This window comes from Aotus nancymaae, unplaced genomic scaffold (assembly GCF_030222135.1).
Source record: "Aotus nancymaae isolate 86718 unplaced genomic scaffold, 86718_ANA_hifiasm-v0.15.2.pri h1tg000009l, whole genome shotgun sequence".
Classification (NCBI taxonomy): domain Eukaryota; kingdom Metazoa; phylum Chordata; class Mammalia; order Primates; family Aotidae; genus Aotus; species Aotus nancymaae.
Window position 1 is genome coordinate 14,708,143 of NW_026988420.1, and position 1,066,940 is coordinate 15,775,082.

The 1,066,940-nt window shown below is 40.3% G+C and overlaps 6 protein-coding genes and 1 long non-coding RNA gene across 16 annotated transcripts; 4 read left to right on the top strand and 3 right to left on the bottom strand.

Annotated features, from left to right (window-relative positions):
• The first annotated feature begins 117,116 nt into the window (after positions 1-117,116).
• On the top strand, positions 117,117-611,470 carry LOC105726706 (protein fantom-like). Its single transcript, XM_064373604.1, has 7 exons — positions 117,117-117,238; positions 151,721-151,842; positions 270,353-270,408; positions 301,129-301,250; positions 548,281-548,373; positions 611,259-611,325; positions 611,411-611,470. The coding sequence occupies exons 1-5, from the start codon at positions 117,127-117,129 to the stop codon at positions 548,343-548,345; spliced, it is 477 nt and encodes a 158-aa protein (XP_064229674.1). The 5' UTR covers positions 117,117-117,126; the 3' UTR covers positions 548,346-548,373; positions 611,259-611,325; positions 611,411-611,470.
• Positions 304,493-540,628, top strand: LOC135273861 (uncharacterized). The gene is made up of 3 exons (XR_010341647.1): positions 304,493-304,944; positions 536,844-537,046; positions 540,549-540,628. It is a non-coding gene; the product is annotated as an uncharacterized LOC135273861 (long non-coding RNA).
• DLEU7 (deleted in lymphocytic leukemia 7) lies at positions 496,566-615,482 on the bottom strand. Of its 2 annotated transcripts, none has more exons than XM_012466242.2 (2): positions 614,736-615,482; positions 496,566-498,755 (listed from the first exon to the last, which is right to left on the bottom strand). In XM_012466242.2, exons 1-2 carry the CDS (start codon positions 615,189-615,191, stop codon positions 498,732-498,734), a joined length of 480 nt encoding a protein of 159 aa, XP_012321665.2. In that variant the 5' UTR covers positions 615,192-615,482; the 3' UTR covers positions 496,566-498,731. The 2 variants fall into 2 exon arrangements, with proteins under 2 accessions (XP_012321665.2, XP_012321664.2); XM_012466241.2 differs by lacking the exon at positions 496,566-498,755 and adding an exon at positions 594,727-595,613 and having other exon boundaries at positions 614,736-615,237.
• Positions 615,483-667,896: 52,414 nt separating this feature from the next.
• Positions 667,897-807,323, top strand: RNASEH2B (ribonuclease H2 subunit B). 8 transcript variants are annotated; one of them, XM_012466237.2, is made up of 11 exons: positions 667,897-667,972; positions 681,996-682,067; positions 684,049-684,156; positions 685,193-685,269; positions 689,397-689,511; positions 701,908-701,972; positions 703,770-703,875; positions 706,087-706,168; positions 707,546-707,588; positions 712,103-712,183; positions 714,846-715,258. In XM_012466237.2, the coding sequence occupies exons 1-11, from the start codon at positions 667,909-667,911 to the stop codon at positions 714,960-714,962; spliced, it is 930 nt and encodes a 309-aa protein (XP_012321660.2). In that variant the 5' UTR covers positions 667,897-667,908; the 3' UTR covers positions 714,963-715,258. The 8 variants fall into 8 exon arrangements, with proteins under 8 accessions (XP_012321660.2, XP_064229673.1, XP_012321663.2 ...); XM_064373600.1 differs by lacking the exon at positions 667,897-667,972 and adding an exon at positions 668,539-668,561; XM_012466239.3 differs by lacking the exon at positions 667,897-667,972 and adding an exon at positions 679,160-679,263.
• Positions 758,819-827,777, bottom strand: LOC105726699 (guanylate cyclase soluble subunit beta-2). Its single transcript, XM_012466231.2, has 17 exons — positions 827,580-827,777; positions 824,188-824,261; positions 810,482-810,576; positions 797,467-797,627; positions 793,086-793,185; positions 792,020-792,216; positions 790,231-790,342; positions 788,760-788,863; positions 787,528-787,744; positions 783,827-784,147; positions 781,055-781,203; positions 780,319-780,465; positions 774,541-774,695; positions 771,502-771,653; positions 771,228-771,421; positions 768,779-769,107; positions 758,819-759,119 (listed from the first exon to the last, which is right to left on the bottom strand). The coding sequence occupies exons 1-15, from the start codon at positions 827,580-827,582 to the stop codon at positions 771,324-771,326; spliced, it is 2,085 nt and encodes a 694-aa protein (XP_012321654.2). The 5' UTR covers positions 827,583-827,777; the 3' UTR covers positions 758,819-759,119; positions 768,779-769,107; positions 771,228-771,323.
• A 9,835-nt stretch (positions 827,778-837,612) lies between these two features.
• Positions 837,613-864,544, bottom strand: CUNH13orf42 (chromosome unknown C13orf42 homolog). Its single transcript, XM_021674543.2, has 4 exons — positions 864,131-864,544; positions 843,084-843,231; positions 840,479-840,719; positions 837,613-839,503 (listed from the first exon to the last, which is right to left on the bottom strand). Exons 1-4 carry the CDS (start codon positions 864,542-864,544, stop codon positions 839,329-839,331), a joined length of 978 nt encoding a protein of 325 aa, XP_021530218.2. The 3' UTR covers positions 837,613-839,328.
• A 106,228-nt stretch (positions 864,545-970,772) lies between these two features.
• Positions 970,773-1,027,803, top strand: FAM124A (family with sequence similarity 124 member A). 2 transcript variants are annotated; one of them, XM_012466227.2, is made up of 6 exons: positions 970,773-970,840; positions 979,573-979,604; positions 992,942-992,964; positions 993,519-993,615; positions 998,824-999,557; positions 1,024,032-1,027,803. In XM_012466227.2, exons 1-6 carry the CDS (start codon positions 970,773-970,775, stop codon positions 1,024,836-1,024,838), a joined length of 1,761 nt encoding a protein of 586 aa, XP_012321650.1. In that variant the 3' UTR covers positions 1,024,839-1,027,803. The 2 variants fall into 2 exon arrangements, with proteins under 2 accessions (XP_012321650.1, XP_012321651.1); XM_012466228.3 differs by lacking the exons at positions 992,942-992,964; positions 993,519-993,615.
• The last annotated feature ends 39,137 nt before the right edge of the window (positions 1,027,804-1,066,940 follow it).

Here is a 1,066,940-nt window from a genome sequence, read left to right on the forward strand (position 1 = left end):
CAGGTTGCTTTCTTCTGAAAATCTAGCAACAATTCCATTCTGAAGGCCTGGGAGTTTTGTTTGTGGATCCAGGAGAAATGAAGGAGCAGAGGTACATTTTGTTAGGAACATGTGATTCTCTGGGGGAGGCTGGCTTGGCTTAGATAGGGTGCTGGAGTGGGAGCTGTGGCTGATGGAAGCATGGGGGCCTTGTGTATCTAAGGGGAGAGGAGAGGCAGAGGGAAATGGAGCTGGAGTGTAAAGGGAGGTGAAGGCCTGTCTAAGGCAGCACATAGTAGTGTGACTGTCTTTGGACAGGTTTGGGTCAAACCTTAGCTCTTTACCTGATAGCTCTGTGAGCAAATTATTTCATTCCCCAGTGATAGGAATTTTTCTATTCTGGGTCCTAAACAAATAGCTCCCTGGTGTGGTGGCTCACTCCTGTAATCGTAGTATTTTGAAAGGCCAGAGTGGGCCTCTCTTGAGCTCAGGAGTTTGAGACCAACCTGGGCAATATAATGAGACCTTGTCTCTACAAAAAATTAAAAAATTGTTGAGCATGGTGGAATGTGCCTGTAGTCCCAGCTACTTGTGAGGCTGAGGTGTGGTGATCGCTTGAGCCTGAGAGGCAAATGTTGCAGTGAAATGTGTGAGCTGTGATTGCTCTACTGTACTCCAGTCTGAGTGACAGAGTGAGACCTTGTCTCAAAAGAAAAAAGAAATCTGATGCTATGACTTGATTTCTGTAGCTTAACATTTTTTTGTTTTTTGTCTCAAAACAGACCAGGATTTTGGAAAGTGAATTATTATTTTTTTTTCAGTGTTTCACATCTTTCTTCTTTCTGGTATTAAAGGAGGCTAAAGAGATTCATTGGTTTGCTCAGGCTGCCCCAGGTACCAAACTGGGTGGTTTGGAACTACAGAAATGTATTGTCTGACAGTTCTGGAGGCCAGAAGTCTAAATCAGAGTGTTGGCGGGATTGGTTCCTTCTGAGGACTGTGAGGGAGAAATGTGTTCTGTGCCTCTCTTAGTTTCTGGCAGTTATCTACTTTCTGTGTCTCTTCACATCATCTTACTTCTATATGTGTATGCCTCTGTGTCCAAATTCTCCCCTTTTTATAAGGACACCGGTCATACTGAGTCATGCTGGCCATCCCTACTCCAATATGACATCATCCCAACTTAACTAATTGCATCTGCCATGGCCCTATTTCCAAATAAGGTTACATTCTGACTGGAGATTAGGACTTGGACATATGGATTTTTGGGAGACACAATTCAAATCACAACAGGGAATTTGGAAGAAGTCAGAGTAATCTGATACTTTTTTTTTTCTCAGTTAGAAAGGGGAGGATCATCTCCGTGCATTAGGGCTTATGCAATAAGAACCGGTTTTCTCCAGATTCTGTTCTTAGTTGGAGCCAAATCAACAGATGCCATATATTTCCATCCTTCCTCCTAAGGTGTCTGTTGCATATATAGCTGCCATCTGATAATCTTCTCATCTGCATGTATTTCGAGTATGCAATGGCTATGATAATTCTCTGTATGCTAAGGTCTTATCTGATGACGACTGCAAGAATTATTTCCCCATGGGTCAATTCCCTTGGGGTAGTTGTATAATCACTTGTCTAATTAATTTATAAATATAATTTAACACTGCTAAGTGTCAGATAATAGGATAAATATTTGGGGCTGTCTTTACTAGCATCTCCATTGTATGGGCCAATGTTATAGACTATATTGAGTGAATCTAACACCATCCTTGGTGCTCCAAAAGCAGTCATTTCTTCTCACTTATACTTTTGACCTAGTGGTTCCTGGGCTCATTCACACACAAAATTATACGTTTGAAAGCAGGGCATTAAGCCGACTGCAGAGAAAGGGAGGGCTTTTCAGTTTACTCAGTGGCTTCCAGTTGGCTAAGGGCATCTTATTTGAGTAAATGCGGGTGTGGTCATTAGGCTTCTGATTTGAAGAGGATGCCTGGTGCCCACAAGAAAAACCCAAAAACCCTGGAAAACTAAGTTTAGAGTGCTAAGTTTAAGGAGTCATGCTGCAGAAAAGGATATGGAAGAATCACTTGAAAATTTATCTGATTTTATCTTATTATAAACTTGTTACCAGTTAGAAACTCCTTCTAATGAGTGGAATACAGCAAATTTTGAAGAGCTTTGGGAATTTATCCTAAGGAGTTGACTGGACAAGTAAATATAGGTTTATGTATAAGAGTGTTCATTTTAGTATCTTTTATAGTAGCCAAAACCCAGAAATCATTTAAATACCCAATGGCAGGGGACTATTTAAATAAAGTATGATGGCATGACCATCTATTGGAATGTCACATGGTTATTAAAATGATCCTGTAAAATGTATTGACATTGACATATATTTATAGTATTTTTTTATGGTATTTTGTTAAGTTTACAAAATAGTGTTTATAAATGAAACACTTTTTACTATATGGAAATATGGCAAAATAATGATAGTAATTATCCTAGAAGATTTGGGTTATTAATTACCCTGTTCTTTTTCTTATAGAGACAGTGTCTTGCTCTGGCACCCAAGCTGAGTGCAGTGGTGGAATAATAGCTCACAGCAGCCTCAAACATCTGGGCTGAAGCAATCCTCCCAATTCAGCCTCCCAATTAGCTGGGACTACAAGCGTGCACTACCATGCTTGACTAATTTGTGCATTTTTTTTGTAGAGACAGGGTCTCACTTTGTTGCCCAGGCTGGTGTTGAACTCTTGGCCTCAAGTGATCCTCCCACCTTAGTCTCCCAAAGTGGTGAGATTACAGGTATAAGCCACCATGCCTGGCCTTAATTATCTTCTATTAAAAATGATTTTGCTGTATTTTCTGAATTTTTTTGCAATAAGCATTTTAATAATAAAAATAACAATGAATGATATGACAATTGCCTTTGGAGTCCCTTGGTAGCCACTTGACATCTAGAAGATTTGCTTTTCCCAACTCTATAGTTCTTAAACAGTTCGCCCCATTTTAGACTGTGACGTAATAAATCTCCACACTTTGGATGAAGAAGTTTACATTTGATAAAGCTTAAGGATGACCTTTTGCTACCAAAACAGTTTAATGCCCATTCTACCCGGTCAGCTCTGTTCTTCCCTAGGTTGCTGACTTTGATTAACTTCATGGGTCTGAGTCCATCTGGATGAGTCCAGAGCAGTCTACCCAATGTTCATAAAAGATCAATACCTCACCATCTGCTTGTGAGATTTTTGAAGCATATGGATCAACTCAGAGCACCAGCATTCCAGGCCCTGCAAGAGCAAACCATCTTAAACTATCTGCTCTTCATCACTTTCATCAAAGGTTGGCTGAGAAACGTGGTATTTATGGAAAATGGTTTAGAATACATCCTTTCCGCTAGACACTACAAGTTCTATGCTTGAATCAAGCCAAAACGACAGAAATTTCCATTCTTGGAATATGTGTCTAAGCTGCTCCTGAAATTAAATATTCATTGGTTGCATTTTAGTATTATCCAAGAGAAATAGGTTTATTAAAAGGCCACAACAGTGTTAGCTCACAGAACTCCCTGGAAGAAAGCCCCTAGGCCTCAAGGAGACCAGGAAGAGGACTTGAAGGCCAGAAGGATGCCTGTCACCACCTCTGGTTTCTGCTTCTCCCTGTGTCAATTTTGTTCTGCTCTCTCTTTGCAGACCCAGCCTTTTTAGCATCCCTGATCCCTGTAACTACATGTACATAAGTAAAATAAACAAGGTGGCTAGGATACCCTCTTCCCCAAGATTGGCCAGGGTAGGGGAGAGAAGCAGGTGATGGGGGGATTGGGAATAGTGTTCAGAGAAAGAGCATCTATTACATTCTAGAACTTTAAAAGAAAAAAATGTTGTCATATTTTTCTCATTTATTGGGCATAGACTATGAGATAAAATCTTATTTCATTTACTTCTGTCTACTCCAGCCACCCTTGGAGGTTGTCTGTATTTGTATCACCTGAAATTTCCTTTACTAGAAGTTCTTGCCTTTGGGATAACCATTATTGTGCTCTAGATTTTTTATTCAACAATTTGCTGAGAAATAGAATATCTTTTACTAAATTTTATTTCTGTAGGAATGGTGTTGAGAGGGCTGTCAGTGATATCACTAAATATTTCTCCAAAAGTTTCAAGGACAAAATTGCTTTAAAACATTGAATTAATTGATTCAGAGACAAATATTATGCTCAACTGTAGCTGTTATCCTAGGCTCCCTTGTTGTGTATAATTTGTGTTTTTCTTTTTCTTGGTCTAAAATCACCGCTCTTATTTATGTTTTCCCTAGTCCTGATGCTCTCTTCTTATTATATTTTATCAATTATTGCACATATTTTTATTGGAAGCACCTCAAATCCTTAGGAGGGAGACCAGTCATAAATAAAGACCAAGTCTTAATATCCAGTAAGAATTTAATCTGTCTCTCTCTCTCTCATCTACCTATTCATCTATCTGCTTTAAGTTAGTTTTCTAAATTACTGCTTCTTGTAATCTAACCTAGAGGCATTAGTAGTGTGGAAATGTCATATACGGATAGACACAGGGGAGAGGTAAGGGAACTGTTTTTATCATCCTGTTTCTAACATGATATATTAATAGCAGCTCCTTACAATACTTGTCCATAAGCTTGGTGCTCAGTGTATGTATTTCTGTGCATGCTTTTTACGTGTAAAACTGAATTAACAGATAAAAGATCTCATATTGACAGAAGTCTGTCTGTATCTGTGACAAAATAAAATTTACTTGATGCTCAGTTTGTTAATTCATATGATGCCTTTTAAATTACTCTATTATTTTAATATAAAACTGGAATTTTAAAATATAAAACTAGAATATATGAGTGTGTGTGTATCGGTGGCATAATACAAGTAGGCTGTATTCTATTAGGTTGGTGCAAAAGTAATCACAGTTTTTGCCTTAGTAATATGTGTACATCATATGGATATGAAAGTCAGATGTAACACTTGTCTTCATAAGATAATACCTATATGTAAAATCTCATACCCATCAACAGTTCTCAAACGCTTTAAACCAACATTTTATTATACAATTTTCAAACTTACAGAAAAGTTGAAACAATTTTACAGTGAACAACCCCTTTGGATTATCATTTAGAGTCTATAGTTAACATTTTACTATACTTGTTTTTATCACATATAGATATTCATCTACCTATTCCTCTATCCATTCATCAACACATCTTATTTTCAGAATATATTTAAAAGTAAGTTGCAGACATTAAAATACTTCATTTAGACGCTTCAGCATGCATATTTTTAACTAGAATTAAATAAATATTTTCCATTTTTTTCTCTTTGAGGTCAAGTCTACATACATTGAAATGCACAAATCTTAAATGTACCACTGGAAGGGGTTTGATAAATGAATACAGCTGTGTAACCCAAACCACTATTAAGGTATAGAACATTAAATTACCATCATTCCAGAAAGTTCCTTTATGTTCCTCCCTAGTCAACCCCCTTTCCCTCACCCCAAAGCAACTGTTGATCATATTTTTTCCTATCATATATTAGTTTTGCCTGTTCTGAAACTTACAACTTGAATCATACAATTACTTTTGAGAACTAAAAGAAATGTTTTCTTTTTATTGTTAACACTATTTAAATTTCTGGGATGATGAAATGTGGCCTCAGTGTTCTAAGGTATATAGAATTATAGATCATTATAAGTGGGGTATTATCCAGGGCAGAGCAATAGCTTACCCTTGGGTCTGGTTGACAGAGATGGGGTTTTTTTTTTTTTTTTTGAGGAGGAAGAAAAAAGAGAAAGAGAGAGAGAATAGGGAGGAGGAAAAAGGAAGAGAAAGAGAGAGGGAGAATGGGGAGGAGGAAGAAGGAAAAGAAAGAGGGAGAGAGAATGGGAGTATTGCTTTCTTGCCCAGGCTAGAATGCAATTTAGTAATGGGTATTGAAAACCTCTTTTATACTGATAATTATACTTAATGATGTAGTCAGGAAGGAATAAGGGAAGATAACAAACAAACAGCCAACCAATATTTAATTTAAACCTATGAAATGCTATGCGATTACTGAGGAGTGATTTACTTCCAATTAGGTAGTCACTTTTGGAATAGGTGTGAGGTGGTAATGTATGTTTTGTGTATTTGAAGTGGAGAGTTCTGTAAATGTTTATTAAGTTTACTTGTTCCGGGTCTGAGTTCAAGTCCTGAATGTCCTTGTTAATTTTCTGTCTCGTTGATCTATAGAATCGTTAGCTCTTCTTGTTGCATTGATCCTTTTGCCATTATGTAATGTCATTCCTCGCCTCTTTTGATCTTTGTTGCTTTAAAGTCTACTTTATCAGAGGCGAGAATTGCATCTCCTGCTTTTTGTTTATTAGTTTATTTTTACTCTCTGTTTGATTGGTAAATCTTCCTCCTTCTCTCTGAGTCTTTGTGTATTGTTGCATGTAAGATGGGCCCGGATGCAGCATACCGATGGGTTTTGGCTTTTTTATCCAATTAAAATATATATAAGTTTAATACCGGCGTTTGATGCTAGCTGGCTGTTTTGCCCATTAGTTGATGTAAATTTTTTATTGTGTTAAAGTTCTTTACTTTTTGATATATTTTTGGAAAGGCTGATATTGGTTGTTCTTTATATGTATAGTGCTTCTTTCAGAAGCTCTTGTAAAGCAGGCCTGGTGGTGGTGAACTCTCTAAGTACTTGTTTGTTTGCAAAAGATTTAATTTTTCCTTCGCTCATAAAGCTTAGTTTGGCTGGATAGGAAATTCTGGGTTGAAAGTTCTTTTCTTTAAGGATGTTAAATATTGGTCCCCACTCTTTTCTGGCTTGTAGGGTTTCTGCTGAGAGATCTGCTGTAAGTCTGATAGGTTTCCCTTTATGGGTAACCTGACCTTTCTCTCTGGCTGCCCTTAGTATTTTCTCCTTCATTTCAACCCTAATAAATCTGGCGATTATGTGCCTTGGGGTTGGTCTTCTTGAAGAATATCTTTGTGGTGTTCTCTGTATTACCTGGAGTTGAATATTACCCTGCCTTGCCAGATTGGGAAAATTTTCCTGAATGATATCCTGAAGAGTATTTTCCAACTTGGATTCATTCTCTTCATCACATTCAGGTACACCTATCAAACGTAAATTAGGTCTTTTCACATAGTCCCATATTTCCTGGAGACTTTGCTCATTCCTTTTCATCCTTTTTTCTCCATTCTTGTCTTCTCGTTTCATTTCACTGAGCTGGTCCTCGACTTCTGATATCCTTTCTTCTGCTTGATCAATTCGACTGTTCAAACTTGTGCATGCTTCGCGAAGTTCTCGTGTTGTGTTTTTCAGCTCCATCAATTCACTTATATTCCTCTCTAACTTGTCCATTCTCGTTAACATTTCGTCAAACCTTTTTTCAAGGTTCTTAGTTTCTTTGCATTGGGTTAGAACAAGTTCTTTTAATTCACAGAAGTTTCTTATCACCCACGTTTTGAAACCTGCTTCTGTTATTGGAACACACGTGTAATCTATTAAGCCTTGTTCCGTTACTGATGAGGAATTGCAATCCCCTGTAGAGGGAGAGGCATTCTGATTTTGAGTATTCTCTACCTTTTTACGCTGGTTTCTTCCCTTCATTATATATTTATCCGTCTGTCGTCTTTGTAATTACCGACTTTCTAACTAGGTCTCTGACGTCCAACTTGTTGATTCCCTGCGCCGAAATCTGAGCAATCCACTGAGCCAGCCAAAACAGCGGTGTTAAGATTGATGGTGCTTTTCTGCCCGGGAATCTCCGGACTCTGCACCAAGAACTGGCGTGCTAAGGCACCAGCAAAACCGCCACGCCGGCCACAAGAGTCGCCCTGGCGACCCGTGGGGCTCCTCCACTGGGAATCTCCTGGTCTGTGAGCAACAAATATTCGTCTGAAAGTGTGGCGTCCTCTCGTTCTTTGCGCTTTCACTGGGAGGTACGTGCCCGAGCTGCTAGTCATCAGCCATCTTGGATCTCTCTCCCTTGAGATGGGGTTTTACTATGTTGGCCAGGCTGGTCTTGAACTCCTGACCTTAACCAATCTGCCCGTTTCAGCCTCCCAAAGTGCTGGGATTACAGACATGAGCCACTGTTCCCAGCCTGGATATGGTGAAATGATTTTTAGTCAGTCACAGCCTCTGGTGAGGACAGTTGGCTAATGTAAAAAATGCTTGGCACACACACGACTCTTGTATCCTGCTGACAGTCTTCCACAGATTTGTCCCTTTGTCTTAGATTTCTCTTGGTGAAGAGATAGCTTGAAGTATGTTCTTAGGCAAGTCACTTACATGACATGTTCTCCTTTGTGGAGTGAAAAAGTGAAAGGCTTTTGGATGAGAATCTGGTGAACAATCAAAAACATACAAGTTTATAGGCTTCAGGCCAAAGTATTTTAGTCAGTTGAAATCAGGGAGACACTGCCTGGCTGGCTGGCTGCCTCTGGGGACAGGGACATCCTGCAGAGGGGCCTCCAGCTAGGGGAGGAGCAGGGAAGAAAATCCCAGGCCCAGGAAAGGGTGAGCAGTCCACTCTTGACCACCCCACCTTATGCACTTCTTTTTTTCCTCTTTTCACTTTCTCTGTCATCTTGACCTTTAATTTCCTTTCTTTTCTATCTTCCCCATAGCAGCTGTGAACATGCGGATCCCTTATGCCTGATGTTCTGCTGGTAGCTCCTGCAGCCCGCCAGATTCCAGGCTCAAGGCTTAGGGGGTGTTTCTTCCCACAGTCTCCTGGAGAGTGTACCGTACAATTTCTCCATGCTCCCTGGGGTTGCTCTGTTCAGCAGGGCTGGGGGAAGTGAGAGCTGCTAGCCGGCTGTGGCTGTGATTGTGAGTCAGCATTTCTCCCCACGGACTCAGGTCTGGGGAGAGACCCTGGGAGAGGATGTGGAGGAGGCACTTTCCTTTCCCAGACTGCAGATCAGGCATTCCCAGGGGCAGGGGGTTGGGAGTAGAAGGTCGGGGAGTGAGGAGTTGTGGAGGATGAGTGGTGTCTGGAGCGTAACTGTTGTTATGTATTCATGCAGGCACTGAATTTGTTTGTGGTGATTAGAGTCAGTTCTAAAATGTGTTCTTATAAAGTCTTAGGCTCCTAAAGAATCATTTGAAAACAGATTTTAAATAGTATCAGATGTTTGAGAAAATATTCTACTAACTATGAGAGGGAACAAATACATCATATTAGTTAAATATCATTGTCATGCTAAAACGCATAATGTGATTTTGAAAACATGCTAAAGAGTTAAAAAGTCTTTTTAAAATTTCTTTGTTTATTTTTCATTTCTCTTCCCTCTTAAAGTGTAAAAAGTCTTTAAGACGGTATTTTTCTTTTTTCTTGATATTTAAATTTTTGGTTTGATGCTCAGAAAAGCTTTCCACATCCTAGGCACATAATAGGTATTCAGTATTATGTGATCACAGGAAGTAAAATAAATTAAAGCAATCAGAGAGATTATTCTATATTTAAAGGATTGAGATTTTATCTTATTTTTAGCCAAAGAACAATATGCAGCCTTGAGCTGAAAGATTCTTTATTACTGATTGGGAGTTTGACTGTTTTGCAAAAACTGTGCTTGCCACATATTGTCAGATGATGGTGAAAAATCTAAGTTTAGGCTTGACATATAATGAATTATGTGGCTTTCCCCCAACTTGAATAAACACACTTTTAAAAAATCCCACTGGTTTATTTATCTTCATGTAGCTTGCTTACCTCACAAGGTTTATTTCAGTTGTCATTTAAAACCAAATTTCTGAATTCTTACATTGTATAGAAATATCTCAGGAACGATTTTTGGGTTGAACAAGACTTTTATATTTGTTCCCAGTCATAACAATATTTTCTTGAAGTTGCAATAATATATTCTTGAAGGCATAATAATATATTCTTGAATATATTATTGAAATTCAACTTATATGAGGATATGTTAAGAATATATGAGATATATTAAAGAATATATTAAATGTTGATATTACTTATGTATTACTTATCACCATTTCTAGATATAATGATACGGTTTTTTTTGAGATAAGGTCTCACTCTGTCACCCAAGCTGGAATGCAGTGGCAGGATCGTGGCTCACTGCAACCTCGGCCTCCTGGGTTCAAGAAATTCTCATGCCTCAGCCTCCTGAGTAACTGGGACTACAGAGGTGCACCACCGCACCTGGCTATTTTTTGTAGAGACAGGGTTTCACCATGCTGGTCAGGCTGGTCTTGAACTCCTAACTTCAAGCTGTCTACCCGTCTCGGCCTCCCAAAGTGCTGGGATTACGGATGTGAGCCACCACACCGGCCTGGATATGGTGATATGATGTTTAGTTAGTCATAGCCTCTGGTGAGGACAGTTGACTAATTTAAAAAATGTTTGGCCCACCAGGCATGGTGGCTCACGCCTGTAATCCCAGCACTTTGGGAGACCAACGTGGGGAGATCACCTGAGGTTGGGAGTTTGAGACCAGCCTGGCCAACATGGAGAAACCCTGTCTCTACTAACAATACTAAATTAGCTGAGCGTGGTGGTGCATCAAGGTTGTGATGAGCTGAGATCATGCCATTGCACTCCAGACTGGGTGACGAGCGAAACTCCATCTCAAAAAATCACATGAGCATTGTAACCTGCTGACAGTCTTCCACTGATTTGTCCTTTTGTCTAACTTAGGTTTCTCTTGGTGAAGTTTAGACTCATTTCCTTTTGTTATACCCTTAGTGGTGACTAAGAGACCAGCTATACTCCAACCTCTGAATACTGCCAGAATTCTGAAGCAGTAGCTCTTCCAAAAGGGCCTAACTTACAGAATCAATCTGGCTATTGTGTCCTTGTCTCCTCTATGGAGAACATGGAGTTGCTTTTCTTTGCAGTTGGTTGTAGCTTAAACCATACTGCATTGCTCAGTAGTGTAATGTATGATTCATCAGGCCTCAGGTGACAAAAGTGGATTTCCTTCAGAAATAAGTAGCAAACATTTTGGCCCCCTTTGGGTGCCAAGCACCATGAGATAAGGGGGTACTTTACACACCCCTAGAGATCCATGGGTGCTTTAGATATTTCAACCCCTGGATCCCTTCTTAGTGCTTATTAGGAGGATGTCTGTGGAAATGGCTTCTTTTCTCTATATAAGGGTTTTATTTTTCTAGTTTTTAAAATTTGGACCACCAGGCAAGAACACATCAGGAATTTTTCTGTTTAACTTGAATGCATGTGTTAAGAGGCCAGAGTACAGAAAGAAGTCTGAGACTAGAGAGTCTATTGGAGTAATTAAGAGAGTTTAAAACCTAGGATAATGGAATGAGCTATGTTCTAGGCTATGAATCTAAGGTATCTTTGTTCTAAAATGAAACATGACAGATGACAAAGGGTACAGTTTATTGTAGAGCCATATAATACTGAGAAAATCATTTTTCTGCAAATCTCTTCGGAGATCAGGATGGGGTTCAGCCTCAAGTCATCTGAACCTCAAGTCATGGACAGTGAAGGGGAATTTTAGGACGGCATGCAGTACAATGATATTTAAAATGAACTGCAGAACACTGATGTTCTTCTGGCAAGACCAAGTTGTTTTGCCACTAAAATATTGGAAAAATAAGTGTCTTTTCTTGATTTTAAGAAAAATACCTTCCCACAATTATGGATGCTTTTCTCCCAATACTTTCTAAACCTTTGGTATTTGTTCTGTACTAGAATCTAGTGTAAGAAAGATGTGACTGAGGGCACATGTTCTCAGGATCTCCTGAGGGCTGTGTCACAGGCAAAAAGTTGAAATAAGTATAACACAATAACTTTAACAAACCTAAGTGTAGCAATATTTCATAGTGTTTTGTAAAGATGCCATCACTTTTATGACACCTGACTAAGCATAACACAATAACTTTAACAAACCTAAGTGTAGCAATATTTCATAGTGTTTTGTAGAGATGCCATCACTTTTATGACACCTACCACCTGAAGAAGTGTGAGAACCATTGATAAGGAACACAGAACTAAGTGTCAAGAGGACCAGTTTTGAATTGTGCAACTGCCATTAGCTAGATGGCTGTCCCTGGATAAGCCTAGAGAAGCTGCATTAAGGAGGAAGGATTTGAATTGGGCCCTGAAAGAAAGTCAGATCTTGGAAAAGCAGAGAGGGGAAGGGGAAGTTATTTCTAATGAGAGAAGAGGAGGGTAAGGAGATCAAAGGCCTGAGAAGTATGAAGTATACGTCAGTAATAGAGAGGACATCTGCTTGCCATGAATTTCTCTTGAGATTGTTTTGGTCCAAATGCAGAATTAGTGTCTCCGTTCTCTGTTGAAATCTCACCTGGAAATGTCTATTAGTTTATCGTGCCATCCCGGATTAAAGGAAAATCACAGAGAGGTAAATTCAGAGATTTATGTATTATGTAATACATAATAATTATTTTTATTTAAATAATTATTTTTTATGAATGGATAAATTAGAAAAAAATCATTTGTATTATTCACATATATGTCTTGTACCTGAAGTCTGTTGGCAGTAAATTCTCTCAGCTTTATTTTGTCTGAACCTGTCTTTGTTTTTGAAGGAGTTTTAAAATTGGATATAGAATTAGACATAGAATTGTAGGTTATAGCTTTTTTTCTTGGCATTTTAAAGATGGCACTCTATTGTCTTTTGCTTTGCATTGTTTTGGTGAGAAATCAGTGATGTTTTAAATTATTGCTTTCCCATCTGTAATATATCCTTTATTTCTGGCTGCTTTAAAGATTTTCTCATTATCATTTGTTTTCAACAACTTGATTATGATGTGCCTTCGTGTTTGATTCCATGTATTTATTTTGCTTGTGATTCATTGAGCTTCTTAGAGCTAAGGGCTTGCAGCAATCCAGGGAGCATTTATTCAAGAAAAAATGGCTGATTTTTTTGTTAAGAAAAGCAAAAACAAAACAGAGCTTTGTGGTGCTTTAACTTGTCCTATTACAATCACCTCCTTCTCAAACTCCGTAGTAGCCTTGAAAATCAACAGCACATAAATCACAGTGAAAACCAGCAGTCTTGTAGCCACATGAGAGGAAGACTAGGGTTGGAGTTCCTTCAAATCTCCATTCCTAGAGACTTTATTATTTGACTTGTCTGGTTGTTCCCTGGAAGGTCTCATTTACAGGGCTGTCTTTATTTGACCTAACTCAGAGGTCATCTAATGTGAACAGGCTTTTCCTTAGGGGTGTTCATCAAAAATGATGAGAAGCAAATGTTGAAATTTCAACTGCCTGAAGCACTGAATAGTAGTGTGGCAAACAGTAAGCTAACCAAAAGGCTTAAAAGGAAATGCTGGGGAATGAGATGTCCATAGGGGTCTTTGAAAGGCTCCAGCATATTCCTCAGAACCTAAAAGGTCATATGCATGTGTGGGGTTGTTTATAAGCCTAGAGCACGTACTCAGGAAAGGCCTCAAATGACCCACCTTTGGCTTTTAGCTTTGCTGGCTAATCATGAGGTTCTGCATGAGCAGGAAGTGAAGGCTAAGGCAGAGTTATAAATGGCCTGGGTTAGCATTGCCTGTTGAAAGCATGCCTAGACATACAGAATTCTTCAGCAAAGACTGGTAAACTTATTGATTCCAGACATCTAAGGAAATCTCTGTCTAATCATTAGCTGACCACTATGCTAACTGAGCAGAGATTTCAGTGGTAAAACATGACAAAGTATACAGACTACAGAATTAGTTTAAAAAAGTCACTAAACCACTACCAATACCATCACCAGCAAACAGTAACAACCGAAAACCACAGAAAAGGAGGGGAATCTGTATTTCAGGCTTTCCTCATTATATCAGTTAAGATATATAGTTTTCAACATAAAATTGTGGATAAACAAATAAGAAAGTATATTCCATACTCAGGGAAAAGAAGCAGACCATAGAAACTTAAAGAAGCCCAGATTTTGAACTTTCTAAAAAAAGACTACAAATTAGCTATTTTAAATATAGTTCAAGAACTAAAGGAATATATGAGAACAATATCTCACCAAGTAGATAATATTAAAAAAGAGAAATGATAAAAGGGGCAAACAGAAATTATTGAGTTGAAAATTATAATAATTGAAATAAAAATTTACTTCAGCAGCAAAGTTGAGTAAACAGAAGGCAGAATTAACAAACTTGAAGATAAGTCAATTGAGATTCAGTCTGAGGAGCAGAACAAAAAAAGAATGATGAAACATGAAAAAAACTTAGAGACTTATAGGACATCATCAAAAGTAACAACATACACATAATGGGAGTCTCAGAAGTTCAGGAGGGTGGTAGAGAAGAGAATGAAGTATATTTTAAGAAATAATGGTCCCAAACCTCCCAAATTTGAGGAAAAATATTGATCTAAATATCCCAAAGCTCAATGAATTCCAAGTAAGATAAATACCTAAAAAACAAAACAAAACAAAACAAACCCATAACTTGACAGATCATAATCACACTATCAAAAGCCAAAGATGGAGGTGATATTAAGACATTCCCAGATAAAGAAAAACAGAATTTGTTGCTATCAGATGTTTCCTATAATAAATACTACAAGGAATCCTTCAGGCTGAAATGAAAGGACACTAGACTAAAATTCATTTGAAGAAATGAAGAAACTACCAGTAAAGGTAACAATATAAGTAAATATGTGTTTAAATGTAGTTTTTATTTATAACTTTCTTTCTAACAGATTTAAAAGACAATTGCATGAAGCAAGGATTATATAACTGTGTTCATGGGCGTAAAATATATAAAGAGGTAATTTGCATGACAATAGCACAACAGTGGAGGGGAAATGGTGTTAAATTAGAGCACTGTTTTTATATGCTATTGAAATTAAGTTGATATTAATCTAAACTATATAAAAGTAAAAAATAGTCAAAGAAGTTCAGAGAACTAAAATGCTATGTTAGAAAATGTCTATTAGCAACAAAATGTATTAATAGAGAAATAGAGGAACAAAAAAGATATAATGTATGTATATAGAAAACAAATAACTGAATTTTACCTTATCAGTTAATACATTAAATATAAATGATTAAACATTCCAATTAAAGGCAGACATTGAGAGACAAAAAAATCATGATTAAACTATATGGCATCTGCAAGAGACACATTTTAGATTTAAAAACACAAAACAGTTCAAAGTTAAAGGGTGGAAAAAGACATACCACACAAATAGTAAACAAAAACACTGGAGTGGCTCTGCTAGTATAACACAAAGAAGAATGTAAGACAAAAATTGCTACTAGGTACAAAGAAGGATATTTTGTAATGATAAAAAGGTCAGTATATCCAGAAGTTAGAAGAATTTTACATGTATGTGTACCTAGCCACAGAGCCCCAAAATACATGAGGCAAAACCTGACAGAATTAAAAAGAATTACAAAAATCCAACAATATAGAATCATACGCTTTAATACTGTACTATCAATAATGGGTAGAACAACTAGACACAAGATCAACAATGACAGAATTGAGCAACACCAAAAACCAAGTAGATGTAACAGACATCTATAGAACACTCTACCCCAAAGAGCATAATATACATTCTTCTCAGAGTGCACATGGAACATGGAGCATACGTCAAGCCACGCAACATCTCAATAAGTTTAAAAGGATTGAAATCATACAAAGCATGTTCTTTGACCATGATGGAATGCAATTATAAATGAGTAACAAAAAGACATTTATGAAACTCACAAATATGTGGAAATGAAACAACATACTGCTAAATATCCAAAAGGTAAAAGAAGCAATTACAAAGGACATTACAAAATGCTTTCAGATGAATGACAACAAAGACACAGCATACCATAATTTGTGGGCTGCAACAAAAACAGTGCTTATAAAGGAAATTTATAGCTATAAATGCCTATATTAAGAAAAAAGAAAAATCTTAACTGGAATAACCTAATTCCTTAAGAAGTTAGGAAAAAAAAAAAAAGAGCAAACTGAACCCAAAACAAACAAAAAGAAAGGAATTAATAAAGATTACAGTGGAAATAATGGAAACGGAGACCAGAAAAAGATAGAGAAGATTAACAAAACCAAAAATTAGTTCTTTGAAAGATTAACAAAATTATTTAACTTTTGTCTAGATTGACCAAGAACAGGAGAGAGAAGATTCAAATTACTGCAATCAGGAATGAAAGATAAGACATTACTACCAACCTTATAGGAATAAAAAGGAATATACAGGAGCACTGTGAATAATTGTATGTCAACAAACTAGATAACCTAGATAATTTAGACAAACTCTTAGGTACAATCAACTGAAATAGACTTGAGAAATAGAAAATATGAATAGATCTATAACAGAGAAAGAGTTTGAGTAAGTAGTCAGAGAACTTCCCACAAAGAAAAGCCTAGGCCCATGTGGCGTCACCAGTAATGTTTGCGTCACCAATTCTTCGCAAACATTTCCAGAAAGACCCCACTTATCTACTCATTTTAATACCAAAACTGGACAAAGACGTTACTAAAAAAGAAAACTATAGAACAGTAATTCTTATGAGTATAAATGCAAACATCTTCAGCAAAACACAAGCAAACCAAATCCAGAAGCATATAAAAAGGTTTAGTTTATATACCCATTAGTAGGTGAGATGTATTCTAGGAATGCAAGGCTGGTTCAACATGTGGAAATCAATCAATATGTGTGTCATATTAATAGAATAAAGTTAAAAAATTATATGATCATTTGCATAGATGTAGGAAAAGCATTTGACAAAATCCAGTACCCTTTCATAATAAAAGCACTCAACAAACTAGTAATAGAAGGAGACTTCCTCAAACTGATAAAGAACATCTACAAAAAGCTCAAAGCTAACATTATACTTAATAGTGATAGATTGAAAACTTTCCTCATAAGGTTAGGACCAAGACAAAGAAAACCATTTTTACTGCTTTTATTTGACATTGTCCTGGAAGTTCTAACCAGCGTACTTAGGCAAGAAAAAGAAATCGGCATTCACATTGGTAGGAAAGAATTAAAATGATCTCTCTTTGTAGATGACATGATCTTGTATATAGAAAATCCTAAGAAATCTATAAAAATTATTAAAGCTAATAAAGCAGTTCAGCAAATTTCCAGGACACAGATGGATATACAAAAATAAGTTATGCAGTTGACGCTTCAACAATATGGGTTTGAACTGTGTGTTCACTTATATGATTTTCTTCTACCTTTGCCATCCTGAGATAACAAGACCAAACACCTCCTTTTTCTCCTCTTCCTCAGCTTTCTCAACATGCAGACAATAAAGATGAAGACTTTTATGATTATCCACTTTCGCTTAATGAATAATAAATATATTTTCTTTTCCTTGTGATTTTCTTTTTTGTTCTTTTTATTTTTAGAGACAGGGTCTTGCTCTGTTGCCCAGGCTGGAGTGCAGTGGTGCAATCATGGCTCACTGCAGCCTTGACCTTCTGGGCTCAAGCGATCCTCCCAACCTCATCCTTCCCAGTAGCTGGGACTACAGGTACATGCCACTATACCTGGCCAATTTTTTATATATTTTTTTTGTAGAGACAGGGTTTCACCATTTTGCCCAGGCTGGTCTGGAACTCCTGGGCTGAAGTGATCTGCCAGCCTTGGCCTCCCAAATTGCTGGGATTACAGGTGTGTGCCACCACACCTGGCTAAATTTTCTTTTTTGTACACACAGGGTCTTGCAATGTTGCTCAGGCTGGTCTTGAACTCCTTCAACAGCAGGCTATTCGTAGGTAAGTTTTCGAGGAATCACAAGTTACATGCAGATTTTTGACTGTGAAAGGGGTCAGTACTCCAACGCCTAATTGTTCAAAGGTCAATTGTATTTTTATACACTATCAATAAATAATTCAAAATAATTTAATAAAGCAATTCCTTTTTAATTTTTATTTTTGACAGGGTCTACCTCTATTGCTCAGGCTAGAATGCAGTGGTGTGATCTTGGCTCATTGCAAACCTTCACCTCTCAGGTTCAAGCAATCCTTCTGCCTCAGCCTCTGGAGTAGCTGCAACTACAGGTGCACATCACCATGCTTGACTAATTTTTAAATGTTTTTATAGAGATGAGGTGTCACTATATTGCCCAGGCTGGAAAGCAATTCCATTTAAAAGAGGATAAAAAAGAAAGAAATACTTAGAAAGTGCAAGACTTTTATCCTTAAAACTACAAAACTTTGTTGTAATGAATTAAGGAACACCCAAATAAATGGAACAATATTTCAGGTTTATGGATTGGAAGACTTAACATTGTTAAGATGGTCATTCTCTCCAATGTTATCTATGGTTTTAGTGTAATCCTTATTAAAAGCTCAGTGGGTTTTTTTTCCCTCATATATTAACAAGCTTATCCTAAAATTTATATGGAAATGCAAGGGATTCAGAGTAGCCAAAACAAGATTGACAAAGAAAAACAAAGAAAATTCACACTTCCCAATTTTGAAATTTAATATGTAGCTGCAGTAGTCAAGATTATGTGGTACAAGGATAAATACAGAGATCGATGGAATAGAATTGTGGGTCCAGAAATGAACTCATACATTTATTGTCAATTGATTTTTGACAAGGGTGCCAAGACAATTCACTGGAGATAGAATAATATTTTCAACAAGTGGTGTGGGAACAACTTGATACTGATATGCAAAAGAATGAAGTTAGATCCTTACCTTGCACTATATGTAAAAAATAACTAAAAATAGATATCAGAAACCTAACTATGAAAGTTAAAAATATAATTCTCATAAAAAAATAGGTATAAATTTTTGTGACTTTGGAATAGGTAATGGTCTTAGATATGACACCCAAAGTATAAGCAGAGAAAATATAGCTAAATTGAACTTTTGAATTTCTTTTTTTTTGTTGTTGTTGTTGTTGTTTGTACTTTAGGTTCTGGGGTACATGTGCAGATCATGCAGGATTGTTGCATGGGTACATACATGGCAATGTGATTTGCTGCCTCCATCCCCCCATCACCTATATCTGGCATTTACCCCATGTTATCCCTCCCCAACCTCCCCACCTGCTGCTGTCCCTCCCGTACCCCCATCAACAGACCCCAGTGTGTGATGCTTCCCTCCATGTGTCCATGTGTTCTCATTGTTCAACACCTGCCTATGAGTGAGAACATGCAGTGTTTGATTTTCTGTTCTTGTATCAGTTTTCTGAGAATGATGGTTCCCAGATTCATCCATGTCCCTGCAAAGGACATGAACTCATCCTGTCTTATGACTGCATAGTATTCCATGGTGTATATGTGCCACATTTTCTTTGTCCAGTCTATCATCGATGGGCATTTGGGTTGGTTCCAGATCTTTGCTATTGTAAACAGTGCCACAATGAACATACATGTGCATGTGTCTTTTTTTTTTCTTTTTTTTTAATTCTTTCATGTGCATGTGTCTTTATAATAGAACAATTTATAATCCTTTGGATATATACTCAGTAATGGGATTGCTGGATCAAATGGAATTTCTATTTCTAGGTCCTTGAGAAATTGCCACACTGTCTTCCACAATGGTTGAACTAATTTACACTCCCACCAACAGTGTAAAAGTGTTCCTATTTCTCCACATCCTCTCCAGCATCTCTTGTCTCCAGATTTTTTAATGCCTGACATTCTAACTGGCATGGGATGGTATCTCAATGTGGTTTTGATTTGCATTTTTCTAATGACTAGTAATGATGAGCAGTTTTTCATATGTTTGTTGGCCTCATATATGCCTTCTTTTGAAAAATGTCTGTTCATATCCTTTGCCCACTTTGAATGGGTTTGTTTGTTTTTATCTTGTAAAACTTTGTAGATTCTGGATGTTAGCCCTTTGTCAGATGGGTAGAGTGCAAAAATTTTTTTCCATTCTGTTGGTTGCCAGTTCACTGTAATGATTGCTTCTTTTGCTGTACAGAAGCTCTGGAGTTTAATTAGATCCCATTTGTCTATTTTGGCTTTTGTTGCCAATGCTTTTGGTGTTTTAGTCATGAAGTCCTTGCCTATGCCTATGTCCTAATGGTTTTGCTGAGGTTTTCTTCTAGGGTTTTTATGGTGTTAGGTCTTATGTTTATGTCTTTAATTCATCTGGAGTTAATTTTAGCATAAGGTGTCAGCAAGGGGTCCAGTTTCTGCTTTCTACACATGACTGGCCAGTTTTCCCAACACCATTTATTAAACAGGGAATTCTTTCCCCATTGCTTATTTTTTTTCAGATTTGTCAAAGATCAGGTGGTTGTAGATGTGTGGCATTGCCTCCAAGGCCTCTATTCTGTTCCATTGGCCTATATCTCTGTTTTGGTACCAGTGCCATGCTGTTTTGATTACTGTAGCCTTGTAGTATAGTTTGAAGTCAAGTAGCATGATACCTCCAGCTTTGTTCTTTTTGCTTAGGATTGTGTTGGCTATGTGGGCTCTCTTTTGGTTCCATATGAAGTTTAAGTGTTTTTTTCCAGTTCTGTGAAGAGAGTCATTGGTAACTTGATGGGGATAGTGTTAAATCTATAAACTACTTTGGGCAGTATGGCCATTTTCATGATATTAATTCTTCCTAGCCATGAGCATGGAATGTTTTTCCATCTGTTTGTGTCCTCTCTTATTTCCTTGAGCAGTGGTTTATAGTTCTTCTTGAAGAGGTCCTTTACATCCTTTGTTAGTTGTATTTCTAGGTATTTTATTCTCTTTGTAGCAATTGTGAATGGGAGTTTGCTCATGATTTGGCTCTCTTTACGTCTGTTATTGGTGTACAGGAATGCTTGTGATTTCTGCACATTGATTTTTTATCCTGAGACTTTGCTGAAGTTGCTTATCAGTTTAAGGAGATTTTGGACTGAGATGATGGGGTCTTCTGAATATACAATCATGTCATCTGCAAATAGAGACAATTTGACTTCCTCCTTCCTAATTGAATACCTTTTATTTCTTTTTCTTGCCTAATTGCTCTGGCTAGAACTCCAATAGAATATTGAATAGGAGTGGTGAGAGAGGGCATCCTTGTCTACTGCCAGATTTCAAAGGGAATGCTTCCAGTTTTTGCCCATTCAGTATGATATTGGCTGTGGGTGTGTCATAAATAGCTTTTATTATTTTGAAATATGTTCCATCGATACCTAGTTTATTGAGAGTTTTTAGCTTAAAGAGCTGTTGAATATTGTCAAAGGCCTTCTCTGCATCAATTGAGATAACCATGTGGTTTTTGTCTTTGGTTCTGTTTATGTGGTGGATTACGTTTATAAACTTGCATATGTTGAACCAGCCTTGCATCCCCTGGATGAAGCCTACTTGATCATGATGGATAAGCTTTTAGATATGCTGTTACAATCGGTTTGCCAGTATTTTATTGAAGATTTTTGCATCTATGGTCATCATGGCTATTGGCCTGAAGTTTTCTTTTTTTGTTGAGTCTCTGTGGGGTTTTGGTATCAGGATGATGTTGGTCTCATAAAACGATTTGGGAAGAATTCCCTCTTTTTGTATTGTTTGGAATAGTTTCAGAAAGAGTGGTACCAGCTCCTCTTTTTACATCTGGTAGAATTTGGTGGTGAACCCATCTGGACCTGGGCTTTTTTTGGTTGGTAGGCTATTAATTGCTGCCTCAACTTCAGCCCTTGTTATTGGTCTATTCAGGGTTTCAAGTTCTTCCTGGTTTAGGCTTGGGAGGGTACAAGTGTCCGGGAATTTATGTGTTTATCTGTTTCTTCCAGGTTTACTGATTTATGTGCGTAGAGTTGTTTGTAGTAATCTCTGATGGTAGTTTGTATGTCTGTGGAATCGGTGGTGATATCCCCTTTATCATTTTTTATTTCATTATTTGATTCTTCTCTCTTTTCTTTTTTATTAATCTGGCTAACAGTCTGTCTATTTTGTTGATCTTTTCAAAAAAACACCTCCTGGATTTATTGATTTTTTTGAAGGGTTTTTTTTTTGTGTGTCTCTGTCTCCTTCAGTTCTGCTCTGATCTTAGTTATTTCTTGTCTTCTGCTAGCTTTTGAGTTTTTTTGATCTTGCTCCTCTGGCTCTTTCAATTTTGATGATAGGGTGTTGATTTTAGATCTTTACCTGCTTCTCATGTGAGCATTTATTGCTGTAAATTTCCCTCTAGACACTGCTCTAAATGTGTCCCATAGAGTCTGGTACGTTGTGTCTTCATTCTTGTTGGTTTCAAAGAATATCTTAATTTCTGCCTTCATTTCATTGTTTATCTGGTCAACACTCAAGAGCCAGTTGTTCAGTTTCCATGAAGTTGTACAGTTCTGAGTTAGTTTCTTAATCTGAGTTCTAATTTGATTGCACTGTGGTCTGAGAGACTGTTATGATTTCTGTTCTTTTGCATTTTCTGAGGAGTGATTTACTTTCAATTGTGTGGCCAATTTTAGAGTAGGTGTGATGTGGTGCTGAGAAGAATGTATATTCTGTAGATCTGGGGTGGAGAGTTCTGTTGATGTCTTTTAGGTCCTTTTAGTCCAGATATGAATTCAAGTCCTGGATATCCTTGTTTATTTTCTCTCTTGTTGATCTGTCTAATTTTGACAGTGGAGTGTTAAAGTCTCCAACTATTATTGTCAGGGAGTCTAAGTCTCTTTGTAGATCATTATGAACTTGCTTTATGTGTCTGGGTGCTCCTGTATTGGGGGCATATATATTTAGGATTGTTAGCCCTTCTTGTTGCATTGATCCTTTTATCATTATGTAAAACCCTTCTTTGCCTCTTTTTATCTTTGTTGGTTTAAAGTCCATTTTATCAGAGACTAGGATTTGCAACTCCTGCTTCTTTTTGCTCTCCATTTGCTTGGTAAATCTTCCTCTGTCCCTTTATTTTGAGCCTTTGTGTGTCCTTGCATGTGAGATGTGTTTCCTGTATAGAGCACACAGATGGGTTTTGACTTTTTATACAATTTGCTAGTCTGTGTCTTTTGATTGGGGCTGTTATCCCATTTACATTTAAGGTTAATATTGTTATGTGTGAATTTGATCCTGTGATTTTGATGCTAGCTTGTTGTTTTGCCCATTAGTTGACGCAGTTTCTTGTGTCGATAGTCTTTATCATTTGGTATGTTTTTGGAGTGGCTGGTACTGGTTGTTCCTTTCCATGTTTAGCGCTTCTTTCAGGAGCTCTTGTAAGGCAGGCCTGGTGGTGACAAAATCTCTCAGCAATTACTTGTTCATAAAGGATTTTATTTCTCCTTCGCTTATGAAGCTTAGTTTGGCTGGATATAAAATTCTAGATTGAAAGTTCTTTTCTTTAAGTATATTGAATATTGGCACCCACTCTCTTCTGGCTTGTAGGGTTTCTGCCAAGAGATCCACTGTGAGTCCGATGGGCTTCCCTTTGTGAGTGACCCAACCTTTCTCTCTGGCTGCCCTTAGCATTTTTTCCTTCATTTCAACCTGGGTGAATCTGACGATTATGTGCCTTGGGATTGCTCTTCTTGAGGAATATCTTTGTGGTGTTCTCTGTGTTTCCTGGACTTGAATGTTGGCCTGCCTTGCTAGGTTGGGGAAGTTCTCCTGGATAATATCCTGAAGAGTGTTTTCTGTCTTGGATTCATTCTCTCTATCACATTCAGGTGCACCTATCGAATGCAGATTAGGTCTTTTCACATAATCTCATATTTTTTGGAGGCTTTGTTCATTTCTTTTCACTCTTTTTTCTCTAATCTTGCCTCTGGTTTTATTTCATTGAGTTGATCTTTGACCTCTGATATCCTGTCTTCTGCTTGGTCAATTTGGCTGTTGAAATTTGTGTATGCTTCGTGAAGTTCTTGTGTTGTGTTGTTTTAGTTGCATTAAGTCATTTATATTCTTCTCCAAGCTGTTTATTCTTGTTAGCATTTTGTCTAACACTTTTTCAACATTCTTAGTTTCTTTGCACTGGGTTAGAACATATTCTTTTAGCTCAGAGAAGTTTGTTATTACCTACCTTCTGAAGCCTGTTTCTGTCTATTCATCAGACTCATTCTCCATCCAGCTTTGTTCCCTTGCTGGTGAGGAGTTGTGATCCCTTGGAGGAGGAGAGGTGTTCTAGTTTGGGGTATTTTCATCCTTTTTTGCTGGTTTCTTCCCATCTTTGTGGGTTTATCTAACTGTAGTCTTTGTAGTTGGTGACTTTTGGATGGAGTCTCTGAGTGGATGTCTTTTTTGTTGATGTTGAAGCTATTTCTTTCTGTTTTTTAGTTTTCCTTCTAACAGTCAGGCCCCTCTGCTGCAGGACTGCTGGAGGTCCACTCCAGACCCTGCTTGCCTGAGGATCACCCACGGGGGCTGCAGAACAGTAATGGTTGCTGCCAGTTTCTTCTTCTGTTATCTTTTTCCCAGAAGGGTACCTACCAGATGTCGACCTGAGCTTCCCTTTATGAGGTGTCTCTTTGGATATACAGGTGTCAGGAAGCTGCTTGAGGAGACAATCTGTCCCTTATAAGAGCTCAAATGCTGTGCTGGGAGCTTTGTTGTTCCATTCAGAGCTGCTGGGCAGGTACGTGTAAGTCTGCTGCAGTAGAACTCATAACCGCTTTTCCCAGGTGGTCTGTCCTGGGAAGGTGGGGCTTTATTTATAAGTTCCTGGCATGCTGCTGCGTTTTTTCATAGATACCCTGCCCAGCAAGGAGGTAGTCTAGTCACAGTCTGCCAGCAGAGGCGTTGCTGAGCTGCTGCAGACTCTGCCCTGATGCTGTGTAATTTCCTTGTGGGTTTGTATACAGTGGTACAGTTAGAAATGCCTTGGTAATGGTGGTCTGCCTCAGTAATGTTGGACTGCCTTGGTAATGGCGGACTGCTTTGGTAGTGGTGGACTGCCTCCGTAATGGCAGGCGCCCTTCCCTCATTGAGCTGTACCGTCCCAGGTCCAGCTGTGCTTGCTGTGAAACTCTCAATCCAGAGCATTTAAGATTACTGGTCTTTGTGGGGGTGGGACCCCGAGCCAGATCACCTGGCTCCCTGTTTCAGCCCCCTCTTTTTCAGTTTAGTGGGAGACTCTGTCTCCCAGGTGCCACTTGAAATGGTCGTTCAAATTTATGTGAGTTTTTGTGCGGAGACCTGTGGCACCTGCCGTGCTGGAAACTCGTGGTGCTTTTCGGCCTGGGAATCTCCTGGTCTGTGGGCAGTAAAAACTCATTTGGAAATGCAGTGATCACTTAACCTCTGCACTGTTGTTGCTGGGAACTGCACTCCAGAGCTGTCTCTATTTGGCCATTTTGGATGTCTCTCAAACTTTTGAATTTCAAAGGACACTATCAAGAAAGTGAAAATAAACTCAAACAATTGGAAAGCTCATATATGAGAACTCTCTGTACTACCATCACAATCATCTAAGTGTTCTAAAATAGAAAGATTACTTAGAAAAAAATGGTGGCCAGGTGTGGTGGTTCATGCCTGTAATCCCAGCACTTTGGGAGGCCTTTCTCAGACCCTTCCAAACCAACATGTATGTAATATGGTCAGTTGTCCTTTTAAACTTTTGTAATATCATGTAAAGGTGACGTACTCCACATGCAGCAGGTGTTTACCGAGTGCCTGTCATGTCAGGCATCTGAAATAGACTCAAGAAATAGAAAATATGAATAGATCTATAACAGAGAAAGAGTTTGAGTAAATAATCAGAAAACTTCCCACAAAGAAAAGCCGAGGCCCATGTGGCATCAACAGTAAATTTTAGCATAAGTTTAAAGAACACCAATTCTTCACAGACTTCACTTTCCAGAAAGACCCCACTTATCCAGGCATTCTAATACTGAAACTGGACAAAGACGTTACAAAAAACGAAAACTATAGACCAGTAATTCTTATGAGTATAAATGCAAACATCCTCAACAAAACACAAGCAAACCAAATCCAGAAGCATATAAAAAGGTTTATATATCCATTAGTAGGTGAGATGTGAAGGGTGAAGCCAGGCACAAAACCACACATTCAACAGTGGATGGCACGCATGATGGATTACCGTTATGATAATGAGTATGATGAAGAACAGGATGCTTTGAGAGCATAGAACAGGATCTCACCTGGATTGGCAATTGGGGAAGTTTTCTGAGGCAGGGCAGTTAAGCCAAGAGGAAAGACCAGTACAAGAACCTTTGGTGAAGAGTAGGGAAGGGCATTTCCAGCAGGGAGAATGACATTGGGATGTTCCCATGTCTGAAGGGGGCAAGGATTCGGGAGGAACTGACAAAAGACCACTGAGGCCTGAGGCGTGGAGGCAAGTGCCGTGTGGGCAGTTGGAGAGGGAAGATGCGAGACTAAGCTGAGAAGTAGGAAGGGAGCGCTAGGAAGGCATTGAAAGCTTTTAATCATGGAGGTGTCTGGGCTAGACATGTATTAAAAACAATACTCTGGGCCATGTGCAGTGGCTTATACCTGTAATCCCAGCACTTTAGGAGGCTGAGGCAGGAGGATCACTTGAGCCCAGAAGTTCAAAACCAGCCTGAGCAACACAGTGAGACCCTGTGGTGTGCACTTATAGTTTAGCTCCTCTGGAGGCTGGGAGGATCCCTTGAGACCAGGAGTTGAAGGCTGCAGTGAGCTATGATCATGCCACTGTACTCCTGGGTGACAGCAAAACCCCATCTCAAAGCAAACAAATGATGCTCTGATGCAGCATATGGCATGGATTTTGGGAGCAGTGGTGGAGTGGGAGAGCAGTTAAAAGGCTAATTCTAAGGGCAAAAAGTGATGGGGTGGTGGTGGTGGACAGAAGTTGACTTGAAAAAAAATTAGGAGGTGGAATTAACAAAAAAGTTTATGCAGGAGAAAGTATATAATTTATAGATACTGATAACATAAATATACAGGTAGCTGTACTAAAAAAACCAACATAAAGTATTTGTTAAAAAAGAAAAGACAAAACCACCAACTAAAATAACCAACTAATCAACCTAAGATCAAATTAAAACCAAGACCCAGGTCTGATTAAAAAAAAAAAAGACCAGCTATAGCAATGAAATACATGATATTTTTAAAAACACGATTATTCCTTCAAAATAGCGCCTACAGTGTCTTTCAAAAAGTTGCCTTTCTCTTTTTGAAATCATGTAAGATGTGTCATATAAGACTTGGGTGTTTCCCCTTTGCCGATGATTGGAGAGTGGTGATGTGTCTTGTGAAGTTAAACCACAGAGAATGTCGATTTGAAACTTTCTGAGGTAGCCCTGGTTCAGCTGCCAGTGCCCAGTAAGATGGATTCAGAATGCCGTCCCAGCGACGATGCAAGTCAGAGGCAGGGCTGGCTACGACTCTATAGGCAGACTCACGGCCACAGCGTCTACAATACACACAGCTGCTGCCTGGCTGCCTGACAAAGGTGTCTCAGCAGAAGCTTTTTGGCTGTCTGAAATATAGCCTTTGCACAATCCTGAGACTATATTTTACAAGTTCATTTTCTAACATCCAGACATGCTTTTATGGCATCTGGAGCATTTTGCTGAATGACTTGGTAGTGCACTGCTGACCAGACAGCACATTTCCAGATTTAGATTATAAGAGAAAAACAGCAAGTGGTAAGTTCAGCTGCAGGTCAATGGATACTTATATTACAGTTCCCTCACTGAGCACTGGGCTACTTTATCCCATGGGGACCAATCCTGTAAAGCATATTCAACAGAGATGGCCCTAGGTGTTTGCTTTTATGGTTGCTAGCCACATTCACACGGGGAATGTGCTGTTATCACATTGTAAACATTATTCTTAATATCAGAAAGAAAATTAGGGGGAGTGTCAAGAATTGGCATGCACAAATTGATAGAATTGCCAATGGATGTTCTTATCTGAGCATTTATGAGCTGCAGGAGGTAGGTGCAGCCCGAAAAGCAAAGGTGGTGAGAAACGTTAACCATTGTTTACTGATTTTATTTCAAACTGTATACATCTTACATGTTTTAGGTTCTTGGTAATGTTGGGATAATTTGGAGGGGATATAATGATGTTCACTGACAAATAGCTTTCTGAAAAAGTCAGGAGTTCATACATTATTCTGCATGGATCAAAGACTTTCAGACCTTTCCAAGCATTATTAGACTTACTACTTAAAATTTTTGTCCAGCTTTTTCAATTTTACTTTTAAGAAGAAGAGAGGATTTAAAAAATATAGTAGTATTAAATATGTGAAATCTTAATTTTAAATGATGAATATCAGCAAGTGTGCCCTCAGTGAGAACAAACATTTTTATACATTTGTACTAGAGATGCCTGGCATTGCTTGTTCACTCACAGTCCCTGTTGTCCTTAATAATCATGTCATGTACAACACAATTTAACCCTGTTTGTTCCTTCAATATACCTCCCTTCCATACCTTCCCCAGCAATTAGACTTGAGTGGTACCTTGACTTCACATCCAGAAATGTCTCCAGCCCAGACTGACCAATTACCAAGTTCCATGTGCAATGGCCTACACAGGTATTATGAGTCCTTCAGAATCAGAAGATGGGAAACTGAAGCCTAGGCCAGCCAGCTAAAAAGGTCATAGGTAGACTGATAGCTAAGGCAGCCATTTTGGTCATGTGCAAGAGATCATTGGTAAAGGGGGAAAAAAAAAGAAACTCACGTGTAGAGAGAGATGTGATTAAAGAAAGAAAAAATGTGAGTAACTGCCTGGGATCCTGATAGTTTCTGAGCCAGACCTAGGCCATTTATCTTTAAAATAAATATCCTTTTTCCTTGAGGTAACCTGAATGAAGCTCAATCTTTATAGCCAAAGAAAAATTATCTTTATTAGTGATGTCTGCCTGGTGACTGGTGAATGGCAAAAACTGGTAGGAGAGACAAATCCAATGGGAAATCAAGGTCAGCTAGAAAATTTGGTTTTAAACCATAGAGAATATTTAAGACTGCTACTTCCTTATTCAGACCTGGTCACTATGGGGGAATCAACATTACTTCCATTCATCCAAGGCATAGCCGTATATAAGTATTGTCTCACTTTGGGTAAGATTTCCTTAAAATAAAATACTATAATCATAATGGCTTACTTATGCTTTGGCTTTCATAAAACAAAACAACAACTATGCAAAACCTACTTGTGTCCTCTGCGGTTGGATTGAAAAAAAGGGGTAGGTTGTGGAATTAAGCTGAGGATATGACCATGTGTCTGATGACTAAGATGGAACCCATGTAGGAGTCGAGTCAGTAATAACATGCCTCTTGCTGCAGCCCGAGTTGCCTGCAAACCCCCACGCTTTTTAGCAAATATTATTTTGAATGTCAGAGTGCACAGAGCCGTTCTCTAGGGTTGGGCTAAATTTGACTCTGTGGGAGAATAAACCTAGAATTCCAAATGTGGTGATCCCAACAGAGTATGTGATGCAAGACCAATTTTCCACTTGTGCCGGGTGGGTTTGTTCAAATCTCACACAGAAATGAGAGATGCCAGACGGGGTGTTGACTTGCCCTGAACATAAGGTAGTAATTTAGGTTTTATTTTAAATAAGAATTAGAGTCTGGGTAATCCAAAATTTTAATTTAGGAAGGAGCCTGGGAGAATGGCAGAAGACAAGAGCTAGGCAGCCCTGTGAAGAAGGATCAGGAGTGGAGAGATGAGGCCTCGTGTGCTTTAGTCCAGTTCTGGAAGAGCTGCTTTGTAGTAAAAAAGAGGCAACTCTAAATCTGTGTCTTAACATAGTTTTGTAGAAAAGCCTGAAGGTGATTCTGGGTTCTGTGATTTGAAGTAGTAATTTCTTTCTTTAACATGCAGATGGAAGAGTAAACTTTAATGATTAAAGCATTATAAGCTGACTGCAGTGTTTAAACACTGACCTAGTTTCAGCAGTGACCTAATAAGGGTGGCCTGGGAGAAGGGGGGGCTCAGGGGCAGCTTGGAAGAAATAGGTCAAAAGGATTTCTCCCAGCTCTTCTCAGGCGGACACAATGGGACTTGGCATTCTTTATGCAAAGCCCGGCAGTTGCATGAAGATTTTTCTCTTGAAATGCTTCTCTATGCAATTTGCTCTTGGTTCAAGTTGATGCTTGTGATGCTGGGTCATTCTTTTGGTTTCAGGAGGATGTACAGTGTATTTATTAACAAATATTTATTGAGCATCTACTATATCTCAGGTATAACATGTGGATGGCTGAGAATACAGTAGTGAATAAAATAGTCTCTGTTCTCATGGAGCTTACTTTCTAGTGGAGAAAAGCCTGAGTTCAAATCCCTACTCAATCAGTTATTAGCTTGGTGAGTTACTTAACCTTGGGTAAGTTAACCTGTCTGTACCTTTGATTTCCATATCTGTAACATGGGATGACAAAATTGTACTTACCCCATAAGACTGTCATGAGGATCAAGTTGAGGCCACACATGTAAAGAGCTCACAACAATGAATGCTTTATAGTAAGGACTTCATATAAACAATTACATGTCAAAGTGAGTGAATAAGGTTTAGTTGTCCAATGACAGAAGAACAATGAAAACATTCATATGGAATTCTCATGAGTCTGGAGTAAGCATTTAAGCAAGGCTTTCCACTGAATGTGGCTATCAGGTGTGGAGTTCAAAATGTGTGAAAAGCCAAGAGACCCAGAAACCCTCATTTAAGTAAACATTATCCTTTGAAACAGAAGCCTGACTTTAGCTATCACATTCATATTCTTATGCCAAGAGAGAGCCTGTGTAGAATTAGTAGGTAATATTAAAACTTTGGTTCCTTTTAGGGAGGGAGATGTTACCCTTGCCCTAGTCAAAGACTTGTCACGTGAATTTGCTGGTGGGCTCACTGGGGTTGTGAGACATTGACACCACATTATACTTTGCATGGGGAAGAGTGATTTGCTAACTTAATTTTTATATGATGTCTTGAGAAATCTGTGATTTCTCATCCTGCTGTTAATGTACATTAGGCTGTTGGAGCTGACCTGTCACTCCACCACCTCTCAGCTCAATTTCTTCATCTGTAAAACAAAAGAAGCTGAAAGAGTGACCTTTGGTTAAAGCAGTAGGACCCTAGGAACCAGACCTCCATCAATTTATGTTCACATGGCTAAGATACCTGCAATATTGCATCCCAGATATCAAAGCACACATACCTCACTTTAAGTTGATGCTTACTCATACCTGGAGTAGATGCTGATGGGTGTTGGTTCTGTTATGTCTATAGCCATGATACCCTTTAAATAGAAAACCATTTGTTCATCCCAGATGCTTCTAGTTTGTATGGTCTGCTCCTTTGAGATTTCCAAATATGGTTCTGGAGAAAATGGGTATGTATTCTTTCTTTTTGGAGCAAAGGCTTTTTGGAACAAGGGCCATGTTACAGATAAAAATGTTATATTGGGTCTCACGGCAATTCCTTTATTGCTTTCTTGACCCTGTGTCATTTAGGGAGTGTCAAAAACCACATGGTGATTCCGAGCCCTACAACTTTTGCATTTAGGTCTCTGATTTAGCGACAGATGCTAAAACACAGATATAGCCAGATAACTCCCCAATGACAACACAGATGCAAAAACTGAAAAGTATAGTTACTCCAGCTTGGGGAGGGATTATATTGGATATTCAAATTTTTCCCTACTGATAGCCCTTACATTTTTCTTGTGTTTCTGTTAGGCTAATGTGGCTTAGGTTAGAGGAAACTAAGTCTCTTTCCTTCTGGTTAATTCGATGTTTCATTCATATCCCCAAGAAAATGTGCCAATCTGGAGCTCAGGAGACCCTGAGAATATTAACAATAACAATAGGCTCAAGTCTCTTTGATGGCTGGCAGGGCACTGACAGAGCAACATTGGCTCTGAAGAGAAAAAAAAAAAAAGATCTGAGATCTGGAGGGAAATTTCGTTGGGAACTTACCCCCTCATTTTACAGATTAGGAAATAGGAGACCTACAGTGACTTTCTTGGGGTCACAGATAAAGTGACAGAACCAGGACTAGATCTAGGTCTCCTAACATGCAATTGAGTCTTCCTCTATTGGGCCCTGGCCTGTTGTGTGTCCCTTGCATGTCCCTGAGATTTTCCCTTGAGATTGATGTTGGGGACTGGGACACCGGGTGGTGGCTGCAGTAGGGCCTCTCGCTCTCTCCTGTCTTGGGTGTGCCTCATCTCAGCCCATTGCCTTTGGGGAAATGCTAGCCACAAACATAGTGAGTTAAATTCTTGGACTCTCAGATATAATACAGACTTTCAAGTTGATAAATAAACTGAGGTTCAAAGAGGGAATGTGACTTGCTCAGCAATTCAGAAAATCAATTAATAAATAATTATAGAGCACTTAGGATGTGCCAGGCCTGTGGAATCTGCTGGTGGGTTGAGTGGGTGGGGGTGGGGTGAGGGGGCATTTGACTATGAATAAGATAGATGGGTTCTTACCCTGGAAGAATTTACCATCCAGGAACAAGAAAGCAAACAAAAACCCACAAGTGGGAGGAGTATTTATAAGCATGGAGTACTGTTGGAGAACTTGACCTGGTCTGACAGTCAGGAGAGGACTCTAATCTTCTGTTCAAATCTTCTGTTCCCTCTGTCAAGATGCTTTGTCTCTCTAGGTCTTGCTGACCTGAATGTGTGTGGAGAGTTCAAAGCCAGGAAAGGATACCTTTGAGGTAACCTGCTTTCCTACCCTACTTATATCTTTGGGTTAATTTTAAAAATGTTTCCCTTTTATATAAGGTTATTTTGATGTTTTTAGACCCTATCATTACCCTATTATTTATTACTTTGAAGAATCTATTTAAATATTGGCCTCACCACAGGCCACCCTCAAAGTGGGCCGGTTCTTAGGGCTCATAGGGGAACTATGAGCCAGTGTACCCCTAAGGAAAAGCCACTGTCTCCGGGGCTTCTGGTTACCTCTAGATAGAAATGTAAAAACCCACTCATGAGTTTGTGACATTTAGCAATTGCCAACCTTTGCCTAAACTACCATCATGTGTCCTGGGAAGATGTCCCTTTCCTGATCTCTTTTTTCCGTGTTGTATTTCTCGGGCTTTGGAACTTTTCTAGATGACAGCTGTTTTTCTTGTTCAAAGAGAGGGTAGCATGCCTTTCTCTGAGCCATGTCTCCTGCCACCTTCCGCTCAGAGCCCACATCTTTCTGACCAGCTCCACCCACCCTTCCAGAAGCCCCCACCACCCTATGTACCAGCTGCAACTGGTTTTGTGTATGATTATGTATTTAAAACAATTTGTGTTCCTGTCTCTCTTTACTATGTGCATCCTCTCTTCTCTGGATTACAAGTGTCCTGAGAAGGGGGGTTGAGGCTCCTATTTCCTTTAGGGCTTAGATTACTGAGAGTGCAATTGTCTGATGGCTGGGCAGACTGAACCCTGCTGTTCAAAGGCAGATGGGAGAGCCAGGGCAGGGTATCTGAGCCATCAGTCCATGGTCAGAGTAGTTGTCTGAGGCAGGACATCAGGCTACAACACTAATTTGCCATATGACTTTATTTTGTTTTTATTTTCTCCTGCCTCAGCGTCCTGAGTAGCTGGGATTACAGACGTGCACCAACTCAACCAGCTAATTTTTGTATTTCTAGTAGAATGGGGTTTCACCATGTTGGCCAGGCTGTTCTCTAACTCCTGACCTCAAGCAATCTGCCTACCTCAGCCTCCCAAAGTGCTGGGATTACAGGCGTGAGCCAAGGCACCCAGATGCCATGAGACTTTAGACTTGATATCAGTTTCCTTGTCTATCCCAGTGCCTCCTCACCTAGGGATCTTGTAGTGTGATGTCTGGGAGAGTACCCTGAACTTAGTACTTCAAGTATTAATACTAGGTCATAATGCCTCATTCTCATACCCTGTCGAGTATGTGTAGGGCCAGGTAATGTCCTTCAGGCTTCTTTGAGTTGGGTCTGGATCCTGAACCACTAGGTTTTAATCCTTGTCCTCATCAGAGGGACAGACGGTTCTGAGTGACCCAGGGGATAGAGTCAACCTGTGGGCACTGGCAAGAAAGGAGGCTCTAAAATAAGGAAACAATGTCGTGAAAAAGTTTTAACATTTGGTATATATATATAATGGTTAATACACATGCTTGTATGTTTTTGTGTATGTTCATGTGTATATGTGTATATATATAAAAGCATCAAAATTGATATATGTCATAGGGAAAACCAAAACTTGGTAAGATTTCATTTTACCTATTATACAGTCTAAACCTTAAAACTGCTTACAATTTTAATTATCAATGAGGAGTGGGCATAATAATCTGTTCAGTGCCCAGGGGCTCTGAAGCCCTTACATTATTGATGTGGTAACTCTCCCTCCAACCCAGAGTGCCAGGGTTTTGCTTGCCACCTCTTCTAATCTGTCCTCACCTTCTCTTGTTTTCTATGGGTGAAGATATATCTATGTCTCAGCTCAAGCTCTGCTCCCATAGCATTGGAACAGTGTGTAGCTGTGCACACTGTCCACACTCAAGAAAGAGTGATGCCAGACTCAAGAAGCCTTGGGAAAAGAATGCTCATCCCCTCTATATAAAAGAAATCCTGGAGTGAGGGCAGGTGGAGTATTCTCAAGCCATTCCTGATATGTCATTTGTCCACAGCAGAGCAAATTATGGCTGCCTTTTATGGGCATTTGAAAGGCCAAATGCAGTGATCCACTCTGAATATATACTTCAAAGAATTGAAAGCAGGGTCTTGAAGAGATATTTACATACTCATGTTCATAGTAGCATTATTCACAATAGCCAAGAATTAGGACCAACCCAAATGTTCATTGACAGACGAGTGGATAAGCAAAATATGATATGTATGTATTCCATACATATGCCTACATTAGGCTAAATGAATTAGCCAGTCATAAAAAGACAAAATCTGTAGGATTCTAGTTGTATGTGTTACCTAGAGGAGTCAAATTCATAGAAACAGAAAGTAGAACAGTGATTGCTTAGGGTTGCGAGGAGGAGAGAATGAAGAGTTATTGCTTAATGGATATGGAGTTTCAGCTTTGCAAGATGAAAAGAATTCTGAAGATTGGTTGCACAACAGTGTGAATGTACTCAACACTACTGAACTGTACACTTAAACATGGTTAAGATGGTAAATTTTATGTTATGTATATTTTACCACAATTAAAAATAAACAAATCCTAATGCCCAGGCTGCACCACAGACCGATTAAATCAGAATCTCTGTGAGTGGCTCTCAGATATCCTTATTTTTTCATTTTCCCCAGGCTAAACCAAGGTGGAGAACCACTAGACCAGAGGCAGGAAATGCAATCTTCAGGTGGTAGCTGTAAACCAGGAGTGAAATGAAAAGAATGAAGTCACAGGTAATAAAACAAATTGGATGGTTTGGACAGTCAGTCTTCAGATATGAGGGAAAAAGAAAAATAATGGATCAAAGAGGTTTCCAGGAGCCTAGAATTGTGGATTTATGGAAAAACTGAATGTTTATGGGTAGGTGTTGGGAGTGATTATTTATTTTAGTTTATGGTAATGCAGTCAGGTAGAAATTTCTTAGAGGCAGCTGGAAATTTTTAGTCAAAATTATTCATCTATTTCCCTTGTAGAAGTCAGAGTTTCATTTTACATTCAAAATGAACTTAAAAAAAAAATTTGTTCATTTATTTGTTTCTTTTAAGTATTTAATTGTTAGAGGCAGATGGAAATTTTCATACTCAAAATTATTCATGCATTTCCCCTGTAGAAGCCAGAGTTTCATTTTATATTAAAATGAACAGTGTGGCGATTCCTCAAGGACCTAGAAATAGAAATTCCATTTGACCCAGCAATCCCATTACTGGGTATATATCCAAAGGATTATAAATCGTTCTACTATAAGGACACATGCACACGAATGTTCATTGCAGCACAATTTACAATAGCAAAGACCTGGAACCAACCCAAATGCCCATCGATGATAGACTGGACAGGGAAAATGTGGCACATATACACCATGGAATATTATGCAGCCATTAAAAACGAGGAGTTCACGTCCTTTGTAGGGACATGGATGAACCTGGAAACCATCATTCTCAGCAAACTGACACAAGAACGCAAAATCAAACACCACATGTTCTCACTCATAGGCGGGTGTAGAACAAGGAGAACACATGGACACAGGGAGGGGAGCACTATACATGGGGGTCTGTTGGAGGGGACAGTGGGGGGGTGGGGAGTTGGGGAGGGATAGCATGGGGAGAAATGCCAGATATAGGTGAAGGGGAGGGAGGCAGCAAATCACACTGCCACGTATGCACCAATGCAACAACCTTACATGTTTTTCACATGTACCCCAAAACCTAAAATGCAATAAAAAAAAAAAGAAAAAAAAATGAACTTTTAAAAAAGTATTTGTTCATTTATTTGTTTTTTTTAAGTATTTAACTGACAGATAAAGATTGAATACATTAAAAGTACACAACATGATGATTTGATGTAAGTATACATTGTAATGATTATCACAATCAAATTAATGAACACATCCATCACCACCCATACTGTACATTAGATCCTCAGACCTTGTTCATCTTATAACTGAGAGTTTGTGCCCTTTGATCAACATCCCTCCACTTTGTCCAGTCCCCAGGCCCTGGCAACCAGCATTCCACTCTCTGTTTCTATGAGTCTGACTTTTTTAGATTCTACATGTAAGTGGGATTATACAGTATTTGTCTTTCTGTGTCTAGCTCATTTGACTTAGCATAATGTCTTCCAGGTTCATCCATGTTGTCGCAAATAACAGAATTTCGTTCTTTTTTATGGCAGAATAAAATTTGATTGCATATATATATATATGTATATCTTTATCCATTCATCTGTTGATGAATGGTTAGGTTAATCCCATCTTGGCTATTTTGACTAATGCTGCATTGAACATATGAGTGCAGATTTCTTTTGAGATACTGATTTCATTTTCTTTAGGTATTTTTATCCCAAAAACCTCAAAACAACAACAACGGAAGAAAAATTGCCCAGCGAACATGATATCTTCAGGAGCCAAGAATAAACCTAGTGTCAGAGCTACTTTTGGCAAAGCCATGAAGTAAGCTGGAGAGCTTTATCTGTGGCAATCCTTCTCTTGCTGTCTCCTATATAGCTGCCTCTGAATGCTCTATGGGCCTCCCCTTTCTCAGGATCTCATTCAAGTCACATTGCCCTGTTCCTCCTCTCTTTATAGAAATCCCAGGTAAATAGGTAAATCCCATAGTAAACAAATTTACACGAAGGTAATATAAATTCCCATACTATTTTTTCTAACAGCATTCCATTTTTAAAATAAACAGAATGAAGAGATCAATACTTAATATAAAATAATAAAACTAGAATGGTGCTACTTCAGGAAGGAGAAATTTTGGATACAATTGCCATTCTCCGGCCTCTTGAAAGCACCTCTATAAATAGTTCTGCTTAGGTGATCACAGCTGGGTGGGCAAGTTGGAGATTCAGTGATTTGCGTGGACCCAGAGAGGCAGATGGGTGCTGATAGGAGGTTATCGAGTCACATATGTGGTCTAGACATCTGGATGATGGGAAACAAAAATCAGTATGACATTAAATATATCACCTTCCAGTATCACTAAATCATGTTTTCTGAGCAGAGCGGAGTCACAGCTCCCTACTTTACCCTACAGTATTCATCAGACCAAGGATTTCTTTTTTCTTTTTTTTTGAGACAGTCTCACTCTGTCGCCCAGGCTGGAGTATAGTGGTGCGATCCTGGCTCACTGCAACCTCAGCCTTCTGGGTTCAAGCAATTCTCCTGCCTCTGTCTCCTGAATAGCTCGGATTACAGGTGCCCACCACCACGCCCAGCTAATTTTTTGTATTTTTAGTAGAGACAGGGTTTCGCTATGTTGGTCAGGTTGGTCTCAAACTCCTGACCTTGTGATCTGCCCGCCTCAGCCTCCCAAAGTGCTGGAATTACAGGCATGAACCACCGTGCCCTGCCCTGACCAAGGATTTAAGACTTAAAAAGTGTCTTTCCAATGCTTTCATCACAGTGCCTGAAATTGCATGCTGTAACTTCAAGCCTTTGTCATGTTTACTGATATGGTTTGACTGTCTCCACCCAAATCTCAATTTGAATGGTATCTCCCAGAATTCCCACGTGTTGTGGGAGGAACCCAGAGGGAAGTAATTGAATCATGGGGGCCGGTCTTTCTTGTGCTATTCTCGTGATAGTAAATAAGTCTCACGAGATGAGAAGGGTTTATTAGGGGTTTCCGCTTTTGCTTCTTCCTCATTTTTCTCTTGCTGCTGCCATGTAAGAAGTGCATTTTGCCTCTCGCCATGATTCTGAGGCCTCCCCAGCCATGTGGAGCTGTAAGTCCAATTAAAGCTCTTTTTGTTCCCAGTTTCAGGTGCGTCTTTATTGGCAGCGTGAAAACGAATTAATACAGTAAATGGGTAACAGTAGAGTGGGGCATTGCTGAAAAGATACTTGAAAATGTAGAAGCAAGTTTGGAACTGGGTAAGAGGCAACAGTTGGAATAGTTTGGAGGGCTAAGAAGATAGGAAAATGTTAGAAAGTTTGGAACCTCCTGGAGGCTTGTTGAATGGTTTTGACAAAAATGCTGATAGTGATGTGAACAGTAAGGTCCAGGCTGAGGTGGTCTCAGATGGAGATGGGGAACTTGTTGGGAACTGGAACAAAGGTGACTCTTGTTATGTTTTAGCAAAGAGACTGGTGGTATTTTATCCCTGCCCTAGAGATTTGTGGAACTTTTAACTTGAAAGAGATGATTTAGGGTATCTGGTGGAAGAAATTTCTAAGCAGCAAAGCATTCAAAAAATAACTTGGGTGTTGTTAAAAGCATTCTGTTTTAAAAGAGAAACAGCATAAAAGTTCAGAAAATTTGCAGCCTGACGATGCAGTAGAAAAAGAACCCCATTTTTTGAGGTGAAATTTAAGGCGGCTGCAGAAATTTGCATAAGTAGCAAGGAGCATAATGTTAATCCCCAAGACCATGGGAAAAATGTCTCCAGGCCATGTCAGAGGCCTTCATGGCAGCCTCTCCCATCACAGGCCTGGGGACCCAGGAGAAAAAAGGGGTTTCATGGGCTGGGCCCAGCATCCCCATGCTGTATACAGCCTAGGGACTTGGTGCCCTGTGTCCCAGCCACTCCAGACTTGGCGAAAAAGGCCAGTATAGAACTCCGGCTGTGGCTTCAGAGGGTGGAAGCCCCAAGTCTTGGCAGCTTCCATGTGGTGTTGCACCTGCGAGTGCACTGAAGTCAAGAACTGAGGTTTGGGAACCTCCACCTAGACTTCAGAAGACGCATAGAAATGCCTGGATGCCCAGGCACAAGTTTGCTGCAGGAGCGGGACCCGCATGGAGAACCTCTGCTAGGGCAGTGCGGAAGGGAAGTGTGGGGTTGGAGCCCCCACACAGAGTCCCTACTGGGGCACTGCCTAGTGGAGCCATAAGAAGAGGGCCCTTCCAGACCCCAGAACGGTAGATCCAACATCAGCTTGTGCTGTGCACCTGGAAAAGGTGCAGCCATTCAACACCAGCCCATGAAGACAGCTGGGAGGCAGACTGTACCCTGCAAAGCCACAGGGGTGGAAATGCCCAAGACCATGGGAACCCATCTCTTGCATCAGCATGATGTGGGTATGAGACCTGGAGTCAAAGGAGATCATTTTGGAGCTTTAAAATTTGACTGCCCCACTGGATTTTGGACTTGCCTGGGCCCTGTTTTGTTTTGGCCAATTTCTCCCATTTGGAACAACTGTATTTACCCAATACCTGTACCCCCGTTGTATTTAGGAAGTAACTAGCTTGCTTTTGATTTTACAGGCTCATAGGCAGAAGGAACTTGCCTTGTCTCAGTAGAGACTTTGGACTGTGAACTTTTAAGTTAATACTGAAATGAGTTAAGACTTTGGGGGACTGTTGGAAAGGCATGATTAGTTTTGAAATGCAAAGACATGAGACTTGGAGGGGCCAGGGGTGGAATGATATGGTTTGGCTGTGTCTCCACCCAAATCTCAACTTGAATTGTATCTCCCAGAATTCCCATGTGTTGTGGGAGGAACCCAGGGAGAGGTAATCAAATCATGGGGGCTGGTCTTTCCTGTGCTATTCTTATGATAGTGAATAAGTCTCATGAGATATGATGGGTTTATCAGGGGTTTCCACTTTTGCTTCTTCCTCATTTTTCTCTTGCTGCCACCATGTAAGAAGTGTCTTTTGCCTCCCGTCATGATTCCGAGGCCTCCCCAGCCATGTGGAACTGTAAGTCCAATTAAATCTCTCTTTATTCCCAGTTTCAGGTATGTCTTTATCAGCAGTGTGAAAATGGACTAATACATTTACTTTGGACAATTTAAGCAGGAAAGCCCAGGCTACTCCTGGAGATGAGGAAAAGAAGAAAGAGACAAAGCTCCTGAAAAAGCATGTAGAATTGTTGAGCTTTTGTCTCTTTCTGGTTCAGCATCTGGTATAGTAGGTACTGAATAGACACTTGTTGAATGGATGGAGGTATAATAGAAATAGCTTCTCTGTGATTAATTTTATGGTTTGTAGTTTTGTTGCACTATGTGTGGGTGGCATGTCGAAGGAAAACCCTGAAGGCCTAGATTCCAGTCCCCTTTCGCCACTGATTACTTATGTGACATTGGCCCAGACACTTTGACTTCTCTGGAGCTCATTTCCTAATTGTAAAATGGGGACAATAATGCCTCCTTCTCATGCACATGGTTGTTATTTGCATTAAATGAGATAATTGGCCTGAAAGCAATGGAAAACTCTTAAGGTACTCTACAAATATAGAATACAATCATTTTGAAAGCACTTGGCTTTGTAGACAATTGTGTGAACTAATGTGTATTGATCAAGATATGTGTCTCAGTAAGTAAAAACTGAAAGTAAAACTCATGTACTTAAGATGTGAAAATAAACTCAGCCTCTGGCATAACACTAATTTCAAAAAGTAGCACATTAGTTTCAAGTGGGAAATTAGAACAATAAAACTGATATGTGAAAAATGTTCAACGTTGATGCCTCTGACCTACTTCTGATGTCTAACTGTTTGCAATTCTCCCTAAGATATTTCCATCAAGTTAAAACCCATTAGTATTTGTGAACAGAGTTTCTACGGTGCACTGGGCACTATTAGGTACTAAGTATCAGGGGATGTTTCTATTGCTGTTCTTAGCTCTATTGTTGGTTTACTTGGCCAATGATTGCTAGCTTTGCCGGTGTGCATGTGTGTGTGTGTGTGTGTGTGTGTGTGTGTGTGTGACTTATTACAAGTTTCATTAGCTTGACAAAGAGCTTGCGTATATTCGTTTATATGACAAATACATTTTTTGGATTAACAACTCTAAAAGTAGAGGGTATTCAGAAACTGTGCACATTTTTCTACCTGCAATCCTAGTCTTAAGTATGTTTCTTAATAACTATTGAACATAAATTGAATATTAGCTGGATGAATAAAGTATTGGTTACTGAATTCTCTTAAAAATAGACATAGCTTTTTGGTGCACCTGTGAGTAAAATTTTATATTAAAAAAAAAATAGACATAGCTTTGTTACAGCATAGAAAACTGAACTGACCTCTTATTAGACTGGCAAAAATGAAGTCTGATTAAACATTTTGTAATGGTTTATAAAGTTCGCTTTTCTATAGTATATTAAATGATTTGTTTAAATGTTAACTAAGTTTGGTAAAAATGACAAATCAGCTTATGCTTTTTGATGATGTTCGTTTTCCCCCAAAATACAGCTAAAGCTTTACCCATTATAATGAGAATTCAGAAAAGGCAAATGACCACGTAATTTTTTAAACCAATATGTCTTTGTGCAGTAATTTTCTTGTGGCAAGTGGCATAATCTGGGCAAAGGTAGTGATAAAACTCAAATACGTTTCAGAAAAGCAAGTAAACATACCAATGACAAAATTCGTGTATTACATGCATCTGCTGCTTATGTACTTAAAAAACTAAATAGGAAAATCTTACTCATCTCTGTAGAAAAACAGGGTGGAGATTACAACTTGGGGACTTCGTGATATTTTGTCTGTGTGCAGTTTGTCAAAAGGCAATTTATCTCAAGCTGGAAAAGGATATGGTTTGGCTGACTAAACTGTGGAGTGATACGAGTGATACGTAACGATAAAAATGCTTAGGGGAATTTTCGGGGCGCTCAAGTCAAGTGTACAGTGCTGTGTGGGTGTAAAAAGCAGACTTCTCTCTCTGTGAAAGTTGCTGACATTTTATACCACATGCTGGACCGTTAAATCACAATTTACGTGGTCACTTGTAAATACGCCTGGTGGTGGAGGGCGAGCTTGTTTGTGCACACTTTGACATGCTTCCCTGTCGTGTGCCTCTCCTCTTTTTAAATTGCACTGAATACTTTTGTTCTGGAATCTGTGGCTGTCTAATTTGAGAGCAGTTTGGGTGAGAACTCTGGAAATGATTTATTTTCATAGGTGCTCCCTGAGGGGAGGTTTGAAGGATAATACAGAAAAGCAAGCTTTCCAATCTTCTAACTAAATTTCTCTTTCTAACTTGCTATTAACATAATTTCAGGCTTGTTATAGTGCCTGAAATTCTGACATGAAGGGATTCCTTCCTTTACCACTGGGATTTGGAAGTCCCTAGAATGTTTGAATGGGGCAAGTTATTTAAACTCATTTTCAGTCTCCTCATTGGTAAAGCGGGGCTACTCATACTTACCAAAGAGGGTTTTTGTGGAGGTCAAATGAGACAATCCAAGTCAAATACTTGATATATGCTTAATAGTGACAAGCATAGTGATATATATTAATAGTGATAGTTATTGCACTTTTTCTTTTTGTTCGAGGGAAGAGGAGGACAAACAGGCCATTAACATAGTGGAGAATTTGTTTCCCTACCAAGTAGACTTGGAGGATTACAGGATTGATGCTCAAAGAGAAGCCTTTTTCTTTCTTTGCTTAAGAGTGTTTCTTGGAAAGGTTCAGCAAGAGAAACCCAAAATGAGATGTCGAAAGGGGATAGGGAAGGGGACTGCTCACTTATGTGTTTCATTTCCAAATGCTTTAACTTTTCTAATCACTAAGTCATCTGCTGACTTGTTTTCATGATATATGGGTAAAGTCGGCAGGGTAGGTATCCTTTTCTACAGGTGAGGAAACTGGAGTGTGGACAGATAAACTCACCCGTTGTCACACAACAAGTCAGTGGTACAATTGGGATTAGGACCCACGTCTCAGATTCTGAGCATGGCACTCTTTCTATTAGGTGACATTTTCAGAGTTCAAGAATTTCTTTCACAGGTTTGTGTTGAGACCTGGGGTCCCCATTGCTGAGCCTGTTACTGGCATCTTACAAAATAGCATGTATGAGAAAGGCTGTAGTCTCTTGGTCCAGAGGACTACTTTCAGGTGGAGATGGTTGAAGTTGTAGTATCTGAGTCAGGTAAGTGTTCACTTCATGGTCATGGGTGGAGGTCCTTCCTGGACCTGGGCCAGGAAGAATCACTGACCAGGAAGTCGACACGAGGCCTGAGTCCTTTCTAACCCCATATGTGCCCTGTATTTCAGGGCCTAGTGGCTGCACTGGAAGGATTGGAAAGGAGTTGGCGGTTATGTTGAGAAATAAAGTAAAAGAAATAAAGAATAAAGTAAAATAAAGTAAAATAAAGAAAGCAAGTAAAAGACAGTAAAATGTGATGCCCTTCTCCTGTCTTCCCTCTTCCCTCCCTCCTTTTATTCACTTTATTGATACAAAATAATCCCAAAAGATCAGAGAGGGGTTCTGTAGATGTTAAACCATTGTGTTATGACTTTAACTACAAAGCCCTTGGGGGCATTAAATTTTCTAATGTTTTTGGGTAGCTGCAAAATTTAATTTTAGGCAGAAAAGGGTTAACTTAGGGGCAAAGTAATTCCGAAATTATCAGTGTGAAAATCATCTAACCATATATAAAAAATCCAATAATGTTAAAGATAATTATCTGGGAAAGTAAAAATAATACACAGGTTTTTGGCCAGAAATAAGGATCTGGAACATTTCTCTATGCATAGAGAATTCTCTAGTAGGAAAATTTAGATTCATATCAGTCATTAAAGGTCCTTGTGAAGTATTTAGTTTATTAATTTGGCTCTACATTCTTCTACAAAAAAGAGTTGGAGTGATTTAGGTAAGAACACAGATACACTAAAACCAAACCAGATGAATTCAAGACAGAAACTAGGAAGAAGGAGAGGATGAAGGTGTAGCAGTGAGAAGCCTGTTTGAGGAAAGCCTGATTCAGTGAATGTAAGCGCTTGAGCTTGCTTGTAGCCTGAAGAGCAGGTATTTTTTGCTCAGTTTTTTTTTTTTTTTTCATGTGTATCTCCAGCACTTAAAGAGTGCCTGAACTGTAGTTGCTCAATAAATACTTGCTGAATAAAAAAATATGAAAACTCTCTGTCAAATAAAGGGTTTTAAAAAGCTGGACTAAAATGTTGAAAATGATTAAAGCTGAGTTAATGGGTTCATGGGAGTCTATTAGACTATTCTCCTCTACATTTGTGTGTGATTGAGAAGTTTTGTAACAAAAGCTTAAAAAAAATATTAAAAAAGACTAGACTGCTATAATCACTGGAAATAACCAGACATTGCAAAATCTTTGTTTTCCTTTTTTGTTACAGTGCAAGCAAGTAAAAGACATTTTATATTACTAAACACTATCATATGCTAGAGAGTAGTAAAACTATAGTCCCCAAAAATTTATCTTTAAAGGACTCCAATGGCAAGGAAGATTTTCAATAGACAAGAACAAAGCTGATCATCTCATCTGTATCATTCTTTCTTATTATCACTCTATCATCATGCACCCACAGGAATCTTGGAAATGAATTTGTTCACCTCCCCTCAGAGGAGTCATCACCATTGTCCCCTCCCTGTCAGTAATTTTTTTTTTTTTTGAGACAGAGTCTTGTTCTGTCGCCCTGACTGGAGTGCAGAGGCACAATCTCGGCTCACTGCAACCTTTGCCTTCCAGGTTCAAGCAATTCTCCTGCCTCAGCCTCCTGAGTAGCTGGGATTACAGGAGCGTGCCACCATGCCCAGCTAATTTTGGTATTTTCTAGTAGAGACAGAGTTTCACCACATTCACCAGGCTGGTCTTGGATTCCTGAGCTCAAGTGATATGCCCACCTCGGCCTCTTAAAATGCTGGGATTACAGGTGTGAGCCACTGTGTCTGGCTCCTGTCAGCAGTTTTGCTTTTACCTAACTCTTTCCCTCCAGGCCAGGGACCATGATCTATATACAAGTTCTCTGCAAATTCCTGAATTCTGATTCAATTGTCCCTGTCCATCCAGACTTTGTGTCTTCCCTTTGAACCTCACTTTCTGATTCTCCTGGCTTCTCGACTCTCCCTTCTTGTCTTGCCCCATTCAGGTGTGGGAACCTGGCCTCAGTCCTTATGAGGCTCCTGGAGCTTGCAGCCTCTGTGGGCTGCTCTTGGCTGGTCATGTAACAGCTCTGGCTAGGACTGTGCTGTATAGGGAGAACTGTCCAGGCACCCAGGGTTGCTGGTCACTCTTTTCTTCCCCTGCCCTTTGGGAAGATGTATGATCTGATTAGCCGATTAAGGAAACCCACATTAATAGGACTAAATTAGGCTCTGTGGAATGAGAACTCCACAGTCAGGATCTTTGTGCTTTTAGAATGGGAAGCATGGTAACCTTGGAGAGCATTTGTGTTAACATGGGCATTTAAAAAGCTCATACATCTGGGCGCAGTGGCTCACGCCTGTAATGCCACACTTCGGGAGGCTGAGATGGGAGGATTGCTTGAGCCAAGGAGTGCAAGACCAGCCTGGGCAACATAGAGAGACCTTGCCTCTAAAAAGAAAAAAAAAAATTAACTGGATGTGGTGGTGCATACCTGTAGTCCCAGCTACTTGGAGGCTGTGGTGGGGAGGATCACTCAAGCCCAGGAGTTCAAGGCTGTGGTGAGCCATGATTACACTGTTGCACTCCAGCCTGGGTGATAAAGTGAGACCCTGTCTCTAAAATAAATAAGTAAGCAAGTTAGTAAGTAAATAAATAAAATGTTATACAGTTGATTCTCATTATTTATGGTAGTTTTGGTCTGTAAAGTTGCCATGAATACTGAATTAGTGAATACTAAACTATCCCTCTTGGGGTAAACACAAGATTAAGTTTCAGCTTCTGGTCACAACAGTTCCTCAACTGATCAATACATAATCTTGTTTTATGTGTATGTCTATTTAAAAAGACCTTATTACTTATGTATTGTTGACTCATTAACATTGAACTTACAGCCTACAGCACTGTTCCTGAATAACTCATTCCCGAATAAAGCTAATCTAACATACATATTTTCTCTGTGAGGCACATCTCAGCCTTCTTGCACTTAGAAACACTAGTCAGAACGTTAGCACTATGCTTGGGATCCATTTTAAACAGTGAAATCAGCAAAAAAAGCACAAAAATGCAAAAAGCATAGCACAGCAAAAAGGATACTTGTTTATACTACAAGAGCTGAAACAAGAAGGCAGTGTGTTGCTTTGTTTGACCTCAGCTAGGAATGTGTGCATTGGGTGACTCAAATTTTGTGCAGCTCTGCACATGTCTGCAAATGACCATGAAAGTACTGTATTGATTTGAACATTTTAGTAAGCAAGGGAATTCACAAATAAGAGAATCCATAAATAATGAGAATTGACTGTCTCTCCATTAAGTTAACATGATATGTCATTATGTTTAATAAAAACAAAACATGCCATCTACTATATCTATGTTACAAAATATTATATATAGCTATGTAAAATTGTGGTCCTTAATTCCATATCTTTGATCCAGGAGATCTGAGATGATAAAATTAGATTTCTAGATGAGCTATAAAAATTTAAAATGTATAATCTCAGGCTTTAAATCTTTAGGCTGTAGATGTTTATCTACCTCTGTATACTTTATGTACAAATGATATCATATATTTTACCACATGTGTGAGCGTACACTCTTAAAGCTTCCTTTATTGACATGGAGAAAGTTGAACTGAGACAATTTTCAGTGATTATCTGAAATATCATGTTATATCTAAATACATTAAAACCTAAACACTATAACTCTGACCTAAAATATTTTTTATTTTTTATTTCCTCCTTCACTTTGTTGAAGATTTGTGAGCAGAAGTTATATATTATTATTATCACATCCTAAAAACTATTTCCAAATTTATGTCTCCAGTCTCTTCAAAGGGCAGAAAACTTTCACATTTAAAATACTATAAAGTACCTTAGCTTTAAGCAAAAAACTAACCATTGCAAGGGCAGTGATCATATGGAATACATTATTAGGAGCTTTCCCTGACAAGCAAAGGAGAATTTTGTCAAAATTTTGGTTTGACAAAACAAGGGATGGGAAAATGGAGGTTTCAGAATAGGAAGGCACCCTTAACTCTGCAGCTGGAGTTTTCTCAGATATATTTCTGTCTCCCCAGCCTTGAGAGCTGGCCTTTTGTAACTCAGTGTTATGGGGTGATTATATCGTTGTCACTTAATTCCTCCATGGGTGCAGCAGGATGGTGGAATCTGGGGGATGGCGTGTTTTCAATGCATTTTGGTCATGAGAAGAGTCCCTCATTAGGATCTACTGGTGCTTGATGCAGTGGTAGAAAAAGCTATCCAGGAAGACAGACTAAGGCAATGTATAATCTTTTCCTACCATCCATCCGAAAGTTTTCTAAATATTACATAGACAGGGAAAATAAAGCGTTAAATGTCCATCTAGATACTAAGGAGGAGTAGGGAAAGACATCATAAAACACAAAATAACTACAGTCATGCACCACTTAATGATGACATTTGGGCCAACAATGCACCTCATATACAACACTGGTCCCATGAGACTATAATGGAGCTGAAAAATCCTTATCACCTAGTGATGTCGTAGCCATCATGATGTCATCGGGCAACATATTACGCATGTGTTTGTGGTGATGCTGGTGTAAACAGACCTACCATGCTGCCAGTCATATAAAAATCTCGCCCATATAATTATGTAAAATATATAATACTTACTGATGCTAATAAACGACTATGTTACTGGTTAATGTATTTACTATACTATTTATCGTTATGTTAGTGTACTCCTTCTACTTATATTTTTAAGAGTTAACTGTAAAACAGCTTCAGGCAGGTCCTTCAGGAGGTATCCAGAAGCTGTTGTTATTATAGGAGAGGACAGCTCACACATGTTACTGCTCTTGAAGACTTTCTTTGGGATAAGATGTGGAGGTAGAAGACAGTGATATTGATGATCTTGACTCTGTGTAGGCCTAGGCTAATGTGTATGTTTGTGTTCTGGTTTTTAACAAAAATGTTTAAATTAAAAAAATTCAGAAAATGGAAAAAAGCTTATAGAATAAGGATATAAAGGAAGAATGTTTTGTGCAGATGTACAATGTGTTTGTGTTTTAAACCAAGTATTTTTATAAAAGTCAAAAAGGCTAAAAAATTAAAGTTATAAAGAAAAAGGTTACAGTAAGGTAAAGTCAATTAAAGGAAGAAATATTTTTTTATAAATGTAGGGTCGCCTAAGTGTTTATAAAGTCTACAGTAGTGAACAATCATTACTAGGCCCTCGAATTCACTCCCCACTCACTCACTGACTCACCCAGAGCAACTTGTAGTCCTACAAGCTCCATTCATGGTAAGTGCCCTATACAGGTGCGCCATTTTTCATCTTTTATACTGTGTTTTCACTATGAGTAATACATCTCTCGGCCCCCAGTGTGTGGTCAGGCTCGCTGAGCACAGATCCCACAAAAAATACTCTTCCTTTTGCACATTTAAAAATTCTTTCCAAACAAGTGTTTCTTTTTAACATTCCTAAAGCAGAATGACTTTTTGAGTTTTGTATTGCTTCCAACTCTGTCAATGTCAGAGGCCTCAAATTAATTCCAACATCCTCTTGCTGTTTTCCCTTAAGAAGTCATGATGGTGTTGCACTCACTTTGGGTTCAATCTGTTTGCGTTTATTGGAAGGCCCCTTGAATCAGCATTTCCATTGCTCTGTCCCATTTGTCTTGGTCCTAGAAATGCTTATGATTAGGATGGGAGTCTTGATAGTAGTCTCCATCACCTTTACTTCATCCCATGGTTATGAACAGTTGTATCCAGTTAAAATAAGAAAGGAGTCACATGGAAAAAACGAGGACTATTGACTATTATTAGAGCCTTGAGGAAGGAAGGCAGGCCACAGGGTAAAAACCATTGCATATTAAGTAGCTAAGCCTAATAAAAGCCAAAGGAAACAGCAGCAAACTGTTACAGAAAATTCTTTTGAACTGCCCTCTGCCCACTCTCTCCCTGCTGCTGTTGGTGACACATGGACAGAAATCCCCCTGCACATAGATGCACACCTGCCTGCCTTGGACCTCATCCCTTGGACATCAGGTTTAGGCCACCTTCATGGCTTCTCATGTGACCGCTGATGCCTAATGCCCAACTGCATGCTCTCCATACCAGCCACTAATGAGAAGCCCGAAGACAGCTTCCCCTGGCCACCCAAGATGAGGCAGTGCCCACCTTCCCTCTCGTCACATTCTATTACATCATCTCATTTTATTTCTCTGCCTAGCACTGCTACTCTCTCATGTATTCATTAGTTGACTTGTTTATTATCTGTCTCCCCGAACCAGAATGTAATTCTGTGAAGGAGGAGGCTGTGTCTTGTTTAGTGTGATCTCCAGGGCCTAGCACTGTTCTTGGTATGAAGTAACCCCCAGGAAATATTTGTTTGCTGACTGACTATGAAAAGGTGGAAGAACTTTGCTCCGTGAGTTGTGAGTGTATGCACAGCACAGGTGTTCAGAGTGACTTTCCCTCCCGCACGCTCACTACAAAAAGTACCCTCAGTTACAGGCCCAGGGGTAATGGCATCACTGTATTGTTGACTCAACTTGTAACTGACTTCTAGGTCTGTTTCTGACTTAGTTTTGGCCTTTGGGACAGGTCAGTAGGGTGCAGTGAAAACAAATACACCAGATGACTGGAAGCTGGGATCCTGGGTTGCAGGCTTTGTTTCAGCTCTGACTCACTGTGTAAACCATGGTTGACTCACTTAACCTCTTCTGATTCTGCTTCTTCATCCATCAAATAAAGAGGTTAGATAGATGATGCTTCAGATCCCTTATAATTCTTGCATTCTATAATGTTCCACTTTACCTTTCTTTAAGTGTGAGCGCAGACTAGTCTCTTTATGGAGGAGTAAACGTACTTACAAAGTTGTCCTGTAACCCTTCGGGAAATGCCACTGGAAACATTCCAAGAGCAGCATTGCTGTGAATCCGTACCACTCTCCTTTTTATTCCATTGAAGATCTTAGAACACATGCTCCTTTGCTGTGTACTTTAGGAATCTTTGTACTTGAAATGGATTATCCTTTATTTTTAAGTAGCATTTTAATCTGAGGATATCAAGATTTATTTGCAACCTGCCATTGAGTACTATTGTTTTTAAAGAAATGAAAGGATGACTTGCTGAAATTATAAGAATCACCCATACTGTAGACACAGTTGATGCTACACATTGGAAATGCAGTTACGAAATATTTATTTTTTTAATCAAGACATGCACAGTAGAATTCCATTATAAACACCTATGTATTAATTAAGACTATCACTTGCCAAAATATGTGAGCCCCACAATGATTGGGTCTACTGAGTATGCTTCCTGACACTTTTTTTTTTTTTTTTTGAGAGGGAGTCTCGTTCTGTCACCCAGGCTGGAGTGCAATATTGCAATCTCGGCACATTGCAATCTCCATCTCCCATTTTCGAGTGATTCTCCAGCCTCAGCCTCCCGAGTAACTGGGATTACAGGCAGGTGCCACCATGCAGGGATAATTTTTGTAGTTTTTGTAGAGACGGGGTTCTGCCATGTTGTTCAGTCTGGTCTTGAACTCAAACGATCCACCTGCCTCAACCTCCCAAAGTGCTGGGATTACAGGCATGAGCCACTGTGCCCAGCGCCAACACTCATTCGCTCTTCAACTGAGATCTGAATCTTCCTCTTTAGTTTGCTGAATCTTCTCATGCTTTATAATGGCTGTTGCCATCTAAAATTCAAACCTATGGTCGTGTGTTAATTTCTATCTTATTTGATAGATTCACAGCCGGTTTTTCTGTGCCTTCTTACTAGGTCCCACTTGGCATTCATGTTGGGTTATGCATCTATGTTCTGTACACTCTTTTCTCTCTACCTGGAATGTGGTTCTCAGCCTCATCTGCCTGGCAAATCCATTTTTGAGGATACCACTCAAGCATTTCATCCTCTTTGAAGGCTTTCTGACCTACTCTCCCTGTGCTGGGAACAACTGGCTTCTCTTCTCTGAACTAATGTTATGCCAGTAAACACCAGAGTCAGGGAATTTATTCCATATTCCATTAAATGTTTTTGCATGTCTATATCACCTACTGAAAATTCTTCGTGGATAATGATTTTCCTTTTAATTTTTATATTCTTAGGCATTGCCTAGTGCTCTCAATAAATATTTGTTGAATAAATGAATGAATTACTGAAAATAGTGACTTAATTTCTGGCCCGAACACTTATGTTTTAGAAAGGTTTTGATCTCTGCTTGTGAAATGCTCTTTGAAATGGCTTTCTGAGTAGTAATGGGATTGGAAGGTGAGTTCAGAGAATTCCATGTATCCTATGGTGATGTCTGGAGTGAAACAAGGTATGAATCAAATTGCATTTTAGTTTAAATTAACTCATCCAATTAAGAGAAGTTAATTAGATTAACCTGCCAGCAAGGGATTAGGACTGGTATTATGATGACTACTTTCTTCCCCATAATAATGAATGTGAAATTTCACTAATGAAGTGAAATTTGTGCAGCTGCCCATGGATTGATTGAATTGGCGAAAATTCAAATAGGTTAAAAAAATGTGGCTCTCATTACTTTTGATTAATTTATAATTTTTAAATGAAAAAATGATTATCAGTGTTAAAGAAGACAAAGAAATAAATCACTGATAAATCTGTCATCATAAGCAGCAGATTTTTTGAGTTAAATATAACCTTTGCATACATGTATATTTTTATATAGTTATAATCATGTATGTTTTTCATTTTTCTATAGACTTCCCATATATGATCATTTATAATGAATGTATAGCAATATTTACCAAAAGATATTTTGCAGAATGCTGTTTTCTTGAGATTTAATTGACATTACTTGGGGATGATAAAGCATCTCTGAAGTCAATTAAGTTTGGGAAATTATAAAAGTAAACAAATTTATTCATTATAGTGTTTCTGAAAGCCTATAATATTATAAAATGCTTTTTAAAAAGATGAGGATTTGACACGTTTTCTCCAAATTAATTTTTACTTGAAACGTTTTCTTTTTACACAACAAAAAACTGTCCCATTGACTAGTGTTTAGAACATACCTTGAGAATCAGTGATGGGGAGAATTCTGTGGTGCTGCAGTAACCTAATTTACTACCCCATTCCTCTACTATTGTACAAGGATGTTCAAACCTGAGATTCGTAACATGGTTGAAACATTCATGTACGGTCTAGTCCTTCTTGGCCTCATCTCCCACCCTCTTCCCCCTTGCTCACTGTGTTCTTAACACCTTGGTTTCCTTCAGTTTCTGGAATTCACTAATCTCTCCTCCCATGTCAGGCAGGGCTTTTGCACATGCTAATTTGCCTCTCATAGGTAACAGTACATTTATCATGTTTCCTTTTATTGATTAATTTCTCAACTACCCATTTTCAGGCGACAAAATTAGTAACATAAAGAAATCTAGTACTATTGGCTTCATTTTGAACTAGCACTGTGCTGCATGGCATTTTCCTGTCTTTCCAGCAACAGCCAAGCACCATTCACTATTATGGATGTCAGCCTCAGCAAAACCGAAAGAGCAAGGCACATAATCGATCACAATGCCAAAGATCAGTGACTTACAGACCAGTTATTCTATTCTCTTTGTGGATAAGATCCATTGAGGGTCAGCCAGCTGTCTTTTTTGAGGGGTTTTTCAGAATATATGTTTCATGTTGCACATCATTGCTCACTAGGATTTTGCTCAGTGTGACAAGGAAGTGGCAGTTTGCTTGCTGCCTTCCACACTGTTGAAGGCCTATGGTGCTCTAAAGGAAGTGAAGGGTGACTGTTGACCTAGTTAGAGCAGCCTCCTAAGAACACAAAATGAGACCCGGGGGACACACGTCTTCCTGTGTTTTTTGGCAGCTCATCAGTAATTTTATTAGGAAAGAGGATGAAAGTCTAGAAGGAAGAATTATCAAAGAGTGTAAGTGACCACAAATCATAGAATTAGGTTTTTGGTCTAACACATTGATTTTACAGATGAGGAATGACAGATCCAAGGCTGAGGCAACAGCGCAACTTCAGGAGGAGCCATTCACATGGACTTGGGGAATGAATGGGGCTTCCTGGAGTTGTTCAATGGGGCAGCCCTGTTCAGAGGAGTTAAGAGACTTGCCCAAGGTCAGTTTGTAGGCTCAGCCTGCCGTTCTTTCATGTTTGATGATAGAATAGGCATGAACTAGAGAATTACAATTTTGGACTGGCTTCAGTGATGGTCTAAAACTAGTATAAAGTCAAAAGTGTAAACTCAGTTTAAGTTTTGAAATGAATTGACTCAATCCATGTGGGGGATAGACTGGCTTGACAGCATTTAAATTAAGAAGGTCTCAGCGAGGCGTTAGTTGGCCATAATAAGCACTGTGTTAGGCAACCTGAGGTCTGTAGCGGTGTAATGGTTTATTGGAATCCTATGCTGAAGTGATAGAGACAGTGCATGTCACACCCCTGTACTGACCAGGACACAAATGAAATTTTACACTGAGTTCTAGGAGTCAAATTTTAAAAACTGACAATAATAAATCTTTGATCTCCAAGGTCATGTGCAAGGCACTTCGTACTAACTCAATGGATGTTTATTCAGTTCGTTTGTTGCTGAACTAATTATGCTATATGTAAAGTGCCTGACACATAGTAGGGGCCCAGAAATGTTAGTTTTTATTCTCTTTTCCAGAGGAGGACATCAGATTGCTATAGATTCTTGCAAACATGCTGACTAAAGAACCTGTGAAGAAGTTAGGAATTATTCTGAATCTTTGAGTCTTTTAACACTGAGAGCCTGATTCTCTGCTTTATTTAAATAATAATAAACAGGCTTTATTGTTATTAAGATCCTACTGGAATTATAGAAATGTCAGTGAGTCTCCCTCCCTCCCTCCCTCCCTCCCTTTCTCCCTTCCTCCCTTCCTCCCTTCCTCTCTTCCTCTCTTCCTTCCTTCCTTCCTTCCTTCCTTCCTTTCTTCCTCTTTATTGATGATCCTGGCAATGTATTACACTCTGGGAATTCAAAACTTAGTAATTTATTATTATTCTTAAGGGACAGACATGGAAAGAAACACATTAAAATATGGTGTGATAGTTGCAGCAATAGAAGCACGTGGACAGCACAGATATAATAATTCAATTCAACAAATACTTTCTATGTACCAGGTACTGTGCAAAGCTCTGGGAATACTGGGAATACAGCTGAACACCAGACAGACACATCTCTTGGGGGAGACAGACATTAAACAATTAATTACATTTGTGGAAGTATTCCACAAGCTACCATGAGAATGAGGGTTACGAGAAAAGAAAGGCTTCCCTGAAGAAGTCATGGTTGAACTGAGGCTGAATTAAGTGTAGAAATTGGCCAAGCATGAAGGGGAAGAGAATCCCAGGCAGATGTCACCAGTGAGCTTCCCTGAAGCCCTGTCATCAAGGCTTCCCTGAATATTGTTTCTGTAAAGAAACTTTTTTTTTTTTTAAGGGACAAGGTCTTGCTTTGTTGCCCAGGCTGGAGTGCCATGGCATGATCAGAGTTCACTGTAATCTCGAACTTCTGGGCTCAAGTGATCCTCCTGCCTCAGCCTCCTGAGTAGCTAGGACTACAGGCATGCACCACCATGCCTGGGTAATTTTCTTTTTTTTTTTGTAAAGACAGGATTTCACTCTGTTGCCCAGGCTGGTCTCAAACTCCTGGCCTCAAGTGATCCTCTTGCCTTGGTCTTCCAAAGAACTAGGATTAGAGGTATGAACCACCACACCTGCTGATTTCCCTGAAATCTAAATGTTGTTTTGCAAAGATCATGTGTGAGGATCACTTCAAGTTGTTCTCATATTTGCTGGAGAGAGAAATAATCCGAGAAGCACATAGAGCTGTTATAGTAAACTTGGAGACTCATGCTTGTTTTGGCAGTGTTGAGGTGACTTACGGACAGAATAGGTCTTGTTTGTTTTAAATTAAAGGGTTTGGTGCAGATTTTCCACACTTGTATGGAGATTCATTTTTAGGATGACAATTTAACTCAAAGGCCTGTTGTGAAATTCATGTATTCTAAGAAAATATAACTTATAATACATTAGCAGGAGTGACTGTAACATTGCTTTTTGAAGACAGAGAAGGGAAAGAAGGGACAAAGGACTTGTTTGGGTGGGGGAAGTGAACCGAAATTAAAGGAGAATGAATGGGAGGCCGTGGAAAAAGACAGCACCTTTCCCCAGAGATAAGCTCTCTAGGGCTGGCCTTGAGGAATGGGTTAAAAGAAAATACTGAAAACCAAAATGATTTGCATGAATAGTCTGAATTCAGGAGTCATCTACAAGGAGGTAAGAGTGAGAAATCTTCCTTGCAAAACCCACTCAGTGAGACTTCTCTGACAACCCTACCCTGGACGGTGTTAATCACCTTTTCTTCTGTACTATCTCATTTCTTTGTATTCGTCTCAAATTTTGCAAATATTACCTACTGTGTTATACTGTTTGCTTGCAGTTTTTGTCTTGTATTCTTCTCTGCACTGCTTGAGATTGGACTGACTTTCTCAGGGTTCTCAGCACCTAGCTCAGTACCTGAGATTTGGTACTTTTTTGGCTGAAGTAAAGAGCAATTTTGAGGGAATGGAAGAGAGAAGAAAGATTTAGGTAGCGGTTAGGCAAAAATTAAAATGTTGTGGAGAAGAGACAGGGAACGAAGTGTCAAGATAAAAGAGCTATGACAACAAAGGGGGCCTGATGCAGTTTGGGCCCTCAGAGGAGGACCCTGAGGGAGTGCTGTTGAGTTGAGATCTGAAAGATGAGCAGGCATGAACTAAACCAGGAGGGGAAACCTGAGGGAGCAACCTAAACAAGTCTCCTGGATAATGATGGGAATGAGTTAAGAGCTAGATGGAAGGTAAAATCAAAAGGGCTTTATTATTCATTCAGCAGATGCTGTATTCCATACATCCCTCTAGCTCTGGAGACACAGTGGCAAATGAGCGAGTCCAACATTCAGAAGACTTACATTTTAGTAGAGAGAGATAGATAACAAACATGCAAACATTATTTGCTGATGGTGCCAGAGATAATTGACAAGGGTGGCTTCCAGGTTTCTAAATTGGGCAACTGATGGATGCTGGGCCATTTGCAGAGACAGGCAATGCTGAAGGAGGACCAGGTCTGTCCAGGCGAGGTATGGATTCCATTTTGGACATGCTGTTTGAAGTGGCTTTGAGATGAATGTGTGGATTCCAAGTAGTCAGTTGTATATGTGGGCTTGGGTTTCAAAGTTGTTTAGGCCTGAGACATACACCTGGGAGTAATGTATAGAAGATGGTGATTAAAACCACAAGAGTAGGAAGAGCTGCCCTTACAACCACTCAAACCAGGCACTGTACAATTCAGGGGGACCCGTTCACATAGACTGCGGTCTGACTGGTGTCTCCTGCAGTTATACAGAGTGGTGACCATGGGTGTGGACAAGATGATCTAGGGAAAAAACATGGAGTTAAAAGAAAAGTGAGTTTCTAGGACCAAATCTGTAATTACTTCAACATTTAAAGGCCAGGCTAAGAGGAAAGAGCTTTTAAGGGAGAGAGTGGTGGAGCAGCAGAGAGTTGGGAGAAAAACCAGGAGGGTAATATCAATGAAACCTAAGGAAGAGAGAGCTTTGAGGAGTAAGTGGATAGCAGAGTCAATTGCTGCTGACAAATCTAGTAAGGTAAGAACTGGACACATGTTGCCTCAGCTCATTGGTGGCCTCAGTAAAAGCTGTTTTGCAGGAGTAATGAAAGTGGGGTAATATGGCCAGATTGGAATAGGTTGAGAAGTGAGTGGGACGTGAAGACATCTAGACAACTGATGTGTCCTGTAACATGACATCTGAAGAATGTCCTCACCCAACCATGCGGGATGAGCCCCAAGTTGAGGCAATGCAGCTCAGAGGGAAAAGGTAACCTTGCAAGAATCCCAGTTTGGAGTTGCCTGGCTTAGAAGTGAGCAGGGCTCTGAGAAATAGATTTTCCCTTTTTCTCTTCCTCTGCCATTTTATTCTCTCAAATATGACATTGATTAGAATGCCAGTGTTTGAGGTGATGACAAGAGAGTGTTTTTGGAAAAGGGGCTGGAATTTCCAGCACACACATTGAGTTGATTCTACTGTTATATTTGAATAGCACTAATAAATTGGGAAAACATGGTGCAGACCACACACAACTGTTGGAAGGGCCTCCACTGATGTAAAGATTATGTGATTATATTCCCCAGACCCTTGCATTTAAATATACTCTACCCTCCTTGCCCAGTCTGTCCATTCCCCTTTAAGGAAATACCAATCTTGTAATCACTCCCAGCTTATGAATTTTCTCTCCAATGGCATGTGGGAACTAGTGTTTCCTGGTTGAGGGTTAGTTTGGGGGAAGAGTCTAGAGAGCTCGGTGGCTTTAAGACACATTTGTTGGGACCACAGTTCCCACATTTTCCCTTTTCCTTATGGCATCTGTGGGTTGTCTCTGCCCTTCAGTGTGGAACTGCCCTCCAAAAACCTGTTCTCTGTATCTACGGGAGGGAGCTGTCCTCCGGACTGCTCTTTAGAAAGAGCTCCAATGATATTGGAATTTACGCAAGTTTAGAAAAAGGTATTTCAAGTCTATTTTCAGATATTTCCCAAGAAATTAAAAAAAAAAACTATAGAAAAAAATTGTTTTGCCTTTCATATAGGCTTGGGATAGCCCATTGTCAAAATTCAGTGCATGTCATAATGTAATTAACTGGAGGAAAATATGCTATCAACAGTATTTCCAAGCAAAGAGCCTGGCACTAATTATTGCCCTCTCTTTAGTGTCTTTGTCTGCCAGATCTAACGTGTTAACCTTATACAGCATAGCTGTAATACCAAATGTTAATCTCTCATTCAGACAAAACTTGTGTGTGCTCAGGAATTCACCACTAAGTACATCTAAGCAATGTTAAGAGTGGGCATATATTCACTCTTCTGATATAACTCTGCACACAGAGTTGGTAACTTGAAGAGTGAAGCATATATTATATAAATGGTAATGTGAAGCAAAAAATTCAACTGAAGTTTATTGAATGCAGGTGTACCTATCAACATCACCTGTATTCAGCCATTTTAAAATCTCTTGTTTTGCCAGGCAAGGCTCATGCCTGTAATCCCAGCACTTTGGGAGGCTGAGGCGGGCAGATGACGAGGTCAAGAGATTGTGACTATTTTGGCCAACACAGTGAAACCCCATCTCTACTGAAAAATATAAAAATTAGCCGGGCATGGTGGTAGGCGCCTGTAGTCCCAGCTACTTGGAAGACTGAGGCAGGAAAATCTCTTGAACCTGGGAGGTGGATGTTGCAGTGAGCAGAGATTGAGCCACTGCACTCCAGCCTGGTCACAGAGACTCTTGTCTCCAAAAAAAAAAAAAAAAAAAAAATCACACACACACACACACATACATCTTTGCTCTAATCAAAGATTTCCACTTAAAATTAAAATGTTTCCTTGAAGGAGGATATTGTACTGTTTCAAAGGAGAGAGTCAACACAGTCTTTAGTTTTACACACAGATTCACTGGAGGCAGTTCTGTCTCAGTAGCAGTCCCTCGGTTTTAAATAAATTAGTGTTTGGAAAAGCTGTGAGGTGGAACACCTTATTACTCTACCAACTGGGAAACTAAAGAGAGAGAGAGAGAGAGCTGTGTCTTGTCTTGAAGGAAACTTATTGATAATATGCTTAATAGAATGACAACATTGAAAAAATATATATTCATTTTTCAGTCTCTGAACATTCCCGTCTATTCTGTGTTGGATAGGAACATCTAACAGGAACATCCTGTAGTAGATAGAAACATCTACTATGTGTTCCTGACTGTGTTCTCTATTTGAAGATGGAGATCTCTCAAGAACAGGTATTATTCTTTCAAGGAAAGTACCACTGCAATCAGTTGTCTTCTTTGGGGTTGTTGTTTAGTTTTATTCATGTTCTCACTCACTTTTCCCATGTACTCCTCTTGGATTCTTTCTTTGAATGGTCAGATGTCAAACGCTGTATATGTTTGGGGCAGAAAACCTTGGTCTGTTAAGTCTGTGAATTATTGCAGGTCGCTACTGCTGTGATACTTTGGGAATGAAGTCCCAATAATACCTCTAAACAGAGTCACAGCCATTTGAGCTCTCTTGGGCACTGCAAAGAATTCACTGACCTACACAGTTAAAACTAATAAGAGTTTTTTTTTTTTTTTTAAAGCAATGTTGACTGCATAGAATTATTAAGAGGTTGTAGAAGCAAAGAGAGAAGGCCCATTCAATATTGTAAAGATTTATTATGTTTCTCTGATTATAAAAGTGATACTGGCTGATTACAGACAACTTGGAAAAAATCCGTTAAATATGAAAAGAAAAACGTTCTATTTATGGAACATTTGGATCCTATGTTTCTGATGTCGTACATGTGTTCTTGGGGACTTGACTCCATGTCAATAAAGGACAACAGCATCTCACAACGCCACCACCATTGGCCTTGCACCTCTGCTCCAGTTTTCTTTCCTTTTATAACATGTTAAACAAAACCAAATGTTATTTGTGTGGTCAAGTTAAAGGAAAGAATATCTCACCAAAATAAAAGAACTACAAGTGAAATAAATAAACCCAGCCTTACGGTTTTTCTTTGCTCACTATTAGGTTTCTTGTAGGATGCTTGAAGTGGCAAATGTGAGCCAGTGGTCATAGCTTGAGCTGTCTGTTTCCTCTATGTGCTGCACCCAAGGCTGGCTTTCAACCCACTGAAGAAAATTTATCCCAAACAACAGGACTTTTGATTTTCCAGGCCCCTTTTCAAACTCAGCTTGGGCTTATTAATGTTGAATATATTTATTCATGGTGTTTGCACTGGTCTTGGAGCTGTCTATGTGAGTAGATCTGACTACATATTGAATTATACATTATTCATTTCCTAGAATTTCTCTTGACAGCCATTTTCTCTTTGTAAATCCTTTTGTAGAATGCAGGTGTACCTATCAACATCACTTGTCTTCAGCCATGTTTAAATCTCCCCTGTCTTATGCACACATACACACACGCCTTTGCTCCAATCAAGGATTTCCTTTTAAAATTCAGATGTCTCCTTGACAATGGTGGCTTTCTAAGGGAGCTAGGGTTTTTCTAATAAATGGCTAAAAGAAAGATATTTATGGAATGATGTAGAGGATATATTTTTGAGAGTGGGGTATAAAAATCAGCATGAGTCAGAGGAGATAGAAACAGGAAGTAGTAGCATGCCAAAGACAAGTCTCCATTCATTTAAGGCAGCACCTAGATCAAGAAAGAATCCATCGCCAGAACCCCAGGAGGCCTCCTGCATGTCTCATTCTTATCATTAACTTATCAAAAGTAACTTTTACCCTTACTTCTAATGTCATACATTGGTTTTAAGTGTTGCTGGCTTTTTCTGTGATAACAAAGAACCCAATTTTCAGTGGTTTATACTCTGTTTTGGATGCTGGGATTGGGATACTGCAATTTTAATTTCAGCTTTGCCTGCCATGCCCATGTCAGGTTTTGCATATAGCGGGGACTGGAGGGAGCCTGCAAGCCCGGAGGGAAAGAAAGACTTGCTTCCTCCTAGCCACTTCTGTTCTTGTGGTCATTATTCCAGTAATGCTTCTTAATTGTGGTGATGGCAGTTCCTTGCTCCTGCAGCAACTGAATCCAGTTTGTAGTTTTTCAGGAACTTGTGGGTCCAGCTTCATGACATTCCCATAGAGCACTAGCTGAGCAACACCACTTCCTTAGAGCTCTGAGTTTCAGCCTCAGGGGGCCTCTCCTCCACACTTGGAGACCCCAGAACCAAATGGTCACAGGGTTCCTCCAAAAGCTTCCTCTGTTCACACAGACCTACCTCCTTGATGCCTAAGATTTCTCTTTTCACCCTAGCTTTACAAACTCAGCTTTGTGCCTAGTTAACACATTTTAATGTGATATGATTTCTATTCAAATATCTGGTAAGAATTCTGCCTCTTAAGTAATACATTTAGATTTCTTTTATCTTTTTTGCTTTCACTATGTGAAATCATTTCTCATACCTCTATCCTACTAATATAGTTAGACCATTTATTCATTCATCTAAAATACTGAGCATTAATTTTGACCAATACCCTGTTCTAAGCCCTTGGGATATATCAGTGAACAAAGGAAATATCCATGTGGAACTACCATTCCAAATATTATTTAGATCAATACTCCATGTAAATGCTGCTCACAACTGAGCCATGTAGTGTACAATGATTATATTTATTTTCTGGAATTACTGTTTCTCTGGAGTTGTCTTGCTTTGTTTTATTTATTTGCTTGTTTTCTATGTAGTGTTAATTAAGTTGTATAAACCTTCTCTCCTTATGCTCACAAAAATTAAGTATTCTCTTAATTTCATTTTCTTGAAGAAGTATCTTCTGGAACCTATGACCTGCTCCGGGCTGCACAGGGCCTGCTACATAGCTGTCTCTTGATAAATCTTCATTTATCACCATTTTGGAGATTCCCTCTCTTGTATGGGGTAATGTGTTTTCTAGAGCTCATGTTTTCTCTTTCTTGGTTTATTCCCTTGTTTTGATGGAGCATATCCTCTGGTAGCTTTTAAAGAAAGAATGCATGGGAGAAAAAGTGTTTTGAGATTTTTTTGATGTAAACCTCTCAAAGTATAAAATTCAAGACTAGAAATTATTTTCTGTCAATTTTAAAGTGAATGCTTCATTGTTTTTTTGCCTCTGGTTTCTCTGTTGAGAAGTTTAGTGCCCTTTTGTCTCACTCCCTTTTTATGAAATTTTTTTTTCTCTCTCTCTGTTTTCAGAATCCTCAGTGTTTGAAATCTTCACAATTATATGTTTTGGTGTGTGTACGCTTTTAGCCATTGTGCTGGACACTCAGTGGGCTCTTGATGAGGAAATGCATGTCTTTCATTTTCAGGAAATTTTCTTGAATTATGTTGCTGATAATTTCTTATTTTTTTTCTCTTTTATTTCTCTTGATTATATGTATATTGAACTTCCTAGACTGATTCTCCAGTTTTCTTAGGTTTTCTCTCCCACCTTCCATCTGGTTTTTCTTCTTCCTTTTTTCCCCATATTCTTCCTTATCTCTCTGAAGTTATTACTGATAGATTTTTTTGAAGCTTTTTCTTTCCCCTGCACACTCTGTTTCCTCCAAGGTGCTTTTTTGTTTTTGTTTATTTGGTATTTGTCTTTCATAATAGAAGTTTTCCTCATCTATCTTGTATCCTTAATTGCCGGTTCATATGCAAAAAATGGGACATAGAAAGCATATTGAAAATCTTGTATGTGTACATGTGATACATTGAGGGTGATTTGGCTGGAATAGTCTGTTGGATAAATTTCTGATGCTGATAACTTTAGTTTCTTTTTCTCTTGGGCTGCTTGGATTCCTAGAGAAGACTCTTCCAACCTACTGCCAGAGGGTAAAAGCCTGTCAGTGTTATGGGAGCTGAGCGAGAACAGAAGCCTGGGGGTCTTACCATCTTGCATTTTACTTCATCCACCTGTTTTCAATATGATACATTCACACTCATTAGTGCCTATTGTCTGGCAATCCAGAGACCTTTTTATCCTCTCTAGAGAATAAAGCTTCATCATCTAGTGGGGAGAGTAGGAATCTGAAGACTTTGAAGCAAACCAATTTTAGCCTAACATTATCTCCTATTTTCTGAGATAGCTGAGGTTCTGAGGTAGGAATTGGGTTGCTTCTGTTCTTTACCTGATGCCAGATAAGGATTCAGCTTTCCTTGTACTGTGATGTCAGTTACCACTTTTTCATCAGCTTTTTTTTTTTTTGAGGTGGAATTTTGCTTTCGTTGCCCAGGTTGGAGTGCAGTGGCACCATCTCGGCTCACTGCAACCTTTGCCTCCAGGCTTCAAGTGATTCTCCTGCCTCAGCCTCCTGAGTAGCTGGGATTACAGGTGTGTGCCACGATGCCCTGCTAATTTTTTGTATATTTAGTAGACATGGGGTTTCACCATGTTGGTCAGGCTGGTCTCGAACTCCTGACCTTGTGGTCCACCTGCCTCAGCCTCCCAAAGTGCTGCGATTACAGGCGTAAGCCACCATGCCTGGCCCTGCTTTCTAACTTCCAAAAATTATTATTTTTTTGCTATTGTAGTGTCTTCCATCTTCACATTTGTCCTTATGGGCTTATGCCATTAAGCAAATCTCTGTATTGGCATTTCATTAGGGTTTTGAGATGGAGAAGAATCTGAAGTGTGAGTCCAGTCCACCATATTTAACAGAAAGTCTTCTATAGAGATTTCATTTACATTCCCCTAACTGCCCCTTGTTTTCTTTTTTTGCTAGGCTGACACTATATTGTGCCCTTTAACACTGGTACATCAATGTTGCATGCACATGTTTTCACTTTAGGATGAATAATTTCCAACTGGCTTCTTGCTTCAGTCCCTCTAATTGAGTCACTCCACTTATCTTTCAGACATAACCCTACAAGTTTGAATTTTAACCTTGGGCACAGCTTAGGCTCAAACTGGAATTCTTTTAGCCTTCTCTTTTACTAGCCTCATCATAGCCTTCTCTTTCACTAGAGGAGTCAGAGGTGAGCTGTTCAAATTGATTCTGGTGTTACACTGTTGGCTCATTAATAGAAGCATGTTTTCCCTAGTGTGAATGTTAAAATCCTAGTTATAGGGCACTCACTTTTGCATATTTTGGGATATTGTATATTTTGGGACTCACTAGTAGGAAATTGGTTGAGGATATTCTGATTTTCTAGAATATTGATTTCAAAAGATACCTTGCTATGATATAGGCATCACACTCAATACTATAGCTGTAAATATAGTTATTTTCTGAACTGTATTTTTAAAGAGACATACTTGTCAATAGGAACATTTTTACCTTGGATGACTGGTTATATAATATCATATTAACAAAAAATATGATATCTAGAGAAATCTGTATAATCTTATAAAAATTATGATGATCAACTCTAGTACTTCCAGCCTGCAGAGATCTTGGTCCTTTGTATGACATGAAGTTGCCAAAAAGATATTCAGAGTGGTTTCATCTTAATATTTTCATATGTACATCAAAAGAATATGAATGCTTCCAAGATGTTAGTCTGTTTTGTTGAATTTCACAGCTTTGCATCCTGAGTCAGGAAGCTGTCATGGCGTTGTGCTGGTACACCAGTGCGGATGCCAGCATGTGCATATGCTGACACATATGCTAAACCAGGAGTCAAGACTCTAGCACTCAGATGAATCTTAGACATCTCTCATCTAAATTCAGAGTCAAGGAGGTCCTTGCAGACAGGCTTTCCCTAAGCTTCCCTTCTGGCTATGATTTGAAATTAGCCATTTTAATCATAGGTTAACATCAGGGTCCGTGTAGTTAAGATATGAGAGTTGATAAATTTTCATAGCCTAAGGCTACAGTCTTTATTGCCAGAGCAATGAGCCATGGAACATAGTTATTGTGGTAGGAAAGACTTTTGTTGGCTGGATGTCTTTGTGGGTATCATTCCTTCTCAGTTCTCAGGCATTGATGCTATGACGAGGCTATCTTCAACCTTTGGATCCGGAGGCAGGCACATGACCAAGCCTGTACCATCAAAGTGCTCATGCAGTTGATGGCAGTGATTGCTCAGGAGCCGGCACCAGACTCAGCCGGCTTGTCTGAGCCTGCCCTGGAGCTTTTGCTGAAGCTGTCTGGGATAAGGTGCCATCTCTTTGTGTTGGGCTCATTAGCTGTAAGGACAGCATGTCTAAAGCTGCTGCTGGTCATCTTTGCTACTCGTGGGAGAGACAGTTTGAGAAAGAAGTCAATACAGAGAAAGCAGAACCAAGGGATGGAGGAAAGGAGGCAGATTTCAGATGATATTCTTACCAAGGGATGGAGGAAAGGAGGCAGATTTCAGATGATATTCTTTGTATCCCAGGAATATCTCAAATCAGGAATGTCCCTGGACTTCCTAATTTTGAAAGTCCAATAAATTCTCTTTTTGAAAAGCTGGTTTAATTGGATTCTATACCCGCAATTGGAGAAGACTGACTAATATGGTTATATTGGTCTTCACCAACTAATTTTTCTATAAACCACATATATTGGTCAGGTTTTAGATGGCAATCAAGTTGAATTATCTAACTGAGCTATCTGTATTGATGAGCTTAACTCAGTATTTTCTAAATCTCTACTTTGTACAGTGTAGACACCTGTAAACCGGCACTAACAAACTGATACTCAAACTGCAAATGGTCCACTTGACAGATTGTCCACCTTTCAGGGTTTAGAGTCATCCCTTGTAAATGATTATGTAACTACCCATTTCATAAAGACACCGCAGTAAGTATTACACATAAGTCCTTTAGGACCCTTGAATATACTTAATTGTAACAGCAAAAGTTATTTTACTGTTATATGATTCTTGTTAATTTCTCTATTGATCAGAATGTAGTAAGAATTTTCTCAAACTTATCTAACTCTAAACAGATAGATCTAAATATATTTTTTTCAGTATAAAGTCTGAGAAAAATTCAGATAAGTTTATTCTTTTGTGTGTTCAAGTTACAAATATGACTTATTTATGAAATATTGATAGTTAGCATTCTAGGGTTTTAGCATGGCATTTTTAAAAATATTTAAGGAGAAGAGTTTAAAAAATAAATCCAATATTAAATTATGTAACATAACACATTCTTAATGAGAACTGTTAGGGTCTCCAAAGAATATGCATACAAAAGAATCAAATATATTTCAGATATTAATTGACTTGGTAAATCCTCTTCCAATTTCTTTCTTTTTTTTGTTTTTTTGAAATGGAGTTTTGCTATTGTGCCCAGGCTGTAGTGCAGTGGTGTGATCTTGGCTCACTGCAACCTCTGCCTCCTGATTCAAGCAATTCTCCTGCCTCAGCCTCCCGAGTAGCTGGGATTACAGGTGTCCGCCACCATGCCCAGGTAATTTTTAGATTTTTTGGTAGAGACAGAGTTCCACCACGTTGGCCAGGCTGGTTTCAAACTCCTGACTTCAGGTGATCCACCTGCCTCAGCCTCCCAAAGTGCTGAGATTACAGGCATGAGCCACCATGCCCACTAGTGTGGGCATGTCTTTCTATAAAACACATACGAGAGCTCTTCCTTGTCTAAATTAAGTTGGTCCTCTGTCTTCCCATCTTATTATTCTTTTGTAAAGACAGCTTTATTAAGATAGAATTTATGTATCATAAAATTCACCCATTTATGGTATACAGTTCAGTGGTTTTGATTCCATTATTATTATACAGAAAGTAAATGACATTGTTTATTTTTTTCATTTCACTTATCAAAATTTGTAGTTACCTAATTTACTTGTTTATTTATTATGCAACATAATCCCAATTTTTTGAGAAAAAAATAATGTATGCACTGGAAAGACAAAGACCAAAAGAAATAAAGGATTATGGAGAGTTTTATTTTCTTTCTTAACATTTTCTGTGTTTTCCAAAATTTCTCATTTCTTTTTATCAGAAAATATACATTACTTTAAAAATAATCTTTAAGTATAACAATATGGGTGAATCTTAGCAATATAATATTAAGCTAAAAGAAGTTCCAAAGAGCACACACAACATGATAATACTTTTATATGTCATATGTTGGTTTATACATCAAAACCAACCAAAACGAAAATATTATTTATTTATTTATTTTTGAGATGGAGTTTCGCTCTTGTTGCCCAGCCTGGAGTGCAATGGCACCACGTCTGCTCACTGTAACCTCTGCCTCCCGGGTTCAAGTGATTCTCCTGCTTCAGCCTCTGGAGTAACTGGGATTATAGGCATGCGCCACCATACCCGGCTAATTTTTGTATTATTATCATTTTTTTAGTAGAGAGCCATGTTGGTCAGGCTGGTCCTGACCTGACCTCAGGCGATCTGCTTACCTTGGCCTCCCAAAGTGCTGGGATTACAGGTGTGAGCCACCATGCCTAGTCAAAAATATTATTTTTTTTGAATGAATATAAATGCAATAAAACTATACAAAACAAAAGCAAGGGAATACTGAACATAGGATTTAGAATGACTGTTATTTCATGTGGGTAGAGCCAAGAGAATGGGATTGAGGAACCATATAATTAGGCAGAGGTTATTGTTAAGGACCTAGTTTTTGTTTTATCAGTTCTTTTCACATTATTAAAATGAAAGGTAGATAAATAGATACAGCCCATATTTTATAAACATATTGTCTCCTTATTCGAGTTGACTGTCTTGTGGATTACAGCAGGTTTTGCAAGCAGATTCCATCACTAAAATGTGCTGGTGTCACTAGGGCTGGAACTACAGACCCAGTACCACCCAATGATATCTCTGAGTCCTCCTTCCCCTGGGAAGAGGAATGTGAGATGGAGCAGGGCCCAGTCAAGTGGCATCCCAACTTGCAACTGTGCTGATGATTGGGTGTCCATCTGATCAGCTAGAACACTGCCTTGGTTGTTACGTGTTTTCAGAATTTTCCCCAGTGTGGGCAAGGCCACCAAGCTCATTCATTATCAGGCCAGTCAGCTGCATCCACATGCAGCAGCACACCCATCATCAACTTGTACTAAGAGCAATGACTACAAAGAGGGGGAGAAAAGGAGATGATTGTAGGTTCATGGAGTAGCACCTTTTCTGATGATCAGTTCGATTTCAGTGTGAAGAATTTTAAGTCAGAAATGGCCTCTACATTTTGTGCGCTCCTGATATCTGTGCAGCCCTATTTGCACAGTCTTTCCTGATGTGAGATGTGTCATCACATCTTGCCTCTGCTACTCATTTGAGACACATACTTTAGATGAAGATGATTTCTGAAGAAAAGAAGTAGAAAGATGCCCTTAATAAAGGCTTCCAAATATAGAACCAGGTGTTTGGAATGGTTCTCAGAGAACTCCCCACTCAGCGCTCCTCACTACACAGGCATAAGATGCGGGCCCTGAGGGATTGAGTGTATCGCCGGCCCCCCGGAGGTCACCAGGCCTCTGACCCCCTTGCTCCCTTTCCAGCCCGCTTTCCACTACACCATACTTGTGGCATGTTCTACGTGTAGAAAAATGTGGTTTATAACCTCCCCTGTTATCCTTTATTTCATGACTTTTACACTGCTTAATTTTAAAAAGAATTTAAAATAACTTACTAAATTATAATACCCTAAAATAAAGAAAAAACTGTCAAAAGGGCAGAATGCTCTGGGAGGCAAGAGCCTGGGCTGACTTGGTTTCTGTGGTGGAGCATTGCGGGTGTCCCAGTCTCCAAGGAAGTGAAAGTTTGAGAGTATCTTCCTCTCTGTGTCAAAAAATAGTGAAAGCCTGCAAAACACAAATGCAGCAAAAGCTCACTTCACCTAACAGAAATACTACTGACAAGTCGCCTAGTGTCAAAACAAATCCCATGTCATATTGGATACATATCTAGGGTCTGCAGACTTGGAGAAGAGAAGTCATGTTTGATTTTCTGAAAACTTTGCAGCCTGAGGGGCCAGGGTGCCAGGAGCATCTGACAGGGAAGCCCTTGTCATACATGGGGGAGGGCATAAGAGGAAAAGAAGTGCTAAGAATAAAGCCCCTCCCTTTTAGAGGCTAGTGCTAATGGAACTGGCTCCTTTGCTAATGGAATTCTGTCCTCCCCTGTTATTTTTATTTATTTATTTGAGACACAGTCTCACTCTGTCACCCAGGCTGGAGTGCAGTGGTATGATCTCGGCTCACTGCAACTTCTGCCTCTTGTGTTCAAGCGATTCTCATGCCTCAGCCTCCCGAGTAGCTGGGATTTAGTGCCACCACACCCAGCTAATTTTTGTATTATTAGTAGAGATGGGGTTTTGCCATGTTGACCAGGTTGGTCTTGAACTCTTGGCCTCAACTGATCCTCCCACATCAGCCTCCCAAAGTGCTGGGACTATAGGCATGAGCCATGGTGCCCCACCCCCTCCCCTGTTATTGAGACTTAACTACAGACCTGGGAGAGAAAGGCAGAAAGGGAGGAAGTGCATGGCTGCAGTTAACTAGATAAAACTACGAGATGTACTGGTAAGTGGTGGAAACAGGTGTTTGGTTATAAAGAGTGGTATCTGCTGTTGTGTTGGGCTTCACGTGATTTATGTCCTCTCTGGTGAGCCCGGCTAATAAGACAATAGGGCTTTGCTAGAACTGGTATGTTCTCAGGGTAGTAATGGCCTCTTACTCTGAGTCCTGGGAATCTCTGGGTCTCTTCCTTTTTTAATAACAAGAATTATTCCAATAATATTTTTTGACCCTGTGGTATTTATAGATAGTATTTGCTTTTTGGTTTAATTCTCAAGACACAGTTTACCCCTTAACAAGATCCTTTGAGAGTGTTATTCCAAAGGGGAGTGTGATATGGGAATTTTAGGCTGTTTTTCAAGGTAGCGAAGAAAGTAGTTTGTGGAGAGGGAACTTTGAAGCCGCAGCACGCAGTTCCCAGCTTCTTCTACTTTGCAGAAAGCATTCTTGGGAGAGGGATGTGAATGGTGCGTGTTCTTGCATAAGGTGGTCTTGCTACTCAAGTGCGAGAAGTTCCTTTGCTTCTTGGTTTGTGTGTTTTATTTTTCTGAGACGGAGTTTGGTCTTTTTGCCCAGGCTGTAGTGCAATGGCATGATCTCAGCTCAGTGCAACCTCCGCCTCCCAGGTTCAAGCAGTTCTCCTGCCTCAGCCTCCCGTGTAGCTGGGATTACAGGCACGCGCCACCAGGCCCAGCTAATTTTGTAATTTTAGTAGAGACTGGGTTTCATGATGTTGGTCAGGCTGGTCTTGAACTCCTGACTTCAGGTGATCCGCCCGCCTCAGCATTCCCTAAGTGCTGGGATTGCAGGTGTGAGCCACCGAGTCTGGCTGGCTTGTGTTCTTTAATAACCTAATAACTCTAGGTGAATGAAACCTTTTTGTACATTTTCAGAAATCTCCAAGGTTTGGATTATGCCAGGATGTCAGCTTTTTACAGGCTGAAGCTGAACTGCCTGTTGTGAGGGAGCCCCAAAATATATAACATCATTCCCTCTGTTAACACCAGTCCGCCAGCCTCTAGACCTACCGTTCACAGTGGCATCAATCTTGGAGAAGATCCACACCTTAGAATTGTTTGGTTTGGTTGCCCTGTTGGGACCTTCGCTGAGTCTTACACAGGGGTTCTTACAGTGTGTCTGAGGTGTGTTCCCCAACAGGCCCTGGGTGCAGAAATTATATTTGCAGCCAGATAATTCATAATTTGCTGCATATGACCAGTCTTTTTTAGCAGCTTTCTTTCTTTTGCATTTTGCCACACCCACTCCCAATTTACTGTTAGCTGCCCTCCTGGTACCTTCTCACCACAAGGGACTTATATTAGTAGGCAGATATCTGTAGACTCCGAGAGAGACAGAGAGGGCCCAATTGCATTACTTACCTCCTGTTTCATTTTAATATTATTATTTTTTACATTACTGTTCCTTAACCACTGTATATTAAACATCAAATAGAATTCAGGGGTGCCAGAGAGAGGAATCTACATTCCTTGATGACTATGCTGGAACAGGAGTGAAGGGAACACAGGAGTGAAGGGAGCACAGGAGTGGCTAGGGCTACAGTCTGCGGTTCTACAGAGAAGCATGTAGAACAGAGGGTTGAGGCGAGAGGCTGAGTGGCACAGATGAAAGAACATGGTATTTTGGAGTTGGACAGACCTTAACTGAAATGCTAACTTGGCCACTGATCAGCTATGTGGTCTTGGGCAGGTTATCTGGTGCCTCCAAGCTTCAGTGAGCTTTGCCTTATCTGTAAGCTGGACTTGGAAGATTGTTATGGTAATCAAGTGGAATAATAGACAGATAGTAAGACTTATAGTCACATATAAGGCACTTCGTAAATATTATTTTCTCTTTCTTTTCATTATGAGGGAATGAGAAAAAAAGCCAAAGACATAAAAATCCCCATGTTCTATTAATAACAGCTTCCACTTTTCTTTCCCATGATATTTTTATAATGCTTTAAACGATGCGCGTAATTGTTTCAGCATTTAGTCTTTCCACTGAATTACTTAATTACATTTATGACAATCATATTTTAATTTTGAGTACGTCAGTGGAACTATTAATTTATTTGAATGAATTTACAACATGGCCAGATATTTTTTTCACCATTAACTTGGTGGGGATAGAAAACTATGCTGCCTGTCATAGATTTATCTTGCTTTAATCATATTTTAATAAAAACAAATTCCTTAAAAGTCTAGATAAGGGTCCCCCTAGAGGAAAGGAGTAAGATTTTCTCTGAAAATCGTATTTAAGGTTGATGGTTTATCAGCCTGGTTGACTCCCACTTCTGCTCTCAAGTGTTAGCAGAGAAAGCTTGGTGGACATTTTTTTGGAGGGGTTGGAGGCTTGGGAGGAATGCATAGTGGTGGAGGAGAATAAATGAGATTAGAAATTTCTTTTTCCAAAGAAAGCAGCCATTCTGCACATCTGGAGAGGGTGCAGTCATTTGTTTGGTTCCCAGATGCTTTGCAGTCCACACTTCTGGGAAGACCCCTGCCTGCTGAGTCTTCATTGCCTTCAAAGGGATTTCTTTCTCAGCAAGGTAATAACATTCACTGCCATAGCCTCCCCTGATTAATGCTTTAAGATTGATTGCTGGTCCTGCCTGGCAGACAGGCGCTGAATTTCCCATTTAGTATTCTCAGGTTTTAAACATTCAAAATGGCAGTAAATAAAACACATCCATTTCAACATCCCTGTTTTCCCCTCAGCTCACAGCTTAGGAGTTTAGGTTAACTTTTTTGTTATAAATGGGGTTTGAGATGAACAAGGAAAGCTCCCTAACAGTTCCTTCTGTGATTTGTTTCTTATTATATCAAAAAATTTGGGCTGGGTGTGGTGGCTCATGCTTGTAATCCTAGCACGTTGGGAGGCTGAGGCAGGTGGATCACCTGAGGTCAGGAATTTGAGTCCAGCCTGAACAACATGGTGAAACCCCATCTCTACTAAAAATACAAAAATTAGCTGGGCATAGTGGCAGGCTCCTGTAGTTCCAGCTACTTGGGAGGCTGAGGCAGGAGAATCACTTGAACCTGGGAGGCGGAGGTTGCAGTGAGCTAAGGTCACGCCATTGCACTCAAGCCTGGGTGACAGAGTGAGACTCTGTCTCAAAAAAAAAAAAAACTGTTATTTATTTATTGGAGAGGAGGTCATGGACATTAATTGCAAAAAAGAATTCTAAGCACAGGTAGTGGCAGATGAAAAACACTTTTTTAGCAATTAGTATTTTCCACTTAATGGTTTAAAACCAAAAAAATTATCTCCAACTGCTGCTAATATTACTAAATAAGAACAGGCTGAGAAATCTTGCATACAAAAAAATCTCACCCTGGGAAAATCTTCACCCTTCTCATTCTTAATTATAATAAGACAAAGCAATAGCCCTTTTAGTTTGTGTGTACCGATATGAATTTCTCCGTGAAAAATTTATAAAAGCTATTAAATAAACACATGGGCAGCTATAAGAACTTAACCCTATGAAACTCACAATTTAGATCCACCTATCATGTAAATTAAACATTCCTTGGAAGAAACAGTTATAGGTATGTTTAGAGCTTTAAATAGGACTGTTTATATTAGAATGAGATGAAGACTGACATTCAAAAGTTATTAACCAACATGTGTCTTCCTTTCTATGGACTTTACATAATTTTTTTTAAAAATTCAATATTATTTTAAATTAAATCTTAATTGTATATATATATATGGGGTACATTATGATGTTCTGATATGTGAATACCATGTGGAATGATTAAATCAAGCTGTTTAGCATATCTATCACCCAGTTATTTAAAATAACTACAAAATATGTGTAGAGATATTTAAAATTTACTATCTTAGTTCTTTTGAGATCTGTAATACATTATCATTGACTACAGTCACCCTGCTGTGCAATAGATCTCAAGAAATTTTTCCTCCTAACTCAAACTTTGTCCTCTTTGACTAACTACTCCTTGTTCCCCCAACCTCTGAGAATCATCATCTAGTAAGAATGGTTGACACAGAATTTGAAGAGGTAATTTGAATGACATGAAGACTTTTGATAATTATTAATGTTTTATCACAAATATATTATTTCTTTACATATATGATTTCAAAGGGTTTATCATATTCTTTAGTTATATGTCTTATGCACAGATGTTTAGTTTGTGGGAGTGTAACTTAATGAAAACTAAGGGCAAACATGATTTCATTTATAGAAATTTACTTTCCCTAAGAACATTGAGTTATACCTCCATAAATTTTATTCCCTCTCAACTAGGGGTGGGAGGATGAGGAAATGAAAACAAAACAACTCTGGCCTGCTAAGTTCCTGAAGAGCAAAGCTGCAGTCTTGAGGAGTATCACCTGTCAACTCAAACAAGGAGGGACCCTCCAGCTAAGGCCCAGGACTCCTCTGTTTGGCCTAGAATCCTATTCTTTGATTTTGCCCTCAGGCTACATCTGGGGCACTCTAACTGCCCCCATCAGCCTGTCCCCAAGCTACAGGGCCAACTCCCATGGGATCCACCCTGAAACCCTAGGCTGGGAGATTAGACTGCACCCAACATGCAAAACAGTCTTCTCAGATCACATTATGCCTGAACACCTGAGAGCTCAGGGAAAGGACAAAGTAAAAAGGTAGCGTGAAGGCAGTTTATATCAAGGTAAAGCTTCCAGAATATATTTAAAGTCAGCCTGAGCTATCAAAGTGATTGGAGCCACTAAAATAATTTACGTCTTCGTAGGAGTTTTCTTGAAAAGCAGAAGTTCCAAAAGCAAGGCTGAAGGCTGTCTAGTGTGTCTGATGATTCTCTGGACACATTGTAAAGCACCACAAGCAGTTAGTGCAAGGGTGAGAAACACAGCACTTTTTTTGAGTTATATCTGGCCCTTTAAAAGCATGATTTTGGGGGAATGACAGAAGAGGAGATCAAAATCTTCTCCCTCCTTGTTTCAGTGGGAGAGCAGAGAAGAAATATTGGTCAAGATGCCCATGGATGGAAGAATAGGCAGTGGGTGGAGGGGAGTGGTTAAGCACATAGAGGGGCAACTGCCTTGAGAAAAGGGAAACTTTGTCAGAGATGGAAAAATTAAGATTTGAACTGGGGGAGTTTATTTTGTTTTTTAATCTTTGTATGACTTTCTCCCATATACATACCCATTTCCCAAAATGATTTGAGATGGATTGTTTTCATCCAGACCAGTCTTGGAATAGGGTTGCCCAGCAGGGCCCAGGGTCTGGCACCCTCTCCTTGGCCCTGAGGCCACATATCTGGGGTAATTGATGAATCCAGGCCAGAGGTAGGGGTAAGGTCGGGGGAGAAGGGATGGTACTACTGGCTGGTGCTAAAGGCTCTCATCTACTGGCCCCATAGAGTTTGAGTGTATTTGCATGCATGGTGCATGCACACACATGTGTATGTGTAGGACAGCTGGTGGGAACCAGCTCCTTCATTCTTCCACACATTCTCCCAGGTCTCTAGGCTGCCATTTTGGACAATGCCTCACCTGTATTTGTTCTTCCCCTACTGTGGAACACCTCTGCCTTCTGTTTATTGCTGTTTTCTCTGTTTACAATTTTGATTCCATTGAATAAAATTGGCCTTAATTTTCATTTACGTGAGATTTTACCTCATGTAAATGGGGGGCACACACACACACACACACACACACACACACGTGTATATAAATATGCATTTGTATGGGGGAGATGTACCTAGTGATTCCCTCTTCATTCTACCCCTGTGAGAGAAGATCCCAGCTGTTTCCTAGCTTAAATTTATTGGGGAAGTAAATGGACCCTCTGTGGGTTTAGATAAGGTGTAGGGTCAAGTAGATGTCATTTTTTCTTTTATAACTTGCCATTCTCATTAGGGGCTGGAATAATGTCATGAGACCATAGTCTTTCCTTATGTTGCTAAGAAGGGCAAGCATAACAAATCTACTAGCATTAATTTATATTAATTTATATACCACGTTGACTCAATATAAATCTTTGTAGATGTTAAACCTTAATTAAAGGAATAACTCTTACGATGGAAGAGTTAGGCTAGGTGGAGAGCGTTCAGTGTCCTTCAGTCATTCGTAGTAGTTATGACCTGTTGATCCCAAGAAACTGGTAACACTTTCGAGAGAATAGTTGTCATGTTGAGTTTGAATTATCTGTAGCTATTCAGATGAATATGTGGATAGATAGTTAGTAGTACAGTTGTGGAGATTGAGAAGGCAGGTGAGGTCCAGAGGTGTGAAATTTGGGGGCCATTGGTCTGTTGGTGATAGTGAAGCAATGAACATTTGCAAGATTACAGAGGGAGAAATGAGAGGAGAAGTTTCCTAGAGTGAACTGGGATAGAAGCATGAGCTGCACAGATGCAGAGACCATGCTCTTTGTGACTTGTAAGACTGATGACAAATATACGTGAACTACTTGCATAATACTGCAAATATAAGGGCCACGTTTAGTGGAGGGTTATGTGGTCTTTGTAAGTGTTACTGAAAATACATCTATCAGACTGTCCATTTCATGCAAGGATGAAAGTTCATAGAATTCAACTTACCAAAGATTTACTAACTGTCGAATACCGTGTTCCATGCCAATAGAGAAAAATCGCACATGCATTAGACCAGTTCTTACTCCCAAGAAGTGAGGGAGACAGATGTGCAAGTGCCTTACTAGAATATAAGGCTGAATGAAATAGGGTGATAACAGCTGGAGGCAGTGGGAACTTAACAGAAAGAACAAGTCATCTCAAAGTGGGACTCTAGGGAAGTTTTGTAGAAAAACTGGAGGGCTAAGACTCCAACAGACAAGGAAGTGAGGGGAGAGAATCTGGAAGTGAGGGGAGATAATCTGAGAGTGAAGACCCCTCTCAAGCTCAGGCAGGAGGCACCACAGGCTTGCTGGTCTAACACTGAATATTAGGGAGATCTCTGGTCATTCTCCAAGCACAGCCTAACTTCTTCTTCAATTTTTTTTTTTTTTTTTTTTTTTTTGAGGTGGAGCTGTCATTGCCCAGACTGGAGTGCAGTGGCATGATCTCAGCTCACTGCAACCTCCACCTCCTGGGTATAAGTTATTCTCCTGCCTCAGCCTCCTGAATAGCTGGGACTACAGGTGTGTGCTACCACACCTGGTGCATATAATTATTATATATATATATAAAATTGTATATATAATATATATTATATTTATTATATTAAACAATATTATATATTAAATATGTAATATATATTTATTATATTTATTATTATATATATATTTGTATTTTTAGTAGAGACAGGATTTCACCATGTTGACCAGGCTGGTCTCAAACTCCTGACCTTGTGATCCACCTGCCTCAGCCTCCCAAAGTGCTGGGATTACAGGCATGAGCCACCATACCCAGCCAGCCTGTCTAACTTCTACACACCAGGGCCTATATGAGAAAATAAGAGCCTCCAAAATACAAACCCCTCTCCCCAACTGGTAGTGAATGGTGACTTCCAACAATGCTATTTTGAAGCAATGAAAATGGTACTTCATGGTTCCTTAAGCATGGCAGAGAGAACCACCAGAACACATAATGCAACTCACCTAACATTTTTATTGCAATACAGTGGGAATCACTTTTTTTTTTTTTTGAGACGGAGTTTCGCTCTTGTTACCCAGGCTGGAGTGCAATGGCGCGATCTCGGCTCACCGCAACCTCCGCCTCCTGGGTTCAGGCAATTCTCCTGCCTCAGCCTCCTGAGTAGCTGGGATTACAGGCACACGCCACTATGCCCAGCTAATTTTTTTGTATTAGTAGAGACGGGGTTTCACCATGTTGACCAGGATGGTCTCGATCTCTTGACCTCGTGATCCACCCGCCTCTGCCTCCCAAAGTGCTGGGATTACAGGCGTGAGCCACCGCGCCCGGCGGGAATCACTTTAATAGCACTGAGAAAATTCCAGTAAGATAAAGTCTATTTTTAAAAAGTATTGTTTTAGTAGCTGAAAAAGAACAAAACAGTAACTGACCAAAGCCTACCAGTTTGGTGGAGTTCATTCTGGTGGAGACAGTGCTTGGAGGCCACATCCACTCTGTTCTTGAAAGGAGAAAGAACACCAATGAAAAGTGAGGCATCGCTTTCCTCACACTTCCATTTTTCCTGGAGCACACAATGTCGCCTGTGCATATGTTGAGGTCTTTGCATTTGAAGCGTGAATGTTGGAGTTTAGCCCTTACTACATATATTATGTGAGATTTGTTTTAAAAGAGTCTGTGAAGCTGGGCATGGTGGCTCACATCTGTAATCCCAGCACTTTTGGAGGCCAAAGTGGATGGATCACTTGAGCGCAGGAGTTCGGGACCAGCCTGGACAGTATATTGAGATCTTGTCTCTTAAAAAAAATTTTTTTTTTAAATTAGCTGAGCACGTTGGTGTGTGCCTGTAGTCCCAGCTACTTGGGAGGCTGAGGTGAGAAGATCTCTTGAGCCCAGAAGGTAGAGGCTCCAGTGAGCTGAGATTTCACCAGCCTGGGCAACATAGTGAGACCCTGTCTCAAAAAATAAAAGGCTCTCAATCTTATATATGGTTATTCCCTCTTTGTATCAAATTTTAGTTAGTACATTGGCTAAACTGGAAATCAACCTGGGCAAGATCTTGTTTCTTTTCATGCTGTCTCCCCAAAAGTTAAGTGCTAATTCATTTGCTGACATAACAAAAGAAGCAATCAGAATATGATATAAATGTAAGTAGACTATCTGTTCCTCTCTCAAGCCTTCCTTGGCTATCTTAGACTTCGTAGTTCTCCTTTTACTACTTTTGTGCTAATTACAACTATCGCGTATCATTGTTGGTTAATAAGAATTCAATTACTACTGTCTCTGACCTTAGTGACCTGAGGGCATGAGCTGTCTTGTTCAGTAGTTCCAGCACCCAACCTGGTCACAGGCACATAGCATGAGCTCCATGATTCCTCAGAGGAACTTAGGAGTACTACAGAAATTATAGCATCCTAAAACCCATTTGGATTTTCTAATGCCATTCTTCTCTATATTGGTCAACCTGCTGGAGAATGTTAATACAAATTTTATTCCCAAACACATCCTAGTCCAGGTAAGACAATGCCAAATATGGCTTAGGGGAGCTGTCATCTAGTGGGAAAAATTAATGGTCTGGATACTACTGGGTCCTAGTCCTGGCATCGCACTACAACCCTTGAAGTTGAAGGCAGTTTGTTTACCTCTCTAGGTGCTGTGTTGTTGCCATCTCTAAAGTCATATCATTGGACCAATTGCAAGCTCCTTGGGTGTCATTAATGAAGACAAAGTGGGATTATTATTTTCTATGATTTGGGCTTTTGTGAGTTTATTTATTAACGTAGTCTCACCATCACCACCCTCTTTCTTTTTTTAATTAGGCATGCCATATTACTGCATTTTAGTAAGCTTCTGATTAATTAGAATTTCTAGATTTTTCAAATTGAACTGCTGTTCATATTCTACGACTTTGCCATTTACATTTTGGGACCTGAAGAGGTCTTCACCATGACCCCTTTAAGTTTAATTCTGTTAGTTTTATCTAGCATTTCACTGGTGGTGATACCATTTGAATCTTGATTCTATATTCAATCATATTAGTTATCCTGCCCACTTTAAGGTCATCTGTAGATCTGATAAATGTGTTTTCTATATTTTGTCTAAATAATTAACTTGAAATACTAAGTAGAACAGATTTAAGGACAGACCGCTGAAGTACTTTGTGAAAGACTTTCTCCCAGGTTGATAAGTGATTAATTAACACCCTGGTTATACTTGTTTATAACTAGTCATGTGTTGCTTAATGATGGGGATATGTTCTGAAAAACAGATTCTTAGGTGATATCGTCATTGTGCGAACATCAGAGAGTATATTTACACAAAGCTAGATGGTATAGCCTACCACACACCTGGGCTGTATGGAATAGCCTATTGCTCCTAGGTTGCATTCCTTTCCAGCATGTTATTCTACTGGATACTGCAGACAACTGTAACACAATGGTAAGAATCTGTGTATCTAAACATAGAAAAGGTACTGTAAAATACGGTATAAAAGATAAAAAATGGTATGCTTGTATAAGGCACTTGTCATGAATGGAGCTTGCAGGGCTGGAAGTTGCTCTGGCTGAGTCAGTGAATGAGTGGTGACTGAATGTCACAGCCCAGTAATGATTGTTCACTACTGTAGACTTTAGAAACACTATACACTTAAGACACACTACAATTATAAAAATATTTTTCTTGGCCAGGCGCTGTGGCTCATGCCTGTAATCCCAGAACTTTGGGAGGCTGAGGCAGGTGGATCATGAGGTCGGGAGATTGAGACCATCCTGGCCAACATGGTGAAACCCTGTCTCTACTAAAAATACAAAAAATTAGCCAGGTATGGTGGCATGCGCCTATAGTCCCAGGTACTCAGGAGGCTGAGGCAGGAGAATCGTTTGTACCCGGTAGGTGGAGGTTGCACTGAGCCGAGATCGCACCACTGCACTCCAGCCTGGGTGATAGAGTGAGACTCTGTCTCAAAAAAGAAAAATTATTTTTTCTTCAGTAATACATTAACCTTAGCCTTCTGTAACTTTTTCACTTTACAAACTTCTAAATTCTTTACATTTTAAACTCTTTTGTAATAACATTTAGTTTAAAACACAAACACACTGTACAGCTGTACAAAAATATTTTTTAATTTATATCCTTATTCTATAAGTTTTTTCTATTTTTAAAAGTTTGAATTTTTATTTGCTTTTTAAACAATTTTTTTTTTTTTTTTTTTTTTTACAAACTAAGACACAAACACACATATTAGCCTAGGCCTCCAAAGGGTCAGGATCATTATTATCACTGTCTTCCACTGCCGTATCTTGTCCCCCTGGAAGGCATTGGGGCAATAATAAGCACGGAGCTGTCATCTGCTATGATAACAATGCCTTCTTCTAGAACATCTCCTGAAGGACCTGCCTGAGGCTTTTTCTCATTTTCATATTAGTTAAAACACTGAAGATGTCACTAGGCAATAGGAATTTTTCTCATGGGACCACTGTCTCTGTCTGTGGGCTGTCCCCAACCAAAACGTTGTTATGCAATGTGTGACTGTAGTTGTAAATCAATGCTACTGAACTAGCTATTAGTCAATCATATGCTTCTAAAGATTCCAATTCTACCTGGCTCAAGAATTTCAGGGGACTTACTGGTTTTAATTTGTACTACTTGAAAATTCAGTATCAATCTAAATGTGAACTTTTCTTACAAGAGTAGTCAAGACTTCTGAGGGGGTCCTGGGACCCTTTTGTCCCCTAGTAGAGGTTCTATGAGTTTGCAGGATCTTAAAACTCGCATATGTAAGGCCTTGAAAAGCTTAACTGCCTGGTTCTGTCCTGTGATCTTGAAACAAAACTGGCTTTGGGGTAAATTAGAAAGTAGATTGAAATGATTTCATTCCAGTTTGGAGCAGCTTTCCCTTCTCCTGTGACAAATCTTCTTGCTATTGGAGGTAGCTGGGGTCTTCCTGGTTTCTTCCAGCTTTCCCTCTTCTGTCCCTCACTAGCCAGGTCACACACTCTCCTCTGGACTTCCCTTTTCTTATCAAGAGTTCGTGTCTCCTTTTCATTCCTTGGTGACCATTGCATGCTGCTAGGTAATAGAATGTAGGTACTTGCTTGTAAAAGCACATATGTACACAAACATATATATACACATGCAGACATATAGAGACACACAGACACATTCAGACACATACACGTACATCTACAACAGACATACATATAGACACACACAGAGACATACATGTACAAATAGACACAAAGACACACACAGACACCCACACAGACATGCAGATACACACACACAGACACCCACACAGACATGCAGATACACACATACATGTCTCCCCCACCACACAGACACACACGCTGAGTCACTGATGGCGTAGGGAACCTCTGTTCTCCCAGCCACACACAACCTCCGAGAATTGCCCTTGGACTAGTGTTCGCACCACTCTCCCTGGCCCATTTTCCCATTGTAGATGAAGAAAGATCAGGGCTGGCCTTGTGGACTTGTAACTATTCAGTCACACAGGGCCTACAGTTAGAAGGGCCCTGTACTTGTTTTAATGAGCTGCTCTTGTCATCTTGAAATCCTTGATTCCTTTTAACAAGGGATCCTGCATTTTAATTTTGCACTAGGCACCACAAATTATGTAACCAATTCTGAGGAAGAGTTATGTGTTCTGTAGTGTGATGTACCTGTGCCCTATATTTGGGGACTCTGTCTGCATGCTAGCAGCTGCTAGAAGAGTCTATTTCACATTAATTTTCTTGCTGCATATTTTCCAATAAACTATCTTTTAAAACTGTTAACAAGTGTTTTCTAAGAAAATTCACTCAAGCATTCACCCTGATGGAACTATTTGTTTTACTATCCTGTGGTTGTAACTGCCCAATCTGTTCTCTTTGCCTGCTGCCTAGACAGAGCCGATTTATTAAGACAGGGAAATTGCAATAGAGAAAGAGTTTAATTCACACCGAGCTGGCTGTACAGGAGACTGCATTCTTTTGTTACTCAAATCAGTCTTCCAGAAAACCTGGGGATTGGGGTTTTTAAGGGTAATTTGGTGTCTAGGGGGTCAGAAAGTGGGGAGTGCTGGTTGATTGGGTCAGAGATGAAGTCACAGGGAGTCGAAGCTGTCCTCTTGCCTTGAGTCAGTTCCTGGGTGGGGGCCACAAGACTAGATGAGCCAATTTGTCAATCTGGGTGGTGCCAGCTGATCCATCAAATACAGGGTCTGCAAAATATCTCAAGCACTGATTTTAGGTTTTACAGTAGTGATGTTATTCCCAGGAGCAATTTGGGGAGATTTAGAATCTCACAGCCTCCAGCTGCATGACTCCAAAACCATAATTTCTAATCTTGTGGCTACTTTGTCAGTCCCACAAAGGCAGTCTAGTCCCCAGGCAGGAAGAGGGTTTGTTTTGGGAAAGGGCTGTTATCCTCTTTTTCAAAGTTAAACTGTAAACGAAGTTACTCCCAAAGTTATTTCAGCCTACACACAAAAATGAACAAGGACAGCATGAAGGTTAGAAGCAAGATGGAGTCAGTTAGGTTAGATCTCTTTCACTGTTATTTTCTCAGTTACCATTTTTGCAGAGGTGGTTTCTTGGTCACAGTTGTCTCCAGTCCTGATTTTATTTAATTTTAATGTCCATATGTTCCTTAATTTTTCTTTGCTTTTCTTCTTTCTTTCTTCTTCTTCTTTTTTTTTTTTTTTTTGAGATGGAGTTTTGCTCTGTTACCTAGGCTGGAGTGCAGTGGCATAATCTTGGCTCACTGCAACCTCCACCTCCTGAGTTTGAGCAATTCTCCTGCTTCAACCTCCTGAGTAGCTGGGACCACAGGCTTGCACCATCACGCCTGGCTAATTTTTATATTTTTAGTAGAGATGAGGTTTTACCATGTTGGCCAGGCTTGTCTCAAACTCCTGACCTCAGGTGACCGACCTATCTCAGCCTCCCAAAGTGCTGGGATTACAGGTGTGAGCCACTGTGCCTGGCCTGTTCTCTAATTTTTCAAAACTCCAACAAGAACAAGTCATTAAAACAGTCAGGAAAAGATGCAACAAAGTGCAACAAATGTTTGAGAGTCAACAAATATTTGCTCTGGAGCTGGACCTGCTAGGTGCTGAACACCATTCTAGAGTCTGGGGATAGAGCAGAGAATGAAATAGCATCCCTGATCTTGTGTAACCTATATTCTAGTGAGGAGAAGCAGATCATAAGCCCGCAAAACAGAAGTAATAAACTAGTAAGCACATAGATGAGTGAGAAAATTGCATGTATAGATAAATGCTGAACTGCAGGTTAAATACGGTGATGTGGTAGAGAGTGACTGGAGGTGGTTTTAGCTTGGTCTGAACAGGTCTCTGAAGAGTTGACTTCTGAGTTGAGACCTAAATGATACTCTAGGTAAATGTAGTTTTGGTAGGGCTTTGAAGTATTAGCTGTAGCTCAAGCAAGTTCACTGTTTCTGTGAACTATGACATCTATTTAAATGCTGTTCAAAGAGGAATGGTAGGACATCTCAAGTCAAACAGACATCCTGAACTCAGTGTGTGAAGTCTCCAACAGGTTTCACTCCGGGGCATTTCCATGCAAGTTACACCTCTCCTTTGCTTTGCTGTCAAGGCACCAAGCTTTGTTATGTGCTCTTTAGGGGGTGGAGCACTTTACTAGGAGTGGTTTGTAGTTTCAGCAAAAGTGGAAGCTTAAGAACCTACCTCTCTAATTTGCTAAAGAAGGCGGGACAGAACCAGGGAAAGACAATAACACCACAAACCACAGAAACATCCGCATCACCAAGTACATGTGCCAGGGCTAAAAGGGATGTTAGTGCCACTGGGACCAGATGGGATCAATTTCTCCATGTACACTGATTTTTCCTACACTGCTTCAAGCTAACCTTTCACCCTCACCATCTCCATTTCAGGACCCAGTTCCTTTTCCCTCTTTCAGTTCATTTTGAGAAGACGATGTCAGGAAGCAGAGTTATATATGTGTACAGAAGCCTCAAGGGCTTGGCAAGCACTGGCTATAGTTTTTACCACTTAACTGGAAATTATTCATGGCCTCTTGTGATTGTTTAATTATACCCCCAACTGAACTTGCCATTTTACCCCAATGCTCCTCCTCTGACTTCACCATTCTATTCCTCCTTTCAAATCCTATTGGTCACTCATTTGCCATTCTTGCATACTTAAAGCAGCTTTTACTCTCCCTGTTTCTGATCTTGTCAAATACCCTTGTAACTAAGTCCTTGTGTTATATTCCATCTATTTGAAATTTATGGTATGGACTCTGGGTTCTTGATTGTACAATAAATATAAATGATTTCTTTCTTCAATGACTTTTTCTTTTTTACTATTGTGGTATATACTTTTATTTCTCATTGATAAATGGTTACAAATCATACTCCTAGGTTTATATAGCACTAACATTTAAACACATTGTAAAGCTTCTGGAAGGCTGATAATACCTTGTGTCTTCCAGCTTTATTACACAGACTGGATCTCATTTTTTTTCCTACTTTTCTTCCTTTCTTCATAAATTGTATATATTTAAAGTATACAACATGATGTTTTGATATATATAGTAAAATGATTACTATAGTCAAATGAATTAACTATCCATCACCTCACATTGTTACCTTTTTTTTTTCTTGTGGTGAGAGCAATTGAAATCTACTGTCTTAGCATAATTCCCAGTATCCAATACAATATTACTAACTACAGTCACCATTCTGTATATGAGACATCTAGATTTATTCATCCTAGACAACTGTAACTTTATATTCTTTCACCAATGATAACTTTTTTTCTTGATTCATCAATTTCTTTCCCTTTTTTTTCCCTTAACTTTTATTTAGGTTCAGGGGTACATGTGAATGTTACCTAGGTAAACTCGTGTCACGGGGGTTGGTTATACAGATTATTTAATCACTCAGGTATTAAGCTCAGTACCCAATAGTAATCTTTTTTGCTCCTCTCCCTCTTCCCATCCTCCTCCCTTAAGTAGACCCCAGTGTCCGTTGTTTTTTTCTTTGTTTTGATTGATAAATTTAAGATACTTTTTATTGATTCGCTGCTGTAAGTAGAAGCTTAAGCTACCTACACAACACCCGTCTCTCCCCTCTATTCCAAATTTTGGTAATCATTACTTTAATTTTTTCAGTGTTTCTTTAAAAAATATAACTGTAAACCTCAAACCTTGTGGAATAAACTTTAGAGAAGGTATCTTGACTTCTCACCAGGTTAGATGAGACCATCCATATTCTTACCCTTCCTTCTAACTCTTCCATATTATCCTGCCTCCCATCTTCTGATTATGAACTTTCAGTTTTTAAATTATTCAAGTTGTTAATATTGATATTTTGTCCTAAACAATTTTAAATCTTTAATAGTAGATTGATTCTAAAGCTTGAAGCTATTTTATTATGCATGAAAATAACATGTTGCCATTTTACAGCCAAAAATTATATTTTCTAATATTGCATTTCCAAAAGCTTAGGATATGTTTCCTTCTCTTTACATCTAGCATCACAAGCTCTTGACCCTCAAGAGACACGATTCTCACTGTACAGGTCAAAAGGATAAGTGCTTTCTCTTTTCTTTTAATTTATAAACTATTCAAAATCATGCCATATTTTAGTATTTTAGTTTGTTTTGTATTTGGGCCATGATTTTTTTTTTAAGATAGTGTTTTTCTTGGAGGTTCTAAATGTGAATTCATTATTGAGATAGGACACTTATTTCTCTCTCTCTCTCTTTTTTAACTGTGTCACTAATAACAAGCATCACTGTCTTTCTGTACATTGCTTGGAAGCTATAAGTTTTTTCTGGGAGATATCATTCATGGAATGTGCTGACATCCTGTTCCAGTTGAACCAATTGCTTTCTAAGCCTCACACACAGATATCATCCTGGAATTTCTTTTTATTGGGTACTTGGTTGAGTTCCATTCTTTCTTTAATTTTACCCTTTGTGTTTAGCTTTTATTTTTCTGGAGTAAATTCTCAAGTAACTTTCTCAAAAAAAAATTGCATAGGGGATAAACACTCTGTATATTCTGTGTGCAAAATTGTTATGAATATATATGTAGGCATTGCCATTTTTGCCGTGAATTCTGCTTAGATGGTCTTCCTTCTGGGTATCTGGTATAAACGGAAGGCTGCCTGGAGCTCTGTGTTTGAGGGTGGAGTGTGTTGATGGTCAGGCTTCACTCTATGGGAAGCTGTTAGGGAGTCAGCCTTTAGACAAAGAGGGGCCTTGACATTCTTGAATGAGGAGGGCCACTGGAGTGTCACTGTCTCTTAAGCAGCCTTAATTCTTCCCAAGAAGTTGACTGAACTTTTTGAGAGAGGAGTCCTCTAGTTGTTGTTTTGCCTGGGGGAGATGAAGGTGAAGACAAATGTCCAATGAGCCCCTGGCTTTGTTCTCCTCTTCGCCACGCCCATGCCAGGCTTGCCAGCTCACAGCCTGCCGGGCTAGTTATCTTCCTTCTGTGTGGCTCTTCTCACTCTTCTCTCAGTGTCACTCATTATCTTCACTTTTCATTTGCTGTCTTGTCTTCTCTACTCATCACTTGCTTGCTTCTCATATAATGTTTTAGCATATTTCTGCTTTCTCTGGTAATACCCTATCTGATCTCATCTGCCTCTACTGGTTGATTATCTTCTTTATTTTTTGCGATGTCTTTTCTGTTTTCCTCCATTTTTCCTATAACTTGAGCCAGATTTTCTCAGGCAAGAACACGTGTCATTGACTTAATGGGATTCTAAGCCTGGGCATGGCATTAAAGGTAGCCTTTTTGAATCTCCTTGGTACAGGTGAAGACACTAAGGACTCAGAAGACTGAGTTGTCCATGTTCATACATCTAAGTTCATGACAGGGCCAAGGCTGTATCCAGCTCTCCTGAGTGTTCTGCCTGTGCTTACTCCCTAGATTGCAGGTTTCTGCCTGTGCTTAGGAGAATTCATGTGAAATTTTGTCACCTTAAGTGGAAGATCTGTTTATGATAAAAATATGCCCTTTAGTGTAAGGGATTCCAAAAGGCAGGTTCTCAGACTATGTTGGATAGATGTAGTAGCAAAATTTTAGGTCTTCCCATAGCTCCAAATTATTAAACCTTTGTGTGGAAATAATAGAGTGTGGGGATTAGTGAGCAATACAAAAGGAGGAAGAATCTGTCCTTATTGGACAGCCCTGCTACTGTCATAGTTTTCTTCTTGTTTGACCTGATTTAACAGTGAAGCAAGCTCTGATGAGACTTATGGACTATTTGCAAATGGGTTGCAAAACTGCAGCCCTCCCAGAAGCTGGATTTTTTTTTTTTTCTGTTTAGTTTCTTTTGTGACTTTGTGACAGAATTATACGGAAGTAGAAGTTAGTTTAGTTTTATTGATAATATGTACACTTTTGAGAAACTTCATGTGGAGAACCTGATGAGATACTTTGCACCAAACTGTTAAGAACGTTAACTGAATTAAATGGTGGGGGAGGGGGATGAATCTGTTTTATAACGGGTGCTGGAAAATGGACTATCACCAATACTGTATAGTCAAGGATGGAAGCAGGAGGGTAATAGAGTTGCAGTGTGCATGCTGAACAAAAGAAGACTTTCATTCCAAAGAAATGAGATAGAGGGGCTGGGCACGGTGGCTCACGCCTGTAATCCCAGCACTTTGGGAGGCCAAGGCAGGTGGATCACGAGGTCAAGAGATCGAGACCATCCTGGGCAACATGGTGAAACCCCGTCTCTAGTAAAAATACAAAAAATTAGCTGGGTATGGTGGCGCGTGCCTGTAATCCCAGCTACTCAGGAGACTGAGGCAGGAGAATTGCCTGAACCCAGGAGGCGGAGGTTGCGGTGAGCCGAGATCGCACCATTGCACTCCAGCCTGGGTAACAAGAGTGAAACTCCGTCTCAAAAAAAAAAAAGAAATGAGATAGAGACAGCACAACTCTTACTTCTGTTGTCTTCCATAGAGGACCTTGACAGGAAGAGCAAGTTTTGTCTCAGTGATGTAAAGAGTTGGTCTTTAACTTGCATGACACCATCATTCTCTTGCTCCGGCTTAAAAAAAAATTATCAGCTTTGAGAACAATTGTCTCTAATAGTAACTTAGATTTTAGGTTTCTCCTTCCTTTCAAATTCATTTGAAATTCTTTCAAAATGAAAATTTTGAAAACACTGGAGCTTTTTATCCGTCAAAAAAAAAAAAAAAAAAAAAAAAATTCCCTCCCTGCACATTTGTTTCTTCAAGGACAGGTTTCTGCTTCTATCTTTTTGTTTCTTAGGAAGAGGGTGATGAATGGCAGACTCCAGATGTATTTCTGAAAAAGATGAATAAGAAGAGCTGTTTCTGATTCAACCTTCCAATTCCTGGGAGCAATGGATGAAGTAGGAAGCAGAGAGAGCTATGGGTTACAGAAAGGCCAACATGAGGAGTTGTTTTTCTTGTAAATGCATTTTATTTAGAAGGCATGCCTGCTTAACAAAGGATTTAATTTATGTGGGATATAAAACACCAATCTTTTGACAATACATGCAAAAAAAACTTCAGATTGCACCAAATTATTTACATATTTTAAGTTATCCTTTTTGTCATTCTAGCTGGATTATTCTACCTAAAATGCAGATCTAACTTTGTTATTTTTCTGATTGCAGTCCTGTTCTGCTGCTCCACAAGCTCCTAAGCAATAGCATCTGAGCCCTTTGTACATTACATTCTTTCTCTGTCCAAAGTCTTATTTTCTACCCTCCCTGCTTGGCACCTGATGTGTTGTACTCTTGTGGTTCTTTCATACTCTGCTGCTCTGCACTTCACAAAGATCCATTTCTTTGGAATACCCTTCCTATTTTTATTTGGCCAACTTTTACTAGGTAAGCCATCATTCTCTCCAGAAAGTCTTCCCTTGAACTAGGTGGGACTAAGGGCCACTCTTCTCGACTGTAGCTTCCAGCTTACTTCTTAGTATCTTACATTCCTATTTAGGTGTAAGTTGACCTTTTAGACTACAAGTATCTATGAGTGGAGACTATGCCTTGTTCATTTTTGCATGTGTTTGGTGGATGCAGTGCTGAACATGTGGGATGTACATAGTAAGTGTTTGCCAATAACCTCTAAATATCCAACTCAACTAATATTTCAGTTATTTCCTATTTAGTATTAAGACTAAACTGAAAACCCACAAGAAAATTTCTTAATGATAGGTGGTAAATAGCAGTTAGTTCAGGAAGTAAGTAACAGATTATTATTTTTCTCTCAGGGGTAGGGTCACATTATTTTTAATGAATTTGGATAAATCTACTACCTGTGCAAAGCATATGTGCCCATACAGCAAGTACATTAGGAATCATAGATAATACTTAGAATCAAGTAATATAAAAGTTGCAAAAGGCCCTTAGATATTTTCCAGGCCAGTCATCTCTGTGATGCAAGAATCCTTCCCACAATAGTTCTGATGCTGGTCATGGAATTTCTACCTAAACATCTCCTGTAATGGCCCCTCTTATCTCACCAGGAAGCTCAATCCATTTTTGGACCACTTTAATTTTCAGAATCCTGCTTATATTAGCTCAAATCTACTTCTTATAACATTTGTCCATTGGTCCTGATGTTTCCTCTTGAAGGGGAGGAAGACACAGTAAATCTAATTTCTCTTCTTCCTTTAACCTTGCAGATATTGGTGCGTCATCAAGTGTCCCATAAGACTTCTGTTCTCCAGGTTAAGTTTTCTTAAGTTCTGTAATTATTCTTCATATTCTGTGCATTCTATTCCCCATACTATCCTAGTCACTCTACTCTACTGTGCTTTCGTTTGTCCAGAAGTGAACATGAGAGTCCAGGTTTCCTTATCAGTGTGCATTTGGGCAAGACTCAGGCACACATTACACTGAACACTGTACTTTAGTTTCTGAAGCCTGAGATTTCATTACCTTTTTTTTGGCAACCATGAAACTCTGCTGACACATATGGAACTTTTAATTAATAAAACCCCCTAGCATTTTTTCCCTTGTACTGCTGCTAAGCCTTTCTGGGATCTGGTTATACTGCTTATATCTTCTGAATGATGCTACATGAAATGTTTCAAATCAATAAACATTGACCAACTATTGGTAATATTTATACTTGTAGATCAAAACCAGAATGTAATAGTGCCCTTGCTTGAAGGCCCAAAAAGTACTTTCTGATAGTTCTTATTTTCTTTATTTTTCTTTGGGCATGAAGGCAATCAATTATAGTCAGCAAACCATTTAAAGACTAAAATTTCCATAATTTATCTATTTATATCAGTATTGTTATTTAGAACACTGACCTTGCAGGGATATATACCTAGTCCAACAATGCCTTCTTTGTTGGGTGATTAGGGCAATAACAGTTTTGGGGGGTGCTTACTTAGTGCTTAGAGCTGTGTTCAAACCATTTTTCTTTTTCTTTAATTTTTAAATTTTATTTATTTATTTTTGAGACAAAGTTTCACTCTTTTTGCCCAGGCTGGAGCACAATGGTGCAATCTTGGCTCACTGCAACCTCTGCCTCCTGGGTTCAAGTGATTCTTCTGCTTCAGCCTCCCGAGTAGCTGAGATTACAGGCACCCGCTACCACGCCCGGCTAATTCTTGTTTGTTTAGTAGAGACAGGGTTTCACCATGTTGACCAGGCTGGTCTTGAACTCGTGACCTCAGGTGATCCTCCCACCTCAGCCTTCCAAAGTGCCTACAGGTGTGAGCAACTGCGCCCAGCCCCTCAAACCATTATTCCAACTTCAACTTTCAAATTGCTTTTAAATGTAGTGCATGAACCACACAGAGACATTCTCACTATTTTCAGGCACATTTCTTTTTTTCAAGTCCAGGGTTCTAGTTCAGTGGTCTTGTGTCCATATGACCTTTAGTCACCTCCTGAAATCATTTACATCCTCAATGATGGCTATTACTTCCTTCCCCCTTGAATATATTAATACGTGTCCCCATGCAGGCCCCTGGAGCAGTTGTACCACTAAGATGGTGGAACAGCCTCACCAATGACTTGCCTGCATCCTCTCTCGATTTAAAAACAGGACTCCCAGAAATTCTACCTCGAGGCCCCAGATCCTGCCAAAAAGAGATTTGTTTCTTCCTCTGTTCTTAGACCGATTACCAAATAAAGCACTCCACAGAGAATCCAGTAGAAATATTTCTCTACCCAGTTGGTAAGAAACGTGATTAAACCAACCTGCTGTGCTGAGCAGGCCCGCAGCAAACACTTAGTTACAGCAACTGCCATAGATAGGAACTCAGCTGCAGGCTCCTGTCAGACAGATCTGGGCATTTCTAACCACTGTCCCTAGCAACGTTCACAAAGGGTCCCGTCTTAGATTCAGAAAGGCAGCTCACAGCCCTTATGGGTATGGTTTGAGGTAAAATAAAAAGTAAAAAAATTGAAAAGCATGCATTAAGTGTGCTTATCAGTCTGGCTATAGATACAAAGCTGTTTGCAGAGCTTAGATAAATAAGGGTAAGGGGGCCTACCTAGCTGGATCTAGCATTTGCTTGCTCTCAGAAGTTGCAGTGACAGGAGAACTTTTGTTTGACCAGGTGTAGCCTTTGCTCTTATCGGCCACTGTTTCCCACCCTTGTTCATAACATGAAGTTTAGGGAGTATATGATGTCTCCTGATAGAAATCACTACACATTCTGTAATCTGTAGTCTTATTCAGGACAATCCAAATCACTATAGTTTCTTTCTACTAACCAGATTTTGCTGAAATTCTGGAAAACTATGAAATACTTTTTTTTTTTCTGTTTGAAAAATAAAGCAACACATATTTCGTTTCAAATGGCAGACTGAAGGAAGTAGGTAAAACTCATTGTCCTATGTCATTGCATGAGATTTGGTTAAAAAATCTCCTTAATCTTTCCCATATTGTTAGGAAACAAATAAAAAAGGAAGAAGAAATGTCAAGCTATCGAGCTGTAACAAGGAATATATTGTATTTGGTCAATAGTAATAATAATGATGATTGTGGGGCTGATGACAGCAATGATGCCTTGAGTTCCTCTAGCTGGGAAAATTGGCACAGTTGCATAGACTAGTGGTGTGTAGGAAGTTAGTCTGAGAAATATAATTTTTAAAATTCGTGAAGCAAGAATTTTAATGATTTTAAAAAGGGTAATCCTAATACTGTGTATGTACAAAGCACTGTGACATGTATAAAGTATTTTCACATTTCAATAAGGGATTTTGAAATGTGAAAAATGCCTTATTGAAAAGGGATTTTTCAGCAAGGGATTTTTGAAAAGGAGGAAGCAGGGTTCAGATTGTTTAAGTGGCAATACCTAGATTTGCTGTTCTGTGTGCCACCAGTTCTCAATTCAGTAAAAGTGACTCAGTTGATCCAAATTTTCCTGATTTGATAGATTTATAAAAACCTGTATATTGAGTTCATTTGTGACATGTAGACTCTTTTTTAAAAATTTAGTTTTTATTTTAATACTTTTTTGGGAAGCAGGTGGTGTTTTGTACATGAAAAAGTTCTTTAGTGGTGATTTCTGAGATTTTGGTGCACCCATCACCCAAGCAGTGTGCTTTGTACCCAACCTGTAGTCTTTTATCCCTCACTCCTCTCCTACCCTTTCCTCCAAGTCCCCAAAGTTTATTGTATTATTCTTATGCCTTTGCATCCTCATAGCTTAGCTCCGAATTATGAGTAAGAACATATGATGTTTGGTTTTCCATTCCTGAGTTACTTTACTTAGAATAATTGTCTCTAATTCCACCAGGTTACTGTGGATGCCATTATTTCATTCCTTTTTATGGCTGAGTAATATTCCATTATATCTATATCTATATTTATAAAACATTTTCTTTATCTACTGGTTGATTGATGGGTATTTGGAGTGGTTTCATATTTTTGCAATTGTGAATTGTACTGCTATATACATGCATGTGCAAGTATCTTTTTCTATAATGATTTCTTTTCCTCTAGGTAGATGCCTGGTAGTGGGATTGCTGGATCAAAGAGTAGATCCACTTTTAGTTCCTTAAGGAATAACCACACTGTTTTCCATAGTGGTTGTACTAATTTACATTCCCACCAATAGTGTAAGAGAGTTACTTTTTCACCACATCCACACCAACTCTTTTTTTTGTTGTTGTTAATTTTTTGATTATGGCCATTCTTGCAGAAGTAATGTGGTATTGCACTGTGGTTTTGATTTGCCTTTCCCTGATAATTAGTGATGTTGAACATTTTTCCGTATGTTGGTTGACCATTTATGTATCTTCTTTTCAGAATTGTCTATTCATGTGACATGTAGACTCTTGATCCTAATGGTGACAAAATATCTGTAATGGAGATGATATATTAATTTTTTCAGATGTATTTCCATTATAAATTTTGGTATTTTGGTGGCTTCTCAATTATTAAAATAATGAGCTCAAAATACCAAGGAAAAAGGCTTTTCTAAATCTCTGTAGTCTATCAGTGATCTGGTCTGGAGGACTCAGATTATTTAGTTGTCCTAGAAATGTTCAGAACATTCCTATTCTGCCTCTGTAGGCTGAGCCAAAGGTCTTCCTGGATAGAAGGAAGACATGATATGGAGGAAAATTAATAGTTTTTTCTTCTATTATGTGAGGATTATGGAAATAAGAAAGTCAGGTGTCAGAGTCCTTGCTTTTCTTCTCTTAGGGCCCAACTTGGGATAGGGAAGGGACTGTGGCTTTAGAAAGTAGTATCTGTATTGGTATGGATGATCTGCAGAAACCTTTGCTCCTTTGGGCTGCTGTACTGAAGACTCAAGCCCTTAGGAAAATCACTGCTGTAGGCTTGGCACCGTCACCATCATGATACCTGAGTGAATGTAGCTGTTATCAGGAGCCCAGGTCTGCCATTCTGGACCCCAGGGACTTATGTAACTCCATGTCCCAGGGAGGAGAGGTAGAGATGCTGAGGGCCCTGGTGAACCAGCAGAGGCCTTTATGCAGAACAGAGTTCATTTGGACAGAGCTGAGGATTTAAAGATGAGAATAAATAGCTCGGATCATGGGTTCCAGCAGTGGGGTGCCACCACATGACCTCAAATGGCCAGGCAGGTCCATTTGTTCCTCTGTGGTCAGCAGTTCAGGGAGAAATTCATTCTGGCTCCTCTGCAGCAGAGGCCCAGTGAGGCTCCAGATGACCAGATAAAGCTCTGAGGATCACCTTTCTTCCTCTATCACACTGTCATTAATGAGCATCCCTGGCCCCTCCAACCAGTCACCTTCTTGAATTGGTGGATGGGGAGGGAAAGATTTTACACAAATAGATCAAGCAATTAATTAAAGAAACTACTGTAATTATTGCATCATATCAAGGTTGATAGATTGAAAAAGCAGTTTATTTTACTCCAGGTTTGCTCTGGAGGATTAGTGTTTCTAGGATGATCAGATGATTTATGGAGAGAAAGTAGAAATTTCTATATTTTCTCAAAGCTAAGATACCATTGATTATTAGAAGAACCATTATTTTATCAATTACTGAGAAAGAAAAAAGTTACTGCATTAGTCAGGTTTCAAGCAAAGAAATCGAACTAGTAGGAGCTATGTATTAAGAGATTTATTGCAAGGAGTTGGCTTATATGATTGTGGGAGCTGGTTAGGTAAGTCTGAAATCCAAAGGGTAGGCCACTAGGAAGGGCAGGCTGAGACTCCTGGGAATGAGTCATAGGCAGAATTCCTTTTTCACCAGGGCAGTCTCAGCTCTGCACTTAAGGCCTTGCAACAGATTAAATCAGACCCACCAAAACTATCTAGGATAATCTTCCTTAATTACAGGCAACTGCTTATGGAGTTTAATCACATCTACAAATACCTTCAATGCAACACTTAGATTCATATTTGAAATAGCTGGAGACTGTAGCCTAGTCAATTTGACACAAAAACCGTCCATCACAGCTGCCAATTAAACTATGACAAGTTCTGGTAAGACCTATCTCAATTTTAGAGGTGTTAAAATGTAAAAAAAAAAAAAAAATTTAGAGTTTATGAAATGTACATTTTCTGGGCATAGCACGGGTAATTGAGGACTCTTATCTAGTTTTATTTAGTAATTCTGGCGATCAGTAGTGATTTTGTAATCTTGTAATGACTTGTAATTCTAGAGATTGGTAGTAATTTTAACTACCCAATTTGCAGAGAGAAAGCCTGAGGTACAAAGAAAGGGAAGTCACTTCCTGAGGATTGCATCAGGCAGAGCTAGAATTAGGATCCAGTTTTCCACTTCCCATGTTCTGTCAGTCCAGATCCCTGTATTTTATTAGAATCACAGGCAAAGAAGATTGGTAAAATGTGAATTGTGTTTCCCTGGCTGGTGTCCCTGATCACCTAAGTGTTCCAAAATGTGTAAAAATGATTTCTAGGAGCCTAATGGAAAGTTTACATTTCATCTGAGGTAAAGTTTCATGGGCTAAATAAGATGTTAAGTTGCTTTGCTTTTGGCCAGAGTTTTACGTAGTCTCTTTGGTCACTTTGCTGTCATATGCGCATCAGAGGCTGTGATGACAAGTTACTTAGGTTGTGTGGATCATTCTGCTTCCTCTCAAGTCCATTCTCCACCTTCCCTCACTTTGCAGCAAAGGGAATTACTTTTCCTAGGGTTACTTGCCAATGACTTCTGAGTAGGTTCCACGAATGGGAGGCACCAAAGGAAGCTTAGAAGGTGGGAGGGGGAAGAAGCCAGGGAATGGCTCCCTTCTTGCTCTGCCCTGGGCTGGGTCTCCCTCAGTGGCTGTGTTTCTGCAGTGGCTCTAACTTTGCCTGGATAGTCCCTGCCTCCATGATCCCATCCCACCAGGCAGCCTCCACTAGTTCTGGTTCCCACTGACGGTCCCAGAGTTTGGACGGCAATAGCAACATTTCCTCTCGTTGTTCCTTCGGCTGTAGGAATGGCAATGGCTTTCTGCTCTTGCCTCACCGCTCCTTAGGGACTCTTTCAGGTCTCCCATCACTTGTGTAACAAATTCCTCATAGCAATTTTTCTGTATTTGGAATAGTTATAGTAGTCCTGTGTTCCTGGTATATAGGATTAAAAAATTAATTATTATGGGAAAAAATATATCAGTTATTACTTGAGAGATACACATTTGGGTAGATACCATCATTCAAAACATGGCTTCTTTGTTAGGCTGTTTTTGTGTTGCTATAAAGAAATCAGTCTGGGTAATAAAGAAAAGAGGTTTAATTGACTCATGGTTCTGCAGGGTTTACAGGAAGCATGGCTATAGCATCTACTTCTGGTGAGGCCTCAGGAAGCTTGCGATCATGGTGGAAGGTGATGGGGAGCCAGTGTGTCACATGGGGGAAGCGAGAGCAAGAGGTAGGGGGAAGTTCCCAGACTTTTAAACAACCAGATCTCATATGTACTAACTGAGCAAGAACTCACTTATCACCAAGGGGATGGAGCGAAACCACACCTGAGGGATCTGCCCCCATGATCCCATCACCGCCCAACAGGCCCCACCTCCAACACTGGGGATTACATTTTAACATGAGATTTGGAAGGGGAAAACATCCAAACCATATCAGATCCCAAGAGGAAAAATATGAAAGAGAAGAAAAGGTACCTTGGCAGTGAAAGGGCTGGGAAGCCCTTAGCAGTAGAGGCACATATGGTAGTGCTGAAAGAAGCCCTAGCAGCCAACAGAGAAATCGGAGGACTTGTTGTGGGTCACTTAGCAGTTCATAAATGAACAATCAGGACCGGAATGCAGTTGGTTTTGTCTCCAGCCACATATTACATACCAGAATCGGAAGCATTTGGAATCAGAGAAATACAGGTTAAAATCCCAGCTCCACATTGCATTTCCTCTGTGACTTCAGGCAAGCCACTTATTGTTCCTGAATCTCAGTGTTCTCATCTTGAAATTGAAAATAAACTTTTCAGTGTTCATGAAACTAAGGAGTTACTTGTAAATGTGCTTGGTGGAGTGCTTGGCCAGAGTAGCAACTAAATATGTTACATTTCCTTCCTCCATTCAGGATTTTTCTGTAACACTATCCAGGAACAGTTAAAATTTCCAAGAAAGTAGTTTTGTTTTTTTTTTTAAACTTTCTTAAAATTTCTGCCTTCCCCTTTTGCTGATTTGCAACAAAACAAAATAAAGGAGCTGACAAAATGCTTTAATAATGTGACTTGGCTGGGCATGGTGGCTTACGACTGTAAGTCCAGCACTTTGGGAGGCTGAGGCAGGTGGATCACCTGGGGTCAGGAGTTTGAGACCAGCCTGACCAACATGGTGAAACCCCATCTCTACTAAAAATACAAAATATAGCTTGGTGTGGTGGTGGACACCTGTAATCCCAGCTACTTGGGAGGATGAGGCAGGAGAATCGTTTGAACTCAGTGGGTGGAGGTTGCAGTGAGCTGAGATGGCGCCATTACACTCCAGCCTGGGTGACAGAGCAAGACTCTGTCTCAAAACAAAACAAAACAAGAAAACCTCAATGGTTAAAAAAAAATCTTGCAATTTCTTAAAAAAAAAAAAAGAATCGATTGCCATTTGAGATAATGTGGACTGTTTGAAGGGATGGCTAGAATTTGCAGTTCAATGTTTAGCACATTCTGGGAGTCCAGTAAACACTGATTCAAGGAATCCAGGGGAATCCAAGTCTTCCAGACTCATAAGCCATTTGTGAGTTAAAACAAGCCTCCTTTTAGGTGCTCTGACATCCTTCTCTACACTGTCTTTAGTTGCCATTTTGCCCCTTACATTACAGTAATAAGTACCTTTGTACGAAGTTAAATATACCACAGACCTGCTCTAGGACACTTAGCAATCAGCATTCAGACCTGCTTTCCTTCATTTTCCTTATTGGTTCCAGGTTGAACATAGGTCTTGTTACCTTTCAAGGGACTGCTCCTCTGGGCCCATGCTCCAGGAGCCCTAAGCCTTTCAGCCCAGTTGAAAAGCTGAGTTACACGAGAAGGTGACAGCCTCATAATGGCCTGTGTTCCAGCGCCAGTGTTGTCACTCTCTACAGTGCTGTTGTAGGAGTGTACAGAAGAAGCAGTCGTTTATATTCTAAATGCAGTTCTTCTCTCTTGAGATCACATTGGATCGGAGAACGCCCAAATGAGCAGGATTGCTTTTCCTTTCAAAAGGGTGATACCTGGTGCATATACACCTCCCCGCAAATCCCATGCTTTGAGGACTATGTTGTATTAATGTTTTATTAACTATACTTGACTATTGGGCATCCTCATATATTGCACCTTGATGTTATTGGCTGTATATGGAGAGCTGTTTCACTTTTAAGGGAGGTGGATTTAGAAGTTTATTGTTTTTTTTTGTGATTTGCTTTCAGGTAGTTCCACCGTGTGTAACAATGATGCAAAGCAGGCAGAGCTGACCTAAGGCTTTCAACCGGGGCAGAGTTCTGCAAACAGACTTTTCCTGATTAATGCTATCGGTTTAATTTTGTTGAATAAATGAGTGGAATTAGAAATAGGAGTGTAGGTTCTTGCCAGGTCCACCAGAAAAGGTGATAGATATGGTTATAATTAGAGTAGTAATCAGAGGGGTTTAAATTCTGTGCAGATTGCTTTAACTGTCCGTTTTAACATGCATTTTTTTCCCCCCAGATTACCAGAAACGGGGGTTTCAGGAATGTGGTTCTAAGTATGACCTGGGGTGATGGGACACCTCTATTTGTGGAAAATGGCTTTGACTTCTGTGGGATTGGGTCATATTGTTACAGCTGCAAGACTAAAAAGCATTTGAATGATTATGTTTTGACTAGAATTCTTCCTACACTTTTAAGGAACATGGAAACTTCAGTCTCTCTTTCTCTCTCAATCTCTCTCTTTACTTTCTCTCATTCTATTTGTCTGCTACTTCCCCACATCACTTTTTTGGAGATGTTGTACTAATCTTTTCTTTTTTAAAAATTATGACAAGTTCTGGGATACATGTGTAGAACGTGCAGGTTTGTTACATGGATATACACATGCCATAATGGTTTGCTGCAACCTGTCATCTACATTAGATACTTCTCCTAATGTTATCCCTCCCCTAGCCCCCACCAGCCAACAGGCCCTGGTGTGTGATATTCCCCTCCCTGTGTCCATGTGTTCTCATTGTTCCACTCCCACATATGAGTGAGAACATGCAGTGTTTGGTTTTCTGTTCCTGTGTTAGTTTGCCGAGAATGATGGTTTCCAGTTTCATCCATGTCCCTGCAAAGGACATGAACTCATCCTTTTTTTTTTTCTTTTTAGAAAAGTTGTGATAATAGGAAAAAGAGTTCCTGTAATCCTTCGCCCAATTTGCCCCATGGTTAACGTATTACATTTGTCAAAACATTAACATTGGTTAACTACTGTTAACATTGGTATCTTACTATTAATTGAACTCCATATTTCACCAATTGTTTTAATTAATGCCCTCTTTCTGTTCCAGGATACAATTCAAGATACCACAGTGGATTTACCTGTTATGTTTTTTTGGTCTCTTTTGGTGTGTGACAGTTTCTTAGTCTTTGTTTTTTATTGACTTTGCCAATTTTAAGGAGTACTGGTCAGGTATTTTGTAGAATGTCTTTCAATTTCAGTTTATCTGATATGTTTATCATGATTCAATTGGGAACTCATCCTTTTTTATGGCTGCATAGTATTCCATGGTGTATATGTGCCAGATTTTCTTTATCTAGTCTATCATTGATGGGCATTTAGGTTGGCTCCAAGTCTTTGCTATTGTGAACAGTACTGCAATAAACATATATGTGGATGTGTCTTTATAGTAGAATGATTTGTAATCCTTTGGGTATGTACCAAGTAATTGGATTGCTGGGTCAAAAGGTATTTCTATTTCTAGGTCCTTGAGGAATTGCCACATGGTCTCCTACAATGCTTGAACTAGTTTACACTCCCACCAACAGTGTAAAAGTGTTCCTATTTCTCCACAGCCTCACCACCATCTATTGTTTCTAGACTTTTTAATGATCTCCATTCTAACTGGCATGAGATGGTATCTCATTGTGGTTTTGATTTGCATTTTTCTAATGACCAGTGATGGTGAGCTTTTTTTTATTTGTTTGTTGGTTGCATAAATGTCTTCTTCTGAACTGCGTCTGTTTATATCCTTTGGCCACTTTTTGATGGGGTTGTTTTTTTCTTGTAAATTTGTTTAAGTTCTTTGTTGATTCTGGTTATTAGTCCTTTGTCAGAGGGATAGATCGCAAAAATTTTCTCCCATTTTATAGGTAGCCTGTTCACTCTGATGATAATTTCTTTGCTGTACAGAAGCTCTTTCATTTAATTTGATCCCATTTGTCAATTTTAGCTTTTGTTGCCATTGCTTTTGGTGTTTTAGTCATGAAGTCTTTGCCCATGCCTATGTCCTGAATGGTATTGCCTAGGTTTTCTTCTAGGGTTTTTATGGTTTTAGGTCTTAGGTTTAAGTCTTTAATCCATCTTGGGTTAATTTTTGTATAAGGTGTAAGGAAGGGGTCCAGTTTCAGTTTTCTGCATATGACTAGCCAGTTTTCCACATATGGCTAGCCAGTTTTCCCAGCACCATTTATTAAAGAGGGAATCCTTTCCCCGTTGCTTGTTTTTGTCAGGTTTGTCAAAGATCAGATGGTTGTAGATGTGTGGCATTACTTCTGAGGCCTATGTTCTGTTTCATTGGTCTATATATCTGTTTTGGTACCAGTACCATGCCATTTTGATTACTGTAGCTTTGTAATGTAGTTTGAAGTCAGGTAGCATGATGCCTCCAGCTTTGTCCTTTTTGCTTAGGATTTTCTTGACTATATGGGTTCTTTTTTGGTTCCATATGAAATTTAAAGTAGTTTTTTCTAATTCTATGAAGAAAGGCAATGGTAGCTTGATTGGGATAGCATTGAATCTATAAATTAGTTTGAGCAGTATGGCCATTTTCTCAATTTTGATTCTTCCCCTCCATGAACATGGAGTGTTTTTTCATTTGTTTTTATTCTCTCTCATTTTCTTGAGCAGTGGTTTATAGTTCTCCTTGAAGAGGTCCTTCACATCCCTTGTAAGTTGTATTCCTAAGTATCTTATTCTCTTTGTAGCAGTTGTGAATGGGAGTTCACTCACGATTTGGCTCTCTGTCTATTATTGGTGTATAGGAATGCTTGTGATTTTTGCATATTTATTCTGTATCCTGAGAGTTTGCTGAAGTTGCTTATAAGCTTAAGGAGATTTTGGGCTGAGGTGATGGGGTTTTCTAAATATACAATCTTGTCATCTGCAAACAGAGACAATTTGACTTCTCCTATTCCTATTTGAATATTCTTTATTTCTTTCTCTTGACTGATTGCCCTGGCCAGAACATCCAATGCTATGTTGAATAGGAGTGGTGAGAGAAGGCATCCTTGTCTTGTGCTAGTTTTCAAAGGGAATGCTTCCAGCTTTTGACCATTCAGTATGATATTGGCTGTGGGTTTGTCATAAATAGCTCTTATTATTTTGAGTTAAGTTCTGTCAGTACCTAGTTTATTGAGAGTGTTTAGCATGGAAGGGTGTTGAATTTTATCAAAGACCTTTTCGGCATCTATTTAGATAATCATGTGTTTTTTGTTGTTGGTCTGTTTATGTGATGGATTACGTTTATTGATTTGCATATATTGAACCAGCCTTGCATCCCAGGGATAAAGCTGACTTGATCATGGTAGATATGCTTTTTGATGTGCTGCTGGATTCAGTTTGCTAGTATTTTATTGAGGATTTTTATATCGATGTTTATCAGGGGTATTGACCTGAAATTTTCTCTTTTAGTTATGTCTCTGCCAGATTTTGTTATCAGGATGCTGCTGGCCTCATAAAATGAGTTAGGGAGGATTCTCTCTTTTTCTATTATTTGGAATTGTTTCAGGAAAAAAATGGTACCAGCTTCTTTTTGTACCTCTGGTAGAATTCAGCTGTGAATCCGTCTGGTCCTGGACATTTTTTGGTTGGTAGGCTATTAATTACTGCCTCAATTTTAGAACTTGTTATTGGTCTATTCAGGGATTTTACTTTTTCCTGGTTTAGTCTTGGGAGGGGGTATGTGTCCAGGAATTTATCCATTTCTTCTAGATTTCCTAGTTTATTTGCATAGAGGTGTCTATAGTATTCTCTGATGGTAGTTTGTATTTCTGTGGGTTTGGTGGTGATATTCCCTTTATCATTTTTTATTGTGTCTATTGATTCCTCTCTCTCTTCTTTATTAGTCTGGCTAGGAGTCTATCCATTTTGTTAATCTTTTCAAAAAACCAGCTCCTGGATTCATTGATTTTTTGAGGTTTTTTTGTGGCTCTATCTCCTTCAGTTCTGCTCTGATCTTAGTTATTTCTTGTCTTCTGCTAGCCTTTGAATTAATTTGTTTGCTCTTGCTTTTCTAGTTCTTTTAATTGTGACGTTAGGGTGTTGGTTTTAGATCTTTCCCTCTTTCTCCTTTGGGCATTTAGTGCTATAAGTTTCCCTCTAAACACTGCTTTAGCTGTGTCCTAGATATTCTGGTACATTGTGTTTTTGTTCATATTGGTTTCAAAGAACTTATTTATTTCTGCCTTAATTCCGTTATTTACCCAGTAGTCATTCAGGAGCAGGTTATTCAGTTTCCATGTTTTTGTGTGGTTTTGAGTGAGTTTCTGAATTCTGAGTTCTAATTTGATTGCACTGTGGTCTGAGAGACTATTTGTTATGATTTCTGTTCATTTGCATTTGCTGAGGAGTGTTTTAGAATATGTGTCAGTTTTAGAATAAGTATGTGTTAGTTTTAGAATAAGTGCTATGTGGTGCTGAGAAGAATGTATATTCTGTTGATTTGGGGTGGAGAGTTCTGTAAATGTCTATTAGGTCTGCTCGGTCCAGAGCTGAGTTCAAGCCTTAAATGTTCTTGTTAATTTTCTGTCTCGTTGATCTGTCTAATATTTACAGTGGGGTGTTAAATTCTCCCACTAGTATTGTGTGGGAGTCTAAGTCTCTTTGAAGGTCTCTAAGAACTTGCTTCATGAATCTGGGTTCTCCTGTATTGAGAGCATATATATTTAGGATAGTTAGCTCTTCTTGTTGCATTAATCTTTTTACAATTATGTAATGCCCTTCTTTGTCTTTTTTGATTTTTATTGGTTTAAAATCTGTTTTATCAGGAACTAGGCAGGAACTAGGATTACAACCCTTGCTTTTTTGTTTTTGTTTTCTGTTTGCTTGGTAAATATTCCTCCATCCCTTTATTTTGAGTCTTTGCATGTGAGATGTGTCTCCTGAATACAGCACACCGATAGGTCTTGACTCTTTCTCCAATTTGCCAGTCTATATATTTTAATTGGGGTATTTAGCCCATTTTCATTTAAGGTTAATATTGTTATGTGTGAATTTGATCCTGTCATTATGATGCTAGCTGATTATTTTGCCTGTTAGTTGATGCACTTTTTTCATAGTGTTGATGGTCTTTACAATGTGGGACGTTTTTGCAGTGGCTGGTACCGCTTTTTCCTTTCTATATTTAGTGTGTCTTTCAGGAGCTCTTGTAAGGCAGGGCTGGTGGTGACAAAATCTCTTAGTAAGTGCTTGTCTGTAAAGGATTTTATTTCTCCTTCACTTATGAATCTTAGTTTGGTTGGATATGAAATTCTGGCTTGAAAATTATTTTCTTTAAGAATGTTGAATATTGGCCCCCACTCTCTTCTGGCTTGTAGGGTTTCTGCAGAGAGATCCGCTGTTAGTCTGATGGGCTTCCCTTTGTGTGTAGCCCAACCTTTCTCTCTGGCTGCCCTTAACATTTTTTTCTTCATTTCAGCCTTGGTGAATCTGATGATTTTGTGTCTTGGGGTTGCTCTTCTTGAGGAGTATCTTTGTGATGTTTTATTTCCTGAATTTGAATGTTGGCCTGTCTTGCTAGGTTGGAGAAGTTCTCCCAGATAATATCCTGAAGAGTGTTTTCCAACTTGGTTCCATTCTCCTTGTCACTTTCAGATACACCAATCAAATTTAGGTTGGGTCTTTTCACACAGTTCCATATTTCTGGGAAGCTTTGTTTGTTCCTTTTCATTCTTTTTTCTCTAATCTTGTCTTCACACTTTATTTCATTAAGTTGATCTTCAATCTCTGATATCCTTTCTTCTATTTGATCAATTTGGCTACTGATACTTGTGTAGGCTTCACGAAGTTCTCATGTTTTTCAGCTCCATTAGGTCATTTATGTTCTTCTCTAAACTGGTTATTCTAGTTAGAAATTCCTCTAACCTTTTTCCAGGTTCTTTGCTTCCTTGCATTGGGTTAGAACATGCTCCTTTAGCTTTGAGGAGTTTTCTATTACCTACCTTCTGAAACCTACTTCTGTCAATTCATCAAACTCATTCTCTGTCCAGGTTTGTTTCCTTGCTGATGAGGAGTTGTGATCCTTTGGAGGCGAAGAGGCATTCTGGTTTTTGGAATTTTGAGCCTTTTTGCGCTGGGTTTTCCTCATCTTCGTTGATTTATCTACCTTTGGTCTTTGATGTTGGTGACCTTTGATGTTGGATGGGGTTTCTGTGTGGACCTTCTTTTTGTTGATGTTGATACTATTCCTTTCTGTTTGTTAGCTTTCCTTCCTACCATCAGGCCTCTCTTCTGCAGGTCTGCTGCAGTTTGCTGGAGGTCCATTCCAGACCCTGTTTGCCTGGATATCAACAGTGAAGACTGCAGAACAGCAAAGATTGCTGCCTGTTCCTTCCTCTGGAAGCTTTGTCCCAGAGGGACACCTGCCAGATGCCAACCAGAGCTCTTCTGTATGAGGTGTCTGTCAACCCCTGCTGGTAGGTGTCTCCCAGTCAGGAGGCACGGGGGTCAGGGACCCACTTGAGAAGGTAGTCTGTCACTTAGCAGAGCTTGAGCACTGTGCTGGGAGATCTGCTGCTCTCTTCAGAGCTGGCAGGCAGGAACAATTAAGTCTGCTGAAGCTGCTCCCACAGCTGCCCCTTTCCTCAGGAGCTGTCTCAGGGAGATGAAAGTTTTATATATATAAGCCCCTGACTGGGGCTGCTGCCTTTCTTTCAGAGATGCCCTGCCCAGAGAGGAGGAATCTAGAGAGGCAGTCTGGCTATAGTAGCTTAGCCAAGCTGTGGTGGGCTTCACCCAGTTCGACCTAACCTGTAGCTTTGTTTACACTGTGAGGGGAAAATTGCCTACTTAAGCCGCAGTAATGGCAGACGCCCCTCCCCCCATGAAGCTTGGGTGTCCCAGGTCTGCTTCAGACTGCTGTGCTGGCAGCAAGAATTTCAGGCCAGGGGATTTCATTTTGCTGAATTTCAGTGGATTTCAGGCCAGATCCCTATCCCATGGGGGTGGGATCTGCTGAGATAGTCCACTTGGCTCCCTGGCTTCAGTTCCCTTTCCAGGGGAGTGAATGGTTCTGTCTCACTGGCATTCCAGGTGCCACTGGGGTATGAAGAAAACTCCTGCAGCTAGCTAGTTGTCTGCACACACAGCCGCCCAGTTTTGTGCTTGAAACCCAGAGCCCTGGTGGCATAGGCACTCGAGGGAATCTCCTGGCCTGCGGTTGCAAAGACCATGGGGGAAGTATGGTATCTGAGCTGGAGTGCACTGTTCCTCATGGCACAGTCTGTCACAGCTTCCCTTGGCTAGGAGAGGAAGTTTCCTAATGCCTTGCACTTCCTGGATGAGGCATGCCCCACCCTGCTTTGGCTCACCCTCCATGGGCTGCACCCATTGTCTAACCAGTCCCAATGAGATGAGCCGGGTACCTCAGTTGGAAATAGAGAAATTACTTACTTTGTGCATTGATCTCACTGGAAGCTTCAGATTAGAGCTTTTCCTATTCAGCTATCTTGCTAGCCCATACTAATCTTTTATTAATTGTTGAATATTGTGTGCCATTCATGGATTGCACCCTGGTATTCTTGGCTGCATGTGGAGAACTTCTTCACTTTGAAGTGCATTTGGATTTAGAAGGTTATTTTTTGTGTGATTTTCTTTCAGTCAATTCCATTGTGTGTGACAATGATGCAAAGCAGGCAGAGAATTGATTTAAGGTTTTAGGATGGGGTCAAGCTATGGAAACAGATTCTTTTTTGGTCAGTGCTGTAGGTGTGCCTGACTACAGTGTTGTACCAGTGACACCGATGATTGTTATCAACAAAGAAACAGTAAATAAGAGAGAATGAAGGAGTAGTATATGATTAATAACAAAAAGAGAAACACTCAGTGTCTGTAATAATTAGATGCCAAAGCCATGTTTAGGCATCTCAACTTTGTACCGTAGTTATATCATTTTTGCTTTAAAAAACCAATCATTGCAGTGCAGTATACTTTATACTTAATAGTGGCAAAGAAAACTAATAGTTACCAATGTCTGCAATTTACCAAACAGTGTACTGGACACCTTATTTCCATTATCTTATTTAAGCAGTGAAACTACATTTTGAGGTAAGAATTTATATTAGTGTATAAGACATATAAATCAAATGCTTAGCACACATACATGTACATACACATCTTCACGCTGCTGATAGAATTTTTTAATTTTAAATAACTGAAACGGTAGTGAAATGCCACAATTTTCAGCTTATAAAGCTATTGGGCATTTTGGTGTTGGCATGGCAAGATAGTCCCAATATAGCCCATCTTTCCCACTGATTACAACTATAAACTCTGGACAAAATACAAACAAAACAAAACACTATCTGAGGATTTTGAAAAGTAAACAAAAACAGGCAGATTGTTGAAGAGGGTCACAACGTGGACAAGTAACCACTGGTGGTGAGTTTGTCATTTTTTCTGTTCTTTCTTATAGCTTTACCCCAAGGGTTCTCACTATGGAACAGAGAGGGAATGATGGCAGTGTGGACAGATAAAATCTCAATAGAAACCCCATCCTGCTGGCTAGAGTAACAAAGAAAAGGGGCTCTGGGGGGATGGAGAGTGAGGAGAAAATACCAGAGTGGAGAGAACTGGAGAAAAGATTCCCAATTCTGTATATGAATTTACACAAGTCTCAGGCTCATTCTCAAAGGAAAAGAGGAATAATAGTTGCAACTAGCATAGTACACATTTTGACGACCAAATTGAGGTTTGAACCACTGCCCAGAGATGGCAAGAAGGAACCTGCAATCTGAACCTAAACAGTTGATTGTTATGAAAACAAGAACATCAACATTCTCTAGAGGATTATCATAGGACCCAGTGTCTATAAAACATAAATTCACAATGCCCAGATACCATTCCAAAGTTACACGACATACAAAAAACCAGAAAAATGTGTTCACATTTTTACCCCAATGGAAAAGACAATCAACATACGTCCAGATCAAGGTGACCCAGATGTTGGAATCATCAGCCACAGGCTTTAAAATAGCTATTATAGCTGCACACAGGGAGTAAGGAATACACCCTTGAAATGTATGAGAAGATAGAAGCTCTTATCAGAGAAACAGAAAGAGAGCCAGGTGGATATCTTGGAACTGCAAAAGAATAAAATGAAAAATTTAGAATAGAAAAATGTAGTATCTGAAAACTGGATGGGCTGAATAGCAAAATGAAAATATAGACAAAAATCCCCAGTGAACTTAAGAATAGATCAATAGAAGTTATCCAATCTGAAGAACAGAGAAAAATTATTGAAAAAGAGGAACAGAACCTTAGGGACCTGCAGCACAATATTAGGTGTCACTGGAATCTCAGAAGGAAAGGAGAAAAAGACTGGGATAGACAAATATATTTGAAGAAATAGTGGCCAACATCTTTCTCAAATTTGATGAAAGACATAATTTACAGATCCAAGTAGTTCAATGAACCCTGAACAGGATAAAATCAAAGAATACTACACCTGATACTCATGGTAATAAAATTTATAAAAACCAGCGATGAATTTAAAAATCCTGAAAGATGTTAGAGATAAAAAGCACATTATATCCAGAGGACCAGACATTCAAATGACTGAAGATTTCTCATCAGAAGCCATGGAAGGCCAGAAGACAGTCGAACAGCATCTTGAAAGTGCTGCAAGAAAAGAGCTGTTCACTTAAAATTCTTCATTCAGTGGGTATATCTTCCAGAAATTAAAGCAAAATACAGACATTCTTAGATTAAAAAATTTAAGAGAATATATTGCCAAAAAATCAGCATTATGAGAAATGCTAAAGTATGCTCTTCAAGATGATAGGAAATGATACCAGAGAAAATCTTGGATCTTCAGGAATGAAAGAAGAGCAACAAAAATGGTAAATATTTTTTCCTGTACTTAGGTACTACCACTGAAAACAAAATTACATTTCTACATATATTTTTCAATATATGTAGATATAATACATATGACAACTGTACCATAAAGGTCAGTTGAGGAGATAAAAGTTGAGGATGTAAAAGTCTTTGGTTGTAAGACTTCTACAATTTTTGTAAAATATTAGCTTAGTAACTCTATCTAGAATATGATATATGATTTTATACACACACACACCCCCCCGGGGTGTGTAGAGTGTGTGTGTGTGTATGTATATATATGTAGCTTTACCCCAAGGGTTCTACACTCACACACACACCCTACACACACACCTGGCCTTCATAATATATCATTCATATATATATATATTATATGGGTCAGACGAGATGGCTCACGCCTGTAATACCAGCACTTTGGGAGGCCAAGATGGATGGATCATGTGAGGTCAGGAGTTCAAGACCAGCCTGGCCAACATGGCAAAACCCCATCTCTACTAAAAATACAAAAATTAGCTGGATGTGGTGGCACACACCTGTAATCCCAGCTACTCAGGAGGCTGAGGCAGGAGAATCACTTGAACCTGGGAGGCAGAGGTTGCAGTGAGTGGAGTTCACGCCATTGAACTCCAGCCTGGGACAGAGTGAGACTCTGTCAAAAACAAACAAACAAACCAAAGCATATATATATATCATAATATATCATATATAACAGGTATATAAATAAAATCTCCAAAAGGATATCATGAAAAAACTGAAGATAAATTAAAATAGAATACCAGAAAATGTTCACATAATCCAAAAGGAGCAAAAATAAAATAAAAAAGGAATGGAGGTAAGAGAATAACAACAACAAAAGCAGGAGACAAATAGAAAACCAAAACCAAAAAAGAGCTAAATTCAATTATAGCAATAATTACCTTAAATGTTAATGATCTTGATACTCCATTTTGACAGAGTGCATAAAAATCAAGAGCCTACTATATGCTGCTTCTAAGAAATATACTTTAATTATAAATATACAAAAAAGATTGAAAGTAAACAAATGTAAATGTATATACTATGCAAATAGTAAGAATGAGAAGATTGGATTGGCTATTTTGATATCAGATGAAATAGACTTCAAAACAAAGAGTATTTCCAGAGACAAAGGGAGGCATTTCATAATGATTCAAGGGTCATTTCATCTGGAAGACACTTCATTTATATGTGTACACACAACCTAATAAGAGAGTTATTAAAATACTGTCATAAAGATTAACCAAATTACAGAGAGAAATAGAAATTCCACACTTATGATGGAAGATTTATACTTTCCCAATATTCAACAGAACAACTAGACAAAAAACCAGTAAAGGTATAGATAATTTTAACAACACTGTAAACCTCCTTAATATTTATAGAACACTACATTCGACAACTGCAGAATACCTATTTCTTTCAAATGCACGTAACATTCACCAAGATGAAGCAACAATGACCAAAAAAAAGAAAAACCCAAAACCGAATGGTAAGCTATAAAACAGGTTTCAAAATATAAAAGAAGTGAAATCATAGAAAGTGTATTCTCTGACCACAACAGAATTAAATTAGAAATCAATAACAGGATATCTAGGAAGACCTCAAGTATTATGAATTGAATAGCATACTTCTAAATATTTCACAGGTCAAAGGAAAAATGATAAGATAAATTAGAAAATATTTTATCTGAATGATCATGCAAATACACAAAGTCTGTGAGAGAGAGCTAAAGCAGTGCTCGGAGTGAAAACTTTGGCTTTAAATGCTTATGTTAGAAAAGAACAAAGATTTAAAATCAATGACCTTGCTAGTCCAGAGAAAGCTACCCTAGGAAAAAAAAAAAAATCAATGACCTAAGGTCCTACCTTAAGAAACTAAAAGAAGAAAAGCAAAGTAACCCTGAAGTAGTAGAAGTAAGTCAATAATAAAGACAGGAGTAGAAATAAATAAAATAGGAAACAGACAAGTGAAAGAGAAAAATCAAGAAAACCAAAAGCTACGTTTTTGAAAAGATGAACCTCAAACCTCTAACTAGATTGGTCAAGGAAAAGAGAGAAAACAAATTACCAATATCAGCAATAAAAAGGAGTTCTAACCACAGATTCTATGGACAATAACAAGATAATAAGAAAATGCTACAAACAACTTTATATTATCACAACTTAAATAAAATGGACAGATTTCTTGAAAAACGTAGCTTACCAAAATTGATGCAAGATGAAATAAAAAATTCTAAATGGTGCTGTATTATTTCAGAATATTATTATTTTACCTTTTATTTAAACTTGTGTATTGTTTGCAGTTTTTCTGTTTTTCAACTTCATGTGAACTTATTTAACAGTTAAAATGAAAAAAATTTAATTTTTTTATATTTTCTTTTTTAAACTTTTAGGTTCAAGGGTACATGTGCAGGATTGTTCTGTAGGTAAACTGCATGTCATGGCGGTTTAGTGTATAGATTGTTTCATTACCCAGGTGATAAGCATAGTACCTGATAGGTAGTTTTTTGATCCTTACCTTTCTCCTACTCTCTACCCTCAAGTAGGCCCTGGTGTTTATTGTTCCTTTAGTTGTGTTCATATATACTCAATGTTTAGCCCCTACTTATAAGTGAGAATATGTGCTATTTGGTTTTCTGTTCCTGTGTTAGTTTGCTTAGGATAATGGCCTCCAGCTTCATCCATGTTGCTGCCATCACACAATCTCATTCTTTTTTATGGCTGCATAGTATTCCATGGTGTATACGTACCATATTTTCTTTATCCAGTCTATTGTTGATGGGCACTTACGTTGATTCCATGTCTTGCTATTGTGACTAGTGCTGTAGTGAACATACATGTGCATGTGTCTTCATGGTGTAACAACTGATATTCCTTTGGGTAAATACTCAATGATGGGATTGCTGGGTCAAATGGTAGTTCTGCTTTAAATTCTTTGGGAAATTGCCAAGGTGCTTTCCACAATGGCTGAATTAATTTACATTACCATCAGCAATATATAAGCATTCCCTTTTCTCTGCAACCTCGCCAGCATCTGTTATTTTTTGACTTTTCAGTAATAGCCATTCTGACAGGTATGAGATGGTATCTTATTTTGGTTTTGATTTGCATTTCTCTAATGATTTGTGATGCTGAATATTCGTTGATATGCTTCTTGGCTATGTGTATGTCTTCTTTTGAAAAGTATCTGTTCATGTCCTTTGTCTACTTTTTGTCTCTAGAAATACTCTTTGTCTTGAAGTCTGTTTTATCTGATATTAAAATAGTCAATCCAGTCTTCTCATTTTTACTATTTGTATAGTATACACATTTTATATTTGTTTACTTTCAACTTTTTGTATATTTATAATTAAAGTATATTTCTTAGAGGCAGCATATAGTAGGCTCTTGATTTTTATGCACTCTGTCAATCTTTGCCTTCTAATGGAGTATTGAGATCATTAACATTTAATGTAATTATTGCTATAATTGAATTTAGCTCTTTCTTTTTTGTTTTTGGTTTTCTATTTGTCTCCTGCTTTTGTTGTTGTTATTCTCGTACCTCCATTCCTTTATTTTTGCTTCTTTTGGATTATTTGAACATTTTTTAGTATTCCATTTTAATTTATCTTCAGCAAGGTTTTTATGGTTTTCAGTTTAAGTCTTTAAGTCATCTTGAGTTGATATTTGTATATGGTGTAAGGAGGGGGTCTAGTTTCAGTCTTCTGCATATGGGTAGACAGTTATCCCAGCACCACTTATTGAAGAGGGAGTCCTTTGCCCATTGCTTGTTTTTGACTACTTTCTCAAAGATCAGATAGTTGTATGTGTGTGATTTTATTTCTGGTCTCTCTTTTCTGTTTCATTGGTCTATGTGTCTGTTTTTGTACCAGGGCCATGCTGTTTTGGTTACTGTAGCCTTGTTGTGTAGTTTGAAGTGGGGTAATGTGATACAACCAGCTTTGCTCTTTTTGCTTAGGATTGACTTGGCTATTTGGACTCCTTTTTGGTTCCATATGAATTTTAAAATAGTTTTTTCTAATTCTTTGAAGAATGCCATTGGTAGTTGGATAGGAATACCATTGAATCTATAAATTGCTCTGGGCAATATGGGCATTTTAGCAATTTTGATTCTTCCTGTTCACAAGCATGAAATGTTTTTCCATTTGTTTGTGTCATCTCTGATTGCTTTGAGTAGTGTCTTATAATTTTTGTTGTAGAGGTCTTTCACCTCTGTATTCCTAGATATTTTATTCTTTTTGTGGCTATTGTAAATGGGTTGCATTATTGATTTGGCTCTCAGCTTGGGTATTATTGGTGTATAGGAATGTTACACACCAATGATATTTTTTTTGTACATTGATTTTGTATCCTGAAACTTTGCTGAAGTTGCTTATCAGATCTGGGAGCTTTTGGACAAAAACTATGGGGTTTTCTAGGTATAGAATCATATTGTCTATAAACAGGGATAGTTTAATTTCCTTTCTTCCTATTTGGATGCCTTTTATTTCTTTCTCTTGCCTGATTATCTTGGCTAGGACTTCAGTACTGTGTCAAATAGAAGTGGTGAGGAGGGAATCCTTATCTTTTTCCAGTTCACAAGGGAATGTTTCCAGCTTTTGTCCATCAGTATGATGTTGGTTGTGGGTTTTTTCATCAATGGCTCTTACTATTTTGTATTTTCAGACAGAATTTTGCTCTTGTTGCCTAGGCTGGAGTGCAATGGCATGATCTTGCCTCCCAAGTAGCTGGGATTACAGGCTCCTGCCACCATGCTCGGCTAATTTTTTGTAATGTTGGTAGAGACAGGGTTTTACCATGTTGGTCAGGCTGGTCTTGAACTCCTGGCCTCAAGTGATCTGCCCGCCTTGGCCTCCCAAAGTGCTGGGATTGCAGGTGTGAGCCACTGTGCCTGGCTGGCTATTACTATTTTGAGACATGTTCCTTCAATGCCTAGTTTGTTGAGAGTTTTTTAATATGAAGGAATGTTGAATTTTATTGAAAGCCTTTTCTGCATCTGTTAGGATAATCACATGGTTTTTGTTTTTAGTTCTGTTTATGTGATGAATCACAATTATTGATTTATATATATTGAACCAAGCTTGCATCTCAGGGATAAAGCCTACTTGATCATGGATTAACATTTTGATGTGCTGGTGGATTCAGTTTGCTAATATTTTGTTGGGGATTTTTGCATCAGTGTTCATCAAGGACATTGGCCTGAAGTTTTCTTTTTTTGTTGTGTCTCTGCCAGGTTTCGATATCAGGATGATGCTGGCATCATAGAATGAATTAGGGAGGAGTCCCTCCTCTTCAATTTTTCAGAATAGTTTCAGTAGGAATGGTACTATTTCAACTTTGAGTATTATTTGATTTTTTTCCTTTTTCATTCTTTTTTTTTTTTGTAAATAATTTTAACTTTTATTTTAGATTCAGGGGTACATGTGCAGATTTGTTACCTGGGTATGTTGCATGGCATATACTGGTTTGGGGTATGCTTGATCCCATCACACAGGTACTGAGCATAGTCCCCAATAATTAGTTTTTCAGCCCTTGCCCTTCTCTCTCCTTCCTCCCTCTACTAATCCCCAGTATCTATTGTTGCCATCCTTATGTCCATGAGAACCCACTGTTTAGTGCTCGCTTATAAGTAAGAACATGCAGTATTTGGTTTTCTGTTCCTGCATTAAATTGCTTAGAATAATGGCCTCCAGCTCCATCTATGTTGCTGCAAAGGACATGATTTTGTACTTTCTTATGGCTGTATAGTACTCCATGGTGCATATGTATCACATTTTCTTTATCTAATCAGCTGTTGGTGGGTACCTAGGTTGATTCCATGTCTTTGGTAGTGTGAACAGTGTTGCAGTGAACATGCAAGTGCATGTATCTTTATGATAGAACAATTTATTTCCTTTTGGATGTATACCCAGTAATGGGATTACTGGGTTGAATGCTTAGTCTGTTTCAAATTCTTTGAGAAATCTCCAAATTGCTCTTCACAGTGGTTGAGCTAATTTACATTCCCACCAACAGTATATAAGCATTCTCTTTTCTCTGCAACCTCACCAATATCTGTTGTTTTTTGAATATTTAATAATCGGTATTCTGACTGGTGTGAGATGATGTCTCATTGTGGTTTTATTTATGACTTTGGATAGTCAAACGTTTCTTAGGTAAAACACAAAATTTATGAGTTGTAAGAAAAAAATGGATTACTTAGACTTACTGAAATTAAAACTTTAGTTCTTTGAAAGACACCAAAACGAGAACAGAAATGCAAGCCACACACCGGGAGAAAATATTCTTAGCACATGTATTAGACAAAAGACTTGTATTCATAATATACACAGAACTCCAATGAGAAAATGGTTAAGAGATATAAAGAGACACTTTACCAAAAAAAATATGTGAATGGTTCGTCAACACACTTAAAGATGGATCAACATCTCCCCTTAGAATAGCAAAAATCAAAAACGCCCAATGCTGGCAAAGCTGTGGAGCAACTGGAACTCCCACAATTTACTGATGGAACTGGGACTGTAACAACCATTTTTGTTGTGCCATTTGGAAAACAGTTTGGCAGTTTCTGAAAAAGTTAAACATATGCCTATCATATGATCCAGCCATTCCACTCCTGGGCATTTACCCAAAAGAAAGCATATGCTCCTACAAAACCTATACATGAATGTTCACAGCAGCTTTATTTTTAACAGCTTCAAATTGGAAATAACTCAAATGTCCATCAACAGGTGACCGGATAAATAGTGATTTATACGATGGAATACTACTTGTCAATACAAAGGAATGAACTATAGATGCATATAACAACATGGATGAATCTCAAAATCATTTTGAGAATAGAAGAAGCCAGGCGTGAAAGGATACATATTGTTTGATTCTATTTATATAAAATTCTGGAAAATGGAAACGAATCTACAGCAACAGAACGTTGACCAATGGTTGCCTGGTAATGGGGGTAGATGGAAAGTTGGATTACAAATGGACATGAAAACACTTTTGGGGAGATAAAATTATTTGTTGTCTTCATGGTGATGGTTTCGCAATTATATATACTTGCCTTTGCTTATTAAATTAAACACTTTAAATACATGTAGACTGTAGCATTTTAATCATATCTCAACAAAGTTAAAAAAAAAGCCTTTTTTTTAACTTTTGGGGGGATATTGAAGCAAAAATAAGCAGAAATATATTGCTATTCTAGATCATTTATTCTTAAATACTTGAATTTTAATTCCTTTTATATCTGCCATGTAAAGCTTAAGCGCTTTAAAACATCCAGTGCACTAGTTGAGAGAAGGAAGAAGTTTAGGCCAAAGATGTAGTATTGGAAGTCAAGAAGGAAATAGTCTATATAATCTCAGGAGTGATATATTTAACTAAGGAAAGTGTAGGAAAAGGAAAGTTTAGGACTGAGCTCTGAGGAACACAAACAATTCAAGGTGGGAAAATGAGGGAAAGCCAGTACAGGAAGCTGAGGAGGAGCAGCTAATGGGGTTGAAGGAAACCCAGGACAATGGATGATCAGAGAAGCCAACAGAGAAACATGCTAAAAAAAGGAATGCTTTTTAGAATAATGGCCTCCAGCTCCATCTATGTTGCTGCAAAGGACATGATTTTGTACTTTCTTATGGCTGTATAGTACTCCATGGTGCATATGTATCACATTTTCTTTATCAACCCCACCAAAAGCTGAGTAAGTTGACAGTATAATTAGTGCCCAATAAGTATGGGAGTTTGAATTTGCAAACAGAAAAATAATAATTAGAGCTTTGCAACTTTGAAAGTTGTTACTTACTAACATATAACAAATTTTGCTTAACTTATTCTTGAGTTAATAGGTTTTTCATTTCAAGGAGTACAAAATTAGAAACAATCCATTAAAATAAAAATAAAAATAGGTTCAAAATACATAAAAGCCTAGTTACTATAGACCATTTTGATGTTTCACCGGGTCTAGAGGTTATTAAATTACATTATTAACTTTTAACTCTTTGATAGTCACCATCTTTACTGCTCTTGAAATTTTAATTGTAAATCATTATTCATCTTATTACTATAATTTTTACTGTCATAACCAAAGAATTTCTGAGATTTTCAACCAACCCATATGATGAAGGTGTGAAACATCTTTGTATCACCAAGACGGGAAAACAATGGCAAACTCATGCAGCAATCAAGTTAAATGAATTGGTTATAGATGGTTTTCTGTGTTGGATTTTCACCTGAAGTATCTGCCATCAGCCTTTCATGGGAAATATTTTAATTTAATTTTGAAATTGAAACGGTGGCGTAGTTCCATTTTGATTTGTATAAAAAAGGGCTTAGATAGTAATGCAGTATAAACAATCCTGACAGAAATCTTGATTTATCAGTTCTTGAGGGATTCAGCAAAGGCTTTAGGGCATGAAAAGCGTAAAGAGAACTTGGCGGGAACCACAGCTGAGGAAGGCAAGATACTAGCCAGCTTTGGTGTTTTTTCCCTGTTCTCTGACAGAAGGAGGACAGCCATGTGAGGGAGATAATCATGGCAGCAAAAGTTGCCAAAGCTAAAGCTAAAATCATCAAGGAATTTGAGGCAATGACAGTTCATCATCTAGAGAGATGGACTCTAACTGGGTGAATATACAAAGCTCTCTTTTCTGAGAAGCAGGATACATCTGCTGAGAGATAGCTGGGAGTGAACTAAGCTTCAGTCTGCAATCTTTTTGCTGACATTTGCCGTAATATTTTCAGTGATGCGTAAGAAATGTAATCCTGTAATCATATGGTCTCAAACAGCCGTGTCTCCGTCCAAAATATGATAGTGTCCGGACTCCCACTCTAAGAGTTTAACACCTCCTGAGTGTAAGGGCCCATTTTGGCCCTAATGGAGAGAAAACCAGCAGTGCAGACATTCCTAAGGTGCAGCACTGTCCATGATGGGAGCCCATTGAGCAGCAAACGCCTGAGGAAATTAGGGTGAAAGAGACTTCCCTGCCAATAATGGTTTTTAAAGGCTCCATAGAAACTCCTCACCTTTCACCACCTTAAGGCAAAGAGGAACTTCTCTGTCCTTCTTCTATGCAGACTCTGCTTTCCTTTGTGGTTTCCTTTTCTCTGTGCGGTTGCCTTCAGAGTTTGATAGAGTGGAAGGGTGGGGAAATAGAGGAAACAGAAGAGAAGAAAGAGAGTGAGCTTCTTCATTTTGCCCTGGATGTGGATCCCTTTTAATAGGATCTCTCCTGAACAATTCTGGGCACTTTCAAGTGCATCCACTTCAGGTCACAGTAAGTGGGCAAAGGACTTCAGACTGTGGAGACACAAAGGTAACGCTCTTCTTTACACTTCCATCTTTTGCCTTTTAGTAAGGAACCTGGGAGCAGTGGGCAGCTACCTTAATATAGATAAGAGCTGGCAGGGTGAGGAGAAGCACTGGGCTGTGAGTCAGGAGATTTGATCCTCTGCTTGCTAATTGAATGATTTTGGGCCAGTTACTTAAGTCTCTCTCTGTCAGCTTCTCATTTTTAAAATGGGAAAAATAGTACTCACCCTGTCTCTTTAAAGGGCCATCCTAAGGATCTGAAGGTGATGTACATGCAAGTCCCTATAGGACTATGAAAGTTTATTAAAATGTTAAGTGTAAAGTCTCTTAAGAAGTTACATTAATTAAGAGTATTTTAATTTAAAGATCTGAAATCTATTAGGTGACTTTCATCTTGAAATCCCATGGTGATTCTTGTGTAATACGAAGAAGGAGAGTATACTCATTAGAAGATGGGTATCCTCTCTAAAGACAACTCAGTGATTAGTGGAAGGTTAAGGGTTGATACCAAACAGGTAAACAGAGAAAGACTGTTTTGATTGCAGGAACTAGAATGTGTGCAGTGAAGGAAAAAGCAGAGACAACTTTGGAAGGAGGCCCATGCAGGTTTGTAATCTTCATGTAGGGCAGAGCTTCCTAATGGGTGGGTGTGAATAGATTATAGGCATGAAATATAGGTCTGGATTAGTTGCCTTGGTGGCCAAGGCAACCAGTCGTAGGTGGCTACCCTGAATCTCTGCCTTCACATATTGATAGGTCTTTCCTATGTTATTGATATGCCCTTGGAGTGACATCCATGTTATCCTCAGGAGCACTGCATTAATGACCTGTGTGCACTCTGCACATTAGAATTTCATTATTATTTTGAAATTCTTTACCTGAAAAAATTTGGTTTTGCAACACATTGATAATATCAGCTAATATTTTATAGAAGAGCTAATAATTTATAGAAGAGCTTAGAGTCTTCAAACAGCTTTAATAGTTAATTTTTGAATGATCATAAAATGTTTGAACAATTTTAATCACTTGCTTGTGCAACGTTTTGCTTGGTGTTGACTAAGAATTTTAAAGAGAGTATGATTTTAAGAAGCCTAGATGAAAAAGCACATGTAGCCATTTTATGCATAAAACCTTATAGGAAAGGATTCAAAGGTGTAAGCTGGAATTTTTAAATAAAAATTTGAAAAGATCTTATTTGGAAGTTTAAAATAATTTGGTACTTAATATCTTCCCTAATACTGTCAATGTTTCAATCACAAATATATAAGAAAATCCTAGTGGTTTCTCCCAGCTCTCTTCCAGTTTATTCCATTGTGCAAGTATTATCATTTTATCTGACTGCCATGACATGACATCATTGGAGAGCAGCAATCTAACAAAGAGCCCATTGCTTAGTTATTAGCTACCTAATTGTCATTGAGTTTCCCATGAGCTGGTAGTTCCTTGCCTTTATCACTGCCAAAAGTTCTTTATGCTTCTTTTTTTTTTTATTATGAACACATTTTCCTCTAAAGCTTTTAAATACTTGTAAATCAAGGCTGGCATTAGGGTGTTTGGATACAGAGATTATGAATAGCAAATGTGAATTTCTTAATTCACTCCAATCCCAACTCTACCCCTGAGAAAACAGCCCAAGCCACATGATACGTAGAGGTAAAAGTTCTCTCTTGATCAAAGACAGATTTCTTCTATGAGCTGGTTTTTTAGAGCCTTCTCTTGATTTTACTGGGAAATGGTAGTGGCTGCCCGCATCCAGTACTCAGGGCTCTCCTGAAAGTGCTGGCTGTGGGCTGGTGGATATTCACTTTCCAGCTCCTACTAGGGTGTGGAGTTCTTGCCGCAAGGAAACCCTCCTGCTGTCCCTGGGACTGGAGGTGTCTGGTGAGAATTCTAGGTATCTTTCTGCCAGGATTAAATTGCTTCATGTTTGACTTCAAGTTCTTAGGTTCAATTTTTTAGGTATTAAAATTGGTAAGGATAAATTTAGTAACTTACTATTTTCTTAAAACAAACACTCAACTCTGGATGACACAGTTGGGGCTTTTTATAATGACTTTGGCAATTTATGGCAGCGTGGTATAGTGAAAAGAACATAGGTTTTAGAATCAAGACAGGTCTAAGTTCATATTTGAACTTTGTCGCTTACTAGGTGGCCTGAACCTCTCTGAGTCTCAGTTTCTACACCTGTGTAATGCAAACAATACCCTAACTCATGGGATTGGGACAAGAATTAAAATGGGTTAATGCTTGGTATGTAGCATTCAGTCAACGATAGGTATTGTTGTTACTGTTCTTATTATTGGCCTGTAATTAACATTTGAAAGGACGTATATTCAGATAAACACTACTAGCAGCTTGGGCGGTTGATAGGGCATTTGTCATTTAACTTGCATGCTCATTTCAGACTTAAAAATTAGTTACTTTATCTCAGAAATAAGTCAGAACTCCCTTCCCTTCTCGTCCTGGACTAGGGGTGGATAAAGGGGTGGGGCTGCTTCACTAACCTTCTGTGGGTTAAAGACTAAGTAAAGACTTTTTAAAAAACCAGAACGCTAACAACGGTTCCCTCTGGTATAAGTGGAACTTCAGGTGCTTTTTCCTTTCTTTTTACTTTTGTGGTATTATTCTGAAGTCTAAAAGGTCCAGCTGTTTTCATTTTGTAAATATAAGTTTTTTTTATTTCTTCGAGAACTTCTGTCAGCAGCTGCATACATCCCACCCCCACACTCCATCCAGCCCCACACTCCCCAACCACGCATCCTGCTAAGTCAGTCAATTCGGTCCCTGGCTCCTACCAGGAGGCATCATGGTCCCGGAAAGGTATTCTCCTTTTCCTCCAAATAGGAGGGAACATGATCTACAGCCAATCAATGAAAAGCAGCAGTAAAGTAACACGGGTAATGTTGAAAAATAAGACAAAACCAAAAACCTAAGTGCAAGCTTCAGAATCTGGGAAACCAGCGACAGAAGAGAGGGAGGGAAGTGGGGGAAGCAGGATGGATAAAAATACAATTACAACGAGAAGGAAATGGAAAATAAATAAAGGAAATTCCTTTACCCAAACTAAGTCCCTTGAGGGAGATTTGTTGGAATGGATGGTGTGGGGGAGGGGATAAAATTCATGTAGGACTGTAGAATTTGTGGGGGATTCCTCTAAAATCAATTCAAAAAGGACAGCCAAGTAGAATTCTTGTAGGACTCATTTGGATTTATTACTCTCTCTTGCAGTTTGTACTTTCTGAAGTGTGGATTTATGAGTTTTAGATCATTTGTTTCCCATCCCACTAAGGTAAATAACTCAGTGCATTTGGTGCATTTATGATTACTGTGCAGTGGAGTGCAGTTGATGAATTACTTCCTTTCATATGTATTTTGAGCAGAAAATGTATGGTTTTCTAGCAATTTAACTTTTAATCTGTAACATTTCTCAGTTTTGTTGCAGATGCGGTATAAGCTGTTTCGAATCTAGGGAGGTTGGGTGGCCCAGAGGTTAGATCTGTGCTATCCAATATAGTAGCCCCTGGCTGATAAGCACTTGAATTGTGGCTAGTCTGAATAGGGATGTGGTAAAAGAGCTTGCTGGATTTTGGAGACTTAGTATGAAAAAAAGAAAGTAAACTATCTCATTAATTATTTTTATATGATTTACATGCTAAAATTATAATATTTGGGTCAGAGTGGGATAAATAAAATATGTTATTAAAATTAATTCCATCTGTTTCTTCTTCTTACTTTATAAATGTAGCTGAAAGAATACTTAAAATTACATATGTGGCTCGCATTTGTGGCTGGCATTATATTTCTATTGGACAGTGTTGAATTAAGAGCAAGAGCTTGGGAAGTTCAAGTCCTTTCCTGCCTTATGAACTTGGATAAATTATGAAAACTCTAAGCTTCAGTTTTCAACTGATTAAACAGGAATAATAATATCTACCTAACAGGGTTATAATGATTAATATGTTACGATTAATATATAATTATTTATAATAATATCAATAACATAAATATGTCATTATGTATGATATTACTTGAAATAATTCCTGTGATATCTGGCAGATAATATGCACTGGGCAAATGCTGGTTCTCTTCTTTGTGCATTTTACTTCCCACTAGTAAGTGTGGCCACTTTGTTTATAATGAATTGTTTGGGATCAGGATAAAGTAGCCTGTACTTGTGTTGTTCTCGTCATCTAAAATGGTAAGAGTCCTTGGCAAATAGTCACACAAGGTCTGAGAAGGGAAGACCATCATTTTAGCTAGATGGAGAATGAGTTTGTGGCTGAACATTAAACCTGTGGCATCTCCCATACCACTGAGGCTAGCTGCTGTGATTGTTAAGCACACTTGGAGGCATTGATTAAAGTTGTTGATCTTCTGAAGTATCTGAGGTTGTCTTTTAAAACCCCTACATAAGTTTCTGATCAGCTTCAAGAGTTAACAAGTGGAGTATGCCTGGAGATATTTTGAAGCAGACAATTAAAAAAACAAGGCCAATCTCATCACAACTTCTACTTCGCCTTCTATTCCCTATTAATTTTCAGGCATTAGAGAGTAAAATTATGTGGTTTGGAGTTGGTTTGCCTTTTCAAGCCCCAAGGGACCATAGCCCTTAGTTATAGACTATCTTCAGGTGTCAGGTTATCTTCGGGGATGGCACTCTCTTATGAATGGAACCCCTATCAAGCACCTGTAAAATCCATCCTTGTACTGCTCACCCAGTCTTCTCTACTTGTAAGTTTGTTTTATCCCAAAATGTTACAACTAGAAAATGTGAGTTCTTGGTGGCCACAAGGTAGGGTTTTTTGCCCCCACCGTAAAAGTGAATTCAAGGCATTTATTTTGGTTTTAAAATTATATTCACTTTTTAAAGTTACAAACTTGAAACCCTAGTTCTTCCTTTAGTTTTTAAACTCTGTTTACAGCAGCTCTTGTTATTTTATTTATGTCAACAAATTTAACAATCACTCTTAAGATGGCCTTCAAATAATATTTTAATTTACAAATTGTACTCCTACCTACTTAACTTCTTTTTAAAAATTAAATATTTTGATTTTTAAAGTACTTCCATTGGCTTATTTAACAAAACTTTTCTGAAGTTTTAAATTGTACCTTTTAAGTTTATAAAGTAAATTTATAAATATGCTGATTCTTTATTTCTCTTAAATATTCTAATACTATATATAACTACAGTTAAGATGGATGTTTCAAATCACGAGTCTACATCAATTATTCAATGAACATTAAAGCTGGAATTACAAGGATGATCTATTGCTCTCTTAGGCCAAAACTGCTTAAATCCTTTATGCTCACATTCCTTCTAATCATATTGGGTAAATGACTTTGGAAGTTGCAACAAAATAGACAAATGAATGAGATTTGTCCAGAATTCAAAGGGGTTATCATTTTAATATCCATTCAAATTGCATGATCCTAAGACTGGAAGCATATGAAAAGAATACAGCAGTCTTTTAAGATTCTTTAAAATAGAAAATATATATTTCACGAGATAATTTCAGGGACATTAGAAGTATAATAAAGGAATGCTATGAACAACTCCATGTGACAAAATTTGATAACTTAGAGAAAATAACCAATTCTTTGAAACATAAACAATCTGGAGTCACTTATTCCTGGACATATTGCAAAAAAAAGAAAAAAGAAACATAAACAATCAGAACTCACAAAAGGGAAAATAGATAAGCTAAATAGTCCTGTATCTATTAAAGAAATTTAATCAATAATGAATAACCTCCCCCAAAAGACAGCATCAGGCCCAGTGAATTCTACCAAACTATGAAGGAAAAAATGTTATCAATTCTCCATAATTTCTTCCACAAAAATAGAAGCTTAAGGAACACTTCCTAATACGTTCTACAAAACCAGCCTTACCCTAATACCAAAACCAGATAATGTACAAGAAAGAAAAACTACAGGCTAATATCTCTTACAAACATAGATGCAAAAATACTCAACAAAATATTAGCAAATTGCATCCATCAATGTACAAAAAATAATATATTACTACCAGTAGGGATTCATTCCAGGTATGCAAGGCTGGTTCGACATATGAAAATCATTCAATGTAATCGATTATAGAAACAAGGTAACCAAAGAAGAAAAATCATACAATTGTATCATTTGATGTAGAAAAGTTATTTGATGGAATCTAACAACTCTTCATGATAAAAACTCATCAAACCAAGAATAAAGGGGAACTTCCTCAGCTTGATAAAGACCATCTACAAAAATCTCAAAACTCATATGCTAAAATGGTGAGACACTGAATGCTTCCCCCTTAAGACTGGGAACAAGACAAGGATATCTTCTTTTTCCATTTCAATTTAAAATTGTACTGGGGCCGGGCATGGTTGCTGACACCTGTAATCCCAGCACTTTGGGAGCCCAAGGCAGGCGGATCACTAGAGGTCAGGAGTTCGAGACCAGCCTGGCTAACATGGTGAAACCCTGCCTTTACCAAAAAATACAAAAATTAGCTGGGCATGGTGGCATGTGCCTGTAGTTCCAGCTACTCGGGAGGCTGTGGTGGGAGAATTGCGTGAACCCGGGAGGTGGAGATTGCAGTGAGCTGAGATTGTGTCACTGCATTCTGGCCTGGATGACACAGTGAGAACCTGTCTCAATAAATAATAAAAAATTATACTAGAAGTCCTAGTTAGTGCAATAACATGAGATGAGAAAATAAAAGGTATACAAATTAGAAAGCAAGAAATACAATTGTGTTTATTCATAGATGACACGATTGTCTATGTAGAAAATCTTAAAGAATCAACACAAAAACTCCTGGATCTGAAAAGCAATTATAGCAAGGTTGCAAGATAGGAGATCAATAAACATAATTTAGTTGATATTGTGTATATCAGTAATAAGCAATTGGACCTTGAAGTTTTAAAAAAACCAAACCCTTTACAATAGCATCCAAAAATGACATAATTGTATATCTAAAAAACTATGTATAAGATTTATATATGGAAAACCATAAGAAACTTGTGAAAGAAATCAAACAAGATCCAAATAAATGGAGAGATACTCTGTGTTCATGACTGGATTGTTAAAATGTCAATTCTTCCCAACTTGATCTATAGATTCAATGCAATCCCAATTAAATTCCAGCAAGCTATTTTGTGAATATCAAGAAATTGACTTCAACATTTCTATGGAGAGAAAAAAGAATTAGAATAGCAAACATACTGCTGAAGAAGAACAGTTAGAGAACTCACACTACCCAATTGCAAGGCCTACTGTGCAGCTACAATAATCAAGATATCGTTTTCAAGAAAAGACAGATATGGAACAGAATAGAGAACCCAGAAACAGATCCATACAAATATGGTCAACTAATCTTTGACAAAGGAATAAAGGCAGTTCGGTGGAGAAATAATAGTCTTTGTCTTTTCAACAAATGGTACTGGAATAATGGAAGTTCACATGTAAAAATAATGACACAGATCTTACATTTTTGAATAGTTGGCTTTGAGCTGTGATTTTTTTAGGTTGAAATTTTAATTAGTTTATATTTGATATAAAATTAAAATTCATATTTACAGATATAATTTTTATATATATATAAGACTTTACATAGTAAAATTTGTTGGATAAATACAATTGAAGTACTTAAAAAGTATATTGAATATGTTAAATTTATAAATTTAGTGTTGAACATTAGAATCAATATTATCCAAAGAGCTCTTAAAAGTGATTGTTAAAATCTGCTACAGTTACCAATAAAATAATACTTATGAGCTGAATTTAAAAATTTAAGGAATAATCAAGTTTCTGTATTCTTATTTGTATGACATGTGCTCAGAGTATCAGTCAGAATTCTTGGTTCATAACACATTCTCATCATTGGTCAATTTCTGGTATTCATTTGGTTAGTAACTTTAATAAAATTAACTCAGTATTAATTTTTAAAACCAAAGTAAACTCTGAATCGTCTTTTCTTTATTCCAAAACTGTCTGTGAGCCCATAAAAAACTCACATATTCATAGGATGAAGGTGAGATATGGAAAGGGTCTAAAATGTGTTTTTGTGAATAAAAATGATTGTTTAGAAATAGTAGCATTTAGCCTAGTTATTAAAGACAGGACATCTGAGTAATTATAAAAATAGATGAAATGAGAAAACACTCTCCAATAAGATTTCTATTGTGAAAAGGCCAAAGGAAAGGATGTTTAAAATAAAGAATCTTATACTTGGAAATGAACAGATAACTAAATTTAATGAGATGATTCAGAACACATAGGAACCCTCAAAATGTTACTGGAAGGTTATGGTGAGTTAGAATATTGAGGGGCGAGTTTGGGCCATCTAGGGGAAAATGTCAGCTAGACAATCATAGATACAATACGAGCACTCTTGGAGAAATTGGAATCGAGAACACAGTGTGGGAGCTATTAGCTTAGAGGCAAGAAGGTAGTGAAGGCCTCCCTGGAGGAGATGGTGAGAGGGAAATGAAGGCAGAAGAAAAGTCAGTTTTCCTTTAAATCCTCTATATTTTACATTATTTCCTGATTCCTTTTTCTCCCGCTTCCTGGGATGCAATGGCGGTATCTCCTCTTGGCTTATAAAATTATCTAGAGACCAAGAGCCACCTTGTAGAGTAGAGGTCCCCAACCCCTGGGCCATGGGCCAGTACCGGTCTATGGTCTGTTAGGAACTGGGTCGCACAGCTTGAGGTGAGTAGCAGGCAAGTGAGTGAAGCTTCATCAGTATTCACAGCCACTTCTAATCGCTCCCATTACCACATGAACTCAGCCTCCTGTCAGATTAGTGGTGGCATTAGATTCTCACAGATTGAAAACCCTGTGGTGAACTGCACTTACAAGGGGTCTAGACTGTGTGCTTTCTATGAGAATCTAATGCATAATGATCTGTCACTGTCTCCCATCACCCCCAGATGGAACTGTCTAGTGGCTCATGCCTATAATCCCAGCACTTTGGGAAGCTGAGGTGGATGGATCACCTGAGGTTGGGCATTTGAGACTAGCCTGATCAACATGGAGAAACCCTGTCTCTAGTACAAATAACAAAATTAGCTGGGTGTACTACATGCCTGTAATCCCAGCTGCTCGGGAGGCTGAGGCAGGAGAATTGCTTGAACCCAGGAGATAGAGGTTGTGGTGAGCCAAGATTGTGCCATTGCACTCCAGCCTGGGCAACAAGAGTGAGACTCTGTCTCAAAAAAAAAAAAAATAAATAAATAAAATAAAAGCCTGTAGAAAGGCATTCATTCTAAGGACATTTCTGAAAACAAATTTACTCTACATTTTCAGCTTTCAAATTGTGTGACTTTTCTCTTGACCTCTGATTCAAAAATTTTCTCAAACCAGGCATGTCAGTTTCTTAATTAAAAATAGTATCTTAGTCCGTGAGGCCTGTCATAACATACCACAGACTGAGTGGTTTAAACCACAAAAACTTATTTTTTCATGAGGCTTGAAATCCAAGATCAAGGTGTCTGCAGACTTGGTTTCATCTGAGGCTTCTGTCCTTGGCTTGCAGATAGCTGCCTTCTTGCTGTGTCTTCTCAGGGCCTTTTTCTTTGTGCCTGAGTATATCCCTGATATCTTTTCTTTTTGTAAGGACACCAGTCCCAATGTATCAGAGCCCATCCTTTTGATCTCTTTAACCTTATTTACCTCTTTAAAAGTCCCATCTCTCCAAATAAAGTCACATTGGGGATTTGAGCTTCAGTATATAAATTTGTGTGTGTCTGTGAGGGGGAGATTCAGTCCATAAATAAACGGTAAGCTGAGATTCGTCTACTGTGGACTCCCTGTCACACAATAAGTACTTAGCAAATATTTGTAGAATGAATCAGGTTGTGACTGGGCAACTCATTTATCATTGTGCTGCCTTATTTTTTAAATTCTCATAAACCTTAGTCAATTAAATAAATTTTTCATTTTGCAAGAGTTGGTAATGATGCCTGAGTAACTTCATAAATGAGTTAAAATCAATAAACCTACTTTCGAAATGAGTCCTAGAGGGTCAGTCAGATCAAGCCACAGTGCAAGACCCTAGTATAGTTCCTTTCCTTTACCGAAGTGTTGTGCTGGAACAACTTTGTAGTGAAGGTTTAAAACTAAATATTGAAGATGAGGTGGTTGTGCAAACTTTCTGGATGACGTGTGTTAAGAGACACAGAAGGCAAGCATCTTGCTCCCTTCTTACAAAGAAAGAAACAAAAACGGTGAAGTAACTTGCCTAAGGTCTCATGCAAGTGAGTATCAGAACTGGGATTGTTATTCAGTGTCATGTCACTCCAGGGTGCTGACTTTTTTTTGTTGTTTCTTTCTTTTTTGATTTGCTTCTCATTTAGCCCATTTAGCTAGTGAAAGCATTTCCCCGAAGACTAATGGTGTTGAACATCTTTAATGTGCTTAGTTACCAATTGTCTGTCTTTGGTGAGGTGTCTATTTGAATGTTTTTTTTTTTTTTTTTTTAATTGGCTCTATGTTTTCTTCTTACTGAGTTTTTAAATTTGTTCTTCGTGAAATAGGTAATTTATAAATATTTTCTCCTAGTTTTTGGCTTGTCTTCTTATTCTCTTATCAAAATTAAAAACTTCTGCTCTTCAAAAGTCTGTTTGTCTAACCTAGGATCAGAAAGAGTCTCTAATAGAAGTTTTATAATTTTAAGTTTTACATTTAGGTCTATGTTTCATTTTGAGTTAGTTTTTATATACAATTTAAAGTTTGGGTCGAGAGAGATCCAAGATGGCTGATGATTAGCAGCTCGGGCACGTACCTCCCAGTGAAAGCGCAAAGAACGAGAGGACGCCACACTTTCAGACGAAAATTAGTTGCTCACGGACCAGGAGATTCCCAGTGGAGGAGATCCACGGGTCGCCAGGGCGACTCTTGTAGCCAGCGTGGCGGTTTTGCTGGTGCCTTAGCACGCCAGTTCTTGGTGCAGAGTCCGGAGATTCCCGGGCAGAAAAGCACCATCAATCTTAACACCGCTGTTTTGGCCGGCTCAGTGGATTGCTCAGATTTCGGCGCAGGGAATCAACAAATTGGACGTCAGAGACCCAGTTAGAAAGTTGGTAATTATAAAGACGACAGACGGACAAATATATAATGAAGGGAAGAAACCAGCGTAAGAAGGTAGAGAATACTCAAAATCAGAATGCCTCTCCCTCTACAGGGGATTGCAATTCCTCATCAGTAACGGAACAAGGCTTAATAGATTACACGTGTGTTCCAATAACAGAAGCAGGTTTCAAAACGTGGGTGATAAGAAACTTCTGTGAATTAAAAGAACTTGTTCTAACCCAATGCAAAGAAACTAAGAACCTTGAAAAAAGGTTTGACGAAATGTTAACGAGAATGGACAATTTAGAGAGGAATATAAGTGAATTGATGGAGCTGAAAAACACAACACGAGAACTTCGCGAAGCATGCACAAGTTTAAACAGTCGAATTGATCAAGCAGAAGAAAGGATATCAGAAGTCGAGGACCAGCTCAGTGAAATGAAACGAGAAGACAAGAATGCAGAAAAAAGGATGAAAAGGAATGAGCAAAGTCTCCAGGAAATATGGGACTATGTGAAAAGACCTAATTTACGTTTGATAGGTGTACCTGAATGTGATGAAGAGAATGAATCCAAGTTGGAAAATACTCTTCAGGATATCATTCAGGAAAATTTTCCCAACCTGGCAAGGCAGGGTAATATTTAACTCCAGGTAATACAGAGAACACCACAAAGATATTCTTCAAGAAGACCAACCCCAAGGCACATAATCGCCAGATTTATTAGGGTTGAAATGAAGGAGAAAATACTAAGAGCAGCCAAAGAGAAAGGTCAGGTTACCCATAAAGGGAAACCTATCAGACTTATAGCAGATCTCTCAGCAGAAACCCTACAAGCCAGAAAAGAGTGGGGACCAATATTTAACATCCTTAAAGAAAAGAACTTTCAACCCAGAATTTCCTATCCAGCCAAACTAAGCTTTATGAGCGAAGGAAAAACTAAATCTTTTGCGAACAAACAAGTACTTAGAGAGTTCACCACCACCAGGCCTGCTTTACAAGAGCTTCTGAAAGAAGCACTATACATATAAAGGAACAACCAATATCAGCCTTTCCAAAAATACATCAAAAAGCAAAGAACTTTAACACAATAAAAAATTTACATCAACTAATGGGCAAAACAGCCAGCTAGCATCAAACGCCGGTATTAAACTTATATATATTTTAATTGGATAAAAAGCCAAAACCCATCGGTATGCTGCATCCGGGCCCATCTTACGTGCAACAATACACAAAGACTCAGAGAGAAGGAGGAAGATGTACCAATCAAACAGAGAGTAAAAATAAACTAATAAACAAAAAGCAGGAGATGCAATTCTCGCCTCTGATAAAGTAGACTTTAAAGCAACAAAGATCAAAAGAGGCAAAGAAGGACATTACATAATGGCAAAAGGATCAATGCAACAAGAAGAGCTAACGATTCTATAGATCAACGAGATAGAAAATCTATAGATCAACGAGATAGAAAATTAACAAGGACATTCAGGACTTGAACTCAGACCCGGAACAAGTAAACTTAATAAACATTTATAGAACTCTCCACTTCAAATACACAAAACATACATTACCACCTCACACCTATTCCAAAGGTGACTATATAATTGGAAGTAAATCACTCCTCAGTAATCGCATAGCATTTCATGGGTTTAAATTAAATATTGGTTGGCTGTTTGTTTGTTATCTTCTTCCCTTATTCCTTCCTGACTACATCATTAAGTATAATTATCAGTATAAAAGAGGTTTTCAATACCCATTACTAAATTGCATTCTAGCCTGAGCAAGAAAGCAATACTCCCATTCTCTCTCCCTCTTTCTTTTCCTTCTTCCTCCTCCCCATTCTCTCTCTCTCTTTCTCTTCCTTTTTCCTCCTTCCTATTCTCTCTCTCTCTCTCTCTCTCTTAAAAAAAAAAAAAAAGTATGGGTCAATGTTTATATTTTTGCATGTGGATATACAATTGTTCCAGCACCACTTATAGAAAAGTTTGTTATTACTTCCATGACTTACCTTTGTAGTTTTAGCAAAAATCAATTATTTGTATATGTGTGGATCTGTTTATGAACTCTCTATTTTACTCCAGTGATCTATTTGTCTATCTTTATGCCAATGCCACACTGTATTGATAAGTGTAGCTCTCTAATAAGTCGTGAAATCAAGGCATGAACACCCTCCAGTGTTGTTCTTTTTTCAAAGTTACTTTAGCTATTCCAGGTCTTTTGTATTTCCATATGAATTTAAGAATTAAATACTCAAGTTTTACAGAAAAATTGAATTTTGATTGAGATTGTGTCAAATCTTTATAGATCAGTTTGGAGAGAATTGGCTTCTTAGCAAAACCGAGTCTTCTGAAGTTGCTCGTAAATCTACCTCATTGGACGCAATGAGAAAGAATGTCACTGCCAATGCTGTGCAGCTCCACCCTTAGTAGGTCACATGTGGCAGCTGATGTTCTCACTGAGCAAAATGTCAGTGTCTAGTCACACCATAAATTAATCACAAATGAGCTTAATTCCCTGCCTTCTAAGAAATAAAAATAAATAGGAGATTAAGTTATAATATTTTCTTCCTGTTCCCCAATGCGTCATTTGTTCCTTACTTAGGAGACCACTGATAAAATACCTTTCTATTTCTAAGATGCTAGAATAGAAAAAAACATATTGTTCCCTGCTCATCACAATGATTAAAATTACCTTGTATTTTGTGATGACTGCTTTTGATTTCCAAGGCAGCAGCCACCATGTCTCACCTCATGCATGCCCTGCATGACTTGAAGGAAAGAAGAGATCATAGACGACATCTGGCTGTCTAGTAAGTAGAGCTTAACAGGGTCAGAAACAAGATGCAGCTATTATTTCTTTAGCTATAGTGCTCTGATTGTTGTTTGTTGATGAAAGCTGTGGGAAGAAATGGCAATGCATATAAACAGGAGAAATTTAGTTATAATTTATGCTTCTTTAGAAAATGCCAGTAGTAAACATCATTTCCAAAGCATTCAAACCACCTATGACTAATCCTAGGATGACCAATGTTCCTTGTGAGGTGGTAATCAAGTGTGTTGAAGACATTCCCCCTAATTTTGAGCATTTTAAAGCAATATGATGCCATGATTCAGATTTTCCTCTTGCAGGTGTCTACAATGTTTCCAAATTTATGATATTTTGGAGGCTATGCATTTTTCCCTATGGGCGTTGATGACCCACACTGAGTAGAATGAGCAACGTGGTTGCTAGGCGGTTCTTATTGCTCATCCCTGGAGGGATCTCTTTCTCAATTGCCATGCAGCTATTCCAAACCTTTATATTCATTAACATCCAGTAAATACTGATGGAAGCCTTCTCCATAACAGAAACTCTACTCACACCTTCTACCTATGTTTTCTTCATTTTTAGCAGATAAATCAAATTTTTAACTGTTCAACTACACTTTCTCCTTCTACTTCCAAATGTGCCCATTGCCTCACAATGGGCTTTTTACTGCTATTCTTTCTATTTCTCAAGAAGATGCATCCTTCTCAAATACATCCTCACCCCCATTCTCATTCTGGCTGATCTCCTGTGTCTCTAGAAACTTTGTTCAGATAGTCTGCTTCCTCTTATTTTCAATCTTTTCAACTGGACCCATCTTTCCAGATTGCAAATCTGATAATATCTCCCTGCCTGCCTCCCCACTCCCACACACTAAACCCTGCAGTGGTCACTAGTACTCTTGGGATATACTGAGAAAAAACTCTTCCATTTGGTCTCCAAAGCCCTACACAGTCTGCTTATGTCTGCCTCTCCATTCTTACATTCTTTTTACATTACATTACATCTTACAGAGTCTCACTTTGTTGCCCAGGCCAGAGTGCAGTGGCATGATCTCGGGCCCATTGTGACCTCCATCTCTGGGGTTCAAGAGATTCTCGTGCCTCACCTCCTGAGTAGCTGGGATTACAGGTGTGTGCAACCATGCCCAGCTAATTTTTGTATTTTTTTTTAGTAGAGACAGGGTTCTGCCATGTTGGCCAGGCTGGTTTCAAATTCCTGAGCTCAAGTGATCTATCTGCTTCAGCTTCCCAAAGTGCTGGGATTACAGGTGTGACCTGCCATGCCCAGCCTCCATTCTTACTTTCACTCATTCCTCCTCTTTCTGTTCTACACATACTGGGTTTTCAATACCTGAAATGTATCATGGGCTTTCTCCTATCATAGGGCCTTGTACAAGCTCTTTCCTCTTTACTTAAGTCCCACTCATCTTTGCTGTCTTACTTAAGCATAATTTCTGTAGGGAAACGTTCCTTGACAAGTTCCAATTCTGCCAATTATTTCCCTGTAAACTCCCATGGCTTGATTTATGTCTTTGCCTTAATCAACATATTCTATTTAGTGTGTATGATTATTTGATTAATGTCTGTCTCCCTCACTAAGGTATGAGGTTTATGAAGGCAGAGGCTTTTCTTGTTGTACTCACCATTTAATAACAGAAGGGGGGCTGGGCACCATGGCTCACACCAGTAATTCCAGCACTTTGGGAGGCTGAGGCAGGAGGTTTGCTTGAGGTCAGGAGTTCAAGACCAGCCTGGCCAACATGGCAAAAACCCGTCTCTACCAAAAATACAAAAATTAGCTTTGTGTGGTGGTGTATGCCTGGAATGCCAGCTAGTCAGGAGGTTAAGGCACATTTTTTCTTTCATTTTTTTCTCTTATTACTCTTCTGTCTTCTTTCTTTGTTTCTTTTACTGTCTCTTCTCTTTTTATCACTTTATTTTAGCTAATAAACAAATATTTATTGGACAAATGAATGAAATGCTAGTTTTCCTGAGGGTTTTCTGGTTTTTGACTATTTTTCTCTTTTTCATCTCTCTGCTTTTCCTTGGTGATCTTACCCAACAGCATGGCTTCACCATCCGTATCTTGGTGTCCATAATACCCCATGATGTCGGGACCTGTATTTTCAACTGATTATCTTCATGGAGTTGTCCTCTAGTAACTTAAACTCAACCCAACTCAAACCAAAGTAGTTATCTTCCTTAAATATTTTTCTTCTGCTTAATCCTACCCTTCTAAAGTTTGTCACTACCCATCTCAGATGGCTTAAGCCCAAAACCTAAGGTCATTTTTCTTCCTCTTCCACAAATACCAAATTCTGTTGATGCAAATGGAATGTCCCTTTCCAAAATCCCCACTTATATGCCCCTAAGTACTATTGCCTAGTTCTGTTCTTCTCAAACTTTTCTAGAAGGAGAACTCTTTTTTTTTTTTTTTTTTTGAGACGGCGTCTCACTCTGTCACCCAGGCTGGAGTGCAGTGACGCGATCGCAGCTCACTACAACCTCCACCTCCCAGGTTCAAGTAATTCTCCTGCCTTAGCCTCCTGAATAGCTGGGATTACAGGCGCGTGCCACCGCGCCCAGCTAATTTTTGTATTTTTAGTAGAGACGGGGTTTCAAAATCTTGGCCAGGCTGGTCTTGAACTCCTGACCTCATGATCCACCTGCCTCGACCTCCCAAAGTGCTGGGATTACAGGTGTGAGCCACTGCGCATGGCCTGAGAACTCTTTTATGAAAGAGGATATGTAAGAATTATTACATGAGGTGGATGGAAGGGAGCTGCTCTAGTTGAAGGTGGGAGAAGGGATCTGAGAGCAACCCCTTGCCCAATGATGTGGTACCAGAAGTTGCTGTAGTTTGAAAGCCACTAGGCCAGGTGCAGTGGCTCACACCTGTGATCCCAGCACTTTGAGAGGCAGGCAGATCAGCTGAGGTCAGGATTTCGAGATCAGCCTAGCCAACATAATGAAACCTTTGTTTCTATTAAAAATACAAAAAATTGGCCGGGCGCGGTGGCTCACGCCTGTAATCCCAGCACTTTGGGAGGCCGAGGCAGGTGGATCACGAGGTCAAGAGATCGAGACCATCCTGGTTAACATGGTGAAACCCCGTCTCTACTAAAAATACAAAAAATTAGCTGGGCATGGTGGCGCATGCCTGTAATCCCAGCTACTCAGGAGGCTGAGGCAGGAGAATTGCCTGAACCCAGGAGGCAGAGTTTGTGGTGAGCCGAGATCGCACCATTGCACTCCAGCCTGGGTAACAAGAGTGAAACTCCGTCTCAAAAAAAAAAAAAAAATACAAAAAATTAGCCAGGCGTGGTGGTGGGTGCCTGTAATTCCAGCTACTCAGGAGGCTGAGGCAGGAGAATCACTTGAACCTGGGAGGTGGAGGTTGCGGTGAGCCAAGATCCTGCCATCGCACTCCAGCCTGGGCAACAAGAGCAAAACTCTATCTCAAAAAAAAAAAAAAAAAAAAGGAAAAAAGAAAGCCACTAGCCTATGTTACTGCAACAGCCTTTAAGAAAACTGCTTTTAATTTTATTCACATGTAAAACACAAATAATAGAGATTTATGAAATATCTACTATGGGCTAGGCATTGTGGCAGGTACTGTGAATATAATGGTGACAGAGATTAATATAGCCCCTGCTCTCAAAGAGGTTATATCTAACAAGGGTGGCAGAGAGAAAAAAAAAAAGCAATTATAACCAAGTGAAGTAAGTGTTATGATGGGGGAGGCAAAGAGCTGCGGGCTATGTATGAGAAGACCTAATATAATGCAGGGACAGGTTGGGGTGCACCAGGGATGGCTTCCTACAGGAAGAGATTGTTAGGCTAGGACCTAAAAGATGAGTTGGAGTTCAGCAGGTGAAGAGAAGACTGTTCCAGGCAGAGGAAACAGCATTGTTGGTTGTCCCAACGCAGCTAGCTCAGCTACTGCAGGCAGAGGAGCGGGAGGGGAGAGTGAGAATTCATGTCAGGGCTCATCTTTAGCTTAAGAAGAACCAGGGAACTCTGGAGAGTCTAGTTCAGAATATAATGCTTTCTCCATCCCTTTCCTGCCTTGTCCCGCCTCATTTCTTCTTCTTTCGGCTTTGGTACTCATTGGGATTAGTTCCTCACTTCCAAGCTTGAAGCCAGTAATTTGATCTGAAGCAGATGACTTTCAGCAAACCACCAGGAGCCTCTCCGCTCCCTATCTCCATGTGACAACCCCAAATAATTCAGAGCTGTGCAAGCCTTGAAATCACCTAGCCCCACCCACAGACCTCATAACTCTTAAAAAATTCTTCCTCAAACAGAGGAATTTCATAGGCTTGTTTGATCTTTTTATATTGCTGTTTTCAGGATGTAACTTTTCTCTTTTTCTCTCAAGTCTGGGATCTAGGCAGTTATCCAAGAGAGGAGAGGTCTGGAGACCTCAGCCTGTCTCAGGGCACACATCAAGGCAGAGATGAAAATATACGTGAATAGTCTGGAATATCTTTATGAACACTGCTCAGATGACTTTGCTGAAATCTTTCTCTTAGATCAGAACTCAATGGTTTTAACAACACAGTTTGATAAAAATATTTTCTTTTGCAGTCATGTTACAGTAATTAAGATATAACCTTGGGAACTCTATACATGATTTAATTTCTCTTTGAACCAATTTTTCCTAGTTTTATAGATATATCTGGGTTTCTTTCCATGCATAAGAGGAGTTTTAAGAATGATGGTCATATGGATTCTCTGCTTAGCAGAATTCTCTATATTTTGAGTATCTTTACTCAAAGGTTAGTATTAGACACAAAGTGAAATAAAATTAAAATGAAAATCATAATATAGGCCTGCATGTTCTTATCTGAAATGTTTGTGGACAGACATATTTAATAATTCAAAATATTTGAGCTATTAGAAGGATAATATGGTCCCTATATTACATAATATTATAGATGGGGTCTGGAGTGTGAGCCAGCATGATGTGTCTGATATGTAATATCTGAATATCCACACTACATAGCATAGCCTCATGTTAGTTCACCAAAAGAACTTTGGTGCCACACTTAACAAAAATACCTTGGTTTCCAGGGCATTTTGGATTTTGGAACTGCTAAAAAGTAATTGTATACCTGTCTTTCTCTTGCTTCACTGAAAGAGCTGCTGTATCAAGTGTGCTTAGTCAGAAACATGTTATTTCATCATAAAATGTTAATTTAAGGCCTTGCCTAACAACGTTGGAGAATCTTTGTCCCCCCCTTTTTTTTGGCACATATCTGTTTGCAAGATCTTTTTTGGTTATAAATAAAGTAATTCCTGTGTTGGATGTTCAATATACTATCCTCTAATTTGAGTCATTATCTCTCCATCCATCATCTGCTGTTTGCTGAGCCGATTGGCTTTCCAATATTTATTTCTTTTACTATAAATTGCAGGGCTTTCTCTTTCCAGATGATCTATTGGACACAGACATAGTTTTTTATGTCTCTATTACTTGTTTTGAGAACATTTTCCTAAGTTCGTTGTTTAGTTGACTGTGTTGGTGTCTCAGATGTATTTGTCTAGAAACCATGCTACCTGGAGGCATAGAAAGAGTAAAGTACTTGGAATATCCAGAATTCCTGGACTTGCATTTCATTTCTGCATCTTTCTAGCTATTGTGATGATGGCTCACAATTCATTGAACTTGTCTGAGCCTTAATTTCTCAACTTCAAAATGGGGATTCATAATAATGGCTTTTGCTACATCTCAGACATAATGTGAAGTAAAATGAGAAGACGTTGGTGCCAACAAGAAGATACAGTGCAATTCACATTCAACGAAAGGGGACAGTCTAAATGCAAGGTCTCTGTGCACTTAGAGTGTATCTGTTGATAAATATTGGGTTACGTGGCTTTATTCCTACTCAGATCTGGATAGGGACAATTTATTGAGTGTCTTCTGTATCAGGAACCACAGGAGGCATCTTTGTTTAATCCCATTAACACCCCTTTGAGGTGGCTGCCATCATTCTCTATTTGAAAGAGGACAGAGACCTGACCAAGTTCACATCACTGCTTAGTGCCTGAGGCAGATTGAAAATCAGATTTGTTTGGTGGTAAAGTCAGTACTCCCTTTTAAATTTGCAAAGGCTATTGTGCAATGCTGAGTGTTTTCTGGTGGTTGTTTTGTGTTTTGAAAATTGAGAACAAGGTGTGATTCATAACAAATTTGATAGTTCACCTTTCTTGTATGTAAATTCCAGACAGTATCAATAAATCACACACTTTGGATGCTCAGAGGAAATTAGTTATTATTTAATGCTTTGGAAAATGGTTATTCATCCACCTTTGTGGTAGAATTTATTCTCAACATCTTTATAAATAAACAAAATGTTTTACTAGCTAAAAAAATTTACCAATCTATTCTTCCTTCACAAGGCATAGAGACAGTAGAATAATAGCATTATTATTATTATTTTTGTATCCTCTTGGTATAATTGTTTGCTTGCCCTGACTGAGTTGTTAAACTGAGAAACCCAGGCAAGCATCCTATAGCATTCTCCTTTCTTATCTCTAGTGTTTGGTCTAATCCACGATACTCTTCTAGCCATCTATGACTGCTTTTACTGAGACTGTGGCTGTCCTCACCCAGAGTTGAGGAAGCCTGAGGGAGGGGTAGGTTGGGGATGGGAGACTCACTAATAAGCACTTTGGAGTCTATTTGAATCTCTGGCAGTATCTGTCTGATACAATTTGGCTCTGTACCCTCACCCAAATCTCATCTCAAATTGTAATCTCCGTGTGTGGAGGGAGGGTTCTGTAATCCCCAAGTGTCAAGGGAGGGAGAGAGGGATGGACGTGACTGGATCATGGGGACAGTTTACCCATGCTGTTCTCATGATAGTGAGTGAGTTTGCATGAGATCTGATGGTTTTATAAGGCAGCTTTCCCTTCTCTTGTTTATTCTCTCACCTGCATGTAAGATGTGCCTGCTCCCACTTCCGCCATGGTTGTAAGTTTCCCAAGGCCTCCTCGGCCATGTGAAACTGTGAGTCAATTAAATCTCTTTTCTTTATAAATTACTCAGTCTTTGGTATGTCTTTATAGCAGTGTGAAAATAAAAGAATACACTGTCTGTCTCTCTCTCTCTGTTATTTAAAATCTGAACAGGACTTGCAGTATGACAGAAACACAGCCCAAGCGGTGTTAGAAGGCCTGGAGCTTATGAAGACGTTCCCTGAACCCTCATTTTGTTCACTGGGGCTTCATTCCAGAGAATAAGAGCCTCTTTATGGGTGCAGACACTTCTGGCTGCAATTAGCCAATGGTTAATTTATGTGTGAGTGTTGGCGGCTTTAGTTAGATAAAATATCTAAAAGGATGTAGTTTCCGTGAAAAGGACTTTAAGTGAGAATGGCTTTGAGGAAAAGAGAAAAGTTAGATTCCAGCTTTCCTTCTGGGTGCTGACTGTGTGGAGTGGGGAGGTAGATGTGAGATAATAAGAGCTTTATTGTCAAGTGTCGCATTCATTTAGAGGCCCCTACTACTTTAGATTTCCTTAATATCTTTCTTTCTGTATAATTAATTAAAAAAATTATTGAGCACCTTATATGTGTCCAGGCATTCTATGCCCTGGATCAAACTCTAGTGATTAAGACATACATAATCCTTGCTCTCATAGAACTCACAGTCTAGTGGGGAACTACACAAAAAAGTGTAATATTGTAACCAGTGTTTATGGTTTATGCTGTCATGAGAGTTGAGGTTGTTAGGGAAGACTTTTTTTGTGTGATGGCTTCATCAGTATTGGGGTTGCTATATCCTATTTTTTTTTTGTGGCTATCAGGAACTTTAGATACATTTATTAAGTCTTAAAAGGAATATTCTAGTAATTAATTATGTAGATTGCAGATGGGTTGCTGGATTGCTTTAGTTAGATAAAATATCTAAAAGGATTTAGTCTCAGTGAAAAGTGATTTAAAAGTGATTTTTAAACAGATATATATACCCACACGTACACAGAGGCACACATACATATAAATATATATATATATCTGTGTATATGTTATATATATGGGTGTGTGTGTGATTAAGCGATGTAAAGTGATTGTAAAGAATTTGGAATATCATGAGAACTATAAAAAATTAAACTTCTCTAGAAATAATAAATGTTAATGTCATCCACCTACCTACCTACCTACCTATCTCTAGTCTTTTTTTCTAGACATACTTAGATTTAAAAATATCATTTGGATCACATTGCAAAGATGACTTTGCATTTTGTTTAAAAAATTTTCATTGAATCATAACCATTTCCCTTGTCATAAAATAATTTTTAAAGGAATTATTTGTACTGCATTATACTCTATATTTGTATCAGAATTTAATTATTCCTTCATTGAACACTAATGATGTGTCTCATTTGCTATTATAAATAATGCTGTGAAGTACAAGTTTTATAGTTTATGACAATTTTTATAGGCTAGATTTTGAGAAGAAAAATAACAGGGTCAAAAGGAGTGAAATTTTAAGGCTTGTGAAATGGATTGCAAAATTGCTTTCCAGATAGGTAATATAAATATAGCTCCCATTAGTGAAGTATGGGAGTGATTATCTTATTGGTTACCCTGTCATTGCTGAATTTGATGATTGTTAATCAGATGGTTGAAAAATATTATCTTCTTTTTATTTCTATTCTGGACTACTAATGGAATTAAATTCTTTTTCATAGTTATTAGCCATCTGTACTTCTTTTATGAATCTCAGTTTATGTTATTTGCTCATTTCTTTATTGTGGTTTTTAGTACTTGTTTCATAAAAACTTTTTATTTATTAAGGATGCCAATCATGTGTCATATGCAGAGTTTTCCAAGTTATTTAACAGAAGTTTTAAATTTGTATGTAGTTAGATTGACTTGTCTTTTCTTCTTGATTTCTAGCTTTTATATGCTCAGAAAGTCCCTATCCTGTTAATCAGGTATTTTTGTCTATATGTTTGAAAGCTAGATGAATTTTTACCATGGTGCCCATAAGATACTTCAGCAAACTGGTGCAGTGCCTAATAAATATGGCACTTGGGGACATGATGTGTGGTCACCAGAAGTTTGCCTGATAGATCTCAGTAGACATTGGTCACTGGGGCGAATGTTCACTAAGCCATGTTTTGAAAGAGGAATAAATATTACCCAGTCAAACAAAAGGGAGAAGAATCTTTCAGATAAGGGATCCATGACATGAAAGAGTACAGAGGGAAGAAACCAAAACCATGATGTGCAAGGAATGCCTGCATCAGGAGCTTAGAGTACATGTTAGGGGAGGTGTTAGTTAGGCATGGTCAGATCATACAATTTTCAGGCCATGCTGAGAAACAACTTTGCATATAAAAAATGAGAATTTATTACAGGGTTTAAGTAGGAAAGTGACATGGGTTGTAGTGACATTGGGAAATTTAGGTAAATTACTTAAGTTTGCTAAAAATAGTGGAGAAGAGAATTGGAATGGATGAGGTTTGAGTCCTGGCAATCCATTAGGAAAGCAAGCAAGTCACACTTAGCAGCAATATTTAAGAAGTGTGGGCTGGGCATGGTGGCTTATGTCTGTAATTCCAGCACTTTGGGAGGCCAAGGCGGGAAGATTGCTTGACACCAGGAGTTCATGACCCTCCTGAGCACCATAGCGGGACCCCTTCTCTACAAGAAAATATGAAAAATTAGTTAGGTGCCTATAGTTTGAGCTTCTTGGGAGGTTGAGGTGAGAGGATCTCTTGAGCCTAAGGGGTTGAGGCTGCTGTGAGCTATGATCATGCCACTGTATTCCAGCCTCAGCAACACAGCGAGACTCTGTCTCAAAAAATAAAAAAAATAAATAAAAATAAGTGGAGGATAGTATCATTTGGGCTAGAGAGCAATACACTCAGAAGATATTTAGATGATAGAATTTTTCCACTTGCTCTCAATCCCCAAAGGAGGGTCAGGCGTGGTGGCTCATGCCTGTAATTCCAGCACTTTGAGAGGCCAAGGTGGGTGGATCACTTGAAGTCAGGAGTTCGAGACCAGCCTGGCCAACATGGTGAAACCTGTTCTCTAGTAAAAATACAAAAATTAGCCAGGTGTGGTGCTGGGCACCTGTAATCCCAGCTACTCAGGAGGCTGAGGCAGGAGAATCTCTTGGACCCGGGAGGCAGAGGTTGCAATGAGCCGAAATCACTCTGTTGCACTCCAGCCTGGGTGACAGAGCAAGACTCTCTCTCAAAAACAAAACAAAACAAAACAGCACAACGAAGGACATAGCATAGCACAGAGGAAAAAAGCTCTGATTGGAAATCTGAAGCCCGGCTCTACCCCAGCACTATGATCTTTACTAGTTACCTCCCCTCTGAGGGCCTCTACTTCCTTATTTGTATAAGGACTTTCTGGACTAGATGATCTTTCAAGTGTCTCGCAGTTTTAACACTTCTCTGTTCTTGTAGTTTTAGGCATGAGCTTAGTGTTTCGAAACTGTAAAATAGCCTGAAAAATCTTGTGAAAATAGGAACTTACACTTTTCTAGGATTTTTGTTTCCTGCTTTTATAAAATTGGAGCTAGTGAGGACTAGATATCAGAATGAGCCCCTGCCTACCTTTTGGCCAGCTTTGTACAGGGGTTTCTGATGCCCAGAGGAGAGGCAGTTTGAGTAAGGGCAGCTGGCAGCAAGCACGGAGCTTGCACGGAGCTCTCTCATCTTCCTAGTGTGGCTCAGTGGCACCATCCTTGAGGCCTCCTGTCTTGTGACCATGAGCAGACACGCTAAAAAATGACAGCCATATAGCCAACTAACTAAAGCTGTTGGAAACTCAAACCCATGATTCAAATCTATTGGCAATTTAGGTAAAATCTAGGGTTTGGCTCATTCAGTCTAACAATGCTCACCCAACTGCGTGGCCAAAAACAGTATAGCTTATTGCCATTTTTGTCTTCAGTGGGGGCAGAAAAACGGAAGGATATAGAAAGAGAAATGTCTTGCCTCTCAGAAGTTCCTTGCTCTTTGTTAGTTAGTTTGCTATTTTCTGTCATTTTTGTCTTGAGGCATTAGAGTTGGGTCTCCATTCTACTGTCTGCCTTGTAACATTATCTAAGGAATCTATAAGCAGCTTAACCTTGTCAAGGCAAGATTGTACTAAAACAGCCTGTTCAGGAAGCCCTGGAATTCCACGCTTCAAGCCATTAGCTGTGTCTTGCTTACATGAAGCTTATCATGCCACCCTCAGAAAATTTCCATCTTATCGTGGGCGGCATTGTAAATAATGGAAAAAACTGTCTGAAACTATTTGAAAGTTTTCTTAGATTATTTGGAAATTTCCAGCTTTGTGCACTAGACAGCAACCCTCTGACCTCTGGGATGACAGCATAAAGGTGAGGTATGCCTTCTCCCACTCAGCCAGGGAGGGCCCATAATGACTGTGCTGACACTTTCTATTATTTTTGTCATGAAATCTCTGAGTTGAGTCACTGAGCCTATGGGAAACAAATTCACTTTAGGAAAAAAGCTTAGAAAGAAGAATTCATTCCTTTGAGATGGAGTTTCCCCTTGTTGCCCAAGCTGGAGGGCTGCAGTGCAAATAGCATGACCTCAGCTCGCTGCAACCTCCACCTCCCAAGTTCAAGCAATTCTCCTGCCTCACCCTCCCGAGTAGCTGGGATTACAGGCACCCACCAGCAAGCCCAGCTAATTTTTTGTATTTTTAGTAGAGATGGTGTTTCACCATGACCAGGCTGGTCTCGAACTCCTGACCTCAGGTTATCTGCCTGCTTCATCCTCCCAAAGTGCTGGGATTACAGGCATCAGCCACAGTGCCCAGCAAGTGTAACACTTCTAAAAGTCTTTTATTTATCTGCCTATAATCTTAAGAGTGAGTTATTAATTAAATTTTGTCATTGAAAATTTATTATTCCTTTAGGAAGCAATTTTAGGAGGGTGCTTAGGTTAAGATGTAATTATATACTTAAAATTCTTCTAGGTTCATTTAAATATAAAGTAGTATACCATTATTACAAGTTGTCAAAGGCTAAAACATGCAGTATTCTCAGTGCAACTCACTTTTTGTTTCCAAAGCTCTTTGCATGCATTAACAATCTTTACACATTATAAAGTCACTGTCACCATTTAGCCCACCTTTGGGCTAAATGGATACAGAGTTGGTTAATTCAAAGCCATGTACTTTATTCTACCTAAATTTTGTTCATTCTGTTATTCAACCTGAAATGTCCTTTCCCCTCAATTTCTGCCTGTGAAAATTATATTTGTCTCTTAAGATTCAGATCAAATGTTACTTTTCCTTACCTCCTAGGGTAGATTTCTAAAGAAAACGATCTGTGAACATTTAGGATAGCAAGTAGTGGCCACCAGGAATTCGTGTGGATTACTGATAAAGAAGTCATTCTGCACTAACCTCATCTCTTCTTTGGCATTAAGGCTCATCTGATAAATAAATAAAGAAAATGCAATAGACATATCTTTGGATTTCAGGAAGTCTTTGGTAAGGTCTCTCTTGATAGGCTTGTGGTCTATCAATGGTACAATTAGGGGGAGTAGTAACTGGTTAAATGGCCAAAGCCACAAATGACTGAATAATAGCTTTTGGCCTATGAAACGTTTCCCATGAAATGCTGCCAGGCATTTGTCTTGGCCTTGTCTTAGAGAAAAAACAGTTATTAATGATGAATCAGTCAGAATAGATTTAGATTAAGTTGTAGTATCCAAGACCCCCCACTCCACCCCCACTGCCAATTTAGTGGTTTAAAACAATAAAAATTGATTTCTCTCACGCTACTTGTTCGTCCTGAGATGATGGGAGCTGGGTGTTGGGGGGTCTGTGCTTTGGGTGATTGTTGCACTCATGATTTGGAACATCGTTGGCCACCAAGGCAATGTGAAAAGAGATGGTGGGGAAGCCCATATGGATGCACAACCACACACACCTCAAGTAAATGGGTGTGCAAGGCGGCCATGTGCCTGCAAGGAGGGAGCCATCATGTTTGTGAAAAGCCCTAATGACCACCACACCCATTGGAATGGAAATAAGGTGATGATGGTGAATGATACCAAATTAGGTATATAGTGCCTAGGATTTTCCCTCAGATGACCTGATAGGAGGTTCTGAACTCTTTCCCTAATTATTTATACAACTCTGGGCATATCACTTAACTTTCCTCAGTCTTGGTTTTCTTACCTGTAAATTAAGACTATCAGTGAAATCAATGTGAGGGGGTGATGGCGAGGTGCTGCTTGGCTGGCACTGGCGTTTCTGAGCTTGGAGTCAGGTTTCTCTGTTGGTGTTTTATTCTTAGATGTGTAAAAGGTATGAATTGAACATTTTTTTATTATGAATGGTACCATTATCAATTTTTTAAAACTGGCTTTTTAAAGTTTAATGTAATTTGTTTTGAATTGTATATTACATTTGTCTGATATATTTTTGCCAAACTTAAAAAACAATATTAACTCTCTTATAGATAGCTCATTGTTATTTATTCAGTCTGAAAGCCTGTTTTTCTTAGTATAGACATTTGATTCATTTATATTTATTCTCAGAACTTAAATTTTTCTTTCAGGCATCTTAACTTACACTTTCTGTGTCTATATTTCCCTTATTCTGATTTGTGCTGTATATACTATTTGCTTTGCACTTGCCTCTTTGTAAACATCCTGTTTTTCAATATACAAATATATATCTTAAACAAATAGAACTCTATCTCATAAAGCTTATCTTTTTTGAAATACCCAAATCAAGAATAAACATTTATGACTAAAAATTTTGAACACTGAGTATGTGGGATTTTAAAAGTGTAATGTGTGATTATAAATGCCACATTTAATTTTTAAAAGTAGTCAATATGTATCTCTTTATAAAATACTTTTCTTCTTTTTCTGTTAAGATTTGCAGGATTGACAGTGATTATTCAGACCTATTAAGTTGGTGCAAAAGTAATTGGTTTTTGCCATTAGTTTTAATGAGTTCTTTTTTGTTTGTTTTGTTTTTGTTTTTTGGGGACAAGGTCTCATCCTGTCATCCAGGCTCGAGTGCAGTAGCAAGATCCCGGCTCATTACAGCCTTGACACCCTTGGCTCAAGCAATCTGCCCACCTGACCCTCCCCAGTAACCATGCTTGGCCAATTTTTTATATTTTTTTTAAGGACTGGGTTTTACCATTTTCCCCAGGCTGGTCTTGAACTCCTGGGTCCAAGTGATTCACCTGCCTCAGCCTCGCAAAGTGCTGGGATTACAGGTGTGAGCCAATGCACTTGGCCTCTTCTTGGGTTCTTAATTGCATTTCATTTCTGTGTATGAGGGACTGTGTACTGCAGGAACTTTATTCATAAAGAAATTAGGAGATTTTCTGAGCCTCTGCATCTGAGGATGCCTTTCTGTTGTCTTTCTACAAGAAAGTCAATGAATATGTATGAATTCTTGGGTCAGACTTTTTTTTCACCTAAATTCTGAAGATGCTGTTCCATTGCTTTAGTGTCTAGTGCCTTGTGAAGTTGGCATGCTTTGCCAAGCTTATTCAAAATTAGAGTTGCTGAAGATAAGTCTAAAGTTTGATCCTTTGTAGGAAAAGCAGCTGCCTTCCATTCTGTAGGCCTAAGCAGTCTCTGGGGCCCCTGGCACTTGTCCTGCCCCAGGTGCTGCTGCGATGACCTGTTTCGTGTAGCCTCCAGTGGACTTCATGTGGACATAGCTGACCATGCCTTGCCTTGTGTCAGTCCCACATCTCTCTACTTCGGACCTGGGCTTTCCTGCTGATGCAGAGGTACTGGACATCTTGGGAATTGCTCGCCATGACATATGTGCACCCCAGAAATGAGTGGAAGTTTACATCACCAGGAGCACATTTTTGGCCAACAGCAGGTGGGGAGGTAGTAGGTAAAATATTTTCCCTTCCTTTTCAGGACAGAGTTGCTGTAGCCCGAAAGGCCCTGTGATATTTTGAGAAATCTGTTATGCTTGAAACTAAGGATACCTTGTATATTTGCTCTTCCTTGCTCACTTCCTTTCTCCCAACTTCTGCTTCCCTGGGGTTGTTGTACACCCACCAAAATAGTAGCACCTAAACCTTTGCCTTGGGCTTTGCCTTTACAAAAACCCAGGCTAAACCAACAGATAACCTGTGGTTTTTGCTTGAATACTTCTAGAATTTTTTCTTTGTTTTTGGAATTTAGAAAACTTACTAAAACAAATCTAGGTATAAACTCCTTTGCAAAACTGCTACCTGGATCATTGTGAGAACTCTCTATATCCAGACTTGGATTTAAAAAAACAATCAGGATAGGTTTTTTTTTTTTCTAGCATTTTATCTATTTGTACTGTTTTATTGTTTATTTTTAGAAATGCTTATTTTGGTTAAATCCTTACTCAAATATATATAGAGATTTGAATAGTTCTATTTTTACTATGGCTTCTCCTTTTGTTCACAGCTTATGTCTTTTGTATTTTCTTAGCAACATGAAGCGTGTGTTACAATCGTTTTCTTCTTTGTCCTTGCAATGTGTGTGCTTTAGAGGGCAATGAGTCCCTCAGAATCCTCTGGCCTTTCTTCTCATTTCTGTGCTTGGGAATATTTCCACATGCCCAGGCTTATTTTCCTTTACTTATCCATGTGAAGAGAGGTCTATGATGTCCCAATTTTGAGGAACAGACAATACATAGGAATTGCTTAGTGGGCACAGCCTCACCATGGTAAGATACAAAGGGTGCTATCCGGGGCTAAAAAAAGGACTGAAAAGGAAGCATGGCGGGTGCTGAGTTGGCAACCTGGAAGAGGTGGTGGTGCTGGAAGAACTGGCTGCAACTGTGGGACCTCATTTCATGGAAGCTGCTCCAAGCCCCTGTGGCACACACACCTGGGAGAAACAGGGTCCTGGGAGAAAAGGCTTACTCTTATGCTTTCGGTCAACAAACAGCGGTTTCCTGGACCATGAGCAAACTGCAGCAGCTGGGAGCAGGCAGAGACAGTTGTATGGGTAGAGGGAAGTCAATATACACGTAGCTTCCTGCGGAAACTTAACAGTCTCAGGCAGTGCAGGATGGAAAGTCACACTCCAGAGCCTGAAGCACCAAAATGGAACAAGCTCAGGGGCTGGCTGCCTGCAGCAGATCCAGGAGGATTAGTTAATTTTGCGTTGGAATTGAGAGTGCTGTGATTTCTAAGGCTTTATGTTATTGCATGGACAATTTTTCTTATTTTATGGTATTTCCTTTGTTCATGTAGGGGATTTTGGTGGGGAGGTTTTTAGAATGTTCTCTTAGTTGTTAGGTAGATGCCCAAGGGCATTTCTTTGTTCCTAAGGACGATGCTGATGCTCCAGCCCAAAGGATTTGCATTTAGGAATTTCAGGCACCAGTTGGCAAACAGGGGAATCTGTGAGCTCTCCTGCCTGAATTCAGGATGGACCTAAGACATTTTAGAGTCCAGCCTTAGGTGAGACCACTAGGTGAGTTTCTGAGAAATGATCCCAGCAGCTGACCAACTCAGTTTCTGCAGCCGTGTAACACATTTGCAAGATTCAAGCACTCTAGTGAAACACAAATACACATTGTGTAGCAAACAGAATTGGGATAGGTTAGGCAGAGCGAAGGCATTAAACACCACCCCCCTTCCCCCCGACCTCACAATGATTCTAATAGCCAGGCACAAACAGCTTCAGGATCTTCGAGTAGCAGCTGCAGCATTTAAATAAACATCAGCTTCTGCACGTGCGTTCGTGGCAGGCCTGTCAGTGTGCTTTTCAGCCACACCTGCTAGCCCAGATGGCGGCCTCTGTGAGCAGCCTCAGCTCCTAAAGGAAGGACAGTCCTGGATTGTTTAACAGAGGTTTACTGATGGGAAAATAACTACCCATCACCTCAGGGAACATTCTCACACATTTTCTTTATCATACATTAGAAACGTCCCCACTTTTTCTTTTTTTCCCCCTAAGACACCAGAACCTCAAGTCTTTTGCAATAAAGACACAAGCCCATTCATTGGTTCCAAAGTGGATTTGCACAGTCTCCATGAAAACTGCCAGGGGCTAGGTGGGGCCCTGGTGACCCAGGCCAGGCCACTGAACCAGAGCTGGCTGTGGAATTTGAAATGACGTCCACTCCTTGTACTGTTTGGGTAAAATCTAAAAGGGTAGCTCAGCTGCCTGTGCTTTTTGACTTTGGGAAACTCTTTTCCCTCATGGCTTTCCCAGAGTAGCCTCACCTCTCTGTTCTTACACAGTCTTTCATGCATTCTCTTCTGGGCCCTGAAATGTTCCTATCTTCAGAACCATGTCCTTGGCCCTCACTCCTTCCCCCTCAGCACTTGCCTGAGGCCATCCAGATTCCTGACTTCCATACCCATGCCACTGCCTCCCTTTGGGACATCTCCTGGGTCTCCTACAGGCATCTCAAATGTCTGTTGTCCTCTGTTCTCTGCCTCAGTCACTAACTTCCTTGTCTCCCAAAAGTTGACCTCGTGCCCCAGTCTCCTCCTGGGATTATGGGTCTTTCTTTGTTCTAGCCTTATCTCCTCGCTTCTTGGTTTTTCACTGTTTGCAAAACTTTCCTGCTTTTTATATCTGGAAAAATCCTTGCTTAAAAACAGTCCTGCTCATAGGCTAAAACCTCTGTGGAACTTCACCCAACCCCTGCTTCCCATGCTGGAATTAATTGCTGCCTTTGTTGGTAAAATAAACATGACCTAGAACCTGCCAGATGCCGAGGCACTAGGGACCCTCAGAGTCCGGGGTCGGGGATGGACCGTGGTTAGTTAGCATTTGAAGTGGTGCAATAAAGATATGGCCTAAGAGCTATGGGAATACAAAGGAGGGATTTGCTAACCCTCCACTTTAGAAATTCCCATGTAATGGAAAATTAATTCAGCTGGGAGCAGTGCGTGGCCCTAGGTGACACCTATGGTACACTCCAAGCAGCCATGTTTCCCATGCAGATCTGAACTTGACAAGGCTTTCTTCTTCTTTACCTCACCTAGCCACCAATCCTGCCTTACTTCTTCCAAACACATCTGTCATCTATTATTTCCATCATGAGGTGCCACAGAGCAAAGACAGTATCATTTCTCCTTTTTCCTCTTTTGAGATCTCGGCATGAACTCATGGCTGTAATATCTATAACTCCTTCAACGTGACATGGTGATGCTAGCAAAAACTATACCTGTAAAAATAAAAACAAATCTTAAATGGCACCCACTCATAATGAACTTCTGGGTTCTGCACCCTTTACAAGGCTTCTCATCAGAGATCGTCCCTCTGCCATGGGGTCCTTGAATTTCTTCCCTGTGGGCTTTGTTGTTTATCACATGCTGTTCTGATCATGCTATCTTTTATTTAAATAGAAAGACAGCATGATGATGAAATGAAAATGATCCTATGCTTGCGGCAAGTGTAGCACCAATACCTGATGCTTCACAGTTTAACATGTTATGTCAAACTGTTTTTCTAGAGCAGAGGGGGAATATTCCAGAGCCGAGGGGAGAGACGAGGCTTCTTCTGGGAACTGGGACAGTGAGGAGAAGCAAGCATCTGGTCACGGCCCCATCCCACGGACTCTCTCAGGGCTTAGGAGCTGACTTGCAGGGTGAACTCATGAACAATGAATTTGAGAGACAGCAGGGAGTTTAGCAATCATCTGGTCTAACACTATTATTTTACAGATGGCAACATGGAAGCTCAGAGAGGTAAAGAGGTATGTTTATGGTTCATGGAGGATTTGTGGCAGCCAGTGCGTAAGCCAGTGTGCCTGAGGCCATCTCTGTTTAGTGGTGTCCATTCCACACTGCACTGTCACCCCTGGAGCTCTGATTGTTGTTGCTTGGAGCTATGAGCTTTAGTCATGAGTACTGCCCTATGAGGTAGATATATCCTCACTTAGAGGTGAGGACAGAGAGGTGTAAAGAAAAATTGCCCAAGATTACAGGGCATCCTTCTAAAACTGGACAGCCTCACCTACAGGATGGGACTAAAAATACCAATTGATAAAATTATAAGAAATTAGGGGTATAAAATTTGTGAGGTAGGATATCATGAGGTATTCATCTGTTTTTTTTTCCTTCACATTTCTTTTCATTCTTTTATTTAGATAGCTAGTTAAGAGGGAATCAGAGAGAATTAAGCCAGGGACAAAAGAGGTCACATTCTTTTTTCTTAATTTTAAATGTCTTGGTCGTTGCTGTGGATATTAGCCTGTTTTCATTTCTCAGGAGTTCTGAGGCCCTTCCTATGTTGGGGATCCCTCCATCACATGAGTCTTGGTGGAAGGCAGGATCCTACCTTCTGCTTGAAAATATATGGGGCTGGATTTTATGTCTTTCCGTAGAACACATCTCCACAAAAGAGGAGTAAAAAAGCCCTCTGGGTAAGGAAGATGGGATAGAGAATTGGAGAGGAAGGTGGCAGGATCTCAGAGAAGGGGCTGTGTATCTTGCCCCTCCCTCTCACCCAGTGGAGTTGGCTGCAAAAGGGAATGATGTCAAAACATACTGAGAATTCTCAGTTCAAGGATAGAGGGGATGTGTGCAGTATTCTCCTCTGGAGCCCTGGGAAGAGGCTGCCTCCCAAGGATAGAGGGGATGTGTTCAGTATTCTCCTCTGGAGCCACAAGTGCTTACAAACACTATCTCAGTGATGTTTCATTTTCAAATGTTAATTTAACATACATGTTCTCTACTGACCATGAGAATTCTTAAGGTAACTATGTGGCAGGTTTAATGTAATGGACAAAAAGTGCCGGCCTGCTGTTGGACTTCAACTCTTTTGGGAATGCTGAGACCAAAAAGTCAGATACAAAGACTTAATCCAAAGTCAGTTATCCAGAGGCTGGCTTCTTATATCATGCAGCCAGGTTATCCAGATGACTGAATTCTGCCTTTTTCTGCTTGTGTTTTGGGATATATCAGTGTATGTATGTTTGTATATTCTGTTGTGTTTCTGTCAGGTGTGAATTGCTAAATTTTACATGAGCTAAATCCTTCTTGGAGATGTGTTCGGGCTCAGAGCTCAACTTTGTGGCAAATTCTGGCTTCTTGGCACTAGCATTCCAGGTGCTGATTCTGTTTCTCATCTCTTCCTGATGCCACACCCCTTTCTGTTCTTGTGCCTCTTGCCATGTGGTTAGAGAGTGATGGGCTGAAGAGTTTAGTCCTACAGACACCTGGGCACCAGCCCTGCCTCAGCAGCACCTGCCATTTTTTATTTCTTGTGTCTCCCAACACTGGTTCTTTCCCTTTTACTCATCTGCTATTTGGCAGCCACCCTACGTTCCATTCCATCACCACGAGGAAAAGACCAGGGACAAATCAGAAATGGCAGTTGTCTTGGTTGGCTGACCAGCTTCCAGGAGACTGTGGCCCAGAAACTCAGGCATGGTGCAGCCGAGGAGAACCGGTTGGAGAGCCTGGAGAGGAGCTTCCCTCTGTGTCCCTACTCCCTACCTTCCACTCCTACTGCTTACTATCCAGATAAGGATGCACAACTTCAAAAAACTGTGGTAAAATACCCATAACAGTGACCATTTTAATCATTTTAAGTATAGGATTAACTACATTCACATTGCTGTAAATCATCACCACCATCCATTCACAGAACCCTTTCATCTTGTGAAACTTTTTTTATTTTTATTTTTATTTTTATTTTAAGGAGAGGAGAGTTTAATAGACAAGAAGGAAGGGAGAAGACAGAAGCTCCCTGATACAGAGACAGAGGCGAGTGGGCTCCACAGCCAAAAGAGGAGGTCCCCAACTGTGGTGGACACCAGCCAGGTATGTATGCAGAGGCTGGAGGAGGTGATGTCTGATTTGCATAGGGCTCAAGGGATTGGTTTGATCAGGCATGTCATTCACCTAGGCCGTGAAAAGACTGGCCCTTTCACCCTAGCCTTTTAATATGCAAATGGAGGGCTCCTGGATGTTCTACATATGTGGGGATATGTGGGAGCAGCCATGTTGGCAGGAGCCTGTGGAGAAAGGGCAAGAAGGCTGCTGGAATCACCATGTTGGGTGGACCCAGTTTCTAATGGCCTGCATTTGCATATCAGAGGTTGCCAGCCTGGCTGTAAGACACAGGGCTTTACAAGAAACTTTTCTGGAGATGCCTTAAAAAATGAAACCCTCCCATGGATGAATCTAGAAACTGTCATTTTCAGCAAACTGACACAAGAACAGAAAGCCAAACACCACATGTTTTCACTCATAGGTGGGTGATGAACAATGAGAACGCTTGGGCACAGGGAAGAGAACAACACTCACTGGGTTAGGTTGAGGGGTGGAGGGGAGGGGAGGAGAGGAATAGCAGGGGTCGGGAGGAAGGGAAGGGATAAGGTGGGGAGAAATGGAGAAATGCCTGATATAGGTGATGGTGGGTGGGAGATGGAGACAGCAAACCACCGTGGCATGTACGTATCTATGCAATAATCCTGCAGGATGCAGGATATGCACATGTACCCCAGAGCCCAAAGTACAATTAAAAAAAAAAGCAAGCAGATTTTAACACACAGACACACACACACACACACACACACACACACACAAATGAAACCCTCACAAGGACCCTTTTTCCTCTCTATCTGCCTAAAATAATTTCTTGATAACTCCTACTCTATATCCATGAAATACTAACTGTCCATTCTCCTCTCCCCAGCCCCCTGCAACCACCATTCTGCTTTCTGTCTCCGTGAGTCTGACTGCTCTTAAGTACCTCATCTATGTAGAATCATGCAGTTTTTGTCATTTTTGTGACTGGATTCTGTCACTTAGCATAATTCTCAAGGTTCATCCATGTTGTAGCGTGTGTTAGCATTTCCATCCACTTTAAGGCCTGATGATATTCCTTTGTATGTATATGTCGCAGTTTGGTTGTTCATACATCTATTGGTGAACATTTGGGTGAACGACTACAACTTACACGTGAGTGCAGTATTTGGGGAGGCAGTGTGTGTGTGAGGAAAAAAACACCATGAACTTTATGGTCAGACAGGCTCGGGTTCCATTCGTGGCTCTGCTGCTTGTTAGCAAAACCTTGAAAAAGTTACTTAGCCTCTCTTTAAAAAAAATAATTTAAAAAATTGGAAGTATATCTTGAATGCAAAAGAGAATGGAAATGTACGTGATCAGTTTAGAGGGCAATAATATAATGATATAAAAATAGAGCAAGCAGCCATTTACTGGCCGCCCAGACTAAGAAAGTGAACATTACTCAGACCTTTGAAAGTCCTCAGTACCCTTCCTGGTTGACTCTTTTCACCTCTATCCTGAACTAGTATCCTAAATTTCATGAAAACTAGTTGCGTGTTTTTCTCTGCAGTTTTACCATACATGTAGATCTCTAAACAATGCATTGTTTGATTTTGGTGTGCTTTTTGGACTTTATATTAATGAAATTTTACTGTTACTTTTTCTTTAAGCTTTAATTTTTGAGATTCACCTTTGTTGAAATGTATAGCTGTAGTTGATTCATTTTTTTTATTATGAAGTCTCCCTCCCTCCCTCCCTTTCCCCTTTACCCCCTCCCTCCTTCCCTCCCTCTCTCCCTCTCTCCTCTCCTCTCCCCTCCCCTCCCCTCCCCTCCTCTCCCCTCTCCTTTCTTCCCTCCTCTATAGAAGGTAGGCTGCTGCCTCCTACTTGAAAATATGTGACACTGAATGTCTCATCTCTCTTTAGAACACATTTCTACAACAGAGAATTGAAAAATCCCTCTGGATAAGGAAGATGGTATAGAGAATTGGAGAGGAAGGTGGTGGGATCTCAGAGAAGAAAGTATGTTTCCCTCCCTCCCTCCCTCCCTTCCTTCCTTCCTTCTTTGTTAATTTTTCTACTACTGTAAACTATACTGTTATGAACTTTCCTGCACATATTTCCTGGTACATGCATGAGAGTATCTCTAGAGTATCTCCATAGGAGTGGAATTACTTGGGCTTAGGGTAATTGTGTGTTTAACTTTACTAGGTATTACTCAGTTGTTTCCTAAAGTGGTTATCCCAAGTTGTTCTCCCACCAGGAGTGCATGAAAATCTCTCTTGTGCCACCTCTTTGCCAACATTTGCCACGCCTTTAAAAATTTTCTGTCAATCTAGTGGATGTGAAATGGCTATACTCTCCCTTTAAAAATATTGAGTCTCAGCTGTTCTTATTGAGCACTTCTCTGGCGATGAGTGCAATGCATGTGATGCACCAACAAGAATTATTTTAGAGCAAGATTATCCTTCCATGAACGAAGCTGGTGGAGCATCACAGATAATAACTCTGTAGAGATTACCTATTACTGATGAGAATCAATAGTAATATAAACATTGACTAATTCCTAAGCCGACTTCTTGCCTTTCCCCAGGAGGAATGGAGACTTTTTACTGGTCCCCAGCTCCACACTGTGGTGTTAGGCATTGAGAAGTATCAATCAGGCTTCTAGTGAAGACATCATGAAGGATGCAGAAAATTCAGGTTTTCATCTAATCATAAAGGGGAGGAGATGATCTGCCGAGTTCCAGGCAGAGGACTGATGCTTTTCTGTATGTAAATCCCTGCAATATACTCTTCAAGATAGGGGTAACATTCTTTAGGATGCAGAACCAGACCCAGAGTTGAGTCAGTCATGTAAAAATATATTTTAGTTCTGACTGTTCCAAATACCGTCCTAGAACATGAAATGAATATACAAGTTTCCTGCCCTCCAGAGTTTTATACCCAGTCTGGTAGGAAAAATAAAAGCAGATGTGAATACATCTATAATTGCATTTTCATGTGTTAGGGGAGATGTATGAGAGAGGTATCTTGTAGATACAGGGAAGGCTTCTCAGAGAAGGAGACACTTGAACGGAGTTTTGAAGGTTTCCTAAGAGCTTGTCAGGAAGCAAGAGGGACATTTCAAGTAGAGAAGACAGCACGAGCAAAGTAACAGATCTGTGAAGGAGCATTTTCTTTCTCAGAAGTTCCAGGAGTTCAGTGGCTGGTCAAAGGAGAAAGAGGATTTTTGGAGTCACAGGCAGAGGCTAGACCTTACAGGACTTGTAGGAGTCCAATGCAAGGAGTGTGAGCTTTATGGGAATGTTTGATAAAGCAGGAGGATAACATGGTTAGATTTTGATTCTAGAAAAATCACTTTGATAGCTATGTAGATTGGAGTGACAAGACTAGGGGCAGGGAGCATAGGATGTGGTAATGATAGTTAAAGCAAGAGATGAGGAAGCCCTGAATTAGGTGAGGCAATGAAGACACATTTCAATTCTCAGGTTTTTGTGATTAGCAGACATGGTGAGTGAGAGAGTGGTCCGTGTTCAGGATGCCTCCTGGGTTTTGGTTTCTGTTGTAGACTGGACAGTGGCACCATCCATCGAGACAGTGAATACATGAAGACGAGTAGGCTTGCGGTAAGACATTGACAATGACTTCAGGGATGTACATGTTGAATTTGTGGGATCTGTAGGACAGTCAAATAGTAATGTCTAGTAGGTACTTAGAGTTTCTAGGGTGACCAACTCATTCTGGTTTTCCTGGGACCATCTTAGTTTTAAAAGTGAGTCTGGCAGCCCAAGAAACCCTTCAGTCTCAAGAAAACTGGAATGGTCTAGAACTCAATAGAGTCTGGACTAGAGAGACCGATTTGGAGTTTATAAAGCCATAGGCATGGATGACATTCATAGGATGTGTTAAGAATGAGAAGAGAAGAAGTCCAAAGATGGCTCCTGGGCAAACCAACCTTTGATGGGTAAGAGAGGAAGAAAAGTTCCTGAAGGGGCCTCAGATGGGAAGCCCAGAGAGACAGGGAACTGATCTGAGAAGTTAAGGTTGTGAAAGCTAAGGTGGTGGGGAACAATTGGAAAGGAAGGAATGGTCAACTGTGTCTGAGACTGCAGAAAATCGATGAGTTGTGGATTTTTGAAGTGGTCAGGACTTTTTTAACGGCAGACTGATTTTGTAATAGGAAGGTTATCAGACAGGAGAGGGGTGACCAACAAGCGAGGAAGGGGGTATACACTTTTAAGAAATTATAGTGTGGAGTGACAGAGAAAAGAGCTAGCTAGTATGGGAAATAAGGATGAGGGAGAGTTTCAAAAAAATTAAAGAAATGTGATCTGGTTTATAACCAGGGAAAGAAGTTAGTGTAGGAAGACAGATTGGAGGCATAAGGGGGATAACTGTTAGAGCAATTGAGAGGGATGGGGTGAAGAGATGGGGTGAACTAGAGCAGACTCCTCTTTTGAGACCAAAGGTATCAGTGGGGAGGGGTGTATCAAAGGCATGTAGCCATTTAGCTACAGAGTTGGGATGTGAATCAATGTCTGCCACATTTCAAAAGTCATATTATTTCCACCTCATCATAGAAAAATACGTATAACTTCAGTAAAACACGTGTACACATATGCGTAATCACTTAGTGCTACACACAGACAGATACATGCTGTGAGTGAAATTGGGGAAGTGATTTGGGCAATTGGAGCCAGGTGTAGTTCATCTGAGGCACTTAAACAGGAAAGATGAACTTTGAACAGAATTTTCAGGGAATAGAAGAACATGGTGAGACAAGAGTTAGATTAAACAAAATTTTTTTAAATTAAGTCTCTCTCCAAATCATTCTTCTTTTAGAAACTTACTTTGAGGATATAAAAAGTTTTCTTGTTCTTATTGGTGTATAGATTCTCAATAGGTTAAATCGCGATATTACTCAATAGGTATTATCCCATGTAGTGGGTTGCTAGTCCCCACCTCTCCCATATCCATTTTTTCCTTTTCTTTCATAGCAGCAGAATTTTTAAGTGAGATCATGGCCACTCAGTTAACTATTATATTACCTACCCTTCCCTTGTTCTTGATCAAGGTTCAGCCACTTGGATATGCTCAGAAGTGACAATGTCACTCCTGGCTGTGCCTTTAAAGGGAGAGATATGTCTTCCTTGCCGTCTTCTCTCTACTCCACTGCCTGAAATGTAGAGTAGTAATGGTGAGCAGTCTTGGACCATGTGATGACAGTGATGTCCTAGGGATGGTAGAGCAACAATATAATTAGAGCTTAGGTCTCTAACACTGAGGAACCTTAACACTGAGGGGCTACCTTACAATAAGCCATTGCTAATTTGGATTTATGTTACAGTAGTTGAATCATGTATGTAATAAGACTAACATAAACAATGACTTATTTCTTTGTAGTATTCATATGCATTTCCAGGATAATACTGATGTCTGAATTCTTTGCCTGTTTCAGTCCCATATTAAAGGCTTTCAGAGAGTGTGTCCCTGTGAGCTTAAATTCCTTTGCCTGAAACCTAACTCAGAGTCACATGTAGGTACAATTATACCAACTGGGAAGGGTGAGTCAGGGTTAACCTTGGTCACAATCATCCCTGTTCACCTTTCTTGGTCATGAATTCTTGGTCATCACATGCAATATGTATTTCCTTCCTCTACTTCATTTTTTAGGAAGCTGTTGAGGAGTTGGTTTGTCAGTTAGCATTGCATTTACCTGTGAATAACAGAAAACTTAACTAGATGGTGGCTTAAACAAGTTGGTGTTCTCAATGTTTTTGTGTGTGGAACAAAATGGCTGACCATTGTAGGCAGTTTAGAGCTTCGTAATGCACTCAGTAACCCCCAGGCTACCTCTGTTTTTCTGCCTAGCAACTTAGCTTGTAATTTTTGTTTTCATGTTTGTCACCTCATGGTTCTACTTTAGGCATCATGTCTGTGTTCCAGGCATGAAAAGGGGAAAATGTAAAGAAAAAAGTGCAAGCCTATTGAGTTGGTTCTGTCATTTTCATGAAAATTTTGTAGTGACATATAACACACATACAGAAAAGTTCACAAATCACAAGTATGTAGGTTGATGAATTTTTACAAAGTGAACATACCAATATAACTGGCACCCAGGAGAAACACCAGAACATTTCCAGCACCTCAGAATCCTCCTTATTCCATCAGAAATACCTCTTACATACCCCGAAGAATGGCATAAATTAATTTTGCCTGATTTTGAACTTTATGGAATCATATACAGATGCTCTTTTGTGTCTGACTTCTTTTGTTTAACATAATGTTTATGAGAATCACCCATATTATTGCATGAAATGGTAGAACGTGTTCTCACTGCTATATTATTCTAATGTGTGAACATAAATTTAAAAAAATCTATTCCAGTATTATTGGGCATTCAGGTTGCTTGTAGGTTTTAGTTATTATAAATTATGCTACAATGACTATTCCAGTACACATCTTTTGGTGAACATATGTTCACGTTTCTGTGGATATATACCTATATGAAGAATCCCTGGGTTTTAGATTGTGTTTATATTTAGCTATGCTACTGCAAAACAATTTCCAAGAATATTTTTTAATCAATTTATCATTCCACTATTAGTGTGCAAGAGTTTCAGTTGTTCCATATCCTTGTCAACACTTGGTATTATCCATCTCTTCGCTTTTGGCCATTCTGATGAGTGTGTTATATTATCATATCATGTTTTTAATTTTTATTTCCCTGATAACTAATGAATCACCTAAAGTTGAGGTACTTTTCATATTCATACATTTAGTGGTTATTTGGATATCCTCTTTTGTGAAGTACTTTCTATATTTTTTGTACAGTTCTCATTGTATTGTCTGTCTTTTTAATATTGTTTTATAAAGCTCTCTATATTGTCTAGATATGAGTCTTGCATTAGCTTGCTAGGGTTGCCTTAACAAGATACCACAGAATAGATGACTTAACCAATAGAAATTTATTTTCTCACAGTTCTGGAGTCTGGAAGTCCATGATCAAGGTGTCAGAAGGGCTGGTTTCTCCTGAGGCCTCTCTCCTTGGCTTGCAGACTGGAAAATAGAGTATTTTTAGATGGACCTATTGTCACTTTGCACAAAACTGAGATTTCTTAAAAAGAGGAGAATGCACAGGCAACTAGCAAGGTCTGGCTCAGTCCCTAATTTTTCTAAAACTAGTGGGGATGAAGGAAGAAGAGAGGAAGTGGTACCTTCTTTTCTTGTAAAATGAGCAGTGTTCCAGGGCTTTTGCTGTTACAGCTGGAACCACTCTGGTGCAGCTCAGAAGAATCAATGGTTCTCGTCATTCCCTGGCCTGCTGAGATAGGGCTGAGCAGAAATAAAAGTCCCAGCAGCTCTTCTAGTAAGCCTATGAGATAGCCATGATGGTTCCCATGAAAAGTGGATAGGCCAGAGAAGATTCTCCCCACCCCCAATCTCATTTATGGTTTGATGGACTTGTGAGTCCCAGAAAAGCATTCCATGACATTTCAGCCCAATGCTTCCTCTGGTAAGAGAAAATTCTTGTATTGGTTTTAGAACAAAAGATTGTAAAAATACTTCAGAAAATGAACCCTAGTTCACATTGTCACATATAACTACATAAAGGGCATTTAACTATCTTGGATTTTTAATAAGATGATTTTTAGTATTGCTCATCAACTCTTCCCTTTACCCTCAAACAGGCTTGTGGCTATTTACCTAGTATATAGAGTAATCTGTGCATTGAAAGAAAGAAGATGTGACATTATCTGTTCTCTACTACACTGATTTGAATCTGTTTTCTCTAAACTGTGACCCAATCTAGCAGAAAGTAAGGAGCCTATATTGGCATACTAAGACCACTGCCCTCCAATTTTTATTGAAAAAGGCCAGGAATGAAAACGCAAGCTGTCTTAGTCTGAGAGACAGACATCAGGGTGGGATTAAATGTGCAAGGATTTTGTTAGGAGAAATATCCGTCTGAGAGAAAATGGGTAGGGAGCAGAGAGAGTTGTTAGACTATGAAGCAAGTCTACCCTACATGTGAAGGACAGAGGGAAGGAAGGTTAGGTGGAAGTGTCCTCGACCATTGTGCAGCCTAGGGAAGCTTCGGCAAGGTTATTGTGGAGTCTGTGAACCAAAGTTGGCTGTCAGAGGAGTCCCTTGTGTTCCAGGAACAGGCTTGTCCACCACACCCAGTCATTGGCTGGCAGCAACCAGTGTGGATGTGGTACAAATATGATGGCAGATCTCAGAGTGCGGCAGCTGAAGACCTTGGTCAATTACCTTCCCTGTAGCTGGAGATCTGCAAGGCACAGTCTCATGGCAGCTTTGTTAGCTTTTGCTAGAAATTAAAGAGAGCACTGGGATGCCTCTCACTTTTGTGAAATGTAAGAATCCCACTTGGTTGACACCAGTTTACCTGAATAACTTTAGGAAGGGGGTGAAATATGGTGAATCAGAAGAGAAGGAATAAAGAAGGGATATTGGATGAACCCAAAGTCCATTATATCAGAACTGAATGCATTATGAGTTACTTTCATTTTAAATTCTATTGGCTCTTTTTGAGTAGATGCTATGAATAGCTTTCTTAAAAGTTTAAACAAAATCTTTTCAAATAGGTTGATTTTTAGGTCTGAAAACATCTGTATCAAACATTTGGTGTGTAGTGACATAGCAAAACAAACTCAGGTCAGGATCCCTGATCTATGACCTGTTGACAGATTCACTGATGAGTGTGCTCGTGTTTTAAAAACAAGCAACCTAGGCATGTAAAGCAAGATATCAGATATCTGAGAATCAACTTTTTGATGCTAGTTTTACTTTCATATTTCACAACATCAAGTCCTAGAAAGGGCAAACACAAGAAGGCACCAAAGCTAAGTTCTGAATTTGGCCCAGGGCAAAACATCCATATAACAGCCACAGCAGCAGGGCCTGCAAACCTGATTTATTCCTCTGTCATCTCTTAAAATCACAATTTATGCTGATAAGGTGACCTAATTTGTTTAAAAGTGAAATAGAGAAGGCTGATGAAAATTTAGTGCATCCCAGGTTTGTGTGTTGGACGCCTCCGTTAACAGCAGGACCACAGGCAAAAGGGGTGAGCGGAATACAGCCAGAAACAGGTTCTCATGCTGAACAAGATTAACAGATGGAAGGGCTCATGAGATCATCTCACTGAACTCCCCACTTTACTACCTCAAAAGCTTGGGAGAAGAGGGGCATGTCTGAATAATCTATTTTCTGATTTTTCTCTCTCTTCATTAGAAGTGATTTAGCTGATGACTTTCCTGCTTTTCTCTTGGGGAGATAGTCCTTACACACACACACACACACACACAAAAAAAAAAAAAAACTCATCAGTATTAGAGCGTTTCATTAGATGATTATTGTTTTTTTCAGGGGATTTAATGGCAATAATCTTCCTCCAACCACCCTGAAATCCTTTTTCTTCCCAGGTTCCTCTCCCATGATACCTATGAGTTATTATTTGTCATGTTAGTTTTCTAATCACTTGGCTAGGGCTCTTCTTTCTTTTCTGATGCACGGGCAGGTCGATCCTTTGAGAGGATATGCCACACACATGATTTCATCAGTGGCTGTTGGTCTTCTATTATTCATTTAGTTCTTGAGGGGTCCTACAGCCTGTGACCAAATGATGCACTTGATGACTTCCTGAAGGAAATTTCTCAATAGAACTTCCTTGCATGTTTGAATCTGCTCCTGCAGCAATTTGAAGCTGCGAGCCCAGCACTGTGAAGCAGAAGGTTAGACATTACCACAGACTCCAAGGCTTGGAAACATTGCAGGACATTTTGTAAATAGAAGTGCAGCCTTAGGAAACACACCTTCAGCATATGGGGGAAGTTCCAGCACATTTCACAAGAGGGAAAAGTAATGCAAGGAAAGGGTAATTTAAATCTTCTGTGTTGATTACCCTTCTCTTTGCCCTCCCTAAAAGGGGGTTAGCAAGGGCAGCTGGTTGCAAGGCTGCAGCTGTTCTTAATTGTTGATTTTAGCTTTGCAGTGGTCCCTTGTGAGAAAAGATGCCACATCTGCACTGTGGAAGGGACTTACAGGTGTTTGAGAAATGTTTTCTTTCCTACAAGTTACATGACACTCTGTAACAGACAAGCTATTAAGACATACTAGGCTGATGTCAGGAGACATGGGCTTAAATGGCTCCCTTCCTCCCCTTTTCTCATACATAGGCCTGTGAAAAAGATCTGCTTTCTGCTTAAGCCAGGGAAGCGTGCATTTCCGTCATTCTCTCTCTATGCTCCCTGAAAATGTGCTGGCTACATCAACAGCAAAAGAGAACATCAGGTTCAACTACTTTACAAACTTCTCAAAGTAGGCTCAGGTTAAAATGGGTCCCAAGTTGAAATGCAATGTTAAAAAAATACAAAACAAAATGTATGAGAAATATTAGTTTTTCCTTTTAAAAAATAAAAAGGCTACTTGAGTAAAAATAAAATCTGGTTTTATTTTTTGTTTTGTTTTCTATGAGTGAAATGTTACAACTTGGGTTCTAGATTAGGGTGGGGCATGCATTCACGTTTTTTTTTTGGTGTAAGGATGGGTTTCTTTAGGTGGCTGTGGGTATCTCATACGCAGATAGGAAACATTGAATGCATTGATTTGAATGGATTAATACTAGCACAGTACTTTCTCTTCCTACCTCCGCACTCCCTCTAGGTTTTAGGCAACTAAGGCTACTTCTTTCCTGGACTCCACATCTATTCTGGCCCACCTGTGACTATCTCCTGCACCTACCCTGACAACCCACTCTCAACTATGCTTGGGATCAGCACCTAGACTTCCCTGGCCCTGTGCCTACCGTGGTGTGCACACACCTATGTCTCGTGTGTGTGGGATGGGAAGGAAGACAGACCTTGCATATGCTGGCTGAAGTGTTCACATGCATGTAATCAATGTTCCTTGACCTTGGTAAGAAACCACAGGGTGGCCCAGTCCTGGTCCCCATGTGTGTTCTTGCCTGGATCTTACAAATATTAGGAACAGGCCCACACTAGCTTGCTATCTCTTCTGGTGTACTACTTTTAAAAAAGGAAACAACATGAATTTTCATTAAAAATACAGGCAAATTTCTCACCCATTCTAAATCCTGAAGGCAGGTGCACAGAAAATTAGTCTCAATGGAAACAGAAAGTGAAACTGACCACTTTTATTTCCCCCTTTTAAGTAAATTCCTTCCCTCAGCAGAGAATGTATTTATTCCAGAATTAATCTGAGCATTTGAAAGTTATTGATATTTTAGAAAAGTATATCCAAAGGATTAACAGTGACAAGTTGAACAGTATTTTAAAAACCCACAAAATTTGCCAGGGTCTTGAGGGTCACTGAAGTTCAGGGCTGTGGTAATAAGCATAACTTACGTAACTCTGAATTCTGTGAGTTCAATCAAATACTTGGACTATCCAATCAAGTAAAAAGCTTGACAAATTTTTTATAGTGCACAGCTTAGTAAGAGCTCAGTAAATATTTACTATATTAAAAAAATCACCCCAATGTCTGGATGGGTTTGGTCACAGTAGTTCATCCAGTAGCCCAAGGTAGGGTAGCCTAAGTCAGCCTGAATCTCTTGGTGCTTCAATGGCACTGAAAGCCAACTGTAGCTTCCTTCCAATCCTGACATAGATACTTTAATGTGATAAAGTGGAGCTAATTTTCCCATTTCATGTGTAAGTAGATCCAAGAGTACACATACCTCAATGTGATTTGATTCTTATCCCGCAAAACGGCACACTTCAGTCTTTGTATTCATGATGGTTTCAGTTCATTTTTTGGTTGTTGTCCCTTTGCTCTTTGGTTCTCTGGCCTCAGTGTAAGAATGCACAGTGATTTCTGTTAGGTTCTATCTGGGTCTGGGGGTTGCGGGGGATGGATTATCTTTCTGTGATTGTGTATGAGTTGGGAATGGATGAATAGAGGAGGAGTTATGTAGTCAGAAGATGGATACACTCGGATGAGGGTCTCCACTGGCATCCCAAGGTGATTTATAAGAGGTAGAAGCTGATCTGTGCTCTTTCCAGCCTTCCGCTTTCTAGCCTTAAAGCATTGTGGGGATTTTCCCCTCTCAGGACTTGATTCCCTACTGTGAAAAACCCTAATTTATATGTTTTTCTTCTCTGTTCCTATATGAAATTGATTCTCAGTGTTTTTCAAATTGTGAATCTCGACCCAATTAGTAGTTGTTAAATTAATGGGTGAAACCAGTAGTAAAACATGAAGTCACGTGAAATATATTAGGACGTGTCAGAGCACATCTTAACGCAGTAGGGAAAGTATTGCTTTTGCAAAACTTTTGTTTCAATTGTACGTGTATGAGAGAGTACTGAACAGTGCTGCAAAGGCTGTGATGAGAACAGTTTGAAAAGCACTGATCGCAAGCAAGTTGTTTGAGGTGGATTTTTAGGCACACAACAGGCATCAGGAGGACAGTTTAGGGGCAGGAGACCTTCTCTGCATACCTCCCACTACCTTATGTCGGCAGCCACCTTCCCATTTGGCCTATATTAAGATCATACCTATTGATGTTGCTCCTTTATCCTTGCTTTGTGGAGGACCATCATGAAATCAAAATATTCTTCATTGAATACTTTGCAGCTTGGAAGGTGCTTTTAGTCACATTATCCCATATGACTATGGATTCTAGACACCAGACGCTAGGTTCATCCCAGAAGAGAGGCTGGGTCCAGCTTCCTGCCCCAAGACCACCTCTAATATGATCTTATCTAGCTTGTTTTTACGTTGTAATGTTAATATGGCCACTGCCCATAAGGGGACACATGTATCTGAAGATATTTTCCATGCATGATTAACTTTTAAAGTTATGTTTCTATTCCTTGGCCTAAGCGAGGTGTGATTGACCTTATGGCATCTGTAGTAGCCAAGGGTTGACATTAGAGAGGATGAAATAAGCAAGTGGCAGTGGCCCTCAGGAATTACGGTAACAAGGAGAAGAGGATGGTTCCTCACTGCTAAGCAGCTTGACTAGAGGAGGGATGGCCAGCATCTTACTGCTTCCTGACACACGGAGTGTTCCACTGAGAATCACAGGCAGACTCAGGCAAGCAGCCACTTTTCAATGGGCTGTCTTCTGTAGTGCTGTTCCAACACCATTCTGTGGGCTCAACTATTGCCGTTCTGGGGGTTCTGCTTTTGCTAGCTTAATTCCATTCACTTCAACTCAATTGTTGTTATGAAAAGCCTACTAGTGCTATTCCCCTGACAATCTATAGAGACAGGGTAGAACTCTTGGGTGAAAAGATGAGGGTTTAGGACATCTGGTTAGTGGAACCTACTTATTTTTGGGCCTCTTTCATCAGGTAACACCAGCTGATGCCAAGGAGTGTGGGAGTCATATTGGCTTTGTTGTCCTCCATTAGAAACTCTTTGCATTCACCAAAAAAAAAAAAAAAAAAAAAAGCCTTGGCGAACTCTTCAACCCAGAAGGAGTTAAGCTGTGTGTCTGCACAGGCGGCTTTGTTCTGGCAAGGTCCCATCAGTTTAGGTCATTTCTGATGACTTCACTCTCCTGGTGACATCAGCCTCTAATCTCCTGAAGGTGAATTCATGTGCGATTGCTTCAAAATACTCACTCCCTGAGTTCCAAGCCATTCCCGTTGATATATGGACAGAGCTTGTCTTTCCCAGGCCACAGTCTGGTTTATGCACTACATTTGTGCTTACCATATCATATTACCATGTGGACATTATGTCACTAACTGGCACGGCCGGCTCAAAATGAAATATGCTTGCTGCAAGCAAAAACCCAAAAGCTAACAACTCCCCCTGCCCCCTACCCCAGGTACAAAAGAAAAGGGCTAGAGGGATGACTCGACTAGAGTTCGGTTTAATATGTTTCTAACTGTTCTCTCCCGCCTCCCCCTTTCTGTGGCCTGAATGTTGATAGTATCTTTATCATCCTTTTCAGTCCATTATACCCACTAACTCTTGAAAATGTTTGGTCGCTGATGGCACAAATTAAACCTAAGACCTTGGAATAATTTAGTTTAGCCTCTTTCTAAAATATCAAGTCTGTGAACTTAAGTAACCTGTTTACCTTCTAAGAGCACTTTCTTTTCTTTGCCTTTAAAATGTCATAAAAGAATACAGAGTAGAAATGAAAGCAGCCTGGGCTTATTGGGTGGGTTCCAGGAATTGGCTTTGAAAAAGATGGTTACTTTGCACTTGGCCTAAGCTGATAGGCGTGCAGATGCCTCCAGAAATTGTGGGAGATGAACTAGAAGTGTCCCCAGGATTTGTCCAGTCTTAGGACAGCATAAATACATTTTAGGCCCCTTACTGCCCTTCTCCTGTTATCCCCGGGCTGTATTGACACCCGCTTATGTCACCGGGGATTCAGAATGCCACAGCACCTCCCTGATCACCATCGTCCTCCTGTCACCCCACTTTGGGGCAGAAGAGAAGAGTCTGTCTGCAGAGAAGCAGAGTCCCCACACCACTTCCAGGATCCTGAGCACCCATTTATTTTGATTAATGGCTCTTGGCATTAGACAGTAGCTTCTGGAGTACATAACTGGCCGTGTACACACTGAGGTTTAAAATCATATCAAGAAAATGTCATACTAACACAGCATTGTTAAGGGGAGAAACTGATGTTCAAACAATAAAATACTACTCTGACTGTTTGTTTCATTTTGAAGGAAATAGAGAAAGAAATGAAACCTTATAAGTGTAGCAGCCCAGTTATCGAATAGTCATAACCACAGGCACTCAGGTTTGGGGTCAGCCCACAGACGATGGGGGTGCTTTTCTTTTCTCTGCCTCTACACAAAATAAATGTTGAGGCTCTCAATTTTTTGAGGAAGGAAATAAAATCCCTGGATGACTTGCAAATATATTTTTTAAATGCAGGGATGGCTAGGCTTTCTGCATTTCAGCTCTGTTTTGGCTGGGGTAGGGGTAGGGGATTGGCCACATCACAAGGAAACTGGTGGAATCTTATAGTCCAGGAGGCTGGCACTATTACCATTCACATCAGCTAATGATATACAAAGGTACCAGACTTTTTTTTAAGCTTCAGTATAAAGTAAACCAACTTTGTTTCTCCTGCTGTATATCCAAGGAGGTGGAACTATTAAAGAATCTTTTTATACCTTCTCAATGCTATTCTTTCTTGGTTCTTGCAGAAAAAAAAAAAGACAGAATAGAAAAAAAACCCTGAAAATTTAATTAAAATACAAAATTCATAAAACATTCTCTTGTGCTCAAACCCTACATCTTCTCTTCTAACGGCATGGCTCTTATATATGCACCTGCTTACTCTCTTTCCCCAGTGGAGAAACAGCACCTCCTTACCCCAGAGGAATTGGAATTTCCCACTTCCCCACTTCTTGCTCCCCTCAAGCCTACTTGAGAACCACAAAGGCTGAGCCTTCTTGTTTGGCTGGGAAGACTGGAAGAACTCTATCTTCCTAGCAGAGAAATGCCTCCTGTGGACGGTGGGCCATAGCCACATATGGGATCGAAGTGGTGAGGGGAATCTGCCTTTTGGAGAGAGCTGAACACTGGATGAGCCTTGTATTTTTCCCACATGCCCTATTGGGGTGGTCTCTGGAGAGGCAGTGTTTCTTTTCACTTCTGGAGATGGAGTGCAATTTGCTTTTGCAGTTGGAGGGGAAAGGAAAAGCTGCCAGTGTCCACAGCAAGTTGGTAGTTTGGGCATAACATCATTCCTTTGAGGATGGCCTAAATTGCTTTGTTTGGACTAATGCTGCAAACTAGTGGGTTCTTCGATGAGTGTGACTTGCCCTCAGTTTGCTGAGTACTCTTCCTCTTGGTAGGATCGCTAAGCTATAAGCAAGGAGTACTTCCCCTCCAGTTTAAGATCACAAGTTGACTTCATCGTATCCACTGTCTCACCAGCTTTCTCTATTCACCAGCCCAGCCCCAAGGGCAGCACAGCCTTGAAGGCACCACATAGGGAAAGCACCCCACTCCCAACCTCCTTCCTGGCATCTTCTGCTTAGATTAGGCTCCTGCCAGGGTCAGAGTCAGCTACACCATCACACCTGATGCAGCCTTGGGACATGCTGGAAGTGTAGGGGAGAGGATGGCTGCCCCCAAAGGCTGATCTGCATGTGCACATCCACCAAAGGATGTGACGGGAACACTCTTAACAGCAGACCTTTCATCCCAGCCCTGCCACCACTGCTGTGTGATCCTGAGCAAGGAGCCTACTCCACACAAGGTGTTTCTCGTTTGTCCTGAGACCCTAGCTCTGAAGGGAAGAGTTCCTGTTGGGGCCATTGGCCCCCGTAGCCTCTGGGATGATAAACACTGATGTAGTTATTGCTCAACTAATAAGTGAAGAAACCAGTATGGTCAAACAATTTTTTGAAACACGTGCCCTCCCTAGAAGGTGAGCTGGGGCTCCTGTTTTGCATGCACAGGCCTGCCCTGCCCTGCCACCCTACCAAGTTTCTTTGAGTTTGTAATTTGGACTGAGACCAGAGACGTCATCTGATACAACATTCCCACCCAGGGAAAGTGGCCTTGGGAGGAACTCATATCATCCCTGGTGCTCAGCAAAAGCCTGCAGGCTCCATGAGTGCTGGGACACTCATGTCTCAACTAGGCGCCATTACTCTTGTGTCCCTGTGCCTAGAGCAGGGCCTAGCAGGTGGGCACTCAGGAACAACTCACTGAATTGAGTTGTCAGCTAAAAACTTTCTGTACAGGTACAAATCTTGCTGTTCAAAAATGAATCCTAAACATGAAAACAGAAAGCTATAGATAAAATACTAAGTTTCAGTGATTTCAGGGGTGCAAAACATGTCATTCTTTGAAAGAACCCATGTTGAAATGTATATAGTAATATATGTATATGTATAAGTACACCTACTTTTCTTTCATCTGACATATTTTAATAGTTTTGCTTATGGAGTGGGTTTCCAAAAAGAGCTCAGTGTAAAGGAGAGAACCTCCAGTTTTCTCCCAAATGGGGGGTGGGGCATCTCATTGTAGCATCATGGGGTTTGCTGTTTAACCTCTCTGTTAAACGATTCAAGGAGTTACCTTCTATACAAGTGGCTTCTCAGATTTTTTTTCCTATAATATCCTCATCCAGCTTCTTATTGACAGAGAAGTCTTGTTTATTCACTGCACACAATTATTTTGCAAGTCTTTTCATTTTATTACTCAACAAGTTTTATTTTTTATTTAGCTTTCTGACTCTGTGCTTGTGCCTTCAACACTTGCACAACAACACGCTTCCTCGATAAGGAAAGCGTGCTTGATCTTATCATGAACACATTTAGCACACATGGAACCACCATAGGCCCTGCCGACATGTTTCTTTGTTTTGGATGATCTCATGAGAACTGTAGGTCTTACAGCATGAACCCCTCGAAGTTGGCCCTGGCGCACGCCACTTGCAGATTTTTGTGCTTTCCCAATCTTCTTGGTATAAAGGTAAACAATTCTATTACCAGGGGTTCTGGACAGCCGAGTTTTGTTAGTGGCTGTATCGTAGGAAAGCCTTCGATGGTTTGTCAAATGCTGGACCATTCTGAATGCCTGTAGACAACGACCCTGGAAGAGGAAGAAGAAGATAGCCTTTGTGAGTTCCTCACTCCACACAATTTTTAATATTAAGTTTGCTTATTTGTTTGTTTATTCTCTCTAGTCCCCGTCTCTGACCCTCACCACCCTGCCGGGCACTAGGCACTAGGAGCATTCCATGAGGGCAGTGATTATGCCTCATTCCCTGTGGAAACCTCAGCATCTTGTCCAATGCCTGGAACACAGAAAGATGTTTAGCATTGATGTGCTTCATGAATGAATTTCTAGGGACAAATGATGACTTGTGAAAACACAGGGGTGCCTGTCCTGGCTTGGTTTATCACCCTGGATGCTGACAGCCATCAGCTCATGTGAAAAAACAATTTAAAGTCAATTCTCTGGTGAATCAAGTTTTGGCAATGGGTGATTGGTGTTTGGCCAGTAGGCTCTCCTTGAAGGCATTATTCGTACATAAGACATAGAAGTCTGGCTGAGAGGTCTTTTTTTTTAAACTTAGAATTGTAAAAACTTTTTATTGTGGTAAAATACACATATGATTTACAATCTTAACCCTTTTTAAGTATACAGTTCAGTGGCATTAAGTGTATTCACAGTGCTGTACAACCATCACCACCATCCATCTCCAGAACTCATCTTCCCAAACAGAAACTCTGTACCCATGAAACACTAACACCCCTCACCCACCCCCTGGCAATGGCCATTCGACTTTCTGTCTCTATGAATTTGACTGCTCTAAGTACCTCATATAAGTGGAATCACATGCTATTTGTCTTTTTGTGACTGTTTTATTTCCCTTAGCATAATGTCCTCGAGGTTCCTCCATGTTGCAGCAGGTACCTGAACTTCCTTCCTTTTTAAGGCCAGATGCCATTCCAGTATAAGGATACCATACTTGGCTTATCTCTTCAAATATCCATGGACACTTGGGTGGCTTCCACTTTTTGGCCATTGCGAATAATGCTGCTATGAAAATGTGTGTATAAATATGTGCTTTCAATTCTTTTGAGCATATTCCTAGAAGTGGAGTTGCTGGATCATATGGTAGTTCTATCTTTAATTCTTTGAGGAACCTACATACTTTTTTCCATAGCGACTGTATAGTTTCACATTGCTAGCAACAGTGTAAAGAGTTCTGATTTCTCCACATCCTCACCAACACTTTATTTTATTTATTTATTTTTTTTAAGTAGCCCTCATAATGGGTGTGAGGTAGTATGTCATTACGGTTTTGATTTGTATTTCCCTAATGATTAGTGATGTTGAGTATCTGTTCATGTGTCTATTGGGCGTTTGTATATCTTTAGAGAAATGTCCATAGAAGCCCTTTGCCAATTTTAAAATTGATTTTGTTGTGTTTTAGGAGTCTATACATTAGGTTGGTGCAAAACTCATTGTGGTTTTTGCCATTACTTTTAAAAAATAAATTTAAAAACTCATTGTGGTTTTTGCCATTATTTTTTAAAAAAATAAAAAGGCTACTTGAGTAAAAATAAAATCTGGTTTTATTTTTTGTTTTGTTTTCTATGAGTGAAATGCTACAACTTGAGTTCTAGATTACTTTTAATGACAAATACTGCAATGAGTTTTGCACCAACTTAAGTACTAATTCTTTATCAGATTCTGTGTTGCATCTATACATCCACTTAGTAAAAAAATGGTGTCTTAAAAACATTGAATCCTCCAATGCATGAACAAGGTATATTTTTTCATTTATTAAGGTCATCTTAAATTTTTTAGCAATGTTTTATTTTCAGTGTATAGGTCCTTTATATTTTTGTCAGATTTATTCCTAGAATCCTGTATTCTTTGATGTTATGTAAATTGTATTGTTTTTTGAATTTCGTGTTTGGATTGTTCATTGCTTATATACAAAATATAATTAATTTTGTATACTAGTATTGCAATGCTATAATCTTGCTGTATTAGTTAGCACACTTACTAGTTCTAGGAGCTTCTTTGTGCATTCCGTCAGATTTTCCACACAGATGATCTTGTCATTTTCTTCCTTTTACTTCTCCATTTCCAATCTTTACGCCTTTAGTTTGTACTTCATTATGTATTATACCGTCAGTATAATGCTGAACAAAAGTGGTGAGAATAGACATCCTTGTTTTATTTCTGATCTTAGGGGAAAGGGATCCAGTCTCTCACTATTAAGTGGGATGTTGGCTGTCGATTTTTTTGTAGATGTCCTTTGTTTATTTGAAGAACTTTTCTTCTATTTCTAGTTTGCAAAGGCTTTTTATCAGAATGAAGGTTGCATGATGCCAAATGCTTTTTATACATGTATTGAAATGATGTGTAGTTTTTCTTTTTTAGTTTGTTAATACGGTGAATTACAGTGATTGATTTTGGAATGTTGAATCAGCTTTGAATTCCTGGGACAATCTTCACTTGGTCATGATGTATTATCCTTTTTATATATTGTTGAATCTGATTTCCTTAACCTTGCATTTAGAAATTTTACACCTGTTTTATGAAGAAAATTAGGTTGTAGTTTTCTCTTCTTGAAATATTTCTGTTTAGTTTTGTTATCAGTGCAATGCTGGCCTTACAGAATGGATTGGGAAATCTCCCTCTTTCTTTAATTTTCTAGAAGAGTCTATGTAGAAATGGTGTTATTTCTTTTTTACATGTTTAGTTGAATTTACCTGCCATTAATCCCTTCCAGTCCAGTTTTTGTCTCTCAGAGTTCTGATTTAGGTCTTTATTTTATTTTATCTTATTTTATTTTGAGATGGAGTCTCACTCTGTTGCCCAGGTTGGAGTGCAGTGGTGTAATCTTGGCTCACTACAACCTCCGCTTCCCGGCTTCAAGCGATTCCCCTGTCTCAGCCTCCTGAGTAGCTGGGATTACAGGCGCATGCCACCACGCCCAACTAATTTTTTTATATTTTTAGTAGAGACGGGGCTTCACTGTGTTAGCCAGGTGGTCTCCATCTCCTGACCTCGTGATCTGCCTGGCTGGGGCTCCCAAAGTGCTGGGATTACAGGTGTGAACCACCATGCCCAGCCTTAGGTCTTTAAAAATAGCTCCTCTGTCTCTATGAAACTTTTTGAATATATGGAATACAGTTTTAATATCTTTTTAAGTTTCTTTGCCTGTTAATCTTGACATCTGTGTTAGTTTTGGGTTGTTTTTGACTGACTGATTTTTCTCTTCAATGTTTTCTCATTTCTTTGCATGCCCATTAACTTTTGTTTGAGTGGCAGACATTGTGATGGTTATCTTTTTATTCCTATAAATGTCTTGGGCTTTGTTCTGAGATGCAGTTAAGTTACTTAGAAACTGATCCTTTTATGGCTTACCTTTCATATTTGTAAAGCAACACTAGAACATCATTTAGTTTAGGGCTAGTTATTTTTTAGTACTGAGACAACATCTTTCTGAATATTCTACTCAATTTTATGTAAAATTATAAGGTTCTCCAATCTGGCTACTGGTAACAGTCACTTTTTCTGTCCTCAGGTGAGCTCCAGTTGCTGTTCTTTGTAATTCTTTTAGATGTTTCCTCCCCTGGTCTCTGCTAGCTTCCTCAGCTGTGTGCACTGATTAGTACTCTGTTCAATATTCAAGGAGACCATCTGCAGATGTCCAGTTCTTTTTCCCTGCAGCTCTTTGTCCCCACTCTGTCTTGCTAACTTTAGCCATGTTGGTCTTTCCAAACCCTTGCTTCATTTCTTCCTTGTAGGGAGTTTGCTGGCTGCACTGGACTTTCTCATTCCTGTGATATGGCCTGGAAATGTTCATGTCAGTAAGCTAGGGCTATGGTAGGGTTCTTCTCATTCTCTTTCTATCTTTTGTCTTCTGTTGGGTTCTGTTGTGATAATTATTCATCTACTGTGTTCACTTTCTTGTTTCATCAAACATATTTTAAATATTTTATCCGGTTTTTCTAGTTTTCTTTTGTAGACAGTTTGGTAGTAATGACCTAGTCTGCAATTATTGGAATAAGAGGACTCAGAGCTTTTAATTTCAACAAAGTTTTTTTGCAGAGGAGTGAGCAGCTATTTCAGGTCTGCTGGGGTCCTCAGGTAGAGTCCACCTGGGATTGAGAGCTGGCCGTCTGGCCAGTCTGCAAGTTCTTGCAGAAGAACCTACTGCTGAGGACTGAGGAGTGTGGGCGTGAGAGGGTGCTTGTTCCGAGGGGAGCAGGAGCCGGACATGACGGCCTTGACGGAGAACTGAATCATGGTTCTCAGAGAGGGAGAGAAAGAGTGAGAATGATGCCACACACTCATAGTTCTTTCTGTTCAGACCCCCTTTGATTTGTGAAGTGTGACGTTGAGAGTTCAATGTCTGTTAAAATTGAAATGCACTTTTATAAAAATTCTGCAAAATACAGAGCCATAGGCCCTCTATCAACAGGTGGGAGTGAAAGGCAGTGAAATCTGAGTTATGACTGTTAAGGTGACTGTTAAAGCACACCCACGCTGGGAGGCCTGGGGGAAATCAGGTTACACAGAAGCCAAGTTAGCCCGGATCCCGCTCCACCTTCGCAGAGCTTCATTCACAGAAGGGGTCCTTGGTACAAACCCACGGCCGGTCAGAAACTGGCCTGAGGCCAGAAACTCATTTTGTCTTCACCTCAGAATGTCCATCAGATGATGAGGTTCTCGCCCAGGATGGATATTTTTCTAAGTTGGTATCAGAGAGATTGACTTAAGGGTCCTTATGAGTCACACATAAGGCCAGGTTTGCTGAAACCAAAAGTGTTAGAACTGCCTGGGGGCAATTTGTCAGTAACCTGTAGGCATATGAGAAGGATTAATATAATGTATAGAATGAAAGACAAGCAGTGGGGGTGGGGAGTGAGAAAACTATTTCCAGTGAACATAGCCCTAGTTCAGAAGATGAAATCTCTATTTCACTCAGCAGAGGGTACAAATCTGTATTACATTAACTCAGCAATCCTAAGCAAAACAAAGACAGGATGGCAAATATTTAAACAGTGATTAAAACAGTGCCCAGGCAATAGGAAATGTCTGCTTTTGCCAACTGTTTGCTTGAACGAAATAAAATAAATAAGGGGCACACAGAACTGCGTCTTCCTGGTTGTGCTCGGGGAACTTCTCTGGCATAAGGGCAGCTCCCTCAATCGTGAACTTGAGTTCCATGGGCCCCATTGGAAATAGCCTAATGAGGAAGAACTCTGAAAACTCTTAATGGCTAAAAGGGTATGGAATATATATTTTTCTTTTAACATATTTTATGTATTTAAATGGCAGGGTACAATCAGAGCAGATTTCCCCACCCGGAGGTTGAATGCTGAATTCAAAACAAACACTGATTGAATTTGGTAGATCTCTCCCCTCTCTCCCTAGTTTTGCTTTTTACCAGCTATTAGTCTAATTGCAGGAGTAGTGGCCTGAGATTCTGTGGCCCTCTAGGGTAACTCAAAGGAAATATTGTCATTACTAATTATTATATAGTGGTGCTGTGATTAAACGCACCGCTGTCCTTTGAAAAACCTCAAATGAGGTGACAATACAGAAGCACCTGAATGTGCCCCATAAACCAATATTCTATGTGCTGTGCCATTAAAGTTCAACGATGCCGTTATATCTTAAGGGACAATGAAAAGTTCTCATTCGGGCTTTTAGTCAGAATGACCACAGATTTGATGAAACCCCACTCAACTTTTTTTCCAATCATCTTGAAAGTGAAGCTGTTTGGTGTGTTGGTGTGAGTATGGTGCTACTGCGCACTTTTGTTGGCAGAGAGCTGGCCCGGTGACTTAATTCACACTGGGTAGGCACTGACTGTCACATTCATAGCGCTGGATTAAATACTGCAAGTGAACAGCCAAAAGAAGAGGTATTGCTATAGGCTGAATGATATCTTCCCCCAGAAAGATATGTGGAAGTCCTAACTCCCATTTCCTCACAATGTGACCTTATTTGGCAATAAGGGCGTGTTGATACAATTAGTTTAGATGAAGTCATACTGGAGTAGGGTGGGTCCCAAACCAAGATAACTGGTGCCTTTAGAGGAAGGGGAAATTTGTACACAGGGAGAATGTCTTTAACATAAGGACAGAGGTGGGGAGATGCACCTCCAATCCAAGGGACGCCAAAGATTGCCAGCCAACCACCAGAAGCCAGGAGAGAGGCCTGGGACAGGTTCTCCCATATAGCAGAGTAGGTTCATGTCTTAGTCTGTTTGAGCTGCTTTAACAAAATACCATAAACTAGATGGCTTATAAACAACAGATACTTATTTTTCATAGTTCTGGAGGCTGGGAAGTCTGAGATCAAGATACCAGCAGATTCAGTGTCTGGTGAGGGCCCATTTTCTGGTTCATTGTTGGTGCCTTCTGACTGTGTCCTCACGTGGGGGAAGGGGCAAACTAGCTCTACGGGGTCTTTTTTATGAAGGTACTAATCCCATTTATGAGGGCTACTCCCTCATGGCTTCTCAAAGGTCACCACCTCCTAATACCATCACCTTGGAGGTCAGGATTTCAACATACAAGTTTTGAGAGGACATAAACATTCAAACCATAGTAGTCCCTAACCCAATATGACTGGTGTCTTTATAAGAAGGTGGCTTTGTGAAGACAGAGGCACACAAGGAGAATGCCATGTGACAACCAAGGCAGAGGCTGGCATTAATGCAGTTACAAGTCAAAGAATGCCAGAGATTGCCAGCGAATCACCAGTAGCTAGGAGAGTGGCAAGGAATGACACTCACCTGCAGGTTTAGGGGGAACATGTCCCTGCCAATATCTTGATTTTAAACTTCTAGCCTCCAGAATTGTGAGAGAATATATTTCTCTTTTAAGCCACTTGATGTGTGGTGCTTCGTTATGATAGCCCGAGGAAAGGAATATAGTCAGGAATGCTTTTGTCTGTAGGCAACATGGGACCTAGCAATGTATGGCCAAATCTTTCTCCTCCCATCACACAGAACACATTCATTCAAAGCCTATAAACTGGTCCAAGCTTAATAGACATTCTCTTTATTACTAGTGGGTCAACAAAAGTATGGGCCAGGCTAGTTCTATAGATAAAACAGAATTTGAAATGTGTAATGTTAAAGCCAAAGGTCCAATGGCTATTTATTCCACATTCTATATAACCACCCTAACCCAAGCAGCTGTTCTAAAACCCAAATGACTAGAACCCTGATAAAATGTTATTTAAAGTGCTAGAACAGAGATTCAGACTCAGTATTTGCTGATTCATTGCAAATTTGAGTCCAGCACCAGCTGCCAGGCTAGCAGCCCATTGCAGCCCCCAAGAATGAAGATGGAATGCTTGGTCCCATGCCCATGGTGGGCATCCTCCAGGAAACTCTGGGATTCCCAGCAGTCCTCCAACCATACCAGGGCCATATAGATTCATTAAAATGAGTATCTACTTGTGTATGGCCTTTTGGTGGCTCTGACTGTCTATACCATTAAGTGTAAGCATCATGCTTGAATAAGCATTCAAAATTTATGCCCCATCTAGATTCTGGGCTCCTGTTCCATCACACTCTCCCTTTAGTTTTATATCTAGTTACACAAAATTACTTGTTTCTACAGTAAAGCCTTATGTGTCTTGTCTTTGTGACTTTATCACTTAAATTTACAATGCCCTTTTTTTCTTTTCCTACTGAAACAACACTGGTTAATCTTCAAAAGATTCATAAGGGACACTTTCCTGTGAATACCTTCTTTGACTACATCTTCCAGATAGACTTAATACCTTTTTCCTTTGTACAGTTAAAAAAAAATATATATATATAATCACATTTTAGGTTCTGGGGTACATGTGAAGAACATTCAGGATTGTTGCATAGGTACATACATGGCAATATGGTTTGCTGCCTCCCTCCCCATCACCTATATCTGGCATTTCTCCCCATGTTATCCCTCCCCAACTCCCTGCCCCCCACTCTCCCTCCCCTATTCCCCCCAACAGACCTCAGTGTGTGATGCTCCCCTCTCTGTGTCCATGTGTTCTCATTGTTCAACACCCGCCTATGAGTGAGAACATGCAGTGTTTGATTTTCTGTTCTTGTGTCAGTTTGCTGAGAATGATGGTTTCCAGGTTCATCCATGTCTCTACAAATGACATGAACTCATCATTTTTTATGGCTGCATAGTATTCCATGGTGTATATGTGCCACATTTTCCCTGTCTAGTCTATCATTGATGGGCATTTGGGTTGGTTCCAAGTCTTTGCTATTGTAAACAGTCTGTAATGAACATAGACAATGAAACAGCGTGCATGTGTCCTTATAATAGAACAATTTATAATCCTTTGGATATATACCCAGTAATGGGATTGCTGGCTCAAATGGAATTTCTATTTCTAGCCAGTGTTGGAGGGACCAGCTTGGCAGGTGCTTCTGGGATCCTTCCTGAAGACTGAGTGCAAGAATGGCTGCCCTCAGAGAATGAGTCACAATCTGATAGGAAAGTAGAAACATATGCACATTGGGAATATTTAAATAGCAAGTCCATGTAGTTCATACCAAGATGAGTGATCCAGACAATAAATGCTATAGACAAGGATGACAGTCAAAATATCTGTCAAAATTTCTGACAACCAGTACTGCACAGGCATCCAACTGGATTATGATGGATGCTGATCCCATCAGAACTGTGGGAGTGGACAATCTGTACCCCATGAATATCAGCTCTGGGTTGGTAGCTCTGAAAAGCCAAGGTCCCTAGGGACTGGGGCCACTGCAGAACAGTTCAGGGAGGAGATAGAACTCAGACTGAGCCTGGAGACGTGGGGAGGGAGAGAGAATTGAGAGTAATTAAATTAGTTTCATGATATAAGTGGGATTCTTAGATTATTCTGACAGCTGTGTGTGGCATGGAGTAGAGTGGGAGGAATGAAGGAAGAAAATTGGCAAGGAGGCTGTTCTAGGAACTGAGGTGTGAGATGAGGAGAATGGAGGACTCGCTATTGGAGAGAAAGTCTTGACCCATGAGCTAGGGAGAGCTGAGCCGCGAAGAGTAACTTGGAATCATTCCGCCAGGAGCCAAAGTATTTATATCTTACCACGAATTGTTGAGATGTGACTATGAAGAGTAGTAAAAGCATAATAAGGTGTGAACTTAAGCCCTTGACACCTTTTCCCCTCCCTTTCCTGAAATTCCTCTCTTAAGACCCAACAAGGGAGTTGAAAAATAATATTGTGAAAATGGCTTGCAGGATAGAGCTGGATTCCTCACAGGAGTAGTTTTGTTAGCAGAAATTGCTCCAGGGTCTGCAGTATGCAGAGTACAGAGGTGGGCAGATCAGCCTCTGGCTTGGGTTTGGAGAAAGTCTCTTGAAAGTCCCCCTCCCCACCCTCACACGATTCCTGGGAAGCCTCACCTTGGGAGTTATGTCATGGGAAGTTTCCTGACCTGCTGTCCAGCAAAGTCCAAGCTTCCCTTCATGTCAAAGCTGGACTTGGGCACTCTGCTGTTCAGCTCTCCACCTAGGGAAGCTTTGTGTAGAGTTCAGGAGGCTCTAAGAGTTGCAGGGCCTCCTTTCTGCAGTTTTAATTTGAGTGCTAATAAAAAACGTTTTAGACAAATGATAATATTGGTACAGATCTCTTTGAAAAGAAGAGAGGAAGATAAATGACCTAATGCATCTAAAGTTCCACAAGAGCTGTTTGAAGAGGAGAAAGATGAAGGGTAAAGGGATGTAGTGTGGTGGTGGAATGGAAGGCCAGTTGCAGTAGTTTATTATATAAAGAGTGAGATAATTGGGTGGCTATTTGAAAACACACACACACACACAAACACGCACACACCACATATACACAGACACACAAACACACGCATACACCACACACAATTACACCCTCCATTGTGCACTAAATCCATCAAGGATTTACATATTTTAATATTAACTTTCATAATATAATCATTTATACTATAAAAATAAGTAAATATATCACTTTCTTTTCTTTCTAAACATTCTCTCACTGAAGGCTATCTAGGTTGTTTTCATTTTTGGCTATGAGCAGTGAACTGCTGTGAACTTTCACATACAGATTTTTGTGTGAGCATGTTTATCTATCTGGGATAAATGACCAGGTATAGTACGTTTGCTTCTGGGTCGTATAGTAATTGTATGCTTAGTTTTATAAGAAATTACCAAACTGTTTTTCAGAGTGGCTATATCATTTTACATATTATATTTGATATGTATTTTTTATAAGAAAAATATATAGTTTTAAAAAACATAACATCAGATAATTTTGTTTTGCTATTATTATAAAGTGAAAAATGAATATCTAATATGTTAAGAATGGGAATCATGCTCACAGTATATTCTTTTAAAAATATTTTAAAAATAAATTTATGAAGCAAGAGAAAGAGAGATTGATTTAGTTAGTTTGGACTTCCATAACAAAATAGCATAGACTGGGTAGCTTAACAGCAGAAACAAACTTCTCACAATTCTGGAGGCTAGTTTGAGATCAGGTTGCCAGCATCATTGAGTTCTGGTGCTCTCTTCCAGGTTGCAAACTGCCAACTTCTTGTTGTATCCTCACATGGTAGAAAAAGAGGGAGCTAGCTCTCTCAGGCCTCTTTTTCAGGGATCTTATTTCATTCGTGGGGGCTCCACTCTTACGACCTAATCACCTTCTAAAGGTCCCATCTCCTAATGCTATTACATTGGGAGTTAGGATTTCAACACATGAATTTTGAGAATAGCACACAAACATTCAGCCCATCATATAAAAATATATAAAATTTTCTACAAATCAACAGTAACCATCAACAACTCAATAGAATTAATGAAGGACAAGAATATACACTTCACAGGAAAGTAGGTACAAACGGTTCTCTAATGTGAAAATATACTCAACTTCACTCTTAATTAAAATATAAAAAATAAAATTATGACAGATACTATGTTTTTACTTAACAGACTTTCAGAGAACACGTTTGAGAACATGTTTGGTGAATGTCTGGGGAAAAAGACAATCATATATTGTGGGTGGGTATATGAGTCAGTAAAGCTGTATGGAGAACAATTTAAAAATATTTATGAAAAATTTTAATGCCAATACTCTGACTCAGTAATTCTACTTCTGGAAATGATCCAATAGATATACTCACTCATATGTGTGAAATTTATTGATTTGTTCAACAAATATTTATGTGCTAGTCCCTGATCTTGAGATACATCAGTAAATAAAACAGACAAACTCCCCATCCTTGTAGAGGTTATAGGTTATATTCTAGTAAGAGGAGGCAGACAATAAATAATAAACATAATAAATAAGTGATAAAACATATTATGTAATAGTAAGAGCAGAATAAAAGAGATTGAATGTGCTGGGGAGTGAGTATGGGATGCAATTTTAAATGGATGTTTTTGTTGGCTTCATTGAAATGACTTTTGAGCAAGAACTTGAAGGAGATCCAGCAGAGATATTTGTGTTTACCAGGTACAGTCATGTGCTGCATAATGACATTTCAGTCAGTGATGGATCACATATATGAATGTGGTCCTGCAAGATTATAATGGAGCAAATATAGAAAACTGATATATGGCAAACTTCAGTCTCTGGCTTGGGTTTGGGAGAAGGTTAGAGTCTTTGAAGCCCCCAGCACTATTCCTGGGAAGCCCCACCATAGAAGTTATGTCATGGGAAGGTTCCTGACCTGCTCTCACTTATGAATTCAGGAGGTGAGGGAGTTAGCCATGTGGACATTTGGCGGAAGAACATTTGAGACAGAGGAAACAGCCAAGGCCAGAGCCCCAGGACAGGAATGTGCCTTGGATATTTCATGAACTTCTACACAAGATTATGCATGAAGCACTGTTTTAGTGGCAGAAGGTTGGAAATAAACTAAATATTCTTCAGTAGGGTGCTTTAAAATAATTATGGTACATCCATTCAAGGAAATACTAGGTAGTGGTTTTAAGTAATTAGACAAAGCTTCATGAAATGAAAGGAATGAGTTCCAAGATATGTGGTTAAGTAAGACATGTAAGAGAAGACTATTATATATAGCTCAACATGATTTTAAATAAATGTTCAATTCATTAAAAAAAGGTACACATGCAAATTCTTGTTTAAGAACCTTGGCAAGTCACCTCCATGGAAATATTAATGTATATCATGCACAAGGAGTAGAGGAGCCTCACTGGGGCTGATTTTTCTTCCCAATGTCTGGGAATATTGGCAATGTCTGGATGCATTTTTTGTTGTCATGACTGGTGAGGAGGATGTTACGAGCATCTAGTGGGTGTCAGCCAGGATTGCTGCTAAACATTGACAATGCATAGGACAGCCCCTACACCCAAGAATTATCTGCCCTTAAAGTCAATAGTGCTGAAGTTGAGAAATCCTGGTTTAGGGAGTCTTAATTAAAACTTTTCAACTGGGCTACTCTGAGATGGTGAAATATACTGGTATGCTTTGCTTCCTAGTGTCAACTTTACTCTCATCTGCAGCACATGAGTTATGATATTCACAGGAGTCTACTCTTTGGGGAAAGGCTGATCATCGAAGAAATTCTCATTGGCTTCCTTTGACCAAATCCTTTTCCTTGCCAGTTAGGAAATGTTGACTTTCTAATCTTTTAGCAAAAGCTCCCTCTATTTTTGAACTTATGTTTGGTTATAACAAATAACTTGTTTCCGCAAATGGAAAAAAGTATTGTAAATGGCAACAGATGTAGTTTAGTGCTGACTTTAGATGGTGGCTGGGCCTCCTATCGGACAGGCAAAGCTAAGTACTTTCTACTCAGAGCCATCAAACAAAATGCTTGCAAATTAGAACGTAATGGCCATTGCTTTACTTGTTATGATAAACCAGAAAAACAAGCTTCAGCTTATTGAATCTATTATTGAACCCTAATTAGCTGTGGTGTTTGGACATTCTGAGGCCCATGGTAAGATAAATAATATTTATGGTTTCTTCCATGTATCAAATCATTGTTTATGAAATATAGTGTAGTATGAAATGCTCTCTGACCACAGAGTGACCAGGCGCTCATTGTGGGGTTGGGGTTGAAACATTGGAGGCTGGCCCACGCAGACTCCTCGCCGGCTTCTTCACCAATGCTCTTCATGTTGCCATGTGAGCTTTGGGTGGAACTGAGGAAGGGTAGCATTAAATACACTGAGTAATCTGAAAATGAAGGGTAGGGGAATTAAAAACGAGTTCACTTGGGTTCAAGGAAAATTTCTGAGGATGTCAGCATTTTCCATGTCGGGGGAAAAAAGAGGTCTTTTAAAACTTTTCCCTCAGAGAACTTGCTAAAATCTCATCAGTGCATAAGTGAAAAGAGGTAGTGTGGAGAAAAAAAATTGTAAACCATCACCAAAAAAGTGAAGTCCCAAAGCTACAACCCAAAATTCCAAGGTAAATACATCAATGAAAACAAACAGAACTGGCCTCAGTTTCCTTATCTGTAAAATAGGCAGAAACAATCCCTCATCCTAAACTCTTGAACCAGATGAGTTTCAGAATTCAGAATTTTTAATATTATAGAAAGACAATAAAGTACATATTGTTATTTCTTATATAGAACTCTTGGAAGCATTTGAGGGCAGTATCCCCTAATGAAACACATTCACTTTTCTGCAGTAAATGTGCACCAAATGAGTTAAAGACTATAAATAGCCTCATGTTAGTTTGTTAGGTTTTGCTGCCAAGTAAGTTTGCTTTAGACTTATGAAAAAATGTTCAGTTTTCAGAGTTCTTGGATTTCTGAATTGCAAATGAAGGATAGTGTACTTGTGTCTGTCTCAAAGAGGTGTACTGAGAATAAAATACCATAATGGATAAATTGTGCACAGTGCTGGCATATAGTAAGCATACAAAACAGTGGCCATTGTTATTAGGTTTTTGCTTTTATAGGTAATAGTAATCAGATATTATCATTATATCAGCATTGGAATTATTTTCGGTTAATGTATGTTTCTTTTCCATTTTTTCTTTTCTTTTCTTCCTTCCCTTTTCTATCCTTTTCTCCTTGACCCCCTGACTCCTGTCTTTCTGTCTCCTGCCTGACTGTCTTCCTCCTCCCCTCTCCTTCTTTCTCTTCCTTTCTTTCTGTCATCCTCCTTCCTTCTTTTCTCCCTCTCCTACACAGGGCTTTGACTTTAATATCCTTGCACATGACAAGTGATGTGAGTGGTCATCTTTAATCTGGTTTGGTTACTGGAAAGGCTCTTTAAGCTTCATCTGATTGTGTATGAATAGAAGTTATCTTCTTAAAGAGATAAAAACCAAAACTAAAACAAAAATGGTAAAACCAGCAGCACGCCTCTCACTTGTCTTAGATTTCTGTGCCCTTTTCTTCTTCAGCTAGACCCAAGTATTCTAACCTCATCGATTCTGATGACCAGGAATTCCAGAGCTGGTAGTCTTGGCTGAGTCGGAGGAATTTGAGTTGGATCAGCACAGAGTCCAGACCAAAATCATGGTGAACTGGCATGAAAAACAATAACAACAACAACAACATGCGAAACACGAAGCAGCTGGCTACCAGCCACCTCCAAATTTTATCCAAATGACCTGCTACTCATATCTCCACTTCCTGGGCCCCATTTCTCTGATTCCTTTCCGACTGCAGACCTCTCAGCCACTCTCTCAGATTGTTCTAGATTTCTACTTTCTCCCTTTCTTTGCTTTTTGTCTCTCCTTTTTCTTTCTTTCTTTTCTTTCTTTCTTTCTTTCTTTTTTCTTTTTTAAATAAAGCATTAACTGCTCAACTTCCCCCCTTTTAAATTATATTATGAACCACAGGGGAGAAAAGCCAACAAACTCATGAACTACATTCTGTTTAGAAGTTTGTTTCTAAGCTTTATTATTTATTTATTTCATGTAGAAGTTCTGTATTCCCAAGAGGACCTTAGTAACTGAAGCCTGCTCTTATTTTACTAATATATTTAATAACTCTTCATTTTTATAGTAAAAATGAACTAGGCTTGCCAAATATTTTTATGGTAAAATATTTTCATTCCTCTGAAAAAGACGCAAGATCTTAATCAAATGAATTATGCAGAGAATACAGGCATAGAAAAATGGAACAAAGATCATTGTTAATTCTTCTTTCTGTGATGACAGTTCACTCTGTAGCAGCAATTCTTAAACTTGGTACCTAGTATTAGTACAGCAGGTGTTTTGGAAAAAGAAAAAGGATTCTGTGCCCATGTAACTTTGTGAAACTTTACTTTGAACGAAGTTAAGCAGATATCATTAATGTAGAAACAGTGTTCCAGACATACAGTGTTTGAAATATTGGTACTGGCCTACTGGCAGGTCAGTTGTGATGTCTTGACACCCTCAGTTTTCTACCAAGGAAAACTGCTCAGCTAACAAGCTACTAATCATAGATAGCCATAATTGGACTTTTCCCCTCATCATGGCTGTTTAGAGCAGAGGTGAACACTGGATTCCAGACTGGCCAGATCATGGACTGGCCACAACTGCCAATCAAGGACAGGAACAGTCAATTAGTCGACAACACAAAGGGTGGCTGACAGGCTGTGTCAGGAGCTGTGGATGGGAGATGGGGAATGCAAGTTGCAGAGGAGAGGTGGATGGATTGCCAGCACCAGAGAGACAAAGAGGTAATCCTATTCTTAGATCAACTCTAGGACCTTTCAATTGTCTTTTGACAGGTTGGGCTGTGCACCTTCCTGAGTGCTCCATGATGTTCCTGTTTTTCATTTACAGTGACTTCTAAAGTCATTCATCACCCAATGCATTCGCATAATAAGTTCTATCATAATTTGAAGTAGCTTGATGACTTTGTACCTTGTAGCTAAAATAATCTAATGAATGCTTCTGGTTTGTTCTGAAGGATTTTTTTTATAACTTTTTTCCTCTGCAAAATTAATACACAAAAAATTAAAAACCCAATTAAGTACAAAGCAGACAATAAAAATACCTATAGTTACTCTCACTCAGACAGTCACTGTTAAATTTTGGTATGTATCTGTGAAGGGCTCTTTCTCGCTCTTTTAATTACAAGAATGGGCATACACTACACATGCTATTTTCTGTTTTTTAACCTAATTATTGTAAATGGCTTTTTCTTTTTATCACAACATACTTAACTATTACATCATATTTTGTTGTATTTCTAAAGTTCAGTAAATTCTCAATGGTTGAACATTTTGGCTGTTTACTTATTTTTTGTTACTATAATCAGTTCTGTGGTAAATAAACTTGCAGGTAAATGTTTGCACACATTTGTAATTATCTCTCAGGATAAAGTCCAAGAAGGAGAATTGTCAGGTCACAGCATTTGCACAGTTTTAAGGATTCAGATACTTATGGAAATTACCCTTCAAAAGGTCCATGCTAATTTACACATCAATCCAGCAGCCTCTCATAGACAAGCTTTCTTTTCTATGGCTTCTTTTTGCTTTTCCCCTCTCCTATAGAACCTTCTGGATTTTACTGTTGATTGTCCCACCCTTTTGATGTCAGAGAATTAGCCTTCTCTCTAAGCTTTTTATTACTTTGCAATGAAATTACTAGTTCTATACTTCTCAGTGCTGGCTCTGGCTGCTTTGTCTCAGAATGCTACTGCAATTTTCTCTGTTTTTCTGCCAATGGATCTATTGAACTGCCTAGTGAGCAGTGCAGGGGAGAAAAGTGAACCCAGTTTTATTTGCACCCCATCTGGCTTTGGCAGCAGTAGCAGCAAATTAAACTCAAACCCCGGAAGATGTGCTTCCTTTGGAAAATGAAAGTCCTACAAAGTTCAAGGAGCCCATTCATGGAAAGTAAATTAAGAGCATAAACCCAAAGAATGTCTGCAATTTGCAGCTTGGTATTACACGGTTGCTTCTGATTCATATACTCTGTCGTTGCTGTGATGTGTGTATAGATAACTGAGATTACATTCCTGATATATTAGCTAGGGCCCACCACCTGTGGACCTAGTCAACGATCAAAGATAGTTGTCACAAATGCTATGTGAGGCAATAATGGCTGACAGTGGAATAAAAACTGCAGTGCTGCTTTTATTGTGTAACTTTTCATCTTATGTGCCTAGCGGAACAGGGCATGAGAATTTCTATTTATTGGCAATAAGAATCTTTCTTTTATCCTTGGTGTCAAAAGGGCATTTGGGGAATTTTGCTGTTAGTTGAAAGTTCCAAGGCACCAAGCACAGGCAAGCTGAGGAGATGAAACTTGAGCCAGTCATTTTTACTGCCTGTTTGCTTCTCTGGTGAGAACTTCTGGGAGAAGTGTGAGGCTACCAATTAAAATGTATAGGTTGGGCTTTTGTGGATTACCTATTTTAATTATTCATGTTCTAATAGAGTAAGTACATGCCATTGAGAATAAACTGTATTTATTCATACATTTATTTATTCATTCACTTTTCGTTGTTCAAAGCCATTAATTGAATATCTGATAGGCACCATGCACTGCATATATTGAAAAAATTGAATAAACTGTATTTATTCATACATTTATTCATTCATTCATTTTTCCTTTGTTCAAAGCCATCAACTGAATATCTATTAGATGCCATGCAGTGCGTATATTGAAAAAAAATTGCATGCATTTTATTCAAGAGTTTAAGGCCCAGCCAAAGTAAGAATGTTAGACTTTTATTTATTAATGTTCCTGGTTTTATTACAACCTAATAATCTGCATCCTGGGAGCCTGTAAGTCCTATAGTCTTATGGGGGTTGTATAGGATGATTGGGGGATTGTACTTTAATTAAATAAAAAGGCATGAGTTGTTTGACACACTGGTCACGTGAAAAAGGTGGGTTGTTCTCTAATGAACAACAAAAAGATCAGAGCCTCATCCAGTATTTCCAAGAAGTTTATTTTGTGGGGATGCAGGCTTGGGGATTTACACTGTGCCTCTGCTGTCACTTGGTTTCCATGGTTGCTCTTTCCTTTGGAGGCCATTCTTGTTTTGGCATTGTCTTCTCCCCTGCAGGGTATCGCCTCTTGTCCTTTATTCCCCCAAAGTACTGCTGGTACAAGATTATTGTGTGAAGCTGACTTTTCTGAGGAGTGAGGCTGACTTTACTCTGATACCAACTACAAGTTCAGAGGGTTACCCAAACAACCTTCCAGTTTGATAATTTACCAGAAAGAGTCACAGAATCCATTTAAAGCCATACTTATGATTCATTACAGGAACTGGATATCAGTTAACATTAGTTAAGGAGTAGATGCCTCTGACAAAGTCCATGCGGGTCCAGATGTGGAGTTCCCATTCATCCTCTCCCACTGGCATCATAGACGGTGTTACCTCCTCCCGACTACCATTTGTGGCAGTATGCAGGGCATTGCTGGACAGGGAAGCTCATTGAGCTTTTGGTGTCCAGAATTTTTATTGAGGCTTGATTACATACTATCTACATGGCTGATCTTTAGTCTCCAGACCCTCCCAGAAGTTTTGGCTAGCATCTTTCATCCGCAGTTCCTCTGAAAGTGGGAACTCATATAACATGGCTTAAGGTCTCCATCACAAATCACATAATTGGACTCTATGATGGCCAAAGTCCCCAGGCAAACAGATACTCCCCTTAGACAGGACATTCCAGATGCCTAGCATCACCTCCTCATACCTGAGGGCAAAAGCAAGACATTTTTTGTGTGCGTGTAAAGAGAATTCTTCACTACACAATTATATTAACAAAAATTTTCTAGAAGCTTATAGATCATTCTTAATCTCCCTGACTGGATTTCGTCTCCACCTTGTGAACCCTAAAAATCTGAGACAGGTCTCAGTTAATTTAGAAAGTTTATTTTGCTAAGGTTGAGGACATGTGCCTGTGACACAGTCTCAGGAGGTCCTGATGACATGTACCCAGGTGGTAGGGGCACAGCTTGGTTTTATACATTTTAGGGGACATGAGACATCAATCAATATGTGTAAGAAGTACATTGGCTCAGTTCAGAAAGGTGGGACAATTTGAGGTGAATGTGGGGCAACTTGAAGTTGGGAGGGGGTTTCCTAGTCATTGGTAGGTAAGAGACAAATAGTTGCTTTCTTTTGAGTTTCTGGTTAGCCTCTCCACATGAGGCAATCAGAAAAATGCTCACATTTATCTCAGTGAGCAGAGGGGTGACCTTGAATCGGAGGCAGGTTTGCCCTAAGCAGTTCCCAGCTTGACTTTTCCCTTCAGCTTAGTGATTATGGGGCCCAAAGATTTATTTTCCTTTCACAACCTCTTCACTTTCCATTACATTTTTTGAAGTTCTTTCTTTATCTAGACTCTCTTAATATCACCCTTTTACCTCATTCATGAATGCATATTTTTTCTACTTTTAGGCTGCCTTGGAAATGCAAAATTCCCCTTACTTGCTATGCAGAGCAATGCATCTCTCTTAGATTTGCCCTATTACAACCAAATGGGAGCCTAGGGAGCCTCCCATTCCTTGTCTGAAAATGCCCATCCATACCCATGAAGGTATTTTCCTCAATAAAACAAAACAGGAATCTATTTCCTACTCCACCTCTCCTTTAGAAGGCCAATCCTGAACAAAAGTAATCATCCACCATAGATTCCTATACCCCGTGAAACTATCTTCTCAAATGAAGGTAAAATAAAGACAATTTCAAGCACACAAAAGCTGAGGTTTTAGTATCCAAAGCTTCTTACTAAAGGAACTTCCAAAGAATGTATTTTACGAAGAAGAGAAATGGTTCCAGAAGAAACAGCTGAGATACAGGAGGAACGTTGAGTAGACAAATAACAAACAGAAAGGTAAATGTGGGTAATTAAAAAAAAATAGAACTGCAATTCGTTTTTGTTTAAAATAAGAATGATTTATTTTTCCCCCCACAGGTACATTTATGATTATATTGCAGGTGTTAAAAGAAAAACCTTATAAAAATTAAGTTTAGTAGAGTTTAATTGAGCAAGGAATGATTCATAGATCAGTCAGTGTCGCAAGCCAGAATAGGTTTAGAGTGTTACCTTGTACTGGCTTGTGGTTGAAAAAGATTTATGGACAGAAAAAGAAAAGTGATATACAGAAAGCAGAATGAGATACAGAAACAGCTGCATTGGTTACAGCTCCACGTTTGCCTTATTTGTACACAGTTTGAACAGTTAGCTGCTTTTGATTGGTCCAAACTTGGTGATTGGCACAAGCAGAAGTGACAGTCTGTTTACATATCCAGTTAGATTACAGTTCACTATGTATGGAGAAACCTTTAGGCTGAACTTAAAATATGTAAGAAGGCAGCTTTAGACTAAACTTAATTTAACACAGATAAATTCCAATTTAAATACTACTGGTGACCTTTTCTCATTATTGCCTGACAAATTATGTCCCTTTTCCTTTAGAAACATTTTCAAAGAATCCAATCCTTTTCTTTTAGTTGTCAAATCAAGTGTCTCTTAGTTTTCAATTTGGTAAGAAAACTTTTTCATTTATTGTTTACAAGGGTCAGCAGCATTTAGTAGCAATGATAAAAGTGCAGATCAGGGACTATTTATATCGAACAGAAGTGTTTTTCAAGGTCTTTATTCAATTGGGCATTCTGTTAAGTATTTCTACTCAATGGATTCCTATGAAGACTGCTGAAACTTTAAGCTCAGGATCAGTGGTCTGGATGTGCAGTGCAGTTTAGTAAAAGAACTAGAGCTCAAGTTCTATTTGGAACCCAGTTTTTTGGAACTGAAGAGGTCCTTGGAACTCTTCAATCTCAGTTAGAAAAATGGAGACTCAGAAAAGCAGCACAGAGCATTTGTTGTCTGAGATAAGAGAGATGGGGCCATTCAAGAACTCTGACCAGGCCCCTGGCAGGCAAAGGGCTGCAGAACATTTCAAATTGGCAAAATTGACTTGTACTTCTTCATGTTGTGCTTCTCTTCAGAACTTTTGGGAAGCTGTGTGACTGTTACAATTCCAGCTAGAACACTTTCTTCCTCCAGAAAGTTTTGTGATCTGTTAGCAATCATGTCTGAACAAAAAAATTTGGGGAAACCTGAAGCCAAAACAAATTTATCTAAGATTGTTTTTGTTTTTAAACAAGTGGCCAGCCTTGCAAATTTATGGATTGGTCGTCCCCGAAGCTTGTGCTCTATAATTGATCCTTAATAGGTTAGCAGTGAATAAGAAGAGAGACAAAGGCCATGCTCTAGGGACTAAGAACTGTGGGAGTGTTGAGAGCTTGGGAGGGGTGTGTGTGTGTGTGTGTGTGTGTGTGTGTGTGTGTGTGTGTGTGTGTTGCTGGAGAAAGATGATCAGGTGTAGGAGAGAAGGGAGTAACTGCCAGACTTGTAAATTTGGAAGCAACTTCAAAATCTTTATGTGGAGATTTTCTTTTATTATATGGACAAACCTGGGGAAAGCCTCAAAAAGTTGAATGTCTTAGACCTCCACATTCGATTTTTTTTCCAAGAGCATGTTTATTTAATTGTGGGAAGCAGCCCCTAGGTGTGCAGGAGTGCGGATGCATGTCTTCCTTCTCTTCTAGTGCTGGGACTCTTCCTGGGCTGGCATGGCAGCAACTGTGGGTGGGTGGTGCAAAATTTGTGCTGGTGTGGGAGGCCTTCCCAAGTGACTCAGCCTCTGTCACTTCCGAGATGTTCACATGGTAATGTGTCTTTTGCTCTAAGACAGCAGCTATCATTTGTGATAAGTACATAGAGGTGTGTGGTCACAGGTACAAATTCCCAGACTCTTACCTGTCACCAGAAGGCTGATGGGCTTTTCCAGGGAATTTGCCCCTTATCCTACCCTGAATGACAATTTTGTAAGTTGTGTGGGGGTTCAACGGAAGTGTTTTACTGACTGGGGATTTTTATTCTTCCTCATTACAATATTATCTTCTCTTTTTCCTCATAAATACTTTAGGTTTCCTGTTGTAAAAAACTTTTGCTTTTCAATATCCATTTTATGTGGTTGTGGCGATGATGATGACAGTCATAGAAAGCAGTTATATAGCCATCAGAATGTACCAGGCACTGTTCTAAGCACTTACCATATGTTAATACATTTAGATCTATTATTGTCCCCCTTTTATAAACATACATGTACTTGGACCTTTTCCTTTTATTAAATTAGATCTTCATTCTTATGTTATCCAGTTTTATACCCAAAGTTTTAGTTTCTTTTAAATTTATCATTCTGAAAGTTTTATTGCTAAAATTATTTCTAAGCTCTATTGTCCAATATTTTCAATTCTTTTTCTTATTTTTGTATTCTACTTGCTTAATTATATTTAAAATTATTTTCTTTAATGCTACCTTAGAGTTAATATTTTTCTTATATTTTTAATCCATTTTTAAAAAGTTTTTTTCTATGTACAGGGGATAGAGAAAAAGTTACACGATCGCATAGGTATACATTCAGACAAATCCAAAAAGAGTTAATGGTATGGGGGGAACAAAAGATAGGGTGAGACTGTCCTAGAGTAAAAGAGAACAAGAATTAACACAAGCAACTTCAGAACCTGGATTAGATGCTGGTTCTAAAACAAAACAAAATACACCAAGCAAAGATATTCTTAGGACAACTGGAGATTTGAATGTAGACTGGAATAATTGTTTACTTTCTTAGGTGTGGTAATGGTGTGAAGTTTATGTAGGAGAATATCCTTATCCTTAGGCCATTCATGAGAGAGATGGACAAAGTAAATGAGGCAAAATATTAAGGATTATTGAATTGAAATGAAAGACATATAGACATCGATTTCACTGTTCAACTTTTTTGTTGGTTTGAACATTTTCATGATAAAAGTTAGAAAATACAAACAAAATTAAACACGAAAACAAAACAATTTTTATCCTTATTATCTGTTTTTCAGTTTTTGGTTTTAACTTGAGTATGATTATTTATATTATTATCTGTTTTTCTGTATTTTTGTTGTAACTTTTTAGTTCTTATTTTATATTTTTATTGTTTACTCCTTTAGAAAATTGATGTGTTTACTATTTTATAAACCAGGTAATGCCTCTCTGGTCCTGGATGTTGGTTAGGAAAAGGAGCAGCCAGTATATATTGGCCAAGATGATGAGACTGAAGTTGCAGAGCACGTGTTCTCCTGGTCATCTGCCTAGCCCCCTTATCAGAACCCTCACACCTTCAGTGTTGGTTCCCTCAAAAAAAACTTACATTAACATTAAACTCATAGTCCTCTCATAAATTATGTGATAACCTAAAATGGAGAGATTTGCCCTTCTCTGTCTTGCCATTGAAATTCTCATGAAAACAACAACAATAACAGAAATGCCAAGTGTGATGGCAGATCTGCAGGAGGCATTTTTAATGGTCCAGGAGGGGGCGTGGCCCTGAGGCAGGAAGACAACAGGAGATCCCCTCTCTCCACCCCTGCTGCAGAGAGGGGAATGGGGCTTAGTGCTTACCCCTAGGCCTAGCTATGGCTTGCCAAAGAGAACACAAAGCCACAGGCAGAACATAGTGCAATTTCTTAAAGTGTGAGTAGATTTGAGGGAAGTTACTTTTCTATTAAAATAAACATGGGTATATATTGGAATAGCATGCAAAATAGAGATGCCAAAGGAATTTCATGCTTATTGAAGGTTGTTTTGAGACATCCTCTAAGACTCCCAGGAGTATAAGTGGAAGAGTTTGTGAATCTCTGTATTATGATTTGTTATGGGTTGGTTTGGCTAAAGGAGGTTTTATAGGGGGAATGTTTTTGTGGGCCAATATTGACCATATATATAGAGAGAGAACTTTTTCTTCTTTGAATAGTATCCTATTGACCATTTGTATGTTGAAGTCCTATCCCTCAATACCTCAGAATATGACTATATTAAGAGATAAGGCCTTTAAAAAAGTAATGAAGGGAAAATGAGGTCATATGATGGGCCCTAATCCAATATGACTGAAGTCCTTACAGGAAGAAGAGATTAGGACACAGATACGCACACATAATGACGACGTGGAGAAGTTGATCATCTGCAAGCCAAGGAGAGAGGCTCAGAGGAAGCCAGTCAGCACCTTGATCTTGGACTTCCAGCCTCCAGAATTGCGAGAAAATACATTTCTGTTGTTTAAGTCACCCAATTGTGATACTTTGTTAAGGGCAGCCCCAACAAACTGATACTGCTAGAATGCTGCTTATCAATTTTGTTATTCTGTTAATTTGTTTCATTTAGTTTCCATCACAGTTTTCTTCTTTCTCACTCACTGATATTCTGACTTTTGACTTTCTGATCAGAAATAGAAATGATGGGGTTGGGCAGCAGGTGTTGGAAATGTAAATGTCTTAGGGACCAGGCCTGTAGATGTGAGAATCCGGGATGTAGAATAAAGAGGCGTGGTGGTTGCTGTGACAATGAAGGGTTCATTCTCACTTAAGGACATTCAGATTCCAATGCTTTAAAGCCCTGTGCCAGCCCACACGAGTACATAAGTTCTTACGTGGACTGTCTGGCAATTGCAATTCCTGCTCCAGTACAACCTGGGCCTCATCCCCATATTCCTTTGATTTATTACAAGAAGTCCATAAACCCAGGTGCCTTGTCTGCAGACTCTATAATGCCACTCACATACTCACCTCTTAGTAAATTGCAAACTCACTTGTTAAACTCAAATTCATTTCAGAACCTTATTTATCTGATACTTTCTTCATCATGATGATATATAGGGTTTATCCAGATTTAAAAAAACATTTACTTTTTGAATTATAAAAGTCATGCATACTTATATGTTTATTGTGAAAAGATACATTTCTTTTCCTCGTGTGGATCTTCCCCTCGAAATTCCAGTTCTATTTCTACTCCTTGTGTGAATCCCTGAACATACACCCATGCCTATTCATTTCTCTGGCCCCTCACAGCGGCTTCAGCGCCTCCACCTAAAAGAATTGAAAGGGAAGATGGGACCCCATTGCAGAATATTTGAAGTGGTTACTCACCAGCCCTGTATATACATATTAAAATTCTCTGAGTTGTTATAGCAGCTGTTGCAACTGAAAATAATTCAGCAAACAGGATCATTTTCTGTGTAGTTTATGGGCTCGGGAACAGTCCAGAAGCTTTGGAATTTGAGTTACCGTCAGCCCGCTGCTCAGCCAATCTCCGCATGTCACAGGCTGGTAATTTGATCTACAGCTCCCTTGAAGTGAGTTTGTACTGAACACAGAAAGCTCTTTTTTCCCCCTTTTTGCCAAATGCTAAATGGCCTTTTATGTGTGTCTTTTTTCCCTTTACAAAATCACGATTTGATTCAACAAAAATATTACACGCCTTCTTCCTGAGGGTTTTGTATCCTTTTCTTGGACTCGCAACTACACATTTTGGGTAGCAAGTTCCCTCGTTCCCTACGCAGCTGCCTGCGCGCGATCCTCAGGAGAGCCTAGGCCTGGGGGAGACCGCCTTGGATTTAGCTGGGCCTAAGAAAACACAGGCGGGGCAGTGAGAAAAATATTATCTTCCAGTGCCCCTTCCTTTCAAGACTCAGGAAATCTGCTTCTTTTCAGTGCTCTTATCATTGCGGTGAAGTTTTGATTTTTCCAATCTCCAGTGGTGGTTTGAAAGGAGCTTAGCGCAGAAGCTGAAAGGGCCTCCTGTATTTAGAGAGCAGAAGCCCCACCTGCTCTCTCTGGGGCACCTCCCAGTGGCCAGGCCCAGGGGGTGTGTCGGATGATGGAGACAGTTGGAGCCACTTCAGCACTGGAAGCTGGCGCCGAGTTTATTCCATTTGCTGATATTTAGATTGTGGCGGGGAGGGCAGAATGCCTGATGATGCCATCAGTTCACCACTATGCAACAGGTAGCCTGCTTTCCAGCTACTTTGCATGATATCCAGACTTTCTGGCATCAAGGCTCGGTGGCTCATAGAGCTTGAGGCAGCACTGCTCTGTAGCTTCCATTTTTTTAGTGATTCCCTAACCGTTGGTGGATCTACCTAAGATCATAGTGGCCACGATGATTTGCTGTTTTGGGTTACTGAAGACTGAAACCCATTTTTCAATAAAGACAGTTTGTCTAACAGTTTAGTAACCTTTATACCAATAATATCAGGAGTCCTGTCTGTCTTATCAGCCAGTGGTACTATTAAAGAAAGATGAAAGATTGGTTTTCAGAGTCATCAGAAGTTCTGGTGACATTTTAAAATAAAAATTCTTCCCCCAAAGACATCTAAACTTATTTGATCCAAGCCTTGGGATGCCTAAAGTCATTGTGGCTGATATTATATCTGTTTATGGCTGACAAAAATGATCATAAGTATATAGAATCTTATGTTGGGGATCTTGCTGCCTATCTGGGAGACTATCTGCAGAAAATCCCATCAGCTGCAGTTCGCTTCTCATTTTTCAGAATAGGCATTGATTATGAAGGAGGCACCAAAAAAACTGATCAACAAAAATAACCAAATATTTGATTATGGCTTTAACTTTATGGTTATTTCTATAGGAGTGTGTGAGAGGCATTAACTAGTTTCTGATTCTTGGAACAGATTAGATGTTGGCCTTGCACTCAGCTCCACAGAATGATGTCCCCAGAAGGCCTTGGGACAGTGTGCCTGGACACTGATGTCTGAGGAGTATGCTTCCCTGAGCTTTCCATGGGCCAGTCTTCGAGGGCAGACTCCATGATCCTGGCCTTGACATGTCTTTACCAAAAGGGGAAGGATAGATTGGAGGTTTCTCCAAAGACTCACTGGAATTTGGGAATAAAATATTTAATAGGTTGAAAAGCCTTTACAAGGGGGAACTCTGGTCTCCCTGTGGAAGATGACCAAATATAGTCAAAATATTCCCATTTCTGGTGGATCAATCAATCCTTAAATATTTCTAGAATGACTTCCATGGTCAAAATCTGGATCCAGATTTTCTAATGAGCAGTTTGCAGAAAGAACCCACCTGCATCAAATGGCAAAGACAGAACCACATGCAAGAGTGAACCACATAGCCCTTGCTTAGTAACATGCCTGTTTGTAGCTCACTGGGGGATGGAGTGCCTCCAATCCAGACTCTACACTACGAAATTAGGTAATTCAATGACAATAATAATTTTAGCTGCAATTTAAGGGACGTTTACAGCTTTGAAACAGGAAATGGAAAACAATAAGTAAGAAACTATAAAATAAATTGAGCACATAGCTTTCTATTACATTTTATACCCAGTGGTACAGAGAGTTTACTTAAGGAAATGACAAGGCTTATTTAGAGGACCAGCAACTTCTGGAGTCTTTTATTGAAATGGAAATGGGAGCAATGTGGGATAGTCTGAAGGCTCAGGTTTTTGGTTTTTTAAAATTTCTTTGTAAATCCCAATTGGGAAGCTTTGATATGTATTTAAAAGGATTTAAAGGCATTTTTCTTTTAATATTTACATGCCATGTTATAATAAGATGACTCTTTGCTGTGAATTTGAATCTGAGTATTAATGTTGGCCATATTTTATTGAGTGATTATAGTGAGCCAGGGTCTGTATTAAGTACTTAAAATGCCTGAGCTTATTTAATTTATTTAACATTATGATATAGGTATTATTATCACCATTTTACAGATGAGAAAACTGAGGATAAGAAAAATTATGCAGCTTGTCTAGAATATGGTTGCTGGCAAATATTGTACAGGAGCTCAGATCTGCCCATTCCCAGAGCCTGATGTCTTAATCTGTTCTGCTGACTTAAATTCTGTATCATGAGTTTTACAACCTGAAGCTTGGGAACTCCTGTGAATCCCTGGAGTGATGTTTAAATAATCTGTACACACTATAACTGTACAGTTGAGCTGTACACACTACAACTCCCATATTGTCTTGTCGTTTTTAAAAAATAGTTTCTTTAAAATAAATGCAAGGGGGTCTCTGAACAATATGCGCAGGTCTCCAAACTGCCTGAATTTACCATGGACTATTTTTCTAGCATTTGGATTTTAATAGAGAGCAGAGTTGGGATGACCACACCCTTCCTTGGGCTCAAGGACTTTAAAAATGTCCCAGCTGCTCAGAAGTTGGAGAGCTCTGCCTTTCAGCATTGGTGGTGTGTGTTGTCTGAATGAAATGGGTTAGGGGTAGTAGGAAGATAAGAGGATTTATAGCCTAAAGAAGGTCAAGGAATCCCAGTGGCTCACCTGACTTAAAGTCTCATTTTCTCAACTTTAAATGAAAGTGATATTGTTACCTATATAATCTGAGTGTTTTTAAATGCATTAAATTAGACAATACATGTGAATAAAGTTTATGAGTTATTATTTTGGAGGTATTTAATGTCTTCTCCCCTCCTTGACAGTGGGCTAATATTTTACCATCCTGTTTCTAAGGCCCTGTTAAAGTTACTTTTCTGAGTGTGCTCTATCCATCAGGATCCTGGCAGGAAACAGATGGTGCACTCATGCTGGGAAGAGTTTAATAAAGGAACTGTTTACAAAAGTGTGTGCAGGATTTAGGAAAAGCAACAAGGGAGGTTGCAGAATGCCAGTAGAGGGCCATTACCAACAATAAGCCAGAAGGGTAGAAGGAAAGGAGTGTTTATCAGCATCTAGAGAGGTTTTTGAGAGGGCTGCCTGTTACCAACTGTGGCCTTTGGTGGAACAATGCAATCAACCCACAGACACCAACCAGGGAGAGATCTTGGGGAAAAAATATCCTGACCTCACTTTCCTCCCTCCCTTTAATCTCCTGCAGGTATTCTCTGCTGGTTGAATGCAAATGGAAGCCAGAGAGAAAGGGAATCCTCGATGCAGTTTTCATATAGATTGGCTTCCAGGGCAGAGAGCAGGTGAAGAGTGGAGAGTGGGGCTGGGGGACAAACAGCAGGTATGGAGCACAGCATGTGGCTCTCCACATATTTACTAACAACCTTCATCACTCTTGCCAGATTGGACCGAGAATCAACTCAACCCATAATTATGCTGTCGTGGTGCGTCTACCTCCTTTTCTGTGTTTTCTTTATTTCCAGAAACTTTCATTCTCCACTTCCAACCTGTCTTGTGTTCTTTTGCTCCTCTAAGTCTTCTTATTGTGGAAAAATGAACACAAAAAATTAACTCGCACACTTAAATGTCTTATGCCTAATTGTCACTTTAAAATATGCATACTTATTTTCAATCCTGAGATGGCTAAATTGCTATCAGACTGACCACAGATGAACAATACAAAGAACAACTATCTGAAGGCATCAGAAAATGAATAACTATAAGCAGATTATGGGTCATAGTTGGCACATGTATGAAAGGATGAGACAAGGTGTGTCTTCCCCTATTTGTGGTTTTTAGCTTAAGAGCAGGGCATAGGTAATGCTCATAGTCTTTCTGGCCTGACGAACTAGAAGAGAGAGTTGAGAGCAGCCAGAGCCAGAAGAAAGTGAGAGAAAACCTCTGAAAGAAGAGTGCCAGAGAGGGGAGCCCCAAATCCCATGCATCAGGTGTCCGCCTTTCTGGCTGAGGCCCAAACTTTGTGTGCATGTGGCACACTGCAAGCGGCTCAGTAAAGGGTCAATGACCTTACTGAGATATGAGTCATTGCCCAAAAGACAGAGTTTGGAGTTTTGCTAAAACAAAAATATCACACTTGTTGGGAGAAGTATAATAGAAATGCAGACTCTCCCCAACAAAACCTTCCCAATGTCCAGGAAACCATCCAGAATTACCCAACATACAAAGAGCAGGAGTCAGATCCCTGAGCTATCCTCAAGAGAAAACATAATCAATGAAGATCAATCTTGAGATGACCTAGATATTGGAATTAGCAGATGTAGATTTTAAAACAACTATTATTACAGTAATTAAGGGAATATTTATATTTTAAGTGCTTGTATTAGAAAAGAAGAAAAGTCTAAATCAATGACCTAAGGCTACCTTAAAAAGCTAAAAAGATTAGAATAAAGGAAATCCCAACACAGTAAAAGAATAGAACTAATTAAGGTAAGAACAGATATCAACAAAATAGAAAACAACATTAGAGGAACTATGCTGGTTAGAAGAGATGCAGTTTAAGTATCAAGACACAGATAGGAGTAAAGGTGATTCTTGAAAAGATCAAGAAAATCGATAGAACCATAGCTAGACTGATCAAGAGAAAAAGAACATAAATAATATCAGAAATGCAAAAGAAGATATAACTACAGATCATGCAGACATATAATAAGACGATACATTGGCTACCCTTTTTGCCTGCTGATTCCTGGACACTAGGAGTCCAACATGCCTTGTCAACAATCATAACTTATAGCTCAATGGGACGCTTGCTGTGTCCTCTGGCAAAAATTTGCCCTTCTAGGGTCAAACCTGCAGAACCTAGAATTATGGGGGCAGGAAGGACAAAAGTCCTCCAGTGGGTCACTGTGAATGATGACAAGTGTGATCCTTCCTATTTTCACCCCTTGGTTACATGTTCAGTACACTGGACTGTGTTCAGAGCTTTTTGGGTGTAAGATTTGGGTACAGGAACACTGTCATTGAGGGCAATCCTCCAAAATTCCTTCCATAAATACTGAGCTGTCTCCATCACCATGGCCTGATTTTCATATTTTTTTCACCCTGTCCATGTAACACTCCTCAAAGCAGACCCTTTGCTTGACGAGCTTATCTGTTTGTTCCCTATCACTTCTGGAAGAGAAAAATGGAGTGGAGTGGGGGAAAGAACCTAGTTCTTTCTGCAGGAAAGATAGTTAATGCTTATGCTGTGCATTTTTATATGCCCCTGTCTCCCTAGCAGTTAGTTTGAGGCCGTGTGGTTTGTTCTGGCCAATGGGTGTGAGCATATTCTGAGTTGAGGCAGTGAAGAGCCAGTGTGATTCCTCTGTGGCTCTTGTTTTTGGGTGTGGCAACCTTGGAGGGCATGTGTTCCAGATGGCGTGGCTGTGAGTTTCAGGAGCACTGCCCAGTGAACAGCAGCTCTATGTCCTGTCAATTGACCTTTATCCTGCTAATCCTCTGAGATTCCTGGTTTGCTAGTTGTGGTAGCAAGTGCTAATTATCTTGATTAATAAATCCATTCTCTATACACCCTCCAGTCAATAAAAAATTCAGAACCCTGATGAGAAATGTTTTTACAGTTGGTCAACTAAGAGTTTATTGTAGGTTGCTATGCACTTAACGTTTTGCTGGGGTTTTGCCATCAGTGCCCACTCCGAGTGAGTGGAGCCCCCTTTCGGGTGGGTTATGGACTCCCTTGTATCAGCAGATGAATAGAGGTTAAGAAGCATCACAAGTCAGCTTTATTTAGTTCTTACCTGGATGTGGACAAGGTTACAGGGTACCCAGATATGCAGAGGGTATTCAGTGTTACATATATAAGCTCCTTTCCTGGCTAAATTTCTGTTAGTTGGTCCCATTCCTATAACTGAAACATCACCTGTTAATTTCTTAATGTCTGCACACACAACAGCTTCTCACTATGTAGTCTCTGTCTATCCAGGAGCATTACAACTGCTTTCACAGCACCACCTCATTTGGCTATCTGAGTCTTGGGGTTAATTCTTGAGCAATTAGTGTTGCTGTGGTCATTTTTTTTTTTTTAGCCTCAGTCTTATCAGATTGTATGCCTCTTGCTTTGAACCCATACTTTCTTGCCTCATCATTATGACTTCTCTATTTCCCTCTTCATCCTTTTATTAAATAAAACTTATTATCTCTGCAATCAGTCCAGCAGCATTGTGCAATAGGCACAAATGTCAGGTGCCTTACATGTGCAATTTTGTACCCAATTTTGGAAGCAGAAATGTTAGTGACCTGCTACTTTTAGGTATAATCTGTATAGAGAAATAATATTGATATAAAAGAAGTTTTTAAAAATAATATCAATATCTGTATATTGTGAACCAGCAGTCCCTAACCTTTTTGGCATCAAGGACTGGTTTTGTGGAAGACAGTTTTTTCACAGACAGGGGCAGTGGGGGGATGGTTTCAGGATGATTCAAGCACATTATATTCATTTTACACTTTATTTATAATATTATTACATTATAATATGTAATGAAATAATATTACAACTCACCATAATGTAGAATCAGTGGGAGCCCTGAGCTTGTTTTCCTGCAACTAGACAGTCCCATATGGGGGTGATGGGAGACAGTGACAGATCATCAGGCATTAGATTCTCATAAGGAGCATGCAATCTAGATTCCTCCCATGTACAGTTCACAATAGGAGATGCACTCTTACGAGGCTCTAATGCCGCTGCTGATCTGACAGGAGGTGGAGCTCAGGAGGTAATGTGAGCAGTGGGGAGCAGCTGTAAATATGATGAAGCTTCCCTTGCTCACTCCCCACTCATCTCCTGCTGCGCAGCCTGGTTCCTAACAGGCCGTGAAGCAGTATTGGTCCACATGGCCCAGGGGTTGGGGATCCCTGTTGTAAACTGCTTAACATTGCTAAAAAAAATTAAGGAAAATATTAAAAAATGGGTTGATATCCTTAATTCTTGGAATGAAAGAATCAATATTGTTAATCGTCCCCAAATTGATGTATAAATTCAAAGCATTTCCAATGAAAATTCCAGAAAGCTGTTTTGTTTTTTGGTAGAAGTTGATAAAATGATTCTACAATTTATATAGAAATGCAAAGGACTTAGAATAGCAAAGATAATTTTGAAAAAGAACAAAGTTGGAGGACTCATACTACCTAATTTTGAGACATAAAGCCATTGTAATCAAAATCAGGTAGTGTGGTAAGGGTATCAGGATGGACAATGTATAAGTAGATATAATGGAAACATAAATCTCATGTATCTGGTCAATTGACTTTTATAAAGGTTTAAAGGCTCTTCAATAGAGAAAGCATAGCCTTCTTAACAATTGATCATCCATTTGTAAAAACAGGAAAAAAAAAAAAAACTCCTTTGATTCAAACCTTGCAACATATCCAAATCCCAAAGAGATCATAGGCCTACTTTCAAAATCTAAAAATATAAAATTTCTAGAAGGAAACAGAAGAGAATATCTTCGTGACATGGTATTAGGGAAAAATTCCATAAATCCCATACTGAAAGAATAAACCATAAAAGAAAAAAATATATAAATTGGACTTCATTCAAATTTGCAAGAAACTTAAGAAAATGAAGAGTAGCTACCTATTGGAAGAAAATATTTTCAAATCACAAATCTAATAAGAGACTTGCATACAGGCTATACAAAGAATTCATATAACACAGTAATAAGAGAACAAATAAACCAGTAAAATTGGACAAAATATTTGAACAGATACTTTACCAGAAAGAACATATGGGGAGCAGATAAATGCATTAAAAGTGCTCAATATTATTATTCCTTAGGGGCAGATTAAAACCACACTGAGATAGCACTACTCATCTGTTAGAATAAAGACTGACCGTGGCAAGTTAAGGGTGGGAAGCAACTGGAAACCTTATGTACTGCTGACGGATGTGTAAAATGGTACAATCATTCTAGAAAATAGCTAGTTTCTTTAAAAGCTAGACATATAGATAGAAAATAACCCAGTTGTTTTACAGGTATTTACTGAAGAGCAATCAAAGTATATGTTTATATAAAGACTTGAACATGATTATTCATAGAAGCTTTGTTGTAATAGTAAAAAATAAGAAATAACCTAAATGTCCATCAATGTCTATCAGTAAATGAATGGATAAACAAACTATGGTATAGCTATACAATGGGATACTAATTCATGAAAATAAATGAACTATTGGCACATGAAACATGAGTGAAATTCAATGTAATTAAACTGATAGAAGCAGATAAAAAATGACATACTGTATGATTCTGTTTATACACAAATCCAGAAAATTCAGACATTTATAGTGACAGAAAGCAGATAAGTAGTTGCCTGGGGACGGGGAGAGTGGGGAGTAGTAGAAGAAAAGAATTTCAAAGGAGCTAGAAAAACGTCTTGGGATGATGATATGTTCATAATCTTGGCTGTGGTGACAGTTTCACAGGTATGGGTGTATGTATAATGTTGAACTTATCAGATTGTACATTTTAAGTTTAAGTACATTATTTTATATCATTTACACCTCAATAAAGGTACTAAATACCTAGTAAATAGGAGATATTTATTGAGAGGCAGGTGATGATAGGGTAAAGCTGTTTAGCTTTGAAGCCAGCCTGGGTTACTAATTTTTTTCTTCCACTCAATGGTTGTATGACTTTGGACTAGTTAACTCTTCTTGACCTGTTTTTCTATGTCTAAAATGGAGAAAACTGTTCTAACTTCTGGGGGTTCTTGTGAGCATTAAGTTAGTTTATTAATATAAAGCACTTATGGTACGCCCTTGTAGTATGTAAGAAGTATTTAACCAATGTTAAGAAATTATTATGTGCTGGGCACTATGTGAAGTGTTTTATGAGAATTACCTCATTTAAACTTCACAGCCCTATGAAGAAAGTAGCAATATCCTTATCTTTTGTACCAATATCCAAGTACAAAGGAGAAAACCAAGGTCCAAAGAGGTTTAACTTATCCCAGGTTGGTTGCATAGGAGGCAAGAAGCAGAAGCCAGATTTGAGTAAAGGCAGTCAAACTCCAGAACCCACACTTTTAATCCTGTGAATACATGCTAACAGGTGGGGCGCTGACTCAGGTGCTAATAAGAAAGTTGTCTAGACAGTGCCCACGTTTTCTGAGCATTTCATTCTCTAAGCCATGTGAAACTATTGAAGACCAACATGTTTGGGCAGCTTTCTGAGAGTGCCTCTTATGATTACTCCTGGCAATCATCTCAGTGCTCATCAGACCTATTTCTTTTCCTGGGCACAGAGTCAAACCATTTCCCAGCCTTCTTGTATCTGGTGAGGTCATGTGACTAGTCCTTGCCAATGTAATGTGAGTAAAAGCAGTGTGTCATTTCTAGGTCAAGGCAGGTAAGAGTGGATGGGCTTTCTCCTTTCTTTACTTTCCCTACCCACTTCTGCTGGTTTGTGTTTAAATGAAGGAGCCACAACATGGGAGAAGCCTGGTTCCTGAAAGACCACCTGGAGCAGAGCCCCTATTGCCGACCTGTGCAAAACCATACTTTATGTGTTAAGTCACTGAGATTGTTTATTAAAGCAAGTAACATGCCATTGCCAATATGCTACTCTTATGCCAATATGTTACTCTTATGAAATATTACCTCTGCTGAAACATTCCATCTCTAGGAATTTCTAAAATATGGGTCAAATACGTAGACTGACTCTTTTGTTAGGAGATGGACCACAGAGTTTTGGAGAAGTTTAAGTAATAGAAAATAATATATAATTAGTAGGAGATAATATGTGAATGGCACATGGAATAAGCGTTTCAGTATTTATTTATGTATTTATTTATTTTGTGACAGAGTCTTGCTCTGTTGCCCAGGCTGAAGTGCGATGGTGCGATCTTGGTTCACCGCAACCTCCGCCTCCTGGGTCCCAGCAATTCTCCTGCCTCAGCCTCCTGAGTAGCTGGGATTACAGGCATGCACCACCACACCCAGCTAATTTTTGTATTTTTAGTAGATAATGGGATTTCACTATGTTGTTCAAGCTGATCTTGAACTCCTGACCTGGTGACTCACCTGCCTTGGCCTCCCAAAGTGTTTCAATATTTAAATTCCTTCCAAGTTGCGATATTTAAATATCCTTCATCTCACTCATGGAGCCTGAGTGGTGACCAGTGTTCTTCACTCCAATTCCCTGTTGGCCTTTGCTGTGTGCGTGTCCTGTTTCTTGGGGCTTCAGTTGTGGGCATCAGCTCTCGGCTTTCCAAGATCCACAAGAAACTGAATCACCTCTGGCATCTCAGATGTATAATTATCTCCTTGGGTTGTTTTAAAACCTACCACTCACATCTCAAAAACCTATTCAATGGGACAGGTTGCTACTGTCTGTTTTTCAACTGCCATTTTTTTTTCTTTCTTGCTCATTGGAGGGTTTGTCTTCTAATTATTTTATCAGCTTCCCCATGCGTGATGTCTTCTTTCATACTATACCCTGTGTGACAATTCATGGTCTGCAGACAGTGCTCTGGTTCCTGGCCCACAGCTGGGTTGCAGTTCCATCAGCCTCCTGGCACCAGAGTCTTCTCTTGGGTTTCTGGGGTTCCAAATGAGAGAAAAAGAACACTCACCACCCTGGCTTGAGGACCATCTGTGACAGCCTGAACACATAGCATTAATTTGATGTTTCCCCTCTTTTCTAGTTCTGTATTGGAACAACAACATCAAAAAGGCCTGAGACAGTTGACTTTGTATTACTTGAGTTCAAGAGGTTTAGGGAGAGTACAGCTGTTGACAAGGCTGGTTGGAGAGGACCTCGTGTCATTGTCATGGAGTGGGGCTTGATTCTAGGCATCTGGTTCTGAGCACCTGCTCTTTTGGCAGGAGTTAATCGATCACGCAGCACAGCACTTCAGAGGCTATCCAGAGGGGAATCAGATCCTAAAGCCCTATGCTCTCATTTTACTGATGAGGAAACTAAACCCTAGAGTCAAATTGAGAGTTCCTCAAAGATAGTCAACAGACTGAAGCCAGTCTGAGAACCACTTACTCCTGGTTGTTGAAATATAGAAAGTGAGAGTAAATTTTTCAAAACTTTTATAGCAATTTGACAGAGAAATTTTAAGTCATCTAGGCCTATATTTCATGTCTTTAAAAGTCCAGGTATGTTGTCATTTGTTTTATTTTTTATAATAAACTTTATTTGGGAAACAGTTTTAGATTTACAGAAACATTCAGAAGATAGTACAGAGAGTTCTCACATACTCTGAACTATCTTACAGATAGTATAAGATAGTAAAATTAATATATTACATTAGTTACAGTTAACCAATAGTGATATATTATGATTCATTGATATTCATACTTTATTCAGATATTCTTAGGTTTTAACCTGATATCCTTTTCCTCTTTCAGAATCCTATCCAGTGATACCATATTACCACCAATCAACATGTCTCTTCTTGGTTGTGACAGTTTCTCAGACTTTTCTTGGTTTCCATGACTTTGAAAGATTTGAGGATTATTGGGCAGGTTTGTAGGATGTCCTTCAATTGGGATTCGTTTTTCTCATGATTAAACTAGGCTTATGGATTTGGGGGAGGAAGACCAGAGAACTGAAGTGCTATTTTCACCACATCCTATCAAGGCTACATACTATAAACATGACCTATCACTGTTGTTGATGTTAACCTTGGTCATCTGGCAAATGGCGGTCTTTGCCAGTTTTCTTTACTATACAGTTATTTTTCTCCCTGTTCCCATTTTCATACTATGCTGTTTTGAAGGAAGTTACTATGTGTAGGCCACACTTAAGGAGTGTGGAGTTGTCATTTATTTTAGTGTACTTGACAAAAAATTGGTTTGTGATATATATTGAAAATGAAAACCGTCCCCCGGCATTGCTTGTTTGAGAAGCACTGCTCTAAAAACCCTGCGTAAGGGCACACAGAAGAAGCACTGGGACAGAGCCCAAGGCATTTTGGCTTCCCTCCCAGGTCCTGTCATTCCCCAGAGCCTAACTTGTGCATCCATCTAACTGTGGGGCCAATTTGGCTGGCTCTGTAACACCACAGACTACCCCTTCACTTTCCATGAATCTTAAGGAGTGCTTCGAGTCTTGGTGGACGTTTCTGGAATACTAGTTTCCTTGAACCTTGATGTATTCACTTGTCAGAGTTACTGTTTTAGGTCAAGCTCAATGGCAAATATGTTCTGAGATGGAGATTTGTACATAGAAAATTCTTTTGGAGAGTGATGGGAGAAGGATGGGGCAGAAGGATAAGTCAAACGTCAATTCAGTCCAAAGAAAAGCCCCTGCCAACCTTATGGGGAGCTTTAGACCTGGGATGGCTGTTCAAAGTTGATCTCAATTTAAGCAGAAAGATCAGCTTTGATGCCATCCCTCACCTTGCCAACCCCACCCAACACACACACATTGACCAGGTATTGGATTGGATACTGTCTGTCTTTGGGAGACAGGTGTCATTGGGGAAGGTGGCTCCCTTAGTCCATGGACATAACTTAAAAGGAACTCAGCTCAGCTACCAGCAGTCAACACTCCTGGCAGCTGGGGGATGAATACTTAGGATCTGGTGAGAGATCTGGATGGCGCCCTGGAGCACTTGCCACAGATACGATTACTGTTTTCAATTATTTTGCCTTTGTGTTGTGTCTAGATTCCAGGACCCAGGAGGTTGTTTGCTGTACTCTCCCTTGTACAGTTAGCTGTCTCTAGTGCTTGAATGCACTAATTGTCCTTTGGGTATGGATGAGGTAATGAAGGAAAGGGATGCTGGGAAGAGAGGCCACATGAGAAGGTTAGTGTGGGCGTAACACACAATGCAGAGGATTTGTATTTGTGCCATCTGCCTGCTTCTATGATTCATCTGGGTCTGTGCACCCTTGTAATCAGCAGGCTGCAGCAAACTAAGTGTTGCTTGCTAAAGAAAAATTAAAGCTGGAACTTCAGCAAGGAGGAACGTATATGCCCCACTGTGCTGAATGCAAACAAACACACAGCATCAGGGAAGTCACATAGAATGAAGCTCTGAGAAGACTGTTAGAGTTTCCCCCTGACGCCCCAGGGGAAAAAGGTGTAAGTAACAGATGTAAGGTTTGAATGAAGCAACCGAGGTTCAAATGAGGCAACTGAGGCCAGTTATTGGAATAAAGAAATTTAATCGGCTCCTGGGCGAGGTTCTGCGGTCCGACAGGAGGGGCCGGAGAAGTTGCGCGGACTCCTCTCAGAGGTGGGGTTTTATAGGGAGTGGAGGCGTTTGATTGATTGTGGGAGAGCAGTACGTGGATGTGACAAGCTGCTATTGGCAGGTAGGCAGGATTTCCGATGAGCGGGCCGCCCAGGGAGAGTGGGACCTGGAGGGAACAAAATTCTATTGGGCAGGTTCTGGTGGGGCTTCTTTTGAATTTTGGTGGGGTTTTCCAACGGCGGACTAGGTGCTGAGTGCAGAACCTAGTGTCCAGTGCAGATTTGAGTGCTGAGTGCAGAAGTGGGCGGGGAAAGTTACGTGGTGGAGCTAGGTGCTGAGTGTGGGGCTTGGTGCTGGGCGTGGAGTGGTGACATAGTTTCTAGGCACGGAGAGGGGTGGGCATGTCTGAGCTCCCGGCGAGGCGACCGGCCTTACAACAGAATTATTCCAATTGGTCAAGAATTCATCTTTCCTATCAGTTGTCTCTGTCTCTCGTGGGAGTTCAAACTTGCTGTGTCCCACCCATTTTGACTGAGAGTGAAAACAAGGACATTTTAATTTAAGAGCAGAAGATGGAATTTGAGAGCAGAACAAATTTGGCAAATGTAAATTCTTGTCCAAAAACCATGCTTCCTGTACTTGGCACCTTGTTTCCCTGATTCTGTCTGATGTGGACATCTCTTTTTCTCATTGCAGTTTGAATTCAGGCATGTGTCTTTCATGCATAAGAGCGTACTTGGCATGAGTGAGCTCATCCTAGCTGATAGGAAAATCTTATAGTTAGGCAGAAAACTCAAAAGAAGTGAAGCCCTTTTCCCTCCATTAGCATCTTTCGCTAACCGCCCTAGGAGTTGGTGCCTACTGTTTGGATTATATGTAGCTGTGGGGCAGGAAAGGGTTAAAGGATTTAGAAAGAATTGAAATAAAAATGAAAACATATTTCCCTATTAAGATAGCAGAAGTTCAAATGTGAATCACCGTTTCTGCATAATAATCATGGCCATATAATAATAGCTGACATTGTTGAGTGCTTAGTGCTGGGCACAGTACTGAGCACTTTATAGGCGTTATCTCATTTCATGTTTATCATGACTCAATAATGTGGATATTATTACAACCCCTCAAGACAGATGATGAAGTTAAGACTTGGAGAGGTTAGGCAAGTTGCCTAAGTGTGGAGATGAAATTCAAATCTAGGTACCAATGTTTTTGAATCACTCCTCTACTGCCTCAGTAGCTATGGGATGGGGACGGGGAGTGCTTTGAATGGGAAAACAGGAAACGTCCTCACTTTGGCCTCCTATGGAAAAGCCCTTCTGAAAAGCATCCTACCGTAGGTTTCCGTCTTGTAGCTCGGACCATTTTCTTTTATGCTAAAAAGAGATACCAAAGGGACGGTTGAAATCTGAACCTCAAGTCAGAAGCTTAAGATTGAATTTGGGAACTCTGATACTGACTCAGAGTCTGTGGCACGATGATGATGACTGAGGCCATAGATTTGGATAAGATTGTTCAAAGAGGAAATGTGCAAAGAGGAGGTCAAAGAGCTCAGGCTGGATTTTTGGAAGCCAACATTTAAAGGACATGTAGGGGACAATAAGCCCATAGAAAGGTCCAGAAAGAAGAGTTAGTCTTTCTGTGGTCATCCAGGAGAGGGAGGTGTGTGGCTATCCAGAGGCAAAACTGTCAGGTTGGATGACATCTTGTTCTAAGACAGGGAAGATGGAAGGAAAGACTGGAAGCAAGGTGGATATTTTAGAAAGTGGAGAGGAGGCAGAGTTAAGGACGTCGATGCCAGTGTCTGTATAATCTTAAGAAAGTAGAATGTTCTTTTCTTTGGAGTTTTCATGCTCAATTCCTTCCTTCCTCAAGTATCCCATTAATTGCTAACCCCTGCCCCAGGTGGCACTCAAGTAGGAACGCCTCAACCCAAGAGTAATCCAGCTGTTGACTTGACAAAATCATGTTTGCTTGACAGAGAGAGAGAGGTGTGTCTGTGCCTCTGCTGGGAAGCTGGTGATAGACAGCATGGCTGCACCACTGCCAGCTCTCATGGGGCCCTGTTGACAGGGTTTTCAACCTCTGATGAACTTCTCCGAACTTTCTTGGAAAACCAGCTGGGCAGTTTTACCTTTTGTCTACTGCCTTGGATGGAGCCCATTTCTATCCCAGTTTGGGATTAAGTATTTTCTGGCTGCCTCCTGCCCTTGGAAGATCCAGGGACAGGTGACCTGTGGACACTCTGCTCACTCCTCTTTCTACCAGGAACTTTGGGCTAAGGTTGCCTATGAGTGCTAAAGTGCTTGGGGATTGGCAAATTCAACATAAACACTGCCTGACATCATACTCCCGTGAGATTGCCTACATCCAGACTTCCAGAGTGGGAGCCTGCACTCTGCCAAGTATTCCTTTTCTTCACTGCTCTGGTGCCTGCCTCATTTATGTGGCTGTTAGTTGAATATTTTGTACTTTGAAAATATGTGAAACTCATTAGGTAATGGAGTAGGATTTTAGCACTCTGATCTCTCATCTTATGGACAAAGAGACCGAGGTTCAGACAGGATTGACTTGTCCAAAGTCACATGGCTGCAGTTTGAACCCAGGTCTTCTGGTTCTTAGTCCATAGCTCTTTGCATTTTTATCATGCAATAAAAGGTAGCTCATCACAGAAATTTAAGGAGAAAGAATGGTGACCTCTCTCCTTTCCCACAATTTTTACCAGTTTTGTATCGCTTGCTCCCAGTTAGACAGGATATAATTGACTTTGTCTCTTCATGGAAGGGTACCCATAGCTCACCTCCATGCTAAAACCAACTCAGTCCCCTGAATCATTTCTATTGAATATTTACAATCTATTTCCTGGATTTTAAAAATTAGTGAACAAATCTCTTCCTTCTGCAGCTAGGAATATACACTTAGGACAACAATCTGGAGAAATTTGACTTAAATTTAAACCAGATTATAAAACACTGGGGACAGGCATTAGTGGAGGTGGGTTGAGACTTGTCAGAGTAGCTTGGTAATGAGTGTTTAGCATACTCTATTCTAAGTTTATAACAACACTAGGCATTGTTCTATTTTACTGCACAGGAAACTGGATCACAAAAAATTTAAGTAATTAACCCAGGTCCCTAGGGTTAATTATGTTAATTAAGTGTCAGTGCTGGATTTCAAATCTTGGTTTAACTGGCTCAAATGGCTGTGCTCCTTGTACTACCCAGTGGTTCTCTAACTTGATACAAATTTTTCTGAGAAGATTATTTAAGAAGTAGGTTCCACCTAATCCAGGGATTCTGACTCAGCAGGGCTGAGGTAGGGTGGGGAATCAAATTTTTAAAAATGCCCTCAGTGATTTTGACATAAAGTGTTGGGAATCCCTGTAGGATAAAAACAGAGAGGTGGGGGGCAGTGGGTGCAGATGGCAGCTTCCCTTCTTTGACAGCTTGAGGCTAGGCCAGCCACTCTCCAAGGCCTCACAGCCTCCCTAGACCTGGCTGGATGTCCTCTGACTGCAAAGGGCGGGAAGCCTCGGCAAGCTATGCTGGAGGAACTCGCTCTAAGACAAGGCTTCCCAGCATGGAAATCTCAAGTTCACCCAGAAGTTTCAAAGTTAGGGTTGTAGTTCCTTCTCTGCTGTTTTCCTTTCAAAATAAAGACCCACTTCCAACCATACTCTAAGCCCAGAGGTGGGCTCTTCCTTGTTTCTATTCTTAGTGTTGGCACAAGTGGCTGGCCCAGGAAAGTGCCCAGTGTTCATTGAATCATGAATGGTGGAGGGCGTGCTAGGGCGTTCAGTCCCGGTGAGTTAGGTTCGAGGGCTTCCCTTTCTAAGTGTTTCCTGTTTGAGGGTTACACTGTGTATCGGGGGGCTACCCTCTGGCATGTAGCTCTAAGGAACACATAGCTGAGGGTCCCAAAGTAGTCAGTTTTCTAAGGTGCATAAAGATGAGTGTGTGTGATAGTTTTTTTCCCTCCCTGTATTTTATAAATTGAATCTCATTTATTTGTGGGGAGATACTATAGAGATTAAATTTCTAATCTAGCCAACCTGTAATTATGTCTTTTCTTTAGCCAATCACATTTTAAGTATCATAACTTGCCTTCTAATATTTCTCCCAGATAATTAGTATGAGATGAACAATCAGGAAAATTTCAAGAGCCCGAAGCCTAATCAAAGAGTCTAGTCTTTCAGTTCCTCGATATAGTCACATGCCCCAGGGCTCTAATTTCCCATGCCTACAAACCTCAAAAGCTCAAGTAAAGACCTCTGATGATTTTCCATAATGTGATTCCAATGTGTTATAGAATTCCCTGCTCAGCTCCCACCTCCAAATGTACACTACATTTAAAGTAAGCCAACATGCACAGAGACACAAGGTAACTCATCGTCCTGAGAGTCAAAACTTTATCATTTACCTGAGTTTCCTCCTCCTCACCCATGTCATCCAGAAAACTGAAAATGGTCCAGGCACAAATTAATGAAACAGGTGGATAAGAGATGTGAGGCGGCCACGGTGGCTATGGTGACCTGGCGGGGGGCATGCGCTCCCCAAAGGAGTCAGCTTCCATTCAAACACATCCAGTTTGTGCCAGATGATAATAACATAGGCAAAGGGCTGGCAAATGTTCTCATTCTTTAGGAGAAGCTGCAAATATGAATGAGATCTCCAGATTTTAAAGATGTTGGTGTTATAGACTGAATGTTTATGTACGCCCCAAAATTCTTATGTTGATGTCCTAACTGTTCTACCATGTGATGATATTTGGAGATGGCATCTTTGGGAGGTAATAACGGTTACATTAGATCATGAGGGTGGGGCTCTCATGGTGGGATTAGTGGCCTTATAAGAGGAAGAGAGAGAGATCTTTTGAGCTTGCCTTGCATGCACTCACTGAGGAAAGGCTATGTGAGTGCATGGTGAGGAGTTGGCTGACTGCAACCCAGGAGTTAGCCCTCACCAGGACCTGAATTTGCTGACACCTTGGTCTTGGAGTTTTCAGCCTTGAGAATTGTGAGAAAACACATTTCTGCTGTTTAAGCCACCTGGTCTATTGTATTTTATTACAGCAGCTCAAGAAGACTAACACTGTTGGTCATGAGTGCTGGACAACAGATTATGTCCTTAGATCAAATGATTGCTGACCGTTCACCTGCTTTGTTGTAAAAGGGGCATTAAAAAATGAAATTAGGGATGGATAAGTGGGCACAAAAAGGAAAAAAAATTAACACAATTTTGAGATATCAGCAGGTAGGTAGGGTTGGTTGGCTGTTTTCTAAACAGCTGTGCTCGAAGTAATATTTTAGCAAGATGGGTGCTCCAAGAAGGCTCAATTTACTACTTCTTTCTTTCTTTCCTCCCTCCCTCTTCCCCACTCTCTCACATTCCTTTTTTCCTTGTCCTACAAATACTTATGGAATACCCCCTCCATAGGCCTCCCTCAGCAACTGCACTAGGCTGCTAAGAATACAAAGGAGCAAGTAACTTTGTCCTTCAGAGCTTTAGTCTCGCTAAAGCTCTGATTTGTCTAAGTGGAGCTGTAAAGGGAGGGCAAGGTTTCTGGGCCATCATTTCTGCGCCCATGACCCCTGGGAGTTGACATAGCTCTGGTGGCTGCTTTGATTCAGAGTCAAGTGAGAGGAGGTGCTTGCATGCTGCTCTCCTGTATCAACATCCCCCCTCCTAATTTAGATCAGAACTGATTCTTTGGTTTTGGGCAGCGTGGCGGAGGGGAGAAGGTTCAGAGAGGCCTCATTTCTGAGTCACTTTCCTTTGGGCAGGTTGGATTGTGATTGCCGTGCAGTGAAAACATCCATAACCCTGAGTGGTCACAGGTTTGAGCATGTTTAGTCACTGCTTGTATAACTTGGCTGCGGGTGGCTGGTGGTGATCAGGACAAAGAGAGAAGAGACTCTTATGTTAGAGAAATGCAGTGTTTATAATAAAAGAAAGCTTCTAGCATTTCTAAAAAAATATTCAGGCAAGTAAACCACAGTCCGAAAACCATCTGCTAGTTTGGTCCACCCAAGGCCCATTCATTTATTTACTCATTCACCTATCATTGCAGAGGGCGTTGGGTTGGGAGCTTGGGGTATTGGTGATTAAGCTGCAGGTCTTGCTTGGTCTGGCAATTGAAAAACTGATTTTTCCAAACACTGTATCTGCATATCTTGGCATCATGAAGATAAGGACTCGTGGCTACATAGGTCTGGGGGGCAGAGCAGAGGGCTCCTGGCATTTAATCTCAGTTAAAAATACTTTTCAAAATCATTTTACCAGCAAGTTAGAGCTATAAATATATTAAGTTAAATGAGAGGGAAAAAACCAGAGATGTAACTGTTAAAATCAAGGGAAGTTAAAAAAAAAAAAATTAAAAATAACAAAAGCTTCAAAGCAAGTGTCTTTATCATTGGCAAAGCAGGTGGTCCCACATTTATTGTATGTAGGGGTCAAGGCAGCTTAAACTTAAAATGCTTAGGCGGCTCCTTCCCAATCCAGAGTCAGTAGCAAGTATCATAACTCGCCTTCTAAGAGACATTATTTTGGGATAGGAAAAATTCTATTTATTCCACTCTAGGTACTCCGAAGCAGGGTATGGATTCTGCTTTCATCTTCCAATGCAAGTGTGTTTCCACAGGGCTGAGATCTGGCATGCACAATTTCAGCCTGAAACGACTACTTTCTGGAAATTTGCAGTGAGTGGAAACAGTTGTGTAGAGCTGTGGATCTTGCTACCTGGATCAATAACTTCTTCTAGTTAAGATTCCTGCCAAGGAAAAGCAACGAATATCAAATTTCATAGACCTAACGAACCATGGGAAACTGCTTGCACCCATGTGTGCAAGGATTACTTTTTATGATTTATACAAACCATTCATTGGAATAAGAATAATAGCTGATATTTATTTATCATTTATTATCCTGGCCACTGTGCCAAGTACTTTATATACAGTGAGTTCTGCAATCCCTGCAACAACCCATGGGTAGGTACTTTTATTTTTTCTTCTTTATAGATAAGAACATTGAAGCACAAAAATGCTAAATTACAGAGTGGGATCAATGTGTCACTCGCTTAGAAAATGAGTCAAGTCCCATATGTGTGAATGAATGTGAACATTCCCACTTCCTTGTCATTTGGTTTTCTTTCTCAAGTTTGGTGTGTTTGCTCTGTATTCACAGGATATTGCTAACTTCTTAGTCCTTTGAAGAAAAATCAAATTTCTTCTTGAGGAAAGACTTTTGAAACCCACAATATGAATTCAAGAAGCAAAAAGAAAATCAGATTTCACAAATGGGATACCAATAGCTTAGAAGAATCCATTGCTTTTGCAGGGTTTGTTGTTGAGGGAACCCTGTCTTTCCCAGTGCCCTTGACATTTCTTCCTCAAATAAAAAGTAATAAAATGCAACTTAAGTGAGTGACATATTTACCCTACTCTTTAAGTCGAAATTCTTAGCAATTCTCCAATCCTTAGTTCACATGAAATGTAATGTTTTTTTCTTAAAATGTTTGGCCAAGTTGGCCAAAGTAGGCATGGTAGTGTGCACCTGTAGCCAAGTTCCAAGGGTCGCTGAGGTCAGAAGGTCGAGATTAGCCTGGGCAATATAGCAAGACTCTGTCTCTAAAAAAAAAAAAAAAAATTAAAAAGTAAAATGTTAGGTCTTCTGCAACCTGACTGTTCCACTTCTCATTCCCAACCATTCTCCGGGACCACCTCCCTCCTGTGCTAAGGAAGGCTGGGCTATTCTTTGAACATAGTGCTCAATCCATCCTGCACTGATGCCTTTGCTATGGCAGTTTCCCCTAGTCTCTTCCTCCTTGGAGTCTAGCTCAAGGGCCGCTTCTGAACAGCTGCAGAATTGAGCTGCTTATCCGTACACTTCACTGCTGAACCAGCTCAGGCCACAGGTGTTGCAGTCAGGTTGTTTTCAGAGCTTCACCCTGCAGGAAGAAAGTCTGTGAAGTTTCTGGCCCTGGCACGGAGCTACAGAATCTTGGTGAATCAAACAACTTCTCCAAGCCTCAAATGAGACTTTAAAAATTGTAAAGCACTAATGGAAGGAGAGGAGAGCATCAAGGATTGCATCCTCCACTTACTAGTAGCTGTCTTATTTAGTTGTGACTGCTAGCCCCCCAGATAGCCTTCATCCCTGGAAACGTGCCTGAAAGACATGTCTCTTCACATGCTTGGGCCTTACAGAATGTGCCAGAAGCCAGGGTTAAACAATGTCAGCTGGATGAACAGATTTCAGTGGTGAAGGCTGTTGGAAACTACCACTGTGTTACATTCCACTTTAAACTCCTCACCTTGAAGTGAAGCTAAGTCAGGCCAGAGAATTGAATGGATTTGCCCCTGGCCACAGTATGAAGTGGTAGAGTAAGCGGAAGGAGAATGTGGTATGTGTTACAGGCTGTCAGTATTTGCCAGACCATGATCTTTTAAAATATATATATATATACATTGCATGAAGAGTTTGGCATTATAAAAAGAATCTTTTAAGTACCACAGTCTTTTATCCAGAACATTATTAAGAACTTTTTATTAAAAATTAAGATGCCTCAGAAACCATATAAAACTTTAACAGGCTCTACCTCTCCACTTCACCTTTTCCAGGGCACCTCAGAAGAGGTGGTAGAATTCTCAAACAGTTGGAGAGCTCTGCGAGGAACATTCTACTTTGCCAATTTATCCCCGTATTGGCCCAGGGCAGCCATTTACAACCTTGTTTTTGGTTATTTCAGCTGCTGCTAGGCGTTCTCCTTCAAACACACCTGCACTGCTGTGAGGACACTAGCCCACAGGCAGAACACGATGTGTTTCTCAGAGCTGCGGACTGTGGGCTGTGGGCTCCCACAGCTCCGTGTGTGTGAGTCCGTCAGCACCCACTGAGCTCTTCTGAAGTTCTCTGGTTTCCTCTGACTTCTCTTCTGGACTGGGAACTTAGGTACTGGACCAGCCTCATGTTTATTCATCAGTGCAGTTTCCTTTGTTCAACTCAAATGAGCACCACATGGGGTTCCTTCTTTCTGTGGGCCTCAATCCCTTCTGTGCTTGTCTTTTAAATTAATCTGCCTATGTGGGGAGAGTCTTTTACAGTTTTTTCCTGAATGTACCTCTTTTTATATTCAAGAGACTCTTTGCGGTTCTAGGGTGCTGTCATTTGACAAATAAATCCTCATCCCACATTGTCCCCACCCCCATCCCGAGTTTCTCACCTGGATCCTGGCCTTTTGTTCACCTGCTATCTTTCAGAGTGGAGAGTGCTCACCCTTCAGTCTGCTATTCACCACAGTCCCCCAAATTCCCTTCTCTTGGGTGATCTCTTTTATCTCTTTCATATTTCTCTAATTCTAATAGCAAGACTTCAGGCCCAGCTTGAGAAAGCATGCATTTTCCTCTTTCAGGTTCATACCGTCCGTTAGGCTTCCTTACCATCAGCTCTTGTTGGTTGAAAGACCTGAAAACTCTCAACTGGCCGTTTCCTGAGGTTCTCTTTTTCATTCATGAAGAAGCAACTGAAGCCCTTCACCAGTCTGGACACAGTCAGGAATTTTCTGGATTGCTGCGATTATTCTTTTATTCAGTAAACATTTGCTAAGTCCCTTCCATATAAAAGACAGTATCCCAGGGGCTGGGGATACAAGAATATAACCAAGGTCCTGCCTAGAAGGGGCTTGCAGGCTGGTGTGGGAGATACAGTAACACATATTGCCTTCTATTGGTTACCAGTGCAATAGGTTGAAGTGGGAGCAGGATGTATGAGATGCCCCACCGCATGTTAGAGGTTGGACCACCTCATTCAGCAAGGGAAGGGGTGTTAGGGAAAGCTGTCACCAAAAAACCCTAGTTGAACTGAGCTGTGGAGCACGATGAGTCATTCACTAGGCAAACCCAGCCAGGGCATTCCTGGTGGAGGCAGCCACACAGGCAAAGGCTCAAAAGTGTGCAAGGGGGTTGACTGTGTTCATTCTTTTTATGAATGTTGTCAAAGCTTCAATAATCTTGCTCCTGTGCATTTCTTCTCTGCACTGCAGGCAGAATGTGCTGTGAGTGGGTTATCAGGAAAGGTCAAAGACCTCATGGCTGGTGTGAGGGGCTGCAGGGCTGGGCCAGGGAAAGGGGAGGGAAGGGTGAGTCACTTCAAAGTTTTGTGTGCTGAGACATGGCTCTTAAAGGAGTCCTGGGGTTTTTGCAGAGAAGAAAGTGCTTAAAGGCAGATTATGCAGCCAACAGTGAGCCAGTAAATGGCTTCACTGGGGCCTATATTGGGCCATTTTGGCAGCCTTCTTTATTGGGTTTGGGGCTCTCTGGCTATCAGATACCTTTCTGTTCTCTCCTTGCGAATGCCCGTGAGGGGTTTAGGGTAAAAATGTGGAGCTTTTTAGCATCTTAATGTGATTTCAATTGCATTTTAATTTTTAATAAAATGTTGAATAAAGTTCTGCTCAAAGAGCCCCAGGGATGAGAAGATTCTATTTAACAGGGAGCCCAATATTTTCATACTGGGGGATAGATGGTTTAACAAGACCCTGGTACATCTCTTTCAAGTAAGTGCAATAAGTGGTTCTGTTGGAATGGGAAAAAAGGGAAGTGCATGCATACATGCATATATCTTATTTTTCTGTATAGCCAGTAATTCCACTCTTTGGAAGTAACCGCCAAGCTTCTGGCATCTTTGACTAATACCCTTCTCATATGATAGTTACACTGCTCCAAAGACAGTACGGACATCTGAGCCAAACATTTTTCTGTTTCGTTTGCAAGAAATGGAACTGACAGATATACCTGTCTATTTTGTTTCCAAGAAAATGTCTTGTTAGAAATGTGTGAAAATATATTATATGACAGTTGCTGAAAATGTTTCAGATGCAGCAATAAACTGATTGTGGGTTTTGGACCAGATGTGCACCATGTTTAGAATTTATTGTACTTCTCTGTATTCTAGCCCAGTGCTTAAGTAAATAGAGAGAAGTGCTTTGCTTTTCAGTGAGATTTCTTATGTGGATGAATGGCATTTTCCTTCATTTAGTGATGGGAAATTATAGGAATCATGCAAATTGGAAATAATCACTCACCTCACACCCATTGTGTAGCTGAGAAGACTCAAATGAAGGGCCTGTTGTTTTTGTCCTGACTCCTGAGGTTAAGGAGAAGATTTAGCCTGCAAACATCTATTGCTTAACTGTGCCACATTTTCTGACTCGCTTAGAAACTAAAGAAATGCACTTAATGTCTGATTGTAGTATTTTAAATCCCTGCCTTTTGATCTGACGCATTGTAGAACCCAGTCAGAACTCGGTTAGTTTAAAAGGCAGGAGACTTTTTCATGCATACCCCTATGAGACTCGAGGCAGACTCCAGGCAGCCTTTGCCAAAGGTGTTAGATGTTTGTTTTTCTACAAGTGCTCAGTAAAATAGGCTCCTAAGCGGAGAAATGATCTGTGTGTTTTGACTGATCTGCTTTTTTACGCTAACTCATGTTCATTTCATATCTAGAGGCACATTGATCCTGAATGGTTAAAGATTTGTCTCATTTCCTTGCCAAGGAGGATTATGTTTCCAGCTTTTTGTTAATTCTCAGCATTGCAACCATTGCTGCTGAGAACATCCTGCATTACTGTGCTAGGTATTCCTTGGACCCAGGAGTGGGGTAAGACATGGTCCTGCCCTCAGGGAAGCAGTAAGATAGTTCATGAAGGGCACGAAGTCCAGGTGCTTCACACAGGAGACCTCGTTTAATGCTCACAGAAATGTTAGATTTCGCAAGGGGTGAGGGTGTTAATTTCTTTATTTAAAAAAGATGAATCTGGGCCTCTTGTAGCTCACAGATGAGGATCCAGAACTAATAGTTGCTTGACTACAGAGCTCATGCCCTCCCTCCAGCTCAATGCTTGGGTGGCTTGATAGTCAAGACATAACAATGAACATAAGGCTAGAAACATTTGGAATAAAGGCTAACATACGCACCAGAGCATTAAAATACATTGTGGGTTAGAGAGGGGTCACTGCATACATGTAGTCAATAAAGGAATGCTTTGTGAAGTCCTGAGCTGTGTTTCGAAGCCTGAAGATGTGGACAGAAATCACGGGCATGAAGACACCATGGAGGATGAGCTTGCAGCCTTAATGAGCTACACCAGGTTGCCAGGGGGCAGACCTGGAGAGTCCAGGAGAGGGAAGAAGGAGAAGGTGAAGGGCAGGCTGTTTAGAGCTCCATGAGAAACTGTGTGTGTGTGTGTGTGTGTGTGTGTGTGTGTGTGTGTGTGTCACGTGTGTCAGAGGAGGGTTTACAATGTGGAGGAAACATGCCATTTAACTAAAAGTCAAAATGTTTGGAGACTATACAATGCTGAAATTTCCCATTGTAGCCAGAAAAAACATGGTGTTTTAATAATGAGAATGTCATGTTTCCCTTCCTATCAGGGAATGAAATAAGTCAACCTCTTTGCTGAGTTAAAAGTGGCTGAGTTGTTGGCAAAGTGAACAAATTCCCTTTGAGTCTCTGTGATAAAAGGAGTTAATGGCACAGGAGATGGGGCAGGTAGAGGAGGACCAGCGTGCAGGCCACCTCAGCCCTGCCGTTCGTCTGATTATCTGAAAGTGCTTGGAAATGAGAAGGCAGATGAAAACATATTTTTAAAAAAAGAAAATCCAGAGGAAAACCTGGGGAGCCCAGGAAGCATGCAGGGCGGCTCTAAACTGGAATTTGGGATAGGGTTATCTTTTCTTCCAGAGTACAGCTTTTAAAACATTTCCAACAAATATTCACTTATGCTGTCAGGGATGGCAGCATAAAGTGAGAAGGGATGAAATATAGTTTCCTTGCTTTTTTCCTTTTGGCTTATAAGGAGATACCTAGCAACATTTAATACAATTTAAAAAACCCTTTTTTTTTTTTTTTTTTGAGACAGAGTCTCACTTTGTCATCCAGGCTGGAGTGCAGTGGCGTGATCTCAGCTCACTACAACCTCCACCTTCTGGGTTCAAGCAATTCTTCTGCCTCAGCCTACTGAGTGGCTGGGATTACAGGCGTGTGCCACCACACCCAGCTAATGTTTGTATTTTTAGTAGAGATGGGGTTTCACCAAGAAATTAACGATACGTGATTTTATAATGAGGCAGAAAAGGAAAAGCTCTAAGATGAAGTGAGCGACTTAGGAATCCCTATGTAGTCATCACAGATGCCTGTCTATTGATTTGAACCCTGTTTCAAATATGGAATTTTAATTTAAGAGAAAGGTGCACACCAAATTCACACATGATTTTTCTGGTGGTTTGAAAGGAAGTAATGGAGTTTTAAAAAATGTGTGAACAGTTGATATGAAATGTTCAGTGTGTACACAATCATTTATGTGGAGGCAATGCACTGGATGCTGGAGCTACAAAGAGGAAGGCCAGGGGCTTTCAATCTATTGAGGGAGGCAGAGCAAAGAGTAATACAAAGTGATTAGTGCTATAATATGCAACGAGAGGTGGGATTCTTAAAAAGGATTGATTTACAAAGACTGGAAAAATCAGGGAAGGCGTTTTGGGGAACATGACATTTGAGTGGGTTCTGCAGTATGGATAACAGTTCAGATGGAGGAGAGAGAAGTGGAATAAAGAAGAATGGCAAGGGGCATTGTAAGTGGAAAGACATACAAGGAAAAACAAGAATGTTAATGTGTGCCCTCTATTTGGGGAACATACCACAGGCCCCCCTTTTTGGGGAGGCCCTCACAGTTCAGGGCCCTCACTAGTTTCAGGGAAACTAGTATTTCCCTAAACTAGATTGGGAAATGCCACTATCACTTTGAAGAATCCCTGAGTTTTTTGTTTTTTGTTTTCTGTTTTTTTAATAGCAGAAGGAGGGTTTAATCTGGACTGAGTTGGAGGAAAGGAATAGGTGCCAGAGTAGAGGCTGGAAGGATGGTGGAACTGGCACTGGGCTGGAACACGGAAAATGGAATCTAATGCTAGTAAGTTCTTTGTTATAGAATGCAACTTTGTGTTGTAACCCCTGTCTCCTCTACTGGCCTACAATGCAAGTTTCTTGCCTTAGTCATCTTTACATCTCTGTGCCCAACATTGTAGGTGTATTAGTCTGTTTTCATGCTGCTGATAAAGACATACCTGAGGCTGGGAAATTTACAAAAGAAAGAGTTGTATTGGACTTGCAGTTCCATGTGGCAGGGGAGGCCTCAAAATCACGGTGGAAGGTGAAAGGCACATCTCACATGGCAGCACACAAGAGAAGAACTTGTACAGGGAAACTCCTCTTCTTAAAGCTGTCAGATCTTGTGAGATTTATTCACTATCACAAGAACAGCACAGGAAAGACCTGCCCTGTAATTCAGTTACCTCCCACTGGGTCTCTCCCACAACACGTGGGAATTCAAGATGAGATCTGGGTGGGGACACAGCCGAACCATATCAGTGGGTTCTTAATAAATCTCTGTTGAATGAATCAAGGGCAGAATGAGCTATTGTAGTTGTGGTTAAGGGATTCTGATGTAGGTATAAGCCTCTGTGGCAATATTGGAAAATGTAAGAATTTCAGGAGCTAGAAAATAAGAAAAAGTAAATATCTCAATCAGGTTTAAACACAGCTCTCACTTTTGATATTGACTCTGATAAAGCAGTATGATTAATTTCTTTTTCTTTTTCTTTTTTTTTTTTGAGACGGAGTTTCGCTCTTGTTACCCAGGCTGGAGTGCAATGGCGCGATCTCGGCTCATTGCAACCTCCGCCTCCTGGGTTCAGGCAATTCTCCTGCCTCAGCCTCCTGAGTAGCTGGGATTACAGGCACGCGCCACCATGCCCAGCTAATTTCTTGTATTTTCAGTAGAGACGGGGTTTCACTAATTTCTTTTTTAAAGTAGTATTTCATGAGGATTTATTTTCTATAAATCACTGATAAGTTCTTTTGTCCACATTGAAATATTAGTCTTATTTTTATGAGATAGTGAAATATATAAGGAAAAGTACTATTTAATATATTTAAAAAGATGGAGAAGTGAATTAGAGAAGATAAATCATGAGCCTTTTGGTGTGGACTAACAGTTATTTTAACAAGTAAAGGAAACATTTTCTTAATGCTTATTTTTTAATGCTTGTTATTTTGTCTCACAAAAGATGTGAGACAAAAAAAAAAAAGAAGACAAGTTTCCATTTAAAATTTACTTTGCTCCAAGAATTCACATTGCAAGATTTAAAGGCACAACTTAATGAAAACGAGATGAATGTTTCAGCATGCATTATCACCATTATCACATTTAAAATGGCAGAAGCAAACTGCCATCAACTCCACTTTTGAAAGATGGAGGTACCCCCATTTCAGCTTGGCCAACATCATCTAGACAAAATGGACAGTGAAACTAAAACCCATGGCCAAAAGCAAGCTTTGTGAGGCTGAAGGGTCCCAAATCAGTGTGTTGGACAATGTTTTGAAATACCAGCCGAGGCTTTTTCTCGTATTTACTGGGGTCCGTTGACTCTTCTTCCATTCAGTAAACTAGGTCAGTCTGGCTTCACTAGAAGATGTGTCACAGAGCAAATATAGAAAAAGAAGTCAAATGTTGCCTTCTGAGTTCCAAAAGCCTATCTCCCTCTGGAAAGTGAAGAACCTGGGACAGATGAGCTAAAATACCTAAGCTGTGAGGGCCAGTAGTCCACCCCAAATGGGGTAAAGATTCCTAGGGGTCAAGAAGCATCAGGGAGTTGTGGGGACATATCTGGAAGTGTCTCTGTGGATCGTCTCTGAGAAAGAGGATTGATGCCCAGTCCCTACCCAGACTGAATCCTGGGAAGGTACAATTCCAGAACCTCCAATAGAATTGTGGGAGCTGTGTTTACCCAGGGACTGGCCCTCACTTTCTGGGTAGTGCTCAAAGGAGACATGGTTGTATGGCAATGAAGGGCCTTCAGGAACACCAGTTTCCATGGGAAGAATCATGGGAAGAATGGTTCTCTGAGCCAAGTAGATGGGTTTTTGAATGGTCCCACAGTTTCTCACACCCCAGCATGGTGTGGAGAAGTGAGTGAATTACTGTATGCCAGAGAGGAGTTCAAGGAGAAAGAAGAGCAGAGGCAAAGGTGGGAACGTGGGCTGGGCAACAGTGAACTTACTGCATGGTAGCCAGGACCAGGCGGGCGCCAGGGCATCAATGCAGATGCCACTGTGCTTGACTCAAGATGACTGAGGACCCATTGTCCACCACCCCATCCCTGCCTGATCAGCCCTGCTCAACCCCTAGAATCCCGATGTGACTTAGATTAGGCTTCTGCTACCTTGTCACAGGCATGGCCTTTCAAAATAGAAATTCAGCTGTGGTATGGAAAAATAAAGTCACATTTCTTGCACACATGAATCTGGGGACTGAGATTCAAGCCTGCTCTTTATATAATAAAGAAAAGTTCCATTTGATGAAATCTGGTTAAGAATGGGCACTTCTCTGTCCTGCAAAGATCATATGCCCTTAACCTTGGGCAAATACAAAGACGGGTTTGTTGAAAAAATAACAAAAATCTCTCAGAAACCAAGCAGAAGACTATAGCGGGGTCTGAGTGGATTCTTGGAAAGTTAAAAATGAACTTCCTTCTCTGCCGTAAGGGGCTATGTGAACACTTTTATTTCTCCCTGTGTGCCTTGTCTCTGTCCCTTTTCATTCCTAGAGTCTTCTGCCACCCCAGCCTATGCAGACACTGTGATGACCTTGCCCAGGCCTCACATCTGTTCAGTTCTAGCAGAGGCCCCACAGATAGAGGAGGCTTTTTTGTGGCTCTCAGGTCAGTGTCCACATAGTAAGAATCTGATTGGGCCCCTGTGGTTAAATGTTTACTCCTGGTCCAATCACTGGCTGGAATGTTTTGGTGCTGAGTCACAAAACCACATTCAGAGCAATCAGGACAGGGCTGCCATGTTGCACAACTGCAGGGTGTGGCTGCCAAACAGTACTCTGTGAGCAGCTCCCCGGGATGTGTGTGGTGAGAGGCAGTGGTCCTGGCTAAAAGTCCAGCTCTCCTGCTTAGCAGATGTAACAAAATGGTGGAACCTAGTGTTGTTGCTGTTTGAATTGAGTGACTATCTTCCTAACACATGTTGAGTGGCCATATGAATGCATGGAGCGAGACTAGGAGAGCTGACCTTGGCATATTGAATGTTCATGGTGAGCAGCAGATGAGGGTGCCTACTCAGGTGGTTCCCTGTTTAGCACTGTGGTTTAGAGAGCAAGCTTTGATGTTCAGCACACCTGTGTTCACATCACAACTGTTTATGAAAATGTGACATTGGTCAAGTTACTTGATTTCTCTTTCTTAGTGTCTTTATCAATAAAGTGGGGATGAAAATTTCTATAGAAATTCTCATAAGGATTAAAGGGGTCAATGCATTTAAAAAACTTATGCCAGTGTCTAATGCTTTAAATACATTTAAAGAACTTATGCCATTGCCCAATAAGGGTCAGATGTAACTTAATGTCATTATTATCATGAATAATTCTATAATTACTGAATTATTTCACTAATTAATTTTAATTATATTATTTGTGAATAATTCACTAATTCACTAATAGAATTATTCACTAATAGAATTATTACCGATATATTACTGAATTATTAGTGAAAATTATTAGTGACTATTCATGAATCATTACAATATTTTAGTGAATATTAGTGAATTGTAATATAATTAATAATAATTCTATTATTAGAATTAATATTATATGGGTTTTTGAATGGTCCCACAGTTTCTCATACCCCAGCATGGTGTGGAGAAGTGAGTGAATTCTTCTATTATATAATTAATAATAATTCTGTTGATAGAATTATCACTAATAATAGAATTATTATTAATTATATTATATTATCAATTATAATAATTAATTTCATTATTATTTTATTAATATTATTTTATTAATTTTATTATTTTATTTTATTATTAATAATTATTAATTATTATAATAATATAATTATATTTGGAACCATATATATTTTACAGTCCTAAAATGTTAATAACCCATTATATTGAAAGCATTTATTTATCTGCATTCAAGATAATATATTTTTGGTTAAGGTCCTTGTAATTAAAACTAAAATCAGAATCATAATATTATATCAACATTGATACAAGTAATAACAACAATGATGATGATAATTAAAAATCTGGTTACAATTTTGTCTTAGGCTTACTGTGGTTCAGGTATGCATGTATTTATCATATTTGATTTTGATTTTATTTTTAAAATGTTGTCTTTACTTTTTATCTTAGCATCTTGACCCTTTTCTGACATCTAGCAGGATGTATTTTTTTCAAGATACATGTTTCACAAACAAAATATATGTTTATATCTGACTGTACCCAAGCTGCTAATTACGGGCATCTCTTTCTATAGCTCACTATTAATCACTCATGTCTTTGGGGTTATATAGAAAACAATTTATGTTACCAAATCAAATCCTCCCTTAAAAATGTTTGCCCTGGAAGTGAGGCGGGAGGAAATCACAAACTGTTATTATTTTCCCTTAGATGGATCTAAATATTAACATTCCCTTAGCTTTAAAGATTATTTTTATGCCGCTCCTTTATAAACAATTGAAGTTCACTAACTCTTCTGTTGTCTCGAGTTCTGTCTACAGCATACCCAAACAACTCAGCTAAAAAAAATGGGCAATCAGTTTAACAGGTTATTTGGCATTATATCTAGAAAATAAAAATGTTTGAATAGCTTTAAACATTTTAAAGTGAACGGCATATAGTAAATTAAATTGAAAGTTTAAACACAGGCTAAGGATCCCTCACATAGAGGAGGGAGTTGCCATTTTTAGATCTCATTGCAACTGTATTAACTACCCAACTACCAGGGCAACAATAGCAGCCACAGTGGCACAGTAGTAAGTAGTCGTTTTAGCAGGAGGAGGAGGAGGGAGAATAAGCTATTAATAGTATGAACAACAGTAGTAGTTGTAATAGTAATAGTTAACACTACGTGTACACATTGTTTTAGGTACTTCATGTACAGTAACTCATTTAATCTTTACAGCAACCTTAAGAGATAGTACTATTAATTCCCTATTTTACAGAGAAGGAGACTAAGATTCGAAGAGGTAAAGTCACTAGTGGCAGAACCAAGACTTGGAGAACAGTAATAAAGGCTGACATAGATCAAATATTCATGCTTCTCAATTACTGATAAAATTACCCCATTCAACCCTCACAGTAAGCCCAGGATGTGGATTTCTTATCATCCCCATTTAACACAGGAGAAAATGAAGCTTGAACGTCCGGCTGATGAAATGGCAGACAGGGTCTGAAACCAGGGGTCCAAAGCCAGAGGTCCAGTCTTGCTTTCAGTTTGGTGATGTCTTGCAGATTCTGCTTGGACTGGTTGTTGAGGGAGGAGAAGAAGTCCTCTAGGCAGAAGCTGTTGCCTTGAGGGGGAATCTGGGGACCCACTTCTCCCTGAGGAGCACTCCTACTGCCTGTCCTACACAGAGGGTGCTTCTCTTCTGAGCCACCCTGAAAGACTCCCAGAGTGGAGGGTGAGGAAGTAGGGTGAGACAAGTGAGGCACAGCATTGCAGGGGACACCAAATATGCAGTCATCAATCTCCTGCTTAGCAAATGTAATAAAATGGTGGAACATAGTGTTGTTGCTGTTTGAATTGAGTGAACATCTTCCTAACATATGTTGAATGGCCATATGAATGCATGGAGCAGGACTAGGAGAGCTGAACTTGGTGAGGTGCTTGTCCTGGGCACAGCATTTCAGAAGACACTAAATATGCAGTAATCAACATAAATAATATTTTATTTACTTGTTTATGTATTTCTGAGACAGGGTCTCACTCTATCACCCAGGCTAGAGTGCAGTAGTAGAATCACAGCTCACTGGAGCCTCAAACTCCTTGGCTCAAGTAATCCTCCTACCTCAGCCTCTCAAGCAGCTGGGATCACAGGTGCGCAGCACCATGGTGGGCTAAGGGATAAGTAATATTTTAATGCAACATTTAAAAATAGGTAAATATTAAACACTTAAGATACATTATTAAAAAATCCAAATAAATGCCAAAAACAAAAAATCCACACCTGGCCAAGACATCAACAGTGAACACAAAACAGGATCAGTTTGGTCCTGGGTCTCCGGACTCCTAGGTAGACACCAGGTGGGCAGGTGAGCCTGGTGCTGTCCTCACCCCATGGGGCTTTCTTGGGTTTTGAACAACATCTGGGTTCTCTGTGCAACTGTCTACACCACTGCTCACCCAGGCCTCCCTCACAGTCACCATGATGCATGAGTAGTGCTTCTTTAGGCATCGTGTCACCAAAACAATATTTCATCATGTAGTGCTATTTTTAAAAAGTGAGGATGGCATTTTCCGATGATAGGTTTAAAAAGTTACACCTCTTCTCTCTCCACCTTTTCTTTCCAGAACCCAACCAAAGGAGTTGTTTAAAAAAGAAACAGTCAATGCCTTTGCCACTTTTAGATCTGCACATTGGGCCACTCTTGGTTTCTTTTTTCTTATTTACTACTTGAGGGTGTCAATTTAAGAAAACTCGGCTCTCCTACCAGCACGTCAGCTGGACACGTGTGTTCTGTTAATCTCTTCCAAAGGCACTGTGGAATTGTCCAGTCCCAAAGGCCTTGGGCTTTGAGGACGCAGCCCAGCAGTCGTGGTGCTGAATATGAATATAGCTGCTTCCCACCCCAGAAGACATTTCATTTACTATTTTAAAAATATTTTCTTTGGGCTCTTTTAATCCTTGGGGACATTGGCTTGATGAATAGCAAATAAATTCCCTAACCAGACTGTTGTTATAAATATCTGTGGCATTAATTCAAACCATTTGCATTGGAAACTTTTTTTTTTCCTGGAGGAAAAGGGGTGGCTGATTTAACCTTAACATTTGGGACACGATTTTCCCTAAAATAACTACAACATCCATCATTTTTTTTTCCTGCTGGTGTGTCAATTTTTTAATGAGAGGCTGGGTCCCTTTAGTACCTTTGGTCTCCATAGTAACAATTTCGTGTGTTTATTCTGGCTTACTGAAATAAAACACTGAGGAAAAGGTCAGTGACTCATTTTTGATTGGGGGTTACTCTAATTAGAGAATGATTATTTAAAATTTGATCACTGACACAAAGTTACTATGTGCTTAAAAATAAGACCCACGGCAAGCATTTTAAGTGACAAATGATGAAACATTTAGACAGTGAGAGGCTTCTGAACGATGGCTCTTTCTTCACAGGTGCAGGTGTTTTCAAGATTATTATTGTTTTCATCCGTGTTTAACCGACCTTAACGTCTTGCCATTCCATCTCTGGTAGCAGGATCTGAGTAATGCATTAAGTAATGGATTAAAGTGTCTGGAATGACTAATGCAGTTCTAGGAGTCAATTTGGACCTATGGTATATGCATCTGAGATAAGCTGAATCAATACAATAAAGTCCTCTCAGGTGGCCGCTGAGGGAGAGGCATGAACCTCACCTAGATACCGTTTTTCCATTCCCTTGGTCACTGCAGGTTCTGGATCTGGGGAGAGGCAGAATGGGGCATGCAGTGCTTTGTGATTGTTGCTTCGGGTTGCCATTGTTTGACTTAATAGGTATCATGTCTTTCTTTGCTCATCTGTGAAATGGCAATAACACAGAAGCTGTTATATTTGGACTTGCAGAGACTTGGCTGGCAGAATTGGAAGTCAGCCACACCTGTGTGACCCTATATTGTGCCCTGATGGGATGATTCCATGAGACACAGTGAAACCAAGTTGACTTTATGAGTGCAAGTTGTGTGCGCTTGCAGAGAAACTGCAGAGAAAAGCGGAAAAGTTTAGATAAAATTCTGGGAATTTGAATGATATGTTTTTCTATACTCTTGAATATTTCAGTAATAACAGCAGAAGTTGCATCATAAGGTGTTTGAAGGGATTAAATACAACAATCATGCACGCATTAGGAAAAACTAGACTCTGCTTAGGAAATACTGCAGCAGTGTTGGCTGTTATAATTGTTCTTTTTACTTTTGTTATTTGATTGGCACTTTGGCCTTTGGACTGAGTTCCTTTGTTCTCAAGGGAATTGCTTTAAACTAAGGTAAGACTCTGAGTGGCAAGTAAAGGTTCCATTGTAGAGAGTGATAAATCAGTTTGAGCAGGTGTGGATGTGGCATTCTGCAGGGAGCATTCTGTGGCGGACACGGTCCTCTGTTAGGGCTCCATGAGGCTCTGCTCTGTCATGGCTGAGAGCCAAGAGCTGCTTTGTCCTCTAGAACCCAGGCTCCCATGGACTGGCTCACAGGATGAAAGGCAGAGCTCAGGTAGTGGCCCTCAGGCCCTATCTGGTTGAATCTCCATCAAGCAGATTTCTTTAAAATACAAAAAGATGCAGACTTGCCTGGCAGAATTAGAAGTCAGCAACACCTGTGTGACCCCATATTGTGGCCTAACAGGATGACTCCATGAGACACAATGAAACCAACCTGACTTTATGAGTGCCAGTTGTGTGGGCTTGCAGAGAAACTGCAGAGAAAAGCTGAAAAGTTCAGATAAAATTATGGGAATCTGAATGATGTGTTTTTCTAGTTACTCTTGAAAATCCATCTCTTTGATGGGTCCTAGTAAATTCTAGACCTTAGAAGCCAGGCCTTAATTAGTAAACTTCACCCATCCACTTAATTAACAACTATTCATGGCTGTATGTGTAGCATGTGGTTAGTCAGCTGGGACGCCACTATTCTCCTCTTTTGGAGCTTACATTTTAGGTGGCAGACAGTAAATGAATAAAAGAAAATCGTTGTAAAATGTTACACGCTATGAAGGAATAACGTGCTAGGAAACATTTGTCAGAGTCTTGACCTTTCTGTGTTGTAGCTAAGGTTGGAAATAATATTCTGTGGTAAAGACTGTGGAGTGAATCCTCGTTAAGTGTTGATACTGGCTCGGACTTTCCTCTTAGATTATACAATTGGACTGAGCAAAATGCTCTCTATTGCTAGTCTTACTTTAGTTTTGAATGATGATGTTGCTAGGGCCCAAGTCTCTGCTAGTTGGTATAATTACTATTTTTATTCTCATTGTCAGAAAACACAGCGTTGCAAACTGATTTGTTCACAGACTGCTTCCTCTTCACCCCCACGAAGTATCTTATGAATCTTGTGTTTCCCAGAACACATTTTGGGAAACAGTGTTTCAGAAACTGCAGTTCTGATGGGACTGTATTATGAATTTTCAAAGAGTAGGATGTCTTCAAAGAGAAATATTCCACAAGGGATATCTGCATTTGTTGGCTATCCCAGGTTTTTAAATGCCTGGTTAAGGTCACCTATTTTTGGCTCATCGTCTACCCCCATTAGTCAATGTTGTTGCAGACTAAAAATAGCCCCTCAAAACAAAGCAAAACTAAACAAAAACAACAGATATTTAAGGGCAAACAGATGAATTCCATTGTACAGTTTAATGTAAAATAAACAAATAAAAGGTAGCCTTGTTTCTAAAGTTTGCAAAAGGATAAAATGATACAGAAATTCCTTTGGAGAAATACTGTGCATGTCAAGACATGCTGTTTCTCTTTTCCATCCTTAGACCATTTTAGTTCTTAGAAGATTTTTAAATTCTTTGTTTAAAGGATTTAAAAATACTATAATAGGTGTAAAGAAAATTGACTAGTGCATCCACTTGGCTCTCTGGGATGTGGGGGTGCTGTCAGAGGCTGCTAGCTATGTCCCAGGGTAATTGGATGCCGATTTAGAAGACTTGGAATTGAAGCTAACTCCACCACTTTCTGGCTTTCAGCAAGCCTCTTAAACTTTCTGGGCCTTTTTTCTTTCCTCTAGAATGAGGACCATAGTGCCCATGTTACTGGGATGTTGAGAAGATTAAAGCGAGATAATGTTATGTGAAAGTACTTTGCAAACTCTCAAGTCTGAAATTATAACCTGGTTTAGTCTGTGCACTCAGTTGTCATTGCATTGTATTGGGAGAAGGTTGTTATTGGGCCCGGGCTGGGTAATTAAGTCCCAAATTTTGAGAATAGGGGACAAAGGGTCTCCGAAAAAGAACAGAAGAAGGAAAGGCGGAATGCACGTGCATGAGTGTTAGTGTGGGAAGGGAAGTGGATATTCATAAGAAGTAAGGCAATTCAGGGAACTGGCATTTTCATTGAGTTTAGGGACAGAATAGAATGTGTACTCACTGGGTATATTTTTTTCAAACATGTATTGAAGTAGGGTGACATTAGGTGTGTAATGTTAGGGTAAATACAATGAAGTATAATTCCATTATTCCTGAAAAACATACTAAAAAGAAATGTAGTTCCATTTTCAGTAACGCAGACAATCCAGATAACCTGAAGTCCTCCTGCTAAAAACACTTGGAAATGCTTGCTAGACCATAACAGACATTTTTTTTTTAAGTGCATAGTTGAGCTCTCAAGAAAGAAAGAGAAATACCCAGGGATACAAAATAGAGAGGAATCTGAAAATTATAGTAGTGACAGGTAGGTGTTGTTTTGGCTGCCTCTTATTTTCAGTAATTGGAGAGTTTGGTTTTAGTAGCCTTGCAGGTTTTTAGACAAAGCATGAGGCTGTCAAGAGGTGAGTTATTGGACCTGAGATCCCTCCCTGCACATGTCTAAAGGTGACACCCGCGAATCCTGTTCTCAACTCCCTGATTGCTTTGAGTCTCTCTTTCCTTTCACCCATTCTGCAGTCTATTCAAAAATATTCCTTCAATATTTTCTCTGTGGCTAGCACTGCTCTAGGTTTTGTCAAAGGGGGATTCTGATCATTCGTACCTCACTTTTTATCAGTCAAGGTATGATTGCATAACAGTGTTTTGAAGACTAGATTTCTATAAAACCTGTTACAGTCCTGTAAGAGTTGCCTGGATAAAGTGCTGATCTAAGCACTGCTGCTCCTTGGTGAGGCTCTCAGCCACTTCCTTAGCCTCTCCAGCAGGAGCCGGCTTGGCTTCAGGATATAGGACCCAGCCTCCTTACTCCCAGGAAATTGTTGTTTTCAATCCCCCTGGATTTCGGCATGGGCCTTCTCATTCCTGAGGGTGGTAGCCTATATAAGAGAATGTGTGAAGCCTTGGAGAGCCACACCAAGAAGGTGTGCTTTCAGCAGAGGTCGGCTCCTGGACTCCGAGTCACCCCATATCTTCATTTCCTCAGGAACTGCCCCACCACTGGCTCAGGGGTCTGATGGATATAACGGAGAACCCCCAGAGATGTGAGGTTGTTTTTAAGATCCTAGAATTGGAGATAGAAGGAAGCCAAAAGAAGAGCAATGAGCTTCACCTGTGAAATTCAAGGGTCACGGGTAAGAGCCAGATTGGCACCACCATTCTCGTGCAAAGGTTGATCATCACCAGGTTAATCCTTTTGAAGAGAAAGGCACAATGCAGAGGAGCCCTCCCCCTCCCACTGCTGGAAGTCTGGCAATGTCAGATACGGTTCAGTTCTTATAATTTGGGGTGCTGTAGGGCTGCTGACTGGGATCTCAAGTGCCTGCTTTGAGACAGAGTAATGAAACAGGAACTTCAGGGAGCTACTCTTTGAACCTCCCATGGGGGATGGAGTTTCTCCCTAGAAGCTTTGCTACTGGAGTCTCAGGCTGGTAAGAAGAAATTCTAATTTTTGAGTAATTTAAGTGGTAACTTTAAGTTCACTGAGAGTTGCACTGAAGGCTAACTTTTTCCTCTAGTGTAATTATTCAAGAGCAACCATTTGTTGGCCCAAAAAAAAAGTGCAAAGGCCTGGGCTGCAGTAGTTGGAGCCCATCTGTCTACGTCCTATTTTCAAAGCTTGGGAAAACTGAACTTGTGGATAGGCTCAGTTGGAGTTTGGGTCATTGGGGAATCATGGTTGACGACTATTTACTGTTCAGTCAAGAATATGCTTTCAGGTCATTTATTCAGCTCTGTGGTTCCCCTTTGGGGCGTGGGCTACTTAAAACTTTTGCAGAAAAAAATCCATCTCCCTTTAAAGGCTGGCCTCCTTGTTTTTGTTAGAAAGCAGCATAGATTTTGGTGCCAGATAAATATGTATATATAAGTCTAGGCATTGCCACTTACTAGTTATACGAACTCATCTTTCTCTCTTAAATTCTCAGAGACTTAACTTCCTTACCCTTAAGATGGAGATGGTTGGCTTGTTCCAACAGATATTGGATGTGTTAGGATTTTGGTAACTTCTATTTGTGTGTGTGTGTGCTTCTCAGGACATTTTAATACAAAGTGCAAAATCAGGCTTGCTCTTAGCTCCTTGTTCATCTCTTCTGGCTTGCAAACAGCAAGGTGAAGTTCAAGGGTAGGGGTGTATAGTAAGTAGAAAAGGACTGTCAAGCCTAGCTATGAGACTGGGGGAAGCTGCCATACAGAGAAACTTGACTGTTGAAAATCCATACTCAGGACTTGTTTCAGAGACATTGTCCACAGATGATGCTCGTAACAACTAAGAACTAGCAAAGCAACCAGAAGTAAAATATAAATTTGATTTGACAGTGTTAAAGTGGCACTTGGCAGAATCAGTTCTACAAATCACTAGGTCAAGCAATGTTCAATACACGTTTGGAGTAAATGAATAATTGCTATGCAGAGCCAAAGATTCATTCATATATTCATCCTTGAGTAATTGGATATTTACTGAGCCACTGCCAGGTGCCAAGCCCGGCTCTCAATACATGGTGTGTGTTAGTGAAGACCACTAACTGTGCCCTCCCAGAGCACAGTTCTAGTCAGGGAAACAGACAAATTAAGAAATAAAAATGTGACATGATAGGTAGTGATAAGGTATTTGAAAAAAAGCGAAGCAGGAAAGGGATTAGGGAGTTGTTTTTTTCAACAGAGAGGTCAAGGAAGGCCTCTCTGAGGAGATGATATTTTATCAGAGGTCTGAATCAAGTGAAGAAATGGCCAACTCATGGGGAAATCAGAGGGGAGCAACCCTAATAGCCGTAAACCAGGATTGTCCAAGAAAACTAACATCTGAGGTTACCCTATAGACCAAGGTGAGGACTTTGGATTTTATTCTAAGTGTGAGGAGAAGCTTCAGGGAGGGACATGATCTGATTTGTGTTTTCTCTGGAAGGTAGACTGCAAGAGTAGACACAAGGAAACCAGTGAGGAGACCATTGCAAAAACCCAGGAGGGAGATAACAGCTCAGCTTCACATAGGGTTGGCTTACATCATTTTTATTTGACTGTACATGGAACTCATCCTGACTGCTTGGCCCTCTCATTTATTCCCAAAGCAGAATTATTGGCTTTCAGTATTAAAGAAAATTAGGTGATCATTGATTCCAAGGATGGTGCTAAGCTGGTCTGGAGGACGTGGGTGCTCCCTGCAATGTCTTACTACCCTACCTCCCTTGTCCTCCCTGAGCAGCTTAAAGGTCTCAGTCCCTCTTTGAGCTCTTCATTATCATTGTAGGTTGTTGGTTCCAGAATGGAATGTCCTCTCCTTTTTTCTTTCTGTTTGTAAATCAAAAATTTCCATTTGTCTTCCAAAGTATTTTGAGCATGCAGCAATTGTATCTCTAAACAGTCTCATCAGGGACATTCCGTATTTTGTTGGAGTTGGTCCAAAGGTCCTGATAGATGAATTTGGAATTGTCTTTTAATGGCCCTTGGAAAAGTTTTATTAGGTACATGGTGGACCTGGGGAAACTTGTTGGGACTTGCAGGTTATATAATTCTTTTAGCTTCATTGCTAGAATGCTTGGGACACTTAACCATGACTTCATTGCTCTTGAATATGGGTTTCCTGCATCTGGTTGCTTGGCTGTTTTCAGAAAGTAGGGGTAATAGTCCCATTAATGTATCATCTTTTCCATGATTAGAAAAGAAACCTGAGAATGCTTTCCTAGCAAATACGTAGACACAGTTTCCTCCAACACCTGTTCTTTCAAGTCATGAGACGTTTGAAAATAACCCACAAGTCCCTGCATCTGAGCCTGTCTTCTGAATATCTATTTGGGCAACATGAAGTTTTGGTAGTGTGAACTAATGTCAGCATTTGCCCTTCTCCCCACTGCCTGTGGATTCAAGTGTGGCAAATGCCTATTGATTTGGAATGACTGGGAGGTGGGTTATTTTGGTTTTGTATAGTTAATCAACAGATGCGTGAACAGAGTTTTAAAAGTAAAATGCCTGATGTCACATTGCTATTACATTAAGGAGCTAGGATTCTGACTCCCTATTCTAAACATTCATCCGCACTGCAATGCTTTGGAAAATTTAAAAATTATATAAAAATGCACTCTCATCACGAAAAAATGAGAAAACATAGATGGGGAAAAAAGAAATGAACCTCAAAAAATTCCACTATTCAGAGATAACCACTGTTAATATTTTGATGCCCTTCTTTTCAGATTTTTTTCTACAAAATATAATTGCAAATACATTTTCAAAGATATTGCTTTACAATTTCCATTTTCCCTTTAATATTTTGGGTTTTGTTCATGTTCTTCTAAGTCGGAACATAGATCTGCATTATCATTTTAAAAACTTGCATTGTTTTCCATTCCAGGATTCTAGTACTATTTATTAAGTATTTCATCATTTTTTTTTCTCCTCCTGAGCTTGACTACTGTGTTAATCTGTTCTCATGCTGCTAATAAAGACATAGCTGAGACTGGGTAATTTATAAAGGAAAGAGGTTTAATTGACTCACAGTTCCATGTGACTAGGGAGGCCTCACAATCACGGTGGAAGGTAAGGAGGAGCAAAGTTGCATCTTACATGGATGGCAGCAGGCAAGAGCTTGTGCAGGGGAACTCCCCTTCATTAAACCATCAGATCTTGTGAGACTTATTGACTATCAGGAGACTAGCATGAGAAAGACCCACCTTCATGATTCAATTACCTCCCATTGGGTCCCTCCCATGACGTGGGAATGATGGGAGCTACAATTCAAGGTGAGATTTGGGTGGGTAACAGCCAAACCATATCAACTACCAATTGATTAAACAAATCTCTCAGTTTTAGGACATTTACTGAATGTTAATAATATTTCAAGGTTGCGCTATGAACTTCACATATGTTATTTCATTTACGTAACTTGCTTACAATTTCTTGATATTACTGACTATGCTTTTTTTTTTTTTGAGACGGAGTCTCACTCTGTCGCCCAGTCTGGAGTGCAGTGGTGTGATCTTGGCTCACTGCAACCTCCACCTCCTAGATTTAAGAGATTATCCTGCCTCAGCCTCTCGAGTAGCTGGGACTACAGGCACGCACTAATTTTTTTGTATTTTTAGTAGAGACTGGGTTTTACGAGAGATCAAGATCAGAATGGTCTTGATCTCTTGACCTTGTGATCCTCCTGCCTCACTTTCCAAAGTGCTGGGATTACAGGCATGAGCCACAGTGCCCGGCCTTATGCTTATTCTTTATATATGTTTCTGTAGGATTGTACACTGATTATTTGAGGGCTTTTCATAAATATTGCCAAAGTATGATCCAGAAAGGTTCTAACAATTTACATTCACAAAGCACAAAACTTCCAGAGTGTTTAATTCTCTACATCCACACAATCAATGGTTATTATCAACTTTTAAAATCTTTTCTAACCTTCTAAGAGAAAATAACTCACTTTTTCACCTTGGAATTGTTTGATCACTAGAAAAGCAGAGTTTCGTCTCTTGATGTATTCATATTTTTCTCTAAAATATTTTAAATCCTATATATATTTCAATATATTAAAATAATATATTTTAATTATATGTACTCATATGTACATAATTTCATCAATGCATGCCTTTAAAATCATGAAGTTCTCTTTTTACTGCAATTTTTTTGCTTTACCTTCTTCTTTCTTTTTCCATCATCCCCTCTGTCCCTCAAACAGCCTTTAAAACAACATTGAATGCATCTTTCCATATTTTTATATGTCCTTATAATCCTTACATAATGTATGACATACAAACACATCCACTATATTATATATACACATATATGTATATATAGTTTGTTTTATGTTATTTTTTTAAAATGTGGGATTATATACTACATATTTTTCTGCATCCAGCTTTTCTCACTTGACAGTACCTCATTTGAAAAACCTCCAAGTCGTTTGGTGGAGTTACAATTTATCATTTTCAGTGACTGAAATTTTTTAAAGCCATGTTCCTATTGACAGGCATTGCTTGTGTTTCTGGTTTTTCTTTTTCTTCTACCACTATTAATGCTAGAGATAATATCTTTTTTACATACATCTTTACAAAGAAATAGATTTTTATGGAACACTCAGGAATGTTATTGCTAAGTGGCTTAAGTGTGAGTATGTGTTTTACCTCTAAGAAATGATGCCAGATTGCTTTTCCCAAAGGTCCAAACACGTCCCTTTCCCACAACACAGTCTCAGAGAGTACCCTTTTTATTACATCCAGCCGGCAATAGGTATTATGGCATTTTCAAATTTTTATCAGTCTAATAGTTGTAGTGATAATCATATTGTTACTGTAATTTACATATTCATGGTTACAACTTGTGAATTTGTGTATCTTTTTGTTTGTTTGCTCCTGATTTACCCACCTGTGAATTGTCTTTGCCCATTATTTTATTGGGTCACTTGTTTCTTATGTATTTGTAAGAGATTTTTGCATCCTATAAATAAACTTTTATTTTATTTTTGAGTTGGAGTTTCATTCTTGTTGCCCAGGCTGGAGTGCAATGGCTTGATCTCAGCTCATTGCAACCTCCACCTCCCAGGTTCAAGTGAATCTCCTGCCTCAGCCTCCTGATTAGCTGGGATTACAGGTGCGCACCACCATACCTGGCTAATTTTTGCATGTTTAGTAGAGACAGGATTTTGCCATGTTGGTCAGGCTGGTCTCGAACTCCTGACATCAGGTGATCTGCCTGCCTCAGCCTCCCAAAGTGTTGGGATTACAGGTGTGAGCCACCACACCTGGCCAAAAAACTGCTAATTTTAAAAAATGTTTAGTTTAAATTCAGAAATTAGAACAAATTTTAAAATTAATTTTACAATTTTTTACTACGGTTTTTAATTTTTTTCTATGCATGCAAGTGTACAATCATGTAACCACCAAAAATAGTTTTTTCTCATCTTTTCCAGTACTTTTGCCAGTTATTTGCTTTTATGTTATATATACTATAATATCTATAATAGTGTTAAAATAATGTGAAACAGATCATCTTTAATTATGATTTTTAAATTTGCTGCTAGCTTTTAGAAAATTTCTTTGTTGAATTTAAGTAGTTTCTTTCTAGCTCTGTTTTAATTAGGACTGGCTACTGAATTTTGTCAAATGCCTTTTAAGTATTTATTGATAAGACTTGCTTTTATCTTTGACTTTTTTTACTGTACTTAATTCAATGGATACATTACTTTCCTGATACTAACCAACCTATTATTTCTGAAATAAACTCTAGTCTTTTGATATATTGAGAGATTCTCCTTGCTAATATGTATTTGGAATTTTTGCTTTTATAGTTATAGGTCAGATTGAGTTACAGTTTTCTATTTTGCTTCTATTTTTATTAAGTTTGGACATTGGATTTTAAAATTCTGTTCCAATGGCCTGTGTAACTGTTTTTATACCATTATAATACTATTTTGGTTACTATAGTTTTATAATATATTTTGAAATCAGAGAGTATTGATGCTTCCAGCTTTGTTCTTCTCAAGAGTACTTTGGTTATATAGGGTCATTTGTGATTTTAGGATTTTTCTTTTTCTGTAAAGAATGCCATGCATTGACTTTGTAGATCACTTTGGACATTATTACAACATAAATTCTTCCAACCCATGCACAAGGGATGTCTTTCCATTGATTTGTGTCTTTCATTTTATGTGTAAAAATTTTACAGTTTTCAGTGTACAAATCTTAACCTCTTTGTTTGGAATTATTCCTAAGTATTATTTTTTTTTGCTATTGTAAATAGGATTATTTTCTTAATTTCCTTTTTGAATAGTTCATCATTAGTGTATAGAAATATCATCTATTTTTGTATGTTATTTTTGAATCCCGCAACTTTACTGAATTTGTTTGAGTTCCTTCTCTGGAGTCTTTAGGATTTACTTTATGGAAGATTATGTAATCTGCAAATGTAGGCAATTTTACTTATTTCTTTCTGAGTTGGATGCCCATTATTTTTTTTCTTGCCTAGTTGCTCTGGCCATAGCACATAAAAGTGTCAAAGTTGAGTATCCTTACCTTGTGCTGAATCATAGAGGAAACCCTTTCAGTTTTTCTCCATTGATTATGATGTTAGCAGTGGGCTTTTCACATATGGGCTTTATTACATTGAGGTAAGTTCCTGCTGTACCTATTTTATTGAGTTTTTATTATGAATGATGTTGATTTTGTCAAATACTTTTTCTGCATCTGTTGAAATAATGTGGTTTTTATCTTTGATTGTATTAATATGATGTGTCACATTAATATGATGTATCACATTAAACCAGCCTTGCATGCCAGGAATAAATTCCAATTGTTCATGATGTATAATCTTTTTGGTGTGTTGTTGAAAACAGTTTGCTAATATTTTACTAAGAATTTTTGCATCCATCAGAGATATCAGCCTTAGTTTTCTTTTCCTGTGGTATATTTGTTTGGCTTTGGTAGTAAGGTGATGCTGGCTTCATAAAATGTGTTTGGAATTATTCCCTCTAGTTATATTTTTTGGAAGAGTTTAAGAAGGACTGGCATTGATTCTTCTTTGAATGTTTGGTAGAACTCAGCTGTGAGGCCATCTGGTCCTGGGCTTTTCTTTGTTGGGAGGTTTTAAATTACTACTTCAGTCTCTTTATTTGTTGTGGGTTTGTTTAGGCTTTCTATTTCTCCCTAATTCAATCTTTGTGATCTGTATTTTCCTAAGAATTTATCCATTTCCTCTAGGTTATCCAATTTGTTCATATATAATTGTTCATAATAATATATTTTGATCCTTTTAATTTCTTAGATATCTGTTGTAATGTCTCCACTTTAATTTCTGATTTTATTTATTTGATTCTTCTTTCTTTTTTTATAGTTAGTCTGGGTCAGGTTTGTCAGTTTTGTTTGTCTTTTCAAAAAAATAAACTCTGGTTGATTTTCTCTATGATTTTTTTCTTCTCTATTTGATTTATTTCTGCTCTAATCTTTATTGTTTCCTTCTGTCTGCTAATTTTGATATTGTCATTATATATCAATTTTGGGAGAACAGTTTTGAGTCTTCCAAACTAGTTTGGTATATATCTCTAATTGTGTAAATATTATTTAATTTTTCTCAGTAATATTTCATATTTTTGTTTACAGATCTTGCAGTCTTTTGTTTGATTTATCCCTAAGTATATTTTTATGCAATTATAAATATTTTAACATTCCAATTTCCAAATGTTCGTTGCTTGTGTATAAAATAAAAATGGACTTTTTTCTAATTAATTTTTATCCTACAACCTTAAGTTTATTTATTAGTTCTAGTAGCTTTTTTGTACATCTGTTGGATTTTCTACGTAGATGATCATGTCATCAGTGAAGAGCAGTAGGTTTACTTCTCACTTCCCCATCTTGAGGTCTTTTTGGAGAGAGTTAGTATAGAATTGATTTTATTTTTTTCTTAAATGTTGGTAGAATTAGCCAATAATAGCATCTGGGCTAAAAGTTTTCTTTGGCAAGGTTTTTATCTATAGAGGCACCTTTTGATATAGATATAAGACTAATGAGGTTACCTTTTTTTCTTGAGTGAGCTTTGAAAATTTGTATATTTCAAGAAATTTGTCCAGTTTTTCCTTATGTTGTTGAAATTATTGACAAAAAATTGCTCATAGTATTCCCTTATTATCACTTTAATATCTGTCAGATTTGTAGCAATGTTATTTTTCTTGTTCCCCATATTGTTAATTTGCTAAAATATGATTTCTATACATGGCACGTGGTTAGATTGTGTTCCTTCATCCAACCTCACAATCTCTGCTTTTTAATTAGGATGTTTAGACTATTTACTTTTAATGTTATGACTGATATAATTAGGTTTCTTTAAAATACTTTTTTTAGTTTTTAGAGACAGGGTCTGTCTCCACTGACCAGGCTGGAGTGCAGTGGCATGATCATAGCTCACTGCAGACTCGAACTCCTGGGCTCAAGCAATCTTCCCATCTCAGCCTCCCTAATAGGTGGGATTACAGGCATGAGCCACTATGCCCAGCTAGTTTTAAAAAATTAATTTTTGTAGAGATGGGGTCTTGCTATGTTGACCAGGATGGTCTCAAACTCCCGGCCAAAAGTGATCCTCCCACCTTGGCCTTCTGAAATGATGAGAGCCATCGTGACTGGCTCATTTGGTAAGATTTGTATCTATGTTTCTATTTGTTTATCTGTTTTCTATTCCCCCTTTCCTTGTTTTAATTATTAAAACATTTTCAGGCAATGAAAGTTTTATTCATGTAAAATCAGAACTTCAATTTTATATTGAATCCAAAATTTCTTCCCTTGCCCTTTACAGATGATCAGTGGTTCAAGGACCCTTTCCTTCTCTTAGGTCTTTTAGTTTTCTTCTCTCACTCTTTCCGATGTTCTGGCTTCTCCAGGGAGAAGCTTGATTAGAGTGAAGAAGGCCATGACTCTTTATTCAACAGTAGCAAGAGCAACCCCAAAATCTTTGTTTTTACAGTATTTATGGAAGTTTCATGTGTTTAGCTAATTGAAAGCTTTAGCTATTGAAAAGTAAACCCTGGTATTAGTCTCTTTACAACTGTTGCAAGCCTGTTGAATTTGAATGCTAAGAGACAATGGATGTTAGAGCTCGTGTACAGTTGCTTACCTTAAATAGATTAGGCATTAGTAATTTAATTATTCACTGAGTTTTATCATTCTGAACTAAGATACAATGCTGTTAAGGTAATGAGAGGTATAGTAACACAGCAAGAAAAAAACTTAATAAAAAGTCTTTATTTTTGTTTTTTGGGACTCAGGGCCTTGCTCTGTCATCCAGACTACAGTGTAGTGGCACCATCTTGGCTCACTGCAACCTCTTTCTCCCAGGCTCAAGCAATCATCCCACCTCAGCCTCCTGAGTAGCTGGGACTACAGGCACATGCCACTATGGCAAGGTAATTTTTTTTAATAGAGACGGGTTTTGCCATGTTGCCCAGGTTGATCTCAAACTCCTGGGCTCAAGCTATCTGCCTACCTCAGCCTCCCAAAGTGCTAGAATTACAGGCATGAGCCACCATGCCCAGCTAATAAAAGTTATGTTAACATCTGTGTAATTTCCAATATTGGTTCTCTTTCAACAGGTAATTCTCTTCTAAGTAGTCATTTATGGCTCCATCTTGGGCTCCTTCCATCTGTGGCTCTGCCACCTTTGACCTAGGGCTTCTAAGGTTGCCATACCCATCTACATCAAGCTGACATTGCTCCAGAAATTTTTTATAGGCTAAGTCCTGGGGACGGTATACACCACTTCTGTTCGTATTTCATTGGCTGGCCCTCAGTTATGGCTAACTTCAAGGGAGGCTGAGAAATTGGAGCAAGAATAGAAAATGTTTGGTGAAGAGCTAGCTAGTCTCTGTGTAGGAGTAGTTTTTTGTTACCAGTATTCTGTATATTTAAATTTAAAATTAAAGGTCCATGAACATGGTTCCTCATCTCTGTCTTCTGTGGTAGTATGTTGACAGCATATGGCCAGGTCACTCATCACCCCTTCCTCCCACCAGCCCCAAGAAAACTCAGTCTCAAAAAGGACATTTGTTGCGGAGAAGGAAGGTTGTTCTAATAGCAAAGGTCTCAGAAGCTGCTAAGCTTGAATTTTTACAAAAATGTAAAGGGACTAGAGCTTTATAATGAACATTTTAAACAGAAAAGAACAGATTTAATAGAACACTTACTGAAGTCAAGCAGTGACATCTTCGTACTTCATGCTGAGAATTTTTTTCTTTTTCTTCAACTCTTGAATGTCTTTTACATGATTTTTAACAATTTAAATGTAGAAACTAATGTTCTGTTTTCTGGAGTTTTGATTTTAGACAAAAAGGCATTTGTATAAAGAATCCTTTAGAGTGTTTATACATGGCTCTGTGTTTAGTATTTTTCTTACAAATCTCAATCCCCTGGAGTCATGGGGCGCTCAGAGCCCAGGGACTCAAGTTCACCATTAGTTTAATAGTTTTGACCTCTGCTCTAAAGTGGATTTGTACAGAGTCATGCCTTGCATGTCCTAGAGTCATTAGCTTGGCATGAAATGGTTTTACTGCTTATGTTGCAGTATAATTGTTTCTGAGTTGGGCTTCTGTAAAATGATTATGTCTACTTGAAGACCTGAAGAGTTTAAGAGCAAACTGTTCATGGGGTGACAGCATTTGAGGGCTGGTAACTGTATAATCTTATGTGTAAAATAGAATCCAACTTTCTTTACTCATTTAGTTACCTAGGGTACTCACTTACTTAAAGATTTGAGAGGTATCTCTTTCAAGATTGATATTTCCCAGCATGGCTATGGAAATGGTTCTCTGTGTTGGCCAAGCCAGCTCTGAGTAATCTTCTGGTAACTTAATATACTTGAATATCTTGCTCATTAATTTGGGATCCTAAGTATATCTCAGTTTTTAGATATAATGTCCCCAATAGTGATATTTATTTTAACTCATATGCTAGAAGCCAAAGCTTCATTAATTTGACAATGATTTGCTACATGCTTACTACAGGCTGGGTGTCTAGAATAAAAAATCTGCATCAAATCACTTTTGGATGACAAGGTGACCATATTCTGACCAAAAGGAAGACTTAAATTGAATAAACAAATTTTAGAAATAAATAATATGTTAGAAAGTGGTAAATGCCTTGAAGAAAATAAATGGGGGTAGGAAGTTTAAGGGTTGGTAGATAATGCAATATTAAATATGGTAGTCAGAAAGGATGTTACCGATTATGTGACATTTGAACAAAAAGGAGCTGAGTAAAGAGCATTCCAGGAGAGAAAAGAGCAAGGATGAGGCCTTTTAAACTGATGTATTTGAGGAACAGCAAAGAGGTCAATTTGTGTTACTAGTGATAGAGAATGAGGGGATCCTAACGGGAGATGAGGCCAGAGAAGCTGAGTTCTGGGGTGGGAATAGGGCGAGAGGAGCAGAACACCGTAAGTCCTGACCAGGAGCACCACCTGAATTTTGTGTCATCCTGGAGGCCAGGTAGAGAAAAATGTATGGAGGAGGGAGTGATGGACTATGCTAAAAGATGCTGGTGGGTCACACAAGGCGCAGTCTGAGAACTGACCCCTGGGTTTAGATTTTCATTGAGTAAGTGAAGTGGGATCAAGAGTGAATGGGAGGAGAGAAAGTAAAGATTTTTTTTTCAGAGAAATTTTGCTGCAATCAGGTGGTAGAAATCAGAGGCAAAGTTGAGAGAGTTCTTTTACTTTTTTTTAAATTTTTTTATTGCATTTTAGGTTTTGGGGTACATGTGAAGAACATGCAAGATTGTTGCATAGGTACACACATGGCAGTGTGATTTGCTTCCTTCCTTTCCATTACCTATATCTGGCATTTCTCCCCATGCTATCTCTCCCCAATTCCCCACCCCCCACTGTCCCTCCCCATTTCACCCCGACAGACCCCAGTGTGTGATGCTCCCCTCCCTGTGTCCATGTGTTCTCATTGTTCAACACCTGCCTATGAGTGAGGACATGCAGTAGAAGGGAGAAATTATATGATGTTTGTATGCTGATGAGAATAATCCAGGGGAGAGGGAAAAATTAATGATATAGGAGTGAGAGGAGAGAATTGATGAAAGTTAGAGAGGAGGGATCTGATGCATGAGAAGAGAGATTGGCCTTAAATACAAGCACGGACAGTGCATCCATGGGGAGGGCAAATCAATGGGCATGGATGCTGGTAGGTGGGTAAACATAGAGATGGGAGCATGTGGACTCTTTTAATGGCTAGTGCCTTATTAGCACAACAAGGAGCAAGCGTGTCAACTGGGAGCGAGAATGAGAGAGGACTTCGAGGAGAGAGGAGAGGTTTGAAGTAATTGTGAGAGAAGGCAAATGAATGGAGAAAGGAGTGTTACTGTGATTGTGGGCAGCATTTTGGTGGTCATGTCTGCAAAGGACTTAAAGAAAGGTAAGAATCGAGGTGTAAGAGATAACCAGGGGTCAGATATACTAGAGCCTTGCAGGCTGTACTCATGACTTTGGATTTCATTCTGAGTGAAATGGGCAGCTGTTGGAGGGTTTGAGCAGTGGAGTGACACTATCTGGCTTAGGTTCTAAAAGGATCACTTTGACCACTCAGTGCAGTATGTTTTGCAGGAGCAGCAGCAGAACAAAAACTAGTTCAGCAGTCTAAGAGAAAGATGATGGTGGCTCCAGCTAGGGTGCACCTTAGCTTCTTTTCTTGAAATTTTACTTTCTGAATTTTTCTTGAATTTTACTTTCTTCAGTGGTGAAGGGGAGAAAAAGGGTTGGATTTGAGATAAGTTTTGAAGGCAGAGCTGACAGGATTTGTCACTTAAAAGTAGTGTGAGAAGGAGGCATCAAGGATGAATTTAAGGTCTAATCTTGAGCAATGCATAAATACTAGTGCTAATTAGATATCAGATTTCTCAGCCCTCAATACACCTATAAGATCAACTCCAACTGAGCTGGCATTCTTAGCCATGTAGCAAAAGGATCTCCACGTAAAGTGAGGTGGTAATCTCCTTCAGGTTAATGTTGCTAATAGCCTTATATTTCAGACACAAAGGAAGCAGGTTTTGACATGAACATGCTATGCAGGAGGTTTAAGATGTGCAGTTTTTCAAAGTATTTAGCATATTTTAATTTTATAATTCCAAGATATATTAAGTAGATACCAATTTAATGTACCTTCTGGAAATATGCTGGAAATTTTTTCTTTCAAAAAATGACAGAATTTAGTTAATAGTCTGGCACTCATTAGAGTTTTCCCAACAATAAAACAAAGTGTTTTTATTTTAATGGGAAGTTCTGCTCTGTCCATTCAGTATTTTAATGTTTTCACTTTTTCCTTCTTTAAAACTTTATAAAAGTCTGAAAAATGAATATGCCATCAACTTTAAAAATAAAGATGACACTTTGCTCCTCCCTTCTTAAAGAACAGCTTGTCTCAATTTTCCCAATCTCTGTTTTCTTGAAATTTTACTTTCTGACTGGACCAATCTGGCTACATATCCTCTTGCTACTTCATTTCTTTTATCGGCAAAGTTTCAGGATCACTAAAGAATAATTAATGTCTTTGCTTCCATCCCCTTACACTGAGAAATTTTAAGAGCTTCTGTAATAGCTCCACTACACAGAGAAAAGCTAACAAAAGAATGATATAACATTTTCCCAAAAAGTGTAGGTAGTTTAGTTATTTTCTTTATTGTGTTTGCAAATGATGCCACTGGGACTGAGGGAGGAAATGAATGTATTGCATAGGAATCTTTGTTCTACAGTTTGGGGAGATCAAGAAGACCAGTACTACCTGCATATTTTATTAATATCTTCAATTTGTTTCTTCGAGTCTTCTTTCCTCTCAGCAGAATAAATGGTTAATTTCAGGTTAACAGAAGCAAGATTTTTTATTCCCTTGCCCCATAACCTGGCTTTCAGAGTGGATTTGATGTTTCCAATTGTTGGTGCTTTAAATTGTAAACAGTTGTCAGGTTTGTGGATCGGTGTTAGATGAGGAACGGCCACTTGTTATTTCATAGATAAAGGCAATGTAGGGCAAAAGCTGAGAGCTTGGGCTCTGGAGTCTGACAGATTCTAGTGTCACGGCTCTCTAGCTGGCTAGGCCACTTATAACCTCTCTGGGGCTCAGTTTACTCATCTGAAAAATATGAAATGTTTATTTCATAGAGTTGTGAAGATTAAAATAAGTAATGTATCTTAAGCAATTACCACAGTGCCCTGCACATAATAAACAATAGTTCATATCTATTTTTATTTTATAAATTTATAATATAAGGAGTATAATATGATTTCAATAATTGCATTATTACATATATCTATTGGGAATCTATATCTTCTACATATATACTTATATATATGTGTATGTATGTGTATATATATATATTTATATATGATTCAGATTTTAAAAAATAGTGCTTTACTTTCTCTAAGCACCCTTGAAAGACTACACCAATGATTCTCAAAATACAGCCTCTAGGCCAGGTGCGGTGGCTCACGCCTGTAATCCCAGCACTTTGGGAGGGTGAGGTGGGCGGATCAGGAGGTCAGGAGATCAAGACCATCCTAGCCAACATGGTAAAATTCTGTCTCTACTAAAAATACAAAAAATTAGCTAGGCGTGGTAGTGCATACCTGTAGCTACTCAGGAGGCTGAGGCAGGAGAATTGCTTGAACCTGGGAGGTGAGAGTCCTATTTGCAGAGATCAGGCCATTGCACTCCAGCCTGGTGACAGAGGGAGACTTTGTCTAAAAAAAATAAACCAAACAACAACAACAAAAAACAGTCTTCAGATCAGTGGCATCAGCATCACCTGGAAACTTATTAGAAATTCAACTCTTATAAACCCATTCCAGACCAACCGAATTAGAAACCTTAGGGGCGGGGTTTCATAATCTGTCATTAAAACAAATGAGTCTTTCTAGTAACCCTGACACACTGTGAAGCTTCAGAAACACTGGAAGAGACTATGTTCTCTTCCCAGGATAATGACTTTCAATCTAAAACATCCTTGAGGTTAGGTGGCTCACGTCTGTAATCCCAGCACTTTGGGAGGCCAAGGCAGGAGGAGCACTTGAGGCCCGGAGTTTAAGACCAGACTGGGTAATATAGCAAGATCCTGTTTTTACAAAAATTTTAAAAATTAGCCAAGTATGGTGGCTCATGCCTGTAGATCCAACTACTTGGGAGTATGAGGTGGGAGCACCACTGAACCCCAAGAGTTCAAGGCTGCAGTGAGTTATGATTGAGCCACTGTACTTCAGCCTGGGTGATAGGGCAAGACTCATTCTTGAGTTAATTGGTGTCTTGTTTCATGTAGTAAATCTTAAGCAACCTATAAATGCTGTAGTAAAGTCAAATGGTAGTATTAAAAACACAAACTCTTTGTTCAATAAATGTTTACTGAGTGCTTACTAGGTGCAAGGCATTGTGCTAACATGCTTGAATGCACACCTAGTATCATTGTGTTTGGCACAGTGGCTCTCCATTCTTTTCTGTTTGCCTATCTGTCAGCCTCTTTTACACCATTTTACTTACTACTGCTTTATAGTAGCTTTGGTATGTGATGGAACAAGTTCCTTTTCTTTAATATCCTTGGCCACTTTTGATCCTTTATTAGTCCAAATAAAAGTCAGATTAACCCTGTTAATTTTCATGACAAGCTATAATATTCATTGGGATTGCCTTGAATTTGTAGATCAGTTTAGGGGAAAATTGATGTTTTTATGATATTGTAAGCCTTCTGGTAAATGAATGTGACATATATTTCCATTTACTTGAGTGTTCCTTTACATTATTCATTGAAGTTCTATGATTTCATATTTTCAAGTAACATACCACTTTAGATTTATTCCCAAGAACCTTACAAATTTAAAAAATCCATTTATTATGGAAGAGATATTTTAATTTGTCATTCATTTTCTAATTGGTTGTTTCTTGTATATGGGAATGTCATAGATCTATTTTTTATTAATCTTGTTTCTTCAATTTTATGGAATTCTTTTACTGTAAAAGTTTGTAATTTTCAGAAGATTTTCTGTGGACAGTATGTTCTACAATCAATGACAGTTTTGAATCCCTCTCTATTTTTCTCTTATTTCCATTTCTTATTGAGTTGGGAAAGACCTCCAGTTACAAGTTGAATCGTTTTGTAAATAACAGATGTCTTCATTGTGTTTCTGACTTTAAAGCGGATGCTTCTATCATTGACAGCAAAGTAGGAGGTTTATTTTATGTATATTTACTTTTTCTAGGTAAAAGAAGTTTTTCTTCTTCCTAGTTGGTTCTCTGTATTATAAGAGGATGTTGAGCTTTTTATCACATAATATGGTATATTTGAGATTTTTTCTTTATTAATACAGTATTTACATTAATAGATTTTACATCTATTAAATTATCCTTACATTCACATTTAAAACTTGCTTGACTGCTAACATTATATGTAGGATTTTTGCATCTATGCTATACAAGTGATTAAGCTTATAATTTCAGTTTCTCTTGTTTTTTGTTCAGTTTTGAAAAGGAACTAGAGAACTTTCCTATCTTTTGGTCTCTGCAATAGTTTGAAAAAGAAGGAGACTATCTAGTTCTTAAAGGTCTGGTAAAGTATGCCTATAAACCTGTCTGGTCCTCATGCTTTCGTGCTTCTTTAATGGGCAAGGTGATTTTTTCGTTTGTTTATTAAATTACTGAGTTACTTTCTCTTTAGGTTTTCTACTTCTTCTTGAGTCAGTTTTAGGAAATTGTAATATTTTTCCAGGAAATTTTCCATGATATTTAAGTTCTTACATATTTACTAGCAAGTTTGTTAATGGTACTCTCTTACAGTTTTCCAAATATTTACTGCTATGATCTGAATGTTTGTGTCCAAAACTCAGATGCTGAACCAAATCCACAGTGCCATAGAGTAAGAGGTGGGGCCTTTAGGAAGTGATTAAGTCACTAAGGCAGAGTCCTCCTGAATGGAATTAGTGCTTTTATAAAAGAGATGCAAGGGAGCTTCTTAGCCCTTCTACCATATGAGGGCACAGCAACAAGACACCATGTGTGAAGCAGAAAGCAGCTCTTACCAGATACTAAATCTGCTGGCACCTTGATTTTGGACTTGCCAGTCTCTAGAACTGTAAGCAATAAATTTCTGTTTATAAATGACCCAGTTTACAAACACTACATGTTCTCACTCATAAGTAGGTGTTGAGCAATGAGAACACGTGGACACAGGGAGGGGAACATCATATACCGGGGCCTTTCAGGGGTTAGGGGGCTAGGGAAGGAATAGCAGTAAGGTTGGGGGCTAGGGGAGGGATAGCATTAGGAAAAATACCTAATGTAGATGACGGGGTGATGGATGCAGCAAACCACCATGGCATGTATACACCTGTGTAACAAACCTGCACGTTCTGCACATGTACCCCAGAACTTAAAGTATAATAATAAAAAACACAAATAAACATTGCTTTTGCCAAAACAAACAAACAAATAAATTACCCAGTTTATGGTATTTTGTTACAGCAGCCTGAACAGACTAAAACATTTACTATATCTATACTTAGTCTCTCTTCATTTCTGGTATTGTTTATTTTGCACACACATACTCTCTCTTTCTTCTACTTTCTTTTACCAAAGACTTATCTATTTAAAGAAGGAGCAATTTTATTGATACTGTCATTTCTTTCTCTTCTATTTAATTATATTCTTCTTTTACCACATTTTATTCTTTTTACCTCCTCTGGGTTTACTTTTTTTTTTGGGGGGGGGGAGTCTCATTCTGTCCAGACTGGAGTGCAGTCACACAATTACAGCTCACTGCAGCCTTGACTGTCTTGGGCTCAGATGATCCTCCCACCTCAGCCTCCAGAGTAGCTGAGACTACAGGTATGCATCATCATGCCTGGCTAAGTTTTGTATGTTATGTAGAGATGAGGTTTTGCCATGTTCCCCAGCTGGTCTCAAACTCCAGGGGTCAAATGGCCTCCCAAAGTGCTGGGATTACAGGCGTAAGCCACCGTGCCCGGCCTATTTTTAGTTTTTAAATATATGGATTAAAAATTTTAATTGATTCCTTATTTTATTGGAGACTGTGGTCTGTATGATGTCATTTGTTTGGCTTTTGTTGAGACCACTTTAATTTACTTCAAGGATATTTAAAAAATTGTTTTGTGTGTAGTTAAAAGGAATAACATTCTGTATGTGATACATGTTCTTAGATCAAGCTTGTTTATTCTATTGTTTGAATATTTTATATCTTATTTCCTCCTAATTTGTTTTGGGAACATTAAAATCTTTCACTATAGTTGAAATGTGCCAGGTTCTCTTTGTAACTTATCAATTTATGATTTATAAATTTTGAAATTATCTTCTTAAGAGAATATAGCCAAGTGTATATAAGGACGGGTATAATAGTAGATCATAAGGATTTGGGCATGTCAAATACCAGAGATAAAGACAGAGAAGAGTGAGAGAATAAAGGCTTTTTTGCAAGCTCTAAGCTTAAAGTGGAGACAAAAGAAGTGCCAGGTATGTCTGCCAACTCTGTGGTAGACAGAATCACACCGCGGGTATGCTGGATAAGGAATGAATGCAGAAGTCAGGGTCCAAGATGAAGTCAGCTGGATGTAACTCACAGCTGACTGCTTTGAACTGCTGCCGTACCTGTGTGTTTGTTTGAAAGTGGCTAGACTTGAGATTGCTACCTGACACTAAGTCCTAGCTGGAAAGAATTCTTTTTTGTGGACTAAAACATATCAGCAACTTCTAACATTTAATTAATCCCCACCCACGCTTTTATTTTGGAAAAATATTTCTGACTTTTGTATACTTCTTTTTCCAATCTAAGAATTGCATTTCATATTGCCCCTTTTGCTTTATGATCCTGGAGGATGAATTATTCCAATTGTCTTACTTAACTGGCTCTTACTGTCTGGAGGAAACTTTACAGAGTTCAATTTACTTAGTAGCCTTTCCATTTGAGATTTTGTTTCTGGGAGACTTCACCACTGAGCAGAAATGACTCCTATTACAGCACTTAGTTTATCTGTAGATGAAAACCTTTATGTTTTAAATAAAACACTCAGCTAGTGGGGTCAGGTTTGGCTCTGTTTCTCTTCATAGGTGCTTCTAAATCTATTTGCCAAGTCTGAAGTCCTGGACTTAGACATTGTGGAGGAACACTAAGGGTAGAGATGCTTTTCATTGAATGTGAAAAATAGCATTTTGCTGAAGACTATTTTGTTCAATTGCTGCAAAGTAATTTACTTTGGGGAGCAGAGACCAAGTCTGAGATATTCAAGACTAAAAGGAAGCTAGGGGTTTTTTTTTTTGTTAAAAAAAAGAACATATATTTATAAGTAATCAACAAAAGAGAGTTTTTGATGAAAATTACTCTTTAACCCTGACAGTGACATTTTCTGCAGTTAAAGATGCAACTGTTTTATGAACATAAATACTATATAAACCCTTTCCTCTAATTCTTTCATTGCTTTCAGGTCTCTTGATTTTGGGTGAAGAAAGCAAACAAAGTTTATGGTGAGGTTTATTTTGGTAAATTACTCAGATGATTCAAGATTCTGCCCTTCACTAACTCCATGCAAACATTTATCTCTTTTATTTAGTTTACGCAAATTAAAGAGACCCCTGGGGATGTATGCTGAATACTCTATGTAATTGCACAGTTTTAAATTTCAGTTTCCTATTACAGATCTGGTATCTAAGATGGTGTGACATTTTTAGTCTCCAAAAACCTTATAACAAGCTTTGCAAATTCTGAAGTTGAGTCTTAGTATTTTCCTCTTGGGTCATTTTACACAATTAAATTATGCTGCTTCATGATCTGCAAGATAATTTCCACACCAGATCTCTTCCATGAATATCTACTTCTTTTTCAAATTAAAAAATATAGACTCAAAATAGCTAAATTAAGCAGCAGATAATCTGAAAATTAATAGTTTCAGGGGAGGAAAGAACAAGAGTCTGATTAGCATTCATTTAAAAAAAAAAAAACACTTTATTGAGGTATAATTGACATGTGAAAAGCTTGTAATCCCAGCACTTTGGGAGGCTGAGGTGGGAAGACTGCTTGAGACCAGGAGTTTAAGAAAAGCCTGGGCAACATAGTGAGGCCCCACCTCAAATAATAAAAAATTGTAAAAAGCCGTATATAGTTAACGTATACAACTCAGTGAGTTTGGGGATAAGTATACACTCATGAAATCATCCTTGCCATCATGGCCATGGACATATTCATCACCTCCCAAAGTTTCCTCCTCCTGTCTTCTTTATGTTTATCATCATCATCTTCTGGTAAGAATGCTTAGCATAGAAACTACCCTCTTACAAAGTTTTTAGTGTATGATACAGTATTGTTAGCTATAGGTACTCTGTTGTATAGTAATCTCCAAACTTACTGCATAACTGAAATTTTGTGCCCTCTGACTGTCCCTTCCCCATTTCCCCCATTCTCTGGCTCTTGGCAACCACTACTCTACTCTTGCTTCTGTAAGTTTTACCATTTTACATTCCACATATAAGTGAGATCATACAGTATTTGTCTATCTGTGTTTGCCTATGTAATTTATCATAATGTCCTCCAGGTCTATGCATGTTGTCCCAATGGCACAATGCCTTTTTTTTTTTTTTTTTTTTAGGCTGAATAACATTCCATTATATGTATATATCACATTTTCTTTATCTACTCATTTGTAAGTAGATATTTAGGTTGATTCCATACCTTGGCTATTGTGAATAATGCTGCAATAAACATGGGAGTGCTAATACCTCTTCAAGACGATTCTGATTTCAGTTCCTTTGGATACATATCCAGAAGTGGGATTGCTGGATCAAATAGTAGTTCTGTTTTTCATTTTTTGAAGAACTTTCATATGAAGCAAGATATTTCCCTGACCCCTTTGTGGGGCTCACAAAGGGGATGCCTATTTATAACCCACCACTCTCAGCACCTTACAGAAGGCAGCATGCGAGCAAATGAGGAGGGAACTGGAGTGCATAAGTGTTGGAACTGGCCGGCCATTCTGGCACTGGTGGGATCAAACTCCACTCACTGAGACCAGCTGCAGTCCACCCCACACAGGGCCAAATTCTTCTCTGAAGTTACACTGTCAGGCTATACCTCTGAAGTCAAGCTGCTTCTCTCCTACATCCAGCCACAGTCACTCCATTGTCCAGCTGATTCTCCTCTCTGCTGGCTGAGTCTGGGGTCTTTATAGGCATAGGATGGGGTGGGGCAGGGCCATGGGTGGTTTAGGAAAAGGCAATGTTCAAGCGAGAATGTACGTTCTCACTTTAGGCCATGGCTTTCAGGCTTTTTGCACTTGGCCCAGCCCTTTAAAAAACTTTCTGCACTTTGGTGTCCTCATCTGTAAAATGAACAGTAACACCCACTTTATAGGTTTGCTGTAGTTATTAAGAGGATGATAACTATAGAAGTGGAGAATGGCAGGTAGAAGCTATTACTGAATTAACCAATCTGATGTTTTGCTATGAGAAGGTCCTGTTTGTTTTAAAATATGCTGTGGATTTTCAATACATGAAAATTATTATTTCCTAAGAAATGCACACTGATAGTAAAAAAAAAAAAAGTAGGAAATCAAACCTTAATCCTATAACTGAGAGAGAACTTAACTGAGATTTTTGTCTATTCTCTGTATTTTTCTATGTATACATATATTATTTAAAATGGGATTCTGTACATTGTTCTGTAAGTGCCTTTTCATTCAGCAATGTTTATATTTTCTGTTTTGCCATAGTGTTGCTATAATGCTTGCAAATGGATGCTTATGCCCATAGATGCTTAAAACCATTAGGAGTCTACTAGGTCCTTGGCATAGGGTTGTGAATGACTCAAGGATTTGCTGTTTTATAGATGATAATTTGCTGTGTCTTTGTGGGCAAGGCTTATTCTCCTTATATTACACAGAGTGGAATAAGGGCAATGAGTCAAATAAGAGCCATTCCCAGAGAGAGTCAGTCTGGGGCATTCTCATGAAGCTAAGCATGTCAGGAGACACCAGGGAGGCCCAGGTGGGAACCTCTCCTGCTTGCACTGTGAAGGGGAGCCAATATCAAATGGAGTCCTGGGGCCAGGACAGAAGCAAACCCTACACTTGTGAGAGCTGAATATACAAATGGACAATGGATGGACCACATATAAAAATAGAACTCTGACCCATACCCTGCAGCAACCTGCCTAAAAAACTAATCCTCTGATCTACAATAAAAAGCCCAGGTAGCCAGCCTGCTAGAAGTCAGACTTGCAGGAAACAAGATTGTTATCTTTAGTCATGATCCAAGAAGCTAAACAATAACTTCTATAACAATCAGCCCCAAATGGCCAGGACGTGATTAATAACTGGCAGCTTTCCTAATTTTTGTTCCCACTTTCAACTTAGGACCAATCAGGGAAAGCCAACTATGCCTCCTAACCAATCCCATGGAATGCCAGGCTTCTGGTTAGCTCACCTGCAGCTTCCCCAGGCACAGCCTCAGGTATGGCCTAATTGGAGCCTGTCAGCCTAAGGAAGTAGAAATGGACTCTCCCTATGTTCCACTCTAAATTTACTCTCATGCTCCCTCCCCCTTTGAGTCTCTGCCAAAATGCAAATAATGGCGGCTGACTCCCTTGTTATGTCAAGCTCTGAATAAACAGGGTTTGCTTTTCTCATCTGGTTGGTCTTCAGTTACTTCCACACTTGCTTGAAGCCCAGATAGAATGGCTCATGTGTAGCCATTATCAGACAGGGCCCTTTGTTTTGGCCGGACACGGTGGCTCACGCCTGTAATCCCAACAGTTTGAAAGGCTGAGGCGGGCAGATCACCAGGTCAGGAGTTAGAGACCTTTGTTTTAAAAGGAACTTGACTTGGTCTCTTTGTGAGGTGCAGGCTCTTTTTCTGGAAGGCAAGGATCATAACTTACTCATCTCAGTAATCCAAGTGTCCAGCACGTGCCTTGCTCATAATAAAGATAGTTGAAAAGAGCTGGAAAGAGGTCTTATGCACAAAGTTTAGACCCTTTCTTGTCCAATATGGAACCAGGAAAGCCCAACGTGACTAGTGTATCTTGTTTCGATAGAAGGAAATGTTGCCTCAAATTCCAGCGTAAATGCAAAACAAACTGGAATTGACTTGGGGGTAGGGGAGCTTAGCAGTCTGCATTTCACTAACTCTCTAGAGATGCAGCTTAGCAGTCTGCATTTCACTAACTCTTTAGAGAACTCCTTTAAAATCTTTTTGGCAAAACTTTCCCCTTTTTTGTTTAACACCTCCCTCTAATCTAAACCCATGTGGATTTTGAGGGAAATTTAATTAAAAATGATTTTTTTCCCCTTGCTAAAAGGAAACAGGTACGATTCAGATAGTAAAAGAAATCATGACTGGGTTACTTGTGCTTGCTTGTCATCCTGTTTCCCAGGAAGATAATGGAAATGATATGTGGCCAGTTAATCATCAGTGAGGTAGAATTTCCGTGATGCTTTTGCAGTGATGTAACTACAGCAGAACCTTCACCAGAAGCCCCACTCCTCAATTACAGGCTACTTCAGTTCTGGGTCCCTCGCTTCAGAACAGAAATATCTGCCCAGAGTTAACATTAGAACCTGGCAAACTACACTTGGTCCATAGATTGCCCTGACCTGGTGTGTTCTTTCAGAGGATTGTCCACATTCAAACACTGAAGCAATTTTATTTAGTAGCTAAGACTTCTCAGTGTGTGGGAATAAAGTCCAAAGGTGAGTAGCTCTGGAGGAATTTATTTTCAGAACTTCCACACCGATCACAGAGCTGTAATGGTAATGTTTATTCAGCTAAGCATCTTTTTAGAACCTGTCACTAGACTGTAAGTGCCACAGGGGCAGGGACTGTGCTATTTTATTTATTTCTGTGTTTCCTGTACCTGGCATAGAGTAGCACAGTATAATTTTGTTCAGGTTGGGCACTATGGCTCATGCCTGTAATCTCAACACTTTGTGAGACTAAGGCTGAAGGTTCTTTTGAGCCCAGGAGTTCGAGACCAGCCCCTGGACAACATAATGAGACCATGTCTCTACAGAAAAAAAAAAAAAAAAAGTAGTTGAGTGCAGTGGTGCATGCCTGTAGTCCCAGCTACTTGGGAGGCTGAGGTGGGAAGATTACTTGAGCCCGGGGGAGTTCAAGCTTGCAGTTATGATTGTACCATTGTACTCCAGCCTGGGCAACGGAGCAAAACATCATCTCTCTCTCTCTCTCTCTCTCTCTCTCTCTCTCTCTCTCTCTCTCTCACTCTCTCACTCACACACACACACACACACACACACACACACAGAGTTTTGTTCAATGTGAGATGGGAACATGGAATTCAGAGTCACATCACAGAAGGTACAAACACAATGTGATAGTAATGAGATTGAAAGCAAGACCCTATTGTGAAATACATACAAACATCAACAGTTGACTTATGTGATGGGCATGAGGGGTTGTCATTCTATATCCATTTCCACCTTCTTCTGCCGGGCCTTTCTATAATGCAGAGGTTGAAAAGCTAATAACTACATTTCCCAGAGTTCTCTGTAGTCAGAGTTGTAGATGTAGTTTAGATGCACTCTTATTTGGAAGGCAAAGGGAAGGAGAGGCTTTGCTTCCTTGTCACATTGCTATAAAAAAATACCTGATACTGAGCAATTTATAAAGAAAAGAGGTTTAATTGGCTCACAGTTCTGCAAACTTTATAGGAGGCATGGTGCTTTCATCTGCTCAGCTTCTGAGGAGGCCTCAGGGATCTTACAATCATGGCAGAAGGCAGAGTTGGAGCAGGCATGTCACATGGTGAAGCAGGAGCAAGCAAGGGGAATGGGGAAAATGCCACACACTTCCACACACTTTTAAATGACCAGATCTCCTGTGAACTCAGAGCGAGCACTCACTTATCACCAAAAGGATGGCCCAAGCCATTCACGAGGGATCTGCCCCTGTGTTCCAAATACCTCCCACTAGGCCCCACCTCCAACATTGATGGTTAGAATTCCACATGAGATTTGGGTGAGGACAGATATTCAAACTGTATCATTTCCCCTGGCCAGGATGGTTGAGGAAACATGCGGTTTCTCTGCAGCAGTATTAGCAAAGGCCCCATCCCTGGCCATTAGCCCTGGGTGTGGACTAGGTATGGATGTGGGAAGGCAGGGAGCAGGGCACCCTTGTTGCTGGCACAGATCATCTCACGACTGGTGGAGTCCTGGAGCCGGCAGCCACAGTCAGAGCTTGCCCAAGTCTGTATCATGGCAGTGGGTGTGTTTGTAGCTCAGCTTCCCAATCAGCAGGCAGCAACTTGTGGTGGCCTGGTTCTGCTGTGTGACTTGTAAGTTGTTTCTACAAGAACCTCGAGTTTGTTTCTTTAGACCTCCCAATGTTCTGTAAGCCATTTAGTATATTGTAATAAGTCCCTTCTGCTTAAGTTAGCCAGATTGAATTCTTTTCTTTGCAGAGGAACCCTGACCCCTACAGTTTGCCAAAAAGGGGCTGAATCAAACTTTCTGAGTTAGATATTACAGAGGGTTTCCCTCCCTAGTTACTATTGCCTTAGTTTTAGACAATTATTTACAAAACTACTGATGTGTTACTTTTGATTTCTGAATTCCAGCAATTGTGTTTTTGCCACTACGTTCTAGTAAGTGGTAAGCAATTAGAAATTCACAATTTTGCATTTTATTATGTTTAACAAAATGTTGAATCTGTTACATATTAAATTCTGTTCAGAAAACTGTTGAGCCTGCTAACTTATCCATCAGGGCCTGGGTTTAGGATGGTCTTGTCTGTTGTGTTAATAAACCATTGCTCCTGGGTGTCTCAGTGACCTCCAAATGACATGTGATATAAAATCAACGGCAATGACTGTTAAAAGAAAGCATTATATTTGTGTCCTTTTTTATGGTGTTTGAAAACATGATCGCTTATGTCAGAGGTAAGGGAAAGTGTTACAGAGGAGAAAATTGAGGTTCAGAGACATATGATAATTTGTTGGAAGTCATGAGGTTAGTTAATAAATAGCGGAGCCAGATCAGAAAAGCTTATCTTTGACAACAAGAAAAGCAACTGACTGATGTAAGAGATTTCTTTTACTAACCAGCCAAAAATAGGCTAAGATATTTAGTGGAGCAAGTTCTCCTTTTAAAACACTCTGCTGAAGAAGGTTCATAATGTGGTGCAAAAAAATAACCAGTGCCCTTAGAGTTACAAATTTCTTTGCAAGGGCTGGTGGTGTTGACAGGAGAGGAGTTGTGGGGTGAAGGGAGAGAGACAGGATTCAAGCTGAAGCGATTCCTTGCAACATCTGTTAGTGCTGAGGCAAGCTTGGGTTACTGCTTTATTCCATAAAACAAGGATGTGAAAAGCAGCCCTAGGAAAAGACATTAGGATGGGCCGAGGCAGTGGAGGAGGATGGCGTAGGGTTACTTGTGGGAAGGAGAGCAGATGACCTGCTGGGCTGAACACTTCAGTTAACACTTTTCTGTGTTATTGTTCTTGCTATTAAAATCTATTACTAAAGAGTCCTTCAAAAGAATAGTTATGGGTTTGAAACAGAAAGAGAATGAAGCACTCTTTTCCACCAGATATCTCTTTGGTCCTTATAGCTAAGACTTTCCTGGACTTAGTTTTCGCTTTTCTGGTGCATAAGGAGGTTTCCTTTTGCTGTGGAAGGATTTACATGTAGCCAAATGTTTCATGGGCCTATCTGTAATGTGCTTTAAAGCCTTTTCTGAAAGTGAAATTTATTTAAAGGAAAAGCTGTTTCCTACTAGTTGGAACGACATCTAGAAGTATGATTCACGCAGCTGGTCCCAAGCGCCTCGAGAGAGTAGACTTGCCACAGAGCAAGCCTAAAGATGTTAACCTTTATAATGCCATGATTTGTCTTCTATGGCCCTACCACCAGGAACCTAAGTATTTCCAGTGCTTTCTGTTGTTTTGCAAAGCAACTGACTGATAATAGTAACTAAGGCCTGCTGGAGTGCTGCAAACTATCATCATAGGAGGGAAATTGATGGTTGGAAGAGGGAGGTGGTTAAGGCTCCCTGTTCTGGGAACTGGCCTCAGAAACCAATGACCGATCTGTGTATGGAATCAGGTCTGGAAAGGAGCTGTGGCCATATCCTTACATCATAAAAATTGGATGGGCTTTGCATACAGACAAACCTGGGTTTGAGTCACTTCACTAGCTTTTTGATATTAGGCAAATTATTTAATGTTTCTCTCAGCCTAGATTTCCTCATTTGTATAATAAAGATAATACATCAAAAGGCTGTTGTGAACACTAGAAAAAATGATTTTAAGGCTCGAACGACAGTGCCTGGCATGTGGTAGATACTCAACAAATGGCAAACGACTGTCTGATTATGCTCATGCTTGTTTGCTGGTCATTTTCTTAACCAGTGCTAAGCTTTTCTTGAAGGTCCCCTTCTATTCACATCTTTTCTTCCCTCTTTCTCTATTTCTGTTATGAGCATGAAGTTTACATGCAGTGTTTCTATTTGTGTATCTCAAAACCCTTGTATGAAAAAAATTATCCTCAAAATAGCCTTGCAAATAGGCAGCCAGCAGGGTGTTAGTGTCCTTATTTCAGAAGTGGGAATAATGAGGCTAAGAGGGAAGAAGAGGTAGAGAAAGACTAAATAAAACAGGAGCCCTAAGTTATGGGCTTTAGATCCCTGAAAATGAATATAAAAAAACAAAATTTGGTACATATGATTGCAAGAAGGTCTGTGACTTTCATCACATTCTCAGAGGTCTCGGGATCCCTCCAAAAAGGTTAAGAAGTACTGTGGATAAAGATCTTCTAGACTAGAGAGCTATCTGGAGGGAGTTCATGGTTTCTGTGTTCCTGTAGGCAGAATAGTAGTGCACTTGGCCAGTGTACCATTTCCATGAGTAGCGCCTCTGGGCCGCTTTGAAAAATGTAGATCCCTAGGCCCCAGCCCAGACCTCCAGAATCGGAGTGTCAAGAACTGGAGCTGGAGAATCTGGCACTCGAATGCGTTCTCGATTTTTACGGCTGCTAAAGTTTGACAGTCCAATCGTATGGCAGTAAAACCTGCCTTTGGAAACAGATCATCAGGGTGAGAGCCTCCCCTTCTACCTATGGGAACTTGGGGCTATTACTTCAGTTTCTTCACCTGCAAAATGGGGAGAATAATCATACCTCCCTCATAAAACATTTGTGAACATTAAATAAGATATCGTCTGCCCAGTGTTTAACTAGCGGCTTAATATGATAAATACTCAAATGTTAGCTGGACTGATAATAATAATTATGAGTGTTATTACTATCAGTACTATCATTAGACTGGAGTGAATTGAAGGCTCTGACTCTCTCTGGGAAATTAATGGTTGAGCATTTATTAATACTTCAGCTGCTTTTGAGAGCCACCCGGTTCACCTGCACTATCTGTCATTATTGATCGCAGACTGTGAAGACTGATGAGATGAACAAATCAGCCATATTACAGATGATGGGCAATTTCATTTTCTTTTTTCTTAGTTCTGAATTTTTCTGCCATGAACATGTATGACCAAACACAACACACACACACACACACACACACACACACACACACACACACACACACACAAACCCACTTCTAGTTTTTCAAAAAGGAGTCTTTTACTGTATGATTGATTGAAAAATAATTCAGAGTTTATTATCTGTGACATTGCAGTAAATTTTTTAGTTAAATGGATCAGGAATTTCACCCCCCATATTACATTGTTTGAAAAAAATAGGTTATACTTACAAGGACTTAAAGGGCCTTTTTCAGGAAGTGAAACACATTTCAGCAGAAAGCCTGTCTGGGGAGGCATGATGTTGTTGTTGCAGAAATTAGAATTCTAGAAGCTGTGGCCTGACTTTGGAATAGTTGCCTGTCTTTCTGAAAGACTGAAAAATTCATTTGAGAGTTTCCTTCTCAAAAAGCTTCCAAAGTGACTGAGAAACTCTTACGAAAGATATAAGATATATGTGAGAACACATATTCAGAAGGGTGAACTGTACTTTTCAGATATGTTGGGCCTATTTGAAAAAAAAGAAAACAAAGTTTAAAAAATCCTGTCATATATAATAAATAATTGTTTGTAATAATTTCATATACACATGTATAGATACATACGTAGCATATGTGTAAACATTTTCAACTGTGTTGAAATACAGATTTAAAATAACACAGTTCAAATCAAGACCAGCAGCCAGGCCAAAAGAAAAACAGCAAAGTATAGCTAATGAAACACAGTATTAATAATGCAATAATAAAGAGCTAATCCTCAGGATTAGTACTGGCCGCTAAATTTTTTGATGAGTTGCCAGGGAGAGGGATGAGTAGCAAAGTCATCTGGTGACCAGAAACTACTCAGGAAAAAAGATATGTGACAAAGGACAGCCAAACTCATGAACACAGGCTGATGAGAAGCAATGTGAAATTCACAAGTCCCAGAAGGAATATTTTAAGGAAACACAACTGTGAGGTGGAATTTAAAGTTAGTGGTAACTGATGAGGAAAAATAAAAGACAGTCAATTGACAACAGAGAAGCATCTGCTGAGAAAAGGCTCAGTTGCTTTTTCCTCTTTCATCTTCTCTTGGATACCTTATGGTCTTTGGGTTGCCCTCCAGCCTCCTTGTCCACTGTAGCTCTTGGCTTTATGCCCTTGGCTAGATCTCACGGCTGCTTGAGCTCATTCCCCAAATCCTCCTCTGGCACTGTGAGATTGTGTGTGGTTGCCAGACACTGTTATGGCTCCACTCCATTCCTGGGACAGCTCAGCAATGTGATTGGGTAGGGAAGAAACACCTGGAGGGTGGCACAGAGGTATCTGGGTGGCTTGGGCCCATGAGCTGGTGGGTCAGTGTGGGCCAGGTGCACAAGATGATAGAGCCCCTGCCTCCTCCATTCACTTCCTCATGCAGGTCCAGGGGTTAAAACTACCATGGGGCTTTTTAACAAGCAGAAAAATACCTGAGTGAAGCTTGCAACCAAGCCGTGTTTGTCCATTCTCAACGGAGAAGAAAATGGCCTAATTGGAAGCCCAATTTATCTGTGTTCTTCCCATCTAATGTCAATCAGCAGATGTCTGCTATGCTTTGACTTAAGGGAATCCCGTTTGTTCCATGTGTGTCCAAAGTCCTCCAAGACATCTCCTTCCAATCTCTAAAGGTTAGTTCAGCAGCTACAGCCAATCTTAACATGGTGGTCCATTCTCTACTCTTGTTTTCCTTTCCTGTTCTCATTTCTAGCCCTAAACCTTCTGGAATAGAACTAGACAATGACTTCATTGCTGTAATCAGGTAAACCTAGAGAAAGAAAGTTGCATCTGCATGTCAGCCTTATTTTCTTATGTTTTCATCTCTGTGTTTCTGTCTCTGAATCGCTCTCATGCACACATACACCTTTATGATTCCCGTGTTGCACATTATCTCTGTCTTTGCTTTCTCATTTCTATCACAGTCTTCCTTCTGTATTTTACACATAATGCTCCAAACTGTCATTATTTTCTTTGTAGTGATAGTAATTTTCATTACAGGTCCTATTCCCATGGTCATCTTCTTTCATTTCCTCAGTCCTTTTTCAACTTTGCTGAAATCTGTTGATAATACCTTCTTCCACGTTGGGGATAATAATTACCTTTTTCTCTGTATATAAAGAACAGGATGAAATCAAAAGGGAGAGCGCCTTCCCTTCTGAATCTGGTGCATGTGGGTGCCTTTGCCTTTTTTTAACTTTCTTGCTATGGAATGACATGCCATTGTCCTGGGTACACAACAGGTGACAAAGTACCTTTGGTCTGAGGATTAGACTTAGCTGATTGGTACACATTGTGGCTATCCTGTTAGTTCTTGAATGGGTTACAAACTTCATTGAAAACAAATTGAAATTGTGTAAGAAATATTTCCAAGCATGAAGTTTCTGTGAATGTATTCTCTTTTGTCACCGTCAACTCAGAAGTCTTCATGGGACATGATGAGCTGAGCTGGCAATAAAGAAAGGAGTGGCCAAGAGCTCCCTGTGTCCAGGCTCCTGACTCAACAGTTCTGGTCATCAGGCTGGCTTTCCAGACACAGAAATAGGCACAGGAGTTTTCCACTGAGCTCGACTAAATCAAATAAGGAAATAGATGAAGGTGTTGGTTTCCAGCACTTAACTTTTCCTGTGGCTGGGCTGCTACGAAAAGCCAGGGACTATTTCAAACTAGAGTTTCTGCAGCCCAGCAGCATTGTATGAATAAAATTAACAGTTATAAGTTGGCAACTTAATTCAGGAGCAGTCAATCTACCATCTCAAGGGACTGCTTGGGGAAGTGAATCCAAGTGTAGGAATGAAGTTGATGGGTTAAGATTTTGGTCTTCTTCCAGGTATGCTATTAATGTGCTCTGTGACTGGGTCCATGCCCCAGTCCTATTTTCCTGGCTTTATAGAAGATGCCACAACATCAGCTGATCTGATATAAGAATTTCCTAACACATGTAAGGTGATTTATAATCCTCAGATTATTAAGTAGTAGCATGTGATCATCTCACATTGTTGTACCCTAGCCATCTCTGACATAATGTACGCTCATCTATCAATTCTTAGCAATTATTAACAGAATGTGACTATATTTATTCTATGTGTATAACCCTTGTTGACAATATCTGCATTGCTTTGTGCATATTTTAACTCATACTTTCTTTGAAGTACTTCTCCAATGAATTATTTGCATTGGGTATTTCTCTGATTTTGTCTATGGTTTTTCCTCTTCTTTCCAAGTGTTCTTCTCTTTCTAAAATGTTCCTTCACTGTCTTTATCATCCTAGAATTTTATTTTACTCTTGGGATTTATTGAACTTCTTCTCTAATATTTCATTAGCATTTCATCCATGGTTTCTCAGAATTCCTTCACGTGGTTCAGCCATTTTTATACTTCTTAAAACTTTTAAATCTTTGATTAAATAAATACATGGTCCAAAGCACATAAAAATTTTTTGGGATAAAAAACCTTTTCAGAAATGAATACAATTCTTATAAACATGTTTATGTGTCATATTAAATTCAAAATAGATGTGTTCTTACACATTGTAGAAATTCAAAGTTTAATTTTTTAAAGATTGAGTAAATACACACTTGAAAATGCCTACAACTTTTTTTTTTGCCTACAGTTTTCATAAACAGTTCCTAACTACCTGTCAACAGTGTCAACATTTATACATTAGCAAAACAACATGCTTTGACACAGTCACTAAATCCTTGTCTATCTATTTCTGGAATGATCATGTGAAAGTCATGTCCAGCTGAACCTCAGAAAAATATACAAATTTTACATAGACCTGAACACATAGTAAATAAAGGTTTCAATAGTGGATCTGTCTAGAGGTCTCAGGGCCTTTATCCATGTGCACCCAGGCCAGTCTTTCATCCCTTATGGCCAGTCCTATGCTTTAGAGATAGTGGTGCTAGATAAAGCATTTGGTTGCTGGAGTATTTTACTAAATGCTGCCTATGAATCAACTGAGACCTTGTGTCCACCAATAGTAATGATAATAAGAAATGCCAGTATTTAAAAAGTGTGGCACAGACACTTAACAAGTGACAGCTGATGACACATCCTACCACTCTGAAGGTGGAGGGATGGTGGCATTATTTCACATTGACTCAGAAGGTGATGGATTCTTCCATGTACCTACATGGTCAAATGTTGTCCATTGGTTCCATGCCCTTGTTTCTCTTTGCCATACATTTTTGCTGTGGATAAATCTAATTCTGGTAGATTGATTGCATCAGAGGCCCTAATCAACGGCCTTCCTATATTCTTACCTTTGCAGTGTGATTTTGTTGCCTCTCCGGTTGAGAACCTGTTCTTTAACTTTTTGGATGTGGCTGGCCTGTGGCTCACTTTGGCTAATAGAATGCTATGGAAATAATGGGGGTGGAGGCCATTTCTAAGCCTAGGCCTTAAAGGGACTTTGAGTACCTCCACTTTGTCTTTTGGAACCCTCTCTGAGAATGAGCCTGGGCTAGCCTGCTGGAGGATGAGAGACCACACAGAATACAGACAAGTAGTCTCAGCTGAGGCCAACCCAGACCAGCCAGCCTCTGGCCTGCCAGCTTACTGCAGGCACATAAGGGAGCAGTGGAATGCAGCGTAGTAGTGAGGATGTATAGTCTTTGGAGCTAGACAGACTTAGATTTGAGTCCTAGTGCTATCATGTCATAGTGAAATGATTTCAGGCAAATTCATTAACCTCTCTGGTTTACTTTCCTTATCTGTAAAATGGGGATAATGATGATAGCCACATCATTGGGTTGTTGTGAGAATTTAATAAGTAAGTTGATATAAAATGTTTAGCACAGTGACTACTATTAATACATGATACACTCTACAAATAATAATAATACAGTTGAAGGATTGGCCTAGTTCCTGGTGGGGCATACAATTAAATGTGTTGAAAACTGGAAAAAAAAAAATCCTTTTGGCCAGGCACGGTGGCTCACTCCTGTAATCCCAGCATTTTGGAAAGTCAAGACAGGTAGTTCGCAAGGTCAGGAGTTCGAGACCAGCCTGGCCAAGATGGTGAAACCCTGTGTCTTCCAAAAAATATGAAATTAGCTGGGCGCAGTGGTGTGCGCCTGTAATCCCAGCTACTCGGGAGGCAGAGGCAGGAGAATCACTTGAACCCGGGAGGCAGAGGTTGCAGTGAGATGAGATTGCACCACTGCACTCTAACTTGGACAACAGAGCAAGATTCCATTTCAAAAAAGTCCTTTTATACTGTGTTGCTCTGGAAGGCAGACCCCAGTATCTAGGTGAATATTAGAAACTGATATATTTAGGATTAATGTAAGAAAGGGGTTTCTAATAATTAGAGCTCTCCAGTGACAGAGTAGGCAGCTAAGTGAGAATAAGAGAACTCTTTGTCTCTGGAAGTTTTCAAACAGTCTGGAAGGCCATCTGGCAGAGAGATTGCCAAGGAGATTCCTATTTGAGTAGGAGTTGGAGGAAATAAATTCTAAGGTCTCTTCCAGATCTAATAATAAAATCATATTTTATTTACTTAAAATATTTAATTTTTTTTTTTTTCTAAACCAGCATTTTTATAACAAGCCAAACCACAAGACAACCAAACAACAGGGTGGGGTGAGTGAGAGGGTTTATCTCTATTCCTCCTAATTTCATCCCTCTGGAAGTAACCCATGTCGACAGCTTGGTTTGTATTCTTCTGGACTTTTCTTTACATGCATACAAACAAATGCAAACATACACATCCACACCACTGCCCTCCTTCATCCACAGTGTTTGCTATTATTTTTTATGATGACAAGATTGTACTATATATGCTATTCAGTAACTTGATGTTTTCACTTAATTTATCATGGGGATAACTGATTTTACGTTTCATATACAAGTAAGTGTGATTGAAATTCTAAGACCATTTTGAAAATTGACTCCTAAGATATTAAACTTACTATAAAGCTACTTCATCAAAATAGTGTGGCATCAGCACCAAAAAAGTAATAATAGAGAGTCCAGTATAATTACAAATTCATATGGGAGTTTGTCATTTTAAATTGGTAAGGAAATAACTCCTTTCCTTCCCATCTGTGTAGATTCTTACCATGCATCACATACAAAGACCATTATATAGAAATAAAATAAATTTAAAGACTTAAATATGAGACATTAACAATAATAGAAGGTAACCTAGGTCATTCTTTTTATAACCTTGAGGTGAACTTCTAATTCTAAACAAGACAAGAAACCCAGAAGCCAAGGAGATTGACAAATTCGACAATGTAAAAATAAGTAAATAAAGACTTTTGTTTGGGAAAAAACACATTAAACAAAGTTGAAAACCAATCACATAAGGAGAAAATACTTGTAATATGTTTAACATGTTACATGTATATTCTGATATATTTTTTAAAAAACTCTACAAACTGATAAGAAAAATTTAAAAATCATGTCCATTTTCAAATTGGACAATGGATATCAACAGGTAGTGGAAGAGGAAACCAGACAGGCAATAAACACATGAAAAGGTGTAAACATTACCAGTTGTGATGGAAATGTGAATCAAAGCAGAAACAAGCTATCATTTTCATGAATTTTATTTGCCAGAATGTAAAAGATTTATAACAAGAAGTAAAAAGAGTATGGGGAAATAGCTCTCATAAATTGCTTTCGGGAATGTGAAATGTCCTCTTTTAAGAAAGTAGTTATCCGGCAGATTAAAATGAAAAATTTTCATGTTCTTTGACCCATTCTGCCTTTTAAGAATCTCTCCTACATGAAACCAGCAGAGTATTAAAGTATATATTCAAAGATGTTTATTATTACATTGTTTGAAGTAGCAAAAAGTAGAAAACCATCGATGTTTATAATCAGGGCATAGATTGAATAATGACATATTATACTGTAGAATACTAGGGGGCTAATTTTTAAAGAAAAGATATTGATTTGGTGGGATAACCTTAATTTAATTGACATTTTTAAACTATAAAACTGGCGCATAGTTAACATAGGAAATCTGGATAGTAAGTACTAAAAAATTTTTAATTTATGTTTCTCAGAATTAGCCCTGTTATATTTTCATCAGCTTTCTAGTTCTGTGTGTATATGTGCATATGTACCTGCCCATATATATATATATATATACACAATATATGTATTTATATAGTTATATTTATTCATACTTTGAATTTTTAAACAACATAAAATGGTAAGCATTTTCTTCCAATTAAAATGTATGAATTTAAAAAGCTGAATAATGGTCTATGCCAGGGCTATAGCATAATTTGTTTTTATCAGTAGAAATTGAGGTGGTTTATTGTTTTTGATGTTTAAAGCAATGCAGTGGATCACTCATGCCTTGCTGGTGGGAATGTAAAATGGTGCAGCTGCTCTGGAAAACATTTTGGTAGCTTCTTAAGAAAACTGAATATGCACTGCCATACAACTGAGCAATTGAGCTCTTGGGCATCCTCTGAGAGAAAGAAAAACTCATACTCACACAAAAACATATACATGAATGTTCACAACAGCTTTATATGTAATAACTCCATACTGGAAGCAACCTAGATGTCCTTCAATGGGTGAATGATTCAACTGTGGTACATGGCAAACCAGGGACTATTATTCAGCAATAAGAAGGAACGAACTACTGATACAACACACAACAACTTGGATGTATCTTCAGGGAATTATATGGAGTATAAAAAGTCCATCTGAAAGGTGGCATACTATATGAGTCCATGTACGTAACATTCTTGAAATTGCAACATTATTGAAATGAGTATCAGATTAGTGATTGCCAGGGGTTACACAGGGAGTGGGGACAGGAAGGGAGTGGGAGTGGCTGTAAAAGGGCACCAGGAAAGCCTATCATGATGGAAATATTCTGCATCTTGACTGTATCACTGCCAATATCCTGGGTATAATATTGTACCATAGTTTTGTAAGTTATTTCCATTGGGTAATAAGGTGGGAAAGAGTTTATAAGATCTCTTTGTATTATTTCATACAACTGCATGTGAATTCACAATTATCTGAAAATGAGAAGTTTAAATAAAAACCATTAATGGAATGAACATTCCTAAACATGTGAGCATCTGTTTTCCTAGGCTGTATTCCTAGAGGCGACATTTCTGCTGGATATTGTATTAACCCTATTGAGACTGTTGGAGCACATTGTCAAAATGCTTTTTAGGAAGGTTCGTACGGCTCGTACAAGCCTGTGTTTTCACATAATGTAGGCAGTTGCTGCAGTTTTTCTAATATTTAGAGTTCTTGCCTTTGGTGAAGCACTGTTCAAAGTACTTTACCTCTCATTTAATCTCCACAAAAGGCTCATGAAGTGTTGCTGCTCTCACTTTACAGATGAGGAAACTGACACTCAGAGAAGCTGAGGAGCCCATGGTGGAGACTCATACCAGGTTTGTTTAATGCCAAACCCAATGTGCTAACCACTGTGCTACTCTATGCACTTAATTATTAGACTATTTGTTATTTGCTAGGTGTACAATCTATGGATTAAGAGGATATTATACAGAGATAGGAAATAATTACTGTTTGAATAATGCTGAAACCTTGGAAGACATAGAGTCTTGGTTTGATACTTCTGGAAGCATTACAATCTCAAATCAGTCTTTCCCTTGATCATCTGGCTCTTAGGGCCTAAGTCTTCATACTGTTTTTTTCCCCCAAGAAGTTTTCAGCTTGCTTTTAAAGCATAGAGGTAGAGATAGTTGTCTGCTGCTGGTGCATTTCTGTTAAACACTTAGTCTTAACTTTTTAATCTTTGTGTCCGTAACACATGTAGTTATGTTCTTAACTCATTTGTAGGCCAAGTGGAATGCATAAATAAGGAAAGGTACATTATCCATGGTGCTATATGTACTTCATTTATGTGAGGCCGCTCATCATTACCCTCATAAATGTGCCAAAGCTCTCATTCTTCAGTTGTTCCAAGCAGGAAGTTAATCATCTTTATTAACTGTTTTCCAGAGAGTCTTGTTTTAACAAAGCTGCTTTTTTGTTATATGATTTTCAGATTTCATTTAATGTACTGAGTTGAGTCGTCCAGGAAAATGACATATTAATGGTGGTCCTTTGTTTATGTAGGACCGTGTTTCACCTGAAACTACTCTTTTGATCTATTTGCATAATTTCTTAAAGTATAGCTGATAAAATTTAAATTAGAGTTGATATTTTTTCTAGTACAGAAAAAAGTCAGACAGCAATCTGTTTTGCTAGTCTTTTAGGACTTGGAGTTTTATATGATTTTATATCAAAAATTATTGTCTTGAATTCAATTTAAATAAATGCTCTGGTAATCTGGGTCAGTTCATAAAAATTAGGTTAAAGTTTTATTTTATTTTATTTTATTGTTTGTTTTTTTGAGATGGAATCTTGCTCTGTCACCAGGCTGGAGTGCAGTGGCGCAATCTCAGCTCACTGCAACCTCCACCTCCTGGGTTCAAGCAATTCTTCCGCCTCAGCCTCCCGAGTAGCTGGGACCACAGGCGTGTGCCACCACACCCGGCTAATTTTTTTTTTTTGTATTTTTAGTAGAGACGGGGTTTCACCATGTTGGCCAGGATGGTCTTGATCTCTTGACCTCGTGATCCGCCCACCTCGGCCTCCCAAAGTGCTGGGATTACAGGCGTGAGCCACTGTACCCGGCCTAAGTTTTTAAAGCATTATTAAAATTGTGACTTTATAGGTTTTAAGTGAATTGGTTAATTTATATAGCATGCTGAACTTTCATTCATTCGTTTAATTCATTTTCTTACACTTCAGCACATTATTTCACATTCTCTAATTACTCTTGAGTTATTGTCCTCTTTTTCCTGAAACAAAGTCTTGTGCTTTCGAATCTCGCTGTATGTGAAAATCTGCACCCTGTCTTGCTCCCTTTTTATGGCTCTTTTGCGGAAATTTTTCCCTTTTGGGAGAGAGTGACCCTAAATGTTAAAGATAAGGCATGAATGATTTATGAAACAGAATAATATATCCCATATTTTCCCAAATCCCTCTAACTTCTATTGCCTTTTTTCTTGGACTACCACTGCACATTGAGCATACGTCTTCATAGAGCTGTCCAGAAAGACGCCTAGTTCTTTTTACAGGTCTGGAAGCTCTCCATGTGTTCCACAGGGCCAATATTAAAAAGGATTGTGAATAGCCAAGAAAGCAAAAATAAAAATTCAGATGTAATGAACATCTTATGACAGAGGTGATTGAGTTCTTGGAATTGAAAAGTAATTGGATCTAATTGTGAAGCCCAATTGTTTATAGCAGGAACATGTATAGGATTTATGATTTTGGATGGTCTATTCCACGCTGAATCTAAGCACTGTTAGCCCCAAACGACCGTGTGTATAACGTGTGTTAGTTCAAGTCATGCTTCTTATTGGGCAAAGCAGATGACAGTAGTACTATCCCAGTGATGCTGCAGGCTCTCCCATTAGAAGAGGGGCTAGAGTAGGGGACCCTTGTGTGGTAGTTCTCAGCATTTTCTTAATGATTTTATGCCAATCACATGTGTAATGTGTACCCCTCAGTAGTTGCTCTCATTTCACTTCAGTGATTTTCAACAATTGCGGGGGCAGATGGTGGGTGGGAGTGGGGTGCACTGGGCACATTAGCAGAATGTTGGGGTATGTGCTCTAAAAATGACCCGCAGGAGATGATGAGCTGCCATTTCTCTCAGTGCTGCCTGCCTGCCACTCCTGTTGAGAATAACTCACATGAGAACATAGCAAGGGTTATAAGGAAATACTGCATTCAATTCTAGGCCAATAAAAATGGAAATTTTCAAATAAATGGACCTTCTACGTAGAAAATTAGAAATTATCAAGATTGATTCTAAAGGTAAAAAAATGTATCCACAAATATAATCATGAAAATAATTAATGTCAAAAATTTATACCCCAAAAGGCTTCAAAACCACATAGTTCTATGGGTAAATTCTTTTCAACTTTCAAGGAACACATTAATCCCAATGATATAACTAAGCTGTTCCAGTATGACCCCATATCTTAGCAATATTTCTCAACAAAATGCGTGTGCAGGCTATTATGTATAGGGAAAAAAAACGTTTGAAACAAATGCCTTAAATTATTAAAGTCACATATCTGATTGGTGGGCTTGGGGGTTTGATATTTTTCTTTACATTTTATCCTCCAAATTATATTGAACACGAAATATTTTTATTATTTTTATAATTTTATATACAAAATGCATGATTTTTTCTTGAAGGGAAGAAAGCAGTTGTGAATACACTGAATGACATGTCACCTGAGCACACTGGCAAATCTGTGACAAACATCCACCTTGCATTGGAAAGGCCTCTTTGTGGAGTACCTACTGCCACTGTTGTTCATAGTACTTGTAGATTCCTCTAGGCCAGTGACCCTCCACTTTGTCTGGATGTTAGAATCATCCACGAGGCTTTAAAATGATCTCCTGGGCACTGGTATACATTGTGAAAGCTCTGCGGGTGATTCTAAAGTGCAGTGCAGTCCAGAACCATTGTGAGAGGCTCACCGTGTATGTCTTAAAGAGTTCTGGTATTTTGACTCATTTCAGCAGTAAATGAAGTGGAAGCCATGGGTGTCTTTGGCAGAATAAGCTGAGACCAGTGAAAGCCCAGCCCTACCTTCAGTCTGTCCTTTTGGCCCTTTGAGTATAGGGTGTCCAGTCTGAATATCTGTCCTTCACTGAGATGCAATTTGGGATAATAGCTCTCCAGTGAAAATTACTCAGTATGAGACTGTTGTTTACATGAACTTTTCAGTTCAACTCTTCTTAGGGAACAAGAGGTTTAGTTTGGTTCCTAGTGATATGCAACTCCAAGAATTTTCATTACACCTGGCCTGGATGTCAATTCTATTTCTTATCACTCAATAAAACAATTTATTAGGAAAATAAGGTTTAAAAGTGCCAAATTACATATAATACAACCCTTGCAAATCATAAATGTACTAAATCTTGTTGGACAGCAGGAGAGGTAACTCAGATATGTCTTTCCTTAGGGCTCCTGGCTGGGAGCTTGGTCCTGAGGTCTGTGTTGGGCTAAAGAATGAGACTGTGCAGATAGTTGGAAGCAAAGCAGGACGGCCTTGGACAAAGTCTGCTGGCTCTGGTCTGAAGCCTGGCGTGGGTTGTGGGCTTGTCAGCTCTGGGTCCATTTGGTTATCACAAATAGGAAGCCCAGTCTCTTGGCAGGAGCCAAGGATGAGGGGCCAGGTGGGCTTAAGGAATGTGACAGAAATACTGCTATATTATGCAGTTCTTGGTTTTTACATCGAACTTTAAAGGTGGCGGTATTAAGAATAAATGATCAGGCATCGCATGGGACCAGAAACTGCTCTGCCTCTCCTGAACATCCCCTATGTCCTGTTATGTCCCCATCCTTCTCAGCTGATTTATCTTTTCAAGTCGACAGCCCTCTGGAGCAGTAGGAAAATCATTACCGTATCTATTTAGCGGCAGGAACATTGAAAGCTTTCATAAAGCCCAAGCTTTCTCCTTTTTGCCCTCATCATCCTGTGAACCACAGAGATTTTGTAGATACAAGTATTTTCCATCAAGCTTATGAATAACACCACTTGGCAGAGGACCCTGAACAAAGAACCAGACTGCAATGTTTTGTAGTGACTTTATATACAATGTGCCTTAATTACTGGCAAGCCTGTCAAGAACTTATTCCCACATGTGTCAACACTTTCTTAATACACTGTAATTCATCATGTTAGCATGGCAGAAACAAGGTACTCTACGTCCTTACATGCATCCTCTGCAAGTGCTGGTCTTGAACTGCATATCCCTTCTTGAGTGTCTTCGTCTGGTGAACAAAGAACAGGCTATAGCATTGAAATCGTGAGGTCCCTGGAGCCCATCAAAGTCGTCCATCACTGAGTACTTTAGCTTGGGCTCCGGAGCACTCTCCATCCAAGAAGCACTGCTTTATTGTCAAAAGGACATTCGCTTAATAACAGCAGTAAATCGTGAAAGGCAGTCTAATTTTAGGCAGAACACTTGGCTAAGAGAGAATCCTATCATTTACCCCTTGTGACAATTTTATTCATTGAGTTCATTTTCTTGCTAGTTGTATGATTAAATTAAGATCAGAATGTATTTCTTTTTAATAAAAAAAAAAAAGGAATGCCTTTCTGGTTGGGGGAAGGAGGGCAGGAAGGGAAAAGGGAAATCTAAATAATAAACACTGCATTTCAATTGGAAATAGAGTGATTTGACATGCCACATTATGCTTTCTGGATCATCTCTTAACCCTTTGGCTATTGTGAGTGAATTTAAAAATGGGCTCTGAGCCTGACGGTTTGGGAAAGAAGTGGTGAATCTGAGCCCTGTCTCAGAGAAAAACTGGCGTTGGATCCCAAAGCAACTTTGCTTTTAATACTTATTCAGATTGCTTATTTCATTTTTACATTTCAGTTTTATAGCTGAGGAGAGGGAAGATAAATTTATCTACCTCAAGTTTCAGATTGTACGAGATATGCTTCATATGATCTCTTGGCTAATGCAAGCATTTTAGAAAGTTCAGAAGGAAGGAACGAGAGATCTGAGTAGGGGAAGCAGAGAAGTTTTCTTTCTGGTACTGCTGAAGCTTCAAAGAAAGTTCTTCTCTCTGAGAGTCTGTCTTGCAGTCTGTAAAACCCAGTGTTTGATCGCCATTCCTTACTCTCAGTCGTTGAAATACATGAGTGTGGTACATGGCGGCATCTTGGTCAACAAGGGAGAGGCCACCAGTTTTGCATTAATATTTTACATGTCGTCTCATGGTATTTTCCAATAATTGGAGAAACTTACATCTGATAGAGCTATGCTAACAGTGCTTAAATTTTAATATTTGTCAAATATTGAGTTTATCTTATGACAAGCATGAGAATGCTATAGTACAAACATATGAATAATAAGCATTGTCTTCCCCATATAGCAACAGGCTAGCTCTCTCTTAATGCACATATTCATTACACAATTATGATGATGCCAAAGCACATAGGGAAGCATACATCTTTCTGCTTTCTAGAGACTTGCAATCTAATCAAGTGGTGTGTGTATGGTTATGAGCCAGTAGGAGGGGTCCTGACAGTGTGTACAAGGGAGGAAAGGGCTGGCAAAAGAGGAGTTGTCCCTGGAGTTAGGCCTTTCCTGATGAAAGGACTTTTCAGAGCAGAAGATAAGGAGAATTGTAGAAAGCAAGAAAATCGATCGATGTATACAACATCTCTGACATCTCTGAAGGAAGCTTTCTAACTTTCTAGAGAGACACTGTTAAAATACACATCAAATAACTTGATAAAGCTGAATACATCATTTTTTTTCTTTCCCGTTTGCTTCCTTTGTGTATTCATAGAATACACATGTGTTTCCTTTGCGTATTCATGGAACCAACATCCTGTCATTTTTCCAGGTTCTAAATCTCAAAGGAAAATCTCTTTGCTGCTTCTCTTTCACTCTCTTACCCAAGTTCAAATGTACTTGGAAACCCTGCTGATTTTATTCTGTAATATTTCTCTAAGCCCTCTGTCTCACCACTCCCCTGTCCCTGATCTTAGACTGTCAATCACTGTGCTCTTGGCCTCCAGTCTTTCTGCCTGATTCATTTTACACTTAGCTGTCAGATTAGGGCTTTTTTTGAAGCACGTCTCTTATACTCGCCTACTCAAAAACCTTCACTGTTTATAGGAAAAGGTTCAAATTCCCTAGTCTACATGCAAGCACCTCTCCATCTGGCTCTATAGTGCTTTCATATTCTGTAATTCAGTTAAGCAAAATTCTACTTTATGCTTTCCTCTGTCTTTGATTGTTCTTTCTTTTATTAGTGCTAAGTTCATTCAGTTCTGTTCAAGATCATGCTAATAAGTTCATTCATTATTGCCTATAGTCAGTGCTTAAACCATGATTGTTGAATGAGTATACTGAAGAATTCAACATGACGTGTTAATTTTTGAAGGTTTTTATGAGTTGGTTAATAATATTAACATGAGTTGGGGATTAATTATCCATAGAAGTATTACTATTTGTGTATAAGACCAGTACTTTAAGAATTTTCTTCCATTTGCATTAAATCAATGATCCTATTGATTATTGGTAAATTTAGAAATCTTTTAAATCACTTCCTTCATAATAAAATTTGATTCTGACAATCAAAAGCACAGATATATGATTACAGCCAGCAGAGAAATAGAAGGAAGAAGATTAGAGTATTAGAGTAATATTGTTACTATGTTATGCTACACTAAAAAGATAAATGTCCACATTCCATGATTTAATAAAATAAACGCTTATTTCTTGCTACATAAAGTCCAATGCAGGTCAGGCAACCTAAAGGAATTCTCCTTCAGGCACAGACTCTGCGATCCAGGCTTCCTTCAGCAGGTGATGTCACCATCTCAATACAGAACATACTTTGGCACAACAGTGCTTATTTTCACATATCACTTTCACTCATACGCTATTGGTCAGAACCAGTCATGTGGCCCTGCCTACTGCAGGGCACCTGAGAAGTATAGAGGAGCATATGGAACATTTGGTGAGTACTACTATCTCTACTTTAGGAAATAGAGTTAGTGAGAAGTATGACGGTTCTCAGATATTAATACAGAAGATAATGGTCTGCCTCTTACTAGCTGTGTCAGGTTGTTTGGCAGATTGTTTGACCCTTCTGTGCCTCCGTTTATAGATATAACATGCTTATTTTTATGATAATAGTAGCTACCTCATAGGTAGAGTTTAAAATCCCTGCAAAACATTTGGAAGAATGCCTGGATTATTATAAGTTTCACTTGATGATAGCTATTATTATTATTAATATGAGAAACTAGGAATGAGAGACAATGGAAACCATTGAAGTAAAATTAATTTGAAATAAAATTCTTAAAAATAAGGCTTAATATGAAAACTAAAGGTCTTTTTTGGCCTTGATAGGCTTTGGTAAAACAGTCACAGTGGCCAAGTGGTCTATCAGGTCACTTTCTTGAGGAATTATGATAAATAAATATAGTTATTTTGTTAGTATTGTTTTTAAAGAGATCATTCTGAAAATTATGCCCATAAGACCAGATTTAAACTTATAGTATGGATAAAGAGGATTCAGTTAACAAGACCTGTCTTTTAATTATTGGATAGTAGAATGAACTAGAGGGTGATCCTCAGCTTCCCTGCAATAGAAGATGGTAAAATAATTCATTTATGAGGAAATCTATACCTTTGGGGTTCACATTAGCCAAACAGACAATGGAGCCTGCCGGAGCAGTCCGGAAGAGTGGTTACAGCACACTCTCTGGAGCTGGGCTGTGGACTCCAAGTCCTGATTCTGTCTGTCGCCAGTTGTACTGCCTTAATCCTCCTGTGTCTCAACTTCACTATCTATAAAATGGGCATAATAATTGTACTCACCCACCCAATATGGTTTTGTGAGAATGAAAGACATTAATTTAGTTAAAACACTACAAAAATGCTAGCTCCATAGTAAGTGTTCATTGATTGTTAGCTGTTGTTACTTTATCTCTGAGGACAATGAAAATGTAAAAATGATCCAGAGAGTAGGACAGAAAGTCAGGATGAGAAATGGCGAAATGTCAGCAGGGCACAGTACATGTTGACAGCGAGGTGTATTAAGCTGTAGAACACAGTCCCCAAGGACAAGATGAAATCTGCTGTTTGAGTCATGTAAGGTCAGACGTAGTACCGGAGAACAGGCCACAGGAAGTGTTCTCATGCTTGTAAGTTTAGGGACAAGATGACCTAATAAGGCATTTTTCACCTTGAATTTCTCTGATGACTAGGTTAGAAAGCTGGAGAGACTGACAGATTGTTCTTTTCAGGAAGGGAACTATGCCAGGAAGTCTGTGTAGATTTAGAAATGTGGTTCTGAGTGCAGTGTCAACATGCATCATCACTTGCAGAGGTAGGAGCTCTTCGGGTTCCAAAGTCAGGTGTGGAATGAAGGCAAAACACCTGGCTAATTTGGGCCAAAATGCTAAGAAAAAATGAGGGAAAGGAAGCCTTTGAATTTAAATTATCTGGAAAATTACTTCAATTTTCAACATCATTTTGCATGCTATAAACATTTCTTACTGTAGATATTTTGGAAGACAAGTGTGTGGATTAAGGATCTTTTCATCAGCCTTAATAAAGAAGGTTTGCAATATTTTTTATTTCTTGGCATTATTTTTAATGTCTCAGACTAAATACAGATAAACGTATTCAGATAAGAGGTCTCTACTTTCAATTTTATTTTTCCTTAGCCAAGAGAAGGAAACTCATATGCATTTGTAGAAATAATGAAAAGGAAGTTTAGCATCTTCCAAAAAATCATAACGTTATATGAGGATGGGGGCCTAGTGTGTCTTTCAAAAAGTACTTTTAATATTATTTATGTTTGAAAATAAATAACTTTCATTTTCTTAATATAAATTACTTAAACATTGTCAAAATTGGAATGGTATAAAAAGAGGAAAATTTTTTTTTTTTTTTTTTTTGAGATAGAGTTTCACTCTTTTGCCCAGGCTGGAGTGCAGTGGCACAATGTCTGCTCAGTGTGACCTCCGCCTTCCGAGTTCAAGCAATTTTCCTGCCTCAGACTCACAAGAAGCTGGGAATTACAGGTGCCTGCCACCACACCTGGTTAATTTTTGTATTTTTTGTAGAGATGGGTTTTCACCCATGTTGGTCAGGCTGGTCTCGAACTTAGTGCTGGGATTACAGGCGTGAGCCACTGCACCCAGCCGAGGCAATGAATTTTAATGGTTTTGGGGAAGCAGATTTTGTAATATATTAAAGGAAGAGGTGTGTGTGTGTGTGTGTGTGTGTGTGTGTGTAATACGTACAGATATATCCATTCGTCTTTAAATAAATAAGTTCAGCATCTAAACATATGAAGACCATGCTTTTTGCCTGGGATAAGCTTAGTGTATGCACATGCCAAGGAAAACCAGGACAATATAGTAGAAAAGTTCCAGGGGCAGAAATTCCAAGAGCTGGGTTCCTGTTCAGCTGGAGTTCCAATTCTGAAACCTTGAACCAGTCACTTAGACTCAGTGAGCATGTCTTCTCATCTGTGAAAGGGGAATAATAATAATATCCTTTTATAATCCATAGAGATAAAAATGTACATATATAAATGTCAAAATGTTTTCCAATTGTAAAGTGCTAACAAATATACTATAATACCATAACTGCCATACCTGAACTTTAAAGCAGACAGCAAAGACTCACTGCCAACACACACACACACACACACACACACACACACACACTTACACTTGAATATTGTTCAAATATACCATAATTTTTGCATTTTGCCTAGGGTATTCAATTTTACAAATATTTGTTCTATCTTCACTTTAGAAGAGAGGGTGATGAGAAGTCCTTAAGGGTGAAGGAAAGCACAATAACTTAACTTTTTTATCCTAGCTTTATCCAACTCACCCCTGCCTGCTAGCATACCTGATCTGTGCATGAACATAAATATAAAGAATTGTTTTACTTTAGTTTTTTCTCCAGAGAAATGGGAAATTTTTTCTCTTCAACTTTTATTTGAAGTTCCAGGGTACTTGTGTAGGACGTGCAGGTTTGTTTAGTAGGTAAACGTGTGCTGTGGTGGTTTGCTGCACAGTTCCACCCATCACTTAAGTATTAAGCCCAGCACCCATTAGCTGTTCTTCCTGATACTTCTCTCCCTCACAAGCCCCAGTGTGTGTTGTCACCCAGCCCCGCCATGTGTCCATGTGTTCTCATCGTTCAGCTCCCACTTATAAGTGAGAACATGTGGTGTTTGATTTTCTGTTTCTGCATTAGTTTGCTGAGGATAATGGTTTCCAACTCCATCTATGTCCCTGCAAAGGACATGATCTCGTTCCTTCTTATGGCTGCATAGTAAGGAATGGGAACATTTAATGTTCAGGTCTGAAATAATCATTTCTCTGAAAAGAGCATTCTTTTGCTTATTCAGACTTCCTTCCATTGCTTCTGGCGTCATTTTGGCATGAAACAAACATCTGGAAACTCCTAACCCTCCGGGATCTTCTCTTCTCCCTTGGGAATTCGTGATTGGATTTTTGACATTTGACCTCTCCCATATTGCTCTCATGGAGAGTTGTCATCTGACAGTAGTTGCAAGAAGGAAGAGATATTTATAGAATATCTCGTTATTGTACAGGATTGTGTCTCTATGGTTAAATACTGGGTTTCTGCCTCCAAATTAGTAGTTTACTGTCATCTTAAGTACTGAAAATGTATGGAGTTATTATAGTTAAATTCTTATTCCTAAAATGAAAACAAAAGAAAATACTACTTGCTAATTTCTTTCTATTTTTTACATCTTTGGATGACTTCTATTGCTTTGCAGTGGCAAGTAATACTGTTATACAATTGTTTTCCCCAGAATTGGATTGCTTTTGGGGGTATTCCACGTATATGTTTTAGCAGTGGTGCTGTTCTCAAACTCAAGAAATCACTAATAGAACAGTTAAACATGTTAAAATGTTAGCCATTTCTTTGACCTTGTAATATTTTGTCTGACAATTGAGATAATTGGTGAAATACAAAATCTAGATTTGTGCTGGTAAGTACTTAGGAAAATTAGAAGATATTGCAAATCATTTTAAAACAGGAAGACTATCTAAGGAGGTGATGGGATTCCTAAGCTCACGGGATCATGAAAGCTCGAGTTAAAGTACACTATGGCCTTATGGAGAATAATTCCAAATAAATTATGTAGGTACTCCCCCTACCTAAAGAGGGTAGTGTAACTTCCATTCCTTAGATCTGAGTTGAATGTAGTGACTTCCTTCCAAAGTGTACAGTATGAAAATGAGGAAAGGGGAAGGAAGAGTAATTTTACAACGAAGAAACCTGTCAGACTATGACAGTCAGGTGGTTGAGGCCGATGTCGACAGTTATAAAGCATGTCGACAGTATGTACCCTTGGTATAATGGGATGGAAATGGCATTTTTACTTTGGGGGACTCCCTCGCAATAACCCAAAACCCCAGTCTGACCTTGAGAAAAAAATATGCAAATTTCGGGAGAGGTGTATCCTATGAAATAACTCACCAGTAGTCCACAATACTGTCAAGGTCATCAAAAACAAGGGAAGTCTCTGAGAAGCTGCCATAGCAAAGAGAAGTCAAAGAGGCAAGATAACTCAATGTAATGTGGTATTCTGTTTGGGATGCTGGTGCAGACGAAGGGCAGTAGATAAAAAGCAAGAAAATCTAAATAAACCATGGGCTTTGGGTAATAATAATATATTAATATTGGTTCATTAATTATAATAAAGGTATCATGCTAATGTAAAATGTTAACAGTAGGGGAAACTGGGTGCTATGGTTTGAATTCATCTCCTAAAAAGCACATGTTGGAAACTGAATTTTCAATCCAACAGTGTTGGGAGGTAGAGCCTAATGAGAGGTGATTAGGCCATAAGGGCTTTGCCCTCATGAATGGATTAACTTCTTATTAAGGGAGTGGGTTTGTGGTAAAGGGGTAAGTTTGGTCCCTTCTCACCATCTGCTATATGATGGAGCAGCCAAAAGGCCTTTACCAAATATTCTTTATGAATTACTCAGTCTTAGCTATTCTGTGACAGCAGCACTAAATGGACTATGACACTGGGTGTGGGTTACATGGGAATTCTTTGTACTATCCTTCAATTACTCTGTAAATCTAAAACTGCTCTAAAATATAGTGTTCATTTTATTTTAAAAAGGCACTTTGGCAACTGTCCAACTGATATCCTTCTAGTGATCAAAACTCTGCCAAGACTCGGTGTCTTCTTGAATTCCTTGAATGACAGGCAATTAACCATTTCCAAAAGTGATACTTTGATTAATGTACAACCCTTAGTGTTTTGTCCTACTTTATTTATTTATTGTTTTTGGTAGGTAGCAGCAGCTACCAAAGAAATCTGAGATGGCTAGGATTAGCTACTCCCCCACAAACATCCTACAAAGCTAAAAAAAAAAAAAGTATCTCCAAAGAGATTCTGCTCCCATGCACTTCTTTTACTACCTTTCATTAGCAAGTGGGTACAAAATAGTTCATATAGTTTGTTCTGTAGGTCTTATAAAGTCTAAACTCTCTTTTCTTTTTGGCATGCTAACCACATTTCATATGAAAAGTTCACTCCAAGCAGATGTGATATTTGAGTCAGGATTTTGTACCCTACAATAGGCACCATGAAATCAGAAATCCTCTTAAACCAATGGTTGAAATCAAGCATCATTCCTAATCATTCAAAGTGTGGGATTTGTTGGATTTTCAGACTATTCATTCAAAAGTGCTTCTAAACTGTTCTTGGCCCATTTCCCTGTCTTGGTACTTCTAATGTCACCATTGAGAGCCAAGTTTAGTATGCACCATGCTAGTCACTAGTTTAATGAATAAAACCCATTTTTAAAAAGCATTCAGCATGCTAATTAGCAAAGCTTGTTGATTGAGGTACTGGTATCTGAAGGACTTGTAATACATACTTCAGAGCATGGCCTTTTCTGATGTAACGTATGTGACCACCCATGAACTATGCATTCTTGATGTCATGTCAGCTAACCATCCTTAGAATTAAAGCTTTAGCTGGTCAAAGATCATAGTACATTGATTATATGGAATGTCTGTAAATTACAGACATTGGTACAAGTGCATTCTACATATATGTACATATTTTGAGACAGAGTCTCAGTCTGTAGCCCAAGCTGGAGTGCAGTGGCATGATCTCCACTCTGCAACCTCTGCCTCCCGGGTTGAAGTGATTCTTGGTCCTCAGCCTCCTGAGTAGCTGGAACTACAGGCAAGCACCACCATGCCTGGCTAATTTTTTTTTCTTGCATTTTAGTAGAGATGGGGTTTCACCATGTTGCCCAGAGTGGTCTCAAACTCCTGAGCTCAAGTGATCTGCCCGCCTAAGCCTCCCAAAGTGCTGGGATCATAGGCATGAGCCACCATGCCCAGCCAAATTGTTTTTTTTTTTTTTTTTTTTTTTTTTAAAGAAACAATTCAACCCAGAAATCTGCTTTTGTGTCCCTTCTATCCATTGTTTCCTTTGAGGCAGAAAGAACTATGTATGAGTTCGAATCTGAGGTGAATGCTATGCTTGGGTATGGTATCTCTGAGAGTAAACTTTAAGTGCTGATAATTCTTGGGCAGCATGGCAGGGGAGGAGGAAAAAGGAAGAGAGTGGGATAAACATAGTGTCAGAGAAGAAGTGCTTTAGATTCACCGTATGAGAACTCTAGTGGACTACGGAAATCCTACCTTCCTCTGATGTAGAGTTTTTCTATTTTTTTTTTTTTTTTGACAGTAGAACACATTTGGAACATAATGCCTCTTAATAGGCCACAGAAGTAATATCTGTATAGCACATAATACACTCTCTTATTCAAAACTGTAACAAGGTCAAGTGGGGAAAGGAGGGAATACGTATTCCCTTGGTAAAAACAATACAAATGATAAACACAATCATAGTAATAGTAGCTAATGTTTATGTAGTGTTTACCATATGTGAGGTGTAACTTCTACTAACTGTTCTAAGTACATTATATACAGGAACTTATTTAATCCTACAACAAATCTGGGCCACCTATTATATTGATGGAAAACTGTTACCAATGATTGAATAGACTATCACACATTGTATACCATTGTATATGAGAATAAATTGCTGTTCTAGGACAAAGTGGTGAGCTGGCAAAGTTAGAGAAAACCTAAAGCAATTAAAAAGAATAGGCATACAGAGAACTAAAGAATTTAATATCAGTAGCATTCATTGAACCTTTACAGCATGCATGTCTTAGTACCTACAATGTTGAAAATTACATTCAGAAAATTAGCTCACAGCTCTTGGAGGTACCAGTGCAAAGCATGTCTTATTTAAATGTTTATTATCTTCTAAGCTTTTATTATTGCTTAGCTGTTCTAGAGATGTATGATAAACTATAATCTGTATAGAAGGAAAATGACAATTATTTCAAGTTCTCTTCCATAAGAAATGAGGGAAATGAGAATTCTGGGAAGATGGCAACAATGGCAATATAGCTTATGACTATTCCTGAATCCTCTAATGAACACAGGTAGAGTAGAAAATCAAAACTGCACAGATGGAATCAACAACAAAACATACACCCTAATGCATGTGTATATGGGGATGAAACTGATAGCAGAAGGACTTGTGTGGTATCACTGAAACTTTGCAAGAAGCAGAGAGAAGGAATTGAGATTTATGATGGACTTAAGTGGTGGAGAACCCCCAAATCATCAATGATACTGGAAAGCTCTGTGGTGTATTCTGAGAGGAAAAACTGATTCTTGGAGGAGGCTTTATAGGGCCCAATTCATAGGTGAGTGCAAGGAGGCCATCGTTAGATTTGATGATCCTGTGGCTGTCTGAGTCTAAACTCTTGAAACTAATCAACGGAAGATCACTTTCAGAACAAAGCACTGCATTGAGGAGAGACTTAATTTAGAACTCATATTGAGGAGGATGAGAATAAAAGGAGCAAAGAAAGAGAAAGTCCAGCCAAGAGTGAGGTAGAGGAGCAGAGAAAGCAGATCTCAGAGAGCATGAAGCCATATTTTGTAATCCTTCATTTTAAAAACAGACAGATGAAGTTGTTCCAGAGTATAAAGTTAGGTACTTGCTACCATTTTAAAAGTGTAAGAATACTCATTTTACCCTAACATGAGCAATAGAAAAGAATTACAGTTAAATACCATGTAAAGTTATTATAAGCAAAAAGAGAAAAATGGATAAAATAATGTCTCTACAATGAAGGCACTTCAGAAAGATAAGTCCACAAGGCAAATAAAAACTGTAACCTAATATTTCAAAACAGACCCAAAGAAATTGAGAAGCAAATGATAGATATGAAAGAATAACACGAATAAGAATTAACAAAACTCATAAATGAGCTGATTAGAGAAAAATAAGATTTAGAAAGATGTCAGAACCTAGGAAATAATTTTAAAATAAAAAAATTCAAGTTCAGTGTTGAAATCTAAACTAGAGAAACCCCAAGAGCAAATGAATACCTTCAGAGAAGTCGAAGAAAGAACAAAGAAAAAACTGTTAAAAAGAAAGTGAATAAAGACACTAAAAGGATGGAAGAGAAGGTGAAAGCTGTAAATATAAGCAAGGGACATCCAACACATGTATATTAGGAGTCACCAAAAAAGGAACCAAACCTATGGTATAGAACAAGTATTTGAAATTATGATTCATAAAAAAGTTCCTGACTTGAAACTATTGCAAGATAGTACTGCAAACCTGGGAAAAATGATTCAAGAGATATTTTTACTAAAACTGTGAACTTTACAGAAAAGGGAACAATCTTTTGGTCAACCAAGCAAAAAAATGAAGTCACTGATAAAGAAAAGGGAATTAGATGACATAAGACTTTTCAACTTTACTGCAGCAGACCATACAATAATGCATTTAACAAAGTCAAGAGTTGAAACAGCTAGAGATACCATACCTTGTCAAACTGACAAACTTATTTCATTATAAAGGTCAGAGATAAACTGTAATAACTACGCAAAAAAACCTCAAAATATTCTTCCCTTGAGGGTTCATGAATATTCTACTGAAAAATAAGTCTTAGGCACCTAAAGTGATTGAAGGAACTGGATTGAGAGCATTAAATATATATTAATCTGATGAATTAAGATTTCATAGTATTTATAAGTGAGAGATTTTATAGTCTATAATAGCTATATGCTCTGACAATATATTACAGAGTTTGGGAGATATTTAGAAAAGTTTTAGTATTAAGTAAAATAGGTTTATTTATTACCTTATAGGTAAAAATTGGGAGTAAAAGGACAGGATTTCAGTTTAAATACTAGGAGAGAGGAAGAAATGGGAGGAGTGTTTACTAGCTAATTTCAATTGTGTGAATAATAGGGAACCAATAAATGATAGCTAAAGGGAAAAAAGGTGGGAGAAAACTATGGTATTAATATAAAGGTAACCATAGAACAAAAATATAAGCCTTCCTAAATATCAAAACATATACCAAAAAAAGTGACTAAAATAAATAGATTATATATTGAATGACTATCTAAGTATATGTACACATATATAACAATATGATAGATTGAAGTCAAATATATTGAATATATCAGTAAATATAAATGGGCTTAACTCACATATTAAAATAAAAAGATTTTAACAAAGCAAAATCGAATACTATGTTGTATACAAGATATAGACCTAAAAAAAGATATTCAAATGAACAAAGATATAAGAAAAAAATAGGCTATGCTAGCTTGTTACTTGCAAGGTACAGTTCAGAGCTAACAGCATTGAAAGAGAAATAACATTTTGATATTAAATATTATAATCCACCATGAAGACAGGATCGTTAATAATTATATTTGCAATAACACAGTTACAGGGAAACATAGATCAAAAATATGCCAATAATAGATGGTTTTAACACACTTCTGTCAATCTAAGAAACAAGTAGATAAAAATATTAATATGGCTATAGATGGTCTAAATGACATGATCATTGTTTTTTTAGATAAGTATTCCATTTTAAACATAGATAATAGAGAATGCACTGTTTTCAAATACATGTGGAACATTTACAAAATTTGCCATGTCTAAACCATAATGAAAATCACAGTCAGTTCTAAAGAATAGAAAAATACAAATAATATTCTCTTACCATGGTGCAATAAACTTGAAATTAGCAAAACAACCATAACTAATGCTACTAATAATAAATTTTCAGGCAAGGCAGTCATCATGGGAAATGTTATAACCTTCAAACTCTCTATAATGATATAACATAAAAACCAGAAAATGAATAAATGAGAAATCCCACTTAAAACAATACTACTACCAACAACAACATAAAGAAGAAGGAAATAACTGGGAAAGATGAAAGCAGAAATTAATGAGATAGAAATCAGAAAAATGCAGAATAACTCAATAAAAAAACTTACCTATTTTAAAAAAATCAAAATAGACAAATTACTAACCAAGAAAGAAATGGAAAAATCACAAATATACAAAATTACAAATGCAAAGTGGAAAAAACTATCAAAACAGAGAAATAAAAATAAAGTAGACTATTTTCTAAATTATATACATGTACATTTGAAAATCTAAATGAAAATATATAATTTTCTTTTTAAAATGACATTGCAGAATTTCCCCTAATAGAATAAAGTGGTCAATTAACATAGAAGAAATAGAAAAGTACTAGGTTGGTGCAAAAGTTATCATGGTTTCTATCATTACTTTTTTTTTTTTTTGAGACGGAGTTTCACTCTTGTTACCCAGGCTGGAGTGCAATGGCGCGATCTCGGCTCACCGCAACCTCCGCCTCCTGGGTTCAGGCAATTCTCCTGCCTCAGCCTCCTGAGTAGCTGGGATTACAGGCACACGCCACCATGCCCAGCTAATTTTTTGTATTTTTAGTAGAGACGGGGTTTCACCATGTTGGCCAGGATGGTCTCGATCTCTTGACTAGTGATCCACCCGCCTCGGCCTCCCGAAGTGCTGGGATTACAGGCGTGAGCCACCGCGCCTGGCCCCTCTGTCATTACTTTTAATGGCAAAAACTGCAGTTAATTTTTCACCAACCTAATAGATAAAGACTTCTCTTACAAAAAAGCACCAGGCTCTTAAAAATTCACAGGAAAATTCTACAAAAACCTTCCGAGGTAAGATAATTCCATGTCTTATGAAACTATACCAAGGCATAGGGAAAGAAAGAGGAATATAAATTTTTTTTTGTGAAATGAGGTAACATTGACCTCTAAACCTGACCAAGGCTGCACCAAAAGAGAAAATTACAGAATATCTCATGTATGAATAATGCTAAAAAATTATTAAATACAATACTGGCAAACAGAATTTAATGACCTATTTTAAAATACATAATTACCCTGTGTGGTTTACTACAAAAATACAAAGTTTATTTGATATTAGGAAATCCAAAGCAGTAAGAAAAAAAGTTAGAATTATCTCTGTAGGAGGAGAAAAGGCATTTGACAAAATTCAACATTCTTTCATTGTTATAAAATACTCAACAAGCCAGAAATTAATGTACACTTTCAAAGCATGATGTTTTTCAGTGTTAAAGCCTCTTACTTAATGGAGAAATTCTAGTATCTTTCCTGCTAAAATCAGAGTCAAGAACAAGACAAGGATGCCATTATCTCCAAAACCACTTAGTATTGTGTTGGAGGTTTCAGTCAGTGAAATTAGATAAAAGAAGGCAGTTTAATTAACAGTAAAGAATTAAAAAGAAAGAAGCAAAATTATTTTTAGATTATATTGAATGATTGTGTGGAAATCTCAAACATATCAATTGAAAAACTATAAATAATAAAAGAATTTCATAGTGTCAGATTATAAAACCAGCATACAAAAATAAGCAGCCTTTATACATAAAACAAAAATTAATAGTTACAATAGAAAAGAAGATTCCACTTATAAGAGCCAATAAAATAAAGTAAAATAATAAAATGGAATGTAATAGAATTAAATGAAAATACGTGAAATGAAATAAAATATCTAGCTGTATATTTAACCAGACATATAAAAAAAGTATAAAAATAAAACTGTAAACATTATCCTGAAAATGCAAAAGCAAACTTGAACACATGAAAAGGCATACTATGTTCTTGGATAGGAAAATTCAACAGAGTATAGTTGTCAATCCTTTTTAAATCAATTTACAAATGTAATTCAATCCCAGTAAAAATGCCATTTAGTTTTTTTTTATAACCAAGTAAACAGGTTGACTAAAAAGTTTATTTGAAATAAGAAACAGGAAAGAATAGCCAGATAAATAACAAAAATAGAGAATGGATAAATGAAAGTTGATAATGCAAAACATTATAAAGCCTTATAACTTTTAAAAAGTATGGTTTGCATACATGAATAAACAGACCGATGAATCAAGATAGAAAATCCAGAAATGGATTCAATTACATATACAAATTACTGGAGAAAGGAGATAGACTTTTAAAAAGTGTTTTTGGGAAAACTGGATGACCTTTTGCAAAGATAAAATTCAATCCATTCCTCACACTGCAAATCAAAATAAACTGCAAATATATTAAAGATTTAAATGTAAGCAGTGACACTCTGTAAGTACCAGAAGAAAAATAGCGGAGCACTTTCCTGACTATGACTAAAAATGCAGAAGTAATGATGGAAAAGGGTGATACACTTGATAATACATGTAGACTAATTTTACATTACTGAAAAACTACCATAAGAAAAGCAAAAAACAAAAAGAAAAATATGGGAAAAATTATTTGCAGTTTCTATAATGGACAAAATGCTCTATTTTTATATAATAGAGCTTCTAAAGGCAGAGGGGGTTTTAGAGACCAGTGACTCTATGGAAAAGTCAGCTAGAGATAGGCACAAATCACAAAAAAATGAAACGCAAATACTCTCAGACATATGAACAGATACCTAATCTCGTGCATAGTAAGAGAAATGCAAGTTAAAATTATGTTGAGATAGTACTTAACTATCAGATTGATAAAAACCCAAGTTTAAAAACATATTCTGAGTGCGATTTAGAGCTAGAACTTTTGGCATGCAAAAAAGGAAATTCAAATATAAGATGAAGGAGGTTGAGTATAAAAGCAGCAGTGTAAACTGAGATTTATTTTATCTCAAAAACCCAACATACTAAAAAAAGAAAATCTGTCTTTTTAAGGCAAAGAAATAAAAATGATCACTAGTCCAGTTAAAATGAGTAGCTGTAGGATTCAGATTGTGTTCTCTAAGTCCCATTTCCCCATAGAAAGAGCCAGGACTCCAGAGAAATGGGTGATTCTAACTCTGGGATAGAAAATGTACAAGGATAGTCTGGAGCATCTTGTCATACCGGAAAGCAATGAAGCTCAAGGATGACAATGTAAGAGGACTGGTGAAAAGAAAACGTTTTGAAGTTGCTCCCATTGGCTGTTTTGAGCAACAATAAGGACAAAAGATGTCAGTGAATCATGACACACGAAATGTATTTAAATGCATGACTTTTAATGGTACTAAAAAAATCACATTGGTCACCTTAGGAAGACTTAAGGAACCAATTCTTTATTTTGAAGAATAGTAAATAGAAAAGAAATATTAAGTATTTATCCTGCCTTTCCTATACTAAAAGTACTTCAGAATAAATGATGGAGAGAAATTTCTCTTAGAGATAGAGTCTAGGTAATGCATGGAAAAAAAATGAGAAAGTATTATCACTTTGCAACATTGAATGGATTAACAGATCCAGGTGATTATCTTCAGGGGTTGCCAATATCACTGAAAGAGACAATTAGACATTATATGTCTTCTTGATTTTATTCCACATTACTTCTATGAAATATTCTTGCCAAAAAAAATTGAATCTGATTAAATCTCTAAATCTAATTACCATTTTGCAGGATCCCAAGAAACAGCAGAACATGTTAAATGACACCAAGGGGATTTAGTCAGCAAAATCTGCATTGAAGAAAACTCTATAGGTCAAGTAATCCAGTATTTTCAATGACAATAACAATGACAAAAATTGAAAGGGAAAAAAGGATAGTTGCAAGAGCCTTATTGATAGAGAAGCATGTCAACCAATAAGAACGTGTGGACCTTATTTGAATCTCAAACAAAAATGAAACAAAATCAAAATTCTTTAAAAATGAATGAGATATTCGATACTTTTAAGTAGTTACTTTTAAACATTTTTAAGTATAATAATTGTTATTTTGTTTTAACAATATTTATCTCTCATCTAACACTCTTTAGAAAATGTATTTTCTTGGATATGCTTCAAATAATTGGGGTGAGGAGAATGGCTTAGGGTACATATGAAACAAAATTGGTGGTGAGTTGATAGCTGCTGAAACTGGACATTGGATACATGAGGGTTTATCATACTCTTCTAAATCTGAAAATGTTTGAAATTTTCTGTGATAAATAGTTTTAGAAAAATCAGGGAATGCCTCTTTTTAAACACATTGGTCAGACTTTAGATGTAGACGACATTAACCAAGAACAGGAGATGTTTTTCCAAATGCTTTATGGAATTGCTAACATCCTGAACACACTGTGCCAAATACTTTTACTCTAATTTGACAGATTATATGTATTTTAAAAGTAATTTTATTTAGATTCTATTTAGCTCATCCAAATATGTATGTGAGAACTATACAAATGTTTATCTGTTAAGTTGCGTTCTGTTTAAAATATGAAGCTGTCATATTGCTAAGTGGACAAAAACTACTGTTAGAAAGAATAGGTTAATTCATCAATTACTGCATAGGAAACTGCCCCGAAACTTAATGGCTTAAAACAACAATCACTGGATTATATCTTACAGTTCCTCTACTGGGGGCTTCTTCTATTCTTGCTTGGCATTTCTCATGCAGTTTCAGAAAGTGGCAGGCCGCACTGCTATGGCTGGCACTGGGTGTCTCAGGCCTGAGTGGTCCTACGTGTTGCTGCTCTCTCCGAGTGGGGTCTCAGCTTTCAGAGCCTGGCCTCATAACCTCTCTCCAGCAGAATGTCCTGGACTCCTTGCAGGGCAACTCAAGGCTTACAGAAGGAAGCAGAAGCTGTCAGGTTTTCTTAATGCCTGGACTGAGAAATCCCAGAACATTCTTCCACATTCGATTGGTCAAAGCAGTTGCAATGCCAGCCAAGATTCAAAGAGAGAAGAAATGTACTCCCTCTCCTGATGAAAGGAGCCGCATGTGCATACAGGGAGAGGCAGGGCCATCTTTGGAGACTAGCTACCAAAATCAGTTGTGTGCAAAGTCAGCAAGCCTAACTCCCATCAACTGGGATTGTGTGTGTGTGTGTATAATGTATGTATGTATATGTATATATGTGTATGTGTATATATGTGTATATATATACACACACTATACATACATGTGTATAATTTAATGTATAATAATTAGAAGTATAAATTAATTTATATTATATATGATATTAATTTAATATATCAATATAATATGTGTATGTTTTAATATATAATGATATATATTATATATCTCTATATGGTACTATAGATAATATATAATCTAATTTCTCTATATCTATCATTTGTCATCTATCTATCATCTATTGATCGATCTGTCTAGCTGAATGGAGACTAAAAGAGCATACAAACTATATTTTACAGCTATCCAATCCACTATCCATCTCACAGATATAGATGCAATTATTAAGTCAAACACTATCTCATAACGGACGGCTTTTCCTGGGGTGAAGTACTTTGTTTTTGCTTTCGGCATTCCTTCCCTTGCCTTTTTAGTTGTTGCGGGGACCGAGTTTTCAAATCCAGGAGATGTGAGGAAACAATGGATGCCTTTCTTCACTGCTTGTAAAGCTCATATGAGAAACAAGCATGAGCAGAGTGATTCTGACTAGATGTGCGAGCACATGCAGAATGGGACACATTCACCATGTCGTTTGTCAGTGTTATCCTTTTGCTCACACAGAGAAAGGGAGGCTATGTTTCTATCTTCAGATGGTTTTGGATTGAATTTGTGTGAAGTAGAAAACAGGAGTGAATCACTGAAATTTTTGTTCTGTTAGGGCTTGGAAAGACCCAAAACAGAGGTGGTGTCTGAGTCCAGGAAGAGAGAGGATGTTTATAAAACAACAGGTCAGGAATTTTCCTCTCAGGTGTCAGGACAGTAAGCAGACCAGAGCTGCAAGAAGACTATGCAATGCCTCTAGTACCATAAAGAAGCTTCTCCTCCAACACCAGTTAAAAGGAAAATAATAACAAACTATAAATAAGCATAGACAAGTATAGATAAGTACAAGATAGTAAAAAATATTTTGACTTTATTTTCCATATGATTATTTTAACAGTTATTTAATAAATGGTGTTGGGAAGCTGGCTAGCCATGTGCAGAAAGCTGAAACTGGATCCCTTCTTTACACCTTATACAAAAATTAACTCCAGATGGATTAAAGATTTAAACGTAAGACCTAACACCGTAAAAACTCTAGAAGAAAACCTAGGCAATACCATTCAGGACGTAGGCATAGGCAAGGACTTCATGACTAAAACACCAAAAGCATTGGCAACAAAAGCCAAAATAGACACATGGGGTCTAATTAAACTTAAGAGCTTCTGCACAGCAAAAGAAACTATCATTAGAGTGAACCAGCAGCCAAAAGAATGGGAAAAAAATTTTGCGATCTACCCATCTGATGAAGGGCTAATAACCAGAATCTACAAAGAACTTAAACAAATTTACAAGAAAAAAACAACCCCATCAAAAAGTGAGCAAAGGATACGAACAGGCACTTCTCAAAAGAAGACATGTATGCAGACAACAAACATATGAAAAAATGCTCATCATCACTGGTTATTAGAGAAATGAAAATCAAAACCACATTGAGATACCATCTCATGCCAGTTAGAATGGTGATCATTAAAAAGTCAGGAGACAACAGATGCTGGAGAGGATGTGGAGAAATAGGAATGCTTTTACACTGTTGGTGGGAGTATAAATTAGTTCAACCATTGTGGTAGACAGTGTGGCAATTCCTCAAGGGTCTAGAACTAGAAATACCATTTGACCCAGAAATCCCATTACTGGGTATATACCCAAAGGATTATAAAACATTCAATTATGAAGACACATGCATATGGATGTTTATTGTGGCACTGTTTACAATAGCAAAGGCTTGGAACCAACCCAAATGCCCATCAATGATGACTGGATAAAGAAAATGTGGCACATATACACCATGGAATACTATGCAGCCATAAAAAAGGATGAGTTCATGTCCTTTGCAGGGACATGGATGAAGCTGGAAACCATTATTGTCAGCAAACTGACACAAGAACAGAAAACCAAACACTGCATGTTCTCACTCATAAGTAGGTGTTGAACAATGAGCACACATGGACACAGGGAGGGGAACATCACACACTGGGGCTTGTTTCGGGGTGGGAGGGCTAGGGGAGGGATAGGAGGGGGTGGGGGTAATGAGGAGGGCTGACATTAGGAGAAATTCCTAATGTAGATGATGGGGGAATAGATGCAGCAAACCACCATGGCACGGGTATACTTATGTAGCAAACCTGCACGTTCTGCACATGTACCCCAGAACTTATAGTAACAACAACAACAACAACAAAACCTAAATATCAAATTCTCACCAAGGTTTTTTTCCTCATCATTTAGTGTTCTCACTTTGTTGGGGCCTAAACACTTGTGTTGTTTTTGGGTAATCTAGTACTGGCTCAGATCTATCTTCTCGGGAAGTCCAAGAAATTACTTGTCAGGAAACTTGGTAGGATGGTCTGCTCACCAATGTAGTTAATTTAATTCGCTGCTGTTACACTGATCTAAGAGTACTGTTTACCTTTGGTTGGAATATAGCTGCTTTTGGGAGAAACTGGTGAGGTTAGATCATCCTCAGATTTCTGGAAAATATTTTATTATAATAAACCTAGCTATTCACAGGAAGATTATAATACCTCATGGATCATCTGGGGAAAATACCTGGTCTTCAAGGTCGCTATTTCCAGCAGCAAACATAAAAATCCTTTAATCCATGTCCCACACATAGGTTTCTTCATTCATAAAATTCTGCTGTATGATTGCTACATATAAACAAGAAAGGACTTGAACATATGTGAGCTATAAGAAATTTTGGTAAAGTAACGCAACCCATGGGTTTAAACAAATACTTTTGGCAGCTTTGTTAACCATACATGCAAAAAGTGGGTTTGCTTCACCAGTAAGGGATACAGAAAAATCCAAGCTCTCTGACCTACGTGTGAGACACAGGAGAATAAATAATGATAATAATAAGTTTTTAAAAATCTAGTTTGTCTTTCTATCAGGATGGAGCAAGAGATTAAATACACATTGTACATAATATCTCTGAAAGGCTGAGAACTTGTGCAATCCGAATTAAATTTTATGAAACAAATGCATGGAATTGATGCTTTCATTTTGAATACACAAGTCTTTTTCTCCTTATATTCTTTTCCCCTTTCTTTTTTCCTTCTCTCCCTCCTTGTCCCAGTACCCCTCCTCCCTACTTCTAAAAGAAGAGAACACTGTTCTCAGAACTCTCTCAGGCTTTCTTAATTGAAAGCAATGATTCTGAGTCACTCCTTTATATTAAGTGAAATGCTCTTGCATGAATCTCTAGGGTTGAAGTGATTAGCCCAGCAAGAAGCCAGTGGAGTCCAGTTGTCCCTGAAAGTGGTGGAAAGAATTAAATACAATTTTGCAAAGATAACACTAAAAGAATGGTATTTTCTTTCAAAACATGTCCTTTTCTGAAACATCAGTGCAGACATATGTCAAGATAGAAACTGGATCATATTTCTAACAGTCAAAGACTCAGATTTCATCAAACAAGACTGTTTGTTCTCATGCCCAAACTGTATCCTACACTGTCCCGTTGTCTGGACTATAATGGAACATAACATTAACTTCGGACAGTGGAGGTTGAGTTGGTGCCAACCTTGCTAATGAACATGTGGTTTCAATAATAATGTGGCTACTTGCATATTAGGTGGCAAGGTGCCAGGTATGTACTTAATGTTGAGAGGGCAACTGATGTAAAAAGTACCATCTTCTGTTATGACTGCATTTCCAAAAGTACTCTGCACTCAGATTGAGACTTAGCAAAATGAGGAATGTCACTCAGCGTCAGGAAGTTTAAGGCACTGACAGATAAGGAGGAGCCCTACAGATTCCATGCACGCACTCTGTGAGCCCGAAGCATCCATCACAAGGCCTTGATGATAACGAAAGGGATAATGCTGCAGTGTGGGAAAACAGCCTGACCCAGGAGGGTGGTGGGTGGGGGAAGGATTAGGAACACTCCCTGCTTCAAGTTCCTGGCGTTCTGGACTCAGGGACTTGAGGGTCTGAAAGCTAGAAGACAGTGAAATGAATTACAGTTTAATGATATTCCCACTACACTGACAAAATGGATTCAGTTACATAATGGTAGCATTAAATGTTATTAAGAAGGGATCCAAAGTCTTGGGGCCAAACTGTCACAAAATCATGATAAGCTGCTAAAAACAGCTGAAATAGCACATTTATAGGCTTTCCAGTCCTTGGTTTGTTGAAGGGGAAAAAAGTTGTTATATTTGCTTAAACATTCTGCAGTGCTGGCCTATAATCAGGGCCTTAATGGAGGGGTGGGGCGGGGGTGTCAGGACATATCTGATTTGATTATTATATCTTAACATGCACTTTTGTTTTCCTGAAAGCTTTTGTGAAGTACAGAGATAAATGATTTGCCCAAGGCCTTGGTGGTTTGGTAGGGCAATTATTTTTCTTGGTGTCAGGACCACCTCTGTAGAGTGATCAGGTGTAGAGGGTGGACTGTTTTTCCTTTTTTCTATCTTCTCTTTGTATAAGAAAAGCTTTATTCTCATTTTTTAATTTGTATTTTATAAATTGATTCATTGTGGTATGTAGTTTTGTTTTTTTTTTTAAATGTTTAATTTTTGTGGGTACGTGGTGTATATATTGATGGGGTACATGAGATAGTTTGATACAGGCATGAAATGCATAATAATAACATCATGGAAAATGGGGTGTTCATCCCCGCAAGCATTTATCCTTTGTGTTACAAACCATCCAGTTATGCTCTTTTAGTTATTTAAAAATGTACAATTAAATCAGTTTGACTATAGTCACCTGTTGTGCTATCACATACAAAGTATTATTCATTCTTTCTAACCGTTTGTACCCATTAACCATTTTCACCTCCTCCCAGTAGCCCACTACCCTTCCCAGCCTCTGGTAACCATCCTTCTACTCTCAATCTCCATATGTTTAATTATTTTCATTTTTTCATCCCAGAAATAAGTGAGTACATGTGACGTTTGTCTTTCTGTGCCTGGCTTATTTCACTTAATGACCTCCAGTTTCATCCATGTTATTGCAAATGACAAGATCTCATCCTTTTTTCTGACTGAATAGTACTCCATCGTGTATAAGTATGTGGTATATAGTTTGGACTAAGGTGTCTACCCACAATCAACATACAGAGAGTTCCATCACTTCAAAAAATTTCTCACGCTGCCTGTTTGTCATCAGTCTCTTTCCTACCTCCAGCCTCTGCCAACTGCTGATGTGTTCTCTATCCCCATAGTTTTGTCTTTTCTTGAATATCATATAAAGGGAAACTATAGCATATAGTATTTTGGGTCTGATCTATTTCAGTAGCAAAATGCATTTGAGATTCATTCGTATCGTTTCATGCATGAGTAATTTGTTTCTTTTTATTTTGAAACAGTATTCCATTGTATGGGATGTACCAGTTTGTTTATCAATTCACCCATGAAAGGAAATTTGTACTGTTTCCAATTTTTGGCTTATTATTATTATATTTTTAAAACCACTTTATTAAAGTATAATTGACATACAAAATATGTTCATATTTATACAACTTGAGGAGTTAGGAGATAAGTATGCACGCATCAAACCGTCACCATAACGTAGCCATAAACCTATGCATCATTTCCAAAAATTTCCTCCTGCTTTCTTTATTATTATAATAATTATTATTTGTGATAAAAGCACTTAACATTAGATCTGCTTTTAAAGCAAAATTTTAAGCATATATTATTGTTAATTACAGGCCCTATGCTTTACTGGTGATCTCTAAGATTATTCATTTTATATAATCAAAACTTTGTACTCCTTGACTAACACCTCCCATTTCTCCCTCCCCACAACCTCTGACTACCATCCTTCTATTCTCTGCTTCTATGAGTTTGACTACTTTAGATTCATTATATATAAGTTATATCATGTAATATTTGTTCTTCTGTGTCTGGCTTATTTTACTTAACATAACATATCCCAGGTTTATCCATGTTGCTGCAAGTGACAGGATTTTCTTCTTTTTTAAGGATGAATAATATTCCCTTGGATGAATGTATGTGTATATTACATTTTCTTTATCCATTCATCTGTCAGTGGACATTTATGTCGCTTCTATGCCTTGGCTATTGTGAACATGATGCAATGAATATGGAAATGCAGAAAGCTCTTGAAAATACTATTGGCTTGTTATTTATACCTCTTTTATATTTTTACTTTTAGTGGTTGCCATAGAGTTACAATATGCATCTTTAATTAATCTGAGTTTACTTTCAAATAATATTAAATTACTTCACATTTAGTGTATGGACCTTGCAACAGTATATTCAAATTCCTTCATCTCATACCTCATGCTGCTATACATTTAATTTTACATATGCTACAAGCACATAGTATATTGCTATTATTTTTTCTTTGCATAATCACTTATTGTTTAGAGCACTTAGCAGTAAGAAAATGCATTTTAAACCTTTATTCATTCCGTTTCCTACAACTCTTCATTTGTGCAGTTCCAGCTTTCTCTCTGGTGCTATATTTCCTCTACCTGGATAGCCTTCTCAAACATTTCTTTATAGTGCAGGCCTATTACCAGTTAATTCTCTGTTTTTCTTTTTGAGAAAGACTTTATTTCTCCTTTAGTTTTAAAAGATGTTTTGCTGAGTACAGAACTCTGGCTGAAAAATTTTTAAAAATCTTTAATAATGTCATTCCATTTTCTTCTGGCTTACATGATTTCAGATGAGAAGTTTGTTCTTATTTTTGTTCCTCTGTATGGAATGTATCTTTAGTTTTGTTTTTAATAAACTTTGTTTTTAGAACAGTTTTAAGTTTACAGAAAAACTGCAACAATAGTACAGAGAGTTCCAGTATATCTCATATCCAGTTTACCCATTATTAATAACTGATGTTAGTATGGTACATCTGATCTAATATTGAAAAATTATTGCTAAAGTCATACTTTATTCAGATTTCCTTGGTTTTTACCTACTGGCATTTTTGTGCTCTAGGACTTTATGTAGAATACCACACTATGTTGTCATCATGCCTCCTTAACTCCTCTGGGCTGTGACTGTTTTTCAGAATTTGTTTTTGATAACTTTGATAGACTGAGGAGTACTGGTCATGTGTTTTGTGTAATATCCCTAAATTTGAATTTGTCTGATGATTTTCTCATTATTTGACTGGGGTTATAGGTTTTGGGGCGGAAGACCACAGAGGTAAAGTGCCATTTTCATAATAATCATATTAAGGAGACTTATTTTAACATCACTTGTCACTCTTGATTCTGACCTTGATCACCCGGCTAAGATAGTGTTTGTCAGATTTCTGCACTATAAAGTTGCTCCTCTCTCTTTTAGTTTTGAAATCTTTGGAAGGAAGTCAATATGAACATCCCATGATTAAACAATGGGGAGTTAAGTTTCCTGTCCTGAAGGGTAGAGGAACTACATGCATTATTTAGGATCTTCTTCAAGTAAGACTTGTCTCTTCTTCCCCTGTTATTTATTTATAACAATATTAATGTTTTTTCTTTTGGCTGCCTTCAGAGATTTTCTCTTTCTCCTCTCTTTATGTTTTATCATTTGGGTAAGATATATTTCAGGTTTGATTTTGATTTTTTTGTTTGTATTATGTGTATCCTCATTGGTGCTCTTTGTGTTTCTTGGATCTGTGGTTTGGTGTCTATTGTTAATTTTGGAAAAACCTTGGCTATTATGTGTTCAAATGTTTATTCTGCCCTATTCCCTCTCTCTTCTTGTAGCATTCCAGTTAAACACATCTTAGGTATTTGTCGTTGTTCTATATTCTTTGGATGTTCCAGTCTACTTTTTTCATGTTTTTTTCCTTTTGAGTAATTTGTATTGACCTATATTGGGCTTACTGAATCTTTCTTTGACTATATCAAATATATTGATGATCCACTGCAAGGCATTCTTTGTATCTGTTACTTTTTTTAAATTTCTGGCATTCCTACTTGAAACCCCGTTGGTAATCTCTCTCTCCACTGAAATTACTTATCTGATCCTGTGTGTTGTCTCCTTTTCCCATTAGAACTTTCAACATATTAATTATAGCTATTTTAAATTTCCTGTTTATGGTTTTGACATATGTATTATATCCGAATCTTGTTCTGCCAATTTACTCTTGCCAGTGTGTTGTTTTTCTTGCTTTATTTTTGTATGCTTTGTAATTTTTTGGTTGAAAGCTGTATACTTTCTGTAGGACAACATATACTAAAGTAAGTTTTTTTATTTTTATTTTTTTTTATTTTTTATTAGGCAGAGTCTCACTTTGTCAACCAGGCTGGAGTACAGTGTCACAATCCAGGCTCACCGCAACTTCTACCTACCAGGTTCAAGTGGTTCTCCTGCCTCAGGCTCCCAAGTAGCCGGGATTACAGGTGTGTGCCGCTATGCCCAGCTAATTTCTCATTTCCAGTAGAGACAAGGTTTCACCATGCTGGCCAAGCTAACCTCGAACTCCTGACCTCAGGTGATCCATCTGCCTCTGCCTCCCAAAGTGCTGGGATTACAGGCGTGAGCCACCACGCTGGCCAGGTAAGTGATTTTTATACCTGGAAATGAGCACACTTCCTTCTGCTAGGACTCTAGTGTAGATTATTGAGCCAGTCTACTTAGGAATTTAATTGGAATGGAGGTCGCTGTTGCCCTGGTTGATCACAGTGTACTACACTGTGATGCTGTAGTGACACTTTGTGTTTAGGGTGGAGGCTTGTTTGCCAGAAGGCCTTTTCTTAATATTCGTCATCAGCTTTATGTCTTTATTTTACTCTATGCCTTAGAGAGGGTCTCTTTCCATGTTCATTTAATTCTTTCACCATTACTGACTGTTACTTGTTACTTAATGCTTGTTAGAGTGGTGACGAGGGGTCAGGAGTCCATTTTTCATTTTCATGAAGGCTGTTTTTAGGCAGGTACAGTGTGTCTCTAGAGACTTGTTTTCTGTATTTTTTACTTTAAAAGTATGGAGTCCATTTGTAAGGAAAAATAACAGTTGTATTCAAAAGCTTTTATAGTAAATACATTATTTTTCTATTAATAGGACCATTAAACTATTATATATAATGCTATTATATGTAATTATACATATATATACTTGGTAGAATATTATGGAGTCATTAAAAAGAATGTTCTATAAGAATTTATGATGATATTAAGAAATACTTATTATGTTAAAAGAGTAGATGTTAAATTATATATATGGTAGGATGCCGAATTATAAATTGAATAATAACTCAGCCTGCTGAGTAGCTGGGACTGTAGGTGTGTGCCATTATGCCTGGCTAATTTTTAAATACATTTTTAGAGATGAGGTCTCCCTATGTTCCCCTGCTGGTCTCAAGCTCCTGGACTAAAGCCATCTATCTTCCTCAGCCCTCAAACTGTTGGGATTACAGGCATGAACCACCCCACCCAGCCCATTTTTCAGTATTTGCTAACCACTTGTATTGGCTCTTGAGGGCTGTGTGTTCATATCATTTACATATTTATTTATCTTTTGGATCCTACAGCTTTGTTTAAACATTAATTAGTTGACTTATTTTCTGTGACTATTTTTTTCCAGTTTGTTGAGTAATTTTTAAGATCGTTTAGTCTCTTATGAATGCAGTAATCTTTTACTTTTATATATGAAATCTACAAATCTAGTTTGTGATTTCTCCAACTTGGTTTTAAAATGTTAGATTCAGTGACATAGAAAAAAATTCCTTGAGCACAAAGCTGATTTCTAGACTGTAGAGTAGGAGCCTGCAAGGGTTTTCCCTCTCTTTTATCAAGTTGAGGGAGAAGGGATGATGACACATGGGACTGGCATGAGGGCCTTCATAAACAGAGCAACTAATGCCAGAGAGATTAATGGTGATTCTTGAAGGGAGTGGGAGGAGGTGATTAGCACACTTAGGTTAATAGCATCGGATGGATAAGGAATGGCAAAGTGGAGTGGCCCAGCCATGGCATTCCACCTAGTTAGCTGCAAATAATCACAACCGAGCTACTCTGCTGTGTCTCTTCTTTCCTACTCAGGGAAATCTCCAGCCCCCTCTGGTTCCCACCCCCAGCTCTGTAGTATTATTATAGTGTCTGTAACATCAACAGCTGCAGCTGGGTGTGAAACGATAGAACACCAGCCTGTCTCTGCTTCTCATGGGTTCAGGAAGTGGTCATTCATTTATCATTGACCACATAGTACCAGCCACCTACTGTGAGAAGCAAAGCAGACAAGAAGGAAAGAAGTGGGCAGATTTGGGATGTATTTTGAAGGTAGACTTGAGAGGATTTGTTAAAGAATTGGAGGTAGTATAAGAGAAAGATGAACAAGGATGTCCTCAAGATCGGAGTAAGAAGTTGCCATATCCTGAGATGAGATAAATAGCAGGAGAAGAAAGTTTGAGGGTTGGTAATCAGGAGATCAATTTTTGCACACATTACGTTTGATAGGCCTTGTGATGTCCAAATGGAGATATATGCGTCTGAAGAGAGATTATGGGGCTGGAGTTCAGGGAGATCCAGGGTGGAGATTTGTCAACAAGTAGATGGATGAGATCTTCCAGGAGACAGAGTGACTAGAAAAGTAAAGAGGATGGAAGAATGAGTGCTGGGACTTTCCACTGGGACATAATTTAGAGGGCAAAAAGACGAGTAAACCAGCAAAGGTGACGGAGGGGCAACAACCAGTGAGTTAAGGGGAAAGCCAGGAAGGTGTACTATTCTGGAAGCCAAGGGAAGAAAGTTTATCAGGCAGGAAAGAGTGAGCTGGTGGGTTAAATGATGCTTGTGATGGTTAATATTGAGTGTCAATTTGACTGGATTAAAGGATGCAAAGTATTGTTCCTCAGTGTGTCTGTGGGTGTGTTGCCAAAAGAGATTAACATTTGAGTCAGTGGACTGGGAGAGGCAGACCCACCCTCAGTCTGCATGGGCACAGCCTAATCAGCTGCCAGTGTGGCTAGAATAAAAGCAGGCAGAAGAATGTGGAAGGACTAGAGGTGCTGAGTCTTCTGGACTCCATCTTTCTCCCATGCTGGATGCTTCCTGCCCTCAAACATCAGACTCCAAGTTCTTCAGCTTTTGGACTCTTGGACTTACACCAGTGGTTTGCCAGGGGCTCTTGTGCCTTCAGCCACAGACTGAAGACTGCACTGTCAGCTTTCCTGCTTTTGAGGTTTTGGGTCTCAGACTGGCTTCCTGGCTTCTTAGCCTGCAGATGGCCTTTGTGGGACTTTAACTTTGTGATCATGTGAGTCAGTTCTCCTAATAAACTCCCCGTCATACATTCATCTATCCAATTAGTTCTGTCCCTTTAGAGAACCATGACTAATACAGTGCTGACAGGTCAAGCAAGTGATAGGCTGAGAATTGACCTCTAGATAGAGCAAATTATTGGAGACTTTGATAAGAGCAGTGTCAGTTGAGTGGTGAAGGCAAAAGCCTGAGACGTGTGGGTTCAAAAGAGGATGGGAGGAGGAGAAATTGGGGCTATACAGAACTGCACTACTCAAAATGCAAGCCACTAGACACGTGGTACCTGGCACTGGGAATGGGCTCCCCTGAGTTGAAATGTGCAGGGGGGGTAACATACACACCAAATTAGTATGAGAAAAGGAGTGCAAAATATCTCAATAATTTTTGTAATAATTACACGTTGAAATGATACTATTTTGTATACATGGATATATTATTAAAAGTAATTTCACTTGTTTCTTTTTAATTTTTTTTCATGTGGCTATAGAAAAATTAACATGACAGATGTGACTCACATTATATGTCTACTGGACAACACTGATATAAATAATTCTTTTCATAGTTTTATTTTATAAGGGAGAGCAGAAGATGGGATGGTAACTGGTGATGAAGAGGGGTAAAGAGAAACTTTTTTTCCTCCGGAAATGGGAGGATTGCAGCATGTTTGTATGTAGGAATAATACAGTCGAAAGTAAAAGTTGATGATGCAGCAGAGGAGACAGGGGCCAAATGATGTCCTGGAGTAGGTGAGAGTGTTTGGGCTGACCAAAGGGTTATGGACTATTCATACAGAGCGACAAGAGAGGAAGCAGCATGCGAGGTTTGCAAACAGAGGTGAGTATTTATGGAAGTGGGAGTGCTCGGGAGTTCCTCTTTTGTAATCTTCGTGACATAGGGAACCAGTCTTCGGCTAGAAAAGAGGATGGGGGAGGAGGTTCTCTTCTGATACACACTATAGACCACAGAGTCTGAAAAAAAAAACTGCTTGCTGCTAGGTCACTTAGAAGACGAGGAAGTGATACTATAGGGTATTTCAGATTTGCCGGTGGTTCATTATCAAAAATAAAAAATGAAATAATCCATTGGAGGTATGTTCCCACCCTGTTATCTTGTCTCCTTCATTTCTTGGACCCCAGGTTTTATTTTAGTTTATTTTTTTAATCAAAGTGGAAAATAAAAGCTCCACCTCTTTCCTCCTCAGTTTGCTTAGTGTTCAATGTAGTGCCTCTTGCTGTGGGCTGGCTTGGTTTCTTTAAAACTTAATTGACACAAAAACGTTTGCATCCAGAGACCTACATTTTCCAAGTCCTCCTTTCGTGTCTCTTGTTTTCCTCCTCTTTTTCTGCCTTCAGGAACGAAGCGAGATGATGATGGCTCTGTCTCAGCAGCTCCCGGTGGGGGCTGCAGGCTGGGGAGGCAGCTTCTCTCTGCAGTTTGGCCGCTTCTGGATTTGTAGCAGCCAGGCTTCAAAGAGAAACCACCGCTTCCTCCCCCAGCCCCACGCCAGCCTCAGAGGCAGCTGGGCCTATTGAAACATTCAAGTTTCACTTCAGGCTACTTTAAACGTTCGCTTTATTCCAAAACAGCTAAACTTGGAGTTATTTTCAGATATGGGCCATTTTTATGCCCCAGTATTGTGTGGTTTTGAAGCCTTTTTTCATATCATTAGCTGTAACCCCCAAAGGTTAAAAATAATGATTAAGTAAAATCTTTACACAGATTCCTCTGCTCCCTGGAGGGGATACTGGGCAGTGTCAAAACTGCCAGACAAGCCAAGCTGTGACAATAGTGACTTAGCTTGTGACTCTCAGGGTTGTCCAAATGATTATATTCTGGAGGAGAGGAACGTGAAAGGGGGCTGAGGCAGTGTAAGGCACAAATTTTGTTTGGGGTTTGGCGAGGATCAAGATTTTTAAAATGGCCCATGTGCTGAATTCTCTTTTTTTTTTTTCCTTGCTGTCTTGGAGTAATGATCACATAAACATACTCTGAATTTATTTTCTGTGAAATAGTTGCAGTTCACCTTTGAGCTGATGAGCATCTGCACCTAGAAAACCATAAAAATGGAAGAGTTTACAAGAGGTTATGCGTTGGCACATCCAGGCAGGGGAGGAGAAAGCACTTAGGACAAGTAAATATTTTACAGCACCTATATTTTCAGACTGTCGCTGCTTCCAAGGCCAGCCTCCTCTCGCTCCTGGCTCACTGTTCCTTTCTCTTACTTTTCCTGTGACTTGTTTTCTTTCTGTCTTCTTTTTTTTCCTTTTTTTTAAATCTCAAAGTTAATTCTACCTGCTTCCTCCAGTAGTTAACATGCTAGTTAACTATTTAAACATTTTATAGATTTCTCTGAGCTTGTCATAATTATTTTCTTGGCTGACCCTTCTGGAGTCATTCCATGTCAGGACACAGTCTGAAATAGAAAGAGGGCAACTTTAGGGTGGGTGCAGCTGGGTTACACCTGTTGCTAAACGAAACAGGATTTAGGAAAACATAAACAAAAGCAAAGCAAATCAGTAAAAAAGAGAGTAAGCAGCCTGCTTTGGTAAATTGCATGCTTCTTTCTCTGACTGTAGTCCTCTTTGTGTGAGAGATTTGTTTGGGTTTTGGAAAGGATACTACAATGCACAACCTCTTTAATCCTCAATGAATTCAGTTAGGGTGAAGCAAATCATACCAAGAGGAGGCTCCTAAGTCAGAGAGAATGATTTTTTTTTTTTTTGGCACTAATGGGTGTTTGAATTTTGACAGCTTGTTCCACATTTTAACAATGGAAGCTATGATGGAACAAAACATATTTCTAGACATTGTTGCTTTTTATTTTTAGTGAAGGGTTAAGTGTTAGTGTTAAACATTTTTTGAAAATAAATAAATTTTCTCACTTTTTATAATGCTGAAAAATTAATGACCATATGGTAAAATACTCTGACTGTGGGTGGAATGCAAGGCATTGAAGGACATTGCCTAATGGAGGTGGGCGTAGTTTTCATTGACTCCATAAAGGATTTTAAAATCCAACTGGGCTTAATGTTCCATCTAAATCAGCATTCCATGGCATCATGTCAGTCTACCATAAAAATTAGAGAAAGTTTCTATTGATCAGGAAAGAAAGAGAGAAAGAAAGAAAGAAAGAAGAGGGAAAAAAGACACAACTGCTCTATCGTGAAGATTAATCCACTTTATAAAGGAATAAAAGTATTTTGTAGAGATGTGGTAAGGACTCTTATGTGAGGGTTTCCCACTTTCTGCTGGAGTGTATAGACCACTTAAGTTAGTCACATCAGAAAAGAGTGGGAACTTTGCCTTTGGACAAGATTTTCTTTGTACTTTTTGCAAGAGGCCCAGTTTTCCAAGGGCCTGTGACAAAAGTCTGGATGTAATGAGAAAAGATGCTAACATGATTATTAGAAAGCTGGTTCTCAGTGTTTGTTTAGTGAATAGTAGGTTGAGCTTTTTTAGCATGTAACTCTTGAAGTTAAGAGTTAAGAATGATAAGGAGAGAGATGGCATGGGGAGAAATGCCAGATATAGTTGATGGGGAGGAAGGCAGCAAATCACACTGCCACGTGTGTACCTATGCAACAATCTTGCGTGTTCTTCACATGTACCCTAAAACCTAAAATGCAATAAAAAAAAAAAAAGAATGGTAAGGGGAACACTGAGTGCTGATTCAAAGGCCAGATAGCATTTTGCAGCTGTAGGGCTGCACCTTGGGCCCTGGCCAATGCACCTCATCCCTGCTCCTGCTGGATTTTAACAGGCACCACAGGGCCCTCGGCTGCTTAGGCAGCCAACTTTGCTAAATTGCTTCATGGTTTCCATGCTGTGAGCTGAAGTCCACCACAGCTAGGTTGGCACCTTTGCATTCATTTCCTTCATGTCCCATTGTAAGTTAAGTCATAAACGACTGCATCAGATGGTCAAAAGATGGTTCCCTGGCATGCATGCATACTTTGATCTCACTCTGGTGGGAATCATTCCCTTGCTGTATAACTGGCATCTGGGCTGATGATATCAACTTTGTAATTTTTAAAAATTTTTGTGGTAAAAAACACATAAAATTTACCATCTTAACCATTTCTAAGTGTATAGTTCAGGAGTGTTAAGTACATTCATATTGTTATGCCACCAATCTCCAAAACTTTTTCATCTTGCAAATCTAAAACTATATACCTCTTAAACTACAACTCTTCATTCTTCCCTTCCCCCAGCCCTGGCAACTACCCTTTTACTTTCTGTTTCTATGAATTCTAGATAACTCGTAAGTGGAATTATACAAAATCTTTCTTTTTGTAACTGGTTTACTTCACTTTGCATAATATCAAGATTCGTCCATGTTGTATCATGTGTCAATTTCCTTCCTTTTAAAATCTGGACAATATTCTGTTGTATGGATAGGCCACACGTTGTTCATTCATTCCGTGAGGGATACTTGGTTGCTTCTACATCCAGCTCTGTTTTTTAGTATTCAGCATAATCTGAGGGGCGATATTGTTCTATTAATATTTCTATAACAATTTGTCCCATGATCTCTGACCTCAATTGTTTTGTTAATATGAGGCACTTTTGCCCTCCAAAAATCCCGTTACTAATGTTAAGACAGAGTATTGGCCGGGCATGCTGGCTCACACCTGCAATCCCAGTACTTTGGGAGGCTGAGGCAGGCAGATTACAAGGTCAGGAGATTGAGACCAGCCTGGCCAATATGGTGAAACCCCGTCTCTACTACTACTAATAAAAAAGTTAGCCACACATGGTGGTGTGCACCTGTAGCCCCAGCTACTTGGGAGGCTGAGGCAGGAGAATTGCTTAAACCTGGGAGGCAGAGGTTGCAGTAAACCAAGATTGCACCACTGCACTCCAGGCTTGGTGACAGAGCAAGACTCCTCAAAAAAGAAAAAAAAAAAAAAACGGAAAGAAAGAAGACAGAGTATCAAACTTGAAATAAGGAAGAAGAATGGCTGCAGTTTCCACTGTCTTGCAAGAGCATTTTCTAAATGACCCACCGAAAAATGACCTGATTCTCTAGGGGAATGTATCTTATTTTAACATACTTTTGTTTTTAATTAAGACTCAGACTGTATGAAATGACATGCTAATTTGTAGGATTTTATTCAGTAGTGATGCAAGTGATTTTGGTCTGGTAAAAAAAAAAAAAGACAACTTTAAAAGTTATACTTTTATTGCCAAGTGTAGTATTAACTAGTGTTCTGTCTAATCTAGCAATCTTATTCTAACATTCATTCTCAGATGCCTGCATATATTTAGTTTCTCAAATACTCTTTGCACTGGTTTTATCATTCTGCTCATTACCTCATTAATGAATTACATAAATATTTGCCACATGCTCATGTTTATATGCAAGCCATAGTTATAACTTGAAAAAAAATTATGCTTTGAATTTCCTTCCTGCCAAAGCAGCCAGCATAAATTACTGCGTTATTCATTTCAGTGAAGTTTTTGTGGCTAAGCCATAGAGGGGCCAGGTGATGTCAGAACAGTTAAGCATGAAATCCACACTAGGAAAAAGTAGAAAATGGCTTTCTGCTAAATCTAATTAGAGAACAAGTTATTTTATTTTGAAAGAAGACTGACCAACAACACAACAACAAATTTAGCTTATACATATGTTCAAGCATTTTAATCCAATACAAGGGCAAACTATACCTCTGGGTTGATGCTTGGGCTGAAAACTACCAGCCTCCTCAGTTCAACTATGCAAACATCAGGCCAGGAGGCTGAAGAGACCTCAGCGTGTGCTTCCCAAAAGGCATAGTAGGGAGGCTGGCTATACTCACATTGGTCTGCAGTTGCAATAGAGGATATAAAAAATGAATAAATAAAGGCAAAGTTTCTATAAACTCTGCATTCTCATACCCACCTGCAGCCAAACCTTCTTAATGTGGAGATGTGCCCATTTCTTGAAAGGGTTTGCTATTATGGTTCTGCTCTGTGCTGGAAGAGTGCAAATGACTGTGGAAAGCAAGCCAAAGAAACAGTCCCTGCTGATTCCTTTTCACTCAGGGGGATGTGTGTGTGCATGTACGTGTGTGTGTGCATGCCTGTGGCGGGGGGGGGGGGGGATGCTACTCTACCATACAGACATATAGCCTGCCATTTTAAGTGTCCTAGAGATCAATTTCTTCAATATTTTGGTGAAGAGAGGTGGCTCATTTAAAGAGTTAGTCTCTAAAGATTAGGAAATTATTCTCAAGGATGAAGGTAATGTATCTTGGTTGCCTTCGAAATCCCAGGTATTCCTCAAAGATAGACCAACATGAATTAATCAATGCCTCACTGAATTCTGCAAAATTTGTTTTTTCTTCTGTCCCATGTGAAAGTGAATGTTAAGATAAATGGTTATTTCTAGACTAAAATTAAAGGAAGTTGAGAAAAGCAAATGATGTATTTCAGTGAGTTAGTAGAAGGCCAGAGGGAGTTCTGTTAAAAGCCTCCCCTACAGCTTAATCACTGTCACATTGCAAACTCTACCTTGATAAGAAGAAAAATTTTAAACTATGACCTCCCTTATTTTTCTCCATCTATGTGTGGGAACTCTCCTCTGTGAGTTTATCTGTTTGAATTTTACTCTGAATGATTCAATCAGCCAGTGTTGCACCATAATTTGGTACTCCTTTGGCTAAATGCAAAGGATTGGTGGTCTCACCCTGGGTATATGCAGACACCTCCCTGGCATTGTTACATTACTCCGTGGAGTCAGGGGATGACAAACGAAGAAAATTTCTCTGCTGAAGTTGGTGAGGCCCCTCCATTTCTAGGAAATCCTTCTTGATTTTGTTCTTATAATTTTACGAATCTCCGCTTTTCATGCAATCTTTGTATTTAGAGTCATTCCAGTCTTTTAAACAAAATCGGTATACAGCTTTCTAATGGGGGCTAGTGTTTTGAATTTTCACATTGATGCCATCATATTTCAGGAATAACCACAAGTGGTTAATTCTGTAATTCTTCCAGACATTTTATTTTAAACTTTTAAACCTGAGGAAACCATGGTCAGTATCAATAAATGTTTATTGAGTGTCAGCTGGGTATGAGTCCCGTCCCTGGCACTTTAACAAGTCTGCTCTGAGTGGTCTGGGTTTCCAAGATGTTCCATTACCTGGTTTGGGAGTCAGATATTTCCCTCAAAGAGGTACTCCTTGTTTCCTGAGTTTTAAAATTATTTTAAGTTCCCAGTTTTTAAAGCCATTATCTGTAAGACAAGAGTACCCAGTAGTTTTCATTTACTAGGAGCTTACTGTGAGCTAGAAACTGTAGTCAAGGGTTTTACATGCATTTTCTAATTTTATTTAATCCCCACACCAATCTACTGAATAGAGTTGGCGCCCTATTCTTCTGAACTCCATTTTAGAGGTTAGAACACTGAGGCTTGCTGAGAACATGCCATCAGCTCCAGTGACACAGCCAGCGTGGAATCCAGTTTAAGTCTGGGTGTGTCTGATTCCACAGCCTCTCTGCTACCTCATGTGCAGTCTGCTTTTTGGTGGCCTTTTGTTAATTCTCCCTTGGTGCCATGATATTTCAGAAGTTATATATCATTTAGTTACACATTTTATACCTTAGGAAACCAAGTCTGCATCAAGAGTTACTAAGTATTGACTGGCTCTGCACTTCATATTTTACGTGTCTGTTTTGCATGGTCAGGATGTGCAAATTATTTCATTAGCTCATTATTTTGGTCAGATGTATTTCTACAGGGGACTATAATAATAAAAACTAGCTTAAATTCCCGATTATTCTGGCTATTTTGTTTAAAGATGAGAACAGCTGGCAGTTTCAATTCCTCAAGTGTTGAAAAATTGTGGAAAAGAAAAACCCTAAACCAGCTTGTTAACAAATGGCTTAGTGAATGGATCAGCGGGATTGTGTTCTCTCTGGCTCTTTCTGGATGTCTTCTGTGTGTCTTCACAGTCTGGGTGCAGTGTGATGCGTTGCTCCATGGAGAAACCACCGTTGAAAGAATAAACAGGGATGACAGAATAAACAGAGTGAATCCCGAGTGTGGAAGGTTTGCAAGTCAGGCTCCTTTAACTCACATGCTTGGCCTTCTGGGAATGAGCCCAAAGTTCTCTTTTTGGGAACTGGTGTAAATGGCTTATTGCAGCCAGTTTGTTTGATTTCTTATTGACTAGTGCGGGATCCTGGGCAGGCACTAGCAGACTGAGGCTGCCTTTGGGGGAGCCTCACAAACTGGGCACTGGTCAGTAAACAAATACATGCGCAAATGTGCTGAGGTAAGGGGGGACCTGGCATGGCCTAATGGAAAAGAAAAGAATTTATTGTTGTTGATCATTATGGCTTCCACATCCAATTCAATGACATACTTTTCTAAAAAGATTTCAATTCTTTTGTTTTTGTTCTTTTTTTTTTTATTTTTATTTTTAGTTCTAGGGTTCGTGTACCGGATGTGCAAGTTTGTTACATAGGTAAGCATGTTCCATGGTGATTTGCTGGATTTGCTGCACCTATCAACCAGTCACCTTGGTATTAAGCCCAGCATCCATTAGCTATTTGTCCTAATGCTCTCGTCCCCCAACCTCATGCCCCAACAGGCCCCAGTGTGTGATGTTCCCCTCCCTGTGTCCATGTGTTCTCACTGTTCAGTTCCCACTTATAAGTGAGAACATGTGGTGTTTGGTTTTCTGTTCCTGCATTAGTTTGCTGAGATAATGGCTTCCAGTTCATCCATGTCCCTGTAAAGGACGTGATCTCATTCCTTTTTATGGCTGCATAGTATTCCATGGTATATATGTACCACATTTTCTTTATCCAGCCTATTATTGATGCACATTTGGGTTGATTCCATGTGTTTGCTATTGTGAGTAGTGTTGCAGTGAACATATGCATGCATGTATCTTTGTAATAAAATGATTTATATTCCTTTGAATATATACCCAGTAATGGGATTGCTGAGTCAAATGGTATTTCTTATTCTAGATCTGTGAGGAATTGCCACACTGTCTTCTACAATGGTTGAACTAATTTATATTCCCACCAACAGTGTAAAAACAATATATATACCACATTTTCTTTATCCGGTCTATCATTGTTGGGCCTTTGGGTTGATTCCATGTTTTTGCTACTGTGAATAGTGCTGCAGTGAACATATATGTGCATGTATCTTTGTAATAAAATGATTTTTATTCCTTTGGGTATATACCCAGTAATGGGATTGCTGGGTTAAATGGTGTTTCTTGTTCTAGATCTGTGAGGAATTGCCACACTGTCTTCCTTAATGGTTGAACTAATTTACGTTCCCACCAACAGTGTAAAAGTGTTCCTAAGATTTCCATTTTATGTTTGTCAAGCACTCTCTCCTTGGAGGAAGTCTAAAGGCACACACTGTCCATAAGAACGGAACAATTAGTGCTGTTAAATAAGTAAGTTGGGTTGAGATTGTGCAAGACAGGGAAATGGAAGAGGCAGTTGATGAGAGCTGTGAAAGGAAAATGGCAGAAGAAAGCTTGCATGCCCATGATGGGGCCACTCAGCAGTGGAAATAGAATAAAGAGGGTCCCATTCTTTTTCAATAGTGCTACTGGGACCTGGGCACATGTTCTTGCTGAGAAGAGCTACTAATATTATCTGGGAGTGAGTTGAGCCTTAAAGTCCTTATCTGTGCAGCCTTGTGCTTTGAGCACTTTCTAGATGGTTCGAGAAGGTTGTAGAACTAATTCATAATTTGTGTAGCAAAACAGCTGCCTTTTGGAGCCTTGGTAGTAATATCACAGAGCTGGGCTTGAGGAAGAACAGAGTCAAAGACAGGGACGTATGTGTCTCCTGGCCTGCTTTGGAGAGCTCAGGACAGTGACACTGGCCCCCAACCATAGACTGCCAGTGTGCACTTGTAACCTGAACTCAGACAGATATGCTGACTCCCAGGATGGGTGCGTCTTGCATTAATGGCACATAATTCAGCCCCTCATTGGAAGCTTTCCTGGAAATCGAACCATGGACTCCATGTGGACTCAATCCTGGAACTCCCTGCCTCAGAGTGCAAAAATGCCTGTTTTGGTGTTTGTTCATTTGCAGTAGTCGAATGAGCCTCCATCCTCAGGGTCTCTGTTTCCTTCCTCGTGTCCTGTGTTTCCATACTGCTCCTCTTCAGGTGCCATCTGTGAGACTCATAGGGTGATCCCTGACATTTACGGTCCTCAGCAGTAGGGTTTTCCCTAGTGGTAAATGGAAGGGAATCCTGATTTCTGTTCACCAGGAAGCAGAAGTACAGCTGAGAGACACTGAAACTCTAGGTCAAGTCTTGCAGGAAAGGAAGAGAATAGCAAGTTGAGCCCTGGCTGACTCAGCGTCCTTTATCGTATTGAGATGTACACATTTTTTGTATCATATCACCTGAAAAAGCATGAGGTTTCCACCGTGACATTTATTTTCTTGGCCTTGAAACCTAGAATATTGAGAATGTGGCTATTAACCAAAGCCTCCTGAACTGAAGGAAGTCTTCTTACACAGTGTGTGAAAGCAGAGAGGAGCTGTTCATTGCAGCCTTTGAAGATCACCTTTTAATTTTCCCCTGAGTTCTTATTCTCTGACAATGTGCTTCATTCTTCTTTGGAGGAGTTTGAAATCAGTACTTCCTACTGCCTTTATGATGGCCTTAGAGAAGTTCTCCTGCTGGATCTAGGTGGATCTCACATTATGCAAGGAGCACCAGGACCCTGTAGGAAGGCCAGAGCTCTATTTATTTACATTTGAGGTGGTGGCCGTGGAGGAGAAAGATTCAAAACACACAAAGTTATGTATGAATTATGATGTGATATGTTCAGCATTTAGCTCTCCACTGGGCAGCACTTCAAAGTTTGTTTTCAATGGATTTTCTTCAGGGGGCCACACCAGCATCCTCCAAATGGGAGTCTGAGGATGCTTCCCATCTTACATCACTCACAGATCACTGCCAGAGCAACAAGAAACAAACACCCTAACAATTTACAGTTCACCCTCTTTGATGTGAGGTGCGGTAGGGACACGAAGCCCAGGCCTCTGAGTAGGATATAGTTGGACTGGCACAGAAAGCAAACTCTTTCTCCAAGAAGAAGGAAAACTACGCTAGGAAATTAAAAATATTAGCAAGCCTCTACTCAGATGCATTTAGCTTGATTTGGGTCAAGGTGGGGGAAGGGAAGAGTAAGGAATTCAAACAGCCTGTGCCAAGGATTTGCTGGACATGTTCTTTTAAAAAAAATGCTGACGGGCATTAAATTAAGTAACAACTGCAGATTACACAAGGGTAAACACTGCTGCTAATGTTTGACTAAAAGCTAACTGAGGGCTCTAAGTGACTCCAGTTAATTTACAGATCACGCCAGTAACAGCGCCAGGGGACTGGGGCTGCTGAAGGTAGGGGATTCGTTTTGTAGTCAGAAGCCACATTTTTAAATTTAGAAAAAAGAAAACTAAAACTGTAGGAACTGATTTAGAAACTTCAGAGGGAGAGAGAGAAAGAGAGGGAAAGAGAGAGAGGGGAGGGAGGAAAGAGAGGGAGAGGTGTAGGGGGAATGAATTGAATGTCTTTGCTGGGCTTGGAATAGAAAAGTGGCTAAGAAAAAAAACAGCGAAAAACAAGTCTAACTTTAATAACTCTTCCAGGATGAGAGAGTGTGCTAGGATCAAGACTTAAGTGTTCCTGTGAGGTAGGGGTCTTAAATCCAAGACTGTGCCAGGGGCTCCATCAACCCACAAATGAAGGAGTATAAACTGTCTCATGTTATCAAATAAAATTGATTTAATTTTGCAACATTTAGCTTCAAGTTAAAATTTAAATGTACAGTAAATGATTTTAAAATTATAGTTCCTCTTCAGCATAACCTCTCTTGACACAATTTTAAATGCTTTTTAAATAGGATGCATAGTTTATTTAGTAACATAGCAGTTGATATCCTTAGATTGGGATTTCATCATGTACTTTAATTTACTAAGGCTGGGATGACCATAATTGCCTCACAATTCAATGGAACAGAATGGGCTACTTCAGCACTTTTTACTGCATTTTTCTGTATAATATCTAAAAGTCACCCCTCAACACACACAGGCTGTGTTTATGAAAGCAAGGCTTTAACCCTTGCATTTTTCTAGGTTTGAATAATTTTCTTAATAAGGAAAAAAATGATTGCAAATTTGCACCATGATGTTAGCACGTCATTGTGAAGGAGGAAGGACTGGCCTGCACATCAGGGATGGAGTCCTGTCTGTTTGGTGTTTGCAAACATTGAGGATCCTTGTGGAGGCCCAGTAACTCCAAAGACCCTTGTTTCTTCCCAAGTTTCTGCCTCCTCTCAGGCAAGGGCAGACATACCTGCTGTGCTAGGCCAGTCTTTACTTTAATATTAGAGTCTCAGAAACAAACAGTGGTTAGGTCTGGATAACATAGTTATATATTTCTATGTTTGCCCAGATGAAACTTTAAAAATGCTAAAAATGCCAGGAAAATTTCTCTTAATTGCCCTGCATTATCAGGCTGGAGAAATGGTTTGGGCGGGTACGTTCTAGTCTATTAAATCTTATACTAACTTTACTGATACTGGTTCTTGGACTCTGGCAGCCTGTTCTGCTTTTCAGCGTTCTCCAGAGCTGCTCCCAGCATGTTGGAAACCAAACACTACCTGAAGAGACAGCCCTAACACCAAAAGTTTTGCTTTGCTAGAGGAGCCAGAAGAGAAAAACAATGCTGTTGCATCCTGACTCAGTTGACTCACTTTATGACTTTTATTGTCCGATCCCAAACTCGATGGCTGACCTGACTGAGGTCACTAGCCCCGTAGGACTATTTTAAAACTTTGAAAATCACACGGCATTTTCAGTTCTTGCCACTTATGAGTTTGTGCAAACATTCTGATGAGTGATCCTTGAAGTTACATTGCTTCTAAATATGAAGGTGTGCCAAGTCCTAGCAAAACCGAAAAAACAAGTGGCCCTTCAGAGTGACCAGAAGGAGTAGACACTGTTTAGCACCCTATCCTCCATATCTGATGTTAAAAACAAAGACTAGGAACACCCATGCCTACCAGGTCAGTTTATTTGTAAAAATTGAGGAATGTCTAAAGGGGACTGAGCTTTTATGTATGGAAATGCTTTGTAATTGAAATAATTTTGCATTACAAAATTTTTTGTAATTTTTAAAAAAGTGACATAATTGATGATCATAGATACTGTCATACTGTATGACCAAATAACTTGATTGTGATGATGTGCCATTTCCTTTCCTTGTCTTTAACAAAAATACGGCTTTAGGTTAGATTTATCTAGCTTTTGGTGCTTCTACTTTAACTTGAAAGATGAAATTTATACAGTTTCTCCGAATCCCAAATCACAAGGTTGGGTAATGGCAAATGGTATCCTGATAACAATCATAGCTGGGTTTTACTGTGTAGCTATTCAGTGACTGCTCTAAACAACAACCCAAGAAGGCAGGCGCTATTGTTATTCCATTGCAAGTTTAGGAAGTGAGGCACAAAGAGACGTCAGGCATCCACGGTCACACAGCAGTTGATGGAGGATCCCAGATTCAGCCTCACGGCCTGTTTTTATCTAGTTCTGGGCTCTACCACCAAGAGGAAATGTCACCACTCTTTATTTCCAGGTTATCAAAGTACGTATGCACACTATATAGCTCCACTGGACTCTGTAATCTTATTTTGGCATGGCAGACCCTTCACACTAGAGTGGAGGAGGAGGGATTGGATTTCTTGAAGCCAAATCGAACTCCATTCTTCATCGTGCCTGAAGAACCCACCTCCTCCTACAAATTAGAACACACATTTTGTTTTTTAAGAGTGGACTGTTTTATTGGAAAACAATAGTAGTGACACTTAGTTTACTATTAATACGTGTCAGAAGTTTCCCGAAGTACTTTCCATTTCTTTTTCATTTTATTCTCACACTACGAAGTAGACAGTATTATCATCTCCATGTTACAGACGGGTATACTGAAACACAGATGAGTCATGTCACTTACTTCACACCCTCTAGTTAGAGGGACACAGAGATGGGCTAACGTCCAGGCATCCTGGTCCCATGGTTCGTGCTCTTAACACTACATTGTCTTTCCAATGAGTTGAGAATTAATCAGGTGATTTGAGGGTTAGCAATCAAATGATTTGGGCTGAGTTCTATCACAGCTGATAGAATTGGAGAATTGGCCATTTTATCATTAACAAGGGCAGTGTTGCATGCCGCCACCCCCCTCCCCCCGTTTCTGCCATTGTCATCACAGAACATTCCAGAAGAAAGATCCTAGGAGGATCTACAGAGGCTTGTGTTGTTCTCCAAGCATCTCAGACTGTGTGATATCTAATGCTTACTTTTCTTCTTTTTTTTTGAGATGGAGTCTCGCTCTGTCGCCAGGCTGGAGTGCAGTGGCACGATCCCAGCTCACTGCAACCTCTGCCTCCCAGGTTCAAGCAATTCTCCTGCCTCAGCCTCCTAAGTAGCTGGGACTACAGGTGCACGCCACCATGCCCAGCTAATTTTTGTATTTTTAGTAGAGATGGGGTTTCACCGTGTTGGCCAGGATGGTTTCGATTTCTTGACCTCGTGATCCGCCCGCCTCGGCCTCCCACAGTGCTGGGATTACAGGCGTGAACCACCACTCCCGACCTACTATACCTTGATTCTCCTGCCTCAGAATAATGAGCCCAATAACAATAGCCACTTTTTATTTGTGGTGTTTTCCAGTTTACAAAGTGATTTCTCACACTGTGTGATGTGAACCTCACTATGGTTCTATAGGGTATATTCAATCTTCATTGTATTGATAAGGAAACCGTAGCTCGGAGACACGCAAGGCCACAAAACTGGTCAAAATGGGCTGGACATAAAATCTGGCTTTATACTTTCCTGTCCCTACTGCTATTCCCAAATCCTCCTGCAGTGAGAAATCACCTCTTGTAGCAGCCATTTCAGTGAGAGTCAAAGCACTTCACAAAGCCCTCTCCTTGTTCCCTGGGACAAGCCTCTGTGAGGTGGTCCAAGCAGCCACCAGAACTGGCTGGAGCCCACCTACATATCCTGCGCACATTGCATTTTATGCCTGAATTAACTTGCCATGTAGACATCTTACCATAGTGGTTGAGGATATTGGAACTACTAAGATGAAAGAACACCTAAGCCCCTGGTGGATTTCTGTTACACTCTGTAGGTCCATGGCACAGACAGGGCAGTAAAGACAGCACTCTGTGCAGAGGAGGAAAGTGTGCTTACAATGTACGGGACCTTGGCGTCCACCTCTCACAGATGGAGAGAAGTGCTGCTTTTCCTAGAGAAAAGAAATGAACAAGACCTGTTGCTAGTGAATGAGTTGGGTCCCCAGGCTCCCCTTTCTCCGCCATGCCATCCAGGTGGGATGCTAGCACAGGGAGGAGTAGATGTCTGGCCTATTTACTCATTCCAGCTTACAGCCCACAAGGATGGAGCTTAGCTGGAGGCTGAATACTGGAACTCCACGTGAGAATTTTAGAATAGCCTAGGCTGTTTCCACAGGTCTGAATCTGTGACCTGGGGGCAGGCTCCTAGAACAACATATTCTCATATAATGTGACTGGCTGGCTCTAAGGTGTCCCTAAGAAAAGCTAACATCCCCTGCTCTGATCAGGCAGAAAGAAGGAGAGGAGGAAGAGAGAGGAACTGGATGAAACAGATGCAATAAAGGCCTGCAAAGGGAAACTCATGAAGCCCTTCTCTGCAGAGCCTTTAAGATAGAGTTTACCCCCAAGATACTAGCAGACACATATGAGCAGGTTAACATCCCTAAAAAAAAAGCAGAAGCCAGTAATAACAGGGTCAGACAACAGAAAGCTACAGCTGGTAAGGAAGTCAGCAGTACCACACCATTAGATACAGCAATTACTGTAGATATAGGGTGGGGTCCTCAGCTCTGCAGCACACACACTCAGGCTGGAGAAACAGGCTCTGCTTCTGGGAAAGCATTCTCCACCTGGGGTACAGGTCCCTGGAGCCTTAAGAAGCCTGTGCAAAAAAATTAAGCATTATCTCTTCTGAGTCCCCTAGGCTGGGTTAGAAGTTGCTTGCCTGATTATTGCGTGCAGCTGGAATGGTCTTGGTGCAGGCAGGGATCCAGGCTGAGGAGGATGGGGTGTGTGTGTGTGTGTGTGCGCGCGTGCGCGCCGTAGCAGAAGCTGTAACTTTGCTGGTTGCAAAGCTGTTGTGCGACAGGGTGCTTGCTACTGTGACTAGGGCCCCGACTTGCAGATCTGCTTGTCATCACTCACCCTCTCTTGGTGGTTTGGGCATGTACTTCTTTGGGGAACTAACAAAATTTTCAAAGTTCCTTAGTTTGGCAGCAGCAGCCAGTCACTTTCCTGCCTATTACCCTCCTCTCTTTTTTTCTAAAGTAGTCAAATGCCAGTTTGTATTTCACTAGTTTCTATTTCTGTGAAAAACATTTCAGGACTGCTTTCCTCATCCTTCCCACTAAAAATCTAGCATCTCACCACCCCCCGACTCCTGTTCAGTGCGGGAAGGGTTGGCCCACACTCACCTGATGTGTTCCTTCCTCAGTCGTGGCCAGCACCAGGTGGTTGCTGCCATCAGATGATGTTCTGCACTGGCAAGCACATGTGTTTAAATGACTCTGCAGTACCCATGCTTATAAAAACAAATGCACCCAGACGAGGTTCCAGCGGCCTGTGGGGATACACTTAAATTCGCTGGCCTTGCTGAGCTGCGCTTTGGCTTTGAGTCTCCTCTCAGGCAGACCTGTATACCTCTTCATTCATGTGCTTATTTTAGTCACTGCAAAGTACTTTATGGTGATTCCAGATGTGAAATGTACACAGGAGGACTCTAGTTTGCAGCACAGGCTTTTGGGTCAGAACCTCAGCTTGAATCTTGATACAATGTATCTGTATAGGTAAGTCCTTTTCACCTCTGTGCCACAGTTTTCCCATCTACAAAATGGGACAGCAGCAACACCTGTCTGTATAGGGTTCTTGTCAGAACTGAATGAGATGAATGTGATGTATTTAGCACAGTTCCTGGTACTCAGACAAACATTAGTTCAATAAAGTTTTGCTAGTATTATCATTTCCTTGTTTTTTTCCAAAAAGTAGATAATCTGAGCACACATCTGTTTATAGGGGGAGGTCTGATGGCCTGGAGGATGGGAAGAGGGGACCTACGAAGAAGCAGAAGTCACATTTAACTCTATTCTCACCATTCCTCTCTTGGGCCTGTCCTAAACTGGAAGCTGGGGGAGGATGGAGTGCTGGAATGCTGCCGAAGTCTCGTGGGAGGGTGCCTGGTGTTCACCACACATGTACACTGTTGCTTAACCACGTTGGCACTTTGCATGTAGGAAACTGTTAGAGTATGATGGGGGATCATAGATCTATGGGGGACCATAGACGCCTCATAGAGGCGTCACTGGAATCCCATGGCACCACAGACCAGAGCCTTCCCTTTCCTTCCTCTCCTACAGGTGAAAATTTGAATGCTAGGGTTCAATGAAACACCTGAAGGAAGCTGGTGAGGCAGATGCCCCACTCTGCCTTCCAAGGGTCATGCAACCAGTTCATGTGTGTCAGCATCGCTGCCAGTGGACTCTCTGAGTCAGCAGATCTACAGAGCAGAGAGCCCCAAGCGGGGACAGATGTGGTCAAATGCCACTTAAATCACTGATTCTCAAACCAGGAGTTGTCATGGCACCAGCCTTGAGTGAGCTGGAACAAGGGAAGTGGTAGAATTCTTCGTGAAGGACCAAGTGAGCGGGTAGAAATTTCTCCATTTTAACTTTTTCTGAGTCAACCTAAAAAACATCGAGTGCTTTTTTCTGTACATAGTGCTAAGCAATTTGCCAAGTAAGTAAACAGTTAACCAGGGCATATTAAGAATATATATAAAAAAAAAAACTTGATGAAATAAGTCAGGCAACTTCTTTGAGTAACATACAATTCAGATATTTTTTGCTTGAGATAAAGTAGCCCTACCTGGTCAGCTGCAGACTTTGATGGATAGTAGAGTGTGTGTGCCGGGGGGTTTGAATTTAAGCCTATCCAAATGTGCTTTTCTCCTACCTATTTTGTACCTTGCATGTCTCCAGGATAAGAATTAACAGAAGCTATAAATATTCTTCCAGGACTAGTTATTAACTGAATGCTGAGAGGCCTTGACAAATATAAAATGTTATATATAGGCCCAAGAGTAGATCAGAGAGTTATCTATCTACATCAAGTGAGACTTGGAGTTTTCGTTAAACACTGCAGTCTCACAGTATTTCCAATCATTTCAGGGTATATCAAAGTTCTGTAGTATATCTTCTTAATGTGGCAGCCCTCGAGGGTGGATTGAGTTAGGCAGTTTATCCCCTTTTATGCCCTGTATTTCAGAGACAACACTCCAGTGGGGTAACATAAAACCATAGATAGGTTTCTTTACAGCGGTATTTAAGGCAACTAGGAAAACAGCCCAAGTCATGTGGAGAAAGCCGGGGAGAGAAGTATCAGAAAAGAAAGTGGACCTTAGCAGAAATGACAAAAGTGAAAAACCTTTCTAGCTGCTTCAGACATGATGCTTAAAAGTGTGTTTCTTTGGCAACTTATAATTTTCTGAAGCTGGTTCTCAGCCTCAGATCCTCCTCCAAGGTATTTATGTTGTATTTTGACTCAGTAGGAGCGATCCAGTCCCAGACCTTCCGGCTCTCACCAGTATACCACAGGCTCACGCCATCCAGCAATCAGATGACAGGAGGAGGAGGGGTTCAAAGAGGACTACTGTATTTCTCAGAAGGGGCTGGCTCATCTACCCTCCAGTGTATTACTCACACTGTAGATGCACAAAACATGTCAAAGTATATTGGGACTCTGCAATGCATGCACCCACACACATGCGTACATACACACACACTTCCAAACTAAAAAGAGAACTGAGCTCGAAAGGGGACAGTGTGCAACTGGTGCTCCATGCTGTAAGGACCCCCCTCCTGCGGGTGTGGCTACCCCAGCAGGCTTGTCTGGGCATGTCCGCCCAGCTGACGCCAGGCCAAGTTTTACGGGAGAAATTGGCCTGTGTTTAAAGCTGGAGTTCAGCTTTGCTGACTGTGGAGACTGATCTGTTGGTTGTCAGCAAAGAAAAGGTGGTTTTCAAAAGAGCAGGAGAGGACTCTGTGCTGGTTGCTACTGGCCAGCTTTGACTGGTTGAAAGCTTGAGAAACAAAAATGTTATGCAGAATATCTAGTGACAGAAATAAATCAGAGATTGCCAGGGGTTGAGGGTGAGAGGAAAAAGATTGACTTCAAAGGGACACAGAGAATGTCTCAGGGTGTTAGAAATATTCTGTCTTGATTGAGGTGGTGATTACTCAACTGTATATGCTTGTCAAACTTTGTAGAACTGTGTGCCTGAAAAGGGTGAATTCTGGCTGTAAATTATAACTCAATAAACCTGACTGTTAAAAACACTACAGTTTTGGGGGCCATATAAAAACCAAAGAACATTTTGAGTCATTAATACCTCTTTAAGAATATTTTGGATTGAATTCTTTATTAGATTAAAAACAATTCTTCATGGCAAGTATTAACCCTTTAAGAGCCAAGTGGAAGAGTAGAATCTGTGTATTTCAGAGTTGTTTGTGCTTTTTAGTTGGTCATTTTACACACTTAATTTTCAATTTTATTTAGAAAAAGAAGTTATGCATTTGAAGCATAAGAGCTGTAATTCCACAAATTGAATTGGTTTTGAGATCCCAAAGTCATGACTATGTAGAGAATTTTTAATTTCTTAAGGATAACCTATTTGGAAAAACCTCAGAAATCAACTATTAGAACTAATGCTTCACTATGATACCTGGATACAAAATATAAAAAATATCCATAATCAGATAATAATTGTAAAGAGGGAAAAGAGCTCTTTTACAACAGGTGAAAAACAAAGCAAAACAAACAAGAACAAGAACAATAAAACCTGGAAACAAACTTGTTTGTTTATATAGGGCCTCTATGAATTTAGTTGTAAAACTTTAGTTAATATAAAAGCAGGCTTGAATAAATTGCGACATATTTTATATTATTGGATAATGTCACTTTTTCTGAAATTGATTGGTAGGTCCAGTATGATTCTAATCAAAATCCCAGTTGGAATATTTTGGAATGAAAATGTGGCTGTAAGCTTTATCTAGAATAATTTGTGGATAAAAATAACCAAGAAAGATTTATAAAGAAATAAGGGGAACTGTACTTCAGATATTAAAAACCTGTTATAAGCTTTAATAACATGATATTGATATATGACTAGACAGAAGAGAATAGGGTCCCCAGACACACTCAAATGTATATAAGAATTTAGTATTTGAAGACATTTCAAATTATGGAAGGAAATGAAAGATTATGCCAATGAATAGTGCTGAGGAAGTTAATTCACTTTTTAAGGAAAGGAGAGGACCCAAATCATATCCCTAAATAAATTCTGGATGAATTAAATAATTAAATTTTAAAATATGAAAACACAAATGAGTAGAAGAAATTATGGTAAATATCCATCAGCTCCCAGTGTGTGGGAGCACTTTTTAAACAAAAAGGTAGAGGAAGAATCTATAAAAGAGGAGACAGAATCTTTTTCCATAAAAATAAAAAACATATACATCCAAACTCATTAAAAAAAAAAGCATAAGGCAAAGAATAAGTTGAAAAAAAAGACAAAATAGAAGACAAAGGTTAATTAACATGGTTAATACATGAAGAGCTTCCAAAGTCAATGATTAGAAGATAAATATCCTAAGCAGAGAAATTTTCAATATTCATTTAAAAAGTAATTTGTTCAAGCAGAAAAAAGTTAGAAATAAATCATGAAAAAATTTCAGGCTCACTATTTATTTAAAAATAATTTTAAAAGACACCAATTTCTGCCCATTAAATTAGCAAATATTTTAAATTAAAAAACCCTGGTAATTATATAGTTGGGTAAAAGTTCAAGCTAAAGGAAAATCTCATCCTCTGCTGGTGGAAGTCTAACAGTCTTTTAAATTTTCTAGTTAGAAATGTGGCAATATGTATGTATTCAAAGACTTAAAGCTGTAAACAATATTTGACCTAATAATTCCTCTTTAAGAAATCTACTTAGGGCATATTTTTAGGAAATACTAGGATTTAGGTATAAGGATATTTGTTGCAGTGTTACTTGTGACTGAAAATTTCTAAAAATAGGTTTAATTAATAACAGTACATCTGTAGTCATGAAAAACCACATTCTTAGGAATATTTAAGGCTCTGGAAGAAATATAAAACATAACATGAAGTGAAAAAAAGAGGCACAGTTGCATGTACAAGAGAGCTGTGGGTGGGTTTGGCTGTATACTTACATACATACGTATGTACACACACAGAAAAAAGACTGGAAGGATCTGCATCAGTGAGATGTTAATAGGGTTCTTAAGATGGTGGAATGATTAGTAGGTTTTTATTACATTTATTTGGTACTTTTTCAAATTTTCAGTAAAAAGATTGTGTTAACTTTATGATCAGAAGTATAAACATTATTTTTTAAATTTTCTTTGCTATCAAGGGCTCCCTCTGCTGCTCACCTAAAAAAATTGTGAAGGGTTGGCTCCCCACTTCTCATTTCTGATTTTTCTTATTTCCTAATAGCCTCCATTCTTGACCTTGTGACCACTCTCCACTTCTTATTTACCTTAAAAGCAGACTCTTCTAATTTGAATATTTGGAATGATATGTCAAGTTCTAGACTTTTGTTTTAATTGAGATGTAACTCACATACACTAGTCATCCATTTAAAGGGTACAATTGAGTGACCTTTAAGTATATTCACAAAGTTGTGCAAATGTCACCATGATCTAATTCCAGAACATTTTTGTCACCCCCAAAAGAAAACTTATGCTCATTATTAGCAACTCCTGATTACTTCTTTCCACCGTCCCTGGTAACCACTAAACTACTTTTAGTATTTATGGTGTTGGGTCTCAGAAAATGATATCCTACACTGTGGTGCTTTGGCATACTAAGCACTTTGAATTAAATGAAGTTGGAGTACCTTAGAAGCTGCCTCAGAACCAAAAACATTTTAACCTTCTTTTGCTTCTTCTCCCCGACACCAAGAGCAAGGAGGGACTCTCTCTCTGGAATTTCCTTATCTAACTAAGGAAACTTCTCAAAAGAAATGCAAGTGTCTTAAGACCCACTCTACAGGAATCTCATCAAATAATCCAGAAAGACTAACCACCTGAGAAAAGAAGAGACTATAAAAGTCATCACTACGTGCAGTTAGACTTTTCATCTATTTCTTTGAGGGCAGGTTGGAGAGATTACCTAGGAGGCTTTTTCTACATACTAAGACAACCTTTGTTCACAAGGCAGTTCCACTGCTCTCCTTCCCTTAACTTGCCAGTCCCATTCAGTTTCCTAAGACAATTATTTACAAAATAATATTTGCCTCCTGAGTCCATTCATTTCCCCTGAAAATAACTTACTACCCCTCTAAAATTGGTTACAGCTGCCTACTTTTCTCTCCCCAATAAGGAGGGTATTTAAGCTTCAACCATGTGGCCCTTTTTTGAGTCTCATATTTTGTATGGCTCCCATGGTTATGCATATTAATAAATGTGTAAGCTTTTTTTCCTTTTAACCTGTCTTTTGTCACTTTATTTCAGTGAACCTTCAGAAAGGGCAGAAAGGAAGTTTACTTCTGCCTCTACAATGGATTTGCTTACTTTAGACATGTTTTCAAGGTCATGGCATATACCAGAACTTCATTTCTTTTATGATTGAATAATATTACATTGTTTGAATATACCATATTTTGTTTATCTGTTCATCAATTAATAAACCTTTGGGTTGTTTTCACTTTTAGGCTATCATAATTAATGCTGTTAGGAATATATATGTGTAAATTTTTATATGTTTTAAATTCTTTTGGGTAGGTACTTTGGGATAAAATTGCTGAATTACTAGGGAGGAAGGCAGCAAATCACACTGCCATGTGTGTACCTATGCAACAATCTTGCATGTTCTTCACGTGTACCCCAAAACCTAAAATGCAATTAAAAGTTGCTGAATTACATTGTAACCCTATCTTTAACTTTTTGAGAAACTGCCCAACTATTTTCCAAAGTAACTCTCATTTTATATTTCACTGGCATTGTATCACAGTTCCAGTCTTTCCTTATTCAAACTGATACTTAATTATTGCCTTTTATTGTAGCTATTCTAGTAGATATGAAGTGTTATCTCATTATGGTTTTGATTTACATTCTCTAATAACTAACATCAGGCATCTTTTAATGTCTATACAAGATATTTGCATATCTTCTCTGGAGAAATGTCTATTCAAATCCTGAGACTATTTATTAAATGGGTAATTTGTCTTTTTATTGTTGAGTTGCAATAGTTTTTAAATATATTCTAGATCCTAGACCTTTAACAGTATATAATTTGTAAATATTTTCTCCTATTCTGCGGGTTGGCTTTTCACTTCTTTATTTTATCTTTTGAAGTGAAAGTTTTTTATTTTGATAAAGTCCAGTTTATCTATTTTTTTCTTTTTTTGCTTGTCTTTTGGTGTCATATCTAACAAACTACTGCCCAAGTCTGAGGTCACAAATTTTACAGCTGTGGTTTCTTCTAAAAGTTTTATAATTTTAGCTTTTACATTTACGTCTTTGATATATTTTATGTTAATTTTTGTATAGGGTATGAGATAGGGATCCAGTTTAATTCTTTGGCATGTGTATATCTAATTTTTTCAGCACCATTTGTTTAAAAAACTATTGTTTCCTCCAATGAATCGTCTTGACATTCTTGTCAAAAATCAGTTGACCATAAATGTACGAGTTTATTTCCAGACTCTCAATCCTATTCCATTGATAAATATGACTATCCTATGCTACTACTATACAATCTTTATTGCTGTAACTTTGTGCTGTAGCATTCAAAATTAGTGTTAGTTCTTTAACTTTTTTTTTTTTTCAGATTATTTTGGTTATTCACAACCCTTTGAATTTCCACATGAAGTTCAGAATTAGCTTATATATTTATGCAAAGAAGGCAGCTGGAATTTTCATAGAGTTGGTGCAGAATCTCTAGATGAATTCAGGGAGTTTGTTATCTTAACAATATTAAGTGTTCCAATCCATGAAGACAAGATGTTTTCCAGCTATTTAAGTCTTCTTTAGTTTCTTTCAATTCTATCTTGTAGTTTTTAGTAGTCTTGGAATTATTTTGTTAAATGTATTCCTAATTATTTTATTATTTTCAATGTTATTGTAAATCAAATTATTTTAATTTTATTTACAAAATTATTTTAATTTTATTTACTGGTTGTTCATGGCTGGTGTATGAAAATACTGAGTATTCTATTTTTTTCTTGTATCTTTTAACCTTGCTAAACTGGTTTATTAGACTTTTGTGAATTCCTTAAAATTCTCTATATAACATCATTGGCAAATAGATTTACTTCTTACTTTTCAACTTGGCTGCCTTTTATTTATTTTTCTTTGCTAATTGCTCTGGCTAGAAAATCCAATACAATGTTGAATAGAAGAGAGGCTAGAAAGAACATTCATTTCTAGTCTCAGTGGGAAAGATTTCAGGATTTCAGCATTAAGCATAATGTTAGCTGTGCATTTTCCTCTGATGTTATTTACAAAGTAGAGGAAGTTCCTTTTCATTTCAATTTGTTGAGTGTTTCATCATGAAATCATTTTTATTATAGATTCAAACAAATTATTTTTCAGCATCTATTGAGATGATTCTATAGTTTTAGTCCTTTTTTTAATTAGCATGGTGTATGACATTAAAAATTTTTGTTATATATAACCAACCTTGCATTCCAGTGATAAATTCCATTCGATCATTTGGTACAATTCTTTTTAAAATGTTACACACTGAATTAAGTGTTCTAGAATTTTTTGAGAGTTTTTTGGTGTTTATATTTATAAGGGATATTGTTCTGTAAGTTTCATTTCTTGGGATATCTTTGTCTGAGTTTAATATCAGAGGAACATTAATCTTATAGAATAATATGGGAAATAGTCCCCCCTCTTTTATTTTTTCAAGAGTTTGTGAAAGATTGGTCTTAATTTTTCTTTAAACATTTGGTAGAATTTGCCAGCGAGTACATCCGGTCATAGGCTTTTTTTTTTTGTGAGAAATTTTTGATTATGAATTCAATTTCTGTATTTGTTATATGTTTATTTAGAGTCTGGCAGTTTGTTTATAATGTGCCTCAAAGAGGATCTTTTGGGGGTTGAATCTAATTAGGGGCCTTTGAGTTTTCTGAATCTGGGTGTTCATATCTCTCCTAAGACTTGGGAAGTTTTCAGCTATTATTTGATTAAATAGGTTGTCTGTGCCTATCTTCATCTCTTCTCCCTCTGGGATTGCTATAATGTGAATATTTGTTGGCTTAATGATGTCCTGTAGGTCCCATAGGATCTTTTTATTCTTATTTATTTTCCTTCTGAGTTATATCAAAAGAACTATCTTGAAGTTCAGAAATTTTTTATTCTGTTTGGTCTAGTCTGTTGTTGAAATTCTCAATTGTATTTTTATTTCATTCAATGTATTCATCAATATCAATATTTTTGTTTTGTTCTTTTTATGATATCAATTTCTGGTTTTTTTTCTAATTTTATTGAATTGTCTGTATTATCTTGTATCTCACTGAGTTTTCTTAAGATCATTATTTTAAATTCCTTTTCTGGAATTTTGTTCTTTTCTTTGGTTTCTGTTGCTGGAGAATTATTTTGTTCCTTTAGGCATGTCATGTTTCCTTTTTCATGTGTGCGTGTGTGTGTGTGTGTGTGTTCCTTTATTGATATCTGTGCATACCAGTGGAACAGTCATTTTTTCAAATTTTATGGATTAATTTTCAAAGGGAGAGACTGTTTCCTGCACATGAGTCCTAGGATGTTGTTTAAGTATGGTACATTGTCTTTGGTTTCAGATGGACTCAGTAGCATGGTCACTATGCATTTTCTTTAGCTTAGCTGAAATCCTCATTCATAGTGTCTGCAATTTTGTCAGGGCCTAGGTTGTTGGTTTGTGATGGTAGTGATATGATTTTGCTGAGTGAGGTGGGGTAGGGGTAGGGGTTGCTGGGCTGGCTGGCAAGACAAGTGTGTTTGTATATCGGATTGTCCAGCTGTGTGTCATCTTCCCTCCTGTGCAGGTCCACCTATTCCCTTGTGAGTGGGGTGCTCCATGGTTTTAAAAACCAAAATCTTAGCCATTCTACACAGCAGTAGGCTCCAAGCAGCTAGGGTAGTGGTGATGTAGCCACTCGTGAAAATACTGGAATGAAGGCATGACTTCAGGGCTACAGGGAGACATAGTGGCTACTGGATCCCAGGGCAGGACTCACTCTAGTAGTGGGCCCAGTTTCAAGATGGTACTGTGTCATACAGCTTTAGTATGGAGAAGTGTGTGCACACACCAAATGGGCTACTGTTTTGAGGCAATGCCATTACAGGAACTCTAGGCAACTCTCCTAACTGATTTAGGGCATGTGAAGACTATCTACCTCTCCTGTAGCAAAAACCACAGGCAACTGCAGCAGTGATGAGGACTGCTGGGCAGCTATAGCTTGCCCTCTTCCCATAAGAAGTTCATCCTGGCTTTGAGCTGATCTCAACAGGGAAAACAGTGTGGCTGAGACAGGGTTCTTCACTCCCCTGTCTATGGTGCTATTGTGAGTTTCTGTGCTCCATAAGGATTTTGCAATTTCCCTGATGCTCTCCAGTGTACTCCCTCATTCACTCTAGTGGAAATAGAGGTTTTATTCATTGTTTTGGTCCCTTTTTGCTGGGGAAGATGGATGCCAGGCAAGTCTAGACAGCTATCTTGCTGACATGCCAGTTCACAACTTTTTTCAGTTGTCTTAATTTGTAGCAATCTTGTTCAGATTAAAATAAACTTAATTTCAATAATATATAAAAATTTTGCAGTTGTATAGCTGTATTTCCTCCTGCCTCCTTTGTGCTGTTATTTACTAAATTTACTTTGGTCTGAAGGATTATCTTTAGTATTTCTTGTTAGAGCTGTCTGCTAGTGATATATCCTCTCAGTTGTTTATTAGAAATGTCTTAACTTCCCTTTCCTTAGTTTTTTGACTATATTTAAAATTTCAGTGTAGAATTTTGTGCTGTTATTATAATACAAGTTAGATTTATACATCATATACTCACAACACAGATTCATAATTATGGCTTTAAAAGGGTTTTAAATAGTAAGTTAGAAAAATGAGAGTTACAAATAAAAAATGTATTTATACTGTCTTGCATATGTAGTCACCTTTTCTAATGCTCTTTATTTTCTTTATTTGAATTTGAGTTACTATCTAGTGTCCTTTAATGTTAGTGTGAAGGACTATCTTTATTATTCCTTGTAGAGCAGTCTGCTAGTGATAAATCCTCTCTGTTGTTTATTAGGAATGTCTTAACTTCATTTTTTGAAGAATGAATATTAAAAAAAAGCTATATATAAAACTATGTCAACATCTTGGTTGACTTTTTTTTTTTAACACTGAGAATATGTAATTCCATTGCTTCTGGCTTCCATGGTTCCTGATGAAAAATTATTTGTTACTTTTATTGAGAATCCATTGACCTTATAAATTGTTTCCTTCTTTCAGTTTCAAGGTTCTTTCTTTGTCCTTTGCCAGTTTCATTATGATGTATCTAGGTGTAGATCTCTTTGACTTTATCATATTTGAAGTTTATTGAGTTTTCCCTTCTAATTTGGAAAGTTTTCAATCATTATTTTTAATTTTCCCCCCTTTCTCTTTATGCTTGACATCTGAGACTACATTTATGCATGTTTTTCGGTTTGATTGTGAGTCTCTGCTTATTTTTAAAATTCTCTTTTATTTCTATTACCTAGACTGGGTAATCTCAATGGACCTATCTTAAAATTTACTGATTCTTTTGTTTGCCTGTTGAAATCTGTTGTTGAGCCCTTGTAGTAAATTTTAATTTCCATTATTTATTTTTCAACTCCAGAATTACTATCCAGTTCATTTTCATAATTATCTATCTATTGATATTTTCTATTTGCTGAAATGTCATTCTTCTACTTACTGTAATTATTTAGATATAGTTTACTTAGTTCTTTGACCATATTTAAAATTTCTAACTTAAAGTCTGTGTCTGGTAAGTCCAAGGGCTGGATTTTCTCATGGTTAATTTCTACTGGTTACTATGTTTTTCTGTATATAGACTATTCTTTGTCTTTGCATGTTCTATTTTTTTTTCTGAAAGCTGGATATTTAAAATAATTTGATGTGGCACTGAAAGTCGGATTTACCTCCTTCTAGGGTTTGCTGGTGGTAGTGGTTTTCTGAAATAATTCTGCAAAGCCTGTATTTGTTGTTGCTGTTATTGTCATGGGTAGCCACTGAAGTTTCTGCTTAGTGGTCAGATAATGATCAGACACAAAGTATTTTACATGCCTAGAACAAATAAATCCCCAAATTTTTGTTGAGAGGTTCTGTGTATATTTTGGAGCATGGCTTCAACATTCAGTCAAGAACTTGACAATTCTGCCTCAGCCTTTACTTCATGCTTATACAAAGCTTCAAGTTTAGCCAGAACTGAGAGCACAGGGCATTCTCTGTTTTTCCTGACAATATGTGTAGTCCTGAGCTTACACATGGCTCCACATATGCGTGTAGCCTTTTAGATGCCCAGGAATACATCAGAGCTTTTCAAAGTTCCCTATGAACATCTCAGATTTTCCTTTGAAGCCTTTTGGTTAATGTATTGTTTGTATCAACTGTGTCTTACTGCTTCAAGGAGCTGCCATATTCAAGATTGTTTTCAACAAATGCCCCGGAGGAAAAGACTGTTTGCATTAGATAACTCCTGAAGCAGATCATATAAGGACAACCTTTTGAGTAGGGTCTTCCAGGGAACCTCCAGAGAGGTCAAATCATTATAATTTTCTGGGAATGGGGATTTGAAGAAACTCCAACCTTGTTTTGCCCTTTCCAGTGACTACAGTGCTGCTGCTTTTCATTATGATTGTGCGTTGTTGATTTTATATCTACTGTGGAGCTGGAGAAGGTAGAGTAGATTGGAATAGGACAAGTTAAAATGCCACAAAGCTCTCTGTGCTTACTGAGATTCAGCCATTTTTCTGAATAAACACTCTGGATTGCTGCAGGTTTTTGGTTCTTTTCCAGACTTCTGAAAAAGTTAATTCTGACAATTTTTGCTGGTTTTCTCATTGCTTTTATGGGGCGGGGAGAGGATTTTCAGAAGTCATTACTTTGTCATTTTCACTGAAATCACTTCAAGTTCTATCCTTTTAATGAAATGTTTTTAAAAAGGAATTCTCAAGTTCCGTTTTAATCACACCTAAATGAGCCACTATTTATTAAACTTATATTGAATTAATAAGAACAGAATTTAGTTTAACTCACCTGGCAACCTTGGTGGAAAATGAAGTCAGTTGAGCCATTACTCTTTAAACAATGCTGACTGAATGCAACGTCACTTTGATAGACATTACAGTCAAACAAAATGCTCAACATTATTTAGTTGTCTGTATTTGATACTATGTTGAGTGTTGAATAGATGGAGTGAAAAGATCATTATTCTCTGTTTCTGGCGGCACCACCTACTCTAGTCATGACCAGGTATTGACTTTTACTTAGAAATTTTGGCTGAATGGATGATGCCTTGTACCAACTAGATTACTATTGCTTACATTTTGTTTCTTGGGGAGTACTTTTTAAGACTGCATAATTTCAATCTTGGATCCTTAGAATCCTAAACTTTTAGAGATGGAAACATCCTTAGGTATCATCTAGTCTGTCATGTCTCAAAACGTGTTCTAGAGGTGTTTATAAATGCAAAGGGATAATCCTGTGAAGACATCATTTGAGTAAATGTGGCTTAAACAAAGTCAAGCAGGTTTATGTACTGCTAGGGTTTTTGTAACATTCAATATGCTACTTTATACTGTAAAGTTCTAGAAGGGGACAACAACCTGTTGCATTTCCCTAATTAATTGGAGAATGGATTCTTTTTATTGAAACAGATCTCCTAGAAAATGTTTTGTTGGGTTAGGAAAACACTGACCTAATTCAGTATCATTATTTTATCTATTAAGAGATTGAAGCTCAGGACTGCCACATTTAACAAATTACAATGCAAGTCTCCCAGCTAAATTTAAGTTTGATTAAATAATGAATAACTTTTTATCATTTGTATGAGGCATACTTATACTCTACTAAAAATATGTTACTTATATGAAATTTACATTTAGATGAGCATTCTATATTTTTACCTGCTGATCCTAGCCATTGGCTTGTCCAAAATGATACAGCAAGTGCTTAGAAGAACTGGGGATAAAATAAAGTTTTTATACTCTTGCTCAGTGGTTTTACTCTGTAAGGTACATAGCATGGTTAAGGGTTTAATGGCATTCTGGTCTACTAAGGAGATACTACAATACATATAGAACCACTTCACTTCTCTGTGACATTCTATCAGTGTGTCTACCTAACAAGCTAGCAGGAGAATACAACAACCAATATTAATGTAATTGAAAAATAAGAATGATAATGATGGCTGATCTTTATTGGATGCTTAGTACATGCCAATTACTGTTCCAAGAGACTTCTGTCTTTTATCATTTATGCCCCCACAACAGCCCTATAGGCAGGTGCCATTATTATCCCATGTTACATATGCAGGAACTGAGGAACAAGAGGTTAAGCAAATTGGCCGAGATCTCTCACAGCAAATAAGTTGCAGAGCTGAGGAAGAACTTCTAGAAAAGGAAAATTATATTTTAAAAAATTATCCCTTTTAAAATATATACCATAATTGAGAAGAAGTAAAGTTAACTTTCTTTTTGATCAAATCTCTGGAGGCTTGTTTGAACTCACTTTTAAGAAATAAAACCTTTGCCTGACAGATGAATATCTTTGTTGCAAAGGACATTTATATAATATAGTTCCTCCTAAGCAAGGTAAAGCATAAAATAGAGCTTTATGTTGGGTTGTGACGTCTCTTTCTAGGTGAAGGTTAGAGACATAACCATAGGTCTGAGATTTGGAGCTGCAAATAGAAACAGGTCCTGCACATGGTACCTGCGTTTGTAAGTCGAGGACAAAACCCACATCTTATCACTCCTCTTTCCTCAGTAGAATGTAGAGCAATAACTGGCATGTAGAAGAGCTCAGTAAGATATGAAAACATATCTTTCTAGGAGATATGTTTTAATAAAAAAGGTCTGTTCTCTAATTAATTACTTAAGGGTAAAAGACCCTCACTAATTCTTTGAGTAGAGACACACACTCATAGCACCCACCACCAAAACCTTTCTTCCCATATGAAAGACAGTGCTGCATGCGAGAATGGCTTCAGATTCCCTTCCTTTCTGACACTGGAACCTGACATTCTTTTGGATTAAGGACCTAATTACCTCTACCTGACTAGCTCATAGATTCCTTGGCTGGAAAGCTGCCTTGGAGAGTAAAAAAATTGAGGTTTCGAGAAAACTGAGGTGAAGGGGCACAAGCCTTTCAAAGATGTCATATTAGCATGTTGACCATCATTCTCTGCATATTTGGAATAGAGAGGAAAAGGTGGCCAGGGACATGGTGGAATGTGATTTCATCTCAATGATCAGCCCTAGTCTGTGAATCTCCTCACTCACATGGCTTTCCTCACTGATCCCCAGCCCTTAGTTACCAAGTCCCTTTGGCAAACAAGAGACCCATTTCCTCTTGAGCTCTTGTCAAAATCATTTTTAATTATTATAGATTTATGGCTCAAAAAATCTGAGAAATTCTAAATTAGTGGCTTAAAACATCAGCTGAATCTACCATATTCCATTTTTGTGATTACAACTAATAACAATAATAGCTATCATTTGTTAAGGGCCTACCTTGTTCCAGGTATTCTATTAAGCACGTTACATACATTAACTCATTAATCAAATGGGCACTAATATTTCCCTAAAGGAATACATTTATGCTCAGAGAGGTTAAGTAACTTACCTGAGGTTTCACAATGAGTTGGTAGTCTGAGAATAAATGTTCACAAGGACTGCAGTAAAAATTTTACTCTTTTAGGCTATTGGAAATGAGGCAACATGAATTTGTGAGACACGTATTTTAAAACACTATGTTTAAAGCTAAAGAGTTTACCACCTTCTCACACACTGAGTAACTTGAATTATGTATGCAAAGAACAGCTGCCTTGCAGGGGGTTCTTTGAAGATCTACAGTTGAGCCTTATTTATAATTAGAATGCCACTCTTTAAGCATTATTTATAACTAACATGTCAGTGATTTATAATTGGAGAAATACTTCTAATTTATGTTTAAAAGACGAATAAACAGTTTGTTTTAAACTATTTAAATGATAATTCTTTTCATCCTTGATTTGATTGCCAAACTTCAGGCCAGTTCTGAAACTGACTCTGAAGTAATGAAAGCATAGATTAATGCAGTTTAATGTAGAGGATTTGTAGCCATCCTCGTGTGGCTTTCTTATTTAAAATACATCTCTTCTTGACTGGCACTGGCTGTTTGGATATCTGTAAGATTCACCCTTTGCAAGAATAGAATCAAAGCCTCTAAGGAATTGGATTTAATTCTAAGAACCTGGAAGTTTTCTTTGAAGTGACCCTTTAAAAATTTTAGCAAGTTCCTGCCTTAATATCCAACTTGTATGCCTCACTGAGTTTTCATGAGATTAGCAGCCATCACTAGTTCTTTGTCTGGAAGCTGAAATGAAAAGCTAAGGGTTGTAGTGGGCTTTGAGAACACTGTTCCGGCTTCAAGCCCCCATGCCTGTTTTGGTCCAAATGACTCAGATACAGTACTACAGCTGTTTCAGCATTCTTGGGTTTTGTTTGCCAGCTCCATTGGAGACTAAAGCTTATATAAGTAATATAAAACCTTAGCATTTACAACATAAAGCCACCACAAGAACTCACAGACATTAAGCATTGGTAGGATTTTATTTGGAGGAATTTTATTTTAAAATGTAATATCCTTTTCCTTTCTTTGGCAAAATAGAATCAGGAGAACTTGGATGGAACTCTACTGCTTATGAAAAGTCTCACCCTGTTCTTATAAGCAAGTCTGTCACCCTTGATTGGAAAGTAATAATTCATAAAACTTAATGTTACTATCGTTCCTCTGCCTAGAGTGACAGATATTCCTGAGGATTTTTAAATCAAAAGTTTAAAATTGAATTTGCAACTCAAAAGATTGGTAAGTTCAAATGTTAGTTTCCTGCTGAGTAACTGTGAAAACAATTCCAAAATAGCCAGTAGTGTGTTAGGAATGGCAGTTTTATTAAATGACTTGATGAAGTGCAATGAAAACACAGTTTCGGTGTCTTTTTGCAGCCTTTCCTACAAAAATAATAGTTTTCTTATAGATGTTAGTGTTTGCCTTCACTCTACTTCTTTGGTTTTTCTTCCAGTTCAGGTTTTATGCAAAGTTGTTCAATAACAAGGCGAGAGTTGGTTTTATTCATGACCAGTAGGGTTCTCATGTATGAACTGATTGTCTGACACTGCTTGGAGAGTATTGGTTTGCATTTCACCATGTAATTTGTAGTAAAAAGTTTTAAACTATGATGAAAAATCCCTTTGGTCTAAAATGTGGCACTGAGCATTGTGTTCTCATGACACTATGCCTTCTAATGTCACAGATCTTCACTGAAGTCCTTGAAGGAGCTGGGTCTTGCTGGAAGAAAGAGAATGACCCAGATGTGGGAAGGTTGCTCTAGCCCAATAGAAAACCAGCAAGTTCATTTAAAAAGGTATCTTTCAATTATGAAAATTGGCAGGCATCAAAGGACACTTGGCAGTTGAACTTTGCAAAAACATTTGCACTGGCGCTGAAGAGGACCTTCTCTTTTGCTGGACTTTCTCTTTTGCTGGTTTCATAAAAAAAATGAAACATTTTGCAGTTTCACCTCAATTTCCTCTCTCCTTTTTCCACAAAAACAAAAGGTGATTTTTCAAGGTCCCTGTATCAGCATTATTTGACATCCTTCTATGGGCTTGACCAAATAACTGACCCAATCACTCAGGAAGAAAATCGAAAATATGTTGTGATTTTTAACTTCTCGCCCCCCATTCTTGTCTTTAATGGCAAATTGTCTCTCTTTCCATTTCTTTATTCCTCCCACCCCATGGGCAAAACACTGCTGCTATAAAAATAAAAACAGTGAAATTCCAGTCTTGACTAAATTTGGGAATTCTTGCACAAATGAAAAAAATCTTTGTTTCTGTTTGTGGAAATTGGCAAAGTGAAAATGGACAGCTTAGCTCTTCTCACATTGGCACTTAGATTTACTGCAGAAGTTGAATTTTTAAAAGATTGTAAACATAATTATGGGGGAAAAAACGTGGTTTATGTTTATCTCCACACCAAATGCCCTGTATAGAGATCTTTATAACCAATCTGCAGGATTCCTTCCTTTCTGGGCAAGGATGTAGCCTTGTGAGACTGGAGGCCTGTCCTCAGTGCCCCTTGCATGAAGACACTGTCTACTGTTGCTTAGCTCATCGGGGATAACGGAGAGTAAGGAAGCCTCAGACTGCCAAGTGACTGGATGATTAAATGCATCCTTGAACTTCTGCTAAGACATCAGCAAAACACTCATGTCGGCCAACTTTGGGGACTCTCTGTTTTATATTGGTCTCTGATATAAAATAGCTCTGGTTCATTTTATCCATACCATTCAACATGCTGAGTGCTGCAAGTCCCACTCTGTAATTTGTGTGTACATTTGTATACATGTTTTCTTCTTCAGTGTTTATCCTCAACAGAATAAAATAGTTCTAAATCTACAACATTTCTGCAGAAGCATAGCTATAACACTGATGAACAGAGGACCTATGACCCACTCACATTTTAAAACCCCCAAATTAAATCTCTTCTTTCCTATACATCTAGGTTTTGTGATTTTGTTTCTAATATCTACATTAGAAAAAAAGTATAGCTGCCTGCTGGAGTTTTGGTGAAGATTTTGGCCCCACCTTTAAGACATGGAGGGAATGTCTAGCATTCTTCATGGAAATATGCCTGTGAGGAGCGTTAGCTCCTGTTATACAGGGAGAATAGCTAGCTGGTAGAGGTCTCAGGGAGAAATCTTGCCTATTTCTATTGAAGAGGCCAAGCCATCTTGATTTACCATTTCATGTCCCACTTTCCTTCCCACCTCTAGCCTCTCCCTTCTTATGGTAGGAAGAATAATGGCCCTCTCAATGCTGTCCAGGTCCTAATCCCCAGAACCTATGAATATGTTACCTTACAATGTAAAAGGAATTTTGCATATGTTATTAAGTTAAGGATCTTGGAATAGGGCCATTATCTAAGATTATCCAGGGGGCCCAATGTCCTTGAAAGAGGAATGCAGGAAGGTCATACAGTGTGACAAGAGAAGCAGAGATTGAAGTGATGCAGAATGAGCATTTCACTGATACTACTCATTTAGAAGCAAATTAACTTCAGAAATGTAAAAGTAATGATGAAATTTCTTGCACAAGTCATGTTCGGTGCAAGGGTCTCAAAATCTTTCACAATAGACTATTATTAGAACTCTTGATATTTATGCTCATTTTCTAACTTCCAGTCTAGAAGACAATATTCTTTCCTCCTTGGAGACTTCTGAATGGTGCCTGCAGGAGTGGAGGCTGGCCTGATGTTCCTCTTTCTTATTTGCTGTTTTTCTATGTTTATTACTTGTAAGATGGCATTCCTTGTATGTGGGCCGTTAAGGGACTTCCAGCACTAAAAGCAGGAATGTCCCAGGCAAACTGGGACAAGTTGGTCACCCTGAGTAGAAGACAGTGTGGACTTCTGTGAGGAGCCGAGAAAAATGTTTTGGAACGGCGATTTCAGAACTTCCCATATTTACTATACTTTCAAGAGAAAGCTGACATTTCTGAGTCCTTCCTGAGAATAATCTAGGATATTTTTTATCTTTCAGAGTTACAAAAGATGTTCCATTTTCCATGTTTTTCCTTCTTTACCTTCGTGTCCAGGCTAGAGCAGCACTGGATATGTAAGACAATGGGAGAGACTCCAGGTCAGAAAGCCAGCCGTAATCTCTTGACTAATGGAAGCCATGTGTCTCTGGCAGGAAAGGTACTTCCAGGGGCTCCATTAGATGGTCACTGCCTGTCCACAGCAGCCAGCGCCTTCATGACAGCATGCCCTCAAGAGTTTTCTAAATAGGAGCTTTCCAAAAACGACACCACAAAGTGCATCCCTCTTCTCTTAGTGATGGTCTGTGGAGTGGCCAAGGGTAGACTTGGGTAGCAAGAGTATAATCACTTTTTATTTTTGGAAACAAAAAGCTTGTCTACTTATTGGCAGCTAAAATGCTGGCATAGGCCAGAGAGAAAAGTTCAGATTACATGGCTTCCTAATGCCCTTGTTTATGTAAACCAACCCCTGGGGCAATGATTTTGGCAAATCTCTCAGTAGTTGCCTTTGAGGAAATCTACCAGAAGTCTTATTCTTTTGTTTTGAAATGTGGATATCAGTTGTAAAAAAATGAAACAAAACTCAATAAAATAAAACAATCCTTTCAGTGACCCTGAGCTTCCCTCAGCTCCCTCTCCACTCATCTCTGCACCCTCAACACTGTGGCCCTGTTGGTGGGGGGGGGGGGTGCCCCAGACTCCATGCCAGCTTCTCCCAGCCCGGCCTGATCAGCAGGATCCACAGCCAGTTATGAAGTCCTTTTGTCTGGAGTTGGGTTTCTGTACAGAGTAGTCACCTATTTCCATGGTGATGTGGAGAAATCAATTTGGCTTCAGCTGTGAGATAAAGGAATTGATATAGTTAAGCTCCATTTTGACATAAAATCATAAATATTTGAATTAGCTATAAGTCTGGATGCAGGTGAGAATTTGTTAAGGGCCACAGGATACCTTCTGAATCCCATAGTTAAGAGGTCAAAGGGAGACATTCTTAGAACCTCCTAGGGAAACTCAGGAAACTGATATGACCTGGGCTGATGATATCGCACTTAGATGTAATAACTTGATACAGACTATTTTTAATGGGTTCACCTTAAGAAGTGGCAAAACCTATATGCTGTTGAGTGTCATTTGTTGGAGGAAAGTCTGTGAAATAATGGTACCTACTATTTATGGAATGCTTCCAATGTGCTAGATTTTCATTACCTTTGTTATTCCATTGAGTCCTCACAATGGTAGTGTTGGACTGGAAGGAGAGGTGGCAATCAATGCCTTACTCATTAGTAGGAGGTGGTTAAAATATAACTAGTTGGTGTAATCAGACAGTGCTCTCAAACAAAAATGTATTTTTGCAATGGTTATTGGCTCCAAGATTGGATTGTCATTCAGATGATCCAGAATATCCTTATAGTAATTTTTAGAAACTATTGATAGAAGTCACACCTGCCCTCAAACCCCAAAACTTAAATCCTGATAGAGAACTGTAGATTCCTGGGAATATGCATGTGAACTTTCATGGTTGAAAAAAAATCTCAGTTTGAAGTGTTAGTGATCCTTGAAAATCAACTAAAGCAAGATTATCTTTAACAATAAATATTACCAGCCTGAGAAGCTCCAGTTGTGTTTGTGATAAAACCTTCTCTGTCTTTACCACTCCCTTCCAGCATGTTGTGTTGGAAATCTACCTGGGCCTAGAAGCAGGTTTTCAGCAAAGCCTCTGAAAGAGGTGCCTCAGCCCAATCCACCCCTCTCCGAATGGATAGCTTTGGATTTGCTCTGAAATCAGACTCTCAACCCAAATGTGCCACTGCACTTCGTTTGCTTTTGGCAAAGCAAGGCTTCATATTTTTCAGAAAACAGATTTAAAGAAGCTTAGACAAGAGATTGAAGAGCTTTCTTGCACACCAATCAGTTCTTGCAAAATAGCATTTTAATTTTTTAAGTGCAAGTGAATCAGAAACATCTGAAGTAAATTTTCTTGAAAAAAAAAAAAAATACAATTGGCATTTGATACCAAAGAGAGAAAGTGCTTGGTTGACTAAAAACAATTTAGGTTTTGTGGTAACCCTAAAGTGTTTGAATAACAATTTCCATATTGATGAGCTCAAAATGTCTCTGGATTAGGCCCTGTTCCCAGGATAAAATAGACAATAAATATAGACATTTAGAACAGTGCCATATTGGGTTCCATTTCACAAGGTCTCACATTTGGTAATCAAAAGTTGAAAAAGCCTGCCCTTATTTTTTATACAGTACACCTTCAAAACCATTAACTTTTTAAAAAATTATTCAAATATTGAAAATCTCTTATGAATTAGACTTTTCATGGTGTCAAAGTAGAATAACTAGTCAAACAATTTAATAACTTTTTTTATAGTTCCTTTTAGCTGAGTCTATCTTGTACAAAGGGCAAATTATTTCAGAAGTCTAAGAGTGTTTACGTCCACAGAAAGAGCTCTGGGACTACAACACATTCTCCCATAAAAATGAGTCATCAAGATATTTTGTGGAACTTAGATTTGGTTTTATTCATGGGAAATTCACACCAAATTGAGTTGATTAGTACTTGTTCATCAATTTGTGCTACCCTTGCATTTTCTTAGCAAGCTCCTATTAAACCAGAGGTGTTTTCCATTCGATGGGAATAAATCCAGCCAACAAGAGTAAGTTGAGTTTCTGGCTGACCAGTAGTGAAGTTTAGGTAGAAACCAAAACTGGGAAATGACCACTGAAAGATAGTCACTGATCAATAAGAACCCCTCAACTCAAAATTGCCATGAACTGACAATATGGTCAGTAATTTAATGGTGAGTAATGTAATACACTTAAAGCCAGAAGATTTGAATTTCTCTCTAAACGTGTTAGTAGCAGGCAAATCATTTAGCCTCTTCCCCTGGTCTGTGAAAGCTCAGTTTGATTCTATTGAATCAGAGAGAAAGAGCAACTGACACTGGATTTGCAGAGCCAAGAGAGGTAGGATGCTGACAAGGTGCAATTCTTCCTTATTTACAAGTCAGTTTAGATTCTCTAGTATTATCTTGGCTTGATCAGGTTTCTACTACTTCTACCAAATCTTTATAAGCTATACCCTGAGTCTTTTGTTTGAAGCCTGATCTTATTTCCTTCCAGGGTGTTAAAAATAGATGGTACAATTGACCCTTAAACAACATGAGTTTGAACTGTGCGAGTCCACTTATATGTGGATTTTTTCTAATAAATATATTGGAAAATTTTTTGGTGATTTGCAACAATTTGAAAAAAGTTGCAGACAAACTGTGTAGCCTGGAAAAAAGGGTGTGTCATGAATCTATGAAATATATGTAGGTTCTAGTCTATTTCATGATTTACTACCATAAAATATACACAAATCTATTACAGAAAGCTAAAATTTATTAAAACTTATGCAAAGAGACCACATATGGCACTATTTACAGTAGAAATATTTAAAAAGTAATAATAAAGTATTAAATTATAGCTGCATAAAATTAACTGTAGTACATACTGTACTACTATAATAATTTTGTAGCCACCTACAGTGGCTATTGCAGTGAATTCACCTGCTGTGAGTATTCGCTTAAATGCTGTGTGATGCTAAGGAATTGTGTATCAAAGTAAAAAGTGATCTCTTTGGGTTCTCCTGTACTTTTCATCGTGTTTGGTACAATATAGTAAACCTTCAGTCACACCATAGTGATTCTGGAAGTGCTCCTTAGAAGCAAAGAAAAGTCATGACAGTACAAGAAAAAGTTGAATTACCTGATACATATCATAGATTGGGATCTGCAGCTGCAGTTGCCTACCATTTCAGGATAAGCAAATCCAGTGTAAGGACCAATGTAAAAAAAGAAAAGGAAATTTGTGAAGCGGTTGCTACAGCTACACCAGCAGGTGTGGAAATCTTGCGCTTTTGTGAAATACTTTTAATCTTGTATTGAAAATGCAGTGTTAGTGTGGGTGTAGGATTGCTATAAGAAAGCTATACCTATAGACTCTAATATGTTTAGAGAAAAAGCAAAGTCATCATATGACAACTTAAAGCAAAAGAAAGGGAAAGGATCTAAAGCTGGAGAATTTAATGCCAGCAAAGGATAGTTTGATAATTTTAGAGAGAAGTTTGGCTTGAAACATACCTAGATAACAGGAGAAGCAATTTCTGCCAACAAAGAGACAACAGACCAGTTCCCATATGCTATTAAGAAAATCATTGAAGAGAAAAGCTATCTACCCAAATAGGCTTTTAATACAGACAAAAGTGCCCTATTCTGGAAAAAAAAAATGCCACAAAGGACATTTATTAGTAAGGAAGAGAAATGAGCACCAGGATTTAAGGCAAGAAGGGTTGGGCTAACTCTACTGTTGTGTCCAAATGCAGTCAAGTTTATGGTCAGGCTGCTCTTATCCAGAAAGTTGCTAATCTCTGAGCCTTGAAGGGAAAAGATAAACACCAGCTGCCAGTCTTTTGGTTGTACAACAAGGAGTCCTGGACAATGAGAACTCTGTCTGGATTAGTTCCATTGATGCTTTATTACTGAAATCAGTAAGTACCTTGGGAGTGCCTTTCAAAGTTCCTTTGATAATGGACAATGCTCCTGGCCACTCAGAGCCTCATGCCTTCAACATGCAGGTGTTGAGTGGTCTACTTGCCCCCAAGTACAATGTCTCTAATTCAGCCCCTAGGATCAAGGAGTCCAGGACTCCTTGATCCTAGGGGCTGAATTAGAGACATGGGTCAAAGGCCCTATGGGACCTTTAAGGCTTATTACACACGGTACCCTTTGCAAAGGACTGTCAACACTGTGGAAAAGAGCCAATAGAACGTCATGAAAGTCTGGAAGGATTACAGTGTTGAAGATGCCATTGTTGTTATAGAAGAAGCCATGAAAGCCATCAAGCTTGAAACAATAAATTTCTGCTGGAGAAAACTATGTCCAGATGTTGTGCATAACTTCACAGGGTTTCGGATGAAGTCAACCAAATAAATCGTAAAAGAGACTGTGGATAAAGCAAAAAAGGGTGAAAGATGATGGGTTTCAAGATATGGACCTTGGTTCTCCAATTCTCCAATTCAATAGCTAATAGACACCACACCAGATAAATTAATAGAGGATAACTTGATGGAGATGTGTGCTTCTGAACCAGTGCTAGGTGATGAGGAAGATGACACAGAAGCAGTGCCAGAAGACAAATTGACAGTGGGCAGTCTTGGAAGAAGGATGATTATTAAAGACTGCTTTTGACTTCTTTTACGCATGGACCCTTCCATGATATGGGCACTAAAACTAAAGCAAATGCTGAAAGAAAGTTGGTACTATATAGAAACATCATTTTTCCAGAAACGAAAAAGCAAAAATGTCAGGCAGAAATTAGGATGTCTTTCTGTAAAGTTACTCCAAGTGTGCCTACCTCTCCTGCCTCTACTACCCCTGTGGCAGCAAGACCAACCCCTCACCTTTCTCTTTAGCATACTTAAAATGAAGATGATGACAACAGAGAACTTTATCCACTTAAGTGGACCATTTCCACTTAATCAATAGTAAACATATTTTTTCTTCCTTATAATACATATATACTGTATTTTATACTGTATTTTTATAAGAAAGCAAGCTAGAAAAAAAATACTAAGAAAATGAAAAGCAAAAATATTGCCTGTGTAAGGAAATGTAAATAGAAATGTGTTATGTGGACTTCCCAGGAGTGCTTTAAAGGAAGCTAACTTAGAAGAAGAGGTTGCTTTTTCTTAGTTGCCTTTTCTCCTTGTGGCCTGAAACTCCAGAAGCTGTCTTGAAACATGAAGTGACCTTGAGTATGGAAGCCAAGTACTAGAGTGCTGAAGTGTAGGAACCCAGGTCTCTGACGGGACCATGGAGTAGCTTCACCAACTTTGAACTGCTTACTCATAATTTGTTGTTTTTTTCTCCTAGCATGAGAAGTAAATTTCTATCTTATTTAAGCCACTGTTATTTTGGAGTTCTGGTCAGAACGGGAACCTGCTGCAGCCTTGGGAGGGAAAGTACCATATTCACAGAGCAAGGTAATTATAGAAGATCAAAAGAAAGAATTCCAGACTTGCTCAGTGTTCTCTCTCTTTCTAGCCCTATATCCTCCATGTCAGTTGGCTTTAGTAATCAAAATATTGAAGAAACTTTAAGATGGCCGTGAGCACTCTCTCCTGGCCTGAACATCTAGGTGCTCTTTAAAGCAAGCAAGCAAGCAAACAAACAAAGTAAATAAAATATTTGCAGAACGTCTGTCATGAATAAAACCTTGTACCAGATGCTGGAGAAAAAGTACCTAGGGGATACTAAAAATGAATTAAATAATTATTGCTCTTATGGGGTTCCATTCTAAGAGTGAGGGTGACATCTGCACACATAATAAAAAAGTAAACAAAGAAAAATTGCAAAGGGAAATGGGAAAGTGTTGAGTGTGGATTGAAGGGAGATGGCTTTTACCCAAGGGTCCAATTGAGAACTGCTGTTTTAAAATTTCATCCCACCCATGAGACTCAGTGGTATTTGCCAGGGTCTGGGAGCAGAAATCAGAGAAACAGCGAAGTGGGGGATGTGATAGCCTTAGAGACCAGCCTGTAGCAGTGATGGACAATGGCTTGCCCTCCATGGAATCAGGTAAACATGGAAGCCTCTTTTCTCAAAAGAGGCTTGGAGAGACTTGCTCCTAGCTAGAGGACACTTTTAGGAAGGAGATAATGCTGTGTGCAACAGACATGCGGAATGATATTGAAAGAGAGGTCAAGGTTAGGATATGGAAGTAAAGCACTGGCAAAACTCAAACAGACCTTGACTTTGGGAAAGCTTGGAGCAGACTAAGTAATTGTGAAGTCAGCTGGCCATGTCTCCCCAAAATACTCGTGGTATTTGCTGTTTGTGGTCTGGGATGTTGCAGACTCAACAAGGAACAAGGTCAGAAGAAGAAAGCAGTGACATTTGTAGCCTATTATGAGATGAATTTGGGTAATTGGTTTGTGGTAGGAGAAGCCCAAGTATAGGGGGGAAAAGTATGCAGGGGCTGGAATACTAATTTCAGAAGGTGACTTATCTGAAAGTTTATAGGAAGTGAAACAAAAATTTGGATTTTCTTTAAGTCATGGTGGAATGGTGAAGAAAAGATGAAAGGTAAACATCTACTTTGCTTCATATGCCAAGACATAGCCCTTTCTGCTGCAGGAGAGGACTTTCCAGATCCACATAGTGGCTGGGGGGATAAGGTACAAAATGAAGATAAATGTACCAATATATCAGTTCAGAACAGTTTTATCTCTCAAGAAAACTCTGACACTCTGGGCCCCTCTGATTCCTACCAAAATAATAATGTTAAGAGATTTATTACTTAGAGGAATGTCTCATATGAATGGATTGCTTTAGGAAAGACCAAGTTTCAGGGTGCAGCTCCAGAAGGAGACAAAGCCATGCCTTAGGGCCCCAACAGGGCCTTTGTGGCTTATAAGATTCCTATGTTTGGGGCCAGCACCCATCCCAGAGCTGTACTGAGCTGGGCATGGGATCCTTCACTTAGAACATGGTCCTGGACTCCCCAGAGGAATGCTCTTGTCTGAAAGAGCAGAGCCACCAGCATGGGATCTATTGTTGGTAGAGAGACAACCCTTGTGTTCCAAAGAAGTTAGTACAAACTGTCTATTGGTCTGCAACTCAGGAGAAAACACTGCTGGCATTTGCTGTTGCCCTCCCCTTCCCACCTTTTGTCTATATATATATGTCAAGGTATGGTGGTTTCATGCATGGATTCTGGAACCAATCTGGATTCTGCTGCTTGCTGACCCCTGCACCAGGGGTAGTTCTAGGCACTGTCAGGGGAGGGGGAGTTAACTTTGAAGACTGAAGGGGAGACTGAAAGTCCCTTGGAGCTTGCAGTCTAGAGGAGGAAATACAACAATCAAGAAAGCAAGAAAATGTTAAGCCAAGAAAAATACAATCAGGTGATAGAAGGAGATGGAGCATAGGGATGGGACTTAGTCTAGGTGAACCTCCAAGGAGGTGACATTGAACTGAATGAGAAGAAAAAAAATCAGCCAAGTGAAGCTCTGGAAGGAGAGGACTCCTGGAATGTGTAGCAGCTGAGTCCTCAAGGTAGGAATGACCTTCAACTGTCTTAGGACTGTAGATAACAGCTGGAGGTTGTGTGCCAGGGGAGAAGCTGCAGGACCACAGTGCTCTCCCAAACCTCCCTACCTCCCTTTTGAACCGGCAGCGATGGTGCAGAGAGGGCACTTGCAGGGTTCTCTAACAGATTGTCAAGACCCTCAGAGGCTTGGACTCACTGTATTCAGACTTGATATTTTCATTGTAACTAGTATCTTTGGCTTAAATCTCCACTTGTTAAAGGAATATGTCATTGAAATGATGACTTTTGCTTTAGGTAAGCCTCTATGAGGGAAAGCAAGCCTGCTTGATCTGGAGATATGGAAATGGATCAAAATTGAGACCCCAATCTAATCTCTTAACACCCTTAACACCTAAAACTTATGTTAAACCAAGACCTCTCTAACAGCCATGAGCAGATAATCCCTCTACTGTTTATGCCCGCCACTTTTGGATACAATAGTGGATAAGAAAAACACGGTCCCTGCTCTACCTAGCCTAGAGTCTCATGGAGATGATAGATGTTAAGAATAAGTAAATAAAACATTGTTTTTGCCTGGTTAGAGTTACTCCTAGGTATTTTATTATTGTGTGGCTATAATAAATGGAATTATGTCATCCATTTGTATTCTAACTTGTTATTGCTAGTTGTATTAGTTTGCTAAAGCTGCCATAATAAAATACTACAAACTGGTTGACTAAAACAGTAAAAATTTATTTTCTGACAGTTCTGGAGATTGGAAGTCAAAGATCAACCTGTCTGCAGGTTTAGTATCTTCAGAGACCTCTCTCCTTGACTCGTAATTGACTTGAGAATTGGTTTCACAAAGGGATTTAGCAAAGGGGAAGCCTTTAGTGACTTTGACCAGAATAGTTTTATTAGAGTGGTATAAGGTTACTGATTGTAACATATTTAGGAGAGAATAGGACAGGGGCAATTAGAGAAAAGATTATGAGCAATTCTTTAAAAGAATTTGGCAAAAAAAATAGAGCAATAATGGAAAGGGGAAATGTAGTCTGGAGAGGGTATTTTTTTAAAAGTATATAAAAATTGACCTTACTGAGGTATAATTTATATGGGATAAAATGTATCAATGTTTTTTAAAGTGTGTATTTTAAATTGACAAATTAAAATTGCATATATTTATCATGTACAACATGATCTTTTGAAACACGTATATATGATGGAACAGATCAGTTGAGCTAATTAACATGAACATTACCTCACATACTTATTCTTTATGTTGAGAACACTTACATCTACTCTCAGAGAATTTCAGAAGTACAACACATTGTAATTAACTATAGTTACCATGATGTACAATAGGTCTCTTGAACTTATTTCTCCTGTCTAACTGAAATTTTGTATCCTTTGACCAACATCTACCCAACCATCTCCCTCACCTCTGGTAACCGCCATTCTATTCTCTGTTTCCAGGAGTTTGACTTTTTTAGATTGCACATATAAGTCAGATCATGTGGTATTTCTCTTTCTGTGTCTGGCTTATTTCACTTAACATAATGTCTTACAGATTCATCCATGCTGTCACAGATGACAGAATTTCCTTTTTTGAAAAATGACTGAATAGTGCCATCTATTGTGTATCTAAACCATATTTTCTTTTCCATTTATCTGTTGATAGACATTAAGGTTGTTTCTGTATCTTAGCTGTTGTGAATAGTGCTGCAACGAACATGAGAGTGCAGATATTTCTTCAACTTACTGATTTCATTTCATCTGGGTATATATCCAGAGATGGGATTGCTAGATCGTGTGATGGTTTTATTTTTTAGTTTTTGAGGATTTTTTTTTTTTGCCTCCATTCTGTTTTTCATAGTGGCTGTACTGATTCAAAATGAATTCATTTTGAGTGTCCATTTAGATGAGTTTTGACAAATTTATATGTCCATGAAACCACCACCATAATTGGGATGGAGAGTATTTACATCATCTCCAAAAATTCCCTGTGCTCCTTCCCAGCCAATTCCTCCACTGCAGACCCAGGCAACCACTAATGTGCTTTCTGTCACTATAGATTATCTTTGCCTTTGATAGAATTTTGTTTAAATTGAATCACACAGTATGTACTCTTTTGCGTAAGGATTTTTTTATTCAGCTTTTTAAAAAAAGTTTTATCCATGCTTTTAGTGTATCATAGTTTGTTACTTTAATTTATGGATAGTATTCTTTTGTCTGAATACACCACAATTTGTTCATCCATTCACCTGATGATGGACGTTTATGTTGTTTCTAGTTGGGGCCATTATGAACTAAAGTGCTATGAACATTTTATGTGTGAGTCTTTGTGTGGACCTATGTTTTTATTTCTATTGAGTAAATACTTTAAGAACTGAGTTGCTGGGTAAACTATTAAGTGCCTGTATAACTTTGTAAGAAACCACCAAATTGCTTTTTAAAGTGACTATATGGTTTTTATGTCAAAAGTATATAAGAGTTCCAGTTGCTCCAAATTCTTCTAACATTCAATGTTGTCAATCCTTTTAATTGTAGCTAGTCTAGTGGGTATTTCATTGTGATTTTCTGTTTATTCTTAAAGCAGTTTGGTAATATGGAATTTGCAAGGAATTTGCCCACTTCATCTAAGTTGTCCAGTTAATTGTTCTAAAGTTGTTAATAATATTCCTTTACTCTCCTTTTCATGCCTGTATGGTCTGTCATGGTGCCCTTGTTATCATTCCTGATATAGGTTTGCGACTTCCATCTTTGTTATTGTTGATGATAACTAGTTTAGCTAGGAGTTTATTCAATTTGGTGTTTTCAAAAATATAGCTTTAGACTTTGTTCATTTTCTTTATTTTTCTATTGGTTTTCTATTTTGTTGATTTTGTTCTCATATTTATTATTTTATTCCTTCCATTTACTGTGCATTTAATTTGGTCTTTTTTCTCTAGCTTACTAATGTGGAAGTTAAAGAACTGATTTTTTAGATTTTTCTTTCCTAATGTAAGCATTTAAATTTATAGATTTCATTCTAAGTACTGTTTTAGCTGCATTCCTTAAGTTTTGACATATTGTTTTGATTTTAATTCAATTTTTAAAAGTCGAATTTTCATTGTGATTTTTCTCTTTGAATCCTTTGTTTTTTTTTAATGTACAGTTTTTTTTTTCTGTTGTTGATTTTTATCAGAGAACATATTCTGTATCATCTCAATCTTTTAAAATTTATTGAAACTTTATTATGGCCCAGCATATATCTTAATGAATGTGTCCCTAAAATACAGACATGTGTTCTTCTGTGGTTGGAAAGAGTCTTCTATAAATGCCAATTAGATAAAATTTTTAGTATTGTTGTTCAAGTCTTTTATATCCTTACTGATTTTCTCACTACTTTTTCTGTCTATTACCAAGATAGCAATGTTGAAATCTCTAGTTATATCTGTGGAGTTGTAAATCTTTCCTTTAGTTCTGCCAAATTTTGCTTCAGATATATTGAAGTTCTGTTATTGGGTGTATATTCATTTAGGATTGAGATGTCTTCATGGTGAATTGGTCCTTTTGTAATATGTTATTTTTGACTTTTGAATAAAGAATTTCTTCTTATTTTTTATAATGTAGGGCTACTATTGATGAATTTTCCTCAAGTTTCTCTGAAAAAGTTCTTATTTCACCTTCATTTTTAAGGCTATTTTGCTACATGTAGAACTATAGAAATCATTTTCCCCTTATTCTTTTAACAATATAATTCCATTGTCTTCTGGCTTGCATAGTTTCTGATAAGGATTTGTATGTTGACTATCTTTGTTCCTTTGTGCATAAGGTCCTTTATCCCCGATGACTGCATTTAAGATGCTCTCTTTTTTACTTATTTTTAGCATCTCAATTATTATATGCTTTTGTGTATGGTGTATGTGGTGTATGTGTGCATTGCATGTGTGTATTTATTCTGCTTGAGATTTGTTGAGTTTCTGAAATAATGGGTTTAGAGTTTTAGTCACATTTGGAAACATTTTACCCCTTATTGCTCTCATCCCCTTTTGAGGCTCCAATTACATAGATATTAAACTGCTTGATATCACCTCAGAGGTCACTGAGGCTCTGATATTTCTTTTTCAGCTTCACAACTCTTTGTGTTTTATTTTAGATAAATTCTATTCTTAGGTCTTTAGGTTTACTGACCTATTTTGTGCAATATAGAATCTAACATTCATCCCATTCAGTAAAATTTTTACTTCAAATATTCTATTTTTTATCCCTAGACATTCCACTAGGTTCATGTAAATATCTTCCATTTCTCTCTTTATTATGCTAACATTTTTCTATAAATATTTGTATGTTGTCATAATATTTGCTTTAATGTTCTTGTCTTCTAACTCTGTTACTTCTGCATTGGTTTCAATTCACAGATTCTCTCCTGATTATCTGCACATTTTCTGTTATTTAGCACGTATAGTAATTTTTAATTGAATGATAGACATTGTGATGCTATCTTATTGAGTGTTTGGATTTTGTTGTCTTCCTCTAAAGACTATTGGGCTTTGTTTTAGCAAGCAGTTAAGGTTCTTTCAGGTCACTTTGCTCCCACTGAAGCCTCTTTTAAAACTTCAGTTAGGCCAAGGTGGAGTAGATTTCACTCCAGGGATGGCTCACTTCCATCACGACGGCATACTTTCTCTGGTACTGCTACTAAATGTTTTTGGAGTTTATTTAATTAAAATATGAGTTGGTTATTGTTCAGTGGGTTCTTTCATGGTACAATGTGTTTTGTTTTAGCTCTGTTAAATTGTTTTTTATTATATTTAAATTAATTTTTAGCTTCCACCCCTCCTCCTATTTTTTCTGTTCTCTTTTCTTAAATGCTTATTAGATAAACACTGAAACTTTGGATCTTTCCTTTATGCTCTAAACTTTTATTTCATATTTTTCATCATATTTCTGTTTACATTGTGTTCTGGGAGAACTCCTTAGTTTAGTCTTTGAGGTTGCTAATTTACTCTTCATCAGTGTTTTTTCTGGTATTCAGCCAGTGTCTTGAGTTTGTTTCAAAGATCATATCTTTTTCATTTTTAAGGTCTTGAACTAGTTCTTTTACATAATAGCTTTCTTTTATTTCATAGATGTGATATGTTCTCTTATCCTTTGAGAGTATTAATTATCCTTTTGTGAATGTTTTTTGTTTATTTGTTCTATTAACTGTGTATCACAAGTGTTAGCTATCCTATTTTTTGAGTTTGGTGCTTTTATCAGGGTGCTCATTGATTCTGGGCTTATATATTTTTCACATTTGCTTTTTATTTTTATGTGTATGGTGGTGTTTTTTACTGTCATTATTTCCAGTAATTGTAGGGGAAGGTAGGTTTTCAGCTGAGCAGCATGTACCAGTAGCTAATCTTTTGGATGAGTGGAACTGCTTCTTCCTTCGGGATATAACTAGATTCTAATGGGACTTCCCTGATTTTTAGACTGAAACGCTCATATTTCTTACTCCAGACTCAGAAGCAAAAGTCTGCTGCTTCTATCTTCTCTCAAGTTAGGAATGAGTGGGTGGATAGAAAAAGTTGCCCTTGTGGATGCTCTGAGTACAGTGATCAGGTAACTCACTTCCAGACTGTTTCTCATGTACATTGCTTCTGCATTCAGAGTCTGCTAAACCTACTTTCAACTTACACAAATGTCTTCTCATGTATAATTACAGAGTGCTGTTTACTTCCATCAATTCATTCCTCTCTGCTTCTATCTTTGAAAGATTTCTGAACAAATTTGTTCAACTGATTTTTGTTTTGTTTTCTGAAGTGGTTATTAAATTTTTCTTATTTTTTTCCTGTCATTTCATGATCAATATTTGAATCTCTTCTATATTTTTATCTCTCCTTCATATTTATTTGGTTACTTCTCTGTTTTCTTAGTAAGCTTTGCAAGAATTTTATGTTCCACATTGTTGATTTCAAATAACCAACTTTTATAATTGTCAATGTGTTAATTTTCTGCTGTCTAATTTTTATTTTCTTAAATTTTTTTTAAATTATTTACTTCATTTTAAAAATTCTGTTTTATTTACTGTCTTAGCTCATTTGTGCTGCTATAATAAAATATCACAGACTGGGTAATTTATAAAGAACAAAAATATATTTTCTCATACCTCCACAGCTGGGAAATCCAAGATCAAGGTGCTGGCAGGTTCACTGTTTGGTGAGGCTGCTCTCTGTTTCCAAGATGATGCCTTGATGCTGCATCCTCTGGAGGGGAGAAATGCCATGTCCTCACATGAGAGAAGGCAGAAAGGCAAATACGACAAACTGTCTTTGTGAAGTTTTTTATAAAGGCCTCTTATCCTATTCATGAGGAAAGAGCCCTCATGGCCTCATCACCTCTTAAGGGCCTCACCTCTTAATACTGTGACGTTAGCAACACCTGAATAATGGAGGGGACACATTCAAATAGTGAATGCTGCACTAATTTCTCTTGTATTCTAGTTTTAGTTATACCTCATAAGTGTTGATATCTAAGACTATTTCTTCAATTGCTTTCTAAATTATTTTTAATGGTAGGTTAGCCATTTAGTCAAAGAGGAAATGAGAAGGCTCTGTAATTCCTAAAAAGCTTTTTTGCTTTTCTTCCTAGAAGTCTCAGAAAATATTTCATTGATTCTGATCAAGTTTGTGGTCATCTATGATATGTACCCATCTCTGTGCCAATTATTGTAGTCAGGATGATGAGAAATAAGACATTGCAGCTCAGTATAAAACATATGACTGATAATGGTGGATGCATAGCTTCCCAAAGACTATTTCAAGTGCAGTTTCAGTGGAGAAAGTGAGGAATGGATTGTGGATCCTAACCAGAAATATCCACTAGAGTAAACATCTATTTTCCTTTTTTATGTTATTAAGAATGTCATAATGAAGAGTTAATGGCTGCTACATTATCTTAACAAAAACTAATGATACAGAAGGTTATGACAAAATCTTTTATTTGTCTATTAATTTAGTCTTCAAACTTATTTTCTCATATGATTCCCATACCATCCATATGAAATAATTAGGATTTATATTATTGTTTTTATCTCACATATACGGAACTGGGACTCATAGAAATGAAATAACTTCTCCAATGCTCCACATTTAGCATGCTTGGGAACTATCTCTAGGCTGGCCAAGACAGTATATTTTGCAACTGCAAAGTCAACTAAACACCATTTGTCTTCTTTACCTATACTCTTAACAAATTTTAAAATTGCCATGTAAATTTTGGTGCCAATTACCCTATTTTGCATTGCCAACAAAGAAAACCTATTATTTTCAATATATGCTTGCTTTTTCTTAGGGTTAAATTATATATAGCCCTAACCTCATAATTCTGGTTAGGCTGTTGTGGATAAATAATGTGATCTTCTTTTCAGTACTATATTTGAAAATGTTGTTGCATTATGTATAATTTTTCTTTTGTGTTATTCTCTATTTTCTAGGTTCAATGGTTTAAAATCTTACCATCTTATTAACCAATGCATGTAGGTTGCATTCAGATTAGATAGTAGTGTTTCTGTAATCTCACAATTTGGGAACAATACCAGTCACTTAAAATTATGACTTCCTGGATTTCTACCTTTTAGTAGAGGCAAAACATTTTTAGGTTGAAACTTTTAAGCAAGATATATGCTTGTTTTTCAATATTTTGATGTTACAGTGGTAAGACAATTTTCATTAAGGAATAGTTGTGTCAACTCTTTTCTTTAGGTCTTTATTTCATTTATTGCACTTAGATATGTTATATGGTAGTTGGAATTTCTAGTAGCTTCAGAAATGGCATTTTGAAGTTGCCATAAAACTAGAAATCATTCATAACAAATGAAGATTCAAGATTTAATGCTTATGTTTCAGCTTAACATGATGATCAGAATTACTTTGTTTTCTCATTAGTGGATTCTAGCCAAACTCAAAATAGCAAGGACTAAATTAATGTCTTGGAAATAGTTCCTATTTTATCATACCAGCTCTGATCATATGGTCCTCTCTTTCTCCTCTGAGAAATATTAGAATGTATTCATTTTATCTGGCTCAAAAAATTGATATTTGGACTGTCACGAATTTTAAAAATCCCTGATAATATGGAAGGGATCAGGAATATGGGGTTCAGCTTTAAGCTTAAAAAAAGTGTCTCATACTCAGTTTTTTTGTTGTGTTTTGTTTTATTCGAAGAGATATCTATTTCTTAAGCTTCATAAATGTAACAAGAGAAATATAATATACTAGAAAGATTGCTGGTTGTGGGTTTGGAAGGTCTGGCTCTAGCATGGACTAACTGTGAATATTATTGGGCTGGAATCTCGTTTTTTCTGAGCTTATTTTCTCAGCTTGTTTATGACCTCAAAAAGTAGTTGAGAGAATAAAATGAGACAATATGTGACAAAGATGCTTTGGGAATATCCAAATGCAATGCACTGTAATGACTGTGTTAGCTTTGTGTGTGCTTCAGGTCTAAGTGCAAACAAAGCTTTAGCAGCCCACCTAGAAAGGGACCATGAGAAGAATTCATGAAAGAAAGGTCTCTTTCTTAAAGAAAAATCTTTCCATCTGATATCCATGTAGAATTAGTCAAGACATGCCCCAGTTCTATACTGTGGAAGATAGCATCATCCTCACTATATCGTGTTCATTTCCTGTCTTCTCTCTTTGCTTCTATGGAGTGATATTTTGGAAATTCTCAAATTCTTCCTCATAATTCTGACACTCCTTCAAATGGTAGTGTGTCTTCTTGAATTTACCATGTATCATGATAATCAATTGGAAACGTGATTGTTATTAATACAATGGTAACATGTTTATACCAATATAATGGTAATGTCTTGTTACCATCAATTGATAATGTGATTGTTACCAGTACAATGTAATTTCTTATAGTTATTTTTGAAGTATTTAAAATACCTTTTCTCTTCTGATTTTATTTATGTATTTGTGATTAAATATGCATATCAATTATTTCAGATAAAATGTCATTCAGAAGTTTTATTCTGATTAATGATCTTAGTAGCTTCATTATGGAAACATGTAGCACAGGTAACTACTGGGCACTGAGAATACTAAATCGAATAAGAGGGAGTCTTTAGGCAACTTATAATTAAGCCAGGAAATTGGAGACTCTGATAGAATGTGAAAGGAGTTAACGGTAGTGCTCTACATAGAGTAGAGTACCCTAGCTTGGGTTAGGCACCGCTGTGCATTTTTTTAAAAAATTGATGGCTAAAGATAGGGTGAAAAGATCTGACATTTAAACACATTAATTTTTTTCTATTAGAGCAGAGTTACAAAGTAGTGTCTGTAGACTAGATTTGGTTTGCATATGTGTTTGTTTTGGCTTACAGAATATTTAAAAAATTTGAGCCAAGATGAAAACATTAAGAGATTTTATACGGAAGTCTAAATTCCCCAGTTGCTTTTGAAAACATGTTAAACATTTGGTAAACATTAGTCCTGATTCTGTATAGAACAACAGTCACCTGGAGATGAGTAGAAGCTGCGTGCCTGCCTGAAACAGGGCAAGTGCTCTCAAGTTCATGACCAGCCACACTGCTTCCCACACTGGCCTGCTTGCTCTGTCTGAAACCCCAGGCAGGCTCCACCTCAGCACCTTTGCTCTTGCGGATCTCCAGCCTGGAACCTTCTTCCCCCAAGTATGGCTCTATCTCTCATTTCATTCAGGTCTCTGGTTATGTCATTTCATGATAGAGGCTTCCCTGACTTCCCTATCTACCAGGACACATTGATCCCATCACTATCCCTTTACCCTGCTTTACTGTTCTTCCAGGCACTTACCACCATGTGGCATATTATGTATTTTTAATGCATTACTTGTGTATTAAATATTCCCCTCTGATGGGATACACACTTCATGAGAGCAGGGTCTTTGTTTTGTTTACTGTGCTACTCCTCCCACCCGTGAGCCGAGACTGCACCACTGTGCTCCAGCCTGGGTGACAGAGCGAGACTCCGTCTCAAAAACAAAAACAAAAACAAACAAACAAACAAAAAAAAAACACATAGAAGCATTCAGTAAATATGTGTTGAGTGAATGTTGCTCTTGCAGTTTTGTTCAATTCCTAAGCATGGTGGAGATGGAGTAAATGGACCTCTGATTTGCCCTGGCTCCTACACCCAAGACTAAATAGTAATATAGTTTGAATCATTAAAATTTTATCTGTAATGGTATATACACAACACATATGTATTATACAATCACCCCTAAAACATACATACAAATTTTAAAATCTGCATTATATATGGTATGTTATGATACTATTCATAGAATAGTGAATAAAGAATCTGCTTGACCATATGCTATGAATTCAGGAGGTTGTGGCATGCATATGATTTGGAATTTGCAAATCCATTTAGACCAAGCTGAACATCTGAGCATTTTGTTGTTTCTTCATAACCCCTTCAGTGTGTTACTCACCTACCAGCGTGTTGTACAGTTATAGTTCAAGTTATATTAAAACCACAAAGTTATGGGGGAGGGAGGGGGGGAAGAAAAGGTAAAAAATAACACTTCTCATGGGTTTTTGTTTCTAAATTCTCCTATTTCCTGTAGAGCTCCACGTTGTAAGTAAAAATTTGTCAGGAATGACAGGCAAAAGAATCTATGAACCTTTTGACAGGAAAGATGAGAAGGAAATGGGGGAGGGAATATTTTGAGTCCAGGTGAGTTTTGCCACAATGTAAAACTAAGCTCCCATAATCCCCCTGTCCTCACTGTGCCGTCAGCAAGTGATACAAACATGGAAAGATGTATGTCATTCAGTGAGTCTCACATTCTTAGAAATACTAGAGGGAGTGCGGGTCCCTTGGAAACTCTGTGCACTTATCTGTCACCAGCCTGACCTGTGTGATATATGGGTATACATACATATGGTGTACCTGTGTGTATGTGTGCACTTATGTGTACATGTCTGTGCACTTAAGTGTGCATGTGCATACACATGTGTGTATCATATAATGTGTACACTTATGTGTGTACATGTGCATTGTGCACTTACATGTGCATGTGTATGTGTGTATGCATATGCATGTGTGTACACATGTGCACTTATGTGTATGTGTATGTGTGTGCACTTATGTGTGTACACATGTATGTATATGCCTGTGTATATGTGCATTCACGTGTGTGTGTGTACTTATGAGTATATATGTGCATGCATATCTGTATGTACATGTGTTCACTCATTTGTGTGTACATGTTCATTTATGTGTACATGTGTGCACTTACATATACACGTGTGTGCTTGTGTACATGTGTGCGTGTGAATGTGTGCATGTGTGCACATGCATGTATATGTGTGTATATACATGTGTGTGTATCTGCATGTACCTGTGTGTATGTGTGTGTGTGCCTGTGTGTGTGTACACGTATGTGTTTATTCCCCAAACAACTAAGATATATTTCCTTTTGTTGCTTGGCAAATCTCCCTTATTCCCATTTAGTCCCACTTCTCTATTTGCACTTTCTTCTTTTCTTACAACCTGAAGGAAGAAACATGAACTCACTATCTACGTACAGGGTTTTGATCAACCCAAATTCATCCTTTCTTTCCCATCTATGACTTAATGTCTCCCAATTCTGCTTTTCTGTTTTATAACTTAAAATTTTAAGGCATTCTCGTTTATCCAGAAAATGTTTATTGAGTGCTTACTAGTTGCAGGCACCAGGGACACACAGCAAAACAACAGAGAAAGCTTTTGGGGCACTTTCTATGAGCTGAGTAAGCTTCAAGGAGAATTTTTACAGGTGCTAGTTGAAAAACTCAACAAAGTAATATGTTGGGAAAAAGTAAACACATAATGTTCCTTTCCTGCAGAAGATAGGCACTTAATCCTGGTGTTTCTGTGGAAAATGTTACAGTAAGATGTGTATGGAGGTATGTATGCCAATGGCTGTCTATCAAAATAACTACCAATTCTAGCACCAGAGAAGAAGGTCTCGGAGGAAGCCAGGAGCAGATGTTTCTTCATGACACATGCATAAACACCACACTGGAACATGCCAATGTATTTTATTAGCCTTTCTTCCTCAGGCAGAGAAGCCTAACCCTGAGATGTAGGAAAGGTTATTCCAACATTGCATAGAAAATTTTCAGCCTCTCATGATGGCTAAAGTTGGAAACATAAACAGTGCTTCAGAGTCCAGCTGAGTAGATGGCCTCCTGGGGAAGAAGGGTATCTTTTTTTAGAGAAGTTTTAATCAGGAAATTATTGAGATAACATAATGTATTGTTTTTAGCTGAATTCTGTGGTAGAGAGTGGGTAGGAAGAAACCACAGCACTGTAGGAAAAGTTATTGTTATTCAGTATTTCCCAGATTCTTTTAAATCAAGATTGGGGCAGCAGTTCCAGTAGCAGGAAGACTTGGTTTCTGGAAGAGATTTCTTTGCTCCTCCATTGGCCGCATTAAGTGGGGCCTGTTGGGGCCTTCAGTCAAGGCTGTGAATATGTAAAGGGAGGTCCTGAGACATTTGAATTTCTGATTAACTCTGTTAATAGAAAACTTATTTGTTTCCATGTGTGGAGTTAAAAGTATTTCCAGGAAGTCTGTTTACCTTCACTAGGAAATACTGTTTAGAAACTATGATGGGGCCTTTGCTGAAGGTTGACGATCTTGCACCGCTGGATGTGTGCATAGCCTCCCGTGTGTGTACAACGAAGATCTTGACAACGTGGTCTAAATGGATCCCACAGGATAGTCCATAGATGTTGGATTTTGGATCAAATCCCTCATAAAGCCTTGTTCACTGCCGTCTAGGGGTGCTAATAATTACGGTTTTGGGTAGCTGTGTGCCTGTTCTGCCATGAACTCCTTGGGAAGAAAGAAATTCTCAGAGAAGTTATTTGTAAAGATGCCTAAAAGTAAGCGATGGGAATGGTTCAAATCCAGCCTTAAAGATTAATAACTCAAAACAGTCCCATCTTACACATGCATAAAGTGACCTAGAGAAGTGAGGTGAATTGTTCAAGGCAACAGAATAGGCTAGAAGCAGAATTAGGCCAGGCCTCTATTCGAGGCTGGTGTCTTGCCACTATACTGTATACACTGTGGGCCATAGGTAGCCCAGTAGGGTCTCAAGAGCGGACTTGGGACAAAGGGAACCCCTACCACATCAGCTGCAGCATGAACAGAGCCTAGTCCCTCCTTGGAAAAAGATTTTTCTCTCTTAGCTGTCATTTATTTGACCCCTGCTACGACCAGACTCTATATCAGGCTTTTTACTTCTGTGATAGCTAACCCACCCAACAACCCCTTGAGGTCATGTTATCATTACATTCACTTCATAGATGGGTAAGCTGAGTCCCACTGCTGTTAAGGGACTTGCTCAAGGTTGCACAGGTGGAAAGAGACTGAGCTAGGCTCAAAAACTGTCCTCTTTCCACAACACACAGTGGCCTTCACTGTTGCTCCTGGCAGGGATTCTGGTGCCCTGTGCAAACATCTCCTCCTGCCCCACCCCAGAGATCACTGCCATGCTTGGCCAGGTGCCTGGCACCTGTGAACACGGAGCCAGCTGCAGCTAGACTCTGAAGGCATCAGAAGGCTGGGCTGGGTGGGCATGTCATTCCCAACTGTGTGAATGAATGTTTGATTTGCCTTAGCTCACCATTGGGTGGAGTCCACTTTGGGCAGAACACTTAGTGGCTGAATAAACACTTGGAGCATCTTGGAAAGGCTGCACAGGCTGGTGGTTTGACACTGATTTTGGCTGTTTGGAGAGCTGCCACTGAAAGCCAGCCTTGACCACTGGTGCATTATTGAGAGACCTTGCCTTCTTTGCCTTGCACTGTCCTAGTTTCCTTGGAGGTCAACTAAGGACAAAAAAAAAAAAACCCTCTTATTTCTGCTGAGTTTCTCTTCTCCAGGCTGAGGAGAGAGGCAGGAGGCACCTCTGAAATGCTGGACAAAATAAACTACATGTAGCCCAAATGGAAGCAGTTGCTTCAGAACCTCACACCTGGGAGGGCGAGAGATGGACAACCCTGGGCACACACAAAGGAAAATCTTTCTGTATTCTTGGAGACCCTTGTAGCTGGCCTGTTGAGAGAGCTGTCACGTTTTATCACCTCAAGGGCTGGGAGAGAGGCTTTGGGGAGTGAAGCCTGATAGCTTACGCTGGGGAGTCCCTTCCCTGGCTAGGATCTGACGTAGAATCTCAGAAGGGCTTGACTGATATGATCATGAGCCCACAAAATGTAGTAGTATAGGAATCAAAAATGGAGTTTGAATGCTGCTATGTTGATGTTGGAGACATGTGGACAGCTAGTGTTTCCAATGGGCAAAACCAGCTCACGATATGGAGGAAATTAAGGAAGCTCTGCTGCAAATTATTCAGACTTACAGTGTGGCCATCAGGGACTAATTTATAGTATTTTTTTTTTTTTTTTTGAGACAGAGTCTCACTCTGTTGCCCAGGCTGGAGTGAAATGGCATGATCTTGGCTCACTGCAACCTCCGCCACCTGGGGTTCAGGTGATTCTCAGCCTCCTGAGTAGCTGGGATTACAAGCTCCTGCCACCATGCCTAGCTGATTTTGTATTTTTAGTAGAGACAGGGTTTTGCTATGTTGGCCAGGCTGGTCTCAAACTCCTGACCTCAGGTGATCCACCTGCCTTGGTCTCCCAAAATGCTAGGAATACAGACATGAGCCACTGCATCCTAATTCGTAGTATTTTTTCATTAGTCATATGTGTATCAGATCTAACCTATCACATGTGCATAGATTATAAAAATCTAATCTATGCACATATGAAAACTTGCAGGAGATCCCAAAATTGACCTTGAACAATATCTCTGATACAGTAAATGTTTTCTGGCTGAATATATCAAATTGATTTTCTCTGATTGGAACAAGGCATTTAGAGATTCAAGATGGCTGGTCGAGTAATCAAGTGCCATTGGGTTTTCATAAAAGTAACAAGCAAGAGACAACGAGGATAAGGCCATCTGTAATGGGCACATGGGAATATATTTCTCCTAAAAATATTCCAAAGGAGAAGCAACTTTGTAACTTGAGACCTGCATCATTGATTTTTAACATAGTCTCTTTTTCTATTCCCTGCTGATCCCTACCCAAATACAATAATCACACTTGAGTAAATTACTTCTCAGACTGTCTCACAGAGAACACTGCAATTACTGTGGAGCTGAAGCATTACTGACAGACATAAGGGACGTGCTGTTGTAAGTCGCTTGGAAAGGTGTCTAAACAGTTCAACAACTTAGCGTGATTAATGAGCAGTGTGGGAGCCAACAGTAAAGCAGAAGCTGTGAGTTCCATTTTTTCCCCTTAATACTGGTGAGCAAGAAATGGGGGCAAGCTTAGATTTAGGAAGTAGGATTAGGGTCTGGATAATTTATAATTTATCATAATTATCATGATAATGGAGCTCCACTAAGAGTTATATCCTATTATTCAACTATGTGCCGACTTAGGGGTGTTTTAATTGAGTGAATACTGGAAGGGATAAGAGAAAATAGCACAAAAATAAATGTTGAAGACTCCTGGGGAATAAAAATCCATTATTCAAAAGGACTACAGCTACTTCTTTCTTGTCCTTTTAGAGTTCAGCTTAAATGACTATAAATAACCACTCCTCCAGCCAGCAGGCCTTTCTTGACCTCTGGAAAATGTTAGTTTCTTCTCTTCTAATTTCATAGCCCTTGGGACTTTTCTTTGCAATACTAATCATAATTGTAACTCTGCAGTCACTTGTGTAATTATTTGTTTGATCTCCGTCTCTCATAAAGACAAAGACCATGTCTGGTGTCTTCTCCTCTATATTTTTAGCTCCTAACACTATATCTGGCACACAGTAGGTTTTAAATTTTGCTTTTAAATTTTGTTTTTTACATCTTATGAGTCTTTGAGGTATTCAGAGAGATATATTGTTCTGATCAATTTAATATCTTTTAAAAGCTATAAATTTCTCTAGGTGAATTGTTGAAACTAAGGATACATATTTTCTGAAGAGAATTTTGGATTTCTAGATGATAGTGCCTATATAAAGTTATTTGACAGCATTGATCAATTCAATTATACCAGATTTATATTTTGGGAGACGAATTACATCAAAATTAGATTCTTCTTTTCTTGAACCTGTCAACAAGCCTCCATATTTTCTCATAATGAAGATTTATGAAAATACCATTGGGGAAGATTATCAGTGTCATGAAAACCAAAGAATGATGGTCATTGAGTCTGCCTTGTAGGTCATAACTAAAGAGTCTGCACTGTAGTTCAAGGTGTAGGCCATCTCCACGTCCTGTCTTCCTGTAAGCAACAATGCTGGTACCAGGCTTTGCTAATTTAAGAATAAATCTCCAGAATAAACGTCGAAGAATCATAAGTCAACAAAGAAGAAAAAGACATAAAATTGACAAACTAAAGAAAAATGTGACTTTCCTCCCTGCTTTCTCCCACCGCATTGAAAACAAGGTTTTGAAGACAAGTTGTTAAAATCAGGTGTGAGTGCAAACTCTGACCTTCTATGTGTGGTCAGGGTCTAACTCAATGTTTTCTCAAAAAGCATTTAAAACTCCACAGAGGCAATCTTTAGCCATCAGTATCTCTTGCTTTGTAAATGCTCACTTTTGTTATTTGTGACAATTTGCATTCATTTGAAAACCCAAACTCAAATTTTGTGTAGCCCCGAGATTGTGTTTCTGAAGACTCAGAACATGGTAGAGTTGCTTGGCAGATTTGCTATTTACCGAGAGGGAAAGAGCTGTTAACTCTACAGAGGTGGATATGTGCCCATCCCTCCTCCCCACAAACAGAGAAGACTGCATTACAGAGAGGAAAGAGGGCCAACTTGCCCCCAGATCAGTACTATCCTTAGACCTGAGCAAGGCCTGTGCCTGTCTCCCTCAAGGGCTTTCAAGACTATCACTCCTAAATGACAAGTGACCCTATCAATCCATGCCCTCTCTTGTAGGGTCCACTTGATGTAGTGACATCAGGCTCTCTCAGGTCAGTTTGAAGCTGCCCAGAGTGAGGGAAGGAAGATCCTTGCATGAGTGGAACCACTCTTGTCATCTGCCCATGGGATCCTCCTAACCTCCCTGTTGCTGTTGTGTGTGGAAAGCAGCCATATAGCCAGCACTGAAAGAGATCACATTGCAGGAATGAATGCAGGGATTATGGCCTAAAGAATGCAGAAGATATGACTGGAAGATGTGTTGTTCTACATTTATGCTGTAAGATTCTGAAGAGTAAATTTAACATGACCAGAAACCAGATTGTTGCCTACATTTGCATACATACTCTGGGTAAGATTTTCATTTGTGGTTGTCATCCATGAACCAAGCACAGTAACAACCTTGGAAAGAGACTTTGGAAGCCAGTATTCACATGGATGATGTAGCCTCCTGGTTATGATGTCATGAGCATCAAATAAGTGCGGGGCAAAACAATCTAGAATATTTTAATATAAATAGGCTCTGAGGAGCCACGACCTCTAAGTGATAACAATGTAGTTACTATTTTCCTCATGGTAGAAGACATGAAATTAGTTAGGGCATAACTGAAATAAAGAACCTAAAGAGATAGTTTCTGGACTTGAACAGAAAGAGGTGGTGCCTGTATACCACCTCCGCTGATTGGACAACAAGAAAAATACACAAGTAGTGCTTCGGCACTCATTACAGATATTACTATATTCATGGGAACTATGATTTTGTAAGAAAATTTTTTATTGAGGCTAAATTCACATAACATAAAAGTAATGATTTCAATGCGTACAATTCAGTGGCATTTAGTATGTTTACAGTGTTGTGCAACCATCACCTCTATCTTATTCCAGAACATCTTTATGATTCCCAAAGGAAACCCTGGACCCATCAAGCAGTCACTCCCGCTCTCTCTTTTCCCCAGCCCCTGGCAAACACCACTCTGCTTCCAGTCTCTATGATTTATGTATTGTGGAAATTTCATTTAAATGGAATCATGCAGTATGTGGTGTTTTTTGTCTGGCTTCTTTCACTTAGCGTAATGTTTTTGAGGGTCATCTATGTTGTGACATGTATCAGGACTCCCTTCCTTGTTTACAGCTGAATGATATTTCATCATATGGATATACTATGTTTTGTTTATCATTCATCAGTTGACAGACATTTGGGTTGTTTCCACCTTTTGCCTATTGTGAATAGTGCTGCTATGAACATTCCTGAACAAGTTTTTGTTATTTTGAGTATTCGTTTTCACTTATTTTGGGTATATACTTAGGAGTGGAATTGTGAAGTCATATGTTAATTCTATGTTGAAGCATTTGAGGACCAGCCAGACTGTTTCCCAAAGCAGCTGCACCGTTTCACATTCCTACCAGCAGTGCATGAGGGTTTCAATCTCTTTACATCCTCACCAACACTTGTTATTTTCCATTAGGTTTAATTATAGTTATCCTGGTGGGAGTAAAGGGGTATCTCATTGTGGTTTTGACTAACTGGAATGTATCTTTAATCAAATCATTTATTTAGACATGACTCAGTAAAAAAATATTTGCCCAAGGTCCCACATATCCTAGGAACACTTTAAAAGAACTCCTCAGAGAATCAGTCACTAGGCTTCCCCTTCGTCATGTCTTGAGATTCTTAGCTTGAGAGGAATTCATATGTTGGATAATATAGGTAGGAGTATTAAACATGTAGGGTCATATTGGGAAAGCATATTTTGGGACACTGGGAGCTGGTTAGAAATGTAGAACCTCAGGCCCCCACCCCAGACCTCCAGAATCGTAATTTGTATCTGGATAAGATCCCCAGGTAAATCCTAACCACAATTAAGGTTGAGAGGTATTGAGAGTTTCCTGTCCTACTGTGAAGGGATAGAGAGTAGGTCCATGCCAGAAAACCCTTTACAGGTGCAACAGATAGTATTCAAGCTTAATAAGATACAGGTGCTGTGTGTAGCGCTAGTGCAGTGGCCCTCCAATGTGGCTGACACTGAGAATCTTGGAGAGCTGTAAAATTCCATGCCTGGGTTCCATTCCCTAGAGATTCTGGTTTAATTGGTCCTGGGTAGAGCCTAGTCTCAGGACTTTTAAAAGCTCTCCAGGTGACTCTAATGCACAGTCAAATTTAAGAATTGTATGAGTAGCATTAACTGAGCAAATCTAGAAAGAATTCATAGAGATAGTGATTCTTAAAATAGGAAAGAGGAAATGGAAAATGGGAAGGAGCAAGATTTTGCAATGAGGACGGAGAGAGGCAGAGAAGTGAGTGGTGTTGCTAGAATAGGTCAGAGAGTAGGAGCCAGGGCTTGTAGGAAGAAGAAACCACTGGTTGAGAGCTTTGAAGGCTTTAACTAGAGTTCTAATGTTGTATGAAGGACAACTAGAAGCCTTTGTAGGCTCTTAGAAAGGGGACCCATAATGTTACCTCGCTGTTTGGAGGAGAGGATGATGAAGACACAGGAGTTGTTATAATACAGGGTATGACCTAGGGTTTTGAAAAGAAGGAGGCAGAAGATGGTATAAATCAGATTCCCACAAGGTTTAGGTATGTTATTATAACTTACTAGCACTTCTCTACCCAACTTAAAGTTTTTGCTAATTCAAGAAAGGATTGAATAGTCTATCCATAAAGAAACATTCTGAGGCCAAGGATGGTATCTCATGCCTGTATTCCCAGCACTTTGGGAGGTTGAGGCAGGAGAATCGCTTGAGGCCATGAGTTTGAGACCAGCCTGACCAACACGGAGCATAATTATTCAGGGAGAATCTCCCAGAAGTGTCCACCTCTTCTCTGACTTCCTTAAAGTTTGTGGCCACGCATTCAGGAAGCAGAAAAATTTATATCAAAATTATTAGACATATTCTTCCTAGAAAATAAACTATTTTTGTTTAGACCATTAGATTGCAAAAAAGCAACAAGAGTGTGGTCAGGAAGATATTGGGGTGAAATAAATGATAACTAACACTTATTGAAATCTGATTTCAGGAACGATTCCAGTGCTTTATACATATTAACTCATTTAATCCTCACAAAAGCCCTCTGAAGTAGGGACTATTCTTATTCCAAATGAGAAACTGAGGCACAGAAAGGTTAGGTGATTTGCTCAAGGCTGGACAGCAAGGAAGTGATAAAGCTGGAATTTCAACTTAGGCAGTCTGGCTCTTGCCTAAAACAGTATCTTGCTGTGCATACTAAGGTTAGAATATTTTAAAATTTCCTTATTGAGAAAAAGAGGGAGGAGTTTAGAATTTGAGAGTGGGTAGAAATAGAGAAGATGAGAGCAAGTGAATAGAGTAAAGCAAGGAAAGAGGCAGAAATAGTCTGGGATGGATAATGATTATTTCAGCTGTGAGAATGGGAATTTTAGGCACGAGATGCCTAATTGTACATTGTTTTCTGTGCTGTTTTGCTTTGTAATTGCTTGCCTGACTTCATAAAGCCTGTCTTAGTTCATTCGTACTGCTATAACAAAATACCTTAAACTGTGGAATGTATAAACAATGGAAACTTATTTTTCACAATTCTGGAGGCTGGGAAGTCCAAGATCCAGGCATCTTCAAATTCTGTCTGATGAAGGATCACTCTTTACTTTCAGTGGTACCTTGTTGCTGCATCCTCTGGAAGGAACGAATGCTGTGTCCTCAAACAGAGGAAGGCAGAAGGGCAAGAGGGCCTGGCTGGCTCACTCAAACCCTTTTATAAGGTACTAGTCCAATCCATGAGGACAGAGCCGTCATGGCCTAATCACCTGTCAAAGGTTTCATCTCCTAATACTATCACACTGGGTCTTAGGATCCAACATATGAATTTGTGGGGGAAACGTACATTCCCACCGTAGCAGTCCTCAACCTTCAGTAAAACTCTGTAGCTTTGGGGTAGATGGGTAGGATATTCAGTGTAAGATCATATAGTACAGAAAAGAGATGGCACATGTCAGTGGTAAGAAATAGACAAGAGAAAGGGAATTCAGGAGCAGGAATAAGAGCCAGAAGTGATACTAAGAACCCAAGCTCCCCACCCTCTGAAACCCCAGAGATACTGCATAGGATGCTGAGCTTCCCAGAAGCCAATTTACTTATCCATGAACAAGGCGCCCCTAACCTATTGGAACGTGTAGGAACCCCCGTGGATGGTGTGTGTACCCACTTGGAAGGAACGGAACAAAGCTGGCTTTCTGACAGTGGACACACATTTGTCTGTTAAACTGGGCTTAGGAGACAGGCAGAGCACAAGGACTTGGGACAGAGTGGTAGACAAGGACTGTGAGTGAGTCAACGTGGAAAGGCAAACGGAGCCCTTTGTGTGCCTTGGAGAACAAAGCTGGTGTCAGCTTTTGGCCTTATGCTAATATTTTGTGATTAAAAGTCTAATTCGTTCTTTGAGGTTTATGATTTATAGTGGGTGCTTTGTAAATCTAGGAAAATAAGCTAGGTTCTCCAGGAGTCACATTTGCAGAGCCTGATGAGGCTTTGCTTCCACACAGTGTGGCTATTTCTTAGCAGATTCGCTTCTACTTTTAGCCACGGAGCACTTCATCCCACAGATGTCTTGAGCATGCATCAGCTGTGTCAGCAAAGATCCCTAAGACAGAATTGCTCCCCTGGGATGCCGAGCAGGGATTTACTTCTTTAAACCACCCTTTTATTTAAGTGCTGGCAACAGGGTTATAATAAGGAACATATTTCAAAACCATTTTCTCCATCCCTATCTATTTCTGCAATCTTTATTTCAGTAAATAAAACCTAGGGTTCAAGTCCCATTTTTCCCAGGATAATTTTGCCTCTCACACAAGAGTGTGTTTCTGAAATACTAAATCAAGGGGCTGTTGGGATACCCTCAGAGCTCAGAGCAGCCTGAGTGTGAAGCAAACATTTTCTTTACGGGGCCTTTCATCTGTGGCCTTCCACAGATATACCAGATGAAAAGTACAGGGCACTGCATTTTCTTTCACACAGACCTCAGGCTTTGTGACATCTGGAAAAAGTGGTTTGCTATTTGGACCTTACAGCAAAACTCTCATTCAATTGGATTCACGTAAGACTGTACTGTTTGCTTATAGTTTGGACAATAGCAACACCTCTCCTTTTACTTGGCAATGCTAGAAGCTATTTGGATAAAAATGAAAGCCCTTGAAAAAGCATTAGGGAAATTGTCACACTCCTGCTGTAAGGGTGTGAAAGGCTGTCGCTCAGTCTCCTGACCGGAGCTGAAAAGGTGTCTTAGCTCACCTAGATCATCTCAGCCCTTTGTACTGGTTTTAAGAGCTGGCATCTTGAAGGTTTAGTCCTTGGGTACCAAGCAGGGGAGATGCAGGCCCCACTTCAGCACAGAGAAGCCAGGCCGGCAGAGGAAGATAACCCAGGGGGCAGAACCCCCTTTTGTTGGCCTTGCAGGGCCTCAGTGAAACAGACCAATTATCCACCCCACTCATAATCCTAGGCCATAGGGCAGCACCTCCCTTCCCTTAGCCTAGGAAGAAATTTCCGTGGGAGAGGATTTTGTTGTTCTGACGGGCATTTGGATAAGAATATAAAGAGAATGGGAAGAAACAGGAGAGAAAAATCATCAAGATGAAAAATGAACAAGATTTATGAAGGCAACCCATCCCTCTCCCGCTACTCAGTCCCACTCCCCAAAATGTATTTTCCAGCTCCTCGTACAGACTGATTTTAAATGAAGCAAGCTAGCAGGCTGCCATCACTTTCTTTGAGAGACTGTCAACAGATTAATAGATCTTCCCAATACAGTAATTCTCCTCAAATCGAGCCTATATTTTCCATCACATCACTGAATTTATGTTTCCCTTGGAGTAGCCTAAGCCTTTGTTTATGCCCTTTAAATGCTCGTTTCATATCCACCACTATTGTGTTTCCTTTTAGCAATGTGGTGGCTGGGCCAGGTTATATAGCTCTAAGTCTCTGGAATAAGTTGCCTTCCAATCCATAATTACTTTCATGCTGCTTTTCAGATTTCCTCTGGGTATTGTCATCTTCTGTGCTCTGGTTCTCCACCCTGTGCAGGGTTGAGGGTAACTGGGCTGTGCTTGGATCCTGCTGCATGGATCAGGGTTTGGCATTTGGGGGTCTGCAGTCTCTTTCTGGCTTCCACGCTTGCTTTAGAACAAGTTATTAAACCTCTTGGAGTCTAAAATTTCTCATTGGTGACAAGAGTAATTTTTGTCTCTTCCTTCAATTCCCTCATACTCTGTTAACCTCTACACCCAAGCCTGGCTGCTTTATTGATCTCATTCTCATAGCCATCTATCCTCTCTAGGTCTCAAAATCCTACTGGATATGGCTAGAAGATCCAGGGCACAGAGAAGAGAAGGGACGGGTCTTTAGTGATTCTCCCAGCAGGGCAAGGGGTGTGAAGAAATACCAGTTGCCTTGTAGAATACGGACAGAATTGAACGTAGGCAGAGTGAGAATTTGAACTTCTGGGAACCAACTTGTTAAATAAACAGAATGCTTGCATTATAGAGTCTCAAGAGGCTGCCCTGAGACCGCCTTCCTCTCTGCACCGTGTTTGGTCCGTTCCTCATTTGTCTGAAAAACTTGAAAAGACTTTTCTCCTGCTACTTTGTTCTTGATTTCTGTCACCAAACCTCAGGTTTTTGAGCCGTTTCTCTCCCATATGTGCTTAAATTTGTAAAGTCAAGTCATCTGTATATTTTGGTTTTATAGGAAGGTCTTGAGAAAACCTGAAAATCATTAGGACTTTGAAAGGCTGCTTGATTAAGATGCTACTCCCATCCCCCTTCATTTAAAAAGAAAAGCTCTTCAAAGTCTTATAGCTATGAAGAACATATTTTTAGGTTCCTTGTGGTTACTTTAATGTCTGACCTTTCTTTGACATCGCCTTTCAGAAAGGCAGGGGATATCTCCAGAGATAAAAATTTGATCCACCATTTTTAGTCTACGCCAAGTCCCAAATAGTTGACCCTGATTCATCTTGAAGTTAAACACTCGGCTTCTTTCACTTGCACCCCTCCAGTGGTGCATCACTCAGACCTTTTGGTTCCCCCTTCCCATCCTCTCCCCACCTCCTCCCAGCTCACACAAACAAAAGTTGCCCCAGCACCAAGAAACGCAGCAATCCTGACCTTTTCCTCCCCTTTGCTGGTTGTTTGCCTTGGATCTGCTTTTTGGTGCTAATGGCCTGGGCATGAGTCCCAGCATGGGCCCTGTTCTTTAGAGGTTCAGCTCAGCTCGGCTTCCCTCGGCCTGCCTGCACTGCCCCCCAGACTGCCCCTTGGTGGCTACCCAAACAGCGAAGGCCCTTCCAAGGCCCAGGTGCAATCTAGTCTGTTCCATCAAGGAGTGGCCAGCGGGGGCCGTGTGGTCAGTGCATGGGGAGCATGGACGTGAGAACTGATGTTGGACAGAGCCAGGGAGGATGGGTCACAGACTGGGACCTAAGTGACAGCGTCCAGTTTTCCAGAAGCTCCAACGTTCTGCTGCAGAACTTCAAGGAGTCTGAATTCTAAATGGGTCCTCAGCCTTCTGAATATATTTATCAATATACAGGAGCAAGCACATTAATGATTTGTAAGCTTCTGTGTAACATTTACAAATATAGACCTGTACTAGGCAGACTTCCATTTATACTCTTCCCTAGGCCTACTAGAAAGTATTAGAGCAGGCCTGCCCAGGACTGCAGCTTAGAGCAGTCTGATTTTGTTGATGGGGCAAAAACTATCAGACAGAGGTGCTTTCTGCAGAATGAAAGGAGAGGCTGGAGACCAGTTCCCCAGCCCAACCTCCTAGGGGCTCCTAGGACTTTTCTATCTAAGTGTCTGCCCCCTCAAGGGAATGTGGCTCTCTTGAGGAGGGGCTGTGCTAGTTCTGGACAAGTTAGCCTTGGGGAGCAAGAATGGTACATGCTCTCCTAGTGGAGTGTCAGTGGCTTTGCAAGCTGTCTGGGCAGTGGGCCCCACTCTATTTTATTAGAACCATCACTCAACCTGAACCCAACATGTTACCTTATGCTGGTGCGGGTCTGTTGGGGGTAGACTTTTCTTTCCTTGTTTGGCTCATTCATGCCCTGTGATTCCTAAAGCACTGCTCATCTCAAGACTAAGTCGCTGTGCCCCTTGAGGAAAGTTAAATATTGTGTTCTTTACCTCAAGTAAGTAAAAGAGAAACATCTTCAATATGGCAATTTTTCTTAAAACCACCAAATAATGATTAAACATTTTCATGCTTGATAAAATAAACTTTTCAAAGTAATATGGAACAATTGATTTCATTTAAACACCTTTTAGCCAACAAAACATATGCTGCTTGTTATGCAGTGTAGGAACAGAGACTTTTGCAGGGCTTGCCTGAGCATCTTGAGGTCTGTGGTTCAGCCACCAGCCCCACCATTGACTCAGGACTCAGCTGGGGTGGAATCCTGCAGGCAAACAGGTCTGTGTGTCCTGGCAGGTCCCCAGAATACAAGAAAGGGTACACAGGCAGGCAGGGAAGTGACTGAGTGTGTGCATGTGAATTTCTGTGCAGACTTCTGCGGAAGCAGCTTGAAAGCCAGCCTACAGTATCTCAAGGCTTTAGGTGTCCAGAATGCTGACCAACTTATGACTAAGATGTGCATTTCTGTGTTCAGGCTACTCACAGATTCAGGGCCATAAATAACTGCCAAAGAAGAGAAGCCTTCTCTCTCCTCTGCTGTTGCTTTATTTTACAGTCTCAGGAAATCTCATCATAGGTAAGCAGTGTACCTCAAAACCTTAGCATTAGCCACACTCCTTCGCAAAGAATAGCAGAAAGCAAAAACTGTAAACTCCTTCCTCCAACCTTGGATAGGCCTGTGTGAGAAAAAGTTATGCATTCGTTTAATAAATGTTTATTGGGAGCCTGCTATGTGTCAGTCAGTTAGGGCAAGAGGTGTGAACCAGCAAGGATCAGAAGCTTGGCTGAGCTACCCAGGGCAGAGTAGGCTGAACTGGGGCAAAAGGATCGGTGGTCTCCAGCCCTGATTTCATAGCACATTGAGTCACCAGATAACTGTCTTCTGTTTCAGCCGACACAGTCATACATTTTAAGAGTGTTCATTGCTTTGCGTTACAGACTGGTTGTAAATAATGACAATGAGACTCAACAAAGTTTAACATAATTTATTTTAACTAACACTTATAGAGCTCTTCCCAAGCACTGTTCTAAGAACTTTGCAAATACTCATTAATCTTCATAACAACCCTATGAGACAGGTACTGTTTTTCTCCCTACCTTACTATATGGGGAAATGGAAACACAGTCAAGTAAGTTGTTCAAGGTCACAGCTGTTAAGTGGTGGAGCTAGAATTGAAACCTAGACAAGGTGATCATCAGTCCTGATTTGTCCAGGATTGTTGGGTTTTCTGAGTTGTAGGACTTTCAGTACTAAAATCAAGACAGTTCCAGGACAAATGGAGACAACTGGTCACCCTAAAAGTCTAGCTTCAAAGTCTATGTGTATTGTTAGAACTCACTACTTCTTCCTTAATTCTTCTGGGGTAATTGGCTAAAGATAGCTTAACTTGAAAACTCCCACCTGGTGTTCCTTCCTGGTGGATGAGAACAGAAGAATGACTGGCAGATGTGTGGGCTCTTGGAGCTCTGGAAAAACATAGACCCCATAAGTTTTAGAGCAGACACCGACTCCATCAGTCTTTCCCACATGAATGGGTTCAGACCTCTACCAGGTACTCGATCCTGAGAAGAGTGGCTGAACTGTCCCACTTTGTTTCTCTCCATCATGAAACAAAGGGAATAAAGACTAAAAAGACAAATGGAATTGATATTTGTTGGTTTTGATGAATTTCAAATTCTAGTTTTAAATATACAGTACTTGAGACCAGAAAGGGACTCTTTCTGCGGCTAGATTTCCCTCAATAGAGAAACCCATTTGTACCCTTCCCACCACTTCCTCCCCACCCAATGCTCATGACAGTCTGGAGAAGAGGACAGTGTATTCTCCAACCACACTGCTTGTCTACAGCAGAAACCCACACTGGACTCTATGCCCCAGCTGGCATCTGCTCTCTGTCATGGAGGAGTTCACCTTTCCAGCTCTGGCCCAGAGCACAGGGTTCTTGCTCTGTGGGCTTCCCTGGAGCTGTAGCCTGAGCCATACCAGAGAAGTCAGAGAAGAGCAGAAACTCAAACATCCCAAGAATTGTGTTCAAGAGAAGACTCACTTGCTAGGTATAACTTGTACACATTCTTTAGAGAGAATCACCTATTTCTCCTTTTTGAAATATTCTTTAATGTCATAGAATTCAGGCTCAGACAAACTTGGGTGAGTATCAGCTCCATCACTTACTGCTGTATGGTTCTATCTGAACCTTGGTTTTCTTATCTGTAAAATGGGCATATTAATGCTTACCTCACATGACCAGCTATAATCTGGACAATGCACCTAGCTCAGTGCCTGGCCCATAGTTGGTACTTAATAGGATGCCGTAAAGGCTCTCAGAACATCCCTGTAAGGATAAAGCTTAATTATCCTATTGGAAATCCATGTACATACTTTATTTAGCAATTGAAAATGTAAATGTGAGTCATTAACTCTGAATAGTTAATCTATTTATAGTGTTGCTATGCAAGCATATATAGTGAAAAGTCTCCCTCCCACCAATAGTTCCTAGTTCCTATTTTCTGAAATAATATAGTTTTTTTCAGAGCCATTTTCAGCCTATATAAGCCAATATATATAGTCATGCATCACTTAATAGGGATATGTCCTGAGAAATGCATTGTTAGGTCATTTCCTTGAGCATAAGCCTTTAAGAAATGAAAAAAGTTTATGAATTTTAAAAGTTACAGTAAGCTCATAAAGTGTCCTTACACAAACCTAGATGGTGTAGCCTACTACACATTCAGGCTCTATGATGTAGCCTGTTGCTTCCAGGCTACAAACTGTACAGCATGTGACTGTACTGAATATGGTAGACAACTGTAACACAATGGTAAGTACTTGTGTGTCTATATATATCAAACACAGAAAAGGCACTGTATAAATACCGTAGAAAATATAAAAACATAGTGCACCTATTTAGGACCCTTACCATGAATGAAGCTTCCGGGACTAGGAGTTACTCTGGGTGAGTCAATGAGTGAGTGGTGAGTGAATTTGAGGGCTTAGGACATTGCATTACTGTAGTTTATATAAACATTGTACATTTAGGCTACACTAAATTTATTTTAAAAATTTCTTCAATAATCAACTTTAGCTTACTATAACTTTAAAAATTTTTAAACTTTTTCATTTCTTAAGGACATTTCTTTTCTTTGTCATTTCTTGTGGACATTTCTTCCACCTCCACATCTTTTCCCACCGGAAGGTCTTCAGGGTCAATAATATGCATGGAGCTGTCATCTCCCATGATAACAAGGCCTTCTTCTGGATACCTCCTGAAGGACCTGTCTGGAGCTATTTTACAGTAGAGGAATTACACTGTAGAATAATGATAAAAAGTATAGTATAGTAAATACATAAGCCAGTAACATAGTTGCTTATTGTCATTATCAGATATTGCATGCTGTACATAATCACATTTGTTATAGAAGGGCAGCACGGTAGGTTGGTATATACCAGCATTACCACAAAAACGTGAGTAATGTATTGTACTACAATGTCATGATGGCTATGATGTCACTAAATAGGAATTTTTCAGCTCCATTATAATCTCGTGGGATGATCATTATATATGTAGTTCATCATTGACCAAGACATTATTATGTGATGCATGACTATATTTTTTTCTTTTTTCCTCTTTTATACACAAATGCTTATATCTTTTTAAAAAATGTAACTTAGCAGTATATCTTCAAGACTGTTCAGTGCAAAACTCTGTTTTCATTTATTTATAGCTGTATGGTATTCTGTAGTATGGATGTATATGCCTACAAGCTCCTATCTGTAATTACTAAATTTAAAAACAAAACAAAACAAAACAAACCTCTGTGAACCAAAAAGTTTTCCTGAGTTTGCAAGAACAAACTCATCTGGTAGCAAAACATGACTTGGACTGATGTAAGGACTGATATATAAGGTACAATGCACTGTATGAGCTTTCTAAATTTCAAAACATTCTGACATGCAAAACCCAGGGTTTCAAATGAAAAATTGTGGAGCTGTACCATGGTAATTCATTTAACTAGACCCTTGTTGACTAGCATTTGAATTTAAAAAAAACAAACAAATACTGCATGTTCTCACTCATAAGTGGGTGTTGAACAATGAGAACACATGGACACAGGGAGGTGAACATCACACACCCTGGCCTGGGGGGTAGAGGGACTAGGGGAGGAATAGCAGGGGGTGGGGGGCTTGGAGAGAAATAGCATTAGGAGAAATATCTAATGTAGATGAAGGGGTGATGGATGCAGCAGAGCACTACCATGGCACGTGTATACCTATGTAACAAACCTGCACGATCTGCACAAGTACCCCAGAACTTAAAGTATAATAAAAATAAATAAATAAATAAAATAAAACCATGCTTTAGGACTGTTGAGATAAAGTGAAGTCATCCGTTTACATAGAGCCCAAAAAACAAGGTCTGGCCCATTGTAAGTGCTCTGTGTTTGTTGTTAAATTTAATCTAATCATTATTTTAAAAAACCATGAAAACAAAACAAAAAAATAACTCTGTATGTGTGTCATTTCACACCAGTAAAATGATATACATAGGATTAATTTCTAGAATTGGGATTTCTAGGTCAAAGGGTAGATGCATTTGCAATTTTGAAATATTTGGCTAAATTAGTGTCTGTAGAGGTTTTATATCTTCTCACCCTCACCCCTCATAAGCCTGTTCCCCCAATATTCTTCTTTTTCATTCTTTCCATTCTAATGGAGTAAGCATCTTTTCATACTTTGAATGGCTATATTTAGTTCATTTTTGTGAGCTGTTTGTTTATTTATTTTACTCATTTTTTACATTGGATTTTGAAGTTTTTCTTAGTGGTTTGTCGGAGTTCTTTGTGTATGAAGGAAATGCATCCTTTGTGGTAAAATTTGTAATTTTTTTCTAGTTGACTTTTGTCTTTTACTTGTGGTGGCTTTTGTCGTTGGATTTATTCATAGACTTATTTATTTATTTTCTCTCTCTGCAGACAACTTTCCTTCAGACTACATGTTTTATTTTATTTTTTAATTCTATATGTGGCATAATCTGTTCTGAGTTTTCTAAAGAAAGAGAAAGAAGTAAAGGATGCAGGGGGAAAAGCTATCCATATGCTTTAGGTCGTAGGAGACTCAGGAAATTGATAGGAAACACTGAACATTTTAAATTTGGCACTTACTAAGGGTTTTGTTTAAGCTTTTGTATCTATATATAACAATAGCAACTTTCATTAGTGCATTGTACAATCATAGAATACATATGTATCTTAAAAACAATTTTTTTTGTCTCGGTCAAAAGCACAGCTGTGTGCAGATGAACCTAACCATGCCTATTCCCTGTCCCTTGCTTTCCTTTCTCAAACATTTTGCTCTGTGGGTATGCATGCCTGTGCGTGTGTTTTGTTTTTAAAGGTGCTGCTTGTGGCATAGTGCAAAGGTCATTAAAAAGAAAATTTGATTAGTTATTAAGTATATTGTAAATATATCGGTATTGAAGACTATTATATTTCCAAAGAAAAGATAAATGTTTGAAATTCTTTAAGATAAATAAGACTTCTGTTGAAATCCCCAATTAACTTTAAACTTTTCAAATCAGAAATAAAAATGAAAGGTGGTTAACCATCTGACATTTTAGCAATCTTGTGACGTATACCGTAGCAAAGGCCAAAAAAACTGAAATTGAGTTTTATGAGAGGGAACAGATTCTAAGATTCGTGTACAGAGGTGTCTGCATTATTGTGGCTCCATTTTCTGTCTATTTCACTTGCCTGTGCTTTGGGCCAGTGTAGGTCTCCTCTCTTTTCACTTTAACCCTGTGGTTAATTTTCAAGTAAGAGGGCCCCATGGGGTGAGGCTGGAGGAGGCAAAGGCAGGGGGTAGGTCAGGTGGGTGAGGGGAGGCGAAAGGGGGCCCTGCAGACCGCAGCCTCTGTTTATCTGCAGTGCAGGTGCAAGGCAGTGGCGGGAAGACAGTGCCCCTGGGACTTCACCCAATCAATCACCCCACCTGGGCCACCGGGCGGCCCCTTGGGGCTGTCTCACACAAAGTGCAGCCTTTCTCTGTGACATCCCAAACAGGCAGAGAGGCCAGAGTTCACAGAGAGCAGGGCTTTCACTATTTGGCTGTTTTTAAAATTTAGTCCAGAAGTTAAATTGGGGGGAAATGGTAAAAATCTAAATAGTCTCACTTTCAGTCTATCTCCCTGCTCCCTGGAGCTGCTCTGACCTTACCTTCGATTTCCTGCCTTGAGCCTCCCCTCTCCATTTGAGGGGGTCACAGTTGTTTTTCCCCTCCTGTGAAATTCCTGCTTAGCTTCCAGCCTTTGGAGAAAGTGCTTAATATTTTCAGCAGTGGAGACTTCCTCTGCAGGCTTCAGAAAGACAACTTTCTTTGGGGAAGAAAGAAAGTGAGACCATAGCCTATGCAGCAGCTGACAACCTCTAGCCAGATCGACGTTAGAGGGGGCAGAAGTGAGGAAAGATACAATATACTTTGGGGAATTTATAATTATTAATTATGCTCTTGCTAAAGGCAAAACATTGTATTAAAAATTGGGGAACAAGAGAAAGAAGTAGAGACACAGTTTCTACAATTCAGTTCACAATATAGTTGAAAAGATCAAATGATGGCACATCAAAAGTAGAAATAGTGACTCGGTTAGCTCAGCGTTTAAATCTTAGTGCTGCCAATTCATAGCTGTGTGACCTCAGCAAATTGCTTAACCTCTCTGAGCCTCTATTTTCTCATGAGTAAAGTGGAGATAATGAGAGCATATGCGTCCCAGGATTGAATGGGATAAGTATGTAAAGTGCATGTCACTAGACTTGGACTTCAGCAAGGCTTAGTGAACGTGAGCGTTCATTTGTACAAACTCTGTATCTGTCAAAAGAGTACACAGTAGGACTCCTAGGATTTGACTGGGATGATCAGAGAGGTCATGAGGGAAGAGAGATTTGGCTTAGGTCAGAGAAAAGTAAAGAACTTATATATGTGGAGTATTTTAGCTCAGGGAATGACAAGTCGGTGGTACCGGGGCTCCCATGGCCTCCCTGTTTTATGTAAACAAGATGAACTTCACTATTATCATTTTATATATTGGGGGACCAGGTTCTTCCAAGTAAGACTTGGTGTGAAGGAAGCATTTTGTTTACAAAAAACCACTGGAAAACTAATGACTCACTTAAAGACAATTGGTTGGTGAGATAAGAGCAGTATCTGAAAAGAAGATTCACATTCCCTAATGTGCATTTGTTCAGGGAGTCATTTGATAAACTTACCGAGGACCTCTGCTAGGTAAAAGGTGGGGGACACAAAGGTCACTGAGATACTGAGCCCCCCGAGGTGACAAACCGATACCTGTCCCAGCTGAAGGATGCCCACAGGTCCCATCTCTTCATCAAGGAATACCAGGCCAAGGAGAACGACTTTGACAGGCTGGTGCAACAGTACGCTCCCAGAGCCTGAGGTCGGCCCAGAGCTGTCAGGACCTCGAAGCCAGGACAGAGGCCGGGATCCCTGCCGCCCTCCCCGCCTGGCACCCACCCTGCATCCTCTCTGGGGGCAGGAGCTCAGCCCCAGCCCCCATCTGTCCTGCTCCCGGCTTCTGCTCATGGGACAGTCAGCCACTTAAGTGAGCATAAGATGAGCAAAGGGTACCTGGGGCCATCACATTAAGCAAAGAGCCATCGGGGCCATCACATTTGCCTGGGGCACGATGGAAAGGTCTAGACTGAAGGGTCTGGAAAGGCTTCACGGAGAGAAGTGACATGTGAGCTACGTGGCTGACTGATGCATGCTTCCTCTTTATGTTTCAGGATATCAAGCAGTGCCTTGTCCCCTCCAAAGATACACTTGAGGGTGTTCCCCTCTGTCAAAAGGATGGGGCAGGCAGTGTGCGGGAGGAAGAAAGGCTAAACTTAGGCACAGGCCCCCAGGTGTGAGCAGGGGAGCAACAGCAGTGCCCTCAGCAGAGCCTTGCTGGGAGCCTCCACTTGCAGAGGTGAAGTGCATCTGGAGCTGAGCCTCGGGGAGGAAGGCAAACCAAGGCCTTTCTGGAAGACTCGAGTGAGGGCTGCTTTCAAGAGTTGCTCTGGCTTAGCCTTTTCTGCTCCTGCCTTCTTTTTGCTTTAACAACTGTGCGATCTCTGTGCTGGAAGAGTCCTCTGTGGCCGTGGAAATGCCTAAGTGCAGGATCAGAGAGTCTGCTGGTCAGGTGTGGGGACTCAACAATATGAACAAAATTAGGCTCACTTAGTTCATTTTGGGGACTTTTCATTCTCTTATGGCTACAGAGGGCATGTCTAGCATATCTGTGGAACCCAGGGTGCCTTGTGGAGAATGGATGCATAATAAACATTTGGACCATGGAGTGAAATAAGCCAAATGGGGCATAGCTTCATAATTAAATTCACAGATGAAACTTGATAGAGATAGAATCTGGGAACACCAGCGACAATTGAGAAACTGCCCCAGAGGGATAGAGGGGAAAGGGACTAGCTGTATGGGCAGGAAATAACAATTTGAGGTTTGACCTTGAACAACGGAAGGCTAATTCACCTGGGCTGACATAATTGAAAACACAGATATACAGCCCAGAAAAGGCGCATTGAAATGTAAACCGTTGATAAGAGCTTGGGGAGAGTAAGTAGCAAATTTGATTGCAGATTAAATCAGGGCAAAGTTGCAAATTACTCAACTCCAGTGAGGGGTCTGCTAGACTTACAGCCCTGCTTGGCTCCACTGTGAGCTGGTGCGGGCAAAGGAAAGGCTGGGACATCCTAAGATAGGGACCCAGAGGGCTCCTAAGATAGGTTTCTTCCTTCACCAACACACAGAGGAACACAGGCAAGAGCTAACAGCAGGGAGGCCACTGGTTGGTGTGGGCCTAGGTGTGATAGAGATTGTGTCTCTCTTGGCTTACATAAAGTGGGAAACAACACTTGGTCTTAGATGAAAGATCCTTTGGAGTGAGGTGGGGTAGGGAGGCTTCAGAGAGGAGGCTGGGAAGCTGATGTAGGTGATGGGGAGGAATTCGCATTTAGCACAAAACGTGGCACAGAATTACCGAATGAATCTGTGTTAACTGCAACTAACCTCAACTCTCCTCAGAGTAAATACTAGGGCCTCTCCAATGGGGGTGTGGGCCCACCAGTGATTCTAGGGTTCTCCATGCGGTCCTGAGCAGCCATATTGTACATGTTTTTAATGCTTTCCCAGTGTCTAGTCTTTTGCTTTTGGCATGAGTTACTTTCAGAATGTTATGTATTTCATTGTCTCATAAACACAGCTTCATTCTTTTTTTCTTTTTTTTTTTTTTTTGTAATCAGCAAGAGTATGAAGATTAAACAGGGTCTCGGGTCTGCTTAAATTGCCCACAGGTCAAAACATTCTGAGAAATAACACTGCCAGTGATTAGAAGAGCCAATTGAGAGGCTAATTTAGTAATTTATTTATTAGTTTACTAATTCCTTAAATTTATTTAGAGGCCAATTTAGTAGTCATCCTCCCTGTTGTATAGGCACAAAAAGATCCTTTGGCCTCTGCCCCTCTCTCTGCCTCTTGTGCTGACTGCTGATCTGGCGGATCCTGCTTCCTTCAGTGCCTTCACGCCATCTCCTTCTTACAAGTCCCACTGCCGCTGGCCCACCTCACCCGAGGAGACGCACTACCTTCAGCCCTGCTCGCCCTCTCTCCACCTTCCATCCGCCCATTCTGATTGTGGGCTTTGACTGGATCATCCCCCTTCTCAGAAACTTCCAATTTCTTTTAAAAATGTATTACCACATCCTGGTCTGCTGTTCTGGGCTCTATTCCCTCGCTCTTCTGCCTCTGCAGCTTCCATATCATTCCATCTCCTGTACCTCGTGATCATTCCTCTCTCCCCACACAGGCTTTCCCCATGGACATCTATTCCCCATGCCTCCTCCTTCTACCAGGTCTCTCCATCCCACCCCATCTCTCTCTCTCTCATCTCCTCACATCTAAAGCCCAAGAGCACAAAGCCTTCCTTAGTTCCTCCAGCTTGAGGCTCTCTCTCTCCTTCCTCTGAGCTCCCATGATGTGGGCACCTGTTCTGAGCATCTCACAGAGGACAAATGGGTCCGAGTCACTGTGTTGTGTGTTAAGAGCCCATGCTTTAGAGTTCAAAGCCTGGCTCTGTCCCTTACTAACCATGTGACCTTGAGCAAGATCTCTGAGCTTGAATTTCCCTGTCTGTAAAATGTGTGTGACACACTTGATGAAGCATGTGTGATGTGCTTGGCAAGGTGGCTGTTAATGATCAGCAATAATGCTCTTGAGCTGCATGGCACAGGGGGAGGGGCCAATAAATGATATTACGTAGCAATGAACCTAAAATAACATATTTTAGGTTATTGTATTTGTGTTCATACCTTGCCTTAAGCCTTATATTGGACTTTCCTTCAAGCCATAGCTCTTGGATAATTCATCCTTGTGTCTTCTGAAACACCTACTATGTTGCCTGCATCAAGTAGGTCCTCAGAGAGTGTTTTTTAATGGCATTAGTGACCAAATAAACAGAAAAATAATCAATGGCACCATATGGGATGCTCTTTTGAGGCAAGCGTCCTATCATTTGGCTCAGCCTTGCCTTTGCATTTCCACTGAAGTGACTGCACATTTCAGGCATTTACAGGCAGGTGGGTGGGAGCAGAAAGTATGCTGGTGACAGGTGGTAATTTCATGGGTTTGCCTTGTTGGGATGTACAGTGGATGACTTCACTTCCATGCTTTATTTCCTCCCTTTATTTGACTAACCTGAATCCATCTAGCAGCCAGCACATAGAACAGAGCCTTAGAAATGGAGGCAGTTTCCTTTGGGTCTCCTGGGAGCTTCAAGACCACAACCATTATTAACTGGCTAGAAACAATTTAGCATATGGCTCTCAAGGGATAGAAATGTAGAGAATGGGGTGAGAGTACATCCCATCCTATCATTTAAACAGTATTCTGGCTCAGAAAGCAAAGAATCTAAACATATTTTCCCAAGGAAAAGTGAGTGCAGTAATTTTTCTTGAGCTAAATGTTTTTAGACTTTTGATATTTAGAGGCTGAGTCTAGCAAGGAAAAGTCACCTCCGAGGGTAGGATCTGTCCAGCAGAATTTGGAGAGGCTTTCTTTCTGGCATGGTCCCCCTTCCTCCTCCCCTCTCTCGCACACTCATGCCCTTCTAGTACCACCCTTGGAACTTAGTTTTTGTTTTGCACCCTGGACATGTATACCTCTGTGATGCCTGGCCTGGGCTCACCCTCCGGAGGCTGGCTTCTATACTCTGACTGTATCCCACTTCTCCTCTGCCTTCATTCTTACCTTGGTTTGCTCTCAGACTGTGGCAGGTGCTCACCTGTTACTTCTCTCCTGCAGCATGTAGGCTTTTATTATTTTTTTTGAATTAACCAGTACTTATTACACATCTATAGTATATCAAGTACTGAGGCAACCTTTATAAATGCATGTACTTCTTTAATCTTAAAAACAATCTGTGCAATGGTTATTGCTATTTTTAATATACCAGTTAGTAAACTGGAGCTGGGAAAATGTATGATTAAATTACTATTGTTATAAAAGTAATTTTGATAGATGGTATTATTTCTCCTAAGTTTGTATCTCTTTCCCTGCATAAATACTATCTATCCTCGTCCTTTGCCATATGGTTTTCTGTGCCTCCCAGGTGAAGGAATGTCATTTACCAGATCACTGACAAGCATGTGTGCTTTGTAATAAGGCCTTCTGGTGAGATGGTAAAATTCCAAAGAGCACTTCTAGTGGAGGAAAGATTTGGGCCCCATCTGATCTACTGGGATCCAGTACCACCCCTGGAAACTAGATATGTTCTTCCGTATCTGTCATTATCTTTCAAGTCATCTGTTCTTATCCTGCTAGGAAAGAGTGAACACAAAAACAAAGCTAAGTAATCATAACTGAAAATTCATATTGGGACACTTTTATAAAAGTGACACCACATTTATACTACTGGAGAAATGGTGTGCTTTCAGGTAAAATTATTTCTAGGGGTTTGTAGGTACACTTTGAAGATTTTAAGCCTTGGAAGAAAGAGTTAAGGTCCAAATTCACTTCCTCCATTCCTGTTGGAGTATTTCTGAAATTAAACATTTTCCCAAGTTCTGCATAAAATCAGAAAAGGTCTATTGTTGTTACTAATGAGGAAAAGGAGGTTCAGAAGTTGTACTCCAGCCTTACGCAGAGCAAAGGGCCTAGTGAGAGGTAACTGTATTGTCAGGATTCTGAAGCTTTTTTGGAATATGACAAAAAGACAAAACAAGGTTAGGGCAGGAGGTGACCTAAATAAAGAGCATATAATGCTAAGTAAATAGAGCTGCAAGTCAGGAACCAAACTGAAACAGGGACGGTCAAAACAGTCAGGAGGACTTGCTGAAACAGGCCAAACAACAAACAGCTAGCAATATGGAAATGGGCCTTTTAGAGGAAAACTCCAAGCTATGCTACACTCTCCCGACTTCCTTGGATGACAACATGAAACTAGTGTCCCAGAAAGATGTAATATATGGCATCTGAAATGGTAGGAGTTGGAGTTTCCGTGGTGACAACAGTTCACTTGTCTCAGGCTTTACTCACAGAGAGCAAAATTACGCCGGTCTTGGTTTCTTATGTCAGCTACAATGGACCAAGGAGGCTTGTTCTTGAACTCTTTAGGTAAGTCCCTGGTGCTTATGGTTAGGGTCCCTGTGGCAGACTCCTGGTAGAAAGGATGTCCCTCCAAATTCATATTCTATTTTTAAAGAATTATACCGGGGAACCTGTAGATCAACATTGTATATTTTATATTTTGTTGATGAAGAATCTGAGAGCTGGAGAGGTTATGCTGTTTTCAAGGTATTTGAACATCTCTCTGCATATCGTAACAATAGAATTGCTACAATAGGTCTAGATGTTGACCTAGAGCCACCAAGAGCGTTATGTTAATGAATAGCCATACATCTATGTATGAGAACATGTTAAATGAAAAAAATAAGCTGGATATAAAATTGATTCCAACTAAATTAAGCATATATGCAAAGGAAAAAGACTGAAAAAAAAGGTTAGAAGTGGTACTCTGTGAGAATGGGATTAAGGGAAATTATTATTTTTCTTCGTTCTCTTCTTTGTTTTCCAAATTTTCCACAGTGAATATGTGTTACTCTTTTAAATCAGAGAAATAAACACTAACAGGTTGTACATTTTATAAAGGAAGAAAAGAGTACATAGATATTATCAACCCACAATGCTGGAAGACAGTCAAGTGAGGCTACGGAAGCTGTGTGATATCAGTAAAAGCCAGTGCCTCCCAGAAGAATAGACACAGACTGTTTCACGTATTTGTCTCAAGGTGTCCAGGCCTGCTAGGAGAGGGTTTTATTTTTTGTTTTGCTTTTGTTTTGTTTTTGAGACAGGATCTCGTTCTGTCACCCAGACTGGAGGGCAGTGGTGCAACCTCTACCTCCCAAGTTCAAGAGATTCTCCTGCCTCAGCCTCAGGAGTGGGTGGGATTACAGGCGTCCACCACCGCACTCAGCTAATTTTTATATTTTAAGTAGAGATGGGGTTTTATCATGTTGGTCAGGGCCAGGCTGGTCTCAAATTCCTGACTTTAAGTGATCCACCCACCTTGGCCTCCCAAAGCCCCGGGATTACAGGTGTGAGCCGCCATGCCCTGCCTGGGAGAGGGTTTTAACTGGGAGGTGAGGCTACTCAAATATTCCTTAAAACAGAGACTTTAAGACTCAAAATATGAAAGGTGAGGGGGGACAAAGCCCCTGAAGATGAGGATGGTATTGTAAGATGCTTCTGTGAAGGTGCTCAGAGCTGCAGGACTTCTCTCCACTGAAAGCCAGTCACAATCCTGAAAGATACAGTCTCCAACATTGTAATCTCAAATGTTAAAATCCCCAAAATATCAAAATCTTAAAAATATAATTCTGGAAAAACTAATACAAATGTTTCTTAAAAGATGTTTACACTTTAAAGGGGAATTAACTTGAGAAACACATAAAACCACCATAGAAAACTTCATAGGCCACTTTACACAATAAAATATGCAATAATAACATACATGTTTTTGCCAGCATAAGCACAGGTGTACTAACGATAGCAGCATGGATATAACAGTCGCTAGTGGATGAGCCATTTTCACAAAGAAATAGGTCAAAAAGCAAAGTGTGTAAATGTATATCACAATGGTTGGTAATGGCATGTACCCAGCTTTATAACTGAAGTCATCTGAAATCAAAAGCCAAGATGGGTCACCACTATATATGCAATAGCCCAAAGAACCAAGATAGGGACACATTTTATCTTTTACAAGCGCGGATGTGCTAAAAGGATATCTCTTCATTTACTGAGGAGGTAATTTTTTTTTCTTTTTTCTTTTCTTTTATTGTACTTTAGGTTCTGGGGTACATGTGCAGATCATGCAGGATTGTTGCATAGGTACATACATGGCAAGGTGGTTTGCTGCCTCCATCTGCCTGTCACCTATATCTGGCATTTCTCCCCGTTATCCCTCCCCAACCTCCTCCCCACCCACTGCTGTCCCTCCTCTAGCACCCCCAACAGACCCCAGTGTGTGATGCTCCCCTCCCTGTGCCCATGTGTTCTGTAAAAAACATTGTGAGTGTTTTTACAAACACACACAAGGCTTACATACGAAGCCAATATTGTGATAATGCAGTTCTGTAAAGTTGAATTTGCAAAATATGCATGAAACAAATTAAAACTCTAAAAGTCTCTAAACATCTTTACCTCCATTATTGGAAATAATGCAAAGATGTAATACACTGCACAGTGAATTGTAAAACATAGTGCTGATAATTTTAAAAAGTAGAAAAAAAGCCTATAAAAAGAAAAAAAACATAAAAGCCCTAAAAAAAAACTAAAAAAAAGTTAGACATACAAAAAAGTGTATTATAGGGATAGAGTATGGATCATTAACTTTTTTTTTTCTGAGACTAAGTCTTGCTCTGTCACCCTGACTGGAGTGCAGTGGCATGATCATGACTCACTCTAGCCTTGAACTCCTGGGCTCAAGTGATCTTCCCACCTCAGCCTCCTGAGTAACCGGGACTATAAGCATGTGCCACCATGCCTGATTATTATTCTTTTTTATTTTTTGTAGAGACAAGTCTTACTGTGTTGCCCAGGCTGGTCTCAAACTCCTGGCCTCAAGTGATCCTCCCACCTTGGCCTCCCAAAGTGCTGGGATTATAGACTTGAGCCAACAGACACAGTGTGATTAACTATATTTTGTAGGTTTGCATCATGATGAGTAGCTGCTTTCTTTCTTTTAAGATGTGGCTGTTCTTTAGAGAATACGTTCACATTCATTTTTCCTGTGGCACCACTCTTTTTGAAATTCTTCTGTGATTTGTTATACACCGACTTCGGCATCCCATATTACATTTTCCCATCTTCTGTTTAGGGATTTTGATCTTTGGGGATTTCAACATTCATAATGATGGTGTTAGGGATTGTGTCTTTCTGGATTATGATCCAAACTCCCCTCCACCTCCTCAGGCACAGGGTTGGCCCCATCCACGCGTCGATGGGCACTCATATCTGGTTGAGTATAAGTTAAAATGTAACTGGATGAAATCCATGTGCTGTGCCAGTTGTGATCTGCTCCAGCTCTACCTTTTCCATCTCAAGGCAATTGTGCCTGGGTTTCCTGCCTAAAGTCACATAATTGGGAGCTAATAGAGTTGGGCCCCGAAAAAGCCTCTCGACTCTTAGTTCTCTGCTCCTTTCCACCATCACATGCTCCCTGTCTTTTAAGTCATTCAGTTTCCTCTATGTGCATTTTGTGCCTGAAGGCAAATTTTGAATTTTGGGGTGCCAAGTTTAGTCCTAAACATAGATGGGATGGAATTATGTAGTGTAATAAAAGCCCCAAAATTCCATTGATGCAAAAATATTTTTTTCATGTATGAACCTAAATGCCTGAAGATTTACTTTAGGAAACAATTCATTCCTTTGGGCGAAAAGTCTGGGTTTCATAGAGTTCTCTGTGTTAAGGATACATAGGAGAAGCACTGGACAAGTAATGAGGGTCACGGAGTCTCCTCTGGCACATTATATGCAATCGAGCAAGTAGTTTAAACTCTTTGGGTCTGTTTTGGTGTCAGTCAAAACTCATAACTACTTCTTAGTTATCAGCCTATAAGTGGGAATTAATTCATGAGATTTTTCTTTCGGTCTACTACAGAAGCAAGGACCTTCAGATGTTTTAACAGGGAAAATTAAAAGGAGAGCTCTGAAGCATGAGCTACTCTTCACTGGATGCAGATTAAGGTGGGAGATTGGAGAGGGAAGCCCTCAAAGCTGGTGGTCCAGGAGAGATGGGAGGGCCCCACATGGAAATGCTGATTGGACCATGTCATTTTGCACTTTTTGACACAAAGACAGGCAGACTGCCTCTATCTTCCTCCTCTTACGACCTAACAAATAGTTTGCACTTAACAAATGCCCATTCTTTTTGCCCAGAGTGATCTTCTCTTAAAAAATCTTAAATTTATTAGACCTTCCCATAGTAATTGCACCCAGGGCCTGACTACAGGATTGGAGAACATGGATCAAAACCATGCTTCGTGCCCTCATAAGTTAAGGGAACATTGATAGGGTTTCTCTTCTCTCTCTGGCATAATTGTACCTCACTGTTTGATGAATGGCTCTCTCAGGACACTCCTGGTCCTATTTTTCTGAAGTGTTCTTTGTTCTTTAGTGTAGGACTTTCTTACCTTGTTGTTTTCCAATCTGTTCCTTTGGAGAGTCTATACTTCACATGCACGCAGCAACTGATTGAGGCCTACACAGGCCCTTTGTACCTGCTGTCTAGTGTGGTCACTGGGGTTACTTGGGCCCCATCCTAGGGTAGAATTAAGAGTGCCAGTAGCTTGAAGGGGAGGAAAAGGGGACAGTCAGACATCAGATGATGGAGAAAGTACATAATTAGCCTCCAATTAATGAACAGTTGCCTGTCTTAGCTGCATTCTTACGTTCTGGAGTTAAACACATTTTCACCCAGAGAATCAGAATCTCCTACTCCTAAGAAATATAAAATTACCAATGAGTGATTTGGGCCAATGGGGGCCCTTCCCAGATAGATTTTCCATTCCCTTCCTAGTGGATATAGACTTTTATATTTATAGAAAGTATCCAAAACTTGTGACTTCTTAAAAGAGTTTAATTCCCTGTATTTGAAGAAAGGGTAAAATAACAAACACCTGTGCCATTTTAAAAAGAGGGCCAAGATATTTATCATTTGATATTACTAGAAAGGATGCTAATAGTGAGGGCGTTATAGTGTGGCAGGCTATGGTCATCTGTTAGTATTTCTGCTATGATGGTGATATTCTGATAATCTTGATTAAAGGAAAAATCCAGCTTGCATTCTCAATTTTCTAAAACTTGAAAGTTCAGTCTTGGTATACATTTAAAAATTCATTAAACAGGTAACATTATACTTTTAATATTTTACATTTTCTAGGGAACACTTATATATGGTTGATGGGAATATTCATTCAGCCACTATGAAAAGCAGCTGAGAAACCTCTCAAAGAACTTAAAACAGAACTACCATCCAACTCAGCAATCCCATTACTGGGTATATATCCAAAAAAAACCCCACAAATCATTCTGCCAAAAAGACATGTGCATTCGTATGTTCACCACAGCACTACTCACAATAGCAAAGACGTGGAATCAACCTAGATGCCAATCAGTGGTGGACTGGATAAAAAAAATGTGGTACCTACACACCATGAAATACTATGGAGCCATAAAAAAGAATGAAATTGTGTCCTTTGCAGCAACATGTATGCAGCAGGAGGCTGTTATCCTAAGTGAATTATTAATAACACAGAAACAGAAAACCAAATACCATATGTTCTCACTTGTAAGTGGGAGCTAAACACTGAATATTCATAGACATAAATGACAGTAGACACTGGGGAATACGGGCTGGGATCAAAAGTTGTAAAACTAACTATTGGATATGACACTCCTTACCTGGGTGACAGGATCAATCATACCTCAAATTGCAGCATCATGTAATATACCCATATAACAAATCTTCATATGTGCCCCTGAACCTAAAATAAAAGTTGAAATTATAATTATATGTATTTTATTTGTATAATTACATATATATTTTATTTTTATTTAAATATATATAATTATAATTTCAACTTTTAGATTTGGGGGCACATGTGAGATAGATATATCTATATCTATATATCTATATATAGATATATAAAATATATGTTTTAAAAAGAACTTAACTGTTGAGATTGACCAAATAAGTCAAGAGGGATAATCAAATGACAGAAAAACATTTTTTTTTTACAATTTCTTAGGTGTTCTTTGCAGAAATTTTGATAATTACCAGCATTATTATTTTTAAAATGCCTATGTTCATATGTACCTCAAATTTGGATTATAATTATATGAATTTCTAAGTGTACTACAAAATATTTTGTAATGAATATTTCCTTCTTTCAGTAAATATTCTTCTAAGGTGTAAATTTTACGGCTGTGAAACATTTTATTGTGTAGCTAGAGCACAGTGTGTGTAATCATTTATTTAACTCAACCCCCATTGGACTCTTGCTTTTTTTTTTTTGCTATTATAAAGAAAGCCATAATGACTATCTCTGTGTGTATTTCTTTGACTTTGGTTTAAAGAATAACATGAGCACAGATGTCACCAGGCATACAGACATGATCAGATTTTTCCAGTGGCATTTGCCAGCTGCCATCTTTTCTTGAATTCTTAATTTTTATATATTCCTGAGATGTTCACTGCTGCCAGCATGCTTTACCATTATTCTTTCTGGACATCGCAGTGAATTAGGACTGGAGGCCAGCCATGGTGGTGCTAGGGGCGCTGCAGCCAATGGAAGGCAAAGAAGAAGGAAGGTTCTGAGCCACCATTTGTATTTTAGACAGCAGCAGCAGTTGCTTCAACTTCTCCCAACACAGAGACTTTATCTCACTTTATCAAAAAGTTGAACTACCCATAAATGAGAAAGCACATTGAAAAAGTCTGATGCCAATGAAAAGCAAGGCATTGTAATTATTAGTATTGCTATATTAAGGTGCCTGTCTTATTTCTCTTACCTTCTCATTAATCTCTACTATTTCATAACTTGTCCCAAATGGTATCCCCAACTCTCTGGCATTTTGCGTTTCATGGGTGAAATGCAAATGCAGATGATATCAGCAGTGATGGAATGAAATGAACTTTTCATCCAGCTGAAAAATCACCCTGAGCTACTGAAATATAAGAGCATACATCATTGTCAAGTTGTCAAAGGGGGATATTTCACAGCTATGACCTCACGGCCATAAAATATAAGCTGTGTAATGTGCAAGGAAACCCAAGACAACTTTTCCAGGTTTTCTTTTTTTACTAGTAAGATTACCATATGGAAACTAGCTTTAACAAGTTATAATAATCTAATTAAAAGAATGCTTAGAATTGCATAGACCTTTTCATTTTCAAGGGTTTGAATATCTTATGTATTCCTTATGGCAGCATGGCATCATAGCATCTGTTATCTCCGCATCACATGCCCAACCCTAGTGTCCAGGTAAGGGAGCCGAGTCTTTTCACACCTTTGATATTTGAGGCTGCATCCAGCCTGCCTTATTCCTCATTGCTAAATGGGCCACAGCAGCAGGTGGGTCCTGGTGAGTTAACTCCCAGCCGACAGTGGAGCTTTGCCAGTAGCTGTCAAAGTCAGTCTGGGGATAGGCTTTAACAAAAACTATCCTTTTGACCTTTCCTCACACAGAACTCACATCCAACTCAAATAATTCATTATGGACTTTTTATGGCAGTTTTGAGAGTTTCTGAGGTTGCTTTAAAGATCTTGTCATTCCCTTTTATTTAAGTGTCTTTGCTTTTCTTCAGAGTCAGTTAGATGATCCTTTTTTTATTCTTTGCATCTTAGTTTTCTTATTTATGATTAAGAAGATTTATGGCAAAAGTAACAGTGCTGGAATCATTTGATAATTTAGTTAAGTACTCTCTGATTATTATTAGTTTTTCCACTACTTCTGGATGGACACCCATCCTTAGGTTTTCTTCCCCATTTGGAAGAGCACAAGCTGACTTAGGTGTCCGCTAGCGAAGAGGCACAAAGATGAACATTATCTAGAAATTGATGTACAAGAAACATCAAAGCTTTAGTAGAGCTTTCAGTGGGCATCTTTTTTCCACCTAAGGTGTTGCAAATTAAATGTTTGCTGATGACATGCTGTTCTAAGAGTAGATAATCCCCATTCCAAACCCAGTGAAATCTGACAGCCGCATCATGATTTCTACAAATGTCTGAAGCTCCTGTATCCTCGTGGTCACGTTTGGCTCCATCTTCTAGTCTCCATTGCATCTCTTCCTCTGCTCTGTCTCATGGCAGTTACTTAGTCTCTTGCCTTTGCCAGTGGTTTATGGAAGGTAGCCCTTTTCCATGGTTTCCTCAAATACAAACAACAACGACAACAAACCCCACAAAAGAATATATTTATGCCAGACTTTCCTAAAGGTTTGGGGAACTGGAGGGGGTTTATATTGAAACAGTCCCTGGAATTCCTGGTGTTAAGAGAGTTCTAGTTCTTTTGCTTTATCTCTCAGGAATGTGCCCCCTACTCCTGCTCACCAACTTCTGTCATTTTCTTAATGCAGAGCAATTGGCTCCCTCCAATTCTTCCCCCGAACAGTGCTGGGCCAGGTGCATTTCTTTGCCCATTCAAGTATTTTACTAAAGCTTTGATATTTCCTGTACAACAATTTCGAGATAATGTTCATCTTAGTCCCCACGTTCTCTGGAGAAAGGAGTGAGTATTGATTACAAGGACAGAAGCTCTAATCTCAATCAAGAATGTGAATCTCACATTTCACGGGAGTCACACTGAAGACCTGCAAGGTATTCTCTCCACAAATTTTGTTTCGCTTTTCAGAATTCCTGTCTCCATCTCTCCTCCTCCATCATCTAGCTCTTCTGTTAGATTAATCCCTTGTAGATAATAATTTCTTAAAAAATTGAGCCAAAATGTCTTTCCAGATTTCTAGGTCCAAGTATCTTCAGCAGATACATTGGAGACCGAGTTGGAAACACTGATGTAGAGTGAGTCACCACTCGCCCCCTCAATCGGGGATCTCATCAGTTGGGTTAACAAAATGATTGATGAAGTTGGACAGGAAATGTGCATTTCTGCTGTCTAGCAAAATAATACATAAAAATACATCACTTGTTAATGGATGTAGGGGAGGTGAATAATTCAATCTTCTTAACACATGAAACAGCACATCTTATATGTAGTCATGAAGTTATTGCTTTTGGAAATGATCTGTTGGCCCGCTATTATCAACAAAATGAAAAGAAATAAAGACAAGCTCTAAACTGTTGCTGGATTTGGGGAGGAAATGAAAGGAGGAGAAAATTAAAATGAGGGGAGAAATCTCACCTGCAGAACAAGCCCAGCAGTCCTATTTAGCATATCTCTAATCATTGCTGACAACAACATCTACTGAGCACTTACTATGTGCCTCACACACATCATCTCATTTAATCTCAAACTAGCCCACAAGGGAGGCTGTATATTTATCTACCACTAAGGCACGGAGAGGTTAGGTAGCTTGCCCAGAGTCATTCCATCAGTAAGGGCAAAGTCTGACTCTGGAACTTGTGACTTTCACCTTTGCATTACATTGCCCTCCAGGAAAGTCCAGGAGGGGATTTTCTTTCCCCACATAAATGCATATAAGGATTTCAATGGCTGTAACCATTAGGATATATTTTTCAGAATGCAAAGAATCATCTTGCTTACAGAAGATATATGCAGACATGCTGTGAAAAGGGTGAAGCATTAACTATTATTGCTATTAGAGTTGTTACCACTATGCATGTCCTTTTACTGTTAAGAAAACTACTTTCTTTGTCTTGAAACACTTCATTCCTATTAGATATTATTGAGTCTATTTTACAAATGATGAAAGTGAACCTTCCAGAGGCTTCTGCATAATCAAAATTGCTTTGGAGCAGTTCAGACCTCTAGTCCCATACTGGCTCCATCATTTCTTGGCTGTGGTACCTTGGGCAAGTCCTGTACTCTTGCTGGGACTTATTTTTTTCATATGTAAAGGAATAATATTAATACCTTCCTATAAGACTTGTGAACAGTACCTATCATGAGTATAAAGCCACTGTCCCAGTGTTAGGCACACATTGGCCTTATTTTTTGTGCTCCAAGGATGCAGTGTTATCTTCTTCCTGGGCTTGAAGGAAAGCACAATCCCTATTTCCTCTTCCAACTCATTAAACATAACCCTGATTCTTAGGCATGCGGCTATGTGGGACAGCATGCTAGAGAGAAATGGTGGCATCTCTGGGACAACCACTGAATATAAGTTCCTATGAAAACCTGCATCAAAGGGAAGCCCAAAAACCATCCCATGTCCTATGGCCGCCCTGGATCCTAAGATACCACCAACAACAGCATCTTGTTTTCAAAGACCACATTTTCTTTTGCAAACTATTTTCCAACACGGTATCTCACTTTATGGTCAAAATAAACCTGTGCACTACGTCAGGCAGGTGACAGTATGCCCACCTGATGAAGACAAAAGAGGGGTAAGAATAAGTGGAATCCTGGCCGGGCGCAGTGGCTCACGCCTGTAATCCTAGCACTTTGGGAGGCCAAGGCAGGTGGATCACAAGGTCAAGAGATCGAGACCATCCTGGTCAACATGGTGAAACCCCGTCTCTACTAAAAAAAAAAAATACAAAAATTAGCTGGGCATGGTAGTGAGTGCCTGTGGTCCCAGCTACTCGAGAGGCTCAGGCAGGAGAATTGCTTGAACTCAGGAGGCGGAGGTTGTGATGAGCAGAGATTGCGCCATTGCACTCCAGCCTGGGTAACAAGAGCAAAACTCTGTCTCAAAAAAAAAAAAAAGGAGTAAGTGGAATCCTATCCACAATGCTGAATTCCTTGGTGAATACTGCTAAGTCATCAAGTCGGTTGAAAATTGGCACAACTTCATAAAATAGCTCAGAGTTGGAAATGAGATTGAGAAACTAGATGTTCCATTCAGCAGATAAGCCACCAAATGGATGATTTAAGTGCAAACATGAATATATCAAGTGCACATGTTGCCTATTCCTATGAATTTATTTTATTCAAAAATGTTTTTGAAATTCTGAAGTCAATTCAAAAATATCTATTGGACATCTCCTTTGTGCAATACACTTTCAGTGCCTGGGACACAATACTTTCCATGGGCTTCCTGTCATATGGGGGCTGCGGTCAAGGCTGCGCAATCGTTATCACCTGGGAAGGAGTGTCCAGAGCTGCCTGATGGGTTCAGGGAAAGCCTCTCTCAGGAGCTGACCCATGAAATGGACCTTGAGGGAAAGGAGAAGGGTCAGGAAGGGGCATGTGTAAGAAACTGACCCTGGCTCTTCCAGGATCACCTACGCCTGACCTGCATGCCACCAACTTCTAACAGCCATCAACTTAATGAGCAGTAGGGCTCTCCATCAAACCATTAGATCCCTGTGATTGTGTGCTAATGACTAGAGCACCCCTCATTCCAGTGGACCTGGGTTCCTGCTCCTCCTTCTGCTAAGAATATTCTTTCCTACCCCTATCCATTCTTTCTTTTTTTTTGAGACGGAGTTTCGCTCTTGTTACCCAGGCTGGAGTGCAATGGCGCAATCTCGGCTCACCCCAACCTCCGCCTCCTGGGTTCAAGCAATTCTCCTGTCTCAGCCTCATGAGTAGCTGGGACTACAGGCGCACGCCACCATGCCCAGCTAATTTTTGTATTTTTAGTAGAGACGGGGTTTCGCCATGTTGACCAGGATGGTCTTGATCTCTTGACCTCGTGATCCACCCACCTCGGCCTCCCAAAGTGCTGGGATTATAGGCGTGAGCCACCATGCCCAGCCTATACATTCTTTCAAGTGACCTCTGACCTCCCATTCTTATAAGCCAAGTGGAAAGGTGAGCCACAAGGTGACTCCTTTGGTGACTTCATGCACTGATCATCTAGTGCAGGCTTCGCTGCTCCCTCCCCTTCCCACGTGGTGGTGTGGGTTCTGAACCTTAGTTACAGCACTTGTCACATGGCCCCCTCCACAAGACCACAGACTCCCTGGGGTCAGGGTTATATTCATGCCTATTTCGCTAGTGCCTAGGACAGTGCTGGCACATAGCAACTACTCAACAGATGCCCATGAAAAGCAGAAATTATTAATAAAACAAATATTGAGAGTTCTTGCTTGCTCCAAACACAGGCAGTCTCCACATACTGATTGGGAGATGATTTTCACTGGCCTAGGGGCCTGTTGCCACACTTGGACCCCCATGCAAATTTAAAAACTAGGATAATTTGCTTAACATGTCTTTCTATGAGCCTTTTTATCTCCCTTCTCTGGCTTTCTAGAAGAAGCTAAGGTTCAACAATATAGTTTGACTGGCCCAGTGTCACTTTGCACAAGCTCAGCCAGGTCCTGGAGGTATTCACTAACTCCCAGGGCTTTGCAGCTGGCCAGGGGTTGCCACCTGACCCTGCCTGCCTCAGAGGTCTTCCTTCTAAAGGCTTGCTGCCCCCTATTGTAAAGTGTAAGTGTGCATTTTCTAACTGCACTGTTTAGCACTTGAAATGTATGTAGTCTAAAGGAACTGTAAGTGTAAAATACACACCAGATTTCAAAGACTTAGTATATAAAAGGAGTGTAAAATAATCTTTGATATTTTTATATTTTTTATATGTTAAATGACAATATTCTGGATGTATTAGATTAAATAAAATACATTATTAAAGTTTGCATCACCTTTTTTGCTTTTTTGATGTGAATACTAGAAAACTTAGTATGGCATATGTGACTCACATCCTATTATTATGTTTTTTGAGATGGAGTCTTGCTCTCTTGCCCAGGCTAGAGTCAGTGGCTGATCTCAGATCACTGAAACCTCCACCTCCCAGGTTCAAGTGTTTCTCCTGCCTCAGCCTCCCGAGTAGCTGGGATTACGGGCACCTGCCTCTGCGCCTGGCTAATTTTTATATTTTTTAGTAGAGACAGGGGTTTCACCATCTTGGCAAGGCTAGTCTCAAACTCCTGACCTCGTGATCCATTGCCTTGGCCTCCCGAAGTGCTGGAATTACAGGTATAAGCTACCGTGCCTGGCCTCACATCCTATTTTATTGGAACAATGCTGCATTACAGTATTCAACATAAGTAGGCTTATTTTTATAGAAGCAACAAACACATTCTCCAAAATATGATTGTATCTAATTTTAGAGCTATAAGTTAGAAAAGAATCATAATGATGATATTAATAATAAATAACAACAGCCAACACTTACTGAGAGCTTCTTGGCACCTCTCATTTTCTCAAACACTGTGTATATTAACATGTTTAAAATTCATGGCAGCCTATGGCATGACCACGGCCGTTATCCCCATTATACAGACAAAGAAACAGACATACAAGCAGAAATGTTAAGTTACGGCATAGGGTGTGGAAGAACTAGGATCCAAACCCACGTCATTTGGCTCCATAGTCAAGGTCCTTAACTCCCCTGGTGTTGTTCTTTCTGGGACTCACCCTGTAGAATCAAGTGGCTCACATGGCTCTGAAAATATTGCTGGTGACAGAGACTCTCAGTTTGAAGGAAGATTTGTCTTGTGTGACATCATTCTGGCTGTTCCACAAAGCTTTTTTGGCTCACAGATGAGAAAAGAGTGTTCACTGTTAATATCATTGACGTCAGGGCCAACTCTGACAGCTTTCAACAGGTCAGAAAAGGAGCCAGGCATTTACCCAGGTCCAGTTCCCACCCATCACTCAGGAAAGAGGGGAGAAGAGAAAAAGGAGAGGAGAAAGGGGATATTTCTCCAACCAGGTTGTTGGAAAAACTAAGATAATGCATGTGAAGGAAGGCCCTGAGCATGATGCCTGAAATAAATTAAGGGTTTAATAAATATCTGTTCTTTTCCTTCCTGTTTTCTTCATGAAAATCTAAAGTTTAGGATCAACTATTAACTTTGTTAAGCATTGCATGACTCAAATGCACTTCATTCTCAAATGCAAACAGACCATTCAGGCATATGCTAAAAATTTAGCCAAATGTCTACAAAATCAGGTAAGGAGCCATGTACTCTGACTCTCGTAGATTTTCCATGCCTTTTCTCAAATACATTATTGCTGTGAGAAGTGCCATCATCTTTACAGTTTCCCATGTTAAAAATTATTTTTGTTTTTCTCTCCTAATTTCTACCTCCTATTCTTTGTTCTGGAGTAATTTAAAGCACATCTCAGACATATATAATTTCACTTATTAATAGTTCACTATGTATTGCTAACAGATAAGAAGTTAAAAAATAACCATAATACCATTATCCCACTTAGAAAATTCATAACGATTCCTTACTATAATCAATTATATTACCCACTTTCCAGTTTTCTCAATTGTCTTAAAAATATCTTCTTTGGCCGGGTATGAAGGCTCATGCCTATAATATCAGTGCTTTGGGAGGTCTGAGGCATGATGCTCGTTTGAGGCCAGGAGTTAGAGACCAGCCTGGGCAGCATATTGAGACCCTTTCTCTAAAAAAAAAAAAAAAAAAAATCAGCCAGGCGTGGTGGCACATACCTGTAGTGCCATCAGGGAGGTATTCAGCAAGCTGAAGGAGAAGGATTGCTTGAGCCCAGGAGTTTGAGGCTGCAGTAAGCTAAGGGCACCACTGCATTCCAGCCTGGGCGACAGAGCAAGACCCTGTCTCTAAAACAAACAAATCAATACATATACATCTTCTTAGAGTTGGTTTGCTTGAATCATGTTTCTTATTTTAAACTTTCATTTCTCTTATTCTCTCTCTCTTTCTTCCATCTTCTAGAAAATATTTAAAATATCTTTCAAAGATACGTGTGAATGTTGGGTGCAGTGGCTCGTGCCTGTAATCCTGGCACTTTGGGTGGCTGAGGCAGGAGGATCGCTTGAGCTCAGGAGTTTGAGACCAGCCTGGGCAACACAGTGAAACCTTATCTCTACTGAAAACCAAATAAATTAGCCAGATGTGGTGGTGTGTGCTTGTAATCCTAGCTACTTGGGAGATGGAGGCAGGAGGATTGCTTGAGCCTAAGAGTTCAAGAGTCCCGTGAGCTATGATCACACCACTGCACTCCAGACTGGGAGACAGAGGGAGACCCTGCCTGGAAAAAAAATACATAGGCATGGTAAAATGAGTTAATTCCAAAATAAATGAGAAAATATGGCAAAAGGTGAGTACAAGAAGAAAAGACAGATGGAGACAAGATTGTGGTGAGGACACAAACACCAGCTATAAAGTTGCATGTGCCTTTTCCCTAGAAGTCATACATTTCCTTCTGAGCTTCCTAGCAGGAACTACAAAGAGGGCCCATGTGCACTTGTGGGACTCAGAGTTGATAACATGCTGTACAACTGCTCAGGAGCAGCACAACCTGGGAGATATTTTCCCATGGATCCTGACAAAGGAAACAGAATAATTGGCCATGCCACATTCTCCATGGTAGCCTTGAAGTCTAAGACAATATGTTTCATAAGAACATTTTAAAAATCACTTTCTGAGTATTCTAATGTTACTTTGTTTAATCAAGTTCCTGATAGCATGAACATTTCTTAGAGTTCAGTCATGAATCCATGCCGTTTCCTATAGCAGCTGTTGGCTGATCTTACCTGGAGAAGCTCTCCACCTCACCCAGCCCAGCTGGACTTTCCTGAATCACCTTGCCACGCTGATCTTTCTAAGGGACCACTTTCAGCCCATCGCTCCCTTGCACGAGGATCTTCAATAGCTCCCTATTGACTACTCTAAGGTCAAGTACAAGTTTCTCTGCTGCAGTGATGCCTCTTATAAAGATTTGTTCAAGAGTAACAAAAGCGTCAGAGAGACAGAAGAAAATAAGATCTTAGAAAGGCTTGTGTATTTAGTGACTGGGAGATTATGGAGAGATCTTCAAGTGGGGGTGAAACTAGACTTAAATTTAGGGCCATTCTATTTAGTACTTGAATGCTTTTTGGTTGTTTTATGTGGGCTTTAGTTTTGTGATTCCGCTACCTGGGTTCCAGTCTTGGGCATGCTATTACTACTTTGGACAAATTACCTAAGCTTACTGTGCCTCAGTTTCTTCACCTGTAAAATGGGGATAATGTAATAGGATCTCCCTAGGAAGCACCATTGAGGAGACTGAGTGAGGCACACATAGGAAGTGCTCTAGAAGAGTTAGCTGTCCATCCTCCCGGCGTGAGGTCATTGCCTCTTTGCAACAAGCACAGCAATTCATCATGTTGACTAAAACCTGAGTCTCTTTTATTTTCAAAATATATTCTCCCACCACTTCTCAATAAATCTCTGAAAATAATATTTTCAAAGGACAATGCACAAGAAACATTTGCTCAGTTTAGTTCTTTCATCTTAAAAACTATAGGAAGTATAGGCTGAGAGATAATTACAGCTTAATTGAATAAAAATCCTATAAAAATGCATATACAATTATAAACTTAAAAGGTTTAGGGGCTCATTGACTCTTCTAAGGCATCCTTTGTTCAATTATATTAAACAATGAGGAACTTTTCTGAAGTGTCCGCCCGGCTTGTTTTGAGATGCAGTAAGAAGGTGTGATGAAGATCCAGCTCACACCAGCAGATGGCTGCTCCTGCTTCAGGGCTCTCCGGTACTGCCTTATATGGAGGTGGCACTTTTCCACACCAAAGATTCTCAAACTTCATTGTCTGAAACTCCATTTGCATTCAGCCAAGACCCATGTTTCCATGAGATCATCTCTCATCATTCACATTATTTATGAAATCCACTTTTAGAAGAAATGGATCCAGAATAATTTCTTGGTCACATCAGGGTCTTCAGTGGAGTGAGAGTCAAGGCATCTGGCCTCACTCTTCTCTGTGAAACTCCCTGAAAACAACTAAAATACCTTTTGAAAATTAGAAATGAAAACAGCCCAGCTCCTGATAAGTGCAGTAGGGTCAGACTTGGTTAAGGGAGGCAGCTGGAAGCAGAGCTATGCCTCTGCAGAGCTCAGGTAACACGGAGCCTGCCTGAAATAGGCCTGACATTCTAAGGAGGGAAACCATTACCCGTGTGGAACAGCCAGGTTTGAGTGGGAATGTGAAGTTTGGGGCATCCCTGAGCCTTGTGAGAGGACACAAAGCTGAATGAAGAAAGAAAAAGACGTCTCATCTTTGCTAAAAGGCAGCAGGGACAGGCAGGCAACTGGCTTTGCAGTTGAAGAAAAGTAAAATGCTAAATCTTTCTTTATTTATCATCACGGCTGGCCAACTCTACTTCCTGCTGAGATTGGGGGAAAAAACCACAGGACAGAGAGAAAGCCAAGCTGATGGTTGACCCAGCTCACTTCCCTGCCCTCTCTGCCATAAAATACATCTCACCCATAAGGAACAGTTCACATAAAACAATGAGTAATCTCATAAAAAGATGAGTAATAATACAAAAGAAGTTTGCATGGAACATACTGAAAATATATTGCAAGAAAAATAAATGAGAGGAAGATAACAAACGGCAGACTAACATTCCAGAGAATTATGCCATAATATAGATAAAAATTGTAGAGAAACATTTTTTCCATTAAGAAGGTATACAAATGGTTTTTCTGAAGTAATAATTCAAAGAGGAGCTGTGTTGGCTCAAGTAAAAAGTAATTACAGAAGTGAAAGTTAACAATAGAAGTAGAAGAAGAGATGCTGCTTAAAATAGGGCAGGGATAAAGAGAATATATTTGAAAATAAAAAGGAAAATAAATAGAAAAGAACCAAATATTTAAAATGAATGAGGAAAGGATAGACACTGAAGACAGGAGAAGGAATTGCAGCTCTCCTATGAATGGCGTTCTTAGTAGAGGAAACAGCACAAATATTCAGAAATAAGACATAAAATATCTCCTCAAATAAGACCATAGTTTGAAATGAACCTAGCTGTTTCAGAAAAAAAATCAATACTAAAACGTGGCCTAGTAAATTTACTGGGGTTAAAGATAGAGTAAAAATCTGGGCTTACAAAAAAAATCAGTTAGAAGAGGAAAAATTTGGACTCCGACTTTTTTGCAGCAATATTAACTGCTAGAAGATGGTGAAAAATGTCACGTCCTCAGAAAATATGTGGCCCAAGAATTTTCTACCTAGCCAAATTATTGTTTGATATTTCCGAGCATGTAAGAACTCCAGGGAAAAATAATTTATGAGTTCTTTCCTTAAAAACAAACAAACAAAACTTGAAACTGCCAATCAAGTGATGAAGGGAGGAGCCATGGAGTAATGAGGGTAAGCACTGGATTTACAAATAGGTGAAGTAAATGGTGGGATTATGATTATGGAATAGAATATAATATAGAAATAATCATAGAAAAAGGAACCAAAAATAGGGCGTAGAGAAAAGGAAAGAAGGCAGTGTCAGCATGAGTTCCTCGTCTTTTGTAGTAATGTCTTAGATTTTCAAATCTGTTTAAATGAAGAACCAAGGAATAGAGGTGTTCGTGTATTATTCAGAAGTATAGAGGTAAAAGCTAGAAGCATTAATAATACAGCAAGCCAGAACTGGTCAGTGTAGAATAAGCAAGATGAAATAACTGCAAGCGTAGTAATTTGCTCATCTTTCATTATGACAGGTCATCACTTACTATATAAGACATTTAAAATATGGTAAAATAGTCCATAAAATTACAAAGATAACCACTAAAAGATCCTAGAATAGACTGTAAACCTCTGGAACTATCAGAATACAAGCACACAATAAAGAAAGCAAATACCATCTGGGAAAATAATTGTATGTGTATTCATGTCTTTAATTTGTGTGTGTCTATAATTTGTGTGTGTATAACATTATAAAAGAAAAATATAAGCATAATCCATATGATGAAATATTTCTCCTATATCAAGAAATGTAAATTTATTGAAAGAAAAAATTCTAAGCTTATATTGCCAAACACAATCCAAATATATGCTATACACTGGCACAGATGGCTAAAAGCATGCCAGGAAAATGCAGCAAAAAGAAGTAGTTCTCCTGATACTAACATTAGTTGCTATGATTGAATGCGTGTGTTTCTACAGAATGCATGTTTAAATATAACCTTTAAGGTAAGGGTATTAAGAGGTGGAGCCTTTAGGAGGTGATGAGGTCATGAGGGATCCACCTGGATGAATGGAACTAATGTACTTATAAAAGTGACTTGAAGGAGCTTTTTGTTCTTCTGCCACCTGAGGATACATAGAAGCTGCCATCTATGAGGAACAGGCCCTCAGTAGACACCAAATCTGCTGACATCTTGATCTTGGCTTTCCCCAGCTCCAGGACTGGGCAGAATAAATTTCTGTTGTTTATAAATTACCCAATCTAAGGTATTTTGTTATAGTAGCTTGAACAGATTGAGACATTAGTTCAGGATAAATTGAAGATAAAATATTAAAGAGAAAGAAGGATATTTTTATAATAAAAAGGATATAATACATAAAGAAACTTTAATTTTCATGAATTTGTATCAAATATCAAAGTTAAAGCTATTGGAAACATAAGACTAAGGAGGAGCTTACAGGTTGAAATGTCTTTAATTCACTTCTGTCATCCCATGATAGTAAACAAAAGAATAAACTAACCCTAAATAACATAAGTAATAAGATAGATCTACCTGATACACACACACACACACACACACACACACACACACGTGTCTTTTTTCTAATTATGTCACTAAAATGAAAACATCTTTTTAAACTATGAAACATTTAAAAACTTCAACAAAAGAATTCTCAGTCCATCTCATAAGTTGACAATATGCCAAACACATTCTCTGAGCCTAATTAAAAAAAAAAACCTGTAAGTTAATGACAAAAATAGACAAAAAAAAAAAAAAAAACAGAACAAAAGAAAAGCAAAAAACTCTACCCTTAGAAATTAGAAAGCTAAACACAAAAAGCAGAACGTCCCATGGAAAAGCCATGGAAGGCAGGCGTTACTCATCTCATGCCAGCGAGTTATCAAATCTCTTGCCGGGCTCTCTACTTTATTTCTAAGTTTCCCTCATCCCTCCCCAGAAAACGGAGAATGAAATTCATGTCTTCAGCATACTATATCTAAACTGAGAATTTCCTAATACACATGTACAGTTACTCTTCTGTGTTCATCCCAACTCTTTATATAGATGTGTAAAATTTATGTGGGACTGAATTACATTTGCCATGCAGTATAAGAGAATAAGCTATTTTAAAGTTCTTTATTTGAATTCACACATTGGTTTATTTGAAACCACATATTCACGTACTACAGGGAGCCGGTGGGAGCAGTCTGACTGAGAGGCAGACGAGGTAAGGCTGTCATCATCAAGGCGCTCCTGCCATTGTTCTGTCTTTGGAAGCCGAGGACAGAGCTCCTGGGCAAGCTTGCCACCATTCTCATTTGTACTTGGCCTGCCTTCATGGTGTGCTGATGAAATTTCTGTTCTCCCTTCCATGCCCCTCTTCCATGCCCTATAACTGCAGGGATGTTCTTTTCTTCTCTAAGATGCATTCTGCTTTGGCCACTCCTGCGATGTGGAAGCCTTGGGTGCTTAGAAAATACACAACAGCCCACTCCCACATTTGGTCTGGATACGTAGCAGCTGGCCCATACCACAGCCCCCTGAGAGGACCCAGCTGTAATGAGTCTGTGTTTTTCTGATTTACTTGAGGCTTTAACCACTCACTCCCTGGAAGGGGCTCTTTGAAATTGTGGGCAGAGCTAAAGTCCAACTATGACCCAGAAACATTGCTGAGATAATTTTGTCTGGGGACTGCCATCCAACATTGAATAATTATCCTCTCGTCCTGCAGCCTGGTTTGTGCATGTACTACTCAGTTTTTATATTAATATCGTTCACCTTAATTTATATGTAAATAGTTGTTTAAAAAATAACATTTGATTGAGGAAAAAATCAAGTCAGCACATGGCCATTGAAAACCACCTCATTTCTGTATAATGTGCCGGATCCTGATTTCTTTGTCAAAAAACACATCCTCTGACACAATTGACTGTGTTCACTATGATATTCAAAACAGGCCTCAATATTTTGGGGAAGTTCTTTGCCACAGAAGCATCCTGGCACAATAGTATGTGTCATAATGATGAGAGTCTACTTTCTTATAAAGCCATTGATCTTGAACTTAGTATATCATGGGCAGCATCAGTGCAAATTGATTCACATATGTGAAGCATTAACTTACGCTTTCAAAAAGCAGTCATACAGGACTGAACTCATCAATTCCTTTGTAGTTGTTTGCCATGGTTCCCAGAATAAGAATTCTTCAATCTATTTCTCCTTTAAATACATCACAAACATGGGGCACTCACCACAGCCATCAACCTCAGATGATTCAGCTGAATACCCACGCTGAGAGGGCCACATAATTTTCTCAATTTACTGAAGGTTCTTTTTTGAATATTCTTCCAATGTTATTTTTTGAGAATCTCTTTCCATGCATGAGTTTTCACTAATTTTTCAACTATTATATGAGACTTCTTTCCCTTGCCACACAAGACAAAGACAAGAAACTTACAACAAACATGGACATCTCAGGTGTCAAACCCAAACATTTCAAGGCATTTCTAGAAGCAGTCTATGTCCAGCTGCGTAGCCTTGTGTAGCTGAAGGTTGGACAGCTTTGATGGTTTGAGTTTTGAAGTTTGAAAATAATGAATGGCACAGAACACGTTGCAGTCTGTAGCCATTGTACAGCAACTCCCAAAGAATACCTTCCTGCTCCCCTTTGTGTTTCTTTAACATGGCTCACCCCCCAAATGTATGAAGATTTCCCTGAGATGATGGAGTTTTGCTGTGTGAATGAGCCCTGGCACTAACCATATTGCCTGCGAGAGTTTTGTGATAGCAGTTAATCTTTAATGAGCAGTTTCTATGTTCCAGGCACTGTGCTAAGAGGTTTGCAAGTGTTTTTGCATACAAACCCTCACAACAAGCCAGTGTATACGGATTATTACTACCATCATTTTACAGAGGCAGAAATTGATGCCTAGAAGAGGCTAGAAAATTGGGTTCTTCAAATCTCATTTCCCACTTAAAGGAACCATGTATTCTTGGAGAAATGTTTGACTTCAAATCTGGAGCAGAAAATGTACATGATGAACCTAGAATACCTCATCTTACCAGATGGCAGTGGAGCTAGTAAAAACTAATAAGCTTAGGATGAGCAACATGTCCTGATTTGTCCAGTACTTTCCTTGTTTTAAAATGGTAAGTCCCATGTCACAGGAACCCCCTCATTCCCAGGCAAACTGGGACAGTAGTCATGCCAAATAATAATAAAGTCATTTCTAAAGGACACAGGAGCCAACTTGAATAGGCTCTCAATGGGACAAAAATGAATCGAAATGCATCAAATATGTAGACATCCATAAGTGCATACTGATACTAAAGAACAAAACAAATCACAACCAACTGGTCACCACCAGAGAGAATGAACTCTATTTCAAAAATTGATCATTTTCCTAGCCTTTCATAAACAAACAGTATTATTAGGTATCCAGATTATAGATGGGAGGAAGTTTGTTTTAGTTGATATAGATATATCCCAGCTAAAACACAAAGAAGGAATATAAAATTAGAATATCACCTTTTTGCAGCCCCTAATGAATGTAGGCATTGAACATAAACAGCTGCTAATTTCACCAAAAGAGAGACAAACGAATATGCATTACTTGTTAGAAGAACTGATGTCTTATAATTTATGAATAATTCTTGTCCAAAAAAGCCCACCTGAAAAAGCAAAAAATCACCCTGAATCTGCATGTGATTGACTTTAGATCCAAATACAGAAAACCCAAAAGACAGAGGAATGTATTAAACACCTAGGAATGTAATCAGCAAAATACAGTCTGCAGAAAGCTCTGTGGGACAAGTTATTTCTTCAGCCAATAATTGCATAGAAAAAAGATGAAAGTAGAATGTACAGATTAAAAGAGATAAGACATATCAACCAATTGCAGTTTGTGAACATTATTTGCAAAATGATTAAAACGAACTATAAAAATTGGAAAATTTATGATAATTGTAAGTTTAAACACTGATTGTATATTTTATGATGTTAAATAATTATTTTAATTTTTAAGTGTGATAATGATACTGTAGTTTTGTTTGAAGAGAATCCTTGTGTTTTAAAGATATATATTGAAATTTTATGAATAAAATGATATATTGCGCTTCAAAATAATATACGGGATGTGCTTCAAAATAATATATGGTGGAGATCAGGGAGTGGGTTAAAATAAGTAAAACAAGATTGGCTGAGTTAATAATTGTTGAAGTTGTGTGATAGATACATGGGGACCCTATACTATTGTGACTATTCATGTACATTAAAAACATTCTTCACAGGAAAAGAAAGAGAGAATTAGACTAAGTTTTAAATGTCACATTGCTAGAAAATGGCTGAGCCAGGATTTAAACAAAGACAGTTTTAGTCTTTAATTGATTTTTTAGATTTTTCTATACTACCTCAAAAAAATATTGAAATGTGGATATTAAACACTGACAAAAGAGCTGAACAAAAGTAACCTCCCACTTCTCATCTCTCCAATGCTAGTCATTTCAGAATCCAAGATGGCAGATACAGTAATTGGACTTTTAGAAAACTGAGTTTGCTCTGCAGGCTCTGGCTGAACTGCAATAATGCCTCTTTATTTACTTTTCTCCCACCCTCTCCTTTCTGAGTTTCCAAGTCCATTATAGGCATACCCATACCTCAGCTCCCACTTGTAAGTGAGAACATATGGTATTTGGTTGTCCATTCCTGAGTTACTTTACTTAGAATAATAGCCTCCAGCTCCATCTAAGTTGCTGCAAAAGACATTACTTTGTTCTTTTTTATGGCTGAGTAGTATTCCATGGTGTATATATATCACATTTTCTTTATTCACTCATGAGTCGATGGGGATTTAGGTAGGTCATTACCTTTGCAATGGTGAATTGTGCGGCAGTAAACATACACGTGCAGGTTCCTTGTTGATACAATGACTTCTTTTCGTTTGGGCACATACCCAGTAGTGGGATTGCTGGACTGAATGGTAGACCTACTTTTAAATCTTTAAGAAATCTTTATATTGTTTTCCTTAGAGGTTGTATTATTTTACATTCCCATCAGCAGTGTATAAGCATTCCCTTTTCACAACATCCACACCAACATCTGTTGTCTTTTGACTTCTTAATAATGCCCATTCCTGCGGTGCTAAAGTAGTATCTCATTATGGTTTTAATTTGCATTTCCCTGATAATTAGTGATGTTGAGCACTTTTTCATGTTTGTTGGCCATTTGTATATCTTATTTTGATAAATGTCTATTCATGTCATCTGTCCACTTTTTGGTAGAATTATTTGTTGTTTTCTTGCTGATTTATTTGAGTTCCTTGTAGATTCCAGAGATTAGTCCTTTGTTGAATGCATAGTTTGCAAATATTTTCTCCCATTCTGTGGGTTGTCTGTTTACCCTGATGATGATTTCTTTTGCTGTTCAGAAACTTTTTAATTTAATTAGGTCTCATTTATTTTTGTTTTTGTTGCATTTGCTTTTGGGGTCTTAGTCACAAATTTTTTGCTTAGGCCAACATCCAGAATAGCTTTTCCTAGGTTTTCTTCTATAATTTTTAGGGTTTCAGGTCTTATTTATTTTCAGTCTTTGATCCTTCTTGAGTTGATTTTTGTGTAAGGTGAGAGATAGGGATTCAGTTTTGTTCTTCTACATGTGGCTATTCAGTTTTCCTAGTACCATTAATTAAATAGGCTGTCCTCTCTCCAGTTTCTGTTTTCGTGTGCTTTGTCAAAGATTAGTTGGTTTTAAGTACTTGGCCTTATTTCTGGGTTCCCTGTTCTGTTTCACTGGCCTATGTATCTACCATGCTGTCTTGGTGACCACAGCTGTGTAGTATAACTTGAAGTCAGGTAATGTGATGCCTCCAGATTTATTCCTTTTGCTTAAGATTGCTTTGGCTGTTTGGGCCCTTTTTTGGTTCCACATGAGTTTTAGGATGTGAAAATCCTCAACAAAATACTAGCAAACTGGATCAGACAGCACATCAAAAAGATAATACACCATGATCAAGTGTGTTTCATCCCAGGGATGCAGGATGATTTAAAATATGTGAGTCAATAAATGTGATACATGACATAAAGAGAATTAAAAATAAAAACCATATGATCATCTCAATAGATGCAGAAAAAGCATATGATAAAATACAACATCCCTTTATGATAAAGCCCTCAACAAACTAGGCATAGAAAGAACATACCTCAAAATAATAAAAGCCATATATGACAAGCCCACAGCCAACATCATATTGAATAGGGAAAAGTTGAAAGCACTCCGCCTGAGAACTAGAACAAGACAGGGATGTCCACTTTCGCCTCTTCCATTCAACATAGTACTGGAAATTCTAGCAAGACCAATCAGGCAAGAGAAATAAAGGGCATCCAAGTTGGAAAAGAGGAAGTCAATTGTTCACTGATTGTATGATATATATCTAGAAAACTCTAAAGACTCCTCCAAGAGATTTCTGGATTTGATGAAAGAATTTTGTATACCTCAGCTTACAAAACCAATGTATAGAAATTAGTAGCAGTGCTATTCGCCAACAACAACCAAGCTGAGAATCAAATCAAGAACTCAGCCCCTTTTACAATAGCTGCAAAAAAAACCCATAAAATATCTAGGAATATACTTGACCAAGGAGGTAAAAGATTGCTACAAGGAGAACCACAAAACACTGCTGAAAGAAATTATAGATGGCACACACAAATGGAAACACATCCCATGCTCATGTTATGGATGAATCAATATCCTGAAAATGACCATATCACCCAAAGCAATTCCTATAAAAATACTAACATCGTTTTTCACAAAATTAGAAAAAACGAACCCATATTAGCTTATAATTTTCGAGGATCAAGAGTCCAGCAGCCATTTAACTGAGTAGGTCTGACTCATGGTCTCTGAGGAGGTTACAGTCAGGATTTTGGTCAGAGCTTCCGGCACTGAAGCTGGCTTCCCACAGACTCAGTGATGCAAGAGTGAGCGAGAGACAGTGACCTGAGACAGTGCTGAGGTTTTTTATAATCTAATCTTGGACATATCATCCCATCACTTCTCTCTCTCTCTCTCTCTTTTTTTTTTTTTTTTTGTTAGAAGGGAGTCATGAGATCCAGTCCTACTCAAGGGGAATTACTCAAGGGCATGAATACCAGGAGGCAGGCATTGCTGGGTAGCATCTTGGAAGCTGCGTACTACAGATGGCCCAACACTGCCTGAGGGTAAAAAAAAAAAAAAATGGCTAAGCCTGAAACCATTGCTGCATGGGCTGCTTGGGGAGTTTTCTGGTGACATGGAGAGTTTCAGTAAAAAGAGTAGATTTCAAAAGGAGAACCATGAGAAATAGATCTAACACCAAATTGCTGTAGTCAGTCTGATATAGATAATGAACAAAAAAGTTAGAAAGGGGGATATACTTATGCCCATGAGCTTAAATTTAGTGATCACTCAGCAAATGATGCTAAGTTTTTAGATACTTTTGTTTAGAAAACAGCCCCACCCCAAAAGACAATGAGGTGAGGTGTCCTTAGAGACTATCCATGTTTCCATGTTTTATGGATTTCTCACAGAGAGACATCTATCACAGAAAATATTCAAAAGACCTGCATCATACTGTGGTCAGCTGCCTCTGCATTGACTGGGAATTTCTTAGTAAATACATGAAAATGATTTTGTTTAAAACTTTATGGTCTTCTCAAACTATCACTCCAGTAGTACTTATAGGTATTGTAAGACCATTAACAGAAGATACTTTGAAAAGAACACTCTGCCTTCTGAAGTCTTTAAATTCATGACCAAAACCAACAATTCACAAAAAAGAAATACACATGGCTGTTACTATGTAGGATCAGTGGGCAACAGGTCTGCGTTACCTGCAAGGGCCTTGGGAAGGAATGGTAAATAAAGTTTCCCATTGGGAAAGAACAGGCAGTCTCACACATTGCTGGAAGGAGGGTACATTTACAACCTCCATGGAGGTCAATTTGGCAATACACATCAAAATTACAACATGCTTTCACCCTTTGGCCCAAACATTCCACTTGTAGGAATTTATCTTAAGAATACATTTTCACACATGTGAGAGGTTGTATATAGAAGGTTATTCAGTGCAACCCTACTTGTAGTGGCAAAAGATTGAAGTAATCTAAATATTCATCAGTGGAGGAATGGTACAGAAATTATGGTGTATCTTTATAATATAAGATTATACAGCTGTAAAAATGTATAAAGCTGTCCACACAAAAACTTGCACACAAATACTTATAACAGCTTTAATCATACTTGCCACAACTTGCAAGGACCAAAATGTTCAACAGTAGATGAATAGGTCAATAAACTGTGTAGTACATCAGATGACATTATTCAGCATCAAAAAGAAATGAGCTATCAAAACACAGAGGAAACCTAAATGCATGTTGCTAAGTGAGAGAAGCTAATTTGGAAAGGCCACATACTGTATGACTCCAACTATATGACATTCTGGAAAAGGTAAAACTATGGGCACAGCAAAAAGATGAGTGGTTGCCAGGGGTTAAAGGAGAGGAAGGGACAAATAGGCAGACCACAGAAAATGTTTAGGGCAGTAAAACTGTCCTGTATGACGCCATAATGGTGGACAAATGCCGTTATACATTAGTCCAAACCTCCGCATGTACAACACCAAGGGACAACGCTAATGCAACTATAGACTGTGGATGATAAGGGGGAGTCAGTGTAGGTTCACAAATTGTAACAAATGCATCACTCTGGTGGGGGATGTTGATGGTGGGAGAGGTTGTTCCCTTGAGGGAGCAGGGACATCTGAGACTTTGTGCTCAATTTTGTTGTGAACCTAAAACTGTTCTAAAATATAAAGTCTATTTTTTTTTAAAGTATGAGAATTCTTTTTGTGTAGTAACATTGGACACCTCCAAAACAGATTGTTAAGCAACAGAAGCAAGATCTCTCCCACGAGATTATTCAGTGGAAAGAAAATTTTGCAAAGCAGTGTACCAACCTTTTTCAAGTAGCTCAGTAGAGGAAGTATTGGACTAATTTTCCTTTCCTAGTATTCTAAAGCATTTGAGGGGAAAGACTGGAACTCATAACTGTGTATTTTGATTTTTATTATTTATTTATTATTGAGACAGAGTCCCACACTGTCAGCAGGCTGGAATGCAGTGGCATGATTACTCTCACTGCAGCCTCAAACTCCCAGGCTCAAGTGATCAAGTGATCCCACCTCAGCCTCCCAAGGAACTGGTACTATAGCCACCACCATACCCAGCTAATCTTTTAATTTTTGTAGAGATGGGGTCTTGCTATATTGCCCAGGATGATCTCAGACTCCTGGACTCAAGTGATCCTCCAGCCTCAGCTTCCCAAAGTGCTGGATTACAGGCATGAACCTCTGTGCCCGGCCTTATTTTTAAATTTTGCTTGACTCCCAGGAATATCAGTGGCAGCATCTGGTGAGGAGTGCAGATGTCACAATTCCAGAGGGCTTTCATGGGTTGCCCAGAATCAGGTTGCAGTCCCAAAGTACATCCAAATTGGCCAGTTTATCTTGATTCCAAAGCAAACAGTTCATTAATCATAGCATAACCCCTTCTCACCCTGTCTCTCTATTGCCTGCCTGTAAGGAAAATTATGTATTTATTTATTGAACAAAACAAAACTCCTGCTTCCAACTAGTGGGAGAAAAGGTCAAATTGCCAAGTCCTGATGTAATTAAAGGGCTAATGGTGAATAACTTGGAGGTCACGTCTATGGTATAGCACTATTTGGAAGAACAGTGGCGTGTTGAGCAGTTAGAATGCCTTTGATGACATTGAGATGGAAAGAATGTGAGCATACTGGCAAAGTTCACTGTATAGGGGTTGCTTTTGGCCATCACCTCCGAGGGTCCAAACAGGCCCGAAATCGATAGGAACTCAGATCTGGTGTCCTTTAAGAAAAGAAAAAGGAAAATAAAAAGAGGGAGAGGTAGAAGAAGGGATCTGTTGTTTCTGGAAGACACGGGCAGAAATTGCCGAATTCTGATCTTTTGTTTTAGGAATGAAATTATAAGGACCTGAAGTGACCTAATCCAGGAGGCAAAGAACATATTGCCACTGGCTCTGATGCCCTGCAAGAGTCTATCTAGATGCCTGACTTCATGGAAGGGGGAAGAGGAAAGCGGGAAGGAACCATAAGGAGTGACAACAGTGGAAAGTCACAGGGGAAAGCACTTTGTACATCCTCGGAAGAAATCATGTTATTTCAGTTCTCACCAAAATTTTATCAGAGACTGTTTTTTTTTCCAAGACAATATACAACTTTTAATGATATGTGATTGCACATCAGAGTAGTGAAGGCAATTCATTCACTTTTTTTTTTTTTTTTTTTTGAGACAGTCTTTCTCTGTGGCCAGGCACCAGGCTGGAGTGCAGTGGCGCAATTTGGGTCCATTGCAATCTCCACCTCCTGGGTTCAAGCAATTCTCCTGCTTCAGCCTCCTGAGTAGCTGGGACTACAGGCATGTGCCACCACGCCCAGCTAATATTTGTATTTTTTTTTTTTTTTTTTTTTTTTTAGTAGAGACGGGGTTTCACCATGTTGACCAGGATAATCTCAATTTCTTGACCTCGTGATCCGCCCACCTCAGCCTCCCAAAGTGCTGGGGTTATAGGTGTGAGCCACTGCACCCGGCCAATTCATTCACTTTTTACTGAGTTCCCTGAATCAGGTGCTGAGGTGTAAAGATGCAAATGACAAACTCAGACAGAGGACCTGCAGCAAGGCCCCTATAAAATATGGTTTCTTTGAGCATAGGGGTGGATCTGCCAGGACCTCGTCTGTTCAAGGCCAGGACCAGCCACTTGGGATATAGAGGCTGGATGAACCAGGGCCAACCAGGTGCCAGAGTAGCCAGGTGTCTGGCCTTGGACCAGACAGTCTGGTATTTGAGCTTATTTTCCTTGGAAGAAAAATGGGAAAATACAGCCATGTTAATGTTGAGTATTTTTACATTGGTCAGCTTTATTTTTATCATGTTATGAAATGCTTGTCCCCAAGAATTCTCCTTCATTCTTTAGGTATATGGTATGCGCTGCTGCTGCACCAATTTCATGCCCTCATTCCAAGAAGCCTGCATTTGACTTTCATGGGCCTTAGGCGCTTTTACCTTTGTGGATCCCTTTAAAAAGTTAAAAATTTAATTTCAAAATATTTCAAAATATTTTTAGAATTATATTTTGTGACAGTATTGGTAGATAGATGAATATACTCATATTAAATATGAAACCTTTTCTTTGACCTAATAGTTCATTTTTCCTTCTGATTTTAAAAGAAGTTAGGACGTTTTTGTAGGCCCCTAAAGAATGGTGACCCTAGTATTATGCTTGTGGTGCCTCATGGATGAATTGGTCCCAGATGCTATTTAAGCCTCACTGTCAAAGTATCATACCTCCACTAGAGAGGGCAGGAAATGGGCAAAGCCCTGAATTCACTGTGGCATCATATGCTGAACAGCTGGCATTAGAGATGGCAAATTATTTTTTTGTAGACATGTATTCAGGCAGTTCTGTTTCTTATTTCTTGTAGCAGCTCAGGGCATGTCAACCCACTGCTTGCTCTGTGTTCCACAATGGTATTCAAAGAGGCGAAAGCAAGAAGAAGGCTAAGATGAGCCACACAACAGAATAACTCAAGCAACAGAGCAATTTTGAAACACCAGGAAAAAGGACTTACTCATACTTCTCTCATGGATTATCTGAGAATTGAATGACAACAATCAGTGATTTCTTCATTTCGTAACAAATGTCACCAGTGAAAAGAACCAACAGACAAAAGCTAAAACTGCACAAAGTGAGATTTGCTCATGCACAAATGTAAATAGGAAAAAATAAAATCCTGAAGAATTTTAGATCTGCAAAATTTGATACAAGAAAGTTGGATTTTTTTTGGTTGGTTTGTTTTTTGAGACAGAGTCTTGCTCTGTCCCGCAGGCTGGAGTGCAGTGGCGCGATCTTGGCTCACTGCAATCTCCACCTCCCAGGTACAAGTGATTCTCCTGCCACAGCCTCCTGAGTAGCTGGGATTACAGGCATGCACCACCATGCCTGACTAATTTTAGTATTTTTAGTAAAGACAGGGTTTCACCATGTTTGTCAGGCTGGTCTCAAACTCCTGACCTCATGATCCGCCCGCCTCAGCCTCCCAAGAAAGTTGGATTTTGTAAGAGTAAAATAAAAAGATACAGAACAAAATTCACACTGGGAAATCTCTACAAAATATGACAAATCAGTAATCTAAATCTTGAAAAGGTGAAAAGATAAAATGAAAAATCATACTAATTCAAATAACTTTTCTAACACAAGATAGAAAAACATAACCAGGCCAGGTGTAGTGGCGCATGCCTGTAATCCCAGTACTTTGGGAGGCCAAGGTGGGCGGATCACCTGATGTCAGGAGTTCAAGACCAGTCTGGCCAACATGATGAAACTCCATCTCTACTAAAAATGCAAACATTAGCTGGGTATGGTGGTGGGTGCCTGTAATCCCAGCTACTTGGGAGGCTGAGGCAGGAGAATAAACTGAATCTGGGAGGCAAAGTTTGCAGTGAGCTGAGATTGTGCCACTCACTGCATTCCAGCCTGGGAAACAGATTAAGACTCCATCTCAGAAGAAAAAAAGAAAGAAAAACATAACCACATCATATAGAAAACGGGCCATATAATTAAAGTATAGGTAGTAGAATTTGCTTTGAAAAATTAATCAATGTGCATAAAATCCCAATTAAAATGTTGGTGGCCATAACATGTACCTAACACATCCTTATAATTAAAATGATAGAATTGATAAAAATTCTGAGTTAAAATTGTATTAAGAGATATTGGATATCCTGAAAGTCTTAGCACAGTTACAAGTTATTAAAATAATTTATTTGTAAAGTCTAGTTTCTTGAAATACAGGTTTAAATTTTTAATTTAGGTATCCATGTACATTTACCATCATTACTGCATAAGAATAGTCTCAATGGTTAGTCCCTAACAGATACCAGAGGTTGCCTCTGGGGAGGGATGTAGACCCACATGAGATAAAGGTTATGAAGGAAGGATTCTTGTTCTGTATTTTGTATAAGGTATTATCCCATCAGACAGCCAGAACCAAAAAGAGGCAGATTCTGTCTTTTTAGTACATCTCTTGTTGCCCTGCACATGGCTGTTCCTGCCTTTCCACCCAGCAGCATCTTGTGTCTTCATCACTTTCCTTCGATGCTTTACACACTTACTCTCCTTCATTTTCTGAAGTTGCAGTCAGCTTCTCATTGGTGCTTTCTTTCCCCTTCCTCATATGAGAACATCCATCTTGATTTATAGCCAGAAAAATATATCCATCTCTGTGTATTTAATAGGATAAGAATTATTCTAACTTACAGACAGGTGAGTGCTTCAGATAGGCAACTTCCTAAGTGGGCAAGTTTAGAATACGTCTCTCAAGGTTACCCAAGGTTGTCCAAGTAAGTTCACTGCCACATTGCCAGCTTAGAGGTCCCTCTGGGGAGATTACGCTTCTGAGCCTTTAACCTCGTAGGCATAGCACAGTAAATGTTCTACTTAAAATAAGACAGATCAGGTCTACCCCTAGATCAAACACCTGCAATAGGCCTCCACTGCCTCATTAAAACAGTCCGACTACAGATATGCAGAGAAAATAAGGACTTAAAAATCAGAAGAATTTGGAGGAAAGTATTCACGTGGCAAAACTCAATGTTTTCTAAAGAATTCCTTTACATCTTCAACTCCCTGTTGGAGCTACGTGATTATTTTGCAGTTCATTAATTATAAAGTTATAGTGTAGTTAGAGATGACAAGGCGAGAGTAAAGAGAAGACATCCTTTCCCGTTTTAACATTTTAAGTTTATTTTTAGAAAGAGAGAGAGAGAGTGTGTGTGTGTGTGTGTGTGTGTGTGTGTGTGTGTGTGTGTATAAAATAGAGATGTGGTCCTGCTGTGTGCTCAGGGTGGTCTCAAACTCCTGGCCTCAAGCAATCCTCCTGCCTCAGCCTCCTGAGTATCTGAGATTACAGGCATAAGCCAGAGGGCCCAGCTTCCTTTCCCATTTCTGAAGATGATATGGAAGAAGGCAGCCTCTAAATAAAATGAAACAGTAATGCTCTAAGACTTAAGACTGCCGGGAAGTCTCGTCACTCTACGGTCTAGGGACGAGCTAGCCCAGCACCCACTCTGCCTTCCGCTGTGCTTTTTCTCCACACCCTGGTCACGTCCATGGAACCTCCTTAAGTGTGCTGGTCAGGCCCCAGAGTGGGTGACAGAGTCCTGGGTGATGAGTCTATGCCTAAATCCATGTTTAGCTGGTGAAGCTGCCAGCTGCTTCTCAGTCTAGGAAAAGTCAAAAGCCACTTTGGGTTAGATACCTTCTGTTCTTCATGATTCCCTCAGCTGAACTCAGTTGAGCAAGTACAAGGTGAGCACACATTTCTTACCCTTTTCTGTCACCTGTCTTAGTTCCTTGCCTTTTTCCATCACCTGTCTTAGTTTTCTGTTAGTACTGAGAGCTCAAGGAAGAAGTGAAGCAGTTTGCAGAAAGAATTCTGAAGTCTTGTGAGGGAAAAGATTCTAGACCCCCAGCCCTTCCTTCTCTGGGTTTGGAGTTTCGGAAACCTGTCCTGGTAGAGCAGAGTTGCCCCATCTGAGAATTTTGTACATTCGAGAGACAGGATCTAGAGCAGCAGTTCCCAGCCTTTTTGGCCTCAGTGACTGGTTTCGTGGAAGGGATTTTTTCCGTGGACCCAGCGTGGAGAGATGGTTTCAGGATGATTCAAGTGCATTGTGTTTATTGTGCACTTTATCATTATTACATTGTGATATATAATGAAATAATTATATGATTCGACATAATGTAGAATCAGTGGGAGCCCTCAGCTTGTTTTCCTGCAACTAGATCGTCCCATGTCGGGGTGATGGGAGACAGTGACAGATCATCAGGCACTAGATTCTCATAAGGAGCACACAACCTAGATCCCTCACATGTGTAGTTCACAACAGGGTTCGTACTCCTATGAGAATCGAATGCTGCTGCTGATCTGACAGGAAGCGGAGCTCAGGTGGTGATGTGAGCTATGAGGAGTGGCTGTAAATACACATGAAGCTTCTCTCACTTGCCTGCCACTCACCTCCTGCTGTGTGGCCCAGTTCTTAACAGGCCACGGACCAGTACCAGTCTGTGGCTTTGGGGTTGGGGACCCCTGGTCTGGAGAGTATAGAATAAACTCTAACAGGAGTGCAGAGGCTGACCATGGCACTCTGGGATGCTGTGGGGTGGAGAGCCTTGTTTTTACCTCAAAATATAAAATTATAGGCCTCAGTTAATCTGAGTAGAAATAATATCATTGGCTCCCTTTAGCATAGCTGTGATAGGCTGAGAACACTTTCAGAATTTAATTAACTCCCAAGGAAAATCAATGAGGGAGAAACACAGAGATATAAGATAGGATTCAATTTCCAAACCTTACCTTCTGAGCCTGTCCCACTGGATGCATCCAGGCCTTAAAGGCCTTATTATCTTTTCAAAGTCACATTGTCTTGAAACACCTATATTCTATCCCACATCGCTAAAATTTTGGAGAACCTCATCTATGATTCTACTTCCTAATTCAGAGCATGTTTAAGACTAGAGAGTACCAGGTTAACAGCAACTTTTCAAGAGCTGTCTCAGAAACAACCGGAAGCTTCTGAAATCAGGGCAAAGAAATTCCAATTCCCCATTGTCCTCTACCTAGGGCTCTCCTTCTGAATTCAGTTTTCATATGCCTCTTTTCCAGGTGTCTTTTCAATTACCATAACATTCACGTAACACGACTTCTGCCCTGAAAAGATTCTTAGGGTCTGTCAATTCCAATCTGTTCCCTTTACAGAAGAAGAAATGTTACAGAGATATGGAGATAAGAGAAAACGCAGTGAAGAATCCATACCCTTTTGTATCTATAGGGTAAAGCATTAGAGAAAACATAGGGAAATGCATAGAAAATTATAGACACTTTGGAGATGTCACAGCCTAGAAGGAAAATTCCATGAGCCATCTGGCCTCTTCATTGCTATCTCTGGTTCCTCTCTCATACTAGAAACTCAAGACATTTTGTGGTATTGAAACTGTGCCCCAAACAGTGAAAGAAACCAGTGACTAACAGAAATTATTAAATTTACAGGATGGCAGATAAGAAAAGAAAAAACTTGTTGAAATGCTGAAACTCCTTTTCCTTGTAACATTACAAACCTAGCTGAAATCAGTTTGAACCAATATGGCCAACTGGAGCTCATTGATGTCACAACCCGAATTTCCACTGCATATTTCACAGTAATTTCCCCCAAATTTGCAACATGTGACCCATGAGGAAGCATGCAGAAAGATAACTGTATGCCAAGGATTTTCTAGACCTCCCCCTTCCTTCCACCAATCACTAGTTAATCCCAGAATCCACCCCTAAACCTTTTCTAATAAAAATACTGCCTTAAATCCAGCACAATGAGCCAGATTTGAGCTGGACTTCTGTCCCCTTGTTCGTTGACCTAGAATAAAAAGCTTTTATTTTCTTAAAAACCCAGTGTCCTAGTATTGGTTTCTAGCACATCAGGCAGCAAGGCCTTTTGCTTGGTAACAATATGAATAAATGGCAAACGTTGTTTAAGTAAATTAACTACATAGGTGATACCTCATTGTGGAGACAAGTGGAATGAGTATGAAAATTACCCTGGCCTAAGAGCTTTCTCTGGGTTGCCTGGCAACCAAGGGAGCCTGAAAGCCCCACGTCTCCTAGGAGAGGCTACGAGTTCCCATAGGGGCTAGGACATCCCTTTCTCCAGTGGGAGGGACTGTCTCAAAAACACATCCCACAGTTTAGGATCCCTAAGGCTTCCAGGTGCTGGGGCCTCTGGCATTTCCTAACAATCCTCTAAACAGCTAGAACCTAAGTTCAAGCAGCTTAGTAGCAGAGCCCAAAATATTGATTTCCTCAAAGCAAGACTGCTCTCACCGACAGGATGTGGAGCTCAGGTGGTAATGCTAGCTATAAGGAGCAGCGTAAATATAGATGAAGCTTGTCTCACTCACCTGCCACTAAGAGGCTGTGATTCAGAGACAGACCCCACTCCTATAACAATGAAAAATAACAGGAATTGGGATGTCTCCCTTGACTCATGGCCCCCAGCGTGTCTGTTCTTGCTCTGACCATAATCTGCCTCTCTGGGGTTGCCAACACCAGAAAGGACACATCAACCACAGACCTGTCTGTGAGTTTCAGTCTGCTCGCTGCTGGTTACCCATCATCCCCTGTCCCGATTCATAACATCATGAGTTAAAATAGATGTTAACTCTATTAACATAAGAAGTTATTCTCATTGTACTAATGTGGTAACTGAGGGACAAATAAATTGAGTGATGGCCATACGTCACATTGTGACTAATGACAATCAGGAATATAGCCTAAGCCTCCTGGGTGCTGCCTCAAATCAGTTATGTGGTCACTTAGGGTGAAAAAGGGGGATTAATGCATGTATTAGGACTCATGGGGTAGAAGGAGCTAGACATAAGCTTTTGGAACTGCAATAGCCCTCCCATAGATCATGGGAAGTCCAATACTCTACCAAGGATTTCTGCAAACTCCATATGGGCTATATTTTCAGATAATCTTCAGTATTCACTTCCTGATTAGATCTGTTTCTGCTGATTAGAGAACTTGGTCTTCAAATTTCCAGTGGTCTCATAAATATAATTTTTAAAGTTTAGTTTGTTTGAAACAGGATTCACATAAACCAAACTTTCAAAATTCTATTTGTGAGATTGCTGGAAATCTTGTGATTAGTGGATATGTTCCAGAGTCTTTATTAGTAAGTTCTATTTCCACCTCTTGTTATGTACGTATTCCTTTCCATTTATCATCGAATAAACCAGGTTTGTCCTGTAACGTTTCCCACAGTTTAGATTTTGTCAGTTGTGTCCTTATGGCATTAATTAACACGTTTCTTTCTTAATTCATTAGGAATTTAAAAAATGGTGTTAGTCTATGTTACTTCTTCATTTATTAGCCAGAATAATAACTTCCATAAAGAGAAACTTTCCCTCATTGACTGCTTTTCATTCAGAGCTGTTTCTTATGGGGAAGGCAGGATAGATGCTTGCTTCTCTCCCTTAATTTGTCTGTTCTCAATAATGAAAAATCTTTGAAGATAACTAATGCATTTTTAAAAATCATTATGAAGTCATGAATTTAAATATATTTTGCATCTTTTAACTAATTAAAGTCTTTATTCTTTTGAATGCATGAATTTCACATCTTTGGCCAGTGGGAGCCTATTTGAGTGGGTTCTTGAATCATTTGGTTCATCTAGAGTATTTCAGACCTAGAATCATCATTTCTCTTGAGAATCTTGTTTTTTTTTTTCCTAGTATCTTGGGGCTACAATCTAGAAACTAAGAGCATTCAATGTTACTACGTTGTTCACTGTTTCCTGTGACTTTTTTTTAGCATGAAATATATTGAGATTTTATATTGAGACTTCCAATGCAAATTTAGTCCTGTAGAGTCTTATCTTTTTGATCTTCCATCTATATCTCCTTTCTCTATGCTAAGTAACTTAGTTTTCCAAGACAGTGGGATTGATGGAAAAATGGGAATATCTACCCATTTTTTCTATCTGACATGTCCCCGAAACAGCTTTAGAATAACAATACCAAAACTACTACCAACACTATGATTTCTGAAAACAATTTAAGATTTTTTCTTTCTTTGTAGTTGTTTTGGCTGTAGGGTATATCCAGGTTACTGATTTTTTTTTTTTCCAGAAACAAAATTTCATTGTTATCCAGGCTAGAGTGCAGTGGCAAGAACAGACCAATTACTGAATTTTAAGGTCACTTGGAATAGTTATTTTATTTCTAGTCAAGCTGGCAATTAAGGTAGGCTTGATCACAAAGAAAACAATTATTCCAAGTGACAACATTTAGATTTAAGTTCATGGACTCCATTTTATTTTCTATGTTTGGGATTGCTTTTTATGAAGTTTTTATTTTGCTTTATAGAATTATCAGAAATTAATGGATAAAAAATATTTACATGTAGAAATACTGAGTTACTCCTGTGATATCCAAAAGTCTGAGAACACCAAAAGGATGATTACATGCTAGAAAGTTTTTCCTATTCTGAGAACACATGTTGAACAATAGGATGGATGCAAAGATCCAGTTGATTATTTCTTCATGGACACGATGTTGCCCTGATTGCTCTCAAATTGTTTTACACTAGAGAGGTTTGTTTTCTATAACAGACATACCAGATCTCTTGTAGGGGTACGCTGTCATTGATGTTGTACCATCAAAACACATATGCCTAATGGGGAAGACAGAGAATGAGGGCACACAGTGGTGAGAGCCTGTCATATGTGCTAGATAACATAAAAGTCTCACAATTGAATCTTTTAACAAAGTAAATACTGCATTCTGCTCCTTACTGATATGCATATTATATAAAGATAAAATTACTTTTCAAATAACTTACCATCACAACAATTGGCACATCAGGAAGCTGCATCATGTTTGAGGTGCGGTTTTCAGTTCTTTATGACATAGCACTTAATATCCCTCAATTAGGAGACATATGCAGTGGGCTAACAAGACTGCTTCATCACATAGTGGTCCAATATATTTCTGGAATAAATTGAAATTATTTCTGAATAAATTATCTTTTGCTTTCAAATTGATTCAAAAGGTCTATTTCTTCTTGTTATTTGGAAACACCTTGAATTTGGAATCTTGCGTCAAGTTTGATAGGGTCTGGATGGGAGAAGGGGAGACAAGAGAAGAAAGTGTGTCTTTCCTGCCCTCAACCTTCATGGAAGTTTTTCTTGGTATGTTTATTGCTGTCTTGGGGTTCAGGCAGCCCTGACCTTATGAACATAGTTAGAACCTGTGGGCTCAGTCATCCATGGTATCATTTTTGGCAGAAAAAATATAGAATGACTTGCCTTTACAATTTATTAATAATGGCTACTAGCTTTCTGTTTACTTTTAAAAATGTTCTCTACCTCCCATGTCCTCAAATCACATCTTCTTTCCTGAGCTTATATTCTTTTATTCAAAATTATTTTTTTCTGTTGAAATTAGAACTTATTATTTTCATACCTTCGTTCCTAACCTATGTGATTTCTTTTCTTCCCAAACCACCTATTAGCTGGGTGGAAGAGCCTCTCGAGGTTGGATTTCATTTCACAGATAAACACACATCCAAGCTCTGTTAGCTCAGTTTGAATGAAATCTCAACTTTGAAGCTGAAAGAAACATGGATATCTTCTAGGCTGGTGGTCTTCTGTCTGCATTTCAAACTACAGGTCTCCTTAGAGAAAGCAGAGGCCACCACAGAAAGGAAAAAGGAAGTTGAATAGGCTTTTTTTTTTTTTTTTTTTTTTACCTCTTACAGGGCAGCTCTGGTTTTATCTGCCTTAAAATTTCCAACAATACTTAATCTTTTTTTCTTAAAATAAAATTTCACAATAAAAAACAGTTTGAGGATTACTGATTCTAGACCAATTACCTAATTTTCAGACAAGAAACATGAAGCTTATTTACCAAATTGTTCAGGTCACACAGTTAGTCAATTATGGAACCCCGACTTGACCAAAATCTTTTGACTTCCCCGGTTACTATGCCTTCTATGACCTCATATTTTTATAAGGTAACAGAAATCAACATCAGCATTTGAAAAGCTTTCTATTTATTTTAAAAATCTATTGTTATTTCATCTTGTTGCTTGAAGGGCACAATGAATGTCAGGCAGAATTGAGACAAGCAGGAGAAAATTGCCTCAAGATATTCAGAAATACCACTGACAAATATTTTTATGTTGTACTAAATTAAAATATTTTCCAATAAAGAGAAAAAATTCTAGGCAAACTTGTCTGGTTGTCGTAAAAAAAAAAAAAAAAAAAAAAAAGAATACAGATGACTAAATCATCATAATTTGTATTCCAAATGCAGAGAATGGTGACTAGGAAGAATATCAAATAGATAATTCATGTTTTTAAAATTAATGTCCCCATTGAAAGCCAGCCATACAGATTTATGACAGATGACAAATACCTTCCAAAAGAAAGAATGGTCCTAGTGATGTTTTTTCCATAATAAATAGACTCAAAATAGAAAAACGGGGAATAACTAATTTTGAAGAAGGCATTTTAATGTCTTTATTTTCTTTTTCAACTTTAGATTTAGCAGGTACATACATGGGTAGCTTTGTTACCTAGGTATATTGATACTGAGGTTTGGAGTATGAATATCTCATCACCCAGGTACTGAACATAGTACCCAACAGTTGGTTTTTCAACCCCTTGCCCTCCTCCCTCCCTTCTCCCTCTACAGTCTCCAGTGTCTATTGTTGCTATCTTGTGGGTACCCAATGTTTAGCTCCCAGCTGTAAGTAAGAACACATGGTATTTGTTTGCTGTTCCTGCATTAATTTGCTTAGGATAATGGCCTCCAGCTGCACTCATGTTGTGGCAAAGGACATGATTTCATTCTTTTTTATGGCTTTGTAACATTCCATAGTATATATGTGCCACTTTTCTTTATCCAATCCACCACTGATGGGCACTTCAGGTATTGACGCCATGACTTTGCTGCTGTGAATAGGGCTGCAACAAACATTCAAGTGTATGTGTCTTTTTAGTAGAACAATTTTTTTGTTTGGATATATATCCTATTGGGATTGCTGGGTCAAATGGTAGTTCTGTTTAAGTTCTTTGAGAAGTCTCCAAACTGCTTTCCATAGTAGCCGAACTAATCTACATTCCCACCAACAGTGTGTAACTGTTCCCTTTTCTCTGCAGACTTGCAACAACTGTTGTTTTTGAGAACAGTTTTTCAAATGATCATTAAGAATCCTTTGTGGAAAAAATCTGGAAAGCCCAAAGGCTGTGTGTGTGTGTGTGTGTGTGTGTGTGTGTGTGTGTTTGATGGGAGGTGAGGGTGGCAGAGGGTAGTGGTGCTGGGTATGGGTGAATATGGGTATTTGCAGAAGGAACCTTGGGTGGGCTGAGGGATGATAGCATTATCTTGCATTTTATAAAATAGTCATCTGAAATTCAAATGCTTCCTTTCTTTAAGGAGAAAGCTTCCTTTATAAACTGAGCTTTCCCAGGTAGGAAGGAGAAGGCTCTGAGCTAAGTGCTGATGAACTTGTCCACATCATTGAATTCCATTATGAAAAAAAGTGTTGGGCCAACTTTCCAACAGAACTCCTGGGTAGAAAGTCTCAGATATCAGGGCTGCCAAAATTATAGAAATGTAGATCCCAGGAAAAGCTACTCCAGGCAGCTAGCTCTACCCTGGAAACCAAGACAAGAGCGAGGAGGAGCAGAGGAGGTCACCACTGGCTAGTGGTGCAGCAAGTTTGCGCATGCAGATTCCAGAGGATGGTGGTGGAGATGTCAATGGAGATAAGTGCCTATAAACCCAGGAACAACTACTTGCATTTTCTCATCATGGAACTTACCAGGGTTTAATACATTGAGTTATTGAATTATCTGTCTCCAACCTACTGATTTATCTGCTATGAGAGCAGAGACCAGATCTGTCTTATTTCCTGTAGTATCCACAATGTTCAATATACATTTAAGTGTACATGTCCCAGATAATCTGTATCTGTTATTCTGCCCTTCTTCCTGCTACCAGTGGATGAACTGATCCTGCCCCTATCTCTAGATAGCTTGATTGGCACACTGCATCTCACCATCCCTGTCTTGGGCAAGAATGTTGATCCTGCAATTCTTCCCTTTTTCTTTGCATCATAATTTCTCCCTCTATACTGAATTATTCTTATCAGTATCCAATTCCAGTGTAATATTTCCCATTTTAAAAACAGAAAACCAAAACTCTCTGAGATATTATGTACCCCACACCAACAACTGTTCCATTGCTGTGGTCTTCTTAGTAGCCAAAATCTCAGGAGTCATCTTTATTCACTGCCTTCATCTCACATTCTGCCCTTACCCACTGGTTCTCTGCAACTGTGTGTTGTTTACCCACTGGTTCTCTGCAACTGTGTGTTGTGGGTCAAACTGTGTCCCCTGAAAAGGCATGTTGGGCCTTATTTGGGAATGGAGTTATCACAGTTGTAAATAGTGAAGATGAGGTCACACTGGAGCAGAGTGGGCCTTTAATTCAGTATGACTTGTGTCCTTATTGGGAGAAGAGAGAAATACATGAGAGAAGAGTACCATGTGACAATGGAGGCAGAGACTGAGTGATATGTCAACAAGCCAAAGAGCCCCTAGCATTGGCAGCCCACACCAGAAACTAGGAAGAACAAGGAAGCGTTATTCCCTAAATCCTTCAGAGAGAGCATGGCCCTGCTGATACTTTGATTTTGGAATTCTGGCCTCCTAAGCTGTGAGAGAGTGAATTTCTGTTGTTTCAAGACAACCAATTTATGTTACTTTGTTACAACAGCCCTAGGAAACAAAAGTGATGTGCATATCCAGGTCACCAAAGATCTTCATGTAACCAAATCAAATGATGACCTCTAGTGCCTGATCTTACTGGACCTCTTAGCAGCTGTTGAAACAGCTGACCACTCCCTGCTTGACACTCCTTCTCTTGTATCCTGGAACTCTACATTGGCCTGGTGTCCCTCCTACTTCACTGTCCCTACCTTCTCAGGCTGCATTGCCAGCTTTTTCTCCATTTCTCAGCTTCTAAAAGTTTGAGTGCCCCCAAAAATAGGTCCTCTTGCTTATCTTTCCTATTTGTACTTCATTTTGCAGTTGTGTGACTTTACATACTGTCTGAGGTCCAGCAATGCACAATTTATGTCTCTAGTCAGAGCCTCTCCACTGAGCTCCCCGCGCATGTATTTCTGCTGATGTGGTATCTCCTCTTGAATGTCTGAGAGAAGCATAAACATTTAACCTGTTGCCTTAGTCCATTTTCCGTAGCTTGCAACAGAATACCTGAAACTGGGTAGGTTATAAGGAAAAGAAATCTGTTTCATATAGTTATGGAGGCTGAGTAGTCTAAGGCCGAGGTGCTGCATCTGGTGAGGCCTCTTGCTGGTGGGGGCTCTCTATAGAGTTCTGGGGTAACACAGGGGAAGGTTGAGTGTCCTAGCTCAGGTCTCACTTCCTTTTCTTATAAAGCCAAAGTCCCACTCCTGTGAGAACACACTAATCCATAAACCCATTAATTCATTAATCCATCAGCCCTCTGACCCAATGACCTCTTAAAAGCTCCTCCTCTCAGTATTGCCACATTGGGGATTAAGTTTCAACACAAGTTCCAGAGGAAGCAAACATTCAAACCAAGGCATCTGTCTAAACCCAAACTCTTGATTCCCCAAAACCTGCTCCTCTCTCAGTTAGTAAGTTGCCCCCAATTGCTCCAGCCAAAAATCCTAGAATTCATCCTTGTTCCTTATATTTTTCCTCACATCCCAAATCCAATGCACTAGCTTGGTGTGTTGCTTTTATTTTCAAAATATATCCTGTGATCCAAAATAATGCTCCATAGCTTGGCAATCAATTTATTTAGCAAATATTTATTGAAAACCTACTATGTGCCAGACACTACTCTGGGCACCAGGGTAAATAGTGATGAGTTAAAGAGCCAAATGGAACATATATCCTAGTGGAGAGTGTCAGACTGTGAACTAAAGAAATATGGAAACATATGTCAGGAGGTGACGTAGAGGGAAGAAACAAACCAAGGTAACCAGATGGAGTAGGGGAGACAGGGACAGAGAAAAGCACATACCCTGAAACTGACAATTTCTTACCTTCTTCATCATCAACATCCTAATCCAAGTCAACATTGTTTTAGATTAATGAGGCAGTAACTTGTCTTGCCCCATACAATGCCAGAGCCTTCATACCAGTCTGTCGGCTTCCATGTTTGTTCCTCTGCAATTTAACCTTATCACTCAACCAGCATAATCTTGTAAAAATGTAAGTCACATCAAGTCACTATTCTGCCAAAGACCTCCAGAATAAAATCTGACTTCCTTCCGGTGGCCTTCAGGCTGGTCACAATCTCTTGCAACTGCACGTTGCTCAGGCTACCTCAGCCACACCTGCCTTCTGGCTGTGCTTCCTGCACAATGGTCTGGTCCTGCCCGAGCCTTGCTGCTTGCTGTTTCCTCTGCCTTCTCCAGTGCTCCCACATCTTCATGTGACTTGTTTCCTCATCCCATTCATGCCTCTGTTCTGTGCCAGCGCTTCAGGGGATTGCTTCTGGCCACCTTATTTAAAGTAACGCCTGTCCACCACTATTCCTTTAGCTTGGCTTGGGCCTCTATAGCATCTGTTCCTTCCTGTCATTAGAATGTTTGCTTATGCTCTTATTACAAACTAGAATGGACACACTGGAAGGCAGGAAGTTCTCTTTGTTCACCACTCTCCCCACAGGACAGTGCCTGACCAAAAGTCAGTATTTAATGATATTTGTAAAAGAATAAGTGAGCCTTGACTTCAACATTTCTTTTGAGACATCACAGTGACCTGGATTTAACCTTTAAGGAAACAAGACTATTCCTCTTCAGCTGCATGCTTGTCATAATTGTCAGACTTTGTTCTCTGAGGATCTTCCAAGTCACTGTTGTCTGTGGAAAAGTGTGGGTATCCTAGACTAAAACCTTCGCACAACATCACCCAGTCTAGTCCTTGACTTAGGACAGATGTCCTGTCGAGCTGCCATCCTAACTTATAGTTGGGGTTCTCATTTGATTCTACCTGAATTAATTTTCTTTCTGATAAAATATTGTTGATGCCCTCATGGTCTCCATGTTGTCCTTCCCCGACCCGCACTGGTCTCTCTCAATGAGGGGCTGACCCCACCAGCAGGTAGAGATTTTGAGACATTTACCTGTGGCAATTAACACCATCTTGACTTTGCATCAGTATCTTTAACCACCAAATTAGATTACTGTTCCTCCAAACAGGCAGTTAGGATGCTTTTATTTTTTTATCTTTTATATTTATTTATTTTTTTACCAACAGTTAATTTTCACCCAAATTTCTGGAATTCAAAGGAGAAAATCTTGCATGAGGGGACAGTGGTCCAGTTCTTGCCTTAAGAGAAAGCGAATGACCTCTTTTGGGCTTCCTTCCATTTCCATACTCATGAAAACCAATTGGCAGTTGGCATTTGTCCCTTACAATTTTCTCTATGCTCATGCAAGGAATACTTAAATATAGGATTGTTGTTTGATTAATTTTTATAAAACTTCATGTCATCCTACACATATGACTCTACCTTGCTTTTCTCAATTTATGTTACCTTATGGATAACCCTCCAGTGAAAACAGGTAAGAGCTGTGTTACTGTTTTTGAAAGTAGCATGAGATTCCATGGTGTGCATATTGCTACAGTTTATTCACCCATTTTTCTATGGAAAGAGAAATTCATCCTCTGTTCACTGTTGGTTGACAAGCCCCATTCCATGACTGTAGTCCTATTGAGTATTTTAGATAACTTGATTTGCTGTTGGGTGTTTTTGCAGAAATTTTGACTCATCAGAAAATGGAGATTTGCTTGAAAAGGTTTTCTATGCTTTGCCCTAATGCCCCAAGCTTCCCTCCTGCCTTACCTTTGGTCTCATGAAATACTGGGGTTAGGCAGTGTGAGGGGGTGTGCAGTGTGTTCCATGGGACACAGACTTCCCATGTGTCATGAGCAGAAAATGGGCACGCAGAAAAAGCCCGGCATCCAATGGCTGCTGGCGAATTCCACCTGTGTTTCCAATTAACTGTGTGATCTTGGTTAAGTAATTTTCCCTTTTAGGGCTTAAGTTGCTTCAGATTTTATCAGGGAGTTGGGTAAGATAAAACTTTTCAGTTTAGGGAAACTATGCCCTGGGTACATAGCAGCTAAGGATTCTCCAGGCTATAAGAAACAGGGAGTGTGTTTCTGTGACATGTAATTTCATAAACATTTAAATATTCCAACTTTCATGGACACATTATAACATCCAGTGAAAAATCTATATGGATAAAACTATGATAGGAGAACCCAAAGAAAATCTCTAGTCATGGAGGGGTATTGTGATGCTCTTTTTTTTTTCTCTCATCATTATTTTTAAAGCACTGAGTGGAAACACCCTACCAGATCCTTCTAGCTCCAGAAATGATGAGGCCGAGACAGTATTCATTCCAAATACACCTGCCTCTCAAGTGAGGCAGTAGCCATGTTTCTTAAAAGGAGTGAGAAGTTCAAAATATGCAAGTCAATGAGTATATTTTTTAGTGGGTCAGACCCCAAAGTTGGTGATGCTCTTTCCCCCACCATAATGTATTATTTAGAATAATTCATTCCTTTTTTTAAGGTTTTCTTTTTTTTTTTTTTTAACTTTAAGTTCCAGGTCACATGTGCAGGATGTGCAGGTTTGTTACATAGATATACATGTGTTAAGGTGGTTTGCTGCAACCATCAACCTGTCATCTAGGTTTTAAGCCCAGCATGCGTTAGGTATTTGTCCTAATGCTCTCCCTCCCCTTGCTTCCCACCCCCTGACACGCCCTGGTAAGAGGTGTTGTTCCTCTCCCTGTGTCCATGTGTTGTCTGGGTTCAACTCAGAATAATTCATTCATTTAATAGATATTTACTAAGCATCAGCTCAAAGAGGAGGGATGCAAGAGGAAAGGCATGTGAGAGACCTGAGTGCAGCCTGAAGAGGCCAGGAGGGAGGCCATGGCACCTGTGGCAAGGGGGTGGGCAGTAGGAAACAATGCTGCACAGGGAGCAGAGCCTGCCTGGCCCAGCCTGACCGACCCAGGCCTAAATGGTGGGGCTGGGCCCAGGCATATGTGTTATTTAAAGCTCCTGATGACCTTGAAGCCCAGTGGGAAATGTGAAGCACTGATGCGGGGCCTGGTTGGGTCTTACTCTGAGTGAGGTAGAAAGCCATCAGTAATTTTTTTTCTCCACTTTTTAATTGTGATAAAATACATATCACATACAATTTACCACCACAACTAGTTTTAAGTGCATAGTTGAGTGGTAGTAAGTACATTCACACTGTTGTGTAACCATCAACACCATTCATTTCCAGAACTATTTCATCTTCCCAAACTGAAACTCTGTCCCTATTGAAGCCCAAGTTCCCATTTCCCCCTCCTCTGGCTCCTGGTAAGCAGCATTCAACTCTGTGACTCGGAATTTGACTCTTCCAGTTATCTCATATAACTTGACTTGCACAATATTGGTCCCTGGTCTATTTCACTTAGCACAATGCCTCGAGATCCATTCATGACATTGCATGTGTCAGAACGTTCACTTTTTAAGGCTGAGTAATATTCCACTGTATTGATAGACCACGATTTGTTTATCCATTTTTCAGTCACTTGAACACTTGGGCTCCTTCCACCCCTTGTCTGTTGTGAACGATGCTGCTGTGAAAATGGGTGTACACGTACCTCTTTCAGTCTTTGCTTTCAAATCTTTTGGATGTACACCTGGGAGTAGAATTGCTGGGTCATATCTGACTTGGTAACTGTTTGTAAACTGAGTTAGTATGGGGAAACACACAGAACGTGTTCACTGGGACCTCACTAGTACTTTCGTATTGCAAATAGTATGTCACAGTTTTAGGGTGAGTTGAGAGAATGTCCTGGAAAAAAGATTATATTTGGGTTAGTTTCAAATCTCCTTTACCACGTATTAAATTGTGAAGTCTAGTTGTGATCGTGAGTTCTAATCATGGGTCAAATTGTCTGCATATTGATATGCCTTGGCTCTGTGCCCCACCCAATCTCATCTTGAATTGTACTCCCATAATTCCCATGTGTTGTGAGAGGCACCCCGTGGGAGATAACTGAATTATGGAGGCAGTTTCTCCCATACTGTTCTCGTGGTAGTGAATAAGTCTTGCAAGATCTGATGGTTTTATAAGGGGCAACCCCTTTCACTTGGCTTTCTTTTTCTCTCTTATCACCACCATGTAAGAAGTGCCTTTCACCTTCTGCCATGATTGTGAGGCCTCCCTAGCCAGGTGGAACTGTAAGTCCATTAAACCTCTTTCTTCTGTTGTTCACTCTCGGGTATATCTTTATTAGCAGCATGAAAACAAACTAATACACATATATACATAATGTTTTACGTATTTATGGAATAAATGTGACATTTTGTTACATGCATAGAGTGTGTAATGATCAAGGCAGAATATTTGGGGTGTTCATCACCCTGATTATTTATCATTTCTATGTGTTGGGAAAATTTCAAGTTCTCTCTTCTAATTACTTAGAAATATACAATATATTGTTGCTAATTATAGTCATTCCACTCTGTTGTTGAGCATTAGAACTCAGCATCGGTGAAATTTTGAACACATCTTCACCAAGGTTATGGATCACTTTGGATGCAACCTTGAGAACTGACCTCAGGGAGGTAAGGGTGGGTGCAGGATAGCAGACTCTCTTGATAGGAGGGTGCTCCAATAATCCAGGTAAGACTTAATCTGCTTCACTGCCATAGGGTTGTGTTATTGGAAAGGGGGTCCCAATCCAGATCCCAAGAGAGAGTTCTTGGACCTCATGCAAGAAAGAATTTGGGGCAAGCCCACAGAGTAAAGTGAAAGAAAGTTTATTAGGAAAGTAAAGAAATGAAGAATGGCTACTCCATAGGCAGAGCAGCAGCTTGGGCTGCTTGACTGAGTATATTTATAGCTATTTCTTGATTATATGCTAAGCAAGGGGTAGATTATCCAAGAGGTTTCTGGGAAAGGGGTAGGTAATTATTGGAACTGAGGGTTTCTCTCCTTTTTAGACCATATAGGGTAACTTCCTGACATTGGCATGACATTTATAAGCTGTCATGGTGCTGGTGGAAGTGTCTTTTAACATGCTAATGCATTATAACTAGTGTATAAGAAGAAGTGAGGATGACCAGAGGTGACTTTCATCACCATCTGGGTTTTGTTGGGTTTTGGCCGCTTTCTTTACGGCCCCGTTTCATCAGTAGGGTCTTTGTGACCTGTAAGTTGTACCAATTTCCTATCTTACTCTGTGACTAAGAATGCCTAACATCCTGGAAATGCAGCCCAGTAGGTCTCAGCTTTATTTTACCCAGTTCCTATTCAAGATGGAGTTGCTGTGGTTCAAACACCTCTATCAGTTTTAGTGGTGATAAATACTGCAATCTGGACATATTTGTGAAAGTGAAGCCACCAGGATTTACTGCTGACTGAGAAACAAAAAGCAAAAAGTTTTTGAAGAAAGTGAACATAGAAAATGTTTATTTTTGAAATGCACAAAAAATACTCTCTGAAATATCCCAAGAAGTCACAAAGAGCATTAGCGTTTGACCATTGGGTCTGATGTTCCCTGTCTTCTCTATGATGAGAATTTTCACCACCATTTTTGGCCGTGGCCACCGGTATTGCAGACCCAGCCCTTCCTCTCCTCTGAGCTGCATTGGCATGATTTGGTCTTACCAGCGGGTAAAGCCTGAAACTGCCTTTTTCAATGGGCCTGGAAACTTCCATTTTGGCTCTGAAAATGAAAGCCATGCGCTGCTTCTCGGCTGAGAGCCTCTCTGTGATGTTAGAGATGTTTTGCAGCCATGGCATTCTCTGGACACGCACAATACAATACTTAGAAGACTAAGTTCTGCCCCTTCTCCTTTGGTAGCTCTCCTAAACTACTCTGCTCGGATCAGATCCTCCAAAATGTTAGCAAGTGTTTCAGTGTTTTAAATTGTGTCATTCTGCAATGAGTATGTCTTTCCAAAAAGGATTTGACCTACACCTTCAAGCCTGTGACAGTGAAAGCTTTGATGCATCTGCTTTTCCCATCTGCAGCCTCGGTACCCAGGCTTTATTTAGGGGTTATCCTTGAGAATCAGGAAATAGCCTTGAAGTCCTTCAAATACATGAAAAGCAGATTGGGGTTGGGGGTGTCCCTTGCATGTGACAGGCATTTTAGGGCATGTAGTTACAATTAATCTTGCTTTCAGGCTCCTGAAAGTGAAGCTCAGTAAACAGTGTGAATCACAGAATACCCTCGTTGGTCGGCCCCCTTTCAAGGGTGTTAAATGTCTGGCTTGGCACTTTGTTTTATTTAACTAACTTTTCAGCCTGTTTTAACACGTGGAACCTTCTGAAACCTGAGCCAGAGAGCCTACAGATCTAGCTCCATTTCGTTCTGGTCTGTCACTTTAGTGTTAGCATTTTCCTCACTCTTGTTTCCAGTTTGAGTTATGAAACCATTTCAGTTCAGTTTTAATAACCTCCCTGGCATGGCAAGCACTACAAGAACTGCCAAACTTAATGCGTTGACTCCCTGTGACGAGGGCAGCAGCTCTGGCCTGGGGACAGGGAGGTAGACTTTCTATAAATGCATCCGTTTTCCATTACAGCCCTTTCTGACTTGGTAGCAGGCTGCCAGGTGCAGCTGGTTTCCTCTTGTACACGCAATCACTTTTGACTTCGGTTTCTGAATTTCCCTGTCTCCTGACTCACCCGTGATCCCTTGACTAAATAAACTACCTCGTGATGGACCTTCCTGCCTGAGAAGTGCATCCCAGGGTTCAGCAGCCTTGAGAGGACTGAGCTGCACCCTGAAGGACAAAACTCAAACCGGTGACTTCCATGTGTGTTTTGTGAAGGCTTCATGACCACCATAGAGAAACAGCTGCACTGGTGCAGACATCAAGCTGTCTTTGTAGAACACAGCAGGATTCTATCCCAAAATGGATTTATATCTGAGCTGCAGGCATGCTACTGAAGAAAGCTCTCTGAATCTACCCCCATGAGAACTTTCCCGAGCCACTCCTTTGTGATAGAACAAAGGGCAGGGTAGGGGTTCAGGTCTCTATTGTTCAGCCTCATCCTTTTCTCAGAATCTATGTTTATATAAGACACTGACACACTCATTTCATTGAATAAAAGATGCAAATATTTCATTTATTGTGAAATGTTCAATAGGCCATAGATTTCATGGGCTGGATTATAGTATAGAGACACCCTGCTTTAAGCTGATAAAATATATGAAATACCAAATTCATAGTTAAGGCAATATATAACACAATTACTTGCTTTTTAAAAAAATGTGGCTATAAGTCACTTTAAATATGTATACTCAAGTAGAGCAATAAAAATTACAATTTTTTTATTCAAATAAGTTGAGCTATTCCCATTGTGAAAATAGTAGAAAAACAGGTCAGGAACAGAGCCAAAGAGCTGCCCAAAACAGGTGTATACATTCTCATCTGGGAATGTGGACACCTCTGATTTCCTCTGGAACCTCAGCTTAATCTTATTAAATTTCCACTAAAATTCTCTAGGGGAATTCAAGGAGGGGGTTGAAGGGTCAAGTTTCCTCTGGGTTTTAGCTGCTTCTTAGCGAACATGTGTTTGTGGCCTCTGGAAGTGGAGGGAGCAAAATCTCAGAAAGTGCAGACTCCCTATGTGCAGAGAGGGCAGTGGCTGGGTGTCTCATCACCTTGCAGTTCTCAACCTTATGTGGTGGGGGGGTGCCCCTGGGTGATTTATTCCCATGGGCAAAGACTGCAGGCTGCTGCATGAATAAAATAGACAGTGAGTGAAATCAAATTTTGCAGGTGCTTTCTGAAAGCCTACCACTCTCTCATCTGCTCAGGAAAGTGCATTAGAATGCTAGTGAACAAAAGAAGTGTTATAGAGATGTCCTCTTACTGGAATCTACACTCAGAGGTTTTTAAGTCTGTTACCTAAAACTTTGGTATCCTCTCTTTGCAGTGATAACTTGCTCGTTCCAAACTACCCCCCCAACCTTGCCACCCAAGATCTGCTGGTGCAACCTGTCATTGTAAGAGTATGGGGCGGGGGCCATGGAGGCATTTCCCTGTCCCCTGTCATCCAGAGTGAGCTAGGCAGGGGTAGCCTTCCCTCTGGACAGTTCCAGGTTCCAGCAGGCTTCCAGGGAGGATGGGAGCTGCAGGAGGGGACATGCAGGGAAGATTGTCGCAGGATCTGGAAAACTGCTCTCAGCTTTCATATTTTTTCAGCTAGATCCCCTTGCCTCAGGCTGCCCTTGTGCAGGTAGATACCCATCACTCTGACCCTACCAGGTTTTGTTTTGTTCTGTTTTTTATTTATTCTGTTGCCAGTGGTCTTCAAAACATAAGACTTTTCATATTTCAGAAATATCACAGAACCTTTTAATCAGCAATATATGGCCACTAGGAGTTGCAGCTTCTTCTATATATCCCCAGATAGCTAGATTTTTGCAAGTTTTTAAAACCCAAATTTTAATTTATGGACATATCCTTTATTTGTACTAAGTTACAGTAAGCACAAATTCTTTTGTAATATTGAGAATCACTTTTAAATTAACCAAAACTATTCACTGAACAATTGTTTTCATTAAGAAGGAAAGAAAATATTGTAGCAACAAAATAAAAGGGGTCTTGAAAGATGACAAATCCACTGACATTCCAACTTTTCTCCCCTATCCTCCCCTGGCTCCTAGGGCCACCTACAGAATTCTGGCTCCTTGAATGGGAACTGTTCTGGAACATGGAGGGTAGGGTGGAGGGTGGAGGGTGGAGGGGCTGCTTTGGTGTAGCAAAGCTATATGACTGTTTAAACAAAGGGAAAAGAAAAATGATTTCATTGTCCAGGAAGTGACTTCAAGAAAAATAAATCATGGGGAGGTCTGGGACAGGGGTTTCCAAACCTGGTTTTGCAGATTCCCTTTGAGGACAAGAAGTAGGGAGGGGAAAAGAAGAGAAAGGGGGGAAGAAAAGGTTGACGGGGGCAACTTCAACACCTCTCTTCTGACCAGAGAAACCCCACTTTCAAGAAAACAGGAATTACTTCTTTTCATTCAAACAACTGTGTGTATAGATGTATAGATATTCTCCAGCCTCATTATTTGATATCAGTGCTCTAAGTATTGTCATCTAATGCCAAATGCAATATGAAGTTTTTGGGAAAAGTCAATTGCATTTTTAAGAAATTGGCAAAATGACCATTCTCCTGTCTCCTAATATGACTGTTGCTACAGAGAATGGAGCAAAGTCTGGATTATTTAAAAATTGAAAGTAATAAAACAAGTTTTTTCTAAGTATGGGTAACTGCACTGGCTATTGAAAGATCAAATGATATACACCTTCAAGAACTCTTCTAGCAAGAGCTACTCAGTAAGGAGACTTTCATCATTAGCACATTTAGAAATTACTCAATCCTTGATTTGAGTAACTCTTTTTCCTAATCAAAAACTCAAGTGAACAGACCCATATATCTTATCAAAACAAACTATCCTGTAATAGAAATGGAAAGAGGTTTTGAAAGCTTGATTGTTAGTGTCCATTGATATCTTTCAAGTAGGTACATGGTATCGCATGTAATTATAAATACAGATTATAATGTCATGCAGTATTATCCTTTAGAAAAGAAGGAATTAAACTAAGGAATTCCCTTCTCTATACTAGACACTTGTTGAAGCCAAGTCTACCACAATCTGAGCTCCTCAAAGTGCATATAGTTACTAAGGGTATCTGGCTTTTACAATGAACACAAAGGGTATCTGACCTTTTTTTCATTGTAAAAGCCAGATACCTTTAGTAACTATATGCACCCTTATGATATAAAACCTGTGCTCAATAGCCTGTTATTTCTGGTGATTAGGAGAGGCATCAGTGGTAGGAGGCTCAGAGGAATGGAGGAAGGAACACGGGTTTGCGAATTTGACTAGTCTAGATTCAAATCCCAACTCTTAACAAAGTCATCTTGGTAATTTATGAAGTCATGGTTTCATAAGTCCTGTTTTCCTCATTTGTTAAGTGAGAACAAAACTCCTCATCTCATAAGGTCAAATGAAATAGGGAAATCATCAAGTTAAGGCTTGATGCCTTGCCTACAGCAGACACTCAAATATATGAGGTTGCTTCTTTCCTTCTCTTCTTAAAGGCAGATTAAGAAAGGATGTGTTGACTTATCCAGTGGTTAACGTCAGGAAACTTGAAGATTCAGCAAGTCTCCCTTTTGATATTTTTCTTCATAGTCTAGAATGCAAAGCCAGTATCTGGAGAATGCTCAGGCATGCCCAGGTAGAATACTGATGATAGGGGCTGCATGGCCATTGATCCAAATATCACCTGTTCACTAACAGCAATTTGAGCTTCCCTTCTTCTGGTTCTGCTGAAGTGTGTGGGGTCCCTGGGCGTCAACCTGCCTGGGTGTCAACCTGCCTGGGTGATGGCACTGCCCATCAGCAGTGATGGCGCCTGTAGCAGTGGAAGCAACTTTTAGAAGATCTTTGAGTTCTGTTTCTTTTGGAGACGAAGTAAGGAAAAATTAGTTTGCTTGGAAACTCTTGCCATTTGGCAGTTATTTTGAAAATTGAGGGAAGTATTGAAATTGGCTTGGAATTATCAAGCAGCTCCAGTGTGTTTTAAATATTAGGGTTCCTCATGCAATTTCATTGAAAAAAGATTTCTGTGGGCCCAAAGAATTTGCAAATTACCAGCATACTACAAGAGAGTTGTGTGGAGTCTAAGAGTAAAGGGTGAACTGCCCTGGGTTCTAGGCTGCCTTCTGCCACTAATTTGCTGTGGAACACTACTGCTCTGTGTTAGCTTCTTCAGCATCAGAAAAAACAAATACCTTTCATAACTTAGGGCATGAAAGAACATTTTAAAGGCCTAAAGCAATATATACATCATAGAAATCCTTAGAGACAAGTTCATTTTGCCCCCAACAGACTTTTTTATTGTAATTTTTATTTAAATTATCTCAATATTATAATTACCTTAATGGCCCAATATCAAAACATAGCTAAAATTAATTAGGTCAGAGTAGAAGAAGTAGCACATCTTTTTACTGCTTTTTTTTTTTTTGGAAAAAAAAAGCATGAAGCGTTTAGAACATCCCTACTCCTTTCATTTAAAGAAAGGACATATATTTGTATATAAATTTGTTTTCATGTCAATCCCAAAAAATATCTTCACGAACCAAATCCCAAAAATAACCAGAAAAAAACCGTTTTTAGTTCCAACTGATGAGCGTTTCCTGTGAGTTCATCAATTCAATTCAATTGAAGGTGTAAACTGCCTCTGTTCATTAGGCTACTTGGGACATTGCCTTTACTTACACCTGTTTTTCTATCAAACACAATGTGCAAACATTAGACAAGACAGGCATTGCAAACTTATACTATGAGACAAGTATCTAAATATTAATGTTCTCATAAAAACTATTTGCTTTATAATTAATTGGGATGTTTGTAAACATTCATAAGAGCATTGTGCAATAAAAGTAAATATTTTATTGCTTAAAAAAGTAAATGTAATGCATAACATAGGTAACATACACTGATTTAAAAGCTAACATTCACTGCCATCAGAAACTTAACATGAGCTATTAATTACTGTAGCATCTAAGAATCCTGATTAAAATTCCAGTAATTCAAACAATGATAATCTATTACACTTAATTTGACCATCATAACTCTGGGCTTTTGTCTTACTTATAATGCACAGTTCTTCCCAAATATAATCATAGCATGAGGTACCTTTCCTAGTCTCAAAAAATGGTAGGTAGGATACAGTTTATTGCAGATATCTCTATAGAAGCCAGATTTGGAGTTGAAGGAAGAGGCTGCGGTAAATTCTAGCTTTATGTTTGTTATAAGGGTACAATTTGTGACGTTTACATTTTTATTGAAATGAAGATTTTGTTCAGAAAAGAATTTAACCACTTGCGCTAAAGAATCCAGTCATGGAGGACTCTAAAATGGGCTGGAGTCTTTGTCAGAAAGAGAAGATGAGGAGGAACATCCCTTTCCTCTGTCATTCATGTCCCACCTTTATTCCCCAGCCTGTAAATCTCCCATGTGGGGATTCCCTTCATCCCCTCTAATACCGACAGAGTTGCTAATCTGATTGGTCAGAGAAATTTCTGGGACCACATTTGCAGGGAGCAGGGCAAACTACCTGTTGTCCTACCTGTGCCCAGGAGCCCTATAGATGCAGATGTAGTTTCTCTCCTCTCCATAGGACACCTCCCCGTAAACATTTAGATTCAAGGCGGGAAGCCTCACATTTGCCCAGGTTCTAAGCCATCTCCTACCACGTTTACCTGAAGTCTTGCCTTTTCTAGTGTTCAGCTACTTACCTAGATTGATATGTTACCTCATTTCTCATCTATTTAGTCATCACTATTTGCTCTCTCAGAACCTGTTGGGGGAAGAGAAGCAAGTAATTGCCAGGAAGTATTTCAAAGTAGAAAGGCTATAGAGTTAAGAAGACTTACTTAATTCTCGAAGGAAGGGAAACCTAAGGAAAGCAAGGCCAGAGCGTGCCAAGGAGGCTGGTCCTGGAGGGATCTTTTCTCCTCCCTCTTCTCATCTCTCCATCTCTGCCATCTGTGAGAATACTCTTTTTGGAGGTGGCAATTGACAGAATCAGAGCCGCCTCTAGTGCCTGACCCAATTACATTTTGCTCAGAGACAAAAAACAAGTGACCAAAGAATGACTATCCGGGAAAAAATTAATTAAATGCAATTTTTTTGTTTCTCAAAGTATTTTTTACCGATTTTATGAGTAAATACACACTCATGTGCAAAATGTGGAAAGCAGAGAACAGCATTAAAAAGCTAACAAACGTCATTCGTATTCTACCAACCAGGAAGAGCAATTTCTCTTTCTGTTTCTGAGCTCCCTCCAGCCACCTCCAAGCTGTTGGCACACCCCCACCTGGTTCTGCTTAGACTCAGCTGCTGGTTGGAGTACAGGTGTTAAAGACCTCATTAGCACAGTTTTGCTACTCACTTGGAAAACTAAATAACCCTCTAGTGACTCTTAAGTTCTCCCAGCACAATCCCTTTCTCCAGCTGGTGAGTTCAGAGTTTTAGAAGTTTGTGTTGCTGCTACCTTCCTCTTAAGTTATTCCAATTTGCCTTTCAAAAGGGACATCTGTAACTGCCCTGTGTTAGGCGAGGTATTCCCAAGTTCTTTGCCCCAGCTTACTTCCACACAGTGTATTACATGGTTCATTTACTTGTAGGGCAGGGAGGCGCTATCATTCTTCTTTCTTTCTCACAATTGATTGTAAAAACAAAACATAAAGCAAAGAGTTTAACCCATTTCTTCATAACTTCATCCTAAATTGTCCCGGGAATTAGGCTGTCACACAGTAGAGAGTTGTTCAACTTCTGATGTCATATTGCTGACTGAAACGCTGTGTGGAGAACATTGCTTTTTTAACTGTTGACTATTAGAATGCAGAAAAGCCAGACTCCTAGGCATGGTGTTGACCTAGTGTGCTCCGTCGTACAGGCACTCACAGACATGGCCACCATGTTTTCACTTAAAAAATTGGAATTAAGTCTGAATAACACAGTTCAAATAACAGAGGGTGATTACTTAACAGGTATGATGTATGTTGTTTGGATGATGGATACCCTTACCTTAAAGCCCTGAGTTGACCACTACGCAATGTATGCATGTAAGAAAATTGCTTTTGTACCCCATACGTTTATATAAATTCTTTTTAAAAACTATAAAACAAAACACAAATAACAGAAAGTATTTTCTACAAATGTATTTTCTCCCAACATTTGAATTTTCTTCCCAGCCTTCTCTTTCTCCTCCTACCTGAAGTATCCATATTTCCAGGGTTCTATCCTTGTTTCATCTTTGTCTTTTAAAAAATTCCCTCTTGGCCGAACGCGGTGGCTCATGCCTGTAATCCCAGCACTTTGGGAGGCCAAGGTGGGCAGATCATGAGGTCAAGAGATCGAAACCATCCTGGCCAACATAGTGAAACCCCATCTCTACTAAAATACAAAAATTAGCTTGGCATGGTGGCACGCGCTTGTAGTCTCAGCTACTCAGGAGGCTGAGGCAGGAGAATTGCTGGAAGCTGGGAGGCAGAGGTTGCAGTGAACCAAGATCGCACCACTGCACTCCAGCCTGGCACCTGGCGAAAGAGCAAGACTTTGTCTCAAAAAAAAAAAAAAAAAAAAAAAAAATCCCTCTCAGGGATGTTCCATCGCTCCTTGTCTTCAGTTACCATTGCTCTTTGAAGATTGCCAGATTCTCCCTGAACTTTCCTGAAAGGCAGTCTAGCAAAGCTATGAATAGTATGCATTTTCAAGCCCAGAGCTACACCTCATTGCTGCGTGCCTTTGGGAGAGATTTTCAGTCTCTGGGTCTCAGTTTCCTCATCCATAGAATGGTAAGCAATGCATGAGACAGTACCTGAAGGCATTTCAATATTAGCAAAGATATGCTGCCCATAAATGGTCTTAGGAGCATTTGTTTGTTGGAAAATGTTTTTGTTTTGTTTTGATTAAAATGAATTTAGCTTTCCATTACCTTTTAAATAAGTAATACATGCATGTGTAAAATTTCAAAATATACAACAGGTTATGTGTAAAAAGTAAGTCTCTATTAATCTTTATCCTTCAATCAACCTTCCAGAAGCAACACTTTTTTATACCTCACACTTTCTAATTGCTAAGTAAGATGGTAAGTCCTCACTTAACATCATCCATATGTTCTCAGAAACTACAGCTTTAAGCAAAATGATATATAACAAAACCAATTCTTTTCTTATCAATGTTATAAAGAAACAAGAAAACGATATTATTTGAGGACCTGCTGTGTGTTGTTTTGCTTAAAAATCACAGTTTCCAAGAACTTATCAGCGATGGTAAGTCAGGACTTACTGTAATCTATTGCATCGATATACAATAATTTATTCATTCTCCTATTTGAGAATATCAGGTTATTTCCTACTTTATTATTAAAATCAATGGTGAACATGTTTGAATATAACTGAGGATAGATTTCCAGAATTAATATTGGTGGGTCAAAGGATAGCAGCATATTTTGCAGTTAAGTTTTTGAGCTATAATTTCCATACAGTAAAATTCACCCTTTCAGTGTATAGATCTACAGGTTTTGACCAGTGCATACAGTTATATAACACCAATGCAATCAAGATATGAAACAATTCCATCATCTCAAAAACTTCCCCCATGTCTAGTGATATATTATAGCCAGTATATACTAGCTTGAGAGAGCCGATTGTTAAACTTTCAGGAATTTCCCAAGCCTATTGTTAAAAACTTAATTTAAAATTAAATTATATAAACTTCAAATTAATGTGTTGTACTAAAACAAATATGATACTATATCAATATATTACACTAAAAACAAAAGTGTTACATACTAAAAACTCATTACTTCTAATTGTTTTATACTTTGCCATTATCTATAGTCATAAAGCTATTTATATCTATTGTATCTGTATGGTGAAAATACATAATATTGTGCTGCTGTGCATCTCTTCCCAACTCTGTGTTCAGTGTCATCACATTAGTAGCTTAAAATTGGCCATGGTGAGAATATTTACACCATGGTAATTGGCAATGCTACAAACCAATGAGTTTAAATTTAGAGAACTTGTTAAACATGTACCAGTATACCAATGTTTATAGCTTTTTATAGTCAACCTTTTCCCCAATCCCAGGCCCTGGCAATGACTGATCTGCTTTCTGCCTTTGTAGTATTACCTTTTCCTGAATAAATGAAATCATACACAATGTAGACTTTTGCATCTGCTTCTTTCACTTAACATAACTGATTTGAGGCCATCCATGCTGTTCTATCAGTTGTTCCTTCTTATTGCTGCAAATATTCCATGTATGGATGTACACCGTGTGTCCATTCACCTGTTGATTGACACTTGGGTGATTTCCAATTCTTGATGACTGTGAATGAAACCATTGTAAATATTAACATAGATGTTTTTATGTGACTATTAGTTTTAATTTGCCTGCGTAAATACCTAGGAGTGTTGGGTTGTATGATTAGTGTGTATTTAACCTTATAAGAAACTGTCAGTTTTTCAAAGTGACTGTATCATTTTGCATTTTGACAAGTAATATATAAGAATGCTAGCTGAATTCTTTACATCCTTGCTAACACTTAATTTGGTCAATTTTTAATTTTTAGACATTCTAATAGGTGTATATGGAATTTCACTGTTGCAGCAAGGGCATTGGTGTACTATAATCTATTACAAATTTTTGGAAGTGAAATCCTTTCCCTTTTTTCCTAAAGAACATTTGCACAAAATATATATTTTATAGGCTAGCTATTACTTTCTTTAAGCACTTTGAAGATAATACTATTTCATTAGCTTTTAGCTTTCAACTCTTTCTAAGAAGTCAACTGTCATTCTTATTGTTGTTCCACTGAAGGTAATATGACTTTTTTTGTATCTGTCTGAATTTTTTGTGGGTTTTTTTTTTTTTGGTTTTTAGTTTTCAGATGCTTTACTATTATATGCTTAAGTGTGATACTCTGTGTATTTATCCTATTTGGCGTTTGTGAAATTTCTTGTATCAATGGCTTAGTGTCTTTCATCATTAAAAAAAAAAATTCATAGCCATTGTTTCTTCAAATAATACTCTTCCCAGATTCTTTTTTTTCCTCCTTCTAGGTCTCCAATTATTTAATGTCAGACCTGTTCATCTTTTCTATTGGGTTCTTTCCTCTATTTTTATCTACTTCTGTGTCTCTATATCTCTTTCTAGATTTTTTAAAATGTTTCAGTTCACTCTATTTTAACTGTGCTGTTAAACGTATTCATTGATTTGTTAATCACAGTTATTCTATTTTTGATCCCATTTACTTATTTGTTGTAATTTTCATTATTTCTGAAATACTCCCACTTGGCATTTAACTCCTCAAGCATATTAACACAGTTAATAAAAGCCAATGCCTGGAATTTTCCAGACATATAATTCAAGACATAGACTTTATAGTAACTATTATATGAGTCTGCTTATATTGTTTGTTTTTTTCTGATTTTCAGTCAAGATTTATATTTTTGTGTATGTCTTATTCATTTTGATTCAGTGCTGGTCATTATGGGAAAAATTTAAATCTCTGGCTGATGTTATAATGTTACTTTTCCCCAGAAAGAATTTACATTTTTTTTCTTTTGAGATGCAGTCTTGCTCTGTTGCCCAGGCTGGAGTGCAGTGGTGATATCTCGACTCACTGCAACCTCCACCTCCTGGGTTCAAGCGATTCTCATGCCTCAGCCTCCTGAGTAGCCTGGACTACAGGTGTGTACCACCATGCCTGGCTAAATGTCATAGTTTTAGTAGAGACTGCATTTCACCATGTTAGCCAGGCTGGTCTTGAACTGCTGACCTGAAGTGATTCCCCCCACCTCAGCCTCCCAAAGTGCTGGAATTACAGGTGTGAGCCACTGCACTCAGCCGAGAATTTACTTTTGCTTCTGAAAGGCAGCTGAACTAGAATAAGATTCTCTTAATCCAATCAGAGAATGAGATGAACAAATCTAAGCTTCAGTTCTTCTGAGGTCTGGTTTATTTCCAGACCATCCTTACTCCTAGTGTGTCAATCTTTGGCGTCCCAGATGAAATCCAGTCACTATGTACCAGGTCCACTCCACCCTGGAGGGATTTCAACTCCAATTTCACCACCTCTTTAGCCCCAGTTTTATAAGACTATTGAAAACCCTTCCATTCGAAATCTCAAGCACTTGTTTTGAAACTGGCAATGAATCCTCAAGTGTAAAAATTTCCCAAAATTTCAACTCATTACTCCTGGCTTTCTCCTCCTTTGGGAATCTTGGCTATCCAAATTCTCACTCTCTTTGTGGGTCTCAGATGCTTTCAAACAGATTTTAAAAATATAGTTTGACTAATTTTCAATTTTCTCACTAGGATAGTGGGCCTAAAACAGTCTAGATAGTTGTTTTTGGCTTCAGTACTCCATCAACATTGCTAAAAATTTCTAGGTGATTCTAATGGGCCACTAAAGTAATAAACTGTGGGCATCCAGCATAAAGGACATGCAAGATTCTTTATGAGTTGACGCTTTCAAACCTATGTAGGCTGATGTTTGACCAAAGCACTTTCTCCGCTCACTGCCACCAAAGCCCATATGCCTTGCAGCCTTATAAAACTACTTCTCATTTCCGACATGGCAGGCCACATCCTCTTATCTTTAACCTTTTGCTTCTCTGCCTGGCCCACTCTTACTCATCCCTTATGTTTTTTTATGTGTCACCTCTTCCTGTACTGTACTGAATTATTATGTGTCCTTTCTATTCATCTGTGAGACAGGATTCCCTGCTTACCAGGAGGTGTTTGCTGCCTATCTTGCAAGGCAACATGAGGTCCTCTGGATGCTCTTTCAGTCTGAAGTAATATTTTCCTTTAAGATGCTTCCCATTTCTTCCTATTCTGTCCCCCAGCCACCACTCTACACCCAGTTATTCAGGCCATAATCTTCTGGATGGAAGGACTGACAAAGGTGGTGCTTAAATAATAATTACTGACTTGAATTAAATGGAACATATTTTTCAAAATTAATAAAATTTCATGAAAGCAAGACTGTCCCTGAAATCTGCAGCCTATGTTTAACCAAAGCCTTCGTTACATTCAGTCCATATCTACCTGAATTAGTACAGAGAAACATACTACCTTTCTTACTATGTATGAAAATGATGCATGATTCTTAGTATACTAATCATTCACTCTGTACTAACTTTCCTGGAGATACCATAATATCAGCTGACTTTACTTAGCTCTCACTATGTGCCAGGCATTATGCTAAGCACTTCCCATATATTTTCCCATGTAACCCTCACAACATTTTTAGATGCTGCTATTACTCAGGTTGAGATATTAAGTTTCTTTATCAAGATTCTAGTGAGTGCCTGATGCAGGACACAGTCATGGTATATATGACCCTAAAACCCATGCTTCTTTAACTCTATACTAAACACTGGTAAGAAAAGCATGGTTCTAGGATCAGCTATACTTGAGTTCATATCTCAGTCCCATCACTAATTAAGAGTATGTCATAGAACAAGCTGCTTAACCTTTCAGATCTTTAGTTTCTTCATCTATAATCACTGAATTCAATTCTTTTCTGAAAAGTTCTAAGAAAAGGGTCTGGCAAGATGTCAGTAGTGTTATAGGTGCCTGATAAAGATGATCACAGACACACACACTTTGTCCATATTTTTATTTCTCTTATTGTTATCTTTTTCATATCATCTGTTATTTGACTCTATCTACTTTATTCATTTATACATTATTTTTCTACACTCTAGGCAGGGCTTGTGAATTAACTACTTACCAGTAGTGACATATTTATTATCAATTGCACAATTGCTTTATGTAGTTCTAGTAAAATGTTACTTCAAGGGTGAAATATGTCTAGTTAAGAACAAATCATGTATGCTAATAAATTTGACACAAGCCATTATTTACTGAGCTTAAAGCTGGTGTTTACTGAAGATCTTCAAATCATTTCATTTTTGCTGAAGACTCATATTTAAGTAATTGTGTAACATAGACATTCATTACTGTCAAGTCACACTCCCTCTGCCTTTATGACAAAGAAAATAGGCTAGCGTTAAGTTCATGTTCTACAGAATTATTTCTCATTAGGGAAGAAAAGTCAGAGAGTTCTGAGAATCCTAACTAAAGGTAAAAGCAATGCATTAGCACTGCCCGATATGTTATCTGTAAACTGGCCTGAAAGGTGATCATATTTTAGCATACTTGCTTTTAGATTGTTCATCTAGCCTTATCCTATCCCCTTAATAAAAATACATTGCTGATATGTTTCCCTGGTTTGGTTGAATATTGAGGTCCGTTTAACAGCCACTTTGGTTCATCCAGTTGGCTTACCCAGGCAGGGAGCCCATCTGTGCCATTGGTGTGAGTGAAGATACCTGCAGGCCATTTGTAAGACTTGTCACCTTACAATACCGGCAAGAGAAAGGGCTACAGAGAAGGGCTTGGTATCCTAACTTTTCTGATAAGAATCATCTCAGGCACTTGTTAAGCATATAGCTTCCCAGGTCTTCCCCACCAGACATTCTGATTTAGTGGGCTTGGACATTTAGGGCTTAACAAGAAGCCCAGGCAACTTTTCAAATTTATCTTCCGGTAAGTTTGAAAAGCACTGTTATCAAGGTTATACTTTTATAAATATAAAAGTAACTTTTTATTTGAGAAAATGGATGCCACTTATCCTCTTGTTCTCTGTTTGCCAAGTAGTTCCTAGCATGCCACTGGGCCCTGATCATGGGTCAGAGCAACCATCTGGTCAGAGCTGCCCATCTATCAGATCCACCAAGTCATATGGTTGGGTGGCCAGCAGTAATCTATTGTAAGATGGACATGGTGTGTCTAGGATTGGGCCCAAATAAGTTGCACAAGCAGGTGACCCCCATCTCCATGTCACCCACCACTCTTGCACTGGTATCTCTCTCAGCACAAACATGTGGTCACATGGTGAATCCTTTATTACCAGCTGATAGAGGAAGCAAAAGGCTAAGCTTCATTCAAAGATGGGATGCTATTCTGTAGGACATAATACTGTATACTGGAAACCAACAACATTATATGGGACTGTGACTCCAATAGGTAGAATGAACCTGCCTAGGAACTAAGGAGTAGAGGTAGGAGTAGCCCAATTTACCGTCATTCCCAGTGACCTGCTTAGGGAATGATACGGTTTGTCTGTGTCCCCACCCAAATCTGACCTTGACTTGTAATAATCCCCATGTATCAAGGATGGGGCCAGGTAGAGATAATTGAATCATGGGGGTGGTTCCCCCCATACTGTTCTCATGGTAGTGAATAAGTCTCATGAGATCTGATGGTTTTATAAATGGAAGTTTCCCTGCACAAGCTCTCTTGCCTGCTGCCATGTAAGACTTAGCTCCTCAGTTGCCTTCCACCATGATTGTGAGGCCTTCCCAGCCATGTGGAACTGTGAGTCAACCAAACCTCTTTCCTTTATAAATTACCCAGTCTCGGGTATGTCTTTACTAGCAGCATGAGAACAGTCTATTCTCATGGGAATTTGTGCTGCCTCTCCCTGCAACTTTAGGCTGTATGGCTTATCATGCCAAAAGACCACCATTAAAGGAAAAGTGTCACTATACAGGTAGAAATAACTGACCCTGATCACCAGTAGGAGGTAGGGCCATATTACACAAAACATGCAACAATCTGAAAGTCCGCAATACTGGTTGATAAGGTTTGGCTGTGTCCCCACCAAAATCTCATCTTGAATCATAGTTTCCATAATCTCCACATTGTTGTGGGAGGGACTCAGTAAGAGGTAATTGAATCATGGAGGTGTCTACCCCCATGCCATTCTTGTGATCATGGATAAGTCCTCACAAAATCTGATGGTTTTATAAGGGGCTTTTCTCCCTTTGCTTGGTACTTTTCCTTCCTGCCACCATGTAAAGAAGGACGTGTTTGCTTCCCCTTCCTCCATGATTGTAAGTTTCCTGAGGCCTCCCTAGCCCTGCAGAACTGGGAGTCAATTAAACCTCTTTCTTCTATAAATCACTCAGCATCAAGCAGTTCTTTATAGCAGCATGAGAACAGACTAATAGGCTGGTGATCCACTGGATTGGTGTGTATGACCCTGTGCAATTTTGAAAATAAATAAACAAGTACAGTAACCACATCCTGAGGAGAACTTGCTGACAAAGGATTCAGACCTTCAGGAATGATGGTTTGGTCATTCTACCTGTGAGCCACCTAGAACAGCATACATAATGGGTAAGAGTGAAGGGAATCTACAATGGGCAGTAGAGAAGGGAGATCATGAGTATCCGTTACAGCCTAAGAGCTTCTGTCAGTGGAGGCTGAAGTTCATTTGCCTAACCTTACTTTTATATATTTTCTCAGGAGATGAGACCAACCAGAATCCTAGACAAGCTGCAGATGGGGTAAATAGTGTAACTAAGTGGGTCTGAGAAACTGTGGGTGCTCATTAATGGGCTTTGGGGATCTGCAGTGTGCCATCCACATTCACCCTTCAGGACCCAGGCACTTATCTGCCCGACTGCCAGGACAGTTGACCTCTGATGGCTGTGTCCATATCTGAAAATTGCCCTTGACTGATAGGAGCCACCTTTCCCAAAGTGTGCCCTGCCTCTGGAGGCAGCCCACATACATTGACTGAGAGATGCAGGGAACATCATATTTGGTGTCATTTGCCTCAGTTGGAGACAACTCTGAATGGCCTTCCCAGCTCCTGTGGGGATTGGTTGAGATCTCTCTTGCAACTACATTGAAGTCCAACTTTTCCCTCTTTCCAATCCTGCTTCCCCTGTTTCTTCTGAATGTTGTTCGTGAAAGCAGTCCATGATACACCTGCTGTATACCAAACTTTGCCTCAGAATCTGTTGCCAAGGAACCCAACCTAAGACACGATGTAACTTGATTTCTAATCTACCTTTCATGTAGTGCCTCTGACTACAGTCTATGTGGCATATGAAATGCTAGCTAGAAGAGGTCCGAGAAATGTAGTATTTTGCCTTGCAAACTTTGAATTAAAGGAAAGCATGCCAGAATAGGGACAGACTCCATGCAAAGGAAGTGAATCAGATTATCCACTAAGCCAGTTCATAAAGATACAGCTAAAAAGTCCAGGGTGCTGATTGGCATCTTAAATTAGGAAATGCTGGCTGTTAATTGCCATCTCTCAGAGTGGGGAGAATGTTGCTTCCACTTTAATGTCTTTGTTCTCCTAGTTGTCAGCATAAAGTGGTTTCTCCTTTGGAGATGACTAAGCATGGCCAACAGGCCAAGTAGCATATTCTTCAAATTGTGTGCTTTAAATTATCCTCATTCATGCACACTTGGGGGCTTTGAAGGACACTGACATTTACTGATCATTTACTCAATGCCAGGCATGGTGTGATTTTCTGAAAAATTATCACAGTGACTTTATATTTTGGGTGTGAACATATAGAAAAATGAAAACAGAGACTCAGGAGCTCATCTTTAAAAAACATCATAGTGGCATTTGAACTTGCCTCTAACTCCTGAGCCAAGTCTCTTTCCACCATACTGCAATGGCCCTTGAAAAGTAAAGCAAGTCTTCCTTTTCTACTAGAGTCCAGATGAGCTGATTGTTCTGTGGGGCTGATGAAACAAAGGGTCATAGTTTTACATTTCCCCCAAAGACGCTTCTGATGTGTGTGGTCTCACTGCCATGGAGCACATCCCGGGCACCAGTCCGTCCCATGTGCCACCAGAAACAATGAGAATCAGTTTAGACAGACTTGGAAGACTGGACACAGCTCCAATACCATTCCTACAAGAACAGCTCGGAGGTCAGGACCTGCTGAAATCAGGGCAGGAAGAGAGCCTCTCTGTCTTAAAAGCAGTGCACTGTCCTTCCCACGTTCTGCTGAGATGGCAAGCTTACAGCTAACACGTGCAGCTGCAACATCTTAAGCAAGTTCCTCATGCCAAAGGACGTGAGGTGGAAACCTCTGTTGGCAAATTAGAAGGCAATTTAAGCCTTGTCAGTTATTTATCTGAACATATGGAAATAATTTTTTTATCTCTGTTTAATCTGTTTAATCAAAGGAGAATTGCATTTATGGGACAGGAACTAACATTTACTAAGTGCCTATTGCACACCAGGTTCCAAGCAAGGCAACTCTGCAAATGAACTCTCTCCACGTGCCCAGTGAGTTGGGCATTGTTAGCTGGCACTTATGGATAAGTAAATCAAGAACTTGGGGAAGTTTAGTAAATCACCCGAGGTCCCCACACTAAGGAATACGAGGCAGAATTTCTAATGCAATCTGCCTGATCTGGAGCCCACACTTTGTCTAATATACAATTAAGAAGACAAGCAAGACAAGGTGAGTGTGGCTGAGCCAGTGTCATCTGTGGATCTCACATTTCCTCAGAACTCCTTTGCTGAAATGCGGTTGCTTTGTCTATCTCAGGAATCAAAGGTGACTTTGCAGAGTCTTCATGGAGGACACGCACTCACAGATGGTGCATAGATTTCTCTGCCAAAGGCTGTTAAATATGCTGTAAATATATTCTCCTGAGGAATTCACCAAGCACACTGGGTCTTCGAGCCATAGACTACACAGACACCTGCATACACAAAATTCACACTGCCCTGCATGTTCTCACGCACAGATGTACATTTTCTTCCATTCTCTCTTGAGCTCTCTCTCTCACAACACACCTGTTGCTGCCTCTCAACAAAGGCAGTCTTGTGCTGTGAAAGCACCAATTCAGAAGGAAAACATAAACCAGATGGAGAGAATGGCAGAAGGGAAGTTCTTAAGCAAGTAAATAACATAACATGTCTCATGAATTTTTCCATTTTCCCCTGGGGTAAAGATGAAGTAAAGGGACGCAGTGCCCACCTGTCCCAGTGTTCTTGCCAACTGCAGTTCATTTCCAATTTTACCAGAAGATAGTGGCCCCCTAGGATTGTCCAGTCAGTGGCAGAGGAAGGCAGTGCCTGGAAAAGTCAGCTACTAGAGGAACTGAATATGATGCAGCAGATTTCAAAATATTGAGGGAAATTGTGATGTTCCTTTGCTGACAATCTAGAGAAGATGTAAATTTTGTACCAGTTCATATAATTTTCCAAATATAATCCTAGCAAAACTGTATGTATCTGTAATGTACAACTGGGCAGTAAATATATATATGTTAAAGTATCTCACTGAATGGAAAACACCATTGCTAGTTTGAGTTTGGTTTGTTTACCTCTTTCAAATCTCATGTTGAAATTTGATCCCCATTGTTAGAGGTGGGGCCTAATGGAAGGTGTTTGGCTTCTAAGGACAAATCCTTTATGAATGGCTTGGGTCCTTGAGGTAGTGAGTGAGTTCTTGCTCTGTTAGTTTCCATAAGAGCTGGCTGTTAAAAAGAGCTTGGTACCTCTCCTCCCTTAACCGCTCCAGCCCACCTGGCTTCCTGCTGCCTTCTCTCTCTCCCTGTAATCTCTGCACATGCCAACTGTCCTTTGTCTTCAGCCTTGAGCAGAAGCAGCCTGAGACCCTCACCATGAGCCAAGCACATGCTGGTACCATGCTTCTTGCATAACCTGCAGAAATGTGAGCCAAATACATCTCTTTTATTTATAAACTACTCAGCTTCAGGTATTCCTTTATAGCAGCAGTCACTGACCTTTTTGGCACCAAGGACTGGTTTCATGGAAAACAATTTTTCCACAGATGGGGTGGGTGGGGGCCTGGGGATGGTTTCAGGGTGATTCAAGTGCATTCTATTTATTTATATTATTATTACATTGTAATATATAACGAAATAATTATACAACTCATCATAATGTAGAATAAGTGGGGAGCTTGTTTTTCTGCAACTAGACAGTCCCATCTGGGGGTGATGAAAGACAGTGACAGACCATCAGGCATTAGATCCTCATAAGGAGCACACAACCTAGGTCCCTCGCATGGGCAGTTCACAATAGGGTTCATGCCCCTATGAGAATCTAATGCAGCTGCTGATCTGACAGGAGGTGGAGCTCAGGCGGTAATGCAGGCAATGGGGAGTGGCTATAAATACACATGAAGCTTTGCTCGCTGGCCCACCGGTCACCTCCTGCTGTGCAGTCCTGTTCCTAACAGACCATGGACTGGTCAGTTGTGGCCTCTTAGGAACTGGGCCACACGGCAGGAGGTGAGCAGCAAGAATTGGGAACCCCCCTGCTTTATGGCAACACAAGCAAACTAAGATAACCATGATGACATCTTGAGTTTTCTAGTTGTTCTTAATAAAAATGTTCTGAAAATCCAAGTGCTTACTGTGAGATGCTCAATTCAAAACTGAATCATTACAGGGTTTCTTACTTTCGTTTTCTTTTGTCTTACTTTCCTTTTCATAGAGGAGAGAGAAAATCTGAGCAAGGTAAATAAAAGTAAGTACAATAGCCAGTGAAGAGTGACGGCCATGGAGTTGTGGGAGATGAATTTTTAGTGATCATTTCCCATATTTTACAAATAAAGACATGAGAGGCCCAGAAACACTGCCCACAAAGGCTCCAGGTCCACAGCTGGCAGGAAGGAGCCCATGTCCAGCATATGCTCTACTGCATTACCTTACCCAGAGGGAAAATATTAGAGAGAGTAAAAAGGAAGCGTGGAGCTTGTCCTACAGGAGTGATCTACCCATAAGATAACATTCAAAACAATAGTGACACTGACACCGTCTTAACATGATCCCTGTTGCCTGGGATTCATGCAGTTGTGACTGTTTTGGAGCAAATTTGGAGAAATGTTAATTCACTCTCTCTAGTGTTCTGAAATGGATCGAATGGTGCAATATATTGCATCGCATGGCTCCTAACCCAATTCCAGGGAGCTTCTTGGGCAGCAAGAGGGCTGAAAGCCAACGTTTAATATTTCTGTATCAAATTACATTTGCAGGGTTCATGAACATCTCATTTGCTAATTGCATTTCTCACAAAACAAGCCAACATCTGCCTTTTGTTATTTCTATCCCTTTTTGTTTTTGAAATATTTGTAGTACAGTTTGAGTAAAACTCCCTTGACAAAAACTGCCTGGCAGGCTCTGGGCACAGTCATACCCTTGGTGAAAGGCTCATATCGCCCCCTCCTCGTCATTTCCAGTACACCCATGGGTTTATAAGCACCCATAGGGCAGGAGGCTTCCTGAGGCTACATAAGGACTTTGACCCAAAGGTGGGACCAAAGATCTCTGGGAATTATGAAAAAAGAAAGAGAAAACCAGACGGTCCGTGGAAGGGGGTGACCTTACAGGATTAGGTGGGAACGAAGGCGAGAATCTTGTTGCCTTTTCACACTTTGCCAACTTCGTTCTTCCTCTCTGCCTTCTATTTTTTATAAAGAGACTGTGAGAAGAGACAAAAGAAGTGCTATTAAGGTGTTTGGGGTTGGGGCAAAATTAACAAGTAAAACTAAAGTCCTTGAAAGATGATCTCAAGTAAGGTCCCCTGTATCCCACTGTTGTAAGTAGGGAAGAAGGAGAGCAGGGAGGATTTGCTCTGTGTCGGTCAAATGGAAATGGAAGGAGACCCAGGAGATGGAGAAGAGGGCTTCAAGCCACAATTCTTCACCAAGAGTTTGGTGGATCTTCTAGTATATTGCACAGTGGCCTCTTTATGAAGGAGATGCTTTAGTCAAATTTTTAATCTAGCTTTTCAAAATCTCAAATAAGTCCATATTCCTTTGAAACAAGTGAGTCATAATTGCTAGCTGGGGTCACAGGAAAACTGAGGCCTTGAGGCACAGTTGACAGAAGCAAAGGCAACCCCCAACACACACACACACACACACACACACACACACACACACACACACACAGAGTTGCATAAAGTTCCTTCTTAAGGTCTCATTGCTACTTCACAAATCCAACCTAATTCACGTTGCATGGGGATAAAGGGTAGAGCATATAATAGAAAATAAGAAAGCACATTTGAAGTCCAAATATTAGAACTAAAATTCTGCCTCTGTTGATTTCTAATCAGATAGCCTGTAAGTAGCCTGAACATTTCAAGCCTCAGTTTCCTTATCCACAAATGAGAGCAAATTTATGAGATTTAGTTGAAAATCAAATAGTGACGAACGAAAGCACAACAGAATGCTTAGTAGCTGTGACGGGCAGCTCACATGGAAGGGTTGCCATCGACGCCCAGCTTGTGGCTGACGGCGCCTCAGGGGCCAGCTCTCTCCCATGAAAAACCAGCAAGTCCTTGTACTGACTTTTTTAAATTTATGAAACATGAGCTCATTGTGAAATCTTGAACAAACAGAAGCTTTTCCACTCTTTTAATTGAAAACATTGCTAAAATGTTCATTTGGCTCATTTTCTGGCTTTATTAAGTTAAACATAAGGGACAGAACAGAGTATTGATTTCAGCACTTTCAGGAATTCTAGCATTGCTGATCAACACTAGATCCAGGAACAGGGAAGAAGAGGTTGCACTGGGAAGGAGGCAGAGAAGAAACTTGAGTCCAGGGAGATCAAGACACGTCCTGAAGGCTCATCTGTCCGTGCACACTCAGATAGGATGGTGCCTAGCGCCGGATTCCTTCAAGCCTGCTCCTCTCCTAGTTCTCTCTGATTCAGTCAATGGCAGCTCCTTCTTCCGCTAGCTCCAGTGAAGACCGCAGGAGCCCTCCTGTCACACCCTTCACGTTCACTTCATTAGCACAGTCTTGGGCTTTACCTTGATGTGAAACTGAGAACCCACTTCTCCTTTCCACTTCACTGCCCCACTCCATCCTAGCTGCCATCCTTTCTCCAAGGGTTGATTGGTTCAGTAGCCTCCAGTGGATCTCCTCACTCTGCCCCCACCTTCCCACTCCCCTTCAGTTTATTCTCAACAGGGTAGCAAGAGCGATTCTGCTAAAATGTGAATCAGACCAAGTCATTCCTCTGTTCAAACTCTCCAAGGGCTTCCCTACTTTAAAAGCCAAATTCCTTAACAGTGATCTGCAAGATTCTCCACACTGTGGCCCCTTGTTTTCTCTTGCCTGACCTTAATCCCCCCACCCCCAGCCTCTCTTTTTTAACCCTTTTCTGGCCTCTTCACTGTTCCTTAAACATGCAGGTCACCTGTTGCCTCAGGGCTTTTGCAGTTGCTGTTGTCTTTCTTGAAATGTTCTTCCCCCAGACACAGGCAAGCCTGACTCCCTCATCTTCTTTTGGTCTGGATTCAAATGTTACTTTCTCAATGAAGCCTTTCCTGACCACATGGTCTAAAATAAGAACCTGCTCTCCACTCTCACTCTTCCACATATACTTCCTATAAATCTTTTCTGCTTTATTTCTTATTAGCATTTAGGATGATCTGATATATAACACATTTGACTTATTGTTTCATTTTTCTTCCCTATAAAAATATAAGCTCTATGAGACTAGGAAGGAACATTTTGTCTAGGACAGTGCCTAGCACAAAGTAAGTGCTCAATAAACAATTTTGAACAGATGAATCACTGAAATGACCAAACAAATATAAAAACCCTGACCACAGTAGTTTTTCTTTTTTCTTCTTTTAGAGACAGTATCTCGCTCTATTACCCAAGCTAGAGCACAGTCATAGCTCATTGCAGCCTTGATTCCCTAGGCTCCTGTAATTCCCGCCCCCACCTCAGCCTCCAAAGTAGCTGAGGCTACAGGCATGCACCACCACACCTGGCTAACTTTTTTAGTCTCACTATGTCACCCACACTGATTTCAAATTCTGGCCTCAAGCAGTCCTTTAGCCTTGACCTCCCAAAGTGCTGGGAATACAGGCATGAGCCACCACGGGTCCTTGACTGCAGTAGTTTAAACAGAGAATAGAAATCTAACATAACTAGAAGTTTCAGATTAGGCAGTCTAGGGCTCTACAATGATGTCATCAGAGACCCAGTTGTTTTTTTTTTTTTTTTTTTCATTTCATCATACTTAAGTAAGTTTTTGCCTCATGATTGCAAAATGGCTGCTACCCCACCAGACAACACATGATCTTTCCAAAGCAGGGGGAGGAAATGGAATGCAAAATAGGAAACAGCAGCATTTGTATTAGGAAAGCAAAAACTTTCCCAGAAACTCTCACCATATATCTCATTAATCAGAACCTTGTGGCATGGCTACCCCTTGCTACAACACTAAACAAAAACTGAAATTTTATTAGTGAGGAACGGACACAGGGCAGGTGGCTCCCAGTATTTGTCATAGAGCATAAGTCTCTATCACCCTTCAACTTCAGCTGATGCTTCTCTGCATGGGATAAAAAGGAGCTTATGAGACCCCAGGTCAAGGGGATGAGTTTGGGGAAACTTTAGATCTAACTATTGCTGGAGAGAAAACCTGAGTCCCACTCTGGCAGAGGAGCCATGGAATTGGACACTTAGAAACACTTTGGCAGCCATGTTCTCAATGTAGGAATGAAGGTGACCCCAGAGGATAATGAAAATGTCAAGAAAAGGCTCACATTGTCCTGAGAGATAGTCCCAGCAACCTTCACCTCTTTGCTTCCAGGTGTTATGGAGGCCCCATTGCAAATTCTTCTAGCTGTGGTGACAGTGATGCTTTTATTGTGTGCCTTGACATACAAGAGAGACACTTGAGTTTAGACTTGGCTCGCTGTACCCTCTGAACCAGTGGTTCTCAACAAGGAAAGGTCAGCTGAGAGATTCGGCAGCTTCCAACTGCTTCTGACAATAACACATAGAGAGCATAGAGCATCTCCATGCAAACCCACTCCCTTTTCCCTCAAGGGAAGAATATTTTCAACATATCCCCAGGTGATTCTGATACCCAGCCGTCTGGACAGGGGGCCCCTCTGGACAGGGAGCCCCTCCGTTCTCAACCCAGAAGTTTCAGTGTCAAGGAGAAAGGTGAGAGGGGGTGACCCTATTCCATTTATTCTCTTTTAATATTGACACATAATATTTTTATATATTTTGGGGCTACGTGTGATATTTTGTTACATGCATAGAGTATGTGATGATCAAGTCAGGGCATTTAGGATATCCATCACCTAGAGCATTTATCATTTCAATGTGCTAAGAATATTTTAAGTCCTCACTTCTAGTTATTTTGAAATATATAATACATTGCTGTTAACGATAGTCACCCTACTCTACTATCAAACATGAGAACTTATTGCTTGTATTTAACTGTACATTAGTACCCACCAACCAATCTCTCGTCACCTGCCTGCCATCCTCCCACTGTCCCATTCCATCCTTCTGAGCCTCTGGTAACCGTAAGAGTCAGGAACATGGGCTGTGGCCCACCTATGGTATGACTGTAGACCTGCACCTCCTGGTCATCATCCCATCCCAGGACAAAGGCGAACACATTTGCAAACTGCAGAGGCCACCCAGGAACAGGCCGTGTGCAGACTCAGAGCTTTGCTAGCCCAAAACATGAACGCTTGCCGCAGAGCCTCGGGTGGGAAAGCAGTCACTGGACTTATTTATTCAATTCCTTTTTCTTTGCTGAAAGGCCAGAATCCAAGACTTAAAGACAAGGTCTGATCCCTTCGGGACTCTTGTAAGAGAGGCCAACAGCCCTTCTTCAGAGAAGAGGGGATCTATGCCCTGTGTTTGCTATAATTGGTAGGAAGCCAAGAACTTCAGCCTCCTTGCCCAGTGTTTCCACAATGCTCAGGATGGAGGATGGGACCCCAGTTTCTTCACCTCTTCAGAGACCACTGCTCAGGCTGCCCTGGGAGACGTCCCTGTCTTTGCAACTCCGAGCCAGTTACGGGCACCAGAAGCCCAGCATGTGTGTTGGTTTACTGGGAAAGGGAAAGATGGGGACCTACATGCTGTGATTGTGACATCTAGAAACCAAGAATTGGTGGAAAGGCCTGAGAGTTTGACATGAGAGAGACTGAGGGCATCTAATGAGGGACTTCAAATATTAGAAGGAAAAATTAGGCATATTCTTCAAAGTATCAGCAGGAAAAACAAGGAAGAAGTTACAAGAAATTACACAGGTGTTTTCTTTCTTTTCTTTTAATCAGTAAGAGCTGCAAGACGATGGAACAGACTTCCCCTGAAGGTAGTAAATTTCCTGACCCTGTATATGTCCAAGCAGAGCCCTATCTAGCAGGCATGTTTCTGAGTGCACTCTCATTTGGTGGAGGCAAGGACTAGATATCCTCTTCCAGCCTTGAGTTTCCTTAAAGCTGCGATATCCCCTTTGCCCGCCCCCATGTGATCCAGGGCTCAGTGTCCGTCACTACAGATGACAGATCTCTCCCTCTTTCTAATATTGCTCTTGAGGAAACAGATATTAACAATTCTTGCCACATTGTTAATGCTTCAAAAGGTTTTCTCCTGTGACAGTGGCAATGACTCAGGGGAGTTTGGCTGGGCTTCAGCTCACTCCTATCTCAGTCAACTCACAGATTAGTGGATAGTCTCAGTAAAGCCAGTGTGGTTACTCGGAAGGCAGGCTTCAGGACTAGTTCTCTGGCTCTTACAAAACAGATTTCCGGTCTCTCCGATGCAATGTTGATTCAGCAGGTCTGGGGGAGAGTTGTAAAAATGCTCCCAGGTGATTCTCCTAGTCATGTTTGGGAACACTTTCCTAAGCTTTTTCCCAACCAAATCCCTAAGGATCCACTGGGAAGGATTATTTGACCTTGTTTTATCAAGCTTGAATCAACAGGCACTATGCCCCCATAAGGATGGCTAAATTTTTTCAATTATTTCTACACAATGTTCACCTGGGATTTGAAACTAATGTTCATGTTTCACTGCATGGTCATAGTTTGTTTGGACATCCTCCTTCCCTCCAGTGCCAGCCCCTACAATGCTCTAGCTCCACTAGGGCCAGAACTATGTCTTTCTTTTTGGGATTTCCTGCATCTAGCACAAAACTAGGCATAAACCAAGCATTCAATATTTAAGGAAGGAAGGAGGGAGGATGGGAAGGCAGGATATGCTTTTCCAAAGGATCATGTCAGTTTCAACAAAGATTGCTTGAGTCTTGTGCAAAAAGTGCAATGGAAGTGGGTTGGGAGTGGTGCTTTATTTGTGCATGTGAAATGGGCAGCAAGTGGGGACTGAGTGTCACTAATTTGTTTCTATGTCTCATCAAAGTCCTAAGGCCTCCCAGTACTGACAGCACAATTCACCGCTCTTGCCTGTCCTCAGCCTCTTCAGCATGTTTTTGAGTGTTTATACTGCTCCTCATAAAGGTAGCTGCTGCTATCCTGACTGCAGATTTTTCTAAAGTAATTCACTTGCACTTTTTTTAAGTAAAAATCATGAGTACCTTGAGATGAATACATTATGGAGACAACTGTCATCATGACCACATGTGGTATTATTTACTCACATCAGTTTGAATGATGAATGTGGAAAAATGGCTGGGCAGCTAATATGATTGAGGGCTGGATAGGACAATGTCTATGTGATTTCAAACAATGCCCATACTGTGTGTTGCAAGTCACAGAAACATGAATAGCTGGCACTACTGCCTCCTCTCTCTGCTGACTCCCTTTCTTGGCTGGATTCTCCCCCACGCTCCCCACCCCCACAGACTCCAATTTTCCATCTGCAGCCAAGGAGGAGAAAGCAGGGACCCTTTAAACTTTAGCAGCCTGGGGGTTGTGCGTGGTGTCAGCCATCTGGCTGATGTCATTGGTGACTCCTCAGCCAGCCAGAGGGCAGAGGAGGCTCACAAGGCCTTGAAAGAGAATCCAGGATTGTTGGCTTGTCTTTACTCCCTTTCATGAGTGGCTACGTGGACAATGTCATAAACAAAATGACGGATTATTCTTCAGAGAAACATCGTTGCAGTGGAAGAGTTTGGATGAGAACAAGGTGCTACAAATCAATCAGGGATTTGTTCTGTAGGCCTGTCAGGTCTATAAATATCAAGACTCCTGTTTATCAAGTATTGGATGGATGTACATCTTCAGGTATTAAGAATCTTCTGTGTTCTTTTCTTTGTGGCAAGCCTGAGAGACCACAGGATGAAACCTTTTCTCAGCCTCCATTGTCATGGCTACCCCTGCAATTGTTGAGTTGCCTCCTTTGAGATCTTGGGTGCAGAGCTTGCTAGATCCATGCTAAATACCTTGAATGTGTTGCCTCATTTAAACATCAAGATTGATGAAGAAGCTGAGGTTCAGAGGGTTGAAATAACCTGCTTGCGGTCACACTGCAACATCATGGGGAGATTTGTAAGAATAAATAGTCTCTCTCTAAAACAAATACACTGTGGTGAGTGACCCAGTGAAACTGGACTCCAGGGCTGTCTGGCCCCAGAACCTGAGCTGGTCACACATCCGCCTTGTGTGTCGTCAGCTTTAATTCCATTCCTTTGGCTTTGTGGTGTGTGGGAGGAAGGGCTCAGTGTTAAGAGAGGAAAGTAGAGGGAGGGACAGAGGGCAGTCCCCTTCAGACTGCCTACTACAGAGTGACCAGCAGGCCCAGGGGTGGGAGGGATGGTGGGCAGACAGGCTAACAAAGGCAACAGTGAAAAGAGACTGTGGCTTTTTCCTTCTGGGTTAGAAATCGTGGTGCCAATCTCAGCAATTTGGGTTGGGGAGTGTTCTTTTCCGTGATGTCACTTCAGCTTTGAGGCACAAGTTATCTAGTGCATAAGATATAATGAGAGATTCAGCCAAAATGGAAAACTGTGAATGTCTCCTAGAAAAGTTACTGCTTTGATCCTTGTCAAGAAGTTCCCTCACCTTTTAAAAGGGACCTCATGCCAACGTGGGGCACGTGGGGCTCACATTTGGCCGTGGCTGCGCTGCCCTTGGAGTCCTTGGTTCTGCTGTGGTATTCAGATGGCTGTCAGGCTTTTCCCCACTCCTGTGGAATAACCCTGTGCACAACACTTGGGGACATGATAACAAGTTTTCTGCAGAGTGCTCACACCACCAGCCCCTCGTGTGTGGTTTGTGACATGGTGTCAGACAACTGAAATCAGATTCAGCAGCTTGTTTTCTTACAACATGGGAAAAGCTGTTTCACGCCAGTAGACAGCAAGAAATAAAAAACAAGACTATGATTCTGCCTGAGAAATACGTAAAAATGTTCAAGCAAGGTGGTAAAAGAAAACCAGAATGGAGTGACAATGTGGGATCTAAACATTTGACCTGTGACACTAACTTTGATTATTTTCAATCCTATTATTTTTGAGTTGCTCATTTTTGAAATTCCTGTCTCCTTCCTGTTCTCACTTTTGATCCAGCATTAGTCACGTTTCACCCAAAATAATCTCACACCACATTGCATCAGTATTTTCCTATCTTTATTCCGCTTTAGGGATGGGGCAGGAATGCGTATATACATTATAAAAAGAAAAATTATTTTGTAATTATTTATTTTCACTAAAATGTTCTGACTAGAACCACCTGATTAGACATACATTCTTTTTGATATCACCTGACTTGAAGATAGCCCCAGGGACAGGTGCTAGATAGTAAGGGATGGAGGCATAAATGGCCACTGGAACTCCACAGTATCGGTCAGAGCATCAATTGAGCCAGCATCCCAGGCTTTTTACTCTTGGTAAAATTTTAGACAAAATGTTAATTAGTAATGTGACCACATTACTAATGTGAATATGAATACCAGTGATCTATTTGGATTGGATAGTAGAGCTTCTTTCAAACTATGCTACAACATCTTCTTCCCATGATTTGAATGTAGTGTTTTTTCAAAACATGTCATTGCACGAGAATATCCTGGGATGCTAATAAAAATGCAGATTCCTAGTCCCTACTCAATATGACCCTCTGCAGATGGGCCCAGGGATATATATTTTTTTAAAAAGCCCTGAAGGTGATTTTTGGGCATAGTGAAGTAAAAAACTACTGGTTTAGACTTAAGGTGACTTAAGCAACACTTCTGTAGTTCTGCAAAGTCAACATTAGTGATTAGGAAAGGTGCAGATGTCCTGAGAATTGGCATTCATCTACTCATTTGTTTCACAAGCCTTTATCGAATACCTTCTGCTATTCAGTCTTGAATGGAGAAGACAAGTGTGTGTCTAGGATAGTGGTTCTCAAACTTGTGTATACGTCAACATCATGGGGAGGTTTACAAGAATAAATAGTCTCTCTCTAAAACAAATAAATCACACATACACACACACACACGCACATGCACACAGTGCCTCTGCAGGTCTGGGATGAGACCACTACATATTAGAGATGGTGATTCTGATACTTAGTCAGCATAAAGAAAACACGTTATTAGAGAAACTCTCTCTACACCAAAATACCAAATGAATGGACTTTTATAGGGATTTTCCTATAATTGTGGGAAAAACGTGGCACCTACTTCCTGAGCAAAATCAATTATAGCTTCCTTACAGGTAACACTGGTCTTAAACAAAACTAAGTAGGGATGGTGATAGAGAAAAGGTGGGTGAATCATTTCAAGAGGAGCCACCATGAGCCTATCGAGGCATGTATGAAAGACAGTGGGAATATCTATTTAGTTAGATGCAAGAGATACAAATTGTCATATTTTGGCTGGAGTAAAAATATTACCATCCTCGTGATTTAATAATATTCATTGTACTTCTGCCACTATACATAGTACCATCTATGTTCACAAAATGGAAATAATTGCAACAGATATAATGGTAGCAAATTTTAATCAAACTTCCAAATAAAATTATTCGTTCAGTGAAATATAAGTTTCAAGCTTTTTTTCTAGAAGCTTCAGAACACATAGGGGAAAAATCCCCCAGTCTTACCATTCAGAAATGATTATAATTAGCATTTTCATAGATAACCATTTTTTCTCAATTGATGTTATACTGTGATCATTTTCATTTTATTAAACATGATGCCTGAAAATTACTTTCAAATGCTTCGGCAGAGAAAGACAGAATGAGGTAAAGCAGCTTTGTAAGATTTTAACAATTTATAAGACTAGATGAAAAGTATACATTATATTATTCTTTCAGCTTCTTGGTAGGTTTGAAATTTTCAAAATGAAAAGTTTTCAAAAATATTTGAAATTTTCAAAAAAATAGGAGAAAACTATTTGGTGCAAGAAGTAGAAAATCAACAGGGTGGATTACTCTAAACATCATGTGGTTAAAGTCTGGAATGAAAGATACTTTTTAAATATTTAAAAAGCTAGCAAATCAAAAAGTTATAATCTATTATGATTTAGTGGGGAAATTTAGCTCTAGGGATTATGATTCTACATTTTTATCTGTATTCATGCAATAGCCCTGGCAAGCCTTTTATTTTGATCTGTCATCTTACTGACATTGTCAATGAACTGAGAGTCATGGTTTCAAATATATGCCATTAAATAATGGTGCCTAGCTGAGATCGAAACACCGAAGGCCAAAATACTTTTAAATAAAAGTCATCTGGTTGCAAACTAAATAAAGCCAGTGGGATACATGCAAACTCTCTCTCTTTCTCTCCAGAAACTCATTTTTTTCCCCCGATGAACACACTTTAAGTCTTTTCTGGAACAAGATAAAATGTAAATAGATAACCCATATTATAATTAATTATCCCACTATTGGTCAAATTGATTGAGTTCAATTTTTAGTGTTATAAATAATACCATTTTTTTTTCTAATTTCAACATTCCTTAGGACAGACATGTAGAAATGAATATTCCATGTGGTATTGAAAGTTGGCTTAGCTCTGCTTTTCCCACTCTCAATGCCAAAGAGAAAGAGTGAGTCTATGTCACTAGAAAAGCGTGAATGCATCTTTTGGCCAGACTCTGACCCCACAGCATGGTGGTAGTTACTTTGAGTTGAAGTAAGCTGCTATAACAAAGAGACCCTAGGGTATAGTGGCTTAAATAATTTGGAAACTTTTTTTCTTTCTCACTTTACCACTCAGATGTGAATGGTTCAAGCTTGTTGGAGAGGCACTACTGACATTCTCAACAAATGGCTTCCATTTCTGGGTCCAAAGTGACAATACTTGTTCTTGCTGTTTTACAGACACTGGGAAGGAGTAAATGATCTGGGGAATGTTTGCCTAATTGTTTGAAGGGCAAGATCCGTAAGTGGAGCACATCATTGCAGGTCACATCTCATTGGTCAGAATCTAGTCATTGGTTTTACCTAGTGTAAGGCCGGCTGCCTCACCGGGAGTTAAATGGACACACTTATCTCTCCCCGTGCCAGCCTCTCCATGCTGACACACTTATCTCTCCCCATACTGGCCTCTCTATGCTGGCTCCCCACACACACTCCTATCTGGTATCTCTATGCAGGCTCCACACACCACTCCTGCATTCCTCACTCGACCCCTTCAAAATTTAAAAAGCCTGCCAAAGATTTGTCCAACGGCAGCTTAACATTGACCTCCCCAGCCGGTCAGCCCACCAGTAGTCCCGCCTGACAACCAATGGCAGCTCGCCCCATCAGCACCTTGACTTCCCCTCACCAATGAAACTCTCTGCTCTTTGTTTCCCTAGTAATCAATCAAACCCCCTCACCAATGAAACTGTCTGCTCTTTGTTTCCCTAATAATCAATCAACCCTCCTCACCAATGAAACTGTCTGCTCTTTGTTTCCCTAAAGACCAATCAATTACCTCTACTCCCTATAAAACCCCATACCCTGAGAAGCCCAGTGCGACTTCTCTGGCCCCTTCCCGGACCACAGAACCTCGCCTGGGAGCTGAATAAATTGGATTCTCATTTTCTCACACTGGCCTCAGTTTCCTCATTTTGACTCGGTAATATACCTTACACCTAGCTACAGAGCTGATAGAAAATGAAGTAGTGGCTGGGCGCAGTGGCTCACGCCTGTAATCCCAGCACTTTGGGAGGCCGAGGCAGGTGGATCACGAGGTCAAGAGATCAAGACCATCCTGGTCAACATGGTGAAACCCCGTCTCTACTAAAAATACAAAAAATTAGCTGGGCATGGTGGCGCATGCCTGTAATCCCAGCTACTCAGGAGGCTGAGGCAGGAGAATTGCCTGAACCCAGGAGGCGGAGGTTGCGGTGAGCCGAGATCGCACCATTGCACTCCAGCCTGGGTAACAAGAGCGAAACTCCGTCTCCAAAAAAAAAAGAAAATGAAGTAGTTACCTGGACAGCCATGGGCTCAGCTAAAACTTGGAGAAGAGATCTGGGAACACAATGAATGATCTGCCTCAGCTTCTGGCTGAATTACTGGCACCCAGAGGATGAGCAACTGAGACACTGTGTTCTTTTCTCCTATGATTTCTGTCTCCCTCAACGTTGAGCCCCTGAGATGTGAGCACTGGAAACATTACAGTCAGTTAGTAAAAAGTTTGCTAATCTGACAAGAAATCACGATTCATTAAACTCTTCAATGTTCGTTTTTATAGGGTATGGCCAATCCTGAGTTAGGTAAGTGCAGATGTCACTAGCTACAGGTTCATTAGAACTCCACAGTTCAATTCCCACCCCCCACCTCGCTTCGGCTCCCCCCACCTCCCTTTGCCTCCCCCTCTCTCTTCCTCATCCTGTACATTCCCTCTATGCTTTTGGAACTCTCATTTTGTTACAGATAGGAACACAAAGAAAATAATTCAGGGGTTCAGTGGAAACAAACAAGTTTTAAAGTAGAATTTACAATGAGATGCCTAATGAACAATGGTCTGTTCGCACAGCTGAAAGCTCTACTCACAAATCTCTTTCCCGTTTAGATTTGTGAGGAACAAGGGATTGTATTCTCTGCATGGGATTTTGCTTCTGGGCTAGGGTTGACTGCAAGTTTATTGGACTGAGCACTACGTTTTGTTTTGTTTTTACCGTAAGGGACTTCTGCAGTGCTCGTGATGTGCTGCGAGAAAAATGGAGAGGGTTTGCAGAACGGTTATTTCTCTTTGTTCAAAAGTAGGTTCATGCTGAGAACCACTGTGGATATTTCAAGTTCTGTTTTGGATAAAATAAGCACACGTGTTTGAATTAATTAACTTTTAAGGTAACTCAGCACTGAGACTGAATTAGTGCTGATGGAAGGAGACTGTGAGCAGTCCCAATGCTTCTGTCCTAGCCTTGGCCTTGCCACAAAATCTTCACAGAACTATGGAAAAATACCCAACATTTCTGTGCTGTGGTTCCCCAATTACGTAAATTCAGAGATGCTTACAGTTCTAGAAGAATGATTTTATAGATACTGCAGTCTGCCTTTGTTATGGTAACAGTAAGACTGAGGTGAGCCTATGTTAACCCTCCGCTCCACAATCAACCATGCACTTCTCGGAGACCCCTAAGACCTACCCTCAAGCACCCTACACCATAGATCCTACAATATTTGGTGGCTTAGAATTTATTTATAAGTCTGCTTCCCCATGGGCTTCTTACAAACAGAGCCTATTTCTTTTTTTTCTTTTCTTTTCTTTTTTTTTTGAGACGGAGTTTTGCTCTTGTTACCCAGGCTGGAGTGCAATGGTGCGATCTCGGCTCACCGCAACCTCCGCCTTCTGGGTTCAGGCAATTCTCCTGCCTCAGCCTCCCGAGTAGCTGGGATTACAGGCACGCGCCACTGTGCCCAGCTAATTTTTTTCTTTTGTATTTTTAGTAGAGACGGGGTTTCACCATGCTGACCAGGATGGTCTCGATCTCTTGACCTCGTGATCCACCCGCCTCGGCCTCCCAAAATGCTGGGATTACAGGCACGAGCCACCGCTCCCTGCCCAACAGAGCCTATTTCTTATTCGTCTATGTTGTCCCTAAAATGCTAGTACTATGCTTGGCTAGGTACTGGATGCTTATAAATACATTAAATAAAAGTACACCTGATGTCAGAAGGCTGGTTAGTGGCAGGGCTGGGTCAAGAATTCAAGTTTCTTTTTTTTTTTTTTTTTTTTTGAGACAGAGTCACTCTCCTTCACCCAGGCTGGAGTCAGTGGCACATCTTGGCTCACTGCAACCTCTACCTCCTGGATTCAAGCGATTCTCCTGCCTCAGCCTCCCAAGTAGCTGGGACTATAGGCGCGTGCCACCACGCCCAACTAATTTTTGTATTTTTAGTAGAGACGAGGGTTCACCATATTGACCAGGCTGGTCTCGAACTCCTGACCTCGTGATCCACCCACCTTGGCCTCCCAAAGTATTGGGATTACAGGCATGAGCCACTAAGCCTGGCCACAAGAATTCAGGTTTCTTTACTTCCACATCAGTCCTTCTCATGCTTGACTTCTCCCTTCCCTTAAGAATAAGGATAAAGTGTGATATCAAGTGCAAAAAGTGCTTGCGCATTAGAGATGCTGGTGCAGAAAGATTTGATTGGTGTCCTCATCCTTTGCCCAAGGTTATTCTGCTTTTTCAGTCTCTTGGTCCTTAATGATTTATTCTCATAACATATTTGTCTTCTTTTTCCCTCAAGAACCTCTGCTTAGAGCTGTCTAGAGAAGACTATATTGCAATGGGACCCAGATAACTTTGTAAGAGCTTTGATGCCAATATCTGAAGCCCAAGATGTCCACTATCATAGATGAAGGCTAACATCTGCTTTCCAAGATGTAACCCTCGCATGCTGCCCTAAAGAAGGCAGAGCACCTCATGCCTCTGAATTAGACACAAGGCACCAAGAGGCAAGCGCCTGGGGCTATCGCCCAGGTCATCTATGCTTGACACTGCTCAGCCTGCTTACGAGCAAGAGCTTATGGGGTCTTGCTCTGGAAGTCAAAATAACCACACAGGGCAAGGAAAAGACACAGGCCAGAGTCTGGGGAGGTTCTGCATGGGGCTGATTTTAGCACACAGAAGGGAATGAGACAACCACAGCTACGGCAATGGGCCAGGAGGAAGGAAGGCCACTGTGGGTCACCAAGAGAAACACTTCCTGCCATTGTCTGGCTATACAGGCGCAGATGAAAATAAAAATAGGTGGAAATTGAAGATATGTATGTGTACATCTTGAGCCAGACCACACAGAGAATCTACTGGGGCTGTGTTTGGAGGCCATAAAGAAATAATGCAGAGCATTTTGGTCCAGTGAAAATGGGACTTAAGAGGCCATGTATAATTCAAAGACCCAAGGAGAAGAGCTGATTAAACCCTAAGCATGCTCTAAGACATCTAGAGAGGAGTTTCTCAGCCCATGGGTCTCAGGGTCTCAGCCTGAGAACCGTATAATAAAAATGCTGTGATAGAAGAGACAGCGGAAAGCGTGGGGGCACTATCAAATACTCTTTCATAAATGCTGAGAAAAAATGGAAAGCCGTGGTTCTAAAAGATTCCTAAACTTTTACCCTATTTCCCTAAGATTTATTGATAGTCCAGAAACAGCTATTTAGGGATCTTGCATTCTTCTCAAGCACGTTTTTTCCCTTCAGTTAAAAAAAATTGTATTATGGAAAATATCAACTATGAATACAAAAATATGCCAAGTAGTTTAATGTACCCCTGTGTACCCAGCAGTCACCTTCAACAATGATCAACTCACAGCCAATCTTACTTCATCTGGACCCACATCTACTATCTCACTCCCATATTATTTGGAAACACATTTCAGATATCATATAATTTTATCTAAAATATTTCATGTTGTGTTTTTAAAACATAAGGACTCTTTATAGAGACATAACTATCCATTCTGATGCTTAGAAAATTAGAATCCTGTCATGTCATCAAATAGCCAGTAAATGTTCAAATTTCCAGCCTTCTACATCTAATCATGTCTTCCTCCTCATGGTTCCCTTCAGACCTACTCTACCCACATCCAGAGAAAAAAAACAAAGCAGACTTATACAAGCAAAGAAGCTCTGATACCCTGGCCCTTTGGTTTCCACGCTATAGTAATGTAACAAACACATGATATGCCAGGAACAGAGAGCTGACCCCCAAATTGGAGGCAAGCACACTGGCAACATAAAGAGAAAGTAACTGACAAATCCTGAATTCTGGAAGATGCCCAGAGCTGCTGGGCCTGGAGCCAGGAGCTTAACAAGTTTCCATTGTTATTGGCAGCCGACAAATTTAGAAGCAGACAGGGGACCTTCTTATCATGGAGAATTTTGTTAGCTGAGGCTATATGCATTTAAAAAGCACAATCAACCTGTAGTGAGTTAAGGGATTAAACATGATTTTTCTCAACTTGAGTGACCCCTCTCCCTAAATTAAGCTGCCTATTTAGCGCCTTTAATAAATACATAGATAATTTAAACCATGTGGCAGCAAATTGAAAACATGGGCTTTTTGAACTATGTATTTTCTTTCTCATGTTGGAACACTTCCCTCGAGAAAAATCTCAGGTCTCATGATTACGGAAAAGAAAGATCTGTATATCTTTCTGATTAAGTGTCTCAGGATACATACATACACGTTGATCAAGTTTTTTCTTCTTTCTTTGCTAAAGTGAAGCGTATGCTTCTGAGAAAAGTGTTCCATCGACACTTCTTTGGTGGCTGCCTGGTCTATTTGTCAACAAAACAAAATGTGAAAGGATTTTATTTCTATAAAAGTAATTACATTTCAAAGCAGCTTGTCATTATATACCATGTGGCATTACATTGAACCAAGATACAATTTTCTGCCTGATTGTTAGAAGTAACAATCTGTATTCGCAAGTCAGTAAAATGCTCAAATATGTATCTTCTCTGTTGCTTGATTGGGAAAAAATAATACTCCCAGCTTGAATACCTTGAGGTTTGGACTGCATGATTTGACATGCCGGTTTTAGGATCTCTGTATTAATTTACTGATTCAAAATACAGCCCCCACCAAAAACAAATCACTATTTACTTTAATATTAGGAATCTTGATTTTGACCCCAAAATTGTTCAAAAGGTGACAAAGATTTTTAAAAACAATTTCTATATGATTTTCCCCTTTCTTTAAATAAATCTCTCAACTTTTAGCTACATTACAACTTGCTTTTGCCTCTTTCATGTGTGTCCCAAAAAAGTTCATAAGCATTTTAGTGTTCATGGGCCCACGAGACTCATCTGGTCTCCTCACCTTCCCTGTGGTTAGAGTGCTTTCTGAGACGGTTCTCACCACAGATGCTCAGAGATAAAGTCTACAGCTTCTTTTTGGTTCCCCACTTTTAACCTCTTCATTACTAAGCAGAGAGTCTTAGACAAAATTCCATAATAGGACACATCTTTTTCATTTCCCCCCGAAATCTATTTTTTTCCAACTTTTATTTTAGACACAGTGGATACATGTGCAGGTTTCTTACACGGGTATGTTACACTCAGGTAGTCAGTATCTTACCCAGTACCTAGTTTTTCTACCCATACCACCCTCAGTTCCTCCTCTCTGTCTTAGTAGCCCATAGTGTCTGTTATTCCCATGTTTATGCCTATCGGTGCTCAATGTTGAGCTCTCTCCTATAAGTGAGAACTGCAGTATTTGTTTTTTTGTTCCTGCATTAATTCACTTAGGATTATGGCCTCCAGCTTCATCCATGTTGCTGCAAAGGACATGATTTCATTCTTTTGTTATGGATGCATAGTACTTTATGGTATAAGTGTACCACAGTTTCTTTAGTCAGTCCCCCACTGATGGGCAACTAGGTTGATTCCATGTCTTGCTATTGTGAATAGCATGGCATGAACATGTGAGTGCGTGTGTCTTTTTGGCAGAATGATCTACTTTAATAGATCTTGAACTTCTGATTTCAAACTACACTGACTTTCTCTTGCTACAAATGCAAACAGAGCATCATATGGGTAGGCCATGCTTGGCTTATGCAAAAGGAAATCCAAGACATCTTTTAAAAAGGTGATTCAGCCATCCCAGAAGGAGGGAAGTAGTCACATGGGCAGATTTTGTCTGGTTAAAACTTCGTTTTGTCTTGGAAGATAGACATTGAAAAACAAGTCTTGAAGGCCAGATTTCGCCAGGATGAGAAGGCCTAATTGTCTGAGAGAACATAGGCCTTTTGAGCCCATTAAGGAGTAACATGCCATAGAGCAAGCACCCCTCTTTGAATTAGTTTTCTGAATGTCTACTGCCTGACTTCTCTATGGCAGACTGTCTGATGTCAGGAATCAATGGTATCGTTTGAAGGAGCCGGTCTTTTAGACAGAGGCATGCAAACTTCTTAGGAAGCCTTTATACTGTATTAGTTTGTAAATCTAAATATCACATGCAGCTCTTGGTTCAACAGTGCTCCTCTTTTTCTAATAATTTGCTGAAACTAATTGAATACAGGACACAGCTCACTGGTGGGCAAATGATGTTTCAGTTAGCTTCTAAGACAACATACAGCTAAAGAAAGCAAAACTGACTGGCCTAGGTTTTAATGAGGTGATTAACTTAGCATGTATCTCTACAAAGGATTATTTCACTGCCAAAAGGGTGAAAGATTGGCCTTTACTAATTATTTAGAGGTTATATTTGGAAATAATCAGTATTCATTTTATAGATCATCTGAATAGCTAAAAACTAAAAAGATGCAAGAGGGTTAAATATAGTTACTACACATTTCCATATTTTTTACTTCTTTACCAGGTTTACAGAAATCACAGATTTAGTAAGAGCAAAATAACTATTTTTGTGATGGTTTGACTCTTAATGTTGGAGTTAGTGTTACTCACTTAATCACAAATGCGGATGATTTTTCTCTTTGCTTTGTTATATTGAACTCCTGGTATTTCTAAGACATACATACTGCAATGTTGTAACAAGTGGTATATTTTGGTAGTTTTGGCATGCCCAAATCCTAACAGAGGATGGTACAACAAGCCCAGTTAATGGTATAACTAGATTAGCTCTCTAAATCTGTGCTATCCAGTGTGGTGGCCACTAGCCACAAGTGCCTACTTTGATTTAAGTTAACTTTAAATTAAACTTGAAAATTCAGTTCTTCAGTTGCACTAGTGCTTAGTAGCTACCATATTAGACATTTTCATCGTTGCAGAAAGTTCAATTAGAAGGTGCTGCTTTGAAGAATCCTAAATTCACTGAATAATTGCTCTAGCTTGATCTCTGCGTATTCTCACCCAGGAAAAAAGTGGGTGAGACTACTAAGTCTCTAGGGTCCTCCCACTTCTGAGAGTCTCATCCCAACCACTTTCCGGATACCTGGGGATCACATCTGTGCAACTCACAGAAAGCCCCTGTGGTGAGAAAGTCACTGGCGTCCTGGTGAAAACCTCTTGGAACTTAGAGGACTTGAATGTAGTCCCAGCCCTTCAATGCAAGCTATGTAACTCTGGAAAAGCCACTCAATTACTTTGAGTTTCTTCACCCATTTATCTAATGAAGGAACTCTCCTGAACAATCTCCAAGGCCTGATTTGCTCTAAAATTCTAAAATGTTATTTTTAAAATACTCCTTGCTGATGATGTTGGATCAAGCAGATTTTGGTACTATGTAGTCTATGCTGTTTTCTTTGAAAACATTCTGAATTCTCACAATACCCGTTCAAGGAAGGGTAAACTTATTACCATTTTCCTTTTGCTGCAGTGGAGACTTCCCTGCACCCAACAGTTGGAAGCCTGTGAAAAATTGCCAGTCATGCAGCTGTTTTCAATATAAAGATTCTTGGCATGTGTGCAGGGTATCAGAGTGATCAAAGTTTTCACTTTTTCCCCCAAAACTTTGGGTGTCTTGTAGACTTACCATGTGCAAAATACTTAGTTTAGTACTTGTGTCTGATTGTTAGCTAAAAAACTATTACCTTGACTCTTTAATATTATGAGCAATATAGAAAAAAAAATCGTCATTTGGTTTGAAAGTTTTGGCATAAATATTTCCACCAGGATGTCCTGCGTTCAGTTGATGTTAAATGATTAATTATAGAATACTTTCATTTGAGGAGTTTATCTAGAACATTAGAAAACTAGGGCTAAAATGAAGGAGAAAGATCTATATATTCATTTGAATACTTTTTAATGGCGGCTTTCTCTATGGAACGCACTGTTCTAGCGGTGAGCACTCAGCAGCAGACAAACGAAACAGAAAGTTCTCTTCCAAAGGTGCTTCTATTCTAGGCAATCTGCAAAGCATATTCCAAAATTGGAGTTTTTTGAGACGTTAGACTACATAGGCAAACACAGACTGTGCTCACATAAGGTTAGAAAATTGTCTGTTAAACAAAATTAAAGTTTTATTTGTTTGTTGCAGGATTTCCAGAGTTTTTTAAATGCTAAGTACACTATAAATTTCCAAGACTAGAATATCATAGGCAGTGGGAAATAAATGATTTTGGTGGCTGAACACTTTTTTGTTCCCATAGAATACTTCATGAAAATGAGTAAAGCTCTGTTGAAAGAAAATTGCTTGGTAGAAAGCCTTTATTGCTGGATAATGGGCTAAGTCATTAGGACACAAACCTATTACATTCCTTAGATAGAGTCCATCTGATACTTTTAATTCACTACTAGTCTCCCCAGCGTGGGGTGTAGCCTGGATTCTATTCCAGGCATATTAAATGCTTGGGCAGCCCATCAAATGCACAGCTGGTGCTCAGTCATCCTCAGCAACCAAAGGATGCCTGAGAAGGATCATAGCGGGTGATGGGGATTTTGCTTTGTTAAATCAGAGCTGTAGCCAACACCATGCCAACAGTGTGGAATACCCAAAGCTCTTGGATCTTAGACTCAGAAGGCCTGGGTTAAAACCTGAACTCTACCCCTTATTTGCTGAGCATCCTCAGACGAATTGCTGATTTCTCTGAGCCAATTGCCTTGTCTATAAGAAAGAGGAGATTATAGATGTTCCATGGGTAAATTATGAGGCTCAAATGGGATCTCGTGTGTGAGGGTGCTTTGCAGTTTTGGCTCTGACTACAGAGCAGACCACACTGGCATGGGCCACATGATTATACCCCTCATCTAAAGGGGTATTTTGGCAGTGGAGGAAGCTGGGATCCACATTGTCTTCTTAGATGTAAATAACAGAACATGGCTCTTCTGCTACTTATAGAGGATTCTTACTCCAGCCAAAACACTCAGCATTGAGGATTCAATAATGTTACAAATAATGTTGAGATTTATGTAATTTGGGTACAAAAAGTGTTTATATTCCCAGTACACTTTCAAATATGACATTGCTTATATGACATTCTTATTTATTTATTTTTTTTAGTGACAGGGTCGTACTCTTTTGCCCAGGCTTGAGAGCAGTGGTGTCATCACAGCTCAAACTCCTGGATTCATGTGATGCTCCCACCTCAGCCTCCCAAGTAGCTGGGACTACAGGTGTGCACCACCACACCAAGCTAATTTCTTTATTTTTTGTTGTTTTGTAGAGACAGGCCTTGCTACTGCCCAGGCTGGTCTTAAACTCCGGGACTCAAGCAGCCTTCCTGCCTTGGCCACCCAAAATGTCATTCTTTTTAAAAAAGGGAACTTGATTATTTCTGTATGAATTATGCTATCAGCTGATTTTTCTCAAATAGACCAATGCAATGCAGAAAATATCACAGAAATATTCTTATCACTCAATTATTAGAAAAACTGAAATTTTCTTGGATTATTCTGTGGCATTTACCATCTCTCAACCATATTGCAATTATTTGGTCAGCTGGTGCCCTGTCTCAACAGACAGGGCAGGAAAACAAACAAGAAAACAAAACTCTCCAATAAAATTCTCTTATCAGTCTCAAGTGGTTAAAGCTGCCATTCAGGGCCCTCTGTATAAATAAATCCTTCTCCCTCTTCAACAACTCTGAAAAGTTAAACAAGCGTGCTCTCTCCAAAAAAGGCATTAGTGACGGTTAGAAGGCCGAAGTAGAGAGATCGGCTGACTTGACAAACCATGATTACTTTTTACAGCTCATGAAACTGTCTTTTTAAGAGCTGCGCTCTATGACCTTAAGTTTATTGCACTCACGATTCTAGAAATGTCATCTTTTGGAAAGATGAGAAGCCTCAATGAGAAAAGACAAGATTAATAGCATAGCTTTTGCCCAGTGCTAAGCATCTTAGCATTTGTTGCCAAACAGACAAGAAAATGGAGAGCAAGTCTTCAGAGGCCCATGTGCTGGGGTGCTGTGCCATCCGTCCACACAGATAATCCCTAACCCCACTTCGTTCCTTAATCTCAAGGTCTGTTAGTCCGCTCTGCTTATAAACTGCTACGTAATGGCCTGGATTGAATCACGCTTCCCTCCCTCATAGATGGTGACCTGGAATATATCACATTACTTTCTGTGAGTCCTCATTCCTTCTAGTATAAAAAGGGGGTAGTAACAGCCTTCTCTCTGAGTTGGGATAATTGGCAGCTAAAAAGATCTTGATAAAATGTAAGTCACATAGTATCACTCCTTTACTCAGAACCCTTGAATAGCTAACTGCGTCACTCTGAGTAAAAGCTAAAATCCTGACAGCAGTCCACGGGCAAGACCCAGCAGAACGTGGTGCCCCATCCTCCTCTCTGACCTCTTTACCTCCAGCCATGTTGGCAGCCTTATTGCTCAGGCCCCTGCTCATGGTTCTGCCTCAGGCCTTGACGCATACTGTTGCTTCTGCCTGGAGCTCCCCTCCCCTAAGTGTCTGCGTGGCTTAGATCCTTAGCTCTACTCAAGGATCTAAGCAGAGGGTTTGAGTAGAGGGTCTCTACTCAAACATCACCTTCTCAGGGATCCTATCAACCCTATTCACAATTGCAAACTCTTTTCCCAATCCCTTTCCTTTTTTTCTGCTTTATTTTTCTCCAGAGAACTTATCACTAGATAACATATATATTTTACCCATTTATTACGTTTATTATCTGCCTCTCTCTTCTTGAATGAAAGCCAGTGAGGGTAGGGGTTTCTTTATGTTCACTGCTATATCCCAAGCACCTGGAATACTGTCTGGCACATAGCAGACACTCAGTAAGTATGTGTTAGATGAATGGATATTAAATTATAACACAATTAAAGCATGTAGCACTGTGCCTTGGTTTTTAAAAAAAAAAGTGGTGGGAGGAGGTAATAGGAGAGGTACTTGAATATGTAGCATGTTCCACATTTTATTCCCATGACTTGTTGCAAGTGTTAGTCAGCCCATATTATTTGCTAGTCACAAAAGGAACACGTGAAAGATTTTTTTTAAGAAAATGCTTCTTTACAGAAGAACCCCATCTGATAAATGAAGAAGGAATGATAGAATTGAGGATCACCATTTTACAATCCCTAGTGAAGTAACTGATTCTGGTATGGGTCAACGATAGATGCTAAAACCCTAAGATGAAAGATGGATGGAAAAGTGGAAAGCTGAGTGAGGCTAAAATACCAATCCACTGATTTCTCACTAGCCACATAGGTTAAAATATTGAAGAAAAAAACAAGTATCCTATTGCCTTCCTTTGCAGCATCAGGAGCCTCAGGAGCTAAGAGGGAGACAAGGAGGAGGTGCTCCTGAAAATCCACTTACACTCATCCTAGAGCCACAAACAGAGACCCTGAAGCTTCTTCAGGTCAGGACTCCTGACACATGACATACGACCCTGAGCATTCCCCCACTGGTGTGTGTTTAAAGCAACTTGCAGTCTTTAAACTAAGCAATGGAGCTTATAAATGAGTTACATTAGCTAATGAAAACGGTGAAATACTGAGCTATATTTCCCCATTTATTCCATTTTTGTTTCTACTTTTCCTTTCATTACTTGACAATTTGATTCAAATTCTATTAAGTTTTTTTAAAAAGCCAACAGTTACCAATTTTAGTGGTCTCATCTAGCCCCCTTGTGCCTTGTCGTGCTAATCCTACAGTGGACCGATAGTCCAGAAGCCACTGCTGAGGAGGGAGCTTTGCAAGCCTGATTTATCTACCCTCCCTGCAAACTGTCAGGGAGAGCCTGGAATAGGGATTAATATTGCTGGTGACTGTACAACCATTAAGTGCTTAGATTTTTGCAAAGAGAAAGAAGACAAAATTCAGTTGCAAAGTGACTCCTGAGGAAACCAGGAATTCAGTGCTCATAAAGAATGGAGTCATCCTGCCCTAGGCATCTTGATGATTAAACACTTTAGGAGGAGGTCCCACTAAGCTTAGTCTTTCTTTTTCTTTTCCCCATGTTCTGTTTATTCCTTTTGAAAGGAAAAGCAAAACTAGCTTTCCATACCCAGTGGAGAGTTTATCATGGGGAATAAGATGTCAACAAGTCTTGAGAGTAGCTGGGCCCTTGACTGCATGGGGACTGGCTTGTAAGTGATAGCATTTTAAAAACCCATGTGAAATTTCACAGGAAAGCAATACAACATCCCAGTGCACAATGCAGTGAGGCTGGCTAGGCCCCAGAACAGAGCGGCCTCACTAACCGCATTCCTTCTTCCTCAGGCCAGCCTTGGGAATCCCTCCTCCTGGGTTTGGCAGGCTGGCTTTCCACTAGAAAATTTGCATAAAATTTAAAATAAAGAAGAATACAATTGCATTATAGATTTTAGTTTGCTGGTATTCGAAAAAATAAACAGTGAGAGACCAGAATGCACTACCCCAAAATATGAAGGATTGCTGAGCTGATGGCATTTAAGAAAGAGCGATTACAAGAAAGCACTCTTCCCTCAGGAAAATACTTTTACAGAGACAAAAAGGTATCCTTTTCCCTCTCTTCCCTACTCTTCTCCCAGGGAGAACAAAGGTTAACCACTGAAGACAAGCTTTACTAACTAACCCTTCCTCCAATTGCCACCAGACCATACAAACTCAGAGTCCTTTCCCTCTGTTTTATCATTTCTCTAAAGATTTACTGTTCTTTGTTGAAGGTGCTATATAAGCTGTACTTCAAAGCCATCTCTTTGTGATGGACTCATTCCCTGTGTGTCTCCTATGTATATATAAAATATATGTTAATAAACCCATTTATTTTTCTCTTGTTAATCTGTCTTTTGTAACAAGCTGGCTGGGTGGCCAGCTAAGAAATTAAGAGGGTTATTATTTTTCATCTACAAAACCAAAGTGTACTTGGTGTTTCTGATTATATCATAGCCAGAGGGCAATTCTGTGGAGGCCCCCATACCATAGATCCCCTAGTCTGTGGCTCATTTTCTTACCCTCTTTGAGAATAGGATTCCCAACTTTTATCTTCATGGACTCCATACTTAAAAACTTGATTTTTAAGCTTGCACTGTGTCTTAATGTCTTAAGCGATAGCCCAAATGGCCTTCTGGTTTTCATCTAACTTTATAAAATAGGCCTACCTGATATTCTCCTTGGATGAATGCACCGGGAAGTCTAGTTGATGAGGTCTTGCAGGGCTAGTCTGAGCATAGTCAGAGGTGAGTGGAGTGATCTGCCAGATGCCATTTCCCATGAGTTTTCATGATCAGAATCAAGGCTTAGAATCAGGAGACAGCCCAAGAGGATCAGCTCAGAATGGGGAGCCATGTGGTCAGAGTATGAGGTAAATTGTCAGCATGGAAGGTCAGGCTGAGACCTGGGAAACTCCCTAGATCAAAGCGTGTCATTACAGAGGCTTTTAATGTGGCACCTATTGCCTTAAGCCTGGATGGGTGGACTGATGAAAAGAGCTAAGAAGAGCAATTATCTCCAGGCACCCAGTACCAATTTTGAGGACCTGCCCCAACTCAGGAAAATATACAAATGGACAATGTCAACTCGTCCATGCTAGTAGTACTTTGTCCCATCCATGAAAAGGGTCAAACTCTGTACAATATTTGAAAAAATTTATTCTGAGCCATATATGAGTGACCAAAGCCCATGACACAGCCCTCAGGAGGTCCTAAGAACATGTGCCCAAGGTGGTCGGGGTGCAGCTTGGTTTTATACATTTTAGGGAGTTATAAGACATCAATCAAATACATTTAAGATATACATTGATTTGGTCCAGAAAGGTGGGACAACTTGAAGGAGCTTGTGGGAGCTTCCAGGTTATAGGTAGATTTTAAAATTTTCTGATTGGCAATTGGTTGAAGGAGTTATTATCAGTAGAAAGGAATGTCTGAGTTACCATAAGAGGTTGTGGAGACTGAGGTTTTATTATGCAGATGAAGCCTTCAGGCAGCAGGCTTCAGAGAGAATAGATTGTACTGTTTCTTATCAGACTTTAGGTCTGTGTTAATGCTGAGTCATATAATAAGGCAAGTCTGACCTCCACTTCCCCTCATCGCCTGAACCCGTCTTTCAGATTAAATTTTAGAGTGCCCTGACTTAGGATGAGGTCCATTCAGATGCTTGGGAGGCCTTAGAATTTTGTTTTTGGTTTATACCCACAACCTCTATAACAATTGACCTAGAACAATAAGAACTTGATCAATGATGGTCAGCTTCACTATTTTTTTTCTTCCACTTTCTCTAAGTCAAATATGGTCCCCAAACCAATCACATAAGATGCACCACTCTATTTAGCCTGACTCTGAATGGCCTGTGCCAGTCACCTCCAAGCAGGGCATGCCTGAAGCTTCTTTTTACACCATGGAGGATGCCCACTCTTCTACCTGTCTATGAGTCTGCTAAATATTAATATAAGTGATGCAGCAGACTCCTACTGTAACAAGCCAAAAAATGATCTGTGTGTTCTCATTTGGATAGTCTTTATTTCCACAGGATCTAGATCTATAATAGACATACAAAGATTCATTATTTATACAAATATCCCAAGAACTCACACATCTAAATAGTGCCATTCTTTTCAAGTAGTTTCTTTAAAGAATTAAAATATACTCCAACGGTACCATTGTTGCGGCTTTTACACTCCTGTAGTTCAGCAAGCGGGAGGGAGTGGCGCCCAGCAGCTTCTTCTCCCCCATTGTTTGTTGAGCTGGAGGGAGGGTTATAGCTCTTTTATTCCTGCTGCTTGCGGCTTGGCAAACTGAAGCATTACAGCTCTTTCACTCCCGTGGGTCCGTGAGTTCCAGGTTCTTGTCCCGCAACCAAGAAGAATAAAGTATGCAGACAACAGAGAGTGAGTAAGGCAGAGTAAAAGTGTATTAAGTGACAAAAAGAAAGCTCTCAGCTGTGAGAGGGGATCCAAAAGTGGGTAGCCATCTGTGAGGCTAAGTCCAGGGTTTTCATGGGCTTAGAATGCGGGAGTATGCTAATTGGTCCATGGGTGATCTTGGAAAGCACCATTTGATTGGTTAAAAGGCATCATTCAGAAGGAACCAGTCGAAAGACAGAGAGAGGGTAAGATGGGGATGGAAGTTCTTACTCTGGTCATAGACTCTGTCTGGATCTGGCAGGTTAGTGTTCAGGCTTTAAACTGTCTCCTTGGCTTGAAGGTCAGGTTTCACCAGGGACTCATCCCTGTCTGCCTAGGAATTTGTCTGTCTCCTGTCACTATCACCATCATTTCTCAAATCCTCCATCATTTCTCAAAACATTTTTGTCTCTTTTCTTTTTAGCATTGAATTTAGAGCCAATATGAAATTGTGTAGTGAGTTTACTCTTCATCTGATGCTTTCACATTTTCATTAATTTTCCTCTCTCTTCTTCTAATATATGTGGTATCCTCATACCCCTGTACATTTCATTGATGGCCTAGAATATGCCCTCTGCCAGTGGCATTATTAATCTTATTCACCAGCCTAGTCTCCAAAATAACTTCTAATTATTTCTCTGATTAACCCACTCCTCTGCAAGAGTTTATTCTTTACCAAAATGCTATTCCAAAGAGTGACTGAAGGTTTTTCCATCCATTTGAGAGGAGACTTGCCACAGACTGCCTGTCTTTGCATTTTGCAACACTAGAGAATATAGGGAAATATTTAATAAATTTTACTTTGTCCCAAATACTCCCTAAGTCCATTTTCCACCATGTCCTTCCTCAGATAGGGGTCACCTCCAGTGTGCATGCCAAAGCAGGGAGGGCAGACCCTCTATCGCTGGCAAAGCAGATGGTGTATTCTCATTCCTTTGATACACATGTGGGACAGGCTTTTTTGTGCTTGTTCTGTTCTTGCCCTGCAAGTGGTGCAGCAGTGTCTGTGGCAGAGACTAGTTTTGGGGAATTATCAACTACGCGAACACATGTGAGTTGCAAGCAATCACTTTTCTCAGTGTGAATTCCTACAATTAAATGGTACTCGTCCCTGTACATCACTGCTTTTGTTAGTAAGGTTCAAACATCAGAAGTCTGCCAAGTGGTTCTCTCAGTTCAGGTGAGTTTATAATGATTCTGGCTCTTGTAAAGAAACTGAACAAAGCAGCTCTGGGTCAGCAACGTTCATCTCATTGAAGCCTGGGGTGCACAGACAAACGTTCAGGGCATGCTAGAGTGTTTACTATGTATGAGGCTGTAGAGCTGAGAGCACACTGCAGCACAATTGCTGGAAATGGTCTATAAACAATTCATAATAAGGATATTCACAAGGGGCACTTTGCTTTGAAGTGATAAAATCATTGAATTGTTTGGAATGCCCACATTGATCCTTTGAAATTCTTCAGTCATTCCCCTAGTACAGTATGAGGTTGGAGATGCCTGGCAGGATGTGTGAGCAGTTTCATTTTAATTCTTTATCCTATATTATTAGCTCTTGGGGGTGGGTGGGTGGAGAGGAAGTCTCCTCAATCCTTCTCCTCTCATTCTTGTACCTCAAGAAATTTCCTGCCCTTGTCATTCCTTCTAAAACATTACTTACTACTCAGAGATGTATATTGGCACACCCTTCCTGTCTGCACAAATGACCTTGGGGCTGACAGGAAAAATGAAGCAGACCCAGAGTCTAGTGATATCCAGTCTGCACATTATCTCCTCATTGAGACACTGCAAGGTAATGAGGAAAGGACGGTTCCCCATGGATGTCACCTGAGGGGGAGATGGCAAACATTTTTCAAGAGCCCAGGCAGCTCTGTGGAAGAGGTCACCCCCAGTCTGCTGTCCCTAACCTGGGATTGGACATCTCTTGTCTATTCTGTAGCACTCTGTGCTGATCTGCCTCGTAAGACACCACTCTAATTGCTTGTCTATACATCAGTCTCCCAAGAGGCTGTAAACTCCTTAGGGCTGGGGTTGTATTTCAGTATCACTTTATGACCAGCTGAATCAAATCAGCAACAGTGAGAAGTGACCAAAATCAAAATTTGATGCCAAGCATTTTAGGGAACCAGGAAATAAAATATGTAAGTATATACATATATATGTGTATATCTATCATGTATATACACTTATATGTGTGTATGTATACACGTGTATGTACATACATATTAGATGTGTTGCAATGGCATGGTTTTAGTCCTCTGGGAATTACTTGTATTAGAAATAAATATGTGTAAAATAAATCAAAGTCAAAATTTGCTGTAAAACTAATGATAATTTTCCAAGTGACTTCTTGTGAGGCACAAAAAACTTCATAGATATAAAAATCACTTTGAAAACATAAGACTTTTTAGCCATAGATAATATTTTATTATTATTAATAATAAATAGATATAGCTATAACTATATAATCGATATTGTGACATGTCACTCATAAATACTTTAGCATGCATTTTCTAAGAATAAGGACATTCTGCTACATAATAACATTTTCATTATTATAGCCAAGAAAAATGAACATATAACACATCATCTAATATATAGGCCATATTTGAATTTCCCAATTTTCCCCAAATCGATGTTCATATATTTTTTCTCTGATCCAAGATCCCATCAAGATTCACACATTATATTTGGTTGCTATTATCTCTTTGGTCTCTTTAACTATAGTATAGTTCTCAGTCCTCCTGCCTTTGCACTTTCTAAAAGTTTTCTGTAGAGACAGGGGTCTCACTTTTCTACCCAGCCTGGTCTTGAACTCTTGGCTTCAAGTAATCCTCCCACCTTGGCCTCCCAAAGTTGGGATCCTTTGTACTTTTTTTTAAATGACTTTTTTAATGAATTCAAGGAAATTCTCTTCCTGAATGTCCCGTTGCCTGGTTTTATATGATAGTCTTTTCATGATTGGATTCAGGTTAGCCTATTTGGTAAGATATTGCAACATAATTTATATTTTTTAAAAAATTATTTTAATCGTAAATATAGCATAATACTGTAGCAGAAAACTTAAAAAGTAGAAAAGAAAGAGAAGCCACCAATAATCCCATTAACCTGACTCATACAATAACATTCCAATGTATTTCCAGTATTTTTCTTATTATTCTTTTTAGCATAGTTTTAATTATGCTGCCAATTCAACTTTGTATTCTGGTGTTTTTTTTTTTAACATATCATCACATCCTAAGCAGTTTCACTGTAAGTAATGGCATCAATACTTAGAATTTTAGCTGCCATTTATTGAGAACTTAATGAGTCAGAAGCAGTATCAGGCAAATGTTATTTATTTATTTGTTTGTTTGTTTATTTTAAAGTGTATGACAGCCTTATGAAATAAGTTCTATTATTATCCCTGTTTTAGAATTGACAAACCTGAGGCTCTGATACCACAGCTAGTAATGGGTAAAGAAATTTGAAAGCAGGCGAATGTGATTCTATCCAGCTGTCTCCTATAATTTCTACTGAAAGTGCTTTGACCTGTTCATTTCATGTAAACACACTAGTAACCTTTACCAGCTCAGGCCTGCCCTGGTGTTTTAGAATATTTCACAAACCCTGACTTTTCCTTTTCAACTTAGGACTGCCCTTTCAACTTAGGAGCAAAGCCATGCACTGGCTTCAGAGACTAGAGCTCTCTATTTTTTGCCTAAGAACTTAAATCTAAACCAAATTTGGTTTACCCAGTCTATTTTTATTTCTCAAGGAGGCAATGCAACAAAGTCATCAAAGAGACTGGGTAGGGGTGAGTGAACAAAATCCATCAAATGAGACTACTGCCGGGTCCAAAGTCTCAAGCATTCCAGGACACCATGGGTGATGGTGGCAGGTTTCTGTCCCTGGGCCCCAGAGGGCCCTCTTCAAGGGAGTATTGCCCTTGACAGCACCATGGCTGTGGTTTGGGGATCTGTCTTTTCTTTGGCTCTAATAGGAGACCCTGAAATTTAAGCTGTATAAAATCATCCTGATGTTAAGGGCCTCTGACCCAAGCACACCCCAGCGATTAGACATGTGTCAGATGTGAAAGCCTGAAGAAGCACAAATTCTAATACTTCTCAATGCCTTTTAATGTGGGTTATATGCCTACATCTGTCTTATAGCCCATGGTGCCATCCAGGGAGGAGGCAGCAGCAGTAGCAGGAACCATGTGCCAGCATAGCCTTTGAGAGGGCTCTGAGCACAGCAGAAAGGACCCTAATGCATTTCAACTGCAGCCAAGTTAGTGGTTTAGACTTCATAAACATGTCTTAAATGTTATGACTCTTATCTTTATGCCATGGCATTCCTGCCCCAAAGGATAGCTATTTAAAAAATGAAATATATAAAAAAATTAAAACTCCCAATTCAGCAAATAGTTCAAGACGTTTCATGAGAAGAAAAATTGATTTATCAGTTTTTTGTTGCTTGACTTTCTTTTGACCTTCTCCCAACCTTTTCCAAAACCATTACACATCTGGGATGCACAATCATTTACTAAAAGGGTTAAGGCAATATAACCTCCTTGTGATTAAGAATAAAAATGAAGTGGAATGGAGTTCTTCACAGTTTTACAGTTTTACTTAACTCAGGGGTTGGAGGTAGTGATTAGGACCTAGAAAAGTTTCTATTTTAATAGTTTTCTTTAGTATTTGGTATTGAGAATGATGGGAAAAAATCAAGAGATATGATTAACCAATGAACCTAGCCATATTTGGTTAAAGACTGCCCTAGCCCTGTAAGTTATTCTGTGATGCTGTCTGCAATAAATTTAAATAGGCTGTTATTACCCACATGTGTCAGTTATCTATTGCCACCATGATACTTCATAAAAAATAAACAGAAATGTTCAGTGGCATACAATAATAGATATTTATAACTCCTGCATTTGGAATGCTTAGCTAGGCAGTATGCTGATCTTGTCTATGCACATTCACATATCTGGGGGTAAATTGGCTGCCAGCTGATCAAGGTTTCCCTTGAGTGGGATGATTGGGGCAACTTGGCTCAGTTCCAATTATCTTTCATTCTCCAGCAGACATATTCTCAAGCAATGACAAAGGCACAGGAAAGCAAACTTCAATGTACAAGACAATTTCAAGTCTTTGATTGTGTAATATTTCCTAAATTCCATGGGACAAAGCTAATTTTTGAGCCCAGTTTTGAATGGTGGAGCAGGTTACCTTATCCATAGTAGGAGGACATTACAAAGTTACCTAAAAAGACCTCATTAAAGAGGTGGTAAAAACTGAGGTCCGTATACCAGGTGATATTATGCTGTGTAGGGTTGAAGTCAGTATGAATTGTTTACCAACAGCTAATATCCAGTGCAGATCCAATCATGAAGACAAGCTGTGCAAGAAAAACAGGCACCTTGGTGGCTGGTTTTCATAATCCAAGGCAGAAGAAATAAGTTAGTATCAAAAAGTGGTCAGGACTGGGTGGTGGCTTACTCCTGTAATCCCAGCACTTAGGATGCCAAGGCAGGTGGATTGCTTGAGCTCAGGCGTTCAAGACCAGCCTGGGCAACATGGTGAAACTCTGTCACTACAAAAAAAAAAAAATTAGCCAGGCATTATGGCATGTGCCTGTAGTCCCATCTACTCAGGAGGTTGAGGTGAGTGGATTGCTTGAACTCGGGAGGTCAAGGCTGCAGTGAGCAATAATTGTGCTGCTGAATTCCGGCTGGGCAACAGAGCAATTGTCTTAAAAAAAAAAAAAAAGTGGCCAAAAATGTCAGCCCTTCCTAAATTGATCTGTATGTTCAATACAGCCTCAATCAAAATCCTAGCAAGATGTTTTGTAGAAATTAACAAGCACATTCTAAAATTTTTATGGAAAAGCAAAGTAAACAGATTAGTGAAAAGAATTTGGAGGAAAAAAACAAGGTTAATCTAAAGACTTAACTGTAAAGCTGTAGTATCAAAAGCATGCGTATCGGTGAAAGGATCAACAAAAATCAATGGAATTAAGTTGAATCCAAAATAAATCCACAAATATAAGGATAATTGATTTTCAACTAAGGAACCAAGGAAATTCAATAGAGGATAGTTTTATTCAATGGATGTCAGTGAAACAGATACCTATATGCAAAAACATGATTCCCAACCTGTCCCTTGCTTCAAATACAAAATCAACTCAAAATAGAACATAGACCTATATGTAAAACCTCACAATAAGAAATTTCTAGAGGAAAAGATAGGGAAGAAATTTTTGCAACCATGGATAAGTGCTACTTTCTTAGCTAGGCCACACACAAAAATAAGTAGGACTTCATTGAAATAAAAAGTGCTGTTCTTTGAAATCTGCTGTTAAGAAAAGTAAATAAATAGATAAGCCACAGACTGGGATAAAATATTTACAAAATACATATATTATGAAAGACTTGTTTTCAGAATATATAAAGAACTCTGACAAATAACAGTAAAAAAAACTAACAATCTAATAAAAAAATGGGGAGAAGAATTGGACACTTCAGCAAAGAAGGTATATGGAAGGCAAATGAACAAATGAAAAGATACTAAACAGTATTCATCATTAAGGATATGCAAATTAAAAACAGTGAAATACTGCTATCCCTCATTTTAACAATTGAAATTTTAAAATGATAAGATCAAGAGCTGATAAGGATGGAGAGTAATTGGAACTCTCAGGTATTGCTGGTGGTAATGCTAAGTGCCACTTTAGAAGTCAGTCTGACAATTTCTTACAAAGTTGAAGGTCACTTATATGACTGAGCATTCGGATATTTACCCAAGAGAAATAAAAACATAAACCATCTGAGTATCCACTCAAGAGAAATAAAAAATCTTCATGTTTATAGTGGCATTATTCATAACCTTCAAAAAACTACAAATGACCCAAATAACTGCTGCCCGGTGAATAAATGAACAGAATTGTATCACTGTACATTGATACAATGGAATATGACAGCAATTAAAGAAAATAACTTGTGATATATGTAACAACATGGATGAACTCAAACGCATAATGCTAAGTGAAAAAAAGCCAGACTTAAAAGACCACCTGCTCTGCCCTTTCATATGAATGACATGCTGCAAAAGGCAAACCACAGGGACAGTGATTGCCAGGGTGTGAGAATGGAGAGAGAGGACTGATCACAAAGGTGCAGAGAGAATGCTCTAGGTCTTGATTGAGGTGGTGCTTACACAACTATATGTGTTTTTCAAGATCCGTCAAACTGCACACTTAAAAGGAGTAAATTCTACTGAATATGAAGTATACCTTGAAAAACCTGACTTTAAAAAAAAGGAAGCCAGGGAAGCAAAAGGCAGAGCCAGATATGTCATACATCAGTAGGTGTACTGCTGAAGCCTCCATTCCAGCTGCTGGGCACATGCTGAGCCGTGTGCCACCTTTTCTTAGTCTTTTCAGTCAATAGCTATTGTTAGAAAAGACATCTTGAACTAAAAGCTGAGACATTTTAGTACTCCTTTACCCAGATTCCTTTTCCAGAAATGTGTCCCGCAGAATAAATCTTAAATTACTTAAGCATTGATGATGCCTCTTGTGCAGCTCTCGACAGCAATAGGTATAAGAAGTGTTCACTTTCTGAGCTTTGAGGTCATGTGTCTAACCCCTTCTGCTTCCCTTTAGAAAGAGTATGTGCTTGAAGCAGGTTGGTCTGCCACACCTGAGCATTCCATACTGTCTGTCTGCAGTCAAATCTCTGGGTTGGTAAAATTGATTATTGAGGAGATGTTAACAAGACGCTTGACTCCAGATTCCACAAACTGCCTTGGTCTGTATCATAGGCTATATCTCAGGCCGTACCCCCAGGAGGCCCATGGCAGTTTAGAGGACTGCCTTGTAGAAGCTTTTGGTCAAATCAAGTTACATGTTAAAGAGAAGAAAGTGGCTAACTTTTAGAAGTTGCTGAAACAAATCCTTCTATTGAATAGAAGCCACCCTGAATGGTTGCTCACTCACTATACAAGAACAGCCTAGAAGAAATCAGGGTCTCTTCTAAGTTCCTATGGAGAGAGGTCAGGGTGTCTAGTCTAACTCTCAAACTCAGTTTAACCAACAAAGAATTTACCCTCAGTTAAGATTTGGCTTTATGGCCACTGATTGGTGGTAGTACTAGAGGCAGGGGAGGTAATTGCCTCACTTCCCAAATTTTCAGTCCTATTGGAAGGGGACACAGCTGTAGTTTTACCATCTTGAATGCCTCCTCGCTCCAAAGGAAGGTCAAGAGCTGCAACTTTTGTTTTCAGAGGACAGCTTAGGTGTTTGGGAAGTCACATACCATGTATCATTCTGGTAAGAAAGAAAATGAGAAGGTGATTGGTCTGACCCCCTCTTACATAGATGAGGAAATGAGCCCTTGAGACCTAACTATAAAGCCAGTTAGTAGCAAGTGGTGTCACTAATTAAGCCTCCTGATACTCGGTTATGTGCCTGATCAGCTAGCTCCAGACTAAACTAGGTCTTTTGCTTAATAATTTGCCTAAGAAACAGATACAACACACACACACACACAACCCACACCACACCACAAAACAGAGAAAAATACAACTACCATGCATCATGTACACAATATTAAGGAATCCAAATGAATCCTTCATCTGTTGGGGTTGTTATTAGAAGAAAATAGTAGAAAAGAAGGAAGTCTTAAGAGCCCAGGCTCTGGAGTGGGATATTGGGATGCAAAGTAATCTAAAGTACTCTGTGCCTCAGTTTCCTCATTTGTACAAAATGGATTATGATAATATCTCTACCATAAGTTTGTTACAAATATTTAAACTGGTCGTTACATGTTAAATACTTAGAATAAAGCCTGGCACATCAGTGGAAATTCACTATTACTCTCTCCATTGGCCTGAAGCTGGCAGCTTTACAACTGGTAAAGAAGGTAGCTGGTGCAGCTACCTTCTTTGTGGCCCTTCCCTTTAGACCAAAGTGGCACCAGATAGTGCAGTAAAAGATAATGCTCATGTTAGAGAAAACTGGTTCTTTACCTTGAATAGCTTCCCATTTGTTCTATGCAAGGTCGGTGCTATAATTTTTCAAAGTATCTGCAAATTGCATTCAGAATAAACATATTTAACTTTTCTCATATAAATGTGGTGGTTGTTCTGGAATGAGATTCAGCTTCCTGTTCGTGTCCTTGGGCATGGTTCACAGCTTGTCAACAGCTGTCTTCAAGCACACAAGCGGCTACCCTGCCTAGCCTGACTCTCCCAGACGTGGCCCTAGGGTATTTGGAGCCACGCAATCTCAGAGTATTTCCCTCCCTCCCTCCCTTCCTTCCTTCCTTTTCTTTTTCTTTCAGCCTCAAAGTCCTGGGCTCAAACAATCCTCCCACCTGAGCCTCCTGAGTAGCTGAGACTTGTAGTCTCACCATTCCCAGTTAATTTTAAAAATATTTTTGTAGAGATAAGGTCTTGCTATGTTGTTTAGGCTGGTCTCAAACTCCTGGGCTTAAGTGATCCTCCTACCTCGGCCTCCCAAAGTGCTGGGATTACAGGCCTGAGCCACCTCACCCAGTTATTTTTCTTTAATCAATGAAATTCAACTTTCTGCTGTCCCCTCCAGGAGTGGGAAGGGCTAGTATCAGGTTGTTGCTGGAAATATTAGGCAGTCGGAAGGCTGGATCATTTCTGTAGCGGTATTGGCTGAGTGACCAATAGGTCTTCTGCAGCCACTGGAGAAGCCAGCTCTGACCACTGCCCAGGATGTACATCTGACTCCATGGGCTTCACTCAAGTTGTTGGCCTGGTTTGAATAGCAAACACTTGAGTTTATGACTTCTAGATAGTATTTCACTACAGCAGCCAGAGCTCAGGGTGAGCAAAAGGGAAAACTATGATATATTTATGGTTTCTCTCTAGCAGTGCCTTAGGACTGGAGGATGGTACATTCTGGAAGGTGCTGGAAGGTGGACCAGTAGAAGCTGAGGAGACATGAATAAGGCACTGATAGCATCTGCCACTGTCCCCAGTAGGTCCGTTCTTATCCACTTACATCCCCCTTAAGTTCAATCTGTCTTGTCACTGATTCTTAACAGGGGTGACTGTTGATACTTTTAAAAAGGAAAATAGTCTGGGCACATTGGCTCATTCCTGTAATCCCAAAACTTTGGGAGGCCAAGTCCAGTGGATTGCCTGAGGTCAGGAGTTCGAGATCAACCTGGCTAACATGGTGAAACCCCATCTCTATTAAAAATACAAAAATTAGCCCGGCATGGTGGCACATGCCTGTAGTTCCAGCTGATCCAGAGACTGAGGCAGGAGAGTCACTTGAACCCAGAAGTCAGAGGTTGCAGTGAGCCAAGATCACGCCACTGCACTCTAGCCTGGACAACAAAGCAAGACTCCATCTCAATAATAATAATAATAACAACAGTAATTACTGCAGAAAGATTAGTGGGCCAGGCTGCAGTTCCTACACAGAAGCTGGTTCCTAGGTCATAATTAATATTTATGATCCCAGACCTTAAAGTCTGAAGGGTCTGAGACCCCTGAGTTACCTCATCACTGTCAGTCCATAGTTTCTGTAACTGCCCATTTGGTTACTACCAGGAAAGAAACCACCTAGAGACATTCCAAGAAATCCCCTTAAGGACCAGGCATGCTCCCTTACGCCTCTATAAAATAACAGCTACTTTATCTTTTCCTGATAATCAGGTAACTTCTTTTTTGCCTGTTGCTCTTATAGGCATGAAGAACCCAAAATAAGTAGATGGCAGCAGTTGCTTTAGGACTATGTAGTGCCTCTGTGTCTGCTGGCAGAAGAGCTCTCTGTTTCCCTATTAGAAACCATAATGTCTGGTCCAGCAGACCCTAACACTGGGGGATGCTGGGGAGGGGGAACACATTCCCCAAGTAGATCATGGGAAGTGATAGTGTCAGAAGCCACTCCTCCTCTTACCCCTTGGTTCCTAAACCCATGACTTCTTCCTACTGGGGACATTGTACCCTCAACAACATTGATCTAGACAATATGCCACATTTTGAATGACAGCACCCAAAACCTGCAAGTGGCATCCTCAGGCTGGAACCCCAGTTGTACCTTTAAAACACCATTCCAATTTTCTACCAGAATGGCAGCTTTAGGATGATATAGTAGAGAGTAGGACCAGTGAATACCATCACTGTGTGCCAATTATAATAATTCCTTCCCTGGGAAGTAAGTCTGTTGGTCCAGGAAATGTTAGGTGGGATCCTGAAAAGCTAAATCAGACCCTCTATGAGTGCTCAAATATCTTTCAAATGCTGGTAGTATTACAGAAGCCAATCCATCAATATCCCATCAAAATCCATCGTGAATGCTACAGTACACAGGATAACTACCTGCCACTTCTATCCCATCCAAATCTATCAAAATCTATCATCAATGCCACAGTAAGTTGGAGTTTGTCACCACTTACCACAGGCAGTAGGATTTGCTTCTTGCTGCTTGACAAGCAAGTGATGTAGCTCTAGACTGTATCCTAAGGATCTGCTTCCTAGTATTACTTCTGGTACCAACTGTCTTAACGTGTGTTCCACCAGAAGCAGATGCTAAGCAAAGTTTTTGAGTGTAAGTAGCTTATTGTGTAATTGACCCCAAGAAGTATCAGTAACAGGGTGGAAAAGGCAGACAGGGACAGTAAGGCTGTCTATAAAGGGCATGTTGTCAAATGAGCTTTGGCAACTATGGGCAACTGGAGCTAAATGCACTAAGGGGAACTCTGGAACACCAAGTAGTGCACATTCCTGAGTTACCTCTTCCGAGAGGTGAGGAAGCTGGGGTATTCATTTATCAGCTCCCATCTGCCATTGGTAGAGGCAACTCCTGGGGGAAGAAAGAGGGCTATTAACTCCCCCACACTTCCAGCTTGCCACAATGTATAGGGACTGAAAAAACTGGGGGTAGGAGAAAACTTTCAGGCAAGACTTACAAGTGCTGGCACTCAGAAGTTGATCCTGTATGCCCGGATGTGGGAAAGGTTGAGGCACCGTGGGAGTGGCCTGCTACCATGTGCAGGAATTATATATGAATACCAATTAATAGTTAACATTTATTGAGTGCTTAATATGAACCAAGGGCAGCTCTAAGCGCTATATGGGTATCTCATGTATTTCTCACAGCATGAGAATAGTAATAAGGGTTACCTGTTACTACCCTCATCCAGATGGAGAATCTAAGGCTTAGAGGTGGTAAGCAATTTTCCCAAGGTCATTCAGCTATTTAGTGGAGGTTCTTGGATTCAAAATCAGGGACTCCTCATCTTTCCAGAACATGGAGGACTATGATGCAACTGATAGTAAGTCACCAACAGACACTGGCTGAGTTAGAGTTTCTTTAATAGCAAAGGCTTAAACATCACTACAGGCAGCTAAACAAAGCAGAAAACCACATAGCATGCTCTTGGTTGTAGGTACTGGTTTGCCAGGTGTCTGAGTGCTCATGAGGATTTACAGCTGCAAATAAGAACAACTATCTGGAATTAGACTTTCAGCAGGCATGAGAAGCTACTCTGTTCCGTGTGCACAGGCTTTTTACAACCTCCACATTCCACCCTTATGCTATCTAAAATGATTCTAAGGTCTCTAGCTATATATGCACCCCAGCACATTTCTGAGGATTGATTGCAAGATTGGATGACTCAATTGTCAGTTTTCTAAGTGTAGTGTCATTCAGCAGGTCTAGGCTTCGGACATGCATGAGGTTTTTCTTTCCAAGGGGAGGAATGAGGAAGTGAGGATAAATCTCTTGAAGCAAAGAAGCCTTAGAGAGGACACAATAAGAACTAGAAATGCAAATGTCTCAGAGGCCAGTCAAGTATCAGAAAATGAGGAAAGCAGGCTCAGTGCAAGATAATACGGAGTAGTGAGGACTGTGGCAAAAAGGTCAGCACATTCCCTGTCTAAAAGTGGCAGCGGCTACTCAGCTCAGCCAAATACAGTAGTATCCCTTTATCTACCAAGATTTGTTCCAAGAGACTCCCCTCCCAGTGGATGCCTGAAACCATGGATAATACTGAACTCTCTATATACTGTGGCTTTTTTCCATCGAATAACTAAGACAGCTACTAAGTGACCAATGGGCAGGTTGCATCTATGCTGAACAAAGGGGTGATTTACATCCCAGGCAACACGGAGTGGGACTCAGAGATTTCATTACACTACTCAGAACCGTGTGCAATTTAAACTGTATTGTTTATTTCTGGCATTTTCCACTTAATATTTTCAGACTCTGGTTGACCACAGGTAGTTCAAACTATAGAAAGTGAAACTGTGGGTAAGGGGGTACCACTGTTTTACCATTTGGGAACGCGGCCCATTGCTTTCAGATAATCAACAATTTCAAAAGTTGAAAATACGAAGTTCTATGGGTAGTTTTCTAATTTTCAAATGTCAGTAGCTAATTTACAATTATTTAAAATACTATGTGGGCTAATTTGTGAGCTCTGCCTTAATATTTGTAAGACTAATTGCCACTGGAAATGGAATTCTGCCTGGCTGTGACCCCTGAGTGATAGAAATAGAACCCATAAGTGGCAGTTACAGAGAAATAGGCCTTGGTTCAAAATAAGAACACATTTCCTAATAATATTACTCAAAGGCAGAGTGTTCTGCTGTAGGGAATGAGTTGCTCATTTCTATATATGTTCAAGTGTCAATTGGTTGACATCTTTGCCAGAACTGTGTAAAGGAAGACCAGACATCAGATAGATGGGATGTTAGCCTTCACAACTCCCTTCCAAACCTGAGCTCCTTTGAATCAAAAGCACTACTTCTTCACGAAGGTTTTAATTCAGGCTGGACTGAGCATTCAGATGAGCCTTTTAGTTTTACTTTCTGTGTCATACATAGAACACATGTGTGCCATTTCTGGTCTGTTAATATAGGATGGGATTGGGATGCCTTTTCCAAGGGAAAATGTTTCAAAGACTGATTATTACTATTTTAGACTTCCTATCTCTTGGGTTTGCCTTGCCCTGAGTTGGCCTGTGCGTCTTCAGATCCACTCAGCAAGGTTCAACTTGTCTTGACTGTGTCTCTGCTGGTATTATTTTCTATGGAAATAAATGCACACAGACTCTGATAATTTATACACATTCAGATGTAACCATAAGGAGAAACCAACACTTTATATTTTTAAATTGCCATAAATCTGGGATCTGGAAATGAACAATTTTTCTTCCTCTGAATACATATATTTGCCAATATTGGTACTCTCTGTACCCTCAAAAACATTGACTATATCAATATAACACTGAAAATGTGAACATTTAAGCAAAAACAATTTGGCCAATTAAACCAGATACAACAATTAATTCAATGACAAAAATAAGTCAAACAAGTCAGCTTTGGCACATGGAGGCATTCAAGACACCAGCGTCTGTTTTATTTTTGACAGCAGCGTCTGGTCCTTATATATTCATCTAACACTTTCAGTAGATCTTGACTTCAGTATGAAACTTGCTCACATTTTCAGATCTACAAAGGACAGATTTTAACTATTATTCTGAGAATGCTTTCCTTTCCACAAGAAAATGAAGAGGAAAAAATACTGCTTTATATTAAAATTCTTATTTCAGCCATGAAGATAAGCCCTAGCCATTCTCAGATGCTGAAATACTTTGGTTTGGAAGACCTTTACTGCATGGTTCTTGGCCTGGAGCCTCATGCTAGAGAATCCACTTGAATGTTCTGTTTTTCAATCATTTGTTTGCAAAGTCTAATCTGGAAGGAGAACTAATATTATTAAGGAGTTTTTATGTGCAAGGGCTGTGCCAGACGTTTAACATATACTGTCTTGTTTAACCCTCACAACGACCCAGTGGGGTGGGCATTTCTATCCACATGAGAAAGTAGGCTCCCGAGCTTCAGAATCGAATCAGAGCTTGGGACTCAGGGCAGCTAGCTCCAAGATCACACAGGTTTTCGTTTGTTTGTTTGTTTGTTTGTTTGTTTCAGCATAAGACAAATGATGGGGGAAAGGAGAAAAGAAATCTTTTGTAACTTAGGTAATCCAAAATAAAATTTCAGGAACCATTTATGAAACTATCTCTTTGAATCATAATTCCAGTTACACATTAAATTTAACCTTAGGGAGACTGAGTACAAACATTTATTGATTAGCCTTACAGCAAATTTGTGAGATTGAAACTTTCTAAATCTTATTGCTGATGGTACTAGCTACTGACTTTGACTTTCGGCTGTTAGACTGATCATTAACAAATAACTTCTGAACCCACATCAGCTTTGAGTGAACGTTGGTATTTTTCTTTGCTCTGATTTGTTACAATCTACGTCCGCCTTCTTTGGTAACCCCGATGATCGCTCAAAGTAGGACGTTGAGCAGATATCCTAAGGCCGATATCCCAATTCTGCGTCTGTTTTTTCCCTTGAGGTTTAAACAGTATGTTGAATCAACTTTCTATCAAGAGCCTTTTCAGTGCTTTCTACCAAGAAGTTCTTAGTGAGAGCTGCATTCAGTTCAACTTTCTTTCTCGGTTCCTTTCCCTACCCTGGTTTTAGTGTGTTGAAAAATCCTTCCGCATCAGCATTTATGCAGCATATAATTTTTTTACTCTCATCCAACAGGCACATTTGGATTTACTATTTCACTTGAACAGTTGGTGTTTACTGGCACCAACAAGAACAAAATTTATAGCAGCAAATGGAAGCTGAACTCGCATGCTGGCTTTGCACTGAAGAACTTTGCGTTTGCCATTTCCTAATTGTGAAAACAGTATGTCCAAGATTTTGCAGTCATCAGCATTCTGATGTAACGACTTCCATCTGGTCAAAGGAAGGAATTCAGAACCGCTATCTCCTTTTGAATTCTACTCCAATGCAAAGGTAATGCTTAGGAGAATGTTGGAAGTCAGAAGAAATTCACACAATACATTCTGAAAAGTGGCTATCACATCCACTTTTCCAGGGGATAATTTTCCTGAAGAGCAAACAGGGGTAGGGAGAGAGTTTGTCACGATCTTCTTAATGAAAGCAGCTCTAACTGGAGCAAGATGATAGGATTACTTGGAGGTGAGAGAGGATAAAAAAGCAGGATGATTTGTGGCGTGTTCCAATCGGAGGTAATAAGAAGTCAGAGATCCACAGAGACCATGCAATTGGAGAACAATACCGAGGCAATGGAGGCCAACAACGTGGTAATAAGAAGCGGTTTAACATCCCATCTCATCCCATCTGGCATTCAGAATTTGGCGCTGGTTATTGAAATATGAAGCTTCTGATGGTCCTGACGCTCCTGCAGTGACCTTCCTCACTCATTAGCCAGGAATTGAAGCTGAAAGAAATGTAGCGTGATATCTCAAGTGCTTGCTTTGCATTTTTTATATTCATTGATTCAACAAATATTTACTGAGCACTAGATTGTATTTTAGGAATGGCATTAGGTACTGGAGATGATGGGCTAACACACATTTCTTGACTACTCATTATAGATAATTACATGAGAAACACAAAATATGCATAGAAGGGCCCTAATTTTGAGCTCAAACAACCCAGGAAGAAGATTTTTCTATAGGTAACTATCTTTATGCTTTATATTAATCTTTTTCTTCACACTTTATAGTCGTCTTTTTCTTCCTAAAATGAGAAGGGAAGGAAAACAGAATTCTAGAAATATCCTTACAGCTGCCCTTCACTCTATGGAAAAAGTGAGCTCTTGACAGGAAAGGAATTCTATCCATGATCTTACAATTCCTAAACAGTGACAGCATCATGGACACATTTGTTCCTAGAGTCATAAGCCTGCATACAGTAGGCATTCAGTTAATAGGCACTGATTGGCCTAACAGAGGAAGCTGGGCTTGATTATGAAATAAACTAGGCTATGAAATCCTGCCTCCTAAAAGCTCATTAAAGGCGGAAACATGGGATGGGGCCTGTAAGAAAGTTGCCTCCCGCCTGCCTCCCTCCTCAGACACACATAATCTGCAGATGTGAAAAGGACCCAGATTCTGACCACATGTGGCCTCCAGGACTGGGCAGTAGGGCCCTGCCCCCACCCTCATGGAGATTGTGGGCTCTGTCACAGAACTGCTGCTCTGTCTCTGATTCCCCTCACTCTCATGCTTTGTTGGAAACTCAAGCTGTGAAACCACAAAACGCAGCGAGGAAGAGGTGAACTATTGCACATACTCAAGCTAAGTAGTCTCAGTTTATTCCATTCTTGCAGGATCATTGTAGGAAGGCATGTGAGTCCTGCTTACTGGTGAGCCACTGAACACAAACTCCCTTCTCACCTCTGCCTTGGATCCCACCATGCCTGAGGTCTAGGGCTAGAAGCGTTGTTTCACCCACATTAATTCAGCTCTCAGGCAACGTGGCTATTTTCTGACCTGTCTGTCTTCCCACCCTAGTGGTGAATTCTCTTTCTGAGATCTCAACTCCTTCTCTTGTCACCCAGCTTTTTCCGAGCATCTCCAATCTATCCAGCACATCATTAGAAATGTTAAACCTAAAAGGGAAAGCCATTCTGTGAATGTGTTTGTGTAACAGGATATTAAAATGAGACTTTTCCTGTTGTCTCAGTGCTAGCTGACGTCTTTGAGCTGAGAAAAAATGTTAAAAATGCGAATCTATTCTCAAGAGATGTCATCTGCTAAGGAGTGACCAAAAAAAATGGTCCAGTAACCCTGAAACTGTTGCTCAAATCCCAGCTATATAAGGGGAGACTTGTAAATTAATGAGGAGGGTGAGGATTTCATCAGACAGAGCTTTCAGGCTACTGAAATGCTTCCTCCTCCCCTCTCATATGTTTTCCCCTCATCTTACACAAATAAGAATGGGGCTCCAGAGAATCACTTGAAGAGCTGATCTGGAACACCTAGGCTTTGGGGAACACAAACAGAATGTATTAGTGTCTATTGCTGCTGAAACAGATTAGCACAAATTTAACAGCTTAAAAATAGCAAAATTACGACCTCACAGTTCTGTAGGTGGGAAGTCCAGTGGGCGCGGCTGGTGTCTGGGCTTCAAGCCTCGCAGGGCTGAATTCAAGGTGTTGGCCAGGCTGCACTCCCTTCTACAGGCTCTAGGGGCGCATCTGTTTCCAGGCTTCTGCGCGTTGTTGGTGGAATTCAGTTCAATTTGCCTGCTGGAACAAAGTCCCTTTTTCCTTGTGGGCTGTCAGCCGGGGAATGCCATTGGCTCCTTGCAGCCTCTCTGATTCTCGTACAAGGGCGCCTACGTCTCAGAGCCAGAGAAAGCGTGTGGAATCCTTCTCACGAGGCCGCATCTCTCTGGCTTCAGTCGGGAAATGTTCTCTGCTTTTAAAGACTCATGTAATTATTTTAAGCCTACCCGATAATCAAGGATAATCCCCTCATCTCAAAATCTGTTACCTTAACCACATCTGCAAAGTCCCTGTTGCCATGTAATGTGAACTATTCACAGGTTCTGGGGATTAGGGCAAGGACATCTTTGGTGGGGGCCTTATTCAGCCTACCACATAGAGATTAGTACCTGAAAAGCCAGAAGGTGAGAAGCTAGATAGAGCAGCTGGTGGCAGCTAAAGGAGGAAGGGTGCGAGAGCTGGAGAAGTCGAACTTCCACCAATGCTCAGCAAAGGGGCTGTTGCCCCGGAGGACTCAGGGAAGGGAGCTGGGCTGTCCGCCGAGAATGGGGCTCCACTCAAAAGGACCGCGAGGACACGCAAGGAACCCCAGCAGGAGGAAGTCAGAGGTGGGGAAGGGGAGGTCATAAGCTGGAGGAGACACGTGTGGTAGGAAACTGCAATGAGGAGGTGTTTCAGAAGAACTCTGAAGATGCCCGTTGAGAAAAGCATCAGCCGGGCCGGGCCCGGTGGCTCACGCCTGTAATCCCAGCACTTTGGGAGGCTGAGGTGGGTGGATCACGAGGTTCGATACCAGCCTGGCCAACACGGTGAAAACCCATCTCTACTAAAAATACAAAAAATTAGCCGGGAGTGGTGGCACTGTGTCTGTAGTCCCAGCTACTTGGGAGGCTGAGGTAGGAGAATCGCTTGAACCCTGGAGGCAGAGGTTGCAGCGAGCTGAGATAGCACCATTGCACTCCAGCCTGGGCAACGAGAGTGAAACTGTGTCTCAAAAAAGGAAAAAAAAAAAAAAGAGAGAGAGAAAAGCATCAGCCATATAACACTATCCAATCACAACCTTGCCTTTCCTTCCTACTGCTGTTCCAGTGTGAGAAAACCCAAAGGCAGCAGAAGAGCCGAAGAAGAGTAGCAGAAACGCAAGGCAAGGCTGTCGTGCCCTGGTGCATCTTGCTGCTGCCCTGCAGCTTCCTACTATCTGGCCATGCGCTGCTTCCCCTCCATGCGCTGCTCAGGTGGGGCTAGGCTGGGGACACAGAAAGCTTTGAGTTGGATGAGCAATTGAAGCTTTGATGTTAGACTGAACTGGACCTTCAAGATCTCAAAATGCAGAGTATTTGTTAGTAACTGAAAGATGGCATAAATCTTAGATCGGCCTAGGACTTTATCGCCAAATAAGGAAACAAGTTCATCAGGCAGTTCTAAGAAAGAATAGAATTGCTTCCTGCTTGCCCTTTTTTGTTTAATTAGACCAGATTCACAAATTCCCTAACCCTTCTCTAGCAATGTGCAGGTTCTGATTAAACCAAGGGCTATCTCAAAAGATGGGCCAAACATCTCCATTAACAGGAATTCAAACCCTTGTTTCATTGAAATGTTTTGTCACAACTTAATGACCACAGTTGCAAAGCCAGAATATTGAGTTTTTATATACCATTTACTGGAATACTGCCCTCTGGGTACCACATTGAACATAGTAAATTCTCTGATAATTGACACTATACAGAAAGAGTACTTTGACTAATCAAAGAAGGCTAATGTTTTTGATCTCTAATCCTTGGGCTACCTTTTCCGTGATGTCAGGGAAAGAGCATTAGACTAGTTATTATCCTAGAACTGGGTCTCCCACTAACTGTATACACACGGGCAGATCATTTTACGTTTTTGAGCATCAGTTTCTTCATGTGTAAGGGGTAACAACAATGTCTGCCCTGCCTTGTTCATAAGATAGTAGGGAGAATCAAATGACATAATGGTCATGAAAATATATTCCTAAGTTGTAATCTGTATATATAATGAGGTATTACTAGTAATTGAACATTTATATATATTCTGTAACAGGTTGTAAATTTTTAAAAAGACCTAGTATGCCATGCTTAATGGACTATATTTTGAAAGACACATCAAAAACTGTTGACAATAATTGCCTCTAGGTAGAGACATGAGAGTGATGGGAAGGAGGCAGACTTATTTTTCACTCAATTTCTTTTTGTATCTCTTCAATTAATACCATATATATATATATGCACACACACACACACACACACACACATTGTACATTTAAACCAATACAATTTAATAATTATTTGAGCCATTAGAGAAAATAGATATATTTATTCTGAATAATAAATTGAAAATAATCTAATCTTTCTGTAAAATGGCTTTTTAGGATCTTTACTACCAGGTTTAAGTGAGATGATTTTGTTGATGCAACCAGCACAGAACTTGGCACACAGTGGGTATTCCAAAAGTGGTAGAGCACTTTGCCTTGAGGCCATATCATATGACTATCCACTCCCAGTGAATTAGCTATATACAAGGATATAGTTAATGGGTTGCTGGATATTAGAAAGTTTATTGGATTCTACCAGGATGTTGGACACAGATTGTAAGTGGAAAATGCCAGAAAGTTGATGAATCATCTGGTAAACTAGTGGAAAAGGTAAATGGAGCCAGAAAGAGGCCAGAGAGGGCAAGGAAACAGAACAGGTCTGGAGAAAGGCAACTACACTCATTATATCACGTAACCCACTTTTCAGTTGCTGATGTTTCCAAAATGGTAAGTACATTTTGCAAATTGGAGCTATTCTGATCTTCATGTTATTAAATGCTTACTAATTAATAAATAGCATGAAATCTCATTAGCTAGGCTGTGCGGTTGGTTTGGTTTTTTTTCTGTTTTGTTTTTTCAAATTGAGGATTTCTTTTTATTTTATGGTAAGGAGCAGCGAGTCCATAAATCAGAACACTTTATGGGAAGTTCTAACACTTAGCCCTAATGCCAAGACTGAGAATCTGATAGCATAGCTATTAAAAATTAAGACCCCTGAAAGACTTCTATTTCTGCTAACAGAAATGCCCAAGGCAGCCAGACACTATGTCTCCCTTTCTGTTTTAATGTCGTTGCATCAATTCTGCTATTCTGTTATAAAGCAATCACCTAGAATAACATTTACAAAGCAGGCAAAACAAAAACAGAACAAAAACTCAAACTATCACATGCAGAAATCACCACCGATGCTAAGACACTATAGGTAATATTGACATAGCTATGGTATAATTCAAAATCTTGCTGCTCAAAGTGTGGTTCTTAAACAGCCTCATCAGCATCACTTGGGAGCTTGTTCCCAATGCAGAACCGAGTCTCAGGCCCTCCCCCAAGACTTAAAGAATCTTTAGTGTTCTAGATCCCCAAGTGATTACTATGAATATTGAAATTTGAGAAGCACTGATTTAAATGTATCAATGTGCTCCAGGTTAAAAAAAATATATTGCTGATGAAAAGACAGCAATTGTTTTATCTCAGAAATGAGAAATGGTCAACTTCAGATTTTTCCTTGAGAATAAATAATACATAAATTCAGCCCAAAACATAACATGGAAACACATATCCAAAGAAAAGGCTTTGAGACAGTGGAACCATTTGGGAGCCATGGAAATTTAAAGAAGGAAATAGAAGAAAAAGAAGATCAAAGATGGAGGCTCTAAGTCTTGGCAACTGATTGAATGTAAAGTCCAGTGAAGACTGAAGGCTCCCCACTCTCTTGAGTAGAATGAGGGACTATTGGCTGAAGAAGGTATGTGCCAATTAGTGAGGCACCAACAAAATGGAGCCCCAAACTAGGACATTTAAAACCTGGGATTTTTCTTCATGGGATAGTCTGTTTTTTGAATCAGTCATTCTGTTTGACACGAAGAGTTGCTTTTATTGCTTTCCCCACCATGGGTCCTTGATTTAAAAGGTTTCATCTATCAAACACTCTCTTTTTCTAAATAAGAATGTTTCCCCATTTTTATTCATTGAAGTGCTTTTGACCAGTGTGCGATAATGCGTGTGACCATTAGATTTGCTGTAATTCTAGATAGAAGCAAAGAAACTTGATAATCTAGTTGGTGTAGGAAGTTTTCCATGTATGATTTTGGTTAGAAAATAACTCAAGGATTTCCCTAATTGTGCACATGAACAAGAATCCATTGCTAACCTGAGTGAAATTTCTCAGGACTAAGGTAAGAAGAAGGACTGAGGTCAACAATGGGGCTATAAAATAAGAATTTTCCTACTGTTTCTGCAATGAGGTCTTCCAATTCACAAATTTAGTTAAAGTCACTAGGAATTAACCTACACACCTGGAAATGCTCAGACCTGTCCCACTTGGAAACAAACTGGAGAAACAGTAGACATCAGCAGTCAGCGGGTGGCTCTTTATTTTTAATTTGGGAATAATAAAATAAAGAAAAATCGTTAGTAACTGTCACTTGCAATTATCTCACCATTCTAATTGCAGGGGCCAACCTATAATCCATTACCATGAATAATGTCTTCTAGAGAGTGCCTATATAGTAGACCAGACTATCAGGACTCTAGCCAGCTTCATGTTACGTTTTTCGTGATTTAAGGAATTCTGTTACAACAGATGACATTTTTGAAAGTGGGTATGTGTGTACATGGAACCAAAGTCTTAACTCCATGTGTAATTTTTAGTTGGCAGAGGTGCAAATTCTTCTCGAGCATTTAAGCAGGGAGATTTTTCGTAAGGTTTTCGATTAATAAAACATTTGAAAACTCCTTCTTCACAGAGTAACTTTAATAAGTATCTAAACTAGCTAAAAGACTGAGCTCTGTGATGACACGTTTGGAGAATAATGTGGCAGTTGTTATGTTCGAATGTGTATTTGGGTCCCAGCTTGAACAGACAGGAAACAACTGTTTTAAAATCTCTTTTCTCTGTGTAGGTTTAGGTGCAGTCATCTTGGATTTGAGTCGTGCTTGTGGATTTTCATGTGTTACAACAACCAGGTGAATATGCTGCTGTGGTTCAGTATCAGTAGGAATTAATACGTGGTTTAGTTAGCAAGTTAGCATTGCGTCACACTAGACATCGCTTTAGACAGTTTTACAAGGAAAATGGAATTACTTGAACATGGCCACTTGAATTAAAATATCTTTTACAATCTCTCTGTTCCTTTGGAACTGACGACAAACCTAGAGAAGCATGCTAAAACAAGCTGACCCGAAAATCACATTCTTCTAGTTCTCACTTTGTAGAGTAGGCGCAATTCAATATTGTAGAATATCTGTTGACTTGGGGATTTGTTATCAAAGTTGAAAAACAAGCAAATTATAAAATGGTATTATGTAATAGATAACATTTTTATGGCTATTTCAGTGGTCTCATTGGTTCCTCCTCCTGGGATGGCAGCTGATCCTGGGCATGCTCTCATAGTGATACAGAAACACAGGAGCCCAGGCCAACCTCTAGACTTGGAACCACAACATCATCCCTTTTGCCTTATTCTGTGGGCCAAAGCACGTCATGTGGCAAGCTGAGAGTCAAGGGGCATAGATACAGCCTCACATATGTTTCCGTGTACTTTCTTTTTTTATTTCTTCCCTTCCTTCTTCATATGCCAGCCAAACTTGGAAAGATCTTTAAAAATGAGGCTCTTGCAAGACTAATGACTAGATCAGGGAAGGATCAGGCTGAAACATCCTTTAGGTGAACCAGATCTAGTGCTTTACCTCCTGCATTTTGGGAATGTGATGATGTATATGAGACCACTACTAAACTGCGATATGCAGCCTGTATGAAAGACACACAGATCCATACCAGGCTATTAGACAGTTTTGTGGTTGTTACTGTTTTATTCTCATAGAGAGGAGCTATTTAGTTTACTTAACAGATGAACAAATTCTCAAAGTAAATTCTATCCTAATATTCCTCCTAAATTTGTCCTGTAGGTATGTTGGACCACTTTCTCACTTATTTCTTAACAGAGAGGAAGAAGAACTGGTCATAATACTCTCTATACTTAATTTGACATGATACTTTTTTTTTCAAGATGAAGAATTTTTTAAGATGAAGAAAAAGTAACTCCATAAAATTATAGAAAAGATGAGCAAATAACTGTATAAATCAGGGCAGGGAAGCTGTTTCTAAATAACTTAATGTCAAAGGCAGGAGCCCTAAGGAAAAAAAAAAAAGTGTATATATTTTTTTCTCACTTGAGTATTTGATGCTTGAGTTTTCAATTCTGTTGATTTTTTTACCTGTTCTCCATCTTTCAAAATTTTTATTTCCTTTGTCAATTGCCTCTTTTTCTGTTTATAGTTTTGTATTATTTTATTCATTTTTTGCCATTTTGAGTGAGAAACCAGCCAACCCTTGCAAGTCACCACCAGAAAGTCCAGGAATGGCAAGTACTAGCTAGTGTGGAAGGCAGAGTATTTCACAACAGGAGCAACGTAATGTCCAATAAGCGTGACCAATACCTTCAAAATCACTAGAAACTAAACGCAAATTTTAAAGAGATTTATATCAGACCGCAAAGGCTGAAAGTATAATATTCAGCATTGTTTTCATTCATTCATCATATACTGGAAGCCCAGACCACCCTTTTGAAGAGCTTTTCTGTAAAGGCCCATTTACATTTCTTTCACCGAGAAAGGTGATAGCAAGTAGAGAAGAACGTGAGGTTGTGTGGATTGTGAGAGTGACCCCGTTTCTTCAGTCATCTCTGTAATTAAGCCCTTTGCCACAGAACTTTGTAGTGTCCTCCCAACATAGCCGGGGTGACCTGCCCCATCCCTGACTCTCAGCTTGCCATGTGACATGCTTTGGCCCAAAGAAAAAGGTGGAAGGGATGATGTCCTGGTTTTAAGCCCATAGGTAGGCCTGGTCTCCTGTGTTTGTGTATCATTGTGAGAACATGGCTAGGCTCACCTGCTTTTCCAGGAGGAGGCAGTGGGACCATGAGATAGCCATAAACATCTTCTCTATTACAGTATACGCTTTCATAATCTGTATTTTGATTTTGTTAACAAATCCCCAAGTCAATAAATATTCTTCCATAATACATTTTTTGGAGATTCTTGCCACTATACTTCTGGGAAATAAATGAACAAATTATATTTTCTATGTAATATTTTTCTGCTTATTTACATTAAATTAAAAAAATTCACAAAACAAGAAATACTCTAATGCCTAGTAGGTTAGGCAGTGAAATTACTTTTCCAAAATACAATTTCGTCAATTTAAAGTACACTCAGCAACATGCTTGGCTTCACAGAATTCTCTACAATAACATTAATCTATTACTCTAGAGTTTTGGAACAAGAATTCATCTTCAAGTACTATTGTCCTTCATAAACCATTCCCACAATTTTTTTTTTCATTTTTTAAAAATTAAATTTATTTTGAGATGATTATAGATTTGCATGTAGTTATAGGAAATACTACAGAGATTCTGTGTACTCTTACAATTTCTCCCAATAGTAGCATTTTGTAAAACTCTAGTACAACCTGGCAACCAGGATATTGACATCACAGCATTCCATTGATCTTATTCAGTTCTCTCCAGCTTTACTTGTACTCATTTGCAAAATAACTTTAGAGGAGTTATTTTGGAGTATATTTATGGAGTATATTTTGGAGTATATTTATGGAGTATTCTATTGAACTGATAAATGTATCAAATTTCCTTAAGCAATCCCTTTTATTGAACATTAGTATGTTTCTAATTTTCAGTGCAATAAAGGTTTCATAAACATTTTAATATAAATTTCATTGCTCACATCTGTTTTACAGATGAAATTTCTTCAAGTAGAACTATTAGGTCAAATAAATTACCTATTTCTAATAATTCTTATTAAAGAAGTGAAAATTATATTTGGTAGACATTCAATTGTATTTGATAATTAATGTATATTCTTCCCAATATACATTAATATCCCCCAGTTAAAAAATAAATTATTGACCTCTGTATCTATTAGCTACCATTGCATAATATTCCTCAGTAGTTTTAAACAATAATTGTACACAAACACACATGTATTGATCATCTCAGGCTTCCATAACTAAATACATAGACTGGGTGGCTTAAACAGCAGGAATTTGTTTTTCATTGTTTTGGAGGTTGGAAGTCTGAGACCAGGGCATAACTGTGGTTGGGTTCGGGGGAGAGCCTCTTGTGGTTTGTAGACAGTCACCTTCTTGCTGTGTCCTCACATAAGGGGAAACAGAAGGAGAAAAAGCTCTCTGCTGTCTTTTTTATAAGGGTACTAATCACATCATGAAAGCCCCCACCCTCAAAACCTTATCTAAACCTATTTATCTCCCAAAAGCCCCATCTCCAAATTCCATCACATAGGAGCTTAGGGCTTCCACCTATAAATCTTTTTGTAGTGCAATGTAGTTCAGTCTACAGCTATACACACACACACACACACACACACACACATACACACACACACACATATAATTTATATTCATATATATTTATATAGTTGAAAGTCTCCAAGATCATGAACCAAATGCTGAATGGTTATTTCTGGATCCTAGAAGGAGAGCAAATTCTATAACTTTTTTCTTTGTGTTTCTGGTGTTTTTCCAAGTTTTATTTACTGAGCATGTACTATCTTTGTGTTAATAAAATATTAAATTTTTTTAAAGAAAAAGATGTTTTAAATTATGTGGTACAGATGGTCAATATATTTAATAATAAAAGTTGGAATGGCACATAGCTCATCACTAATTGAAGAAAAAGCTTTAGATTATGCAGTCCTTTAAACAAACTAACCTAAAACTAATGAAATTCCCTTATCCATCATGATAGAAGCTGTAACTCTCCTCTTACTGTCTTTCAAAATTATAATCAATGGCTGACTCTATTTTCCACTAGTGTTCTATTTATTAACTTACATTATAAAATTCCTTTTTTTCTTTTGTGAATGCAGAGCTTACTTCTTCATATTTTATCCCTAGGGCTCCAAGGTGATGTCAGAGTGAGATCTTTTTATTAGTCTCAGACATTATTAAAAAGATGCTTTGGGAGGGTTGATGGAAGCACACAATATCACAGCTCCTCTTCTTTTCCTACTGATGAAATCGCACAGAAAAAAAAGCAACAACAACAAAAATTAAAGGACCCCTAAACAAGGTGAAAGTACATTAGAGGGAAAGTTGGGATACTGAAAGGATAGAGAGGGACGGAGAAGGAATCAATTGCCTTGAAAATGATAGAGATTCTGTCAACCAGGATCCGTTGGGTGTTGCTGCAGTAACAAATGCCCTCCAAATCCTATAGCGCATGCCTCACTCACTCAGGTTGTCATAGGCCCATCGCATTAGGGTGAGCTCTGCTCATCAGCATCACTCAGGAGCCCAAACTGCAGGAGCAGCTACCATTTCAAATGTCACTGGTTGCCACATGTATGGTTTCCGAATGTATGAAGATGCAGAGATTGAGAAATCATCTTGTGGCATTCACAAGCATGAGGTCTACGTATCTTTTTTCTCTGTTTTTAGTAAGCATGTGTGCATGCATATGTGGGTGAAGACTATAGAATTAACAAAAGCTCCAACAAAATACTAATTCATTTAGTGAATGTGAAGGTAAAAAGAGAAACGGAAAAAGAGAGCGATTCTGAGGGTCCCATGCCAGCAATTAAATGCTTTGGTCTAGAAGTGATATACATCATTTCTGCTTGTAACATACATCGCCTCAAACTATTTATATGATCCCACAACAAAGGGGAGAAGGCCTTCCTACAAGTCTTCAAGACCTGGAAATACTTTACAAACAGCACTACTATCAATAGCCCATGGTCTGGGCTGACTATGTATGTAAGCCAAAGTCAGTTGACCACTTGCCCAGCTCCCCCGTTTGCAAGGTCCTTGAGTCTCTGCCTGGTGCTAGCAGTGAGCTACCTTGCTTCCACTGGCCACAAGTATGTAGGGTATGCAAAGGAAAGCCCGCTGACCCAAAGAGAAGGGAATATAGGTCCCAATCTCCACCAGCCAGCCATGTGGTCATGGGCTATGATTTCCTCATTGACAAAATTAGGAAATCCCTAAAATCTCTTTCTGGTCTAATCTGCTTTGATCTTTAGTGATGTGCACTTGTGCACCAGTTTGCCAGCTTGTAGGAGGACGAGAGGCTGTGCACTGCTTAAGATCTGAGATTTGGTTTCTCCCTCCATTAGTCAAGACAGGCTCTGTGTGCATGGAGCTCCTGCCCAGTTCTGCCTCAGGTCCAAGCCCAGATAGCAGCTGCTCCACCCCCAAGGCTTGTACCTACAAAGGAATTTGCTGTCCATGAGATTCAGAATGAAAAGTCAGCTCATGTAGCATAATTTCATGTTTTTGTCCAGAGCTAGTAGATTTTAAAAATCAACAAAGAGAAGACAGGAAATCAAGCAGTGGTCAGGAGCAGGAAGGGGAAGGAGATGCTGTGTCCACCTAGAGCCATGGTTCAGCTGTTGGATTGATTGCACTAGACTGTTAAACTGAACAGAGTTTGACAAAGTTTTTCCATTTTATTTTTCTGTACTACATCAACCAGTGGATTTTTTTTTAATTTCACTGACTCAAACAATTATTTTGCCAGTTTGGAAGGTAGTCTATGACTATTAACAAGTAACCCTAATCATGAAGGTATTGCTCTAGACTGAATTGGCTTTTGGTGGTTTGGATTGGAAATACCTTATTTTTCTCGTTTACTTGTCATCTATTTTTGCAGCATTTTTGCAGCATCATTTGCATACAGCTAAGCATTATGTCAGGTCCAAGGATACAAAGATCAATGCAGTGTGATTCCTTCGAAGGACCTATGACTGTCTTGGCAGAGAAGTGACAGTAAAAATCATAGCAAACTACATGACTGCTTTTCCTACTCCTGTCCTGTGACCTTAAGACACTTAGGTGACATGGCCTTGCCAACCTCTGGGTGCCATTAGACTCACGAGATCCCCAGCCAGCCCTCTCCACCTCAGCACTTTGTAGATTTGCCTCCTTTGACCACCCCGCAGGGCAACATGCCCATTCCTTTTGCTCTTTCTCTAGCTCCCCAACCCACCCCTCCTCAGCTGACAGTTTACTTCTCCAACTTCTACGGCTTCTACCCAAATCCCCCTGAGAACCAGCCTGCGGCAGCCACCTGACTTTCCCCCTCCTCCTTTTATGGAGCACAGGCTTCCATTTAACCAGAAAGACATGTTTTTTAACTTAAATTTCCCTTGAAAATACACAGGGGTTTAAATTAAGGGTAAACGTTGCATTTTCAAATCACAAAAGTTTTCACCAAAATTCACAATGTTTGAAAAAAATAGGTCTAGACACTTTGTGAAAGGCAGTGAAATTTGTGGATCGCATGGGAGGTCTTTTCATGTGAGAGCTTCATCGTTCTGAGAGCCCACTGGTTGGGCCTTTTATTTCTCCAGGCATGGGTGCACCTCAGGGGTGGGCTGAGTACCTATGAGTCTAAGTGGCAGTTTCTAATTAGGGCTGTGACCTTGACCATGCCCCCTACCTTCCCAGGTCTCAGGAAGTGAAGATGGAACCAGCCTCACTCATAACTGAGGCTACAGACTTCATGTCTCTAGGCTTACTGAGATTCTTACTTAATTTTTTTCTTATCAGCAAGAGGCAAGAGGAAAGTGGGGCATGGGGAAGGTGAAATCATTTATATCCTCAATTTTATATGTTTCTCTGGACAATGTTTTGAGTATTGTACATACGTTACATCTGCTAGAGGTGCCCGGGAATGTGAGACAAAACTCATAGCAGGCAATGGAATGAAGAGCCACCTCCTCTGAGCTATAGAATCATTGCTGTGCTGAAGACTATAACTCTATGAGGTCTATGACTTTTTTGTCCGTCGTATGTCCTGTTACCCAAAAAAGAATAAGAAGTTCTGAACACCCTTGCATACATGTGTGCGTGTGTGAGCAAGGAGGTTTCCGAATGTATGAAGATGCAGAGATTGAGAAATCATCTTGTGATATTCACAAGCACGAGGTCTACGTTATTTTTTTCCTCTGTTTTTAGTAAGCATGTGTGCATGCATATGTGGGTGAAGACTAAAGAATTAACAAAAGCTCCGACAAAATACTAATTTGTTTAGTGAATGTGAAGGTAATCCTGGATGAGCCCTGATTTCACGTCTGTATGCAATCACAATATTTTCTCTGCCACCGAGTTTATCTGGGAGGTAGGGGTCATTAACACCCAGCTGGTTTGAGCTTCCACACCTGTGAAGGGCTGCTCCCATCATTCTTATCTGATCTCATAAGAAGCTACATCCACCCAAGGCCTGGGCTCTCTATGATTCCCAAGGAATCTCACTGGGAATACCTCCAGGGTTCTTGTGTTTGTTGGTCTCAGTTCCCTGGGCCAGTCATCTTTGACTTCCCTGAAGAGATTCCAAGTTATCCTCCTGGCTTTTCTCAGACTCTATGCTGATCCCCACTGCACTTTAAAGATGAGCAGAGCCGCACACTGCTGTGGCTTTGGGTCGTTCTGCACAAACACTCAACATCAAAGGCAGGCAAGCTGGCTCCCCAGCCTCCGCCCTCTTCCAGAATGAGACATCTCTCTGCTTCTCCCCTGTGGACGTTGGCTCACTGCATGTAAGTCACCTGGGAATCTGGTGAAAATAAAGTTTCTTTCTCAGTAGATCTGGGGTGGTGCCTGATAGTTTGCATTTCTAACAGGCTTGCAGGTGAGAAAGGTGCAGTCCTGACTGGGTGGACACTTTGAGAGCAAGACTTTGAAGTGCACCTCAGGCTGCAGCTGTTCATACCTGGTAGGGTCACCTTCTCGGCCTCTGGGTCCAGCCCTGGCCGCAGGAAACCTCTTAGAAGATGGGAAGAAGCTAGCCCTGATGTTTTAAAGGAATCACATGAGGTTGGGCTTCAGTGGGAGCAGGGATAGGTGTCTGCAGCTTTTTCCAATTACAGATAAGAAACTAGTTATTTTAAAGACAAATAAGAAATGTAATAGACGAACATTGCAGTTCCCTAGATGTATTCTAAGAAATATTGGTCCTATGTGATGTTAATAGGAGTTATGTGCAAATGGGATCTCTATGTCCAAATGAGTTCTAGAATTTAAAGTCTAAACACAAGGTTAAACAAAGTTTAATAGGTTTTTTACTGCAGAACTTTTCAGAAGCTTTAATAAGTGAATGTACATTATAGCTCTCCAAGAAGGACATAAAGTATGCTACACTCCCCAAAAGTATTTTCCCAGGAAATCCCAATTTTTTTTTCAGCGACGTTAATAGAAATAAAGCTCCATGGGGAAGGTCAAGCTCTTTGGGAAAGTGTATCATAGGCACCCACCAAGAGTCAACTTCATCAGCCTTTCTCAGCTCTTCTTTTGCCTGCCACAAAGATTACAGAACAGAAGGGATGGTTTTCTCAGATTCATTTGTGATAACTTGGTCATTTTAAGGATGTTTACTAGTCCATTGATTCTTTTTCTTTCCAAATGTTACACATTTCTTTCAAATGCTAAGCCTGGAATATAAAAATCATATCATATCACCTGTTCATATGCACACTATACTCGCCACTGAACGGTATTCCTTTACCACCATCTCCCCTCCTTAATATACAGTTGACCCTTTACAGGGGTGAGGGTTGGGGCAATGACACCCACATCTGCACAATTGAAAATCCTTGTATAACTTTTTTTTCAGAATCCCATCAGATACATTTATTTATTTATTCATCTGTTATTTTTGTTTCAGGGACATGTGTGTAGGTTTGTTACAAAGGTACATTGGTGTCATGGGTTTGGTGTACAAATTATTTAATCACCCAGGTGTTAAAATAAGCATAGTACTCCACAGGTAGTTTTCTGATCCTCACCCTCTTTCCAACCTGCACCCTCAAATAGGCTGAAGTGTCTGTTACTCCCTTCTTTGTGTCCATGTGTACTCAGTGCTTAGCTCCCACTTACAAGAAAGAACATGCAGTATTTGGTTTTCTGTTCCTTTGTTAATTCACTTAGGATAGCGATCTCCAGCTCCATGCATGTTGCTGCAAATGACATGATCTTAATTCTTTTTCATGGCTGCATAGTATTCCATGGTGTATATGTACCACATTTTTCTTATTCAGCCTGCTGTTGATGGGCACCTAAGTTGATCCGATGTCTTTGCTATTATGAACCATGCTGCAATGATCATTTGCATGCATGTGTCTTTACGGTAGAATGATTTCTATTCCTTTAGGTATTTACCTAATAATGGGACTGCTGGATCAAATGGTAGTTTTAAGTTTTTTGAGAAATTACCCAACTGCTTTCCACAGTGGCTGAACTAATTTATAATACAGTGTGTTAGCAGTGTATAATTGTTCTCTTTTCTCTTCAGCCTTGCTAGCATCTGTTATTTTTTGACTTCTTAATAATAACCTCTGACTGTTGTGAAGTGGTATCTCATTGTGGTTTTGATTTGCATTTCTTTAGCGATGTTGAGCATTTTTTCATATGCTTACTGGCTGCATGTATGTCTTTTGAAAACTGTCTGTTCATGTCCTGTGCCTACTTTTTTAAAAAAATTATACTTTAAGTTCTGGAGCACATGTGCAGATCTTGCAGGATTGTTATATAGATATACACATGCCATGTTGGTTCACTGCCTCCATCCCCCCGTCACCTACATGAGGTATTTCTCCCAATGTTATCCCTCCCTATTCTCCCCACCCCTACTATACCTCCCCTAGCCTCCCACCCCCCAACAGACCCCAGCCTGTGATGTTCCCCTCCCTGTGCCCGTGTGTTCTCATTGCTCAATACCCACCTACGAGTGAGAATATGCAATGTTTGGTTTTCTGTTCTTGTGTCAGTTTGCTGAGAATGATGGTTTCCAGATTCATCCATGTCCCTGCAGAGGACATGAACTCATCCTTTCTTATGGCTGCATAGTATTCCATGGTGTATATGTGCCACATTTTCTTTATCCAGTCTATCATTGATGGGCATTTGGGTTGGTTCCAGGTCTTTGCTATTGTAAACAATTTTGAATGAACATATGTGTGCATGTGTCTTTATAATAGAACGATTTATAATCCTTTGGATATATACCCAGTAATGGGATTGCTGGGTCAAATAATATTTCTATTTCTAGATCCTTGAGAAATCACCACACTGTCTTCCACAATGGTTGAACTAATTTACACTCCCACCAACAGTGTAAAAGTGTTCCTATTTCTCCACATCCTCTCCAGCATCTGTTGTCTCCAGATTTTTTAATGATCGCCATTCTAACTGGCATGAGATGGTATCTCCATGTGGTTTTGATTTGCATTTCTGTAATGACCAGTGATGATAAGAAGTTTTTCATGTTTGTTGGTCACATAAATGTCTTTTGAAAAGTGTCTGTTCATATCCTTTGCCCACTTTTTGATAGGGTTGTTTGTTTTGTTTTTTTTCTTATAAATTTGTTTTAGTTCTTTGTAGATTCTGAATATTAGCCCTTTGTCAAATGGGTAGCTTGCAAAAATTTTTTCCCATTCTGTTGGTTGCCAGTTCACTCTAGCAATTGTTTCTTTTGCTGTGCAGAAGCTCTTAAGTTTAATTAGATCCCGTTTGTCTATTTTGGCTTTCGTTGCTTTTGGTGTTTTAGTCATGAAGTTCCTGCCTATGCCTGTGTCCTGAATGGTATCTGTTTAATGGGGTTATATGTGTCCTATAATTTTGGACTTGCTGAAACTTAACTACTAATAGTCTGTTTTTGAGCAGAAGCCTTCCAGATAACATAAACAGTTCAATTAACATATATTTAGTATGTTATATGTATTATATACCATATTCTTACAATAGAGTAAGCTAGAAAAAAAGGAAATGTTATTAAGAAAATCATAAGGAAGAGAAAATATATTTACTATTCATTGAGTGGAAGTGGATCGTCATAAATCCTTGTTGTCTTCATGTTGAATAGGCTGAGGAGGAGGAGGCAGAGGAGGGGTTGGTCTTGTTATCTCAGGGGTGGTAGAGCTGGAAGAGTTGGAAAGGAGGCAAGATTGGCAGCACACTTAATGTAACTTTTACGGAAAAAAGTCTGCAGACCTGACCAGCTCAAACCCATGTTGTTCAAGGGTCAACTGTGTAAGCAGAAGGGTTGAGGTGGAAGCAGAGGAAAGGTAGGAAAAAGAGTATTTAAAATGATGATAGTACAATATTTCCCTGATTGCATATCACTTGCAATTAGATAAGCCCAGCAGATTGATTTGGTTAAATATTTTGAGCAAGCTTACGAATTTGTCTTTGAGATTCAAGAGTTTTTCTGGACAGATAGTAGAAAAAATGTAAGATAAGTGAACTCAGAGAGCAATGCTTCCTCTAGATTCTGCTGAGGGGACTCCATCCTGGTGAATATTTCAAGTTCATAAAAAAACTTGAACATAAAAGTAAAAATACTTCTTAGGGAATCTCCTCTTTTTTAATTCAGAGTGTGGCACACAACTGGAATTTCTGTGGTTGTGCTTCAGGCAGGCAGAAGAGGCATTTTACAACTTCAAATCTGTAGGCAGGGTGGAAGCTTCCAGTTCACTTATGGCTGCATCCCAAAATACTGCTGGTAATCTTAGAGAGAATAAGATAAAAAAGATGGAGCAAATGAAGGTGTGTGTTTGTCTGTGTGTGGATGTGAGGTAGGAGAATAGGATCTGGAGGCAGGGAATCTAAGGCTGATTCACTGACTTCTAGAATTGAATCAAAAGGAAAAGAAAACCCCACCTCTCCACCCCCAAGTAACAAAAGGATCAGACACTGTGGCACTGCATAGCAGATAAAAAATGGAAAGTACCTCTGATTGGTCCCCTCCTGCAACCAATCAGATGAGTGGTGGCCCAAGTCTTCATGTCTAACTTTGTAACTTCAGTTCAGCCTCTGATGGTCACCTCCTGCAACCAGACTGGTAGTGGGCCACATCTTCATTTACGTAGAGTGTAACCAAATAACCAGTGGGAAACCTGTAGTGGGTATTTAAACCCCAGAAAATTCTGTCACCAGTGCTCTTGAGTGGAGTGTACTTTCGTTTCAATAAATCTGCTTTCATTGCTTCATTCTTTCGTTGCTTTGCTTGTGCATTTTTTTCAAATTCGTTGTTCAAAACGCCAAAACCTGGACAACTTGTAGTCAAGACCCTCCACCAGCAGCATGTGTATGTGTTTTTGAGGTGGTAGGTAGCTGAGATTGAAGATGAGTGGATTTATGAATTGAATAACAGTAAATATCCTACTTAAAAATGTTAAAAGTTGGAAATCATCTCTTATTGTGATAATACATTTCTCCTCCCTGGGAATCTGTTGGACAGATCAGAGCTGGCAGGGTAGGGCCTGTATTGTTGAAGTTGCCATGGCGACTGCAGGAAGTGAGCTTTCTTCTAAAAACCTCACTGGCCCAAGAACAAGCCCAGGCAAGTCTACAATTCAGTGACTTACAAGTATTTTCTTATTCTAAAATGTTGCAGTGATAATTGCTAAGAAGTATAAACAAAGGAAAAGGAGGCTGTGTTTGTCTTTTCTTCCTAATTAATCCCTTTCCTTACATTTTTCTTAATTATCTACACACCTGAAGGCAAGTCCCTCCCAATTACAAAACCAATGCCTATTTTCTGGAACAGAAAATTTAAAAAACATTTTTTGCCAACTTGAACATATATTTAAGCCTCTAAGTGAAATAGTTAAAAAGCTACCTACAATATTCCTTTTATTAATCTATACATATGTATATTAATTGCATAAAACTGAAAAGAAAATTATATACACTCATACTTTGGAATATTGCTTTATTCTACTGTGATATTTCATGAAACGATCTGTTCACATGTGTCATGTGTGTCTTAGCTGTCAGCAACTTTGCTGTCACTGAAAACTCTTTCTGATTTTTTTAAAACAGTTTTCCAAAACACACTATCTTCTCTGCCACCCACGTTTTTATAACACAGCAATTTTTAAATACAGATGTAATGCTGTTAGAGAACATTTTATCCCAGACCACAAGTATCCATTCCTACAAGCTAGGACAGTTTTTGTTTTTTTTTTTTTTAAATAATTCATCATCCATGTTGTGATCTCCATCATGGTTCACTTACTGTACTGCTTTTATTTTTTTTATTTTCAGTTTTTTAGATGTAAAAAAAATTCTTTTTAAATTCCATACATTTTATTTTTTTTTAATTGTACTTTGTTTCTGGGGTACATATGCAGAACATGCAGGTTTGTTACATTGGTATACACGTGTCATGGTGGTTGGCTGCATCCATCACCTTGTCGTTTGATGGTATTTCTCCTAATGCTGTCCCTCCACTAGCCCCTCACCCCCTGACAGTCCCGGTGTGTGATATTCCCCTCCCTGTGTCCATGTGTTCTCATTGTTCAACTCCCACTTATGAGTGAGAACATACTTTTTTAAAAAAGTAATACACACTGTGTCGTACACTGTTTTGCAGGCATGTACACACTTACTGTGTTACTTTTTTTAAAAAAGCTTATGTTCGGGCTGGGTGTGGTGGCTCACACCTGTAATCCCAGCACTTTGGGAGGCCGAGGCAGGTGAATCACAAGGTCAGGAGTTCAAGACCAGCCTGGCCAACATGCTGAAACCCCATCTCTACGAAAAATGCAAAAAACTAGCTGGGCACATTGGCAGGTGCCTATAATCCCAGCTACTCAGGAGGCTGAGGCAGGAGCATTGCTTGAACCCAGGAGGTGGAGGTTGCAGTGAACGGAGATCACGCCACTGCACTCCATCCCGAGTGACAGTGCAAGACTTAGTCTCAAACAAAAAGAAGAAAAAAAAGGAAAAGCTAAGAAAAGTTTATGTTCAATGGCATACAAGACTTGAAAGAATGAGTTAAACTCCCAAAGGAAAGATGATCACACTATGTTAAATTTCTTTGATTCCTTTTATTCTTAATTCAAAATAAATTCTGTTAGATGACCTAACAAAATAGCAGTAGTAACAACAACTAATACTTCCTGAGCCTTTATCATTTGCCAAACACTATTGAAACACACTATGCATAGTAACTTATATAAGGACCTCTTTCTCAAGAGTGCTTCCAGAATGTGGCAGAGGAGGCTCCCTGAGCAGATATAGCTGTGGACCAGACAAAACATCACTCACTGTGGTGTCCTGAGGGCATCGGATGGTTTCTACTTGTGTGTGCCTTTCTGCTGCTTAATCTGCCGGTTATCAAACACACAAAAGTGTGTATTGCTTTTTTTAAAAAGGCAGTCAACTCTGTGTGTGTGTGTGTGTGTGTGTGTGTGTGTGTGTGTGTGTGTGGACTACCTTTTCTTTCTCTCAAAGGGAAATAGAAGATCTCAACAGCATGCCATCGTTTTAGATAAGTGGTTCTCAGCACTGGTCTGGATTTTAGAACCATCGGAGAAGTGTTTTAAAAACATCGATGATCTCAAGCCTCAACCCAGAGCAAATACATCAGAATTTATTTATGGTGGAGCCAGAGCATCAATAAATTTCAAAGCTCCTCAGGTGACTCTAATTTTTAACCACCCTGAGAAACAATGTTTTAGATTATTACACACGAACAAAATGTCCTCATATTTCTCCCTAGATGAACTGAATGTCCTGTATCTACTAGGAAGTTGGGAAATACTAACCATACTCTTTGAATATTCAGCAGCTTTTCAAAAGTTCTGCTTAGAGGAATGCCTGGTGGAATCACGGGTCTTACCTGTATGCTTAGAATGCTTCCAAGTTCTTCTGGACTCATAGCACCACCTGGAGACTGGTGCAGGGGATGTATCTCCCCACCAGCCTCTCCCCACTCATTAAGGGGTGCACCGAACTCCTCAACTCTGTCCCCCACCTGCCCACACTCGCACACACATTTCCTGTCTCATATCTCTCAATCTTTGGTTGATCATACTAGAGACATTCTCTTTCTGATGTAACAATTCTCCTTCTATCATTTTTTCTTCTACTGAAGCCCACATAACACAATAATAATAGTAACTTCCATTTTGACCATGTTAAAATTGTACCAGATCTACTCTTTGTATACTATGGAATTAAATTAGAAATCAATAACAGTAAGATAGAAAATCCCCAAATATTTGGAAATTAAATAAATTTCTAAATATAATTATGGCTCAGAAAAGAAATTACAAGAAAAATTAGAAAATATATGAAACTGAAAATATTATAAACTATGCATCTGAAAAAGGTCTAATGTCCAGTATCTATAAGGAACTTAAACACATTTACAAGAAAAACAAACCTCATTAAAAAGTGGGCAAAGAACATAGAAAAACACTTTTCAAAAGAAAACATACATGCTGTCAACAAGCATATGAAAAAAGCCCAATAACACCAATCATTAAAGAAATGAAAATCAACACTACAATGAGATACCATCTCACATTAGTTGGAATGATCATTACTAAAAAGTCAAAAAATAACAGATGCTGGCAAGATTGCAGAGAAAAGGAAATGCTTATACACCATTTCTGGGAGTGTAAATTAGTTCAACCGTTGTGGAAAGCAGTGTGGCTTTTCCTCATATAGCTAAAAACAGGACTGCTATTCAACCCAGCAATCTCATCACTGTATACCCAAAGGAATATAAATCATTCTATCATGAAGATACATGCACGTGTATGTTGATTACAATACTATTAACAATAGCAAAGATATGGAATCAATCTGAAAACCCATCAGTGGTAGACTGGAGTAAGAAAATATGGTATATATACATCATAATATTGAATACTATGCAGCCATGGTAAAAGAAAGAAGTCATGTCCTTTTCAGGAACACGGAGGTCATCATCCTTAGCAAATTAATGCAGAAACAGAAAATCAAATACCACATGTTCTCACTTGTAAGTGGCAGCTAAATAACGAGAACACATGGACACAAAGGGGCACAACAGACACTGGGGCCTAATTGAGGGTGGAGGGTGGGAGGAGGGAGAGGAGTCAAATAAATAACTGTTGGGTACTGGGCTTAGTACCTGGGTGATGAAGTAATTTGTAAAGCAAACCCCTGTGACACGTTTTTACCTATAAAACAAATCTGCACATGTACCCCAATCCTAAAATAAAAGTTAAAAAAAGAAAAGCAAGATGTATTTAAATTCGTGAAATGTAGCAAAAGCAATCCCTAGAGAAAATTTTATAGTTTTTAATGTTTAGATTACCAGAGGAATGATCTAAAATTGGTGGCCAAGATTCTGTTTCAAGAAGAAAGAAAAGAAAAGCGCAATAATTTCAAAATAAATAAAGGAAATAACTTTAAAAATAAAGAAATTTAACAAAGCCAATATTTGGAAAATACCCACAAAACTGATAAACACCCAGTTAGAGAAAAAGGAGAAAGAGAGAAGGAGAGAGAACACAAAGTAGTAATACCAAGAGTGAAGGAAAGATTGTCACTACAGACCCTACAAATATTAAACGGATGAAACGTATATACCAGAAATTTAGCAACTTCATTGAACAAATTCCTTGAAAAATACAACTTATGCAAGGTGGAATCTGACACAAGGTGAAACTGAAATCAGAATGGCCCAATAACATGTTTAAAAATAATAATTCCCACAATAAAAATATCAGGATAGTTTTTTGGACACTTTGACAGGAAAAAATTTATCCAACATTTAACCGGTTTGTGGAGTGGGGAACTCCAATCTCATACAAAACCTCTCAGACAACAGATCACTTCCCCATCTATTTTGTGAGGTCAATAAAACCTTAATACAAAAACCTGTCAAAGACATTTAGAAAGAAAAAAACTGCTAGACTGATATCTCTCATGCACATAAAAGCAAAAATATTTAACAAAATATTACCAAATTGAAATAGTCAAAATATAAAAAGATAATACATTATGACCAAAGGGAGTTTATCCTAGGAATTCAAGATTGGTTTAACATTTGAAATTTAACGAGTCACAGGCGTGCCTCATTTTATTATGTTTCACTTCATCATGTTTCACAGATATTAAGGGTTTTTTTTTTAATACAAATTTAAGGTTTGTGGCAACCTTGCATCAGCAAGTCTATTGGCGCCATTTTTTTTTTTAACAGCATGGGCTTGTTTTGTGTCTCTGTTTACACATTTTGGTAATTCTTCCAATATTTCAAACTTTTTCATTATTATTATATCTATTATGATGATCTGTGATCAGTAATCTTTGATGTCATATTGTGATTATTTTAGGGCACCGTAAGCCATGCCCATAAAAGATGACAGACTCAATGGATCAATGTTGTGTGTGTTCTGACTGCCGTACCGACTAGCCATTCCCCATCTCTCTCCCTTTCCTTGGTCCTCTTTATTCCCTGAGACACAACAATGTTGCAGTAAGGCCGATTAATAACCCTACAATGGCCTCTGAGTGTTCAGGTGAAAGGAAAATGTCTGTCTTCCTTTAAATTAATGTCTCTTGCTTTAAAGTAAAAGCTGGAATTGATTAAACTTAGTGAGGAAGGCATGTCAAAAGCCAAGTAGGCCAGAAGCTAGGCCTCTTGCACCAAACTGTAAACCAAGATGTGAATGCAAAGGAAGAATTCTTGAAGCAATTTTAAAGTGTTACTCCAAGAAACACACAAATGATAAGAAAGTGAAACAGCCTTATCGCTGATATGGAGGAAGTTTGAATGGTCTGGATAGTAGATCAAACCATCCACAATATTCCCTTAAGCCAAAGCCTAACTTAGAGCAAGGCCCTGACTCTTTTCAACTCTATAAAGGCTGAGAAAGCTGCTGAAGAAATGCTTGAAACTAGCAGAGGTTGGTTTATGAGGTTTAATGGATGAAGCAGTATAATATGTTAACGGTAGAATTTAGATGGTGCGTTCTTAATGTAAGATTATTTCAACTTTTCTATATGCCTGAAATTTTTCATAATAAAATGTTGGGGGAAAAAACCGCAACAGTAACCACTGCCTAGATCCACAAAAGAATTTTTTTAGGGAGGAGTATTTTATCACTGACATTGTTTAGAATTGCCAGTACATGGAGATTATAAAAAGCAAGTCAACATTCAATCAGGCTTATTCTTGTTTTTAAATTCTCAATGGCAATGCACACCTTATTGCCTGCACCCAGGGTGTTCCCTCCTACACTGCCTTTGGTACATGAATAGTGTCATGGAATTGGAAAAAGTGTAATGACAAGGATCTGCCTGATTCCAGAGTTCTTTCCGTGCCGACGCTCTTTCCACATTATCCTGCTACCTACACAGCGAATCATACAGAGATGAAAAAGACACAAATCTTACCTACAAGAAATCACAGTATAATGGACTCAGATCCACACTTACATATTTGTGATACAAGAAGAATATTATATATTTTTAAATAACATGCTGGAAGAAAATGGGGGAAAGTTTCTTGGACGAGGTAGTGTCTGAGGTGTACTGTGTTAGCTACTTAAACTCATGCAGTGTTCATAAGCTCAAGTTCAAAATTCCTAACGTGGTCTACAAGTTATTAGGTAATCTGATCCCTTTCTACCTATCCTCATGCTGGACATCTCCCAGTGAGCACCCCCTAAAAAATACACACACACACACACACACACACACACACACACCTGATTTATGTTCTTCTTATCACGTTCTTTCCCACCTTGTGGCTTTCCCAGGGCACTACCCTACCTGGAATGCTCTTCCCTTATTTCTGCCTCTCCTCCCACCTTCTACTTCACCTACCCCAATCCTATTCATTCTTCGGCAGTTAGATAAAAGACTGCTTTCTCAGTAAATTCTTCTCAGGCCCTCTCAGGCTGGGCTGCTTCCTCTTTTTTCTTCTTTGGGACACAGAACACAATTGTTACTATACCGTTTCTGTGTAAATTTCACTGTGGTCCAGATTAGAAGATCTGCAGCATCCGGAACTAAGTTTGACTTGTTTCCTACAGTAACCCAGTAGGCATTCAATAAATATGTGTTGAGTGAATAGACCTGGAAGACCTAGTAGATGAATCCATGAGTGAAGAAAGGGCAGGCCTTTAACACTCAGTTGTGACTGGAGATGGAGGCGAATGCCCTCTGGAGACAGGCAAACCTTGAGCCAAAACCCAGAGTGAGAAGGGATGAGAAGAGGCACAAAGACATGGGTGTTAGGTACTTTCTGAGACTGATTTTGTAATGGAATTTTAAAAATCAACTCTCAAGAGGCTTTCTTGCATATCCTGGAGGGGACTGGATGTGAACTACCTTTTTTAAGAAACAGGTGGATTAGAGGAACGAGGAAGAATCTGCAAAAATTCTCACTAGCCACATCTCTAATGAGAGTTTCTAGGGAATGTTCTTTTTCTGCGACATCTCACAATGCCACAGAGACCAAAACTGGGAAGTGGCTAGATCCCTGAGAATTCTCACTTTCTCATCAGCACAGTCCAACCCTACCTAGTCCCGTTTGGCTGAATGCTTCGATGTATAGTGACGCTAGACTCCCTCTTGAGGACATGTAAAACTTCCCAAAGAAATGATTCTAGATGTCTAGATTTTTTTTATTAAATCAGAAATGGGTTAATGGTAGGGTATATATAGAGAGACTGTGTAGAGAGTTGAGCCCTGCCTTGTTATTGAGACCACACACTAGTTCATTGATTTCTGCTCCATTTCCTTAGTCCTGACAGGAATTTAAATGTTTCAAGTTCTTTTAAGCCTGAAAATGTATGAAAAGCTTTATTCCAAAAAGGTGCTCACACACTTTTTCCTGCAGTATTTAAGCTTCTATTTATTGATCCCTTGGTACATTCCATCCTAATGATGGGCAAAAAGGAAAAGGATGAAAACTAAAACAGTGCATACAACCCCAAACCATAATAATGTAACAGTAAACCATTCTCTCAACATCTGGAGTCCTGTGGGCAACTTTCCTAATAAGAAAATCAAGTCATTTTAAATCCATGTCCACACAAAGACTTTACAAACCATAGGCTGATTTCTTTTAATCTTTTCTGAATTTTCTCTGTGACTAAACCTGAATTTCAATTTCCTGGCGTGCATAAAATTAGGATATTAAACTAATAGAGTTCTGCCTGCTCCCATGACAGATAGAACAGGCATTGCTAATCACTTACAGAAAATTTCACAACACAGTATACCAGGCAGTCACTATCATTCCACTCAAGACTACACATGAGCTGAAATCTATTTGCTGTCCAGGAACAAAGAGGTCCCTAAGCTTTTTTATAGATAATCTCTGAAGTCTATGGTTCTAAACCAAACCTATATGAAGCAATAGTCTCAAATACAGAAGCATATAAATTTACAAGCTCTCAACTTAAGAACTTTCATAGATGCAAACAAATGAACCAAAGCAAAAATGCATCCATTCTATTGAAAACCCTTGTATTACTAGTATTACTTTGATCTTGTGGGTAAATGAACACCCCCAACCTTTTTGGACTGTACCTGCTTATAAGTGAAAAGCTTTCTGTACGCCTCTTTTCCATTATCCTTCTCACATCCTTAATTCTTCCTGAAGTCATAGAAATACTTGGCATAGGCTTGTTCACCCTGGGCCCCTCTCCCCTCTACACTCTGGGCAACTGTGTCCCTACCACCACCTGCTTCTCCATCAAAATCTCTCTCAGGGAAGCTCTAATAAAGTCAGCCAAACTGAGGTATAGCTGACAGCTAATGTCTAAACAATCTTCTCCTCTCAACATATTTCTACTATATTAGAAACGATGCTCCCAACAGAAGGGATGAATTTCTAGTTATAGAATATTTTGTTTTCCAATTAGAAAGATTAGAAAGTTATTTGGAAGAAGGAGCAAGGGAGAAGGGCCTTCTCAGTTCCCCTAAATTATTCCCTGAAGATGTATGCCTAATCCTCCTCCTCAAATGCCAGCTTTATAGACATCTATTAAAATACCTGGAACATCTATTCTGAAGATATGGCTCATGAACCATCTAAATCAGAAAGCCATGGGTATTTGGTAAGCGTGCAGATGATTGAGCTCTTTCCCCAGACTAAAACCAAAATCTCTTGGGCTGGGCCCCAGGAATGTGTAATTCATCAAGTTTTCCTACTCTGACTAGAGGAGTTCTTATACAAAAATAAATTTGAGGACAACTGTTTCAAAGTAAAGGCTCAGTAAATCTATCTACATCAACATTTACACATTTCCTGTTTTATTGCTGTTCCCCAGACAGATTATAAACTGCCTGAGAGCAAAAACTGCATCTCATAGTTTAAGAATTCCCCATAGCTGTTCCTACCTTAGTTTTTTAACAATTTTACATTTGAGGAGAGCTTTCCCAATTAATATCATAAAAGAAATAGTATTTCTCACTAGAAACCATGACAATTCAATGAAGTGGGCACTAATCAGATATTTAAATTATATACGAATTAAATAAGAATGCAAAAACACAGTAATACATTGTCCTTTGTTCATTCATTTTACAGACTTTTCTTTCAGTGTTTGCATGGGAGGGCCAAATGCACAGTACATGCGAATTGTCAAACTTAGTATGCTCTTCAGTGCATTACTATGACTTTATTATGCATTGTAGCCAAATTTGCTTTCTTCAGAATTGGAAGTGTTTTCACATATAGATGTTCACTTTAAACACAATTCCATGACTACATCTACTCAAGTAAATTTAAGCAACATTTATTTTGCCCTAAGATATTCAAAAATTCTTTTGAATATTACTTAAAATTGCTTGTCTCAGAATTGGGACAAGTCTTTAAGATTAACAGAGAAGTTTAGGTACAAGAGATTTTTAAGGTTTTGGAACAAGAGTAGTAGTATACAGACATATTTGTGTTTTCCAATTTTTTGAAAAAAAAAAAAGGAATGCAATCAATGAATCAATAAGAGCAAAATTAAACATTACTTGACTTTTTTGTATAAGAGCATTTGGTGGAAAGTTTATTGTCCTCTTATGTGTACTCTTTGAAACTGAGACTATTGCATTTGCTTTTTTCTTCTTTTTTATGTTTAAAAAACCCTAAAATGGCGTAAGTAATTGAACCAAGTTCTTTAGAAATCAGGCAACACCTTCCACTTGCCCAAGGAGTGTATATTTCTTGGAGTAGGGAACGCCATTTTAAGGCTAACACAGGAAGCCACACTCAGGGTTCAAGGTTTATGATTTGTATTTAATGTGGTTTGCAGCCCTGTTTTCTTTATGAAGGTGATGACTGAAGAGAAACTCTCAACCCAAAGACACTCAGATGAAGTAGTTGCAAACACTGATGAGGTGGATGGGAGATCAGCTGGGTCTTGGTCTGTATAGACCAGGGGCCAGAAAACTGTCTGTAAAGGGCCAGATAGAAAATATATTTGAGTTTTGGGATTAAAGAGTCTTTTTTTGTAACTACTCAACTCTGATGTTTTATGAAAGCAGCCAGAGACAGTGCATACAAGAATTGAGACTGTGTCCCAATGAAGCATAACTTATAAAAACAGGTGACCCATGGGCTGAAGTTTGCTGACCTCCTATGAGGAAGAAGTTAACATAGTCAAATTTGCTGACAGAAAGTAGAATGGTGGTTGTCAGGGGCTAGAAGGTGTGGGAAATGGGGAGTAAGTGTTTAACGGGTACAGATTCAGTTTTGGGAGGTGGAAAAATTTCTGGAGATGGATGGTGGTGATAATGTGAATGTACTTGATGCCATCAAGCCATATAGTTAGAGATGGTAAATTTTATGTTATGTATATTTTACCACAATATAAAAGAAAATATACATACACATTTGTGGTTGTTCTTCCTATAATATCCTTGTTAGAATGGATTATCTTGTCAAATATCCAAGCCTCAAATTTAAAATGCTGAAAGAAGTCATGACAACCTTAAATGAAACCAAGTGACAGCACTGAAAGGAAATTTATCTTCCTGGTCTCTTTTTTTCGATCCTCTTTAGGATGGGTATTTATGCCTCTGGTTGGTGCTCTCTGAATGGCAGTGAATTTCCTGATTCTTTCAGTCTATTTAATAGGAAAGACAATATACATATTCAAAGGGAATTCAAATTAGAACAAAGGAAAGGAAACCAAAAGTTTAATTATAGCAAGGCAAATTTTTCAGATGGAATAAACTGAAACAATTTAATAAATATTTTGAAAACCATGATGAAGCCAACTCTACTGTATATTTAAGTAGCTGTAATGTCTAATAACTGTCTTCTAGAACACGGTCATAGACAGTTGTGCTCCATCAACTTATTACTGATCTGTAGGCTTCAGTTTCCTTATTCACACAATGGAGATAATGGCAAGCAATACTTCCTAAGGTCCTGAGCAGAATCAAGCTTTTAGAGTAGTACCTGGCATACAATAAATTCTGTGCAAGCATTTGTTAAAACAAATACTTATTTAATAGCAATTAATACTGGCTAGGTATTTTTTTTACAACCAATTTCATGTCCATTAACTCTTTGATTCTTAAACAATCCTACAATGAAAGGAAAATAGCTAGAGAAGTGCTAAAAAATAATTGTCACCTAGTTCAGCTGAGGCAATGTGATTTAAGCCTTCCTGAGCCTTACTTTCTTTCACTTCTGAATCAGCTATCCTGTGGCCTTATTCTTCCATCGCAGGTGTCAATGGATACATTTAATTTCCTGATAAAATAGGTAATCTATCAAAATTCAGTCATTTTCATTTAAATAGAATCAATAAAATAAAGACATTTTGAACATTTGGACATTTTTGTCTAATATCTTCCCTTCTGACTATGAGTTACTTTTCAGTATTATATATGTACACACATACACCGCTTTCATCAGTGCAATTGTACTTTTTCTGGGAAAGTTCCATTTCAGCCCCCTGAATTTTTACTAGATTTATCCCTTTATAATACACTTTCTACTTCCACACTGTTTTTCAGGGCATTCTAGATGATGATGACACAAAGATGAAGAGAGGCAGTCTAGTAGACAAAACAGAAATGAATTTTGACATCAAAAAAGGATGGACATTCAAACCCAAGCCTTGTCACTCAGCTGCAAGGCCTTGGGTGAGTTAACTGGCTTCTTCTAACCAGTTTTCTCTACATACATGCATATGTATTGTTATACAATTATTATAAACATCTTGTGGAATATACACACACACATATATATAATGAATATAAGCATCCTTTTGAAAAATAAACCATAAAATTACCCATGGACATAAATTTTCATGCAATATAACCAAAAGGTAATGATAATTAGAACTAGAATGCATGAAATATAGCATTTTTATGATTTCTGAATGGGTTAGAATTGTTATTGTTAAGTAAAAGTAATCATAGGTGATTAAATCAATGCTTTCTGAGGTTAATTCTCAAGTTACTGTGGCTGTGATCTGTCTGCAGGTTAGGAAACTGTATTGGGGAAAGGAGTGGACTTTGTATATAAAACTCATGTAAAAATATGAGGCATTCCATTTATGCTGTCCAACCAATACGTACTTTAAAAAGAAGAGAAATTGTGGGTGAGAGAGAAAAAAATGTGAGAGAGAGAGAGAGAGAGAGAGAGAGAGTGTGTGTGTGTGTGTGTGTGTGTGTGTGTGTGTGTGTGTGTTGGGGGCACATAACATGGATGAATAAGCACAGAGAATGTGTTTTAGGATCATGAAATTTGGAAGAAGAGAGGGTCTGTACAGATGATCTCTTTCCCCCACCTCCTTTAATAGATGAAGAAGCCCAAAATGTCACAGCCAGGTCAAACATCTAGCTGGTGCCAGTCACAGAACACAGGTTGTCACCACTTTCCATTCCGCCACCCATCTGACGCTCCTCTAGTGTCCTTGTCAGCCTGAGAGCCTGGGCTGTGTTTCTGTAATGATGGTTTTGCATCCACACTCCCCCAGCCTATCCCAGCGAGAAAGATGGGAGTTGTAAACTTTGACTTATGCAGTTGAATGAGACATTGTTTGATGGAAGTGTGTGGGCGGAGAGGCTAACAAACAGCCAATTGCCAACTCTTGAAGCAAACATGCTCTCTTTATCCCCCGATGTAGTTTTTGATGTAATGAGCATGGCTTCCAGTTTTTTTGCAAATGGGCATACTGGTGACCATGGCAACTGGCATGCTCAAAAGATGCCCTGTCAGGGGCTCTGAAAGGCCTAAATACATTTGTATTAGGTGGGCATAGCCATCCTGGCTAGTGCTTAACAAACACCCCACTAGACCATGCTTCTCAAAATCAAGCGTACAAACATTTGTGTTTCACTAAACAGAAATTAATAAGACTCCAATAGGAAGAAGCAAAGAGATTTTTTGTGTGTACACAGCTGTGTTATGAAGTAATACAGAGAATGCTCATATGAATAATGATTGCACATATGTGTTCAATTTATTTCTTTTACTTCTTACACAGACTCCCTTAACTTTTTTTTTTTGGTATAAGTTGTTCAGAAATCAATCACAGGTTTCACTGCTGGCCAGGACAGGGGTCTTGATTGCTCCTTTCACAGGACAAGGTCCCAACAGCATTTCTATATTTAGAAGCCACCCTGGGTCATTAGTAAATTATACTTTATAAAAATAAAAATATTCTATTCCTTGACGATAAAGGACATGAGTCTAATGGTTTGACTCTACTAGAAAGGAAAATAAATTTTGAAAAGTCCGTGTCTAGAAATAGAGTCTCTATTTTTAAAAGGATAAATACGGCTTTTAGAGCAAATAAAGATGGAAAGAGTTACAAGCCATGTGGGTGTCCTCAGGTGACAGTCCTACCTCAGGTCCCCAGTCCCACCTTTTTTTAAAGGATTGTTTGCTTCCTTATTATAGAACCCAAGGAGGCTGGTCTAAGAGTCTGTGAATGTTTTTGAAGAAGAAAATGCGAAGGAAAAAGATGAGAGAGAGGGAGACAGAGAGAAAACAAGAGAGAAGAAGTGGAAGGAGGAGGAGAAGAAAAAGAGAGAAGAGAGAATTAGAGAAAAGAGAGGTGAAATATCTAGATATTCTTCAGTATGCTGATTATCCATGGTTCATGAGGCCGTAGCAGTCTCCTCTTTCACGTCTTCAGGCAGGGCAATCTACATGCTTCTTTTTTCCATAGGTTATTGTAGTACAGATGGTATTTGGTTACATGAGTAAGTTATTGAGTGGTGATTTATGAGATTTTGGTGCACCCATCACCTAAGCAGTATGCACTGTACCCTGTTTGTAGTCGTTTATCCCTTGCTCCACTCCCACCTTCCCCCCAAGTCCCCAAAGTCCATTGTATGATTCTTATGCCTTTGTGTCCTCATAGCTTAGCTCCCACATATCAGTGAGAACATATGATGTTTGGTTTTCCATTCCTGAGTTACTTCACTTAGAATAATAATCTCCAATCTCATCCAGGTTGTTCCACATACAGTTAATTTATTCCTTTTTATAGCTGAGTAGTATTCCATTGACATATATATATGTGTGTGTGTGTATATGTGTATATATATGTGTACACACACACACACACATATATATATATGTGTGTTTCTTTATCCACTCTTTGATTGTTGGGCATTTGGGTTGGTTTCACAATTTTGCAATTGCAAATTGTGCTGCTATAAAAATGTGTGTGCAAGTTTCTTTTTCATATAAATACTTCTTTTCCTCTGGGTAGACACCCAGTAGTTGGATTGCTGGATCAAATGGTTGTTCTACTTTTAGTTCTTTAAGGCATCTCCACACTGTTTTCCATAGCGGCTATACCAGTTTACATTCCCACCAGCAGTGTAGAAATGTTTCCTGATGACTGCATCAATGCCAACATCTACTGGTTTCATGATTTTTTGATTATGGCCATTCTTGCAGGAGTAAGGTGATATTGCATTGTGGTTTTGATTTGCATTTCCCTGATCATTAGTGATGTTGAGCATTTTTTCATATATTTGTTGGCCATTTGTATATGTTCTTTTGAGAATTGTCTATTCATGTCCTTAGTTTCATTCATGTCCCAATTTCATAAATTGTCTATTCATGTCACTTTTTGATGGGATTGTTTGGTTTTATTCTTACCGATTTGTTTGAGTTTGTGGTCGATTCTGGATATTTTTCACATGTATAGATTGTAAAGATTTTCTCCCACTCTTTGTTTGTCTGTTTACTCTACTGACTGTTCCTTTTGCCATGCAAAAGCTCTTTAGTTTAATTAAATCCCAACTATTTATCTTTGTTTTTATTACATTTGCTTTTAGGTTCTTGGTCATTAAATGCTTGCCTAAACCGATATCTAGAAGGATTTTTCCAATATTATCTTCTATAATTTTTATAGTTTCAGGTCTTAGATTTAAGTCCTTAGTCCATCTTGAGTTGATTTTTGTATAATGTGAGAGATGAGAATCTAGTTTAATTCTCCTACATGTGGCTAGCCAATTGTCCCAGCCCCATTTGTGGAAAAAAATATCCTTTCCCCACTTTATGTTTTTGTTTTCTTTGTTGAAGATCAGTCGGCTGTAAGTACTTGGATTTATTTCTGTGTTCTCTATTCTGTTCCATTGGTCTATGTGCCTATTTTTATACCAGTACCATACTGTTTTGGTGACTATGGCTTTATAGTATAGTTTGAAATCAAATAGTGTGATGCCTCCAGATTTGTTCCTTTTGCTTACTTAGTCTTGCTTTGGCTATGCAGGCTCTGTTTTGGTTCCATATGAATTTTATAATTTTTTTTCTAATTCTGCGAAGAATGATGGTGGTATTTTGGTGGGGATTGCATTGAATTTATGAATTGCTTTTGGCAGTATGGTCATTTTCACAATATTGATTCTACCCATCCATGAGCATGGGATGTGTTTCCATTTGTTTGTGTCATCTATGATTTCCCTCAGCAGTGTTTTGTAATTTTCCTTGCAAAGGTCTTTCATCTTTTTGGTTAGCTACATTCCTGAGTATTCAATTTTTTTTTTTTTTTTTTTTTTTTTTTTTTTTTTTTTTTTTTGCAGCTATTGTAAATGAGGTTGAGTTCTTGATTTGATTCTCTGATAGGTCACTGTGATGTATAGAAGAGCTAGATTTGTGTACATTAATCTTGCACCCGGAAACTTTGCTGAATTCTTTTATCAGTTCTAAGAGCTTTCTGGAGGAGTCTTTAGGGCTTTTGAGGTAAAAAATCATATCATCAGCAAACAGTAACAGTTTGACTTCCTCTTTACTGATTTGGATGCCCTTTCTTTCTTGTCTAATGGCTCTGGCTAGGACTTTCAGTACTATGTTGAAGAGAAGTGGTGAGAGTGGACATCCTGGTCTCATTCCATTTCTCAGAGGGAATACTTTTAACTTTTCACCATTCAGTATTGTTAGCTGTGGGTTTGTTATAGACATCTTTTATTACATTGAGGTATGTCCTTTCTATGCCAGTTTTGCTGAGAGCTTTAATTATAAAGCAATGTTAGATATTGTCAAATGCTTTTTCTGCATCTATTGAGTTATGTGATTTTTGTTTTTAATTCTGTTTATGTGGTGTATCATATTTATTCACTTTCTATGTTAAACCATCCCTGCATCTCTGGTATGAAACCCACCTGATCATGGTGAATTATCTTTCTGATGCATTGTTGGATTCAGTTAACTAGTATTTTGCTAAGGATTTTAACATCTATGTTCATCAGGAATATCGGTCTGTACTTTCCTTTTTTGGTTATGTCCTTTCCTGGTTTTGGTATTAGGGTGATGCTGGCTTCATAGAATGAATTAGAGCGGGTTCCTGCTTTCTCTGTCTTGTGGAATAGAGTCAAAAAGATTGGTACCAATTCTTCTTTGAATGTCTGGTAGAATTCTGCTGTGAATCCGTCTGGTCCTGGACCTTTTTGTTGTTGGTAGTAAATTTTTAATTACCATTTCAATCTCACTGATTGTTATTGGTCTGTTCAGGGTATCTAATTCTTCCTGATTTAAGCTAGGAGGGCTGTATTTTTCCAGAAATTTATCCATCTCTTCTAGGTTTTCTAGCTTATGTGCATGAAGATGTTCATAGTAGACTTGAATGCTTTTTTTTGTATTTCACTGGTGTCAGCTGTAATATCTCCTATTTCATTTCTTACTGAGGTTATTTGGATTTTCTGTCTTCTTTTCTTGGTTAATCTTGGTAATGGTCTATCAATTTTTCTTTTTCTTTTCAAAGAACCAGCTTTTTGTTTATCTTTTTTATTTTGTTGTTGTTGTTGTTTCAATTTCATTTAGTTCTGCTCTGATCTTGGTTATTTCCTTTCTTCTGCTGGGTTTTGATTTGGTTTGTTCTTGTTTCTCTAGTTCCTTGAGGTGTGATCTTAGAATGTTAGTTTGTGCCTTTTCAGTCTTTTCAATGTAGGCATTTTGGGCTATAAACTTTCCTCTTAGCACTGTCTTTGCTGTATCCCAGAGATTTTGATAGGTTGTGTCATTATTGTCATTAGGTTTGAAGAATTTCTTAATTTTCATCTTGATTTTGTTTTTTGACCCAATGCTCATTCAAGAGCAGGTTATTTAATTTCCATGTATTTGCATGGTTTTAAAGGTTGCTTTTGGAGTTGATTTCCAGTTTTTTTCCACTGATCTGAGAGAGTGCTTGATATAATTTCAATTTTAGGAAATTTACTGTGGCTTATTTTATGGCCTACCATATGGTCTATCTTAAAGAAAGTTCCATGTACTGTTAAATAGAATGTGTATTTTGTGGTTGTTGGATGAAATATTCTGTATATATCTGTTAAGTCCATTTGTTCCAAGGTATAGTTGAAATCCATTGTTTTTTTGTTGTTGACTTTCTGTCTTGATGACCTGTCTAGTGCTGTCAGTGGAGTTTTGAAGTCCCTCACTATTATTGTGTTGCTGTCTATCTCATTTCTTAGGTCTATTAGTAATTGATTTATAAATTTGGGAGCTCCACTGTTAGGTGCATATATGTTTAGGATTGTGACATTTTCCTGTTGGACAGGCCTTTTACCATTATATAATGTCCCTCTTTGTCTCTTTTAATTGCTGTTGCTTTAAGGTTTGTTTTGTCTGATATAAGAATAGCTACCCCTGTTCCCCTTTGGTGTCCATTTGCATAAAATGCCTTTTCCACCCCTTTACTTTAAGTTGATATGAGTCCTTATGTGTTAGGTGAGTCTCTTGAAGGCAGCAGATAGTTGGTCAGTGAGTTCTTATCCATTCTGCAGTTCTGTATCTTTTAAGTGGGGCAATCCAAAGGGCTGGTCTCACTCCCACTGTGCCCCCACCTAACGTCCCTGAGTCTGTTTCCAGGCAGTGGGCGAGCAGGCCTTGAAAACTTGCCCCAGGCTATCTGCCTCCCAGCTATGAAAGAACAGGGCTTGGTTCTTCCCCTGCCTGTGGATTCTGCACACCAGATTCACACCCTCCCCTGAGTTCCAGCCAGGAAGCTTCTCACTCTGTTCAAATTGTTTCAGAGTTCAGCTAGACACTTCCTTCTCCCTGTGGTGTTTTCCCTCACACCTCTGGCTGCTCTCCCAAAGGGTCCCTGTGATGCCAGGCAGGAATGGCCTGTTTGGGGACACACTAAGCTCCTGGGACCTTTCCCGCTGCTCCCTCTACCCCTGTATTTTGCTCAGCTCTCTAAATTGACTCAGCTTCAGGTAAGATTGGAAACTTCTCCCGCAAACTAGACCTTCATTTTCCCCAGTGGGAGTGTGTGTTCAGGAGCAGAGGGTCTCCCTTTCCCACTTCTGCAGTTTGGGCGCTCATAGTATTTGGGTTGTCTCCCCAGTCCTGCAGGAGCAGTCCGCTTTCTTCAGAGGGTCTGTGGGTCCTCAGGATTCTGGTTTATTCTTGCAGTCATTCTGGAACTAAAATTCATGAGGCAAGCCTCTGCACACTGCTCTGTCCATCTGAGTCGGAGCTGCAATCTAGTTCTGCCTCCCATCTGCCACAATGACCTTTAAAAAAAAATTTGCAACAAAAAAGTGAGGCAGGCTTCTAACCCAGCACCCAGATATAAACAAACTGTTCTTTTGTCATAGGAACCTTGACTTCAATTAATCTCCACTGGTCATAATTCTTCTTGACTTATTTACCCCTAATCTGCCATTCTAGGTTTATTGATGGACATCCAAAATGATCAGAGATTCTGAGATGTTACTTTTTCATTTCTGCTGCATGGCTTTCTGGGGTTTCCCCACCAGCCAAACCAATGCAAAACTTGTCACTGTAAACTCACGAGCTCACACCTTCAGTCTAGGGTTTTTTTTCTCCTGGCACGTGATTCATCACTCTTGTTAACGGTGATCAATTTCTATTTTCCTCTAAACCTCCATCTTTTAGGCTGAACTTGATCACAAGCTGAGTAGATGGGTAGGGGATAAAATATGGAAATGTTTCTCTTTTTAAATGTGATTATAAAATAGGAATTTGTTATGTCTTTTGCAGGCATATCTACAGCTCTTCAAATAAGCAATGTAATGTTAGAAAAAGTGCAGAAGCTCCTTGAGCACTTTCCAGGGCTAACCAGCTGCTAAGGAGGGACCTCCAGGAAGGAGAGAAGCACTCTAATCCAGACAAGCATTTACATCTAAAGTACCAACTCCACCATGTCTTCAGAACAGTTCTTCTAGACCTTGCATCCAATTGTGGTAACTATGAAATATTTTATAGCTCACTTAGTCTCCAGTATTGTTTTTCATTAACAATATATTTTTTTAGAGAGATGAGGTTTAGCCATGTTGCCCAGTTTGATCTCAAACTGCTGGCCTCAAGCAGTCCTCCCACCTCAGTCCCCCAAAGTGCTAGAATTACAGGTGTGAGCCACTACACCTGGCCCCAAGATGTATTTTTAACCATAACTGGGGCAAGCAACATGTTTAATGGAAAAAAAGATAATTTTTGAATTTTGTGATTTGGAAGCTTATTGCTAACAGTGCTAAAGAAAAGTTAAAAACACTGCAAAGTGTGTCTTTAAGACTGTGATACACATTGATCGAAGTGAGAAGATAACCAGTTAACTAAGGTTTCTTTTGTCCTTATTTCACTCTTGTATTAGTTATCCACTGCTGCATAACAAATTGCCCCCGAAGTTAGCAGTGCAAAAAAACATTTATTATGTCAGTTTCACAGTATTCACAGTTTCTGTGAGTCAGGAATCCCAGTATTTTTCAGCTGGGTGCCTCTGGCTCAGAGGCTTTCATGAAGCTGCAGTTAAGTAGTCACCGAGAGCGGGGGCTGTGGTCTCCACTGAAGACTCCACAGGGGAAGCCATCTCTAAGCCCACTTACTTAGTAGTGGTCAGTCCTCATGTGCAGTTAGACAGTGGGCTCTATTTCCCACTGGCTGTTGACTGAAGGCCTCCTTCAGTTTCTTGTCACATGAACCTCTCCACAGGGCTGACTGTAAACACAACTGGCTTTCTCCAGAGTGAGGGATGAGAGAGAAGGAGAAAGAGGATACTCAAGAAAGAAGCCATAGTCTTTTTATGACTTAATCTCAGGAGTGATACTGCTTTACTTCCATTGTTTTCTATTCTTTGGGAGTGAGTCACTCTGTCCAGCCCACATTCAAGGTGAGAAGGTTGCAGAAGGAGGCAAGGATAATTGGAGCCCATCGTAGGCTTACCACAGCCCCCATTTCCAAATATTTTAATGTGTAATCCATGATGGAGAATGTCTTGAACTAGTTTCACTGAGATTGACCAATCATTAGCTACCAGAAGAAAATCTGAATTCCTTTGGAAATGCATTGTTTCAAACTAGTTCATCCAGTTTGCAAACACATGCCGTTAGACAAGGGTTGATTTATTCCTCATCTTTCTAACCCCTCTTTTTCCACTCCCCCCATATGCATATTTTCCATTTTAAGCCCAGTCTATCAGCTTCATTTAGTTATCTGGAAGTAACAAACAAACACAAAAATATCTGACAGGCTTTGCCCCAACTAGCTGAATGGCTTCAGTAAAATCACTTAACTGTTATGGGTCTTGGTTCCTCCATCTACTGAAAGAATGGCTTGATCCCAATGATCTCTTAGGCCTCCCACAGCTTTAAAAGTCTATGAGATTTTGATCCCATGTGTGCAAACTAGGGATGAAATTAAATGTGTGGCAAAAATAATGACATCAGAGGTCTATAGTGAAAGTTAAATGAATGAGGTTTGGGAATTTTATGAAGCACTTTGTACACTCCAAAGTGCTATGCACGTATAAGGATTTATTCTTATTTAGCCCTTATCATGAAGAGGTTAGGGCAGAAGGGCACAGTAGTGACAGTAGTCTTATTCAGCTAGTCAGGTGACCCCCAGTGTCACTCTCTTAAGTCCGTACTTTCCAAGTGGAAAAACACCAGGAAGGGAGTCAGCAGGGGAGGTGACCTGTGAGGGAAATGTTGAATGTATTTTAGATTCTCAGTGTGCTGGGAACTCGGGGTTTCTGTGACTTCTCTGAGTTACCCTGGATCTCCACGCACACTCTTTGGCCACCCCTCCATAGCAAGAACTTCTTTCCTGGTGCCCACTCCTGCAAATTCTGTCTTCCTTCTGCCAGCCACCTTCCATCCTCTGGCCCCTTCCTTCTGAGATCCCACTATTCCGTGGATAGTGACCCCCCCATGTAGCTCATCGATCAGTGCCAGCTCCAGCTGGTTCCATAGCACATTGCTAAATATGAGGCCTTTTACATATCCTTGAGTATACACTTTATGCACAGAAAAGATCATTCAGGGGTTTTGTCTGGTCTTTAGACAGCAATGTTAGATTTATTAGAGTTCCATATTTAAAAATGCAATTAATCTTTAAGCCTTTGTGTTCATCTACTAAATCCTATTATTTTACTTATAAAAATTTCTGGCAAATTTTAGCAATCACAGTTAAGGATCCCTTGAATAATATTTGGTCTCATTTTATAAACCAAGTTAATTAAACATCTTTGAATATTTTCAATTACATTTACAAATATAAGTACTTTTAAGCACTTCAATCTTCATTTTCTTGGTGGGGGTTGGGGGCAGTGGGAGGGCAGGGACAGGGCCTCATTCTGTTGCCCAGCCTAGAGTGTACTGGCATGATCATAGCTCACAGCAGCCTCAAACTCCTGGGCTCAAGCAATCCTCCGGCCTCAGCCTCACAAGTAGCTAGGACTACAGACATGTGCCACCATGCCTGGCTAGCTTTTGTATTTCTTCTAGAGATGAGGGTCTCGCTATTTTGATCAGGCTGGTCTCAAACTCATGGCCTCAGGTGATCTTTCTGCCTTGGCTTCCCATGTGTTGGGATTACAGGTGTGAGCCACTGTGCCTTGCCCAATTTTCTAATAGTAAAACTTCCCATACATTTAAGTATTCACTGAAAATTTAATCAAGCAAATTTCTAAATGTGATGAATCAAATTTAAGAAAATGTTCATATGTTGTTTACAAATTTAGTAAATATATTAGCCAGTATAGGTAGGCTATGGTATGATAACAAGTAAGCCTGAAATCTTGATGGCTTAAATGTGTCAAAGAGAATCAGTGGGGCCCATGATTCATTTGGGGCAACGAAAACTTGTGGTATTTCCAAGTAGAAGCAGTCAAGAACAGCATGTCTCGTCCATCTCTCCTTTCTTTGTGAAAGTGACCTGGCTGGTGCAGCCACTGGATTGGGGAGGTCATGTGGTCCACACTGGATTTACCTGAAGGAGAAACACACCTGGATTGTGTTGCAAGAGGCCATGAAAGACTGAATTGTCTACTGGGAATCCCACATGTCCTTGTTTGAGAAAAATCAGCCAGAGTACCATTCACATCAGCTTTTATTCAAAAATGCCAGACATGAGAAGATTCCAAAGGGGAGTTCTTTCCAAAGAAGGGCAGAATGTTTTGTAGGGCTTTAGCAAGAGGGTGCTAGCTGAAGTTCAGCCATCAGCAGCCGTAGTTTGTCCAGAGAGTTTGAGAAGGGGGGGGAATTGTTTTAGTGAATTAGTAGAGATAGTTTGGGTGATTTGAATTTTATCAAAAAGGGTGGGACAGAACAGTTAGGGGCTAAGGTCATGTACAAACAAAAGAGGGAGGAGGAAGCCCAGCTGTTGGTACAAGGACATGTGGGATCCCCAGTGGATAATTCAGTCTTTCATGCTCTTTCACAAGATGATCCAGATGTGTTTCTCCTTCAGGCAAATCCAGTGTGGATCACATGGCCTCTCCCATCCAATGCCTGTACCAACCAGGTTGCCTTCATGAGAACAGGGGGAGATGGAGAAGACATGACTGCTCTTGACTGCTTCTACTTGAAAGTACCACAAGTTTTCATTGCCCCAAATGAATCATGGGCTCCAATCTGACTGCCAGGGGCATCTGGTGGGGTTGAATTCTCTTTGACACATAAAGTTTTATCTAAAACCACAAGTCTAAATCAGAAAGTATTCATGTATGCCTCTGAAGTGGGCATTTTAAAGCTGACCTGTTATTCTAACAGGTAATTTCTTTTAAACATTAATGAAATATACCAAATAAGTAGAGATTCTTAACTTGATAATATCAGTGATACAGTTTTGATTCTCTAAAAGATTTACATGTTTAGTTCTGTGTCTTTCCAGTGTTTCTGACTATGCAATGTTGGGGATTACGACTATCACAAGCAGGGATTTTAGCCAGGATGCTGACTGTATGAATTCATGCCTATACCTGGAGCATTATAATTAAAATACAGACTCATCACTCTCAGAATCTAGACAGCTCATATCCCTGCTCTGCTCCCAGAACAGGGTAAAGCCCAGGTCAGAACCTATCCTGGCTATTGCCTCACTACCATGGGTGGCATTTCTTTAACTCTTAAGACCTACAAATGTCTTTTTCATCTAAATCCAATACCTTTGAACTTGATGGAAGCTTGCATTCTTTTCACAACTTTTATGAGTGTCAACACATTAAATGGAGGAGAAAGAAAGAAGCTGTATATATCTTGAAGGCGGAGGATAAAAGAGGAAGATACCACCAAGGTGGTTGAAGAATGGAACTCTCCCTTGGGTATATGCCCAGTAATGGGATTGCTGGGTCAAATGGTATTTCTAGTTCTAGATCCTTGAGGAATCGCCACACTGTCTTCCACAATGGTTGATTCTATTATAAAGTTATGCACGAGTATGTTTATTGCGGCACTGTTCACAACAGCTAAGATTTGGAACCAACTCAAATGCCCATTAATGATAGACTGGATAAAGGAAATGTGGCACATATACACCGTGGAATACTATGCAGCCATTAAAAAGGATGAGTTCATGTTCTTTGCTGGGATATGGATGAAGCTGGAAACCATCATTCTCAGCAAAGTAACACAGGAACAGAAAAGCAGACACCACATGTTCTCACTCATAAGTGGCAGTTGACTAATGAGAACACATGGACACAGGGAGGGGAGCATCACACACTGGGGCCTGTTGGTGGGGGGGAGGGTAAAGGGAGGGAGACCATTAGGAGAAACACCTAATGTGTATAAGTAAGACATGGTGAGGGCCTGCAGCAGAAATCAAGCCTGTGCAGATGGTAGAAGAAAATGAACCATGCTTTAAGGAGATGAACATAGAAAAGCGCAAATCCCTGGCTGAAGCAAGAATGTTGAGTCAGGAGTTAGGGAGATCATATAAGTGCCCTAAACAGCAAAATGGGAAACAGAACTATGAGAAAATTCTGCAATTCAGAAAATAGAATTCCCTTCTCAATTAAATACTCAGCCAGCCACACTGCCCTTCCTGTCCTGACCCTTTTGACCTGTCTTTCACCAATCCTAGCTCCCGGATCTGCCCTGCAGGCTTCCCAGTGTCCTGGCCCAGCCTCATCTTCCTTCCAGAATCAACCCCATCACTGGCTTGCTGTCTGACCAGAAATCAAGTGATTCTTCTGCCACAGCCTCCCAAGTAGCTGGGATTACAGGCACGTGCCATCATGTCTGGTTGATTTTGTATTTTTAGTAGAAACAGGGTTTCACCATGTTGGCCAGGCTGTCTCTAACACTTGACTTCAGGTGATCCACCCACCTCGGCCTCCCAAAGTGCTGAGACTACAGGCATGAGCCACTGCCATGTTGCACCTTAGAATGAATTTGTGTTTGTGAGGTAGAGGAGAATTTCATTCAGAATTAAGAATCACTAAAGACGGGGTATTAATAGGAAATGAAAAATAGCTTTTACTCCAATGACTTAAATAGCATTGCGTCGTTCACATTACTAAGATGTTTCTACATGGAGAACTTTGGAAAGCAAATCCTGAAGGGTGCAGACAGGGGAAGGAAAAATGAAGAGAAATGGAAGAAGACAGGGAAGGGAAAATGAGGAGGAAGGAGAAAGAAGAGGAGGGAGAGGGGGACATTTGGAAAAGGCTGGAAGAATTTGCTTTCTTCACATTCTGGTTCCCAACTTGGTCCTCTTTTGGCAATAATCAGGCCCTGGGGGAGAGAGGAGTGAAAGACAGAAAGGGTAAAGAAAAAAATAAAATAAACAGAAAAGAAGACCAGGAGAAATCTGAAGGAGGAAAGAAGAAATATAGAAGACACAGAGAACATGGTATGTTAAAATGACACTAAAATGAGAGTTGAGCTTAGTTCAGCAAAAGTTTTGAACCCCTCAAGTGTGCCAGGTGCTGTACTAGGAGCCAGCCACACGAAGATGAAGGAGACACAGCCACTGTTGTGGAGGCACTCACAGGAAAGAACCAGGGTTGAGAAGAAAGTAAGTGAACGCCAAGAAAACTTGCATTGCGTGGATTATTTGGAGGCTCAAAAGGGGTCAAATGCTTTTTTCTCTAAGCACTTTTGGTGATGAATTCCCATTTCATCTAATGTGGTTTCTACTTGACATTAGCTTTTGGACATTTTCGAAAGATTTCTGAAATTTACTCCTTAGTAGGAGGCTTGGGGGTGGGGCGGAGAGAAAAGGATGTGTGTAGCTTTGCCTCAGCAAGTTTCGTTCCCCTTCCAAACAGATGTTGTCTGGCTAGCGCAGCACAGCATAAAACATGACTACTGGATTTGGCACAAAAAGCACCAATTAACCTATGTTGATTGAGTCATGTAAAAGCAACAGGGCTCACTTAGCGCTGGATGCTGTTTAAAGAAGGGTAGTGTCAGCCCGAATTGCTCGCTCCCATCACGTTCCGCATCACGTTCAGCACAGCTGCAGTGGCTGCCCTCCACCCGTCTCCCTGTCCCCTCGCCCAGCCTGGAGCCCTGCAGGCTCGTGCTGGGCCCTCAGCAGACTGCAAACATGGAAGACGAACCTGAGATTCAGCTGCTCCAAGTATGTCTGCTTCGAAATAACGAGAATAAGAGAATAAAGGGTCCTTTCCTCCCCCTCCTCTTGCTTCTTTCCTCTTAATCTCCCCCTCCCCTTCTTTCTCCTTCCACACCACTTACCAAACTGTGGGAATCTGTCTCTTTCCCTCGTCATCATTCCCTTCTCCTCCTCTTCTCTTACTTTTCCCTCTTTCAGCACCTTCTCTTTATGCTGGTGACAGGCTCAGGAGTCCCTACATTTTCTAGGTCTAGGGAAGTGGTTTTCCAACTGTTCATGAGGAATCCCTGCACAGCTAGTTTAAACTCAGGCAGGCAGGCCCTACCACTTATGCCTATAATTAAAGAAGTTTGGAGCATGGCCTAAGACTCAATATGCTTCACATCCACATCCTGCCCCTACCCCCCCACCCCCGCTAGTGATTCTGGTACAGGTGCTGTACAGACAGAACCCTGGGAAATGCTGGCCAGATACACAGAGCAACACTGGTGTGCACAGCCAGAAGAGAGCTCGAATAGAGACCTGTCTCCCTTGTGTCTGTGTCCTGGTTTTTGCCTGTCTGACCCTTCATCATTGGCTCCTCCCCCTTTGCCCACCACTTAGACGTTGCTAGTCCCCAGGGTTCTATTCGCAGTCCATTTCTGTTATCCTACACGCTGTCCCTGATGGCTCTCATTCAGTCCTGTAAATGAGAACAACATCTATACATTGAAGGCTGAAATGTTTATTTCTAGCCCAGAGCTCGCTTCAGAGCTCCAGGCACGCATTTCTACCTGGATGTTCGTGGTAAGCTCAGGCTTACCATGCTCAAGACTTAGTTCATGGGACCATGATTCAAGAGGGAGAAGCATGCTGAACCCTGTCGCTCTTTCCCAGTGGAGCTCTAGCACCTGAGACGACTATTGTAGGACTCTGGAAATTGGGAAACAGGACCAGAATTCAAGGTACCACCAAATAGATGGTGAGCTTCCCACTTTTCTCCTGGTGTCCCCCAGCCTAGACTCAAGACAGCCAGAAACTTGGAAGTGAGACAGGACCAGCATGCACACAGACAGCTCCAGGAGACACCCGTTAGCCCTGGCTTGAAGAGTGGGAAAGGGAGCTCCTGAAGGTCGACCCCCTGTGGTGCTTTCTCCTGGCTGTTCTCTAGCACTAGCCCCAGTCAGTCCCTCCAGGGTGGCAGCCGTGAGAACCATGGCAGCAAGTCCCATGGGGGAATCTCTTCTGCCATCCTATGACTTGCTTTTGTTCGCCCAGTGATGTGGTTTGAAGAATGGACGTTAATTTTAACCAAGTCCAATATGTCTTTTATATTTCCTCAAATATTTACCATTTTTAATGTTCATCCTTTCTTCCTGTAGCTCTGAATTTTCATTTGGTGTTATTTTTCTTCAGCCTGAAGGATATCTGTGAGGCTTTCTGGTAATGTGAGGCTGCTGGCAACAAATTCTCTCAGCTTTTATTTATCTAAATTATATATGTGTGTGTGTACATACACATATATACATACACACACACACATATATATATATTTGCTGTATATGCAACTTCAAGTTGGTATTTTTTCATTCATGATTTTAAAGATACTGTTCCATGTCTTCTAGCTTCAGTTTTTCCTATGAGAAATTAGCCATCATGTTATACACCTCTACATAATATGTCTTCTTTCTTTTGATGCTTTTAAGATTTATTCTTACTCCTCGGTTTTCAGCAGTTAGACCCTGATACAGTTAGTTATGCTTTTATTTGCACTTACCCTATTTGGGGTTTGTGGGTTGCTGTTTTCAGTCATGAATGTGTGGGTTGCTGTTTTCAATCAAATTTAGAAATTTTTCAGATAATATAGTTGTAATTTTTTTTTTCCTGCTCCATATTCTTTCTCCTCTCCTTCTTAAATGTGTGTCAGACCTTTTTGAGACAATCCTTACAGCTCACTGGGGCTCTGCTCAGCTGAAAAAAAAATCTCTTCCTCTCTGTCCTACAGTTTAGATGCCTGCTACTGGCCTTTTGCCATGGTCACTACTCTTTTCTTTTGGTGTATTAAATGTCCCATTAATCCCGGGAAATTAATCTTTTAAAGATACTGTTTTTCAGTTGTAGGACTCCCACTTGCTGCTTTTTACAATTTACATATCATTTCTGACAATTTCCTAATTTTTCATTCATTATACCCATGCTTTCCGGTAAATTCGTAAACATATTTAACATAACTATGTTAAAAAATGTTGTCAATTTCAACATCTGGCCAATTTCAACATCTAGTTATTCTGCAGGTCTCTTTCAATTTTTATTATTCTCTGGGCTATGTGTCACACTTTTCTGTCTTTGTAAGTCTAATAAATTTTAATTTCATATTAGATATTGTGGGTAATTCTTTATAAACACTCTGGATTCTGTTATCTTCCTCCGAAAAACATTGACTTTTGTTTTAGAAGGTAGTTAAATTACAGGCAGGTGAACTTGATTTATGAAGCTTGGTTTTAGGTTTTGTTAGAGTGGTTTTATTTTAGTTTCACAGCTAGCCTAGGATGAATCCTGAGTCCTAAAATTAAAACTTCTGGGTTTTAATTTTAATAGTTTGACATGTTTTTCAAGTCTGTTTAACTTATCAAGACTTGGATTCCAAACTGTCTGCTTGTACTGGGCAGCTACTGAAATCTCTGCAACAGCTTTCTAGCTTTTGTTTTCTCTTGAGCATCTTGGAGTCTTATCCCATGCGTGTGTAGACTAGGGATCAGCCAATTATGTGAAGGAAATTTCTATATAGCCCCAAACTCCATCTTCTGATTCCTCAGTCTCATAAGACTGCCACTTTCTGCTTCAGCTCTGTGGGCTACATGTGGATGGACTGGAAAGTATCTTTAGGGAGAAAAAACATATAAATGTGAATTTCAGTCAGTGAAGGTCAAATCCCCACCAGTTTCTGCTAGCTTTTGTTCATCTCCCAATTGTTTGATTGTTTGTTCCCAGAGTTTACAATAGTTATTGGCAGGAAAGTGTTCAAACTTTTCGCTTTGCCATTAGTCTCTTTTTTATGATTTTCATCTGTTTTCTCTTTGTTATCTTCTGGATAGTTTCATCACATTTATCTTTCCATGCATTAAGTCTTCCTCTAGCTTTGTTTGGTGACTATTTAATCTAATCTATCAATTGAGTTTTAATTTCAATAATGATGTTTTTTATTTCTAGGAATTCTATTTTTTCTAATCAGCCTTTTATTTCTCTGAAGCTCTTGTTTGTTTCTTACATTTTAAATTCCTTTTGAGCTCCTAGTCATTTTGACAATGTCTATTTTTATAATCTCTCTCTGGGGCTTGTATTACCTACATATCCTCAAGGGTCAATCAAGTTACTTATTCAGTCAATTGACTTCTACTCTTGGTCGATGGTATCATTGTGTGTTTGCATTTTTGACTCCGTTTTGGATTTTGAATTTATCTGGAGCCGAGCTTTATCTGTTGAAATGATCTGTGGTCCTTGGTGAAGGGTACTGCCTTCCAAAGAGGTTTTGTGTTGAATTGCCAGATAGCCCAGTGCTGTCACTGGCCTGGGCACACTTTTCACTAATTTCTTAGTTTCAGGATTCCTGCACCTTTGTGAACTCTTTTCCAACCACAGATGAGGCTAAAATAGCCAGTTCCCTGATATATCCTTATGTTGATGGGTGGATTTATTTATAGTTCCTTCTTTTAATAAGGGATTAACTGTTTAAGAGTCATAGCTCTACAGGAGGTGTGTGAGCCTCTTGTGGGTCCCAGATCTCAATTACTATTCCTAAATAGGCATTATTACCCAAGTCTCTTTGTCACTAAGACAGGAAATTACCTCACCCCCAGTTCAGGATAGGCATAACATCAGCTCATAGGGTCACCACTCCAGGGCTTTATCTCACTCTTTAAAGAGATTGGCTAAACATTTAAAATGTTGATGTTCACATGTCATCTATAATTACTAGATATGTTATTAAGGGAGGGTTTCTATTATCTTTTTTGCCATGTTGTGCAATAGAAACCCTGTTTCTATGTTTGTTTGTAAGTAGCCTAATCAAATAAGGGTTTTAAACATAGACTACCTCTTGGTGGCTTATAGATTTTGTCTCTTAAGCTGAAAATTTAACATAAAAATCCAGATTTCCATCTTCTCTTGAAAATTTTGAATCTTGAGTGATGTTAGTCCACATTCTCCCATGGTACCAGTAAGCCGGAGCTTATTAGTGGCGTCCCGCTTTGAGAAGGGATAAATGCTCCAGAGCTTCCCATGGCCACCACAGCACCCTACAGACTTACAATTAACTTGCTTTACTTTCCTGGCTACTGAATGTATTCATTTCTAACCACTGAATTAACAGACTTGTCATGGTTAATACTGAGTGTCAACTTGATTGGATTGAAGGATGCAAAGTATTGATCCTGGGTGTGTCTGTGAAGATGTTGCCAAAGGAGATTAACATTTGAGTCAGTGGGCTGGGAAAGGAAGACCCATCCTTAATCTGGGTGGGCACCATCTAGTTAGCTGCCAGCATGGCCAGGATATAAAACAGTCAGAAAACCGTGAAAAGGCCAGACTGGCTTAACCTCTCAACCTACATCTTTTTCCCATGCTGTGTGCTTCCTGCCCTTAGAACATCAGACCTTGAGTTCTTCAGCTTTGGGACACGGACTGGCTTCCTTGCTCCTCAGCTTGTAGACAGCTTATTGTGGAACCTTGTGATCATGTGAGTTGAATACTCTTTAATAAACTATGTTATCTATATTATTAAGTAAACTATGTTTTATGTATATAATATAGTTTAATATTTATAAACTATAATAATATTTATAATATTAATATTTATTAATATTTATAGACTATATATAATATAGTTTATTTAATTATCTCTCTCTCTCTCTCTCTCTCATATTAGTTCTGTCCCTCTAGAGAACCCTAATACAAGATTCTATCAGATTTTTATGCATGGCATCACATGAAGAATTTCTTCTTTTGGGAAGCTGTTTTTGTTCATTCCCACAATCCATTCTTTAAAGTAATATCTTTCTCTCATCATCTAACAGGATTAGATGTCCTTAAGAAGCAATGTGATGTCACAAAGTTCTAGCTAAGGAGAGAGCTTTAGTTTATGTAAATTTCATCTTTCCATAGACCTGCCCTCACTCTTCTAACCTTTTTCCTCCCCTATATGAAGAAATGTCTAACTTTCTTTCATTAGAAGGGGCATGATAAAGTAAGCAGAACACTGCAGTAGGCATCAGGATGCATTCCATTTCCAGACCTATCTCTTACCAGCTGGATGCTTCACTCTTAGGAAGATCAAGCGACAAACCTGGATTAGTCCGTTTTCACACTGCTTTATAGAACTACCTGAGACTGGGTAATTTATCAAGAAAAGAGGTTTGATTGAGTCATAGTTCCGCAGGCTTAGCTGGAAGCATGACTTGGGGGTCTCAGGAAACTTATTATACAATCATAGTGAAAGGCAAAGGGGAAGCAAGGCATATCTTCTCATGGTGGCAGGGGAGAGAGAGAGAGAGCGAAGGGGGAACTGCTGCACAGTTTTAACCATCATATCTCATGAGCACTCACTCAGTATCATGAGAACAGCACAGGGCAAACCACCCCCATGATCCAGTCACCTCCCACCAGCTCCCTTCCCCGACATATGGGGATTACAACTTGAGACGTGTTTTTGCTGGGGACACAGAGTCAAACCAGATTAAAACCCAGACTGTCAATCTCCATCTCCGACTTCCTCCACCTGCTGCTGCTTCCTCCTTCTTCTTTCCATCTGATAGCTATGAGAAATCAGGTGGGTGCTCTTCTATTCATCCAATGAGCTATTGAGAATGCCTGTATTTGGGTAACTTAAAAAATCAGATAAATGAACCAGATAGCTGTTGGCTTTTGTGAAGAATAATTTTAGGGATCAAAAAACAAAAACAAAGATATTCTTTGTATCAGAGAATAGCATTATTATCTCCTCATGTAGTGCCAGCTCTTTTAACTGTTAAGGTCAAATTTCCTAGTTTTCCTAATGTTGTCTACTAATTCCCTTTAAACCAAACCCTGTGTGAGCAAAATAAAGCATGTCCATGAACTAAATTTGGATAAAACTGATTTGGCCTATGAGCCATGCCTTTAAAGAAAGAAATCTTAAATAATGGAAAAAATTGCTTTTGATTTATGTGTTTAATAAGTTAGCTATATTATGCTTCAAAATATAGCACTTAATTTTGTATCTTTTTGCATTCTGGAATGATTTCATATATAAGTCTCTAGCCTCTTGTTAGTCCCAATAGGCAGTCAAACTATTGACACATTTGTGTTTTCTCATGAAGGCCTGCTAGGGTGTGAGATAAAGAACAGATGCTTAGTCCAGCTAACGTGTTCATAGGACTGTAGATCTAGAAAATACCTCAAGGGCTTCTAGTCCAAAGACAGCAAAAACACAGCACGTTGTACAGCCAGCATGACAGATATCACCTGGCACAGAAGCAAAAATCCCCACCCTTAGAGCTTGCATTACCTTGAATTAAGATTTGGAATCTCCCTAAGTCCTATTTTTGAAGAAAAGTATTTCCAGGCTGGGTACGATGGTTCAGACCTGTAATCCCAGCACTTTGGGAGGCCAAGGCAGGTGGGTCACCTAAGGTCGGGAGTTCAAGACCAACCTGACCAACATAGAGAAACCCCATCTCTACTAAAAATATATATTTAAAAAAATTAGCTGGGCATGGTGGTGCATGCCCATAATTTCAGCTACTCGGGAGGCTGAGGCAGGAGAATTGCTTGAACCTGGGAGGCGGAGGATGCAGTGAGCCAAGATTGTGCCATTGCACTCCAGCTGGGGCAACAAGAGTAAAACTCTGTCTCAAAAAAAAAAAAGGCATTTCCAAACTTACATTTCATGAACCACTAGTTTTGTGGGATATCCTTAAGTATTAGGTAGCTGCCATGGTGTAACAATCAAAGTGTAATTGCAATCTGAATTCATTCTATCTAGCTTAATTAGCAAGGGAATTCATTATTATTATTATGATTGTTATTTCCTGGGAGGCCAGACTTGTGTGCTACATAGCCAGGAAGAAAATAGGACCAAAAACAGGCAGAAAATGACGCCCAATTGCATTGTGGTACATCTCTAGGAGAAACATGCCAGGCACTCCATCACAGCCACCTCGGGAAAACCAGCCACCTGCAGCACCATGCTTATCAAAAGGTGCAGTTCCTTCCGGATGTGCTGACTTCCTCTTCCAGGTCTCACGGATTGGTCCCGTCTAGGTCACCTGCCTGTATCCAGCCTCCAGGGGAGTCCTGGGAAATGTAACTTTTTAGAAAATGGAAGTAGGCACATAGACTCTGCCATCTGATCAAATTACTGTAATTTAAACAGGCGTCGTTATTGAAGGGCTTTCAGATCTTTTAAAATGCTAATATGTTCTGATTCTCCAGAGTTTTTAAAAATTATTTTACCATGACACACTTTTTTTCTAATCTTCCAGAACTGTGTGGGTTCTACCTAACACATTTGAAGAATGCCCTTTTAAGCCGTTAACACATCTTAACAGAGATTAATCTGTTATCATCTTAACAGAGATTGTGAGTTTCTATGTTAGTAGTAGCAAGTTCCTTCCCACAAAAGCTTAAGGCTGTGGTCAGTTTGGAAGAACAGCTGACAGAGGGGCTAAGGGGTCAAGGTCTTTAGGTGGTAGGCTTACGAGTACAGCCATGGTGGAGACCCTGTGCAGTGCTGCAGCCCCCCTCATCCCAGGACAGGATGGTCTAGAAGTTCACACTAGGAGTAAAAACACCTCTGTGTGAATCATTCCTAGATAGCAGTTTCTGCATGCTACAGATTACTGCTCTGTGTGTTTTAGCAAATCGAGTCCTCCAAATGTATTTCATCAAGAATTTTTTGATTTAAAACCTGGGTTTATTGGCATTCACATATGTGAAGGGCCATTTTGTTTTCTACTAATGACTCATTGGTTGAGAGTGAACATCAGTTTGCAGACTTCTGAAAAGAGCATTTACTAGTAATTTGCAACACATTATCATGTGGGAATCAGATTACGGCTAAGGAGTCCTCATAAAACCAGCTTTAACATTTACTACGTTTCTAGAGAAATATATGTGCTCTTTGCCTCTGTGAGGATGCAGCCATTTGCCTTATGTGGAATTGGGGTGGAGGGAGAATGCCATTTTCAGGCTACATGGTTGCTGAAGTGAAATAAACTCAGTCCAAAAAGTAAAGTCATCATTGGTCTTTTCCCAAAAGGATTACCACAGAAATGAGATAAGGCACAAGGCAGAAGGAGGTGGAGAAGGCCTGTGGTCGATCTCATGGAGATGGAATCTGTGAGTGTGCAAATGCAGAAGGGGCAATTAGAGTCTGTGGCCAGACAGAGAACGGCTGGGAGTCAGTAAGTGTGGTATCTCGCCTTCCTGTCTCTGCTCATTTCCCCGTTTGTGCCAGATAATGTTTCCATTCTTCCCACCCAGATCCAGCACTCAAACGCTGGCTTTCTTCAAATGAGTTCCCAATCCATCCATCTGTCCATCTGTCCTTGGGTTTGCTGAATCAAGCAATCAAATATTCTCTGATTTTCTGCCTGCATTTTCTTACCCAAATAACTGGAGCATTTCTGCCTGTCTTCCTTAAATGGCTATTTTTCCAAATCAAGTTGGTAAATATCTGTAAAGCAGTAGTTCTCAGACTTGTTGATCCGATAACCTCTATACACTTAGTAATTGTTGAGGATCTCAAGGTGCTTTTGTTCATGAGGGTCGTACCAATAAATATTTACCATAATGGATATAGGCCACTTTAGAAATTAACTAGGAAGTAGAAAGGAATGTTTAAAACACAAAAATAATGGAGCATATTTGACCAGCCATTAGAGAAATAATGTCATCACCTGTCACTTCGCCTCTGGAAAAACTCCATTGTACGCCAGTGAGAGAATGAAAGTGAAAAAGCAAATACCATCTAAGTATTACTATGAAAATAGTTTTGATCATAGACCTCTAGGAAGAGCTTGAACACCACCAATGTCCCCAGACACTTTGAAAACTGCTGCTCTACCAGCCTGGGCAACATGGTGAAACCCTGTCTCTACTAAAAATACAAAAAATTTAGCCGAGCATGGTGGCAGGCACCTCTAATCCCAGCTACTCAGAAGGCTGAAGCAGGAGAATTGCTTGAACCTGGGAGGCAGAGGGTACAATGAGAACCGAGATTGCTCCACTGCACTCTAGCCTGGGTGACAGAGCAAGACTCTGTCTCAAACAAAAAAAAAAAGAAAAGAAAAAAGAGAAAGAAAACTGCTGCTCTAGAGCATCTGCAAATGGTCTTCCTACCTCCGTCCCTTGTTCCCCACATCACTGCCTCATGGATCTTCCTAAAACACACATTTGATTGTAACATTCCCCTACACGGAGCCCTTTTTATGGCTGCTTATCATCTGTAGCATAAATTATCAATAGCAACCATGCTTAGACCACACCCATCTTTGCCTGGAAGACTTCTGTCCTTCACGTCTCAGCTCAGAACACTAGGAAATTGTGATAATTTGTACATAAATTTTGCCTTAGATAAGATAGAACAAATAAAAATATATATACTTAATTGTTTTATTTGCAAGTATTTGGGGATTAAAAAATAGATGGCTTTGATTTTATGATTTTATATTAGAAGTCAGAAAATCTTGCGATTTGATGCGAAGAGTCCACTACACTTTTAGGCTCTGTAAGCCATGAATATCTTTTAACATTTATTGTGCCCTTCACCAGATGTATTCAAACTGTGGTTTTATTTATATATATAGTGGCTGTCCTCTAGAATAAATGTATTTTATCTACCTCTTTCCCCCACACCCTAGAAAACTCCACTCAGATGTTGTATCTTTCAAGAAGCCTTTCTTAACACTCTCTTCCCTCCCCTTAGTGGTCTGATCGTGACCTCCTTACATATTTGGAAGACCACCTCCCTCACAAAGGGTCCGTAAGTCCTTTGAGAACAAAAGTCATTTTTCATTAGCCTTTGTAATTAGACTCTAGTAAAATGACTGGCATGGTTCCTGAAACAAAAGGCATTTCCAATAAATGGCTAATGGGAATCAGACATGTGTATATGTTGTCTCTGCCCTGACAATCATTTTCCCAGCCTCTGTGCCATCCTCCAATATAGCTCTTTTCTCAGCATCTAAGATTCTGTCATTGGCAGTGTGATATTCTTAAATAGCCATAACTAAAACTTAGGCATCAATGAATTCTCCCTCACTCCCAACCCCCTTGTTCAAGAAACTATTGAGACCTCTTCATGTGATCTCTGCAATGTCTCACCCAACCATTTTATCCTTTCTGCCTTCCTTTGCCATAGGTTTAATTTGTTTCCTCATTATTTTACACTTGACCATTAGCACAACCTCCTCATCTTCTCCAAACTAGCCTTAGTTTCCATATAGTGAGCTTCTTGAAGTCAAAAGATTTATTCCTTACCATAGTCCTAGCATATTGCACAGGACTCAAATCGTCTTTTGAATAAAAATGTGAATTCCCACACATCGTCTACACTGTCTACAGAAAAAAAAAAAAAAATCTCTTCAGGATAACTTCTAATCATGTCCCTTACCTGTTCAAACATTTTCTGTGTCTTCCATTAATTACAGAATGTAGCAGACCCTGTTGGTGCCTGGGCCCACCTCCCCTCAGCCTGGGTCACCTACAACCATGCAGCTCCCAAGACGGTTTCTCACGTCAAAGATGTGTGTCTCTTTTCTATTCTTCCTAAAAGTTTTCTGCAGTATCAAGGGTGCTTGTTTTACAGAAAGTATAACCCAGAAGTTGGAAAAAGTTGACACTGCTGAGGGTAACCCTCAACCAAAGGGGGTTGGGAATCACTTGGTAAATTTCTCAGTCTCCTCATCCTCAGTGGATGGATTCTAAAGCGTTTTACTCTATTTCTCAGGGGGGCCCAGCAGGACTGAGCTCCCTTTGCTCACAGCAGCAAATCACATTTAACCAATGTTTCATTGGTTTCTCCCTTCCCTATCTCATTCCCCTACTTCTTCCCTTGTGCCCTCAGAGATGGCCTTCCAAATAAACTATCCGAACCAAACAATGACGTGAACAAAATCTAAACTTTGGGCCTATAATTCAAAGTACCCCAATAGCTTGATTCTAATCTGTATTTCCAGGTTACATCTTCTTACACATATTCCTTACACGGATTCCACCCCCTGGCCAACTAGAAGGCTTGTTGATCCAAACATCTCACTCCAAGTTATAATTATTCTATAGTTTCATTCACTTAGAATGGCACCACTGTGATTGACTTAGACCAGTGGAGCTTTCCTCCCTAGCGTGGGGAGGGGCCCAGCCAATGCTGCCTCTCAGAAGAGGGTGACGACAGTGAAGTCCTGTGAGCAAAAGAAAGTAGAAGCTATAGGTGATGGATTGACAGCCAATAGTGTCTGCCACAAACAGGTAGCAGGAAGGTAAAACATAAAGAAAATAGGTGCTCACCAAATTCAACACAAGGTGCTGGAAATGTACCGGTGAGCTGAGGTGAGTCCTCTGAAATTTACTCCAGTAATGGACACTTTTCTACACAACCATCCCCAGCCACCTGATCCTGATCCCTGCTGTAGGCCCTCTCCATGCTGGCCCATACCACGCCCAAGGGAACACATGTAGAGATATGGCCAGGCCCTCCAGGCCTGTGCTGTGACTGCTCTGCCAGAACGAAGATCACAGACTTACCACTCCCTGTTTTTAAGGGGTTGCCAGCCCTTGCTCCTTGCAAAGTCATAAGCTCTAGCTTCAGTTCAGAAACCCACCCCCTGTGTTTTGCCAGGCACGTGGATTTCCGTGCAACCTGGATGCAGAGAGTTTCCAAATGTCTCGGGCTATGAGATGTTAATCCAACATCCACTTAAAGTGCTTTGGAAGCACTTCTGCTTTTTGGTTTATTGATGTGCTTATGTTGTATTAAGATATATTTCTGGTGTAATCATGAATTCACTTCAAGACATATTAAAGAAGGATTTTTCCTAGCTGCTTACTTCAGAACATTGGTCCCTAGAGACCAGGTATTTTTCAAAGCTCCTTAGAGGCCCATAAAAAGTGATGGAAAAATGCAGCTGGGCATCTCATGTGGAAATGAAACCTACTGGAATTCCATCTGTATATCTGCCTTAACTTAGCTTGGTTATTGGTTCTTCGGAATTGTTCACCGCATACCTCTTCCCAACTTGCTTCCATCTCAAAGGAGGAGAAGCAATGGGAATTTTCAATCACATTGTTCTCCAAGAAAGATATTTGTGCCGGCAGATAATAGACGTTTCCTTCCAAAGAGCATGTTGCACTCAGGAGACGTGTTCAAGTGCGTGTTCTATGGGCATTAATGGCAATCTGTCCTGGAGACACTCACAGAGAGATTGAATGGCCACTGCATTTGAAAGCCTGGACTCCCATCCCTGATCTGCCACTTCTCCCTAGTGGTGACCTTAGACAAGCTGCTCAAACTGTCTGGGTTCTTTCTCTGATCTGTAGTAGAGTGCTCAATCTCCTTCCCTGCATCTGTGTGAACAGTTAAGTGCTTTATACAAGTAAGTGATTCATATTAGAACCTGTCCTGCAGCTCTGGGTGAACTGTTCTTCCCTAGAGCTGTCAGTTACCAACCTCAAACTGGCAGTTTTCAGATGTGCAAATTAGCTTTTTCTCACTGGAAGAGAGTCTAGGGACTCCTTGTTCTTCTCTAGATTTAACATAATTGGGCTTCTACTTGGGCTAGTTATATAAGGAGAAGAGACAACCCCTCAGCTTATGTCGTGCCCTATGGAAGTGCCATGACTGTTTTATGTCAGACACTATTTAGTCCTCTGCAGTCTGAGTTTTCTGATGGATAATCTACTAGATGGTCTGTGTTAATGTTCCTTCCTGCTAACTTAAGCTGAAGAGTAACTCACCAAGGAGTGACATCAAATCATTTGGAGAAAACCCAAATTCAATGGGCTGGGGTTGGGACTAGTGAGACACAGAGATGGATGCACCAGGAATCAGGAATGAGATCAGACATTCACTAGCTTTCAATTATTTAACATCTTAGAGGAATTTTATCTTACATCAGAAGATGTGACAGTAGTAATAGCAACCAGAGTAACGTTACCATTTTCTTAAATTTTGTTTTTGAGAGGAGTACCTGGGGAGTACAGAGCAATTTTCACCTAGAGTTTTGCTCTATTAGAAGCCAAGTATGGTAGTTGATCCTGGAGTTAATATAACCCAGTGAAAACTGAAAATTGGAATCTGGAAATTTGAGTGCTGAATAGTCCTTACAGACTTATCCTCAGCTATAAAAAGGATCACCTAAGGCAACTTGTCCAACTACTGGGTGATTAAGAGGCTGCAAAGCTAAATGGTAAATGAAGCATCATCCTCCTCATTGTTGAACCGGCTAACTGGGAAACACTCCTGAAGCATCACTTCTTCTCTGGGCTGTAGCTGAATTTCCTGACTTGCAAGTTGAAGTTCCCATTCATGACTCAGAGATAAACAGTTTAAAACGTCATGGGAAGAACCAGTTTTCTCCACGAATAGAGCATTTGTCACCAACACTTGCCAAATGTTCTCAGGGAACAGGGAGCTAGAAATACAGGTGTGGCCATGGATATTCCAGGCCCTCTATTCTGTGCTTTCATTATCTAAAGGCAGCAACACCTATAAAACAACAGATCATACTGACCACTGAAATAGAAGGAAACTACCACTCATAATTGCCTGAACAGATTCTAGCATAAAGGACAAGGATTAAGATGCAAATTAGGTGGAGAAACTCCAGGCAGCCATTGTTTTGAAGCAGATTATGGGTGGCAGAGATTTGGCAGAAGGAGACCTTCATATGACATCATTTTGCTTGTCTGGCTTTACAAATAAGACTTTGATGGACTCAAGGTTCTAGAAAAAAAACCTAGCTCTTGGACTTTACATGGGTCTGAACCCCATCATCAGAGAGCCTTGATTTTTACCCATTCTGGCTTCTCTCTCTACCTGTGTGGCAAATATGCTTGTTCGCCATATGCCATTTTCATAGACAATCACAAGGCTCTAAAGAAAGGACACAGCAAATTATATGATTGCCCAGAAGGTTCCTTGCCTGGCTTTTTGTTGTTTTGTTTTGTTTTTAGATCCTAACACACAGACAAGAGCTAATTTGTAAACTTGTACTGTGCAACATTAAAACAATTTACCATGTAGGTTAATCCAGAACCTGCCGCATAGTAGCAGCTCAGTGAATATTTGTTAAATGAAATAAATGCTCCTAGGTTTCAGAAGGAAAAGAAATCCGAAAAGTTAAGAATGGAGAAAAATGTTCACTAATACATGCTGGGTAAATACAAGACTTTTCTGGAAACAGAACTCCGGAGTTAGTATCTCAGCTCTACCAACTGAATCTCTCTGTCCTTGGGCAAACCCCATAATTTCTCTGTGCCTCATCTGTAAAGTGCAAATAATAATTTTCAAAATGGAATTTTAAAAAACATAAAATCCTTTGTTTTTAACTATTTGAGTGAGTTAAAAAATGAATGTATGACCCTCTGAGGAGTTAGGATATTTACAGACAATTTAACAGAGAAATATTAGGATAAGATTGCCAGGTTAGGATTCATCTGGGTAATGTCCAACATGCCATAAATCACTGGGGTTATCAGTTTCCCTGATGAGAAATTATTTGTAAATCTACTGGACCAAAGTCTTCAAGTTAACAAGTGACTTCCTTAAGCCTTGGAACTTTAATTGAAGTTGAGTGCTAAGGTAAATTGAGGACATTCTTCCAGAAATCCTTGAGTGGCTTCTGCTCACTTGAAAGAACATGTCTCTCACCTTTTCACCTTCATTCCAAGTTTTGGATATTTTTTCTGGCTTCGTCTTCCTATTATGAGGATTAAATGGGTTAATATTTTAAAAAGTCCTTAAAACAGTACCTGGCATTTACTTAGTAAATGCTGTTAAAGTTGTAATGACTATGAGTTTTCCCGGCGAAGTCAAGCCCACTTAATAATGCCCAGGATGGGATTTAAAAAGCAAAGCTCAGAAATGTTACTGTTAGCATTACTTCTCCAATCAAGAGGAACATCCCACTGTTAAATCAGAAGAGAAATGAATAACGTTGTCTGCATTCTCTGTTGTAATTATTAACATTAAAAGTAGCATTTGGAGTTTCATGTCCTATGAAGCTCAAATAGAAATGGAACACTAGCATGTATTGGGGGCTGGGAGATGGCAAAGATGGAGAGAATCAAAAGGCAGCGCCTCTCACTGGCCACATCCACCCGGCCATCAAATCCCTGCAGAAGTCACCTGAACCACCATCCACTTGCCATCCTTGCATCTTTGCTGAAACCTCTTGCCCCAGGTGTGGAAACAGCTTCCACACTGAGCTCTGTGCCCCCTGCTGTTCCTACCCTCCCTTCCTCCTCCACTGGCCACCAGACCTGCTGCCTAAAACATGGATCCAGTCATGTCATTCCCCTGCCCCCACACCTTTAACAATGACCTACTACCTACATAGCAGCACCCAAGACTCCCCGCCATCCATCCCCACAGACCAGCTCCACCGCCATCTCCCTGATGGACTCTGTGGCCTCACTCTCCATCGTGTTGGACCACCCAGCTCAGGGCCTTCCCGCTGCTCATACCCACTGTCCATTGTCTCCTCCTCACAGGCCCATATTCACTCTTCTCTGACTCACTCTGATGGATCCTCTGCTGTGAAACCTCCCTAAGCCCAAGCCAGTGGCCTACATTTCCCTCCTCTCCACTCTCACAGCTCTGTTCATGGCACAGCATGGCCGTCATTCTTGTTCAGAGACAGCTCTGAGGAATCCCTGGTCTCTCTCACACACTGGTGGAAAGGAAGCATGTCTGGGGAAAGTTTGGAACAGGCAGGCTGTGATGGTTAGTCTAAGGGATGCCGGGGATGGGGGAAATGCTGGCTAGGGTAGGAAGAGGACTCTGCCCCCGGCTGTTCAACCCAATGCTGTATAAACTGTCAATAACCCCGCTTTCCAGGTGAGACCATAGAAGCCAGTCAGGCCTCCTGTAGAAATTAGCCAACGGATGCTCTCTCTAGGTCCTGGTACATTCCAGAAAAAACAACCAGGGACTCAGGCTTTGTGCTCATTAGAAAATAAAAATTAAAAAAAAACAGTTTAGCATATTATTGCCCAGCCTGAATAAACTCACTTCAGCTATACCCAAGGAAAGCAGGAAAGGTGGCAGGGAAGGGGACACGGCTGCCTTCTCTCGGAGCAGAATGAGACGACTCTGGATGGTGCTTGTAAGAAGACCGAGTGGGAGAGGGGAGAGAGGGAGGACACAAAGGAACAGTCCAAGGGCTTTGGCCCTGGGGTTTCAGTGCCAAAACTCACCATCCATGTATCCAACCTGTGGACCTGTTAGTCACACTCATTAAATCAACCTATCAATACCATCAGGTTCCAGGAGAAATCATGGCTGCATAGATGCGTTCCCTGGGCATTGTGCAGGACCAGGCAGAGTTGTACACACGCAGGTGCACCTATGCTTTCTCCCACTCACACATCCAACACCTGGCCAGTGCTCCCCACGCACTCCATGCCCCTGACAGGAGGTGACCATGTGAGGTTCACGGGACATGGGTGGTGCAACCTGGGCCTCCAGCAGCTGCAGGTGGGTGAGAGGAGCCACCTTGGCGGCCTTCTGGGGAATAGTCGGGACAAGGTAGAGTAGGACGCACAAGTGTGTGCTGGTGACAGTGTGTACTCTGGATGAGTGGAACATCCAGAATCTCCCCTCACCTGGGACATCACTCTGGAAACATCCCTATCTCTCCTCACCTCTCCACCAGGCCAGCTTGCAGGGCTGGAGCCAAGTTTTGTGGAGCCTAAAAATTACCCCAGTGAAGGACTCAATCTTTAAGGAAAAATCCCTAAAATTATGAATACAAATTTTTATGAATATAAACATCTATTTAAAATGAGAAAAGAAACCACAGCAAATGACAATTTTAAAGATCTGAAAAAATATCCAAAAAATCACAAAATCCAGAAACGTATTTTTATTGGTTATCAGCCTGATGCCTTTCCATGTTTCCACATTTTCTTGGCAGCTCTTCGATCACCTTTTCCTATGACAGTGATATTATAACAGCGTTTTCTTAGACAAAGAAACAGAATTCACTTCAGTCTTTCTTTCCAAGCTGAAAACTTACTTCACAACTTCTTATTGGCAATGTTTCACATTTTTTTAGGACTGTTGTCAAATCTGGGGCAAACTCTTATCAAGTTTCTTTCCTATATGAGCTGTAAGATTTAAGGACTTCTCAATTTTTCTTATATATAACTCAATTTCTTAAATATTAACTCCTAAATTAATTTCTTAAATATCTTTAACTCAATTTCTTAAATATTAACTCCTAAATATTCTATAAGTTGGTAACACTCAGAACCAGTGGATTATAAACCCTATTGTAACGGTGAACATGAGTTTTCTGTTTTCTTCATCAATGCCAATATTTTGTTTCAAATCAGTGGGAATTTCTTTTCAATGTGCTCATGTGATTTAGTCTTCTTCTTAATTGAATTATCAAATAATCCAAGAATCTACCCATTACTTTTGTCCAACATTCCATCCTGAAAGATATTTTTACATAGGAAATATATTAGCTCAAAAACTATAGAGAAATGCCTGTGAGTCTCATAAACATACCTCACTAAACCCAAACAAAATGAATCCCCAATGCAACTTCCCTTTAGTAATTCCCTAAAATGTCCACAGCCATCCCAGCACCACTCAACACAGGGAGGAGTGTGCTGGGGGAAGATGGATTGGAAAGAGACAGCAATCCCGACTGACCGTCTTCTTTTTCTTGGTCTGTTTTTTCCTTCTGCTATCTCACTCTGCTTCTCTATCTGCTTCCAGGAACTGAACTTAATTAAATTTAACTCACATTTGTTAATGGTGCTTGCACACTGTTTTTTACATCATTCCATTGCTGATAAGGTGTCCAAGAACTGAATATGTTCTTTGGGTCTCCACTCAGATACCACCTCCTTACAAAGGCCTTCCTTAACCAATCAGTGTAAGCCAGCCCTTTCCTCCCTACTTACTCTTCACATAGCTTAGTTTGTCTTTTGGTTTGGAGTTTCTTTGCATTCTTTACTCTTCTTTTTTTTTCAACTTTAATTTTAGAATTAGGGTATATGTGTACAGGTTTGTTACAAGTTATATTGTGTGATGCTGAGGTTTGGAGTACGCATGAATTCATCACCCAAGTAGTGAGTATAATAGGTAGTGTTTTTCAACCCTTCCCTGAATCCCTCCTTCCCCTTTCTAGTAGTTCCCAGTGTCTGTTGTTCCTGTCTTTGTGTCCATATGTACCCAATATTTAGCTTCCACTTACAAGTGAGAACATGCAATGTTTTTTTTGCTTTCACATTAATTCACTTAGGATAATGATTTTCAGATGAACCCATGTTTGCTGCAAAGGACGTGATTTCATTCTTCTTTATGGCTGTGTAGTATTCCATGGTGTATATCTACCACATTTTTAAAATTCACTTCACTATTGATGAGCACCTGGGTTGATTCCATGTCATTGCTGTTGTGAATAGTGCTGCAGTGAACATACGGGTGTATCTGTCTTTTTGGTAGAATGATTTATTTTCCTTTGGGTAGATACCCATAGTGAGATTGCTGGGTCAAATGATAGTTCAACTCTCTGTTCCTTGAGAAATCTCCAAACTACTCTCCACAGTGGCTGAACTAATTTACACTCCCAGCAACAGTGTATTAGTGTTCCCTTTTCTCTGCAGCCTCACCAGCATCTGTTATTTTTTGACCTTTTAACAAAAGCCATTCTGGTATGAAATATCTCATTATGGTTTTAATTTGCATTTCTCTGATGATTAGTGATGATGACCATTTTTTCTTATGTTTGTTGGCTATTTGTACATCTTCTTTTGAGAAGTGTCTGTTCACGTCCTTTGCCCACTTTTTAATGGGATTATTTGTTTTTTGCTCATTGATTTATTTAAGTTCTTTATAGATTCTTCATAATAGGCCTTTGCCAGATGCCTAGTTAGTATTTTCTCCCATTCTGTAGCGTGTCTGTTCACTACCTTGATAGTTTCTCTTATTATGCAGAAGCTCTTTAGCTTAATTTGGACCCATTTGTCAATTTCTAGTTTTGTTGCAATTGCCTTTGAGAACTTATTCATAAATTCTTTGCCAAGGCTAATATCAAGAAGGATATTTCCTAGGTGTCCTTCTAGGATTTTTAGAGTTTAAGGTCTTATGTTTAAGTCTTTAATCCATCTTGAGTTAATTTTTGTATATGGTGATAGGTAGAGGTCCTGTTTTATTCTTCTGCCTATGGAGAGACATGGTTTAGTTTTTGAACTACGTGTATTTGAAATCATCTAGTTGATTTATCTGTTTACTTGCTTATTGTTTACACTTTGACTTACCCTTTGTATTCACCACTGTATCCCAGCTCAACGATGCCCAGCCAAGCATAGGTCAATAGGTACTTGCTGAGTTAATGTGTCACACACCTCAGGCCTTGTCATAAGAGTTTACATTTTTTAAAAAGTGGAGCAAAACAAATTTTATTTTTGAGACAGAGTCTCAAAAAAAGAGTCTCACTCTGTCTCCAGGCTGGAGTGCAGCGGCACCATCTTGGCTCACTGCAACCTCTGCCTCCCAGGTTCAAGCAATTCTCCTGCCTTAGCCTCCTCAGTAGCTGGGACTACAGACGTCCGCCACCACATCCAGCTAATTTTTGTATTTTTAGTAGAGAGGGGTTTTCACCATGTTGGTCAGGATGGTCTCAATCTCTTGACCTTGTGATCTGCCCACCTGGGCCTCCCAAGTGCTGGGATTATAGGCGTGAGCACCTGGACAAGACTTGTTTTTTTTTTAAATGGAATGTTTGGTCACAATAATGATGGCATTACAATCATTGTGACATTCAAGTCCAGGTCATCAGAGCAGGATTATGTTCTCCATTTTACAAATGGGGAAGCTGAAAAATTAACTTGCCCAAAACGGCACAGTTGAATTGGAGCCAAATTGGACATAGAATCTAGGACTTCTGATGCCTATTCCTGTGTTCCACTTACTACTTCAGGTTGCCGGGCTGCCACTAGCATCTGGTGAGAATGTTTAATTTTTTTTTAATATGAGATTCATAGCCGACTTGCTACTTGTGCTGTGAGTTGCAAGACACTGGTAGTTGTAATAGATTTGTGCTCAAAAGAGAAGAGCAGGTGTTCTTTACGTGTTCTCATCCAACTTCACAATAACCCTTGATGTAGGCATTATTGAGCAGTTCCTTTTAAGTGAGTCTCAAATGATTAATTTGCTGAAGTTCACAATCAATGTTAAATATAGGATTCACACCCAGATTTACCGCAAATGACTCTCATACACAAGATTAAATGTCTACATTTGGAAGCTGGCTGGCTGGGTTCGAAATTAATTATATGGTTATCATACATGATAAAATGATAAAATTATGTAATTATATATAAATTATATATTATTTAAATGTATATAATCATATATTATTACAACAAAATTATTTGATGAAGGCTAGGCTGACATGTGATCTCCCTCTAATTAAGAATTAAATATTCCATCACCGGTGTTGGCTTCAGATGGTGTTGGCTTCAAAAAACACACAAAATGGCCCCAAGATGTGAAATCCTTGGCTTATTGGGAGAATTACCTGTTTTTCATTTTTTTATTTTTATTTTTATTTTGAGATGGAGTGTCACTCTGTTGCCCAGGCTGGAGTGCAGTGGCACCATCTCAGCTCATTGCAAACTCCACCTCTTGGGTTCAAGCAATTCTCTGCCTCTGCCTCCCAAGTATCTGGGATTACAGGTGCCCACCACCATGCCCGGCTATTTTTGTATTTTTAGTAGAGACAGGACTTCACCATCTTGGCCAGGCTGGTCTTGAACTCCTGACCTTGTGATTTTCCCATCTTGGCCCCCCAAAGTGCTGGGATTACAGGCATAAGCCACTGTGCCCGGCCTCTGAAATTACCATTATTAACCAAAAGCTAGAGGTATGCTAGCTCATATTATCTATAGGAAATCTTTCCTAGAGAAAAGGCCAACCCTGGAAAAGCAGCCTCTGGTCAGGGATCACTTTTTTTTTTTTTTAGCCAAACAGATACTCTTGGGCTCCAGTGACCTCCTCCCAAAACTTACCTGTGAGATCAGGGATCATAGCAAAAGGACAGAAGCAGATTCACCTTGAACTCATGTCCATGCCACAAGTCTCCATAGTGGTCCAGTATCTCACCTACTCTCTCAGGCAACAAATGCAATCGATGATAAAGGGGAAGACAGTAGAAATGTAGCCCCTGATCTTGGTTCTCCTCATTCCAGCAAGTTCTGTTTGCTGAGAGAGAGCAGTAGAGATGATGTGAAAAAGGTAGGGTGAGGTTAGATTGGGAAGGGTCTTGTATGTTACAGTAGGAGTATGACATTTATCCTGTTTTTCTTCAATATTCCTAAATTTAAACTGTACTTCAGATTGTTAAAATATTATAATTCTCTGCTTTGAACCGTTCAATAATATATGTATGTTACACCCATTTGTGTTTCTATTAAATTTATCAATATAAAGCAAATCTTATTTAATATTATTTTTATCAGCAAGCTGAAATGTTACCTCACACTGCGATTATTTTTATAGCAAATTGCAGACTTGAGATTAGGTACATAAACTGGAAATTAAAGATAATTAGTATGATTAATAATGATCTCTACTCACTCAGTTTTCTATCCTTGTAGTTTTAAAAAAAGTGACTGCAAATATGTTAGGGCAATTGAGTCAGAGTATCATTTCTCTTTTGCATCCGTAGACACTTTTGGCCTAAAAGTTTTAGGAACTATGTGCTTTTCATAGTAAAAGTTATACAGTTGTGACTTAGTTTACCATTGCTCACTAGTGTCTGGTTTTCCCTTGTTTCTCAGCATAACACCAGGATATATGTAATAGCCCTGCCCTTATCTGGGAGATAGGTTCCAAGAGCACTAGTGGATGTCTGAAACCCTTAGGGTACTGAAGTCTATATATTTTATGTTTTTTCCTGTACATACATGCCTATGATAAAGTTAAACTTATAAATCAGGCACAGTTAAGAGATTAATAATAACTAATAATAAAATGGAACAATTATAACAATATGCCAGCATCGCTAGTCTTATGCTTTTGGGCCATTACTAAGTAAAATAAGGGTCACTTGAAAACAAGCACTGTGATCCCACAACAGTCAATCTGCTAAGAATGCCTCCAAGTGACTCACAGGTGAGGAGCATCTATACTGCAAATCTGCTAGGCAAAGGGAGGACCCACGTCCTAGGGTGGGCCTGGGCAGGGCAGTGTTAGATTTCATCATGCTACTCAGAATGGCATGCAATTTAAAATTTATGAATTGTCCATTTCTGCAATTTTCCATTTAATATTTTTGAATTGCAGTTGACCACAGTTAACAAAAAACTCAGAAAGTGAAACCACATATAAGTGGGAACTACTGTATTTCAATTAGAAGTGGTCATGTGACTCCACTCCCACTCAGTCATGTGACTGAGCTCTGGCCAATGGAATGTGAAAGGAAGTGAGGTGGGCTACTTCCAGGCCTGCTTATGAAAACCTCTTATGTCCAGTCCTTGCTCTTCCATCACCCTCTGATTGAATGGTGAGGTTTATGAAGACCTCAATAAGAGCAGAAGCATCAGATGGAAGGAAAACGCATCCCTGAGAGACCACATGGAGTAGACCCCAACACCCCTTCTGACCTTCATTGAACTGTGTTGTGAGCAAGAAGTAAAATGTTTTGTGTTAAGCCTCTGCAAATGTGAGATGGTTTGTTAATGTGCTTAACACATTCTAACTAATACATTGAAAAAAATGTGCTATAGACAAGCAGAAGGAAAATTCTGCAGTTGAAAATAGAGATGTATCACAGGTTTTGAAACAGAGTTGATGCATGGTCAGGTTTGAGTGGATGTAAGGTCTGAACATGGAGCACATAGGATGGAGTTAGTTGTTCTGGGGCAAATAGGGTAGGAAAGTGAGTGCAGAGAGTAGGTCTAGAACCTGGATTCAACCCAAGGGAAGCAGTTGGCATGAAAAAGCGTGCTGGGATTCATCCTCCAGGAAACTGGGGCTCAGTGGTAAGAATCCCAGCCTGGAGTCCAAGGCAGGAAGCTCAGTCACTGAGGGAGTAGGACATAAGGGAGGAAACTCAGCCAAAGTCAATCTTGAGAGAAATCTAATCTTTTTCTGGAACGTGCTAATATAATAAGGGTTCCAGACACGGGAGCCTTCAATTGCACTTTAAAGCTTCAATCACTAAGTAACACGTACAAGACATGGTTTTTCTTTACAAGTCTTTACATTTAAAAAAAGAATCAGAAATATTTTTTAAGCAGGACTAGGAAATGGAAAAAGAGTAGATGTTAGTTTTTTCATTGTAATGTTTAGAAGCATTTTTATGTTTTGTTAGGTCTTGAACTCAATGACAATTGTTTATTCTCATGGCAGGAAAGTAGATGAAAAGATTAAGGGTGTTTTCCTGCTTAGATCTTTAGGCATATAACTAAGGAAAATGGACAGAGATGTAGATTCATTTACGTTTGCAAACTGCTGAGTACACTGAATATCCCTTTGGTGTCACACATTTTATCTTGCCTAAAAATTATTATTTGTTCATTCACTCAACAAGTATTGAGCTCAGATTCTGTGCTCCCAAATCTGCCAGAATCTAATGGGGGCCACAAAGGAATATATTATTGTCCCCTATTATTAGGAAAATTATTCATTTAGCAAATGTTGATTTAGCCCCTCTTCTGGGTCACATTGTTTTGGCTCAGGGAAACATGGTAACTAAGGAGTTCACAGTCTAACAGATGGGCAGATGAAGAATTCAGCAATTGTACAGAAGAGCAGATTTTAGAGTGCCATTATAATAGGTGGCACCACCAAATAGGCCTAGTTCACATGTCATTCTGAAGGTGGTGTGTCATTTTGGACACCTTGATGGTAGTTGTCTATTGATTACACCTGGTTCTGCAACCACTCATTAATATTCATAATATGATAACTAAGGAAGTCATTGAAAGTGACCTAACCCTCATGAAATGAAATGAAATGTATATTTACAACTTATTCAAAATAAACAGCATATATATGTGTACAACGCAATGTGGGTGCCACATTCACAAACCTGACTACAAACTCAGTTGTGCAAAAAATTAAACTTTTAATATTTTTGGTTATTCACTTTAATTTATAAGTTAAGTTCTCTTTATCCAGTGGGACATACACTGACACCTAGGCAATTTGTGATGCCATCGAAGTTCAAAGTGGCATGGGACAGGGCTAGGAGTCCAATGCATTTCGTCCTTTCTCACCTGATGATGCCAGCTCCCATTGTTCCATCTGTCTGGGTCTCCAGCCACAATCCTTTTTTCTGAAACGGAGTCTTGCTCTGTTGCCCACACTGGAGTGCAACGGCACAATCTTAGCTCACTGCAACCTCTGCCTCCCGGGTTCAAGCAATTCTCCTGCTTCAGCCTCCCAAGTAGCTGGGAGTACAGGTGCCTGCCACCACACCTGGCTAACTTTTATAGTTTTAGTAGAGACGGGGTTTCACCATATTGGCCAGGCTGGTCTCAAACTCCTGACCTTGTAATCTGCCCACCTGGGCCTCCCAAAATGCTGAGATGACAGGTATGATCTTACCGTGCCCGGCCTCCAGCCACAATCCTTAAATCGTGTGTGCAGGGCTTTGTCCAGCCTGGGGACTCTTTGTGTTATATTTGGGCCATTCTTGAGCTCATGCAAGCTATTTGGCTGCTCTCAACATGCAGTGAGGCAAGATAAACTCTCTGAGGCTGTCCAGGTCTCATGTCAACCTCCAGGCCACTCTAGAAATGATAAGCTGGCCAATTCTGTTGGTCATGCCCTACGTCAGAGTGCTGGAACATCGAGGAGCCTGTCAAAGCACTAGTGCACACAGCCATTGCTCCTGGAGCCTCCTGCATTCTGGAACCCTGGCTCCTCCTAGCTCCTGGGACCCACACCTGTGCGGGTGTCCTTCCCTCCTCACTCCACCTGCAGAAAAGGCATGCCTCTGTCCAGAGATCCTTGCTTCTCCTCCCACTCTCCTCTTTTCACCCAAGCTGGAGAAGCTTTATCTTTCTCCTGGAAGTGGGGATCTTTGCTCCGAATTTTCCCCACTTTTCCCTAGGTTATGGTTTTGAAATCTCAGAAACCAAAACAGGGTCCCTTTTCTCTGCTTTTGATTAATACATCCTCTCCCTGAGTCAGTTAGCCACAAACAATGAACTTTGCCTTGGTTGGTGTAGGGCAGTGCACTGGTGAAGAAGTGACAGTTTTCTCCTGCTACACACACGCACACATATATGCGTATTACGACCTTCAAATAACACAGAGATCATCACAATCAGATTCACTGAAAGCCCTTCTTCATTAATGCATTGATAAAATACTCAGCAGATATGGCCCGTGTAAAACCCCCTTGCCTTGTTCCCGACTAGATTCTTGTATTGTGTTGCGTTTCACGGGTTTGTGTTATTTGCTGATCCTGTTCTCTATTCCACTTTGGTCCATGTCTCACCTTCACTCCAGCAGGTTGGTCAGATTAGCATCTAACTGCCTTGTAGCCAAGTGATTTTATACAGACAATAGTGTCTCTCTGCAATTGTAAAAAGTTTTGACATTGTAGTTTAGATTCTAAACTCTAGATCCTTTAATAACAGCGTTTCTGTAGCCGCAGCAATTTCCATTCCTACTTGCTACTGTGGAAGGTCTCGGGCAAATGCAGAAACTTAGTGGGTCTGCCATAAAATGGACTCTACAAGATGACTACTACAAGATATCTTTTCCTCTCTTCACTATTGTGGAGGGGAGTGTTATATTAGGACCCTCATGTTTGTGGGCAGCAATTACAACTTTCTATTTAGATAACTTCTCTTTCCTCTGCTTATGTTGGAGTCTTTTACTCTGTGATTACTAACTATATTGCATTATCTCCATTCTCTCATTAGCAACAGTAGAAGTTTTAGATTATCTGTCTCCTGCATTGCTGAAGATTTGCTTTGTAAATATTGGATGTCTACATATATGTGTGCACACATGATCAAACTGTACACAGAACTCTGGGGAGCACCCCTTCCCCTTCAGTTTCAACAAATACACTTTGTATATCTGAGAACTCGGGAGTTCTGTGTACAGTTTGAGAAGGGAATGATTAATTTTGCCTGTGAAAAAAGATTGGCAAGGGGCATTGAAGGCTTCATGCAGAAGATGACATTTGAACTAAGTTTGCAGAATAAATAGAATTTCAGCATTTGGGTTCGATGCCTATGCTGGGGGTGGCAGATTAAGAAAGCACAAAGAAAGGAGTGTGACAAATAGAAAGTAGTATGAGAAAGGGCACAGGAGAATAAAAGCTCGTGGTATGAAAAGGACAGAGGTGGCGTCTAGAAGTTATAGCACGTGGCACTCATATCAGAAGAGTCCTATCTATGGCTAATGCTCAGCCTGGTTGACTGAGTGTAAAAAATAGATTTAAAATATTCAAAAATACCGACAAAATGTAAAACAGAATACCAAATTCAAAAAGTGGGAAAGCACCCCTTCCCCTTCAGTTTCAAAAAATACACTTTGTATATCTGATCTTTGAACAAGAACCACACCCTGAGGAATGAAGAGGCCTCCTCATTAAGGATAATTTTAAGTTACTAATTGCTACCTACAACCCCTGGCATTTAACAAACAAAGAGAGCTGCCTTCACTCTGCTAGGCTGCTCTTTGAGGAAGAACATAAGCATCTGAAAATAGAACCGCAGGGGCTTTCCTGCACAATAAAACTTCTGCCCATCCTCCCCTCCAGCCAATTCACGTTCATCATGATGAAGACCGAAATAATAGTGCTGAATGAACGTCTGGGAGCTTAAGTATTTGATTTGGACAAATACTCTGCTTAGTGCTTTATACCCTAAATCCTCAAATTACAAAGAAGAAGCTTGTGGCCTTAAGGAGGAGAAGAGAGAGACAAGGTGAAGAAGGTGGAGAGCTTCAGTGGCCTCTTGGATGTTTCTGTCTCCTTATGTTTTCCTGGTGTTTTAGTGGTTAGTTTTGCAGCATACAGTACTAGGCTCTTCCCTCACACTTCACATTTCCCCATGTGTACAGTATCTAGGGATTAATAAGGAAGGCCCACTCTGAGACTGATCGCTAGCAAGCCAGCAATGGGTTCGACTCTCAATTTGGAATGAATGTTTGAAGAGGCTTTTAAAATTGCATAGAAATTGGGATTGCAACCCTACAAAAGATGTTGTCTACAAGAAGGTCCCTTTATTCTTGGGAAGCAACTTGAACTCTCTTCTCCTTGCTTTTAAAAACTCACATAGCTAATGAAGAGACCAACATGCTCATTTTGGATCCCAGCACCTCTCAGCAGAGAGGAATTTGGGAAGGTAGTCGGTTTGAAAGGCGAAGTGAGCTCTCAGTAGCTGATGCTGCATGACTACCCTGTCACCTCTCCATCTACCTGCTCACAGTGCAGCAACCCTTCATGAGGTCGCTTCAGATGTTTTCAGCTGCTCCAGGTGACCGTTCTTTAGCATCACGGAGCTGCTGTTCATACTTCGAAGTGTCATTAGCCCCACATTTTCATTTTTGAGTATCCCTTTTCTGACCATAGGCTCGTCTACGGTGGCAACTTAATGCATACAGTTAGAACAAGAGATTGGCGACTCAACACTGACCTCCGCTGGTTGGCATGGAAATACCTAAACCCTTTCTCTCAATGCCTTGACCATTTTCAGGGGATGCCCCGGAGCCCTCAGCACCTTGCGTGAAGTCACTAGCACTGCACCGTTGGTTGAGATTTTACATGATTTTAAATTACATTCCAAGGAGCATATATGTAGATTCTGGAAAACTCTGATCCAACACTGAGACCTCAGTGTGCCCTTGTACCGCCACAAGCCACATCGTTTTGCTTACTCCAAGTTAGGGAGTTCAAAGTTGAATTCGTGAGAATCTGAGAAATCTATGTCAATCTGTTTCCATGGTGGTATTATTAACGACTATTAATAATTGATTTATTATTATCTTTTAAATACCCCAAACTCCAATTGGCCATTGTAACCCCATTTTCTATTGGTATAATAATCTTGCCTGCAGAGAATCTGCCAGATGCTGTGTTGCCAATGCCTTAGTTGTCTGGAGGTGAGCAAGGGAGACCTGCTCGGATTAGTGCCACCAAAGATGGGCTGATTCTCCTCATGGGGGTAGTCAGGACTTGGAACCAGCCAGGATTTCAGGAGAGACGCAAGGCAAAATGAACAACAGAGCCTCTGTAACCTAAAAAAGAAAAGAAAAGAAAAGAAAAGCACAAGCTGATTACCTTTCCGGGAGCTGGCCTGATGCAGTTCAATCTGAAGTGGCCGACCTGTGAGGAACTGGGCACTTGTTGATTTCAACAGAAATCCGACTGAGGCTTCTCCACCCAGGAAGGTACAATCAAGTTAAGAGAGTAATTGGTGAAAGAGATTATGATTTGGAAATACCTGCCATTTTGTTCCACTAAACAGAGTAGGTCGGAAAGAAAGAACTAAGCAAAACCATTTAATTAGTGCTCCTGAGTCTCAAAAAAGCTGGAGTCAAAAATGAAACTCTCAGACAGCAAACCTGTGTTCTTCATATTGGCGTCTTCATTTAGAATGGGACAGAGCCCATGTCAACAGCTATGTTGAGAAATATTAAGCAGAAATGAAAAAAATGCAATATATATAAAAAATTGAATAAAATTGTCTCCATGGTTGTCTTCTTGTTTCAATCCCCTCAAAAATATATTTAAATATTTTATTTAATTTTGAATAGGTAATACATATTCAGGGTACTAAACTTGGATGGCACAAAAGGATAGACAATAAAGAGTAACTCTCCCTCTTATCTCTGTCACAGACACCCAGTTCTCCTCACAGGAGGCAGCCTCCATTACTAATTATATATGGATATTTCCAGACATGTTTTATGTATCTGTACATGTGTATATCATATATGTATATATAATTTTTTACACAGTTGGGACTACACTATTTATACTTATCTGTGCCTTGCCTTTTTATCCACATAACAATACAACTTAAATAGGCTTCTGCATCATTACACAACATATTTTCTTATTATTTTTTATCACACAACATTCCATTGTATAGCTTCATAATTTATTTAACCTGTACCCTACTGATAACATTTAGGCAGTTTCAAATTTTTGCATTCATAACCAATATCTCAATAGGTCATTGATATATAAATCATTTCACACATTTGCAAATACATCTGTAGGAAAAATTGCTCGAATTGGAATTGCTAAGCCAAAGGTATGTGCACTTGCCATTTTGATAGATATTGACAAATTTGCCTCAACTAAGATTGTACCAATTTATACTTTAACCATCAGTGTGTGAAATGACTCACTCTCCCCTTCCTCATGGACTCAGCATGTTATAAAATGTGTTGATCTTTGTCAATCTGATATGAAATAGTATTTTCTGATAATTTAACTTGAAATTCTCTCATCTTTAGTGAATTAATAATGCATTATCCCTTTTTATTAGACTGTTAGACATTTTCTTATTGACATAATTTTTCTATATTAAAATATTCTGTATTAGTTTTCTATATTAGAAATATTCTATATTTTTTTTATATTAAGAAAATCAACCCATTAAAGTGTGTCAAATATGGTAGCCATCAGCACCATATGGCTCTTGAACACTTGAAATATGGCTAGTTCAAATTGTGATGCACAGTAATTATAAAATACCAGATTTCTTGGGACAAAAAGGAATGGAAATATATCTTTTATAATATTTTATATCGATTACTTATTGAAATAAATTATTTTTGATATGCCAAATTAAATAAAATGTACTACTAAAATTAATTTATTTAATGAAAGAGAAAAGGTGATGTATTTATTTTAAAACAACCACTTTTTTTTACTTTTTACACTATTAGAAAATTTAGAATTATGAGCGTGGCTTACATTATATTTCCATGGACAGTGCTAGCCTACTATGTGAGCTGCAAATTTTTTGCCCAGTGTATTTTTATATTATCAGATTCATCAGTTTTTGTTATGGCTTCTGAGATTTGTAACGGACCTAGAGAGGTCTTCCCTACTACAGTACTTTTAAAACTTTTCCACAGTGGGTCCTAGTATTTTTATATTTTTATTAACATAGAAATCTGTGACTCATCAGGAACTATTTTGATGTAAGGTGTGAGGTTAGAATCCAATATTAATTTTTTAGAGGGTTAGAATAAATAGCATTGATTAATTTCACCCTTTTCCACTAATTGAAGTGTCATCACATCCTAAATAGTCTAACATCAGGTAGGGCTAGTACCATATGTTTTCTATTTTTTTCCCTGAATTTTCCTGGTTATTCTTGCTTGTTTTTTCCTTTACACGAACTTTAGAATCATATATAGACTCCCAAATTTTATTGATATTCTTATAGGAATTGTGTTAAATGTTTACATTTGTTTACAGAGAATTGAAAACTGTCTAATATTGAGTTTCCCTCACCAAGAATATAATATACTTTTATATCTGGTTCAGGTGTTCTTTAGTGTCCACAAGAATTACTGTAAAGATTTTATTTTATTTTTTATTTCATTTTTTTGAGATGGAGTCTCACTGTCACCCAGACTGGAATGTGGAGTACAGTGGCATGATCTCGGCTTACTGCAACTCTGCCTCCTGGGTTCAAGTGATTCTCCTGCCTCAGCCTCCTGAGTAGCTGTGACTATAGGCATGCACCACCATGCCCAGCTATTTTATTTTTTTATTTTTATTGGAGATAAGATTTCACCATGTTGGCCAGGCTGGTCTCAAATTCCTGACCTCAGGTGATCCGCCAGCCTTGGCCTCTCAAAGGACTGGTATTGCAGGTATGAGCCACCATGCCCAGCCGATTAAAGATTTCTTTGTATAGATTTTCACATCTGATAAATTTATTTCTAAATATTTTCTGGTGATATTGCTATCAAAATGAAGTCTTTTCTTCTATTATGCCTTCTTTTATTTTAATATAGGAAGGATGATGATTGTATATATTTATTTTATAACCAAAGGCCTAACTGAATTCCCCTATTGTTTCTAATTTTTTTTTCAGTTGGCTAACTTTTTATGTAATCAAATTTTAACTTTTATAATCTACAAGCAATTACGATTTGTCTTTTTCTTTTCCAATTTGTATACATTTTATTTCTGTCTTGTAAAATTGCATTGCTTAACACCTCTAGATAAACATCTATGAATGGTTGTGGTAGTAGACATTCTTGTCTTGTTCCTGACATTAATATAAATATTTCTGAGTTTCCTTATAGATTATAGCACTAGATTTTAGATTGAGATTAATATATTGTACTAGGTTAAGGAAGTATCTATTGCCATTTATTGATAGTTTTGTTTTGTTGTTTATTTGCTTGTTTAGTAAGAATGTATGCTGGAATTTATCAAATGTCTCTCAGCATGTAGAAACATGACTTTTAATCTATTAGTGTGGTAGAAATATATTAATAGACTTCCTAATATTGAACCATCCTTGCATTCTAGAATAAGCATACTTGCTCGTGGTGTGTTAGTTTTTTTAATGTGTAACTAGATTTTGTTTAATAATGCTTTAATATTCATTTTTGCATAATAATCCTGACAGTGATTGCTTTAATATTTTGGTTTTCTTCTTCAAGAACACCAATTATGTATATGTTTGATTTATTTTTTATATATTCCACACTATCACATAACCCTTTTAAACATCTTATCTATTTATTCTTTTTACTAATTTTTTTCTAATTCTGTCTTCCACATCTCTGACCATGCTTTCAGCAATGCCTGATCTTCTTTGTGCAGTTTCCAATTAAATCTTCATTTCTCTTATATTTTTATTTGTTTTTCCCTTATTGTCCCAGCCATTTATTGCCAGCACATGTTTAATTTACTATGTTGTTTTCTGATTGTTTCCTATGAAACTGCATAGAAGTGACTTTACTCATTTTTTAAAATTCAAACAATACCTTTGGTCACAATTTTTATCTGCCTCATAAGACATTTTTCTAGGGTCTATTTCTTGATTGCCACTTTATTTTCTTTACTCCTTTTTTCCCCTTCTTTTAATATCTTTGTGTGGATCTTACACTGATTCCTTTTTGACTACTTACAATGGAGTAAGTTTTTCTAGAATCAGCTATTTTTAAAAGGCTCTGTGAGAGAGGTATGTGTCATGTTCCAGATAGTGGGAATTTTTTTTTTGAAAAGGAGTTGGATTTAGAAGTTAGTTATTTCCGCCTTTATTTTTCTCCATCCACTTGATATCAGAAGCTTTGAGTCATTCACAAAGCAAAGTCTCCACTGACACACCAACAGACTGCTTCAAGCAAGTATGACTTTTTCCTACCACTTCTCATTCAGTTTTACTGCCTTTCCTTTTTCTAGAAACCTCACCAATTTGAGGCCCAGGCAAGCACTCACTCAAGCTGATACACCCTTATTGCTAGAGAACAAGTATCAGCAACCTATAGCCTATTGGCCAGCTGTCTGTCTAAAATTTTATAAATTAAGTTTTATTGGAATATAGGTATGCCTATTTGCTTGTTATACATGATTGTTTTAGCACTACAATGGCAGACTTGAATAGTTATGGCAGAGACCATATGGCCCAGAAATTCTAAAATATTTACTATTTGGTTGTATAAGAAAAAGTTTTCTGCCCTCTATTGTAAAAATTTGCATTTACAGTTCAGTATATATCACTTAGAATTGTGCTTTTATGCCTTTCTTGAAGCTCCGAATCCACAGGCATCTTTACTCTGGCACTTCGTACGTCTTATCTCACTAAGTCTTCTCTCTCTCATTTAAAAAATCTGTTGTTGCCTAGTTTTACAAAGGATAGGCTCTGCATTACTGTTTTTCTTGATTCCTTGATGTTCTGGTTGGTTTTTCTGAGATATGAATGAGAAAATACTCACTTAGCTCTGAATGTTAAAATTGGAAGTCCTCAGATAATATTCCAAGAAATTATTTTGTATTTTCATCTTTGGTTGGTGGTTTTTTGACCATTAGATAGAGAGCATACTAAATATCTTTATCCTAAATATATATAGATTTTTTCTCCTTAATTTAATGATTTTATGACTTCTGCAATTCTTTTAGTGATTTAGTTCTCAATGAAGAACATAAACACAACTTTAAGAAATATATATATATTAGGAAAAATTTGTTTTATATTTTCTGTTGCCCTAAATTCTGACTCATATTAAAGTAGACAGTTCAGAGTAATATTTAGTACTTGAAACTTCACAAGTAATTACAAATAAATGCATGCTATAAATATTTAAAAATAGGATCAATCTCAGCTTTATCCTCACATTTGTCTGCTAAGTCTTATTTCATTACATATTGGGTTTTTTTTAAAAATTAACCAAAGTTGTTTTATTTTTAATATATTTGGTAAAGATGTATTACATAAAGATATAATATTTATATATTATATAAATAGATATAATAGAAACCTATTTATATATTATATGAAAATATATATTATATATAATATATGTATAAATAAAATATATAAATTATATATAATATAATATATAATTTATATATTATATGAAAATATATAAATATATATCTTTACCAAATGTAAGTATGTTTTTACCTAGAAATGTATACTTAAAAGTAAAGTGTAATTCCAGTTGTATTTATACTATTCAGAATTTCAGAAGTCTGTAATCCCAGCTACTCGGGAGACTGAGGCAGAATTGCTTGAGCCTGGGAGGTGGAGGTTGCAATGAGCAGAGATCACACCATTGCACTCCAGCCTGGGTGACAGAGCAGGACTCTGTCTCAAAAAAAAAAAAAAGTCTGTCTGCTTCTCTATCTCTTGTTTTCCTACTTTTTTTTTCCCTACTTTTTAAGAGTAGTCTGCCTCTGCAAGGTGTAATAAAGTACTAAAATTAAGTGTGTCAAATGGTGTGAAGATATATATATATAAATTAAATTTTAAAGAGAATTTAGATTGCTATCTTTAAAATTCTTTTATAAATTTTATAAAACATAAGTATTTCCTAATCATTAATAGGTTTCAATGAGCTTTAGGAAGGAAGATAAGCAGAATGGATGAATAAATATATAGAAGTAGATGAGCAGAAATATCAGAGATATAAAATACTGTATTCACTTCCTTAAGAAACTTTCTATTATTTTTTAGAATCCTGCTTTATTCTCTTTCTTGAATTCATGTATGGCATTTAAAATCTCTTAAAGATGGTCATTTCCCCTCCTACCAGGTTCCAGGTACCACTGTCTATAAAGTGTTTTCCCAGACACAAATTTAATTTTTGAGTGTTGAGGTTTTTTGTTTAAAAAAAGGTAATTATTACCTTATGCAATGAGATCAAGCTTTTGACTGGGAAATTTTGAAGTCAAAAGTAAAGCATAGGAATTCCTTAATGGACAATTTAAAAACTTGGAAAAGCTAATGTAAGGGGAAGAAAGAGGGAAAGTATGTTTCAGTAGGGGACCTTCTCACCTCTTTACTCATAAGAACAGCCTGGGCATCATATGACTTCATCAGCCTACAACTTACTGTTCTCCACTTTGAGGGGAGTGGCAAGTGCTATAATAGAGAGCTCTCCAGTCTGAGGAGGTCAGCGAAAGCTTCCCAAAGGAGATGACGCCTGGCTAAAGGGACTTTCTAAGAAAAGTGATCAGCATGTGCAAAGACAAAGAGGCATAAAAACTGACCAGTGGGGTCACAGCAATGAGAAGTTTACTGCTAACCTCCAAGAGAAGACTTTCATTGAATGAGGGGAAGATCTGTACTACTACTGTTTAAACTGTGAGTGTTCTAGCTTTGTAGACTTATCAGGAACTTGGGAGATTAAGAAGACAGGATCAAACAGCAAATGGAGCTTTATCAGAAATGAAGAAAAGCTTTTCTCCACAGTCCTAAACTAAACAGCTTTTGCCAGTCCCAGTTCTTATATGTGCACCAAGGCAAAAAATGTTAATCAGGAACAGAAATGTTTGATTGCTTGTTGCTCATCAAATTTGGAAGAAGCAGCCTCCATGCTTCTAAACTTTGCCAGTGGGGCCATAACATTATTAATCAATATCAAGTCCAGCATATCATTGAATATCACCATCCAGTGAGTATCTGAGGCAGCTGAAAGAAATTGAGGCATCCATGTAAGAATATTCATTTTCTATCATTATTTCTTTATGTAATATATCAAAATCTATTAGACATATTTAACTATATATACGTATATGAGGTTGGGGGGTCCCTGCAAGTACAAAGTGTTTCTAGAAGAAATGCACTTGAATAGAATCGCTGTGTAATCACTGTGAGAACAGCGTTCCATATATGTCCTATACATGCTTGTCTGTAGTACCTGGAGCAGTATCTGACACAGACATGTGTTGAGTGAATGGATGAATAAATAGATTGAAGGAAGATCCTCCAACTATTAAGTTTCTTCTGTTCTTTTCCTGCTAGATGAGGGTGCCAAGAAATAAGATAGAAACGCCAAGAAGAACCAATTTGGGGTGAGTAGGAGTGCAAAGGATGACTGATTTATAAATTGGGTTTAGCAGTCAAGAGTTATGCTCTAGCAATTGGGTATAGCAGAAGGTATTCAAATAAGAAATTGCTGGTATTCTTGCAAACTGAGCTGTTCTATGAAATTATGAGTTTAGAATTCTTCCTTTATTTATTTATTTATTTATTTATTTATTTATTTATTTATTTATTTATTTATTTTGAGACGGAGTCTCGCTCTTGTTACCCAGGCTGGAGTGCAATGGCGCGATCTCGGCTCACCGCAACCTCCGCCTCCTGGGTTCAGGCAATTCTCCTGCCTCAGCCTCCTGAGTAGCTGGGATTACAGGCACACGCCACCATGCCCAGCTAATTTTTTTTTTTTTTGAGACAGAGTCTCGTTTGTCGCCAGGGGCCAGGCTGGAGTGCAGTGGTGCAATCTCGGCTCACTGCAACCTCCGCCTCCCGGGTTCAAGCAATTCTCCTGCCTCAGCCTCCCAAGTAGCTGGGACTACAGGCATACGCCACCATGCCCAGCTAATTTTTGTATTTTTAGTAGAGACGGGGTTTCACCACGTTGGCCAGGTCAATCTCTTGACCTCGTGATCTGCCCACCTTGGCCTCCCAAAGTGCTGGGATTACAGGCGTGAGCCACCGCGCCCGGCCTCTTCCTTTATTTCAAAAGAAAAAAAAGACTTAGAAAGGTCAATTGGAACCAAAAGGAAAGTTAAAAAGCCACAAAGAGAAACGACAGTGGTGTCCTGGTGTGCATTTAAAATAAGAAGGTACTTAAGCAAAATCATTGTGTTGAGGACATTTTCTTAAATAAGATCAGTTACCAGTGTTCCAGACAGTTCCACATGTCTGAAGCTTGTCTACCTATTTGACTGACCTAGGCCTAAAAATGATAATAGCAACTTGGTGGAGTCAGTTAAAGCTTGACCTTTCCTAACCAACCGGCAGCCCCATAGGACCGTATTAATCACTGCGGTTTTTACCGTGTACCAGATACTTAGAAAGTAAAATCGAAGAAATTTATTTCCATGTGTTTCAGTTGAAAAAAAGAGAGAGATTTCACTCAGTCTATTCCAGAAAATATAGCCACATTGGGACTGAACATTTCTTTCCCTCTTAGCCCAAAGGCAATCACATTAGGGAAGTTGTAGGCAATTGGGGTGATAAAAATTGAGCTGTGGTCTAACCTATTGCCTAATTTTCATTCTAAAATTACTTGACGCTGGACATAATGACCCCATCAGTCAACCTATCATCTGGCTAGTTAAATGAAGTAAGAAAATAACCTCAGCTGGTCTCGGAGGAGTGGAAATTCAACTGCCTGAGGGCCTGAGATTTCCTGAGAGTTTGTTCTAGATCTCTGTTGGGTCAGGCAGCATGCAATCTTACCTTCAGTCTTCACGGAAAAGCCCATTCAGGCCAAGGGAGAAGCCGCTTTAGATGAAGCCTGTAACCCAAGATGGAAACACGTAACCAGGCCAAAAACACTTTTTTTTCTTTTTGGTGGGTCCAGTGCACAGTGATGGTTCCTAATTAGGAGGTCTGACTTGAAAAGTTCTCCCCAAGTGCCGGGAGAAAGTTCTCCTTAAGTGTCTTTGCAAAAAGGATACAGTGGGACAGAAAGTCAGTATTGGTTTAAGGAACACAGCTGTATAAACAATGTTTGTTCACTACAAGAAGAAAATTTATAGTATTTGTCAGGGAAAAGTAAACATGTTCGGGACTCTGTTTGTGACACAGTGTCACACTTGATCCTTTGAGCCAGCAGGGACAAGAACAGATCAGAAACAGAAGCAGCTTTCTCATGATGCTTGGGGGCAGCACTTTTTTTTTAACCTAACACATTTTCTGCTTCATATTTTAAAAGGACAGTACATTCAGACCATTGATATGTCTGTGGATGTTGGGAAAAGACAGGAAACTAGATTGATGAGTCCTCTACCGTCCCCATTCTCTGTATTTTCTGGAAAAAAAAACACACACAATTAAAAAAACACATACAAACTAAATTCTATTAAGAATTTCAGTGGTTGTAGGCATTCACTCCTGTAGCTATTTTTCCCCCAGGTTTGGGATTTGGCCCAGCCTTACAGCAATGTTTTCCAGACTTTAAATTTCATGGAGAGTTAAAATTGGTTTTAAACCCAATGCAGAGTTTCCATCTTTTAATTTTACAAAGAAAGTTCATCGAAACAAAACAAAATGTTTCTACCGTATATGATTACCTTTGCTTTCTATAAGAAATGAATGTTTTAATACCAAAAGGGAAAGGCAAGAAAAGCAGGGATAAAGGCCTCAAAATAAAGGATAAAGCCCAATCCTTCTCATTTCGCTATTGAAAGTTGAAGACTGTGTCAGTAAGTGACCCTGGTCCACACATTGGCATTTCGAAATCACCGCATTAGGGAAAAGGCCACTGGGAATGTCTTGTGCCAAGGGATGTAGAACGCAGAGGTGTTTTGTTGTGTGTGGTCCATTCAGAGATATTGTACCCATAGTCATTCATCATACCCAAGTCTCAGCAATCTGTAAGTGTTGTAAAGGGGCCTTGGGGGGAATTCAGTTGTGAAGTTTTTAGTTTATTTTAAAGTTTGGCAAAATCTATATTATACATCCTTAGATTCTTAAATCTTTAAAGCCCAGTGAAACTTCAAAGAGCTTAATGATGTTTTCCTTTTAATGACCTTGACCCCAGAAATGCATTTTTTAAAGTAGCATTACGGTGATAGAAAGTGTTCTGAACATTTTCAGGATACCTTGTGCTACCAGTGAACATACACAGACTTCCTAGGGGGTTCATGCAAGAAGGTGCATATGCATGTGCTTGCACGGGTATGCATGTGTGCTTGCATGTGTGTGCCTGCATCTGTATGCGTGTGTGTACATGCATGGCAGCTGGAAGCACCTTCCAGGGAGAGCCCGACTTTTGCCTGTCAGGCCCCCAGAAAACTGCAACTTGTTGCTCTGACTTACATTGACAAACTATAAAGATCACTTTTGGTCCTTTATAGAAGACATCTAACCAGAGAGGGAAAGTGCAAATTGGAAGAGTTTAAGCAGAAACTGAATGTTAAGGATTGAGGGAAAACCTTTAGAAAGAGAAGTAATCAGAGAGGTGAGAGGAAGAACACCAAGAAGATTCAGTGCTTATATATGCCAGACCTCTTAAAAGGAGTCCTCAGGCCTCCAGTAATTCATGGCTTTACCAAGAAGAACCCCGTGAGCTTTCTCCTATATATAGCCCTCCTATCTGTTAAGTAGACGTGTAAAATTGGCTAAAACCTCCTGTCCCAGAAAGTATTGTGATGATGGGCATTTCTGAGAGGGAAGTCTGCTCACCTGTGTATTGTTCCTGGCAGCAACTCTGTGGCTCAGCCCAGGAAGGAAATGGACCCATCAAATGGGTTTGGCATTGAGGGTCCCTTCCCAGCCATTGCCAGCCTTCCAGTGCTAGCCACGTGGCCTGCGGATTCTGAGCTAAGTAGGAAAGACTAGCTGCCCCAACAGCAACAGCCTGATGGGTTTTAGCTTTAGGGCCTTACAGAGGGAAGCCTGGATCAGGAGTTAGAAGAAATGGACTTGTCTTCATATTTAAATATCTGTAAGATGTCTGGGCATGGTGGCTGATGCCTGTAATCACAACACTTTGGGAGGCCAAGGCAGGCGGATCACTTGAGATCAGGAGTTGGAGACCAGCCTGGACAACATGGCTAAACCCCATCTCTACAAAAAATACAAAAAATTAGCTGGGCATGGTGGCAGACTCCTGTAAATCCCAGCTACTTCAGAGGCTAAGGCAGGAGAATCGTTTGAACCCACAAGGTGGAGGCTGCAGTGAGCCAAGATCACACCATTGCACTCCAGCCTGGGCAACAGAGCGAGACTCAGTTCCCCTCTCCCAAAAAAAAAATCTGTAAGATGTAGAAAGTTGGTGAATATCAGTGGGGTGTTTTGTTATTTTATTCACTGATTTGTAGGGTTTTTTTTTTAACCTTTTTTTCAGTAGCAGAACCCTATTTTCAATAGAAATGCAATTTGAAAATCAATATAAATACATAAATACAAAACAGCCCAATGACGTGTAGAAGGGGCTGCAGGGGTGGACGCAGACCTGAGGGGCCCCCGGGGACATCGCCAACCCCAGCTGCTCTGAGAAACTTCTCTTGAGACCTCAGGCAAAGATGCATTTCGGGTTTGACAGACATTCTTCCAGCCCTCGCATCTGCTGACTCCGGCCTAGTGCTACAGAAAATCCACTTGGGTGTGCACATGTGGTTAACATTTCAAAGGGGAGTTTTAGTCTGTATGTAGGGTAAAGGCAAGAAAGGCCATGACAAGATCAACAGTTTACTCAAAACTAAGCCCAAGAAAAGCAGTTATAGAGGTCCTGTCTCCATGCATCTGAGGTGTGGCACAGGCCCCTACCACAGCTATGTCTGCAGAGGGGCATAAACTTCAGTCTAGAAAAACAAACAGCTTTACATCAATCACAATTAGGATTCAGGGTGTTACTTGTTGATATGTGTGAATAGTTATATATAGCTATATATGTATAAAGATAGTTATACATATATAGGTATATGTATAAGTCTTCTCAGTAAAGCCACAGAGAGATCTTTAAAGTAATGGAGGAAATCCTTAACATGAAAGTAGCAAAGACTGTAAAATGACAGGAAAAAAACACACAAGTCTTCAAATTAAAACTTCTGTTTAAGGTTTGATTTAAGCTGTTGCCTATGAAAAACTAAATCCTCTGAAAAGATAAAAGACCAGATAAATTTAAGCCCACAGCACCCGTTAGTCCCATGTGCTCTCTCATTCAAATACTAACCAGGCCTGCCCCAGCTTAGCTTTCAAGATCAGTTGGAACCAGGCATGTTCAAGGTGGTGTGGACATAGACTAAGATTTTTCTGACGAACACACGGACACCAGACTCTTTGGTGTAGTAGTTTGAGAGTTGTGTCATGTGAAGTATATGCTTACATTGATGTATTTGAGTTTCACCAAAAATGCTGTAAGCTTCAGGAAGGATGACTGAGAGTTTAAATTTCCTTCCTTGAGACACTAAAACCTCTGTAATTTGTTTGAGACTTTTTATATCCAATATATATGTACTTTAAGATAAATGATAGGGGTCTTTGCTTTAAACATTAAAGTGATGACCCTGGAATTATATGGTAAAATAAACAAGTGCTATGTATTATGGCTCAGCTTAGGAAATACCATGTATTATTTTTCAATAGTTCTATTTGTTTTCCACTATGTATTTATTTCTTATAAATTATACCAAATTTCCCTCTGATTAGATTGAAATAGAGGTTCTAGGAGATTTATTTTTCATAAAAGCATTATTATCTACTTTAAAAGGAAAGAGCAAATATCATTTTTTGATCTTTGAAATAACTCATTTATATTAAGGAGACTGAGCTTCCGTATTTCGTGGCTAGAATAACAAAAAATAAATCACAAAAATCGCATTTTAAGCAATACATATTTTTAAATTGGATTAAATTTAACTTGGTGATTTTTTTTCAGCAAAAATACAATCAGGATTTTTTTTTTTTTTTTTTTTTTTTTTTTTTTTTTTTTTTGAGACAGAGTCTCACTCTATCGCCAGGCTGGAGTACAGTGGCACCATCTTGGCTCACTGCAACCTCGAACTCCCTGTTCAAGTGATTCTCCTGCCTCAGCCTCCCAAGTCACTGGGACTACTGGTGCCCGGCACCACACCTGGCTAATTTTTGTATTTTTAGTAGAGACAGGATTTCACCATGTTGGCAAGGATGGTCTTGATCTCCTGGCCTTGTGATCAGCCTACCTCGGGTTCCCAAAGTGCTGGGATTACAGGCATGAGCCACCACACCCAGCCTCAACATGGTAATTTTTAAATTAGTGAGGGATTATCCATCTCACCTGATAGGAGATCAGATGAGCAATATTTTTTAGTCTAGTTTAAACTCCAGAAAAATGTGTTAGAAATGTGAAAGGCTGGCTCTGCATCTATTTGAGTGAAGTCATTGTCACCACTATAATATTCTAAGAGATCTCTTGTGAAGTGAAAATGTGGGAAATCACTTAAAAGTCAGACACACACTTGGAAATTTTCAGCTCATGCTATTTGTGATACGGGTTTAGGAAAGAGAAGTCCACATATGGACATTCATTCTGTCAGACCAAGGTGAGAGAATGCTTTCTTTCACTTCAACCATTTTGATGAATATTTTGATAATAGTCATTTTTTTAAATGTAGAGCTTACCAACTTAATGGTATTATTCAGATATAGGCATTGCCAACAGATTTTACAAAAATAGTTTTATTTAAGAAATGAACTTTAGAAAGAAGAGAGTGAAACAAGTAGAAGTTGACTCTATGATTCCTTAGCTCTCCTCTACAATGTAATCCAGTCTCAGTCCAGAAGCCAAAACCAATGTTGATGGAATGCTGAGCAACCCAAACCAATCATCCATCCATCCATCCATCCATCCATCCATCCATCCATCTGTCCATTCACTCATCTATCCATCCATTCAGCCAGCCATCCACTCACTCACTCATATTTTTAGAGGAACTAATCTAGTTCCTGTGACTAAGTTGAGTTTTAGTTTATTTATATAACTTAAGTTGTTTCTACAACAAACTAATAATAATGAAGAATAATACCTAACATACTGATATAGATTGGATGTGTGTCCCCACTCAACCCAATCTGATTGTAAATGATGATTACATGTCTAATATGTTCCCTAAAGAAACAAAAAGAACATAAAGAACCCAGTTGGGCCAACCAACATAGCTATGGGGAATCAAGGTTCTGTATCTTTATTGTGGTGGTGGTTACACAAATCCATACACTGCATAGAACTACACACACACACACACACACACACACACGCTGATACACACACTTATAGACTCACATGAAAACAGTTTTTATCAGTTTTTACATGTATTCACGTGTGTGTGTGTGTGTGTGTGTGTGTGTGTGTGTATAGTTCTATGCAGTTTAGTCCTGTGTATGTGCCGTACAAATCCAGGTAACAGTACTGTTCCGATGTAAGTTTCCTGGTTTTGCTGTTGTACTACAGTCATATAAGATGTAGTCATTTAGGTTAGGTGAAGAATTCATCAGACTCCATGTACTAGATTTTGCCACTATGAATTTATAATCTGTGAATAATTTATGAATAGAATCTATAAATCTATAATTATTTTAAAAGGTAAAAAACAGAGATATATTTATCTAGACAATTATAAATGTGAATTAGTTATTTACTTGGCAAACTCTATTTTTCACTTGTCACACTGCTTTGCTAAGAATCTCCCTCCTTTCCCTCCACCAAGAACTCATTTTATTTGTTATTAACAGTTTTTAAACCTGTAGCTAAAAGACATCTTGGAAATTGGGATGTAATGATAATTAGTGCATAGAAAGTCTATTTGGGAACATGTTAGATATGTAATCATTACTTACAATTGCATGTCATTCTGAAATTTCTCATTTCTCTGTGTACCTATTATCAATAGAAAAATCTCTACTCTCAAAGATCTTTTCAACCTATATTTCAGTCTACTGAAAGGAAGGGAAGAAAATGAGAGGGAACACCTGTAAGTCATGTGTTTATTGATACAAAAAATTATACAGACACACATATACGCACACTGAGTTAATTGGATTTCTTATCAATTCTTTTTCAATTGTTTCTATACTGACTAGATCAACTATTGAGCAGGTTCAGTCATCAAAACAGCTGCAACAGTGGACTGGCTGTATTCAGCAAGCAGACTAGATGGTGGTTTGCATTTGAGCGAGGCCCAAGAAGTGTAGGAATGTTTGCTTACAAATGCTCTGGATGAACTTGAAGTAGACTGTCCCACAGGCTCACTTATGGTGCATGTGAATTTGTGAATGTTTTGTGATTTAATGGTACAACATTTTCCCTAAAGGAGCAAGGCCCAGAAAACAGGAGCAAAACAACTTTTAGTGCAACCTCATGACTGTGCAGTAATTCCAGCCCCGTTAACATTAGAGCTTCTTCTGATACTGCTAAACAACAAAACTACCCCACTTTTTAATGAAAAATTCAAGCATTTGGTTTCAAGAACAGGAAATATTTTTGAGGGAGAGCTACAAAAAAGTAGAATTTTTTTTTTTTTTTTTGAGACAGAGTAGCAGTCTGTCGCCCAGACTGGAGTGCAGTGGCACAATCTGGGCTCACTGCAACTATTGATCAGTGAGCTCAATAGTTTATCCACCTCCCGGGTTTAAGTGATTCTTCTGCCTCAGCGTCCTAAGTAGCTGGGACTACAGATGAGCGCCACAATGCCTAGCTAATTTTTTTTTGAGACAGAGTCTTGCTCTGTCACAAAGGCTGGAGTGCAGTGGCATGATCTCGGCTCACTGCAACCTCCACCTCCTGGGTTCAAGCAATTCCCTGCCTCAGCCTCCTGAGTAGCTGAGATTACAGGCATGTGCCACCATGCCAGGCTAAATTTTGTATTTATAGTAGAGATGGGGTTTTATCATATTGGCCAGGCTGGTCTCAAACTCCTGACCTTGTGATCCGCCCACCTTGGCCTCTTAAAGTGCAGGGATTACAGGTGTGAGCCACTGCGCCCAGGCCAAAAAAAGTAGAATTTTATAATATAAAGTGGGTATCATAGTAAACGTTTCAATTTAATTAAGCAAAAGTGTGAGGTCAATTACATCAGAAAGTCCTCTAAGTTTGTCTTCAATACCCTCTTGTCTCTCATTCGTTAATCTTATCTCAGCCCCTCTCTGTCTTGGGCCGCATTCCACAAAACTGTGGCAAAGGAATTTACAAGGCTATTAATGCCATTAAGGTTTTTATGGCTAACTATTCTTTTATACATAAATAAAGTTAACATAATGAGATAACTTTTATCTCATTCTCTTCTTTTCATCCTTCAAATAAACTTGCTGCAAGGCAAGAACATGGATAGAAGAGCTTATTCCTATTCCCTCTGAGTATGCCTATTCATGCAATATATGTATAAACAGTAATCCTGCTATATACACATATACTTCCATTCTGAGTTACACAGGAAATAGGTGTCTAACAAGTAACGTGTAATCTGAAACTGAAAGAGAGGCAAGGGAATATATAAAAAATGGAGGGAAGAGCAACAAAGACCAACATCTGTTAACGTTATTTATGTATAAAAGAATAGTTAGCCATAAAAACATAATGCCATTAGTAGCCTTCTAAATGCCTTTGCCGCAATTTTGTGAATTGTGGCCCAAGACAGAGAGGGGCTGAGATAAGACTAAAGAATGAGAGACAAGAGGGTATCAAAGACAAACTCAGAGAACTGAATGAGATTGTGTATAAAAGAGTATCAACACTTCCCAACCATTATAAAGTGGCATGAAAAGTGTCATTTGTGAGGAGCACTATATTTTATCATTTGGGCAAATCAGCAAACCAAGTGCATTTGAGGAATTCTTTAAGGTGGGTGTGTGGATGTCCCAAGGACATTAATCTTCCAGATTATTGCGCCGCTTTCTTTATGTTTGAGATTACAGCATCAGGCTCAGTGTACCTCATCCCCTCCTCTTCCTCCATCTGCACTCCCTTCCTCCTCCCCACTACACACAGTTCCAAGCTTTGTTGTCCTCCTGTACTCTTGAGCTCCATTTAGAGCTGGAATACAGGTGCTGGGAGGCAGAATCTCCTCTCTCCCTTTTGTACCAACCTAAGCCAACACTGTCTTCTCCAACTTATTTCTAGGATCCCTGTGAATTTGTTTTTCTGCCAGATACCCTTATGCTCCATAGGCATTTTGTAATGCTTTTTTAAGGAAAAAGAAAATAAAGACATGATTATTATCAAAGTCTCCGCCAAGTCAAGGGGAACAAATTATTGGTACTTCTGTGCCAGGAAAGATTTCTGCCAACCTTGGAAGTGTCTCCTGAATTATGACTGTACGCATGGGGCAGATATGAACTTGTCTACAAGAAGAGAAATTTATAAGCTATAGTTCAGCTTCAAATATCATTTCCATTGAGCATAGCAGTAAACATGTCACATCCAACAAAGGTAAAGCTCTCTGGTAGCACATACTGGGGCTGTGACAGCCTAGACCTTTGATTCTGGTATGTAGCTAAGTAAAACCAGCACTGTGGTAATTTCTTGGCTGTAGAATGGAACACTGGGATCCCTGATGAGGACACCCAGATGATATGGAACACTGCTAGTTGAAGTTCTGCTGAATTAAATGTGTCTTGAAACTCACGGATCCCCAAGATTTATATTCCTCCCAGATAGATTTACTGCATGAAGATCTGGCACCAGAACCTGAAGGAAAAGTGGAAAATGGAGCCAGCTGTTGGAGGGAATTTGAAGATGTGGAAGATTTGGTTCTTGCGGTCCTATGTTCTGTCGGAAGCAAGTGTCCAAATGGCTTGCTACCCTCCAAAGGCCTTCATTTAAATCAAGAAATGGAAAACAGCCAAAGAAACCTGAAGATAGTTCTTCAGTCAGTGTGAGGCATGCAGTCAAAAGGATGTAAGATAAGCTGATCTGGGAGCTCTTGGAGCTAACAGAAGATCACAGAACACAGTGAGGAGAGCATCTCAAGACAAAAGCAGGGGACAAGTACTGTCATTCCCGTACCCAGTTCTAATTAAAAGATCACCAGTATGCCCCCTACTTTTATTCTATAGGAAAATGTGTTTCCACCATCCAGAAATTCATTATTATGGATCATCTAAAAATAAGAGTCAAAGGAAATAGGGGGTGAAACAGTTAAGGAAATTCAATGGCGAAAACAACACATGATGTGGCTTGTTTCAGAATTAGAAAAAGACACCCACAACCTGTCTTCATGTGAGTGTCACACACTGCCCAAGGTACTACATGGTCTCAAATTAAAAGAAAAACACAACCTGACTTTGAAGTGAGAATGAAAAGGAACAATACCGCATAGGAAAGTTGAGGAGAAAGGCCACTCGGAGTGACCCAGGCTGGCCTAGTCATTGTTAGGATGATCATCATGATTATTAATCATTTATTGAGTGATTGCTACATGACTGTTTTTAACTCAACACCTGCCTAAAATGTGCTGATCAGTTAAATCCTTAAAATGATTCTTTTCACTTTTTTCCCTTAAGTTTAGAGATTTACCGAAAAACATAAGTGACAAACCACATAAATTCATTTACCAAACATTTATTGAGCTGTTACCCTGTTCTAGGCATTGCTGCTCTACTGAGAATACAGCTGTGAACAACATCCCTGGCGCTTTAGTTCTAGTGAGGAAAAACAGGTGTATTCATTTCCTATGGCTGCTGCAACAGATTACCGCAAACTGGTTGGCTTCTAACAACAGAAATGTATTCTTCCACGGTTCTGAAGGCCAGAAGCCTCAAATCAAGAGGGCCCCAGTGCAGCACTTCCTCTGAAGGCCCTAGAGGAGAATCCACTCCTGGCCTCTTTCAGCTTCTGGTAGCTGTCAGTATTCCCTGACTGTGGGCCGGTCACCACACTCTCTGTCCCCATGGGCACATTGCTTCCTGCTCTTCTGCCTGTTTTCTCTCCCTTTGCCTTTTTCTTATATTTGTGATGACATTTAGGGTCCACCCAGATAATTTCAAACAATTTCACCATAAGATCCCTAATATAATCACATCTGTTAACCACATAAGGTAATATTCACTTTATCATGATATATGATAATATTTATAGGTCCCTTTGATTAAGATAAACATAACTTTTGGGGCCACGATTTAGCCACTACAACAGGATATAAATAGATATATTGAGGCCATTATGAGAGCAACAGAGAAAATAAAGCAGGGAGAAGGGACAAGAGAGTAATGGGATGCTATTTTTGCCTAGGGGGCTAGAGAGGGCCTCCCTAATGTGGAGGCTTTGGAGCAGAGACGTCCTTGAAATAGATGAAGAACATTGTTCTGGCAGAGGGAAGAGCAAGTGCAAGGCCCTAGAAGTGATCATTGTTGTGTTTGAAGAGGTGAGTGGTAAAGAGACCCACGTCTTACATGTGTAGTAGGAGATGGGTCGAAAAGGCAGAATTTGGATTTTATTCTGAGTAAAAAGTGAAGCCATCGGTAGAGCAGAGACATAATTGATCTGACTTTTATTACTGTGGCTGATGTGTGGAGAATAGACTATAGAGAGCCGGGAAGTACTGTGACCACTCAGGGAGATACTGCAGTACTCCAGGCAGGAGACAATGGTGCCTAGGACTAGAATAGTGGCTATGGAAGTGGCGAGAAGCGATCTAATTCGAGACATGTTTTGAAGGTTGGGCCAACAGGATTTGCTGTTTGAGTGAATTTATGTGATAATAATAAGGGAGTCGAGGATGTTGCTAATGTTTTTTGCCTGTGTGACTGAGCGATAAGAGCCATGGCCATCTGAAATTGAAAGATGCCAGAGGAACAGTCTTGGGAACTCATAATTCCATTTTGGAATTTGAAATGACTTTCGACATCCAAGTAGAGATATTCTGTAGTCAGTTGAATACAGGAGTCTGGAGCGAGCTCAAGGTGAAGGACATATATCTGGGCATCATTAGTGAATAGCCAGTATTGTAAATCACCAACTGGTAGGTGTAGTTAGAGAAAAGGACAAAAACTGAGCCCCGAAGCACTACATAATTAAGAAATCAGGAGATGTGGAAGAGCCAGGACAAAGGTCTGTAAAATAAGCCAGTGAAGTAAAATCATGAAAGCCCGCTAACCTGGAAACCAAATAAGAAAGCGACTCAAGGACAGAATAGTCAGTCCACTGCATGAAAAGCTGCTGATAGATTAAGTAATATGAGGATTGTGAATCTACCATGGAATTTATCAATGAGGCATCAGGAGTCTTGACGAGAAGTTTTGATGGAGCTGTGGGCACAAATTTATTTGGAGTGGGTTCAAAAGGGAATTGGATACAAGAATTGTAAGCAACTAATTTGGACAATTATTGCAATGAGTTTTGCTGTTAAGAGTAGCAAAGAAACAGCAATAGCAAGAGGAATTTTTTCGGATTGGAAATACCATAACATATTATCATGCTGACGCAATGATATTATGAGAGGCAAAAATTGATAATGTAAGCAAGAGAATGAATGTAAGAGAGAAGTCCACAAGTAAGTGAGAAGGGACAGAGTCCAGAGCCTTAGTGGCCCACCAGCCTTGCACAGGAGCAGGGCAGTCCTCCTTTTAACAGAAGCAAACTCAGAGTACCTGTGTACAGATGCAGGGTTGGTAGATCTGCTGGTGAGACGAGGAACATGCTCTCCTGATGGCTCCCATTGTCCCTGTGCAATCAGAAGCAAGCTCATCAGCTGAGAATGAGGAGGGTAAACAATGTAAAGTTTGAAAAGGTGTAGAAGAGACTTCAGAGAGTGAATTGTTAAGGCCAGCAGTGAATTATCCAGTGAATTTTCCAGAGTAGTGCTATATCATAGAAACATAATGCAAAGCACATATGGACTATTAAGTTTTCTAGTACCCATATTGAAAACGTGAGAAGAAATAGGTACAAATAATTTTAATACTATATTTTACTTAACCCAACATATTCAAAATATTATTTCAACATGTAATCAGTATGGAAAGTACCAAGATACTTTAAATTCTTTATTTTTAGTAATGAGTTTTCAAAAGCCAGTGTGCATTTTACATTTTCAGCACATCTCAATTCAGATGAGCCACATTTTAAGTGCTCAGTAGCCACTGTGGCCAGTGCTGCCATATTGGACATGGCAGGTCTAGGGAATGAAGTAGGGCTGATGGAGACTACTAAGGATCCCTGGAAATTGGGAGCCATGAGCTGAGTGAGATTAGCATGACTGGGTGTGTTTCTCCAGCCACATTCAGAGCTCCTGTACAGACATGGAATAGGCAGAGTGTTGGACTTGACCAGGAATTGAGTTTTGCAAGCAGCATTCAACCAAAGGGAAAAAAAAGGAAGGGAACTGATGGCGTGTGCAACCAAGTGATTATACAGACTGACCACAGAACATAAGACACAGAAGTTAGCATGGGGCGGGGGAGGGGAATAAAAGATGGTAGGGGCAGCCAGACTTCTAATAGCATCAAAGAGCTTTAATAACTGTAGGTGCTATGCAGCATGCAAAGATGTCTAGATAATTCCTATCCTCAGCAAGCTAACCTTGACAGCAGATTTACTAACAACTACTATGCTATTAAGATGGCATGTGTAAATGCCAGAAAAGTAGCACAAAATGTGTTCTATGGGAGTTTGGAAAAGGAAGAGTTCACTTCTGGCTAGGATGACCCATGAGGGTCCATGAAGGGGGTGGTGGGTAAATCAGATCTTGAAGGGTGAATAGGATATCTGTTGGCATACAGGAAACATGGTACAAAGCAAGGAAAAAGCACAAGCACAGATAGAAAATCGAAAATGTTCGCTATTTCTTTGGGTAAGGTAAAAAAAAAAACAACAACTTAATATTCATTGAGAGAACCATTAATAACAATGGGGTAGGCAGCATATAAATAATTATGGATCTTGAAAGAAAAGTACAGGGCTAATTTCCCTGGGGGAAGGAAGACTTCATCATAAAAGAAAGGCATCCCCCCAGAATACAATGTTTCTTAGGTGTGGGGAACCTGAGTGCCAAAGATTATTCTCAAGAAATAAATGCCCATCACTTCTCAGCCTTTTGGCTAAGATCAAATGACGAAATAAATGCCCTTTATTTCTGGCCCACCTCAACCCTGCACACACTCATGCATATGCACACACATGAGCATGTACGCACACACATGCACACAGACACACAGAGCATTCATCTTTCCTTTAGAATTCAGTCTCATATACTTAGTTCTCTTCTGTGGAAATGATCATATGATCATGTGATCAAATGATCACATCCAAAGAGAAGCATATGTTTACCTTTCATTTTCAGATTCTGGAAGAAAACATTTAGAACCAATTAGGATTAGAGTAGGTAAGATCAAAAAGGCTTTGATTACTATTAGCACTTTAGAAATAGTACTCTACTCCCACCACAAAGATCCAGTTTATAATTATTTTAGAAAGCAAGCTGTACATATACACTATAATCTTTTTTTGTTCTAAATCTGTTGCTGTTTCTGTTAAAATTTTAAGGGGAAAAAGTAGCATTTAACATTACTTTGGTTCTCAATACAGTCATCATTGAACAATAAGAAATTTAGTTTTTCCTAAGTGTGTGTGGAGTGTCGCTGAGAAAAAAAAATCACCTTCTCTGTTCCCGGCTCTAAATGGTTTGGGAAACCTGCCAGTAGATCCACTCCCTCCCTCTTTTCACAAGAATTTCCCATTTCAATCAGAGTATCTATAGAGAGTAAGACCTAGACATTTCCACATAAGACTTTAATAATACTGTGCTTTGTATTTACATATCATACATAATTGGTCCTTCGTAGCTCACTGTCACTTTAAATTTACAAATCAGTATATAAAAGCACAAGGTTTAGAAGCAACTCTTCTCGTGCCCAACAGTAAACTCATAATTACTGACACATGTGGTCCTTCAAAGGTAACTCTTGTAACACAAAAGGAAGTGTCCAGTAAGTATTAATAGAACATAGCAATTATCAAATATCCCATTTATTCAAGGTAATTATAAGAACCATGGTGCTTTAATTATATAAATAACCATATTAAACCCTTTAGATCTACATTAATATGAGTACAAATTAAGGTATCATTCAATAAAAACTAATACTTAACATGAATTAATTAATAAATATATACATACATAATTAAATCAGTTCCACAAAGCAGAATGTACTTCAATCAAAAAGTCAGCAAATAGGTAATATACTTAAAAATGTGAAATATTGCTTTAAAAAATTTTACTAACATGCTATAATTCTGAAGGCTACAGATGCCACTGGTCAGACTGCGCCATGTGCCATCAAGTCTTTCTCCTTTGGAAATAAAAACATCCATTGTCTCTGATTCAATTAGGAAGGTAAGGTATCCGGTTCTCTTAACACTGCTGGCTGTGATTTTACTCCCGATGTCTTTAACACTCATATGTCTGGGAGATTCTGTAAGATCTGTCTCAAGGAAGCACAGGCTACCATGTGGGCATCTGAAGGAAGATTAGCAAGTGACTGAATCAGCTTCTTGACTATTGTCTTCAAACACTGGTGGGCAGCATTCAAGTCTCTGTCAAACTGTTGTCCTTCAATCTGTAGAGCCAAATGACTGCAGATGTTTCTAAACTCAACACTGTCCTGAAATTAACAACAAACACAAACAAAAAATTAGATATATTATGGGGGACATTTGCTGTGCTTTGCTTACCCAGCTTCCATTCCCTTCTCTTCTGGTGACAGCACTCTGTTTTGTTTTGTTTTTTTCTTGGAAAACTACTCCCCATTCTTAGCCTATGCAGTTGGACCAAAGCTGATCTCAACTCCAGAGACTAGGCCAATCAGAGCATGGACTGGTCAGGATGGACAGATGACCTAAGCCAAGGCCAGTAAGCCACAGGCCCAGGATATCTACTAGACAAGACCTAAATAGGATCTGCTGTCCTTTTTATCTGAGGCTGTTGGAAAATATCTTGCCACCGTAAAGACAGCATCCAAATGAGAATGAGGCCAACACAGAAGAAAGGAGAACCAAGAGATTAAAAGAGACAGATTCTAATTACACTTTCTGAGTATGTGCTCTAGCTATACTTGAACAATAAACCCCAGGATTTTTCTGGCCATCTGGGTCAATAAATGTCACTTTTTTACTTAACCCAGTTGGAGTTGAGTTTCCGTTACTTATTGCAAAAAGAACTGTGAAAATACACCAATAGCCTGTGTTTCTATTATCCCACACTCACTGTGTTCAATATTCCAATAGAGAATTTGTTATTTAATGGACATGGTCTCAAGAAATCACCAAATGCAAATTTAGAAAGAACAGTTCCCAGGTAGTTTAAAAGAAGGAGGTAATCCAATGTTTTTAATCTCCAAATGGTTTATTTTGTAAAATCCGTTGCAAATAAATGGTACGTTGGAATGATTCCACATTAGAGATAATGTTGAATATATGATCTCTTTTGAGTATAGGGAAATGACGTCCCCCGGACTTCTGGTTCTAGCAATAAAACCAGAACTTAGTTTTTCCAAGGAATTCTCTTCGCTACTGAATTCTAAAATTCTAAATAAAATAGAGCAAACACCCTTTCTGAGCTTGCAAGAAAATAAGAGAAATCTTTCAGAAGCCAAAAATTTTTAAAAGATTATTTTAGCTGCCTACCAGTACTGTGAAGAAATGAAAGTTAGTCTCTCTTGGGCTGGGTTTTGGATACAGAGTAAAGTTGTCCCTGAGAATGTGTAATAGAGGACCTGTATCACACAGTCATTTGACTTTGAAATTGCCCTCTGTACCATATGAACATCCTGGGAACACTTATACCAAGAAATTAACTTAAAATTTTGAACTGGACTGATAATGGCCATGAACACATGGCAAAAAAAAAAAAAAAAAAAAAAACCTATTACAGAAGAAACATGTCTGCAACCAATGCCCTACAATAGTATTTGCATAATGCTTATGTTGAAGATGAAGCCAAAATATGAAATTTAAAATACAATCTACCGTGATATAGCAGATGCAATATGAGACAGGATTAAACTCCAAGAATTAAAAAAGGAAACTATAAAATATGTTTTAAATCAACAGTCTCCAACCTTTTTGGCATCAGAGACCAGTTTTGTGGAAGTTAATTTTTCCATGACTGGTGGTGGCAGGGTGGTGGCAGATGGTATCGGGATGAAACTGTTCCACCTCTGATCATCAGGCATTAGATTCTCATAAGGAGCACACAATCTAGATCCTTCACATGCTCAGTTCACAATAGGGTTTGCAGTCCTATGGGAATCTTGCTGCTGCTGATCCAGCAGGAAGAAGAGCTCAGGTGGTAATGCTCGCTTACCTACTGCTCACCTCCTACTGTGTGGTGTGGTTCCTAACAGGCCTCGAACCAGCACTAGTTCATGGCCCGGGGGTTAGGGACCTCTGTCTTAAATGCTTAAAGACATAAAAGAAGAAATCAGAAAAATGTTTTACAAAAAAACAGGCTTGAAAAAAAAGCACATCCACTTCTAAAAAAATGACAATTATAGTAGAAATTTAAAACTTGACAGCTTAAACACTTGATTAAATATATCTAAAGTGAGGATTAGTAAACTAGATGATAAATATGAAAAAATTACCTTAGAATGCAAAATTACAAGTTGAAGACATGGGAAATATGAATGAGAGGTTGAACAACATGGATGACAGGATGAGAAAGTCCAACAAACACTTCTAGGAGAGACAAGAGAGACGATGAGAAACAGGCAATATTCAAAGAGAACAATGGATTAGCATTATACAGAGCAGATCCAAAACAGAAGTCTTTATATTAAAGAAGTAAAATATGCCATAGGGAGAACAAGTTAAGTGAAATCCAAATCTAAACTCATCAAGGCAAAATTACTCTTAAAGGCAATCAGCAAGAAAAATACAGATGGGCTTCAAGGAATGACAAGACAGCAGCTGATTTCTCACCACAACAATAGAGAAAACAGTGGAATAATAGCCTCCAATAACTGTCAACCTCGAATTTTTTTATTCCTACCAAACTGTCATTTAAAACTCAGGGAACAATAAATATGCTCTCATTTAAAAGGACAGAATTACCACTAAGAGACTCTCACAGATATTTCTGAAGACATAATTCTGAAAGGAAATTCAACTGAAAATGGTTGAGATTCAGGATGCAACAGTGAACAAAGAAACTCGAAAACATGGTATAAGTCTAAAAATTTATTATTTAAAACAAAAATTATAACAACTAACAGGGAGTTTAGGACACCTAAATGTGCTAAATGAATGACGATTCATTTTAGAACCATCTGAGCAAGACGGTTCTCAAATGCTGAACAGCTGTGACATGTCGAATGGAGTGGCACTCTAAGCACTGTATTATTCAAGAGAAAGGTGGCAAACTCATAAATCTCAGACTTGTTAGGTACTTGTGTGAAAAATTTAAGGGTTATTATTAAAAGTAGAGAAATAGTATATAAAACTTCAAAATCAGAAGAGGGGAAAGATGAATTAAAATTTTATTGGCTGGGCACAGTGGCTCACACCTGTAATCCCAACACTTTGGAAGTCTAAGGCAGGCAGATTGCTTGAGTCCAGGAGTTTGAGACCAGCCTGGTATACATGGCAAAACCCTGTCTCTCAAAAAAAAAAAAAATGCAAAAATTATCTGGACAAGAGGGCAGCACCTGTGGTCCCAGCTACTCAGGAGGCTGAGGTGGGAGGATCACATTGAGCCCCGGAGGTCAAGGCTGCAGTGAGCAATGATCATACCACTGCTCTCCAGCCTGGGCAACAGAGTGATACCCTGTCTCAAAAGAAAAGAAAAAAAAAGATATTGACCCTATCTATATAGAAGGTAACAATGGAGAAATAAAGATACAAACATAAAGCAAGGTAAGCAGAAAGCACTAATTAAGACAGCAGTAGTAAGCCTACACATATCAGAAAGCACAACAAATGCAAAGCAATAAACTCACCTTTTGAAAGATAGTAATTGCTATATTGGTTTTATATGCTGTTTACAAGAAACACATTTAAAACTAAAACCATATAAAGATCGCAAGTGAATAGATATTTAAACATATGCCAAGCAAAGGGAAGCCAAAATAAAAACCATAAAAAAATCATTATTTGAGATAAACTACAACTACTAAAGTGAATGAGTCCCCAAGATGTCACAATTTTATACTTGAATGTCCCTAATATGATAATCTTAACATGCATTCAGTCTACACACATAAAAGCTGGTTTGAACCTAGCTTTCTCTGAAACTAGACAAATCAAACAACAAAACAGAAAAGCATTTAAAAACACTAATCACAAGCTTGATCCAATGGAAATAAGAAAATATACATTATTGTCAAACATACATGGAATATTTATAAAAGCTGACTATATTATAATGTCACAAAGCAAATCTCAACAAATAAATATCAGAAAGTCTCTATCATGCAAATCATAATGCAAACAAATGAGAAATCAATAACATAGATACCCTTCCCAAACCTTGCATGACTTAGAAAATCCACTTCTAAGTAATTCTTGGATCAGTGAAAAAATAATTGCAATTTTAAAATACTTTATACTGAACCATATCACAAGTTTGTGGAATGTAGCCACAGTGAGAAATGCTTTGACTTAAACAATTGTGTAAATAAAGAATAATCTCTGAAAATCCATGAGCTTAAAATTCAACTCAATAATGTAGGAAAAGAAAAACAGATACTGTCACTCAAAAGCAAATGGAAGGAAGAATTAAAAGTTGAACTAAAGTTTGATGAGGGACTAGAGGTTTCTTCCTAATCCTGTCTAGAGGGAGAAACTATTCTTCTCCCTATGAAAAACCCTGTTTTTTGACTGAGATGGACCTGGATTTCTGACAACATGCTTATTGGAAAACATCCCCCAGAAACAAAACCAATTTTCATTTCAACTTAGCAAACAATGGCAGCAAGACCACCTGCGAGCTAGGTGCCAGGTCAGAACCATGCTGTGCTCAAGGATTCGCAAGCTACCATACTTCTTGTTCTTTTCTCTTTAAAGCATTCTTGCTTCACTACCTTTGTGTGTTGCTCATTTCTGCCCAGAAGGTGTCAAAGAGCTGTTTAGATCAAGCCTGTCCAACCTGCGGTTCAAGATGGCATTGAATTCAGCCCAAAACAGATTTGTAAGTTTTCTTAAAACACTCGAAGTTTTTTTGTGATTTTTTAAAATTTAGCTCATCAGCTATCATTAGTGTTAGCGTATTTTATGTGTAGCCCAAGACAATTCTTTTGATGTGGCCCGGGGAAGCCAAATAATTGGACATCCCTGCTGTAGATAGCTTATGAACCTTGTGTTCATAAGGTCTGTCTCATAGCTTATGGGCTGGCCTGTGTGCTGAAGCATACTGCTAGGGAATGGGAAAGTAGGAGAGAAAAATCACTCTGGACCATTTCCCCAAGATCCACATCAAGGGAAATTGTCCGATTTCTTTATAGAAGTAATCCAACACTAAGTACAAAGTATAAGGATCAAAGAAAACATGCAAAGGGAAATTCAAAATAGAAGAAACCACTAAAACGTGTGCTGACGTGTGCCTGTTAGCCAGTCTGCAAAGGAATTCATCACCCAAAGAAGACTAAAATGCCTTTAAAAATATAGTTGTGGGCGGAAAACCTGAAGTCAATTTCACGTTTTACTGTAAAGAATCAAAGAAGGCATCGTTTGGGGAAATTACATGTATAATAAAATTCGACTGCCAGGCTATACTGGTCCCTGAGGCCCTGGGCAAACTTCAGATCTCTGGCAAGCTTTGCAAACTCGCTTTATTTTACTATTCTAGTACAGTATTTCCTTTTTATCCTTTCTCAAATATATTAGCAGTCAAAGAAAACAAATTAATAGGAATAGGCTTTCCATGGGACTCTTAAGCCAGGGTAGGGAAAAATAAAACAGGTGAGTGCTTCTCTTCCATTCGAGGTCTGAAGGCCAACTCTGGATCCAATAATCATTGCCTTCAACCAAACTTCTGCTGAGTCTGCAGCGGAAGATAGGGGTCACAAGTCACAGCATTAAGGCAACAGTATATTAAATGGCTCATAGGCTTTCAGTAGAAACTCACATGATCAATATTGGTGATGATTTCACTTAGGATGCTTTCCATTCAATAACTGAACCTATCCTCCCAGCCGCTTTCATTAGCAAATCCCAGATGCTCCCAGAAATGATGTAATATCCTACACGATGCTTTGCCAGAATTAGAACTACATGGTTGAGCAATCTAAAAGCAGGTTTGAAACTTCTAAAGCCTTGTGCAATTTCAGGCTTTGGATATGAAATGTATTGATTGCTACAGTGGTCCAAATTGATGGCCAGCATTTATATTTTTAAGTCAGCTGAGACACTCTCATGTGACTTAACTGATCTATTGGGGTAATGGCCTTGGCCTGTTTAACTCAGCTAATGAATTAGTTAAATTTATTTCAAATGCGTATCAAGCCTCCCCCACACTACTGAATGAAAAGCAATAAGATATGGCACTTGATCTATAAAGAGCTTATAACCTTCTAGGAGGAAATGAGACATATCAATCATATACCAAATGTCCATTGCAATATGATGAGGGCTGTGGTGAAAACACAAAACCCCAATCCTATGGAAGAGCAGGCATGTATAAACGCATAATTTAAGCATAGCACAGGGTTCTTGCAAAGCTCGTTCTGTCATGTGACTCCTTCCTATAGAGTGCTGGGGTTTTATTATTAAAATTCATTTGGACACACTAGAGAAATTCATCTGCTTAGGAGGCAATCCATTCAAAGGAATAGCTCTAGTTTTTACAATATGACTTATTAATTTTTAGCACACATCTTCCCTGTGGTAGGCAGAATAATAGCCTTCCAAAGATGTCCACATCCTAGTTTTCAGAACCTGTATGTTACCCTATATGACACAGGGACTTCACAGATGTTAGTTAGAATGGGAAGCTCTCTAAGCCGTTACAAAGACACTAGGGATGCAGACAGAGCTCATTCCTTCAGGAGCACTGGACTTGCCTCTGAACCCTGGTTCTACCCTTGGGCCAAGCCATCATGCCTGTGGAACACTCAGTTTTCTCATCTGTAAAATGAAACAATAATAGCTACCCCATGGAGGGGTTTCAAAAGTCAAATTAGCTCATAGATATGAAAGCAGCTCTTTGTATTTTTTAAGTGCTCCTTTACATTAAAAACTGAAGTTATAGAGGACTCATAGATGTTGGGAGGTCAGTAAGGAGGAAGAGAGGGGAGGGGAGGGGAGAGAAAAAAAAGAAAGGGGAAGGGAAAAGAAAAGAAAGAAAAGAAAAAATTTGCCCTGTAGAAACTTAGAATCTAGTTGGTGAGATGAAATCTATTTGCAATTATTGTTAAGTAGGAATATTACAAAAATAAGATTAAGGTTCAACAACAAAGGTGGAGGCCATCAGTAAGCTTTTGCAGAAGAGAGGAACAGAGGCTTGCATGAGGCTTCAGAGAAGTGGTAGGTGGGAAGGACTATCTAGATACTACAAGATAGGTGGGTGGTTTGGAGGAAAGCCTTATGGATCATAGGCCCCTGTAATCAGAATGAATAACAGAAGCCAAAGTACAGAGTCAACAAGGGGCTGGGTCAGGGAGAAGGAGAACACTAGTCTGAAAAGAATAGAATTTTGTGTTGCGTAAGAGGATATGATTGGGTGGAAAGCCTTGAATGTCAGAGTAAAGTCCCTGGACACTTCCAATCATGGGAGTAACAGGCAAATCAGCGTTCGAAGAATGTGTGCCTGAGCACCTGCTCAGCACCAGACTGCAAGCTTGGCTCATTCTATACCTTGTTTCACTCAATGCTCACAACAGTCCATGATAGATGAAAACAAATGTGGCTTGGGGAGAGTACGTGATACAGCTAAGTCACACATCAAGTTAGTGAATGAGTTAAAATTAACTTCTCCCAGGGATGAAGCCAACTTGATTGTGGTGGATAAGTTTTTTGATGTGCTACTGGATTCAGTTGCCAGTATTTTAGTGAGATTTTCACATCGATGTTCATCAGGGATATTGGCCTGAAATTTTCTTTTTTTTTTTTGTGTCTCTGCCAGGTTTTGGTATCAGGATGATGCTGGCCTCATAAAATGAGTTAGGGGGGATTTCCTCTTTTTCTATTGTCTGAAATAGTTTCAGAAGGAGTGGTACCAGCTCCTCTTTGTACCTGTGATAGAATTCAGCTGTGAATCTGTCTGGTCCTGGGCTTTTTTTTGGTTAGTAGGCTATTAATTACTGCCTCAATTTCAGAACTTGTTATTAGTCTATTCAGGGATTCAACTTCTTCCTGGTTTAGTCTTGGGAGGGTGTATGTGTCCAGGAATTTATCCATTTCTTCTAGATTTTCTAGTTTATTTGCCTAGAGGTGTTTATAGTATTCTGTGATGGTAGTTTATGTTTCTGTGGTATCTGTGGTGATATCCCCTTTAGCTTTTTTTTATTGTGTCTATTTTATTCTTCTCTCTTTTCTTCTTTATTAGTATGGCTAGTGGTCTGTTTATTTTGTTAATCTTTTTAAAAAAAAACCACCTCCTGGATTCATTGATTTTATTTTTTTATTTTTGTGACGGAGTTTTGCTTTTGTTGCCCAGGCTGGAGTGCAATGGCAGGATCTTGGTTCACTGCAACCTCCGCCTCCTGGGTTCAAACCATTCTCCTGTCTCAGCCTCCCGAGTAGCTGGGATTACAGGCACCTACCACCATGCCCAGTTAATTTTTCTTTTTTTAGTAGAGACAGGGTTACATCATATTGGTCAGGCTGGTCTCAAACTCCTGACCTCAGGTGATCCCCTACTTCAGCCTCCCAAAGTGCTGGGATTATAGGTGTGAGCCACCGTGCCAGCCTCATTGACTTTTTGGAAGGGTTTTTCGTGTCTCTGTCTCCTTCAGTTCTGCTCTCATCTTAGTTATTTTTTGTTGTCTTCAGCTAGCTTTTGAATTTGTTTGCTCTTGCTTCTCTAGCTCTTTTAATTGTGATGTTAGGGTGTCATCTTAGATCTTTCCCACTTTCTCCTATGTCCATTTAGTGCTATAAATTTCCCTCCAAACACTACTTTAGCTGTGTCCAGAGATTCTGGTACCATGTATCTTTGTTCTCTTTGGTTTCAAAGAGATTACTTATTTCTGCCTTAATTTTGTTATTTACCCAGTAGTTATTCAGGAGCAAGTTATTCAGTTTTCAAGTAGTTGTGCAGTTTTGAGCAAGTTTTTAAATCTTGAGTTATAATTTGATTGCACTGTGTTTTGAAAGACTGTTATGATTTCCATTCTTTTGCATTTGCTGAGGAGTGTTTTACTTCTAGTTCAACATACGCAAATCAATAAACATAATCCATCACATAAACAGAACCAATGACAAAAACCACGTGATTATCTCAATACATGCAGAAAGGTCTTTGATAAAATTCAGCAGCCCTTCATGCTAAAAACTGTCAAAAAACTAGATATTAATGGAATGTATCTCAAAATAATAAGAGCTTTTTATGACAAACCCACAGCCAATATCATACTGAATGGGCAAAAGCTGGAAGCATTCTCTTTTTGCACAAGACAAGGATGCCCTCTCTCACCATTCCTATTCAACATAGTATTGGAAGTGCTGGCCAGGGCAATTAGGCAGGAGAAAGAAATAAAGGATATCCAAATAGGAAGAAGAAGTCAAATTGTCTCTGTTTGCGGGTGACATGATTATATATTTAGAAAACCCCATCGTCTCAGCCCAAAATCTCCTTAAGCTGATAAGCAACTTCAGCAAAGTCTCAGGATACAAAATCAATGTGCAAAATTGCAAGCATTCCTATACACCAATAATAGACAAACAGAGAGCCAAATCATGAGTGAACTCCCATTCACAACTACTACAAAGAGAATAAAATAACTACGAATGCAACTTAAAAGGGATGTGAAGGACCCCTTCAAAGAGAACTACAAACCACTGCTCAAGGAAATAAGAGGGGACACAAACAAATGGAAAAACAATCCATGCTCATGGATAAGAAGAATCAATATCATGAAAATAGCCATACTGCCCAAAGTAATGTATAGATCCAACACTATCCCCATCAAGCTACCATTGACCTTCTTTGCAGAACTGGAAAAAAAAAACACTTTAAACTTCATATGGAACCAAAAGAGAGCCCACATAGCCAAGGCAATCCTAAGCAAAAAGAACAAAGCTGGAGGCATCATGCTACCTGACTTCAAACTATATTACAAGGCTACAGTAACAAAAACAGCATGGTACTGGTACTAAAACAGATATATAGACCAAAAGAACAGAACAGAGGCCTCAGAAGTAATGCCACACATCTACAACCATCTGATCATTGACAAACTTGACAAAAACAAACAATGGGGAAAGGATTCCCTACTTAATAAATGGTGTTGGGAAAACTGGCTAGCTATATGCAGAAAACTGAAACTGGAGCCCTTCCTTACAACTTATGCAAAAAAATAACTCAAGATGGATTAAAGACTTAAACATTAAGACCTAAAACCATAAAAACCCTAGAAGAAAAGCTATGCAATACCATTCAGGACATAGGCATGGACAAAGACTTCATGACTAAAACACCAAAAGCAATGGCAACAAAAGCCAAAATTGACAAAAAGGATCTAATTAAACTCCAGAGCTTCTGCACAGCAGAAGGAACTAACATCAGAGTGAACAGGCAACCTACAGTATGGGAGAAAATTTTTACAATCTATCCATCTGACAAAAGGCTAATATCTAGAATCTACAAGGAACTTACACAAATTTACAAGAAAAAAAATAAACAACCCCATCAAAAAGTGGGCAAAGGATATGAACAGACACTCTTCAAAAGAAGACATTTATGCAGCCAACAATCATATGAAAAAAAGCTCATCAACACTGGTCATTAGAGAAATGCAAATCCAAACCACAGTGAGATATCATCTCACACCAGTTAGAATGGCCATCATTAAAAAGTCAGGAAACAACAGATGCTGGAGAGGATGTGGAGAAATAGGAACACTTTTACACTTGGTGGGAGTGTAAATTAGTTCAACCGTTGTGGAAGACAGAGTAGTGTTTCCTCAAGGATCTAGAACCAGAAATACTATTTCACCCAGCAATGCCATTACTAGGTACATACCAAAAGGATTATAAATCATTCTACCATAAAGACATATGCACACGTATGTTTATTGCAGCACTATTCACAATAGCAAAGACTTGGAACCAACTCAAATGCCCATCAATGATAGACTGAATAAAGAAAATGTGGCATATGTATGCCATAGAATACTATGCAGCCATAAAAAAGGATGAGTTCATGTCCTTTTCAGAGGCATGGATGAAGCTAATAACCATCATTCTCAGCAAACTAACACAGGAACAGAAAATCAAACACTGCATGTTCTCACTCATAAGTGGGAGTTGAACAATGGGAACACATGGACACAGGGAGGGGAACATCACACACTGGGGCCTGTCAGGGGATGGGACGGATAGCATTAGGAGAAGTACCTAATGTCGATGACTGGTTGATGGATGCAGTAAACCACCATGGCATGTGTTTACCTGCGTAACAAACCTGCATATTCTACACATGTGTCCCAGAACTTAAAGTATAATTTAAAAAAATTAACTTCCGTATTTCAGAACTCAAAATTCATTAAAGACTCGCCCCAGATCCCAGATGATGCCAGGTGCAGTAATGGCTCACAGAGCTCAGCTCACCCATGTGGTGTGGGACAGAAGACTGGCAGGAATTACAGAGCCGTAGCTGCTCCAGTGGGGTGACAGGGGCTTCTTGGAAGCAAGCGGGAGAAGCACTAAACCAGCTTTGGGGATGGAACAAAATGTCTACAAGTGAATCATTTAATATTTCTTTTTTGGACATCTTCACACTATTTTTCTTAAGGTTTACTGAGTGTTATGAGTGGTACAAAGCTCAAAAATGGCAAGGATCACATCCAAATGGAAGACTGGCCTAGTGGCCCATCCCTCCTCCCTGCAGCATAATTGAGAGGGCTTGGCTATTTGAAAGATATTCAAGGCATGGAACCTTCTACACCCCACGTAAAACCAACCCTGAGCTAATCAGAGACCGCCCAGCTGGAGGTCTCCTTTCCTCAGCTCTGTTCTCTCCTACCCATTGTGAGGACAGTATCTCGGATAAACTGCCACACTGTGCACTTCTCTGCATTCTGCGTTGTGCATTTACTAGGAATGCACACATCTGGAATTCTTGAACGACTGAAAATGCATCTGCAAAGTCCAAAAAGGGAAGACAAGTTAAGCTTTTTTTAAAAGCTTTGTACTGAAAATAAACACTCCTATCATAACTTAAGGCTTGAAGATGAAAAGCTAGCAGCAGGAATTCATTTGAAAGTCTGTTTTCTGAAGCCAATGCCAGTGGATAATAAAGTCAAAAACCCAACATGACTTAATAGGCTCTAAAATGCAGGCAACATTTAAACAATCCACAAGGATTGTGCTTTCTTCTCCTACCATGTCACCTTCAAAATCACTTTTTTTTTTTTTTTTAAGATGGGGTTTCACCATCATGGCCAGGCTGGTCTTGAACTCCTGACCTCAGGTGATCCACCCACCTCGGCCTCCCAAAGTGCTAGGATTACAGGTGTGAGCCACCACGCCTGGCCCCAAAATCACTTCTAAATCTACATAAATTATAAATCAGTTCGCACTCACTTAACCAGTGGCATTATAATAAGTTGGCTCTTTTCCAAACAGTCACATCTTGAAATGTCTTGAGCTATATTCTCTTACACTGGCCTCCACAAGCTTGTTTCTTCTCACGTTTTCCCCTCTAGCTCTCCCTGAAGGCTTCATGTCCTCTACAGGGAGCATGAAAGAGAGAGATGGAGATTTCGGGGGTGGGAGGGAAGTGAGAAAGAGAACAGAAGAATGAGAGGGAATGAGAGAGGAGGAGAAGAAAAAACGGAAGGAAGGAAGGAAGGAAGAAGTTGTCTATGTTGAGGCCTGTCCTTAATAACCTTCTGCCTGTCCAGCAGCTTGTTCTCCAGTAAAGCTGTCCAATGCTGGGCCCAACAAAAGAACACAAATCCCTTCTCCAGACCCATTAGCAGCTTCTACCCTGGATGTCTACATAAAAGGGGAGTGATGTTTTTCTGTTTTAGTGGGATGTTGTGGAAAACATACTGTCATGAATTATAAATTGCCCCAACTTCATTTGGTTCATCAGCTTCTGGCTTTGAACTACAAATCACAGGTCCCAGAACAGCCACCCATCGCCTGAACCCAAGGTCAGTCACAATAGATGTGTAACTGTGTATTAATAAAACACCCAATGAAGAACCAAAGTATTAGGCAGTCACCATTAAATAGTCTATCATCCACAGGAAATTAAATATTTTTACTTGTGGTATACGTGCTGGAAATGCTCACAAATAACTAAGGCTCCTGATGCATTTGCTTTGGGTACAGCACCATTTCTAGTTGAAAATCCAGTGAAAAGCACTTTTGTGATGGATATAAACACTTGATTCAGGGATGCTTTATTTACAATTGGATTTACCTGGTAAATCCAAAAATTTAAAAATAAAACACTGTAGCATTTTCACCAAGATGTCAAACATAACTAGTTTCGTTTTAAGCCTTTCCTGCAGTATCTTTCCCCAAATGTCTATTTCAGAAAGGTTTTATATCCAGATTTTTTTATATCATTCATATGATAAGAAGTTGCAAAGCTATATATAAGCTACTTGTAGAGCAGCCACCATATCCATAGGTTAGGGGTAGAGAATAACAGAAATTCCGTGACTCATCACTGCACTTTCTTCTAACATAAAAAACATGATTTTGTCACAGATAAGGAGCACCCCCATGGCCATGGGTACTGATTTATAATCATGAGCATTTATGTCTTCAATAGTAAGTTAGTAATTTTTGAAGGCACAATTCTCAAATTTGCAGAAGCGGGCTTCACTTGTTCAGAGGAAGACATTGATGATGAGTGCTTCTTCCCCAGTGGGAAAAAGATTTGCTTATTACTATCATTATTATTACCATTAAAAGGTTGATGACTCATGAATTCTTACTGTTATTTTTGTGAATTATATTCTTGATATTAATGAATATGGATACTTCTGGAAAGTGGAGGCAACACATCCAAATGTTTTCCAAGTTTCCTCATGACAAGGAAGAGAAAGATGGGGACTCACAGGGCTGGGTAAATACAGACAGCTCTGAGCATGTTTATGGATCAAAAGGGTCAGCAGAGGCGGGGCTGTAGAAAATATAAGGAGAAAGAAAATTGATAGAAACAGGACCAGGAGCAAGTGACAGATTCGCTTATTTTTTCCCAATGGGGAAAAAGACACTCATCATCAGTGTCTTCCTCTGAACAAGTCAATATTCATACTTGCAGTTTGCAATGAAGCCAAAGCCAAGAGTTTTATGACTGCTGCTCTTGCACCGTAGAATGAGAAGACCAGCAAGGACTATCACACGTGAGGGAATAATTGGTACTGGAATGCGCTCATTGAAATGGGTGAGCTCCCAGGCAGGTTTCATCTGCAAAGGCAAAAACGTTCTTCTGTCTCTGAAGTTAGCTTCCACCACAGTTTCCATGAAACTTGCTTCAGAACAGAACTCTTGGAAAAATGTTTGTAATTCTCAAAGAAAGATAGACAAAACTCAATCAGAGTAAGTTTGTAATTGGCTTGGCGAATGTTTGCTATGTGAATTAGTCATTTTCAGCAGCTTAAAAAAATCCTAGACTAGCTTCCTCCTGGTATTCTGCACACTTTATGCTCCCTTTCGGTGGCAAATGTCAAATGCATTTCTCCTAGTATTACTAGTTAGATAGTGATTTCCTAAGTTTACCTAGTGCTTTCTGTCACCATATAAGGTGGCCATGATGGAAGGAGGTGCGCAGATCATCCGTTTTGGACTAAATTGTGTGGTTTCCCCCCATTCATACGTTCAACCCCCAATGTGACTGTATTTGGAGATAGGTTCTTCATGAGGTAATTAAGATAAAATGAAGTCATAAGCGTGGCTCGAATCTGACAGGACTGGTGTTCTTATAAGAAGAGACACCAAACACATGCAGAGCTTTCTCTCTCTGCTTGCACGAGCTATGGAAGGGCCATGTGAGGACGCAGAGAGAAAGCAGCTGTCTGCAAGCCAGGAAGGAAGCTCTTACTAGAAATGGAATTTGTTGGCACCATGATCTTGGACTTCCAACCTCCAGAACAGGGAGAATATAAATGTCTGTTATTTAAGTCACCCCGTCTGTGGTATTTTGCTGTGGCAGCGGAGCTGACTGATACATCCAGGCTACGATGTGACTGTTGTGGTCCAAGCAGTGTACACAGTGCACAGTATGTACAACTATGGCCCCTAAGATCTCTCACGTACACATTCAGCATGATGTTCATAACCCCGCTATGGGCCACCACTGTGATGTAGGAGAATAAGTTAGATAAAACCCATCACTTCTTAGCCACACGGTCTTGAGCAAAGCCCTCAATTCCTCTAAAGCCTCAGTTTCCTCCTGTTATAAATGTTTGTTAAGCCGGTTAAATCTAGCCTCTCCACCAAATTTAATAAGATTCAGTACTGTTAATCATTTTTCATCCGCCATGAAGAAACTCATTGCATGAGTGTTTGCATGTGTATGATAATTTCTAAGTGTTCAAAAGGAATATTGTGTCGGTTTCATTAAAGAGTAAAATACTGTTTTAAAATGTCTGTTATCATTGTGGTGAGAATTTTTCTGCCTTCATGCCTGCAAATGTCACTGCCTTAACCTTCTGGTGGATTGATCAGTGCGTCACTCACTGGTGACACCTTTGTCACTAGGCATGAGGCTAAAGCTGACCTCTAGATAGTGGAGGCTTCCTGGAAATCTCTTTTGGTCATCCTAAGTCTGCTTTTGTCAATAGTTCCAGAAAAGTAGACACAGAGTTCATGGATCATATTCATTGATATCAATAATAGAATTCACAGAAATAACAGTCAATAAGAATTCACAAGGCATCAACCTGTTAACAGTAATAATAATGGTAATCATAATAGCTCAGATAGATGGAGACTAACTTTGGGAAGCCCCTGACAAAATGTATTATCTCAGTAACCCTTTAGGTAGATACCATTATCCGCAGTATATAGGGAGGAAACTGAGGCACAGAAAGGCTAAATAACTTACCCAAGGGCCTATGGCAGGAAGTGACAGAGTAGGTTTGAAATGCTCCAGGGGACTTGACTGCTGTGCTGTGCTGTCTCCACTGCAGGATCCCTAATGCCTGTCATCTGGTTCATGGGCTTTAGTTCAAGCAAGTCTCCCTCCTACCCTCTGTGGTAAGTAACACCACCAAAGAGATCTGATGTTGGGGATGTTCCCACGTACTTCTAAGTGATACACAATTGTTATTTCCATTCACAGAAATCCTCCTGAAATCATTCTGCTGTATAAAATCTGTATGTTCCTAATTTAAAAATATACAAAACACCCTTCCAAGTCATTTGAATTAACACTAGTATTAAGGAAGACAAGTCTGTATAACCAGCCTCCTGGCAAGACAGAATGCCATCTCCTCAAGTCTAAGTGCTGTGTAATCATTAATCTACAAACCAAACGGAGATATTACCTCTTCTGCAAATAGCAAACCAAGCAAAATTCCTAGAGGCTGCCAAGGGAACAAATCATGCAGAGAAACTGCTTTCTGCTTCTCTCTTGAAAGCCCTGGCTGTTCCCAGACCCTAAAACTCATTATTCCCCTGCAGGTGAACAGCAGACTCCAGTAGCTGCTGGTTGCTTCTAGAAAGTGGCAGCAACACATCTAAGTGTCTTCAAAGTTTGCTCATGACAAGGAAGGCAAGGATGGGGACTCATGGGGTGGGAAGTAAAGAAAGCTTTGAGCATGTTTATGGACCAAGAGGGTCAGCAGAGAGAGAGAGCAGTAGTAAATATAAGGAGAGAAAAAATTGATAGAAGCAGATCCAGGGGCAAGTAAAAGATTCGCTCCAGTGAAATTAACATGAATATACATGGAGATGGGGGGCAGCATTTAATTTTTAAAGACAAGAATGAAGATGAGTAGAAATGCAATTTTTTAGGTAGAGAAAGGTATTTGTGTCCACTGGCCTCAATTTCCTCAGAAAGGTGTGAGAGGGGTGAGGTTTGGATGGAGGAGGCTTGAGGAAGATGGAAAATGTTTAGAATCAAAAGTCAATTGGAAAGGGTTAAAAGGATTTCCAAGTAGAAGGGACTGTGGCATTAAACTAAAATGGCATAGTTTATGGTGGACTGCTTTCAGAGCAGAGGACACGGGGTTTAGTCCATTGCTACTGAGTTGGGTCAAGCCCTTAGATAACTGTCTTCTGCCTGACTTTCAAACTGAAACCTACCCTTCTGTGATTTATCCAGGCTTCTGTGTTTTACCTATCCTCTGCTTGCAAGACAATCCAAGGTCCTCAGCATGATACACAGGTCTTTTCCTAACTGGCCCCCATTTGTGTTTCCAGCATTAGTTTTTGCCTTCTGCCACATTGAACTTAATTGTAGTTCCTCCAGAGCCTCAAGCCCTTTCAGTGTTGCTGGGCCTCGAGCAAAGGATTCCTCTGAAATATTTTTCCTTTTAAATAAAATAACATGGATTTTTTTTTTTTTAAAAGGCTGCCTCCTCTGAGAAGCCTTCCAGGGTCACCGTAGGTAAAACTGATCATTCAGTCTCTCCTTTTGCCAGCTTTATCTATGCTCTGTATGTGCTACTAACATCATTAGTCACTTCATATTTCAGCTATTTTAAAATGCACTTTTATTCATGTTTTTAAAAAATCCCTAAAATAAGTCAGATGTGGTGGCACATATTTGTAGTTGCAGCTACTCAGGAAGCTGAGGCAGGAGGATCAATTGAGCCCGGGGCTTGAGGCTGTAGTGTTATGATCACACCTGTGAATGGCTACTGCACTGCACCATGGCAACACAGGTAAATCCTGTCTCAAAAAAAAAAAAAAATCCCTTAAATTAGCATGCAACTTATAATCAATGGTGTATCATAGTTTAATTAACAAGGTTTTTAAAATTTTTGGGTGATACTGAAAAAAAAAAGTACATCTTCCATTGGAGAGCATTGGGTGAAATGCAGCTTCATTTTCTAACTTTCTAAAGTGAGTGTAGAAGTGTTTCTCAGCTGGGCTCAGTGGCTCATGCCTGTAATCCCAGCACTTTAGGGGGCTGAGGCAGGCGGATCATGAGGTCAGGAGTTCAAGACCAGACTGGCCAACATGGTGAAACCCCGTCTCTACTAAAAAATACAAAAATTAGCTGGGCACGGTGGCTCATGCCTGTAATCCCAGATACTTGTGAGGCTGAAGTAGGAGACTTGCTTGAACCGGGACCGGGAGGTTGAGGTTGCAATGAGCCAAGATCTCACCACTGCACTCCAGCCTCAGCTACAGAGCGAGACTCCATCTCAAAAAAAAAAAAGAAAAAAGAAGTGCTTATCATATTTCTTCCCGCCCCACCCACCCCGCCACCCTTGGCAGTGTCTGGAGACATTTTTAGCTGTATCAACTTGCAGGGAGGACTAGTTGCTGGCATCTAATAGGCAGAGACTAGAGATCCTGCTAAATGTCCTATAATACACAGGACAACCCCCAACAACAAAGAGCTAGGCCAAAATGTGAATAGTACAGAGACTGAGAAACCCTGATGTAGAGAACCAGTACCTACTTGGGTATATAATAGGCTTTATTATGTTTGATTTTAAATAAATATTTTACAGTGTATAGTGCAACTTAATGTATAGTAACTTTTTCCAAACCTTGGCTTGTACAGAACAGCAACTCTTGAGACATACTCTAAGCTCCCTTCATCACCCCTCCCCAGCTCCCTTCTGCTAGATGCCTCAGGGGAATCAATACAGCAATGCTCCTGGTCAAAATCTGAAAGCCAGAAGGTCTCAGAGAGATTTGTGACCTTAAACCAATTAGGTTAGTTAATGGCAAGTCCAGGACTGAAACCCATACCCCCAGATTTCCGCAATTTCACTCAGGCTGGGAGGCAGCTGCTCCGTTCCCGGGCTAAATTGGCTAACACAGTTTGGTACCTTAAGAGGAAATGTGCCCTACCTATATGAGCTGGGCGACTTAGCAAGAGTTTAGCATTAGTATTTACGCTTCAACACCCAGGACCCAACCGGCTCTCACCCCACTTTATGAGAATTTAGGTTGACTCTGTAAGACCCTTCAGCTCTGTGGGGAATTGGATTTATGCAAAAAATAATTGTGATTCATGAATGTGAAGGAACTTTAAATAAATGGAGATGATTTCATCATACAAAAGGCAAAAGGGACTTAGTAAGTGTATTTAAGGCTCTGGAGGAAGCGTTATTAATTTGGAAAGGGGGTGCAGGGAGCCGTCCTCTATCCCTACAAGCTGCACGTGTGGAAAGGGCCTTTCTAGTGCAGGAAGCTGATTTATGTGAGAGAGGAAGGAGTTCCAGGAGGAGGTTTTGGCAAGGCCGTTCCCATATCTCTGTTCTTCAGCCAGGTGGGCCTCAGGTGAATCTGGGGCTCCCTGCCCCTCCTGCTGAGTCCCCAGAGTGTCCCCCGCCCCCTTCCTTCTCCCACTCGGGCTGAATGGCAGTGAGCAGCAGTGCTTGGGATCCTGCGACCCACCCATCGCCATCCCAGCAGCCCCGCCCTTGGAGTATGGGGGTACACCCTGCACGCCAGAGGGGATGGCGGGGGGGCAGACTACTAACCTTCAGGTGGATGGGAAAAGACCGCTCCTGCTGGAGTGGTTCCAGCAGCGTCTGCTCCACGCTGACCAGCTCCGAAGTCGAGTCCACCACGCGGGCCAGCGCGCTGCGCATCGCCATCCGGGCCAGGGTGCAGGGTCCGCGGTCCCGGGGGAAGGCCAGTAGCTCAGCGCCCCCCTCCGCGCCCCGCACCACCTCCTCTGGGGAGCTCGCCCGCGCGCCGGTCCCCCGATTCCTGGCCCCCACGCCTCCGCCCCGCTCCTCGCGCCCGGGCCCCGGCCAGGCCCGCAGCCGGCCTGAGCGACGGACTGGGGCGGTGGACACGTGGTCCGGGTCCCGCGGGTTCCCGGGGGCGCCCGGACCGTCCCCCCAGCCCCACTCCTGCTGCAGGAGCTGCAAGGTCTGCAGAGCCACCATTTGGTGGCCGATGGAGGCCACTAAGGGCGCGGGGCTGGCCATCGCCTCCGCTGGCGGCTTGGCGCGCTCCACTTGCAGGTGGACCAGCAGCGAGGGAGGCGGGGGCGCTGGGGTCGCCAGGGTCACATTTTCTAACCCGCACTCCTCAGCCTCCCAGTCTCACAACGTGTGTGGTCGGCCCCGCCCCCGGCTCGGAATCGGTGACCGCGCTGGCCTCTGCCTTCGCCTAAACTCCGAATCGGCGTGTTCTGACCCAAAGCTGCTTGACGCGCTGCTCGGTGTGCACTTGAAAATCAGCGAAATGTTGATCGCTGGTTCTTCCCCCCTCTTCAGGGTTTTGATGAGAAAACGTGCTGCTTTGTGCGGGTGCAGCTATCGGCGGGATACCCCGCCCCCACCTCCTTCGAAGGATGCCTGCCAGTGACCACTGAGGCCTGGGATGTGGGGGTGCAGAAGACCTGCCCTAGAGCGAAAGTACCAAGAACCCTAGAAAAACTTGGAAAGGGAAGACTAAGCCTTTCCTAACCCGAGGGGAATTTTCAGAAACTTGTTGAAGCAGCCTTCAAGGCCTTGCATCCCCCAAACAAAAGAAGGAGGACTTGTGTATCTGGAAGTTCTGCTCTTCTCTGCTTTCTTTGCTCGGTGCCACTTGAGCACGACAGCCTGGTGAATGAACCAGCACCAGCAAGTCCCAGGGCCCAGGCCTGGCACTGCCCAGAAAAGCCTAAATGGTTTTGTGTGACACTCCCAAAAGACTTAGGCAGCAAGGTTGAAGTTAATTCTTTTATGAGCCATGAACTCAGGGACAGCTGTACAAATAGTTGCTGCTTTTAATTAAACTCAACGTGGCAGAAAAAAGAGACTGGCAATGTTATGCTTTGATAGGTTCGAAACCGTGGGTGTATGATCACACTAAGAAAATAGAAGATATTTGAGAAGAGCGGTATGGAGGACCAGTCCAGAACAGCCTCGTTCCTGCTCGCTTTCTGCAGGGAAAACCATTAGACGACCCAACAGCCCAGTAGAGCTGGGGCAATGGTGCATGCCCATGACAGACAGGTAGGCCCTGGCAGACCGAGGATGGAATTTCATTCCTCCTTTTGGAGCCAAACTCCACCCTTGGTGCTGTGGAGCTCTGGAGAGGCCTTTGAGTGAAAAGGCCACTCTGGTTAGTCTGTGAGCACAAAAGGATCATCAGAAGAGATACGGAGAGGGATGTGGGGTCCTTTAAGGTTTCTTTAACTCTGGGATAGTATGACCCCATATAATCCTCCCAACTTGCCAGCAAAGGTTCCTTCTCCTTCCCAGTGTTTTCTTTGCCTATGAAAACAAATCTGAATGCCAAGGTAAAGAAAACCTTTCTTAAACAAAAACGAGTATGTTCACACTAATTATAACTAAGTAAAAATGCATGTCTGTGCATTGACAGAGAGGAAATTACTTTGGAGGGAAGTAAATAGTTTAACATTGATTAGATTTTCTTGCCGTGAAGTTTCTTAAGTTCATAATAAAAAATAGAAAGAGAAATTTTTCTTTTTTAAAAAAAATCCTCAAATGTTGAAATATATTAGGTTCAGTAGAGACTAACCAGCAATAGCAAAATGAACCCCTAATTTTCACAGAACATGTCAGATCTCCAGGGCTGCCTCTCCTTCCAGATACACAGGAAATTCAGTTTCATGGGCTAACCCTTCCACTATCAAATGGCTGACTGAAAAACTTTCTTGACAGATGGAATTCCAGCCAACAGCAGAATTGAAATCACTAGACACAAGCTGACCTGAGGCCCCACTCTTCTACATACCGGGCTGAATCAGAGCCATGAGACCAACTGAACCTCAGGGGGTATGACAGAAGGGTGCCAGAAAACCCTGGGGCCCGAGGGATGGTACATGCTACTTAAATAGCCGTCTGCTTTTTCTAGTATCCTTAGGAAGCCCTGGATCATCCAGCAACTGAGTGCTTTGTCTGTCTTGGCCATGGGTCACACTGTCTTTTGCTATGACCTCAAAATGGCTTATGTTCCAAAGCTAGAGATATGAGAACCTAACTCAGGAAAAGTTTTCATAGAATATTTAGATGAGTCAATAGCATAGCAGATCTACCTTTGGTCTAAAACACCTCCATAGTTATGTATGCTGTGCTATCAGACCAAGTAATAGACAGCCTACTTCCTATCCACTGTACTCAGAATTTGAGGCAATTCTGTAATAAAAGGGCACATTCAAAAGGACAAAGATTCAGACACCTGCTATGTTTGTTTCACAGCATCTGTTTCACTATTTTATAGAAGTCATACCCTCATTTCTCAGTAGATATGCTTTTTCCTCCACACTTGGCCCATGAAGTCAGATGGGATGAACCCATCTCACTGCAGAAGGGTACTGGATCATCTAGCCTAAGTCCCATCACACATCACATCCCTACAGTGCATGGTCAGAAATGGGCACATGACCAGCTAGAGCCAATGAGACAGTACTTTTTAGGATGCTTTCAGCTGAATGTACTGTAAAGAGAAAACAACAGAAGCAAAGAATATAGGACAAAACAAAAAAGTGTAGGCCAAGAGATGAAACAGCAAAAGATCAAATTCCCTTTAAACCAGAAAACTCAACATAGAATAGTTTAATCAATAAGAACAATTTATTGTCTTACATCACAAGAAGTCCGAAGGCAGGGTGGCTCCAGAGTTGGTTAATACAGCAGCTCCTCAGTGTCATCAAGCCCTTGGTTCCTTCCTTCTTCCTGCCATGCCATTCCCAGCACATCAGCTTTGTCCTTGATCTTTGGGCTAGTTCTCCTATGGCTACTAGTGGCTACTGGCATCACGTCTAGACAAAAACATCTAGAAGAAAAGGCCATCTTTTCCTATATGTTCTTTCTTGAGAGCAAGGAGACACTTCTCAAAAGCCTTCAGCTGGCTCCCTCTCACATCTCCTTGGCCAGAAATGTGTCACATGATCTTGCCTAATCAATCATAGTCAAGAAGAAAGAGGCCACCATAGTCAAGAGTCTAAGGTGACCTAGAACTCATTGTAGGAACTGGGGTTGAGTCTAGCCTCCCTTGAAGCAATTAATGGAGGGAGGATGGAAACTACTTGATATGAAGCAAGGTTTTGTTACCAAGCATCAGCAATGGCAACAGAGCACAATGAGGAATTTGCAGGGGTTTCTGGGTAAAGAATACATCAGATCTCCAGGGCTGCTTCTCTTTCCCAATACACAACAAATCCAGTTTCATGAGGCTAATCTTTCTACTGTCAAATATCTGACTTCATAACCCCTGTGCAAGTAAAGCTGAGAAGATACAAGTTCTCGAGCCTCTGCAGCCATCTCGTGAGTTTGATGGGGAGAGCCTGCCTGTGAATGAGCCAGCACTCATGGAGAGAAGACATTCATGAAACAAAAGCCAACAGATGTATAGAGAGAAACCGTGGCCGTGGGGCAGCATTTGAGCTCCACATTTAGCAGCACAGCAAGACAGCTTCATCTCTGAGCTTTTTAGTTATACAAGCCAGTGAAGTCTCTTTTTGCGTAAGCCACTTTGGATTGGGTTTACTGCCTGTTGTGACAGAAGGAGACACAACTGAAGCAAATAGCATGACATATAGGAAAGATAGCATGTTCGTGGCATGACCCTGTGACCCAGTGCCCCTTAGTCAAAGCACTGCCATCGGTTCTTCCAACCACTTCCAGCAGTGCTTCTGCCATTCACCTAACCTTTCTATGGTTTCAACAATTGTGGAAAAAGCTCTTTGGGTAACTCTGATGGGAGCATTTTAAAATGAGCACTGAAAACATTCAGCATCCTGTGGGATGGAAAAGAGAACAGGGTAGAAAGCTCAGTGAAGTGAGAAGCAATTTTCCACCTGTGAATGGGCAAGGTAGGGTGTTGTCAGATAAACAAATATTCTGGCACTTCTGTTAATCCAAGGTTTCCTTTCCCACATAAGCAAAAGATGCAAGTTCCTATGTGGAAGCGGGGAGAAGCCGGGCACAGTGAGAACCAAAAGGGGCTGGCAGAGGGTACAGCTCTGTGGAGCCGTCCTCAGAAGACTTGGCAGAGCCCAGATACATTTCAGCCCTGCTTATATTCTTTGGCATTTTTCCTCAAAAGAGATCCAAGAGAATTCCAGAAATGGAGCTGTTAACCTTCAGCGCACCCTGGTGAAGTTCATAGGTGAGGTCAGAACAAAACATGTCCAAAGAGACGGAAGAGTTATTATTCTTGAATGAAAATTATGATTGAGGAGAACAGATGTTGAAGAGATACACTAAGATATGAAAATGTACTGTAAAAGAGAAAACAATGGAACTAGGACAAGGTGTAGGCCCAAGAAAGAGCAAAAAAGATTAAATTCCCTTTTTTAAAGGTACCATTGTAATGTTTGAATATGCCAAGTTATAAAAGTAAATGCACATGCCGTTCTAACTTTGGCCTAAACATTTGATTTTGGGGGTAAAACAAAGATGCAATACTGCCTTGAAGTCTCTGAATTGCCAAAAACAATTGTTTACATAGGATGGTGTGCTTTCAGAACATCATATACGCACTGCCTTCTCAGACCCTGTGAAGCTGGTGAAGCTTAATGAAACTAGAGAAGAAAAAATACACAAGAGCGGGTAAAGGGAAAGAAAATAAGTTAAAACTGTTAACTCCCACCTGCCACTCCAGTTGTCATCTGATGGACATTTGTGCCTTTGCAATTTGTCAACAGAAAATGCAATTCTTTCTGGACATAGAAATCATTGTTCTTGGTTCTGTCTTAATAATCAGTTATTTGGTTTTGGTTTAATAATCAGTTTATTTTTAAAGGAGAATTCTTGATATTGGCAGAAAGAAATCAAATTGGAGTTTTTAAAAGTCAGTATAATTTTTTTCTAATTACTGTAGCTTTGGTGGATGACTTCAGGTTTAGGAGTGATGGAATGCATGAATTTTCATGCTGCCTACACATCATTTCAGTAAGGCAACCTTGCTGGATATCCCGCTCCATTTTGGATTATAAAATCTAACTCCTGGGGAATATCCTTTTCCTTGGAGAGAAAAATTTAAAAGCTTCTTGGTTTCCTGAACTATTTTGATTATCTATGTAGATATGGCTTATAGTATTGAAATGAGGTGGGGGAAAGAGTAGTAGTGATAAAAATGGAGAGGACAAAGGTAGGGAGTGTTTCACTGATTTTGCCAACTAATTTCCAGGATCTTTAACCTTAACGAAAAAAAGTGACTATATCACTTTCTAGGATCATCCTGTAATTTCAAGTTTCAGTAGGCATTTTACTGTGATGAAAAGAAATGCTTGATTTGGATTGATGTATTTAAATTTATTTTTATTTGCTTATTTATATTGAGACAGAGTCTCACTCTGTTGGCAGGCTGGAGTGCAGTGGCGTGATCTCAGCCCACTGCAACCTCTGCCTCCCAGGTTCAAGCAATTATCCTTCCTCAGCCCCCTGAGTAGCTGGAATTACAGATATGCACCACCACACCTGGCTAATTTTTGTATTTTTAATAGCGATGGGGTTTCACCATGTTGGCCAGGCTGGCCTCAGACTCCTGACCTCAAGTGTTCTGCACACTTCAACCTCCCAAAGTGCTGGGGTTACAGGTGTGAGCCACTGTGCCCAGCGTTATATTTAAATTTTTTTAAAAAATCTTTTCAGTACCTTTCCTTACATTCACCATCATTCCCTTATACACTTCTTTTCCTCTAAGGAGTTTTCTACTCTTGTTCTACAAGTTCTTTTCTGGCGGGCTTTATGGCCGAGCAGACGTTGGAGTTTTATCCACTCTTTCATTTGCTTCTCTCTTCCTTCTATTTTTCCAAAGCTTCCTTTCCTATGGTAATTACCATGAAAAACAGGAGCAAGGAGAGGGGTTTGAGGGGCCACATGGTTCTTTCGTTTAACTTTTGCTACAAGATCACTATGGGTATATTCATGAAGACAAAACTTCATCCTGGGAGGTTCAATGTAATCTCCAACTCTTAAACCCTGAGTGCAGCAAGGGAGAACTAAACCAGCTTTGAAAACTGGATTAGTGCCTTCCCACATTGGCTCTGTGTGCTAGGAAAACAAGAGAAGCCAACAGATGTGTTTATTTTATTTTTAATCACTTTTATTTCAAAATATTGTTAAGAATGGTCAGAAGAGTTGAAATAAGGTAAAAGATGTTTTTAAAATAAAGATCTGTTGAACATGATTGAATTGACTTTTCTTTCTTGGAGGGAAAATATAAAATATTTTAAAATATGTTTACATTAAAATATATATATCTGAGCATAAATAATATCTTTTTAACTGTCATCATCTGTTTCTGTAATATTCACTGTTAATTAGCAAGTGGATCTTAGAGATGCTGATTTGACCATAAAATGCAAATGGTCCACAGAAATAATCAAATTTCAAGCTTTTGTTCAAGAAATCATATGTACATTTTATTTTATCTGTACTTTCCATTTGAAAATTGAAACCATATTCATAAGGATCTTGACTGCCTTCAAAATCTAAAGTTTTTCAAAAGTTTAAATCATATAGACTTAATGGATCATTTCTAGTTAATGATAGGTAATTTGTTAAAGAAGGATTGAAGTGATTCTTAATGTCCTACTCACTTTTGCTTAGAACAAAAATCTAATGCTTTCTATGTGAATGTTCATTTTAATGCACAGTCTATTTAACTGGCTTATTTTTAAGGAATTTGAGTAATTATTATTCCAGGCCAGGGTAAAATATATAATATATATGATGAATCCATCGTATATATTATAGTCTGCCTTGATCATGAGAGACTTTCAAGTAGGAACAAAAACAAAACGAAACAAACAAAACCAGAACGGAACAAAAAGACATGTAATAATGGATGCTGGTGAGGATATGAAGAAAGAAGAACCCTCATGCACTGTTGATAGGAGGATAAATTAGTACAGCCACCATGAATAGCAGTATGGAAGTTCCTCAAAACAACTAAAAATAGAACTACCATATGATCCAGAAATCTGACAGCTGGGTATATATCCAAAAGAAAGAAAATCAGTGTATCATAGAGATGTCTGCACTCCTATGTTTATTGCAGCACTATTCACAATAGCCAAGATATGGATTCAACCTAGGTGTCCATTAGGGAATGAATGGATGAAGAAAATGTGGCAGGAGGCTGAGGCAGGAGAATCCCTTCAACCCAGGAGGCAGAGGTTGCAGTGAGCAGAGATTGCACCACTACACAAATGGCACATATACACAACAAAATATTATTCAGCCATAAAAAAGAATAAAATCCTGTCATTTGTAACAACATGGATGGAACTGGAGGACATTCGTTATGTTAAGTGAAACAAGCCAGGCAAGAAAGACAAATACTACATGTTCTCACTCATGTGGAGGCTAAAAATGTTGCTCTCATGTGAATACAGAGTAGACTGATAGAGACCATAGTCTGGGAAGAGTGTGTAGGGTGAGGGGGTAAAAACAGGTTGGTTAATGGATACAAAACTACAGTTATTACAGAAGGGATAGATCTAGTGTTTAGGAGCACAATTGAGCACCTATAGTTAACAATAATGTATTGTATACTAGAGAAGTAGATTTAGCATGTTTCCAACACATACCAGAAATGATAAACGTTTGAGGTGATGAATATCCCAGCTATCCTGATTTGATCATTAGACATTGTATGCTTATGTCAAAATATCACATATATCCCATTAATGTGTACAACTATTACGTATTCATAAAAATTGAAAATAAACATATTTTTCAAAGAATATACTATTAGATATATTGATAATCATTAAATGGGGAAGACATTTTGAAACAAGAGACAATAGCCAGATGTCAAGATGTCATAAAGAAAAAATTGGGTAAATTTTATTACATAAAGTATTAAAACCTTAGTTTGATAAAAAGACACTATAACATTTTACAACCAGTGGAAGGCTGAGAAAACATATTTACAACATAAAAAGCAAACAAAGCATTAATAAATTAATACACAAAGAGCAACCACAAGTTTTTTAATGCCATAGACTTTCATTGATTGAATATATGTGAAGGGTAATAGAGAAAATTCAAGGTCTGACAAACATGAAAAGATCATCAACCTCACTAGTAATCTGGAAAATGCAAATGAGATCACCATTGTTGATGTGATCCCCCGCCCCCCAACCCCTCACTGGCAGAAATGAAAGTTGGTTAATATACATTACACCAACAATTTAGGATAATGGCTAGCATCATATGTTAGCTGTATGGGGGACGATACAGATTTAGCCTCTTTGGAGGGTGTTTGTCCTACAGAAATATTCACAAATACACACAGTTGTATGTACAGTATATGTAATTTAAGAAAAGGAAAAAATGTGAATAACTGAAATCTCTGACTATAAAGGAACAGATAGACAAAATCCTGAGACACCAAGACAGTATTGTGTTCCTGTTGCAAAGAATGCTGTTACAAAGAACAGGTCAAACTATAGCTACTAACATGGAGAAAAGCAAGTTACAAAACATTTCATTAACCTGAAAAATATTAATATCAAGTATCTTACCTGGCCAACCTCTGCTCTAGGGCTGAGACAAATACAAGTAAAACAGGCAAAATTCCTCCTTCATGAAGCTTATATTCTAGTATAAGTTTGACAATAAACAAATCAACAGATAAATATAACCCATGATATCCAATAATCATAAATACAGTGGAGAAAAATAAAGGATGATATGTCATTTCTTTTTTAGTATGCTCAGCTCTAGGAGAAAACCTGATGAGCTGATGATTAAATAAATAAGGATTTATTTACTCTGGGTAACAGAAACTCTGGTGAGAGGAAGGGGAGCTGGAGTAGACCATCAAGGATTGAAGATGCTCCTCCAGCTTCTTGTTCTATATCCTCAGCACATGATTTTTGTCCTCTTGCCTACAAGATGGCTGCAGTACCTCCAGGCAGTAGATCAACATTAAAGGCATGAAGGAGAAGGAAGAAATAACACGGGCAATGGCAGAGTTCTTTTCACATGTCCTTAGCCAGAATGCTGTGGTATGGCCATCACTGGTTGAAAAGAAGACTGGGAAATTGGCTTTTGTGGCATCAAAAGCAGAGGCAGACAGAAAGAGGAGTTGGAAATGGAGGATGGGTCAGCCAGCCGACAATGTCTGCTACACAGAGGAAGGGGATATGAAGTGATGAGGACTCTAGAGAAGGCAATAAGGCAGTGACACTGAGCAGAGGCCTGAGGGAAGTAGGGGAGTAGATAGACATGGAGACTTCGGCCGGAGGGAAGGACTGGCAGTGAGGCTGGAGGCAGAAGCATGCTTGTGATGGGGTGTGTGGCTGGAACAGAGTGCATGCTGGGAACTTGATGGAATAGAAGAGTGCTGGGACCAGACCTCAGACGGCCTTCTATAAGGACAAGGATTTTTTTCTTAACTTTTTATTTTGAGAAAACGTTGTAAGAATACAACAAAGGACTCCCATATAGTCTTTAGAAGCTGATCAGTGGTTAGCATTTTGCCACATTTGCTTCATTTCTCCATCAATCTCTTTCAGTAAACATTTTTAAAACATATTTGAGAGTTAGCTGCAGATATCATGACCCTTAATCCTTAAATACGTTTTATCAATCTCCTACATACAAGGACATACTCTTATATAACAATAGTGTAATTATCAAACTCCGGAAGTTGAATGTTGACAAGATACTACTGTCTAATACATTTGAATTTCACTAAATGCCCCAACAATGCCCTTCATAGGACCCCTCTCTCCTTTTCTGATTCTGATCTGGAATTGCATTTAATTGTCATATGTCTTCTGTTTCCTTTAAGCTAGAGCCATTCCTCAGCCTTTCCTTGTCTTTCATGACATTAATATTTTTTAATAATACAGGCAAGTTTTTGTGTAGGCTTTCCCTCAATTTCTGCTTGTATAAAAGTTCTCTCACAATTAAATTTACTTGCGTTTTTGGCAATAATGTTACATAAATACTGTGACCTCAGTGCATATGTTAGGAGACCCCTGATGTGATTCTATTAATATCTCATTGTTGGTGGTATAAACTTTTAATCACTCATTTAAAATGGTTTCCCCTGCATAGGTACATTTGCTGCTTTGCAACTAATAAATCATTTATGGAGAGATATTTTGAGACTGTGAGAATATTCAGTTTCCCCAGTAAACTTTGATTCCATGGTTCCAAGTACTTTGGATTTTAAATGACTGGAAGCCACTGAAAGGTAATAGTGTGATTCCGATGTTTTAAAGAAATTACACATGTGTCTGGGAGGATCTAAACCAAATGACTAACATTGGATTTCTACGTTGTTGAAGTATTTTACCAAAAAAAGTACATCCTTCGATTGTCTGTGCAATTTTTAAAAACCATTTTTTAAAAAACATACAAGGTCTGGAATCAGACAGACACGGATGCAGCCCCACAACACTTATTACTAACTGTGTAAATGGAGTGATTTTCTTCAACTCTCTGAAATTCAAGTTCCTCATCTGTAAACTGGGGATAATATTTATATTTGTATGAATTAAATAAGAAAATATATTTTTAAAATATAGCCCATAAAGCAATCACTGAATCCCTTTTTATTTTAAGTTTACTCATCTCATAAGTTTCCAGATGCACTCTTTATACTGGCTTCTTTTCATCAAATATGCTGGTTATTTTTTGCTGCTTAAAAATCCCATCTTCTGTCAATCCAGCTTACTTCCATCCTCCACTCAGAAGCAAACTTCTTGGAAGCCTCCTGTTTGCTTTGTATTACTTCCTCACTTCTAATTCCATTCCAGCCCTCCTCCACTCCCACAGCGGAGCCCTTCCCAAGTGCCAGTCAACCTGCTTGTAAATTCAGTGGCCCTTTGTCAGTCTCTTAACTATTTCTTGAAAAAGCATTTTTCTTCCTGTGGCTTCTGCTATCTTTGTCTATTTTTTTTCTCTTCCAGTTCTCTGGCTGGTCCTTCCTTGTGAGATCTTTTTTCTCTTTGGCCCTTAAATGTCAGTTTTCCTCTGCCTTTGAGTGTGAGGTTAAGCAAAGATTGTATCTAGAACATTTCCATGCTGTTTTGGAAAGACTGCCTGACGTGGTTTGGATCTGTGTCGCCACACAAATCTCATGTTCACTTGTAATCCCCAATGTTAGAGGCGGGGCCTGGTGGGAGGTGATTGGAACATGGAGGTGATTTCTCATGGTTTAACACCATCCCCCCTTGGTGCTGTCGTTGCGATAGTGAGTTCTCACAAGATCTGGTTGTTTGAAAGTGTGTGGCACCTCCCCTGTTTTCCCTTCCTCCTGCTCCCGCCGTGTGAAAGTACCGTCTCCTGCTTTGCCTTCTGCCATTAGTAAAAACTCCCTGAGGCCTCCCCAAAAGCAGATTCTGATGCTCTGCTTCCTGTACAGCCTGCAGAACTGTGAGCCATTAAACTTATCTTCTTTATACATTACCCAGTCTCAGGTATTTCTTTATAGGAGTGCAAGAATGGACTAATACACTGCTATTAACATATCCACCTTGTACCTCAATGTCCATTCCACAGAGGTTCATCCACACTGCAACTTTCTGATGGAGCTTAGAGCTCTGAAGCGTTGCCTCTCCTGACCACCTACTATGAAGTCATGTTATCTATCATTTTCTCTCTCTGCTTTTGCTGTCAAACATTCAAAAAAATAATGTTTTCTGCTAAAATCAGATGGCTTTCTCGCACTAGTATTTCTGGGATAGTCATCTTCTCAATCTCTCCATCCACTTTACACCCTTACGTATCTTATATATTTTTCTTTGTTTTCAATGTTGGTGAAATGTCTTAGTAAAAGATTCACTTATTCTATTATTAGCATCTATGGAAAGGTTTTGAAAGTAGAGGCAGTAGTTGTATACCACCTTTAGACTTGAGAGGTGTTTTTTTTCTCCTTATAATAAACAAATTTCCATATAGGTTTTGATAAATATGCAAAATTTTACTGAAAGAGGTGTAAGAGATATAATATCCAAATGCTATATATAGCATTTCTCCAGTTCCTTTTTCTAATAATCTTATTACAAAAGAAGCAATTTTTTAGATGACTTGGGAAAACAAAGTATGGACTGGATATTAGATGATAACAAGGACAAATGGATATTTTGTTAGGTGCAGTAATAGTGTTGTGGTTATGTTTTCAAATATCATAGTAGAGGGGCATGCTGAATTCTGTAAGAGGAAACTGACTTGCTATCTGTCATTTGGTTTTAAAATCTTTAGCAGAGAGAGAAGGGCAGAAGAGGAAGGGGAAGAGGAAGGGGGAGGAAGAGGAGGAAGAAGAGAAGAAAAGAAAAGAATAGATAAAGCAAGAGTGGTAAAGTTGTAAAAATTTCAGAATCTGGGAAATGAAATATTTAGGGATTCCTTATACTATTCTCCCTTATTTTGTATACATTTTAAAATAATGAAAAAATTAAAAGTTAAGAATTAAGTGTTAAACTTTAAAAACATCTGGCATTTATAGGGAAAACTATGAAATATTATCTCTAGACTCAAGGTTTAAAGTATATGCTCAAGTTTGGTTCTATCGAATTTCATTATGAGTAGCTTCTGATATGTGTGCCTTAGTTGGGTCATGCTCTCATGAAATGGCCAAGTGCAAAATGGACTGTTGGAGGTTTAAAAGAATCAGAAACTAGCTCACTCACAGGATTATTGTAAGAATTGAACTAGTTAAGATAGGTAGGAGTCTGAGAACAGTGCCTGCTACTGTTCTCCATAAGAGAACAGTACAAGTCTCCATAACAAGTCTTCATAAGCTTTATTATTATGTCTTTTAAAATATCACTGGATCCACCAGTTCTATTTTTAGCCTCTCATGTTTACCTTAAATCCAAGATCTGTTTCTCTAGCCCCAACATCTGCATATCTGGCTTCTACTGCTCCTCACATATTTTCCATATAAATTCCCAGAAGTATTACACAAGATAGGTTAGAAAGGCAAGGTACTTGGTTGATAAGACTGCTATGACTTGTGCCTGATTTCTTTATAACGTATGCTGGGGAGGTGCCAAGATGGCCGATTGGAAGCAGTTGTGGTCCGAGGTCAGGAGTTCAAGACCAGCCTGGTCAATATGGTGAAACTCCATCTCTATTAAAAATACAAAAATTAGCCAGGAGTGATGCTGTGTGCCTGTAGTCCCAGCTACTTGGGAGGTTGAGGCAGGAGAATCGCTTGAACCCAGGAGGCAGAGGTTACAGTGAGCCAAGATCCCATGACTTACTCCAGCCTATATCTAGAAAACCCTATCGTCTCAACTCAAAAGCTTCTTAAGCTGATAAGCATCTTTAGCATGCCCCTCTACTGAATTCTCTTTAGTAGAGAATTAAAATACCTAGGAATACCACTAACAAGGGATGTGAAGGACCTCTTCAAGGAGAACTACAAATTACTGCTCAAAAAAATAAGAGACGACACAAACAAATGAAAAAACATTCCATGCTCACAGATAGGAAGAATCAAAATCATGAAAACAGCCATCATACTGCCCAAAGTAATTTGTAGATTCAATGCTATTCCCATTAAACTACCATTGACTTCTTCACAGAATTAGAAAAAAAACTATTTTAAAATTCATATGGAATCAGAAAAGAGCCTGAATAGCCAAGATAATCCTAAGCAAAAAGGACAAAGCTAGAGGCATCATGCTACCCAACCTCAAACTATACTGCAAGGCTACAGTAACCAAAACAACAGGTACTTACTGGTACAAGAACAGACACATAGACCAATGGAAAAGAATAGAGAACTCAAACAAGACCACACACCTACAACTGTCTGATCTTCAACAACCTGGCAATGAGGAAAGAATTCCCTATTTAATAAATGGTGCTGGGAGAACTGGCTAGCCATATGCAGAAATTGACATCTGGACCCCTTTCTTGCACCATACACAAAAATTAACTCAAGATGGATTAAAGACTTAAATGTAAAACCGAAAACTATAAAAACTCCAGAAGAAAATCCAGGCAATACCATTTAGGACATAGGCATGGACAAAGATTTCATGACAAAAATGGCAAAAGCAATTGCAGCAAAAGCAAAATTTACAAATGGGATCATTTAAATGGAATCTAATTAAGCTAAAGAGCTTCTGCACAGCAAAAGAAACTATCATCAGCATGAACAGACAACCTACAGAATGGGGGAAAATTTTTGCAATCTATCCATCTGACAAAGGTCTAATATCCAGAGTTTACCAGGAACTTAAGCAAATCTACAAGAAGAAAACAACCCCATTAAAAAGTTGGCAAAGGACATGAACAGACACTTCTCAAAAGAAGACATACATGCAGCATCAAACATATAAAAAAAAAGCTCAGCATCACTGATCATTAGAAAAATGCAAATCAAAACCACAACAATATATCATCCCACACCTGTTAGAATGGCAATTATTAAAAAGTCAAAAAAGAACAAATGCTGGTGAGGTTGCAGAGAAAAAGGAATACTTTTACATTGTTGGTGGGAACGTAAATTAGTTCAACCATTGTGGAAGACAGTGTGGTGATTCCTCAAAGACCTAGAAGCAAAAATACCACTTGATCCAGCAATCCCATTACTGGGTATATACCCAAAGGAATATAAATCATTCTATTATAAAGATACATGCATGTGTATGTTCATTGCAGCACTATTCACAATACCAAAGGTATGGAATCAACATAAGTGCCCATCAGTGATAGACTGGATAAATAAAATGTGGTACATATACACCATGGAATACTATGCAGCCATAAAGAGAATGAGATCATGTCCTCTGGGACACAGATGGAGTTGGAAGCCATTATCCTCAGCAAGCTAACACAGGAACAGAAAGCTAAACATGGCATGTTCTCATTTATAAATGGGAGCTGAATGATGAGAACACATTGACACATGATGGGGAACAACACACACTGGTGCCTGTCGGGAGGTGGGGAGTGGGAGAACATCAGGAAGAATAGCTAATGCATGCTGGGCTTAATATCTAGGTGAAGGGATGATCTGTGCAGCAAACGACCATGGCACACATTTACTTCCGTAACAAACCTGCACATCCTGCACATATACCCATGAATTTAAAAGTTGAAAAAAAAAGATTTAATTTGAACTCAGGTGATCTGTTTACATATACTTATACAATGTAAAAAGATGGAGGGAAGTTTGTCATTTAAAAATGATGGCATTCGACAATAACATAATTGAACACTTTAAATTTTAATGTTATACATTTGCAACATTATCTTATAAAATAAAAACTGCAATAATCTATAAAAACCTTTGGCTGGTGGTTTTATGTTTATGTGACACATATGTCTTTAATTTAATATGGTGAAGAAAAAGTAGTTTCTGTATACTAACAATGAAGGATCTTAAACGTGAGAAAACAATTTTGCTTATATTAGCATCAAAATGAATACCGTATTTAGGAATAAACCTAAAGAAAAATGTGAAAGACTTGTACACTAAAAACTATAAAACGTTGCTGAAAGAAATTAAGAAGATATGAATAAATTGAAAGATACTCATATTCATGGACTAAAAGACTTAATATTGTTAATATGTCCATACCACCCAAAGTGATTACAGATTTAATGTAATTTCTATCAAAATTCCAATGGCTTTTTTTTTTTTTTAGAAATAGAAAAATGTATCCTGAAATCCATACAGAATCTCAAGGTACCCTGAATAGCCAAAACAATCTGGAAAAAGAACACAAAGTTGGAACAAAATCATACTTTCTGATTTCAAAATATATTACAAAACTACAGTAATCAAAACAGTGTCATACTGGCATTAAGACAGATATATAGACCAATGGAACAGAGGTGAGAACTCAGAAATAAACCCTCACATATATGGTCAAGTGATCTTCAACAAGGGTACCAACACCACTCAGTGAGAGAAGAGCAGCCTTTTCAACAAATGGTGTTGGGAAAATTGAATAGCCATACGCAAAAGAATAAAGTTGGACCCTTCTCTTATGCCATACACAAAAGCTAGCTCAAATGGTTTAAAGACAAATGTAAAACCCAAAACTATAAAACCCCTAGAAGAAAACCTAGGGGAGAAGCTTCATGACATTGGACTTGGCAATGATTTATTGAATACAACACCAATAGCACAGGCAAAAACAAATAAACAAATGAGACTTTATCAAACTTAAAAGAATTTGTTCATCAAAGGAAGCAATCAACAGAGTGACAAGGCAACCTACGGAATGAAAGAAAATATTTGCAAATTATTTATGTGATAAGGGGTTAATATCCAGAATACATTAAAAAAATTCTACAATTCAACCACAAAAAATCAAATGAACCAATTAAAAAATAGGCAAAAGAATTAAATAAACCTTTCTCCAATGAGATATACAAATGGTCAACAAGCGTATGAAAAGATGCTCAGTGTTACTAATTATCAGAGAAATGCAGATCAAAACTACAATAAGATATCACCTCACATTCATTAGGATGGTTACTCTAAAAAAACATAAACAGAAAATATAACGTGTCGGTGAGGAGGTGGAGAAATTGGAAACTTTATGCACAATTGATGAGATTGTAAAATTGTGCAGCTGCTATGGAAAACAGTATAGAGGTTCCTCAAAATATTAAAAATAGAACTACCATATGATCCAGCATTTCCACTTCTGGATATATATCCAAAGAATTTGAAATTAGTATATCGAAGAGCTCTTTGCACATGCATGTTCAGAGCAGCATGATTCTTCTGTAGTCAAGAGCTAGAAGCAGCACAAATGTCCATTGACATGAATGGATAAACAAAATGTGGTAAATACACAAAATAGAATATGATTCAGTCTTAAGAAAGTTCTGTCACATGCTGCAACATAGATGAACCATGAGGATATTATGCTAAGTAAAATAAGCCAGTTAACAAAAAGATAAATACTGTAATTCTGCTTACATGAGATCTCTAAAGTAGTCAAATTCATAGAGACAGAAAGCAGAATGGTGGTTACCAGGGGCTGGAGGCAGTAGAAAATGAGGAGCTTTTTAATGGGCACAGAGTTTTCATTTTGCAAGATGAAAATGAGATCTGGAGATCTGTTTCACGACAATGTGAATGTACTTAATACCTCTTAAAAATGATTACGATGGGCTGGGTGCAGTGGCTTATGCCTGTAATCCCAGCTACTTGGGAGGCTGAGGTGGACAGATCATTTGAGACCAATAGTTCAAGACCAGCCTGGTCAAGGGCATATCATTTGAGACCAGAAGTTTAAGACCAGCCTGGCCAACATGGCAAAATTCCATCACTACTAAAAATACAAAACTTAGCTGAGTGGGGTGGTGCGCTCCTGTAATCCCAGCTACTTGGGAGGCTGAGGCAGGAGAATCACTTGAACCCAGGAGGCAGAGGTTGCAGTGAGCCAAGATGGTACCACTGCACTACAACCTGGGAGACACAGTGAGACTTCATCTCAAAAAAAAAAAAAGATTAAGATGGCAAATTTTATGTTATGTGTTTTTTCACAATAATAATAAAACCTCCCCTCAAAAAATAAAAAGAAAAAGCAGAATGGGGAGAAGCAATTTTTTTAAATCAAATTATATATCACTCATGACATTCAGAATAAGATAAGCCAAATACAAATAAATTTTCTTTGGTGCATTAAAAGCTACTGCTGAAGAATTAACTTTGACACAATTTTACTTGTCGGAAAGTTTGTGTTTGGAATCATTTTGAGGCAGTAGATGATGATTTACAAATACTGTCGGAGCACCTCCTATGCACTTCAGGTGCTGATGAAAACAACAGCTGCAGGGCCTTTTAACAGCCCCAGGAACTTCGGAAGCACCACGGGAACATGGCACAAATTTCAGCTTCAGGGTTGTTGATATTGCATGTTGGATCTGCAGGGATAGGAGGTGTTTTAGTTACAACATTTTAGTTACAGCTTAAAATTTTAGTAGGTATTTGTGGTTTTGAAGATGAGGTGTGGCTAAGTATTTTGCCTAAGATAGAATGTTGGACATTATATAGTTTAAAGAGAAAAGTAACAGTCATTGCTAACAGAAAAAGAAAAGACATAGGTGTACGTGGCAAAGAAATGAGGTAGAATAGAGAAACTTACTATACTCTAAGCTGCCCTATCTGCGAGTGTAATAAGGTAAATGGCTAACACGTGAGAGACCAGCTGTGCGCCATCTCCCTTACTCTGCACAGGAGCGGCCCTAGGAAACAGAAAGACAAGAGGATCCATGGAGAAGCAATTGATTTGGGTACAAAAAGCCCATCCTTTTGACAACAAGGCTATATTTCATGTACAAACACAGGCATGGGTACATCTCTGCATGTCGTGTGTATTTGTTGTCAGTACAGTTGTCCTTCTGTATCCTTAGGGGGTTGGTTCCAGAACATTCTCATATACCAAAACCCAAGCATACTCAAGTCCTGTAGGGGCCCTGTGGAATCCAAGTATAGGAAAAGCCGGCCCTCTTTATATACTTGGCATACTGTATTTTTGATCCAGATTTGGTTGAAAAATCCACATATGGCCAGGCACAGTGGCTCACGCCTGTAATCCCAACACTTTGGGAGGTCAAGGCGGGTAGATCACCTGAGGTCTAGAGTTTGAGACCAGCCTGGCCAACAGGCTGAAACCCCGTTTCTACTAAAAATACAAAAATTAGCTGGGTGTGGTGGCAGGCACCTGTAATCCCAGCTACCCAGGAGGCTGTGGCAGGAGAAGCTTGAAGACGTGGGGGCGGAGGTTGCCCTGAGCCGAGATCTCACCACTGCACTCCAGCCTGGACGACAGAGTGAGACTTTGTCTCAAAAAAAAAGAAAAGAAAGAAAGAGAGAGAGAAAGAAAGAAAGAAAGATCCGCATGTAAGTGAACCCATGTAGTTCAAACTCATGTTGCTCAAGAGTCAGCTTTATATTATGTGAACGCCAAACTATTAATTGGAGGGATGGATAAATAATTTTATATACATCCTACTAAGAAATACACTGGAACCATTAAAAAAACAATCTAAGTACAGCAGGTCCTCAAGTAATATCATTTTGTTCAACATTGTTTTGTTATCATGTTGATGAGAAAAAGGAAATTAATTCCTGGCTGGGACCGCTGACCGTGTGGAGTTTGCACATTCTCCCCAAGTCTGCGTGGGCTTTCTCTGGGCACTCCAGTTTCGTCTACCTCCCAAAGAGGTGCGCGTTAGGTGAGTCGGCATGTCTGAGGTGTCCAGGTCTGGTGAGGGTGGGTGTATGAGAATGCGTCATGCAATGGATGGTGTCCTGTCCAGGGCTGGATCCTGCCTTGACCCTCTGCTGCCTGGAGAGGCTCCAGCCGGTCTGGACCCTGAAATGGAATAATCAGGTAAATAATGTAATTAGCTTGTTTTTATTGATCTTTCTTAAATGTATATATAGCTTACCGTTATTTCAAATTTTAATATTGAAAGTGTTTTGGTCTTCATTTAGAAGTTTGGTGTTTTTTGTGACCAGAAATATACCACAGAAACTTAACTCTTATTCATATCAACCAGCCTCTGGTAAAATTAGTTTCATTACACATCAGTTTCCTTAAAGTCGCAGGCAGTTTCCAAGAATCTATCCACGATGTTGAATCTATCCACGATGTTAAGTGAGGACTTACCATACTGACATGGAAAAATAGTCAAGGCATAATGTATTTTTTAAAAGTCACAGAACTTGTATACAATGGTTCCAATTATATTTTTTAAATCATACAAGAAGATAGTTACCAATTGCTACTGCTAGTAATAGCAGAGGGGTAAACAGGGTGGGTCACATGAAGCCACCCTTCAAAAGACATTTATAAAAACTGGGTAAAATAAAATAAAAATATTTTAAGACAGTGAGTCTGTCTTAAAACTGGATCTGACTGAAGCTGTAGGAGAGTTTAAGGACAAAAACCTGCAATTAAAAGGGGTAAAATGAGTTTGTGGCTTTCTGGCCCAAGGGCATGGCCCAATCTCTGTGTCTATGGCTACAGAAAATTGTGAAAGAAAACCACATCTTTATTAGTTAAAGGTGCCAGAGATAAGAGTTGAGGGATGGAAAAGCAGCTGGAAATTTAAAGGGACAATCCTGGCAGGGAAAGAGTAAGGGAAAAAGTGAAACACAAGTTCTGAACATAAACTCTGCTCAAATCCCTGACTAACAGCCAAACTGTTAGAAGGAAGTCTGCTCCTGAAAGACAAAAATCAAATGGGGCCAGATCTATGGCTTTGCTGTGTTTTCTTTTCTTTTCTTTTCTCTTCCTTTCTTCCTTCCTGCCTTTCTTTTTCTCTTTCTTCTTTCTCTTTTTCTTTCTTTTTTTTCTTTTTTGAAAGAAAGAAAGAGAAAGAGAAAGGCGGAGAGAGAACAGGAGTCTTGCTCTATTGCCCAGGAATGCAATCTAAAAATAGGTATTAAAAACCTCTTTTATGCCAATAATTGTGCTTAACAGTGGAGACAGAAGGAATAAGGGAAGAAAATAACAAACAGCCAACCAATATTTCATTTAAGTCTGTGAAATGCCATGCAAATGCTGAAGAGTGATTTACTTCCAATTACGTGGTCACTTTCAAAATAGGTGTAATGTGATAATGAGGAAAATGTATGTTCTGTGGACCTGGGGTGAAGAATTCTATAAATATTCACTGAGTTTACTTGTTCCAGGTCTGAGTTCAAATCATAGATGTCCCTGTTAATTTTCTACCTCGTTGATCTGTCGAATATTAACAATGTGGTGTCAAAGTCTCCAGCTATTATTGTGCGGGAGTCAAAGTCTCTTTATAAGTCAGTAAGAACTTGTCTTATGTATCTGGGTGTTCCTATATTGGGTGCATATATATTTATGATCATTGACTCCTGTTGTTGCATTGATCCTTTTACCATTATGTAATGTCCTTCTTTGTTTCTTTTAGTCTTTGTTACTATTAAAGTCTATTTTGTCAGAGACGAAAGTTACAACTCCTGTTTTTGTTTTTGTTTTTTGGTTTTTGGTTTTTTTTGCTCTCCATTTGATTGGTAAGTCATCCACCAACCCTTTGTTTTCAGTCTTTGTGTGTCCTTGCTTATGAGATGGAGCTGGATACAGCGTACCAATGGGTTCTGACTTTTTATTCAATTTGCCTGTCTGTGTCTTTGATTGGGGCATTTTATCCATTTAAATTTAGGATTAATATTGATATTTGTGAGTTTAGTATTGTCATTTAATGCTAGCTGGCTATTTTGCCCATCAGTTGATGTAGATTCTTCATTATGGAAATACTCTTTACCTTTTGGTAAGTTTTTGGGATGACTGATACTGGTTGTTCCTTTCTGTGTATAGTGCTTCTTTCAGAAGCTCTTGTAAAGCAGACCTGGTGGTGGTGAAATCTCTGAGTGCTTGCTTGTTCATGAAAAATTTTATTTTTCCTTCATTTATGAAGCTTAGTTTGGCTGGATATGAGATTCTGGGTTGAAAATTCTTTTCTTTGAGTATATTGAATATTGACCCCCACTCTCTTCTAGTTTGTAGGGTTTCTGCTGAGAGATCTGCTATGAGTCTGATAGGCTTCCCTTTATGGGTAACCTGACCTTTCTCTCTAGCTGCCCTTAGAATTTTCTCCTTTATGTCAACCCTGGTGACTCTAACGATTATGTGTCTTGGGGTTGCTCTACTGGAGGAATATCTTTTTGGTGTTCTCTGTATTACCTGGAGTTGAGTATTTTCCTGCCTTACTAGGTTGGGAAAGTTTTCCTGAATAATATACTGGAGAATATTTTCCAGCTTGGATTCATTCTCTTCATGACATTCAGGTACACATATCAAACGTAAATTAGGTCTTTTCACATAGTCCCATATTTCTCGGAGACTTTGCTAATTCCTTTTTACTCTTTCTTCTCTATTTTGTCTTCTCATTTAATTTCATTAAGTTGGTCTTCAACCTCTGATATCCTTTCTTCTGCTTGATCAATTCGACTGTTAAAACCTGTGCATACTTCACGGAGTTCTCATATTGTATTCTTCAGTTCCATTAATTCACTTATATTCCTCTCTAAATTGTCTATTCTCATTAGGATTTTGTCAAACCTTTTTTCAAGGTTCTTAGTTTCTTTACATTGGGCTAGGACATGTTCTTTTAATTCACAGAAGTTTCTTATTATCCACTTTCTGAAGCCTAATTCTGTTATTGGAACGCACTCGTTCTCCATCAGGCCTTGATCCCTTGTTGATGAGGAACTGTGATCCCCTGTAGAGGGAGAGGCATTCTGATTTTGGGTATTCTCAGCCTTTTTACGCTGGTTTCTTCCCATCATTGTAAATTTATCCACCTGTCGTCTTTGTAATTACCGACTTTCAAATTAGGTCTCTGGACAGTTGACAAAAAAGTACATATGAACAGCCAACAAGCACAAGAATGATAGGTGAATTTCATTTGTCATCTGGAAAATAAAAATTAAAACCACTATGTGATATAATTTTGCAGCCACTACAATGATTTTAAAAAATGAAAAAACTGACAACAAATGTAGAGAGAATGTGAGCGGTTGAAAAGTCTTAAACATTGCTGATAGGCGTGTAAAAAAAGGTGCAAACAATTTGGATAAATGTTGGGGAGTTTCTTATAAAATTAAACATATATATCCCTATGACTCATAACTACATTCCTAGGTACTTCCCAAGAGAAATGAAAACATACACTAACAAAGAACTTGCAAAAGAATATGCATAGCATTCTTATTTACAATAGCCAAAAATTGGAAAAACAGCTATCAATCCACAAAGTGAATGATTAAACAAACTATCATACGTTCACATAATGGAATATTTCTCAAAACTTTTTAACTACTGATAACTGCAAAAATATACTTGAATCTTGCAATCAGATATTAATCTTATTGCAGCAAATGAAGAACAAAAAAAGAGTACTTACTGTAGGTTTCAAAATTTGGGCTCCTATGACTTCATTATGCTGTTATACTCGTGAGTATGTTACATTATGTAGTGAAAGGGACTTTGTGGATATAATTACAGTTACTCATCAGTTGACCTTAAGATAGGGAGATTATTCAGGACTGTCCTAGTAGAACCAATTAATCACAGGAAATCTTAAAAGCAGAGGCCGAAGGGGAAGGCAGAGAAATTAGAGCTTGAGAAGAACTCAGACTAGCTTGAAGAAAGAGGGGTCCGAGTGGAAAGGATGAGAAGAAAAGGAATTCTGTTGACAATCAGTGGTTGAAAAAGGACCAGATGAGACTCTCAGCTCAGCCAGCACCTTCATTTTTGCCTTGTGAAACCCTGAGCACAGAATTCAGCCATGCTCTGCTGGATTTCTGACCTATGGAAACGTAAGATAATAAATGACTGTTGTTTTAAGCCTAAGTTTGTGGCAATTGTTTATGCAGAAATACATAACCAACACACTGTATTTTTCCATTTATTTAAATACTAGAAGAGATAAAACTCTATGATGATAGAAGTTTGAAAGTAGTTGCCTCTTAAAGAAGAAAATCAACTAAAAGAAAAAAATTTCTGAGATAATAGAAATGCTCTGTATATTGTTTTACATAATGACTACCTGGTTTTATACAATTGTCAAAACTCAATAAACTTCATATCTTTATTAAAACACACACACATATGATGAGACACCACAATATGACCACAAGAATGGCTAAAGTAAAAAAGACCGACAATAAATGTTGGCATGGATGAGGAGAAACTCAAACTCTTATGCAGTGCTGGTGAGAATATGGAATGATAAGACCAGTGTGGAGAAAAGTGCTTGGCAATTTTTTGTAAAGCTAAATATACATTTCCACCAAATTCAGCAATTCTACTCATAGGAATTTATCTAAGAAAAACAAAAACTTAGGTCCACAAAAAAACATGCATCAAAGTTCATGGCAGCCTTGTCCATAATGGCCTCAAACAGAAAATAACCTGATATCCATCATTAAGAGAATGGATAAGCAAATTGTAGGATATCCATACAGTTAAATACAACTCAGTGGTAAAAAGGAACGATACCCAGAGCAACAGAGATAAAATTTTAAAATATCATATTGAGCAAAATAATCCCTGCACACACAAAAATACATACTGTTTATTCAGTTTATTTAAAGTCAACACACAGTAAAAACCACATAGTGACAGAAATCAGAAACCCAGTTGCCTCTGGGTTTAGGAGGTAGGTAACTAATTGAAAAAGGACACAAAGGAACTTTCTGAGGTGATGAAAACATATTTTAGTTTTGGTGGTGAAAAGAAGAAAAGTGTTCAGTGATATCTGGGAAAGCATGGTGAAGAAGATTTTATTCAGAGCCACAGAGATAATATCAGTATTTATAGCAGTAAATAATTGTTGAAGCTTATTAGACTGAATATGTAACTCCTGTGTATTATGTAGTCTGTAGATCATCCCATTAAAAAATGAAAACAAAAATCCTAAGAATGTAGGAATAGTATTTACTTAGACATCCTTTACTCTAGTTCATGCAGTTAATTGTTGAGTGCCTACTATGCACCCAGCCCCTGCTGAGCCCTCAGACTGAAAGACCATTTGGGTTTGATATTCTCTGTCCTATCTTAACAGATGGGCTTCAGACCAGACATAGGCATTTTAATGATAAACTTCATCATTTCAAACATGTCTTTTGGCCAGGCACAGTGGTTCACGCCTGTAATCCCAGCACTTTGGGAGGCTGAGATGGGTGGATCATCTGAGGCCTGGAGTTCAAAACCAGCCTGGCCAACATGGTGAAACCCTGTCTCTACTAAAAATACAAAAATTAGCCAGGTGTGGGGGTGCACACCTGTAATCCCAACTACTCAAGAGGCTGACGCAGGAGAATCACTTGAACACAGGAGGAGGAGGTTGCCGTGAGCCGAGATCATGCCATTGCACTCCAGCCTGGGCAACAGAGCTAGATTCCATCATAAGTAAATACATAAATAAATAACAGGTCTTTATGACACTGATTGTAGAAAGTTACATGTTATAAAAATACTATGAACTTGAAACATTTGTATTTCCAACATCTACAGTTTGAAACAAACTATAGCTTCTTTTTCAAGAAATGAAAAATTGTGTATCTAAGGTATGGTTTCATTGAGAATTCTGAACCCACTCAAACTATGTGGTTAAAAGCTTTGACTTAAACTAAAGGTTGATAGGTTTAGATTTCTGTTTTACTTTTTCTCTTCCAGTAGCATTTGTCTACTATGGACCATTTATTCACTGCTTCTGTACTTCCTGATATTATCCTAGATATGTTTTAAATATCTTATGGTAGTGATTCTAAAGATTTAAAGGTTTTACAAAGGGAGAGAGTAGAGGCATTGTTATAGAGATAGAAAGCTTATTTTAAAATTCCATTTTGCCTTTGCAGAGCATTTTGCTTCAAAATTTAAAGCAGTGTACAGTTCACAAAGGGATAAATACAAATGAACAATAAACATGACAAAAGTTAAACCATCCTAATAATAAAGAAAAATAAATTAGAATTAAATGCCATGTTTTTACCTCTCAAATTATCAAAGGCTTTTAACAGTGACATCATCCAGATTTGGCTGGGTATAGCATAGTTTGCTGGTGGAAATGTAAACTGGCACCATTTTCGGAAGAACAGCATGGCCATAGGTATCAATAGCCTTTACATGCAGGCAGCTCTTTCTTTGCATGGTGCCATGTTTAACAGAAACTCAATGATATCAGAACCATGCAAAATGAAGAGTGTGTATTGCTTTAGATCCAAAAACTCTGCCTCTAGAAATCAATTTTGAGAAAACAAATAGGGATGCATAAAAAGATTAATGTTTATATATATTTATTGGAGCATTGTTTATAATTTTCAACATAATCTACATGTCCAACCATAAGGAATAGGTTAAGTAAATTATGGTGTTTCCCTATAGTGGAAACTATATTCCATATGTTCCCACAAAAATCATGTTTTCAAACAATGAGTAAAGACATTTGGAAATGCTCATTCTATAATCTTCAATTTAAAAAAAATGATAAAAAAGTTACAGAATGATCTCAATTTTGTGTGCATCTGTACAGTCATGTTCCCAAGCACATACACACATGATACTAATTTAAGTTAAAGCAACACATTAAGAAAGCTCTTCCTGAGTGATGAGATTATGGGTTATCTGTAATTTTTCTTAAAGGTTTCTGTACTTTGTTAAATAAAAAATTATTTAATGATACTTGTTATAGCACAGTAAGGCAGACTTTATTGTGAAAGGTATAGGAACCATGGCAACAGAGTCCTGCAGTGACAGAGAGAGAGAGATTGTGCTCTATTCCAAATGTGGCATGGTCAGGTGGGAATTCATAGCCAAGCAGCAGGGTTGGGGGTCAGTAGATGGAAAATTACCAGGAGGAAACATCACGGAGAAGGGGATTTCTGGCGAAACCAATTTAATGTGATTTTTGCTGAAGACAGGCCAGGGTGATCAGATCTCACCTGGCATCAGGAGGGGAATGGTACAGGATGAGGAACCCAATCAGATATCAAGGATGATCAGATATTGAGGATGGGATATCCTCACTTGCTAAATCAACTGAGTAGGACTCTGCTAAAACTGGATTTTACAAGGAAGTGCCCAGATGGGCCCAGGAGAAGTTTCAGGAGCCTAATGTTTGGCCAGTCAGAGAATCTTTGTCAACTTCCCCAATCTTTGTTATAAAACTGGATTTTTTTATATTTAAGTTTTTGCAAGCAATAGGTTGATATACTTTGTAGCGCATTTTTAAAATGAACTATGTAAAGGAAAATGATAAAGTTCTTGTACAGAAGTGATCATCCAAACCACTTTTTACATATTCGCATAACAGTATATTTCCATTTTGTAAAAATGACCTCATTGAAATATAACCTACAATACAGTACAATAATCTATATCCATTTTAAATGTATAATTTAATGAGCTTGGCAGATGTACATTCCTGTAAACCTCCACTGAGCAGAACACTCCCATTACCCCCAAAAGTGTGTTCGTGCCCCTTTGCAGTCCAGGGCTCCCTCCACTAATCAGTTTTTTGTTCCTATAGATTAATTTTTTTCTAGAAATTTATATAAATGGAATTATACAGTATATACATATATACAGTCTTTTGTATCTAGCTTCTTTTACTCATCGTTATGATTTTGAGATTCCTCTGTGTGGTTATCTATATAAATTGTTCCCTTCCTTTTTTGCTGAATTGTATTTAATTGTATGACTACACTGGATACCCTACATTCTGTTTGTCCATTTACCTGCTGAAACATTTGGGTTATTTCTAGTTTTTTACTATTATGAATAAATCCACTCCGATCATTTGTCTATAAGTATTTGCGTAGACAGATGTTTTCATTTTGGGGGGCATAAACACCTAGGAGCGTGTAATTGTCTAGACTTTCCAGAGGAACAGAAGCGATAGGAGATACAGGTTGAGCACACCTAATCTGAAAATCCAAAATATGAAATGCTCCAAAACTTCATTAGTGCTGACGTAATGCTCAAAGGAAATGCTCATTGGAGCATGTGTGTGTGTGTGTGTGTGTGTGTGCGCGCGCGCGCGCGCGCACGCGTGCAGGCTAATTTCTTAGTAAATATATATGTACATATATAAAATATACAGATATATGTGTATGTATATACATATATATTAATATTTACTATAAGGAATTGGCTAGTGTGATTATTGGGGCTGAGACGTTCAAGATCTGCAGTTGGCAACCTGGAAACACAGGAGAGCCAGTGGTGTAAGTTCTAATTTGAGAAGACCCATGTCCAAGTTTGAAGATAGGCAGAGAAAGAATTCTTTATTACTCAGCTTTTTATTCTATTCAGACCTCCAACAAATCGAACAGAGCTCACCCACACTGGGACAGCAATCTGCTTTACTTGGTCTACAGGTTCAAATATTATTCTCATCCAGAAACACCCTCATAGACATACTCAAAATAATACCTTACCAAATACCTGGGCAACCCAAGATCTGGTCAGCCTAACACATAAAATTAACCGTCACAGAGTGGAATGGGTGGGTCAGGTGGTAGGTGTATGTTTGCCTTTTTAAGAAACTATAAAAATGTTTCCAAAGCAGGTGGACAATTTTACATTCCTACCAGCAGCATATGAGAGATATATTTCCTACACATTTTCCCCAACACCCGATATAGTCAGTTTTTTAAATTTTAGCCATTCTGATAAGTGTGGAGTGTTATCTCATTGTGGTTTTAATTTGCATTTTCTTGATCAATAATGATGTTGAGCACCTACTCCTGTATTTATTTGCTATCTGTATATGTCCTTTGGTAAAGTTTCTGTTCAAATTTTTTGCCTGATTTTTAATTGTGTCGTTTCTTTTCTTGAGTTTTGGAAGTGCTTTACATACTTTGGATATAAACCCTTTATCACATATAAGATTTAGAAATATTTTCTGCCAGTCTACAACTTCTCATTTCATTCTATTAATTGTGCGTATCCAAGAACAGAAGTTTTAGATTTTGATGTAGTTCAATTTATCTTTTTTTAATTTTATGGACTATGCTTTTGTTCTTGCATCTCAGAAATCTTTGCCTAATCCAAGGTAACAAAAATGTTCTCCCTGTGTTTTGTCCAGAAGTTTTATAGATTTACATCTTACCCTTATGTATGAGATTCATTTTTAGTTAATTGTTGTATATGAAGCAAAGTACAGATCAAAGCTGGGGTTTTTTGTATATGAATATGTAAATGTTCTAGCACCATTGTTGCACAACTATCCTTTCTCTACTGGATTGTCTTTGCACTGACAAACGTTAGTTGTCCGTATATGTGAAAGTCTATTACTGGACTGTCTTCTGGACCTACTATCTGTGTCATTATCTCTTGGACTATCTTTGTGCCCATATCAAACTGTCTTGATTATTGAAGACTTGCACTCTGCTTTGAAATCAGGTCATCCTAATCCTCCAAGTTTGTTCTTTTTCAAAATTAATTTGCCTATCTTAGATTCATTACATTCCTATGAACTTTAGAATTAGCTTGTCATTTCCTACAAAAACAAAAAAGCCTGTTGGGATTTTGATTTGGACTGTGATGAATCTATAGATCAATGTGGAGACCATCGATACCTTAATAATATTAAATCTTTCACCCATGAACATAGTATCTATTTATCTATCATCTATCTATAAACATTGTTAAAACAATTTCACACTGCTGATACACATACATATTTTTCGTTGTATGCTGACCATTTCTTGTAGAAACAATAGTGACTGAGGCAAATAATACTGATGCCTATAAAATGGCAAAAGCCCTGGCTCTGACAGTCCCCTGTGATTGGAGACAGGGTCCATCTGATCTCCGTGTGGTTGGGCTGGGTCTGAGCTTTGTCGGAGCTTATTGGAATTCAGTTCATGACTGGTTTTAAAGTTCGACGAGTAGAATCAGTACTTTTCTCTCAGTGTATCTTGGAATCCTAGAGACAGTAAGACTCTGGACATTTCTCCAAGTTTCACACAGCACAGCCCCCAACTTTCCAAACTGAATTCTCTTTATACCTTACAGCCCAGCCACCAATGGGTTGCTGGGGCCTTTTCTTTGCCTAAGCTCTGCCTCCACATCTCAGCGCCTTAAGATAGCTCTTCCTCCAGCATTCAATAGGTGGCTACAATGTACTCGGTAAAGACCTTGTGTAGAGGGGTGGGGTGGGGGAAAGAGGGTGGGTAGGATTGAGGGGATTGGAGAGTGAAAGGGTTTTGGGGAGCATCTATTTCTCTTAGTTCTGCTGCTTTGCCCCTGGCTACTGCAAGCTGCCGCATTGCGTTTTGTGAAAGCCCCATGGTTTTTGGGAGGGGATTTCTCTCAGCTTTCCTGTCTTACTACCAGTGTGTAATGGGGACTGCCTTGCAATGGATGAACTTCATATGCCTTGGATAATCCCTCTCGCTTCTCCTGCCTTGCTTCATGTGTTCAGTGGGTCACTTCTTGTATTTTTGGAAGAACTGGTGTACCTTGGGAGGATATTTCTCAGTTCTCCTACCCTGGTACCAGCTTTCAGTGTATGACTCCCGTGCACTCAATGGAGGCTGGGTGGGTACAGACTAGCCCTATTCCTGGGGCACCTGTGATTCTACTCTGTTATGCCAGCCCATATACACTCATCCAAAATTTTTTTAAAGATAGACTGGTTTCTCCCTTCCTTTTCCAACATGTCCCTTGGGACAAAAGCAGCTGTGGGACTCTTCCCTCTAGGAAGAGGTCAATCCTTTTGGAAATGTAGTTACTTTGAGGGTTTCTGTTCGTTTGTTTGTTGTATTCTGGGTTCTCTGATGAGGGAGAAACATGCAAATAAAAGCAACAACAAATATAACTGTCGTTCGTAGTGTTTCTGGCCTGTTCTTATGGTTAGAGTAAGAGTGACAGACTCCTACAACTTTCTGCATCTTACAAAAAAGTGGAGGCTTATCCCCTCATTGGATTTTGTGCATCGTCCTCAGGCTATAGGTTGTACCTGTCACTAAGGTACCTTAAATACACACACATGCGCACACACACACACACACACACATTCTGTTTTTTAAAATGGCTAAGTCAAGCCTCTAAGTTCAATATCCAAACTCCACATGAAGGAGTTTCAACTTTCTTTGGTCTTCAAAAATCCGCCCTAAGATCCTTCATATTTGTGATGGAATTTACATAAAACATTTATTCAAAAAACAGTTATTGAATACCTAGTATGCCCTAAGAACTGTTTCAGAACCAAGAGATGCAAGATAACAGTGCCATGGAGCTTACATTCTAGCGGACTTCTGGAAAAACTAAAGGGCCATGACTTAGCTGTGAGTGCAAGTCACACAGCAAGTTCATCACAGGCTACCTTTTAAAACAGTCATTTCAGGAGTTAAATTATAAGGAAAATTTATTTCAGACCTTTGCTGAAATAAACAATACTTCTAAGTACTATAGATATGTGTAGCCAATGGGGAGCTGTCTGACTACATTTGTTTCTAGACTTCTTTCAGCAAAATCAGAGATCCGCATGGAAAACCAAGTACTCAGGAGCCTCCATATACATTACAGCATGCCCTGGGGCCTCAAGCTAATGAGGGGATTACACTCTTCTCTATGTGTATTTTTTTCATCTGTGCCAGATTTAATGTGGATAATAATGCTTACTTAATAAGCAATCAATCCAGGATAATTTAACAGAAGTTATTAATGTAAGTTCAAATGAGTTTTCATTTATAATTTTAAGAACACCATGTGTATGACAGAGGAAAACAGTGGTTGAACAGCTGAACTAAAAAGCAAAAGTGGTAACATCCTGAATTATGTCATAGAATCCATTTCTTTTGCTTAACTAGCTGGGACTATGAAAAGTGGAAAATGCATTTCATGGTAGCTATACTTTAGGTATAATATTAAGAACTTAAACCAAGAATTGTACCATTCACCTGACATATCGTTAGACATGAAATTATGTTTACTTACTTACTTTTAACTTATCCATTAAAACAAGAGTCAGCAAACTTTCTCTAAAGGTCCAGGTTGTAAATAGTTTAGGCTTTGCAGACTATAGTTTCTGTTGCAGCTACTATATTGTAGCATGAATGCAGCCAGAGACAATAAGTAAATAAATGAGCGAGGCTGTGTTCCAATAAGACTTTATTTACAAAATCAGACAGTAGACCAGATTTGGCTTGTGGACTGTAGTTTATCAACCCCTAAAAAAAAATAAATAAATAAAATGTTGTATTGGTGGTGTAATTACACTCTCAAGAAGAAATTACAGGTTATGCACAAAATGTGTTGATTCATGACTGGCTACAGGTAGAATGGGTGGAAAGACTGCTTGAGCCCGGGAGGTTAAGGCTGCAGTAAGTTGTGTTCATGTCACTGCATTCTAGCCCAGACCAATAAATAAATAAATAAATAAATAAATAAATAAATAAGACCATCTTGAAGAAGTAATATCCAAGAACTTCAATTAAATTATTTTGTAAGGACCGCATGTTCTCGCTCATAAGTGGGTGTTGAATGATGAGAACACATGGACACAGGGAGGGATATATCACACATCTGGGCCTGTTGGGGTGGGGAGGGATAGCAAGGGATGGAGGGATTGGGGAAGGATAGCATTAGGAGAAATACCTAATGTAGATGACAGGTTGATGGCTGCAGCAAACCACCATGGCACATGTATACCTAGGTAACAAACCTGCACGATCTGCACATGTACCCCAGAACTTGAAGTATAATAATAAAAAAAAAAGTGGTATAGGGAAGCAGAAAAAAATATCTATTTTGTAAGGTACTTGTGCTTTGACCTTCAACACACTCAACTCCTCTAGGCTCCCCGGCTTCTCTGGAGGCCCATGTAATGATACAGTTCTAGATTGGCATTTTAGTGTATCTAGAAGTGCAGCCTTTCAGAGATAAAAGGAACATTTGAGGCCATGCAAGTAAACTCATCAGTTCCTATATGACATACAGAAACCCAGAAATGTTAAGCCATCTGCCTAATATCACACAGCTCTCCATCAGATCCCAGACCTGAATCTAGCTCTTCTGACACCCAGCTCAGTGACTTTTCCATTGCAACATGCCCCCAAAGCCCTTTTCAGGACAGACATTAGAAAAGAAATAGATGTTGCTTTTCTTTCTAAAACCATTGAGGCAGTTCTTCAGTTTGACTGTAAGGAAAAATGGATCTTGCTCATGCAATGAAAGGTCTTGCAGTTTGAGAGGGCACTGCATGGGTGAGGGTCCTCAGAGCAGGACGTTCAGACTGGGGTGCAGTAAGGTGGGGAAAGAACATTCTGGGCCTGGCTTAAAGGGGTCCATGAGAGCCCTTAACTTCACTTAGCTTTCTTACTTTTCTAAGCTTTTTTTTTTTTGCTCAGTGAGTATAATAATAATTACACCTATTATATTTTACCAATCTCCTACAGTTATAGGAAGGATCAAAAGAAACGTGTGTACCTGGTGAAGAGGGAAATGAATAATCTGTAATACTACCAAAAACCTCCCCTTTGGGTCATCAGGCAGTCTTGATGACCGAGAATCTGTTTTGTCTTTTTTAAGAACACTCCATGCCTATTCTAACCCTCCAGCCTTCCCTTGCCTGGAATGCCTTTTCCCTTTTCCTCCATGTCATGAAACCCTCTGCATCCTTTAACCACACTTTCTTTGCTGAAGTGCCTTTCTTGAGGGCTTTGCTCTGAATCCCTTTAGTGGAGCTTATGGATCCAGACTGTTGCACTCTGCTTTCTCTGGTCATTTCTTTGGGTATCTTTCTCCCTGGCTAGACTGTAAACCCCTTAAGCCAAGAACACTATTTTACATACCCTCTCCTCCACAGTACATTAAAAAAGCAGTGGGTGCCAGTAGGCAAATGCTTCTTGAGTAGCTTAATAATCCCCGTCAGCTCTTACTTGCTCCCAAAAGCCAATTAATTGTGCACATCCTGAGCCAACTTTGGGTTCAGCAATGTCAAATTGATGGTTTGAAATTGGCAGAGCTGAGAGTATTTACACCATAGAAATAAGCAGATGCCACAGATGTGTTTTCTTTTTACCTGAGAGCCAGCTATTGGCATTGGCCAGCACCCCACGCACTAAGGCAGATATAACGTAGGTCTGCAATAGAGAAGAGAACATTGTTCTTAAAACAGGAGTCACAGCTGGTACAACTCCACAGGAGAGGGTGGAACAAGCCTTATAAAGGATGCCCATAAGCAAATTAGAGCTCCAGAAGAAAAAAACTGCAAGACCTTTCTACTTTAATATCAGTGATCTCATGTTTTCATCAAGAGTATTATTTAAAAGGTGGACACATGGAAAGGGGAGAGGTAAGGGTGTTTTATCATTATCGTCAGGGGTGTAGAAACAAAAGCTTTAAAATTCTTTAAAAATATATTTGAGGGGGAATACAAAGGCCTGAGAAAGCTTTATAATTACATAATGAGTTATGGGTGAAAATGTGATTGCAGGGCCTTTGTATTTGAGTGTCACTCAGCATTCATGGCTTCGAGAATTTTCTCCACTTTGCTATAAAAGGGATTTTGTTCTAAACAAAGAGGAAAGGAGAGCTGATATAATGTCATGCATGGTGCAATGGCAGCATAAGAAAGCAGAAGGTTGAGGTGACCAGACAGGAGTGACTAGAAAGAGTGGGCAGGGGTAGCATGATCCACACCTTTCCTATTTGTTTTTTTAAATCCTTTTTCTTAAATTACCCACTACATAAAACAGTATAACATTAGAGATTTCTGATTTAAGGAATAGGATTAACTTAAATCTTATATTCCACTGATATGAATCAATAACTTTAAAAAAGATTATTTGCAAAATATCTGCCTATAATCTCCTAGCATCTTCGCTGCTGTGCGCAGCCCCCACCCCTCCAGCCACATAGGAAGCAGGTGGTGTTTCCTGCGCAGGGGAACATGCCACTGGGGGAGGTGGTGCTGTCTCTTGATCTTGCCTTTGGTGGTTGCATCCTTAGCTGGAGCTCATGAGACACTTACCGTGCTTCCACCATAAATCACTCAGTCTGTAAAAGAAATGAGAGTAAAGGAGGGGAAAGAAAATTAAGGAAGGCAGAAGTGGACATGGAAGAAAAAAACATGAAGAAAGAGGAAATAGAAGGGCTGTGGTTTTGAAATACAAAGCCTGGAAAAAAGAAAATGAAAACAGAATAAAGGAATGAAATTGTAAAAGCCATGAAACAAAGTAATGAGAGACATAAAATCCTAACTCTGAAAAAAAATATACGTGATTTATAACAAATATCACGAGAGTGACTCAAGAGCATCCTGAAATCTCCTTGATTGTACCGAAGGGAGACCTGGCACCTTCGGGGCTTTTTATGATCGCTGACATCTGTAAAATAAGAATGGTAGCTGGAAACTTTGAAATGATGAAAAATAACCTTGTAGCACAAAGCAGAGAGAGAGTTTGATGTAATATTGGCCAGTATGAGTTAAATATATTCACTAAAGTGCTCTGCCTTGGTCAGCCCATTTTTCAGATTCTATGAGACCATTAGAATTCCAGCTCTGTTTATCATTCTCTCATTTTGTAGTGTTAGTACAAAAGCCTTACAAGAGTTGTTTGTGTAGAGAAATCAGTGATGTTAAAAAACACTTGTATGAAAAATTCCAAAGACAGCACCACCATAAAATGATGAAAACGCCAAAGGTATGAAAAAGACAATTGTTATAAGACATAACGGCTCTGAGTGTTTGCTTTTATGTGACAGATGTTTTTAACCAAAGCTCAACACTGGCAGTTTGAGTACACTTCTGATTTTAATTTGTGTTCTAGCCCCTTTTCGCATTGATGTCTACTCACAACATCTGTGAAGGCTCTGTAACCTGAATTTGACAGGGGAGAGTGAACAGACTGCTTTTGGAGCACTTCCATTAAGTCCACATAACAGATTGTTAACAAAAATCTTAAATAGCTCTTCTAATCATCAACAGCAATCTTACACAAATTAAATTAGGCCCAAAGGGCCCGATTAACTTTAAAATGCCTTGCAGGCATGAAACATAAATTTAACTTATTTTCCCCCTTTGGAGTAGAAATAGAGTTATTCAGTGTGACTCAGATGCACAGTTTAAAAAAAAGAAAACATATATGTTATAAAGACATGGAGATAGGGTCTCATTTTCTTTTTCAGGAAACCACACATACAGGCATAGAAATTCAGTTAGGCCACAGCCAAGCTCCCTGTTTACATGCAAAGTAGGTGCATTAAGGTTTTTAAGTTTTTAAATAGATGCATTAAGGTAGGGTTTTTACAGATGGCACAGCTACTCTAATCAGCTCAAGGAAGTCCTACTGCTAAAGAAAGGAGACATACATCAACATACATTAACATTAAAATGATGTCATCAGAAGTAAAAATTGAACTAGAATTTCTGCAGTTCAAACCCGCCTATCAAGAAATGGGTCAGATTCATGATTTAAAGAATAATTATGCCACTAATCAAGGAAAAAACACTTTTTTAAATGTCTGCTGTTATTTATTTTAGCCAAGTCTCTAGAGGTCTGTCCAAATATATTTCTTGAATTTTCACTCATCTCAAATCCCAGCCAGCAGTTTCGTCACTTGTACATTTGCTGTAGTCTCCAATCCTCACATGTGTTTGATAGCTTTTCCTAGGCAACTTCCTTGCAGCTGCATGGAACATGTAATTTCAGCCCAAGTCAATAGCAGTGAATGAGAAACCCAGGTGCCAGGGAAAGGCAGTCTCCCAGTAGATAGAAAACACCTGAAACTGGTGATCAGCAGCTTCCAGATAACATCTCAGGAGTTGGGCCAGTGGGTTCAAGCATGCGTATTAAGAGGCAAAATGGCGGAGTTTGACCTTCTAGGAGCACTCAGCTGGTAAGAGAACACTTCAAGTGAGCATGCGTACAACTCCAGTAAACACACTGCGAATGCGGCCCCTCCCAGCCCTAGCGCACAGGTGGTCAGTCCACCCCAAGGGAGGAATCGGGAGAAGGGATACAAGACCCGGGAAGTACGTCAGCATACAAAACTCCAAGTCAAAAGGTCAAACTATGCACTTGATCTCTTAAGTTGCCTGTTTGACCCTCTTCCAAGTGTACTTTACTTCCTTTCATTCCTGCTCTAAAGCTTTTTAATAAACTTTCACCACTGCTCTAAAACTTGTCTCAGTCTCTCACTCTTCCTTATCCCTGAGTCTAATTCTTTCTTCTGAGAAGGCAAGAATTGTGGCTGCTGCAGACCCATACAGATTCACTGCCAGTAACACTTTCAGTTCTTACAAGACTATTATAGACACCTGTGCTTGTCAACAAACTCCTGCTCTGATGTCCTCAAGGTAAGTTTATTTAATCAACCAGCATATGCTGTCTTTTCCCAGCAGCCCAGACACTGGTCAGAGTCATGGAAGGTGCCCATTGTCTGCAGAATATTCATTAGTACCTTAGAGAACCAAAATAGTTTTCAGAAAACTACCTATTTTCCAAATACCTTAGAGGAACTGACCATATCTAGATCACCTGGGATAGAACCTGATTAGTTGAACTCAATGGCAGTCTTCCCTCCCCTGAGATTAGTACAGGATGGGCATTATCATCCTAGATAAAATGAGCAGAATAAAAAGGAAGACTCATATTTCATGTTTCATTGTAAACCCGGAAGTAGATATTCCCCCATGGCCACTGGCAGCCATATCGTTGGGTTTTTTTTGTGTTTTTTTGGAAGAAAGAAAAAAAAAAGAATGAAGGAGAGGAAGAAAAAGGAAGAGAAAGAGGGAGAGAGAATGGGAGTATTGCTTTATTGCCCAGGCTAGAATGCAGTTTAGTAATGGGTATTGAAAACCTCTTTTATACCAATAATTATACTTGATGTAAACAGGAAGGAATAAGGGAAGAAAATAACAAACGAGCAGCCAACCAATATTTCATTTAAACCTATGAAATGCTATGCAATTACTGAGGAGTGATTTACTTCCAATTATGTAGTCACTTTTGGAATAGGTGTGATGTGGTACTGATAAGAAGGTATGTTTTGTGCATTTGAAGTGGAGAGTTCTATAAATGTTTAAGTTTACTTGTTCCAGGTCTGAGTTCAAGTCCTGGATGTCCTTATTAATTTTCTGTCTCGATCTATCTAATATTGACAATGTGATGTTACAGTCTGTCTCCCATTATTATTGTGTGGGAGTCTAAGTAACTTGTCTTATGTATCTGGGTGCTCCTGTGTTTGGTGCGTGTATATTTAGAATCGTTAGCTCTTCTTGTTGCATTGATCCTTTTACCATTATGTAATGTCCTTTTTTGCCTCTTTTGATCTTTGTTGCTTTAAAGTCTATTTTATCTGAGGCAAGAATTGCAACTCCTGCTTTTTATTTATTTGTTTATTTTTGCTCTCTGTTTGGTTGGTAAATCTCCCTCCATCCCTTTGTTTTGAGTCTTTGTGTATCGTTTTATGTGAGATGGGTCTGGATGCAGCATACCAATGGGTTCTGGCTTTTTATCCAATTTGAATAATAATATATATGAGTTTAATATTGCCATTTGATGCTAGCTGGCTGTTTTGCCCATTAGTTGGTGTAAATTTTTCATTGTGTTGATGCTCTTTATTTTTTGATATATTTTTGGAAAGGCTGATACTGGTTGTTCCTTTATATGTGTAGTGCTTCTTTCAGAAGCTCTTGAAAAGCAGGCCTGGTGGTGGTGAAATCTCTAAGTACTTGCTTGTTCGCAAAACATTTTATTTTTCCTTCACTTGTAAAGCTTATAGTTTGGCTGGATATGAAATTCTGGGTTGAAAGTTCTTTTCTTTAAGGATGTTGAATATTGGCCCCCCTCTTTTCTGGTTTGTAGGGTTTCTGCTGAGAGATCTGCTGTAAGTCTGATAGGCTTCCCTTTGTGGGTAAACTGACCTTTCTCTCTGGCTGCCCTTAGTATTTTCTCCTTCTTTCAACCTTAATGAATCTGACGATTATGTGCCTTGGCGTTGGTCTTCTTGAGGAATGGCAGCCATATTGTGAGCCCAAGGAGAACCAGTCTTAGGATGTAACTATGCTGCCCTTCCTTTGAAACCCAGTTATGTTGATAAGTGTTCTTATTCCATACACAAGCTTGAGTCACGGATTTTGATTCTTCGTAGGTGAAACTACTTAATTAATTTAAGAGGTCTTAAGAGTAATTTGTACTCCACTGTCTCTGAAATTTTCCTAGAATTCAACTACCAATCCCAGGGACTGGGCCAGAAAAAACTCTAAGTAGTGAACAATATAACTCAATGTTGTCCTCTTCTTCCAGTGCTAGAGCACTGTGATTGACCCAAGGGTGTGAGCTCACTCTTTTAGTGGGTTATTTTCCCAAGAGAATTTTATTATTATGCAACTAGACTTCTCCTACCCACCTGTCAAATAGGCCCTGTTATGCCCTACAATATCAAGCTAGGCTCATGCTGGAACTCCCAGACCATGAATAAATGTAGTGTGAGCTGGAAAATGTTGTGGGTTTTTGTTGTTGTTAGCTTAATTCAGCTTAATCCCCTCTTTTTAAGTAAACCTAGAATGGGGAGGTGACTAAGAAAGCAATGGACTAGACCTAGAGGTAGGACAGAACCCAAGGCTTCAGTTTTGTGGTCAACCTGCTGCCTTGGTACTCTCAGGCTGCCAGCTCACTTCCACTGCCCCTTCTCAATGGCACATGAGCATCATATAAACACTGTATTGGGAATCTGAAAACTCTTAAAGAGTCTACAGTTAAGACATCTGAATTTTTCATTTTTTCCATATTAGCTGTTATTACTGTTATTGATGTTTTCTGATAAATAAATAGCACACAGTGCTTAGTTGCAGTGAAAAGCTAAAGGACAAACCATTTGGGAAAGAGTTTAAAGCTCCAAGTTAAGGTTCAGCATAAGTTGTCCTACTGATGATGAGGTTATCTGATTATATTTAGGCTTCTTAAGTGTGTTCTAAAATAATCAACTAATCAGTTAATGAAACACCCTATATTTTAATATAAAAAAGCATAAATAGCAAGATGACCTTCTATTTTATACAGAATCCATATGAAATACTTTATTATGAAAGTTGCTGCCAAAGAAATCTTTGAAATGTCATTTTCAATATATCTTTGAAGTACTTAAGAACAGACTCATTTCTTTTCTCCTCCATCCTCAAATTTAGAATTCTCTGGCTGATTTTTAAAGCATTTTGTAGATCACATCAAGTTAAATAGCTTCTGCACAGCAAAGAAAACAATCAACAAAATGAAGAGAAAACCCACAGAAATATTTGCAAATTATCCAACTGACAAGGATAATAGCCAGGAAATGTAAGGAGCTCAAATGACTTTATAGGAAAAAAAGTCTAATAACCCAATTTAAAAACAGGCGAAAGATCTGAGTAGACATTTCTCAAAAGAAGACATACAAATGGCAAAGTCATATGAAAAGGTGCTCAACATCATGATCATTAGAGAAATGTAAATCAAAACTACAGTGAGAGATCATCTCACCCCAGTTAAAGTGGCTTATATCCAAAAAACAGACAATGACAAATGCTGGTGAGGATGTGAAGAAAAGGGAACACTCACACACTGTTGGCAGGAATGTAAATTAGCACAATTTACATTCTATGGAGAACAGTTTGGAGGTTCCTCAAAAAGACTAAAAATAGAGCTACTGTATGATCCAGTAATACCACTGCTGAGTATAGACCCAAAAGAAAGGAAATCAGTATATCAAAGAGATATCTGCACTCCCGTGTTTATTGCAACACAATTCACAATAGCCAGGATTTGGAAGCAACCTAAGTCTCCATAGACAGATGAATATATAAAGAAAATGTGGTACATGCAAACAATGGAGCATTATTCAACCATAAAAAAGAATGAGATCCTGTCATTTGCAACAACATGTATGGAAGTGGAGGTCATTATGTTAAGTGAAATAAGCCAGGCACAGAAAGACAAACTTTGCATGTTCTCACTTATTTGTGGGAGCTAAAAATTAAAACCATTGAACTCATGGAGATAGAGTACAAGGATGGCTACTAGAGGCTGGGAAGAATAGTGGTGAAGGTGACCGGGAGTGGTGATGGTTAATGGGTACAAAAAAAAAGTTGGAAATAATGAATAAAACCTAGTATTTGACAGCACAACAGCATGACTATAGTCAATAATGATTTAATCGTACATTTAAAAACAACTGAAAGAAGATGATTGGATTGTTTGTAACACAAAGGATAAATATTTGAGGTGATAGATACTCCATTTACCTTGATGTGATTATTATACATTGCATGCCTATATCAAAATATCTCATGAACCCCATAAATATATGCACCTATGTACTCACACAAATTAAAAATTAAATAAATAAACAGCATTCTGTGACCACCAATTATTTAGCTATTTCACTTCATCACCTCCTGTATCCTCTAAAACATCCGCACTATAGCCAGAAACTTCCATTTAACAACACGCACTGATATTCAGGAGTATTCCTCCCTCAGGTTTTAGCCTATGTTTAGCCTATATTTGAAATGCCCTCTCAACCACCTCTTCCATGACTGTTCAAGTTCCATTCATCCTGGGGCTGTTTATGAATGCCTTCTCATTCATGATGAGTCAAGCCCATACTGATTGTCCTTACCTTTTCTTGCTTTCACAACTGTGCTACCAATTGTTGTGTTATGTTTTTTTGTTAAACTATTTCATATGTGGATCTTTTCAAATTTGATTGATTGTAAGCTGTTTAAGAATAAGCAATGATGTTTTTTCTTTCTTACATGCATTCTACAGAGCATATTGCACATATGGAAGTCAAAAGCTCCTCTACAAGAAGCTTACTGATTAATGGATAGATATAACTAGAGTACAAATGAAGCGGTGTCCTCTTTGCCTTCCTCCCCTCCCCAGGGCCTTCATTGCCACTGTCCTGTTAGAGTACCATTAACTTCTAATGTTAGAACAGGCTCTTGGAGACTGAGGACCAAGTTTTGTTTGTCTGTTTGTTTTTGCTCTTTTCCCCTGCATTCTTTCTGCCTTGCTGTAGATTCTGAGTAGATCAGTTAAGATTTTTGTACCTATAGAGTTGGCAGACAGATCTCAAATTTTAAAGGACAACTAGGACATTGATAACCCCTTCTAGTTCCATGTAGGTAGGTTAGAGCCTAAACCGTTTCAACAAAGTTCTTGTTCTCAAAATCCCCAGGGAGTCTTAAGTATCTTGCAGACATATGAACTTATTTCTAATATCTAATCTAAATCTCTGTCTGCCACTCCAGTCTGTTCCCTTTATCACAATCCTAAGTGAAAACAGAAACTAGGGCTTTCTTTGCTGAAAACTGTGTCCACACCATGTAGCTGTTTTTAAAAAGATGTATTCCCAGCTTATCTTCTTTACAAGTTAAGGACATGGTGGTGTGTTTTATATCTGGTATCTGTTTAAAATATATGGCCATCTACAGTAATGGATACAAGGAAGGAAGCCCTTCTTCAAATATACAGAAAGTAGAGACAAATTTTGTCACATTTGCTTTAAATATTTTATTTTAAAATTTGAAATATTATAGATATAGGTGAATGATGCCTTTGTACCATTGCCTGTTTTCCCTTCTAAAGAGTAATGGCTATTCTGAAACCAGGGACATTTTTTTTCCTAGTAAGTTTTAAAATAATATATACATATATTCACAGAAATATATAGAATAAACATATCTCATAGACACATATATATATCATATGCATATGTATGTCATGGGATATCTACATAAATCCCATGTACAATATGCACCATTTTTAAGTGCTCATATTCTTTATGTAAATAATACCACAGTATATGTATCACTCTAGAATTTTCTTATATTTAAGACAGTATGTTTCGTAGATTTCTCTTATGAATCTACAGTAATGTGTCACTTAACGACAGGTACACATTCTGAGAAATGCATCACTAGGCAATTTTATCATTGTGTAATTATCATAGAGTGTACTTACACAAACCTAAATGGTGTAGCCTACTACACACCTAGGCTGTGTGGTGTCGCCTGTTGTTCCTAGGCCACAAACCTGGGCAGCATGTTACTATACTGAATACTGTAGGCAATTGAAACACAATGGTATTTGTGCATCTAAACACATCAAACATAGAAAAGGTACAGTAAAAATACAGTTATATTCTTCAGGACTGCTGTCATATATGCACTTTTTTTGTTGACGAAATGTCATTATGCAGTACATGACTGTATTATAAAACTTGAGTCCATCCTATGGTAAATTAAGAACTTTCTGCAGCAGAAAAAAAAATATGTAAAACCAGAATCTAGTTGAAAATGAATTTTGAGTTTTGAAAGGGCAATTTAACAGTTTGGAATAGTACCAATGTTTATATACACATAAAATCATGCTGCTCTCAAACATTTTAAGAAACTCTCAAAACATTTTGAGACACAGTTCTAAAATTTGCACTGTTTTCTAAAAATAAATATATCTAAAGATTGGTCTGGAGATAATGAACAAAAATCTATTAGTAAATTTACTAATTAGGGTCATGTCTCTGTGTTTATGGAAACATTAAACATTTGTTTATTTGAAGTAAAATCTCTTTAGCCAACTACCATAAATATTGGCTGCCAGTTAGAAATGATGTACCCATATTTCACGTTTTACATTTCCTCACAGTAACCCAGCCCACACAATATTTTTATATAATGACAGCTGTCAAGAAAACAGAATACTTTATATATATTGTATTTTGATTAGTGAGCTAATGGTGGCTCTCTGTTTAAACTCATTAGCCCTGATGTGGTTTCTAGCCAAAGTGTGCTCAGAGTTGACAATGATGTGATTATGTTATCCAGTTAGGGTGTAGCCAAAATGATCACATTGCCTATAGCAGTGCTTTTTGAACTGACATTACTAGGTTATAATATCGATTTAATAGCTTTATTAGGGTTGAATAAAGAAAAGAAACTTAATAGATTAGAATAGTACCAAAGATATTAACGTACATTGAGCACAATGTGTATAAGTTTATGAAGCCTTTGTTTTAATAAAGTGTGTATCTTTTGTGTGACTGCAAAGTCATGCGATAAAACATATTTCTGACTATGGATTACAGTAAAAACATTTTGAGAAACCCTAGGCTTTCTTCAGGTTTTTTTAATTGTAACTAAATTTGTTCTAGCTTTGGCCCTTGGCTATGTAGTGACTGAAGTTGGTTCTCTTATACACACTTATGCTTTCTTACCACTCTTGGCCAGCCCTTTGGTGGAGTCCATTTCACCCTGCCAATGGTATGTGAGGTCCTCACTTCTCCAGCCTTACTTATTACTGTCCTTTCCCTCTTGCTCAGTCCACAGCCTCCTTTGCTGTCCTTGAACATCCCATGCCAGCTGCAGCTGCAGTGCCTTTCCACCGGCTGTTCCATCTGCCTGGAACGCACTTCACTCTGGTATTCACATGCCTAACTCCTTTCCTTCCTTCAAGTCTTTGCTCAAATGTTAGCTCCTTTATGAAGCCCACTGTGACCACTTTTTTAAAACAGCGACCCTCCTCTTTTTTCTCACAGACCTCCTTTTTCTGCTGTGTTTCTTTCCTCCACAGCACCAGCCACCTTCTGTCATATTGTAGAATGTACTCATTATGTGTATTGTTTGTCTGTCTCCCTCTACTAGATATAAACTCCAGGAGGGTAGGTATTTTAATATGTTTTATTTAAGGATGTAATTCAAGCAACTAGAACAGTGTCTGGCACAAAGTAGGTATCAATAAATATTGATGAGTTAATTCAGATTAGCCCAGATCATGAGAGAGAGAGAAAAAGAGAGTGACCAAGAATCAAATACAAGTTTACAGGAGATTCTAGTGTATTCTTAAGATATGTCCTGTCTTTTATCAAAAACTTTTAACTCTCCTTAGAAGCAGCGATTCTTTTTACATTTTCTCCTTATAGGGCCCATTCCCCTGGCTCTACAAGATATTAGAGCAAGGGCTTCTACTAACTCCTAGAAATTCATCCCAGAAGAGTGTATTGAAAGTTAAAGAAAAAAAAAAGGAGTCTCTGTTTACAATTAATAATCTTAATATACCTAATCCAGGCAAAATCATCAAAATGTGTACTTCTGCTGAACTTTTTAGCCAGTATGGAAAATGAAATAGTATAAAAAGGTCAGAAAATAAATCCTGGGGCTAGTAGGTTTACAACATAAAGCTAAGGAAGAAAAGTAACAGGATCAGTGCAGTGGGCCCAGAGTTTCCCCTGCCCCAGCTGGAGTTACCACATTTAGGGAATAAAGTAAATTGTGGAGTTGGCTATGCTGCTGAGGCAGGAGTGTTATGTACTTGGGCCATCTCATTTATTTCACACCTGAAAATTTCCACCATAGCCTGAAAGACAGGCTGCTACTTGCACCTAATTAAGTCAATAATGCCTTTGTGTACTGACTCCAAAAAAAGATATCTTGATCTGGACATTGTTATATCAAGCATATATAAAGTAGCTTCTGTTTTTCAAGAGTGAGATTATTATTAAATAAATAATTTCTGGGAAAAAAAATGGTAGAAAATCACTTCTGAGTTGTACATGGTTACCATAGGAATGTCGTCTGGATGTTTGCTCATGGAAGACACATCTGATGTTAGAAATAACAGAGGCAACTTCAAAAACATTGACATCATAAAATAGCAAGCCAACAAACAAAAACACACAAAAGCTCAGCAAGGGATGTCTAAAGATTTGGCCACTCCTTTTAATCACTGTCCTAACCTATATTATTTATTTACAATGCTGTTCAAATTATATAAAAACCAAAAAAAGTATTTTTTTCTTTTATCCCCAAATGTATACCTTCTTTGTCCCAATCTATACTCATGATCTGAGCAATTTGAATATCAATTCAGCTATAAAGCGCCTTTCTAACTCAGTGTTTAACTCTGAAGCCAGAAATGTTGCACCATAGCTTGCTCATACTTCTTTATTTTTAACATCTGAATCTACATTTTAAGTAGATGGCAATATGTCTGGATAGTGCCCATCCACAAGAAGGTAACAAAGAGTCTGTTCCATTATAGGCTCGCCACTTTGTCAATTTAGTCACGATTTAATCAATTAGTGCCATTGCCATGGAAATTACTACAGAACGAATATTGTAGGCTTTAAGTACAGAGCAATCCTTTTACATTTTAAATCAATATTAAATCCTTTTTAAATCTCTGGTTTCTTCTCAAATCCATAACAAAGGATGCTTGCTTTGTTGCAATCTTCACCTCTAGTATAATCTTAATAAGAAATACGAACACTCATTTACTCTGCCTAAAGGTTTTGATAAAGGTATTTTTTTAAAATGTGCTGCATGTTTATACTAAAAATAGAGAAATTATAAGCACTTTTAAAGGTAATCCATTTATTAATTGAATTACATTCTCAAAGAATGAGACATTTAGTGAACAAATGAAGAAGACTAAATTTTCAGAAATGTTGCTCTTGCATGAGCAATATAATTGCAAAAGTCAACATGAAATTGACTATTATTCTGTAGATGTTACAACACTTTCTCTTTAAATACTCAGTCAATATTACCTATTTTTGCTCTTAAGCAAAACATTGGGTGAAACGCTCACATTACCAGAAAAATTTGTTAATCTTTGGCAAGTAACAAACCATATTTAGTAGTTGCATTTCCTGTTTTACAGATGTTTTGTTAGAATGAGTTAATAAAATATCTTATTATTATTTGAAGAGTATTTTAGGTATAGTGAGAAAGCAGCAGATATGAACAGCTTTAATTTTAGTAATATGTATGTGCCTCCTTAAGCCTCTTAATTGTAGAGACTGTTGGTAAAATTAATTAAGATTGACCAAAAGAGAATCAGGATATCATTGTTTAGGCACTAAAGAGGAAGAACAGGGTAAAATGAAACCAGAAATTAGTGGCATTTCCACCATCAAATTAAAAATGTTAAAAATTTTAGAAAATATATCACAGTTGAAATGATTCAAGTGCAACTATGATTAGACTTTAGTCACCACCCTTTTATTCTTATTATTCATTTCAGCTGTGATCATATTTTCTATAAAAGTTTATATCCTGCTTTAAAAAATAAAATTTTTAAAGTAGCCAACATTTTGGTTTCACCATTTATTATCATGTCAAAAAATGCATAGCTTGAAAAAAATCTCAAACACACTGCATTGTAGAAAATATTAACAGCATACGTAAAAGCAAATTAGGTGAGAATAACTCAAACATCAGGTTATTACAATTATATGAATTGTATGGTGGTTGCTAGGGTACCAGGGAGCAAAATGTATAATTATCTGAATTATTATCTAAATCTACAGATACTTGAGCCAGAAAAGTATACTTTGGAGCTTAAATTGCCTGAATTTCTAGCTACCTTGATTTTATATGAATATATATGTAATATTTATAACTATACACACATATGCATATGGAAATGTGTAAACATAGCATCAATACCTTCAGCCAAGGAAGCCATGAAGTCACCAGTAGTTGAACAAGTTTGGTTCATTACTTGCTGCAGTGAGGGAGAACACACATCATGAAATTATGGGTGTTTTGGTAACAGGGTGTTAGAAAGAACCTTATAGGGTCTGGGCTTTGATTGGGTAATTTGAGGCAGGGTCTAAGGCAGCAGGGATTCTCTCTGGATTGGATGCTGTTAGAAAGTAGAGCATCCAATCTAGAGGGAATGAGGGGAGATCTCAATGACTCTTATAGAAAGGGGAAACTCTAGTGAGAATAAAAGTGTCATTGGTAAAGAAGTAACACTCATTTTGGCCAAGAGATGCTTCATGGGTAGCACAGTGACTTGCTTTTGTCTGTACTTAGACAAAATTATGAATTGCCCTTGCCTGGTCTTATTTAATCATGGTCTCAAAGTAGCCTGGTCAGAGGCTGTTTTTCTGTGATGGTTCACATCTAATGGGAGAATCACAGGGTCTACCTGTGAGAGCCAGGCCAGCTTCTTGGTGTCAAGGGCTGCTCTTTTTCCTTCCTCAATAGCTTCAGTCATTTTTATCCTACAATGGGCAGATCTCACAAGTTTGTATGTGCCTTTTTGTCACACTGCCAAGTACAATTCAATTTTAGGTTGAGTTAGTTACGAGAGAACAGAAAGGGAATATTCTTCCCAGAAAGAATGATTCAGTGCTACTCATACTCACTGGCCCCCTTTCTACATAGTTGATGCTTCAAGAGCAGAGTCTTCTCCCAATCTGATGCTTGAGGACTGTGTTGCCTTCTCTATTGTCACTTGATGAGCATTTGATGGCAGAAAAATTTGGTAAAAGAGAACAACCTTTTCTCCTGAGAGAAATAATGATAAACATGGATTTTAATTTTAATTTTGCTTTGAAAGAAACATTCTTACAGGTTTTTAACAATGTAGAGGGGGAAAATCCTTCCATTACCTTTAATACAATGTCTCCCTGCTCTGATTACCACTAAGCATTGCTAAAGGTTATTTGGCACTGAATTTTTCTCCAGCGCCCCACCCAGTTTTTTTTTTTCTTTTTACTAAAAACCAAACGTATTGCTTCCAGCATTTAGAAGACTATCTGATTTTCTACTCACAGGTATTAAAGTTGCTGCTGCCTTCTTATTCTTTGAAGAACAACCTGCTTGACTCTTGTTAGTGTAACTAGTACAGATTAGTACTGAAAGTAATTCACAGACTATTTTATGATATATTGGATGTAATCAATTTGTTTTCATTTTTAAAATTGGGAATACCACAAGCCATGACTGCCTAGCTATCTGCATAAATATTTACTTGAAAAATATTTGCTCAGCACATGCTATGTTTCCATATTACTTTGTCCCAGGCATAGGGACACCGGGGAGGGAAGGAAGGTGAAGAGCCCAATCTCTGGAGTCCTAAGGCCTGGGTTGGAATTCCTGCTCAGCCACTTGCTAGTTGTGTCATCATAGGCAGGTACTCGATCTCTCTAGACTCTACATTTTTCCTCTGTACAATGTGGGTAGGCACAATAATACCCTTAATGCTGTTGGAGGGCTGAAAGAGATCATCCGAATTAACTGCTCAGTGCAGTGCTCAGCACAGTTAGTACTCAGTGAAATCATTGTTATTTTTTGACTATATAGTGGTGAATTTCTAGATGCTATTCTTCCCTCAAGGAACTGACTGGTTCCGCTAGCTGGTGAAATTGGAGGGATCACACTTATTCTTGAGAACAGTATTAGGAGGCAGGAAGAGAAGGCACTTAGTGAGACCTGATGGATGAGTGACAGTTGTCCTGACAGTGGTAAAGGGTGAGGGAGAAGGGAAGGAATGAGGCTTGTGGAGAACAGGATGGTCTCAGCATTGGGAATACAATACCAAGTGTTGGATGTGACAGAGGAGAGAACCACAGGCAGTTCCTTGTTGCCATACTGTGGAGTGGGTAGACAGGGAGGGAGGTGGTGGGAACTGCAGCTGGGGAGTCCAGGTAGGACCAGATCTCAAGGGACATGTGTTCAAAGCTTAGTACTTTAGACTTTACCTTGAAGACAATAGGGATCTGCAGTCAGTCTGTCAGTAATGGTCTCCTTTTCAAAAAGGTACTTACATAATTTTTTCTAAATGATAAAGGAAATTATTTACAGAAAGGGCAGAGTTCATTGTTTTCTCATTCAGAGTACGCTGACCATTGCCCGTGTGAGCCTGGCCCTCTCATTTAATTTCTCCTGCTCCTCCTTCCTTACCCATTTCTTTCTCCTACTCCTTGCCATTTTAAAGACACCCATTTTTTTTTTTTAAGTTCCAGGGTATATGTGCAGGATGTGCAGGTTTGTTACATAGGTAAATGTGTGCCATGGTGGTTTGCTTCACCTATCAACACATCACCTGGGCATTAAGCTTAGCATGTATTAATTAGCTCTTTTCCCTAATGCTCTCCTCTTCCACCACCCTTCCTGACAGGCTCCAGTGTATGTTGTTTCCCTCGCTGTGTCAACATGTTATCATTGTTCAGCTCCCACTTATAAGTGTGGTATTTGGTTTTCTGTGCCTGCATTCATTTGCTAAGGATGTCTCTGCAAAGGATGTGATCTCATTCCTTTTTGTGGCTGCATAGTATTCCGTGGTGTATATGTGCTACATTTTCTTTATCCAGTCTATCATTGATGGACATGTGGGTTGATTCCATGTCTTTGCTGTTGTGAACAGTGCTGCAATGAACATACACATGCATGTATCTTTATAATAGAATGATTTATATTCCTTTGGGTATATACCCAGTAATGGGATCCCTAGGTCAAATAGTATTTCTAGTTGTAAATCTTTGAGGAATCACTACACTGTCTTCCATATGGTTGAACTAATTTACATTCCCACCCACAATGTAAAAGTGTTCCTGTTTCTCCCCAGCCTCACAGCATCTGTTGTTTCTTGACTTTTTAACAACTGCCATTCTGACTTCCATGAGATGGTATATCATTGTGGTTTTGATTTGCATTTCTCTAACCAACAGCGATGTTGAGCTTTTTTTCATGTTTGTTGGCAACATGTAAAGACACCCATGTTTTTTAATGTGCTTGACATGGCCTTAAATATGCATGTATCCTTGTAAAGTACATAGTGTTGTTCTTTGTGCCTTTTAAATTAACCTACATGGTTTTCTGCTAAAAATAATTTCCTGCATCTAAATTTTTTTCATTAGATACAAAGCGTCTATGTGTGTATATGCACATCAATCACTGTGTCACATTGCTGTACACATAATCCATATACAATATACATTGTAGCATTATTTATAATACCAGTTTGAAATAACCTAAATACTTACTGCATATTAGGGAATGGATGACTAATCCTATACCAGCAATGTTAAATATCATGCCTCCATTAACAATGATAGCTCTTGATATGAAGGGATACATGCTTATGACACTGTTAAGTGAGAAAAGCAGACAAAATAGTCTAAACTGTGACAACCACAAAAATACAAATTCATACAGCCAAGGGCTGGAAAGGATCAGAGAAAAATAAAAACAGGTATGAATATCTGAGCAAGGGAATCTTGGGTAACATTTCGCATGTGCAGTAGCTCCCCCTATTTCAAGTTTCACTTTCCAAGGTTTCAGTTCCCCCCAGTTGACCTTGGTCCAAAAATATTACATGGAAAATTCCAGAAACAAACAATTCTTAAGTTTTAAATTGTGCAGTGTTCTGAGTGGCGTGAAGAAATCTTGCGCCATCCAGCTTCATCCTGCAAAGGACCTGAATCCTCTCTTCGTCCAGCAGATCCACACTGCAGAAGCTCCCCTCCTCATGAGTCACTTGGTAGCTGGAAGATAGTGATGCTGGCATACTGTTAGAATTGTTCTATTTTATTATTAGTTATTGTTGTTAATCTCTTACTAGGCCTAATTTACAAACTAAACTTTGTCATAGATAGACATGCAAAGGAAAAAGCAGTATATAGAGGGTTTGGTACTATCTCCGGTTTTAGGCATCCACTGGAGGTTTTGGATCCCATCCTCCAGGGACAATGGGGTGCTTCTGTAGCTGTAAGCTGATGGTGTGCCCAGAGACTTGCATTATACACCACAGCATCTTCTACAGTTTTAGGGGAGAGGGAAGATCAGAGCAGTACCAATCTGCTGCTCCTCGCCCCCAAATTGGCAAGGAGCGCCTCTCTTCAGCCAGAAAGGCCTCCTTTCCACCAGCTGTGTCCTGCAATCAACTGCAGCTGTATTTGTCTCACCCACCATGGGAAACAGGTTTGAAGTTAAAAACGTTTTCAGAGGGCTGAGATAAATTTAGTGCTGCTAAATTTAATTATTTTCAAGATTAAACATGAAAAGCAAAGTTTCTGAGTTATGTATATTATTCTTTCAATTGTGCAAAAATAAGACATTAATTTGTTTTTGCATGGAAAAATTCTTTAAGAATAGACAAGAAATGTTAACAGTTTCCCCTGGGGAGGGAGATTGGGGATCTGGGATAAAAGAGAGACATCATGCTTTTCTTTAAAAAAATATATATTTACATATATATATAATATATAAATATATATAAAAAATATATATTTTTTTGTGGAAAAAATTCAAAAGCCTAAACATATATATATATATATATACACACACACACACATATATATATAATTGTTTAGGCTTTTGTGGAATTTTTTTTTTTGACAGAGTCTAGCTTTGTAGTCCAGGCTGGAGTGCAGTGGTGGGATCTTGGTTCACTGCAACCTCCATCTCCTGGGTTCAAACGATTCTTGTGCCTCAGCCTCGGGAGTAGCTGGGATTACAGATGTGCACCACCACACCCAGCTAATTTTTGTATTTTCAGTAGAGACCGTGTTTCACAATGTTGGCCAGGCTGGTCTCAAACTCTTGACCTCAAGTGATCCGCCTGCCTTGGCCTCCCAAAGTGCTGGGATTACAGGTGTGAGCCACTGTGCCTGTCCCATGCTTTTCTAGAAAGTATGAAAGGAGTATGTATGTACTTTCTTCTTAAAAACTACGTACCAAACAAACATCACTTTTTCAATTAAAATGTTATTTTTAAAGGTTTAAATCCCCAAATTTCATGGCTCTAACTTTTTAAATATCACCTTTTAAATGTCTAAATTTTTAACTCATTACAAAGTTCTTCAAAATAACAGATTCATATTCTGAGCCCCAAACTGTGCACCTCTGTTTAGTGATGAGGACGACGTCCAAATTGAGGACATCCCTTATAACTCAGAATGCACACATATTCTGCCATTAATAACACAGAATGAAACTGATGACCAAGATACATTCACAAAGAATTAGGGGACTATGCCTAAGTTGCATTCCGATTCCGATTCCGATGTGACTGCTAATGTCCTTAACACGGACTAACTCCGTCCTCTGGACCCACACCCCACAGACCCGGTCCTAGCTCGCTCGCTCGATCGACGACGGAGGGCCTCTGGGTGCGGCGACAGAGCGCAGGGCCGCGGCGACCCCGCCCCGCGCCGCGTCACTCGGCGCCCTGCGGCGCGCGGTGAGCACCTACCACTGTCAGAGCTGCGAGGGAGAGGCCGCGGCCCCTTCCCGCTGCCTGCGGCCCCGCGCCGGCACTCAGAGCGCCTCTCCTGGCGCTAAATTTAAAAACGTAACACGAACAGCAGGCTGGTCCCGGAAACGAAACGAAACTCGGCCCGCGGGCCTGCCCCCGGGCGCTGCCGGTCCGTCTGCACGCCGTGCCATCCGGAACAGACCCTTCTCCCGCCATTTTCGGTGGGGCTGGGAGGCTGAGGCCAGCGGCGCCCCGGAAGAGGCGGGCGGCATGGCCGCCGGCGTGGACTGCGGGGACGGGGTTGGCGCCCGGCAGCACGTGTTCCTGGTTCCAGGTAAACACGCGCGCCCGGGCGGTGGGGGTTGCCAGAGAGCTGGTGGAGCTGCATGCGACCCCGGGCGCGCCGCCCTGCACCCCGGCTGCTCCCACTCCGTGGCCCGGCGCGGGATGGGATTCTCTCTTGACAACTGGCCCCGCATCTTGGTCACACGTCATAGCCAGCCGCGGTTTTCAAACCCGGAAGCGCTGAAAAGGATCGAGCGTGTTTCCCGGGCTCTGATCCCCGGTGGCTCGGGAGGGCGGGCGGAAGCCGACCCAGCCTGCCGGGAGCCACACGGGTTCCGCGTCACCGGTGATCTGCAGGCCCCGGAGGTTTCTGCCCTTGGGGGTAACTTAGTGTCCCCCATCTCGCAGCTGGCCCTGCTTCTGAGATCCTACTGGGTTGGAACCAGGGATCCAGTAGGCTCGAAGTGGCCTCAGACGGTGCGCGGTTTTTAAGAAAGCAAAGGGACGGGCCTGCGGTGGCGAGGCAGGAGGGAAGGGGGATGGGAGTCGCTGTTAGGCCAAGGGTGGTTCAAAGCGATTCAGCAGGATAACGACCAGGCCTTTCAGCCCCCCGTGTGGATGATGACCGGCCATCCAGGGTATGTGAGGCTTGGGACAGTGGACAGCCAGTGCCACACAAAGAAGGACCCATTAAGTGACAGAGTAAAAGGAATTTGGCCTAGGGAGTGCAAGCCAGAAAGGTTTGGTCTTTTTATATATGTGTAACATTGGAAAAAAGGAAAATCTCCTGTTCACTATATTTTCAGTTTAGCTCAGCAAATGCAGAGTGTTTGTTGCAGTAAATACACTCTGATACCAACATACTTTCCCAGGAATTTAGAGTTTTATTGATGATCATTGAAAATTTTTACATGACAGACTGTCAAGACTATTTTTTGCCTCTAAAAAAAAATAAAGTGTACGAATTTTAAGTATGCAACTCACTGAACTTTTCATACATATACACTACCCCAGTAACCATCCCCCAGTTCAAGATGTAGACCCTGTCCAATAGCTCCTCATGCCTGTTCCTAGATAGCCCCAGGAACCGCTATGCTGACCTCTGTCACCAGAGATAAGTTTTGCCTGTTTGGATAAGAGTCTTTTGTGTTTGGCTTCTTTCACTCTGAAAGATTCATCTATGGTTTGTGAAAATCATTCATGTTGTAGCAGTTGTTTGGTTGTTTTTTTCATTGCTGCTTCTATTTAATTGTACGAATAGCCATACTATTTATCTCCTCTACTGTGGATGGACATTTGGGTTGTTTCCAGTTTGCAACTATTCCAAGTTACACTTCTGAGAACATTCCTTTAGGCGGCTTTTGGTGGACGTAGGCACTCATTTCTCTAGGGTGTATACCCTGGAATGGAATGGCTGGTTATAAGTCCTTGTGTGTTTTTCTGTAGTTGACGCTGTTAAATGGTTTTCCAAAGTAGTTGTACTGATTTATATTCCCATAAGCAGTGTATGAGAGTTCCTGTTGCTACACATCCTCAATAAAGATGTTTGGGGTGATGAAACAGCTAATGTGAAATTCGGGGTTTTGACAGAATCTCGCAAAGGACTACCTGTGTACATGCTTTCGTTAGAAAAATCATCCTTCTCACTTTGTCACATCAAGACAATTAGATTTTCAGGGAAGGAACTCTAATCATTCTTTCAGAATCAAGTGTATTATTATTATTCAGATATACACAATAGCTGATGAAAATTTGAGCTTCTTATTTTGTTGTTCAGTTTAATCAGTATTGAGATCGTCATTTTAAAAGTGTGTTTGTGTCCTTATTGTATTAAACACAAAACCCACAAAAGAATTAAATATTGATTGTATCCCTGAAAATTGTAGGTTTTAGTATATCTACTGCTGCGTTGTGAGAAGAGTTTCAGTCGAGTTTCTGTTCAAAGCTGAGATCTATTGTGACCTTTTAAGGCATTGGGGGAGGCTGAACAGCTGTTGGGAACTGCTAGAAAGAGCTGTGTGGTCAGGCGAGCAGGAACTTTAACAGTTAAAAACTTGAGCTATCAGCTCCTGCAATTTTTCCTTCTGGCCTTTAGTGCCACCTGCAGGCTCTGAGAGTACAACACGGTTTGATAGCGACTGCAGTGCAACTGTAGTTCTCAAACTTGAGGGCATCAGTCACCTGGGGAGCTGGGCCTCAGTCCCCAGAGATTCTGCTTCAGTAGATCCTGGGCTGGGGCCAAAGAATGTGCATTCCCTGGAGATGCTGATGCTGCTGGTCCGGAAACCTCTGCCCCCAAGCCAGGAACCAGTGCAATAAAGATCAGTCTTTGGGAACTGGATTGGGATATAGGAATGGGCAGCCTCATGTGTGGCTCACTTTGTGCTGGGCCAGAATTTGTATGGTCAAGGAAGTGCATGTAAGTGCAGAGTATGAGGCTCATCCTCCCAGCTGTAGTTGTTGACTTTTACAGAAGATGAGAAATCAGCCTGCTTAATTATACATTCAGGAGTAGGAAACCATATGCCCTCGGCTGAGGGAACACCATACTGAAGTTGGGCCCTTACTAAAGAAAACAAAGATTATTAAACATTTTTCAGAAGTATTTGGTGGAGGTGGTGTGTATTCAGATTTAGAAGACTTTTAAGCTTTGAAGAACTTACTCTGTATACTGAAAAGTGAGCACATGAACCCACAGGCAAACAGAACTTTGAAGGGGTTTATCCATGAGACAGGGTAAAGCTGCCTAACCTTGCAATGATACTTTTTTCCAACATTTAATTCATGCTGTCCATCGAGCTGCCTGCCACAGCACTGTGTTATATCTTGAAAGATATATTAAAACGTTCGATTGAGGTATCTTTGCCTCTAGTTTTGTTTGTTGAGAGAAGCTGACTATCTCAGATAAACAAATCTGAAACTTGGAAGAGATACTTGTGAGATATTCAGACTTGGGACGTTGGTTTTCATAGACGGGTGAAGACAGAACCATTTCCATTTCAGCAAGGCAAGCATTTCTTTTAGTTTGGAATGGTTTTAAATGTTTCTGTAAAATGGCCTGGGAATACTAGCCTCTTTGCTGTTTTAATTTCTATAAGAGGCCATTAACATCTTTACTTTTTGGAAAATAGTAAAAGTTTCCGTCCCTCTTTTTCTACCCTAAAAGTAAATGTTTGAGCCATATTTCTAATATTTTTTTGAAGTCTGTTTTTCTTGTTAATATTACTAAGTTGGGATGCACCCAGGTATGAGAAGTCACCTGATTCACTGCCTATAGGATAGAAGACTGCATTTATTGCTGTTGGGGGCTGAACAATTAATTGGGTTCATCTCCAGGGAAGTGTTAATTGGGAAACCCTAACATTGTATATGAAAAAAAGAAAAAAACAGAAATCATTTCAGGCCCATTAAAACAAAACAGCAAAACTCATTTGGGTTCGCTTAGGCTGATTAAAATGTTCCTTAATCAGTTCCCTGATGAAAAAGTCCTGAGGGGAAGCTGGCCCTCAAGTTGAATTTTCAGTTCGGAACAAGCTTTGCAATAAAGTTATCCTCTTTTATTTCATGAGTGTACATGTTAAAAAGTATTTTAGCAAAGAATGCACTTATGTATTTCCCCACAGAAAGTAGTTTCTTGGAGTTAAAGGATGGCTTGCTTTTTGGGAGGTAAGAATCCCTGCCTACCTTAGACATTTCAAATACAATAATAGCTTTTTATATGAGGCATCATTCTAATCACAAATGATTATACCAGAGCTGTCTGTCCAAGTGGAATGCAAAAATAGATGTGGAAGGATGGTATAAATTCATGCATTAGAACTATGTTCTAATTAAACGTTTTTAAAAAGAAATTAAATTTAAAAGGGAAAACTAACTTTCTTGATGGAGAAAATTTATATTAATGTTTTTTCTGATTATAGTCTTGAAGCTTTTTTTTTTTTTTTTTTGGTCCACCAACTGGCATAATTATAGCTTTTTATAAGCCCAAAAGAAAGGCCTCTTGTTTTGTGGAAGAAAAAAAAGTAAAAGTTTAAAGTGTATGGCAAAGGAAGAGCTAATATAGATTTAATTGACTTTTCAGTGATCCTAAAAAACACTCTTTTCCCTTCTTTACCTAATGGCACACGGTTAATCTCCGAAGAAAAACTTAAGCAGGATTTTTGTTCTTTGTCAGAACAGTATGCACGTGTATGTTTGTGTTTAGAAATACACCTGAGGGCCGAAAGCTTCCTTATTTCCTGAAGACATGAACTTCACTTGGCAAATGATAGAGAACCTGGCTAATTCAAGTTCTGATTTTAGACAACCTCGGAATAATTAAGCTCAGCTTTTTGGAAGTTGTATCATTTGCCAAAGAGTCTCCTGCAGGCAGTTAGCAACGTAGGAGTCTCAAAAGTTTTCCAGCATAGAGCATGTTTAACATTTTCCACACGAATCCTCAGTCTGGCTTTGTTTTTGCGAAATGGTTTTTGGTGGCACCTGACTGACCTTTCTCAGATGGCCACTGGATCCACTTCCCTTGCTGTCTATCTGAGCACGTTCTGAAGTGGATGGACTGTATCAGTTGCCAGTTGGTATAATCAGGCTGTTTCTAGAGCCTGATCTTGTCCCCTTAGTAATTGTTCCAAAATGCTGGGATATTTATAAGTAAGAACTCATGACTCCCACATATTTATCCTCCAGGTCACAAAAAAAAATATTCATAAAAGGAAAGCAAGCAGTCCATGATTTTTTATTTGAGTAACAGAATAGGGACTGCATGGATTCTCCCACATCCTCTGAGCTTTAACTGTGATGCTGAAGAGCAAACAACTCAGTCAGTGTGCTCTGAAGCCTGGCTGTAATAACACACACTTAAAAACCAGATTTATGCCATTTATTAGCTCTGTGTCCTTGGACAGTTTGCCTCCTCACTATAAAGCCTCACTTTCATCATCTCTACAGTGGGGAGAATACCAGTCTCGTGGGGTTGTTATCTGTGGTTTGAGTTACTCATAAGCTTTCTTACACCTCAAGGTTTTAGCCCTGGCCCTGGGACACAGTCGATATTTCAATAAATATTTAGTGAACAAATAAAAGTCTCACATTCCATTTCTTCCTGCAATGTCTTTGCTTATTCTGCTTTTTCCTCCCCTTCTACTTCTATCCAAATTCTCCTCTTTCCTCAAGGCTCTGTTCAACTTTATTTTCCACAAAGCTAAGCCATTTGCTCCAGTCCAACTTCTCTGTCTTGACTTTGTGTCTGCCTGGAATCCTGCCTGTTCTTCACTTTATTTACCTGGCAAATTCCTACTTATCCTTTAAACCCAGCTCAGGTTATCACCTCTACCAGGAAGCCTTCCAGTGGGTCTCTTCTCTTGTTACTGCCCAGGTTAGAGGTACCTCTTTGACCACCTACACATTTCATCGTGATTATTCATTTAAGTTGCATTTTTATATAAATATGTATTGAACACCTAATACATGGCAGGAGCTGGAGGGAATTGAAGTGTGTTCTCCATGAGTGGCCATTCACTTCTCAGTGTGGGCACCTCAGCCCTCAGCTTCAGAGCATGACCACCAAATAGTAGAGTATGTCACTTAGGATTTCCGGGCTTTTGTTCAGAGCTACCTTTATGACTTCCTTTCCTAAGGTTGGCTGTTTGCTAAAGCAGCATGGGCCACCCAGTGGCAAGGGGATGTAAGGGATGTTCTGGTCCCTGTTTCATTATCTGTCCCTGAAACAACTAAGCTGAAGTCTGGCTGAAATCTCCCCAACCAACGCTGACTCCTCCGAGGGCCTAGGTCTCAGCATTTGCTAGAGCTCTCCTGCGTGATCGGCTGCCGTTGCCTGATTGTTTTTAAAGTTTTTTGTTGTTGTTGCCCCTTTAACCTGCTTTTGACCAGTTAACTCTTCATTTACACGTTTTTTTCTCCCAGTCTTTTTTGTTGTTGTTGTTAATAACTTTAAATAATTAGAATAATAGTACTTACCCAGTATAGAAATTCTAGTAATACAGGAAAAAAAATAAAGAATAAAATAATTTGTCCATCATCCTGCCACCCAAAATAACAGTTTTGGAGATCTTTCTTTCCAGTCTTTGTTTATGTTACAAAATGAATTCCAGTGTTCTTAAATTTTTTTTTTTTTTTTGAGACGGAGTTTTGCTCTTGTTACCCAGGCTGGAGTGCAATGGCGCGATCTCGGCTCACCGCAACCTCCGCCTCCTGGGTTCAGGCAATTCTCCTGCCTCAGCCTCCCAAGTAACTGGGGTTACAGGCACGCGCCACCATGCCCAGCTAATTTTTTGTATCTTTAGTAGAGACGGGGTTTCACCATGTTGACCAGGATGGTCTCGATCTCTTGACCTCGTGATCCACCCGCCTCGGCCTCCCAAAGTGCTGGGATTACAGGCGTGAGCCACCGCGCCCGGCCTTAAATTTTTCTTATTTTTCTATTTTTGCCGTTTTTTCACTGTTTTACTTATTTAATGTAACGTAACATTATGGGGTTATGTAAAAGTTTATATGGTGCAGCTCTACATAGAATTGGATAAAGACAGTTCAGTTGATTTAATAAAGAGGTGGGGGCTGTTTTTTTCTCTTAATTTTGATGGGGACAGAAACTCACACAGCCAAATCGACAAAGAGAATTTGTGTTTTATGCTTTGAACATTGAAGAGGTGATTACGTATCACTTCACACAGTAGACAGTACGTATTTCGAATGGGTTATCTTTGAAAGTGGATAAAGATTGAAAATACAAATAGGTGCAAAAGAGGTAAAGATGCATTTACAGAGCTATATTGGACACAGTGGCAAACTAGAATGTTTCAAAAGTCATTCAAAGCAGGTTGCACTTTGAGGACAACCATAGCCTCCTGCAAACATCCCTTAGTGTGCTTTCCTTAAACAGGATCCTGGTTTGAATGGCTTGTGAGTCTGCTTTAGTATAGAAATTGCCATTTTTTAATGTGAGGTCAATGCACCTGGGTTGTGTGTTACAAGAGCAGACTTGAACTTTCTTGGGAGTTTCTTAGCAGGTTCACATCTCAGAAAGGAGCAGGGGTAGTGGTGTGGTGGAAAGCAAGGGACATCTGGCCCTAGGGTGTTGCAGCAGCAGGAATTCAGGGTTTCTGCCTCTCTGAGTGTTAACTTCCTCTTCTCAAACCGACTTCCTCCATTTAGTGGAAAACAGGCTTCCCGTGATTCCCAAGCCTCGTCTCTCCTGGTGTCTGCTGGGAGGGGCCTCTCCTCTTAGTTACAGTTTGAAACCTTTCAAAACAACCTTCTGACTGGTCCTCCTGTGGTCACATGCTGTCCTACCCTCCCCCACCTATTAAGTGCAGCCACCAGGGAGGACAGGCTTCACTATAAACACATGGTGGGACAGGAGGACGACAAAGTGGGTACTTGAGGATAAAGAGTGTTTTTCTGGAGAAAGGAAAGGGTACAGGATAGACAGCACAGGAACTAGCTACCACATCATTCACCAGTGGGACTCTGAGCTCTGGCCAGAAAACTCAGCCACTCGTGAGCTGCCTTGCCTAAGGCCAACATTAGGGGTTTCTCAGTTGCTGTAGTCTCTTTGACTGGCTTGTATATAGGTATGGCAGAGGTTTATTTGTATGGAGAATTGGGTTCTAGTTGTAACTTACACTTGCTTTCATTTAGTCAAAGTTTATATAATTTTTAGGAAGCCCAGTGTCTAGGCCTATATCTTCTAGCTGTTATAACTTTGCAATACACTTTCATGTAATTGTATTTGACCCTCTTGATGACTTTGGGAAGCAGTTAAGACAAGCTTTACTATCACCACTTTGCACATCAGGAAGCCAAGACTCAGAGAAGTCAAATAATCTGTCAACAGACAATAGAAATCCAGTGGCAGAGACTGTCAGCTCTCAAGTCCTTTTCCAGAACTCCTGCTATGTGCCAGAGGCCACTCTGCTGACTGAATAATGATACCTTGCCACTGTGGGAGAGACCAGAGGACCAGGAAAGGCTGGAGTTCCCTGCTCTCAGTTTGATGACTGGGGACCAGATATACCTCCTCCCCTGGAGCCAGACCTGGTTGCTTTGTCACCCCAGTCAGGTCTGTCTTTTCTAGCACTCCAAAATTTTTCCTGCCTCCCACATAGTTCATGCTCCATCCCAGTATGTTTGCTGGTCCTTGTGGCTCTGAGTTGGCCGTGAACCTGAAAGTTTTTACTGGCTTCTCCAGTGCACAGGCCATTCTTAGAAACATGGTTATTGATAAGGACAACCCTGAAAGAATGGAGATTTTGTCTTCTCTGGTCCTGGTGAAGACTAGTTTCTAATTTTTATATTTTTCTCTAAAGGTTCAAAAGAAAGTTATGCTTAGAGGAACGTATTACTTCAGTAATCACGTAATTTTCCTGGTACGTGCCTCTCTTGCCTTCTTGGTTTGCCTCTTGTAGTCTTTGAAGAAACAAAGAGCTTCAAAGCCAGGAGAATGACCCAGATCTCTTTGACAGCAGTGCTAATGTTTTGGGAAAGGAAGGCATATAGTTATTACTGAAATTAGTGTTCCTGGAAGCTGCTAGTAACTTGAAAATTATGCTGATTTGTCTTGCATGCATTGTATTTGTGTCCTACCAAAGTGTTTCCAAGGAAGTATCTGGCAAATAGGCAGGAGGGTGCTGGGGGCAGGGGGAGGGGGAGTGTCTGAATATATTCTGATGGCTGAAGTCTGAAGAAAATGAACTGGAACCTGTTTAGGACTTAGTATTGCATGAGTGTGAGAGTGATAATCTCATCTCTCTTTTTCTTTTTCTGTTGGATGTTCTTAAGAAACCCAAATAGCCTTGATATGATATCTAAAAATAAAGTGAATGGTGCTTTGATGTCTGTACTTTCTCCTCAATGTAACAATGGGTATATGTTTCTCAGAGCTTATCTCCTCTGTGCCAAAAATCAGACAGGCTCTAGAACAAATGGCCATTGCTTCCAAGTCATGAGAACAATTGGCGAAAAGGTGGCTGGCTGTCTCTCTCTTGCTTCTCTTGTGTCTTTGAACTTTAAATGCTGTGAAGAAACTTGTCTTAACCAAGAGAGGGATAAGAAAGAGCTGCCAAGTTTGAAAAAAACTGCTTGATAAATAACTTCATATCAACTATACAACAACCTATACTGTATGGTCCGTAGATGAAGAATCATGTTCCATTTTGGCTTGCACAGTACTTTGTGGCTAACTTTAAAAATTACAGAATGGTTAAGTCTGCGTGTTGATATGTGCTGTGTAACCTAATTTTTAAGCATTAAAATGTTACAGATATCTGGGGGTGGTGGGGAGAAGTATATGCAGCTATGTATAGAATATTGTAAACCCTAATAGAAAGATCAGTTTTCTTTTCTTGCCATTGGTCAAATTTGACTTCATCTGTTTTTATCACTAGCTGTTTCTGATATCCCACAACCAGTTTCTCCTATCCTTCTTTTATGTATTTTTTGATCCTGCCCCTTTCTCTTTTTCATTTTCCCAGCTCTCCATCCTTTCTCTTCCTTCTGCCCCCTGGCTATGTGGTCTACTGGCTGGGTTGCAGTAGCTGGATTGCAGCTGATTAGATGACCCTGCTGGTTTTTGAGGATGAAGAGTACAGGACAAAGGAGGGAAAGTTTTAAGTGTTTACATCGTAGGAGAATAGTCATGTAAAGATCATTGTGCTTTCAAGCTGTAGTTTGTGCCTTTTAAGTTAAGAGATATGGGACTTCAGATTAAGAATTCTTTACAGTATTATAGTTTAAAATGTTGGCTCTGATAATAGTTGACTGAGTTTAAATCCTGGCTTTACAGTTGACTTATACTTTGACCTTCAGGCAAATTTTTCATCCAAAAAAAGTGGAAATTAATATAGCACCTATTATGTTTCCAATATAAAGGACTTAAACAGTGCCTGGTAGACAGTAAATGGCCAATGCATATTAGCTGTTATCTTTTATTTTACATTCATTAGACACAGTTTTCTCTTTGTCACTGTTATGTTTTCTTTAAAGTACAGATGTCAGGAAAGTAGCAATCAGAGTTTCCTTGTTTGTTGAGGGTTTTTCTTTTCTTTTTTTTTTTGACAGAGTCTTGCTCTATTGCCCAGGCTGGAGTGTGATCTTGGCTCACTGCAACCTTTACCTTCTGGGTTCAAGCGATTCTAAATAAGCGATTCTTATGCCTTAGCCTCCCAAGTAGCTGAGATTACAGGCATGTGCCGCCACATCCTGCTGATTTTCATATTTTTAGTAGAGACAGAGTTTCACCATGTTGGCTAGGCTGGTCTCTAACTCCTGACCTCAAGTGATCTACCCACCTCAGCCTTACAAAGTGCTGGGATTACAGGTGTGAGCCACTGTGCCTGGCCTGTTGAGGTATTTAGATCAGGATGGTAAACAGAAGATTTGCTGCCAGAGTTAATGGTGACCAGTGGGACATACAATTGAATCTTTACAGAGAATATAGAGACTGAGATAACTACTGTGGAATCCGTTAGTTATAAGGAACCAGAGGGGCAGAGCTTGAGATAATTGGGAAGTTTAACATATTATTAAACCCAAAATGGTCAGCAAGACTGATAGCTGCTTCTCAGTTATCTGAGGTTTTTCTTTTTTTGCAAAAATACTTTTTTAGCCAGCATGACTTATCTCTTAGATGAGAGAAACAAGTAAAAAAGACAAAGTGTATAGCTACTCTTTTAAAAATAGAGTTGGAAGCGTAGTTTTGGAAGAAGGTGTCTCACATGAGCAAATTTTCTAGACAAGTGAAGTTTGACTCTTTAAGTATCAAAACTTGCTTTTATAATTTCTTGAGTTTTTTCTAAAATTGAACAATGCATTTATGTCACGTTTATTGAGTACATCCCATGTGCCAGAAACTCTATTGAGTACTTTACATTATCTTGATTTTTACATATAAAATGCATTGTGTTCTGGCTTTTAAACAAGATACAATGATTCTAATTTAATCTTTTCTGGGAAGACTAATTGTTAAGCCCTTACGCAACTCTGTGCTTGAATTTTGTGACTTTTACATTTTGATCATATTATTCCCTAGAAGTTCTTGACTTTTTCCATGTAGTTGAGGAAAGGGAAAATGATTGTTAATTGATTACTTATTACATATTCTAGGTACTTTCACATACATTTCATTTCAATCTAACAGAAACATGTAAAATAATTATTATTATACCCATTTTATAGATGAAACAACTGAACCAGAGAGGTTGAGTATATTGCAATGGAGTTACACTTCTGAGTCAGGAGAGGAACTGAGACTGGAATATGAACCCATCCGACTCTAGGTCCAGTGTTCTTTCTGTGCTGACATCACTGAAGAAATAGACATAGTTAAAAGTAGGTTCATAGATCATGACCCTTCCTCATACTCTCTCCTTTCTAATTCTTTCCCATTACTCTAAAAGCAGGGTTTTCATCTTTAATTAATTTAACTATTCTTCACCTGTGCTAGATGCAAGTCAAAGAGACTAGAAGTTAGAAAAAGGATGGAGCTTCCAAACCTGTTGGGTGAGAAGCTGGCCCATGAAATGACCCAGAATTTCCCAAAGTAAATGGAAACTCTTTAACTTTGTTAGAGTTAATTTATAGTCACAAGTAATTTTGTATGCCTAATACCAGCTGTAGACTAAGGAATTTATCAGAAGTATTAAAGTAAATGAGTCTTTTTTTCATAGCAAGTCTTCAAAGTTCAGTGAGGGTAAATCCACCCTCCCATAAAAGCAATGAAAACGCTGGCAAAGATAGCAAAAATCAACTTTTTCAGAACCCCTTAAATTAGCCAAAGGCTTCCAACAGTTTGAGAAGTGTTTATTCAAGAAAATCTGCTGAATCTTATTAGGAACAGCAGGGTTTGTGGGATTGTAACTTGAACTACTCCCATTTCCTCTCCTCAACTCTGCAGTAGCCTTGAAAACCAGCGGTCTTACAAACACGGTACTTGTAAAAACCAACAGCCTTTACCACTGGATAGGATAGGCCTGGATGGAAGATCCTTAAGAAGTCCCATTCCCAGAGCATTGTCCCTATTTGACTTTTCTCACAGCTCCTTGTAAAAGTCTCATTTGCCGGGCATAGTTGTTATTTGACCTACCTTGGTGCTTAGAGCTTGCTCTGTGGGAACAGCCCTATCTTCAGGGTATTTGTCAAAAACAGTCAGTAACAATCATTTAACATTGTAGCTTCTGAGGGGTCAATACCAGTTGTGCAGATAAAAACCTGGCTAAAAACCTAAGGGTAAGATATAAGGAACAAGATGTCCATAAGAGACTTAAAAAAACTCTTAACATATTCCTAGGGGATTAAAAGACTGTACGCATATGCAGGGCTATATGCATGCTCAGAAGGACCTGAGAGGGCCTCAATGTCTTGCCTCCGACTGACCATGAGGTCCTGAGAAAACAATAAATACAAGCTAAGGCAGAAGATTAAAGTGCCCAAGGGTTGAAGGCATGCCTCAAAATACATACAAAGCACCCCTCAGCAAAGACTGGATCACTTACTGGTTCACAGCATCAGCTGGCTAACTAAACAGAGACATCAGTGGCTGTACACTTCAAGAAACACAGACTTTACAGAATTAGTCCAGAAAAGTCACTGAACAAACAAACAGCAACAACAGCAGTGACTACAAAAAACAGCAACAACAAATCCTGGGGAGTTGGGAGAGGAGAGTCTGATTTCCAGAATTGCCACATTTATTATTATCTGAAGTGCTCAATTTTTTTTAATGAAAAGTATGAGACATACTAACACAAACAAGAAAGTATGACCCATACACAAAAGGGAAAGTAGTCAATGTCTCTGAGGGGCTGAGATGTTGGATTTATTCTACAAAGATTTTATTCAGCTACTATCAACGTAGTCAAAGAACTAAAGAAAACCATGTCTAAAGAAAGAAAGTATGACAATGACGTTTCACCAAATAGAGAATATCAATAGAGAGAGAAATTGTAAAAGAATCTAAATTCTGGATTTGAAGAGTGCAATAACAAATGAAAAATTTACTAATTAGTTCAGTAGCAGATTTAAGCACAGAGGAAAGAATTAGAAAACTTGAAGATAGGCCAATTGAGATTATCCAGGGTGAGGAACAGAAAGAAAAAGTAAAGAAAACTGAACCTGAACATAGTCTCAGAGACCTGTAGGACACCATCAAGCCTACTATTATATGCATTATGGGAATCCCAGATGAGAAGAGAAGGGTGGGAGAGGAATAGTTGAAGAAATAATAGCCAAATACTTCCTAAATTTGTTTTTAAAAATATTTGTCTGGACAACTAATGAATGTAGCAAACTCTGGACAGGATAAACTCAAGGAGAACCATACCTACATGTGTCATAGTCAAACTGTGAAAAGATAAAGAGAATCTTTAAAGCAGTAAGAGAAAAATGACTCATCAAATAAAAGGGATCCTCAATAAAATTAACAGCTGACTTCCCATTAGAAGCCATGGCGGCTGGAAGTGAGTGGGATGACATATTTAAGGTACTGAAATAAAGAGATTCTCAACAAAGAATTCTCTGTCAAAATTACCTTTCAAAAATTGAGGAAGAAACCAAGACATTCTCAGATAAAGGAAAACAGAATGTGTCACTAGCAGACCTGTGCCACAAAAATTATGAAGGGAGTCCTTCAGATTAAAAGGGAAAGATACTAGATGATAACTTGAATCTATATGAAGAATAAAGAACACTAGTAAAGATAAATACAGAAATAGATATAAAAGCACAAATATATTTTTGTAACTCTTCTAATAAATAACTACATAAAGCAATCATGATAAACTGTGTTAATGGGTTTGTAATGTATAAAGATGTAATTTGTGTGACAGTAGCACAAAGGAGAGGAGAAGAAAAGGAGTATGTGCAGAAAACTTACTAAATACTCTTGAAACTAAGCTAATATTAATCTGAACTACATTGTGAGTTAAGATACTAATTGTAATTTCCAGAATAACCACTAAGAAAATAACTCCTTTAAATAAAAGAAACAAGGTATCAAAAATGGTACCCTAGAAAATGTCTGTTTAACTCAAACTAAGACAGTAATATTCGCTGTTTATTTTCAGAATATTTAAAAGATGCCTCAAAGAAGATGAAAAGTGGGCTTATGTTTGTAAAACTGGTTAACCCGTGTTCAGGTAAGTTCTTGTCTCATAACTTGAATGTTCTTAAATGTTGTGACTACTAAGTGTATACACTTATATGTCTGTATCATTGCTCTTTCTGAATAGCTTATAAAGTTAAACTAAGCTCTATGAGGAGAAGAAAGCAAGCTGATGACATTACTAGTCTTTCCAGATAATTCATTTGACCTAAACATTAAAAAAAATTTCTTCTTATAATTTTAATTCACAGAACTTTTCAGCCATCAGAAATACTGGCAAAATTAAAAAGAACTGGCATGTTTGAGTTCTCCCTGAAAACAGATGAATTTTCTTTGACTTTCTTAAGCCAACTTTTTTTAGTGTAGTTATTCAACATTAGCCTTTATTTATATTCATTTTATCTTATACAGTAAAATAAACAGAAAAAAAGAAGCAAAAACAGAAGGCTTTCACTTGACATGCCAAGATTTTGATTAGTTTCAGTTTTAGCTATACTTTCCTTTTTTGTTCTGACCAAAATAGTACATTTTTTTTTCTGTCAGGGTTTTTTTTTTTTCTTAATGATAAGCATTGTATATTGAAGAGATTCATATTTTATTGAAAAACAATTTTATTTTAACTTTATATTCAGTGTATTTTCAGTTTTGTCTTCACATTTTTTAGGCAAAAATATTAAAATATATTCTAAATATGGAGTGATATGGTTGATAGTGTTTATCTCTCTGTGTATCTGTTTTTCCATTAACTTAAAGGTTTTGCATAGACACTTGATATTTGGCATATTAGAGGTTTCTCCTGGTGACAGTAATACTGAATAGTAAAAGTAAGGGAGGGCCAATGGGTAATGCCTTGTTATAGAGGCATGTAAATAAAAGCAACAAGAGAAGAAACAAATTCCTGACTTGAGCAGTGTTCTTTTCTTCAAAATGAAATTGACTGTAATGATCAGCTGTGTTTAGAATTCTTAGTTATATGTCAGACTAAGTTGAGGTGAGAAATATTTCTTCAAGAGAAGTTTTAGGTAGCAGTAAAGGTTCTAAAGTGTTTAACAAAAGTACAGGTACAGAAGAAAGCCAGCCCTCTTCTAAAGTTTCTGTTTTATGTAAATGCTCATAGACAACAAGAACAAATGTTTTTATTTGCTTCATTGGCAGTAGAAAAGTAAAGGCTAACATTTGCTGAGTTCTTACCCTGTGCCAAGTATTGGTTTAGGAAATTTTACATGTGTTCTTTTTTGTAATCCTTAAGAAAACTCTACGAGGAGGTTCAGTATTGTCCCCATTTTACAGACGTGGAAACAGAGGCACAGGAAGGTTTATGAACTTCCCCAAGGACACATGCCCAGCATATGGTGGAGATAGAGTTAACTCAGCATCCTTCTCTCCAGAGATTGTGCTATGGTTAGAAAAAAAATTTTTTCATTAGTTGAAGGGATAAAACATGCAGATGTGCACAGGCTTAACTCCCTTCTGCCTCCTTCCTTTTTTGGGTGGAGGGGGTTAAGAAAGAAAAGGAAAAATTCATCCAGTTGAATGAAGCTTTACTTACTCCCTATGGCTTTAAGCATGTCTGTCTTTCTCACTTAAGGTTGGTCTGTGGGTCCATGGGCTTGGTTCCTGCCTTAGACGTTGTGTGGGGAGAGCCACATGCTGCCCAGAGGCAGGGACCCACGTGCCAGCTCATGACATGTGGCTGAACCATTGTGTTTTGATAGTTTGAGAATGGGGTTTTCCCTCTTGATCTGATGGAGGATTTAAGGACAGGCTTTGTAGCAGTTAAGATAAATGACTTGCACTTTCTAAATTTTTGGTTTAAGTTCAGTGAGGATTATGGAGCTGGAAAATTACCATCTATGTATGATAGCTAAAGCTTTCCTTGGAATCAGTTTGTGTAGTATAGACCTGTGTATGTTTACGTTCGTATTATGAACATTTCTCAGAACTATTGGATAGTCTTTTGGCGAGGGGGTGTGTGTTTGTAAACTTAGAAATAAAAGACAGATTTGTCTTAACAGGAGAAGGAGCCATTTACTTGTTCAATATGTGTCTACAACAGCTCTTTGAAGTAAAACTTTTCAAGGAAAAACACCATTCTTGGTTTATAAATCAATCAGTTCAATCAGGTATGTGACTACTGCAAACATTTCCAATAACTAAATACATACTTCAGCTTTTCCATTCTTCACACGTAGGGTTGTGGATCTGTCAGGGATTTGGAGTCTAGTCACTGGTTTAGCCTTCCTTGGCATCAGAGCAGGTTTAATCAAGGAGAACAGAAAGATCATTTGAGCACTGAGGTTAGGTCACCTGTGTGTCTTAGACAGTAGGAAATTTTAAACTAGCAACTCTGCTTTGTCTCCTAAAACAACAACACATCCTGAGTTAGAAGTTAGATTTGTACATGGGGTGCATATTGCGTTGATTGGAAACTCTTTTGAGGATCTTTGTGTTTTTAACATGTTATTTCCTTGAAACTGGATACTGATATAGCTTCTAACATAGGCTAGAACATAACAAAATTTCTTTAAAGTTCCACCAAAGTTTCTTGTGGTGTTCCCTTAATTTGGGGGCAGTGCTGACTAGGGGGAGAGTAGGCCAACAGAACTGTTCTGCCTCATGTTCTGGGGATTGCTGGGGTTGGGGGCAGTCAGTGGGTATTCAAAGCATCCTACTCCCCCTGTGCACAGACCACAGAAAGGACTGTGTATGGAGAGAATGGCACTGCTTTCCCATAGCTTTGTCCTCAAAAGCACAGGAAATTATGTTTTACTGCGACTTTATAGATAGACTGACGGGTTTTCTAACATTGCCGTGTTCTCATTCTGTCTGTGCTTCCTCCTAACCCCTCTTTTTCTAGGGGGTTGGAAGGCTGTGTTAAAAGTGATTTCTAGAGAAGAAATGGAAAGTTAAAGATCAGTTTCAGGGTCTTGGCTCTCCTCTCCACACAGGGATTTGAAGCTTTTTGGAGTAAAATCTCATAGAGCACATTCTGCCTCTGGAGAGAATCACACAGACTCTCTGGCCTGTATAAGAAGAGATTTGAATTTGGAATTTCACATGTATTTTTCAACACATGTTTTTCACTTTGAGATTAAGGTGAAATAGCCATGTTGTGTTTCCAAGGTGTTTAATTCCCTTCGTCCTTTTTGTAATCTGCAGGAGGTCTTCTCCACTTTGCCACACCCATGGACCCTCTATTTCTGCTTCTCCACTACCTCATAAAGGCTGAAAAGGAGGTGAGTTTCCAGTTTGGGGCATCCACACTGAGGAAACAGAATCAACTGTTTTTGCTTGATCTCCTCTCTCTCTTCTTTTAATGATCCAAAGGTGGATCCTACCTTCAGATCTAATGCCGTGACTGCAGAAAACATGAGTCATGTGGGCCAGTGCAGGACAGAGCCCTGCTGTGCAGGCCAGAGAAGCAGCGCCTTACCCTTCATCCAGTCTGACCCTGGCTTGCTTGTGACCTCTGTCTTGCCTGACTTACTGTGCTGTGCACCTTACTGCTTGACAAAGCCTAACAACTAACACTCCTTTATCATTAAGTATTCCTTACTCTTGAAATACAAAACAGGTATTTAAAAATTGATTACATGTCTTAGGAGAGGAAAAATTTATCTCTTTTAGTGAGAGACTGTGGAGTAGGTAAACTGAGGCAGGTCCAGTAGAAGCTCATTAATGGGGATGTGCTAGTTGAGACTTCAGAAATCCCAGATGGATAAAATTTACCTTTGGAATAGAAATAAAGACAGAGCTCACTAATAGTGATCATTTTAAGTGATCATTTAAAATATTTCAGAATAGTGATCATTTAAAATATTTCAGAAGTTCTGAAATATTTTGGTCTCAGGATACATTTACACTTAAAATTATTAAGAGTTCCAGAGAACTTATGTTTCTGTGGGTTCTAGCAATACTCACTTTTAGAAATTAAAACTAAGAAAGTTAAAAATAATAAGGCTACTACATGTTAACATAAATAACACATTTTTATTGAAACAACCAAATTTAATGAGGCATGTGGCGTTGTTTTACATTTTTGCAAATCTCTTTAGTGTTTGGCTTAACTAGGAGACAACTGGATTCTTGTATCTGATATCTTATATCTGAGTCTGTTTCCACATGTTATTTTGGTGGGATTATATGAAGAATATGTGGCCTCATACATATTTGTAATTAGAAAAGGAACAAATAATGTTATAGACTTTTTAGATTATTGTGGATATTCTTTAATACTACCTAAAAAATCAATAAGTGGTATTTTTTTTAAGTTTAGTTGCGATGTGGAATCTGAAACTTTGTCAGTTAACTTTCTATGCTCTGTTACATTAAAATCCATTGGTCAGTCTTGCACTTAAAATGGATCCTTTTACTCACATATGATTTTGTAACATTATGCTTTGGTCATTTGGAAAATATTGGTTTGCTGAGTTATGCATATCTTCCAAATGTTGACACATCTCATTTTACACACACACACACACACACACACACACACACACCCTTTTGTTAATATTACCACTGATCTCATCAGAAAGCTCTTTAGGTATTGAGAAGCTGTCATAATCACAGATATTTTCTACAATTCTAATTTTTGCTTGAAAGCTCAAATTTTATTATAGGCTGCAAGTACTGTCAGTCTTTCCTTTGAAATGACAGGCTCACATCATTCACATTCTGACTAATACTGGGGTCTGAATCACCACAATTCAGAGTGGATTTTTCAAATAAAAATGGTATCCATGAAAAAGCAGCTGGTTCTGCTTGCAACTCAGCCAGCCCCAGGACAACATGCTCTTCCTGGTAATCAGCTTACCTTTGGTTAAGCAGCCAAAGGCCTTTAGCCATACCTCACTTTCATCACAGAGAATTTACAAGACTTGTGTTCAAGGGTCAAGATTTAAGTAAAATTAATTGCTTTTACTACTTGCTCAAGGATATTCTTAAGTGAAAGTGGCATTTTTAAAACTGCACATAAATGGCGATAAGGATCTAAGTGATGACTAGGACAGTCTGGTGACACCACCAGACTCATGCTAAGGAGCAGCAGTTTTCCCCACCATTGCATTTGAATCATCAGTGCAGATATCCACACAGTGAAAATGCAGATAACATCTTAGCAGTATTAGGAAAATAGCTTTGAGCTTGGGTACCTCATGACCCAGGGATCCATCAACCATAGTTGGAAAATCTTTTAATTAACAACTTACAGTAATAAGTGTTACTCAAACTGCTTAGAAGAATCTGGTTTTATACATTTCTTGTACTTAACCCTTAGACCAAATTCCTGAAACTTCCATTTGGTAGGAAAGTTAAGTTGCAAAATAAATGCTGAAAGTCATAAAGCATCAATGCATGCTTTCTCTTGATGCAGCTTAACCTCTTTCAGTCTCCTCCTTCCCTGCCCTCTGCCTTGCACTGTGGATTAATGAAGTTTATCTCTTGTTTAATCATGTGTACCTTATCTGGAAGCTATTGTGATGGCCAGTATAACAAGAGCACACAAGCTGTGAGGCTGGTAAGCCACATGTCTTTAAGGAACAGAAATGGTCCTATTCTCCAGGAGAAAGGCCCTGGGGAATATTCAGGGAGGAATTCGAAAACCTCGTTGGCTCACCTATGTGATGTTTTCTAGGATAAATTAATGAGGAGAAGAATACCAGCCATTCTCAGCACATGCATTGATGTGCATTTAAGATTCCCCCTCCTCTTTTTGATAGCATTTTTTCCACCTCCCATTAAGAACATGACTCTGGGGCATTAACCCTATCCTGGCGCTCTGGGTGCCTCCAGGGTGCTATGGCGAGCTCACGTTGACAGGTGCAGAATGAAGCAGAAATGCTGTTCAGGGTGGCCATTGGCTTTCATTTTAAACCATCATGCTTCCCAAACACATCTTCCCAAGTGCCAAAAATGCCCTTCAAAGTAACACTTGAGATATTTAGCTGTTTCTTTCTCTACATTTTAGACATGATCATTTCCTATTTAGTTAAGAATTATTGGTACACACTTTTGACATGTGACCTGTTCTTTTAAAATTTATTTTAACATCAGTAAAAATAACTTTTTTTTCCTAGATATTCCACTGCTACTAGCTTTATAGTAAAGGCAGGTTGCTTATTGCATTTCCTGCTATGTATGTATAGTAAATAAAAATAAGAATGAAACACTAATTATGAAATTATTTTATATCATGACTGTGTGGTAGTCCATTACATATAAATATTGTTTTAAAGTAGTCATATATTTAACATATTGATTGATCATGGAAGAGTATAGATTTAAGGTAGAAAATCTGAAGACAATAAGACTTGGGAAAAATCTGGGCATTACTCTTACTATTTGAAGGAATAAGAACATTTAAATTGAGACATTTCATGGCACTAGTTAACCTAAGAGAAAGTATGGCAAGCTATCCACATGTGCTCCCAAATGATTGAGAAGATTTTACCCTTAAAACCTAAGAAAGCTGCATTTGCAGAAATTGATCAAATGCCATTTTTGTGTCTTCAGGAGAAGTTGTCAGTATCTGAGAGGTAGAGCGAGCTGGAAGTGGGCATGGGCAAGGCCATACATCTGGTACAGTCTGGTGTCCCCAAATCAGGGGGCTAATGCCTTAATTTAGACAAACTTCACCTCCACTTGCTACGAGTACAGTTAAGAAAAACTAGACCTAATTCTGAAGACTGATGTTCTGAAGCCATATGGTCTGCACTTCTGGCCCACTGGCAACCAGGCCATATAAACTTCTCTGGCTGAACCTGATTTAGCCTGTCTGCAGCTGCCTAGGACTTCTCCCTCTGTCTGTCTTTTCTTTTATTCTGGTCTAAGTTTGGAGGCATAGTCAGGCAGCTCTGACAGGGATAGATTCACTTTTGATATTTTTCTCTTTGTGGTGGGTGCTTCTTTCATCAACCCTAGAGTGAGGATGGGAAGGCAGATGTATATCTGTGCCTAGTTTGGACTTGTTCCAATGTGATAGTCAGGACTCTTGCTCTGTGACCACAGCTGGTTCTTCAAATTGAATGGGTTGGACTAGCCCCACGCAGTCTCCACCATCTTTGCAAGCTTCTGTGGCTTCCAGTGCTTTTGAGATTGTTTTGTTCCCTGTTTCATTTGGGGACTGTACCCCCGAGGTAGATGGTGTGCTGCCTGGGACCCCAGTGCTCACAGGAGCCTCCTAAAGGGAGCCTGGGTCCATCCTAGAGTCTGTCCCAGTGTCGGGATTCCTTAGATGGAATAGGCGGCTCTGCACTAAGTTTAAAGGCCCAGCCATGAGGTAAGGTATCTTTTTCTCTTTTTTTTCTGTGTGTCTTTGTTGAATGAAATGCTTGCTTTCCAACTAACTAAAGTGTTTTTTCAGGGGAAATTTCAGCCCCTTGATCAAGTTGTGGTAGATAACATGTTTCCGAATTGCATCTTATTGCTGAAACTTCCTGGACTTGAGAAGTTACTTCACCATGTGACAGAGGAAAAAGGTACGGTGTAACTTAAAGGCTTATGGCTGGTAGAAAGGCTAGGCCTTGCCTAGGAATGTCACCGCTTACAGGCCCACTGAATGTAAGGCTTATTCTGTGTCAGCCATAAGGAAACCTGTCATTCAGATTTGCTAACACTGCCAGCACTGTTCCTCTATTGCTTTGGAGTGTTTAGTCTTTGGAACTACAACCATGGCAGTCTGTGCCTGTGTCCCACAGGACAGGAATCACAAGGTGTGGCTTCACTTTCACTGCTTCTTTGAACTAGTTCTGTGACATCAGACAAGTCACTCAACTGACTTCTGCCTCAGATTTCTCATTGTAAAATTACATAAAACCTTTACCTTAATAGATGGAAGTATTTATTGAGCACCTACCAAAAAGAGTATGTTGCACATTAGTGCTAAGCTCTAGATACTTATGAGTAAGACATTGTCCTTTTCTTCACTTTGTGCCCAGGCTGATGTGGGTCAGTGACAAGCTGAGCAATGACCACACTTAATAATTTTAAGTGTAAATGTATCCTGAGACCAAAATATTACAGAACTTCTGGTTAAAATGATCACTATTAGTGAGCTCTGTCTTTATTTCTATTCCAAAGGTAAATTTTATCCATCTGGGATTTCTGAAGTCTCAACTAGCACATCCCCATTAATGAGCTTCTACTGGACCTGCCTCAGTTTACCTACTCCACAGTCTCTCACTAAAAAAGATAAATTTTTCCTCTCCTAAGACATGTAATCAATTTTTAAATACCTGTTTTGTATTTCAAGCGTAAGGAATACTTAATGATAAAGGAGTGTTAGTTGTTAGGCTTTGTCAAGCAGTAAGGTGCACAGCACAGTAAGTCAGGCAAGACAGAGGTCACAAGCAAGCCAGGGTCAGACTGGATGAAGGGTAAGGCGCTTATCTGGCCTGCACAGCAGGGCTCTGTCCTGCACTGGCCCGCATGACTCATGTTTTCTGCAGTCACGGCATTAGATCTGAAGGTAGGATCCACCTTTGGATCATTAAAAGAAGAGAGAGGATGGGTGGGGTTTCTAATCTAGTGGGGTTGGGTGGGAAGTGCAGGTGGGTAGCTGTTGTATTGCTTTCCTGGGGGAAATGACCTCTTTATGGAGTCCTGAAGGATACTCAGAGAAGCAGTGTAACAGAGGCTCGGATGTATGGAAAAGTTTGTCAGATTCAGGAAGTTCCAAGGAGTTCAGAGTATAGGATGCTGGGGAAGGATTTGGGTTGCAGGAATGCTGGGCATGGGTCCAGGTGATAAAGAGCCCTGTGTGTGTTTGGACTTTGCTTAATGGTAGTGGAGTATCTGTGAAGTTTTAAGCAGGGCAGTCTGCAGTGTGGAGGGTATATTGGAGAAGCCAGGTCCACCGAGGCTGCTGTAGTGATCCAGACAGGAGGTAATGGTGGTCTGATCTTAGGAGATACAACAAGAAGAAAGTAGCCATTTAGAGATGGACCCAACTGCTTCTAGTGGTTGGATGGTGGTCAAGGAGGTGGAGGAGACAAGAGTGACTTCTGGGTTTGTGCCTGACCCAGAGGATGTGTAGTTGTGGCATCCTGGATGCAGGGAACATGGGCTGTAGAAGCAGGATAGGGTAATGAAGAGATGCGTGTTCACTGTCATTCATTTGACTTTTTAGAGGGGAAAATAAGGCAGTGTGTGTGTTTTTATAGGTTAGAAATACTATACAAACTTGGTATCAGTGTCTCAAAAAATCATCCAAGTAGTTTCAGGGTTAATATGGAAACAAAGTGTGGGAACCAGAACATCAGGCTGATAAGTTGTGGCTGTTTGGGGTCATAGATGGTTTGGCCACAATGACGGTTCTTCTGAGACCAAGAAAGTGGTGAGTCCAGGAAGTGTAAGCTTACGGTGGGAAAGAGGAGAACCTTCCTGATTGCATTTTATGTTTAAGGGGTCCAGTAAATTCATACTTGGCCACACTTGGAGCTCCAGTTTGGAACTGAGGGATGTGTGGTGCTGAGGTTTTATCAAAGCAGTTCCATTAAAGACATTTCCTGATGTTGAGTTTGGCAGGAGACAGCAATCTTTTTATGGGTGACAAATGAGGTAGCCCATAACCATTTTTAAAACTTAAAGTAATGAAAAATAATTAAGCCATTTTAATTTTTGTCAACTTAACACAAACTGAAAATGCAGTTATCTCATATTAGGGCTATACAAGAAAAATCATCTTAAAGCAAAACCCAGAAATCTGGATTTAGAAACAGTGTTAGTGGCTTAGCATTTGTTTCCTTATAGTCTGCAGCTGAGAGCAAGAGCTCTCTGTCTCATCCCTTCCCTCTTGCACACTGAACCCCTGACCATTTATTGGGTCATTATCTGAACTTGTCTTAGTCTCCTTTGCTTCTCAATATTGTGTAACTTTTGGTAGTTCTGCACTTCCATTTTCAAAGTAGCTATGTTATTAGCCTTTATATTTGCCAAATTTCTAAAACTGTAGGCCTCAACTTTTTTCTTTAAGTTATGAGCAAAACATAAAATACTTAAGAATAAATTTCACACAGTAAAAGATGTATTCAATCTCTAGAGGTTTGGCAGTTTCTTTTTATCAAATTCTTCCCTTAATAAACTGCAGCCTGTGAATCTCAAAGTAATGGAAGGTTTAAAAACAGAACCAAAAAGATTTTTATTTACTTAACTTTATTTTTTTAAGACAAAGTCTTGCTCTGTCGCCCAGGCTAGAATGCAGTGGTGCAATCATGGCTCACTGCAGCCTTGGCCTTTTGGACTCGAGTAATTCTCCCACCCCAGTATCCTAAGTAGCTGAGACCACAGGTGCAAGTCACCACACCTGGCTAATTTTTTCTTTTAGAGACAACGGGGTTTCTTTATGTTACCCAGGCTGGTCTTGAACTCCTGGGCTCAAGGGATCCTTCCACCTCAGCTTCCTAAAGTGCTGAGATTACAGGTGTGAGTCACCATGCCCATTCTCAAAAAGATTTTTAAATGGGGGAAAAAATAAATAAGATTCTCAAATGCCTCATCCTCAAAAAGACCTTTTCATCAAAATATACATAAGCATTTTCACATTACTTGCTTTACCCCTTGACTCGAAACATAAATATGTGAAATATGTTTCTTTATGGAAGACCTGTGTACAGGGACAGTGTACTAAGACATACATCTTTTTCCATGAAGATCCACAGGGATCAGCATTTGGAAGTTTACCACTGCCTTAGAGTCCAACAAGACAAGTGCAGTACATGCACTTCTACAACGGCAGAAATTCTGTGCTTATTGGTTTATATATATTACGTAGTACTTGCAGTAATTTTCTTTCGTTGTATATTAATAACCTGCATTTTCACAAATGAGGAAACTGAGGCTCAAAGAGTTTAAATAACTTAACTGACACTATAGAACTTGAAGTGGTAGAACCAGGATTCGAATCCATGTCTGGCAGCAACTCTTTCCCCTTCCTTCTTATAGCTGTGTGTGTAACACTTCCAAATATTCTGTAAGGGTTTTGTTTTTGTTTTTTTGTTTTTTGTTTTTTTTTTTTTGTGAAGTTTCATGTAAAAACAAAAAGTTGACTCTTTTTTTTTTTTTTTGAGATGGCGTATCACTCTGTTGCCCAAGCTGGAGTTCAGTGATGCAATCTTAGCTCACTGCAACCTCTGCCTCCTGGGCTCAAGTGATCCTCCCACCTCAGCCTCTTGAGTAGCTGGGACTACAGGTGGGTGCCACGACACCCAACTAATTTTTGTATTTTTAATAGAGACAGTGTTTCACTATGTTGGCCAGGCTGGTCTCAAACTCCTGACCTTGGCCAGAGTGCTGGGTTTACAGGCATGAGCCACTGCACCCAGCCAAAAACTTGACTCTTTTAAAATTTATTTTTATTTTAAATTTTTTTAGAGATAGAGTCTCACTCTGTCACCCAGGCTGGAATGCAGTGGCATCATCACTGCTCATCGCATCTTTGAACTCCTGGGCTCAAGTGATCCTCTCACCTCAGCCTCCAGAGTAGTTGGGACTACAGGTGTGCGCCATGACACCCAACTAACTTTTTTATCTTTAGCAGAGATGAGGTCTTACTATGTTGCCCAGGCCAGTCTCCAGCTTCTGGGCTCAAGCAATCCTCCCACCTCAGCCTTCCGAAGTGCTCGGATTATAGGCATAAGCCACTACGCCTCACTTTGATTTTTCTTTTTTAATCTCGTATATCCCCTCTTAATAATTTCCCTTTGTGTGGCAAAAAGAGACAGGGAAGGAGACAGAAAAAACTTCCTAGCTTAAGGAAATGTCTATTCTTGTCCCTCCAGGGAGCTTCCTAGAGCTTCTAGGCACTGTATGACCCCACAGGTCTTCTAGTAATTGTGTTGGGTACTGGCTACTTATTTGAATTTAGATTATTGTCTATTTATAAATTAGTGTTTACTTCCATTCTCTGTAATTTACTTCTAGATTTCTAAATAAGAAAGATGACTACTAAAGAGTGATCAGTTACTATCCATGATGGGGATTAAAGGTGAAGAAGAAAGCTGATGTTTTTTAACTTCCATTCTCTCCACAGGCACTTGTGCAGATAGAGTAAAGCCTGAAATACTCAAATTCCCCAGCCAGCCTTTTCATATTAAACTCCAGATGCTTCTTAAACATCTGCGGCATTTAAGACCTGATTAAGGCTGCGAGGCCTGTGAGAACCTTCCCCCCTGATGAGTGAACCTAGCCACGGTTGTTTGTACCCTGAATGATGATGGCAGTGACCTTAGCCCTGCCTACTTTGTTAGTGAAGGAAATGATGTGTCTCTGTTTGCTAGCTGTGGGGCTCAGAGCAGGTTTCTTGCCAAAGAAGTGCACATTCAGTGGAGAGATGGCATGGGAAAGGACTAATGAAGGGTCACGAACTTTATCTTGAATGTAAGACTGTTTCATATTGCCAGCCATAGCTGCAGTGCACTGTCTGAGGTGATTAACAGGGAGAGCCAGGAAAACTTACCTGATTAAAATACCCCAAGTACAATTGCCAAGTTTCTTTCCCCAGGAGGCAGAGGAAGAAAGCGATCATATGAGTTTCTCAGTTATGAAAAACATTGAGAAAGTAGAAGTGAAAATGTGCGTGAGGCAGTTCAGCAATACATCAGGGAAATTCAGGTTTGTGAGCTGATTACTCAATTGCTGAACATGTTACTTAACTGTGGGCTCACTTTTATTCCATCTTTATTTTGTAAACCCAGTCTTTCCAGATGTTTGAAACGAGTTTTATAGACACCAGGCACATAAGGGAAAAATACCTTTCCAGCATATGCATGTGTTATCAAACTCACTAACTCTCACAAATATTAAATTTAGGACACAAAGGAATGTGCTATGGTATTTTTTATAATTATGGATAGTCCTTAGCCTTCATGAATATTTTAAACCTTGTTTTTCAAAATTTGTAAATTTCAAAATTAAGCAGTAATTTATACACTGGGTCCTTGTGTAGCCTTCTGGGCTATAGTAATCATCTTGCCAGGGAGTGTTAACTCAGAAATAAATTTATAATTTAAAAACTTTCTAGGAAGAAACCTCCAGACCCAACTAGCTTCACTAATAAATTCTACTATAAGGAAGAAATGATAGTCAAAGAAATGACATTTGCTCAAACTCTTTCAGAAAATAGATGAGGAAGGAATGTTTCCCAGCTAATTTTATGCAACTAGAATTGCCCCAGTACCAAATCAAAATTATTACTATACAAACCAGACTATTATCCCTTTTGATTATAGACTAAAAAATTCTTAACAATATTGGAAAATCAAATATCTAAAAATTAAATATATAAAACCTAAGCGGGGTTAATTGCAAGAATGCACAATTGGTTGAACATTAGAAAATCAATTAGTGTAATTTACTATATTTATGTATTACAAAAGAAAAATTTTATGATTATCTCAAAAGACACAGAAAAGGCAAATAAAATTTAGTCATGATATAAATTATCAGCAAATGAAGAACAGAAGGAAACTTCCAAGGACATCTTTGGCAAACTTACAGCTAACATAATCTTCACTGTAAAAGACTGAACACAATCTTCCCCCAAGACTGGATACAAGAGAAGGATGCCTGCTCTTACCATTTCTATTCACCATGTGGTGGATATCCTAACATGCAATAAGACAAGAAAAAGGCATACAGATTGGAAAGTCAGTAGTACAACTGTCTTTATTCATAGACAGTATTGTCATGTATGAAAAAATCCAAAAGAATTTACAAAAGAAGTTACTAGAACTAATAAGATTTCAGGATACAAGTTCAAATATACAAATATTAGTTGTATTTCTATATACTGGCAGTGAACAATTAGATAATGAAATAAAAACGTACCATTTATACTGCCATCAAGAATAACATTCTAGGGCTAAATGTAGCACAATATGTGCAAGACCATTATGCTGAACGTTGCAAAATATTGCTGAGAGAAATTTAAGAAAAATTAAATAAATGAAGAAATAGGCCATGTTCATGGATTGGAGACTCAGTGTTTTTAAGGTGTCTGTTTTCCCCAAATTGTTCTATGGATTCAATGTAATAGCCAGCTTCTTTTTCTTTTTTTTGGTAGATATTGACAAATTGATTCTAGAATTTATGTGACTATGTAAAGCAGCAGACACAGCAGTCTCCAACCTTTTTGGCTGCAGGAAATGGATTTGTGGAAGACAATTTTTCCATGGATGGGGCGAGGAGGGGGATGGTTTCAGGATGAAACGGTTCCACCTCAGATCATCAGGTATTAGATTCTCATAAGGAGCACACAACGTAGATCCCTTGCATGTGCAGTTCACAATAGGGTTCGCACTCCTGTAAGAATCTAATGCTGCTGCTGTCTGACAGGAGGTGAAGCTCAGCCAGTAGTGCTGCTTGTGTGACACTCACCTCCTACTGCATGGCCCAGTTCCTAACAGGCCACAGATCAATACCAGTCCATTGGCTTGGGGGTTGAGGAACCTGATCTAAAGGACCTATTATAGCCAAAACAATTTTGAAAAAGAAGAATAAATTTGGAGAATTTACACAAACTAATTTAAAGACTTAATATAATCAAGAAAATGGGGGAGCCAGGCACAGTGACTCATGCCTGTAATCCTAGCAGTTTGGGAGGCTGACGCAGGAGGATTGCTTGAGGCTGAGAGTTTGAGACCAGCCTGAGCAACCTGGCAAAACCCCATTTCTACAGAAAGTTTAAAAATTAGCCAGCTATATGGTCTACACCTGTAATTCCAACTCTTTGGGAGGCCGAGGAGGGAATATCACTTGAGCCCAAGGAGGTCAAGGTTACAGTGAACTATGATCACAACATTGTACTCCAACTTGGGTCATGGAGTGAGACCCTGTCCCTAACTTTAAAAAAATAAAAAATAAATAAATATGGTATTAGTATAAGGATAAATGTATAGATAAATGGAATAGAATAGAGAATCTAGAAATAAACCCACACTTATATGGTCGATTGATTTTTATTTTTCCAAAGGTGTGAAGATAATTCAATGGGAAAAAGGATAGTCTTTTCAACAAATGTTGATGGAAGAATTTGATAATACATATGAATGATAACATTGATCCTCACCTCGTACAGAAAAATTAATTCAAAATGGATCACTATGTTAAATTCAAAAATGAAAATTATTGAGCTTCTAGAAGAAAGCATAGGAAAAAAATCCTTGTTACCTTGGGGAATAGGCAAAAATTTCTTAGGACACAAAACCCACTAACTGTAAAAAAATTATAAATTGCATTTTATCAAAAGTATTATCTTTTGTTATTAAAAACATCATTAAGAAAAAAAGGAGATTGTGAGCTGTGGGACAGTTGGAACTTAACCTACCTGGCTGGCCAAGGCTTAAAATGATATAGCTGCTTGGCAATTTCTTACAACTCGGGAGTTATACTGTTCCCCATACAATGGAAGGAACTACCGCTAGCTGCAACAAAATGGATAAATCTCACAGAAATAAGGTTGAGCAAAAGAAGTAGGACACAAAAAGTATATATTGTGTCATTTCATTTCTATGGTATTCCAGAATAAAGCAAGAATTACCCTATAATTATAGATGAGTGGTGACCTGCATTCTGGGCAGCCATTCGAGAATTGACTACGGAAGGGCTCCAGGGAACTTTGGGGGATGATGCTTACATCACTGCATACATTTCTCCAAACTCCTGGAATTATACATTTAAAACAGGTGTGTCCATTGTGTGAACATGAACATTGTGTGACCACATAAATAAAATTCATTTAAAAAAAAAGTATTTACCGATTCAGCACTAGAAGCTAAGCCTCCTGATTTCTAACACAGTATTTCCCCCAAAATAATATTGGCTCCTTTTCTCTCCGCACTTCCTACTTCCCATGGGATGGAGGACCTATAATGGCCAAAACAATTTTGCTCACGGAGGCAAGGCCGGCGTGAGTGCTGGCTCTGAGGTTTAGGCCTCAATATGGGAGAGTGATATGGGAGGAAGATGAACCACAGGCTGTTAGACACATGGAGCCTCAGTTCAGGGCTTTGGGGTTCCCGGTTATTTTGTTTAGTCTTGCTGAGCTAGAAAGAGATCACACCAGATGAAAGGGTACAGTTGGCTTTGGAGGAGGGTGAAGCAGAGTGGAAAAGAATCAAATAAATCATTAGAGACATAAAACAAATAGAAAGCAATTTTATATATGCCATGGAGGAGAGGTTTTTCCCACAAAGAACAGGGTGTTGGGAGGTGGTGAGGAAAGTGTAGACCTAATGATCTCAAGGGAATATCCGATCCACATCTTTGAAGTCAGCAGGGGTGGGAGTTGGGTGCTCTTGATTACTTCCTCAGTGACTTGGGGCAGTTTACTTCATGTCACTCAGACCCAGTCTTCTAAGATGGGGACAAATCATGGTTTTTTAGTTGATTCTGAGATTCATTCTGACCATTCAATGAGAAAATGTATATAATGTACCTAACACAGACCTGAATAAACATGTTTCTTATGTTTTATTAACAAATCATCCTTTTCATCGTGTTATCTTAGCTAATATTATGTATTTGCTAAGCGACAGGTATCGTGCTATAGGATTTGTGTGGATTATCACATTTCATACTCAGAACAGCCCGGTGAGAAAAAGCCTCTCTTTACACTTGGGGAAACAGGCTTTGAGAGCGAGGTGGCTTCCCAAAGGGACAGCATGTGCTGGGGTATGCAGGAGCCCTGGTAGTGTGGCTCAGTCTATGCTTTCTGCCCCTTAGAGAACATTTCCCAGAGGTAGAAGAAAAGCCTCCCCGTGGGGCTTAGAGAGTGGGACACAAGGAAAACAGCAGCAGATGGTAGACATTCTTTCAGAAAATTTGGAGGTAGAGGCAAGAAAGAAGTGAGATGCCAGGTCAGGGTGGGATTTTCAGGAGAACCTTGAGCAGTGAGGTTTTTTTGGAATTTTTTTGCCTTGGTCAACGAACATGGCTTCTAAAAGCCATTCAACAGCATATATTTATTTAATAATTTCTGTATGCTCTTGAAATTCCCCTGATTTGTACATAGGGGTGGGACATAGTCTCCAAAGAAATTGAGTCCAGTCTCATTGGCTTTGGTTTACAGTAGGCTGTTTGCCCAGGTAGTCCTGCCTCCAAAATAGTGGACATTGCACCTTGGAATTCTCACACTCCTGACAATGCTATTTGCACCTCTCCCTCTTTTCTGTTACTGTAGTGACATGTCCTGAGGAGATGGCTGCAGATATCCAGCCCTCAATCCATCCTGTCTCATCTTACCCACAGCATTGACAACCATAGACTGAAACAGTGAGGAAATTCACAGGAACTAAGGCCAGGGACCTCCCAACCCCTCTCTCATACGATTTAACAGACTGCAGAAAATGACCCCTGAATGGGCAGTTTCCATTTCCCATCACAAGGTGGAAGGGAGAAAGAGCTTCATTCTATATAACTCACAGGTGGTGAATTTGCATCAGGTCCGAGGGTTACTAGTGGTCATAAAGATAAATCTTGCATGGACAGAGGAGGCTGGAGTGGCAGTGCTGCCCTTGCTAGTTGCACGGAAAGAAGAAATCCCATGAATGAAAAGGGTTTCAGAGGAAAGCATGGTTTAATGACATGGTATATAAGGCTGGGTGGATTGTGAGGAGAGTAAGTGTAATTTATATATAAAAGGTGAAACTTTTATCCCCATAAAGGGCCAGGTTGAGCCTACCTTAAATCTAAGTCTTCTGAAGTAGCTATGATTATGTTGGTAATATGTAAAGAGATATGCCTTTTTTTTTAATGCTCTCCTAATTCCACCAGGCCAGTACTAAGTAGTTAACAGGAGTTTTTTCCTGAATATATGTAGTGAACTTCATAGGTATCTGCCTTTAGTTTCAATTTTCTTTATTGGGATTTTCTTTTGATTTTAGGAAAAAAAGTGTTTCATTGAAAACATTGAGGTGAGCTTAAAATTATTCACAACAGTTAAGACCGCTTAGTATGCTACTGTGAACACAAAATATCTGAGACAGGTCTCTGTCAATTTAGAAAGTTTATTTTGCCAAGGTTAAGGACACACCCATGACACATCCTCAGGAAGTCCCGAGACATGTGCCCAAGGTGGTTGGGGATACAGTTTGCTTTTATACATTTTAGGGAGACATGAGACATCAATCAATATGTGTAAGATGTACCTTGGTTTAGAAGGCAGAATAACTCAAAGTGGGGACTTCCACATTAGAAGTAGATAAGAGACAAAAGCTTGCATTCTTTTTTTTTTTTTTTTTTTTTTTTTTTGAGACGGAGTTTCGCTCTTGTTACCCAGGCTGGAGTGCAATGGCACGATCTCGGCTTACCGCAACCTCCGCCTCCTGGGTTCAGGCAATTCTTCCTGCCTCAGCCTCCTGAGTAGCTGGGATTACAGGCACGCGCCACCATGCCCAGCTAATTTTTTGTATTTTAGTAGAGACGGGGTTTCACCATGTTGACCAGGATGGTCTCGATCTCTTGACCTCGTGATCCACCCGCCTCGGCCTCCCAAAGTGCTGGGATTACAGGCCTGAGCCACTGCGCCCGGCCCAAAAGCTTGCATTCTTTTGAGTCCTTGATCAGTCTTCCATTGAATACACAATTTAGTCTGGCTCAGTGAATCTGCATTTTTACATAAACAGTAGGAGAGAGGAAGCAATCTGATATGCTTTTGTCTCTCAGGTGAGCCTCAGAGGGTTGACCTAATAGAATGGGAGGCAGGTTTGCCCTAAGCAGTTCCCAGCTTGATGTTTCCCTTTAGCTTAGTGATTTTGGGGTCCCAATGAAGCAGGACATTTTTCCTGACCCATTTGCAGGCAGGAATTGGAGTGCACAGACACTAGAACTAGCCAGCTGCTTCAGTGCCAGCAGGGGCAAACTCCACTCACTTGGTCCCACTGCATTCCACCCCTCACAGAATAGATGAGTGAGTGCAGGAGCTGGGGCGAGGGCTTCTGGGTGCCAGCAGGAGCAAAACTCAGTGTGGCCCTATGGCAGTGTCTAGGGGAGTGCCCATGACTCCTGAAGCCCCAGAAAGAGTGTTATAGTCCGTGCTCTTTTAGATTTGCCATTGGCGAACCCCTTAAGTGTTAATAGCTCAGTAGAGGGTCAGTGTGACAGCCTTTTGCACCTGCACCTGAGTTCTTGTCCAGTGTCCAGGAGTAATGAGGTCATACAAACAAATTGAAGGGTGGTGAATGTGGAGGATTTTATTGCCAATGATAGTGGCTGTCAGCAGGAAGGGGAGCTGGTAAGGGGATGGAGCAGAAAGATGATCTTCCCCCATCCCTGGCCGGACTCCTCTCTGAAGCAACACCGTCAAGCTGTCCCTCTGAAGTCCAGCTAGAGTCTCCAGTGTCCCACTGCTTCTCCTCTTCTCTCTCTCACTGGCAGAGCCTAGGGTTGTTATGGGCTCAGGAAAAGGGGGCAGGGTGTGCCACGGGTGGTTTTGGAAAAGGCATCATTCGAGTGGGAAAACAGGAATCCATGTTCTCACTTTGGGCTGTGGTTCCAGGCTTGAGGGTGGGACCATTGCTGGGGACCAGCCCTCTTCTGTCCAGAATTTCCCTGCCTCCTCTCCCTATCACCAAGATTTGTTTTCCTTTCACACTTGTTTGCTGAGTTTTAAAAATTACCTTTTCTACAGAGTTGTTTGTATAATTTGAAGGTTTTCTTAAATTCTTACTCATTTAATGGTTGATGACTCCAGAGGTAGCCAAACTACTACTAACATTTAAAAAAATGTTTCAAGTATGTTCTCAGATTTATAAATTAAGTTTTTCAAGAATATAAACTTATGAAATATTTTTTAAATTGTTAACTTGTATATGATAAAACTTATGAGTTTTTTTATATCATTGTGCTGAGTCTTTTTTTTTTCTTTTAATGTAATCCAGAAATAGACAACAAGAAATATTACAAGTACAGCAAAGAGAAGACATTAAAGTGGCTGGAAAAAAAGGTATAGTTCCTCTCTAGTGCCTTGGGGTAAAATAAAAAATTCAGTTCTCTAAGAAATTTTCACAGAAGGCAGTAAATCTGAATCCAGAGACCATCCCCTATATTCAGTAAAAAGAGGAAAACTGTATAGAGATACCAAGTATTAGAGGAAGGCTTTGACTTTTTAATCCTCCCTAACTTGTGTATCTCGGGAGTTAACTTTATGTTTTCTTGTGACCTGCATTCTCATTTCTCCCTGATCCTACTACAGAATGAAATAATTTGTTGCTATTTGTTGGTGTAGATTTGAGTCTTCCAACTAAGACGATACCAGGCCTGGCACTTGTTGGCTGCTGTCAGTCCTGCAGGTGTCTCCAAGAGTGATGTTGCTCACACACAACCAGGCAAAGGGACCCAGGGACACAACCAGGCAAAGGGACCCAGGGACACAGCCAGGCAAAGGTGTTCAGATTTAGAGGAAGTACGTCCCACTCTCAGGGTCTGGAGGCTGAAGAGGGTCATCTTATAGGCAAACCCTGTATCTTAGTGATTCTAAGAATCTTGATCTAATGGAAGGACTGGGGCAGTGAGCTTCAAATCAATTTAGTAGGTCACAACTAGTATTTCTTGGAATGGAACAGATTGGGATGGGATGGGATGGGATGGGATGGGATGGGATGGGATGGGATGGGATGGATGGGATGTATTAAAATATAGCAGAGTAAGGGCAAGTATTAAGTATGGCTCTATGAAACATTTATATATGTGTTTAAGTATTGGATTTCTATATATTTCTTACTATGGGTTGGGATTAAAAAAAAAAAAACTTTGAAAGCCACTGGTCTAAGGATAATATGAACTTTGACATTGATTAAGAATCTCACTAAACCAGATAGAATAATGATAAAGTTTTTACAATATCAGTGGATACCAATAGTTAAAGTACTGTTTCCTAAGATTCTCTTCCATCTTTTATGTGAAAATTGTGTTTGTCCACATATTCTTACTTATAAGTGGGAGTTAATGAGAACACATGGACACAGGGAGGGAAACATCACACACTGGGGCCTGTCAAGAGCTGGGGGCAAGCAGAGGGAGAGCATTAGGACAAATATCTAATGCATGCAGAGCTTAAAACCTAGATGACCGGTTGGGGGTGCAGCAAACCACCATGGCACATGTATACGCATATAACAAACCTGCACATTGTGCACGTGTATCCCAGAACTTGAAGTGTAATAAATTTAAAAATAATAATAAAATAAAAAATAATAAATAAATCGTGTTTGTTTGTCATATCAAGTTACCAGGCTCATTGGAAGCCTGAAGAGCTGGAAATGAGCCCAGAAGAATAATCAGGCTCCTAATTCGCAAAGTAGTGGCAAGATTTAAGAGTGCCATGTTTGATTTCATTTGCAGTATAGTAGTATTCCTATGGAGCAGAATCCTTGATGTGTATGTACTTTTGCCCTTAGCAAAGGAAAATGGCATGAATAGCAAAGAGGAGTTTATACTTATTGATTATATTTCCTAGGAAGTGGGAAATTTATATTATTCTATTTAGAAAATTGTTACATATAAATTTTGTGTTAGGTTCTATTCTAAGGGCTTTACATATATTAACTCATTTAATCCTCACAGTAGTCCTATGAGGTCAGTGCTATTTTTGTTACCATTTCACAGATAGAGCCACAGAAAGGTTAAGTAACTAGCCATGCTGCAGAGCCAAGCCCAACAGCCTGATTCCAGAATGAGAGCTCTCAGATTTTTAAAGTTAAGTTGAAAATACCCTGCTTTCCCCCTCTTGGTTGCTTCATAGGTTAATCAAACTATGACAGCATTAAAAACCAACAGTGTAAATGTCAGTACCCGGGTACAGTCAACTGCATTTTTCTCTGGTGACCAAGTTTCCACTGACAAGGAAGGTAAGTAAAACATTTCATCAGAAATGATTTTTGTCTGGAGTAAGTTGCTTATGTGTAAATGCTTATCTTAGAATTTAAAAATCTTAATATCACAGAAGCCTCATATTCTTGCCAATGCCTCATATACATTGTGGCAGGTGTGCATCTTATTTCAGAAGCAAAGAATATTTCTACCATAGGTTACTTCTGTCATTAATTGATACTTAAGTTATTTATTCAGCAAATATTTCTTTTACACTGATAGTAACCCTGGCTATCATTTATTGAAGGTGTATTGTGTGCCAGTCCCTTTGCTAAGTTGCCACTATACAAACATGATCTCATCCGACCCTCCCACTAAATTTCATTATGAGCATCTTGAGGCCCTGTCCAAAGACTCACAACTAGTAAATGGCAAAGCTGAGCTACTTACAGAGCTTGTCTCTCAAGCCCACGCTCGTAACCTTTTTGTGATACTGTTCCTGTGACACAGTTGTACTGTTCCAGTGGGCTGCATCTGTTTGCATTTTATTCTCAAGATGCATGTTTCTTGATACAGGGATGAATATATTTTGATTTTAAATGAAAATTGATTTACTTGGCAATTTTTCTTTTAGGTTATTCTTTTATAATCTTTTAAAGATATTTTTCTTTTCCAAGTAGAGTCCTCTTATTTTTATATGTACAGTTGAATAAGAACAGCTATATAATGCAGTTAACATTTTCAAATGGTGAGACAGAAATTATTCTGACCTTAAACTCCAATTCATTGTTCCCTTGTTCAGGGTATGCAGCTCTGAAACATATGGCTTTAGTCATTAAATAAATAAAAACTAAAAATAGTGGCCTGTTTGTGATTGATAGTAATAATTCAGGCAATCTGATTTGCAGGAATCTACCTTGCATATATAAGTAGTTGGCTACTGCCTTTCTGGGAGCGTTGGACAGCACCTTTACCATACTGAGTTACCAGCTGTCAGTGTCTTTAATTGGCTTTAACCATAGAAGATGAGGGATTGAGAGAGATGATGAATGGATAGATGCCTGCAGATTCTGAGCTTGGCTGTATTGACATTTAGTGTCCCAGCCATAAAGTAAGCTTTACATATTTTACATTATTGGTTTGGTACCAGAAGCAGCAAATGAATACATGTTGACTTTCTTAAAATAGTTTTCTTTGTCTAGTCATGACTCATTGGATGATGACTATCCCAGAACCATGAGCAATTTTAAGAAGGGTCAAATGATAACTTTCAGTTCTACTTTGACAATGAAAATCTCTTACTGAAGACTTTTTGACATCAGGTGGTCACCAGACGGCAGTCATTTTTTATGTAACACTGAGGCAAATTGTTACCTTGACTTGAAGACAGAGGAGAATGGAAAAAAAGGAAGTGAATGAATATCCCAGCAGCAAACCTGGGGTCTGCTTTTGGTTGTTTATATCCCCACATGGTTATCCCATCTTATGATTAAGTTTGATGATCTGCTTGTATTCTCTGTAAAATGCCGAATTCAGGAACAGAGTTCTGAACAGATTTTGTTGTCCTCTTAGGTCACTGTATTTCTAATTGCTGCCAGAGATGCATTTTAGTACTGAGAATACAGATGCTTTAGAATTAGTTAAGTTTTTTTTTTTCCCAAGTGTTTTATTAGTTTAGGAATGTGTGTATGTGTGTATATGTATATATATAGAAAGAGAGAGAACTGCATATATATAGTTCAGGGTTTTTATAAAGCAAATACCTAGTAGTAAAGACATATGATATTATATTTCTCTTAAATGAGTACACTCATTACTGTTGAATAATTAGATTTATTCTTTATTAAAGCAGGCCTAGAAAAGATTACTCTTTTAAAAAAGACATGACTATTTCATATTGTTACAGCTGATTTTTAAACTTTATTTGTATTCATTGGTTTCAACTAAGAAAGCACCCTGAATTTTTTGTTTTTACTGTCATTTAATGAGTATCTACTGTATTATACTTGTATTATCTTACCATATCTTTGGTATCATCCCTTGTCATATCCAGCATATCTTCCCACTAGTCTGACAAATAGATATTACTATCCCCATTTTACAAATGAGAAAACTGAGGCTAGAGCTTAAGTGCATTCCCTTTATCCAGAAAGGGTCAGAATTTGAACCCAGGTCAATTTGACTTTGAAACCACCATCATTACTACTTTTTTTTTTTTTAACTTTCACTCCTTCTTCTGTTTCTTACAGAGGATTACATTCGTTACGCCCATGGTCTGATATCTGATTACATCCCTAAAGAATTAAGTGATGACTTATCTAAATACTTAAAGTAAGTATTCATTATCTTCAGTCATGATGAAGTACCATTTTGTTTCTTGGTTTCCCCAGCAGTGGGGTTTCCTTATGGCTTATCATATCACTGTTTCTGATGCAAGATTATTCTTGAGCTATGTCAAATACTTTGTGATTTGGAGGTGATTTTTAATGGATGATTGGAAGAACTGATTTGGTGGATACAGGTTGCCGGAACTAGTGAATGTCAGAGTTGGAATTATAGCTTAGTCTGATTTTAGAGGATACACTATGTTAAAATTTTATCCTCAATTAACTAATTTGGTTCTTTGTGATCATTTTAAGAGGAAGAAAGGAGGGATGGAAAGATTAGATGGAATATAAATTTTTTTTTTAATTTACAAAATGTTTTGTATCTTTTTCACTATTATCACTAGATGTTCACTTAAGTGACTTTATTATGCCCAAAACTTGGAAGTCAAAGTAATATGCAACACAATCTGTGTCTTTGAAGAGCAGAATAAGGGTTTTAAGAATGATTTAATGTATGTTCTTTTGTTCATACAGAGCTTATACATTTAGACTTTAAGTTGAAAAGAAAGTGTTTATTTTCTAGATTTTTGCAAAATTGTTACTTAATTTTGTTGTTAATATTTTATGTGTGTGATGATTTAATAGCTTTTCCTGATCCTTATAAATCCTTTTTATCCTCTGAGTCATGAAGATAAAATGACTTTTTAATAGGTATAGTTGCTGGTTTTAGCAAATTCCAGAGGTCCTACTTTAAAAAACAATGATTGGAAACTGGTTTCTGTAATAGTTAAAGTATGTTGAAAGCTTGCTTCAAATTGATAATCATATCCTTCTGCTTAATATTTCCCTGAATTTCTATGCTGCTTGTCTTGTTAGAGACCTCATGTCTTTGTACTCTGTTATTTGTATAGATTCCTTTCTTTCCACTAACATTTTAAAGTTTTGGTTAAAGAGTTTAGAAGAAAGGTATGCCAATTAAACTGCTTTCTGAAAGTTGAAATTTATATGACTTTTTGTGAACAATTAAAATAATTTTCATCTTTAAATATATGCTAGCATCTTCATTTGTGTAGAAAAAATACTCCAACACCCAAACACAAATTTATAGAGGCTAAAGAAAAGCAACTCTGTTTCAACAGATGGGTTCTAATTTTATTTTTTTGTTCAGACAACTCCAAAGCAAGGGATTATGTAGCAAAATAAAGACTCATTTATTGAGAAAACTTTCATTCTTTACACTGAGGTGATTGAACAGGAAGATATATGGAGGCAAAGCTGTAAGTTGCAAAGTAGGACTTACTAAGTCTTAAGTTAGCCCTGTCTTTCTGTTTGTTTGTCTATGAAAAACCATGACTTTAATTCTTATTTTTAACTTCCTTAGGCTTCCAGAACCTTCAGCCTCATTGCCAAATCCTCCATCAAAGGTAAGAAGCTGTGACTAAAATATCTTTGGGGGACTTAGAAAAATATTAAACTTTTACCACATGAGTTTAGTTTGTTCTAGTATATTTTAAAGCGTACTAAATCCATCTTGCATGGAGTGATGCCATGTGGAATAAAGATTATACTGGGCTCTCCATCGCTATTTTTTATTTTCATAGATTCCACCTGAATGGTAAATAAAGTACCAGGAAAACCCAAGAATAGTTGGTTTTAGCAAGGTACCCCTGTAAAAATATTAAAGGTGTATAGTTAAAATTAAATATCCCTGAATTGAATTAGTTAGATCACAATTAAATTTAGTAATCACTAAACGTACTCTACATATAACTAAAACTCATTTTGCCAAATCTAATTGTCACCGGCACAAAGGTGAACAGATAATGATTTCCATCACACAAAGAATCCTTTGAGCAAGGATGATTACTTTTTTTCTGAATTTGAAATGATTGATGAATTTATGTGTAAGCTTTCTGTTAGTGCAAATCTTTTCCTCATTCATTCTCAGGCTGTTACCCACAGCTCCCCTGTAGCTGGTGTGTTTATCTCCTAGATCCAGAGAATAGAGAAGCCAATCATAAACCACACCTGACTGCCAATTGCAGCGTTCCTTAAGCCCAGGCCAGATCTCAGATGAGTAAACACTGCTCCAAGACAGAGAAATAAACATGCGCACCAGCTTGTCAGTTAGGTCATTTCTTAGCCAGCAAAGTAATGGATGCCTTGAGAATGTAAAATGGACATATTGCGGATGTTAAAAACTTTCCTTTTCCTTTGCATTCATTCCTTGGCCCTCAAGGTGGCCAACATGCTCAGAATTTTTATATCATTCCCTGTGGTGGTGCCAAAAACACTGATTACTTTAATGTTTAGAAAAGGACAGAAAATTGGAAGTACAGCAGTGTTAGTTTGGAGCCATGTTCAGCAGGTTGTCAAAGAAAGTGCATTTTTTACTCTCTTGGAGAATAGCGCTGAGCAAAAGTCAGTTGCTGTGAGATCTCAGAAGGCCTGTTCTAGGCCAGACCCATGCTTCTTTCATTCCAGTAGTTAATCTCTGACAGTAGCTCTAGAGGACCTAGAGAGGCATAGTTATCTTGCTGAAACTAAGAGGGTAGGTTCTCTGAGAGTGTTTTTTATTTTTCTTCATCCAAAAATTATGCAGATTTCCCCCCCCCAAATATCTATCTTCCTTGGTAACTTAGAGATCATTCATGAGTTGATCTAAACCTATTCTTGAAAGCTTTAGCCTTGGGTACATTTTGGAGTAATGTGTTTCATAAGTTTATTCTTCTCTGCTCCTGATTTCTGTTTTCTTATTTTAATTTTCGGAATTTAAGTTGTTTGTGACTTCATCATTTATGATTTAGATCAGGGATCAGCAAACCTTTTCTTCTAAAGCCAGATAATAAATATTTTAGGTTCCATGAAGCAGATGGACTCTGTTGCAACTACTCAACTCTGCTGTTGTATTGTGAAAACAGCCACAGATAATACATAAAAGAACGAGCATGGCTGTGTTCCAGTAAAACTTCATTTATAAAAGCAGGCAGCCAGCTGGATTTGGCCCCTGGGCCATCGTTTGCCAAGCCCTGATTTTGATTTTGGCATCTTGCTCTTTCTAAACTCCAGCCTTGTCTCCTATAGTATTTGAGTTGCTTTTCGAGGTCTTCTACTTTGTGTCTTTCTGGGGTTCTCATGTACACATTACAAATTATACTGGATGATGTACCATCATTTAAACAAGTGTAGCACATATCTTCTGCTAGCTTTCCTGTCTGTATCCAGGATTTGATTGATTTTTACAGTAATATAGTTGATTGTTTCCAGGAAATATATTCCAGTAGCCATTAAGTATCTTTGTATCTATGACGTAATCAATAGTGTGGAGCCTGTCATCCTTAATATGTTTTATATTATTTTCCTTTACTATCATATGTCTGCCTTTGTTGAAGCTCAGCTTCCAACCCTCACCCGCTCCAGTCTTTTCAATTTGTCACTGTCAGCCAGCAGAGCTGAATGCAACCAGTGGGTTTGGAGATGTTCCCTAGTTCCTTCTTGCAAATCATTTGTAAGACCTTTACTTAATATTTTCTGTGGTACTCTGCAGTTTGTTCTCTTTCCAGAACTGTGTTCGTTTAGTCATAACCTTTGTTACTGTCTTTCTGAACCACTCTTCTGCTGAAACAATTTCCCAAATCCATGGCAATTTGGTCTTTCGAATAACAAAAAATTTTAGCAAATGCTACAATCGTCTTTTTTCCCAATATGTTCAACAGTACCCTGGGAATAACATAAAAACTAGTTATATGCAGAGGCTACCACAATCATTTTATTTTTTTAAACACTTATAACTGGTATCTTGTTTGATTGTGAGCTATTAAAACACCTGAACAAGTCATTTCTCCTATTAAACATTTTATGTCCATACAAAAGTACTTTTCATCTTAAGTTCTTGTCATGAATACTTTTTATTTGAATTATCAGTGAAATGCGAACCTCACCAGTCAGTGGCACACACTTGTAGTCTTAGTTACTCAGGAGGCTGAGGCAGAAGTTCTCTTGAGCCCAGGAGTTCACGGCTATAGTATGTGATGGTTGCAACTATGAATAGCCACTGCACTCCAGCCTGGGCAACACAGTGAAACCCTGTCTCTAAAGGAAAAAAGAGAATAATGTATAAGTGTTTATAATGACATCTTCACTGCTCTAATGTTGCAGAAAATAAAGTTATCAGATGAACCTGTGTTAGGAACATTTTGCCACAGAGAAGGAACACTGCATCCTCATAACTTCAAGCTTTTTGTGTTTTGAAAATGTTTTGGCCTTCAGCTTTATTAGCTGTGAGTTCCATTCTCTTAGCTGAAGATACCTTTCTAGTAAAAAATATATATCACCTAAACACCCTTTGCTGTCTTAGTTTAAATAGAAACATGTATTTTTTTCTTTTCTTTTTTTGAGACAGAGTCTCGCTGTGTCATCTAGGCTGGAGTACAGTACCTCAATCTCAGCTCACAGCAGCCTCTGCTTCTCAGATTCAAGCAATTCTCGTGCCTTAGTCTCCTGAGTAGTTGGGACTACAGGTACATGCCACCATGCGCAGCTAATTTTTGTATTTTTATTAGAGATGGGGTTTCACCATGTTGGCCAGGCAGGTCTTGAACTCCTGGTCTCAAGTGATATCCCCTCCTCGGCATTCCAAAGTGCTGGGATTACAGTTGTGAGTCACTGCACCAAGCCAAAACACATATTCTTAACAAAGTTGCAAGTATACATTCACTTGGTGCTGATAGCTGGTTTATTTGTGATGGACTAGTCTTTTTCTTTTGATGATTGATTTACGAGAGGTTGCTGTGTGGCTAAGAGAAGGTTTTCCTACAGTATGTGGCATATTCCCAGGATGAGCCTCTGTTTTTTACAGTAAACAATTTCAAGATATGGTATCCTCTTGGGTTATAGGATAAAACACCATGGGCTTTGGAATCTTTTAGCACCAACTCTACCAGTGCTTTGTTTAGCAAAAGCAGGGGCATGAAGAATGAAGTTAGGAACAAATCTGTTTCCTAGGATAGATCCATGTTGGGCCTGGTCAACCTGGTATCTCCACAAACAGCCTGAAAATTATAAAAACCTGGATTATGATCACCATGCAGTCAGTTCTCATGTTCAACAGCAAGACTTGCTTGCCCTGCTATTGTACCTTTTACATAATAAGCGTGGCGTGATTTCTTCTATATTGTGATCATTAAGACCAAAGTCTAGTCCTTGGCAAGATTCTCACATTGACTGGTGTAAAATGTTCATGTGAAAGAAGAAAATGTTAAGTAAAGGTCTGAGGTAGTTGCATTGGGCCTAGTGGAAAGAATCAAAATTGAAATCTTGACCCAAGTCTTCTACACGGTGACCTTAAGCTATTCATTTAGCCTCTCTGTACTTCCCTCTCTTGCTGGCTGCTTGCTTGTGCAAGTTTGTTCTTGCATGGATAAAGTAAGATAATTGAGTTGAAAACAGGGAAGGACATGAAGCTGTACAAAGATAGTGATAATAGCATAACGTTGTCCCTTCATTCATAAGTGGACAATAAACTGGCCCAGGAGGTAAATGAAATAGGGGTTCTGGCTGGACACCTAGGCCCCTTTGAGACTATTTTCATTTTGACTTCTGTGTCTTGCATTCACCTTCTAATTAGCAATCCCCTCATGCCTACCATACCTGGCACCTACAAAGCCTGTGTTTGCTAGACCAGCTAAGGGGCCACGTACTTACCCAATCATATCCACCATCACCAAGGCTGCTTCTTAGAAGTGATGTGTGGGTGTGGCTTGATTCCCTTGAAGATTGGCAAAATGTAAAGGAGCCTGTAAAAAGTAAGCCCTTTGCTGGGTCTGCTGTTCCATTCGCCTCTGTGGAGGTCTAAATTATACGTGTTGGGTTTTTTTTAATGGATCGATGTTAGTGTCAAGGTGACATTTGACACCACTTCACTGCTCTAATGTTGCAGAAAATAAAGTTATCAGATGAGCCTGTAGAAGCAAAAGAAGATTACACTAAGTTTAATACTAAAGATTTGAAGACTGAAAAGGTATGTGGGTTCAGGTGTAGCGACGGATCGTTCGTACCCATCGGACGATATGCATGAATACATGCGGAACAGTTGCACGCCTCATTGTGATGACAGTTTAGAACAGGAAGAACTATTAACTTGCATTTCTGTGATGTAATAATTAATCCAGAATTGTGTATGACAGTATAAGTGTTAAACAACTAAGACTTTTTATGAGTCAAAGAAAAACAATATACTACTTATTGAGAGTGTGCCTAAATTTTTCTATGTATTCATAGAGTGGTAGGGTGGGAAAGGAGGGAAGAAGCTCTACAGGTAATTTTTTTGCCAACCCTGCTGCCCAGAAGCAGAAATTATGATGATTATAAAAATTATTAATAATTGCACCATTCAGCATTCACCTTGGCAAATGGCATTTTGATAACATCCCTTACTGAGTTTTATACCTGCATTATAAATACGTATGTGGTCTTTGACTTTGACATTATAATACTCAGTTCTGCCCTATTTATTTAGCATTAAATTGTGAAAATGTTCACATATCATTAAATATTCTTTGAAAAATTATTCATGGTTTTATGATATTCAGTCATGGGTGTTAATTTCACCAGATGGAACATATTTGGACATATAGGTTGCTTCTGATTTTTTTATTTTTTGTTTTTATTAAAGTAATAGACATTCTTATTTATAGTCTTCATCTCTAATCATTTCATTAGACACAATTTTGAACTAAGAGTAAGAGCTTTGAGAACATGAACTCTTTCATAATTGAAATTATAAAGTGCTTTTCAAAAATGTAGAAATTTGTACTCCCAAACATGATCTCCAGTGAGTTTTTATCTTGCATTTTTGATGGCATTGAATATTATTTTTATTCTTGAACATTTTTGCCTGTCAATTAGGCTAGAAAGGTTGTTTTTCCAAATGCTTATGGCCTATTTGCATTTTTGCAAATTGTTGGTTCTTGTCCCTTGCCTGTTTTCATGTTGAGATAGTAATGTTTCTCTGTTGCTTTGTATTAGCTCATTCTTTTTTTTTTTTTTTTTTTTTGAGACGGAGTTGTTTCGCTCTTGTTACCCAGGCTGGAGTGCAATGGTGCGATCTCGGCTCACCACAACCTCCGCCTCCTGGGTTCAGGCAATTCTCCTGCCTCAGCCTCCTGAGTAGCTGGGATTACAGGCACGTGCCACCGTGCCCAGCTAATTTTTTGTATTTTTAGTAGAGACGGGGTTTCACCATGTTGACCAGGATGGTCTCGATCTCTTGACTTCCTAATCCACCTGCCTCAGCCTCCCAAAGTGTTGGGATTACAGGTGTAAGCCACCGTGCCCGGCTGTATGAGCTCATTCTAAATTAAGGCTATTAACACTTTTCATGAAAAACAGGCTGCAAACTTGTTTTAACCTTTTCATTTGATTTTTTAACAGTGTTAAATTTTTCTGAGGATTAAGTACAGAAATTGTTTTTCTTTATGATTTTTCCATTGTTTTTATGCTTAGAAAGGCCTTGCCTATCTCAAGATAAGTTAACTTTCACTTTGATTTTGACAATACTGACTCCCCTCAGAGTTTAATGCTTTTTAGAACTGTTATTCTTGAATCAATATGTAATTTATTTGAGCATATGATATTAGGGATAGTTCAATTTAAGGTCTGCCCAAATAGCTAGTTATCTCGATGCTGTGTCAACAGGGATACTGTGAGTTTCTCTGAGAGAAATCTTTGTGCCCTGCCCTTCTATGGGAGTACCACTTATGTATCCACTTGGGCACAACAGAGGATTGGTCCAGGATGTCTTAAATGCACGAAATAAGTCTGAAACAGACTCACTTTGCACCATTCAGTCAAAAAGAAGCCTACTAAATTATAAGTGACAGAATGTGAAAAGCAGAATTGTGGGAATCATATACTGTGCCTCTAAAAAATACTTTGGCAATTACTTTGTCTTACAGTTCCCAGGGAGACAGGTGATTTTTTGTTTTTTGATTCCCATCATTTATGCTTCTTCTAAACAAGTTGTGATACATCTGCATCAAAGTTAAATCAGCTGCTATTTACCTTCTCCAAGTGCTTTTTATAGGACATAGAAGAAAAAAAATTAAGTGACCAGAGAGAGATAGAAAGGGGCAGAGTTATTCGGAGTCAGCTTTTTGGAAAGTATTTCTTTGTTGGAGGAAAAATTAGGCAGTTATCCTGCTGGTCTGGGATGCTTTGCAACACAGGTCATCTTTTGAATATCATGGGGTTGTCCTTGGTTTCCCATGGAGCAAATGAATAAAATCAGATGGTAAATTGGTGTGAATTATTCATCATGTGGTAATACAAGGCTGTAATTCGTACCTCTGACAATTGCAGCCTCTGTCAGTTCCATTGTTTGTGCTGTTGCACTTAATGCACCCTCCAGAATTACCCACCCCCTCCCCAATGTAAACCATTGGTTGGAACATTCTGCTGCTTAGAAGGCGGCAGTTTTATCTTCTGCCTCTTTTAACATACTCTATCTCTTAGGTCTGAATTCTGAATAGAAATCAGAACTTTTCACTTCCTTATGAAGCATGTTAGTGGGGGATGCTTACCTTCTTTAATGAACCTTGAGACATGCAGTCTTCTTTGATTTGCATGTGTGATTAATAAATGTTACATTCATAACAATTTTTCTCTCTTATTTTCATTAACAGAAAAATAGCAAAATGACTGCAGCTCAGAAGGCTTTGGCTAAAGTTGACAAGAGTGGAATGAAAAGTATTGATACCTTTTTTGGTGTAAAGAGTAAAAAAAAAATTGGAAAGATTTGAAACCTTGAAAGTAAAATCTAGCCAAAATATTTTCATGTTACATATTTCAATTTTGTCCTTCCTGACCCTTAATCACTACCTTTGATGGGGGAAAGGAAGAGGCCAATTTTGTATTCTCTTAAACATTTCTTTGCATTTGGTTTTTGTGTTCCTGAATGAGATACGGGAAAGTAATTGTGTAACTTCATGGCTATGGCCTTTTGGAGTCTCATCTGACGTAATGAAAAGTAATCATGTGAAGAGAATTAACATCTAGCATCATGATTTCCTCAATAAACTGACCTGTGACAACCTTAGAGTGTCTGACTATTTTTTAATGCAACTTTGCACCCAGTAGATGTAATAATAATATTTTCAATATACTGAGAGAAACTGGATTACAAAACTGTCAGGTAAATTATTACTTTTAAAAAGGGTTTAGTTTTTGGTAATTTTTTTTCAGTGGTGTTTTTCTGTCTTTATGAGTACATGTTCTTTGTAGAGAATAGAGAAAATAATAAAATAAGAATTTCAGTCTCCCATTTCTTCATTACCCAGAGTTAACATATTTTCTTATAATAATAATTTTTACGAAGGAATTATAGTAACTTTATAACCTTTTTTTTCAACTCTTATTTTAGACTCAGGGTACATATGCAGGTTTGTTACAGAGAGATACTGTGTGATGCTGAGATTTGAGATGTGATTGAACCTGTCACGGAGGTAGTGAGCATAGTACCCAATAGGTAGTTTTTCAAGCCCTGCTCCCCTCCCACTCTCCCTCCTCTAGAAGTCCCCAGTGTCTATTGTTGCTATCTTAATTGGTCCATTTGGACCCAATGTTAAGCTCTTACTTATAAATGAGAACATGCGGTATTTGGTTTTCTGGTTTTTTTGCGTTATTTCCCTCAGGATAATGGCCTCCAGCTGCATCCATGTTGCTGCAAAGGACATGATGTCATTCTCTTTTATGGCTCTGTAGTATTCCATGGTGTATATATACCATGTTTTCTTTATCCATTCCACTGTTGATGGGCTCCTAGGTTGATCGCGTATTTTTGCTATTGTAAGGAGTGCTGTGATGGACATACAGGAGCATGTATCTTTTTGGTAGAATAATTTTCCTTTGTGTGCATAGCCAATAGTGGCCAATAGTGAGTCGATTGGTAGTTCTGTTTTTAGTTCTTTAAGAAATCTCCAAACTGCTTTTCACGGTGCTGTACTAATTTACATTCTCACCAACAGTGTGTTTAAGTATTCCCTTTTCTCTGCAGCCCTGCCAACATCATCTGTTATTTTTTTACTTTTAAATAATAACTGCTCTGACTGGTGGAAGATGGTATACCTCATTGTGGTTTTTATTTGCATTGCTCTGATGATTAGTGATGATGGGCATTTTTTAATATGTTTGTGGTCACATGTGTGTCTTGTTTTGAGAAGTGTCTGTTTCTGTCTTTTGCCTACTTTTTAATGGTATTATTTGTATTTTACTTACTGATTTAAGTTCCATATAGATTCTTGATGTTAGTCCTTTGTGAGATGCATAGTTTCTCTCATTCTGTAGGTTGTCTGTTTACTCTGTTGATAGTTTCTTTTGCTATGCAGAAACTCCTTAGTATAATTAGGCCCCCCCACTTGTCAATTTTTATTTTTGTTGCAATTTCTTTTCGGCACTTAATCATAAATTCTTTGCCAAGGCTGATGTTGATAACGGTATTTCCTAGGTTATCTTCTAGGATTTTTATAGCTTGAGGTCTTACAGTTAAGTCTTTAATTCGTCTTGAGTTAATTTTTTGTATATGGTGATAGGTAGGGGTCCAGTTTTATTCCTCTGCATATGGCTGGTCAGTTCTCCCAGCACCAGTTATTGAACAGGGAATCTTTTCCCCATTGCTTATTTTTGTTGACTTTGTTGAAGATCAGATAGCTATAGGTGTGTGGCTTTATTTCTGGGTTCTCTTTCTCTTCCTTTGGCCTATGTGTCTGTTTTTGTATCAGTGCTATATTGTCTTGATTGCTGTAGCCTTGTGTTATAGTTTACAGTTGGATAATGTGATGATTCTGGCTTTGTTCTTTTTGCTTAGGATTGCTTTGGTTATCCAAGCTCTTTTTTGATTCCATATTAATTTTAGAATAGTTATTTTCTAATTGCGTGAAAAATCACCTTAGTTACCTTTTCATAAACATTATTTTGTGACTATTTTCCCAGACTACTAACTGTGCTTCAAAAATATGCTTTCTTAAATTACAGTATGATTTTTGATTATTTGGATATTTCATTATTTAATAACCTTGATCCTGTTTGGACATTTGGATTACCCACAAATGTTCACTGTTTGAAGAATCAGATTATAAGTAAATATTTGTCCACATCTTTTATTATTTCCTTATAATGGATCTTTGGATGTGGGCTTATTGGATTTTCAAATATATATTTATGGGAATATATTTCATAGAAGAACATATAGACTTTTACACTCTAACAAACAATGGGTGTGAAATCTTAATGCTACCTTGTTACATTGATTGTTATCTTTGGAAATAAGTGGAAAAAAGATATTTTATTGTGGTTTTAGTTTGTATTTCCCTGGTTAGTAATGATTTTGAACATTTTTTCATACTTACTAATCAATTGTCATAGAGAATTGTTTATATTTTTTGTTAAGTTATTAGGGTATCAATATTTTTCTTATTGACTGAAAGTATTCTATAACTTAAGGACATTAATTTTGTCTGCTGTGTTTGTTGTAAATTTCTTTTCTTGGTTTATAGTTTGCCTTTAATTTTGCTTACGATTTTGACATGCAGGTGTTTTTAGTTTTTATTTAGACATATATACATAAACTTTTCCTTTACGTAGATATTCTACTTACAAAGATGTTTCTTTTTACAGGAAACTTAACTAGACACTTTCATTTTCTTCCGATTTTTTAATAGTTATATTTTTGTTTTATATTTAATTACTTAAATCATCTAGAGAATGTATAATTATGTTTAAATATGCTGTGAGGTAAAGCTGTAATTTAATTATTTTCTCACCAGTTTAGTTTTTCATTTACTCTGTAGGATTATTTTGTCAAGTTCTAAGAGTAAGTTCCAATGGCATTTTTATCGAGATTTTGTTAGATGCATAACTTACTTTGGGAAAACAAACATTTTTACAAACTTAAATATTCTTATTTGGGACTATCGTATTTCTTGTTATTAACTCAAGTCCTAAGCATACCTTTCACTAATATTTTGTTCTTCATCTTCAATAGGTTCTAGATACATCTTTGTAGGAGTATGTCTAGATATATTCATTGCCATTAATGAAGTCTGGTTTTTTCCAGCTAGGTCTACCAACTGGTCATTTTGTGGTAAAGATTTACATTTTTATATATTTGTCTTTTAAATAACCAGTTTACTAAACTATTAATGGAAAATTTTTCACTTTATTTATTTTGGGTTTCAGTACATAATAAAGTATATACTTTAGTTTTTAAAAATTGTGTGCAATTCTTTCTAATAGTTATACCTCTTTTATATCTTTTATATTATATTACATGGGCTAGAGTATCCAGAACAATGTTAAAGAGTAATAATAGTCGTCTTTGTCTAATTGGTGATTTTATTGATGTGCTTTACCATTAATTCTGACACTAGTTGTTGCTAATATGATAAAGAATATCCATCCTTTTATACTTAGTTTCCTTAAGGTTTAAATTAGTAATTGGTGTCGGTTGTTATCAGATATCTTTTTGGCATCTGTTGAGGTGTCTATAAAGTTTTTACCACCATCAAACTGTACCTGAGTGTCTGTAATAAACCCTCCCTGGCAGTAGATAAAGTCAATAGCATAGTGGATGGATCCTGTCTGTCTTGGCTTTTGTAAAATATAGTTTTCAATTACTTTCTGTGCTTTTATTAAGGAATTTTGCAGCCATATTCATAAACAATGCTGCTGTTTGGCTTTAGTGTTAGAATTAGGCTAGCTTTCCATTTTTTCCAATGTTCTGGAAGCATTAATTTTGCATTTTGATGTTCTATTCCTGGAAAAATTTTAAGAATATTAGAGGTAAAGCTATCTAGCACAGGAGCTTTTTGTTGTTGTTACAGTTTTCTTTAATCTGCAAGAATTTCTCATCTGCTCTTTGTCGTCTTACTTGACATTTTTGAGGAGTACAGTGTAGATATTTGCTGAAATATTCCTCATTCTAATGTTTGTTTTTGATTAAATTCAAGTCATACTCTTAGGGCACCTACAGAAGTAGTGATATGTCTCAGTACACCATGGCAGGAATCACAGTCTGTCTCAATATCAATGGTGTTGACTTTGATCACCTGATTAAGGTTCTGCCTACAAGTTTTCCCACTGTGAATTATTGATTATTTTTGTAATTAATAAGTAATTTGTGAGTAAGTATTCTGGGACTTTGTAAGTATCCTATTTCTTATCAGATGTTTGCCTACTAGACTTAGGATCTGATGACTATCTTTCATTTCTTTTGTATTTATCAGTTGGCATTCTTCTCTAAGAAAGAACTTTCCTTTTTCTTTGCTTCATTTATGAATTCTTAACTATGGATTTATAGATTTTTATTTTATCCAGTGGACTATATTACATTATTATTATTATTATTAATTTTAATGGTCATATTGTTTCAGAAGAGCTAGTGGGAAACCCTTCAAGCTGACTTCTACATCTTTTGGGTATGTTTCTATCATTCTTTAATATATTCCTACTTCTGCGACTGGATGTTTCAGGCTCTTATAATTTCCCTGTGTAAGCCCTGAATGCATCTTTCTTTCAAGCAACCCTGGTTCCTTTCAGTGAAGAATGGTATTTAGAAACCAAGATCTAGGCAGTAGGTATGCTCATTGCCATTGGTATGTCATTGCTTGGGAGCCAAAGTTAATAAATGTGTGTGTGTGTGTGTGTGTGTGTGTGTGTGTGCGTACACACGTACACACACTATGTATACTACATACTCATATCAACATTTCTAAATCTATCCATGTATCTATCAGTATCCATCTGATAATCTTGAGATAATCCCTACTTGGTCACAGCATGTTCTTTTTGTATATTTTATGGGTTTTTTCCTAATATTTTGTTAAGTATTTTTTGTGTCTCTGTTCATGAGGGATATTGGTCTGTGGTCTTCTTTACTTGTAATGATTTTGTCTGATTTTGATGTCAGAGTAAAACTGGCTTTATAAAATGGGTTGAGAAGTACTCTTATCACCTATTTTCTGAAAGAGTTTGTGTGAGGTTGCCATTGTTGGTTCCTTATATGTTGGACAGAATTCACCAATGAAGTCATTTGGGCCTTGAATTTTCTTTTGGGGAAACTTTTAAATTACTAATTCAATTTCTATAATAGATGAAGAGCTATTCTGATTTTCTTTTTTTTATTCTTGTGCCAGTTTTGGCAATTTATATCTTTCAAGAAATGTATCCATTTCATCTAGGTTGTCAAATTTATTGGCATAAGTTGTTCATCCTATTTTTATTATCCTTTTAAAGTCTGTGGATCTGTAGTGATATTCCCTCTTTCATACCTGATATTGGTCATCTGTGTCTTCTTTTTGTTTCCTCTATTAGTATAGCTAAAGGTTTGGCAATTTCATTGATCCTTTCAAAGAACCATTGTCTTCTGGCTTGCATAATCTCTGATGAGACATCTCTGATATTTCTTATATTTCTTCTCCTTTACATAATGTGTCTCCTCCTCATGGCTTCTTTTAAGATTTTCTTCTTTATTACTACTTTTCAGCAAGCTTATTGTGATGTATTGATGTAGTTTTCTTTTTATTTATCTCATTTGGGAGTCCATTAAGCTTCTTGAACTTTTGAGTTTATAATTTTCATCAAATAGAAAATTTCTGGCCAGTATTTCTTTTATTTATTTATTATTTTTTTAATTGCATTTTAGGTTTTGGGGTACATGTGAAGAACATGCAAGATTGTTGCATAGGTACACACATGGCAGTGTGATTTGCTGCCTTCCTCCCCTTCACCTATATCTGGCATTTCTCCCCATGCTATCCTTTCCCCAACTCCCCACCCCCTGCTGTCCCTCCCCTATTTCCCCCCGACAGAACCCAGTGTGTGATGCTCCGCTCCCTGTGTCCATGTGTTCTCATTGTTCAACACCCTCCTATGAGTGAGAACATGCGGTGTTTGATTTTGTGTTCTTGTGTCAGTTTGCTGAGAATGATGGTTTCCAGGTTCATCCATGTCCCTACAAAGGACATGAATTCATCGTTTTTGATGGCTGCATAATATTCCGTGGTGTATATGTGCCACATTTTCCCTGTCCAGTCTATCATCGATGGGCATTTGGGTTGGTTCCAGATCTTTGCTATTGCAAACTGTGCTGCAGTGAACATTCGTGTGCATGTGTCCTTATAGTAGAACGATTTATAATCCTTGGGATATATACCCAGTAATGGGATTGCTGGGTCAAATGGAATTTCTATTTCTAAGTCCTTGAGGAATTGCCACACTGTCTTCCACAATGGTTGAACTAATTTACACTCCCACCAACAGTGTAACAGTGTTCCTATTTCTCCACATCCTCTCCAGCATCTGTCATCTCCAGATTTTTTAATGATCGCCATTCTAAATGGCGTGAGATGGTATCTCAATGTAGTTTTGATTTGCATTTCTCTAATGACCAGTGATGATGAGCATTTTTTCATATGTTTGTTGGCCTCATGTATGTCTTCTTTTGTAAAGTATCTGTTCATATCCTTCACCCGCTTTTGAATGGGCTTGTTTGTTTTTTTTTGTTTTTTTTTTTTTAAAGAGAAAGAGAGAGAGAATAGGAAGGAGGAAAAAGGAAGAGAAAGAGAGAGAGAAAATGGGGAGGAGGGAGAAGGAAAAGAAAGAGGGAGAGAGAATGGGAGTAGAATGCAATTTAGTAATGGGTATTGAAAACCTCTTGTATACTGATAATTATACTTAATGATGTAGTCAGGAAGGAATAAGGGAAGAAGATAACAAACAAACAGCCAACCAATATTTCATTTAAACCTATGAAATGCTATGCGATTACTGAGGAGTGATTTACTTCCAATTATATAGTCACCTTTGGAATAGGTGTGAGGTGGTAATGTATGTTTTGTGTATTTGAAGTGGAGAGTTCTATAAATGTTTATTAAGTTTACTTGTTCCGGGTCTGAGTTCAAGTTCTGAATATCCTTGTTAATTTTCTATCTCGTTGATCTATAGAATCGTTAGCTCTTCTTGTTGCATTGATCCTTTTGCCATTATGTAATGTCATTCCTTGCCTCTTTTGATCTTTGTTGCTTTAAAGTCTACTTTATCAGAGGCGAGAATTGCATCTCCTGCTTTTTGTTTATTAGTTTATTTTTACTCTCTGTTTGATTGGTAAATCTTCCTCCTTCTCTCTGAGTCTTTGTGTATTGTTGCATGTAAGATGGGCCCGGATGCAGCATACCGATGGATTTTGGCTTTTTATCCAATTAAAATATATATAAGTTTAATACCGGCGTTTGATGCTAGCTGGCTGTTTTGCCCATTAGTTGATGTAAATTTTTTATTGTGTTAAAGTTCTTTGCTTTTTGATATATTTTTGGAAAGGCTGATATTGGTTGTTCCTTTATATGTATAGTGCTTCTTTCAGAAGCTCTTGTAAAGCAGGCCTGGTGGTGGTGAACTCTCTAAGTACTTGTTTGTTCGCAAAAGATTTAATTTTTCCTTCGCTCATAAAGCTTAGTTTGGCTGGATAGGAAATTCTGGGTTGAAAGTTCTTTTCTTTAAGGATATTAAATATTGGTCCCCACTCTTTTCTGGCTTGTAGGGTTTCTGCTGAGAGATCTGCTGTAAGTCTGATAGGTTTCCCTTTATGGGTAACCTGACCTTTCTGTCTGGCTGCCCTTAGTATTTTCTCCTTCATTTCAACCCTAATAAATCTGGCGATTATGTGCCTTGGGGTTGGTCTTCTTGAAGAATATCTTTGTGGTGTTCTCTGTATTACCTGGAGTTGAATATTACCCTGCCTTGCCAGGTTGGGAAAATTTTCCTGAATGATATTCTGAAGAGTATTTTCCAACTTGGATTCATTCTCTTCATCACATTCAGGTACACCTATCAAACGTAAATTAGGTCTTTTCACATAGTCCCATATTTCCTGGAGACTTTGCTCATTCCTTTTCATCCTTTTTTCTGCATTCTTGTCTTCTCGTTTCATTTCACTGAGCTGGTCCTCGACTTCTGATATCCTTCCTTCTGCTTGATCAATTCGACTGTTTAAACTTGTGCATGCTTCGCGAAGTTCTCGTGTTGTGTTTTTCAGCTCCATCAATTCACTTATATTCTTCTCTAAATTGTCCATTCTCGTTAACATTTCGTCAAACCTTTTTTTAAGGTTCTTAGTTTCTTTGCATTGGGTTAGAACAAGTTCTTTTAATTCACAGAAGTTTCTTATCACCCACGTTTTGAAACCTGCTTCTGTTATTGGAACACACGTGTAATCTATTAAGCCTTGTTCCGTTACTGATGAGGAATTGCAATCCCCTGTAGAGGGAGAGGCATTCTGATTTTGAGTACTCTCTACCTTTTTACGCTGGTTTCTTCCCTTCATTATATATTTGTCCGTCTGTCGTCTTTATAATTACCGACTTTCTAACTGGGTCTCTGACGTCCAACTTGTTGATTCCCTGCGCCGAAATCTGAGCAATCCACTGAGCCGGCCAAAAGAGCGGTGTTAAGATTGATGGTGCTTTTCTGCCCGGGAATATCCGGACTCTGCACCGAGAACTGGCGTGCTAAGGCACCAGCAAAACCGCCACGCCGGCCACAAGAGTCGCCCTGGCGACCCGTGGAGCTCCTCCACTGGGAATCTCCTGGTCCGTGAGCAACTAATATTCGTCTGAAAGTGTGGCGTCCTCTCTTTCTTTGCGCTTTCACTGGGAGGTACGTGCCCGAGCTGCTAATCATCAGCCATCTTGGATCTCTCTCTTTGTTTTTTGTAATCTGTTTTAGTTCTTTGTAGATTCTGGATATCAGCCCCTTGTCAGATGGGTAGACTGCAAAAATTTTTTCCCATTCTGTTGGTTGCCGATTCACTCTAATGACTGTTTCTTTTGTCGTGCAGACGCTGTGGAGTTTGATTAGGTCCCATTTGTCTATTTTGGCTTTTGTTGCCAATGCTTTTGGTGTTTTGGTCATGAAGTCCTTGCCTACGCCTATGTCCTGAATGGTTTTACCTAGATTTTCTTCCAAGGTTTTTCAGTATTTCTTTAAATACTTTTTTCCATTTTTTTCCTCCCTTTTCTTCCCACTGCTCAGCTTCTGGGACTTCAGTTTCAGGTCCTGTCACTGAGTTTCTGTTTTGTTGGTTTTTTTTTTTTTTATGTTCCATTTTTAGACAGTTTGTCTTGATGTATTTTCAAGTTTACTTTGATATGTAGTATTTCATCTTCTGTTAACCTCAGTTATTTAATTTTTATTTTAAATATTTTAATTTTTAGTTCTAGATGTTCCATTTGGTTCTTTATGTCTTCTCATATCTCTTCTTATTATGCTTACAGTTTTCTTTAAATATTTCAATATGGTTAAAATAGCTGCTTAAATATCCTTGTCTGCTAGTTCTATTATCTTTGTTATTTTCTATCTTCCAGGTCTATTTCTCTCTCTTTTACTTTTTTATTTTGAAATAATTTTATACTTATAGAAAAGTCACAAAAATAGTAAAGAGAGGTTAGATAATAACATTCACCCAGCTTCCCTCAATATTAGTACCTATATAACCATACTACAAGGATCAAAACCAGAAAATTTACCACCTTATTGTACTTTGACCTATCTTTCCACTAATATTTTTTTAATTTCAGAATCCAGTCTGTGATTCTACATTGCATTTAGCTGCCACATCTCTTCAGTGTTTTCTGATTTGTAAGAGTCCCTCAGTATTCCTTTGTCTTTCAATGACCTTGACACTTTTGAAAGTACTACCCAATTATTTTGTAAATGCCCCTCAATTTTTTGAAACTATGTTAATATCTTATTTCTCGTATGATGATTTCACTATACTACTAACTAATAATACTAATAGTAACAAACACTGTATAGCATTTATGTGCTTGGCAGTGATCTAAGCACTTTACATATAATAACTCATTTAATCTCTATGACAACTAGAATCGTACTGTGCCATAGGTGCCAGAATAGCGACACCCACCCAAAGGACAAAAGATGAGAGGAGAGGCTGCTTAAACACTTGCATTATTATCCCTGTTAAAAGTTAGCTTCTTAACAGGAACTCTGTACTTTTCAAGGTTGTGTCTTGCACAGTGCTGAGCACACAGTATGCAATTAGTGAAGAGTACGTGCATGATAGTCAGATAGGTTGAATTATCTCAACAATATTCTCACTAGTTGAGACTTGATAGTTTTTTCCAGGAAAGTCAAGATCTTTATCTACCTTTAAAGTGCCTAAGCTGTTTTCTAGCTTTCTTTTGGGTCCTTGAATATGCCAAGCTGTTCCCACACTGTTGCCTTTGTATGACTGGTTTGTCTCTATGTGCCTTTTTCTGAATCCTCACATGACTGGCTCCATCTTGTTATTATCTTATCTTTAGGATGACTTTTCCAGAGACCCAATCCTTGACCTTCCTCCCCTGACCCCACCCAGCTCCTACTCAGTACACTCCATCCCATTTTCCTGCCTTACTCTCTGCATAGGACCTTCCCTGACTAGTCATGCCCGGCACAACAATGCTTTGGTTGATAACAGACTGCATTATGCAATGGTGGCCCCATAAGATTATAACGAAGCTGAAAAATTCCTATCACCTAGTGAGTTGTAGCCATCATAACAGATGGTAACACAGTGCATTACCTTTTCTATGATTAAATAAGTTTAGATATACAAGTATTTACTATTGTGTTACAACTGCCTGTAGTATTCAGTACACTAATATGCTGCAAAGGTTTGTAGCCCAGGAGCAATAGGCTGTACCATATAGCCTAGGTGTGTAGCAGGCTACACCATAGATCTGTATAAGTTGTATAAGTACGCTCTGTGATGTTCACACAACAATAAAATTGCTTACAACACTTTTCCCATAACGTATCCCATCATTAAGCAACACGTGACTGTACACACACAGCATCTAACTTGGGGTTGCATACAGTAGACCTTCAACAGATGATTGTTGCATGAGAGAATTAACCAACCAATCCATCAGTCTGTACTGGACACCCTAGACAGGTGTTCCGTGGTACAGTGTTGGAGTCCTCGACACCCTTGTGGCTAAACCTTGAACTTCAAGAGTCATTTTGAGAATGAGATGCATTAGTATTTGAAGTCCAAGGACTTACTCATAAACTTATTCATAAACTTATGTGGGCCTTAAATTTGTGTGTTAATGTTGCTAATGTTGTGTTAATGTTGTTAAATGAAATAGATACAGTCTTTAATCTCGCTGGATAAAGGGCTGTGAATTGTCTTTTGTCAGTTGATTGAACTACACAATTACTGGAGTCGTTTTACATGCCATTTAGAGTATTTATATTAAGCCTACAACCTAAATTATTGCAGCTTGAGAATGTATGTGTTCTTTATAAACTCCTTGTATTCACAGGAGCTTGAATAGGAACTCACGTTATGATTTAGCTACAAATTATTTGGGAATTTGGGAAATGGGCAATTTTGTTTTATTGCCTATTTGACTTTACCTTTGATGCCAAGTTAAAGATCTCGCTTGCAATGTACAACATTAACTGAGTTGAATAATAATTGAAAAGTGAAAAACAAAAGCTATTACACATACAAAGTGCTGTTTGGAGGAATAATATTAAGAACAAATCCATGTGGGCTTACATTTACACATAAAATGTTCATAAACACGTCTATACACATAAGTACACACAAACATAAATGCATACCCACATATGCACAGACACAGACTTAGATATGCATATCCTGTCCTTCTTTAAAATTCTTTAAGGAATATCAAACCTGAGCCTTTTTAGACTTCATTGTACTAAACATTAGGATACACTAGCCTACTCGAATGCTTTGGCCCTTTGCTTCTCTTACTTATATTATTTTTCTTTTTGATTAGTGTGCCGAGTTTGGGAAAGCTTCAAAACATTTCTACAAACTGCAAAACCACTTGGGTACACAGACAAGAGCCTCCATCTTTTTCATCAAACTATACATAAATTTTTTCTGAAACTGATCCCAGGTTACCAACATTCTTTTCTTTTTATATCTAATTTATCTTCAATTTAAATTTTCCTTGTACTCTCAGACCCTGTCATCTTTCAAGATTTATGCTGCTCGGTTCTGCACTGCCAAAGAGACTCACCTCTGTAGGGCTTAAACTGGATGTCACCTGGAGTCGTCTTTTGTTTGTTCGAGTCCATTTCATATGTGCTGCTGTCCATTCCCAAAATCATATTTCTCTTATGTGGGGCCTTAGCGATATACAAAGGCAAGCTGTGAGAACCTGAAGTGTACCCATTTACTTACTAAATGTACAGTGTTGTTTTAGTATATGCAAACTTCTGACAACAGTAAACAGATTTCTCAATCTTTAAAAATATAAATAAAGTGAAAAAAGGACACCACATGATCAACCATGTTTCATTCAATTAAACAGACTAATTAATAGAACATGGCAGGATTGTTCCTGGTTGTAGTCTTAGTTCCGCCTTAATTCTGTGAGCCGTGGAGGAAGTCACTGGCATTGCTGGCCCCAGTCACCTCTCAGCAGGAGATGGGACTACATCATCGAGATTTTTTTATGTCTTTCCCTCCAGTTACTGGTGCTTCGGGAGCCACGTCTCCCTTCCACCTGGGAGGAAAGCGCTTTTAGAGCTCACTTTCATGCAGTACTTACCGTGCACTAGGGACTCCCCTAAACTCCTTAGATGAACTAGCTCATGTGTTTTGCCCGAAGAAAGTCTGGAAGAAAATACAATAAAATGCTCAAGCTGGGTTTTGTGGTGTCCGTGATATGTGTATATGTATATTTCTTTTCTTCATTTTCCAAAGATTACTTCACTTTGCAATGGAAAGAAATACAAAGAACACAATTGTTGGAAACTAATAACAAAGACTGGCAAAGTGCTTTGCAATTTTTAAAGCACCTTTAACATGAATTTATGTGTTTAATCTTTCCAGAAGCCTTATGGTACAAGGGGTATTATTTCTCCCATTTTGCGGTTGAAAAAGGGAAGCTCACCTCATTTGCCCAACATCACTCAGCTAATGAATAACTGAGCCAGAACTTGAACTCGGGAGCTCTCACATCCGGACTTCACCACATCAAATTCCCTTTCCCCAGGGGCCCTAACTTTGACTCTGTTACATCCTAGAACATCACCTCTTCACCAGATTTGAAACACAGCCTCTTCACATAGTTTAGGAGTTGACTTTCTCTGTTCTTAAAGCTGATCTAACTTGACTAGCTGCGTTGCATTACATATTTTCTCCCAAACACCCTTTTCTCTAGGACTAATCCAAAATTTGAATATCTTGGGAGTTAGCTACATCGTAGTGAGACCTCTTCCTGGAAGAGCTCCAGGTCTAGAGAAGCAGGTGGGAGAGTGTTTTCCAAGTGTGCTTAGAAAATGTTTATGGGCTTTGTCCTCATCTGAAGAATCAGAAATGATTTGTTTTTTTTTTTTTTTGTTTTTTGTTTTTGTTTGTTTTGTTTTGTTTTGTTTTGAGACGGAGTTTTCACTCTTGTTACCCAGGCTGGAGTGCAATGGCGCGATCTTGGCTCACTGCAACCTCCGCCTCCTGGGTTCAAGCAATTCTCCTGCCTCACCCTCCCAAGTAGCTGGGACTACAGGCACGTGCCACCATGCCCAGCTAATTTTTGTATTTTTTAGTAGAGACGGGGTTTCACCTTGTTGACCAGGATGGTCTCGATCTCTTGACCTCGTGATCCACCCACCTCGGCCTCCCAAAGTGCTGGGATTATAGGCGTGAGCCACCGCGCCCGGCCCATGATTTGGTTTTTACGCCTTTGTATACACTCTGAGATTATACAGTCCTGAGGTTTATATATTCCTCAGAGCCATTAGACTGACTGAAAGATTTCCTCCCTATGTTTCTTAGTATTTTTACAGTTCTCACAGCAATTACATAGCAGTATTTGAATTAACCTTGGCTGGGCATATTCACTCAACCCTGTAATCCCAGCACTTTAAGAAGCTGAGGCCAGAAGTTCTAGTCCAGCCTGGACAGCATAGCAAGACTCTGTCTCTACCAAATAAAATAAAAATAAAATAAAATAAAAAATTATGCAGGTGTGGTGGCACGCACCTGTAATTCTAGCTACTTAGGAGACTGAGGAAGGAGGAAGGATTGCTTGAGCCCAGGAATTCAAGGTTACAGTGAGCTATGATTGTACCACTCCACTTCAGTTCGGGTGACAGAGTAAGACCCTGTCTCTTTAAAAAGTAAAATAAAATAAATTAATCTTTACAATAACCCTCCAAGGTAGACCAGAAAGGGGGTGGTATCCCTGTTTTATTGATGGTCAATGTAAGTTCATGCAGACGGTAGGTGGCCAAGCCCAGATGGCTGCCCTCCACCCTCAAGCCCAGGCCTTATTTCTTTTGCTTACCCAAGGTTCTTATTCATACCATTGTCTGTGTAACTTATGACCATTTAGCCTTAATCTGTTTTAATTGCAAACTTTATTTTAAGAAAGGGAAAGATCACATTTATTCTGCTGCATTTTCTTGCTTTATTCACAATGAATTCAGCAGGTCAATTTATCCTCAACAGTGGCAAGCCAGAATTTAAGTAAAGCTTCTACTTAGCTGGTACATTTGCATGTCAGATCTTTAATTCAGCTGTCAATGTTTTAGCATTTACTGTACTTTCATTAATAAACGTTATTTTGATGGTCTCAGGCTAATCAAGACTATTTGAGAGAGGGGACAGCACCAAATGAAATTTACGGGGAAATCAGAGCTGCTTCATGGACTTTAAAAGAATTGTTACTTTACATATGTGTTTGAATTGGAATACATAAAATTAAAGTTAGTCATGTTGTTCTTGCATAAACAAGCAAAAGAAGCCAAGGAATCAACTTAGGTTTATTTGTTCCTTTAAGAGCATGTACTGAGCACCTGCTGTGTGCTAGAGATGTTCTAGATAGTGGAAATGCAGATATCAACATGGCAGGCAAAAATACCTGCCCTCAAGAATTTCCATTCTAGAGTGGGTAGACAGATGGCATGTCAGATAGTGCCAGGGCCTACGGAAAAAGCTGAGCAGGCAGGGTGCCAAGTTCTGAGGAGTGGGTGGTCAGAGAAGGCCTTGCTTCCTTCTTATTCACATTCTGCCATAGAAATTTGATTTCCATGTACATGTTTTTTGTAACATATAGCTCCAAAATAAGTTATTTTTAACTTCGCACTCAATAAAAACCAACTTGTAGTAATTAAACCTGTTCAGTACATTCTTCACAGGGCTATTAGGTGCTACTGCTTCTATCAGCAGCAAGTATATGCTTATCTATTTTTTATACATTGGAGTCTACATAAGGCTTCCTGCTTTTTTTTTTTTTTTTTTACGTGGTATGTTTTTATTGCTCAGTAAATTTCAGTTAACAATTAGTATCATTGTCATGTTTACTTGAAGGCTCATCTCAAGTAATTTTTTCATGATAGCTTTTAGAATTTTTTTTATTGCATTTTAGGTTTTGGGGTACATGTGAAGAACATGCAAGATTTTTGCATAGGTGCATACGTGGCAGTGTGATTTGCTGCCTTCCTCCCCTTCACCTATATGTGGCATTTTTCCCCTTGCTATCTCTCCCCAACTCCCCACCCCCCGCTGTCACCCCCTACTCCCCACCAACAGACCCCAGTGTATAGTGCTCCTCTCCCTGTGTCCATGTGTTCTCATTGTTCAACACCCTCCTATGAGTGAGAACATGTGGTGTTTGATTTTGTGTTCTTGTGTCAGTTTGCTGAGAATGATGGTTTCCAGGTTCATCCATGTCCCTACAAAGGACCCGAACTCATCGTTTTCGATGGCTGCATAATATTCCATGGTGTATATGTGCCACATTTTCCCTGTCCAGTCTATCATCGATGGGCATTTGGGTTGGTTCCAGGTCTTTGCTATTGTAAACTGTGCTGCAATGAACATTCGTGTACATGTGTCCTTATAGTAGAACGATTTATAATCCTTGAGATATATACCCAGTAATGGAGTTGCTGTGTCAAATGGAATTTCTATTTCTAGGTCCTTGAGGAATCGCCACAGTCTTCCACAATGGTTGAACTAGTTTACACTCCCACCAACAGTGTAAAAGTGTTCCTATTTCTCCACATCCTCTCCAGCATCTGTCATCTCCAGATTTTTTAATGATCGCCATTCTAACTGGCATGAGATGGTATCTCAATGTAGTTTTGATTTGCATTTCTCTAATGACCAGTGATGATAAGCATTTTTTCATATGTTTGTTGGCCTCATGTATGTCTTCTTTTGTAAAGTATCTGTTCATATCCTTCGCCCACTTTTGAATGGGCTTGTTTGGTTTTTTCTTGTAAATCTGTTTTAGTTCTTTGTAAATTCTGGATATCAGAATGGGTAAGCTGCAAAAATTTTTTCCTATTCTATTGGTTGCCGATTCACTCTAATGACTGTTTCTTTTGTCACGCAGAAGCTGTGGAGTTTGATCAGGTCCCATTTGTCTATTTTGGCTTTTGTTGCCAATGCTTTTGGTGTTTTGGTCATGAAGTCCTTGCCTACGCCTATGTCCTGAATGGTTTTGCCTAGGTTTTCTTCTAGGGTTTTTATGGTGTTAGGTATTATGTTTAAGTCTTTAATCCATCTGGAGTTAATTTTAGTGTAAGGTGTCAGGAATGGGTCAAGTTTCAGCTTTCTTCACATGGCTAGCCAGTTTTCCCAACACCACTTATTTCCCCATTGCTTGTTTTTGTCAGGTTTGTCAAAGATCGGATGGTTGTAGATATGTTGTGTTGCCTCCGAGGCCTCTGTTCTGTTCCATTGGTCTATATCTCTGTTTTGGTACCAGTACCATGCTGTTTTGATTACTGTAGCCTTGTAGTATAGTTTGAAGTCTGGTAGTGTGATGTCTCCCGCTTTGTTCTTTTTGTTTAGAATTGAGTTGGCTATGTGGCTTCTCTTTTGGTTTCATATGAAGTTTAAGGTGGTTTTTTCCAGTTCTGTGAAGAAGGTCATTGGTAGCTTGATGGGGATAGCGTTTAATCTGTAAATTACTTTGGGCAGTATGGCCATTTTCACGATATTGATTCTTCCTAACCATGAACATGGACTGTTTCTCCATCTGTTTCTGTCCTCTCTTATTTCGTTGAGCAGTGGTTTGTAGTTCTCCTTGAACAGGTCCTTTACGTTCCTTGTTAGTTGTATTCCTAGGTATTTTATTCTCTTTGTAGCAATTGTGAATGGCAGTTCGTTCTTGATTTGGCTCTCTTTAATAAAGTCTGTTATTGGTGTATAGGCATGCTTGTGATTTTTGCACATTGATTTTGTATCCCAAGACTTTGCTGAAGTTGCTTATCAGTTTCAGGAGATTTTGAGCTGAGACGATGCAGTCTTCTAGATATACAATCATGTCGTCTGCAAATAGAGACAATTTGACTTCCTCCTTTCCTATTTGAATGCCCTTTATTTCTTTTTCTTGCCCGATTGCTCTGGCTAGAACTTCCAGTACTATATTGAGTAGGAGTGGTGAGAGAGGGCATCCTTGTCTAGTGCCAGATTTCAAAGGGAATGCTTCCAGTTTTTGCCCATTCAGTATGATATTGGCTGTTGGTTTGTCATAAATAGCTTTTATTATTTTGAGATACGTTCTGTCAATACCTAGTTTATTGAGGGTTTTTAGCATAAAGGGCTGTTGAATTTTGTCGAAAGCCTTCTCTGCATCAATTGAGATAATCATGTGGTTTTTGTCTTTGGTTCTCTTTATGTGGTGAATTACGTTTATAGACTTGCATATGTTGAACCCGCCTTGCATCCCCGGGATGAATCCCACTTGATCATGGTGGATAAGCTTTTTGATGTGCTGTTGCAATCGGCTTGCCAGTATTTTATTAAAGATTTTTGCATCTATGTTCATCATGGATATTGGCCTGTAGTTTTCTTTTCTTGTTGAGTCTCTGCTGGGATTTGGTATCAGGATGATGTTGGTCTCATAAAATGATTTGGGAAGGATTCCCTCTTTTTGGATTATTTGGAATAGTTTCAGAAGGAATGGTACCAGCTCCTCTTTGTATGTCTGATAGAATTTGGTTGTGAACCCATCTGGACCTGGGCTTTTTTTGGGTGGTAGGCTCTTAATTGCTGCCTCGACTTCAGACCTTGTTATTGGTCTATTCAGGGTTTCGACTTCTTCCTGGTCTAGGCTTGGGAGGAGGCAAGTGTCCAGGAATTTATCCATTTCTTCCAGGTTTTCTAGTTTATGTGCATAGAATTGTGTGTAATAATCTTTGATGATGGTTTGAATTTCTGTGGAATCTGTGTTGATATCCCCTTTATCGTTTTTTATTGCATCTATTTGGTTATTCTCTCTTTTCTTTTTTATTAGTCTGGCTAGTGGTCTGTCTATTTTGTTGATCTTTTCGAAAAACCAGCTCCTGGATTTATTGATTTTTTGAAGGGTTTTTCGTGTCTCTATCTCCTTCAGTTCTGCTCTGATCTTAGTTATTTCTTGTCTTCTGCTAGGTTTTGAGTTTTTTGATCTTGCTCCTCTAGCTCTTTCAATTTTGACGATAGGGTGTCAATTTTAGATCTCTCCTTGCTTCTCATGTGGGCACTTATTGCTATATATTTTCCTCTAGAGACTGCTTTAAATGTGTCCCAGAGATTCTGGTATGTGGTATCTTAGTTCTTGTTGTTTTTGAAGAACATCTTTATTTCTGCCTTCATTTCATTGTTTATCCAGTCAACATTCAAGAGAAAGTTGTTCAGTTTCCATGAAGCTGTGCGGTTCTGGGTTGGTTTCTGAATTCTGAGTTCTAACTTGATTGCACTGTGGTCTGAGAGACTGTTTGTTATGGTTTCCGTTCTTTTGCATTTGCTGAGGAGTGATTTCCTTCCAATTATGTGGTCAATTTTAGAGTAGGTGTGATGTGGTGCTGAGAAGAATGTATATTCTGTGGATTTGGGGTGGAGAGTTCTGTAAATGTCTATTAGGTTTGCTTGGTCCAGGTCTGAGTTCAAGTCCTGGATATGCTTGTTAATTTTCTGTCTCGTTGATCTGTCTAATATTGACAATGGGGTGTTAAAGTCTCCCACTATTATTGTGTGGGAGTCTAAGTCTCTTTGTAAGTCATTAAGAACTTGCCTTATGTATCTGGGTGCTCCTGTATTAGGTGCATATATATTTAGGATCGTTAGCTCTTCTTGTTGCATTGATCTTTTTACTATTATGTAATGTCCTTTGTCTCTTTTGATCTTTGTTGGTTTAAAGTCTATTTTATCAGAGACGAGAATTGCAACTCCTGCTTTTTTTTGCTCTCCATTTGCTTGGTAAATCTTCCTCCATCCCTTTATTTTGAGCCTTTGTGTATCCCTGCATGTGAGATGGGTATCCTGGATACAGCATACCGATTGGTTTTGTCTTTTTATCCAATTTGCCAGTCTGTGTCTTTTGATTGGGTCATTTATTCCATTTATGTTTAGGGTTTATATTGTTATGTGTGAATTTGATGCTGCCATTTTGATGCTAGCTGGCTCTTTTGCCCGTTAGTTGATGCAGATTCTTCATTGTTTTGATGCTCTTTACCATTTGGTATGTTTTTGGGGTGGCTGGTACTGGTTGTTCTTTTCTATGTGTAGTGCCTCTTTCAGGAGCTCTTGTAAAGCAGGCCTAGTGGTGATGAAATCTCTGAGTACTTGCTTGTTCGCAAAGGATTTTATTTTTCCTTCACTTATGAAGCTTAGTTTGGCTGGATATGAAATTCTGGGTTGAAAGTTCTTTTCTTTAAGGATGTTGAATATCGGCCCCCACTCTATTCTGGCTTGTAGGGTTTCTGCTGAGAGATCTGCTGTGAGTCTGATGGGCTTCCCTTTATGGGTAACCCAACTTTTCTCTCTGGCTGCCCTTAGCATTTTCTCCTTCATTTCAACCCTGGTGAATCTGATGTTTATGTGCCTTGGTGTTGCTCTTCTTGAGGAATATCTTTGTGATGTTCTCTGTATTTCCTGGACTTGAATATTGGCCTGCCTTGCTAGGTTGGGGAAGTTTTCCTGGATAATATCCTGAAGAGTATTTTCCAGCTTGGATTCATTCTCTTCGTCGCATTCAGGTACACCTATCAAACGTAGATTAGGTCTTTTCACATAGTCCCATATTTCTTGTTGACTTTGTTCATTCCTTTTTACCCTGTTTTCTCTAATCTTGCCTTCTCGTTTTATTTCATTGAGTTGATCTTCGACCTCTGATATCCTTTCTTCTGCTTGGTCAATTCGGCTGTTGAAACTTGTGCATGCTTTGCGAAGTTCTCATGTTGTGTTTTTCAGCTCCATCAATTCACTTATATTCCTCTCTAAGTTGTCCATTCTCGTTAGCATTTCATCAAATCTTTTTTCAAGGTTCATAGTTTCTTTGCATTGGGTTAGAACATGTTCTTTTAGCTCACAGAAGTTTCTTATTACCCACCTTCTGAAGCCTGATTCTGTCATTTCATCACACTCATTCTCCATCCAGTCTTGTTCCCTTGCTGGTGAGGAGTTGTGATCCCTTGTAGGAGGAGAGGTGTTCTGGTTTCGGGTGTTTTCATCCTTTTTGTGCTGGTTTCTTCCCATCTTTGTGGATTTATCCACCTGTTGTCTTTCTAGTTGTTGACTTTCTGATTGGGTCTCTGAGTGAACGTCCTGTTTGTTGATGATGAAGTTATTTCTGTTTCTTAGTTTTCCTTCTAACAGTCTGGCCCCTCTGCTGTAGGACTGCTGAGGTCCACTCCAGGCCCTGTTTGCCTGGGGATCACCTGCAGTGGCTGCAGAACAGTAAGGGTTGCTGCCAGTTTCTTCTTCTGCTTTGTCCCAGAAGGATACCTGCCAAATGTCAGTCTGAGCTCTCCTTTATGAGGTGACTCTTTGGATATACGGGGATCAGGGAGCTGCTTGAGGAGACAGTCTGTCCTTTATAGTAGCTCAGGTGCTGAGCTGTGAGCTCTGTTGTTCATTCAGAGCTGCTGGGCAGGTACGTTTAAGTCTGCTGCAGCAGAACTCATAAACCCCTTTTTTTCCCCAGGTGTTCTGTCCCGGGGAGTTAGGGCTTTATTTATGAGTTTCCGCTGTGCTGCTGCCTTTTTTTTTTCAGGGCTGCCCTGCCCAGCAAGGAGGCAGCCTAGTCACTGTCTGCCTGCAGAGGCTTTGCTGAGCTGCTGTGGGCTCCGCCCAGCTGCCGTGTGAACTTCCCTGCAGTCCTGTTTATATGGGTGTAGGTAGAACTGCCTTGGCAATGGTGGCCTGCCTCTGTAATGACGGACTCTCTCTGTAATGGCGGGTTGCCACAGTAACGGCAGGCTGCCTCAGCAATGGAGGACTGCCTCCGTAGTGGTGGAGTGCGTCGGTAATGGTGGATGCCCCTCCCCCACAGAGCTGGACCGTCCAGGGTTCAGCTGTGCTTGCTGTGAAACTCTCAACCCAGAGCGTTTCCAATTGCTGTTTTTTTGTTTTTGTTTTTGCTTTTTTTGTGGGGGTGAGGCCAGCCGGGCCTGACCACCTGGCTCCCTGCCTCAGAGCCTTTTGTTTTTAAATTGAGCGGTCATCTCTCTCCCAGGTGTTCTGGTCACCTGTTGAAAAGTCACCGGGATCTGTGTGATTTCCCGTGCGGTGACCCACTGCACCGGCTGAAAGAGCAGCTCTGAGATTCCTGGCACTTTTTTGCCTGGGAATCTCCTGGCCTGGCTCTGTTTCAGTCCCCCCCAACAGGGGACCCAGTACCGTTTACTCTGCACCAGGAACTGCCACACCAGGGTGCTGGCAAAACAGCCGCGCCGGCCAAAACAGCCGAACTGGTGACCCGTGGGGCTCCTCCGCCTGGGAATCTCCTGGTCTGTGGGCAATAAAAATCCATCTGGAAATGCGGCGTCCACTCACCCTCTGCACTTTCACTGGGAGCTGCAATCCTGAGCTGCTCCTAACCGGCCGTCTTGGATCCACCCGGCTTCCTGCTTTTTATGAAAGGAACTGCCTCTTTAAAAAAAAGAAAAATCGTTTAATAATTACTCATGTCAACCTTATTGTCATGCATTTCTTGTATTTTTTTTTCCTATATGACGGTGTTCATTCCGTAAGTTTGGGCCACCTTAATATTATATTTCACTCCCTTTGAACATTTAAAGAAAAATATGCTGCTTGGTGCCCTCTCCAGGAGCCTGATATGAACCCTAGAATGAGATCTCAGAGGCCAGCCATGATGGGAACCCCTTCCTGCATCTGAGGTCATCTTGTAGAAGTGAAAATGCTCAGCTGCCCTCAGGACTAAACCAGCCAGCCCTGTGTTTCTGTTCTAGCAGCTGCAGATGGTGCTTGGGATTTCAGGTGACTGTTTCTCCTGACCAGGACACACACATGTTTTCCTTTCCTCTCTAGATGGCAGCACAAAGACAGAAAAGGGTCAAGTGATGGTGGCTCCATGCGAGGCTTGGCGGTTCCCCTGCAACTTCAGACACTCCCAGAGGGCTCGGACTTTTTCTTCTGCACTTGCTAAAAAATCGCCAAGTGCCAAAAGGTGTATTTTAAAGCTCTGACTGTAAATGCTTTATTTCTTTGATCAGTACTACTAGTCTGTGTGGGCAGCGGCATTCCTCCCTGGAGCACTCACCTAGGCAGTTCCATGTGGAAGCTTGAAAGCATCCCAGCTATGTACCTGTACACAGTCTGAGGACCTCAAGCTTGGGTCAGGCCAGCATGTTTTAGGTATGGATGTGGTGACTCTTGATTTCACCCTGAAAGCTTTGGCAAACCAAGTTTCAACCCTTACTTTAAATACTTACAAAAAAACTGACACTTCTTTATTGCTTATCCATTTGGCTGCTTCTAATTCATAACGTATGTAAACATTGGCATTTTATCTCTCCAGGAGTTATTAAACATTTCTTCCTTTTTAAAGGATTTTCTAGTATGTATATTATTTTATTTTTCAGAGTAAGGACGTAAGAGATGAGGGAAGGTTGGAAGTAGATGCCAAAAAGTGATTTGATGGGGAATCTGGTACGTAGTGAATATGTTTTAGCAGGCAGTGGGAGGTTTTGTGCAAAAGTGTCTGGATTTGAGCTGGCTCGTCCACTTGCTGTGCAAGAGGAATGTGTGGGTGCTGCTCAGCTGATCTTCCCTTATTCACACAGGACCCCAATCTGCTTCTTCAGGCAATAACTTTGTTTCTGAATCTCTGACTCCAAAGAGTATTAATAATTAGACCCTAGTTCTGGGCAGCAGTCTTATCATTTTTCCACACCTTCCTTCACATGTAGAAATTTTTGTTAACCTCAGGGACTTTTAAAATTCCTGCCTGTCCGCAGTGGACAGGTGAATCTTCTACAAAAACCAAAGCCACAGGATACTGATGATGTCCAAGTTTGTCACCAGAAACCCTGCTCTCTTAGCTGTGCCTCAAGTTTATGTTCTGACACTTCAGATTCAAACACCTAATATTACAAGATTTCATTCAATTGTTTTTTTCTTTTCTCAAGTAATTCACGATCATTCTCACAAAAAGAGAAGGGAAAAATGATCCCCACCTCCCACTGCCAGCAGTACCCAGATTCTCCTGGCTGCCTGCGTCCTTGGCCCTGAATCAGGTCCTTTTCTTAGTTATCCAGTTTCCCACTTCCAGTTTCTGTCTTTTTCCTTGCAGCCTGAGCAGCCCTACAGTCACCATTCATGTAATCCATTTCATCGTTTTATCTGAGAATCCAATCCTATGGAGCTCTCCTTCAGAAATACCTCATGGGAAATTAAAATTAAGACAAATCAAGAAATATAAAACTCCAGCACTTGAATAAGCCCTTCCTTTTTATTTTTATTTTTTTTATTTGCGACAGAGTCTTTCTCTGTTGCCCAGTCTGGAGTGCAGTGACGCAATCTTGGCTCACTGCAACCTCTGCCTTCCAGGTTCAAGTGATTCTTCTGCCTCAGCCTCCTGAGTAGCTGGGACTACAAGCACACAGCACCACACCAGCTAAGTTTTTTCTTTAATTATTTTTAGTAGAGATGGGATTTCACCATGTTGGCCAGGCTAGTCTTGAACTCCTGACCTCAAGTGATCCACCCGCCTCAGTCTCCCAAAGTGCTGGGATTACAGGCGTGAGCCACCGTGCCCAGCCAGCCCTTCCCTCTTCATGCCCACTGCCACTGAGCATCAGGCTGTTCTCGAGGGCAGAGACCATATGGCCCACGTCTCAAGTGGAGACACACTCTCAGTGCTAAAAACACCAAGATAGCACTGAACATCCCATGTATGCCCCCACTCAGCGCGAGTCACTGACACACAGATAAGGTGACATACTCCTTCCATATCAAGTTGTCAAGGACTTTTAGAAAACAGCCATACTCAGAGCTGGAGAGGACGTGGGAAGTGGGCCTTGCTGGTAAGAATAGAAAATGGTACAACTTCTGGAGGCCAACTTGAAAATAAATATTAAAAGCCCGAATGTGTTGTATTTCCTTTGTTTCAGCAGCATCCATTGTTAGAAACACAGTCTTAGGAAATAATCATGAATGTGTGGAAAGATTTAACCATAAGAATATTCACTGTGGTTCTGTTTAAATAGTAAGTAATTGGGAAAAAACTAAATTGGAGGGCTGAAATTATTTTTTAAACTTTTGTACTGGGCTGTGTAAGGTGTCTTACACCAGTAATCCCAGCACTCTGAGAGCCCAAAGTGAGAGGATCACTTGTGCCTAGGAGTTTGAGACCAGCCTAGGCAACACAATGAGACCCCCATCTCTAGAAACAAGAAAAATTAGCTGGTCATGGTGGTATGTGCTTATAGTCTCAGGTACTCGGGAGACTGAGGTGAGAGAATGGTTTGAGTCTGGGAGGTCGAAGCTGCAATGAGCTGTTGATCATGCCGCTGCACTCCAGCCTGGGTGACGGAGCGAGACTCTGTCTCAAAAAATAAGTTGTACTGCAAGTATAAGTAATAACTCTTTTTCTCTTTCCCCTCTTCTTTCCTTCTTTTCTCTCCTTTCTTTTTTTGTCTCCCTTTTTTAGAAATTTTCTAGATAAACATGTTACTATTATGCTAATACAAAAATAAAAATACTTAGTTGGTTAGTTTATACCATTAGTTCCTCATAACTTTCCTCTCCAGATTATAATCTCTTTTAAATTTTCATGTCTCATTTAGTAAGTTTCTTGGAGGAAGAATCATACGATATATGTTTCACCATTCTTTGCTTAGCACTCACTGAAGTAGATCATAGCAAATCCTACCAGAAATCAAATAATTGCTCTTCTATCCCCCCACCTTTAGAGTTTCAAATCTCTACTGTTTGATTCCTTGACTTCCCAACCCAAAGATATATGATTTGCTTGAAATTGTGTGTTTGGGGCATGTACACACATGCTGAAATTAATTAATTTTGCTTTGAAGGTTTCCTAAGGGCCCTGGAAATAATTGCAAATGCTCTGGAGTATAGCACAACCAGGACTGAGAATTGCTGTTTCTGTCTACAAAACTAAGGGGAGAGGGAAAACGTACTACTGAATGAGCAGAGCACAGAAGCCAGTGCATGTTTCGCGCTTGCTGGCATGTAGTTTTTGCTGGTTTTTTGCCCTAGCAGATTGTAACCAAATGGCTCAACTTCACAGCAAGGACTCTAGGGACTCAATTCCCGAGTGCTAGTAATTGGCTTTTCAAAAGAACTTTATAGGGATAAATTAATTGCTACTATACTTTTAGTGGCTTTAAAGTTACTTAGACCACTTCTAGAAATATGTAAAATTGTGTGATCCTAACTTAATGTTTCATTTCTCCCTCAGTTTTCACATGATTTGATAATATAATAAAGGGAACCATAAAAATTTGATATTGTTGAGGCCTTTTTAGAAAACTGACATACACTTTTCTTTGTATCGCTGTTGCCAAGAGAGGTTAGATATTGATACGTATTACCTAGGAGAAAGAAGAGCATTTTGTGCGAAATAAGTAGGTTATACCGAATTTGACAGACTTCTCTCTTGACTGATTTTGGAGCATGTATCTTCATGTGCCTTGTAAAACTAGAGATGCATTCAGTTTTCAGTATTCCCAGATATATTTTACTACTCTGACTGCTTTTCCCATATAGCATCTCAATAAACTGCTGTTCCATAAAACTCCTTTGGGACTTTTCCTTGCACCTTCTTTAGTCACTTTATAGCAACAGCGATATCCACAATATTTAACATAAATAAAATAGCACAGCACAGACCACCGAACAGTCTGGCCAGACTGCCAGTCTAGTGGTACTGATGCCCTCCAGCTGCATATCACCCCAGCTTTAACCTAAAAATTAAGGCAGGAAAACCTTCCAGATGAATCCTGTTCCAGAATCCCATCTATTTGGAACCCTTGGGTGTGTGTTTATTGTTTGTGTGTGTTGTTTTACATTTGTTTCACATTTGTTCATTCACTTGTGTGTGCTTACATCATTCCATCCATCACGAAACAGCTGTTAAGAATTAACATCACCAGACTTTGGAAAACCCAGTTCTAGTTGATTAAATGTTATCTATGAAGTTATTAAATATTTTTTCTAGGAGGTTAGCCAGGCTGAATACCACCTTTTCATTATTATTTCAAAGTCTCAAGACTCCACTACTCCACAAATGTGGACCTCCACCCAGACTTCATTTGAGCTCCAAGCTTGAATGTCTAGTGGTCCTTTGACATCACAGTCATACTTGAGTATCTGTCTCAACTCATGATCTTCTCCTTGATTAAAAATGAAGAAGGAATAAAGGGAAGGAAACAAGGAGGGAGGGAGGGATGTAGGGAGGGAAGGAAGGAAGGAAGGAAAAAGGAAATGCAAGAAGGGAAGAAAAGGAAAGGAAGGAAGGAGAGAAGAAAGAGAAAAGGAAGTAGAGAAGGAAAGTGTTTAAAACTAAACATGGTGGGCAAACAAAGTTTTTTCTAACTTTACCTCTTGATACAAACCACAAATCTTAGAGTCATCCTTGACCCCCCTCGCTATTTTAACCCTGTCACCCACACATGGCCTTTCAGTTTATCCTGTAAAAATCTCACAAAGCCAGATATTTGGCTCCATTCTATCACCATCCTTCTGATTCAAACAAACCACCGTCATCTCCCAGAGCACAGCTGTGCCCTCCCTTCCTGAAGGACCAGCATCCAACTCTAGAACCCTCCTGCGCACTCTCCACCATCATCCTCTGCCTCTCCCAGACCCTCGCGCATACCCCGCTCCACTCTAAAGCTTTCATTGCTCTTTGGATGAAGCCCCACGTGATGACCTGCAAGGCCTTGCATGCCAGAGCTGAAGCCCTTTCCTCTGCAGACCCTCAGTCATGCCATGCTTACTCTGGCTATGTGGCCTTTAGTTGTGCGGTCTCCTCAACTGAAATGTTCTGCCAGCTTCCTCTGATTACCTAAGTCCTGATCTTCCCTGAGATCTGATCTACCGTGGTCTGCCATAGGCAAGGCTTAGGAAGGCTCCCCTGACCCCCCAGAGCAGGTCAGATCTTCCCATCACAGCTGGTGCCCCTGACCTCCCCTTCATGGAACTATCACAGAGACATTTTTTATATTTTTAGGCCTAATAATTATATTAATGTTTATCTATTGGATTACACAGAGCTTTGTGAAGGCAGAGACCATTTAACTAACCACTCATGCAAAGAGTTAACACGGCAGGCCTGAGAGTGCTATGCTTAGAATGGCCTGCTTACAAGGTTGGCCTTTGGCTGGGATCTGAGAGCTTGAGTGGTAAATGGTTCCTTACACTGGTATGAAACACTGATAGGATCAGAGGGGCTGGCTGTGACTTAACTTTGGGTAGAAGCAATGTGCTTTATGTTGAACATGGAACAAACTATCTGGGAGCCTGGAATTTTGGTACGCGCCGAGCAGAGAGAGCCCATGTGACCAACCCTAACTTTAGGCATGGAGTCCGTAATGAGCTTCCCTGGCAGAATTGTTGCAGGCATGGTGCTGCTTTTCCATTGCTGGGGTGCACCCCCTGTGACCCCACATGGGAGGGAGAGAGCATAAGGAAACCTGTACGTGGATTTCTGCAGACTCTGCCCTGTCTTTTTTTCCTGGCGTGGCTATGTATCCTCACCACACCACTGTCGTAAGTCTTAGCGGTGAACGTGGCTATATGCCAACTCCTGTGAGTCCTCATTGCCAATACTTAAACGTGGGGGTGTCTTGGGGACTCTCAACTCACCATGGAATCCCCAGAATCTTGCTCAGTATTTGACATTTAATGAATTGCTTAATACATATTTTCTTTAATGAAAATGAAAATGACCTCAGAGGGCTAGGACTAAGTCTATCCTGTGGAAATTCTCAAAAGAACTCAGGAATTTTATAATTTATCAACTATATGCTAGTGACCCAAATAGAGAAGGCACATCTTTCTGGAAAAGGCAGAATAAAAAATGATTCAGGAGATTTAGCATGGTCAAATTGTTTTCTCATGAAGATGAATTTTCTCCCGTATCTCAAGTGGCAGCAGGGTAGAGATGAGCCCGCAGCTCCTCTCAGGCCCTGATGTTGTTCTGCTGGCTTCCCCATCTCTGCCTTCTTTACTGCGTGTTTGCATAATGGGCCAGCTCATCATGGAGAGTGACGCCTCAGCATCAGGGGAGCAAGAGCTTCTCAATGTTGGCTGCATTGGAATCACCTGGGAAGCTTCAAGAAATACTGATGCCGGGCCCCACTCCTACAGATGCTGCAAATAATCAGTCTGAGGTGTGGTCCAGGCATTGGGATTTTTAATATGCAGCCTCTTCTGACACCACACACTCCTTTCCCTCCTTCCTCACACATCCCCTTTGACAATCAGATTTTACAAGGTCCATCCTTCACCAAAGCAAATTCTTATTTTGTAAATGCTTTTAAATTTTTTGGTTTCTGGTTTTCTAACTCACAGCCAATTAGCAGGCACACCGATAAGAGGAAGAAATAAGACCTATTGCTTCAACCACATGAGAAGATTGGAGCAACTAAAATAAGCAGCTAGAACTCAAAACTACAAATCAGGACTATGGCAGATTGGGTCACTCCTAAGAACATGGCTGGGGTGCAGAACAGAATCGTTCAGGAGAGCATGGTTTTTAATAATGACCAGTAGTCGGCCAGGCACGGTGGCTCACGCCTGTATTCCCAGCACTTTGGGAGGCCGAGGAGGGTGGATCACTTGAGGTCAGGAGTTCGAGACCATCCTGGCCAACATGGTGAAACCCCCACCTCTACTAAAAATACAAAAATTAGCTGGACATGATAGCAGGTGCCTGTAACCCCAGCTACTCAGGAGGCTGAGGCAGGAGAATCACTTGAACCTGGGAAGCGGAGGTTGTGGTAAGCCGAGATCGTGTCACTGCACTCCAGCCTGGGCAACAGAGTGAGACTCCGTCTCAAAAAATAATAATAATAACAAGTAGTCTACAACACCAGGTGCCCACTAGAAAATTTGTCTCACTTTACATAGAAGATGATGTGAATTAACTTTATTTTGAATATTTGGTAACAGTTCATCATCAGTGATGAGGAGGCATATGTTATTGCCTATATTGGGAAGCTCCTTCCTCCACTAAATGTCAATCTATCTATTTGCCATTTTTTAACCCTTCTCTAGGCAAGACAGCAGACCATGAGATGCATGAGCTATTAATTGGCAGAGCTGTGATTTATCTTTCCTTTGTAACACCCAGGGAGATTGCTCAGGGAATGGAATCTGTGTCTGGGAGCAGTGGGTAATACATTGGGTGAGATAAGGCTATTCATGTCTTGAAGTCAGACAGAGGAGTTTGTCTTTGAAGAGATGAAAATGTATGTTCTCAAACAGAATAGAAGAGCCATAAAAAGGGAGCTACAGCGTTGCCAGGTGTAGATGGGAGACTCTGTGGAGAAGGTGGAACTGAGCTGGAATGAATGGGTTTCAGGCAGGTGCAGCCCAAGGCAAGGCCCAAGGGAGAGACAGGAATTGACAACGCGGGCATAGTCCCACCTTCCCTGTCTTCAGAATCAGAAGCAGTGAGAATTCAGGGAGGCAGGCTCAGCTCTTTGGGTTTGAAGAATCTCTCTGGGATATAATTTCACTTTTTCTCTGCCCTGTGCTGTAGTCTAAAGCTGGCATTGGAGATTATAAGATAAGTTGTGCTTAGAACCATAGGGCTGGCTAACAAGCCAGTGGGGACACAGCCGGAGAACAAGCAGCTATCTGGGGACCCTAGTGTTGGACAGGCCCAGGCAGGGTGAAGGCAAAGTCAGGATACTTAATTTACCCAGGTGCAAAGAAAGGCATCAGCCTTCAAAGGCTTTCCATTGTTAACAAGCATAATCACTAAATGGAAACTGATCATTTTGCTGCTCATTTATTTTCCCAGTTAATGCTTTTCAACACAAGCCTTTATATTTCCCAAGAATAAAGACTTGTAAAAGAGAAGGGTAAGTTATGGCTGCAGAAAACTGGCCCTTACTTTGCTCCGCTGACAGTTTTATAAGGCCAAGGAAGTTCAAACGGTAAAAAGAATTTCTAAGCAATTCCACAGAAATTCTAAGCATTTGCAGGAAACTCTTGTTTAACTTTTAAAAAACATTAATACAAGATTAGTTATAGTGATTTAATTAGCAAACCGTGACAGATGTCCACATGCAGCATCTTGTTTTTTAATATGAACAAAATTACCCATGGTTTTTTTGTTGCTGTTGTTTCTTGTTAATCTTGGGTAAAGATTCCTTGGGTCCTCAAAGATATCCCTACTCAGTCTACTGTTTAAATGGGTAGCTTGCCTGAATAATTCTGTTAAAGCTTTAGTAAATGAATACCCTCTTGTTTGGAGTGTAATTTCCAAAGTGCAGGCTGAATGCAGTGACCCCTAACAGCCTGAATCTGGTCATCATGGACTGATGGCAGAGGAGGTCCAGATATTTTGGTTGGATTCATGATTAGAGACTAAATCACTATGATGAGTACAAAAAGGTCTGGTTTTGAAATATTTGCCATGGAACTAGAGTAGAAGGCAGAGCAACAGAGGCAGCGGTGGCTAGAGCCTGACCAGCCCATGGATCTCAGGCAGGACAGGCCTGCATGCCTCTGTGTATTTCTCTGGGCGAAAACACTGGGCTTCAAGGCTAGAAAGGCCAGGATTTCCATCCTGGTTCTGCCATCTTGAATAGGTCCTTTAACTATTTAGAACCTCATTTTCTATGTCATTAAAATAGAGGTGATATTACCTCCCCAAAATATTGTGCTTTCCAGTTTCTCATCGCCCCCCAACTATTCACATATATAAAGTTCCTAGCACAGAGCCAGGCACATAATCATGTCTCAATACAAGTTAGTTCTCTCTCTATTCCAAGGCCCCAAATTTCTCCCCAATCCAAGTATGCCTGAGCCTATATTCTACCACCAGTTATTCATTTCTTGGAATTAAACCTTGGATCTTTTCTGCTCTGTCTTCAGGCTTTAGGAATCTTCTTGTCAAACCCCTTCATTGGAAAAATGAGGCCTAGAGAGATTAGATGACTTTCCCAAGTAATAAGCTAAGAAAATACCCCAAATGCTTTAAATCCACCTTGAGGCTTCAATATCTATGTGCTCTATAAAGTGAATCCCATATTGTTTTACTTTAAAAGATTTTCAGAAATAGCTGCCTTTTGCCCCTTAGATTACTCACACTAAAGTTTTGAAATAGTAATGTTTCTGATTTGAAGATGGAGGTGGGAAGTTCTTCCCCTGTTCCCACCTCCCACTCCCAATCTCTTCTTTGAAATCATCCAAATCAAAAGGAAAATGAGAAATGGAAATCAAAACATGAATTTTCAGCAAAACTAGGAGGTAGTTTAAACTGTGAACAACAATTAGATGCAAGGGCTGCAAAAGGCCGGGGAGCTTCCAAGAGAAAGAGGAAGGAAGAGTTCATGGTTGTGGAAATGAGACCAAGTCAGCAAAAATACATTTGGAAACAGGGAAGGCAGAGGTGAGGAATAAAGTCTGTCACAGGTTTATGACATAAGGAACAGTATACACACCAGAGCAGCAAGAACTCTCCAAGACCCAAAGTAGTTGTGAAATGAAGAGGTGATGGGGTTAAAAAAAATCACATTTAGGCCAGGCATGGTGGCTCACGCCTGTAATCCCAGCACTTTGGGAGGCCGAGGCAGGCAGATCACCTGATGTCGGGAGTTCGAGACCAGCCTGGCCAACATGGAGAAACCCCATTTCTAGTGAAAAAATACAAAATTAGCCAGGCATGGTGGCACATGCCTGTAATCTCAGCTACTCAGGAGGCTGAGGCAGGAGAATCGCTTGAACCTGGGAGGTGGAGGTTGCAGTGAGCCGAGATCATGCCATTGCACTCCAGCCTGGGCAAAAAGAGCAAAACTTTGTCTTAAAAAAAAAAATCACACATACACACCACGTTTTCAGGGACTGTTTCAGTGGCAGCAGGAAAGAAGAGAGACACCCCTTTTTGAAAAACCCCATAGCTCCCTGTATTTATTGATCAGGGAGAAATAGATCTAAAACTTGCATGCAAAACCCTGGTTTATAAAGAAAATTCCTATTAGGCTGGGATGTGGCCCTGTAAAATTTGGCCCAAGAAAAACTCTTGCGCCTTAAAGATGAGAAACGAGAAAGAACCCAAGTTATTTCAAAGATACAAAATATAAAACAAGAAAAAAGGCCAGAAAAAGTAAGTGGCAGATAAAATGTTGCCAAAGAGCAGATAAAAATGTAAGAAGTATTTTACTACAAACATAAATTACTTAATGAAACAATTACTTCTATGAAGTTTGGGCACAAAGCAGAGAGGTAAGAATCATGGAAGAGATAGAAGACAAGTGACATTGTTTGAGCTGGCGCACTACAGGGTAGGCATGGGGGAAAAATAAACCATCAAAGAAACAAAGGTGCGTTTGAAGGAAGATAGACAATAGCAATGGCACAAGAGCTTAGAGGTTAAAAATAAGAAAACCGAGCAAAATGAAGTCGATATGGGTATAGGAAAGATTTATTAAACAGGACAAAAAAAGTGAGCAAAATACTGATTTTTTTAAAACTTGGTGATTGTGCAACTCAAAAAACAAGCTCACATAAATATTAATGCAAAAATATTAAATATGACCAAATAGACTCAAACAACTCATTAAAAGAATAATACAGTGTGACAAAGTAGGGTTTATTCCTAATATAAAGATGGTTCAATATTAGGGAGTCTTACCATATTAGTTTTCTAAGAAAGAAATAAGGTATTAATCTCCTTAGATGCCTAAAAGATACTTGGTAGCACTCTCTTTGTCACCGTGTGAAGAAGGACATGTTTGTTTCCCCTTCTGCCACGATTGTAAGCTTCCTGAGGCCTCCCCAGCCCGTGGAACTATGAGTCAACTAAACCCCTTTCCTGTATTAAAAAAAAAAAAAAAAAGATACCTGGTAAAATTCAACTTCATTATTGATCTCAAGATAATTCAGTGAAATAGGAATATATATACTTCCCTAATGTATACAAAATAAAAGTCAATATTATGTTTAGTGGAGAAATATCAGTAGCATTACCATTAAAGTCAGGAATATAGAATGTTCTAAACAGTTATATAAGAGAGAGAAAACAGACATATAAAAATTAAAAAGAAGGGAAATTATCATTATTTGCAGATTTTATATTTGAATAACCCAAGAGGATCATCTGAAAAAGATTATAAAAATTAGCATTCAGTAAGATAACTTAATAGAAAATCAATATATAAATATCAAAAACTTTTATATATTTAAGCAATTGCTGGATAGAGGATGTGATGGAAGAAAAGACCCTTAACACTTTCAAGAACAACAATAAAAGCTAAAATAACCAGAAATAAATCTAAGAAATGTTCCATATCTATAACAGGAAACTTTAATTCTGAAAGACACAAAGCACCTTTGAACAAATGCAAAGACATATCATATTCTTGGATAAAAGAAATGAATATCAGAAAGATTCCAAATCTCCTTGAATTAATCCATTTGTAATTCTAATAATACACTTCCAGGATATTTTTGTAACCCAACAAGTTGATACTAAAATTCATGTGAGAAAATAAATTGGGAAGAACATGCAGAAAAATTCTTTAAAACAAGAATAACTGGGAATACCCTAGTCATATCACATATTAAAATATTTCTTTAAATTATAAACATTAAATGAATGTGATATTAAATGAATAAACATAAAGAATCAAAATAGAAAGATGACAGATGGACTCGAATGCATACTAAAATTTAGTACATGATAAAAGTAGCATTTCAAATCAGTAGCAAAAAGATGGATTAATTCAATAAATGATTTTGGGACAATTAAGTAGACACCAAAAAAAAAAAAATAAGTTAAATTCATACTTCATACATCAGGATAAATTCCAAGTGAATCAAAGATTAAACTTAAAACATAAAAGTAATAGAGGAAATATGGGAGACTTAACAATAAGTTGATAGCAAAAATGTAAGCAAAGCCCAAAGACAAGTTAACTGGAAAAATATATATTTGCACCTCATATCACAAAGAACTAATTTTCTAATATCAGGAAGTAAAAGAACAAACCAATAGAAAAATGAGCAAATAGATGGATAATTTGAATGGAAGGAAACATACCCAATTGCAAATGCATTTGTCTTTTGACTCACTAATTTCAGTTCTGATAATTTATATACCTGCAATTATACAAAACAATATATACACAAGATTCATTATATTATTGATTAAAACAACAAAGGATTGGAAGTGAACTTGGCTATTCACCTATAAGGGTCTAATTAAATAAATTATGATGTATCTGTATGTGCTTGTATTATCTATTGTTCTCTTATCTCAGAATGCAGTGGTTAGAACAATTATTCTCTCTCATTGTTCTAGGGGTTGACTGGGCTTAGCTGGGCAGTTCTCACTTAGGGCTTCTCCTGTGGTTGCATTCAGATGTTGGCAGGGCCAGAATCATCTGAAGGCTCAACTGTCTTCATTCCCATGTCTGGTGTGTGGGCTGTGATGGCTGAATACTAGGGACTGGTCCAGCATCCTCCTCCACACGGTCTCTCCACATGGCTAGCTTGGGCTTCTTCACAGCCTGATGGTGTCAGGGTGGTCAGATTTCTTTCCAAACATCTGGCTGCTCCAAGTGTAAATGTTTCTAGTGGCAGAAGGCAGAAGCAGTCACTCCTCGTGCCTGGCCTGCAAATTGGCACAGCCGCACCATATTCTGTTGATTAAACAAGTCACTAAGGCCTTAGACTCAAGGGGAGGGCAACCAGACTCTACCATTTGGTGGGAAAAGAAGCCAGGAACTGAGGGCCATCTTTAGAGTGTCACATAATGAGAACATACACAATTGAAAAAAGTAAGGACACTCTTTATATACTAAGATGGACATTGCAAACAATATGGTATATTTAAGGGAAAAATGCAGAACAGTGCAAACAACATAGTATCTTATATATAAGAAAAGGCTGAGGAATAAAAATAGTTTGTGTTTGCATCTTTTCATAAAGAAAAGTATAAACAAATCAATAAAAATGATTATCAATAGTGAGAGCAATGGGTGAATAGGGATGGGGTAGGAGTGAGACCTCTTAATGTGTACCTTTTATATTATTTTTAAATAAACTGAAAAAAGAAATACTTGGATCTTAAAGAACCCAAGGATGCTTAACCTTGCTCATTTCCACAGGGTGATGGAACTATTTGGGGAAGTAATGATAGGGCCTGTTTTTACAATTCCATTGGGTCCCAAAGAATCTTAAATTTTACCACCACAATAATCAAAATCCTAGAAATTGGTTACGTGTTTAGTTACGTGAATGTACCCCAACTCCCTCAACTAGTAATACTGCCTACAAATTATTTGTCGTATTTGTGCTTGCCTGAGGGTATGGAGACTAGTATATTTTCCTTCATTGTGAAACCCAAACCACCATTTAATGTGCAACTTAAAATATTGAAATCGTCAAAATAGAAGATCAGTCAGTTGTGTGCTGACTCATGAAAGCCACTTGTTACACATTCAGGAGTTTTGCAAGCCATTTGTTAAACCATTCGAGGCTTAAAAATCAGCCATGGTGGCTGATATGAGTACATAAGCACCATAATTTCAGGCTGTGATGAGTGCCATGGATAAAAAACACAGGTAAGTGTGGCAGAGAAGGAATTAGAAGGGCTTCTCGCTTAGACCAGGCGACCAGGTGACGTGGCATTAGGAAGGCATATTGACTTCATTAGTCAGATTTAGGATTTCTACTTTTTCTGTAAGAACCCTTATAGACTTCGTGTGTAGAGGGATTTTTTTCCTAGTTAACGTTTATTGCAGAGTTACACACACAAGGCACTATATGCTTTGCCAACACCATCTCACTCATCACTGTAACAACTTTTTGAAGTAGGCACTGTGATAGTTTCCCTCCCACAGGAAGGACCTTCAGGGTCCAAAGGTGAGAAATGGTTTTCACGAGCCAAGAAGCTGTAGAATCATGCTGAAAAGCCATCACACTATTCTTTGGAAAACTCAGAAAAGAATGAAGAAGGAAAACAAAGTCACCCATAATTCTCATTTCTAAATATGACCACTGTTAACATTCTCATCTAAATCAGCAGCTTTCTACCATTTCTCCACCCCGGTCCATCTGAGTTCTGTGACTCTTTTTTCCTGAAGAACTGGGGCTCACTCTGAAATGATTTTTCTCAGGGGTATGAAGGTGTCATCTGGAAGGTTCCACATGTTTTCCATGTGGTCTGTCCATTGTGCTATTTTAGTCTCTTTCTAATAAATGACATGGTTTTTCAGAGTGCACATTGCCCGTGATCAGGTGTGAAGAGTTCAATTTCTGTTTATTACTAATGGGAAGCCTTCCCGTACTGCTGCAACCCTACTGATTTACCTGTCCCCTCTCTGGCCATCCACTTTTAAGATGCTTAGCTATTACAGTGATAGGCATACATAGTCACCTATATTGTCACAGGGCATATGTCACCTGAGAGGTGGGCCAATATTAAAATACACACACACATAAACACACACACATGCACATACATATACAATTTTTCTTTTTGGAAGAGCTGGGTCAAAATGAATTTTGATTTTGCCAATCACAATCATTTTTTAAAAAGTCATAATCTCAAGATTGTTTTCATCAGAGAAAATTTTTAAATTTTTGTTTCCTAAAATGAGTGGATGGCCAAAAGCTTTTGAACAGCTTTCTAAATGATTTTCTCTACTTGGGAAGTTAAAGTAATGATTGTGTGTCTGTTTCTGATGTTCACTAATCACAGGCCAATTAGCAGACACCTCAGGTTCTGTTTAGCTAATAAACCATCTCTCTGCAATCGTGCATCTTGAACTTCAAAATGGCACTTGTTGAATCTGTGGAAGTGTTCAAGTTTCCTCTATAAATTAACCTTACTTTTCGTTGGATGCTTAATTTAAAATACTTTTTGATATGTAAAAACTTATCATGAAGACGTTTACCAGATTTATTTGTGGAAAGCTATTCTATGAAAATAATTGATTATGGACATTAACCAATTAAATGACATCACCTATGACATATATTTTGAGGACTGTTGACCTTAATTTTCATTCTTCAAAATTTTTAATGCTGGCTTTGAATTGGTTTTCCCATTTTCTTGTCTGTTTTGATTCCCTTCATCCTTTAGCATTTGGTCTCTGTGGAATGAGGGTTGTTCATTCTGGCTACCCCACGCCTTGCACCAGCCCTCCCGGGCACCGTGTTCCTCCTGTTGTTTTCTTGAGCTCTTGAGTGATCCATTCCTGAGTGAGTTATGACTTTGTCTCTTCCTTGCTTTTCCCTAGGGTTTGAATCTTTTTAAATTAAGGTGTTTATTGGAAAGGATACTTTAATAGTACTTTTTGTTTTTGTAATGCAAGCTTATTATGCTAATGTTTTCAAACCAACGTGTTCAGTAAACATGAAAAAAAGAAAACGAATTCCTCCATAAGCACAAGTTTATTTGTTTTTTCCTAATTTAAGACAAAGCTAATGGTCTAAAAGGTTGTAAGTCTCCTTACATGTAAGTCTCCTTACATGTAAGTCTCCTTTACCCTTGGACAAGGTAAAACAAGTTATAATGGGGGTGTTGTGGGTGTGACTGATGTTTATTAGTCCCTACCACATTTGCAGACATTTTGTCTCCTGATACCTCTGGCTTTGATTAATGGTTTCTCGCTACAGAGGAACCGTGTGGACTTTCAAGATGGCACTTGTTCATCTGATAAAGCATTAGAGATTCTTATGTAAACCTGCTGTATTTATTTTATCATCTGTTTAGTTTAAAATATACTTTTCCTGAGAGATAAAACATTCCCCCCTTTTTGTGAGTACTAATTGGCATCAGCTTCCATGTAGTTCAAGGCAGCTGCTTAGTGGGGAAACACAGGGTGCTGAAGTTCAAACACACCCTCACCCGCTCCCTGCCTCTTTCCTCCATGACAGAAGAGACCCATGACCAGTAGTTGGAGGCACTTTACTTTTTTTTTTTTTTTTTTTTTTTTGAGACAGAGTCTCACTCTTGTTGCCCTGGCTGGAGTACAATGGCACGATCTCGGCTCACTGCAACCTCTGCCTCCCAGGTTCAAACAATTCTCCTGCCTCAGCCTCCGAGTATCTGGGACTACAGGCGCCCTCCACCATGCCCGGCTAACTTTGTATTTTTGTTAGAGACGGGGTTTGCCATGTCGGCCAGACTGGTCTCGAACTCTTGACCTCAGGTGATCTGCCTGTCTCAGCCTCCCAAAGTGCTGGGATTACAGGCATGAGCCATGGTGCCTGGCCAGCACTTTACTTTTTTACAAAATAAATTAATGTAAACCCAGCTTTGGACACATTGAACGATGACTCTTACTGCATGTTTGAGGCTCCAATGAACTATCTGTTTAAACAGCTGATACGTCAGGGAAAAAAATCAAGTTTTAACTTTTATGAGGTCTCTTCTGTTTAGTTCACTCCAACTATATGTGTCTGACCTGAGAGTGCTTTATACAGAATGTGTGAGTGAGTAGTTACCTTTCTTCCTGTTGAAACAGAGAGGACTGGAGCCCAGTGGCTGAGAGCTAAGGTCAGAGTTGGGCAGAGCTAGGTCTGAAGGCCAGTTCTTCCACTTAGCCCCATGCCTCAGTTTCCCCTCCGTGAAACGTGGCTAATAATACTATGTACGTCACACTCACAGGACTATAAGAGGCCACATATGGAGAATACTTAGCTGGGTGCTTGACGTAAAACAAGCATCAGCCAACAGTAGCCACAATGATATTGTCACCACATTTTTCAGCTTGTGTTCCCAGGTGGATACCACTGATAATAGATAACACTGATATTAGACACCACCGGTTTCTGTAGATACCACTGCGATTAGCTAACAGTGAATGTAGACATGAAAGTGCTTCGTCAGATAGACATCAGGCTTCGAACATGCCCCCATCTCCTTTCTCCAACCAGAACCCCTGCGAGGGGGAAAGAGCAAGTTAAAATACTGTGAAGCTTTGCATTTAGAAACCGGAAAACAGATGCACAGAGCAGTCTGCCTCTGTGTAAATGCACATTGTAATCGGTTTTCTAACGCAGCCTTTACAAGGGTGAATTAAGCAGTTCGTTGACATATCATTATCACATTCTGAAGATAAACAGCCACAGGATCTATGAACTCTCATCATGCAGTTAATTATTCTTGAATTTTTCTGCACTCTTGAAACATATTCTATTTATTTAACCATCCCCTGGGAGCCCTGGTCGCCTTTGTCCCTGCCACACGGCCAGTGGTGTAAAACCTCTGCATCTGTCAGATTTCTCCATGTGGAGCATAATTGCCTGATTTCCATTTGAAAGTACAGCCCTGACATTAAAACAACATAGACCCACCAATGATAACAATGGCTTCCTGACACCTACCAGAGGAGAGGGGGTGAGGGGGCATAATGCAGGAATAAATAAGCGCACGAATGAACGCTCGCCTTCACAGGGACCAGGTCTGAATTTACAGCTGCAGATGAAGCGTTCCTCGGGAACAAACAAAAAGAAAGAATGAAAGAATACAAGAAAAAGAAACCAATAGATTAGCATCCGCGTGAGTCTGTTGGAGCCAGATGGCTCTCTGTGGAGAGCGAGCTGTCCCGCTTTCTCCCAGTAACCCCGACCAGCAGACAGCAAGCCCGCTACACTGGGAGAGAAATGATCTCATTCCTCAGCCTGGCACGTGAGCCGCCTTCTTTCTCTCACACACAACTTGAGCTGAAGGAAAATTGGAAAAGACAGAAAGGGCGAAAAGGAAGGGGCGGGGAAGAATGGGTGGTTGTAAAGAGAAAGCAGGTACTCGTAGCCCAGAGGAATTGTGAGACGCCAGGCTCTGGCCAGCCCCGAGCGTTCCAGAACTGCCTCCAGATGTCCACGAAGGAGAAGGCAGGGAGACAGAGGGGGCACCAGGCACATTCTTATCTCCTCCACCCACATCCCTGAACTTCACCTCCACGATCCAATGTTGCCCGGAAGGCTTGGTGTGTAAAGGGGCTGGGAGGAGGGTGCGGGCTGCTGTAGAAGGCAGGGATTCAGTTCTGTGCCCCACTGGAAAGGGGCGGTGGGCGGTGTTTTCAGTTCTTCCTAATGACAATGTCTGCCTGTCTCTGTGGGCCACAGGCCAGTGAGTCTCTCAGTCCTCAGCCTGCAGGACCAGCCATCTGCTGGGATCCTGGTCTGCCATGCTCCTGAACAGGTGCCCGAGGTGGAGGCAGCTGGCGTGGAGGGGCAGTCAAATGAAATTGACAGGTTGTAGGTGTGGGAGGGCTCCTGTCCTCAAAGATTCTGAGGCTGGGAGGAGCTTGGTCTGGGGTCATTCTTCCTGCCCTGCTGAGCAAAGCATTCATTGCTCATAAACAAGTCTGTTATCTGGGGTGACAGCCACACATGGGGCTGGTGGACATCAGACAGACCACCAGATGCTGGTGGTAGAGTCTAACACTTGCCGATGTGTGCAGAGGTGCAGGCCTCCTTCACGCGAATCTGCCTCTGAGTGAGTGTTCACACACCCAGCCTGGTACCAGGGCTCCTGAGGCCTCCAACCCAGAGAAGCAGATCCAAGAGAGAATGAAGGTGCCCTTGGGAGTGAGTGCTGGGGGCTCAGGGAGCACTTCGTCAGCCTGGCTAGGTTGCCTGGGCACCTGAAGTTTGTCTCCAGCAGTGTTTGCTCAAAAGAATAAATAGTAGTTTCCAGGGTGACAGCAAAGGCAGGGAGATGTAGTCATTCATTTACAGCTGGAAATTGTTATTTAACTCATAATAAATATTGAGCAAAATTCTCTTCATTTTCAGCCCAAGATGAGGGCACCTGCTTCACAATTCCTGGCAGTTGTCGGTACAACTAAACATTAAGCTGGCATATGCTATCGGGGCCGAGGAAGTAAAGCAAGCTGCCGGCTGGGGGCTAAAACCACAGGCTCTGGCTTTTCTTCCTTCTAAAAGTGAAACAGAAAGCCACCACCCCACCAGATAACTGCTTTGCTCTTTAGCTCCCAGGCAATGCTACCGCCTTACAGAGTTCCTCGTTCTGTGTGGGATTCTCACTCACAGCAGAGCTAAGGATTTTGAAGAAAATCGTATCACTAACGTAACAAGAGTGTGGGCTCCATCATCGTTCCTGCCTCCACTTAAGCAGGGAGATCAGTCACTCAATAGGAGCATTTAAGAAAATTTTAAAATGCTAGCATTTAAGGAGCGTTTACCAAGTGTTGGCCCTGCCTCTAAGTGTTTTGCATACATTTCCTGTAACCTTCATGACAACCCTATGTGGCATCACTATGGTTCCACTGAACCTTTGACTGAACAAGAGTCCCAGTGGCTGACACCCTGACTCTGGAGGCTCACCTCGTTTTAAAGGGTGGTGGGAAGGTTCCTAAAGGTTCACTGGAACCATAGTGATTATCCTTATTTTACAAATGGGATGCCAAGTCCCAGAGATGTTAAGCAACTTTGCCAAAATCACACAGCTGGCCCTGGGTCCATACCACAGGCTTTCCTGCTTCTTTTGATAAATATAGGTAATAACTGTGAGCTTTAGATTTCCTATTTTGGCTTCTCACCAGTGGTGTCGTCTTGGGCTACTAAGTCTCCCTGAGTTCCCATTTCCTCATCTGTCAAGTAGGGACTGGAACAGTGGTCGTAGAGGGTTGCTGCCAGGAGCGGAAGTAACGTGTCACATGTGTCCAGGCAGGGCCAGTGCCTGGCATATGGTCGATGATCCATAAGCGTTAGTATAAATGATCCCCTGATGGTTTGATTTAACAGGTTTTTTCCACTCTACAGTGGGTTCGTTGGGAGGTAATCCTGTAGTGTGTCAAGGAACATCTGAGTTAAGATAGTTTGATTTACAATTTCAATTTCACCATGAGTTTATCAGGATATGAATATTTTATCAGGATATAAACCTGATGCATTTTGGTATTTTCAGCTTGCTGTGGGTTTATCTGGACATAACCCTCATCATAAGTCGAGGAGCATCTGTGGTTACTACTACTGTGAGCATTGTTATCTTTGCACTCTTCTATTTCACTGAATTCTCACACACTCGCATGCGCACGTAAAACTGTGAGGTAGGCGGGGCAGCTGTCACTAACCCCATTTTATAGCTGGTGTATCAGGTGATGAAGTTTGGGCAAGAACCCCCATCTCTTGACTGCACTTTGTGCTCTGTCTAACCTGAGCTTGCTGTTTCCTGCGGAACTGCAGGCCACACCTATCCATTTCTAGACACCAAACACGGTTGCTGTCCAGAAAGATTGGAGCAAGGAATTCAACTCTTGTCACTTTCCCTTTGTCTCCAGGCCCTGGGCTTGGCTGAGGACGGAGCCAGGCCCTGCCTGTGCCCTCCTGGGAATTGCTGAGACAGTTAATGCCTCTTGGAACAAGTAAAGTACTAGCTTAAATGAATCATGAGCTCATGTGTGCCCTGAAGATTTTCTTTATCGTTGAGGTCAAAAAAATACTTATTTTCTCATCATCACCAGATGCAAATGCATAGCCCCACCTCATGCCTCGCTTCCCCTAGTTGGGGTGACCTCTGAGAACATATCCAACACTCTTGTTTGCAGAAGGCATTCTGCACCTACAGCTGGAAGCAGGAGAGCAAGCGGCCAAAGGTCCTGGGTGTCTTGGCTGCGCTCTGCCTTCTTTCCGTAGCTTTCCTAACTCTGCCGGTGATTTTCACATTTTCCCTTCCATTTTACTTTCAGAAAATCTCTGGGGAATGCAGCTTTTGTTCTGTTGCTTCACGTAATTCCCAGGGCTGGGAATGAAAATTATTTCCTTTCACGACTTCTGGCTGAGTGCCTTTCACAACCCAGCTGTGTTCTGGGGTGATTTATAAACTGCAGGGTCCAGGTCTCTTTCCTCCTCCTCCTCTTCCTCCTCTTCCTCTTCCTCTTCTTCCTCCTTCTCCTCCTCCTCCCTTTCTCTTTCTTAAAACAAGGTGAGCCTCCAGAGTCAGGGTGTCAGCCACTGGGACTCTTGTTCAGTCAAAAGTTCAGTAGATCTCCACAGTGATGAGAGCATGAAACCATTCGTTCCTGTTAGAAGACAGAAATAGGCCTCAAGGCCGAACTTATGTCTCTGAGAACAAATTTGACCCCAAATCTCTAAGTTTAGGGTTGGCTTTGAACTAAGAATATAAAAGCATATTTTCCAAACTTGTCAGGATTGTGTTTTATTTCTAGACTTTTATTCTCAAAGGGATGTTGAGGAAGAGACACAGCTTAGGAAGTTTTGAGCAGAGAAATGAAAAGAAGTCACTTTTCTTTGTTGCCATAGAACTAAGTAAGGGAAAGATTAAGCCCAGGGGTTCATTTAACCTGTTACAACAAAACACAGAAACCAGACAGCACAGTGTCATTTGCAATGTGATGTGTCTTTGTCGGAACTGAAGGCTGTCGCCGGTCGGCTGTGCTCACGGAGTCCCCGTCTGTCCCTGCACTCCCTGCAGGTATGGTTTCATCAGGAGCTGAAAGAACACAGAGGGGTGAACAAGTGATCAAGCCTCAGACTGTCTCTCAGGCCATGGGGTTCCATCTGGGCCAGACCCCAGGGAACATGTGAAGACACTATGGGCCTCCTTTTCTATTCAGTGTGATCCTGGACAGGAGGAGGTCTTCACAGCCAAGGCCAAACAGCCCAGACAGGCCACTGCCTTGTGGCTGTGTGATTTCTTTGAACTGCCCTGTGCCATCTTTTTGGTCACATCCAAATCTTTGCCTCTGCATAACTCACACAATAACACCAAGTCTCCTTGTCTTCTGGCCCGTGACTGTCTGTGAATTCTGAGAAACGGTGTCACGGAGGCTGAAGGTCAGAGCCAGCATTGCCACTGCTTGCCCTGTAACCCTGGATGAGTTACTGAAGCTCTCTGGGCCTCAGTTTTCCTCATCTGACAAATGGAGAAATAACATCTACCGCCCAGGGTTGTTATGATCGTTAAACTAGATGATTTATACCAAGTGATTCACACAATGCCCCACAGAGCACAAACCCAAAGACGCCAATTAGTATTTCTAAGCATGGGAGGAAGCCCAGGGAGAAGGCCCTGGAGAAGAACTGCCTCCAGGACTGTGAGTCAAGGCAGGAGGGAGAGAATGAAATCAGAGAAGGAATGAGATAGAGGCCGGGTAGAGGACACTGAATCCATCTCCTACCGCATTCCCTGCGGTTTCCTTTGGCAGGGCAGCGTCTGAGATTTTAAAGTCATATGTCATTCCCATTTTCTTTTTTAAAAATATGAATCATTGTCCCAGAGACATTCAAGTTCAGAGAGGCGCATGTGTTAGGTCTGAGGCTCATGTTTGTCTGGTGTTCTAGAAAGCGGGAAATTAAGAGAGGCTCCTGTCTTCAGCCTTCTCTTCCCAAAATAACGGATGAATTTTTTTCACTATTATGGGCTGTTAGCACCTCAGACTTCTTCCTGAACCTGGATTAGTGATCAGTTTTAAGATCCTAAGAGCACAAACGATTAGACTGAAAGAGGCTCCCTTCACTAACGTGCTGCTCATTGAGCAACGTTAAGTGATAACATACATGTGGAACATTTGGAGATATGAGACCTCTCCCCAGTCTCATCTCAGTCTCAGACCCAAGATGAGGTGAAAATTGAAGAGAGGGACCTGGAACAAAGAAAGCGGCAGGGGTTCCTGGGTCATGTAGGGCCATGTCACTGAGGCAACTTCCAGCAAGGATGTACAGGAAGGGTTTAGTTCAGGCATAGACTGGGACCAATCTGAAAAAGAATCAAGGTTCATGAAACTCTCAATTGCAACATTTTATAGGGTATGGCCCACCAGAGTTAGCTAAGTGCAGATGCCATTAGCTAGCTATCGGTTTATTTGATTCCTATCACGTATTCTCTCTCTTGCTCTCTGACATACACACACACACGACTGAATTATATTCAGCAGTATTTTATGCTCTTTGGAAATTGTTACTTATTCAGATACAGGGTGTTTTGTTTTTGCTTTTTGCTGATTCTCTACTATTTTTTATTATTCCCAATACCCTCAGCTCTTTCATTTTGAATTATGGAATTATTGCAGTATTATAGTTTTTTGAGATGTAAGAACTATTACAATTAGAACTAAATTTTTCAAAAATGGAAACCTGCAGGTTAAATTATAAGGATAGCGTATTTGTGAAATTTGGGTTCCATTTTGTTTTGCCATCATAGCAAACAGAGAAAAAAATGAGTTGATTACAGATGGAAGTGTAATTTTTTCTATTGAGAAGACCTGGTTGTCTGCCTCCACATCCATCGCCACTCATCAGCACTGCAAAGGGCAGATGAACTCTCCCCCTAACACTCCTCTGTGCCCCAGTTTCTCCAGATGTAAAACAACACTACACAACACATCTGTCTCCCCCTCAACTCACAAAAATGTCATAAGAATCTTTGAGAGAAAAAAATCTCCACAGAACAGTGTTGTGATCCCAGAACTTATTTGTTTTGTGTCTTTGTGATTGTATGAAAAGTGGAAGTTACTCTAGTAAAAGTGAAAACTGAGCTGGAAAGGGCTGGAATTGCTAAAATGAGCAGGAATACAGTAAAGGAAACCATTCCCTGTACCCAGCAGCTGTCAGGCTGTGTTCATGATCTGCTCTTGTTTCCTGAGAGCACCATGATTTCTTTGTAACCAAGAGAAATAATCTATTTTCTGGCTTAACCTCTCATAAGGTATTTTGGAAATAAGCTCAACACTAGGAAATAATATTTTACAGATCTCTTAGTCTCCTCTTTATTCAACACTCTTTAATTTCCCCCTCCCCTTGCAATTTCTCTTCTCAAAAATGTAGCTTTTCAGCATTGATTCATCTCTGCTGCCTCATAGCGGATTTTTCCTCTCCTCTAGCCTGGCCATTTTTCATTTTTCTCACTTGTATCTTAACTGGATCGTCCATCTCCTCCATTTCTACTCCTATTTCCTTTAAATTCATTTTCCTCTTTCCCTTTTCTCTCCCTAAAGAGAGAACAGACAACAGACAGAAAGGACAACCAGCTAGGATTGTGCTGAGAAAATAAACTGCACAGCACATTGAAAGTCGGACAGGCCAAACCTGACTCCATCAATTTGAGTTGATGCCTCTGACAATTCAAACAAGACTTGGTCAGCACAGAATTGCAAGGCTGTCTTGGAATTTTCACACATATATGTTTGACATTCTACTCCAATTCAGTTCCACAATCCAGATGGTAGAAGAATTTTGTTTACTTGAGACGAATTCTCATCCATCATCTTTCGCTCCCACAAGACCATTGCTCACAAGGTGCCTCAGGGTACCATCATTTTGTTACAGTTAATGCTCATTGTCATGCACAGTTGGGAAATGTAGCCTTCTGGTTAATTACATTTTCTGGTTAGTAGAAATGACAAGGTACATCTTCCATAGGTTGCTGACATCTAGACACCTAGGATACTCTAAACACTAAAGCTAACTTGAACGAGTTTAGTCTTTCTTGGAAAATTTAGAGGAAACTTCAGGACTCATGAGACATCAGGGGTCCCAAAGATGTGTTGTAGATGTGGAGAGTATTAAGATAACTGGGATTTTCATTTGATACCATGCAAAATCGGTTTGAGGGTATGTAATAGCACAAGTCACACGGGAACCAAGGGTACCATGTGAAACGCATTATATCTGTTTACAATTTTCCACTTTGGGAGGCCGAGGGCTGAGGTGGGTGGATCATGAGGTCAGGAGATCGAGACCATCCTGGCCAACATGGTGAAACTCCACCTCTACTAAAAATACAAAAAATTAGCCAGCCGTGGTGGCATGCACCTGTAGTCCCAGCTACTCAGGAGGCTGAGGCAGAAGAATCGCTTGAACCTGGGAGGTGGAGGTTGCAGTGAGCTGAAATTGTGCCACTGCACTCCAGCCTGGGCAACAGAGTAACACTCCGTCTTAAAAAAAAAAAAAATTCCTCCTCTGTATTAATATGTGTTTAAGTGTTCAAAGGAAAGAAATTCATGACCTGCCAAATTACAAAACTATATGCATGACAATTCCATTTTTGTAAGAAAAAGCATATATGTCTACACATACACACAGCCTCCCATACACAAGTCAGGGAAGATATGACCCACATTTTAATAATAGTCTCTCTGGGTGATGTAACTATAGGTGTTTTTGTTTTCTTCTTTTGGTTCATCTGTACTTTTTAAAAATTAAATATTTCTTCTATAATACAAATAAATAAAAATAGTCTTTAATTGGACAAATCACATAGCCCAGTATTAAAATCAGCACAGAAATCTATCTCAATATAGATCAAGAACAGATTAAATGAAAAAAAATGGTTGCAGAAGACATCTTCCCATTTGGAAAACAACTATCACGCGAGATTGTCAAACACAAACTTGGAGGCTGGGGAGTTGGGGGTGGCAGTGGCTGCAGCGACAGCCACATGGAATGTGAGGAAATGCTGTTGCCTTGGGGAATAGAGGTGGGATGCAGATCATCACCTGTTGCCATAGGCAGGATCTGTGAGTCCTACACAATAGGATATGGGGTTACAAGAAGGATTTTTACATTTGCCATTTAGATAATCCCTTCGTGGTGTTTCTGCATCTGTTTCTAACCTTCCAAAAAGAATAAGATATGGAAGACCACATCTTGGTTTCAACACTGATTTTCCACACGACTAGGATGGTGGGTTTGGCCTGAGCCTGAAATCAGACACTTGGTCGTCTCCAAGGCCCTGCACCCCGATAGCTTCACGCCACCCATGGCTTCAAACCATCCTGGTCCTTGGCAGCACAGGGCTTGTGCCACCATCCCACCTCTCTCCCCACCCCCACCTGGTTCTGTGTGGTCTCCACTTGTGCAGAGCCCTGTACCCCTCCTGCTAACTTCCATGTCAGTTTTCCCAGCATTCACCCCCATCCTAGAAAAAGGGCAGGGGAAGTGTGAACACGGAAAAGAGACACAAATTCCAAAATTGAAATTTTAGGGGAAACTCTACCAGCAAGTGTAGACTTCTACCCTAGCGATACAAAGAATGCAATGGCATTTCCAGGATGAAGCAGGAGTGGTATTCTAGGATCATCCTGCCTCTTTCCATCCATGGGCAAAAGAGGCCATGCCATGCAGGAAATAAATTCCCAGCTTCCAGAAGTCCCCACATTTTCAAGAGACCAGAGCAGATCCTTGCCTGTTCTCATTTCTGCTGTCATGTGCACCTTGTCTAAGAGGTTTTCCAAGTCCCAGTGTGTGTTTCAGCATCACTCGCGCACACTGTCACTCTGGAGCGCCCTGCGCAAGGCTGGGAGCCTGACTTCCCATGTAGATTCCTCTGCCCCATTTGTCTAAAGCTCTTTGCAACAGATTATACTTTAAGAAAAAAAGCACCTCTGCAGTACCTCAGTACCTCTTACAGTTTTGTGTTAAGACCCATATATTTGTTAAGCGAATGAAGGCCCAAGTGACTCAGCATTCGCACACCCAACACTCTGCTGTTTTCAGATCTCATCTATTTCTCAAAGCAACCCTGTGAATCCTGCCTTCAGGATGAGAAAAATGATGTGAAGAGGATTGCCTGAAGTGACACACAGGTCACTGAATGCCAGGACCTGGAATTCTGATTTCAGTCTAACGCGCTTTCTATCACGATGGTGATCCCCAAGGCGGCTGGCTCACTAGAATCCCCTATAAAGTTGGTTAACGAACCAGAATCACAGCCCTACTGCAGACCTGCCAAATCCCACTCAGGTGAGGCTCAGCTGCTCAGCTGTCTACTGTCAACAGGTTTTTCCACAGATGGTCCGGCTGCCCTCCCCGCTGTGCCGCCTCTGTCGACCAGCTCTGATTTAAATTAATTTGGTCGATGTTATCCAGGGTGACAACACAAAACTTCAAGGCTAGCCCTGACACTGAAAATCCTGTGTTCCTCCATTAGTCACCTCCTTGTGTGTGAAGAGTCCATTTCTACCTCCCAGGATCCTCCTTCTGTGGGAGCTGGGTTAACAGCTCAAATTCTAGAAAACCCGAGGTTAAAAACAGCTGTGACACTCATTAGCCGCAAGGGGGAAAGTTCAGCAAAGTTTGACAGCCGCACTTAGGAAGGCTTCAGAGAGGCTACAGAAAAGGCCTTGGAGCTGAGAACAGGGACCCAGCCTTCCTTAGAAGCCTGGCTCCAAACCAGCTGGGGCCCCACTAATTGGCCACGGCTGGGAAAGGTGCTTGTCTAGTCACGACTCTGTAAAGCAAGGGGCAAGCCCTGGCAATTAAGTGACCACAAACCCGTCCAAGAATTACTCATCAGGGGGACTGCAAATGGTGGGAAAGCTCTTCCTGTTTGGAAGGGTGAGTAAAATTTGGAGGGGATCAGCAACCTGGCCCCCTCCAGCAGCAGACCACTGAAGTCTAACCCCATCAGGAGAGAGACCCTCACCACTCAGGTTCTCGAGGAACAATTAGGAGTTGCTTGAGAAGTCCCCCAAGCTGACTTAACCTGCCGCGAACCCAGCAAGCAAACGTCCTCTGACTGTGATTTATAAGGAGGGGGTCACCTCCAGAGAGGGGCCTGGGCTACTTGCCTAAGTGCTGTGTGCAGGTCAGCCTGGAAACCATTATTATCATCATCAGGAGGATCAGTCAGGAGACAAGTTGAAGCAAGTTGAAATTTGAAAAACACATTAACAGGGGCTTGACGAGATGCCAGAAGAGTCTGCCAGCAGGGACAGCTGGAAGGCCAATTTCTGAGTCAATACTGAAAGGTGGTTGCTTAAATATCTGAGTCAACACACACTGATTTCTCTCCGGCTCAATACTCCTGTTTAATTGCACTGGGGAGTCTCCCCACTGAAACATCTAACACCAAGATACATAGTTGAGTGAAAGAAAAGCGCTTTATTGAAGTGCAAATGAGGTCCTTCGTGGAGCCTGCGGGCCTGGGTCCCGCTGAGCACTCCCTACTGCCCTGGCATAAGGTGGCTTAGCCTTGCAGGGACTCCATGTGCTCCCCTTTTTAAAGAGGGTCGAGAGAGGGGTGAGCCCCAGGCCTCAGCTGGCCTGCAGAGAGAGGTCTAGGTGCGCTGCAGTTGCACGGGCTGCCAAGGCTCTGAGATATTGTTTCAGGATCCATGGTCCTCTCCGGGGAGAGGGGGCAGGAGTGTCTGTTTCCCACCCGAGAGAGCCAAGTCAGACGGAAGGGTGTGCAACTGGAAAGCCATCGTGTTTGGCAGCCAGGTGACCACCTGGCGAGGTTGGTGGCAGAGATGATGAATGAAGTGAGTCTTGAACGTCTGCCCAGCTGCCTGGAGCCTGGGAAGCAGGCTGGTCTCTGAAGAGTCCTGATAGGCCATGGCTACTGATGGAGACACCTCCTCATTGTGATGCCCACATAGGGGCTGGGCAGGATGGCTCAGGGGTAGTGGCGAGGGCGGGGGCTCCCACCGTGACGCTCTGGCAGCCTTCACTGACTTCAGAGCTAAGCGTGATATAGGAGACCTAGCTGGACCTGAAAACCCATGAGAACTGGGACCCGAACCACAGTGAAGAGGCAGGTCCCATGAGCAGGTGGCATGAGTCTGCCACAGCTAAATTCTATGTCTGCTGCCAACTGTCAGAGATAAGGAAGAAGCCCATGTCATTGGTAAACCCAAACTCAAATTACTGGGGCACGTTGTGAAAAGGTAGTTTCTGGTTCAGTACATCTGGGTGTGGGTGGCTTTGGGTCCAATGGCACTCTTGGTGCACACCAGTCTGTCATGCACCCACAGTGTGGGAGGGATTCCTCATGAATACCCCTGCTAATCACACTGAACAGAGATCTGTTCAGATGGGGCCCCGAGGATCTGAGAGACACATGGCTGGGCCATTGTCAATCCAAGAAGTTCACGTTCAGTGGCCACCACCTAGGGAAAATATGGAATTGTCTCGGTCTGATGCTCAAAACGAACTCACAGGGACGTGATCTGCCCAAGACAAACAAGTGTGAAATGAAGATCAAATGCTATTTCTTCCACTTACTAGTTGTGGGACCTTATATAACTGTTGTGTAAATAAGATATTGTGGGTAAAATGCCTGTCACAAAGTAGCTGCCAAAAAATACCAGTTCACCCCTCCAGTTTCCCCCCAAAGCTGAGGTGGATTTCTCTCTAGTTGTTGGTGTTGCTTTTTGTCCAGGAAAGCCACAGTTAGAAAAGGTGCTGAGAAATTTCTGTCTTTCACCTCTAAGCAAGACACCCAGCCCTGCCCAGTCGTGTTGGTCCCTGCGGAGGGACCTCCCCATCTCCCATGCAGTAGAAGTTTGAAAAATGAATTTGCTTACCTTCCTGGAGCATATGGAGTTTTTAGACCTTCCCTTCTGAGCTGTTTATGAATCAAATGGCAGAGCCATTCTCCCTCTGAAGGTCCCCAGGGAGCCCGGCAAGTCCTCACCGACCCGTCACTTCATGCCGATGCTTTTTCGCACATCAATAATCAGTCTCAAGGCCAAGACTGTACCAGGCCCCCACCCACCTGTCTGACTTCCTCCCTATGGCTCCCTTCCTCCTCCAGCCCTTTCCAGGCACACTGGTCTTCTTGTCTCCTGTGAACTTGCCAAGGCTGTTCCTGCCTTGGGCACAGTGCTTCGTGGAAGCCCCTACCCAGGTAGCCACATAGGGGTTCTCCCTTCATCCAAGTCCCGGCTGAAATGCTGCTCCCTCTCAGAAGGCTTCACTGGCCCTCTTCTCCACTACTCAGTTTTATTTTCTTCTTAACATTCATCACTACCCCAACCATCTTATTTGTTTACTTACCTGTTAATTGTCTGTCTCCCTCTACTAAACCGCAAGCTGCCCAAAGGCAGGGACCTCATATGTTTAGTTAATGAGCATCGCGGATCCCAGGACAGTGACTGGATGCTTTGCCCATTCCTGCAGCAGCAACACCTTTCCAAGGAACACTGTTGAATGGATCTATGAGTGTTATAATCCTATAATGTAATAAGTTGGACGACTATTCAGGGTTTTGGGCATTGCCAGAAATATGCAACTCCAGAAGGGAGAGGAGTGGGAGAGGAGAGATAGGCCTCTAGGCAAAGGTAAAAACTTTTCTTTGAGCTTCTCATGTCCCAGAATCCAAATGTCCATCTGACCCCAGGATCAGAGTGAGAGAAGTTTTGCTCTGTCTTCTCTCACCTGAAATCAATAAGAGGCTGCTATTCATTTCCTCAATCTCGGGTTCTAGGATCAAGCTAGAGGGAAGCCTTCGGGCATCAGGGCAGTGCCAATGCCAAGCACTCAAGCAACACTCAACTTTAGAGAATTGTCTAATAAAGATAACGAGAGCTGGACTTTTCATATGGATTTTAAGCTGTTCTAACTCATCACATGGATCTTTCATTTGTCTTAAGAAATTGTCTCAGTGACCAGAGATGGTTTTTAGAAAATGCATGAGCTGTGATCCTCTCTAACAAACATACACTGTGGCCATGCCTTGCTTAACTCCACACGGATCACCTAGCATGGGGGTTCTAGAAAGGGATAGGGGAGCTGCTGCTACACGGGTTCATATTGTCCACCCATCCCTGGTTCCTCATGATTCCTTTGTGACTCCATACTCAAAACCAAGCCTTGTCAGTCCTGAGAATGGCTCTGGCTCTGAGGTAGCTGAGTGACTGCCAAGGCAGCCCAGAATAAGCACAAATGAAGCAAACCCTCCTGTCCTTACGACCCTCAGGACAAAGTAGAGAAGAGGGTAACTGGGCTATCAGAAGTGTCAGTGCCCTGAGGTCCCTGTAAAGCACCAGATGGTGCAGGAACAGGAAGTCTCAGCTTTCCTTAGTAAGCTGAGGCAAGCTACTCCGGGCCACACTGTCCAGAGAAACTGTTCTGTGGATGCGCAGAAAGCAGTAAGTTTTTCTGGTATTAGAGATTCTTTTAGAAGTGAGTATAGAAGGCCTGCCAGCATGAGAGCCCCTGGGGCACCTGCAATGGGGGAGCTCAGAACAAAAGTTTATTCAAAATACAGCGAGCAAGTCAGTAGTGTCCTGCCCCAGGACCCCAAACTCTGCCTATGCTATCCCTTTCCGGCTTTTTCTCACCACCCATCAAGTGACCTCTGAAGTGTCCGATTCTCTTTATGAGCAAGGCAGGGCTGGAAGTATTTTAGACCAGGCCTACTGCACTCACCGTCTGCGTCTGCTGCGTCTCTGTCGGGGAGCAGATGCTGACCGTCGGCATACCTCATAATGGCAACGGTTCTCCAGTCTTGATTTCCCTGAGCACTTGCTTCTGCAAAAAACCATGAGAGGAAGGAAAAGTGAGGACGGTTGCATGAGCAGGCTTTATGGTGGCCGAAGTGGGAGATTTTTTTTTTTTTTTGATGCCTCTGAACATCGGCTGTCCTGGGAGGTTTCCCACAAGTGTCTATCATGTGAAGGACTGGACGGAAGCTCCAGCTGTTGGATGTCGTGTTAGGGAGGCTGAAGGACATTTAATGTGTTTCATGGACTCATTGCCTAGAATGAGGAAATGCACTGTCTGAGAGCAGAGTGGAGGAGAGGAGGCTCGTTTGAGGAAGTACTCTCCTGGGTGCTAGCCTTTCTTCCTCCTGCTACCTCTGGGTCCCTTCGTGCCAGGGTAGGGTGGGGCACAAGAAAGACCCTGTAGGGCCCTTTCTTCCGCATTGCTTTGGTCTTAGACATAGTGCTGAATGCTGACTGCACGTAAGAATCACTGAAGTGCCCTCGCTCCTGCTTCTCCCTAAGAACCCTCCCAAAAATAATGTGTGTCCATGGGAGACAATCTAAGGAAACAGACCAATGTGGAGAGAGCATCAGTGGGCACAATGGTGTTTCCATGTCCCTCCTCCACAATGGCTTTGAGAGACTCTATCTTGCCATGTGGAGATGTCAATTGTCACTGGGAGAAAACATCCTGGCCCCCGGAAGTTTAATGGGGTTCCTTAGGAAGCAGTATCTGCATGAGGTCTCCCCTGAGAGTTTCTGGCCTTCCTGCTGGAGCCCCTCCCCATGCAGTGCTCCAGGGTAGATGAAGGCAGACAGGGAGAGACAGACTTACCCTCCCCCAGAGCCTGGTGGCTGAGGCTCACAGCGGGATATCCAGGGCTGCTGAGGAAAGGGACAGGGGGCTGGGAAATGCACAGAAGCATGAAAAGAAAGGACTGGATCCTTCCTTCCTTCCTGGGACCACATGTATGTTTGTGCAGTTTTCTCTACATGGAGGCACCTGGCCAAGGGGTTCAGGGTGAGGACTGACGTCAGCCCAGCCAGAGGGTGGCCATTTTCTTCTATAAGAAGCCATGTCTGGGGTGTTGTCGACCCCATAGTCTACAAAGGGATCCTTGTTGTTAATTTACACAGAGGCACTGTTTGGGGCCTTGGGGGATGGGGGAGGGGGGGCTGCTATCCCTCGCCCTCCTTTCACACCCTCCCTCCCTCCCCTTTCTCAGGCTCCATTCTGAGGGCTCCCAGTCAGGCACTCTTCCTCACTTCCTACTCGGGATTGCTTTTCCCTAGCTCAGAACTGAAAGTGGGTTTGATTCTACTGGCTCTGACCTTGATCCAGAATACTGTTTCTCTAAGACGTGTGGGAACCCTCAGTGTGGGGTTAGAGCCAGGCACAGCTGAGACCCATCCACCCTGTCCTGTGCCAAAGCCTCCAGCCTGGCCTTCTCCTCTCCAATGATCATGTGGCATGACACCCCTCCCACTTTACTTTGTCCATTTCTGACATCGAAGAGAAAAGGGGAAAGTTTGTTTGCCTTCCCTCTAGAAACCTTCTGTGCTGTGAGGCTGGCATGAGGGTGGGAGGGAAGGGGAGATATCAGAGGATGAGCTGCCCAGAGCCTGGAAATTCTGGGGCTAAAAGTTCTAATGAGGACTGCTCCTGGTCCTTATTGCCAAAGTTATTTCTTGTTTTTTGTTTAGATCTTTGTATCTCAGTGCCCACATCAGTAAAATGTGGATCTAAATAAAAAACAATAAACCAACTATGGCTTACAGGGATGCTAAGGTGAGCTGATATTAGAATGAAAGCATCATGACGATTTCAAAAGTTCTTCAAATAATTCATCTTTTCTTTGGGATAGCCCCACTTTTAAAAATAGTCATCATAATCCGCATGTCCTAAAGAGACATGCTGCATATAATAGCTGTGTAAATAAGGAACCTCTGGACTTTGAGATTCCCCTGTGGGCCTCTGGAGTGGCTAAAGATTAACTCCTGTCAGAAGGAATTCATTCCCTTCTTGGAGGTTCAGAGAGGCTTGCCTGCTGCTACTGGGTTTCCCCTTCAGGTCAGCACTTCTGTCTTAGGCTGTAGCTAAGAGGTCCCGAGTGTATGGGATGGATCAGCCTCGTGATGGAGACCTCACTGTTGGATTCTAGCTTCTTTGGGGGGTACCATGAGCCAAATGGTAATCCCTGGTCCAGCTTAGCACTGGGTTGTTTTACCCTAAACTCCCACCCTCTTGTCAGTCCTGGAGCTGGGTGAGTCACGAATTTTGTCCCTCGTCCCAGTTTTGGAAGCTAGAACAAAATGTGGAAGGCAAAAGTTTCCAGCATGCGAGGAAGCCTGTGCTGGAGCCTCTGAAGCTGGGGAGCAGAGAAAGCACTCGCAAATCAGAGCTGCATGGGAAATGCCCAGAGAAGAACCTCGAAGACTAGTGTATGTAGAACTTGTTAGCTGGATCTATCGGCCCAGCTCAAAGAACATCATAATAACCAGGATGCAAGAGAAGCGTGTTCAGGCCAAGATGGTTGAACTGAGCCTTGGAGCATGGTGGTGGGCAGGGACGCTACCTGTGTTGACCCTGCAGACACTGAACATATCTAAAGTAGTTAGTGGAAAAACTTCTCAACACTAATGACAAGGCTTCTCTTTTTTGCTTACCCTTGTGATCACGTGGGGTTTTAGGTCTCCCCATGATCTCGTCCTCTGTGGCATTCAAGTTCTGGATCAAAAAGTATGTGGTCATTTTCCCTTTACCTTTCACTGCGATTTCACCCCTCTCAATGATTTGAAATCCTTGATTTTTCAAGGCTCTGCACAGAGGAAAAAAAGTGCATCAGATATCAAAGACTGTGAGTCTGTAACTCAAGAGTTGTCTACTATGCACAGGCAACTCAAGAGAAGTGCAGGATGCAGGACACACAACAGCAGAGCAGGGAGGATCCCAGACACCAGCCTGCTGAAGAGGAACATAGGCCGTGGACAGAGTCAGGGTGAGATTCTCAACAAGATGCCACAGGCCAAAAGTGAGCACAGGGACTCAGCAAGACCCTGCCGACCCTGCCATTAATTTCTCTCTCTCCAGCTCACCCCTCATATGGCATCTCTCACGTTTCTACACACCATGCTGTCAGTGCCCGTGTGGACACCACCTGTCATGGTTCTGCCACATAAGGCTCTTGGGTATCAACACTCTTCTTTCCATCTTCCCCAAGAGCACCACGTACCCCATGCTTGCTACCGTGCTCATCCTAACTACCCAAACTTTCTCCACAATAATTTCTGTCTGCCAATGAACTGAAGAGGAGGACTATAGGATAGGGACCATGAAAAGAGACAGAGCTATGGGGTAATTGCAAAATTGTTTCCCCATTGATTTATTTACTGTCCACCAAGTGATGGAGAAAAGGCAAAGAACCATCCGACTGGTGAGGATTCAAATTCGTGACCACCTGCCTCGGCACCCCATCGAGCCTTCCCTTGTCATTGGCCAGGCTGGTGGAGAGTTCAGACCTTCACCACACTCCTTTTGTGCCCTCATTTGGCATCTGCTCCCCTCACTCCCATGCTGGTGACTGTGCCTCCTACTTTCTGATCTGATTCATCTACAGCATTACAGTAATTACATGTGAGAGCCTGTGACTTCGCACCCCTTGACTACATCACCCTTTTCCCCAGTCTGTGAGAATGAAGTGTCTTTCTTGTTCAGGGGCTCCTCATCCATGCCCTCTTCCCACCACTTCTGGGTCTTGCTCCACCAGCCACCCCACCCTTATCTTCAGCTCCCTCTCCATTTGCCTCTCTCCTTCTGCTTGTCAGTGTGCTTATGTCTCTTCCATCCTAAACAGAAGCAAACCAACAGCTTCTCACCTGCTTTAATCCCATACGAGTTTTCTCTTTTTTTAATTCTTCAGCCCAAGGTCTATCCGACCATTTCACTACGACCACTTTTGATAATGCCCCCAGAACCTCTAGTGAGCATTTTTCAGTCCTTATTACTACATTTGACATTGTTGTTCAATTCCTCCTTCCTAAGCCATCCACAAGAGTGCTTCTCACCCTAAACGCTCCTCGTCCTTTCTATTTCTTCTCCTGCCTCTCCCATGGGCTCCTCTTCCTCCCGTGCCACTTAAATGCTGGTTCTATGCAGGATTCCATTCTTTTCCCACTGTTCTTTGCACACTGCATCCTTCAACTCTCATGACTTTACCACCTATACGTTGCTTACTCTAAGTCTGGATCTTCAAAAACTCAACTCCAAACTTCATGCATGCATTTTGTGCCACCTCTAGCTGAATGTTCCACAGTTTCTTTGAACCCAGCGTGTCCAACCTAAACTCATTGCCTGCCCCTATGAGCTGGGATACTTATTTATCCTATTGCAGATGGCGAGGCCATCATTCAAGCCCTAGTCACCCAGAATGGAGACCTGGGCTTCTCCCTCCTTCTCCTCCCCCATTTCCAACTAGTTTAGCTGGTTTTACTTCCCCCATATTCCTGCCACTAATGTTCTGATTCAGACTAAACTCCTAACAGGTCTTGTCTATCTCATTTTCTGATTCTCAAGTATGTCCTTTTAGGGTCTCTAGAGTGGTCAGTGTCAAATAGGACCTGGCCGTGTCACTGGCTTCAACCTCACATTCCTTGGGGGCTTTTCCTAACCTACAGCATAGGATCCTTGCCCTTCAGTAAGGCACATGCAGCTCTCATCACTCCTGCCTCATATTTTCCAATACAAAAAAGCTTGTGTTTATAGTTCTCTGCACCTATTCTACATGTGAACCTGTACCTGCTTTTTACCCCCAATACCCCAATTTTGTCTGAATTTTACTCTGGAACTCTTTGTTGAAGATTTAGCTCAGGAATCTCCATGAAGCCCATTTTTACTGGGTCAAGCCCCCTTGCTCTGGCTCCCATGACACCCCCTGTGATTCCCTTGGGGATAAGAGTGCCACAGTTAAAGAGGGGACTGTGAACCCTGACTCTGTGGGCTGCATCTGGGCTATTCTCCTTCCTCGTCTACCTGTTTCTGAGGCAAATGATTAACCTTTTTCTGCCTTTTCTTTCATCCGTAAATAATAACAATGTATCTTTACAGAGCTGTTGCAACTGTAAATGAATTAACATATAAAAATTTAGAATAGAATGTGGCCTATTGTAAGTGCTCAAGAAACTATAAGTATTGTTTTATACACACATTTATCATTGTATTTGTCTCACTTTAAAAATAACTAACTGCAACTTTTCTTTCTTCTTCTGCTAGACCAAAAGTCAGCACACTTTTTATATAAAAGACCAGAGAGTAAATATTTTAGACTTTGTGTATTATATGGTCTCTGTTGCAGTCATTCAACTCTGCCTTTGTAGCATGACATCAGCCATAGACAATATGTAAATGGAAGTGCGTGGCTGTGTTCCAATAAAACTTTATTTACAAAAATGAGCAGCAGACTAGATTTGGTCTGTGGGGTTATAATTTGCTGTTCTCTGGACTAAACTACATGCCCCCTGAGAGTAAAAACTATGTTGCAGTAGAAGCTCAACTATATTTGTTATCTGCCACAGTATCTTCTGTAAGCCATTGAGGCATGGAAGAAAAAGCATGAGTTTCCTTCCCTACCCATGCCATGGCTGCTAGGCACTCTGTAAGTTCTGGAAGGAGGGAGGGACAAAGAAAGGCATGAATAAATGGAAGCTTACCTGTAGGTTGTGGGGCTGAGGTGTACTTTGTTGGGAAGCCCATGACTTTCCATCCTAGAAGCTGTGTTCACAGTGTCACCAAACAAGCAGTACCGTGGCATCTTGTCTCCCACAACACCTGCTAAGACTGGTCCAGTATGGACACCCACTCTGATCTGTACAGAGAGAGCATCACTGAAAAGAGACCATCTAATACTCTTGCTTTGATTTCTAAGTTAAGGTGTAATTTACATAAAATAAAAGACAGATCAAATGTTTAGCTCCATGAGTTTTGACATATGTGTATATCCCTGTAACCACCAACAGAAATAAAATGTAAACTAGTTCCGTTACCTCGCAAAATGATCTTGTCCCCCTCCAGTTAAGCTGTCTCCCCATCTTCTCCAGCAGAGATAACTACATTCTCATTTCTTTTTCCAAAGAATGATTTGCCTATTCTAGAACATCACATACGTAGTTATATAGTATATACTGTTTTATATCTGGTTTCATTTACTCAGCATAAGATTTTTGAGATTCACCTATATTGTATTACATATCAGTAGTTCATTATTTTTATCACTGAATAGTATTCCATTGTAAGAATATACCACATTCATTTATCCAGTCTCCTTTTGACGAACATTTATTTTTCAGTTTGAATCCATTAAAATTAAGGCTGCTACAAACATTTCTATACAGATATTTTTGTAGACATATTGTCCTTTCTCTTAAGTAAATACCTAGAAGTGGAATTTCTGAGTCATAAGGTAGAAGCATATTTAATTTTATTTTAAAAAAAGACAAGTAAAAATCCTTCCCAACAATTCTCCAAAGTTGTTTTGCTATTTAATATTTCTATCAGCAATGTGACATTTCCAGTTGCTCCCCATTTTCACCATCATTTGATCTTCTCGTGGATGTGAAATGATATCTCACTGTGGTTTTAAATTGTGTTAAATTGGTAACTAATGACGTTAAGCACACTGTCATACACACATTGGCCGTTCATATATTTTCTTTCATAAAAAGTCTGTTCAATTTTTTGCCTGTTTTAAAAATTGAGCTGTTTGACTTTTATTGTTAGTGTGTATGAGTTGTATACATATTTGGATATGTAATATGTATGTATTATAAATATTTTTATCAGTCTGTGGATTTGTGTATTTATTTTCTTTAATAAGCAGAATTTTTTAACTTTGATGAATGTATTCATCTGCTTAGGCTGCCATAGCAAAATACCACAGACTGCGTAGCTTAACAATGGAAAGTAGTTCTCCACAGCTCTGGAGGCTGGAAGGCCAAGATCTAGCTGTGGGCAGGGTGGGTTTCTCCTGAGGCCTCTCTGCTTGGCTTGTAGATGTCCACTTTTGGCTGTGTCCTCACATGGGCCTTCCTCTGTGCACATGCATTCTTAGTGTCTCTTTATGTCCAAATTTCATCTTCTTATAAGGACATCAGTCACATTGGTTGAGGGCTCACTCTTAAGGCCTCATTTTACTCATAAAGGCTCTAGCTCCAAAGACAGTCATGTTCTGAGGTACTGAGTAGTAGAGTTTCAAAGTAAGAATTTTGGGCAAGACACAATTCAGCCCATAACAGTGAAGTTTACCATTTTTTTTTTCCTTTCATAGCCTATTCTTTTTATGTCCTATCTTAAAAAAAAAAGCTTTGTGATTCTAGATTTTATGTTTAGGTTTGTGATATATATAAAATAATTTTTTGTATATGAGGTAAGGTAGAATTGAGGTACATTTTTTCTTTCCATATGATATTTGATGGTAACATAATCAATCTTTAAAAAGAGGTTGCCTTCTCCATGCAATGGTTTGGTGCCTTGGTCAAAAATCAGTGGACTAAATGTGAAGTCTGTCTGGACACTCTGGGCTGCTCCAGTGGTCTGTCTGTTCTCCTCCCAATCTCACTCTGTATTTTTTTTACTGTCGCTTTAAGTTAAGTCTTAAAATTAGTTGTGTACATCCTCCAATTTTGTTGTTTTCTAAGATTGTTCGGGTTACTCTAGATTCTTTAAATTTCCATACATATTTTTTAAATCAACTTGTGAATATTTCCTAAGAAGCCTGCAGGGATTTTGATTGGCATTCTATTGAATCTATACATCAATTTGGGAAAAATAAACAGCTTAAATATACCAAGTTTTCTGATAATGAATATGATATATCTCTCTATTTAATTAGGTCTTCTTTAATTTCCCTAAGCAATATCTTGTAGGTTTAAGCATAGAAGTCATATATATCTTTTGTTAGATTTATTCCTAGAAATTTAAATAATTTTATTTTCTTTTTATTTCATTTTTCAATTTTTTGTCCTTAGTATGTAAACATTTAATTAATTTTCCTGTATTTTTCCTATGACCTTGCTAAATTCATTTATTAGATCTTGCAGTTTGTACAATGCTTTGTTGTACTTCTTGTAGTTTCTATAAGGTTTTCTAAGTGCACCATTATTTGTTCTGTGAATAATGATAATTTTATTTCTTCATTCATTTCCAGGCTTAACTTCTTATATGTCTTCTTCTTGCCTTAGTGCACTGGGTAGGGTTTTTGGTATACTTTAACTAGAAGTGGTTGTCTTTGTATTTATTCTGCTTGAGTTAGCTGAGCTCTGGATATGTGCGTTGATATCCTTTATCCATGTCTAAAAATTCTCAACTATTATTTCTTCAAATATTTCTTCTTACCCACTCTCACTCTGTTCTCCTTCTAGCATTTCAGTTACATATATGGGAGTCCATTTGACATTGTCCTTAGCTCTAGAAAAAAGTCTTCTTCCCTTTTTTCACCCTGTTTTCTTCTTTGCATTTTAGCTTGGATGATTTCTATTTCTCTGTCTTCAAATTCCCTGAATTTTTTCCCTCTATTGTGTCTAGTCTTTGTTAAGCCCATAAAATGAGTTTCTCACTTCTGATTTCTGATATCATTTTCTATTGGAAATAGATATAGAGATAGATGTAAATATAGGCAGTGTGTATGTATTTCCTATATCTTCACACTTGTTTTGCCCTTTTCTTATAGACCCTTTAAAATATTTATCAGACTTATTTTAAAGATCCTATCTGATAATTCCAATATCTAGGCTATCTCTGGACCTGCTTCTATTGACTATTTTCTCTATTGGCTATCCACTATATTACCATTTTCTTGTTTCTTCTTACGTCTCATATTTTTCATTATTTAATTGAATGATCCATGTTGTGTGTGAAAATACAGTAGAGACTGAAGTAGATGATATTTATCCCCCAGAAAATGTTACATCCCTTCAGAATCAGGCTGCTGGAATGGAGAGTAAGTAAATCTAATCTATATTTGAGTTGGATCTGGGCTCTTCCAGAAATATTGGTATATTCCATGCACCACTGGTTTCAAATATTATGAAGTCTGAATCAGAACTTTCAGTACAGCAGAGCTTAGAATCTGAGCACCAGCAAGGCTCTGAGGACCTTGAATGCTGTAAAGCCAATCCACCAGCTCTTGGAGTTTTGGGAGATCTCCTTCTGCATTATAATCCAACAGTGAGATTTTCAGAAGTCTGTTTGCTCTTCAGTCCTACCCTGGCTCTCTGCACCTTGGGAAATTTTTCTCTGCCATTCATCCTTGCCCCCAGACTTCAAAAGGTTATCGTAGTGTACTTGGTGGAGACCAAAAGTACTTCAGGTGGAGTTCTCTCAGTTCTCTTACTCAACACTAGCTTTTAATGGGCCACTGCTTCGCATCTGGGAAAGGCCCCAAGGGCCCCAGGGACTGGGGAGCTCTCTCAGCTCTCCTCTCCCGTCCTAGTCTTTGGCTGACTAAACCTCTGCACTTGGCCTATGAGAAAGAGTGGTAGATGCGTACAGACTCTGTGGCTGGGCTCTTCGGGATTCTAACATGTTGTTTCAGCCCTGTGACCATTAAAAATTCCCTAAAATTTAAATGGGCTTATCCCTACCCTCACTTCTGGTGGATTACTTCTTCTGCTGCCCTGCCAGGATTGAATGAATGCAATTATGGATGTCTTCTCTTTGAAAGGACTTGCCACTTCCTGGAATTAAGTTTATTTTGATTCCTTTGCTCTCTGGTGGGGGGAAAAGAAAACTACCAGCATGGGAACAACGGTCTATTGCAGCTTTCTACATCCTAATCAGATTACTTGTGGTTTTTGCTAGCTAGATTTTCTTCTCCTCGAAGTAAAATTGTAAATTTCTCTAGGAATAGAGGATTATCTGAACTCTTCAAAGCACCTAGTAATACTGTCTCATGCATGGATGGACCTCAGTAAATGTATATTACAGCTATATGAATAAAAGAATAGAATATCGCAGTGCGTAATAATTTTTAAAGTGTAGAAATGGCAGCATAATTCTGTAAAAGAGAAAATGTTTCCAGTTCTTTTCCCTACATCCTTGAATAAACCCATGTGATATGCTGTTCTAGTGAGTATTTAATGATGCTTCTAATTATGTCCATAGTCTTACATTGGAATTGCTAACATCCTTTCCTTTTTTTTTTTCATGGTAAATCCACCTTCAGAGTTTACCAGAATTAATTGTCTAATTTCATTCTTATTGGTATAGCATTATTTTCATCTCTGGTGCTACGCCCCTTTTATACACACACACACACACACACACACTACACTTTCCATTTACACAACCATATATTTGTATTTTTTCACGAGTGGCTTACATGAGGGTGCCTTAACTGAAACATTTACCTCTTATCTAACCTTCTTTATCTCTTCCCTCATTACCTCCCATCCTGATTTTTTATTTATTATATTGGATTTTTATTTCACTGATGCACAATGTGTGTTTGCAATGAGTCATTATGGCAGCTGTCTTGTTCTTGTGACTAAGACCAGCTTTTACTTAGAAGGCTACAGTGAACGCTGCAGCCATGATCTACACTGCTTCTCAGCTTCTAACTCACCATGGTCAGGGTGAGTGGAGCATATTTTCAGAATCTCCTGTAAAAAGTTTATAATGTGGACAAATTATATTCCATCTTATAATTGGCTTTGTTTATTTTGAGTTGACCAGTTTATTTTGAGTTTCTGACTGACAATAGCAGGGAAAGGATCTAGAGATAAAAGGCAGAGAGATGGGGTTCTCAGCCATCCCGGGAGAGTTAGGATCTGCTGAGCTAGCAGAAGAGGACGTTCATTTTTTATCTCTAAAACTGTTCAACTTTTAGAGTGTGAATAAACTTCCAGACTTGGAAGTATACCTTCCTGTGAGAAAGGCGAGCAGATGTCTCGCTAGTGGCCACGTGGTGGAAGGAAAGCCATTCTGAATATCTTACGGCATCACAGTGCCTGGCCTGCTGACTGCAGGCAGCTTCACACCTCAGCCTGAGTTCTGAACCTGTCAGATGGCATGTTGGAGACACAGTTTTCTAAGCAGGAAAAGTTGGCTGCTAAGTAAACCTGAACCACTTGTTGAAATTCTTGAACAAAAAAGCAGGAATTATAAATAAGCTGGTTTTTAAGATGGAATGAACCCTGCTAGGTAACCAGGAGGAACTGCTCAGCACTGTCCTAAATCACCAACAAAGGAAGCTTGCAGTCAACCATAGGAAAACCTTGAGCACCACAGCTCCTCTGAAATTTGAGAAAAGTTTAGACTATAGCAGCCTTAGGAATATCTCTATTAGGAACATATGCAAGAGAAGAAAAGGGTTAGGATAAATTACCCATTTTAATGATGGCAACGTACCCAGTAATCACCTAAGCATATAAGTAGAATTCTACTTTTATGTGTGAGATGTGTGGCATTAAGCCAACTACACAGTTGCTCTCTACCTGGATGGGTTCTCTAGTAACAGGATTCATCACTTCCTTTGCAGAAATCCTCATTCCCAAGGCAAAATTAGCCACTCTTTGAGCATGGCTTCCAACAGGCACTGGTACACCTCCTACCACCATATAAGCATCTCCAATTGTTTCTACCTGTCAGGGAAAAAAACAGGTATTCAGAGGGTTTTCCTTAATGCACTAAACATGTCACTGTGCTTTTTTCCATTTTCCATATATTGACAAAGGGCCTATATTAAAGTTGGGGATTCTTTGCTAAGGGTATGAGGAGCATCAGGGAGGAAGTGAGAAGGAAAGGGACTCAGGAAACATCCATGAGAGAGCCAAAGGCCTGTCTGCTTTTGGTGGAAACGAATCCCAGAGAAGAGGAAGCTCCTGGGGTAGTCATGTGATGCTACATATGGGATAACACATTGTTTGGATTCGACTTTCTGTGGAATTTAGGAGTAGGAGAACCATTAAGCTCTTGGAAAACAGTGTTTGCCCCTCAAGGGCACCAGAGTACTATCTTAGCACTGAGTATTGTAAGATATTGTAAGAGAATTCCTGAAAACTAGAATTCCTAAAATACATCCAATTCCCTTTCGGCTCTTATTTTCTGACCCTATACTCATCCACACCAAACCCCAGTCCAGGGCCAGACAGAGGCAAAGGGAGTCTTAGAATCAAGCACTCGCCCTGCATGAGCACACTGTGAAACACCCAACACTGCACAGACTCTTACTTTATAGACCGCGTGCACGTTGGTTAATCTGTCAAACTTGGAGTACATGGAGTTCAGCATGTTCACTATCTGTATAGGTTCACAGGCAGCACAGATGTTGGTAAATGTCACCACATCGCTGAAAAGGATTGTGCAGCTTTTAAATTCTCCTACAACAGAAACCAGGTATCAGTGAGAATCAAGGAGACAGACTAATTAGTCCGTGAATTCTGGATTCAGAGGCCATTTGAGAATCAAACCTGCCTGTGCCTTGAAGAAAAAGGAGCTGGATGCCATTCCCAATTCGGCATCACTCAACACACGTTTACTGAGTGCCCACTGCAAGCTAGTCATACTAGGAGAATCATATCACAGGGGGCAAGCAGACCAGGCCCTCGCCCCTAAGGAGCCCCCAGTCTAATGAAGGAGACACACGAGTGAACAAATGCTTCTAGTAAGATATGACCAGTGCAGTGGGAGGACAGAAAGGGCCCCTAGCAAGTGGGCCAAGCAGAGCCTGAGCTACAGGAGACCTGGGGACAGAGCTGACAGAGACTGGTCACTGTGAAACAGTGGGTCCCCGTCTTTGTATGGCAGGGAAGCTACCTTGTCCTCAACAATTGCTCCTAAATCATGCCCCTGATTCTACCTTGGCTCCCATTCATGCCGCCTTCCACATAGCAGCCAGATGCCCTGTTTAAGTCAGATCTCCCACGCTTCAACCCCAAATCTTGCATGACTTCCATTATTCTTAGAATGCAATCCAAAGTCCTTGCCGTGGCCTACAGAGGGGACCATCCCCACCTCTGTCCCTGCCACGTCTCTGACCCCATGCCCCTCTGGCTCCCTCCACTCTGGCCACACTGGCCTCATGTGGTTTCTCCAGTATGCCAAGTACCTCCTGCCTTTGGGCTTCTACACCTAAGGAAAGAGGTGTTTTCTCTGCCTGACATTTTTCTCAAATATCTACAGAGCCTGTCACTCACATTTCAAATGTAACCAACTCAGTGAGAACTCTCTTCACCACCCTATATAAAATAGCCCCTAGACTGGCTGTCCTCTTCCACCCACTCCATAGCCATGTGGCATGATATTTTGTATGGAATGGTTTATTTGGTTATCACTGGCCTCCCCACTGGAATACAAAGCTCCATGAGATGGGAGACTCTCAGTTTAGATCTCTGCTGTATCCCAAGCCCCTAAAGCAGGGCCTGGCACACAGTAGATGTTCAATAAATATTGAGTGAATAAATTGATGACTCCTTGAATGCAGCTGGGTGCCTTCTATGTCAATTACACCTCTGGTGGTAATTTCCCCTTCGTGGAACTTTCTCTTCTCCTTGGCTTCTGGCTATCATTCTCTCTTCATATTCCTCCTACCTTTCTGATCTCCTCGTTTTACATCTTTCCTTGGCTTCTCAACCTTCTTAAGTAGTAGATGTTCCCTAAGGAGTAATACTCCACTCTCTTCTCACTCCCTGCCCTCTAGGTGATCTTATCCCCTATTCACAGAGTCTATGATTAACCCTGCCCACATTGCAATAACCCCCAGGTGTGTAGCTCCATGCCACAATGTTCCCGTGAGCTCTCTAAGATTCCTACCTCTGATCATGCTATGTGGCACAGACATCTCAAACTCAATGGTTCTAAAATGGATCTTGTCATTCTCTCCAACCCTGCTCTTGTTTCTGGCCCTGTCTTAAGGATAAAGCAGCCCATTTTTCCATGCAAGAAGCCTCAGACCCATGCCTGCCTCCTCTGTCTTACCTTCCCCACCTGGTCAGTGAGGAAATCCTGCTGATTCCTTTTTCCTCTTTGCTTGCTGAAATTCAGCCTCAAGGCCCAACTCAAGTGACTCACACTTTTGATAGGCGCCTTCACAACTCAAACCTGCCCCCTATCTCTTTCTCTCATGACACCTACCTATTTATTATTACTTTCCTTGTCCCTATGTCACCATAGCACCTTATGTGATGGAAAGAGTGTGGATTTTGTAGTTAGATGGCCTTAACGCAGTTAGTTTCCAGCTCTTTCATTTGTCAGCTGTGCTGAATGTCAGTTTGCTTAGCAATATTATATGGACAACACCTCCCTCATTAATTTTGAGAAAAATTAATGAAACAGCACACGTTAAATGTCTAACACGGATCCCAGCACAATAATTGCTTTTTAATGCAAATGAATTTCTTTTCCTTTGGTCATTCCCACCCCCATTAACTTACTCTGCATATATCTAATAAAATCACAAGGCTGTAAACTCCTCTGTGTGCCCAGATCTGGAAGAGCACCCTGACACAGAGTAAGCTCACCAGATGCATCTGGTGAATGAACACAGTCCCGTGACAAACGGAAAGTGAGTTCAGGGTAAACACGAAATCCCTGCCTCTGTAAATAGTGTACTGTCCCAGAACAGTCCTCAGAGGAACCCTGTGATTTAACTAGTGTGCGAGTGTATTATTTCTAGTTATAGTTAAGAACCCTACTCATTGTCACTGAGTAATGAGGCCAATCTCAGGACACATCCTTAAATTCTGAGAGAACTTAATGTATGTGTAGTTGACAACCATTTTTATATAATTCATGTTTCACTCCTGTAATATTTTTATTATTATCAATGTAGAGAGAACAAAGCTGAGGATATGCAGGTGGAGTAATTAGCCCAAGATCATGTCACTTACAAGTGACAGAGCCAGAATTCAAAACCACTTCTGTCTGGTTTCAAACCTGTGCCCCTGACCACTAAGACATACCACCCTCTGCTCAGAGGTCCCTGTGCAGGAAACGGTGCCTTACCTGCAGCCACCTTTTTGCCCTCCCTCAGCTGGTTGGCCACGTGTTTGGGCAGCATGGCATAAAGCAAAGTCTCTGTTTTCTCCTTTTCGATGGCCAAGTGCTTGGAGAGGACCCGCAGCTCCTCCTTCTTCCTCTCCAGCTGGTTGGACAGCTCCATCTCAGCCAGCCGCTGCTGGTTCAGGAGGATGAGATCCCTGGTGGTGTCATGGAGGGCGATGTCAGAAAGATGCATATTGCATTCTTCCAGCTCTTGCAGGCTGTGGAGCTTTGGAGAACACAGGTACACCATGCACTGCATGGACTCCATCCAGATCATCTGGCCTTGCCATCATGAAGAGAAATGCAACAATAAGATTATGTCACCAGCAGGGGCTGAGATGAGCTCGCTGGGCAACCAATCATCTCCCACACCATGCACTTCTAGCTACTGCACAGTCAAGCTCCTTCTCTTTCACTGAAGGTCCCTGAGAGTTATGTACATTTTCTGTCTCCACTTACTCATCTCCCCTCTTCCTAGCAGCTTGGTCTATTGCCTACTTTGAGGTGGCTCCCATCTATCAATGGCCTCCATGCTACTGATGTTAAAACAAGTTTCTTGGCCTTTTTTTTTACTTAGTCCTTCTGCTGTTTGATGATGTTAACCAGACCCTCCTTCCTGAAATCTCACTTCCTAGGACTTCTCTGACACTGCTTTCTCTCTGAGATTTCCCCTAATGCTTTGAATTTTTATTTACATTATTTTAATCTCATTCCTTAAACATTAGTGTTCCTGAGGGTTCTGTCTTGGTATTCTCGGTTAGCGTCACATAACTGCATCCTACACACGCTGACTATGAATCTGAATTTCCAGAGAAAACTTGCTTCCTGAACTCGAGATGTGTATTTCTTTAAAAATAGATGTTTGTTATCTTATTGTAAAAGCAGTACATATTCATTGCAGAAAACAAAAAAAAAGTGAAAGAAAATAGTAAAAATCACCCACAATCACACCTCACAGATAATTACTGTTAATATTTTGGAGTATATCTTTGTTTTACAAAAAAAAAGAGGGATTACATGGCATCTTCTTTTCATAATCTGAATTTTTCACTTAAAATCTATAACATATTATTTCATAGTATTAAACATAGATATGCATCTTAATTTTTGCTGTTTGCCTTGCTCATACTGTATGTTAATAAATAATAAGCTAGTATTGATTATATTACATCTAGCTTATCATTGTATGAACAACATTGTGATGAAAGCTTGAGGCAATCTTTGTGTATAGTTACAGTTAGTTAGTTAAAAGATATATTCTTAGACATGGGTTACTTAGACAAAGAATATGCTCATTTTTAAGGCTTTTGATACATATTGCCAAAATCCCCTCTAGGGTGATTGTGACAATACCTCCATGAACAATGTTTTTTTCCTTCTGTGCTCCCTATTAGGTGTTTGTTCATGGATATCTGCACTGAACTTATCTTCAACACCCTCTACAAATCTCTCTTTCTATTAGTTCTTTCATTACATATGTAGTTAGTCCCTACAATTAGCCAGACACACTGTTTTTTCAGCATTGAGGATACAGCAGTGACTCAAACTGACAAAAATCCCTGCCTCAAGGACGTTATATCATGCCCTTTTTCCAGTTAATTGCACCTTCATCACCCAGTTACCCAAGCAAGGAAGCTAATAATTATCCTAAAAATTCCCCACATGCAGTCATCAAGTCCTGCCTTAATTATCTTATGAGTCTATCCTCCAATTGCCACTCCAGTGCCATGACTGGAGTTTAGCAGCTTAGAGCTTCTCTCCTGTACTCCAGAAGCGGCTTCCATCTGGCCTCCCAGGATCCATTTTCTCTACACTCTGATCGATCCTTCACACATCTCCAGAGTGATCATTCTAAATGTCAAATCTGATCATGGCAAACACTTCAGCATGTTTCCAACTGTACTACAGAGTTCAAGTCCTCATCTTGCCAGCCTTCTCTCCCATCACTCCACTCTACACCTCACTTGGGTTCCCAGAACATCTCATTCCCTTCTTGGACGTTCCCCCAGCTCTGCCTGTGCTTATCCCTGGAATACCTAATCATACCTCTAATAGAAAGACAGCTCAAAATGTGTGCCCTTTCATGCCATAAACAAAAATTTGCTCAAAATGAATCAAAGACCTAAATGTAAGAGCTAAAACTATAAAAGTCTTAAAAGAAAACACAGCGGAAAAGTTTCATGATATCAGATTTGGCAACAATTTCCTAGATATGACACCAAAATCACTGGCAACAAAAGAGAAAATAGATAAATTGGATTTCATAAAAATTCAAATCTTTTGTGCATCAGAGGACACAACCAACAGTGAAAAGGTAACACAAAGAATGGGAGAATATAGTTGCAGATTATATATCTGATAAGAGGTTAATATACAATATATTAGAAATTCTACAACTCAACCACAAAAGCAAACAACCCAATTTAAAATGAACAGAACACTTGAATAGACATTTTTCTGAAGAGTAAGTAGAAATGGCCAATAAGCACATGAAAAGATATTCAATATCACTAATCATTAGGGAAATACAAATCAAAACCACAATAAGATAGCACCTCACACCTATTAAGATGGCTATTAATTTTTTTTAAAGTGGACAATAATAAGTGTTCATGAGGATGTGGAGAAATTGGAACACTTGTGCACTTTTGATGGGAATGTAAAATAGAGCAGCCACTATGAAAATAAGTATGGCAGTTCCTAATTTTAATAAATCCATATGATCCAGCAATGACACTTCTGGATATACAATCAAAAGAAATGATGGCAGGGACTCAGAGAGGCAAAAATATTTATAGTAATATTATTCACAGTAGCCAAGTGTTAGAAGAAACCCAGGGTCCAACGATGGGTGAATGGATACAGAAAATGTTGTCTATTCATACAATTGAATATTATTCAGCCTTAAAAAGGAAGGAAATTCTGACACATACTACAGTCTGGATAAACTTTAAAGACATTATACTAATTGAAATAGGCCAGTCACAAAAGGACAGGTACTGTATGATTCCACTTATATGAGGTATCTAGAGTAGTCAAATTCATGGGAACAGAAGGTAGAATGCTGGCTGCCAGGGACTAGAGGAAGGACAAAAGAGGAGTTATTGTTTAATAGGTACAGAGTTTCAGTTTTGCACAATATGAAAAAGTTCTGGAGATGGATGTTAGTAAAAGTAATACAACTTGTGAATGTGCTTAATACCAATGAGCTGTACATTTAAAAACGATTAAAATGGTAAATTTTATGATGTGTAAATTTTACTACAATTAAAAACAAAATGTGTGTGCTACTAATAGTGAGATGATCACGTTGCTATATAAATTAAATTAATTAAATTAAATTAATACCAATAGTACCTAATGCATTCTGAAAATGTTGGTAACAGATCAGAATTTTATAATTATATAACACATATAATTTTATAGTTATATATACATATAACTATATTACACATATAGTTTATTTATGTCTAAACCAGAGATAGTTGAGGAAATAAAATATATTGTTTATAGGTCAAGTCAAGTGGAAATGTCTGTACAAAGAAAATGTGCTCTCAACATAGCCCCTACCCCACTTTTTGGGAACCTGGAAAGCTGCCTCTTGCCTTTCTGATCAATCTTCCAAGCAGGCATGGAGCAACAGGAAAGGAGTGAGTGATTACCTCGAAGTTTGAGTGTGGGCTGACTTTGCCATGCTGCAGGCATCATTTCTCTTCGCGTCTTCAGGACAAATTGACTGTTGATAAATTTGCGGATGCTGAAAATGTTGAAGGTAATTTGAGGATGAATGATGGAGAAATACTCATTCAGTTGAATCTTCTGGGTTTGGAGTCCTGGTACATACTTCTGAATGTTCACTCCGGCTTGCTTGACCTGCAGCTATCCACAGAGGACAGATTAAGACTGAGAAATAGAAAGCAACCCCCTCTCCCCATAAACTTCCCCTTGGAAATAACATTTTAGCCATGTTCTGTGGCTCACTATGGGGAAAGGGGGTCAGTAATGGAATCAACAACATGGAAGTAATAAGTTTTTTGAATCAATCAAATCTGTGCTAATGTCTGAAAGAGGAAAGAATAGTACAAGAGTGCTCAGAGGCTTATTTCTGACTAAAGAGAAATGTTACAGCTCTCTATTGGGCTAACAGTTCCTCCATAGCTCTCTGAGACAACTCTGTCTCTCACTCTCTCTCAATTACTAATGAAGAAACTAGAAAATTCTGCAGCATTGGATGTAACACCCAGGCCTAGGTGAAGAAATCCATCAAAGGGGTGGGGAGATGCCTTTCACTGCTATCTCCAGTGAATACACAGAAAGAAGAAGTAAAATAGGTGTCCTTTAAGTGAGTTCATAATTAATTCAGTTGACATATATTTTATCCATGGAAATGGATTGACAATCCAACTTAAATGGTTATACTCACAACTCTCACAGAGCAGTGGCATGAGCTGACGTGGACCTCTCCCCTATGTTCAAGGTGCAGAATGTGAAGCTTAGTGGGATGGTGACATACATGGTTGTCACAAGGATGGGAAGAGATCATGGGTAGCATTCCACCCTATCATTGCTACTGACTGTATTCTGTTGTCTCTTTATGTAGTGAATTCTAGCATCACTTCCTTTTTCCCTTTTTTCTAATGGTAAACTTTCCCATGCATTTACTAGTTCAAACCTCCCTTTCTACCCTATCAAAAAGATCCTACATTCTGGTTTCTGGAGGATATCACAATATGACAAGGAAATCAATGGTCCTGCCAGGGTAAACCCTAGTCTCTCAAGCCCTGGGAATTTCTCAGGGACTTGAACGTCTTCATAGATTCATAAAAGACTGTAAATCATGCTCACTTTCCTGGCTTAGCCCCAATTCCAAGCTACAGAGGGAAGAGTCTCTTACTGATGCATCAAATACAATGTGGAAAGGAAAAGCATTGCAGAACGTCTTCTCTTCAATCCAGAGTCTCTCAGGATAAACTGGCTCAAAGGCATTCGCGACATGCCCTGGACAGAGAAAAAGAAACTCCTGATGAGAAGCAACTCCCTCCCCGACCCTTGCAGACAGCAGAGCTTGGGATAGGGATAGTATCTTAAGTGTTTCACAGGCGAAGTGCATTCCCCCTTCCTTTGCACGGGCTCCCTCAGCATCTCCAGATGGCCATGGTAATTCTTCTTCCAAATTAAAACAAACAGAAAACTTGCTACCAGGTTGAGAAGCGCTCCTGCCCCCTGCCAAGTTTCTGCCCGCTGCTGAAGAGTTTCTGGGCCAATTGAGTACGTCTCGCCATGAACACAGAGTCGGCATTGAAATGGTGACAGCCAGACAATGAGCTAGCAGAGCAGAGCGTGTGCTCCAGGCCCAGCATCAGGGACATTTGCCATGGAGCTTTTTAGACTGACAGTTTTGGGTGGCACGTGAAAATTTAACCAACAGTCCTATTTGGCAGGGGTTAGAGATTCGAAATGGAGCCTTTTTGATATGAAAATCTCCCAGACAAAGGATGTCAATTGCATGTTTGACTCACTTGCCACGGCTTGAAGGATGCAAAATGCAACACTTTGAGCCCTGCAGACCTTCTCCCAGATGCGTGTCACATGTCCCACTGAGCCGTGACGCAGGGTTCTCCCAGAACATGTCACCTGCCCACTGATCTGTGACACAGGGCACCCTAACTCCCTTATCCCAGACTCGAGTCACCTGCCACCGAGCCGTGACACAGGGCACCCTAACTCTCTTCTCCCAGCTGATCAGAGTCCTTATTCAGACTCAGGTGTCAGGTGCTAATCGTTAGACCAGCTCAGTGCCCACAGGAGTACTTAGGCAAGACTAATGCTAATACTCAGTTTGCAAGTGAGAAGATGGAGACTCTGTCCAGGGTCACATACTTCCTTAGGCACAGAGCCAGAAACTTGCTTTCTTGGCTCTTGATCTAGTGTCCTTTGCTGGGCAACTAGGGTTATTAGCCACAGATCTCCAGTCCAGAAATGTGTCCCAATGGAGAAGGCCTGACTGCCGAACAGGAGCTGTGGAAAATTCATCGTTCCTGATGGTACATCAGTGCTCAGCTTCCTTCTCTCCATCTGTCACTAGTTGGGACTGATTCCAGTTGTGTCTCCAAAAACTTTTTCCTAGGACAGGGGAGATGGTGTCTCCATGTCACCCGGAACAAATAACGAGGGGCGATGGGAGGACAATTAGAGCCTGACATTTTAAAGTTAAAAACCATGGCTGACAAATCCTAGCTTTGCTGAAACGAGTGCCATCATAATCGCAGAGGGTTTGGCCCCATCAGTGTACACTGGCCGCTACTCCTAAGAACCAAGCAATCATTCTGAGATCAGAGCTGAGCGTGGGAGAACCACTCACTTACCTTTTCCAAACATGACTATGCTTCTCACAACATCCCAGTGGGATTTTTTCACAGGACAAGCAGAAATATTCAAATATTTCTCCTTCATTCTGAGAAGAGCTGACTGGAAGGCCTGCAGATGGCAGGGAGACAAGCACCTGGTCACATGACTGGAGAAGCACAAACCCCATTTGCTGTGATGGGGTTCATCTTTAGATAAGGAAGTGTATCCATGGCCAGAGGAACAGCATGAGGGCTTACAAGATCAATTCTACCAAGACTTTAGAGTTCCCAATATTTTCCAATCAAATTAGTCTTCCTGCTATTTCTCTATCAAAGAAAGCAATAACTTTTTAGAAAATCTCAAGAGGGAACTAGGATGGTATCTGGCAAGAAATCATGCTTGAACATTTCTTCCTGTGGTGGAAGATTCTGCAGTGAAAAGACTCTGAGATGGGCTTTGAAAATACTCTAAGGAATCTCAGATGAATCCTAATCTGGGTATTTCCACAAGCTATGTGCGTGGAGAGCTGTTCACTTAACATACGTGGTACCTAAGCAGGTAATGGTCACCCGACCAGTTGCAACTGAGGTGGCCAACTACAGGGTCTTGAGTTGACCTATGAAACCAGCTGTGGGCACTGGAGACTGGAAAGATCAATTTATTTGAGGAGGATTGAAAAAACAAAGCCATTGAGTTTACATTTCAACCCACCCCCTTTTTTTTTGAGATGGAGTCTAGCTCTGTTGCCCAGGCTGGAGTGCAGTGGTGTGATCTCCACTCACCACAACCTCTGCCCCCTGGGTTCAAGTGATTCTCCTGCCTCAGCCTCCAGAGTAGCTGGGACTATAGGCGCATGCTACAATGCCAAGCTAATTTTTTGTATTTTTAGTAGAGATGGGGTTTCACCATGTTGGCCAGGCTGGTCCCGAACTCCTGACCTTATGATCCATCTGCCTCAGCCTCCCAAAGTGCTGGGATTATAGGCATGAGCCACTGCACCCAGCCAGTTATTCTTATAGGTGAAAATTTTCCACGCTCAGGTACATCCCAGAAAGCTTCCCAGTGTATATCCAGCTAACCTTAACCCGGCAATTCTCAACTGGGAATGATTTTACCCATTACCCTGACTATGCAGACACTTGGCAATGCCAGGAGACATATATATGTATGCAATTTTTTTGCCACAAATGAGGGGACGAGGTTCTACCAGCACCTAGTAGGAAAAGACCAGGAATGCTGCTAAACATACTGTAATGTAAAAGACAACCCATCAACAACAAAGAATTATCTGGTTCAAAATGTCAATAGTGCCAAAGTTGAGAAACTCTGCCTTGATTGCACTATTAGAAAGTCCAGTTGGTCTTCCTTCCAAGTACTAACCAGGATCGACCCTGCTTAACTTCCAAAATCAGCCACATTCAGAGTGGTATGGCCATAGACATTCATAAGTGGGAGTTGAACAGTGAGAACACATGGACACAGGGAGGAGAGCATTACACACCAGGGCCTGTCAGGGGGTGGCAGGGGGAGGGAGAGGGAGAACATTAGGATAAATACCTAATGCATGCAGGGCTTAAAACCTAGATGATGGGTTGATAGGTACAGCAAACCACATGGCACATATATACCTATTTAACAAAAACCTGCATGTTCAACACATGTATCCCAGAACTTAAAGCAAAATTTAAAAAACAAAAACAAAAAACAGAAGGTCCAGTTGATTCTGTCATTTGCATAGATTGTTCCAAGACTGGTAGCTCAACTTAAGGGCAACTGTGCTTTCTAAAGGCATAGCAAACCCAGTACCTCTTGGTCTCTCTCGATGCCCTGATTGTCTTGTAACCTGTTTGTCTTTGTCTTTCTCATCTTCCCGCGAGCCTTTTGTACAATCAGAAACACAACATGCTCCTTCTTCCCTGTCCTCTCCACTTCTTCATTCATATCAAGAATGTCCATGGTTACATCAATGTCAAAGAAGTCTTTGGCCACAGCCTCAATGATACCTGCAGCAGAATGACACTATTGTCGAGGGATGGCCAAAGGCAATTGTATCATCAAAAATCATAAAATAATCAAGTTGCAAAACCTCTGATGAATATTCTGATGTTTGCCAAGCCCAGGCCCTGCTTTAAATCAGGTATCAGTGACAACTAAATAAAAATATGCAGAGACTGAAGTTATACATGTTTGGATACTAAATATATCCATGCCACTTTAATTTCTAGTTTGGCATCGACTCATTTGTTTGTTATTTCAGGTAGGCATTTAACTGATTAAACACACAAATTCTAGAGGTAATGTAAGCAAAATCCAGTTGTAAAAGCATTAAGGATCAAGTTTTAAAAAGTGTTCCTCTGGGAATCTATCCCAGGGTTATATACAAAATATAGGAAAAGCATGGATGAAGATGTTCACGATAGCATTGTTTACAATAGCAAAAGATTAGTATCAATGGAAAGTTTAATAATAGGAGATTAGTTAAGATAATTACAATATGGAATATCATTTGGCCATTTAATATGTGGTTTTAAAGACTGTGAAAACGTGGAAACATGCTTTTTCTACAATGCTAAATGCAAATAAAGAGCTGACACAATATATGCAGAATTATCACAACTATGTGAAAACTGTATAATTTAAAATGTTGAAAGAAAAATACAAATTATCCCTTTTTGTGGAATTTTGGAAACTTACTTTAAAAAAGCTCAAGGACTTTGGGAGCAATGGTCAAGATGATATAAAATCACACATTCTAAGAGAGTTTTAACTTCTTACCTATAGCCAGCTATTAGCTATCCTGGACAATCTGTGGGGAAATTTTCCTCACTTCAGAGGCCCCATAGCTCTGGGGCCAGCTAAGCCATTTCCATACCTGGGACAATGTGGCACAGACCGCTTCTATCTGAGTAGTAATGGAGAAACATTTTCCCGTCTGTTCCTCTCTCCACACGAAAAGATGGTGCATTCATCTCCTAATTAAAAGACACACGTTTTTCCCAGTGGACACAAATTGTGTAAATTACATTTTTGAGGCTTTGTGAAACAATAGTATTTATTCATTCCATCATACAGAACTATATCCCAAACCTCTCTCCAATCACATAAAAACTCCCATGGTTCCTGCTCCTGTATGTCAGGAATTTTATACTATACCTACTGTACTTTAAACAACTCTATATGGCAAGTACAAGTTCCATTTTAAGTGAAAGAAACTAAGACTCAGGGAAGGTAAACCTAGATCAGTGGCAGAACAACATTTGATCCCCAAATGAGCCTTTGCACCATGCCATACTGTTTCTACCCGTATTCCAAGAGCAGCTGGCTGCTGGTAACAGGAAGCCTTAGTGAGTCTCTGCCATGCTTGGTCTGTGACCAAGTGACCATGGGCATCTTCACTCTCCAATACATCAGAGAATCAGAGGAATCTGCAAGTAGAATTAATCAATTTTTTGTTCTGGAAGGATAATGTCATCTGCGATGTCAATTTAGACATTTAGAAAGTATAATCTTCAAGGATACATCAGAAGAGATCCCCTTTCTCCAGAAATAAATGTTGACATTCAAGTACGTATTATGTCACAGTAAATGAAATGAATACTAGGAAAGAAGGATAGAGACTTTGCCTTGGGGAGTCTCTATCTAGTTAGTAGGCAACTCAGCACCCTGGACACAGTTTTTGGTCCAAATGAGGGAGGAGATGGGTTCCTTCCAAGATCTTCCATGGTGAAAGGCTAATAGTTAAAATGGGTTTCTTTTTTTCCCAAACACTTTTTTTATCTTTTTTTCTTTTGACACGGGGTCATGCTCTGTTACCCAGGCTGGATCGCAGTGGCATGATCACAGCTCACTGCAGCCTCTGCCTCCTAGGCTCAAGTGATCCTCCCACCTCAGGCTTTCAAGTCGCTGAGACTACAGGCATGCCACCACCATGACCAGCTAATTTTTTTTGTATTTTTTTGGTGGAGTTGGGCCTTCGTTGTGTTGCCCAGGCTGGTCTCAAACTCCTGGGCTCAAATGATCTTGCCCACCTTGGCTTCTGAAAGTGCTGAGATTATAGGCATAAGCCACCCTGCCCAGACCTCAAATACTTTTTGTTTATAATTCCAAAAGTATGTACCTAGAGAAAGTACATGTATTTATTTGTACATATGTATGTTTACATCTTGACTAAATGTAAAGAGTAGTCAAGGCAGCACATATAAAAATTATTGATAAAACAGGAAATTAAGTTAATTTAAAAATTATATCCAAATCCTACATAGTGAAAATAAAGTAAGAGATCACAGAAGGCCTGAAAGAAAGTCCATGAGATCCTGCTTCATACCCCTCACTCCTTACCCCAGCCCAGAGACACTTCCAAAAGTTTTTGCTTTTAGTTCTTCTGGTCAATGTCACTAAGTCTCCAAACAATATAGTTATACTTTTATATCTTGATTAAAATAGGGCTTTTTAAAAGTGGAGAATTAGGGCAAAGAATAAAAGAATTAAAAAATATTTTTACCTAAAGAGACGATTTATAATACTTTGCCCAGAAGAAAGCACTATAAAGCTGCTACGTATCATTACAGAACAGAATGGAAAGCCCAGAAATAAAGCCATACACCTAAGCCGTGTGATCTTTGACAAAGAATAATGAGAACAGCGCAGACCAGGGTCTTTGGAGACATACGTGAGTTTGGGTCCAGCTCAGCCACACACCTGGGTGATTTGGGGACAGTTACTTGACCTTTCTAGACCTCAGTTTTCTCCTCTGTATAGTAGGAAAAATAAGACTGCCCACTCTTACGGCATCAAGATGATAAGTCAATGTGGACGCATTACTTAGCCCAACACCTGCCTCATTAGCACTCAATAAAAGTTAGCTAAAGCATAACAAGATTAAAGGTTCAGTTATAACCAAAAATGTATGTCTTAAAGGCACTGCCAAATTACTAGATAGACACAAAAAAGTGACCATTATCTTATTTTGTTACTTTTGCCTAAAGAGACAACTTATAATACTTTGCCCAGAATAAAGCACTGTACAGCTGTTAGGTATCATTGCATGTATTTTCTTCCAACTTGTATATTATAAGATTTAAGTATTTTATTTACCTTATTATATGCAAAATGTCCTCAAATACCACCAGGGAAGTTCTATTCTATTGCTTCTCTATAGCATCACTGATAAGTGGGAGCTAAACATTGAATACACGTGGACATAAAGATGGCAAATACAGATACCGGGGACTACTGGAGGAGGGAGGAAGGGATGGGGGTCAAGGATTGAAAAACAACTGGGTGCTATGCTCACTACCTGGGTGTCAGGCTCAATCAAACCCCAAACCTCAGCATCATACAATATACCCATGTAAAAAACCTGCATCTGTACCCTCCAAATCTTCACGAATAAACTGAAATTATAAAAAAGCAAAGAAGAAAAGATCACAGAAAAAAATATATATGTATTACAAAAAATATTAAAGGGCCCTAACTGTATTTCCTTATATCCTAATTGTTGCGTTTTTAGCTAAGAAATTGAAAGGAAGTTGTCCTGCAAATTATCGTAATTCTTAAACTGGCCATATTGAACAGAGAGAAAAAAAAGGGGAAGGAATAGAGTTATTATTTATTTATGGAAAGCTGATTTTCTGGGCTGATTACAATGTTAGAGACACTTACATCTTATCTCTTGCAATCCACACATTGCTATGAGGTAGGTTATTTTCTTCCTTATTTCTTTTCTATTCTGTTTTTTAATGATACCTAACAGCTGCTTGTGTCCAATGCCTTAAAAAGTGCTTGAGACGGCAGGGCGCAGTGGCTCACGCCTGTAATCCCAGCACTTTGGGAGGCCGAGGCGGGTGGATCACGAGGTCAAGAGATCAAGACCATCCTGGTCAACATGGTGAAACCCCGTCTCTACTAAAAATACAAAAAATTAGCTGGGTATGGTGGTGCGTGCCTGTAATCCCAGCTACTCAGGAGGCTGAGGCAGGAGAATTGCCTGAACCCAGGAGGCGGAGGTTGCGGTGAGCCGAGATCGCGCCATTGCACTCCAGCCTGGGTAACAAGAGCGAAACTCCGTCTCAAAAAAAAAAAAAAAAAAAAAAAGTGCTTGAGACATAGTATCACTCAGTAAATACTAGTCACTCAATAAGTATTTATTAAATAAAATAAATAAATTGAGATTCAGAGATGGCAACTAACTTGCCCAGGATCACACAGCTGGTAAGTTGTAGAACCAGTGGGACAGCTGCGTGGGCCCATGTGACCCCATAAGCAGGGCTCTTTCCACTCCCTCTACCCTCGAGTAGTTCACATGATAACAATAGGACGGGCCCAACTATTCATGCCCAACTATTCATGACTCATAATTGAAGTCAATTAAGGTTTCCAAGCCTCTGATTCCTTATACGAAAAATGGAGAAAATAATACTTTGCCCGTTTATCGTCTATAAAAGGGAGTAATGGTTGCTGAGGCTTTTTAGCATCTGCAATCCCGTTCTGTCCCCATGACAACCCTGAAAGGGTGGATATGAACACCAATATAGAAATGGTGAAGAAAGATCTTGGTGAAATATAAAAGGCTCTAAGATTAAACTATTTTCTATAACGTAATAAACTGTTATTATGATATATACAAATGCTCCTTAAACTTTTCTTGACTAAAAAATAAAAGAGAGTCTAGGCATTTAAATTTCCAATGATCTCTACAAACAAGAAACCCAAGGAAAGCACTCCAATGGACATATCCCAGTAGGGAAATTAGTTTCTTAACACCTCAGTCGGTCACCCATGGGTTAATCAGGGTTGGATGGTTTCCGATTCTGGCTCTGAGCCCTGTCAAGTCTTTCTTTCTGATACATGAATAATATGAATCTGGCTGCATATGCAATTTATCAGCTCCATCCCAGCCAGGAAACCTTAAGAGAGCTTTTGCAAATACACTGAAACCTGACTGTTTTCCAGCCTGTTCCAATTGCAATCAGTCTCCAGGATTTAATTCCAAATCCACACCGGCCCCTATCTGAAAAGGCCATCGCTTCAGTTTTTGTGGGCCAGTCTTTAAAAGTGGCCAACAGGTGTTTCTTTTTCATTCTCTTCCAAAAAGAACTCCTGGGCCCACCAACACCAGGGACTAAGGATTCTGCAGATGGGAGGGTTCTCCTGCAACTGCGCATCTATTGGGGGAGGCGGGGAGCTGGCCCAGCAGGACTGCAACAGCATTTGTTTCCTCTTGGGCAGCCAAGACCAGACTCAAGTGGCCTTACCTGATAGGAGAGTGCCAGGTAACTGTGGAGGGCATCCAGGTTTTCAATAAACTCCATGAGATTTCCTCCGAGTGTCCGAAGCATCCTGTCATAGCCAGACATCTTACAGAACTGAAAGAAGTATTCTCCAAAGAGTTTCAGGATGGCTTCCATGGAGACTCCTGCAGCATCCAAAGCATACCCCCTAAATAAAATCCCCTGGGAGGTGTGTGCTGTCCTTTGTGTGGTCTTTATTTATTTCCGGGGGTTTTGCATCCTGGCTGTGTGACCCTATTGAGCTACGCTCTAAGCCATCACTTCATCAGTAAAATGCAAATAATCACCTCGATGTCATGGGGCCTTTGTGAGGAGCTCAGTGCAGCCCGGCACTGGGTAGGTGCTTGTGAAACCTGGGTCTCCATGACAAATATTTCCTCAAAGTCAAGAAGGGGATGCAGAGATGCTGTACCTGCTTAGCTGCTGAAGCCAGGGCCCAGAACAAGCTTCACTCTGGGTGGGGAGGGCGCGGCCCTCCACAATCACTCCCAACATCTCCCACATCTTTAAATATAAACAGTCTCTAACAAGAATGCAAGGCTGCCTCTGCGAAATAACTAATACGCAATGAAAAAACTATTCCTTCAAGGCTATAGGATCCTGATTTACCAAAAAGATGATACCAAATACTTACAGTGACTTTCCGTTTCTCTCTTGACCTCATCAGATCCTGGCCTCCCTGTGAGGCCCGGCATTCACATTTCATTCTCCATAAAGATTTCTCTCAATAGCCCAGGTCACACTGAATTCTCTCTTCCTAAGTGTTGTATTTTGTTTCTTCCTAACTCATGGTAATTCTGGAGAGAAGCAACCTGGTCCTAGATGTTTTCTGTGCTAATTACAGAGTAGATGCCTGATGAACACCTGGGGGTAGATTTGCAGTGTTATGGGGGCTGCTGCCCACTTCCCACCCTCCCCAGTCTGCGCTATTGGAATAGACAGTGAGCAATTGTCCGCTTTATTGGAGAGACTGTAAACAATTTTTTTCTTCTTTTTTGAAACGGAATTTCACTCTTGTTGCCCAGGCTGGAGTGAAATGCCGTGACCTTGGCTCACTGCAACCTCTACCTCCTGGGCTTAAGCTATTCTCCTGCCTCAACCTCCCAAGTAGCTGGGATTACAGGCATGTGCCACCACACCCAGCTAATTTTGTATTTTTAGTAGAAATGGGGTTTCACCATGTTGGTCAGGCTGGTCTTGAACTCCTGACCTCAGGTAATCCACCACCTCAGACTCCCAAAGTGCTGGGATTACAGGTGTGAGCTATCACGCCCAGCCTGCCAGCAAACATTTTTAAAGAATATTTTTATAGTTCTGAAAACACACATTAATTAAGGTTCTTTTACTCAATGCTTGCCAAGCTCTTAGAAGGTAGCTAATCTTATTATCATGTCCTTTTTACAGCTGAGCCTATAGGGGCTGAGTCATCTTTGTGAATTGACTCCAGTCACAGAGTTGCAGAGGCCAGTTTGTTGAAGAGGCTCCAGCTCTAAGTTCAGCGCTTTGTGTACCACATCCCCCAGCCTCTGAAGCAGCAATGAAAGAAGCAAGGAGTCTCCCCAAGGCAAGGGCTGCTTATGCGTTGGCATCGTTGACACAGGAGTCAGGGCATCCATCCATGCTGCTGGCTTGGAGCTCCTGTGAGAAACCTCCTTATTTACAATGGGGCTATGACACATGGAAGTCCTGGGGGCTGGGGCAAATGTCTGTAATGCCCAGGTTTATGGAAGGTCTGAAGAAGCCACGATCTCCGTATCTGTGGTTATCCTTGAAAAACTCTATGATGCTCTGGCTGGATCTGGAATTCACAGCAAGGGACATTCCAGGTCTCCTGAGCTATTAAGGGCTAAATCCTACAGAGGACAGACCCAGGAAGTCTGGGCACTCTCCAGCCCCTGCTTGCTTCCTAGGATGGTCTGAAGAGCAGATTCCCTACAGCTCATAGTCCACAGCCAGACCATGGAGCAGATAATTGTTCTGTCCTCTGAGCAGGGTAGAGTCCCCACTGAATTGGTCTAGTTTTGTCAGAGATGAGTTATACATATTTTTCAAAAATTGACTAGCCTCATCTGAATCTAGACAAAGCTTGGGAAGGCAAAGGAAGCGGTGGTAATGGCCTTATTAATTGCCTCCGTTGGCTTCTTTGCTTGTGGGTGCATCCTGGCTGGCTGCAGGCAGGCTCGTCTATACCAGTATTCAGGGACCACCTGCTAACTCCTAGGGGATCTGAGACAAATTCTACCAAGTTCCTTTCCAATGCTTGAGTCTCTGGAAGGAGAATTGCTAAAAGGTAAATGGACAGATGCAAAATTGTCCTTCTGCTCTCCTGCTTCCATCCCTCTGTTCCCTCTAAATCTAGCTTATTCAGACTGAGAATAAACAGCTGTGCTGGGCAGCCTGCAGGCTGGAGCTCTGAGCAGGTGCATCCTGTTACCTGCCAGGAAAAGCATGGGTCCCAGTGGCCCCCCTTCTCCCAAGGACCTCTCCCAGGAGGACTGGGCTGCCTGTAAGCCAAGTAAAGTTATATTCAAGTGAGAGTATCAGCTTTGGGTAAAAGACTGCCTGTTTGACTTTTAAATCTTTAAACTTACAAAAACCCAGGAAGTTGTTTGTTCCGGGCTCTGGCTATTTTGTCTGTGGATGCCCAGCTCTGTTAACAGGAAAGGACATCTGGCTGAGAGATGAACTGTTTCCCAAACAAGGGTCTTGGGTTTGAGTGTGGTATTTCAACCTGTAATGGGTTTGGGGCTTCTTCTAGAATTCTTGGTTGAGAATGCTTGCTCAGCTGAGGACAAAGGCCTCTTTTAAAAAATATCAACACCTGTCTTAGTCTTTTATACAGTTTTGCCTCACTGTAATTAAGATTCTAAGAGCCTGCTAAGTCATGGGGGACAAAGATGTATAGGAAATGGTTAGAAACTGCGAGAAAGAACTAAACTAACTTAGATGCCTTAAAATGTTTTTTGATAGCGCAGGGAGGAATTTATACTATGTTTAGTATTCTTTCACGTAAGAAAGAAGGGAAAATAAGGAAATAATCATCTATCTGCCTACTTGTACAAAATTAAACCCCAGAAGGATAAACGTGGATCTATTGAGATTGGTTACCTATAAGACATTGGTGGGAATGGGGGTGGAAAGATTAGAAAAATTGTGGAGTTGGGGGAAATGACATTTTCTTGAGCATAACTTTTTGAGGCCAGGAGCGATGGCTTACGTCGGTAATCCCAGTTCTTTGGGAGGCTGAGGTGGGCAGATCACCTGAGGTGGGGAGTTTGAGACCAGCCTGACCAATATGGAGAAACCCCATCTCTACTAAAAATACAAAATTAGCCAGGCATGGTGGTAGGAGCCTGTAATCCCAGCTACTCGGGAGGCTGAGGCAGGAGAATCGCTTGAACCTCGGAGGTGGAGGTTGCGGTGAGCCAAGATTGTGCCATTGTACTCCAGCCTGGGCAACAAGAGTGAAACTCCTTCTCAAAAAAAATATAAAATAAAGTAAATTTTAAAAAACCTTTTTTTTAAAAAAGGGTTCTGGTTTGGGGAGTCATGTTAATGTTTCATATGCTTAAAATAAATAAAATATAAGATCCACAAAGATAGAGAAAACCCGTAAGACAAAATACAAACAGAAACAAATTCACAGAATAGCATTTCAACAGAACAGTTTTGAATAACATAATTACCCAGGAAAAAAATTAACCCAGTAATATTTGAACATAGCATTTACACTGCTGTGTCCTCAAGCCCAAAACAAAAAGAACTTTAAACAAATATTTGACTGTAGTTAAGTAGGCTTCCTTTCCACAGCAATGTGGGCCAGCAATTCTGAGACTATATTGTGAACATTCATGGATCGAGAATACAAGTAAATGTATTGTGGATAGCGGGAGCCAGGTTTTTCACTATCTGAGAATGAAGTTACAGTTATGGACAGGGGAGGAATAGAATGAACCCTGTGCCTCTTGATTAGAAAATCTAACATAATAAAACAATGAAGCCTATCATGGTTATAGATAAATAGATAAATAGATAGATAGATGTGTGTGTATATGTGGGTGTGGGTGTGTGTATATGACATCTGTTTTCCAGCACTGTCCACTAAGAGGGCCTAAGAGCAGTGACACCCCAGTAGCAGTGGGCTTACCTAAAACCTCTTGGTTTTTAAATGTCCTCCTCCAGTAAAAGGAATCAGGGCCTTAGAGAAATGGCAGATTCCAGGGCTGGGGCAGGGAAAGGATGAGATCAGCCTGTAACATCTTGTTATGAAGAAAGTAAAGACGTGATCAAAGAATGATGAGGACATGTCAAAAGGACACAGCGGCCAGTTTAGGGGGCTCTCACTGGCTAACTCTTGCAGCATCAAAATAAATAACAAAAGGAAAGGATTACAACCTATTTTTAAAAAATAAGAATCACAAATCTGCACTCATATAAGTAAATAAATGGGGGGAAGGCGGGAGATTCTTCCTTACAGAAACTCAAAGAATAAATACAAATATTCTTAGAAAATCACCATTTGACTTCCATCGTTAAGTATCAATTCAGACAAGAATCACAAATAAATACTAAAATTATGAAAGAGGGAGTTCGAGAAATGACAAGATATTTGCATAATCTGAAAGTATCTCCTCACAAGATACTAATTACAAAGGGAAAAGGGTAATTTTGCCATGAAGAAAGCTGGCAAATTCTACGTAAACCAGTGATCAAAGTTAGCATCACTAATAACAGGACAGATCAATGCAATATGCCTCCTAATATGATAAATTGGGAAGGACAAAAGATCACATCTGTAATCTGCCTACCAATAAAGTATATCCTGAATTATATCATGAGGAATATCAGATAATCCTGAATTGAGGAACATTTTGCAAAATAACTGACCATAACTTTCCAAAGATACTAAGTTATAAAACATAAAGAGACTCAGAAACTGTTCCAAGCCAAAGAATACTGAAGAGACATGATAACTGACATGATCCAGGATTTCCTTTTGTTCTAAAGGACATCACTGGGTCAATTGGAAAAATCTCCATAAGATCTATAGATTAGATAATAGCACCATATCTGTCTTCATTTCCTGAGTTTGACAGTTGTACTGTAGTTATTTAAGAGAATTTTTAAGGAACGAAAGCATCACATTTGCAATATACTAACAATTCAAGAAAAAAGTATAAACATAGATACAAAGAGAAGGATAGACACTATACAGTAAAATGTCAACATTTGGGGAATACAGATAAAGACTTTACGGGAATTCTTTGTACTATTCTTGTAAACCTTTTGTAAGTTTGAAATTATGTCAAAGTAGAAAAGATTTTGTTGATTGCTCTGAAAAGACCATAGGGAATCTTACATAATAAGATCATAAAGACCACGTTTATCCGTGGCCAGCTGAAATACAGCTGCAGCCCAGACCACTGTAATGTTATGAATTTTGTTAGCTATGATCAGGGCATTATCATTATATTTTTAATGTCTTTTTCTTGTTAGAGACCCATGTTGAAATATTTATGAATGAAATTGTGGAAAACCCAGTAATTGCTCTAAGACATTCCAGAAAAAATAAAACCAGAAAAAGAGTGGAGGAGTCAGATGACATCAGATTGGCAAAATATTGTTAATCAGTGAAGCTGGGTGGAGGGTGTGTGGGTTTCTGCACACAATTCTCTCTCCTTTTGTGAATGTATTAAAACATGTTTAAATAAGTAAATAAAAGGCGTCGGGTTTTTGTTGTTGTTTGGTTGGGTTTTTTTTGGAGATAAGGTCTTGCTCTGTTGCCCAGGCTGGAGTGCAGTGCACCATCACAGCATCACTGCAGCCTCAACCTCCCCAGGCTCAGGTGGTTCTCCTGCCTCAGCCTCCTAAGTAGCTGGGAATACAGGTGTGTGTCATCATGCCTGGTTAATTTCTGTATTTTTCTGTAGTGACGGGGGTTTTTCCATTTTGCCCAAGCTGGTCTTAAACTCCTTGACCTCCCAAAGTGCTGGGATTACAGCATCCAGCTAAGACTTTTTTTCTGGGAGAAAAATGATGATCACAAAGCTTCTATTCTTGGCTCCCTAGGTGTGGAGACCTCTAACAGGCTTTTACATTGGAATGTTGCATGAACTCACTTTCTGACTTAACAAGCGTGAGTCTTCTTTGTCATTGGGAAACATTTACTTCTTGCTGGGTTTCAGCTCAAGGTACTGGAAAGAGTAGAGTTGGGCTGTCCAGGGCAGGGAGACAGAGGGCACCTGCTGAAGTCCCAGTGAGGTTGGCAGCGACACCATCGCCACCAAAGCAGAGCCTCCTGGGCAACCAGCCCACTCAGGGCCAGACCTTCCAAGACCCCTGCCCACCTCCCATCACCCAAGTCACAGGCAACAAGAGCTATCCCTCATGGCACCCTTCCTGAGTCACCCAGCAAAACATATGCTCTTCAACAGGAAAGGGAAGTACATGCTCTACATTTGACAAAGTTTTCCATTGAAAATGGGTAATTTTCCCCCCTAAAGCATTGGTACCCAAAGGATACTCTTCAGGTATCTGAAAAGAGCCATAATCTCACATACTCTTTTTCTCCAATGATATCACAAATGTCAGGCATGAGATCGTTCATGGGGAAATATTTTGGAGAAGTAGAAAGAGGAGTTTATGAAAAGGAAAGAAACAGCTACCCACGTCCATGCTGTAGTTTGCAAGGAGGAAGAAGACTCTAAATTAGGGTTGGGTTTCAGAAGTGGTTGTAAGTTTACTCAGGCATAGAGAAAAAATAAAACTGGAAGTTGAGTAAGGCAGCTCAGGAAGGTGGTGCTCTGCAGAGATGAAGCAGTCCCACTGAAGCCTGGTAGAGAAGAAGCTGCCTGGTTTCCATCAAACCTGAAAACAGAGTAATCAGCCCTACCAGGGCCACAGCAGAGGGCCAGGGGTCTATTGGGTGGTGAGGAGGGGTGAGGGACAGGGCGAGGTACCTTGTTGTGTACCCACTTGGTGTCAGGCATTTCGCTCACCTTATTTGATTTCTCCTGTAGGATAGATGAAGCCCCCCGGGTTGTTGTCCTACAGAAGAAATCAAATAAGGTGAACAAAATGTCACAGGTATCATTGCTGCATTACCGGGGGGCATTTGCCCTAGGTTACATTACCAGGAGATGGTACAGCAGGGGTTTCACCCAGGTCTGTCTGATTCCAAAGCCCTTGCTCTAGACGTTGTTGACTTCCCCTCCAGTCTGTGGGATTCAGCACCAGCCTTGGAATCAGGAGACATGAATTCAAGTCTGCATTCATGGCTGGTTGCACAGCCTAGGTTACTTGTCCCACTCTCAGAGGGTATGGTAAAGAGCAAACGTTATAATGCCCAGTTTTAAGACTTTGTCAATTTTATGTTGTTGTTCTTATTTTTAAAGAGGTGAGTGAAGAGAGGCTTGCTGGCATTTGCTGATAGCTAACTGTTGAAACACATTTTACTATGGGTGTCTTCGCAAGCAAAGTCTAGACGGACACAGCTGTGCCAAATGGCTGTTGTGTTTTGTTTTGAATTTTGTCACTTCAGATTACTAATAACCCACTTACACACTAAGTAGGCACTTATTCATATACAGAACAATTCCTTATGCAGTGCTCAACCTGCCATCTGGTCCCCTTCTGAATTATGCTAATTGGAAAGCACAGAGCTATGCAGTGGCAGAGCGGTCTGGAAAAGTCCCAGCAATTGCTTCAAGGTAGGGAAATTGCATTCTGAAGCCCAGATGGAAAGCAAAGCCCTCACTAGCGGTGACTAAGCACGCTTTTTCCTTTGTCAAAGGGAGGAGTTAGTTTCAACCGACCAGGAAATTTTGTTAGAGAGTAAAATGTCCTTCCTGTAGCCTTTCCTTTGGCTGGGTCTTGATCTCGCAGAGTCGCGGGAGTTGTAGAAAATATAGAGTCACCATGGGCTTCCTGGGACTGTCCTGATTCCACATCTCATGCATGTGTTCACTTGATTTTGCGAACCAAATTTTTATTTAAAAAATGCATTCACTATACTCATTTACTCTTTCAAATAGATATAGACCAATAGATGCTATGGAAATAAATGACAAGAAGAAAAGACTTCTGATATTCATAGCTAGGTACAGAGAAACCACAGCGATGTACATTGGCTTTTGGTGGAAAGGTGATATGGGCCAACCCATACGTTGGTCTATAGATTGGCTGCTGTCTCTACACATGTTGGTTGGGTTGGAAATGTGATGGCAGCGGGGCAGGTATATGATGGCATCTCACTGCTGAAGGCACTGCCACATGGTTTGATGTCCACCGACAGCCACAAAAATGGACTGGGGTGATATGATATATACACAGTATTTCTTTCTGGAGATACACAAGCTGATTCAAGTTCTTATATTAGTCCACTGGGCCATGAAGACAAAACACCATAGATGCGGTGGCTTAAACAGCAGATATTTATTTTCTCAGAGCTCTGGAGGTGAAAAGTCTGAGATCAAGGTGATAACATGGTTACTTGGCTTATAGAAGGCCACCTTCTCATCAGGTCCTCATGTGACAGGGAAAGAGAGAGCCAGCACACTGGTATCTCTCCTATAAGAGCTCTAATCCTATCATGAGGGCCCCACCTTCATGAGTTCATCTAAACCTAATTAATTCCAAAAGGCCCCATTTCCAAATATGAATTTGGGGCATGGGGGCATAATTCAGTCCATAGCAGTTCTTAGGTTAAAAGATATTTTTAGAATCTTGAAAAAGATCTGCAGCCATCCTTGAGAGCATGAAATGACAAACTTTTCCTGTAAAGGGCAGATAGTAACCAGTGAATGTTTTCAGCTTTGCTAGTTGTATGGTCTCTGTTGCAGCTACTTAGCCCTGCCACTGTAGCTCAAAAGCAGCTGTGGATGATGTGTAAACAAAGGGGCATGACTGTGTTCCAATAAAACTCAATTTACACAAACAGGCAAGGGCCCAGATCTGGCCCATGGGCTGTATGAAATTTGTTGGCCACTCATCAGAAAGCTCAGAACATATAGATAGATATAGATATAGATACAGATTTTTTTTTGAGACAGAGTCTCACTCTGTCGCCCAGGCTTAAGTGCAATGGCGTGATCTTGGCTCACTGCAGCCTCCGCCTCCCAGGTTCAAGCTATTCTCCTGCCTTAGCCTCCTGAGTAGCTGGGACTACAGGGGTTCCCCACCACATCCAGCTAATTCTTTTTTGCAATTTTAGTAGAGACAGGGTTTCATCATGTTGCCGAGGCTGGTCTTGAACTCCTGACCTCAGGTGATCCACCCACCTCAGTCTTCCAAAGTCTTGGGATTATAGGCACAAGCCACCACGCCTGGCCCATAATTTATTTTATTTTATTTTTAAGTTCTGGGGTACATGTGCAGGATGTGCAGGTTTGTTGCATAGGTAAATGTGTGCCATGGTGATTTGCTGCACAGATCAACCCATCCCCTAGGTATTAAGCCCAGCATGCAATTAGCTAATCTTCCTAATGCTCTCCTTCCCCGTCCCCCACAACAGGCCCCAGTGCATGTTGTTCCCCTCCCTGTGTCCATGTAGAAAATAATTTTTTACCACAGCCATTGAAGTGAACAGCAAAGTCTGTCTCTTCTGATAAGAAACAGTATCCAGAGGTAGAAAACATAGAAATACCCCCGCCTTTCCTTCAGATTCAACATTCAGCTGACATCTACTGAAGTCCCAGTATGTGCCATGCATGTTGCTAAATGCCTTCCATTTGTTATTTGATTTAATTAATTCCTTCCCACAACCCTGTAAGGTATTATTCCTTTTGCAGGAGATCAACTCTCAATGAAATTCTAGCCCAAGATCACACAGCTGGTGTGACAGAAAAGAATCCACCCTCCATTCTCATTCTGGAATAACAGCAAGATGTTCTTTGGCAGAGGGTTTGGATCACATCAAGACTGCACGATACAGCCACAACGTCCTTCTGCTGCTGGGATCCCTTGGAATAAAACCAAGAAAAGACTAAAGGTGGGCTTAATTGCACTCCCCATTCTAAGCTTTTTTGCCCTTTCATTTCCTAGGCTCTGTCAAAACTCCAGCTTTTCAGCTCCAAAGTAGTCACCTCTCATTACAGAGTTTCCACCTAAGGATTTGTATTCTTTCGGTGGAGGGAAGGTAACTAGATGCTCCTCTTACTTAGCTGGAAGAAAGGAGGCAATTGCAAACCATTGGACTTTCTTGTGGACTCCCAGACCTCACTGAGATCACAGATGTGCAAATTGTCAGCCGCAAGGGCAGCACCTGGGCTTTGCCTATGCGGGGTGGTACATATTAGGATCAAGACGGGATCTGTCTGTCTGGTTTGAAAAAGCACATTTAGCATCATCATCACATACTTTAAAAAAATTAAAGTGATGCTTAAGAAAATAAAACAGGTAATCTCTTTGGCAGGAGTGTCAAGCAAGAAGGCTGAGAGGTGTCCCCCTGGGGTGGCTGTGCTGCTGCCACAGAAGGCCATAGCTGGATAGCAGAGCTGAGTCTAGAACCCAGTCTCCAGGCCCGCAGCCCCTGGGAGCAGCCCAGTGCTGTAAAGAGCACACACCTTGTGCTCAGACTCGAGCGTAGAAAGCCCGATGCTGCATGCTTTTTGATAACCCAGCCCCACAGAAACCTCCCCTGGTGTTAGCTGCTGGAGAGACAAAGGGGCCTGAAAATGCCCCCAAAACAGGATAGACAGGATAGACAGGATAGGGGTGAGGCTTGCAGATATTGCTGACACTCTCCAGTTCCTGGGCCAGCTTTGGCCTAGAATCTCTCTGTGTAAGCTTCTTTGGAGAGTGGAGTTGCTGGGTGGATTCAGGGAGAGACCCAGCTGTGATTCTTGGGAGGCCACGTGAGCCCTGTCTGTCAGCTGCCTTCAAGTGCTGCCGTGAAGGGAGGCTGGGAACGGCTTTAGGAGGCATCCAGGAGGTGTTGCTGCTTTGGCCCCTGAGTTCCAGGAGCTGAAGGAGCAAATGACTGTTTCACTCCTTGTGCCTGATTTCCAGCCTCAGACACAACATTGGTTCTATCAAAAGGTGCAGGTGGTTAGTGACTAGGGGCTAACACACATGTGGTTGGAAGTTGTTTTAACAACTAGTTAGGGCACCAGATTCCTCCTGGCTCTGATCACCATCACCTGCCAGGCCTCGTTGGCAGCTCTGGCCCCTTCTTGGCTCTGTAGCTCCAAGAGAGAAGCCTGATGAGATGGGATAGCAGGTGGCCCGGAGTGGGTGGGGGAAGCAGGTAACCACCTGTTACCAGAGAGGACTCAGCACCACACAGTTTCACAGCCTCCATGACTTCCCCCTCCCAGCTTGGCAGAGACTTTGGGCCTCTCCTGGATACAGATCCCTGGAAGGTGTTCTGCAACCAGGAGATGACCAGGAACATGAGAACAGATGTAGATGTCAGTCACCTCGCTGTGTGAAAGCCATAGAAAAGCCCTCTCATCTGTCAGATCCAGTTGCCTGTGAGTAAAGCTGTCCCTATCTTTTTAATCATCAGAGAATGTTTCTGAAATTCAAAGAAAAGGGAAATAAGCTCAGTGCCTCACATGACACAGGCTCTTTACACATCATTGCTGCGCTCTGGAGAAGCCGCCTATCCCTGAGGGCTTAGCATTACCTAGCTGCCCTCGTGTCTTCTCAGGCATGCCCACTGGGCTGATTACTGTGGTACCTGCCACTGACTTGAACCTATTATCATTTCACAAATTGTTCCTGAGAATGGCAAGCCAATTTGCTAGGAGCTCAGAGACACCATGAAACTTACTCAAAACCATGGCCCCTGCTGCCTGACCCTCTGCGGGCTGCATAAGAGCCAGCTTGAATACCCCCAGGACTGGGCCTAGCCTGACACTTCCAACAAGGCTGTATCTGGGTGCCAGGTGCCAGGCATGAGGCCGACGCAGTGTCTGCCTGAGATCATCCCTAAAGGTCATCTCACACTCTCACAGTGACCCAAGGCAGCACAGCCTGTGAGGAACGGGTGAAGGAAGTTCAAGGGGAATGGAAAGAGGGACTTCATCAAAGATCTTGGAAGTACAGAGCGGGGCTTCTGCTGCTTGCACAGCTCCCTGGAACCTGGGACCGGGGAGGCTGCCTGCCCCTCCCTCCTCTCAGGCCTGCCCTGGCTCATTGTGTATTCAGTGCTGGTGAGAAGGAGGAATAAAGAAAAGGAGGGTGTACTGGGTTGAATAGTGTGTCCCCAGATTCATGTTAACCCAGAACCTCAGAATGTGACCTTATTTGAAAAGAGAGCAGATATAGCTAGTTAAAATGAGGTGGGGTCATACGGGATTAGGGTAGGCCCTAAACCCAATGGCTGCTGTCCTGAGAAGGTCACATGAACACACAGGGAAGAAGGCCGTGTGGAGATGGGGACAGAGATTGGGGAGATGTGTCTACAGGCTAAGGGGTGCCAGCAACCCTTAGCATGGGAGAGAAGCAAGAGACAGTTTCTCCCTAGAGCCTCCAGAGGAGTGAACCTGGCCAACACTTTGACTTTACACTTCTGGCCTCCAGAACTTGGGAAGAATAGATGTTTGTTGTTTGAAGCCACCTGGTTGCTGGTACTTTGTTATAGCAGCCCAGGAAACACAGAAGGGAGAGAGGAAGGAAGGAAGGAAGGAAGGAAGCAAGGAAGGAAGGAAGGAAGGAAACATGAATGCTTTTAGACAACCCAGAACAGGGCTGTGCTCTATGTTCTTGTCTTAGTTCTCATACTATGTATATTAAATATATTGTTTTTAACAGAAGCACACATGAAACAAAGTTATGCATTGATAGGTTAATAAAAATGTTGTGACCAGAGACTTTCAGGAAATGAACCCTGTATTTCCCCCGAGAGTAATGGTTCAGTATTCACTAATTCAATATTGCAGCAGCTTTATAGACTATAACCACTGCAAATAATGAGAATCAACTGGATTTTGTTAGGGCAGCTCTAAGAAAGCAAAACAAGTTCTTTCATACTTACCCAGAATGTTGCACGCCTCCTGGATGAGCTTAATGGTGATGATGTCATCATACACTGTGTAGGTCATGAAGGCATCTTGTACCTCTGCAGAAGTTCTGGAAGATAAATCAAGGTGCAATGAATGCTCATCACTGGAGCTTTGCCCCAGGAATATATCCACTGACCCAGCAAGATATAATATAGCAATAACCTTCTTGATCATAAAGAATGTGAGACACTAGAGTATTTGGGTATCAACTCCTCCAAGAATCTCTCCCTGGACCTCAGTTTGAGCCCAGACATCCCTTCTCAAGTACCCAGGATAGGCTATGAATTTCTCCAACTTACATAAAGACTGTTGGTCTTACCCACTAGACTGGGCTCCTTGAGAATGAGCATTGTGACTTATTTTTATCTTTGAACCCACAGCAGTGGCACTGTACTGAGCACATGTCCAGAACTTAATATACAGTAATAAACTGGAACTCACATGCCAGAGAGTCTTGTTCTCTGAATGGAAGAGCAGCTGCTTGAGTTTCTCACTATTTTACAAGTAGTTGGCTATGTTCTGGGAGTTATTGATGGACTTCAGTCTTCAACAGCTGGCCAAGCCTGCTGAAAAGAGGCTTAGTCTGGGACTCTGAGACTTGCACCCTTGCCTTGGTCCTTGTGTGAGTCATCAAACTATAGCTGTCACTTGAGTCAACAAATGGGGGAAGGAGGTGGGTCAGTGAATGCTTCTCTAAGAAAGGGAGATTTGACTGAGACTAAAGGAGGAGTAGGCAAAGAGCCTTCTGGACAGAGGGAACAGGCTCCTAGGCAGCAGAGAGCATGTCTGAAGAGCAGAGAGGGGTCAGAGCACTCAGTTTATCCAGAATACACCACAGAATCTTGGCATTGTGAGAGGTACGGAATTTTCTAAATGTCCAGTTTCTTACTGCACGCTATTTCTGACTGCTGGTTTTCCAGTTTCTTCTTGAATGCTTCCAGTGACAACAAGCTCATTCCTTTGCAAGGCAGCACATTTCACTTACAGACTGCTCTCTTTGATGGAAAGTTCTTTCTTATGTTCAACTTAAACCCCCTTCTGGGACCTCATAATACCTTCTATTTATTGAGCATGTGCTTTTGGCCCAAGAGATGACAAATTATTGCTTATCACCGCTCGTACTGTTGAGAGGCTGAGGCTCAGAGGGATTAAATGTCCTGCTATGGTCACCAGCTGACAAGAGAAGGATCTGGGCTCTGCACTTCAAAGCCCACGTCACTCCTGAACAGTGCTACTGGGAATTTACTCAGTGACCTTAGTTCTATCCGATAGGAAAATGCAGACTGGGCTGGTCCCTTCTCTGGATACCTAGCCTTCTAATGTTTGATGTTTGAGGATCCTTATTCATCTCTAAATTTAACCAACTCTTTATCATCTTTCTGGACTTTATCTTCCTGTCTGTGAAATGTGGCATTTATTATTATCTGCCCTTCCTATCTGCCAGGAGTGTTGGTAAGGATAAAACAGGATAACAAAAGGGAAAGAGCCTGGGGGAAATGAGAACCAGCATGCAGATCCAAGGAGAGCTGCGATGACAATGAGAACAAAGGGGTTGTGTGGTGGGTGGGAGGTGACCAGGGCTGGGGTTTAGGAGACGTTGGTTCCAAGCTTATTTCTTACACAGATTAGCTCTGAGGGAAAATCACTTACCCTCTCTGGGCCTTGATTTCTTTTTCTGTAAAATAATGGAGGTGATGAGCAAGATTCATGTTTCTCAACCTTTTTTAACCTCTCTGATACACACATCCACTGGGGGTTCTCAGAGAGCCCCAGAAACCCTTGTGTGCACAGTTGAGGATCCTGGACTAGAAGCTGCTTGGATTCTCCTTCACCTGTAAGAGTTCCTGCTTTGGCCCATGCCTATACAGTGCCTTCGAAGCATCTTTGGAGGCAGCTGTGCATATGGCCTGCTCGGGCGAGGAGTGCTGTACACCCCCACTGCTGCCTGATGGGGTGCTCACCACCATGTTGGAGTTGTCTCTTACTCGCCCCCAGGGGCCCGCAAGTCTCTGTGAAAACATGTGCCTTCCTTCTGTGCCTATGAGCAAAACAGAAGCACGGGGACAAGACCCCAATTTAAACTTGACACATTGTCATAATGTGTTCTGAAGACCTTAGACAGGATTAGGTGACCGCCAGAACCATCAGAAATGTAACCAACTCTGTGGCACTCACCGGCCCTCCGATGGGACCACCCATTCACCCATCTCTGGATCTGGCAGCCTGTTCTTTCCTGTGGGCTGAACTGATCGTATTTTAGCATAGAATATTTATTTGGGTTTGTATATATGTTGCACGTTGCTGGGATGCCAGACGTGCCCAGACTGTTATGATTTTACAGGGATTTTCAGCCTTGTTTATTGATCTCCATGAGCCTGCATATAACATTTCCCACAGAGCCAGTGCACACTTACATATGTAGTCATTCAATCTGCTTTAGTAAAACAACATGTTCACCAAGAATTTCTTAAAATAAATAAACCAATTGATATCTTCCAATGAGATGACAAAGCCTCTCATATGCAGAGGGGAAAGAGAGAGAAATGACTATTGGGAAGCATTTTGAAGAGATCGAGAGTTGGAAATGCAACAAATGTGGGAAATGAAGTAAGAGTTGGAAGTTTCCAGCTCACACAAGGAGGCGTACCTGTCATGTAACATGAAAAATGTCAGCCACAGAGGTGCGTGTATGCATGCATGTGCAGGAGACTGAGGAATCTGTCTAATTGGCACTGTCAGGCATTCAATCTGTGTTCCTCTTTAGTTAGCCCAAAATATCAGAGCAGAAAATCAGGGCCAGCCTTCCTATAGCAGAACAACTTGCAGAGTAAAATAAATACACAGATTCCTGAGCCCCAGGAGGTAGTGTCTGAAAATCCTTATTTTTTAACCACTTGCCTGAGATGACTGTCCAGGCTTGAAAACCCCTGCACAGAAACACTTTCTAGGATTCAGTCTGGCAAGGCAACAAGTTACAAATGATACATCTTACATGGTTCAACCTTACTAAACTGATGTAATGGTTTTTCAGAGTCCAGTGTGAGCTATAAAGCCCACAGGAAAAATGAACAGCAAGTTTCAGGCCAAGAGAATGGGATCAATTTAAGCCGTAGGAACTCATTTCTTCAACAGCTCTCTTAATGGTAGGTGGGGAATTCGTATAACAAACTTGCCTGTCACTGTGTGACTCAAGGTGTGCGTGGGGAAAGAGAGGCCCGGAGAAGCAAAAGATTTGTCCTGGTGTCACGACCATCTGGAATTTAGAAAAAGCACCAGCCTGTCTTTCTAGCCTGTCCTCCAACTGGCCTGTCTGGCTCCCCACAGCTTTCTTAATAAAATCCAGACTTCTTAGGTGGACATATCCAGCCTCTGTGACCCAGCCCTTGCACCCCCTCCTCGCATCCAGCCATTTCTCCCATACATCCATTCCACCAGATACTCAAGCCCCTCTCTTCCCTGCCTTCCCACAGGCTCTCCTCCACTGGAAAAGCTCTCACTTTCCCTGATCTGGCCAACCTGATCCTTCCTTCCCAACTCAGTGTCAGAATCCCGATTCTGGACATTCTCAGCCACTTGCCAATCCGGGCGTCCCTGCTCTGAGCCCCCGTGGCTCTCTGTATCACCTGTCTTCGTGCTAACTGTGTGTGGAATTCATTTGCCCATCTGCATGCTTCCCAGAGTACCAAGCTGAAGGATCGGGAAAATGTCATTTGATTTAATATCTTGATTACCTACCCCTGTGCCTGGCACACAACCAGGCACTCAATAAATAGCTGTAAGATAATTTAGGAATTTAGGTGACAGACCTAACTTGACAGAGGCTCACAGACTCTGTGTCAGGAGGAGACCTAGGAGCTAACCCTGGCTCTACCACAGTGCAGCTGGATGACTTGGAGCAAATCCCACTATGCCTCCGTTTCTTCATTTTTACAATGATAGTATTCAATTAGGTCATTTTTGTCATGAAGACTGTGAAGTCCAGACCTCCCCTCCTCTCCCTCAGCCACCAATGATGTTTCCCTCCCTGCCCTCTGATTCACTTAGAAAGACTCTTGAGGCACTTAAACCAACAGTTCTCAAAGTACGACCCATGGAACACCCATGGGTCTAAGATGTTTTTAGAAATCCTATTTTCAAAACAAAATTAAGAAATTATTTGCCTTTTGTACTGATTTGTATTTGCACTAATGGCACATAAGCATTGATGGGTAAAACTTGATTTGTGCCTTATAGCATAAATCAAGACAGTGGCACAAAACTATTGTATTCTTTTTAAAAATCTTCAGTATATTTTTTTAGAGTCATCTTATTCTTCACTGCCACATATGTGCAGTAAAAAAGAAATGCCAGTTTCACTTTAGGTTGTTCGTTTTGAGGTAGTAAAAATTACCAATGCTATTAAATCTTGACCCTGAGTACACATCTTTTGAATATTTTATGTAACAAAATAGGAACTACACAGGCAAATGAAGTACTTCTCCTATATACAGAAGTGTGAATGGTCACTTCCGGAAAAAGTACTTATATGATTGAGTTATGAGCTGAATTAGCCACTTTTCTTAATGGAACATCATTTCCACTTTAAAAAAAAAAAACATTGAAAGACGAACTATGGTTACTCAGACTTGGATATTTGGCAGACATTTTCTCAAAAAAAGAACAAAGTTAGCCTGTCACTTCTAGAAAAATAACTGGCAGAAATGTGTTGCCAATGACAAAACTCAAGCTTTGAAGCAAAAACAAGAATTTTGGGGGAAAAAAACTGCATTTTCTACTGTGAGCTTATTAGCATCCCAGTCCTTAGAGGCTGACATTGTGATGGTATTGACAAATGCGATTTTGATATTGTAGAGTGAAACATGTCAACATTTGTAAGATCAGCACAACTCAGTGAGCTAATAGTTTCCAAATGACTAATGCAATTTAGTAAAAAATGATGCTAAAAGATTTATATCCAAGTGTAACACAGATCAAGAGATTTTAATATAACAGAGTATGAAGAAGGTCATTAGCGCAGTTACAGATTCAACTTTATAACTGACCTTTGAGAAACTACCACTTGTCAAGCTTTTGTGAGGTTTAAAAGAATAGCCACAATTATCTGAGAAGAGTATTAAAGTTCTTCTTCTTTCCATATTTTCTTCATGAATTTCAACCAAAATCATATCACTGAATACATACATTGTAGAAGACGGAATCCCACTGCCATTAAGTCAGATATTAAAAGAGATTTCCAGAACTGTAAAGTAATGCCATCTTGTCATTAATTTATTTATCTGGTTAATACAGTTATTTATCATAAAAATTTGTTACTTGTGCTAACATATAATAGTATATATTATAACAAAATTCTATTATATATAACATATCATTATTTTCAATTAACTTTAAAATTTGTTTTTAATTTCTCTGTTTTAATTTCTAATACCATAAATACCTACAGATAAACAAAAGCTCTGTGGGGTCTTCTATAACTTATGAGAGTATAGAGGCTTCGAAAACCAAAGTGTTTAAGAATTTCTGATTTAAACCAAGAGTGAGTCAGATTTGCTTTGGAAGCTAATGAAGCTGAGACTTCCGGGACAGGGAGGAAGCAGCCCCACCTGGCCCTCTCTAGCTTAGAGCCATCCCCAGGCTTAGGGGTCGCCTTATATGCCCTGGTAATGGTCCTGGGTGCCTGCAGGTGGGACTGCAGACCGCCCAATTCTCAGGACCACTTGCTTCTGATCGTCTCAACACACATCCGGACTCCACTCTGACCCCCACGAAGGCAGGTGAAAGAGAGGCTGCACACCTGGTCCAAGAGGACTTGCCTAAAAGTAGGGGACAGGGGTGGGACTGGTCGAGGGAGATCAAAGGCTGGAGTCCTCCCAGTACTTGCCACCAGAAAAGAAGCTCACTTTAGCAAGAAATGACCGAGAAAGTTATAGATGTGCATAAAGAAATGTGCCTAAGCTAACACGAAAACAAAATACGATAAAAATAGTTTTCAGCCAGCCATGCTAGAACATTCATTCTATCCTCTTTACAGAAAATGACATTATAAAATCATTGTCCAATGAACAGACAAACCAAAACACAGTCAAAGATGAAGGAAAATGTCTTATAAAAATGGGTTAGTTAGTTCATTTATAAATAAAAACATGTTTCCAGCTTTTGATGTTTATATTATCTGTCAGCTTTAAAGCTTTCTTCCTTAATTCTAAAGAAGTACTTATTTTTGTAGCTAATTTTTTATTTAAAATTATATTCTTTTTAAAGGATGATTCCCAAATTACATAAGCTTCAGGCCTCATGATATCCGTTTCAACTTCTGCCAAATTTATCTTCTAGACCCTGTGCAGAACACTTGGGCACAGGGAAGAGAACAACACTCACTGGGCTAGGTGGGGGCAGTGGAGGGACAGCGGGGGGGTGGGCAGGGAGGATGAGGAGGGATAACACCGGGAGAAATGCCTGATGTTGGTAAGGGGGAATAGCGGGGTGTGGATGGAGACAGCAAATCACCATGGCATGTATGTACCTATGCAACAATCCTGCAGGATGCAGTATGTGCACGTGTACGCCACAGCCCAAAACACAATTAAAAAATAAATAAATAAAAGAAAATGTTAAACAAGTATAAACACAGCTACCTATAAAAAATAAAATAAAAACTCTCTGCTTTCAGCTACTTTTTAACTAGACTTTATTTATGGGAACAGTAGATAACATGGAGGGACAGGGGCTTTTGGTCTTGAAGGAGGGGCTAAGAAACTTGGTGAGTCAATTGGATGGAGGAGGGATACCAGAAAGGGGAACGAATGGAAGCCATTCTGACTTTTTCTGGCTCAATTAGTTTTGTGATATACTGTGCTTGAAGGAATGCTTCTCCGGACCTCACAATGTTAACAGCATTTCCTATTTAGCAAGAACAAAAATCCCAAGGATGTATAGGCAGGGATCTTTGATTTGTTTTAAGATTGTAGAGCTCTTAAAGATTCTAATGAATACTATGAACCCAATACCCAGAAAATACGTGTAGTCACATGTACACAACATTTTAATAGATGATTTCAGATGGTTCTCAGACCTTCTCAAACCTATCCATGAACCTCTGTTTAAGAACACATGACACAGAGAAGCCATGTAATCCCATCCAGCTGTCTCCTAAATGGGTTGGTTTGGGCTTGGTAGTCATCCATCCACCTCTCATTCTTTTGTTCATCTTCCATTCAAACACACACAAATCATCCAACCATTCATTGCTTTTTAATGTATTTATTTATAGAGTGGAGAATATACTCTTCTTAGAGACCCTACCCTCCAAAGTCTGTCTGACTGGGATACATATGGACTCCAGACCAAAGACCATCAAATCCTCTGCCTCAGGCCTTTGCAATTGAGACACTGAGAAACTGAGCCAGTCTGACGATGGTGATCTCTTGAATCCAAAAGGGAGTAGAAAAGCTTGAAAGAAATAGAAATTAATCTCTTGAATACAAAGGGCATATAGAAAAGCTTAAAAGAAACAGAAATTAAGTCCAGTCACAGTGGCTTATACCTGGCATCCCAGCACTTTGGGAGGCTGAGGCTAGAGGATCACTTAAAGTCAGGAGTTTGAGACCAGCCTGGGCATCAAAGCGAAAGCCTGTCTCTCCAAAAAATAAAATAAAACAACCAGGCACAGTGGCATGTGCCTCTAATCCCAGCTACTCAGAAGGCCTCTGAGCCCAGGATTTGAGGCTGCATTGACCTATGATTATGCCACTGCACTCCAGCCTGTGTGACAGAGGAAAAAAAAACAAAGGAACAGAAATTAAAAGACTTGCAGAGAAAAGAGAACCAGGAAAATAGAGTAAACATGAAGGGAGACGCAGAGTTGGAAAGAGGCCTTCTGACTTTGTTTCCTCTGAGATTTCTCTGTACTTCCTGCAATTGAGCTCTGTTAGAGTCTTCTGAATCTTTACAGTAACTCCTTTAAACATTAGCTTACCTAGTGGATTACTGAGCTTTGGAAGCAAAATCCTGGACTAAGTTCTGCAACCAAAGTGCCAAGGGGAAGTTAGCCCCCTCACCTACGTTAGCCGCCTCAGTCCTCACAAGTGGATGAGGTGAGCACCATGATTATCTCCATTTACAAACTGAGTGCACCAAGGCTCAGAAACTTCAGTAACCCATTGCAATTAGAAGAAAAGTTCAACTCCTTCCCATCTTCTACACATTTATGTGTTTTGGTCCCTAAAACCCTCTCCACCTTCATCTCCTATCAGACTCCTCGCACATGATATTCCAAGCATGTTAGATTTTTCTTGGGTCTTAACTTCACTGAGCTCAGTCTGACCTCAGGACCTTTGCACTTGCTGTTTTCTCTGGAACACATACAACTTCCCTGTCTCGAGGATGGCTCCTCCCTTCCTTTCAGTTCAAACATTACCTTTGCTAAGAGGTTTTCTCTGACCAACTCAGGGCAACTGGTATCTTCTCCCCCCAGTCACTATTCTAAATTTATATAGCACTTTGTACAACCTGAGTTTTCCTTGTTTATTTGCTTGTTTACTGTCTTCCCTATTGGAATACATTCCCAGGGAACAGAGCCCACATTCTAGAAGCGAAGTAACTACTTGTTGAAAAAGTACATTTGCCAAAGTTAAACCCCAAGTAAGTGATCCAGGCAAAATGTAAAGGTTTATCTGATTCCAAAGGCCTTACTCTTCCTAATCCATTAGTTGCTTTGCATTGTTAAGTTTCCATAAAGGTTTTAACTAAAAGATTATAAACCAGCGATTTAGGCCAGGCACAGTGGTTCACACCTATAATCCCAGCACTTTGGGAGGCCGAGGTGGGAGGATCTCTTGAGGCCAGGAGTTCATAACCAGACTGGCAACATGAGAGATTTTGTCTTTACAAAAACAAATTTTGTTTTAATTAGCTGGACATGGTGGTGCAGGCCTGTCGTCCCAGCTACTCTGGTGGCTGAGGTGGAAGAATCGCTTGAGCTCAGGGATTTGAGGCTGCAGTAAGCTATGATCGTACCACTGTACTCCAGCCTGAGCGACAGAGTGAGACCCTGTCTCTAAAAAAAAAAGTGATTTATAATTAGAAATCTGTAACTCTAGACTATAAGAGAGGAAAATAATGCAAGAGAGGAGGAGAAACATCTGTTTCCTATTTCATGTAAGATAAAATTTATGTCATGAGGCCTGGAAACATGCTTCATTTTACTTAATCATTTCTTCTTAAATTTTCTGTAGGAATTGATGGGTTTTTTCTTTCTCAGCTGAAATTCTACTTTAAAAGCACTAGGGAATTTGTTATTTAAATGTGGCCTGAAGCAAATCCTTTTGCACAGCCAATAATCTTGCCTTAATTTCTCCTTTAAAAGGTGAGTTTTCTGCATACAGTTTCATTTTTAAGTAAATTCTAATATGATGCAATTTTCATAGCTGGTGGACTTGTTAGATTGGCTTTATTTTTGGCGTAAAGATGCATTCCAATGCAATCATATCAATGTCTAGTGCTCTGTATACAAACATCCTCTGTGACCCAATTAAGCAGAGAATTGAAACTTCACGATGAAAGAGAGAAAACCTAATGACACAGACGCAGGATGTGCCCTGCTGGGTTCTCTATTCCCAGACATATTTCTCTGGTTCCCTTGCACTCTTACACCCTCATTCAAACGTCCTTTAGCACCTTGGAGGTCATGCGGACTCCAGAACTTCCTGTTTGTTTGGGAATGCTATGAGAACTGCTCTTCTAAAGGAACAAAGAGATGACGTTCCAGCCTTTCAGGGAGGTCACACCAAGGATCACAAACAGGAAAATGTCTCTTCCATCTACTTACACATGGGAAGCTGGGGATATTTTTCCCCCTTGATTTGGAAAGATATGCTGAATATCTCAACCGATGAGGGTCCAGCAGCTGGCCATGCCACCTGTGCTCAGTCATACCTGGAGGGTGACAGTCCCTCCTTAGACAGTACATCTCAGCTGCCTGTCATAGGCAGAGCTGAACATGTCATTTGGCCTCTGCTCATGTCTAAGTGCTCTGGCTATTTCTGGCTAGTTTCAGTGATTTCCAGAGCCCTGGCCTTTCTCTCAGGCAGGACAGGTTCTTCTAAGCAGCAGCTGAGCCGAGGCTAATGGTCCTAACCAGGAAATCAGATGGTAGAAGATTCATACATCAAAAATCAAACAAAAATCCACCTCTCCCCCTTACAGCCTGGTCCCTAGCATTTATGAAGTTTCCTCAAGGCAGGGCTAGACAGTGACCTGTACTGAGTGTCAGGGAGATCAGACTGAAAGGAGAAGTGGAGATAAAGCCATTCAGCAAATCACACTAACTTTAGGAGGCCAGGTCTCCTCTGGGCAAAGAGGAAGCCTTTGAGGAACATCTGCTTCTTCAAGATGGAAGGCATAGCAATAAAGTGATTTCTAATAATGTAAAGTATAATGTAATCCTAATGTAGCACCTGTATCTCAGAGGAGGAGGGGTGCTTACTGAGTTTCTACTAGGTACTTCTGTGTAGATTGTACCACTCAATTCTCTCCTTAATCCTAGAAGATATGTATATTATTCTCCCTTTATCAATGAGAAAACAGAGAGGTGAAGCAACCCACTCAAGACCACACAGCTCTGAGCAGCAGAGCCCAGATGCAAATCCAGTCCAACGGGAGGCACGCCACTGCTGCCACCTTTCCCCCAACCCACTCAAGGACCAGCATCTTGAAAATAAGCCAATAGCAAGCACTGAAGCAGCCATTATGTGACAGCAGCTTACATTTGTTGAGTGCTCATCCTGGGCCACGCCTTTTTTCTAAATGCCTGGTTTGTATTATCTATCTCATTTAACACTTGCAACAACCCCTGTGAGGAAAGCTACTTTTATTATTTTTCTTTTCAGGTGAAACACCTGGGTCGCAGAGTGGCTAAGTGCCATGCCAGGGTCATACAGACTGTAAGCCTTGTTTCTGGGCTTTGAGCTCAGCCCTGTAGCCCCAGAGCCCCTGCCGGATCCAACAACTGCTTCCTAAGGACTTGCAACAAGGCCCTGCGACTTCTGAGAATATGAGCATCCTATTTCCCAGGCTGGTTCCCTGCCCCACCCTGGGATGTCCACCCAACAGCCTGGCTGAGCCCGCCTTCCCCCTCCTAAGACTTCTCGCCCTCTGCATAGGAGCAGCTGATCCTGTGGAAGGCAGAGGTAGGGCTGGAGCTGACCTGCCTTGTCCAGTTTATAGCAAACGATCCCAGCTTCCCATATGACATGGCCCTTCAGCACCCTAGTTCCTGTGTTCCAGGCATACCTGTAATGTTTCTACAGATTCCAAAGCCAGCCAGTCCAAATGGTTTATTTGCTTCTTTAATCCTCTAATTCTCCAGTGTTTTTCGCAGTACCAGATTTACTATGGAAACTCAGTAAACTCATGTTTAAAGACACTCCCTCTTACTCCACCCAGAGCCTTGAGTATGAATGAAAATGAATTCCCATTGCCAGTTGCTCTTCTTTCCCCAGGTAGAATGGCCTAATAGACAGAGGAGTCTTTGCAGTTACAGACCTGGGTTTGTGTGCCCGCCCCAGCCCCCTTATCTACTGTGCAGTCCTCAGCAAAGTCCTCTCCGGGATTCAGTTTCCTCTTTGGTGAAGCAGGACAATACCTTGCTTTGCAGTGTTCTTTTTGGGCTTTCATAAGATTTTATATAAGAGGCGTGGCCCAAAGTAAGTGCTTAAAATAAGAAGAATGCTCTTTCCTGTCCTCTATTCTTCCCGAGTTTAGCCTTTACAACACAATGGCCCTTAATAAATAAATAAATAAGTCTTTAAACGTATCTCTCCCCAGGGCCGCATAGGGGGCTGAAAAAAGGCGCTTTAAGGTTCCGACAGTGCATCCTGACCCCTTGTCCCCTTGCTGTGCAGTCTTGGCCAAGTCACTTCAACTTTCTGGGCCTCAGTTTCCTCACCTCTCAACTGAGATCTGGGCTAAGTAATCACTCAAGGGTCCACCAGTTTCTCTGATTATAATTACTCAGTGCTCCTACTTAAAATATTTGGAAATGAGTATTCTTCACCTCTATGAGGCCAGAGCTCCTTTTTTCCATCTAAACTTGTGGAGCTGTAAGAATTTACCCCGGAGATACTGATTTACCCTGGGCTGCCTTCCCTAGAATAAGAAGGTTGATGGTGCCACATGTGTGAGCAGTGGGTTGCTGTGAGCAGTGGGCTGCCGTGACCAGGCCTGTGCAGGGCTGTGGGTCTGGGCAGGACCTGGCTGTGGGCAAGTAAGTCACTGTGCTCTCAGCTAGATTTATTTTATTTTTAAAATGGGGGCAGGAGAAAGGGGAGGAAAAGTTTACAGTAAGCATTTTAAATTGGTTTTACATTACAAAATCAATAAAACCATACAGCAAATTTGGGAAATAGAAAAAGAAAATTTGGGAAATAGATATTAGGAAAAAAATCATCCAATATTGTATCTAATTCAGTCACTATTTGTTATTATTTGGGTCTTGCTCTTAATCCTTTTTCATTTGATTTACCTAGTAGATATGTGACTTCTGTTTTTTGGGGTTTTCTTTTTCTTGTTTCTTAGTATTGTCATTAAAATTTGCAAGTTGCGTCACGATTTTTGCAATCATCACATAATAATGCATATTTCCTTTGTCATTCCATTTGTTTAACTTCTAAAGACAATTTTTATTTAATTATTTTTAAATATAAAGTTAAATTATATCTTTTTGCATACATATGCGTATATGTGTGCGTAAAGGTGTGTGTTTCTAAGAGAATAGATTCTCAAGAATGGACTTACTGCTTCAAAGGATTTGATCATCTGCACAGCTTCTGGTACATGTTGTCGGATTGCTTTCCAAAGGGGCTGCACTGATTTACTATGCCATCAGCAATTACCCATTTTGCTGCATCTTAACCAGAACTGGTTATTATCATTTAAATTTTTTGGAGATTTAATCGGCAAAGCGGTGCCTAATTGTTTTAATTTGCATGGCGTTGATGAACTGAGGAAGCCAATCATTTTTCCATATTTTTGTTTTCCTTTCCCTTCCTAGGATCAAGTGATTTCTGAGGCACTTTCATCCCCAACCCCTAATACTTTAAGTCTGGGAGCCTCTAGGAAAGCAGACAGATAGCACAAGATCGCAGGAGCCAGAGAGGAGACTGTAAGGAGAGGTAAATGATGGCATTAAGGGGTTACTGGACAGAGGAGAAAAACTAAGAGTTAACTAAAGAACACCTAAGAAGTGATTCTGCTCAAACTTAAAAGGGGTCTCCCCTCTTCTGTTTGGCAGCTCCATTGATGTGCAATGGAAATAATGCAGTTGCTTTCTCTTCTGTGATTAGAAAATGAAAATTCATTCATGAGATAAAAGTTAAAATAATGTTAGTACTATTTACAGCGAGACCCTGTTTTAAGGCTGATTTTAGGAATTAAGACTGATACCTTCATTAAAGACAGATAAGGTATACCAGGTGTTTTCTATATCTAATTCATATGTTTACGCTACTTGAATTGATCTCCTTGGTAACTGAATCTCCTTGAGAACCAGCTGTATCTTTTTTGACGGGTCCATTCAACTAACTGGCTTAATCAAAAGGTCAGTAAAAAGCTGTAACCTTAAAAACACTGGAGGTGTACCAGTTGCTCCAGGGATACTTCATCTTCCCTTTCATTTACTTACTTCAATTTTTTCCATGTTTCTTCGCCAAATTTCTCTATCACAAGAGATTGCAGACAGGTGTTGATAAATCCATACTAGAAAACAAAACCAGAAGAAAAAAATATATAATGAGGCATGAAATCCCCAGTCACAGACATCTTCATGTCTTTTAGGAAATGTACAATGGCATCCTCTTGGAGAAACTAATGATGCCTTTTCCTTGTTTCTCATGATTTAATTTAACAGCTGTACTCATTCCCAACTTAGGGAAAACCTGGAAGCCCACCGCTTGGGTTACTTCCATAGAGAAAACATATGAACTACTTTTGAAATCGAATTATAATTAGAGAAAGTTAAATAAAGTGTTTACTGTCAATTATAATCCTCTCTGAAATAGGGAACTGGTTTGTTAAAGAATTAAAAAACACACCAGTGGCAGGGGAGTGTTAGACCTGGGAGAAAGGAAGGGCACACACTTCATGTCCGTTCCAAAAAGGCAGTGAAACGAATCTAGTGTTGGGTGTGTGTGTGGAGAATATAAGGAGTGCAGGAAAACAGAGGAGGAAACTCCAGTAAGAAAGACAGCACCAGGTTAACAGAGAAAACTGTTTTCTGGGTTTGCTCATTAATCTGTGCTCTTTCTTCTTCCTCCATTGGAAAAAAAAAAAATGCAGGACCCATGAACACGTTTGCTTAGTGAGGGGCAGCGTGCCCCACGCAGGTCACCCGCCTTCCACAACTCAGGGGCTCCTAACCAAAGCGGGGTGATTGAATTATATTTGAAAACACCTTGTGAGCTCAGCTTTCAAAAGATTTCTTCCTAAAGGGAAGAATCCTTTTGTCCCACAAATATCAGGCTCCAGATTTATTTTATAAGTTTGGATTTTCATATATATAGGAATTTTTTAACGTGAAAGAGCCCAGTGCCAACAGGAAGGAAAGGGTCTAAATGCTGGTAGTTCTTTACCGGAAATGGGAATATTTGTCCTACTGGGTTGTATTTCCAGTTCCCCACCACCAATGTCTTCCTTACTCCTTACTCCATCTTGTCCCAGCTCTACCGTCCCCAGCGTGTGCCTGCACCCTAGCCTGGCATTCAGAGCACTCTCTAGAACTGTCTTAATTTATGTTTCTTTTCTTTTCTTTTTTTTTTGAGAAGGAGTCTCACTCTGTCACCAGGCTGGAGTGCAGTGGTACGATCTCGGCTCACTGCAACCTCTGCCTCCCAGAGTCAAGTGATTCTCCTGCCTCAGCCTCCCGAGTAGCTGGGATTACAGGTATGTGCCACCACGCCCAGCTAATTTTTGCATTTTTAGTAGAGACAGGGTTTCACCATGTTAGCCAGGATGGTTTTGATCTCTTGACCTTGTGATCCGCCTGCCCCAGCCTCCCAATGTTTCATTTTATCACCTACTCCTGCTGCGTTAGGCTCATCCAAAATGCCTACCACCGTCCCCAAACAGAGATGGCACTTCTTCAATGGATAGGGTTTCCTCTTTCTCACCCAGTCAGCCCAGGGCAAGGCCAGGTTCCGATGCTACTGGGATGCTGCCTGGTCTGCAGGACCACACCCTCTCCCTCCGCCAGCCGTAGCCATCATTCCCTGTCGGGCTCACTGCTGGATGCTTCTGTGTCCTCATCACCACAGGGCTGGCGTGTTAAACTATCACATGCACATGATCATATATCAATCAGCACACACATATACATACATACAGGCATATATGCATGGGTGTGCATGTATTTGTATATACTTACATATGTGTGTTTATATATGGACATGCATACATATGTACATATATACAGATATGCATGTGTGTGTGTGTGTGTGTGTGTGTGTGTGTGTGTATATATTTTTCCTGTTCTTTGTTAAATTGCAAGCTCCTCAGGGCCAAGAAGTAAGTGTCATTTATCCGTATTTTGACTAAAGTGCCAAGACAGTGTCTGATACATAGTAGGTATTTAACAAATACTTATTGAGGAAGGAAGTACTGAATTTAAACCTCAAGTCCGAACGTATGAAAATCTTTACATAACCCCAGTTATTCAACATCAATCCAATGTTAACAAAGACAGCAACTGTTTAACTTAGCAATCTTTGCAAAAGATGCCCAGTCAAATAAAACATTGTGCCCACTGCCTGAGTACTAGAGACACCATTCTGGTGTGTAACAAGGGAAACTGAGGCATCGGGGAATTTGAAGACCGCTGCTGGTTGATAACCTCATCATCTACTTCTGGGTCATGACCACCCCGATAGTGGGCCTCTGTTTGATGAATGTAGGGCCACCGAGACATGTAGCTCAGCATTTGTCTTTGGTGTTCAGCAGTTCCCCAAGCTGGTAGCAGAGCTAATCATTCAGGGACCTTGAGCCTATAGATCAGAGAGTGGCCCTTTTACCCTCTACTGATTATAAACATGTCCTCTTCCTGTCCGCTAAAATCAGGTGACTTTCTCTGCCCCTAGAGAGAACAAGAAACAATGGCTCTCACACAATGTGTCCAGCGTATGCCAAGGCCTTGGTGTTCACTGCCCACACCCAGGTGGAGGGGGATACTCGGTAGAACACACTCTACACATTTGAGGGACTCATTGAAGTGGGCAAGAATGGCAGTCAGCACCAAACTCTCTAACCGTCTGAAACTAGTACCGCTCAGCCGGTGAGATCAGCAGGCAGGCGGGGACTGTCATTGGCAGGTGGCACCCCAATCTTTCAGAGGCTACTTTAGGCCATAGCTGTGGCACCCCCCCAAAAAAATCTGTGTTCCAAAGAAGCAATTAAAACATCTGAACGTGTTAAGGTTTAGCCAAATCTTTCTCTTGTAAAGATATCTCCATGTTGCATATCCAGTCCTACTCACCGTGCCTGCCAAGCATTGGCTGGGGAATGTGGCTTCAGAATAAAATGCAGCCTCAATGAGCCCAGAGAGGGGGTGTGGCTTAGGAGAAAGGGCTTGGGCTCTGGAGCCAGAAGGGTTTCTCTTTCTATGACTAGCACCTGTGCAGCTTTGGGTAAATTGCCTAACCTCTCTGAGCCCAGCCTGCTCATGACCTGAAGTGGAAGTAATACCATTTGCTCGGTTGGAGGATTGTTGTAAGGGTTATAGAGAAAGGGTTCTGGAGTCAGACCATGAGGCTCATTGCTGACCCCAAGTCTTACTTGCTGTTTAACTCAGGCCAGATCTTACTCGCCTTCAGTTGTCTCATCTGGAAAATGGGGGTGAGAATGGTCCCTTCCTCACAGGGTTTTAGTAAGGATTAAATGAGGTAATATGTGTGAGGTACTTGGTACATAGTAAGCGCTCAGGAAACTACAGCCACACTTCTTAGATAACAAGCATTTGGAACAATAGGTGCTCAACAAACTGAAGCTGAGGGAACGTCAGGGCCGAGGGTGCCGAGGGCTGCTCACCATGTTCCGGCCGCAGCTGCTCCTGGGGCCGCAGCGACTGAGGTGCACACCGAGCGCCCACCCTTCCTTCCAGCCCCTGGTCGCTCAGGAGAACGCACAGCGTCTCTGGAAGCCTGTCTTGTAGAGGTCTGGGCGGCCCACAGGGAAATTAGGAGCTCATCACTGGCCTCCAAGAAAGTAGCACTGTTGGGTCCTCAGCTGCCTGGGGAGTAAAGTGTAAGGCTGTCCCCTCCGGGGAGCGAGCAGGACCTGCTGCCTGGCACCCCAAGTCATGCACACCCCGGATGCTAAGCTCTCAGGAGTTCATCCTGAAACCTGAAGCTTCTCCCCGAGGTGCCAACGCCACAGAACGCCCTTCTCCCAGCACGGAAACGCATATATACCCCTAAGCTCCTGTAGGAAGACTGCCTTGCAGATGAGGCTGCTGAGCGGTCTTTTTAGTCTCTCTTTAATTAAACCTCTATGGATGCCGTCCAAGAACGGCCTGCCTTGACCGACACTTGGCCCCACGGTGTCACCACGTGACGTCCCCTGGTGCCTCGAGCCTCATCCTCCACCCTCATCACCGTTCCGTTTCAGGCTCTGGTGGGGCTGTTTGCCAGAGGTCTATTTCCTGAGCATTACTTGTGGTCAGAGGTGAGAAGTCCAGCCACTAACCAGGTCCAGCGAATGTTGCCTGTAGCAGTTGCAACACACATGCTAGCTTTGGTGAAAAAACAGAGAACAAATAAATAAATTCAGTAAAATCAAAGGCTGGGGTAAGCCCTCCAGGCTGCAGCGTGGAGGTGTGGGGGACTAGATGGACGTGGATCGTGATTAAGACAGCACACCGGGGACCTAGCAACGCCACAGCGGAGGCCGTCCGCTGAAGTCAATGTCCAGACATAGCGCGACCTCGTGAAAGACCAGCATCCTTCCTTTGGCGTCGCAGTTTGTTGAGAGATTCTTCCCTCCTCAGTAGGCACTCCTTTACTCCCCCGTGCTGGGATCCCTCTCCCGTCCTGCCTGCCCTTCTTTGCTCTCCTTAGAAAGACTTCCTGGTCCTCCTTCCATTCAGCCTTACCCTTCTGGCTTCACTCAAGCCAGCTTCTCCATAGGAGGACCTGACACCCAGAGAGACTGGTTTAAGCCCCCTCTTCTTTCTCAAGTGGGGACTTCACTTATTCTCAAAAGCTGGACTCTATGTGCTGCTCCTCAGTGGAAGGAACATGTGGTCAGGAGGAGAAAAAAAGGCTCGGGAATAGATGATTTCCATAATTACGCTTCGCAAGCCCTTGCCTCCATTCAGCTGACACTCTTTCTTTCTGCCCTGCCAAGTGGGCTTGCTCTGGCGCTCTCTCACAAACCCCCTCCCCGCCCCCAACCGCTTTTTGAAACACATACACCAGCACCCTCACATTTCACAATAAGTAAATGGTTTAAAAAAAAAAGTCTCCATTTTCTTTTTCATGCGGCAGATGGCAGTTCTCAGGAACTTGGTGGAAATTAGACTTTCTGATTTTCTAATAAATTTCAACATCTCACACAAAAAGCACAAGCTCATTTTGATTCTGATGTTAAGTACCATATGGCATATCATCCATGGAACGTGGCAGCTTCATACCCAGGGTAACAAGGAAGGGAGGGTCTTTCCTGTAACAACCAGGCTGAGCGGGAACGAACCAATTGGATTCCTGGGTGAATACCATTTGATAATAATATTGTATATGACAGTGGAGTAATTATCCCTCTTTTATGGTATGTGTTAATTTTCACTGCCAGTTTCCCTAATTACAACTGCCACCCAACGGACTACTTTTTGTAAATACTCTGTAAACATTTGAAAAGACATAGACAGTGCTTGTACCCAAAAAAAAAAAAAAAAGTCCCTAGATTTTGAAACTGTCTGGAAAATTGGCTGACATTTTATATGTTTTTCAATTGCACAGACAGCCAGAGAGGAAATTTCACGATATGGAAATTCCCCTTCTCTCTTCCATGACATAACGGACCTCCCTGCCCATACTGTGATTATTGTTTTGAGGAACATTTTTTTCTCTGTTACCTTTTTCTATCTTAAGTGAGCAGTTTCATGACCTTTGACAAATGTATACTACAGTGTAGCTCATACCCTAATAAAAATATAGAACATCTCCGTCGTCACAGAAAGTTCCCTGGTATCCCTTCTCAATCAGCCCTACCACCCCCAACTGCCCCGTTCTGATTACTATCATATTATCACCATAGACTGGTTTTGTTTGCTCTTGAACTTCACATGAATCGAATCATACAGTATGTTCTCTGCTGTGCCTGGCTTACCTTGTTAACTTACATTTCGTGCATGAAAGAGTTCAAACATCATTCCCCAAATTAGACGTAAATATGGACGCAGCCTCACCTGATGCGTGTTCTGTGATACGTGATGAGGTCCAATAAGCCACATCTCATCTCTCGTGGTCTGTGTATGACGTGCAGTGACAAACACAAATCTTTTATCTTTCATGAACTTGCGGGGAGGGCGGGATACCATTGGGAGGTCACTAGAGTAAACCTCTATCGTTTAAGGAAAGAAACTAGCGGGAGAATGCAAGGTAAGAGTGTCTGAGAAGAAAATAGAACCCTGATCTGGTTTTTGGTGGTTTGTTTGTGCATTTCTGGGAAGGCAGCTGCCTCATTCCTGGTAGGAAGCCTTTCCTGCGGTTGATTTGTTGCCCCTAGTCTACCTCCGACTTCCTGGCTTCTGAGTTGCTGCTGGCTTTCTTTCCAGGGTCTATATCAGCAGAGGAAGGTGTTCCCGGACACAAGACAGGGGGTGGCTGAAGCTGGGCTCCAGAGGCCCGTCTGTTAGAAAATATGCCCCCCACCCCCCAAGGCCTGCCAGGTCTCTGAAATTCTCATTCCTTTTGGCTACAACTTGAGAAACTCCTGACAAAATAAAAATATTATCCCTTTGGCTAATCAGATTAGCTAGCATTCACTTAAGAAGGAAAAGGACATAGAACCGGTCAACTTTGATGTGTGTGCATCAGAGAGACTGAGAGGATCAATTTCCACATCAGTCCAAGCCACAGAGTGCTCTCTGAGAGGCAGGCTGTGCAGAGGGAGCTCCTCACCACCTACGGCCCGCGGAGGCACAGAATGAAAGAGGTACTGGGTTGGCCTCAAGTTTTCTCCCTTGGTGGGATTAATAACTCACTGAAAGATGTCTTGAGGCCGGGATAACCTGGCTAAAGGTAGAGCTGTGATAAAGAGCCAGATTCCTTTCTGTGTATTTGCATATTAGAAACTTTAGTGTGCAGAAACAACTGAGTCATGTATCAGTAAGAATCTTTAGGAAAAAAAATATCCAGAAGACGGGGCGGTTTGTTTTCCTAAATGTTCATAGTAAGTGCTTGTAGTCTTTTCATGCCAGCTGTGATAATAATCACTCACTTTTATCAAGCCCCACAATATGCCTGGCACAAAGCATTTTCCGTGTTTCAGAATGAGCCACATGAAATTGCCGTGTTTCACAGGTCAAAGACTTTAGAATATTGGCCAACTGAACCACTTTCATTCGGTTCTGCTTAATATTAATTCAGCCTTACCACAATCCTATGGCATAGGTCCTATGATCACGAACACCCTTGAATGATGAGAGCATCGAGGTGAAGAGACATGAAGTAGCCTCCTTAAGGCTCCAAAACTAGTTAGTGTCCGAGCTGGTCATTCACACCCAGGCCTATGTCCTATATCACCTTCAAGAGTAGAATAAAACTAGCTGCTGTTAACCCCTCTCTTTTTTTCTGGAAGACGTTTAGGCCTGTCTCGGAGTCAGAGTCAGGTAATATCTTCAGAAAAATCTCTTTTTCCAGGAAAATCAAAATTCTGGCTTATGTGAGCCCATTTTCTTTCATGTACCACGCTGGAAATTGAGGTTTTGATTCGCATATATGGTTAAGTACAATGTGGTGAAAAGCACCTGAAAATAGGCTCTGAATGTGGAATTCTGGATCCTTTGATTTCAAACAAGAGGTCCTTTGATTTCCCCTTAGGACGGATGAAACCAGCAAGAACTGAGGCATTTCCTACAGAGTGGTAACCAGCTAGTGAACCCGGTTCACCTCCACCATTGCTAACAGCCCCATACTCGTCGACAATGATATCTGTGTATTCTAAGAACTAGAGGGCAGGGCCCTTTCCTTTACGGTTTGGTTTTCCAAACTTCAGTGATACATAAAGAGGACCAGTGGGATTGCTGGGCATAAAGCGCCACCGTGTGGCCAAAGCTCCACATGCCGTCACTCCTGCTGGAAAGGAGGCAGGGAGGTGTGTGGCTCTGAAGATCCACAAATCCTGACCAGGTGGAGGAGCATGGCTCAGAGGACTGGCCTCAAGTCTGAGGCTTCACCCTGGAACTGGTACCTGGGACGTGGATTAATCATGAAAAAGTCCTTTGTCTTTCCTGAGTGATAGTGTCCCTCAGTGTAAAATGAGGCCACGACCTTCTCCAGGTGCAGCGGTTCCAGAACTGCAAAGTGAATATACATCTGACTTTGCACATTATGTACAGAACCCAGGCAAGATTGGAGGTGAGGTCTCGCAACACTGGCACTCTAGGTAAGGGCTCCTAGAGACCAAAGTTAACAACCTTCCAATCTAACCTAATCTATACTTCCATTTGATAAAGGAAATTTGCAAATAAACCAGGTGATCTGGGGACCATATATAAGGAGGCATGGCAATATAAGGATTGTCACATTGTAACCAACTAAATATAACTTGCAGATTTATGTATTTTAAGAGCCCTAATAATAATATTAACTGAATATTTATTATGCCTACTCTGCCAGCCACGGTGCCAAGTGCTTTACATGTATTATCCCATCAGGTGCTCACAAGGGTCCCGTGAAGTAGGCACTTGAGCTTTGTTCGTTTTACAGTTAGGACGCCGGGGCTGGGGGCAGGTGGGTAGCACGTTCAAGGCCATCCAACCAGTAGGTGGAGGAACCAAGATTCAAGCAGACCTCCTGCCTACAGAGCCTGCTCTTAACCACAAGTTGGTGCCATGCTGTCTTTGTCAAAACAGCTTTCTCAGGAGGCTATACTCTTCCAATTGAAACATTCTGAGAATTTCTTTTATGACTATTTTCAGATTGTGTGGCAAAATTTTTGAATATCCTAAGTGAGAGCAAATCAACATTCTTTCATGATGGCAATAGTTAACAGTTACTATCTACCAGGCACTTTAACAGGTGTAAATTCATTTAATCTTCACTATGACACTATGTGTTCAGAAATGTTACTATCATGCCCAATTCCCATGTGAGAAAAATAAAGCATAGCGAGCCTAAATCATCTGCCCACTTTTACACAGCCGGGGCCTCAGGCCCGCAGCTTGGATGAGACTGTGTGAGATGGGGTGAGGCTGGGGAGTTTGTTCTTTGCATGAGGGGGCTCTTGGGACCCAGAGTCCATCCCCACACCCACCCAGTGGAGGCCAGAGGCCACCCAGTGAAAGTGGTACCTCAGTCATGAACGACACTTCGGTTCCTACTACAGGCAACTGTCTCTCAGGCAGGCTTGAGATTTAGAAACAGTCAGAAGCAGCACGGATCTGGGTCTCATGAGAAGGGTTAGTGAGCTCTCCGGGCTGTGGACAGTCCGATTTTAAATCAAAATTGAGATTGCTTTTCTCACCTGGCTTTGGAGCCTGCCCCACCGGCCCTGCCGGTCCCCCATGCCGATTCCCCTCTCCCCTCTGGGCTCAGTCCCCCACCCGTGGAGCGCTTCCTCCTCCCCATCGGCCCGCTCTTCCTCAAACCTCACTTGCTCCTCCTCTGCTTAGCTCCTGCATGCTGCGGTGCTCCAGGCCCCAGGTGTCAACTTCCTCCCTCTTACATCTCCCCTCAGCACCTAGGTGACCTCGCCGCCCTGTGGCTTCAGATTCCATCTCTGCGAGGATGGCCCCAGGATTACAGCCTAGACCAAGCCACTCCCCTGCGCTCTACACAAAGGTGTCTAATTTCCCATTTGACATCTCTGCTTGGAGGCCTACAGAAAGCTCTAAGTGAACATACCTAAAATAGAACTCTTGATTTCCCTCTCCACCAAATACCCTTACCAGTCAGCCCATCCCTCATTCAGCTCAATAAAGGGAACCTCTATCACTACCCCATGTCTCCACAGCGAATTCACAGCTAACCTAAATACTGGAAAGTTCTCCTTCAGAGTTGACCCTAAATCTAATCATCTTTGGTTACCTCCCTTTCCCTGCCCTGATCAAGCTACTCCACCTGGACCCCACAGAGCTGCTCAACAGCTGTCCCCAACCCTGCATCCCCAGTCAAAACCTCACCCAACAGCCAGAACCATCTTTTAAAAATGCCATCAGATTGTGTTATTCCCTTGCTCAGACCCTCGAGAACTCCTGGGCACCTCCCTTTCTGCTCGTCAAGATCCCTTGATGCTGTTCCACGTGGGGCCTCCCTTTGCCTGGGCGGTTCTCCTCCTGGTCTCCCTTCATCCCCCACTTCATTCCGTTCAAGTGTCACCACCTCTGAGAGGCCTCCTCTGGCTGAACACCCACCTTCTGCCTCTCCACGCTCTCTGCCTTTCTCCACCGGACTTCACAGCATTTCACCCTGGCCCTTACTTCTATGTAAATATATATGCATGTCATGGCTGACTGCTTCTTGCCGAAGGGATCTGGTCCTATTCCGCCCTCAGGGCCTGGAAGAGTGCTTGGCAAATACGGGTGCTCAGTAATGCACTGTGGATCAATCGGGGACATCCTGGAGACCCCTCGCACAGGCCGTGCTCCCTCCAGCACAGGTCCCTCGCCATGATCTTCCCTCAGTTTCACTCCACGGCCCATGGCCCTTGACATTTTGATGCCTCATGGTCTCTTGCTGATCTCAGCTCATGGTCACTTTACTCATTTATACTATCTGTCAATCATTCCGTCAACACGCAGTTGGTGTAGTTCTAAGCCTCAGGGATAGAGTGAACAGAACAGACTAAGCCCTTGCCCACATGGGGCTCACAGTCTAATGGGGACATAGATATGTGTGCATGCGCGCACGTGTGTGTGTGTGTGTGTGTGTGTGTGTGTTTATGCATTAGATCATGGCATACACTACAAAGAAAACCTCAGCATGGTAAGGATGAAGCACAGATGCTGGAGATCCAGTGGTAAGGAGAGGCCTCTCTGAGGAGGCGACTGTTGAGTACTGGAGCCTGACAAATGAAACCGTGTAGGATCTAGAATGTCCTCCCCAAGCCACCCTGCCCTAACTAGCTCAGATTTGTCTGTTATAACTTTTTGGGGACACCCTGGGCCTCTGGCACAGCACATGCTACAATTCTGATTCACATGTGTTGGTGCAATCCTTTGGTTAACGTCTGTCTCTTCTGTGAAACTGAAAGCTCTGTGAGAGGCTCTGTTTATGTTATATCCCCAAACACAGGGCTGGGACAGAGTATGTGCTCAGTGGTATTCGTCAAATGACAGATGAAAGGCTAAACAAACATAGGCAATTCCCCGAAGAGACTGTCCAGCTGGCACTGGCATCCTCTGTGGCCTGTGAGGTCAACCAAAATGGCTATGAATGGCTGTGTGAATTGATTTACAAAGTGTGTCTGCCTAAACCTCCACTCATCGCACCACACTGCCCTCCTCCTTTCAAGGAGAACTACATAGACCCAGAGTGTTGATGAAGAACTAGGGTGGGGGGTGTTGCTGAGCAGCCGGTGTTTGATTAGGGATGCTAGAACTGCTGGAGGAAGACAGACGCTGAGGATGCAGGCGAATGATATGGGACCATGGGTAAGACCTGCCACAGGAGTCTGATCCGGCCAGATTTGGGGAGTTTAGGGGCAAACACCACACTCTGGGAAACAAAGAAGTCAAAGAAGATGGAGAAACCAAGGGAGGCAGGGACAGTCAGGAGTGGGACAAGGGCTGGAGAGTCTCTCTTGTCGAGGACATGACAGCTTGGATTGGTTTAAGCCCATAATGTTTCAGGGGACAGCCTTGGGGATCCTCCCCCTCCCTATACTGGGTTCTGCATCACCTCTCCACTCTCCAACTCAAGAAGCAATATTGGTGCAATATTCTTCATCCCCATCTGCCCAACTCTATGCTTCTCTTTTGACTTCCTCCAACCTTTTCAATCTGATTTTCCGTGGTTGCTCAATAGAAACCTTGCCCTTCAGTCAAGGGCGCTTCTTTACTGTCCCCTGCCCTTTCTACTACTGTTCCCAAGACTGTGCTTTTACACGCTGTTCCCGCTGGAGGATGCCAGCCCCCAGCAGTCCTCTGCTACAGTCCAAACCCCTCAAGGCTCCACCCCAGCCACGACGTTCTCCCCCAACAGCCCAAACTCCGTGGGCTCCTCCCTTCCCAGAGCTCCTTTTGTAGGAAGACAGTGGCACTCAGTGAAGCAGAAGGAGCTCAGCACTGCTTCTCTGTGTTCATCCTGTTTTCTCCCTTTGGATCACCAACTGCCAAAGGCCAGAAAGCAGATCAAGTGCTCGGCACGTAGCAGTTGACTTAATAAAGACGTGGTGGACTCATTGAAGGAAAACATCACTCTTGACCAGCAGCGATGTTTATCTAGAACCATTCCTCATCCTTATAGGGTTGAAGTGACATATTCTGTATAATTAAAAAGTCTATCAGAAATTGGAATCTGGCCGACAAGACAGAATTTTACCTTAACCAAATTACAAGGCAGCAGCTGGAAGCAAAGGAATGTGTAAATGAGAGAATGTAAATGTAAAATCAGAGTTAGCCACAGATACTGGGCTTTTACAATGAAGCTTAAAAGGGAATTGGGCTGGGTCTGTAAGGACTAGAACATCTTGTGATGCTGTATGGTTGGCTAAATAATGACCTTCTAAAGATGTTTCCATCTGAATCCCAAGAACCTCCAAATGTCATTTTATATGGCAAAAGAGATGTTGCAGATTTTATTAAATTAAGGATTTAGAAGTGGAGGGATTACCCTAGATTGCCTAGGTGAGCGTCATGTAATCACAAAGATCCTTACAAATGGGAAGCAGGAGCTCAGACTGAGCAGGTGGAGACGCAACGAGGGAATCAACAGGTTGGTGTGATGCAAGGATGGGGTCACCAGCCAAGGAATGCAGGAAGCCCCGGGAAGCTGAAAAAGGCAAGGAAATGGATTCTTCTCTAAAGCCTCCAGAAGGAACACAGCCCTGCTGACACCTTAACCTAACCTGGTGAAACTCATTTTGGTTCTTCTGACTTCCAGACTGTAAGAGCATAAATGTATATTGCTTTAAGCTTTTAAATCTGTGGTAGTTTATTACAACAGCAACAGGAAACGAATCCTCTATGCAAAGGCGATCAGTGTGAGAGGAACACTATGTCCTCTTAGAGACACTCCGGGCTCTGAGTCTGAGAATGGGCACCAGGAAGGTCCATCTTGACAGCCATGCTCTCAGTTGCATGGCACATGGCCGGGTACACACGATTCAAATCGAACTAGCAGCCCCATGCATCTTGCCCCATGAAGCAGAAGACAGTTTGTGGTGGGAGCTAGAAACCAGGGCTAAAAAACAAGCCAGATACCAGGGACACACATCCTCTCTTTTTGACATTCTGTCTGTGGATAGGTAGATTTTCATGTATCAAAACTGAGAATCCTGGGAAAGCCAGAGATGCTAACATAGCCCCAGTGACCAGCTTGATTCCACTGAATGACTGGCCAATACAAAGAGGAAAAGAATCCGTCAACTCAGCTGGGTTTTCTGAATTGACTTTTATTGTTTCAGATTTGATTTATCTCAAACCCCAGCAGACACCATCTCAAGATTCCCCAGGCAGAGCCCAGATCCTTGGGTTTATCACCAACTTCAAACACCTAAAAATTATCCCCAAAGACAAGATACCCTTCTGTTTCGCAATCATGGAATATTTCATGCTCTCTATGTATAATCTCTTGAAAGACAAAAAAAAAAAAAAACCATACAAAACAAAGCAAAATAAGATGGCACAGCTTCAGATCCCATAAGCAATGAATACTTTTAAAAAATCAGGACTGAAACATCCTCTCAGTCATGTTTATTTTTTCTTATCTGTAAAAACAAACTGTACACAGTATCTTCACCATGTAATTTCAGGGTGGATCTATGATAAACTATAGTTAGATAAGAGGCAGAGTAAAGACACCTTTATCCTAGTTTATCCCCAACAGTGAACTTTTATAGATGAGGCTTCAAACAAGGCCACATTTGGAGAAAAGAAAGATCCATGGTGGTAAATGGCAGGGCTTTAATGCAGTTTATAAAACAAATCTCCTAAATGTTTATTTTCCAGTCAAGCTTCTGGCTATAGTTGGGTTAGTACAAGCAACAAAATGAAAGAAACCTTCCAAACAGTGACATTGGCACTTGAACAATAATAAAGAGAAGTATTAAAACATTTCCAGTATGGTTTCACTCTGAAAACATGTTGAGATAAAATTTCTAAGAATGCAACATAATTAGTAGCTGTCTTTTCTTTCTAAGAGTTACATAGCCTTAGATTCATATAATCAGGTTCACATAAATAAAAGGTTCTTCCTAAAAAATGGAACAATAAGAATATCATCCCACAGCCATGGCAGAAAGGAAGGCTCTGTTCAGTTCTCCGAGTGACCTTAGTCTAGAATATCCTTGGCTTAATTCAAATAAATGATTGGGTTTTTTTTTTAAGTCTCTCTCCCTCCCTTCTGCCCAAAGGCCCTTATACACCCACAGACTGGTTTATAAGAAAATGCCAAAAAAAGCAGTAAGAATGGATAAAGTTCAGTATATTCTCCACACCAGTGGTTCTCAAGCTTGAACGGGCACAACTATATGCAAAAATGCAAAAAGTATTTAGAAATACAAAGAATATATTTTAAATGTAATTCTGATTCAGACAGTTCCTGAAATACAGAGATCCTTTCTATGCCAGAAGAATGTAATGATTCTGGTTGTTCTCTTAACTGGGGAAAGAGAAAGGTGTGGCCTATCATAACTGGTTCCATGGATACTTAAAAAGATTTTTCTGGGTAAGAATTAGAAGAAGAAAAAAAAAGAATCACCTCATCTCCCTTCTTCTCTAGCCAATTGCCTGAGGGAAGGGGAGCTGAGCTTTTGGGCCAGAGGAAATAGTGTGGTCCCCAGGCAGGCCCCAACATACCCCTTCCCTCACCCCATTGCCAGGTCATTAGCCTCATGCAGCAGGAGTTTCTGGAAAACTCTGGAAAGAGAGCAAAGGGAGCTGCTTCGCACCTGCATTCTGCACACAAGAAGGCAACCTCAGTGCAGATCCAGTGTGTCTCCGAGCCTCATAGAAAGAGAGCTACCTCTTTGAAGCTTTGGCCCAGAAATCTACAGGTGAGTTTGTTTTCGGTACTGAGCACATCGCTAGCAGCCACCTGGACAGACACCTGGAGAATGAGGACCAGGCCAGGTGGGGCTGGGTGAGGTCAGGGGAGTGAGCCAGACACTCTACTCAAGACCTTCCATTCCTTTAGCTCTTGAAGACCAGGCAGGCTGTAAGTCCCTGCTCACCATCCCACACAGAGAAACTCAGGCTCTGAGAGTGTCCTGAGACCTGTCCCCTGGGAAGCCACAGGTCTGTTTGGCACTAGCGCGGCCCCAGCAGGCAGTGTGCTGAGGGGTTGGACTGTGTTACAAGTTGCATTTTCAACTCTACCAAACACCTCATGCTGTGCTGAAAGGAGACGGCTTCTCCATGACCCAGCTGAAGACACATCAAGGAATCCAGATGGAGTCAGGGCACTGTCCGCTCCCAGAGTCTTTCTCGAAGCAGCCACTGCCCTTTGGGGTTCTCTGTCTCATAATAGTCCTCCCCAGCAGACACCTGGGGCTCCAACGCAAAGAGCTCTGCATCCCACTCCGTATCTTCTCCTGAGAAGTTGAAAAGGATCTGTCTGGAGCTCCCCAGGCTAGAAGGAAGCAATGAGGCAGAAGGTTTAAGTTTGGCTTGGCTGGCCGCACAGAGGGAAGGGATGCTCGATGACCACCATTCTCATGGAGACCCTCAGATTGCTGTCCTAGCCCTGGGCCTTGGGAAGGACCAGATGGTGTTGCCATAGGGGCAGTGGGTGGACCTCAGCTGGACCTTGGCCTGGCCTTGAAGGGGGAGGATGGGTGGTGAGGGCTGGGTTGTGATTTTAATATGTCCAGTGCATGATCTGTTACTGTGGAAGGAAAATGCTATCTAGAAAACCCCTAAATCCAACAGGGTCTAGTGGCTTTTGTAGAAGCAAAAGAAGACAGCTGATGAGGCTTGGCAGGCCCTTCTGTTGCAACAGGCAAGGCCCTGCAGCATGGCCTGGGTTGCCCAAACCAAGAAATAACTTACTGCTCTGAGTGAGTAGAGGACAGGAATTTGATGGTTAGTGATGGGAACTGGGCCTGGGGGAGGAGGATCTAAAAGGAAAGAGGCCAAAAGAGATGGCGGAAAGATGGCCCAAGAGGTGCCTGGCCAGCAAGTTCTACATCTCGGAGCCTGCCCAGTGCCTTTTGGACAGGGGCATCTCATTCACTTGATGTTGGTTTCCACTCAGCGCTATGCTCTATTCAACCTCAAACTCATTAATAGTCTGTAGCACACGATGCGTCAATGGCACTGGGGGGAATCCATGAAGGCGGATGGCACAGTGCATGGGCTAAGTGGGCCAGAGAGAAAGGCGGGCAGACCCAGGAAGAAGCAGGTTAGGAGCAGGCAACAGCTGTTAACCAGGCCAGAGTGCAGACTACCGAAAAAGGTGTCGAAACTAAGACCTCCCCGACAAAATATGTGTATGTAAGAATAACAGTTGGCATGAAAGATGGGGATCAAGGCGCCTTAAGGATCACCCCAAGCATCTGGAGGCCATGCGAGCATCTTGGTCATGCAATTTAGCCCACGCACTTACTCTTTTTTGCAGGCTTTGGGCTTAAATTTCCAGGTGTTGAAGGCCCCTTCCACAGCCTTGGGCAAATAAATGGGGTGCCTCTCGAGTCTCCTCTGAGTGCCCATGGTCCTGCGCTCGGTACTCCTTCGAAACTGGCCGTCTACAGTGTGCACAGTGTGGGCAGCAATGTCCTCGGAGTGTCTGCGCGGCACCCGCAGGATCCAGTTCGAATGCAAGCTGTGCTCCCGGGAGCTGGTGGCCACTGGAAGAGAAAAGCATGTGACCCGGGAAGGAAGGACCTGCCATTGGGAGGAGCGTAAGGCAAAGGAGAGGGTGGACTGGACTGAAAATTCACCGGAAGTGGGTACAGACAACCACGTTTCTAATAGCAAATTCTTAGAAAGGCCTAATAGCCAAGCAAAGAAGATTTGACTCTGCAGTTGCGGTGCAGGAGGAATGCAATGGAACATATTTATGTCCATTAAAAATGAGGACATAGGCCAGGTGCGGTGGCTCATGCCTGTAATCGCAGCACTCTGGGAGGCTGAGGCGGGCAGATCACCTGAGGTCAGGAGTTGAGACCAGCCTGGCCAACACGGAGAAACCGCATCTCTATTAAAAATACAAAAATCAGGCAGGTATGGTAGCAGCTGCCTGTAGTCACAGCTACTCGGAGGCAGAGGTAGCAGTGAGCCAAGACTGCACCACTGCACTCCAGCCTGGACGACAGAGTGAGACTGTGACTAAAAAAAAAAAAAAAAAAATAGAACACAGATCTATATTTATTGACTTGGAAAGTGGCCCAAGATGTACTGTAAATTGTTAAATAAAATGAGATCCTAGTTTTATTTTGAAAATATTAAAACGAGTCTGTGAGTGTGTGTGTGTATGTGTGTGTGCATGTTAACACCACAGTCAGAAGGACGTATCCCTAAATGTTAACCATGATGATTATCTCTGGGTGGTAGTTTTGCAGGTCATATTTTTTACTTTCTTCTTTATGCTTCCGTATGTTTTCTGTTTAATTTGATTTACAATGAACATACAGTATTGTTATCAGAGAAAAGTGGCCATTTCATGAATTTGATAAAAATGACTTGGTCAGTCATTTTTGTTAAAAATTGTAACTCTGAAAATGACCCTTGCATCCTTAATGAGTTCTGTCATCCTTTCACCAATATTCTGAATTTCCTAGGCCTCCCTCTCTCCCGGGAGCAGGGCTGCTCTCTGTCAGGGACTGCAGGGGCTGCGTGGGAGAGGACGAGGATAAGAATAAGCTTGGGAGCAGGGTTAACCTTCTGTGAAACTGCAGAGAACCCGAGTTGAGACCCCAAATCTCACAGATACACATCTATCAAGGCCAGAACAACAACAACAAATCACAAGCTTCTTTCAAGCATTAGAGAAAATGCTCATGAATTATTTAATATTGGTACCAAAAGCTGTGACCTTGGTATAAAGGGCCAGTGAGCCCCCCGAATAAAACCATCATTAATTTACACCATGGGGGGCAAGTTAAAGATTTAACAAGTGGTTTGACAGTCGCATGATGGAATATAAAGGGGTCTCAACTGATGAATGTGTTTGGATTCTTTGCTCTCCAGCAAGAGGGATGCCCCAGGACACGCCTTGGTGAGGCAGGAAGAGTGGCCTCAGGCCTCACCCCACTCCAGCTGCAGCCGTCCAGGCTGGGTCTGGGCAACCACTGTGGGTCTCTCCTGCCCTACGCACCACCCTACTACCTAGCCTAGGCAGGGTCAGAAGCTGGATTCTCAAATACAGTTTGTCTATTATTCCCTTTCTTTTTTTTTAAGTTGTGGTGAAGTATACAGAACATAAAATTTACCATCACCATTTTTTTTGTTGAGACGGAGTCTTGCTCTATTGCCCCGGATGGAGTGCAATGGCGCAATCTTGGCTCACCACAACCTCCATCTCCCAGGTTCAAGCGATTCTCCAGCTCAGCCTCCCGAGTAGCTGGGATTACAGGCGTCCACCACCGCACCCAGCTAATTTTTGTATTTTTAGTAGAGGCGGGGTTTTGTCACCTTGGCCAAGCTGGTTTCGAACTTCGGACCTCAGGTGATCCACTCACCTCAGCCTCCCAAAGTGCTAGGATTACAGGTGTGAGCCACCCATCATCACCATTTTTTAAGTGTGCCGTTCAGTAGTGTTCAATTCATTCATGTTGTTGTGCAAGTGATCTCTGGAACTTTTTCATCTCAAAAATTTGAAACTGTTCCCTTTAAATGACACCCCTCATCTATCCTCCTTCCTTCATCATTTCCCTACTGCTGTCCTTCTTGGAGTCTTAGGAAAGTCCCACCTGTCTCAGCCGTGGTAAGTGGACCACAGGGAAAACATTTTTGTCCAAATACGGCCCCAGAGTGTTGGAGGGGCAGGCTGGAGCAGTGGCAGCAGAGACAAATGAAGCAAGAGATCCCCACGGAGGACGGGCTCAGGGCCAGGCTCCAGCTTGGAGGCGCAGGGCTTCCCTTTAATCAGGGAGGTGGGATTCCTGATGGCTTATCTTATAAGTCCACCCCAGAGCCCCCAGCCCATCCTCACAGCATCACAGCCCCACTCGCCTTCAGCCACCATCTTCCCACTGCCTTCTGGCACTCACCATCAAAGTCCACATCTTCATTTGGCGGGCTGGCCTCGGCAGTCCGGGGCCGTCTCTCTGTATCCAGCTCTGCAATGATGGAGTCAAAGAAAGCAATGGCCTCAGCCACATCGGCGCTGAACTGCGAGTATTTCTTTGGGGTTGCTTTCTGCTAGAAGTGAAGAGGAGAAGAGGGAGTTGCCTGAGCCAGTAAGCCAGACTCAGAAAAGGATTAAATGTTGCTAAAACGAAATGGGCATGGAGTTAGGGATTTGTGAGGTTTCAAAGGTAACTATGAGTAAGTGCCCCGTGGAAGGAAGGTAGCTACGCCAGGCCCATAATTGCTGTAGGTCAATGGATTTCTAATTATCTCAGGAAGGGGGACTGGAAGGACAACAAGATCTACTTATTTCTTGGTCACAGATTTGCTGTCAGACATTAGTAATCAGTCTTTTTTTAGCCTTCTTCTTGCTGATAAACACCCAATTAGGAGACTGTAGAGTTCCTTAGGTAGGTGATGAGATGCTCACAGCGGGAAAGACATGATAGATCTCCAGATATGCTGAAAATGCTCTAAGAGTTGTCAGTTTCTATAATAACCCAATTGTACATTTTAAAATAACTAAAAGAGTATAATCGGATGTTTTGAAACACAAAGGATAAATGCTGGAGGGGATGGATACCCTGTTCTCCATTAAGTGATTATCTCACATTGCATGCCTGTCTCAAAACATCTCATGTACCCCATATATACATACCCCATAAATATATACCTATGTACCCACAAAAATTAAAAATAAATTTTTTTAAAAAATAAAGATGTCAGTTTCTAAAGGGACCAAATTTAGTCAAATCAGAACAAATTAAAATTAGTATGACTGTTTGAAAAGTACAAGGAATAATAAAATAGAGTTTCAAAAATCTATTCAGTAGCTAACCAGGTTCCAGGCTGTTTCCTGACTGTTCCCTTCATGATCTCAGTTCATCTTCACAATAGTCCAGTCATGAGTGACTGACATCATGGAAGTTCAAGATCCATGGTGGGTTTCAGTGGAGAATTCATGGCCTCCAGAATTGATCAAATCAATATGTGTACTAACAAAAAACTCTCTGAGGAATTTTAGGAAGAGAACTTGGGGAGAGAAAAAAGCGACAGATGTGTAAACGTAGGCACATTTGATCCAGTGTAGACTTATTTTATTTTATGTGAGCATTTTCGAAAACAGTGAATATGATTTAATTATAGACTGGTGTGTCAGGAAAGAAAACAACAGCATCTCTGCGTGCACAAGATGTTTATGAAATGTATGCATTTTGTACTACTAAGAAACATTTTTAAATAGAGAAGTTTTTTCATTTTATACTTGCAAAATATAAAAGGAAAGCTCTAAGAGCCTTCTTAGAGGAAGATGAAGGACCACAATATACACCCTTGGTATGATTTGTCTGTGTGTTCCCACCCAAATCTCATCTTGAATTGTAATCCCTACATGTTAAGGGTGAGACCCGGTGGGAGGTGACTGGATCATGGTGGTTTCCTCCTTGCTGTTTTTGTGAAAGTGAGTTCCCATGAGATCTGATGGTTTAAAAGTGTGGCAACTCTCCTTTGCTTGCTCTCTCTCTCCTGCTGCCTTGTCAAGAAGGTGCCTACTTCCCCTTTGCCTTCCACCATGATTGTAAGTTTCCTGAGGCCTACCAAGCCTTGTGGAACTGTGAGTCAATTCAACCTCTTTTATTTACAAATTACCTAGTCTTGGGTAGTATCTTTACAGCAGTGTCTCCTGGTCCTTCTGCTCTGTCACACTGGTCACCTCTCCACCTGCTTTCTGACTGGCAGAAGCTTTTGGAAATCTCTTTTCCATGGATAGCCTTTATTTTTCAAAATGAAACTGAGGAGAGGAAAAGTAGAAATCTCAAGGACAAAGAGGACAAGAGAAAGGCCACCCGTGAAAGAGGGATTTCCAAAACCTTCTGCCAGTCAGAAAGCAGGTGGAGAGGTGACCAATGTGATGGAGCAGAAGGACCAGGTCCCAGAACATCATGGATGGGGTAGCAGCTGAGAAGACGTACAATTCAACCTTCAGGAAGTGAAGACCCACTCTAGACTGGGTGACTCCAGGCACACCAAGGGCTGGGCGTGGGATAAGACTAAAAATCCAGGAGGCTTAGTCTCTGAGTACAGCAGGCCCAGCTGCCAGGCATCCTTCCTGCAGGCAGGTGACAGAAGCCTCAGCCTGGAGGTAGGTCCACACTTGTTTATTCTCCCTGCATTTTCTTTTGCTGCTTCCTCTGCCTTGGATGTTCTCACTGGCTGACTCTGATTCATCCACTGAACTTGGCTGAGACTGCTCCTTCTCCAGGAAGCTTACTGTTTTCCTGGGCTAAATTTCCATCCTCTAGGTTCCCATGGGTCTCAGTACCTAACCTTAGTCTATTATGACACATATCATTTGAGAGACTTTTGGTGAAGTGGAGAAGAGAGAAACAAAGAATGGAGAAAGCCACCCAACCCAGCCTGACCCCTGAGGAAGTTTAAGTATTATTTAATAATAATGCAAGGTCCATAGTGGTTTTGCACCTCAAAACCCACCTCCACATGGAGGGGATGTCTCCAAGTCTCCAGAAGTCAACTCCCATCAGTGTTTAGCTTAATGCAATTTATTATTTTAATGATATTTTATCATATTTAATTAAAATACATTATCATAAATTATAATAAGTCCAAATTATATATACCAGTTTGGGAACAAATATAACTTATTTTTAATAAGCACATCATTCAACTTATGAAGCTGAGAAGTACATAGGCATATCCTAGTTTTAAAAATGTTTTATTATAAAAATTTTTCAATAGAAAGACTATAGAAAATAGAGCCATGAATCCCATACACTCATCATCAACAACCACCATCACCTTTCTGCCATTCTTGTTCATCTATCAATCTCTTACTTTTTTTTCTGAAAGCTAATCCTAAAAGAGCTAATTTTACTCATAAATACTTCAAAATGTATCTTTAACAGATAAGAGTTTTCAGCAACATTACCCACAATATTATTATTCTCAACAAAACTGGTAATTTTTTTTTTTTTGAGACGGAGTTTCACTCTTGTTACCCAGGCTGGAGTGCAATGGCGTGATCTCGGCTCACTGCAACCTCCACCTCCTGGGTTCTGGCAATTCTCCTGCCTCAGCCTCCCGAGTAGCTGGGATTACAGGCACGCGCCACCATGTCCAGCTAATTTTTTGTATTTTTAGTAGAGACGGGGTTTCACCATGTTGACCAGGATGGTCTCGATCTCTTGACCTCGTGATCCACCCGCCTCGGCCTCCCAAAGTGCTGGGATTACAGGCGTGAGCCACCGACAAAACCAGTAATTTCTTAGTATCAGCAAGTACCCAGTTTATGTTCTATTTTTCTTGACCGACTCAAAAATGTCTTGTACAAGTTGGTTTGTTCAAGTTAGGATCCAAACAAGGTCCACATTTAATTGCTACCTGTTCCAGTCTCTAATGTTTTATGCCGGTCATTTAATTGAAGAATCTGTGTCATTTGTTCCATAGACTTTCTCACATTCTAGATTTGACTGACTCCTTCTTCTGGGAGTTGGTTCACATGCTTCTCTATTCCCCAAATCCCCTATACTGGTCCTTAGGTCTGGAGCAGAGCTGTCCAGTAGGACTTTCTGTAGTGCTGGGAATGTTCCACATCTGCACTGTCCACTATGGTAGCCACTAACCACGTGTGGCTATTGAGTACTTGAAAAATGGCTACCACGATTGAGGAACTGAACTTTTAATTCTTAAATTTAAATTTAAATAGCCATATGTGACTGGTGGCTACTGAATTGCAAAGTTCAGATTTAAAGGTTTAATTCAATTCAGATTTCATTTTTTAAATAGTAAAGTTAGTAGTGCTGTGTATCACGTATTAGGAGGCACACAATGCACGTTTTCCTGTTTTATGCAATGTTGACTTTGATTGGGGGTTTATGTGATGTTGACTTGATCCATCTACTAGCAATTTGCCATCTACCTTTTCCTTAATGCTTTTAGCAGTTACGCCTAGATTCATTATTTTACTACTAGTTGCAAAATGTTGCTTTTCCAGTTCTTCAACCTTCCTGCATTTATTAACTGTGATTTTGGTATGAAAAACTTTCCCTATCAACCACATGGTCTGTTTAGGAATGGCAGAATACTTGCTCTTTTTCTCTCATATAATAAATTGATACCCTAGAAAGTTCTCAAGCTAACCAATAAGGTTCATTTGCTTGTCTGGTTGGGGGGAGTAATATTTAAAATTCATGTATTTTTAACATATTTGATGTCATTTCATCAGTTGTAATTATCCTTTTTGATACTCACACTGTCCTGTATTTTGACATCAAGAACTCTTTCAAGGTGGATCCTGAGTCTCTTTGACACAATCCTGGTATCCTTGAGAGCCTCTGAACTTTCAGACATAACAAATGCCCAATATTCATCTTGTACATTTTCTACTCCAGACCTGAATTCTTTCACTTCTCCAAAAACACTTAATTTTTAGTTGGAAGTGGTATTTAGACAGCACAATATACAGGTTAGGGATTTTATTGCTACAGGGTTGTCATTACTTCTAGGCCTTTTTGGTGTAATAAACTAGGAAATATTAATTTTTTAGAAATAAAAAAAATCTTGAGGTCATACTGATATTTGCAATTCAAATTAAAACAATGTGTTCATGGTTCATCTTCCCACACTTTTCATTACTGCTACAATACATTTCACTTTTAATTATGCTGTAAACACACAATATATTGCTACCCTTTTTGCTTTAGACAATTAGTTATAATTTAGAGAATTTTTAAATGTTTTAAACCCACAAACTGTATTTTTACCTTTTTCCAGTCGTCTTCACCTCTTTGGGTGGATCTAAGTTTCTATCTGGTACCACATTTACACTTCAAAACGTATCCTTAATATTTATTGTACTATAGGTCTGCTTAAGAATGAATTCTCATAGTTTTTGCTTATCTAAGAAATATTTCTTTTGCTTTCAGAACTCTGTTGACAAGTATTTTTTTCTTTCAGTGCTTTAAAGATATCATTTTTGATACAGTTTGACTGTGTACCCACCCAAATCTTATCTTGAATTGTAGCTCCCATAATTCCCATGTGTCATGAGAGGGAGCTGGTGGAAGGTAATTGAATCATGGGGACGGGTCTTTCCTGTGCTGTTCTCATGATAGTGAGTCTCTTGAGATCTGATAGTTTTACAGAGGGGAGTCCTCTGCACAAGCTGTCTTGCCTGCCTCCATGTAAGATGTGCCTTTGTTTCTCCTTTGCCTTCCACCATGATTGTGAGGCCTCCCCAGCCATGTGGAACTGTGAGTCCATTAAACCACTTTCTTTTATAAATTACCCAGTCTTGGGTATGTCTTTATCAGCAGCGTGAGAACAGACTAATGCAACTCCATTGTTTCCTGGCTTGCATCATCTCTGATGAGAAATTTGCTATAATTTTTATCTTAGTTATGTTGTGTCGTGTCTTTTTTCTCTTTGGCTTTTCAGCAATTTTATTATAATATAGGGAGGCCTTATCATTTTGTTGCTGTTGTTGTGTTATTGATCCTGCTTGGTGTTTTCTTAACTTCTTAGATCTGTGGTTTAGTGTATGTGATTTATTTGGGGGAAATTCTCAGCCATTATTCCCTCAAATATTTCTTATACTCCCTTCTTTCTTTCTCTTTCTTCTTCTCTGGGATTCTAACTACACTTATGTTAGACTCCTTGACATCGTCCCACAGTTCTTGAATGCTCTGTTCTTTTTTTTTTTTTTTAACTGTATCTTCTTTTTGTGTTAGTTTTGGTCATCTCTTTGAACCCATCTTCAAGTCTACTGATGAGCCCAGCAAATGCATTCTTCATCTCTGGTCTGTGCTGCTCATTTCTAGTCTTTTCATTTGGTTCTTTCCTATGGTTTCCATCTTTCTGCTGGAATTATCCATCTGATCTTATGTGTTTTCCACCTTTTCCATTAGGGCTTTTAACATATTATAGTTTTTAAAAATTTTCCTGTCTGATGGTACCAATGTTTGTGTCATAGCTGAGTCTGGCTGTATCAGTTGTTTTGCTGCTAGGCACTGCATTATTCTTTTCTTGCTTTCTCATATAATTCATAATTTTTTGTTGAAGTCCAGGCATTTTATGTAGGTCAGTAGACACTGAGGTTTTTATGCCTGCAAATGGTCTTTCCTTTGGCAAGGCCTTTAGTTTGGCTTTGAGTCAGTCTAGATAAGATTTTAGCTGGGACTGGGTCTGTGGTTGCTATGGTTACTCCAAGTGCATCACAGACTTTAAATCTCTCTAGAAATATCTTGTGTTTAAAGTAGAGCCTAATTTTCCGGAGAGTTTGTCCTCAGAGTCTGCTGCACCCTCAGCTTTAGGTCTTTACTTTGTGCTCTCCTTAAGACAGGGTCTCCCTCTACACTTGTGCCCCTCTGTTAGCAGTATTCCACTGTCAGTTTCTATCTGATGCTTTTTAGAATGGTGGTGAGAGGCAGGATGGCATTCACTGTTTCCTGATGAGGCCCTGGTCTCAGGTGGGCACTGTGTCCCTGGGGATGCAGCCTACTCCATGGCCTTGTAAGGATGAGAGTGATATTCTTTCCTGCTCTCTACATCCTGAGCAGAAACTGACAGTCCCTCTAATTCAAACTGAATGGTAGAGGTTTCATACTTAACTTCTTTAATTTATATTTGTATCTCTATTAAACTGAAAATCTTGGTTCCATGTGACATTAAAAAGATTTTTATTTATTTTACCCTACTATACATAACCATTTCAAAATAGTAACACCAACATCACCAATAGTAAGCCCATTGAATGCAGTTTAAGACGTGTGTGTGCATTTCTGTGTGTATGTGTTTGTATGTGTTTTGTTCTTGGACTCTATAACCAAAATTCTCTTTTAAAGTTTCTCGAAATAACACTTTTCTGTGTGATTATGCTTTTGACTTGGAAATTTGTTAGATTCCTATGCTTCTGTTGTGTTTCATGTTTTAGGGATTGCTTTTTTATTTTTTCTTTAATATTTTAAAACTATGTAAATAATATGCATGGCTCCAAAACCAAAACTATAACACTGAAGAGAGGGCTTGCTTTCATGTCAGTCCCTTCTCCTCATCTCCTCTGTCTTTTCTTTAGTATTTTGTTTATCTTTCTATCATTTATTTGAAAATATAAGCAGGCATATTTGTATTTACCTGCTTTAAAAAAAAGGAGCACACCATGCATATTTGTGAGCATTGCTTTCTTCACTCAGTGTATCCTGAGGATCACTCTATAGCAGTAAATAGAGATCCTCCTCATCCCTTTTAATAGCTGCATTGTTCTCCATTGTACGGACACGCATACGAACAATCAACAATCCCCTATTGATAGATTTTTGGGTAGTTTGCAGTCTTTTGCTATCAGTGCAGCAATGAAAAGTCTTGTCATATGTCATTTTGTATTTTGTCTGTAATACTATAGTTTGAGATAGGCTTCTATTCATAAACAGCTTGCTCTAGGTGTCTTAAAGAGAGAATGGTGAGCATCAAGTAATCTGGCAAGTTAGGTAAGTAGGATTTGGTTAACAGAGCTTCTATTGTCCTTTCATGAATTACACTTTTAAAGGTCACCAAATGGATTGTATGATGATTTTCTAAGTACCAAGTCTAAACTACAGGTCAGGGCTGAGCCTTTTCTATTCCTGGATTGAACTCATGCTGATCTCAGCTTTTTCTGCCTTTTCACAATTTCCATGGGGCTTTCCAACCTACACTATGACATTCCCTCAGTGATTCCTTCAGGGCTCAGGCTATTGTCACGGGAAAATCTACAAAGAGGTGGTTATGCAAAATGAGACTTCAATTGTCAACACCCCTGGGTGAAACCCAAAATAGTCCTCCCTCCATGAACTCACAACTCCAAGCAAAAGTGGATTGCTTCCCTCCCAATCCTTGATTTTTTTTTTTCCTAGCCCAGACCTTTTGGTCTTTGGAAAAGCCAAATGTAATGCAGGCTGTTTCCGGTTGCAGCCTTCCTGGCTGAGTTTCACAGGGTCCATGTCCCTTTGCTGTCAGCCCTGAAGCAGCCCAGGGAGAAGAAGCTTTCTCTAAGAGCATCTGTATCACATTGCCAGCTCCACTCCAGTTTGCCTTTCATATTTAACCCTCCGTGGCCTTAGGGTTATCATTTTCCAAGTCTTTCCTGCTCCATCTCCCCACCCCAGGCCAGGGCCTCAGATTACTTTTCTTAGATGGAATCCCTTGCACTTTCCAAACAAAACTCCTTTGTATTTCTCATTTTAATTTCTGATTCCTAGAGGGCAGTTTCTAGTTATTTATTTATTTTGCATTTCATCTCAGCTTGCCAACCTGCTTGGCTTCACCTCCCTCTAAGTACCTGGGCTGCCCCCTTCCCCAGTCTGTTCATTTTCTTCTGGGCTCTGTCAGTATTTTTCTACAAGAGATGTAAATTCTACAAAATAAACTTCCAGTTGTAAACAGCAACATTCTGTCAGAATGGAGAAGAGGGGGGACATTCTAAACCCAGCCAATGCCAAGGAGACCACGGCTAAGCATCAGCCCCCTCTCACCTCTTGTACTTGGCAATTCCCCTCATCTCCTCAGAGGGTCAGCTCATGTGTCATCTCCTCTCTGAAGCTTTCACCAATCGCCACAGGCAGACCCAGGCACATCTTTTCTATGCTCATTTTCTATCTCATTCCTAGGTCCACATGGCACATTGTATTAATTCACACTGGACCAATGACCCTCAACCTCTTCTTTGAGATGGCTTTGGCAAATAACACTCACAAATATGACATACCCCTATTGATAAATGCACACTGCCGACTGCTGCATACATGAGACAGGTTGTAGGAGGTCCACAACTCCCAACGTTCTGGTTGTAATTCCACCTGTTTCTCATCCAAGGCACATCAACACACCAGTGTGGCTCAAACAATGATGCTCAGGCTATGGGCTGCATTAGGGCAAATAGATTGCCTTTATGTATGAACATCAAGCAACTATTTCAGTGCCTGATGTGGAGTAATAACTATTTGTTGAGTGAAGGAATGCACACCATTATATACATGCCATTTTACCTAATATTTATATTTCCAACCAATTCATATGTTGTTAATTTATACTTTTGGACTTAATTTGGCCAATTTTTTTCTATACTTCTGATTTCTATAGAGTATTAATAATACTTTCTTGGGTAATCATACCTAGGAATCTGAATGTCAATATTGGTGATGAAATTTCCAGGGTCAAATGTGGAATTGGTCCTGATTGAGAAGGTCATTTTGCCCTTGGATCATTCAACTGGGTGAAATTAAATGCAAAACAAGTCAAATTCACCCGCAAGCAATTTAATATTACCAAATAATGTTTTCAGGTTTTAAACCTTAAAAGTTCCATCTAGTGCATCTTATTTGCCTTTTGCTATCCTTGGGATGGATACACAGGACCAAGTCAATTTCTTTCCTCTTGTGTTACAGCACCTAAGGAAAGGTATACTCATAATTAAATAGAGTTTTATGGAAAAAGAATGGGAGTTTATGAAACAAGACCTCTAGACTTAGAAGAAAAAACTTAGAAAAAAGTATAGTCACTGAAACTTAAATACATAACCACACATAGCAACATACAAATTTTCAATAGATGAGCTAAACAGTCAACTTGCCAGGGCTTTAGAGAAAATCAGTGAAATAGACAATTGAGGGCCAAGCATGGTGGCTCAAGCCTGTAATCCCAGCACTTTGGGAGGCCGAGGCAGGTGGATCACGAGGTCAAGAGATCGAGACCATCCTGGTCAACATGGTGAAATCCCGTCTCTACTAATACAAAAAATTAGCTGGGCATGGTGGCGCGTGCCTGTAATCCCAGTTACTCAGGAGGCTGAGGCAGGAGAATTGCCAGAACCCAGGAGGCAGAGGTTGCGGTGAGCTGAGATCGTGCCATTGCACTCCAGCCTGGGTAACAAGAGCGAAACTCCATCTCAAAAAAAAAAAAAAAAAAAAAAAAGAAATAGACAATTGAGCTGAGAAAATCATCACAAAGAGATAAAAGTAAGAAGTCTGTCAGAAACTCTAGTATAACTAAATCATGGTATGATCTATTATAACTAAACATTAAAATAGTTTTTGGGAGCACAGCTGCATATCTTTTGTTTCTGGTAATAGAGGTTGTAGACTCTCACTGGATTCAACTGACAGTGTTAGCCTCACTTTTTTGTCAGCTTTATAATCTTTGTTTTTATTTGTTTAGAAGCAGAATATCTCTCTGTCTCAGGCTGGAATGCAATGCTGTGACCATCACTCACAGCAGCCTCAAACTCTGGCCTCAAGCAATCCTCCTACCTCAGTTTCCCAAAGTGCTGGGATTATAGGGATAAGCCACCTCACCTGGCCCAGCTTTATAATCTTAAAGCCATTACTTATTTTGCCAGCACCTTGTAACTCCTGGCTTTATATGTCATCTAAATGATCATTTGGCTTTAACAAAACACTAAGTTAATGAAATGTTGCTCATATATATCAAACTGTTAAAAGCCTAACTGATAGAACTGAATTAATAGACTTAAAGCATAGTGTAAAATCTTCACATACAGCAAGTAAAATGTCACAATCCACTAAGAGAAGGAATGTACACCATTATATACATGCCAGTTGTCAATAAATGGTGTTGGGAAACTTTGCTATTCGGGAAACATTCAAGTTGCATTCTCAGTTCCTACTACATATCCAAATAATTTGCTGATAGACAAAGAGATTGGTTTAAAAAAAAAATCAAAGAAAGAAAACCAGAACTATTAAAAATGGATAATACGGCAAATATGCAATTGACCTTGATACATGGAAGGACTTTCTAAGCATGAAAGCAATGGAAGAAATAACAAAAATTGAAGACACAAAAATAAGTAGTACCTGCACATCAGAAAATGTCAAATAAATGAAAAGATGCATAACAACTTGGAGAAGATATTTTAACATATATGGAAGACAATGCACCAATATCCTTAAAAACCCCTGTACATAACAAAATATAAGAAGAGTCCCTATAAATAAATAACAAACTTTAATATAGCCAAAAGAAAATGTATAAAGACATGAATGGACAGTCCACTAAATAAGGTGTAGCATTTTTTATGATGATAAAAAAGGTCATTCCTCAATGACCCTTTGCAAAGGTCATTATGCAAGCAGTAAGAAAAGTACCTTAAGATACTGCAATTTATCTAGCAAACTGGAAAACTTCTAAAACTAATGACAGTACTTGATGCTGACAAAGTGCAGTAAGAAGAGCTTATTGGAAACCCACTGTTGATGAAAAGCATAAATTGGTAAAATGTTTCTGGAAAGTAATATGTAAAGGAACCCCTAAAAATTAATGACCTTTGGCCTTCAACTCATCAATCACACTTCAGGAATCTCTGCTTAAAAAAACGCCTTATAGACATAGAGTGAAATGTGTTTCTTCATAACTTTTAACAATTGTTTAAAGAAGGTGAGTTGTTAAATTTGTCTTTTAAGCTTTTGTTTTTAAAAAGTAGTTAATGAGATGGAAAGGAACCCACAATATATAACATTAACTGAGAAGAGAATACAAAGATGTATATATGGTATGAACCAAATTTAGTACATTTATACTTATATGGACATTAGGGTTGCCAGGTTTAACAAATGAAAATAAAGCATGGCAGTTGAAGTCTAATTTCAGATAAACAATGAATAATTTTTCATATAAATACATGCAAAATATTACATGGGACATCCTTGTACTAAAAAATTCTAATTTTTTCTAGGCATTCTTCATTTTATCTTACGACCCCAATACACATATGTGCAAATACACAGGAAAAAATGACTAAAAGAAAATATACCTAAAAATTATATAGTGAGTATCTCCATCTAGATGGTGGGATTCTAAGATATTTTTATTTTCTTCCCTATACTTTACTGTGTTTTATGAATTTCATCCTATACTCAAATATAATTTTATTATCAGAAAAAAAAATGTATATCATGTGTTTTTGATGGTGGGCTCTAATCAGTTACATAGTGGCTATTTTAGTTATTAGGATATGATTCCACACAAGTATACTCAAACTATATTCTACTCCACTAAAAAAAAGAAAAGGCTAACCTCTGCTCATCAAAACCACAGACCTGTGACTTTTCCAGATCTTTCATCGAAGTTTGTAACAGTTTCCTTCTTAAATTACAATTGGAGTTTCTCAGGTAATTGGTTTACTGAGCACCTACTATGTGCCTAAAACCATACTAGAGGTTGGAATTAAAAAGATAAATAAGATATAATGCCTCTGCTCGATGAGCTCACAGTTGGTGGCATAGATAAGCAAAAGAACAATTACAGTGTGCTGAGTGCTAAAACAAGGCTCAGACACAGGGAGGAGGGAAATCCATTGTGTTAAATTGCGGATGTGAGAAAAGACTTCTCTGGAAGTGCTGTCTCTGCTGTCTCAAAGGACAAGAAGATAGCCAGGTGAACAAGGTAGTGTAGGGGAGAGAAAAAGGAGAGGAGGAGGTATTGTTTCTAGGCAGAGCAAACAGCTTGTGCTCGGAGGATAGATTAGGAATATAATTACACGTCTTGTGGCTTGACTGAGAGGGACTGCAGAAATCACATGCACGGTTATCAATCATTATTATACTGTCTGCCATCTTGCAGAGAGCTCTGCCAAGCATAATAGGAAATTTTTTGCAGTTCATACTGAATTTTTACTGCCTTTCAACTCTGTAAACCAGACACCGGCTGAGTGATAGAGACAGCTCCCCAGCCCCCACCAGTAACCAATGCTCACAGAAAACCTGCATTTTAATATCCCTGTGTTTGCAGAAATTCTCAACATCTGAAAAATAAATCTCAGTGGTGTAAAACAGATCCAGAACCTGCTTCCTATCCCATATGTAATTATTATATAGATGATTTGGAGCCTTTTTAGATGAATTAGACTCAGACCCTACTGCCATAGGAGGAAGAGCCTACAGGCTATTGATATGGTCTCATTTTATGAACCAAGGCCAAGTGGCCTTAATAGAAAATTGATTCTGAAAGCTAACTATTTTCAGAATAAAACTATTTTCACTAAAAATCAATCACTTTTGGCAGGTATTCTTTAGAATTCAATCAGTTCTTTTAAAACCGTTTTTATAACAGGTGAATTTCATTAGTTGAGGGACCAGGAAGGGTAAATATTTTGTAATTAGTTCATCTAGGCAAACAGATCAGAAATCCAAGCTACTCAGAGATCCATGAGAGAACTAATGAGGTTTCTTCTGACTGTGACCAGTATGTTAGTTCGTTTTCATACTACTATAAAATATCTGAGACTGCATAATTTATAAAGGAAAGAGGTTTAATTGATTCACAGTTCCATATGGCTGGGGAAGCGTCAGGAAATTTACAATCATGGTGGAAGGTGAGGAGAAGCAAGTACCTTCTTCACAAGGCGTCAGGAAAGAGAAGAACAAGTGAGAGAGCAAGTACCACACTTTTAAAACCACCTGATTCCATGAGAATTCCCTCTCTGTCATGAGATGGATTACAATTTGAGATGAAATTTGGGTGGAAACACAGAGCCAAGGAATATCAACCAATAACCTCCACCTGAGAAAATGTCCAATGTGAACCATCTGGACTGCATGGTAGCCATGGGGCTCCATAGGTTCTGCCGCCAACCCCAGAACAGAAACTTGGCTCTGTCGCCAGCCTCCTAAGCCTCTTCTCTGTGATCTAGCCAGGACTGGGCCACTTATGTGGCCCATTTCTCAAAGTGGCTGTGGTTGTTGCTGTTCCTTTGGCCCTAAAAGTATGGGGAGCTATCCTCAGGGAGGACCCCAAATGCCAGCAAGCACTCTAGTCAGATGCAGAGCACAGGCTTCAACTTTTCCTCTTCACCTCCCATTAAAACCCAGGCTGATCAGTCATAGAGAGAAAGGAAACTGACACAGGCAACAACACGGACGAGCCTTGAAGACAGTGTGCCAAGTGCCATAAGCCAGACACAGAAGATGGAGAACTGCATGATTCCACTTATGCCAGGTGCTAAAACGGGCAAATTCACAGTGTCAGAAAGTAGAATAGAGACCCCCATGGACTGGGGAAAGGGGGAAATGAGGAGTTAGTGTTTGATGGTGCAGAGTTTCTGTTTGGAATGAAAAAGTTGTGGATGGTAGTGATCACTACACAACATTGTGAATGTACTTAATACCACTGCATTGTATGATTTAAAATAGTTAAAATGGTAATTTTAAAGTATTTTACTTTAAAAGACTGTTTGATATTTAAAGAAATAGTTGTCAAACCTTTTATCAAAACATTCTCCTGATTTCTTAATGAGGTACTTTGAGAGTGTACACGAGCTTTTAAGGAATTCATTTTCTAGGGTACTACTAAAAATACTTTCATAAAGTATTCTAAAAATACGTTAATTAGGGCTTAATAGTCTTTTAGATGAATTATTATGCATTTATATAAATGATAATTTGGAAAAGCTCATGGGAGTCTAGTGTGAAGGACCATGGTTATTGTCTGGCTATTAACATTTTAAAAGATATCTAGTAGTATACACTTTTACTTTTAAAAAATTGATACAAAATCATTCAAAGAAAAGTATTTAGTAGGCAGGGCACAGTGGCTCACACCTCTAATCCCAGCACTCTGGGAGGCTGAGGTGGGCGGATCACCTGAGTCCAAGAGTTTGAGAAAAGCATTTAATTTCTTAAGAATTTGTTAACTGTGACAGGCTTCATTACCCATAATTTGAGGATACTAAAATGCACTCATTTCAGGACTACAAAGTGCTGTGTGAAAATGGTAAAAGTCATGTTACATTTATTATACCCCACCAAAAGAAAGCTTAAATTTCTGATGAAAATGTTCTCAAATTAGATGGTGGTGAAGATTAAACAATTCTGAATAGACTAAAAACTACGGACTTGTACACTTTGAAAGAGTGAGTTTTATGTATGTGAATTAAAGCTATTATTTAAAAAAAAAAAAAAAAAAAAGCCAAGCTAAGAGAAGTGATGTTTATGAGAAGATGAGAAAAAAGGGGAGTAAAATAACTCAGGGCTCGTCACAGCAGGAGAGGGCTACAGCTTGAAGAAACGAGGAAGAACAAGGAAGTGAAGACAGACACACACAGAGGCCGAAGCCAGTCACACCCCACACGTGACCCTGGCACAAACCGCGCAGGGAATGTGCGGCTGTCTAACATGCTAGGATGCAGGGTGGAGTAGGAATAGCAAAAAACACAGCAGGACGACTTGTTACTTTTCACAGACGTTTTTCTCTCCTGGGGTGAACCACGTCTTCAGAGGATTTTGACAAAGGCCATTGGAAGGGTGTGTGATCTATCCATACCTCTGGCATTTGAATTCTTCCCTGGGCTCAGAAGAGACTGGCAGAAGCTACTGAACTCAGCTAAGCTGCCAACCCGTAGTCTCTCACTAAGATGCAGTTCAGCACCACACCCTGGGTTGGTACAGCTGGGGCTCCGAGAAGTCACCGCCAGCAACTCTGGCCTTGCTCTCTCACAAGACCGATTCCCCCCATGAGGACAGGGACTCTGTCTTCTTCACCAGCATTTAGAACAACTCCTGACACATAATATGTGCTCAATAAATATGTGTTAATGGACAAGTGAACAACATATTAATAAACTGTTACTAAAATATTATTAAGGGCATCATTAACCACATCATATGAGATTCCCTAAGTCAAATGCTATAAGAGATATTCTGAAATTCAAAGTCAGGAGAAAAATCTCACTCCCCTAAGCAATGGGTATGGTTCTTCTCAGATCGTCGGAATTTTGAAACAAGTCCAGTTCTTTTTATCTTAGCTTCCAGCAAGAACAGAGCCAAATCTAAGGCTCATCCATGGCAGCTGAATTAGCTTCTATGATCTGCGTAGTCTTTTGAGTGGTCTCGATTTTCTACGGATTTTTTTCTCTCCCAATTTTCCTATTTCTGTTGCTACTTAACAATTCTGCATGCTCTTGCCTCTTGTATGTTATACAAGATCAGAATATGTTTTCCAGTCAAAAGATGCTGTGGACATACTGACAAGAGTGTGAGTTCTGACATGATACAGAAGCTAATTCAGCTACATAGAAGCTAATTCAGCTGCCACAGATACTCATCTGAGATACTTCGTAGAATGAGTTGGGAGATAGGAAAGTGTTTTGTTGAAAAATGATTTGAGGACATAATGCCCACCCATCATGAAGTTTCTGTCGTAGCTGTGCTTGCACTGTTTCCTCAGCTCTTTTCCTAGTGTGTATTGAGAGTGCAAAAGTAGATGATATATAAACTCAGTATTTCAATGCTATGGGGATCTAGAGTAAAACTGGAATCAGAGGTAGCCAGGTGAAGAGAAGGAAAGATGGAGATAAACTTGATCCATGGATTGTGGGGAGAAAACAGTTTAAAGCATACCTTCTGGCCACTTCCCTTCAGCCAGGTTTCTCTTGAACAAAAGCAGCCCAGTCTCTCCCGTTTTATGAGAGCTTCACCCTACACAGAACCCATGTGCAGCAGGAGGCAGGTGCCTCCCTAGTGACTCTCCCTGGCCCAGGCATGCAGGATAAAGCGGCCTCTGCACTGCATCCTAAGGTGCACTCTTGCATCCTGTATGTTATTCAAGATCAAAATATGTTGTCCAGTCAAAAGATGCTATGGATACATTGACAGGAGTGTAGTTCTGTCATGAGAGAGATTGGGATCAAATCCCAGCTTTCTCTTCATCAGGTGCATGGCCTTACACAAATATCTTAAAACCCCTGAGGCCCAGTTTTCTCCTCTGTAGACTGTGGTTAATAGCCAACATGTCAGTTTTGGAGGGTGATTACAAGTCAGGAATAACAGCTGATTGTTTCTGACAGTGCCTGGGCTGTGACATGGGAGCAGAGGAAGTGGGTATAGAGGAGAACATCACTGTTCCTCCTCACTGTCAAGAAACACCCAAGGTGCCCAGAGCAGGAGGAGGCTTGTCCTGTTGGTTCAGAGACTACATTCCTTAACAGACACACTTCAAACATGCCATCCTTCTGCTGCACACATCATGCCCTGGGTTAGAAATTCCTACCTTTTAGCATCCAAACAATGAGTCCCAAGCTGCAGCTTATTCCCAATACTGACACAAAAATCTTCAGATATGGATTTGTGGTGTTGTTTTGATTTTTAACATTCATTTTTATAATGGCCTATTCTGAGGGAGGAGTACATTGCCACAGGGCCTGGCAGAGACCCCCACCATGCAGGGTCCCAGAGGGAGCTCCCAGCCCACCCAAGGCTCACCTCGCTTCTAGTGTGTCCTGACTTTCTCCTCCATCACCTCTAATGGGTAGTCTTCTAGGCTCTGGGTATCTCCAGGGGACTCGGATAACAGACCATTTGGTACCCTGGTCTTGGATGCCATGCACATGTCAACAGGACCTGTTAGAAAGCCTCACCCCAGAGTATGAAAACTGTATGTCTTGATCCAGTAATGGCTTGTGAAATTAAGTTATTGTGTCATGATGATGTTTAAAAAAAAATTAGAATAGCATAGAATGCTTCGGAAAACATCAGAGTGCTAAGCAAGGAACAGGAGTAAGTCTATTTCATAAAGCTTTTGTTTTGTTTGTGTGTTTAGGTAAACTGGGTCAATATCCAAAATATGTTTCTTACTGCAATGGATCTTAATCAAAATAGTTTAAAAGCCATTTTTAAACTTAATCTTACCACAGAAGAGGAATAGACATGGGAACTTAGGTCCTGTGACCAGGCCAGAGGACTGGTATCTGGATGGAAGGAGGGCAGCAGGGAAGGCCTGCCATGGTGCCCCACAGCCACGGAGAACACTGCTCCCTCCCTGTATGGAGGCCTCTCTCCTCTCTATGGCACAAAAGACATCTGATTTTAAAGTCCATAAAGCATCTACAAATGACTGATAGTATTCACTCCTATGCTTGGGAGACAGAAAAATGAGAAAGATACTGTTTCAGCTTCAAGCTCACCAAGTTCACTGCAGTCTACCAGGGAGACACGCATTTTAACAAACCACAATAGGATGTGATGAATGCTAAAACAGAGGTGTGTTCAGACAATCTTGGAGAAGAGAAGAGGCTAATTCTATAGAGTGGTATATTCATTTCCTAGGGCCACCGTAACAAAGCACCACAAACGGGGTGGCTTCTGTAGTTTAGAGCTACAGGTCTCACAGTTCTGGAGGCCAGAACCCTGAGACCAAGGTGTCCGCAGGGCCATGCTCCCTCTGAAGGTGCTGGTAACGGTCTGTTCTAGGCCTCTCTCCTGGCTTCTGATAGGTCCTTAGCTTTTGTCCATGGCATTCTCCCTGCGTCTCTGTGTCCTCACATGGCCATCTTATGAAAACTCCAGTCCTATGGACTCCAGGCCCACCCTACTCCAGCGTGACCTCATCTTAACTAATGACATCTGCAGTCACCCAATTTCTAACCGAGGTCACCTCCTGCGGTACTGGGGGTTAGGACTTTCACATTACATTTGGAGGAGATACAGTTCAACTCATGGTAGGTAGTCAGTGGAAAGAATGGTGTTTTCCCTAAACCCGGAACATCAGCAGGGTTTTCTCCCAAAGCATGGGGTGATGGCATTCCAGGGTGAAGGAGTCCTCCTGATCCCCTGTCCCTGCAGTGCGCAGAGACCCAGGCAGCCATGGGCCACCCCGCCAGCCAGGGTGCACCCTGGCTATACCCATCATTTCACAGGCGGGCCCATTTTACAGCTGTTTCTGTCAGAGCCATGGGGAAGGGGAGCAGCTTTGCTGAAGACTGTTAAAAGCCCCCTGCATCCAACATTTCAAAGTCCGTGAACACGGGAGGAAGCCCCTGGTATGTGCCAGGAACAATTAGGTGCAGGAGCCTGCTCCTCATATTATCATTTCCATCACTACCTGACAGAAAAACAGACCCAGAGAGGTGAACTTCCCCTGACAAAGGCACACCTCTGGTAAAGAGCAGAACTAAATTTCAAATCTTGGTCTGACTGACTTCAGTGCAGTATCCTTTCAAAACTCTCTCCTGATTGCACTGTGGTGAGAGGCATCTCCGAAGGAGAACCCTACATTATATCAGGCCCAGGTGCCTCTCCACAGCCATTCAAAGGGCTAGAGCTGGTCATTCTGCTTCTATTCCCTCCCTCTCTCTTCAGATAGCTCAACAAGGAAGGAAGGTAGGTCCTATAAGAGAGAGCTCCATCTGCAGGGAAACGTAGTGCCTAGAGGAAATCTAGCCAGTGGCTAGAACCCCAGAATATTCAAGCTGGAAAGGAGTCCAGAAACCACTGCAACCCCCTCTGTCATCAGAGGCGGCTGACCCACAGATCTACAGCTGGCTGACCACAGAGTTGGCACCAGGACCCATGAGTAGGACCCTTTTGTATGGGCCCCCAACACTGTCATACTTTAGAGTTAAAATGATGATTTAGACTGCTCCCACCTGGTATAGCATGCACACAGTTGAAACCAATTGAGTTAGGCCAAGCTCTAGAGATTTGATAGTGGGCCAATCAGTCATTCAACATTAATGGAGCTTACATGGCCTACAGGACACTCAGGAGAAAGCAAGGAAGCAGGAGACATGCCTGCTTCAAACATCTCATCAGGTCATCAAGAAAATGATTGATGGAAGTATACAACAAAACAGCCTCAACCTATAGGCATTAGAAATAAATAAAAACAGCCTGAGTTTGGCAGCTCACACCTGTAAACCCAGCATTTTGGGAGACCTAGGCGGGAGGACTGCTTGAGGTCAGGAGTTTGAGACCAGCCTGAGCAACAAAGGAAGACGCCTGTCTCTACAAAAAAAACACTTTTAAAATTAGCCAGGTGTGGTGGCAGGTGCATGTAGTCCCAGCTGCTTGGGAAGCTGAGATGGGAAGATCACTTGAGCCCAGGAGGTTGAGGTTGCAGTGAGCTGTGATTGTGCCACTGCACTCCAGCCTGGGCAACAGAGGATCCTGTCTCTAAATAAAAACAAGTCTGAGGAAATGAAGGAAAGAGTAACTGAATGAATTGCTGGCTGATAATTAAACTTAGGTGACCTAGCACCTACAGGCAGGTCACCGAGCCTCAGTTTGGCCTTCTGTGATACTGAAGGAGTTCCTCCCCACCTTCTGTACTGCCTTTATTGGGATGCTCAAGAAAAGATGATATGTACAAAACACTGCAATAAGCATAAACAACAAGATAAATGCAAGTTATTTCTTTCACTCATTTCTGGCTTGTGACTGTCTGGAGACCCCCAGTGCCCAAAGCCATCCGGGAATCTCCTAAAAAACAAAGGCTCTCTCTGTGGCTACACCTGAGTCACCACAGTGCGTGGGTCCGAGGTACAGATGGAGGAGTCTTACAGTTGTCAGGCTTGAAGGGGCTAAGTGCCTCAACATTTGAAAACATCCAGTCATATGATGATTGCACTTTTCACCAGAATTTTTAGATGTGATAATAATTAAAAAAAAAAAAACTCACAATTTGTTGAAAAAATTTGCTGTCATCCAAATGCCATGCAAACATTATTGACAGGTATGCAATGCAAATACAGGGCCGCCTGACACCAAAGCCCATGTCTTCCCCACCGAGCTGCTCTGCAGACACTATTACCTGCTCCTTCTTACTTCCCGGATATTAAAAATAAACATGGATCAAGAAACTACCAATCAGGCACTATGCTTATTACCTGAGTGACAAAATAATCTGTATACCAAACCCTGTGACACACAATTTACCTATATAACAAACCTGCATGTATACCCTTGAACCTAAAATAAAAGTTAATAATAAATAAATGAGTAATAAACATGGGTTTAGCCACCCTTCCCCAGGCTGGGGAGATGGTCATGTAAAGCGTCTGAGGACTATTGCGCTATGGCTCAGAATGTGCCAGATTAATTAGGCCATGCACAGGTGGGAAGAAACTTTCAAACAGTCGTCCAAGGCTCTTGGAAGAGCCCACATCTAGCTTGTACTGCTCAGCAGCACTTACCTTTATTTCTTTGGGAGTAGACCGGAGAGGGGTCTTTTTCCCTCCCTTGGAGGATTTGGAGGAGGTTGAGGAGGCGCCCTGCGCGCGGCAGGGCTTCAGATCACTGAAGCTGCTGAGATACTTTTTGCGCAAGGCCAGCAGCTCCTGCAGGTACTGCAGGCAGTCCTGGGTGCGGGAGTACATCCACGCCCGGTCCTCCTCCTGCCGCAGGTAGTACAGGCTGGTGTCCATGGTGCTGCTGCTTTTGTACTTCTTTAAGGACTCACTGAATTTCTCCCCGTGGTCCCCGACCACATACATGGAGCTGCTTCGAATCAGCTTCACCGTGGGGCTGGCTCCGTCGTAGAAGGGGCTCTCGGCCGCCGCCTTTCTCTGCGGGCTGGAGTTAAAGATGGAGTGGATCTTTCTGAACATGGTGCTCGATTTCTTTCTGTGGGCACCTTCCAGCTGCCTGTGCTGCCGCCACCTGATCTAGCTGGGGGGAGAGGAGCCGACATCCAGGCCTGGCACCATCTGCCTTCCAGGAGGCCTCTGATCTCTGGGATCCCAGGGAGCACAGGCTTGGTCAGGTGGGTGACCTGCACATCTCCCATGGGGGATATTTACATCCTATAACCAAGATGCCAGAAACAACCCAAAGATAGAAGGTAGCGCACTGTGGCCTTAAAAACGAGTGTCCAGGCTGGCTTTATGAAGCATTTGGTACAAATACCTTCTGTGCTCTCCCGTGGAAGGCTGCAGCTGGGGGGAGAAAGTGGAACACAGCTTTGCCTGCTCAGTTATTTTCTTTCCTTTTCTTTCCACCTGGGTTGAGTTGGCTCCGGTTATGAATTCTCTGAATCAAAAATGAAATTCTACTTAGCAGGGACAGCCCTTACCCAAAAAATTGTGTTGCTCAGGGTAAAATCTAGTCCCCCAGGATGGGCCAGGGTGGACACAGCCAGGGCCTTGACAGGAGCTCGAAGATCCCCCGATAAGCCGGGCTCTGGGCAGGCATCTGAGTGTCCTGGAGGAGCCTCGCCCCGCAGTAACGGGACCTCACAGCCGTTACCGGATAGCAGCCCATTGTGGGGCAGGAGGAGGATTCAGATATCCAGACCACGACTTTATGCACAAAAGCATCAGTGAGCTGAAGGGTGGCCACATTCATGGGGCAGACACATTCTTTAGCCTGAGCACATTTTTAACTTAGACTGGTTAAGATCAGACATAAACTATTTTTTCAAGAGGGTTGTATGAATCTATTAGAATTCCAGAGATGTTCTCTGTAGCATTTTGCTCAGGCAGATGCTAAACATTGTTATTTTGTTGATTCTTCTATGTGGTCTGTTTCTCTCCTTGACTGCAATCAGAGAGTTGAAGCCTGCACCGGTCTCTAGTTCAGGCATTTTCTTAAGCTGGGTTGGTGTTAGAGAAACTATGGGCCCCCGGAAATTGTATATAAAGCGTGACTGAATGAATGTATTAGCACAGTTTATTTTTGTTGTTTGCTCTGTGTGTGGTGTGTGTGTGTGTGTGTGTGTGTGTGTGTGTGTGTATGTTTTAAGAGAAAGAAAGGACTCATGGTTTTATCAGATATTCAGAGGTCTGTGATGCAAATAAAAACATTTTAAAATATTTCTATCCTGCATTAGAATAATAACCATACTTTTCTGTAGGTGACTGTAAAATATCATTACAAATGTTTTCCTATTGAGGGCATCCTCTGCCTGTGGCATTCTTCTAGGCATTGGGGCGGCACAGCCCCTCACACGTGGAGCATTTCAGCTTTACAAACCCAACTGTCTGGCTTCCAGCCCAGTATGCTGGTCCCACTACCCCCTCACCTCAATGAACTCATGAAGTCACCAAGTTCCTAGGTCTCCAGAGGGAGTCTCTCTCTGACCTATTTCTCTGGCTTAACTCAGGCACAATATCAAAGCACCCACAATGGACAAGTGCTGACTGAACTCTTTCTCAGAGGTATCCAGAGGCTAAGACTATACAGCCTTTCTCAGTAGCTTGTGCCAGTGGGTTTACAATTATGCTTATTCTACATGGATTTAGAGAGTTTAAATCAATAAAGATGAAGTCTACCTTCATATCCAGAAGGTCACAAGCAACCTAACCTCTTGGTCACAAAGGGAATAAAACTGTCTTCCTCTACATTCTCTTTTCTCCACTCCTACCTCCTGCTGGATTCTTCCCAAGGGTCAGACCTAGAAAGAAAATTGAGAGAAAATTCCCTGACATCAACCTGCAGAACATTTCATGAACCCGAAATGGACAGGACATTAAGCAGCAGTCATGACCCACCAGCTGATTCCCATCAGTCACCTCTGGTGCCAGTCCTGTCCTGAAGCCACCTCCCTCCTGGAGCTCCTACTGAAGTGGGTGAGGGGAAAGACTGCTTTCTCCCTACAAAATACTCATCACCTGTGCTGGTGGAGGAAATTCATCCAGAATAGTGACTCCCTCTAATATATCTTATTTAGATTTTCTCATGGCCTCAGCTATAAGCAGCAGGTATGAAATCACCTTGTGGTTTTGCGAAGTGTATTTTGTGTGTGTCTGTGTGTGTCTGTGTGTGTGTGTGTGTGTGTTTTAAGTAGAGGCAGAGTCTTGCTATGTTGCCCAGCCTGGTCTTGAACTCCTGGCCTCAGCAATCCTCCTGCCTCAGCCTCTGAAAGCGCCGGATTATGGGAGTAAGCCACCAGACCTAGCCACAAAGTGTATCTCAAGAAAACTACAAATTCCCATCAAACCCCAAGTCAGGCCCCCAGGCTTGACTCTTTTTACACGTCATGGAATGTAGACAAACATCTAAGCAGGGAGAGAGAAGAGAATGTATCCTCTCCTGCAGCCTAGCCCCTCACATCAGCCCCACTGCAGACTGTGTGCTCCCCACTGAGCTCACACCAGATTTCCTCTTCCTGGTGGTATCAGAACCTTAAGGCTTGGCCAGAGAATCTGCATAAAGTGACTTGTGTAACAAAACTTGCTTTACTCCAGAATTTCTCGAATGTAAAGGGCAGAACCCAGAGTGACGGCCGAGCAGTCCAGAGGATTTGCTGTGCAGCAGTGCTGGGCAGGGGCAGCTACAGGCAGCAGGTGTAGAAGAGCTGACTGAGCCTCTGCCTGCTCCTAGACGAGCCTGGTCTTGTAATGTTGCTCATGACTGGAAGGGCAGGCCAGGGTGGCAGGAGAGAATGAGAGTATGGGCCTCACTCCGAGTTCAAATCACAGCTCGACTACCTACCGCTTATGAAGGTTATTCAAATCCTCTGAATTCTGGATCTCTTACCTCCAAAATTAGATACCACCTATTTCATGGGGCTGGTGTAATGATTAAATGAGATACTACATCCTTTGACCTACTTCTCATTCCTCCCTGCACCCCCACCCTGCCTCTGGTAAATACCATTTTATTCTCTATCTCTGTGTATTTGACTTTTTTTTTTTTTTTTAGGATTCCACATATAGTGAAATCATACAGAATTTTTATTGCTGGGTCTGGCTTATTTCACTTATAATGCCCTCCACGTTCACCCATGTTGTGGTGAGTGGCAGAATCTTCTTTTTTAAGGCTAAATAATATTCCATGATAGATGGTGGTAGATAGATAACAGACAGATAGTTTCTTTATCCATTCACCCGTCAGTGAACACTTCAGTTGTTTTCATATCTTGGCTATTGTGACTAATGCTGCAATGTGCAGATATGGAGGACGAATAAGTCGAGGACTCTAACATACAACAAGAGGAGTACATCGAATAATAATGTGTTGTATCTGAGATTTTTGCCAAAAGAATAGGTTTTAGGTGTTCTTGTCAAAAAAGGAAGGATAACCATGTGAGATGATAGATATGTTAATTTGCTTCACTGTAGTAACCATTTCACTTTGTATATCAAAAGATCATGTCATATACCTTAAATATGTACAATTAAACAACAAAAAATAAATGAGAGAATAGAAAGCACTTGATATGCATATTTGCTCAGTCAAACATAGTAATTATTACTTACAGGAATATAAAAATATGGTCACTACTACTTCTATTTTACAGCTCCCAGCATATAGTTGCCAAGCTATTATTCCAGGCAAATATTTGGAATCCAATTATAATTCAAGAAGCCTTTCATCCTGCAATATTTGTAGAGATCACAGGCTCAAATGGGCCAGCCTCAATAATAATCAGCTAGAAACTGCTAGTTTCACCCCCTACCCTGAATAGTGCTAAGTTTCCCTAAGATGTTCAACGATTTACCTTATAGTGAACAGCATATCTGCTTGCAGGGCACATGACCAGGCAACCTGTCCCTTTCTGGCATAGATTCAGGTGAGCACTCCATCATTTCCCTCCCTACAGTTGGGGACATTGCCTTGTATCGTGGTATAACCTGGAATAGTGTGTGGGACACACCTCTCGAGGTCATGGCTCCTTTAATTCCACCAGCCTGCGGCTGTACTTCATCTACAGTCCTGAGTCAAAGAAAACAGTCAGCACCTTGGTCCCTAACTGCACATCTAGAAATCCCCTCGGTCACTCCCCTGACAGGAAGGTGACTCTGAGCCAGCCCTTCCCAGAAGGCAGGGACGTGGGGGAAGATGGGAACGAAGGAAGAGCATGGAGGAAGAAGAGGACGCTGAGAAAAGGAAGAGATCAAATAAATGTGTTGAATATTGAATGAAGGGTAAGATTACAAAGTTCGACAACGCGTATCCCATGTCACAAAGTCCACTTGCACAGGGTATTGGAACATTTAGCTTTCTCATTGCACTATGAATTGTGAGGAAACAATTTTCCCTGGAGAATGACTTCCCTGGCTCAGACAGCGAGGCCCTGTGCTTCAGATTTGACAGATGAAACACAGCCTCCTGGGGAAGGAGCAGCTCCAAATCTCCCTGGGCTCAGCCCTCCACCTATGAAGACCAAAAGCAGAATAACACATGCTACATCATCCCTTCTTACGTTAGCATGCTTGGAAACCTCTAAAAAATATGCACCTGTAAGCAAACATTAGATCCTCTGAGGTTTACAAGACTGAAAATGTACTGGTGCCTGAGCACTCAAAGGGTTGGTGGTGGGACTATATCCTCCTTTAGAAGGCATGGCCCTAATTTGGGAGCATCGTGTACACTGCTACCCATCAGGCAGAATGGGCACATCTGACTGTGGTAGGCAGGGCAACCTGGCTAAGCCAAGCTTGGAGATGAGTAATGAGAGGCTGGGTTGGAGAAAGTTGGAAGGGATGGACAAAGGTGACGGCAGGCAGTTAAAGGAGGGTCTTAAAGGCCAGGTCAACGACTTTGGGTTCAATTCTACAAGGTACTTGTTATCAGACCTCTGGGAGCCCAAAAGACATTTTCATTCACTTTAGAAAAAGTGCCCTCTCCAGGCAAAGGCCAGGCAAGCAGTCCCCACTGGCTTCCTGAGCAGCTGCCCTGGTACAGTGTACAACCCATACAACAGTATATGGTGACCCTGACTGGTTAAAAAACTTAGAAGATGGCGTGGCAAATGGAATTGTGAGAAAATTCCATTTAGGAAACTTGAGTAGGAGCTCTGTATGATTCAGGAAAGGTTAATGATTTGTTTAACTATCACTATGTACAAACCATCCCAAGACTTCCCCGGCTTAAAACAACGATCATTATATTTGCTCACAAATCTGTGATTTAGCTGGGCTTTCACTGGGTGTGCCAATGTTGTGTGGCTACATTCAGTAGTGGGTTGTCTGGGTCTAGGCGCAAATGAGGAGCCTCTCCCTCTCCACACGGTCTCTCCAGCCAGGCAGCTGGAATACTTAAATGGCTGCTCACGGGGCCCAACAGTACATAGGTGGACACGGCCAAGCCTTCAGGCTGAAACTGGGAACTAGCACCCTGGTTTTCCTGCCAAATTCTATGGATTTACTCAAATCACAGGACAAGCTCAGGTTAAGGGGAGGGGACTACACAAGAGTGTGAATACTAGAAGAACGGCTCATTGGGCCACAGATACAGAAGATTGCCACACTTCCTTAGGAAGCTAAGATGGCCATCCAGCTGGAGTGGGGAGGACTTCATTGGAGAGCAGCCAGTGAACAGATTTTTCTAAGAATAATCTCCAAATTATTTGTAGTTGACTTTGAGAATACTATATATCCTAGACAGTTTATTTTTCTAAATGTTTTCAGCGAAGATTAATAGCAAAATAGATTATAGTACTCAAAATCGAGTTTCATAAATCATTGTAGGAATAGGTCTCATTTTCCCAAAATGTAAAAGGAAAGTGAATAATTAGGAGTGGATTATATAATACTTTGGAAAGACAAATTCAGGGACTCAGCCTTATCTTTAATCATTTTATAGTGACACTCTGCAATATTTTATTGGAACTTTTAGAAAAAAGATATAGTCTTCTTCATGAATGCTTATGCTTCTTTATCAAACATTTACATGACAATCAACAGAAAAATTGAGTGTGACTTTCCAAACCCAAGGTAGAAGGCTGAGCCTGACAGTATTTTTGGGGTTGGAATAAATGAAATATCTGCTGTCCAGTATTTTTTTCACCTTCTCCTGCACCTACCTCCTACCCACCTCTCCTCCCAGATCTTCCTCTCCCCTCCCCTATTTTTTTATTTTTTCTCTAATTAAAGGCTATTATATTAGAGTATCAGTTTGGCTTCCATAACTGACTGAGATAAGAACGTGCATATTTATTTTTCTCTTGTGTAACAGTGCAGAGGAAGCTAATCCAGCGGAGATGTCACAGCTCCACAAGAACACTCAGGGACCCAGGCTCCTTCCATGTCACTGCTCCCTCACTCCCTAGGTATGTTGCTCTTGCTTGCATGGTCAAAAGGGGCTCAGAAGAAAGTATCCTTGTTTCAGCCAATAGAAAAATAAAAATGAAAAGGATTTGCACATTCCTTTCACTTGTAATCACCTCCCATTGACCAGAATCAATTTGTGGAGTTAGGAAGGAGAAGAGAGAGAAGATGAAGACATTTTCTGCTTTCATCCGTGAGAAGTGGTGACTCTTCTTTAGGCAGCAGCAGAACTCAGAACATATTTAGATGAAGCAATCCCTGCACAGAGTGACAATGCATCCAGCTTGTCAACCACTTGTCTATGGCATAATTATGAATAGCACCCCAAAGAGAGGATCTTGTAGCCTAGGGTGCTAGTGCCCCAGCTGGCCTGGCTTTATTTGCGTGCTTGGGTATATGGTATGCCCAGGTGTGTGTTATACCCAGGTGTACAGTATGCCCAGGCATACGGCATGCCCAGTTGTAGGGAATGCCCAGGTGTATGGCATGCCCAGGTGTATGGCATGCCCAGGTGTATGGAATGCCCAGGTGTATGGCATGCCCAGGTGTATGGCATGCCCTGTGGCTGCAAGCATGGAGTGAGCTGCAGATCCTCAATACAGAGGAAGTGAGAGGTCTCAGAACTGGTTCAGTCAATAGCACCTGGGTGCACTGGGAAAGGAATGTTGTTAGGAATTTAGGAACCTTCACTAAACCTAGTGAATTCACAGGTGATGCCAGTGGGTGCTAAATGCTCAAAAAGTCCACATTTGTCTGATCAGCTTGTCTCTAGCAGAGTCAGAAAAGCACTGAATGCTTTCTTGCTGCCATGGTGTACAGAGTGAGAGGGGAAATCGCCAAGAGGTGGAAGCAACCCGAATACCCATCAACAGATACACAGATAACCAAATGTGCTCTAAACAAGCCATGGAATAGCATCCACCATTAACAGGGAATGAAATTCTGACACATGCTACAACATGGATGACATGGATGAGCCTTGAAGACATTATGCTAAGTGAAATTAGCCAGACACAAAAAGACAAATACTGTATGATTCCACTTACATGAGGTGCCCAGAATAATGAAATTCACAGAGACAGAAAGGAGAATGGTGGTTGCCGAGGACTGAGGGGAGGGAAAATGGGAAGTTAGTGTCTGATGTGGACAGAGCTTCATTTTGAGAAGATGAAAAGAGTTCCGGAGGCGGGTGGTGGTGGTGGCTGCACCGTGTGAATGTACTTCATGCTACTGAATGGTACACTTAAAAATGGCTAAAATAGTAAATTTAAAAACAAATAGATTCCCAAGGCCCTCTAGAGGAACTCAAGGAGATTGGAGAATCTGGGAACTTTTCCTTTTTTCTTTTTCTTTTTTTAAAAAATGCATCTCGGAGGATTATTACCACCAAGGAAGTTTAGGACACTTTACCTCTGTTGTCCTGCTTCATAAGAGGACAACAGATGTCAAGTATTGAAGTCCACGCTGATTTATAGGCACATGGTCGCTCAATAATAGTTGTAATTGTTATTAACAATGTAAATGGTTTCGTCTGTAGAGGTTCCACTTGAGAATTACAGTAATAATCATGGTTAATATTTGCAAGCACTGACTATGTATGCTGGGCTTTTACGTGTGTCATCTCAATTAATCCTACAACTTTAGTTATCAGGTATGATTATTGTCACCAATACAGGGATGGGGACATTTAGAGGCAGACAGTTTAAGAAACGTGCCCGACATCCTATATCTGTCATGTGATAGAGCCGAGATGTGAACGAACCCAGGAGCTGTGTTACCGGAAGCGGGTATGCTGCCGCATTATGAGAAGCTCCATGGGGGCAGGAACTGTGGCTTCTCTTGCTCCCTGCTGTATCCACACTGCCCTTCTAGGCATGTAGTAGGAGCTTTATAAATATGTGTTCAATGACAGATTCAACTTTTATGTGGTCATAAAAAATAGCTATCTGAACAGTTGTCAGAGGAGAAATCCCTTGAGGCTGTTTCCACCACTTTCCAGCTTCTTTGTCTCTAACTTCAGAGGTCCTGAAAGGCACCAGATGTGGAGTTAGAAGACCTGGGTTCTACTTTCGGATCTGTCAATTATTGCCGTGCAACTTTGGGAGTTTTTGGTTTCTCCTTCGGTAAAATGCCCGTCACAGGCACGGTGGCTCACACCTATAATCCCAGCACTTTGGAAGGCTGATCACTTGAAGGTCAGGAGTTCAAGACCAGCCTGGCCAACATGGTGAAACCCCATCTCTACTAAATATACAAAAATTAGCTGGGTGTGGTGGTGGGCACCTGTAATCCCAGCTACTTAAGAGGCTGAGACAAGAGGATCCCTTAAACCTGAAGGGGGCGGTTGCAGTGTATCCAGATTGCACCACTGCACTCCAGCCTGAGCAACAGAGCAAGACTCCGTCTCAGTAAATGCCCATCATAATAAACCCTGCCCTCGTCTGCCCCCTGGTGGTTGGGTTTAAAGGATTCTCGAGCCACACACACTATAGTGGTTGGTAGCTGAGCCCAGGGTTGAGAACAGGATGAAGTCCCCCTCCTGCACTCAGAAAGGCCCCAAGTTGTCCTGAGGAACACTGTGAAGGATTCAACAAGCAGATCAGAGCCCAGAGACCCAGAATGGTGCCGCGGGAAGTGTGGAATGATTCCAAATTGCATACCTCATTGGCGACCAAAGACATTTCAATTAAAATAAGATCACATTTAACACCTGTTAAACCAGACTTTGAGAAAAATAATACCCAGTGATGGAAGGGTGAGGAAAGTTTCAGGGAAAAGTTATCTCAGTACTCTGTTAGTGACACCATCTATTGGAATAACTCTTGTATGGGGTATTTTGGAAATACATATCAAAATCCTTAAAATTATGCATTCACTTTGATTGGCTATTCCACTTCTAGTAATCTAACCTGAAAAAATAAAAATAATCATGGATATGTACAAATATTCGGCCACAATTTTCTTTTTTTCTTTTGAGACGGAGTCTCCCTCTGTTGCCCAGGCTGGAGGGATGTCAGCTCACTGCAATATCCGCCTCCTGTGTTCAAGTGATTCTATTGCCTCAGCCTCCTGAGTAGCTGGGATTACAGGCATGTGTCACCACGCCCGGTTAATGTTTTGTATTTTTAATAGAGGCAGGGTTTCACCATGTTGGCCAGGCTGGTCTCAAACTCCTGACCTCGTGATCTTCCCACCTCAGTCTCCCAAAGTGCTAGGATTACAGGCGTGAGCCACTGCTCCTGGACTCATAAATTTTTTACAAGTGAGAATTAACTAAATAAACTATACTCATATGATGAAACAACAGTTACTAAAAATTATGTCCTAGAGCAATAATTAATAATGCAAAAAGATATTCACAATGTAATAAGCGGAAAAAGTCCAATGTAAAACAGTATATACTATACATCCCCTTTTGTTTGTCTGTATAATAAATATTTCATGTATTATTTTTAAGTACAAAAATGTGTTGTTTTAAAGTCATGTAGAAAAAGAATATTTAAATACACAAATATTTTTAGTATAGTAAGAGAAAAAGGTTAGAAAATATATAAATAGTAAATGCAGTATAATGCAAATGTTAAAAATATTTTTTATATATAAAGTATATATATCAGAAATATATATGACCAGAATATATGATTAGAAATGAAAGCATTGGGCTGGGTGCAGTGGCTCATGCCTGTAATCCCAGTCAGCGCTTTGGGAGGCAGAGGCAGGTGGATCACTTGAGGTCAGGAGTTTGAGACCAGCCTGGCCAACATGGTGAAATCCCGTCTCTACCAAAAATACAAAAATTAGCCAGGCATAATGGTGCACGCCTGTAATCCCAGCTACTTAGGAGGCTGAAGAAGAACTGCTTCAACACAGTAGGCACCAAGATCGAGCCACTGCACTCCAGCCTGGGTGACAGAGCAAGACTGTTTCAAAAAGAAAAAAAAGAAAGAAAGAAAAAGGAAAGAAAGCATTTATAAGCTTAAAAAGTTGTTTAACTGTCATCTTGTTATAAAGTGCTAACTCAGCTGTTCTGTGCTTGAGTTCCTGCCACTACACGTAGGTTTGACTGACACACCAAGCTAGGGCCTGTCAATTCCCCTGAAATAACCTGTGACCAGCCTTAAAGTTGGATGGTAAATCCTCGGGGCCTTGTGGATCTCTATTCTGATCATTTCCTTTCTTCAAGTTTGCTCTTGTGTCTGATTATCATGTTTAAAAAAGACATTTTAAAAACACCCACTGTTGTTCTATCCTCGCCAGTCTGGTAGAGATCAGTTCACCATCATCTAAAGTCAAACCCAGAGGTGGGGGCAGTGCATGCTGAAAACAATGGGGGAGAAGAGATGTTCTGATAGCATTAGAAAGAAGGATTGATACTTGTGGTCTGTTTTGCCCACAGCTGTGTCTCCCTAGTTAATCTATTTTCTTTGATCTTCTGCAGAGAGCAAGCTAAGCCAAAGCCACACATGGTGAATGATTACCCAATATACAAGGCAATCTGGAAACAGTTCCTCCCCTCCGCCAGGGACCCTAGCACTGGGCATTGTTCTCAGTCTTGCTATAGGTCAGTTAGGATGGGCTACTTTTGCTGTGACAACAAATAACCCCAAACTCTTATTGGCTTGTTACAGATTTCTTTCTCAATCATATTGCATATTGCATACTGCATATCTATTGCAGGTCAGCTGGGGGCTCTGCTTAGTCTCTTGGGACTGAGGCTGACCCAAGCTTCATCTCAACAGATTTACCATGGCAGGGGGAAGACAGCATGGTGAATCATGGATCGTTCCTAAACCTTCCAAATGCAAATCACACGCATCACTTCTGCTCACACTTTGTGGACCAAAGCAAGTCATATGTCTCTTCAAATTTCAAAGCAGGTGGGGAAGTACAATCTTAGCATGTGCCTGGAGGAGAGCCAGAATATTTGTGAACAGCCCTAAAAATACCTGTGCATCATCCCGGTTGGCATATACAAACCATTTCTCCCTTTTAGTTCAATGTCAGCTCACATGGGGCAGGAATCACTTCTTCTACATAGTAAAATCCACCTATCACCTAACCCAATGCCTGACACATCACAAGTACTTACTATTTATTGAGCGCATGAATGAATAATTTGTCCCACATAATTGAAACCACCTTCACAAAATCATAACTGAGAAAATTATGACAGTGAAAGACATCAGACCTAACGGACCCCATCTTGCTTCTAACCTGTAAACAGTCCTTGTTCATTCCTGGGTGTACTCCTAACTAGCTACGGAAAATTAGTTTATAGTTTAAAGCTAAACTGTCCCTGGCCAGGCATGGTGGCTCATGCCTGTAATTCCAGCACTTTGGGAGGCCAAGGCAGGCGGACCATGAGGTCAGGAGTTCAAGACCAGCCTGGCCAACATAGTGAAAAGCCATCTCTACTAAAACTACAAAAAAATTAGCTGGGCATGGTGACAGGCGCCTGAAATCCCAGCTACTTGGGAGCCTGAGGCAGAAGAATTGCTTGAACTCAGGAGGCAGAGGTTGCAGTGAGCCAAGATTGTGCCACTCAACCCAGGGGGCGACAGTACAAGACTCTGTCAAAAAAGAAAAAAAAAAAGCTAAACTGTCCCTATAAAACAAATGAAAGGCTACCACCACCAAGTTAGAATAAGAGGGGCTGGAATTCTAAATATTACCAGCCATTATTCCAGAGGTTAAAGATTTGCAAACTCCCCAATTACTCTTGGTTCACTATTGTGAACCTAGGATTGGCCTTTTGAGATTTCTTTTCTGGTTTTTGCATTTCTAACAACTGGATGGCCCCTCTGGACCTGCCAACCAGTTCTGTGCCCCCACCCAGAAATGGACTAAGCATAAGAGAACAGCTTCAACTCCCTGTGATTTCATCCCCAGGCCAACCAATCAACACTCCTGATTCACTGGCCTACCCACCAAATTATCCTTAAAAACCCTGATCCCCGAGTTTCTGGGGAGACTAATTTGAGTAATAATAAAACCCTGGTCTCCTGCACAGCCAGCTCTGTGTGCATTACTATTTCTCTACTGCAATTCCCCTGTCTTGATAAATCAACTCTGTCTAGGCTGCGGACAACGTGAACCCATTGGGTGGTTACATAATGAGGAGGTAAATGCAGGAATTTAGGTGCTTTGAGGTTGTGCTGTGTTGTTCGTCATCAGCTTTGCATCACTTTCATCTGCTTCTCACTGGATCTTCCTTTCCTAGAATCTCCTCCTGCCTTTTACGGGTTGAGTTCAGTTTTGCAATGAGAGAAACTTGCCTGAGCTTTGGAAGAGAGTGAAGAGAGGCAATTATCCTCAGGTCATGGGGGCCACAGCAGCCACAAGGTTCACAGTGGCTTCTGGGCTTCTTGTCAAGCACTAGGTTTGGTGGGAGATTTTCCAGAGTTTCTTCAAAATTGCAGCAGTTTCCAGGCAAATGTTAGAGAACCACCCACTTAGGTGTTCAGTCTGACCTTCCAGCTGTTTCCATGACATTCCAGCTGGTTTCACTCTGCCAGCTCTTGTCCCTTCATGTAAACCCTAATTCTTATATTAAATCTCTTTGTCCCCATAACACAGAGAGTGGCTTTAATGCAGGGTCTTCCTTTATTTTTTTTCTGAGAGTTAAATGAATTTTTTTTTCCTTTTGGTCACACTCCAAAGAAACTTGTAACATTTATTCTGCAGTCAAGCCCTCTATGTAAGGTTTACTAGGGTTTTTCTTCTCAAGTCTTAGCTGGAAAAAGGGCCTAAAGATCGTTTCTGAGCTCTAAAGGTACAGTACCTGCTAGCAGCCTGCCTTGCCTCTCCATTCAGTAACAGCCTCTCTGTGACAAGTAAATTAGCAACAGGTATAGCTAGAGGTCGTAAATCTTTCAAGGTTTGCAGGAAGATTGGCAAACATGTCCATCCTGACCTATTGCATTATCTTCCCACTAAATTCTCAGCTCCCCGGTTTGCCCCTTTCAGCAAAGCATGTTATTTTCTTCTTCTTGGAAGGAACCTGAGTGAAACTGCTACTTCACATCGAATGTTGATGCCTAGTTGAACTGAAGTTTTTAGGGCATGGACTGTGCTTGTCGAGAATGCATATTTCATCCCTACACTTTTAAACTCCCTTTGAGGCCAGGCGCGGTGGCTCATGCCTATAATCCCAGCACTTTGGGAGGCCGAGGCGGGTGGATCACGAGGTCAAGAGATCGAGACCATCCTGGTCAACAAGTTGAAACCCTGTCTCTACTAAAAATACAAAAATTAGCTGGGCATGGTTGTGTGTGCCTGTAATCCCAGCTACTCAGGAGGCTGAGGCAGGAGAATTGCCTGAACCCAGGAGGCAGAGGTTGTGGTGAGCCGAGATCGCGCCATTGCACTCCAGTCTGGGTAACAACAGCGAAACTCCACCTCAAAAAAAAACAAAAAAACAACTCCCTTTGAGTAGAAAATAGCTGGCCCTTTCAATGCTGTAACTCAAAAAGCTGATGGAGAGAAGCCTCTTTAACAGTGCTGGGTGGGTTAAGCAATTGCTGATAATGAATATTAAATAATTTCAAGACTCGGCAGGATTCTCAGTGCTTTTGAAGAATCACTCAGGTCACTGTGGATACCAGCACCAAGCTCCGCCCGTCAGTGTCTCTGAATCAACATCTACAGCACTTAGGCTTATCCTATTAATCAGCAACGGTTTGCTGGGAGCTACTCTGTGCTCATCACTGCCCTGGGCTCTGGGAGGCTTTTCCTCTGGCTGCTCCTTCTTCATCTCCTTCATAGTTTTCTCTTCATCTATCAGGTCATTTAATAAATACAATGATGACAGCTAACTGAGGTCTCAACATGGTGACAGTTTTCTTTCACTTGGCAGACCATGCAAGTCTTCTTACTTCCACCAGGGGGCAGCACGTCCAAAGGATCAGCCCTGGTCCTGCTCCTTGGGAATAGCAAAGCAAGGGGAATCCACGCCATTACAATAGCAGGTGCACCTAGATGGAGAGCCCGTCAGAATCAGTGAGTGTGTGCAAATTTCATGCGCTTGTGAACACACATGTGTAGCTGGATGGAGCTACAAGTGTATATTCACATCTCAAAAGTTGTGGCAAAGGCGCTGTCACTATTTTATTCAACATGCATTGAGCAGCTACCATATGCCAAAAATGGTGCCACTTGCCTTAGTTTTTGTTTTTAATATGAAATTATTTATAATTAGCATTTTATATGAAGAGCGGTGCCAATGAAATGCATTGAGGTGTAATTTGTTTTGACACTTACGTAAAATAAGCATTTCCCCTAATCTGTTGACTGCCATTTAGTTGGCATATAAAGCACCTTTTCTATTAAGAATAACATTTAAAAATTAATTACATTCAGGCAAAAATCTATCTTTAATGAGCTGGGGATGAGACAGTGATGCAGGAGGGCATATTAAAATTATTTCCTTGAGGTTAAAACATTCCAGAATTTACCTACAAATTTAAAAAGCATTATCTTTGGCTCCATTTATTAAGTTGTCCACATGCATGCAGGATTCTGTGATGCTTTATTTGCAAACAGTGATGTATTTACAGATGGAAGGTGCCAGGCAAAAAGGAAGCCCCTAACCAGGTCCAAAATAGGAACCTGAGAGTGCTGCCTGCGTTGTTCTGGGCTGGGAAGTGGCTACCCAGGGACTGAGGGCCAGGGAGGATGGGAGTGAATTACCAAGGCGGGTTCCTGCCCAAGACTGGGGGAGATGCTTGCCAGTTCTTTCTGATGGACTAAGGCCGATGCCACACCTGATTATTTCTAACAAATGAGGAATTCAGTAGTGGTCAAGGGCCAGGTGTCTGAGGAATTTTAAAAGATGAGAGAAGGGCCTGGTGCAGTGAGTGGCTCACGCCTGTAATCCTACCACACTGGGATGCCAAGGCGGGGGGATTCTTTGAGCCCAGAAGTTTAAGACTAGCCTATGCAGCATGACAAAACCCTTCTCTACAAAAAATAAACACAAAAAGATACCTGTTCATGGTGGCATGCGCCTGTAGTCCCAGTTACTCAGGAAGCTCAGGCAGGAGGATCACTTGAGCTGGGGAAGACAAGCCTACAGTGAGCTGTGCTCGCACCACTGCACTCCAGCCTGCCACAGAGCAAGACTGTGACTTAAAAAAATAAAACTAAAAAATATGAGCGAAGGGGAAGAAATGGAAAGGGCCACAGAGAAGCTGCAGCCACATCTTGAAGGAATAACCACCAAGAAGGAATAACAACCAGCCTCAGTCTAGACAATTTACGGACTCACTCAATCCTGATGACAGCAACGCGGAGGTAGCTATTAGTATGACCATCCCCATTTTTCAGAAGGGAAGTGGACTCACAGAAAGATTGTGTAAGTTGTCCACAGCCACACAGCTAGTGGGGGAACTGGATTTGAATTCAGGCAGGCAGCTCAGGGTCTCTTACTATCCTCTCTACTACCCTGCTTCTCTGTGTGTGAACCACAAGGAAGGCTGGCTTATTAGTCGGTGGAACCTGACTCAGTGAAAATTTTATGAAATATTTATGAGGCAAACACTGCAAAGTGTTACCTTCCATGAAATTAACATGGTGGAGGTCTTGCGTGTCTGATATATTACTTCCTGAAATTTTGAAATATGTTAATAATTTAAACAATTTATATGCCTATAACACAATGTAGTATAAAATTTACATTTAAAAAAAAACTATAAATATTGAAAACATTACACTAAGTGAAAAAAGCCAGGCACAAAAGAACAAATGCTGTATGATTTCACTCATACTAGATATCTATGTCAGAGGCGTATGAACCAGAGCAACTTCATCTTAAATAGGGGCCGGGTAAAATGAGGCTGAGACTTACTGAGCTGCATTCCCAAACAGTTAGGCATTCTAAGTCACAGGATCAGATAGGAGGTCAGCACAACATACAGGTCATAAAGACCTTGCTTATAAAACTGGTTGCAGTAAAGAAGGCAGCCAAAACCCACCGAAACCAAGATGGCAATAAGAATGACCTCTGGTTGTCTTTACTGCTACACTTCCACCAGCACCATGACAGTTTACAAATGCCATGGCAACGTCAGGAAATTACCCTATATGGTCTACAAAGGGGAGGCATGAATAATCCACCCCTTGTTTAGCATATCATCAAGAAATAACCATAAAAATGGGGAACCAGCAGCCCTCGGGGCTGTTCTGCCTATGGAATAGCCATTCTTTATTTCTTTACTTTCTTAATAAACTTACTTTCACTTTACAAGTCCCTAGGGACTTGCCCTGAATTCTTTCTTGTGCAAGATCCAAGAACCTTCTCTTGGGATCTGGACTGGGACTCCTTTCCAGTAACATCTTTCTGCTGAACCATGGAAGAGTCAACACTGAAGAGAAGCCCAATCCAAAGGAAATAGACTACAGCACTGATTGGCAACTGTGGGTAAGTGGGGTGTATACACCTGGGTAAAGGATGGGCTTGGGTTACAGGCCCACTCAGAGGAGTTAGAGTCTCTCCTAAGACAGAGTGGGTTAAAGGCCCTGCTCAATAAAAGGTAAGGATGAAAAAAAAAAAAAAAAAGGTAAGGATGCTTGACTGCATTTGGGTCTGAGGCTCAACATAGGAAGGTCAGAGTTCTTCCTAAGATTTAAGGGGTTAGAGGCCCCTCTCAGTAAAGTCCTTCTTGGCTAAGAATGGGTTTGGCACTATGGGATGTTAATTGCTACTCTGTTTGGATTAATCTGCCTTGCACTCTTTGCTGACAGCCGCGGGTGACAGAATGAGGCATGTACAGGATCATGGAACTTAGGTAGATTTTTTCCTCCCTAAAATGGGAAAGTTGAGAGCTGATGGGGCGGCTGGAAAAGATTCCTTCATGACTGACGAGGGACCACCTGAACTTTTGATTCAGTGTTGGCTGCAATGGGCATGTCTTTCTCCGGCCTCCCTGAGCACCTCTTCTTCCCCACCCTGCCACAGACAATGCTTTTCTCCCTTCCCTTTCCTTTCTTTCTCTGTGCAAATCAGTTGAATGAATGACAAAAATCACTGTTTATCTCCTCTGTAAAGTTTTGATTAATAGAAAAAAGGATTTGTAAGCCTAGTCTTAAGCTGTAGTGAATCCAGTGTGCTTTGTGTGTCTTTCTGTATTGCTCTGTCATAAAGAGCGGTGCCTTAGGATAGACCGTGGGCTTAGAACCCCATAAGCCCACTGTTTAAGATGGCCTAGCAAACTGGTCAGTTATAAACTTTGCTGCAGGTGCCTGAAAAAAAAAAAAACCTAAATGAGGTTTCCCTCCTGTTTTGTATTCCTTGGAACCATGTTGCCTTGCCTTCTCTTTTCACAATGGCAGCCCAAGTTCAGGGTTCAATTCCTGGCTTATGGAATGAGTCCTTTATCCTCTGTATGTCTGTGTATTTATATGTGTTGTGTGTATGATATGAAAGAGCTTTGATTGATTAATTGGTTTTAAAATATGTGCCTAAATCAAATATTTTGTCAGAAAAGTAAAAAGTGTAATGCCTTTTAGTTCACATGACTTTAATAATCTTTGGATAATAAAAACATCTTTAAAGATTACTGGTAAAACAAAGACATTTGGTCTAAATTATGCAGGTCAGATATTAAGTTTGTTAAATGCTTTAAGGTCATAAACTACTTCTTTGACTTTTAAAAATTGTTAAATTTATTTTGGAGAATTAGTTTCTAGATAGGGCCTGTGGACATGTGAAATTAGCCATGCCCCCTCTCTATGCAAAGATGGTTATAAAGAGATTTTATATAAGAAAGGATTTTGTATGGTCAATTCTTGTCCTAAAGTAAAATGATTGGTTGTTTCAAAAAAGGGATGTTTAGGACAAGTCAGAAAGTCCAAGCATTTTGGAGATCATCTGTATATGTTGTGAAAGAATTTATAAAAGGGAATTTGTGCAAGAAATGTACACTTTAAAGGTGATTAGCCCTCCTAAATGCTTCAAAAATGCCACTATGACTCTTAAATGTACAGCTTGCCTGCTTTACAGCTAGGTGAGGCCTGGGACACATGGAGTTAGACTCTGGAAAGAGTCAGACCTTATCTGCACTTCTGACTGGGTTCTAGGATCCACACTAGTACATAATTAAAATCTGAACTTACCAAGGATTTCACCAAAAGTAAAAGTCGCTAAGAATTAACATTGTAACATGTAATTAAGACTACTAAAGAAACAGTTCTATGTGTAAGGCATGTAAGGAAAGTGACATGTGTTTTTGGTAAAAGAGATTATAAAAAGACATGGAAATGTCGGGGGTTTTGCCTAGATTAAAGGGTTAGAGAATTGTTTTAAGTTAGGATAAACCTGAAGGTTTGAACAAGTTGTGGAAGGTTTGTGAAAAGTTAATCATAAAAGAGATTCCCTATGCCAACATATTAGCTAAAGTTAAGGGGGAATTAAGTTTTTCTGTAAATTCAATATTGAAGTAATCTTTTTTGACTTTTTGCTTAACATGTTGCTGATCCTTTTTTGTTTTTTAGAGTCAAGGAAACTTTTCTTTTAAGCTATTTATAGCTCTTAACAAGTAAATTATACTCCTGTGAACAAAATTTGGAGCATATTTGTTTCTCTCTACCTTATTTCTCCAGAATTTGGAAACTATTTGTGAATATCTTAAATTATGGCAATGTAGTGCAATAAGAATTGTTTCTTTTGCAACAGGACACAATTGGAAAAACTGGTTATTTTACCAAGGCTTTAACTGGAATGGTGTATTTTTCTTTAAGGAATTAAACTTGACTTATAGAGCCAATAAAAGCCCTTGGGAAAACTGGCCTCACACCGTGTCTACACAGTCCCTATACAGGGTTCCTGACTGTGGTAAGTAAAGAATGTCACTTTCTAACAGGCCTAGGAGCCCCAAGTTATCTTGGAACCTCAAGAGGAGAGGAATTTACTCAACTCATAGGTATTTGAGGGTACAAACCTATGGCAGGGCTTGATCCTAAAAAAAGTCTTATCTAAAATTCATTCTATGGAACAGAGTTCCATTAAAGCCCATTTAAAAAGAACTTATGAGAAAAATAATTATTCTTGCTGCACTTTATTTGAATAATCAGGCAAAGTAATAAAGCAAATCAGTCTTACCATGATTTGTCTTTAGTAAAAATGGGAAACTGGAGAGAGAAAAATTGTGTTTCAAAAACTATGGCATACTTGTTATTAAACTCTAGTCTCATCAAAAAACTCATTTTTGAGTTTTTTCCTGCAATTTAGACTTGCCCTGCTTATTTCAATGAACCAACCAGTGATTTCTGGCTGCTGCTTAGAAGAAACAAAAGGGATGGGAAATGTAAAAATCCAGATCAATATTCTATCCTGGGCACATATTGGAATCATCTAGCAACCCCATAACAGCTTGGTTCCAACAGTTGCCCAGTTCATAGAAAGCCTTCTAATTCAGTTAACTTGGGATAATTTTGCTTATTTTTCTTTACTATTGTGGAATATATTGTTGTACTCTTTGTGTAGAAATGCAAGATAAGCCTACTGAATGTTTTCTTAAATTAAACACTTACTAATCTTCCAGATATCACCTTTTGTTGGAACTTGGAGTTCTCAGTGGCCCTCAACATACTGATGCTTTCTAAGCTCCTCTCTAGCCTGAACACAAGAGACCTTAATAGTTAGGAATATCATTGCCCCTATTCAACTCAAAGTTACAGAAAACAGATCTTTGTCCTTCTGCAACCCTTAGGATTAAAGGTTCTCTTATTTAAAAAGCTGGGGAAGGTTGAGCATGGTGGCTCATGCCTGTAATCTCAGCACTCTGGGATGTCGAGGTGGGCAGATCATGAGGTCAGGATATCGAGACCATCCTGGACATGGTGAAACCCTGTCTCTACTAAAATACAAAAAATTAGCCAGGCATGGTGGTGCGCACCTGTAGTCCCAGCTACTCAGGAGACTGAGGCAGGGGAATCACTTGAATCTGGGAGATGGAGGTTGCAGTGAGCCGAGATTGTGCCACTGCACTCCAGCCTGGCAAAAAAGCAGGACTCCATCAAAAAAAAGAAGGGGGAAACATCAGAGGCGTCAGAACTAGAGCAACTCCATCTTGAATAGGGGTGAGGTAAAATGAGACTGAAACCTGTTGGGCCACATTCCCAGGAGGATAAGGCATTCTAAGTCACAGGATGAGATAGGAGATTGGCACAAGATATAGGTAATAAAGACCTTGCTGATAAAGCAGCTTGCAGTAAAGAAGCAGGCCAAAACCCACCAAAATCAAGAGGACAATGAGTTCACCTCTGAAAAAAACATCAGGAATATCCACACTCCTGACAACAGGAGCTGAGCTAGCCTCTTCTCTACACTCATCATGGGAGAGCAAAGAGAAGATAGCAGAGAAAACCACTAGGGCAAGCCCTGGCTGTGATGAGAACACCTCCAGCATGAGCTCGGAAGCATCCTCCTCTGATGCTTGCTGGGCTGGTGAGGCTGCAGAGGGAAGGGCCAGTCACTGCCCAGCACCCTGGTAGCAGGCAGGGATTTCTACATGGTGAAACAACAGTAACAGGAAAACAATGAGAAGTAGAATTGCTCACCTGTATTCAACACTTACTATTTTCTAGGCACCACACTGTTTTATACCCAGCTCATGTCGCTATTGTCATTTTACCCATGGGAAAGTTGAGAGCCAGAAAGGTAAGTGAGTTGTCCAGGATCTCAGAGTTAGTTAGGCTGGGGAGGTCTTTAGTAGAGATGAGTCACCCATTTCTACTAAAAAAATACAAAAATTAGCTGGGAATGGTGGCAAGTGCCTGTCGTCCTAGCTACTTGGGAGGCTGAGGCAGGAAAATCGCTTGAACCTGAGACGTGGAGGTTGCAGTGAACTGAGATCATGCCACTGCACTCTGGTCTGGGTGACAAGAGTAAGACTCCATCTCAAAAAAAAAAAAAAGTCAGCTTAATTAAAAGTGGATATTCAAGCTCTAACAGCTTGGGACTCATTGGGAAAAGCAGAGGAAGCACCACAGACCTTCTTTTGGGAAAAACCTCTGTTTTCCTCATGGAATCCCAGGAATTAAAAGTGGATAGATTCCTCTCGAAAGCTCTGTTTTTGTTTTATATTGTGTTATCTGACATTTTTGACTTTTGAGGGTATCAGAAATTATTCCACATTATGAGAGAACTTTGGTGTGTAATAATTAGATAGGAAATGTTCTGTTCTGTTTTATATTGCGTTATCTGACATTTTTGACTTTTGGGGGTATCAGAAATTACTCCACATTATGAGAGAACTTTGATGTGTAATAATTAGATAGGAAATGTAGTTTTGTGGATGGGCTGATTCCCTCTTTTTGGAATCAGGATCTGATATAAAAATGGGACCCTTAGTTTCTGGAGATCTGTTTTGCCTTCTAGCTGTGCCTGTTTATTAGGCCCTAGAAACTGCATGCTTTTTTTTTTTTTTTTTTTTTTTTGAGATGCAGTCTCGCTCTGTCACCCAAGCTGGAGTGCAATGACATGGTCTTGGCTCACTTCAACTTCTACCTCCCAAGTTCAAGTGATTCTCCTGCCTCAGCCTCCTGAGTAGCTGTGATTACAGGTACCACACCCAGCTAATTTTTGTATTTTTAGTAGAGATGGGGTTTTACCATGTTGGCCAGGCTGGTCTCAAACTCCTGACCTCAGGTGATCTGCTCACCTCGACCTCCCAAAGTGCTAGAATTATGGACATGAGTCACCATGCCCAGCCTGCATTCTTTTTCTTTCTTTCTTTTTTTTAATATATTTTATTGTACTTTAGGTTCTGGGGTACATGTGCAAATCATGCAGGATTGTTGCATAGGTGCATACATAGCAATGTGATTTGCTGCCTCCATCCCCCTGTCACCTATATCTGGAATTTCTCCCCATGTTATCCCTCTGACCTGCATTCTTTAAAGATAAACTTAAACACAGACGAGTGAAAAATCTTACAACTACTGGATCTTCTTCTGTCTGTGTATTTATATGTGTTGTATGTGTGATATAAAAGAGCTTTGATTAATAGGTTTAATAACAATAAGAGCTTAAATTAAATATTGTCAGAAAAGTAAAAAGTGTAATGCCTTTTAGTTCACATGAATTTAGTAATCTTTGGGAAATAAAAACAGCTCTAAAAATTATTGGCAAAATAAAGACATTTGATCTTCTTTCTGGTATACTAGGCTCCACACCTAATACATAATTAAAATCCCTTACTTACCAAGGTTTTCACCAAAAGCAAAAGTCACTAAGAGTTAACATTGTAACATGTATGTGAGACTACTAAAAAAACATTTTTACATGCAAGGTGTGTAGAGAAAGTGAAATGTATTTCTGGTAAAAGATTATAAGAAGGGATGGGAATGTGGATGTCTTGCCTAAGTTTAGAAGATTAAAGGATTGTATTATGTTAGAAAAAGCTTCTCAATTATGTTAGATAAAGCTAAACATTTGAACAAATCATGAAAGATTTGTAAAAAATTAATCTTGTAGAAAAATTTCTGTGTGTGGACATATTGGCTAAAGCTAAAGGGGTATTATTCAGTTTTTCTGTAAATTAAACATTGGAATTAAAAGCACAACAGGTTTTTCTTAAAGCAAAAACCTGCCTATAATCTGCCCTTTAACAAAAATCTATAAAGAGTTATGAAAGGTTTATGAGAATTATACTTTATGGTTAAAGATTAAAGTTGGGTATATGTGTCTGTAAGTTATTATTAAGAATTGGGTTTAACATTAATAGTACCCTAATATAAAGGTGAAATTTGGCTTATTTGGGATAAAAATCATATAGGAAGCATTGTCAAATGTGAAACAGTGTTTGGATTTCTTTGGGATGTATTTGTACAAATATGTTATTGGTATGTATTCCAAAATTATGTGAAATTCCTATAATTCTGATAGAACTTAGTGTACATTATCAGTAATAATTGTAATTGTTACATAAAATCATTGCATGCCACAGAGGTAATCAAATTTCTTTAACAATACTGTTTTCAACTGTGGCTGCCCTAAAATATTGTCATCCACAGACAATTGTTGTCTTGTTTTAATCCTCTTTAAAAGGTGGTTTATGATCAATCCGCCATAGAACTCTACCAGGTGTTCTTGAATGCAAGTTTCTGATAACTTTGGAAATTGTGACATTGGAATAGAGAAAAAAAAACTTTCAGAACTCTCAAAGAAAGCTAAAATGTTCATGAATATGAAGCAGAACAGGAGTTAACTGCATGGACTAAACTAATAGAAGTCTGAAGTAATCTTTTTGACTTTGCTTAAAAATGTTGCTGATCCGTGTTTTGTTTTTGGAATCAAGGAAGCTTTTGTTTTGAGCCATTTATAGCTTGTAGCAATTGAGTAAATTATGCTCCTTTAAATAATATTTGGAACATATTTGTTTCTCTCTGATTTCTCCAAAATTTGGAAACTATTTGTGAGTATTCTTAACTTATGGCAATATACTTATTTGCTTAAGTGCAATAAAAATCTGTTTTCTTTTGTAACAGAATGCAATTGAAGAAGTAGGTTAATTTACCAAGGCTTTAACTGAAATGGTGTGCTTTGTTTAAGGAATCAAACTTGACTTGTAAAACCAATAAAAGCTCCTTTGGAAAACTGGCCTCATACCTTGTCTACACAGTCCCTGTACAGGGTTCCTGACCTATGGTAAGTAAAGAATGTCACTTTCTGACAGGCCCTGGAGCCCCAAGTTATGTTGAGACCTCAAGAGGAGAGAAATTTACCCAATTCATCAATATTTGAGGGTACAAACCCATAGCTGGGCTTGGCTTTAAAAAAAAAATTCTTATCTGAGATTCCTCATGGAACAGAGTTCCATCAAAGCCAATTTTAAAAGTCAATATGAAAAAGAATTATTTTTGCTGTTCCTTATACAAATAAACAGGACAAATATAATAAAGCAAATCAGTCTTATGATTTGTCTTTAGTTAAAATGGGAAACTGAAGAGATAAATTATGTTTTAAGAACTATGATACACTTGCTATTAGATTCTAGTCTCATCATTTGTTTTTGTTTTTGGGTTTTTTCTTTTTAGTTTGTTTTCTTTTTTAGTTTTTTCCTGCAATTCAGGCTGACCTTGCTTATCTCTGTAAATCAAGCAGTAATCTCTGGCTGCTGCTCAAAAGAAACAAAAAAGATGGGTAATGTAAAAATCTGAAGTCAATATTCTAATTCTGGGCACATCGGCAACTCCAGATCAGCCTGGTTCCAACAGTTGGCCAGTTCATGGATAGCCTTCTAATTTAGTTTATCTAAGATAATTTTAATTATTTTGCTTTACTTTTGTGGAATATATTGCAGTTGTACTCTTTGTGTAGGAATGAAGAATAAGCTTACTCAATGTTTTCGTAAATTGAACACTTATTAATCTTCCAGATATCACCTTTTGTTGGAACTCAAGAGTTATGAATGGCCCTCAGCATTACTAATGCTTTCTGACTGAGCTCCTCTCTACTCTGAATACAAACCACCCTCATAGTTACCCAGAGAGTATCATTGACCCTATTCAGCCTGAAGAAGTTACAGAAAATGGATCTTTGTCCCTCTGCAACCCTTAGGATTAAGGGTTCTCTTATAAAAGGGAGGAGGGGATGTCAAAGACATTTGTTTTTTTGTTTGTTTGTTTGTTTGTTTGAGACAGAGTCTTGCTCCGTGGAGTGCAGTGGCGCAATCTCGGCTCACTGCAATCTCCACCTCCTGAGTTCAAGCAATTCTCCTGCCTCAGCCTCCCGAGTAGCTAGGACTACAGGCATGTGCCACCACACCCAGCTAATTTTTATATTTTTTTACTAGAGACGGGGTTTCACCATGTTGGCCAGGATGGTCTCGATGTCTTGACCTCGTGATCCGCCTGCCTTGGCCTCCCAAAGTGCTGGGATTACAGGCATGAGCCACTGCGCCCGGCCTCGTTTTGTTATTTTGAGATAGAGTCTCGCTCTGTCATACAGGCTGGAGTACAGTGGCACGATCTTGACTCCCTGCAACCTCTGCCTCCTGGATTCAAGTGATTATCCTGCCTCAGCCTCCCGAGTAGCTGAGATTACAGAGGCCTGCCACCATGATGGCTAATTTTTGTATTTTTAGCAGAGATGGGGTTCTGCCATGTTGGACAGGCTGGTCTTGAACTTCTGATCTCAAGTGATCTGCCCACCTTGGCCTCCTAAAGGTCAGAGGTGTTTGAACTAGAGTAACTCCATCTTGAATAGGGGCTGGGTAAAATGAGGCTGAGATCTGCTAGGCTGCATTCCCAAGAGGTTAAGACATTATTAGTCACAGGATGAGATAGGAGGTCAGCACAAGATACAGGTCATAAAGACTTTGCTGATAAAACAAGATGCAATAAAGAAGCCAGCCAAAACCCACCAAGACCAAGATGGCAATGATAATGACCTCTGGTAGCCCTCACTGTTACACTCCCACCAGCACCATGGTAATTTACAAATGCCATGGCAACATCAGGAAGTTACCCTATATGGTCTAAAAAGGGGAGGCATGAATAATGCACCCCTTGTTTAGCATATAATGAAGAAATAACCATAAAAATGGGCAAGCAGCAGCCCTCAGGGCTGCTCTGCCTATGGAGTAGCCATTCTTTATTACTTTCCTAATAAACTTGCTTTCACTTTACTGTATAGATTCACCTGGATTTCTTTCTTGTGCAAGATCCAAGAACCCTCTCTTGGGGTCTGGACTGAGAGCCTTTCTGGTAAGAAGTATGAAAGAAAATATCTTGGGCCCCCAAAATCACTAAGGAAAACTCAAGCTTGGAACTGCTTAGGCCAAACCTGCCTCCCATTCTATTCAAAGTCACTCCTCCGCTTACTGAGATAGATGCATATCTGATTTACCTTCTTTGGAAAGGCTAATCAGAAACTCAAAAGAATATAACCATTTGTATATCACCTACTGTGACCTGGAAGCTCCCTCCGGCTTCCAGTCTTCCTAACTTTGCTTCAAGTTGTCCCGCCTTTCCAGACTGAACCAATGTACTTCTTACATATACTGATTGATGTCTCATGTCTCCCTCAATGTATGAAACCAAGCTGTGCCCTCACCACTTTGGGCATATGTCATCAGGACTTCCTGAGGCTGTGTCACGGGCACATCCTCCACCTTGGCAAAATAAACTTTCTAAATTAACTGAGACCTGTCACAAATTTTCAGAGTTCACATTTTGGTAACCACGGATGGATTCTGAGTGAAGGTGCCTCTGACTTTTGAAAAATCTCCTATTGATGCATGGTACCTGCATGAGCTAACTTTATGGCTCAAACCAACAGGATAATTTGCTGAGGTCTGAGGGTAACTCCTCCAGAGAATCCCTGATCTCCCAAACTTTGGTTGAGATCTAAAGTTTATTTTGCTGTATAACTCCTTTTTTTGGGGGGGGTGGGGAGTTTTACTTGCTTCCAACAGGAAGGCAAGTATTCCTGCTTCCATGATAATGGAAGGGAGGTAACTCCTTTATGGAATTTGAGCTTGCTTCTAACAGGGAAGATGAGTTTTTGTTTTGTTTTGTTTTGTTTTCCTGCTTCTAGGAAGGTAGAGCGCAATCTATAGCCTAAGACTCATCATTAAGTAAAAAACTAGTTTGAGATTCTCTCTTGCAATTTCTTTTTAAAACGACTCAAGTTAGCATTAACAACCAGCTGGTGTTAATTTCTGCTTACACTTTAAGTGCTCAGAAATTGTATAATTTGTGTGATCATTGTTAGTTTAGCAGCATTTTGTCCTAGCTGAAATACGGTAATAAGATTTTAAAAAATTTTTGTTGTTAAAGGAGCTCAATAGCTAAAAGTCAGCTGCTTAATTAAAAGGCTAACATGGAAGACACATGTATGTGTGTGTGTGTGTGTGTGTGTGTGTGCGCACGCGTGCGTGTGTTCATGTTTGTATTTAAAAGGTCTTTGTATTTTGGGGCTTTTGTTTTTTTCTCCTAAAACCTTGTCTTTTTGAGCCACCAAAGTTTTTTTTTTCCTCTCAGTTAAATGAATTCTGCTTCCACCTGACTTTTTGACTAAAACGGTATTGCAACAGAGGGTACTCTTGGGTTTTTAAGGAAGAATGTAGTTTAGACACACAGAAATGTCTGTTTTTCAAAAAGTGGGGGGTCTCTGTGAATCTATAAAATGTACTTCCATTGGCAGACCTAATACATTTTTATGTTGTGTACAGAATATTTCACTACTAAATATATATAAAAGAGCTCTAATTAATTGGCTTAAAGAAAAATAAAAGGCCAGGCACTGTGGCTCACACTTGTAATCCCAGCACTTTGCCAGGCTAAAGCAGGCGGATCATGAGGTCAGGAGTTCAAGACCAGCTTGACCAACACAGTGAAATCCCATCTCTAGTAAAAATACAAAAATTAGCTGGGCAATGGTGGCGGGCGCCTGCAATCTCAGCTACTCAGGAGGCTAAGGCAGGAGAATCACTTGAACTAGGTTGGTGGAGTTTGCAGTGAGCAGAGATTGCACCACTGCATTCCAGCCCAGGCAACAGAGCTAGACTCTGTCTCAACAAAAAAAAAAAGAAGAAGAAAGAAAAAGAAAAGCACTTAAATTAATCAAATGCTTTCTCAAGTTTATGTAACTTAAGTATAATCTTCAATAAATAAGCCAGCTTTAAAATTATTCGTAAAGTAATATTAGAAATGTCTTAAGAACTGCCAGTATATATTTTTGTTTGAATTTATTAATCAAGCAATTTCATACTTATACCTGTCAAATACTATAAAGTGTCAAAATTTGGCCTAGGGGTTAGAAAACTATAAACCTAGCCCAAACCAAAATGATCTTTGTTTGTGTAATTTAATAAATAAGACATTGATACAGGTTTAATGAAAATAGCTACATCTTGAATTTAGTAAGATTACCATAACTTCCAATCCTCGGACCTTTGGCAGTCTAGTCCACAGAAAATAATGAGGTTTGTTTTGGGAAATGACTATTATCATCTTTGTTTCAAAGCTAAACTATAAACTAAGTTCCTCCCAAAGTTAACTCAGCCTATGCCCAGGAATGAACAAGGATGACTTGGAAGTTATGAGCAAGACGGAGCCAATTAGGTCAAATATTCTTTTTCACTGTCTCAGTTATAATTTTGCAATGGTGGTTTCAGAACTTTAAATCATGTCTATCACAGTTTTCATAAATAATCTACACAAACAATTAAAATACTTAGGTAAATGTAATGGAATACTTTTTATTTATAAATTACTGGTCATAATTTAGAATATAAAGCTATATTAAATTAAATAATAAATATTTCATTATCTGGGTGTTTTCCAATAAATATATATTGTAGGAAAACATTCTTGCTTAAAAAGAAAGAAAGAAAAAAAAAAAAAAGAAGTGTGTCCTTTTTTTAATCAAAAAAGGTGAAAAAGTTTTGCCTAATTTTTAAAGTTTATATAAAACAAGGTAAAAGGAACCAGGAAATAAAAAAAGATGTAAAGAAAGTAATAAAAATAAAGAGGTAATTTTTTTTAGGTAAGAAAGCTTAAAGGTAAATAATTTTATAAAAGAAAGACTCTTTTATGGTAAATTTAGTTCTAAAATAAAGCAACTGGTTGTTTAAAAAGAAGGGATGGATGTTCAGAACAAATCAAAAAGTCCAAAAATGTCATGAACAGTCAGTGTAAGTCAAAATAAGAGAATATATGTATTAAAAAAAAACTTTTATATAATCAAGTTGTCATATTATTATTAAGTTTTGGTTTGCTTAGGAAAAACACTGAGATAAAAAAATTTAATTAAGGTCATTACATCCATGTATCTTCCTATATATGCTTTTAAAGTCCTTGTAACATTGAGTTACAGAGCTTTTAACTCCTGGGTCTAAAAAGGACACCAAGTCCTGCTAAATCTAAAACACTGACAGCAATTACAGCCTCATTTTCAGGCCCCAGAAAGATGCCAATCAAAATAAACTGCATTCCTGAGATACAGGGCAAGAAAAGCTATTCAACTCCTCAAGACTCAGAGACTACTGAGGAAGAGGTGGGTGCATAAGATTGTAAGGGCCAATTTTGAAAGATAAAGTAAGTTTAGTTTCTCTATAAATTAATTATTAAAGTCAAAGGCACATTGATGCAAAACCAGTATATGGACCCCTGTGTCAGATTACCAAGGTTTTCTTGCAGGATTAGCTAACTCCTTAATAAAGATTATAAAAGACTTATGGAAGTTATATTTTATAATGAAGGGTGTTTAAAAAATTTCAAAACACAAATGTAATTGACTTTATGCTGTTTTTATTAGGGCTTCTCATTTAGAAAATTAAGTCTCCTCTCTCAAAGAATGAAGGTTTCTGCTTTTTTCTGAAATCCTTGAATTACCACTTTGGTTAAATAAATGACTACAATGACCTGTAATCCTATTTTGTAATATCAAGTGTTTTAAAACTTTTATATTTGACAAACTTCCCAAAATCAAATTATGAGTTATGCCTTTTTCTAACCTAATTAATCCTGTAAGACATTAGGATCCCTAAAGTCCAAAAATGACATAATTTGACTTATTTGGTATAAACAATTATACAGGAAGCATTGTCAAATACAAAATAGTGTTTGGTTTTCTTTGGGCTGTATCTGTATAAATATCTTATTGATATGTGTTTCAAAATTATGGGAAATTCCTGTAATTCTGATATAACTTAGTGTACATTATCAGTAATAATCACAATTGGTATGTTAAAATTGTGTGCCATGGAGGTAACAAATTTCCTGGTCAATTGTGTCTTTTAACTATGGCTGCCTTAAAACTTTTCATCGATGGACAATTGTTGTCTTGTTTTGGTTCTCTTTAGAAGGTGATTATATAATCAACTATACATCTCTAACAGGCGCTCTTGAATGCAGGTTTCTGATAACTTTGGAGACTGTGACGTCAGAATAGAGGAAAAACTTTCAGGACTCATGGAGAGCTGAAATGTTCAGGAGTATCAAGTAGAGCAGGAATTAACTGCATGGACTGAACCAATCTTTTTTACTTTTTGCTTACTATGTTTGCTGATCCTTTGTTTTCTTTTTCAGAGTCTTAAAACCTTTCTTTTGAGCTATTGACAGCTTTTTACAATTTAGCGTACTCCTACAAACAAACTTTGGAGCATATTTATTTCTCTCTACCTGATTTCTCCAGAATTGGAAACTACTTGTTGAGTATTCTTAACTTATGGCAATACAGTCATTTGCATAAGTGCAATAAGAATCTGTTTTCATTTGTGACAGGACACAGTTGGAGAAATTGGTTATTTGACTAAGGCTATGACTGGAATGGTGTAGTTTCCTTTAAGAAATCAAATTTGACCTCTGAAGCCAATAAAGCCCTTGGAAGAACAGTACAGCATTTCTGACCTGCAGTAAGTAAAGAATGTCACTTTCTGACAGGTGCAGAAACCTCAGGTTTATCTTGGAACCTCAAGAGGAGAGGAAATCTCACCCAACTCATAGGTATTTCATGGCACAATCCATGGCTGGGCTCAGCTTTAGAAAAGTCTTATCTGAGACTCCTCCTATGGAACACAGTCCCATCAAAGCCAATTTAAAAGCCTATACAAAAACCAGTTATTCTTGCTGCACTGTATACAAATAATTAGGCCAAGTATAATAAGAGAACCAGCCCTACCATGATTTGTCTTTGTAAAGTGGAAAAATGGAGAGAAAGAAAATTATGTTTCAAATGATTGTATACCTGCTGTTAGATTCTAGTCTTGCCTAATGTTTTTTTCCAATTTTTATTGTTTTCTACAGTTTGGACTGAATTCTAATTCTTCTTGGCTACGAGTCTTCAAAATGATGTTTTCCATTCTTTTCCTTCTCTTTTTCATTTTTCCTAATTTGGAGTCACTGAAAACTAAGCTGTGCTTTTTTAAAACCCTGCAAACTGAAGCCAGACAACTTAAGCTTCAGAAGAGAATAACAGTAACCTATTTATACACATAAGCCACTTTCATACCTGCCTATTAATGTATGGACTTCAGAGTAATGTGGTCTATATCAATTTTTTCCAGAATTGTTCTTTTGTTTTTATTTTTTCTCCCTTTCTATTTTCTCTTCACAGGACATGAGACTTCATAATCTGTTAAAAATGAGCTTTCCAGACCTACCCATCTAGAAATAAACTGCCCTAGCCATGAGAGATCAGACGAAACTGAGACGAGACTCATTTTTTGTAAAATGCTTTTTCCAAAAGATTTTTAAAAAGAAAAGTGGGGAAATGTGAAAGGAAAATATCTTGGGCCCCCAAAATCACTAAGGAAAACTCAAGCTTGGAACTGCTTAGGGCAAACCTGCCTCTCATTCTGTTCAAAGTCACTCTTCTGCTCACTGAGGCAGGGGTATATCTGATTTGGCTCCTTTGGAAAGACTAATCAGAAACTCAAAAGAATGCAATCATTTGTGTATCACCCATTTGTGACCTGGAAGCTCCCTCTGGCTTCCAGTCTTCCTGCCTTTGCTTCAAGTTGTCCCGCCTTTCCAGACTGAACCAATGTACTTCTTACGTATACTGATTGATGTCTCAAGTCTCCCTCAATGTATAAAACCAAGCTGTGCCCTCACCACCTTGGACACATGTCATCAGGACTTCCTGAGGCTGTGTCACAGGTGAGTCCTCAACCTTGGCAAAATAAACCTTCTAAATTAACTGAGACCTGTCTCAAATGTTCGGGGTTTACAGAAGACAAGACAAATAAGTTCTAGAGCAATGCTGTGCAATATTGCGCCTATAGATAATACTGTGTTGTGCATTTAAACATTATTAAAAGGGTAAATCTCATGTTAAATATCCTTACCTAAATAAAACTTTAAAATTTGTTTAAATAAAAAGTAATGTAAATATATAAAAGGTACCCCGATTTGTTAACCTATTTTGGCACACCCAAAGCCTTGACACCTAAAGCCTCTAATAAATGGACATCTGAGATCGATGCCTCAATCAGAGATAATACAGGAAACTCGCTTTTATGTTGAAGGATTTCTTATCCCTTTCTTCATCTGTCAGCTACGTTTCATCTGGAACAAAACAAGCCTACTGTGTCCCCTGAAATGCAAATAAAATCTCTTCTTGCTGTGAACCTCGAATATCCGAGACAGCTCTCAAATCAGTTTAAGAAGTTTGTTTTGCCAAAGTTAAGGGCACACACCCATGACACAGCCTCAGGAGGTCCTGACAACACGTGCCCATGGTGGTCTGATCACAGCTGGTTTTGTACGTTTTAGGGAGACATGAGACATCAATCAATATATGTAAGATGAACATTGATTTGGTCTGGAAAGGCGGGACATCTTGAAGCAAAGGACTCACAGTGGGGATAGGGCTTCCAGGTCTTAGGTAGATAAGAGACAAATGGTTGCATTCTTTTTCATTTCTGATTAGCTTTTCCAAAGGAGGCAATCGAATACACATTTATCTCAGTGAGCAGAGGGATGACTTTGAATAGAATAGGAGGCAGGTTTGCTCTAAATAGTTCCCAGCTGGACTTTTCCCTTTAGCTTAGTGATTTGGGGAACCTGAGATTTATTTTCCCTTCACATTGCCAAGAGCTCTGGGTTTCTCCTTCATCTCAGTGTGTCTGGCCTGCACCCATCACCAGACCAGGTTCCTCAACCGGCAGTGGCCCACTTTGATCCCCTGGCCAGTGTCAAAGCTCACAGTACTTCCCTAGGTTTCTTTCAACCTTAGAATTGTCTGCCCTTGCTAAAAACAGTAAAACAGTTGCCGCTGCAAAAGGTAAAGGCAGGTCGGGGGAGGGGTGGCATACTGGGGAAGTCCCAGGTACTGACCACGTGTACTCTGCCCAGGTGTGGATGCTGCACCATTTCCTGTTCTGCGTCTGCACAGCATCTCAGACTGCTCTCAGACCTTGGACTAGGTGGGGACCCCTTTCTTATCTCCTACACAGGAGAAACGTCTCTGTGAGAGTCAGTCCTGCTGTAGGACAAATCCTGCTGTGGTGTCTGTGGCCTGGCTCCCCCAATGCCTGTGAGAGAAGGGGCAGGGGCCTGGATCCCAGTCATGGCTCTGCTGACCATGGGACAGGGGCTGCTGTGGATCCTCCAGGGCTCTGTGGACTCATTTTAAAAGTAAGGGGTGAGGCCGGGCACGGTGGCTCATGCCTGTAATCCCAGTACTTTGGGAGGCCAAGGTGGGTGGATCACCTGCAGTTAGTTCGAGACCAGCCTGGCCAACATGGTGATATCCTGTCTTTACAAAAATACAAAACTTAGCTGGGCATGATGGTGGGTGCCTGTAATCCCAGCTACTCAGGAGGCTGAGGCAGGAGAATCACTTGAACCCGGGAGGCAGAGGTTGCACTGAGCCGAGATCGCACCATTGCTGTCCAGCCTGGGCGATAGAGCAAGACTCTATCTCAAAAAAAAAAAAAAAAAAAAAGGGAAGCGGGTGGATTTGGTGGAGGTCTTCAACCCTAGTTGCACATTAGAATTAATCACCTGAGAGCTGTTTAAAAATACCCATGCCTAATCCCAGCACTTTGGGAGAATGAAGTGGGTGTATCAGCTGAGATCAGGAGTTCAAGACCAGCCTGGCCAACATGGTGAAACCCCATCTCTACTAAAGATACCAACATTAGCCAGGCATGGTGGTGTGTGCCTGTAGGCCCAGCTACTCGGGAGGCTGAGGCAGGAGAATCGCTTGAACCCGGGAGGTGGAGGTTGTAGTGAGCCGAGATCGTGCCACTGCACTCCAGCCTAGATGACAGAGTGAGACTTTGTCTCAAATAATAATAATAAAATACCCATGCCTGAGCCTCCTCACAGACCTCCAGCAGGGAGGCCTGGGTCGGTGGCTAAAACACCGCTCAGTTAATTCTCACACAGACAAGCTTGAGAAGCCCTGGATTAGGGGATTTGCAAGGACCTCCCACCTCTGACGTTTGCCACTCTGTATATGACAGAATCATACACAGGGTCCCTGGGCTCTGGGTGCTGGTGGACCTTCCCCCCACTCATGCCTCTTCTCCTATAATAAAGGGATCCGGGAAAGCAGATGCACTTACAGTAAATGGGACCAAGCAAATGGAAATGTAACAGCCCTGGATGACGCTTCGCATCCGCATAGCACTTTGACCCATGTGATTTCCTTAACAACCCATGGCAAATTGGACCCCTATGATTACTTCTAGCGGAGAGGAAGGAAATGCAACAAGAGCCAGCCAGGGAGAGGTGTCCCCAGGTCTTTCCAGCAGGCTGCCTCCCAGTCCTTGGGCTCGGTCAAGTCTCTTTATTCCTTTACATGGACAAGGGAGCGCCTGCCCTGTACCAGGCACTGCAGCAGGAAGGACTATGTCAGTAGCACAGCACACAACGGCCCTGGCCTCAGAGCGGGAGGAGAGCGACACACAGGAAAACATCTTAAATGGTGTGATAGGCATCATGAAGGACGCCCACGGTGCCATGCAGAGAACAATGGTGGTGGCAGGAAGCCCCACAGGGAGGTGACATTTCAGTGGTGAGCTGTAAGGTAAAAGCCGGCAGCCCCCTGCAGAGCCAGGAGGCTCACGAAGGAACAGCACAGCTCATGCAATTGCCTGAGCCTCCGCCACGCCTTCGGGGAGGTGGGCTTCCAGTGACTCCTAGGGATGAGAAGGAAAGACGTGCTTTCCCTCCACTACATGGTGGGGTTTCTGGCTTATGGAGGGGAACTCACTCCCATTGGGCAGCGACCGGCCTTAGGAAAAGGAAGAGCAAACCCCCCAACCGGCTGAGGGCCCAAATGTCCCGCTGGCCTCAGGAGCCAGGGCTCCGTGAAAGTACCCTCCGCCGCCAGGCTCCAGCCGGGATCATCTTGACTGTTTGGGCTCGCTGCTGCCTCCACGCCCTGGCTGCCCACCTCGGAGCTCCCAGGACTCCACGGCTCAGGATCCCTCTGCAGGCAGCTGCTCCTTCCTGGGGCCAGGCTTCCCTTTACTCTGGAGCGGGGCACGGGGGCTGTTTTCCTTCCCCTCACGAAGCATCTTTCTGACTGCCCATCTCCTGCCCCATACAGTTAGAGAGAAAAACCAATAGCTTCGAGATTCTGAATGAGGCTTCTGCAGAGGCCTTCTTGTGCTCCAGAGGAAGGGCTGGGCAGGGATTTCAACCAACGCTGCTGATTTCAGTCCATCACTGCGGTGGCAGCTTCTTATTTTCCCACTAGATGGGGTTCTTGATCTCTGCAGCTAGAGATCAGCTAGCTAGAGAGAATTCCAAATCATTTAATTTGGCTCTGAAGGCTGCTCAGAAATTTTATTCAAAGCAGAGGGAAATCTTTTATAGGAAGTGGCCAAAGGCTGAAATTGAAAAAAAAAAAAATCCCTAAAAATCTGGTTTCTGTATCTTCCTTAATTAGCAAAGGTGATAAAGGGTAATAAGTGAAATTGTTTGCACAGGAAACCTAGCAAATCTGAAATAGAAATACAGATGCAAATGGAGTGAGCTGGAAAATGATTTCTCTAAAGAGCCATTTTGAACAATGCTCTAACTGCTTCTTTCCTTTGAGACAGGAGAAGCATTGACCCTGGACATTCAAGCTGAAAAAAATATCCCTTGGTCTGGTCATTATCACTATTCTGCTTGATCAATGGTAGCATGGTTCTCATTGATCCACTCCAGCCCCCAGACACACAAGACAGGTAGCACAAGGGTGGTGAAGTGAAGCCACTGTGAGCCAAAGGCGATTATCTTTTTCCAATGCAACTCATTTTGCTCAGTTCAGGAAACAGTTATGTCTTCTAGAGTCATTTGGCGCGAATATTTCTCTTCATCATCAATAATAAAAACCCATAGAGCACCTCTCTTGTCCCTTCCTCCGTAGGAGGGCTTTCTCTGACGTTTGTAGGCAGAGTTGAGATGGTGCCAGACGTAGCAAGAACAAAAAGACACTAATCCTGTCTTCAAAAGTCTATATCTTAGCCCAAGAAATAGCACTATTCCCAGAAAACAGAAGGTACATTATTCACATCATCTTACAACTTTGCATAAAGATTTCATAAATGAAATCTTTGATAAATGAACTCAGACTGTTTTATTTTGAAGTTAGAAGTGTCCATAGATACAAAACCAGTTTTAAAGAAGCCTCCCTTTTGAAGTGCCGTAACAGAATTGCACAAGAATTATGGATAAAATTGTGTAGGCAAAAACACATGATCAAATTTTACTGTTGACATTTTCATTTACTGTGGAATCCTGTTTGTGGCACCCACATTTCTCCAGTATTGGGGATATTTTTAACAGGCAGCCCTTGGTCAGTTGGTTATAGTGAAAACAAACATCTTTGAGCACTTGGTCATTGTATGTCACAATTTTCACTCAAATTTACAGCCACCAGCATCTCCTACTGGGGGTTGGGGGAACTGATCCTGGGCTTTATTCTCATATATTGGGAACAGGTTCAATGTAGTCCCTTAGGAAGTAAAATTAGAGCTTCAATCACATGGAGAGGGAGGCTTTAAGAAATTTGCTTCTGTTAACACATTTCTCTGTCCTGGTCGCAAGCAAAACACATATATTCAGCCCAAATTTGGCATAAATTCTGCATAAACTATATATACTTTCAGCAGTTCTACAAACATCTTCTAAGAAGACTATAAAACAGAACCTCTTTCTTTCCAGAAAGTGGCTTTGGCCATCCTAAAAAATACAGTGGACTAATCCAGATGAGCCCATCAATTTGCCTAGGGAATCATTGCTTGTGCCACCAGAAAGACACTCGCAGAGAGACCTTCAAAAGCTGGGCCTATGTTGTTCCATTCCATAATAGAAACTAAAACCAGAGCCACATTAGCGCTTGCTGAGGTGGACTGAATTCCTTGGTTCTATGCAGACCTTGCTTATGTATGGATGACCAGAATCAAGAGGCTACCAATGTCTTCTGAGATGCCAGAAGTCAGAGAAAATCCAAGCTAAATGAAAAATACTAGAATCCTACACAATTGGCCACAGCAAGTCCAGAGCTGTAGAATCTTCAACTCTTCAGAACTCCCCGGTCTGAGCTGTGTCCGTAGGGCCAATCATAGGCACAAATTCACTCTATAGACGCTAGTCAAACATTGGAGTAGACAGCATAACAGCCCCCAAAGATGTCTACACATGAATCCCCACAACCTGTGAATATGTTACACTAATGGCAAAGGGAATTAAAGCTGTTAATCAGGTTAAGATGGGGAGATTTTTCAGATTATGTTTCTTAAAAACAGAAGAGGGTAGCAGGAGAGGAGAGAAAAATGAAATGTGAGACAGACATTGAAAGTCGCCATTGCTGACTTTCAAGACAGAGGAAGGGGCCAGAAACCAAGAAATGCTGGTAGCCTCCAAAAACTGGAAAAGGGGGAAAAAAAAAAAAAAACCCACGTAAATTCTTCCCAGAGCCTCTAGAAGGAACTGAACCCTGCGGACACCTGGATTTTTAGTCCAGTGAGACCTGTGTTGGACATCTAACCTAGAGAACTTTATGTTGTTTTAAATTAAACCACTAAGTTTGTGATGATTTGTTCCTGCAGTAATAGGAAACTAATACAAGCACCTTCTAAGACCAGACACTGACCCTGCCAAGAGGGATGCAAAGATGCCCCATGTTCCAGGGACACATAGTCCAGGAGGGAGAGAAAATTGTGCACACACAGGTAAAGCAGCATGCTATACACTAAAGTCCTGTAGCAAGCCCTGAAGGAGCCCTGAGGTGATGGTGCTCCCCTCTGCCTGGGAGAGCCAAGGAAGGCTTCCTGGAGGAGGGGAGACATTTCAACTTAACCTAGAAGCCTGATAGAAGGGGTCTGTACTGTTCTGGACTTACATGGTCCCAGGGTTTTATTTAGACATGAATGTTGAAGGAGGAAGCAATTTTTTATTCTCCAGGCTAGTCTAGACCCTTGACCCTCAAAGTACAGTCCAGGAGTCACATGGGAGCTTGTTAGCAATGCAGAATCTCAGGCCCAGCCCAGCCCTAACCAAATGAGAATCTTCATTCAACAAAGATCCCAGGGGATTCATATGTGCATGACAGTTTAAGAAACGCTGCCCCAAATAACAATACTCTCATCCTCACCACAGTGTGAAAAGAAAAGAAACAGGGTTCCAGAAATTGCTCATGTATATAACCCTGATAGCATGGAGGTCCCCCAGAACATTCCTACTGCTATGTGACCTTGCTCAGAATGGTGCACTCCAGCTCTGTGTCATTTCTCAGCATCTACACAGACATCGCATACACGGTCAGGCTGTACATTTCCTATGGAAACATCTGGCAGGCTTTATTTCATAAACACTTGGTTACAAACATCACCCAGTTCTTCTTTTGCTTACTTTGTAAAAGATGGGGGTCCCACTCTGTTGCCCAGGCTGGAGTGCAGTGGCATGAGCCTGGCTCACTGCAGCTCCGACCTCCCGGGCTCTAGTGATCGTCTCACCTCAGTTCTTCGAATAGCTGGAACTACAGGTGCATGCCACCATACCTGGCTAATGTTTACATTTTTTTTTAGAGATGGGGTTCTTGCTCTGTTACCCAGGCTGGTCTCGAACTTCTGGCCTCAAATGATCCTTCTGCCTCAGCCTCACCCGTTTCTTTTTAGAAAACATGACTTCAGCTCTAGCATTCTGATAGTGCAAAATTTTTCTCTTGCTCAATGACCTCAATCCCATAATAATTTACTCTAACAGCTAAATCTTCAAATTGCTGAATCTCAATTTACTTCTACCATCAGTAAAAAGAGGTCAGGGTGGCTTTGGCAAACCTAAGCTGTAGTCCTGGGAAATCCACAGACAGCACTTTATCTTTCACTGGCTTAGTGAGTCCACCCCTCTAGCCTCTTTGCTGTGCTTGAGGCACATCTCTGCTGGCTGTGGATTCTACATACTCAGAGCTGCGTCATGTCCGTGGGCACCCTGGGGACACTTGCTGCAGGGTTGACATTTTGTTATGTTCCCACAGCACAACCAGGGCCAGCTTCCTGGGGGCTGGATGCAGTGCACTTACCCAGCCCCACACTCAGAAGGGACTGAGGTTTAGTGCTCTGCAGTGGCAATCTTAAAACCCTTAATGATTGTATCTTTGAATTAATGCTTTGTAAGTCAAGTCATGTGCCAAAGCCTTGGACTCAGCTCCCACTGTTGCATCTGCTGCCTCCCTAGCAAGGGTTCTTCAACATCCCCTCCCCTGTGCTGCCAAGTGACCACTGCCCCCTTTTCCTGCCCACTTCACAGAGTGTTGGAGTCGGACACGCACCCCCTGCATGCCCAGGGCATCAGGATGAGGTCCTGGGCACCTATAAGTGTCTGCACTCACCCAACACCTGTGCTTATGCCCAAGGGAGTGTGACATTCCATACCAAATTTTAAAAAATGACATACATACAGAGAGACAGAAACAGAGACAGAGAGATAGAGAGACCATGAGAGAGAGAGGAAAGCTTTTCTCCTACTTTTAAAAAAATTGTAGTAAAATTTCTGTAACATAATCACTCTCTTAACCATTTTAAGTGTACTGTTCAGTAGTGTTAAATACATTCACATTGTTATCAACCCATATTCTTGTTTTTTTTTTTTTTCTGAGACAGGGTCTTGCTCAGTCACCCAAGCTGGAGTACAGTAGTGTGATCTTGGCTCATTGCAGCCTCCATCTCCTGGGCTCAAGCGATTCTCCCACCTCAGCCTCTCAAATAGCTGGAACTACAGGTGCATTCCCAGCTAAGTTTTGTATTTTTAGTAGAGACAGGATTTCACCATGTTGCCCAGGCTGGTCTCAAACTCCTGGGCTCAAGCAATCTACTGCCTCGGCCTCCCAGAATGCTGAGATTACATGAGTGAGCCACCATGCCCAACCCAACCCATTTTCAAAACTGTTTCCTTCTTGCAAAACTAAAACACAGTACCCATTACTCCCCATTTTCCATACCCCCAGCCCCTGACACACCATTCTACCGCCTATCTCTATGAATTTGACAACTGCAGGTACTTGAGGTTCTTCCATGCCATAGCATGTGTCAGAATTTCCTTTTTTTTTTTTTTTTTTTTTTTGAGACAGAATCTTGCTCTGTTGCCAGGCTGGAGTGCAGTGGTGCCATCTCAGCTCACTGCAACCTCTGTCTCCCAGTTTCAAGTGATTCTCCTCCCTCAGCCTCCCAAGTAGCTAGTACTACAGGCATGCGTCACCATGCCCGGCTAACTTTTTTGTATATTTAGTAGAGATGGGTCTTCACCATGTTGGTCAGGATGGTCTAGACTCTTGATCCTAAGTATAGTCTCCAAGTCACATGGGAGCTTGTTAGAAATGCAGAATCTCAGAACTCGTGATCCACCTGCCTCAGCCTCCTAAAGTGCTAGGATTACAGGCGTGAGCCACCACGGCCAGCCAATTTCCTTCCTTTTAAGCTGAATAATATTCCGTTGTGTGTCTATATCACATTTTGTGTATCCATTCATCTGTAGATGGACATTTAAGTTGCTTCCACCTCTTGGCTATTGTAAATAATGCTGCCATGAACATGGTGTGTAACCATCTCTTTGAGTCCCTGCTTTCGATTCTTTTGGGTATATTTGGAAGTGGAATTGCTGAGTCATAGGCACTCCTGCTTGTTGAACACACGTTTTGATTTTGAACTAGGCTGTTGAAATTATACAGCTGGCTCTGCACATGCCCAGCTAGGGTATGTATGAATCACAGTGTCCAAGAACTGTTCTGCTTCAGCCGTTGAAACTAAGGACTAAAGACTTTCCATGCATGACCTGATAGTGTCACCACCAAAGTGGAGCAAGTGATAGAAGTAAGACACTGAGCAAGAGTGCTCACCCCCAAGTGTCCCCACAAGTCAGGAGCAGCATGTATTGACATTCATGGCTGCAGAACATTCTGGAATTGGTTTGCATTTATCAATAGATGCATTATTTCATCCAATCACATGTATTAAACATCAGTTAGGTGCCAGACCTAGTTGAAGGCACTGAGGATAAAGCAGTAAACAATGCATGGAAGACCCTTCCATGCAAGCCAGACAAGGAAACTAATTGTGCATTTGATGGTTTATTGTGAAAAGTTCTATAAAGGGGAAATGTTGGGCATTGAGCCCAGGGGTAGAAAGCTGGCTGTGCATGAGTCACTGTCCTGCTTTTAAGGGGCTGGTTAAGCTAGGGCAGGAGTTTCCAAAGTGGCATGTGAGATGATCTTAGGTGATACATATCATCTTTTTTTAAATAGGTACATATTCAGTTTAACAAACGTTTAGAAGTATATATCTGGTACCTCAAACCCTCAATTCTTAAATATTTCCTGGATGATGCTTGGTTTAAAAATGAATTCATATAAAATGAATAAATATAAACTAAATATTAAAGCCTAGTATGTTTTTATTAAAATAAATAAATAATGCAGGAGATACATGAATGAAACCTAATAGTTTAAAGATTGCAACTCAAAAAAAACTACATTTTGGAAACTCCTTGTGGGTTTTAAAGATAAATTTTTTTTAATACAGGCATATTTTTCAGAAGAGGATGACTAGGGCTAAGGTACAGCTAATTCCATGGAGAAAGGGAAGCAGCCATGTTTGAGAGGAGCTCCTAACTCAGTTTAGGGGATTCAAGAAACGCTTCCAAGAAAATTGTTTCATGTGATGAATTTTGTTCCTTTAATTACTCAGTCGGGTGTATTTGTGTGAACTCTTCAAGTACGAGCAGTAGAAACCCACTGGAGCCAGCCTAAGCAAGAGGAGTAATTTGCAGATGAGAATGCTGGGTGATCCCACAGTGGCTCACCTTGCTCAGTCTCTGCTCCTGGCCCCGCTCTTACCTGACCTCTGCTCTACCTCTCACACTCGCTGCACACTTCCTTTCTCAGTGCATTTCCAAGTGGACAAGGCAGAAAATGGCTACCACATTCTTCTATTTATATCTCTTCCATTCAAAGATCATCTCAACTGATGTTATCAGTTATTATTTCCAAGTCTTGATTTCTGGGGAAGAGACTCTAGTCCAGTCCATCACAGGTGACCTCAGAGGTGGGACCTTGTTCACACAAGGACCACTGTGTCACCATGTGGGTCAGTGAAGGGGCAATTCCCAGAATCCAGGTGGGAATGGGGCTGGAGATCCAGAAAGAAAACCTGATGGCATAACCTGGAAAAATCCCATTTCAACAGCTTCCAGGCTCCCCCGTGCCTGACATCAGAGTAGGTAGGAACTGCCAGCAAACCAAGAACAACATTTTCTCTTAGCCCGCCTTGAGGATACAAGTGGCATGAGAGAGCTGGAGTGACAGGGGATCTTGACCCCACCCCTGGCCTGTGACCCAGGGGTTCTCCTGGGGAAGCAGGAAAGCAGTCTCATGTGCCTGCCAGATACCTAGGATCTAGGACTCTGTTAACCCATAGTAGGGAGGTAGGGAGCAAACAGTTTGGCTAGGCCTATATTTCTACTTTATATCTCAGAAAATCATAGGATTTGGCCCTTTCACTTTGAAAGGCTGTATCATTCAACAGTATAACTGCTAACACATGTATAGCTCTTACTATGTGCCAAGTACATACCATGTTCTAAGTGTTTTACACAGATTAACTCAAATAACTCTGTGATACATAGCTGCCATCTCCCCTTTCCTGAAATTGAGAAAATTAAGGCACAGAGAGGGCATGGAACTTACCCACGTTTACACAGCAAGGAAATGTGGTGCTGGAACTCAAAGCCAGGCAATTTGTCTTCAGAGACTATGTTCCTGATCAAAAGGCCAGACAGACCAAGGTTAAAATCTTGCTTCACCCTGTCAGACACGGTGGCTCACTCCTGAAATCTCAGCACTTTGGGAGGCTGAGGCGGGTGGATCACAAGGTCAAGAGATTGAGACCATCACAACCAACATGGTGAAACCCCATCTCTACTAACAATACAAAAAAAAAAAAAAAAAAAAAAATTAGCTGGGTGTGGTGGCACATGCCTGTAGTTCCAGCTACTTGGGAGGTTGAGGCAGGAGAATCATTTGAACTCAGGAGGCGGAGGTTGCAGTGAGCCAAGATTGTGCCATTGTACCAGCGTGGACAACAGAGCAAGACTCTATCTCAAAGAAAAAAAAAAATCTTGCTTCACCCCTTACTTGTTATAAGGTCTCTTTAAACTATTGATTCGGTGATAAAATGGAACAAAAGACACCTACCATATAAGATGATTGTAAAGACTAGCAGAAAAAAATCTATATCTACAAAGCACTTAGAACTAAATAGGTACTTGATCAGGGTAGTTACTACTATTAGGGAGAGATAAGGAATCTGAATACAGTTCAGCTCTCATGGACATCCGGTGATGGGGTGCGTCCCCTTTTTCCACAACGTAATTGTCTGCCTAGGCCAGTCCACTCTGCTGCAAGGGAATAATCCATGCCATTGCTACCCAGTGCCACAGGTGGGTGAGTACAGCCTATCGTATTACATATTTTCACATCCTGCTGAGCACTAGCACTAGTGGTGCTTTTTCTATGGTTACGTAAAATTTCAATTCTCCTTAATTGAAGTGGAGCACACATACAGGCCACAAATCCTAAATGCACAGCTCCAATGCTACCTGTGCAGATGTCCAGATCCAGGCCTAGAACACTTCCAGTACCCAGGAGTCTCCCTCTGCCCTTTCCCCATCAATTCTCACACCAGCTGAGTATGGTGGCTCATGCCTATAATCCCAGCACTTTAGGAGGCCAAGGCAGGTGGATCACTTGAGGTCAGAAGTTCAAGACCAGCCTGGTCAACATGGTGAAACCCTATCCCTACTAAGAATACAAAAATTAGCTGAGCGCAGTGGCGTGCACCTGTAGTCTCAGCAACTCGGGCAGCTGAGGCAGGAGAATCACCTGAACCCAAGAGGCAGAGGTTGCAGTAAGCAGAGATTGCACCACTGCACTCCAGCCTGGGCAACAGAGCGAGACTCTGTCTCAGAAAATAAAATAAAATAAAATTCCCACACCACAGAGTTGGCCAATAGACTGACTTCTATTGCCTTGAATTCATTTTGCCTGTTTGTGAACTTTGTAGACATGGCTAGATTTGTACTGCCAGTGTTTTTGTGGGCACTTCTTGCTTTCTTCTGCCTCACAGTTGAGTGAGCTATTTGTGGCCAGTGAGCCTCTGTTGAAAACCCCTTCCTTCTTTATGGCATCCCTACACACACTTGCATAGGAGCAGAGCATGCCAGCATGAAGAGGCAACCAACTGGATTTTTTTTAATGTGGGGTAAATAAAGCAGGATCAATAGAAGCCTCATGTGTTAATGAAGTAATAAATGTTCACTAAAATTCAGAACTTGACAATTAAATATTGACACCTATGTTCTGGCTCTCACAAAAGATTTAAAATCTCTCAGAGGATTTGTAAGTTGCAAGAGCCAGGAAAGAGGAAGGCGTGCAGCCCAAAATGAGTTTAGGACAAGCTCAAGTCACCACCCTTAGTGACAGTACCAAGAATAACATTTTTTAAAAACAAACAAGAAAAAGAAATAGGCTTTGCCACATTATTCCCAGGCCGTATACAGTGGACTTTGTTTACATTCTTGTATTCATTCCTTCAATGACTAGATATTATTCCCATTTTGCAGATGGGAAAATTGAAACTGAAAACAGTGAAGTAAATTGCCAAACATCCCACAAGAAGTAGGTGCCAGGATTTGAACCATCTTTATCAGATTACAGAACCTACAGTTTTCAGCCACTATCCTATGCACAGATGAGGGGCGGATGGCACCCTGAAGAGAACTCTGGCTTTGACAATGAACAGAGGTAGCTTCCTGGCTCTGCCTCTCCCTGCTTCTCTTCAATCCTCAAGCAAGAAAAGAGCAGGGAGGGATAATTTCTTCTTTGCAGGTTTGTTTAAAACGTTAAGTAATAATATTTTTAAAGCAATTCTTTCACTGAAGGCACTCAGCCAGTGGTGGCTTGTTAAAACTATATCAGCTCATCATACTCACTGAGGTAAGCTGCACCTTGCAGCAAGGATCTCCCCAGAAAAAGTGGCACCCACTGGCCATGGGGAGCCTGCACCTCTCTGTCACCTTGCACTTTGTAGGCCTTCCAGCAGGCTCTGTCTCTGGTCTGAAATTCCCACACAATACACCACAGACAAGGCAGCAACTGAACACACAAGTCAACTGATGGATCTGAACGACTCACAGTAACCCATCAATTCAGCGAAACAACTATTATTGATTTCTGGGGGTTTTCCACCCCACTGGTTGTTTAACTGAATTGATGGGTGTTCTGTGGAATTGATTGCACCAGCCAGTTCTTTTAGTGCGATAGAGACAAAATGCTAGTATGTTTCCCAGAAAATGAATGAATCTGCTCATTAAAGAGAATGTCCTGCCAAATAATTTTTTCCAATGACACTGGTTTTCCTTCTCCAGTTCTTCTGCATAGGGACTGGGAAGCATTAAGGGGCTTTCATTGCATGTCAATATGCTGATAAGCTGGCTGCTTTCAATATCCTCACAGTTCTCAGGGGCTGATTACATGCCAGAATGAATCCACCAATCTCTCTCTCCCCACACACAGACTTTTGCCAGTTCTGAGTCATTGTGTTTCTTATGTTCCCCACCATCACCACTGATCATGTGCATCAAAGCTGATTTTCCCCACTAAATGAAAATGCAGACTCTTAGGCAAGTCAGTAGTATGCCAGCTCTCAGGGCTAATGATTTACGCACCTATGATTTATACTTTCTTCCCCAGAGGTTACTTTTTGTGGATTTCAGACAGCACCACACTTGTTTTCAATGACAGTGATTAAAAAAACAGATGTTAGGATGAGGACTGGGGACAGTGTGGGGGTAGAATGACAAGAAAATAAAGAGGCTGATCGAGAGAAGTCTGAAACCCTTCCTAGAGTCACTGAGCTCTTATGCTTCCCCCAGCTATGGGGAGAGATGGGCTTTTCCCTTTTAGGGAAAATGTAGACTATAGAAAATATATAGATTAGAGCTGAATTTTTATTGACTTTCCAAAAAGAAAAAAACCATCTCTCTCTTTGGGCTGTTGCCACTGTCACTGTTATTCCTCTGTTGTGCTGAGATTTCAGGGTTATTGAAATTGGTGATGCAAGTAAAATTCTCACACAATAAAAGAGAAAAAGATTCTAAGGACATGGAATCTCACTTGCCATAAAGCCCCATGAGTCAGTTGACTCCGAATATGCAATGTATATTTTGCATTTTTATGCATTTTATACAGCATGAAATGTCTCATTTCTGGCAACTCATATGTAAGACAGTGTATTCGTTCATTTTCATGCTGCTGATAAAGACATACCCAAAACTGGGAACAAGAAGAGGTTTAATTGGACTTACAGTTCCACATGGCTGGGGAATGTCTCACAATCATGGTGGAGGGCAAAAAGCCTGCTTCTTACATGGTGGCTGCAAGAGAGAATGAGAGAAGCAGCAAAAGCAGAAACCCCTCGGTAAACCCATCAGATCTTGTGAGATTTATTCTCTATTATGAGGATAGCATAGGAAAGACTGGCCCTCATGATTCAATTACCTCCCCCTGGGTTCCTCCCACAACATGTGGGAATTCTGGGAGATACAATTCAAGTTGAGATTTGTGTGGGGACACAGCCAAACCATATCATTCCACCCCTGACCCCTCCAAGTCTCATATCCTCACATTTCAAAACCAATCATGCCTTCCCCATAGTCCCCCAAAGTCTGAACTCATTTCAGCATTAACCCAAAAGTTCACAGTCCAAAGTCTCATCTGAGACAAGGCAAGTCCCTTCCACCTATGAGCCTGTAAAATCAAAAGCAAGCTAGTTACTTCCTAGATACAATGGAGGTACAGGTATTGGGTAAATACTGTCATTCCAAATGGGAGAAATTGGCCAAAAAAGGGGGGCTACAGGGCCCATGCAAGTCTGAAATCCAGCGGGGCAGTCAAATTTTTAAGCTCCAAAATAATTTCTTTTGACTCCAGGTCTCACTGATGCAAGAGGTGGGTTCCCATGGTCTTGGGGAGCTCTGCCCTTGTGGCTTTGCAGGGTAAAGCCTCCCTCCTGACTGCTTTCACAGGCTGGTGTTGAGTGTTTGCGGATTTTCTGGGTGCAGGCTGCCTGTGGATCTACATTCTGGAGTCTGGAAGATGGTGGCCCTCTTCTCACAGGTCTACTAGGCAGTGCCCCAGCAGGGACTCTGTGTGGGGGCTCCAACCCCACATTTACCTTCCACACTGCCCTAGCAGAGGTTCTCCATGAGGGCCCCACCCCTGCAGCAAACTTTTGTCTGGGCATCCAGGCTTTTCTATACGTCTTCTGAAATCTAGGCGGAGGTTCCCAAACCTCAATTCTTGACTTCTGTGCACCTGCAGGCTTAACACCATGTGGAAGCTGCCAAGACTTGGGGCTTTCATCCTGTGAAGAACCTCCAAGCTTGAGTTCTATTTTGGCCCTTTTCAGCCACGGCTGCAGCGGCTAAGACACAGGGCACCAAGTCCCTAGGCTGCACACAACATGGGGACTCTGGGCCAAGCCTACAAAACCATTTTTTTCCTCATGGGCCTCCAGGCCTTTGATGAGAAGGGCTGCCATGAAGGTCTCTGGCATGGCCTGGAGACATTTTCCCCCTAGTTTTGGGGATTCACATTAGGTTCCTTGCTACTTACACAAATTTCTGCAGCCAGCTTGAATTTCTCCTCAAAAAATGGGTTTTTCACCCTAGAAGAAAACCTAGACAAAACCATTCAGGACATAGGCATAGGCAAAGACTTCACGACTAAAACACCAAAAGCAATGGCTACAAAAGCCAAAATAGACAAATGGGATCTAATTAAACTCCACAGCTTTTGCACAGCAAAAGAAACAATCATCAGAGCGAACCGGCAACCAAGAGAATGAGAAACAATTTTTGCACTCTACCCATCTGACAAAGGGCTAATATCTAGAATCTACAAAGAACTGAAACAGATTTACAAGAAAAAAAAACAAACAAACCCATCCAAAAGTGGGCAAAGGATATGAACAGACACTTTTTAAAAGAAGACATATATGAAGCCAACAAACATACGAAAAAATGCTCATCATCACTGGTAATTAGAGAAATACAAATCAAAACCACATTGAAATACCATCTCATGCCAGTTAGAATGATGATTATAAAAAAAGTCTGGAGACAACAGATGCTGGAGAGGATGGAGAAATAGGAACACTTTTACACTGTTGGTAGGAGTGTAAATTATTTCAACCATTGTGGAAGACAGAGTGGCAATTCCTCAAGGATCTAGAAATAGAAATTCCATTTGACCCAGCAATCCCATTACTGGGTATATGCCCAAAGGACTATAAATTGTTCTATTATAAAGACACATGCACACCCATGTTCATCGCAGCACTGTTTACAATAGCAAAGACCTGGAACCAACCCAAATGATCATCAATGATAGACTGCACAAAGAAAATGTGGCACATATACACCATGGAATACTATGCAGCCATAAAAAATGATGAGTTTGTGTCCTTTGTAGGGACATGGTTGAACCTGGAAACCATCATTCTCAGCAAACTGACACAAGAACAGAAAAGCAAACACCACATGTTCTCACTCAGGCGGGTGTTGAACAATGAGAACACGTGGACACAAAGAGGGGAGCATCACACACTGGGGTCCTTTGCGGGTGCTAGGGGAGGGATAATGGGAGGGAGGGTGGGGAGGGATAATGGGAGGGAGGGTGGGGAGGGATAACATGGGGAGAAATGTCAGGTATCAGTGATGGGGGCATGGAGGCAGCAAACCACCTTGCCATGAATGTACCTATGCAACAATCTTGCATGATTGGCACATGAACCCCAGAATCTAAAGTACAAAAAAAAGGACACACAAAAAAGGGTTTTTCTTTTCTACTGCATTGTTAGGCTGCAAATTTTCTGAACTTTTACACTCTGTTTCCCTTTTAAAATGGAATGCTTTTAACAGCCCCTAAGTCACCTTTTGGATGCTTTGCTGCTTAAAATTTCTTCCACCAGACACCCTGAATCATCTCTCTCAAGTTCAAAGTTCCAGAAATCTCTAGGGCAGAGGTAAAATGACTCCAGTCTCTTTGCTAAAATATAACACCTTTGCTCCAGTTTCCAACAAGTTCCTCATCTCCATCTGAGACCAGCCGAGACCTTATTGTTCATATCACTATCAGTATTTTTGCCAAAGCATTCAACGAGTCTCTAAGAGGTTGCAAACTTTCCCACATTTTCCTGTCTTCTTCTGAGCCCTCCAAACTGTTCCAAGCTCTCCTTGTTAACCAGTTCCAAAATCACAGCTACATTTTCGGGTATCTTTTCAGCAATGCCCCACTCTACTGGTACCAATTTACTGTATTAGTTCATCTTCATTCTGCTATTAAAGACATACCTGAACCTGGGAACAAAAAGAGGTTTAATTGGACTTACAGTTTCACATGGCTGGGGAAGGTCTCACAATCATGGCAGAGGGCGAAGGTACTTCTTACATGGCGGCAGCAAGAGAGAATGAGAGAAGCAAAAGCAGAAGCCCCTGATAAACCCACCAGATCTTGTAAGATTTATTCACTATCACAAGAATAGCGTGGGAAAGACTGGCTCCCACTATTCAGTTACCTCCCCCGGGTCCCTCCCCCAACATGTGGGACTTCTGTGAGATACAATTCAAGTTGAGATTGGAATGGGGACACAGCCAAATCATATCAGACAGTATTGACATTGAGGGTCACACAGTGTGGGGCGACACATTGCCAATGATTAGAAATTTGATTTGCTTCTGCATATTGACATACTTCATGGCACACAAAAGATGAGCCAGTAAACAAGCCTTCGTCACTGAAAACAAATGAGGGATTGCAAATTTGACTATGAGGCACTAGAAAGTAGACAAGTTTTCAGTGGTACTAGAAGAGCATCACTCAAAGTGGCAGGTATAAAATAAGTGAACACCTATAAATGATTGAAAGCTCTAAGCAAACTAGAAATAGAAAGGAAATTTCTTAATCTGATTTTTAAAATTTTCTATTAAAATCCCACAGCAAATACTATTTTTAATGGCAATGACTAAAAGCATTCTCTCTAAAATAAGAAACAGGGCAAGGAAACCTGTGACCAGCACCTCTAGCCAACATTGTATTGAAGATCCTGCCAGCATAGCACGAAAGAGGAAGAAGACCTACAAAGATTGGAAACAAGAAAACAAACTGCCAGTTGTCACAGTGTCCAAAAAGGAAAACTCAAGAGATATCTGTAAGTAGAAGTAATAAGAGAGTTCCACACTGCTGTGGAATCTTCAGGATGTTTTCTGTTGTTGTTGTTTTTCCAATTGCACCTAACCCACATATACTTAAAAGCAGTTTTTCTCATCAAGACTTTCCTAGTTTTCAAAGAAATAACAACTTTTGGTCGCTAATTCATATAATATTTCCCTAAATCATAATTTTATTGTTAAATGTAACTGTCATTAACAGGTTTGGGTCCAAACACAACTAAATCCTACTAAGTATGCTGCTCAAGTGATAGAAGCAGAAATGCATGGATGTATGAGCCTCAGCTATTGCTTATATTAAGCATGTCTTTTTAGGTTAATGTTTTGACCTACGAAGGGTCTTACCCACCCTGGAGAAACTGCCTTCCTAGCGCTAGTTGATTCCCAGAGATGGTACTATGAGTGCCCATTCATACACAAACCAACCAATCCAGAGCCCACTCCTCTTCCACCTCTTCTATCAGGCTGTTATTCTCGAGGCCAATAGTCCATTGCCTAATCATCCCAGGACTAGGTGCCAGACAATTCAGGACACCCCCTACTCTCAGGGCCTGCTGAAATTATTCTAACTAGTCGATCCTAAGCTTGCTTACCTTGCCTCATCCATTCCTTCCCATGGAAACTAAAATAAAGGCTCTTGCCTTGTAAGTATCTTCCATTAGATAATGCATGTTGCAGAATCTGCCACCTTCTAACCCATGATGTGCTTCTGATGCACTTTGCCATTAAGTTCCTTGCTTTCAGAAGCATAACCAAGGAATCATCAGGCACTATGACGGAAAGACAAGCTTCCATCCACAGAACTCTCAGAGCCCCAAAAACTTTATTGCCAGTAGTGGTTCTGGCTGCATCTAAATAGCAGGTAAAAGCACCCGGCTGACCATCAGTGCTTCCCACATTGTATTCATCTCTGGTCACCTCCACTTGGCCTTCACAGATCTTGTCCATGCCAAACCTACTGAGAAGCCTGCAGGCCAGCAGCAGGCCGGTATAACATGCTGCAGCGTCATTTGTCAGGCCAACCTTTACACTGTATTTTGGCAGTTAATGTGCATAAGCTGCACAGACTATCATGTCCCATTCTATATGGGCATAAGCCATCTGACAAATAATATCTCTATTTATCACACAAACTATCATTCTGTATTTGCATATGTTGGACTTCATTTTTATCCTGTATCACCAAGTGTTTCCAAGCATAGAAATCAGTTTTACCCTCTCACTATCTTCTAAATTTCATTTGGTATCTCTTAAAGTAGGCCTTATTCTTGACAACTTTAACAAACCCCACCCTGTGGAACAGACCTGTGTCCACAGCTCAGCAGGAACTACTAGAACTGGAATTTACTCAAATTATCAGTCTTGTCATATACTTTTGACATTCTCCATCTTGTCCTATATTTTTCTGAATATCAGTCACTTAATTTGAAGTCTATGTCTGATAACTCCAACATCAGAGAAACATGTGTTTTCAGTTTGTCTATTTTATTTTTTCCCTTGGTCTTGCTTATTAGTATCCCTGGTAATTTTTGTTGAATGCTGGACATCATCTTTGAAAAGCTACAGAGGTTCTGGATGATATCTCTCTCCCTTTTGAATACCTTTATTATTACTGGTTCAAAAGAGGATTCGCCCCGTCCTCTGGAAGCTGGCAAAGAGGACGATCACCTAAATGCAACTTGAGGTTCAATGCAATCTTTGAATACCTTGATCCATTCCCAGTTCATACTTTCTCTTGAAGCACAGCACTCCAGAAGTTCTGACTTAATGCCTGGAGTGCTTCCCAGGGCCTCTCCTCTTGGGTAGATCCCACACTTTAATATTTTGCTTCCCTAGCACCATGAGTCTACCAGAAACCCTGCTCTACTGCAGCTGCTTTGCACTTGGCTCTGTGGCTCTTCTCCATGAACAGCTTACATAACATATATTGAGGGAAAACTTATATTAAGCAACGCTACTCCTGCACACATCCTTTCTCTCTGAAATCTTCACCCCTCGAGTCCTGGCTTTAAGTCCTTACAGCCCCAAACTCCAATTTCTGTCTCCCAAGCTCCTTGAAGTTGAGGAAAGTTCAGCTGGCTTCACCCCTACTCAAGAGTCAGCAAATGCCTCCCAAGGTAAGTAGCATGCAGAACCTGGTCTAACCTCAAAGAACATTTCTGCCCCCTGGGATCTTCCCCTTCAAACATAGGCAGCCTCCATTGTTCATGTATGCTTTTAAACATTTTATATTTTACTTTCTCCAGCTTTTCTAGTTTCTCTCAGAAGAACCATTAGTCTGTTACACAATACTCCATCATAGTCAGAAGCTGAGGTCTATTGTGCCAGATGCCTACTGACTCCAGCAGGGATGGCACCATGTCCCAGAGGCCAAAGAAGAGATCCAAAGCCAGCAAAGGAGACCCAGGGTGTATTGAGCACTTACATACAGGGCAGTTCAGGAGCAAGTGGACAGAAAAACCACTACTGTTTGTAAAAGGCATGCAGTTTATATAGTATTTTCACTTAGCAACCTCCACCTAGCAACCCCTAGCGGCCTCCCTGCAACCCAAAACAAAGGGCTTCAATCCCCTGTATGACCTGCATTCCAAGGAATGGGCCAGGAATTTGAATCTCCTTCATAGATAAGGAGCAAATCTCTGGGTTGGCCATTCCTGGATTCCTTAGCTTGAAACTCTGAACATACATTCTTCTTAGACCATAGGATTATTTTCAGAGTATGATTGAGTTATTGCTGTCAGATGTGTCTGCCATTCAGAGTCCCACTGAGGAAACATAGAAGGATGGCTACTAAGCAGTGAGGGTAATACGAAAATGAAACACCACATGTTTTTAGTGGAATACAGTGGTAAGAACAGGAGAATGAGGGAATTCAGTATAGCAACAAGAAAATGGCAGGAGTGATGAGTCATGGGATATAGGATGTTTAGAAAGGGGTGAAGGCAGAAAAGCATCGAAAGAAAAACAGGGGCAAAGAGCTGTAAGCAGATAATGATGCTGGCCTTTCTCTAAACTGCCCTGTATAATATATTCATTCACCAAATCACCGCACAGACAGCATATGGCTAGTGCTCCACTCAATGGATTACATTCCAAAACTTCAAAATTGAAGTCGTGACTACTGATATGAAGTGTGGCTAGAAAGTATCTTAGATGTGTGATCATGACATGTTTTCCCACTGGACTGTAAGCTCCAATAAGGGAGAACTCTTGGTTTGTTCACCATTGCCTTATCAGCCCCTAGCCCAATGCTATGCACAAGTAGTCATGTTCAAAGTCTATTTACTGAACAATGCTCCATTAAAAACACAAATAACATCCAGGTGGCTCATGCCTATAACCACAGCACTTTGGGAAGCTAAGGCAGGGGGATCACTGGAAGCCAGGAGTTCAAGACCAGCCTAGGCAACATAGTGAGACCCCATCTCTACAAAAAAAAAAAGTAAAAATTAGCCGGGAGTGGTGGCACATGCCTGTAACTCCTAGCTGTTCAGGAGGCTGAAGTAGGAGGATTCCTTGAGCCCAGGAGTTCAAGGCTATAATATGCTGTGATTTTACCACTGTACTCCAGCCTGGGTGACAACGTGTGACCCTATCTCTAAAAAATATGTAAATAAATAAAAAACTGAATAACAATTCTTGAAAATCATGAAATTATTTAGAATCTAGATGTACATTGAAAGTGGAGACACTGAAGCAAAATTTCATGCTATGGGACATGAAAGAAAGAGATGGATTGAGAACATTAGCCTGAGCAATTAAAAGAATGGATTTGACACAGGCTGAGATGAGGAAAGACGTGGGTGTTGCAGGTTTGAAGAGGGTCCAGGTAAGAGTTTGGCTCTATATGCTGACTTGGAGATATCGATTAGGGATCCAAGTTGAGACGTCCATAGGCAAAGACATGAGTCCACAGTCTTTAGCATATGATGGCGCTGAAAGCCTTGGAACTGGATAAGATCCTTGCAGGATGTGCTGGCTATTCTCCCTTTGCCTCTCTATTGCCATATCCTATCCTCCTATCTTTCTCTGTCCTGGCTCATTTGGACTTTGTCAATGAGATTTCTGCCTTCCATTCAGGTTCAGCCAATGGGAGCATGAGCGAGAGATCAAAGACCCAGACCCTCCCAGCTGAGCTGCCTTATGTTGACTCTGTCCCTGCATCAAAGGCTATAGCTCCCACCAGCCAGCTCACACATCTGTTACCCTTTTTTGGTTCCAGTAGCCACTTCTCTTCTAGCCCCTTCAGGTTCTCCACTGTTTGTAACTCCAGATACTGCATTATCTATTGTTAATGTGTCTAAATTGTGCTCACATCTATAAAATGTCCCAATATTATACTCTCCTTAAATTACCCAGGTATTTCCTATTGGAGTCCTGACCAATGCAGGGAGAAGACACAGATATAAACCCAAGACTAGGACCTGGGCAGTCAACTTAAGAGGTTGGGAAGAAGAGCAGGAGCAAGTAAAGCAATCAGCAAGAGGAAGCAACCAGGGATATGAGAGACAATGCAAGAAGACACGGACCCCAGGTGAAGAAAGCATCTCCAGAGGGACGACCAACAGTGTTGATGGTGTAGACAGGTCATGTGAGATGAGGACCCACTGCGAATATGCCATTGGCTTAGCAACACTGGAGTACTGATCACCTTGACAAGAGCAATTTTGGTGGAATGCTGATGGAATGTTTCCATGTACAGTGGTCACAGATAGAAAATGAGAGGAGATTCTGTTGATCTCTTCCAAATGATAATAAGTAATCATAGTTTCTGGAAAATGAGATATAAAACTATAGTTAAGGCATATTTTTAATCAGCATAGCACTAAACAAATGTAGAGACTCCCAAATAATAATGACAGCCACCATGAAACAAGCACCAAGAGCCAGGCTCAGGGGCAAATGCTTCACATACATTGTCTTATTTAATCTTCATAGCCAGCCCATGAGACAGAATTATTATTCCCATTTAATTGATTTATTTGACAGTTATTTATTAAATACCTACTATGGACTAAGTACTGCTCTAACTTATGTAACAGGGAATACATCAGTTATCCAAAGGGAAAAATGAATCTGCTTTAATGAACTTACTTTCTGGTGGTAAGGTTCAAATAGGGAACTGCAACACAGCAAAGTCATGTAATTTTTTCCAAGTTCAAAAAGCCAGGAAGTAGAAGACCTGGAATTTGAATAAAACACTGTTTTTTCCAGTTCATTTTTGACTTTGAAGTAGCATACCAATAAATTTACAATCTAAAGCTTGTTCTAAAAAATCAGGGATGACTTTAAGCTTTCTGTAAAATAAACACGATTGCCAGGGCAAGTCTCAATTCTATATTCAAATATAAAACATCTAGGCTGGGCGTGATGGTGGTTCATAGCCTATAATCTCAGCACTTTGGGAAGCCAAGGCAGGAGGATTGCCTGAGGTCAGGAGTTCAAGACCAGCCTGGCCAACATAGTGAAACCCTGTCCCTACTAAAAATACAAAAATTAGCTGGGTGTGGTGGCATGCACTGTAGTCCCAGCTACTCAGGAGACTGAAGTAGGAGAATCGCTTGAACCTGGAAGGCAGAGGTTGCAGTGAACTAAGATCGCACCACTGCACTCCAGCCTGGGCGACAGAGCTAAACTCTCTCTCAAAAAATAAAGAAAAAAAGAAAACTCAACAAATATGAAACATCTGATGGCCCAATACTTGTCAAGGTCTAGGATTTAAAAAGCTCAAATATCAAGTAATTCTGTCCAGGAAACCTACCAGTAGTTTGCTGCATTTGAACTCCAAAGGAAGCACAAACACATACACAACACACACACTCAAACACATACTCTGTCTCTTACATGTATCTCCCAGATAGATATATAAACCTATCTGGGAGGGGAAGAGGAAGGGAGAGTGACCCTGGCATTGTGCATCTTGGACAAGTCAGAAGAAGGAGTAAATTTCTAGAAGAAAGTACACACGAGCACCTTCTAAAGCCGGAAAGCCCTGTTTAGATATTTGTCTAACAGCAATAGGCACACAGTCCATGACTCAAGGATTCCCCAAATCCCTCTGGAAAACAGAGCCTAAGGAGTTAGCCACTGAAAACCTGGACCTCACCTTCCAGCAATGGCACGGAGCCCCTGGTGGTGGGGGCGGGGGGAGTGCTGGGTACACAGGAGGGAGAAATAGCCTTGCTCATGGAGACTGCAAATCTCTTTGTGATACAAAGTGACAGGAAAGTGACAGATAGCCGTTAATTCCATTTTCATGATTTAAAAAGTCTCAGTGCTCCATTTATTTATTTTTAATCTTCTGGTGGGTGTCTCATTTCTATTAGCACAAATGCCTGATTGGGCCTCAGCTAATCAACTCTAGCAGTTTCTGATTCCACCGGTATGATGGAAGATAACACATGTGTGTAATTTGATTGCCAGGCTTTGGTTGTACTGTACATCCTGCTGCCTTGTGCTTTTACCTTTAATCTTTGTGAGCTCTGTATGCTCAGAGAAGCTTTCAAAATCATTTATCTCAAGCTCTCCAGCTGCTGCCTGTCAGTGTGTATGTCCAGCCAGAAGATGAAATTCCCATGAGCAAATCTGGTCTCTAAGCCCTCAGTGGCTATACAACACAGTCTTTCTGATGGACTCTTCAGAGTTTCATATTTTTTAGAAAGGGGGAGAAAAAAGGGACACTTCATTTTTGACCACCTACTATGTACCAGATGCTCCAACAGACACCTTATAAGCCTTACTCCCCTTTATGGTCTCTTTTTCATAGACAAGAAAATGTGCCAAAGGAAAGCCCAGTTTGCAAGAAGCAAACCCAAGATTTAAACCTAGTTTAGATTGTCAGTTGCATAAATCAGAGGAGCAGTTTCTCATTGTCTGGTAAAGTTTTATGTGCCAGAGATTGCTAGCTATCCCCTAGTAACTGTTCTCCCTTTTCTCTCTCAATTTCAACTGAACAGTTTCCCCAAATAAAGGCTATATTTCCCAGCCTCCTTTGCAACATGGTGCTGTCATGCAGCAGAGTTCTTACAAGTGGGAAGTAGTTGGAAGTGGTGTGAGCTCCTTCTAAGTTGCTCCATTAAAAGGAAAGGGCTTTCTTCCCCTGTTCACAGCCAACTTAGGCAAAAATGATGAGTTATTTTGGACTATGTGGATAAAAGCAACTCCCTACAGAGAGGAAGCAATAATGCAGAATGGATCCCCTCACCAATGCCACGAAGCCATCCTACCAATCCTGGGCTGCTTACACACCAACTAACATGGTTTGAATTTGTGTCACCACCCAAATCCCATGTTGAACTATAATCCCCAGTGTTGGAGGAGGGATCAGGTGGAGGTGATTGGAAAATGGGGGCACTTACTCCTTGCTGTTCTCATGATGGTGAATGAGTTCTCATGAGATCTAATTGTTGAAAAGGGTGTAGCACCTCCCTGTTCTCTCTCTTCCTCCTTCTTGCACTATCTAAGATGAGCCTCCTTCCTTTTTGCCTTCTGCCATAATTATAAGTTTCCTGAAGCCTCCCCACCATGCTTCCTGTACAGCCTCTGAAACTGTGAGCTAATTAAACCTCTTTGCTTCATAAATACACCAGTTTCAGGTGGTTCTTTATAGCAAAGTAAGAACAGACTAATACAGAAAATTGATACCTAAGAGTGGGGCATTGCTATAAGATATCTGCAAAAGTGGAAGCGACACTGGAACTTGGTTTAATGGGCAGAGGTTGGAACAGTTTGGAGGGCTCAGAAGAAGGAAGGAAGATGAGGGAAAATTTGAAATTTCCTAGAGACTTGTTAAATTGTTGTGCCCAAAATACTCATAGTGATATGGACAATGAAGTCCAGGCTGAGGAGGTCTCAAATGGAGATGAGGAATTTATTGAGAACCAGAGCCAAAGTCACTTTTGTTATGTGTGAGCAACAAGATGATCTGAAACTGGAAGCAGAGTGTAAACATTTGGAAAATTTGTAGCCCAGCCATGTGGTAGAAAAGAAAAACCCATTTTCTGGAAACGCATTCAAGCTGGCTGCAGAGATTTGCATATGTAAAGAGGAGCCAAATGTTGATAGCCAAGATAATAGGGAAAATGCCTCAAAGAAATTTCAGAGGTCTTTACAGCAGCCCCTCCCATCACAGGCCTGGAGGCCCAGGAGAAAAGAATGGTTTTGTGGGCCAGGACCAGAGTTTGGCTACTCTGTGCAGCCTGGGGACATGTGCCCTGCATCCTGGGTGCTCCAGCTCCAGCCATGCCTAAAAGAGGGCAAGGTACAGCTCAGACAGAGGGTGCCAGTCATAAGCCTTGGCAGCTTCCATGTGGTGTTAAGCTTGCAGGTACACAGAGTGTGAGAGTTGAAGCTTAGAAGCCTCTGCCTAGATTTCAGAGGATGTATAGAAACCCCTGAATGTCCAGGAAGACTGATGTAAGAGTGGGGTCCTCATGGAGAACCTCTACTAGGGCAATGTGGAGGGGAAAAGCAGGCTTGGAGTCCCCCTACACAGAGTCCCCACTGGGGCACTGCCTAGTGAAGCTGTGAGAAGAGAGCCACTGTCTTCCAGACTCCAGAATTGTAGATCCACTGACAGCTTGCACTGTGCTTTTGGAAAAGCCACAGGCACTCAACGCCAGCCAGTGAAAGCAGTTGAGGGGCTATATCCTGCAGAACCACAGGGGTGGAGCTTCCCAAGGCCTTGGGAGCCCAACCCTTGCATCAGTGTAGCCTGGATGTGAGACATGGAGTCAAAGGAGATTATTTTGGAGTTTTAAGATTCAATGGCTGCCCTACTGGGTTTTGAACTTGCATGGGGTCTGTAGCCTCTTTGTTTTGGCTGATTTCTCCCTTTTGGAATGGGAGTGTTTAGCCAATCCCTGTACCTCTATTGTATCTTGGAAGTAACTAACTTGTTTTACTTTACAGACTCATGGGCAGAAGGGACTTGCCTTGTCTCAAATGAGACTTTGGACTGTGGACTTTTGAGTTATGCTGAAATGAGTTAAAACTTAGGGGACTACTAAGAAGTGATGATTGTATTTTGCAATCTAAGAAGGACATGATATTTGGAAGGGGTTAGAGATGGAATTATATGGTTTAAATTTGGGTCCTCATCACCAATGCCATGAAGCCATCCTACAAATCCTGGGCTGCTTACACACCAATTAATATGGTTTGAATTTGTGTCCCTGCCCAAATTTCACAGCAAACTGTAATCCCCAATGTTGGAGGAAGGGTCTGGCGGGAGGTGATTGGATCATGGGGGGCAGACATCCCCTTGCTATTCTCATGATGGTGAGTGAGTTCTCATGAGATGTGGTTGTTTAAAAGTGTGTAATACCTCTCCTCCTCTCTCTCTTCCTCCTGCTCCAGCCATGTAAAATGTGCCTCCTTCCTCTTTGCCTTCTGCCATGCTATTAAGTTTCCTGAAGCCTCCCAGCCATGCTTCCTGTACAGCCTGTGGAGCTGTAAGCTAATTAAACCTCTTTTCTTTATAAATTACCCAGTTTCAAGTAATTTGAATTTTTTAATAAAAACTTTTTATAGCAATATAACAAACTAATACATCAACTATGACAAAGAAACAAATCTCTATTTTGTTTAATCAACTATCGTTTCAGATCTCTGCAACCAAGACCAAGGCTATAGCCTAATTAAAATCTCTTTTTTCAGAAGGTTATATTTTCTTCCCTTATCCTTCTTCTAGGAGCAAGTATTCTCTCAAAGGAATTTAGGTAAACACAAGAATAACACGTATTGGTGGGAAACCCTTATTGGTTACAGAACACCTTCAAAAGATAATAATTTTGCATTCAAAGAAATATATAAGGTTAAGAGATTCTGAAAATAAAAAACTTTAGCAACATCCAAGGGCTATTAGGGTAGATACTATTGTTTCTAAGATGCACTGATGAAGTAATATGTGTTAGAAAAACACATGCTACATTCATTTAATTTTTAACCTTTTGGGTGAATGCCCCTTTTTTTAGAAATGCCCCCAAAATATGGATGTGAACATAGTGGCTTTGAAATCAAAGAAAAGCAAGGCCAGGTGCCAGCTCAGCTACTCAGTAGCACAGGTAATGTCTTTAATTTTTCTAAGCATTAACAACTACTCAGCTAATAGTAACTAAGACCTCATGCAACAGGAAAAGAAGTAAAAGCAGTGATGAGCAAATTCACAAACAAGTAAATATAAGACCAATATGCATATGGGAAAAAGTCAGCTCAATAGATATCAGAGAAGAGTAAAAATGTGGAAGAATTATATAACTGGAAGAACCGTCCCAGGAAATTTGGAACCATATTACAGTACCTTACATATAGTAGAAGCTTGGCAAGTGTCCATGGTTGGTCCAGCCTTCTCTAAGTTTTGTTTGCATTTCACAGACTAATTCCTGTAATTTCAGGGAAAGTGGCTGCACCTGCCACTTTATGTCTGCCTTATAGGAGAAACTAGTTCAATATAACTTGAACACTAGAGGAGGAAGTTATAATAACAGACAGTTCTGTTTGGTTTACATTTAGATGCTTGTGAGAAGATACAACCTTGGACACAGAAAAGGGCACAAAACATGAAGTCAGGAGCCACTAATTTTAGTCTGAGTTCTACCATCTACTGGCTCCATCAAATTTTGGTCAGCCTCAGTTTTCCCATATGCATCTACGGCATTACATGTTAGTTTGTTTGCTTGTTTTTTAATTAACAGCTAGATACTCCGATGAGTGCAAACATAGATACCAAGCAATGAAATAAACCCTGAAGTGAAATGATAATGTGTAGCAAACAACCAACTATGACTCAATGAGCCAGAGGAAGTGATCTGTCCTCCAGAATACAGACAGTGAAAACAAATGAACTACAAAACCCCCAGACCTTCCACATTCCCAACTGTCCTGAAGGGCCAAAATCCATGTGCCATTATTTCAGACTGCAGCTCCCACCACACACACACGTAAACACTCACATACCCTTTCCACAGATCTCTAACTTATGTTTGTCCCCTACACTAGATTTTAAAGATTGACAATCCAATGTCTACCTCTATACATGCTGTAGTCACATGTCTGCTGCATGCTCCAGACTCTCTGGAACTAGACTGAATGTCTCAAGCCTCCATGACCTGGGACTATAATTCCATTGTTTGTTCTACTTGGTGGAGAGGTCTCAGAATCTTTTTCCCAACTCAGATGCCGCTGAGATAAAGTAGTACCTAAAAAGCCCATTGAAAAAACAAAAATAAAAATGAAAAGCTCATTTAATCAAGGGCTCCCAATCTCACGATGACATCTCTCTTCTGCTCTTATTCTGAACTTTGAGTCTGCCCCTTTGCACTCTGGAAATTCTAGAACTCCCACAAATGATACTCACTTGGCTTATTAACTTCCAAGTGACAAGCTGAGTAACAGTGGTCTCCAGTCCCCTGCTTGCCCCCTTGCTGAATAGCAAGTAACGAAAAGGCAGTCACAAGGTTCAGAGTTCTTTCAGTGCTTATTGAAAAAGAGGCAATATGTGTAGGAAAACATCCTCCTCTCACAAAGTTGCCTCTGCTCTGAGGGGTCTATTTTATCCTCTCTTTGTCCTGAGTTGATAACCTCTCCATGGTATAATAGAATGTCCACAAGTGATTCCTAGGTAGAAATTAGTACCTCTGGGGAAGAAGTCAGGCTTCCCACACAGCAGTCGATTGAGAAAGTGCCCACACCTGGTCAAGCAGCACAGCGATCAACCCAAGGACCACCCTACAGGGTCATTATTACATAGAACATAGGACCTAGGCCAACATCCTGAAACCACAGAGCTACGTGTTGTTGTCGAAGGTGCCCTCTCCATGACTCTTCCGAATGCTCCCTTTACACATTGTGAAATTCAGCTCCTAGACTGACTTCCCAATCTCTCAATAATGCTAGGCTTTCGAAATTCCTTGCACTCCAGTGCCTGCACCAGGCCAGCGATCTGTCTTGGCTGATAAATTCTGCATTAGCAAGAGAGACATTAAACTTGAAGTAGTACATTTCCAAGAGACATGCTTTATTTTTTTATTTTGTATGAATTTTCCTGGAAAAATAAAATTGACATTAAGTTCCAGTTTCATTTGGAAGACAAGGAAAACTCTCCCTTCAGTGAACACACATGCTTCTCTTAATACCCAGGAGTGCCCGTTGGAAGTCACTGTACCTTGATGAGAAAGGATGGGTTTTGGAGTACACAGACCTGGAGTTGAATCCAAATTCTCCCAATCACCAGCTATGTAACCTTGAGCAAATTATTAATCTTTTCTGAGCCTTTGTTTCACTATCTATGAATGGTGATGGTGGTAATATTACTTTACCAAATTAGCAAAACATGCACGTATAATAGCTGGTACCTGATACTAATTCAGTGGATAGAAGCTAGTATATATCCTGCCAGGATATATCCCTAATCAGAAGTATATATCCCTTAGTATTTATCCCTAATCAGAAGGGATTAGGAACTTGAGCTTTCATTTCAGACAAACCTGGCTTAGCATCCACATCAGTAGTATGACTTGGGAAAATTTATTTAACCACCTGAGTTTGTTTCTCTCTGCAAAGTATTAGTGAAAACTAATGTATTTCTTGTTGGAAGGATTAGAGACAATTTTTGTAAGCACTTAGTATGTGGTGTGTGCTTAATAAATGGTAGCTGTTATCATCTTTGATGTTGCTACTACACCTGTCACTTGGTATTAATGAGGGGATTGGTCCCAGGACCCCCTTGGATACCAAAATCTGCAAATGCACAAGTCCCTGCTATAAAGTCACATAGTATTTGCATGTAACCTACACACATCCTCCTGTTTGCTTTAAATAATCTCTAGATTACTTATAAAACCTAAAACAATGTAAATGCTATGTAAATAATTGTTCTATTATATTGTTTTTGTTTTTTTAATTGTCATACAATTTTATTTTTTCCCCAAATATTTTTGACACATGGTTGGCTGAATTTGCAGATGCAGAACCCATGGACAGGGAGGGCTGAATGTATTATTATTATTGGGCACCTTTCCTATCGCTGGCTCAGAATGCCCCCTCTCAGCAGAATTATCTACCAAGTACGTTTAAGAGGCAACTCTGTCTTGGAGGCCACGTTTCCATTTTTCCCACATTGCAGCTGAATCCTGGGTAGGAGAACAAGTGAAGATTTTCACTTCTTGATTTTAAAATTAATTAAGGACCTTTGTGGCCTCCCTAAAAAATGTCTCAGTTACCCAGTTCCCAGTCTTCAGAGTGATTAGGAAAGCTATCAGTCATGATAAAGATTTCCTCTTCACAGGTGGAAGAGTGGTCCAGGGAACTATGAACCCAGGGTTATCAAGGCTTACAGAGCTGAAAGCCCAGAACGACTCAGTGCTATGTTTTAAGGGAACCACTAAAGATCATTATTGTTACTCAAGCAGTGAGATTCCTGCCACACAGTGCAGGCTCTCTACTTTTTTATTTACCATCTTCATGTTAAGCCCCAAGTAATATTCAGATTGTTTTGTAAAACCCAAAATTCTGCTCCAAAAGAAGATTCTGCCAAACCCATCTAACCCAGTCTTTGCCACTGAACTCCTCATCTTCTTGCTCAAAGGTAGTCCTTCAATCAATTCCTCCATAAACTTACTCAACAAAGAACAGCTGACTGTATTTGAATGCTCAAGACCTCAATTGAATGGGGAGGGAAAGAGTTACACAAAAAAACACACCAGCTAACTGGCTTCAACTCACTTGAAATATGAGAGATTCTGAAAGACCCCTTTCATGAATAATGTTGGAAAAGGACTACACTCAGTTAAATTCTTTGAATACTCATGACAAAAGCCAACCCTATATCCAGCAGAAGTTGAGTATAAATGGGGAGAGACTGCACTGAAAATTTTGAAAAGTAAATTATTATATGTAAAGCATGTACCTTTGCATGGAAACAGAATTTTGTGACTGCACCATCTTTGTCCATTAGCCAATAAAGTTTTAAATGATATTTTTGATCATGTCTCAAGACCCTTAAGTGTTGGAGTTTCCACAACAGAGCACTGACATGAGAAAGAGACAAAAACAAAAACAAACAAGTAGATGGCTCTCTGGGCATGACCATCTCTATGGTAATCATAAGGGTGGGAACCTCCCTAACAGGTATCCAGGGTTCAAGGATCAATGCCCCAGGGGTGATTGTGAATACGATAATTAATTCACAACATTTGTACTCATGCATGGTGAATCTGGAAACCAGAATAATCATCATTTAAGTATATGTAATCACATAAATATATATTCATAGATATCTATATCTATCAATCTAGCTATCTATACCTATCATACATAATTGTGTAGCCAGGGCAAATCCTCCTTAGCACTGACATCCCTGGCTGGCAGCCTAATTAATAGTCAGTACTTTATTAGGCTATTGTAATTTCATAATGTCAGTATCTGTTTTACTCTTCAAACTTCCAAATGAAATATCCATCAAAATATATTTAAAAAACAAATACTAGAAACATGTTATTATTTTTAATTTGATGTATAATACACTGAATTTATCTATCGATATTATATATATAATATCAATCTTTTAAATCATTTTGCTTGAATCATTATTCCTTTGCTTGCTTTAATTGTCAGAGACTGAATGTGGTATCTAGTGATCTCTTAACTCCAGCATCCTGACCTTAGCCCTCCCCACTCCACTCCCACCAGCCCAAACAAATCTATTAATAATCTGGAACTCGTTTCCAGTATTCTCAACTAAGCTTCAGGACAAAAAATAATTCTGATCAAACAATCCAGTGATAGCAGTTGCTAAAGATGCTTACAATAACTAACAGAAGATTTTTGAGAAACGAATTATCACTCCAGATATCCCTAAACAGTGTCTTTGAAACATGCCTGAAAATTGATCATATCATAGGCCACAAAGAACATCACAATAAATTCCTCAGTAAGCTCTGGTGGCATTGAGACCAGGTTTCCCATAGGGGTGGCCAACTAGTTAAGCACACTTGTATTAGATTTTCCTCATTTATTTCACCAGCACCACTCTCCTACTCTTTGGATTTCATCCCAAATAAACCATCTGCTCATAAGCCCTTATTTCAGCTTTGTTTTTCTAGAAAACAAAATCTAGGATATGCTCTTTCTTTGCACTAATTGTTCACATCCTGCTCAATTTGGACTCTATGCCCAGAAGTTTCTTCTCAGTTCGTGTTTTATCTTACAAGGGTGCTGTACTTTCTTGGTTTTGACAGTCCATGGGGTCCAATCCACTCTAACACTCACCCATAAATTGGAGGTTGCAAAGTGCTCCTGAAGTTCTGTTCTCAGACCAGCCAGGTATACTTCTCTGTGAAAACCTGTTAGCAATTTCGAGGCTTTTCGCCCTCAATCCGTCAGAAACCCAACTGTTTTCCCTTCTTTTTCATCTATAGGTAGGTGCTGATATTAAGCAGATTAGGTTACTATGCATAGTTCACTTGTATGTAAGTGTTCATTGAATACCTTCTCACACACTTGTATGTGGGGATTCATATGAATACCTTCTTATAGGGCTTTTGTTGCAGATTTCTCTGTTTATTTGGGTTTGCTCTCCTAGTGGCATTCTATTCTATTCTATTCCATTCCATTCCACAACCACACATGAGTAAAGGATATATTCTGTAAATGATCTACAAACTAACTGATTGAGAAAAATCGTGGTCATCACTTTACAATACATACTAAAATAAGCTGCAAATGAATTGAGAGAAATCTTAAAATGTAAACATAACAAGAAGAAATAATAGGCAAGCATGTATCTTATTCATGAAGAGGAAATTGTTTTTCTTTTTTTTTTTTTTTTTTTGAGCCGGAGTTTTGCTCTTGTTACCTAGGCTGGAGTGCAATGGCGCGATCTCGGCTCACCGCAACCTCCGCCTCCTGGGTTCAGGCAATTCTCCTGCCTCAGCCTCCTGAGTAGCTGGGATTACAGGAATGCGCCACCATGCCCAGCTAATTTTTTGTATTTTTAGTAGAGACGGGGTTTCACCATGTTGACCAGGATGGTCTCGATCTCTTGACCTCGTGATCCACCCGCCTCGGCCTCCCAAAGTGCTGGGATTATAGGCTTGAGCCACCGCGCCCGGCCGGAAATTGTTTTTCTAATCTTAAAATCCTAAAATGAAAAGAAAAAAATGATAGACTCATTTATATTAAAATTTCAAAAACTTGATATAAAATAGTTAATAAGTTTAATGCAAGTTAAATAGCAACAAAAATACCAGAGTTAAGATGGCAAAGGATTAATTTTTAATATATAAATGCTATGAAACACATCAGTGTGAATGATACTAAAATCTAGATAGAAAAATGAGCATAAGGCATGAACACAGAATTTGTAATAAAAGCAACAGAAATGACTAGTAAATGTGTGAGTAATTTGCAAGCTCTCAAGCAAAAAAAAGTGCAAATTAAAACAACAGTATAATATCTTTTTTCTCCAAATTGCCAACTTTTAAAAATCAGATAAGTCCTGGTTAGTTTACTTATTTCATAGTTTTATAATTTCATAAATGAGTATTTCATATTTCATCATTTAAGTAAATTAATCAATTAGAATGTTGTTTGGCAAAATAGAGAATCAGAGCAAAAGGAGGCATATATGAAGGTATGCCACACTGCTAACGTTGGCAACTTCAATTGCATCATCCTTCTCAATTACAAGGATGAATCCCATCCACAGATGAGATTTGTCTATTCACTATGGCATCCCCTACCCAGGAAACATATTAGAAAATAGTTACTCCGTAATTCACCTTTTCCTAAACTCTTTGAGGACTATAGTCTTTCTCTTTGCTCTTGTTAGGTCGCCCTTTTTTATTTATTTTCAAATCTTGGTTAATGGCCTCATCATCTAATTAGTCAACCTAGTTGGATTCTAAGATATCTTTAACTTCTTCCTGTATCTTGTTCCCACTCCTGACATGCTGGACCTTGGGATGCCGATTTAGATGTAATATCCAGGAAACTTGAGTGGACCCCAAATATGGGGTATTATTTGTGGTGGGGTTCGCAAGGGAGTGGTCCAAGAACAGTGAATCAGAGAGCTGGGTAAATTTCCAAAGGAAGTATCACATGAAGGGGCTAGACAAGTGACATTCATACCATCTGTGAAATGCTGTAAAATACAGATGCTCAAGTCTCCCCACAGGAGATGTTCATTTAAAAATGCTACCACCAAATTCATCAGTTACTTCCTTACCACTAAATCCAATGGGCATTTTTTTAACCTCATCTTGACTGAACCCTAAGCAGAATTTGACACTCACAGGAAAAACTCTGCTGTGCTTCTTTGGCACTATGCTCTGCTGTTCCCTTCTTCCTCTCTGGCCAAGGCTTCCAGTCTCCTTTTCCAGTTTTTACACTGTTTAGTCTTCAAATGTTGATGTTCCTTGAAGCTTGCTCCTCATCTCTTCTTGTTCCACAAACTCTCTCTGACAATATCATATTTTCACTTACTGTATACATACCAAAGACTTCTACAAATATATCTTTGGATTAATAAATGCTCATTTAATTCATAAACAAATAAATGACAAACATTTCAAAAATATATAATTACTTTCTCTTCAAACTCACTATAGTACATTCTTGGTGACATGGAAATCACCCTTATCTCACGATCAATATCTCCAATCCTTTATTTCTATAATCAGTAAATCCCAGAGTTTGAAAATTGGTATAAACTTTAATACAAAGAGGCTCTCTTCAATGATCTATCTTCATTTTGACTTGTGAATTAGTCATCTAACATATTGTTTATCCCATTGTATCTAGTATAATAATTTACATATAGAGTTCAGTGAAAATGTATTGTATGTTTGATTTTGTTTATTCCTTAATTTCCCTAGAGGAGGCCAAAGCAAAATTTGAGTTACTTCTATTTGATATAATCTGATGTAATTTTGTGTGGATTGATCCCACATAACAACATCTTTTTTTCAATTTATGCTTTTTTGCTTTGGACTATTCAACTTTGGGCTATATTCTTTCTAGAAACTAAAAATATCACAAGTGATTTTTGTAGAAAAAGAGTATATGACTTTGACAAGCCTAGTAACTGAAATCAAGCAGTTAGAGACTGTCATAACTGCATAGAAAATAAACTATTTATAAATATCTACATAGCCAATGTTTTTAAATAAATATTTCAGTACAAAAGTGTTTGCCTTATTATATATCTTCCTCTGCTTCTTATCTCGTCTCATTTCTTCTAGTAATAATTCTGTCTTTGTACTTTTACAGAGTAATTCAGAAAAGAGACATCCTTTCTTTTAATAATTTTGAACTACAAAGTCTCCCCAAAACTACCTCTAATGCATAATCATTTCTGTTTCAGCACATCTTTTTTGCCCACAGTCAGGAGAGGCAGAATTCCAAAATAAAAGATTTTTTTAAAAATAAATTGACTGGTATAATAAGAGTGAACTTAAACTATTTCAGAATTCTACTTTCTCTCTTTATGCTCAGTGCAGACGTTGGGACTGGAGTGTTAAGAAAGAGCCTATGTATAAATTCCTTCTTCATTTTTTTTGTCCAGAATAAGGACTGTCCTAGATCAGTAGGGTTAAAATTTTACAGAAAATTACTCAGATGTGAAAGGAAACATAGCCTTGGTTTATCTATCTCCTGAGCTTCTACTCAGTGGAGAAACATAGGGGAAGATGAGATGGGTGAGTGACACAAGGACCTAAATCAGTTATTATAATATGCTCTTATCTGTTTTAAGTAAGTTTCTCTCAATATTTTTTCCTTTGAGATAATCCAGTTTATTTCCACCTGTCTTCTCAAAATGACATCTTGCTGCAGTTTATTTTTAGCTGTAAGAGCCAACAAGTACACCCTTTACCTCAGAAATGAGGTAATAGAACTCAGGGGAAAAAATGAGAAAAATCATTTCAGAAATGACTAAACTAGAAGCCACACAGAGCATCACAACAGTGATGGTGTAAGAGAAATGGAGGACTACAAGAATAATTTTTTTTAATTGAAAAGAAATCTACAAATAAAAAGGATTCAAAAAATATATAACTAATATTAAAAATAGGCAAATAATCCATTTTATAGGTAATAGGAGTCTCAGAAGAAGAAACCCAAAATAAAAAAAAAACACAATAAATACTAAAAAATATGATTCAAGAAAACTTTCTTAAAATTTAAAAAAAGATTTAAAACTACAAACTGAAGAACACCATGTACTTAAGAATAACAACCCATAATGACCAACATCAAGTCATGTTTCAGTAAAAGTACTAGGCTTTAAAGAGAAAGAAAAAAACCCTGCAGTCATTTAGATAAAACCAGTAAATAATATATAAAGGAGATTGAAGTAAATTGCCATAAGAATTCCAGAATTTTTAACAGCAATATATATGCCAGAGAAAGTGGAATAACAGACTTTAGACACTCAAGGAAAACTGAACCAATCATTATATAATCAGCTAAACTGACTTTAAAATATAAGGGCAATAAACTATTTGACATGGCAAGAACTTAGGAAATATTATTTGCATGAGCCCTTACTGAAGAATATACTAAAGAATACTTCGAATTTGATTGAGAAGCATCAAAATAAGGACTGGTGAATATTAAATACATATTTACTTGTAGAGCTAAATTATATTTAGGATAAAAAGGGAAGAGAATAAAATACAATGTCTACATGTTCAGGCAGCTTATATTTTATATAATTGCAAAGAACAGAGGATGAAGCACATCCGCAAAAACAATTTTAACTAGTGGTGGTAGTCCAGTATTACTGTGGATATTCTTATCTTAGACTATGTGTGCAATGTAGGAAAGAGAAAAATAAATACTTATCAAATTTTCTAATTGATTATTCCTCAAGTCCTTAAAAATCAGGATCCTCAGATTCTCAATATGGAAAAACAAGATACAGAAGTAATAAAAAAGATTAAGAAAATCTCTGAATTTTACATCTCTGAATTTAAATTAAAAGTATCAATATAAATGCATAAGATTACACAGCATAGAGTTATTTGAGGCATATATTACTCTGCCTACTAAAAGCCTAGAAACACCCGGATAATCGTCTTAAAATACCCTTTCTAACCAAAGAGGCTTGAATATCTTTGAGGAAGTGACTGATTCCAAGTTTGAGGCAGAAAATGAACAAGATGCGCCTAGAACACTTTGTTATACCAGATAGCAAAGAGGCTATCAAAGACTACTACGGCCATGTAAAAACACTAAGAAACTGACTTGAAGAGGCTCCCACTGGTCAAAGAAGGAATAAATGAGCTTCAAAGGGATTACTGCAATCATACACCCATTAAATCAATGAGTTTATAATGACATTTTTAAAAACCAAATTGTTGTTCACCTTCAGAGAATAACAGAAAAACAACTTATCTTGAAAACTAGCAAACAATTAGAAAGAAAAAAGTATCATCCTGTCATTCTATATCAACTAGACCACTCCATACCAAATTGCAGATGTATGAAATTTCTCCTTATAAAGAGTTTTAAACTAAATAAATGGCCAGAAATAACAGAATTAAAATTTCACTATTTCCAAATCCCAGGGAAGTAATGAATCAATGAGCTTCAACAACTGCAACCACAGAAAGAAATGACCAGACATTATGTGCCTCTTCACTACAGAACACACCATGAGCTACAGCCTTGGAGAAAGGATTAAGCATGAATCTGATCAAGACTTTGGATCCAACTACCAATTTGCAGAAAATACAGAGGATGGAGGAAGATGCTGACTCACACTATGATTATGTAATTTAAAAATCCTCACTGTAGATAACTGTTCAGGTCAAATAAAACAGATACATTTTAAGAGAAAGAGATGGAGGGAAAACTAGAGATTGAGAGACTTAACAGCTGCAATTTTTAAATGGACAAGACTATAGTGTCTATTGATATACATTTAGATAATAAAAATATTTAAATATCACAAATGATTGATTGCCAGATTAGTTTATTTTACTACATAAATTTAGTGGTGTACTATTGGGGAGGCGGGGATTAAGACTAGGGTAGGCTTATGGAGGGGTTTCTAGAGTGACTGGCGAAATTCTATTTCTTGACCTGATTGTTTGTCTTATGAGTCATTAAGCAAACATTTGTTTGGCAGCTTCTTTTGCATCTGGTTTACTTCTAAATCTAAAAGTTTTTACATGTTTATGTGAGTATTTACTATTCTTTACTGCTTCTCTATTGTGCTATTAAGACAGATATGGAGACTTTATGATAAATATAAAACTGAAAAAATTTTTTACATTAAAAATGTAATGAACAAGTAGGCATAAAGAAGATATAAAGTTTTCATGAAAAGAACTTGGAAGTTTTCTTTTATAGTAAGCTTAAGGTGTATTAATATTTAGATAAGAAAATTCCCAGGCACTAACATGGTCTTGACACATTAATAAAAATAGAAAATCTAAAACAACAGAATAATCGTTGGTGTCTTCACTGTGAATGGTTGTAGGCTATATACCTTCACAGTGACCCTGACAGTCAAGGGTGCTCGAGACAGACGAGAGAGAGAAGCATTAAAAACCATATTATACAAGGAACTATGAGACAATGAAAAGTATTTATACTGGAAAGACTAGACTGAAAGACGTGACCATTAACTTCAAACATCTGAAGAACAGCCTGTTGAAAGAGGCATAATAGTTGTTCTCAGTGGTCCCAAGTCCAGTGGGTGGAAGAGACAGGGAGACAAATTTCTTATCACAAAGAATTTTCTAGCCGGGCCTGGTGGCTCATGCCTGTAATCCCAGCACTTCGGGAGGCTGAGGTGAGTGGATCACTTGAGGTCAGGAGTTCGAGACTAGCCTGGCCAACATAGTGAAACCCTGTCTCTACGAAAAAAAACAAATTTAGCTAGGTGTGGGGGCCTGCACTTGTAATCCCAGTGACTCAGGAGGCTGAGGCAGGAGAATCTCTTGAACCCTTGAGGCAGAGGTTGCAGTAAGCCAAGATGGTGCCACTGCTCTCCAGCCTGGGCAACAGAGTGAGACTCCATCTCAAAAAAAAGAAGAAGAAAAGAATTTTCTGACTGAGAAAATGTAGTGAATTGCTTTAGAAAGTAAAAATTTCTGAATGAAAGGCTGGTTCAAAAAACACAAATCAATAAACATAATCATCACATAAACAGAACCAATGACAAAAACCACATGATTATCTCAACAGATGGAGAAAAGACCTTTGATAAAATTCAACACCCCTTCATGCTAAAAACTCTCAATAAACTAGGTATTGATGGAATTTATGCCAAAATAATAAGAGCTATTTATGACAAACCCACAGCCGGTATCATACTGAATGGGCAAAAACTGGAAGCATTCCCTTTGAAAATCAGAACAAGACAAAGATGCCCTCTCTGACCACTCCTATTCAGCAAAGTATTGGAATTTCTGGCCAGGGCAATTATTCAGCAAAGTATTGGAATTTCTGGCCAGGGCAATCAGGCAAGAGAAAGAAATAAAGTGTATTCAAATAGGAAGAGAGGAAGTCAAATTATCTCTATTTGCAGATGACATGATTGTATATTTAGAAAACCCCATCTTCTCAGCCCCAAATCTCCTTAAGCTGATAAGCAACTTCAGCAAAGTCTCAGGATACAAAATCAATGTGCAGAAATCACAAGCATTCCTATACACCAATAACAGACAAACAGAGAGCCAAATCATGAGTGAACTCCCATTGACAATTGCTACAAAGAGAATAAAATACCAAGGAATACAACTTACAAAGGATGTGAAAGACCTTTTCAAGGAGAATACAAACCTCTGCTGAAGGAAATCAGAAAAGATACAAACAAATGGAAAAACATTCCATGCTCATGGTTAGGAAGAATGAGTATCATGAAAATGGCCATACTGCCCAAAGTAATTTATGGATTTAATGCTATTCCCATCAAGCTACCATTGACTCTCTTCATAGAATTAGAAAAAACTTTAAATTTCATTTGGAACCAAAAAAGAGCCCACATAGCCAAGACAATCCTAAGCAAAAAGAACAAAGCTGGAGGCATCACACTACCTGACTTCAAACTATACTACTACAAGCCTACAGTAACCAAAACAGCATGGTACCAGTACCAAAGCAGATATATAGACCAATGGAACAGAACAGAGGCCTCTGAAATAACACCACACATCTACAACCATCTATCTTTGACAAACCTGACAAAAACAAGCAATGGGGAAAGGATTCCCTATTTAATAAATGGTGTTGGGAAAACTGGCTAGCCATGTGCAGAAAACTGAAAGTGGACCCCTTTTTTACACCTTATACAAAACTTAACTCAAGATGGATTAAAGACTTAAATGTAAGACCTAAAACCATTAAAACTCTAGAAGAAAACCTAGGCAATACCATTCAGGACATAGGCATGGGCAAAGACTTCATGACCAAAACACCAAAAGCAATGGCAACAAAAGCCAAAATAGACAAATGGGATCTAGTTAAAGAGCTTCTGCACAGCAAAAGAAACTATCATCAGAGTGAACAAGCAACCTACAGAATGGGAGAAAATTTTTGCAATCTATCCATCTGACAAAGGACTAATAACCAGAATCTAAAAAGAACTTAAACAAATCTACAAGAAAAAAAAGACCCCATCAAAAAGAGGGTGGAGGATATGAACAGACACTTCTCAAAAGAAGACATTTATGCAGCCAACAAACACATGAAGCAAAGCTCATCATCACTGGTCATTAGAGAAAAGCAAATCAAAACCACAATGAGATACCATCTCACACCAGTTAGAATGGTGATCATTAAAAAGTCAGGAGACAACAGATGCTGGAGAGGATGTGGAGAAACAGGAATGCTTTTACACTGTTGGTGGGAGTATAAATTAGTTCAACCATGTGGAAGACAGTGTGGAGATTCCTCAAGGATCTAGAACTAGAAATACCATTTAACCTAGCAATCCCACTCCTGGGAATATGCCCAAAAGATTATAAATCATTCTGTTATAAAGACACATGCACACATATGTTTATTGCCACACTGTTCACAATAACAAAGACTTGGAACCAACCCAAATGCCAATCAATGATAGACTGGATAAAGAAAATGTGGCACATATACAGCATGGAATACTATGCAGCCACAAAAAAGGATGAGTTCATGTCCTTTGCAGGGACATGGATGAAGCTGGAAGCCATCATTCTCAGCAAACTAACACAAGAACAGAAAACCAACCACCACATGTTCTCATTTATAAGTGGGAGCTGAACAATGAGAACACATGGACACATGTGAGGGGAACATCACACACCAGGGCCTGTCAGGAGAGTCAGGGGCTAGGAAAGGGATAGCATGAGGAGAAATACCTAATATAGATGACAGGTTGATGGGTGCAGCAAATCACCATGGCACATGCATACCTATATAACAAACCTACACGTTCTGCACATGTACCCCAGAACTTAAAGTAGAACAAAAAAAAGTACAAAGTTCTGTTTGAAGTCCACTATCAGCAGATATAAACCTTGCTACACACACACACACACACACACACACACACACACACACACACAAACATGTTAATTTAAGACACCTTTCTTGCTTCTGTGCCTTTTCCATTAAACTTCCCTGAACCCTTTCCAGATACTTTTCTTCTTGTCCTTGGCAGAGTTTCTATGAGTTGCACCTTACCTACCATTCAAGCTAGGCCATAACGGAGTGCAAATATACCATTAGTCTGCATATCACCCTTTTTTCCGGGAAACATTCTACTTTCATTCAATGTATGATGCTGACTATACATTAGTCCCAGAGATGGGTATATGACCCAAGATAGGCCAATGGCCAGGCTCCAGCCCCATGGCCACAATGATGGTTTCAAAGATGGCCCTGTTATCCTGACTGAAGCACAATCTTCCCAAGGAATTTTCTGTCTGGGCTTTTTCTTCTTCTGGGATCTTGAGTCCTAAAGTCAGTAAGTTTAAATTGCTTTGAAACACTTTGCTTGATTAGAAAAAGCTATCTGTTACAGCAATTAAAAAGACCAGTAGTTAAAAGAAACAGAAGAGAAAAAGAATGAAAAATTAATTCTTAAGTATACCTAAATTTTGTAGTTACATAAATCAGTAAGTACCTTTCTGTTTTCTTTAAATCAGTGTGAGCTGAGTTTGTCACTTGCAACCAAAAGAATTCAGATTAATATGTAGAGCATATCACAGTTGTACATTTGTTTAATATAATGCTTTCTTGGATAATTGTGTTAATGAAACAAGATCTGAGAATAAAACTTTAAAGTGCAGACAGTAGCATTCAATTAACTCGGTCACATATTCATATGTACAATTGTTAAGGAGAGTAAGATTTGGTTGAGGAATTAGAAATCATTTATAGCATAAAGCTCTGATATTCTGGATTGCAAAATTCTAATCTCTGTAAGATGAATAAACTATAGCTCTTTCTGCTTGAGAAATAACTGGCTTCTGCCTAATTTTGAATTTTTGCCTCATTATGTACTCTGAATCAGTACTTTCACAAGTGGAAAATATTAATTCTCATTAGAACCCATTTGAATTCTGACAATAGTTGTGATTTGTATTTGCATCTAATTACACTCTACTAAAAGGGGCAAATTGGATGCAGCAGAGATGAAATCTGTTGAGTCCTAAAGAATAAGGGAGTCTACAACAATGAGTGGGAGAGTCTGGTGAAAGTGGAAGTGGGTAGGTTCCTGAATGCTGTCATATTTTCACCTCCTGAATATATTACAAGAAATGTCAGTCCTTCTTGGCCCTGGATTCCCAGTGAAAGTAGGGCTTCTCTAACACACACACACACACACACACACACACACACACACACTGATCGTAGTTCCTTAAATACCAAGAAGTCACTGGCCACATTTATTACTCAAATAATTTAAAGTATGATTCAAGAAGCTACAAAAGTGTCACTGTGTCTACAGATTTACTCATTTCACTATCCTTTTTAGTGACTCCAGGACTTGAACATCTTTAAAACAGGCACTCTATGGTTTATTAAAAACTACATCCTAAATTTCTGATGGCTGTTTTAGATATTTTATATAGACATCTACAATATGTTTTTCCACATGCTACTGGAAATAAAACGTTTGGCTTGAAGAAGCTTCAATACTGTACTGATTCCTCTGGTTCTTGCATTAATTTATCTTCAACGAGGTTTTCAACAGCTCCAGTTCCAAAATCCTGCTGCATATCAGAGTTACCTAGGGGGCTTTCTTGTGAATTCAGTTGTGGAAATCCCTGCTCTAGAGCCTTCACCCAAAGCAGCATTGACATTACCTGGGAGATGATTAGAACTGCAGACTCTCTGGCTCCATCCTGGACACACTGAATCAAAATCCTCATTCAACAAGCTCCCGGGGTGATTCTATGCACATCAGTGTCCAAAACACCCTTATCTGCAGAGCGTGGTCAACAGAACTAGTCCCACTTCTCTCCATTCCTATTTCTAGTCTACAAAATTGACTTCTCCTTAATTAAGAACATTATATTGTAGACAAATTTGATTTGTTCTTCATCTACACATTATTCCAACCAGATTTTAAATCTTGTCTTAGACCACAGGTGAGAAATACGACTTCAAACTTTTTTTTTTTTTTGAGATGGAGTTTCGCTCTTGTTACCCAGGCTGGAGTGCAATGGCACGATCTTGGCTCACCACAACCTCCACCTACTGGGTTCAAACAATTCTCCTGCCTCAGCCTCCCAAGTAGCTGGGACTACAGGCGTGCGCCACCATGCCCAGCTAATTTTTGTATTTTTAGTAGAGACGGGGGTTTCACCATGTTGACCAGGATGGTCTCGATCTCTTTACCTCGTGAGCCACCGTGCAAGGCCGACTTCAAATTTTTTAAAACTCCTCTTTATGTGTCATTCCATTCCTACTCCCCATAGGCCTGCACCACTGAAGCCTCCTGAACACCATCTGCCCTTCTATATTTCCCCTGTAGGTTTTACTTCGAAGGCTTTTTGATCTTAGCTGTGACATCGTCATTCCTTTCTGCTACCTAAATGTTTAAAAGTCCTCCCTTTAAAAGACTTCCCAGGCTCTTGCCCGCCTTTCATCTCCGTATGGGCCAGCTTTACTTTTGGATTACATGGAGGCCCGTTTTCCGGAGGCTCTCAGGCGAGACACCATGAGCTAGTCCAATTTCTAGATTTCCTTTCTAGAAAACTGCTCGCCAATCTCCACTTTCGGTCCGTCCTGCCTGACTTCAAAACATCTGAATAAAAAAGAGAAATTCATCAATTACCTTGACATTGATCTTCCCACTGCTGGAGGCGTGGGTGTTGCCCAAACCGTCTTCTTGAGGATCCTCCTTTTTTCCCCTTTCCATCTGGATATTTTGACATTACACATGATAAAAAGAAAAACTTAAGCCAAATTAAATTTAAAAGAGTTTCATGGAGCAATGAAAGATTCGCATCTCGCACGGCCTCCCAAAGCAGAGCAGGCTCAGAAACTCCAGCACAGCCACAGCAGTGCAAGATCTCGGGGCAGAAAACGGAAGTGACGTACAGAAAACGGAAGTGAGATACAGAAACAGTGGATTGGTTACAGGTTGACATTTGCCTTATTTGCGCGTCAAACAGTTGGCTACATTAGATTGGGCAAAACTCGGTGACAGGCACAAGTATAGGCTACGGTCTGTTTACACCTCCACTTATTATAGTTCGCGATGTACAGAAAAACCTTTAGGTCAAATTTAAATTACCTAAGGAGTCAGCTTTAGGCTTCACTTGATTCAACACGCAGATGCAGTAGATAGCAAGCGCAAGGGCAATGGTTAGCTTGTTCTAATAACAGCAGTAACGAGTAAGCACTGATGATCAATCAGAGGATGAGGGTTGTTAGGAATGAATTCTGCCTGGTTTCTTCAATCTCAGTCCCTAAAGCCTTCACTGCCCTCCCTTTCAATCACCTCTCTCATGATCAGCCAAGGTGTTTTCTTTCCACACATCTGGCACTTCGCCTACAGACTCCACTCTGATAGCCCCTATACCTCTACTCAACATTTCACTCAAGTTCTCCCATCCCTTGTACAAGGCAATTTCACTCTGCACCCAGCTCCTACCCGCAAAATGTCACAGAACCTATCAAAACCAAAATTAGTGTCTGATACACAGCAAGGTTCCAGGAATGCAAGAAAACACACTGGTAGAAGATGAGACCAAATAGCAAAGCATGTGGAGCAACAGAGGAGGATCTCAAAAAAGAGAGTTTGCAAATAAATCCACTTGAAATCAAAGTGCATGAGCACTCTCTATACTTCATGTTAACCCAGATTTGTGCATCACTGGTCCTCCATGTATGAAAATTATATTAACTCATTAGAAGATGGTATCAGATCTTACAGTATAGAGGCTAGATGCAAGGGCTCTGAAGTCTGGCTGCCTCTTACCAGCTGTTAACAATTTACTTAGCTCCTCTGTGCTTCTTTTGTAAAATGGGAATAATAAAAGCATCTGCCTCCAAGGGTCATGGTAAGGGTTATATGAAATATTGTATGGACACCACTTAGCATGCAGCCTGCCCAAACTAAGCACTAAATGCATATCAGCTATAGTAAGAATCAGCATTGACCATAAAGCTTCCTTCTGAAGGGCTCACATTAAAAACAGCTTTTTATTTTGATAACTCATAACTCATATTCATCTGTTATTTTGATATAGCATCTGTATGGACAAAACGATAAGAGAAATAAAGATAGAGTGAAAGAGAGGTAGGATGGAATACTGGACTTTTAAACAAACACAGAAGTGATAAAAAGAAAAATGATTCCTCTACCCTATTGAATTACTACAAAAATCAAACCAACAATGCCAATGAAAATGAAAGGTCGACTTTCCTCTTTCACCTTTATTCAGGACCACATCCAATTCATCCCTGGAGGAATGCATTTTATTTCCAAAGGGACTTTTAGCAGAGATTGGGCATTCTGCTTGAGTAACCAACTCCCTTCTTCTGACTGTAAGATTAGAAAATTCATTCCTTTATATTCTCAAAATTGATGTATGTATAGAAATAAAACTGAGTGGTCAGTGGGCACAAAATTGGGAAATGTCCCTGTCTCTTATTTACAGTTCTGTTTTCTAGTTACCAAACATAATTTGCAATAAATAAGAAACAATGACCAAAAATGCTGTAGTTTCACTCAGATTATTCTCAGAAAATTTTGCATTGTTTCTTCAGTTTGTAAAACCCTTGTCATTAGCATAGTCTTGTCCACCTAAATTTGCAAAAGTGATCTTAATACGTTTCAAACAATGACTGCCACTTCAAGAACAGATCTTCAGCAATCATCCTTGGGTTTTAACCTCTAGATTTAACCTCTTCCCTGAACTCCGAGCTTATATACTCAGCTACCTACTCAGCTTCTTTACTGACATAGCTATTAGGCTGATGCAAAAGTAATTGCAGTTTTTGCCATTACTTTCACCTCAACCTACAGTAGGCCTGTTAACATGCCCCAAAGTAAATTCCCGGTCCTTTCCATAGCCTACTTCCCTGTCTGCTCCCCTCACTTTATCGGCTACTCTTCTCTTAGTTGCACAGGTCAAAAGTCTTATAGTCCTCCCAACTCCTTTCTTTCACATGTTCCTTCCAGCCAGTCAGAAAGTCTCAGGTTTGCCTTCAAAATGTATCCAAGAGTATCCTTAATTCATGTAACAATGGGCTAAATTATTCAAGCCAAATCAACCTTGGCAACTAAAAATTCTGGACAAAATATTTTAAAACATGTAAGAGCTGGCAAAATAATAAGGAAATATAAAAATGAAGAAAAATTATAATACAAGGGGAGAAAATATCTGTCTTTGCTCTGAGGACATGTGCCTATCCTAAAACAGTTTTCTTGAGGACCTAAATATTATGGGGATATAACAAAAAGATTATTTCTAATTTGAGAAATTAAAGGATTTGAGAATTACTTAAAGGATTGGGACCTTAAAGGGCCTAGAAGGTGAGGTTAGTTCAGGAATAGATGACCTCACATAGAATTACACCTGAACCTTATTCCTGGGTCATCCAGTATAGCGATCTCCAACCTTCTTGGCACTAGGGACCAGCTTTATGGAAGACAATTTTTCCACAGACTGGAGTGGAGGGATGGTTTCAGAATGATTCAAGTGCATTGCACTTATTGTGCACTTTATTTCTGTTGTTATTACATTATAATATATAATGGGAGAATTATACAACTCACCATAATGTAGAAACAGTGGGAGCCTTGGGCTTGTTTTCCTGCAACTAGATAGTCCCATCTGGGGGTGACAGGAGACAGTGACAGATCATCAGGCATTAGATTCTCATAAGGAGCATGCAACCTAGATCCCTCACATGCACAGTTTACAATAGGGTTTGTTCTCCTATGAGAATCTAAAGCTGTGCTGATCTGACACGAGGTGGAGTTCAGGTGGTAGTGTGAGTGATGGGGAGTGGGTGTAAAGACCGATGAAACTCTCTAGCCTGCCGCTCATCTTCTCCTGTGCAGCCCAGATAGGCCACAGACCTATCTAGGTAGGTTTGTGGCCTGGATGCTGGGGACCCTGATCTAGTGAATCTCAAGCCTTGAATTTGATTTAAGGTACCATCTTCAAGTCTGGCAGAAACAATTAGAAATCCTATCTGAATGAAGTTTTCCTTAATTATCGGCTTCAAATTACCCCTGTAGTGTTTTTTTTTTTTTAATACAACATCTAATATCCAGTCAACGATAACTAGGCATGTCGGAAATGAGACTGCATGAGAAAGAACCAAGCAGAAGTAACAGGTAACAGAAATAGATTCACAAGGCTTACATAGGAATTAACAGTCTATAAAATAATCATGCTTGCTATGTTTGAATTCGTAAAACATAAAACTTGTGGATCTCTGCAGCAACAGAAAAAGATAAAAAATGACAAAGCAAACTTTAAAATGAATTTCATATAAATAAAAACAAAATAAATTTCAAATTACATGGATGGGTTCAACAGCAGATTCTATGTGATTGAAGAGAATTAGTAAACTGAAGGATAAATCAGAAGAAATTATACAGACTGCAACATGGAGAAAAAAATGATTAAATAGTATATAGGTAGTCAGTAGGGGTGGCTGGGGAGCAGGTATCACTTCTTTGCCTCATGTCCCCTGTCACTAACTGCATGCCACCAGCACCATGAAGATCTGGATTTCAGAGCACATCTTTGACCACCCATGGGACATTGTTACAACAGCGGCAATGCAGAAATATCCAAACCCTAGGAACACAAGAATTGTTGGATTTGATGTACTGAACAGAAATACAGGTCCCTTTGAAAGCTGCACAGCCATCGACTTCTCTACAGAGAGTGGGAACTGCCTTCCATTACAAATTCTCAGATATGGTTTATTCCAAGAATGAAAGGTTGGTTCAACATTAGACAATGGAATGCACCACATAAATAGCATAAGGGAGAAAAACTATATGATTAACTCAAGACAGCCAGAAAAAGGTTTGATAAAATTCGACACCTGTTATTACAAAAACACTTAATGAACTAGGAGTAGAAGAGAATCTCCCTTATCTGATGAAAAGTATCTGTAAACATCATACCTGAAACACTGGAGCACTGGAAGCTTATGCTGTGGAACAAAGAACAACATGAGGATGTCTGCCAGTAGCACTTCTTTATTATATTTTACTGGAGGTTTTGGCAAGTAAAGTAAAAAAAAAGAAAAGAGTGGGGGGATTATACTTACACAGATTTTATGGGAAGAATTAAAAATACATTATTTGAGAATGATATGCCTGCATGTACAGAAAGTCCCAAATAGTCTACAGACAAATTATCAGAATTAATAAGTGTGCTTAACATAAGTGATCTTGTTACTGAAAACAAGACCAATATGCAAAAATCAATTGCATTTGGACATCCCACTGCGTGGGAAAGCAGTGAAGCACTTACAGACTAATGGGAGCAAGTCAAATGGACATAGGAGGCAGCTTGAAGAGGCTTCCACCGGCTGAAATTTGAGAGGATTTGAACGTTGAAAAGAATAATGATTGTAATTAACTGTAAAGTATTTAATAAATAAAACTTCATGAGTACAATGAGAGAGAGGAGAGAGACTTAATAATAAAGCTGTCTCTGAGACTCCCCAGGAAGCTGCTGGGGCACTGGTGGAACTTACTGGGGAGCCCTTGTGTGGATGTTGCTAAAGTCACTGGCAAGTTTCCTACAGGGATGCTGCTAAAACTTGCTAGGGTGTGAAAACACCTGGGTGTCCCGCATGCCAGTGAGCACCACAGGAGCAAAAAGAGAAGAAATCACTGGAAACAGGAAGAGAAGACCTGGCTTGTGCAATGTCCCACCAGTGTCCTTTACTGACAAAGCCTAGCATCCTATTATCTGGTAAAGTAGAAATGTATACAGAGTCCAGCTACAGTATCATAAAGCAGAGCTGAGAGTCAGTCAATCAATAAACACATACATATTTATGTATGTAACATGTATATTACAGTTTTTATTTAATATGCTGATAAAGTTAACTATACTTAAGCCAAAGTTGAAAGCTTTAAGTTTAATGTAACTTTTTATATGTGTGTATTTGGAGACATGGATACATAAAGGTGTATTAAGATTATATTTAATTTTCTAAAGCAAACTTCTCAATATGTCAGAAAAAGAGAAATCTTTGAGTATATTTTCTTTGGGTATCACCATTGTAACTCACTTTAACAAAAGTCACTAATTTATCAAAAAAGCTCAAAGTTTCTAATAACCATTTATTATTGCTGTACTGCTTCAAAATAGTGCCTGTGACTATTTCTTGCCTTTAAATAACTATAACTTATATTCCTATCTGACAGTTCTTGATGCCTATATTATAAATTATCTCTTGTTTTTTGGAATAGCTACCATGTAATTCAAAAATTTGCTTCTTCCCCTTATAAAAGAATGAATCATAGAAATACTGAGATTTGCCTTACATTCTCCAAATTTTAGATAATGCCTAACTTTAGATAAATGTGTTTCAGTGACTATGAGGTTTTTTCAAGTTAAAAAAAGTACACTCACTCTTCAATTGTACAATTATTAGTACAATAATGGTCGATAAAAATTGGGGAAAATGGCCTCTTTAGTAAATCATTCACAAATAACTGGATATCTATGTGGGAAAAAATTAACTTGTTCCTACTTCACACATAAAAAAATCAATTGTCGATCTAAATATGAAAATTAAACTATAAAACTCTAGTAGATGATACTAGAGAATTTTTTCATGATCTTGGACATGTCAAGGAAAAAAATGGATAAATTGGAGTACACTGAAATTACAAGCTTCAGTTCATAGAAGACACCATGAAGAGAAGAAAAAAGGAAGCTATAGAATAGGAGAAGAAATTTACAATAAAAATAATTGACATAGGGCTTATTTGCAAACTACCTAAAGAGCTCTCACAAAGCAGTGAGGCAAAAACAACCCAAAAGAAGAAGGGCAAATGACTTAAACAGATACTTAACAATATAGGAAATGCAAATATTAAGTAAATATGTATATGTAAAGATGTACAACCTTATTAATAATCAGGCAAATGCAAATTAAAACAATACCAACAGATTGCTATATAAGCACCAGAACACATAAAATGTAAAAGACTCACAATAACAAGTGTTGGCAAAGAAGTGAAACAACAGGATCTTTCATACATCACTAGTGGGAATGTAGCCTGGACAGCCACTTTCAAAAATAGTTTAAGGCTAGCTACTAAAGTTGAAAATACACATATCACAGCCAGAAAGGTATATGTCCTAATACAAACATACATGCATACACACACACACACACACACACACACACATCCAAATGTTACATATCCAAGAGTAATGCGTATACCAATAGATATGTAAAAGAATGTTCAGAGTAGCACTATTAGAAGGTAAAGGTAAAGCTAAAAAATGGGGACAATCCCCAAATCCTCAATATGCAATGGTTTTAAGGAATTTTGATCTATTCATGCAATTTAATATTGCACAAACATAACATTGGATACAAGAAGTCAGACATAAAATACAACTGTATGATGTCATTTTCTTAAAGCTCAAAAAAGCAGGCAACAGCAGACTTTATGCATAGGCATAAAAAATATAAAGAAAAGCAAGAGAGTGATTATTATGAAAGTCAGGAGAGTGTGTACTCTTGGAGAACATGGCAGACTTTCTGGGGAGGTGAATGCTTATGCTTTGATCTGATAAGTACTTACATTTAGACAATGAGCTGTTACATTTTTATTTACATTTTTCTGAATGTACATTCTATTTCACTATGCAAATGGATTGTTCAAAGTCTTTTTAAAAAGTCTTAAAGGTTATCAGGCAATCAGGACAAATTGGTTACTGTAGTTGAGGACAAGCTCAACTACCAAGACTCCAGGTAGCTCAGTGTGGAGAAATGAATGTAGGGTTTCCCTATAGGCTGATGACCCAAGGACTGGCTGGGAAGAGGGAGCTTGCTGCCAAGGAATCCAGGCCATATGCAGCTGCTTTAACATCTCTGGGCCTGTTTCTCTCCTCTGTAAAAATGATAGGATTCACCAGATTACATTTAAGGTCATTGTTAGTTCTAGAAATTTGTGATTCATTCTTGATTCATTGATCAATATTTTTAAATGTCCCCGTTCATTCTGAGAAGCAATTTATTTATCTTGGTATTGATTTGTAGAGGAAACGTGTGACAGGGTTCTTGGTATCAGGCACATTGAGTCACTCAACTAACAATGTGCTCACTATTTTTCTTTTTCTTTTTGCAAAGAAAAAATACAGAACTGCACATTTAGAAAGCTTTTCTTGTATCCTCCCTTTAAAAAACTTGAGGACAAAAAATATAGATGAGCTCAGCGCTTCCTAAAGTTTGTTCCATTTGTGCTGCGAGGCACAACTTGAAATTTGTAAATAAAATTAAGGAGGAAAATTCACAATTAATATTAGCTTATCAAGGTGCATAAAGATAGGTAGGAAAGACTTTTTTAAACCCAGAGTTTCTCAAAACTTCATTGCATTAAACCAATTTAATACCTAAGATAGCTCACATTCTGGAGAACTCACTTTAGAAAATGTTAACATTCCATTTGTCTTTACTCACTTCCAGCAAAAATGTTCAAGGTATTTGACCAGGAATGTTGCCTCCAGCTCTTCATCTCCTACTCCAATGGGGCTTTCGGTTTTTTCACTCCAGTGAAATAACTCTTAACAACCTCAGTGAAAACCCTCATGCTCTCAATCGCAGAGGCTTGCGCCTGTACCACCTTTCACAGCCTACTAGCTGAATCCAGCTGATGGCTGTTCCTATGTTCTAGAAGCACTTCTTCTCTTGGCATTTGTCTGGTTGTACTTTGCTTCCTGTTCCATCACTGCCCTCCTTCCCAGCCTCCTCTTTGAAGTCTGTTCTGCCACACTTCGAAGTGGGGCTGTTCCTCTGTGGTGCTGGGTCTTCTCATTTCTGCCTCATCTATCTACACCATTCACATGGGTCATCTTTTCCTTCCCCACGGTGTTAAATGCCATATTTGTGCTGATGGCTTCACACTTTGGTGCCCGCTCAACCCTCTTTGTCATATTTTGTTCCTCCTTTCTCACTATGCTCCTAGAAGATGTTTTAGGCTTTTCTGCCTTGGGGCTTCAGACTTGCTGTCTCCTGTTCCTGAGACACTGGACTCATGGCTTTTCCTATTTCTTCTTTTGTCATCTTAAATGTCACTTCCTAGAAAGGCTATTCTGACTCTTCCTCATCTAACATAGGCACCTTACCAATTATTCTCCATCACATATCCTATTTTTCTTTATAGCACTTGTTCAAGCTATCAACATTTTGTTTATTTGTGACTTTTTGGATCATTTCTCAAACAGGTTCCAAGAGTGCCCAACTATGTCTGTTTTCCCAAGTACCTAGCACACTGCCAGATGCACAGCAGGTGCCTGATAATTTTTTTTTTTTTTTTTTGAGACGGAGTTTCACTCTTGTTACCCAGGCTGGAGTGCAATGGTGCAATCTCAGCTCACTGCAACCTCCGCCTCCTGGGTTCAGGCAATTCTCCTGCCTCAGCCTCCTGAGTAGCTGGGATTACAGGCACGTGCCACTATGCCCAGCTAATTTTTTGTATTTTTAGTAGAGATGGGGTTTCACCATGTTGACCAGGATGGTCTCAATCTCTTGACCTCGTGATCTACCCGCCTCGGCCTCCCAAAGTGCTGGGATTACAGGCTTGAGCCACTGTGCCCGGCCATAAATTTTTGTTGAATAACTAAATTAATATGGTTCTTCTGATTTCGTACGCTAACAGAGTCCTCCTCACGCTGTTTTCTGGTGGTCTAGGCATACAGTCTAAAACAGAGCTCTTAGATGTCTCTCCAAAGTACCGATGCTTCAAGGGAGATGATATAGTTTGGATATTTGTCCCTTCCAAATCTCATGTGGAAAATTGATCCTTGGTGTTGGAGATGGGGCCTAGTAGGAGGGATTTGGGTTATGGAGGTGGATCCCTCATGAATGACTTGGTGCCTTTCTTGCTGCAGTAATGAGCGACTTCTCACTGTATTACTTACAGCGAGAGCTGGTTGTTTAAAAAGAGCCTCCCTCCCCTCTCTCTTTAGCTCCCTCTCTCACCACGTGCCATTTCTTGTATAGCCTGCAAAACCATGAGCAGAATACACCTCTTTTCTTTACAAATGACCCAGCCTCAGGTATTTCTTTATAGCAATGCAAAACAGATAAACACAAAAAGTTTGAGGAAGAGGTAGATGACAGACAATTCCCAGTCTACTTCTCTGAAGAATTCCCTAAATGCCAATTTTGGCATATTATATTTTCCTAAGATGGCCACAAAAATGCCTCCCAGCCCACATCATCTTCGAAATATGACTTTGACATTCCTCCTGTTGATAAGTAGGGTCTATATTCCTATATTGAATCTGGGCAAGTTTATAACTTTAGCAGAAATGATACTGTGCCTTACAAGTTCCCTTGAACAAAGAAACAAGCAAACAAGAATCAAGGCTATATCATAAAAGGCAATACAGCCTCCACCTGGTCCTCTAGGGATGCCTTCACATGAAACCTAGCTACCACCCCAGGAGAATGTCCAAGCCACTACATGCAGAGGCCATGTTTGGGTGTTCTGGACAATAGCCTCAGCTGTGGTTACAGATGAAAGCCAATATCAATATCAGACATGTGAGTGAGGAAATCTTCTAGATAATTCCAGTCCCCCAGTTATCAAGTAACCCCAGCCTTTGAGTGTCCTGGTTGGAGCCTCTAACATGTAGCAAAAATAAGCCATCCTTAGATACCCACTCTCCAAATTCCTGACCCACAAAATCCATGAGCATAATACAGTTTTTGGGGTCATTATGTTTTGGGGTTTGTTGCAGCAATAGTAACTAGAATACCAGTATACTTTGTTATTAGTTATAGAAAAATGTCTAGCTCCTGTTGTCCATTTCAATGGACAGCACTGAAAATTTGCAAGCAAGGACTGTGTTTGGAGAGACGAGCAGTTCTCTCTTGTCTGTGTGAAAGTAACATGCAGTGGTGCACTAGCGATAGCCCATGTGGCTTGTGAGAGCCAGTTGTGTGCAACTCTTCCCAGCTGGTCAAGTGGGAGTATTTACACCATGAAAATTGGCATCCAGGGCTTTATTTTTTTTCCTAGAGAATTGGTTTACCAGCTTACCACTGAAAATTATAGCTTCACTTCTTGATGTATTATTCAATTTCTGCCTTATTGCAAAACAAAAGAAAAAGAGAAAAGATTGGCTTTGTTGTCAGTTTTTCCACTGAGTCTGCTTATGGCTGGTCTCTGGTGTTCCAAGAGCTGCTCCTGAGCCTGAGACTTGCAGGTTGGCCTCCCGCGTTCCAGTGTTCCCTGTGTTTCCACATGGGCTGTCCCATCCCTGCAGCATCCTTGACATACAGTGATAGGCAGAAGTGGAACAAGCCCAAATGTTCTGGAATGGGTCAAATGGCCCCAAGATTCCCTAGAAAAGAGGGATTTTCCTCTCCACATAGAGTGTGTCTATGAAAATCTCTCCTGCTGGCCACAGCTAAGCCACCAAAGGCCTGGCCAGCAGGCTCAGCATAACTGCAGTTTTAGATGGTGGGGCCTAGTAGGCAACTTCCATATGCCTTTCTGTTGTGGCTGAGGACCACATATGGGACTGAGATGTGCACAAAAAAATGAATCAGGCCTGGCCAGGTGCAGTGGCTCCTGCCTGTAATCCCAGCACTTTGGGAGGCCGAGATGGGCAGATCACCTGAGGTCAGGAGTTCAAAACCAGCCTGACCAACATGGTGAAACCCCATCTCTACTAAAAGTACAAAAGAATTAGCCAGGTTTGGTGGCAGGTGCCTGTAATCTCAGCTCAGGAGGCTGAGGAAGGAGAATTGCTTGAACCTGGGAGGCAGAGGCAGGAGAATTACTCAGGAGCCTGAGGCAGGAGAATTGCTTGAACCCAGGAGGCGGAGGTTGCAGTGAATGGAGATCTCACCATTGCACTCCAGCCTGGGTGACAAAAGTGAAACTCTGTCTCAAAAAAAAAAACAAAAAAAAAAGAATCAGGCCCATGAGTTGAGCCTTTAATAAAGGCTTAAGGAATTGAATTATTAAGTCAATCTCCCAGTGCATAAGTGGTACTTTCTGCTGCCACTTTAATAAATTACATCTCCAGTGTATTATTTGCATAGCTATTAAATATCTTCATTATTACAATAGGAAATTGGGCAGCAAGAGATGAAGCATCAACCCTGTGTTAGTCTAACACAGTGGGAATGCTAGGAGCAAAACCAAGTTTTGCGTTTATTCAAACTAGAGTCTGAGGAAAAAATACTTCAAACTCTTTTAAGCATTTCTATTAACAATTTATCTTATAAATGTATTTACACATGGACAAATTAACAAAGAGATGTTATAAGGATGTTAATTGAGGCATTGTTTGAATTCATTAGCAACTTACTGGTTTAAAACATGATACTCCACGCAATAAAATATAAAAAGAAAAGCTTTTTCAGAAGGAGGTAGATCTGTATGTATTCATATAGAAACATATCTAAAATACATTAAGTGGCAAAATAAAGTCAAAGCATAGTCTGTTTGTAATATTACAAATTGGTGAAAGATAATACATTCATATATGTGAGTATATGCATGAAAAATGGAAGGAAGCAGAAAAACTTGGAGAAAATTAGGTAAATGGGACAAGAAATTTGGGGTAGAAAATACCTTATTTTTCATTGTATTAGGCTTTATACGATCTGAAATTTTTACCATTTGCACGGTTTTTTAAGCTTAAGAAATCACATCACTAACTCAATAATAACTTAATATTTAATAGAATAATTTGTGTTAAGATGCTTGAAATCTTCTATGGTTTGAATGTGTTTCCCAAAAGTTCATGAGTTGGATGAAAACACGGTTCCCAATGCAGTATTATTGAGAGGTGGAACATTTGGGAGGTGTTGGGTCTTGAAGGTTCTGCTTTCATGAATGAGCTAATCCACTCGTGAATTAATGGATGATCGAGGAAGGGGTTAGTTATCACGAGAGTGGGCCTGTTATAAAAGCCAGTTTGGACAGCTCTCCTGAGCCCCACACCACGTGATGCCCTGTGCCACCTCAACACTCTGCAGAGTCCCCACCAGCAAGAAGGCTCTCACCAGATACAGCCCCTAAACCCTGGACATACCAGCCTCCAGAAGTATAAGAAATCAGTTCTTTTCTTTGTAAATTTCCCAGTCTCAAGTAGTCAGTTGTAGCAAAAGGAAGCAGACTAAGATAAAATCCTTTTAGATGATTTTGTCCTCTTCAATTCTATTGTGTCTGAGACCCCTCAGTTTTCATCTTTGGTTACCTGGATACACTCTTGAAAATTTGCTCCTACCCCAAGCAGCTTACAGAGGCATTTGTCCACAAAAATGTTGTCTGTTTTGTTTATCACTGTATCTCCAACACCTAGAACAGCACCTGATGCACAGTGGGAGCAAATAAACCATTAAAATACCTAGCATGTCAGATGGTGGCTAGTGCTATGAAGAAAATAAAGCAGAGGAGGGAAGCGGGAAGTGTAATTTTTAAACAATGATCAAGGAAAGTTTCCTTGGCAAGTTGACAATTCAGTAAAGACTTAAAGAGTTTAGTAAAGCAAGGCACAAGGCTATCAGGTGGAAGAGATTTTGGGTAGAAGAGTAGCAAGTGCAAAGGCCCTGAGGTGGGAATTATTTTAAACTTTACAATTCAAATATACACAGAGCTCTTGTGAACTTACCATGAGACATTAATACAATAGATTTGATCTACTTCATCATTTATTTAATTCCTAGGGTTAAGGACATTAACCAAGATAACAATTTTATTATCTCAAGCAAATGGGGATTATTGTGCTAACTTCAGTAAACAGGCTGCAGTTACTAGCCCAAGAAAACGAGGGGTGACTCTCCCCAGAAAGTCAAGGTGATTCCTCTAAGAATCCAAATTGCTTACTACCTAGTTGTAGATATTTGGGGCAGTTTTGCCAATGGCCCCGAGCAAGAAGACTTGAGCTTCCTTCTATAGACATTATCTCAATAAGGACGCCCCATTCGCTTCTGCCCAATGGAGTTGCCTTTCAGCCTGTATACCTGGATTCAGGTTCACACTGACTAATTCTCAAATCTGATTTGGGTCTGCAACCACCTTGACTGGAGTCAATAAACCTCTCTGCCACCTGATTCTCAGCATCTCTAACTAGGAGCCACAGCTTCCCCAGCCACTGTGATGACATCTTGTTTCACTTTTCCAGCAAGCCTTTCTGACTCTCACCGACTTCTTAAATGGTGAGGTTCCCAAGGTCTGTTTTGACATTTTTTCCTCTCTCCCCCTCTGGCACTGGCTCCCACTTAGATGCTTATAACATCCTGTCTGTGCTGACCCACAAAGAGAAGTGAGACAATTTCCACCTCTACCCCATATCATCCATCACCATTGTAACTTATAAATAATGTCACCTGCTGAGTGTTCAACAGAAAACCAATGATATGGTAAATAATGTTAATCATATATAGAAGAAAACAGAGAGATTATGCATAAGTACAAAACATGCAATTTGTGTTAGCCCAAGGCCAGTCAAGCTAGCTTGCTAGTAGCTTCCATCTTGGAGAGGCACAATTAGAGTGGGACTTTTAATTAAGGAAGCTGAAATCCGAGCAATTGTATTTTGTCCTTTTTGAAGAAACGTTTTAATGGAAGGCTGGTGGTCAACAGGTAGCCTAGGGAAAAAGCCACAAGACAGTGCAACTCTGTCCAGGTGGCTAATGCATAGACCAGAGGAGAGGGATCCCGTCCCTGTGGACTGACCAGAGAGCTCCTGTTTCCCCATGGTTTGCCTGGAGTATGCAGTCTGGAGCCAGGGCACTTAAGAAAGGGAGCTATCTGGGGGGATTATGTGAGTAAGGAAGAAAAAAATAGAAAAGGCACCAATGTCCCAGTCCCCACCCCAGTCCATTCCCCAACTCAGGTCCTTGGGTAGATCCCCTCCATGGGTGCAGACATGCGTCTCCTCAAGTGATTGTGGCTTACCGCAGACATTGTGTTATCATCTCCTCTGGGACTATGGATCACTGACTTGGGGCACCGCGTCATTTCCAGGGAGAGCAAAAGAAAGAGATCGTGTTCTTGAGACGGTGAACTCAGGAATCAAATCACCTCGGTTGAAATCCCAGGTCAGCCGCTTTCTTGACTGTGTGCTTTAGCAAGTTACTTGCCTCATTGAATCTCCATTTATGTAAATTGAGTAAATATACCATCTAACGCACAGGGCTTGGACAATGCAGAGTTAATATATTTAAAGGGTGAAGAATAGTGCGTGGCTCAGAGTCAAATTCTCAATATTATGCTAATGAGGACAGGAGGAATACCACAAATCTCAGCAGTTGTGAGCTTAGAACTGTTATTGTGCTTCTCCCAACCTCTGCTCATCAGAGCAGAGCTTGGGTCTCACTGATTCTTTTCCCCTAAGGCAATTATATCAGAAGCATGGTGCTTATCCTTCTTTAGTGATTTTTTTTCCTCAGACCTAAGCAGAAGACAGGAATCAAATGACTATTTGCTAAACTGCTCTATCTGTCTCAAGGCAAAAAGTTTAGTAAATTAAAACATTCTTCTAGCGGCTTCCTGCTGAGAGTGCAAAGCTACCTTTTGACTTATGATATGTTTTGAACCAAATATTTCTAAATACTAAACATTTCCATACCCTTGTGCTTTTCTTTTGTTTATTGTTTGCTCTTTTGTTCTGTTTTTATAAGGGACAAAAACCATTTTAGCAAAAAAATTATCATATATTTGTAAAAACTGCTTTACAGCTTTTAGTCTCAATCTTAAATTTTGCTAAGCACAAATAACTTTAAGACAGAGTCTTGGCAGGGGCTGGAACATGTACATAAATACACTAGACCCACAGTTTAATAAGAGTCATTTCTCTCACTTCCCTAGCTTGGAATCTATGCTCACCACGAAGCCCTCTGATTATAATTTGTCTTAATTTGTCTTTAGGCAGCAAATGTATTGAGGCACTGTTTGTCTTTGGTAGTTGTATTTCCTACTATGAATTAAGAAATTGACATGTTAATTGTACATCAATCTTTTGTGATTTAGATGTATTCAAAACAGACCCTAAAAGAATGGTTAATTCAGGAAGCTCTAGAAGGCGAGAGTGTCCTATTCTCTAAAGTCTCCGGAATGCTGTGGCTACACCCAGGTATAACTGCCAATGTGAGGCTATGACATGGGGACCTCCTAGCTTACCTTTACAACATCTCTAGTTGGTTCTTAGTTCCTACACCTACTGCATTTATATAGCCTATTATAGCCGCTATCTGCAACTGCCCGGTGCAACCTGAAGCTCAACATTTCTAAGACATGATTCATAGTATCACCCTGCAAGCCCGTTCTTCCTGCTACTTCTAGAGGTGTCAGGAGACCAAAGAAAGACCTTAAGCAGAGTAGAAACAAAATCTGGTTTGTGTTTCTGTAAGAGTTCTCTACTTGCTATAGAAAATAGATTGTTGGAGGGCAGGAGTGAATACAGGAGAGCCAGGTAGGATGATACTGCAAGTTAGCTAAGTCTATAACGACATTGACCTGGACTAAGGAGGTGACATGGGAGATGAAAAGAAGGTGATAATTCAAGAGACACTTATAAGGTGTATCTGTGATGGCTGGATATGAATGGTGGAAGAGACCAGGCGTGGTGGCGAACACCTGTAATCCCAGCACTTTGCGAGGCCGAGGTGAGCAGATCACCTGAGGTCAGAAGTTCAAGACCAGCCTGGCCAACACAGTGAAACCCCGTCTCTACTAAAAATACAAAACTTAGGGAGGTGTGGTGTAATCTCAGTTACTAGGGAGGCTGAGGCAGGAGAATTGCTTGAACCTGGGAGGCAGAGATTACAGTGAGCTGAGATCGCACCACTGCACTCCAGCCTGGGCATCAGAGTGAGACTCCATCTCAAAAAAAAAAAAAAAGGTGGAAGAGATGGATTAAAGATGGCTCCTTGATACCTAGTGGATCATTTACTCAGAAACATGGAGGAAAAACAGCAGGTTTGGGGAGGAAAACCATCATTACTGTTTTGGACATGCTGAATCTGGTATATCTCTGAGCCATCCAAGTAAAAATGCCATGTAGAGAATTAGACTTAGGGTTGAAGCTCAGCTGGGGGACATGGGCCAAAAGACATAAATTTAGAAGTCATCTGCATATTGATAGTGCTTGTACTCATGAGAATGCATAGGCTCTCCAAGGAAATGAGTGGATAATGGGAAGACAAAGCGGGGTGCAATGGACTGAAATAGAGATTCCAATACTCCAATACTAGAAGCCAGATTGATCTGTAGGACCTAGCAAAGGAATCAGAGAAGCAGCATCCAGAGAAGTGGGAGATAAACCAGCAAGAGTGATGACATGGATTCCAAGGAGAGGAAGTCCTCTAGGGAGGGGGCATGGCCGCCTGTGTGGGCTGTGGCTGAGACGTCAGGTTCAAGTTTCTACAATCTTTCTCTTGGGAAAAATCCTATAATAGTATTAGAGAACGTTTATTAAAAAAAAAAAACCCTCTGCATATGCAATGTAAATCCTGGTTATATTTAATAAAACAACTTTTCAAAAATTATTTATGCAGCACCAAAATAAGGAATTTTAGAAAATACATAATTGTTCATCCAGAAAGTTGTCATTGCAATGCCAGACATTTGAATGTTTTCAAATATCTCAGTGTTTTGCATCTTGTAAACCAAACGGGCAGATGTTCAGCAGTCTTTTCTCCCTGCATGAATCATCCTGATATTTAGTATCATGTATAAAACAACCTAAAACTTCCCATAGCTAGCTGACTCCACATTCCCACATTCCCACCTTTCTCACTAAAATCCAGTGGTTGCACCTCGATCGCTTTGGTTTATGCCTTGCTGGCTTCTTAACTCACTTAGAACACCATTTGTCAGTATTCCCAGACTCACAGATAAAATATTACATGCATTCCCTCCCACCACGAAGCCAAATGCAGATAAATTTTGATTCAGTAGCATAAGCCCTCTGAGATCCCCATATCGGGCTTTGCTTGTTTCCAAGGTGACAAAACCCGGCAGCTCGTTACTATTCCAAAGCACACAGCCAGATTCCCATCACTATGATATATTCCATTTTCTATTCAATTTCAGCCCCAGGAGAAAACTCAGGGGTTATATGGAATTGCACATTTAGACTTGCCCTTCTGTCAAACATTAATAGAATCATGGAATCATGAGGCAGAGGGAGACCTGGAGAACTCGTGGACTCAATTTGCTCCCCTCAGCAGGTGGACATTTAACCCAGCTCTAAGGAACTGAGGACCCTCCTATTTAAAAGATAGCCCCTTTATCCTCCAGATGCAAAGATTCTACAACCTCCAACAATTCCCAGTGCTTAGCAACCTCTACCCTGTGAGCACCCTGAGGTAGCACAGCCTCCACAACGATCACAGTTGGGGATTGCCAGTCAACGATAGACTGGGAAGAAAATGACCTGCTGCACCTAGAGATGATTCAGATAGAATACTTTTAATTTTGGAAAATATTATGAAAAAGTAAAAGCATCAAAGCATACCCAGTTCATATTATAATGTTTTCCAGATTAGATCATTCACGCTTGGAAGCATCCAGAGGTCACCCAGCATCCACTTGGGTTGCTTCGTGAGGGGTTGTGGGAATTAACCATTGTCACTCAGTGTACTCCTTTTTCATGCCTATTCCAGTAAGTGAATCTCCCAGTGGGAGGAAACCTAGTTATGTGAATTGTGTCAGCTCTCCCACATGTTCTGCTTTGCCCATGATGAAAACTTGAATAAAATTCAAAGCTTTTTTAAAAAGAGAGTGAGCATCTTTGGGAATTCCGCTAGTTTCCTCTATGGGATTAGAAGAGGCATCAGAACATTCCCAGCCCATGTGCTCAGTCACTTTGCAGCAACATTTGCAGAATGCCTACTGTGTGCTGGGCTGGGCATTCAGTGTTAGGCATTGAAGTGTTTCTTGTAATAACACTCACCACGTGGCAGGCACTATGTTAGACAGTGAAGGTACAGTGATAAGCAGAATAGTCTGGTCTTCATGGAGCTTATAATTTAGAGGTGGGAAAGAGGGAATAATCAAAGAATCACATGAGGAAATATAAAATGATGATTTCGTTAAGGTCCTCTGAATGCATAAAAGAGGGGTGTCAGTCTAGTCAGGAAGGAAATAATGACCAAAAGGTGATCTAATGACTAAACAGGAGTTAACCAGGTGAAGATGGGCCAAGAAGAGTATTCCAGGTATAGTAGCTGGCATATGCGAGCCAGTGCTGTGAGGAACTAAAGGTACTTGGAGTGCAGAGAATGCAGATAAAGTAGGGGGAGGACTATAATGACACATGGAGGGCTTGTCTCCATACTGAGTGCAACAGGAAACTCTTGCAGTCTTTCAGCTATGGAGGGGACAATATGGCCAGATTCGTCCTCCAGGGAAGAACACTCTGGCTGCGGCATAGCAATTGGATAGGAGGGGGCAGGAATGGACGTGGGAAGCCATTTGAAAGACTAGTGTGATAAGCTAGGCTAGAAAGGAAGAATGGAATTAAGATGATAACAATGCAATTGAAGATGAGGAAAAAATTTTGGGGTGCTTCTAGCAAGCAGAAATGACTAGACTCAGCGGTGAACTGATAAGTAGTTAAGGCAGAGGGAGTTTTCAAGGATGAGAGCTAGAAAAATGCGTGTTTAGTAGACAGATGATAGTACCAGGCACTGAGATAAGGAACAGGGAATCATGGCAGGGGTGACGGTGTGAATGGGGGACTATGGGTGGTAATTATGACTTTAGTTTTACATAACCATAATTGGAAGTGCCCTCAAGACAATGCAAGGAAAGACGTCAAGGACACAGTGAGATCAACAGGGTTGAGGCACAGAGGAGATGCTGGCGCTAAAGATTCACATTTGGAGTCATATGCACATCAGATGAAGTGGTGGGCCCAGGGGCAGAGTGCAAAGAAGAGAAGAGAGCCTAAGAACAAGCTTTGGGGACTGCAGTCCATAAAGACTGGGTAGAGGAGGCGGCACAGGAAACAAAGCAGACAGGACCAGAGCGGCAGGATGAAACCCAGGGGCCCTTGTACCTTAGGAAACAGGAGAAGAGACCATTTCAAGAAGGAAGGGGGGATCAACGTATCTAAGGACACTGCCACCTACCTGTAATGGAAGAGAAGCGGAGACAAGAAACGTGGACAACACTTTCAGAAAATGTGCTGTGTGAAGCAGTAGCACCTGCTGAAAGGGGATGTGAAGTTAGTATTTTTTCTTTTTTAACATGAAGAAGTTAGGTGTAAGTAACGCTAGTGGGAGAGACCCCATAGAAGACTGAGGATGCTACGGAGAGAAGGAGCAAGCAATAGGGAGCATTTCTGAGAGGGGTGGAGAGGACAGAGCCTCTAAATGGATCGACTTTATTAGTAAAGTAGTCAGTGTAAGGGATGACCAGGTCAGGTTTTCAGACTGTGTTAAAAACAGCAACCACACCGCTAACTGCAGGAGCAAGCAGCAACATTGCCGGCACCAAGGAACCCCAAAGAAACTGTCAGTTACGCTTCTTGTTGCCACCCTGAGGACAGCCAAGCTAGTCAGGCCACTGCCTACTGGTCGACCCCCTAGAATGGTTGTCTGTGCCTGAGGCTTTGCTCAAGCCCACCCAGTGAGCCAACTTCTTTCTTCATTCATCACCAGGTCAGGAAATCGAGACCATCCTGGCTAACATGGTGAAACCTTGCCTCTGGCCCATGATACTTGTGAAGCTACAACTCAGCAAAAGGGCTCTGCACCCACAGGCACGGTCCTGCCAAAAAGCAAGCAAACGAGCCGAGTGCAGCAACGGGTGTTGTGATAAAAGTTGTGATAAAGGTCTAGGGAGCTATGGAGGTAAAGAGGATCCCCTCAGCCTGACTTAGGGCTTGATAAAAGTTATCACATTGTTTTCAAACTCTCTGGTTACTTTTCACCCCTGGAATATTGCTGGAAGCTCCTAGGGGCAAGGATTGGGGCTTTTTCTTTTTTGAGACAAAGTCTCGCTGTATCACCCAGGCTGGAGTGCAGTGGCGCAATCTCAGCTCACTGCAACCTCCGCCTCCCAGGTTCAAGTGATTCTCCTGCCTCAGTCTCCCGAGTAGCTGGGACTACAGGTGCGTGCCACCATGCCTGGGTAACTTTCTGTATTTTTAGTAGAGGCAGGGTTTCACCGTGTTAGCCAGGATGGTCTCGATCTCCTGACCTCATGATCTGCCTGCCTCAGCCTCCCAAAGTGCTGGGATTACAGACGTGAGCCATTGCTCCTGACCTGGATTGTGCCCTTTTTATCTGTGTCCCCAGTGCCTAATGTGGTCCTGATACAGAGTAATCCATGAGCCAGGTGGACAGGGTGCATCCCAAGGAAGGTAGAGAGAAATGGGGCCTGGGTGTGTGCCTTTATTTGGTATTCTGTAAGATGGTAGCAATGAAAGTTCTTTTTCTTTTTCTATTTTTTCTTTTTTTCTTTTTTTTTTTTTTTTTTTGAGGCAGGATTATATTCTATTGCCCAGGCTGGAGTGCAACAGTGTGATTCTAGCTCACTGCAGCCTCCAACTCCTGGGCTCAAGCGATCCTCAGCCTCCTGAGTAGCTGGGACTATAGGCAAGCACCACCATACCCAGCTAATTTTTTAAAATTTTTGTAGAGACAGGGTCTTGAAATGTTGCCCAGGCTGGTTTTGAACTCTTGGCATCAAGTGATTCTCCCTCCTCAGTTTCCCATAGTGCTGAGATTACAGGTGTGAGCCACCGTGCCCAGCCACAATGACAATTCTTAAAACTGTGCTGTAGGCCAATAACTCAAAGCAGTGGGTATGTCCAAAGATCTTTAGGATGACTCAGTTGAGATACCTGAGTAGGAGTTTTTATGAGGCTAAGGAATAGGTAGGGAGACAGAAATGAGTATCATAAATTGGTATCTTAGAGTTTCATATTGCAGGATTAGAGCAGGTACAACATGAAGACAAAAATTTAGGTAGATGGGATGATTCTGAGCCAAATGCCAACATCCTCACTGGGCCAGGGGAGCAGCCAGGATGTCTGTAGTGACAACACACCAACAGCCACAGGAGTGGGCCTGGAGGGAATGGTTTCTGCCCTTCCCCTCTTTGTCTTTTTGCTGAACTCTACTCTTTAAAACTCAACTTACGTGATCTATTCTCTGAAAGCTGTGCTCATCACTTCCCCCTCTTTCCCCTGACCCCCTCCCTTCCCATGCTCCTGAGGACGTGTCATTTTCTCCCTTCCATGGGCTCTAACAGCCTCTGTTGCCCAGGCTGGAATGCAGTGACAAAATCTCAGCTCACTGCAACCTCTGCCTCCCAGGTTGGAGCAATTCTCCTACCTCAGCCTCCTGAGTATCTGGAATTACAGGCATCTGCCTCCACAACCAGCTAATTTTTGTGTTTTTAGTAGAGATGACGTTTCACCATTGCACAGCTTTCCAAACTGAATTGCATACGCCACCGTCACAGCATTAGTTACACTGTATTGAGGTTTGAGATTTACTTGCTTGGATCTTCCATTAATGATTGCCAGGGTCCAAGGGCAGGATCTCTATCTTACTTGGACCAGATCCAACAGGATACTCCGGTTAGTATAATTTGGAAGAGTGAGTGCATGAGTGCATGGCATTCCTGTGGACAGGGCCAAGAGCACTGGGACACTCAGATGCAGAACCAGAAAGAGGTCATGAAGAAAGATTTAGATACGGAAGCTGACTGCAGAGTAAAATGATAATACCCAAGACTTCCTATATGCCGGGCACTATCTCAGCACTCTCTGTGTGATAACACCCCAGTCCTCATAAAGACCTTCGTATGCCTGTGATACAAACAACTGAGTCCCAGAGAGGTTAAGTAACTTGCGCCAGCTCACAAGCCAGCATGTGACAGAGGGATAGGGAAGACTTGGACTTGTGCACTGCAGCTGGAGACGAAACTGTCTTACCCATTTTAAGATCCTGATTCCCACATGATACAGCTTCAAAGGCAGTGTTATGAGTCGATTGTGTCCCCCAAAATTCATATTAATATCCTAATCCCCAGTACCTCAGAATGTGGCTGTATTTGGAGACAGGGTCTTTAAGGAAGTGATTCAGGGCTGGGTGCGGTGGCTCACGCCTGTAATCCCAGCACTTCAGAAGGCTGAGGTGGGTGGATCACGAGCTCAAGAGATCAAGACCATCCTGGCCAACATGATGAAACCCCATCTCTGCTAAAAATACAAAAATTAGGCAGGTGTAGTGGCATGCACCTGTAATCCCAGCTACGCAGGAGGCTGAGACAGGAGAATCGCATGTACCCAGGAGGCAGAGGTTGCAGTGAGCCGAGATTGTGTCACTGCCCTCCAGCCTGGGCAACAACCAAGACTCCATCTCAAAAAAAAAAAGTGATTCAGTTACAATGAGGCCGTTTGAGTTGGCCTTCATCTAATCTGTTTTCTTTACAAGAAGAAATTTAGACACACAAAGGGACCGAAGAATGCACACAGAAAAAAGCCACAGCGAGAAGGCGGCCATCTGCAAGCCAGGGAGAGGCCTCCAAAGAAACCCATCCTGCTGACACCATGATCTTCCACTTCCAGCCTCCAGAACTGTGAGGAAATTAACTTCTATTGTTGAAGCCATGCAGTCTGTGGTACTTTGTAATGGCAGCCCAAGCAGACTAACACAGACCGTTGGAGCTGGGGAAGACTGGGTCCCTGAAAGAAAGTGTCAGGATGAAAGAGGTCACAAGGCCAAAGCTTTCCAAGCCTAGGTTATTGGTAGAACCACAAATGGGGGACTCAGCCTCAGTTCCCAGGAGGCGTGTCTATCTATCCTCACAGGGGCCCGGAGGGCAGTGCCCTGAGTCTAGGGTTCCATTTGATTCTTAAATTTCCATAGCACTTTTCCAGAAGACAGTCTTTCACATTCTCATCTCATTTTACACACCCACCCACCCACCAGTTGTTGGGGGTCACAGTGGGTGGGTGGTCTGATGTCTGGCTTGGACTCCAGATCCCGTCTGGGTATAAACTGCAGGCTAAGAATTCTTGGGAAGCCTCCAAGGCAGAGCCACTATCTCTGCTCTCCCTTATCAAAGCAGAGTCATTTATATTTTAATAAGATTATTTCCCAACACAACAGTTTATCTTTCGTTTCATTTATCCCTTTGCCATCTGGTCCCCTTATGTTTGCATGTAGGGCTAGTGGTTTTCTTTGTCTAAGTAGATTTGTCAATAGTTTATAATTTTTCTTCCCATGATCATAATATTTATTTTTCACATTAGACAGACTCTTCTGGAGACTTGGAAGAAACAGATTTTTTTTTTATTTTAATGTCATTCTTAACCTGTAATTTTTGTTACTGAAAAATGTATTTTCAAAAATTAATTAATTAAAATGGATGAGCAAAACTTCCCAGTCCACTATATTTTCTGGTTCTATTTGCTACTGGATAAGCTAAACAAGTATTTTACTTAAAGGACTAGAATAGATCAAGCTCACCTAATAGCAAATGGTGCAGACTCATGTAATGAAAGAGGCTGCTTTTCTCTAACTTGAAACCCAAATCCAGGGAAATCCTATGTTCTGGAGATGTTTATTTTTATGTTTTCAGTCTTTTTTGGTCCCCCCTATTACTCTTGGCCTTCTTAATTATTAATCCATCTCTTTTACTAGCAAAGTTGATGGACTCTATTTACCATCAGATTATCTTAAGTTTTTAACTCCAAGACAGGGCTTTGGCATCCCAGTCCTATTCTAATGGCTGATGGCACTACATACCTCTCAGGTGCCTGGTGGGAAAGCTAGCCATGCCCATGGGCTGTGGAACATTTTAAACTGCCCTCTCTTGGCCCAAAAATCTCCATTAGGCCAGAAAATAGCTCTGACCTATTCCTCAACATATCCCAGCATCAGCCCCTGCTCAGTATGCACTGAGTGATCAATAAATAAATGAATGAATTGCCTCATTTTCCAGCACACCAATACATGCAATAATATCAACAGAGACTGAAACAAGCTTTATAGGTGAAATACAACATAAGATTGATGCTCAGACCTTTTGAGAAAAAGGGATTAAAAAAACAGCAATATCTTTTATTCATATGCTTCATAGTTTCTAAGGGGCTCTGAGTCTCCTGTGAGATTTCTATCAACGACCCCATTTTAAGGACAAAGGAAATCTCACAGGGTTTTTGTGAGAATTAAATAAATCATGTATGTAAAATCCTTACCACAATGCCTGACATGTAGTAAGAACTTTAGAAACAGGTGATGGTCTACCCTTTTTTTCTATCGAGAGTTTAAACAGCTAGTACATGATGGATGGCGATCTAGAAGTCAGGTTTCAGGTTTCCTGGCCTGCTATATTTCCTGCCTTACCTCAGTATTCCCCCAACACTGCCCTCAGGCTTTGATAGGAATATCTTTAGGGCAGCAGTCAAGACTCCCTAAGCAGACCAGTGACAATCCTCTGTCCCCATCCTAAAGGGGTGGAGGAGGGCCTTGTACCCCCACAATTAGAGACTGACATTAAAGAGCTGGAATATGGAGTGTGGGAACCACGCAAGTTTAGGGGCTAGATAACTTGCAGTGATCACTTCAAGGTTCTTGTGCTGGTTCCCTACCAACAACTCTTATACCCCTCCCCTGCAAAAAAAAAATGGGCCAGGTGCAATGGCTCATGCCTATAATCCCAGCACTTTGAGAGGCCAAAGCAGGAGGATCACTTGAGGTCAGGAGTTTGATATTAGCTTGGGAAACATATTATTCTCTACAAAAAAATAAAAATAAAAATTAGCTAGGCATGGGGGCATGCCTGTAGTCCCAGCTACTCAGGGGGCTGAGCTGGGAGGATCACTTGTATCAGGGAGGTCGAGGTTGCAGTGAGCTGTGATTGCACCAATGCACTCTAGCCTGGGTAGCAGAGAAAGACCCTGTCTCGAAACAAAAAAGCAAACAATGAAGTGAGGCTATAAAACCCTGGGAAACTGAAGCAGAAGCCCCATGCATCACTAGAATACAGTGATACTGTTCAAGCTTCTCTTCCATATAATAAATGCATCACTGAATTGTCATTAGACAGCTACACCAATGATGAATGATAACACTTGTGTCCCCTGTGGGCGAGGAGAACCTGAATCAATGCATCATTTTCAGATGTGGCTCGGGGTTTTGGTCTGGACTGCCCTTTCTCTGGATATTTGCGAAACGCAGAAATCAGTAAATAGCAACTCATTTTCCAAAGCCCATCTTCTAAAAGTCATGCTGATTTCACCCGTTCTTCCCTGGCCTTTTTCTTAGTACCATCTTCCTGAGGACTCAAATGGCCCATTAGTCAGCCTTCTAGGTAAGTGGCACAGACTCCAGCCACCTTAAGTGGACTACCTGGTGTCCCTACTCACTGATACTGTGTCCTGGGACAAGGCACTTGAACTCAGTAGGGTTTAGTTTCCTTGACTGTAAAATAGAAAATAAGTCTACTTCACAGCACTTCCCTGAGGATCAAATGAGGTACAGTTTGAATTGTTTCCACACCCAGGTTCCCTCATGGGTGTAGGATAAAAAATGGTGGAATATTTGTTTTACTTACCTACTTGGCCACTTGTATTACTCCTTTTAGTTTGGATTCATTGACAGTCTTTGTCTATTTTCCAAATACACTATAATGGTCTACTGGTGACTTCCCGGAGGTGTCACACTTAGGTCAAATGTCTTGTTACCGTCTTTGCAATTTTACGCAGCTCTAGTCACCCAACTTGCCATCACTTCCCCTCTAAATGCTCAGTGCCCCATCCTGCCTCACACTTGCAGGTCTCTCTTCCTGGAGCACCTCTTCACCCCATAACTTGCACTAGGGCTGCTTCCCTGTCACTCACTCAACACATGCCCATTGCTCCAGGGGCCAATTCCAGGTGTTAGGGACACAGCAAGAACAAAAAGCACTGTGTCTCTGCTCTCATGGATCTGACATTAGGGGTAGGGGTGGGAAGGAAAGAGCAGATGACCAGTAAATAAATCCATCATCTGCCAGCTCCTGGTAGAGTGCTAAGAAATAGAGTTGGGATAGGCCGCACATGGTGGCTCACGCCTATAATCCTAGCCCTTTGGGAGGCTGAGGCAGGTAGATCATGAGGTTAGGAGCTCAAGATCAACCTGGCCAACATGATGAAACCCTGTCTCTACTAAAAACACAAAAATTAGCTGGGCGTGGTGGTGTGTGCCTGTAATCCCAGCTACTCAGGCTGAGGCAGGAGGATTGCTTGAACCTGGGAGGTGGAGGTTGCAGTGAGCCGAGATCACACCACTGCACTCCAGCCTGGGCAACAGAGCAAGACTCTGTCTGGAAAAAAAAAAAAGAAAGAAAAGAAAATAAATAGAGTTGGGTAAGAGGATACTGTGATGTAGGATTAGCCAGGGAGGCCTCCCTGATGAGGGGCCATTTGAACCGAGAACAGAAGGAAATGTGGAGGGAGTCTTGAAGAAAATCTGGGAGAAAATATCCCAGAAAGAAGGAAAGTGCAAAGTCCCTGTGGCAGAAGAGGGCTCATGTAGCCCTTCCTAAGAGAGCTTTCCCTGCTCTCTCACAATTTGAATTATGTTCTTTCTTTCTTGGGCACACTATTCTTTTCCTCCGTAGTGGTTTATCTCCATTTTATTATACATATATAATGATAGTAATTATATACACACACATATGCACAGAATTTGTTTAATTGTCTCTCCTCTGGAATGTAAGAGCCATGAAGGCAAGGATCGCACCTGTTGCTGTTTTCTCTCATTTCTATATGCAGAGTTCACCCTCCCGTTTGGCATTTCGTTATTGAATGAATCAGTACATTAAAAATGGATCATTAATGGCATTGTGCAATACATCACTCACAATGTTCCTCTCCCCACTTGAGAATTTTCTTTTAGAAATCAGTGCATGGGCAGAGGAATCTCCCCTGAAGAACTGGCACGCTCCTTTCTTTCAGCTAATGAGCACAAATATGTCCATTGTCGTTTGGGGCGCAAGGAATTTTAGGCTCAGTAAGGACAATTCCTCCCAATGGCTTGGAAAGGGCTGTCAGAACTAAATTCAAGTTGTTCAGATTCTCCTCCTGCCACCCCTGCAACTTGCCTCCCTCTTCACCCTCCTAATAGGAGGTGAGCCCTTCCAATCACGATCATTAACTGACCCTGAGGTTATCTCCTTGCTGCAACAATCCCTGAATTGCAGGTTCATTCAATGCTCTTTAGATTATTTTTAAAGGCATTTTTTTTTTTTTAAGTAGCAAAAGAACGCATGACACCTATTGTAAACTGGCAAGTAGGATGGTGGGATGCCACTCAGACCTGTGCTGAGAAAGGTGATAATGAATTTGGTGTCAGCAACTCTTCAGAAACTATAAGAAAACGCCCAGGTGTTCGAAGTGGTCCCAAAAAGGAAACAAATCCTACCAGCTTTCACGATGCCTGGGGTTGGTTTTCTCAGTGCTTCTCCCAGATCAGGAGCTGGGGAACCTCGGAGCAAGCCCTGGGGCTCGGGATTCCCCGGACTGTGGGTCTGGGGCAGCGAAGAGCCTCTCGTGTGCACACTCACCCCGCCCCCACAACACACACGCGGCCAGCACAGCCACAGGCGCGTGCAAGCGTGAGTGCACACCACACCCACATCGCACCGCATCCACAGACGCACGCGACCTCACACACCTCGGCCACTCACGCGCACACGCCCCCTCCCCCCGCGCTCGCACACGCGCTCGCACGCACCCGCGGGTCCCGCCGGGCGGCGAGGGGCGGGGCGGGCGCGGCCGCGGGTGCCCCGCCAGGCGCTGCCGGGAGAGGGCGCGGCGAGGGGTTTGCGGCTGGCGTTCGAGTTGTTTGCTGGCTCCCCGGCAGCCAGACGCTCGGAGGGAACCGGGCCGGCTCGTGCTGGACGGCCGGGAGGGAGCGCGCCCCGGGTCACGACGGCGCCTGCGACCTGAGCGCGGCCGGGACGGGCATCATGGACCCGAAGGCGGGCGGCGGCGGCGAGGAGGACGACTGCGTGGACTCGGGCGCCGAAACCGGAGGGTGAGCCGCGAGGGGCCGGGCCGCGGGCGGGGGGCGCTCTCCGAGTTACACGGCGGCTCCTCCCCGGCCGGGGACCCTCTAGGTCCCCGCGGCGGGACTGGCGTGTGGGGCTTCCCCTCCTGAGGGATTCCCCCGCTCCTTCCTGGACTGGCCGAGCGATCCGTGGCTGCTCCGGGTGGAGCGGAGCGGGGCGGGGCGGGCCCCACTGGGGAGGAAAGTGCAAAGACTCAAGGTTCAGGGCAAGCCCACCCATCCCGTGAGGCGCTGCGGAGCGCCTGGTGTATGCAACGACCCCTTGTCAGCATCGCTGGGGGCAAGAGATGCTCTTGCACTTGTTTCCTCCCTCCTCGGGGACTTTCCTCCTGTAGCTCCGGAGCCCCCTGGAGTCCGGCCCTGGAGATGGGGAGAGGAGGAAAAGCAGGGTGGGACACCCGCACCTAAAAGTCTTTCCGAAGTCGGCTAGGAGGATGGCATTTCTCGTTTTATGGCTTTATCGTGGGACTTTAATCTGTGCTGTCGAGTCCCCCTCCTCGACTGCTCCAGTCCCGCTGAACTTCCTCACCTCTTAGTGCACCTGTCCCAGCCGGAACCGCTGGCCTGTGGTACCGGCGGGATGGAGATGGTGTTAGGATCTGGCCCTGCTTTTTTTTTTTTTTTTTTTTTTTAATATTCTCTTCGATTCAGCGGACTCAAACAATGAACTCAAACCTTTGGAGACTAATTAGTTCTCTCCCAACAACACTGTTTTCCTGAGCGGAACAAAAGACAAATGCCTTTTAGGAGATGAATGTCATTAGAAAGGCTTCCAGGCAGCCCCTATCTCTAGAGGACTTTCCTGTGCAGAGTCAGCACCACATCCAGGCCACGGGTCCTGACCCCGGAGGAAAGGGTGTCTTTTCCTATCTGGAGTAATCCTGGGGGAGGGCGGGAGCTGCCCAGACTACAGAAAGCCTCATTCCTGGAAGGTCGGAGAGGTTTTAGACTAATCTCAGGATTTGGCAACCCTGTGAGGGCAGGTAGAGAATCCAGGCCCATGATCTATCCAGAGTTCTAACCCAACCCCGGAGAAGCTCCCCATACAGCCCCTCCTGCCCCACCACTCCTAGCCCAAATGTGAGACTTTACTCTCTAGGGCATTCACCCAGCAATGGGCTTTCTCTGTTATCCAAGCTCATCCATAGTTCTCTACAGCACCCAATTATAATCTGGAGTAACCTGATGCTAAATGCTAAATTCCCTTGCTTCTTCCCACACTTTGTGTTAAGTGGCATTTATCAACTTTAATTGAAGATTCTTGGCTTTTTTTTTTTTTTCCTGCCACTAGTTAGCCGGACCATGAATAGAAGAAACAAAGCAAAATTAACCAGCTCATTTGTAGCTGTGTTAAAGCGTTCGTTAGTCTACTCATTTTCAATTTGCAGAGCTCACCTAAAACTGATATCTTTTTCAAGGGCTCTGTCTTAGAGAAGACAGAGGAAGTCCTGACCCAGGGGGTGACGTGGCCCCAGGATCTGGACATCAGCATGACAGCTGCCAGGCCTCCTGGGAGGGGCTCACCAGTCCTGCTGACACCAGAGCTTCTGTTCTCAGCCTCTGTCACTAAAATGTGTAGTTGTAGCAGGACAGAATTGTTTAAAGAATTCTTATTGTATCACTACCATCTTTAAGCTAAAGGAAAAATAGCATACATTTAAATAAAATCGTTTCAATATATGCTTATTAGTCTTGTTTGCCATCTCTTCATAGAGCCCTTGAATTTCAATTATCAAAAAGCTGTTCATCGTTTTCTTTTCTGGAGCTTGCCCCGCATCCTTTACCCTATCCAGCTTTCACAGAGATTGTGTAGAAAGCACATAGAATGCACTCAATAAGTGTTTGCCATCGTTAGTTTTTGTTTGTTTTGGTTTGGTGTTTTCGTTTCTGTTTTTTGAGACAGAGTTTTGCTCTTGTTGGCCAGGCTGGAGTGCAATGGCGTGATCTCGGCTCACCACAATGTCCGCCTCCTGGGTTCAAGTGATTCTCCTGCTTCAGCCTCCTGAGTAGCTGGGGTTACAGGCAAACACCACCATGCCCGGCTAATTTTGGATTTTTAATAGAGATGGGGTTTCTCCATTTGGTCAGACTAGTCTCAAACTGGTGTGAGCCACCTCACCTGGCCTATCATTAGTATTTTTTAAAATGCAAATCTAATCATGTCTCTCTCCTTTTCAAACTTTTATGGCTCTGTCATCTACAAATGCAAGGAATTTAACGTATATACCCTGACTCCTGTTACAGAGTCCCTTCTTCCCTCCCTGGCCTTGTTTCTCAGCAGGTCCTTTGCGCCTTGTATCTAGCCATATCCGACAGGTTTTTTCTGTTTCCTTGCCTTTGTCAAGCTGCCCTCTTTGCCAGCTCTGCCCTTTCCAACTGGCATGCCTGTCAGCCAGGTGAAACTCTACTCTTCTTTCAAGACTCGGCTCAAGTGACACACCTGCTAAGGCAGTGATCCTTAATTTGGGGTCCATGAATTGCTTCAAGTTGTATGCAAAATGATGTGCTTTGTGAATTTGTATGAGAAGACAACTTATTTTTTTTTATCAGATTCTCAAAGTAGCTGGTGATCTCTTCCAAACCAAGTTTGGCAAGATATGAGACATTTCATTTTCAGCACACTGTGTGTGTCTGAGGTGTTGTGAGACATCCAAGTAAAGATGATGAGTCAGCAGTTGAATATATCTGTCTGGAACTCAGAAGGGAGGTCTATATGACATTGCATTTGGGAACTATTTACCTAAAAATGGCAATGAAAGCCCTGGGAGAGATTGAATCAACTGAAGTTAATACAAGCACTTGCTTAGCATTTACTATGTGTCCCCTACTGTTCTAAGCCTTTATATATTTCATGGACCCCTCAAATCCTGCAACAACTCTGTGCAGCATGTGCTCTTTAAGACCAGCCTTGAGAAACTACAACATTTAAATGGCTGGTCAATGATAATGAGCTGATAAAGGAGCCTAAGAAAGAGTAGACATGGAGTCAAAGAAAGAAGAATATATAAATCACTGAAGCCAAGGGAGGTTTGAGTTTTTGAGAAAGGAAGGAGAGATCAGCTATGCTACTGAGAAACTAACAACGATGAGGAACGTGAAGCGTATTTTAATGGAGATGATGAAGTGAAGGAAGAGTGGTATTTGACAGTGGGGTGGTAGAGGCAGGAGTCAGATCAGAGTGGCTCTAGAAGGCAGTAGAAGGTGAAGAGAAGACAGATTCTTTTGTTTGGAAAAAAGAGAGGCAAAAAGAGGCAGTAGCTAAAGGGGAGAATGAGGTGAGAAAAGATTTCCTAAACATAGGCGCTAATTGAGCAATCACTGTGATAGAAAGGATTCTATGGAAAGGGAAAGGAGAAGGAGGAGAAACGATGATAATCTGTAGTGTCAACTTGCTTGCTTGCTTGTTAACCAGACAGGGTCTCTTTGTCACCCAGGCTGGAATGCATTGGTGTAATCATGGCTCACTGCAACCTCAAACTCCAGGACTCAAGTGATCCTCCTGCCTCAGCCTCCTGAGTAGCTGGGATTACAGACCTGAGCCACCAACACCATGCTCAGTTAATTTTTTTTTTTAATTTTTATAAACACAAGGTCCTGCTATGTTGCTCAGAAACTGTCTTAAACTCCTAGCCTCAAGCGATCCTTCCACCTTGACCTCCCAAAGCACTAGGATGACAGGTGTGAGCCACTGCTTCTGGCCCTGTAGTGTCAGTATTCTGAAAAAGTGGAGGCCGATGGACTTCAGACCACGGGGGGATGGATGGCTTTAGGTAGGAGGCAGGACATCCCCTCCTGCAATTAGAAGGGCAGATAAGATGGGGTTTCTATTTGGTGTAAATACAGCCCTTCACCATCTGAGGAGAATGGCCTTCACTATCTGAGGAGAATGGAGATTCAAATAGTTGTTTGGGGCAATGTTGAGTGGGTGCCCAGCTGAGATTTGCAATTATGTATTTACAGAGGTACAAGTTCCCCTTGTTATTTATTTTCCTGCAGCAATGCTCAACTACCTAGGGTCAGGTAGAGAGAGATGGTGGGTAGTTAGGTTTATCAAAGTTTGGGGGAAAGGTGTGTGAACAAAACACAGAAACAAGGGCTTTCAGGGTATTGCTTAAGCTGATTATCCATCCATTCAGCAGCATGATGGAAGAAACAGTTCTGAAAAACTTTGTGGGTCCCACTGCCGGTAGGCAGGCCGGGCTGGTCACTTTGAAAGTTACAGTCACAAGAACCAGCCCTCTTGCATTCAAATTCTTGCTCCTCCACTTAGGGACTGTGAAACCTTGATCCAGTGACTTAACCTCTCTCTGCTCTCAGTTTCCTCCTCTGTACAATGGGAATGGTGATAGTAGTACCTACCTCCTAGGGTTGGTGTGAGGATTAAATGAGCCTATATATTTAAAGCCCCTAGAACTGTGCCTGTTCAGTGTCTAGAACCCTCAGTACATGATTATGTCTCACCGTATTATTATTGTTATGAAGAACACTCCAAATGATAAACTTAGAGTTTTGTATATTAAAAATGGTAAACTCAAGACCATATGTTCTTTAAGCTCATCACAATAGATGCTCTGTTGCTTTTAAATACTTTAAGTAATTAGACTACAGGGCATGCCTTGGTATTCTAATAATTACATTTTACAGATGAGGAAGTGGAGACTTGGAGGGCACATGGTTCATTAGAGGCATGAATTGAAGCCTGGGTCTCCAGTGTGCTTCCCACCTAGTGAAGTTGCCTCTCAAGGAGCTGTTTGATTTGTAATTAATTCTTGTTTTCTGCTCAGACATTTGCTTTTGCTTGAAATGCTGCTGTTGCTGTCTTACCCACCTAACACAGGCCAAGACTAAAGGCAAACTAGTATTCTTCTGGGGCAATTGATGTCATTTTGAAACTCCCATTTTCCAAATCCAATTGAAAGAAGCCTTGTGCTCTTGTGTACTTTCTATTAGCAAAAACTGGCAAGTCAGCTGCTGATGGTGGTAAACTATCTTAAACAGAATCTCTTAAATAGAAGGACAGGCAGTTCCTTCTAAACGCAAATAAAAGCCAATGCTTTATCATGACTGTTTCATTAGTGGTGTCTTCAAGATTTGGCATCTGAGCCACTCTTTCACCTGTGATGGATTATTTTCATTCAATAGTTTGATCTGGCATTAATGAACTTCCACTTCCATCTCAGCTGTTGCTGAGCTTCTGAACGTAAAGGGCCATATCATGCACTGTTTCTTTGAAGGACCTCCAATTGATACTTCACTGTGATTTAAAACATAACAAATCAGTGGTCTAGAGTTTTTAAATAGGTGGATGGAAAAGAATAGGTGGGGTGAATTTTTAAATGGGACAGGTCTTTCAAAAGGTGAAAGAGGAAATACTGTATAGAAGACCAGATTGTTTGTTAGTTCTTTGTTATCTTTGTGTTCAAGGTGGAGCTAGTTAACACTAAACTTAATTCAGTGCAGTTAGGGTTATCAGATGAGGTTCATGATGCATTGAGCTGATGTTTTACAAAAACATCAAGATCAATTTTACAGGAATGCCAAGATCCATTCTTATGCCATGATTTTCCTAGAAAATAATTTAGGAAGGTATTCTGTCTATATGTAGTATATTATTTGGTAACTAGGCTGCTGTCTGATAAACTGTCTTAAGTACAGAACCTCTTTATATATAATCCCTATATATAATATTGTAATTAACATATAGTCAAGGGACTGCATCTAACTTTCTGTTCATTATTGGCACACATACTAAATAAGTATATATGGAGATGTGTCTATTTGTCAGGTGTGTGAATGTACATAATTCTTGTGTTATTCTGCTCTATATCTTGTGTATAAATTTTTCGTTCTAAATTCACCTTTCATGCTTCATTCTGGCAAAGTTGAATGTCTTATGCATAGCCAACTAATGAATTCTTATGATGTGAGGCCAATAAACAGAAATCTCAAGGCAGGTACCCTACTCCTATTCCTTCCTGCCTAAAAAAAATGGGGGAGTACAGACTTGTCCATTAGAACCCTAATCAGATACCTGGTGGTTCTCTGAAATTGTTTGAGCCTATTACTATGCACAAAATTCTTCCAGCTTTATAGTTTGTCTTTCCTGGCAGTATTTCTAGTAAATATACTTTTGTTGTTATTTGGAATATATTTTAAGAGATAAAAATGTTTACAGCTCAATTCAGTCTATATTTCCAACCATGATAATTTTTCTAAGGAAAAGAAAATAAATATGAAGCTATATTCATAAATACCTCATTGCTATGTGTTTTGTAAAGGTGAACAACCAGGAACTATCATTTAGCCAACAAAAGGGTTGAATAAATTATAGTATATAACTTCATTTAAAATGATAATTACAGGAAATGTGTAGCAGCTTGTTATGGTATCAAGCAAAAAGAGCAATTCAAAATTGTCTCTATCATTATGGCAACCATGTACAAATTTCATATACTGAGGATCAGAGACTGGAGAGCAATGAGAGGCTGTAGGTAACTTTCTGTGTTTTTTCTGTTGTGACAGTGGACCGGGATGAAAGTTAGACTGCAGAGCTAGGCCATCCATCACAGAGAGAGGGGTTTGTGTTTTACACTAGCGAGCTTGAATTTCATCCAGAGAGAGACATGATCAGATTTATCCTTTGCAAAGATTGGCTGCTGTATGTGGAGGGAACTGGAGCAGGATCAGTGTGATTGTCAGAAGGCTGACCATTCAGCGGGCCTGACCCTGAGGTGCCCTTAGTCTCTAGAAACATGGAGGGACTCATAGAGGGGCATCAGTTATCCCAGCACCTGGCCTAAGACACTAAAATACCATTGCACTTTAAGATTCTTGAACTATGTTTCAAGTGTAAATTTCATTCTATATACATATCCATCTGTATGCAGATCTTTAAAATGTATGCATATGTGAATCCCATCTGCTTCAAGAGAATTTGGAAAATCCTAGCTGAAAATACACATTTGAAAGCATAAAGGAAATAGAAATATCATGCGTTTTTATTGTGTGTTGTATTTGAATAGTCATGACATTTCTTTAAAGTCTGGCCATCTTAAGATGATTTTATTGTTATCGAGTTGTCTTCCTGTTGCATCTATCACAGTGGATGTTTGCTGAGCAGTCACTAAGTTTACATATAGTTATGCTTCTAAGTATCATTCTAAAGTTTATGTCCTGAATGGTTCCAGAAAGAATTTGATGCACCAGTACTGGGTTACAAATCCTGGGCCTCAGAACATCCCTAATCCTTGCCTCTCCTCTGTCTGTTGTCTCCCTTAGCCAGGGTGTCACCATGGGCTAGCCAGTCAATCCATTCTGCCTTCAGACTCCTTCCTTTCTACCCACCCTGCACACTCACTTCAGTTGCTTATCATTGCTCACCGCCTGGTCTTGGTACGGACAGAATCACTTTAATTTCCTAGTCAATAAAATAAAAAATTGAAATATATATATGAACGCAGTTTGTAATATATAAAGGGATATGCAAATGTTGGTAGTTGTTATTCTTTCCAGTTTTAAAATTCATTGATTCCATGACTACTAAAGTATTTCATTTGCAAAAGTGAAAACCACATGTTGTTTTCTTCCATTTTGTTCCTCAACCAATAAATCAGTGCAGCATTTTGAGTGATGTAGGTTATTTTAACCAGTAAGAGGCATGCTGCTTATGATTTTTAAAAAATGTTTTGCATGTACTTTTTTTTAATGTGGCAAGAAGTTCAATGGAGTGAAAATTGGATGATTCAAAAAAGGCAACAGGAGACTAAGGAGATAAAAAGATTGTATTTCTATAAAATTAAACATAATTAAGCAGTTTATTTGCATAACTACATTCCCTAACTACCATGGCAGATAAATCCCTACGTGCTAAAGTGATTAATTTCCTACTGAGAATGACTTTGGGACACTAGGGGAAGAAAATAAACAGCTTCCATACCAAATTTGTTGCCAGAGAGGAAAGTCTTAACAGCTAAATAAGTAGGGCAGAAACTTAGAGATTAAGCAGATCCTTGGCCAGAGCCCCACTCTTATAGAGGCCGAATGAATGCCAGCCGCTGATTTCTCAGCATAGAAACTGAAAGGGCAATTTCACCCCAGCCTTAGCCTGCCTCTTCCTTTTCCCTATCACATCTCACATCCTGTTGCTCTAACATCCAGCAGGCTCTCTTCTCAGATGGATCTGAAATTGGTGGAAATATCATTGTACCTTTGTTTCCTGGTGATCAGCCCCACCTTGAATGTGAAAGCTTTCCCAGAGAGGTTCCCTCTCTCCTCACACTGAGGATCCTCTGCTTGTATCAGCAAAGAACATTTCCCCATGGTGTGGTGCTTATTCGCAGTGGTTTAACCTTTTGAGTGAATCTGTGAGTGGTGAATCTGTTGAAAATTTTGGGTCTTCACCTTAGAAAAATAACCATTGAAAATTTTTGCTGAACCTTTAGATGGCTTCTTCCAAACCCCATTAGAGGAATTAGCAGAACTCACATGAAGGACCCCAGAATTCTAAAGTGCCTTTGAAGTTTTTCTTTCAAATTCAGATATAACTTTATTTTGCATAAAATGAACCTTAGCACTACAGTTTTTAATTGGTGACATTTCTTTAGCAGTTAAATGCCACTTACCATTGACTGTTTAAAATTCTGGCTTGAATAAATCGTTTGGATAAGGAATTCTACTAACACTGAGGTCTTGTGTTTCAGGTCCGACTACAGCCACCTGTCCTCCACCAGCAGTAAGTATCTTTTAAGCATCCTTCAGCATTATCTGACGGTCCCCCAAGAGGTCAGTACCATAGAGGCCATAAATATGTACATGCTTTTATAGTAGGTAAGAATCACCAAAGGCATCCTTGCCAAATAATGTAGTACAGGATGATTAACTCTAGAAGCAGAGGCTTTTCCTGGAGAATCTGATCATACAGAAATTCAGCCTGAAGGATGTAACCCAGGCTTTATCAGCTGCTTGTGGATGCTTCTAGAAGCATCATCTCTGAAGAATCTGAGGTAGCACTTTCATTGAACAAACATCTATCAGGTACCTGCTACCCTCAGGCAAACAAAAAGCTCAGCACAATTCCTAGATCCGTGCGGTTGCTCCAACTCATCTCTTGCAAAATCTCTTCCCTTGCATGTCTGCATCTGTAGGCAAATATCCTTCCCTCTCCAATGGAGGGAGCATCTAACTCTGGCAAAATCCTGCAAAGTGTGTTAACAGTTGGAACAGTGATAGCTAAAGTGGAAAAGTGATAGCTAAATTCCCTAATTATAACCTACATCGGTTATACATGCCCATACATATGTACATACATATGTACATCGATATACATATATATCAGTATGTATAACCAATCTGGGTTATAATTAGGGAATTTAGCTATGACTTTTCCACTTAAATGTGGCTAAAAGGAATACAGACATTGTTATCAATCCATCTTCCTGTATTTGTAATTCCTGGCTTATAGGTGGTTACTGTATGTGGCAAAAAAAAAATGATCAGGAATATGTTTATAAAGACACTCTGGTTATTTAAAAAAAATGATGCTTATATTTAATATTAAAGTATAGGTAAATGTACTCATGAGAAATTATGCCTCATAACTAGAAAGAATTGAGAGTGATTAAAATTACTACATAAATGACCAAAGTCATTCAGATTGATTGAACACTTATTTTAAATTAACAAAAGTAATTGTCTAACGATAAAAGCCCTGATTGTTTAAATCAGTAAATACTAAATTGTTTTGCCCTATCTCACTAGCCTGTTAAACTCTCAATTCTAAATAGTTCCCAAATGGAGAGATATTTAATTGGATTATTCTATTTATTGATGTTGTGGCTTAGTTTTCCTTTGCAATAATTGACTGTGCAGAAAGTTTTATATCTGGATTTCTGATTTAGTGTCAAATTATATTTCATTGTTAGTATAACTGCAATGAGCAATTTCTGGTCAGTTCAGCCAACTGGAGACCCAGTGTTGCCCCTTAGTTATTAAGAACCATTAGTAATAATGAGAATAATGCTTCAGAGATTTGCGCTCATTCCCTGAAGCTCCTGCATTCCTAAAACCAGAGAAAGCTCAGTTGAACTCTCTCTCTCTGCCACCATTTTCATTCCACTCAGTTTTACCCAGAGGCTACATTTCTTTTAAGAATGATTTTTCTAAAATACTCGTGTGAAGCCTTAGCTCAATTTGTAGCTCACAGATCAATCCTCCGGGTCACAACACAACACCTCTATAGCTATCAAAACCGGTAATTTGGTTTGGGCTGTTTTTCTCTCCATTATTTTAATTGCAGTCTCTGAGTTGGAGTTTCTATTCATGCAGCTGGGATCAATACTCTGCTATTGCTCTTCCTTTCTACTTTAAATGTTTGGTGGTTCCTGCCTCAGTCTTTAGTGTCAGGGCCTCTTGGAGAGTGAGTGTGTATGTGTGTTTCAGTTAGGAAATGTACTTGACTACCATGATGGTGAAAAATAATGGTTAAACAAGTAGGGATTCTTTTTCCTCTAATGTTTAAGAAAAAAAAATAGTCCAAGAAGGCAGTGCAGGTCTGGTGTAGAAGCTCCTTTTGTCATCTGACTACACCGTTCTCAGCTTTTGCCTTCCTTTTTTGTCTCAGAGTTACAACATAGCTGCCTCCACCTCAGCCATCACATCCCTGTTCTGAGCAGGAAAAAGGAAAGGGGAAGGGCAGAGAGTACCTGCCAGCTGAGCCATCCCACTTTTTAAGGAGTTTTCTCAGAGACTCTACCCAGTAATGTTTACCTTTATTGGTCACATGTTTATCCCTAGTTACAAGGGAGTCTGAAAAAAATGTTATGTTTTCTTTAGTTACATTGTCACATACTGTTTCTATTAGTAAGGAAGAAGGGGAGAGTGGATACTGGGGCTGGGTGGGTGGTGGGGACTGTCCCTGCCTCAGCACCTGCATGGTGCCTGGCCTGCCTCTCCTCCCAGCCAGGAGCATAAATCCTGGCCCCACTTACTTTCAGGAGAAGGCCCCTTGAGCAGCCAGTGAAGAGTAACATAGTTGACTCTGTTTGAAAAGATTTGGAAACAGTTTTAAAACCTAAAGTCTTAAATCCTTTAAAGTATCAATTTGACAATGCTACAATAAGAAAAATTTTCCAAGTAGATTTTTAAAATAACGTTTCCCTACAAACTACTAATCACACGAGTCTGAGTGTGGAGAAGGGTAGTGAGTTTGTCATTTATCCTGATTCAGTTGCAGGGCCTCTCCCAGTCACAGTCGAGACGGGGTGGCACCGTCTGTGTCCAGCAGGGTCCCGGACTGCCCCTGCCCTACAGCTGCATTGTCCCAGTCCCCATTTGTCATCCTGGGAGCAGCTCCTGCATCTCATTGTCATTCTGCCGCTGCTGTCAGCCTCTCTCGACTCAGTGCCTTCTGAATGATTCCTGATTTCTCTTGAGAATTGAGAGTTAATTCTAATCATTGACTGTTACAAAGTGGATTATTCTCTGTCTGCAAGTGGTTCTCACTCAACATTCACATGATGCTCCTTTACCCATTTGCTCCTGAGTTCACAGGAGCAGAAGTGCTTCCTTGGGGTGAGCTAGCAGGAGCATCGACCTTGTTGCCCGTTTGTCCACAGCTGAGTTTTCATTACTAGGCATTGTAATGAGACCTCCCTCCAGAGAGCACCATTCTATTTAGTTGTTGTCCTTCCTCAAAATTCAGGGGGCTGCTTCCTCACACCAGCTGCCCCATGGGAGAAAAAGAAAAGTTATCACTAAGCGAAGGGTACAAGAGTGGTGGCGTGGTTAGGTGTCCTGGGTTCTAGTCCCAGTTCCCCCATGAATTAGCCACATGCTCTTGGGTCATTCACCCTCTCTGGGCCTTCATTTCCTCCTCTGTAAATGAGATGATTGGGCTGGAAAGCTTTTAAGGATTTTTCTTCCAGAAGCTCTAGGAGCTTGAGATATGAAATGTCCAAGAAACTCCTCTACAAAGAGATGGAAGGAGAAGGAAAGAAAGAAGCAGGGAAGTGCTGAGGCATCTATACCTTTTGTATTTGCTCTCTTTTTGACTCAGAATAAAAATCTGGAGGCCTGGGCATCCTCTCTCGTGACCAATTAACCTGAGCTTCTCTGAACTGTGAGCTGCCTGTACATCCGTCACAGTAGAGAGACTGTGGTGAGAGGCAGCAGCTGCTCTTTGTCCCCCTCCCCTCACAGACCTACACAGGTCTAGGGTAGGAGCAGGCATGTGGACTGCTGGCCATTGCCCTCTTTTCCTCCACCTCACAGATTATGGAACTGCTCTTCGCCGACTTGTTCAAATCTTAGGGGACATGACCGAGGGGCTTCTTTAATGATGGTTTGGTTTTGCCTGGGTGAATTTTTTCTGGTTGCATTTGGTTCATTTGCCTTTTTCAGATTGACAAGGAAGGCAGGATTTTTTTTTCCCCCAGTGTTTTCTGAAAGGCTAAATACACTGTTGGCACTCAGGAAATCTCAATAAATCATAATACTTGCTAAGGAAGATTAATTTTTACTTTCAGAATTCTGTTTTTCCAGAAATCTGGTGAGATCATCAAGCCACTATGTACAATTTACATTCTTATGTGGTTTAAATAAAAGGGGGAAAAGTATTTATAAATGAGAAAAAAGAAAAACAATAATTATGCCAGGGAAAAAAAAATCAACTCTGCCACGTAATGCTAATGAAATTTGTATCATGTGTGATTGAATATTTCCATTCAAATAAAGATTATAATCATACTTAATTACTCTTAGAAGATATTAGGAACTTAAAAATTATATTTTTAGGAAAGTATAACATTTATTGAGGTTCTCTAGCCCCAGAATAAGCTGATAGGAAGTAGTTGAAGATTTAACTAGTCCCATTTGAGGCTGTTCTGCAGGAACTATCACTATTTTTTCTCCTAATTTTGCCTCTAAAACCGTTCCTCCTCAAAACTCAGGATAGTCGTGAACACTTCATCTGGTTGGCACCTTAGGAACTGCCAGTGATGGCAGGAATGCCTTGTAAACAGCAGAAAGCACAAATGGTAAAAGATCGGGTGAAATGATAGAGAGCTCCTCCCAGCCACTTGGCGATGCCCTGAGGAATTCTCAGGCTGTGGAAGTCAGGGAGAAAAAGCCACGAACAGCGTGCTCTGCTGATTTGCACCTGGGAACACTTACCAAGCTGTGCAAAAAAGGCACAAATAATGGGTGGCCGTGAGCCACTGAAACTGTTCTTTAACCTACTGGAGCCTCAGTTTCCTGCTCTCTTGCATTTTGGCCCTACCTTTTTCCAGCTTCCTGCTCTGTCCCTCCAGTAACTCAGATAGCCTCCCTCCCTGCCGACATCCTCCCTGCTGCTTTCCTGGGGTCGCCATGTCTGTGAACTGCCCTCGAAGCTGCCCCAAGTAGGCACAGCTGCTGCTCTGGGCCTCTGGATACACTCTCTTGTTGAGGGAAAAGGGGTCAGGTGGATCACAGGTGTTTTTCAAATAGGCAAGTCCAGGTGTCTTGGTTAATTACAAGGCACTCTAGCTGTTCTAGAGCCACCACGGGGACTTGTCAATTCTGCTTCGCTGCTCTGTCTGGAAAGACAACTCATCCCTTCCTAACTCTGTCTTTTCTCACAGGTGTATCTTTCCACATAAATGCTGCCTTCTCCCTTTAGTCTGTCAGTCGTTTCAACATTTTCTTGCAAGTTCATGATACTAATGCAAAATGATGTTTTAATTTTGGCCTTGGCCACACTTTTGCAACCCCTCGGCATTTTGGAGGGAAAGATTAGCTCATTGTGATATAATTAAGCAATTCAATTTGTGATAAGCCAGTGTAGGAGCTTTGAAAGCAACACATGGGAAAAGATATGATTGCATACTGTAGAACTCCTCACCAGTAGGGAATGCATGAATACATGTGATCTGTGTCTCCATATCCAACAGCTAAATTCAGATTTGGGATAATAAAGTATTTATTATTTTCTTTCTGCTTTCATTAGAAACGATAATTTATTGACAGATTTTGCTCATTTTAGAGCCACTTTTTCATTACATCTCCAGAAAAGGAAGATCAGTGTGTCAGAAGAGATGCTGGTATCCAATTTAACTTTGATCCATTTGTAAATGTTAGAGTCCTTATATTTTTTCTTCTGTGTAAAATATTTTCCCTGTAATTCTCAAAACAAATATTATTTCAGAGTCTTATTCCACAAGATCTAGCCAAAACTCAAATCTATTTATTAATTCTCATAAAGAACAATTTTAGCTATTGAATTGGCTTAATTTTGTGATTAGCATAGAATTGGCAGTGTTCACAGGTTTTTGAAAAGACTCAAAAATCCACCTGTTCCATCCCTGGTCCCCCACCCCACTGCAGTAAAAGTGTCAGAAAGAAAAGTCACCAATATTCTCTAAATTCGAATGTAGTCTCTTAGAGTTAGTTGTATACCTTGAGTGTCTCAGTTCAGGCCTGCCCCTATTTTCATTAGATTTTTACTTCCTTAGCTTCCAAAGGGCTTATTAGTAATACTAATGACTGTTTGATATACTGTAATAAGCCCAGCAGTTGACACAAAACAAATGAAAGCACTGGGGAGATGGTGTACTTATTTCCAAGTGGAGGAAAATCATAGGGTTTTGAATTTCTGCTCTACCATCCACAGAGCTGGAAGCACTTGAGTGTGCAACTTCCAGCCAGTGAACCCCAAATAACTATTTCCATTTTTATTACGTTTAAGACCATGTTCTGGCACAACAGTCGTGTTTATTTGCAGAACTGTTCTCAAAGGAGATGCAGGGTGAGCTGTGGCACAGCGGGAATGAGTCTGCTGCCCTGGCTCAGGTTCTTCACGAGAGGCTGCATGTCGGACGATGGTGTCGGGAATAACGTGTTCCATCTTAGTATGTGGCCACGGCTACAGAAACCAGAGAGAAACCACTGAAATGCTGTACCTGTGGACAGATCAGTCTGATTTCATTATCCAGTCTGTCTTATTTTATGGCTTCTCCTTCAAAGTGACTGTAGAATTAAAGCTTTTACTCAGTATCTATTGCATTCCCGGCATGGGGCATGTGGTATACCTATAGCTACTGTCCCTGTTGGTGTATGGGAGAGCACCCTTAAGGTTTCTTTTCTCTGCCCCAGAAGGCAGAGGCCTCACTCCAGCTTTCCCTAACTGTGGAGAGAGGGCCCTGCTCGTGGTGGCTCTTCCCACAACCCCAGATGTTGAGGCTTTCTGTAGAGGGAGTTTGGGATATTTGTCATGTTCCTGGGCCTGCCTCTTAGGGCTGGAGCCATTTAGCATGCAGCTGGTAGGTGACACTAATAAAAAGGACACAGGCTTGGATGCGTCATTTATGGCAGGACTGGGTTTTGCAGCCACTCAGGTGGTGGCTCAGCCGCAGCCTCAGAGCCACAGAATGCCAGCTGGCATGGGTCAGGGCATCCTGCTTGCTTCACATTTTGTCAGTGGCCCAGGGAAGGCATTATGGCCTGGTAGAGCATATAAAATCACCAAACTGGAAAACTTGCTGCTCAGAGTGTGGTCCAGGGACCACTGCATCAGCAGCACCAGGAGCTTGTTAGAAATGCAGAATCCTAGGCCCCTGAGGCCAGTAAGTTGTATGTACTGAAAGTTTGAGGAACACCGGGCTAGCCCATCTCTTCGTTATGCGAGCTCACTCTTAAATCATCCTCCACACACGTGGCTTATCTGAATCTCTTCCTTTGGGATTCTAATTTTTAAACCCTATAATAGGCTCTAGGATCCACCTAATATCTAGATTAAAAATTTTTCACTTGATACTTACATTTTTAAGTTTATGATAATTGAAAAGATTATGTTCATCTACTGAGAGTGGTTTATTCTAAAACACAGGATATATCCCTTATGAAGAGGGTAGAGGTATGTGTTTGGGGTTTGTCTGAGAAGCAGGTAGCAGCCTTACCTGTAGGACCATGGAAGTGGCAAATGAAACTTCTGAGATGAAGGGATCTACTGAAGCTGAACGTGTGAGTCCATTAGATTGTTATTTCATGGTGTGGGGCCTGTATATTCAGAGTCCTCTGAATGGGAACCTGAAAAGCTAGCCAGTCTTAACTATCTGACAGTTGATAAGAGAAAAGCAATAACCAAAGATATGCATCAGGAAATCACAGGGTAAGGACAATACACAACACAGACAGCTCCTTTGATGCTTTGCTACACTAGCATCCATTGCCAAAAAAATATGGTTAGTCCTCTGGCTTCAAAGATAAGTTTGAATTGTGTGACTTCAACTCCACAGAGGATGTTGATTTCTATCCAGGATATGAAAGAAAAATGGAGGCAGACTTCTCATGACTACATTTTTTTCCCCCTGAAATGCTGAAGTGGTACTTCAGGGATATCTGGTCTACCAGAATTGTCAGGATTTCCCCCAAGAGAAGAAACAAAAGTGAATAACTGCCACTACCCCTTACCTTGATGTGCCTGGTGCTTTTCTCAATTTCAAAATAATTTTTTGTTACCCAAATAATACATAGTCATTGCAGAAAAATCAGAGAATACAGACTAGCAAAAAGAAGAAAACCCCGAATCCTACCATGCAGAAACAACCATTAGACATAATTTGCTGTCTGCCTTTATAGTATTTTTTCTGAACATCTATATAATTCTGTAGATATATAAAATTTTGGGTAATAACTTACTAAAAAATGGCATTGTATATTGCATATATTGCTTTATAGTCTAATTTTCTAACTATAATGCTAACATCTTTATATGCCAGGAAACTCATTTCTATAATAGTTTGAATATTCATACAGTATTCCCTTATATTTCTGCACTGTACTTTATTCACAAGTGCCCTATTGTTGGTCCTACAGGTTTTATTCACTTTTTCACTACTGTAAACAGCATTACGAGGAACATCTTTGTAATAGGTCTTTGTGCACATCCTTCCTTCTTAGAAGAAACTTTTACAGTTGGAATTGCTGGGGTAAAAAGTGTAATCTTTAAAGCTTTTGATTCCTATTCCCAGGGTATTCGCCGAAGTGCCATTTCACTCTCCCATAGACATGGATGAGCGTGTCATAAAAATTGTGATTTTATGTACACAAAAGGTTATCTGGATAGATACATATGTAGATAGATAGGTTTTTTAAACAATGACAGTGAGCAAAATTGCTCAGTGGAGTAGGTGATAAACAGGGAGACTTCCGGGTTTTGGAGACCCACAGGGAAGTCTTTTCTGCTCCCCCCTCTGGAAGTGTGGTATTGGTGACAGTCCTGCTCCACCCTCGGACCACAGTAACAGCCATAGCAAAGCCATCAGTGCTCTGTCCAGCCTTTATGGAAAATATTTTCCACTCCAGTAGAGTTTCTATCTTTATTCAACATCCATACTGCTGCCTTTAACCCCTGATGGGATAGCAAGTTGGAAGTAGCTGAAAATTGTAATGCAAAATGTCAAGTCACATCCTTTCAAGTTTACAAAATTCAGAGTCAACAGAAAACTCAGATGATGCCATCAATCTTCCTTCTTTCTAAACCTTCTCTCCTTCTTCCACATTTATGAAACTTCTATTTTTGTGCATCACCTGGTTTGGGAAGGTGCTCTCACTCCCCCTTTTATTTTGACCTGACCCTGACATCTTCTGACGTTATCATTGGCATACAAAGGAAGTGAAGCTGAGCAGTTCAACCTGTGCTCAGAAGAATAATTTTCCTTTTTGTAACAAGACTAGTTGCAAGGAGTGTTTCCTTTGTCATTTATGGAGATAACTGGGCTTTCTCTACAAGTCCATATTTAATATTTCATTGCCTCAGGCTGGAGGAGAGTGAGGCTCAAACATGTGGAGCCACAGATAACCTGAACTAGGAAGCAGGAGGTCTCTCTCTGAGACAGTGTGATGACTGCCATCTGTTAGATTGTAACAGTTTCTGCTCTCCATTGAGAACTCCTATAAGAAACTCCTATTACACTGAATATGAATTTTCAGTCAGCAACTAAGATGTAAAAGTAGTACTGCTTTATTTCTCTACAATTGAGCTGAACTTCCTCTTGAGCTGCCGCCATCACCCCCTATGTGAAGACGCAGTGTTGCTCTTCCCGGGGATTCCCATGCCTGCAGGGCTCAGCCCAGAGGAGGCTCGATCCGTGATCCTTTCTCAGAACCCTTCTGGCATACAGATTTTGGTCATGTTCCTTCCAGTCACTTTCCTCCCACCAGAAGCCCCAACTTGGCATCTGAGCTGGAAAAGCCGCCCTTCCAGCTTCACTTGTTCTTCTGCCTTCTGGTTCACAGTGTGAACTCTCTGCTCTAGGCTTTTAGCCTTTCCTGGCTCAGAAAGCCTTTTCTGTCTCCAAAGCCCAGCTCTTGCAATAGAGAGCCTTGCCCTTCAAGACCATTTCCTCCGCTATGGGTTAAAACAAAATTTTCAGAAATTTGATTACTAAGTTTATCTGCTGCCATCCTCCCTGAAGCAGTGAACAGCCTAACTCTGTAGGTGGAGGGCCCCAAGGTGATAAAGCTGTGGGAAAGGGAAACTTGGCTATTATTTCTGCATTTCATTCTCTACATCGTTTAGAATGTTTCATCTCCCATTTGTATTTTGGTTACATTTGTCACGTGTGAAGGTCTTGGCTTCTCAATTAGGTTGTAAGCCGCACAAAGGCAAGGACCAGCTATGTCTCCTATTTGTAGTCACTGGGGCCTTCAATAAAACAGGCACTTCAGGACTAAGCTCAGCTGAAGTATAAAGGAGAGTGCCCCGAATTGGGAGATGTTTGTTTTCTTTCTAGACCCACCATTGATGAGTGGCCAGATCTCATCTGTAAAACTAGGGTGCTGGACTGACTGTCTTAGCAATCCTTAATTTTCTAGTCATGTCCAGTAAGTTTGTTCTCCAAATGGGCCCAAGGTACACATTTTCTAAGGAGACTTGGAAACAAGGACTGGAGACTTGTCAGTATTATATTGAAATGTTCAAAACACTTCAATATTCCACTGAATTTTAGGCCAAAAAAAAAAAAAAAAAAATGAGTCCCCAGGCTCCATCCATTTCCTACATTGCTTGTTTGATCATGAGCAAAGCCAATGCTGGATTTCGTCACTGCTGCGTCTGCTGTGTTCAGGATGTGTTTTATAAGCACATATGCAGCGGCTTCTCTTAGAGGAGTTGCAACAACTAATCATTGTTCATCTGATTTCTCAACATCCTGCCAGAATAAATCCCTTTTTAAAATAAATCTTCACTAATATAATTGTAAAGATTCCTCCCACGAGCTGTAGTGTAAGACTGAGAGGCCTGGAGCTTCCTGATGCACAAATCCTCGGGATAGGCTTAGGCTAACATCTTCCTCTTTTGTCGTTTTTTGTTTGGTTCTTTTTGGTAGATTTCTTTCATTTCTTAATACAGGATGAATATTAATTCTGTTCCTCTTGTTTCCAAGCCCTGCTCTGTCACCTCCGGATCTCCAGTATTGTTGAGATCCTGACTTTCTCAGAATGACTTTGCTACAAATGAAAATGACAAGCACATAAAGTGATGTAGAGAGAATTGAAATTACTGAGAAGACAGGACTCTGTGTAGAATGCTACAGTCTCTTCAGGCATTTCGAACTCTCAAATTTTTATGCGAGAGGAGTCTAAGTACATCATTAAGCTTGGTGCATTGCTGTGTGTCAGACCTGTATTACCTTCTCATAAACTTTCAAAATCCTTGCAGTCCCAAGGACTTACACACATATGCTAGATATGTTTAAGTGCTTCTAGCTGCAGTTATGCCTCCTCAGACTAATTACACATCAACCTCCTGGTCTTCTCTCAGAATCTCTGTCAAACTGTGTCAGAATTTAAAGTGTCTCTGTCATTCTCTGGTTAGTACCCAGCTTTTGCTCCCCTCCCCACCCCCTCCCTGCTTTTTCCCATCAGGAGAGTATGTTTCAGAATGACGGACCTGAATGAAGCTTAGAAATGCATTTTAAGAAAGATGGATGCCCCATTTCCAAGTGGAAAAAAAAGCAGGGTATCTTTAGATACCTTTAGATATCTGCCTTACTTTCTAAATTTTTTTTTCTTAATAGTGTTCTGGTTTTAGAATGAGCTCAGGAATATGCATTAGACATCCAGATCCCTGACATTGTTTCTGCAGCAAACAATAAAAAAAAAAAAAGAGGGCAGTCAAATAACTGTGATAGCGACGGCACCCTTCTTATAAAAGCATGAGAGGGCCTATAGACCAGAAAGATCCCTTATTGTGCTCCTCTGCCAAATGAAAATAGAAGTTTTGGCTTAAACATTTCAGCCTATGGTCAACTCTTCAATTACAGGACAGTTCTGTGAATTCAGGCTGAGGAAGTTTGTGAATGCAGTTTGGATGTCCATGTTAAAAATCCTATATGTCACTTCATTGCTACCACAGGTCACTATTTCCAACGCTGCATCTAATTTCACCTTCATTTTGGGGCTGGCACTGCGACCAGCCTCACTACTTTCACAGCCCAAAATTGCAGGCCAACCAAAGTCCTTGTCAAAATTATAAAATTACTAAGAGTTAACAAAGTCTAGGATTTTGTCTTAAACATTGGTGGAGTAAGGGAGTTGCTTACACATTTTTAATTAGTTCAGAGTTTCAAAGAACTGGCTTCTAAAACTGTGAAAAAAAGAGATGAAGGCAGGTTATTCATTACATTCCGGATGAATAACGTCTCCCAGGAAGGAATTTGGAGGCCCCTTTCTGAAGGCGTTTGTTTCTGGCATTCTGGGGAATGCCTCAATGTCCAGAGTCCGGCCCTCTGTGAGTTTTGTGTTCATCGTCATGCAGAGCTTTTTCCTCCTGCTTTCAGATCTGATTTTTTTTTTTTTTTTGAAGATGGAGTTTTGCTCTTGTTGCCTAGGCTGGAAGGCATTGGCACCATCTCAGCTCACTGCAAGCTTCTGCCTCCCAGGTTAAAGTGATTCTCCTGCCTCAGCCTCCCGAGTAGCTGGGATTACAGGCGCCCGCCACCACACCCAGCTAAATTTTTTGTATTTTTAGTAAAGATGGGGTTTCACCATGTTGGCCAGGCTGGTCTTGAACTCCTGACCTTGGGTGGTCTGCCTGCCTCTGCCTCCCAAGGTGCTGGAATTACAGGCATGAGCCACCGTGCCCGGCCAAGATCAGGTCTTTATTCACAGTGTCAGCCTGTGTTCTGGACTGTCTTTGTTGTATGTGTGAGACGTACCATCTCACCTGAGTTTTGTGCCACTGGATCACATGGATCTGGTTGGCAGATCAGTATCCCAGCCCCCAAGCTACTCAATGCCACAGAGGGGAGCTTTAGAAATGCAAATAAGGAGTTTATTCAACCTTATGCAGGTCTCAAGCCAGGCTCTATGGCCAGATTCCTAAACCAAACAGCCTGCAACAGCTGGAGGTGCCCGTGTTCACAGTCTGTTGGCTTCATGGGGGATTACTAGGCACTAGGGTGTTGGCAGTAGTTTTGGCACTGGAATGGGGCACGGCCGTTTATTCAGTTGATGGTAAGCGGTTACAGCCGCTGCCTTGGAAACCACATTGAGCATGTGTGTGTTGAGTGAAGTGTCTGTCTGTAGGACTTAGCTCCCCAGCTTTGTCTTCTATATTTATTTATTGTCTATCTCCCTCACTAGATTATCAGCTCTCTGAAGGCAGAGACTGTTTTATTCACCACTGTATCCTCTAGTGCCTAAAACATGGTGGGTACTCAGTAAACATTCCTTGATGAAGTAAATGATGCAACTACATTGCAAATTGTCAGTGACAAATTGTGTCTAAAATGGCAATCATATTAATTGTGGCCCAAAAATTCTAGAATGGGGTACCTGAGCTTGTCATCCTGAGACTTGTTCAGGAAGTTCTTTGGAATGAAAGATACCTTCAACTAGATGTACCTGCTGTTGGGGAGTGGGTGCTCTGGGGACACACCAGTTGGCCAGTTCTGGGAGAAGGGCTTGTCTGGCAGGTACCAGCCAGCAAGAGGCAGTGCAGGCAAGGCTGATCTGAAGCCCAAGACTGCAGAGAGTGGTAGACCGAGAGTCAGAACTCTATGTCTGCAGGGCTCTGGCACAGGCAGCACTGAGGTAGGTCCAGCACCTGGAAGTCTGTCAACAGGCAGGACTTCCATCTCCTGCCCTTTTCTCCTGAAGACTCCAGCTGAGGATGCCCACCTAGGTGAAATGGCCAGCCAATTCACAGCAGGCTTTCCCACCTAAGGTAGGTGAAGGAGCTAAGCCATGATTTCAGAGCCCCAGCCAATTTGGGGCAAAAAATAAAATAAAACACCAACACAATGATTCTAAGTGCAGTGGTATCATTCATCTGGGATAATACCTGAAGTCTGTCATCTCATGCCAAGGAAATCAAGGATGTGGACACACAGGGAGTGAGATTAAGAGTAGAGCTTTAATAAGCGAAAGAAAGAGAAAGACTATCTCCTGCAGAGAGAGGGCTCCAGAGCTGGTTTCCAGTCTGCGGCAAAATGCAAGGGGTTTTATAGATGAGCTTGAGGAGGTGGTGTCTGATTTATATAGGGCACAAAAGATTGGTCCGACCAGGTGTGCCATTTTCATAATGTGTAAAAAACTGGTTAGGACTAGGTGTACCATTTGCATAGCATGCGAAAATCTGGCCCCCCCACTTTAATCTTTTATTATGCAGATGGGATCTCTGCCATGTTGCCTGTTCCTTTACTGTACACATGGTGACAAAGAAAAGGGAAGAGGGAGCCTCCCTGTTGAGCATTCCTGGCCCTCAGGTAGCCCTTTTCTATTGGCACAGCTGCTGGCATTCATCCGTGCAAACTTCCAGCTTGCTATGCCTACAGCTCGAATTTTCAGGCTGCTCTTTGTTAGAAAATAAATTTGGGGGCTGCTTTTTTGTTAAAAGCAAAATTCTGGCAAGGGCTCTTTACACTCACTATCTGCCTAAATAATTTCTATCTCCTGTATCACAAGGATTGTGGCCTTGAGAATTGAGAAGATGTACTGGCGAGGAGTACAGATCCGGGGTTCAGACAGCTCTTGCTGTTCTCCAGCCAAGTGGTCTTAAGCAGGTCAGTTAGCATTTCATCTGCAAAATGGGGAGCATACTCCTCTATCATCATGTTTAAAGATCAAATGAGATAGTATACATAAAGCTTGCAGGACAATGTCTGGCAAATAATAAGAGCATAATAAATGGTTGCTATTGTATAAATTAATTTTCTGTTAAATTTAAATTGCCAAAAACAGAATACACAGGAGAGGTAAAATGTTGGAAAATATATATATAACAAATGCCCAGGCTAATAGTACACTTTCTGGATCATAGAAGGCCTGAGCTTGTACACTGCTTTCTTTAACATGGTTTTCATTTTATGTTGTCAAAGGAAAGCCTAATTGTCTATAATCACATGAAAAAGAATCTTCTTTCTCCTTAGAGAAACACAAACTAATTTGAAAGCCTTGTTAATGCTGTGTGAGCAGCTCCCATCCTCCTACCAGCCTTGGGGCAGTCTGTGCCACTGGTCTGTTTGGTTCTGGTCTGTGTTTTACCCTAATTCAACAGGTGCTCGCTGAGGTCCTTTGAGAAGACGTGTAATAGATATGATAAAGGCAGAGCACATCCCACAGTCATGTCATCTCTGCTTCTCCAGGGAGGCATAGAGGCTTTTCATGGCAATTAATTATTCACATTTTCTGTCCTTCCCCTCAAATACTTGGTTTCCTATCCAGCTCCACAGAGGCACGTTTCTCTTGGGGGTGTGTAACTCTAACACCTGATGACAGCTTGAAGCTGCGTTCTGTGTTCTTTACTGTGTGTTTTCGGGTCACATGCAGCGGGTACATGCTAGCAATGGCCAGAGCATGCTAATGCCACCACTCATTCTCCTTAGCTTCTCTGGGGCAGGGTCTGAGCCACTTACATATCTCTGGTTCACGCATTTCAGAGGGGGCTCTGGGGGTCGGGTCTTCGTCTTCCTGGCTTGCCTGGTCTTGACTGCCTCCCAAGCTGCCAGGCGAGCTAGTACTTGGTGGAATGCCTTTCAGCCCACCCCCCTGCTCTGAGGCTGGGCATCTTGCCCTTCTGCAGAGCTGTAAACATTCACTCATCCATGCAGACTTCAGCATGGTCTTTGTTACTGCTCTCAGGGAAACCTTTGTGTAACTGATAGAGATGGTACAGGGCTGAGTGACCTGACAACTCCGCTGGGGAGTCACAGAAGCCACTTTCTCCTGGGCCTCTTCACACCCAAGCGTCTCACACTGTGCTGCAGGCTTTCCTGGGTCACTGTTTTGCATTCCTTTCACTCGTGCACCCACCTGTGGTGCTGGCCTGTTTGAGTTGCCCTCAAGGGCACTGCTGAGATGTGAAGACCTGGGCATATGCCAACGGGGAGGGTAGTTTCTAACTTATTCTTCCTCCAAGACCTGGGGCCAGAGGAAAGAAATGTAAGTGGGTATCCAAGAAATGAAGCTGTTGGCTGGTGGCTGGGAGGGAAGCCAGTCAGAATGAGGTGGGAGAGCCATGCAGAGGGGTCAGGCGGGAGCCACTGTGGCCAAACACAGATGGAGAATGGCAGCTGGCCACTGTGCTATGAAACAGATACAGTGGAGAGGTGAGTACACTTCTCTGCAGAGCCTAGGCTGAGGGTGCACACGGATCTCGGATGCTGGAGTTGTGCTCATTCTCTGTGTGACCTTGGCAGGCAACTTCACCTCCTGTGCCTCAATTTCCTGCTCATAAAATGGGAAAATCATAGCACCTCCCCCTTCCATGGTGGTTTTAAGGATTAAATGAGTTCATATATGTAGAACATGGAGAAGCACCCATGTTAGCTAACATGTCACCCTGTGTACCTGGCCACATGCACAGCTTGGGGTGGGATCAGGACGTTGCCTGGTGGCCCTGACACTTCTTTACCCAGATGCTCCTTTACTTCACTTGGCTTTTTCCTCCCTCATTGAAGTCATCTGTAACTTCTTCCGGTAAAATTCTTGATCCCCAGATTGTTCAAAGCCTTTCTGTCCTTTTTCATTTGCTTGGAGCATTCACTGATGTTTAGCAAAGTCGCATTCTCCACTGGTAGGAGTTCAAGGCAGCAGAGAAAAGTGAAATCCATTTAGGTGATGTGGTATTTCCTCCTAATTTTACTGGAGTCACTGACTGGCAGAAAATTTCACTGCAGCTTCACTACTTTTGCTTCAACTGTACTTCTGCGGATAGCATTGTGACTGTTCAACCAAACAGAAAGAAGCCAGGCAGGCAGAAAGGGCAAGCAAAGCAAAGGGCCAGAATCATCTCTGAATTCTGATTGTTTTCCTAGCCATCATGATGAATTTCATGATGGATACAGAGTAGGATAAGGGCCTGGGGCCACGAATGTGACCACCTCCACTGCCAAGTCCTTGTCATCTCCTGCCTGAATCTTCACTAGTCTTCTAACTCTTTATTTTGCCTGTAGCCAACTTCCCTCCAACTTGATCCCAACACCTCTGTGTAAAACCTTCCTTTGCCCCTTAACTACTGAATTGAGCTGAGGCACCATACAGCTTGGCTCTAATCCATTTTTTTCCAGTTGCATCTGTTGCCATGTCTCAGAATTACCGGCCACCCCTTTCCAAATGTGCTTGTTTTTTGCACAATTCTGTACCTTCGTAAACACTCTTCCTAATCTCCTGAGCATTTGAGGGCAATCATGAGTGAGAGGCCCTTTACCCTTCAAGACCCAGTTCATATGGTGCCTCCTCCAGGAAGCCTTCTCAGGAGCCTGCCTTCCTTTGTCATGTGTAGTGAGTTGGAATTGCTTTATACTCACATTTCGCTCATACAAATTTGGGAATACATGCTCAGCCAGTGGGAAGGAAAGAGAGGGAAGACAATTTAAAGAATTTCACTTACCATTCTACTCCATGATCGCAGAGCTGAAATTGACTCTGTTCTTACCTTGGCCATCCTTAAGTTCCAGAAGCCTCTCAGGTTCCCAAAAGCCTCTTGCAGAGTGAAGGACGTTTGATGAGTAAGGGTCTTGTGTTTAAAGAAACAGACGATTCTGTTACACATGACCCTGCAGCAGGATGATTATTTTATCTGGTATTCAACTAAAGAAACATCTGTCCGGCCATCTTGTCTTGTTACAAGTTAGTGGTTTATTGGAAATTCAGGAGACTGTGTTAATAGTGATACCCTTTTATCACAGTGTTAATATAGATGAACTTTTCTTCACAGTGACTCTAGCTCCCACCCCAAGTTACTATTCCATTGTGTTCCTTTTGGGCATATATCAGATTTAATTTTAATTTTTGATGTTTGTGTTTCCCAACTAAATCATGAAGTTCTCATCTTATGGGCTCTTATGGGTCTTCAGAGGACTGCTGCCTGTGGTTGTGCAGGTTGTGCACTGCGCAATTCTCAGGAAGCATATCATGCCAGAGTATATGCAAATGTACTCCCATACTGCTTGGGTGTACATAATTAGTGCCAGCTTCCTTGTCTCCCCAGTGCATGGTACAAACTGATTGCTTAACAGATGTGCAAATAATGTGTGAATGAGAGAGAAGACAACAAGCTGGACTGGTTTCAAGTGAGACACCTAATAGAGTTGAGATGAAAATTCAGACAGGTTTTGAGCTGATGAAATTACAGCCATATTATTGCAGCTGCACATGGTGAAATGGACTTGTAAGCCCACTTGAAATGTCTACCTTCCACAAAAAATAATTACTTTTCATCCTGTGACTTGATCAAGGTTATGATTCCAAAAATCACACCACATTGATAGAACACAATTGACCACATGATTACTCTATGTCTGACACCCCTAGTGGACACTGTGAGGCATGTGTGTAAAGACAGATCTAGATTCTAGGTGACTGTAGCCCCCTAAATCACAACTGGCCTAAAGATGTCTCAGTTCCTTTAAATGAGACCTAAAACAGACAAATGCAAATAGAACCATCTTTTAAAAGAGCAAGACTTTTATCAGTATAGTTACATGATTTAGAAATATGCCAAATGTGGCCAAAAAACTGTCACCCCATGGGAAAGTGTTGCCAAGTTAAACAGTCAACTTCACGCTTGGAATTCAGTACTTTCAGGTGTTCTGCCAGAGAACACAGGGAGGGTGTAACCGACCCATTCAAGATGTGTGGGCTTCTAGGTGGATGTGGCCCAGCAAGGGGCACAAAAGGCAGCCTTTCATGGGCAGTCATGGTCTCACCCCGCTTTCCTTCCACCCTAACCTCAGCCCCAGTAAGCTCCAACAGCAAGAACACTATGCTTGGCTCCAGGGGTCATCCTTCCCTGTGTCTCCAGCAGCAAGATGATCGTGGCCAGGCCCCCATAATAGAGGGCACTGTGGGCAGGACCCGTCACCAGCTAGGATATCACCTGTCCATATAGAAAGCCCCAGGGGGCAAGCACAGGTCTCTCCTGTCCTCCATCGTTCTCCTTGTGCCTCACTCCCTGTAAGGCAAGTAGGAAGGAGCCCATGAGCATGTGTTAACAAAATAAACAAATGAAATAATCAAACCAGAGGAGTGTGTTGGTGTAGGGAACATGAATAGGGTAAGGCCCTGCAGTTATTTCAGGAAATACTAAATGGTGTCCACAAGATGCTATGGCATCTTCTCTAATGGGCCTGTTAGTCCTTCCAAGTCACTAGACTTGACATTCTATTTGTCCAATATGTAAATATAAAGTCACATGTTCCCTATACCACTCAACCTGATGAAATACAGCAACAAGGTTCTCCTCCCCCTGTCCAGCTTGGAGACTATTCAGGTAGCAATAGCCCTTTTCTCTTTGGCTGCTAGGGTGTTGGCATAGTAGTTTTTACAGGTAAACTTGGAATCAGAAAATCACAGGTCTTGGAGTCAGTTCAGTTGAATTTGACTTCTCTGTCAAGCCCGTACACGTCATCACTGAACACTTTAATGAAATAATCATAATTGCATTCATTCATTCATTTTCCGTGTGCCCCTAGGTGAGCTTTCCGTGGAAGAGGCGCAGGACCCTTTCCTGGTCAGCATCCACATAATCGCAGACCCAGGGGAGTCCCAGCCCCTGCAGGAGGCCATCGACAAGGTCTTGGCGTGGATCCACCCGGACCTCCCGCTGTTCCGGGTGTCCGAGAGGCGGGCGTGCCGGCGGCGGCGGAAGCCCCTCAAGGGCGCACAGCCGGCGCTGGCCGTGGTGCTGTTTCTGCAGGAGGAGTATGGCGAGGAGCAGATCCTGCAGTTGCACCGCACGCTGCAGCAGCCGCCCTGGCGCCACCACCACACGGAGCGCGTGCACGGCCGGTTCCTGCCCTACCTGCCCTGCAGCCAAGACTTCTTCACGCTGGCCCCTGGGACGCCGTTGTGGGCCATCCGGCCCGTGCACTACGGCAAGGAAATCGTGCGCTTCACGGTCTACTGTCGCTACGACAACTATGCCGACAGCCTCAGGTTCTACGAGCTGATTCTCCGGAGGAGCCCCAGCCAGAAGAAAGTGGACTTCTGCATCTTCCCTATTTTCTCCAATCTGGATGTGGACATCCAGTTCTCCCTGAAAAGACTGCCCTGTGACCAGAGCCCAGTGCCCACCGACTCGTCCGTGCTGGAGTTCCGAGTGAGGGACATCGGCGAGCTCGTGCCTCTCCTGCCCAACCCTTGCAGCCCCATCAGCGAGGGGCGCTGGCAGACGGAGGACCATGATGGGAACAAGATCCTCCTGCAGGTACTGGGGGGATGCCTGTCTGTCTGTTTAGGGGACCAGAGAAACAAGTCAGTTAGCTCTGCCTCAAACTCAGTAGTACCAGTCACAGAGCAATGAACAAGGAAGGAGAGATCAGTGACCCTCTGCCCAGCTCTTAGGCCAAGTCAAAGTGGCCATACTGGATCTCAACAAAAGAGGGGGCACGGAAGACTTCCCATTGGTTCTTTTCATTTCACTATCAGCAAACATGCTCCCAATTCTTCCAGGTGCCCCTCTGTCATTCCCTATTGAGCATCCACTAAACACCCATGGCTCCTGGGGATTTCAAATGAGCTTATAAGTGAGGGAATTTGCTATTAAAGATTCCTGAACATATGCCCATGCACTTAAGACAGTTTTTACCACTGGATTCTTCCCTCCCACAAAGGAACTTCAGGAAAGCCCATCTATCTGGAAATGTTAAAATATATATTGATGTTCATAGAGGAGATAGCTGTTCTCTTCCTTCGGGCGCCTCCCCCAGCTTCTACTCTTGCACCATTCTGCTGGGCAGCAGGTTGTTGAAATCCTGTGATCACTTGGGAAAATGATGCCCTCTTAACATTTTCAGGAGTAAGTGCTGCCTTGGGAGCTTCTGGCTTCACTCAGCTTGGAGGGGGTGAGTGAATTCATTTTAAGGACAGTAGGCTGCCCTAGTCCTTCCACGGTGAACTCTTTAGCTGCATTATCAGCCCCCTTTCTCCTCTCATCCTTCTAGTGGCTGTCCCAGACTCATTAGAGATAATTAGTTATACTCAATTCAAAATTCAGCATGTGTATTACAGAACATCCGACATCTGGTCCTACATGATAAATGCTTTCCAGACCCAAGCTTTCTTGATTTAACAAGTAAATATGTTCCAGGAGTATAGGACTTCATTTTTCTGAAAAGCATCTACCTCTGACGTTTCAGTTTTCACATTTGGCTACCCGAAAAGAGAAAGTTGATAGTGAACTGGGGACATTGCCTTAAGAGGCACAGATTGTGGTTACTTGAATCACAGGTAAAGTTTCATCATTTTTGTTGGTTTTGGCTTTAAGCACCAGAACTGTAATCCACATATCATGAAATGAAGTCGGAATTTGGCACATGTCAGATAACTGGTTCAGACTACAGCCAGGCCTCATTTCTCATCAGAAAGGTCACCTTGAGATACTATTTATAGGAACTAGATAATTTTCAGACTTCCATTTGAACTATGCAGATAAGGAACTAAGTAATGTTTTATTATTCAATAAGCTGGATGCTAGCGTTTATGCTATAATCCCTTTTGAAACGTGAGGAAAATTGTCTTCTGTGTTTGAAGAATGCCAAATCTTTATGCAAAATATAATACAGTTGCACCAAGTGAAAGTTAATGAAGTGCAAAGGATATTGTTTATACTAAAAGACCAAAAAGAATGTGACTGTTTCTGAAGTGACTTCTTTCTTTTTGGAGTAATTAGAGCACTTTTTTCCCCTGGTCCTTCTAATAAGATAAATAAAAAATGCAGTATGAAAGCTTGGCCTGGGTTCTGCTCAAAGGAACCATGGAAAGAATATTACAAAGAAGATCCACACATTTAAATTGCTATAAAATCTATACAGGTGCAGGCTTTTGAAGTCAGAGCAACAGAGTGTGAAAGAGTAGCAAAAAGATTTGTATCTTGGGACTCAGGAATGCAGCCTTTGTTCAAATAGTAATATGTTGAGGAATTGAATTAATGTGGGTAGAAAGGATGCATAACCTCCTCTCCCAGGATTCCTGGTAATGGCCATTCAAGCAGGTTCCTGTTCAGCTGCCTCAGTGCAGATACCTAGCATGAGATCCACACCTGCCCATCTCTGTAAATTACTTTCCAGAGTAAAAATTTGTATTTCAGTCTTCAGTGAAATTAAGGTAGTTAGGTCTCGGTAGGAGGAGCAGTTGAGAGTGAACCTTTCTATCCACATTCTCTTTAGCAGTGTGTCTTCTCTGAGTGCCATTTTGAACTGTAATGCTTAAGATAAATTTTTTTGTTTAGTTAAATGAAGCTATATATTGAAGAAAATCTCAATTGGGTAGTTTTTAGTTGCTTTCTTAAAACATAGTTTGTTTGTTTTTTCTCAGAAAGATAGCATTTATTTCCTCATCCTACCCTACTGACATAACATTCCATATTTCAGGGCTTTCTCCTCCCATTTTAATTCCTCCAGAGAAGAAAAGTTGAGATTTTTTTCTTTTTCTGGGCTCTACTCAGCCCCTCGTAAGACTTTGGAAATGTTTTTTACTGAGATTGGATAAAATGGAAAGGAAGCTGTCCTCCTGAAACGTATCTTCCCTTCATTCTTGGCATTGCCTGATTCATGGTGGGAGGGCAGGGAGGCAGGTGGGGAGTTACTAGCATCATGAGTTACCCAGGAGTCCTCTGGAAAATGCAGAGGGGGCATGAATGACTCTTCGCATTGGTTCTTTTCATTTTACTGTCAGCAGACATGCTTCAAGTTCTTCCCGGTGCCCCCTGGAAGAATTTTGTAGAAATTCTGATGCCTGCCGATACTAGACTATGGCTTTGTGGAGTCAAGAACTGTTTCATCAATCTTTCTGGATCCCCTATAGAACTGAACTAACATTCTGCTTTGAACACAGTAGATTCTCCTTATATGTTTTTGTTTGTTTTATATTAAAGAATATTAATTATGTATATACCAAAAAGTTCACATTGTAAACATACAGCTCAGTGAATTTTCACAAAATTAACATTTGTGTAAGCAGCACACAGATGGAAAAACAAAACAAAGACAGAAATCGAAGAAAAGATTCTTCCTCCCCCGCCCTGGGACCCCTCCACTTAAATGAACATTTTAATTATTCTCTATTACATGAAAGGGGAGAGAGAAGAAATTTCTAGTCCAAAAACATTGGACATATGGCTATGTTATCCTTTTTTTAATATTTATAAGTGGATCTCACATTTAAAAAACTGTATTTCAGATGGCTGGCAAACATATATACCATGAAAGAAAATTAATGAAAACAGTTAGATACAAAGAGATTTCAAGAAGGCGACAAATATTGATAGAAAAATAAGATAAACCAAGTGTGGCATCCCAAATGCATGTCATTTCCTATATACTTTCTAGAGCTATACCATTCAATGGTAGCCACTAGCTACATAGTTAACGTGGCCATTAAAATGTAAATGTAAATATTATTCCTCATTTGCACTATACACATGTGGCTGGTAGCTACTGTACTGGACAGCATCGCTGCAAAATTTCCCTCATCACAGAAAGTTCTATCGGCCAGCACTGTTCCAGCAATAAGCCCCAAAGTTGACTTTGAGTTCTTATAGCAGCAAAAGCAAAATGGAAAATCAATGATATGATTCAGAGCTCATGAAGGAAAAATCAACTATGTTTAGATGCACAAGTAGTCCCAGTTCACAGTCCTGGAAGCAAAAGCCCCCCCAACCACCCCCGCCCCCCAGCATCTCACAGGCTCAGTGGTGTCAACAGCCTATGCTCAGAACACAGCTGGGGACTCCCAAGGCAGCCTCCCGCTATCCTCCTACCTCTCCCCTCATCTGCCCGTGACCCTGCGTCACTTGGGTCCTTCAGAACGCAGGGCATCTCCCACACTCGCCTCCCCTTGATTCCCTCCCCACGTAAACACATGCTGGCCACCTTATCCCTGCAGGTCTCTCCTCAGGGTCCCCTCATGAGTGAGGCCTCCCCAGAGGGTCACGGAGATCTGTGGGAAGAATGGCCACAGTGAAACACAGTTGTCCCTCTCTCATTCTCAGGCACAGACGCCCCAGCCCATCCCTCTCACCTCGCTGTGTTCCTTCACGTAGCACTGTCTTGCTGCCCACATCACAGGCTTGGCCACCTTCCCACCAGGGACAAGCACCTTGAGGGCAGGGTCTTGGTCTTTTGGGCCCACTGCCGTCACCTTAGCGCCTCTAACAGTGTCTGGCACGTGTTAGACACCCAGTGTTTGTGGAACGAATAAAAGAAGGAAAGGAAGGGAAGGCAGTGAGGACGGGGACCTTGGGTTGGTGGGGGTGTGTGCGGGAGACTGAGGGAGCCATGGAGGACCCTGGCAGAGAGGTTGGTTAAGAGGCAGTTCCCAGGTGTGTGCAGAGTGAGGAGGACCCCGCAACAGGACACAGAGGAGGGAGAAGGCTGTGTCAGGAGGTGTCGGAAAGAGGGCTCCTGGGGCCGTGGTGTCTGCTGGCTGGCTGTGTGGAACCTCCAGCTGCTGAAAGCAGGGACGGAGAGTAAAGCAGGCTGTGAAGTGGCCATCCTGTACCCTGTCCCTGCCCCTCATGCCAAGCCCGAGGCCTGTGGGCCGGCTTCCCTTCCACACAAAAAATGGTGGCTGTGCTGATGGAGTCCTCCTTCCCCAGGTCAGCCATGTGGCTTTGAGAGAGGATCCCTTCTCCTGGGGAGGGCTCAGCCAGTGTTTCTGGGGAGGCCAGAGACACACACTGCCATGGTCCACCCTCCTGGCATGACACCTCTTCTTGCTTCCAGAAGAGGGGACAGACTTACCCCAGTTGGTGTTGCCTAGGAATCAGCTCATGCAGGAAATAATTTACCCAAGAAATAACAATGTGATACCTAATGCTAATTGCATGCTTAGTAGGTTCCACGCTTTGGGCTAAGTGCAATCTAATATCTTACTTAACCCCCAGCATTTCTATGAGCCAGAGACCATTCTTATCTCCATTTTGCAGATGCACACACTGAGATTTAGGTCAGAAAACTGACTACTTCCCACTACTACACACGGTAAGTGGTGGTGGGATTGGAGTGGTTGGAGGCACAGCCAACTCACAAACCCAGTAAGGACCTGGCATTTCCAGTGCTGGCATCATCTCCAACTTTAGGCGGGTGGATCACGAGGTCAAGAGATCGAGACCATCCCGGTCAACATGGTGAAACCCCGTGTCTACTAAAAATACAAAAAATTAGCTGGGCACGGTGGCGCGTGCCTGTAATCCCAGCTACTCAGGAGGCTGAGGCAGGAGGATTGCCTGAACCCAGGAGGCAGAGGTTGCGGTGAGCCGAGATCGTGCCATTGCACTCCAGCCTGGGTAACGAGCGAAACTCCGTCTCAAAAAAAAAAAAAAAACCTGGAGGGCTTGTCAAACAGACTTTTGGACTCCACCTCCAGAGGGTCTGGTCCAGCAGATGTGGGCTGGGGCTGAGGTTCTGTGTCTCTGACCAGCTCCAGGAATTGGCCAGTAGTGCCCTCCTAGACACATTTGCCAGGCACAGCATACTCTAAGGCAGGATAGCCCAGCTGCTGCTTCAAGATTGAGTACCACCATCTAAGACATGCCACTTTTTAAAGTATTTGTAGTTTTCATTAATAACAGGCTCAGTAAGACCATCAAGAATACAAGTCTCAAGAGGTATCTGGAGAGTGAACAAACCTTCCTCAAACTGATTTATCCCATTAGCACCTGATGTCTGATACACAGCAGCTACTCAGGAAGCATTAGCTTGCCTTATTTCTCCCGCTTGGGCTCTGGTATTCTCTGGGCAGGGGTGCAGTGACCCAAGGGGCAGGAGATCCACATGGGGCAGGAAGACACCTGCAAACAGCAGGCTGTGGGGCACGGGGCTAGTGCAGAGAGTCCCCGGACCTGGAGAACTGACACGAATATGCCCTCCACGGGCTTGCCTCTAGGCCGAGACTCTGAAGGAAATCGCTATTTCAGTCAACTCCATTGCCTGCACAGGGTCATTTCATCTGTGCTGGCCACTCAGGGTGCTGAAAGTCACCCCCAGAAAATCATTTCTCAGAGCATCATCTGGGTTTGATATTACTGCAGCAGTTGTGACATCATCACCTTTCAGCCCTGAGAGGAAGAGTAATTTTCTTGTAGGAAAAAAGAAAGAAATGAACTATGATTACAGGCAGATCTTTGAGGCAAAGGAAGGAAAGTGAGGAGTTTCAAGTGATTTTTTTCTCCTCTCAGTCTTGGACCAGCTTTCCCTCTTGGCCTTCCTTTCTCACTTAGCTTATTTAGTTTGGTCTGTTCAGGGTTCTGTTTCCTAAGTGAGGTTTGGTGGTAGATCTGGAGTAAAGTGCTGCTGTTTCTGCATGTAGCAAGTGGTGCCCAGCAGGCAGGGCCCATCCCCTGGGACACAAGGCTGCAAGCTAACCGCACTGCCTGTGAGTAAACCACACCAAAAATGTCCAGTCCAGCACTTCCAGGAGCTGTTCAGGTCAGCAAACTCTTTGAACAACTTTCAGCCAGGGACAGTACTGGAGGGGGACAAAGATGAACCAGAGGGTCCCTCTGCCCCAAGTTCACTGCTGGTTCCAATTGTTCTGTGGCATGACACATGGGATCCATGACACAGGGAAATGGGGTGTGGCTTTGGAGGGACCCATCCTGGCCCAGGAAAACAGGAAGGCACAGCCAATACCTGCTGGGAGGCAGCAGTTGAAGTCCAGGCTCTAGATCTCACAAAGCAGAGACCAAATCCTGTTTGCCCTGCAACCTGCCAGCTTCGTCAGGTCGTCCTGTTCTTCAAACATCAGACCAAAAACCTGCTTTAATTTCCACTGAATTTTCCCCCACATTAGAAGTTATTTTTTGTTAGCTTCTATTTATCCTTCTTTTGGTGTTTTCATACTTTTAATTACAATTTTGTTAGAAAGTAATCAAAGCGAATTACCCTAAAAATGTTTTGGAAGTTACACAATATTTTAAAAAGTCACTCATGGTACTGCCACCATCACAGAGCAATTTGGTACATTTTCATCCATATCATTTTTGTTATGTGAGCTACATATGTCCATTTTTTTCCTTTAAAAATTACTTTTCTTTTTCTTCCTCACTTATCCCCAAAAATGTAGGAAAAAGAACCTTTTCCTAAATGGGCTTGAGACCTTTGGGTTAGTTGTCTCTTTTCTGCCACCAACCTCTTTCCCATTCAAATGGAAGGTCAAACATTACGTTCACTTTAAGGAACTTTCCTCTTGGTTCTTGGCTTCATGCTGAGTGAGTGAGCCCCTGGGCCCCTGGGACTTTATGTGAAGGGAATCCCTGCTTTGCTACCAAAGAATCTAGGTTCTACTAGTTTGGATTTTTGTCATCTCAAAGAAGTCACTTTCTTCCAAGGTGGTCTGTATATGAGAATCCAGTTAATATTTACCCAGGCAACTATCTCAGCACCTGCTCACAGCAGGCTCTCAGTAAACTTTAAAAAGTTAGTGCCACATGACCAGCATCGACTGGCCTCAGATGTTTGCAAGCACCCGCCCAGGCCACGGGGTCAGGCAGAGGGCTCGTGGGCCCACTGTAGCCCCTGCTGGGTCAGTGTAGCTGGCAGGTTGCAGGCCCTTAGTGGGGAGCCACAGCCTTTCCCACTAGGAGGCTTCTCGCTCTGACATCTCCCTGTGGTGTGCCCACCAAGGGTGGGGAGGGAGACACGTTGGCCCTAAAGGGAGGTGGTAAGAAGTGAAGACCTCCAGATCCACCCCACAGGGGGCTCCGTCCATCTGCTCCTGAAGAGCCCATGCTGGCCTGCCTGCCAGAATGCCAGCCCTGCCCCAGGAGACTGGATGACTCTTAACCAGTCGTGCCTCTTAACCAGGCAGAGAGCCTGTTCTCTGTGTATTCCCTAGCATGGGATGGAAAAACAGCCTGAATGGTCCTTCTTGGTCCCTTTGCCAACCTTTCTGTCCCCCCAGACCTCACCACATCCCTGAAGAGGCCTCTTCTCCCCTGCGTCCTCACCCTTCCAGGAATAAGAGCATTGCATAGCCCTGGCTGGAGAGTGATGGGATTAACAAGAGGTGGAGCCCCACTTGCCTCTCAGGGGGACCCTTGCTTGGCCGAGTGAACTCTCTGCTACGTGAGCTTCAGACTCAGTGATTTGTAAGTAGGTGGAAAACCTGACTAAAACAAGCACAGCCTCCTCCTGGGCACACGAAGCCCTCCAGTCCCCTTTGGGAAGGAAGCAAGTCAACCATGTCCCTTCACTGTGCTTCTGCTCGTTGGGAATTTCCTATAATCCTGTTTAGTTTGAGTTTTACTTCTTCAGTACTTCTTAGTGTCTGTATTTGGTATTTATAAATTATATACTGGCATCTAAAAAAAGTTTAAGCAAGTTTATACATAGCAGTATAGTTGTCCTAAGAGATCACAAAGTAAATACAGCAAGGGCAGGAAAGGAATCGAGGATTAAATGCTCAGCTTCCTGGAAGCCAAATCAGAACGAAAAATGAAATTTTTCATTATTTGACTAAAAAAAAAATCCAGATCTGAAAACAAACTTTTCTAAATGCTGAATCTCATTAGGTTTCTTTTAGGAGAATCATTCAAACTAACAGTAAGTGGCCTTCTACTATGACTTTTTGAAAAGTGCATAAATGTTTTTCATGTGACCTAGGACAAAGTCAAGGGTGGCTTATGCCTTTAGTAGCTATACTCATTGGTACTCCAGGCCAGTGGTGCTGACTTGCTTGCTCTGGAATGGTTTTAATGCCCATGATTGCTATTGTCCAACTTTGGAAGAGGAAATAAATTAGAATTGGCATTAAATAAAACATTACAGTGACTGGATGAGAGCAGCCACTTGGGTTGAAACCCCCAAGGTGCCCCCCTCCCTGCCATCTGTCCGTGATCCCATTATCCTATGGGATTCCTCAAAACCTGACCCTTCACCTTCTATATCCTCAGAAACTCAAGCCCTGCCTGTCCAATCAGTCCCTCTGTATCAGTGCCTCCTCAGTAGCCTGTGCTTTGAGATATCTCTCAACTGAAACTTAAGAAAGCTTCAAAAATTACATATCCCTGCCAGATGCAGTGGCATACACCTGTAGTCCCAGTACCTTGGGAGGCTGAGGCAGGAGGATCACTTGCACCCAGGAGTTTCAGGCTGCAGTTCTCTATGAATGCGTCTGTGAATAGCCACTGCACTCCAGCTTGGACAATAAGCAAGACCCTGTCTCTTTACAAAAACAAAAAATTGCATACACTGTTTATCTTCCACAGCAGTGGCTTCCATTTATTTATAATTTTAGTTTTTGCATTTTATGGGTTTATAATAGCTGTACATATTTTCAAAGTACTCGTGGTCACCTGATACACTCATTTAACCAAATCAGAGTAATTGAGATGTCCATCACATTTATTAAGCATATATTTGCACCTGTCATGGTTCAGACATTGTGTATATATCATCTTCAAGCCTTGATGCTAAGAATCATTTTTCCTGTTTTGTGTATTAGTAAAATGATGATCCGAAGACTGGACTCTGAGCCAGGGTTTACATTTGTATCCTGTCTCTTCCAAATGCTAGCTTTACAACCCTGGGCAAGTTACTTTCCCCCTCTGTGCCTCTATTTCTTTATCTGTAAAATGGGGATAATACGAGTAAGCCCCTCACAGGATAGCTGTGCCAGTCAGGGCACACTCAGGGGCTTAGGAGTGATCTAGCCTAGGGATAGCACACAGCCGGGGGAGCTGGTGGAGGAGACTCCTGGTGTTGGGGCTGAGATCTTCCCAGATCAGCTTGTCACCAAATGGGAAAGAAGGCTGGTGGGAAGTCGGGGAGATCAGGGATGTGCTGGAACCCACGTCTGTCTCTCACTGCCTCAACTTCTGTGACATGGTGACCTGAGGAGGAGCTGGTACCCTTTGCCATAGTCCTAAAACACACCTGCCCAGGGCCAGATGAAGCTATAAATGGCAATCTGGTGAAAGCTGGAGGAGCTGCAGGCCTGGGAGCACTGATCCAGCTGACTGGGGACAGCCCTGCTGTAACCTTCAGAGCATGAAGAAATGGCCACTTGTGCATTTACACCTCACACCCAACCCTATACAATGCTACAGGTCAGGGACTTCTGGGTAGTTCCTGTGTGCCTAAGTCAACACAGTCAAGGCCACATGGTTATGGGATGAAATGAGCAAAATATAGGGAAAGAATTTAGAATGGTAAATCCTGGCACACAGTAAGGACTATTAAGAATTAGCTGCTGCTGTTATTATTACCACCGCCGCCGCTGCCACCACCATCATCATCAGAGCACATAAACCACTAAGGATTCAAATGCACAGAGGTGGCTGCCCAGAGCCTTCCCAACATCAAGGGCCCCTTTCAGACCACAGAAAAAATCACCTTCCTGACTGATATAGGAATTCAAGATGCTTGGTTGGCTGATGGAAACATGTGCCCATCTCAGTCACATATGTGGGATTTATAGAAATTCTAGAAGATGCCACAAATTACTTTCAAGTGGCTCACCAAAAAGCTATACAGATTACATATATATTCTCATACATATATGTATACCTATATAGATGATAATATATGTACATATGTAGATTTTAAAAATAGAGTAAGTGGTAGGTATAGGGATGTCGTTCTTTAACACTTGGATGTTTGAAAGTTTTATAATAAACATTGGAGAAAAGTGCACACATTCTCAGCCATTTTTAGGGGATAGTTTTGGGGGGCTTTCACCAGTGAAGGCCACTAAATAAACATTGCCAGATTTTTATTTAGAATATGTAAAGGCTATCTGCTAGGTAAAATATAAGACAAACACAGTGTCACTGTACTCCTAAAGTAAGTACCTAAGTTGTACTCTTTTCCTTTTTTTCTTTGAAACCACCTTTGTAAAATAAAATTGTACTTTTAATGTGCATTAGTGACCAAGAATCCACTCGTCCAACCCCAAAGCCAAGTCAGTTAGCAGGGACTCAGTGATGCTCTGAAGATGCATCTGCAGGTGTTTGTTTATGGCAGAACTTGACAACTAGATTTTAGAAGGTGATGGGGCCCATTATGAGCCACAGAGACTGATGACTTATCAGTAACAACACCGCAAGTTTATAGCAATTGTAAAAATGTCTCTAAGTCAGAATGGAAGTAGCAAGGGCAGGAAGCTTGAGAATTATCATCCTGAAAGACAAGGCCACCTACTTGGGAAGGGAGCCTGCCTCCTGCATAGCCACGTTCCTTGGCCTCTGCTCACACAGAGCCCTCGGGCTTCTACCACGCACCACTGCCCTTGTAGTGACACTCGGGACTAAGAAAAGTCCTGCCACAGCATCTGCTACTGTCATTAATCCTCATGGCAGTTGTTGGCATCAACAAAGACCTGTAATCTTTAGGTCAGGGGGAATTTATGTCATGACTAAATTTAACCAGTTGTCCATTCAGCCAATTTATTGGGTGCCTGCTCTGTGCCAGGCTCTGTGAGCTCAGAATACATCAGTAAACAACACAGAAGTCCCTGCCCTCGTGAAATTATACTCTAGCAGGGGCAGGCAGACAATAAACAATTGATGTAATAAAAATTATATAGTGTATCAGGAGAGCCAGTGGGGGGAAATGGGTTCAACCTGCTTTTTAAAATTAATTTATAATAGGAGGCTGATTCTGTTTCTCAAATCACTGTTTATTAAACCTTCAAAGCCTAAGGATTTTTAGTTACTTGAGTCAAGCACATATTGTCCTCGTACATGCTAAGATTCACTAGTAATCCAAACCAAAAACTTCTGGAAGCATGTAGATAAACCTTCTGTGGAAGAAATGACCACATTTGTTTTCAAATGTTTTCCTTTGCTTTTAAACTATATATTATACAAAATATATATAGGAATTAAAATTATTTTAAATGTATGTCATTTTAGTCTGATCCTAATATACTGCTTATCTGAAATACTTGTAGGAAATTGCAAATAGATTTTTCTGGACTTCAAGAGACAATAATAACTTCCTGAAATTGAGAAGCAAAGAAAATGCCTAGAACTGCGAGGTTGAAGTCACACCTAAATCCTTAGGCTATTGCTATCTGCTCATTTCCTATAAATTTCCAAGAAATTAAGTTTTATACATTTCTTGTCACATAGCTTTCATGTAAATAAGATTTTTTCCAAAAGTGTTCTCTTTTTCTGATTCATTTTGAACAATGTAAATGAGAAATGTAATCTAGCTGTTTTAAGAGAAACAGCTATTCCTGAACCACCTAAGCGATGATCTGAGTATAAGGGTTAAGCTGCTCTTCTATTAATATTCAGCACTGGTCAGCTCCATATTGTGGCCGACTAAAATGTTCCCTTTTCAGTACTCCTTTACTGAGAGCCTCCTACCCCATTCACACGTAACTGCCATGTTAGAACAACCCAGTCCCGCCTCACTAGCTGCAGTCAGTGGGTCAATATGTCACGAGGAACTGGGGATTGGAATTGGGAAATAAAAGTTGGCTCTTCCATGTAAAGCTTGGGGAGTGGTCAGCAGCTATGTTTTCCACCAGGGACAGAAAGCCATCCTGCCTTGAGTGAGAGGAAGGCTGCTGACCTGCTGAGGGAAGGCCAGAGAAGAGAAAAAACAGGCCCTGTTGCCTCTGAACCCTTGGCTCCACTTATCCACTTATCGTGTGCCCCAGCTGCTTTCCTGCAGTTGTGGGCATCTCCTCAGGTCATTAAACCTCTCTTCTTAATAGTGTGAGTTCTGTCCTTGACAAACAAAACAGTCTCAGGAGACAAAGTCAGTTCTGACCTCTTTCCTTTGAAAGGGCAATGGAAAGGAGTAATGAGAACAGTTGAAGAAATAAGAGGACCAAGGAGGAAGTTTCCAGAACTTGGTCATTACTGAGTGAAGAAATAATTGTATAACCTTCTCTTAATGTCATATTTTTTAAAAAAACAAAAAGAGGTCTTTAATCTGCTTTTCACTAGAGGAAATGGGTGAAAGTCAAAACCCAACTCACACTACTAAGGAGAGGGGAATCCAGTTGGCTCAGTTCAGTCTTTTAGTTGCTTTTCATTAGGTCAGGTGTCTACCCAAGCTTAGTCACTCAGATGGCAGGATCAGGGTCCTGTAGCCTGAACAGGTACAAATGGGACCTCAGGCCTATGCGTGGCCACAAGAGGACACCATGTTGTAGGGCCCAGATGCCAATAAAGCAGATTGCTTTCCAAGATCCGCTTAAATCTAATGGTGTTGATTGCCAAGTTATGAGGACCTTTAGTGGCTTTCTTAAACCTGCTTCTCTCTTCAGTTGCCTGTATGGTTTGGGGTTGCTCCTTTAGTATCATTCTCAAATGGGACATTTCAAACATCTGGGGCTTCCAGGTTCAACCAGCTCCTCTCTTCCATTAACTCAGGAACACCACATTATCAGAGGGCTACAGAGGCAGCAAAGCCTCAAGAGAGAAGCAGAATCCAACTGAGTAAGATGTAAGCATCTTAGGAGAAACAAAGACGTGCAGAACCAATGAAGCCACGATGGAAGTCAGCCGCAATCTGAGTCAAGTGCAGAGAGATGGGCTGTGTGCACAGCCCTTTTCTGTTCTGAATCCCTGTTACAGAAACCATAAAAGAGGCTGCTGTGTGTCCCTCCTTGTTGGGATACCCACTGGCCATCCGTGTGCAACCTCAGTCAGCTAGGAAAGCAATACCAAACTGTTGGGAATAATATAATTACCTTCTTAATGGATACTTAATCCCAGAAAAATTTAGAATAGAAATAATACAGTAAAAATACATGATATTAACATTTTGTGGTAGCTGAGAAACAATTTGCTCATGTTTGGTATTTTAAGAATTTGTTGTGTTTTGGAGAATTTGACCTATTAAGACAAGAGGTCAACCATGTGATTCCAATTTAAAATGTAGTTTAGAATTGATTTAGATTTGTACTTTTAAGTTGAGGGATATGACAGCAAAGTTTTAGTAAATTTGTAATGTTGAAACAGGATCTAATTGTCACCATGTTTATATGTTGAATTGATCAGATTTACAAGAGTCACTTAAGTACTTTAAAATTTTATTTATTAATGAGACCAATGAACTACTTAAAAAGAAAATCAATACATTAAATGTATAAATGAAGTTTAAGATGTTAAAGGAAATTAAGCTACAAAGCCCTTTTAAAAAATAATTGTTAACATTTGCTAGACTTCTTAGTAGAATAAGATTTGTGAGTTGAACTCAATCAGTTTAAGGGAAAATTGAGCTTGAAATTGGTAACTTTAATTAAATGCTAATTTTTAAAAGTTTTTTGTTTTTGATTTTTTTCTGTGCCCAAAAGTAGATCAGAAAACCTACCTTGATATTCCAGAATTGTATCTGATTATATAAACCCCTACCCTAAGTAACTAATGGAGGGTTAATTTAATCCCAGCCAGGACTACTTCAGGTACAGCTACTGTCCTGGGTGAGTTTAGAATCAGTGAGACAGTTCTGGGGACCGGTTCTCACCCACAGTGTTCCTGAAAACGACCTGTTTACTCTGGGTTCTCCCAGACCCTGTGGACATGGGGTTCTGGGCTGTCTCTCTGAAGGCGCTTTGCAACTCCAGTGTGGGCCCAGTGTGAATCAGAGACCCCAGGCCCAGATCCTCCTCTAGCCTTAGGGTTCCCAGCAGGTTAGGAGGCTGGTACTTCTTCAGGCACATAGCCCACTGACTATATATGAGGTTGCTGCCATATCTGAAAATGCAAACTTGATATAACTTGTTCTTTACAATGTATTTTCATCCCATCTTGTCTCTGGTGAAGATGCTTATGCTTAGTTAATGGACGTATTCTTTGAACACCTATCAAGTTGCCCCATCTTTTGGTCCTTCTGTTTCTGCATTTCTGTCTTAAATACTATGCACTTCAAATAGAGGATTTTTTTTTTTAATTTATAATGGTCTTACTTGCTTTTTACCACTCAAGAAAGCCCACACAGAATTCTGGCCAGGAGAGCACCTAAGGACTGCTGCTTTGCAGTTAATAGAATAGCCACAGCAAGTTCTTGACCTGTTCTTGGCATGCATCTTACTAACCCATGGAACTCTGAGATGCTGTCCTAAATTCTATTTGCCGAGAAGAGGTATTGTTAGTACAAGGCTAATCTCAACAATCAACCTTCTCCCCCCTTACGCAGATTTATGGAAAAGATTAGACCTATAGTTACTCTTTAGAATCTACAATGGCCGTGACGTATTCTGAGGAAGGCTGGATGGACCGTTTGTTTGTTCAGCCTGGGTCTTTGTTCTGTGGGTGGTTAGTTGATCTCTTCTGATAGAGGCAGCCTGTGTTTTTGGCATAAGCGTTACAAATATATTCAATAGTTCTCTGTTTTAAGTGAGCTAACAGATAATACTGTAAGAGCAAACTTATGTAAGCCATAGAAATGGGTGGAACTGATGAGGATTCAAGGCTAAAAAGCAAGTTTTGTTATTTAAACAGATTTGCAGATAAGAACAAAATAAAAATTTATTGAGAGGGGAATGTGGCAATGGAAACTTGTTCTCCGGAATTTCCATTATCCATATCATGTTCCAGACAGAGGTTAATTGAAAGGACAAGTTCAGCATACTTTAGCCAAGATAACTGTATACAAAGAGGGGGAAAATGTGAATGCTAAAAGAGTTACCATCCTAGGGGATAAGACAAAAGGGAAGGAACACTCCTGCAGGCTGGCGCCACCTCTCCCGCTGGCTTTCTCACCGCATATTATACAGGCACGATTTTTCTAAGTCTCCATTTTTACAGCTTTCCAGAATCACAGATTTTTGGAGCTGGGAGGTTGTAAGAGTTTAGTTCACAGAGAATAAAAAGGAGGGTTTTTAAGTTTTGAAGAGTAAATAGTCATGAAAATATAAGGTCGTTCAGAGTAAAATAATTTCAGTAGCCATAAAAAATAGAGAAGGGCCCCAGAACAAGAGAAGTCAAGCCGGGTAGGCGGGAGGGAAAATCAGGAAGTTGGCCTTGGTCTGGCTGCACAGTAATTCACATCACCTGGGGAGCTTTTCAACTGATGACTGGGACCCACCCCAGAGATTCTGTTTCAGTTGCTCTGGAGATGGTTTTGGTTTTTTTTTCTTTTTAAAGCTTCCTGGGTGATTCTTATGTGTAACCAGGATTGCAAAGTACTGGTCCACATAATACAATAAATTCTGCTCTCATTTCTGTTCCTTTTGGCATGACTTCATGACAATCTCAGCCTTGAAGATTCTGCCAGTATCTTTCCTGGAAAATACTTGTATTCACTGATTCTAATGATGGTGTAGGTGGTCAGGGTGGAGGATGCTTAGGTGTGGACTGTGATGGCCAGCTGCAGTCTGGGCAGTAATAGTCCAGTGGAAGGTTGTGAAGGTGTTGAGGAGACCTAACTCACTGGTGTTACCACAGTTTAGGTTTGGATCCTACTCCGATATGGTCAGCTAGCTCAGCCTTGCAATAGCACTGCTTTTGAGTTTCCGTAATTTTTTTTTTTTTTTGAGACAGAGTCTTGCTCTGTCACCCAGGCTAGAGTGCAGTGGCGCGATCTTGGCTCACTGCAACCTCCACCTCCTGGGTTCAAGTGATTCTTCTGCCTCAGCCTCCTGAGTAGCTGGGATTACAAGCATCCGCCACCACATCTGGCTAATTTTTGTGTTTTTAGCAGAGACAGCATGTCACCATCTTAGCGAGGCTGGTCTCGAACTCCAGACCTTGTGATCCACCTGCCTTGGCCTCCCAAAGTGCTGGAATTACAGGTGTGAGCCACTGCGCCTGGCCTGTAATCAGTTTTTATTATGTGAAGTAGTAGGGGCTCAGTTTTCCCTGAATTAGTGATTGGAGTCCAGGCCAAAAAGCAAAAATGGTGATAAGTATCTCACACTTAAAGTTCAGAGAAGTTCCAGCTGTGACACCAGCCACTTCCCTCTTCAAGGCATGCTGGGTGGCCCAGTTCAGCAAAACCAGAATATCCTTTTCCCCCTACCTTCTTACAAGGAAGTTGGGGGCACACGAGGTCAGTAGGTTGGCTTTGGGAGCACACCTCCCCTCTGCTCCCTACCAAATCAAGAGTCCCTAAACCACACTTCTCTCCTGCCCTCACCGATTGTCTCTTGTCTTTATCATTCTGAGCCACCAAATGGCCAAGACTTGATGCTATAGGCCTGGGCCCTAAGAAAGGAGCAGGAGGGAGATAGCCAGGCTGAAAGGGAAACAGACAGTGTCTATGCCTAGATGAGAGAGTGGGAAACTTGGTTTAGAAGTTTGTACAGAAAGCAACTGACCAGGAGCAACAAATTAAAGAGGCCAAATCTGGCCCACCACCTATTTTTGTAAATAAAGCTTTATGAGACACACACACACACACACACACACACACACACACACACACACACAGCGCAGTTGAACTCCCAGATCAGGTACCTCTTCCCTTCTCATCAGGACAAAGCTTACTCTCTGGAAAGGTGGACCAGTGCAATGGACCTAGACCACAGGACACCAAGCACAGTCAAGGGTGGGAGTTCCATACCAAGCCCGGGAGAAAGAAGTGCACTTCTGTATTGTACTTCCGGTATTGCCAGGTTCCTAACACCTGCCAGGCAGGAGGCTGAGGGAGTCCTCTCTGGGCAGAACTGGCAGGCTAGTGGCTGCCATATCAGACAGCACAGATATTAAACATCATTGCACAGAGTTCTATAGACAGCACTACTCTAAGAAATAAGACTTGGATAAGGGTAAAATCTCTTCCTTTCCCCACTTTATAAGCTTTTTATAACATACTTTGTTTTTAAAACTGTTTATGTATCAGTTTATTAAAATAAAAATTTAATTCGAAAAATGATAGGGAGACATTCCCAGAGAACTTAGACCCTTGGGTTTATGCAATGGCATTATATTTTCAAAATACAAAAGTTTAGCAGTGATTCTCACCTAGGGGCACTTGGCATCGCTCCTCCACCAGAGGACATTTGGCAATGTCCTGAGGCATTTTTGGTTGTCACAACTGGGAGGTGGCCAGGGTGCTATTGGCTTCTAGTGGATAGAGGTCAGGGATGCGGTTAAACATCCTCACAGGACAGCTCTCCCAACAAGGAGCTGTTCAGCTGAAAATGTCACTTGTGCTCAGCTAGAGAAACCTGGGATTAAACTGAATCTCCAAGATTCCAGTCAGGCTCCCAAATATACACATATGCATGTAATTTTTCTTTTAATGAGATAGGGTCTTGCTATGTTGCCCAGGCTGGTCTCAAACTCCTGGGCTTAAGCGATCCTTCTACGTCAGTCTCCTGAGTAGCTGGGACTACAGGTGTGTACTACTGAGTTGGCTTATTTTCTTTTTAACTTGAATAATCCTCTGGGCTAGAATGCAGTAATTAGCTAAAGTTCAGTCCCATGAGCTAGCATTATACCCTCAGTGCGATAGAAAATTAAATTGGAGAATTGAATAAATTATCTGGTTAATTGAAAAACAAAATACTCTATCTCTTGATTGTTGTTCAAATAAAGTAAGAATGGGATTTTTTAATCTGAGTTACTGTTAATCATTTCTGTCAGCTCCTCCTGGTCACTGAACTATGTCACAGGATATTTCTCTTTTGGAATTTCTTAAAATCAATGATAATGAAATCTGATGATCCTTTAATATAAAAATCAGTTCTGTCTACTTCTGTGTTTTACAGCCAATGAGCAGGGTAATTCACAAATTACACCAAAAATAAGTATCAAGGAAAGATGAAGAACTAATACAAAGAGAAAGCTTGCACCTGGGCACAATATTCTTTCAGTTTTACAGATTCTGTCATTAGATTTCTTGGCATCAGCTCTGGGTCCTTAGATACTACCTTGATTTTCTCCATTGTTCCTCCTTAAGTGAATAGCTTTTTAATATATATCAGATCAATATCTGGGTTGTTTCCTAGAACTCCTAGGTGCCCAGCCCTTTTCTGTTTATTAATAGTATCTCCTGTGATCCTTGCCACATTTTCCCGAGTCACTACTGATACAGGTTGAGTATCCCTTCTCTGAAATGCTTGGGATCAGAAGTGATCAAGATTTCAGATTTTTTTAGAATTTAGAATATTTGCATTATACTTATCACTTGGGCACTAGAAATCCAAAATCCAAAATGCTTCGACGAGCATTCCTTTGAGCATCATGTCAGCACTCAAAAGGTTTCAGATTTTGAAGCATTTTGGATTTCGGATTTTGGGATTAGGGATACTCAACCTGTATTAAACAAAGCTGGTCCCTGAGGCAACCCCTCAGATATTTTTTTATTTGAAAAGTTGCTCTTTATCATTAGATATTGCTACTGCTTTCCCCAGAAATATCAGAGTCCTCATAACTTTTTTCCTGTTATAATCAAATAATATCTGTTGGTATTTATGACTTATATATGTATATGCTTACATATGTATAAGTACCTTAAAATTACCTTATAATAAGTTATTTTAGAAGATGTGTATTTGTATCTCACATGTATTTTTGTATTCATTCAGAAATGTATTGAGTGCTTGCTATGTGCAAAACTGAACATTTGTTTAAACACATAATTGCAGGGTCAGAGGTCAAGCAACCCAGTTCCTAAAAGCTTTACAGCACTAAGTGAAGATTTAACAGTTAACCCAGTTCCTCTAAATATATCAATGTCTCTTATTTATTGAGGTAATTTGTAAGTTCAGGTTTAACTGAGAATGATAGGGACCTGACGAATCGTGGCTTAATCAAGAGTGGCTTATTTTCTCTCCTTCCTGTGGTCATCCACAGTCCTCAGGAATCTGGTTCACAGTGGCTACTGGATGCAGTAGCAAAAAGTTTTTAAAATAGAGCAAGGGGCCAGGCATGATGGCTCATGCCTGAAATCCTAGTGCTTTGGGAGACCAAGGCAGGAGGATCACCTGAGGCTAGGAATTCAAGACCAGTCTGGGAAACACAGCCAGACCCTGTATCTACAAAAAATAAAAAATAAAAAAAATGGGCTGAGCATAGTGTCACATGCCTTTAGCTCTAGCTGCTCGGGCAGCTGCAGCAGGAGGATCACATGAGCCCAGCAGTTTGAGGCTGCAATAAGCTATGATCATGCCACTGCACTCTAGCCTGGATAACAGAAGGAGGCCCTATGGCTAAAGAAATAAAGAAATAAACCAGAGCACAATAATTACTAGCCTTAAAGACAAAAAGATAAACGACTTTAGAAAGAACTTCTGTTCCTCAAAAGACACCAATAAGAAAACAAGGTAAGTCACAGACTGGTTGATGATATCTTTTGCAATGCATATATCTAAGAAAGGAGTTAAATCCAGAATATGCATAAAGAGCAGGAATGTCTCAAAAGAGAATGCCTAAATAGCCCATAAACATCTAATAAGATGCTCAATATCATCACTCATCTGGGAAATGCAAATTAACAACATGATGAAATGCCATTTCCCACCAGAATGGCTAAAATTAAAAAGAATTACAATGCCAAATGCTAGTGAGGATGTGGAGCTACTGGAATACTTATAAATTCCTGGTAGAATTATATATTGATGCAACCAATTTGGAAAACTGACAGTATCTACTAAAGCTGCAAACATGCTCATGCTGTGGCCCAGCATTTCCACTCCTAGGAATATGCCCAAGAGCAATGAGTGCATGTTGTTCACCAAATGAAGGGAAGAGGCCAAATGAGGCTTCACAGCAGCACCTTGAATTTTGTCTCTGGAGGTGGCAGGTGTTCTCTAAGTGCACAGACACTGGGGGCACCATGTAAAGTCATAGAGATATAGACGAGCATGAGGTGTTTATGGTAGTTGTAAACTGCTGGAGCACATGGGTTAGGATTCTAGAAACACACAAGGCTGAAGGGGTAGGCCGGGTCTTGTAGAACTTGCCAAGGAGTGGATTTTGCCAAGAGGCTTGTTCAGGTTTGGCTTTCAGAAAGATCACTCAAGAGGTGTGCAGGGTGAAGCTATGGAGGCTAAGTAACTCTTGGCAGGAAGCTATTGAGGGTGCTAATTATCACTTTGCTGCCATTTTGCCAATTTCAGGGAATAAGTACTTTTACTCTACCCTGAATTAGACTACTTGCCATTCTATGCAGATAATGGAATTGGTATGTTGCTATAACTGATGATTTTCCAGAAAGGCTTGCACTTCAATAATGGTGACAGGAAAAGGAAGGCAGACAGACGAGTCTAGCAAGCATTTGCTCAACTGCCATCCTGTCTAGCTCAGTATCTCTTTGACAACTTTCAAACTTTCTACCTAAAAACATCACTGATTTTACAAAACGTGTACAGGCTTTGTGCATTCTTAGAGTGAACTTTGCCCTTTTCATCAAAATCCTCTTCCTGTACTGACCACTCCAAAAAGACAACACAGGTTTTGCCCGTGGCCAGCATCCTTATTGAGTGTATGAAAATCACCCAAAGGAGAAGCTAAACATGGTGTTTTTCTTTAGAGCAAGATTGATTTCTCAATGTGAACCTGTTGCCCAATTTTCTTGAGATAGCCCCAAATTTTTATTAGTCCCTGTGTTAAAGTGGCCATCACGGGCTCCTTAAACAGCGGACATTGTCGCACTGGTCATGTTTCTGCCAAAGACAAAACAAGAGGAAATGATCTTACTGGGAAAGAGGTGTGAGGCTGAGGGTGAAGTCTCTGCCCATGAACAAATCATGAGACTCTGCCAGGGTTACTGGGGGAGGGGCAGATTCACCTTTACTAGTGATTTCAGAAGAAAAGATTCTTTTCAAAAAGATACCTGCACTAGTATGTTTATCACAGCACTATCCACAGTAGCAAAGATATGGAATCAACCTAAGTATCCATCAGAGGACAACTGGAAAAAAACTGTGATATATACCATGGAATACTCCTTAACTATAAAAAGGAATGAAATCACATCTTTTACAGCCACGTGGTTAGAATTAGAGGTCATTATCTTAGTGAAATAACTCAGAAGCAGAAAGTCAAATACCACGGGTTCTCATTTAGAAGTGAGACCTAAACAATGGACATATGGAATGGAATAAGAGACACTAGCATCTCCACAAAGTGGGAGAGGGGAGGGGAAGGGAAGGGGGTGAGAGCTAAAACTTACCTATTGGGTGCAGTGTTCACTATTTGGGTGATGGGTACACTAAAATCCCGGACCTCAAAACTATGCAGTATTTGCACATAAGAAAACTATACTTGTACTCCCTAAACCTATAAAAAGTAAAAAATTTAAAAAGAGAAAAGATTCTATCCAAGTGCCAGGGAATGAGCCTCTTGACACCCAGATCCTTGAAAAAGATGCTTCGGCTGAGTAGTCCACCACAGACCCCTTCACTTCCCCAACTGCAAACTGCCTACACTCAAAGGTACAGGAAAAACTTTTGGATCAGTTACTGAATTCCAATCTTTTGGCGACTTTAGGGACATAATCAGATTTCCCGGGCTGGTTGCCTTAAGCATATTAATTTATGTGATGCTATTCTGTTCCTTAGATAAAGTTCCTTATATAGCAAAGAAGAGAGCTTCTGGATTCCAGGAAGGCAGCTAGCCTGCACTGCTTCAAAGAGAAAGGAAGCGGTACATTGCTGCTGTCACTTGGAGCAGCTCAGGAGAGCAGGCCCTAAGAAGCTGAAAGCCAGAGGGGAGGCTTCCATGTGAGGAGGAGGATTCAGGCTCCTGTTTCACTCTGGAAAGGTCCACCGAGGAGGAATCTCGGGAAATATCTACAGTAACTCCCTCTCAGCCTCTAGTGTTTCTGGTCAGCAGACAAGCACACAAGAGGCCAGAGATGGACTCACCACCAGAGGAACAGCACATAAAGTAGCTCCATCCTTCACATAGGCCAGTTGTCTTTAAATCCAATAAGATCCCACTTTTAGAAACTGACCTCTTTGCCACTGGACAGAGCCAGAGAATACCACCAGATCTGCCCAGACAAATCCTTCATGCACATCAGCTCCAGGCCTCAGGAGGGATGTGGAGGCTCCTCAGCCACCTGCCTCCTGCTGCCACCCAGATTCCTGCCATTATCCACAGTACCACGCCAGCCTCCAATTCCGCCCACCCAGCAGGCAGCTCCACTGTGCATGTGGGCACCCTCCAGTGAAAGACCGGGTACCACCTCTCTTCAAAGCAGCAGAATGTAGGGTTTGTCTGGGTTCCTACCTTCATCATGTGGTAAAAGTAAAACAGCATACAGGCAGATTTCTATTAAACAAGCAGAGTCATGAAAATCTCTGCAAAACTACAGAATCTTCATCCTCCATCAGTTATGCCTGATTTTAAGCCAAATTGAACAGTGCCCTATTCCCTGACAGTGGGATGGTTTACATGTCCCCTGGCATTCCTTGCATGGGAACCTTGGCCTTTTATTCCTTATAAAGCAATAACCACAGAGGCTTCCTTTTTCAGACAGATTCAGACTGCAAAATTTTTCACCAAGCGCATGTTCTCAAATAAGACTTTGAAGATAGAGGTAACAAGGTGATGCATACTTATCAAGAAAGAAAATGACTTAGGGCACCCAAGGGAATTGGCCTTTGGGAAAAATAAGATAGACATTTTAGTTAATAAACATTGCGCCCCCAACCAGAAACAACCTCCGTACCCAAGGACTTCTTTTCTAAATAGCCTTATGACTATTGCCCCGCAACAGAAACAGGGCCGGGGAGGGCTGCTGGACCGGAAGGACAGGCTGGGATACAACAGGGCAAAGCTTCTCATCCAACCCCTGCAGGAGCCACAGGAACAGTCAGTACGCAGCAGCTCCCTTTCCTGTACACGGTTCCTGAAAGTCAAAGTATATAGAGGAAGTAGTAGTTCCTAGCAACAAATAGATAAATGCTAACCTCCTGGTAGCCCCTCACTCGTGGAGGATTTACTGTCCGGAACCATGGACCACTCTAAGATTGTGTCCTGGCTATCGTGCATGCACTAGAATCACATCTCATGTGGATCTGTTCTGAAACTGTCTGTGCATAGCCCATCCTGATCACTTCCATCCTCTCATCAGTAACAGTTCCTGTGTGTACCAGGTGAACTCATTGTGATTCTTTGGTTGGAAGGAAACAAACCCTGCAAGCATTCTTTTTACATTTTGTGATAATTCTTATCTTCATTATCCCGCTTAGCCAGGCCCATGTTCTTTTTGCCAATTCATTGAGCACCACGGGCATGTGTGCTTTAAGAAGTATTCTGTATGGTGATAAGGAGCTGAATCTCCTCCTGGCCTTGGAGATGACTCCTCAGACTGAGAAGTCTGTCTGGTGCTCTTCAAAGCTCTGCTACCTCTATCTTTGCTTTAGAGATTGCAGAACAAGGCCAGGTGCAGTGGCTCATGCCTGTAATTCCAGAACTTTGGGAGGCTGAGGTGGGTGGATCACCTGAGGTCTGGAGTTCGAGACCAGCCTGACCAATATGATGAAACCCTGTCTCTACTATAAAAATTACAAAATACAAAAATTAGCTGGGCATGGTGGCATACACCTGTAATCCCAGCTACTCAGGAGACTGACACAGGAGAATCACTTGAACCCGGGAGGCAGAGGTTGTGGTGAGCTGAGATCGCACCATTGCACTCCAGCCTGGGCAACAAGAGTGAAACTCCGTCAAAAAAAAAAAAAAAATTGCAGAACAAAATTTCTGGTAATGCGTTATTGCCATGATATTGCCGGGAGCTTCCAGTGATTGGTAACTGTTTCCTGATGCATTTAACAATTCCCATCCTGCACTAATGTGATCTGCCTCTCGCCTCTCCCCTCACAGGCACAAAGGGTGCACAAGAAGTTTCCTAAACCTGGCAGAGCACTTCATTCCTCCGAGAAGAAACGTCATTCCACTCCTTTACTGAGCACTGCTGTACCAAGCCATACATCTGGCAGCAGCCAGCAGTCCCCGCTTGACAGTCCTCACCCGGGGCCCATCCGAACGGGCCTGCCTCCTGGGCACCAGCAGGAATTTGCCAGACGAGCCAACAGTACCCCCAACCCTCCCTGGTCTTTCCAGAGAAGCAAGTCCTTGTTTTGTTTGCCCACAGGAGGCCCCTCCCTGGCCTCCTCAGCAGAACCACAGTGGTTTTCAAACACAGGTGCCCCAGGGCACAGGGCATCAGAACGGAGGCACGGTCACCTCCTCTCCATCGATGACCTAGAGGGGGCCCAGGAGACAGATGTGGACACGGGCCTGAGGCTGTCCTCCTCGGACCTGTCTGTGGTCTCTGCATATTCTGCCCCCAGTAGGTTCTGCAGCACAGTGGAGACACGCCTCCCCTCCGAAAGATGCAGCAGTCACTGGGCAGCTCACAAAGACTCCAGGGACGGACCACTGCCCACTGTCAGCAGGGTGACCACAGAGGCCTCCTGGGCTTCCCTCCCTTTCTTCACCAAAAGGTCTTCCAGCCTGTCAGCAACAGCTAGTGCTGCTCCCCCAGCTCCCAGCGCCTCCCCCATCACAGACTCCTCCCCACAGCTCCCACACGATGCCTCTAGAGTCAAGCAGACTGATGGAGACGTGCCACCACCTGCAGGGTCGGCTGACCGGGGGGACAATGACCTGGAGGAATTCTACATCTGAATATCCTCTGCTCATGTTCTCGAAAGTCACAAACTCAGGCCCCACAGCCCCTCTGGCCTCTGAGCACACCGAATTCTTCATGATCCATTTCCTAGGAGCCCGTAACACATTTGCCTACCACCCACTCTTAGCTGGGGGGTGGTATATCTCTAGGGACACAGCAGAAAAATACTGGAATTTTTATGCAAATAAATTCTCAGCAAACTTAAGTCATAAAATATATTTTTTGAATATTCAGCATTTGAGATATGGCTTAGTAGGTTTATACAATTTAAATGGTTTATATAATTATTTGAAATGAAAGAAAACCTAGTCAGCCAGAACAAATTTGGCAATTTTTCCATGGTGTGAAGGAAAATCAATTAAGGCCAAAATGTTGAATGTGGGAGAGATACTAAGTGACTTGTATGAGGGATTACTGCATAATAATGTAATGCACACCTTACTGGATTCTCCATATATTTACATTACCGGAGTACAGTGGCCCCAGGAATATTTAAGCACTGCTTATAATGGAAAAAGTCAGCTTGGTAAGTAAACATGTATCAAGCATATATAATTCCTCACTTTGAAGCCATGCAACACCTGAAAATCTGGATTTATACAAAAGTGGTTAATGTGTTTTATAAAGATTTAGAATGAGTAACAGACTCTTGGTGCATTTAAAATATATGAGTTCCAGAAACTAGATTTGCATACACCTTTTCAACAGCACATTCACTGAAACGGATGAGGGGCTTCAGAAGACCACTCTACTACCTGAATTTATTTGGATCACTGAGGAAGAGTCATTTGTTGGAATTACAGAATTATAGGCCATTAAACATCATGGGTAGGTAGTCTTAAGATTCTTCAACTTTCAAAAACCACAATCTAAGGGCTATATTAAAATGACAGGAACCACCCTGTATACTGCTTTCTGCAGTGACCATGCTGGGTCACACATCCTATGTTTCTCGTTTTTAAATGATTGGGAACATTTTCACCAGCATTGTGATCGCACAGATTAATAATGCCATTCTCCCCGAAACGGGAAACTTTACATGAAATGCTCTCCTGAACAAACACCAGTGCACTGCCAGCCTCACATGACTGCATGGGAGCTTTAATTAACGCTGGAGCTGGAGCCCAACGACCTTGGCTTTTCCTGCCTGTTATCTGCTTCTGCCATGGCGTGAATGGTATTTGAATCTCACCTCCCTCTCACCCCAGTAAGGGTATGTTTGTTTACAGCTCCAACCTCAGCAATGCCAAATGCTGGCATCGGGGGCAGTGCCAAGCTGTCCCTGGATACTATTTACCTTTGAGGAAGAAGAGCATGGGTTTGCCAAGCTCAATTCCCAGTCTGGTGCTCCTTGCTTGAATCAATCATGGCACAGTGTTCATCTCTCTGGAAACACCCACACCAGCCCAGACACAGCCTCAGAGCCCTTTCCAACACAACCCTCCAGGCAGCAGTTACCCATCATCAGCCTTCAGCTGAAGCTTCAAGTCTTTCCCATCCTGGTAATGAGAGCCTTAGGTCTTGTCCCAAGCATTCTGGACTCTCTAATATGCAGAATTGTAATATTCTGCTCTAATTTAAAATATATATACTCATTCAGGACCAGGGGTAAACAACCTTTTTCTGAAAAGGGCTAGATAAGAAGTATTTTAGGCTTTGCCAGTCATACGGTCTCTGTTGCAGCTACTCAACTCTGCCACTGTAGTATGAAAGCAGCCATGGGTAATATGTAAATGAATAGGAGTGGCTGAGTTCCAATAAAACTTTATTTTTTTGAGATGGAGTCTCGCTTTGTTGCCCAGGCTGGAGTGCAGTGGAGCGATCTCGGCTCACTGTGACCTCTGCCTACTGGGTTCAAGCAATTCTCCTGCCTCAGCCTCCCAAGTAGCTGGGATTACAGGCGTGTGCCACCATGTCCAGCTAATTTTTTGTATTTATAGTAGAGATGGGGTTTCACCATGTTGGCCAGGCTGGTCTCAAACTCCTGACCTCATGATCCACCCACCTCAGCCTCCCAAAGTGCTGGGATTGCAGGTGTGAGCCACTGTGCCTGGCCAATAAAACTTTATTTACAAGAACACCACCTAGTGGGCAAGATTTGGCCCAAGGGTCATAGTTTATTATCCCTTGAGCTAGGCTACTGCCTGAGGTTGATTCAACATTCCCAGCTCCAGTCAAGAAAAATTCTGTCTCCCACCCACTGCTGCTGTGGTGTGTCATGCCAAGAAAATGGGCTACTCAGGTCAGACTAATGACCACAGAACCACAGGGCTCAGAACAGGAAGGAGCCTCTTTCTGCCGAGCTGATTGCCAGAAAGCCACCAGCACTTCACCTACTGCCCATAAATGTGATTCCTAGTCAATAGCTGATGATGAAAGGCAACCTGCAAACATTACGGAGAAGGAGAAAAATAATTTAGAGGTGATGATGCCACCTCCAGTGAACAGGGAAGCAAGTTTATCAGTAGCAAAAGTCAATGAGGCAAAAACAAATGGACTAACGGCCGAGGGCTGGCTCCTTCTGGCTTCCTCCCTCATCAGTGTCCTAATATCAGTGTGCTCACACGCTCGCCTGGGATTGCTTTAGAGTGCAACTCTGGCCTCACCCTTTCCTAGTGACCTGCCCTCATCACAGTCCAATCTACCAAACTGAGTGATCCCAAAGGACATCATAGACACCATTTGAAAGCAAGAAATGCAAAATGTTCCCCTAGCATCAGGTGAGCAGGGAGAGGACGCCTACTGCAGACCACATGGAAATGGCAGTCACTCCACGGAGAGGGAATCACAGGAACACGTTTACCAAAGCCTTCCCTTCCACTTCTGTCCGTTCCAGTAGCATCTTCCTCATCCAGAAGGGCTCCCAATACTCTCTGGAGGATCCTGATTCATTTGGAGTATTATCCTTCTGAAAGATGCTGGCACATTGCAGGTGCTCAATAAATGTGTTCCGTTGAAAAATATTGAGGTTGTCTCATAAATTATTTCTCTCTGTATGTATTAGGCACTATAGTGTAAGAAGTCTAGATTGTAGCCCTGGGTTTTTGTCACTTAATGGAGCCCTGTCTCTTGTTTCCTTGGTCGTGCACTTCCTCCAGCATTGCCAGGGAAGGGGGCGTGTTAGTAAGTGCTCTGGTCCAGTTACGTCCCATCCCTTATTTGCCTCTTTTCCAAGTAAGATCCCCCCATCCCCAAATTACTGCTCACAGTCTCACTTTGGCCAACACTAAACACCACCTAGTGTCTGCTTTAAAGATCAAATCATTCCCTGTCTGTCCCCAACTGACTGGCAAGTCCTACAGAAATCATCTTGGGTCACCTCAGCTGGTTAAAAGGAGCATAAAAGGAACTGGTGGAAGCAGTGGGTGAGCCACTGCAGAGACTTTGTGACATAGGAGGGTTGACTTGTGCTTGAACAGACTGAGTTTTAATACTGGCTGCTCCTTGAGCCCCTGGGTCTGAGGGCAGGGAACAGTCACAGCAGAGTGTATTGGACTGCACCACCTAGTGTGTTCCCAGGTGAGACCACATGTTTACTTGGAATGAGCTCCTGGCCCCAGTGGCCCCAAGTAAATCAGGAGAAATACAGGTGTCATCCTATCACCCCCTTTTTTTTTTTGAGACAGGGTATCACTGTTGCCCAGGCTGAGTGCAGTGGCACAATCATGGCTCACTGTAGCCTTGACCTGCCAGGCTCAAGCGATCCTCCCACATCAGCCTTCTGAGTAGCTGAGACTACAGGTACACCACTATGCCCCACTAATTTTTTATTTTTTGCAGAGACAGAGCCTCGCTATGTTGCCCAGGCTGGTCTCAAACTCCTGGATTCTAGCCATCTTCCCGCTGCAGCCTCCCAAAGTGCTGGGATTACAGGCATGAGACACCACACCTGGCCTGTCTTTCTACTTTCTGTAGATGAACTAGTTCTCCAAACTATCAGCAAAGAGGCACCTGAATAGACTCATGGAATTCCTGTAAGAGATTTTTAATGACAATAAAACCAGCTGTGGACAGCTTCTCCCTCCCCATACCCTCAGACTGGTATCAGTGACCCATTCTGACCAGTGATCCCTGGGTCTGAATTTCAGGAGAGCAATAGGAATAGCTGAATAGCCACCCTCTCCTTCTCTGCCCCAAGCCAAACGGCTCCATGTGCTGATCATTTGTAGGGTTTAGCTTCTCTTGCATTCTTGAGAAATACAATTGATCAGACATTGCGGAGGCTTCAGAAAATAGCATGAGAAGCTGACATGAATAAATTGGGTTTTCAAGGGAAACACCTTTTGACACACTATTATTATAATAAATGGAACCATGAAGGGTCAGGAACCTGAATTTAAAGATTATATATAGGTACATTCTTTCACCTTTTACTGAAGGCTTTTTCTAGTCCTGGGCACAGAGGTCTATTTACAAAATGGCTTTAAAAGATCTAATTCCCCTGAGTGAATAATGGAGGCAAACGTGAATGGTAATGTCAGCAAGCTTGGTTCTTTTTAACCATTTCCATCTGGGGGTGAGGACTGGTGTCCAGTGATGTACTCACTGTGAGGAGCAGGATACTCATTTCAGACTGAAGTCACTAGAACACATGGTGAAAGCAAAAAGACCCCTTCTGGGCCCCACTGACAACCTCAGCAAACTGTGTTTGTGATGAGGGTGTTGCCTCCTATTATCTGTGGTGGCAGCATAGAAAAATGCAGCCATAAGCCACGCACAGTGGCTCACACCTGTAATCCCAACACTTTGGGAGGCCAAAGTGGGTGAATCACTTGAGGTCAGGAGTTCAAGCCCAGCCTGGCTAACATTGTGAAACCCTGTCTCTACTAAAAATAAAGAAATTAGCTGGGTGTGGTGGTGCACACCTGTAATCCCAGCTACTTGGGAGGCTGAGGCAGGAGAATCGCTTGAACCTGGGAGGCGGAGGTTGCAGTGAGTTAAGATCACGCCACTGCACTTAACCTGGTGAGAAATCAAGACTGTCGAAAAAGAAAGCAAGCAAGAAAGAAAAGAGAGAGAAAAGAAAAAGAAAGAAAAAAGCAAAGCAAAGAAAAATGGAGCTGGTTCACCATGCCCCACTGCTGTGTTCTGGCTGGGAGTGGTCCCATTCCATTTGAGACATTTGAAATACTGATCTTATCAGTTGAGCACCTGAAAGAGGCTGCCTGGCTCCCTTAGGTCAGCCTTGCCCAGTCCCTAAAACTAAACCCAGAGCATTTTGGATTGGCATCACTCTAAATGTGTGTGGTGCAGCCCAAGAAATTGCCCATTGAACAAAAACACTTCCAGGCCATATCACATCCCTGAAGGTGGCTGTGGGGAAGCTTTGGTGCCACCTGGCGGCCGCTGTGCCAGGAGGGTCAGTGAGTGCCCTTTTTATTGAAACAGCCTCCACCTGAATGAACCGGAGGGCGGCACTTCACTTCATTATGATGCATTTAATTTTCTATGCTGTTTATGTCTACAGAGGACTGAGGCAATTTAAGTTACAAATGAAACAAGACAATGCAAATAGAAAAGCCAGCTCCCAAAAAAGGAGCCTACAAATACGTCCATTGTAAAGAAAATGTAACTGCTATAGGTGTTGAATTTCCTGGAAGCCACAGCAAAAAGGGAAAGATGAGTAGCTGTCTAGTTCTCATTTACAATAAAAGAATCTAGAAACACCATCTTATTTCATTGGAATTTAAGTTGCCTCAACACAGTTCCACAGAAGAAACCGTTTTTCTTAGTACAGATTTCTAAAATCTCTTTCCCACCAGGGGATCTTCATTAGGGATTTCCTCTGTAGGGTTACTAATTTGGTCCAAGTCTGTGGCTTTCCTGCTTGGGGGATGGGATCGGCAACACCTGGAGGAGACGGTATACCCACAGCTTGTGGGCGAGGCTCCTTAGACATCCTTCTCCAGCCGCACTGTGCAGCGAGGTGGAAATTTCTCTCTCAGCAGAAAGCCTGGAGGGCTGGGCTTCTCCAATGCTCTCGAGGCCATATCTGCAGAGCTTAGAAACAGAAGGGCTGATGATAAGGTTGCTCCTCTTTTTGAAGCTAACCTTGCCCCTATTCAACCAAGGCCAGAAGCGTCTATTACCTCCCCAGGGTTCCTCATCTCAAAAGATGTGTCAGATCCTAATGAGGTAAGAAGCAAGAGGAGACTAAAGAGTAGGCTGGATCTACCGCCGGGGGCGTAGCCCTTGGCAGCGGCCTGAAGACTGGAAATGCAGCCTGTCAGAACAGAGGAAACTGAGGTGCAGCGGGAGAGTCCTCAACCTATTTCTACTCCAAGAGTTACGTTCCACTTCCTGCAAAATGAGCCTCCTGTGCCCAATGCAAGCTAAATCACCTCATGCCAGGGCCTCCGAAATTCTCCTTGGCCATAAAGCTCCATGGCCGTCTGGGCCTGTGTTCATCACCCAAGTTGGTTCTGCGCTCCTGCAATGACCCCGGGCATCTGGCAGCAGGCTCGGGATTGTGACCCGATCATGTGTGGCCCTCCCAGGGAACTCTGCATGGTCACATTCTGTTCTGGGTCTAACCTGGCCTTTGCTTTCAAATTCAGTAAACACTGGAGCTTCTCATTTGGTGGACACGGGCTCTCCTTTCCTGACTTGCATGGTCCTGGCTTCTCTTACACATTCAGCCATACTTTCCTGGGTGCTAGACCTGAATTTTTGGCTTCCTGCAATACACCCATGACTTGGGGTTTGCCCGCGCCGCCAAATCCACGCGAAACCACCACACACGCTTATATACCAATAAAGACCGGCGGCTCCTCCTCCTCCCTCTTCTCCTCCTCCTCCATTTCTCAGATCTGTTCATGCTTTCTTCTCTCTCCTCATCATTCCATTGAAAAACAAAGAGCAAAGCACTGAGATAGCCCAGTGGAGAGAAGCAGGGCTTTGGAGTCACATGTATCGGACTTTGAATCCCACCGAGACTTGCTAGCTGTGTGACCTTAGTCAAGCTATTCCATTTCTCACTCTTGGGTTCCTCATTTGCAAAGTGGAAGTAGGGTGAGGTAAGTGAGGTACTTGCCTCAGGTGCAAAACTTAAGAGGGTTCCCAAGACCTCATTCATTACGATTAACATTATTTTTGAGCTCATAGAAGTAAAAAGTAAAACAGAGGATACTAGAGGCTAAGAAGGGTAGGAGGAAGGGAGGGATGGGGAGAGATTTGTCAAAGGACACAGAATTACAGCTAGACAGGAGGAGTAAGTTGTAGTGTCCTGTATCACTGCAGGATGATTCTAGGTTACAATAATATATTTATTATGTAGTTTTAAATCACTAGGAGGGGGATATTGAGTGTTCCCCACACAAAGAAATGATAAATGTTTGAGATGATGGATATGTTAATTACTCTGATCACTATAGAATATAGCGATCCAAACATTACTATGTACCCTATGATATGTACAATTGTCAATTTAAAAATAAAATACTAAAAAAAGAGATTATTAATAATAACATTGTAAGAAATGAAGCCTTCTTCATAGGATCATTCTGAGGAATAAATGAGATCCAGAGGCAAAGACTGCCACAATGAGCTGTCATTTCCACTTTTCAGATTAGCAAAGGTTTTGAAGATAATGCTTCACTGATGTTTATTCATGGTTTTTAGCACGGGAAAGAAATGTAACAATAGATATATCAGCAGCCTTAAAAATGCTTATGTCAGATCAGGCGTGGTGGTGCATGCCTATAATCCCAGCGTTTTAGGAGGCTGAGGCAAGCCCATGGCTTGAGACCAGCCTGGGCAACATGGTGAGACCTCATCTCTACTAAAAATTAAAAAAAAAAAAAAATTAGCCAGGTGTGGTGGTGCCTGCCTGCGGTCCCAACTACCTGGGAGGCTGCCCCAGGAGGTCCAGGCTGCAGTAAACCTTGATCATGCCACTGTACTCCAGCCTGGGCAACAGAGTGAAATCCTATCTCAAAAACCAAAAAAAAAAAAGCTTATGTCTGGTAATTCAGTTTCTGGGAGATTATCCCAAGGAAATTATCCAAAACAGAGGTAATTCCTTGTACACTTGTTTGTCACGGTACAATTTACAATAGCAAGCCACTGGGGAACAACCTGAATGTGCAGGACATTCATAAGAAAGAAAAGTAAGCGAGGTGCCCATCCAATGCAGTATTATACAACCATGACAAATAATGCTTCAAAGCATGTTCACTAACAAGGGGAAGGCTTGACATAACTTTAAGCTTTAAAACATCAGGATAGAATGTTAAATATAATAAAATACCCTTGACCATGTAAGATACTGTAGAAAAAAATAGATTGTAAAGAAGTGCATCAAAGGAGGATCCCTTTTGCTTCTGGGTGGTAGAAGCATAGATAGCATCTCTTCTTTTTCATTTTCCTTTTTGAATTTGACATTTTATATGATAAACATTTATTAATTTTATAATTAAAAGGTAAAGATAATAAAAATGGACTGGGCAATGTGACTCATGTCTGTAATCCCAGCACTTAGGGAGGCTGAGTTGGGAGGAGTTTGAGACCAGCCTGGGCAACAGAGTGAGAGCCATCTCTACAAAAAAATATTTTAAAACTGGCTGGACATTGTGATGCACGCCTGTAGTCCCAGCTACTTGAGAGACTGAGGTAGGAGGATCACTTGAGCCCAGGTGTTTGAAGCTCCAGTGAGCTATAACGGTACCACACTCTAGCCTGGAAGAAAGTGAAACCCTGTCTAAAACAAACATGAAAACCTGGAGAAACCCAGCCACCCTTAAGCGTTCTGCACCTTCACATCACATCGCATCTGTCCCCTCCAGCTTCCTTGTCCTCTCCAGGTTTTGTGTGTTGTGTGTTTCTGCTCTTTCCGTCCCCTCCCACCCTAGTTACACAGGTGGGATAAACTAGTGGTTAGAGCAAGAATCTTCTAATCCCTAACCTGAACAAGTTCCTTAACCTTCTGTGACTCAGTCTCCTCCTCTGTAAAGTGAGGACCCTCTAATACTCCACCTATTGACGTATTTGTCTTTGTGGTACAGAAATTGCCCTCGTGGGCCACTGTGGGCTGGGACGGTAAGGATGTTGGCAGTAGCACCACAAGGACCAGAGGCCCATCCCCATCATCCCCCACCATATAATCCTTCTAGAGTCTGCTGCATCCATATTCAGAGGAGCGTCCCCTATATGATTACAATGGAATTTTTCAATGACACACAGGATGATAGCTTCAAGTCAGAATTAATTTGGTTTAAAGAAAATGCAGAAGTATTTTTTTGCACCCCTGATTTTGTTGCTTGAGAGTTATGCCCTGTAGCCATTGTCATGATTAGTAGTGGGATCAATTTTTCTATTATTCTATACACAGTTCTGTGCCTGAAACCTATACAAAAAGAAAATGTTGGCCGGGCGTGGTGGCTCACACTTGAAATCCCAACACTTTGGGAAGCTGAGGTGGGCACTTTCCCAGGTTATGGCCATAGACTCCCAACTGTCTCCTGGCCCCAACATCAATCTACTTTGCTAACATTGAGCCTAAACACTGAGCGCATTTGTCCATCTACACACAACTACCAATTATTTTTAAAAAGTTATTTGCATGTCCTCATGCTCAAGACTGTCCCATGCCTCCCTCTTGCCAAGTAAAAGAGCCCTTTTCCCAGACACACTCTCAAGGCCTTCGCTGCCTGGCCCCATCACCTTTGCTGTCTCAGCACTCATTATTCCAAGCTCCAGCCAAATGGGCTCTTAACTCTCCACCAAACATACCTTGTGCTCTCCCACCCTCAGACCAAAGCTCAGGTTATTCCTATAACTCACCCCCTCTACCCATCAAACTCCTGCTGCCCACCAAAGCCCAGTGCAAACACGGCCTCCTTCAGAAAGCCTGCCTAGCTATCCCTGCCAGAGCACACGTGCTCCTGCTAAAATTCATGAGGTTGTCCTTGACTCAGGACAAATCACAGGTTATTTAGACTTGTAGTGATTTAGGCATATGGCTTATCTACCAGGCCAATTATAAACTAGTCCTCAGTCCAAAATGGGACCTGGATAAATAAGATTTGAAGGAATGCATGTGTGAGTGCTTTATGTGCACAGGGCAGCCTCTCTGTTGCCTAGCAGATGTGCTTTTCATGACATACCTGCTTATCACATTCCCATGTCAAGGCCCCTGCCCTGATCAGGCTTGCTTATTTCATGATATTCAAATGTCCTAGAGGGTCAAGAGGGAGAAATTGTGTGCACAGAGGAAACCACATGAGGCCGTTACTGATCCTGTCAGTGTCTACCTTAACCCCGGCCACTCACTTTGTGTTCCGGTTTTGCTCCTATTTGTCTTCATCTTTCCAGGCTGAAGAGTCCTGCCTTTTCAAGCCTATCCATATGGAATTTTCTCTCCCTCTTCCTCCCTCGCCTCTTTTAAAATTTTGATTATTTTTTTCTGGGCCTTTAAATGCCCTCATGATGTAATTCTGAGTCACTCTATCCACACCCATGTATGGATCCAGTTGCACCTTGGTTCGGACCAAGAGCAGGACAAGGTTGTTACTTTGACCTCTGAAATGTTTTTTGCCTGTGCTAACATTGAGCCTAAACTCTGAGGGCATCTGCTTACAGAACCTTTTCCCAAACTAGAATTTACCCTCATTCCCCTACAGACATCCTACGTGTACATAGCTATTTTTAAACTTTTTACCCACAAAACTCTTGGCAAAAACACAAACTGAGTAGATTCCAAACCCAACTGGCTTGGAGCCACATGTTTGAAAAGGAGCATTAGAATGGCTTGACTGCACCTGCTTGCTCTCTTCTACGTTTGAAGGTGAGAATGATAGCATTTCAAGGTACGGCCAGGAGTGTAGGTATTTGACCTGTTTCTTTGCCTCAGACTGGATATCATTTTCATTGTCACTTTTTGGTTTTTTCTCAGGATCGGCCTTCTGTACCTCTACAGCCACATGTCTAACATAAACCAGCAAATGGTTTATGTCCTCCGGGAGGGGAGCTGGGGCTGTGCACCGAGAGTCTCTCTGAGAGTGGCCACCACTCCCTGGAGCTGCAGTTCCAGACTTTGTTCATTGCTTTGCATTTTCACCATATCCATGTACTCACCGTGCAATTGTTTACTTATTTTTAAAATCACATGGAAAAGCAGCAGACTCTCCCACACCAGGTTTCCTGGGAAGTCAGTGCAGTGCCCAGCATGTGGGAGCCAAAGGCTAACAGGAGGAGGGTGGTGACCGGCCAGGTTCAAGGCGTGCTGCTGCCTCTCTGTGCTCAAAGCGCTGGCCTTTTCTCTCAGTACATCCACTGCTTTGAGGCCACCTTACTTGAAGGCTGGTCAGACCTCAGGGAGATAGGCATGCTCCGATCTGTCCCAGGGCAAGGGGCACCCTGAGGCCACCTGAAAGTATTCGGTGAAGAGCCTCCCTATAAGCCAGTGCAGGGGCTCACTGGGCAGCCGTAGCCCAGTAGGAAAACATGTAAGTTAAGAAACAAAGGGAGGTGAGAAGGTGACAGAATCTGAATTGGATCATGTCGCTATCCTGCTTAAAGTCCTTCAGCGGCTTACCACTGGCCTTGAACTAAAAATACTAATGTCTGTGCCGAGGTCACAAAGCCTTGCGTGGCCCAGCCCTTCCATGTCCACCCAGCCTTGTCTCCCACCCCTCGCTTTGTTTTCTATCTTCCCGTCTCACCAAACTCCTTGCATCTCATCAAACAAACACTCTGCCAAGACCTTTGCTCATGCAGTTCCCTCAGCCAGGGATGCTTTTCTCCCTTCTTTGCCCATAGCCACTTCTTATTCTTCCTGTCTCTGCTTCAGTGCTATCTCTTCTAAAAGGCCCTCATTGACCATCTATCTATATCTGCATACCTATTCATCTATCTACCCACAAGCATCCCCTCCCTCCATTCTTTTTATTCATTTATTTTTTGAGACAGTCTCACTCTGTCGTGCAGTGGAACAATCCTGATTCACTGCAACCTCCGCCTCCCAGGTTCAAGCGATTCTGGTGCCTCAGCCTCTGCAGTAGCTAGGATTAAAGGTGTGCACCACAATGCCCGGTTAATTTTTCATATTTTTATGAAGGGGTTTCAACATCTTCCCCAGGCTCCTGAGCTCAAACTCCTGAGCTCAGGCAATCCGTCCACGTTGGCCTCCCAAAGTGCTAGGATTACAGCCATGAGCCACCGCACCCAGCCCCTTCCCTCCATTCTTCTTATTCGCCATCTCAGCCTCTGGTCTTTTATCCTTTGTGATATTGATTATAATCTATAAATGTATATATTTGTACCTTGCGTTATTTTTTATCGGACACCCTGACTACAATACTTTTCATGACAGCAGAGATTGCCTCTAACTTATATACCATTGTCTTTCAGGGCCAAGCATTTGCAGGTGCTTCATAGATATTTGTTGAAGGGATGAATGAAATGAATGAATGCCTACATGTATGATAAGCATTGATCAGCTGTTTTTATAATTTTAGACCACAACCCTAGGGTACCATGATATATCAGATTCCTTTTTTCTACAGGAATATAAACATATAAATATATATACACACATATATATATATATACACACACACACACACACAGATCAAATATTACCTCCCATAGTACCCATAATCAATTTGATCCCAGCCCTCTTTGGGGCTCCCGTACTCTCTCCAGGGATCACATAATAACATGGGCTTATGTGGTCCTGGGAAATCAAGGAAGGGGCTGACTGCTCCCTCATCTCAGCCATTAGGGCCACTTGAGTAGAACACCAGTCCTGCATGTGACAGGCTCTGTGCCCCAGCAGGCTCAAAGAAGCCTCATAGCTGTCTGTCCTTCTGCTGCCAAATCCTCCTGGTACAACATAGAAATGGAAAAATTATCAAAAGCAGATCCACACCTTTTTATACTCTACTGGTAGAAACGAACCTTTAAACATACACCTGCCCTCCAATAAGGTAATTGCAGTAGTGCAAATAGGAATAATCCTGCAGGCGGGGAGGCAAGGAGCTCTTAATGGACACTAGGGAAAGCTTCCTGACAGAGGCACCTGTTTGTGCTTGTCTGGGAAAATCAGTGCAGGATGCCAGAGGAGAGGGATATAGAGTGACCTTGGTGAAATTGGAAAAGTTGGAGACCATGAAAGTGAGAAATGCTACATCCAGCTCTCACTTGGCAAAAAGACTCTCCAGTGAGAGACACCGCCTCCCATCATCGTCGATAGATATTGACCAAATCTACTTTGGGTGTTGGCTCGAAGGTCACAGGGTGATTGCAAAACCCTCTGCTTGCTATGGGAAAATGAATGCAGAGAGAAATAGGCATCAATTTAACCTTCCTTGGAGAGTCCTTGTAAAACAGCAGAGTACCAAAAATACCCACCAAAGCCACGCTGTGTCACAGGGAGACCAGCACAATATGAGTTCACTTGAGAGTGAACACAGTTATCTGTGTTATAGATCAAATTTATGATAAGGTTGAGTTGTATTTTTATGTGCTGAATGTAGAGTACATGGGACCCTTCTGGAAACTGCCTGTTATTGTATATAGAACTTGAAGCATTATTTTACCAGTTGAAATTACTCTCACTTTATGGCTGTTACTTTGCTTTTATGGGATATTGTTGATCATATCTATTCATCATTTACCACTGTGCCCTTGGTCAGCAAAGAAACCACTCTACCTCAATGTACCTGCTGAAAAATGCATGCCATGTTAGTAATGATAGAATAAACAGCTGACATGTATTAAGAACTCAGTGTGCCAGGCCGTTTGCTAAGTACTTCATATACATGACCTCATTCTATCTTAAATGTAGGAGGTTGTAAAACCATTTACACATGAGGAAACAGAGAGGAGATAAGAAATTGTCCAGGATCACACAACTAGCCAGTAGTAGACTGTCATCATCTATTCATTCATTCTTTTAAATAAACATAGTATTGTAAATTGCATCAGACCATGCGAGTTGTACATAACAAACTTTCCCCTAAGGAGTTTAGGATACAGCAGGTGAAGTAAAACTTAGAAGAATGAGGTGTGCGATAGCCAGGCATGGTGGCTCATGCCTTTATCCCAGCACTTTGGGAAGCCGAGGCGGGTAGATCACCTGAGGTCAGGAGTTCGAGACCAGCCTGACCAACATGGAAAAACCCTATCTCTACTAAAAATACAAAATTAGCCGGGTGTGGTGGTGCATGCCTGTAATCCCAGCTACTCTGGAGGCTGAGGTAGAAGAATCACTTGAACCCGGGAGGCGGAGGTTGTGGTGAGCCGAGATCGCGTCACTGCACTCCAGCCTGGGCAACAAGAGTGAAACTCCATCTCAAAAAAAAAAAAAAAAAAAGAGTGAGGTGTGTGACAAATGATATGAGCACTTTATGCTTATAGAGGAGTGAAGATTGAATTCTGCAAAGGCAAGTAACAACTGAGCTAGGTTTTGAAGGGGGTAAAATTGTTAGAATAAGCTGTTAGAAAGTTCTTCCAAACAAATATTTTTTAAGTCAAGCTCCCCTAAAATAAGAATAAAACCAGCACATCTGGTAAACCTATTTTATTATTTTGTTAATAAAATATTAATGTCTTATGTATTCACATATTCAACTGTAAGCCCAAGTCACAATCCCGTTCTTCTCAGAGATGGCAGTTGAATCTGATGGTAAAGATCTGGCAGGAGTAGCCTGTAGTCACTGGGGACACAGGTTTCAGACGTCCCAAACAGATTTAGCAAAACTCTATCCTTATGACTTATCACATTAGCGAGACTAGCTGTGGATTGTCTTCTTTCAATGGGAAAGTCCTGCCCGAAGCAGAAATGTGCTGAGTTTGAGTCTGAACTCTGCCTCTGAAAAGCAGGCAGGAGGATCCAGGTATGACATATGAAAGATCTGCTTTATGAAAGTCATACAAACAATTTCAGGCCCCATCCATGGTCAGTTTACCCATTTAGGGCCACACGGTCTCATTGGAAGGTCCTTGTCACACTTGTGGTTTGACAGGGACACCAGCTTCTTGCCTCTGCATCCAGGGGGGCCTGGGCAAGGGAACTCTCGGGGGCTCTTCACCTCCCTGGTTTGGGGTGAGAGGAAGAAGAAGTGAGAATGAGTCTCTAGCTTCACATCACTCCCAATCAAGAGCTGAATTCTTCCACCACTTTGATGTTTGCAGCAGAAAGAGGAGAGGGAAATAAGTAGCGGGTAAGAAGGACAGATAGAAGGATGGGAGAAAACAAATGGTCCCCCAGAGGAACCAGAGAGACAAGACACATCCCTCTCTGCTTCTCCTCACCACGGTGGTCCCAGAGAGTGGGGGTGAAGGCTTGGTGGAGTTCCCCTGCATTTCTGAGAGGTCTTGACTCAATACTCTGCCTTTAGCACCATTCAAGCACTCCATACCCACTTTGGATCAAAGGGGAGAGGATTCATATCTCCACATTACACCAAGGGGGACACCAAAGATAAGTATTTTACAATTCTCCTCACAAATAAGGATAATCTGGCACAGAAAGGAATAGTAATGCAGCCAAGATCAGACAGTTGATCAAATCAGATCTGTGACATTTCTAACTCAGCTGAAGAATGTCATCAATTCTCAAAACAAATTTCACATCAATTTGCTCTATTTGGCAAGTTATGACATTCATCTGGAACTAGGGAGGGGTGAAGGGTAGGAGTGGAGTGGAGGGAAGGAAGGATGAAGCTGAGTTCTGCCATGATCAGAAGAAACAAAGCGATGAGGATGAAGCGTCAGGAACACGAAGCCAAATGAGTCCCTGGTCCCACATGTGGACTTCACTCTTGCACAGAGGCCCCTTTCCACAGGTCAGCACTTGTCACAGAGCCCCTCAAGTCATGAGTTTGCCCAGCTTTTCCTCGTCTAAGTACAATCACTTTGGGAATCTGAGCATTTCATTTGCTATAACCAACATAGGGTCTTCAAAGCAGCTGCCCTGCCCAACTGGATTTCTGTCTGTTCATTTAATTACACTGTCTGAGTCCCTCTCTGCAATGCATCACCTCTAGACAGCAGAAAGATGACACCGTGGTTGAGACAGGCCTGCTAAATTGCAAATGTCTCCCATGCATTTGGCAGCTCACTCCCCACCACAGATCTCTAGCAAGGGCCCGGGAACCAGAATGCTCTCAACAGCTGAACCAGAAATAACCCAAGACGATGTTTTCACCAAATGGAGAGGGAGGCCAGGATGAGAGATTTAAATGCTGAGGAAAAGAGTGTGATGAAGGAACAGAGACATATGCATTAATAGAAGCTGTTCTTATAAAAATAAAATTATATATTTGCAAAAGCTTTGCTGAAGTCATGCCTGATACTAATATTTGTAGTCTTCTACTCCTGATCCATCCCAATTACTATATGCAGGATCGTGATAGCATTAGCCTTAGCAGAGCCAGTGACAAAACCAATGTCCAGTGCAGAAAGACCAACCCACATTCTAGAAAGACACTGGTTGGCCCCACCCCATTGTTGGCTTCCAGAGGATTCCATGGAGCAGGACAGGTAAGAAAACCACCTCTACAAGGACAGAAAGAGGCGCTTTTACCTCCAGCTGTTTCTAATCCTTCATTTTGCATCTTTATCACAGAAAAATTCTAAAAATAATAAATTCAAAGAGAGAATGTATGCACACCTCACTGGAATAGCTACACTTTCATTCACTGAGCGTCAACCATATGCCAAGCATTGTGCTAAATGCTTTACATTCTCTTTTGAATCCTCAGAACAGCCCAGTGTGGTAAGTTTTAGTTACTTATTTTATCGATGAGAGAAGAGAGACTTGGTGAGATTAAATAAGATGTCCAGGGGTACACAGCTAATTACTAGCTGGGTCAAGTTTCATAACCAGATCTGTCAGATTGCAAAAACCATGCTCTAAATCATGGCACGGTCCTGTCTGCCCACCACTTCGTTTGAAGTAGTTCTTAGCTGTAAACAACAGAATCCAGTGTCCTGGTTGAATGTAGAAAGAAATTTGTGAAAGGGTGCCAGATAGATCCCAGAGTCTGTGACGGGGCAGAGACCCAGCTTGAATGCCACACTGCAGGAATAAGGAAGGAAGGAGACCAAGCTGCTCTTTGGAATGTTTCTAGCAGAGAAGCCACTGCTGCTGTGACCTACCACAGGCCCTGATCGTGCCTGGAACTGGGCACCAGATTCCCCACTAAACTGCCCCAGAAAAGCCAGAAGCCTCTACTACCACATTTACCAGGAAGTCAGTTTCCCTGCATTGCTTGCCATTGTTCAGTTTCCATTCCTATCTTGCATGTGTGCCTCTGACTAAATCACATGGCTGCATCCAGTTGCAAGGGATTCTGGGAGATGTAGTTTGGGACATTTATCTCAGGAAGATGAGACTTGGAATACAGAGGCCATGAAAGAAAAAGAAGAGGTTAAACAAATTTTGATCCACTAAAAATAGTAAGATCAAGCATATCTTGAGGGCCTACCATGCACAGAACATGGTACTAGACTCAAGAATTCCACGTAGGAGGAAATATGGTCTGAGACCCAGTCACTGGAGGAATGGAATCTGACCGTGTAAAGTGGTCACCCACCCAAGGAAGCCCTTATGAGGGCCAAGTGAGCAGTCAGAAAAGAGATAAAGCTGCAGTTCAGAGCCGTGTGCCACCCCAGTGAGCTGGGGCATCAGAAGTGATGGATAAAGACATAGGACCCGATGCTTTGTCCCTGAAAGGCACAGACTCCATCTACAAAGCAGAGGAGACACGGATGGAGATGGTGGCCCTCCCCTAGCCTGGCTCAGGGTGTGTGGGGTCAGGAAGAAAGATCACACCCCCAGGGCAGGGTCTAGGGTTCCACTCCAGCCATTTGCTAGAGGGCCCGAGTGTGCAGGAATGTACTTACCATGAAGCAGTGTTTCTTTAGGGATCAATAAGGGGAGGGTGAGGCTGGGGGATGGGGAGAGAACACACACAGAGTTGTGGCCATGAGCATGTGGGAGAGGACAGGAGCCCAAAGGGGCCTGCATTTTGGACAGTGGCATAAGGAGGACAGGTTGGAAGACTGCCAGGCAGAATTATGAATTATAAACAGCACCCCTCCAGCTGTTTAAGCAGCAAAGATTTGTTGTTTTTAAAGTGGTTAGCATTTGAATCCCTGGAAGAGCCAAAGAGTCAGTTTGGAGGCTATGCAGCCAGGACCCATGCCCAGACCCCGAGCCTCTGTTGCTGTTGCTGAGAGACAGCCTTGCAGTCCAGAAAGTGGAGTCCGGAAGGTGCCATGGTCCTTCCTCCCCTTGCTCTGTATAGGAACACTTCTTTGTGGGTGCCTTTGTCAAAGCCCGTGTTCCAAACTCCCAGGGAAGCCTGAGGAAATGAGTTCTGCCTTCTCCCATTGGGAAGCAGGACAGATATTGTGAGAAAAGTTTAAGGATCCAGGTAGCCACTTTCATAACAAATGTCCTCCACAGAGGCACGTTGTGAGCTGGCTCCTGTGCCTGCCTAGGGAAGAGTGACATCGGACTTGGCTTCATAGACCCTGACCATGAAGCAGTAGTACCGATAGCCTCAGAGAAGCTCCAGGGTCCCGGACACCCAGGTGGGGACTTCCAGGCAATTGGACCTGGAGAAAAACTGATCTCTGAAGGTATGAAAAGCTCACTCATCCTGAGGTATAAAAACGACCGACAATGCCGCGGTGGCTCACACCTGTAATCCCAGTACTTTGGGAGGCCGAGGTGGGTGGATCACCTGAGGTCAGGAGTTCGGGACCAGCCTGGCCTACATGGTGAAACCCCATCTCTACTAAAAATGCAAAACTTAGTCAGGTGTGGTGGCACACATTTATAAACCCAGCTACTCAGGAGGCTGAGGCACAAGAATTGCTTGAACCTGGGAGGTTGAGGTTGCAGTGAACCAAGATCATGCCAATGCACTTCAGCTGGGACAACAGAGTGAAACCTCCATCTCAAAAAAAAAAAAAATGACAGACAATGCTTATAGGCTACCTTCCCAGAGATACTGCAATTTAATAGAAAACAATGCTTTAAGTAAAAAGAATAAGTTAATACTAATTGGCCCATTTGTGGGTATCAGGCAGCTACTGTAACAAATATTTGCTAGTTGGTGGGAGAAGCTGTGGCGAACACTTCACGCTGTCTGCCCGTCGCCCAGTCTTCCTTGCTTCACTATTGACAGTATTCCAGTTTTGGTGGGAGGGAAACGGCAATGTACTGTTTAAAAATAGCCACTCCCTTGCAGCCACTCCCTTGCAGGTGGTCGGGTGACCCACTTTGGGCTTTTGGGGTATGAGCAAAAGTCTACTGGGAGGGATTTCTATGGAAGCTATTATTTTGTTGATGAAAAGGAGCAGACTCAACTGGCCCATCACTTTCCTTAATATACTTTATTAGAGCAGCTTTAGATTCCCAGCAAAATTTAGCAGAAGGTAGAGAGACTTCCATTATATCTCCTGTGCCCACACACATACAAGCTTTCCTACCATCAGCAGCCCTACTGCAGTGGAACATCTATCGCAATCAATGAACCTACACGGACATGTCATTGTCACCTAGATTCCACAGTGTTTACATTAGGGTTCATGCGCAGTGTTGCATTTTCCACGGGCTTGGACAAATGTATGACGACACATACCCACCACTGTAGTATCTTATGGAGAGTTTCACTGCCTATGTTCGTCTGCTTTCCCTGCTATAAAGGAATACCTGAAACTGGGTAATTTATGAAGAGGTTTACTTTGGCTTATAGTTCCCGTACAGGCAGGCTGTACAGGAAGCAGGGAGCTGGCCTCTGTTTCTGGTGAGGGCCTCAGGAAACTTCCACTCATGATGGACAGTGAAAGGGAGCAACACGGCGAGAAGGAGCAAGAGGGAGAGAAGGGGGAGGTCCCAGGCGCCTTTAAACAACTAGATCTCTGTAAACTGAGCAAAAACTCACTTATCACCAAGGGGGCACTACTAAACCATTCATGACGGATGCGCCCCCATGATCCAATCAACTCCCATCAGACCTCACCTCCAACACTGGGAATCACATTTCAACATGAGATTTAGAGGGGACAAACATCCAACCATATCACAGCCTGAAAAATCCTCTGTGTTCTGCCTATTTATCCATCGCTCTCTCCCCCAACTCCTGGTAACCATTGATGTTTCTAGTGACTCCACAGTTTTTCCTTTTCCAGAATGTAATTGTATAGCTGGAATCATAGCCTTTTCACATCGATTTCTTCCACATAGCAATATGCACTTAAATTTCCTTCACCTTTTCATGACTTAACATCTCATTCCTTTTTAGCACTGAATAATATTCCACAATCTGGTTGTACCACAGTTTATCCATTCACTTACTGACAGACATCTAGGTTGATTCCAAGTTTTGGCGATTGTATTAGTCTGTTCTCACACTGCTAATAAAGACATACCCAAGACTGGGTAATTTATCAAGGAAAGGGGTTTAATGGACTCACAGTTTCACATTGCTGGGGAGGCTTTGCAATCATGGCCGAGAAAGCAAAGGAGGAACAGTCACATCTTACACAGCAGCAGGCAAGAGAGCTTGTGCAGGGGACCTGCCCTTTATAAAACCATCCGATCTCGTGAGAGTTATTCACTACCACGAGAACAGTACCGGGGAAACTGCCCTCATGATTCAATTATCTCCACCTGGCCCCGCCTTTGACATGTGGGGATTATTACAATTCAAGGTGAGATTTGAGTGGCGGCACAGCCAAAACATATCAGCAATTATGAATTAAGCTGCTATAAATATCTGTGGCTGATGTCTGTGTGGACAAAAGTTTGGTGTTTACCAAGGAATGTGATTGATGAAATCGTGGCTCATCATTTGGGCACTTTGCTATTGCCCTTTTTCCTGCCTGCAATTCGGGGGCAATGCCCAGAGAAGGAAAGCCATCCTGCCACCCCAGGCAGAGGCACCCCACACTAAGGAAAAAGAAGCTGGAAGCCAGAAAGGAGCTGGTCCACAGTGGCTTCCTTGAGCACTACACCAGCCCTTGAACTGTCTGCACCAGACTGTTGCATTCAAAAACCAGATCTCTTTTGTGTTATGCTACTGTGGTTTGGTTTTTGTTTTATCCAAGCTTAGTCCTAACTGGTGTGAAAAACATCTTGATGTTCCTAAAATCACTTCAGATTGGCACCTTGTGGGTAACAGGCTTGGTTCTTAAAATATTGTCAGCTTAGGAATGAGTGTGGAGGTACCCCCTTTTTAAAATTCTTGATTTGAATTCCATCTGAATCTGGAATCTTTTGCCTTTCATTTAAAATAGACATCCCCACTTCCCCAAGTGAATCTCAAAGAGAAAATGCCTTGCCAGTGTTTGACAGCTAGACCCCTTCCTTTCTCATTAAATCCCCAGTTGAAAATGTAAAAGCGCCATCTGCATTTCAGTACCTGCTGGGCAGAAGATGTGCATTCCAAGCAAAGAATCCATCTGGTTTTATGAGAGAGGTTTTTTTTTTCCTTCCTGTGAAAGTCCTATTATAAAAACAATTAGTCTCCTTGAAGGATTTTGTTCTGCAAAAGAACTAATTCTCTGCACATCTGCTCATCCTTAGAAACGGCCTAAGCACCAGAGGGAGGGGACTCCTGCCACTTCCACAGAATCTGCTTCCGAAGCCAGAACCGGCTCTGCCAAAATAGAAGCCCTCTGGTCCCCTACACCTCCAGAGCGGTAAGAACTGTTGACCACCATGTGTTAACCCGCCCATCCTGCCAGGCCGTTGTGAGGACCCCTCGGGAGCTGGGGGGAGGCAGGAGACAGACAAGGCCTTTAACCCATCAGCGCTGCTCTGTGGTCAAGAGGTTACTGTGGCTCAAATCCAAAGGTGAGAAAGGGCTCAAGGCCAACTGGATCATGTTGAAAAACAATTCTTTGGGTCCCCCAATACTTCATAGTGTGTTCAGCAGCAGCGGCTCTTGATTAAAAAGGGCCCTTTTCAACATCTTTAGTTTTGTTGAGGTATGCAGTTTGATTGAGGAGGTTCGATTTAGGAAAGATAGACATGAAACAGATTATTTTTCCAGTATATCATTATGCTCTGACAAATTCAACTTTTCTGCTGGGTAGCAGGCTTTCTTAAGAAAACTTTAGCCCCATTTAATAGCTTTTTAATCATTTTCTGTTATTTAGATAGCAAATAACTGGCTGGGCACAGTGGCTCATTCTTATAATCCCAGCAATTTAGGAAACCAAGGTGGGAGGACCACTTGAGCCCAAGAGTTCAAGACCAGCCTGGGCAACATAGCAAGACCCCATGTCTCCACACACATACATACACACACACACACACACACACACACACACACACAAATACTAAAAATACAAAGAATTATTTGGGTGTGATGCCATGCTCCTGTAGTCTCAGCTACTCGGGAGGCAGAGGCAGGAGGATCACTTGAGGTCAGGAGGTTGAGGCTGCAGGTAGCTGTGATTGTACAACTGTACTCCAGCCTGGGCAACACAGTAAGACCTTATCGAGAGAGAGAGAGAGAGAGAGAGAGAGAGAGAGAGAGAGAGGTTACTCTTAGTCTTGTTCATTTTAAAATCTCAATTCTATTTGACTCACATGCTTCCCCACCACCCAGCTCAACCTAGGGGTGGCAAGTGAGAAAAGCACCAATTGATATTTTTTGCTGATTCTTGTGGTTAAGTCTTCCCGATATGGTGGGTTTCCAAAGGTGATGTCACTCAACACAGAGTTGGGAAGGAAGAGATGGGCACAGTGAGCTCCTGCCAGCTGATAACACCAGAAAAGCACTGTGTGGAGGGCATGGAAGGATGTGGCCCCCTTCCCCATGTCCTTCCCTGGGCCTGCTCTTCTGGTGTTGGGTCAGGGAGTGTCAGAGGCATGTGATCTAGAGCAACTCCATCTTGAATAGGAGCTGGATAAAATGAGGCTGAAACCGACAGGGCTGCACTCCCAGATGGTCAAAGCATTCTAAGTCACAGGATGAAACAGGAGGTCAGCACAAAATACAGGTCATAAAGACTGCTGATAAAACAGGTTGCAGTAAAGAAGCCAGGTAAAACCCACCAAGACCAAATGGTCACGAGAGCAACCTCTGGTCCTCCTTATTACTATACTCCCATCAGCATCATGACAGTTTACAAATGCCATGGCAACATCAGGAAGTTATCCTATATGGTCTAAAAAGGGGAGGCATGAATAATCCACTCCTTGTTTAGCATATCACCAAGAAAGAAACATAAAAATGGGCAACCAGCAGCACTCAGGGCTTCTCGATCCATGGAGTAGCCGTTCTTTATTCCTTTACTTTCTTAAAAAACTTGCTTTCACTTGAATCTATGGACTCGCCCTGAATTCTTTCTTGTGTGAGATCTAAGAACCCTCTCTTGGCGTCTGAATCAGGACCCCTTTCCTGTAACAGGAAGACAATAAGAAAGCCAAAGACACTTCCAGACTGAGCAATTACATGATAGTGGGACTGGTCACACCAGCAGTTCCAAGCCGCCACCCTTCGTTTCAGCCAGAGTGTCACGTCAGCTCATTAGTGATTGTGCAATTATTTGACATGCTATTGCATTCTCCCTTCATTTAAAAAAAATACTAGAAAGTAAGAATTAAAAGGTTCTCTATGAAAGATCATTTCTACAGAATGATCTTCCAAATGATCTTTACCAATATTGATGCTGGGGGCTTTTCCTTGGCTATCAGCCAACCATTTTTTTCTTCTGCTCCCCTGTGATAATGTCCCTCTCCCTGAGCAACATGCATGCTTCTCACCCACTGGGTGGAGAGGCAAGCGGGGAGCAGAGAGAATCGCTTCAAGGCATTCTCGTGGATCTGTGGCAATAGGAAGCACAGGCATCGTGAGTTTCATGTGCTTGGAAGATTTGACATGCCAAAACTGGCAAATGAAGATTCACTTCAAATCAGTTGCCTTAAACACCTAAACGGATACACAGCCAGGATGTATATTTTATCAATGTTTATTATTGATACAAACTCTTAAGGAAAGAGATGCATAATTCTTTAAGATAATGTAATAACTTGCTCTCTCTGCTCAACCCTAAGCCAGCTTAATGAGGAAATACTAGGAACATTCTCATGTAGGTCAGAAACAAAATGTCCAGACTATCTACCACTGCCCCCTTCAATTATTTAACTTCATTCTGGGGTACTAGCCAATCAAGCAACCAGTAGAAGGAAAGTGAAGGAATAAAAATTGAACAGAAGATAAAATTATAATTCTTTGAATTATAAGATTGTTCACATGCAAAAACTAAGAGAGTCAAGCGAAAAGCTATTATAAACAAAAAGAATTCAGTAAAAGAGTTGACTACAATTTTAATGTATAGAAATCAATGGCCTCCATGTATACAACCAACCGATAATTAGAAGGAAAAATAGAAGAAATAACCCTATTTACAATGGTAATAATTTAAAAAAATCCCTAGGAAGCTAACCAAAAATTTATAAGGTATGTTTAAATTAGACTTAAATCACTAACAATTCAAAGAATTTTTATCCTATAGGCATATGTGCACATATGAGAAATTGCACCTACATTGAAGCCTTGTTTATAACAGGAAAATTCAGGACAGGAAAAAGGTATTGGAGAAATTGAAAAGCCTACTATGTTCTTAGACAGGAAGTCTCTACACCATAAAGATTTCAACAGTTGTCCTTAAGTTGGCCAACACATTTGACATGGTTCCAAGTAAATTCTAATTGAAACTTTTTAAGTGAACAAGTTGATTCTAAAGTTCCTGTGAAAGGCGTAGGCAGGGACTTTATGACCAAAACACCAAAAGCATTGGCAACAAAAGCCAAAATAGACAAATGGGACCTAATCAAACTCCACAGCTTCTGCACGGCAAAAGAAACAGTCAATAGAGTGAATCGGCAACCAACAGAATGGGAAAAAATTTTTGCAGCCTACCCGTCTGACAAAGGGCTGATATCCAGAATTTACAACGAGCTAAAACAGATTTACAAGAAAAAAACAAACAAACCCATTCAAAAATGGGCGAAGGATATGAACAGATACTTTACAAAAGAAGACATACATGAGGCCAACAAGCATATGAAAATATGCTCATCATCACTGGTCATTAGAGAGATGCAAATCAAAACTACATTGAGATACCATCTCACGCCAGTTAGAATGGCGATCATTAAAAAATCTGGAGACAACAGATGCTGGAGAGGATGTGGAGAAATAGGAACACTTTTACACTGTTGGTGGGAGTGTAAACTAGTTCAACCATTGTGGAAGATAGTGTGGCGATTCCTCAAGGACCTAGAAATAGAAATTCCATTTGACCCAGCAATCCCATTACTGGGCATATATCCAAAGGATTATAAATTGTTCTACTATAAGGACACATGCACACGAATGTTCATTGCAGCACAGTTTACAATAGCAAAGACCTGGAACCCACCCAAATGCCCATCGATGATAGACTGGACAGGAAAAATGTGGCACATATACACCATGGAATATTATGCAGCCATCAAAAACGATGAGTTTGCATCCTTTGTAGGGACATGGATGAACCTGGAAACCGTCATTCTCAGCAAACTGACACAAGAACACAAAATCAAACACCGCATGTTCTCACTCATAGGAGGATGTTGAACAATGAGAACACATGGACACAGGGAGGGGAGCACTATACACTGGGGTCTGTTGGGGGAGTGGGGGGACAGCGGGGGGGTGGGGAGTTGGGGAGGGTAGCATGGGGAGAAATGCCAGATATAGGTGAAGGGGAGAAAGGCAGCAAATCACACTGCCACGTATGTACCTATGCAACAACCTTGCATGTTTTTCACATGTACCCCAAAACCTAAAATGCAATAATAATAAATAAATAAATAAATAAATAAAAATAATAAAATAAAATAAAGTTCCTATGAAAAAAAAAAACTAAGAATAGCCAGGAAAATAATGAAGTGGAACTCTTCCTACCAGGTATTTAAACATAAAGCTACTAAACAGTATGATTCTAATACATAAACAACAGACCAGAGACACTGAACTGAAATAAAACCAGATACATGAAGGAAATTGTAAGGCCGGTCGCCTCCCCGGGAGCTTGGACACACCCCCCTCCCTCTCCGGGAGCTCGGACACGCCCACCCCCCCACACACAGCACCTAGCTCTCCCTTAAAGAACCCTGCCAAAATGCAAAAGAAGTCTTGTAAATCTACCCAATAGCATTCGAGTCTTAGCTACCCAATAGCAGTCGAGTCTTGTAAATCTACCCAACAGCATTCAAACCCTGCCTACCTGCCAATAGCAAGCTTGCCTTGCCCACGCCCTGCTCTCCCAAAACCAATCGAACGCCTCCACTCCCTACAAAACCCCATGTCTGAGAGGAGTCTGTGCGACTTCTCCAGCCCCTCCTGTCGGACCGCAGAACCTCGCCCGGGAGTGGAATAAATTCGCATTGGATCTTCTTGTGCTGGCCTCAGTTTCTTCATTTTAAACTCAGCAAGAACCTGAGAACCCTTACAGAAATTATATAATAATAATAAAGATTGAATTTTAAATCAATTTAGAAAAGATAATGTTGGATTAACTGAGTGATCATCTGAAAAAAATTAGAGCCACACACATCACTTACACTGAAATAAACTACAAGTGGCACAAATATTTAAATGTAAAATATAAAATGAAACCACAAAAGCAGAAGAAATCACAGGAGAATTCTGTTTAACCCAGAGCAAGGAAGGCCCAAGTATGACACAAAAACCCAAAACCAAGAAGAAAAATCAGATAAATTCTCTTATATAAAATTTAAGATTTTAATATTTTCAAGATAAGAATCATCACAAGCAAAGTTAAATCCACATGACAACTCTGGGAGAGGGGTAATGGGGGAGCACATGTAATTTCTATCTCAAACAAAGGGCTAATTTTTCTAATATACAAAGAACTACAAATCAGTAACAAAAACAAGAGAGCAAAAGAAAAATAGGCAGCCCACAGATAAGCAAAACAATGAAACATGAAAAGGTGCCCAATTGCAGATGAAATGAATGTTGCTAATCAGCTGACCTTAAAACTGGCAAGAGCCCAACGCAATCAGAAGTATCCTTAAAGTGGCAGAAGGAGAAGAGAGTGAGAGATACGGCAATGAAAGCAGAGTCAGAGAGATGCATTTATAATGAAAACAGTGCACACGAAAAACGACACTTGGATGCCATTTTTTATCTTTCAGACAGGAAAAGACGAAAAGTTTTGTTTTGTTTTGTTTTGTTTAGACGGAGTTTCCCTCATGTTGTATGGCTCACACTTGTAATCCCAACACTTTGGGAGGCAGAGAGGGGTGGATCACCTGAGGTCAGGAACTCGAGACCAGCCTGGCCACCATGGTGAACCCCATTTCTACTAGAAATACAAAAAATTAGCCAGGCATAGTGGTGAGCACCTGTAATCCCAGCTACTTGGGAGGCTGAGGCAGGAGAATCGCTTGAACTCAGGAGGCGGAGCTTGCAGTGAGATCAAAAGTTTTGAGACAGACTTTGTTGGTGAGGATGTAAGGAAAGAAGCACTGTCACACGCTGCAGGCCACGATGTACTAGTACAACCCCTGTGGATGCCAGCTTAGCAATATCTAGTAAAAGTCACAAGTACCCTTTATGTATCAATTCCAATTCAAGGAATTTATTCTACAGGCATCCTTGTACATAGGAGAAATAATGCATGCATTTAAGCATTATTTATACTAAGAAAAATCACATATGAACCAAATATCCATGAATAGGGTACTAGCTATAAATTCTGACAGTGGATTATTATGCAGGTGCAAAAAAGAATAAGAAAGATTTTTATGAAGAGAAATCATTTCTTGCAAGTTTTAAGGGAAAAAAGACCATAATACACATGGACATAGAGTAAAAAATTTCAATGTAAATATGAATATGATCATGTATATCCATAGTTGTTTTCACGAACAGAACTAAACACAAGAAACCAGTACTCTCGGTCGCCTTGGGGTAATAATAGAACTAGGTGCTGGGGACAGAGGTGTGACACAGTCTTTTCAATGTGTATTCTTTTGTGCCTTTCAAATTCTACAATCTTATGAATACCCTTTCTAAAAACAATTAGAAATTGTGCCTAAAAGAGCATAACTATTTGGAATTTTACTAGTTTTGAACTCTCTCAAATCAGAGCATCTCCTCTGCCCATAGATCTCCCAAGTCTACTCTTTCATTTTCTTACAGTCAACCTTCTAGCAAGTTTTCAAGAACATTTTGTATGAAGAGGAAACAGCCTGCCTATCAGTGTCACAGACCTTAGTCTCATTTCAAAATACAGGCATCTCCCCCTTATGTGGAGCGATTTCCCTTGGATCTTCACTAGAGGTGGATTTGTTGAGAAAGATCTCTCACATGCACAGACATTTTCTTGTGGTTGGATACTTCCGTCAATTTGCAAAAGTAAGGTATTTTAACCATGAGTTGTTAACACTGATAGCTCTTTTAATCCCTCTTCATTCACTTCCCCTTATCGGAATGCAGTCAGTCTGCAAGCCTTTTAGGGATCCTACTAAAGGGGAATTAAGCTGAGGATTCTCTTAATTTGGGTCTAGTAGACACACTTCTGCATCCTTTTGCCGTCTTTTCTATGTATAGTTAAATCGTGGTTGGGGTCACAGTGCTAAGAATGGCCTCCAGGAGAGCCCCTGTCAGGCCCCTGTGAAGATGCAGGGCAGGGGAGTCACTCTAGCATCAGGGAGTGCGCTCTGGCACTGGCCTTGCAAACACGTGGATGGTGGAAGAGAAGCAAGGTTCAAAATGTCTAAGACCAGAAGCTTGTCTAGGGAACTTCCTTCCAAGCCTAACACATGTGAAACTGTGAGCAGAGAATTCAGTTTTGTTAAAGAGAAATAAAAGCCCACAGTTGAGCTATACCCCAAGTGGCCCATAACCACGCAACCAAAACATAAGTCATTCCAATTTCCTTGAAACCTTAATTCTAATCATAAACACAAAATGTAAATTTTACCTCCTCGTCAGTATATTTCAGTGAAATTAACTAATCAGCTACAGACAAATCAGTTTAAACAGCTCTGTTTGCCCTAAATAAAGGTAATATATAACAACAAATCACAAAAAAAAGGTCAAAATACATCCTCCTTTACGCTTTACAAACTGCATTGTAACTGTTGTAAGGCAAGCTTTTTTGTTTGTTTGTTTTTGTTTTTGTTTTTTTTGGGGGGGATGGAGTCTTGCTCTGTCTCCCAGGCTGGAATGCAGTGGTACGATCTCTGCTCACTGCAACTTCCACCTTTTGGGTTCAAGAGATTCTCCTGCCTCAGCCTCCCAAGTAGCTGAGATTACAGGTATGTGCCACCACACCTGGCTAATTTTTGTATATTTAGTAAAGTCAGGTTTCACTATATTAGCCAGGCTGGTCCCAAACTCCTGACCTCAGGTGATCCACCCACCTCAGCCTCCCAAAGTGCTGGGATTACAGGCATAAGCCACCGCACCTGGTCAAGGCAAGCTTCTTACAACTTGGTTTGAAGTCTCCCAGATCAATATCTATACTTTTTGTATGACAATAAACTAAAATTTTTCCTAACTTGATCCGATTTTATTTTAGATAATTCTCCACAGATGCTGAGTCAAACTAGAAGTTCTCTCGTTAGGAATATACTCAGTAATAAAATATATACAAATTTAAACATACCATGCATTATTTTTTTCCTATGGGAATTACATGGAAGATAATGTCTTAGAATTCCTTTGTCTGTAACACATAAATGTATAGCTAATAATACAAGTAGTTTGTACTTCAGTAAATGAAATCACATATTTTATTCATTCTGAATGTCAATTAAAATTTTTTTGGTCAACCATGCTAGACAAGTCTGAATTATCTTTTTAATCTCTCTACAGAAAAGGATATTATAAAATTATTGCTATAAAAAAATACATGGTGGCTCACACCTGTAATTCCAGCACTTTGGGAGGCCGAGGTGGGCAGATCGCCTGAGGTCGGGAGTTTGAGACAAGCCTGACCAACATGAAGAAACCCCATCTGTACTAAAAATACAAAATTAGCCAGGTGTAGTGGCACATGTCTGTAATCCCAGCTACTCGGGAGGCTGAGGTAGGAGAATCGCTTGAACCCAGGAGGCGGAGGTTGCAGTGAGCAAACCTCCATCTAAAGAGCAAAACTCCGTCTAAAAAAAATGGATAACAGCTGGGCGTGGTGGCTCACACCTGTAATCCCAGCACTTTGGGAGGCTGAGGCAGGTGGATCACTTGAGGTCAGGAGTTTGAGATCAGCCTAGACAACATAGCAAAACCCCATCTCTACTAAAACTACAAAAATAATTAGCCAGGTGTGATGGTACACACCTGTATTCCCAGCTACTCAGGAGGCTGAGGCAGGAGAATCTCCTAAACCCAGGAGCCAGAGGTTGCAGTGAGCCAAGATGGCACCATTGCACTCTAGCCTGAGCAACAGAGCAAGACTCCATCTCAAAAAAAAAAAAAGAAAGAAAGAAAAGAAAAAAATTTAAAACAGATAACAAGTACGAACCTAAAAAATTGAAGCTATAAGTATTAGGTAAGTGTGTCAGGTACTTAGCTTATTAAAATAGCAGTTTTTTCTAGATTTTGTATATTACGCTGCTTGTCCAATATTTCCAATCTGTAATTTGTTATGATTTCTTTTCTCATTCTAAGTATTTATTTTCCTACCTAATTTGTTTCAATATTTTCTATTCTTCTTTCTATAAAGTACACCTCAAATTATTTAAACTTCAAGCCCCACAAAACTTGGCCCCATACCAGGTATTCACTATCAATTTAAAATTTGAACTTGTCAATCTCCCACGCAAAGATTAGAACTAGCAGAGCAGGGTGATTTTTATATTACACACGTTTTTTTTTATACCAAAGACACTGACATCCAGATCAGCCCAGTAACCTGAGCCAATGAAAACTCTGAAAGCCTCGTCTCTAAATCCCCCATTAACTCCCCTTAAACCTTTGTCTCTTTGGGGCACGAAAAACAAAAATAGGTATTCCCCAAAAATTGTCCTAAGCCTCAGTCTGCTAATCCTCAAGTGCTGTCGTTCTCCCAACACGCTCGAGGCCTCAGTGAACTTCTCATTTTACATCTTAAAAGTGGAGAATTAATTATAAGACTTCATTCACTCAGTAATAGGACCTCTGCTGGGTGGCACACTTTGCAGTCTCATTTGGAGGGCTTGAAATTAACCCAGCATACGCCAAACAGCTCCTGAATTCTCAGGCTGCACGGCTGCCGTGCTGCTTCAGTTTTCATTACATGGGAGGCTTTTCCACCTGCTGGCTATGTTGCAAAACCCAATCTGTCCTAGCAGGGCTTTTTACCAGCTTGTTTGTTTAGTTATTGAAAGTTTGGTTTTTAGCTGTAAGCTGAAATCTATATGAAAACCTCAACAGACAATAATAGTAGAGTCTGGCCGGGCGAGGTGGCTCACACCTGTAATCCCAGCACTTTGGGAGGCCCAGGTGGGTGGATCACCCGAGGTCAGGAGTTTGAGACCAGCCTGACCAATATGATGAAACCCCGTCTCTACTAAAAATACAAAAATTAGCCAGGGGTGGTGGCATGCACCTGTAGTCCCAGCTACTTGGGAGGCTGAGACAGGAGAATTGCTTGAACCCAGGAGGCAGAAGTTGCTGTGAGCCAAGATAGCACCGCTGCACTCCAGCCTGGGAGACAGAGTGGGACTCCGTCTCAAAAAAAGAAAAAGTAAAAAATAATAGTAGAGGTTGTTGTTGTTCTTCTGTGCATTTGGAGAAAAAAAAGTTCCTCATATATTCCTGGCAACTATGGGAATGCATGGTTCAACTCTCCCTTTCAGAGAGAACTTGTTGCAGGAAATATAGCTGGCTATTAGATGCTGACCTTTTGGGATGCAAAGCAGCTCACACAAGGCCATGCTATCCCTGGGCTGCTCCTAGACAATGACTGGTCACAGTGGGATTTTAGAGCCAGGACATTCCTGCCCAATGCAGGACCGTCTGATGAGCAGTCTTTGCTCTGGGATTCCCCGTTGCCTGGCCAAGACTTGCTCACAGCTGCAAACTCTCAAGCTCTTCCTATCCTACCCAATCTTTTCTCCTTCCCTTTCTTCTCTCCCAGGTGGCAGACCAGTATTACAGTTTGATGGCTTTCTGCGCCTTCTCCTGCTCCTTCTTTCCTTTGGGGCATGGAAAACAAAAACAGGTTTTCCCAAAAAATCATCCTAAGCCCGGATATTTCCCCCAGTGAGTCCCTTGCACATCTGACTTCATCTTAGCATATGCATCTCAGAGGACTCAAACTGATATACCACCTTAGAACCACTGAATCATATGAGTAAAAGGGAAAAAAATTACTGCTATCATTTTTTGCAAAGAAAAAAGTAATATTTATAGAGCATCTACTCTGTCAGGTATTGCTGGGCATTTTAATATACATTGTGTCGTTCAATTCATAAATGGGAGCATTCTTTCTTTTTTCTTTTCTTTTTTTTTTTTTTTTGAGATAGGCTCTTGCTGTCACCCAGGCTGGAGTGCAAGTGGCGTGATCTCGTCTCACTGCAACCTCTGCCTCCTGGGTTCAAGCAATTCTCGTGCCTCAGCCATTCAAGTACCTGGGACTACAGGTGTGCACTACCTCACCCAGCTAATGTTTGTAATTTTAGTAGAGAGGGGGTTTCACCACACTGGCCAGGCTGATCTGGAACTCCTGACCACAAATGATCTTCCCACCTCAGCCTCCCAAAGTGCTGGGATGACAGGCATGAGCCACTGTGCCTGGCCAATGGGAGCATTCTTATCCCCAGGATTTTAAAAATCGACGTGAAATTCTGGTTGGCAAATTGACTGTGGATGCTCTCTGTATTTACAGAGCTGCCAGCCTGACTTAGCTTTCTAGAGAAATTCTAGATTTGAAGTCAGGAGGCAGTTTACATACAGTTTTCCTCAGCTTAGGGGAAGGGCTAATAAATATGTTATTTTGCAGGTTGCATGGAAGGAAAATTATTACCTTTAGTGATCTTATATCCTTCCTTTGTCCTAGCCCCTCTCAGATTAAAAATCTGCCAGGCATTCTTTCCTCATTGACTGTCCACCACCCTGGTTCTGAGAATTCTCTGCCAAAGTCCAGACTGAGCCGGAATCTACATGGGAGAGTCTCAGTCTTTGTAGCTTCAAATCTGACACAAAAGTTGGATCAAATTGTGGCTATAGAGTATCATGGATTGGTTAAAGCAAAGTTTGCAAAAACCTTTGTGTTGAAACTCCCTAGCCTTTTTATTATAAAAAGAATGTAAAATCAAAAAATTAAAAATATGGCTTAAAAGGCTGGGTAGATATATTAATAATGATAGCACCAACTGCTGGAACATCTGCTGACATCTCACTGGTTTAACCCCACAGAAGCTTGTTTCTTGATTTTGTGCAGCCCCACGGTGTGGTAGCAGGACAGATGGTGAGGTCCTGGGCCATGTGCAGCACGGGCCATGTGCAGCACTCAGAAACCCAGATCCCACAGAGCCTCTGCCATCTTCAATACATAGTATTTCCAAGATTGCTTTGGGTGTCAACATCCATGTTATATAGGAGGAGAAGGGAGAGAAGAGCCTGCTTCTGCTTTGCTGCTCACATCACAGCCATTGACAGGAACCAGCCACACAGCCCTACTTAGGTGCAAGGGCGACTGGGCAAGAATGCAGCATGATGTGTAGGGGACAGCGGCCATCTCTGCCACAGCAGGCATTGTCACCTAGGGAGGCCACGATCTCGATTTGCCCAGAATTCTCCATTTTGAGCACTGAAAGTCCCATGTCCTGGGAAACCCACTCAGTCCCAGTCAAAGTAGGACAGTTGTTATCCTATTAGTCAAAATGAATTAACAATTTAAAATCACAATTTTTGGACAAAATTGGTTTTACATGAAATCAAGCATTTTGCAGATGGCACAAAAATCTGAGTGATTAGAAAATTTTAAGACTTCATGAAAACAGTGGCCAGCAAGTAAAAGAGTCACAATTGGCTGAAAGTAAATTGGAAATAAAATATTATAAAAACAATAACCCCCAAAGCTATTAAAAATCTTCCATATGTGAGTACACGTGGACACAGGAGTGGAACAACAGACACCAACCAAGGCTTACTTGAGGGTGGAGGTGAGAGGAGGGTAAGGATGGAAAAGCTGTTCATCAGGTGCTGTGCTCTCTACCTGGGTGATGAAATCATTTGCCCATCAAACCCCAGTGATTCACAATTTGCTCTTGTAACAAGCCTGCACATGTACCCTTGAGCCTAAAATAAAAGATGGAAGAAAAAACATCTTAATATGCTAGAAAATGAGCAAAAATGCTTAATAACACACACAAAAAAGTTGCTGAACTGCCCAGCTGGTAAAATAAAATCATCAATATCTGAAAAAAAAAAAAAGATACTATTCACTTTCACCAAGTCAATGTATTATTTTCTTTTCTTTTTTTTCCAAGACAGAGTCTTGCTCTGTCACCCAGGCTGGAGTGCAGTGGCGTGATCTTGGCTCACTGCAACCTCTGCCTCCTGGGTTCAAGCAATTCTGCCTCAGTCTCCCAAGTAGCTGGGATTACAGGCCCATGCCACCACACCCAGCTAATTTTTGTGTTTTTAGTAGACATGGGGTTTCACCCTATTGGTCAGGCTGGTCTCAAACTCCTGACCTCGTGATCTGCCCCACGGCCTCCCGAAGTGCTGGGATTACAGGCGTGAGCCAGCCACTGCGCCCGGCCCAATCTGTTATTTTAGATGACATGTTTTAGCCAGTGTTTCCACCCATTTGTTTGATGCCACCTCACCTGGGCCTGCTCCGTGTTGACCCTCCCAAACCAGCCCATCCACAGGGAGTCCCTGCCTTACCTCCTCCCCAGCTCTTTTTGTTTTAACATCTGTAGTCAGCTTTGCCTCCCAATGTCTCATTCTCCTCGCCTGCATTATCATTTCTCTCAAGCACAAACGCAAAGTGTTTCCTTGGGGTGTACTCCCCTCCCCGGCCCTCCAAAATGTCTCATTTCAAAAAGCAACACAAAGCAAAGAAAGTCTGAGAAGATCTAGTTCCCACATTCTCCCCAGAAGGAAGAGATGCTTCATTGAATTTCCTGCTTCCCCCAAACCCCCCTACACACACACACACATCAGAATTAATCTCCCCTTCCCATATGCTTATACTTCCGTTGGGCTTCCCCTGTGAGTGCCTTTCATGCACTGCTGGGAACATGTGACTTTCCTTTGCTACTCCTGAACTCCTTAAGGAATTCCACGTTGCACCTTGCTCCTCTCGGGAGCTCAGAATGCATTGCATTGCATTTAAGTTTGACTTGAAAATGTTAGATGAGAAATGGATCCACAAACTCTAGTCTCGTGATAAAATGAAATTCTCTAGGGAGGCTGGAATAGCTATAGCATTAGCATTTAAACAATTTGGCAATTTCTGTGAGAAATCTGAGCTCTAGAAGGCCACATGGATAAATCCATAAATTCTGGCACTCGGCTTCAGCTGTTGAGAAACGTAAAATTTTCATTCTTGTTCGTGGCCTTTCAGTTTTCAGAGCACTGACTCCAGCTAAATTTCCCTGGCACTGGGGTTTATTTGCTTAGGTCATTGCTGATTTAAAGAAAGTGAGTGGGGCTGAACCAGCTTTTGCTTTTCACAGCTGTGAATCCCAGCTGTGAATCTCCAGGGTGCTGAAATAACAGTACGGTGTGTTAATCCAATCTGTGCTTTTCGTGCGGGCTGTCATTATTGCAAAATGAGGTGAGCTGGGTGGATGAAAAGCTCCAAGGTGGCTACAACACTGTACACTTAGAAGAGATGCAAAACCTTGTCTGGGGCTTAATGAAGGGTTGTGATCAGAGGAGAAGGAGCCAAGGACCCAGGGGCTATTCTACTATAGCCACTATATGGACTACACATATATACACTACAACTTCTATACATACTAATGTACCTGCTACATACAGTGTTATGTGTATATATCAATAATTACTCGGCTAATACTATAGCTACTCCCTGCTATACTTTCAATCTGTCCAGCGTTCGGCGCCCCTATTCTTACCACATTGGCCTCTTTTGGCACCTTGAGTGTGTCATGCTGGCTCCCAGGTCAAATTGCATGGACAGGCCCTTTATTAAAGCCCACTAGTCATGATGGGAGGCAAGCCCCTCTTACAATACCAAATTCCATAGTGATCACTGGAGTGGTATATCCATTACAAGCCCTTTTTGGTATATCAATGAATCTCACAGTTGACTGAATTGTGACCCTCCAAAATTCAAATGCCAAAGTCCTCACCCTCAGCACCTTACAGTATAACTGTATTTAGAGAGAGAGCCTTTAAAGAGGTGATGAAGTGAAAATGAGGTCATTAGAGTGATCGCTAACCCAACATGACAAGTATCCTTATAAGAAGAGATTAGGTATAGGGGAAAGACCGTGCGAGGACCCATTGAGAAGGCAGTCATCTAAAAGCCAGGGAGGGGGGCCTCAGAAGAAACCAACCCTGCTGACACCTTGATCTTGGACTTCTAGCCTCCAGAACTGTGAGAAATTAAATTTCTGTTGTTTAAACCACCCCATCAGTGGTACTCTGTTATGGCAGCTTCAGCAGACTAAGACGCTAATACAACATGGAACAGAAGCCTCTCAAGACCTCTATTTGCACAGAACATTTCATTGCCCCAACTTCCTACACTTGGTTCCACTGGGCTGAGGGGCACTCTGCTGTTCTACCTTGGGCCGACTAATCTGCCCAGGCAGATAATCCAGACTGGTTAATCTCCGGTACCTGGCGGCCCACTTTTGTACAGTGACCAAATATTAAGAGGTAGGCATTAATTTAGGCTCCCTTAATCCATGCTGACTGCCTGTCTCTGTGTCTACAGGGTACAGAAGGTTAAAAAGTATTAAGAACCTTAACCATGAACTTGAGGTTCCAGGGTTACAGACTTGATGCCCAATCCTGTCCTCAAACATAATACTTGCTTTCATCCCTGGAGCCAACTTGAGGATCTGAAGTTTCTCAGAGAGAAAAGCTTGTCATAAGACTGGTCAGTTGTCTGGTAGCAAGGCCTTTTATGGGGATCAATCAACAATTATTTATCAGTCACCCCTGGTACTGTGGGAATTTCAAGGAAATATTATACTTGGCTCCTGTCCTCAACATGGTGACTATATAGTTGGGATTGATGTGGTTTAAGATCTTCAAAAGTTAAACAAAAATAAAGGAGCTGAGTAACTAAGCAAAGATCAGAACTGATGCCTGATTCTGTCTCTGATTAGCTGTGCAATCTAAAATTCTTCAACCTCTGAGTCTCAGGGGCCTCCTTGACCCAATGAAGATAAGAGAACCTTCCTCACAGGGTTATTGTGAGAATGAAACAAAACAACGTACAGAAGAAGTATCCAGGGCAGAAATGGTGACTCACACCTGTAATCCCAGGAGAAGCCGAGGTGGAGCATCACCTGAGGCCAGGAGTTCAAGACCAGCCTGGACAACATAGCAAGACTCCATATCTACAAAATAATTTTTAAATATAGCATGTCATGGTGCTAAGTCCACGTCATCTCAGCTACTCAGGAGGCCCAAGGGGAAGGATTTCTTGAGCCCAAGAGTTCAAGGTTACGGTGAGCTATGACTGCACTACTGCATTCCAACCTGGGTGACAGATCGACACCCTGTCTCTAAAAATAAAGAAGTGTCCAACTAAGTGCCTGGCACCTAGTAAGTGCTTCATTTTAAAAAAAAGGAGATCAACAAGTGCAGTTGCAGTGAATGGGGGATGGTCACAGGACCTTGTTCCTAGTATTCACCCAGTATTTACGGAGCACTTAGTATGTGCCAGAACCTAGCTCTGTGTTGGGAACACAAGAAAGACCTGGTCACAGGCTGTTCCCAGTCCGGTGGAAGCAGGCAGGTAAACAAGCAGTAAGAGACCAGTGCTGAGTAGGACTTGGGGTTTGTATAATTCTGACTCATCAGACCATTCACTGAAGAGGCTAAAATGAGCCCACGAAGCTGGGGATCATTTTGACGCACACACACAGAAGGGTTTATTGAGGTTCCCACCTCACTTTGCAATTCAGTGTTTTGCCTATAATGGCACCTTGAGGGCCTAATCTGGGCAAGGGCAAGACCTGAAGTCAGATGGGGATGACATTGTAGTTTTCTGTGGTCCATCTGCATTGAGGCTGGGTCCCAAGCAGACCCAAGGGATTTCTGGAGTCATAGTCTAGCGCCTTGACAAGGGCTAGTGTACTATTTGGTGTCATCCAAAGAGAGCCAATAGGAGACACACACACACACACACACACACATATACACACACATATTGAGAGAGAAAGATTTATGATAAGCTACTGGCTCACACAATTATAGAGGCTGAGTCACAAGATCTGCTGTCTGCAAGCTGGGGACTCAGGAAAGCCAGTGGTGTCTTTTGAAGGTCTGAGAGTAGGAGAACTGATGGTATAGATTTTGGTCCAAGTCTGAAGACCTGAGAAACAGGAGCATCATGGCTAGAGATCAATATCCTAGCCCAAGCAGTCAGATAAAGAGCAACTTCAACCTTCCTCCATCTTCTTATGATTCAGGCTCACGATGCTGAATCATAATGGATGGTGCACGCCCACGTTGGGGAGGGCCATTTGCTTTATGCAGTTTAACAGTTCCAATGCTAATCCCTCCTGGAGATGCCTGCACAGACACACCCAGAAAGAATGTTGAACCAGGTATCTGGACATCTTATGGCCCGCACAAGTTGACACAAAATTAACCATCACAGCCAGGAAAACTGTCATCACTTAGACCAAGCACAGCCAGAATCCAGGGATAGTCGCTGGTCTCAGAGTGGGGCCTGTACCTGAGATGGAAGCATCAGAAACCCTAGGAACAAGGAGCATGAAACAGGAGGAGGGGAGGCATTAAAGACAGTGGTAGCTACTGCTTAGTGGAGAATTTATTCTATGCCAAGTGCTTTCCAGGTGTTGTCTCCCCTGAGCCTCAGAGCAACCTCAAGGGGTAAATCTTTATTACCCTTGTTTTACAGATGAGGAATCAGAGGTTTGGAGAAGTTAGGAAGCAACCCAAGATCTCATAGCTAGAGAGATCAGCAACCCAGCCCAGGCCTGACTCTGAAGTTCATGCCTTTAACCTCTCCACCCCACTGTCTACAGGTTAAGCCCCTGGCATTCAGCAAACAAGGGCTCAGGCCAGCAACCCTCTCAGGATAACAATAGCAAGACTGACTCCATGCCTCACCGTGGGAGATAGACTCTTGCTGTACTTACTGATCTGGTCAGCACTGGCTTCTGAGCCAGGAGAGGCAGAGTTCCCAGGTGCCTGGCTTCAGTCGCTTCTGCTGAGGAGGGTTTGGGGAGACAGTGGTTAAGACCTAACAGCAATAACAAGGAAGAAGTGAAAAATTCAGGGCCTGCATTGCCTCCATTCAGATCTATAAAATAAACATTTAGATGGCAAACTGTGTTTTCTACTTCCTACCTGGATGCTTTGATAAACAAATTCTAAACTATCTTCTTTTTCTCCTGTTTAGGAATTTTCCAGTGCTTCAGCCATTCTGATCATTCTTAGTGATGTGGTGAACTCTGAGTAGAAATGGCTTATGTTTCTTCCTGCATGTCATCCATCCATGTAGATTTCATGAGGAGTTTTAGCTGGAAGAAGCAAACCAGAAAATGCATCTTGCAGTACCAGTCGCTAGAAATGTTTATTTCATAAGGAGAAGTGTTGTGATATTTATGCCTATGAACTAGTTGAAGTGGGCCTCCCGCCAGGGGACAGCCAACAATGACCAACACCGTAGAAATGAGGACGTCCCATATCCAGACACCAGATCTAGCCCCTATCTTTGGTACAAGAGGGAGAGACCCAGGCCCAGCAAGAAGGAAATCAAGGCTTAGGCCATGCTGGGGTTTCAGGCACAGGGGCAGGGCATGGGTGTAGATAGAGCAGTCCATAGCGGCACTAGAGTCAATCAACGGCCAGGGCAGGGCAGCATGGCGGGACTCAGCGCCCAGTTCCAGAGACAAGACAGCAGTTCTCCAGCAGAGTCTGGACAGTATAGAGTAAGCCAGGTGCCTGGAACAATGGCCAGAGGAGACAGGGTCTTTGCAGATGTGGCCAAGTTAAGATGAGGTCACTGAGGCTGGCCCTAATCCAATATGACTGGTGTCCTTATAAGAAGGGGAAATTCGGCAGGGTGCGGTGGCTCATGCCTGTAATCCCAGCACTTTGGGAGGCCAAGGTGGGCAGATCACAAGGTCAAGAGATTGAGACTATCCTGAGCGACATAGTGAAACCCCGTCTCTACTAAAAATACAAAAATTAGCCTGCCATGATGGCACATACTATAGTCCCAGCTGTCCAAATAAGAGCACATGCGGAGGTGCTTGAGGTTAGGACCTCAACATGGCTTTTTTTGGGGTGGGGGGTGATACAGTTTAACCCATAGCACCCCTCTTTACCATGTCTTTGAGCAATTGATGTTCCTCATACCCAGCTCCCATTAGGTATTAAAAAATACCAATATCTCAACCCCATCCTCAGAGATTCTGACTCAGTTACGCTGGGATGGGGTCCAGGTATCAGTAGTTTCTAAAAGTTCCTCCAGAGCACCCGAAAGTGTGGCAGGTTTGGGCACCTCCATCCTGGGGGTGAAACAAGGTGAGCAGCCAGAGACAGAAAGGCAGTCACCAGCGAGAGAACTGAGCCCATGCTGGCAGGAGCTAACGGCCTTGGGGTGAGCACTTGGATTAAAATCATCAGCTTTTTGGAGCAATATTAAACGATGGCTCTCAGTGTCTTGGGATGAGGGAGTCCAGGGCTTCTGGGCTTTTCAACGACTAAATAAAAAAGGCATAACTAATCTTTCTCTCCAGGAAGACTCACTTGCCTGGGCCAACCCTGAGGAGAGTCCTGATGGTTTTTAGAGCATACAGTTGCCTGCCAAGCCGAAAAGCCAAGGGTTTTAAGTCAAGCTGAATATTCCCGAGAAGACTGAGGCTGGCTAACCTTGCTGCAAGGTAAAACAGGAGATCACAGCCATATGTCATTCAAGCAAGAGAAAACGCAATGAAAATCTACACTCATGTGGCAAACTGCTTCAACAGTCAGAGGCCTGATTGTGTGCCAGTCAAAATAATTTTTCTCTATTTTTAAACACTGTTGAAATGAAAACTGAATTAATAGGGGCTCAAATTTGAAGGGAGAAAAAGGCACCAAAATCCATAATGAACTGACAAGCTAATTAATGTATCTGAACAGAGGAAGGAAACCATAGAAACAGATTGGAAATCATGTGGCTTTCATTCATATGAGGGAGAAAGCAATTGAAATATTCTTGTGCAAATTAATTAAATTTATAATGCACCCAGAATGCAAGTTGCTCTAGCTCCCAGATGAGTCCCATGAGAGAGGCTTAACATTGCTTCCTGACCAATAAGAATGTCTAAAATGCATTCTGATGACGTCTTAGAAGAAAGAAAAGACGCGCATGCAATTGGATCATTGTCATTGAGCCTCCTTGCGCCTGATCTTACAAGACCCAGTGCAGTCCAGCCACAGGGCGGGCCCTGCGGAGAGGACCAGGCCCACTCTGGCCTTTTCTTCCTCCTTATGCCCTCCATCCCAAACTCCAGCCTGGGCAGGCTCATATTATATCCTGGAAATAACCAGGCCCCAGGAATGCTAAAGCCAGGATGTCTAGCCCATGTCAGAGCAGGTGGGTGGCAGAAAACTTTAACTCCCCTACCATCATACCCCACAGACAGCTGCCAGCCTGGCCCATGCTGAAAGCCATACCCGTATCCAAGCTAAGGTGAGCAGGTGGTCTTAGAAGAATCACAAATTTTATAAGATCTGGAATGTAGATGTAATTTGGCTAAATCAACTTTTAGACAAGATTGTTCCAGAAGGAACTGAAATTAGCTTTAAAAGATATATTATTTTTGCTTAACAAATTCACCTTGGCTGGTAAGTATTAGTTAATATTATTTTGGTTACAAATAGCAAAAACCCACTTAATGACAATAAAAAAGAATTTTTTGGAAGGAGAATCTCAGAGAATTTGAA

Bases quoted from the DNA above. Each gene is read 5' to 3' on its own strand.
- LOC105726706 (XM_064373604.1), top strand. From the start codon at position 117,127: ATGTGGATCCCTTTTAATAGGATCTCTCCTGAACAATTCTGGGCACTT. The intron at 151,843-270,352 runs GTATGTATGCAG...CTCACTTTACAG, and splicing joins CTGTGGTGGACACCAGCCAG to ATGAGGAAACTGACACTCAG. The intron at 270,409-301,128 runs GTTTGTTTAATG...ATTTTTTATTAG, and splicing joins ATGGTGGAGACTCATACCAG to GCAGAGTCTCACTTTGTCAA.
- DLEU7 (XM_012466241.2), bottom strand. From the start codon at position 615,191: ATGGCCAGCCCCGCGCCCTTAGTGGCCTCCATCGGCCACCAAATGGTG. The intron at 595,614-614,735 runs GTTAGTAGTCTG...TGTTAATTTCAG, and splicing joins CTTTTCCCATCCACCTGAAG to GACAGTGTTGAGTTTAGAAA.
- RNASEH2B (XM_012466237.2), top strand. From the start codon at position 667,909: ATGGCCGCCGGCGTGGACTGCGGGGACGGGGTTGGCGCCCGGCAGCAC. The intron at 667,973-681,995 runs GTAAACACGCGC...GTTTATTTTCAG, and splicing joins GCACGTGTTCCTGGTTCCAG to AATATTTAAAAGATGCCTCA. The intron at 701,973-703,769 runs GTATAGTTCCTC...GTTGCTTCATAG, and splicing joins TAAAGTGGCTGGAAAAAAAG to GTTAATCAAACTATGACAGC.
- LOC105726699 (XM_012466231.2), bottom strand. The intron at 787,745-788,759 runs GTAAGAGACTCT...CTCTGTGGATAG, and splicing joins ACATTGTATTTGATGCATCA to CTGCAGGTCAAGCAAGCCGG. The intron at 771,654-774,540 runs GTAAGCTTCCAT...TCCTCTGTGCAG, and splicing joins CTCAGCCCCACAACCTACAG to AGCCTTGAAAAATCAAGGAT.
- CUNH13orf42 (XM_021674543.2), bottom strand. From the start codon at position 864,544: ATGTTCAGAAAGATCCACTCCATCTTTAACTCCAGCCCGCAGAGAAAG. The intron at 843,232-864,130 runs GTAAGTGCTGCT...CACTTCTAGCAG, and splicing joins CTACTCCCAAAGAAATAAAG to AAAGCAACCCCAAAGAAATA. The intron at 840,720-843,083 runs GTGAGTGCCAGA...TTTCTCTTCCAG, and splicing joins TGAAGATGTGGACTTTGATG to TGGCCACCAGCTCCCGGGAG.
- FAM124A (XM_012466227.2), top strand. From the start codon at position 970,773: ATGGACCCGAAGGCGGGCGGCGGCGGCGAGGAGGACGACTGCGTGGAC. The intron at 970,841-979,572 runs GTGAGCCGCGAG...CTTGTGTTTCAG, and splicing joins TCGGGCGCCGAAACCGGAGG to GTCCGACTACAGCCACCTGT. The intron at 993,616-998,823 runs GTAGCCCTTTTC...GTGTGCCCCTAG, and splicing joins TGAGCATTCCTGGCCCTCAG to GTGAGCTTTCCGTGGAAGAG.